The sequence below is a fragment of the Thamnophis sirtalis genome, unplaced genomic scaffold (assembly GCF_051295495.1).
Source record: "Thamnophis sirtalis isolate CommonGarterSnake01/CBP01778 unplaced genomic scaffold, rThaSir2_p1.2 scaffold_4, whole genome shotgun sequence".
In the NCBI taxonomy this organism is placed as follows: domain Eukaryota; kingdom Metazoa; phylum Chordata; class Lepidosauria; order Squamata; family Natricidae; genus Thamnophis; species Thamnophis sirtalis.
This window is the reverse complement of record NW_028261384.1, coordinates 100,111,757-101,186,169: the sequence shown is the minus strand read 5'-3', so window position 1 is coordinate 101,186,169 and position 1,074,413 is coordinate 100,111,757. Positions and strand designations below refer to the sequence as shown.

General features: G+C 38.8%; 15 protein-coding genes, 2 long non-coding RNA genes and 3 pseudogenes across 36 annotated transcripts; 11 read left to right on the top strand and 9 right to left on the bottom strand.

The window, feature by feature from the left end:
• The first annotated feature begins 18,771 nt into the window (after window positions 1-18,771).
• On the top strand, window positions 18,772-22,297 carry HOXB1 (homeobox B1). Its single transcript, XM_014061995.2, has 2 exons — window positions 18,772-19,462; window positions 21,945-22,297. Exons 1-2 carry the CDS (start codon window positions 18,772-18,774, stop codon window positions 22,295-22,297), a joined length of 1,044 nt encoding a protein of 347 aa, XP_013917470.2.
• A 16,854-nt stretch (window positions 22,298-39,151) lies between these two features.
• LOC148046001 (uncharacterized) lies at window positions 39,152-51,464 on the bottom strand (annotated as a pseudogene).
• Window positions 51,465-77,576: 26,112 nt separating this feature from the next.
• Window positions 77,577-79,909, top strand: LOC148046000 (uncharacterized; annotated as a pseudogene).
• A 33,612-nt stretch (window positions 79,910-113,521) lies between these two features.
• Window positions 113,522-565,724, top strand: SKAP1 (src kinase associated phosphoprotein 1). The gene is made up of 12 exons (XM_087713590.1): window positions 113,522-113,629; window positions 121,128-121,230; window positions 174,750-174,775; window positions 456,590-456,667; window positions 458,514-458,597; window positions 461,861-461,985; window positions 465,375-465,438; window positions 474,308-474,541; window positions 509,861-509,923; window positions 514,240-514,349; window positions 560,832-560,946; window positions 564,777-565,724. Exons 1-11 carry the CDS (start codon window positions 113,578-113,580, stop codon window positions 560,928-560,930), a joined length of 1,038 nt encoding a protein of 345 aa, XP_087569716.1. The 5' UTR covers window positions 113,522-113,577; the 3' UTR covers window positions 560,931-560,946; window positions 564,777-565,724.
• SNX11 (sorting nexin 11) lies at window positions 556,951-602,947 on the bottom strand. Of its 3 annotated transcripts, XM_087713592.1 has the most exons (8): window positions 602,850-602,947; window positions 594,277-594,337; window positions 592,805-592,891; window positions 589,063-589,163; window positions 588,146-588,244; window positions 587,138-587,347; window positions 562,358-562,419; window positions 556,951-560,543 (listed from the first exon to the last, which is right to left on the bottom strand). In XM_087713592.1, the coding sequence occupies exons 2-7, from the start codon at window positions 594,298-594,300 to the stop codon at window positions 562,389-562,391; spliced, it is 552 nt and encodes a 183-aa protein (XP_087569718.1). In that variant the 5' UTR covers window positions 594,301-594,337; window positions 602,850-602,947; the 3' UTR covers window positions 556,951-560,543; window positions 562,358-562,388. The 3 variants fall into 3 exon arrangements, with proteins under 3 accessions (XP_087569718.1, XP_013913436.1, XP_087569717.1); XM_014057961.2 differs by lacking the exons at window positions 556,951-560,543; window positions 562,358-562,419 and adding an exon at window positions 582,109-584,144; XM_087713591.1 differs by lacking the exons at window positions 556,951-560,543; window positions 562,358-562,419; window positions 602,850-602,947 and adding exons at window positions 582,109-584,144; window positions 594,562-594,599.
• Window positions 602,948-614,162: 11,215 nt separating this feature from the next.
• On the top strand, window positions 614,163-627,566 carry CBX1 (chromobox 1). 4 transcript variants are annotated; one of them, XM_087713587.1, is made up of 6 exons: window positions 614,163-614,366; window positions 615,678-615,801; window positions 621,014-621,184; window positions 622,231-622,408; window positions 623,186-623,280; window positions 626,297-627,566. In XM_087713587.1, the coding sequence occupies exons 3-6, from the start codon at window positions 621,045-621,047 to the stop codon at window positions 626,439-626,441; spliced, it is 558 nt and encodes a 185-aa protein (XP_087569713.1). In that variant the 5' UTR covers window positions 614,163-614,366; window positions 615,678-615,801; window positions 621,014-621,044; the 3' UTR covers window positions 626,442-627,566. The 4 variants fall into 4 exon arrangements, with proteins under 4 accessions (XP_087569713.1, XP_087569714.1, XP_087569712.1 ...); XM_087713588.1 differs by having other exon boundaries at window positions 615,678-615,847; XM_087713586.1 differs by lacking the exon at window positions 615,678-615,801.
• Window positions 627,567-629,812: 2,246 nt separating this feature from the next.
• On the bottom strand, window positions 629,813-661,064 carry NFE2L1 (NFE2 like bZIP transcription factor 1). 3 transcript variants are annotated; one of them, XM_087713583.1, is made up of 7 exons: window positions 660,961-661,064; window positions 657,625-657,824; window positions 656,856-657,367; window positions 639,649-639,867; window positions 637,374-637,463; window positions 636,447-636,608; window positions 629,813-632,988 (listed from the first exon to the last, which is right to left on the bottom strand). In XM_087713583.1, the coding sequence occupies exons 3-7, from the start codon at window positions 657,363-657,365 to the stop codon at window positions 631,675-631,677; spliced, it is 2,295 nt and encodes a 764-aa protein (XP_087569709.1). In that variant the 5' UTR covers window positions 657,366-657,367; window positions 657,625-657,824; window positions 660,961-661,064; the 3' UTR covers window positions 629,813-631,674. The 3 variants fall into 3 exon arrangements, with proteins under 3 accessions (XP_087569709.1, XP_087569710.1, XP_087569711.1); XM_087713584.1 differs by lacking the exon at window positions 660,961-661,064 and adding an exon at window positions 659,322-659,672; XM_087713585.1 differs by lacking the exons at window positions 656,856-657,367; window positions 657,625-657,824; window positions 660,961-661,064 and adding an exon at window positions 640,053-640,653.
• Window positions 661,065-661,352: 288 nt separating this feature from the next.
• On the top strand, window positions 661,353-665,459 carry LOC148045999 (uncharacterized). Its single transcript, XR_015696438.1, has 2 exons — window positions 661,353-661,585; window positions 665,260-665,459. It is a non-coding gene; the product is annotated as an uncharacterized LOC148045999 (long non-coding RNA).
• A 21,625-nt stretch (window positions 665,460-687,084) lies between these two features.
• On the top strand, window positions 687,085-713,252 carry COPZ2 (coat protein complex I subunit zeta 2). Of its 5 annotated transcripts, XR_015696437.1 has the most exons (10): window positions 687,098-687,400; window positions 689,210-689,278; window positions 691,616-691,697; window positions 692,817-692,908; window positions 693,339-693,394; window positions 695,174-695,251; window positions 696,570-696,621; window positions 696,736-696,863; window positions 707,252-707,290; window positions 713,168-713,252. XR_015696437.1 is itself a non-coding variant. In XM_087713581.1 (9 exons), the coding sequence occupies exons 1-9, from the start codon at window positions 687,257-687,259 to the stop codon at window positions 713,213-713,215; spliced, it is 660 nt and encodes a 219-aa protein (XP_087569707.1). In that variant the 5' UTR covers window positions 687,090-687,256; the 3' UTR covers window positions 713,216-713,252. The 5 variants fall into 5 exon arrangements, 3 of the variants coding, with proteins under 3 accessions (XP_087569708.1, XP_087569707.1, XP_087569706.1); XR_015696436.1 differs by lacking the exon at window positions 695,174-695,251 and having other exon boundaries at window positions 687,086-687,400; XM_087713581.1 differs by lacking the exon at window positions 696,736-696,863 and having other exon boundaries at window positions 687,090-687,400.
• Window positions 713,253-774,721: 61,469 nt separating this feature from the next.
• On the bottom strand, window positions 774,722-776,029 carry LOC148045998 (uncharacterized; annotated as a pseudogene).
• Window positions 776,030-779,251: 3,222 nt separating this feature from the next.
• Window positions 779,252-806,493, bottom strand: CDK5RAP3 (CDK5 regulatory subunit associated protein 3). Its single transcript, XM_014058046.2, has 14 exons — window positions 806,361-806,493; window positions 802,326-802,371; window positions 802,058-802,189; window positions 801,792-801,892; window positions 797,950-797,998; window positions 793,860-794,038; window positions 793,192-793,328; window positions 791,956-792,100; window positions 788,871-788,996; window positions 787,863-787,929; window positions 785,191-785,279; window positions 783,492-783,697; window positions 781,563-781,734; window positions 779,252-779,631 (listed from the first exon to the last, which is right to left on the bottom strand). The coding sequence occupies exons 1-14, from the start codon at window positions 806,364-806,366 to the stop codon at window positions 779,566-779,568; spliced, it is 1,521 nt and encodes a 506-aa protein (XP_013913521.1). The 5' UTR covers window positions 806,367-806,493; the 3' UTR covers window positions 779,252-779,565.
• A 1,076-nt stretch (window positions 806,494-807,569) lies between these two features.
• On the bottom strand, window positions 807,570-810,192 carry LOC148045997 (uncharacterized). The gene is made up of 3 exons (XR_015696435.1): window positions 810,078-810,192; window positions 808,348-808,406; window positions 807,570-807,622 (listed from the first exon to the last, which is right to left on the bottom strand). It is a non-coding gene; the product is annotated as an uncharacterized LOC148045997 (long non-coding RNA).
• A 102-nt stretch (window positions 810,193-810,294) lies between these two features.
• PRR15L (proline rich 15 like) lies at window positions 810,295-819,373 on the top strand. The gene is made up of 2 exons (XM_014057895.2): window positions 810,295-810,578; window positions 813,473-819,373. Exon 2 carries the CDS (start codon window positions 813,499-813,501, stop codon window positions 813,820-813,822), a length of 324 nt encoding a protein of 107 aa, XP_013913370.1. The 5' UTR covers window positions 810,295-810,578; window positions 813,473-813,498; the 3' UTR covers window positions 813,823-819,373.
• A 6,966-nt stretch (window positions 819,374-826,339) lies between these two features.
• Window positions 826,340-834,672, bottom strand: PNPO (pyridoxamine 5'-phosphate oxidase). Its single transcript, XM_014058057.2, has 7 exons — window positions 834,538-834,672; window positions 832,833-832,957; window positions 832,636-832,735; window positions 831,929-831,982; window positions 831,548-831,676; window positions 830,330-830,400; window positions 826,340-828,790 (listed from the first exon to the last, which is right to left on the bottom strand). Exons 1-7 carry the CDS (start codon window positions 834,670-834,672, stop codon window positions 828,625-828,627), a joined length of 780 nt encoding a protein of 259 aa, XP_013913532.2. The 3' UTR covers window positions 826,340-828,624.
• Window positions 834,673-835,699: 1,027 nt separating this feature from the next.
• Window positions 835,700-847,656, top strand: LOC148045996 (uncharacterized). The gene is made up of 6 exons (XM_087713579.1): window positions 835,700-837,406; window positions 837,993-838,082; window positions 839,183-839,486; window positions 840,120-840,182; window positions 844,119-844,283; window positions 846,054-847,656. The coding sequence occupies exons 3-6, from the start codon at window positions 839,387-839,389 to the stop codon at window positions 846,176-846,178; spliced, it is 453 nt and encodes a 150-aa protein (XP_087569705.1). The 5' UTR covers window positions 835,700-837,406; window positions 837,993-838,082; window positions 839,183-839,386; the 3' UTR covers window positions 846,179-847,656.
• Window positions 847,657-852,464: 4,808 nt separating this feature from the next.
• SP2 (Sp2 transcription factor) lies at window positions 852,465-875,603 on the bottom strand. Of its 5 annotated transcripts, none has more exons than XM_087713574.1 (8): window positions 875,525-875,603; window positions 870,771-870,811; window positions 870,298-870,373; window positions 861,837-862,808; window positions 861,130-861,451; window positions 860,074-860,248; window positions 856,067-856,260; window positions 852,465-854,318 (listed from the first exon to the last, which is right to left on the bottom strand). In XM_087713574.1, exons 3-8 carry the CDS (start codon window positions 870,358-870,360, stop codon window positions 854,218-854,220), a joined length of 1,827 nt encoding a protein of 608 aa, XP_087569700.1. In that variant the 5' UTR covers window positions 870,361-870,373; window positions 870,771-870,811; window positions 875,525-875,603; the 3' UTR covers window positions 852,465-854,217. The 5 variants fall into 5 exon arrangements, with proteins under 5 accessions (XP_087569700.1, XP_087569702.1, XP_087569701.1 ...); XM_087713576.1 differs by lacking the exon at window positions 875,525-875,603 and adding an exon at window positions 874,566-875,453; XM_087713575.1 differs by lacking the exon at window positions 870,771-870,811.
• Window positions 875,604-967,668: 92,065 nt separating this feature from the next.
• SP6 (Sp6 transcription factor) lies at window positions 967,669-990,439 on the top strand. The gene is made up of 2 exons (XM_014057906.2): window positions 967,669-967,876; window positions 987,504-990,439. Exon 2 carries the CDS (start codon window positions 987,541-987,543, stop codon window positions 988,642-988,644), a length of 1,104 nt encoding a protein of 367 aa, XP_013913381.1. The 5' UTR covers window positions 967,669-967,876; window positions 987,504-987,540; the 3' UTR covers window positions 988,645-990,439.
• A 31,861-nt stretch (window positions 990,440-1,022,300) lies between these two features.
• Window positions 1,022,301-1,043,140, top strand: SCRN2 (secernin 2). 3 transcript variants are annotated; one of them, XM_014058067.2, is made up of 9 exons: window positions 1,022,301-1,022,433; window positions 1,023,856-1,024,044; window positions 1,025,010-1,025,191; window positions 1,029,071-1,029,270; window positions 1,034,192-1,034,407; window positions 1,035,106-1,035,271; window positions 1,037,061-1,037,241; window positions 1,038,028-1,038,204; window positions 1,042,251-1,043,140. In XM_014058067.2, exons 2-8 carry the CDS (start codon window positions 1,023,871-1,023,873, stop codon window positions 1,038,184-1,038,186), a joined length of 1,278 nt encoding a protein of 425 aa, XP_013913542.2. In that variant the 5' UTR covers window positions 1,022,301-1,022,433; window positions 1,023,856-1,023,870; the 3' UTR covers window positions 1,038,187-1,038,204; window positions 1,042,251-1,043,140. The 3 variants fall into 3 exon arrangements, with proteins under 3 accessions (XP_013913542.2, XP_087569695.1, XP_013913550.2); XM_087713569.1 differs by lacking the exon at window positions 1,022,301-1,022,433 and adding an exon at window positions 1,022,853-1,022,967; XM_014058075.2 differs by lacking the exon at window positions 1,022,301-1,022,433 and adding an exon at window positions 1,023,064-1,023,173.
• Window positions 1,041,065-1,048,010, bottom strand: LRRC46 (leucine rich repeat containing 46). 3 transcript variants are annotated; one of them, XM_014058094.2, is made up of 9 exons: window positions 1,047,908-1,048,010; window positions 1,047,631-1,047,756; window positions 1,046,551-1,046,650; window positions 1,046,306-1,046,414; window positions 1,045,387-1,045,433; window positions 1,043,650-1,043,759; window positions 1,042,911-1,042,980; window positions 1,042,314-1,042,477; window positions 1,041,065-1,041,517 (listed from the first exon to the last, which is right to left on the bottom strand). In XM_014058094.2, the coding sequence occupies exons 2-9, from the start codon at window positions 1,047,638-1,047,640 to the stop codon at window positions 1,041,141-1,041,143; spliced, it is 987 nt and encodes a 328-aa protein (XP_013913569.2). In that variant the 5' UTR covers window positions 1,047,641-1,047,756; window positions 1,047,908-1,048,010; the 3' UTR covers window positions 1,041,065-1,041,140. The 3 variants fall into 3 exon arrangements, with proteins under 3 accessions (XP_013913569.2, XP_087569697.1, XP_087569696.1); XM_087713571.1 differs by having other exon boundaries at window positions 1,047,880-1,047,987; XM_087713570.1 differs by having other exon boundaries at window positions 1,047,859-1,047,980.
• Window positions 1,048,011-1,048,327: 317 nt separating this feature from the next.
• On the top strand, window positions 1,048,328-1,055,263 carry MRPL10 (mitochondrial ribosomal protein L10). The gene is made up of 5 exons (XM_014057915.2): window positions 1,048,328-1,048,558; window positions 1,050,375-1,050,544; window positions 1,051,462-1,051,626; window positions 1,052,378-1,052,522; window positions 1,054,135-1,055,263. Exons 1-5 carry the CDS (start codon window positions 1,048,516-1,048,518, stop codon window positions 1,054,362-1,054,364), a joined length of 753 nt encoding a protein of 250 aa, XP_013913390.2. The 5' UTR covers window positions 1,048,328-1,048,515; the 3' UTR covers window positions 1,054,365-1,055,263.
• Window positions 1,055,264-1,074,413: the final 19,150 nt, after the last annotated feature.

Sequence of the window (1,074,413 nt, the reverse complement as noted above, 5' to 3'; positions counted from 1 at the left end):
CGAACTTGAATATGGTCTGGATTGATTACAAAAAGGCATTTGACTCACTGCCACATAGTTGGATCATAAAATGCTTAGAAACAACTGGCATTAGCAAAAATATTACATCCTTTACTGAAAAGGCAATGAAACAATGGAGAACTGAGTTGGCAGTAGGGAATGAGAGCTACGGAATGGTTAATATCAAGCGAGGAATTTTCCAGGGTGATTCACTTTCACCTCTTCTCTTCATCATCGCAATGATCCCACTATCAGTAATCTTAAAAAAAATGAAATTAGGCTACCAAACAGCCAAAAAAGCTGAAAAAATTTCGCATTTACTATATATGGATGATTTGAAACTCTATGGAAAGTCAGAAATAGAAATCCAATCATTGACAAATACAGTCCGAGTATTCAGCACCGATATTTCAATGCAGTTTGGCATGGAAAAATGCGCCACTGTATCCATAAAAAGGGGCAAAATCACTGCATCTGAGGGAATTGAAATGCCCAATGGCCAACTAATTAAATGCAAAGAAAATGAAGCCTACAAATACTTAGGCATTCTGCAGTTGGATAACATCAAGCATGGAGAAGTAAAAACTATTGTCAGGCGAGAGTACACCAACAGAGTTAGGAAAATTTTGAAATCTAAATTGAATGGTGGAAATACAATCAAGGCCATAAATACCTGGGCAATACCAGTTATAAGATACACAGCTGGCATAGTTAACTGGACACAAGCTGATTTGGACCTTTTGGACCGAAAAACCAGGAAACTAATGACAATGCACTACAGTTTACATCCACGTGGTGATACTGATAGACTGTATCTGCCCCGAAAATCAGGTGGCAGAGGATTATTACAAGTGAAGCAAACAGTTGAAGAAGAAAAACATGCACTGGCTGATTATTTAAAAGAAAGTCAAGAACATCTATTAATCGAAATAAAGAACAAAAATCTACTGAAGGCCCAACAGACAAAACAAGAATACAGAAAAGATGTGATAAAATCAAGAATGGAGAGTTGGCAGAACAAAGCACTGCATGGTCAATTTCTGGAAAAAATAAAAGATAAAGTGGACAGGGAACAAACTTGGTTATGGTTAAAAACAGGTACATTAAAGAAAGAAACAGAGTCACTAATCCTGGCTGCGCAAGAACAAGCTATCCGCACAAATGCCATTAAGGCCAAAATCGAAAAATCCTCTGATGATGCCAAATGCAGACTTTGCAAAGAAGCTGACGAAACTGTTGATCACATACTCAGCTGCTGTAAAAAAATCGCGCAGACTGATTATAAATTGCGGCACAATTCAGTAGCACAAATGATCCATTGGAATTTGTGCAAAAATTATAATATTAAAACAGCAACAAACTGGTGGGAACATCAGCCTGAAAAAGTCACCGAAAATCAGATGGTCAAGATCTTGTGGGATTTCCGTATACAAACCGACAAAATACTGGCGCATAATACACCAGACATCACACTGGTTGAGAAAAATAAGGTCACAATCATAGACATCGCAATACCAGGTGATAGCAGGGTCGCCGAGAAGGAACATGAAAAAATCGCAAGATACCAGGACTTAAAAATCGAAATTCAACGACTATGGCACAAACCAGCAGTGGTAATTCCAGTGGTAATTGGCACACTGGGTGCTATTCCAAAAGCACTGGAATTACATTTAAAACAGTTAAATATTGACAAAATCACCATCAGTCAAATGCAAAAAGCCGCACTGCTTGGATCTGCACGCATATTACGAAAATACGTTACGACGTCCTAGGCCCCTGGGTGGGGCCCGACTAGTAACCAATGCCAAATCCGGCGAAACAAATGGCCGCTGTGATACAATTGTATAATAATAATAATAATTCATAGGATCATGAGGTCTTGACACTGGAGTGAAGCTTTAGTAATGACTGTTGGAATCTTCTGGGAGGAAGATCATTTTCTTGGAGCTGTGTTCAAATTTCAGAGAGATACACAAGTGCACTTCACAGAGATTAAGGTGGGACTTTCTGGTTGCCTCAATGCTTTGTTACTCATGCATTTATTTTAGAAACTGGACATAAGTTTGGTCATTGATATAATCAAGCAGTGCTCCATAAGGATTCTATTTTATGAAAAATTAGATTTCTAGTATCAATTTAATATATTATTGTTGATCAATTTAGTTTGTGATTTATGCTGCGTTAATTAAGACTCTTTAGTTTAACACTAAGTAAGGAGCTTCAACTTAAAGTTATAGTTTATAAATAATTAGTAAAAAATTTACATTTCATTATTTGCACTTCATTCTTTTGTTTATTTTAGGATTTAGTACAGATAGATAGAGGTAGTCCTCAACTTATAACCACAGTAAGGACTGGAACATTTGTCATTAAGGGGTGTGGTTATTAAATGAGAAAACACATGACCTCATCCAACTTTATGAACTTTTTTGCCACAGTTAAGTGAAGCATATGGCCGTTAAGTCCATCACATGATTCTCCATTAATTGTACTTGTTGGAAGCCAGCTGGGAAGATTGCAAAGAGTGATCACATGACCCTGGGATATAACAACCATTGTAAATATGTGCCGGTTGCCATGTGCAATTTGGATCATGCAATTATGAGGATGTTGCAATGGTCATGAGTGTGAGGACCAGTCTTAAATTACTTTTTGCCATCTATGAAATGGTCATAAGTCAAGCACTAATTATCTCTTTTTGCTTAAATATTTTTCTAAATATGTTCAATTAAAAATAGAGCAATGTTTATGTTTTCACATCAGCTTCTGCAGATATTTCTTTATCAGTTGTCATGAGGGTTACCTAATCTGGGCTGGGGGAAAAATTAGACAATCATTAGATAGTTGCAAAAGATAGTGGTTTTTGTATCTCATTGCTGTCAGCTACTGATCATCCAGCTTATTGCAGCTGCGATACAGGGCATTATCCGCCAGGAATGATATTTAAAATATAAAAGTGTCAGCTACCATTGATTTCTGCCTTTCAAATCACTTGATACATCACAATATTATTTTCTTCTGGTCTGTTAAATCTTCAATGGGGTTGCATAATGGTAAAGGTAAAAGTTCCCACGCACATGCATGCTAGTTGTTTCCGGTTCTAGGGCAGTGCTTATCTCTGTCGAAGAGCCAGCGCTGTCCAAAGACCCTGGCCATGTGGCCGGCATGACTAAACGCCAAAGGCGCATGGAGCACTGTTACCTTCCCACCCAAAGTGGTCCCTATTTTTCTACTTGCATTTTTAATGTGCTTTCGAACTGCTAGATTGGCAGAAACTGGGACAAGTAATGGGGGCTCACTCAGTTATGCGGTGCTAGGGATTCAAACTGCTGAACCGCCGACTTTCTGATTGACAAGCTCAGCGTCTTAGCTACTGAGCCACCATGTCCCTTATAACCGATGGGGTTGCATAGTGACCTTCAAATCTGTGTTTCTCTAAACATGTGTTATATTCCCACAAGGTCCTGAATTAATGTAAACATTAAAATTATGAAGTGGGTCATATTTAATTTAACTGATGTTAACAGAACTCCAGGTAGCCTCTCTAAAGTAATATCTTTCACAGTATCTTAGAGTAACATGTTTGAGAATTCCCAAAACACTTTGGCAATTGTTGCTATAAGACATTTGGCTGGGAACTCTGCATGTCACTTGCCCCAATGTTTCTAGAAGGCACCAAGCTGAGGAAATCCATCTCGCAAGCCAAATAAATAAGGTATGCTATTTTTGGCTACTTCTTTGGAAATAAGGTCCAGGTCTTAGGGTCAGGTTCTAACATATTAGTATATGAAGAGTTTGCTCAAGATCTTGAGAAATTGCTGCCAGCTAAAGTAAGCGGTACTGGTAGGATGGTAACTGTGCAAGAACTTCCTGTATTCTGATGCAGACTCCAAACTAAGAAACTGCTTTGCCAACTGTAAGTCAGGATTCATTTTACATTATCTTTGTTTTCCTATACAGAATATAGGAAAACCAGACTAGTCGACCTTGTAATGGAATGATATGTTTTTTGTTCTGTTAAAATGCAACTCAAGGCCTACTTGGTCATTTCCTGATAAGGAAGAAGGTCCCGACAAAAACTAAGAGAACTTGGAGACAGATATTTAAAAGAGGGAAAAAAGGAGTTGATAATGGGACAGAGAAGAAAGTAGAAAGGAGAATAAATGGTGCTAATCAGCATATTTAAACAGAAGCAAATGGACTGCTTAGTAGCCTTAAAAGAATTTGGTTTATGTCTGTGTGCGTACATGTAGGTGTAGAGATGTGTGTGTGTGTATGTATCAGTGTATGTGTGTATATAGCTTGAAATAACTTGAAAGATATATATATATATATATATATATGTATATGTGTGAGTGTGTGTGTGTGTATATATATGTATATATATATATATGTGTGTATTTATATGTGTGTGTGTATGTGTATATACATATGTATATGTATATGTATATGTATATGTATATGTATATGTATATGTATATGTATATGTATATGTATATGTATATGTATATGTATATGTATATGTATATGTATATGTGTTGTATTTGTGCTGATAAATAAATAAAGGGAGACTAGTATAGATCTATTTCAAGCTATTTAGCTCTCATCAGCTAGCCATACCCTTACTGGGATTTGAACCTGTGCTGTATTAAATACTAAGCAGTTGTGTTAACCACTAAGCCACAAGGTTCTCCACCTTATCAGCTGAGCCAGGGAAGTAGGTATGTATTTAGTGTCACAACCCCTGGTATGCCCAAATATGGGAGGAAGCAGACTGCTTCCATTCTCTGTTTATTGGCTCATCTGCTTCTTTATTTAGTCTCCCTTTATTTAATATATATGTGTATGTGTATGTGTATGTATATGTATGTATGTATATATATATGTGTATGTATGTATGCATGTGTGTGTATCTGTGTGTGTGTGTGTGTGTGTGTGTGTGTGTGTGTGTGTGTGTATGTATGTATGTATATATATTTCAAGCTATTTAACTCTCATTAGCTAGCATTTTGGGCATACCAGGTGCTTTGACATAACACAAACACACACACACACAGAAGAGAACATTTTATGATCAATTAGTTCCCTAAATGAATTTCAAAATAAAATATGTGCTCCAATCTAAAATACATACCCCACTTGGAAAAAAATAAGTGGAATATATTAATAGTTCAAGAACTTTACCGTTATTATTTAGAGTAATAATTGAAAATTATGAAACTATACTTATTCCTAAAATAAATTTAGAAGACATAATTTCACTTCCAAACAAACAAGCAGCTTGTATTATACCACCTTCAACAATTATCTTTGAAATGTATTGGATTATTTCTCACACATTCTTTTACCAAAATCCTGCATGGAGGTTATGTATCTTTAGGGTGTTGGATTGAAAAAGATTGACTAACTCCAGTATTTTTACCTGAAAGCCAATGAAGAAGCTACTTCAAATCATGGTAGCCAATTTTAATGAAGAAAATAACAGATTCCCTTCTCAACTTCAGCTACAATGAAGTTGTATTATTGTTGTAACTCCAGCTCCTTCATTCTCCTATTTGGACAAGCTGCTGGGATTGATGGGAGCTGTGATTCAAAAATATCCAGAGGTCTGTACCTCCCTTGCTCCTGCTAAAAAAAGGCACATGGGAACAAATGGCTAATTTCTGGACAGCATCTGGCATTTCTCATGCCAAACTTGGGCATTGTCCAGAAGCCAGTAATATTAAATAAAATTGTGGGTAATGAATAGCTTTCTATGATACTTTAGACATGTTTGACCCCAGCAGGGAATTTGCTGGGAAGAAATGTGTGGTACTTAGAAAGAAATACATCTATTACATTGAGAGTTATGCACAAAACAAAACAAAACAAAACATACAATAGGCAGGATGCCAACAATGAACATTTCTGTTTGGCCCATGACAGATTAAACTTCAAATTAAGTAACACTGTTAGGATGCAATCAACTCTTATCATCATGGGTTGAAAAGCAGCTCCAAAGGGATGAATTCAGACTTGAGAAGACACTTTCCTGGAAAGTGGTCAATAAGGAAAGAACTAAGCATTCTCTACCCATGTCACTCCTCTGATTGAAGTCATATCCTGCAAGGTTACTTTTCATTTTATAAGGACTTAGTTAATGCATTATGGATGCTATAGTTTGCCTAAGGTATAGAACACAGACAATGATTATTTATTGAAAGAGGGCAAAGGTTTGCCTTCCTTGGATGCCATGATACAAGATTACAGTCCTTGGTTTCAAATATGTGGGATTAATCATACTGACTGAAAGTTTTGTTATCACAGAGACTTATACAGGAGTGTGTAAACATCTAAAGATACTTAGCAAGCCATATTTTTCTGTAAAGTCAAATGGGGTGATTATCTCAGTTTATGTGATAAAGGTTCACCAAGTTACTAGATCAAAACTATAAAATCCTTCATAATCAGAGTTGTTCCAGAGTTACAAAACACATAGTTTTTGTTTCATTCCTACTTCCCCTTTTGGGAGGATATAATAAACAGATTACCCCTAATCTGCAGTTTTTCTATTTTTAATAACCCCATACTGTTCTTCTTTAGTCATAAACATATATGAACAATATTCCTAGCTTTCATGGTAACACAGACACTGCTGATTTCAACAATGAGAATTCACAATGCTATTGGAGAAAAACATTGTAGAACAAACTAGGAACAATCCCTATTTAATATTGAACGGAACAGCCATACACTGTGTATAGCTAGATTGGCTACATCCTTATGTAAGCCATTGTTCCTCCCATTCTACTCCATCATTTAATCTGCAGATGCAAAAAGCCAGCCTTCTCCACTCTAGGACCTTTCATAAGTGTTTGGCAAACCATATAGCACCAGTGGTTAAAATACTGAACTTGGTACAGAGAGAACCTGGTTCCATTTCCACTCAATCAGGAAAACTTTTGATAGTTGTGATACTTTCTATTTTAGCCCAACCTTTCTCATAGAGCTGTTGTTATGGGGATTAAATTAGGAAAACCTTCCTTGTATGCCACCTTGGATTTCCAGAAAAAAGGCTAGAAGTCAGTCAAACAATTCTTATAATGCCCTTTAGCAGATCAAAGTATCGGGACTTGTAAACTGGACACCACTAGCAAATTCCATGTTGGGCAAGGCTATAAAGAGGCAAAACTTCTGGTACTAAAGAATAGACCCTGTTGGGAGATAAGAGCCATTATAATGATAGACAATATAGCAATAGCAATAATAGCAGTAGACTTATATACCGCTTCATAGGGCTTTCAGCCCTCTCTAAGCGGTTTACAGAGAGTCAGCATATTGCCCCCAACAATCTGGGTCCTCATTTTACCCACCTCGGAAGGATGGAAGGCTGAGTCAACCCTGAGCCGGTGAGATTTGAACCGCTGAACTGCTGATCTAGCAGTAGCCTGCAGTGCTGCATTTAACCACTGCGCCACCTTGGCATACATATATGTCTCCATTATTTTGCTTCCTGAAGAATGTTTTGCCAAGATCTTTAGCAGTCCAAGCCAAAGAACAGGAGGGTGCCCTTTCCCTAAATTATGTACAGAAATAAGTGCAAGAGAGGCTGAATTGTAGATCGACATTGGTGATCAAGTAAAGGCAGTCTGATAGGTGAAGAGATAAACTAATTTAGGAGGTTCAGCAAATTTCATTTGGTTATGCAACTTGCTATGCATTAATAAGATTTAATTAATTAGGAGTAAATTGTTGTAAGCCATTTCTATGTTTAGTCTATAGGGTGTGACACCAACAGTTATGGTCTATTCAATAAAATACATTGAAGAAAACCATGATTTGCTTCTGGTATCTGGATATCCCAGATACCATACAGCACACTCAGATGCATCTTTTAACAGAGAGGAACAGCCAGAGTGCATGAAGGCCACTACATTTACACTGGATGTAAAAGTTGCATCCAATGACGTTCCTCACTCTGCCTAATGATAGGATTGGTCTGAGGATGTTCTGTCTTAATAATAACATTATTAATTATTATTAAGTAGTTATTATTAGCATTAATAACTACTTAGCATCTAGTTCAATAACTGCAAAAAAGATATGGTTGATTAAAATCAGATATTTAGTCTGGTTCACATAGAACATAAACTAAGGTTTACAACTGATATTAACAAGGTTCAGACTTTATTTATTTATTTATTACATTTCTATGCTGTCCATCTCATTGATACAGTGATTCTGGGCAGCTTAAAATTTGATAAAAAATAAACAAAATACTAAAATCAATTAAAATTGGAAGAATTAAATAGATTAGTTAGAAGACTTTATGCTAACTAACAAAACAGTATGGTTATAGTATAATGTATGGATATGGCCAAAATGCACGGTCTTGATCATGTCTGTTAAAGTACACTATTTGGGGACATTAGGCTTTTATTTGGGAATGTGCCAGTCCCTTACAGTGTTTCACACTTGAATTGGGAAGTTATTGGGGTGATTTTTGCCTCTGATAACAGAGAGAAAGCAAGAGGGGTTAATTCCCCAAGACCAGTGCAAAACAAGTGACACCTTATCAATACAAATCTCTAGCTAGGGCTCTTCTGCAGATCATAATGACCCTTCAAGTCACTGCAGGTCTAGCCAGTATGCCACTCACAGGCACCAATCAATTCTCCACCCACAGAAAGTGACTTAATAAATGGGGGGCCTTGCCAGTTATTATCCTTGCTCACAGCAAACCCATCTTATTTGTCCTAATTAGTAAGACCAGAGTGTCAGAGGAAAGAAGGGAACATATTCAATAAAATCTAAATTATTGAATGACTGAAAGATTGCACCATTTGTTTAGCCCGATTTTTTAGACTCTTCAAAATGTCAAATGCCAGAGGAAGCACATTTTCAATCTGATGTTCACAGCAATTGGAAGATATACATTAAGCATCCAGTCACCGCCTCAGCATAAGATTGGAAATTATTAATGAGAAAATATGTAAACAAAGGAAACTAATGTGATGCAGTGACTTCAAAGCTGTATTCACCTGGTTAGATCTTGTAAGTGTTTTTGGACAAGAGTGCTATTTGACCAGTTAAATATTACATTTACAGATTCAACAAAGGAAATAAATTGAACCCAAAATGGCTTGAAAGAAGATCAGGCTATAACTATAATCCTGAAACAGAATGTATGAATGCTAGCTTAAAAGTAAATAGGCCAGATCTTGGTACTATTCTTTTTTCATTGGCATTTGAATAATCAATGAATGTCAAATGTACTGGTGAGCTACAAGTGGCATATTAATCCTCTTTCTATGGCCACAACCACCTCACAAAATTATACTATCAATTTCTCGTACTTTGTATTTTTCTTTTTTAATTTTTTTATAAAAAACAACTTTTGGAAATCATGTAAGCCTTATTTTAGATTTAACACTGTCTCCCACAAGAAACAAATAATTCTTTAAGGGCTAGCCTTCCTACTAGAGACCCAGTTTTCAAGAGTTTTTGATTGATCATTATATAACTGCTTGAATTACTGAGGTACTCAAATATATATATTTTTAAAAAATGTGAAGTGCTTAGCACAATGTGACCTACCTTCTTTCTTTGAGGAGTGTTGCTCAGGTGAATTCATGACAATTTGTTAAGACATTTGGAAGTGAATTTCTGAGGATAAACATGCTTGTCCTGTGGATGTTTGTGGAGAAACTCTACTGGAAAGCTTTCCTGCTGTATTTCATTCATTCAGATAAAACCAAATTTGCTTCACAATATACAGTACTTTTTTTCCAAAAGAGAAAATAATATCAGAGAAAAGAGTGGAATGTGGCATTTTAAAATTAATTTAATTACAAGATGATTAAGGACTGCAGCCTTCCTAGTTTTCTGCGCTTCAATTAAATCTCAAGGAAAGGTATCATGAAGGATTTTCTAATATTGAGCTTTTTCAGTAGTGGTACAATGATCATTGCTAAAGAACAGCCCTGACCATGGAAATGTCTCCACCCATTAAAGAAGTTCTGAAAAATTTTCCATGCAGTTTGAAGAGCACTAGGATATGAATAAAGAATAAAAGGTTTTGCACTCATTTAATGCCTTTATTAATGTGACCAGTTATTAATATAAAGCTAGACATTGCAGTAAACATGAAAGAAAAATGAAAATGGATTCTCCTCAACAATAAGTTCAGCTGTAATTGATGGTGGGTAACTAAGGTATATCCCTTCCAGCCTTTCCTTTTTTATAAAAACAGAATTGTGGGTATAATAAGAGCCTAATCTGCACTATATATGTTAACTTATTGCTGTTGGGTTGCTAGCCAAATTCATCTGACAGTCTAGCTGTTTTTCCTACATGCAACACAATACCTAGTAATCGAGGTAAAATACTATCAATCCCAGATGTGTGTGTGTTTGTGCATGCGCGCACACACACACACACAAAGTTCTGTCTATCTACTCATATTAGTGCTCAAGAAAAATGTGTTGAGTTGGTTTTGATTGTTGCCAGCTTCCATGAAAGAAATTTTGAAAAAAAAAAGTTCTGCCAAGAGTTCTGATCATCAATGCAGAAGCAGAATGAGGAGGAATAACACAAAATGATTTATTGTGAAGTTTCTTGTTACACTCAGTTGTGAGAATAAGAGAAACTCTAAAAAAAAGATAATGCACTGTATTTTTCTAACTGTTTTGAGCCCAGACTAGATTCTTCAGTCCCTTAGCTTTCCTAAGGAGATTGTTCTAGAATTTTATACCACTAATAATAAAAAGTCTCACTGATTGCTTTTCTTCACAATAAAATTGGGGAGGGGAAGAAGCCTCATCAAGTCAAAGTGAGTATTAAGAGAGAGGTTTTTATTGGCTGCGCTTTAGGGGATAAGAATAATTAGTGTCACTATCGCCTCTCTAAATACACAAGTGAAAATGAAGCAGTAAATATAATTAAAGGCTAATGTCTAATTAAATATTTTTAGGAAGAAAAAAAGACTGATACTTGATGGAATACGCTATCTCTTTTAATTGCATTACGCTGATGGGATCTCATTATTTTTTTGATGTTTGGAACCTTCAAAATCTTCTCGAGTACACTAGCCAAAAAGAAAATAGCTAATTTGAAAGACAGTATCAAATGATAAAGACACTAAGTGTGTCACAAATACCATATACTTTTCCACCAGTCAATTTGACTTTTGCCTATTTTGCTTGGGAATTTAAAAAACTGAAGCCCAACCTAAATGAAGACTACAATGCAGTGAAGAATTCTATTACATAAATAAACTACACACTTTAAATTAGTGTTAGAAGTGCTGGACAGAAAATGAAAGATATCATGTTACTACATATGAATTACAGCGATAGGGAGGAAAATTTTGAGTCTGATTGTTTTAACCTATAATGGATTATAAACATAATTTTCTTATTACAAAATGATAGGAATTGGGTATTTCTATTCTACAATTGTTCCATTGTGGATATGTCTTCCAACATGTAAAGCCATTAATGTATTAAAGTTAAACTGATATTTTAGTTGATTTTTTTAATTAATTAGCTTTAAATACAATTGCCTGTTATCCATCAACATGTATACTGGTATTTTTTGAGACATTTTGTGCATTACATATGTAATATTTTAGATGTTTGGAAACTAACTTCCTTTTTATATTTTCCATGTCTTTTAAAGACATTTCTTTTTTTCTCAGAATTCTCTGTAATGTTGTATTTGATTTAGATTACCGATCTGTTTAATGCATTTTGTATGTATTTGTGAAGTCAGGAGTTAAAGTTTGAAAGAGATTTTAGCTTTTTTATAAATAAGGAAAAATAATTTTGCATGATGGAAACAGAGGAATGTGAGATAACATGAATCAAAGAAATTCCTGGAATATCCAGGGAAGAGATATAAACTCTGAGAACATGTTGGCACAACAAGTGTTTGTCCATTCAGTCACCAGGAATCAAGAGGAACAGTGTGGTATTGAGACAAGTTAGAAGTTATCTTTTTATTTACAATATAATTAGTTTACACATTTTTAGAAAGTAAATTTATTTTTAATTTCCTCTTATAGTTATTGAGCTATACAATACAATCAAAAACCTTAGAAATACTTTTAAGGCCTAACCAATATAATTTACTGTTCTTTATTGGAATAGATTCTGTGTTCTATGATTAACTAATGCTCAAATTGATTAGATTTGTTGACTATTTTGCATATTAGAAATGAAAAAATGTTATATTTTGTTATTTGCAAGTGTATAGATCTAGGTGGAGAATTTTGGACATGGGCCAAGCAAAATGGCCATTTTAGATGCTTTCCTCTAGTCCACAGGTGTCAAACTTGATCGCGTCATGTGATGTATCTGATGTTTTTTGCCTTTGTGGCCTGTGTCTGACTCATTCAGCTGCCAGATTGACAGGCTTGCAACTAGTCCATGATCTGGCAGAAAAGTGTATCAGTATAAGGGTTGATAGAAATATAAGACCAAAAGAAGAATTCATTGCTGTTCTCTGTTCTATCTCTACAAAAAGTCTGGCAAGTGGTAGTATTGTCCTTATTGTTTTAATGCAGAACTGGTTATTCCTCCCTGCTTGAATTTTCCCTCTGGCTGGTTGTCATTGCTAATAGAAAAACAGCTACCATTTGCTGTCCATAAAGTGTAGTGGGCAAGGAAAAGTGAGTAAATGTAAGTGTTTCTGAAAAAAGCATTAACCTTATGTCCCAAAAAATAACATAGCTGAAGGATCATAGGCATTGAAGAGGGGCACCAAGAAGGAAACTGAATTGACTTTTCTATGCCTGTGACTTTACAATTAGACAATTTCTGAACATGAGTTTATCAGTCTTCTGAAATTGCACTAAACTGGTATTCAAAAAACAGTCCATCTGGAAGATAAGAGGTGCAGTGGAGGGTGTGGAATGAAAAAGAAGGGGGTGATCAGCAAATATCAAAAGGGAATTGTAGTGCTAGCAATGACTAACTAAAGCTGGCAGTGTAAAAATGACATAGGAGTAAGGAAAAGTTATTTATTTATTTATTAGAATTTGTCAAACAAAAACTAGAACAAGAATAAAAGAATAAAAATACAGTGACGGGGACCATAGGCACGTTAGTGTACTTATGCACTCCCCCTCTACTAACCAGTTAAGTATGATGTAAAGTCCACGGAAGTCAATTTGTGACTGAAACTGTGAAAATGTGTAGCTGAAACAACTGAATCAGGTAGAGCATTCCAGACTTTGACAACTCTATTACAGAAATCATATTTTTATAGTCAAATTTAAAACAATTTACATTAAGTTTAAAATGGTTGTTAGCTGGCGTATTATTGTGATTAAAACAAAAAAGTCATTTACAGATAAAATATTACTATGTATAATTTTGTATGCAGTATCTAGGTCTGACCGCAAGCGACACAGTTCTAACTGAGAATTTCGAGACTAGTAGCATAAGGAATTCTATTATGTACGGAAGAGTGCAAGACTTTTCTTGTGAAATACTTCTGAATCCGCTCAATTGTACTGATGTCAGATATGTGGTGGGGATTCCAAACAGTTGAACAATACTCTATTGTTGTCGGCTTCCCCAAACTTATTAATGCAATTAAAATGTGAAGTTCCTTGTGGTAGGAGCAACAGAATACCTTTAATACACTCACTGGTGACAAAAGTAGCAACATATAGCTGGCAGAACCCATATTCCATTTCCTAATTTAAATTTATCTTCTGAGCACAAAGAATTAGCACTCTCTCAAGAGATCACTAATAATATTTTTAAACACAGATCTAGTGCTTTTTAAAAACTCATGTTTAAAAACAGAGTGGTGGGCTCTTTGAAAAAAAATCACTAAAACTACGTATATAAGGATTCACATAACAGCTGATAGTATCTTTGGAGAATGTCTGTCAGGCATTATGCATGCAGAGGTTTCTATGGAAGCCAGATGCCCAGTCTTTCCTGAATCCCAAGTGCCATGGAAGATGCAGCCCAACAACCAGATGGAAGGAGCATGTAGCAGCAGCAGCCTGAAGTGTCCAACCATTGACTGCATCATAAACCACACAATCAGTGAGTTGGAGAAGAGGGAAAGCACCACTTTAAAACAAGAATTGCAAAAGGCTACTTTAAGCTGCCTCAGCTATGGGCTGTGCATGAGATAAAGGATGTGTATTTATAAAAACCCTAATTGGGGCATGGTCATGTCAGACTCTCCACGTATTAAATGAGAAAATAGTAAGATGCCTCATAAAGAAGAGGAGAGAGATCAAGAATATCTTCATCTTCCTTGGCTTGACTACTATAGTTATCTTTTTAGTTAGTTCTTACTGCTCTTCCTGGTAGTGTATTCTTCCCAAATAGGAAAATCTCAACTTGAATCCTTTAAGTTCTGTATTTTTCAACAAGCATGGTTATTGCTAAGAAGACTTAAAGTTGAAATCCACACATATGTGAAGCACTCAGGTTGAATAAGCTCCAGATCCAGGGGAGAAACTGATGTAAAATATGACTTACGGTACATCATTATAAAGCTGATGTCACAGTAAGAGCAAACAGCCAATAAATATATTGCAATATATCCATAAGAACTAGATTAAAATTAACTTCTACTTTAGGGCATCACTGTCATTTGATACCATACCAAAATTTGAGACTGTCCAGATATTTTGAAATACAACTTCCACAAACCCTTCTAAAATGGTTAATAATTAGAAAATTATTCAAATGAACATACTAATACTTAAACATATTTTCTTCATTGATGCTCTACCATTCATAACTGCCAATATTGTATTGGTTTTTGAAGGTACACATAATTAATACTACATAATGTAGCTTTAAAATTAATTTAACACTTTTGTAATTTTTAAAAATTCTGAAAATTTAATGAGAAGAAATTTGGGTGTTTTTTCCCAAGGGTATCTGAATTAAGATACAATTCATAACTGCTTGTTCTTGCCTGCTTTCAGAACGAAACTTTACACCCACATTTCTTTTTTGAAAAGTTGTTATAAAACTTTTTAGAAGGTGTCCACAGCTCTTTATGAAGGACCAGTTACAAACTTTTCCTAAGAGGAAATCAGACTCTTTTTTTTTGTTAACTTGCAAGCATGCAGTCACCTCCCAAGATTCTTGCCACACAAGATATTTTGCAAGGCATAAGAGGATGGTGACGGTGGAGGGTGGGAAAATCAGCACCATTCAGGAGCAGATGGTGAGCGGCCACTGAGCTCCAGAGGGAGGCAAACCTGGGGGTTCAGCAGCCAGTTGCTCTGATGTGGAGGGGGGGGGTTATAAAACTTTCTGGATCCAGAGATCAATCGACACTGAATGGTCTTTCTGGATTATATTTCTGAAAGAAGAATTGTAATTATAACATATTTGAGGCACCCATTCCTGCTTTATATTTAGCACTTTAAACTGGACTAGTTGCAAGCTAGTAGTTTATGTGGCATAATTTTTAATATTCATAATTCTGTGAATCAAATGATAGCAGCAGGAAGAGAATGCCTTCTTTCCTCTCCTTAAGCTATACCCAACTGCCTGTATCCCTTGCTGGATGACAAACCTTTGGTGGAGAAGATTGTAGGATCTAGGAAAAGGAAACCAACAAATGGAAAATCTGCAAATTGATGAAGAGTTTGTTCGTCGGGCTACGGATGCTGTAACTGGACCTTATGTTCCCTGCAAAACAGGCATTTTCCTGTTGAGCCAGAATTAAGATATTCTTTATACCAGGAAACGACACTCAGGAAGTTGATTCAAACCAAGCACTTTCCATTAACGTCCTCTTTCTTGCATTCCCCTTCCCCCCTCCAATTCCTATCCTGCTTTTTTCGCTATGGTTTAATATGGAACCCAGAGCCCCGGAAGAATTTTCTTACCTAATGATTAGCCTTCTGGGCTTGCTTCTCCCAGCCTTTAAAGAACCGCTTTCCCCCAACTGGAACAGGACTCAAAATAATTATTTGATTTTTTTCCTGGAGTTTCTTAAATCCTTACTCAAATAACCCTTTAAAACCTTCCTTCCCCACCACCCCTTCGACTTCTAAAGCATTGACTGGATTTGATAAACGACCCTGATTTTTATTTGGGCTTTAAACCTGAAAAAAAATATTTATAACTTCTTCTCCATGACAGCAATTTGCCGTCTCTTTTTAATAGGCCAGCTTTCTAAAGGGAGTAGGGTGCAGGGTGGGGCGGGAAGGATAAATTGACACTTGGCATTAGTTTTATATTGCAAAGAGACGGGAGAGGAAAAAAGAAAATTATTCTCCATGGACCCTTCCATTCTGCCAATTACAGGGCCCTCATCCCTGATAGCAAGCCTTCCCACTGAGGACATGCTCATGAGAAGTCCCCTGGTAGCATTCACATGATGTTACTGTTCCTAATTCTTGTGCTGGACAAGGGTATCGTCAATGGCATCCACAGGTCTGGGAGCACAAGCTTCCCAAGGCTTTCACTGGCTTTAAAGAGCCACTTTGCACCTGAAGCTTTTAGTAATCCTTGGTTAGGAAATAATGAAGAAAGAAACGAGGAAACAATTTTTCCCACCAAAAGCCTGTGATTTGTAATGCAGGAAACCTAATTTGATCGGGATTTAAAGACCGGACTACACTGCAAAACCTGAAGTTAACTCTTGTTAACTGTCATTAATGAGGGAATGACACCCCCCCCCCCAATTATTATACATGTTTTCTAGGCAAATATTTTCTCTCATAAAATGCATTTTTTTATTTTTTAAAAAATGTAAAAGACTCTAATCCTTCCCCAGGTTTAATTTAAATTTTTCTCACTTGGTATGTCTTTCTTGATTTTCTTTCCTTGAATCCTTCATTTATTTCATTGTGTACGGACATCATTAGAATAGCCTCTGTGACACCTTCTGTCTACAGTATATTATATGAAGATAAATCTCTCTGAGAGGTTGGTCTCCTTGTCCTTCACTTCCTGAAAGAAACTACAAAAATAAATGGGAGTTCTGATGCTCCCTCCAATCACATATTCAATATTGGCACTCCGTTTATATAGCCTTTTGGTGGACTCCAATGCCTTTCCACTACCCAGTCCTCCCATTCTTCCCTTTTCTCAGTTCTGAGACATGAGCGTCTTTCATTTCTAGAGTTCATAAATGGGTAATTACGGACTTTCTTTTCCAAGGGAATCTCCTCCTTTGGCCCACGTGTATTGACAAAGAGGAAGAAGCTCAACCACTCTGGGATGCTGAATATAATGGAAAGCCAAGGCAGCAACATTTATTTACTTGTTAGCACATGGAAGACAAGAGTAACTTGCAGGCTGACGCCTACAGTCATTTGTTACTTGTCAGGATATTTACTGGCTGTACAGCCCAGGGGGAAAGCACCAGAGGTTGAAGTAGGCCAAAAGTTCATTTAAGAGCCAGATTCGCAACTCTGAGGATTTGGCTCTGACCAACATTTATCCCGAAGGTAAATGAAAAGGTGAAGTTTCTGTCTGCTCAACGAAAACAGCTCGTTTTCCTTTGCTTCCTAAAGCAATAAGCACCTATTTCAAAACACCTATTTTATTTACTTGCCATAAAAGAAAAGAAGGGATTCTTTGCTCTTCCTCTTGTGCAAAACAGGATTAAGAAATGGTGGCTCTGAAAGTGGCCTTTGGGAGTTGTTTGCTTGTCTTTATTTAAGTGTGAAGAATGATTTGCAACAATTAAAATTCCTCCCTCCCAATAACAGACAAATCAAAGTCCAGCATCTACAAGCTTTTTATTGAATAAAAAAATAGAAGGGGATTGCAAATGATATCAGGGGATAGAGATGGAAAATGGATGGCTAGTCAGAGCAAATAAATAACTAATAGATGGATAGGGTAGATCGAATTTCAATTTCATTTGCCTTTCTCTCCCCTTTCAACAAAACACAATTGTGTTTCTAACTTTATTTCACAACTCATTAGAATGTTGATTGAATTAAATTGCTCTTAAGAACTCTGCTTCTAGACACAAAGGCGATATGCAAAGCAAAGCTATTTGGATTTTTTTTTAAGAGAAAGCAAAAGACATTTTAAGCAAACCCCATAAATGTTTAAGTATCTCTTCAGTGATTATTTTTTAATGAGGAAAAGGAACATTTTCTATCATAAAGAAGTCTTCAATACCTTTTACTCTCTTTCTCACACACACATTTCTTTCTCTGTTAGGTGAGTCCCTTATAGCAGAAATGGAGTGAAAGCTCTTTTTGTTTCAGTGAAGGAGAAAAGTTCTGATGATTTTTGTCACCGTCTTTTCTAACACATAGAATAGACTTTGAATAGTTTTAACTTTCCTCTTCTTTTCTTCCTCCCCCAACCTCTTTTCTATCACTTCCTTTTTCTACCCCTCTTCCAAAGTCTTTGAGGGAAAACCCTTTTGACGTATCCATGTTGTTAATCAGATCGATGGGGAAAAGTTTGATTGAAGTCCCTTTGTCATGCAAATGCCAAGGACTTGATGGATGATGGCAGATATCTGACAAACTTTGGGAGGCATTTGCTCATTGGGCTTGAAGGGAACCACGTGTTACCACGTGGTTTAGATCCCCTTCCACCCCACCACCACCTTCTCCCATCCCCCATTCTGAAGCTTCAGGAAGGAGGGGGGGGGGTTTAAGTCAGGAGATCCATAGATGGGAAGGGTGGTTCTCTTCATCTCTCTCTCTCTCTCTCTCCCCTTTTCCCCCCTGGTTAACTTTGACATACTATCTAAAGGTTGTAGGGCAGAAGGAATCCCCATAAAACAGGGCAACCCTCTTCCATCATTGGCAAAGGAACAATACCTAGAATGAACTTCTTTTTAGACTATGCAATTTGTAACCGTGGGATGAGCGCCTACCCGCCCAAGGAGTACCAGCACCTCGACCAAGGGACCACTTCCTACCCAGCTTGCTCAGGTACCACTCCAGCCTGTGACAGCTATCAGTCAGATGGGCGCTTTGGGGTGATAGGGGTGGGTGCTACTGGGTCCAATGCCCACCACCAACAGGGCTATCCTCCTCCTCTTCCTCACAGCCCAGCTAGCCTTGGTATCTCCTTCACCAGTCCTTCTCATCAAGGAGGAGGAGGGGGATACGCAAACTCAGGTTGCAACCTCAGCTTCACCAACCCTCAGTTCTACCATGACTCCCCAGAGACGGATGGAGCTTACTTTCAGACCTCGGCCTATCCTGCCAGCTTGGCTGCAGCTTCCTCCCATTCCTCTTCCCATCTAGTGGGAAGTATACCTGATGCTTTTTGTGCAGCCACCCCGGGCCAATTCCAACCACACCAATATGGTTCTGATCAGGGGAGCTACTTGCAAGGGGCTTTGGGCAATCTTTCCCCACCTCTATCTGAGAACAAAGAGCCGAGAGCTTGCCGGGCCCATCCTTCTCCCATGGCTGCTGCTGCTGTTGCTGCTGCTGCTGCTGCTGCCACTGCTACCACCAGCCAGACCTTCGACTGGATGAAAGTGAAAAGGAATCCTCCCAGAACAGGTAAATCTCTAACACACCTGGACACCCAGAGAGATGAGTGTATGCTCATATTGCTGCCTTGCCAGGATCCTATTAAAAAGGGAAAGGGGTGGGGGAAAAGGAAGCAAGTAGGAATGGGGCTTCTGCACTGGCTCAAGATTCCTTCATCTACCTCTCACTACAGACTCCAGAGACACCTTCTGAGTTGGCTACTGTTGAAAAGAGAATCTGCTCCTGGAAAGCAGGAGTGTCACTCCATCATTAACCTTGGTCTGAGAAGGCAAATCATAAGATGGAGGGAGGGGTGGTAGGAAGGAAGGAAAGAAGGAGGAAAGAAGGAAGCAAGGCCAGATTGAGAATAATTGAGATGGGAAAGACCTCTCTCTTTGCAGAATTGCCAAATGGAAAAATAGAAGGCCAGACTCATTTGGTGACTGTGCAATTGACAGTTTCAGAAGTAATTGGATCAAAATGTAGGAAGAGAAAAATGGAAGTATAATGATACATGTGAACTTACAAAAAAATAGGTGAAAGAGTTCCAGAAACTATGGTGCTGCGATGGGGCAGCTAGTGCCATTGTATTATTTATTTTGTAATATGATAGGTAAGGCAGAAAAAAATAATACTTCCCAATGCTGTTGAATCAATTTTAAAAAATCCAGGTAGACTAGAGCAACTGCAAGCAAATAATAGGTGCTTTGTAGAATTCTCAACATTTCTTGACAATTCTGCCTCAGGCTTATAACAGTGGAAGTCGCCCCATCCACCTCCACCCCCCCCCAAAAAAGCAAAACAAAATGAGGCAGAAGTTTGTCTAATCTTGATTTAGAGTTTGAGAAATGGACAGTTTTAGAACATACAGGAGCCACAACAGCTCATAGCTTTTCTTTTCTTTGATTCTGCTTCCATATTTTGATCCATGGTTATTCAAAGAGATGTGGGCACTGGGGAGATTTAGTTTGTCTTATATTTCCTAGTGAAAATTAGAGGTCTTTTTATTCACAAGAACAGAATCCTTGCCCTAGATGGGCCCAGCCCTGATGAAGGAAACCACCTTTTTACCACTGTTAACCAGGGATTAAGAACCAGAAAAAAGCATTCCCATGAAACAGATGAACATACATGCAGAAGAATGTTTATGGAAAACCAACCCAATTAAGATTTTACTGGGTGATTATTATTTGAATAGGATCCTCTAATAGGAGTTGGTTGAGATTAATTTTTATGCAATTGCCTTCATCATTTGGGTTGCTTTTTGAATCCTTCAAAAGCCATATACTAAACAGTGATTCCCCCCACCCTCAATGAATTGGGTTTATTTTAGACCTTAGTCCTGCCTAGAGTTGGTCCAGATTATTATTTTTCATCTTATCCAATTTTCATCAGCTCCAGGGAAAATAAATCGGAGCAGAACTAACGTCCCTCAATTCAGAAATTGGGATTGAAGTTAAAAAAGACCCTGGTTTGTACAGAATATGTTGAAACAGTTTGAGTGAGGTAGCCATGACATTAAAAGTGAATTCACACATAAGTCAGTGCAATTTATTTTGTATTGATATTGTAATGGCTTATGTAAACTCTGGGTTTTTAAAGACTTGTTACATGGCTTATTGCTATGTAGAAATCTAATCATAGATTAGATATTGGACCATCAACTACCAGTAAAGTGGAGTTTCTTTCCCAATATTTTTAGTATATAATAAGGCTGGTGGGAAATGTCTTTCTGAAATGACACAACATACTGTTGCCTCAGCATGAAACGGATGAAATCTTATCACAGCAGGATTTAGGAGAAAAACTTTTAAACAGAGGCAGAAGTTTCTTTCAAGGCTAAACATTTCAGAGTGTCTTTTCCCAGGGGGTTAAAAAGACTAGTGTTTTGGGGATGAAGGTTTTATCAGCCTGATCTGAGATTTTTTTAAACTTTGTTTTCCAATGTTTTCCTGGATCAGGTTATTTCCCTACTTATTCCAAATCAGATTGACAGAGGACTTGATCTAGAATACAAATAACCTTTTGTGCCTAAACCCTGCAGGAATTCTTGTATAAATATAAAGATCAGATCAGAGCACAATATGTAACATAAAGATCAGAGGAGAATCTTTCCTAAACCTAGAATTGGGAACTGAAAAATCTTAATGGGGAGTGAATGGATTGCCATGAAAGCTAAGCCCCCATTTCTGAAAGGCTCAAACTATGTCCAGAATATATAGAGACACCTTTTCAAGTTGATGCCCTCCAAGATGTGTTGTATCACAATTTCCATGCCATCTTGAAAGTACAATATAATACATCTAAAGATTACGGCCAGGAATTACTAAGGTAAAGTAAAAGGTGCCACTCAACATCTTCAAAGGGCTGGACTTTTGTGAGGCACACACCTGCTTTTATCTAGGTTTATACCAGAGATTAATTAATATCAGCTGATTGCTGGTTTATTTTGGAAATAATTCTAACCAATGGTTTGATTGTTTCCTTCTCCGTTTCTGGCTCATCCCAGCAGCGAAAGTGACTGACTATGGATTAGCCGTCCATGCCAGCACGATCCGGACCAATTTCACCACCAAACAACTGACGGAGCTGGAGAAAGAGTTTCACTTCAGCAGGTATCTCACTCGAGCCAGGCGAGTGGAGATCGCTGCTACTTTGGAGTTGAACGAGACTCAGGTAAAAATCTGGTTCCAGAATCGGAGGATGAAACAGAAGAAGAGGGAAAAGGAAGGAATGGCTGGTTCCCATCCCATTGCCGCGGCGGCTTTCCGCGACTCTGCCAAGGAAAGCAGCGAGGCTGCGTCGTCGGACAGATCCAGCGGGCCCTCCACCCCCGAAACTTCTCCGAGCTCGGTGTCCTCTTGAAGGGGAAGGAGGGCTAGTTAGGTCGAGTCCTGCCCACTGAAGTAACCTCCCCTTTCAAACAGGCAGCTGCTCGGTTTGTAAAGTGAATGGATTGTCCTAAGCTTATAGGCACAAAAGACAAACCCACCCGAAAGAACCACGAACACAAGCGCATATAATATCTATGCACACGCGCCCCTCTTGTGAAATAGAAACGCGTATTTTCGAATGTAGAGCTACAGGAACTTTTGCACAATTTTTTTTCTAGATACTCAAGTGTTAGTTACAATTATACAAACGACTTCCAACAGGATTGCTCATAAAATGTAGATTTTGAAGTTCTCTCCCCTTAAGCTTGTGTTTCTACGCCTTTGTTGTCAGATTCGTGTATTACCAGTATATGTTTCTTTGTTACTTCAAGCTTCAGAGTAGCACGAATGTGAATGTAATCTCCACATCACTAGAATATCAGCAAGGCAAATCCTCATTTCCTTCCTTCCCTCCTTCCTTTTTTAAAACACGAGATGGAAGAGGGACCTAGATAAAGCTATCTCCAAAGCTTTAAACCTTTCTCTCTTCTATGTCTTGCTATGCTCTTTTTTTATTTCTCATTCTCATAAGGACCGGAAAGATCTATATTTTAAAGGCTAGTTTACTACATCTAACATCTCAGGGACAATTCTTTTCCTTCCTCCATCTACTCCCTGAAAGTTAAGAGATACACTTTCAGTAGTAGGAAATTTAGAGGGGAGGGAGGGAATAACATATTTTTTTCATAAAGAGCCTAGAGATTTTAATTACAGAGGTAAGATTATTTTTGTCTGTCTGCTTTCCTGTTTGTTTTATATCCTTACTAGTCTTACAGTGAGTAGTTTTTTTTTTAATCTACTCACTATTGTAATTAAAAAAAACAACTAGTTTTTTTTTTTAAATAGAGATGTATAGTAAGAGAAAAGAAACAAGAGGCCTTGGAGAAATACTTTTCCTTCCACCCAACTTCAATTTTGCATTAGAAGAAGATACCTCTGCATCTTGACTATTGCTCATCTACATTAATTTTTGGCTGAAATTGCTTTTATGTATTAGCTAGTCCATACTGGCTGTGGGAATGAAAAAGTATGTGTTGTTTTTGATTTACCTTTGAAGCCAACACCAAAGTTCTAAATTCACAACCATCATTACATGATTGTGGGAATATGCCTGAATTCCCTATTTGTTTTAGGTATCTCACCTCTTCTAAGGTGGGTTTTAAGATAAAACGAAGGAAAAGGCAAATGTTAATTTGGATTAATTTAGAAATATGCAAACCTATAAAACTCACAGATTTCTCAACCAGCCATTGAAAAACTTCCTTCCAAGGAGCCTGAGGGTATAATGCAGGAAGGAGGGGAGAAGGGGGAAGAAAACCTTAAATCTGCAGGTGTGCATGCCAGTCCTACGGACTGAATAGAGGCAAGACTTACAGCATCATTGATGCTGACTCCCAATTAACCAATGAGTCATAATGCCTGGGACTTCTTGGATGTCATATCCCAACACATGTAGAGAGCACTAAATTTTTTTTACAGAAATTAACCATTTTGGAGAAGATATGCTTCAGGTTTTGGGTTTTGGAACCCAAATGTTGAAGTCTGTTTAAATCCATCAACAGCCAAATAAAATAAGACGAAACCTTCAAATTCTAAACATTCTTATTAGGGAAGTTAATTCCTTCCTTTGGACTTCATTTACTTTAGTAAAAAAAAAAAACGCCAAAGAATTGGATTGAAATAACTCAGTGAATCCATTTCAACCTGAAAGGAGACTCCAGTAAATTCCTTTGATATGCAAATAATTTCAAGGGGGGGGGAATCCCAAAATATATTTTCTTCTCTCCTGATATTCAGTCCAAATCTTTGTATATTTAAGCTACTCCCATTTCCTTCAATGCTTATTCAGATGACTAGAGCCTTGCATCACTAAGCATGTCAGCTGTGAAGGAAGCCTCACTGAGTTTAACAGGATTGAAGTATTAGAGAGAGTGTATCTAGGACTGCATCCTTATTGCTAGTGTATTCATGTGTGTGGGAAGGTGGGAGTGTTCTTCCAAACTGATGGCCAAAAGGATGAAGGATATGCCCACCTTGGAGAACATATTTTGACCTGTAAAGATGCTTTACAATCTATCAGCCTGTGAAACAGCCTGCTGCACAAACAGATCAAGGGTTAGAGAGATGCATGTATAAAGCAAGGAAGGGTTTCTCCAGAGAAGCAGTAGCTATCTAGTTCACGTTCAGATGCTCACTATTGGAAGAGAATTGTTTTACTTGATGTATTAAATTGGAAAACAATTGAATTGTATTTGTTAGTCATATCTAATTTTAGTATAAATATGGCTCCAACCCTTCGAGATCTTACTTAAGACTTTATTTATGCAGGATGAATTTGGGTTGAATCTATTTATGTATACTAACAGATTATCCTCTATTTATTGTATTTACCTTATAAATCTATCCTTTTTTCCTATGAATGTGGGTGGAAATGGGTCAGAGATGTTGGATTCCTCCCCTCCCCCATCATACGAATATTAATTTTCAACACTCTTCCTCCATATTTTGCTTTCCATGCTGGTTGAAAATGCTAAAAAGCCAGTAAAGAAATAATAAATTGGGGTCTGGGAGGCTGGTTTGAAACAAATATTTAAAAACTTGAATTAGTATTATTTAGATTCTAATGCAATAATCTAGAATTTTAAGATGAAACTAGAGATGCTTCTCCCCATGCTTTATATTTGGAACCAAACCTACCTCAGAATAAATAAAGTTTACTTTTTCTCAGGACTTAGAACTAATGATTTGTTTATCTGTTCTTTTCTCACCCGCTCCACTCACTTTTGAGGGTAGTACCAATATCTCAGGAAAGGCCAGATCACAAGGCAACAAAATAGTGTTGCACTGTCCTAGGGAGTCTCCACTTATACTTGCCATGTGTGTACATCTCACTCTTTACCAAGCAGGAGCAAAGGCAATATAGTACATTTTTCATTTTTATTGTAAGGGAAAAAAAACAATGAACTGGACAAATGAAAATAGACCCAATATCTTAATTTCCAAGATAGCATCTTGCTTGGGACCCATAATCCCTGGCATAGCCATATCATGAATTGAGATTTGTCATATACCTCTGTGTCTTACCCAAAGTTGTCTGTCCCAGCAGTAGGGAATGTATGACTTTCTAAATGCTTTTGGACTATATTTCCTGGCATCTCAGACTATATGCCATGTTCTCTGTGACCAATGCAAGTTAGCAACATTTGCAGATCCACAGGTTTGCCTTCCATTGTATTAACTGAAGATGCTAGGAATTAAAGTTGGATCATTTATTTACTCAGTCATTGAGCTGTGACTAAGGCAGATATTGACAGCTTATTCAGGAGCATTCACTATGGTGCTACTATTATGTGAATAAAATTTTAGGGAAGAAATCAACAACTTTACTCAAGAGGTGGCATGGTGGTGGAGGTTTCCAATTATAGAAAAGTTGATGTCACATTTTGAATATGAATTAAGAAATATACTTAAAATATTCCTCTGGTCATGTCGAAGGCTAAAATCACTGTACCTTCAGTACCAACAAAACATCAGAAAGCCAGAATAATTTCAGTGACAATATATTTAAGTGGACTGCTTAGGAGTTGTACTCCCCCAAATAGATGTATTACAAAAGTTTGCCAGTTAAGACAAATGCTTATAAATGACTTGATTTAATAAATGTAAAAATAACATGCTGTAACATGAGCAATATGATCATTTAATAATATTTCCATTTGGCTACATTAAGAATTGTCATTAAGAATGACAATTTAGTAAACTTTCTGAGGGCTTGAGGGTTACACAAGCCCTGGGGTGTTAAAATTGTACACTCTGACAGAAAATGGTGTTGGTTTCTTTTGTCTTTCTCTCACTTTAAGTGGCTTCCATTTTCAGTTAAACTTCTAATGTAGATAAAGTTACTGACGAAGATGGATTTCCGCACTGTACTTTAGATCTCATCTACTCATGGTTTTGATTTGTTAACCGCTTTTTTTTTTACAAAGCCTGATAGAATCAAGTAGCTAGAAAAGGTCACGCTTGTGTCAGCTTGTCCAGATACAAAACAACTCTTCTGGGCTTCATCTAAAATTCAAAGGAAGTTGCTGGTATTTCTTTTCTTTCTTTTCTTTCTTTTCCCTTTTTTCTTTTTGCATATGTCAAGCTTTCCTCTCCTTCAGAAGCAACAGAACTGGAGGGGATCTTTTCAGTCTCAGGGTCACTGTTCCATTTTCTCCAGATAGCATCTCTTATCTTCTGTTAAATACCACTGCTTTTCTTAATCTCTGCCTTTCAGATTCAAGCCTTATTTGAGCTCTAAAGGAGCTCAGAATGATACAAATATCTTTCTGATCCATTTTATTTCATAACTTATTTGTCTGAGGTATGCTAGGTTGACAAACATGGATTGGCCCAAGGTTAATTCAGCACATTATCATTGTACCACACTATATCTTCTACCTCTGTTTTCATAAAATGTAGCTAATATAGACATAAACAGAGTTCAATAACTCCAAGAGACACACACACACAGAAACACACAAAAGCAAAACATCCTGCTGAGGAAACATTAGAAAAGAACACAGTGGTCATAGAATTTAATTCAATCTTTTATTTTGGTCCCAGAAAAATAACACAGTGATCAAAGAATGCCAACTAATTGTTGAAGGAGGAATTATCTACATAATTATGAATTATGTTCATTTACCTATGAGTATTAAATCATTAACTATGCAAAAAAAATGTTGTGAATAAATCTGTACAGAATTGCACTATTAAGCTACTGAAATTATTCTAAATCCTTGAATTCTATTCATTTAAATTGTTAAACAATTCCATACATTATTTGTGAGATCTGGTTTTCTTTCTGTTCCATTTGCCAATTATTTATTTTCTCTATTAATTTGCTTAAAATCCATTTTCATAAGCATTCTATCCAGTTATCTTTGTTTTTTCTTTGCCCTTTTGTCCATCATGGTACTGTTGCTTCATCTCATCTCCCCAATACTTCTCCTTTTTGTTTTATCAATTTTCTCATTATTCATTATCTCAACTTTTCTATTCATCACCTGCCTTATGTCTCCCATTCCTGTTTTCCTCTTTCCTAAAGTAAGGCTGAAAATGGGGGAAATAGGACTGCCATATTCACTAAGTAGCTCTGTGTGCTATACAGGAGGGATTTTGTGTATAGGTATCTGTGTGAGCATGAATATGTCAGGCAAACATTTCTGACATGGATCTTGAGTTAAACTGTTAAAACCACAGTCTTTCTCCAAGCAGCTGGAGTTCCTCCATTATTACAAATTAAAAGAAATTCCCAGGTTGTTTGTCTGTCTGTCTGTCTGTCTGTCTTTTCCTTTCTTTCTTTCTTTCTTTCTTTCTTTCTTTCTTTCTTTCTTTCTTTCTTTCTTTTTCTTAAAAAAGGCTTCTAAATAATTTATGACGGTGACTTGACTGGTTCTTCTAGTTGTGAAGATCTTCAGAAGGAATGTTGAGCAGTTCCCAGTCATTTCCTTAAAAGCGGCAGAGCAAGAAAAGACGTTCAAGAGACTGTGTGGCTCCCTGGCAAGTTTGTCAGTGCCATCTGTTCTTAGCCCTTGGTGGGATTCCTCTCTCTTCCTTGCCTTAAAGCGTTTGTTCTCGCCATGTGAAGCCTTTTGATCTCAGGAAATCACTTCCTATTTAAAGGGAAGAAAGAGAGGACTTTTGGTCAACTTGTAACTTTTTCTCTGAACTAAAAGTTTAGCTTCCCAGCTTTTTTCTGGTGTTTGTGACAGTTTGTCTGAACAACAGGCAAGTGTAATAAGAAATGGTGTTTTGCACACTGTTACTTTATATGCTGTTTCTTAAAGCAAACTCCTTAGAGTTTAATCAAAGAACTAACCTTTAACAAGTCTCTGATCAGCCTGACAGTTGATGAAAATAATAACCTTTTGCTTGTGTAAAGTGTGTTTTGTTAAATAACAGCTATTTCTAGCCCACTTTTATTTATTACTTCCTTGACTACATCTTGGAGAAAGACACCTTATTATTTCTTGTGTTTTATTCAGAGGTGGATTGCAATTTTTTTACTACCGATTTGGGTGAGCTTGTGCAATGCTTCTGCACATGCACAGAAGTGTCTGGACGGATGGGAGTCTCCCGTTGCTGCTACTACTGGTTCGTCCGATCCGGGCCGAACTGGGAGCAACTCACCTCTGGTTTCATTATGAGTGTTATAGTTAGTTGAATTAAGGTTCCAGATTTGGGCTGAAAAAATCTAGGTGATCCCTACATGGCAGCAAGCACAACATTAGCTTTTTGCTGCTGTCCAGATATTTGCTGATTGGATCTGGTAGCCTTCCTTGAAGGAATTTCAGAACACAAGTCATTTCCATATCTTCTGAGAATGATGGGAGACGGCTAAAGAAAGCTGGCACTCATCTATCATAAGAAAAGAGACATGGCTACCTTAGTTAACATATTGGATTTTTGGAGGATGTAGCAAGATCTTGGAATGCATGTTTATATGTGATGAGGGGCAGTTTTGCACACTCTAAGCAAGAACCTATCTTGTCTCTGGTACTACAATCAATTTTTATCTGTAAGCCCTTCGGTTCTGTCCCTGGAATAGGAGATGTTGAGTTGATAGCTTCTCCTGAGCCAGGACTGTCAGAAATCATTTTGGTAATGATTACTTTCTTCATTAATTTCCAAAGTGAAATGTCTTCAGATTTGAATTCTGAAATGCCAATACATTTAGAGTTTTCCATTTAGTGGCATATTTATAACATATAATTATGCATATCTACCAAATTTCTACCAAAAGATTTATCAGAAGAAATGTGTATGTTTCTGCAGGACAACTTGGAAGAAGGTGAAATAAGCTACCCTACAATATCTTTGTTAAGAGTGGAAGCCAACTTTGAAATTGGAATTTAGTTGATTTAGCTGCAACATTTTCCAGAGAAGAACTGTTTTCTATACATTTATAATGTTTGGAGCTCATTCAGATAGCATGTGGTTCACAACAAATATACACATTTTACTCATTTATTAGATTGTAAATAACTTCCATCAAGACTGCATTTAATTATTAAGGATGGTGAATTTTTCTCCATTCAACATTTTTTCCACTAGAAAATGTCATGTTTCACTTCCATCGTGATCATGAGAATGGAGTATAGAAACCCTTCTCAACTGAATGTGCCAAGACTATGAATCCCATCATTCACAATGTACTCAATTTACAACCATTCATTTAGTGAGCGATCAAAGTTACAATGGCACTGAAAAAATGACTTGTTTTTCTCATGTACAATCATTTCAGCATCTCCATGGTCACATGATCAAAATTTGGACACTTGGCAATTGGCTCATATTTATAACAGTTGCAGCATCTCAGAGTCATGTGATCATTTTTTGTGACCTTCTGACAAACAAAGCCAATGGGGAAACCAGATTCACATAACAGCTGTGTTACTAACTTAACAACTGTAGTGATTCACGTAACAACAGTGGCAGGAGCAGTGGTAAAATGGGGCAAAACTCACTTAACTAGCATCTTGCTTAACAACAGAAATTTGGGGCTCCATTGTAGTCATAAACTGAGGACTACTGTATTCTGAAAATTGCAGTCCTAGAGCATCTGGAAGGGAACACAATGCAGAAGACTATATGAACTGTACTTGCCTGAATGTCTCAGAAAATTTAAGTAAAGTTACAGGTATGCATTTACAGGTAATCCTCGACTTACAGCCATTTGTTTAATGACCATTCAAAGTTACAATGGCACTTATGACTAGTTCTCACACTTATGTCTGTTGAAGCATCCCTACAGTCACATGATCAGACTTCAGATGCTTGGCAATTGGAATATATTTGCGATGGTTGCAGCGTCCTGGGGTCTCGGGATTGTCATTCGCGCATTGCTAGGAAACTTCTGACAAGCAAAGTCAATGGGGGAAGCCAAATTTGCTTAATGATAAAATGACTCACTTGACAATTCTAGTGATTCACTTAACAGCCATGGCATAACGGTCATAAAATGGGCAATGACTCACTTAACAACTGCCTTGGTTAGCAAAAGAAAGTTGAGACTCAATTGTGGTTGTAAACTGAGGACTATCTGTGTTAGAAAACAAAATGTGTTAAAATATAAGTGAAGTGATGTTTCCTGAACACTAATCACAATACCATGGAATTTCTCATGTGCTGACACCTGATTTTTGTTTAATCAGTAAATGTTATATCTCCTCAAGAAAACAATCCTCTCTGAAACCCCTGGTTCTATTTGATTAAGATAACATCATTGATAATTCCATGTGTCTATTACTTCATCAGATTAAGTAAATCGGCTGACCACTTCTGGCCCTTGAGACTGCAGGAAAGTATCAAAAAACAAAGAGCAGGGTTACTTTCTTGTTTGTTGCTCACACAGGTATTCTTTAGCGGAACCCAAATTAAATCCCATGACTCACTCCTCACCCCAACATATAGGGATGCAAATAATTCCCCTGTAGGTTTGAGCCTAGCCTTGCTGTGTTTAAAATGAACCAGTGTCTTCTTTGTTGCTCAGAAAAATATACCTATCTTTTCTTCAGTTTACATATTAGTCTGACAGCTCCATTTCAAATCTTCACGTGGTTTCATTCAATATTTATTCAGCCTGAAGGGTTTGCCTAGAGTTCTACTCTTCTGTCTACCTTGTCCTGCTAGCTCCTCTTCCTCTCAAGCTTTGGTTCACCGAAAGTTCAACCCTAAATGAATTCACCAAAGGACCGGCTTGGGCTGTCCAGAGGTCCAAGAATGGGGTCATACATAGGTCTTCCCACACAACAACCCATGCTTTCCGAGGCCTGCCAGTCCATCAGCACTCCAGGCAAGAGGTCTACTTTGAAAAATTATTTTGGGCTAGAAGGGTGGGGTGGGGGAACAAACTGCAAACTGGTAACAAGAGAACGCCAAACATATTTAGAGACAGGCTTTCAACAAACGGATCAGAGGTCAAGCCTACAGGGAAGGTGAGAAAAGTTCACAAATGTCTTTAATTGTAACAGAGCCCTAACTGAGAGGTGTTCTGAGCTTTTTGTAACCCTGTACTGTACTGTACTGTACTGTATATCATACAGACCAATATGATTGGTAGGGTGTGACAGCATAAGGTGTGTTTGGTATGGTATATTTTGTTTACTCTGGTCTAAAATAATTGTTGATTTTGAATAGGAAATAGAAAGCAAATATTATACACAGACAAACACACAAACACACAACATTTTGGACTCTGTTTCTTAGCAAGACTAAAGCAAGACAGGAAGATGGAAGGAGAGATAGGTAGGTAGGTAGGTAGGTAGGTGGGTATATCCTATCTACATATCTATCTATCTATCTATCTATCTATCTATCTATCTATCTATCTATCTATCTATCTATCTATCATCTACCTACCTACCTACCTATCTCTCCTTTCATCATCCTGTCTTGCTTTAGTCCAGTTAAGAAACAGTGTCCAAGATGTTATTCTGCAGAAAGAAACAGACTTGATCCATAGTGGTTGGAGTCACCAAGGGCAAGAAGCAGGCCTACCCCAGAACTGCCCCTTTACTTTTATAAGTAAATGGTTGCTATTCATTCCTGCAAAAAAATGAAAGCACTGCAGTTGGAAAAAGTGAGTAACTAGGATCTTGCTGGCAGAGATTCAGTAGGCCCCTCTCCATGCAGTTGACACAAGAGAGCCTTCTCCCCCTTATGATGACAGGTCTTTCACTAATGATATCATAAACACTGGAATTGGGTTTATGCAGCAAACTAAAAACATAAACTCAGATTCATAGAATGTAATTACTGTCTATTTGTTATGTGCTATCTTCAATTAAATCAATAAATCATACTCGGTTTTGAATGATATTTTACTTTGTAGAACATCTTAAAACAATAAAAAGGGACTCAGCTACAAAATAATACATTGTACTTTAACCCAGACTTCTGCAAACCTTGCCTATAACATCTAAGTGATTATTGTACAACTGCTGCCTGAAATTGAGATTGTTACTTGCCACTGCAAGTCCCTCCATCTGAATTAGCTTCTGATCTATTTCTGGGCCCAGTTTAGAATTGCTAAATTCAAAGCTCGGGGCAGTATGTATGTATGTATGTATGTATGTATGTATGTATGTACGTACGCACGCACGCACGCACGCACACACACACACACACACTGTATATGTATGTGTATATGTATGTTGTATACACACACACACATACTGTTTATATACTGTGTATATATGTGTGCCTGTGTGTGTGAGTGTGTGTTTATATATATCAGTTGCTGTAGCCATCAAAGCTGAAGGGTGTGGTAGCCTGGCCGAGGAATGCTTTTTCTCAAATAAATTTTTCTTGATACTTCATTCCTTCTATTTTCAGCACTTTTACTTTCCCAGACCTTTTAATTAACTCTGAAACAGTTCTCATGCTATTTTAATGCTGTTTTTATTTATTGCCAAGTTTATAAGTGTTGTATATCTTAATGAGTGGTGTTTTATTGATAGTTATAAACTGCCACGGGAAAAGGCATTTTGTACAGTATTGTAAATGTGAAAAATTAATCACTCAATCAAGTAAAAGTGATTAGTTTTGAAATTAGAGATGCCAGGACTCAAGTTTATCTGAGTCACTCTCTTCTGCTTAATTTCACATGCTCAGGGTATATTTTTAAAATAATATTGAAAACTCACATTGATCAAAATTAGAGGCATGCATGTATTATTACTGATGTTATAATTATTATCCATGCTGAAAAATTTGACCAGATCTTTTCAATCATTTATTGCCTGGTTGGGTAGGAATGAATCAGTTTTTATGTTGCTGTGTATGTGTGTGTGTATGTGTGTGTGTGTATGTAGGGGGAAGAAGTTGCTTTGAAATTTTTAGAATGGGTCTTATCACTTAACCTAATGTTATGATGTGGCTGGTGTTTTTCTCCTTGATTTATTAGCTGGAATCAAAATGCCAAACTACACTCTTGACAAATCAAAGATCCTTGCACCATTCATGTCAGCTGAATTTCCTGTAATGTGAGTGACCTCTCTCCCTAATATATCGTTCTACCTTTTAAACCTGTTAGAAAGCCAATGCTTAGTCTGGGAATAAAGGAGGTAGCTCCAAAACATGTCGGAGGATGTGCAGAGTGCACTTTTTTCACTACTTCATAATCACACTCTCTCCAACCTAGCGACAGAAAGGAAGGTATGTCAAGGTCAGAGATGCACATTTCTAGGCAAGTTTGAATTGTTTCCATCATTTTGTCTTTTCATCACAATTATATTTATACATTTATACATTTTTTTTTATTGAGATTTATAGGCCGCCCTTCTCCCTGAGGGGACTCAGGGCGGCTTACAATCACAAGGGGAGGGGGTGCAGTACCAAGACATACAATAGTGAACAAGATAAAATGATAAACACAACATGCATTCAACAGTCAGCACTCGGGCGGGTAAATTAGAAACTATCCCCAGGCCTGCTGGGAGAGCCAGGTCTTGAGGGCTGTGCGGAAGGTCTGGATGGTGGTGAGGGTACGAATCTCAACGGGGAGCTCATTCCACAGGGTCGGAGCTGCAACAGAAAAGGCTCTCCTCCGTGTAGTCGCCAGTCGACATTGACTGGCGGATGGAATTCGGAGGAGGCCCAGCCTGTGCGATCTAATCGGTCGGAGGGAGGTGATCGGCAGAAGGCGGTCTCTCAAATAACCAGATCCACTACCATGGAGTGCTTTAAAGGTGGTCATCAATACCCTGAAGCGCACTCGGAGACCTACAGGTAGCCAGTGCAGCTCGCGGAGGATAGGTGTAATGTGGGCGAACCGCGGTGCGCCCACTATCACTCGCGCGGCTGCATTCTGGACTAACTGCAGTCGCCGGATGCTCTTCAAGGGCAACCCCATGTAGAGCCCATTGCAGTATTCCAGCCTAGAGATCACAAGGGCTCGAGTGACTGTTGCGAGAGCCTCCCGGTTCAGGTAGGGCCTGAATATTTAAATTCCTCTTGTTCTTCCATGTTTAAAAGCTTGAAAGCATTTCCTTTCTTCTAACCCTCTGCTCCCCCCAACAACTCCATCCCACCTTCAACTATTAAATACATACAAATACATACTGTGTTGGTACTCTAGAAGACAAAACTCTTATTCTTCTATTATTGAAATTTTAGAAGGTAACCGTGTTGTATGATTTGCAGCTTCTTTCACCTCTCAGCTGGAAGAATTGACAGATTTCATATTTATTTGCTAGTAGAGAAATGGATAAGAGTGAAGTAGCTGGGAGCAGCAGGGGAATTTTTGAACAAGTTATAAAAAGGAGCATCCAGTTTCAAAGGCAAATTTCTCCTGTTTTCTCCTTCCAATTCCATGAAAATGATTTGAGAACAGTTTTATCCAGAGCTACCACATGCTTAATATTGGAGTTGCCTTAAGAAGCAATTCCTTAAAGCAAACACTAACTAGGCATATTACAGTCTATAGGAATATAGATTGCATCTAGATATAGTCTTACGGTATTTAGATCAAAATTGATGTGATTTAAATTAGGCATTGAAAGTTAAGGTGCTGGTCTAAAAACCAGGAAACTGAGTTTTAGTCCTCCCTTAGGCATGGAAAATCACTTGAGTGACTTTGGGTCAGACATTCTTTCAGCCCAACCCACCTCACAGGGTTGTTGTTATGGGGAACATAGAAGGTAGAATTACTATTAAGCACGCTGCTTTAAAAATCTAATAAATATGTAAATAAATACATTTACTTCAAAAATATATAAATAGGTACAGAGTCTGGGCTTTGCACAATGCAGTAGACATGGCTAATATGAAGTTCAACATGCTATCTATAGCAATAGCAATAGCAGTTAGACTTATATACCGCTTCATAGGGCTTTCAGCCCTCTCTAAGCGGTTTACAGAGTCAGCATATTGCCCCCACAGTCTGGGTCCTCATTTTACCCACCTCGGAAGGATGGAAGGCTGAGTCAACCCTGAGCCGGTGAGATTTGAACCGCCGAACTGCAGATAACAGTCAGCTGAAGTGGCTGCAGTACAGCATTCTAACCACTGCGCCACCTCGGTTCATATCTATTGGGAGCAAGTCATTATTTTAGAATGGTGTGATAAACAAATCTATCATATTGTTACAGTATAAGTTGATTTGTAAGAAAATGACGTAATGGATTGTGCTTCATAAGCTGAACCTTGTTCCTTCTAAACAATTGCCTGATATTACCTCCTCACGTTGCATTACATAATTCTAGTTCTGAATGAAAGAGGAAACAGAATAAAAAATTGGGGTTTGAGAGTATGGATATAACGTCACTTCAGGGAGATATTGTCTCTTGTTCCTACTTTTCCATAACTGTTATGAAGATATCCATCTCTCATTTTTCCTTTCTCCCTTTTTCTCTTTCTGCTTCCTCAGCAAACATTGTAAGTAGATCTTCAGACTGGGCCAGCAAACATAAGGCTTCCCTTGATGAATGAGGATTAACACTTTAAATCAGTTCCCAACTGATACAAATTATTTTAGTGTGACCCTTTATGATTTACTGAGATTTTATGAGGTAGCCATTTATATTTTAAGACTTGATTATGAGCCTGGGAAGCCTTAAATGATTAATTCCCTCCAAGGACTAGTTTTTATATATTACTATTTCTATTACTATTATTATTATATATTGATGATTCAGAAAATTTATGAAAGGTGAGCAGCTTGGATAAAAATAATAGAAACTTGATATTTTAATTTTTGGGAAATGTGCAATATGTGTGTGCCCATTACAAATAAACAGTGTGTTTATGTACAAAATATGTATGTATGTATGTATGTATGTATGTATGTATGTATGTATGTATGTATCTATCTATCTATCTATCTATCTATCTATCTATCTATCTATCTATCTATCTATCTATCCATCCATCCATCCATCCATCCATCCATCCTCCCATATCTCTCTGTCTGTCTGACTGTCTGTCTATGTATCTCCCTCCCTCCTTCCCTCCCTCCCTTCCTCCAACCATCCTCCCATATCTATCTATCTATCTATCTATCTATCTATCTATCTATCTATCTATCTATCTATCTATCTATCTATCTATCTATCTATCTAATATTTTCGCAAAACAATCTGTCCTCAACCTGGTCCTTCAGATTGCTACTATAAAGAAGTCCACCCACTCAGCTGATGCATGTCCTCATCTTCTTCCTTCTACTTTTCTTAGAAGGACCTTGTCTATTTGAGTTTGCTATTTACACTTCGGGTGATTTGTTTGATTATCTACTGCTTCATGTATGACTCCTCAAGACCCTGCTTACAAAATCCACATAAAATTAAAAATTAAAACTTACATAAAGAAGCAGCCTGGACTAAAACAATTAGAAAAACAAACAGTGCAGATAATAAAATAACAGTACAATATGGGGTTGACCAATGGATCACATCCATATTAACTCAGTACTGGGAACAGAGCCAGATCTTAAGGATTTTCAAGAATCTCAGGAGAGTGGGCATTCTCCATATTTCTGTGGGCCATGAGAAAATGGCAACTTTATTGATCTTTCAGGTTTCCTTCAATGTAATTGAAGGTCTGTAAACCATACACTCTGACCAAATATGCTAGACAGGCAGAAACAATTGGGAATAGGCAGTCCCTCAGATAGCCAGGTCTATGCCATGAAGGGCTTCATAGGAGAAGACTAGCAACTTAAATTGCACCCCAAAGCCTACTGGCAACCAATGCAGCTCACACAACACTGGTAACATTTGGGCATACATTGAAGTGCCTGTTAATGCTCATGCCATTACCTTTTGTTTGCAACACTGCAGCTGATCTTCCAGGGCAGCCCAATGTGAAGCACATTGCAGTAGTCCAATTGTGAGATGACCAGGGTTTGAATGACTTTATGAAGAGCCTCATAGTTGAAGAAAAGATGGAGCTGGTGTACAAGATGAATCCATGCAAAGACCTGCATGGCCATAGCTACCACCTACTCTTCTTCAATCAAGAGCTATAGATTTAAGAGAGTCCACAAGCGGTTCACCAGTTTTGAATAGTGAAATATAACCTCATCCAAGATCAACAATGGAAACATTTCCACCACAAGGGAGCCAAACAGCCACAGACTCTTAATCTTGTCAGATCTGGGTAGAAATCTATTCCTCTCCATCCAGAATGAAACAGCCTCCAGACACTGGATCACTACGGCATCAGTTTCACCTGTGCAGCCTACAGTGTTGATATATACAGCTGAGTATCATCAGCATACTGATGATCTTGAACTCCAGACTGACATATGACCTCTCCCTGATTTTGTGTAGATATTCAAAAGAAGGAAGGGGAAACATAAAACCCTTAGGCACCCCACAAATGAGAGGCTATGGGTACAATCTCTCCTTTTCTACCGACTGAGACCGGACACTGAGGAAGAAGGTGAACCACTCTCAACCCATGTAGCTGATCCAGAAGGATATCACTGACAGTGTTGAAAGAGGATGAAAGATCGAGGAGCACCAATGGATAGCTCATCCCAGCTCCACCAAAGGTCACCAACAAACATAACCAATGGGGTCTCTGTACTGTACCCTGATCTGATTAAAATGGGTCTAAATAATCTGCTTCTTTTGAGTTCCTCTACAACTGCTGTCTGATTACCTTTTCAATAATTTCCCCTCAAAATGGAAGATTGGAAATCAGCTAATAGTTATCCAAAATAGAGGGATCCAGGGATGGCCTCTTGAGAAAGAAGTGCAACACTGTCTCTTTCAAGACTGCTGGTATCATCCTAATGCTCAAAGAGGCTGTTTCCATTATATGGGCCAATATCCTGGGCACCTCCCAGGCTACATTAAAAACCCAAGAGGGGCCAGGTTCTAACAGGCAGGTGATCAGACCTAAAGATTAGAAGACCTTATCCACATCCTCATGAGTCACAGTGTCAAACTCAGTTGAGGCAATTTCAAACATCGGGCAACTCTCTTGGGCCTATGCAGCTGGCTTAGGGCCTAAGGCTGGACTGAAACTCACTGGTCTCCTGGGTTTCTAATTCCTTTAATCAGTACACCAAATTGGCATACAAGCTTGAAGACGTGTGCATGTACACACATACGCACATATTTAACCAAAAAGAGAACTGATTTTTAGAATCTTGTGGAGGACTTGAAAATATTTATTGGGAGAAAATTAAAAAGAACTGGGATGGCCAAGACATTCTATTGCCTGAGATTGTTCTCATTTCATTTACAGAATGAAATTGTCAGTAAATTTAACCTTACTTAAATATTGGTAATGGATAATCTGAAAAAAAAATGGCATGTACCCATAATTCTATTTGCTTTGTGAAAGGAATGCCAATGGGTTGAAGAAACAGTTGACATTATTGCTATTTCCTAACAATGATTTGCCTCCTGAAGCATTTATCTTCCTCTGACTAATGATAGGGCCATTCCCTCCTCATCCAAAGTCTCAGGAAAAGTTACAGATGTTTTATCTTAAGATACCCATTGCAACAAGTAAGGACCTGAGAATTTTTAGTAACTTTATAACGTTTCCAGATTAGGTTCTACACTAGAGCTACTGAAGAAATACTGGTACAGTATCAGGAAAGAAAATCTTTCTGTCTTTCCCAATAATATTGTAAACATTGCAGTTAAGAAAAGAACTGATTGCAACTTCAGTTGCTTAAAAGAAAAGGAAGAATGTAGTCTCAACATCTTTTTTGAGAGTCAAAGAGGTTATCAAAATGTAAATGCCTTTGCTGGGGCTAAATGTTTGAGAAAGACCAGAAAACATTTTAGACATATTTATAGAGCCTGCCCTTTCCAGCTTCTGTATCTCTTTCATCTGAAGTTTCACAAGTAAAAGGTGTGATTGTAATCATCAAACTGATAATGCCAAAGTCTGGTTTCAGAAAGTCTATTGATGTGGAAACCTGGCCAATGTCAGGTAAAAAAACAGGATGTGTGTAGTCTCTGAGAATTGAACACAATTGAATGGAAGAAAATTTAAAAAGGAAAAACATATTTTATTTCCTCTGTAGCATCCAGGTTTTCATAATAGAAGAGATTATTGAGTCCCATGCTTTAGATGTAGGACTTGAACAGGAGTTTTGATAATCTATTGCCCGGCAGACGTTTCATCTTCAATTCCCATCAGCCCCTTTATGGCCACTGACAAGGAATTCTGCAAACAGTCATCTAAAATATATTGAGGATACCCGTTTGCCTATCCCTGGCTGAAAACTGTTAGCTGAAGCCTTTATTTTTCAAGGATTTCCTAAAAGCAAAGCATATAATAGTAATATGACTCATGCCATTGGGAATACCTCTGAGGGGCAATAAAATATTTTTCTGCTAAACATAGGATCGAGGGATGAGCAATTTCAGTTGAGCTAACTGGACAAAATGAGAAGATATGGCAAAGCTTAAGTCAGCCTTTTCAAACCAAGTGCCTTCCAATTTTAAGAAGCCAAAGTCAATAGGCCTGAGGGTTGAATTTTTGAGGCTTGGAAATACATCTGAAGGATGGCATTCTGGAAAAGATTAATCTACATATGTATGAATTTTCTAGAAAAAGTAAACAGCAAAATTTATACTGCATAAAATATCAATGTTGCCCTGGGATATTAGGTAACTGCAGGCAAAAGGAAGAACTTTGTGCAAAATAAAATTCATTTGGAATCAGATGCATAGAATTCTTATAGATAGCCATTAGCAAATATGATCTGGCCAGATTTATCCATGGAAAATAAATATATTATTACAGATAGCTGAAAATGGAAGTTTTGGTGTAAGTTCTTTCACAAAATTGAACAAAAGGTGTGTGGGGGGGGAATGGTAAGAAACTGACAATTTCCAACATACTTTGCCTGTAATTTTCTCAAGATATTTAAATTGTCTTTGTTGAAACTCTAAGTCAGTGACGGACTTTATCATAGAATCCTGAGACTGTGACCAAGATAACATTGATTTTGGTGATATGGTCTTTTCTTGGGCTGGCATCCTCTAGAATGGCAGAACTTTGCTGCTTTTGACAATCTGAAAGTTGCAATCCTATTGCCCCTGGGGAATATTAGTTTGGGACTAGGGTTAGAATAATGGCTCCTCAGGCAAGTTTGAACATCAAAACTCACGGAATTCTAACTTCAATAATCAAATGGATACGATCAGATTATTCAAAAGGGTACCAAATACATTTTATCAAACATCAGCATCAAATATTTAGCTACTGAAGCTTCCATGGAGCTTTTCCAATATCATATGTTCTTTCTGTAGGCATAGTAAACCACTGTTGAGTAATAGCTAAATAACCTGAAGCATCTTATTTTTATCACCAATGCTGCTGTTATCACCACTGTGTTTAGTTCTCAAAGCAACTAGGCAAGATAGAATCATTTTTCCAACCCCACACCTCATCCTAAAGCTCTTTCACCTTAAAATGGTTGATTGTTTACAGAATGTGAAAAAGGTCTTATGCACCACCTGGTTTCTGTCTGCAGTTACCCTGGACAAGAAGTGAAACTGCTGTTCCATTTATCCTGGCCAGTTCCCTTTGGGTTTAAGATATTTCTGTTCTTTGTGGAAAAATAGGGAGAAAGTTTTGAGACAGAATGCTGTAAGCAATCAATATTCCCCTCAAATGCTCTAAAATAAATGAGGGGGTAAAAATAACACATGTAGCAGCCAGGAATGTGGAACAGTTTTATGAAAACATCAGAAAGAACCTGTTGTTTTCTGGGGTCTTGGCTGTAGCTGACTGGGATCAGGATATGATATTAGTTCCTGTAAGATTTCCCTTGGCCCACATAGGCACTGGGCTTTCTCTTATCTGTCATCAGAGGAAGCAGGATGTTGAGTGGCATGGAACTGCACCCAATACAATTTCCTCAAAATGATAGATTTTATTCACACTCAGAGACTGAGTAATCATTGTTATAGGAGCACTCAAGACAAAAAATATCTCCAGGTCATATTGATTCTAGGCCCAGTATCTTTATTCTGTTTTGCAAGGGAAAAGGGATAAAGCAGTTGTGTTTTTCATTTTTCTTGTAATCATTCTTTCTAGCACATGACTTTTGAATATCATTTGAAAAGTTTTTGGTCCATAGTTGGTACCCTAACTGAGATGTACTTTTTCTATTTCTATTCATTGTGCTCTGTAGATTGTGAGACTTTTGTATCTGTATTGTGGACAAGAAGATTGATTATTATGGAACTGTGAGCTCATATATGCCAATATTTATTGGTTTCTTTTTTCAATTTTCCTCAATCTTCAATTCTAATGTTTCCAGCCACATTGGGAATGAGGCAAGAAATTGTTGCAAGGGATTTTTACTGGGCAGCTACAATCTAACAAAGCAGCAGTAATGCTTTGACCAAGTCTGATGTATCTCATCCAGGCTGACAACTAGTTTTTGGGACACCTTGTTCTGTGGACAAGGCCCAGATAAAAAACAAGTCCTCATAATGGACACTAAGTTGTCACCAGATAAACTGTCACCATTAACATTTTCTGTACTCCCTCCAGACTCCTTTTCCATTCTAAATGGAATGGACTTATAAGAATGGGAGTAATGTGAATACTAATTGAGTAAATAGTGTGAATTGCTGCTAAAATTAAAATACATGTGTTGTGTAGTATTTACCTCATGTAAATTTCTGGCCTTGGGAAGTTGAATTCTTTTATAGCTGTATCCTTGAATACTTATCTTTTAAAAAAGCAAAACATTTATATAAGTTAATTTTCAAATTCTTGTTTTGATTTCATTTTGCATTGTCAAATATATTATATTAATAAGAATGTTTTTTCACCTTTCATATATGTAAGGGTATATATGTCTCTATCAACAAATGATGCTCAAGGTCATTTTGCTCAGGGCCTGAGGAGATAATTCTCATTTAAAATGTGCACATTGCATTTTACCATTATATTATGCACAATTCCTATTGACCCTTAAAACAACTTTCTGAGGAATATCTGAATAGCTATATGTGATGATATTGCTTTTCAAATATCTACAGAAGGATTGCATAGAACAAGACAATGATTGTTTTATCTTGTTTTAGAGTGGAAGCCACAGAATAATTGTCTTATATTAGAAAAAAGGCAAATTCAGGTTCAGTGACAGAGAAAACTTCCTAACATAAGAATAGTTTGACAAACAGTAGAACCAACTACTAAGGTCTTTCCTTACTGGATTTATTCAAATAGAGGTTGAACAACCATTAGTTCTAATTAATTTAATTTGGCCAGATGCTTGTATTTGATTTTATATATGTATTTTATGTATTTGTTTATTGAACTTATTTCTATCCTGCAGCAATGAAAAATGACACTTGGCAGCTTAAATTTCCTTTCTAACTTTAGAATTCATAGAGAATTTCATAGAATACTGCCCCCTCCTTTCCATTGGGGGGGGATGCAGTCTCATATATACTTCTTATTTTGTACCCATGCAGTACAAGTAGCAGTTTTACCAAGCTCGTGACGGGCCACTATAAAAAGGTGGTGGCCAATAAGCTACAGAAGTTATGAAGACATGGATTGCCTACAATAGATACCTCAGCAAGCAAGAATCTGTTTTGTCCTGACAGACCGTGACTTTGCCAAGAACTCACAAGAGATGTGGGAAGTGGCTGTACACTATAAATACTCACTTTAAAAATAAAGTTGCCCATAAATCTCCAGATATGCTGAGTGAGACAGTAGAGAGAAACATTAAACTTAAGACTGAAAATACTCCCCTGTCACCACGCAGGAGGGCTAGCTGAGCCGTCAGCCTGTCTGCTAGGCGTCTATGTCTCCCCTACTTTCTGTGGTTGCTTCTAACAGCTTTTAATTCACAAAACTGAAATGAAGCAATCAGTTTTCATTTCAAATGCAGCCAGGCTTTCAAAAGAATGAAGTCATTTCCTTTCTTTCCCTCCTCCCTATCTACATTTTTCTCCCTCTCTTTTCCATCTCTCCAAAGTTCTTTTAAAAAAATATTGGAGAAGAGGAAGAAGAATAAAGAAAAGAAGGAAAAAAACACACAAAAGATATTTCTCTGATGAAAACAGGCAGCTGGTAGTTGATTTATGAAGTGCTGAAAAGCATCTTCAGAACTGTCATTTATCTTAAAGTCTTCTGCCTAAGCAAACAAAGATACCTCCTCTTCCCTCCCCATACTAATTATAGTTACAGTAGAAACACAACCCTGAGGCCCATTAATGAGCAACTTAAAAAGGAAAACACTTTGAAAACATATAAAGGTAAAACCTATATTTAAGGATATATAGAATTCTGTAATATACTATGATACCTGATATATAAGGAACTATATTTGGGTTTGAGATACACACAAAAAATGCAAGCCATTAAGAAGAAAATATGGCCCAAATTTATATATATTTCAAAGATTGTGGAATTTTAGATGACAGGAAAACAAAATCCTAATTTCTGGATGTCTTTATACCATGAGACATTCTCCCTTATGATCCCCCTCATCTCCTACAATCAGTGTAAGTAACCTAATATCTGGGGTCTGGACTTAATTTGTGGTGAAGCAAGGACAAGTGAATGTGGGGAAATGAGCAGGTAGCATTATGCAGATGCGCAAGGCCTACTTTTTGATTTAAAAAAAAATAAGAGAGAATGAAATTTTTATTCTTTAATTACTCTAAACTTTGGTAAACTTATAGTATGGCATTTTTCCAGAACAAAATGGCAAGAAATTGCATCACCATGTTTTGGAGATTGTAGTCAGAATGGGATCCAAGAGTTCGCTGATACTTTAGGAACAGATTCTGTCCTCCCTTGCCATAACATGTGGTTTTGGTTTCCTGAATCTTTCTGTGTGAAACCTGGTCTGCATGTGTGACTAGATTATCCTTTCTTACAGAATCTGGCCCCAGATACTCCTTTGATCTCATTCCTTTTCAATTAAAATTATTTAAACTCATTTGACAGCAAAACTCTTAAATTATCAGTTACAAATAACTTGCATTGATCATATGGGACAGTGGTGGATTTCTGCCGGTTCGCATCGGATCGGGAGAACCAGATGGTGAAATTTATTGATCCAGTGAGAGGAGGTTCCACCGATGGACCCGGAAGTAAGTTCTGGAACGCCTGCCCTGTCCGTCTCCCTGTGCTCAGAAAAGCGCTGTGCGTGGAGGTCTATTACTGGCAGGCAGGCATCCTAGAACTTGCCTGCCAGCAAAGGACTTAAACGGAATCGCTTTTCTGAGCATGGGGAGACACACAGTAGTTTGCGCCGTCTGTCTCTCCGTGCTGAGAAAAGTGCTGTGCATGGAGGTCTCTTACTGGTGAGCAGGCGTCCTAGAACCTGCCTGCCAGTGCCACGCAAACTTCTCCGGTCTGCTGCACCCAAGCTGGTGGAGCTCCTGCAACCGCCCGCCTGTTGCCAGGGAGACAGCCAGTGCAGGTGAGCCACGCGGTTGCTCCGATCGCACGGGCGCTCCACCAGCTTGGGGGCAGCCGGCCCAGAGAAGTTTTTCTTCTCAGAAATGTCTTCTCAGTGAAGCTGTGGCAGCCTGCCTGTCCCTTTCAGGAGGATTCCCCGGGAGGAAGGAGGCCACGGGGAGCATAAAGGGAGCTGCAGCTCCTCTGTGAATGGAGGGAGAGGAAAAAAGTTGGGATTCTCCCTTCTGCAGCCTTTAAATGGCAGAGAGAAGCCAAACTCCCCCCCCCTTCACAAAGGAGTTGCTGCTCCCTTTATGTGGATGTGTGATATTTAGCAAGGACAGGGAAATCTCTCATGCAGTCTCTGAACAAGAAAAATGTATTTGCATGCTAATGGGGGAAACAGGTGGGCTAATTATAATCTTAATCTATTTTTGGCTTACTATACAGATAATTTAGTGCATAGCTGTGCACAACAGTATTAGATTTCTGTGGTTTTATCTTCCTTGGTTGGTTTTGGGGAGAGCTATGGAAAGCTAAAACAAATGCTGTGTAACAAGGAAGCATGAAACATTCCTTTTGATTCATTGGAGAATTAAAACCAAACATTATTTCAAAGGAGAGAAGTTTCATATCATGCAACTTTCATCAAAACTGTTTCACATGCCCTTAAATCTTGGGGGGAGGGAGAGACAATAGTGAACATCTAGGAAGTAGGGTAGTTGTGGCAAATATCTTAGAATAATACTTTGATGCAACTATTATAAATTGTTCAGCAATAATTTAACTAAGAGAATTGTGCATACTATATATAAATTGTTACTTCTTAGCAGTCCAATATTTTTTTCTTTGAATTTTCCCATTTGGCTGAGTTTTTCAGTACTCCAACATACTATTCTTTTTTTAAAAAAATTTATTTTATTTTATTTTAAACACATAAGCACATCAACAAAAACAAACACATAACTTAAAAACAACATAGGAACAATAAGTTCCATCGTATATCATACCGCAGTTCCGAATCGGTTTCTTTGCAGTTAGTGTTTTTCCTATTATACATTTCTATCTTTCATTCATAATCTCCTTATTCATTATCCATTTTTATGTACATTTCTTTATTTATTTAAACTTAGCTACTTATGACCAAATATTATTTACCTATATTATGCTTTATATTTTTACTGTCATTTATTCTCTTACATACAGATTATAGATATACATTCACATAATTATTCTTTTTCTTTGCCATTCTTATATTATTATTATTCCATTTGGAAGGTTATAAGGTATAGTTTAAAATGCTTTGTTTACCATCCTTCACACCTGCTAAGACACCACCTCGTTTTCTCTTTCTTTTCTTTTGTCCCTCCCTTTCTTCTCTACTTCCTTCCTCGTCTCCGTCCCCTTCTTCCTTCCCTTACCTCTTTCCTACTCCTACCCTTTTTCTTCTCCTTCCTACCTTCTCTCCTTCTCTTTCTTTCTCTTCCTCCCTCCTCTTCTTCTTTTTCTCTCCCTTCTGCCCACCTTCCCTTACCTCTTTCTTCTTCCCTTACCTCTCCTCCACACTTCTTCTTCCTCTCCTTCTTTCTCTCCTTATCTTCCTCTCTCTTCTACCCTCCACTCCTTTCCTTCGTCCCTCCATTCTCTACTTACTTCCTCCCCTCCTTTCCTTCCTTCTTCCCTTCCTTTCTTTTTCTATTGTTATAGGTGTCTCTTTCAAATCCCAGTTCATGTTTTCTTGGGGATGGTATTTCCACACACCCAACTTTGTTTCATATCCTTTCCTTTTTTCTTTAGGATTCTACAGCCTATTTTCCAGCTATCATCCTGATTTGAATTCACAAATCTTGGCCCCTTTGTTTTACTCATAATTATTATTTTTGAATGTTATTCTATTTTTTCATTTTATTCCCTTGCTCCATCCAACTATACCAATTATCCCATATCCGATAAAATTCTGATTCTTCTTTTCCCTGTATTTCTTTCGTTAATTTATCCATTTCGGCACAGTCCATAATTTTTCTTATTATTTCATCTTCATTTTGGGTTAGTTTATTTTTCCATTTCTGGGCGAAAGTGATCCTTGCTGCTGTAAGTATATGTATAATATTAGATATTGTATTTCTTTTTTGTATTTCGTCGGTATACTATTCTTTTTTATTGGGGATATATTTATGAATTTATTTTTTGAAGCAACAGGTCAGAACCTGTTCATATTAATAAGTAGGAAATCTGTTGGACATTAAACTTATTTTAAAAGTATCATTATGTAGAACTCTTTTTAGTAGTCTGGATTATGGAAGAATTTCAGGAAAATATTAGATAAGACAGAAATAAACTAAAATAGGGGTGGTGGAGTGAATCAACTTGTTTCTTGCCCATGTTTTGTTACAAACTACTCTAACTGCTGCCGTTTTATTTTAGCAATAATGATTACATTGAATATGATATTAATATATAAAGCATGTAATATGGTTCCAGGATCAGAGCTAGTCTATATTTGAATGGCCTGAAGGTGTGTTAACATTCAAGGAAGCTAAAGCTGCAATCTAGGAAAGGCAGTTCTTGGCCCTCTAAGTACTTGGAAAATAGACCACCTGTGAACCATACACAAAACCACCCTGATCGCCATATAGAAGAAAGTATGAAATAGGCTTGTATAAATCATTTGGTGGGATTTCAAAGCATTGGAAAGTTGTGGGAGTACTTTGGAACATCTGCTTCATTGACCAGATCTGGAAAAGTGCTCAGAGCCCTGTAAAATAACTTGCCCAGCTTTAGTACAAATGCTAGGACTGCATGGTACTTTGGATTCTGTTCCAAACAAAGTACTGAAGAGAATACCAGACTGTAAATATAGTACCCCACCCACAACTCTTTAAAGTAGATATTTCATGAATCCAGGAAAAAGGTGCTGCTGCTTTAAAAAGTACCATGTAGATGCTGTGGGCTTTACATTCCTATATATTCAAAAACAGTGCATAGCACTAACAAACATTATTATTTAATGAATTTAAGTTGTTGCCACTGCTTTGAAGTTAAATTCAGGTGTATGGATGCCTCTTTCTTTTCTGTGTAATTTATACCTCTATCTTGACTAGCAATGCTGACATCTTTGCCACTCCCACCCAGTCACATGACTGGCAAGCCACTCCCAACCGGTCATATGGCTGGCAAGCCACTCCCACAAAGCAAACCACACCCACAGAGTAGGTTCCAAAAATTTTTGAAACCCACCACTGATATGGGATCTTCAACATCATTCAAAAAATATAAATTGCATTAACACAGAAATGTTGCAATTCTATGAAAATTGGATGGAAAGCTACATTAAATATTGCCATTTTACTTTGGGAATGAATGTGCACAGAAATGCAGCATAAATGTACAACTGAATAAGAACATTAGCTTTCACTTAAGAAAAAGAAGAACAAGCAACAGCAAAATTCCTCTCTGTGTGCCTTAATATATATAAATGTCCTTGATGCCTTTTAAGTGTTTGGGATCATAAGTCCTGCCATTCTGTAACTATTGGGCATGTGGACTGAAGTATGAAGTTTGTCTGATGAAAATATAGTCACCAACAAATGGCCATGTAATGCAGCCAGAACAATATGGAGTTGAACATGCTTAAAACTGTAGAAATGAGAATAGATTTTAGGGAGAGCCCGCCTGTTCTACCATCTCTTACTATATTGATTTGGTTTGGTTTGGTTTATTAGATTTATATGCCGCCCTTCTCCCAAGGATTCAGGGCAGCGTACAAAATTAAAAGAAACTCATAATACAAAAGTTAAAAAAAATTAAATAGAATATCCAAAACAAACCCAATTAGAATTGATAATAACATTTTTTTAAAAAAAAATTGAATTAAAATTAACAATAACCAATAATTTGTTTTGTTTTGTTCAGGCCAGGCTGGCTTGCTGGAAAAGCCAACTTTTTAGGGTGCGTCAGAAGGACCGGAGGTTGGGGATTATACGAAGCTCCGGGGGCAGCTTATTCCAGAGGGAAGGCACTCCCACAGAGAAGGCTCTCCCCCTGGGGGTCACTAGCCGACACTGTCTGGCCGATGGCACCTTGAGGAGGCCAACTCTGTGGGATCGCACTGGGCGGTGGGAGGCTACTGGTGGCAGTAGGAGGTCTCGCAGGTACCCTGGGCCTAAGCCATGGAATGCCTTAAAGGTCATAATTAGTACCTTGAAGCACACCCAGAAGACAACCGGCAACCAGTGCAGGCCACCTAAAAGGGGTGTAACATGGGAGCACCTAGGTGCCCCATGATAACACGTGCGGCCACATTCTGGACCAGTTGAAGCCTCCGGGTGCTCTTCAAGGGCAGCCCCATGCAAAGAGCCTTGCAGTTGTCCAGGCGAGAAAGGACGAAGGCATGAGTGACTGTGCGCAGAGCATCCTGATCCAGGAAGGGGCTCAACTGACGTACCAAGCAAACCTGGTAAAAGGCCCCCTTGTCATGGCCGTCAGGTGTTCTTCTAAACTAAGCCGCATATCCAGGAAGACTCCCAGATTGCGGGCCCTCTCTGAGGGGGCTAAAATTTCTCTCCCTATCATCAAAGATGGAACAAGATGCACAAATCGGGATGAGGGAAACCACAGCCACTCAGTCTTGGAGGGATTGCGCTTGAGCCTGTTCCTCCCCATCCAGATCTGCACAGCCTCCAGGCATCGGGACATCACGTCGAGGGCATCGTTTGGGTGGCTTGGGGTAGAGATGAAAAGTTGGGTATCATCAGCATGTTGATGATATCGTACCCCAAAACCACGGATGATCTCACCCAGTGGTTTCATATATATGTTGAACAGGAGGGGTGAGAGAACCGATCCCTGGGGCACCCCACAAGTGACGTGCCTCGGGGTGGATCCCTGCCCTCCAGTCAACACAAACTGTGACCGATCTGACAGGTAGGAGGAGAACCACTATAAAACGGTGGCCCCCACTCCCAACCCCCTGGGTCGTTGCAGTAGGATACCATGGTCGATGGTATCGAAAGCCGCTGAAAGGTCTAATGGGACCAGCACAGAGGAGCAGCCCCTGTCCCGGGCCCGCCAGAGATCATCGACCAACATGACCAATGCTGTCTCCGTGCTGTATCCGGGCCTGAAACCCAACTGAAACGGATCCAGGTAGACAGCTTCATCCAGGGACTGGGGAAGCTGATGTGCTACTGCACTCTCAACAACCTTTGCTACAAAGCGAAGGTTGGAGACCGGACGATACTTGGCTAAAGAAGCTGGGTCCAGGGAAGGCTTTTTAAGGAGGGGCCTCACCACCGCCTCCTTCAAGGTGGTGGGAAAGAACCCCTCTCTCAACGAAGCGTTGGTAATCGCCTGGAGCCAGCCTCGTGTCACCTCCCGGGAAGCCGAGACTAACCAAGAGGGACACAGGTCCAGCACACAAGTGGCAGCACTGAGTCTCCCCATAATCCTGCCCATGCCCTCGGGGGTCACAGGGTCAAACTCATCCCAGATGATCTCCACAAGATTCATCTCCGTTGACTCGCCCGAATCTATCCAGTCAGAGTCCAAGCCTGTCCGGATCTGAGCAATTTTATCCTGCAGATACTGAACAAATTCTTCAGACCTACCCTGCAAGGAGTCTTTCCCAGTTCCTTGGTTAAGTAAGGAGTGGGTTACCCTAAACAGGGCAGCTGAGCAGTTATCTGCGGATGCGATAAGAGCGGGAAAATGTTGTTGTTTTGCTGCTTTTATCGCCATTAAGTAGGATTTAATATGAAATCTTACTAGTGTTCAATCAGATTCGGACCGGCTGGTTCTCCAACTACTCTCTAGGCGTCTTTTCCGGCGTTTCATCTCCCAGAGCTCCTCGGTAAACCAGGGAGCTACCGGGATTGACACCGGATCAGAGGCCGCAAAGGCACAACATGATCCAAAGCCCCAGTGGCCGCCCTATCCCAAGCTTCCACTAGGGCTTCGGTTGAGTTGTGAGCAAGGGATTCAGGAAAAGTCCCAAGCTCCATCAGGAACCTTTCAGGGTCCATCAGGCGCCTGGGGAGGAACCATCTAGTCGGTTCCGCCTCCCTGCAGTGAGGGGTAGCAGTATGGAAGTCAAGTCTGATGAGGAAATGATCCGACCATAACAAGGGTTGGATAGAAATATCCTCTAAATCTAGATCATTCATCCACTGCCCAGAGACAAAAATCAGGTCGAGCATGTGTCCCGCATTATGGGTGGGGTCTTAAATTAACTGAGTTAGGTCCATAGCCGTCATGGAAGCCATGAACTCCCGAGCTGACTCGGATGTCTCGCCAATGGAAGGCAGATTGAAATCCCCCAGGATCCTAAGCCTGGGGAAATCAACTGCCAATCCAGCTAACACATCCAGCAGCTCCGGCAGGGCTGATGAAACGTAGCAGGGAGACAGGCCCACCTGAATTCCAAGGCCCCATTTCACAAAAAGGGACTCACATCCACCTATCTGAGGCACAGTGACCTCCTGAGCTCTGAGACTTTCCCTAATAACCACCGCCACCCCTCCACCCCTGCCCTGGGCTCTTGGCTGGTGAAACGCCCAGAAGCCTGGTGGGCATAATTCACTAAGGGGAACACCTCCCTCATGGCCCAACCAGGTCTCTGTAATGCATGCCAGGTCCGCTCTACCCTCTTGTATGAGGATGTAAATGAGGGGATCCTTATGTACTATGGACCTGGTGTTAAGCGACATCAGCCGGAGACCAGGGTCCTGTAATCTCGAGCACCCAGGGGTGTGAGAAGGATGATGAGGGTTGGAACGTGCGATCGCTCTTAAATAGCAGACCTGGCTCCCCAAACATAATTTGGCCCTTGGCCCCCACCATCTCTGCCTCTCCCACAAACAGTAGAGATGGTGAACCCCCCCTATGGAATGGCTTGATGTCTCCCCCGGAATCTCAACCCTTCCCAGCACTCTGGACCCGCACCCATTTGTTAGCTCCAGTCTGTGCCCTGGCAGACTCCCCCCCAAGCCTGAGCAATCCGTATCAACCACCCACCCCTTCCTTAAAATTTGATTTAAAAACCCTTGTAAAAAAACCCTAAGAAGTCTCTTCTTCGCATGCCACCTCTCGGGATCCCAAGATCCATGATTAAGGAAGCATCTTAATAGCAAGAAGGCCATCCCCCGGAAAGGGGGAGTTCCCAAAGGGAATAAAGTTCTGTCGCAGTATAGCATAGAGGAGAGTGTGGCATTAACCAAACGGGATGACATCACAGGAAGATGGAACGAGGAGATGACATGTCCACGGGGGGGGAGCCGACAGTGTTCAAGGGGGGTAGCAGGAATCTGCTGCTGGGCACACCCACGCTGGCTGCAGAGATCCCAAGCTGGGCGACCCGCCGCCGCCGCCGCTGACCACACACACACCGGCAGCCTCCGACATTCTTCATTCTCCTCTCACCGCCAGCTGCCCCCTTTCACTCATGATGTTCCGGCTACGAGACAGTAAATCGCAGCTCAAGGGTATCCCCGAGGTCCCAGGAAGTTCTCATAGTTAGACCTGGAACCAATGATGGGATAGGGTACCCCTGCAAGCCCCCGAGAAGGACAATCATCTCCCCGAAGCTCTCCTCAAACGCGACAGGACACCATCTTGGGCATGCACACAGATTGATCATCCCTTTGCTTTAAACCAGGAGAGACAACACATTACCGTACTTATATTACTCAAAGTTAGTTTCATGATATCGACAACTATAAGCCATAAGATTAGGAATTATTTTATAATCAAGAATTAGGGTAATGCTCCACTGAAAAGAGTTATAATAACTTTATTGTTACTTTAAATCTACATTAATCGGCATACATAAAAATGAAATTTCATTGTATACAATTTTCAAAGGGTCACCACCCGCAATATACACTACATAAACATGACTAAATAAATAAGTAAAGAAGTAAATAAATAAATATGCATATATGCATATCCACATATATTAATCTGTTGGTACCCTTGAAATAGAGTTAGACGTCTTCCTACTCCTTTAGCTGTGCTACCCTTTTTTTCCATCACAACATCTGCCTATATACCATCACATATTGGAGGAGAAGGAGGATGTGAACTCCCCAAAACCTAGAGCTTCCTGCCACATGTGGCAATAGGTGAGTTTATGGACCTGAGATGGAAGTGGCATGCTATGGCTCCATGGAAACCTACAGCACCTCTTGAATATAGTGCACTTGTTATAAAACTGATCAGGAATTTTCCAGCACATTGGGTAGCAATCATTGTCTTCTTCAACTGAGATAAGAAATAACACTGAATCAACAAGGTCTCCTTTGTGTCTGCTCCCTTTCTCAACCTTTATGCTCCATGCGTATAGGAGCAGGTTCCAAATAGCAGTGATCAGATAAACACAGGCCTTCTTTTTAATATCATCTGGCTTTGGCTATGGTTAAGAGATCAATTCTGAGCAGATTCTAAGGTTGCATGTTATTGGGCAGGAATCACTGTTAGTCAGTTGAACTGACTGGTTCTGTTGCTGTTGCTGATCCTTCTTGTTAATGTTGCTCACTCATACCTGTTCCATCTGAAGGGTGAAGGGAAAATTTGGACAAATGACAACTGAAAGGACTACCAGATCTAGGCTGTAAAAATGCCAACTACTATGCAGCCACAAGGAATGAAAGTTTTTATTTATCTCTGTTACCATCGAAGGGATTATCTAGATTTCTGTACTCAAACAAAGAATGCAAGAATTGCCTCTTCCCCTCAGGCAACAGCAGTGATCCAGTGACCAAATGAATGGACAATAATGTCAAACAAGTGTGGGGTTAACTCTTACAGGGTATTTTTTCCAGAACTTGGATATATTATTTTTGGGAGATAGTGTAGTGCTTTGGCTATTTTTTTTTTAATGTTAAAGCAAATGCAGGATTTGTCATTTGTTGGATAAGACAAGGAAGACATGATATTATATATGGCATGATTATATATATGAAATAATATAAACACCAATTTTTCAAATTTAACCTAGCTATTAAATCATTGGTTGGTCTTAAGTTACTGTATGGTGTTTACCTTTGATGCAGATGGGGACCCTGATCTTATTATATACATGAAGTTCCTGCTGACCTATTTCTTCTGTTTTTTCCCCACTGCTTACCAGCAACAAAGAGTTATTTGATGTATAAATTCTCTGAAATCTTGAAATATGAACATGTAGTTGTCCCTTCTGTTCTATGTTATAGCAAGTTTATTGTGGTCTTTGACAAAATGGACAGTTGTTATATGGCTTTCCTATATGCAGTTATTGGAAAGTTTAAAGTGGATACAATATTTTATGGCTTTGTATAATGTAGGACTGTTTGAAATAGAATTACATAAAAATGTTGATCAACATGTTATTGCTAAAATGTATAAACCTTTATTGAAATAGAAGACAGAAGAAGAATTAGTGACAGAATGAGTAAAATGGGCTAAAATTTTGGCTGAAATATACAAATGGATCAATGGAAAAATATATGGTTGAAAGGATTGAAATATACATCCTGTTCTAAACTTAAACAAAAAAATAATGAAATGATGTGTGCTGGTGTTTGTCTCTAGACTATATATGGGTACTTTGAATCTTTGATGGAAATGTGAACAACATGAAAATATATTTTATCATATATGCAAGACATGTAAAAAAGCCAAAAACAAAATTGGATACAAATAGATACACTAATTCACAAGATCTTTAAAGACATACAATTGAAACCAAAAACTTTTCTTTCAGGAATAATGGGCAAACAATTAGGAAAAAATATGGAACTTTGTATTTATATATGATGATGGAATTGAGATTACTATATGCTCAAAAGGTTGACACTACCCATTAGAGAGGAATAGATCGGGAAGATGATGGAACTCACAGAGATGGCTAAAATGACTTCCTTGATCAGAGAAAAGACAATATCTACATTTGTGGCTAATTAGAAACCGTTTGTAGACTTTGAATAAAACAAGAAAAATGCTTTTATATTATAAATAGATAGAAAAAATAGATAGTAGAAAAACATGAGGGGTTTTTTTGTACTCATTGAGTTAGAGATAACTTTGTAATTGTATTTATATTGGCTGTAAAAAAATCAGGAGCTTCTTTCTATTTTTTTGCACGTTTGCCTTTTTTCTTTTTCTTTGATTGATTTATTTATTTATTAGTTTTTATGTTCTCTTTAAACATTTTATCAAAATTTAAACAAAAAAGATAGTTTTTAATGTCACACATCTGCTTTTACGGATTGGGGGTGGGATGGAAATAGTGGTTTTCAATGTTATTTACTTTACTCTTATTTACAATCCAGATATGAATTGAAGAATCAGATGATCACTAGATAGCAACAAAGAGTTGGTGTTTTCTTTATTTCTTTGCTGCCATCTGTTAGTCATCCAGATATTTGTAACTCAGATGTGGTAGGCCTAAATTTTTCTGTGATGAGAAGATAAATCTATACTTGATTTCAAACATACCTGAATATTTGAGAATTTACAGAATTATATGCAGGCATTGTAGAAAATACCTGGTAATTTATGTCTCATGACTGAAGACTTCTTTTGATCTGGAAACACTTTTCAGTTGCAGTTCATTGACATGCTTCTAAGCAATAGTGGACAGATCGGAAAAGCATTTATTTTCATATTGAATACTGGTTCTTCTTATGAAATGCATAACTGCGATGATATGTGGGAATGATCTTGGAAGACAGGAAAAAAACTGCAATCCAGGCAATGGTCTCATGAGAGGTCATTCCCCATCTTCAGATGGGGGGAAAAGCATGGGACACTTTTCAGAAGTGATTCTCCCTAGTTTTTGGGGTCTAAAAACAGAGGAGGGGAGAAATTATTTCTGACTTGCAAGATTCTGTTTAATGTAATCTTAAAATGCTCTAAAGATAGTGTTAATTCTCCAGGTTGTACTACTCACTTGAGCTGTTTGAGTGTAACCATAATGATTATGTAGATTAAGGCCATACTTGTCTTTATGCAAAATGAAGTATTTGCCTTAAACAGCAAGGACTGATGGATGACAAGCAGAAAGACCCCAGGATTGAGTGAACACAGTGCATCTTGAGATGCAATTGTTTATGGATCAATGTGCATTGAGAATCTAGAAATTACTTTACTATATTGTGTGAACCAGGCCATTATGTTAAACCATAATATGATTAATTATTAGGGTATTACTTGTTAACTAATGTTTAGCATGTTGTGTGAATTTAACCAGCATGTAATGCAGTTTCCCTGCACCCTTGGCCAAACTACTGGGTCAGGTGCAGTGGAAGATGCTTCTTTGTAAATTAGTTTTGCAGTAAAATTCAACTGCCAGTTTACTTGAAGGGAGATGGCTGCATCTTGTCCTTTTTCTCTAGATGTAGATTTACCTTTGAAAGTGATGTCTCTTCGATCATTTGTTCAAGTCTTCAAACTGCTAGGATGGCAAAAGTGATAAGAAAATTCTTTGCAGAAGCAACTGAGTACCCAAACTGTATTTGAGAAAATGATGGCCTTTCATTTCAATTGGCCTCTCTGTTGTGAAGGTAGATTACCTCTTCAGAAAAATGAAACACCAAGGTGGTGGAGAGAGATTGCCACGATGTCTTGCCTATGAACTTCTACGAGGCATCTTGCTAACTGGTGCTATAAACATTAGACTTCTTGTTCCACTGATCTGATCCTCCCACAAAATGGGAAATTACCTTCTATCAACAGGAAAGGCAGGAGTCTTTCCAGTTGTCTGCAGTGATTAGCAACAACTCTTCAGGTTTTCTGACAGGAATTTTTTACAGCCTTACTTGGAGATGGTGGAGCTGAAACTGGAGTCATCTACATACAAAGCTTGTTCTCTGTCAGTGAGCTATCACCCTCTTGACCATGTCTTTGTCTACTTTCACGTACATATTCATATTGTGGAAAGGTCCAAAGCAACATTTTTTTGCAATTAAGCCATGCTGTCTGTTCATACACAAACACTGGCATAAGGTCTATTTTCAATCATTCCTGTCACAAACAGCCCACTGTAAAAATTCATTTCCTACACTTTTAATATTGCTTTGCTCTTTCCCCCCTCCTTTAATTGCTCTGAGACAAGTAGAGCATTTGTGTTAACAAAGCCATAGATTTTTGATCACATACTGCCCATGGACTCAATTGCACATAACAAAAATGCATGTTAATGCCTCTAGGTTTGGAGCCCAATCCAAAACACCAGATGCTTGTCAGCCACAGAGCTAGCTGGAATGAACAGATGAAAAGACATTGCCACTTCTGAGTGAATTCCATCAGATCATACACAGCTGCTCCTGGTGGCTCTGAAAGCACCAAATACTCATGAATAAATATTAAGCAACGGGTTGGGAGGAAGGGATTAAGCAGTCAAAGAACAAAAGGAGGAAAAATTGAAGATGCTGCCAAAAGAGACTCATTCTGGCAAAAATATATCAGCATTTTTATCAACACACAGGCACACAAGCACTTCACAGTTAAAAGAATTTAGGATGGCTATAGGCAATGTATAGGGAAATAATACAATCCACTCACCTTCCAACTATCTGTGACTTTATGTAGCCTTCTAAATATCTTGGATGGATATAAAAAGGGATATGCAAAAAAATCACTTTCCACTAGAAACCTATTACAATTTTCATTTTCTTTGACAACAGATGTACTATAAGAAAACTTGCCTGCCTGCCAGATATTTTCCTCCAGCTACTCTACTTCTTTTTAATTCGGAGTCAATCAGATATAAATGCATGCATTCCTCTGGGTTGCATGACATTGTGGATTGCACATTCTACATTTGCTGCATCCATAGTAACTATACTCCAAATAGGCAGAGCCCCTAATTTCATCCCTAATTCTAGTTTGAAGGAAGTCCAACTGCAGTCCTAAAATGTTAAAGCTGCTTTGTTGTGATTCACTTCAGTTTATGGGCATTGCTACCATTAGATGGCAGCAAGGAGACTTCTTCTAGAAATAATCAGGGGCACTGTCTAAATGGGTATTCGTGGTTTTTTTGGGGGGGTCACAGTTATGGTGGAAGAAGATTAAATATGTGTATGGTGCAGTTTTAATGAAGAAAAGATGGACTTGTACTTACTAATATCCACTCCATTCCTCTTATTTAATTAAAACATCATGTTTAGCTCAATTCCAAATATGTCTTAAGCCAGGGCTCCCAAAAATCACAAATCTAGCAGAGCCACCAGATGTGTTGGACTACAATTTCCCTAATCTAACCAACTGGAGACCACCAAAGGTCACTTTTTCAACAACAATGTCGATTAAAGATGGCCAGAGATATGATGTCATAATACTAGAGCACCAAACTGCACTATCACCTAACTTAATTTTTTTTTCAGTTCAAGCTTTACCATGGCTTGATGTCCTATCCTGAAAAGTGTGCTCTTCAATTTGAACTGTAATCTGAAGATCATTCTTACTTTTGTAAATAGATAGATATAGCTTGAAAAAATTAACATTACCAGCGTTTATGTCTTCCTAGTTGCCAAATGTTGCAGGTGAGTAAAGTAGGTCCCTTGCCCATCACCTCAGCTCCTCCAGAGGAACTATACATGTTTGGATAAAATAAAATAAAATTCACAAATTGATTAGAATCAAGTACTAATTGATTGAAAGCTCTTTCTCTTTGTATGCCTAACTGTGTCCTGTATCTGGTCAATTCTTTGCAATACCAGGAACAAATAATAGCTAGAAGGATTTTCAGAAAAGAACTAATCAGCCATTGGCCCTTAACTGGAATAATGATATAAGTGAAAGCTCCCTGATTGCTTCTCTTTGAAAATAAAGAAAAACATATATTTTATAGTTGGCCCTTTATTCTCCCCTCTTCTGAACAACCTATCAAGTTATCAGATTCTTTTGTTCCCTAAAGGGTTATTCCTCCCCTGCCCCACTTTCCATGGTTCTTTTTGATTTTCTACGTATCATTTCTTTAAAAGCTGAAATATGAGTGCTTAATTTGTTTACCTTTGCTTAACTAGAGATAGTCTGGTTTTTTCTGGTTGTATGTGTATGTATGTGAATATATACTTATACAAATATACATACATAGACACATACACAAACACACTGCAGTGGATATATTCCTATAATTATATAGTGCAATTTTAATGCATTTTGATTTAGGAATACTTGTTTTGAACATTTTATAAAATAATTCAGGAAAAGATAAATCAAAACCAAATAAATTCATTTCTCAATACGTTTGATAGTGAAGACACAAGAATTATAGGAATTATCAATTAGCTCCTATTTGTTTTAGTTTATTATATTATATATTACATTTTGTGACCCAAATAAAGATCTCCAAGGTGATTTTTTCTGAAAACTATTAAAATATATTAAAAACCTCTACAGTTTTTAAAAATAAAACATTAAAGTATTAAATATCAGAAGAGTATTTTGTTTGTTTTCATTTTCTAGATTTAAATATAGTTTTTCTTCGAATCAAATATAGCATATTACAATTAAAAATAATTGAATGTTATCTAGGAGATATGATAAACAGGCAGAAGAGTTAGAGAAAGGGAGAATAATGTAAGAAATCAAAGAAGTAGCTCTCACTTAATATTCCATAATTTTATTTTGACTTTAAGCTTTATTCTACTGTGTCATTCATCTTGTCTCTATTATTTTTGTCCCCCAAAACATAGGCTTATCTTTGATAACATCCTACTTTTTGCTGTTTAATTGAGATCTCTGTAATCCAGGTGGATTTTAAGGCTCCAAAAGAGCAGAACATCATTTTCATGTGCTAATCCCTCTGTGTTATGAGAATATATTAAATACTGTCACTTTCTAACTCTGGGGTCATTTTCCAATGGCCAAGTGAAAAGTGAAAGGGGAAGGAAATATTCATTCATTCATTTTATAATAAGCATATAATGAGTCCAACAAAATCTTTGCAGATCTAAAATATGCATGGTTTAGTGTCTGTTTTTTGAGGAATTACATCATTATTATTCCCTCAAGGTTCTTGATTCTCTTACTGCTGTTTCTTGTGTGTGCACCTGCCCTCCCCAAGCAAACAGGTAGCAAAAGCAAAATTATTCTCATTTTTGCCTTTTCTATGTGTGTTCAAAGTGGGTTTAGAAGGACAGGACTAGTAAATAGGCAGCAGAGAATGATATTAAGAGGCAAATTGTAATATAGCTCAGTGGTTAACATGTAATTTGTATGCCAACCACACTGTTTTATCCCTAGCATTAGATATTCTTGGCTGAAATGTTACCAAGAAGAGTAAATAAATATTGAAAGAGTATTATGTTTTCTAAAAAATTGGAGTATTCAAATTTAGGTAATCTGGAGGGCATCAAATTGGGGATTTATAAAGATCTAGCAGCATAATCTCTAATGTTTCTTTCTTTGTGCTTCTTGCCACCACCTTCTATCACACCCCATGGTTTTCCTTTCAAAATGCAATGTTATAAATGTCTGTTCAGCAATAAGCCCTGTTGAGCTCCTTTTATTGCGGTATAGGATTTCTTGGAACAATATTATTTTGCAATAATTTACCAGTCCTCCTTTAACTGCTACATAGTATTAAGACATTGAATCCCTTGGCAAAACTCCAAACAATATTTTTAGCAATGTTTTTTAAAATTTATTTTAAACTCTCCATTCTCTAAGAAAACACAGATTTTTTTGGGCAGCTCAGCATCCTGTAACTTCAACTTTGTGTTGCTCTGTTCAATTTTCTCCTCTTCCAAATCTTGTCAGGTTTAATAACAATAAATCAGCAGAATTGCTGCAATGCAACATGTTTAGCCTTTGCCTCTTAGAGTTTCCCTTGTATGAGTTTCCACATCTGGACTTCATTCAGTCCAAAGCGATGACAATCTCCAATAAATGTTAATGGGGAATCCTACACAGTCCATACATTGCTATCATAATTCAGTTTTCTGTACACCTGTCAAATGTTATACAGATACATTGTTACTAGGAAGCTAAGTGAGGCACCATCTTAAGAATTTGGATTTGGGTATTATTAAGGATCTATCAGAAAGGGAAATAGAGAGAACTGATTCACATGGCAATAGAACATTTTCTAATTGATATTTCTAGGAAATATATAAGAAAATTTAAATAGCTTATGCAGGGTACTTTCCCAACTGGTTATCTCTCTCTTTTCCTTAATGTCAGTTTAGATTCTCTACAATAGGAATTAACATTCTGAATGCAGGGAACGAATCATCTCATGGGATAAATTTTAATACCTAGGTATTCCCTTCCAGTCCCACATAGTGGGGTCATCAATATATGACAGTTAGCGATGAAAACTCAGAAAGTATGTCAAGTGGTCAACATCTTTGCTAATTGGTAGAGAAACAACTTTTTTTTTGCAGCAATTAAGCTATTTAAGGTCAAAGTTCTTGGCACGCTGCTATATGGATGTCAGATATGCATTTATAAAATCTTCTAAAACCTTGAATGAACACAACATACAAACAAAATTCTTAAAATCAATAGTATATCTTGGCTTTTAACACAATAACCAGATTAGCACTACGTTGCATCTTATTCAACACCTGGCAAGGGTATATCAGTTTAGATTCTGGACAAAACAAATCATTTGGAGAATCTCATTGGTGCATCTCATTCTATATTCTGCAAAAACAAATTAGCCAAAACCTAAGACAATGTGGACTGTCAATACCAATCCTACATACTTTCAACCTAGAAAAAAAAACTGGCAGAAGAGGTACGTTTGGAAGATGTTTTCTAACAGGCCAGATTATTACACCATCCATCCAGATGGTGGCAGAGATGATGTAGAGGCTCCCAAACAAAGATTTTTCTCATATGGCAATTGCATATGTTGGGAATGAACTTTTAGCAATTCAGAGCATATAGTTTGTCACTGATTATGGAAAAACATCAAAGTGAGGAGGTTTCTCACAATCTGAGAATCAGAAAAGTGATTCTCTATATTATCTGTGTTCTTTTTAGATAGACTGGCTTTCTCCTTTATTGCACCTTAAGTAAAACCAAGGAGATGGGAATTGTTGCTATACCCAAAAGTTTCTAGATTGATCTCTCACAAAAAATCAAAATATTTTTATGTAGTTTTATCTTTTACTCTTTTGCTCAGGAAGACCCATGCACTTGGTATTCTTAGTCCAGGGAAATTATCTTCCCAGTGTCTAATCTTGCCTGCATGAGATTGTCTTTCTTTGAAAGACTGTTGATCCCAGTAGAAACAACTTTTTTCCATCTTCATCCCATAACCTGACTTACCTTGCAGCTTTATTTTGAGCATATAGTAGGGGAAGGGGAACTAGATACACAGGCTACTCTTTGTAGGCGGAAGAATGGGTTCAAAATTAAAAACATCATATTATTTAAAATGTAGGCTTACTTAAAGGTAAAGTGCATCAAATTATATATAACAGATATTTATATTTTAACAACAGAATAATAATTTCAAACATTTGAAACAGATATCTTTTAAAATGAAACGTAGGAGCAAGTGTGTCTTGAAAAGACAGTTTTCTTTTCCTCTGGTAACTTCTGGTATCTTACAACTCTGGTAATTTACCTAATTTAGAATCAGATATTTTTATTTGTTTCAATTGATAAAAGGAGAAAGGAGCTTGGTCATGTGTATGGTCATTGTGTACATAAAGCAGGTAATGCGGACAATAGAAGTCGGGGCAAGGGTAGTGTATCTGTAACCTCTATGAACTGTACAATCTAACTCTGATATAGAGGAGTTATTTAAAAATAAGCTTGGAAGTAAAATAGGGATATATTAAAATTGTGTTATGAGTGGGCTCTTAACCATGTCAATAAAGTAAATTGGATTAGTTTATGATTAAATTGTAAAAAGATAGGGAATCTATTTCATATCCTTTATATTGTTTTTATTTGCATTACTGCAGGCCTGACTTCAAGCTAATAAAATCTAACTTGCCAGTTATTGTTGTCTGAAAATGAATTATCTGCTGTCAGGTTCTGATGTAATAGTGAGCAAAAAACAAAACAAAACACCAAAACCACAGTTTTGAATTGAGTATTTTTTATATCCCTTATAACCACTGGCATGAACTCACATCCATTAACAGGCAATTCAAAGTCAGGATTAACGTCCAGTACCTGTCCCATCTTTTTAAACTGTTCTCTAGCTCCCCCCACCCTTGATTCTTCCCTAAGCTGAGTCTATAGCCATTTAGCAGGGAAGCCAGCAGAGTTCCTTTATCAGCCATATTTAGTTTGCATATCCACAATCTTCCATTTTAGTTTCAGCCACTTGGCCACCCATCAGCTGTTCAGAGTTGATGGCAGCAGTGGCGACAGGTATGGTGTGGGCTTTGCAGTTTGGTAGGTTTAGCATCATGGTGGCTGTGTCCCTACGTAAAAGGCAATCCCTGCTTCTTGGTTTCCCTAGTAGTCCTGGGTTGCCAGGCACACCAGGGCTAACATGCAGCCCCCCCCTCACTATGGAGATGGCACCTGGAAAACAAAAGGCACAATGAGATGGTTTCCTGTTTCTACCTGGCTCCCTACCCAGGTTCCTTGTTTTCTGTCTCTGTTTATCCCATGGAGGTCCCCGAAAGGGGTTGGTCTGAACTGGACGTAGCAAGCAACAATGGAAAACTGGGAGAGTCTTCCCTAATAGGTGCAGGAGTTGGAGTTTCACTGTAACTGGGTTAATCATTTTCACAATTGGGAATGGGCCAATAAACTTAGGGGCTAGTTTTTTGCATGGTACCTTTAACTTAATGTATTTAGTAGACAGGTAGACCAGTTGCCTGATATGGAATGGGGTTTGTAGGCTTCGTTTTTTGTCTGCCTGGTTTTTCTAATTCTCTGTTGATTTCTTTAATTTCACTGTTCCCCACAATATTTTCATCTTAGCTATCCACTCTTTAAGGTCTACATCCTCGGGGTTCTCTAAGGGGCACTCTGGTATGAGCATAAATTCCACCCCATTTGTTACCTAGAAAGGGGTGAACCCGGTGCTACTATTTTTATAGGCTACCTTGGCAAGTGGTAGTAATTCCTCCCAATCTGCTGGTGCTTTATATAGCAGCATAGATACTGCTCTAGTTAGTTAGTTAGCATTAGTTCTCTCAGAGGCTCCATTAGTAGCTGGGTTGAATGCTGAGCTGAGGCCTTGGGATGATTCTATTAGGGTTAGGAACTGCCACCAAAATTTAGTGGTAAATTGCACCCTTCGATCGGATACAATTCTCTTTGGTATGCCGTGTAGATGGTATATATTAGTGATGAATAATTTAACCAGTTTTCTGGCTGATGGGAGGCTGGAACAAGCCACTAAGGGGGCTTGTTTGGAAAAATTGTCTATGATTATCCAAATCCCCGTATTTCCTTGGCTCTCTGGTAGGTCCACTATAATGTCCATGGCTATCCCCTCCCATGGTCTTACAGGATTCACTACTGGTTGTATAAGTCCAGGAGATTTTCCTTGCTGCTTATTCATGGTATTGCATATAACACAGTTCCGTACATAGTCCTCCACATCCTTCTTCATATGAGGCCACCAGAACTGCCAATTTGTTATATGTAAAGTCTTTAGAAACCTGAAGTGCCCGGCCAAGCAGATGTCGTGACAGTGTCGAAGCACGTCCAGATGGAGAGCGCTGGGTTCATAAATCTTGGACCCCTTCCATACTAGGTCATCTTGTTGTGTGAGTGTATGTTGGTTTTCCTGGAACCATGGATTATTCAGAAGCGTGGCTTGGATGGAACTGGGCATGTCTCCTTTTTGCTTTTTCTGTCAGATTATTTCTGGTGCTTGGTGAACCACTTGTGCTCGAAGACGCAACGGTGGTATCATGGCTTGAATTATTTCATCTCGGCCACTAGCATATTGTGATTTCCGGGATAAGGCATCAGCTAAAAGGTTCTGTCCACCTGGTATATATTTCAGCATGAAATTGAAGTGCCCAAAATACAACACCCATTGGACTTGTTTGGGTGATAATCTTTGTGAGTTTTGGAGGGGATCTAGATTTTTATGATCCATCCAAACTTCAAAAGATAAGCTCCCCCCTTCCAGTAAGTGTCTCCAGGTCATTAGAGTCCACTGAACTGCAAATGCTTCCTTCTCTCATATTGCCCATTTGCATTTGGTATTGTTTAGCTTATGGGACATGTAGGCACATCGTTGTAAGTCCCACCTCATTTGTTTGCAAAAGAACTGCTCCTACCACCACATTGTTAGCGTCTGCTTGTACTACAAATGGTAGTGTCTGGGTGTTTTATCACCAGCTCTCTGGCAAATAACCTTTTCAGCTGTTCAAATGCTTGCTGACATGCTAATGTGACCAGGGTGTGGCTTCCCAACCAGATATTTAGTCCATAGGAGATCCATTAATGGGAGAGTCACTCAAGCGAAGGAAGGGATAAATTGACAATAGAAATTAGCAAAACCCAGAAAACTTTGTAATTGTTTGCGTGTTTTGTGCGCCTGCCAGTCCAATACCACTTTCACCTTATTCGGGTCCATTTCTATTTCCTTCTCTGAGATTTGGAATGCCAGATAATCTAGCTGTGTTTTATGGAATTCATATTAAGATAATTTTATGTATAGTTTCGCATCTAATAGTTTGCTTAAAACTTGATGCACCAGGGTGACATATTCTTCTAGGGTTTTAGTATATACTAGAATGTCATCTAAATAAACAAGTACTCCTTTATATAGAAGTTGTCAGACCTGCAATTATATCCCTTTTAGGATATTTGGCCTGCCACACTCTCTCTTATTTCATTATGCTTTTTCATTAGTGTAATAGTTGGGAGGGGGGAATAGAAAGGAGTAGAATTGTGGAATGTGTTGTTGTCATTCTTTTCTAGAAGCCAAGGTCATCTTTTGTCTCCTTACCTGACCAGAACCAGCTGGATGGAGATGCCAGTGTGGAAGAAGAAGATTGGACCATGTGATGGATTTTTTTGGTGTGGGGACAAGATCATGAACTTTCAACTGGGTGGGAATCCTAGGTAACTTCCAGAATTGGGATTCCACAGCCGTTGCCAATGTGTCTGTATTATTAAATTGGAATTTTAAGGATAGCTCTGTCTTGGACTCTGATTTAATTCTGCATGATATTTGGAACGCTGACATTATCCCAATTCTCCTTTTAAAATATATCACCAATACCCCGGCAATGGGGGCTGGTGAGGGGTTGCTGATTCCCAATGCTGACCAGGTCAGCATAAAATATCAGCGAACAATTATGATAAAGCCTTTTGAGATAAGAAGCTGAGATGAGACGCTTCTCTGCAAATCTTCAAAGGCGAAGGAATTTCTGTTTCAAAATTTATTGCATCTGGCAAGAGGCACGGCCTGAGGGGGATGGAATGGAGGCAACTGGAGAGGCTTATTCTCCACACGACTAGAGGATGGCCAGAAGATCTGATGAATGGAGATCCCAGTCACCCTCACGCAGTCATCTCTGATGGGCTTCCCGGACCATTTTGGACAACTAAACGTGAGTGCATGCTCCCCCTCCTTCCCCCCAGCCAAGGTTTGGGAAAAAAACCTGGAGTGGAGATTTTGACTCCTTCCAAACAGTGATAAATGAAATTAACCAATACCCTGCAACTGAGTTGAAGACAGATTCCCTATCAAAATGGGAAATTCAACCCAGCCAGCAAGAAGGGATTTGGCCAGCATCTTTCACTTACCAGCCACCAGAAATTGGGCTGCAGCTTGTGAATGAAACACCACCAACTTCCCAGAGTATGGATGGATAAGATGCCAGTGGGCACCTCCTTGGCCATCAACATGGGAAAATCCTCCAAGTCAGCAGAGGGGGCTTGGCACATAACCCCCCCTAGCCAGTCATCATTGGTTGAACTGCAACCTGTGAATCAGGCAACCCCGGGATGGGTCTTAACCCCAGATCATGCGTGGAAGGGATGCCAGTGGGCACCTGTCCTCCCTCAGCCGATGGCACCATGGCAGATAACTGGGCAGTGGCCAACCGAGAGATTGACCTCCCCACTGGTTCCAGTCCCCCCTGCAATGTCCCAACAGGTTCTTACCCCACCTTCCTACAGAGAAAGGTTCTCAACAATGGAAGAAGGGATTACCAAGGGGGAAGCTATAGAATGGATAGTGGAACAATGTGATGAGGTAGTTGCTAAGTTTAGAGATGTAACTAGGTTCCTTTCCTTGTGGAGGCCAATAGAATACCACCATTGCTGTCAACTTGGCCACAAAACGTCAGAGTGCTTTGCTCCAGCCCCAATGCCACAAACGTGTGCACCAACCACCACGGCAGTAAAGAGAAGGCCCCAGATGCCACCAGAAAAGAGTCATCTGGGCCAACAACCTCTGGAAGATGATCCTCAACTTAAGCTGATGAAGAGTCCTACCAAGGGGGAGGCCTCGGAGGAGGAAAAGAGCAAACAACCTCTGGAAGAGGATCCCCAACCTAAGATGATGAAGAGTCCTACCAATGGGGAGGCCTCGAAGGAGGAAAATGCTGAAGATGACCCAATGGTGAATGCACCCACCCACCCCTTCTCCTTCCAAGTCAACCTCCAAGTACCTGAGTCGGGGGTGGAAGGGAAATTTGAAGCAGTTGTGGACACCGGTTGCACTCAATACTTAATCAGCATGTCGATTGTCAAGCAACTAGGCATAAGCCTGTCCCATTCAGGTTGAGCAGGTAGATGGAATGCTAATTGGAGGGGCCCAAGCCACGCTAATAATTGAACTGGTGAAGTTACAAGTGGGCCGCCACTATGAGCTTCTCAGATTCACTGTGGCTCCAGAGATGCCGGAGAAAATAATCATGGGCTTGCATGGTTTGACAAGTGGAAGCCTACGATAAAGTGGGAAGACAGTGGAAGGAAATTGATGATTGTGGTTGAGCCGCTACCACTGGTGGAGGAAAAGGGCCAGCAAGGGATTATTGAATTCAAGAGCCCAGAACCTGCAGCACCTGCAGCAGAGACAAAAACCCCAGGGGTCCAACAAGTACCAAAAAACTTGTTGGGGGATACTTTGTCAAGAAAACTGCAGTACAACAGTAACCGAAGCCAGGATAAGCTGATGACAGCTGTGAAATTGGCACTCCCAACAGACCAGTGGCTCAACAATAACCAGGAAATTCTAACAATGGAAAATGGATTAGCCTGGAAGGGGTCCAAACTGTACGTCCCTGTGGGGTTGAGGCTGGAAGTTCTATAGCAAAGCCATGAGGTGGAACTAGGAGGCCACTTTGGATTCCTAAAAACGCTCCACCTTGCCAGGCATCAATTTTGGTGGCCAAAGATGGAATCGGAAGTAGAAGATTAGATCAAAAGCTGTGCTACTTGCGCAACAAAGAAACCACTACCAGAGAAGTCTCCAGGACTATTACAACGAGTGGCCAGCCCTAACCGACCATGGGAAGAGGTTACAGTGGACTTCATCGTCGAACTCCCAGACAGCAGTGGGAACAGAGTAATCTGGACAGTTATTGACTTGGTTTCCAAGCAGACACACTTCATCGCTTGCTCAGGGTTGCCGTCCACAAAGAAATTAGCCACAATGTTTGTGAAACACATTTATCACCTGCATGGATTGTCCAAAAGGATCATTTCAGACTGCAGAGTCCAGTTCACAGCCAGGTTCTGGAGAGAGGTCCTGAGATCCATTGGGTCCACACAAGAACTGAGCTCAGAGGTTCATCCTAGCATGAACTGCGCAGCAGAGAGAGCCAATGCAGTGATGGAACAATACATCCGGTGTTATGTGGACTATCAGCAAGACAACTCGTCGGACTTGCTACCCTTCGCTGAAGTGGCGTACAACGATGCGATCCACAGCAGCATGGGATTAACGGCTTTCCATATTACCAGTGACATGGAATTTGTTGCCATGCCTGAGCTGCCTAGAGAACCCCCCTCCTCCATGTCTTTGAATGAATGGATGGACACGCTAAAGAAAGGATGGGAGAATACGAGGAAGGCTCTAGCAGATGCGGCAGAAGCATACAAGAAGGAAGCTGATAAACACCTCTCGCTCCAAACCCCCTTCCATGTGGGGGACAAAGTTTTTGTGTCTACCAAATACATAAGATTAAGAATGCCTAGCAAGGAATTTGGTCCAAAATTTCTAGATCCATTCCCAATAGTGAAGATAGTTAACCCAGTTACAGTTCAACTCAGTCTACCCAGAAGCCTAGGGAAAATTGACCCAGAATTTCATTGCAGCTTGTTGAAACCAGTAATTGGGTCTAGCATAAGAGCATCCACCCAAACTTTCTCTCCTCCTGTAGTGATAGAAGGGGAAACACAATCTGAGGTGGAAAAGATTGTAGACTCCAGGCTGAATAGGGGTCGCTTACAATATTTAGTGCAATGGAAAGGTTACCCTTTGTCTGAAGCCACTTTGGTGAAAAACTGGAATTTAAAAGTGGAGACGTTAGTAGAACAATTCCACAAGAAGTTTCCCGATAAGCCAAAGGGTCCCCTGGGGGGAGGGAAAGAGGTGGTTAATTGTGTTATGTTAACTTTTATGTTATTCTCTTTTCAGGAAACGGTTTTCTTCTGAGGAGAGGCCGCCTGTCAGGCCTGCAGTTATATCCCTTTTAGGATCTTTGGCCTTCCACACTCTCTTTTATTTCATTATGCTGTTTCATTAGTGTAGTAGTTGTGAGGGAGGAATAGAAAGGAGTAGAATTGTGGAATGTGTTGTTGTCATTCTTTTCTAGAAGCCCAAGGTCATCTTTTGTCTCCTCACCTCTGCACCTGACCGGAACCAGCTGGGTGGAGATGCCAGCGTGGAAGAAGAAGATTGGACCATGTGATGGATTTGTGGGTGTGGGGACAAGATCATGAACTAGTTCTGTGACCCAGTCAGCTGTCTCTCCTTCCATTACTTCTGCTGCCACCATCACCATGGTCCATTGGGGATGTATATAGGTGAGCATATTGGTCATGTGATTTAGCACTTGGCCCAAAAAGAGAACCACTTCACCTGAACTACCGTCAAAGGATACTCACATTGCCGGTGGTTTCCAAGAGCTTAATGATCTTTGGTCATGCCCTGCCTCAGATCAGGAAGGTGTTGAGGTTTGTCTCTCATATCTTAAGGGCCCTGACTTTCTTCGCTCTCCATAGGGAAACTGGGTAATAGGTGCTGTCTCTGATCTCTGCTCTGCCTCCCTAATCCGTCCAGGCCTTTCATAGTGTGGTGTTGGGCTAACCTATCGAAAGTGGTTTGAAGCCCTTGCTAGGTATTGAGGCTCAAGAGGAGGGCAGGTCACCTCTCCTTTCCCCCTCCATCTTCTCTCAGGATCCAGCTCTCTGAAGCTAGCAGCTCCAAATTTTTCTCCCAGTACTTCCATTGTTTAGCTTCTTATCATTGTGGAGTGACTACATTTGCCCTCAGAGATACATTGTTCCTTCAACTGGGTGAAATGTCTCCCAGAGGGAATAACCATGGGACAGGGAGGTAGAGGGGTCCCATATCCCACAAGTCCCTGAGGAGCTTAGCCACAACTCTTCTGTTCCCCTGGTTTTTGGGCCCATATCCTGGAAGATTTCTAAGGCCTCCCAGCTGTTTAGGATTTTTTTTGGATCTGGATGTTCATTGGTCAGATGTCCTGGGAAGGGTCTTCTGGAGGCACCGTAAAGGTCTCCAGAGGGGCAGGTTTCATTGGCTCCATAGTTTCTACCAAGTCTGCAGCCTCCAGGCTTGGCTCCATTTCCTCTGCCATATGTTTTATTAAATGGGTAGTTCTGACTTCCTGTCAGGTTCCGATGTAATATTTGCATGGACACAATCTTCCATTTTGGTTTCAGCTGCTTGTATTGAAGCCTGGACCAAAATAGAGGTGTCGGACTTGTTGAGGTAACTTTAACAACTTCATTAGAACAAAACAGCAAGCAACAGCAATATAACAACTTCAGCACCTATTTATATCAGAGCTGTCAAGCAGAGCAGCCAATGGCAATAGAGTAAAAAGTCCGCTTCTAGCCAGGCACATCTTAATAGGCATGGACTTTTGGTTGCCAGCTGTTGGTCATAAGTTGAAGGCTTGCGGGAGGTCGTAAGTCGAGGACTTTAGACTGATTGTAAGTCGAGGTCTTTACACTCCTTCCCCTCAAGCGGGTGCATGCACGGTAGATGCGCAATCTGGTAAGTAGGCAGGGCTCTGCCAGCTCTGCCCTGATTGCCTCAGTCCAGGGGCATCAGCTGAAGAAGTAGGTTGCACCAGCTCTGGCTCCTCCCCAGCCGGGGATGGGCCATGGATGATGTCATGTGGCTCTACCTGCATAGGTTCACCGACAAAACCGCGAAGCCCTAATCCGCGCCGACATAAGTGCGGAGGGCAAATCCGCGCCATCTGAAGTGCTAAGGAAAAAGGCGACCCTAGCGCGATGACATAACCACGGAGGGCAAATCCGCGCCTTCCAAAGCACTCAGCACCCTAACCCTAACCCTAACCCTAACCCTAACCCTAACCCTAACCCTAACCCTAACCCTAACCCTAACCCTAAACCTAAACCTAACCCTAAACCTAACCCTAAACCTAACCCTAAACCTAACCCTAAACCTAACCCTAAACCAAACCCCTAAACCTAATCCTAACCCTTACCTTAATTTAAATCGGCTTTCTGCCGCCGCACTGTTTTAAAGAGCCCTTAAACCAACCCCCTAAACCTAATCCTAACCCTTACCTTAATTTAAATCGGCTTTCTGCCGCCACGCTGTTTTAAAGAGCCCTTCTGTCGCCGCGCTGTTGTCACCGCGGTGATGACATCACGGTGATGACATTGCGGCTTTAGCGACACGGTTTTGTCGATGCTATTTTGATGAGTGCGGTTTTGTCGGGCCACCCCTGCATAGGCTGGCCCAGCTCTCTAGGTAAGGTCTTTGACGGGATCGTGGTGGCTTGACGTGTAGTATGTGTAAGTCACCGGTAGGAGGCGGCTGGTTGCAGGTCTGTTGAGGAGAGGCCTGACTGGGGGAAGGCCTCAGTTGGAGGGCGGCGCCTCAATTGGTTGATGTGCTACCACCATTCACATCCATCTTGCAGGAAGACCCTATAGGAACAGGCTCCTGTTAGGTGTGTGACAATGGCTGGCACCCATCTAGGTTCTCCTGTGAAGTTTCTCATGAAAACTGCATCCCCTCCAGGATGTGTGATTCTAAGTTGGTCTGTGCATTGGGGATGCAGTCTGTCTAGGGTTGTGCAAATGTGCTGGCCCATCAGTAGTTCCACGGGGCTTTTGTTGGTAGTGGGGCAAGACATGGAGTGTTGGTTTAATAGGTAGGATGTCACCTTGTCAGGCCACCCTGCCTACCCCATGCGTCCTAGTGTTTCTATTTATTTTTTATTTATTTATTTATTTATTTATTTTATTAAAATTTATAGGCTGCCCTTTTCCCTGAGGGGACTCAGGGCGGCTTACAACCATTAGGGAGGGGGTACAATACACAATAAACGATATAAAAACAAAATAAGTAGTAAAAACACAACTCTTTGGCTGAGCGGATGGCCCATTCTGCCAAGCCATTGCAAGAGGGGGTGATATGGGGCTGTCAGGTTGTGCTGGATTCCTAGGCCATCTAAGAATGCCTGGAACCCGGCAGTGATGAATTGTGGCCCATTGTAAGACATGAGGGTGTCTGGCAGGCCATGGGTGGCAAAGATTCTCTGCAACCCCTTAATTGTTGCCTCGGTGGTGGTGTAGGACATGAGCAGTAGCTCCACCCATTTGGAGAAGGTGTCCACCACCACCAGGAAGTTCTGGTCGTGCAATGGGCCAGTGAAAGCCATGTGAAGCCTGGAGCAGGGTCCTCTGGGCAGCTCCCATTCCTGGACTGGTGTGGTGGGAGGTGTTGGCTGGGACTCTTGGCAGGGGCGGCAGTTAGCCACCCATGCCGTGATGGGCCACTAGACATAGCTACAGGTGAGTGTCCATCTTGGGCCACTAGACATAGCTACAGGCGAGCATCTTCATCTGAGCTATGCAATAGCAATAGCAATAGCAGTAGACTTATATACCGCTTCATAGGCCTATCAGGCCTCTCTAAGCGGTTTACAGAGAGTCAGCATATTGCCCCCAACAATCTGGGTCCTCATTTTACCCACCTCGGAAGGATGGAAGGCTGAGTCAACCCTGAGCCGGTGAGATTTGAACCGCTGACCTGCTGATCTAGCAGTAGCCTGCAGTGCTGCATTTAACCACTGCGCCACCTTGGGCCAGGATGGCCCAAGTGTAGACGGTCCAGGACATGGGTACGCAGGTTGGGGGGAACCTCATAGCAAACACCTCCAGGAATAGAAGGCAATGGGGACCTCTGAGCCATTAGGAAAGACATGGCTGAGGACCGCTCCATGCCAAAAAGGGAAGCATCACATGCCAACATCAGTGGTAACCTGTCATTGTAACTGAACAAGGACAGCTGCTAGTGTCAGCATGTATTTGACAGCCACAAGAACATGTGCTTCGCGGCTGCCTCAACACCAGGCTGCCGCTCTGTCAAGAAGTCAATGGAACAGCTCAGCTAGCAATGCCTTATGAGGTATGAAGGGGGCATAGAAATTTTAAAGGCCAAGGAACACCTGTAGTTTGGTTTTGTTAGTTGGGGTGGGGGCATTCCTCACTGCCTTAATTTTAAAGGGGGTGGGGTGGAGTCCTTGAGCATTGATGAGGAACCCCAAGAACTCCACCTGGAACACCCCAAAGCAGCACTTGCTGAGTTTTAATTTAAGCCAGCTTCCATGAAACGAGACAGGACCTTCCAGAGCATTTTGATAAGTTCTGATCAGCTGCCAGCAGCGATCAGAACATCATCGAAATATGGAATGACCCCTGGGAGACCATGGAGCAACCACTCCATGCAACCCAGGGGCCACGGACACACTGAATTGCAATCTCCAGCAACGGAAAGCATCCTTGTAGGTGACAATGGTCTGTGGCCTCATCATCCACCGGGAGCTGCTGGTATGCCTGGGCCATATCCAGTTTCACAAAGATGCAGCCCTGCCCCAAAGAGTGGAGCAAGTGCTGCATGATGTGAACTGGATATGGGTTTGCCTGGAAGTCCTTATTGATGGTCGATTTGTAGTTGGCATAGATCCTGATGAACCCGTCAGCCTTAATGGGAATGACTATAGGAGTCTCCCATTTAGAATGGTCGATGTATTCAAGGATTCCTTGAGTCAGGAGCTTGTCCAGCTCTGCATCAACCTTGGGCCTCAAGGCAAAGGGCACCGAGCGAGCCTTCAGCCAAATGGGGGTCACCTGGGAGTCTAGGTTCAAACTAATAGGAGAACCCCTATATTTACTTAGAGTGCCTTCAAAGAAGTCAGCAAACTCCTGGGTGATGTCTTCTACAGTGGCAGCAGCAGGGTAGGTGGTGTGAATGCCTGTTAGGGAATCAGTTCAACCAGAAACCAGTCCAACCCTAGGAGAGCAGGCAGGGATTTGGTCACAACATTCATTGGTAGGTGGCTATGTGTAGTGTAGTAGTGTAGTCTACTAACACAGTGGTCCCCAACCCCCGGGCCGCGGACCGGTGCCGGGCCGTGGAGTACCTGGCACCGGGCTGCGGAAGCCGGGTGTTCGCTGTCCCAGGCGGCCCCGCTGCGGGGAAACGGAAGCCCCGAGAACAAAACAGGCGTCAACGCAGAGAACGGGAGCCTCGCAGAAACAGCCCTTCGGGCGCTTCCTCTGCAGCCGGAAGCTTCAGCGGCCAAGGTGGCTCCGCTTGAAGAGGTTCTTCGAAGCTTTTTCCGGCGCCAAGAGGAGGGCTAACCCACCCTCCCTAGCCAGGGCTCCGGCTTCGCCACATGCGATGCTTGGCGCATCCCCCGCTGCTGCATGGCCTGCAAACCCCGGCAGCTCCGCTTTCCGGCTGCAGCGAAAGCGACAAGGCACCTGCCGAGCGGCCCCAGCCCAGTTGGCAGCGGGCATACAGTCCCAGCCCAGCCAGCCTCATCGCAGCGAGGGGCTCTTGGGGAAGCTGCCTTGCTCGTCCCCCGACCGGCTAATTTGCAGGGCGAGGCTTCCCCGGATGCAGTCCCGGCGACTTCCCTTCAGCTCGTCGGAGCTGCCCCGCGGCCAAGAAGTAGCCGGGAGGGCGGCCACGGCTCCCCTGGGCGAGGCCTGACCGTGTCTCGGGAGGCGCCCACGCAAGCACGGCTCAGCCGGCAGCCGGGCGGGCCTCCGGAAGCGCCGGCATTCCTCTTCAGTGGGATCGCCGAGAGGCCGAGGGCAGAGCCGCTCCCTTCCTCCCCATGGAGCCCACCGTGGGGAGGGGGCGAGGAGGGAACCGCTGCCCGTCCTGGCAGGTGGGGGCGGCGGTTCACTGGGGAGACGATCCGGAGTTAAGCACGGCTGACGACCACACCCGCCCACCCACCTCCTTGCGGGCCACTTTGGCCTCGGCGTGCCGGAACTTGGACACCCTGAACAGGCTCATGCACCTTTCCCCGCACCTCTGAAGGACGCCGACCAATGACCGCCCTCTGGGCTAGTGCCTAGAACTGCTTCGCGGGAGCCCTGTGGGCGGAGGGGGTGGGCAGGCAGGGGCACAGGGGTGCGAACAACGCCCCCCATCCCTGCGCGCGCTCAGCGGGCCACGGTAAAATTATCAAAGGCTGACTGGTCCGCGGTGATAAAAAGGTTGGGGACCACTGTACTAACACATCGAGGCAGCCTAAGGTCAGAACTGAGCAATCCTAGTAGTCCCACAAATTTGTAGTTTGTGCTTTCAGGTGGCCTTGTGTAAATGCTGGGTTCAGGCAAGTGTGGGTGCTCCATGAGAGGATTGACCTGGATGAGCCAGAATCCACCTCCATGTTGCATGGAACCCCCTCAATGCGCAGAGAGAAGTAGATTTTTTGTCCGTTAACTGAGCGAGATGATGCACTGCTAACCGAGGCGAATTGGTGGTGCTGGCTTTTGTTGATGGTAAAACAGTCTTCCCTAGGCAGGGAGGGCCAGCCAAGTAGATTGAGGGCGGAATGCAGCCTGGCTGGATGAAGGCAGGTTGGCCCAGCAAATGTCGGCCAAGTCTCCTTTCTTGTTGCAGCCCTGGCCGATAGCATTCTTGAATTGGCAAGCTGCACAGGTGTGGGCTCCTCTGCAGTCCAGACAACCTTCCAGACTGGATCTAGTGAGGATAACAGCTTGCTTGATTGGTTGCGACTTGAGGTGGTCGACTTGGCCATTGTCACGGTCTTCAGGAGGAGTGATGTCATCAATTTGGAAAGTTTTGGGGGGCAGAGAGGAAAACTGTTTGCACTTTTGAACTTCAGCTGTGACTTGTCAGATATTTCGGCTGCTCTGGCTTCGTCCACGGCTGCTTACAGAGTGACTTCAGAACATGCCAGCAGTTGCTGCTTTAGGCGAATGTCCCAGACCCCCCACCCAAAAAAATTGTTCTAACAGTGAGTCATCCAAATCCAGAAACTTACACTGAATTGCTGCAGTTCATAATGAAGCAAGAAATTGGCTTACAGACTCTCCTTGCTGAACGCATTGCCTGAAAGAATAGTGTCTGGTGATGCGGGACAGTATTGGGGCATAATAGTTGCGACATTTGGTGAGGAAAACGTCCCACAAAATAGAGAGAACAGGACTTGCAGCTGGTTATAAGTTGAGGACTTTAGACCAGTCGCAAGTCGAGGACGACAGCTTGGCCACCCATCAGCTGTTCGGTGCTGATGTCAGCAGTGGCGAAAGGTCTGATGTGGGCTCTGCAGTTCAGTGGGTTTAACGTCATGGTGGCCATGTCCTTACGTAAAAGGCAATCTCTGCTTCTTCGTTTCCCCCGAAATGGCAGCCCTGGGTTGCCAGGCACACCAAGGCTGACATTTGCATCTTGAAAAATGAAAGAGACCAAAATTGATTGATTCAATATAAATTTGAAAGCAAAATATGCACATGCCTCTTCTAATATAGAAGGATTTTTGGTTTGAACTGGTAGAGTTTATTTAGACATGTGTTTAAAATTCTACCTTAGTTGCTGGAACCACATAAAATTTAAAATCAAAATTTTTGAAAATGTATTTTTTCTCTGTTTGCGCATGCTGAAGATGGTGTCCTGTCGTGTTTGAGGAGAGCTTCGGAGATATGATTGTCCTTCTTGGAGCTTGCAGGGGGTACCCTATCCCAGTGTTTTTCAACCACTGTGCCGTGGCACACTAGTGTGCCGTGACATAGTGTAAGGTGTGCCGTGGGAAAAACACTTTATATATAGTCAATATAGGCACAGAGTTAAAAATTTTCTAATGGTGGTGTGCCTCGTGATTTTTTTCATGAAAAAAGTGTGCCTTTGCACAAAAAAGGTTGAAAAACACTGCCCTATCCCATTGTTGGTTCCAGGTCCAGCTATGAGAACTTCCTGGGACCTCGGGGATACCCTTGAGCTGCGATTTCCTGCTTTGTAGCCGGAACGTCGTGAGTGAAATGGGGTGGTTGGCAGTGAAAGGACAATGAAGAACATCGGCGGCTGCTGGAGTGGGTGTGGTCAGCGGCGGCAGCGGGACACCCAGCCTGGGGTCTCTGAAGCCAGCATGGGTGTGGTCAGCGGCAACGGCGGCAGGACGCCTGGCCTGAGGTTTCTGTGGCTGCCACTCCCCACACCGTGGTGTTATCCTGATTGCTCCTCACTCCACCTTGCTTATGGACATGATAAATTGTATCGGCGGGGAGTGGCTGAGGCAGCTGGCATGGATATTGACGCCAGCAGAAGATGGCTCCGGTAGTTAGCATGGGCGCAGTTGGAGGGGGGGGTCCTTTGTTGTGGTCCCCTCTGGTATCACTGCCATTGCCTGGGCCACCATACTGGGTCATTTCGCACCTCCTCTTGTGACACTATGGACTGGGTCAACGGAGTGCAGCCTGGCGATGGATATGAGTGCAGCTGGCGTCGATGGAGCTTAGCTGTTGGAGTTGTTGAAGTTGGAGCAGCCACCGCTGCCACTGCTGTCCTCACTGCCACCATTATTGGCCGCTTCATCACCTCGTAATTTATCATCTGCTGCGATTTTGACATCTGGCCGTTACTCTTGCATATTGTCCTTAACATCGACCATTGCTATGATGGACATAAACTTCCTGCTTGAACACTGTCGGCTCTCCCCCCCGTGGACATGTCATCTCCTCTTTCCATCTCCCTGTGATGTCACCCCGTTTGGTTGATGCCACACTCTCCTCTATGTTATACTGCGACAGAACTTTATTCTCTTCGGGAACTCCCACTTTTCCAGGGATGGCCTTCTTGCCTGTCAAGACGCTTCCTTAATGATGGAGGGATCCCAAGAGGTGGCATGCGAAGAAGAGACTTCTTAGGGGTTTCTTACAGGGTTTTTTAAATCAAATTTTAAGGGAGGGTGGTGGGTTGATTCGGATGGCTCAGTCAGGCTTGGAGGGGAGTCTGCCAGGGCACAGGCCAGAGCTAAGTAATGGGCACATGTCAGGAGTGCTGGGAAGGGTTGGGATTCTGGGGGAGACATTAAGCCATTCCATTGGGGGTTCACCATCTCTACAGTTTGTGGGAGAGGCAGATATGGTGGGGGCCGAAGGCCAAATTATGTTCAGGGGACGTGGGTTCGCTGTTTAAGAGCGATCGTGTGTTCCAACCCTCATTGCCCTTCTTGCACCCCCAGGTGCTCGGGATTATTGAACCCTGGTCTCTGGCTGGTGTCACTTAATGCCAAGTCTGTGGTACATAAGGCTCCCATTATTTACAACCTCATACAAGAGGGTAGAGTGCAACTGCCGTGCATTACAGAGACCTAGTTGGCCATGAGGGGGTGTTCCCCTTAATGAATTATGGCCACCAGGCTTCTGGGTGTTTCAGCAGCCAAGAGCTCAGGGCAGGGGTGGCAGGGTGGCGGTGGTTAATAGGGAAAGTCTCAGACCTCAGGAGGTCACTATGCCTCAGATAGGTGGGTATGAGTCCCTTTTTGTGAAATGGGGCCTTGGAATTCAGGTGGGCCTGTCTCCCTGCTACGTTTCATCAGCCCTGCCAGAGCTGCTGGATGTGTTAGCTGGATTGGCGGTTGATTTCCCCAGGCTTAGGATCCTGGGGGATTTCAATCTGCCTTCCATTGGCGAAACATCCGAGTCAGCTCGGGAGTTCATGGATTCCATGATGGCTATGGACCTAACTCAGTTAATTTAAGACCCCACCCATAATGTGGGACACACGCTTGACCTGATTTTTGTCTCTGGGCAGTGGATGAATGATCTAGATTTAGAGGATATTTCAATCCAACCCTTGTTATGGTCGGATCATTTCCTCATCAGACTTGACTTCCATACTGCTACCCCTCACCGCAGGGAGGCGGAACCGACTAGATGGTTCCTCCCCAGGCGCCTGATGAACCCCGAAAGGTTCCTGATGGAGTTTGGGACTTTTCCTGAATCCCTTGCTCACAACTCGACCGAAGGCCTAGTGGAAGCCTGGGATAGGGCGGCCACTGGGGCTTTGGATCGTGTTGTGCCTTTGCGGCCTTTGACCCGGTGTCGATCCCGGGTAGCTCCCTGGTTTACTGAGGACCTCCGGGAAATGAAACACCGGAAAAGACGCCTAGAGAGTAGTTGGAGGGACAGCCGGTCCGAATCTGATCGAACACTAGTAAGAATTCATATTAAATCCTACTTAGTGGCGATAAAAGCGGCAAAACGGCAACCTTTTTCTGCTCTTATCGCATTCGCAGATAACTGCCCAGTCGCCCTGTTTAGGGTGACCCACTCCTTACTTAACCAAGGAACTGGGAAAGACCCGTTGCAGGGTAGGTCTGAAGAATTTGTTCAGTATCTGCAGGATAAAATTGCTCAGATCCGGACAGGCTTGGACTCTGACTGGGCAGATTCGGGCGAGTCGACGGGGATGAATCTTGTGGAGACCATCTGGGATGAGTGACCCTGTGACCCCCGAGGGCATGGACAGGATTATGGGGAGACTCAGTGCTGCCACTTGTGTGCTGGACCCGTGTCCCTCTTGGTTAGTCTCGGCTTCCCGGGAGGTGACACAAGGCTAGCTCCAGGTGATTACCAACGCTTCGTTGAGAGAGGGGTTCTTTCCCACTGCCTTGAAGGAGGCGGTGGTGAGGCCTCTCCTTAAGAAGCCTTCCCTGGACCCAGCTTCTTTAGCCAACTATCGTCTGGTCTCCAACCTTCGCTTTGTAGTGAAGGTTGTTGAGAGTGCGGTAGCACGTCAGCTTCCCCAGTCCCTGGATGAAGCTGTCTACCTGGATCTGTTTCAGTTGGGTTTCAGGCCCAGATACAGCACGGAGACAGCATTGGTCACGTTGGTCGATGATCTCTGGCGGGCCCGGGACATGGGCTGCTCCTCTGTGCTGGTCCTATTAGACCTCTCAGTGGCTTTCGATACCATCGACCATGGTATCCTACTGCAACGACTCGGGGGGTTGGGAGTGGGGGGCACCATTTTACGGTGGTTCTCCTCCTACCTGTTGGATCGGTGGCAGTTTGTGTTGACTGGAGGGCAGGGATCAACCCCAAGACGCGTCACTTGTGGGGTGCCCAAGGGCTTGGTTCTCTCACCCCTCCTGTTCAACATATATATGAAACTGCTGGGTGAGATCCTCTGTGGTTTGGGGGTACGGTATCATCAATATGCTGATGATACCCAACTTTTCAACTCTACCCCAAACCACCCAAACGATGCCCTCGACGTGATGTCCCGATGCCTGGAGGCTGTGCGGATCTGGATGGGGAGGAACAGGCTCAAGCTCAATCCCTCCAAGACTGAGTGGCTGTGGTTTCCGTCATCCCGATTTGTGCATCTTGTTCCATCTTTGATGATAGGGGGAGAAATTTTAGCCCCCTCAGAGAGGGCCTGCAATCTGGGAGTCCTCCTGAATACGCGGCTTAGTTTAGAAGAACACCTGATGGCCGTGACCAGGGGGGCCTTTTACCAGGTTCCCCTGGTACGTCAGGTGGTACGCCCCTTCCTGGATCAGGATGCTCTGTGTACAGTCACTCATGCCCTCGTCCTTTCTCACCTGGACTACTGCAACGCTCTCTACATGGGGCTGCCCTTGAAGAGCACCCGACGGCTTCAGCTGGTCCAGAATGCGGCTGCGCTGGTTATCATGGGGGTACCTAGGAGCTCCCATGTTACACCCCTTTTAGGTGTCCTGCACTGGTTGCCGGTTGTTTTCCGGGTGCGATTCCGGAGACTGGATGATAGTTGTTAAGAACGTCTGGATCCAAAGATGGTTTCTTCAGGAGGGGTCTCACCACCGCCGTCTTTAAGGCGGGGGGAAAGACCCCCTCCCGGAGGGAGGCGGCAACAACCGCCTGGATCCAGCCCCGTGTCACCTCCCTGCTGTTAACAACCAGCCAGGAGGGGCACGGGTCCAGTACACATGTGGAGGAACCTACAGCTCTCATGGCCTTGTCCACGTCCTCAGGGGTAACAGCTTGAAAATCAATCCAGCGATGACCTACCAGAATATCCCTTGGTGCCTCAGCTGAATCTGCAGAATTGGAGTCCAGGTCCGCCCGAAACCGAGCAACTTTATCCGCGAGGAACTGGACGTAGTCCTCAGCCCTGCCCTGCAACGGATCACCCGTATCCCTCCTATTTAGGAGGGAACGGGTTATCCTAAACAGGGCGGCTGGGCGCGACTCAGCGGAAGCAATCAGAGTGGCAATGTAAGTTCTTTTTGACGTCCTGATTGCCCGGATGTACTCTCTGATGCAGGATGTTAAAAGTGCTCGTTTCAATTCGGATTTACTGGATCTCCATTGGTGCTCTAGGCGTCTCTTCCGGCGCTTCATCTCCCGGAGTTCCTCGGTAAACCAAGGGGCCCTCCTGGATCCACTGCCTCGGAGCGGCCGTAGAGGCGCAATCCAGTTAAGAGACTCCGTCGCTGCCGAGTTCCAAGCAGCAACCAGAGTCTCTGCCGGACTGCGGGTGAGGGTATCAGGAATAACCCCAAGTTCCGTCTGGAATCCCAAAGGGTCCATAAGTCGCCTGGGGCGGAACCACCTGGTCGGTTCCTCCTCCCTACAGAGTTGGCCTTCTTAGGGTGCCGTCGGCCAGACAGTGCCGGCTAGTGACCGCCAGGGGGAGAGCCTTCTCTGTGGGAGCGCCTTCCCTCTGGAATGAGCTGCCCCCGGAGCTTCGCATAATCCCAGACCTCCGGTCCTTCCAATGCGCCCTAAATAGTTGGCTTTTCCAGCAAGCCAGCCTGGCCTGAACAAAATAAAATAAATGATTGATTTAATTGTTAATTTTAATCTAATTTTTAAAATGTTATTGTTAATATTAATTGGGTTTGTTTTTGGATACTCTATCTAATGTCCTTTTTAACTTTTGTAATATGTGTTTTTTTTAATGTTGTACGCCGCCCTGAGTCCTTTGGGAGAAGGGCGGCATATAAATCCAATAAACAAACAAACATACAAACAATAATTCTTGATTAATTCATATTTGGCAGTTTACTGATTGATTTCCAGGCATCTCTTTGTGGAAGTTAAACACTGAAATCGTATGTGAAGAGATGTACTGATAGAGTGGAAACAGAAATTTATTTCACACCTGAAAATAAGGCCAGTAAGACATATTTCTGAAGAATTATAAAAAATCATAGAGAGTGTGTGGGTTTGTGTGTATACATGCATTTGTGTTTTTTGTATATTGTATATGTCCTTGTGCGCGCACATATACACACAAACACATTTTCTATAGCTTTTTGTGTCAGACAAGTGACTGGGTGGTAGACAATCATATATGAAAAATAAAATAGACTGACCTTTCATAAAACCTTGAAGTGGCTGCTTAAGACATTCATTGTGCTGTACAAAATAGTAGAAATGATCTTGTTTGAGAAATGGTGGCTATTGACATTTCTTGTCATTGTTATTGTTATTCGTTCTGCATGATATGCTTTGCTAATCTTAGTTACATGAATATTGGTTGCCTACTTAGCTTTGATTAACTCATCTTTAGATAAACTACAGTACATTTCCTATAAACCTTAAAACATGTATATACAAAGCCCCAGAAAGTAGGATTTTTGTTATAAGAAAAGAGGCAACTTAATGGATCTTTTCATTATCATGATGCTGGATTCTGCACCCAGCCAAATTGTATTTCTGGGTTTGCAGAGAAAACAGAACCGGCAGCCAGTCAAACAGTGATTCAAACAGTGTTATGGGTACTTAATTCAGCATGTAGTCAGTTATTCTTGTTTTCTGTAGGGAACTCCCCACTCATTACACTGAAAGAGGTTTTGGATTTCTGTCTCATAGTTCTGCCCTAATGGCCTTACCATGTGCAGCTCTGGACATAGCTCTAATTCCTATTGTGAAAACACTTCCATTTCAGCTCACTGATACACAAGAGACAATAAAAAGCTTCTTAAGGTACAGACTGAATTAACTAATTTCTTCAATCTCTTCAGGAGTGGTATTAACTTACTTTCCCACGGGTGGACAGGCCCACCTGTGATTTTCACTGAATACTACCTCTGAATCTCTTCCTACATAACATATTAATTTCAGATCCTGTTTATTTGAAGATTATCCTTTCTCCATTTCTCCTCACAGTGGTTGAATCACTTAGCCTGTTTTTTAAAATATATAGTTTAAAAAACATTTGGCCATTTAATGAAGCTATAAGGAACTCCAAGAATGTTTTGCTTCTCTGTTTTTCTAAATAACTAAGATTTATTCTGCCAGAATGGCAAAAGGCCTAGAAAATTACAAAGATCCTGTTAAGAAGCTGTTGAACAAATAAGTTGAACAGAGATATGGGATGCTGGCATCAAAGATAGAACCTATGACTTGGTTAATATGTCAGAAAAGAATTATCCCTCCCCAGCCACCAAATTTGCCCTCCTCTCCTCCTCTCCCACACACCATGACCTTAATTATGCTGGATGGGAAAGAGGAAAGATGTAATGCAACACATTTGCAAAACACTGAGCTAAAAGAAAGTGGCAGTAATTCCCCCCACCTCTGCTTGAGAAGCTATAACATTTAAAGCAGGCACTTCACCTACTCATGAAAGGAATGCAACCAATATTGATACATAAAGTATATGAAAGATCTAATGGTTTATTATGTTTTGCTGGATCTTCATCTTCTATGAAATATTTCAAAGTCTTTCTAAACTGCGCACTCATGTTTACAAGTTTCTACCAAAAATGTTTCAGTTTGTCTGATACAACAACTTTGATGCTGACTAGAGAATGCAGAGGAAGTCACACAAACTCCCTGCTTCTAGTTTCACTCCCAACACCTGAGGCAAGGGAGTTCAACGGGAGTTTCTTTTCCTGCCCAGTTAAAATGACAAATTGGTACATGAGTGTTTAATGAAAGATGCTGGAAACGTTCATGAAGATCAGAAAAATCACCTCGTGGAGTTGACAGGCAGGCCATCTGCATTCCCACGTCCCTATTAATTCCCTAACGATAAACGACAGGATAGCCTAGAGGGTTAACAGCTTAATTCAATCTTCCTCAAACTCCCCTTCCAAGGCCCTGTCTGTATTTAGAATTAGAAAGGCATTTATAAAGTATTATTTGCAGACTGAGTATTTATTTTCATGTGGCTGTTTGTGTCAAATATCAATCACAGCCTTTGCTCTATCTTTGCTTTCACTCCCATATGAGGTCTTCCTTATCAGCACCAATGTAATTTTGTTGTGTACCACATCTTTTCCAAGGATACAAATGATCTGCCTCTTTGTGATAGTTCCTATCCAAATGGGTGACTTCAAAGATCTTACAGTACCTATTATATGACTATACTCACTAGTTATTCAATTTTATGTTTCCTGGCAATTTACACAGCCCAATATTTTGCAGGTTTAGTTGGGAAAGGAGAGAACTCCATGATGTTTGCATCTAAGAAAGTATGCTTGGTACTGAGCATCCTCAGCATCTAGATTACATTATTTGTGACTCTATAATTGACAAATGCAATTATTGTGTTATTGTTGTTTAAGTTTGTAAATATATTTTCAAATCAGAACTAAATAGAGCTCATAGATTTTTAGACAGTTCCCTTCTTTACTTCAACAGTTTAATATTATTTTATTATTGCTAAATATTTGAAAATCAGAAACTCTTGCAAAAGGGGTATTACTCAGAGATCTTCCAATGACTTCCAAGCTACCTTTCTAACAATACAGATAGTTCTCAATTTACGACCTAAATTGAACCCAAAGTTTCCATTAATAATCAAGAGAGTTGTTAAATGAGTTTTGTCCCATCTTTCTTGCCACTGTTGTTAAGTGAATAGCTGCAGGTTGTTACATTAGTGACACAATCCATAGCTAAGGGGAAACAAGTGTTCTTTGCAGGGAAGGGAGTAAGGAACACCAAGATACAGTACAACTGAAAAGTAGAAGCTTCAGCAACTGCAACAACTTATTGTGATAAATTATTTAATTATTTCTTCATTATTTATTTGATTTATACCTAGTCATTCAGCTGAGATGATTTAAATCATTGATAAAAAATATAGTATATAACATTTTATCCAACATATCCCTTTCAGACTGGACTACAATGCTCATATGTAGAAATATATAGTCCATTTTCTTTTTAAAGTAACTATAGTTCTTGTCTACCTTCCTGACTGGATATGACCTCATATTAATTCCATATCAATTCAATTTTTATACATACATATTAAGGATAGTGATGATGCTATACAGTATTATATGTTTTTCTACCTCTCTTAATTACTCTTAATCTGGAGAGTAATTAAAGTAAATAAAGATCCAGTTCTGGGATACATGGATTAATTGATCTAATGCCAGTTACTTTCTGTATAGCTAATGGAGAACACCTTCCTTAGTTTGCAAACATTACTCAACTCTTCCTCCCATGTATATTATGTATTTTATCTCTCCAACTCTAGATTATGTAGATATGTACCCAAGATACTTCAGGCATAAAATGTTTGCTATTATCAGGTTTTAGGGCTTTGGTTAGGGTGATTTTGTGGGTTCATCACTTCATGTACTACTGAGCTGAGCCTTGGCATTTGGTATAGAACCTAAGGTGAAGATCTGATTTAGCTGCTTGGAAAAGATCTATATAATCTTTTCCTTTCTAGTGATTTTGGAGAGAATGTTTTTAAACCTTCCCTTATGGCATGCCATTTTGAGTCACTTGCTTGAGAGTCACCTGGATTTGTCGATTTAGCTAGAATCTACCAGTCCCCTAATTTCTGCTTAGCTACATCTCTCAGGTTTATGACACTGAGCAATTGGTTTTCCTGCAAAGTATCAGACTGAATGACTACATTTATATTTCATTTTTCCTCTACTGAATTGAGATAAGTAGTCCTTGATTTATGACTGCAATTGGAACTAGAATTTCCATTGCTAAGCAAGGCAGTTGTTAAGCATCCATTTAAGGACCTTTTTTGCCATGGTGAATTGAATTACAGCAGTTGTAAAGTAGTGAATCATGTGATTGTTAAGGAAATCTGAGTTTGCTTGTTGGAAGCTGACTGGGAAAGCTGAAAATGGCAAACGTGATCTTGGAATGCTCTAACCATTGTAAATACATGACAGCTGCCAAGTGCCAAAATTTCGATCACATGACTGTGGGGAATGGTGTGATGGTGGTGAAGATTGATCATAAGTCACTTTTTTCAATGCCGGAGTAACTGGAGTTCAAAAATTTGTAATAGTTTATAAAAGCATAAAATACAAAAATATAAAGAAAAATAAAAAAGTAAAATATGGGAGGAAAATGGGAAGAGAGAAAAGAGTGGGGTAGTAGGGGGAAAGAAAAAAACACATTGACCCAACTATTTTGGGGGCAGTAGAATAACATGAAACCTCAACTTTTTACTTTTATATAATAATATATACTAGCCACTTCTATAACACCAAACTAACTAATCTGCAAAACCCTAAATCAAAGTTTCATTTTTGTCCACCTCAAGCACAAAGTCCAAAAATAATTTCCAAATAGTAACAAAATTAATTGTATTCTTTTCTTTAATCAAAGCAGTCCATTTAGCCGTCTCTGCTAACTCCATCAACCTTTGCAGCCATTTGTCGATTGTGGGATTCACATTGTGCCCTTTTTTGCACATTTTTGTGCATAAAGTAATCTTGCTGCTATAATGCTGGTGTAACTTCAAACAGTCACTAAATGAATGGTTGTAAGTCAAGGATTATTGTATTACACTTATCATCCAACTATATCCTCACAATAACCTTGAGACATAAATTAGGCTAATAAGGTACAAGTATAGTTTTAATCATATTTATCATGCCAGTTTGAAATCCTACTGAGTTCAATGTATGCCATGAATGACCAACTTAGAAACTAGTCTGAGTGCATTTAAATCCAATTTCCCTTAACTTCCCTTTCTCGAGATATTTGGACTTCATCTCCCATGATCACCTAGTTTATTATGACCACAAAATTAAATACCTCTGGACAAGATCAGATTTCAGACAGCTGCTTTATATCTTTGCCCCTTAATAAGTTTTGAGGTAATCTGAATGTTTACTTTTCCATTTCAGGTTTGGTTTTTTTTACTCTATGGCTCCTTTTATCTGAATTTATTTTCAGCTTATCTCTTTGTTCTGAAACTGCAAAGTCTGAGGGTATGGAAAGAGCAAAAGGTGGGTTCCTTTAGTATCTGAGCTAAGTTAGTGAAGTCTCTTTACCTTTAAAGATGAGCCACCCATGGCGAAACAACTCTGACTCCATTTTGGCAGTGCAAGAGGTTTCCATAGAGACGGAAGTGCAGGTCACAACCTCTGTAAATGTAATCAGAACATTGGAGATGTTTGTATGTGTGTAGACAGGTTTAATTCTCTCAGTAGTGGGAGTTCAGTAATGCGGCATGTTATGTATAAGCAGCACTCAGATGACTGACAACCTGTTATCTCCAAGATGGCTTAGCTCAGTGCATGGCTGCCAGTCCATCTTTTAGACCTGTCTTCTTGGCTGCTTTTTCATACACTAATTTCACCACTGAACCCCACTGGGCCTGCTTGTCAGCATGCAAGAGCTTGAAAATATAATAACCATTCCGGCTCGACTCCATTTGTCTAGGTTTACAGCTCCCTCTTCACAATGCCAATTTTATAAAATCAGATTTGGAAATACTTTCCCTCCTGCCCAATTGTTTCTGGGATTGACTGTTTATTTTACAAGATAAAGTGATGATGAGGGACACTGACACCACTGCCCCAGGATTGAGGCTTTGCGATCCACTTTTTCTTTCCTTCTTTATGATTATTGTCCCTTTTTCCATAATTTCTTTTATCACTCTCTTGCCTTGACTAATAAGAGTATAAGCCTCTTGAGGCTGTGATCTGTATTATATGAATGCTGCTTCTTCAATCTGTATGCATGCTTGTTGCTTAATAATGGAAGTACCTGTGCTTGCAACTGTCCAGCCACACTGGAGCCAAATTCCATTTGTAGTTCTTAAACAGAGCTTGTTTTTGTGGGGATTAAGGTTCTGGACTAAAAACTGAGTCCTCTAGTCCTCTTTTAGCCATTAAACTGGCTGGATGATTTTGGGCCAGTCTTGGCATCTTCTCTCTCTTCTAACCCACTACATAAGGTTGTTGTGGCAAAAAAAAAAAGTGATGGGAACATTATGAATGCTGCTAGAATTATAGAAAATCAGAAAATCCAATATAAGAAGTAAATAATGTTTGATAAGCATTTCAAATACTATATGTTTGTTATGGATCTTGATGTTGAAATTAAAAAACCCAAAGAAATTTCCAATGAAAAACATAACTACGGTTTAATTATTGTTTTAATCTTCTAAGATTTGTTCCTGTTTATATCTCTACACAATCATTAGAATGCGTATTTGTACTATATGGTTTTATGAGTTTATAATTTCATATTGCAATTATATATGGTAATACCTTGAAAATTCTTAGGGCTTAACATGCTCGTTGACTGCTTGATATTCTGGATTTTTGGATTTTTTTAACAGAAGAAATCCCAGTGAGTTCAACTGGATTTCTTTCATCTGGATAGGCTGGAAACCTCATAGGATTCAGCTACTTCTGAAGAGATGTACGGTATATAGAGTTGCGCATTGTTAAGCCTTATGGGCAATAAGAGCAACAGATGCTTTAGACCCAACCAGCCATGGCAAGAGATTCTTGGAGATGTATTCTGAAATATCTGCCCTCTATTTCTGATGAACCATGCACTGTTGAGCATTAGTATACACCTCATGGAAAATTAATGGAAACTACAAGTGGTTAACTCAGTTATATTGGGCCTTTGATATTAAGGGTACTAGTTATGTAATCTGATTCACTGCACTATTTATTTGCACTTCACTTTTATATAATATGAAAGGAAGGCCAGAAAAATAAACACTTAAAACCTTAAATATGAATTAGATAGGCAATTCTCCTATCTTTAATTGGATCCTTTCCATATAAGGCTGCACTAATTTGACTAGATTTCCTCAGCTCTAAGTAGAAATAGGAAATATACCATACAGAAAATGGGGAGAGGCAACATAGTTTTTTCTATTTCTGGGTGCAGCTTTTGTGTAAAAGAATTGGTTGGCGGAAGAGAGGGGACGGAATAGCAGGGAGATGGGAGATTTTTCCACCTTTGATCTCACACTGTCCTGTTCAGCTGAGTGGAATACAAAGTGAGGCTACCAGAAAACAAGCGTTTTACCTCCGCCGCGCCACCGACGGGGGAGAAGCACTGAGCGAGACCGACAGACTGTCACTGGCAAAATGAACTGTCACCTCCCATTTTTCAGAGGCGCGGAGGGATGAATTGCGGCTTTGAACCGCTTGGCCCGTGGTTGATTGAGTTCCGCTGTCTTCGAACCTCGGCGAACAAGGCAAGTTCATTTCAGGCTGACGTCCCCGCGCTGATCAATTTGGGAGCCCGAGAAATTAACCGCTTCAGAGCTGATTTCCTCCAGTCCGGACTTGCTTCTCCTCGCCAGACTGCTTTGGTCGTTTCGTTATTCAGTATAGCTGGCCAATGAGGGCGCCATGAGGGTGGTTGGGAAGATTTAAGGAGAGGGTACAGTGCCAGGCTACGAAGGATGCTACGAGCCATTCGGGTGCTATCACGCACCAGCACGGAAGAGAGGCCTTCAAGGGCATGCACGGAAGGCAGAGATTGTAACCATCTTGTTTGGAGAAAAGCTACAGTCAGATGCTAGGAACTGAGGATGCACAGCATCATTTTCCTTTGGCATACTGATCCCTTGTTGGAAAACCCAAAGCTAAATTAAATGGTTCAATTACTGTTCCAGTATGGTTATGTTGGTATTTATCTAGCTTTTTAGGTGTGTGTGTGTGTGTGTGTGTGTGTGTGTGTGTGTGTGTGTGTGTGTGTGTGTGTGTGTGTGTGTTGCTCTTTTCTCCTTAAAGAAGGACAATTGATGAACGAGATAACTTAGGAAAGATATCCAAAGAAATATTCTTTCCCTTGGAAAACATTCTTCTTAATGCAGATACTGTATGTAGATAGGCTATGATTGTAAACAGCACTCTGCTCATCTACCAAAGTCCTCTAATATTATTCCACAGACTTTGGGGTTCATCACTTGCACTGAAGTAGATGAGGCAACACTCAGAAGGAATTGCACAGATGAAGATCTCTCTCTTTCTCTCTTTCCCTCCCTCCCTCCCTCTCCCCCCCTCCCTCTTTGGAAATTGGCATTATAATATCTGAGAATGCCCACACAATTTATGCTGTGATGGCAGATTGCTGTACATGAATTTGATTTGCATATTAAAGCAACACAAGTGACACATCAAATTCATATAACTAAATTTGCCAGTATGCTAGAAATTGTTTGGATTAATGGTAATTTATTGATTGATATTTTTCCCTTTTGGGGTTCTTTGGAAAATAAAATATTGATGAGAATTTATCAAGAAATAGGAAATGCGACAAGACTGACTTTCCCAATTATCTTTTTATAACTATGGGAAGATACATTCTGGTTAAGACCAACCAAGTGGAAAGATAAAAAGTCAGGCACTTCAATGACTGAACGTTAAATATATTCACATGACACTCTAAACCAAAAATTAGTCAATGACATTTTATTTAGAAAGCTATATAAACCAAGTCAGTGTACTTAGCTTATGCTTTGTTTATATCTTGGTGTGTGCTACAAATCCAGAAAAATGAATGAGTTGAGTAAATCATAGTTTAATTAATAATAAGTAAGTTTATTGTGTAAACATAGATAGCATTTGTGGAGTGGACAGTGAGGATTGGAAAGGTTCTTAGCCCCTGGATCCCGTTTTAGTGAAACAGAGACAATTCTATGAATTCCTTCTCTCTAGTGATCTAGAGAGCCAAGGTGGCGCAGTGGTTAAATGCAGCACTGCAGGCTACTGCTAGATCAGCAGGTCAGCGGTTCAAATCTCACCGGCTCAGGGTTGACTCAGCCTTCCATCCTTCCGAGGTGGGTAAAATGAGGACCCAGATTGTTGGGGGCAATATGCTGACTCTCTGTAAACCGCTTAGAGAGGCCTGAAAGGCCTATGAAGCGGTATATAAGTCTACTGCTATTGCTATTAGGGAGGAAAGCAATATTAATACCACTGCTACATTGTTCAAAGTATACTGATCATAGGATCCCTTCTTTTTTGAGAAAGGAAAGTAGATAAAGTATCAAGGATGCTATTAAAAGTATCTACAATTCATCCCCCCTTCTAAAATTAGCACTTTTCAAAACCCTAGAGAAGATGGACTAATAATGATAATTTAATTATGCAGTGTGAATACTTTTGTTCTGTATGGACGTATTATCTTATAAATTATTACATGACTTCTATTAAAATATATCAGTATAGATTAACAATAAAAACTAGATTAGTTGTATAACCCATTGATTTTATGTGATTTGATACCAAGAATGAAAAACTTGAATTGAAACTATGATGACTTCTGAATACTCCTTTGTCTCTTGATTTATTCTTACACATGATTTATGATACGTCTGTTGTTTGTTGGTACACATATGTTTTGTAGATTTTTAAAAAATTTAATCAGTTACATAAGCAGCGAATAAAAAAAGGGTGGGAGTAATTTTCCTGTAGCTTTTGAAAGGCTAACACATTTAATCTTTAAACTCTGCCTTTCTATAAATTATTCTCTGGAATAATGAACACTAGATTCAGTGTTATTTAAACATGTTTTACCCTTCTATATGTACAAAATGGTTTCTGTTATTGCATATTTATACTTCCCTATATTTCTGCAAACATATATGCACTGATCAGTTAGCAAAGGTATTGTATTTTTTGGGTGTTTGCATAGTATTTAATTTAATTTAATTTATTTATTTGTATCCCATATTTATTATTTTTACAAATAACTCAAGGGATGAACCTATCTAATACCTTCTATTTTCCTTAAAACAATCTTTGAGGTAGGTTAGACTAAGAGAAAGTGACTGGCCTAAATTCACCCTGCTGGTTTTCAGGGCTAAAATGGGACTTTAATTCACAGTCTTGCATCTTCTAGCCTGCTGCATTAACCATTAGACAAACGGAGAAACTTGGAATAGTATTGCAAGATATTCATTATTTATTTTACATATTTATTCCATATATCTGATTCCAGAACTTTCTATGAGATCAAGCATGATAGTGATGCATAGCTGTTGATCATTGTTTGATTCACTGTGCATGTATTTGTGCATTTGTTTAGTTGTCATTTGGATAGGAGTGTGGATGTAACAACTTTAATATAATAATTAAATCTTCCAGGTTTGCACTCTCCCACCCAAAGGTTATTTTTTCTATTTTCTATCTCTCCATATGGTACTCTTTATCATCTGGACCAGAAGGATAGCAGCACATGATCTACAGGTTTTATACTGTATATCAGTTCCATTTTTGTGATTTTGGAACACCACAAAATCATATTGCTGAATTCTGAATAAAAATTGGATTATGCCAAACTTCACTAGAACAAAATGTAATTAGGTTCAAATAAGACTATTTTAGTCCCTAGATTCACATTTATATTAATAATATATCTGTTTCATATTCCCTAGAAAGCTGAAAAATCATAATTTGGGAAGAATTTAAGGGTAGGGATAGGAGTAATTGGGCTTCCAGTTACTTCCTATTCCAATTCCCATTATGATCCCTTGGGGAGGAGGGAACCTGATAATATTCTAATGCTATCAAACACCTTCTTACAGTCCTAAAAAAAAGTTGGGAGTTATAGCCACAGACCCATTAAATGATTATTTTGTACTCTGGATTAGAGGAAAAAGAATGCTCTTATGCCTTGATATAGCCCTCATAATCTCTTCATGTGTTGCCATTATTATAATTTTTAATGTGAAAGAAAAATAAATTATTAAAGATTTAGAAAATTATATTAATTATATTTAATGAATCAAATTACACTTAGTATTTATCCTGTACTCACTCCCTTTAGGGAATGCTATTCTAGCATGCCATTCACAGGTCAATATAGTCATCAGCCACCAAATAATATGGATATTGTAAGTAAATAATAGGACAAACCTTGGGGCTAGATTTTCTTTTCATTCTCAGTATGGCGGTTATACTTTTTGGATATGTTTGGGATTAGACTGCAAATAAAAAGTGCATTATCTAAGTAACTGTTGGGATTAGATTGTAAATGAAAAGTGCTGTATCAAAGTAACTATTGTATTATTTATGTCTCATAATAATAAATACATGTCACTCATTCTTTTTCTTTTTAAGCAAAATGATTTGTGGCTTTGGCATACCTAAATAGAGCCATTTATTATTTTTATAATCACACCAATATTTTATTATATAGAATTATAGAATAAGGGTAGGACTATTCAAACATTTAAATTTGATATCTTCAAATATTTCCACCTAAGGACTAGAATGGAGAGTAGTGTTTATAAAATACAAAACAGAAAACTGAATCCAATTAAAGGGAAAAATCAGTGTGGCATTGGATTACAGTTTGAAATGACTGTGGGGCAAAAAAGATTGTTTAAATGATTCCAGAGCTTTCAGTTAAATCAAGCCATATGCCATAACAAGTGTCTTGGTATGGAATAACTCCATAAAGGAAACAGAACAGAACAGTGGTTGATTTTTTCACAGATTGTAAAAAATGGATAGTGTGCTGGAATATTTGTTGACATCGGGCACTTAATTTATTTAAACCCAGTGTTAGCATAATAAGAAAAAAACATTCTGTGCTTATTTTATGTTTGAACATAGCAAGTTGATATTTAACATTGTTGATTTAATAATCAGAAAGATTAATAGCACTAAGTCTATAATTTTTAGATTTCTACACCAACAAACCTAAGTATGATCTAAACATCAGTAATCAGGACCAGTTGCTTTCCGTTTCACATTACTCATGCTTTATATGCCAACTAATATAATATAGTTTTAGAATGACTTTGTGAATTACATAAATGTGTTATTGTACTTTTTTCCTCCTAGAATACATCTTGCATTTGTAGGTCAACTGCACATGACAAAAACCCAATGCAATATTCTGCCCAGCATTTTTTCATGTCTCTCTTCAACAGGGCTATCAGATCTGAGCTGCAAAAATTTGCATTACCACAAAATAGCAGGAAAATATTTTAGATATTAGGTATTTTAGGTATTTATTAATGCTTATAGGCCGCCCTTTTCCCTGAGGGGACTCAGGGCGGCTTACATAAAAATAAGGGGGGGGGGTATACAGACAATAGACACAACAATACACAGAAATAAAATAGTAAGCAACATTCATTCATCATTTGGGTGGGGACAGTTATCTTTGTCCCCAGGCCTGACGGGCTAGCCAGGTCTTAAGGGCTGTGCGGAAGGTCTGGACGGTGGTGAGGGTACGAATCTCCACGGGGAGATCGTTCCAAAGGGTCGGAGCTACTACTGAAAAGGCTCTCCTCCGTGTAGTTGCCAGTCGGCACTGACTGGCAGATGGAACTCGGAGGAGGCCTAATCTATGTGATCTAATTGGTCGCAGGGAGGTAATTGGCAGGAGGCGGTCTCTCAAGTACGCAGACCCACTACCATGAAGGGCTTTATGGGTGATAAGTAGCACCTTGAAGCGCACCCGGAGATCAACAGGTAGCCAGCGCAGCTCGCGGAGGATAGGTGTTATGTGGGTGAACCGAGGTGCACCCACAATCACTCGCGCGGCTGCGTTCTGGACTAGCTGAAGTCGCCGGATGCTCTTCAAGCATTATTTGTTTTGCATCTATCTCTTTATTGGCATATAGTAATAATTTAAACTTTTCTAGCCCTGATTTGACAGCCCTAATGTCCAAGGATAAATGAGAAGGCATGATTATTACATGGAGGAAGGAGTTCTATTCATGATGGAAAATGTTCTGCATTTGTAAGCCTGAGTTTTGACTTTGTTCTCACAAGTGCCATCTTAATTTGTACAGGGATTTATGTTTGAAATTCACAGGTATTCTGATAGGACAAGAGCCATGGTGCTGCAGTGGATGGAATCAATCCTGACCAGCTCAAAGTTAACTCAGCCTTGCGTCCTTCTGAGATCAGTAAAATGAGGACCCAGATTTTGGGGGGCAAAATGCTTTTGTAAATTGTTTAGGGAGGGCTGTAAAACACTATGAAATGGTATATAAGTTTAAGTTCTGTTGCTATTCTGAAAGATTTTGAACTATTTAGGTGACCCTGAGGAAACAGATAAACTTCCAAGTGACCTCAATGATTCTCAAAAAGAGTGCTAAAGACCAGATAACTGCAAGGAATATAAATCTTTCCATTCTCCACCATTCAGTCAGAACTGAAGAAGCTTCTTGGATGAGAAGCAAAGTATATTCAAGGAAAAAACAAAAGTCCAGTTGCCTTTTGAAAAAGCACCTTTGGGATATTCTGGGAGATAATATATCATAAGGGCACCAAATTAATGTACATAGAAATAGGAATAATATGATATGGGATATACTATTGGCAGTATTCTAGGTAACCAAGTTCCAGATGTCACGTGTACCTAAAATAGAACATAGGAAATGCCTTGATGAACCAACTAATTGAGCTGATATTTCCCAGATCTTTTTCTTCTCTACCACTTTTGTTCATACTATTCTGCAAATACTCTATAAATCAACTCCTGCTTGTCGTTCTATAATCCTAGTTCTGTTCCTGATGCAAGTGTGAAAAAGAAATTCTTCCTAAGCAGCCTTTAACAACATATATGGCATGGTAAACTTCCTCATTAAGACTCTGCCTTGTCAATAAAAAAGTCATTAGAGGAGATATTGGGAGAAAGTCTGCAGCGCTGAAGACATCCAAGGGACAAGGAGGTGTAGCTCCATTTCATATTCTGATGGCAAAGGGAAAGAATCAATAAACACTTCAGCTTTAAACCAAGAGCCATCTGTCAATGAAACGGTGGGGGAGAGGAATAAAAGGAACAAGAGCATATATTGTATCGTTGCCTATCCTGGTGTGCATTTCCTCTGGATGTTTCTCTTTTGTCTATCAAAAGCTATGGCTAGTATCTGCACCCATCTCTCCTGATTTTCCCATTTATATTTTCTGCTCCTCATATTAGATATTGTTTGCTTTTGGTTGGCTAAAATTTTGGTTAGCTGGGAACATGAGAGGAAAAATAATATAACAGTTTAATAACTCATTTAATCCCCCTTTTCAACAGGTATATTGGAAAGAACATGACAATTGGGAATGTTTAGGATCCTTGTACCCTGTCTCAGTCCCTAGCATCTCCTACAGAGCCAGTTACTGAATATGGCCAGGAGATTTTTTAAAAATCTGATGTTTGATACCTGTAAGAGGAGAAAATGATAGCAAATTCTATCTCTAATGTCCAACATCAGAGAGAGGAATCCAAGCCATCCTCTGAACATCTATCCCAAGGTTTGTAGAATTTTAGAATAAGGATCTGGGCAGTATCTAACCCAGCATAAATATGACTGAATAGTTCAATGGGACTTACTCCTATTTAAGTATGTTAGGAGTGCTAGCCTCAAGCAGTGTTAAAATATGTACAAATATTACTTTTTGCAAGCTGATGTCTCTATATTTAAAATATCAAACAACATGATTTTGTTTGATTTTCTCCACTATAAATGGATTTTCCTCATTTGCTGAAATGAAATTTTTCCCAGTTTCAAAAATGAAAACTGGAATCTTGTCAAAGTTTATATACTGAAAATTTGATTGATGAGGGGCTCTTAGAAAATCAAAAGCTTGCAACTATTATATAAGCTTTCAACTGCTCTAATATAGGTATTGCTTTGGGTTTTTCCCCCCTCGTGGGAAGCATACTTTTTTAAAAGCACTACTAGCTATCACTCTCCTATTTGGACTACTGAAATTTATTCTATTAATTGCACCCTCAAGAAGCATTGCCTTTATGCAATTCTTCAGCAAGATCAAGAAAAACATTAATCCTAGGTTCAAGATTTACAGGAAAAATGGTATTTCTAATATAATAGCTTGCTTTGCACAATATGCATAACCAAGAGAGTGAAAGATCTAATTGTATTTGCAGACTAAGTTGCTTAATTTTAACCTTAGGTTTTTTTTTCCTAATAGCACAATACATTGGGAAAATCCATCCTGTTTAGTTTTTCATCAATTGAATTCTGTGAATTGGGAAAATGACTAATTTAGTTACGAAATTGGACGTCTTATGCAAATTCAAATGGAAAGATTCTATTAGCAATAATAAAGAGGGAAACTTTAATTTGCAAGGATCACAGTATATCTCTATGTGTTCTGAATATAGAAATACTTTGCAAACCATATGGAGTCACTCAGAGGTAGTTGTCACACACCTGGTCACCTAGTAATGAACAATGTTTCTCATATTACCACAATGTCTCCAACATAAGTACATAGTACTTGACACCACTAGGAAAGGGTTATATTTATACTTTTAGAGAAGGTTTCCTCTGCATCGAAACCTGCACAGCCAATGAAGCTCAGTGGCAAAAGATGCATTTGTACATGTAGCAAACAGTGCTTAGAAATTACAAGGTATAATGATGGCAACCTAGTTGAGAGACTTATTTTCTTGGGAATAAAGAAGTATTATTATTTTCCCCTTACCTGTGTCATTTGCTGGCTTTCCAAAAATATCTGGCTGGCCACTAAGAGAACTGGACTAAATAAGATGGACTAAATAATATGAGTGTTTCAATATTCTTAATTTTTGCATCTGTGATGTTCTCAAATCAATTGCTTAATTGACACAATTTATTTGAGAATATTTTAATCCTTATTTTCCACTTAAAAAGTATGTTTTTTGAAGCAGATTAAAAAAATTGTATAGAGAAATACGTTTTCTGCATATATTTCTGTTGAAAATCTGGGAAAGAAGATATGTCCACAACCATTTCCTTTCATTTAACTATTACTATATCGGAAAGTTAGGTTTTCTGGAGAGATGAAGAACAAGATCCCCTGTTGCTGGGGTTCACTTCAATTAAAATACTTCCCTTGCAGGGGAAACCATTACACTTAATCCTAATTTATTTGGCACTTTACATATACTCAAAGGCACCTCTTTCCTTACCTTCTAAATGCGTTAGCCTTCCAAGGTTTCTGAGAAAGGCAAGATAACTGCTTCTTATTAGTTGGCAGTTGTTGAAACCACAAGAAAGTGAGACACTGTCAAACCTCAAAATGAATGGAGATAACAAATCTCTCAGTGTGAATTTAAGCTGGATTCTGCTGGGAAAAAAATTGGAGAAATTGCTCACCATAATTTCTACAAAATAAGACACCTTAATGCCTAGGTCTAAATGGTGTTCAACATAGCATTAAAGATACATTCTAAACTAAACTTTGTTACGATTTAATGATTCTTCTTCTCAGATGGATTGCATGAAGCAAATTGCCAGATAGTTGCCTAATTGGGTTAGATTATCCTCTCTTCTGTGCAGGTACAGGTGAAACTCGAAAAATTAGAATATTGTGCAAAAGTTCATTTATTTCAGTAATGCAACTTAAAAAGTGAAACTAATATATGAGATAAATCCATTACATGCAAAGCAAGGTAGTTCAAGCCGTGATTTGTCATAATTGTGATGATTATGGCTTACAGCTCATGAAAACCCCAAATCCACAATCTCAGAAAATTGGAATATTGTGAAAAAGTGCAACATTCTAGGCTCAAAGTGTCCCACTCTAATCAGCAAATTAAGCCATAATACCTGCAAAGGGTTCTTGAGCCTTTAAATGGTCTCTCAGTGTGGTTCAGTAGGAATCACAATCATGGGAAAGACTGCTGACCTGACAATTGTGCAGACACCTTCCATAAGGAGGGAAAGCCTCAAAAGGTAATTGCAAAAGAAGTTGGATGTTCCCAAAGTGCTGTATCAAAGCACATTAATAGAAAGTTATGTGGAAGGGAAAAGTGTGGAAGAAAAAGATGCACAAGCAGCAGGGATGACCGCAGCCTGGTGAGGATTCTCAGGAAAAGGCCATTCAAAAGTGTTGGGGACTTTCACAAGGAGTGGACTGAGGCTGGAGTCAGTGCATCAAGAGCCACCACACACAGACGGATCCTGGACATGGGCTTCAAATATGGTATTCCTCTTGTCAAGCCGCTCCTGAACAACAAAGTCAGAAGCGTCTTACCTGGGCTAAAGAAAAACAGACCTGGTCTGTTGCTCAGTGGTCCAATGTCCTCTTTTCTAATGAGAACAACTTTTGCATCTCATTTGGAAACCAAGGACCCAGAGTATGGAGGAAGAATGGAGAGGCACACACTGCAAGATGCTTGAAGTCCTATGTGAAGTTTCCACAGTCTGTGTTGATTTGGGGAGCCATGTCATCTGCTGGTGTTGGTTCACTGTGCTTCATTAAGTCCAGGGTCAATGCAGCCGTCTACCAGGAGATTTTGGAGCACTTCATGCTTTCTTCCGCAGACAAGCTTTATGGGGATGCTGACTTCATTTTCCAGCAGGACTTGGCACCTTCCCACACGGCCAAAAGCACCAAAATCTGGTTCAATGACCATGGGATTACTGTGCTTCATTGGCCAGCAAACCTGTCTGACCTGAACCCCATAGAGAATCTATGGGGCATTGCCAAGAGGAAGATGAGGGACATGAGACCGAACAATGCAGAAGAGCTGAAGGGCGCTATTGAAACATCCTGGTCTTCCATAACCCCTCAGCAGTGCCATAGGCTGATAGCTTCCATGCTACGTCGCATTGAGGCAGTAATTGCTGCAAAAGGGGCCCAAACCAAGTACTGAGTACATATGCATACTTATACTTTTCAGAGGTCCGATATTGTTCTATGTACAATCCTTGTTTTATTGATTGCATGTAATATTCTAATTTTCTGAGATTTGGGGTTTTCATGAGCTGTACGCCATAATCATCACAATTATGGCAAATCATGGCTTGAACTATCTTGCTTTGCATGTAATGGGTCTTATGTCATATATTGGTTTCACCTTTTAAGTTGCATTACTGAAATAAATGAGCTTTTGCATGATATTCTAATTTTTTGAGTTTCACCTGTATATACAAAATTGCAGGTATGTAGCAAAGTATTGTTTGCTGTTGTACTTCTTTAAACCTTTTCCTTAATTGTATTAAATCTGGATTAATATCAGAAACCAGCCACTAAGCTGGTGCCTCAGTTTAACCTTGTCACACTTAGTTGTTAACCTTTTGGGAAAGGTTGGAAGAAAGCAGACATGCCAAGATTTGGATGTAGTTTGGACAGAAGAGGTGGGGGTGCCTTCAATACATTTGAGCATTTAGATATCTTTCCACCTTATGACAAAAGGATAAGTTGAACAGAAGTGCGTTCCTCCCCTGACAGATCCTGGATCTCAGCCATAAAGAATACACTTCACAAAATCAGTTTTTGCAGCAAACCTTCCTAATCTGTTGATATTCTGATGGCAAAGTATTGCCTGACTTTTGATTATGTTTTTTTTTCACCTTGCTGCTCTTTCAACTCTCTTCAAGTCTTTCCTCTCTCTCCTGAGCTTCGTTTCCATAGTTACCCCCAATCACATCTTCTGCATTTGCTGGGGAAAATTGGATTTCAAAATCAAGAGGAGACTTCAAAGGAATGTGTCTGTTTAATAGGCTATCACTAAAGAGAGAGCCTGGCTGTTGAACTCCAAGGAGCCTGAGCAAATAAGGTGGAGGTCTTATCATCGTATGTTTGGGCAGGCAGCCTGGCATCTCAGGCAAAGAACATATTGATGAGATATGGCAGCGGTGTGGAGGATTTGCCATTCACTACCAGCAACCAGGGGATTTTTTTTTTGTTTCAATTGGTCCCTTCAGTGATTCATTTCTAAAAGCACCAGACCTTCAAGTCTATAAGTTATATGCTATAGCTTTAAAAACTGTATACAAATGTAAGGGCGTATTGGCTGTGATGACAAAGTAAGGAAAGAATAATTTGCATATGCAAAGATAATACTCATTTCAACTATTATAACTAAAGGTGGTAAAAAATAGCCCTAAAAAAATAACATCTCCCATCTTTGTGCAAAAGTGCTGATCATAAACCTCACTTGCTTTCTTATTAAAAAACATTCCTCTTTGTACTATTGTTATGGCAAATGCTAGATTTATACAAAATGGCTATAGCTGTGTAATGTGTGTTTAAATAGTTGGGGTTTGGAATGAGGCTGGATACTAACCTTAGTAATAGACTCATTACTTTGCATGCCTATTGCAGGTACTGCTACTGTTGACTCATACATAAACCCTTCTTAGGGTTAACTGCAATTTTATATGTGACCAAGTTCACATATACTGTAATGTTAAACCTAGTTTGTGATTTATTGAAAGAAATAGTGGGATTGTAAAAGCCCCCAATGATTTATTAAAAACAGATCATGCCAAGGTAATCATATTGCTCTCTTTAACACGGTAACTGGATTAGACGAGGGGAATATTATGGATGTAGTATATTTAGATTTAAATTGCTAAAGTAGACTACAGGCTCCTTCTGGACCTGGAATATGAGATAGATATAGGGATATATAGATATCCCGACAACCATCGGGATTTATATAGTTGGCTGAACAAGCATAACTAACATGTGATCCTTAGTGAATCTATGTCTTACTTGGAAAATTATGTACTGGGGTACTCTTTAACATCTATAAAAAGTGACTATAAAAGAATAGAAGGAATGCTCATATAATGTGAGAATGACAAAAAGCTGAGCAGTTTGTTAAAAGCCCAGAAGTCAAGCTCAAGATTCAAAATAATTTTGATATTGATAATTTGGTTCTATCCAACAAGAAATTGTCCAGTGATAAAATTCCGAGGCAGAAAAAAAGGATGCATAAGAAAGGATAGGAATTTCATGGCTTAGCAGTAATACGTGAAAGAAGGAACTTCTTGACAGAACAGAGAATAAAGACTGAGACAGTAATATGCCAAAGCTGTAAAAGAAACCAAAGCTTCTTTGGGCCATATCAAATACAGTGTGAAGTACATAGGAAGCAATAGTTGTTGCTATTTGCTGCATTGGTCACACACCTACCTGGAATACTGTGTACAGTTCTGGTCACCATCATACAAAAAGGACACTGAGGAACTGGAAAGAATGTAGAGAAGAACTGCAAAGTTGATAAAAGACCTAGAGTAAATCCTGTGAAGAATGGCTGAAGAAACTTGGAAAGTTTAACCTAAAGAAGAGTAGAATAAGGAGACAGGTGATAACAGTCTTCCAATAAACAAAGGGATATTGTTAGGAAGATATTCTGAATCCAGAATATCTGAAGATAAGACAAGAAATAATGGATAGAAACTTTACAGTGAGAGATCCAGATATGAAATAAGGAAGAATTTCCTGATTGTGAAAGCTATTAAACAATACAACAACTTGCTTCCTGAAGTTATGGATGCTTTGTCACTGAAGGTTTTCAAGGAAAGGTTGGATAGCTATTTGAGATGATGTGAGGATACCTGTACTGTGCTGTCTTGGAATAAATAATCTGCAAGATCAATTTCAACCCTATGATCTATGACTGACATCTGGTTCATGCAGTATGCTAAAATGATGATGATCCTATCCACTCAATTGTGTCCAGTTCTTGGAGATTTTATGGACCAGCTTTCTTCACATTTTCTGATATTGTATGGTTTCTATCACTTGTTTTATGCTCTGCCCAGGGTCAGCTTTGATGATGTCTAGCCACCATGTTTTTTTAGGGGCCTCGTTTCCTTTTACCACTGACTATTCCATGCATGACTGACTTTTGCAAAGAGTTTCAGGTTCCCTCAGTTGATACCCCTGTCGCGACCCTGTCTTCTTTTGCCTCAGTGGTCTCAGGAGATGTTGCGGACAAACTGAAGCCTGAGGATAAAAAAATCTGAACTCATTTTATGGAAGGGGTTCCAGGCTTCAGCAGGGGCCATCAAATCAGCAGCGGTTGCTTCTTTCTTTAATAGAACCACTCTTTTATGGTTGCAGAAACTGCAGGAGTGCATACCACCTGAATACGCTCGTACACTAAAAGACCTTACTAAGATTATTGCTGCAACACAATTCTCAGCAGATGCTACACTTGACTCCTTCAAGTTCGCCTCTCGGGCGTTGTCTGCTTCTGTAGCTTCCACGAGCCTCCTCTGGCTCGGCAACTGGCAGGCAGACAACAAATCAAAGTTCCACCTAGCATCTGCGTCTTATGCAGCAGGGTCTCTTTTTGGTGAGTCCTTAGAACCCATATTAATTGAAAACAAGGAAAAATGAAAGTGCTTTTTTCTTCTCCACTCCAAACAAGCGACAGGAGAACCAGCCAGCTCCCTACCATAGATGACCCTCTTTCCATCCCAGTCAGCCTGATTACCATCAGAATAGGTACTATGACTCTAGGGTGGATCGATTCTAAAACAGAAATTATTTTTCTGACAGGAGTAGGAACCAGGGCCAATCTAAACGGCCTTTTCGTGGGGGAGGCGATTGTCTCTTCTGCAGAGGAAGTAAGAGCAATCCCACATTTCCCATAGGTGGCTGCCTGTATCACTTTGCGTCACAATGGGAAAGCATAATGACGGACACTTGGGTCCTCGCAACTATGCAACAAGGCCTCAGATTAGAATTTCTCCCCTCCCTTCTGAATCTCTTCAGGGCCTTCCCTTCTTCTCGGAACCCGGTTAAGTGCAATCTTGTACGGCTTGCAATTCGACACTTACTGGAAATTCGAGCAATAGAGCTGGTTCCATTGGAGGAGCGGGGGTTGGGATTTTATTCCAACTCTTTTCTAGTCCCTAAGAGTTTGGGGTGGGGTGGGGTGGAGACCGATACTGGATCTGAAACGTCTGAACAGATATATCGTATACAGAGGCTTTAAAATGGCCTCATTGAGGTCAATATTACAAGAAATCAGGCAAGGAGACTGGCCTCCATCACTGAAGCGTACCTGCACATCCCAGTATTACCTTCCCACCACAGGAACTCAGGTTTAATCATGAGGGGTCTCATTATCAATACCAGGCGTTTCCCTTTCGGCTGGCTTCAGCCCCGAGGTCATTCACCAAGGTTCTGGCAGCATTTGGCAGAACCTTCGTTCCATCCCGGTAAGACTCCAATGCTACCTTGATGATGTCCCCGTACAGGCCCATTCTTATGATCAGGCAGTTCAGGACCTTGACCTCACCATTAAGGTGGGGTTCTCTGTCAATTTTGCTAAAAGCCACCTTACACCCACCATGAGGATATTGCACCTAGGAGCAATAACAGACTCTGGGGTGGGGTTAGTTTTTCTGTCACAGGACCGTCAGTCCAATTTGCAAAAAATTGTATGTAAAATACGACCCAGGCGGGTGATCCCTATAGTAGATCTGTCACGTCTTTTAGGCACAATGATATTGTGCATAGGGATTGTTCCCTGGGCACGCCTTCATGCCAGGACATTACAGTGGGCCTTAATCCCATATCAAAGACAGATAATGAACAATTCACCTTTGGCCATTCCAGTGTCTCCACAGGTCCGCCCGTCTCTCCATTGATGGCTTTCTGCGGCACTCAACCGGGGATCGCAGTTCAGAGAGTTGACGAGAGTAACCGTGCCTACAGATGCAAGCCTTTATGGCTGGGGTGCGTTGATGGGCTCGAAGCTTGGGCAGCGTCGTTGGATGGCCACAGATCAGCGCCACAATATAAACTATCTAGAGCTCAAAGTGCCTCGTCTAGCTTTTACGCCACTTTCAGCCAGACTTGCAGCACAACATGTGCTACTTCTCACCGACAACAAAGGCAAATGTGAACAGGCAAGGTGGGACACACTCAAAGGCTCTGTGGACAGAGGCACACAAACTCATCTCATGGGCAGAGACACATATGGCCTTGATCATAGCAGACCATATTTCTGGGACTGCCAATCACCAGGCAGATTGGCTCAGTCAGGCCACCATGGACCATGGGGAGTGCCACCTCCATCCAGACCTTTTTCACTGCACCTGCTGCTGCTTTGGCATGGCGGTGATACATCTTTTTGCAACGCCGGCGAATGCACAACTCCTGCGCTTTGTGAGCAGATACCAGATATGAGGGGCCGAGGACACGGACTCTGAGATGCAGATGGCTCTGAGATGCAGATGGCCGTCAAGCCTCTTATGCACTCCCCCCTTCCCCTTCTTCCAGGGACCATCAGGAAGATAGTGTTAGAGGGGGCAGAGATAATTCTTCTAGCACCAGACTGGCCCAGAAGACCATGGTAGCCAGACCTGATTCAACTGTCTGTGTCCCCACCTTGGAAAATCCCCAGGGTGGAGATTTGTCTGTGCCAGGGGGTCTTGATACACCCAGAGTCCCAGTGGCTCAAACTGACTGCCTGGCACTTGAACGGGGCCTCCTGAAGGAAGCAAAGGTTTCCGCTAGAGATATTTACACCTTGGAGGTATCCAGGCTACCATCGACCACAAGATACAATGCCACATGGTCAGCGTTTGTCAGGTCGTGCGGGTCAGTGTCCATTTGCCTCCATACCACAGGTCCTGGACTTTTTGCAGGACAGACTGGACAGGGGACTTGCCCACAATACTCTGCAGCATCAAATTCCCTTATCACACCTACCGCTTATCAAGAGGTTTCTTAAAGGTGCAGTAAATCTGACCTCTTCAATCATACACCAATTCCCTATGTGGAATTTAACACTGGTCCTTCAGGCACTGACAGGACTTTTGAGCCCATATGCACAGTTTCTCTTCAGCTCTGGACTCTGAAAGTCACATTCTTATAGCCATTACATCAGCGAGATGCATTTCAGAGCTTGGAGCTCTTTCAGCTCGAAACAATTTGTGCATTTTCCATCAGGACAGGGTAACACTAAGGTTAGATCCTTCTTTCCTCCATAAAATTAACACTACCCCTTTCAGGAGGTGGTATTACCCAACTTGTGTCTGGCTCCTTCCCACTCAAGGGAGCATTTCTGACACAGGCTGGATGTCCGCAGGGCACTGAGGATTTATCTCAGATGAACAGTCTCGTTTCGTAAGTCAGAGGCGTTGCTGGTGTCTTGCCAACCAGCCACGCAAGGAGCTAGAGTAACTCCAAACACAATAGGCTATTGTGGAAGGCTATTTCATTGGCCTATGAAACCAAGGGCAAGATTCCACCCCAGGGTATTACCACTCATTCTACTCGAAGTGCAGGTACCATGGTGGCTTGGGTGACTAGAGCTTCATTTGAGGATATCTGAAGGCCAGCCTCTTGGGTTTTTCCTACATCCTTTATTTGTCACTATAGATGCCTATGCATGAACTGAAGCGTCCTTTGGACATAGAGTGTTGCAACAGGTAGTGGCTCCTACAGCTGCTACGGATTCATAACTTTCTTCCCTACCCTATGAACGGTAGCTTGAATACCAATGGTAGCACCTCCCGCTCCCCATCATGGAGAACGAACGTTGGTACTTTACCTGACATCGATTCTAATGATGGGGATGAAAGGTGCTACCTCCCACCCTGCTTAGTCATCCGGAGAGGGGGTACTCTTGTTGTGAATTCTATTACAGATCATTTTACTCCATGTGACCTCGAGGAAACTGGGTAAAAGGAGTAGAGGCGTGGCTGCAACACTTTTCTCTCAGTCTATGGACTAATCAGGATTGATAACAGCCCAATGGTAACACCTCCTGTCCCCATAATTAGAATCGACATTCAGGTAAGTACCAATATTTGAGTTCCAGTTCTGTGGACATGTACTGTATTTGTTTCCTATAGGCTAAGCCCAAACACAAGACAGTGAGATCCAGTCAAGTCCAATCCCTTATTTTCTTATATCTAATTGATGGAATTTTATTAAACTAAAGATAGAAGTACTAAATATATATCCTGAGTGATTCTTAGGAAGTAGCTACTTTAAACTTCTTCCACTTTCCCCCATCCAGCTCGGGGCAGTGCAGTTACTTGATCTGGATTGCTTTCTGGGAAAATTCTGAGTTGGCAAAATGCTCCTCCTTCTGTGTTCAGGTGCACATTCCATCACATTTCCTAATTTTTCTCATATAGCATTGTGATGATTATGGGCAGTACAGGCCTCAGCAATTCTGTGGGGATAATATCATCAATATCAATATTGGCAGTTGGCTCATTCCTATATGATTTCCTGAAGGATGTCTAGTTCTATTTTTGTTTCCCTTTCTTCATCATCCTGATGGGCTGGGCCTCTGTTGTTGACATGCAGCTTTTCTGAATATTTTCATTGTCTGATCCCCATTACATCATATTTTCCTGCTTCACTCTACCTTTTAACTAATAATATAGATATGATTCATGGTACAACTACAACATCTAGGCCATGGAAACTTGGATGATTGCAAAATGTAGCAAAGTATGTGAATTTTTGACATGGTTTTCTGCCATCCGGTAGTCCCTTGGAGATTTGTCGTACATAATGATAGTCTTAGGTTTGTGTGGTTTACATATTGTGTGAATTTATCAATTTTGTTTATAAATCCTTGTGTTTCTTACCACGTTATGTAAACATAACCAATTATGATATACTGTAGCTTCCATTAATGTTGCAGTAGACACCTGAGTAGGTAATGTATTGTAAACTGGACAACAGAGGCAACAGACTCGCTGAGGTAACCTTAAATAACTATTTATTAGAACCAAACAAGCAATTATAGAACAACAACTTCAGCACTAGGCTATCTATGCTTGACAGCTATTTATACTTGAACTGTCAAGCAGAGCAACAGTAGGTACTGTCCTGTAGTTTCTGGGCTGACAGGTTGTAGGTTGAGGACTTGCAGCCAATCGTAGGTCAAGGACTTGCGGATGGTTGCAAGTCAAGGACTTTACACCCCTTCCCTCCAAGATGGCGCATGCATAGTTGTCCTGGTAGGTTCAGTGACACCAGCTCCGCCCAAGCGCCTCAGTCCAGGGACGTCAGCTGAAGAGGTAGGTCGCACTAGCTCTTGCTCCTACCTGGTTGGGAAAGGGCCTTGGAGGATGTCATGAGGCTCCACCTGTGGAAGCTGACCTGGTTCTCCAGGTAAGTCTCCTGCCAAGAACGCTGCGGTTTGAGCTGGGGGAGTGTGTGTAGGTTGTTGGCTGGCAGGGGTTGGCTGTCTGATAGTGGAGGAGAGGCCAGACTGGGGGAGGGCCTCACTTGCTGCACAGTACCTCAGTTGGTCGATGTGGCACCCCCATTTTCGGCCATCTTGCAGGAGAACCCTGTAAGAACAGGATCTGGTTAGGTGGGTGACTATGGCCAGCACCCACCAGGGATCTCTGGCATAGTTTTTTACAAAAACGTCCCTCTCCTGGAACTGCCGGGTGTCTGGGCCTTATCTGGCTGGGTAGTCGGCTGCATACTGTGTGTGTGTGTGTGTGTGTGTGTGTGTGTGTGTGTGTGTGTGTGTGTGCAGCTGCTCTAATGTTGTGAGAAGCCACCGGCCCATCAGAAACTCCGGGGGGCTTTTATTAATGTTGGGGCAAGGTGTCGACTGTTGGCCCAAGAGATAGGAGGCCACTTTGTTTGGCCAACTTCCTTGCCCTGTTCACCCTAGGGCCTTCTTGGCTGAGAGGATGGCCTGTTCTGCTTGGCCGTTACAAGCTGGGTGGTAAGGGGCTGTTAATGCGTGATGGATTTCCAATTCTGCTAGGAACTCCTGGAATCCTGTGGCCATGAATTGCAGCCCATTGTCAGACACGATGGTGTCTGGCAGGTCATGGGTTGTGAATATACACTGTAACCCCAGGCTGCCAAGCTGTCAAGTAGTTGATGTAGAGGCTCAGCTAGAGATGCCTTATGTGAGGAAGGAGGCAGAGAAATTTAAAAGGGTGAGAAATGCTTGCAGTTCAGCTTTATTGGTTAGTGTGGGGGCGTTCCTTATGGCCGTAATTTTGGAAGGGGTGGGGTGAAGTCCTTGAGTGTTGATCAGGAATCCCAAGAACACCACTTGGAGCACCCCAATGCAGCATCTGTTGCTCTTTAATTTAAGTGAGTTAGGACCTTCTGTAGCATTTTGTTGGGTTCTGATCTGCAGCCAACAGCGATCAGATCATCATAGAAATATGGAATGACACCAGGGAGGCCATGGAGCAACAGCTCCATTAAGCTCTGGAATATTGCAACCTTTGGCAATGGAAAGCGTCTCGATGGGTGATGATGGTATGTGCAGCTGTGGCCTCATCATCCACTGGGAACTGCTGGTAGGCCTGGGACATATCCAATTTTGCTAAGATGGAGCCCTGCCCTAGGGAACAAGTGTTGCACTACGGGAACTGGATATAGATTTGCTTGGAGGACCTTATTGATATTTGATTTGTAATCGGCGCAGATCCTAATGGACCCATTGGCCTTAATGGGAATCACTATAGGAGTCTCCCATTTGGAATGGTCGACAAATTCAAGGATCCCTTGCTCCAGAAGCTTGCCAAGCTCCACATCAACTTTGGGCCTCAAAGCAAAGGGCACTCAGTGAGCCTTTAGTCCTATGGGATCTACCTGGGGGTATAGGTTGAGGCTGATGGGGGAACCCTTAAATTTACCAAGGGTGCTGTTGAAGACGTCAGCAAATTCCTGGGTGACATCTTCTACAGAGATGGCAGCAGGGGAGGTGGTTTGAATGCCTGATAGTGAGAGGTCGAGCTTAGCGAAACAGTCCAACCCCAGGAGTGCAGGCATCGGGTTGGCCATGATATTCACTGGCAGGCAGCTGTGGAACATTGTGTAGTCAAGTAGGATATCCAAGCAGAGCCGGGTGGGAATTGAATGTCCTTGATAGTCATGCAGGCTAGTGGTGGCTTCTTTCAGCTAGGCTCTTGTGATGACTGGAACAAGGCGGCAGAGGGTGCTCCAAGAGAGGATTGATCTGGAAGAGCCAGTATCAACCTCCATACAGCATGGAGCACCCTCGAAGTATAGAGTAAGGTGGATTTTTTTTAACTGTCAGACGAGCAGGAAGACATACTACTAATCAAGGCGACTTTGTGGTGGTGAGTTCTGGTGACAGCAAAGCAGTCTTCTTTTGGTAGGGCCGGCCAGCATTTAGGTCGTATTGTCGATGGCCAGAAGTTGGCTGGGTTTGGTGAGGGCAAGTTAGCCTGGCAAATGTGGGCTAAATGCTCCTTCTTGTTACAGCATCGGCAGATGGCCTTTTTAAATTGGCATTCCACTCGGGAATGGGTGCCTCTGCAGCCTAGGCACCCTCCTGGAGTAGATCTGGTGGGAACAATGGCTTGCCTGTTTGGCATTGTCTTGAGGCGGCCAATCTGATCATCATCGGGGTCTTCCAGAAGCTTGATGTCTTCTACTTGGAAGGCTTTGGCAGCCAGAGACAATAGCTGCTGGCACTTCTGGATTTCAGCCATGGACTTGTCAGACATTTCAGCTGCTCTGGCTTCGTCCATGGCTATTTGCAGAGTCAATTCTGAATGTGCCAGCTGCCACGGTTGAAGGCAAATGTCCCGGACTCCGCATATAAATTGTTCTAGAAGTGAGTTGTCCAGATCATGGAACTTGCATTGTGTGGCTGCCGTTTTAAGTGAAGCCAGATATTGGTTCACTGTTTCCCCTTCTGCAGGCATTACCGGAATGAGTGATATCTGGCAATGTGGCAAGGAGTTGGGGAATAGTGGTTTCAGAGCTTTAAGAGCAGAATGTCCCATGAAATAGAGTGCGAGGGAGCAGCTAGAACTCGAGTGGTGGCGAACATCTAGGGTCCGCAGGAACTGAGGAAGGAACCTCTCTTTCTGTCTGCAGGCAATTCGTGGATGTTGTTAGCTAGCAAGAAACATTCAAACTGCTCCAGGAACCCGTCCCATGATTCCATGATAGAGCAGAAGGGAAACACCGCCATGTGTTCTCAGATCCAAGGTGCTGAGTTGTGAGGAGGGTGATGTGAGGGGAAAATGTTTTTTTCTCTTGTTGAAGTTGTTAGGCTCCTCTGTATTCCATCCTTATCGCCAGTATTATAAACTGGACAACAGAGGCAACAGATTCGCTGAGGTAACCTTAAGGAACTATTTATTACAACCAAACAGCAAGCAATTGTAGAACAACTTCACCACCATGCTCTGCTTGATAGCTATTTATACTTGAGCTGTCAAGCAGAGCAACCAATAGGGAAGCAGTAAAAGTCCCGCTTCAGCCAGGTGCGTCTCAGCCAATAGGCGCAGTCCTGCTGGACAGACAGGTTGTAGGTCGAGGACTTGCAGCTGGTCATACGTCAAGGACTTGCAGCCGGTCGCAAGTCGAGGAGTTTACATAATGTGAAAGCATCAACATGTGCAATGTGAACCTGCAAAAATGGTGAAGCTACTTCCTCTTGTTTTATGCTTAGTTCACCATCATAGCCATTTTGCGAATGGCAACCATTTTACGATCCACTAGATGCTTTTAACTGTCCAAATGCACTCTGGTTCCAAAATGGTTGTTTACATGTTGCTTTATGGATTAGTGTTATGTGTAAATATGGCCATTGTGCTTTACTGAATAAATGACTATTAAAAGAAACAGTGATGTGTGAAGCAAGCCACAAAGTTAAATGAGCTATACAAAGTGAAAATTAAATGCATAAGGAACAACAGTTCATGCATGCAATATTACAAAGAGAAGCCTTTTTGTACCAAAGTCATAGATGACAAATTAGCAGATTACTAATTTCTAAATAATACAATGACAGAGTTTAAAAAAGCTTGAAACTATTGAACTTTATCAATAAAATCAATATTTTCTAAATTAATGAATAAGAGTTGGCTTTAGTTTATATACAGTAGATATACAGGCTTGAAGTATGAACATATTTCCTCAGAATAACTTTTAAGAAAGGATATTACCTTTACCACCTCAGAGCCATCCTGCTATACATTCATAAACCCACTTCCTTTTTCTTTTTCTTTTTAAGCTCCAAAACAACCCAAAACAAAGCTCTTAAAAACTGAGTTACCTTTGGTTCATTGCAGCTGCTTATTTTAAAATATAAAGTCTTTGTCCTATTTATATTCATACTTACCAGCAATAAGTCTTGTGAAATACATGCTTTTCAATAAATGTATTACTTTGCTAAAGTTATTTGCTGCTGCTCTTAGTCTATTTAAATATAAAATGTAGACTGCATATCCAATGTTAAAAGCTTTCAGCATGTGTTATAAAGACACTTTCAAGATCAGAGATATTTGACTGCACAGGAAGTCTGATATCAGAGATATTTGGAGCATGTACAGATACATATAATTTATATTTAATCTATACTGCTCTTATAAATTAAAATATATTTGAAATTTGATACATATTCCAAGCAAGGTGCTTAGTTCAGGGGTCTCTAAGCTTGGCAACTTTAAGACTTTTGGACTTCAACTCCCAGTATTCTTCTGCCAGCTATGCTGGCTGTGGAATTCTGGCAGTTGAAGCCCATAAGTCTTAAAGATGCTAAGGTGGAGACCCCTGGCCTAGCTGACCTTAGTTGATCCAGGAAACTAAGCAGAGATAGACCTCATTAATGCTTGTGAAAGGGACTCAACCCCCCCCCCCCAAATCCCAACATGGTATATTAGATCGAGAAGTTGAAAAAAATCCCATAATGAATTGCAAAACCCTGGTGCACTGATACTCAGAAAATGTTGAGTCTGACAGAAAACTTAGCTCAAGGAAATCATTTATTTACTATTTATTTCATTTTTTAAAGCTCATCTACTCTGAAAGACTGGGCAAGTTATATTATCTCTAAGAAATATTTATTTTTTTAAAATGAATCTCCACCATCACCAAGTGTTGGTTATTTTTGAATTAGATTACTTGGTGGATTTGTTAGAGAATCTCTCCAGAAGAACCAACGAGATTGTCCAGCCAAGGAAATAGGACATATTCAGTCTCTTTTCTTTCAGAATTGCCTTTTCTGTCCTATTGCATGAATGTTGGATTTCCTGCTCTAATAAACAAATTTAAACTGATAATATTTAGGAAACATTCGGAATGTTAGGGTTTAATGTTAAAAAAAACCACTATACATCCAAACAAACAGGCACTTAAAAAGCGGCCTTTCTAAAAAGCTGGGCCCTTTTATGGTATCCTGTGGAAGATTCTCTGGGCCCAAACTTCTGTGAAATTTGTACACGCTACAGACAGCAAAAACATATCCTTACTATCACTTTAGGTTAAATCAAGGCAATATGGTTTGGATTACAATGATGAAGAAGGAGGAAATGCTTCCCTCAAATAACTGAATTACAGCTGCATTTCTGACTCTCACAGGTGCCTGCTCAGCCTTTTCTGTTAGAGAAGGAGGGACTTGCAATTGTAAAGGAGACAAACAGGCCCTTCCCTTTCTTTGTACAGTCTGTTGAATATCCTTGCTTCCTTTTTCCTTCAGCAGCTGCTAATAGTAGAAGAAGCAATAAATCCTAGCAAATTTTGTTTGGGTTCATTTGTTGTTGTTTTTACTCTAGATTTGAACCTAATGAAAGCTGCAGCAGATATCCTTCCTGAGGACGTCCAGAAGCTCTTTGGAGGTAACTATAATGTTTCTTTCAATAACTAGGCATTTCGCCTATAACTCAGATGTTTTGCGAGGGAAATAAAGGTCAAAACATAGTGTCTTTAGTTAAAGAAACTTGAATACAGCTCCCCCTCGCCACACTATGTAGATTGTATATTATTTTATTTTTAACCACTAATTATTATTGAGGTATTGGTAGATTAAATTATTATCTCATGAAGCGGTACCTGATGGTCATCTTTTGAGAAAGCCGATTTCGCAGCAGGAACACCAGTTTAAAATTGCAGCTTGATAAATAAATAGGTATCTCATATTTGAATGATGGATATTGCAGAAATGGAACTTGGCCATGAGTAGGTTAAAAAGCAAGTCAATGTAGAAGTCCAAACCTTTGTTATACGAAAATCCTCAGATTAAAATATTACTTACTGCTAAGCGAGAGCATCAACCTCCCTCTCTTCAGGACATTAAAAATACCTATGGCTTCAATGGAAATACAATCCATCTTGTAGTGGAAAAGTCTTTGACTACTATCTTGTGCCCACTTAGTAAAGGCTAACTGGTGAAGGGCAACATTAGGACATTTGTATTTGTTTCTTGCAGTGCTTTAAACCAGATTAGGAAAAATAGCTCTTTCAAACAGAAGATACCTGTGTTCTGTCAAACAGGGCAGGCAGCAACTTTAGTACTTCATGTGCCTTTTGTGCTTCCTTTTAAATTTCTTCTATTATGAAAAATCTACCCAATTCCTATGTTCTCTATTTCCAATTTCTAATATTTTTTAATCTTACTTCTAGTAAAACAATGAAAATAACTGCTTAAATTATGACAATTGAATGATAAAAATATGATTTTAAAAAACAGTAGTTTCTCTCTGCCTTTTAATAGATTACTGTAATCAATTTACTGGTAAATAAAGGGACAAATTGTGGAATCCCTTTGTCCCAGGCTTTATGAAGTGGTAAAAGAAAGGTAAAGATTCAGAAAAAGGATTATTATTGTTAAATGTTAAATTAAAATCTTTAACATTTTATTTCACCCTTTTCTGTAGTAATACATGGATTAAGGCTTGCCTTCATTGGTTTATCAGTTAAAATTTTAATGCTCCGTTGGAGCTAAATTATAGATTAGGGTTGTAGTCCGATAGTATAAGACTGAACAATGTGCTGGTAACATAGGTGACTCCACACTCTAAGATTGCAATAGCAATTTGTATCAGTAAATTGCTTATTTTCAGAGCCATGTTTTTGGCAGGATTTTAAATTAAACGTTTAAACACGAAAAATATCTTGTGGGAACCTATATTGAAAAAGGAAACATCCTCTTTTGGGAAAACTGGCCCCAAATTTTTAGCCCTGTTTTGGTGATGTTACTTAATCTACTTAAACTTTTCTTGTGGCTTTCACAGGCCTGCAGAATAATTTGCAATCATTCATTTAACAAAGCTTCAAAATTATGATGTCCTTAAAAAAAGTGACTTTTCATCTTTTCACCTGACAATCATTTATGATTGTCACACCAACTTTTTTGTCATGTGATCACAATTTGGATGCTTGGTAACTGACTTGCATTTAAGACCAGTGCAGTATCCTGAACTCATGTGATTGTGATTTGTGATTTTTTTTGTTGATTTTTGCCAAAAAATACGCTTTGATAAGATAGATTTGCTTAACAATCACATGATACACATAACAATTATGGTGATTTGCCCTAACAATTGCCAAATAACAAATTGATTGCAATAGCAATCAGATCTGACTCAACGTACAGCTGTTCCGATTTACAATAGAAAATCTGGTGCCAATTGTGGTTGTTAAGTCAAGGATTATTTGTACTGTAAGTCAAGGAGTATTTTGTTTTTTAAACGTGGTCTCTGAGTTTCCTGTGCTTGTTATATATACTTCTTATGAGTAGATTCAATGAATGCCAACATATTTGAAATTGGGGTAAAGAGGGCTTTTCCTTATTAACATGCATTCCTTAATTCCCTTTTAATTCCTTTAATCTAATTGGTGGAAAAGCGTTCTGACATATATTGCTTTTATCAACTGCCCAACTAAGAATATTTAATATTGTAAGCCACCCAGAGTTGCCCTGTAATAAGATAGGCAGCTGATAAATTTGATAAATAAGTAAGAATGGTAGAAGACCAATGTTCTTCCTTCAGACAGAACCAATGCATTTTTTTAAATTTTATTATAAATTTAGACCTTTTTAGGGGCTCCCACTGAGCTCAGTGGGATCAGTGTAGCAAATTGCTATATACAGGAGTTTGTTATAAGGCGGTACTTGTGTAATTCCCTCCCCCACAAAAAAGTTCATCTTGACTGTAATTGGGTGATCATTTGCTGTTTCACGTCCAAAAGCAGAATGATTTGAGCCAACCTTATACATGGAATATAGTTGAAATATTATGGAAACTGATTCTAATGCAGCCATTCGGACTACCAGAGGCCCTGCAACAAACCCAGATGTCAAGTTTGGCCCTACATCAAGCCAACAATACCATTACAGGTCCCAACAAGTAAATAAATGGTTTGGGGTGGCAGATGTCATCATCTGCTAACAATGCATCTCTACAGGACAAATAAGACAATTTTGCTCGACATAATTAATGGACACAAGTTCATATCAGGACACATCTACTCAAAATAAGGACAAAGTGGTATTGGGACATTTTAACCTCCCTGGGCACTGTTTTGCACATTTTAAAGTGATCTTTTTGGAAAAATGAGATTTTAACTGCACCATTATTAGAAAGGTTGTTGAACTCATATACATTAAAATGTTTTAGGCTGAAAAGGTCTCAACAAATAATGGGTTTTTAACTGAGACGATAATATATAATCTGCTTCACATATAACCTTTATCTGCATAATCATCTCCATTTCCTTTCCCATATTCTTCCTAATTTAAATCCTACATTAGTCAAACCACTTCCAAGCATTTGATGACTTTTAATAACATTTATTAGTTGGAAAAAATGCTATCAGATTCCTTCAACGACAGGAAGGTGTCTGCATTCTATTATTTTGCCCTATATAAATTGCCTGCATACATTAATATAAAAACAATAACAAAGCATTTCATTCATTGATTATGTATGTGTGTATTTAAATGCTGCAATGCACCTAATATTAGCTTATCTAATCTTTAAAAAAATGCAGAATACTTATGTATTTTCTTTATTGATAATATAACATAACTGTATACTTTGGTCATTGACAAACATATGACAAAAGACTTAAAAGTTTACAATCATGCCATTAATGGTAACCTATGATTGCAAGTTTTGAAAAGAGTATTGTATTCATTTAGAAAAAAGAGACTAAAGCATATAAAATTAGTGTAAAAGTATTTGAGAAGTTACAAGATTAATTAAGATTAAAGCTACATTTGAGGAATGTTACATAATGTATAATAATGTAATATTCTGTGGTCCAAACAAAAAAGAACTAAAACAAGCTATAGCAGTATAAACAGTAATACATAACTATGAGTTAAGAACAACAGGGCAGATATAAGCTACCTAAGTCTTACTATTTCTAACAATCATTTCTTCACAAATTTTGTACACTGCTGCATAAAACAGTAACATAATGTGTTAGAAATATAATTAGAAAGTGATATGGTGACATAAAATTGCCCTGTAGAGTCAGGCAATTTATAAGTAATGAAAAAAGATGAGTATTAGGAGTATCTCTGTAAAATAAACAATATGTACGTAGTAGGATATGCTGGATGGTTTCATTTTTTGCAAGGGGCAGTTGTTTAAAATGAGAGGTTATATATTTCCAAACTATGGTATAACATCGCTTAATGCTTATTCATTTCTGTTTCTTGATCTTTCTGAACCAAGCCTCATTTAGGGTTGAACTTACAACTATGAACTTGTAAGAAGTAGGTGACAAACATTTCCATCCTGCAGAATTTCTCTAAGCCAAGCCCTTTGCAGCATCAGAAAAATAAATAAATAAATAAGAAAGAAAGAAAGAAAGAAAGAAAGAAAGAAAGAAAGAAAGAAAGAAAGAAAGAAAGAAGTGAGGAAAGGGTTTGATCAGAAGGTTGGTGACCTTGACCATCTAGCTCAGGGGTGTCAAAAACAAGGCCCGCAGGCCGAATCTGGACTGCAATGTGGTTGGATCCAGCCCCCGGGGCTGTTCTGGAAAATGTAAGGGGCCAGCCAGCGTGATAATACGAAGAGGAAACTACGGGCCAATGTGGCTTCAGTCCGGTCTACCCAATACAAAGAGGAAACATGGGGAGTGGCGTCAAGCTGGCCCCACCCAGTCAGCCACACCAACCCAGTCAGACATGCCCGCCCATCAATGAAATTGAGTTTGATCTAGCTCCTCATCAAACAAGACAAGTCTAATTTTATAAAATATGCTTCACACAAATAAACAATTTCATCAATAGACCTCAACTATTGCTATGTGTATTATCATCCATCCATTTAAGAATTTTAATTATAATAGTGAAATGTAGTACAAACTAAACTTAAAGAAAGAAAAAAGAATAGAAAAGAGGAAAAAGGCAAGAAAAAAGAAAAAATAGATAAAAATAAAAATATAATAAAGGGAAAGAAAATATATAAAGTACTGACTTTAGTCCGCTCTAGTATCATATTCTGAAATCATGAAATTGCTTATCTTTGCTTAAAACCCAAATAGAATCTATTTCCTAAGAAAAGCTATTAATTTTTTCTAATGCATTCCAAAAATCTTATTGTAAAAGTTTCAATGTTTCAATTTATCTGGATCCTTAGTCCATTTATAATTTTCTAATATCAGAATGTTGCAGATGATGGTATATTTTAATGATTTACAAAGAAAGGATTCTAAGGTATAATCTTTAGTTCATTTTGGTATGTGGTCTTCTTAATGCTAACCAAACAACTTTACAAAGATACATGTTGAAGGAAATAGAACCTTCAATGCCTTTAATTTATAAACTTATATTTCTACCCACTCCCCTTTTAAGTTATATTCAGATAAGAGTTAGACCATAAATTTGAACTAGAACGCTATCCTATACTCTGTTTGCAGTGCTAGCATACATTTGCAGAACATTTGAAGTTAAAAAAAATCTCTGTATATGTGTAGAATTGTACATAGAAGTATTTAGCAAGTTTCTAAAAATTAATAGCAATATCACTTAGTTTCTTCTGATGCTTACACTTAGCTCCATAGTATTGATTTAACTCCCCCCCCTTCATCTCATTTGTCTACCTATTTAAGTTGGTTTTTATTATTTTTAATTGGCATAATTAAGTTTCTTCCCATTAAGTTTTTTCTCAGTATTTTTTGTGGCAGGAATGTTTAATCTGCTAAATAAGTTTTCGATTGCTATTTCCACTATAGTGTTAACAAAAATTTTCAGTTGGCTTATCCAGTGTTGCAAAGGATTTAGTCAGAAAATATTTTAGGGAGTTGCTTTTATAACTCGATCACAACTATTTGATCAACATATGTGTGAATTAGTGAGATGAAAGCTGCAGAGGCTTGTGGATATTCTTATTAATTCATATGTCTCAAAGTTGAAACAAGAAACTAAAAACAGCTTTAAAAAAGATTTTTAGCTCAAATATAAGTTTCAATATTTTGGGCTCTGGTTTAGAAACACTTTTTTTTTTTTTTACTGAATTATCTTACCATCTGAACATGTGGTATTCTTTTCCTTTTTAAAATGGAGGATGTGATACTGTCAACTCATTTCATTTTGCTTCTTTTTAATGTTCGGTGCTTTATTGTTTTGAGCTGACATTTCTCGTAAACAGCTCATTTTCGGCACCTGCCACCTTTCCTTTAGCTTAGATTATTTTCTTGTTAGCTGACTCTTTTTAATTGAAGTCTTCAGATCTCCTTCTAAAGAAGGAGTCTTCTTTTTCTGACAAGTAGAGCAGGCTATGAATGGAGATTAATTGCATGTCATGCTCTCCTATTATCAAACTTGCTGCATTTTTTACAACCCAGAAACTCTCTAGGCCTTCCAATAGTGAAGGCACATTCTATTAATATAAGCCAGAAAAACAGGCTGCAGTGTCAACTACCATGTCTGTCTTATATGTCATCAGAAGTAATCATATTGTTTAGAAAACATAGATCAGAAATATAGAAGTTGGATTGTCAAGTGTGTCATCTACATATAGAGATGTTCATTTGTAAGTAAGAGTGTGTTACTTTACAACATCATCAGAATAATAACAAGAAATTAATTTATAAAACAATAATTGCTAAGGCTTGAGGCTGCATGTAAAACTGCTTCCTAATCTTGGCAGGTTTGAGGGGACAAGCTGTGTTTATTCAGTACTGAAGACATTTATTTAGTAAACATACTTAAAAGTATTTTTAGTACATCAGGTTTTAGATCTAATGTCCTCTGGCTAACAATAAACTAGGGCTAATCTGAAATGCAGTTTTTAAACTGGCAGTCCAGAAGACCTTTTTCATTGCTTTTTAAATGTGAAGTTCTGTGTCTTTTCAACTTTATATTTAAATAGAACCTTCTATTTGTAATTATATAATAGCTAATTTATTCTGTTTACAAGTTTTTCTAACTCTTCCTTCCCCATTCCAACATCTTAAAAATGTATTTGAATAAGACATACCAGTCTAGGTTAGACAAGGCTGCTTTTGTCTTTCTTTGTTTTTCTCCTTCCCTGGTTAATGTTGTCATGTGAATTTGTTCGCTTGTATTGCCTTTTCTGGATATTTTATAAGATCACTGTTGTGCAGTAAAAATAAAGTAATTCAATTTTTTACAGTTTATGTACCACTCTTCCTAGTCTACTCTGAATTTTTTTGTTCAGCCATCCTATCTCATTTCCTATGAAAATGGCTGATATCTGTGGAAATGTGAGAGAAAAGTTGTGCATTAGAGAAATTTGCAGAAATGATTGGCATTTTTATTACATTACATCCTATTGTTGATCTAATATAACATAGTAATTATAATTAATTATGTACCTTTGGTATTTTTATCAGTCTAAATAATCTAGATGTACTGAAGAATAAGCCATATTATCCCTTTATATGGACATTTGGTGGTGCAAAACAGTTATATATTGTAGAAAAATATATGATCATATGTGATGAAATGTCTCAGATAGCAATCTCATATCCAGGAAATAAAATGAGTAAAAAAATAAGTTTCTACCTTTTCCTCCCTTCAGAAGTGTTTTTTTTTAATGTGATTGATAAAATATTTCAAGAAATATTGAATTTTTGTGGCCATTATAAATCATAACAACAAACCAGATTTCTTCCTCTATTTACACACATATATTTATTTACTTCTGGTTTTCTAATTTGCTTTCTTTTATTTATTAATAGATTTAGCTTTGTTATATATTTTTACTGTCTTTGTCTATGAATGGCCATTTACCTTTAATTTATTTTATATGAGTTGGGTTATGCTTATTTCTTCTGAGTTCAATAATTTTCAGTATATTGTTTACATTACTGAATAAAGTCTAATTATTTTTTTCTTTGCAATCTTTTCCCCAACAGAAGTTGAAGATTATCTGGAAAACCTACAGAGTGAGAGCCTTAGTGCTAGAGCACGGATACAGAGAGATGAAATCCTATTTGATATTGAACAACTTAAAGAGAGGTGTGTACATCTGCATATAATTCTCATGAGAGCAATTTCTGTGAGGGGAAGAGGACATTGTCTTTACTGTTTTCACAATTATTTCTGGCAAGTTCATTAATCCACTCTCCTGTGTCTGACATATCCAAAAAAGATTGCTTCCATTGAGGCAATCCAGAGCTAACAATCTGATTGCCTTTTTGTATAGGTCTTTTGTGTTTTCCCAACTTGTGAGAGCCAATCTAGCATGATCAAACTATATGAACAATATATAACATGACGAATATATGAAGGTCATCAAAATACATTTTTAATCATAAAATATGGCTGCATGAGGAATGCAGGATCCTTTCCCCAACTGAAATTTAATTTCCTGAAGTTTGCCTCCACAGTGTTTTTCTTTTCAAGCAATAATCTAATACTGAGAGTGTGCTTGGATGAGAGAATTATATTTGGAAATCCATCTTTATATATGTTTTTCTTATGATTACTGTATATTAAATCCATACTTAAATGTATATATCTCCTATATTCAGAAATATGTTGGCTTTTAAAATAGAAAAGAGGTAGATAAGCTTGTTGTCTTCAAGATACTTCTGACTTCAACCTCCACTATGTAACTTGTATGGCAATGACAAGTAGTTCATAAGAACTTGGTAGCAATAAAATGTCTTTCTTTGGTATAATACACATATGGGAAATCCATGCCTCAAATGCTGCATACTGTATGCTCGGGTTTTATTTTTATCTGTTTCATAGAACATCTCCCACTGAGATGGTACTGTTGAAATTGGATGGCATAGCTTATCACTTTATATCCTGGTAATATCATTCTTAAAACAACTTTCTTCCAAATAAACTCTGATTTGCCACCTCTGGGTTACATATTTTCTTTTGGACTGATAGGATTCTAACCTAAATCTTTAATTTGCACTTATTTATGTTCTTCTTTGAGGAGGTCATAGAATTTAACTAGGAATTATAGGCTGATAGCTATATATATATGTATATGTATATGTATATGTATATGTATATGTATATGTATATGTATATGTATATGTATATGTATATGTATATGTATATGTATATGTATATGTATATGTATACGTATACGTATACGTATACGTATACGTATATCCCATAATTTAGTAGGGCCTATCACTCTCATTATTTTTGGATGTTGGTGTCTCCAATGTGTTTTTGTGCTCTAAAGTGTAAGAAATTAAGTGTTCCAGAAAGGAAGAATATAGTGAATGTGCTATTTATTTCACAGGTTAGCTAAGAAATTTGAAGAGTTTTGTTGCGAAAACTATTGGCAATACTAGGATTTCGAAAGCTGTTAGATAAAGACGTTGTCAACTTGTGGAACAACAGTGGAAGCTAAAAGAAAGATGTATCTATTGCCATAGAAAGTTATTCAAAAAATTAATATTTAAAAAGCTCAAATTTGGAGCAGTGTTTACATTCAAAGTATCTACAAAGTGTAATTTACAGTAGCTCTCTATTTCAAGAATAACATCAGGCATAATTGTGGAATAAGTAAAAGGAATGTGCAGCCATGGAAATAATACAAATTTAGAATGCTTGCTTATTTTTGTTGTTTGCTGTATTTGTCTTAAGCAGAAAGTCAAATGTATGCACAGTAGAAATATACATTTTCATTTCATCCACTGTTTATTACTTGTGCTATTACCTGCGTCATGTACTGTGCTTACTCTTTTTTGAATGCATTTCTCATTTGTTACAGTGCAATTTGTCTTTACATAGCACATAATAATTGGATTCAATTTTATAGTAGGAATGCAGCCAAAATATTTAACAATGTTAATGTATTGGTTGCTAGACTATTAGCATTAGTGAACAATTAATGAGATAGGCCACTGAAGTTTTTTATGATTACAAGAGCAATCTAAGGTAATTTGAGGAACTTTCATTGGCAAATGGAAGTCTAATTTAGTGACAATGTTTTTCTCCCCTAAGATTTCTTCAGTCTCACATATCTCTTCAGAACTGTAAAGATTAGACATTTGATATTTTGAAATTACAATATATTTCCTTGTGGAACATTGTCCAAATACTGCATTTTATGTTTGACTAGCATAGCCATGTAATACCTCTAAATGTGGCACAAGAGAAGGAAGAAGGTAGGCCTCTTATTGTGATGAGCTGTCTTAGACTCTGGGTATACGGAAGAAGGAGCAAGACCTTTACACGAGAGAATTGGACTGTTATAAAAAAAATCCTTAGTTGAAGAAAAGGGGTAAACATATATCAAGAAAGTAGCTCCACCTTTATGTTGCTGCATATAAACAAAGATGGAGAACTGCTTTGGAAGGCTTTCAAAATTCTATTATATTTGCTATAGTGGCAAATATCTGTCACTCAGATGTAGGATGAGGGTAAAGGTTCATTCTCTGAGCTGGTGGGTTGGTTTCAGAACGTTTCATTATCAGGTTAGGTAACATATTCAGCAGAGTTTAAGGAATGTCAGTGTATATTCCTAATATGGCATTTCTCATATAATTAATTTTGAAATCTACAAAAATAACTTTATCATACTGTAAAAGCCCATGTCAATCAAACTTCAAATTTTGACCTTCAAATTCTAACATTATCCCCAGGTTTGGACTAGAACTATGAGGCCCCTTTTAGCTTTATTCTAGAAAAAGGATGTATAATCTGCTTGGTAGTGCAGACACTGGCAGAGATAATTTTGTATCATGCTTTAAGTTGGGAAAAGCAGGAAAGTAGAAAAAAGAAATTGGAATTGGCTCCATTCTAACTATGGGATATAGGGGAAAGGAAGGGAATACACACAGGCTTTCCACATTCTGTTACTGGACTATATCTGTAAGGTAAAAGCTGAGGGGTCTGTTTTCTGAGCTAGCTTATCTCATAGGTATGATGGGTATGAAGAACTATGGATCAGTATGGTTATCAGACTTCTCTCAAGTTAGGATTAAAGTAGAAACCTTTCAAATAGTTCAGTTGGACTTTATCTGAATAAAACAAGAACTATCACCAAAGTATAAAACAGCACCTAACTTGCTATCTTATTCTTTTAACTGGAAATGCTAAGGATTAACACTGAGATCTGCACACAAAATTATGATCCTCCTGGGCAATGTATGGTAGTGTTAAGAGCTCAGATTTGCTAAAACCTGAGGATTATTGTAAGGGGGAAAAACCCAATCCTCCACAATAGAAATAGATATGTTCAAACCGAATGACTGTATTTAAGAAAGGATTTGCCAGCATCACTCCATTAAATAATTAGGAAAGAAAGACTAAGAAGCTCCATGTGTTGGAAATCAAAGTACTTTTACTAATTACAAATGGTAAGCGAGCAGTTGCGAAGCAAAGTCTACTTAATTAGGCGCGAAAGCGATTGATATATAGAATAGTCCATTCCCCACCCCTTAGGGTCATAGCTTGAGGCCAATCATAAGTCCTTCAAATGTCAGGTGTGAGATAACTTAAAAAAGACAGGCCGAAGATGGAATGTCGAGGCCGTTGATGCAGGCGGGAAGAACTCACGCATGCGCAATCCAACCATCTGGTACATCCTAGAACATTCCTCCAGCACATCGAATAACCCCTCCCAAATACCAGCCCTCCCTCCCCGTTTCATGACAGCTGAAGCAACAGCAAGGCAGAAGCTGACATTCGGCCGTCCCCCGGAAAAAGGCTGTTAGGCCTGGAAAAAAACAAAAAACGAACAGACACACAACAAACAGAACAAGAAAATTAGGGCTTGTCAGGGTAAGCAGCATAAAACTTCTGAAGCAGTCGGGGAGCACGAACATGGGATTTATCAACCCATTCAGTGTGGGAGGGAGGAAAATGCTTCCAAGCCACCAGGTATTGGATGCGATTACGATGCTTGCGAGAATCAAGAATTTCACGAACTTCAAAATGACGTTCCCCATCTACCAGTAACGGAGCAGGTGGAGGAGCATCAGGTGGACGTAAATGGGAAACTCGAACAGGCTTGATGAGGTTAATGTGGAACACAGGGTGGATCCGGTTGAGGTGTTTGGGCAATTGTAAACGAACAGAGACAGGATTGATGACCTTTACAATGGGGAACGGGCCCACATATTTGGGCCCCAACTTCTTTGATTTCTGCGTAGTGTGCAGGAACTTGGTTGACAAATACACCAAATCACCAGTCCGGTATTCATAGGGCTGAGAGCGTTTCTTATCCGCTTGTTTCTTATGGGCCCTATGTGCAGCGTCCAAGGTGGAGAGGGTCAATGGCCAAACTCGACTGAGACGCTCACTCCAGTCCGCGACTGAAGGAACCTGTGGTTGGTCCCGAGGTAATTCAGGAATAGGAACAAAATCTTGACCGTAAACGACCCGAAAAGGGGTGAACCCCGTGCTGGAATGAACAGAGTTGTTATAAGCCACCTCAGCATGTGGTAACAAGTCCACCCAGTCATCCTGTTGATAATTGATGAAACAACGTAAATATTGCTCAAGAACGGAATTAGTACGTTCACAGCCGCTGTTAGTCTGAGGATGGTAGGCGGAGCTAAGGCCCTGGGCGGAGCCAATGCATTTGAGAAATTCCTTCCAGAAATTAGATGTGAATTGGACACCACGATCGGAGATAATGCGGTCGGGCACTCCATGCAAACGGTAAATGTGGGAAAGGAAAAGTTTAGCCAATGCCTTAGCGGAAGGAATTTTGTGGCAAGGCACGAAATGAACTTGCTTGGAAAACAAGTCAGTGACCACCCATATGACTGTATGCCCCTGGCTTTCGGGAAGCTCAACAATAAAGTCCATAGAAATCTCCTTCCAAGGGGCAACCGGGCGAGCGACAGACTGGAGCAGCCCTTGTGGTTTCCCTGGCGGTCTTTTGGCGGTTGCACAAACTGGACAACTGGCCACATAAAGTTCAATGTCCTTTTTTAAAGAGGGCCACCAGAATTGCCTCTTCACTAGATGCAAAGTTTTGACGAATCCAAAATGACCCGCCAATCTGGAATCATGTGCGCGACGAAGGACCACGAGCCATAGAGACGCGAGGATGTACAATTTGGCGCCAATCCACGGCAGATCATCCCTCATAGTACATTCGTCCCGATGGTTCAGGAACCAGTCGTCGTGAGGAAGCGCTTGTTTGAGGTCAGAAAGAAGATCTTGAGGCACATCTTGTTTTGCTCAGGTCTGCTGGCGCATGACCACCGGAGCCGCTAGGAGCGGTTGGACGATACTCAGTTTAGAGCAATTATATTGAGGTAGTCTGGACAAGGCATCTGCCATGAAATTTTCCCCCCCCGGGATATACTTAAGTGTGAAATTGAAACGGTTGAAATATTGGGCCCATCGCATTTGTTTGGGGGAGAGACGTCATGGCGTTCTCAAAGCCTCCAAATTCTTGTGATCAGTCCACACCTCAAATGGGTGTTTAGCGCCCTCAAGGAAATGGCGCCACGTGGCTAAGGCCCAACGGACCGCGAAAGCCTCTTTCTCCCAAACCGCCCAACGTCTCTCTGTGTCAGTGAGCTTTCGGGAGGTGTACGCGCAAGGTTGCAGGTTACCTTGGTCGTTGGCTTGCAGCAAAATGGCCCCCACGGCGACGTCGCTGGCGTCAGCCTGGATGACGAAAGGCTTGTCCAGGTCAGGAAGCTTCAGCACTGGCTCAGCGGCAAACAGACGTTTAAGTTTTTCGAATGCCGCCTGGCATTCCATGTTCCAGTCCAGAGGCTTATTAGGTTTAGGTTTCGGTTCCCCCTTCGACTTGAGCAAATTAGTTATAGGAAGAGCAATTTTGGCAAAAGAAGGAATGAACTGACGGTAGAAGTTAGCGAAACCCAAAATTTTTTGTAATTGTTTACGAGTTGTGGGCGCGTCCCATTCAGTGACCGCCCTCACTTTCTCAGGGTCTATTTCAATGCCGTCTGGTGAGATGCGATATCCAAGGTAGTCAATTTTAGTTTGGTGAAACTCACACTTAGACAATTTGGCATAAAGATCAGCGGCTCGGAGTTTTTTCAAAACAGTGCGTACAAGAGCGACGTGTTGGTCATAAGTGCGAGTATAGATAAGGATATCGTCTAAATATACGATAACTCCTTTGTAGAGGTGGTCATGCAAGATTTCATTGATAAATTGCATGAAAACAGCAGGTGCCCCCTGTAGGCCAAATGGCATGACCCGGAACTGGAAGCAACCAAGAGGGCAGTTGAAAGCAGTCTTCCATTCATCGCCCTCCTTTATGCGGACCCTATAGTAAGCTTCCCTGAGGTCCAATTTAGTAAAAATGCGGCCCCTCCCTAGCTGGGCCAACATGTCTTTCATCAATGGGAGCGGGTAGAGATTCTGAGTTGATATAGCGTTCAGGTTTTTAAAATTACAACATAAATGAAGAGAGCCATCTTTCTTCTCACGGAAAAGTACAGGGGCAGCCACTTTGGGGCGAGCCGGTTCAATGAATCCACGTTTTAAATTTTTATCAATGAAAGTCCGCATTTCCTCCATCTCCCTGGGTGACATGGAGTAAATTTGGGGTTTTGGCAGCTTAACCCCGGGTAAGATGTCTATGGAGCAGTCAGTAGGCCTGTGGGGAGGCAGGTTGTCGGAAGACTTTTTGCTGAAAACCTCCTTAAGGTCCCAATACTCTTCAGGAATTTTCTCCTCTCCTTCAATCCTCTCCTCTTCAGGAGTGTCAGTCATAGGTCGCCCCGGGGTGCCCTCCCCCTCTGGAGGCTCCTTTGTGCGAATGCGCAAGCAGCCAGTCCGCCAATTTATGCGAGGGTTCCACTTCCGGAGCCACGGAAGACCCAAAATTAGTGGCCTGTCCATGCCAGGCGCAACCACAAAAGAAATTAGTTCAGTATGGGAACCCATCTTCATCTCCAAGGGCTCCGTAAAGAAATGGGCGGGTCCTCCCCCTGCAATGGATCCATCTATTTGGCAAAACACAATCGGGGTTTTCAAAGTGCGTAATTTGAGGCCTAATTTTTCCACCATGGCTGGATTGATCATGGACCGGGAACAGCCCGAATCGAGCAAAGCGTGAAAGGTTGCTGGTAGCCCCTCAGGGGGAACTTTTAACTCTACGGGGATTAGTAGGGGCCCTTTGTTTGAACTCACCCAGTGAGGCGATGTGTCATCATCGGAGTCCTCAGAGGAAGAGGAGTTGGCGTTCGCGTCTCCCTCCAACGCCTGGGCGAAGCGGGGGGGTGTGGAGTCCACAGCGAAGGCAGCTTCCTTCCTTTTCTTGTCGGAGACTCTGCCAGACTTCTCCTCACGTTTGGGTGGGGGTTGGGCGGAGATGGGTAATTTAGCACGACAGTCGGGGGCGGTGTGCCCCAACTTTCCGCAACGGAAGCATGTTATAGGTCTGGAGAGCCCTGAAGGAGCCCCCCTCCCCTCTCCACGTCGTTTGAATTGCGATTTGCCGCCTGGAGGGGGGGTGCTCTTAGAAGCTTTCTCCTTCCTCTTCCTTCTTTCCTCTTTAGCATAACGGAGCCTGGTTAAGTCGAGTTCAGCGTCAGCAGCGTGTTCAAACCAAGTGATCAAACGTCTGGGCAGGTTGCGATTGACACATTGCTGATAAATATCTTCATCTAAGCCCGAAGCAAATTTATCCAAGAGGGCGTCCTCCCCCCATCCTCTCATATATTGGGATAGACATTGAAATTCCTGGATGTACTGGGCAACAGGTCTATCGTCCTGCTCGAGGGTTATAAATTTCAATTTGCTCCGCTTCTCAGTCAAAGGGTCATCAAAGCGTTGTCGGAAAGCTTCCATAAATTGATCGAAATCCTCCAAGAGGGGGGAGGCAGACATATGTAAAGCCGTGGCCCAGGTGGCTGCTCTGCCGCCCAAGGATAGGAGAACTATTCTGACTCACATGCCATCCGTTTCAAAGTCACGGCCATAAATTTCCATGTAATTAAAAACTTGCATAACAAAAGAGGCCAGGCTAGCAGAATCACCATTGTATCGCACAGGCAGGGGAGGGATTTTTGCCATCCTGTCCCTTCGGGGAGGTGGGGCCCCCGGTCCAGCAAAACCTCTAGCCACAGGGAGTGAAGCAGGTCGAGGGGGAGGGGGGTGAAGGCACATGTTGGTATTGTCGCTTCCAGTCCCTCCAGTCTTTTTCATCTTCCCCACTCCTTTCCCCAAAATACCTTTGACCCCAATAATCAGGTAATTCACTCCTCTGGGATTTTCTCACGGCTCCCGTCTCCTGCGTTCGTTGTCGGGGTTGCCTTTGGGTGATCCCTGCATTCTAGCTCGTCTCTTCCTCTCTTTGTCCTACCGAAGTGGACCATCGTGGGGGGGGGGGAAGGTCAGGCTGGCTGGATATTTGTAGTTGAAGCAAATCTTCATGAAGTGAGAGGTCGGGAGGCCCGGGCTCGTGAAGCGAAAGTTCGGGAGGCCCGGCTCCACTGGTATCCACATCGCAAGCGGCTCCCTCCTCTTCTCTGATCGGTGAAGACATTTCTCCCTTCACAGTAGATATAAATGTCCTGGAAAAGGAATTTTGTAGACTTTGCTTCTTGTCAGCATCACTCCATTAAATAATTAGGAAAGAAAGACTAAGAAGCTCCATGTGTTGGAAATCAAAGTACTTTTACTAATTACAAATGGTAAGCGAGCAGTTGCGAAGCAAAGTCTACTTAATTAGGCGCGAAAGCGATTGATATATAGAATAGTCCATTCCCCACCCCTTAGGGTCATAGCTTGAGGCCAATCATAAGTCCTTCAAATGTCAGGTGTGAGATAACTTAAAAAAGACAGGCCGAAGATGGAATGTCGAGGCCGTTGATGCAGGCGGGAAGAACTCACGCATGCGCAATCCAACCATCTGGTACATCCTAGAACATTCCTCCAGCACATCGAATAACCCCTCCCAAATACCAGCCCTCCCTCCCCGTTTCATGACAGCTGAAGCAACAGCAAGGCAGAAGCTGACAGGATTGATGACAACTTTCAACTGGAGAGATATTTGATTCAGGATAATTGAGCTTTCAAGAATGATACACACATATTTATAAACAAATATTGGATAAGGTTGGGTTTTTAAAATCAAAATCTTATTAATTTAAAATGCTATAAAATTATTTTAAGCAATTGATTCTATTCAAATAAGTAATCCACTTAAATCCATGTTCTAATTTGTATACTTCTTGTACAAGCATGTATTCTAAAATTAGAAATGCTGGCAGCTAAAAAGAGTTTTGATATCAGAGTTGGACAATATTTAATTGCCCAGGTATTGCTGGATTGTAGCTATTATTATTGCATTTAAGATCTTCATTCCGTAGTTAGGAGAATGGAGAAACAAAAACAAGCATGTGCAATTTGGAATTAGGTTCCTCATTAATTTTTTTAATATATATTTTTATTCTTTTTCTTAAAGAAAAAACAAAACAACACATACAAAGCAAGAAAAAAAAACTTTCCTCTATTTCATCAAGCATGTCGTTTGGTTACAAGTTTTTGTACATCAATTCTTAAGATTAAGAATAACATCACTGGTTTTCCATTAAACATAACTAAATATTTCACTGTCATTGAGCATTATGTGTTCAAATTACCATTAATATTCTTTCATTTGTAACAATCCTTATTTCCTTGAATTCATAATTATCTATCAAATAACAATAAGTCTTTAAAGTATTATTAGAACAAAGAATTCCATTTAATACATTCATATTTTCAATTGACCATAATGTCACTAATCATCCAGAGTTCCAAAAATAGTTCTCCATTATTAATTATTAATCCATATAGTGGTTAAGTATTTCAATTCATGTATATATATATCAATTGTTCATTGCATCATCATTGATCCATTTAATATACAAAGATCTTTCTAATATAAAATGGTCACTACATACAATTATACCAAAGTGTTCAAATCATCCCACTCTTATACATTGAGATCATTATTGTCCTTTATATATCATGTGAATAGTGCTCTGTATCATAACAAGAAAAAAAACTTTCATAACAATAACTATAACTTTCTATTACTATGTAAGTAAATAGTTTCATTCCCAGGTTTTTTTTATCTAACCATTGGTAAAACAAGTCCCATACTTTATAAAATAGCTTGTCCTCTCATTCTCTAATTTCAAATGTAAGCTTACTCATTTCGACACATTCCATTATTTTCCGAATAGTTTCCTCCTGTGATGGTACTTTCTTGTTTTTCCAATTTTTGGCAAATACAATTCTAGCAGCTGTTAAAACATTTATGATCAGATATTTCAAGTCCTTATTGTATGTTTCTGGTATTATTCCCAATAAAAAGAGTTCCGGTTTTAAGTCTATGTCTTTATGTATTATTTTCTCCAACCACATGTGGATTTTAGTCCAATCACCACATGTGGTGGTATGTACTCAGCGTGTGATGACATTTCCAACATTTTTCGGATTTATTCTTGGACATTCTTGCAATTCTCGTTGGGGATAGGTGCTACCTGTAAAACATCTTATACAAGTTTTCTTTATATGCAGTTGACATTGTCATTTTATAGTTTTGAGTCCACAGTTTTTGCCATTTTTCTAATTCAATCCCATGCCCAAAGTTTTATCCCCAGGCTAACATAGTTTCTTTGACTTGTTCTTCCTGAAGTTTCACCTCTAATAAGTAGCCATAGAGTTTTAAAATTACTTTTTCATCGGTACCTGTTAAGATTTTATCTAATTCAGTCATTTTATCATATAAACCATCCTTTTTTTGATCTTCATTGTATCTAGAATGTATTTGCACATATGAATAACAATTAACTTCAATACCTTCCTGTTTCAAATCTTCTATGGATTTAGTTCACCCTCTGTATTTAATAATTCAGCATATCTAACTGTTTGTTCCTTTTTGTATATTATTGAATATGAAAAAGCTTCAATGGTTGATATTCAGACTGGAATTTTTAAGTAGTGTAACCTCTTAACCTTCTCCCAGTTTAATAACAAAGCCTCTCTTATATAGTGCCTCCTAAAATAACCATGTGCTTTAGTTCCCTTATACCATAAAAAAGCATGCCATCCCAACAGCAAGTCGTGACTCTCTAGGTTCAAGAGCCTACCATTTCTTAACATTATCCATTCCTTGATCCACATCAGATTAGCTGCCTGATGATATAGCTCCCAGTCAGGTAATCCGAACCCTCCTCTTGATGTAGCATCTTGCAATACTTTGTGTTTTATTCTTGCTTTTCCCTCCCTGCCATATGAATTTCAACACCAATTTATTTAAGTCTTCAAAATAATCTTTCCCCAACCTAATTGGGATTGTTTGAAACAAATATAGGATTCTAGGTAGAATGTTCATTTTAATTGTAGAGATTCTCCCAATCATTGATAGTTGAAGATTTTCCCATTTCACCAAGTCCGTTGCAATTTGTTGCTTCAATCTAAAATAGTTATCCTCTTTGAGGGTACTGCATATAGCTGTTAAAGAGATCCCCAAATATTTGACCTTGTTCGTATCTTGTATCTCCAAGATTTCTGCCAATTCTTATTTTTGTTTTGATGATATGTTCTTTGTCAAGATTTTTGTTTTGTCCTTATTAATTTTCAAGCCTGCTACTTTTCCATACTCCTCAATTCTTTCTATCAATTTAGGTGCGGATTCAAGGGGCTCCTCGAGAATGAAAACTAAATCATCTGCAAACGCTTGCAACTTATATTCTTCTTTTTAAATAGTCATTCCCTTTATTTCTTCCTCTTCGCTGATCCTTTTGTTTAAAACTTCTAACGTTAAGACAAAAAGTAGCGGTGATAATGGGCAGCCTTGTCTCGTATCTCTCTTTATTGCAATAGGATCTGTCAATTCTCCATTTATCATTATCTTAGCTGTTCGTTTGTGATATATTGTTTGTATAGCTTGAATAAAATTCTTACCAAAGTTCATTTGTTCCATTTGTTGTGTCATGAATAGCCAGTTCACATTATCAAAAGCCTTCTGTGCATCAAGACACATGAAGGCCATTTATTTTTCGGGGTGAGCTTCATAGTATTCCAAAGTGTCCAAGATTATTCTTATATTATCTCTAATTTGTCTCTGGTAAAAAACCATTTTGATCCGAATAGATAAACCCATTTATATATTTTTTCAGTCTCTCTGCCAGTATAGAAGCAAATAATTTGTAATCTGAGTTTAACAAGGAAATTGGTCTGTAGTTCTTAATTTGCGTATGGTCTGCCTCCTCTTTGGGTATCAATATAATGTATGCTTCTAGCCAAGAGTTAGGTATTTTACTTTCAATCATTACTTCATTCATAACTTCTAACAGGGGAAGAGACAAGGATTCCTCTAGTGTTTTGTAAAATTCCACAGGTAAGCCATCCGGACCTGGGCCTTCCCATTCTTTTGTCTTTTAAGAGCTTCAGCTAACTCCATCATTGTTATTTTACCTTCTAACATAGTTCTAATATCGTTGGGTATTAGGGGAAGATTAACATTTTGTAAATATTGTTTAACTTCTTCCTCTTTTATATTCTTTTGTTCATACAACTTGGCATAGTAATCTTGTATGATTTTCTTCTTTTCCACATTTCCATAGTGGGTTTGTCCTTGTTCGTCTTTTAGTTGTTGTATTTTCTAAGCCTCTCTCTCCTTTCTCAGTTTATATGCCAACCATCTGCCTGGTTTATTTGCATTTTCAAAATAATTATGTTTAGCGCCTCTAATTTTTTGTGCCAGTTCCTCCTTTTCCAGTAAGTCCATTTTATGTTTAATTATATCCATCTATATTTTAATCTCTTTCTTTTGTGGCGATTTCTGTAGTTCTTTTTCCAAAATTCTATAGTCTTTTTCTAGATTTTTGGATGTTTGTCTTTTCTTTGAGTTTCTCATTCTGTTTAGTCTATTATCAGACCTCTAGAAAAGGCCTTCATTGTATCCCAAAGGTTCTGCAAGGATGTGTCTTCTTTTTTATTTTCTTTGAAAAAGAAAGGTTCCTCATTAAATTTTGTAGACAGGCAATTGCATTTTTTTTCTGAACAGTTAATGGATTAAAACATATCTTATGTTTTTGAGTTTCAGAAAGATTTCTATTCCTGCTTTTTAATTGACAGTTTTTGACATATCTATTTTATCAGATATGTTTCTGTTGTTTTAAATGTAATATTGCCTCACACATTTATTGGATGGAATGATAATTTATAAGCATAATATTTCTAATAAATAATCCCAAATCACTATGGTTTTTACAATACAAAATGTATATCTGTTTAAAGCAGTGATGGGTTTCAAAATTTTTTGGAACCTCTTCTGTAGGTGTGGCCTGCTTTGTGGGAGTGGCTTGCTGGTCATGTGACCGGGTGGGAGTGGCCAAGACGATGTCACTGAATTCTTTGCCCCAATGGATGAACTACAATAAGATTAAAATAAGTACACAAAACAATAAAAGAGCTACTTACAGAAGGAAGATGACTGTCCTTGCCAGTCTTCAGTATCACTGACTCCAATGAATGGCCTGCACAAAGAAGAGACACAGAAATGAACTCTTCCATTGCATACACTGCATTAGGATGAAACCAGCACACAAAACAATAAAGACAGCTACTTACAGAGGAAGATTACTGCCTTGCCAGTCTTCTGCACCACCATCTCACCACCTTGCTCCAATCACCTGCACAAAGAAGAGACACAGAAAGGAAGACTTTAATTGCATGCACTGCATTAGGATGAATCAAGCACACAAAATAATAGAAAAGGAAGATTACTGTCCTTTTCTGCGTCTTTTGCACCACCACCTCACCACCTTGCTCCAATAATTTGCACAAAGAGACATAGAAAGGAAGACTTTAATTGCATGCACTGCATTAGGATGAAACAAGCACACAAAATAATAGAAAAGGAAGATTACTGTCCTTTTCTGCGTCTTCTGCATCAACACCTAACCACCTTGCTCCAATAACCTGCACAAAGGAGAGATACAGAAAGGAAGACTTTAATTGCTTGTACTACTATATTAAGGATGAACCCAGCACATCCATCAATAAAGACAGTTACTTACAGAGGAAGGATGACTGGCCTTGCCGGTCTTCTGCACACCACCTTACCACCTTGCTCCAATAACCTGCACAAAGGAGAGACACAGAAAAGAAGACTTTAATTGCTTGCACTTATTATATTAAGGATGAACCCAGCGCACCCAACAATAAAGACAGCTACTTATAGAGGAAGGATGACTGGCCTTGCCGGTCTTCTATATCACTAAATCACACTTGCTCCAATGAATGGCTTGTACAAAGAAGAGACACAGAAAGGAAGACTTTAATAGCATGCACTTACACCTTACATAAGAATAATACAATGAAAGGGATACACTCAAGTACTTATTTGTGTTATTGGTTTTCTGGTTGTTGATATTTCCATATTGTTCTTAGGCTTCCAGACTCCTCAGTTGCAGCTTTCTTGGTCTTTACTCATGGATCATAAGTCGTGTGGTGGTGCACTCTGAGTCACTTTTTCACTGCAGGAATTGGGTCCCATCTCTCAACAGGCATGCCAAGAACACTTATCACCATCAGGTTACTTACATTTGGAACAATTAGGCAGGTTCTTTGCTCTTAACATATGAGGTTCATTTTTGAGAACCCCCTTTCTGCCTCTTCTGAACTAACAGCAATTGTCTTGATAATATCTTTAGCTTTTCTGATACTGTCAGGAATTTTGTATTTGTTTGTATTTTTGAGCACATTTTCCAAAAAATCTCTGTAGTTGTTCAAATTAATTTCGTAATTAAAAATTTCACCAAATTTAAACAATGCTGCCTCTGCCTCAGCCCATGGAACGGTCGCAATCCATCAGTTTTTTCTTCAAATTGGTGATGATGCTTGACAGAATCTTGTCACGAGGAAGGGCAACAAATCATTGATTTGGAGCTAAATTGATGTTTCTCCATAATGGTGGAGGTAGCATCCAGGCTGGGTTGATCTTCATCCACTCATTGTGAAGACTGAGCCTGACAGTTAATTGAAACCATGCCCCCGTCACTAGGCAAAGGCCAGTTCCGATTCAGTTCCTCAATGAGAATGGATGCATCATTGCCTTGTTACTTGGTTGAGAGGAATAGTTGTGGTATTACCTCAAATCATCTTGATTTGATTCCATCATGCAGGAGTGACCCTGGCTGACTAAAGCTCCTCACAGAGCTAAAGAGCCTTCATGGGTCGGTGTCTTTGAGCCCTTTCAGGGCGTGATGGCATTGTCAGGTGAAGGCGGTTTAAAGTGCTTGTTTGTGGCTTGAAAAAGCGAGAGTGGCTTGAATTACTATATTGCCTATATTACTATATTACTTTCCTATACTATAATTACTATATTGACACTATCACGTCAGGAAATGCTCCGCCGCTCCTGCTTGCAGTAGAGCAGCGAACCACGGTATCCTTGATTTATTGGTAATCACTTGAGCGTCTTTCAGCTACCGCAGAGTGATCCGAGCCTTCTAAAGCGGGGAATTCAGCTTGTGGAGCAGCATGCAGTTAAAAGAACCACCGTGCTTTCAGTGACCGGGAATGTTGGAAAAAAGGCGCAAAGCGCCATTTTCATATTTGTGCGCCCTTTCTCCTGTCAAAATGGCGGCCGCCATAGCCTCTGAAGCAATGGACGTTAGCAGGGAGATTACTGCTGAGGCTAGCATTCCCCAGATGGTGGAGGAACAAGTGGGAGCTCCCTCCCCCCCCACTGCCTCCACCTCTGCCTCCTCTGGCATCACCAGGGGGTGCAAGAAGCCCTTAAGGACCTCAGCAAAAACTGGCAAGTCTAAGAAATCCTCTAAACCTGCTTCTTCTTATGAGAAGCAGAAGGAGAAGGCATTAGAACGCATTTAAGGAAAGCTGCTTCCAAGAAGCTTCCCTCCTCTAATCCTACTGATTCGCCTCAGCTTGCCCAGATGCAATTGGCTTTACAGCTTTCTCCTGGGGATAGACAGGGCAGGGAGGCTTCCCTTAACCCTCTTTTTCCCATTGATGTGTCAGGCATCTGGGGGCCAATGCAAGAGATAAATTCAGCTGTGACTCCTGCAGCATCACTGGCACCTCCCACTTTGCAGAGAGGTAGACAGTATCCCATCTACTTCAGCAGGCATTGGCCAACCTAATCCCCTCTGCATGGTCAATTTCCAAGACATCATTGCAACTGCCATTTCACAGGGCATTGCAGCTGGTTTGCAGCAAAGGGATGCTCAATCCAACAAGCAGCCAGCCCAACGCAGTCAGCTGATAAACCTGCGGTGCCTCTACCCTTGGCAACAGTAGAATCTTTGGCCCCAGATGAGGAGGAATCAGACCACTCTTCTAAATCCAAGGAAGGGGAAATTAAAGAGGCCAAAATGTCCGAGGATGAGGGCAGGGAACCCGACCAGGAGACCTTTTCTGGCCTTTTCCCACCAACTCTGTTCCCTTCATTACTATACAAGGCCAAAATGGCTTCAGATTTCGGCACACAGCTGGTGACCCTCCCCGCCTGGTGACTGTGTCCACAGACACCCTGTTTTCTGAGCTGGCTTCTCCATCAGAAATGATACCTACCCCAAAGGTCTTCGTTGACCTGGTGCAGCGTCAGTGGGAAGCTCCCACCTCGGGTCTGACTCCATCGGCTCTGACAAGAAATTCTTCAACATGGCCAATGAATTGGCTCAGTTCCTGTGATCCCAGCTATCGACGCCCCAGTGACTGCTCTCTATACTTCAGCCAATATGCCCCGGGGGAGGGGGGGGGAGAAGATGTCCTTAAAAGGACAAGAAAGCAGATCTCACTCTGCAGTGTGGCCACCAGGCAGTGGCATGGGCAGTCCGGGCCTCAACCACTGCCACATTCTTCACCCGTTCCTGTCTTCTCTGGCTGCAGGACCTGCAACAGCATATCCCCATCACAGACCTCCGTCCCCATCAGGATATCGCCAAACTGGTGGCAGAGGTTCAGCTTACATCTGATGCTACCCTCTCTTCCACCAGATTCGCCTCCCGAGCCATGGCATCTTCTGTGGCATCTCGCAGACTGTTGTGGCTTTGCCAATGACAGGCGGATGTGCGCCACAAGTGGCATTTCACCTCAGCCCCTTTCAAGGGCAAATCTCTCTTTGGAGACGCATTGGATCCTTTTCTCATTGAGAACAAGGAAAAGAGAACGGTTCTCCCTATGGTGCCCAAGAAAGGGTTCTCCACTCCCTATCCCAGGCGGTCCCAGGCGGTCTTCCTTTTGGGGCCCAGATGGGGGGGGGTCGCTGGTCCTAATTTACTGGCATTTGGAGGCAGATTGGCTTTTTTTGCTGATCAATGGGATAGAACCACCTCCGATGTTTGGGTTAGGTCTACTGTTCGTTCAGGGCTCACCCTCGAGTTTATTTCCAACCCTCTTAGGCTCTTCAGGGCCTGTCTGTTATCTAACAACTCAGCTCGACGATGACTTATGCAAGAGGCGATTCAACATCTTTTGGACATATGGGCAGTCCAGTTGGTGATGGCGGACCAACACGGCCAAGGATTCTATTCTATATTTTTTGTCATCCCCAAGGCCTCAGGGGGCTGGAGAGCCATCCTTGATCTTAAAAAAAATAAACAAGTTTATTCGTTATAAACATTTCAAGATGCATTCCTTCCAGACTATTTTGAATAGTGTTAGACACAGAGATTTTCTAACATCAATTGATTTAACGGAAGCATACCTCCACATTCCCATCTTACCCTAGCATAGGCAATTCTTACGTTTTTCCTACCTTGACCACCATTTCTAATATATGGTATTGCCCTTTGGGCTGTCCTCCGCTCCTCGAGTGTTCCCCAAGGTGCTTGCAACCCTGGTTGCTGCACTGCGAGAGGTACCTGTCAGATTACAAGCATATTTAGATGACATTCTCATACAATCTTCATCACCTAGTCAGGCGCGAAGGGACCTTGCAACCACGATGTAGGCCCTTCAGGTCCATGTGTTTTCAATTAACATACCCAAGAGTCATCTCCATCCGACCACCAGGTTAATGCACCTTGGTGCCTTAATTGACACAATTGAGTATAGAGTTTTCTTGTCACAGGAGCGTCAGGGATCCCTTAAGTCATTGGCAGGCCAAATGGCCAGGGGACACACGGACTCCTTAGCCAGACTTTCTAAATTGCTGCGACCATGGTGTCTGCCATTGGGATAGTTCCTTGGGCACGCTTGCATTCCCGCAAACTCCAATGGTTTATCTTGCCTTTTCAGAGGAGGCTCTTAAACTGGTCCCTGGCCAAGGTGTGTATCCCAGCAGAGGTTTCCCATTCCCTCCTTTTGTGGACGTCTCAAGCCATCACCAATGGCCGCCTGTTCAAGGACCAGAACTCACTGACTCTCACCACATATGCCAGCCTGTTTGGCTGGGGCCCCCAACTCCAGGGGTAGATGGCCCAAGGGCAGTGGGACCAGGTGGACCGGATTCACAATATAAACTGGCTGGAACTACAAGTGGTTCACCTGGCTCTCTGCCACTTCAAAGACACAGTGGCGGGCAAACACGTCTTGGTATTGATGGACAATATGTCAGCCAAGATGTATATAAACCGTCAGGGGGGGACCAGATCACATTTCCTGATGGACGACGCCATGCAGTTGGATCTTTGGGCCGAGAGGAATCTGCTGTCTCTCACTGCGGAGCATATTTCAGGGGTGGCAAACATCCAGGCGGACTGGCTCAGCTGTGAGGTTGTGGACAGTGCCGAATGGCGCCTGCACCCATTGAGCTTCCGGAGCATTGTGCACCATTTTGACATGCCAGTGATCAATTTCTTTGCCACCCCCCCAGAACACCCAGCTCCCTTAGTTCTACTCTCGGTTCTCGGCACAGCGGTCGGAAGGAGTGGATGCCCTGAGATGCAGGTGGGCTCCGGGCCTCCTCTATGCCTTTCCCCTGCTTCCTCTCCTGCCTCGTGTCATCCAGAAAATCATGGGATAGAAGGCGGAGGTTATCCTGATCGTCCCCCACTGGCCGCACAGGCATTGGTTTGAGGACCTACGGATTCTTTCAGTGGACAGGCCCTGGAGGATCCCTCGGGACTGAATCTCCCTCAGCCAGGGGTTGCTGGAACATCCCAATCCTCAGTGGTTCCAGTTGACCACCTGGCGCTTGAGCGGAGCGTCCCAAGGGGGGACAATTTTACCTCCAGGGTCATCCAGACGATCCAGGCTGCACGATGCCCGTCCACTGAATGAATCTACAATTCCACTTGGCAGTCCTTCTGTTCCTGGTGTGATGGCAAGACCTTGGACCCCATTAGGGCCACCATCCTGCATGTCCTGGAATTTCTACAGGACAGTTTAGATAAGGGTTTGGCCACTAACACCATCTGGCGTCAATTGGTGGCCATCTCATCCGTTTTGACCTAGGGGGCTTCCAACCTTAAACAGCCAGCAGTGCACAGATATCCTTCATGGGATTTACCCAGGGTCCTGGATGCTCTTACTTCAGCCTCATTTGAATCCCTTGGAGACACTTCCCTTAGGTTCTTGACTCTGAAGGTATCCTTTCTGGAGGCCATTACCTCTGCCAGGAGGATCTCTGAACTACAAGCGCTCTTGATCAGAGAAGACCTGTGTGTTTTCCATCTGGACCAGGTGGTGCTACGGATGGATCCCTCCATTCGCAAGGTGTGCTCCTGTTTCCACCGAGCACGGGAACTTGTGTTACCCAACTTCTGCCCCCGTCCTGCTCATCCTTTGGAACACAAGTGGCACACCTTGGACGTGAGGAGGCCTAACTCGGCCCTTTTGATCCTCAGAGTCACTTTTCGTATATTTCCAACCATCATCTCTGGGCAGGAAGGTCTCGTCCACCACCATAGGCAGATGGTTTCGGGCCTGTATAGCTACGGCATACCAATCCCACTCTGTTCCAATTCCACGCAGATTGACTGCACATTTTACAAGGAATGCTGATGCTTCAGCGGCCTGGGCGGCCAAGGCTTCCTTGGTGGAGATTTGCAGGGTGGCGCCATGGGCTACCCCGTCCCCCTTCATCAAGAATTATAAGTTGGACATTTTTACATCTGCGGTTGTAACTTTTGACCGGCGGGTGCTTTAGTTGGTCCACAGGACTGGCACTCGACAGAATCAGTCATAAGCCCACCCGAAGGACGGACACTGCTTTGATACGTCCCAGCCTGGATGCTACCTCCACCACTATGGAGAAAGAGCATTGGTCCTTACCTGAGACGCCACTTCTCATAGGGTGGAGGTAGCATCCAGCCCCTCCCAGGGCAGGACTGGTTCCTTTGTTTAACTTTTCCGTGTTATAGTTTTTTATCTCATTGCAGTTGGTTATTATGTACTTTTCTTGTGGCTGACTGTTGCTTTAGAATTCAATATAGTACTTACCTGCATCAGAAGATTGACATTTGACGGACTGGATCGCGATGATGCATCGAGTCTGACTTCCTTCATCGGAACTGGGCTTTGCCTAGTGATAGGGGCATGGTTTCAATTAACTGTCAGGCTCAGTCCTCACAATGAGTGGATGAAGGTCAAGCCAGCCTGGATGCTACCTCCATCCTATGAGAAGAGGCATCTCAGGTAAGGACCAACACCCTTTTTGAAGGCTTGTGTTTTTAGCGTTGTTTCAAAGTTTGTTTCACAAGTGCCCTTTCTCTGTCTAAGCACTTCAAAAGCTTTGATTGTTCGCAATACTAACTTTTTGGCCTTGATGATATCTGTGTCTCCCCCCTGCAGGACATTTGACAGAAGAGAAATCTCATTTAGAATATTGATTTGAGGGCCAAATCCTTCAAAATCCTAGATTTTCAAAATGGGAAGCCATGCCTGGGAATCTTTCATTGCCCAGAAAAAACTGATGTAGCGCTGGATAAGCATGCCACACAGGCATGGTTGCCTTTAAACTACAGGCAGCCCATCTTGGTCCCAAAACTCTGCCAATTTTCACATTGCCCAATTATTCAGATATTTGGAAAAAGTCATTCTGGCTCTTGCAGGATTTGTGGAAGGTGGTGTGTATTTTATCAAGGAAGATAAGTGGTTGAGTTGCTTTATATCTCTTATTGCATCATCCAGCACAAGTTGGAGGTGGTGGTTCAAGCAGTCCCAGATTACGATGTTTGGGAAGTCTTGAGCTATTCTGGTGCTGACTCCAGATTTTCTTCCAAGCATAACATTGGCACCATTGGAGCAGAAAGCGATTAAATTCCTCTGCATTGCTGCAGAACATATGGTCTCCACATCTTGTTTCTCTAATTCCAAAAGCTCAACGAAAAAGGTTGCTGGGCATTTTGGATCCTCAACTCTAACAAAAACTATCAGCGCTGCTTTCATTGAAAGTGTTGAGGCTTCATCGATTATTAGGCACACCTTTAGATTCTTTGTAATAATCCTAGAAAATATGGTTTTGATTTCGTTCACAATAAATTCAACTATTTTCACTGCGGATCTCCATGAATGCACGCCAACTCTCACATCCACTCCAACCATAGTTAGCAAATTTACTTGTGCTTCGATGTCTGAGAATGGATTACATCTTTGCACCAGATCATAAACAGTAGAAAATATTTTCGAAGTACTGGATAAATGTTTGTCAATTAACTTATATACGGATTTGGTTAAAGCATCCTGCTCCCATTGTTTACTGCTCTGCAAACAAATAAGGTGTGCTTTTGATTGATGTATTTTGGATAAAATATTTTTAAATCATTTTAAAAGTATTGAGTATAGAATATTATTAAATGGTTTATTTTAATTTATTATTGATAGAATATTTTTTAAAAAATAATCTAAGACAATTTAAAAAAGATTCTACCAACAATAATTTAAAATAAAACCATTTTAAAGTATTCCACACACGATAATTTAAAATAAAACCATTTTAAAGTATTCCACACACAATAATTTAAAATAAAACTATTTTAAAGTATTCCACACAAAATAATTTAAAATAAAACCAATTAAAAGTATTCCACACACAATAAATTAAAATAAAACCAGTTAAAAGTATTCTACACACTATAAATTAAAATAAACAATTTAAAAAAAATCTATACTCAATACTTTTAAATAAAATGATTAAAAATATATATACAATAAATAAAACATTCTTTAAAAAAACATTAAAAGCATAAAATTAAAAAAAAGCCGGTCACTTACCAGCAGGCAGAATCAGCAGCTCTCTGATGCAATGGATGCAGCAGGAAGCAGGCAGGTGATGAGGCAGCAGGTAAACTGGACTGAAGCTTGTGTATGCTAGCCTTCTGCCGCCGCCGCCAATCCTCTTTCGGCCATTGGCTGGCATATGCCCCCCATCACGCTTAGTTGTTTACGTGAGGGAAGCAACAAGCTGCTGGAAGGCAAAGCGAAGCGAGGACCCAATCAGCAGGCACAATGCGACAGTTGCTCGGGAACGAGAAAAATTCTTTTCAAAAGAGATTCTTTTCTAAAGAGGAATGTTGGCCATTGGTGCCACACTTTTAAATTGGTGTTAGAGGTGGGCGGGTTGACTCAAGCCTGCTCACTGATTAGCTGGACTCCAACCAATCAGTGAGCAAAGGGCTGGATTAGTTTAGTACGGACGGGTGGGGGAGCGAGCAAGCTGCAATGGAATGGGTGGGCGAGCGAGCGACAGTGCTGGGGCAGGAGTTCCGGAACTTACTTCTGGGTCCACTGGTGGAACTTCTTCTAACTGGTACAGCAGATTTGACAAACCTCTTCTACCGAATCGGTTAAAACCTGCAGGAACCCACCTTTAAAGGAGCAAATGTAAATGTTATTTTATTTTCTTTTTGGATCATAGTTGGGTCATATTCATATACTTAAAGATACTTAGTAAGATTACCAGCTTGAATACTGAGGCACAAGAAAAAAAGAGTGTGTTTTACTGTCAGCGGCAAATGCTGAATAGAATAGAATAGAATTTTATTATTTGTATGCCTCCCTTCTCCGGGAGGACTCAGGGCGGCGAACAATTCAAGGGGGAAAAAGGGGAACATAAAAAAACAAAATACAAATAATAAAAGTAAACAACAGTTGCACAACCATACATGTCGAGAGGGGAGGGAACTCATCACCCCCAGGCCTGCTGGCAAAGCCAGGTTTTGACGGCTTTTCGGAAGGCCTGGAGAGAGGTGAGGGTCCGAATCCCTGCGGGGAGTTCATTCCAGAGGGCTGGAGCTGCCACAGAGAAGGCCCTCCCCCGGGTAATAGCCAGGTGGCATTGGCTGGTAGATGGCACCCGGAGGAGGCCAACCCTGTAAGATCTAATGGGTCTGTGGGAGGTAATTGGCAGCAGGCGGTCTCTCAAGTACCCAGATCCAATACCATGAAGGGCTTTATAAGTTACGACTAGCACCTTGAAGTGTATCCGGAGACTGATCGGTAACCAGTGCAGCTCGCGGAGGATAGATGTAACGTGGGTGTACCGAGATGCACCCACAATCACTCGCGGCCTGCAGGCAGAAAAGGCAAGAAACTGCAGGTGGCTATCAAATTTAAAATGGAGGACATAGTCATGGCAAGCAGCAAGAGGGAATCTGACAAGGGAACAAGCTCTCCCAGCGCTATCAACTGCTACCTCAGCCCCAATGGCCTAGTCATAGGGCACAAGCGCAGCTCTAAGATTACAAATAAGCAGGCTAAAGCCCATAAGGGCTCCAAGTCTACTTCAAAGCACAGGAGGGATAAGACCCTAGAATGCCTTTGTTCCCAAGCCAGCAATCAAAGGGTTCAGGGCCCCCTGAATAAAGTTGACCCTATTTCTACCTATGTCAGACACTCAGGAGCTCTGTCATCAGGGGGCGCTGAAGAGCAAGTCTCTCCATCCAGCCCTGTTTTTCATGTAAACATCATAGGGCTATGGGGATCAGTATCAGATCTGAATACTTCTTCTGGCATTATAGACCAACCTCATTCCTCAGTCAGGACAGTGCCAGCAGCTATCTTTAACCCAACCTCTGCACGTCTTCTCCCAGAACTGCAAGCAGTTCCAGTGGGCAAGCCTAATTTGCAGGACATTATTCCCAATGCAATTAAATAAGGCATTGCAACTGGGCTCCAACACCAATCTGGACAGGCATCTTGGGCAGCCTCTGACTTATGTCTAGAGCAGGCAAATATCTTAACAGACCCTGGGCTCATTCACCTACCCACTCACAGCGAAGCCAGTCTCCACCCTCTGAAGAAGGGGAGATAAGGAAAGCAGACTTGTCAGATGATGAGGGCATCACCCCAGATCAGCCTGCCTTCACTGGGTTATTCCAGCCCAGCATGATCAAGTCTTTTCTTTTCAAGACAAAAGGCTCAACCAATTTCAGAACAAAGTCTGCTGAACCAACATCAGAGGCTCTATCCACCACAGCAGACCTGCTTTTTTCAGAGCAAACCACACAGGCAGAGTCCATTCCAGAGCATAGACTATTTGTTGATGTGGTGCAAAGGCAATGAGTATCACCTATTTCAGGCTCATTGCTTTGGCTTCAACAACTGCAGGGGAGGATTCCAGTGACGGATACCAGGGCACATCAAGATGTTAACAAGCTGGTGGCGGTGATTCAGTTTTCGGCAGATACCACCCTCAATGTAGCCAGATTTGCATCTTAGTTTCTGGCTTCCTCAGTTGCTATGCAGTGGTTGCTTTGGCTCATACAGTGAGAGATGGATGCTCACCACAAATGGTCCCTGGCATCAGCCCCATTTAAAGGGGATCCTTGTTCAGAGAAGTCCTAGATCCCATCTTAGTGAAAACTAGGGATAAGAGAAAGGTGTTACCATCTGTCACCAGGAGGCGATTTTCTCATCTCTCAACTTACTTGAGGTGTCCTTCCTTTTGGGCCCCAGAATACAGACCAGCAAATTTCAGGCCATAGGGGAGGTACAACCCGAGACAGCAACAACAGTCAGATCAACCATCTAGAGGTAGACAGTCTAAGTGGCCCTTTTGTGGTGGAGGGAGTTTGTTCTTCCATCATCCCTAAATCGAATGTGCCCATTTTCCCCATCGGAGGCAGTCCTGCCCTCTTTGCCAACCGATGGGAGAAAATTACTTGATTTGTGGGTCAGGGATACAGTAAGGTATGGGCTATCTCTAGAATTCATCTCCACAACACCAAAGTTTTTCCTTCGTTGCCTGGTCTCAAACAATCTAGTAAAGCCCTCATGCAATCGGTAATTCAGCACCTGCTGGATATTTGAGTCATCCAGCAGGTACCAGAGAGTCAACAAGGACAGGGGTTCTACTCTATTGTCTTTATGATACCCAAGGCTTCGGGTGGGTGGAGAGTGATTCTTGACCTCAAACACCTAAACCGCCATCTGCTCTACAGGCATTTTAAGATGCACTTGCTGAGCACTATCCTGGAGGAGGGATAGGTGATGGCAACTTCCTTATGTCCATAGATTTAATAGAGGCCTATCTCCATAGTCCCATTTTGCCACTCCATCAAAAATACCTCCAATTTCATTATGAGAGCTGTCATTATCAGTATAGGGCCCTACCATTGGGCCTCTTGTCAGTGCTCAGGGAGTTCACTAAAGTTCTAGCAGCATTGGTGGCTCATCTGCGGGCTATCCATGTGTGGGTCCAATGCTAGCTAGATGATATATTGATCCAGTCCTTCTCTATCATCCAGGCAAGGGAGAACTGAGACAGCCCAGACATTACAATCTCACGGCTTTTCCATTAATAAAGACAAAAGCCACCTTGAACCAACTAACCAACTGCTCCACTTGGGAGCTCTTATTGATACAGCAGCAGGCAGGGTTAACCTGTCCCAGAAGTGACAGACCAGCCTCAGGGAACTAGCAGAGCAGATCGTGAGAGAGCAGATTATATCTTTGGCCATGCTCTCACAGCTCTTGAGCAAAATGGTGTCCAGTATTTCGATTGTCCCCTGGGCGCCACATTTCCTTACCCTTAAGGTGGCATTCCTTGTGGCAATCAGCCAGAAGAATTTCAGAACTGCAGGTCCTCTCCATAAGGGAGGACCTCTGTATTTTCCACCCCGACAGGGTAGTGCTGCATCTTGATCCCTCCTTTGTCCCCAAGGTATGTACCTGGTTCTACAGGACCCAGCTCCTCATCCCTGGAGAAGAAATGGTACACCTGGACATCAGGGAGGCTCTCAAGATATACATAAAGAGAAATTTACCTTTCAGGAAGTCAGAGTCCCTTTTCCTCTCCTTTCAGCCCTCATCCCTAGGCAGGAAAGTAACATCAATGACTATAGGTAGATGGTTAAGGGCATGTATTGCAAAGGCATTCCATCTTCAGGCTACTCCGTTACCTGCCTAAATCACTGCTCACTCTACCAGGAGCGCAGCCACTACAGTACTGTGGGCAATGCAGGTTTCCTTAGAAGAGGTCTGCCGAGCATCTACATCCCCATTCATAAAGAACTATGAAATGGACACCTTTGCTTTGATCAAAGCAGTGTTTGGTTGAAGGGTGTTACAGACTGTTCACATGGCAGGGGAAACTCAGACCAGGCTGCTGTAGCCCACCCATAAGGACAAGCCAGCTTGATATGTACCATTCCTGGATGCTATCTCCACCTCAATGGAGAAAGGGTATTGGTCTTCTCATAAGGTGGAGATAGCATCCAGCCCCACCCTGAAGGAGGCTGTTCCTCGCTCCAGACAAGCAAGACTTTACAAGACTTTATCACAAGACACGTCGAGTCTGTCACTTCAACTTCGCCAAAGTTGGGTATTCTTACAACAAGGGTGTGGCCTAACAGCTTTGACAGACTCTGTCCAATCAGCGAGCAGACAAAGTCAACCCATTCCTGGATGCTATCTCTACCTTATGAGAAGAGGCATATCAGGTAAGACCAACATCCTATTTCGGACATGCAATAGGGATTCTTCTGGGTCCCACACTTAAGTTCTGGGTACTAATATGGCTATGTGGCTTCTATTTATGCATTCATTCTACAGAGGTGGATTTGAATCCAACATAGATTGTACTATGAAATTTCAATGGAGAGAAACTATATGAAAAAGCTTGATGGAGTTCATATACTTAAGATTCTTTAAAACTGTAATTGCTTTGTTTTAGGGTAGTGGCAGTGTAATCACTGATACGTAACATTTCTCTGTTATAGACTGGTTGAAACATCTGATCTTTATATCTTTATCTTTAAGTTTAATAACTGAAATAGCAGCCATTTTATCTTTCACAATGTCACAGTCAGATTATTCCTTGCAGAAGAACTTCTGTTATGCTTGCACTGTGGTCAAATCAATCTCTTCTGTTGCTTAATTAAGTAATTACAACTTGAGACGGTGTAATTAACAGCCCTGGTTGCTGTGAATAATGCAAAGCTAGAAGTGCTGAATGCAGGAGATAGATAGAAGTTCCTGGATAAATAAACAGGGTGACTTTTCTTCAGGCTAAAAAATTGTGGTTTCTGCTTTCTGATTGTGTGTGTTTTTTCTATTGATGCAGGGAAGTGTGAATAAATGCATAAAGAATAGCCCTGTCAAAAACTTCTTGATCATGCTGTATCTTCTTTCTTGAATATATTGCAGGAGGAGAGCTGTGTTAGTTTATGATAGCCAAGAATCAGGAAGAGTCAGATGGCATCTTTTCATACTTAATAAATTATAATTAAAAGGCATATGCTTTCATGAATCATGGCTGCATTTTAATCTCCCAAGATATTCCATTATAGATTGCAAAGCAGCCATTCTGGGATAAAAAAACTTCACCAGTACAATTGAAAGAGAGACTACTCAGCCTACATAAAGCAAAGGGTTTCAGTCTATACTCAGGCTGTCTTAACAGGTATCAGTTTTTGAATATGTTACTATTTTTTATGATGAAATACTTGTTATCTGTCTCACATATAACCTTTATTGGCATTGATGCTGACTAGAAGTCAGGAGCCTGTGTATTCTAGGCATCTCTTAGGCATAAAAGCTGTCTGGGTGTCTTTAGGTCAATCATTTTCTCTCAACCCAACTCACAGAATTGCTGTGGAGAATAAAGGTAGGAGTATTAGGTATGTTTACCACCTTGAATTATAAGTAAAAAAATGGGATAATAATGTAATACTAACCCACCTTCTCTTACCTACCCCACTCTAACCCAATTTAAATCCAATATTAGCCATTCTGTATATTTAATGAAGTTAACTCTATTTAATAAAAGTATACACTTTTTAATAATATTTCTAAGTCTGAAAAAAGGGTGCTTTCAGACCTCTGACGTTTCTCTTTCTTGAGTAATGGTTGTCAAGGTGTGCAGGACTAGGGTGTTAGCTTGGGAGAAGAGTTTATTTATCACTTTGCTGCTTTTCATCTCTTTCCCCAAACTCTCCCTAAGTGTATCATCAGTGAAGGGACCCTTCTCATTGAGTTTTGTTTGCTGCCTTCTAATACAGTATTTGCAGGCATATATTGCATTTTCCTATTTCCTGTTCGAAACTGCCTAATCTCCTAACTGCCTAATTAACAAATTTCTTGTTAAGACATGCTTGTGTCAGGGTTCCAAATGATGCCCTAATTAAATCATGAGCCTCGAGCCAAGCTTCAAAAGAAATCCAGTTATTTATTAGGAGCTTCATGTCAACACGGATCAAATGAAGCTCTGACTTCACTTAATTCGCATCCAGGCTCTAAACCTGTTTCCTGTCCCCGCAAGGTGAGTCATCAGTCACATTCTCCAACGAAGCAATTTCGCAGGTTGTGGAGGTCCCTGCCTCTGGTCGCTGTGGGTCTGCATGGATATGACTTTGATCTGGCTGACTTAAATGTGCTTTGTTTTGACTGAAGTACAAATTCCTCAATGCAGCTGCGAGGCTCAATTCTCAATAAGGGTGGAGATAGCATCTATGCATGGGTTGAGACTGTCCGTGCTCTGATTGGACTGAGTCTGATTACTAATTAACCACTATATAACCCCTCCATTAGTGGTACTGCCCAGTTTTCCGACTCAGTCCACTCTGGGACAGTCGTGTTACCCTTTGCTTCTTCTACAGTTTGTGAGAGGATAAATACTGAAGTCTAAATTCGAATCTGTCACCCTGCTCTCCATTGCGGTGAGCTCTGAGGCTTCTGAAATAAGGACTGCTGCTCACTGCCTTAATGTTCTCCCCCTGCTTGCCTCAGTGAGTTGATTACCTCACCTGACTGACTGCTGCGGCGGCAAGAAACATCAGCCGCCCACACAGGGGGAGCGAAACGCTGCTCAGCGGCTGGGCAGCACACACAGACTTGCCAGAGCGCCCCTGAGGCAGCTGAAGGGCAAAAAAATATGGCGGTCAGCAGGCTTGGGGAAACCGCAGCCCACTCCGTGCTCCTCGCAGGCCTTCCAGGGGCCTAGCGCAATGCAAGAGACCTTGATTCCGCAGAGAGAAAAAGGCGCAAATGCCATTTTGAAAAAGGGGCAGAGCCAGGGCTGACAGCTAGTCACGGACGCCATTTTGAGGCTCACTACAGCTCCCTGGGCAGCATGGCTGACAGCAGCATATCAGAGTCAGCCTCTAATGGGGGCAGAGAAGCAGCACTGGGGGAGCCTGGCCTTCTGGCTGTGGTGGAGAACCCCCCCCCCCACACCTCTGAGGCCTCATCAAAGCTGGCACACAAGGGATCCGCTGACAAAGGCTCCAAGGCAAGGAATGCCTCTAAGGCCTCTTCAAAGAGTAAGCATTCTGAGAGCCCCTCCCAGCGCCACTCTGATAAAGACCTGTGGGCGCCACCACCGCCCAGCCCTCAACACCCACTTCAGTTAAATTTGGCTCAGGGACCATTTAGTCCAATGCTTCCAATAAACACAGCAGGCCTTTGAGGCACCCTTGGCATGCAGGGACAAGGCAGGATGGTTGAGGCCACATTCACTTCGACCGCAGCTGGGCTCCGCCCGAGAGAGACTATCGTACCCACCCTGTATGCTCCCACTACTATACAAAGCCTGCCTCCTGCTTGTCAGGATATTATAACAGAGGCTATAAAGCAAGGGATCACAGCTGGCCTGAGGGAGAAAGCTTTGCTAACCACAGCAGCTCAGGGGCCTGCATGTGCAGGAGGCTTCCCGCCGGCTTCAGATTCTGCCCACACGCTTGAACCTGACCACTGCTCATCCCCCACCTCTGAGGAGGGCGAAATCAGAGATGTCAAGCTATCAGATGAGGAGGGGCCAGTTACAGACAAGCCCTCTTGTACAGGCCTCTTTCCATCCAACCTGTTCACACCATTACTCTGCAAGGCCAAAGCGGCATCCGAGCTGGGGGATCAGACAGCAAAGGAGACGCGTCCCAGCCCCAATCTCCCAGTGTTTGGTTTACCAAACACAAGCTGGAAACCAATATCCTTCTGGCCCCACAACTTTTTGTCGATGCTGTCCAGCCCCAGTGGTCCATGCCCCATCAGCCAATGACAAACATTTCTATAATGTGGCAGGCGGCCCCACCAAGGCATTGTTATGGCCAACAATTAACCCACCCGTGGCAGCCCTTTACACCAATACCACTATGCTGGGGGCACAGGAGGATATCCTCAAACCCAAGGATCGACGGATCAACCAGATCATCCAGCGGGGTCACCAGGCAGCTGCCTGGGTGGTGCAGGCCTCGACAGCGGCTTCCTTCTTCGCCCGTTCCAGCCTCAGTGGTTGCAGCAGTTGTAGGGGTGAATCCCGGTCGAGGATTCACGGTCCCACCAGGACCTGAATAAAATTATTGCTGCTGTGCAATTCACCACAGACGCCACTTTGAGCGCCACCCGGTTTGCTTCTAAAGCAATGGTGGCATCGGTGGCATCACGCAGGCTCTTGTCGCTGCGACAGTGGCAGATGGAGGTCAAACATAAGTGGCGCTTGGCGTCCAAACCCTACATGGGGGGCACACACTTTGGGGGTTCTCTCACTCCCCTCTTGATCGAGGGTAAGGATAAGTGTAAAATCCTCCCTCCAATCCTAAAAGAGGGTTTGCGTGTTCAGTTCCTTATCCTAGGAGGCAAGCCTTTCGCAACCAGGAGTATGGGGGGGTCTGGCAGACAAGAGTATTCCCCATCGGGGTATCGCCCACAGGGGATCCTTTCAGAGGTATAGACAACCATAGTATCAGCAGCAGAGAGGTAACCAGTTTAAGCGCCCCTTTCGTTGAGGCGGTAACCAATACTACCGCAGACCTTAATTCCCCCCAGGGACAGCACCCCATTGGTGGCAGGTTGCGTTTCTTCGCTGACCAATGGGAAGTCATGACCACTGATGCCTGGGTTAGGGCCACGGTCAGGTTCGGTCTGGCCTTGGAGTTTGTTTATACACCCCAAAGTTTTTTATTCATTGTCCAGTTTCTAACAATCCCCAGAGGAGATCCTTTATGCAGTCCGCCATTCAGTATTTGCTTGATATCAGGGCTATTCAGGAGGTACCTACCGGTCAAGCCGGCTGGCGTTTCTATTCTGTTCTGTTTGTCATACCTAAGGCCTCTGGAGGATGGAGGGCCATTTTGGATTTGAAACGATTAAACAAGTTTGTTAAATACAGGCGTTTCAAGATGCATTCCTTGATGACTATCCTAGAGGGTATTCGTGAGGTGATTTTCTTTCCTTCTTTGACCTCACAGAGGCTTACCTGCATGTGCCTATTCGGAGGGACCAAAGGCAATTCTTGCGTTTTTTGCTACAGGTCCCACCATTACCAGGATAGGGCTTGGCCTTTTCGCCTTTCCTCCGCACCCCAGGTATTCACTAAGGTTTTGGCAGTGTTAGCGGCCCACTATGCTCGGTCCTGGTCAGGGTCCAACTGTATCTGGATGATATATTGATTCAATCTAGTTCCAGGGACGGGGCGGTGTCGGATTTACACCTCACATTAAGAGTCCTGAGGGAACATGGGTTTTCAATCAATGAGGCCAAAAGCCACTTTGTCCTCACTACTCGTATCTTACACCTGGGAGCGTGGATAGACACGGTGATAGGTCAGGTCTTCCTTTCAGAGGATCAGGTCAACAGCCTTAGGCAACTGGTGACAGAGGTACTACGCAGTCACAGGACATCTTTGGCCACTCTATCCAAGCTGTTGGGCAAAATGGTCTCTACCGTCTCCATAGTACCCTGGGCTAAGTTACACTCGAGGAAGCTGCAATGGTTCCTCCTCCCCTACCAGAAGGCCGTCTGCAGTGCCTCCTTGGCGAGGGTTTAGTTGCCCAAGGAAATTTGACTATCGCTCGACTGGTGGAGATCCCCGACTGTGGAGAGGGGATGTCATTTTAGGGCGGTCGATAGAGTGGCAGTGACCCCTGATGCCAGGCTCCAGGGTTGGGGGCCCTATATGGGTACCCCATTGGCCCAAGGTCTTTGGTCAAGGGAGGAGGCTGAAAGGAGTATTAACTGGTTGGAGCTTCGGGCCATTAGACTAGCCTTATTGAGTTTCCGGGATTCTATCTTGGGCTGTCATGTCCTTGTTCTTATGGATAATATGACAGCTAAGGCCCACATCAATAAACAGGGGGATAATAGGTCTGGTGGCCACATGGTTGAGGTGAACCTCTTATTCTCCTGGGTTGAGGGGAACCTTAGGTCCATCTCCGCTGAACACATATCGGGAGTCACTAACATCACGGCAGATTGGCTTAGCAGATCTACGACCAAGCCGAATGGCGTCTACATCCTTGTCTTTTTCAGGAGGTCACGCGACTGTTCGGGCTCCCCATCATTGACCTGTTTCCCACCTGTTTGCCACCGCGGACAACACCCATCTCCCGAGGTTTTTCTCACGGTTCAACGTACCTGGGGCAGAAGCAGTGGATGCCCTTCACTGCCCCTGGCTCAGGGGATTGCTTTATGCATTTTCCCCGATCCCTTTTCTTCCCAGGGTCATCCGCAGGATCATCTGTCTGGAAGTGGAGGTCATTCTTCAGGCTCCTCACTGGCCTTGGCGCCCCTGGTTCACTGACCTGTGGTCGCTCTCAATGGAGAAACTGTGGAGAATCCCACCGGATCGGATTGTTCTCACCCAGGGGTCGATCTGTCATCCAGAATCCCAATGATTGCAGCTAACCGTCTGGAGGTTGAGCAGGTCACGCTGAGGGATAGGGTCATTTCCACCATACAGGCCTCCAGGAGGCCATCCACAGTCCGCATTTATAATGCCACCTGGAAAATATCTTCACATTAGTGTGTGGGCAGGCAGATCTCACCAGTTCAGTCTACCATCCCCCAGGTTCTGGAATTTCTGCAGGATGGGTTGGAAAAGGGGCTAGTTCCCAACACCCTTAGGTGACAGATGGTGGCCCTTAACAGTGTACTCACCTGGGGCGGGGGTCAGTCGTTGACACATCACCAATGTCTGGGGATTTTTAAATGGGGCAGTCAACCTCAAACCCCCACCAATACATCAGTACCCAACCTGGGATCTGGCCAAGGTCCTTGAAGCCCTAATCGATCCACTGTTTGAACCCCTGCAGGAAGTGCCCTTGCAGATACTTACCTTGAAGACAGCCTTCCTGGTTGCCGTTACATCGGCGAGTCGTATCTGAGTTGCATGCATTATCTGTGAGGGAGGATCTATGCAGGTTCCATGAGGATAGGGTGGTCCTCAGACTGGACCCTTCATTCGTACCTAAGCTGGGATCCTGGTTTCATCGCACTCAAGAGGTTGTACTTCCAAATTTTTGTCCCTCTCCCACGCATGAGTTGGAACATTGCTGGCACAAGTTAGATGTGCGTCGAGGGCTGAGCATTTACATTGAGCGAACGGCAGACCACAGGCACTCAGAGACCCTGTTTATTTCTTTCTATTCTTCTTCCCTGGGCCAGAGGGTTTCCACAGCCACCATCAGGTGATATATTGCTGCAGCGTATGACTTGCGCCAGGAACCAAGACCGGTTGGGGTGATGGCCCACTCTACCAGGAGTGCTGCCACGATGACGGCACGGGCAACACAAGTGTCTTTGGAGGAGATTTTTAGAGCGGCTACGTGGACTTCCCCTTCCCCCTTTGTGCACCATTATAAACTTGATAAGTTCGCTTCGGCCAAAGCAGCATTCGGACGCAGAGTGCTCCAGGCGGTTCATTCGGCTAGACCAATCCAGGAACAGTTGCTGGCCCACCCTTGAATGTTATGGGGCTTGGGTATGTCCCATGCATAGATGCTATCTCCACCCTTATTGAGAAAGGGCATTGGTAACTTACCTGATATGCCTCTTCTAATAAGGCGGAGATAGCATCTAGCCCTGCCTCTTCTTTGCCTGTTCCTCGTATTCCTTGTACTCCTTATATTCCTTGTACTCCTGAGACTGTTGTTCTTCGGGGTTCCATTGAATGTTGTAATCTTTTGTTCTTTGACTTACTAAAATTGTTTTTTATTGGGGTAACACGAGGAATCTGCATTCTTTTTCTTCGCCAGAAAACTGGGCAGTACCACTAATGGAGGGGGTTCTATAGTGGTTAATTAATTAGTAATCAGACTCAGTCCAATCAGAGTACGGACAGTGACAACCCATACATAAATGCTATCTCCACCTTATTAAAAGAGATGTAGTTATCTTTTTAATACAAATCTTTTTATTTCCATTTCATTCTATACAATCACATGTTTACTGTGCAACCGAGGCATATAACATTGGGTAATAAACACAGCCCTCACTTTTATAGAAAATGCCCCCTACAATACAAACCCAATATACCGCCTTAGCCCACCATACACCCTCTTTCATCCCCCTCCAACTTTCATTCTTCCTTCTTTCATACCCCTCTACACCTACTTCCCCTCCCCCTCTATCTAACCCTAACCCTATCACTCCCTCTCTTAATCCATTCCCTCCCTTCCTTCTCCTCCTCCTTTCTCTCACTCTCTCTACTCTCCTTCTTCTTTCATTCAGCTCCTCCCTTCGGTATACTTCTATTACTTTCCAATATATTCCAATATATTCAGTTTGTTCTGTTTTGACACTAACATTAAAAAAACCACAGTATACAAGTGCAATCATGCTTTAAAATTTAACACATATTATATTTCCCCCCTCCCCCCCTCCCCCTAGATCCCCGCCTCCCTTCCCTCCCCCAGATGTAGTTATCTTGATCCCTTCCAGTCCGGCTTCAGACCTGGTTACAGCACTGAAACCGCTTTGGTCGCATTGACCGATGATCTCTGGAGGGCCAGAGATGGAGGCCATGCGTCCATCCTGGTTCTCCTTGACCTCTCAGCGGCTTTCGATACCATCGACCATGGTATCCTTCTGCGACGACTGCGGGAGGTGGGGGTGGGAGGCACTGCTTTGCAGTGGTTCTCCTCCTACCTCTCGGACAGGTCGCAGTCGGTGTTGGTCGGGGGGCAGAGATCGTCCCTGAGGCCCCTAACATACGGGGTGCCGCAGGGTTCGGTCTTATCCCCCCTACTATTTAACATATACATGAAACCGCTGGGCGAGATCATTCGGAGGCACGGGATAAAATACCATCAATATGCGGACGATACGCAACTGTATCTGTCCGCCCCGTGCCAACTCAATGAAGCGGTGGATGTGATGAACCAGGGTCTTGAGGCCGTTAAGAACTGGATGAGCGCTAACAAACTGGTACTCAACCCGGACAAGACCGAGTGGCTGTTGTGCTTCCCTCCCAACAATTTGGCCGATATTCCAACACTCAGGCTGGGGGGTCAAATTTTATACCCCTCAGATAGGGTCCGTAACTTAGGAGTCCTCCTGGATCCACAGCTGACTTTTGACCATCAGTTGTCGGCTGTGACCAGGGGGGCATTTGCCCAGGTTCGCCTGGTCCGTCAGTTACGGCCCTACCTGAACCGGGAGGCTCTCGCAACAGTCACTCGAGCCCTTGTGATCTCTAGGCTGGAATACTGCAATGGGCTCTACATGGGGTTGCCCTTGAAGTGCATCCGGCGACTGCGGTTAGTCCAGAATGCAGCCGCGCGAGTGATAGTGGGCGCACCGCGGTTCGCCCACATTACACCCATCCTCCGCGAGCTGCACTGGCTACCTGTCGATCTCCGGGTGCGCTTCAGGGTATTGATGACCACCTTTAAAGCACTCCATGGTAGTGGATCTGGGTACTTGAGAGACCGCCTTCTGCCGATTACCTCCCTTCGACCGATTAGATCGCACAGACTGGGCCTCCTCCGGATTCCATCTGCCAGTCAATGTCGACTGGCGACTACACGGAGGAGAGCCTTTTCTGTTGCAGCTCCGACCCTGTGGAACGATCTCCCCGTCGAGATTCGTACCCTCACCACCATCCAGACCTTCCGCACGGCCCTTAAGATCTGGCTCTCCCAGCAGGCCTGGGGATAGGTTCTTAATTTACCCGCCCGAGTGTTGACCGTTGAATGCAAGTTGTGTTTTACTATTTTATTTTGTTCACTCACTGTTTGTCTTTTGGTATTGCACCCCTTTCCCTGTGATTGTAAGCCGCCCTGAGTCCCCTCAGGGAGAAGGGCGGCCTATAAATCTTAATAAAATGTCTAAAAAAAAAATGTATCAGGTAAGTTACCAACGCCCTTTCCCCCGTGACCCGTCAAAACCGCGCTCGACTAAGCCGCGCCCGATTAAACCGCGTCGCTGACATCATCAACAGGGCGACAACAGCCAGCGCAGAGAAAGAAGGGCGCTTTAAATAGCACTTTGAAAGCAAGCCGATTCAACTTAAGGTAAGGGTTAGCTTTAGGGTTAGCTTTAGGGTTAGCTTTAGGGTTAGGTTAAGGGTTAGGGTTAGGTTTAGGGTTAGGTTAAGGGTTAGGGTTAGGTTTAGGGTTAGGTTAAGGGTTAGGTTTAGGGTTAGATTTAGGATTAGGTTTAGGGGGGTTAGGTTTAGGTTAGGGGTTAATTTTAGATTTAGTGTTTACAGCGTGCTTCTGTCTACGCGCTGTTGTCACCCTGTTGATGACGTCAGCGACGTGGTTTAGTCGGGCGTGGTTTAGTCGAGCACGGTTTTGTGGTGGAACCCTTTCTCCATCCTCCTGCCTATGGCAACTTGAGAGTAGGTCAGGAATGCTTTACAAGTTGACAGCCTGGGGTGTGTATTGGCCTCATTGCTATGGTAGCCTAGATGGGTTGTTGGTTCTGTCTGTTATAAACATGACAATTGGACACATAGTTATTCCACCAGTAGCTCATGTAAGAGAGTAGATATTTAAAAAAGAATCTTAGGCATCCTAAAAAGCACTAAGCTGGGAGGTTGAATTTTAATGAGTTTATAATACGAACTAACTTATAGAAAAAGCTTTTTATTATAGCTCACCAGGCATCACTTTGTCTATTTTCTTAAAGAGCATATTGGCATCAAACTCATTGAGTAGTTGGGGAAAATCAAATTCCTACCTCATTATTTCTATTTTTAAATTGAGCTCTCCACAGTTGTTGCCACACACTTTATGTCTATAAGTTGAAGGGATTAGCTATGGATTTACCCTTGTTGATATTTGGTGTTAGAATACTGTGACCAAGGTGATATAACCTGAAGCAAATTATAATTTACAGTTACAGTTTTCTGGTTAAGGTGCTGTTCCATAGAATAAAAAGGAGAAATTGTTTCTTCCAGCTCTCTTGTTATAATATCTAGTCAAAATGGCCAGTGAATTCTGGAAGTTGAAGTCCATGTAAAGCTGCCAAGATTGTGAAACTGCTCTAGTCACTATCAAAATAATTTAACTTGAAATGTATGTTCAGTGGTTTTGGCAATTTGTAATGGCTTGTTCTCCATAGAGGTGAAGATAGCATCCAGACATGGGTTGACATTGTCCACTCTCGGATTGAACTAAGTCTGATTAAAGATAGTTAAGACATGCCTCCATTGCCAGGCATACCCAGCTTTTGACTCAGTCCATTCCGAAGGGACAGGATGTGTCATCAAGTTTCTCCAGATTAATGGTTAATTGTTGGACTATCTAATAGTACTTGTAATGTTGAATTGGTGCTATTGTGAGTACCTTTATTGTTCATACCTAAGACTTCCAATATTTGGGTCAGACTGCCACTGTTGGACACTGCATTGGGCTAAGGGGCCTTGTACCCACTAGCTTGCCCAAAAATCGGGGCATTTGAGCAACTACCCATGAGGTGGAAGAGAGCTTACCACTCTTTGCCTGTAGTCTGAGAATGATAAGAGTAGTTGTCACGTTGCTAGACTACAGGTTTCCACCCTTTTGGAACTGTACTTTAAGAACTTGTTAGCGAAGCAGTTCAGTGCATTTGCAGGACTTGGCAGTGAACTACGCTGGTTTTGTCTCACACTGGCACCCTTTGATATCTTTTGGTCGGGTGCAGCCACTGTGGAGAAAGTGGTGAGAGTGGCTTCGTTCTAGTGCCATGATCAAGAGGCTGTGCCTCATGCTGGCAAACCTTGAGCCCAGTCACGGGCAGAGAAAGAACAAGGGCTGTGTGCTCTAGTAGCAATTTGAGTGCCGACAGTGAGTGGCTAAAGCATACAAACACAGCCGATAGCCGTTTTTGCACGACAGTCCCTCCACCGCTGTAATTGAAAATGGCACGAACGCCATTTGAAACTCCAAATAAGGGCGGGAACGCCATTTTGATCTCTGGAAAGGGCGCGAACACCATTTTAAATATTGAAAGAGTGCAAACCACCATTTTGAACAGAGATCAAGGTGGCCGGTACAAGATGGCAGACACAAATGGCACTCTCAGGGAGAAGAGGAGACTGGGAGTTGGAAGAAGGCCTTTAAGACCTCCAACGGGTCTTCTAAACTGAAAAGGGCCTCCAAGTCATCCTCCACTAACTGACAAAGCATAAGGACAAGTCCCTAGACAGGGTGAGCGAAAGATCTAGCTCTCAAAGGCCATCTTCTGCCTCATCAAGAGGGGAGCGTAGCCAGCATTTGGATGCACATTTCTTTCCCCTGTCCCCTGTCTGGTTGGAGGAAGATTCAGCTCTCTTTAGCTCTTTATTCCCCATTTGCACATCAGGCCTCTGGGTGGGTGGGACTGACATTAATACTTCCAGCACAGCAGTGGGTCTTAGTACTCCAGCAGAAGCATCCTTCATGCCTACCTCGGCGGGGCTCTGCCCAGAACTGCAGATAAATACTATGCCCATGCCCAATCTGCAAAACATCATTGCAGATGCCATTAAGCAGGGCATTGTGGCGGGACTGCAAGAGAGCAGGGGAAAAGATTATGTGGCTCCTACGGTCCCACAGGTGGAGGCAGCTGCAGTTGAGGCCGAGGCTCAGTCCCTGGGTCAGTCTCCCCATAGCCAATCTTCCAGTTTCAGAGGATGGAGAGATCAGGGATGTGCACTGTTCCGAAGATAAGAGCCCAGTTCCAGAACAACCTACCTTTTCTGGCCTTTTCCAACCTTCTCCCATTAAGTCACTTTTGTGCAAGGCAAAGGCCTCGGCAGACCTTGGTAGACAGGGGTCAGTGCCTATAACCACAGCTTCTGGCACATCAGCTAGTTCCTTGCTTGCCGAGTGAAAGATTGAGGCAGAGACCATTCCAGTGCCTCAGTTCTTTGTTGATATAGTGTAGTGGCAGTGGCCAGCCCTGACATCGGGGCCATTACCATCCACCAATGATAAGCACTTTTACAATGTGGCAAATGAGCTGGACAAGCTGCTTCAGTTACCTTCTATCGGTGCTCCCATAGCAGCACTTTATACCGCTGCCACCATGCCGGGATCGCAAGAGGAAGTCCTCAAGCTGGAGGACAAGAGGGACGACCTAACCCTTCAATGAGGTCACCAGGCGGCTGCTTGGCCAGTGCGCACATCCATAGCAGCTTTGTTATTTTCCAGATCCAGCCTTTTCTGGTTGCAGCAACTGCATGAGAAGATTCTGGTCACTGATTCCAGAACCCTCCAGGATCTGAACAAGATTGTTGCAGTGGTTCAATTTATGTCGGACACCACCCTCAACCCCACAATATTTGTGTCCCAGGCCATGGCCTGCTTGGTCGCTTCCCAGCACTTGCTATGGCTGCACCAGTGGCAGGCTGACATGCATCACAAGTGGCGCCTGGCATCAGTACCCTACAACAGGGGAGCATTATTTGGGGATCCTCTTGAACAAAGAGAAATGTAAGATCTTATCATTAATCTCCAGGAAGGGATCCTCCCAGCTGGCTCCCTACAATGGAGGCAGCCATTTCGGGGCCCCAATTATTATAATCAGCATGAACCTTGCCAACTCAGGTTTTAGGTCCCATGGGGACTACACCCAGAGACAGAGGCAGTAGGGACACAGGGCGTAGTGGGGCTATTACCGCAGGCGCTAGTTGTGTTGGGGCAAAACAGGTTCCCATTGGCGGTTGTTTGGCACCTTTCTCTGACCATTGGGATGAAACCACTTCTGATGTCTGGATTAGGCACACTGTCAGGTCAGGCCTAGTTCTAGAATTCATCTCCACACCCCTGAGGTTTTTCATTCAGTGCCCCATGTCTCGTAATCCACACAGGCAATTCCTCATGTGATCTGCAATTAAATACCTGCTGGAGATCAGGGCTATTCAGCCAGTTCTTGCGGATCAGTTGCATCAAAGGTTTTACTCCATTTTATTTATTATCCCCAAGGTCTCGGGGTGGTGGAGGAGTGAAATATAGACCTAAAATGTCTTAATCACCACTTATTATACTGTAGATTTAAAATGCATTCGTTGCAATCCATCTTAGCGGAGTGCGCAGGGGCCACTTCTTCACATCCATCGACTTGACGGAAGCATACTTGCATATTCCCATTCTTTACAGCCATCGCCAATTTCTGCGTTTTTGTTATGGAGACTGCCACTACCAATATAGGGTGCTGCCTTTCCTTTTGGTCTTTATTCCACACCCTGGGGCTTTACCAAGGTTGTGGTGGCATTGGCGGCACATTTGCGAACCATACCTAGAAGGGTACAATGTTACCTTGATGACATTTTGGCACAACCGGTCTCTCAGAACAAGGCTAGGGAGGACTTATCTACCACGATGCAGGTGCTTCAGTCTCATAGGTTCTCCATTAATAAGATGAAGAGCCATTTGGAGCCCATCACCAGAATTCTCCATTTAGGGCACAGATAGATACAGTGGCTTGCCAGGTGTACCTCTCCCAAGATAGGCAGAACAGTCTCTGGCAACTAGTTGCAGAGGTAGAGAGGAAATACAGGGTCTCTCTAGCCATGCTATCATGATTGCTGGGTAAGATGATGTCAGCTATTTTCCATTGTGCCCTGGGCATGGCTGCAACCAGAGATCTCCAATGGTTTCTTTTACAGTTTCAGAAGATGGTGGCAAAAGTCACCATCCCTTTGGAAGTTCGGCGCTCACTTTGTTGGTGGAGATCCCCAGGCATTTCCAGGGATTCCACTTCAGTGTAACCAACAGACTGACTATTACCACCAACGCCAGCCTATTTGTCTGGGAGGGCCATCTGAAGTCGCAGATGGCCCAGGGCCAGTGGGACCAGATGGACAGAGCTCACAGCATCAATTGGCTGGAGCTCAGAGCTATCCATCTGGCCCTACAGAGTTTCAGACACACTATTCTGGGATACCATGTACTGGTCCTGACGGACAACTTGACTGCCAAAGCCCATGTGAACCATCAGGGTGGGACCAGATCCAAGCATCCTATGTTGGAGGCCAAGAGACTAGGTACATGGGCAAAGAGGCACCTCCTTTCAATTACAGGGGAGCACATTTCGGGGGTGGCAAATATTTAGGCAGACTGGCTTAGTTGGGCCAGAGTAGCCCATGCCGAATGGTGGCTGCATCCTTGTCTCTTCCTGGAGATCATGCTTCGCTATTCCCGTTGTGGACCTGTTTGCCACCTTGACCAACTCACAACTCCCCAGATACTTTACGAGGTTCCACACCCCAGGAGTAGAGGGGGTGGATGCCCTTTGGTATCCCTGGCCTCCTGGCCTCCTCTATGCATTTCCACCTCTTCCACTGCTGCCCCGTATCATCTGCAAAATCATAACCACCAGAGCAGAGGTCATCCTTCTCTTCCGCACTGGCCATGGTGGCTATAGTTCGCCGACTACAGACCTTATCTGTGGACAGACCCTGGAGGATCCCACAGGACAGAGTCTCCCTCAGTCATGGGTCACTGGAACATCCAGACCCTCAGTGGCTCCAGTTGACCGCCTGGTGCTTGAGCGGAACACTATGAGGGAGGACAACTTCTCCAGGGTCATTGACACAATCCAGGCCCCTAGGAGGCCCTCCATGAACTGCATATAGAGTGCCACCTGCCAAGACATTTGTTTCTGGTGTTTGTACAGAGACATTAATCCTACCTCTTCATCTGTACCTCAAATCCTGGATTTTCTTCAGGACAGGCTGCACAAAGATCTGTCCCCTAATACAATCAGACGATAGGTGGTGGTGTTAGCAACCATCTTATCCTGAGGGGCAGTCTTTAGATCATCACCTTACTGTATGGCAGTTTCTGAAAGGGGTGATCAACCTTAGACTGCCAATGGTACATTGATACCCTACTTGGGATTTATCTAAAGTTCTCAATGCTCTCACGGTTCCATGCTTTGAGCCCCTCTGCAGTGTCTCATTGCAGTTCCTCACTTTAAAGGTGGCCTTCCTGGCAGCTATCACCTCCCCCAGGCGGATTTCGGAGCTGCACGCCCTGTCGATCAGGGAGAATCTGTAGTGTAAATCTTATATCTTAGAAATAGTTTAAATACTTAAAGTTTAAGGAAATTAATTCTAAGTAGATGCTGGAACTCTTGTAATTTCTTATTATTGATCAGTCATCATGTCTCTACTTCCATGATGTCTAAGCAGGAATTAATCTGTATAACAGAATATGTGCAACTGAGTAGAATGAAAAGATTTCTACTCCCCAACTTTTTGAAATGTTGTTCAATTAACACTTTTCTTTATTCTCTGTCTCATGTTTTAAAATCATATTAGTCTTCATGAAAAGTCTACAACGGAGGATTTGAGGAAACTGAGGAAAGATTGGATTGCAGAATAGAATAGGGAGACATGTCTACTCAATGAGTAACTACATGTCAACCCAAAGGTGGGATATACAACTTTTTAAAAACTACTTTGGTTTTTAAGCAGTTTGTGAGTTTTCAGTTTTCAATGGAAGAGAATCTGTCTTGTATCTGAATATGGGAAAATATGGGGAAAATACACTTTTAAACAAGTCTTTTGTACATTCTTTGCTTTAAAAAAAATAATATAAATAGCACAAGATTATAGATAAGAACCAGTTTTATTACAGGCCAGGCAGATTTCAGTGCTTTATAATTCATAGTGCTATGGCTAATTTCAGCCTTCCCAAAAAAATTTCAACTCAAAATATTGGCTGTAATTTTCATCAGTATTAGCTAGCACGGTGATGGAATAGTATGATGGGAGTTATTTTTCTGGTTTTTTCTTATAATACACTAAATAATTTCCAAACTTGAAACTGTAAATAATGAATACTGATTAGTCAGGCTAGTTTCACATTTTCTACACTTCACCCCTGTTACTGTGTCAGAAATGTACTTTAAAGGGCTAAGGCAATGATGACGCATTTTGCGATTTTCCTTTGTACTTCCGGCCTCCTTTTCCCTCTTCCCTGCTTGTAAAGCTGTTTAGCTTCAATTATTTTTCCTTGGGTGGACATTACAAGTTAAACCCAGATTTGTTGAGATCTAAGTTAAATACATGCTGTGTTGGTTTTAGTGTTCTCTGTTGGCCAGAAGTGCAGGAGAGTGTAATTATACCTAGACTTTATGGATCTGTCTCATGGCTTGTTTATTTGAAACAGTTTTGCAGGGTAGAGGTTTTTACTAAATGGATTTCTTTACCTGCCAACTTTCTAAAACCCTTGGTGGCTCCTTGTCCTTAGTTTTTATATCACTGATGCTGTTATGAGCTTGATGGAACTTTGCACTCAGAACAAAAACCAAATGCTGACTGTATCCATATCTTCTGTATCAAAATGAGAAGTTGAACAAATCTGACTTTGGGAAACTATCTGCTGCAAAATATTATATGTAAACCTCATGGAAAGTGTTTTATGCTATTTGTGTGCAGCTTTGCTTTCATGTTAACAAGGACTTACTCGGGAAAATGTTCTATACCAGGGGTCCCTAAACTCTTCAGCTTATTGATCATTTCATGAAGTTTCAGATTGTTCATTGACTAGCAAATATTTATTATATGAAAATAAATTAATAAATATTATTTTAAATAATAGTAGTTCAAATAACAATATTGACCACAGTAATAATAGCTTTGGAGAATCCTATGCTATAAAATATTTTAAATGTTTCATAGTATTTGATAGATTTTTTTAAAAAACTTATAAATTTATTTTATCATTAGATTCATAGCATCAGGCTATTCAATGCAGAAATGTGGGTAGTCTAAATCTAAATCATTATAGTATTTATCTTCTAATTATAAAACTAAGCATATGTTGTTAAATCTGTTGTTGGAAGTTAAAATATTAGATCAAGTCTAGTGGGAAGTTGAACAAATAAACTAGCAGTTGATATTTTATATATTAAAAAAAATCATGCCCTGTAATGAGCTGTGAGTTGAGCTTAACAGCTGTGAGTTTGTAATGTTAGTTTTATTTCCATCCAGTGCTACAAAATTCTTTGCTTAATACGCTAAGTGTCAGAAATAATACACCCAAAGCAAACAGAACTCCAAGGCAGGTAGATTCTTCAAATAATAGTTTTATTGGATATATCATATTGGCACAGGCTGGTGAAAACCAATTCTGAATGATCCCATGGTTTTCACCTAATTAAAAGTAAAAGATTTTTCCCAAATAATCAGTCACATGGTTCAATCACCACACCGTCCAGTTGCCTGGTAACTTCACTCCTCCTCTCTCCAGCCACCTGTGGGAATGTCCTTGGTTTCAAGGAGAAAGTATTTGTTTTGGCTACAAAACCCTAGCTATTTCTATTCCCCTCCACCCTATCCCTCACTCCAGTGTGGCAACAATGAAGCTTCAAAATGACTTCAGTCAGGTCAGCTTCAGGTTGACAAGCTCTCCCCTCCCCTTAATTGAAAAGGACTTCCTGCAAAGAAAAGAAATCAAAGAGAGTTTACTCAAGGTTCAACTTAGCCTTCCCTTCCTCCCCCTGGAGGCCCCTTAGATTTCTGGGGGTACTCGTGAAACCGTTTGATCAACCTATCTGCCTTCACATCCCAGCTCTTGACCAAGGTGGCTTCGGAGAATGGATATCCCTTCCATTGCACTAGATATAGCAACTGGTCCCTATGTAATCTAGAATCCAGGATTTTCTTTACCTTGTAATGTGTTTCCCCTTGCACCACTATTGGTTTTGGGGCTGCGAGATCTACCAGCCTGATCTGGGAGCCTACTGCCAGCTTTAACAAGCTGTTGTGAAAGACTGAATGCACTTTCACTAACAAGCAAGGGAGTTTAAGCTGTACCATAACAGGATTGATTACTTTCACTATAGGGAAAGAACCTATGAACTTTGCCACCTCAGCAAATGGCAGTAACTCTGCCCAATTAGACTGCTGATAGCTCACATAGCACCTCAAATACTGCTCCACCATGGAGCTTGTTCTGAGACCCCATTGGTACTCAGATGAAATGTATTAGGTCCTAATGGACCTAATGAACTCCTTCCAGAATTTAGTGGTGAATTGGACTGCTTTAGGGTTATGAGTTATGAGTTATGAAAATTTATTTATATGCCGCCCTTTTCCCCGGGGGGACTCAGGGCGGCTTACAACTCAAGGGGGAGGGAAAACAAACATTTAACACATAAGAACAATACATAATTAAAGAAGCACAACATTCATACCATTCGGGCGGGTTACAATCTTTAGCCCCAGGCCTGACGGGATAGCCAGATTTTAAGGGCTGTGCGGAAGGTCTGGAGGGTGGCGAGGGTACGAATCTCCACGGGGAGATCGTTCCAAAGGGTCAGAGCTACTACCGAGAAGGCTCTCCTCCGCGTGGTTGCCAGTCGACACTGACCGGCAGATGGAACTCGGAGGAGGCCTAATCTATGTGATCTAATTGGTCGCGTGGAGGTAATTGGCAGTAGGCCGTCTCTCAAGTACCCAGATCCACTACCATGAAGGGCTTTATGGGTGACAAGTAGCACCTTGAAGCGTACCCGGAGATCGACAGGTAGCCAGTGCAGCTCGCGGAGGATAGGTGTTATGTGGGTGAACCGAGGTGCACCCACAATCGCTCGCGTGGCCGCGTTCTGGACTAGCTGAAGTCGCCGTATACTCCTCAAGGGCAGCCCCATGTAGAGCACATTGCAGTATTCCAGCCTAGAGGTCACAAGGGCCCGAGTGATTGTTGTGAGAGCCTCCCGGTTCAGGTAGGGGCGCAACTGGTGCACCAGGCAAACCTGGGCAAATGCCCCCCTGGTCACAGCTGACAAATGGTGGTCAAAAGTCAGCTGTGGGTCCAGGAGGACTCCCAAGTTGCGGACCCTGTCTGAGGGGTGTAGTGTTTGACCCCCCAGCCTGAGAGATGGAACACTTGCCAAATTATTGGGAGGGAAACACAACAGCCACTCGGTCTTATCTGGGTTGAGCACAAGCATGTTAGCCCTCATCCAGTCCCTAACAGCTTCAAGGCCCTGGTTCATCACGTCCACCGCTTCATTGAGTTGGCATGGGGCGGACAGATACAACTGGGTATCGTCCGCATACTGGTGGTATCTTATCCCGTGCCGCTGAATGATCTCGCCCAGCGGTTTCATGTAGATTAATACTAAGTTTTTATTACACAAAAGTAGTGAGGAATTGATTCCAGTGGAATCATGAGATGGATAGAATAGAATAGAATTCTTTATTGGCCAAGTGTGATTGTACAAACAAGAAATTTGTATTTGGTACATATGCTCTCTGTTCATAAAAAGACAAGATACATTTGTCAAAAATCTTAAGGTACAACACTTAATTATAGGATACAAATAAGCTATCAGGAAAAAATAAATATCAATCTAAATCATAAAGATACAAGCAAAAAAATTACAGTAATGCAGTCATAAGTGGGAGGAGATGGGTGATAGGAACGATGAGAAGACTAATGGTAATAGTAATGCAGCCTTAGTGAATAGTTTGACAGTGTTGAGGGAGTTTAGCAGAGTGATGGCATTCAGGAAAAAACTGTTCTTGTGTCTAGTTGTCTTGGTGTGCAGGGCTCTATAATGTCGTTTTGAGGGTAGGAATTGAAACAATTTATGTCCAGGATTCGAGAGGTCTGTAAATATTTTCAAGGCCTTTTTGACTCGTGCAGTATACAGATCCTCAATGGAAGGCAGGTTTGTAGTAATTATTTTTTTCTGGAGTTCTGGTTATCCTCTGAAGTCTGTGTCTGTCTTGTTGGGTTGCAGAACCAAACCAGACAGTTATAGAGATGCAGATGACAGACTCAATAATTCCTCTGTAGAACTATATCAGCAGCTCCTTGGCAGTTTGAGTTCCCAGAGTTGGTGCAGAAATAACATTATTTTTTGTGCTTTTTGATGATATTTTTGAGGTTAGGTGTCCACTTTAGGTCTTGAGATATGATAGAACCTAGAAATTTGAAGATTTAGCATTTATAAAGCATTTAGTATTTATAAATAGTTACTCAAGGATAAATCATGGGAACATCACTTTCACTTGTGACCATAATTTTTGAAAAGCATTTCATAAATACCTGTACTATTTCCTCTTTTCTCTTCCTTTTTCTTCTCTGTATGTTTTCAGATCATTCAGATTAATATAACAGACACAAAACCTATGCTCAGGCTTTCCCTCAAAAAAGAGAAAAGTGGAAATGATGAAGATAAAATGCTAGAATAAAGATAAAATCAGGATATGAATTATAAAATGAGTGGGAGAAAAAAATGAAATTATATCCTTGATATACCATGCTGTGTCTATTTGTAACTGAAGTGGTAAAAATCAGTTGATTTCCATGCTAAGTGTCTGCATTGAACTTACTTATGTCAGAATTATAGTGTCCTACTGAAAAATTTTCTTGGCTAGTCTAATGTAACTAATATAATGTAATGCAACTCAGACTTACTTTTGAAAACCATCCAATGTATTGTATTCAAAGTGACAGGGGTTAGGGACGGATATACTAATCCTTTTGGTCAAACTGAAATTAAAAGTGACAGAAAATCATTTTTGGCACCTGGCATGATAAATGTTATGAAGAAGACACATTCAAGAGAGATTAAGCATCCCTCTCAAGAAAAGAAGACACAAATTCACTAAACAAAAAGTATTAGTGGTTTAGAATTAATCTTTCTGATTAAAAATCATTCAGTATAAAACAAAGAAAGAATCCCCACACTGGGGGAAAATAATCTTAACAAATGGGGAAATGCAACTGAACAAATTAATAAGTCAGTAAGAAAAAAAGTTTTGTTAGAAATTGCAAAGAAAGGTTTGTAAAGAAGGAATGTCTGCTTTCAGTTGATAAAACTATTAAATCCATTATTGTGCAAAGAATCAGAACCATGTCTGTAGTTTGTTGTATAAACTATTGAAGCCTATACACAAGAATCTGACTGACCACTAAATTGGTGCTAGATAGGTCAGTGGAATTCATGGGGGTCTGGACTTGGATCCCTTGTGACAATGCAGACTCTAAATTGATGGTGCATTTTACTTCACCCTCCAGTTCTTCCTGCTGTTCTCTTAAATTGTGCCTGCAATTTCACATTCTCTATTTTTAAAAAATGATTTGATTAGCAGCTATAATTAGGCATACTGAATATTAAAGTTTAGGAACTGAAAGCCTAAAAACCTTCTGTCCCCAATGCCTTTTATAATTGTATTAAACCATGGTTTGTTTCATCATGGCTTACCAAATATATTAAAATTAATTAAATTCACATATTTGTACTAAGCCAAAAATTAAACAGACCATATTTTGACTTAGTTGCTGGGTCATTATCAGTGCAATCCCATGAAGCCTCTAGATTTATAATGGGGAGGGGGGAAGAGGTGATTATTGCTTAAAAGATTAAATATATTTTAAGCAATATTCAGACATTTTGGGACCAGTATTCAACTCTCTTTTCTGAAATTCTGACAGTATACAGTACACCACATTATTAATAGAGAATCTTATTTTATTATATCAAAAATACATACCTAGTTACGGTATATGATAAAACACTAGATTAAAAGTGTTATGTTGGAACCTTATATTAGCAAGTTCTTTTTTCCTGTAGGATTAAAAAAAAACACCTTCACAACAAAAATGCTTATAAAAATATAACATCACAGACAGTAAGTTGTATATTTCTATTTTATCTGGTTTTGTATTTTATGTTTTATCCTATTGCTATCTGCTCAGAATCCAATGAATGGTGTGGAATGTAAGTAATAGAAAGTTAAAAAGAATGTATCATTTATTACAGCTTAATATTTAATAATATTTATTAAAGTAAATATTAAAGTATCATTTTTATTGCCGATACAATAAAAATATTCTCAGAAGTTTACATTGAACAGATATAAATTACAACAACTACAATAGGAAAAAAACTGCAACAAAAAAAGAAAAAAATAATTATGTGAAATAAACTGCTAATAAACATAAAGATGCACTATTCATACCAGGAAAAAGTTATATGAAAAAAAAATTGGTCTTCAAGGAACTTCTGAAGGACCAACAGAGAATTAGTTGGTTTGGGAAGCTGATCCACATGGTCGGCACTGCTAATTAGAAGCAGCATCACCTCTCCTCAAGGCCCAAATCTCCCCAAAATGCAAGATTTGCAGCAGTTTCTACTTGGTATATCTAACTGGTTGAGCTTATAATTATGGGTGTGAGTATGTATGAAAGCATATGTGTGCCAAGTCATATAAGGCTTTTATAGAACAACACCAGTGCCTTAAATTTAACCAGATTCCCACTGGTTACCAATGTAGCAAAACTGGTGTAATATGTTCCCAATGTTGATCATCCAAAGGATGTGGGTGTTTCATTTTGGGCTACTTTAATTTCTGAAAGCTCTTTAGGAGCAGCCCTAAGTATAAAATACTACAGTATTCTAACTGTTGAGAAGGGCATGGGCTAATGTAGCCAAGTAAATATAACCTGTTCTTATCAAAGTTTCCCCCCCCCCCCATACACACCAAATTTCTTTATGATTCTGTGATTCTGTGTATTTCAAAGTTTATTTACTGCCTTTGTTATTTTTATAAATAGCTCGTCAACAAACATATCAAGAACTATTTCCTCCCCTTTTGCTCACAATAACAAGTTTGTGAGGTGTGCTGATTCAAGCCAACCTTCATGCTTAATGTAGGACTAGAACTCAGTTTCCCAGTTTCTAGCCTGATGCCTTAGCCATTAGGCCTTATTTTCTCTTTAAAAATATAGCAGAAATGTCATTTTTACTGCTATTCAAAGCAATATTTGACAAAATAATATTGAAAATTCCGCAAAATATTTCAAAACTCCAATAATGCATGTCCTTGATTACCATCTTCTAACCATGTTCTTTCATATTATTGTGAAGCATCCTCTTGTAAAGTATTATCAAAATGAAAAAAAAAATGAATGAAATCAAATATTGATCTTGTTACATTACTTTCCAGGACTAGATTCATGGTAATATTAACAGTAGGAACCCAGGAATTACATTCAAGGCAAATGGAGGAAAAAGTACTATAATTTATTAGCAGTTTGTTAATGCTAAAGTGAAAATTGACAAAAGCCTTGAGGTCTATGTAGTTTTATTCCATGGCTCAGTATAATTTGTATATCATACCTTTGCCTCTTAAACTAAGATCCAAGTTATATGTGTGCCATTGAATCAGCTTTTATATTGGGATAGATAATTAAATGATTGAAAGCATGTATTGAAAAATCTTTGTATGGCTCTAGAACCCTTCTTTACTGCGACTGATTTTTTGATTTTGAAATCAATGATATGCCATTATATAGCTTCCACCTGTTTAGTTTTATTGTTTCACTTCCTCTACATTTTATTTTATTTTATTTTATTATAATGCTTAATGTTTAAAAAATCCCCCTGATTTACTGATTTTGTGTGGGTCCTTTTAAATATTAAGTTTTACTTCTCAAGTAAAATTCAAAAGTTGGTTCATTTTTGCTTTAGATAAGCAATTTGCAGGTGATTTTATGGCCAATTCTGCACTTTAGACAAAGCGTCTTGTCTCCTGTACAGCTCCTAGCTGTTTTTAAAGCCAAGTTCAGAAATTCCAAACTGAATTGCAGTTATCAACAGTGTCTGGCTGGTGCTTAGACTGAACAATGGCTACTGTGTAGTGAGCTCAGTAGGCATGAAACAACCAGCATAGATATAATAGCATTTATTGAATGAAAATTTTTAACTGAGGAACAGCAGGCAATGCCTCTAATTTATACCCTGGGCCCAAAGGGCCTTAACCAATCATAATACTTGAGAAAGCCCGCCCAAATATGAATGTTCCCTCCAAGTAGTTGGAGCTGTTCATAGGGTCATCTAAAGGTTCGTTTCACTTTAGCAGGGCTTTACACAACTATATATATTCAATACATAACAATAGCCATTGCAAAACCTGATTGATTGTTCTAGTTTTTTTGTCCTTTCCACCCTTGCAGGAAAGGCAAATCTCACTGGCTGAATTCATCTACCAATCTTCTTTTATCTCCTCACTAATCTCTGTGATTTTCCTTTCCTTTCCCAGTTATTTGCATACGTGGATACCTTCATATCCCTTCCCACACAATTTTTTGGACACTAACACTGACTTTTTATTTTGTATTTTCTCCCTTAGATGTTACAATAATCAAAGCATTGAGAAAACAGGTTGTTCTTTCACTTTTACATTCTTTTGAAGGTCCACAGAAACTTCAAATCAAATCCTTATTATGGTCATAGGACAGTACAAAACCTTTGTAGCAAGAAAGAACAGATCGTTCAGTTTCTTAAAAACAAAATTGTTCATAACTTGCAACTTAAAAGACTTAAAAAACAATTAAAGAGAAGTAAAGTGCTGCATAGGCAAGGAGTGTGAAAACAAAGGTAACAGGGTTTATTCAGTCTGGGCAGGAATGGAAAGGGTGCCCAGTGAGAGGCATCAGAATTGAATACATGACTTTTTAGACTTTAATGGGGCATTACAATATTATTTTTTTAAAAAAACCCAACAATTGCCAACTAACATAGAGCATAGCAGCCAAATAGTTCATGGTAACCAACCAATTGCTGAAGGGAAATATTCCCAGCAGACAGTACTATCAGTTGGATCTAAGTCTGTTACAAAAATACATCAAGGTGCTGGAGTCCTTTTCCTGTAAAGTACTTAGACCGGGGTGTCCAAACTTTTTGCAAGGAGGGCCAGATTTGGTGAGGTGAAAATGTGTGGGCCGACCATTCAGCCTGACATTCTTTGAACCATTAACATTAAATGAAATGAACTATTCTTTGAAAGACTAAATAAATAACTCCAGTGGGGAGAAGAGGCTACGGGCCACTCAAAATTGAAAAACGGGCCGCAATTGTCCCCAGGGCCGGACTTTGGACATCTCTGGCTTAAACTGTCTTGGAGGTGCCAACAGCAGATTTGAACTGCAGCTGGGAAATACAGGCATTTGCAATAGGCCTGGGATAGAAAAAAGAAAAAGGTCACCCATGTCTGCAGTCAGGAAGTGGTGATGGTCAATACTGGTGATTGCCCAAGCAGGAAATGTCAAGCTGTCCTAAACTGCACTTAATGTGTCTGATATAACTAATGGAGCATCTTTCAACTGAAAGAACTCTTCCAGAAAAATCTTAGCACTAACATTACTTTTTCATTAGTTTTACAATTAGGAATCAAAAGATACTTACTATTCATCTTTCATCATTAAAGATAGTAGAATTTTTGGAAAAAAATGTAAGTTTGAAAATACAGGTAGTTCTTGACTTGTGACCACAATTGAACCCAACATTTCTGTTGCAAAGTGAGACAGTTGTTAGTTGAATTTTGCCCCATTTTATGACATTTTTTTTCCTACAGTTGTTAAATAAATCACTGCAGTTGTTAAATTAGTAACATGGTTGTAAAGTGAATCTGGCTTCCCCACTGAATTTGCAAAAGTGATCACATGACCTTGCGACAGTGCAACATAAACATAGGCCAGTTGCCAAGCATCCAAATTTTGATTATGTGACCATGGGGATGATGAAATGATCATAAGTATAGTTTTTCATTGCCATTTTAACTTTGAACGGTCACAAAATGAAAAATTGTACAGTAAATTGAGGACTATCTGTATAACAATCAGAGAGATAGGTTGCTTCCGGTTTGGCCGAACTGGTAGTAGCGGTGGTGGGAGGCTCCGCCCACCCACCTGGATGCTTCAGCACATTGCGCATGCATGCAAATACGCGCGGGCGCACACCCAAACTGGTAGTAAAAAAATTGGTAACCCACCTCTGATGACAATGCTATTTAAGTTGAACATTTTAAAAATCTCAATTCGTTTGATCAGGTTTGGCTAATTTTACTTTTATAGATTTGGATTTGCTAAAAATAGTAAAATAACAGTAGAAAAATTGATTCCAGGTAAATTCCATATAAAATGGAAATTAAAAAACTGCTTAATATACAGTCTGTTAAGATGTCTAGAAATAATGGCAGTCAATAGAAAATACAAACTTTATACATACAAACTTTTGTGCAGATTCTGTTTTTCAACAGGTCTTTGTCATATTATTTTTTTTAGGTATCAGTGGGGATTCCTACCGGGAGGTGAGTGTACATTAATATTTTTTTAAAGAAAGTAGATGATGATGTAGACTAACAGTCTGTTTACAGATGCTAGGGGGATAATATATTACATTGAAATAAATCTGCAAACTTTATTAGCTAGCAAAAACTTTTTCCTAACATGTTGACCTGGGATGTCTGTTTCCTCGCTCAACAACTCTTTACAGTTCATTATATAGCATAGACATGGATCTTCTATATTTTGGCAGTTTGCTTGAATTACTTTTAATTTTGTTCAAGTCTCTGAAACTGGTTTGAAAAAAAAATCTGAAGTATTATATAGAGAATCAAGTTTTTTAAAGTAAAAATCTTGCTGATTCTTTTCCATCATGTTCTTTGATATCCATCTTTTCCCTATTTCCTAGGGGTATTTTTCCTTTTATTTTTCTTCTTTAATTTTGTATATGATTCTTGCTTTGAAGTAAAAGAAGATAAATTTTTAAAGCTTTTTAATTTATGTAATATTAGAAACTGCTTTTTAACGAATTATAAGTTTTACAATTCAATAAAAATGTACTTAATGTTCAGCCATTTTAGTATAGTTTATACAAAAGTGCTACAGATCCATATGTGTTTCATTTTTGTGTATGTCAGTTCTTACATTTAGGAAATCAAATGGAATTCGTGGTATTAAAATGCCTTGACGGATTCAGCATGGTTCCTTACTAGGTAGATTTGTAGAAGGAAAATATTTTTAAGAGACATGATTTGCAGTCTATGTGATACAGATTTCAGGTTCTCTGTAGTACATTGCCAGTTACTCCTTGCCATAAAAAGAAATGGTACCTTTGTATACTATATACATGCTAAAATATGCTCAGAAATTGATATTGGTGCAAGATAATACAGATAGCCATGGACTTATGACCACATTTGAGTCCAAAATTTCTGTTGCTAAGATATTAAATGAGTTTTGGCGAATTTTATGACCGTTCTTGCCACAATTGTTAAGTGAATCAGTACAGTTAGATAAGATAAACTTTATTGTCACTTTTTTCTGTGAACACCCTGGCAGTGCCCACTCTCAAAAGAACACACACACACACACAAACACACACACAGAGAGACACACACAGACACACACAAACACAGAGTATATATACATATATATGTACCAGAGGTGGCTTCCGGGTGGTACGGCCCAGTACGGGTGTACCAGTGGCAGCTTGGAGCAGTGGTCACCATACCGGAATGGTGTTTCGGTGTTCTGCTTTGGAAAGCATCTCCTCCTAGAAGGCAACAAAGAAAACCATTTATGGAGAGGATGTGCAACATCCCTGACTCGGTCCAGAATTGCTAATATACTATGTCCTGGATAGAAGGAAATGAACTTCCAATAATGTTTTCTGTCATCCGCACCACTCTCTGCACAGCCTTTCTGTCTGAAACAATACTTTCAAGCTACACAATAATACAATACAACAGGATATTTTCAATTGTTCTTCTATAGAAAGTGGTAAGGATAGGGGAAGGAATCACACAGAAAATGCAGTTGCTGCTGTGACTACTTCATCGGTGTCTCACTGTTGAGTGACCAAGTTAACCTGCTTGTCAGTTCCATACTCAAAAAGCTGATATTATTAACCATCTCCACAGTTAAATCGTTAATACTCAGAGGTGTATGGCTATGCCTGCCTTTTCTGAAATCAACAGTGATATCTTTTGTTTTTCCTACATTTAAAACCAGGCTGTTTTTATTATACCATTTCATCAAACTCTCAACCTGCTCCTGGTAATCATCTTCATTATCATCTTGAATAAGGCCCACCACTGTTATATCATCTGCATACTTCACAATATAGTTGGTAGCAAACATCGCACAACAGTCATGGGTCAGCAAGGTGAACAACAGCAGGCTTAGGACAGAGCCCTGAATAGAATCTGTGCTCAGAAACATGGTGTTAGAAATATTAGTCCCAACTCTCACATAGGGGGGTCTATCAGTGAGAAAAGTTGTTAAGTTAGAAGCACAATTGTTAACTTAATCTGGCATCCCCATTAGCTTCATTGCAAAAGATGATCACATGACCCTGGGACATGCTACCTTCATAAATATAAACCAGTTCCCAAGTCTCCAAATTTTGATCATATGACCATGGAGATACTGCAATAGTCGTTAAGTGTGAAAAACCTGTGAGATTAAACAAATGATTTAAGTTGAGGACTATGTGTAATGATCTGCTTTTTAAGGTGAGAGACATTTTTCCATAAATTGCTCCTTGCATGAAAATAAGTTTATAAAATCACTGTATGAGAACATGACTGCTTCTAAACTAGATGTCACTAATATCAGTCAATTTGTAGTGGCACAAGACATGCCAGACACTGGCAAAACAGTGTTCATACTGCTATACACTTTTACATGGAATCTATCTATCTATCTATCTATCTATCTATCTATCTATCTATCTATCTATCTATCTATCTATCTATCTATCTATCTATCTATCTATCTATCAAAAGACCTTGCATGTTGATGGCTGTGATGTTTTCTGCCTCCCATCTCATAATAGAACTGGTTTGGTTAATATTTGCTTCATGTTCATGAAAAAAATCTGGTAAGGTAAAGATTTTTTCTTCTTAAAAATACGTTTGAACGCATGGATTATTTTTAAAAATGCCTTATATTAATTTAATTTCTTTCATTGGCTTTAGAAATAAAATTCCCACATGATAGCCACTCATCCTCATTCAGTGTCAAGGGGAGGGGGAACGCCATTTCTAACACATGTTCATCTCTGGCAACACAGAAATGTCAGAAATGCAATGGTGCCTTGAATTCCCACTAGGATAGTGTTATCACATTTTAATATGAGTCTCGGTACTTCTAATTGCTTTCAAATCATTGTTTTCCTGCATTTCCTTGATGAACTGGGCATCTGGCGTCATTGGAGAGACAGTGAAGATGACAGCTGTGTTTAGAATTTTTTAAAAAGACCTGATTAAAACACATAAAAGGATATTTTTTTCTTCATAGAAATGTTTACATCCATTAATATAAATTCTGCTGTTTGGGTTACTTTGCTAAACAGTCACAGAGATCTTTATACCCATGAGCTAGTATTTTTAAAAATTCATTTATACTGCATACTTGCTTTAAAATTTTGAGTTCACTCTTGCCTTTTTAGTTTGACAGGTCTACAGGGATTTCAAACCACAGCAGTTGGAATGGTTGCTAAGTCTGTTTTCCATTTAAAAGGATAAATTAATCTCTCCCTTTTCCTTTCTCTATACTGTATCTACTCTTTACTTCATAGACAATATATCTATGTGGGGCAGAATATATATCCAGATCAAATTGTTTATTATGTGCATAAAACATGTTATCAATGATTAGTATAAAATAAGTTGGCCAAGCCATATAATTTACCCCAATCCTTTTGCTAGATAGTGCATCATTTCCAGATCTGTAGAAGAAATATGGTAATTATGATGTTGATTAGAGATTTTTTCTGGTAGCTAAGAATTTTTTCTTTGTATTTCTTCATTATATTCATGTAGTTGTCCTAGTACTCCTTGAAAAATTACCTCTGAAAATATTGCTTCATCATCACTTGTGGCTATTTAAAGGGGATTCTAAATCAACTGTTTTATTTCCCAGAAACATTAATAGAGGGCTTTTGCTAAAGAAGAAAAACACTTTTTCTCATATACTGAATTTTGTCCTTCCTCAAAAATTAGTATTAAAATTTTCTTAATTTTTTGTCTCTATAATATATGAATAAGTAAAAAGTATGTATACACATAAAACAAAACACGTGTATTACAATATATATGTAAAAACAAATAATTTTTTAAAAAAGAAATTAAATCTTGCATATTTGGAAACATATCAATAATTTTTCTATTATATTGATTCCCAGTTCAGAAGCTGAAAGTGAAATCATTTATTTATTAATCACATTTATATAACCACATTTAATAACTACAGAGAATTGAAGTTAAAAACAATGCAGCCATCTCATCAAATCCTCAGGCCTGTAATAAAAGCCATGTTTTGAAAGACTTCTGAAAGTCAAGGATGGGGCAAATCTCTTATTGGGATGAAACAGAGTTTCACAGGGCAGGTGTCATGGAGGAAAAGCCCATCTTCTGGTTCTGTTGTTTCTGAAGATGGGAGCTGCAGCATAACACTTCTACTGGGAAGAAGAGATATAGTCAGGGGAGATAGTCCCTCAGATAACTTAGTCCCATGCCATGAGGCCTTTAAAGATCAGAACAAACAGCTTTAATTGGACCAGAAGCAAACTAGCAAGTAATTCAATTCATGGAACAGATGTGTAATATACGGAGGGGGGGGGGCATATAGCTTTCCATTATGAATTTTAAACTAGTTGAAACTTCCAGATATTTATTTTATTCAGAATGCTTCATTAGTCAGTATCCAGTAGCACTATAGTGCAGTGTAGCAGTATCCATCTAATCTTTACATTTGACAAATCTCTCCATTTGTATAATTGTGAATATAATTTTTTTAGTTATGCTAAAAAATAAAATGAAATTAATGCATAAAATAACAGTCTATTTTGCTATTTTTGCAATATTGATAATAGTAATAGGGGGGTTAACCCATTTGTATATAAACTTATTTTCTTTTATGCCATTAAGTATTATCAAATGCAAGCTGTTGCCTGTCTTCTTTCAAATCAGGCAGCACTGATAGTACTTTGCAGTTTTTCAGTTGAATTAAAGCATGGAGGGATGTAATGGTTAAGGATAATTAAACATATTGATGTATGTTAGATTACGCCTATTATTTTGGGACAGAAACTCAGGGACTACTGTAACTTCTGCAGTTAATGGAAACATAAATACCTTGGACAAAATTTACTGAATCCTAGGCAAAAATGACATTCTCTTTTATTGAAACATGACATTCCTTTCATTAGAAGAATTGGAGGTTAATTTTTGGTGTTACTGTTTTTACGAAAGTTAATTTAAGACAAATTTCTAGTTTCATCTAGACAATTGGAGTGAATTAAATTACAAAACATAAAGCCCTTCTTTATAGAATACTAGCTGATGATCTGGCATTGCCCAAGTATAGATGTTAGTGCATTTGTCTGACAGGAAGCCATTGAGAGGGGCCTTTCTTCCCTCTACTCCCATGCTCATCATCCCTTCCCTCTCCCTTTCCATGTGTTCCTCTTTCCCACCCTGTCTACGATTCTGGCACATTGACCCAAATCTATCAGGTGCTTCCACTTTGGTCCATTGGACGGCTTTCTGGAGGAAGCTGAGAAGGAACTAATATCACAAATAATTGCGTCTCTAGAACACTGCAGTCACTCTCCTTAACAGGCTAGGTGTTCCAGAGTTATGCTGCAACATACAACACACACACACACACACACACACACACACACAAACACACACACACCAAGGGTGTCTCCCTCTCCCCAGTATTTGTTTCCAGAGGGTAAGTCACCTATGTATCAAGTTTGATTGAAATTGCTCGAGACACTCCAGAGTTATGCTGGAACATATATACATTACGTATATATATACTATAATGTATATATAATGATGTGATGTGATGTGATGTGACATAACGTAATGTAACGTAACGTAACAATAATATAACAATGATAATGACAACAACAACAATAATTGATAGATAGACTTACTAGGCTTACTAGTTTTCTTCTATTGGTAGATTGTTTCTTCAATGTCTAAATGCAGTTTCCCCAAACATTTTGCAAACGTTGATTATATATATTCTAGCAGTTCTAAATCAATTCCATCCATTTCCTAGTAAATATATTATTCTATTTTTATTACATTTGTCAAAATGTCTACAAAATCTGGCAGCTAAGGATAACAATATCTTTGCCCTCCCACCATATGCAGTTCATAACCATTTCCTCAGAAATTCAATGGAGAATCGAAAGGGATTATGAGACTTGATTTTCATGTTGACTCCAGAGTCTTTCCTAAATCATTCCTCTAATAGGCATCAGGAATTTTTGCTTGGATCAGTCATACAAAGACTGAAGTCACAGTTTAAAAGGGGGAGATCAAGCATATTTTCCTGTTACTTCTAAATATCATAGTCTCCTCCTCCCTCCTCTTATACCATTTGTTACCAGAAGGCTGATTGAATGCATGTTTAGGACAGATAGGTAATAGGGGATCTCTATTAATGAAGAAGCATGCTACTCTACTTTTTTTTTGAGGAAAAACATGGTAATTTGACTTACTTTTCTTTTCTTTTTCTATTTTGTCCTCTGGATGACATGCAGTAGTTGCTATAGGCTATAGAGTCTCAAATATGTCTTTTTCTTCTCAGTTTGTTATAAGCACTAAAGTTTAGGGAAGATTGTCTAAACTAAAAGATGACACATTTTGTAAAATGGCAGTTCTTAGGCCGATGCTCCCAATTCTTTAATTCTAACTGCATAATTCTTTCCTTGAGCTCCTGTTTTATATCTGGGCCCAGTTGATGGCCCTTATCTTTTACCTACATCTGTATGAAAAAGTCCTGCACGCTTTACAGTTTACGGTTTATGACATTTTTTAGATAAGCCATTGATTTTATGATATTTTATGCTAACTGCTATGCAAATATTATTATATTTTAAAAAATACTGGTGGTTTTTAGTGAAAAGCATACCCTTTTTGCAATTTGATGCTGTTTGGATGGGGATTGTGAACTTTCTTGCATGCTTATAATGCATGCTTACAATGACTATGAAAAGAAATTAACTGATGCATACCCAGTGGCATACGTGTGGCAATTACTAAGGCTGATGTTAGTGTTTTGTTAACATTTTTATTGTTTGTGGCTCAAAAAAGGACCATTTAGTTAACCAAACATGGTTACTAATATAAAATTGGCCAGCCCTTATTGCTTATCACCAGGCGGCATCGCTTCGGCATAGACTGTATAAGCCTTTGTATGTGATCTTTGGTGACGATGTGGTGCCAGGGTGCAATAATGGATTCAGTCAGCTCCTGCTTGGTCTTCGGATGCTTCTTATTTCATAATCAAACTTGGACCACAGTTCTCAACTGGATTCAAATCCAGGCTCTGAGCTGGCCAATCCAGGAGTTGAACACCATGCTTCTTCGTCCACTGCTGGACAGACTTGGCTCGATGATAGCATTGTCATCCTGGAAGTAAAAGTCCTTCCCTACAAGTTGCTGAGCTGAAGGAAGCATGATCTTTTCCAGGACTTCAATATACTGCTTGGAATTCATGATTCCCTGCACAATTTGTATTCCACCAATACCAGAAACAGCGATACAGTCCCAGATCATTCGTGCAATGGATGCTTCACAGATAGATTCAGGCAATATGGCCTAAATGTCAGAGTTCCAAGTATCATGTAGAATTAAATCAGAGTCCAAGGCAAAACGATCCTTAAAGTTCCAATTTAATAAATCAGACATATTAGCGCATCTGTGAAATCCCAATTCTGGAAATTACATCAGAATCCCACTCAGTTAAAAGTTCATGATATTGTCCCCACACCTACAATCCATCACATGGTCCAATCTTCTTCTTCCACACTGGTGTCTCCACCCAGCTGCTTCTGGTCAGGTGTAAAAGTGCGGAGACAAAAGATGATCTTGGTCTTCTAGAAAAGAATGACAACAATACATTCTACAATCCTACTCCTTTCTATTCCCCCCTCCCATCAACTGTACTAAAGAAACAGCATAATGAAATAAGAGAAAGTGTGGCAGGCCAAAATTCTAAAAGGAATATAATTGCAGGCCTGACAGGCGGCCTCTCCTCAGAAGAAAAACATTTCCTGAAAAGAGAATAACATAAAAGTTAACATAAAAAAAATTAACCACCTACTTCCTTCCCTAGGGGACCCTGGCTGATCGGGATACTTCTCGTGGAATTGTTCTACTAACTTTTCCACTCTTAAGTTCCAGCTTTTTACCCAAGTGGCTTCAGACAAAGGGTAACCCTTCCATTGCACTAAATACTGTAAGCGACCCCTATTCAACCTGGAGTCTACAATCTTTTCCATCTCAGATTGTGTTCCCCTTCTATCACTACGGGAGGAGAGAAAGCTTGGGTGGATGCCCTTAAGCTAGACCCATTTATTGGTTTCAACAAGCTACAATGAAATTCTGGGCCAATTTTCCCTAGACTTCTGGGTAGACTGAGTTGAACTGTAAATGGGTTAACTATCTTCACTATTGGGAATGAACCTAGAAATTTTGGACCAAATTTCTTGCTAGGCATTCCTAATCTTAAGAATTTGGTAGACAAAAAAACTTTGTCCCCCACAAGGAAGGGGTTTTGGAGCGAATTGTGTTTTTCAGCTTGCTTCTGGTAGGCTTCTGCCTCTTCTGCTAGAGCCTTCTTCGTATTCTCCCATCCTTTCTTTAGCATGTCCATCCATTCATTCAAAGACATGGAGGAGGGAGGTTCTCTAGGCAGCTCAGGCATGGGAACAAATTCCATGCCACTGGTAATCTGAAAGGAGTAAATCCAGTGCTGCTGTGAACCGCATTGTAGTACGCCACTTTGGCGAAGGGTAGCAAGTCTGACCAGTTGTCTTGCTGATAGTCCACAAAACACCGGATATATTGTTCCACCACTGCATTAGCTGTCTCTGCTGCACAGTTCATGCTGGGATGAACCTCTGAGCTCAGTTCTTGTGTGGACCCAATGGATCTCAGGACCTCTCTCCAGAACTTGGCTGTGAACTGGACTCCGCAGTCTGAAATGATCCTCTTGGGCAATCCGTGCAGGCGATAAATGTGTTTCACAAACATTTTCACTAATTCCTTTGCAGACGGCAACCCTGAGCAAGCGATGAAGTGCGCCTGCTTGGAAACCAAGTCAATAACTGTCCAGATTACTGTGTTCCCACTGCTGTCTGGGAGTTCCACGATGAAGTCCATTGCAATCTCTTCCCATGGTCGGTTAGGGCTGGCCACTTGTTGTAGCAGTCCAGGGGACTTCTCTGGCAGTGGTTTCATCGTTGCACAAGTAGCACAGCTTTTTACATAACCTTCCACCTCCGACTCAATTTTTCATCACCAAAATTGACGCCTGGCGAGGTGGAGCATTTTTAAGACTCCAAAGTGGCCTCCTAGTTCCGCCTCATGGCTTCGCTGTAGAACTTCCAGCCTCAACCCCGCGGGGACGTACAGTTTGGATCCCTTCCAGGCTAATCCATTTTCCATCGTTAGGATTTCCTGGTTGTTGTTGAGCCACTGGTCTGTTGGGAGTGCCAATTTCATAGCTGTCATCAGCTTATCCTGGCTTCCATTACTGTCCTGCTGCGGGTTTCTCGATAAAACATTCCCCAACAAGTTTTTAGGTACTTGTTGGACAGTTGATTTTTTTGTCTCTGCTGCAGTTTCTGGGCTCCTGGATTCAATCATCCCTGGCTGGCCCTTTCCCTCCACCGGTGGTAGCGGCTCAACCACAATCATCAATTTCCTACCCCCGTCTTCCCACTTTATCGTAGGCTTCCACTTGTCAAGCCATGCAAGCCCCAAGATTAGTTTCTCCGGCATCTCTGAGTCACAATGAATCTGAGAAGCGCACAGTGGTGGCCCACTTGTAACTTCACCAGTTCAGTTACAAGCGTGGGTTGGGCCCCTCCAATTAGCGTTCCATCTACCTGCTCAACCTGACTGGGACAGGCTAGAGGTCTTGTGCTTATGCCTAGTTGCTTGACAATTGATGTGCTGATTAAGCATCGAGCGCAACTGGTGCTCACAACTACTTCAACTTCCCTCTCCAAACCCGTCTCAGGCACTTGGAGGTTTACTTGGAAGGAGAAGGGGTGGATGGGTGCATTCACCATTGGGTCATCTTCAGCATTTTCCTCCTCCGAAGCCTCCCCATTGGTAGGACTCTTCGTCACCTTAAGTTGGGGATCTCCTTCCAGAGGTTGTTGACCCTTTTCCTCCTCTGACACCTCCACCTTGGTAGGACTTTTTGTCACCTTAAGTTGGGGGTCCTCTTCTAGAGGTTGTTGGCCCAGATGACTCTTTTGTGGTGGCATCTGGGGCCTTCTTTTTACTGCCGTGGCGGTTGGTGCACACGTTTGTGGCAATGGGGCTGGAACCAAGCACTCTGACACTTTGTGGCCAAGGTGACAGCAAAGCTGGCATTTTATTGGCCCCCATGAGGAAAGGAACCTAGTTACATCTTTAAACTTAGGAACCGCCTCATCACATTTTTCCACCATCCATTCTGTATCTTGTTCCTTGGTAATCCCTTCTTCCATTGTTGAGAACTTTTCTCTGTAGGAAGGTTGGGTAAGAACCTGTTGGGGCATTGCAGGGGGGACTGGAACTGGTGGGGAGGTCAATATCTCGGTTGGCCACTGCCCAGTTATCTGCCATGGTGCCATCTGCTGAGGAAGGGCAGGTACCAATTGGAATTCCTTCCATCCATGACCTGGGATTAAGACCCATCCTGAGGTTGCCTGATTCACAGGTTGCAGTTCAACCAATGATGGCTGGCTGGGGGGGGGGGTTGTGTGCCAAGGGCCTCTCTGTTGGCTTGGAGGATTTCTGGCCCAAGGTCCCTCTGCTGGCTTGGAGGACTTTCCCATGTTGATAGCCCAGGAGGCATCTTATCCATCCATACTCTGGGAAGAAAGCCCAATTTAGTGGTGCTTCATCCACTAGCTGCAGTCCAATTTCCGGTGGCTGGCAAGTGAAAGATGCTGGCCAAATCCCTTCTTGCTGGCTGGGTTGAAAATCCCATCTTGATAGAGATTCTGTCTTCAACTCAGTTGCAGGATATGGCTCATTTCATTTATCCCCGTTTGGAAGGAGTCAAAATCTCAACTCCAGGAGTTTTTCCAAGCCTTGGCTGGGGGGAAGGAGGAAAAGCATGCACTCACGTTTAGTTGTCCGAAATGATCCAGAAATCCCATCGGAGATTACTGTGTGAGGGTGGCTGGGATCTCCATTCACCAGGCCATCCTTTAGTCGCGTTGAGAATAAGCTTCTTCATTCCCCTTCTTTCCATCCCCCACAGGCTGGGCTTCTTTCCAGCGGCAATACATTTTAAAAGAGAAACCCCTTCACCTTTGAAGATTTGAACAGAAGCGTCTCATCTCAGCTTCTTATCTCAAAAGGCTTGCTCATAATTGTTCGCTGAGGGGGGGTGGGGTGCTGGTGATTTATTTTGAAGAGAGAATTGGGATAATGTCAGTGTTCCAAGTATCATGTAGAATTAAATCAGAGTCCAAGGCAAAACGATCCTTAAAGTTCCAATTTAATAAATCAGACATCTTAGCACATCTGTGAAATCCCAATTCTGGAAATTACATCAGAATCCCACTCAGTTAAAAGTTCATGATCTTGTCCCCACACCCACAATCCATCACATGGTCCAATCTTCTTTTTCCACGCTGGCGTCTCCACCCAGCTGCTTCTGGTCAGGTGTAAAAGTGCGGAGACAAAAGATGACCTTGGTCTTCTAGAAAAGAATGACAACAATACATTCTACAATCCTACTCCTTTCTATTCCCCCCTCCCATCAACTGTACTAAAGAAACAGCATAATGAAATAAGGGAAAGTGTGGCAGGCCAAAATTCTAAAAGGAATATAATTGCAGGCCTGACACTAAATTCTTCAGCTGGAAATCTTCTGACATACTTATTGCACTGATTCCCAGTCAAGTAGAAATTGCTCTCGTCACTGAAGATGACCTTGGCCCACTGTTTGTTGGTCCACTTGGCATACTTCTTGGCCCATGCACATTGACGAGAGAGGGGAGCATGAGCAAAGGTTTATTTCAAGCCTTGCAGCCTTTGAGCCCTCTGGCAAGCAGTCTGCAACGCACTTTTACATCACATGTTTCACCCCAAGTTCTTGTAATCTTAGGTAAGATGAGCTTCCTGTCAGCCATCAAAATGCACTGCAGAGCCTGATCTTGCTGTTTTGTCGACTTTCTTGGTCTTCCAGAGTGGAGCCTGTCATGAACTGAACCAGTTATTTGTATTTTTCAACCACTCTGCTCACTGTGGTGCGATGGCATTTCACTCTCTTGGCTATTTCTGTACAGGAGTAACCCTCATCATGAAGCACAATGATGCGATGCCACTGCTCAGTACTGGTGAAATCAAAGGCCTTCATCCTTGTCTGCAGCCACAGCTAAATTAAATTTCTCAATGCTTTTCATGCCTATTTATAGTCAGAGAGTATGACAATATTAATTGGCTCATAGATTTAGCCTCTGTGCATTTTGATTGGTCAGCCAAAGCTCGCTGCTCATTGGCTACTTTCGATCCTAAGATTCTTGAAAACTCAAGTTGTGTTTGTTTAGTACATAAACTCACTTTAAACCTTTAAAAGATTTTGGTTAAATTAATAAAAATTATGCATCTCAATCCAACTACAGAAATTTTCATCAAAGTACTAATTTTGTGTGGTTTCTAGGAGTGAAAAGTTGATTAAACATATAAATCAGCTTAAAACTGAAAGCGTGCAGAACTTTTTCATGCAGCTGTAGAGGCGTCGAGTAGACTGAAAATGTTTGTTCATCCCTTTCTCTGGAGGAGTCATAATAGATAGAATACCAGTAGAGGAATAAAATGTTTCTTGTTTCAGAATTGTGAGTCGTGGCTCAACCCCCAAACCTAAGAATGAAATGTGTTTTTCTCTCACCCTCTCAGTGACTATGTAGGTGGTGGAGATGAGGTTTAGCATGCACAACACATGTATGTATTGTCCAGCCACTTCTTCTGTAACTGTTCTTTCTCTGTCAGTTTTGCTATTCATATAGTTATGACAAGGATAAGTGGCAAGTCATTAAAGCAGCAACCAAGAACTCAAGACTTTGCAATAAGAAAGGGACAGGCCAGCTTTGAAGAAAAAGAAGAGTGTTTTTGAATTAATAGCGTGTGCACTGATTTCTTGGTTAAGTTCTGTTTACTCAAACATCTTTGTGCTTTTGACATGCTGAGGGGTTCTCGCATAACTTGTAAACAAAAATCAGAAACTCTTGCTTGCTTTGATTTTAAGATGTGATGTTAGCTGCCAGGAATAAATGACCAGATTATCAATATTTATACCTCACTGTTAAAATATATATTACATTGAGTACTTCAAATTTCTCTCTCTGTGAAGTGCCAGTAAGGATCTGGAATCTTTCATTTTCTAAGTGAATTTTGATTTTTAAAAACATTTTTGTTCATACAGTTAGCATGTTATTGAAGAGCTTCATTTGAACTATGATAGGATGTATGAAGATGCATACCTTTCTGCCTGGATGGAATGCATTTCTTTCCAAGACATAATTGCAGTCTGTTTTAATATTTGTGTTTGGGGACAGAATAATGGAAATGTGGCTGCATCCACATTTTAAAATTCAGAAGTTAGAAGTTGATAACCAGTCCATATTTAGCTTCATTTGTACATGCTAAACATTATCTTTCTCCACTTACCTTACAATAAAGTAATCCTCTATTTTACTACTGTTAGGAATATAATCTAAAGGTTGGGTTGGTAATATATAAATCATGTAATAATGCTATATCTGTTTCTTTAAATCATACTGTAAAATGTGATTGGTTGCTGTTTTCCTCAATCAGCCATAAGAGGCAGCCAGAATGACTGTTAGCTCTCTGTTTTGTTAGATGCTGGGTTGATCTGATCTGAGTGTTTTGGAAGCTGGTTGTTAGAAAGTGCTGTGAGCTATTGTAAGTTTTTCAACTGCTACCAAACTTTGAGTACTGAACTGATTATATGATACTGGACTATGTTATTTGGATTATCCCTTAACTGAAAGACATTGATGACTGACTGTCTTATCTGTGTATGACTTGGACTGTTTGATGGACTCTGATACCTCTATTTCCATGAAAGTAAAAGCCTATTTAAACTGCAGCATCTCTGTATGCTGGTTTGTGTGTTTTCCAACACAACTCTCACAACGCTTCTCTGAACACACTCGCTCTCCCAATTGGAGCTTACATAACAACTAATATGTTTCACCAAAAATAAGACAGGGTCTTATTTTCTTTTGACCCCTGAAATAAGCGCTTGACTTTATTTTCAGGGAGGTCTTATTATTTTTGAGGTACAGGAGGAAGCAAGCGTGGTCACAGCAAGATCGCACAGACTGGGCCTCCTCCGAATCCCATCCGCCAGCCAATGTCGACTGGCGACTACACGGAGGAGAGCCTTTTCTGTTGCAGCTCCGACCCTGTGGAACGACCTCCCCGTCGAGATACGCACCCTCACCACCGTCCAGGCCTTCCGCACAGCCCTCAAGACCTGGCTATCCCAACAGGCCTGGGGATAAGCTTCTAATTTGCCCCACCCGAGTGTTGAGTGTTGAATGCAAGTTGTGTTTTTATTATTTTACTTTGTTCACATATTGTTTATTTTTGAATTGCACCCCCTCCCTAATGATTGTAAGCCGCCCTGAGTCCCCTCAGGGAAAAGGGCGGCCTATAAATCCTAATAAATACAAATACAAATACAAATACCTCATGGCTCCTCCTGTGTTGCAATATTTTTGGGGAGGGCTTATTTTTGGGGAGGGCTTATTTTAGCACATGTGCTCAAAAGCCCGACTGGGCTTATTATCGGGGAGGTCTTATTTTTAGGGAAACAGAGTAGATACCTAGAAATGTAAACTAATCCTTGCTAAAATCTAAGAGCAAGTATGCAAAGAAGAAATATGAGATTATTTACTTATAAGCATCATTTTATTGTTTTTATGCTGAGAACACATAGAAGTGAATACAGGACATTAAACTAAAATAACAAAAATATACCCAAACATATGATCCAGTTTAATAATTATAGAAAATATGTACTTGTTAGTCTGAAATTCTGGAAATTATGATCTAATCTATCAAGTATAATAACTGGAAAAGCTGTTCTAAATATTTTAAAGACTTCATGCCTATCTGCTTAAATTTATATTAATAAGGGGTTGAAGATTCAGAAGCAACTGAGCTATTCAACTACTAATAGCTTGGGGATTTATACTATAATCAAATGTAAAATATTAACTGAGAATTGATCTTCATCTTAGAATATATCAGGTAATTTTCCCTTTACTTTATTTTTGGGAGAATTGGTGATCAGCAGTTGTTTGGCTTTCATCAAAAGTATCAAAAGATAGCCTGTTATCCCTGACATATCTGGGGGGGAGGGGCTAGTATAATTAATGAAAAAAATGATTTTTGCCTTGGTGGCCCTTCTGTAAAATGGGAGTGGTTGTATGCTCTGACCTTGTAATTCTAGCATTCTAGATGAATAAAAACCTATGCAGTTTTCTTTTAAAAGACTGCATCAGACTTCTACTGCTACTTAGTCTTGGATGTGAATTGCATATGCACAATTAGGCATTAGAAAAAACATATTCTATGCATGCTCAGATGTTCATGTGTAATTCGTGTAATTTACTAAACATTTTGTTTGAGAGAGCTGAACCACAATACTGGAAAAAAATTCAGCTCTTTAGAACATTAAGTTTGGGGTTTGTATTTTTAGCTGATAACCTTTGTTCTTTAATTTTACAGTTAGTCCTCATTAATGAATGGCCATTTTATAATCATTGGAAGTCAGCATGCATGTTAAGCAGGTCAGCTTTATGACCCATACTGGCATTTTGTGATCACGACAATAATTTGTAATGTTTTTGGTTGATTTCTGGCAAAAATATGGTTGCCAAATGAATGGGTTTGCTTAACAACTGCCATGAACAAGCTAGAAAATTACCTTGACTTGTGACCACAGCATACTTTCAACTATAATTCCAGACTCAGTTATGGTTGTAAGTCAAAGATTACCTGTATTTTTCTTTCTGAGTAGGAGACTGAAAGTATGACATGATTTTATAAACAACAGGGAATTATCTGGGATCATGGAAAAGCTGCCAAATGTGTAGCAGTTTGGAAATGTTAAGCATTCAAGAAGTTTTTTCAGATTTGATATTTTAATGCAATATCAGAATTGTGCTCTAAATATCCTGGCATGAAGATTCTGTTGGGAGCAAAATAACTTTTTAAGAAGTTACATCTCCCTGAGATTTTAGAAGCTGTGCCTCTTCAGCAAAAGTGGGGGGAGGAGGGGACTACTGCTTTCTATTTGATGATGAAATCTCAATATTTAAATGAATGCTCCAGACCATCATTATTCCATGTTCATGATGAACCAGGAAGGGTCAAGAAATAATTCTGTTGGGAATTCTATACATGATGTATAGTCTCCCTGTAGTGTCACCTGAGTTTAGGATTAGCACAACAGAATCTAAGGAATTATTTTATTTCTCCTAATTTTTAAGGAGGAAATTTTTAAGCAGGCACCATCCAAATACTTTTAATATTCTTTTATCATGAATCTTAGAAACTTTTGTCAGCTTGATAAAATGATTAATATACCCTGCTTGTTATTTCTCAGGAAAAGGAAATAGGCTGAAACTTGATTAGAATAGAAAATATTTTTAATCTGATGATTACAGTTTAATAAATGCAAATCTGAAATCAAAATATATAACAGGACATTGTTTATTTCCCTTTGCTGTTGGGAATAGTCATACCATTTGGTTTGTGTAGATTGCCTTGCTACAGTTTTAGGCAACACAATTCTTTTTCAAGATACGTATGTAGAAAATGATAATCCTTTCTAACCATGGTCCAGAAAAACATTCTCTGATTAGTCACTATGTCTGTACAGACAAATTCTTATTATGCAACCAATCTTTTATCTGGAAATTTTTCCCAGAGGTAATCTTATAATTGACAACTGTTAAATACAAGGCTGGTTTTGTAGGTTGAGGTCCTCAAGCACCTGCTGAGATCCATGTGTATCAGAGGCTGGCTTCAAATCTGTGAAGATCTAGCTCTGACATGACTCCTTGCAGCTGCATTTTCATTCTTATTGAAGTGAGAACAAGAAGTAAGAATGCTATCTCCACAGATATCATCTATTTCCTCCCCCACCTTCCCCTCAGCTCTCCTTTTCTGTAGAAGGCATTTGGCCTGGAGAGAGAATTGAGCAAATGAGTTGTGGTAATGGGGATCAGTTCCTTCAAAAGTTCATATTATTCAGGGATCTCTAAATCTGGAAATTATGACTCTTATATGCATGTGCATTTTCACAAACGGCCCAAAACAACATTACCAGTTTATCTTGCAGAATTGTTGATCCACTTGAAGATCTGGCATATTATGGTTTTCCCATTTAAAAAGATTTCTAAGGGTTCATCTTCAGTTGTTGTGAGTCAGGCACAGCCTTTATGCAAAACATGCAACTGACCTAACAAAAGCATTGTTCTCAAATTTCTGATGGGCCACAATCCATTTTGACAGCTGCAAAATCAGTTAGCATTTTAGGAAGCAGGAAGCACAAGTTACGGAAAGAACATGTCCATTCAAAGATGATGGAAAAGGTGCACGGAGCATGACCTGCAAATATAACTCTACTTCCATTTATGTATTTATTTTTAGTATTTGTAATACATTATTCTGTTAAAACCATCAAGGCATTATGCAACAAATCAGAAAGAATAAGGCATTATCATAAAATATACAACCGTGCAAAACACTAAATTCTGTAAATATGCGCAGCACAAGATAAAATGACATGCAATTAATATGTCAGAAAGACATATAAAAAGTTCTGAGAAAGGACTAAAAGGCATTGCAATGACTGTGGAAATGTCAACTTTCCAGAGGATTTCAAATGAAGTATTATATAATGTATAGAGATGTCCTAACAGATATGATTGTCAGATGCGGGATCCTAACAGATAAATACATAGCAACATGTGTATGTTTTAAATATTACTCTTTATTCCACAGACATCCTAGGAGTGGGTAAGTGATGTTTGGATTGCATTATAGTGTAATGATATCCAATTTGCAGAATTTGAATCTGCAATATTCAAGCTATATTTCTTTATCGAAATTCATAATTTTCTGCACTTCATTCTTCAGCACACAGATCTGTAAAACATTGTATGTACAAACTGTGCATATAAGGAAAATGCTTCTCACAACAGTACTGTTTTTTTTAAGTGTATACTGGAAAAAAGTGCAAACAACAATAGATACAGGTTTGTAGGCTGTATTTTTAGAAATACTCCCAAAGTGTTTGCCAAAGCAAACAGAAGGATTGAAAATGATAAACTGAGCCAAAAGGGCAGAATCAAGCATTCTTACCTTACCTCTCTCAATTTAGCATTATTTTCCATGACTGGCACAGTAGATCAATATGTATTTATTTTTATGCCCTGAAAATCTTACCATTTATTTGCCATCATGCCTAAATTCTTGTACAAATTAATTCATTCTTTCCCAAACATTATTTTCAAATTCTGTTCTTTTTCTGACTTCCTTACAGTCTGTTGAGTTTTAAGAATAGGATCCCCCCCTCCTTCTGCAGGTCTTACTCCTTTTTCGAAGGCCTCTGTCACATTAGTAACTTGCCATCTGCCTCCTTTATGATGCCAAGGAGCTTGTCATTGGCTGCAATAGGCTAGCATCTTAACTGATACTAGCGTTTGTATATTGTCATTTAAGTATTTCCCTATTGTTAAGGGAAGATTTTCCTTCTTTTTAAAAAGAGAAATACAAAAGCTGCACACTGCAGCTCTCCCTACTGGCCACTTTTAGTCAGTGCAGCTTGGAAGAGTACTATTCTGCAAAAGAATTACACTATTGAGTCTCTATTTGATAGTTTGCCTGACAATAGCAGTGAAGACCCATTTTGGGTTATGAATATACAAATTTGCATCTCTCGTTTCTAGACATTGAAGAAAGAATGGTGCTCTAGAAAAGAACATGTATCTAAGGTCTTTTGAAGACCTCTTAGTGAATAAAACAACATAAATATAATATTAGAAAAGCATAGGGCAAGGATATTAGTCAGTTGGCACTAGTATTATATAAACAGAATTATTATTATTATTATTATTATTATTATTATTATTATTATTAATAATAATAATAATAATAATAATAATACAATATTGCATTTATTAAATAAACATGCATAAAATAATTTGTACATTCTATTTATTTAAAAAATACTGTCTAAGATGATCTAGTATGCTTTTAAAACTTCGTTTTTTGTATAGATTTATATTTTTGATTTTTCCCTGTTGTGAGTTATGATTTTGGTTTCATACCTAGTCCAGCAAGGCCAAATATACTATAACACTATTTCTAAAAATCTTCCATGTCTGCATTCCCTAAAACGTTATATAGGATTAAAAGCAGTGTAGACGTAGAATGGATTTTCATTCTATATAATATAGAATTCCTTGTTTTATTTGACTGTATCTGAGGAAAAAAGTATTATTATAAAGCTTATATTCAACACGTTAATTGATCCAGCATAAAAGTCCTGGTACCATAAAGATGGTACCTCAGCTAACAACAACCTTTTCCTTACTGTTTTTCCAATCTATTTGGATTCTTTCAGGATCCTCAGTTAATCAATTCTGAGTGTTTAATCCAAGCACATTTTAAATGTTCCTTGTAAGTGAAGGCTAAGATAGCTTGAGTGGCTGAGAATTCAAATTAGGAATCAGGATTCTGTTACTTATTAGATCTTCTTGCAAAAGATGCTTTTATACCTGCCAAAGGCCACTTCTTAGAATTGGTCTACAGTACAAAGATATTATAAGAATATATAAAACAGTTACATAGTTGAAAATGTTTTTAACATTTAAAAAATACTATATAATTTAAGTACAGTATTTTTATTTATTAGTTTGTCTTATGGGAATCATATAATTGGAAGAAACATTTCCATTGCACTTTGACCACTAAGAACCTTTGGAAAATTCTTTTTGTTTTTTTCATGTCTGCCATCAGCTGAGCATTGCTACAACTTTATGATTTCTTAGTAACTTGAAAAATATGTATATTATTAGCTCATAAAACAGTTGCCATTTTTACTGATCTGCTCAGAAAAACATTGATCCTTATCAAACTATTTTTTCTCCGCTGATACTTTCTAGGAGCCTGAGAAGGGCAAAAAACAGCCCAATGTGAAATGTGCAAACTGGAAGTTCCGGAACGGACTTTCGGGTTGTCCATTGGGCCATTTTTCTCCCTCTAGAGGTTTCAGGATGCTTCCCTGAAGCCACTGGAGGGCGAAAAACAGCCTAACGCACAAACTGGAAGTCTGTTCCCAAACTTCCGGTTTGTGCATAGGGCTGTTTTTCACCCTCCAGAGGCTTCAGGGAAGCCTCAAAAAGGTGAAAAATGGCTGAAAATCAAGGGTGAAAATCAGCTGGCTAGCACGCACATGCGCACTGCAGCTGACAGTGCAATGCTTCGCATGCGGCCAGAAATGACTCTGCGTGCCTAGTGTTAGGGCACACACAACTTCTGGAAGCAAGTCATTCTACTGGTTAATTATTGTAACTGTCACGAAATTTCTCCTTAGTTCTAGGTTGATTCTCTCCCTGATTACTTTTCATCCATTGCTTCTTGTCCTGCCTTCAGGAGCTTTGAAAAATAAATTTATCTCCTCTTCTTTATGGCAATCCATTAGTTAAGGCAATAACTGTTATCATGTCACCCTAGTCCTTCTTTTCATTAAAATTAACATACCCAATTTTTGTAATCATTCTTCATATGTTTTAGCCTCCAGTCTCCTAATCATTCTTGTTACTCTTCTCTGGACTCTTTCAAGAGTATCCACATCTTTTTTTATATTGTGGCAACCAAAACTGGAAGCAGTATTCCAAGTGTGGTTTACCAATGCATTACAAAGTGGTAGTAACACTTCATGTTAATACCATATAGATTGCATTCTCTGTTAATGCAGCCTGTGTTGGCTTTTTTGTAGATGCAACCCACTCCAGGCCATATTTAAATAATTGTCCACTAGGACTCCAAGATCCCTCTTGCAGTTATTACTATTAAGCCAGGTATCACCTTTACTATACCTTGCATGTGTTTTTTCTTGCCTAAATATAGAACATTCCTTTTTTATCTTTGAATTTCATTTTGTTAGATAGTACCCCATGTTCAAGTCTGTCAAGATACCTCTGAACTTAACATTTCTTCTGGAATGTTGACTATTCCTGCCAGTTTAGAGTTGTCTGCAAATTTGATGAGTTTCCTATCTATCTCCTCATCTAAATCATTTATATTGAAAAGCACTGGACCTAAGTCAGAGCTTTGGGATACTACATACTTCCCTCCATGTAGATGCAGTTCCATTAAGAATTATAGATTGAGTGTGGTTGGTCAGCCAGTTACAAATCCATTGGTGTTACTGTTGTGTAACCCACATTTTTCTTTCTTAACAAATAATAAGTTTTGGTCTACTTTATCAAATGCCTTACTGAAGTCCAAGTAAATTATATCCACAACATTTCTCTGTCTGGTCCACCATTTTTTCACTTTGTCGAAGAATGCAATAAGATTTGTCTGGCATGATGTATTTTTGACAAACCCATGTTGGTTTCTGATTATGACTTTGTTTACCTCTAAATGTTCGCCCATTCATTGTTTGATTATCTTTTCCAGAATCTTCCCAAATATTGATAGGTCTGTAGTTTCCTGGATCCATTTTTCCCCCTTTAGAAGATGGGAACTACATCAGCTCTATTCCAGTCCTCTGGTAGTTTCCTGGTGCTCCAGGAGCCTTGAAAGTTATGGTTCAGTGGTTCTAAGATCACATCTGCCAGTTCCTTCAGAACCTTAGGATGTAATTCATCTAGTCCTGGTGATTTGAACTTGTCTAGGATGGACAGGTGTTCTCTTACCATTTTCTGGCCTATTTTAACTTGTATTTCTAATCTGTCTTTTACAGTACTGTTTTTGATAGGTTGAATTGTTTTTCCCCCTTTTGTTTAAAGACAGATGTAAAAAACAAGTTAAGCAGTTCTGCTTTCTACCTGTTGTCAACTCCTTCTTGCCATTATCTCCCATTTATGGACCAATAGTTTCTTTGACTTTTTTCCTGTTTTTTAGATGTTGAAAGAAGCATTATTATTATTTTTTGACTTTTCTCACAAGCCTTTGTTCATTTTCAGCCTTAGCTTTCCTGACTTCATCTTTGTAGGTTTGAGCTATTTGCTGATATTCTGCCTTGGTTATATGCCCCTCTTTCCATTTTTACTATTCATCTTTCAATTTATCAGAGAGCTTTTCATGCAGTCATGCTGGTTTCTTTTGAGATATCTTATTCTTCTTTTTCATTGGAATTGTGCTAGACTGGGATTTTCTAATTTTGCTTTTCAAGGTTTCTCAAGCTTCTTAGATTGTTTTCTCCTTGAGGATTCTCATCCACAGAATCCTCCCCAAATCCAAAAGTTTATTGAAATCAGCTCTTTTAAAGTCCAAGACTCTAATTTGTTTTATTACTTGTGCTTGCATAATATTGAATTCCAATATTGCATGATCACTTCCCCCAACATTTATTGGGAAAACATACTTTCCGAATTGCTCTGCTGCCTTGGATAGAAGACTTTTAAAGAATTATCAGTGTGTTTGCCAAACTTTTTTCCCCCAAAAATCATTCCTATCTTTCAAACACTATCTTAATAGGTCTGTTAGGAGGAATGTTTGCAAATTAACAGGCAAATCTAGACAAAAAGCATGTTAACTGAATGGTTTTGAGTGTGTATTTGTTAATGTATCACTTGAAACTCTGGAAATAGTATTTCAGTGACTGGCAAGATTGATACAGAAAGAGTGACGTGCCATTCTCCATACTGAGCTAATTGGGCTGAATAATGATTGGTTGCAGTTCTTTTCTATAATTTTCAAACCCATAAATATACAGAAAACTATACATGATCTTAGCTGAAAAGCTGATAAGACACACAATCATGAAAATGATTGGTAAAGACAATTTGGAGGAATTGCAGGTTGGTCTTGAACTGCATCGTGAATGATTTACAAATGGGAAGGGTGGTGGTAAGACAGAACTCTGTATTTTGATTGGCATCTAATAGAATTTCAGAAGACCATGGCAGACAATTATTATCCTGTTCTGGCAGAACTGAGTATGGTTTCAAATTTAACTTTCTTTTGCTCAGCTTTAGATTGATTTAGGAATTTACTTATTTTTAAAAGTTTCAATAATGTCTTGAAGTGATTCAGTGCTAGGTTCTTCAGATATTGTAAAAAAAAAAAAAGCATTGTTATCCATCTCCTCAGATCTTAACTGAATAATCAAAAAACTAAAGTAATGATAGGTGATGTATTGGCATGAATATTAACATGGGCTTTGGGAGCTACTAGAATCTGTTGAGTGCTGACACCAATTACATTTCAAATGAAAAGTTGATCAATTCCAGAAACTATCTACACTTGTTTTGAAATAAAACATTTTGGGTAAGGCACAGAGTATATTGATTTTTCCAATCAAAAGATAAACCATATATATTTTGGATTTTTTCCTAATGAGTTTTATTTGTCCAAAGGGAAAGAATGGAAGAACATCTGGAAAGCAGAGAAAGGGTACAAGCAGAAGACGGTGTCATTAGTTGCACTTTTTTGCTACCTTTACATAAAATAAAATTTTGTGAATTAGGCAAAATAATTACATGGTAACAGCTTTGGGTGAAAGCACCCAAAGTTTATAGAACTGAAAATGTTAACCTACTTAAGATCCTCAGCTAAGATCTTCCACTTTTATGCATTTTTGTAAAAAAAATTAAAGGTAGTCCTTGACTTACAACAGTTCATTTAGTGACCATTCAATGTTACAACAGCACTGAAAAAGTGACTTATGACCATTTTTCACATTTATGATTATTTCAGTATCCCTATGGTCATGTGATTTATATTCGGATGCTTGGCAACTGACTCACATTTATGACTGTTGCAGTGTCCTGGGGTCATGTGATCACCTTTTGTGATCTCCTGACAAGCAAAGTCAATGGGGAAATCAGATTCACTTAACAACCATGTTTCTAATTTAACAACTGCAGTGATTCAGTTTACAAATGTGACAAGAAAAGTTGTAAAATGTGGCAAAACTCACTTAACAAATTTCTCACTTAGTAACATAATTTTTGGGCTCAATTGTGGTTGTAAATTGAGGACTCCCTATACTTAGTTTTACCAAATCAAATTGCCATAGTGAAAGTGACCAAAGAGAAAACATGTATTTACTAGAAGACAATGTGATAAGAATGGTTCCCCCATCCATAAGATGTTCCTACCATCTCACCCCTTCTTTTGCTTTTCTTGGATAAATAGGCATCTTTGCTAACAAAGCAAAAGAGTACCCATCTAATATTTGGCTTATGGATGATCCTGGAGTATGATGCATTTAACTTTGTACCATGTGAATTCTTTATTTTCTTTTTCAATTAAACAAGTCTAGACTTTTATTTTAAAATCCAGTTGCATATTGCACCTATGGACATCACATCCCCAATATTGCTCTAGAAGAGTGATTTTCGAAGTATGAGTCTGCTGCAGGGCTCCAGAGCCACAGCTGTTCAGTATCTTAATTCCTGCCTGCTCACTATTTCAGCTCCAAATCCCCACATGCACAAAAGTAAGCTGACGGGACCTTGGTCATTGCCTCAATTCCTGATTCTTTGCATATCTCAACAGCCACCTACCTTGTGAAAAAATATCTGGCTGAAATCTGTTCACTGAAGCATGCTAATTTAAAATATGGGTAACAATATGAATATGGTGATTCTCTGATTCATAAAATTCTCTGTGATTCTCTGTGAAAGGATCTCATGTAGCTACTGAATGTGTATCTACATGTGTGATGCTAAGTGGAACTGTGATCTCACGCAAGCACATTCCCTCAAAAGGGTGAATATTCAATGATGGATATCTGAACTGGAATTTCATTGCGTTGGAAAAATTTGCTCACTCCTAGATTCTCTATACTCACAAATTTCTATTGAAGCACACTTTTGTGCTAAGAATTATTATTATGGTATGAAGTGCATATAATAGTTCAGAATATAAATATTTAATTATGGATTGATTTTGTATAAAAGAAATTAATTACATTCCAAATTAATTGATTAAAATGTAAAATTAATTAATTTTGGAACAAAACATACTTTAAAAAGATGTAAAAATCAGGGAGCTAAATCTATAACGATTATCTTACAGTACTTAATGTACCTTCTATACTATCTGTAGCTATTTTTTACCATACTTGCTAAAAACTGTGAGCTATTATGCCTTTAAAGATAAATTCAAAGAAAGAAAGTTCTATAACAGGATGCAAACAATACAGCTGAAAATTGTAATTGAAATGCTAATTATTGCCTTTCTCCCACCCCACCCTCTCCAAATGTATCCCACCTACCATCTACTTTTGCATCAGTTGCAAGGTGAACTGTATGCCTAGTGCTCACATTGCTAATATAGCAGAAAGATTGCGCGCCACGTATCTATTAAGCAGCAATCACATTTTGGAAAACTGTGGCCAGTCAGTCAGATAAGAGTGACTTGATATTGAACTTGACTAAGTCATGCTGCAGTAGGATATAAGGTAATCACGAGAGACTTCACTCATTGATTTCAGTGGGATAAGTGCAACTATCTTAGGATAGATCTAATTATTATCTTTGTCCCTAAGCTTGGGTTAAAGGATTGTCCTGTTTTATTGTTTCAAAAGCTCCTATTGTTTGTTTTGCCTTCTAAAAACAAATTCATTATCTGCATATTCAAATATGTTTTCTACATATAAATTGTAACTCTAATAGGACATGTTATTAAATTCTAGAAAAAAATATCTTAGAAGTTTATATTCTGCTTTGATGCTGTTTATTCCACTTCTAATTGCATGGACCCACACAAAATAACTGGAGAAAAAAAATGCACTCTGTATTTGCTCAGAGCTGCTCTTTTTAATACTACTCCATTTGTTTCCATCAATCAGCCTTTGCATTTGAGAGCACATTCTTGGCCTGAGATATACTGACTGAGTCCTGGGTGGTGCTGCCCCATAACGTTTGAATTGGTTCCAAGATTTGCACATATTGGTGTTGAAAGCTAGCTAACAGCACCATTCAAATGGGTATTTAGGAACCGATGAGGCCTACAAGCCATTCTTGCTGAGAAACAGTGTGCGTTTTTCTAGTTCATAAATGTGTTCAAAAAGGGTTGTAATTTATAATGGCAATGTTGACAGAGCCTTTAACTACAGCCTTGCAGAATGGAAGGCCACGATATCATTTTTATGTGCGAAAAAGGTTTACAAGTGCAGCTGCATTTCTTCTCGATAGCCAATAATTCAGGGGAATGGCTGCAGTAAGGAGTGTTAAGCTGCAGTATCAATAACACTTCTGTAAATCTGTTTTGGGAATGTGCATTATTGTTAAAATCTGAAGATACTGACACCATTGAGCATGAAGGCAGATGTACTCTGGATCATCAGCTTTTATTTCCATTGAGATACTTGAGGGTTCATTAGTTAGAAGCAAAATTTTGTTTTTTCATATAGACTCTCAAATATTTAACCAGAATAAGGATTTTTACTTTATTCTTGGCTGGAACTAGTTCTTCATAAAAGTAAACTCAATAAATATATTTTTTTCCTTAACCTAAAAAGATCTTATGGACATTTTATGTAATCATTGAGACACAGAAGTGGAAGTGAGAGAAATTCTTTTTAATAGTCTCTTTCTTACTCATCTTCTGCAAGACAAGAAAGCATTTTTCAGTTCAAACCCTTTTCAGAAATTATGAGAAATTATGAAGCCAGACTTCTTCAAATGAAGATCAAGCACATATCTTGCAGGGGTGAATAATAACTGTGCAAGAACCTGACATTATTTGCATGGACCCCTCTATTTTACTGGGACTTGTATAGAGGAAATTAGAAGTTGTCTATGGGTAATAGAGATAGTATTTTGGTTATAAATGATAGATGAGTGTATATTAATCTACATTTTTAAAGACTAGAAGGCTAGAAAAATCTCAAATGTTAAATGAGATGTAATTCTTGTTTCTTTAAAATTCAAAATTTCAGCATTGTTGTTACCCTGTTTACCCATGCTATGATCCATCCACTTATTTTCATTTGCATTCTACTGTATTTATCAAATCATGAAGTAGAGTATGTATCAATGATGTGCGGTGAGGCAGCAATTTTTTTAGACTTGTGGACTTCAACTCCCAGAATTCCACAACCAGGCATGCTCAGTTCCAATTTAAAGTGACAGCATTTGTTTTTCTCCTTTGCTAAATAAGTTTCCTTCTTTCTTTTTCTTTTTTTTCTCTCCTTCCCTCCTTCCTCCCTCTCCCTCCCTCCCCCTCTCTCAAACACACACACACATACACACACACACACACACACACAGAGTTGCACCAGGATTCAGAAAATTTAGTTTTTCCTCCTCAGCCCATGTTAGCAATACCAGTAGCAGCATTTTGGCTGGCAGGTGTAAGTAGAAGTGGAAATTCATTCTACTGAAAACATTGTTTTTGCTTATGATTGGATAATTAAAATTTCAGAAGACCCAAAGGCATAATATTAGAGTGTTACATAGTGCATAAACTAAAGAACTGTTTCAATATGCTCCTCCCCTCTAAAACACACACACACACACACACACACACACACACACACACACAATTGCACCAGGAAGATGAAGTTTGAATTCCTCCCCCTCCCTTCAACCCACACGTACCTTTTCCAGCTGTTTCAGAGAAGATTTCAACTCTGCTCTTGCCTGCATGAAAAGAAAAAAAAAGTAAAAGGAAAAAGGCAAGAGCTGAGGTCAGGCTGAGCTAATTGATGTCAGAGTCACCATGGATGACTCTGCTTAGTGCTTAACTGTTTAAAAAAGCTTCTAAAAAGCCCCCTCTACAGGAGGAGGCAAGAGAACGACGTGCCTCATCTACATCAGGAATTTTTCAGCTTTTAACCACTTAACTCTGCTCGAGTGATCATAAAACTCCAGACTAGATGAGGCACGTCGTTCTCCTGCCGCCTCCTGTAGAGGGCACTTTTTAAGAGGCTTTTTTTAACAGTTAAGCACTAAGCAGAGTCATCCATGGTGACTCTGGCAGCAACTAACTCAGCCTGACCTCAGCTCTTGCCTTTTTCCTTTTACATTTTTTTTCTTTTTATGATGACAGTGGTGAGGCTCTGCTGACTGACTGCACGTCCCTGGTATGCATAGGTACAGCATCTTAATATTTCCCAGAATTAAGTAACCAAATATGTGAAGATACATTATCATAATTGTGGGGATTTTCTCTGTATCTTTGTGGAGATATTTCAACATGCTATGTCTACATCAGTGGAATGTAAGTAATTATGTGTAACTTGAGAAAGGTCTGCAGTAAAGTCATATCTGGGCAATCAGAAGCTCTGGACATACAGAAGATCTGACTTTCAGCCTATGGGATTGCCAACAACTGGAAATGATAGGTTAGTAGTTTTAAATTTGGAAAAAATAGTAGCTGAGATTGGTATAAACAGTTTCCTATGTGAACCAGCTGTGAGTTAGTAAAACGTGATCTGTTGCTGACCAACTTTTCTGATCCTAGATTAGTTGGGAATGAGTCATGGGCAAAAAGGAATTAAATACATTTTCAAATAAGGAAGCAAATTGATTCAAATCCAGATAATGACTATGCACTCAGTTGTTATGTGGGCTCCCCTAGGTTTCAAGCCATGCAGTGCCATCTGGTGGCATTTGCACAAAAAATGAGGAAGCAGAAATGAATTCATAAGCAAAGACCTTTCTTTGCATTTTCGATTTGTATTTTAGTCCTGGACTATGTTGTTGTGCTGCAACAATAATACTGTTTTGTGTTCAGGATAACAAAATTATATGGCTAATACAAAATTCACTAAGTCATTTTATGCTTTAAAATACATATTTTTTATGTTTTACTATTTTTAATTTGTTTAATAATTAGAATTCTCTGAGTGGATTAAAAAGTTGTTAAAATATTATAAAACAGTAAAGATATCAACAAAGAAAATAAAATATGTAAGAACCCATCCTAATTAATTCAAGCATTTTCACATTTAAAAAATATTAATAGCTGAAAGAATCTGTTTGAGAACCTGTGAAAGCTTTATTATATGTGGCGGGTGTCTAATAGATCAATGATTTTAACGTGGAGTTTAGAAGATGCACATATGTGATTCAGCTTTATATTCATTTAGATGTATGTATAATCTGACTAAAATTCATCTAATAACCTGAATTTACAAAAGAAGGAAAAGAAAACAGACATTCTGTATTCACTACCAAATGAATCCCCAAATAAATCTCTGAAATATTCAATTTTCTTTCTCCTCCTTGCTCTTTGATTTTACTGCTCTGAAGATTTTGTTGAAAATTCTATTTCCCATCTCCATTCCAGGGAAACAGTCTTGGAATACAGTAACTCTTTCAACTCTGTCTAAATTTAATGTCTTATTGAATTGAATTGAAATGAAATGCTTGCGTAGGTCATGCAAGCCAGGAATCATGGTGGTTGCTAATAATGATACTTGCCAACTAACCTATCTAGAGGTACCATATTTGGAGTAGGCTGATATATCCGAATGCAAATGAAGATGATTACAATCTCAATGGACCCTTTGTGGTGTTCCATAAAAATGTTCAGGATAGCTCAAGCTTATCTGAAGTCACCCTGTGGGCCTGGGTAATACAACTTCTGCTACTGCAAAATATTCAGGATGTGGTTGTATTGAATGGTTGGTGAGACAGAAAAGCCATTCTGCTTATGGTGAAAATATTTTATTGCTTCTTTCTACCAAGCACCAAGTTATGCAATATTATAACACTTCTCCCCTTCTTTACACAGCAGAATGGTTAAGTCTATTCTGGCTTGGAGTTTGTGCTTCTGCCATCTAGCTCTGTGCCACCAGAGATAGAATCCCAGACTAACACAGCTCGCCTTCAATCAATATATATCAAGCACTCTCTCTTCATTAATTACACATTGCACCTTTGGGCCTGTCGTTTCAGCATAGCAAGGACACAGTGGCCTTATAAAAAGCATGTTAGCTAATAGATACCATGGTTTGCTTCTGTCTTTCCCAGCCATGCTATAAAAAAAATCAAAAGCAAGGTACAGCAAGGCTTAATATACTTCTTTGGAATTAATGCAGTCAGTGCTAGACCTCCTTTGAGATATTTCAGCCTGTGTTGCCTCACTTGCTCCTTCCCTGGGACTTTGTCTTATTTTTGAACCTGTACCAAAGAATAATAGTTCAGGGGATTTGGGGGACAAGCTAATTACGGGTGCTTCTGTGCTATTAAATGTTTAATTCCCTGCATTTTCATTAAACACTAATGAGGCTCCCAGTTTCCTCCCACCCCCAAACAACTTGGGGACAATAGATTCTTAGAATCTGATAAAGTTGTTCCCTTGCATTGTTTTTTTTTCTTTGCAACTTGGACTCATCTAATTGTAGCTGCTCCATAAACTTTATGGGAAAACAAATTGAATAATGAAAAAGTTTATTTTTAAATTTGCTCCTTCATTTCAATTTGGAAAGGACCACATCTTCCAAAGCAAATAGTGATAGAGTGTTCTCTATGGAACTGTGATCTGAAGCTTCAAGGATGTCAGGTTCATGTATATAACTATTTCTCTCCACTCATGTTTTTATTTATATATCTTAGTATTTATTGAATAGAACCTTATTTCCCAAGAAAAAGAGCCAATACATAATGTGCTCAGATGAATATACTTTGCATTTATCAAACACTTGCAAAATTTATACACAAGATTTTTTAAATTGTGTGCATACTGCATGTGCAGATTTCTGTGGTATGAGTATAAATCTATACAAGCTACAACAGGAATAGGCTGTTAGATAGTCAAAATTCTTTGGACTACAACTCCCATGATGTCTCGCATTTTGAAAGACATTAAATTATTTCTTTCTGTGATAAAATATAAAGCATGAATTGAGAAATAGCTTTTGGTTAACTTTGGCAGCATGAAGCTTTACATACTGTATCTTGGTGAATAAATCTTCCTTCTATGAATGCTCTAGTTTTTAAGATTGGCAGGTAACTGAAGTGGATTCTACAGTAGCTCATAAAAGAGTATGACATAATAACACTGTTATTCTTTAAGATGCCATAAGATTCTTGTTGAAACAGACTAACATGGTATATAAATGTGCCACATAAATAAGTGAAATGGCTACTCCTATACAGATAAATAATTCAACTTTTTGGAAATTCATCAGTAAAAGAATTTAGATTAGTGTGTGCTAGTAGTAGAATACTTTTCCCTGCAATTGCTCCTCAGAATCTGGAATGAATTCTTGGTTGAAATATAGCAACATAACTCTTAATCAACATTTAATGTTTCCTCTTCTTACTAAAGAATAAGTGCCATTGAACTTACGGGGACTTTCTGAGGAGACATTGTAGTATGTCTTAAATGTACTGTAAAGATGCATAAAGCTTGCACATTTCAGCTGATGTTTAATGTTCAAAGCTTTAGTTATAAATTGATTGTCTTTATTGTTTTATACAGGAAATTTCAGGGACTATTTGTTCATAGGTGGCTTCCTGTGAGATGATTTTGATGAATAGATGTAATCTGATTGTTTACAAAAAAACAAACCAAGCATGAGGATTAGCCAAGTATTCAGATATGTAGTGTTATCATCCACTGCAATATCTCCTGGAAGCCCACCAACCTATTTTTTAACAAGTATTCTATTGTTTTACCTTCCAGTTGTTAAATTATTTCTTTCTGCTTCCTATCCAAGCTGATTGGACGTGTTTGGTAGCCTAATAGTTACCAGTTATCCAAGTACATAAGCTGTATTATTGAATAGAAGTGTCTTCTAATAAGCTGTAACATCCATTGGAGATACATCTTTAGATTTTCACTAAGTAAAAATTTCCTTTGAAAGCTGTAAGGGATTCTGTTAGTTGTGCTGCTTTTTTGTGAACTAAACTTTTGGTTAGTTTTGACAGCTGATTGAGAATTTTAGTTCTTTTCATATCATCAATTCATGATCAAATTAGCTTTCCATATTCTATATCTTGTCTAAAATTGTGTTAGTTCACTAATCCATGTGCTGCTTATGACAAAAACAGGCAGGGTTGCTCTCATGTTCTTTGTTATTAGCCACAAAATAAGTATAGTAAGAAATGTAGTCCAAAATATAAGATTTGAACTGCTGGTCCCAGTAAGCAGCTTTCCAGATTTCAGGCAGAAAGCTTTTCCTGTTCTATTTGAAAATGCTGGCTATTGCAAATAGGAATATATTTGATAAAATTATAGTATAAATAAATTTATTTATAGTCTAGTATAAATATAGGATCATCTTGGAGAAACTTGAATCCTTGACCCAACCAGGTTTTATGAAAAACCATGTTTTGTAAATTGCCTTTTAGCAGGCCAGAATGGTAGTAATCTTGATTCTGTAATTATGAATTCTTAGGAAATATTGCTCTGTAAGAGATGAATGGACAGATGGGATTTAATATGTGTGAGTGCAAAGCAGTACATCTAGAAGTAAAAAATAAAATTGGTTTATAGTTGCTGACAGACTCTGAATTGTATATTGGCTAATTCGTTAAAAATCTCAGTAAAAAATAAAAAAAGGCAAATGACAATCATATTTTCATAGTGCTTCCAACATCGGAGCTTCTAAGGAATCTAAGACTAGTGGCAAACTGGCAGGATGGAACAGAGAAATGCTCCAACATACTTTATACAATGTCTAGACTCTAGAGCATATAAAATACTTCCTATGTTGGTCATATGCTACCTGGGGACTGAGGGAAGTTTACAAATAACTTTATATCTATTCTTTTCTAGCATGTTTCCTTTACTGAAAATGAAGGTTTTGCCTTAAAAGTTCTAGACTGAAATGAAGAGTAAGGCAACATCAGAACATTTCATGCTAATATTCTCTTAAACCTATAAGTTCTCTTTTTTATTTTAGAAAGCAAGGCTCAAGCAATCTTATGATTCCTGGCTTCTTTTCCTAGAAATTATTAGTTTTCAGCATTAATGTTTAGAAATGAAAAACAAACAACAACTAAACTCAGTCATTATAATAACAGCATTATTTAATTTATGATTTCATTTCATTTCATTTCATTTATTGAATTTCTATGCCGCCCAATCCCGAGGGACTCTGGGTGGCTTACAGAAATGAAAAAATAAAATAAAATAAAATAAAAAAACAATGGGACACAACAAAGTTAAAAAAGGAACACAGCAAACACCCAATCGAAAGGGGGCTGGACCTCAATCGAGAGGTCAACAGCCCCAGGCCTGCCGGAAAAGCCAGGTTTTAATGACTTTGCGAAAGGCCATGAGAGTGGGCAGGGCCCGGATCTCTGGGGGCAGCTCATTCCATAGGGCCGGAGCGGCAACAGAGAAGGCCCTACTGCTAGGCATCACCAGCTGGCATTGTCCCGCTGAAGGCACCCGGAAAAGGTCCCTCCTGTGCGATCTTATTGGCCTAAGAGAGGTATGTGGTAGAAGACGGTCTTGCAGGTATCCGGGGCCTAGGCCATGTAGGGCTTTAAAGATGATAACCAGCACCTTGAATCGTGCTCGGAGACCAATGGGCAGCCAGTGCAGCTCGCGGAGGATAGGTGTGATACGGGTGTACCTTGGCACACCCAGTATCGCTCGTGCGGCTGCATTCTGGACTAATTGCTGTCTCTGAACACTTTTCAGGGGCAGCCCCAAATAGAGCGCATTACAGTGAAGTGGTTGACGTGATGTGCCAGTGCCTCGAGGCTGTTAGGGACTGGATGGGGGTTAACAAGCTTGTACTCAATCCGGATATGACCGAGCGGCTGGTGTGTTTCCCTCCTACTAATTGGCCAAGGTTTCCATCTCTCAGGCTGGGGGGTCAAACAGTACGCCCCTCAGACAGGGTTCACAATTTGGGAGTCCTCCTGGACCCACAGCTGACTTTTGAACACCACTTGTCGACTGTGACCAGGGGGGCATTTGCCCAGGTTCGCCTGGTGCACCAGTTGCATCCCTACCTGAACTGGGAGGCCCTCACAACAGTCACTCGTGCCCTTGTGACCTCTAGACTGGACTACTGCAACATGCTCTACATGGGGCAGCCCTTGAAGAGCATTCAGAGACTTCAGCTTGTCCAGAATGCAGCCGCGCGAGCGATCGTGGGTGCACCTCGGTTCACCCACGTAACACCTATCCTCTGTGAGCTGCACTGGCTGCCTATTGGTCTCCGGATACGCTTCAAGGCGCTAGTTGTCACTTATAAAGCCCTTCATGGTATTGGACCTGGGTACTTGAGAGACCGCCTGCTGCCAATCACCTCCACTAGATCGATTAGATCCCACAGATTAGGCCTCCTCCGAATTCCATCCGCCGGCCAGTGCCGACTGGCGACTACCCGGAGGAGAGCCTTCTCTGTGGCTGCTCCGACCCTCTGGAACGAACTCCCCGTGGAGATTCGAACCCTCACCACCCTCCAGGCCTTTCGCAAAGCCCTTAAAACCTGGCTGTTCTGACAGGCCTGGGGCTAAAGAGCTGTTGCCCCCGTCTCGAATGGTATGACTGTTGTGTGTTTTTAAATTATGTATTGTTATGTTTCGTCTTTTATTTTCTGTCTGTACCCCCCTTCCCTGATTTGAATTGTGAGCCGCCCTGAGTCCCCTTCGGGGGAAAAGGGCGGCATATAAATATAATCAAATCAAATCAAATCAGTAATCCAGTCTTGAGATGACGAGGGCAGGAGTGACTGTCTGAAGTGCCTCCCGTCCAAATAGGGCCGCAACTGGTGCACCAGGCAAACCTGGGCAAAGGCTCCCCTGGTCACAGCCGACAAGTGGTGTTCCAAAGTCAGCTGCAGGTCCAGGAGGAACCCCAAGTTGCGAACCCTCTTTGAGGGGGGCAATTTTTCTCCCCCCAGGGTTAAGGACGGACTGTCCTTAGGAGGCAACATCCACAGCCATTCGGTCTTGTCAGGATTCGTTGTAAATGTGTTTTTATTTTCCATTTCATTTTTGTACAGTCACATATATACTGTGCATAACCGGGGCCATATAACATTAAACAATAAACACAGCTATTCCTCTTGTCGACAATACCCCCCAAAATAGAAACCCAATGTACCTCTTCAATCCTCCATACACCCTTTCTTTCGCCCCCCTCCAACTTCCCTTCTTCCCTCCATCATTCCCCTCTACCCTACTTCCCCTCCCCCTCTACCATTCCTCTCTCCCGATACACTCCCTCCCTTCCTTCTCCCCCTCCCTCCAATCCTCTCTCCCACCCTCGCTACCCCTCTTTCTTCTATCCCTCTACTACTCCCTTCGGTGTATTTCTACAGTCTATTAATATATTCAGCTTGTCCTATTTTTACAGTGGAATTAAAGAGCAACAGTATACAAGTGCCGTCACATTACTTTAAAATCTAGCACATACTATATATCCCCTCCCCCTCCCCCCTAACACCCCACCTCCCTTCCCCCCCGACTTCCCAGATCCCGTAAACGGTATAGATTTTAAATAAACACAGTCTAAAATATATTGAGACAAAGGAAATAATTCCTTTGTCAGGATTGAGTGCGAGTTTGTTCACTCCCATCCAGACCCTCACAGCTTCCAGGCACTGGCACATCACTTCCACCACTTCACTGAGTTGGCATGGGGCGGACAGATACAACTGAGTATCGTCCGCATACTGGTGGTATTTAATCCCATGCCAGCGGATGATCTCACCCAGTGGCTTCATGTAGATGTTAAATAGGAGGGGGGACAGGACGACCCCTGCGGCACCCCATAATTGAGGGGCCTAGGAGTCGACCTCTGTCCTCCGACCAACACCGACTGCGACCTGTCGGAGAGGTAAGAGGAGAACCACCGTAAAACGGTGCCTCCCACTCTCACCTCTTCCAGCCGTCGCAGAAGGATACCATGGTCGATGGTATCAAAGGCCGCTGAGAGGTCAAGGAGTACAAGGACAGAGGAGTTCCCTCTGTGCCTGGCCCACCAGAGATCATCGGTCAGTGCGACCAAAGCGGTTTCGGTGGAGTAACCAGGCCTGAAACCAGACTGAAAAGGATCTAGATAATCTGCTTCATCCAAGGTCCGTCGGAGTTGGAGGGCCACCACCTTCTCAACAACCTTCCCTAAGAAAGGGAGGTTGGAGACTGGACGATAGTTTTAAAAAATAGCTGGGTCCAGAGAAGGCTTTTTAAGGAGGGGTCTTACCATCGCCTCCTTAAGAGGCCGTGGAAAGGATCCCTCCAACAAGGAGCGTTCGTGATTCTCTGGAGCCAGCCTCGTGTTACCTCCCTGCTGGTCGAAACCAGCCAGGAGGGGCACGGGTCCAGTAAACAGGTGGAGGCACTCATCGCTCCCATGGCCTTGTCCACTTCATCAGGAGTGACAAGCTGGAACTCATTCCAGAAAGTCTGAGCAGGACCCTCCCTCGGCATCTCTACTGGTTCTGTCCAAATGGAGTCCAGGTCTGTCTGAATCTGAGCGATTTTGTCCGACAGAAACTGCGCAAACTCCTCAGCTCAACCCTGCAAGGCATCCCCCATTTCCCCCCCATTCAGGAGGGAACGGGTTATCCTAAACAGGGCGGCTGGGCAAGATTCTGCGGATGCCATGAGAGCGGAAAAATGCGCACATTTTGCTGCCCGTATCACCACTAGATAAGTCCTAATAAAGGCTCTTAGCAGTGTTTGGTTGGATTCGGAGTTACTAGCCCTCCAGTGTTGCTCTACACGTCTCTTTTGGCGCTTCATCTCCTGGAGTTCCTCAGTAAACCAAGGAGCCCTCCTGGATCCACTGCTGCAGAGAGTCCGCAAAGGCACAATCCGATCCAGGGCCCCAGTCGCCGCTATATTCCAAGCGGCGTCCAGGGACTCTGCCGGATTGTGGGCAAGAGAGTCAGGTATCTCCCCAAGCTCCTTCGAAATCCCAACAGGTCCATCAGGTGTCTGGGGCGGAACCATTTAATCTGTTCCACCTCCCTGCGGTGGGGGAATAGCTTCCAAAAATCAAGCCTCAACAGGAAGTGATCCAACCATGACAAGGGCGAGATGTCTATTTCCTTAACTTGAGATCACGTCTCCATGCCCCGAGAGAAACACTAGGTTGAGCATGTGTCCCGCTCTATGAGTCGGACCCTGAATTACTTGGATCAAGTCCATGGCTGTCATGGAAGCCATGAACTCCTGGGCCCCATCAGAGCGTTTGCCTAAGGACGGCAGATTAAAGTCCCCCAGTACTAACAGTCTGGGGAACTCAATCGCCAACCTGGCTATTGACTCCAGGAGTGCAGGCATGGCTGTTGTGACGCAACTAGGAGGTAGATATGCCAACAACAAGCCCACTTGAACCCCTAGGTCCAAATTCACAAGAGAGGACTCACACCCAACAATCTCCGGAGCAGGGCTCCTGCAAGGCGCTAGAGATTCCCAGATAATAATTGCCACTCCCCCACCCCTTCTCTGATGTCGTGGTTGATGGAGCACCTTAAACCCTTCTGGGCACATTTCAGAGAGGGGGACTCCTCCCTCATAGCCCAGCCAGGTCTCAGTAATACATGCCAGGTCTGCCCCCTCGTCAAGTATTAAGCCCCGGATGAGGGGAGCTTTCTGGATCACAGACCTGGCATTTAGCAACAGCAACCTGAGACCAGGGCCCTGGCTTCTCCTGCCACCTGCTCCTTGAGTTGAGCTTACAGGGCCGGAACGAGGGATCGCTGTGATGTAGCAAGCCCTCCTTCCCCGGTAATGGCTAGCCCTGTAGCCCCCGTCGTACCTGCCCCTCCCCAACATGACCGGAATGCTCTGGCCCGCCCCATCCCAGAAGGCCCCTCCCGCCCTCCCACGGCCCATGCTCCGCCGGCAGGACACATCTATCAAACATTCTAGGATGAGGGGTAGGCCTGGGCCCCCCTACCACTTCTGCTTGTGCACTCAGTGAGGGAGGCACCAGGCCGCGCCCTCAATCCTCTTAGATGCACTCTCAATCACTCTCTCATACATACCCCACTAAAATCTATTAAAACATATAAAAATACAATAGTATAATAAAAATAGTTAAAATTAGGTGGGTTCATTCATCCAGCAATCACGCCATACACTCTCCATACACAAAAATTGCGTAGATCTTAACAAAAGTACCACTCAAGTGGGATGGTGCAGAGATCGTGGTCGAAAATCAATGATAATAAATAATAATAAAAAAGGAGGGAGAGTTTCACAGTTCTTCTCCCTCTTGTAGGTCCGGAGATGCAAGGAAGCGGGGGGCAAAGGCCCAGAGTCCAAAATGGCTGGAGTGGTTGTGGGGGGGGGGTAGACGCCCGTTGAAATTGATGATAAGATTGCAGTGTCATCCTCCCCACCTCACGATGATGACCCAGCCGACCCGGCCTGGAGTGCGCTCGCAAAAGGTCTTCTTGAGGAGCAGCAGATGGTGGATAGTAATATAAAAAGAGAGGGAGGAGGGGAGGGGGGGCTAGAAGAGCTGTTGCAACAGCAAAGGCCAGCCGCCCAGTCCTGGCAAACATGGTTAGTCCACTCACAGCTCCTCCTCGGGGCGCCACTCCAGAACACCAGATCCAAAGGTCCAACAGTCTGAGTCTGGAGATCCAATAGGCCCAGATCAATAAACTCACTTCCTTCTGACCACGCCGCTCAAGCGCCGTCGCCACCGTCGCCACCATTCGCAAAACACTGCTGTCTGGGAGCTGCCCAAGAGCGACACTCTCCAGCAAGCCAGCACACCTGGAAGGTCTAGGAAGCCCAGCACAAATGGAGGCTTCAATCCACCACTCAGTGCCCAGCGCAAATGAAGGCTTCAATCCAGCACTCACTCCGGCATTCCCTCCAGCAGCGTGGTCAGGAGCCACTTGCTGTCCCAGCGCCGCCGCCGCCGCTGTTCTCAAAGCGCCGCCGCCATCGTCACAAGCCAGCATGGGGGTGAAAAAAATTATAGGAGCGTTCAAAGCGCCGTCCAGGGGCCGCGAAAGCGACCCCTCCCACCAAACGCTCCCCCGGCCTGCCCAATCAATAGCTGCTCACGGGGGCTCCTCCCTACCAAAGCCTGGGAGTCCATCCCTCGAAGTTTCCGCTTTTCGCTCTTCGCCAGAGCCTGAGCGTTCAGCTCGAGCAGCCATCTTCCGTTCCTGCACATGCCCAGCTTTCAAATATTATATGCAATTATGACTCAACCATTCCTTTACAATAATTCCTTTATTTTTAAAAAGTTTATGCTGCTATTTCTTTCCAATTAGGCTTCAGGCTGGACTCCACAGTTTTGAAGTTTGGAGACACAATATATACTTTCTCTGATACTTTGTTTAAGTACTTTCAGCAAAATGCTTATTTTCGTTATACTGAGAATTTTGGGATAAATTATATATTATAGGACAGTGGTACCTTGGTACTCAACTAGTTTAAAACTCAATGAATTTGGTATTCAACGCATTTTGACATGAAAATTTTATTCCAATACTCATCATTTGTCTAGTATTTAATGCACAGCCAGAACTTGTCTCTGACGACTGCCTTGTGACTCACTATTTATAGGAAATGTTTGGTATTAATCATTTTTGGTACTCATTGCACCTCTAAGAACCAATTAACAATTAATAGTGAGGTACCACTGTGCTCAAGTTGGTTGGAATTTGAGCATGCAAATAGTGCATCCTGATTTCCTCAAGAAAGAGAAAATATTTGATTTCAGGATGAAAAGGGTTTAGGGGGAGGGAATAGGTGGGTTTGTTTCTGCTTTTAAAGTGAGAGAGCCCCAGTACATCATCCTAACTGAGGTGCTGAAGTATGGAATATATACTTATTATTTTGCATGCTTGAGTGAGATGGGGGAAACCTTTATGTCTCCAGTAGTCATTGGAACTGACTTTTCTGGAAGCTTTTCTGGTTCTAATTTTAATATGATGAACTATTAATTCTCTAACTGATTTTTTCCCCTCTTTCTGTTATACATGTTTGAAGTTTCCAATTAAAAGTACATGTTTGCTCAGTTTGTTGAGATGGGAATGGAGTAAGTAGTTAATAGCCTTGTGTTAAGTTCCATGTTGAAATTAGATAAATCCCTTCTCCCATTTCAGCTTTCATTCCTGATTGTGTTGAGAGAGCTCAGCAGCTGCCTTTGTCCCTTTTATCAGCTGCCTAGCATCTCTGAACGTGTATACATTCATGTGTATGTGCACACACATACTTACTATTAAACCTTTTTTGAAAGGATTCAAGTATGATGTTTGCACATCAGTTTCTCTCCCATCTCTCACTCAATGGTGATTAAAATAGTCTATCATCTGGGTCTATTAACATCACTGTCTCCATTTTTAACACAACTTAGCTGTGACACCTGCACAGGAATATATGATTTTTCCCTTCTGAATGGGAAATGCTCCACCTTTGTCATCATCTCCACTCTTTCACCATTATCTTATTTCTGAGCTGTTACTGGTTGACTTTCTTTGATAAGCACAGCTGATCAGTATAGCAAGGTATTTTTCAGATATAAACGGGCAATACAAGTTAGGAATCTCTCCTGGAGGATTTCTTAATGGTGCCATTCTCTGGAGAATGACTGCAATTTACATTAATTAAATGGTGAAATCTGTACTGTAAAGATTCCTTATATTACTCAGCTGCTAGGAACTTGAATTGTAGAAGATGATTCAGAAAAATCACCCTCATTTACTTTTGGAGTGTGTCAAATTCTATTTTAGTTTCTGTAACAACAACCATAAGACAATATGAGGATTAGCATATTGTAAGTCAATCAAATATATTGCTTGTAATAGTATTAGATTTCAAGCAAAAGTGCTATCACACCCACACCCACACACATGCACACCCACACCCACAAGCACACGCACAAGCACAAATGTATATATCAACTTAGTTCAATAAGAGATGAACTATCCAGTAAATGGATTTAGAATTGCAGCCTTCATGACTTTTCGTGGAACGATCTACTCATAGAGGCCCGGACCCTTACCACTCTCTCGGCCTTCCGAAAAGCCACTAAAACCTGTCTATTCCGGCAGGCCTGGGGCTGTTGACTTCATGAACGAGGTCCAGCCCCACCTAGATGGAATGTATGGTGTGTTGTTTTTAATTTGTTTCTCTTTTTCTCTTTTTAACTTTTATCTTTTATTTTGTTTTTGTAAGCCGCCCGGAGTCCTCCTGGTTTATGGCCAGAAGGCATGCCAGCACTTTAAAGTGCATGCTGCCTCGGCCCGCCATACAGCGAAACATGTCCTGGTTCACGCTGGCACTTTAAAGTGCATGCCACCACTGTGGCCATACAGCAGGGTGGCGGCATTCACTTTAAAGTGCTAGCATGCCTGTTATTATGGCTTGTTCTCTGCTTTAAGGGGGCTTTGTGTGGGAAGGGGGGGGGGCTCTGTTTGGCTTTCCCATTCTCTTCAGATGCAGCTGGGGTGAGGGGTGTGGATGGCCCGTGCGCGCGCCCTATTCTGGCTGGTGGGGGGGAGGCGAAATGACACAAGGAAAATCCTGGTACGCGAGGATGGGCGGAGGCAGGGGGCTCTGCCAATGCCAGCCGCTGCTACCCCTCCTCGGTGCTTCTGGTGTGCGAGGCTGCTCGGGGAGATTATTCATTTCTTGCATTTAGACGCTTGGCTTAAAGCCCCCTGCCACCCCCTCACCCAGCTATAGTGAGCGAGCGCGCTCAGAGAGACAGGCTCCGAGGCGAGCCCTCCGATCCTTATGCGGTGGGGAGATGAACCCCGCACTTGTCCTATCCCCCCTCCCCAAGCGGGTGCCCTCCTCCTCTCCTTCAAAGGCAAGAGGTAGGCAGGTTTTTTTTTTCTGGAGCGGCTTGGACCCTGCCTAGATTGGAGGGGTGGGGGGAGGAGAATATAGAGGTCCTGCCCGCTTGCCTCACCGGCGGTGAACCTCACCGCACGTCACTGATGCCCAGTCATAAAATGACTATAGATACATTGCAATGACCATAACTTTGTGAATAAAACTGATCTGAAGATCATGAAAATTTCAGTTCCAAAGAAATAAATATTCCTGGAATTTTAATGTATTCTTTAAGTTAGTGGATTTTAGGTAACTTTATTCAAAAATTATTATGGAATGATTCACTATTTGAGCAACCTTGAGAGTACAAACAGACAAATACAATGAGAGTTATAGTAGTATATAGATTGGAGAAAAGTCAACAGTTTGTTAAATAGAATGCTTCATTTTACTGGACATGTGTAGAATGCTTTGGATATCAGTATGCATCAGTTCTAGCTAAAAGATCATTGGTAACAAATTATAGAAATAATAATCCAAAATATCTTTATAAATATTCTTAGAAAATAAAAATGTGCAGTCCTTCAAAACATGCCCACCTGGCACAAAATCACAAAAGTAAGCTGGACAACATCCTGGAGAAGTAATGGTAATAATGGGAAGCAGTCTTTTGAGAAATAAGTGTTTATTACTGATTGAACACATTATGGCAGTCTTTTATTTATTTCAACATCACCCAACTCCAAGTGATATTAGGTGTTTCACAAATAATAGCATACAAACAATACAAATCAAAATCAATAAGATTTAGGCACAGTATACAGAAAAAAATAAGAAAGAATGGTCTTCAGGAAATGGTAAATATTACACACAAATGGCTGTGAGGAGTTCGAATGAACCCTTCATTCTGTAAATGAAATACTTTCTGGATGAATGGACAGGATACAGTTTCATTGGGAAGACAAAAATTGTTAAATAACATTAATTACGCTGGTTTGAATTCCTCTGGGGAAAAGAGAGAGGGACACACCCAATTGATACTTAGTAAATAAATGTGGCTCAGGTCCAACAATTTACAATATCACTTATTAATGCCCATAATTAATGACCTTGAAGTGGATTTTTTGTTATAGGTTGACTAAAGAATCAATATTAATGAAAGATTTGGCCCCATATGGTTGCAATAAAAAGGATGTATATTTTTTTGTGATTTAAAGATAGTATTCAGCAGGTGGCAGCACTCACCTGACTTGGCTAATTTTAGAAACTTTAGGGTCCTCCTGGTTATTAAATGAATTGGTATAGTGTGGATATTCTATGGTTTGGATTTTTTATATTATAACAAAGCTTTTAAGAAAACTGTGATAAACCATTCATATAACACTAGAAGGAAAACTGCATAGATGCAGTCATCTGCAGGTGAGCTATATAACTTTTATTTAACACACAACATTTCTCTTGTAGAATAAGATGGTGCTATCTGTAATATTCTAGTCAAATCTAGGTACATTATCTCATTTTCGAGATTATTTAAACCTTCCATGTTCAAGGCCATCCTCACTAAGGCCAAGGCATCCTCCATCCAGTTGGGCCTCCCAGGCCAGGCCAGCAAGGACACCACAAAGCAAGGCAATAAGGAGACCACTGGATCCCCGGACCCAGGCGCTGGCCTCTTCAAGGAGGCTTCTCTGCCCCAAGAGCTAGTTCCGGCTCTCCAGCTGTTCCAGGATGTTATCCAACGTCAGTGGGCTCAGCCAGGGTCCTTGGCCAATCCGAGTGGGATAGATAAGAAGCTCTACTCAATGGAGAGCAATATTGAGGATCGCTTAATGGTGGATGATCTCATAGTTGCCCTAACTTCCAACTCCGTTCTTCCAGCCGATCTGCTGGAAGGACTTAAGGTGGAGGATAAAAAGGTGGAGAAGGCCTGTCATAAGACCCGTCAGGCCACTTCATGGGCCATGAAGCCTCTTCCTCCTTCTCCTATTTCAGCAGGGCCTCACTTTTCTGGCTCCATAAACTACAAGCCAAATTACCAGCTGGCGACACTAGGATGTGCCAGGATGTCAACAAGCGTACCCTGATGCTTCATTTAATGCCACCAAATTTTCTTCAAGGGTGTTAGCTTCCAATGTAACATCGTGCCATCTGCTGTGGCGTAGACATTGGCAGGCAGACATGAAGGCAAAGTGGAAGCTCGCTTCTGTTCTCTTCAAAGTGGGAAAGCTATTCGGAGAGACCTTGGATTCGGTCTTAATAGAATCCAAGGACAAATGCAAGGTTTTGCCAGCCATCACCAAGAAGGCTGATCACAAGAACCAATCTTATTACTGCAGGCAGCCTTTTTGGAACACGGATCCTCCAGCTGCCTCTGGAGGTTTTAACCATTCCTACTCACAACCGAGGATTGCACCCATGATAGGGCATCATTTAGGGATAAGAACAGGCAGCAGGGTAACTGCAAGTCCTTTCGAGGGGGGTTCTCAAACCACTCCTTTCGTAGGAATAAGTTGGTTTTTTATTGGTTTTATTGGGATTTATATGCCGCCCTTTTCCCTGAGGGGACTCAGGGCGGCTTACAACCACAGGGGAGGGGGGTGCAAGGTCAAAAACAAAACAATATGTGCACAAAGAAAAAATAATAAAACACAACTTTCATTCAGCGATCAAACACTCGGGCGGGTAATTGGAAACCTATCCCCAGGCCTGCTGGGAGAGCCAGATCTTGAGGGCTGCGCGGAAGGTCTGGATAGTGGTGAGGGTACGGATCTCCATGGGGAGCTCGTTCCACAGGGTCGGGGCGGCAACAGAAAAGGCTCTCCTCCGTGTGGTCGCCAGTCGACATTGACTGGCAGATGGAATTCGGAGGAGGCCCAGTCTGTGCGATCTAATTGGTCGATTTAGGGAGGTAATCGGCAGAAGGCGGTCTCTCAAGTACCCAGACCCGCTACCATGGAGTGCTTTAAAGATGGTCATCAGTATCCTGAAGCGCACCCGGAGACCAACAGGCAGCCAATGCAGCTCGCGGAGGACAGATGTAACGTGGGCGAACCGCGGTGCGCCCACTATCACTCGCGCGGCTGCATTTTGGACTAGCTGCAGTCGCCGGATGCACTTCAGGGGCAACCCCATGTAGAGCCCATTGCAGTATTCCAGTCTAGAGATCACAAGGGCTCGAGTGACTGTTGTGAGAGCCCCCCGGTCTAGGTAGGGCCGCAACTGGCGGACCAGGCGAACCTGGGCAAATGCCCCCCTGGTCACAGCTGACAGCTGGTGATCGAAAGTCAGCTGTGGGTCCAGGAGGACTCCTAAGTTGCGGACCCTATCTGAGGGGTATAAAATTTGACCCCCCAGCCTAAGCGTTGGTATATTAGCCAAATTATTGGGGGGGAAACACAACAGCCACTCGGTCTTATCCGGGTTGAGTACCAGTTTGTTAGCACTCATCCAGTTCCTAACGGCCTCCAAACCCTGGTTCATCACGTCCACCGCTTCATTGAGTTGGCACGGGGCGGACAGATACAATTGCGTATCGTCCGCATATTGATGGTATTTTATCCCGTGCCTCCGAATGATCTCGCCCAGCGGTTTCATGTATATGTTAAATAGTAGGGGGGATAGGACCGAACCCTGAGGTACCCCACATGTTAGGGGCCTCAGGGACGATCTCTGCCCCCCGACCAACACCGACTGCGACCTGTCCGAGAGGTAGGAGGAGAACCACCGCAGAACAGTGCCTCCCACTCCCACCTCCCGCAGTCGTCGCAGAAGGATACCATGGTCGATGGTATCGAAAGCCGCTGAGAGGTCAAGGAGAACCAGGATGGACGCATAGCCTCCATCTCTGGCCCTCCAGAGATCATCGGTCAATGCGACCAAAGCGGTTTCTGTGCTGTAACCAGGTCTGAAGCCGGACTGGAAGGGGTCAAGATAGCTAGCTTCCTCCAAGGCCCGTTGAAGCTGAAAGGCCACCACCTTCTCAACAACCTTCCCGATAAAGGGAAGGTTGGAGACAGGACGAAAGTTGTTTAAGATGGCTGGATCTAACGATGGTTTCTTCAGGAGGGGTCTCACCACCGCCGTTTTAAGTACGGCGGGGAAGTGCCCCTCCCGAAGGGAGGCGGTGACAACCGCCTGGATCCAGCCATGTGTCACCTCCCTGCTGTTAGCCACCAGCCAGGAGGGACACGGGTCCAAAATACAAGTGGAGGCACTTACAGCTCGAATGGCCTTGTCCACATCCCCAGAGGCAACTTCCTGGAACTCAACCCAGAGCTGATGTAACAAGTAATCCTCCTGTGACTCAGCTGGACCTACTGCGGTGGAGTCCAAGTCCGATCGAAACCGAGCTACTTTGTCCGCCAAGAATTGAGCATAATCCTCAGCCCTACCCTGCAAGGGGTCTCCCGCATCCCTCCTATTAAGGAGGGAGCGGGTTATCCTAAACAGGGCGGCTGGGCGCGACTCGGCGGACGCAACCAAGGCAGAAATATAAGATCTTTTTGCGGTTCTTAATGCTCGGACATAGTCCTTGGTGCAGGTAGTTAAAAGTGCTCGGTTCGCCTCGGACCTATCGGACCTCCACTGGTGCTCTAGGCATCTCCTCCGGCGTTTCTTCTCCCGGAGTTCCTCGGTGAACCAGGGAACTCTCCGGGATCCACTGACCCGGAGGGGCCGTAGCGGCGCAATCCGGTCGAGAGACTCCGACGCCGCCGAGTACCAGGCGGCAGCCAGAGTCTCCGCCGAACTGTGGGCGAGAGTATCAGGAATAACCCCAAGCTCCGTCTGGAACCTCAAAGGGTCCATAAGTCGCCTGGGGCGGAACCACCTGGTCGGTTCCTCCTCCCTACGGTGGGGGTATGGCCTCCGGAAGTCAAGCCTCAGTAGGCAATGGTCCGACCACGACAGGGGTATGATCTCATTACCCTTCAGACCAAGATCACACATCCACTGCTCCGAGAGGAATACGAGGTCGAGCATGTGACCCGCTGCGTGGGTTGGGCCCCGAATTACTTGGGTCAAGCCCATGGCTGTCATGGAAGCCATGAACTCCTGCGCCCCGTCAGAGCGTTCACCGAGCGATGGCAAGTTGAAATCCCCCAGAACTATAAGCCTGGGGAACTCAACCGCCAGCTCGGCTACTGACTCGAGGAGCGAGGGGAGGGATGCTGCAACGCAGTTGGGAGGCAGGTACGTTAGCAGCAAACCCACTTGACCCTTGAGGTCCAACTTTATCAGCAGAGACTCACACCCGACAAGCTCCGGAGCAGGGACCCTACGAGGTAACAGAGACTCCCGGATTACAATAGCCACACCGCCACCCCTTCCCTGGGCTCTCGGCTGATGAAGCACCTGAAATCCCTCTGGGCACATCTCTACAAGGGGGACTCCTCCTTCTGTGCCCAGCCAGGTTTCAGTAATACATGCCAGGTCTGCCCTCTCGTCAGTAATTAAGTCCCGGACGAGGGGAGCTTTATGAACAACAGACCTGGCATTTAGCGACAACAGCCTGAGACCAGGGTCCTGACTACTCGCGCCATCTGGTCTTGGAGTGGGACTCCTAGGGCCGGAAGGAGGGATCTCTGTAATGTAGCGAACCCTCCTTCCCCGGTAATGGCCAGCCCTAAGGTCCCCGCCATATCTGCCTCTCCCTGTCACGACCGCTATGCTCCGACCCACTCCCATGTCCATGGTCCCCCCAACCACCCCAGTACCCCCCGCCTTCCCCAGCAGGTCCTCCGAGTCAAACATTCTCATTTATCCACACTAACAATTCCCACGTAGAAATTTAAAACATATAAAATACAAGGGTAACAATTACTAAAAGTGGGCCATTCATTCAGATCCAGCCAACTCCCATACACTCAGCATACTATTTAAAATTGCGCAGCTATAATATATAATAATATGGAAACAGTGGAGGAAGCGATGGTCTGCTCCTCTCCCTTCTTCTTATGTCCTGGGAAAATGTCCTTAGCCACCAAGTTAGAAGTACGTAGTGTATAAGGTGGCTATATATGAACAAGATTAAATGTAAAGTTCCAAAGTTCGTGAACGGTAACCATGTAGTCCTACCCCACTGGTGGAGGTTAGCGGGCTGTATATTCCAAAGTCTCTTTTCCAACGATGTATAAAGGCCCCAATGTAGGAGACCAGAGATCAAGACTGACTTGCACCGCTCTTGCAAATGGAAGGAAAAATGCTGATATTTTCGGGGCTCAGTCCTTGTCCCTGCAGCCGCCATCCTCTATCGCTCCCTGCCAGTTGGCCACAGTCTTACTCCTCCTAATGATTAAGTGAGCAGGGAGCAAGGTCCGGAGGGGCTACAATGATGGTAAATAGTAAAACAGCAGATGATAGATAATAAGGCAGGTAACTGATAATAAAGTGAGCAGAGATAGATCCGAGGGGGGGGGGCGTCTAGGACAGCAGCAAGCACAGCTAATCAATATAGCCTCCGACAGCCCCCTACTTTAAAGTAAACTGAGTTAGAAATTTAGCCCCTCTCAGCTCACTAGCCACCAAGACTCACAGACACAGGCACAATCACTCAGCTCCAGCAAAGTCCGGAAAGGAGGATGTAAAAATGTAACGCTGTGAGTCAGCTGTTTGGCGCCGCCATTTCCTCCATGCTTTCCTCCACGCTTCCCTTCCAACTTCAGCAGCTGCTGTTCCGCTGCTCTGGGACGACTCTGGGACGACTAATAGGACCAGGGGCCAGCAGGTAATTGGCCAGGGGGCTCACTAGCAGCACCAGGGGCTTCCAGAAAACCACAGATGGTAAAGTGGTAGGGGAGGCTCCGAACGCCCGCGCGCCGCTCTCACCGCCGCGCGCCGCCGTCGCCGCCGTCCTCGCACAGCTAGATAACCCGGGCTGCCGGTATAACGAAAATGCGAGCCTCTGGATTTCAGCAGGTCCTGTAGGTTCCGCAGCTCTTGGGCTCTCCCAGGAGCTGTTTCCAATAGTTTTTGCGGTCCGTTTGGAGGCTCCCCGGTGCTTTTTCGCTAGGTTAATGTGGAGCGAAAAAGCCCGGTCGCCATTCCAAACCCGCACATGCGCAGCGAGCAGTGACCATCTCCAGTCCTCTCCCACAGGCAGGCGTCTGCAACTCTACACCAACCAGTGGGAGGAGATGAAGACGGATGCCTGGGTCTTGAACACAGTCTGTCATGGCTTTACCTTAGACTTCCTCTCAGTTCCCTCACGGACATTTGTCTGCTGCCCACTCCCAAAGTCAGCTCACAAACGCCATCTGATGCAGGCAGAGATCAGATATTTGCTGGATATAGCGGCCATTGAGCAGGTTCCCGTGAGCCAGGAGCAGAGGGGATTCTACTCCATCCTCTTCCTGGGTCCAAAGTTCTCGGGAGGGGTGAGAGCCATACTCGATCTCAAGAAACTCAACATCCATCTAGCGTACAAGTGCTTCAAGATGCAATCACTTCAGACATCTTGGGTTGCATCAGGCAGGGCGACTTCCTGATGTCAATTGACCTGAAGGAGGCGTACCTGCACTTTCCCATTTATCCAGCGCATCACAAGTTTCTGAGGTTCCAGTTTGCAGACCAGCACTATCAATACAAGGCTCTTCCCTTGAACCTCTCATTGGCCCCCAGGATATTTACCAAGCTTCTGGCCGCTGTAGCTGCACATCTCCAATCTCATCCAGTGAGACTCATTTGTTATCTGGACAACATCCTGTTGCTGTCTTCATCCAGGGAGCAGGCATGTTGGGATCTCAACGTCATCATCCACATGCTACAGCAACATGGCCTCTCTGGCAATCTGAAGCCAACCTCCAGAATTCAGCATCTGGGCACGGTGATTGACTCCAGAACCTGTAAGGTGTTTCTCACGCAGGAGTGAATGGACAGCATCACATCCCTTGTGCATCAGATCCGGAGGTCCAGGTTAGCACTTCTCATGACTCTATCCCAGCTGCTGGGGAAACTGATCTCGTGTATTGCAGTAGTTCCATGGGCATGGCTGCATGCATGGGATCTTCAGTGGTTCCTTCTCCCGATTCAGCGACACAAGGCCAACAACTCCAAGAAGGTAGTGAGCGTTTCTCCAAAGGTGTTTGTTTGTTTGTTTATTGGATTTATATAGGTGCTTTGGTCTTTCGGGCGGTGGCAGTCTGCAGCACTGAAGAGGGAGTCCCTTTTCAAAGAACAAGAGCGCCTGGTCATAACAACGGACACCAGCTTGTATGGCTGGGGAGCCCATCTACAGACGCACATGATGCAGGGCATATGGTCGCAGGTGGAGCTCGCCCACAAAATAAACTGGCTGGAGCTCAGAGATGTCAGGCTACCCTGCACCACTTCCGTCAGTTTATTGAAGGATCCCACATCTTAATACTGATGAACAACATTGCCACCAAGTCCTACGTCAACCACCAGAGTGGAACTTGATTGAAGACCCTGATGACGGAGGCAGAAGCCCTAAGGCAATGGGCAGAGCGCTACCTTGAGTCATTGAGAGCGGATCACAGGGGAGGAGAACATGACAGCAGACTGGCTAAGCAGAACGACCATCAGCAACTCAGAATGGCGACTTCATCCATCTCTGTTTCACCAACTGACCCAGAGGTTCAGCCTTCCGACGATAGTCCTGTTCGCCAGTCCGGTGAACACACACCTCCCCTGATTCTTCTCAAGATTCCAATGTTCCGGCGTGGAAGGGACAGACGCCCTTCAATGCCTCTGGCCTCCCAGCCTATTATATACATTCCGCCTCTCCCCTTGATACGTCAGATGATCAGGAAGATCTTGTTGGAGTGTGCCAAGGTGCTGCTAGTTGCCCCGCACTGGCCAAGGAGGTCGTGGCTCGCCGACCTTGTCAGCCTCTCAGTGACCAAGCAAATCTCCCTCACTCAAGGGGCCATTCCGCATTTGGATCCTCAATGGCTCCAATTGGCTGTTTGACACTTGAAGGGGACTTCCTGAGGCAGGACAACTTATCTGATAAGGTCATCCACACTATCCAGACATCCAGACAATCTTCTATGGCGCGGATCTATGACACAACATGGACTATTGTTTCTTATTGGTGACAGTCCTATCACATTGATGCCACAGCAGCGGCCATTCCACAAATCCTGGTTTTCCTCCAGGAGGGGTTGGGCAAGGGCCTTGCCCCCAACACGCTTTGGAGGCAGATGGCTGCCCTAGCCACCATTTTGTCCAGAGACGCTTCTCAACCACTTAGCAGACACCCAAGGGTCCACAGTTTCCTAAAGGGGGCTACCAACCTCTGCCCCCTGACTGTACACTGATACCCTACTTGGGACCTAGCGATTGTCCTACAGACCTTAACATCAGTGCCATTTGAACCGATTTGTTCCATTAGCCTACAATATTTGTCATTTAAGACTGCCTTTCTCGTAGCCACCACTTCAGCACACAGAATTTCAGAGCTGGCAGCACTCTCAGTTAGGGAGGACCTTTGTATTATACATTTGGACAGAGTCATTCTGCGATTGGACCCAGCGTTTCTCCCAAAAATTAATACCTTATTCCATAGGACACAGGAGGTCATCCTCCCCAACTTTTGCCCAACACCCCAGACATCTCAGGGAACGTGTCTGGCACAAATTGGATGTGCGCCATGCTGTGCAGGTATACAAAAAGAGGACAGCTTCCTTTCACAAGTCGGAATTTTTCTTCATATCATTCCAACCCACCTCCATGGGCAGGAAGGTGTCATCTTCCACCATAGGACGTTGGCTGCATGCCTGCATTAAGCTAGCTTATGAACATCAAGATAGGCCTGTTCCTCCTCGTATAACAGTGCATTCCACGAGGAGCACTGCGACTATGGCTGCTTGGGCCACACAAGAGCCTGCCAAGGAGACCTGCAGGGCAGCTACCTGGTCCTCATTATCTCTGTTCTTTCAGAATTACAGATTGGACACCTTTGCGACCGCAGAAGCTTCCTTTGGAAGATGGGTCTTGCAACGGGTCATTGCGACTCCCACTAACCAGGACATTCTTTCTTCCCACCCTGGGACTACATAGCTTGGGTATGTCCCTTGCTTGGACACTCCAAGCAGCGCCTAGGAGAATGACAGTTGGCTTATCTGAATGGTCGTTCTCTAGGCACTGCGGGAATGTCCAACCCCACCCTGGAGTCGTCCACGGGTGCATATGTTACCACCTCTGAGGACATAGGACACCTGGGTACAACATCCTTCTAGAACTCATCCCTTCGTTTTTTAAAACTGGGAGCAGGAGGCTTTGAACTTTGAACTCAGTCCTTGGGCAGCAAGCTGAAGTTAACCCATGCTTGGACACTCCCGCAGCACCTAGAGAACAACCATTCAGGTAAACCAATGGTCATTCTTCAAGACACAGCTTCTCTCTTTCTTTTATCCTCTCTTTCTGGCAGAGGGAGATCATGATGAAGAGGTAATTCAACAAATTGGAGAGGGACGGCTTTATTCAATGAGGCACAACCATGTTCTAGATGATGGCCCCTAATGAGCTATTAAGGAACTAATGTTTGTATGGCACTGGGTGGTCCAGGGCTTTCTTAAATGCTAACTTATGTTACTGTGACAAAACCCTGAGATTTTCAATGCTCTAGGCTATGCAGGATGCTAGATTATATGTCTTTCTTAGTCATTTTTCTTTCATGTCTGGGTGTATATGTATGTATCTAATTGTAGGATGCAGCAATTCCAAAGTTTTTACTATCTTTATTATAATATTTATTTTCAATTTCAGAATTTATTTTATTTAGAAAATCAAATCACTTCAGAAAAAGAATAACAAAATAAATTGTTTGACAGAAAGCAGGAAATAGACATTGAATAGATGATGATCTGGCTTCAGTTTTTTATGTAGCTATCTCTGAACTTTTAGATTAAAATAGGCCGTATAACAATACTTTCAAAAGGTGGAAATTTGTGTACTGGATATAGTACTGTTGAGTACTGTTTGGTACTTATGGCAGACCAAACTGTGGAAAATATGAAGAAATTCCTATTGTGTTCATAGTGAAAGTAGCTTTTTAAAATGTGTGGGATCATGCTTTTAAACTTGATTCAGGGTCCCTTGGCCATAGCTCTGGGAATCAGTTTTAAAGAGAAATGGCAAGCAAATAGTTTGCTGTAATATTGCTTAGCATTAAATGTGGGGTTATGAATTTTTGATTGTATAAGGTGTTTATAGCAATTCACCCAAGCCCTTGTTCTCATTCTTCTAAATCTGTTATAGTCCTCTGTGTTTCTATGAGTGACTATAATGACCTGTATCAAGATATACTTTTGTTGGGATTTGTAGTTTTGATGATTAGGAGAAAAATCTAATTAAGATTTAATTCATACTTGGAGGAGAAACCATTAAGAAATGATAGTGCTAGAGACTAGACTAAGAATGTGAATTTAAAAAATCTCAGAAAAAACACACTGGCAATTCGTTTCCAAATCACTGCTAAAAAATTAGCATGGATTTGTGAATAGAGTCAGCAGGAATTGAATTCAGATAGAATTTATACTTTATTTACTATTTTGAAAAGGAAATGATATAACTGAAAATGAGATACAATTGAGCATGTGAATCCAATTGCTGCTTCAACTGAGACAGTATTTTGGATGTAGGAAAACGCTGAAAGAAAATGCTTGGTATGAATGCCTGGCAATGCAGAAGTCCTCAGAAGAGCTCTTTGAACTGTGGCCTTGTTTGTTTTGATTCCTGACAATGCAATAAAGAAGAAGTTTTCTATCACCATGAAATGAAAGCCATCTACTATTTTGAATTATTTGGTTGTTTCTTTTGGAAAACCAGCCATGTAATGCGGTACTTGGCCCTTAGAAGTAATCCTGGGGCTATGCTGTGACAATATGTGGGCAGATATATGTTACATTAATGGCTTAACGCCTTGTGTTGTAATTGCCTATAAAGGAGCAGTTAAAGGAGGGGGATGGGACTGGAATTTATAGACCAGAGAAAGTAAGAAGAATTCTGCATCCCCCTCTTGTGGTAAAAGGAGATAAATACGGTTGGCATTTGTTTTTCTTAAAAAGATCCTGGGAGAATGTAATATATTTTCATATACACATACGTAAGAGACTGCCTTTGGCTAATATTGATGTCTCTTGCACAGTATTATGTCTTTCTAACAAGCAGTACTGTCCTGAATTTTCAGGATTCTTTCAGGTAGAAATATTCTGTTCCTAGACTTGTCAGTGAGTCCTAATGGAAGCCATACAATTCTCTTTACAGATACATGCCTGAAAATTTTGATAAGAAGTCTTATCACATATCTCTGCAATAATCCATATATTGGAAACTGAATTTAGGTAGAAGAGAAACATCTGTATGTGGACTCTCCAATGGCTAAGAACCCTATGTAGGCTTTCATTTATGTCTATCTGTCTATCTGATCAGAGAAAGCTTCCTTCTGAAGAATTTTACTTCCATGGAGGGCTGTGGAGTTAATTCATCTAGAACTGTCATGGTGAACCTATGGCATGCCATTCTTAAGCCATGCAAGGCATTGCCCTGTCAGTTCCAGCGTGCATGTGCATGCTGGCTATCTGATTTCTGCCTCCATTTTTGATCATTTTTTGCCCTCCACAGGATTTCCGGAAAAACAACCCAACACGCAAACCAGAAATTTGGGAATGGACTTCCGGTTTGCGCATTGGGTAGTTTTTCTCCCTCCTGAGGCTTCAGGGAAGCCTCTTGAAGCCTCTGGAGGACAAAAAACTACCCAACGTGCAAACCAGAAGTTCGGAAATTGACTTCCTGGTTGCCCGTAGGGCCATTTTTCTCCCTCTGGAGCTTCAGGGAAGCCTTCTTGAAGCCTCTGGAGGGCAAAAGAAAACAGCCCATCAGGCAAACTGGAAATTCGGGAATGGACTCACTTTGTGCTTTGGGCCATTTTTCTCACTCCGGAGGCTTCAGGGAAGCCTCCTGATGAAGGTTTTGAAGGTTTGAAGGTTTATTAACATTTATAGGCCGCCCTTTTCCCTGAGGGGACTCAGGGCGGCTTACATAAAATCAAGGGGGGGGGGGGAAATACAAACAATAACGTAGACAGACATAAAGTAAAATAATGAGCAACATTCATTCATCATTCGGGAGGGGCAATTATCTTTGTCCCCAGGCCTGACGGGCTAGCCAGGTCTTAAGGGCTATGCGGAAGGCCTGGACGGTGGTGAGAGTACGAATCTCAAGTGAAAAACGGCCCAACATGCAAACTGGAAGTTCAGTAACGGACTTACAGTTTCTGCATTGGGCCATTTTTTGCCTTCTGGAGGCTTCAGGAGGCTACAAGCAAACTGGAAGTTGGAAAACAGGCCGTTTCTAGCTTCTGGGGGAGCGAGGGAGACTTTTTGCACTTCCCAGGCTCCTAGAAAGATGTGTGCACATGTGCCAGGCAGCAGGAGGGGTCACATGTGTATGCGCAGGGGGCACAGTACGGGGGGCATTGTTATGGGGTGGGCACACAATACGAGCAATAGCACGATCACTTGCGCTTTTGGCACCCGAGGTGAAAAGGTTTTGACATCACTAATCTAGAATGTGATTTAGAAGCATAGCAAACAAGCTTCTTTTTGCTTTTCTCTTAACATAGTTCTAATTTTTATAATATCAATATATGAACAGAGTTATTTTGTTTCCTGTATTAAATATTCAATTTGTTTGGAACATTTGGGTTGAATACTATCAACTCTTTCAATCTTTTATTCTGATTCAAGTCATAACTATTTGCTAAAAATACAATAAAAGTGACTATTTAAATAATGGCCTTACATTAAAGGATATTCCCTTTGTATCTTGCAAAGTGTTGCTTGTATTGGGAGTAGGTAGCATTGTCAAGAAATATACTGCAAGCTAGCATTTATTAGAGCAGGCATGAAAGAAAAGATATTCAAATGCTGGGATATCTACAGAGATCAGTATACAGTAAGAAATGCTATTTCTCTGTGGCATTCTATGGAAGTAAAAGTTGGACTTTGAAGCAGTGGGTTAGTACTGTTGAATTTTGGCATTGGGGAAGACTTCTAAAAATATCATGGAAAAATGGGTTATTGAACAAAGCAATCCAGATTCTCATTTGAGGCAGAAATGACCAGGCTGAAATTATCATATTGTCCAAAGATTTAGCTCTCTGGGACAGGGAAATGATGGGGAAGGTAGAATGAATGAAAGGGAACAAGAAGATGACTATCAGAAATGTGGATGAAACCCTACAGTGTCAGGGTTCCCAGAGATACCCTAATTAAATAATGAGCCTCAAGCCAAGCTTCAAAAGAAATCCAGTTATTTATTAGGAGCTTCATGTCAGCACAGGCCAGGTGGAGCCAACTCTGACCTCAGTTAATTTGTAATTTGCCTTTGACTCTATTTTACCCTTCCCCCAATATGTGTCATCAGTCACACCAAACGAAGCAATTTCACGGGCTGCAAAAATCGCTCCCTCGGCCACTGTGGGTTTCCGTGGAGATGACCTTGGCGTATCAGTTGGAACGTGCCTTGTTTTGAATGAGATGCCAGCTCCTTGATGCAGCTGCAAAGTTCACCATCCCCTTCCCATATGGCAACTCGAGAGCAGGTCAGGGATCCTTTGCGAGTTGACATTAAGCTCCCCTCACTTCCTGAAATTAACCTGTGTAAAGTACAGGTATACCATGTTTCCCCGAAAATACAACCTGTCCTGACGCTAAAGCCTTGCTACATTTTTCGTGTGGGCAAAAATATAAGCCCACCCCTGAAAATAAACCCCCTGGACAACCCCCCTGCCTCCGGCCAGGCAGAACACCGCTCACCGACATAGAGGTTTCTTGAAGACGCCAAGCTGCAGGAGCCGGGGGGAGAAAGGCACTCACATTGCTTGCCGCCTTCAGATACCGCTAGGTTGGGGAGTGGTGTTCTGCCTGGCCAGAGGGGGGAGTGGCCCAGCTCTCCCTGCAGCAGCCGTTGCCACCGCCGTGCTCCGAGCATAACGTCTTCTTCGGTTCCAAACTCCCAAACTCGGCTGCCGAGTCCTCCAGCAATGGCTGCTCTAGAAATGCACTCTATAATTGTGGGCTGGCTGCTGAAATGCCAGATAATTAAAAAAAAAATCTTTGAGCATTCATTTCTTTTAAAAATATATATAATATTCCAAATATATGATTAGTTAATTTTCTGCTTAATTGAAACAGTGGGTTTGATATGGTTGAAGGCAGTGACCTCATTTAGTTTAGTAGGGGAACTAATACTATTCCATTTTTCTGACAACTGCTATCCCAATGCACTCCTACACAGAGGTTAATAGAGTGAAATAACTTAAGAGTTAGGAGAGCTATGCCTTTTCACACAGTTCTCACCACTAACATTAGCAATGCTTTTGAGTCAAAGAACCATCCCAATAAGATGATTTATGGGTTTGAAGTGCTGGGAAACGACTGGATACTCATCTTAGACGCACTTGCTGAAACAAAATGTTATTTGAATAATACTCATTATATTAGTTATTATCTCCCTACAGGTAATTACAGAGTAACCCCTTACCAGTTGGAAAGGCTCAAGCTTAATATGCATACTTGAATTTTTAAAAGAAAATTTAGAAAAAAGAGGTCTCTCATGAAAGTAGAGTAGGAATAAATCTCTATGTGGAGATAGATTTAGGAAAACTGCTTCCTTAGATGAACAGGACAAGCACTGCCTCAGGAAGTTCTGTTTTTCCTTTTCCTTGAACATTTCCAAACAAAGGAGGGAATAGTTTTGTGCATAGGATATCCTGTCTGGGGCTAGGGAAGGTTGGTTTAGATGCTGATAATGTTACTTTTACACATTGTCAACTGAAATACTTTAAAAAATAATTGTCAATGGCTATGTTTTCATGTTACATTTACTGAGAATACTCTTTTATTGTACCTTAGCACCACATTTTTAGAGGAGAGAAAATAGCACTAATTAAAACACAGACAGATTTAAAACACAAACAAATGCAAGAGCTCTTTTACAAAGACAATTATCTAAAAAAAAAAAAGCAACCTTGAGATTAAAGATCCTAACAGCATCTCCAAACTGCAGATTTTATCTGAGTGCTGAAAGCTTCTAGGTCTAGGTTGATTAGCTACTGCTCCTTTTTCTACTCTGTAACCTTTTAGATGCACCCAGATTATTATCTATTGCAGCTTTCCCCATGCAGAAGCTCGATATTTTGGAATTTAACTTCTGCAACTCCCAAATTAGTTGAGACACAAAGTTCAACAGACCTGGAGGGTATCAAGTTGGGGCATCTTTCAACCTTTCTGTTTTTATTACCTTGTATTAGTGCTGCTGTTCTGCTTTTTCTGAAGATCCATCGTGGGTGCAGAACCCAAGGAAACCTGAGCAGAAATATCTACAGGTGAATTTTTAAACAATGAATGTATCCAAAATTCAAACTAGGGTTTGGGGTGCCAATGTAGTTGAGTGATTAGAGATAGAATTACTGTTTTGCCTCTCAAATATCCAGGAATCCCTTTTTGTTTTAACTGTATTGTGACATACTTGCTGTTGACATTCTTTTTACTCTACACAGGGATGTTCTGGAACTATAGAGCATGCAAGTTGCAATTTAATATTGCTGTTCCAGCTGGCTTGTTTCCTTGAGATAGTGGGCAGTACTATATATACAATTTCCATAATCTGGCATGGAAGCATTTTTTTTAGACAACCATTTCAAAAGAAGCATTTCATTTCATTTCATTTATTTGGTTTGTATGCCACCCTATTCCCGAGAGACTCAGGGCAGCTAACAATAAAAAGGGGAGGGGATACAAAAAAAATAAAAATAAGAAAACAGCAATTTAAAATTCAACAATAGTCGTACCTTGAGTGGGGTTGGATAATTCAACAGCCCCAGGCCTGCCAGAACAGCTAGGTCTTAGTTGCTTTGCAAAGGCCAGAAGGGTAGTGAGGGTCCGGATCTCCACGGGGAGATCGTTCCAGAGGGCCGGAGCAGCCACAGAGAAGACCCTTCCCCGAGGGGTCGCCAGCCAACATTGGCCAGCAGATGGAATCTAATAGGTCTTTGGGAGGTGACTGGCAGGAGGCGGTCTCTCAAGTAACCAGGTCCGATACCATGTAGGGCTTTAAAAGTAATGACTAGCACCTTGAAGCGTGTCCGGAGCCCAATGGGCAGCCAGTGCAGCTCGCGGAGGATAGGTGTAACGTGGGTGTACCGAGGTGCACCCACAATCGCTCGGACGGCTGCATTCTGGACAAGCTGAAGTCTTCGAACACTCTTCAAGGGCAGCCCCATGTAGAGCGCGTTACAGTAGTCCACTCTTGAGGTGACGAGAGCGTGAGTGACTATCCGAAGGGCCTCCCGGTCCAGATAGGGTCGCAATTGGTTCACCAGGCGAACCTGGGCAAAGGCCCCCCCTGATCACAGCTGACAAATGATGTTCTAAAGTCAGCTGCGGATCCAGGAGGACCCCCAAATTGTGAACCCTCTCTAAGGGGTGTATAATTTTACCCCCCAGGCTGAGAGATGGAATGGTTGGACCATCTTTGGGAGGGAGCATCAATAGCCACTCGGTCTTCTCGGAATTGAGTGCGAGCTTGTTCATTCCCATCCAGACCCTGACAGCCTCCAGGCACTGGGACATCATTTCTACCACTTCACTGAGTTGGCACGGGGCGGAAAGATACAATTGTGTATCGTCCGCATATTGATTATATTTAATCCCGTGCCAGCGTATGATCTCACCCAGCGGCTTCATGTAGATGTTAAATAGGAGGGGGGACAGGACCAAACCCTGCGGCACCCCATTATTGAGGGGCCTAGGGGTCAATCTCTGCCCTCCGACCAACACCGACTGTGACCTGTCCGAGAGGTAGGAGGAGAACCACCGAAGAACGGTGCCTCCCACTCCCACCTCCCGCAACCGTCGCAGAAGGATACCATGGTCGATGGTATCGAAGGCCGCTGAGAGGTCAAGAAGCACAAGGATAGAGGAGTGACCCCTATCCCTGGCTCACCAGAGATCATCGATCAGCGCTACCAAAGCAGTTTCCGTGCTGTAACCAGGCCTGAAACCGGACTGAAAGGAATCCAGATAATCGGTTTCATCCAAAGACCGTTGGAGTTGAAAGGCCACCACTTTCTCAACAACCTTCCCAACAAAGGGGAGGTTGGAGACTGGGCGATAGTTACTCAAAATGGCTGGATCCAGATAAGGTTTCTTCAGGAGGGGTCTCACCACCGCATCCTTTAGGAGGTGCGGGAAAGACCCCTCCCGGAGAGAGGTGTTAACTATCGTCTGGATCCAGCCACGTGTCACCTCCCTGCTGGTCGAGACCAGCCAGGAGGGACACGGGTCCAGTATACAGGTGGAGGCACTCACCGCTCCCATGGCCTTGTCCACTTCCTCAGGAGCGACAAGTTGAAACTCGCTCCATAAAATTCGCTCAAGATCTTCCCCCGGTACCTCTGCTGGTACCGTGCAATTGGAGTCCAGATCTGTCCAAATCCGAGCGACTTTATCCATTAGAAACTGAACAAATTCCTCAGCTCTACCTTGTAAAGGGTCGTCCGCATCCCTCCCTTTCAAGAGGGAGCGGGCTATTCTAAACAAGGCGGCTGGGCGTGATTCACCGGATGCAATAAGAGTGGCAAAATGCGCACATTTCGCCGCCCGTATTGCCATGAGATAGGTCCTAATAAAGGCTCTCATCAGTTCTCGGTCTGACTCAGAGTTACTGGCCCTCCAGCGGCGCTCTAGGCGTCTCTTTTGGCACTTCATCTCCCGGAGTTCCTCGGTAAACCAAGGAGCTCTCCTGGATCCACTACCTCGGAGAGGCCGTAAAGGCGCAATCCGGTTTAGGGCCTCCGCCGCCACTCCGTATTCCAAGCAGCGACTAAGGACTCTATCGGATTGTGGACAAGAGTGTCAGGTATTTCTCCAAGCACTGTCTGAAATCCCATAGGGTCCATCAGGCGCCTGGGGCGGAACCACCTAATCGGTTCCTCCTCCCTACAGTGGGAGATTGGTGTCCAAAAGTCAAGCCTCAGTAGGAAATGATCAGACCATGACAAGGGAAAGATCTTAATGCCCCTCAAACCTAGATCGTGTCTCCACTGCTCCGAAAGGAATATGAGGTCAAGTGTGTGCCCCACCGAGTGAGTCGGACCCTGGCTTACTTGGGTCAGGTCCATGGCTGTCATGGAAGCCATGAACTCCTGCGCCCCATCAGAGTGTCGACCGAGAGAAGGCAGGTTGAAATCCCCCAGCACCATAAGCCTGGGGAACTGTACCGCCAGCTCGGCTACTGACTCGAGGAGCGAGGGGAGGGCTGTTGCAACGCTGTTGGGAGGAAGGTATGTTAGCAACAGGCCCACTTGACCCACAAGGTCCAACTTCACCAACAAGGACTCACACCCGACAAGCTCCGGAGCAGGGATCCTACGAGGAACTAATGACCCTCGGATGATAGCCACTCCCCCACCCCTTCTCTGAGGTTGTGGCTGATGAAGCACCTGAAACCCTTCTGGGCACATTTCAGTGAGGGGGACTCCTCCCTCCGGGCCCAGCCAGGTTTCAGTAATACATGCCAGGTCTGCCCCCTCGTCTAATATTAGGTCCTGGATGAGGGGAGCCTTGTGAACCACAGATCTGGCATTTAGCAACAACAGCCTGAGACCAGGGCCCTGACAACTCTTGCCATCTGGCCCTGGAGCATCCGGCGACTTCAGCTAGTCCAGAATGCGGCCGCGCGAGTGATTGTGGGTGTACCTCGGTTCACCCACATAACACCTATCCTCCGCGAGCTGCGCTGGCTACCTGTTGATCTCCGTGTGCGCTTCAAGGTGCTTCTTACCACCTATAAAGCCCTTCATGGTAGTGGATCTGGGTACTTGGGAGACCGCCTCCTGCCGATTACCTCCTCGAGACCGATTAGATCTCATAGATTAGGCCTCCTCCGAGTGCCATCTGCCAGCCAGTGCCGGCTGGCTACTACGCGGAGGAGAGCCTTTTCAGTGGCAGCTCCGACCCTCTGGAACGATCTCCCCGTGGAGTTTCGTACCCTCACCACCCTTCAGACCTTCCGCGCAGCCCTCAAGAACTGGCTATCCCACCAGGCCTGGGGGTAAAGACTTGATCCGCCCCCACCCGAATGTTGAATGAATGTTGTTTACTTTTTAATTATGTGTTATGTTATATGTTACTGTTTGTATCCCCTCCCTATAAGTTGTTAGCCGCCCTGAGTCCCCTCAGGGAAAAGGGCGGCCTATAAATAAACTTATTCCTATTCCTATTCCTGGAGTGGGACTAACAGGGCCGGAAGGGGGGATCGCTGCAATGTAGCAGACCCTCCTTCCCTGGTAATGGCTAGCCCTGAAGTTCTCACCGTACCTGCCCCTTCCCATCGTGACCATAATGTTCCAGCCCACTCCCGCGCCCTTAGACCCCATTTCCCCTCCCATAGCCTCCGCACTCTCCGGCAGGCCATTTATCTCAGTCATTCTAGGACGGGAGATAGGCCTGGGCCCCCTACCACTTCTGCAATAGCACTCAGTGGAGGAGGCACCCGGTTGTTCTCCCAGTCCCCTCATGCATACACAGTCACTCACTCATATAGTCCCCACAAGTTAGTTAAAAATTACAAAATACAACGACAGTAGAATAATAAAAGTGGGTGCAGCATCAAACATCCATCACATACATACCACATACATATCCCATACAAAGGCAAAAGATTGCGCAGATGTTAAAAGAGCAAAGTGCATATAAGGTTGGTGGCAGATTCGCCAAAGTCCAGTCTGCCAAAGATGTGGAAAAAGGCAAAGTCTGGGTGGCTGAGGTGGCATCCCTGGGGCGGTGAGAGATGATGCTGGTCGAACAGATGGAATGAGTTTGTAAGTCCAAAGGCCCAGGGTCTGTGGCTGCATGAAGGTAGATGGGTGCTAGCTGCTTGGAAGATAAACCGGCGAAAAGAAGACGAAGAAGGCACCAGTCAGGGCCGGCAATGGCGGCCGTTGGAGAGAGTCTGAACCCCAGGTGCACTACCTGTCCAGAATAATGGCTCCAGGAATAAGATGGTCCAGAAAATGGTGCTGTCTGGAGCGGTGCTCCTAAGGCAGTGGCAGCAGCAGATGACACTGGCCACAACAGAAGGCTAGTCGCTGAGCTCTCAGGGTCACAGTCCAAACAGGCGAAAAGTAGGGTGGCCTGGAGCCCTGCAGCGGCAGCAGCAAGGTAGAAAGAACGCCGCGCCAAAAGGGAAGGAGGGGGGGGTCAGAAGAACTGCGGTGGGAGCAGGAATACAGCCCCCCAGTCCAAGTAGACATTCCTGTAGAGCTCCCCACCCCCTCTTTGGGGCACAAATTGCCATGCTGGCACCGCTCGGGACAAGTCCAACGCCTCCCAGGGCAACGAGGCCGAAACTGTCGCCGCCCGCACAATGCCATCTCCGCTGCCATCTCCGCCACCGCCGCTGGCCAGCTGCAGCCCAAAAGTTCAGAGAAGCCGTCAAGGGAGGCAATGCCGTCCAGGAGTTGCCCGAAGGCAGCCCCCCCCCAGGTAGTTACCTCCCCGAAAAGCCCAGATGCTGGTCTCTTACGGGGACCCCTCCTTTACCATGTCCGAGGTCCAGGTCCCCAAGTTTGTTCCATTGTTATTTTTCAATAAGCCAGAGCGATGAGGCTCGGCTCTCTCAGGCCTCCCAAGTCCCCAAGGTCCCAAAGTAAAGGCAAAAAAAAAAAAGCCACGGATAAACCTTAAATATATATTATTCCTGAGTTCATATTATATTAATATGAAATATATTTTCAAAAGCTTAAGAGCAGCAACAGATTGTGACTTAGGTTATGAGGAATATTGACTATTTCAGGCATGCTATTTAGTTACCTGTCTTTTTTGAACAGCTTGTAAAGGATGCAACAGTTACATGACTTTTACTTCCAGCTGAACTAATAGCATCTGGGGAATGGTTAGGTCATGGCTGGTGAGTAAACATATTTTTTCTTGAACCAGTTTGGAGTTCCCTGATCCTGTAGTTGCATTTGCTTTCTAAAAGAAGAATTGGGGAGCACCACCTTTTCTGTGTCCTGAGCAACTTTACTTTTGGAATATTTGAGTATTTGTGCCAAAGGGAGCTCATCATTATTCTTAAAGAAAGATTGATATGCTAATATAAATTTACCTTATTGTACTTTTAAATCAAGAAGTAAACTAAAAAACAGTGATCCATTTGATTTCTACACTTCGTTTCACACTTTCGTCATTCACTGAAAATGTTGAGAAACAAATATACATAAAGCATGAATACAAAATGTTATTTAAAGTAATATTAGTCATTTAGTCATTTAGTCATTTATTAAGATTTATAGGCCGCCCTTTTCCCTGAGGGGACTCAGGGCGGCTTACAATCACAAGGGAGGGGGGTGCAGTATCAAAAAACAAAACAAAATGTGAACAAAGAAAAATAATAAAACACAACTTTCATTCAGCAATCAACACTCGGGCGGGTGAATTGGGAACCTATCCCCAGGCCTGCTGGGAGAGCCAGATCTTGAGGGCTGCGCGGAAGGTCTGGATGGTGGTGAGGGTACGGATCTCAACGGGGAGATCGTTCCACAGGGTCGGAGCTGCAACAGAAAAGGCTCTCCTCCGTGTAGTCGCCAGTCGGCATTGACTGGCAGATGGAATTCGGAGGAGGCCCAGTCTGTGCGATCTAATTGGTCGAAGGGAGGTAATCGGCAGAAGGCGGTCTCTCAAGTACCCAGATCCACTACCATGGAGTGCTTTAAAGGTGGTCATCAGTACCCTGAAGCGCACCCGGAGACCGACAGGTAGCCAGTGCAGCTCGCGGAGGACGGGTGTAACGTGGGCGAACCGCGGTGCGCCCACTATCACTCGCGCGGCTGCATTCTGGACTAACTGTAGTCGCCGGATGCACTTCAAGGGCAACCCCATGTAGAGCCCATTGCAGTATTCCAGCCTAGAGATCACAAGGGCTCGAGTGACTGTTGCGAGAGCCTCCCGGTCTAGGTAGGGCCGCAACTGGCGGACCAGGCGAACCTGGGCAAATGCCCCCCTGGTCACAGCTGACAGCTGGTGGTCAAAAGTCAGCTGTGGGTCCAGGAGGACTCCTAAGTTGCGGACCCTATCTGAGGGGTATAAAATTTGACCCCCCAGCCTAAGTGTTGGAACATTAGCCAAATTGTTGGGAGGGAAGCACAACAGCCACTCGGTCTTGTCCGGGTTGAGTACCAGTTTGTTAGCGCTCATCCAGTTCTTAACGGCCTCAAGACCCTGGTTCATCACGTCCACCGCTTCATTGAGTTGGCACGGGGCGGACAGATACAGTTGCATATCGTCCGCATATTGGTGGTATTTTATCCCGTGCCTCCGAATGATCTCGCCCAGCGGTTTCATGTATATGTTAAATAGTAGGGGGATAAGACCGAACCCTGCGGCACCCCACATGTTAGGGGCCTCAGGGACGATCTCTGCCCCCCGACCAACACCGACTGCGACCTGTCCGAGAGGTAGGAGGAGAACCACTGCAAAACAGTGCCTCCCACTCCCACCTCCCGCAGTCGTCGCAGAAGGATACCATGGTCGATGGTATCGAAAGCCGCTGAGAGGTCAAGGAGAACCAGGATGGATGCATAGCCTCCATCTCTGGCCCTCCAGAGATCATCGGTCAATGCGACCAAAGCGGTTTCTGTGCTGTAACCAGGTCTGAAGCCAGACTGGAAGGGGTCAAGATAACTAGCTTCCTCCAAGGCCCGTTGAAGCTGGAAGGCCACCACCTTCTCAACAACCTTCCCGATAAAGGGGAGGTTGGAGACAGGACGAAAGTTGTTTAAAATGGCTGGATCCAAGGATGGTTTCTTCAGGAGGGGTCTCACCACCGCCGTTTTAAGTACGGCGGGGAAGTGCCCCTCCCGAAGGGAGGCGGTCACGACCGCCTGGATCCAGCCATGTGTCACCTCCCTGCTGTTGGCAACCAGCCAGGAGGGACACGGGTCCAGAATGCAGGTGGAGGCACTTACAGCTCGAATGGCCTTGTCCACGTCCCCAGAGGCAACATCCTGGAACTCAACCCAGAGATGATTTGCCAAGTAGTCCTCCTGTGTCTCGGCTGGATCTACTGCGGTGGAGTCCAAGTCCGACCGAAACCGAGCTACTTTGTCCGCCAAGAATTGAGCATAGTCCTCAGCCCTACCCTGCAAGGGGTCTCCCGCATCCCTCCTGTTAAGGAGGGAGCGGGTTATCCTAAACAGGGCGGCTGGGCGTGACTCGGCGGACGCAACCAAGGCAGAAATGTATGATCTTTTGGCAGTTCTTAATGCCCGGACATAGTCCTTGGTGCAGGTGGTCAGAAGTGCTCGGTTCGCCTCGGACTTATCGGACCTCCACAGGTGCTCTAGGCATCTCCTCCGGCGTTTCTTCTCCCGGAGCTCCTCGGTGAACCAAGGAGGCCTCCGGGATCCACTGACCCGGAGGGGCCGTAGTGGCGCAATCCGATCAAGAGACTCCGACGCCGCCGAATGCCAGGCGGCAACCAGAGTCTCCGCCGAACTGTGGGCGAGAGTATCAGGAATGACCCCAAGCTCCGTCTGGAACCTCAACGGGTCCATAAGTCGCCTGGGGCGGAACCACCTGGTCGGTTCCTCCTCCCTACGGTGGGGGTTTGGCCTCCGGAAGTCAAGCCTCAGTAGGCAGTGGTCTGACCACGACAGGGGTATGATCTCGTTACCCCTCAGACCAAGATCACACATCCACTGCTCCGAGAGGAATACGAGGTCGAGCATGTGACCCGCTGCATGGGTTGGGCCCCGAATTACCTGGGTCAAGCCCATGGCTGTCATGGAAGCCATGAACTCCTGCGCCCCATCAGAGCGTTCACCGAGTGATGGCAAATTGAAGTCCCCCAGAACTATAAGCCTGGGGAACTCAACTGCCAGCTCGGCTACTGACTCGAGGAGCGAGGGGAGGGATGCTGCAACACAGTTGGGAGGCAGGTACGTTAGCAGCAAACCCACTTGACCCTTGAGGTCCAACTTTATCAGCAGGGACTCACACCCGACAAGCTCCGGAGCAGGGACCCTACGAGGTAACAGAGACTCCCGGATAACAATAGCCACACCGCCACCCTTTCCCTGGGCTCTCGGCTGATGAAGCACCTGAAATCCCTCTGGGCACATCTCTACAAGGGGGACTCCTCCTTCTGTGCCCAGCCAGGTTTCAGTAATACATGCCAGGTCTGCCCTCTCGTCAACAATTAAGTCCCGGATGAGAGGAGCTTTGTGTACAACAGACCTGGCATTTAGCAACAACAGCCTGAGACCAGGGTCCTGACTACTCGCGCCATCTGGTCTTGGAGTGGGGCTCATAGGGCCGGAAGGAGGGATCTCTGTGATGTAGCGAACCCTCCTTCCCCGGTAATGGCCAGCCCTAAAGTCCCCGCCATATCTGCCCCTCCCCGTAATGACCGTAATGCTCCGACCCACTCCCGTGGCAGTAGTCCCCCCAACCACCCCACTGACCCCCGCCTTCCCCGGCAGGCCCTCCGAGTCAAACATTCTCATTTATCCACACTAACAATTCCCACGTAATATTTAAAACATATAAAAATACAATAGTAACAATTAATAAAAGTGGGCCATTCATTCAATTCCAACCAACTCCCATACACTCATCATACTATTTTAAAATTGCGCAATTATAATGTATAGTAATGTGGAAACGGTGGAGGAAGCGGTGATCCGCTCCTCTCCCTTCTTATGTCCTGGGGAGATGTCCTTGGCCACCAAGTCAAAAGTGCGTAATATATAAGTGGCTGTATACAAGCAGGATTGAATGTGAAGATCCAAATTCATGGGCGGCAACCATGTAGTCTTACCCTGCCGGTGAAGGTTAGCGGACTGTATATTTAAAAGTCTCTTTCCTAAAGATGGATAAGGGCCCCAATGTAGGGGGCCAGAGTTCGAGGCTGACTTGTGCCACTCTAGCAGATGGAGGGGAAGGTGCTGGTGTTTTCGGGGCTCAGTCCTCGCCGCTGCAGCTGCCATCCTCTATCGCTCCCTGCCAGCTCAGCCACAATCCTACTCCTCCTAATGGTTAAGTAAGCAGGGAGCAAGTCCGGAGGAGGTTACAACGACGCAGGGCCCAGTTCAAAGATCGTCCTCTTCCCTGCCCGGGCAAGCACACCAGTCAGCCTAGGACGGCCAGATCTTTCCTAGGGGCCGCAGGAGCAGGCAGCGGATAATAAATAGTAGGATAGGTAACAGATAGTAGGGTGAGCAAAGATAGATCCGAGGGGGGGGGGCGTCTGGGCCGGCAGCAACCACAACCATTCAGTCCGTCACTCCGCAGTTTCAATGCAGCCTCCGACAGCCCCCTTCTTTAAGATGAAAAGCTAAGTTGAAAATTAACCCCTCTCAGCTCACTAGTCACCAGGGCTCACAGTCACAGTCACAGTCACTCGGCTCCAGCAAGTTCAAACAAGCTGGCCAGGAAAGGAATATGTAAAGATGTAAATGCTGTGAGTCAGCTGTTTGGCGCCGCCATCTTTCCCTCCACGCTTTCCTCCACGCTTTCCTTCTAACTCCAGCAGCTGCTGTTCCGCTGCTCAGGGGCGACTGGTAGGACCAGGGGCCAGCAGATAAATGGCCAGGGGGCTCACCAGGCAGCACCAGGGGCTCCCAGGGATCCAAAGGTGGTAAGGGGAGACGCCGAGCGTCCGCGCGCCGCTATCGTCGCCTCGCGCCGCCGTTGCCGCCGTCCCCACGCAGCTGGGCGACCCGGGCTGCCGCTGTGAGGAAACGCTAAGCCTCCGGATTTCTTCGGGTCCTTTGGGTTCCGCAGATCTTAGGCTCTCCCAGGGACTCTTTCCAGAAATTTTGCGGTCCGTTTGGAGGCTTCCCGGTGCTTTTTCGCCAAGTTTGCATGGAGCGAAAAAGCCAGGTCGCCATTCCAAACCCGCGCATGCGCAAAGGCTAATATTGCATGCGCAATATTGCGCATGCAATAATATTGCATGCGCAATATTAAGGAAAACTGGCTCCAATAATATATTGTAAAATATTGATAAGGATCGTGACCCGTCAAAACCGCGGTCCACTAAAGCGCGCCCGATCAAAGCGCGTACGTGACGTCATCAGCAGCGCGACAAATAAAATTAAAAATAAATTAAATTAAAATTAAAATAAAATTAAAGCAAGCCGATTCACATAAAGGTAAGGGTTAGGGTTAGGGTTAGGGTTAGGGTTAGGGTTAGGGTTAGGGTTAGGGTTAGGGTTAGGTTAAGGGTTAGGGTTAGGGTTAGGGTTACGTTAAGCGTTAGGGTTAGGTTTAGGGTTAGGTTAAGGGTTAGCGTTAGGTTTAGCGTTAGGTTAAGGGTTAGGTTTAGGGTTAGGTTAAGGGTTAGGCTTAGGGTTAGGTTTAGGGTTAGGTTTGGAGGGGTTAGGGTAAGGTTTTCGCATTAATTTTAAATTTACCGCTCACAGCGTGCCGTTTTCGTCGCGCTGTGATGACGTCACGTACGCGCTTTCGTCAAGCGCGCTTTAGTCTACTGCGGATTTGTGGTGGAACTGATAAGGATATGCATACAATGTGCAAGTGAAGATTGGAACAAATTTACAAAAGTTTTAAAACTAATTCATAAATGCAAAAACCAGAAAACAAAATAAAGATTCATCTATTTCTATAAAACAAGCAATTTGCAAGCTCCTATTTTACATTTTGCATGGTTTTTGGTTCCAATCGTTTGAAGTGTCCTAAATAGATTATTGACACCATGATGTTTTGCATAATTTTATACCATCATGAACAAACATTCCATAAATGTTACTGTTTAAATCTACTGATCAGGGCCAGCAACTGTTTTGTATCAGAGGCATGGTTGGTAATAAAGGTACTCCTCAATGTATGACCTCAATTGAGCTCAACATTTTTGTTGCTAAGTGAGACATTTGTTAAGTGAATTTTGCCATATTTTACAACCTTTCTTCCCACAGTTGTTAAGTTAGTGACATGGTTGTTAAGTGAACCTGGCTTCTCCATTGACTTTGGTTGTTAGAAATTTGCAAAAGGGGATCCCATGACCCCAGGATACTGCAACTGTTATAAATACTCTGGTTTCTCTTCAGATTGTATAAATCTTTCGCAACTGTTATAAATATGATTCAGTTGCCAAGCCTCTGAATTTTGATCACAGTGCTGTGATCTGGAGATGCTGCAACGGTCATGAGTGTGAAAAGCATGAGTCACTTTTTTCAGTGCTGTTGTAACTTTGAATGGTCACTAAATGAAATGTTGCAAATTGAGGATTACCTGTATAGCAGGAGTGAAATCCACTTACCTTTGCTACACATTCAGTAGCAATGTGAGTGTTTGTGCATGCACAGAGCACCAAAAACGGACGTGATGATGTCAGGGCAGGTGGGTGGCGTCTTCTACCAAGTGCACCTGCAAAGGTAAGTGAACAGAATCCGCTGTGCCACGCTTTAGATTAGCCAGAAAGCAGGAAATCTGGCATCACAGCTGATCATTGGAAAAACCAGTTCGCCCAAACTGGTTTCATTTTTTTACTACCAGTTCGGGTGAACTGGTAACATTTTGATTACTGGTTTGGGAGAACTGGTCCAAACCAGTAACATTTTACCCCTGCTGTATAGTTATGTCTTTGGAGTAGACATGGTGAAATATAAGCCCCTTTTGCATTTTCCTGGGAAGTTGGGGCTGCTATCAATTTCAGGGCCAGAATCGCTTAGCTGAAAAATGTTGCTGCAGTTGATCTGCATAATAGGAGTGAAATATTTCCTAAGATTAGAATGAGAGCCACAGGGGTAGGTGCCCATATAAATCAGGGGATTAAACTGGGATTGCTTAGTTCCCAGTTTAAGTCTCTGATTATAACAGAGAAGCAACCTACAGAAGTTCTGGGTGCTTCATCACTGGAACCTTCAAAAAGAGTTTGGACAATCATTTATCTGAAATAGGTTTTATGTTTGAGCACTGGGTTAGAATAGAAGACCTCCAAGTTTCCTTCCAATTCCATTCTATGTTCTATGCATCTGTATCACATTTTGGAACATATATTGAACTTCCAGCAATTGCCTCAGTTCTGTTTTGGATAAGGTAGGAGAATTTGTGACATTTACCATATAAATTGTTTAATTCTTTAAATTTAGTGTACTCTTAAATACTGTATTTTTCAGAATATAAGATGCACCTTTTTCCCTCAAAAAAGAGGGTGAAAATCTGGATGCGTCTTATACACTGAATATAGCATTTTTGGCCTACCAAAAGGCTGCCCCCTTTGTAAAAATGGATGTGCCGAGGGTTTGGGAGGCTTACAAAGTGGTCCTGGGGGCGGGGGAGGGCAAAAACGAACAAATAATGGGCTGTTTTTGCTCATTTTTGCCCCCCAGACCCCAGGAGCACTCTACAAGCCTCCCAAAGACTCTGCATGCCCTTTTGTTTTTGCAAAAATGACCCATTTGTGCACAAAATCGGCTGTTTTTTGCCCCCTCAGTGCCCAGAAGCACTCTAGAAGCCTCCCAAAACTCTGCATGCCCCCCTCTTTTTTTTGCAAAAATGGCCCGTTTTTGCAAACGAGTCTATTTTTATAAAAACAGTCCATTTTTGCGAAAACGGCCCATTTTTTAAAAAAAACAAAACAGGCCATTTTTACTTGTTTTTGGCTCTCCCTAGCCCCCAGGAGCATTTTGCAAAAAATGAGGTGTGCAGAGGGTATGGGAGGCACGCAGAGTGCAAAAATTTTAAAAAAAAAATTACCTCTTCAAAATCATGGTGCGACTTATATTCCAGCATGTCTTATAGTCCGAAAATACGGTATGTAAAGTAAATAGTAAGAAAGTGAATCCGTAGAGAGCTATTTGAAAGAGTTGGGTTAAAATCTGAATGCAGTAAAACCTTGTTTTAACAGAGTTGGGATAATGCCTGCTTATTAAATACAAATGTCCATTAAATCCCTATTCATATTCATATTTATATTGTTTGTGTACTTTTACATCATTTGTCTAATTGCATGAGTATATAATTTATGCAAAGGAGATAATTACACGAGCCCGACTAAATTTAGGTTAACATACTGCTAAATAAATGGTAGAATCTGAACATGTTTTTTTCCCTATTAAATCCAACATCTTGTAAATAGGATGTTTTAGATTGATATTCTACTATGGTTTTGTTTTGATTAAGCAACCTTATTCTTTTTTAATTCAATCAAATGTATTTAACCAGTAGGGAGGAAAGGTGAGAAAGTAATTTGGTTCAGATATTGGGGTAAATTGAAATAAATTATAATTCTTGCAAACAACTGTAGAAAAAGCATTTAAAAAAAAAAAAAAAAAGCAGAGTGGAGTTTTCTATTGTGAACCCACATGTATGTATTAAAGAAAATACACCTGGCTTGACAACAGAAAACTACACTTTAAAAAAATGCCTTTTCTATAGTAAAAGCATGCATTTGGGTGAAGATAACTCATAAAACATTTTAAAGGAAAATTGCAAAATGTATAGATATTCAAAAAGTGAATACAAAACTGTCTACAATAAGACAAATATGTGTAAATTACATAAACATATGAAGAAGAATTTTTCATAAATATTTACTGAGGTGGCAATTGAATATGAATCTACGTATAGAAGTAGGATAAGATGTTGACAGCTTGTTTGTCCTCAGAATCTTACAATGAAGTTAGTCATCTTTGAGCTGTGCTTATTATTTCTTACTGGATTCATAAACAAATCCTCAATCAATTTCATTGGGTAGAGCTCTTCATATTGTTCCTTTCTCTGTATGATTGGACAGAAAATCGGATATTACAACAGATGTATCCTCTTAAGAAAGTGGGTAGTTTATTGAAAGGAAAGAGATAAGTCTGGGACAGAGATGAAAGTAGATGCATAGGTATTTAATGTAACAAGTGTTGGAAGAAATAACCATCCTGCTTAGAGAATGGATTGAGAAGAAGAACTTCTAAGAGAACTGATGGTATGAAAAGGGGTTGGATGAGAGCCAGACTAAGAAAAAAACAATGCAAAATCATTGATAAATGTTGGTTCTTTTGAACTTGTTCCAAATTCTGGGAGGTGTTTTGCTCTTTTAGATCATTCCTGATGCATGAGGTGAAAAGGAAGAGATAAGGAATGGAACAGAGAGGTGCACCTGGAGAACAGTTTTCTTTCACTAATTTGTAGTGTTTGAATATTGTGATAAAAGGAAGGCCAAATATTTCCTTGTGTAATTTTGCCCACCTAGAATGAGACTTCATGCCTATATTCATTAAGTTTCTCTGCTCTGTAGAATAGTTAAGATGAGAGAGAAATTATACAGAAAGTGGTTCAGATAAGACTACAACAAAAAACAATGGTGCTGGAACATGCAGTTCAAGGATTTTAACAATTTTATACTGAGCAATGATTCCTACCGATGCAGAATTTTTAAGTGTAATTTTATACAGGCCATACTGATCTAGTTCATATATAATATTAAACTTGGTTCAGACATTATGCCAAGCCAGATAATGGCTTAGTTTTATTGTGTATGCCTCGGAGGAATGTAGAAATGGTTTTGGCATTTGAAAATGTTGACTGGTCTGAATAAAACATTGCTTATTATTTTTCTTCCAATGTTGATTTTCTTTTCTAACACAATATATTCAATCCTCACTGGCTATTGAAGTTTGATTTTGTTTTTTAGTTATTTTTTTAAAAAAATTCTACACAATTTAATTTCCCCCCAAATACCATTTACTCCTTTTTAGTAGCTGTTTCAACTTGGTTTCTGTTTGCTGAATAGTTGATTATTAGAGTTGGTATTTTCTTCAAATCTTCTATCCCATTCAAACCTATACCATTCCGCTGTTTTGAGTCTCTTCAATAAATAACAGGTCTTACAGGGAATTGTTCCTGACTATTCTACTAGAATGTGTTCAAGATTAAGGGAAATGTTTAGTATAATTATATTCTTTATTAAGCCAAATGTCTGTAAATCCTATTGTTACCAATCATACTAAAGTCTAGAATAATTAAAAAGCAATTAAAGTGAAACAGTTGATTATAATCTGAGATGAAGAAAGAAAGGTTAGTAAAAATCTGGAATCTATTTGTTTCACATGACAGATGCCAAATAGGATCTTTTGATTGGTGATGTCTGTGCTGTAGCAGAAGCTATTGGGGGATATTTGATTTCTATTCCATGACAATGGATTTCTTTTACATTACTACCTAATTGTTATGTTTCCTAATATATCCCTAGTATATTCAAAAACTGAAATGAACTTTTGCATATTTAGCGCTTTCCAATTTTAGTATGTTTTATTTTGTCCTTCATTAAAATAAATATTTTCAGTCAATTACTGAACAACTGTGTGAATTATTACTATAAGAAAGATAAAAATGTTTAGGCAGCTTGTTTCTTCATCCTTGCATCCTTCTATCTATTGTTGCTAAAGATTAAACTGGTAGTTAATATAGGGATAGAGTTTGTTCAAGCAAAAAGTTGTTGATTTGTAATCTCTGGATAATTTCAGTCTTTAAATGAGTAATCTCTGGATAATTTCAATCTTTAAACGAAATAAATATTTCTTAAATACTAAGAAATTGACATTGAATATATTAAATTAAATAATTAATTTAGTTTTAACAACTTTTAAAATCTATTGAGCATTAATAATTAATCTATACCTATATACATAAAACCTACCATATACAAAACCTCCATCATTCCCGTCAAATGTGTTACTGCTAATAGTATGTGGACAGACAGTAGTTCTTAATGCCAAAAGGGAGGCAATATGCATCATTATAATGAAGATTTAGAGACTGAACTCTAGTCCAAAAGAGAAATGCTTTATAAGTATAATGCAGCAGTTAGATAAATGGTTCTTGATCTTTAACTTGCTGCCATTCACCTAGTATGCAATACCATAAAAGCAGGGACATAAAAACAGTATGTTGGTCAAGGTAACTTAGTATGCTATAAATTACATATGAATACAATACTTAGATGTTAGTTATATACTCAGAATTTCATTTAGTCATGAAATTTGCCAGTTAATCTTTGGGGAGTCATTGTTTTTCAGATATTTTACTCTAGAACATTCTTGTATCAGATTTTCTGAATGAAGAGAAGTATAAAGTTATTTGGTGGTAATGTATAATGTATTGGTATGATAATAATGATAATAAAAACGTGTATATTGTACTATAAGTATTCCTGACATTTATGAAAATGGCCAACTATTTATATGGAGATATATAAATCTGTTTAGAATCAGTAGGATATTGGATGGGCATGGGAAGGAGAGTCCAGCCGCCTGGATGTACAAATAACAGGTGCTGCTAAATACACAAGAACACTGGTAGCAGGACTCTAGTGGCAGGCATGGAGTCATGTCACTAGAGTCTATGTGTCAATCAGTTCTTTGGCGATTCTTTCCGGTGCTGTAGCAAGTGAGGCAAAATGTGTGCTTTCACTCCTGCACTTTTCTCTATTTTTCAGAAATGGCCGGCCAGTTCCTAGGGCTGAGGGAAGTGCTCAATGTTACCCATCTAACTTTGTGCCTTAGGTGGTCTCAGTTTCCTGTTTCTGGCTCGATGCTTTAACTACTATTCCATACTGGGTGGTGGTGATGTTAAAAGCCATCCTCTGGGTTTCAATACAGTGTACTAGGTACCTCAATGTATAGAATAGGTCAGTGGTTCTCAACCTGCGATCCACAGACCCCTCGGGACTATGATGTTGTCACATGTGGTCCACAAAGGCTTGAAGAAATGTTATGACTTAAATGTTGAGTTAAGTCTTGGTGGTCTGTGGTCATGATACATGGCCACAAAAGAGTTTTAAAGAAAAGATTGAGAACCACTGGAGTAGGTGGTCCTTATCTTGACAATACATGTTCAACCTGTTCTGAAAAGGATAGCATTCTCTCTAACAAATTGTAATAAATTGTTTGTAGATTTGGGCTGCTTATGGATCAGCCTTCTCCCAGATGATTGTATTTTACTGAGTGCCTTTTACTAGTATAGACTAGGAGCTCAATAAATTAATAGAGCTGCTCAGTTCTTGGTGGATACCACCTGAATGCAGCAAAGTATGCTTCCAGAACTCTTTCATCCTCCATAACATCTAGGAGGATGCTTTGGCTTCGTCACTGGCAAGCTGATGCCAAATCCAAATGGAAGCTAGCTTCTGCCCACTACACAGGTGGCCCACTATTTGAGGATGCCCAAGAACCAATCCTTATCAAAAATAAGGACAAAAAGAAGACTCTTCCATCTTCAGTTAGGTGGGCTGACTGGTGCCCCTCGCCATACTACCGCAAGTCTTCCTTTTGGCTCATTGAATCAGCTTTTCTCCAGCCACAGAGATTATTTTATCATAGATTAGAATGCCAGCCAGAGCTGGGTTTCACAACCAGCCCAGAAACAACTCCAGGGCAAATGGCCCTTTCGTGGATCAGGAAGTTGCACCTTTCACAGACCAAGATGACTCCCAAATCAATCCTCCCATAGGCAGCTGATTAGCTCTATTTGCGGCTCAATGGGAGACAATAACAATAGACAATTGGATACTCAACACAGTGAGGTTAGGCCTCAGTCAGGAATTCCTTTCCATACCCCCGAATTTCTTTATTTGTTGCCCTGTATCAAAGAACAACAAAAAGCAGGGTCTCATAGAGACTGCCATCCAACACCTATTGGATATTCAGGCCATTGAGGCGGTCCCAGAGAGCCAAAGAGGACAGGGATTTTACTCCATTCTCTTTGTTGTTCCAAAGAATTCGGGTGTGTGGGTGGAGAGCTATTTTAGATCTAAAAAGACTGGTACATCTGGTCTACAGGAGATTCAAAATGAATTCCATCCAATCCATCCTGGAGGGAATTTGGGAGGACGACTTCCAAAAAAGTCATCTTGTTCACACCATACAACTCTTGCATCTGGGAACAGTGATCAACACCAGATTGGGTGTGGTGTTTCTGTTCATGGACCACAAGGACAGCTTGGTATCCTTGTTCAACAGAGGAATGCACAGTCCCCATAGCTCTCCTGTCTCAGCCATTGGGGAAAAGGTGACATGCATCTCTATAGTTCCCTGGGCAAGACTGCACGCCAGGCCCCTTCACTGGTTTCTGCTCCATTCCAGTGGGCCTGCAGCAGCAACTCCCAGACTAGGGTTCTGGTTGACCCAGTGGTATTGCAGTCCCTCCGATGGTGGACATCCCCAGCTCTAAACAAGGGATGTGCCTTCAAAGAACCCAGCAGCGTCACGATAACATCAGACACCAGTCTATTCAGCTGGGGCGTCCATCTCTAATCTCACATGGGTCATTGGGCTCAGGAAGACCTGAATAACAACATTGGCTGGAGCTTCAGGCAGCACATTTGGCCCTTCGATGATTCAGGGACTATCTCAGCAGGTCCACAATAGGCCACTCCAAATGGAGGCTACATCCAGACCTCTTCAGGAGTTGTCCAAGATGTTCTCTTAAGTTTGCCAAAGCCTGAGTTTAGTGCTAGGTCCAGATTCCTGTCCAGTTTATCGAAATCTAGTATCTTTCAGATGGTACTGGACCACACCTCCTGTAATTTCTAACCAGCATAGCTAATAGGATGCTCCCAAATTGTGAAAGATTATTCCAGAGTACAGCTAGCATCCTGGCTCAAATAAGCCTGACAAGGAATGCTTTGTTTTACTACCATCATACATTGTTATAATTTGACTTTTTAAAAATCTCTTTTACACTGATAGTATAAAATGTGAATTTTCCATATTGGTGGTAGCTGGACATTTCCCCCCCTCATTAAATTGATATGAGAGTACTTCGTTAGTAGTCTTCTTGAAAAAACACAGCTTTATAAAATATATTTTAAGTCTTATGTAATACTTTGTACACTGCATTCAAAGATTTTTTGCTAACCATCATTTCAATTACCACTATCTTTACATGTTTATTTCTCGTGTTTTTGTAATGCAAGATAATAGATAAAACACTCTTCTATAAATGCCTTTCTTCTTTTCTGTATCCTTGCTCAACAAATCGAACCTTCCCAAAATGCTTAAGTTTTGAACACGAGATGGCTTGAAAAAGAATTCCTCAGGGAGCTTTGTTAACTCAAAGGACATATCCAACAATGATAGGCACAAAACAGTGAATCTGAACAAAGGATTGCTTAATAAGATGGAGAACTTGCTTTGTAATAATTAGAATAAAATTGTGGTATCAGGAATGCTGGGTCAATTTCACTTTGCACCAATCTGCCTTTCACCTTGTATAAAGAGGCCTACACCAGGTAATTAGGTCAAATCAATGATTATATATCTTAAGGCCAAGTGGAAGGGGCAGTAATTGTGATGAAATTTGTCTGAAAGACAGGGAAACACAGAGTTACTTGGGAAGCAACTTGCTTAAAAAAAGGTAACAAGTTCAAAGGGGAAATTAAGTTCAAGGTTCAGTTCCTGTTCACTTCTCATACTTGAAAAAGAATACTGCAGTTAATATTTATATTTCTATTCTATTTCATGTTGTTTTATTTGGTGCTGAAGAGAGAAAGCAAGAGATTATATCAGAGTGACAGAAGACAATTAAAACAGAGACAAAGGCCTCTAATGAGATTCCCCACCCCCATCTTTAGAAGGGGAGAAGGGGCAAATAAAATGCAGTGAATCTCCCTAGGTTTCTCACATCCAGTTGTTAATGTACAAATATACCACATCTCTTGATATAATATGTCACTAATGTAGCTGGTTAGACCCAGGAACACTTTGCTCATGGTGCTGCAGAAAAATACAACTGCTTTAACAAATAGATTGGCTGAGATTATGAAACATCTTTTCTTTTTTTCTTTTTGTTTAATTTTGATAAAAAGGTGTGGCTAAACTATACAAATATCTTAAAAAATATTTTCATTGGATCCCACCCACAGCATCGCTAGTTCTTCAGAGTTTCTTAGGCATCAATTTGTCAATACTATTGACATTTCCCCCCCTCTACAAGCCATCTGTGGGCTATTTTTTACATGCTCTTGCCAGGTTTGCATGTTTGGTATTTCTTAAGATGCTACCATATTGATAGCAGCAAAAGAAAACTGTGTTGTATACATGTATGAGATTATATTTCTGTTAAATAGCATATGCCAAGTTTCTGCAAGAAGAAGCAATATTGCTTAATGATGGAGGCTTCACTCTTATTCAATGAGTATTATCTCCAGGTGGGCTGGTGAAGATTATTCTCTCAAAACTGGAAAACCACTGCAAGTCAGTATATCTTAGGTTAGGTTAACATATTAATGAACTGATATAATATTAGGCAATTTATTACTTCCTAAATTCTATGAAGCAAGCTAGAAATGAAGCAAAATGAAACAAATCAATAATTAGGACCAAGAATACTACCATGGAATGAAACTCTATGATGGAAGTGTTGAGGGGAGAGGAATGAATGAGTTAATTGCCTTTCATTTGCCATAAAGAAAGAAGGTAATTGGTTGAAATTATAATCATGTAATATACTTGATCTTAGATGTGGAATAGTAAAAGAAGCAAATATAGTATAGTTTATGACATGGAGTTATTTATTTGTACTTCTTAGTATTCTGTTAATTTCAGATCTATGGTTATGGCATTTGAGATTTTTAAAACTAAACTTAGATTTGAGTTTAGCATGTAAATTTCCCCATAACTGAGAGAAAGGCTTAACTGGTGAAAATATTTAATTTGTTCCCACAGAATTCCTGAAGTATGGGAGAAACCATTGTAGGCCCACCATGAATCTAGACCTGACTATTGAAATTTATAGGTAAAATCTCCACAAAATAATTTTCCATTTGATGCCTTTAAAAAAATGGGAGTTGCAGCTTACAGACAAGCTTATTACTCAGATAATTGGATTCAGGGTTGAAAAGATGGACATAAGAAAAATTATCTGGAGATTCCAGAAAATGATCATTCATAACATGTAGTATCATTTTGGGATATAGAGCTGCTAAAACATCTTTCAGATGTTTCAGATCTTTCAGCCTCTGTTCATCAGCCATTATTTCTTGAAGTGATTCTTATTTATGGTACTTTTAAAAAGGTTTTAAAAATGCTATTATAAATATAAACCTTGTTATAGTTTTCTTAATCAAAACCTGACTGAAAAAAATGGTTTGATAAATGATTGCCCCAATTTTCTTCTATATAGACTATTAAAAACTTTTGAGAACTACCAGATAAACTTAATATGACACAAACATGACACAAATGATTCCTCCATGGTATTTTATAATGCATGAAAACTTATAGGATTTCTAAATATCATTTTAATATTCTTCCTGAAAATATGTTGGTAAGGGTGCCAAACCTTCACAAGCTTTCAAGTAATAATATTAACAACTTGTGAGATGTTGCAAGTTCTTGAAATTCTTGACACTAAATCAAGATTTACAATTTCCTTAAGGTTCATCAGTGTCCCAAGATCAGAAATTTGAAAAGATTAGAAGCTATAGTCTCAAAGAATCAGTTAGCTTGTACTTACCACATGAATTCCATTTGTATTTTATTGGTCTTTTATCATTTCCTAATGTTGTACCTAGTCTAATAGGCAGAATGCTGCGGTGAAGAAATAGAATTTTCTACAATATTTCCCTTTTGTTTTTAAAAATTTCCATTCTAACAAATGGAACAATTACATTTTTCTCAGCTTCCTCTAGGACTTTTTGTTAAAAATGGTTCAAGGGATAATATCTCAGCTTTTATCCAGACCAATGCTCTTCCTATTGATACTAGGGAAATGCTGAAATAGATGTCCTGTAGAAATTTCCAGGGAAAAATGTGGTTTTCTATTCCAATTTTATGCATATTTTATAAGATATGGCATAGAATGGCATATCTTATATGCCATTCTGAATGGCATAGAAGAATTTTGCATCACTAAATAGCTTCCCTAAATAGTAACCCTAAATAGTTATTTTAAAATGAAATTCAAATAATGCTCAAGCCTTGCTTTTGCCTTTGACCTTCTTTTATAATGGGCAGCATTTAGTATTCACATTTTGATGCTATTGATCTAGCTGTATAAAAAATCAACATAGCACTTTGTGGTGTCATAAAGCCATTATTAAAGGATTAGCTTTTATGGAGTGCAGTTTACTTCAGCAAATTTTTGAAATGTTATATATAGATTGTGTGTGTGTGTGCGCGCGCGTGTCTGCATGTGTGTGCATGCTAGTACTAGTGGAATTTAAAGAGAAAGCCTAAAGGGAAAGAAAACACATAGAAAATGTACAATGAAATTGTAGTATTGTGTTCATACTACAGAGTATTAGTTATCTGCTTTTATCTATATATTTTCCATCGTTTTTGCTCTTAGATTTTTCTGCCCATGTATTAAAGTTTATAGAAATATTTTGGCTTTTGAAACTATAAACCTGATAACAAGTTCTTTTTGCAAAGCATTTTAACCATCATTTTACCCACCAACTTTTTTACTGTATATAATAAAAGTTGATTTTTGTCTAGTCTCCCCACTCCTGAATCCCAATAGGATAAAAATACATTAAAACTTATAGCTTTTGATTTGATAGCCTTAACAGATTATTTATACTGAATACAATTGGAAGCTAACTGGACAGAAGGAGGAAAATTGTTACAGTAAGTAAAATCTCATGCTTTACACAACATGAGTAAATGGCAAAATTCACTAAAAGTTCATGGCCTAGCCTCAGTACAATATTAATGACCACTGAGGGCAAATGAAGTTCAAAGTCCATCTTTTATTTTACAATTTCTTTCTTTCTCAATAATTCCTCCCTCAATTTCCAATATAAATTTCCCCCAACTTTCGCCTTCTCAAATCTTTCTCTTGTCATTTAAAATGACATCTATGTTGTTTTCTCAAATTATTTTTTAAGGGAAAATATTATTCACAACATCCACAAATAACGTAAGTTTTATCTTTGGTGTAATAGATGAGAGGAATAGCAGTGGAGAAATGGAGAAAAGAAGGGGGCGATGGATCAGACAAGGTTCATGCTTTGTTTGTGTGCCATAAAAAGTCCTCAGTTATCAGGTATTTAAACCCAAATCAGCAGTTCCATATCCGTAACCCAAGCCGAATGTTTTTCCACCTAATAACTGCGCTGCTGTCGTTTTGCACCAACTTGGGTGACACTCGATTTGTACTCTCTGACAGGAACAGATGGGCCTTCATTGTGAAACCCCGCCTGTATGCAAATGTGAACCTAGATTCACCCGATCCCGAGGCCTGACCTGACCGTGTCTATGCATTTTACACAACACGCTTCAGCCTTGCCAAACAGGGGGTGGGGTGGGGCAGTGTAGATAAAAAATGGCTGTCAGATAGTACCAGCGTCAGGTCAAGTTTATCATCTGTCTTTTCACAAGACCAAGATGGCAATACAGTTATTTAATTTTATTATCTGATGTTTTCTGTAATAAACTCCAGTTTTACCTGTTTTTGAACCTAATCTCTTCCCATGTTTGTTGGTTTTCTTACAAAATTGAGCATACTTGTAATAGTGATTCCTTTATTTTCAACAACAGTAGGAATGTTAAGGCGATGAGGTACTTAAAAAAAGCCTTTCTCCCAAATGCTGCATTTTTAACCCTACTTCTTTTCCTCATTATTTGTGTATATTAATTTCTTCCCTCTGGAAGCAGCGAGAAATCTTGTCTGTTTCAAATTGGTAGCAGCATGGAAATGGTAGATTATACACAGGCACAGCCACATACTCACACCAATATATATATCCATATACTCTAATCCCACCACTTCTTTTTTCTTTTAAATTAAAATAGAGAAAAATGATAATTGATGTCAAAATAAACAAGAAGCATTTTAGACATCAATTAACAGTTTTGCCTGTACACAGACGTTATAGACTTGCACCATAAATCTCACTATTTAAATGCACAACCCTTCATTAGAGTGAAAATATGAACAGCTGTAATGTAATCGCACATTTATGCCAGTGACAGAGAGAAATCTGGCTGGGGTTATCATTTTTCATGCTGATGAAGAGCTGGAAGCGGATTCAAGACATGGTGATTCTAGAGCTCTGGCAGACATCCCTCACTTGTTTACTTTAACTCTAATATACACGTGTGTGCACACACGTTCTCCTAGAATGTGGCAAATTGACAGTCTTTGCTTCCAGCGTTTTCTATTTTATGTTGTTTTTCAGTTTGCCATAAAACAAAGTAAGTTTCCCCCTTTATTCTATATCTCTAGGCCAGAAAGTCTTAGGGGACAAGGCCCCTAAACTGTATTTAGGATGAATTGTCGTAATCCTTTCTTTCTTCTTTCTGTTTCTTTGCTGTTCAGCAATATTTTTGTAGCTGGTCTGTAACAGAAGAGTAGAACTATTTATTTGAAAGAGTAAAAGCAATGTTCTTCAACGATCTTGCATCTTGCCTTTAGGCATGCCAATACTACATTGTGAATGGAAAGGTGTCACACCTAATTTCATTTATAGCACAAAATTTGAGGGGCACTTTAAAAAGTACTTTTTTTAAAAAAATGAAAGACTGCTATAGAATTTTAATACTTTTTATGAAAATTGTTTCATATAATTAAGCCATACTAAATAATTCTTCATTCAAATATAATAGCATGAGAAATGATTTCAACAGTAGGAAACTATTACTGTATATATTATCAAATATAGGAGAAACCAATACTTACTTTTTCTTTCTTTGTAGTTATCAAAACCATGTTTCATTAGAAATATCTGGGAAAGGACATATTAATTTCAGAACAAACTTATGTTCACTATATTTCTCTATATGCTATGTATGTGCAAGCAAGCACATGTCTACTATTGTTAACAATACTGTACTATTGTATTGCTACAGATGTTTAGTTATCAATTACAAACTGAGGAATCAGACAGAAAGCTGTGTTTGTGTGTGCACATGTACATATTTGTATAAAGACTAGACCTCACTATTCCCCTTAAGAGAACTTTGTTTTAAACTGTGATTTGGGCTGCTTTAGGGTCTCAGAGGTTAATGAAGGTTCCATAATAAGGCAATTATTGAAGGTAAACAAGGAACCTGAAAAACAGCTTGTTTACCACTAGTGACTTTTCCTGAATGTTTCAGCTGTAAGGAAGGATATTGGGAATACTGTAAGTCTTATGGCATATACTCAGTTCACATAAAACAGTGGTTAAGCATTTGGCAATACCCTTTATAATATTCAAAAAGTTTGTAATATGATTTCCTTAGCAAACAAGTTACAAAAGGAAGGAATGTCTCAAGGAAAAACCTTTGAATTTTCTAGAATTGTTTGATCACTTTTCATTGATTGCTAGTAATTACAACAGTTTGTAGAGTTCTTAAGAGTTTCCACAATAGATCTTTATGGGGATAGTTACTTCCTATATGATACTACAAAAGTATTTTGATATAGAATTCTCTTAGAACATCTAACATGGGAATTTTAAGAGAAAGGAGACTAGGAGCTCTGGTGTAGCAAATATAGTTTTTATAAAGAAAAAAGTTTATGCAGGTGGAAGTTTAGAAAAGGACAGCTTGAAAAGCTTGTGTTGAGCCATGAAAAGATGCATATGACATTAGATAATTTGCCTCATAGGAATCCTATATCCATCCCAAATTGGCCCTACAATATATTGATCTGCTCATAAAACTGCTTTGGCGGAACAAAGATGAGACAGTAAGAAGGTTCCTGGTAGAACGGATCAAAGATCATTCTAGTCCAGAATCCTATTTCCCAGAGTGACCAACCAGATGCTTCTGTGAAGCCTACAGGCAGTACATGAAAGTAATAGCCCTTGTCTGTTGTTCTGTTCAGCAGCTGTTACTTAGAGCCATATTGCTTCTGAAAACCATAATGTGATCTGTTTTCTTTTAAAATCCATCTAACCTATATCCTATGGCATCATATCTTATGATACAACTTCCATAAATTAGTTATGATTGGTATAAGTATTTTATATCTTATCTCACCTCATTCTTGTGCCATTCAGTTTAATTGGATAATTCTTAGCTTCAGTTTTATGATAGAGGGGTAAAACTCTAAAAGCCAAATTAAGCTATTACAGAATGAGGTAATGTTTCATAAGCAGACATTTCATTTATGACAAATTAACTTTTTTGCCTTTGGTGAAAAGTTTTCTGCTTTTGATAAAGGTAAGATATTACTTTCATTTTATAAGCACATATCACTTGAAGACTGATTTTAAAAGAGAACTAAATATGACAAAGCATCAGCTCTTTGATTTTTGAATATCAGCAAACTGTCAAGGGAAATGCATATTTCTATGAATATTTTCAGAAACATTTCATGTCTATAAAAAGTCTTATAGGAAAAGAATATTTGGCTTTATCTTAGGGATTTTCCCCACGGTTGAGCTGAAAACTGTACCGGAATGACATTTACTGTTCTTCTTGCCAATCTCTACTTTGTTGCTCTAGCCTCTGGTTTGAGTCACTGAAGTCAGTTGATTTTCTCCCAAGAAAATTGGTGATTTTGCCTATATTGAGCTGTCCCTGGGTCATTACAAAACAAGGGATTCTGCTTTAACTGTTGCTACGCATGATTGAAGTACGCTGTCTTACTCATGGTATGGCAACAAGATGGAGGCAACCTCCCAGTTCAAGATGGAAAAATGGTTTATAGAACATGTTTGTACTGTGATTTGCACAAGAAGGGAAAGGGTAATGATTTATCTTAAGCTTGTTATACAGTATTAGCCTTATCAATAAATATACAAAAGTTTCTTGTGTATTAAAACTTCAGTGGCTTGTATAAATTAATTAAAAAAATGAAGAACTGTTCATCAGTGATGGGTATTAATGAGGAGGATAAAGCTACTTTTCCTTAAAAACTTGATTTCTCCACTGGGCACAAAGGAAAGAGAGTATACTAAACTACATCTCTCCTCTGCCAGCCTATTCCTGACTGGGACTACTATTATTCATTGGTTTCAAGTAAGATAATACAGAGACATAATAATTGACTATTTATTTCTTTTTGAACTTGTATTTCACAGAACAAATAGAACAAATGCTTTTTCATACCTATAATCTCTTAATGCAGTCAAATACAAGAAGTTGGAACATTGGAAGTCTTTGGAAGAAAAATAAGAGAAGCATCTGTTATTCAATATTCTGTATATTGGAATATAGTATATGATGTGAAAATAAAAACTATTTTGAATCTCTTTCTGTAATTCACATTAAAGTTTTCCTTAACTGAACATTTTCTATCTCAGTATCGCAATTATTAAAATTCTTAAAATTATTTTTTCAAATGTAGTTCTTTGTTAACTATAAAGAACATCTTTGCTCATTAAAATTAAGACCAGTTTTCTGATTTTATAAAGTTAGTTCTGGATTTTGGAAGATCGTATATCAATATGGGTGTCTCAATTACAATTTCCATTGTTAACATTCCTGAGCTATGTGTCAAACGCTGATCAAAATAATATTAAGTTTTATTCTCTAAATGGTTTGAGTTTGCTGTGCTATTATATAGCTCAACTTGCCACAGCTTTTTGTTTGTAAAGTTAAACTTGGATAATATCCAGAACATGCAAATCGCTAATCATCATTCATTAATCTATGAAGTAAAGCAGGATTTACATTTTAGTGCCATATTTTTGACATTCATTTTTATTTGTCTGAAACAGTTAGAACAGGTAATCTAGATAATTAATAATCCTATTATAGAGCTTGTCTATCCTATATTCCACATTTTTATGCTCCTGTACAAATCAAAATCAAAATCTTTAGTTTGGTATCCCTAAACTTCTGACTCAGAGGAAGACATCTGAAATATTCTGAGGGTTTTAGTTCTTATGGCAGAAGGCCCTTTGTTCCATAAAATAGCTGCTATGATGGCATTGCCAATCACATATGACAGATAGTCACCCAAAACACCATGATGGGAACCTGGGTTTTAGATAAATAATATAAATAAAAACTGAAAGTCTTAATACTGTATTCTCTGTCATGATCTTGCTTCTTTACTTACTAGTGCTGTATTGCCGAATAGCTAAAATAATACAGAAAATACCCATATGGAACAGAAAAAGCTGTCTACTGTCAACCATAACTTATTTGTCTGGTTGTTAATATTTTCCTGTATAACTTTCTAGGCATCAGGCTTTTTGTTCTACCTTTACAGGTAGTGAGTAGCTTGGCAGGTCTGCTTATTCTTTTTGTAGATCTTACATTATAGACATCTTTTTATACTGAATCAGTTCCTTGTGTCTCAAGTATTGTATAGGTGTAGGATATGTTCAAGACATTTTTCTGCCTCAAACTAAAGAGAAAATTATCTTACTTCCAAGTCTCAATATTAAGAAATAATATGTCAAAGCCAACTGGCAACTTAGAAAAATATTATTTCTTTCTCAGGCAATACTTTCCCATACAATAATAAATTATTTAGCTAATATGTTGTCCTTTCATGACCTTTCAAATCAGCTGAGATGGACTGGCCTGTAGGTTGCTAAATTTGTATCTGGATTTTACCACATCAAATTGTGGAAAGAGCTTGTTTAACTTTATTCCTTAACCATGCAAAAAATAAGGTGCATTTTCCTTTATAATATGCAAAAAATATTTTTGTACGGAAGAATATTAAGGCATTCCTGTTCCTGTATGCAGTTTCAGAGATAGTTCAGACACAGTTTTGACAACTTTATTACTGAAAATTAGCCAGTGGTAGAAATTGGGTAGTCTGCCTTATATAAGTGTGGCCAATCTGAATAATAGCTTTTTAGTTCTGTTTCTCTTTTTTTTGGCATATAATCTATTTTCTTTCATTTTTACAGCAGCAAATAAAATATTTTATGCTACTATATAGAAAGATGGATTTATGAGGAAAGTTAGTGTCAAGAACATCATGGCTGATCTGTGTTCTTTTGCATTCCGGCTTATTGCACCAGTGATTATGCTGTGGTGTATTTAAGTCACAAGAAAATATCATGGCATTTATGAATCATAGTTGGATCCTTCCACTGTTATTCTAACAGAAACTTTAGCGACAGTATGTTTCTAGTCTGAAACCAGGTGAAGGAAGGGGTACAGGGAGCCATCTTGTGGTTGGTTTTGCATCTAACATCTTGGTTTTATGAAGATTTTATGTTTTGGGGAATAGGGGAAGAGAGAAAACACCAGTTCATGGTGATGATGGTTATCTGAAATCAGAAACAAGAGGAGGGTAGATCCAAATCAAATTCAGAATCCAATCAAATAACTATAAATTTGGAGAAAATGGCATGGAGTATAAATAGGAATTGGAACAACAACAGTTAGACAGTATCATGTGTGAATATTCATTATGACTGACTTAGAATGGCAGAACCTCAGGAAATTAAAAAAAGATCAAGAGGAGATAAAAGCGATAAAAGTAAAATGAATTAGAATGATGCAATAATATTTTTAATATTTTTAATTGGGTGTAGTAGCATTTGTTCCTTGAAATAAGTTAAGAGAAAATTCCCAGATATACAATGATGTTTGTTTTGTTTTAAATAACAACCATACAAGTTATCAAGTATTTAGATGTTCTGTCCCTCAAGTTCTGAAGCCAAATAGGAACGTTCTAGTTTCCTTTCCATCCCTGAACATCTGGTTGCGTAGACTTGGGTGTCAATCCACATGAGAGCTGAATAGAATTTATCTAAATTTTATACGCATGGGTTGATGTAAATTGAAATATATTGTACAGCATACCCCTCACTGCCGACATATTGGTTTTTCCACTGCTGCTTGAACTTTTAACCTTAGGGTTTCCAGCCGGTCACATGCTGACCTGTCTGAACTCTGCTGGTACAAGCCAAGTCTAGAAGGCACACTGAGCAGCCATGGCAACCAATGCAGCATCCCCCCAATTTTACCTCTTCTTTCCCCCCACCCTTTTCTCTCCCCTTATTTAAACAATTAAAAAGGTCTACAGTCATCATTTAGAACACTTGGGAATATTTTTTTAAAAAAAAGCAAAAATGGTCACTTTTGGTACAGCTCCCCTATTCAGCAATAAGAAACTTTTTTTGTATAGCTATTTCCAAATCACACTTTCTTCATGCACAGGTTGTTGCACAACTGTAGGATAAGGATGAAATTTAGATTTCAAGTAGGTATTACTTTAAGCCAACATTTACAGAGGCTAAATTATGGAACATACTATGAATAGGGATGAGATTCATTCAATTTATAATTTCATGAAAAATTATGTAATTCATACTTTTTGAATAAATATGAATGAAAGTGCAGGTGTACAATATTTTAACCTTTTCACAATCTTTCCGTTGAAAACTACTTAAAAAACTGACCAATAAATCCAGTAATAATGAAAATAATGTATAACATGTTTTACAAGTATTAGATATATTTCTTCCCAAAATTTGAAGAAATAACCAAACTGAAGTGAAAATAACCTAAAATAAAACAAGCATTAGAAAATCTAGAAATGCGAGAAACTAAAATTGATAGATCATTCACATCCAGTTTAAAGGTTAAATTTAAGTTTGAAATATGGAAATAATAAAAAATGAGCATATGCAAACCCCACAAGCTTACTCCATTCTCCCCATCAAATTTGACCACAAACTCTTTGCTAGGTAGAATTTCCTTGTAATATTATGCCTTTTAGAAAACATGAGCAAGTTGGATACAGGTGTCTTAGCATGTGACTTGGGAACCGTGCATTCTTGGTCGAACATTCACTTTAGTCTAATCATTAGTGACTATAAAACAAACTGTAATCCAAACAGCAGGTCCATAAGACTGACTTGTAAAAATTACTGGGTTAATAAATGAAACATTTTGAGCATTTGGAATCAGAGTTTATATCACACACATAACTATAACCAGCTTTAACTAAACTCTGTTAATATGTTCATTTAACATGTTATATCCAAACAAATAAATTGCATTAAGACTTAATGCAATTACTTGGTTCATATAACTGCTGTAACAATGACTTCCCACTACCCAAAGGCATTCTAGCCTAGTACAATGAGTATATGAATACAATCAGTATGCAGTGTACAAGGTCAAATAGTTATGAGCAAGGTGACATATTTCCTAGGATTGATTCTTCTTAAGGGATTACTATAGTTCCAGTTCCACTTGGGAGAATTTTATGTGGGAAATGGAGGGAAGATGTTTCTCCATCCCAAACTGCTTTCTCAAGCACGCTTGCCCATGCTTGATTTTAGATCCCCATGGTTGGAGAAGTCACTGTGGGGTATGATTTAGAGTGAAGAAATGGCAAGCAAAGAAGTTTTAAGCTTCTACTTTCTACCTCATTGCATTTCATAAGGCTCTTTTTCCTAAGCAAATATTTACTTTTTCAATTTTTAAATGAGACCAGGTTTCAGTTAAGTTTTATTCACTTGTAAGATGAATATAGCATTTTAGCATGGGTGTACATAAACTTTTACTTGACTTCATAAAAGTATAAATTATACTAGACTATAACTAGTAATGCTATTAAAAGTTACAGAGGTCACTTAACATATCCATGCTATTTTCAACTATATCCATAAAATACAAGAATTCTTTTTTTTTCCTTTAAAAAATACTGGAGTTGTCTTTCAGAAAGCCAAGATCTCTGCACATACCAAATAATATTTACAAACAATATGGCTCCTTCTGTCGTACTTCACAACATAAAATATGGGATAAAAACTCAATGCTGTCTTTATATAAACCCTGTGAAATAGACTAGATTAAATTACAGCAACTTTCCCAAAGTCATCTAGTATACTTCATGTTAAGCACCATTGTACTTCAACTTCATACAATCCTCCCCAATATTATGTATTATTACAAAAACACACATTTGCCAATATTTAAGATTCCTTTCCATAGAAAAAAGGAGCAACAAGTGACAAACTGAATTTTATGATGGGTTATGATGTAAACTTCAACCTATTGATAATACAAGTGTACATTTTGTCATTATGCTTAGGATTGAATGTCTGTCTATATCTTAGATATCTAGATGTCTATCCTTGGATGCCTTGGTTAATTAGTGTAATCAAAGATAAATGGAGCCTTATCCATGTGTGGAATACTGTACATGGGAGTGTCTGCCTTTAATGTTTTCATCAGTTAACAGTTTGTAAATGTTTTTTCCTTTGGTAAACATTTCTGAGATATCCTTATATTGTGGTAGATCTATATAGGTTTAAGGCATAATTCCTCTTAATCAAACATATTTTCTTTAATCTTGTTAATTTTTAAAACAAAGGCTAAAATATGACTTCTGAGTATGCCTTTAAGAGGATCTTTTTTTTAATCTCTCCTTCTTTACAGAGGTCTGCAACATGATGGTTAATTGATGCTTTAATTTGCCCATACTTAGAAATAATATCCATACCATTTCAAGATGTAGTAGATGACAATCTGTTTGTAGTCTATAGAACTTCATGTGGCATTGGGGAAAAAGGACATGGGTCATGCATCATAGTCAAATGTATATTATATAGCTTTAAAATTATGATTTGGCCTCAGAATAAGTTATTTGAAACTATGTAATAAATTACATAACTTAATTTATATTTAAATAAATGGGAAAATGCCATTTTCACCTCTATATTAGGAATTTTTATTTTGTTTATAATCAAAGTCTTACATGAATTATATCTATACAATTATTATTTTAAAACAATCCTTATCTTGGTATTGCTTTGCACACCTATGATCTAGTTGCAACTGACCCAATAAATTAAATGTTTATAGATAGTGTAAAATGTGTTTGTTTGTGTGTGTGTGTGTGTGTGTGTGTGTGTGTAATCTGTCCCTGTCCCTGTATCTATATGTCTATATAGCTATAACTAAAACTATATAATTTATATTTATATCTTATATCTTTAAAGACAATGTTCATATATGTTTTTTAAAGATATCTCATTAGATAGAAGCATGAAAGATGCATAATATATGAAGTGATTCTACAAACTGTTAGGATAGGGATTGAGACCTATGAGAAAGCACAAGAGAGGGCTGTCTATATTTGGAGGAGTCCTAGGCTCAGGTTCTTCTGTTTTCTTCTTGAGTGAAAATAAATGACATTTTGATACTTCCACAACTCTTAAGGTCCAGGTTCAAGTCTGTTTTCAAGGTTTAGATTGAAGGTATCTTGGGGGTCATCTATGTTCAGCCGGAGAGCAAGAGGTTCCCATGGTACAAAGCTGGCTTTGGGAAAATGGAATGTGTTCAAGGAAAATATCTGTTTTTGAAAGAATCTGGAAATGCATTCGGGAAAACAAATGGCTCTTTTTGCCCCTTTAGAAAAACGTATGGGTCTTTCAAGTTCAGCAGTTGAGGTCATTTGGGGGGCAGTCTTGGTAAGTTTACCATTCATCTACAAACTCTCAAAACAGGGGTGTGTGTGGGGGGGGGAGCAGCTTGAGAATGTGGGAAGAGATAATGAAGGAAAGTAATTTTGCCTAAGTTTATCATAGTGTGCTCACACTTTGCTTTGCATTTAGTTTATTGCTTGTTTCTCAAAACATTTAATGATAGACTCATGATAATTTGTCCAGTGGATTTACACTATAGTTTTTAAGCATCAAATCCACAATATCACATATAGTTTTGACCTACCACCATTTTATCCTAGCTTAATAAGTTGTTTAAATTAATTTATAGAGTAAACACAGCATGTTTATTTGATTAAGCTTAAATGAACATGTGCACACCTAGAAATAATATCATTTTTAAGATATAGTAAAAGACAATCTGTAGTCTGTAGAATTTCATGTGGCATTGAAAAAAATGCCAAGTATCAGGTATCACAATAAATGTATATTATATAATTTTAAAACCATGAATTGACTCCAGAATAAGTTACTTGAAACTGCAATGAATTATATGACTTAATTTCTATTTAAATCAATGGGGCTTACATAGAAGATGAAAAGGCATTTTCTTGCTGCTAAAATGACTGAATTATTGGGCAAATTTCAAAGAGGAAGAACAGATCAAGCTGACATGATAGAAAAATGTTTATTTACATACATACATAAAAACAAGCATGCATAAACCCTCACATAAGCCACTGAACTTTACCTTTTTTATGTGTTTTGTAAAAGATCCTTGTTTTTTAGCTTTTATGTGCCATGACCTAATATAAGTTCTTCCAGAAACTGATACATTAAAAAAAACATGTACTTTAAATAGCAAATTTAAATAGCAAAAAGACAGTCATAGTAATAGTGTATTATATGCAACTGAAATAAATTATCTATATTCTGATATAGTTGTACCTGGAAAAATAGCTGCTGAAGATTGCTACCAGTCTTGTGACCAAATTTGTCTTCCTTTCTTAATATGGATCATTACTATGAAGTACTAATTTAGGATGATTTTCTCAATTTATTGTTCTCCAGGTAGTGAGGTGTTGAGAATTCCCAGACAGGATAGATTTGGGCATCAGCTAAGAAAAAGCTGTTTTAGGATAATGGTAAACAATTTTCCTGAATAGGTGTCTGCATTTAGAATTGAGAAATATTTTGCAAATATTTTCAGAGATTTGCTGCTATAAGTCACAAATTTATTACCCATTTATTAAATGGCAAATTGATTTAATTGTTTCACATCACTTCTTTCAGTCTTTTCCGTCCCCTGGATGATTTTTACAGCCCACTTGTCTCTTGTTTCAAAGAGTATGATACTTTTCCAAACAAGGCTTCAATGGCAATTTACCATGATAGTCTGGAAACCCAATGAATTCAGAGGTTCACCTGGAAATTCATTTTATAGTAGAGGTTTTGATTGTAGTTTTCTATTTAAATCTTAACTTTCTTTTGACTAACTTTCAATTCAATTCTTAAGTTAAAAAATCCACCTATTTAAAAATCTGTTGGACAGAGAAGTTCAAAGAGTATGATTGGTTGACTGTAATCCCTTTACAACAAACTAATTTCCCTTATTTTGCTAGAGATATTATCCAACAGTATCATCTTATTTACCTTCATCTTCATTTTATTGATAACTATAAATTGTTTGTTCACAGTCACATCCAAATGTTTATTTAGCATTGCTAATTTTTATTGGCTGTGCAGGAATAGTAAGTATTGGTCTATTGGTGAAAGGGGAAATTCTTCATTGTTTTTACTGATTTTTAAGAACTACAATTCCAGCATGATTTTATAAGCTTTGATAGGCAACCAGTTGTACCCATACTTAGGACTAATTTGTAGTATTGCTAAGGCTGTTGAACTGGTCTAGCTTTTATTCCATATGATCCTATTTTGTTCTTTGTCCTAAGGTAACTAAGCAACTATAAAGTACAGCCATTTTACAGATCAGGAATGGATGTATTGGCAGTTCTGTGAACAAATGCTGTTTTTATTGAATTGCTCTTGTGTGATTCAAGATATGTTGGAAGTGTTTTTGTGTCTCAGACAGTATTCCATCAATTAAAATGGGAGCCAATTCATCAGAAGTTCTCCTGTACAAGATGTCTTTTATTTCATAAGAGTTCCCATAGAAGAATGCCTGGTTATATTCTTAGTATATAATGTGCTGTCAGCAGTGGGTTAAAAAAATAAAATAAAAACAGCCTTAGTGTTGTGCCTGCTCGTTGAACTATTTTAGGAGAAGGCTATAGCTTAGTGATAAGATATAGCTTTATTTGCATATTTAGGATTACAGATTTAGTTTAACTATAAAAGGTTTATGTTGAAAACTTCAGAGGGCAACTCCTAATCTGAGTAAAAAAGAGTAAGTTAGCTCAATGATTCTACATAAGTAAGATAATGTCCAATGTTCGAGATAGTTAATATAATTTTCTGTTTATTTTTGGAAAATTAAACTCTATTACTAGTGGAATATTTCTGAAATTGTAAGATTTTGTGCAGGGGATACAGTTGGGAGAAGACATGTCACAGTTCTTTTATTATTTATTTATTTTTATTTATTAAATTTATTTGTTCTTGCAACTCTGGGTGGATTACAATAAAATGATATTGTAAAAGATTGAAACACTTAGATAATAAATGCATTAAAGATTCTACAGTATAGATGATTTTATAGCATCTCAATTTTAGTCCAAGAGAAATGTTATAATTTTTTTAAATTAATTTTAGAAGCGGTATATCCTTTTCTTTTTTCAACCGGGAAATGCAACAAAATATCCTGAAGGTCTATTGATATTTGAAAAGTTGTCTTTTATTTTAAAGCACATAAATTAATCAGTTTTCCATCATATTCTTTGCTCTTTTCCAAAGCCATCTTGAATTGTGAAAAACAATGCAATTAATTTTCTCCCAGTGCAATCATGCATAGATTTAATAAGCATCCAAAGGTGGGATCCATCTGTAACGTATGTGCTGCATTCTAAATTACTTTGCTTCTGCTATTTTTCCCCTTTCCAAACCTTAATTAATTGAGAAAAAATTGTTTATTAAAGTGGGAACAGGCTGGGCTCTGTCTTTGAGTATCTGGTTCAAAAGTTCATGTAAATCCCTAAAGACTCATCTGTGTGTGTGTGTGTGTGTGTGTGTGTGTGTGTGTGTGTGTGTATGTGAGAGAGAGAGAGGGAGGGAGGGAGGGAGGGAGGGAGGGATTGATTTGTCTTTGGGCGTCTGCTTCCAGATTATTTCCTCTACCTTCCCCACAAATTCTACTTTGGATTTTCTTCTTGTAAAGTATCTGTTCCCAATCCTCCCCCCCCCCCCAATAAATACATTGCTTTACATTCTGTATCTTAAACTGTCATCGTGTTGTATAAAATAAAATATGTACATTGTGGGAATAGCACTAAACAAGCTTGGTATCAACTTGGTACCTCAACTTGGTACCAATACTGAGATAACACTGAACTGATCATGTTAACTCAGAAAAAAGTCTGTGTCTTCAGGTACATAGAATAGGAGAACATGTTTTATGAACCTAAATTTATGAAATTTGTAAGTATAGTGTCAGCTGCTACTTCCTGCTTTCCTTTTGCCACTCAGTGCCAGACTGAACTGTAGGAGGAACTGGATGGGAGGGGGAGAATTTAAGGAAAATGAAAGTTCACTGTATCTCCCTGAGATGCAGTTTCAAGGTTGACCAGCTGGGAATGGAATACAGCTGCATTCCAAACCACACTTGAAGTAACCATTCTGAAAACATCATCTTTGATTTTGATTGGACATTGGGGCCCAGTATGGGATGTACCTAAAGGAATGGAAGTTATATTTGGAGATTTTGATGCATAAATTTCAATTATGGCTTTTCTCTACTGTATTTCACTTAACCTTTAATAAACTATACCTTTCTCAACAAATGGAGTTAAAGATTGTTCTTACTTAAAGATTCAAGTTGAGGCAGATCTTACATATAGTATTGAAATCTGTTTTTCATAAGGTAGGGGAATAAAGATATTCCACAGAACATCTTAATAGATATTTTTGTTTGTTTCCTTAGATGCACATGCTTGAAATAAGAATAACAAACCCACACTTTATATCAGAAATTGTGAACATTTCATATGAAATAAATACATTTTAAAGATAATTTAAAGATTTCCAGTCTGTGTTGGAACAAGTATTAGTCCTTCGTGGTTAGATATTTGCAGGACTGCCCTCTCCAACCAGAATCAATCGTAGACTATTAGACTGTTCAAAATAGCTGCTGGTGATCTTAAACTTCATGGAAATAACGAGGTTTAAAATGAAACTAGATTGTTTTTCTATTGTGTGATGCTACGCTGGAAGAGACAATTCTTGGAGATTAGAATTATCATCCCACCCATACTGGTCTTTTGAAAATTGCCTCCAAAATGAACTATTCTGGCAAGTGTTTTCTTGGTTTAATGCATTGCCACCATATTTTCCTTTTGGTTCCATTGAATAAGGTATTTGACTCCTGGTGTCTGCCTGCCTGACTAGTCCCTGTAGTTTTCTTGGCTAAGTGTTTTTGGAAATAGTTTGCCATTCCTTCTTCCTAAAGCTGAGAAAGAGTGTCTGGCCCAAAGTCACCCAGCTAGCTCTATACCTAAGACAGAACTTGAACTCACACACTCCATTTTTAGCCTATTGTCTTAACTACTATAGCAAAATGGCTCTATTGAGCCATTTGTATTACTTTATTTACCTTTATGTTTATTGTCATTTACATTTCTGTTTGACCATAGATGTTTTAATTATACTTTTAAAGAGTTGGTTGCAGTTGTGGGTATAACCTCAACCAATTAATTAATCAAATTTCTCTTTTGGAGTCTGAATTTGTCATGCTTTATTCTCTTCCTAACCATAGAAAGTAAATAGATGGCATCATTTAGTGGCGTGTTTATGAAGAGAATGTAGGTCCCTGAATATTTATCCAGTAATACAGGTAATCATTTTAAAATGCCATGAAACTGTTTTGTTCTCACAAGGTTGGCTGGAGATGGACAAGGCTCATAAATATAAAATTATTCCCAAAGATATATGGTTCTGCTAGGCTTTGAATGTTGCATCCTAGAAGATAATATCAGACCAGGAGCCCAACAACAATATTTAGTAGATGATACTATTGCCTATGTATATCTTTTCAGAAGAGGATTAAGGAATTATTAACTCTATTTTATTTAGGGTAATAACTGTGTCTTGCTTTCTAGTGCAGAAAATACCATACCATTGAAGTGAATGTAGATCTTGTATGAATTTTCTAGGCCACACACTTTTCATTCCATGGATTCTAGCATTTTAATATAGCTACTTCTTGAAGAGGCAATTAGTAAAGAATAAGTAGTACTGGAACATTTTTGTAATATATTTCCTTGAATTGAATTGAATTTAATAAAATTTATATGCCGCCCAATCCCATAGGACTCCGGGCGGCTTACAAATACAAAGATAAAGTCAAAAACTAAAATATAGGGAAAAGAAAAGATAGATTTAAAAACAACACACCATACACTCAGTCCTAGATGGGGCTGGACCTTAATATCCATTATTCAAAACATGATTGAATAGTTGTCAAAAATATTGCTGTAATTGGGGAAAATGAGAAAATTGAGGAGAGAAAAAATACAATTTTTGGAGTAACATTTCTATCACAAACTTTTCCTCCCCCTTCACCATTTCTCTACCTTCCTGCTTTTTTCTAATCCAACCCAGGTTGTTTGCTTGTTTGCTGTACAGTGACTCTTTGACCTATTTAGTTGCTATCTCTGAATTAACAAATTGCCATTGATCAATTTCTAATAACTTTGTTGCTGTTACAGAATAATCCTCCACAAAATTCTAAAAATGCAAAAAAAAAGTTCACTTTGTCTCTTCTCATCTCTTTGTTGCTGATCTACTTTCCCCTTCTTAATGACTAAAATTCTGCTTATAAAATTCACTTGCATTAAGAAAAGCTTTTGGTTAATGCAGAGGCTTAATGAAATGTGTTTTGCAAACCAGAATTGTATAATAGTGTGATACACAAATGTAAGTATTTTATGTGAGCAAATAGTGTCCATTAATTGTGCTGAGCCTTTCACTTAAATTACCTGTACTTATATTCCTGTCAACAAATAATACCCATCTCACTTTGTGTATCCATTCCTATCCTACAACAGAGAAATATAAATTTTAACAAATAAATGCAGAAGATGAAAATTTACAACTATCTATTCTTGCTTTCCCATAAAAGAAAGTTTATATTGTGGTTTCTTTCTAGCTTTATAGTGAATTCTTATTTTTAGCCAGCCAGCTTGTTGCCAATTAGGGGGGTAATAGCCTAGCAAATGTCTGCAGTCACACATAGGAAAATTATGAAAAAGCTTTCTACAGGCAGTATCCAAGAAAAAATACCTTACTTCTCCTTCATTCACATGTTCAAGGGTAAACACTATTCACTGAGTGTATGAAAATTAAAGAAGTATCTTTCTACTGTTGAATCAGTAGATAAACACTAATGTAGTCATACTTTTAAGTCCCATTAAAATCAATAAGACATGAAAAATGATTTCAGCAGAACTGATATGCAAAATAAATTGGATATAACTACACATAAACTAATTTCTTCAGCTTATAGAGTTTGCTGTTTCATTATTTGAAATCCTGGGCTAATGTTTTCCTGGTGCATTGTATGACTTCATCCAATTCTGTATACACATATGCAAATATAGATATTTCTGCTAATGTGATCACAGAAGAATCGAAGAATCCACAGAATCCAGGTAAGGAATTCAAAAATCCACAGAATCCAAGTAAGGAATTATAGTTGGATATAGATATCTCAGGCTGATATTTTGGCAGTTTCTTTCATATTATAATCCCATGTTTCAAATGCCACGTGAGAGGTTGGAAAAACAGAAGTAGCTAAGTAGAGAAGTTGTCAAAAGCTTGAGTCTTTCCCAAACCCATGCATTTGTCTCCAGTTAAACTTTGCTTTGTCTCTTAAATGTTTTGGAGCATGGTCTGACTCCCTGCCCCAAAGAAATATGGCCTACTTTATTTCTAATTGTTGTGTCCTTTTTATTTCTGGCTAACTCTTTTGTGAAGGTCTTTGAAACGCCAACCTGTTTAAAAAGTCCACTCTTCAAGATTGCCAATTTAGAACGGGCTTCTTCCCATTCATCTATTTGGAAATTACCAGTGAACTACACAAAGGATAGTTTGCTTTCTCTTTTCTCTTTATCTGAGATGTACTGTAAATTCACTGATATCCAGTCACTAAATGCCATCTTTGAGAATGTGAAAACTCCCCCCCCCATTTTTTTAAGGCAACCCCCACCTTTCGCAGGGAAGTATCCAGCAATGTTGCTTGCATTCAAGAGATTGCTAGTTAGGAACAGTGTGCTAACAGGAAGAAATGAAAGAGGAGGAGGGGAGACAGAGAGGAAAAAAAATGTTGTGGCCTCTAGCTGTAATCAGCCTTGTTGCTGTCTGATTTCTCAGACTAATAGCTGAGCAATAGAAGTCTGGGAGTTCAACCAGAGGTTATCTTTCCCAGGTAGCATCTCGCTCAACGAGAATTTGATTTTTTTTCTATAGGACTTTACTCCATTAGATTAATGAAATTTCAATGAGAGCCCGGCACCCCCCGAAGCTTTGTTAACAAAACAAATGGCAAATCTGTAGGTGAGACAGCTTGTGAGGGAGACAGACGCGAAGGTGAAATTCTTCTCCTCTATCTGCCCGTCCGGCCTGAAAACCACATTGATCTCTATTTAAAACCACCAATTGGATTTTTTTTTGTTAATTATAAATGATTGATTGGCAGGGTTTTGCCTCCCTCCTTATACAGGTCCTCTCTGCCACTCCTGCCAGCTCCCCCTTCCTTTGCTTCTGCACTCATGCTTGAAAGCTTAAAACTTGGCATGCTGTGTGTGGATGGAGGCTTTTAGGTTTTTTTATTAATGTTAAAGAAAAAGAGAACTTAAGCTGGCTTGGTATCATAGTTGTGAGCTTTTATGATTTAATAGATTGTATTGCTCTTTTCTGTTCACATATAATGATAGTTTAAGTCTTTTTTGGACATAAACTTTATATATAAGCTTTGCCATAAATTGTTATATTCTTCCTGAATATTCTGAGACTTAAACATCTCTTTGCTAATAGATTTTTTTAATTTTTTCCTCCTATTGATTTTGAACCTGGAACATTTTTAATTGTATTGTAAACACAACTATTTTGTAGTTGTGGATATGTTTAAAGGTCCTCTTTTCTGTATAATTTCTCAGACAATTTTTAAAGTATGTACTCATATTCATAAGTTTGGAGATCCAGACTCCAATAAAACAAAAACCCTAATCAGAAATTAAACAGCCTTAGATGAAAAGACAAAGAGGAGTGTGGGGGAAGGATGGCAAAGGAACCACATTTGGTTTGTATAAGATTCTGTATCAAGAAAATTAAGAAGTAAAATTGCTGTTGTAGGTTGTTACAGGATGAGATTGTGGTATAAATAGTCTCACATTTCTTTCTAATTACATAAGAAAAAAATCAGTTGTTTCAGTAGATTAAGCTTAACTAATTGCTTCCTTATTAATCTGTGGTAATCCATTGTACTTGCTCTTGAGTACATGCCTAATAATAAATAAGACTGGGGACAGATAAACATCTGCATACAGTAAAAATATCATAATCACCCCAGATATTCTGAGAACTATATTAGTCTTATTGAAATATAATGCATGTGTTTTTATGATAGAATATATTGTATAACCACAGTACTACATTTGATAAAACCATAATATATTCTGGAGTATTAAAATAAACAATTTCTTGGTTTTTAAGGTAGATCAAGCTTCTTAATTCTTTTAGTCTAATTGAGATTTGAAATTCCATGCTACCTTGTATTTTAAAAATATTTTGTATTTTATAGTTTTGTGCAACATTTACATTTAATATAGCTTTATTTCTGTTAATAATTATTGCTCTAAATACATTTCAGTTGTATAACTAGATGTCATAACTAGTCAAGTAGCACAGAATATACAGTATTGAAACTACCATATATGTATTTACTCAGATGTAAGCCTCACAGATTCTATATGTGAGGTTTCTGCATTATAAAGTTATGTGTGCATGACTGTTTATTTCTAATGTTGAGAATGGTATATAAAAATTAGTTTTCAGGCTGTGTCTGCTTCATCTTGAAGGATCTCTCTTATATTTTCAGTTTGCCTTAATAACATTTAAGGTATATATGGCTGATGCTGTCCTTTATCTTGCACTGATTTGACTTTACAAATTCAAACTTCTTTTATATTTTCCACTTTCTCCTTGTGTGTGTGTGTGTGTGTGTGTGTGTGTATGTGTGTGTGTGTGTCTAAATAGCTGTCTAACTTGCATCAGTATGCCACTGAATTAAAATTTCACCTCTTCATTAATCCTTTTTCTATTTAGGCATTGCACCATTATTTATTTTAATACTTCTCTGGAAGTATATGTTAATAAATGCTGCATATCTGCTCTGTTTTTAACATAACTGTATCCAGGCTTTTTTTGGTTCCACCACAAATCCGCGGTAGACTAAAGCGCACTCGACGAAAGCGCGTACGTTGACGTCATCACAGCGCGACGAAAACGGCACGCTGTGAGCGGTAAATTTCAAATTAACGTGAAAACCTTACCCTAACCCCCCCAAACCTAACCCTAAACCTAACCTAAGCCTAACCTTTAACCTAACCCTAAGCCTAACCCTTAACCTAATGCTAAACCTAACCCTAACCCTTAACCTAACCCTAAACCTAACCCTAACCCTTAACCTAACCCTAACCCTAACCCTAAACCTAACCCTTACCTTTATGTGAATCGGCTTGCTTTAATTTAATTTTAATTTTAATTTAATTTATTTTTAATTTTATTTGTCGCACTGCTGATGACGTCACGTACGCGCTTTGATCGGGTGCGCTTTAGTGGACCGCGGTTTTGACGGGTCACGCTTTTTGTGTGTGTGTGATACATGCCACCTTAACCATTGCAGTTGTAAATACCTGCCCAACTTTGCAATAATGTAGATTGCTCTGTAGGAATCTTACACTTTTCAGAAGTGTCTTTTTAGTAATTAATGACACAGGAAAGAAGATGTAACATAGAGAACTGTCTACATCTTAAAAGAGTGGCTTGCTACTTTATCACTAGAACCTGCAAACATCCACATGTTTTTCTTTACTTAGAAGATGAATTCCAACCTGTCCTTAGATCTTCCAGTGATATTGTTGTTGGCATTAACTTACTACAATTTAGAAAGAAGATTTAAATATTAAAGATTAAAATACCAAAAGGATTTCATACATATAGCATATCAATGATAATGATAATTCAAATTCTGCACTTGTTGCTTCTCCAGGTAATCTAGTTATGTCTGATTCACATCACTAGAGAAATTGTAGAATTTAATGAGAGAAAAAAATTGAACATCTGAATCCAACCAGTGAATTTCGGAATAAGAAGATAAATAGCATATTAGTAGTCTGAACATGATATCTAAAAGGGAAAAATGTAATCTATCCCAAGTTTGAAACGGGAGTTAAGCATTGCAGTCAGTTATGATGGCTTTCACTGGATGGTACTCAGTGTTTCCCCCATTTATTCCTACCTCCAATTATTGGAAAATATATGACTGAGAATCAGTTTCCATCCATGGCTCATTGGTTAGGCTGACTCCTCTGACTTCCCCTTCAACCTTTTTAATTTTGTGTGGTTTTAATAGCTAAACTCTGTGTACATGACGGGGGTGGGTGGGGAGTATTCTAGTCTTTGGACAAAAGCATACTCCTTCCCTGAATGATATTTTCCTCCTTGAATTAAGGATTTAACTACATTGTGGGATAAATGGTGATTTTAAAGAAGGAGAATGTTCTATGTACTAGTGTCCCTTGCATTTTACATAAAGGCTTGACCTATCTGTCATTGTGAAATTCTTGGAAAAGTTAGCTGTGTTTTTTATATCTGCCTTTTTTGTTGCAGCAAAATATGTAACATCTTTTCAAGTTGTTTTTTATTCCATTATTTTTAGATATAACTCAAAGTGGTGAATATACCTGATTACTTCTTCTTCCTCCTCCTATTTTCCCCATAACAAAAACCCTATAAAATGTGTTGGACTGAGAGAAAGTGACTGGCCCAATATGACCCAGATGGTTTTAATGGCTAAGGTGGGATTAGAACTCACAACCTCCTGATGTTTAGCCTCAACTACTAAACCACACTGGTTTACTTACATCAGATTGTTGTTCTTAGAACTACTCTCTGGGTTTCTTCCTGAACCAAACAAATGTCTATCCTAAGTTTTTCTAAACCGTAGGAAAAATATAGAACATTAATGAACACTTTGAAAACAATAATTTTCAATGGTTTTTAAAGTACTAAATTTTGGAGATAAGATTAAATAGCAAACCTCATAGAAGAATGAGAAGCTGCTGTGCATTACAGAAAATTCTTCTTCTTCACTGGAACTTTTGCCCCATTCTGAATACTCAAGATTATCTTGGTTTAGTTATTTTTGCCCATCCATAACCAAGTAGAACTTGAAATATCAACTTCCTATGGAATTAGAGGGATGCACAGGGAAAATTATTGTAATCTTAGAGTTAAAAAATATGTTATTACATACTAATAAACTAACATAAAACAGACTTTTAGAATGTTCAGCATTCTGTAGCAGTCCTGTATAAAACTGGAAATTTGATAAAAATATAAATGCTACATATTTCATGAGGGTGCTAGAAAGCAATGAATTGATTACAGTCCCAGATAAGCCAAAGTAGCTCCATCAAATATAATAGTTTTGCTTCCCAGTAAAGGTTACAGACTTTAACATCTCTAATGTGGCCTTCTTAGTAAGGAAAGGCTGCTTTTGGATGTTACTTTTTACAAGCATGGATAAAAATTTCCTAATCTTGCAGTTCAATGAGAGTGAGATGCTTGATGATTTTATGTTAATTTCCCTCTTGGAGACTGAGATTCTTTAGAAAAGCTTGCCTGGAAGTGAAATGCTCATGAAATAGACATAACAAACATTAACTCACAGAAATATCATGGACACTGATCTGGAATATAATTTCTCAAGGATGATCACCATTTCATATGTTAATGGTTGTATGTGTGTGTGTTTGTGTTTCTGTTACCACTTGCTGCTACATGGCTACTATCTCTCAGGCATATTCCTTATTTGAGAGATGCAGGTGGAAAGTTATATGCTATCTGGGTGCACGTTTATTCTATGGGTTCTGATAACATGTTTTGAATATATTCCATAAAAATATGCTGTCTTCAACAAACACAGTTCTCACAAGATCCTCTCGGAGGGGACAACATTCATGAACAATGATACATATATTTTGTTGGTGATTTTTGTGTGCAGCTTATAGTATTACAGAGCATGGTATGACTTCATGCAATGTTTTCCAGATGCGGTAATAATCTGATACTATAAAATAACCTATGGGTGCAAAAATACAGCATGGGAGTTAAATTATACCTGCCCTATTAAATATTGGAAGGAAATCCCTTAAATAGATTTGAGCTTAAAAATCAGAATCTCTTTTAAAAAAAAATAGCTGACTGTGATACCTTGCTGAATTCAGAGTAGTCACATTTTTATTTCTTCTTAACCTTAAAGGGGAAAAGAAGAGAAAGAAAGAAAAAGTAATTCATGAAAGGTAGGCATTTTCTACTTATGTGACTGTGTTCAGCTTCAAGCTGATATCGTTGGTGGAAGAATTATTATTGCTCTTCTTCATGTAATACTTACTGGGGGATAGCCTAAATTAAACATGCAATGTTTATTACTTAATGGTTGAATAACAGCCCACGGCAAATGTATTTAATTTGACATTCTACACAAAATATACACGCATATAAACATGCATGCACATATACACTACCACTTCACTTTTTACCAAGTCTGATTTTGCTCTGAGTTTATATTTTATCTTCTAGAGACTTCGGGATCAATATAAGTGATTTAAAAAAAGATGACAATACTGTAGAGAAATATTGCTGCTTTTGATATGCACATTTGTTTCTTTGATTTCCTTGTTATGTCTGGCCAAACTGATTTTGCAGGTTTTGAATCAGTGCAAAGTCCTACAATACCTGTTTACAAAAGGTGGAAGAGGTACTTTTAATGTATCCCCCTAGGATACATAAAAGGAATTTTCTAAACAGCTGCTGTCTTTAGTGCAAGGTATAACTGTTATAATTTTTCTCTTTTCTTCATCACCATTCATTTTGTCTTAGTCCTTAATAAATGAATATGTCTAAGCAGACTGAGAAATGTAATTTAATATATAATTTTTTTGATAATAAATGCATTTAATACAAATCTGCTTTTGAGTCACTTTCCCTTTAATTCTGAATCATTCTAATGTGGGTAATGAATGCTGTATCAACATTTGAAAGATGTTTAAATTCCTAGACTAGAATTTGTTGCAGTTACTGGCCTTGTTTTAAAAAACAGCATTTAAAAAAAATAAATGAAAAGATATGTTTGAAAGGCAAGGCATTGGTCAGTTTACACTTCAGTTGGTTCTGCTTCCTTTCTTTGATTCTCATCAGCAAAAACTTTGGACATGTATGTGCACATGGCTGTATTTATAAATCTGACAAATTCTGAGTTTTGTAATGGGCTATTTGGGGTTACAATAGATAAATAAAGCAAGTCCCTGACTTAGAATTACTCATTTAGCAATTGTTTGAAATTATAATGACAGTGATTGAAAAAAGTGACTGGCAACTGGCCCTTGTACTTACCACTATGACAGCATTCCTCTGATGATGTAGTCAAAATTTGGGAGCTTTCAACCAGCATTTATTTTCATTAGTTGCAGCATGCTGGAATCATGTGATCACCATTTGCAACCTTCCAAGCCAGTTTCCAACAAGCAAAATCAGTGGGGGAAATCTGGATTTGCTTAACAGCCATATGATTCATTTAACTACAGTGATTTGCATAATAACCATGGCAAAAAAATCACAGAATTGACCATGGCTCACTTAATAACCAGACATTATGGTCCCAATGGTGGTTGTAAGTTAAGGACTACCTGTATGTTCAGAGCTATGGCATTATATAGCTTTTAAGGACTATGCTATCTTAAATATCATGTTAGTTCAAAAATCTAATGATATGAGATTATAAGTTTAGAAGGCCATCAGGAGTAAAACTTAAAATGAAGGTTTAAGGTTTAAGGTTTTATTGGGATTTATATGCCGCCCTTTTCCCTGAGGGGACTCAGGGCGGCTTACAACCACAGGGGAGGGGGGTGCAAGGTCAAAAACAAAACAATATGTGCACAAAGAAAAAATAATAAAACACAACTTTCATTCAGCGATCAAACACTCGGGCGGGTAATTGGAAACCTATCCCCAGGCCTATCCCCGTGAAGCAAAATGGTAAAATATTCAGGCTTTTCTTTACTATTGAGTTGAAGTTCTAGTTACTCATCTTTGAGTCAGCAGAAAATTATACTGATATGAAATTTGAGGTCCCCACCCATTGCTGATTCCTAGCCTTTCTTTACTGATTCTGAAGTCAGCTGACTACTCTCAAAAGTAATGAATGACAATGCAGAACAAATTTTACATAGATTTTGAGGCTGCCTTTGGAAGGTTTCACAATACAAGTGAATATATAATATTAAATATTTTAACATAGTGAATGCTGTCTTAATATACATGTGGTAACTTTAGACTTAAAGTTTATTGCTCAGTATTTCCATCAGTTTGTAAGAACTGTATTTTGTTCTTTAAAAATGGCTTATAAAGAGAAGGGATGAAAAAATGAAAAGCAGTTATCTCCTTGTGATGAGTGTTTATAAACATACATTTATGAAATATAAAACTCCCCAAATGAAAGAAAGGGATTTGGGAGATAATAAAATATGCTACCAACATTAAGTGTTTTTTCTATGACAGTCAAGGTCAAAAATCATTTTGGTTAATAGATCAAATGCATATGAGAATGGATATTATTAGCAGCAGTCTATGCCAATTTTTAATGGGTGGTTATGATTTGATGATTATTATGTAATTAATGAAATTGACCATTTGTATCATTCAGCAACAAGAAAAGTTCTCTTTCTAAAATTCTATAAATGTAACAGAAGTTGTCATTTTGTCTAATTAACTTGATTACAACACTGCTTGATAGAGTAGTGTATTTACTGAATGACCTAGTTAAAATGAACAAAATTTTGGATAAGGAGATATCATTTTTTTTCTTTTTTACATTACTTTTTTTTAATAAACCTTGTTTCTGTTTTGCTTGTCTTTTTTCTTTAGGAATAACCTAACTAATGTTTTTCATTAGCATGTTTTATAATTTATGTGGTCCCAATGGGCTCTGCCATGGTTAAATAATTTAAAGAAATAAACTCCCCCTCCTTCAAGCTTATCTAGCTTAGTGGAGTACAAGCTGCCTCGTTCTCTTACATAAAATACATTTGAGAAAAGCATGAGCAGGCAGCAGCCCCAAGCCTACAAATCTCAACATAAACATATAGCAAGATGTGAATTTTATTTTATCTCTCCTTTTAAAAATAAAAAAGAGGAGGGGGAGCCCATAAAAACAGATTATTCAGTAGTATGGTAGTTCCGGCTGTTTTGGATTACAAAAGGATATTATGGGAATGCACTTGACGTTCCCATAAATTAAAAATCAATTCTTAATGATGAAGCCAACTTGTTTTAGCACATTACCCAGGTTAAATGGGAGCGTGCGGAAACATCAAGCTCAATAAGATGAGGAGAATCTGTGTATATTAATATGATTTAGAGGATGGTCTACCTCGATGGAATAATTGTTATTATATCTATACAGCCAGATGGTACTTGGGGAAACAGTCACTAAACACCTCAGATAGAAAGCCTGTTGGCATTCCTTTCATGTGTTAACTCTGTATCTATTGTATTGTATTTTCAATAAAGGGGGAAAGTCATTTTGATGGTTTAATTTTTGAAATCTTTTTCAAATCTATAGTTTCATCATTTTCCTCAAGCTGCATTTCATTATTATAATTATTTTTGTTAATAAAAATGCATTTTTTCTTTGAACAGAGGCATGTTGAAATGCAGATGCTTTCTACAACACATTTTGAATTTAACAATTCAATCCTATGTATCAGGGGTGAGCAATTAAGTTTCCCAAAGGACTGTATCAGAAATTTGGCTGTTGTGGAGAGTCAAACCAATAGTGCTGTGAAGGTGTATAGGCACACACACATGCACATATGTAAATTGAAAAAAAATACAGTCGCCTTCAAAATTAAAGCAGCGCAGTTGTATTACATGCATGGTAGCCACTTATTTACATTTGATTTCTAATTTCTGACTGATCTCATGCAGGCCAGGCAGAAACAGCCAAGTGCTGTATGTGATCTGGAGACCATGAAATGCCCAGGTTTGCAATTTGTTCATATGCAAAAATAAGCTGCATTGAACGTAGACAGACTACATCAGTGGTGTGTTGCTCCCGGTTTGGCCTGGTTCAGCTGAACCAATAGTAGCGGCGACAGAAGACCCTGCCACCCACCCGGACACATGCACAAAAGCGTTGCACGTGAGTGCGTGTGGGAGCAAGCCCGAAACAGTAGTAAAAATATTTGCAACCCACCACTGGTCTACACATGTTCAAATTTAGTGAGGCATTATAATTTTAATATGGTTTGGTATATATTCAAATATTTGAAAGATATATCTAATATGGACTATCTGAAATGCAGAATGATTCACAATTAGTAAACATATTTTTTTTTTAATAAGGAAACTTGCATGGAAAAATTGCCAAAGGAATTACTTCTAAATCTATTTATCTGAGTGCAAAGACAACCTTCTGCACCTGAAATTTAACTGGTAAAGGATGTTTATTTGTTTATACAGAATCATTGATAAACCCACATAGAAGTTTATTCAAAATTGAAAATTTACTTATTCATGATATTATTGATAATGGAAATTCCTTTATTTATTGAATAGAAGAATTAGATAATTGGACCACAATAGAATCCAAAGTGCAGTTAGAATATTCTGTTAGGTTTACAATATTATTTCTTGTTTTGAATGTCCCATGTGTAAAACTATATTTAATATTAGGCACATATTTTTCTTGTTTGTCTACATCCACATGGTGTGTTTGTCAAATATATGAAAGAATCTACTGATTAAGAGATGGTGATTGCAGGTTATTTATTTATTTACATTATTTCTATATTTTTGACTCATAAAGATTCATAGTGGCTTACATTATGGGTATTAGAAGTCTGGCTCTCATAAACCAGATTTTACTTCACAAAGTGGTACATTCTTATTTATTCTCTATGTGGACTTTCAGAAAAATAGTCCCAAAACTATCAGTGGAATTTAGAAATTAAGGAGGAAAGCTTTAGTAGGAGCCAGAAGGTTTGATTACAGTGCAAAGGTTTCAATTGCTAGTTAAATTCCTGATTACTTTAGCTGCTTCTGCTTATAGCCAAATAAGAATATGAGAGCATATGTGTTTCTTAGTATCAATAAGCCATCAATGCAACAATTTTGAATAAAGCAATCAATGACTGTGTTAAACAATAACACAAGGACCTGCAAGCCTTCAGTTTATGCATTTCCCCTTATGCTTTCTTCTTAGCAATAGCAATAGCAGTTAGACTTATATACCGTTTCATAGGACTTTCAGCCCTCTCTAAGCGGTTTACAAAGTCAGCATATCACCCCCACAGTCTGGGTCCTCATTTCACCCATCTCGGAAGGATGGAAGGCTGAGTCAACCTTGAGCTGGTGAGATTTGAACCGCTGAACTGCAGATAACAGTCAGCTGAAGTGGCCTGCAGTACTGCACCCTAACCACTGCGCCACCTCGGCTCTCTCTAGACAGGCTTCAAGAAGCACATACTGTATATCCTACTTCTGTTTAAATCAAACATAAACTAATATATTGCTGTGTGATTAATCCAAACCATACTTAATTCCAGCTTCTTAATTTTATGAGCTACTGTATATCCAAAGCTGTTTCATTTCAACAAACCATTGTTAAAATGAGCTATATTTTGTGTGGATTTAGATGAAGTGTAAGAGTTAGTTAATCTAAAATAGAAATAAGAGTTTCTGAATTGTTTGTGGCATTGCCAGAAAAGTTATACATGAACTGAATCTCGGTAGGGTCATTTTATATTGTTAAATTATTAGTTAATGTTACATTCTTAAAGATACATTTTAGCATGTAACCATCCAAAGCTGAGAAGGATTTTTGTTTGTCAATTTAAAAAGCAAAGAGGCTTCAATTGCACCTTTTCAATAAAAATAATTCCTGCACCAAGTTTTGCAATTGTACATCAAACAGTTGGTCACATAAAAAGCCCAGTGATCTGCTATTCTGGAACCAAAATGCTGAATTACCAGCCATTTTGATAGATTATTTAAATTCCTAAAGGGACTCTCTAAGATCTGTCTGTACAAACAGGACCTTTATTGCTACATTTTTTTTAAAAAAAATAGAGCCTTTAAGAAGAATGGATAATTTTTAAATTTAGGAGGAAGCTGAGGAATTTTCCATCCTAGCATCTCATTTTGGCCTACTAGTCCTGCACATTTTCTCTCAATTAAAGTGGTTTGTGTTGCATGTTTTTATGGTGTGCTCTCATGATTCTAATTGAAACTCTGATAAGGTCAGTTGGTTGCCAATTTTCCATCTAGGTTGCTAAGGGATACAAAGCTTCTGCTGCTTTAAAATGGGTAGAAGATACCCAGTGCATGTAAAAAAAAGTTATTTTCTTTCCCTTTCAACTATAGATAGCTAACAGGTTTTTCATGTGTTGTATATGTCATTAATGAGCCTTTGGTTGTAGTAATACTGAAAAAATATTGATTTTAATGAAACTGAAAACATTATGACAAATGTTTAGAACAGAACAGAATGTCACTTTTAATGTACATTAATCAGCATGCTTAAGGTGACCAGATTTTCAGATTGGTGAAGAGGGTAAGGTGACCTTTGACCGGGGTGGGTGGGTTGATTAAAAATTTTATACAGAGCAACAAAAATTTTCATACAATGCAAAAATAGTATTGTAATGTTTTTTTTATTTCAACATAACTACAATTTACAAATATAAATTGTAACTGTTGCCAAACATCCAAATTTTGATCATGTGACCATGAGGATGCTGCAAAGGTCGCTAAGTGTGAAAATGGTCGCTAAGTGTGAAAAATGGTCATCAGTCACTTTTTTCAATGCCATTGTAATTTTGGTCACTATATCACCTTTCTTGCCACAATTCTTAAGTGAATAAATGCAGCTGATAAGTTAGTAACATAAGTGAATCTGGTTTCCCCATTTGACTTTGTCAAAAGGTGATTATATGACCCCAGGACACTGAAACCATCATAAATACGAATCTGTTGCCAAACATCAAAATTTTGATCGTGTGACCATGAGGATGCTGCAACGGTCGCTAAGTGTGAAAATGGTCACTAAGTGTGAAAAATGGTCATCAGTCACTTTTTTCAATGCCATTGTAACTTTGGTCACTAAGCCCATTATACCACCTTTCTTGCCACAGTTCTTAAGTGAATCTTAAGTGAAGATGTTATATCTTAAGTGAATCTTAATTCTTAAGTGAAGATGTTATACAGTAGAACCTCTGGTCACGAACGCTTCTGACCAAAATATTCACATTCTCCCCCCCCCCCCCCCGCTGCTGATTTCCCCTTCTGCACCATTTTTTTTTGTAAGCGCCAAATTTCCAAAATTAGGTTTGATTCATGACCAAATCAGTTTGCGACCAATGTTATGGAACGAATTATGGTTGTGACCAGAGGTTCTACTGTATTCATGCCTTTACATACTCTATATCAGTGTTTTTCAACCTTTTTTGTGCAAAGGCACACTTTTTTCATGAAAAAGATCACGAGGCACACCACCATTAGAAAATGTTAAAAAAATTTAACTCTGTGCCTATATTGACTATATATAAAGTCTTTTTCCCACGGCATACCTTACACTATGTCACGGCACACTAGTGTGCCGCGGCACAGTGGTTGAAAAACACTGCTCTATATCACCTCAAAATGTTGCACAGCCTTCATAAGTTTCTAATACAGATAAAATTAAATACAACATCAAAACCATAAAAAAGTAAAATTAACCTGGCTGGAAAATCCTATGCCTGTCTTGCTATTATTACTGACACACTTGCTGCAGTATTTGATGGCTAAAAGAAAAAAAAATATTGTTAAAGTGTGTATTATGTTCACTCCCATGTCTTGTCTGCTGCGTTGATTTTGAATTCATTAAAAGAGCTTATTTTACATCAAATCCCTCTCATATTATTCTCCTATGTTCAATAAACCCTAAGAGACAGCATACTATACATGAAATTCCTGTAACTGTATATTTAGTAAATTGTGGAGCTGAGTTTATCCAATTAACTCAGTTTTTGGACTTGAGTAATCACATACAATAAAGGAAATAAAACTATTTAGAATGAAGTGTAGTTGGCTATTTGTGATTAAGGGTGTCATGCAGAAACAATTATAGTTTTGATCAGGAAAATACCCTAAAAAACCCTTTTGTTCTTTCAGGTTTTTTAAAATGATTTTTCCATGGCACATCATAGTGTTACACATATTGTTTTGAATAAAAAAATAGCAGCTGCACATTTTTAAAAACCTACATTATTTTAAAATGCATTAAAAAATAAAAGAAAAAAACCCAGCACACTTACCAGCAGGCAGAAACTCCAAGTCAATATTTTTCAAAGAAACTTTGCCACCATTTTGGAGCAGTCCTCCAACCTCCATGCCCCTCCCCTCTGGAAAATCCAGGAAGTAACACTGGCGACCTCTCTAGCCATTTCCTGCAGCTCTATGGTACTAGATCATTTTTTTCTTATAAAATGAAGTAAACGCGACGCGGTGCGGTGCGGTGGGGGAGGTCCATTTTGTTGCTTTAACATTTTAATATCTTCAATGAAAGTACTGAGACAGAGAGAGAGAGAGAGGGATTAGACAGGGTGTCTTTTGTCTTGCCCCAGTTAGGATTTCTTAAGCAAATCCACTGGGCTTTCAACATGAAGCCAGAAAATCGGGACTTTTTTAAAAGGCAGAGGGACATGGGAAAAATTGTTATAAAGCGTGCTTGTCACACTGAAATCGGTACGTCTGGTCACCTTAAGCATGCTTCAAAATGAAATTTCACTGCATACAGCTCTTATATTTCATTTTTGTTTGTACATATATGTGTATGAAGGAATGGTAAATGGTATGAATATATGTACTATATATGATTCAGAATAGTTGATATGTTTATCTAATTTGTTTGTATTTAAAGGACATTAAATGTATAGAATAGAATAGCAGAGTTGGAAGGTAGTTTGGAGTCTTCTAGACCAACTTCCTGCTTGGGCAGGAAACACCACTTCAGACAAACGGTTATCCAATATCTTCTTTAAAACTTCCAGTGTTGGAGCATTCACAACTTCTGGAGGCAAGTTGTTCCACTGATTCATTGTTCTGTCAGGAAATTTCTCTTCAGTTCTAAGTTGCTTCTCTCCTTGATTAGTTTCCACCCATTGCTTCTTGTTCTAGCCTTTCTAGCATCAGGTGCTTTGGAGAATAGCTTGACTCCCTCTTCTTTGTAGCAACCCCTGAGATATTGGAACACTATCATGTCACACCTAGCCCTTCTTTTCATCAGACTAGACATACCCAGTTCCAGCAACTGTTCTTTATATGTTTTATCCTTGAGTTCCCTAATCATCTTTGTTGCTCTTCTCTGCACTCTTTCTAGAGTCTCAACATCTTTTTTACATCATGTATTAAAACATATGCATTAAATTAGAGCAATTAAAACTAAGGTTATTAAAATGAAAAGGGATAACGTTTTAAAGTTTGAACCCATATTAAAAACCAAAAATAAGCACACACCCCAACTGTTTTCATTGATAACCTATATCCTTTCAGAAATAGATATAGTTGGAGTGTGTTCCATAACTTGACTGTAAAAAATAGGATTTTTGTAATATAGATTTGTCAAATTTGGAATTCCTACCTAATTCAGTTGTCTCAGCTACAAATTTTCACAGTTTCAGTCAAAAATTCACTTCTGTGGACTTCATACTTAAGTGGTCAGTAGAGGAGATGTGCATAAGTGCACTAATGTGCCTATCATACATGTCACTGTATTTTTATTCTTATTCTTGTTCTCATTTTTGTTTGACAAATCCCAATAAATAAATAAATGAATAAATAAATAAATAAATAAATAACCAAATAAATAAATAAATAAATAAAGTACGTAGGTAAGTAAGTAAGTAAGTAAGCAAGCAAGCAAGCAAGCAAATAAATAAATAAATAAATAAATAAATACATAAATAAAGATTGCTATCATAAGAAATTCCACATCCAATCAAGTATTTTTTAATATTAAGACATGTAACCAGGACTTAGAAGTTAAATCAGTTTCCAGGCAGTTTCAAATGAAGGCAAATGATTCTGGTGTCCTGGCCTTGAACTCTTTATTCAGAAATATATAAGATATCCAGAACAAAATATTACAATGCACTCATTTACTCTTCAACCTTTTTCAATGTTGTCCATCAAATGCATTAAGACCTCTGTAATTCCCATGAAGAATGGTGAATACTAATAATGAATGATGGTAGCTGTTTCCTAACACACAAGGTTGTTTTTTTCTTTGAAAGATCCTCCCATTACTTTTTCCTTTGTTTGAATTTTCCTCAATCCAAATGTTATGTGTGAAATATATGTTTTTGGTTATTCATATATGAACATATTAAATAGTATAAACCTAACTGTTTAGATTCTAGAAGCTCTGCTTACTATCAGAAACAATAACTATATTTCCTAAATCTTTCAAATCATTCTGTAAGGCATCAGCAAACTACAAGTTATTTCTATATCTTCTACTAATAAATTCCATGTATTAATTGGATGTTACATGCAATACTTTCTTTGTACCATACTTCATCAATTAATTTAATTGAATGAATATAAATTTTAGTATTCCAAGAAAAGAAAACCATATTTTTGCTTCTGATTCCCACCATTCATAACTATATGTACCTCTATCATATTTTCCCTTAGGAATCGGTTTCTTAAATGTCATTTCTAAAACCTATTTAGCTGTTTCAGGGCTCAATTGTTTAGGCAAACCTTCATCCAGGAATGGTTTCATCGCCAGCTTATCAAAGGTTTTCATACATGACATTAAATTGCCTTTGAGCCTTTTCTCTCTAATATTTATGTGAATATATGATCAATCTTAGTATGCAACAAAAAGTGATGGAGAAGAAACATCTGTAATTCAAATGAGCATTCAGCACAATGTGTTTTCACATTTGCATTATCAAGTGATTTAGAAAAAAGATTTTGTGAGTCTCATGTGTGAAAGGGAAATAGTGCACCTACAACCCAAAGCAGCGGTGTTTCATCTTATTCTCCACTGCTCCTTGACAACACCTGAGCCCTATTCAGATATTATTAAAAGTGATTGACCCAGTAAGATAGCAAGAAGTGGAACTGTTAGTCAAGCTGTGACTTGAGTTCTGAGTGCTGGAACTTTACAACTGTAGCCCGGTAGGTGGAAAGCAAATAGTTTGGAGGCTTACTAAACAAGGCAGATGAAGGGTTTGATTCCCAGATTTGAAGCTTTGTCTCTTAATTTGGTTTGAGTCTATATATGTAGTTAGGGTTATTTGTAGTCCCTCTTACGTGCAGAATTTTCATTCAGAATTTTCTCTATGAGCATCAATGTATGAAGCTATATTTCACAGGTGATTTTCCCTGCTGGCTACCTATGGGTACATGTCTGCATGCATGTAGAGGCTTTTCCACATCCTACACTCAGTAATAATTCTTGAAGAGACAGTTTGTATTCCTAATTCTGCCAACTCTCCTTCTCTTCCAACCCCTTAGTGATAACATGGAGAACATATATAGAACATGTATGCAACCAGGTGCACCCATGAATCATTTTCCTTTTGCAGCCCCTAAAACCTGCTTTGTCCTCAAGTGCCAACAATTGATGACATAGTGCTTTCTTTTGAGATTTAGGAGAATTTTGTTTTAAAAAAGGCTCCAATATTGGCTCTGTCAATCTCAATGAGATTATGCCATCCACTTTACATGCATAGCTTTGGTTAAAATTGTATTATAAGTTTTAAATCTTCTCTGTTAGATACCTTTGAAGAAATACGTCTTAAAAACATACTTTGTACATACGTAATGTATAAATGAATAAAACAAATATGAATAAGGAAGTCAGAATTGTTTGAATGAAGAGTAACTGTTTTTCCAGACAAATCTTTTAATATGCTATTATGTTTCTTATTTCTAGTTATTTCATATGGTCCTTAGAAAACGGATCTCCATTTCTATATCTTCCTGTTTTTTTAACTCCTCCTTCCACAACATCAAAAAATCCAAAAGATGTGTTATTTAATTAGGAAAGAAAAGGTGGAATGGAAATGCTATATATTTTTTTACTTTAACACTAAGAGACAAGTTAATTCAAAAACATCCCAAGTAATAATACCTAATACCCCATGTTCATATCATTATGTAGTAGTAACAATTTTAATTTGCAAAGTGCTTTGCAATCTTTTATGAAGAAATATGTGTATGTGAGAGAGCACATTTGACTTTCCTGCCTTCACTCAATGAATCCTTGTATTGGTAATCTTCCAATTATCTAATAACGTGATCACACATTTTAAAGAGACGAGATTCAGCAGCCAGATAACTAAGCAGGGTGCCCAAAGCAGTTTTTTTTTAAGCTTACATAAAATATTGCAGAAGAGAAAATAGCTAGATTGTATAAACGTGTCTATACAGTGGCCTGTGACAATTCCAATTTATGGGATGGGGTTTCTCAAGAGCTGCTCACCTCCAGGCGACAGAACCGAGAAACCGAGCTGAACGAAGCAACCAATCTGAGACGGCAGAGCCTTTTATGACACACAACTCAGGTTCCCCCTTGGGGCACTGGGCTAAAATTACATTGCAATGAAACCAACAAGCTAAGTTAATTTTATTGAAATTAACATTTGAGTTCCCCTTTTCCCTTTAGTGCATAGTTAAGGTGCAGTCAGTATTGTAATACTGGGAATGCTCAGGAAGATAGTGAATGATCAAATAATATGTGCATACATATTTCTGTTTGTTTTGAAACATCCTCATATACATATTGATTCAGCTTTAGGGGCTCTGTGTGTGTATGTCCAAAACACAAACCCACAAACTCAGAGGTTTATTTACATTGTTCTAGGTAATGATAGTTCTTTTTAGTTGCAGTTATTTTAACTGATGTAAATGCTAAATATAAAATACTTGGCTTTTGTCAAAATATTTTTTAAAAAATAAAATGCAATGAATGACCCCTAAGTAGAATTTCCAGATTTCTATTATGGCATTTTGCAAGCTACTATCTCAAAGATTTTAGATAAAGTTTTAAATAATTAAATGCAGGCTAAATACTTAGATGCAGGCTAAATATATTTGATTGGACCCAAGTTTTATTAAATTAAAATAGACCCAATGAGAGTAGTTAAAATGTTGAACTGCGAGTGGGGAAACTTCCTCAGCTCTGGAAGTTCCTGGATGATTTTTGAGTAAATCCCTGTCTTTCAGTGCAATCTACCTCACAGTGGGTTTATTTGTGAGGGAAAATTAGAGAAGAAAAATTATACACTAAAAAAAAAAGGGGGGGGAATCTTCAAGTTCAGATTTTTTTTTTGGTAGTCACACAGACCCAACTATACAGTTATCTTAGCAACAGTAGGAAAGTATTTTGATATTCTCCTAGGCGCTGCTTGGAGTGTCCAAGCATGGGTTAACTTCAGCTTGCTGCCCAAGGACTGAGTTTAAATCTTTAGTGTAGCCATTCCTCTAGCTCTCTTTGGAGGTCAGTTTGAAAAACTCAGTCGCCCTAAAAGGATGTATTTGAGATTTCTAGTCCTTGGATAGCAGGCTGGATTTCTCCTAATTAGTTTACTGTAACCTTTTTTATTTTCTTCCAAAGTTGTAGCCTTAGATAGACCTAGATTTTTTGTTTTTACCATTGAAAGAAGTTATTTCATCTAAACAGCCTTCCTTATGCGCCGACCAGGTTTCTTGGAGCATTTCCAGCCTCCTGCGCTTCCACGCGGTTCTGGAAGCACCGGGAGGCTCGTCAGCGGCTGCTGGCGAGCTTAGGGGCCAGGTAGGGAATTCAGGTGCCCCTGCGAATTTTCGGAAGACCCCTCTTAGTTCTGGAGGCTCTACTGAACACTCCGGATCACCGACGGCAGCGCAGGGTTGCTCCAATGGCTTGCGGTAGCCATTTTGCTCCAAATGGCTTGCGGTAGCCATTTTGGAAGAGAAAGAAAGTGCACGCTTTAAATCCAAGCCATTTTTTCTCTTTTCCTGTGCTGCAGCTGGGAGGGGTGTTGGTCAAGTGGCCTTGCTCTGGGTCTCCAAGGAGGCCTCCCCCTCCCTTGAAGACATTAATTGGAGGCTACAGGGATTTTGGCTTTCCAGGCCATTCCCTGTCCTGATATTACCAGTGTGGATCTGCGAGCGCCCTAAGAGCTTTCTCTTGGTGCCTTTTTATTGCTGCTTCACCTGCTGGAGCCGTTGCCTCAGGATTTCATTGCAACTTGGGACTCCATTTTCTCCAAGCAGCCTTCTCTGGATAACGAGATTTGGGGGCTGGAAGTTTCCACCATGACCAGCAAAAGTGTGGAGAAGATTGCAGAGCAGGCAGGGCCTACCATCAGTAAGCGCAGCAGGCCCAATCCTGCGGCCAAGGGTGTTAGTGCAGCATGCCCCACTAAAGGCAAATAGCCCAAAACAAGGAAGGTGTCCAAGGCGGAAGAGAGGCTGGCTGAGAGGCATCAGAGAGCCCTAGAAAAACAATTTCAGAAGGCTCAGAGTAACCAGGGGCTTGAAAAGGATCTCCCTCCACCTGCTGAGGTTCCTGCTAATCCCCCCATTTTAGATCTTCCACCAGAAGAATCTCCATCTGTAGTGGTGGAGGGCGATTTTGGGTTCTCCCCTAACCCCTCTAGGGCATCTCCCAGGTCCTTAGCCTCATTGCTAGAGGAGGAATACATGGAGGAGGCTTGTTCCCTGTTGGAAGAGGAAATTCTGCCTCCTGGGCCTGTAGGCCAGGGATTTGCCTCAGAACCAAGATTCCACACCTGAGCTAACCCCAGCCATGAAGGAGGTGGTTGCAAGGGCTATCTCTCAGGGGATTGCTGATGGTATCCAGCAATTGGGCCTTTCCTTACCCCTCCCAGGCCGTACCAAGCCAAAGGGAAGGTTGTTGATCCCCCACAGCAAGAGGGTAGGGTCTCCCCTTCTGCCTCCTCGGCTGTCATCGAAGCATCTGACATGGAGGATGGCGGTCAGGATTCCCCAGATTTGTCGGAGGATGAGAACCTGATCCCTGACATTCCCACCTTCTCAGGGTTATTCAAGCCCTCTATGTTTCAGGCCATTCTTACCAAGGCTAGGGCCTCCTCTATTCAGATGGGGCTTCCCACACAAATCTGATAAGAATTCTGCCAAACAGGGCAATAAGCCAACAGCTGGATCTCAGGATCTAGGGGCAGGGCTGTTCAAGGAAGCCACACCTCTTCAGGAGTTGGTCCCTGCTCCCCAGTTATTCCTGGACATTATACAATGTCAATGGGCCCAGCCGGGCTCCATGGCTAATCCCAGTGGGACGGACAAGAAGCTTTATTCTATGGAAGATGGCATGGAGGGTCTCCTGAAGCTACCCTAGGTTGATGACCCCATAGTGACCCTAACCTCGAATTTGGTCCTCTCAGGTCCTCACCTGGAAGGACTCAAAACTGAGGATAAAAGGGTGGAGAAAGCCTGTCACAAGACTCATATGGCCACAGCGTGGGCCATGAAAGCTTCCTCTTCCTCTTCCTCTTCCTACTTCAGTAGGGCAGCCCTATTTTGGCTGCGCAAATTGCTGTCCAATCTCCTGGCTGGTGACATTAGGTTGCGCCAAGATGTCAACAAAATAATTTCAGCGGTTGAATACTCGGCCGACGCTTCGCTTAATGCCACCAAATTCTCAGCTAGAGCACTTGACTCCAATGTGACCTCGCATTGCCTGCCGTGGCTTAATCACTGGCAGGCAGATGTGAAGGCAAAGTGGAAGCTTGCTTCCTCTCCATTCAAGGGACACAAGCTTTTTGGGGAGGCCTTAGACTCCGTTTTAATTGAGTCCAAGGATAAGCGCAAGGTCTTGCCAGCTGTTACCAAAAACCTGGATTGGAAAGGGCAGTTGTTTTTTTCTAGGCAGCCCTTTCGTAATGAAGATGCCCCTTCTACCTCTGGGAGTTACCCTAGGCCTTACACCCAGTTGCAGGACTGCTCCCACAAGAGGTCCTCGTTCAGGGACAAGAATAGGCAGCAGGTGAACTGCAGGGCCTTCCGAGGGGGGTATTCCAATTGCTCCTTTTGGAGGACTAAGTGACCATCACCGGTCCCCTCCCATCGGGGGTCTTCTACAGTTTTATGCTGACCAATGGGAGGAGACAATGATGGACACTTGGGTTGGGAACATGGTTTGGTACGGTCTGACCCTAGAGTTCCTTTTGATGCCCCCGTGGACCTTCATCTGCTGTCCCATTTCCAAATCACCCCTCAAATGCCAGCTGATGCAGGTAAGCCAAAATAAGCTACAGGAAAATAAAAGTAATGAAAAGATAATAAAAATAAAGACTAAGAATCCAATAGCTAACTCTTTAAAGGTTTATAATAGCACAGAAGGGAAAAAGGAAACCCTCTTAAAAACAAGGAAAAGGTTATAGCTGACCATCCAAATGATGCAGCAGAAGGAGATAAGGGGCAAGGCAGAAGGAACATTTGAATTATGTAAAAATACTTGAAGGAAATATAGGATATCAAGAGAGAAATATAAAAGAATTACCAAAAAGTCAATAAATGATGAAATTCAAACAAGGCTGAGAGTTGATGGATAGATATATAATATTTTGTAATACTGGGATGACATTAAACGGAGACTGTGATTAGACATATTTAAATATATTGTTATGATTAATAGTAAGCAAAACATATTGGAATTGATAGCTTTAAGGATTACAAATTCAGGAGATTTAGAGACATAATTTAGGACAGATTTTTATTAATAAATATTTTTATTAGTTATTAGAGAAAACATATAAATTTGGTGATATATGAGTGATATTTAAAATATTGCTGATCTTATAGGGCTCAATAAACATATTGTAAGATATGAAATTGATGCTTAAATATATCTTTGGAGAAAGCAGTAAAGAAGTATTAAGATAGAACAGTATTGTTTAAAGATAAAGAGATGAGTATGGAACAACCTCAATAAGTGGGGGGAGTATAAATTGGGACAATAGTACTATATAAATTGATATATTAAAGAATGTTTTATAACCATAATGACTTTATTAAAATTAGAAGTTGGAAGACAAAAGTTATGTAATTGTATTATCATTGTTAGAGTTGTGTAAAAATGTATCGACCCAGTCATTATATTGGTTGTTAAAGGAAAACTGCAAATAAAACATACACCCCTCCCCCCCAAAAAACTCTAACCCTAACCCTGTCCTGGCCTTAATTATAATAAATACATATGGATGAACAGTATGTCTCAATATCACTCAACAAGTAGTAAAAGACTAAGAGTATTGGGATTTAGGGGGAAGGAGGATGTTAAGAAAATAATTCTGAAGTGAGTAAAGAAAACTATTGACCAACATTTATTGAAAAAGAATCCAATGCATATTTGAAATCTTGAGTTCAACTTAGAGATCACTTCACTTTATATTTTAGTTTTCAAAAAGATCTTAACAATCTGATTTATTCTTTTGGAAAATTAATGGTTGATGCCCCCTTCCTTAAGAAATTATAAGAAAATTTGTTACTTATTTTGTTATTTACTTTACAAATTAAAACTCAAAAATAATAAATAAAAACATCCCAGAACACTTTGATTTCTTGATTTCTTCTTTCCTTTTTCTACTCTATTCTACTGTATCAAAGCACTATAGTAAGTGTTCATAAAATGCTTCTATGTATTATTGGTTAAATAATCATAAATTTATTGCACCATTGCCATCTTCCTGCTGCATATCAGTGCCCTGTTCTTTTTTTCTTCATCAGTACAAAATCAGAGATTTTCAATTTGATGCAAAGTTATTGTTGCAAGCTCCTTTTTTGTATTAATGCTAAACTATAGCCACAGCTATGATTATTGGTGAGGCTAACTTAGTACCATACTAATTGGCTTGTGTTGTTCCACAGAGCTTAGTGTTATCACCAATGCTATTAAATATCTAGCCATTGGGAGAGATCATCTTGAGCTTTGGGGCTATCAACTCATCAATATGCTGATGATATCGAGTTCTATTAACTAAACATTAACTATTAACACTATCTCAGTTGTAAACCAGAATCTGGAGTCTATAGCAGAATGAATTAAGTAAAACAGCTGAAGCTGAATTTTATCAAAATGCTGGTAGGAAATCCCAATGCTGTAGATGACTCTTTTATGCCCGTGATAGAGGAATACCAATTTCCTCTATCTGAATTGTCTGAAACTTGGAAGTGCTGTTTGAGCCTGTCTAGCCTTTGAATAAGCAGATAACAGTTTCTCTCTGTTTATCTTTTTAATCAGTTCCATTTATTGTAGAGATGGGGTGTTATGAAAATAGTTATGGTATATTTTAGGATAAGCATTGCAGTACATTTTACATAGAGCTGCACTTAAGGGTAACTTGTAGTTAGCTAGCTTGATGCTGTAACATTTTTTTTCTGTAATGTTCACTATCCATATATTTTTCTGGGGATGTGGCACTTGCACTAATTTCTGACACCTGCACTTGTTTCTGTCTGTGATTTGATAATTTCTATTATTTCAAGAACAATGGAATGCAGGAGATTTGATTTCAGCAAGAAATTATAGACCAGTATCATTATGAGTAATGACAAGTGGTTTACAACAATTTTAGCTGAGTGAGAAATTTTGCAAGAATTAATTTTGCAAAAAATTATTCATAAGGATCAATGTGGATTTTTATATAAAACACAATTGAAAATTAATGTAAGAACTGTATTGGTTATGTTAGAATATTTGGAACACCATAATGAAAAACAAGCTACATCGATCATTTTAGATGCAGAGAAGGCTTTTGACAATTGAAACTTTACTTTCTTTTTTAAGGTTTTGTTATATGTGAATTTTGGAGATAATTTTATAAAACTTTTAAAATTAATTTATATTTCACAGAGGGCACAAATAATTGCTAATAGAAATTTAACCAAATAATGTGAAATAAAATAGATCAAGAAAAGGTTGCTCACTGTCACCCCTTTTGTTTATTTTAGTTCTTGAGCTATTGAATAGAAACATAAGATAGGATGAGAGGATTGTGAGTATAAAAATTAAAACAACTTATACAAGTTAAGAGTTTTTGTGGATGACTAGATTCTGGTTCTTATTTCAATTTATTTAAAGGGAATGAATAAATTAAAAGAATTTATGGCAACAGAAGATGTCAAGATTAATAAGCAAAAAAAGTTGTTATAAAAACATGAAAATACAAGATCAGAGTTGATGATTAAAACAAGTTTAAAGATTGAAAAGAAGGTAAAATATTTGGATAAAACTATAATAAATATGAATCATAAGTTATTTCAAAATAATTATGTTAATTTGTTATAGGTTGCCCAGAGCCACCTTGCAGCAAGATGGGCAGGAAACAATTAATTAAATAAAATTTAAAATGATACATTCAGATAGAATAAATTACAGTTGTCACTGTTGGAAAGAATTTCTGTGAATAAGATTAATATTTTATTGAGATACTTATTTTTGTTTTATATATTTTAACAAGTAATTTACCATTTAAATTGTTTAAAGAGTCTTTACTAATCAACTGCAAACCATTTTATTCTCCACGAGAGTTTTCTTCATTTCTCCTAATTGCTGTGTATGTTCCTTCACAAGTTTATATAAACAAGGCATCACGAACTCTAGCTCATCAAATTATGGAGGCTGAAGCCAAATGCCCAGATTCACTGGCCATTATTCTAGGGGATTTCAACAAAGGTAACTTAAAGAAAGACTTAAAACTGTGAAACCAACAATTAAATCAGTGAAAACTTAGACTGAGGAGGCAAAGTTAAAGCTACAGGCTTGCTTTGACTGCACTGACTGGAATATTTTTGAAGATATCTCTGCAGATCTGGATGAACTCACAGATAATGTAACATCATATGTCAGCTTCTGTGAAGACCTATGTGTACCAACCATGAACATGAATATACAGTAACAATAAACATTGGTTCACAGCTAAACTTAACCACCTATCTCCACAACCCCCATCCCAAACACACCAACAACAGCAAAACCTCCTACAACTGACCCCACCCCCATTGGGTTCACTGCATCTCAAACGATCCTTCTGTTAAACTACTGAAGTTTGCAGATAATATAACCGTGATTGGTCTCATTCAAGACCACCATGAAACCACATACAGTCAGAAGATTGAACAACTAGCCTCGTGTTGCGACCAGAACAATCTGGAACTGAACACACTAAAAATTTTAGAAATGGTGGTAGACATTGGTAAAGGATATATCTAAATTTGCATGGCAATGAAAAAAAACAAGTTAAATACAAGGTATTGCAAGATACAAAGGAAAGAGAAAGTTTTTGGCTTTTGAATCCAATTTGAAATTATATTTTGCTGTCTAATGTCTAGCTTAGATAAAAAAAGTTGGTGTTTTTTTTAAAAACAGAAGGTTACCTAAATTAGAAGGACTTGATCAGAGATGAGGGCATAAATATTTATGATATGACAAATTTTAGAATAATTTAAAATTTAAAAAACATTATGTTATGTGGACTATTCTTAGAATACAGAATATATAAATTTAGCTTGTGCTCGAAACCATATTTATGATTTTCAACACAAGAACAATTTTATAGACAACAACTGATGAGTAAACATAAATGGTTAACTTACCATGATAGTAGAATTTCTCAAGAGGATAGTAAAATGGTGCGGGGCTTGACGTCACAATGACACAACATGCAATCTTGGGGCTCCAGGATTGCTGTCAATATCTCTGTTTCTGGGTGATCTTTTTGGACCTAAACTGTTCTGAAGGAACAGTGATAGAGAAGAGCATGTCCTGCTGATCTCAGGGGCATCGCAAAGCCCCTGATTGATCCAGGAGAAAGCTCTTTTTGCCAACCACAAGAGAAGCAGCCAAAATGGCTGCAGAAGGTTGGGACAAGCCTCTGAAACAGAAGCAGTATAGGAGTGGTGTTGAAATGGTGAGAAATTTTTTTATTATTAGAGATGGGAAAACTGAAAAGAATTGGAATTTAAAATAAAATTGAAGACAGAAGAAAATAAGTGGTGAATTAACCCTAATTTAAGACTATAGTGTTATCTTTTCTACCTTAACTTCGTTTGTTTTCTATGGATGGACTTTTTACAAATGCCTCTTACTTTTAAACTGTACTGGTCTCTTTTTTTCCTTCTTCCTCTATACTTTTTCCATTTTTTGTATTTGTGGATTAAAAGCTTCTTCTCTCGCAAGGCTTGGATGGAGCATAATTTTTAAACATTTTTTTTACCTCTCTTGGAACTTGGTGTTTACAGAGGGATGCAGAAACAGATGGAAAAGAGATAACACTGCCATCTAGTGGCTAGAGGCTTGGCAATATCTGATAAAGCTATAAGCTTTGTTTACTGAAAGGCTCAGTGGAAAACATTTTGTTTATACAGGTGTTCCTTTGAAGGAAAGAGAAAGCTTTGATTTGAAAAACTCCACTGAATTTGTTTGACCTAAAAAGTCTTGGATGTTTTGGCAGTGTCTATAACCTGGAAAATGGCACAATGTGCAGAAGAAAAAGCACTAACTTTGCAAAGAATTTTCTTAGAAATTTAAAAAGTTTTAATAATTACAGAGAGAATTGAAAAGAGACTTTAAATTATAGATCAAAATACAGAATGTACGGGGACAATGATGAAGTTTGAGGACAGAGCTGAAAAAATAACATGTGATAAGAAAATTGTTGACACTGACAGCAAACTGAGAGTGGAGGGAAATGACAAGTGTGAAATACAGAAAGGAGAAATCGATGAACCGGAACTTAATTTCAGATGTCATAAAATAGATGAAGAAAGGATAGAAAATTTGGCAGAAATAATGAGAGTAATCTCGGCAGAAGCACTAATGATAACAATAGTTAAGCTGATAAAAAGAACAGATAGAGGGTTTCGAATTCTTATAAGACATGCAATGAATAACAAGTTCTTAAGAGAAGTCCACATAAGACTTATCAAGAAAACACTTAGAATACAGACTTTACAAATGGCAAGAGATATTGGACTATACTATCTCTGGAAGGATACAGGATGATGAAATGAAATATCACAATAATTTTAGTTAAATATAGTTAAATTTTGAGTGCTATGCACAACGTAATAATAGCTATAGTCAAATAAATGATTAATAATGATAACAAAGCATTTATATATACTAGATTGATAATATGAAATCTTATACAAACTGTAATTGAGGATCATCGAGATTATCTTTATAAAAGATAAACAATTCTATATAGAATAGAATATAAAGATGTAATATCATTGGATGATTTCAGGATGATGTAATAAAATGTCATAATATAAATTTACTTCAAATTTAATATGCTTTATGTTGAAAGGATGTAATAATAGCTAGGTGTAATGGCTTTTAATAATTATAACAATTTGTATACATGTATATTATATTGATGATACTAATAATGGAGGAAAAAACATGGAATTGAAAATTATTAGAGAATGTTATCTAAATTGATAGAATGACTTAGAATAGGAGGAAGCATAATAACAATGCATACAAAGATATCTTGATTGTCAATATGTGAATTGGGATAAAATTCAAGTGATGACTATGGAAAGGACAAAGAAAGATCTTGTAACCAATTGACACACTGTGTGTAGTTGAAGAGGCTTTTATGTTGTATGTGTTGTGTGTTTGTGTTTGTCTGAAAATAAAAATAAATATTTTAAAAAAGGTGATTGTAAAATAAAACCAAGAGAAGAGTTGACAACAGAAGGATATATTGTCAATGATTTTCTTATATACAAATCATCACAAAGGTTTAAAAGTAGATAAAAGATTTTATGTGTTTGAATAATATAAAAATTAATTTGAAACAGAAGTATATACCAGTGATGAGCACGTTATTGCTTAAATGTATAAAATCTCACTAAAATATGAGAGAAAAGATGTAACGAAGGAATGTATGATAAAATAGGCTAAAAATTTGGATTACAAAATACAAATGGTTCGATAGGAAAATATGTGGTTGAACGAACTGAAATTTACCTGATGTTCTAATCTTAAAGAGAAGTTTTACAAAATGATGGTATTATTATTATTGGTATCTTTCATCAGAAAAATTTAAAGAATGTATAAAGAATCTTTGTTGGAAATGTGAAGAATATTAAGAAATATTCTACCATGTAAAAGCAAAAAAAAAAAAGCCACTTGGATACAAATACATGCATTAATTCAGAATATTTTAAAGTACAATTAAAACCAGATATTTTTTTCTTTTGGGACCAATAAACAGGCAAGTAGAAAAAAATCATGTAACTTTGTTTTTATATATGACAATTGAAGCAAAATTATTATGTTCAAATGTGGAAAGGTTCAACACTTATTTACCACCTGGCGAAAATGATAGAACTTGCACAAATAACAACATTAACTTCTTTGATTAGAAAAAGAAAATATCTATATTCATAGCTGACTGGAAATTCCTTTTTTGTATGAAACAACAAAAGTGTCCTTATGACTTATGGTTTTGATGATTATAGAAAAAGAGCTTTTAATTGCAATTCTAGAGTAAGAGGTAATTTTGTAACCATATTTACATTTGCTGCAAAAGAATTTGAAAGCTTCTTCTATTCTTTTTTATTATTAGTTGTTTTTTATTCATAAAATTTATTTGCTACCCATCTCATGTCCAAAAACTCTGGGCTTAAAACAACAATTTTGTCTTTTCTTTCTTCTTCCTGTGCTTTTTTAATCTGTATTAGTTGGTATTAGTTTTTATGTTCTCTTTAAAACTTTTAATAAAATTTTATATAAATATATATAAAAAGAAAATGGGCTAAATCCAGCCAAAAGAAGTTACACCATTCAGTAGCAAACCAGCAATGCAATTGCTGAGAAGAGAACAAGTTAATAAGTGTATGAAGTATATTCTAAGCAAATTAAAAAGGGAAAACAAAGCAAAATAATTAACAAAGCTAAATAAAACAAATAAAATATAATGTTTAACATATTAAAACAAAATAAAAAAGAAACTCCCCACAAAAACAGAATGAAAATAGAAATCTTGGTTCTCCTTATATGATGACTACTGCAGTTCTCTCACACACATATGCACAGATCTAATTGGTCTCCAGTGACTGAATAGTTGCTCATCCTTTGCTGTGTGTAATCACATTGAGTTATAACCACATGTTCTCTGAGCATGTGGTAGAGTGTAGAGCAAGCACATGTCTACCTAAATATCATTAATGCTCATAAAATATGAACTGACATAAGAATGAGGGAGAAAATGTGAGGAGGGAAAGAAGGATTCCTAATGTCCATAGGCCAGGGCAGTATGTGGAAAATGTGTGGATGTAAACAATTCTCACCCAAAATATTGGCTGTAAATGCTCGGGATGAGTGTTCAAATGCCTTACTGCTCAATGGCTACCTTCTGAAAGTGCTTCCAGCCTAACACTCTTCTGCTTGTGAGATGCACAAAAAATGGGGGAAGAAGAAAGGATTTCTAGAATGTGCAGAACTATTCTCAATGGTCTGTGACATGCAAGTAAATCGGAGCTCTAATGTAAAAGGCAATAAGCCGTTTGCTGGCAATGAATTCGCAATTAAAGTGGTTATAGTTAATTTAAATGATAGAAAATGAGGTTGATTTAATGCTTATTGATTTGAGGATGAGTGTCTGCCACACATGACCGAGAGACTCTGGGTCAGCTATGGGGCAGCTAAATGAGGAAATAATTCTCTCAAAGAACAGGCATACCTTAAAACTCCAAAGCTCAAGTATTCCTTGATGAAGCTAGATAATATGCCATACCTTTTGTTTTTCTCAGAGTTGCATGTTAGAAATGTGAATTCAAATCTATTTTCAGCTTTAAAAACTCCTTGGATGATTTTAAATTTGGACTATTTCTCACTTCATACAAAGAAAAATAGTAAGAGGGAATGCTATGAACATCTCATTTAGCAGGAGAAAAAGTGGACTAGAAATGGAATAAATGAATAACACAGTATCTTGTGACACTCAAAAGGTGAAAACATTTTTCAGTATTACTTCCAAATATATTTATATAATCTGTTTCACATAAATTATACACTGTGAATTAGAATGATTAACCTTCAGTAGGCAACATAGTGCAATTTCTTTGGTAGAAGAAAGGCCATAAAACTTTTGTTAAATTTAAATACATAAATAAATTAGTAGCAATAGTAACTGACTAACTTCGATTTAGGCATTTGCATTGTGAATTGAATAAAGTAACACGTGCTAAATTATCCATAAAGCATTTGACTAAGATTTCCAGTGGTAGATCTTGAGCCCATTTTAACAACATGAAATAAGAAAGAAGTCTGGCATATGAGTCACAGTCTACTGGGGAATTCTTTTGCTCTAACTATTGTGAAGCTAGCTAATTTCAGTGATTCTTAGGATAACTTTTTGATTGTGCTTATAGTAATTAGGAGGAAGAAACAGACCATTTACATTGTAAGCCTTGAACACCAAAATGTTTTGGGCAGGACATGCCACTAGTAGTAACATATCTGTGGAGTTATTTTAATTAAAATTGATTTTTGCCTTAAATCTCTAACTACTATTTGGATTGTTTCGTGGTTGGCTTTTTTGTTCCCATTTCATTGTGGAAATTATTAAGGGCAAGCCAGACTTGTTTTTCAGACAAGAAATTACTTTTACTTATCTCCCTATTCTATTCCATAGTCATATTATATTAATATATTTAAATAAAGCATTTATACCTTGCTCTTCAGTCTGAAAGTTTCATATTATAGCATGCATAATAATGAAAACAGACAACTCAGATTTACCACCTAGAAAGTTGTGACAAAGGAAGAAAATAAGATGAGGAGAGCAAAGGAAAACTAAACTGAAATATTTATTCTTAAATGTTTAATCTTTCCTATATTTGCCAGTTGTGGTGAAAAAGGAATGCTCAGGAAATCCAGATTACACTATCTCTTCTGGAATCCCTGTTGAACTTTTCAAAGGGCATTTGGCCTCTGTGAAGAAAGGGTCTCAATCTACCTTAACCCAACAATAGCCATTGAGGATAAGAAGTCTCTTCTTTACCCCCCCCCCCCTTATAATGTTACTGGTTACAATGACATTTGTGAAGAAGGCAGAAGAGTCCTCAGCTCACAGGTCTTCGGCGTACTTGTTTCTTCATTGAATTGTTTATTCTTTTTTACTGCAAATTTATTCAAACAGAAGTCTAAATGCATGAATGTCTCTTTACTCAATTAGAGGTTGAGGACACATTGAAAGCTAGGAGAAGGCGGAAATTGCTTGTACATATGGTTTATATATGATCAGGCTGTCTAGTGATTTTCAGAATAGATCCTTACCATCTTTATTTAAGTTGTTGATTGATTGATTTCTCTGATATTTTTGGCGATCTCTATAGATCTTTTGGTTTGTGAATAATTTTTTTACAAATAATTTAAGTTAGATACCTCTGTTTTAAAAGATAGTTAAATACACATTAAGTTTTTGAGTATCAAGTTGAGGTAACAATGGCCTATGTCCCAAATAAAATTGATTGCATGAAAACTTTTTATGCACAGGTGTGGCAACATTGATTTAAAATTCCTGAATTTTACACTGTACTATATGATACTCAGTTTGGAAAAATAATTTCTATCTTATCAACCTCTCATTTAATTACATGTTTAATTGCCAATTGAAACATTGGACAGTGATGATTTCGCTCCCTGAACACTTTTGGGTGTATCTACAAGTATCCATACTTTTGGATGCTAATCATGAAAATAACTTGTAATATAACCTATCACAGTTTTATAGAAATCGTCTGCTTTTACATAATGGCAACATGTCAGTTATACTGCACACATAAGAGAAATAGGAAATCATGGAACTGTTGAAGCATATTCAGTACACCTGGGTATATCTATGGAGGAATCTAAAAGTAGTGGCTCTACTACCTGGAGTGCAGCTCAGATATATCAAATACCATTGTTACATATGCAAATGGGACAGCCATGCAAGAGAGTCTCATTACATTATAAAGAAATGACCAAAAGACTTATCCCAGGGTAGAAAAACATGGCACATGAACTACCTGTTGACCCAATAAAAATATTTTTGCCTCCACTTCACATAAACTGATGAAAAATTTTGTGAACAAAGAAGATGAGGGTTTTTGTTATAAGAAATAGATGTTTCCAAGAATAACTGATTAGAGAAGGTGGTGTTGGTCCACAGATCAGATATGTCATTAATAACAAATAGTTTAAAGATCTGCTAGTGGGGCCAGATAAAATTGTCTGGAAAGCATTCAAGGATGTCTTTGAGAATTTTCTTGGCAACTACAGAGCATCAAACTTCATTCAGTTGGTTGACAAACTTCTTAAAGCATGCAAAACGACAAAGTATAACATGTTACTGAAAATTCATTTTCTGCATTTGCAGTTGGACTTGTTTCCTGAAAATCCAAGTGCAAGTCAATGACAAACTTGGTCATTTCACCATGACATTGCCATGGAAGAACAGCACTAGGCCAACTGGAATCTATCAATGCTAGCTGACTATTGTTGCATATTGCCGGAAGATACATCAGATACTGAAAATCAACTGCATAGTATTTTTGGCCCTGTTGAATTCATGTAGCTTTCCAGGAACATTATGTGATTAAATGCATTACAATCAGTAAAAGTTAATTTCATATTCTCAAGTTTCCTACGTGATGCAGTGATTCTGAGATTATATTTGTGCTCAGTTTGAAGCGGTCTATTGTAATCACTTTTTTTTTCAGAAAGCAAAATTTTTGAAAAAAAAAGTTGTCCAGTATAATGGAGAGGGTAAACCGTAAATAATAAATAATTAGCCTCTTTCTAGGGGGAAGCAAAAATCTATAAAAGATTTTAGAACTCATTTTTTCAGACATGTAATTTCAGTGTAAGTCTGTGTATCATTGTATTTTCACAACTTTCTTTGTCTACTAAAGCAGGAGAGGTACAGCTGGTAATGTCCTTGTATAGATTGTCCAGAAGTAAAATAGTCACATTTTCTACATGCTTTAAGCATGAGTTTTAAGACAGACGGTGATTGGGAGACAGGGGAAGAGGCCTGAGGTCATCCATGTGCAATCAGGTGAAAAGGTTACAGTCTGGAACATTAGATGGACCCCCAAGCTGAAGCAGCAAAGGTCAGGAGTACAGTATTGTACAGCAAAAGAAAACAGAGCAGTGGACCAAATGATAGGCCAGATGTGAAACTGCTGTTCCTTTCAAAGTTTTGCATAGCTTTCTCAAATGTTACCTAGCACTGAATCTTATTTCAACTCAGGTTCATTGTTATTTATCTTTTCTTCTTGTCTCTCAATGAACAGTTCATTTAAAAGTGTCAGGAACAGTATGTAGGGCAGAGAAAAAGGGGACTTTTTGTGGTTTACGAATAAAATTTGGGAGGTCAATTTTTTGGTTCTGGAACTATTTTTCAAATCCATGTGGATATTAACCAGCAATAATAATAAAAAAAATTGAACGACATTGAATTGAAAAGAAAAGTAATGAGCGTAGTGCTACAGTTAGCACCATCCCAAGCCTTCCCTAGACATATTTATTTGGAGTGGCTAGGATGATTTCTTGTTAGGGAATGTGATTTCCAGACAGGCTATCTTTTTTGTTGTTAATGTGATTATGCACGGAAGTGACTTTGTGAAGTGGTTTTCAATCTAGCTCCAGCTCCTACTCTAATCAGCTAGCATATATATCATGTACACAATATATTGTATTCCAGGTTAATTAGCCTGCTTACCAACCATGCCTATGTGAATTAACATTACGCATTTTTGCAATAGCTGACTTGTCTCAATATTTCATCCTTTTTATCTTAGTATTATAAATAAAGAATTATATAGTGCCCAGATATGTTAATCATGCCATTTTAACCTTCTTGGCATAAGTGCTATATAGGCAGGTGAGAAGACCAATAGCTAAGATTTTGTATGTTGTTCTGAAAGTTGATGCATAAGAATCTAGGGAACATGATATAGAAAATAGCTAAATAATGAAGAGTGATATAATTTTTAGTACTTACAAAAAGCAGCTTTTAATAGCTGGGACAATTGGGAATAAAGTACTGAAGTAGATCATGTGAGGGATATATAAAATTGCCATTGACTTGGCAAAAATAAATGAAGATAATTGGTGTATCTATTTGAACTATGAGGCAAAGGATAATCATTTGAGAAAATAATCATGTTCATATAAAATGGAATTGCTAAGCTGAGGCTTTTTAACAATGGTATCTCCTTACTGTTCTCTTCTTCTCCTTTACTGTTTGCAGTGTTGTTTAAGTGTCATACTTCTTCCTCTTTCTGCTTTCATTTTATAGATAGAATGGAATAGGGATGAGGGAGAAATTCAATATTTTATTTAATATCATATTTTAATACTGAGAGTGAAACATGGGCAATACTTTACTTTGATAGATAAATAAAAAAATAAACACACATATAAACTGCTTCATAATTCCCAAGGCATACTTATTTAAATTTGTAATGCTGTTCTCCAATTTAAAGAGTATATTGATAACATATTTTAGAGAAAGGTGCAGACAAAAATATGAGTTTTAATGAAATTAATATACTGAACCATATTTGGTTTAATAATATATTTATTTTTTTAAACAGGGTGTGTAAACATGCATAAAATGTTCATGTATTTGGTCAGTAAGGCTTTATTACTTAGGGATTATTTATTTAGGAATAAATGTTACATGAGTTTAGTGTTGACATAAAAGTTGTGGTATGTAAGTAGTGGATTTTCTCTTGCTTTGTTCTCCAGCAATTTGCTGTTAGTCTTTTTTTCCCCCTGATTTTTGAAAATGAATCAAGATCTTTTCATTTATCCAGACTTTTTAAATAGGTCAGATAAGATTTGACTTCTGTGATTATTTTGAAATTATGTTTAACTATTCTACATGTATAGGTATATATATTTTGCCTGTTGGTCATGTATCTTAGGAATGGAAAGGAAGATGAAAAACTAAATAAAGAAAATAAACAAACCTGAAATGTGGTAATAAATAGGGTATAATTAATTTAAGATTGGGAATATATGAAAATTGCAGTAACTGACTGAATTTCCTTGAGCTTTGAGGAAAATAACTATGTATTAAATTGATAATTTGGGGCAAAATGGAGAGTAATTCTTACAGAGAATAAATTCATCTCCCAAAAGAAAAGAAAACAATTTAATATATATAGTGATATTGTCCTAAGTTTTCCAAATTTACAAGTACTATGAAGCAGGATATTAGGTTCTGGGAAGAGGGGTTGATTTTCCCCCCTGTTTCAACTATAACAGAATTTTAATTGGGAAACCACTGTTTCCTTCTCTTCTTTCCCTCTTAAAAGGTCAGGCTGCTTCAGTGGTTTATTTCTGTACAGATTCCGCTTATTGTGAAATAAAAAATAATAATGCTATTTTCTTCTCAGACTTTGAAATGATAGAATTTTTCAGGCATTCATGAGGGTCAATCTGTCATGTTCCTTTATCCCCAGATGAATCCCCCTCCCCCAAACTACTTGCTTTAATCTTGGATTATATCTCAGCAGAGTAGGGTCATAGCTCGGTCTAATCAAAAGGTAAGTAAACCAACTAGCATGTATAATTTCAGAAAAAAATAATGCACAGAGAAAGAATTGAGAGAGCAGATTGTCTATCAGGACAAGCAGCCATGAGGTCACCTGGCGGTCAAAAGCAACTAATTTCAACCTAGTTCGGAGGATCTTGGCTCAGAGCATGCAATTCATTGTCTCTTGCAATTTCAGCAACCTTTCCCTTTTGTTATAACTTCCCCTTCTCTTCTTTCAAAAAAGAAAGAAAGAAAGAAAGAAAGAAAGAAAGAAAGAAAGAAAGAAAGAAAGAAAGAAAGAAAGAAAGAAAGAAAGAAGCTCTGGGAAAATATTTCCACCTTAACAACTGATGTTTACTCAGCACCAGCAGTAAATAGCTGGTTAGTAATTTTCCCCATACTCTTACAATGGGTGTTTACATCCTGGAGCTAATAAGCCTTTTGTATACAGTATCTTTTTCTTTGTTGTCATTATGAAATCCACATTAGCAAGATTGTGTATCATTTGCCTTACCTTCTGAACTAAGAATATTTACATGTTACATATTCAAACAAGAAAGTACAAGAAAGGCTCAAAATTAAATTTTATTTAGTGTGAAAATTTCTGTATAGTTTAAAGTATGAACAGCTGTAGAACATATGTTCATCAGGTCCAGTCTGAAGAGAAGAAAAGGTGTGCAGGGTTAAGTACTGTGATTTAACAAGCAACATGAAGCTTCGGATCAATCAGGCTTAGGACACCTTCAAACAAGATCTTTGAGCTGGTTTGGAATCAATTGTGGCTCTGGTCAAATCTGCCTGGTTTTGGGAACTGGATTCCATACTTTCATCCCTACTCCATTAACACACATACAGACACACATACATAGAGTGAGGGGAGCGGGGGAGAGAGAGAGGTTTGGCTACAGATTATTTAAAACCAGAGCAAACCTGGTATTGCTTTTACTTTTTTAATATTCAGGCTCTGAAGAACTTGTGGAATGTTCCATTTACTGTAGGCGGAATTACTTACTGAACTTCCGTATTCTTGAACAATTCTCTTCCATTGCTCACTTCTCCTTCCAATATCATTCCATCTTCAAAGGCTGCATGGAGGCATGGCTGGCAAGGCAACTTAGATTTTTGTAAATGATTTTGCTTTGTGCAAGTGAGTTGGCTGTGGCGAGTTGTCCCATTCCCTGTCAGAGAACCATGGCTCAATAGTAACATACATGATTTGCATGCAAAGAACCTTAGTTAATCATTGGCTATGAAGTACTTCCTTCAATTATAAACACAATTTTAGTTGTGCTGGTAGAATATGGTTTAATTTTGAGCCATATCATTAAACCTAAATATTGAGCCCACCAATATGGGAAACCATAATAATAAATAAAAGGTAACCCTTTTCTTTATCATTGAACAAAAACTAGCTATCACCTTCAAATAAACCTGGAAGTAGGAATTAGAGCTTTTCTCCCTGATTATATAACTGCTAGACATGTTTCTCATTTAAATATAGGTATTGTGTCTCCTATTTGAGCAGGGGGTTGCATTAGAAGATTTCCAAGGTCCTTTTCAACTCTATTATTCTATTAAGTTAATCATTCTGTTAATAGACTTCCGCATTGCCCACAATATTAAAATTTAGCTATGCACGCTAGATGCCAAATGGCTCAGCAAGGGATCCTTGAATAGGCAGATCATATTTCCATCTATTAAAAGTAGTGAAGCAGATTTTTATTTTAAAGATTAACCAAACATAGAGATCTCCAGTCTAGATTTAAATTATATTGTGAAGAAAGTGTGTTAATCTTTATCTCTGTTCTTTTTGTATTTGTGTATATATGTGAATTTCTATGTACTGGGTGGGGAGGTTATTTTACTTACCCCATATAGAATTTGAAATTTACCTCCACGTTTGGAAATTATAATTGGGTAGTGTGGAATGGGTCTCATACATTTCATTTGCAAATCGAACCATATATAGACTAGTCTTGAAGGCTTATGATTTTATCTCACCAGCCACACATTCCAACAAGTTTAGCATGGTATGCTATCCATATGTGGAGCTTGCAGGGAGCTTAACTCACTCTGTGAAACAGTAAGAGATTCTGTAAGAAGCAGGCAGACTTGAAAATATAAGGTACCTCCTTGTTCTTCCTCTCCTTTAGCCATGCCACAAACATGATATCTTTGGAAGGATAAAAAGGGGGATTTTCTGGGTACATTATTACCAGTTAGATCTCATGGCTGCAAACTTCTCTTCCCAGCAGTATTCTTGTATTGGTTTACAGATCCATGAAATATTCTGTGAGCTCCACATAGCTATGCACTTGTTGGCCACATGTAGGAGTCTCTTTGCTCCTTATGCTTTCCTTATTTTCCTCCTCTCATAATTATCTTATCACCCCACCATTACCACTGGTTTCTCATGAATTTGAGCCTGTGAAAGGTGACCAAGCAATTCAATAGGCAGCAAAAGGCTAAATTCTGACGTAAGATAGGTAGTGATTTTAAAAAGTCCTGATTTTCTTAGGAGTATTCAGAAGCCATGCATTTTTCCTCTTGACAGTGCATTGGTCTATGTGTTGTAAACCACGGATGATAAGCATTCCATCAGAAAGTTGTAGGAATTTCTTCATCTGGTAAGGTTAATTACCAACGAGGAGCTGGGGAAGGAGAACTAGGAAGTGATGGACACTTTCAATCCATTATCACTTTTCATTATAGTTGTAGCATGTTCAAAAGTAGGCTTATTTTACTCCACATTTATATGACTATTACTATTTGGTATAGGAATGTGTATTTACTGTATACATACTTTCTTCTAATATTTTTATTCACCTTCTATGTGTATGAATTTCCTACTCATGTACTTCCTAATGAAAGAACTATATTACAAAAACAGATTAAAGGATAACTATGTTTAATTTGTATATTAGCTCAAAAATGTGAATTAGGTGATTTGCATTCAAAGATGAACAAAATATATTTTCCCCATTCCAATTATCTGTTCTACTATCTAAATTAACTTTCTTTCCCCTCATCTCTAATAAACGCTTTAAAAATGAGGTTTTACCCATTCACAGGTTTTCCATATCTATTTTGGCCATAGAATTAGATGGCAATATTTATATATTTGGATTATTTTAATTTCATTTATAATTGCTGAGTTATCTGAGTCCTACATTTTCTAAATACCAAGGACTGTTTATTCCTTTTTGGGTAGCATTCTAAATGGTCCATTAAAATCCCTAATGGTATTCCCATGTTATTGGTATCTCTTATTAGTACAGTTTTGTCATGGCACAGCATGTTTTACAATTCAAAGAGTATCTCTGGTGTTTGTGTTGGTCCAGTATCAAATATGTACTTCTGTGTTCAGCATAAGAGGGATGAAATAGACTAGAGCTCTAACCAGGACAAAGTTCCAGGAAATGGAGGCTACAATGGAAAAACTTTGCCTCTGAATTCATGACAGATGAGAATTCTGCAGAGATGGCATCTAGAGATACAAGACCCTGTGAGATCTGATTGCACAAGTGGATGAATGCCAGAGGAGATGATTTCTCAGATAAGTAGAACCAGGGTCATATAGTGCTATACACTCTGAATCACACCTAGGGGAGTGCCAGCTACCAATAGAGTTCCCAAACCTGAAGGGTTTTCTGTGCACTCTGGAGCATTCATCACAACCTACGTTGCTGTATTCTGTACCAGCTATAATTTTCAGATGGTTTTTAAGTTCTGCCCCATGTAGAACTCATTAGAGAAATATTTTTAAGTCTATATCAATAACATTTGGAAATAGCTCCCTAATTAATTAGAGTATAAAAAAGAAGAGAAGGTACAGTACAATCAAACTTGAAAGATTCTGTTATTATAGCTAATAACAATAAAAGTAGTTTCAGATGATCTATGGAGTTGATTTTCTGTTCTACTATACCTTGTGGGACTGATGGATTCAATCACCGTCTGTTCCATCAAGACATTGGTCAGCACTTTTAAGACACTGCTTCTTCAAATGAGTTCTAGGCTGTATAGCTGGGTATCATTAGCATATTGATGACACTAGTATCCCATGCTGAAGAATAATCTCTTGCAGTGGTTTCATAAAAATGTTGAAAAACGAGAAGAAGGAAATCTAAGGCACACAACAAAATAGAAATCTCTTCTGTTCCATCACCATCATTGATTGAAACCACTCCATTTGGAAGAAGAACCTCTGCAAAACAATGTCTTCCACTGCAATCCCCTAGAAGTGTTCAGAGGAATACCATGATTGGTGGTTTTGAGAGCCATCGAGAGAAAACGGAGGATCAGGATGTTGCACTCCCCTGATTCCCCTCTCTTAAAGGTAATAAACAAGTACAATCAATGTTCTTGTGTGATCTAGGCAATATCTCATTTTGATCCTTGTTTGCCAAGAGTCCAAATAGTTTTCTTCTTCTAGGCTTAAGATAAGTATTTCTCTTGTACTGGTGTGGGCAAGTCCTCTAGTGCTATATTTTCCTGAACTCCTGAGACATTAAGGAGCAACAGCAGAACTGCTTACAGAGAGAAGCTGTTCTTCACCACAACATCTTATTCTAATGGGTGACGAGAATCTGCCTTCCAGATCCCTGGGAAACTCTCCAACATCCTTCTGAACACCTGTGGGTTCTATTAAGTACCCAGTGTGGTCCAGTCTAATAGGTTATTCCCTGTTGTTGAGAATGGTGAAAAGTAATGTTATATTAAGGATAAAGAGTATTATTGTAAACCTCATTAACAGAAATAGATAGCAGGGTTGTTGGTTTATAGCACTAGGAATTTATATTATTTTTACTGTAACTGAAAATGTATTGTGGTGTATGTTATGTTTATTGCTTTCGTGTAATGTTAACTATTTTTAGTTTTTACTCTGTTAATTTTCATTGTGGTTGAATTGTGCCTTGACATGGGACAAATTATAAATCATTTAGAGGTTTAGAAAGAGCGTCTTCTTCTGCTGCCCCTGCATCTTGCCCTCAGAAGTGAGAAGACCCCCAAACCTTTGGACTTCTGCAAAGAGATCAAAACCTGACTGTCCAGGTTTGGGGATACTGGCAACCTGCTATGACAAGCTCCCATGTGTATTGACAACTGCTAACCCCCAACTTGGAATTTTTCATCTTTTGAAATTTGATAATGTTGTTTTTATCATTTTAAAACTTTTAAATCTTAAATTATTTTGCTTTTAATGTTAATTTTATTATATTGTACACAGAGGGAGATGGGCAGTTAAGAAATATGTAAAATAAATATATTTTCATTTTTCAGCTGTAACATTGGAGCTTGATTACTGGTTTTGGTGAGAATGTCCAGTTCTTGGGCTATTCTCATTTTCTTCAGAGATTCTGCCCCAGAATTCTCATTATCGGATACTAAGGTTAGGAAAGTGAAATTAGCAACATTCTGGAAATGGTAGAAGGCTTTTTAAAAGCAGAACTAAAAATAATGAGCAGGTATCTTTCACTGTCATATCTAACCTTAGAAACCAAATTTAGGAGAATTTATTGGATCACATATAGCAGATTAAATTTGGGAAAACAATATATATATAACCCTTTCTCCTTAATTCAACTGATATTAATTATGGTATATTAAGAGAATCTTGATGGTAATGCTTTTCCATGAGGATTTCTATCTTTCTATCTATATATATCACTTTAACTCTGGTAGCATTGCTTAATAATGGCCCTGTGGGGAAAAAATTATTAATGGCTTGTATGATCTCAAAATGCTTCCCCCTCCCTTCCTCTTAACACCCCAGAAGCCAATTCTGAAATTTCACAGGGAGAACAGCTGATGTTTGGATCCACAGGCTTTTTTGTATAGCTAAAAACGGATCAATTTTTCTTTCTTCTGTGATGGCTTTCATGGCTTCCATTTATCTATTGTTTTTTCTTTGTAATAATCTGATACAGACAGAAGAGTTAACATTTGAAAGACCTATTTGTTTTCCATGTTTGTCACTGCTGGAAGACATTTCCCATTTCCCCCTTCCCCCTACTGTCAGCTTTTTGCTTTTTTGTGTATTAGAAAATTTTTCCAGCAATGACTACAGTGCCATCTACTTGTTGCTTGAAGGTTGACAAGTGTTTCTTATGTTAAAATTCAAGTTGCTGCTTTTCATAAAGATCACTTCTGTGGCAGTAAAGAAGAATAAAATACTTTTTTTCCAGAGGTATGTATGACAGTGAAAGGTAGGCATTGAGAAAAATCAAGGGATCCTCCAAATTACAGATTTGGAGACAATTATTAATTAGTATCATGGACTGTAAAATAAGCCAATTAGTCCTTGATGAAATAAAAACTAACTTTCCTTTTCAGGCAATAATTAGCAAGATGGAATTCATATACTTTGTGTATAATGGACTAAAAAAATAAGAATATTCACTAAATTTGAAGGGGATAGAAGGAAAAAGCAATGCATAAGTTGTACAGATAGGATCTAGATTTCTGAAATATCTTTAGAATTACATACTGATGCCAGGAACAGGTTGAATTCACAAGGATTTACATTTGGTGGCATTTAACCAACTAATATTATTTTACATAAATTAACAAATGATGGAATGTGAATTTCTGTTCTGCAAGGAACTGAAGCATAAGGTAACCTGTGATAATGCTGTTCTATCATGATTATCTTTCTTTGGATGGTACTGTAGGAATTTTTGTTATCACACACAGACACACACAGAGACACACACACACACACTGTACATAGTCCTATGGTAGAGATCCCATTTAGAAATAAAAAAACAGTAATTCACCTGCAACATTCTTAACAGATTTTGGGATGGAGTAGAGGAATAACATGGAAATTAAATTGTGCCTCATAAAATGGGCTCCATCCAATATGACAATTTTCAAAGCAATAAAATAATTAATTTAACATTTGAGGTTTCCTTTTGAGCGCCTATTTACTGGGCCACTCATTTAGTAAAAAGAAGAAAGAGGGAATATTTAAGCATTCTGTCTCTGGGCCTCTCAGATTCTGAAGAAGGCTTGTGCACAGTTATTCCATCCTATATTTAGTTGATATTATATTTTGCTGTTTATTTAATTATAATTTTCCTAGAAATAAAAAGTATATTGGAGAAAAGAAAATATCAGATGAAAGGCAAGATACACTAGCAAGCATTGGTTTAAACTACAGTACTAGCAATTCACTTGAGCCCATTATATATGTATTTATTACATTTGTATGCCACCCATCTGATTATAAAACAAGATATAATGATATATATTTTTACCAGCATATTTAAAGTCTGGAAAGTGCTTTATATCAAGTCAGAATACTTGCCCCTCTAGCCCTGCAAGGCTTACTGTGAGTGACTGTGTCTCTTTGGATCTGTTGGCCAATGAGATTTTCATATCATCTTCTACTCAACACTTTCCACTAAAAATATCAGACATATGAACCTACTGCAGACAAAGAAGTACTGTGTATACACATTCCTTCTTTCTTCAGCTGTGACATTATTTGATTCCTCAATGGTTGATTAAGATATACGTTAATAATCAAAAGCCAAGTATGTAAGCTACATCCACGAAAAATGTTGCACTTGTGATGGTATGCCTACAGTTTTGCATTTAAACATTTATGCCATTCATATTTGTATAAAGAGTAATTATTTTTCTCCATATCTCCTCATGAATAAACTCTAAACTTTTTTTGTCATCAAGCTAAACCAAAAATTTAATGAGTATTGTGGAATGGAAACATGGAAAAATATGAAATTTTGAAATGGAAACATGGAAAAAATATTTTAAAAATGACCTTATTTTGGAAAGTTGCATTTGACTTTAATTATAAGGGGGATAGGAAATCAAAATATTTGTTAAGAATGAAGAGAATATATATGTACTTAATTTTAAAATTAATGTTGCCCCTCCTCACAATTCTCTTAAACCCAGTGGTATCTTCCAATTTGGAACTATAAATTCAGCTATTTATAAATAGTTTCAAACTGTGGGAGTTAACTTGGGTTTCCATCATTATTTGTTTAAATGTACTTGCTCTGTAGTTCCTGAAAATGCCGTGCATTAGAGGAATGGGAAGGGAGAGTGGTAATTTAACAAGTTGAAATGTCAAGACAGGAACAAACTGGAGAGGCTAAGTTAAGTTCTTTCTTTGTAAGGCTATTCAGACTATAGGAAACAAAAATGACAAAAGGAACAGGAACAGGAAAGAATTGGTTGAGAAGTAAAGGTGGCTGTCATTCTGTAGAGAAGATTATGTAATCACTGAATGTGTGTTGTCTACAGAAGTTGGTTCAGTTCAGTTTCTTTATTTGTTGTCTAAGACCAGTAATAAAATATATATTAAATATATTCTCTCTCTTTCTCTCTGTGTATACATATATAAAAATATAAAATTGCAATACAAAACTCAAAGAATTAACAATATGAAGACACAAAATGACTTCTATTAAGTCATAGTTACTGGTAAAATTTTTGAATGCTTCTTAGAAATATTTGGAAACTGGTTTTAAAAAAACTATGATCACACAATCATAAAAGCAAATTTTCAGACAATTAGTAATATGAGATTGGTTTGCTATTGAGTGTAGATTGGGTATTTTAGTAGTAGTATATCCATATCAGAGGATACAAGAGTGAGTTTTTATTAGGGGAAGTCTACCTTGATCCAATCTACCATTTGTCACCAAAATGGGCAGTGCTTCATTTCGAGACAGGGATAAAACTCCTGTGTGGGCCAGATAAAATGTTTTCTGTTTCTTTTCCTTCCTTCCTCCCTCCCTTCCTCCCTCCCTCCTTCCCTCCCTTCCTTCTTTTCTCCCTCCCTCCCTCCCTCCCATATTCATAAGATGGCAACATAGCATTCTGTCTCTTTCCTTCTAATTCAAGGAAAAATACCCATTGTAAGGAAAAAGTAGAAATGAGTTATATCAAAGAAACTATTTAATTTTCTAGTGAGAGAATTGCAGTTTAGGACAGATAAGTAGAGAATAAGAAATAATTTAGTTAATTTAAATCAAATCAAGTTTCCAGGACCAAATGGATTACACCCAAAGACACTGAAGGAACTAATGGTGGTAATAGAAATAGTCTCAATAACCTTTGAGAACTGGATGACTCTGAGATCCCAGAAAACTGGAGGGAAACGAATGTCGTATCCATTGTGAAAAATGAAAAAAGTTGGCTTGGGAACTTTGACAGGATCTGAATAGATTATCAAACAGCATATTTGTGAGCATTCAACAGGAATAGATCTGTATGCATAGTGTATCTTTATCTCAGTAAAGAATTTAATCTAGCTCCTTCATAAAATGGTAAAATATGGGATAAGTGATCTATACTGTTATATAGATTCATAGTTGGCTGAATGGATCTATCCAAAAGAGTGTTCCTTAATGACTCTGCTTCAGCTTGGTGGGAAGTATTGAATGGAGGGATATGTCTTGTTCTGTTCAAGATTTTTATTAATGACTTGGATGAGGGAATTGAGGGGACATTTATAATGTTTACACATGACACAAATTGTGAGGGTAACCCATAAAAGAGAGACAATTAAAAAAAGATCTAGATAGGCTTGAGTAATGATCTGATGAACAGTAAGGAATTTATATGAAAAATGTAGTTTTTCATGGAGACAGGAAAAAATTAAGACACAAGTACAGAATGACTTGGCAGTAGTATGTGGGAATGGGATCTGAGTGTCCTTACTGACTTCACGTTAAACATGAGCAATGTAGCTGTCAAAAAGGCAAAAATTGACTTGGGTAACTTTAATGAGATCATAGAGTCCAGATCATAGAGAATAATTCTTCTATTCTACTCTGTCCGGTCAGACTCTATTTGGATTACTATGTCAAATTTTGGATACAACTGATCAAAGAGGATAGTGACAAATTACAGCAAATTTGGAAGGCTACCAAGGTGGTGAAGCATCTGAAAAGTAACATCAATAAAGAATGATGACAGAATATCTGTATGTTTGACCTATATAGATTAAAAATAGGTAAGAGAAGTTATGGTACTTACTATATTGCAAAAGCCTTCTGATTAATAAATAATGCAAACATTAGTATCCAGTTACCCCGATTAATAAAATTGTGCTATCACAATTGCCCAAAGTGAAATGTGGTTTTTCCGAGAGTGGTAATGTCTCAAAATTTGTGTTTATTTAACATTTCACATACAAGCTTTATGGTACCTCTGGATTTGTGCCCCACCTTTGTAATTCTCAATCATATGTTTGGTTTTGTAGTAGAAACACTTCCTTCTCATAACATGGGGCAGGGAGGCTGGTAATCTACCAGTTTGAAGTGAAATTAAAATTTTAATTTTAATGTTGCTTATATAATATATTTCATTATACATAGATTGTTAGTATAATAAATATAGCACAGAAAGCATTCCAATGAACTAAAAGAGAAAATATGCTGATGATCTCACAAGCATTACCTTATAAGATGCCTATACTGTCAGCTTATCTCAGTTCAGCTTAAACTATTCAAAGCCTCTATATCTGCTATTGAGAATGGAAAGTTTAAACAACAGAATCTCTTTTGAAATACTAAGCAGTATTGTTAGAGTCACCAGCAAAAATTGCAAGTGTCTCAATATTAGTTTTTCTATTTTAATATGTCTGGCAATTCTCTGTACATTATGATTTCTCTCTCCCCTCCCCCTCTGTCTCTTTCTCTCTCCCTCCCTCCCTCCCACTCTCAGAAATACATGCTTTCTCTTTCTTTATTAGTTAATTTTTTTCAGACTTTTGTTACATATAAACATATAAATCTGTCCTAACCCACTTTTCCCCCCACTACAAATGCTGTAACATAACTAGTGTGATATTTCTCCATCACACATGCACACATAAAAAAAACACACTCCCCACAAGTCTTTGTTTATAATTCCTACTGCTCTCCAGTTAGCCATCTAAATTAAAGGACCATTTCATAAAATGCCTTATTCATATTAGACAGCAATTACCATCCCTTGCCATATTCCTTAATAACCTCTTATAAAGCAGGTTATAAAAGTCACTAGTAATGATAGCCAGCGGGCAGATACCATTTTCTAAGCAAAGCATACAAGCTAATCATGGTTTATATGCACATCAGTAACCTAAAGAGAAAAAAAAATATTGGTAACTCTTTACCAACTTAAGAATGAGTGTATTAATTGATTAATAAGTGTGTTAATTGACAAATTTATTGACAGCAATATTATGTGCATTTTCTCTTGATTTCAATTGGAGTTGCTATAATATAAACTAAACTCAAAAATAATTGGGTTAATTTTAATGATTTATTGCTAAATAAAGTATATTCGGTATGATCTGTTTTTAAATAAATGCATGCTAATTTTGATTTTACAATTGCTTTTTTTTGCATGTAACTGCAGCATTAGAACATATGCATAAAAACAACTTTATCTAAACTGAAGCATTACTATTACACCCATATTCTTTGATATTCTAATTTTTTGAAAAAAAAATAGAAAAAAATTAGAATATCAAAAAATTAGAATATCATGCAAAAGTTCATTTATTTCAATAATGCAACTTAAAAGGTGAAACTAATATATGAGATAGACTCATTACATGCAAATCAAGATAGTTCAAGGCGTGATTTGTCATAATTGTGATGATTATGGCTTACAGCTCCTGAAAACCCCAAATCCACAATCTCAGAAAATTAGAATATTGTGAAAAGATGCAATATTCTAGGCTCAAAGTGTCCCACTCTAATCAGCTAATTAAGCCATAACACCTGCAAAGGGTTCCTGAGCCTTTAAATGGTCTCTCAGTCTGGTTCAGTAGGAATCACAATCATGGGAAAGACTGCTGACCTGACAGTTGTGCAGAAAACCATCATTGACACCCTCCATAAGGAGGGAAAGCCTCAAAAGGTAATTGCAAAAGAAGTTGGAAGGTCCCAAAGTGCTGCATCAAAGCACATTAATAGAAAGTTATGTGGAAGGGAAAAGTGTGGAAGAAAAAGGTGCATAAGCAGCAGGGATGACCACAGCCTGGAGAAGATTGTCAGGAAAAGGCCATTCAAAAGTGTTGGGGACTTTCACAAGGAGTGGACTGAGGCTGGAGTCAAGAGCCACCACACACAGACGGATCCTGGACATGGGCTTCAAATGTGGTATTCCTCTTGTCAAGCTGCTCCTAAACAACAAACAAAGTCAGAAGCGTCTTACCTGGGCTAAAGAAAAACAGATCTGGTCTGTTGCTCAGTGGTCCAATGTCCTCTTTTCTGATGAGAGCAACTTTTGCACCTCATTTGAAAACCAAGGACCCAGAGTATGGAGGAAGAATGAAGAGGCACACACTGCAAGATGCTTGAAGTACAGTGTGAAGTTTCCACAGTCTGTTGATTTGGGGAGCCATGTCATCTTCTGGTGTTGGTTCACTGTGCTTCATTAAGTCCAGGGTCAACGCAGCCGTCTACCATTAGATTTTGGAGCACTTCATGCTTCCTTCCACAGACGAGCTTTATGGGGATGCTGACTTCATTTCCCAGCAGGACATGGCACCTGCCCACACTGCCAAAAGCACCAAAACCTGGTTCAATGACCATGGGATTACTCTGCTTGATTGGCCAGCAAACTCACCTGACCTGAACCCCATAGAGAATCTGTTCTGACCCCCCCCCCCTCCATCCAGTAACGAATGCCGAGACAAGCTTAACTTGAATGTACTTTAATAGCAAGAAACCAAAACCTCGGTGGCTGAAAGCCAAGCATAACAAACAGATCTTGGCAGCCACTCAGACAAACCTTGGCAGCAATCCAGCCTGCCAAGCTAGTTACGAAAGTTCTCCAACTTTTAGTCAATGCGTTGACTTCTGCAAGAGGGGTGTGTGCACAAGCAGTTTTTTTATAGTATGGAAAGGAGCCTAATGACCACCAGCTGAGTGCAATTACCTCTTGTACTTGTGCAACAGTTCCTATTAGCTCTTCGATGCCGGGCATCCAGGAACAACTCACTACTGGCATCCGGATCACACTCCCTTTTCTCCCCCCCATTGGTCCAAGGCTCAGGCGCCTCCTGGTGGCCAACCAGCCTCTCTGCACCCTGCTCAGAGTCAGAACCCTGTCCAGGGTCCTCCACATCCTCCAGAGCCGAGTCATAGGGCCCCTCACTGTCAGAGTCTGGTGATAGCTCCAACGGCTCCTGCTGGGTCACAACAGAATCTATGGGGCATTGCCAAGAGAAAGATGAGAGACATGAGTCCGAATAATGCAGAAGAGCTGAAGGCTGCTATTGAAGCATCCTGGTCTTCCATAATACCTCAGCAGTGCCACAAGCTGATAGCTTCCATGCCACGCCGCATTGAGACAGTAATTGCTGCAAAAGGGGCCCAAACCAAGTACTGAGTACATATGCATGCTTATACTTTTCCGATATTGTTTTATGTACATTCCTTGTTTTATTTTCATGTAATATTCTAATTTTCTGAGATGGTGGATTTGGGGTTTTCATGAGCTGTAAGCCATAATCATCACAATTATGATAAATCACGGCTTGAATTATCTTGCTTTGCATGTAATGAGTCTATCTCATATATTAGTTTCACCTTTTAAGTTGCATTATTGAAATAAATGAACTTTTGCACGATATTCTAATTTTTCGAGTTTCACCTGTAACTAAGAAGTCTTGTGGAAATATATATCATTATATTCCTTTCCAAAGATAATGAATAATTGGAGTAAATAAGAACTTTAACAATGCACCAAACTACAATGGATGTTGAATTTGGCCCCCAAAAGCAAGGATAGATCTGGTTAAATTGTATTATTACTATATATCTGAAAAAGACACTTTATAAAAAAAAACCTGACTTATGCATTGATTCAAGAACAATGAAACCTAAAGGTATTTGCATGTAACATGTAGTTGAGTCCTGAAATAAGAAAATGAAAGTTACTTACTCCTGGGAATCTAAAGACTATTTCCATATGGCTTTGGTGCTGCTTTAAAATCAGCATTTCACCTTGCGTTCCCACATCATTGCTACTTGACTGAGGTCATTTACTTGTGCAATTCAACCCACTTAGCAACATTTGTGTTTTCCAGCTTGTTCTACAGAACATGAGGATTTATTTGTTTAATTAATGCAGTTTAGATTGTGGTTAACTTCAAACTGACTCTAGATGGCTTACAATATAATGAGCAAACAAATAAAACTTAATACAAAACAACATGTGAGCCAGTCATTTTGTACAAAAACAGACAAAAACATATTCAACAAAGGAACTACAGTAATCACAATCCAATATCTAGGAAAACAACCAGATTTTTCAAGGCCATACAATATGTGAGTAGTGTGGGAACTGCATAGATTTCAAGGGGATCTCATTCCCGGGGGCAAGTGTTGTGATAGAGAAGTCATGTTTCCAGGGTCCTAATAGATGGGACTATTTAATTAAAGGGACCTGGAGTATGTCAGTTCTGCCTGCTTCCTTCAATGTTGAAAACACCATCTGTTCTCTCAACAAGGCTGACACCACACCACCAACCCAAATACAGATCATCTCCTTGGCTGCCTAAACTCAAGAGGAACTTGGGTCCAATAAACAGGTAGCTAAACTAACAGTCCACTTTCTAAGAAATCACTAACTCAAATTTATCCTAGATTATATGACAAAACTGGGTCCCAGATATCTTAATCTGGGTTCTGTGCAGTTAGAGTCCAGTTCAGAGCAACTTTATCCACAAATTAGCCAGAACATTCATAGCAGCCTATGAATGCAGGTGATCCAGTAGCCTTCCTTTCTTTAGCAGGAACTGGGTAATCCCAAAAGAGCTTCTTAGACAGCTACAATAAGGATAGAGAACTATTGATATTTGGCACAAGGTAATCCCAAAGATGCAGAGCATGGACTAGTGTTTTAGCTAATGAGAAAGGAGGGGAAGGATACTTCTAACAAGAAGTGACATGACCTGGTAATGTTTGAAAAGGAATTATGCATAGTGATAGTATATCGTTTTACATTAAGGTTCAGTCTAGATAAACTTGGGAGAAACAGAAACCTTCACCTGCCCCTGAAAAAATTACTCAGCCTCTGGCTTGCAGCACATCTGTTTGACATCCAAGTGACCAGCATAAGCTCACCTTTTTAACCAAGAATGTGGCTAGGTGGTTTGCTTTCACCAGAGATTGAGTCATTAGCTTCATCTCCCATCACAATATCATATTGGTTCAGGAAATATGAACTATTGAGAAACTGATATTAAATGGTTTTCACTCATTCTCAATTGGGGTCAAACCAGGTGGAAATCACAGACGAGTAAAATGGGGCCTGAGAGTTCTAATTTACATGGCATATCAAGCCCCTCTTCCCCATTCAAGTCATATACAGTATTGCCCTGTTCATAATAAATGCCCATAGACCCTCAAAGTAGGAATTGTGTGCTGAACTGCAGATTTATGCTGCTGAACTTATAGTGTAGAGTCCAAATAACTTCATATTCCTGAGAGAGGATCTCAATGCTAGATTACACCCCAATGAACCCACCTTCTATATGCAACACAAATGCCCCCCACCCAACCCTGAATATGATGAAATATTCCTCACCCATTGCCCCCAAACCTCAAATCAAATTATGCAAGTCTATATTTGGCTTAAACAACTTTGAGATTAAATCCTTGCATCTTAAAAAGTATTTTTGAAAGTTATCATCCAGTTGAATTCACTTATCTTTTTGGCTCCATAATGAATGCTATTGACAATGTAAGTACGTATCTCTAGGGACTTTCTCCTATATGCCAAGACTATAGAAATCTAAGTTTGGCAGCCATAATTTTCCAGTGCTGCTCCTTTTATTCAAGGAACATACATCACAGGCCTCTACCAATCTCAATTAATACCATCAGGAAGAACCCACTGTTGACTCAAGTGGACCTCCCAACTAAATCAAAAGTAATTGAGATAGTTTACCCAGACATCTACACCTACCCACACTTGGAGAATTATGACAACTTTATCCAAGAGCTCCACCACCAGGTAACATATAGTCATAGTGCTTTCTCTATTCAGGTAGTGAAATCCAAAAACTCAAGCCTATTCTGGTATATCATATATGATATCATATCCCCAAAGCATTGGTCTTTCCATAGTAGATTGCCACATCCTCCCAGGGATCTTTTAGAAATTATACAAGGACACCCAAATATGCTTTTCAAAAAGCAGCTGAACCTTCTTGGGTTTTTTCCCTTTGAAAACATTTTACTTCTCATACAAGAAAAAAGGTAAAAGGAAAAAAGAAACCAAGAAAGTCAACTTGCCTTTTGAAAAGAACTTTAGGGACAACTATGACCTGAATGATTAAGAATCCCCATAGACATTTATACTTAGACACCTTTGCAGATGCCCTAGTAAAACAATAGGAAAGCTGCCAATGTGGGCACTAGAACAGTGACTGAGATTTTTTTTTTAAACTCTTGTTGCTTAACTAAGACTGGGAAAGTGCAGAAAAAGATGTAATTCATTCAGAGGTCATTAAAAACAATTGAATTTCTGAGCCACTACAGAGTCTTCATCTGCATAGACACCCACGGCCTAGCCCCCAAGGATTGGAGCTTGCAATCATTGTCTTCCTCAGTAATGTGTGGTGAGGTTTATGGCTGGTGAGGCACTGACACAGTGATGGGTTTCAAAAAATTTTAGACTTGTGGACTTCAACTCCCAGAATTGATGCTCAGTTCCAATTTAAAGTGACAGCATTTGTTTTTTCTCCTTTGCGAAAGAAGTTTCCTTCTTTCGTTTTCTTTTTCTTCTCCCTTCCCCTCCTTCCTCCCTCTCTCCCTCTCCCCCCCTCTCTCAAACACACAAACACAGAAGTTGGATTGGACTATCTCTCCTACCTTTTTTAAACAGTTAAGCAGAGTCATCAACGGTGAGGCAGCAACTAGCTCAGCTTTTTCCTTTTACATTTTTTTTCTTTTTATAACGAGAGCAGTGAGGCTGTGCCTCACTTGCTTCACCTGACTGCACATCACTGGTCTCCCTATACAAATAAGGGGGGAAAGAATGATCCTGTGAAATGTCTGCATAATCAGCAAACTCCATGGAAAAAAACTACAATGAAAATTCCAGGATTGACTGGAACAAGTAAATCATACCTGCAGAAGAGCAAGTTGACTTTCTATCAATCTAGACTAAGAGAATCAATATATAAGTAAGTAAAATTTTCCTGATAGTTAGAACTATTAATCAGTGAAACAACAGGAAGTTATGGGTACTCCAACACTGAAAGTTTTTAAGAGGAGATTGGATAACCATTTGTCTGAAATGGTGTAAGGTTTTCTGCTTGAGAGGGTGACTAGAGATCTCCAAGGTCCCTTACCATTGATCAGTGTCTAGGACTCCATCATCTCATTAAAAAAAAAACTCCTTCCATAATACAACTGATTTCCAAGAATACCTACTGGTCTTAAAAAAGCATTCAAAACACTAGCGCAGTATTGCAAGAAAGACTAGTTAGAATTCTGTTACCAGAAAATTAAAATCATGACATTTATCAAAAGGCCCAGGAGCCAAAACACTCAAGCAGGATTTCTGTTTCAAATACCTGAGAATTATCCTTCACTCTGCTAACAGTAGGAAACCTTATACTATTTTAGACAAAGGATCACTTTGCTGAAAATGCACAGCGGATATGCTATCCTCTGAGTGAATATGCTATCCTCAAACTTCTCATAACAACTTTGTACCATTAGAAGTTGTTCAATCCTAACATCAGCCTTTTAACTCCAAAAATGTGTTTCTAATGCCTTTCTGAGATTGGACATAGACTTCATGAAAGTGGAAGTTATTGGGTGAATGACCATATTGAACTATTGGCTAAAACTTTCATTATTTCTCCTTGGTCTCGCCTCACTAACTATGATTTTCAATCCATATGGAAAAGTAGTACCAACTAAAATCTCATCCTTTGGCTTCTATTCAGGTCTTTTATTCACCATGGGATATGATGGAGGCAAAGCTCTCATAGCAGATACAGGGTACCAGTTAGACCCAGCCAAGTCCCTAGCCTGTATTTCCAGTGAATCCAATAGGTACCCTGCCTCTCTCATGACATACTTAATCAATCTTAAATTACCTAACCACTAGACTAGATGACCTTTGCATTGGCATGAAGTTTTGCTTCCCCTCAGCTGTCCTGGAGGGCCAATAAAGGAAAATTCCCTGCCCAAAGAGACATTGCCCCTGTGATCATGAACACACAGAAACAACAAAGTATGTGTTTCTCCAGGCACTATATTACAGAGACAGTTGTCCTCTCTCATTTTACCATTAATGTATAAATATCCAGGGTGCACAGGACAATTTTATATTTTTACACACACACACACACACACACACACACACACACACACACACACACACACACACACTGCTTCATGAATTTGCATCTTTCTGTGCTGCTTGCAAACACGAATTCTGCCACAACATACAATAGTGCCAGGTTTTGTGCAACAGGGCTTAAAATCCTTGTGCAACAGGGCTTAAAATCCAGAGCCCCCGCGTGTGGAGCCCGTGATCATTGAACTGGTTGTTACATATGCATATATAGGGCTTTTTGCAATTCAGATTCAAAGGAGAAATGGTGGCCATGTGATCAAAGGAAAGCTTACCTTTAATTTAAAGAAATAGTGACTCGTGAAGTATGTGAAACATGCACTTTAAATCATCTTTTCTCTTTCAAAACTGGATTAGCAATAATAAAAAGCACCTTCCTTCATCCATTTGTCTTCTATAGCCCTCTTGTCCAACAAAACTTTATGCTTGTCCAACAAAGGGAGGATTTTAAAAGAAAGAGAGGTTGAATTTCTCTTGTAATATTACTCGCACCAATGTTTTATTTCTTTAACAATTATATTTGGTTGTTCATTAAAACATTCTTAAACATTGACCCTATCACTTTAATATTATTTTAAGATTAGTTACATCTTTAAAGTTACATTAAGATTAAGATTACCTTTAAGAATCTACAGAATATTCAATTCCTTCTGATTTTAGAGAGTTGAGCAATGAGGTATGTAGACTTTCTTGCAATGAACAAAGAGACAAAATGTTATGTGGCCATCTAGCCTGAAGCTGGAGTATCTTGTCTCCAAACTACATTAAACCTCATTATAATTATTGTCTTAATAATATTCACTTCACTGCAGCATGTGAAATGCTTGTTTTTACTGCTGTGGAAAAACTGTAATACTTCATTTTCATATAGCTGTTATATTAAGGTGCATTAAATTGAACAAAGTCTACTTTTACAATACATTTATTGTAATTATGAAAACATTCCGTGTGTTTGTGTGTGTGTGTGTGTGTGTGTGTGTGTTTCTATAGAGTATTGTGTACACACACAGACACACACAGACACACATATACACAAACACACACACACACACACACACACACACACACACACACGTCTTTTCCCATGTGAGATTGAGATTGTCTTGGCAACATTTCGGTGAGGTCTCACTCACCATCTTCAGGCTGGGTTTTGGGCTTAAAGTGTGATCGGAGCTGCCATCTTTCTATAAATCTTGGTGGCGTGCTGGCTTTGTTTCAGTAAGTGGAAAGATTGGTCTTGTGGTTGCATTATGATTGGTAGATTGGTGCAGGCTGTGTATCCATTGTTGTTTTGTGTTATAATGGCCTGGGTGGTGGGTGGGACTCGTTTGTTATTTATTTATTTATTTATTTATTTATTTATTTATTTATTTATTTATTATTTAATTAATTTGTATGCCGTCCACTCTCAAAGAGACTCAGGGTGGCTTACAAGTAAAAAAGGGGAAGGGAAGGACATACAAAAACAAGACAACATTAAAAGATCACAACATTCACAACTTAGGATGGGGCTGGACAAATTCAACAGCTCCAGGTCTGCCGGAACAGCCAGGTCTTGGTCGCTTTGCAGAAGGCCGGAAGGGTAGTAAGAGTCCGGATCTCCACGGGGAAATCGTTCCATAGGGCCGGAGCAGCAACAGAGAAGGCCCTCCCCCGGGGGGTCGCCAGCCGACATTGACCGGCAGAGGCCTAATCTGTGCAATCTTATAGGCCTCAGGAGATAATTGGCAGGAGGCAGTCTCTCAAGTAGCCAGGTCCGATACCATGCAGGGCTTTAAAAGTAGGGCTGGTTTCCAGATGTCTGGTAGGCGGGAGGTATCATCATGTTTATTCATGTTGTGGGGGTGTTTCTCTATTTCGATAGGTTCCATAATTATTCGCTTGTTGAAGTGTTCAGTTTTGGAGATTAACCTGGTTCCTTCAAAATTAATTTCATGTCCTGTAGCTTTAAGGTACTGGAAAAAGGAGGAGGTTTTTTCTTTTTTTCTTACTGCGTTGTTGTGTTCTGCGATGCATGCATTTATTCTCCTGTTTTGTTTGTCCTATGTATGTTGCAGGGAAGATTTTGCATGGTATTTCATAGACTCCTTAGTTTTCTAGCTGGATTTTGTCTTTGGAGTTTCTTAAGATGTTGGCTATTTTGGGGTCAGTGTTGAAGGCTGTCTTGATATTGTGTTTGTGGAGAATTTTGCTGATTTTATCTGTGGTGCCTTTGATGTAAGGGAGGAGGGCGATGCCGTTGTCCTGTTCTGTGTCTCGGTTTTTGGAATCCATTGGAGATTAATACGTTTGTGAGAGTATTTAATTCAGTTTTCAGGTGGTCTTTGTCAGCTAGGCGTTTGGTTCTGGAGATGAGAGTCTTGGCTACAGAGTTGATCTGTGCAGGGTGGTGATGGGATTGTGCATTTAAGTAGCGGTTGGTGTGTGTTTTTTTCCGGTAGATGGTGTGTCCTAGGGGCCATTGGGTTTTTTGTAGATTAGGATGTCCAAAAAGGGAAGTTGGTTGTAGCTTCTATTTCCACAGTGAATTGTATTTTGGTGTGTAGGCTGTTGAGATGTGTGAGGAAGTTGTCCAGTTTTTCTTTCCCATGTGGCCAAATCACGAAAGTGTCATCAACATATCTAAGCCAGAGTTTGGGTTTGTGTTCAGATTTATCTAAGGCTTTAGTTTCAAAATGTTCCATGTATAAGTTTGCGATGACGGGTGAAAGGGCTGATCCCATGGGTGCTCCTTCTATCTGATTGTATCTTTGTCCATTATGGATGAAGTATGTGTTGGTTAGGCAGTGGTTGGTCAAGTCCAGGATGTGTTTAGGGGAGTTGTGTTTGTTCTGGATAGCTGTCAAGGCTTCTTTTATAGACACTTGGGTGAAGAGGGATATGACATTGAAGCTCATTAATAGGTCTCTGGTTTGTAGGTTTTGTTTCTTTATTGTTTCTATGAAGTAGAGTGAGTTTTGTACATGTCAGGTGATGGATTCTGCGTAGGGTTGGAGTTGTTTGGCGAGGAATTTGGGAAGATTCTGTAGAGGTGAGCCTATGGAGCTGACTATGGGTCTGAGTGGTGTTCCTTCTTTGTGTATCTTGGGGAGGCCATAGAGTTTGGGGCATCTGGAAGATTTCTCTCTGGAGATGATTCTTTGCTGGATCTCTTCACTGATGGGAGAGGCTTTTATTTTGGATTTGGTGGTTTTTTTCCAGGTAGGTGGTGGGGTCTGTGTTTAGAGGTTTGTAAGTGGGGTCTTGGAAAAGGTTGGATAGCTTGGCTTGGTAGTCAAACGTGTTCATCACGTGCTCATACATTTAATTCACCTCTTTTTTCCATAAGATGTTGGATCAGCCATTATATCTGTTATATTGCCATCATTATCTTCCCAGCAGTAAAAAAAAAATGGTAGAGATTGAAAAGTATGAAGAACTCTCTATTTTCAGTGGTGTGATTAAATCACTCCATCCAAGTAGACCAATGATGCAGTTGAGGAGAGCGGTTCTTTCTTTTTCATTCTCCAACTCTCTTTTTCCAAGAGAATTTGTTTTTATGCTCTCAAGAGACCTAAGAATACATATGTTCCCAAAGCTCTAAATTCTGTGCTATGTTTGTAATTTGTAAAATATAAGTCCAATTTCCCAGGAAAGATGAATTAAAGTTAATAGAAATGTAATTAAAAGTAAGGAGAAATAAGGTTTATCCACATGGGCAAATTTTGATTTTGCAGGATCCAATCTGGGTCAGTCACTGGAACCAGAGGTTTTGTTTTTTGATATTTCAGATTTGTGCTGGAGCCCATCTTCAGGAAACCTCTCACTAGCAATGTATATGCTGTTCTGTGTGTGGTATTTATAGTGTCTGTTGTACAATATGTAGCCTTTTAAATGTTGATTGGGGTGTGTTGATGTTGATTCTTAAGTCATTGGCTGTCATTTGCTTGTGCTGTACAGCCCTGACCTTCTAAGAACTTGATAGGCTAGTGATAAATGTGCACTCCTGTTGACTGACGAAGGGTCTGTTTTCCAGTCTTCAGTCACTTCCCTGACTATTTTTTGCCTGCTCGTCCAACAGTTTTATTAACTGCAAAATTTAATGTCTGTCCTTGTTCATTGCAGTGTGAGACTACCACTGAGTTTGGGTCTCCTTGTCTGACTGCTTGCTTGCGTTCTTGTAATCTGGTGGTTAGCTTCCTCCCCATCTACATAGTCACAGAGGCAATCCATGCAGGGCATTCGATAGATTGCATTGGTAATATATCCCACCTCTAAGTGATCTTTACAATGCATAATTTGTCCTCATATGGTCACCTCTGCATGTGCAGAAGCAAAAAAAAAAGATGCAACACCTATGACACTGCCATATTGTCAATTATTTGCTTTGAAATTAAAGAACAATAAAAAGGATAAAATCTAACAAATGAATTTATTAAAAAGGAACCTGAAAACAAAATTACAATAGATCTTGAGTATGTTGGCCAAACTATATGGTACAGGATCCAGCAAAATGAAGGTTACATAATGATTAAATGTTATTTAAAATGATTATATAGGCTTGTGCTCCCAAATAGCACTTATTTGTTGATATAAGTACACATGGCCTTCACCTGACAGGAGTATTTGAAAAGTTATAAAAACAGTTGAGAATTACTCTAATAGAGAAAAGTGTAATATTGGTGAAGACATACAGTAGGTATTTGTTATAAGTGCATCTTGAACCTAATTTTCTCCAAGGATACAGCAGGATGGCTCAGAAATGGGTATTCTCATAACCTGATTGGTTGAGAGACTGTGTCAATAATTCAGAAGTCACATCTATGACTCTCCTTCTTCCTTGGCCCAGTTTAACTCAGTCTGGTCTAAGAGAAGAAGTATTTTCCTTGGCTCCAATTCTGAATTAATTTCTCAATCCTCGAACAACTTTAAAAAGAAAATCAGATTAATTGGACAATTCAAATTCTAAATTGCTGGATGTTCTAGAGCAGTGTTTTTCAACCTTTTTTGTGCAAAGGCACACTTTTTTCATGAAAAAAATCACGAGGCACACCACCATTAGAAAATGTTAAAAAAATGTAACTCTGTGCCTATATTGACTATATATAAAGTGTTTTTCCCACGGCACACCTTACACTATGTCACGGCACACTAGTGTGCCGCGGCACAGTGGTTGAAAAACACTGTTCTAGAGAGGCAGTCTATCGGGTTGCCTAACTTCACAAGGGGAAGACCCTTGCCTGACTGGCCTCAAGGAGCAGAGGGATCCTCCAGGTTCGTGGAGGTTGAGAGGCTCCTTAAAATCACCACTTTGGACTTCCTGAGGCAGCTGCACAAACAGTGGTGGCTCCATGGAAAGGAACAGTGGCCATTTTGGATTTCAAAAGCACAGGCAGCTTGCGGCAGCCATTTTAAGCACCACTATGTGGGAAAAGCTGCAATCGGCTTAGAGATAAGCCAATCACTTTGATCTGAGTGGGAGGAGAGCTGTGGAAGAGAAAAAAGTCTCAGACATCGTTTGGAGCACCCTTGCTATTATCAAGGGCTGTGAGTGGCAGAGCCTGGCTTAGCCATGCCTTGCAATAGCCCTAGTAGGAGAACTGGCACTTCCAATGCCCGGAGCCAATCTAGTCCACCCAGGAAGGCCAAGGCCAAGGCCAAGGGAGGCAGGCCCCCTACGGTTCAATGCCAATCCAGGGCAGTGGAGAAGGATGAACAACACAGGCAGAAAGCCCTAGAAAAAAGAGTGGCCAGAGCTGAGAGGCTTCTAGTCTCTGCAGACCATGGCATCAGCCCTGCTCATAGGACCAGATCCACCAGCAGAAGAAAATCCCTTTCCCCTTCTCCCCAATGCTCTGAGAGGGGCAGGGAAATTTCTTCCCCTCCCTTATTTGGTAGAAATGTGGGTGAGTTACAGGGTAATCCCTTTGGCTGCACCACCTCCAGCAGGATTCCTCATACCTCTCTGGCCCCTAGGGGTTCTCCAACCATTAGGGATGAATCCCCTTCAAGGGATGAGTCACCCCCTGAAGATTTCATGCAGGACATCTCTGAGCGCATGCAACAAATCATCGCACAGGCCATTTCACATGGCATTGCCTTTGGCCTGTGCCAGCAAGACAAGGCCCCTGCCAAACAACCTGAGAACAAAGGGCATAGCTCCACACGCAGGGAGACCAGAGCCCCTACTGAGGTCAGGCCTACCCCACCTTCAGTAGCCATTGAAGCATCCTTGTTGGGGGAGGAACCCCAGAGGGACCTTGGATTTGTCAGAGGACGAGGAGTCCTACAAACCAGACCTTCCTGCATTCTCTGGCTGTTTCTACCTATCACTGTTTGTCCCTCCTTTGCAAGGCCAGGGCAACAGCTGAATTAGAGTTACCTGCCCAGGTTTTTCCTGCTCAAGCACCTACTGTCCAACCTCAGCAGGCTAAGAAAGGTACCCTATTCTCTCAGCCACAACCAGACAAGGAGGAGATACCTGCCCCATAACTTTTTCCCGAGGTTGTCAAAAATCAGTTGGCCCACCCAGGGGCGTTTCCCAGCCCAGGGAGTACTGATCTCCAATTCTATAACATGGATCAAACTTTCACCAACATCCTTCAAGTTCCAACAGTTGATGCACCAGTTGCGGCCCTGGCTACATCCTCCGCCCTAGTGGTGGGGGATATTGCTGACAACCTCAAACTCAAGGACAGGAAGGCGGAGGTCACCCTCCACAAAAACTTTCAGGCGGCTGCCTAGGCAATTAAAGCCGCCTTGGCTGCCTCGTTCTTCAATAGAACATCCTTGTTGTGGCTCCAACAGGTTCAAGAATGACTCTCCCCTCAGGATGCATGCCTCCATCAGGACTTTAATAAACTGCTGGTTGCCACTCTGTTCTCAGCGGAAGCCACACTTACAGCGGTGAAGTTTGCTTCCTGTGCTCTGTCATCGTCAGTTGCCACCAGATGTCTGATCTGGTTGTGCAATTGGCAGGCGGACGCTAAGTCCAAGTGGAGGTTAGCAGCTGCACCTTATTCTGGGAGATCCTTATTTGGAGACTCTCTCAACCCAATATTGGTCGAGAACAAAGATAAAAAGAAAGTCCTCCCCATGTCTGCCACCAAGTGCGCAGTACAACGGCTGGCACCTTATTTTAGCAGACCGGCCTACAGACCTCCAGACTATGAGACACTATCTCATAGGTACTATCAGCCTCACCCAAATAGACAGGCGGATAGGAGGTTTAACAGGGACAGGCAGAGGTTTCAGCCTCAGTACCAGAACCACTATCAGTCCCAGGGCAGGAGGCCCTTTCGAGGGGGAGGTGGCGATTACTTCCGCAGAGGGAAGTGATTCCTCAGGGGATCATCCCATCAGCAGTTGCCTCCTCACCTTTGCGGAAGCCTGGGAGGTGGTCACCACAGATGCATGGGTACTTAGCACAGTATGTGAGGGGCTCATGCTCAAGTTCTTCTCCTTCCTCCCAATTGCTTTAGGATCTTCTCCATGTCCAAGGTCAGGGAAAAGCACAAATGTATGAGAAACGCTATCATTCATCTCCTTGACATTCAGGCAATAGAACTGGTCCCAGAAGCGGAGAAGCGGTTGGGGTTTTACTCCAACCTCTTTGTGGTCCCTAAAGCATCAAGGGGTTGGAGGGCTATACTAGACCTGAAATCCCTCAACTGGTGTATCGCAGGCATCAAAGAGTGACTATCTGGCCTCCACTGACTTAACCGAGGCATACCTGCATATTTTGATCTTCGAAAATCATAAGAAATTTCTTAGATTTTTGTATGCAGGTATACATTACCAATACAGGGCACTCCCATTTGGTTTAGCATCGGCATCCAGGACCTTCACAAAGGTTTTGGCAGTGGTGGCAGCCTACCTGAGAACAGTCCCAATAAGAATCCAGTGCTATCTCAACGATGTCCTCGTCCAAGCATCAAGAGAGGCCCAGGCACGACATGACCTGCAGCTGAAAATACAGACACTGCAAACTCTGGGGTTCTCGGTGAACTTTCAAAAAAGCCACCTACAACCCATCACGAGACTTCAGCACCTGGGGTGGGGGGGATCATCGACATGGTCCAGGAACAAATCTTCTTATCACCGGACCGCCGGGAAAGCCTTCTCCAATTAATACATCAGATACATGGAACTCGGTCAATGTCTGTATTCACGTTATCCAGCCTTTTAGGAAAAATGATTTCCTGCATAGGCATCGTGTCCTTACACTCCAGAACATTGCAATGGGCCATTCCAGCGAAAGGGCACCAGCACATCAATGGCATTGGTGCACGTTTTTTCTGCAGGTGCTTCTGTCCCTACGATGGTGGCTGTTTCCAGCCCTAAGTCTGGGATCGGACACTTGGGAGCCACCTCATCTGACACTAATAGATGCCAGCCTTAATAGTTGGGAGTGGTGCTAGAGAACCAGCTAGTGCAGGGGCGGTGGACAGAGACTGACCTCCTTCACAACATAAATTGGTTAGAGCTCAAGGCAGCTTGCCTAGCACTACTACACTTCAAGACCTGACTCAAGGGCCAACACGTGCTCCTGCTCACGGACAAGGTGGCGACAAAAGCCCATGTAAACCAGCAAGGGGGCACTCACTCAAAGTCCCTATGGGTCTAGGCCCTTAGGGACTAGGCATGTGGGTAGAGAGACACCAGGGATCGGTTATAGCGGAGCTATAATGGTGAATATATATATATATATATATATATATATATATATATATATATATATATATATATATATATATATATATATATATATATATATATATATATATATATATATATATATATATATATATATATATATATATATATATATATATATATATATATATATATATATATATAATGGGAATGGTGAACCTGCAGGCCGACTGGCTAAGCAGGGCCACTGTGGACCATGGGGAGTGGCAGTTGCAACCCGAGCTGTTCCAGCAGATTTGCCATCGCTTTGGGATGCCAGTGGTCAACCTTTTTGCCATGCTGGTGAACACCCAGCTGTTGCTATTCGTCTCCTGATTTCAGTCACACAGAGCAGAGGATGTAGATGTGTTTTGTTGCTGCTGGCTGGCAGGCCTTCTCTACGCCTTCCCTTCCCTTCCTCTCCTCCCACGGGTAGTCAGGAAACTAGAGACAAAGGGGGCAGAGATAGTGCTAGTAGCTCCACACTGGTTTAGGAGGGCATGGTTTGCGGACGTTGTCCGCCTGTCAGTGTCCCCCCTGTGGAAGATTCCTCGGGATCAGATCATCTTGTGCAGGGGATATTAATCCACTCGAAGCCCCAGTGGCACTAGCTGAACCACCTAGCACTTGAAAAGCAGATCCTGAGGGCAGCCAACATCTCAGACAGGGTAATTGAGACCATCGAGGCAACCAGGAGGCCCTCAACAATGCGCATCTACAACACGATCTATTCAGCATTTGCTAGGTGGTGCGGGACAAAGGTCATTGACCCCATATGGGAATCCCCACTGCAGGTCCTGCAGGTCCTCCAGGACAGCCTTGAATAAGGCTTGGCACACAACACCCTAAGGTGTCAGGTGGTCACCATTTCCATGGTGTTGGGGGTGGCCGTTACCCTACCTTAGCCCAGCAGCCGATCATCTGATGTTTTCTTAAAGGGACCTTCAACCTGTGGCCCCCAATGGTCCACAGATTCCCCTCATGTGATCTTCCCACAGTTCTCCAGGCCCTAGTGGGCAAACCATTTGAGCCAATTAGGACTTTTTCTCCAGTTCCTAATGCTTAAGGTGGTTTCCTAGTGGCGGTCACCTCTGCCAGGTGCATTTTGGAATTCGGAGTTCTGCCATCTCGTTCTAACCTATGCACCTTTCATGAAAACATAGTAGTCCTCCGATTAGACCCAACCTTTCTTCCAAAAGTCAACACTCTCTTCCACAGATCACAGGAACAGCAGGATGGCTCATGTCCCCCCCCCCCAATAGTTGCAGCTGGCTGTTAGCTAGTGGGAATGGGGAATTGTTTGTCTTCCCTTATTTGTTTCAGTTCCTGGAAGCTACGACCTCGTTAAACTGGGCCAAGGAAGAAGGAGAGTCATATGTGTGGCTTCTGAATTATTGACTCAGTTTCTCGACCAATCAGGCTATGAGAACACCCACTCCTGAGCCATCCTGCTGTTCCATGAGAATCAACGTTCAGGTACGATAACGTATGTTCTCTTGCTCAGTCAGATACAACTGAAGACTTTCAGTGCCCCTTCCCCTGCTAACTTGTCTAATAACTTGTATTTAGACAATATACCACAGACACAAACAGTCCCATAATGCTCTTTTATTTTTGCATTACTGCTGTATTTTACTACTATAGCAGCTTCCAGTGTTTTCCTTCTTAAAGATAGAAAAAGATGAAGAAGTATGTGGAAGGAAATGGATGTCAACTGCTGAACTGTCTCTCTAATTTGCAGGCTAGGTAGAAAATACGGTGGTGTCAGTCCGATTTCATTTATACACTTTATTTTATTGAGAAATATTGGTAAAAATAAATTTCCTAAGCAAATATTATGGCCTTCTCTGTTGTCTTCTCTCTCTTTTCCCTTTCTCTCTTTTTTTCTTTTCTGCTTCCTTCCTCTCTTCCTTTGGGAAGAAGGGAATAATTGCAAATCACTTATCTAAACAAACTCTAGAACACAGAGGTGTGTGTGTATGTGTGTACATGCACACATAAGAAGGACGGATTTTAAGAACATTAGAATAACAATGGGGCATTTCTTTAAAGCTTATGCTATCTGATCATGCTATTATTTTTTACTGTTATTAATATTACCGCTGAGGGCAATAAAGTGCAAGGCCGTAGATGGAATGTGCCTCCATCCTAGCATGGTAGGGGGAAATGTGTGATAAATTTCTTAGAGGAATGGCTCTACATTTATGCAAGTCCCCTTCTGTACAGCTAAGCCCGTATTTCTGCAGTTTATTTAGCCATATATTTGTATTTATAAGGATGGGCACATATACTAGCAGTAAATAGGCTAATCTGTTTTAGTGTTGCGAAACCACTATGATAGGCAGGCAGGCAGGCAGAAAGCTTAGGAAAGAATCTAACTAGAACTTAGAAAGTATGTTCTACAGCATGCTTTTATCTAACTGCTTTTCATTTTTTTAATCATATACTCTGGTTATGATTTTTTTTAAATTATCAGGTACTTATCAGGCCTACTAATTACTATGAGATGAAGGAAGTATTGATACCATGTCTTGAGCTCCTGTCAGAAAGACAGGGTACGAATCTAGCATATAAAAATGAGAAAATCCTATCATAAAAAGTTCATCAAAATATGAATATTACATGCTATCAAATATAACTTCCTACTATACAGAAATTCAAATTCACACTACAGATGATTTTCTAGTGATTGCTTGAATACATCCAAAAAAAGAATATTCAACATTTTCCTAACTAATTGCTTCCATTGTTAAGTAATTCTTTTCACTTGAAAATTTTCCCAGAATCTCTCTTCCTATAATTTAATACAATTATTCCAGGCTCTGCATTCTGGATGATAAACAACAGGTTGTAATTGTCTTCTGTGTTAATACTTCTTCAATATTTGAAGAGCATAGTCAGTTTTACTCAAGGTTCAAGATACCCATTTTCCTCAATCTGTTCAGGGGACTTAGTTTTTAAACCCCAGTTGGTCTTTTTGATACTATTCTGATTTGCCTGCCATCACTTAAAATGTTCTGCCTAGAAAATAAATAACTTGAGGAAAGTTTTGATTAATCAATCCAGAATAAATCAAACTATTACCTCTCATTATTTGGAGACTTCTATTAACACAACTTAAAATTCCATTTTATTTGCAGCCTCATCACACTGCTGACTCAGTTAATTTGTGATCAATTAAGTTGCCAAAATTATTTTCACAAATATTATTACCAAGCCAAGACTTATCAAGATCAAGTTATAATTCTATTACTCCAACTTGTTCTTCACAATTATTCAGTGGAACACATAATGTATTGTCTGTATTTTGGAAACTGTTTGTCCTCCACCCCCCCTTTTTTTGAACTGTGAGCCGCCCTGAGTCCCCCCAGGGAAAAGGGCGGCATACAAATAAAGGGAAAATGAAAAATGAACATGAAATAATCTCGTCTTGGAGACAATCAAGTCAAGATATGAGTAAATTTGAAAACATTCAGTATTATGTTTGCAAGAGTGATGGAAAACATAAATTAGCAGTTTGAAAGCTACTTCATATAAATGCTTTCAATTTGAAATGAAGAAAACCACTGTTATTTAATTTCATGTCTAGTATAGAGCTTCTTATGGCACAGGACAAAATTTCTTATCCTACATAACAATTTCTGTTTCTTTGCCTATTATTTGCTTTTATCAATATCACATCATGATTATTATAAATCTCAATATGATCCAGATTCCACAGTATACAAATATGTGGGCAAATAAAGGATCCCCTAAATTCCAAGTTATATTTAAATATTCTAAATGTTTTCTATGACTCTGAAGCACATTTCAGTGTGAATTTCTCTGGGGCAATTCAAAGCAGTATTTTATATACTATGGAATATAACTCAATATTCCCTATACATGAGAGGTAGGTAATCCTTGTTATTTGTGTGAGTGTCAAATCCTGTGAGGGAAATCATGTAAAATCTCCCTTAATCACTGGGTGGGTAGTGGATCTAGTTTCCAAATAAATGGTGTGCTATAGCAATCCCTTCTCGGAAAGCTTGAGAATAGGAAAGAAAAGGTCAGTGGACTAGTGGGGAAAAATATAATAAGAAAAATATTAGTGTTTTCTTATGAGGAAAATATTATGAGTTCCTTCCCTCCTTTTTCAGCTTTTATGGAAGGAAATTCTGCCAGTTCTCCTAGAAAAAAAAGAAGAAAAAGGAGTTTTAAAATGAGATTATGCACCTTCAGGGTGCCATTTGGAAGTTTTACTGTACTGAGATGACATGAGAGCTCTGGAATTAATATCCTGGAGATGCTTGAAACCTGCAATAGCAATTATTGTAGTACGTGTCCCTGGATAAATAATAGGGCCATTCAACTAATTAGCTCCAGTGATTTCAGCTCCCTGTAAATCCTTTCTCACCTAGCTATAAAAAATAAGGCTAGGCAAACTTTTGGTAACAGAAAGGAAACTTCTTCAGCTGGAAGCAAGAAAAGGAAGGAGGGCTTCCCCCTTTCGGTTTTAATTCACAATTGCCATCATAACAACAGTGCGATAGCAAGAACTCGAAATATTAACAGGCTATTATATATATAAAGCCAGTTATTAATTGCCACTTTGTGGTAATAAAACTATCATAGAAAGGACCATCCTCACGCATGCGCAGCACTATTACATATTAATGGGAGACCTGCACATGTAAATTGACAGCAGAATTTTGGTTGTTATTGTTGTTGTTGTTATTGTTGTTTTGCTCTACAGATAATATTAAACAGCTCAGAGTTTTCTGGATAATTTCAAAACATATAAAAAAAATATCCACAAAAGATCTCTGCTATTACAAAACTAAATCCTAATAGGAGAAAAACAAATTTCTTACAGATTCTCTTTCTGAATTCAAATATAAAGAGGTCCTAATAAACCAAAGAGAAAATAATGATTACCTTCCTGCCCGTACACTCTATTTCAATTAATGTATCACTACATACGTCACTTACATTGTCTGGAGATTCTGAAAATAAATAAGTAATCTGACAATTTATGGCAATGTTTGCTTAAATCAAGACATATGTACATCAGACCATTGCTTTGGACTTAATGTCAGCCATTATTTTTGCCAGCAGTATAGATTTAAACAGTTCTAGGAACAGTAAATGCAAATCTTATACTGGTCATCTGCCAGTTCTGTACAGCCTTCAGTTCTCCATGTATTGAATTGTTTCTGGTTCCAAGCATCCATTTATCAACCAATTAATTTTATTATGGCCACAAACATAACATTACAAACATCCATTTAAGGGCTAATCCTCATATCCTCTATCCATGCCATAAAATTTATCATTATTATATTTGTACCTCATTTTTACTATTTTTATCAAAATTTAAGGCAGCAAATGTATCTAATACTCCTTCCTCCCCCTATTTTCTCCACCACAAAGAGTGACTGGCCCAAAGTCACCTAACCAGCTAAGGTGCAACTCAGTCTCCCGCTTTTTAAAGATTAGCTGTCATGATGTTGGCTTCATCTAATTCCAGCTTACAGTTAAAGTGACTTAACATTTTTAGCTATTTCAATTTTACTATTGTTTTCCCTTTTCTCCTGAGACTTTTTTTTAACCTAGTGTATTTTAGCATAGTTCATTATTATGTGATGATTGATACATCAAGGATGGGATCTATTTAATTTCTCTTTTCTACTTTAGGCTGTTGTAGTCATGCCTCTTCTACCCTCATCATTGGTCTTCAATGGTCTTCCATAACTATTTTGAATTGGGTTGCAGAAGAGATTGGAACCTGTAGGAGAAGGAGTACAGGACCCGGGGACAGAGTTAAAAGAAAAATCAGCCTGGAATCTCTATGTAGCCTCAAACAAATTAAAATCAAACCTTCTTGAATTCCATTAACTCTTATCTGGCACCAAAATAGTGTTAACCATTAGTTGCTTAGATTGTGGACTTGGCCTTTTGCGCTTGACAGATACCTGGCTGCTGTATTACTTTACTGCTTTAAAAAATCATTAGTCCTATATTACACAGTTTTAAAGAGAGCTGGGTTATTCCATGTGTGCAATGCTGGGACCATTACATATTTTTAACTGCTTCTGCTAATAACAGACCACATTTGTTATTATTTTGTTGCTTTGGTGAAGGCTACTTCCAGATGGTCCAAACACAAGAACAGGATTGAACTCACTGCCAAGATTGTCATTTTTTGCAACATTAATTGAACATTAGGATTGTTCATAATCCATCACTTCCTCCTGTTTCACTTTGTGCCTCTTTTACTTCAGGGACTCATTGGCCATGCTATTTGGTATGAGTTTAACTTTTTCAAAAGACAGATCTTTGCTCAGAAGTAATTTGCCTGCTGGATCATAAGCACAAAGCACATATATGCCTGTAATCTCTTAATTAAGCACTTAACAGGTGGCTAAACACACAGTTCCAAGTACCAGTAGACCAGTGGTTGATAACCTATAATCAATGGGCTGGAGATGGCCGGCTTCTTTAGGTGGCCATTCTAACCAACCATCTTGATGAAGGCAGAGCAATGTCCCCAGAAATGGCAATAGCAGTGGTGGCATTGTCTTTGGCCCCTGCACAGAAGAAAGTTGCTAACCTCTGCACTTAGTGGAAACTTGTGGAAACAAAGCCATTGAAAGCCACTAATTACATTCCTTCTTAATTTTTCTTACAATTAAATAGTAAAAACAGTAATCATTATTGATTCAGCCATTACTATGGCAGAATAGAGGTCAACAACTGAAGCAGTAAATATTGCGATGAGCATATTTTTCTCGTGGGCTGCTAAAGAGCCCTAACCAATGTGGTCTTGAGATCTCCTAGGCTCTGTTACAGTAATAGGCACTCATAGCAAGTGTAGTTGTATTTCAGGGTTTTAAATCATGTTCTACTTGTGAGTCAAGCAAACAGGTAGAAAGATTGGACATTTAAATTACTGTAATCTGATTAGCCAGAGAGAAATGCAACATCTAAAATAGCACTTCTACCAAAGAAACATCTTAACATGTTTCTACAATTCAAAGAATCTTTGTTTAAAATTGTATGTGTTGGAGTATAAGAGACATACATACACAAATATTGTGTATGTGTCCTATAATGCAAGAGGATGAATAGTGGTCCTTTAGTTTCACTTTCTTCAGTGTAATATCCATGTAGGGATAGTACTGTTACAAAATGCTTCAGGTGATAAGATGGTTAATGAGAGGTCCAATAAGATGAATATATGTTTTTCCTCCATAATTATCAAATTGGGAGGGAGGGAGAGGGGAGAGAGAGAGACAGACAGACAGAGACAGAAAGAGAGACTTTAACAACATAAAAAGTAGAGTGCAACCATTATATTGCTATCAATTTTGAATCTGAATCAGAATATTGAGAATTTTACTTTTCTTTACCACTGCCATGAGAGAATAGCTGTCCTCTTTGAATACCTAGTTTAGTTTGTAATGTCTTCATGCATATAAGCCACAGAATCATGTGTGGTAAAGCTAACCCCACCTTAATCCTAACTCTTTGGCAGATATAATCATCTAATGTATTGTGATATGATGTGACGTAACATCATGTGCTATGTTTGGTGCTAAGTTTAACCAGTTGGATATTTTTGGTAGCTTAGCATGTGTGAACCAAGCTGATATTACCAAGCCTTGTTTCTTTGGGTGGAAGTGGTGGTGATTATCAGATTTGTTAGATCATAGCACTTTTTTGAGAAAGTTTGGCAGTTTTTACCATATTTTATTGTGTTGTATGGTTCTTATAAATTTGATGAAATACATACATGACAAATAGAGTATGTAATCTTTATTATGGTACCATATGGACAGTGCAACCCCCCCTCCAAATATCCTCCAACACTTGACTGAGGAAAATAGAAGATGTTGTTTATATGAACAAGAGATTCATGACATAGCAGTGAGCAAGAAAGCAGAACAAGTTTTTCTCAGAAAATCTGGTGAATCATCTCCCTAAAGAATTGGATTACAACTCATAATATATATTTTAATGGTTGCTTGTTTGTATTTTAATTTTTTTTTAGTTTATTTGGATTGGAATTTTTTTTTAAAAAAATATTCAGCTTTATTGTAAGAGCATCTCAGTTTACCAATGATACTTGTAATTCAGAGAGACTTCTGTTAGTTAAACATTAGGCAGTTGGACTCCAGATTAGAAATACTTTTAGAATATACTATCAGCCTGTATAACCAGAACAAATAGGTACAAAACCCATCCAATACATATCAGGAAGTAGGCTTTGTGAGTGATTAATATACCTATTAACTATCTTGACAGCTCCTCATATCCCACAAAGCAATAAACCATATATATCCCATCAGAGTTTAAAAAATTAAAAAGTCAACTAGAAATGAAAGTAAAGATTGTGATATTTGCATGACTAATAATTTTTCTTGGTAATTAAATGACACTGGCATCCCATATAGTAAGGTATTTTTTCTTTTTCATTTCTCTCTGATTTTATCATTTGTCCATCCCCATATCAATGTGCTCTTCAAGATAATTATTTATGAATATTATGGCATGGATTTTAACCCACAAATGTTATGTGGTCATAAATATGTTAGTCTTTAAGTTTTAAAAAGATATAGTTATTTTCACTACAGTAACTAAGCTAACCCTCTGGCTATATATTCAAAATAGGTGTTCTATATTGTAATAAAGTCACAGAATGTTAGAGAGTGCTGGAAGCTGCACTTACATTCCCAAAATCTCTGTTTAAGTACTGCAATGATAAAAAGTTCACCACTGCTCAAGGCATTATATTCCTGTGCTGAATGACTCTTACCATTAAAGATTCTTACAAATGTCCTACCAAAACTTATTTCTGTGTAATTGTCTTGTCTTCTGGAACAAATCTCAAATACCTGGAGAAGCTATTATGTTCCCCACCAGTCGTCGTCTTCTTTTTCTCTCTAAGCCAATTATACCCAGTACTTCCAACTAAAATCATAAGATTTTTCTTCTAGGCCCTTTATCATTTTGTTTACTATCTTCTGGATATGCTCCAATCTGTCAATGTCCTTCCTAAACTATGATACCAAGAACTAGATGTAGTATTTTAGAGAAAGGAAAAGCTACTATTATTGAGTTTGGCTAATGTTTTAAAATGCATTTAAGCTGATTACAGATAAGATTAATAAAATTAAATGTATATCTATCAATATTAGTCACATTTTAATATTTAATATTTTGATGTCAGTCTTAATTGCTATGAACAATTATGAACAATTTATTCAAGAAATGAATGTATGAGAAGATCAACAATATAGCTCTGAAATTGCAAATTCCATTTCAGGAGTGGGTAACTTATAATCTATTAGCAACCTATACTCTATGGACATATTAAGTTTCCAATGCCATTATTACTGACTTGAATAATAAAATCGTGCAACTGCAGTTTGGTTATTGCAGTACAGGCAGAAAGAAACTCAAATTTCTACTCATCTGTGAAACTTAGTAGCTAACTTTTGGCATTGATTTCTTTGATGAGCATAACTTACTTCACAGGAATGTTAGAAGAAATAGGATATCTTAATGCATATACAATACTAAGATATAGTTTGTGAAATTTCAGGTTTGGTTTCTTTGTATCTTTTGATTCTAGTGTATGGATTATTATTATTCTGAGTATAGAATATCACTGTGCAAACAAGCTCCCAAAATAAGGCTTCCAGAATTAAGGTCTCCTGGACATGGGACTGGATTTTTCCACTCTTGTTATTGATAACAGCTGCATTAAACTCCAACCTAGGATACCCATTTTAATGCTGTTCATACCTTATTAATAATGGAGTCAATGAAAGATAGGCAAGCGATAGAAAAATGTTCTCCATCTTTGTGTCCTAAAGATATGTTGCAACTCTAACCCTCAGTATTATTAGCCAGATGATTTTAAAAGTCTCGGAACTCAAACTTTGTGAGAGAAACTGCTTACTTTGTATGATATCTGTCCATGGTCCTACTACATTTTGTCTTACACTGTACAGTATCAATCAACTTGGTCCAGTTTCTATCTTCATTGTGTTGCAAGCTGTCTTCTGTGATCAGAGCTCTGAGCTGGACTACCTACTAGACTGGGCAGTAATTTGGATTCAGTTCTAAAAAGACATTTTCACATGTTATGAAGCAACTTTGAAGATTTAATTAATCTAAACATTCACTGTATGTAAAACACATTCACAGATCACACCTAGAGGTATATTTCTTTTTAGGTACAATAGTCTTTCCATTTAGAATTTTCAACTGAACATAACCACCATTAATGAAAGATCAATGTGCATGCTCCTTTTTCTATTCAGTTTAAAGGTTTCACATATTCAGGCAAATCCTGAGGAGAACTATAATAACTGACCCAAGCCACCTGTGACTGATATCCAGCCAGCATCTTAACCTTAAGAATTCATGATTCTTATATCATGACATGCTAAGATATAAAGTTAAAAACCCACATTACAAATCACTGCATTCTCTTTTTTGGAATATCTGTTTCTAGGTAACAACGTTTAAGTATGCATGTATGATTTTAGTAATATAGTGATGTTAATAAATGCATTTATTTATTAAGAACAATGAAATGACATTGGACAGGTTTTATAATGTAAAACATTTAGGAACAAATGTGAAAATAGTACACATGATTGTAATATACTCTATAGGGCAGAACTGGATTTAACAGGAAGAAATTTAATGAAAAAAATAAATTAATTAATTCATTAATTTAAAATTAATGATTTTTTTAGCGATTGTATTGTATTAATTGCATTTGATTAGTAGGATATGTACGTGCAGAATGCTTGGCCGGTATGGATGGGAGGATTGAGAGCGCAGTCCGGAGCCCCCACCACTGAGTGCACTAGTAGAAGTGGATGGGGGGCCGGTTCTGCCTCTCACCCTAGAATGTGTGGTATAAATGGCCTGCTTGGGAGAACGGAGGCTTCGGGAGGGGAAGTGGGGCCTATGGGTGCGGGGATGGGCCGGTGCATCCCGGTCATAGTTGGGAGAGGCAGGTTTGACGGGAGCTATAGGGCTAGCCATTACCGGGGAAGGAGGGTTCGCTACGTCACAGCGATCCCTCCTTCCGGCCCTGTCAGCTCCACTTCAGGACCAGATGGCGAGAGTTGTCAGGGCCCTGGTCTCAGGCTGCTGTTGCTAAATGCCAGGTCTGTGGTTCACAAAGCTCCCCTTGTCCGGGACCTAATATTAGACGAGGGGGCAGACCTGGCATGTATTACTGAGACCTGGCTGGGCCATGAGGGAGGAGTCCCCCTCACTGAAATGTGCCCAGAAGGCTTTCAGGTGCTACATCAGCCACGACACCAGAGAAGGGGGAGTGGCAGTCATCATCCGAGAGTCCCTAGTTTCTCGTAGGATGCCTGCTCCGGAGATTGTCAGGTATGAGTCCCTTCTGGTGAAGTTGGACCTTGGGGGTCAAATGGGTTTGTTGCTAATGTACCTACCTCCCAACAGCATTACAACAGCCCTGCCTGTGCTCCTCAAGTCAGTAGCTGAGCTGGGGGTTGAGCTCCCCAGGCTTATAGTGCTGGGGGATTTCAACCTGCCGTCGCTCGGTGAACGCTCTGATGGAGCGCAGGAGTTCATGGCTTCCATGACAGTCATGGACATGACCCAGGTAATTCAGGGTCCAACTCATTCAGCGGGGCACACGGTCGATCTTGTGTTTCTCTCGGAGCAGTGGAGACGTGATCTAGATTTGAAGGGCATTAAGATCTTGCCCTTGTCATGGTCAGATCACTTCCTACTGAGGCTCGACTTTCGGAAACCAATCCCCCACTGTAGGGAGGGGGAACCGATTAGGTGGTTCCGCCCCAGGCTCCTGATGGACCCTATGGGATTTTAGACGGCACTTGGTGAGATACCTGACTCTCTGGCTCACAGTCCGGCGGAGTCCTTGGTTGCTGCTTGGAATATAGCGGCGGTGGAGGCTCTAAACCAGATTGCGCCTTTACGGCCTCTCCGCAGCAGTCGATCCAGGTGGGCTCCTTGGTTCACCGAGGAACTCCGGGAGATGAAGCGCCAAAAGAGCCGCCTAGAGCGACGCTGGAGGTCTAGTAACTCTGAATCCGACCAAACACAATTAAGAGCCTTTATTAGGACTTATCTAGTGGCGATACGGGCGGCAAAATGTGCACATTTTTCCACTCTTATTGCATCCGCAGAATCTTGCCCAGCCACCCTGTTTAGGATAGCCCGCTCCCTCTTGAAAGGGAGGGATGCAGACGAACCCCTACAGGGTAGAGCTGAGGAATTTGTTCAGTTTCTGTCGGATAAAATAGCTCGGATCCGGATGGACCTGGACTCCACTTGGACAGTACCAGCCGAGGTACCGGGGGAAGGTCCTGATTGGATTTTATGGAGCGAGTTTCAACTTGCCGCTCCTGAGGAAATGAACAAGGCCATGGGAGCTGTGAGTGCCTCCACCTCTTTACTGGACCCGTGTCCCTCTTCGCTGGTCTCGACCAGCAGGGAGGTGACACATGGCTGGCTCAAGAGGATTGTTAACACCTCTCTTCTGGAAGGATCCTTCCCGCATCCTCTAAAGATGTGGTGGTGAGACCCCTCCTTAAGAAACTATCCCTGGATCCAGCCATTTTAAACAACTATCACCCAGTCTCCAACCTCCCGTTCGTAGGGAAGGTTGTTGAGAAGGTGGTGGCCTTTCAACTCCGGCGGACCTTGGATGAAGCAGATTATCTGGATCCCTTTCAGTCGGGTTTCAGGCCTGGTTACGGCACAGAGACTGCTTTGGTCGCGCTGATCGATGATCTCTGGTGGGCCAGGGATAGAGGACATTCCTCTATTCTAGTGCTCCTTGACCTCTCAGCGGCCTTCGATACCATCGACCATGGTATCCTTCTGTGATGGTTATGGGAGGTGGGAGTGGGAAGCACTGTTTTAAGGTGGTTCTCCTCCTACCTCTCGGACAGGCCACAGACGGTGTTGGTTGGAGGACAGAGGTTGACCCCCAGGCCCCTCAAATATGGAGTACCGCAGGGTTCAATCCTGTCCCCCCTCCTATTTAACATCTACATGAAGCCGCTGGGTGAGATCATACGCCGGCACAGGATCAAATATCATCAATATGTGGACAATACTCAATTGTATCTGTCCGCCCTGTGCCAACTCAGTGAAGCAGTGGAAGTGATGTCCCAGTGCCTGGAGGCTGTCAGGGTCTGGATGGGAGCGAACAAGCTTGCATTCAATCGAGACAAGACCGAGTGGCTATTGATGTTGCCTCTCAAGGTTAGTCCAGATATTCCACCTCTTAGCCTGGGGGGTGAAATTATACACCCCTCAGAGAGGGACAATTTGAGTGTCCTCCTGGATCCACAGCTGACGTTAGCGCACCATCTGTCGGCTGTCACCAGGGGGGCTTTCGCCCAGGTTCGCCTGGTGCACCAGTTGCGGCCCTACCTGGACGTTTCTTTCACCATATTGTATGGGTTGGCGGGTTTTTTTTTATGGGGCCAGGTTGCCAACCTGACCCCAACCCTCCTCCTTTCTCATCTGGGCTTGGGACTGGCAACGGCGGAGTTGTTGTTGTTGTTGTTGTTATTATTATTATTATTATTGAGCAACTGTGGAAAAAGAAATCATGTGTTATCCCGATTGTAATACCTAAAGGGCTACCTCGCTATTTGGAAATTTTAAATTTATCAGACTTGAACATTCTGATTCTATAAAAAACCACCCTATTTGGAACAGCTTAACAATTCCTAGGTCCTTGGTTAGGACTCGAGCTGTTAAGCTACCAACCAGCCCCAAAGGCTGTGAATCTCACCAAAGATTAACATAATAATAATAATAATAATAATAATAATAATAATAATAATAATACTCCGCCGTTGCCAGTCCCAAGCCCAGATGAGAAAGGAGGAGGGTTGGGGTCAAGTTGGTTGGGGTCAACCCGTCAACCCATACAATATGGTGAAAGAAACAAATAAAAATTCTATACCGCATTGGTCGTCGCGCAGGTTAACAAGGGCTGCGGCGGTTGTTGGGGTCCCTGGACATCCGTCAACAAGTGGGCTACAAGTGGACCAGCCAACAAAAAGACAAAAATATAGTGCAGATGAAAACCGTGCCATAATGGCCTGTTACTACAACTCAGAGCCAGAAAAAAGAGGTTATTTAAAGCGAATGTATAAATTATGGAAACAACAATATCCAGATTCAAATGTTAGTGAACAATGACTAGCAGATCAAAGGCGATTTATTATATGGAATAAAGTGTTTAGTGAAGTTGAACTTGAGGAAATTCAGGCAAATTGCAAAACCAAAAAAACAACATCACAAGCAGAAATAACTGATATTCAAGACACAACTAAAGACATTATAGTAGAACTCCCAGAAGAAGGTGTTGGGGAGGAAATAACAACACTACCACTAGAACCAGTTATCACTAAACCAAATGATGAACTCACTCAAAAACAAAAAGAATTGAAGGATAAGGTCATGGAGCAGTTTCTGCTTAATAAGGAAAGGCAACGTGCCTAAGAAATGGGAACATAAGCCTGAAAAAGTCACCGAAAATCAAATGGTCAAGATCTTGTGGGATTTTCGCATGCAAACAGACAAAATACTGGCGCATAATACACCAGACATCACACTGGTTGAGAAAAATAAGGTTACAATCATAGACATCGCAATACCAGGTGATAGCAGGGTCGCCGAGAAGGAATATGAAAAAATTGCGAAATACCAGAACTTAAAAATCGAAATTCAACGATTATGGCACAAACCAGCATTGCTAATTCCAGTGGTAATTGGCACCCTGGGTGCTATTCCAAAAGCACTGGAATTACATTTAAAACAGTTAAAAATTGACAAAATCACCATCAGTCAAATGCAAAAAGCCGCATTGCTTGGATCTGCACGCATATTACAAAAATACGTTACGACATCCTAGGCCCCTGGATGGGGCCCGACTAGTAATCAACGCCAAATCCGGCGAAACAACTGGCCGCTGTGATACAATTCTGTTGTTGCGAATAATGATAATAATAATAATAATGCAGGCATTGTAGGTAATATGAAATTGTTGTGGGAATTAGTTGTTTAGCAGAGTGGTGGCATTTGGGAAAAACTTTTTGTCTAGTTGTTCTGGTGTGCAATGTCCTATAGCGTTGTTTTGTATTATATTTATATTATTAAAAGTAAATTATCTTATTCTACTGCACCAAAAGGAGTCAGAAGTCAACACTTTTTCTTTCTTTTTTCCCTTTGTTCTACACTTTTCCTGTTCCCTACCCTTATTTTTCCATTATTTTCTTTTGCATTTTGTATTTTATTTTGTATTTGGATAAACTAATAAAAATGTTGAATTCGATCCAAATGCATCCAGTGGTGTTGGTAATGTGTGTATGTATATATGTAAGTAGCATACACACACACACACAAATGTGATGCTTATTCTTTTCTGTCCCTTTTAATTTGTTTTAATTGTGGAGTTCCTTGAGTGTTTATATGCTCCCAGGATTAACTGCTAAATCTGGTGTGTTCCATTTTGTAAATCATCTTGTTTCTACTAAACATCCTCTCCCTTGAAAGAACTCTGTAGAATCCCATAAAACATTATTTATCTGTGTGCGTTAGCAACACGCCACTGTAATTTCCAAAATAAATGCTGGGTGTAAATTGTTGTTTATGTCAGAGTCTGACTGTCTTTATGAAAAAAAAAGTGAAAATGGGAAATATTCACAGGTTTTTTATTTCTTCCGCTGAAACCTCTCCTGCATGAAGAGAGGAATGCAAGTGGGACTGTACGGGTGGTGAAGTACTATATTGAAAAGCTACATAAGGATAGTGATAGCAAATCAAATACATATTAGGGGATCTGCTTAGCGGACAATCTGAAAATTGGAACCCCAAATTTTCAAATCCAGATTAAATTCATTTGTTTATATTCAAGAACCTTTCTCTACCAAAGAATCATTTTTGATATCTTAAAAAAAACAAAGAGTCATAAATCCACAAAACTATATGCCACATTATTTTTGCGACAAAAACAGACCAACATAGTTTTTTCTTTCAAATCATGAAGCTGAAAGGAGCCATTTAAGTCATGGAGTTCATCCCTCTGAAGAAATCTATGAGACAGTTTCAAGCTTCCACCTCATTTCATCCAGTGACGGGGGGAGTCCATCATGTGCTTGCATTATTCTGATTACTTTTACTGCTAGGAATCTTTCTTTTGTATCCCAAAACCATAATATGTTTAGGAACACATGAGGGGAGAATAGAACTTGATCCTTTTCTATACAGCATCATTTCCTGTTACTTCCCTCTCAGCCTTTTCTTCTCAAAGCTAAGCATTTCCAATTGCTTCAAATTCAAATTCACAGGATTTCATTTCCTGTCCCTGATCAAAATAACAGAATTGGAAGGGATCTTGGTGATCTTCTAATGCAATCCCCTGCACAAGCAGGAGACTATACCTGTGATGGCAAACCTACGGCACAGGTGGCACATGGAGCCATTTTTAGAGCATGTGAACCATTGCCCTGTGAGCTCCAGCGTGCATGTGTGCACTGGCCAGCTGACTTTGGTCTTCTTTTAAAGCTGTTTTTTACCCTCCGAGCCTTCAAGAGGCTTCCCTATGAGCTTGGTCATATGAGCAAAGTCACTGGGTCGTGCACATAGCATTATGGGTGTGGGCATGCCCGTGCACAACCCCCTGCATCCCCCCGCTTTTGGCACGTGATCCAAAAAATCACTGCTCTGTACCATTCCAGACAAGTCTCTTCTTAAAAGCTTCCAGTGACAGACCATCCGCAACTTCTGAAAGCAAGCCATTCTACTGCTTGATTGTTCACATTGTTAGGAAATTTCTCCTTAGTTATAGGTTGCCTATAACGTTGCAAACTTCTTGCAACTGTTCTTCATATATTTTAGCCCCTAGCCCAGGGGTGTCAAACTCGATTTCATTGAGGGCCGCATCCAGGTTGTGTTTGACCTCAGGGGCTGGGGTGGGCGTGACCAGCTTGACATCACTCATGTCAGGGGCATCTGTGGTGGCTAAGCGCTAAGGCAAGACTTCCCTCAGACCCTCATTATAATCTCCTTCCTTCCTTCCCAGCATCTCTTCCGTCCTTCTTCCTTCATTTTATTCTTTTCCCTTCCCTCTTCATTTTCCTTTCTTCTTCCTTCCCCTCTTCCTTCCTTAATCTCTTCCCATCTTTCCTTCTTTTTTCTTTCTTCTTTTTCTTCTTCTTTCCTGTCCCTTCTTGCATGCTCAAATGCAAAAGGGGAAACATTTCACCTTTCGTTTTGTTTTTACTTTGTTTTGCTAGCCCTCTGCCCACAAAAACAGAGCCGAAGGTGGGGGGGGGGTGTCCTGCGCATGATCCTCCCAAACTCAATTTTTGCTTGCAAAGGCACTGCAGGCCGATCCTTCGTTGTTTCTAGGGCAGCTCTGTGGGCCAGATCTAAGCACTCTATAGGCCATATCAGGGCCTGGATTTTGAATTTGACAGCCCACACATGTGCACATGTGCATGCACGCACATACACACACAAGGGATGAATCTAAACCCTGCATGTAAGAGGTGTTGGGATTGGGGAAGTATTTATTGTTCCCTCTGATGTCATTTTCACTACAATGGTATCTACATTAAGAACAACTTCCACTACAATTTCTTTCTATTTGGGGAAGTTCTGCATTCATTGCAAGAAGTTTTCACACAATATATGATAAGTTGCCTTTTTGAATGGAGAAGATGCTGTTATTATTCAACTGAAATAAGCTACTTCTGAGGACATACTTCAGACAATATCAGTTCTTTAGTTGAATTTCTGTGAAATAAATTATGTCCTTTTCAACTATTAATGGGGAAATATGTAAACTTGATGCAAAATGGGCAGTTTCCATTATAGGCAACCTCTGTTACTGATATGGTTTTAAGATTGGAATGTACAATATGGGTCATAGGCCATTGCTTCTTGCTATTGTATTAATCGTTGTTATGCCATCAAGGGTCACTGTTATGAAATGGTTGGCCATGTAAACTATTTAAAATAAGTTGAAACTTCTCTTCAGCAACAGTTCTTGCGTGCATATGAAAGTCAATTCAGCTTTATCAGATATTCTGCTGAAAAACTCTTCCTCAATAATGACAATACCAGATCTAGGCTGCTGCTGCTGTTATCTCTTCTTTCAACACATGTGGAACTCAGTTAGTCCACAATGAATGCAATTGAAGATATAGATGTATATATAATAATTGTGTTTAAGTTGAATTTCATTTAAAAAGTTGGTATTTGATTTTTATTTTATTTAGAGTTTTATTTTATATAGTGTATTTTTATCTATTTGTTGATGACTTGAATGGGTTTTCAGTCCAGTCTAATATCCATGATGTTCTCCCAATTTCATCAGTCACTTTGAAATCTATCTGCAGTACTAGAGGCATGCTAGGAATGAGGAGGCATGATGTTGGCTACAGTTACTGCAGTTTTGATTTTAAATAAAGGTTGGAGCACAAGAAAAAGAAAGAAGTGTTGCCATTTCAAAGGCAATTATTTTTCAGATGACTTGTTTGATTTTGTTCAAGGGGAAAAAACATTTTTCTCAATAAAAACCTCCCTTCTCTGAACAGGAAGCAGATACAAACAAATAAGATTTAGAAGATCAGATTGTATATGTCTGATTTAGACTATATTAGAAGAATAGGCAAAATAGTTGATTGTGCTTATTGAGGAAAAATAGCAGATAGAAGATATAATTACAACTAAGTTTCCCAGAGAAATTGTTGATTTTTCATAGAAATTAGGATGTTCTATTAAAGAGACCTTGTTCTGATACCAAGTTTTTTAAAGTTATTCATTCTGTGGATTTCTTTAAACAATCTAAGATGACCCTGTATCTTATTTTACAGAAAGCCATTCTTTATTTGAAAGATTTCCAGTCCAAATAATTATAGTCTTTCCCAGGAATAACATGTGGTATTTTTTAATTTAAATTATAGTTATTATGTGTACATAATTATAGCACACTAAGCATATGTACATGGGTTTTTTTGTTGATGTAAATCTGTATTTTTCTCTAGTTCTCTTTTGACTTCAGTAATAATTCAAGAAGATATTCCTTGAAAGATATGCAGCAGAACTAACCTAAATTGTTCCTTTTTCTTATTTCCTGTTGACTTCTTTTCTTTATTAACGTTTCTACTGTATAGTAGAGAATTGCAAGTTGTATGGAGATTGTTTCTTCCTTGCATTTGAAAGGAGCTTTAGCTTTTTTCCATCCCTTCCTTTGAGGATTACTGTTAATGGGCTCCGTAAATTTGGTTGAATCAGGGTCAGCCCCATGCATTAAGCTCTTTAATAGCAGGAAAAGATTATACCATAAAACTGTGCACTTGGAGAATTATCTTTCTTTCATCCAGTGGCTTTACAGGAAGCAAGCTGGGTTTTGAATACTCTAATTTACACAGGTTGGTGGTGGATGGCAGCACCAAAGCTGAATCCTAAAATAAGGCAAAGATGGATGAGAGGAACAAAGCCAGAGCTTAGGACAAGAAAACAAAGGGGTGTGAAGGATTACAATAGAAGGAGGCACCAAGTGCCAAGAAAAACTGATTGCATCAATATATTCTGTTTGAACTATAATAGTAAACGAACAAATAAAAAAATCATTGCATTTTGTTTCAGAAATGGAATATTTCACTTGGATACTTTATTTTTAGATGAAATAGCAATAGCAATAGCAATAGCAGTTAGACTTATATACCGCTTCATAGGGCTTTCAGCCCTCTCTAAGCGGTTTACAGAGTCAGCGTATTGCCCCCACAGTCTGGGTCCTCATTTCACCCACCTCGGAAGGATGGAAGGCTGAGTCAACCTTGAGCCGGTAAGATTAGAACCGCTGAACTGCAGATAACAGTCAGCTGAAGTGGCCTGCAGTACTGCACCCTAACCACTGCACCACCTCGCTTGTCAAAATCTTGTGAAACCTCTGCCTTTTCCCAGTTTGTTTTGGATTTACACTTTTGCTGTGTTCAGACCAATTGTTCTCATTTTCCCTCTCACTTTGCAACTTTTCATGATCCTGGAGATACTATTAGGGGTGGGTTGCTGCTGGCGTTACTGCTGTTCACAACCCACATGCAATGTGTGCATGCCAGATGTCCACTGCATGTGTGTGCACTGTTCAATGTAAATTGTTCTGCATGTCTGCGAGAACAATTTACAGTGAACTGCACACGCAGTCACCAAAATCCAAAATGGCGGCAGCCAAGCAGCAGTGAGGGAACTGGTTGGGGGGGGGGGGGTGGTCAGGCCTGGGTCGCTGCTGGTTCTGCGACCCAGGCCTAAATTTCACTACTGGTTTGGCAAGCCACCTCTGCTATAGATGAAGATCACTGCAGCAGTGTTTTGTATCTGTTCCTCTATTATGTTTACCCAAGAAAGCAGCAGACTGCAAAGTCCACTCAAATAAGGAGTAAAAAAGAGTAGGACTGTTTGATAATCCTTGAATGCTATGTTGTTAGCTCCAAAGAACAGATCTAGTATCTTATTCCATTCAAGCAGAATGGCTGATAAGGAAGCACTGCCTTTTCCATCAGGCATTATAATTCCTCTTGAGTTCCTTTTCTTATTGTTTACATTATTATGACTGTTGCCTTGGTATGTATGTAAGTATGTATGTATATATGTAATGTATGTGCTTCCCCCACCCAATAAGGTGACTCTGACTCCACCCAATAAGACTCTAAGGCTTACAAAACATAAAAACATAAATATAGAAACAATTGCAATGCTATATAAAATCTTGAACCAAGGAGATATATGGGGATGAGATATTCTTAACTTCCAGCAGTGAGGGACCCAAACCAACTGGCAAAACCAGGTTTTGATGTTCTTCCAGAAGGCAGAAAGGGTAGTAGAATATTCTACAAAGCTGGGAGAACAACATAAAAGGCTCTTCTTACCCCACCAACTGGATTTTTTTGGTCAACGAGGTCTGCAACAGACCCTTCTGTTGGAATGAGTGGGGTGGGCTAGTCTTAATGGAGTGAGATGGCTCCTCCTTTCCTTGGATTGGAATGAGATTGATCAGAGATGGGCAGGAGTCTGGCCCTGGCTCCTTAAATACATTTCTGACCATTTAAACTATTATTTCATTTAAATTATTTCCCAGATGTTTGATGGCTTTAAATAATTGGTAATGAAACTTTAAAACAGAACTATTACAAATGATGCTTTAATTTAAGACATTTCACTTTCATCCACTATATAATTACAATTTTGCACATTCTATAGATTGATTATCCAATATCAGCATGGAAAAGTCATTACTTTTTCTTCTTCAAGACTCCTTCAACCTGCATTAAAATAGATTCACAAGTTTTCATTTACAATTACAACTTTTCAAATCATTAAAAGTTGGATTTCCTTCATTTTGATATTTTAATTGTTGAGTAGGAATTATTATGGTTAAGTTTAGGTTAAGTTTATTTATAGGCCGCCCTTTTCCCTGAGGGGACTCAGGGCGGCTTACAATTTATATAGGAAGGGGAAACATACAGTGACATATAGGACAATACATAATTAAAAGAGTAAAGCAACATTCATTCAACATTCGGGCAGGGATGGATTATACTCTTTAACCCCAGGCCTGACGGGATAGCCAGGTCTTGAGGGCTATGCGGAAGGTCTGGAGGGTGGTGAGGGTACGAATCTCCATGGGGAGATCGTTCCAAAGGGTTGGAGCTGCAACTGAAAAGCCCCCCCTCGCGTAGTTGCCAGTCGACACTGACTGGCAGATGGAACTCGGAGGAGGCCCAATCTATGCGATCTAATAGGTCGCAAGGAGGTAATTGGCAGGAGGCGGTCTCTCAAGTACCTAGATCCACTACCATGAAGGGCTTTGTAGGTGGTAAGTAGCACCTTGAAGCACACCCGGAGATCAACAGGTAGCCAGCGCAGCTCGTGGAGGATAGGTGTTATGTGGGCGAACTGAGGTGCACCCACAATCACTCGCGCGGCCGCATTCTGGACTAGCTGAAGTCGCCGGATGCACTTCAAGGGCAGCCCCATGTAGAGCACATTGCAGTATTCCAGCCTAGAGGTCACAAGGGCCCGAGTGACTGTTGTGAGAGCCTCCCGGTTCAGGTAGGGTCGCAACTGGCGCACCAGGCGAACCTGGGCAAATGCCCCCCTGGTCACAGCCGACAGGTGGTAATCAAAAGTCAGCTGTGGATCCAGAAGGACTCCCAAGTTGCGAACCCTGTCTGAGGGGTGTAATATTTGACCCCCCAGCCTGAGTGATGGAACATTGGCCAAATTATTGGGAGGAAAACACAACAGCCACTCGGTCTTTTCCGGGTTGAGTACAAGCTTGTTAGCCCTCATCCAGTCCCTAACGGCTTCCAGACCCCGGTTCATCACGTCCACCGCTTCATTGAGTTGGCATGGGGCGGACAGATACAACTGCGTATCGTCCACGTATTGGTGGTATCTTATCCCATGCCTCCGAATGATCTCGCCCAGCGATTTCATGTAGATGTTAAATAGTAGGGGGGACAGGACCGACCCCTGCGGCACCCCATATGTTAGGGGCCTAGGGGTCGATCTCTGCCCCCCGACCAACACCGACTGCGACCTGTCCGAGAGGTAGGAGGAGAACCACTGCAAAACAGTGCCACCCACTCCCACCTCCCGCAGTCGTCGCAGAAGGATACCATGGTCAATGGTATCGAAAGCCGCATTATGATGGTAAATGTCTGACAATGCATTGGTATTTTATCAATGTGGGGTATCTGTGTGCATCAATTACAAAATTCAGGTAATTTATATAAATAAAGGGCATTTTCAGGTAAAGATTCTGTATCCATTGAAAACACTTCTGATTCTTTGCGTTTTCTTAAGAACAGATTTTTTAGATCTTGGACTTGAAATCTGTGTAAAATCTATGTAAAGTTTGTTATTTCAAGACATAAACACATATTTTTTTCTCATTGGACAGAACTCAGAATAACAGATCAGTAGTAAAAATGGTGGCTTGCCAATGCCCCCGAACCTGTTCTCCCATCAGAAGCTTTTTTTAAAAAAGTTTCCCCCCCTGCCGGTTCAGGCAAGTGGGAAAAAAACTTCAAAAAGTAAGAGAGAGAAGGAGGGAGGGAGGAAGGAAGAAGGAAGGAAATTCACTTTTCTGCCAGGAAAGTTTTTCTCCTTTCAGCAAAGGAGAAAAACAAATGCTGTTGCTTTAAATCAGAACTGAGCCTGCCTGGCTGTGGAATTCTGGGAGTTGAAGCCCCCAAGTTTTAAAGCTACAAACTTTGGAATCCTGCTTTAAATTGAAAAGCTGCTCAGGTTTGCAAAGTGACATTCAGCAGTTATTTTGGGGAGGGGGATTGCTTCCCACAGAGGAAAGGGAGGAAGAAAGAAAGAAAAGAAAAAGAAAGAAAGAAAGAATAACATTTTTCTAGCTTATCAAGAAGTAGATTTGTCAAACGCCTTACTGAAATCCAAATATACTATGTCTACAGCATTTCCCTGGTCCCCTAATTAAATCACTTTATAAAGAATGAAACAACATAGGTTTGGTGTGATCTGTTTTTGACAAACCTGTCTGACTTCTGGTTATAACTTTATTTGCTTCTAAGATGTTTGCAGTTCTGTTTTGATTCCCATGATATTACCAGGTATTGATGTCAGGTTGATTAGTCTGCAGTTTTCTGGATCTGTTTTTTTCTCCAGTGCTCCAGAGTCTTTAAAAGATATGGTTCAATAGTTCCGATATCATTTCTGCCAGGTTATTCTGAATTCTGAGGTGTGATCCATCAAGTCCCAGTGATTTGAACTTATCTAGAGCAAACAGGTATTGTCTTACCATTTTCTTGCTTATTTTAATTTGTATTTCTAGTCTGTCTTTTACTGTTACGTTTTTGATAAGGTGGGCTATATTTTCTTTTTGCATGAAGACTGATGCAAATAATGAATTAAGCGGTTGTGCTTTCTCTTTACTGCCCATTACTTTCTTGCCATCTTCTCTCATTACTGAACTGATTGTTTCCTTGATTTTTTTTGTTTTTTATATGTTGAAAGGAAATTTTAATTATTATTTTTGACACTTAATGCACATCTTATTTCATTCTTGGGCCTTATCTTTCCTGACTTCATCTTGGACTTTTTGATTTTTCCCCCCAATACCAATGGTATTGAGCTGGATTTGGCTTTTATGATAATATTTTTCAGAATTTCCCAAGTTTCTTGGATTGTTTTCTCCTTTAAGATTTTCAACCATGGAATTCTTCCCAAGCTAAGGTTGTTTAAAGTCAGCACTCTTAAAGTCTGAGACACTCAGACTGTTTTGATTATGTTCATGTCTCACTCTTCCTCCCAAACTCCAAATCCTGAAGGGTAAATGTAAGCTTGGTCACTTTGCAACTCATCAGATAGAAGAAAGAATGGTGAAATTGATTTAAAAAAATGGTCAGTTTGAGTTTCTGCCTTCTTTTGAGCAGTTGAACAGCCACCAAGCAAGGCATTTGCAAGAGAATTTTTGTTACCGTAGGATCTGCAATAGTTTGAAGTGGGGCTGTGATTTTCTTAACATTTCTCCACAGATCAAATCCAAACTGCTTCAAAAGGTTTTGGCAGTGGCTCACTTGAGTGTGGAATGAAAGTACTATAATAGGTTAATTGGATCTAGTCCAGCTTTGGGCTCCAATCCTAGTCCTGTTGTATTCTACCAGCCAGGGAAAATATAGTATGAAGTGTTAATAAAACAAAAGGGGGTAAGGAGGATCATGATTTCAAATTTAGATTAATAAATCATCCTAGTTATTCTTAGTTCAGAAACTTGAAATGGTTTAACAAGTACTGTTATTTTTATAAGAATAATCCCAGCTTCAAAATTTACCTATATTTGGTTAGTAATGTTGTATGTGCTCTTGCTTCTCCAGTATCTGTCACGGAATACATTATTGCCATAACAACGAAAAGGGGTGGGAAAATGATTACAGGTGCAATAACTTGATGGGATTTTTTCAACAATTCTTTTTTCCAAGATTCTTTGGCACTTAATAATATTAACAGTGTAAATATTTGTGGAAGCCATTGCTGAAATTAAAAGCTAGTAAAAACATTATTTACAGAAACTGAAAAGTGGATTTTTCCATGAGAGCCCTGTTATTGAGGAGCCAGAAATGTGGTCGCCTAAAACCTCTTCTTTCTCCTATTCTTACTATAGATTTCCTGAGCTATTTCACCCTTTAGTGCCATGCCATTTACTGCCATTTCATATTTGCAACCGTGCATGTAGTTTAAAATTTGGGCACTTTCAGGCAAGGGTTTATGCCACTTCAAATTCAATACTAGATCTAAGGGCTTTCATGACACTATTTGGCTCTGATAACTGAGACAAGTTTTCGAGGATCTGTAGTAGTTTCCTTGAAATTATATAAAAGTAGGTGGATTTATTTTTGTGTTGCAACACTGTAGTTCTGCAAAGCTTATGAAGTGTGAGGTTTCTCATTGGCAAGAACTGTTGCCTGATCCCAACTTTTGGCTCTTGAATTCAGTCTTTCCTATCCCATTATTAAACCTTCATTATCCTGGACTTGGTGCCTCCTGTTTAGACCACATATTCATTCTCTTCCAGCATAGCCAACAAGTATCATTACAGTTACTAAATGTCTGGTTGCAAAAGATATGGGACTTCTATTATTTTATCATATCAACTGTCACTAAATGTTACATATATATGATTGATGATGGCATCATATCTTCACATCAATCATTCAGATTTTTTAACAGTATGCCAGACAAATTCACATCCTATTTCACAAAAATGTGGAATGATATTAGGGAAGATTTCTAACTTCTTTTTTAATTCCTTTTTTGGGTAGAGCAAGGATGAGGGATTATTTATTATTCCAGGTGAGCAGGGTTGTGGGGTTTTTGGTTTTTTTTTTGGAGAAACTAATTGCCTTTTTGTATTCTTTTGTTAGCTGCAGGGAATGGAATGAAGGACGAAAGGTTTGTAGTATTCTCAATGTGTCCTCAGCATCTAAAGCAAGCAGAAGTAGCAATGATTGCACATCTACAAACTTTGTAAATTTGGGTATGGGTAGAAATGGTTTTAGCATGGAACATTTGTTCTCTTTAAAGCATGTATATTTTTTTAATGAATGCTTTCTCTTTTTCCTAAAAAGTCCATTTTACCTTCTTTTTTTCATTTTCTCTGAAATTGACTTGATTTCTATTGACTGCAAAAATTCCTTGAACACCTATTATGCCCTGTGAAGGTGGGAGCATACTAATTTGTCACATTATTTTTATTTTCTGGTTCAGAAATGTCTTTTTATTGAGGACTTTATTCATTTCTTTTATGATTTTGTTACTGTTTCACCTGTCCAATAAATTTAGCTAAATCATTTTTGAACTTTGTGCTTTTTTAAATAGGAAATAAAGTAGGAAGTAGGAGATACTCTGTTCTTTCTTCCTCGTGAAAGGGTCTTCACCCACAACTGCATGTCTGGTTTTTTATTATCACAAAGAATATGGTTGCAGAAGAAGGACTCTCCATAATGTTTTCTCTAAGGGACCCCCTAGATTTCAAGTGTCCTGCAGAATTATTTCTCTTAAAGAACAAATGTTTAATATTAAGTTATATTTGAAATAAAAGCTGTAGCACTATATGGATGATAGATGGCAGCAACAGAGGAAGAGACTAGTATATCAGGAGCATAACAGCAGTATGTATTATGTCATAATTAGAATATTTTTCACCATCCTTCTTAACTATGTGTCTTACTTTGGCTCATGAAAGTGCTGGACCTCACAAATGGTAATCATATTTATGGAAGGAAACAGCATGACTTGTATTTCAAGTACAATTTCAAGTATGTTGTTCATGTAGTTTAACACATTAAATTAAATATAGTAGGAACTGCCCATGTGGCAACTCAAGAAATTCTCTAAATTATATGAGACAAGAATATCTTCCAAAATTTGTTTTTCAAGATAAACTTTGATATTTGAACTGGTCATATGAATATGGCCATTGGATACATTTTGCTGAGGAAGTACACATTTCACACGTAAGACTTAAAAGTATTTCTTTACACAAACACGCACACACACACACACACACACACACACACACACGATGAATAACAAAAACAATAACTTGAGGAAGCAGCAAAGGAGTTTTCTTTGCTAAACTTTAGTATTTGGTTCTAGTAAAGACCACAAATTAGGATGGGGTGGGGGTGGGGTGGGGTGAATCTGGGATACACCGTAATCCGGTACTTAAATCTATTCTGAGTATGGAGAGGTTTGTAATTAGTTCAGATTGGTGGAGCGATGATGATGATGATTAAATAGTTAAAGAAACAATCAAGATTCTAAAATAAAATTCTCATGATATTAAACCTTTCTGTGTTAATAACAGTCAGATCTAGCTGAAAATATTGAATATGACAGGGTTTTTATAATACAATTAAGAACTGTGGCTTATCTTTTGAATATACTAATACTAAGGTTTAATTAATTAATTAATTAATTAAGCACAGAAACCGCTTTGGTCGCATTGACCGATGACCTCTGGAGAGCTAGGGATAGAGGCTATGCCTCTATCCTAGTTCTCCTTGACCTCTCGGCGGCTTTCGATACCATCAACCATGGTATCCTTCTGCGACGACTGCGGGAGGTGGGGGTGGGAGGCACTGTTTTGCAGTGGTTCTCCTCCTACCTCTCGGACAGGTCCAGTCGGTGTTAGTTGGAGGGCAGAGATCGACCCCTAGGCCCCTAACATATGGGGTGCCGCAGGGTTCGGTCCTGTCCCCCCTGCTTTTTAACATCTACATGAAACCGCTGGGCGAGATCATTCGGCGGCACAGGATAAAATACCACCAGTATGCGGACGATACCCAGTTGTATCTGTCCGCCCCGTGCCAACTCAATGAAGCGGTGGACGTGATGAACCAGGGACTTGAAGCTGTTAGGGACTGGATGAGGGCCAACAAGCTTGTACTCAACCCGGAAAAGACCGAGTGGCTGTTGTGTTTCCCTCCCTCCAATTCGGCAAATATTCCATCTCTCAGGCTGAGGAGTCAAACACTACACCCCTCAGACAGGGTCCGCAACTTGGGAGTCCTCCTGGATCCACAGCTGACTTTCGAACACCATTTGTCAGCTGTGACCAGGGGGGCATTTACCCAGGTCCGCCTGGTGCACCAGTTGCAACCCTACCTGAGCCGGGAGGCTCTCACAACAGTCACTCGTGCCCTTGTGACCTCTAGGCTGGAGTACTGCAATGTGCTCTACATGGGGCTCCCCTTGAAGAGTGTTCGGCGACTTCAGCTAGTCCAGAATGCGGCCGCGCGAGCGATTGTGGGTGCACCTCGGTTCACCCACATAACACCTATCCTCCGCGAGCTGCACTGGCTACCTGTCGATCTCCGGATATGCTTCAAGGTGCTACTTGCCACCCATAAAGCCCTCCATGGTAGTGGATCTGGGTACTTGAGAGACCGCCTACTGCCGATTACCTCCACGCGACCAATCAGATCTCACCGATTAGGCCTCCTCCGAGTTCCATCTGCTGGCCAGTGCCGACTGGCGACCACGCGGAGGAGAGCCTTCTCGGTAGCAGCTCCGACCCTATGGAACGATCTCCCCGTGGAGATTCGTACCCTCACCACCCTCCAGACCTTCCGCATAGCACTTAAAACCTGGCTATCCCGTCAGACCTGGGACTAAGATTGTAACCCGCCCGAATGGTATGAATGTTGTGTTCTTAAAATTGTATTGTTCTATATGTCCAAAGTTTGTTTCTCCCCCTTCCTATATAAATTGTAAGCCGCCCTGAGTCCCCCCAGGGAAAAGGGCGGCATATAAATTTAATAAAAAAATAATAATAATTAAAACCAGCCTGTAAAAGTTATAAGAGAATTAAATCTGCCCACAACTTCATAGTTTCTTTGTTGATTCATAACCATTTCTAATGGGTTACCTGTAGATTTTAAGTAGATTGCTTGAGGACCTGCTATTTGGCTATTGGATATGACAAGTTTAGGAAAATCGAGGTGAATCTACCTCCTTTGAAAAAACAGTGTACACCTCTTCAGACTTTTAACTCGAAGAAGAGAATCTTAGAGAATAATAAGAGATTGTTCTGAAGTATAAAAACCATTCTTTATCATAGAAGATAAGAACAGTATGAAACAGATGAGGTGTTTTTATATGTTTGTTTGCTTATTAACTTTTTACATTACTCAATTCCAAAGTAACTCTGGATGCCCACACAAGATTGAATTATTTCTACTAGTTATATCAGCTGGTAACCAGCTAAAAGTATCACTATCACCCACATTTTATTCCATTTTGTTTTTGATCTTATCATATTTCCCATTTTCCTTTAAAGGTCAGGTTTCTTGGTTTTACACCTTTTCCTCTCTTACTTTCATTGTTATGCGTATTAACAGTATTTTGGGTATGTAAAATATAGACAGATTTATCTTCAGGTGGTTTAAATAGCTGGATGTTGGGAAAGGAGAGGATAGCTTTCTAGCCAGCTTTATCCCTAACCCATCGCCTTTTGTACTGACTGGAAAACCTGCACCAAGGTTTTCTTGCACAGTAGTAAACTCAGCAGGCCAGGTCTTCGATCAGGCCTGTAATAGGTTTAAGATGGGAGAAGGGAGAGAGATAAAAAATGTTGAGTGTTTAAATTGTTAATGGGTTTCATGTTCTTGTCACTGTCGAAGGTTTGTTCCCCTTTTATAAACTCATAGTTTTCGGCTGACATTGCCTTTATGTGAGCTATCAACCAGGCAGTGATGGTGTTCCCGTGTTAGACCGTTACTGCCAGATTGTATTTGCAGTAAAGGAAGAGAATAGAGGCAGTAAATCCTATAAGTAGAGATTTAGGGTCTTGCTAAGCACTGCAGTTTTAAGCTCATGTTCCAAGAAAGTCCATTCTCCTCCATGAGAATTACACATCTCAAAATATTTCTTTTCCGATCACCAATCAACAATATTCATGGATCAGATGTTTATTTTTCCAAAGGCACTTTATGCTGTTAATTTAGTTTAAAGTAGCTACACAAGGATGATGGAGGTGAGAAGATCTTTTCTATATGTCAAAGTCCAAATTCAGCTACAGTCCAAGTTCAATTATTATTATTTTTGTTATGAGTGGGGAAGAAGAAGGAACGGCTCTTCTTTTTCTTCAGTCAAAAATAAAAAAAAGAAATATACTGTATAGTAAATCAGAAAACAAAGCAGTGGATTCCTAGTTGCAAGGAGGTAAAGAGCTTGTTCAAATCACTTCTTAATGGGAATAATATTTATTGTTGCAGAACAGTTGAAATATTTTGTCAAAAGCCACTGTAAATCAATTAATATGTCATAGTAAAGCAAAGATCATCAGTACATGTTCCAAAAGATTCATTAGAAGTACTTCATAATATGGGTCAAATTAAGTTGAGTTCTCTTGGACCCTGCATTTTTTGAGTAAACTTTTTCTACTCCAGGAAAATCTGATTTACTGAGATGTTATATCTTTTATTTAAAAAAATTGAAAACATATTAATCCTTAGCTTGATTTGATTTGATTTGATTTGATTGCACTTATATGCCGCCCTATTCCCGGAGGGACTCAGGGAGGCTAACAAATCAAAGGGAGGGAATACAAACAAGGGGGAAAATGACAAACAAGCAACTACAAAAAAGAATTTAAAAACAATCAACAGCCACACAGTTCGAGCGGGGATGGGAACTCGTCAGGCCCAGGCCTGTCGGAACAGCCAGGTTTTAAGGGCTTTGCGGAAGGCCTGAAGGATGGTGAGAGTCCGAATCTCCACGGGGAGCTCGTTCCAGAGGGCCAGAGCAGCCACAGAGAAGGCCCTCCTCCAGGTGGTAGCCAATCGGCATTGGCCGGTAGATGGGATTCGGAGGAGGCCTACTCTGTGCGATCTAATAGGTCTGTTGGAGGTAATTGGCAGCAGGCGGTCTCTCAAGTACCCAGGTCCAATACCATGAACGCTTTATAAGTGACGACTAGCACCTTGAAGCGTATCCGGAGACCAATAGGTAGCCAGTGCAGCTCGCGGAGGATAGGTGTAATGTGGATGTACCGGGGTGCACCCACAATCGCTCGCGCGGCTGCATTCCGGACAAGCTGAAGTCTCTGAATGCTCTTCAGGGGCTGCCTAAGGGCTGCTTAATGATGCTGTCATTTAAACTAGATGACTATGACTACTATTATTATTACTACTGCTGTATTACTACTGTTTGGAATTGTCAGAAAGAGTAGATAAGCTGAGAAGCTTATCTTTAAGCTTTAGCTATGAAGAAAATAAAGTTAGTTTTTAGCTGCATAATGTTTTAAAATAAATCTTTTGAAATAAATGAAGAACAAAGATATTTGGTATTAGAATATTATGTTAGTTGAATTCTTAGGTATTCCAAGACTGGGTAACAAGATTTTTTTAAAAAAACATGGAAGGATCAGTGAACACACTTTCTTATTATGTGTGTCCCTATAATTTTCTGGGCTATAACATTATTTACAGTAAGCCTAATTGGTTAGGTTGCCAAAAGATTATCAAAATAATGTTATATTTTTCTGGATCATTTCCAGATGGTAGCAGTTAAAATATTAGTGGTTTTAATAATATTATTAAATAGATAGCCTTATTTATAGAAGCAGCATGATGGTCTCATGATGAAGACATTCTCACTTGGAAAGTTAAGAGACCAATACTAGGTAGCGCCAGATGTTGTTCTCCTATGACTGAAAGAAAAAATATCTGCTGAGAACTCCAAGTAGGTGTCAGGAAAGACATCCAGCCAGTAAATGCTCAATTCAATCCAGTTGCCCTCACTCTATCCCAAAAATACGGACTACAGGATCATTTGCCACATCTGTGTGCTACTGGTTATGCATCAATGTTTGTTGGTGTATATGCACACACTGGGAAGTAGTTTGCATATGTTCTATTTTTCCCTCTTATAAAATTTATAACATTTATTGACAATCCCCCTAAAAGTATGTCCTAAAATAATACTCATTTTATGTTGTTTAATTTTTCCTCTCTTATACTTATTTTATTAAATTCTATGATCCTAGTTAGTAAAAGTCCATTAATAGTTACTAGAAATAATAACATATCTGCTTTAACTTTAGTCAGATAAACCAATTAATTTCTGTTATTTTTAATCTTGAGCTTTTCATATTGCTTTTCTTTACTTTTAACAATCTTGATCCTAAATATGTTCAAATAAAGACATAGCATTTCTTCTCATTTTTTTCTTTTTCCCTTCTCATAGAATTCTTCACAACTTTAAGTCTCATTTGTGAATCCAGTATAAAAAAAGTTATCCAGGTCATTCTTTTGTAAGAATCATAAGACATCAACCAGTTTCATTCCTATGTACAGTGTGGCATCTCCTTCCACATTTTTCCATGGCCTGTCATTTTCAGATCCACTTTCAAGTTTGTCTCGGTTCTATGCAGTAAAACTTGCACCTGTTCCATATCATCTTCCAAATACAGTCTAAAATAGCAAACATTTTAAAAATAAACTTCTGGGATTATTGTTCACAATCATCCTGTCGGGAGCATTTGTAAGTGGTCCCAGTCCTCTTCTTGTCCATTCACCGACTCTTCATTCCACTGTATTCCACTGAGACAAGAGCCATCTTCAGTTCACCATTTTTTCCCTAGAAGTCTTCTGCTCTCAGTCATGTGACCAGGAGAAGGAAAAAGAAGGAATCAGCCACTTCCAAGTTATTCCTCAATTTCATCTCTCAAAGAGGTGGATTGGGAAAACTTTCTTTGCTACTTCTGGCTGAAACCTGTCCCTTTTTAAAACAAGATATTTTGCTGACCTTTCCTATCACACCAGATTTGGCCTATTCTATTTCATTTTCCAAAAAGTCATCCTGCTGATAAAGAACATCTTGGTTATATAATTGCTTTCCAGTTGTGTTCAAACATCACCTTACCAGTTTTCCTCCTGAAATCATTATTTTAATATTAGCATTACAATTACATTAGGAGAATATATAAGTTATATATATATATAATATGTGCTGATTTAAACTAGGTATGTTGGGGACTAGGACTATTCATCACTTCTCAGCCTGTATAACCTAGGAAATAGATATCTGCATATTCGTCACTCCTAATGGAATATAATTCATTACTGTTTTGAATGTAAGAATTTCATTTCCGTTCCTTGAAAAAGTATGAAAACACTTTCCTGGTTCAGCTCTCTCTAGCTTGCCTAAAGCTGTCCCGCCCTGTCATCAGCTGCATCTAAAATATTTGTAATGTGCACAGCAATACAACAGCTCGTTAAGCCATTTGCTCTGGACAACCTTCCTTTCAAGCTGTCAGCTGGTGAGCCTAGGGCCTGATGTTTAAGAGAGCTAATTTTCATAATTACACTCTTCTGTTCTCTTTGCTACCTCAACTCCCCCAGTTCATGTGTACATACAGAAGGATTTGCTGTCCTGGGACCCATCATTCCCTTTGCCTAAAGAAATAGCGAAAGTTCATCACAGGGTCACAGTTAGATTCTGCTTCCTGTTTAGAAAGTGTGGTGTGCTCACAGAGCCAAAATGGATGCATATTGTTGAAGAGGAAAGAGAATTAGTTGCGGGACCTTTTGCTTCTATGCAACTGTGTCATCATAATCAAAACAGCTTTAATGGGTGTGGCTGATAATTATTTGTGCTTATGCATTCCAAATATATGTGCACACAGGCTAAATTTGCCTACAGGCTGAATGTGCATACAAGCTGAAACAAGACAGTTTAATACTTGAAAAAAAGCTGAAAGCTTGCCCCACTTCAATTCCTGTTTTTAGATTACTTAGAATGCTTGGTTATAAATAAAGTAAATAGCTGGTGGAAATATTTCAGATGCCTACTGAATAAAATAATATTGCAAAGTTTTAAGAGCACCATCATAATGTTTTAGGTAGACTTAAGTTGGCAGAGTTTGGTTATAGATTTAATCCTCCTGTTTGAGAATTAGTTCAGTGACAAAGAAGAAGTTCAGTGACAAAGAACGGCTTTACATAAGTTACTGTTTCACTATCCAAATATAGCTTTAAAAACCAAAAGGACAATACTTTTATTCTATTTTTAATAGAATAATATGATGTATGCTCATCTTATTATAAGATGATGTATCTCATCCTATTATATTGCCTAATATCTAGAATTTTATCTATCTTAAGAAAAAGGGTGGCTCATGAGACCTATGAGTTCTTGTTACAATACTCTTCTGTAAGAAAACCTAGGGCGCCATCTACTGGTGGAGGTACAATATAGTTCCACTTTAAAATGTTGACAACTTTGAGGGAGGAAGGGCTTGCTTAACACTTTTCTTAAGAATTACATATGCCCTTCAAACAGCAGCCCAAGAAACTTTTCTATTATAGGACATATATCAGAGTATTTTAATGTATGTTCAAATGTTTGAGGAATAATAGAGAGTAGATAAATTAGGAGAAACAATAAAGAGTTAAACCACTCCTTCTCTGCTTTTCTTTTTCCCCCACAATTTTTCCACTCAAAATCTCAATTTCTACATATTTTTAATTGGCAAATCAAAGTTATTTTTAGACATATACCCATCATAAACTTATTATTTTAGTAATAGAAAATTGTGCCTGCAAACAGGTTTGTAACATCTGTTGAATTTTAAAAGTTGGCTTTTAGTGAATGAAAAATGCACACATAAGGCTCTTTAACCAATATTAGTAATCTTCTTGTTGCATCATAGCAAGATCCCACCTTTTTAAAATGTACAATTGAATTTCTTTTAAAAAATACTTTATTTAAACCGTGTATGATTCATCTTGCATTGGTGCATTAGTGTTTCTTTGAAATATTTAAAATTTAATCTTGATTTTAAAAATTTCTCTGAGTTTACGAAGTTTCACATTTTTACCACATTTACACCATTGCATCCATATGATTAGAATAAAACTGAGTTTCCATCTACCTCTGTAATTTAAAAACATTTATTTGTGAATGAAGTTTCATGAGGGTATTGCGTTTTTCACTTTAAAAAAGATCCCAGGCTAATATTCTTTTAAAAATAAGAAAGGTTTTGTGGAAGCAGTGTCAATAGTGCTGAATCACAGCATGCCTGTTTCAAAATTTGGATTTAAGGATTTAATGTTTCTATCACCACTTGTCGCATCTTATGTATCTGACTTCACTTCCTTTCTATTATGAGATTTGTATGAAAGCATGTGCTTATGTCCTTGCTAGTATTTAATCCCAGGAAGATGTGCAATGTATTACAAACTCTGCAAATCCTTTCTAGTACTTTTGTAGCAATACACTTCATTTTAATACATAAATGACCTCTCTAAGAATTAAACTCACTCTACTATGTCCCTAATACTAATTACCTAGTAAACATAAGATTAATTCATTTTTTGTTTGAATGGCTACTTCATTCATATTTTTCTTTGAGAAATTCAAAAGAGCCATAATAAATTATTATGTTCTACATCTGTATGCCAATCAAATCTATAGGATTCATCCTAATAGCATTTCAACTATAGCATAGATGATTTATTAAGGAACTTGCCTCTATTCTTATCCCAAGGTTACTACAGAAGTAACCTAAAGTTATATTTAGTTTTTTGCTGTTAAAACGATATTTTTGTCCCTTCTCCTAAGACATTTATATCATACAAGCTATCTACAATATCTTGGTGATGTTGATAATGATGTGGTTATGGAGTGGGATCTTTAATCTCAGAAACAAACTTGGAGAATCTTGCTCCTTCAGCTTATTACCCTATGGAATGTATAACTGTAAAGGAGATAGTAGGTCTGCTATTAAAGCTGTATTTTTAAAGGTCCTCCTCCTTTAAGAGATTTTCTTCTGTGATATGTTCATCATCAAGAAACAATAATATTTGAGAAAGTGGACCAAGGATCAATACAAAGAATTGCCAGGAGTCGGACAGCGATTAATACATCTTTGTCCTAGCTGATGCCCAGCAGGTTCATATGCCCTTTAAATTTTCCAGACAACTCTTAGAATAAAGGGTTATTTGGGACATAGGCAACTGACTCATTTCTCCTTGACTGAAAGAATTGAGAAGCAGCTATTTGTTTTAGCTGCTTAGTAACTCTTGTGTTGCTAAGCTTGGAAAAAGAAAGAAGCAATACTGCCTTAGAAGAATTAGAGAAAAGTAAAAAGATTGAGTTCCTTGAATGTGCCAGAGGATTTAAAAAGAGAGCATTCTGTAATGACTAAAAAAAATAATGCTTGAGGGTTTGAAGTTTTTCACTATTTTGCCCGAAGTCATTACATATAAATACCAGTTGTCGTTTTAACTTCAAGAATTCTTTTGGACAGTCTGAATGCTACAATTCTAAGAATAAAATATTAAAATGGCTTCAGTCATTAACCTCCTATAGTAATGACATTATCTTTGTAGGAGAAATTGAATGGTCATTTAACAATTGCATTTATAGATGGAATATATACTGTCGAATTCTATACATAATTACTCAGATATAATTGAGATAATGCATTGTTGTTTATTTAGTTTTATAGACATATGTTGATGACTTATAAACATGATTTAAAATACCTTCTTCTGTTTTTATTTGATTCATAATACTTTTTTTCTGATAGTCATATTTTTTGCCTGCTTTAATTCCAATCCTAAATCAAGATTGAATCTAGATAAAATTAACTGAACTCGGTCTCAGAATAAACTAGTAATTAATTATGGTGGAAAATGTGTGAATAATTTATTCTGTACCCAAGTATAAACTATAAAAAGCTGCTATCTGCTAGGAAACATATTATTCAGGAATTATAATTTTGTTCGGTTACGGTGCACTAATACTTGAACTATACAATAGTGCAATTATGGGGGAAAAGATACTGTTGACTGAGGAGTTGCGTCTGTAAATAAACAACTCAGGCATGTTCATTCAATAGACAGATTTGAAAATGTAATAGCATGTTTTATGTGTGTCACAAAATGGCTGCCTTGGGAAAGCTTGTCTATTCACCAGAAGATAAGCTGGCATGCCTAACACACTATGTCCCACTTACTGTATTTTTACATCTTGTGGTGAGAGAAAAGACATTTTAGCTTATTAAAAGCAAAACATTGGCTACAGTTACTTCCCTTCATGTATAAAAATAACAGTAACAACAACAACAATAGGTAATAATAATAATATTTGAGACTCACATGGTTCTTTTAGAAATAAATCGAAAAGTTGTAATCAGTTGTAGTATCACTAGTGATTTTATGGGTGATATTTTTTAGAATGCCATCATTTTACTTTCCCCCACCTGCTCCCTAATTTACTTATTTATTCTGCAAGACACTGCTTTGACTATCTTATGGAGTGTATGGAAATGAAAAAGAATGCAGATGAAGCACAGAGACTAAGGAGTACCAGTGGAAGTCAGAGTGCCCTATTTGGGGCTCCCAGTCTATAGTGGTCTTCGGGCATAGCAAATCATTTTTATTGCTCTTTATGAGTTTCATACTTTATTTTTAAATTCAGATTTGGATATATCCAATGACAGAAATATTAGGAAATTGTATAGTTCTGTTAAATAGCCAACATTAGATTTGCTAGTACCCCCAATGTCCTGCTATAATTTATAAGTATAAGTATAATCTTTATTGTCATTGTACTTAAATACAACGAAATTGGTTATACAACAAAATTGGTTGTATATATACAGCAGGATAGATTGGTAGAAAACCGAAATAGTAAAATGGGGTAGAAAACTTTAGTTTGTAGGGAGAAATATAAAATACTATAGAAAATCAGAAGCACATCTCCATAGAAAGAAAGCTAATGCAATAGAAAAGTGTTGGGTTTATTTACCTAATATTTTTCTTTAAAACTTAGTGCTTCTCTTGCAGATTAAAAAAATATATATTTTACACTTTTTCAAAGGCTTATTATTCACTTGCAGCTTAGGCTATATCACTTTCTCTATTCTTACATAAGCTATACAGGATTATATGACCAGTGAGAGCTTCCTATGAGAGCTGCTATTGTGGTTCTCAATGAATCAAAGCATTCCAACTGATTACCCAAGCTAATAAAATATGTAAAAAAGGGGGACAGTAATTTGAAATGTCAAAGTATATTTTAAGTTATCATTTTTACCTTTCCAATAAAATGCAAACACCTTTTTGTAAGGAACAGGACAGGACAGAGCAGAACAGAACACAACAGAACAGAATAGAGTTGGAAGGCACCTTGGAGGTTTTCTAGTCCAACCCCCTGCTTAGGCAGCAGTGTAGGAAGTTATGTCTAGCTATGTGTATGGTTTACAGATCAAGAGGGCCAGTTATATCCTTTTATTTTAATGTAAAAATCTCATGCGATTGCTAAATTATGTGAGATTTCTGTATTGTTTCATAAAATATTTCATACAGAATTCTGAAATTGAGATTACAGTACAGTACAATAGTTTTCTCATGAGTTAAGCCCCCTTTCTGAGTAAACAGAATTTTAGAATTTAAATATAACATATAGAGATACAAATATAATGTTAAATCTTATATCTCTTTCTCTCAACCTGTGCTCATTTTTTCAAAAGTGGTTTGTGCGTTGCTTCTGTAACAAATCAGTTCACTCTCGTTCTTGCTGATCTAGCCCTCATCCATAAAGTTTTCTAAGATTTAAACATCAAAAGATTCATTTTATTTATTTATACTCCACCTTTATTATTTTTGTAAGTAACTCAAGGCCATTAACATATCTAATACCCCTTCCTCCTTTTCCCAAAATAACAATTCTGTGAAATAAGTTGAACTAAAAAAGAGTGACTGGCCCCAAATCACCCAGCAGCTTTCATGTCTAAGGCAGAATTAGAACTCAGTCTCCTGGTTTCTACCTGGGATTTTAATCACAAGACCATACTAGTGTAGTGAGAAAGAAACATTATTTATCTATTCCTTTTTGTAAAATAGTGTTTGTTGTACCTCACGTCTCAAAGGTTTGAAGACCCTTGTTGTATAAGGAATGTATCATGTGATTGTTAATGATACAACAATATTTTGCAAAGGAGATATATTATGTGACAATATCATTACAGAAGTTACACTTTGTTGTGTTCTATAACAGCCATATGTGACTATTACCTGTGAAAATGTCTTCAGTTTGCATGTACGAATGCTAGGGAACTGGTGTTTGATATTAGATTTAGTCATGCTTTGGGGTTTTTTTAATAATGAAAAACAAGATATAAATTCATTTCAATTATGATTATACTTTATGTCTATGACATAGTAATTCCTAATCACATGAAGTTTGCAAAATAACTATGGAGAATTCCATGTCTGATGCCTAAACTCTTGATTTAAATAGTCAAACAAAAATGCAGACATTTTAAAAATTGATCTTTGGTTTCAACTTCCCACCTTCTCAACTGCATTCAAAGTTGATCTGTGATCTACTATCTTCAAACATTGAGAGCAAGAAACAAGATTCTAATTCTACCCTAATACTGACTCCAGGTCTTGCAGTAACAATATTCTTACTTTACACAAACAGGAAATAAATTTGTGGCATGTATAAGGCCTTACATCATATAAAGGCCAGACTGCTAGTCTAAACAATTCCTGAGAATTATAAAAGAGGTATGGTAGTTGAAAAGATATCAAGTCACTTGAAAACTTGAAGTTTTGGAACATGGAGCCTCTGCAAGGCAATTCTGTAGATATGGATGTTTGACAGGTTTTTTTCTTACAAAATAACTGCAATCAAACATATGCATACAGTTAGTCTGTGTATTTGGGGAGAAGGTGTCTTTGCTGTGGCTTCCAAGGAAGCAGCAGTTTCTTTCTGTTCTTGTTGCTTCCTTTAAAAAATAAGACTAGGCAAAGAGGAGCTAAGATCTTGAAGAAGGATGTCAAGCTTTTTAGTGTAGAACATGTTTTTCACAATGAAGCCTCTGGCTTATTCATCCACCCACCCACCCACCCACCCACCCACCCACCCACCCACCCACCCATGCATCCATCCATCCATCCATCCATCCATCCATCCATCCATCCATCCATCCATCTATATATCTATTTTACTCTTTGACAAATTGAGTACATTAGTAGACCAACAAAATGCTGTGGACATAGGATACTGAGACTTTATTTATTTATTTATTTATTTATTTATTTATTTATTTATTTATTTATTTATTTATTTATTTATTTATACGATTTATAGGCCACCTAATCCCGGAGGACTCCGGGCGGCTTACAACGAGGAAAAAAAGAATAGTACAAAATAAAATGAAACAGGTTAAAATCAACACACATACATTCGTTTTGATCGGGGCTGGACCTCAACAGTGAGGTCAACTGCCCCAGGCCTGCCGGAATAGCCAGGTTTTAACAGCTTTTCTGAAGGCCATGAGAGTGGGTAAGGTCCGGATTTCTGGGGGTAGCTCATTCCAAAGGGTCGGAGCAGCCACAGAGAAGGCTCTCCTCCGGGGAGCCACCAGCCGACATTGTCTGGCTGACGGCATCTGAAGGAGGTCCACCCTGTGGGATCTTACTGGCTGTTGGGAGGAATGTGGCAGTAGGTGGTCTCGCAGGTTTGCTGGCCCTAAGCCATGTAGGGCTTTAAAGGTAATGACCAACACCTTGAATTGCATCCAGAGATCAATAGGTAGCCAGTACAGCTCGTGGAGGATAGGTGTAACGTGGGTGTACCTAGGTACATCCAATATCGCTCGTGCGGCTGCATTCTGGACTAGTTGCAGTCTCTGAACACTTTTCAAGGGTAGCCCCATGTAGAGCGCGTTGCAGTAATCCAGCCTTGAGGTGACTAGGGCGTCAGTGACTGTTTGGAGTGCCTCCTGATCCAAGTAGGGCCGCAATTGATGCACCAGGCGAACCTGGGCAAAGGCCCCCCTGGTCACAGCCAACAAGTGGTGTTCCAGTGTCAGCTGTGAATCCAGGAGGCCCCCCAAATTGCGGGCCCTTTATGAGGGGTGTAAGTTTTCACCCCCAAGGATCAAGGATGGACTGTCTGGACTGTCCTTCGGGGGCAACATCCACAGCCACTCAGTCTTGTCGGGATTGAGTATGAGTTTGTTTACCCCATCCAGATCCTAACAGCTTCCAGGCATCGGCACATCACGTCCGCCGCTACACTGAGCTGGCACGGGGCAGAGATACAACTGATGGTACTTAACCCCGTGCTGTTGAATGATCTCGCCCAGCGGCTTCATGTAGATGTTAAATAGGAGGGGGGACAAGACCGAACCCTGCGGCACACCACATTTAAGGGGACTTATCAAGGCATTTGAAAAAATAGACCACAACCTACTTCTTCGTAAACTAAAAAACGTGGATAGATTTGTAACTAGCTGAAAAACCTTACTCAACAAGTAGTCCTTAATGGCACTACATCTAAATGGAGGGTAGTGAGGTACTACAAGGTTCTGTCTTAGGCCCAGTACACCAATATCTTCATAAATGACTTAGGTGAGAGAATAGAAAGGGAACTCATCCAATTTGCAGATGACATTAAGCTAGCAGGAATAACCAACATCTCAGAAGACAAGCTCAGGATCCAAAAAATCTTGACCGACTTGAACAATGGGTACTATCCAACAAAATGAAATTTATTGTGGAGAAAAGCAAGGTTTTACACCTAGGCAGGAAAAACTAGGTGAAACCTGGCTCAAAAACAGTAATTATGAGAGGGACCATGGAATCCTAGTGGATGATCACTTAAACATGAGCCAGCAGTGCGCAGCAGCAGTGAAGAAAGCTAATACAATCCTTAGTTGTATAAACAGAGGCATAGAATCAAAATCACATGAAATATTAGTGCCAATTTATAAATCATTAGTAAGACCACACCTGAAATACTGCATCCAGTTTTGGTTACAAAAAATATATTGAGGTTTTGGAAAAAGTGCAAAGAAGAGCAACTAAGATGATTAAAGGCCTGGAGACAAAAAGAGATGAATGGTTGCAGGAATTGAGTGTGGCCAGGATAGAGATAAGAAGGACTAGTGGTGGCATGATAGCAATATTCCAGTATTTGAGGGGCTGCCACAAAAAAGAGGGGATCACCTTATTTTCCAAAGCACCAGAAGGCAGGACAAGAAACAATGGATGGAAACTAATCAAAGAGAGAAGCAACCTGGAATTAAGGAAACATCCTAAAAGTGAAGACAATTAATCAGTGAAACAACTTGCTTTCAGACATTGTGGGTGCTTCATCACTGGATATTTTTATTAATAGACTGGACAATCATCTATCTGAAATGGTATATGGGTTCCTGCTTGAGCAGGAGGTTGGACTAGAAGATCTTCAAGGTCCGTTCCAGCTCTATTCTGATTGTTTGAATTTGTTTGTTTGTTTATTATTTATTATTTGTCTATCTAACCTCCTTGTTGTTTGTAATATTTATATCTTAGTGATTTAGATAGCTTCCCTCAACCTATGCTCTCTGGGTTTTTTTTTTAATGATAGCTTCCAGAATTCCAAGCCAAAAGCATTGGAAGATAAAGTTTGGAGGACAGTTTGCTTAAAGTCTTTGACTCAAAATCCATCTTAAAATATATTCAAGGAAATTTGGATTTCAAAGCTGTGAAGGACCTCTACCTAAGATTGAGGATTACTATTTTTCTATGTGCAGAGTATGGGTCTCAGGCACCAGCTATTTAGATCCTTATCATATGATTTGATAGAGGCACCCCTTCTTTCATCTTCCTACCCATTTCATTCTCCCCCCCCCTTTTCCTTTTCTTAATTCACTGACTAGTGAGTTTCTGATTGACTCAAAGACCAATTAAAGTAAAATTTAATGGGAGAATAGATTAACTCCCTGAGGTTTCCCTCCCATCCATCACATTTTTATAGCAGGAGCTGCGTGGAGGCTCATAACTTCATGCTGTGAGTGTGATAATAAAGGGGGCACGGAGAGGATTCCAATTTACTGCCGTGCTGATGCGCTCTGGGGATGGGATTTACTGCCCTGTCCCTTCCTCTTTTTATTCAGAGGGAGGTCACTGGATCCGTGGCCGGCGATGGGCTGCTGACAGATGAGATGTCAGGCAAAGAGATCATGACAGGGAAGGAGGGGGTTATGTGTAAATGTAATTGTGTCCAGAGTATGGGGATGCGGAACGTTCACCTTTCGCGCTCGAAAGGCTGCGATTACTGTAGGGCAGAAAGGCGCTTGTTGTGCAGAAATTTAGGAGCTAGCAGACAAATTGAGAAGGACGGGAAACAATTCACTTTTTCTAAAGCTGGAGAAGGAATGGTTGAATTGAAAATAGTTTGAGAGAGAAGGCATCATTTCTCATGGCCCATGCCTACAATTCTTTTGTCACTTCCAGACAAACAGGTTTTGCCATTTGTATGGATCACTTTTTTAAATTTAAAAGAAAAATGCTTACCGAACCTGTCTTGAGGAAATCCTACAAGCAGTGAATTTGTCTCTTCTAAAATTCTTATCCAACTCTTCAGCTCTATAGGCAGGTTTGCTATTGTTGCCAATAAATATTTTTCTGCAGAGATAGAATGTGTTGCTCTTTCATATGAGATGACAGTAGAATTTTTTAAGGATTGTGCATCAGCTAATGTGAGGAGCAACTTTTAACAGATTTTCAATGTCTACTCCACGTATATCAATAACATATTTTGATTTTAAAAAAGTGTAGCATCTCAGTGATTCACTTGGCTTTTGGGTCTGAAGTTTTGAATGCTTTGTTATTTCTATCTGCTGATTGAATCCCATCATTCACTTGCAAACAATGATTTTAAATAGAGTTGAAAGTGGTTTTATAAACTTTCTAGAATAGGGGTGAGCACCCTGCATGCCTACGGTAGCACCTAATTTCATGCAGTCTTCAGCTTAATTTCAGACGTCTTTTGCAATTAACCGGTTTAGACTTCTAACGAAAGCAGTTTGTCTTTTCCTTAAGTTTGCTTATATGAAGAAGAGGAGAAAAAGAGGGGAGTCTTATCAGAGAAGCAGACTCAGGGAAATTCATGGAGGAAGGAGAGAAAAGAGGTCCAGGAAGAGAGAAAAAGGTAGTTCTACTCATCTTTTAGGCTGTGACCTCCCTCAGTATTGGCTTCAGACCCAATATTGATATATGATGTGGGCCCTGATAGATTTTTTTGTTTCTTGTGATATTGTTATCTTCAACTGAAAAGGTTTTCCGCTTTTCTCCTGCAGTGTACACAAGCATTTCTTCTGTATTGGTACTTGTTTAGGCCAAACACATTTTGAAAAAATTTGATGGGCCTGAGCAGTGGTGGGTGCCTACCAGTTCGCACCAATCTGGTAGTGGTTTGGCGGCCTCGGTTGCTGGAACCAGCAGTGACCCAGACTTACTACACCCCTGAACCAGTTCTCTGAGCAGCACCATAGGCGCCATCATTTATTTTTTTTTGCTTCTGTGCACGCACAGAACAATTTTTATTGCACTGTGCATGTGCACCCAGCACACATCAAGTGCGCCCATGAGTGAACCAGCAGTAGTGACTGCCAGAATCCACCCCTGGGCCTGAGTGATGGTTCTTTCATATCACATTTGTTTTATTTGGTATCACGCCAAATCATACTAATTTTGTTATAGGTAGTCATTAACTTAATGACTGCAATGTAATGGAGGCTGCCCATTTTGTTATATGTTCATAGAATCTTATTTGTCATTGTTATTAAGCAATTACCACAGTTGTTAAACAAATACCATGGTCGTTAAGCAAACCCATTGTTCACTATTGGGTGTTTTTGCCGAAAATCAGAAGTAAATACTAGTTTGAGGCAAAAATGTTGCAAATCTCAGTCATATGACTGCAGGATGTTGCAAACAGTAAACGGAGTCCAATTGCCAAGCATCTGAAATGTGACAGTAGGGGGGGGGGGCAACTTTGGAATCAGGTAGTACTGTTTGGAAAATTGTCATAACTTTAAATGGTAACTAAGCAACTGGTTGTAAGTTGAGGATTACCTGTACTTTTAACTTAGCGATTCTTAGTACATAGATACAATCACAAATGACTACTATACATGTGGTATATCCTGCCTCAGCAGTTCGACATCCTTCTGCTAGTTGCACAGAGGAAAACAACTGTAACTCACTGTAAGTTCTCATATGCTAGTTTCTATGTAGCTTTTGAAAAACAAGGTTCCTTTTATCCTACTCTCACTTCCACTCTTGCAGGTGTTGATTTTCTGACTAAACACTCATCTCATCTTCCCATCTTATAGCTCATGATTCTTTCAAACAAGAGGAGGAAAGAAATATAGAGTGACTCAGACAATCTTTGTATAAGAGGGAGGAAAAGAAAATGCTGTTAGGCTTTCATGAATCAAGTCAGTTGGTCTGAGTTAATTCTGAACAAAGGTTTATCATTCTTTTGGAACAGTTCAAAAGAAGGTCTTAGTGGATAGTCAGGTTCCATTTGAAAGTATCACTATGATTTCAAATGCTTTCAAACCAGAATGGGTTTTGATGGATGGCTAAAACCACTGATGTAGCTAGCTGTCAAAACCCATCCCCTCCCACAGTAAGAACACCATCTGACTTTAAGGACAATGATTAGTAAATGTTTTCCTATCAAATGTTGACATTTGGGAAAGGGTAGGAAACCTCTCTTAATATGCTCTGCACATCATAAATAAAGATTGTATCACATGTCAGCATTCTAGCTGTAGGACAATAGGAAATGTCAGTGAGATGCAGCAAATTTTATGCTGATATAGTTTTTGAAAGCTTAAAGACTGATGGATTGTCTCTGGATAGTACACAAGTTTTAAAGATATCATTGAAAAAAACTAAATGATAAAAATATCAACTAACCCACACTGAACAAAAAGCCAAAGGCTCACTGGAACAATCCAATTTAAATAGCTTCTTAAAACCAAAGAGAGTTAAAGCTGCTAATGGTAGAGGACACCATTGAGAGGGCCTATGACTGCTCCACATTACATGAGCCTCACAGAGCTTATCTCGAGTTCTTCAAAACCTCAATCCTTAAAGCTTCCCTGCTACATTAGCCAAAGAGTCAGATAGCTGCCATGATTCCTCTTGCTTTAAGATATTTTGATCCAGACATTACAACGATTCTATACATTCTCATTTGGAAGACAGGCTCATTAAACTCAGCGGACCTAGCTTCTAAGAAGATTTATATATAATTGTGCTGTACACTAGCTGTTCATTGACATCAGTAAGATGTGTTAGTCTTGAAATCAATAGAGGTTTAGCACTTACTTGGGAATAAGACTGAACTAAATGGGACTTGGTGAAAATGAATGAATAAGTGAACATGTGCATAGATGTCCACTACAAAACATGATAAAAAAGTAACAATCCAGCCTTTCATTCTTACATTTCAATTTTGGACAGAAATATGTAAGTCACTGGCGTGTGTTAGGCATAACAGTGCATGTTGTACTAGAGAGAGAGAAAAGAGAGATAAGGAGGGAGGGAGGGAGAAAGATTATTTGTTTCTTAGCTTAACTCCAATACAAATAATTTCTGTATGCTTAGAGGAGTAATCCATAGCCAATGACCACAGCAGAATAAAGTGCCAGTGAGTGAATCAGTATTTCATGTCTTCTCATGGATGTTGCAGACAGTTCTCCTCATGAGGAGAGAGCAAGGAAGCCATCTCTGGGAGATGAAAAAGCATGATCTTTGTCCAAACTGCAATTGACACCTTTATGGACACAATGATTCCTTTTCTAATCACATGTGGAATTTCCTTGCTAAATCCTTGTCACTTATTAGTTAGGGACTGACCATTTTTTCCAGCACAGAATGCATTTCCATCACTCCTTAGCTAAATCATTATTCAATATAAGCTTAAGAACCTTTTAAACTTTTAAAATGTTTTCTAAAAACCACTTTTTTAAAAGTCACAGTGTGATATAAACATTAATTAAATTTTGGAAAGTTACAAATGGAGTAAGGATATGTGATTGTATAGAATGAAAACATAATAAAATATATATATATATATATATATAAAAAATATTATAGAACAAAAGATTCTTAACAATTTAAAAGGTTTGAGTTATTTATAAAAATAATAACAGTGGAATAAAAAAAATCACAAACACACACACACACACACATACACACAATACATACATACATACATACATACATACATACATACATACATACATACATATTTGTTTTCTGAGGTTTTTGTGGGTGTTTGTCTGTAGGTCTTTGGTTATTCGGATTTTCTCCCGCGTAAAATCCACCAAGACACTTCCAATTTTATGCGGGAGAAAACCCGAATAACCAAAGACCTACATATATACATACATACATACATATATATGCATACATACATACATACATATGTATTGTGTCACAACCCCTAGTATGCCCAAATATGGGAGGGAGCATACTGCTTCCCTTTTCTATCTATCGGCTCATTCTGGGAGCCATCTAGGCAGAAAGCCATTTTTTTTAAATGTTGCCTTGTTATATTTATTTATCAGCACAATTGCAACATACCAGTGACTTGCGGTGAGGTTTATGGCTGGTGAGGCAAGCGGGCAAAAGCCACCCTATGTCGGACACAGTGGCAGAGCTTTCGGACACCCCGGCGCTGTGTCTGCCATAGAGGCGGGACGCCTCTATGTCGGACTTAGCGGCAGGGTGGCTTTTGCCTCTAGCGTTGGGGCGGCAGGGTGGCTTTTGGCCGCTTTCAAGAAATGGACAAAAGCTGCCCTGCTGCCCTGGCACTAGAGGCAAAAGCCACCCTGCCGCTATGTCCGACATAGAGGCGTCCCACCTCTATGGCGGACACAGCACCAGGGCATCCAAAAGCCCTGGCACTATGTCCAAAAGCCCTGGCGCTATGTCCAAAAGCTCTGCCACTAAGTTCGACATTAAAAAAAGTGCCAGCCCGCACGCCAGCAGAGGCGGGTAAAACACACACACACACACACACACACACACACACACACACAACTTATAATAATACAATTACTTACAAATTACATTAATTTTGAATTCTCCCCCTCCCTCCGACCCACGTATCTTTTCCAGCTGTTTCACAGAGGATTTCAACTCTGCACTTGTCTGCCATGATGAAAATGTAAAAATGTAAGGAAAAAGGCAAGAGCTGCTGATGTCAGGCTGGGCTAGCTGCTGCCAGAGTCCCCAATGGATGACTCTGCTTAACTGTTTAAAAAAGCCTCTAAAAAAACGCCCTCTACAGGAGGAGGCAAGAGAACCAAGTGCCTCATCTACATAAGGAATTTTTTGGCTTTTAACCCTTGCTTACCTCTGCTCGAGTGATCATAAAGATAGACTAAATGAGGCACGTGGTTCCCCCACCTCCTCCTGTAGAGGGCACTTTTTTAGAGGCTTTTTTAAACAGTTAAGCACTAAACAGAGTCATCCACTGTGACTCTGGCAGCAACTACCTCAGCCTTTTTCCTTTTACATTTTTTTCTTTTCATGATGACAATGGTGAGGCCCTGCCTCCCCTGACTGCACGTCACTGCAACACACACACACACACACACACACACACACACACACACACACACACCAAATGAAGAGAGAGATGAGGATAATTTCTTATTTTGGATTTACAAAAAGGCTTGTTAAAGTTTTGAAGAATTTTAAGAGAAAGAAAAAAATAAAAAATAAACCAGGTTCTAGGGTTAGGACTAAGAGCAAAGCATCTCCTAAAAGCAGCCTGATAATTCCACACTCTTTGTGGGGAGGAAAGCAGCCCATCCCAGTAGCAAAACAAACAGTCATTGAAACAGAAGTTGGTGTGTGTATGTTTGTATGCATGCATGCATGCATGCATACATACATACTACAAAAACTCTAACCACTCTGAATCTAAACCTACAATATGAGAAACTCCAAACTAAGCAAGAAGACTATATTCAAATTGAACATAATAAGCAACAAACAATTTCTAAAAGAAATGAACCTGTATATGGATTTTTAGAGGAGGACCATATCACTCATAGAATTAAAAACAAAAACAATGCCGCTGCTATTGTCTAATTCAGCCCATCCCAATGCAGCCCCACTGAACCTGAGAATCCCTCTGGAAAACAGCATGCAGAATCTAGAAAAGAGTCATCATCAAGTGTCCCTAGAAAAGAAGTATCATAAAGTGCTCCTGTAACAGGAAGTAAAGTAACCCCAACTTCCCTAGGAATAAAAGATGAGTGTTGGTGATAGAAAATTCAATTCTTGAATAGAATTGGGAATAGAACCAGCAGTCTGCAGACTGGGTATTCAATCTAGGGAAAGTATGTTGTCTTCCTGGAGTAAAAAAATCAAAAATGTAGTTGAAATCAAGCCCACATATTACTACCCCTTTCTCTTCCTTCATTGGGGACAAACAACCTAACAATTAATCTAAAAACAATATCGAGAAATTATGAACAGATAGGCAAGAAAGTTAAGGAGTTAAGAGCACAAGTGGTGATTTCATGTTTACTTCCAATGGTAGGTCAACATCCAAGAGAGGATTTTAGAAATGAACTACTGGCTCAAGGGTTAGTGCTCCCATGGATTCCTTGATCATGGTCTGTATAAACTCCATGAAGGGCTTCTGGCAAGGAATGGGCTGCACCTCGCATGAATTGGGAAGAAATGACTGGCTCAACTTATCAAGAGGGCTTCAAACCAAAAACAACGGGAGAGTGATTATTAAGATCACTAGGATAATCTTTAGATCTTTGGGGCTTAATTCCAAACAGAAACCCCAATACAACCAACTAAACAATGAGATATAGAGTGATAGGAAGGATGGGAAACCCAGTTACAAAGTAAGAGATATAGGAAACATATCCAAGACTACTCATAAAGGACTCAAATGCTGATACACTAAATTTGGGGATAAAACAGGGTGAACTTGAAGTACTAGTACATGAGGGCAGGTATGATATGGTTGCCATTGCTGAAACCTGGTGGGATGAAGCCTGGACTGAAATCAGAGGTGAGATTCAGCTGGTTCAGACCAGTTCGGGTGAACAGGTAGCACCAATGATCAAGTTTGCCTTCACTACCTGCGCCTGTCCTATCCTGTCCTTTATTTCCTGCTTTTTAGCTCATTTCAATCATGCAGCACAGCTGTTCTCCCCCCTTGCTGTTTTATTTACTGTTGCTGACCTGGAAGGTAAGCAGCTGTGCTTCTAAATGCTCCATTTTCAGAGCTGCTTGCATGCGCTTTAGGCACATGTGCACGTAAAACATGTGCTCAACAAATCGGTTGTTAAACTGGCAGCATTCTACCACTGACTGGAATGTACTGATGGAAGGATACAAATTATTCAAAAGAAAAAGACCTAACAAAAGAGGAGGTAGGGGTTGTATCATATGTAAAAATCACTAATCTCTATAAGAATGCACAAAACAAAGGATGAAAACTTCCTAGAATGTATATGGGTCAATGTAAAAGAAAAAAAATGACATTGCTGTAGACATATATTACATGCCATCCAACCAACCAGAAAAAATAGATGAATCTTTTGCTAACCAATTAATAAATGTATGCATGAAACACACCATAATAGTATTGGGAGACTTTAATTACTCTGACATCAACTGGGAGACAAACTCTGCATCAAGTGGGAGATCAAACAGATTTCTAATGAATCTACCTGACAACTGCCATCCAAAAAGTAAAAGAAGTAACTAGAGGAAAGGTTATACTGGACCTAATTCTTACTAACAGAGAAGAAATAGTAGAGAAGGTTGAAGTTGCAGTAACTTTGGGGAGAGTGACCACATCATATTAGAATTCAATATAATGTAAATAAGTAATAGAACCTAATCCAATCTGTATCTTAAACTTTTAAAAAAGTTGATTTAGCAACTCAAAGAGAGTTAGGAAATATTCCATGGATGAAAATCTTAGAGGGGAAAACAACTCAAGAAGTTTGGGAAACTCTGAAAAATATGATCATAAAAGACAGGTCCAACACAATACCACTAAAAAAGAAACAAGAAATCCTGCATGGTTTCATAAAGATCTATTTGATAAACTGAGAAATACAAAAAAATGGAAAGGGACACATAACTAATGCAGAATATCAGCAGATAGCCCAAATCTCCAAAGTTTCTTTCTTTAAAAAAGTTTCTTTCAACAAATAAATAATAAAAATATCAAAGGTCTGTTGTTCACAAGGCTCCCCTCGTCCGGGACTTAATTTTAGACGAGAGGGCAGATCTGGCATGTATTACTGAAACCTGGCAGGGCACGGAGGGAGGAGTCCCCCTCGTAGAGATGTGCCCAGACGGATTTCAGATGCTTCATCAGCCGAGAGCCCAGGGAAGGGGTGGCGGTGTGGCTATCATTATCCGGGAGTCTTTAGCACCTCGTAGGATCCCTGCTCCGGAGCTTGTCGGGTGTGAGTCCCTGCTGGTGAAGTTGGACCTCAAGGGTCAAGTGGGTCTGCTGCTAACGTACCTGCCTCCCAACAGTGTTGCAGCAGCCCTCCCCTCGCTCCTCGAGTCGGTAGCCGAGCTAGCAATTGAGTTCCCCAGACTTATGGTTCTGGGGGACTTCAATTTGCCTTCGCTCGGTGAACACTCTGATGGAGCGCAGGAGTTCATGGCTTCCATGATGGCCATGGGCTTGACCCAGGTAATTCGGGGCCCAACCCACTCAGCGGGTCACATGCTCGACCTCGTATTTCTCTCGGAGCAGTGGACTTGTGATCTTGGTCTGAGGGGTAATGACATCATACCCCTGTCATGGTCAGACCACTGCCTACTGAGGCTAGACTTTCGGAGGCCAAACCCCCACTGTAGGGAGGAGGAACCGACCAAGTGGTTCCGCCCCAGGCGACTTATGGACCCTCTGAGGTTCCAGACGGAGCTTGGGGTCATTCCTGATACCCTCGCCCACAGTCCGGTGGAGACTCTGGTTGCTGCCTGGCACTCGGCAGCATCGGAGACCCTCGACCGGATTGTGCCACTACGGCCCCTCCGAGGCGGCAGACCCCGGAGGCCTCCTTGGTTCACCGAGGAGCTCCGGGAGAGGAAGCGCCAGAGGAGACGCCTAGAGCACCTATGGAGGTCCGATAAGTCCGATTCGAACCGAGCACTCTTGACAACTTGCACCAAGGAGTACATCAGGGCACTTAGGGCAGCAAAAAGATCATATATTGCCACCTTGGTTGCGTCCGCTGAGTCCCGCCCAGCCGCCCTGTTTAGGATAACCCGTTCCCTCCTAAATAGGAGGGATACGGGGGAACCCTTGCAGGGTAGGGCTGAGAATTATGCCCAATTCTTAGCGGACAAAGTTGCTCGGTTTCGGTCGGACTTGGACTCCACCCCTGCAGATCCAGCCGAGGCACAAGAGGATGAATTGATAGACCATCCCTGGGTTGAGTTTCAGGATGTTGCCCCTGGGGATGTGGACAAGGCCATGAGAGCTGTAAGTGCCTCCACCTGTGTACTGGACCCGTGTCCCTCCTGGCTGGTTGCCAACAGCAGTGAGGTGACACGAGGCTAGATCCAGGCGGTTGTCACCGCCTCTCTTCGGGAGGGGCACTTCCCCGCCGCACTCAAAGCGGCGGTGGTGAGACCCCTCCTGAAGAAGCCATCTTTGGATCCAGCTGTTCTCAATAATTATCATCCAGTCTCCAACCTCCCCTTTGTGGGAAAGGTTGTTGAGAAGGTGGTGGCCTTCCAGCTTCAACGGTCCTTGGAGTAAGCCAGTTACCTTGACCCCTTCCAGTTGGGCTTCAGACCTGGTTACAGCACAGAAACTGCTTTGGTCGCATTGACCGATGATCTCTGGAGAGCCAGGGATGGAGGCCATGCCTCCATCCTGGTTCTCCTTGACCTCTCGGCGGCTTTCGATACCATCGACCATGGTATCCTTCTGCAACGACTGCGGGAGGTGGGGGTGGGAGGCACTGTTTTGTGGTGGTTCTCCTCCTACCTCTTGGACAGGTCGCAGTCGGTGTTAGTTGGGGGGCAGAGATCGACCCCTAGGCCCCTAACATATGGGGTGCCGCAGGGGTCGGTCTTATCCCCCCTACTATTCAACATCTACATGAAACCGCTGGGCGAGATCATTCGGAGGCACGGGATAAGATACCATCAATATGCGGACAATACACAGCTGTATCTGTCCGCCCCGTGCCAACTCAATGAAGCGGTGGACGTGATGAACCAGGGTCTCAAAGCCGTTAGGGACTGGATGAGGGCTAACAAGCTTGTACTCAACCCGGAGAAGACCGAGTGGCTGTTGTGTTTTCCTCCCAATAATTCAGCTAATGTTCCATCACTCAGGCTGGGGGGTCAAACTCTATACCCCTCAGACAGGGTTCGCAACTTGGGAGTCCTCCTGGACCCACAGCTGACCTTCGACCATCATTTGACGGCTGTGACCAGGGGGGCATTTGCCCAGGTTCGCCTGGTGCGCCAGTTGCGACCCTACCTGAACCGGGAGGCCCTCACAACAGTCACTCAGGCCCTTGTGACCTCTAGGCTGGAATACTGCAATGTGCTCTACATGGGGCTGCCCTTGAAGAGCATCCGGCGACTTCAGCTAGTCCAGAATGCGGCCGCGCGAGTGATTGTGAGCGCACCTCGGTTCGCCCACATAACACCTATCCTCCGCGAGCTGCACTGGCTACCTGTTGATCTCCGGGTGTGCTTCAAGGTGCTACTTACCACCTTTAAAGCCCTCCATGGTAGTGGATCTGGGTACTTGAGAGACCGCCTCCTGCCAATTACCTCCCTGATAGATCTAATCTATCAGATCGCATAGATTAGGCCTCCTCCGAATTCCATCCGCCAGTCAGTGTCGACTGGCAACTACACGGAGGAGAGCCTTTTCAGTAGCAGCTCCGACCCTTTGGAACGATCTCCCCGTGGAGATTCGTACCCTCACCACCGTCCAGACCTTCCGCACAGCCCTTAAGATCTGGCTATCCCGTCAGGCCTGGGGATGAAGATCGTAATCTGTCTCCACCCGAATGATGAATGAATGGTGTGTACTATTTTATACTCATGTAATGTTTATGTTCATTGTTTTTGTGTCCCCCCCCCCCTATACTTTGTAAGCCGCCCTGAGTCCCCTCAGGGAAAAGGGCGGCCTATAAATATTAATAAAATTTTAAAAAAATTAAAATTAAAATTAAAGAAATGGTCCATTAAAAAGAGATGGCAGGGAAGTAACGGGCAGTAGGGAGAAAACAGATATTATTTCAGAACCATTGAACCTAACTTTCAAATATCCTGGAGCACTGGATAACTATCTGAGGATTGGAAAAGAGCTGATGTGGTTCCCATCTTCAAAAAAGAGAGAAAAAAGTGAGATTCATTAAAGACCAATCAGCCAGACATCAATTCCAGGGAAGATACTGGAAAAAATAATTAAAAAAACAGATCTGTGAACATCTAGACCAGAGGTGGGTTGCTCCCGGTTTGTCCCAGATCAGATGAACCAGTAGTGGTTGTGGTTGAAGGCTCCGCCCAACCACCCAGGCACTTTTGCGCATGCGCAGAAGCATTGCACACATCAGCGAACCAGTAGTAAAAAAAAGGGAAACCCACCACTGATCTAGAGGCAAATAATCAGAAACCAGAACAGATCATGCCAAACCAATCTTATTTCATTCTTTGACAAAGTAACTAAATTAGTGGACCAGCAAAATGTCGCAGATATACTATACTTAGATTTCAGTAAGGCATTTGACAAAGAAGACCACAACATACTTTTGATAAGCTAGAAAAATATGGGATAGACAGAATCACCACCAAATAGATTTGTAACTGGCTGACAAATTGTACTCAACAAGTAGTTCTTAATAGTACTACATCTACATGGAGGGAAGTAAGATTCTGTCTTAAGCCCTGTACTGTTCAATATTCGTCATAAATGACTTAGATGAGAGGATAGATAGGGAACACATCAAATTTGCAGATGACTTTATGTTGGCAGGAATAGCCAACATCCTAGAAGATAAGCTAAAAATCCAAAAAGATTATGACAGACTTGAACAATGAATTATATCCAATAAAATGAAATTTAATGTAGGGTCAAAAACAAATAAGTGTGATAGTGATCTTGGATTGTCCTAGTTGACAATCATTTAAATATGAGCCAGCAGTGTGCAGCAGCCACCCAAAAAGCTAAAGCAGTCCCTGTTTGTACAAACAGAAACATAGAGTCAAGATCACAAAAAGTATTAGCACTACTTTGTAAAGTTTTAGTAAGGTCACACTTGGAATACTGCATCGTTTTGGTCACCACATTACAAAAAAGATGAGATTTTGGAAAAAGTACAGAGAAGAGCAACTAAGATGACTAAAACATATGAAGAATGGTTGTAAGGATTGGATATGACTAGTGTAAAGAAAAGAAGAAATAGGGGTGACATGGTAGCATTGTTCTAGTATTTGGGGTTGCCATAAAGAAGAGGAGGTCAACTTATTTTCCATAGCACCAGAAGGCCAGAAAAGTAACAATGGATGGAAGCTAATCAAGGAAAGAAGCAAGCTAGAATTAAGGAGAAAATTCCTAACAGTGAAGTGGAACAGCTTGTCTTCAGAAGTTGTGGGTCCATTCCAATTCTATTCTGTAAAGTAAAGATTGCTAAAAGGAAGGAACATAAAGTTGATTTATTTGATCAAGGTTAAAATATATATGTTGTTATCCCTAGTAGCTCTTAATGGACTTTTGCTAATTAGGATTGAATGCCATGTTTTAAGGATTGTTTATTGATAACAGATGAGATAAGGGACCAAAAGATCAGTTTTTATATTTTAAGAGAAGATGACATGTAACTAAAATTGAAAAAATCATTTATTTATTTATTTTCTTTATCTTTACTGTATTCTTGTTTTTTCTTTCTTTCTATTTTTTGCAGTTTCTATTTTTCTTCTTTTGTTTTTAAATGCATTTTGAATTGTTTTTATCTTTTCATTTATAATAAAATTACTATTTAAAAAGAAGTTGGATTCTTGTTACTATTAATAGCTTCTCAAAACATTAATAGTATTTCTAAAAATGAGGGTTTTCTTTTCCTTGCGAACTAAACTCCCTTAACAGAAAAAAAGGAAAACAGCTTATTTTTCCTTTTTGTCTCTTATTTATTGATGATGATGATCCATAAATGGAAAAGAGGCCTTAGTTTATTCATGGAGTTTAAGCATTAATTCTGTTCAGAGAGGAGTGGCCCTATTGTTATGCAAAGAATAATTTTTAGCACTTACTATTTAATAACTGGCTAGCATTTAAAGTTCCTAGCCTTTAGCTGAATTACCATGTCATGGGAAGATCATAAGAACTACATTGAAAGGGAAAGGTCAGTAATAAACGTGGAGACCCAGATCTGTCATAAAATCAGTTCCAGCCTTCTTATTGTTGATGTAATCCTATGTTCCACATATTCTTCTTCCCACACACGGCTACACCTAACTTGAACCAATCTGCCAAATTGATGGCTTTCTTCAAAGAAGATTTCAGAAAGGTTTGAGAGATATGTTTCTTATGGGACACATTATACCGTACCATGAGGCCTACAAGAAAATCTGTCTTTTTTCCCTAGCAAGTATCATTCTCAAAAGATGCTGTCCAAAACAGGAACAGAAGAGGAAGAAGAATATATTTGGAAATAATAGTCACTATTTGCTATTTGCTGCTTATATACCTACTGTGAAGGTCTGGAGTTAATCATTGTTTTGTAAAATCATGAAAGATGTTCTTTGTGGTTCCTCTACACTGAGAGTATCCCAGTGGGAATGCTACTGACAGTGTTTTGTTGGATGCACTCAGCAGTATTGAGCCAGCCTGAGCAATCTGTTATTAATCCTTTTTTCTTGGTGACATGACTGGCAATTGATGTTCTCAACAAGCCATTGAAACTGCAGCAATCAGGCAGCCATCAGCTAATCAGATGGGTTATGTACCTGCAAGTGTTTGGCTGAAAATGCAAAGTGGGCAGAGAATAAAATGCTTTGGATAAGAGGACTGTGAATTGAATCTAGTTGTTCTGAAATAATCTGTAAAAGATATCTCAGGATTGTTAATATCTTTGGTATTTGTAGTAGCAAGTAACTTTTCAAAAATCAGCTAGTAAAATGCTGCTGTACAGTGAATGCATATATATGGAGTCTTGTGGTGTGGTTTGTTTCTCTGTGCTAAGCACAGAAAGATTTCTTGGTTATGTTGTTTATTTAAAATACTTATGAACTATATTTCATATTCATAGAATATATCTCCAAAGTACAGGAGTAAAAATAAACATAAAATAAAATAATATGAAAAGAATAAATATATAGTAACAAGAACATGTTGAAAAATTAGCCATATTAATTTGGATGCATTTTCATGGTCCCTCAAAGACAGAAATGATAAAAATATTTTCATCAAAAGCTGCTTGGAAATACTATTGGCAAGTTTTGCTCTCAATGCAGCATGTGGTGCTTAAAAATTTGAACCCTTCTGAATATTCAATATTTCTGCAAAAAGATGTCCTAAATGTTATCTGTCCTGCACAGATGCAAGTTCTAAAATTAGATAAAGAGAAGCCAATTAAACAAGTTAAAAAAAACTTGTTCATTTATTTGTTGAGGAAAACTGTTCAAAGCTACATTCACTTTATTCCATGGGAGTAGGAGAATCAGTGGATGTTATAGAGAAGTCTGTTAATATTACAGCATCCATTAAAGCAAATTCCAGTTTGGTACGTGACATTAGAACATAATGGGGATTGGTTTTTCTGTGTATATGCATATATTAACATAAGTCTACTCATAAAGCCAACTAGTAAAGCCATTCTTAGCATGTGAGTTGCATTCTATGGATCAGAGATGTGGAGGAACACTTGCTTAGTTCTTAAAAACTTTTCTCCTAATGCAGTAGAAATAAGTTTATGCCAATTTATAGGGCAATTCAGTAATGCTAACTAAAGTTCAAGAAAGTGATTTTCAGATTGCCAAACCTTGCTTATATATATCAGAAGCTGACTCTCCAAAGCTTGCCCCAGGCACAGCTGCAAATTATTAGGTTCATGGAATGTTTACTAATAAGCCTGGTCATTAGGGCAGATCTGTGATGAATGGCTTTGAGCCATGTGTCTCAGTTCCAGGTATGCTCAGACAGTTTGTGATCAGTAGCCATCGGAACAGCTGCCTTGTTAAAGGGCTCCTCTCATTGAAATCAGCTATATATCAGTCAAGTTGATATCCTGGATTATTTAGACTCCTTGTAGCTTGATGGATTGTGCCAATTGATCTCTCTGTCCCCTTCTTTCTTCCCACTCAGTGACTTTGCCAGTCCTCACTCTTTCCAGTGCACTTTCAAAATGCTGCACAAATGATACAATCCCTTTTTGCATTCTCAGTCAAGTTTTTTAAATTAAAAAGGTCACTACTTATTTCTCCACCCTTCTTTATATATTCATCCCTTTTCATGAAAGTTTGGGGAATATGTAAGAGGGATAAGGAATAGCAACCTTATGAAATAGGCTAAATTGATTAATTAGATATTAGAATAATCTAAGAATTATTACTAACCAGGTTTGAAATCCAGGTCTTTACTACCTATGTGGTAATTTAGACTGTAGCTACTCTTACTTGGGACTAAATGAATTTGAAACTTCGGTTTCTTGTGTCCGTTCCTTGTCTCTTTTCATTATCCACATATAAAAGGGGAGAAAACCTGGAGTGATTATTAAGAGATGCATTTCCTAAGTATGTTGCAAACACTTTTTCCCCCCATAGAACCACTTTGGATAGTACAACAGTCTTAGAAAAATATTCTTAATTTTAGCTATTTCCTGCTTACTATTTACTGACAAAAGTACTGAATTTTTGCTGCATGTTTGGGTAAGTCACATCTGAGAGTTTACTTAATTTTGCTTTAAAAACTGTTTTTCCTGTAGAGTAGCTCAAATATAATAATTTCATTAAATAATCATTTTAGCAATATTAAAGGTACAGATCCGAAGCATTTGTGTGAGCACAACCTACCCTGAATGACTTGGGAATGATGTGGATTTGCTTCTGCTTTATCCCAACATTCTGATGGAATAGCAAATAGATAAGTCTTTCTCCAATACCATTAGATGCATATAGTATTTCAACACTGAAGCCCTTTTAATTGAGCCAAACAGATTCTTTATTCCCAAAGTTATGATCTGGTAAGACTTTTTCCTAGTAATATAATATCTTACTAATGATGAATTTGATGTAATCATCAACCATTACCCTTCTGCAATTTCTGACTGACTTTTATTCCAGTCGTTTCTGGCACTTATTTAGGTATTCATTATTAAGTTATTCTTGTAGTTATTTCTGTGAGGAGAAGCTGTGCAACTTTAGTGGATGGAGCCTGGGAATGGCTTCAGCCATAAAAACAAGTTTGACAAGCTTGTTTTCTCACTTTCATCTTTCAACATTTGGGAGAAGCAAATGGCCATGTGGGAGAAAGTAAGAGGATCTCTCTGTTTTCACTGATGAAGACACATCCTCAGCTTTAATTTATTTAACAGTTTAAGTAGCACTTGACAAAACTGCAGTATTGTCACAAATGGAGCATTTTTTTCTATTACATAGTCTGTGACAAAGCTGCAGAACAGTGCACAACAGAAGTTCCACAAGTAGGAAAAATAGCTGCTCTAAGGAGAAGGAATAACAACAGCAGCTGCCTTTTCTTTCAGACATGAGGGCACAAATCAGCCTTTCTGGACAATTTCCCATCTTCTACTGAAGGACTTTGTCTCTTCCTCTCTTTCTGACTCATTTAATAAAATGAAAAATGAATTCAGTGTTGCTTACCTTGCTTCCATTCTCCTTTGGAAGAAATAAAGTTTGAATATCTTTTTAAGCTTCCCAATTGTCCCCATTTCATTTTCCCACTGCAAAGCATTAGTCACAAACTAATAATGTAATGGCATGGAACATTAAAAACAAAACAAAGCAGAACACTGAGGGACAAATAGCCAACTGCTTATTCAATGATTATTGAATACTTTCAACTTCTTTCAAGAAAGAAGAACCCTGAGCAAAGATTTGTATATTGTTCAGGGCTACTCTAGGGGATTTGATTTGTTGGCAACTTTTGGGAAAGCTAGGCAGATCCTTGTCCACAAACATAAGGTCATCTCTACTGTTAGCAAAACTATAGATTTTGTAGAATGTGTTGAAGTAATCAGTTGAATGTCCCTGATTATGGAATGAATGATTTCTCACCCTGTTAGTGGTTTGTCACCTTGTTAGTATGTTGTATGCAGTTCCCTTATTAGAGCTATGAGGCTTCTATTCTGTAGTTTAGATAGCATTTCAGGGGCTTTGTCTGAAAGTAGGGTGGATTGGAAAGCATTAGGCAAACATTTGGTTTGTCACATTTTTTTCACCGCAAGTACGTGGTATTATTTTCAGAAAAGCTTATTGCTGGCTACTTCTGTATGGTAGTTGCTGTGTCCCTGAGATGTAATAGTTGGGTGAGAGGAAGAAGATATTGACTTTTATATTGGGTGTTTTTGATGGAGAAGGAGAAATGAACATGGGGAAAAGAGGAAAGAGAAAGAACTTTTGACGTTAAGTACCAATAAGGAAGAGCAAGATTTGGGAGGAAGTGTAATATTCTGAAATGCAAAAAGAGAAAGATGATAGTTTTCTATACTGCAGTCTTAAGCTGCAAACGTCCTGTATAAAAATTGCAAGACATGAAGCTGGCTTCAGAAATGTTTTTCTGAATTTCACCCTTTCCTCAGCTTTGGGCACAGTGATGCCTTGATAATCTGTCTAGGCTATATTTGCCATGATCCTGGTTGGTAGATTCACTTACTTCTTTACCCATTCTGGACAATTAAAACAATGAAGGGAAACATCATATTTTTGCTGTTTTTCTTCATGCTAGAACTTAAGGGAAAATAGCAGACTACTTGTCAATAAAAGATAGATCCATTGTTCCACTGATCTGCTGTTCCATGAAAACAAACAAGAAAAAAAGGTCCTCATTTTACTGTTATTTAAGTGAGCCTGAAAGAAAAAGGAAAAAAAAACCAGTTTTTCATCTCTATTAGATGTGTTTAAAATGGCTCTGACTGGAAAGGAAAGCTCATTCCTGCCCTTAAGAATTGACCAGTGGCCCCTACTTGTCCTGGAGCAATTTGGCAGTACAGATCATCCCTGTACTAATGAAAAAAGACTAATGAGAAAAAAGGCAAAATTTGGAACTACTTTCTAAATATATGGAGTAAAGATTTGGGTAATTTATCCATGGAGCAAGAGGTGTATCAGACTTGCGTGATACTAAAGAGTTAAGGTCCCTGCTTGTTTGAATTAGTCTGATTCAGTCCATTTAACCAGAAAAAATGGAATCTAAAGGAAGTTTAGTAGGGAGAGGATTTCAAGAAGTCTAGCCCTGCCTACTTAGAGACCTGTCATAGATGGAATTGTACAAAAGGCAATCACTTTATTTGCAATGCTGAAGCTTTGCAGTGCTATGTGGGCTTTGTTGTTTTTCATTGGTGAGATCTTGTTTTGCTCCATCTCCTACTCCATTTCCTATTCAGGTCAAGCCAGTCTCTCCTCCTTCCACCTGGAGTTTGGCTGATGTGGCATTACATTGAGGGAATATTTCACTGATCTTGTATGCAACAGGACAGTGTTTTGCTGGAGTCCACCCCACCCCGCGGTGACAATTATAATTTTTGAGTTGAGGAGTCAGGCAAATACATTCAACATAAATTAATAATGTGAATGGTGGTCATCCACTGATTGAATTGTATGTTTCAGTATTGAAAAAATTCATCATTGGCTTATGCCAGAGGTCCTCAAACTTTTTAAACAGGGGGCCAATTCACGGTCCCTCAGACTGTTGAGGGACCAGACCAACTAGATGGGTTGTGGCTTAGTGGTCATAGGTGGGCGTGGCCAGGTGATCATGTGATTGAGTGCATGTGGCCAATATAGTAGTCTATTAAACAATACACACAAATTAAACTTTAATTTGTTATGCTCCTGGGGATGGAAATCATCATTTGGCCTCTTTGGACTCCAGAATCATTCTGTTGCCCAAAAACAGACTTGTTTTGGGCCTCCTGAGGCCTTTACATGTCCCTCCTCGGCCTCCAGAAGATGGATGGGGGCCAGTGGGTAGGTAGGGCGATGTGGATGGGATAGCCTCATGGTGCCATGTGGGCTAGATTAATGGCTTCGGTGGGCCATATCTGGCCCCCAGGCCTTAATTTGAGGATCCCTAGCTTATACTGTTCGAGTTCGACTGATGGTGATTTTGACTTCTGATCCTGGAAAAATGGCTATGGTTCCAAAGGGAGAAAGCTATGATCTGAGTGTTTCACAGGACGAAATAGCATAGCTATTTCCCAAGAAAATATTTGGATCAGTAGCAGAACATTTGGTCATAAAATTGTTTGGACAGTAAAATTTTGGAAGAAACAGAAATATGCCAATTTGGTCACAACAGGAATATGGAAAATCAAGGTTTCAAATGTTTTACTTGAGTGAATAGAGTCTTCAGAGACAGCCCCTCTTTAAAATAAATTTATGTATATTAATTAAAAGTAATAAAAAGCTAGACTACCAAGGATGAAAAAGAAACTATGATGAATTTCCAGATGTTTTTAATGACCTATTAATTTACCTTAATAGGAAGATACTTTAGTCTTGGAAACTTTTTTCTCTTATGACTTTAGATTGGTCAATTTGGTGAGTACCTAATGGAATATTTTTCTAGATAGCGATTTAAAGGTCAGGAAGGCATTTGCACATCTGATCGTTTATCTATTCATAGAGATCAACTTATATTAATTTAATTACAGTAGATAACATTTACATTGTCCATGCAGCTTTTTATAGATCAAAAGTCATATTGAACAACAGTAGAACATTATGACAATGAAATGAATGGCTAAAAGCCATTTTGAAATCCGTAACAAATGAAGGAAACATGGAGCAATCCCTGGGGTACATCAGTTCATTCTGTCCTCATCCATTGGCAAAAGAACAAGAGCCATCAATCGCTATTTAAGCAAGATCATCAACAAGGAAAAATCAGACTGGCTCAAATTGGATAAAAATGTCCACTTACTGTTCACCACTTTGTTTTAGCCTTGAAGAAGTGATGGCTTTCCTCTGTCTTTTACCACTCCCCTTCCTTTCTTGTCCTTTTAGTTTATGAATCTTGTTTTTAGTTAGTGGCTGCCCTTGTCTCTCTTTCTCTCTTTTTACTGATATGAGCTATTTTGGAGATATTTGTCCAGTGTGATACAAAAATACAATATTTATCCATTTATTTACTGTAGTCATATAAGTCTGCAGAACAATATTGTTCCTTTTGCAAATCAACAGGACAAAATGAAAAATACAATATAAAAATCATAATTTGCAGTAAAATATTTTCTAGTAGAGGGAAAAATAAAAGAAGATAATTCCACATACATTGTATACAGATTGTGACCCAGAACATAATGTTATATAGTTATTGAAGTCACAAATGTTTAACATGTATATGAGAATAATCATTCAAAATTACATTAAGGTAAGTTTCAGTTACTTTTCATATATTAAAACTGCAACAGATGATGTAATCCTACAATTATATTACATGGTTGTTTTTAAACTATTCAAGGGAAGAATTGTTTAAATAATAAAGGGAATAGGAAGCCATATTTAGGAAGGTACTACAACAAATTTTGCATTGAATAAACATGGGAGAAAAAGTGCCTTCGTCCAAAACAGCAACAGATCCTGCGGCTTACTGGTAGTGGTAAATAATATTAGTCGTCATTTCAATAGCCTGTACAGAAGAAATTATAGTGCTTATTTACTTTGCAAAAAAATCAGTGATGAAGAAAAAAATATTACCATTTCTATTCCAAGGGGGAAATTTTGGTTTGCATTAACTACTTTGAACCTTCCCAACTTTTCCCAAAAAGTACAAATCTTCTTCCTTACTCTAAACAGCTGTTTACAATTCAATGGGCACTTTAAAAAAAGAGGTGGAAAAGAAAGCTTCCCCTTTGAAATTCATCTGGGAAATGGAAAAAACTTTAAAATACCTTATTTCAAACAGAACAAAATCATAAAAGTAACAGGTTAATGATTTTTTGTTCAGCCTAGATATTAGAAGCTCCAATATTGATTGGTTGGTTTCCCTTGTCGTTCTAACCTCTGGTGGAACTGATTTTTTTTTGACAGGGAGTGTAATAAAATGTACAGTTTCCCATTTGAGAGCCCTATAAATGTCATCTTGACATGCAAGTTACAAATTCTTTGTGTGGCGTCAGCAATAGTACCATCTTTTCCAGTGTGCCAAGAGGTACTTATGTTGGTTAAAGAGCTTGACTGGCATTTGCTGCTTTATTCCTCCTTTGAAAGGACAAAAAGTTCATGTTGGAACTGAAATATTTTCTTCCAAAAATATTGAGCTGACTTTAATGTTCTGTATCTATTTTCTGCTGTCTAGGGGTTTTGGTATTAGCTTGTTTTTAAATCAAAAAGAATGAAATTCATAAAACCAACAGCAGCAACAGCAAAGCAGAGTTTCTTTCCAAATTTATTTATTACAAAGTTTTTTTATCCTGCTCCTGGAGTTAAATCTTCAAACCAATCACAGCTTAATATTAAAATACAATAAAATATAAAGGACAGTAGGCAGTAATAGATGAAAAACGAGACAAATGAAATGTATTCTTAAAATTAGAGAAATGCCAAGAGAATGAAATTAAGAAGTGAAAAAGGCAAACATTGTCTTTGAAAGAAGAGAGTTTGGAAGCCCAACAGAAATGTAGTAAGGCATATGAAGTGAGAAGCAGCTGCCCTTCAAATAACAAACTGTTAAGTGCCCAGAGGTTCTTTAAAAGTTCTTTTTTAAAAAAAATACTAAAACACATCAAGGGAAGCCCTCAGAACATGTGGCTATTCCAAGTGGACTTGCATCAAATCTCAAAAAAGACCCCATAGGAGCTCCTACATAACAGACAACAAAGAGAACAATAAATGAAGTAACATCGACATCCCATACATTGCAGAAATATGGGGAAAGCTCAGGAGGATCTTCAGCCAACATAACATATGTGCACACTTCAAACCCAAGAATACACTAAGGCAGAAACTTGTCCACCCCAAGGATAAAATACCCAGACACAAACTGAGCAATGTGGTATATGCAGTACAATATAGTAAGCCATGTGCAGATCTGTACATTGGGGAAACAGAACAATCACTTCATAAACGTACGGCACAACATATGAGAACAAACTCATCCGGACTAGATTCAGCAGTTCATTTTCATTTAAAAGGCAAAGGTCACTCTTTTGAAAGCAGCACAGTCCACATAACCCTTATTAGAAAAGAAATCATCTTCTTTGTAAGTTCATCAAAAGGCTATTAGAAAGAGGGAACATGGAGATACATTGGTTCTAAATTGAGAATGGTTCAATTGCTGGAAGTCTTTTGAGCCCATCCCATCCATGTCAATAATTCTTATAGAGAACTCTATAAGAATCATGAGAATATTTAGGTGGCATTAGCCTGTATTTCATTTTAATGTACAGATTGCAAAGGCATTGAGACAGCATGAGAAGAGCAGCCAGGTACACAATAAGGAGGTAACACTGTGAATGATACCATCTAGGATCCAAATGTATCTAACACTCCTTCCCTTCTATGCATAAGCAGGTAAATTGAACACTAAGCACACTAAAATAGTTATTTGCCTTAAATGTTTTTAAAGCAGGAAAACAAGGGATTGGGATAACTGACTATGTTACGGACCTGCATACAATGACATCAGATGTCATTGCAATAATACTTATACATCGCTATTTGTTCTGACCCCCCTCGTCCCACACCAACACACTCCGAGCCAAAGATAAGTTACAGCATTTAATTAACAGACAGGTCCTTGGCACCAAACCGGCACAGACAAGCTTGGGCAGCAATACAGCACAGATAAGCCGTGGCAGCAACCCAGCCTGCCAAGCTCTCAATAATGTTCTCCAACATTAGTTCCTGCGTTGACTTCTGCAAAAGGGGCGTGTGCACAAGCAGTCCTTTTATAGTCTGGAGAGGAGCCTAATGACCACCAGCTGAGTCCAATTACCTCCTGTAATTGTGTAATTGTTCCTTACGCCTATTAGCTCTCTGGTGCCGGGCATCTAGGAACAATTCCCTTGTCTCCTCCCCACTGCTGACGTCCGGATCACACTCCCTTGTCTCCTTCCCACTGGTCCAAGGCTCAGGGGCCTCCTGGTGGCCAACCAGCCTCTCTGCGCCCTGCTCAGAGTCGGAACCCTGTCCAGGGTCCTCCACATCCTCCAAAGCCGACTCATAGGGCCCCTCGCTGTCGGGGTCTGGTGGCAGCTCCAACGGCTCCTGCTGAGTCACAACAGCTATTTATAAAAGAAAGGATGCATTTTGCTTTCATAGAGTATCATCCAAGCTAACTGTTTACTGCCTATTTCTGCAGGCAACCAATTGTTGCCTATATAATATATAAAATATATAAAAGTTAATAAAACTGAAATCAGCAAGCAAAGAAGAGAAATAAAAGAAATGCTCAGTACAAAAAGAAAAAGGAAGAAAAGGGATATTTAAAGAAATGATTCTTGCTCTTCCTTATAATAAATATAGGAAGATTTCATATTTTCCTACATTCTGTAAGATTATACTCATAATTCACTTCTTTCCGTAACATCCCATGATTCATTCACGAATTTAAAAATCATTATCATTTCTGTCTGTCAGCAAAAAGTCCTAAAGAGTTTCCAGCATTTTATTAAACTATTTCTTATTTTGATTCTGATTAAAAGAGTGAACTTTGTATTCTTTGCTTCTGACAGTTTTGATCTGTAATTATATCAGGTTATTCTTGAGCATTGCATCTCCATTCAAACTTACTTTCCCTCATCTCAAACTATCTTCAAGGCTTTAGAAACCCTGTTTTCAAAATCCAATGATATGTCTTTTACAGAGTCAGTTTTCATTATCATGGCTTATCATTTCTACTGTATTTCCATTATGAAAGTCCCCTCTATCTTTTAAACCACAATTTCTTTAGTTCCCAATGTTTCTCAATCTACAACGGAATTCCCTCCCCTTTTTTCCCCTACCTGGAACTTTCATCTCTTTTAGTATTCCATTTCTATAATCACAAAGACTCAAATTTCTTTATTTTCAAATTTCAATGAATTATTCTAATACACCAAACAATTTATGTTTCCACAAAGATATTGTTTTGTTTATTTAGTTAATTCAAATATCTTAGAAAAATTCTAATATTTCCAATTTTTCTAGCCCCTTAATACATTTAACACTTTCTTAAATTAAATTCTTATTTTGCTTAGTTGCCATTTATTTTATATTCTTTACAATTTTTACATTTTCTATATTTTGGGTTAAGTTCTATTCTTTAGGTAGTTTTTCAAATTTATTACTTTTAAAATAATTGTAAGTCCAGAAATGTTGAGAAAGTAAGGTTAGATGAATCCAGTTCCTTAATGGTATAACTACTGTCTATGATCTCCTTGTGAGGAGCAGTTGTTTGGAGCACAAGTGGGCAGCCTGAAATAAAGGATTTTGGAGGGAGTATTGCAAGAAACATATTTTTATGCATAATTTCTGATGTTTTTATAGGATCTGTGACAGTTCAACATGGGGCAATGAGTTATATTACAAAATTAATATTGCAGAGTTAGAACTAAAGAAGTGGATGGATGCAGATTATCTTTTGAGAGATTGAGGATGGTGGTAGCTTGAATGTACCCAACCTGTTCATGTTTCATAGATAGATAAGATAGGTAGGTAGGTAGGTAGGTAAGTAGGTAGATAGGTAGATAGATGATTTGATTTGATTTGATTTGATTATATTTCTATGTCGCCCTATTCCCAGAGGGGCTCAGGGCGGCTCACAAACCAAGTAAGGGGGGGGGATACAAACAGGAAGAAAGACAACGGACAAACAACAACAACAATTTAAAAACAATCAACAGCCACACAATTCGAGCGGGGACAGGAACTCATCAGCCCCAGGCCTGTCGGAACAGCCAGGTTTTAAGGGCTTTGCGGAAAGCCTGAAGGATGGTGAGGGTCCGAATCTCCCTGGAGAACTCGTTCGAGAGGGCCGGAGCAGCCACAGAGAAGGCCCTCCTCCGAGTGGTAGCCAATCGGCATTGGCTGGTGGATGGAATTCGGAGGAGGCCTAGTCTGTGGGATCTAATCGGTCTGTTGGAGGTAATTGGCAGCAGGCGGTCTCTCAAGTACTCAGGTCCAATACCATGAAGGGCTTTATAAGTGACAACTAGCACCTTGAAGCGTATCCGAAGACCAATAGGCAGCCAGTGCAGCTCGCGGAGGATAGGTGTAACGTGGCTGTACCGAGGTGCACCCACAATCGTTCGCGTGGCTGCATTCTGGACAAGCTGAAGTCTCCGAATGCTCTTCAAGGGCTGCCCCATGTAGAGGACGTTGCAGTAGTCCAGTCTTGAGGTCACAAGGGCACAAGTGACTGTTGCGAGGGCCTCCCAGTTCAGGTAGGGACGCAATTGGTGCACCAGGCGAACCTGGGCAAATGCCCCCCTGGTCACAGCCGACAAATGGTGTTCAAAAGTCGGCTGTGGGTCCAGGGGGACTCCCAAATTGCGAACCCTGTCTGAGGGGCGTACAGTTTGACCCCCCAGCCTGAGAGATGGAATACTTGGCCAATTGGTGGGAGGGAAACACACCAGCCACTCGGTCTTGTCCGGATTGAGTGCAAGCTTGTTAGCCCCCATCCAGACACTAACAGCCTCCAGGCGCTGACACATCACGTCAACCGCTTCACTGAGTTGGCACGGGGCGGACAGATACAACTGTGTATCGTCCGCATACTGGTGATATTTTATCCCGTGCCATCGAATGATCTCACCCAGCGGCTTCATGTAGATGTTAAACAGGAGGGGGGACAGGACCGAACCCTGCGGCACCCCATAGTTCAGGGGCCTAGGGGTCGATCTCTGCCCTCCAACCTGCGACCTGTCCGAGAGGTAAGAGACGAACCATCGAAGGACGGTGCCTCCCACCCCCACCTCCCGCAGTCGTCGCAGAAGGATACCATGGTTGATGGTATCGAAGGCCGCTGAGAGGTCAAGGAGCACTAGGACGGAGGCATGACCCCCGTCCCTGGCTCTCCAGAGATCATCGGTCAGTGCGACCAAAGCAGTTTCCATGCTGTAGCCAGGCCTGAATCCAGACTGATAATAGATGATAGATAGATAGATGATTGATAGATAGATAGATAGATAGATAGATAGATAGATAGATAGATAGATAGATAGATAGATAGATAGATAGATAGATAGATAGTCATCTCTTCTCATGCCATCAGAGACTATTTCTTTACTTCTGTACTGGATTTGTGTAACATTTTCCTGCTTGTGGCAGGAAAATGTGTAACATTTTCCTGCTTGTGGCATTTCCATGCACTAGGGTATTTTTCCTTCCCATTTTTCAACTTTGGGAAGAGTAAGCTAATAAGCTCCCAATTTGGAATAGTTTAAAAACATGGCATTGTTTACCTTTGTAAGATCATGATCCTTCTGGCCAAAACCCTGAGTTCTCAGACAGAAAAGTTTTGCGGCATTGTTTCTTGAGATGTTTTAAAATAGAAATGCTTAAGTTTGATTGTAGGATCTTCTGTATATAGAGTATTATCTAGCTGTTGAGCTACTTTCTTCTCTGTCAATCCTTTTTACTTTTCTCCTTTTTCAAAAACTAGTGAATAAATTCCATCAAGTAGCAAAACGCACAAACTGAACACTTGAGATATTCACATGATAATTTGAACCAAGTCTTTAGAACTATGCAAACAGATGCTTTGAGCTCTGTTTTGATTAGATAGACTTGGTTTAGTGACTAGGAAGTTCATGTTAGTGCACAAATTTAAGGTGCATGGAGATTCCAGATGTCTTAATTAGATTGCTTTTGTAATTACCCACCCTTAATGGATTATTGTGTACCCAGTGCAGCAGATACGAGAGGGGGAGGGGAGGGAGGGAGAGAGGGAGAAGGCTTGTCTGAACTATATATGCAGAATAGCATGAAAAATTTACTTAATACTGTACCATCTTTTATGATCTATTATCAGGATGTGATCTATTCAGTTGTGCAGAAGTGTGTGCGTATTTAGGTGTGTGTACTATGGAAATCTTATGGAAAACTTGGAATAGTGTATTACTTTTTCAAGCAGCTACAGTATGAAGATTTGACTCTGGACACATATTTAAAGGCTTAGCGTAAAACAAGAAAATGACATAAGTTTCTGTAGATTTAATGATAAGTTTAAGGACTTAATTAAATTTTGTATTACATGGGCTTTTTCTGCTAGTTTTTTTGGGGGGCTGTTGTTCACATTTAATTTATTTTAATCATGATAATATAACTTTTCTTTCTTCATATGTAATCTGTCTTTTTCTTTGGTGTTGTAACTTTTATACTTCACTATTTAAAAAGTTATTATTTAATTGAAACAGCTATTCCTCCTAGATATCATCTGACAAATCTAAAATCTTAAATAAAATGCTGATTTGTGAACTCTGGCAGTTTTTCATTGTGATAGCTATATATCTGAATGTCTTATATCTTATAATGACTACTGATTTATTACACTATTCTAGATTTATTATGTTATTAGGAGTTGAACAGGTAATAGAAAGAACTGTTTCAGAATCTACTTTTATTTATGCAGCCTTGTCATTTATTTACATGTTTTGAAGTAGGACTCAGAAAATAAGATCAATATTTTTATTGCCTTTTGCTGATAATGTTTTGCCTTTAATCAGAGTCTTTACACTTATCTTCTTCCTCTATTCCTAGGATTTGGTTAGATAAATATAGGAAATAAAGCTGAATTCAGTTTATGGAGTATATTTAAAAAGACAAAAATGCTAGTGCCTTTGTTCAAGATTTCAATCAGTCATTCAGGGGTAGAATTTGGAGATTCTCTGAACCAGCCATAATGTTAGTTACAGGTTCTCCCGAACACGGGCAAACCCGTAGCAGCCCACCACTGCCTTATAGTAAAGAAGCATAACCAGGCATGAAAATATGCTGTGAAAGCATAGCAACAGCAGCAGCATTAATTAGCAAAATATTAGTTCTCTAGTTATGCTATTGTAGTAATTTCTCCCTGTTATAATACTTTAGAACAGAATTTCTATACTTAATTGGTACTAGATTTTATTCTTATAGCTGTATTTCACAGTTTTACATTTTGAATTAATTTATTTTGGCTATAGACATATTTAAAATCCTGAATTAGAATAAAGAGGACAGCTGTACATCAAGGGACATAGAATAAGGCATATTCTATAGGATGCTTATTATCTTGATAACAACTAAAAACAAGGACAGTTTTTCCTTTGTCTCATCACTCTGCTGAATACTTAATTTTCACAGTGCTATCTAATGTCTATGTGTATTTACATATATATTACGGCTGTAGTATTATTATTATTTATCCTTCTTATTATGTTCTTTATTCCTCCCTCTTAGTGGGATGATGATGATTTTGTTGCTTTGTATGTATGCTGAGAGCTACTGTACTCAAGACAAATTTACTGTGTGTCTAGTGACAATTCAATAAAGAATTAAATTCAATTCTTTCCCATTTATTTGTGGGGGTACAAATTCCAAATGAAAGATTATAATATTTATATAGGCTTGAACCTCAATACTGTTAATGTTAGCAATTTCCTTAAGTTGTCATGTGTTGTTGTCCTCGCCCATGGAAAATTTCTGACTAACTTGAGGATTTCATTTTCTTACACCAACAGGAGATGAGCTAATAAATAATATTGCCTTATATATTTTGAAATCTCCCAAGGGTTGATGCAAGAGAACTGAGGTTCTAATATTATTCACAAACACACACACACACACACACACACACACACACAAACACACCACACAAATCTTACAGTGCATCCCTGTGGCAATATGTTGGAATTACATTTCTTTTGGTGTAAAATTGTCTCTTAAAGACTGAGATCATATTCACCTCAAAATAAAAATGAAGAAAGGAAGATATTTTGAGCAGACTGGAAACAATCCTGTAGGTAACATGCAATTTCAAACTATCCCATGAGCTGATTAAAATAAATGCATATTCAATTCTCACTGGTGAGAAGAACTTGTTCTGGCCTGTACCAGTTTAATGCAATGGAGATAAGGGAATAGATGCAGAAAATTAGCATTCAAACATGAAAAGTAAGATTTCCTAATATAGCTTTTTCCCTGATGTATGAACTATTTATGAGTAGGAACCATTTTTCATTGTGGAGCATTCAATTACATAAAGCCCCACCTGCAATAAAATTGGTATAGGCCACGCACAAGATTATTATCTTGATGAAAACTAGGCTGTAACAAAGAAGAAAAGAAATTTCACCCTTGTCCATCCATGTACTGACCTTTTGCTTGTCTCCTTATAACTCAGTCAGATTTCTGCCCATAAGCTCTTCCCGGTGACCATAAATATGCCAAAGGAGCCCATGGAACTACTTGATTTCCTACAGATGTGTTTTTAAAGACTTGAAGTGCAGCCCTGGTGTCAGTTTGGGAAGGCATGCCATATTTATGATGATTCTCTGTCTCCATGCCCCCACTGGCTCTAATTGAATTCAAGTACCCTAGATTTTTATAAGTGCTTGTGGAATCCCCTTTTCTAGAAAAGCATTTCTTGAGAATATTTTTTAAACCATGTGGATTTCAATAGGAGTATCAGTTACAAAATAATATTTGGAGAAAAGAAACCACTTTGACATTAATTCTATACTTGTAAATGTTGAGAATAATAAAAATAAACATACAATGATAATTAAACCAGACAATTAAAATATGCAAGCCACTAAAATTCAATCCTTAAAAAAAAAAAAAAGTAAGCAAAGGAGAACTATCCTATCTTATTATATAGATAGGTTTTGTTGTATTCGTGTCTTTCGGCCTTGTGCCTGTGCAAATATATATATACATACATACATACATACATACATACATACATACATGTATGTATGTATATATGTTTGTTTTCATAGATTTTCACGGGTGTAGGTATGCTGGCCTTGTTGTATTCGGGTCTTTTCCCGTGTAAGATTGAGATTGTCTTGGCAATGTTTCGGTGAGGTCTCTCTCGCCATCCTCAGGCTGGTGTTTTTGGCTATATATATGTTTTCGTAGATTTTCACGGGTACAGGTATGCAGGTTTTGGCGTATTTGCGTCTTTTCCCGTGTAAGATTGAGAGTATTATTCAATACATTATATACTCAATATGTTTTTAATGAGTACTAGGGATAGATACAAAATAATTAACATTTACCGGTAGATCTTGCAAGAATTCAATATGCTTATAGCCTTATTATACTTGATTTCCTAAGTTATGAACCTTCTCTATTAATTAGTATAAATTATATTATAAATTATAAATTATATTATATTATATTCATTAGTGTAAATGAATAAAAAAGTATGAGGTATAACCAATCTTTCAAAAATAGTAACTTTTCTGCTTCAGATGAAATTACCAGATAGTATCTTTATACTACCAAGCTTTTGGCTGTATTATGAAATGCTTCTGGGAGATGAGGAATACTTTTCTACGGAAAACATATAAGCATGGTTAAAATCTAGAACTAAAAACACAGGAATAGCATGGAAACAGATGTTCCTAGTTTTGAGGCAGAGATCCAGAAAATAATCTTATTCTTCAGAATCTCTGCTCAAAAGTCCCCTTTTTAAGTCTTGTCAACAAGATTTCTGTGGACACCTAAAGTCTAGTGCATGAAAATTATTTAAATGTAATCTACTAATCCAAATTAAATATTAAAATGTTAAATTTTATGATTTCAGCATGCTAGGTAGATTATCATCTCTAATTCATCTAGAGATTATTTTTCTAATTAAATGATTGCTGTTTCTATTTATGTCAGTCTTTTCCTGCTTGAAAACTGGGACATATGGTTAATAGAATCTGTTAAGAATAGCTGGACTTTTGGTGCCATTAACTTAGCCCCAGAATTTGTTGGCAAGCTGATTTTACCATTTTTTGAAATTACTCTGATTAAGAAGGATTTTGGAATTAGTTACAAGGTTTTTTAGTATTATAATTCATCTTGATTATTCCATTGTTCAACAATATAGGCTTAAACATACTGTCTCTGTTTCTGGTCATTTGTTTTCTAATTTGTATTTGTGATCCTAACTGTAACTCTAGCAAAGCAAGCATTAATTCCGTATGGCAATATTTATCATTAGAGTTCTGAAGAAACATCTCTCTCTTTTTTATTTGCACCTTCCCCAAATCTTTGAATTTATCAGTAGGAGCAATGACTTACAACTGGAATGGTTCCATTCTATAAAGGGACTCTGAGAATTGTTCACATGTCTATAGGCTTTCTCACTTTGTGCTGAACGTTCAGTTCTATGAGTGTTCTGGAACAATAGGTTGTTGACTTCAGCTGTTTTTCATGAATTGGAAGAAATGATCCATCTAATTCTATAGCTGCTGGCAACATTCAGTAATATGCCAATTGACATCACAGAATACCAGCCTTGGAGCAATCGGTACATTTGTTTTTGTTTAGATTTCCAATGTCAAATTGTATCTGCTTTGAGCATTTGTAAAAGGGTGTAGTCCTCTGCCAATAGTGGCATAATTTTTTAAAGATACTGCACTATTTCCCATCTTATTGGTTTAACTACAGTTTTAGGGGAGAAAGAGCATTAATTCCTAAAAATAGCCAGATCCTTATTTATATTCATCCCCTTGTCATTTATTTTATGTCCAAAATATTCAGCTTTCAAGCATGAGAAGTATTTGCTTCAGTGAGGATATTAAGATCTCATGGGATTGATAGTCATGAAATTTTTATCTCTGTTTTTAAAACCATTAAGAACTTTCATTTATTTGTTTATGTGCTTGCATCATTTTTTAAAAACTGCATAATGGCAATTGTGACCTGAAGAGATTTCCAACCATTTCATGTAAGTATTGACTCTTCATTGATTTCAGATCACATTTCAGTACACTGCTTCTATTAGATGCTACAGAAAAATCAACAATAACAAATTACAACATAAATTACCCAACACTACTTATTCTTCCTAATCTGGCTGCTGAATTTTATATCAGTTTTTAGATTAAACATGGAGCCTGAAAAAAGACACTGCAATAATGAAACCTGTATGCCTTGTGTATAAGGGAATGTACTTTCAGAAAGGGACATAATGTATCAATTGAAGCTGAGAAAGATGTAGACAAGCTGCTTGGAGCAAAACATTTGACTACTTAGCATCTAATTTAGCTTGCTGACCATTATCTCTATATAGGAAATTAAACAGAGATCTAGATTCCAAAATACATCCAAACTATGAATCTTCTTTTTCTGGGAAACTTAATACCATCCAGATTAGGAAGGATTCTAAGTACTTGGAATTATGACCTCTCACAATGAGTATCTAACTATTTTGTCAGTTTCCATTTTTTATGATTCACCCAACCCATTACTGATTGCAGGGTATCAGTGAAGCCATACCATTGTCTGAAGATGTTTCAAAGAGATAAAGTAAATGCCTTCAACATATTAAAATCTTTCAGCTATAAATCTAAGTTTCATATAGATATTGGAAAACTTTAAAAGATGTCATATAATAGTTTCAGTCTCCAAATGACACTATCAGTGCCTATTTCTAAATTGCTCAATGAACTCTGAAGGATATCATGGTGGATGGAATCGAAAATCATGAAGAAGTCAAGAGGAACCAATGGAATCAAAACCCTAGTTTTCATTTAAATATTATGCATCAAGCCAGCAAAGGATATTTCAGTTATGTAACACACTCTGAATTCAAATTGAAATGGAATAGAATAATGTTCCTTCCAAGACTATCTGCAACTAAGAAGCCACTAAATTCTTCTACAAATTACTCAAACATGGAAGATTACAACTTTTTAAAAGTGGTCTAATATTTTGCCTCCTTTAACTAAGAAGGCACCTCTTTTCAGAGAAGCATTTGTAATATTAACTAAAGCATTACTGATAACCTCTAAATAAAAATTACAAGCTAAATTAGATGCTAAGTAGTCGAATGTTTCACTCCAAGCAGCTTGTCTACATCTTCTAGGACAGAAATTGAAATTGATTCTAAGTATTCAAGGAGAAATTCTAGACTTTTGGTAATTAACTCTTCATTGGCAATCACAAATAGACAAGCCCAAGTGCAAAAGATTTTTTTTCTACCAAAAAACTAATTAAAAACATAAAAAACTTAAAAAAATAGTTTTGTAATTGCAATCTGAGAAGCTGCAGCAGTGGTATAGGACAACCTGAGAACTCATTAGGTTCAATGTAAGCATAAAACAACCATTATTTTCTCATGGTTGCTATAATATAATTGGCTTTGTACTTTATCAAATTCAGTATGAATCTTCCTCCATCCAATGTTCAGTCTCTCCATCTCCGTCCTTGAGTACATTATTCAGTTCATCTTTCAAGTAGGTTAGATTGGGCAATTTAATTTGAAGATAATGTAGATAATGTATTTTTCCAAGTAAAATGATGAAGTAAGAGATTACAGTCTTGGGCACAGCAGTCTGAGAGTGAAGTACCAGAAGCTGATGCAAAGCCAAATGGAGTGTAATCTGATATTTATGAAGTTGATAATGAGGAATTCCAGGAAAGTGGTAATATTTATTTTGTGGATGTTTCTACTGCTTTGATGTTTTTTCATTGTTTTATAATTTTAGAATTGTACGCTGAGTTCTTGGTTAAGTTGGGTGCCTATTGAAATTGATTGATTGAATAGATAGGTGGGTGGGTGGATGAATGAATGAATGAATGAATGAATTGGGCATGGCAAAGGGTCAGTTTCTTGTGTCCCTCTTCTGCCAATGTATTTCATTTATTTCTGTGCTAACTAGAAAGAGGAAAATCTTCCAAAAAAATCTTCCTCATAAACATTTCATAAATCAAACAGTTTGGTGGATTGCTCCAGCCTTTGACTAGTTAACACTTGATAAAAGCTTTCCCTTGACCTTGACCTTGACCTTGCCCTTGTCCTTTCTACTATACTAAGTCTTCATAGTTTGTATTTTCACACTGATTGAAGATGTTACCAACGTGGAGGAACAGATCATGTCTCTTGATAGGCTATCCAATTTTTTGGCAGGTGAATTATTTTTGTAGCCTTTTTTTATAAGGTTGGATGAGTGAAGAAACTTATAGCAAATGTTTTGCCAAACATTATCTACAAAAACTTTATTAAGAAATTGGATCTTAAAAAAACAAATTGTGGAGGTTTTGGGGGGGAGGCAATTCAGTTTTAAAAAGTGGCATTTAAGGAAGCAAAGGTATCCAAGAACCTTGTCATGATACATGGCTTATAAAGTTCTTGAAAGCTTTAGATAACAATATTGTGGTCTGTACCATAACTGTACAAAGGGCTTATTTTTTGTCTGCAAAATAAGTGCTTAAAAATCATCCTTGCTCAATTTATTGATTAATCATACTTATATGACTGCCCGTGTCATAAAAAGTTATTCTGAATGGCATACAACAATCAATAGAACAGCAAATAGTATATAAAAATTGCAATGAAGTTATCTTAGAATATTTCTGATTCCCCAGACCTAAAGACATAACCAGGTCTTGAGGGACTTTCAGAATGATAGCAAGATGGAGCTAATCTAATTTTTTAGGGGGGAGGAATGATCCATAGGGCCAGTGCTGTGGCAAAAAAGAACCACTTCTTGGGATCCACCAAATATAGGTCCCCACCAGATGGTACCCACAATATGTCTTCTCTGATAAATTTGAGACAAACTAACTGGAAAGCATTGTTCTTGTTGATGCTATTATGTGCTTCAATAAACTGGTTACTCAAATACCTAAATTACTTCACTTGTTCAATCTCCTTACCATCTGGGGTCCATCTATGTCTCATTGGTCTTTTAGCAAATACTACTTCCTTGATTTTGTAATAGTTTGTCTGTAAGTATTCTTTCCTAGAGTAGGTGCCAAATTCTGTCAGGAGTCTTCTCATTCCAATTATTGTTGATGACATGAGTTGGCAAATTGTGTTCTTCCTCCTTAAGCCCGTGAGCTGCTAAAGCCGCAGATATTTTTATGAACCCCTAAAGCTACACATTTTTAATAGTCAGTTCTTAGATGTTCATGGAAACATTTACTTGAATACTACGATCAACCATTTCTAGTAATAGGAAATCTATTTTTAAGTATTGGGGTTCACAAGTCAGATGTTCTTATCCTGGGGACTGCCTATATAAGTAAAAACAGTCTTGATACTGAAATTTATTCAATTAGTTTATCCTGACTGAAAGAAATGACATATTTCAATTTCTTTAAGATTTTGCCCTACTGGACCTGGAATGCTGGTTGTGGTTGTGGTTGTTGTTGTTGTTGTTGTTTTGAGGACAAGAATCTAAGAAAAATTATGGCACACAGATGTAAACTTGTGCTTTAGACCAATGGTATAGAAACAACTACAAATGAAATAATGGCAGGGCAAGGTTAGCAAAGAAGGTGTAAATTACATGCACTTTACTTTCCACATTTTCTCTCATGTCCTCTTCCTTTAGGGGCTATAGAGCAAAGGCTGAAAGTTGAAGAGTCCAAGTCTATCAACCTTTCCTCTCTTGTGATCGTAAATGAAAATATTTGGATAAGCCATAATACAGAGGCCATTTTTATTTACATATACGAGACCTATCTACACATACATCAAAAGCCTCCTTCTTTCATTCAACCCTCCTGCATCACTCCTCTTGTCTTTCAAGCAGTTAAATACATTATTTAATGTTCCACTTTGCCATGTTTACATTAATTAGGGTGGTTAAATCAATATTGTCAGACTTTCTGTACTCCTCACTTCCAAGCTTGGAAAAGGCACAATAGATCACAGACAGGAGTGTTTGGAGGGTGGGAGTGAAAACTATCAAAACTCACCTTGTGCAGATGTCCACTGCCCTTTCCCCCATGCCCTTTCAATATGTTTTCACTATATTTACAGATAAAAGCTTCATATTTACTCCAGAATCAAGTGAGCGGGCCATGTATTTCTTTATAATATTTGGAAATAGTGTGAAATTATATACATGTGAGAAAAGTAGACTAATAATGAATAAAATAAAATATGGCACTTTAGGAATATTCAAAATGCTTGATATGAGTTCTTTCATAATCTTTCCAGCAGGCAGGTCAATATTATACCCATCCTTTGGGGGAAAGAGAGTTAGAATCTGTGAAAATATAAATTAGACTTAGACTGAATACTAAGTCTTTGCCAATATTTTCAGATGAAGTAGTTTACAATTCAAAGGCTCTTCTCACAGTAACTAACTGCTTCTCTTATTCTGTGCTATAATTGTGCTATTTTCATTAGAGCACCTGTAGCTTTGGTAGATGAGAAAGGGAGATGATTGAAAGGCCATTCACTGCCAATGGAACAGCAGAAAACTATCACTTTTGCTACCTTGATCTTGTTTCCTTGCTATAAAAGAAAGGAGGAAATACTGCCCTTCTGACTGACCTTGAAATGGGTGATGGTAGCAAGATGATATGGTGGTTTTCCACCCTTTTAGATGCCATAGTAATGGCAACCATTCACTGTAGTTCATTGCAATAGTTCTCCTGCAGTGGGAATTGAGCTATTAATTAATTGGTTCATCTTTCCATTGTCAATACTATCCTTCCATTAAGATGGGAATGTAAGAGGTAGCTCTGATCAATTGGAGTGTCTCCAATTATTATTTCAGATAACAGCATATAGTTCAGTGGTGGGTTGCTCTTACCATAGCTCCTGGTGCACTGATCACGGTCTGTTCATGCACGCAGCTGACATGCACTGCACACACATGCGTAATCCACTACCCCTGTGACAACCAGTTGTTTTGGGGGCTCATGCAAGCACCACACGCACCGCATGCTGTGCACACGTGCGCACTTTGCCGTTTCCCATAGAAACAGCCATAGATTGAGGATGGGCGGGTCGGCCAAATGAGTCACCATACCGGTATGCTCTCCGCTGCTCCCAGCCACCACTGATAACAGTCATACCAGGCCATACTCTCAGCAACCCACTACTGATGTTGTTCCATGAATGAACTTTGCTTTTGTTAATATATTACAAGAATAGTACTGAAGATACACAAGCTGACGATACAAAGTTTCTTGAGTTTCTCCTTTTTCATTTTAGATGTTGTGATAGAATCATTCACTGTTACTTGTTATACGTAGTCATTGTTTAACAGTAATTGGAACCAAGAATTCCATTGCTAAGCAACACAGTTGTTAAGCAAGACATCAGGTGACTGTGACTTGCCTATTTTGCTGCTGGCTTTTCCATTGACTCTACTTGTCAGAAGCCGACTGTAAAATGCACAGATGGTAATCACATGACCACAGAACACTGTGATGGTCATAAGTGTGAAGGACCAGTTGTAACCAGGAGTGGACCAGGAGTGGAGAGAGAGCTTACGTCACGACGATATGATGTGCGATCTTGGAGCTCCAAGATCGCAGTCGATATTTCTGCCACTGGGCAGTCCTTTTGGACCTAAACCATCCCGAAGAGACAGTGATAGAGAAGAGTATGTACTGCTGATCTTAGGGATACTGCAAAGTCTCTGATTGATCCAGGACAAGCTCTTTTTCCTGATGACAGAAACCCATCCCTGAAGCTCTGAAGTTGGGACAGCTCCGGAATGGAAAGAAAATGGAAGATAATAGTGTGTCGGATTGGTGAGGAAATTGTATTATTAGAAAAGAGACTACCCAAAGAAACTTAAAACGAAATTAAAATTGAAGACAAAAGAAAACAAGTGTCAAAATTAAGCTACGTTAAACTTAGTGTATTATCCTTTTTTAAAAATTCTCTTTTTATGAATGGAAGTTCTCCAAATGTTTCCTATTTTTTAAATTGGAAGGCTCAGTTTTTCTACTTTTTATTTTTTACTTTTTCTATATATATTTGTGGATTAAAAATTTCTTGCTTTTCTACAATGTTTGATTGGATTTTTTTTAACTAAGAATTTTTCTCTGTAAGTCTGCTATTTAAAAAGGGCTGTAATAGCAGAGGAAAAAAAAGTAACACTGCCACTTTAAGGCTGGAGGCTGAACCATTGTATTTTCTTTCCACACTTTGATCATCGGAGCTCCTTTCAGTTTGTTTATTGAGAGTGATAGTGGAAAGAGCACGGTTTGTTTATACAGCTGCTGTTTCAGAGTTTTTGAAGTGAAGGCAAAGTTTTGACTTGAAAGATTATAATGAACTTGTTTGGAATACAATAAAAGCCTCAAATGCTATAGTGGCAGTGTTTATAAATTGGAAGGATGGTGCAACATGAAAAAGAAACATTAATATTGCAAATGATTATGTTTAAAACTCAAAAGATATTAATAATAGAGAAAATTCAGAAGAGAATGTATGACGCAGAACAAAGAACAACAAAAAGAGATGAAAAAATTGAGAATATTTATCAAAAGAAGAAAGTTGAGGACAGAGTTCCAAAAATTGAAGGAAAAAAGGAACAAATAGATAAGAAAATTGTGGCTACTGACAGCATACTGAGCGTGGTTGGAAATAGTAAGAGTGGACTATGGAAAGGGAAGATAGGTGGACTGGAACGCTACCTCAGACAGTACAGAAGAAGAAAAAAGAGAAAATTTGATGGAAGTAAGGAAAAAATCTTGACTGAAACATTGATGATAACCAAAGATAAGTTGATGAAAGAAACAGATGGAGGGTTTTGAGTGTTCATAAGATATACAATGAGCAACAAGCTGCAAAAAGAAGTCCATAAAAGACCCACTAAGAAAACAACCAGAATATTAATTCCACAAATGACAAATGAGATATAAAACTACACTACTACTGGAAAGATACAGGTTGATGTAGTGAAAGTTTATAATAAAAATTAAGTCAAACTTTGTTAAATTTAGAGTATTATATATAGTCATATAAATGAGTAATATTGATAATACATATATTGGTACTAGCTTGAGGATATGAAATTTTATACAAACTGCAAATGAGGACTACGAGAGGTAAAAGTATTTGTTATTAAATATAATCAATTTTTATTTAGAATATGTTAGAAAGATGAAATGTTATTGAATGGAATGCTATTATATAGTTTTACTTCACATTTAGGATATTTCATACAAAAGGATGTTAAAGCAATTTATAGTCAAATGAATGTTTAATAAGTATAATAATTTTTTATATAATATACTGATTGATGATATGAGGATTTGTTTGAAATGAGTTGATAATTTGTGATCTTACATACATTTGAAAGTGACTATGGAAGGACTATGGAAGTGATGCACAAAAACTTTACAACCAAAGAAGGTTCTATGCATTATTTGTTGTCTGTTTTTGTCTGACCAAAAAATAAAAATATTCTTGAAAAAAAACAAGAAATGATATACAAAGATTTTTGGGTTTGCGGAAATACCACCCCAAGAAAATAGAAATTAAGAGCTGGAAGAGACACTTGCAACAATAGAAAAAGAAAGGAAGAGAGGAAAAGAGGAAAAGGAGGGAAGGAAGAGAGAAGGTAAGGAGAGGAAGGTGGAAGGTGGAAGCAGAGAAGGAGAGATTGGAAGAAGGGGAAGAGGTAGAGAGAAGTAGGGGCAAGGTAAGGGAAGAAGGAAGGGAAAGGAGAAGAGGAAAGAAGAAAGTAGAGAAGAGAGAGAGGGAGAAAAAGGAAGAGAGGAGAGGAGAAAAAGAGGAGGGAAGGAAGATAGTGAGGAGGAGAGGGAGATGGAAGGGAGAAGTAGAGAAGGAGAGAGGATAGGAAGGGGAAGAGGAAGAGAAGAGGAGGGGAGAGGTAAGGGAAGAAGGAAGGGAAAAGAGGAAGGAAGGAAGTGGAGAAGGGAGGGAGGGAGAAAAGGAAAGGAGAAGAAAGTGGTGTCAAAATAGGCGAAGGATGGTAAATAAAACAACCCAAATGGAATATTACAATTCCATAAATGGAATGACAAATGTATTAGAATTATGAATGTAAGAAAAGAATAATTATGTGAATATGTATATATAGAGAACAAAAAATAAAAATAAACTTTATTAAAAAAAGTTTCTTCTTCAGCACTGTTGTGATTTTTGAACAGTTGCTAAAGAGGAAAGTGTTTAAGCAAGGTCTACCCATATATCTCTTCCGACAGTGCTTGAGTTCTCAAATAATTGGGGGGAGGAAATGAAAAATGAAAATTGTGCTATCTGACTTAACTATGAATTTTTAACTCCTACATCTTGATGTCCACAATACTTATTCATGTAAACTATTCATTATTATGCCTTCATTCTAAAAGTTTTTGACTGAATTTTATGATGAGCAATAAGAATAGCCTCAGACTGAGGGATAGATTCAAGGTCAACTTCAGGGACCTTCACAGCAAGCTGAGAATTTGTCACAATGATGAAGCAACCATTCCAATCATAATACACTTTTGTACCTTATATACTTAAGGACAGTATCATGATCAAGCACTAAAAGGGTGGGATTTGTACTGCAGTACAAGGTTTTATCTTGTTTATCTCTGCAAACATCTACATACAATCATGAACCAAGCTGAGAAATAGATCTTCAATTATATTGCTTCATGTATGAATCTTAAGTTTTAATGATGAATTACTCATGTGATGCTTATGCATAAACATATAAGTGTACTGTTTATCTAAATAAAGACATTATTGTGAGACCCATATCATGAACGTACATTAACATTAGAATGTTTCCTCCATTAAGTGAATGGGATGCAATATCATTCATGCAAAAGTTAAATAAGGACATAAGTAAACAATGCTGCTTGAATCTGACCAAGATTGTTGTGGGCTCATTTTTACTCTCCTGTAATATCAATGTATTTCAGAAGGTGCCTATGGATCACTGTTTTCAGTGTGGTTTTTTTCCATAGTCAAGTTGAATTAATGACAAAGATAATAGCAATAAATGCATAGAATTGTTTTGTAAGTTCCCTGATATATTTTTAAAATAGAACCTTCAAAGTGGCACACACATACACTGAGTTTGTTCTTTTTGAAATCCAGCCTTCTCTGGAATGAAGAATTTTGTTTCTTCCTCCCAAACTTCCAATTTATTCAGATGTCTCATCTAAAGCTTAGAAAAATAACTGGCAGATTAATTATAATTAGCAGGTTCTTGTCTTTTGCCCTTTTTAAACATTGAACACAATATACTTTGTTTCTAGGTGAGATGCTTTTATCGATTTCTAAGAAAAGTTTAATCAGGATGGTGATCTACCAGGAATCATTCATTTTTAGAGGTATCAGACATACACTGTCCAGGATAGGGTTGAAATAAGTTCCTTACACTAAGATTTTATGATAGCTGGCTACTCTGATAATATATTTAATTAAATAGAAGCTGTTGTTGGTTCAGTATGCAGGCAATTATAGAATGAAAATGTTGAGTCCAGTTTTGTGCTGAAATGCATGCATGGGGTAGTATACAGAAATATCTTTGCTAGAATTTATTTCTGGTTTTTTAAATTAAGGGAATGCCAAGTTTTCTCCATTGATTGCTATGATTATTGTATTGGGATCAGGAACTGGATCAATAACCAAATCAATAACTAAATGTGCTTTCCTTCCTAAATGACATAAATGTGTTTTCCTTCCTAAATATACTCTGTAGCATTCTCAAAGTTTGCCTTTTATTGCTACATCTTGGTTGTATCATCATTCCTTATATTATTCTTATAGTATATTAGTAGTAATGATTAGCTGGAAGCATAGCATGCTATTGATTAATCTAAAAATATAAATATACATTGGAATTAGATTGCAATGCAAAATGACTTTGATTCAACATCTGTGAGATGTTTTTTAAAAGTAGTGATTTTCTTGCTGAGGTTAGGGTTCTATCTGAGGAAGCATTTAAGATGAATGATGCCATTATGATTATGATACAGTGATATAAGCAAAACAGGTCGGAACGAAAGATAGGTACTCTGCTTTAAACATCAGGACAGTGGTGGTGAACCTATGGCACACATGCTAGAGGTGACACAGAAGTGGCACTCTCTGTAGCACACATGTTGTTGCCCCAGCCCAGCTCCATCACATTTCTCGGTCACATTTCTCCGTCACATTTCTCCGTCACATTTCTAGCCATTGTTTTCAGGAAACAAAAGTTTGTGGGAACTAAAAAATATGTGCAAAACAGCATTCCGCCTTTGTTGTGGTACATTTGCTGTTGCTGCCTCCATGGCCTGTCTGCTGCTCTCACAGCACCTTGCGCAGCACAGTGAAATTTAGCACGCTTCGCAATGGATGAGGTGAGATACCCTCCTCCTGGAGCCCATTACGACATGGAGCCACAATGTGACCCTGCATTGGTGTCAGCTCACTCTCGCCTTCTGAATGTCAGTTGTGTTTCCTGTGTTGTGATGCCCTGCTTCCCCACTGGCCAGCTGATCTTGGGCACACTGCTTCTGGACTCATCATCCTCTGGACATCAGATTTCCACCACCCAGCACCAGTTCAGGGGTTCCTTCTCTCCCTCCTCCCCGGAGGGAGGGAGAGGGATAGAAACACAGTGAGACATGGGAGAGGGAGGGAGGGAAAGAGAGGGGGAAGAGAAATAATATTACAAAAGTTTTTCTTTTTTATTGTTGCTAAACGTAATATTTCAAAAGCAGGAAAAAATGAAGGGCATAAAAGTGCATTTATCACATTCTTCTTAGAACAATTAGCTGAAATCTGCCTTGTTTGTCATTATTTTAGGTAGTAAAATCTCATTATTCAGGTTAAATTGCCATGTTGGTATTTTGCGATAAATAAGAGGGTTTGGGGTTGCAGTTTGGGCACAGTCTCTAAAAGGTTCACCATTACTATTTCAGAAGAACCAACCCAGGGAAGGGAAGCAGATGAGCTTAGAAAGCTGTGATTCCCATTTGAACTATCAAAGTTAGAATGATGGATACACCCTATATCTATATTCTCTAATAGAAAACCCCTTGTTTGTTTGCTATCTATCCATTTGGGACTATGGCAGATAGCATATATCCTCTGGATTTCTGCGTATCATCAAATCTCCCAGCAATTCTTAAGTTCTGCCTTTTCTTAATATCTTTATATAGCCAGAGAGTGGAGAAAGCAGTATCCTTCTTCTCTCATGATCACACACCTAAGGCATTGTGAATTAGGAATAATAATAGTAATCTACCCACCACTCTGATTGGAAGGGTCAGACCAACAGAGATATTAAGGAAAGAGTCACTCTCAGCTAAGAGCATATCTACTGATCACTGAAATAAATATTTTCCTTTGTCCCCTTCCCACCATGGCTATTTACATAGCACAATATAAGTTTATTTATTTTATTTCTGGCATATGTGTTTAATAGTGTCTGTCTAACTAGAATGACATTGGCACTTTGTAAGGACTGTTAAATCAGATCAAAATGAGCTGCAGCTTTCCATTCAGCCTTACTTTATTTGCTTGTTGATTTGCTTTATTGCCACCCATTTTGTTTCAAAGTGATTCTTTTATATCAATGAAAATCTAAGCCAAAGTACTTAATTTTATTCCATGGCTTCTGCAGGAAAGGCTGAAGGAGGCAAGCTGACTGTTATATCAGATCCAAGCTTCATCCCTTCGTATTTTTTGGCAGTGATCCTAGTACTGCAAATGCAATTTTGCTTTTTTTAACCTCCACCTTTAGAGATATGACTGAATTGGGTGTATCCAGTACCCAACAGCCCTAGCCATTGTTTTAAAAGCAACTGACTGGAATGTTTTTCAGAAGATCATGCAATATTTCCTCCATATTTAAACCTGAATAGTCAAATATTAGGTCTCTTACTGCAAAGTATAGTTTATAAACTACAATATTTGGCTTCACATCATGTGCTGTTAAATCCAATGAAATCACATTGTAACTTTGCATACTTAAGAGATAGTCCAGACAGGAAACCAAAACTCTGACTACTAATGCTATATTTATTGTTAGGTCTTACAAATCTGAAAACATATTCTTCCTTCCCTGTCTTTACTTTCCAGGAAATGAGGGGTGGGGTGGGGTGTCCCTTTTGATATCCTTTCTCTACCCCCATCCTTTTTTTGTGCGCTCAGATTTCTTATATTGTTATCTAGGCTCTTACTCTCTCTATCAAGGTTATTTATTCTCAAACCTATTTCATCATGATAAGTAATCCCAGAATTTGAAAAGTGAGTTGCGGATACTGTTAAATTAATGGAAACTGAATATATTTATGCTGATATATAATTATTCCAGGTTTAATCAAATTAAGATGAGTTTTTTTTTAAAAAAAAAAAAGCTTGAGTAGTTCTTGATATAAAACTAATAATGAATAAGGGAATCTCTGGTTTATAGTTTTCTTCTACAGTATGGTAGAGGGCTGGAATCTCAGAATTATCAACTGCGATTCATTCAAGAATATTTTTTTAAGCCAACCAAAATGAGGATTAGGCTGGATTGGGACTCTGATGTGGAAGTAAGAGGATTTTTGCACTAACCTGCTCTAATTTTGATTAGAATTTTATTTCTCTCATGCCTACTATTTCTCAAGGAAGAAAAACGTTGCTTAATTTAGCCCTTTTGGAAGCCTGTCCAAGTCAGTCATCCATCTGCAGTAAGGAATATTAATACTAATTTTAATGGGATATTAAATGTGTTCAGAGACCTGTCATTTATTAAAAGTACTGATATGCTGTTTCACTAGCTTCATCCTTTGTACTGTCAAGATTTTGAAAGCAAATTGAGTAATAGTATAGTTAGCACTGGGTCAAGGAGTATGTCAGATAAACACCAAAATCAATAAATACCTAAGAAATAATTTATATTATTAACCACTCATAGTAACAGATTGTGGCAAGAAGGGATGTACTATAAATGAGTTGTGCCCCTATTTATCTGCAAATAAATTCCATTGATAATTTTACTGATCATAAAAAATGACACTACACAGAGAGATGTAAGGAATACACTAGAATAATATGAACATGTTTGGGTAAATCTGGGTTTTGGCTGCATATACTGGCCCAAATATGCCAAAAACTACCAATATTATTCTTACCTTTACTCTGTATATAGCACAGACAAATTAAGGTTAGTAACCTACTGTATCCCTTCTCAGTTTTACAAAAAAGGTCTATGTGAAAGCCTCAATTGAACAAAGCCATGATGGGAGGTAGAGGTTAATATCTATGAGCTCATTTAATAACAAAATTGATTTATGAAAGAGTATGATTTGGAGTGTAAGAGATAAAGAGCATAAATTAACAACTAAAACGAATGAAAGAAAAATAATGACTATAGAAATTATCTTGGAGAAAGAATGTGGCAGTTAGAAATACTCCTTTTTAAATTTTCTTTGACATAAGAAGGGAGGAGACATTCCAGATGTTGTTTCTATAGTCTACGTCAATAAAGTAGAGCTCAATATTTTATCTCCTGACCTGGCCAACCTAGAAAGTTTTCCAGATAGATACTCCATGTGCCTGAAATATAGAGAAAATGATTAATTGGGAACTTATACAATAAATTATGGATTTATATAAAGTAGTTTTAATTATAAATGAAATGGTTAAAGTACAATTCCCAAAATGTGAATTAGTGCCATATGCTTGGAAAGGTACCAGAATTATGATTTAGGTCAGTATGAGAGTTGACAATTAGCAAAATATTAGAATTGTGGTGCAACTTTATACTAGGGAGGGAATACATAGATCCTATTTTTTTTTTCTTTTCAGCAGGTCAATGCATTGAAAATGCATAAATGTGAGAAATAAAATATATTTTACATTTGTTGACTTAGAGAAAGAATATGTTAAAATGAATAGGCTAAATTTATGGAATGTTCCATGTAAAGATTGAGTTGGAGAGAGATTACAGAATGTGATTAAGAATATAACACATATACCATTTTCATTCTTTTTTATGGTAATAAAAATAATTAAATATAACAAGGGTGAGAATAAATATAAAGAATAAAAAGAAGAAAGTGTGATATCCCTTTAGATAAAAATATAAGGAATGGTTGTGGGGTTTTTAGACTTCTGTTGGTTGAGGATATTAATGTGTATGAACTTTGGTATGCAGATGAATGTTATATTGATGATTGAGAACCTGAATGATTTGCAACAAATAAGATAATCTTTATTAGACAGATTACATGATATATTGAGAAATATGGAGCTGAAAATGGAACGAAGTATTAATCTGAGCAAGTGCAGGTTTTATATAAATAGCATAAAATCATAGCAAGAAAATTTATTTCAGAATCTTGGTGGAATATTTACTAAATATGAGAAAAGTATGAAAAATGTGCAAATCCTGGTAGAAAAATAGTAGATACAGTCTACTACTAGGATAAAAATTGGATAACCTATCTGGGGTGGGGGTCATTTTTATTTCCTTCAAGTGTAAGTTGTATATTTAATAGTATGGTATTTTATTTTTAGTTTAGATTTTTGAAAATTATCTCAAGGTGGTAAACATGCTTTCACCTCTTTTTCCCCATAAAAACAACCTTGCCAGGTGGGTTGGGCTGAGAGAGAATGAGTGACCCAGAGTCATCCAACTGGCTTTCATGCCTATGGGTTAGAGGATTAGTATTCAAAGTTTCATGGTTTCTAGCCTGGTGTCTTTACTACTAGACCATACTGATTCTCTTCATTATATTCTATATTTTTATTATATTTTGCATTTTTTATTCTAACTTTTCTATAATGATGTGCACTTTTCAGAGTCACTTCGGCTGAGATGGGTGGCAATATACTGTAAATTTGATAAATAAATAAAACTAAATTAAAAGAATTAAAAAATGGAAGGCACATAAAAGAAAAATAGAAGGTAAAATAGAAATGGATAATAAAGAATAAAGAAAAGAAGTATATAAACGTGATTTTGTCCTTCATTATACCAGTTTAAATAATTTTAGTAACTTGTCACCTTCTCTTAAAATACAGCCAATGATTTATTCTTCTCATATCCCATCTATTATCTATTTATCTATTTAAAAAATCCTAATTTTACTGGTAACCCTTAATGGACCAGCAAAGGTCCATTAAGGGTTACCAGAAATAGCAACATAGTCATTTTAACCTTGATCAAATAAACCAACTTTGTATTCCATCCTTTCATTTTTAATAATTTAGATTTTTATCTCCTCAAATAATGTACTAGAGCTTGATTTCCTTTTATATTTTCTTTGTCTCTTCTCACAAAATTGATCAAGCTTTTAAAAATCCTTGTTTGCAACTTTTGAATTGCACCCAGAAACCAACTATAACAAGTGCAGCTAATGAACCGGACGTTCCAGACAACTGTACCAAGATGTTTCCCTAACCATTCATGCAGGCATATTCTGTGTCAGTTGTAATTCTCAAGTGGTCTTCAGTGGTCTGATGGGATCAGCTTTTGTCAACTCTCTCTGCTTATCCTATAAAATCTGGTAGGATAAGCATATTCCAAATTCTAGTAGGATTTTGGCAATGTCTTCTATGTCACTGCATCCCCGCCCCCACACCTCAAAGATATAGTTAACCCTGTCTATTCCTATTTTGGGAGAATGTTCTTTTTCTATATATATTTCCCAATATACTGATATTATTATTATTTCATTGTTTATTGCGAGGTTTTTAATAATCTACACATCAATGCCTCGAGTCATTTTTGATTAGGTGACTTTATAAATTGAATACATCTTCATGATCATCATTATCAACCGTCATTATCTAGTTTGAGTCAAGTAATGAATGCCCTCCCAATTAAATATGGGTATGTATAAGAACATTCTTTATGCATTTTATTATAAGGAAGTGAGAGCTGGATATATTAGGAAAAATATGAAAACAGTTAAATACAAAAGTGATAAATTAAGAATCATTCTTGATAAAATGCAATGAAGTAGGTTCAAGAATGCATATGTCAAAATGTTGCAAACTGAACTAAAAATGAATGAATGCTATGAAAGAAATACCTTGCATCAGTTTGATAATGAAGATTGAATTATAGAACAAATGTACTGTATGAAGTAAGACCAAAGGGACTGGGAGGAAGGAGAAGACTGGGAATACTATGGATAGTGGGACATGATGAGATCCTGGGGGGAGGGGAAGATTCTTTAAAAAAAGAGTTTAAGACAATGCATAAAGAAGTGTAAAAACATGGTAGATATAAAAATGGAACATATATAGTTGAAGAAGAATAAATATAGAAAAGTATAATAAATACTATAGTATTGCTAAAAAATAATTTTAGCTAGTTTTTCTTTTCTCTTATCTCCTATTTTACCTGCTATATCTTTTTCTGTGTTTTGCATAGTGTGAAAACACAAAGCACATATTCCTCGTGCTATTTCGAAAAGGAATAGCATGAGGAATATGTGTGTAGGTATGTGGATGTTACAAAGAAATAGATTTCTTTTCTTTAGGACATACCAACAGTTAATTCCAAACAAATGTGACATCAAAAGAAAGGTCTTCCGGTAAAGATGAATTCCCATCAAACCTGCTCATATATCAGAAAGTAATGTTTCTAATTCAGTGAGTCTAAAACTTTCCAAAGTAGAGTGTTAAGCACAAATACAGTTGCTATGGGAAAGCTGTTTTTAATGTATTTTTTTCACAGTTAAAAGCAAAGAAAGCTATTTCCAAACATTGTTAATATTTTCTGTCTTCTTACAAGGCTTATTGAGAGTCAGCTCTCTTAAAAGAAGTATAAATATTTATATTCCTATCCATGACTCAGTGAAGAGGTGAGGTCAGATACAGGCATCTTTCATGTCCTTTGCAGTGCTCAGCATATCCCTGGAGGAGGGACAGAACAGAGTCAATATGTCTTAAATGGAAGAGGTCACTTGAGACATATGTCTGGAAAGCAAGGCCAGATGACACATATGCATCTTCATGTTACCAATGTTTCTATGTGACAAATGGCATATTGCTAGTTGTGCCTTTTAACTTTGCCTCTGACTAATCTTGTCCTCATCTTGAACTTTGGTCTTCTACCATGTCCAATAGGAATTAATTGCAATAAATTAAACAGTATAAAATAATTGGGATAGGGGAGAAGTAAACTAAATGTAAAAGGTTCTAAATCAATAGATGTCACCGTGAAAAACTGTAGAGTACAAAAATTGAAACTGAATTTTGTAACTTGTCTTCACTGGTTTGGGGCTTCTAGTGAAATATTGAACAGCAAATCCAAGTCTAGAAATCTGGATTTGGCCTGAACAATAACTAGGGATTAAAGGGTTTGCTATATGAAAATATAGATCTCTTTCTAAGACGCTTCTTCTTTTGTCAACTTCCCACATGTCCTTCGACTGTTGATATCCCGTTTCCAACTACTAGAATAGAGATGGATCCAGGCTGGAAACAACAGGGGGAATAGGGCAATCATAAGGAATTAATAAAAGACTACATGCAAACTTCAGAAAGAGTTATAATGTAGCTAGGTGGTCAGAAATCTCACAAATGCTGCATTCATATTTGAGATTCACTTGATGAATTCTTCATGACATCAATTTGAAAGGTGAGATATTTTCCACAATCAAAATGTAACTATATCTATCTCTGCATCCTGAGTCAGTTGTTAAAGCCTAGATGAAAAATGTCTCAACTCAAATCTCAATTGTAGGCTTGAAAAGCATTTTTCCTTCACATATGTATATTTGGAAGATTTCTGATAGGTGTTTCTGCCAACTTTCTAATTGGCTGGGTTTTCCTAATCATTCTACTAGAGGGTATAAGTCTCAACTGTGGAAGCATACTTGAAAATTGGGATCAAATTGTATGAACAATGGATGAGACCAAAGTGGCCAAAATAAGAATTCTAAAAATTCCAACTGTTCAAGTTTCACTATGATTATTATTTGTACAAACAATGTGGTAGGATCATTTTATGGTGGAGATTAAGGTATATGTAAAGGAAGCCTATGAGTGTGGCAGGTGAGGTCATAGGATATAGCCACAATCCAAGTCTGACAGGGTGCTTCAACTAGGATTGGTAATGAGGAAGCACAAAGCATTTCAAGGAAATGAAATACAGATTCTTCAAGGAAAAACATTAACTGGAATGCTCAATAAATTTGATTATTAGAGTCTCTTTAAGCCTATATCTTAAGAATGCATCCTCCCCAAGTTGTGCTGTGGGGGAGAGTGTTCCTGAGAGGAACAAGTGAAGAATTCCAGGAATGTATGCCAAAAATCTATATTCCCAGGAAGATCCCACAAAGCCTGGAGGTCAGTCAACCCAGCTGCACAGATAAACTAACAAGAATCTATATTGCTCAGTAGTGATATGGAAATATGTTGAATACAGATAATTGGAATATGTTGCCAGGGGAAGGCAAAATCTTTATCAAGAAAAATAAATGGACAGAAAATATAAAATATTTGATAATGTTTGATATTGAGACCCTCAACATTCAACATGCTACCAAAGAACAGCTGAGAAACTTTTAGAATATTAATTAGATTTCATGGATATCCCTTTAATATGACAATTATCCAAGTGTATGGTTCAAACACTGACACAGAAGAACAGATTTTTATAATCAAATTCAATTTGAAATTGAGAGAAAATGCATGTAAGGTCTGTTGCTTATAATTGGAGACTAGAATCCCAAAGTTAAAAATCTTAATGAGGAAAATTCCAAAACAAGCTGTGGAAATTATTAAGAAGAAATAAGAAAGACAAAGAAATGAATTTAACAAAAAAATTCAGAAACCTGTAAGTAGAGACAAAAAGCAGCATTACAAAAACTTATAAGTACATTTAAGAGTGAAATAGATACAGAAAAACAAGGAAAGTTTTCCAAAAGATCTCAGAAAGAAGTTCCAAATAAAACATTGATAAAACATTTCAGAACAGATTAGCTCCTGATTGGCAAAGCTCCAGTTGAGACAACGCTGTATATTCTCCCCTGGTTTATGCAGCCTCTATGCAGTATATACAATATATTGAAGGAACCTGGATTGGAAAAATAGTGTAATTTTTAAAATGGAGGAAGGAAATGGATAACTTATAGAAATGCCAATGAACTTCTAGGAGAAGGGAGTCAAACACAAATGCATGCTGAGGTTTTTGGCAGGGTGAAGGAAGAGGAAAAGTGGTATGTTAGCAAGAGTGTTTTGTGTGCAATTATGTGAAATTTGTAGCCATGTTTGCCTAATCTGGCTGAAAAATCTTTTTTTGTTGTTTTGTTTTTTGGGTGAGAAGATTGCTCATTGCCTGAGGAATGAGCCTAGAAGCTGGATGTAGGAATCAGAAGCCCTACTTGGGAGCAAGGGCCTCGTCCAGGTTACCCTATATAATGCTTCCTTTTCCCTCTCTTTTATGGAGCTACTGATTTACTAAATTTAGCTACAAGGAGCCTCCAATTGGTAATGGAATATCTATATTATGTATAGACTTAAATTACAGGGCAAGAATACTATATGAATTAGCAAGCATCACAATGTATAGGACTGAAATATAAGATTCCTAAGCAATACTATGATAGTTGAGAGGATGTGAGTCAATCCAGAATAAAAAATTACTGATGCCAGTTCTAACCTATTCTATAGAAGAGGTTCCACAAATCTACCGTGCTGTTTAGAACTGGTTCCAGCTCCCTCCCCCTGCCCATCCGCACCACGCTTGCGCCGCCCACCATTCTCTGATTGGCTGGCTCACCAATCGCCTGCCCGCCTCTTAGAGTTCTATCTAAACCTTAAAGTCTTAAAGCTGTCAAGTTTGAACATCCCTGGGTTTTTTTTCTAAAGGGTTAGGGGTGCAAGGCTCTTGTAACTTGACAGCTTTAACACTTGCACACTTCGATGCCAGAGTTCCTGAGACAACATGACTGGAGGAGGAATTCTGGGAATTGAAGACCACCAGTGTTAAAGCTGTCAAGTTTGAACATCCCTGAGGGTTTTTTCTAAAGGGTTAGGGGTGCAATGGTCTTGTAACTTGACAGCTTTAAGACTTGCGTGCTTCAAAGGCCAGTTTCTGAGCCAACATTTTGTTGCTAAGCAAGAACGTTGTTAAGTGAGTTTCACCACATTTTACAAGTTGGCCACGCCCACCAGTCACATGACTGCCAAGCCACTCCCACTCAGTCACATGGCTGCCAAGCCACTCCCACAAAGCAAGCCACACCTACAGAAGAGGTTCTAAAAAAATTTGAAACCCACCACTGCAACAATACAAATCTTGAACTTCCAGATAGTCACATATCTTTAAATAAACCAGAGCATCTGTCCTGTCATTGCACAGCTTGCCCATATGTTATCACTTATACATCAACCCTCTCTGAATAATGGCCTAAGGCCAAGGCAAAGCCAGCTTTTGCTAAACATATATTTCAGGAGAGTTTAAATAAACCCTGCAAGATGTATGCCACGTGAACCTGTCTCTCCCATCCATCTGCTCCAAGCTGCCTGCAGAACAAAATGAATAAAGAGGTAGGGAGAAGGCTCTTTGAACCTGCCTTTCTCCTTTGGAAAATGAGCCAGTGTAATTTAACAATAAATGGTGACCAGTTTGAGAGTGCATATAACCAGTCTAGTGAAGATTGAGCAAAGTAAGTTGAGCTTAATGAAGTCCCATGTCTTCTGGACAGGAAAGGACGGGTGTTTTATAACTGTTTATCGGAGTTAATGGTAATAAATTCCTCACTTATGATGCATTAACTTTAATTTTTCATTATGAGTGATATAGGGCTTGCCTTTTAACATAGTAAATCATGTTGTCCAATAACATGGTGTGTTCAACAGCTGACATAATGTTATGTTAGGAGAAAAGTAGAAGAAATGAAATATATACATCTCTGGAATAAAAAGCTTGATTCTCAGTAAGTTCTTAACATTGTCAATAAAGATTCACACCATAAGGGCAGATAGATCAGAGCAGAACTTTTTAAATATTATTTTGCATTAAATGTTTTTTCTTAATATAAAATACAAATGAAAATAAAGACAAGGAAAACAGGTAGAGGGAAAGGGGGAAGGGAAAAGATGAGGAAAGGAAAAAGAAAAAAGGCAGTGATTGCTACTTTTTTAGGGACAATAAATTACATAGCAAAATTATAATCTCAACTATTTACTTATAGAGAACCTATTTAATCATCAAAACCCATTATCAAATTTTAAGCAGAAAATCCAGAAGCAGTTTCCAGTTGGAAAAACAAAGCTAATTACATCTTTTCCCTTAACATTGCCATCTCTGCCAATTCCATCATTTTTTCACTTTTTCATTCCATTCTTCCATTGACTCTTCTTTCCATTTTTGTGCCTATTAAATTCTTGTACTCAGCATATATAAAGCTCCAATTGTTTTCAGTTGTTTATCCGATACTCCTAAAAACAAATTATTATTGTATATTTATTTTAAGTATCTTTTGAATTAAAGCATAGTAAATCTGGCCCTAAAACTTTTTTGCTTTATCACAAATCTGCCACATATGATTAAAATGTACTTTCTTTACTATAACTTTCCAACAAACATTTGAATAACCCTATATATCCCAAAGGCGCTTTTTCAAGAGGCAACTGGACTTTCTGGTTTTTCTTTGAAGATGTTTTGCTCATGGGTGAAACATCCTCAAAGAAAAACCAGAAAATCCAGTTGCCTCTTGAAAAAAGTGCCTTTGGGACAACCATGATCTGGATAACTGAGAATCTCCACAGACAACACCATCTTTGACAATTTATCAGACATTACATATATTTTATAGGTTTTCTTTAAGGTTGCAATTCAATGTAACTTTCAATCCTTTAGTCCAGCAGTCCTAAATCTTTCCGGCTTTGCAGCCTGGCAGTGGTGGGGAGGGGCAGGGATGGTTTAACGCAAGCAGCACATGCGCACATGCATGCACATCTCCATTTGCACAAGTGGACTGGCCATGGCCCAGGAGTTAGGGACTCCTGTTCACATGTTTTTACATTGCTCAAGCTTTGTATTATAATCAAACACCTTTGCCCACTGAATCATAGAATACTCATATAGATTCAGTTCCAACAATATTTTGTAAATTTTAGGTGGATCAGAACAGAGCAGAGCAGAACTTTTAAATTGGAGTTACTAAGTCACGATGGAAATTGTCAGAACCAAAGACAAACCACATTCTGTTTGGGTGTCCGGAGTGCTCTTTTTAAATTCCTTTTGTCTTCTTTCATTTTGTGTTGCAGGCTAGATTCATGTATACCTATACCTAAACAAAAATTGAAGTGTTAAAGTATACCACACTTTGAAATAAATCATGCTGGCTGGGAAATTCTAAATGTTGAAGTCCACACATCTTAAAGTTGCCGAGATTGAGAAACTCTGCACTTGGCATTATAGGAAACGGCAGTCATCACTGAATTTTTACAGTCTGAAAGTTATTGTCCTTCCAGAAGGCATTGACTAACATGGTCATAATTGCAGTCAGAACTCACCAGAAAAGATCGCTTTGATCCCACTTCTAACACCAAAACTGTTATGGATTTTTCTCCAAATAAAAGAGCACAACATTGAGGAGAAATGGCCAGATGATCACTAGTGCTACTTTGCAAGAAAGAGAATCTGAATAATAGAAAAGCAGAGATCTCTCTCTATATATATATATTGGGATTGAGTGGCAGGAAATCTGAAGGAACTGATTCATGGACACATTTTAAGCAAGTGGGATAAATTCTTAACAAAAGGAAAATGTATTTGTAAAGTTAAGCTGCTAGTTAAAGAGGATGGAATGTTGAGACACTAAACTGTGCACACTTGATTAGGATGGAATATCTGTGGTTTCTCACCTCCTTTTTTCTAGGTGATAGGATTAAAGACTATTTTGACAGCAGAAACTCTCAGATTTCTTGATAATTTTTACTATGATTGAAAATACCCTTTTGCTCCCTCCCTTCCAGCACAACCAAGCCTCGTGGGTACTGTTTTACTGGGTACTGTTCCTTGTTGTTAGGCTATGTCCAGAAGGTGATAGTGAAGAACTGTTTAACACAGTGGTTCCCAAACGTTTTCAATCCACTGCCCCCTTGGTGCTACAAACTGATCCTCAGTGTCCCCCACCCAGTGGTGGAATTCAATTCATTATATCTCAACTACTGCAACACGAATTGTAACACTCTGTATATGAGCTTCTTTTGAAAAGTTGCAGTTGACTCAAATTGTCCAATCAGATTGCTAAGGTACACTAGCTGACAGGATGCACATTGTAGTTTTGAAGTTAGCCATCATTTGGAGATGTGCTATCTTAGTTTCTCATTGTTATTTAAAGACTAGAAATATGGAAAGAAATAATATCAAAGGAATTATAGTTTCATAATGCAAAATACAGGTAGTCCTTGACTTATGATCACAATTGAGCCCAAGATTTATGTTGCTAAGCGAGGCATTTGTTAAGTGAGTTTTGTCCCACTTTATAACCTTTCTTGCCACAGTTGTTAATTAAACCACTGCAGTTGTTAAGTTAGTTACACAATTATTAAATGAATCTGGCTTCCCTATTGACTTTGCTGGTCAGAAGGTCCCAAAAGATCATCATGTGACCCTGGGACACAACTTCCATAAATATGAGTCAGTGTCTGAATTTGATCACATGACCATGGGGATGCTGCAATAGTCTTAAGTGTGATAAATGGTCATGTCACTTTTTCAATGCCATTGTAACTTCAAATGGTCCTAAATGAATTGTTGTTAGTCGAGGACTACTTGTATTACTTACCAGCTGCAAAATAACAGAGGGTTTCTTTGGAAACTTGTGTGGATATATGACAGGTTTATATGAAGGTATGGATTATTGCAGACAGTTGCAGATATTTTTCAGAGAACATATTATATGTGTTTCATTTATTTAACCTAGTAGCCTTCCTATGCTAAATACTTAGGCAGATCCATAGCCCTTTTATAAAACTACAGCATCCAGAATTTTCTAAGCAGAAAGAATTATTGTCAAAGCAGCTAATATTCTATGGTGCAAAATATCACACAGCTTGTTTTGCTGTTTCAGGTTACCAAGTAATCAGTAGAAGCTATAATGCTAGTGATATGTGGTGTGTTGTAATCGGATATGTTGAATCTGCACAACAGAAGCCTTAAAATTGTTGTGTGTCTTTGTAATTTATTGGGAATTTTTTGCTATATAATTTTGTAAAAATAAATAAAAAATACTCTATTTGAACCGACTTTTCAAAATGCAAATGACCTCATTTAGGCAATAAATCCATCAGCTGAATAACTCTTCCCCAATTGATTTGCTGCCATTGATTGCTGCTCCAGCATTGACACAATATGGTTAGCTTCCTGTTGATGCCCACAATTTCTGAATTTTTGCTTACTAGCTTCTTACAAAAATGTCCACATAAAATACTTCTGCTTAATCCTTTCACATACACTTTTCTTATTTACTCCAGTGAACAATGTAATAAAATTAATTTTATGTAGTATCAATTTGAGGAGATCCATATGCTGACAATTGTATTAAATTTCTCAACTACTTCCTGCCATTATTTCTTTTCTGAAATATTTTTTTATCTTGTTTTCTCTTCTCTATGAAGAGTTTCTGCAGTAAGTAAGGGGATAGTAGCAATACTTAAAACTTTAAAAAAATTATTCAGCTGAAGAGTAATACAAAATACAGATGACAAAGCAAGGGTTGTAAGACCTTACTGATAAATAACAAATGGAGAAAATTGAGTTTTTAATTAAAGAATGTCAAATTATTACAATTAATTTTCTAATTGGACTATTGGAAAGTAGCCAATGCAATAAAACTTTTTAAAAATGATATAAGGATTTACCAATTCACCAGTTAGATTGCTGTCCCAAATAAATTGGTGGAAAACATTGTTAAGCATATAGCAAAACAAGAGTGCTTAGCCTTCATTTGTAAAATGGTTTTTTAACCCAAATTAGATGACTGAACTCATACTGATTATAGATTCACTGAAATCAGAGTTTAGATTAGTCATGACCAACTAATTAGTTTACTTATATTTATTTAAATGGATCTATTCTAAATATAATTCAGAATTAGTGGAGCTAATAACAATTTTTTAAGAATTTTTGATTTTGGAATTTCATAAGTATTAGTGGAATGGTAAAGGATCTCTTCCTGAGCAGGGGATTGATGGCGAACCTTGTCATGCAGAAACATCACATGTATATGCACATGTTGGGGCTGTGCCCCAGAAAAGCTGAACTTCTGGGTTCTAGCCGGCATACATGTCCAACAATCAGCTGGCCTGCGCGCATATGCAGGCCAGTTTTCGACACTGCACAAAGGGATTGCGCTCTGGAAAAGCTGGAGTTCCGGGTTCTGGCACACATGCACCCCCAACAATCAGCTGACCACCACACATGTGCACACCGGTTTTCAGCACTGCCACACATGCAAAGGACAGCTGATCATGCGCCAAAAACCCTTGAAGACAAATAGGCAAGGCTGTGTGGGCCGGGCAACATAGCTTGGTGTGCCACTTTGGCAAGCGTGCCAAAGATTCACCATCACGGGACTAGAAGATCTCCAAGGTCCTTTCCAACTCTGTTATTCTGTTATATCTGTTATGACTCTTCTTCCAGTGCCTTTTTCTTCCTTGATGCATTTAAAGTAGATGTTGTAGTATGGAATATTGCCATCCAAAAGTAATAACAAGAGTGAAAACTCATCTAATGTCCAAGGGGATCATAATTCAAAAGAAGAGGAAGAGAAATTACTGGGTAAGGTAAATATTGCTACTGTGCAAATGATAGTCAAGCCAACTTGGCTTATATCTTCTATATACATCTCATCTTGTTGAAAACCAACTGAATCCTTTGTTTTTCAACTTCCACACATGCTTTGGGGAATACAAAAAGGAAAGAAAAAATGATTCACATGCAGAACTGGAGGAAAAAGGACACAACTCACTGGGATTCTTAAAAACTTAGACCAAGCAAGGGATAAATACTTTAAATTGTTTAAGTTGTAATAGCTATTTTAAAAATATTTGAAAGGTTATATACTAATAATGACTAATCTGAATAATCTGTTTAGCACTATGTACAGTTAAAATATGTAAGAAAAAAAGAGTGGTCTAGATACAATTTGAGACTCCTGGTATCTCTAAGAAATTCTACATAAAAGTTTAGATTTTATATGAAATTTAAAAAATGGAATGAAAGTTAACATTGGTAACATATGTGAAAGGTGAAATGAAGAACTGCGATATTCAGTTTTGGAAAATCAATGGGTTGAGTTTTAAGAAATGGAAAATAGAGGTAGTCCTCAACTTACAACCACAATTGAGCCCAAAATTTATGCTGCTAAGTGAGAAATTTGTTAAATGAGTTTTGTCCAATTTTATGACTTTTCTTGCCACATTTGTTAAATGAATCACTGCAGTTATTAAATTAGTTATATGGTTGTTAAGTAAATCTGGTTTCCCCATTGACTTTGCTTGTCAGAAGATTGTAAAAGGTAACCTTCCCTGACCCCAGGACACTGCAACCATCATAAATGTAAATCAGTTGTCAAGCATCTGAATGTAAATCACATGACCACGGCGATGCTGCAACAGTCATATGTGTGTTGCAACAGTCAAATGGTCATTAGGTTGTGAGAGGTGGGAGTGGGAGGCACCGTCTTACGGTGGTTCTCCTCCTACCTCTCAGACAGGTCGCAGTCGGTGTTGGTTGGAGGGAAGAGATCGACCCCTAGGCCCCTCAATTATGGGGTGCCGCAAGGCTCAGTCCTGTCTCCCCTCCTATTTAACATCTACATGAAGCCGCTGGGTGGGATCATGCGCCGGCATGGGATTAAATACCACCAATACGCGGACGATACTCAATTGTATCTGTCCGTCCCGTGCCAACTCAGCGAAGTGGTAGAAGTGATGTTCCAGTGCCTGGAGGCTGTCAGGGTCTGAATGGGAGCGAACAAGCTTGCACTCAATCCTGACAAGACTGAGTGGCTATTGATGCTCCCTCCCAAGGATGGTCCAGCTATTCCATCTCTTAGCCTGGGGGGTGAAACTATACACCCCTCAGAGAGGGTTCGCAATTTGGGAGTCCTCCTGGATCCGCAGCTGACGTTAGAACATCATTTGTCGGCTGTGACCAGGGGGGCCTTTGCCCAGGTTTGCCAGGTGCACCAGTTGCGACCCTATCTGGACCGGGAGGCCCTTCGGGTGGTCACTCACACCCTCGTCATCTCAAGACTGGATTACTGTAATGCGCTCTACATGGGGCTGCCCTTGAAGAGTGTTCAAAGACTTCAGTTAGTCTAGAATGCAGCTGCGCGAGCGATTGTAGGGGTACCTAGGTACACCCACGTTACACCTATCCTCCACGAGCTGCACTGGCTTCCCATTGGTCTCCGGACACGTTTCAAGGTGCTAGTCGTTACTTTTAAAGCACTACATGGTTTAGGACCTGGCTACCTGAGAGACCGCCTCCTGCCATTTACCTCCCAGAGACCTATAAGATCTTACAGATTAGGCCTCCTCCAGATTCCATCTGCTTGTCAATGTTGGCTGGCGACTCCCTGGGGGAGGGCCTTCTCTGTAGCAGCTCCAGCCCTATGGAATGATCTCCCCTTGGAGATCCGGACCCTTACTACTTTTCCGGCCTTCCGCAAAGTGATTAAGACCTAGCTGTTCCAGCAGGCCTGGGGCTGTTGATTTCATCCAGCCCCATCCTAAGCTACATGAATGTTGTGTAATTTTAATGTCTGTTCTTTTTTAATTTTTATATGTTCCCCCTCCCTGTTTATCTGTAAGCCGCCCTGAGTCTCTCGAGAGTGGGCGGCATACAAATCCTAATAAACAGTAAACAGTAAACAATTAGTCACTTTTTAAAGTGCCTTTGTAACTTTGAACAGTCACTAAGTGAACTGTTCAAAATAAAGGACTACCTGTATACCTCTTCTGACTTATCAGAAAAAAAAATCGTTTCATTTTTATTACATGCCTCAGAATTTTTTTATAAAAGATTGGAAATCAAATTGTTTATACTGATATTATAAGAAATTGAGGATTCTTTGATTCATAACATGGTCGTATCCAATCATGGCTTCTTTTTGGTTTAAAGTCATTATACATAGGAATATAGCTGTAGGAAAAATCTAGCATAAACCTTTAATAGATATTCTCAAAATATGCCATTTGCGCGCACACGCACACAAACACTCACACACAAAAACACACATATATATATGCATATGCATGCTGGTCTTGTTGTATTTGGGTCTTTTCCCATATAAGATTGAGATTGTCTTGGCAACGTTTCGGTGAGGTCTCACTCGCCATCCTCAGGCTGATGTTTTTGGCTGAAAGCGTTGCTGGAGCTGTCGTCTTTCTATAAATTTTGGTGGGAAGTGTGTGGAGTGCTGGCTTTATTTCAGTAAGTGGATTGATTGTTTGTGCGGCTATATCATGATTGGTAGATTGGTGCTGATTGGTGCTGGCTGTGGGTCCGTTGTTGTTTTGTGTTGCAACAGCCTGGGCGGTGGGTGGGGCTGGTTTGTTGACTAAGGTTGGTTTCCAGATGTCTGGTAGGTGGGAGATATCATCACGTTTATTCATGTTGTGGGTGTGTTTCTCTATTTTGATAGTTTCCATAATTGTTCTCTTGTTGAAGTGTTCAGTTTTGGAGATTAACCTGGTTCTTTCAAAATTAATTTCATGTCCTGTAGCTTTAAGGTGCTGGAAAAGGGAGGAAGTTTTTTTTCTTTTTTTCTTACTGCATTCTTGTGTTCTGCAATGTGTGCATTTATTCTCCTGTTCGTTTGTCCTATGTATATTGCAGGGCAGATTTTGCATGGTATTTCGTAGACTCCTTGGTTTTCTAGCTGGATTTTGTCTTTGGGGTTTCTTAAGAGATTGGCTATTTTTTGGTCAGTGTTGAAGGATGTCTTGATATTGTGTTTGTGGATAATTTTGCTGATTTTATCTATGGTGCCTTTGATGTAAGGGAGGAGGGTGATGCCATTGTCCTGTTCTGTGTCTCAGTTTTTTGGGGGAGTCTCCCTTTGGATTAGGTTGGTAATTGTTTTTCTTTGGAATCCGTTGGGGATTAATACGTTTGTGAGAGTGTGTAATTCAGTTTTCAGGGCATCTTTGTCGGCTAGGTGTTTGGTTCTGGAGATGAGGGTCTTAGCTACAGAATTGATCTGTGCAGGGTTACATCAAAGGCACCACAGATAAAATGAGCAAAATCCTCCACAAACACAATATTAAGAGCCCCACCCACCACCCAAGCCATTACAACTCAAAACAGCAACAGACCCATAGCCAGCACCAATCAGCACCAATCTACCAATCATGATACAGCCACACTTCCAATCAATCCACTTACTGAAACAAAGCCAGCACTCCACACACACCCCCACGAAGATTTATAGAAAGACGGCAGCTCCGGCCACGCTTTAAGCCAAAAATACCAGCCTGAGGATGGTGAGTGAGACCTCACCAAAACATTGCCAAAACAATCTGAATCTTACATGGGAAAAGACTCGAATACAACAGGACCAGCATACCTACACCCGTGAAAATCTACGAATATATGTGTGTGTGTGTGTGTGTGTGTGTGTGTGTGTGTGTGTGTGTGTGTGTACATACACACATACATACATACGCAGGCACGCACGCACGAGAATGTGGTGTTGTAGGATTAATCACCCTTGACAGAGAATGGATTTTCCCACACTAGGCCATTATATAGTCACACAAAGTTACTTAACCATGCTATAACATGTTTGTGATTTAAAGAGATGTTTTCTGTTGATATACAACCTAGATTCCTCATGACTTCTGGGCTGAAGGGAGCAATCAATAAGAAGTAAGTTTCTTCCTCATATGTGGACAGCCATAGAACCACAATGGAGTTCACACACTGGTGTCATCTTACAGGAATTTAAAACAGTAAAATGTAAAAAAAAAAGTACAAAAAATTGCCTGTTGATAGCAGCAATGTTCATTATTAATGTATCAATGGCGACCAAATTAGCAATCCATAGCTATCTTAGCTTTCTTTCCCATTTTAAATAGACTTTCCCAAGACTAGCACTGTCTCAAGAGAATAATACCTCTGCTTTTTGAACACAGATCTAGCATTCTTTTTTTTAAAAAGTGCTAAACCTATGTTTGCAAAAAACGGTTTAGTAGTTTTTTTCAAAAGAATATGAAATGCTGTGTTAGACTTGACAAATGCTTCAGAAGTTATGCATTATATGGACAGATGCCTTTGTGGAAGCAGATGTCAGTGGCTACTCACAGTAACCCAAGAAGCATACACACAGCAGTGTAGAGTGGCCAATAGGAGCTGAACAGATTCCAGTTCTCACCATGTAACCAGTTGTTGATGAAGTATGTTATATTGTACCCATGTCAAAAACAGCATTGGGGATAGAGAAAAAAAAACATTAAAATGTCAATTTCGAGTGAACAGTTAATTACAAAATTCCTCAGCAGGAATGGAGATGAAAAGAAAGGATCATCCTGTGGACATGGCATAAAAAATAATCACCTTATATGGGAATCAAAATGATTATTTCCACCATGATTAGGAAATGTAAGTTTAAATACAATGGTATGAAGACACTGCATAATGTTTATTAGGGCATTCTCATGCTGCAATTATGATATGTGCGGATGATTCATATAATGGCAATCCTATCTCATATATGTGTACCATGGACACACATACCACAAACAGAGTTTTTTTTTCTTGAAAATAAATTGTTTTTAAAATAGTTCCATCATCTTAAAGGAAAATGTTCTCAAATTCTCAGAAGAAAATGCTCAGAAGCTCTTACTGAGTTTTATATTGACTAATATAAAATTGCTTTAGTAAATATGATAATAAAAATTTTTGTGGAGAAGAATAATACCTCAAGTTGGACTGATGTATCTTCTGTTTTAAAAACTGTCACATCAGTTTTTTCACCCTATTGCAAATGCAAATGAAAACCTAAAAATCAGCAATATTTTTCTACAGTATATGAAGTAGGGGACTGAGCGAATGGTAATATACAGCAGAAAAAGGTAACTTAAAACTTTTTAATGTAGCTGATTTGAATGACAGTTCCCATAATGTAGCTGATTTGAATGACAGTTCCCATAATCTCTTATCGTTGGTCATGTGATTAGAGTTTATATGAATTACAAGCCATACCGGGCCTGTCTTCACATAATATACACCAACTGGCCAACAATTTAGTAGGAAAGTCAAAGCTTCAGTGATCAGACTGATGTCAAAAGTGACAGAGCCATATAACACCAATGGGTGAAGTTGAAATTTATTTGGGGGGAGAGGAGGGGAAGGCTTTTGCTTTGTATGTGTTTGTATCTGAATGTTTTAATCTTCCAGCTTTATTTTTACTCATAGTTTTTTGCAATAATAATTAGATCTATTTTGAAGAATTGTGAGAAAAATGTGTGCATTACCCAACACATTCATATTATGGGCAATACTGAATATTGAGTTTAATGATCGGGCTCAGGGGTTGCTTTCTATTAAATTTAGAATATTTTGCAGAAACATACAACTGAATAAAGTCACCAATACTCAGAACATTTGTTTAAAAATATCTTTCTACTAGTTTCTATTCACAGATGCAGCTGCTCAGCAGATACTAATGTTAAAAGGCAATAGGGAGCACGAGGGGCACCTTCTCATGATTTAGCTGAAAGACCATTCCTTAAAATACACTCATTTCAGTTGGGCTGAGCTTGACTTGCCATCTATGGCATTAACTAATAAAAAAACAGGTGTGGGGAAGAACATCATAACAAATATTCCAAGAATAAAGATTTATGACTATAGGAAGAAAGTTGTAGCTAATTTGTCATCATTTGGTAATCTGTCCTTTCACTTTCTTAATGCTCTTCTTCATATTCTCTTAATTGTGGAACAAATATGCTGTGCTAACAGTTTCAGAGGAGATGTTTTGCGATCTTTGTGTCATTTCCAACCAACTACATCCCTAAATTCACCCATAACTATTTCAATTTTAAAATGATGTTTTTCATCATTTCATAACACATGTCCCACCAAAAAACTGATCCATGAAGTTTTATTTATAGTCTTGTTAAGTGGGGGTCAGGGATTGGCAGCTGCTGTGTTCTCATTGTTCTGTTGTAGAGAACCATAGAGAAGAATTTAAGGAAATTATTATATAAAGAGAGGTAAAACAAATCTTGAGAAGCAAAATAGTATTCAGGAAAGACTAAGGAAAAATCCTTCATTATTCACTGAGTTCTAACAGAGAAGAAAGGCAAAACACAATCAGGCTTGAGAGATTTTGTTACTACAATCCATCTCAATAAATTATAGTTATAATCTTCTCTTCAGTCACTGGGAACTGTTTTCCTTGGCCATTTTGCATGGATTGCAGAAGAGACTGGATATCTAATTTCCAAAGAAGAAACTGCTAGCATAATGCTTGACTTCCACATCACAGAACACCAGGCAGACACTTTATTGATTCCTTATACACACTGGGAGATTATAGACTTCTTATTAAGTACGGGTTCAGCAATCTTTAAAGAGACTTCTGACTTGTTTTGAGGGAGAAAGGATGATTAGTCAATTTAAAATTGGAAAGTACTTGCCTCTGGTTTTCTCCCAAAAGAATATATTGCAGGTTTTCCCTACTTCCACTGTCAAGGTCCTTCATACTACTGTTTACCTTTCTTTCATGGAGAAATGACATGTTCTCTATTCCATTACCACTATCCTTACTTTGTAGGATAATATACTGCATGCTGCAGCCTCAGCACATTCCCTATATTTCTTTGCAACTCTTATATATTTGGGATATGTTTAATCTGGGATGAAATTGACAAGAGTGACAGTAGTTGTTCCTTCTAGCTAGGTAAATCCCTGTCCAAAATTGGCTGACAGATCGTTGTTGCAGAGGCTTGGTCAGGTCTGAATTGGGAGGGAGGTATCTTGATGTGCTGTTGAAGTTCCCTTCTGCTTTATCTTTCAACCTCTTCCTCTTCCAAGCCTTTGTTCTAGGCATAGCCCAGCAAGGGTCAAGTCTTTTGCCTCACAAAAGGAGAATAGTTAGTGGATTTTTTCCCTACTAGCTAGTGATAGGTGAGAGGGAAAAAGAAGTTAGGGAAATCCACCAATTACTGCCCTTAAATTGTACCACAGTAAAGCTATGAGAATAGGACTACTCAAAAGCCTCATTACTGAGGTAGATTAGAGTTTGGCCATGGGAACAGTGCAAATTATGCTGGCATACTTTTCTGCCAACTCAAGCACTAAAGGAACGCACATTAATGCAACCACGAGGAAGAGCCCCTACAGGCAAATTTGTGGAAAGTACTAAGAAATGTTCTGCAGTTTGTTAAGATTCTACATCAGCTTTTCACTAAAGATTAAAATTTATTTCACTATGAATTGTTTGGAGCTTTTTCCATCTAAAAAGTACTTACTCCTTAACAATGACCTTATAAACTAGGTTAGATGGAGCAATGGTAACTTGTTATATCATCCAGTGACTTTGCAGAGTGATTACATATAAAAAGAAAAATATCAGAGAGCACCGGTGCCTAACTGGAAACCATTCTGTGGTTAAGATACATAGAGAAAGAGAATGAAAGTGAGCAACTACTACATTAAATGACCAACTGATATCTGCCTTTTCATTAAGCAAAATTTTAATTGTTCACTTTTGCAAAAGGAATGAGTCTAGACCATTTTTCTGCAGCTTATTTCTCAGGAATGGAGACAAGGGGAAACCCCATGCTGACAATGTACTGATAGTAAATGAGATTAAATAAGCATGGCAACTCACTGTCAGCTCCCTGCCTTCCCCCTGGTGTAATTCAATTCGAGCACAAGCAGTGATAGGAACGCACAGGGGCTGCCTCTGTCACCCCTGCTGAGGCTCAGAATCTTTTAACATCTAAATAAAAGTTTAACTCAAGCATTTTTATACTCCTGCCAGCGGGATCGGCAAACTGGCATTGGGCACATTAATGTTAATATTCATAGTGGCAGATTTCTCTCCATGTCCCAGGCTTGCTATGGTAATTATAAATGTGTGCTGCAAAATGACATTTAAATTTGCAGGCCTCAACACAAGGGGCATGGGGATAGAATTCAATAAAGTAGTCGGCAGTAATGCAAACCCGGTCCTTCCAAGAGGGAAGCCAAAAGAGGCTGAGACTGAGTTTGAGCTTGGCCAATGTTGACAGAAATCCAAAATTGTTTTGTTTTAATTGTGGAACAGGGTGGGTTTCTGCTCAGGAGTGGGCCTCTAGTAATATCCGTACAATGCTCTGTTGTGATTAGTGCAAACATCAGGCTGAGCTGGTTAACATCTGGAGGCCATTGTCCAGCCTTGACTTGTAAAAGAAGATATCTGTTTTCCCAACACCTGCTAAGAAAATGTGGGAACAAAATGAAACGATACAGGTAGGTCTGAAGTAGCATTGCAGTATAACTTTTAATAATGCTTGTAATGAACACACAGTTCCTATAAAATAGGGTAGGCTACAAGCCAATCCTTGTGCTAATGCTTCCTATTTATCAGTGTCACCAATTGTTTTATAAAGTATCTCACCATGAACAGTCTAGCAGTTTAGGCTTATAGTATACACAGACAGTGAAAAAACAATTGGGAAGAGATTCTTTTAAACATTTTGAAATGTTCATATCTTGTTAGCATATGTGAAGTATCAAAACACTTGAAGAAGATCACCCTATTGCTACATAGAACAAAAAACAAAAACAAAATAGTAATGGAAATGCAACAGCTCCTCGGCTGTGTCACACTACTGCCCTTAGGATTTTCCAGGAATATGCACTTCATGATGATTTCTAGAATACTGTATTGTCTGTATTGTCTTTACAGATTTCATTCTGGATTCAGAATGACAAACTGGTGAACAGAAAATTTTTGAGGCTTCTCAATACAATTTATTAATGTTTTTAAAAATGGTCCCATACAATTTGTAACCATCGGCAACCATCTATTTGTTAAATCCCAGTAAATATTCACAAAAAGTGTTTGTGTGTGTGTGTGTGTGTGAGAGAGAGAGAGAGAGAGAGAGAGAGAGACAGAGAGAGAAAGAGAGACAGAGAGAGACAGACACAGAGAGAGGGGGGGTCTCATTTTGTGAAGAAGTATAAAAGATTTTTTTTCCTTTTTCATTTCACAGCACTGTAAAGTATGAGGACAGTACTTTCAGCAACTGACATGTTGAATGATTGGCAAATAGAAAGATTGATGATACAGCAGATCTGCATCTCTGTGCTTTGTCCAACAACGGTGGAAAAATTTAGGGCATGACTGAATCCTTGGGGGAAGGGAAGCATTAATTGAAGAGTGATAGTATTAATTATACTAGAACCTGCAACTATATTTAGAACTATTGTGAAAAGTGCTTAATTAAAAATATTATCCATACTATCCTTCCTAAATCAATGCTGTTTCCTTGTGACTCTGCAACAATTGCTTTTTCCAACTAATTAATTAATTTGAAATATTTAATTATTCATTTGCAAATGGGAAAAAAATGCTTCCCAACATTTACTAATTACATGGAAAGGCAGGGTGCTAGCAATTTATTTTCTTGAATGCATGTTGAATGAGGCAATTTCTACATTGGTACTGATTTCTAGAATCAGTAGCAAGAGTGAGTTGTTTGGGGGAGGAGGATTATCCATGGGCTTGTTAGAGGAAGAACTGATCGGTTATGTTATTGCCTCAATAAGGCATAAGTCCCCTTGCTTATTTCAAAGATAGTAGAAACAAAGACAATTGAAGGTTGACTTCAAATTGGTATGTGAAGGATTTGTGTGATGAAAAAGGTATGAAAATTGTGTTTTATGAAAGTTTCTCCAATTTACATGGCAGATGATTCTGGGAAGATGAATGGGGTGGTCGTGCAAATTTTCTCTTATAGTAGTTCAGTCTTCTTCAATCTGGTGGACTTTAATTGTCATCATATCTAGACAGAACTGGTTTTCATTTGGAGGTAAGGTTTTGCACATCTGATAGCCTTGGTTGGGAAATACTTATTTAGTTCCTATATTGTTAATAGTTGATTGTAATTATGATAACAAATCTGAACCAGGATATATATTATAATACATATATATTAGGTTAATTTTATATTAGAAATCTATTGTCTTACATCAGAGGAATACTGAGAACAAATATGAAAGAAAATTGGTCAGTCTGTCCTTTTTTTGTTCCATACTTGGATGGTTTAATTGGCTTGAAGTCCTTATTTTCCAGCACATTATTTCAGCTTTCTTTTTTAAATAATTTTTCTAATATCCCACCTTTCTGTTCTGTACCTGTTACAACCTTGCAAGAAGATATTCCAGTCAAACTCATGCTTTTTCATAAAATTGTTCCTCTTATAAAACCTGCATTAGTTTGATATTTGGTGAGAATGCTGTAATAGCAGTGATTCAGTCAGTGGCAAGAGGGACATATATAGAAAGTGGGTTTTTTTAAAAATTCGTTTAGTATAAAAGTCTGAAACTTGCAACAAAGTCACTGACCAGTAAGACTTTTTCAGCTTTTACAAAAGTCATTTGTTCTCATACTTAGTTTCCCTGTAAAGAGAGCAGTTTCCAGAATTTTTCACACTCTTCTTTCCATGGCTCTAATGTTCAATCTTGAATATAGGCAGTGACTTACATGTCTCAGGAAATCCTTAGTTATGAAAATAGAATTAAGCATTATATATCTTGCTTGGGGAGAAAGGAAAGTTTCTATCTCTCTAATAAAAGAGCTGAGCATGGGGTAGTCTGGGGGAATTTGCACAAATGAACTCTTATGTTTGGCTGCTGCAGTTGTGCCTCATGCTCACCTTGAGACACATTTGCAAGGATTTATGTCTACCCCCAGAGTTTTCCAGAGTCATAAAACTCTAAAATGAAAATAGTTCAGTGAAGGAAGAAAAGAATAGGGAAGGAAAAATTTGACAACATGGATGAATTGGCATATTAAGAGAGACTGCTTAGCAAAACAAGAAGGAACCCCTTCTGGTAAAGGATTCATACTTTAAAAGCTAGGAAAATGGCCACTGGGGACATGCTCAGTAGCACTTTTATATAGTTATGGGGGAGGGGAGAATTGATTCACTATAAATTAGGTAGTACATGGAGCAGTGCCAAGTTTCCAACACAATTCTGGTATCCTTTCTAATCAATTGGCATCATGCTCCAGAAGGTAGAATTTATTACCCTCTAGCATTGGGGAAGGTGATGCTGGTTCTTTTGATCACTCTAACAAGTTCCAAAGTAATTTTGGAAGTTTCACAAGCCTGCTGCATTCAGTTGGCAAAGTTTCATCATAATCATCATTGGGTTTTTTTGTCATTACTATAGGACAGGCACCAAACCACCATATTGTTAAAGTTTGTTTGCCAGTCAGATCCCTAAACTTTACCTTCAGTTTTCTTTTATAATTATGTTTCAATGGCTAATTAGTACTTTTTTGCTGCACAATCTATATTTTGCTTTTTTTTTCTTTGTGCTATTTACCGTATGCAGTTTCTATTCTATTTCAGAAAAGCTGAATATTCTCCATGGAAATTTCATTATTTTTTAAGTCACGCTTACCTATTTCATATCCATAGGCAAATAATATTATATAATTAAGAATGTCATCATGTAAATGATGAAATTGATAATACCAACATGTACGTATCATTTTTATTTCACTGCAATTTGCTATAGATAGCATTACAAATATCTTCTCTATTAATTCTGTTCTCCATCTTCTCATCCTCAAAATTTTCTATTTTTAATTTATTTTTTTCACCTTGTTTTCCTAAATTTTTATTCATCCTTTTCATTTTGTCCAAAGCTTTATTCACCATTTCCTATAATTCATTCCTTCCAACCCCCATTTCTCTTTTCTTCATTTTATCAGAATTTCTTATATTTTTTTGTCTGACCCAGTTTCTTTTCTGATTTGCATTTCTTTTTTAATTAAACTAAAATATATTTTTTTCAGTTCCATCCTCTTTCAACTTTTCTCTGTTTCCTACGTTTTATATGACGGCTTTGAATAAATTTGGAAACACCTGCAGACCTATATAATTGTATGAAGTTAGTAGGTTTTAAGAATAAATAAGATGTGTGTTTATGTACATATGTGTGTTTCTTGGGTCTGCTGCTCTTTGTTTGATACAGACGCAAAGCTACTGCTTTTCTTTCAATGCTTTAGCTCTGCTAGGTTTGCAAATGATCTGTTTTCTTGATGGCGAGATTCACATTGTCTCTTGCATCCTAGTCTCTCTGACTTCCACCAAAATGCTATCTTTTACTTTAAGAGACTTGAAAAATGATAAAAGAAATTATACCAAGATGCTTTGGATACTTCTTTTTACATCAAAGATCCCCATCATAGTAACATGAATGAAAGGTGACTACCTATTTAGTTTTTATGAAAACTTTGATTTAACAGGCATTCGGTAGAAAGGATGTCCCTTGTTCACAACTGCTGTTTAAATCAAAGAGTATATCAAGCCAAATCCATTCTATCACTGGTAAACTGAGCTTTCACTGTATTTCTGTATACAGAGTACCTGACTAATAACTTCTTCAGCATAAGTTACCTAGTCAGATAACAAAATGCCTGCCAGCAAACGACCAGGCTCAGAGAATATCAACAATTAAACTGAAGCTACCTATATTCTCTTTTATTGTTACATTACTTTTTGTCAGTTAAAAAAAATCATTGATTGGTTTACTCATGTTTTCACTGAGGTTGATGAATGTAAAGATGATGCCAAATTTATCACTTTATAATCTTTCTTAGGGATGGGCGAACAGAAATCCTGAGGTATGGAAGTGGCCTTGATGTCTTGTGTATTAGCTTTGAAAATGGAATTCTTTCCTCAATTTAAAAAAAAAAATGGACCCATATATTTTCATCTCTTCCCAAGGGTGATCTTGTTTCTCTTCTTTCTAAACATTTCTCCTTTAAAATATGAAGGAAAAAAAATATACCAATACAGTTTTTGTTTCATTGTTAATCTGCGTTAAATTTGAACACTTTATGTGAACCTTCAAACGTCCCCATGAGTTTGTATTTTCTCAACTTTCTTATATTCTTATTAAATTTCTTATTTCTACTACTGTTTCTTATCACTGTTCTTTTTTCTCTCATGATCTCACAAGTATATAGCTCTCTTGGTCTAAATATTTGCCTGGTCTCTTTAGTTCCACTTAAATAAATTATTAAAAGCTAACCTTTACCTTGTGTTTCCCCTTGATATTCATTTTATTATATTTTGCTTTCCTACTTCAAAGTTATTTATTATATTAACATTATTTCCTTTTTCTTCAACTTTCCCTCCTTCCCTCAGTTAAAATTTCCTCCTACCTTCCAGCATACATAACTTGAAAATCACAATTGCTATGGAAGCTGCCGTAAATATACTTTGGGAAGAATGGATTTTAAAAATCAGAGAATACATCATATGCCACGTGAAGAAGCCAAGGTGCAATAACTCAAAGCAACCATTAGAATCTGTTGCTAATTCTGATTATTTATTTACTTAAAGGCCTGCCCAACTCATAAAACCGTAATTCCATGCAGCATACAACAATTAAAGCAGTATTACAAAATGCCCCATATCAAAGCAACCAGAAATTAACAACAACAAAGCACATATCTCTTGGACAAACTCTCCAAACATTCTGGCCCCAATGCCAAGTCTTCAAAGACTTCCTGAAGGTTAACAGGGTCAGACTTGTAAATTCTTTTTCCTGGACAATGATGTAGCTTTACATGTGGAAATAAATGTTAATTAGAATTTATTCTAAATCCTGGAATTCTTGTGTTCTGAGTATTTTTTTAATTATATTATTTGCAATGAAAAAGAAGAAAAAAGGAAAAATGTATGTGAATATTTACCATTTTGAGTTATTCAGTCTTGCGTATGTTCATATACTATAGAATCAGTTTGTTTACCTCTGAAGAGGAAAACTATAGAATAAGCACATAGACTAATACAAGCAAATCTACTTTCCTAACACACCTCCAAATTGAGACCAATAGGATATTTGCTATTGTATAAGAAACCAAGCATTCTATCAATGAGAGTGTCATATAATGGTCATTTCTTTGGCCATTATGCTTTACATTATAATGTAGTACGATGAGTACACTTTTATTGCTTTAATTTTTTGCATATGTGTAGTTTTTGACTTACAACCACCATTAAACATGAAATTTAGCTCATGTCATTGCAATCATCAAATGAAATACCCAGATGACAACCTTGCTCAACGACTGCAATCCTTGCTTTCCTCATTGCAGTTGTTAAGCAGGTGGAGCAAAAGAGCAAGACATCCTTGTCTCCAGTCCAATGCTACAGTTCATCTGCCCTTCATGGAAAGGAATTCCATCTAAAAATCAAGCAGGAGTTTGTGTCATTGAGCAATCTCTGGAGGTCGGCTGCAAACACCCCATGCTGCAAATGCTCTGTGCCAAAATCTTGCTTGGATTTTGGGAGAGACTTTTTCAGCCAGCCTCCTGAAAAGTAAAATGCTTCTTAGCAGAGAGACTCTGATCTGTGTCTGGCAAAATCGATCTGACAGGCAGTGCTTAAAGAGAATGTTTATAAGATGATGTATCCTTGATATTTGTCTGCAGAGAAATTGTCTAGAATGTATAAAGATACTTGGAAATTTTTGCTGAAGATGTGTACAACATGAAAAGACATTTCATCATATTTGGTGGACATGTAAAAAAGCCAAAATAATTAATTCAGAAAAGGTTAAAGTACAACTGAAACCATAAACTTTTTGTGTGGGACTAAGGAACAGGAGCTAGAAAAAGTCATAGAACTTTGTTTTAATATGTACAATTTTACCAAGGCTATTATATGCACAGAAATGGAAAGTCTCAATTATACCATCACAGAGAAATGGTTGATAAAGATGATGGAACTTACAGAGAAGGTTAATGAACCTTTTTGAAGACAGAAAAAACAATATTCACATTTATTATTGACTGGAAATTTTTAAGGCTCTTTCTATGAAACAGAAAAACACACTTTTCATTAGTGGTTTTGATGAGTGCATGTGTGGGGGGGAATGGATAATAGAAAAAGATGAGGGTTTTTTTAAACATATAATAAGAGAGAAATTTGTAAATATACTTATAATTGCTGCAAAGAAAATTCTTTCTATTCTTTCCTTTTTATTCTTTCTACACTTCTGCCTTCCTTCCTTCCTTTCTCCCTACCTGCCTGCCTGCCTGCCTTTGCTCTTTATTAGTTTTTGTTTTGTTTGTTTACTAAAACTTTAAAAATATTATAAAACAAACAAATATGAAAAACTACCTACTGAATATACCACATACCAAAATAAATATAAAACAAGTTGCAGGCTTGATGCTCTGTGAACTTGGTTACTTGCTTGCAAATATACTGAATTAGACAACTACATCGGTGCTAGTGAGTGTGGACTTTGTTCCCTGTTTATAGACAGGTTATATTTGCTTGATAGTTTGTTTGGCGTTCAGCAAAGGTGAAAGAGTACTGAAAATGCCACAATGGAGAAATGGATAGCAAAATGTTAGAACAGATAGAAATGGCAAAACTGACCTATGGGACCAGGAAGAAAACAAATGCTGTTTAAAAGACTGGAAACTTATATGGATTTTGTTCTTTTTTCTTGAACCTTTTTTCTTTTTATCTTTAGGTTTGATACAAAATTTTAATAAATATCTATTTTTAAAAGATCAATTATTATGTAGGCATCCCTAAAATATTCTAGAGATGGCTGTTGGACTGCAAGAAACTGTTTGAAATCTCACAGCAAATTCTGAGAGGCAATACACTGCACATATGCCATGAGCCAGATATCTCTTTCTTTGCAACCTTCTAGGGATTCTCAAATTATTCATCATAGATCATGTCACCAGAGACATCTAGAATGGGCCCTGTTTTTTCTCTAAACTCTCACAAAAAAATTGAAAGAATTCACTGACTCTGTGTTTCTAGTTTTCTGCTAATTAACAAGAAATACAAGCAGAAGAGGCAACAGGTTATGTAAATGTCTGAGTGAGTGTAAATCTCTAGTGACAATGACTGAAAACCAAGGCCGGGCTCAGTGTGCCAGGATATCTTTTAAGTACATCCACAATATGTGTAGGATGCATCTTGAAGTAAGGGTGCAAGAGTATATTTATTTCATTAAATATCCAAAGCTCAATACCAATCTGATATCTGAAACAATTATGTTGTATTTAAGTACAATGACAATAAATATTATACTTATATTAATGCCATAATTTATTTGATTCTTATTTTCAGTACCACAATTTCTTGTAATTTCACCTCAGAAGATATACTATAGAGTTTCATTTTTACTACTGAAATACTAAAATATCTGAAACTAAAGTGTTTTGGAACAGCAGATATAGAATTCATATGAAATACATCCTCAGCAATTCTCATTTATGTAGTTCACTGTAAAATGAATCCTTTCTTGATTTATTTCAGGGTCAGGGTAGGGTCCTTTTTGCAGAAAGATCCAGAAGAATCAAGTGAGAGGAATGTACAGAGTTTCTATATCAGTGAGATGGGCGACACAGAAATTTAATAAATAAATCTTTCTTGTAATGCATAGGCTGTCTGAAAATGTTCAGTCTTTTTGCAGAAAGTGGGATAGAATAATAGTGACCAGGATTACTTAGAAACCTTAGTCGGTGTTGTCCATAAAACAGAGGCCTTCATGGGGCCCTGTATAGTGGAGTCATCAGATTTTCATACCATGCTTCTTTTTCCATTTAATAGTACTATATATAATAGATTATTGATATATTACTAATTTGTCACATCTTGTTGATCCTTGGCATTTGGACCATTTATGATTGGAATAAGCAAGTAAGATCTCATACTGGAATTTATATAAGAATCTACCATTTCTGGAAGTTATCCACATTTCATGCTATGAGATTGTACTGAGCCTAAGGGTGGATTGAGAAAAACACTGATGACAAATCTAATTTTATATGACACCAAATCTCTTTTAAAGCTGTAAACAATATATTTCTATACTATTTCTTTACTACTCTTCCTCCCAAACTGCCCAAAGCACTTTACAAAGAACAATTAAAAGAACCTTAAATGTAACTATCAACAATAAAACCAACAATCCTAAGAGTCAATAAAAATACTAAAATTAAAACAAGATTCTTTTTTTAAAAAGCAATTAAAAAGGCAATTGGAAAAAAAAAGGTAAACTTGCCCTGTAGTAATTGTTATTCTACAAATGCCTTGGTGAACCAATATGACTTCAATAGACTTTCATTGAATCCATTTGTTGGTGCTTAAGGCAGCAGTTTTACACCATCTTTCTTAAAGTAAGTTCTGTTAAAATTACCAGTTTTGCCACAAAAATGAGTGGTTTATTGTATGACTAGATGAGATTCTGAGTTATAATGCATCAAGAATTTCTAATCTAGCAACTCTCATTTTATTAAAAATATATGTGATTTTTAAAGAAAATAAAGCATAAAAACTGACTAGCTTAATTTAGCAGAAATTCTGAAGTATACTCAATTCAAGCCTAATTTTCATAGATGCTCTTGCATCTTTCAAGCCTGAGTTCCATAGATGCAAGTGAGTCAGATAACATGTTTCTAAGTTAATAAGAAAAGTATTTTTAAAACTCATTGCACTGTGCACTGAACTGTGAGCCGCCCTGAGTCCCCCCAGGGAAAAGGGCGGCATACAAATAAAGTATCTTATCTTATCTTATCTTATTGCTGACTTAAATGCCATTTTAACTATGCTGGCTTTCTCATATCTAAAGCGCTCCATGGCTTAGGCCCAGGATACCTGCGAGACCACCTACTGCCACCAGTGCGATCCCACAGAGTTGGTCTCTTCAGGGTGCTGTCAGCTAGACAGTGTCGGCTAGCGACCCCCAGGGGGAGAGCCTTCTCTGTGGGAGCGCCTTCCCTCTGGAATCAGCTGCCCCCGGAGCTTCGCATAATTTCCGACTTCCGGTCCTTCCGATGCACTCTGAAAAGTTGGTTTTTCCAGCAAGCCGGCCTGGCCTGAATAGAATAAAATATAGGAATAATTTGGTTGTTAATTTTAATTTAATTTTTAAATTTTTATTGTAAATATCAAATGGGGTTTTTTGGGATACTTTATTTAATGTCCCTTTTAATTTTTGTAATATGTGTTTTCTTTTATGTTGTATGCTGCCCTGAGTCCTTGGGAGAAGGGCGGCATATGTGTTAATCCAATAAACCTAAACCTAAACCTAGCGACGTAGTTGTCTGCAGCATTATATGGGTTAATCATTCCATTATGACAACTTGTAAGCCAACATGAGCTTCTGATCAGCTCTAATCTCAGACCTGAACTTTAAACACAAAGCTTTGCATTTTAAATTGTGTTCATGCAGAATGATATTGTATTGACTAACCATCACACTGTGTCAAAAATCTCTCTCCCTCCCTCCCTCCCTTCCTCCCTCCCTCTCTCTCTCATCTTAATCAGAAATATATATTTTTTCCAGTGTATAAATCTATCTTGTGTTGCATTGTAAGAACTAACACAGCTTATCAATATAACCAATATGTACTTTACTGTTATGTTACTGTCAGGAACGTAATTACCAGCCTCATCATTTAAGCTTTGTGAATTTGGTAGTAGTCAAGAATAGATAAAACATAAAACTGACTTTTTTATTTTTATTTAGTAAAAATTTGAAATGGTTCTCTGGACTAGTTACAACAAAAACAAATGTATTCCGTTTTGGAATAGTTGTCATTTATTATTATAATTATTATTTTTAGATGAGAACAATATACAGAAGGCTACTGAAGATCAAGGAATCGTTTTAAAACAAGGCTATTTGGAAAAGAGAGCTAAAGGTGAACATCTACTAATTGAATATTTATTTATTTGTGTATTTATTAATCAAATTGATATGGCTACCTATCTCATGGAAAATTACACTGAGTGGTTGATAACACCCCAATAAAACAATAAATATAAAACAATTGTTATCTAAACCTATTATAAGTTAAAACATTGAGGACTATCAAATATCACAAAATAACAGAGTTGGAATGGATCTTGGAGGTCTTCTAGTCCAATCCCCTGCTCAAGCAGGAGACCTTATACCATTTCAGACTAATGGTTGTCCAATCTCATCTTAAAATCCTCCAATTTTGGAGCACCCACAACTTCTGAAGGTAAGCCATCCCTCTGATTCATTGTTCTAACTGTCAGGAAATTTCTCCTTAGTTCTAGTTTGGTAATCAGAACTAAATAAGAAAAGAAAGTAGTAGATGGAAGGATGTTAATAATAAGGGAGTCATCTCACAAGTTCATCTGCCCTTGAGGTCCTCAGCTGGCATAACCAGCTTTGAAAGCTCAGGAGTGCTGAGGTTGACCTAATCTTTGTGGGGAGAAGATTCCACAAAGCAGAAAAAGCCTGCCACCTAGGGCCTGCCAAATGAAGCTCCCTAGATGGGAGAATCGGTAACATGTTGATTCTGTTGGATCTGGTGAGGCAGATGAAATTAGAAAGAGGCAGTCCCTCGAAAAGGCCTTGTCCCTTGCCATTGTAGAGTTTTAAAGGACAACACCAGCACCTTGAATTGAACCAGAATAAGCTGGCAACCAATGCAGTTCACCAAACGGAGGGTGAATATATATATATATGCTTGTGCTTTTGCATTTTGCGTCTGCTGAAGTTTTCAGATACTTTTTAAGGGGTAAGATCCCTTGGCATAAGTAAAATCCTTATCATTATTAAAATCAACTGTGATTGATTTATGAATTCACATTTCTGTATTCCTATGTTGTCCATGTTTTAAAACTTGTAACCCTCCAAGCAAAAATTATGGTTAACTTTTCATGCAGACATTTGATGCTGAGAGAAGTACATAACACAAAATACAACATCAATTGCTAGAAGTGATTGTATTTGCTTCTATCCATTTCAGTATGATTATTATTGTGAATACCACGTATTAAACAGATTTTTCTCTTGTTGTCACATGTCATCATATACTAATTCTATAGACATGCCCTTTATGGAAGCCAAAGTCTAGAAAATAACTTAAAATGTATCAAAATATCCTGGTTGCATCAGTCCATCAATTCGCCATTCCTTCAGTTAGATGTAGATAAGGTGATAATAGAAACCATATTGGAGCAGAAAAAGATAGATAGGCAGAGTAAAAGAAGAAAGAGAGAATTAAACAGTTATCCCAGGAATTTCTTATTCTTTAAAGAATTGTAACAATACATAGAAAAGGATACTCTTTGTTTGGTCAAATATCACTTACCTATTTGGCACTAGAGGCAAATAAATCAGTGGGCCCTTGAAATTAGAAAAAGTGACCACATTTTTTGTATTTTGGAATAATTTAATCCCTGCCAAATTAATTAAAATATTTAGCAAATAATGAGAGCTTTCCAGATGTTTTCAACTTTAAATCATATAGAACGTGCCACAAGTCTATGGAAAGGCTTATATACATGACTTGTCAAGTATTATGTAAACTGGGAGTTGAAGTCCAGCACATTTTTTCAGGTTGAAAAAACTGCAGTAAACAGAAAATATATATATCTCTTCTGAAAAATACCTTGTATAAACAAAATGCCTTGGAACAATAAGTATTAGTACCAGAAATAATTGTGATTGATATTCCAGCTTTTTCAGAAATACAGAATCCTTACTCATTCCACCTTCTTTCTTTTTCACAGACTCCAAAATCTTTGGTTCTGAGTGGCAAAGGAGATGGTGTGTTCTTGACAATACAGCTTTCTACTATTATGCAAATGAAAAAAGTAGGTGCTTTCTGTTCCTTCACTGCATCATTTGAACTGAGGTTTAAAAAAAGCTGTTCTCTTTTTAGGAGACTCTGTTCATGAGTAGTCATAAATGTCCAGTGGATCAACTGGAGAAGACAGCAATAAAAGAACTACTATTGTCCAAAATTCATTTTACATTATAGCTCATTTATTCTCTGATATTTTCTGCATTTATTACAAACATTAAAGCAGTTCTACGCACAAGGAACCCAGGGAGATGAAAATCAAATTGTTAAATCTCCTATACCTCATGTAAAATTGAGGGGGGGGGGGATAGCCACTAAAGTTTGCAACCAGTCGGAAGTTGTATATGGATATTCCTGATCCAAATGCAACAGAAGAAGTGTTACATCATATTGGCTCTTTTAGCTGAGTGTTGAATTAGCCACAATACAGGGTGGGATGTTGCCATTAGATGCAGCCTTAAGATGAAGAAGATTGGCTGGTTGTATTCTAACACCGTTGTCAGTTAAAGATGAACAAAAAGGAGAAATAGAGGCACAAGGCCCTGTGTATATAAAGTAAACCACATTTTCCCCCATTAGTTGTCAGGTAGGTTTTAATTCTCCCCTAAATGACCATATATAATCTTGTATGTCAGTATGTATAAATATATTTCAGTTATGCACAATCATATGCATATAAACAAGCTAATACTTCCAACTGAATTTAGCAAGCGTTAGATGGGCTCTGATTACATTGTACTTCTATGCAGAAAAATTGAATGTAGGTTAAATATGCATATATACACATGTGTGTGTATTGTGTGTGTAGACAAACATAGAGAGTGGGAGGAGAGGGAGAAAGAGAGAGGAAGAAATAAAAAACAGAGAAAGGATTGGACTTTCTGAACTAGTGATGTGTCTTTTTCCACCACAATTCTTGAGATGGCAGATGCTGCATCTAGGAAACGGTAGATATATATACCTGCATACAAGTGCATATTAATAAAGCCAGTCCCCATTTCCCAAACACACTGTAGTTTGACTGAGAAAAAGGAATATGGAAGAAGGTGCACGAATACATTTAATTCTCAAAAGCAAACATCATTGACATCATAGAAACAAAATGCATGTATATCAGGAGACTGAACCTATAAGGCTGGTGTTTGGAAGTTTCAAAACTCATCTCTCAGAATTCAACACCTTTTTGGTGTAGCACTGAGGAGTTCCTGCTGCCACTGGAGGCAGCATATCCAGCTCACAACCCCAGTGTGTGTGAGAGATATGGTTTACTCATACTCTGCTGCCTTACTGGTCATTATAATGCCAATGGCACAATCTCCTACTTATGTAACATAGAACAATGTAGCTAGAGGATTCATCACTTCCTTTTAGCGGGGGAGAGAGACAGACTAATTTCAGAAGAAATAAACTAAATCAAAATTTTAGAGATAAAATAGAAAAATATTTTTTAAATTTCACATTAATCCAAACATTCATTTTTTGAAAAAGATAATTTATGATGGTGCTCAGCTCATGAGAGAAACAGCCAATAAATTAGAAAAACAAATATAAAACATTTGGAAGAAAAACATAATGCTCCAGGTAAGCAACAATATAGTAATGGTTTGCTGCATAAGGCAATAAAAGAGAATATCAAATTAATGTTATCAGTTACAAGAAGGTTCTACAGAGAAAAATGTATTTTTGGCATCCAGACTGAAGTATTTAATACAAATTCACACTGTGAGTAGAACATTCAATTTCATACGTTACACAAAGAAAAAAGAAATTCAGTATCACATAGAAACATATATCAATAATCTGTTGCAAATCCTGGCTAGATATAGATGGCAATTTCTGTAAAAATAGTCTTCTTATAGCAAAAGGTCTATGTTTCTGTTTTACCTAATTTTATTTAGGGTTCATAGTACATGTAAAATGGGGGAGGGAGGGCTTGAAATATTTCATCTAGCCACTGGTGTGATATCATAAAATAATCCTTCCCATAGCAACCAAATCCCCTTCCCCACTAAAATAGATATGTTTTAATAAAACAGCATCTTCCAACAGTCCTAATCAATGATTTAATTGGGAGGGCAGGGAGAATTTTTGAGTGAGGGCAGAATCTGCCTTCTGATCCTGCAACTTGGATCCTGTGGAAAGATGCTCCCTTTTATCACCCTCCTGCATATTAGCTTGAAGCAAATGCATATGTCAAATCTGCCATATGGAGACAGCTTTAAATTGCTTCATCTAGCAGCTGTTCAGAAGTGGAGAGTTATTTCTGTTCAATTTTTTCCAAGCTGTTGCAAACTTGAGAGGAAGGGTTGTTGATGCCAGAATGAGGAAAATCTAAAATGAAAATCCTTGCACACAGATCAGTTCATCAGACATAGATCAATTAAAAGCTTATTCTGCATGGCACTTGTAACATGAATATTGGTCCTAAGTTCCACATAGCTCTTTGATATATCCAGAATATTGCACATCCAAAATCAAAAATACCTTTTCAACAACAATTTAAAATAACCAATTAATGCCAATCAAGCTCATATTCTGATGAAAATATAACAAATGTATCATTCTAATGGGGTGCAAGTAATCCATAAAATAAAATGCAGTTTGAAGGAGTATAGAGAGTCCTTGACTTACAATAGTTCATTTAGTGACCATTCAAAGTTACAACAGCACTGAAAAATGTGACTTTTGATCATTTTTTACTGTTATGATCTATGCAGCAACCCCATGATCATATGATCAAAATTCAGATGCTTGGCAACTGGTTCATATTATGACAGTTTCTGTGTCCCAACGTTATGTGATTACCTTTTGCAACCTTCTGAAAAGCAAAATCAATGGGAAAGACAGTTTCACTTAGCAACTGGGTTACTAACTTAACAACCGCAGTGATTCACTTAACAATTGTGCCAAGAAAGGTCATAAAATGGGGCAAAACTCACTTAAGAACAGAGGTTTTGGGCTCAGTTGTGATGGTAAATCAAGGACTGCCTGTATGGCAGGCATAAAAGAATGATTAAATTCTTCTCTGCTATCCATAGTTCAATCATCATTCTATAAGCTGCCTAAAGGTCACTTTGGATAATGATATGGCTGGCATACAATTTAATAGTTGTTTAGTTTAGTTTAGTTTAGTTTAGTTAGTTTAGTAATAGTTAGTTTAGTTTAGTTAGTTTAATAATAAATAAAATAAGTAAAAAATGAATATAAGGAATCTTGAAGACCTCGGGGTCCTGTATTGAATACTAATAATGATTCATCATTGCTATTGTGCAGGCAAACAACCAAAAGGCATGTTTGCTATTGAGCACTATCATGCTCAGTTGGCTCCCTATCTGCGCAAGGATTCCCGAAGAGATTGCTGCTTTGAGTTGATTTCTCCTGGTAAACGAACCTATGAGGTATGATTAACAGACAAGGAAAGCGTTTTTTCTGCCAACACGAACTGTAGGAAGAGTTTTCATCAAGAAATTTAGTCACAAAATATGTTTAAACAAGGGAAAGATAACATTCTATATTCTGTATTTTGGAAAATACTCAATGAAATGTTTGTGCTTCCTTTGTCATTGATCATGTTTATAGAGGTCCATTCAAGTAGAATTTTACAAATAGCACTCTCTATCTGTTTATTTATCCATCCATTTTTTTAGTTATCTGTCAAATTCTAAAATCCTAGCTTAAATAATATTTTGCTATATACCGTATATACTCGAGTATAGGCCGACCCGAATATAAGCCGAGGCACCTAATTTTACCACAAAAAACTGGAAAAGTTATTGACTCGAGTATAAGCCTAGGGTGGGAAATGCAGCAGCTACCAGTAAATTTCAAAAATAAAAATAGATACCAATAATGTTTTTGAATATTTATTTCAAAGAAAAACAGTAAACTAGCGGTGTATTCAATGAAATACTTCACTCACCTCATGATGCTGATGTCCCGCTGTGATGATGATGTCCCGTGCAGCCGCGGGAGCGATGTCCCGCCTCCTATGACACACGGCACAGTGATTCCTATCATTGGATCACTGTACCAGAGGAGGTGGGACATCGCTATGTGGCTGCTTGCCATAACAAGGAGGAGGTGGGACATCGTTGCAGAGCGGCAGGAGGGGGAGGAAGGGGAATCGTAAGACAGTCCTGCATTACATTAGAACGTGAGGAGGGGGGATGGTGCGGTGCGCGCTGCGCGGCAAACTGACACAGAGGGAGGGGAAACTCACAGGGGCACTGGGCCATTCACGAGTGTCACCCAGCGGCATGGCCCCGCCCCTTTCTCTCCTCCATTTCGGGCAAATTTTTCACTGACTCGAGTATAAGCCGAGGCGGCTTTTTTCAGCCCAAAAAGTGGGCTGAAAAACTAGGCTTATACTTGAGTATATACAGTAAAGCTTAAAATGATTTTGAACTGTTCTGTGATGCTTGCCACAGAATTTAGCTAGAAAGTCAACATGGCATCATTATGTTTACCACATATATATTTCATTGCTGTATTTTTAATCTATTTTATCCTGGAATTATTTCATTTGACATGGTTATAAGAACAATGAAGAATAATCAACTGCTATTACTACTATTACTTATGAAACTATTTTAAAGATTTGATTGCCCTCTGCCAGTGTGAGATACAGTTCCTTTTTACATCCATTTAAATCCAGTGGTTCTATTTCCTGCCTTTCCCATGGTTCAACAAATGCCTTGCTTTGCATTCCTAAGGCTTGGTGCTGTCTGATAGTTGTTGACATAACCAGTGCTCTTGTTCTGGGAAATTCTAGCTCTCAGCATGAGTCCTATATTCTCCTGTGCACAACATGCAGATCCTAAAATTGTTTGTTAAGAGAATGGGATATCCCTCTTTCTTTCTACTAATGTATATTTAATACTTATATTAAAATATGTAGAATTAAGAATGAAATTAAAAATCACTGTTATCCCCCTGCACCATTGTTTTTATCATTCTGCTCGAATTAACTTATTCTGGCATTTATAAAAGTTGGAGGGACTGAGACGTTGCTGCTTCAGAGCTAATATGAATTAATTATGTTGTTTGAAGTTCATACAACCCAATCAATATGTGAAAATCCCACCCAGTAAAATTAATTGAGATTCAAGGCTGTTTAAAATATATTAACTGAACCAACCTTGTTCTTTGGTTCTAATAGATTGCTGCTTCTCATTCCCAGACTTTTCTCCCTAGTTAGTCTGTTAGCTATTCTTCTGACCCTTCTTTCCGTGTTTATCTCTGTATCCTTCCTTCGGTGAGCTTGAGCAAGCGTTTTGTGATAGTGAAGCAAAATATCCTCTACCTCATTAGTAGAGTGAAATAATTACCCTAGAGTATCACCCAAAGAGGTGTGGCATTGTCAGTCAATATCTGAAACTTCATCTACATCTACATTGCTAACATAAACCTATTAAAGCATAACTTTCTCCATGCATGTTATTATTGGTCCCCAAAGCTAGTCCAACACCAATGTACTCCTGTGGCAGAGTTTGCATTTCAATCTGATGAATCTCTGGTCATTACACATTTTCCATTGTTTGGTTTTCTTTCAATATATATGTGGACAGCCTCAGCCTCATTCCTCAAGAAGTCTATTTAGATTTTTTAAAATAAGTGAACAAATGTAAGAATAACATTTTAAAAAAAGAGGGGGAACTATTTTACATAAAATGAGAAGAGTTGAACAGTGGTGGAAATGAAAGACATGATGATATTTATCCAGACAAAAACATTACAGACTAAGGCTTATTTGCCTATTCACTACCTTTCTTATTGTTCACTGATTCAGCAACTGAATAGGTAAACTGTCTTTAAAAAGTCTACTGCATTTCAAATGATCCTAAGCAATAATAGATATTATTGTTGCATGCTGTTATGAATTCATTCTTAATAATGAATTAATGAATAAAGATGGATGGATGGATGGATGGATGGATGGATGGATGGATGGATGAATATAGGTAATGCTCAACTTACAACAATTCATTTAGCGATGATTTGAAGTTATAATGGCACTGAAAAATGTGACTAATTGCCAGTTTTTACATTTAGGACCACTGTAATACAATCACATGATCAAAATTCAGACACTTGGCAACTGGTGTATTATGATGGTTTTAGTGTCTTTGAGTCATGTGATCCCCTTTTGTGACCTTATGACAAAGTCAATGGGGAAGCCAGATTCATTTAACAACCATATTAGGAACTTAGCAACCGTGGTGATTCGCTTATCAACTGTAGCAAGAAAAGTTGTGAAATGGGACAAAATTCACCCCACAAATGTCTTGCTTAGCAACATAAATTTTGGGCTTAATTGTGGTTGTAAGTTGAGGACTACATGTAGAACATAATACCAATGGCATGTAATCTACACTGATGATGGTGCCATATTTAAATGTCCAGCCATAATTCTTAACTTAGACACATTCATGTATGAGTGAAGTTCTACATTGAAAAAAAGTGGCTTATGACTGATTTTTCACAATTATGACCATTGCACAATCCTCATAGTTATATGATCAAAATTCAGCCACTTGGCAACATTCTCATATTTAGGAAAGTTGCAGTATCCTACAGTCATGTGATCACCTTTTGCAACCTTCTAACAAGCAACGTCAATGGGGAAGCTCGATTCAGTTAACAACCATGTTACTAACTGCAGTAATTCACTTAACAACTATAGCAAAAAAGGTCATAAAATAGGGCAAAATTCACCTAACAAATGTTTCACTTAGCAACAGAAATGTTGTATACATTTGGCATTCTGATTTATATTTTTATTTTGCAGTTCACAGCTGCTAATTCTGCAGAAGCTATAGACTGGGTGGATCATATCACATTTCTGCTGAAAGGTGAGTCCCTTGGGAAGGATCAAACCCATATTTTAGTTCTAAGAATTAATCAATGAAGCAATTACATATTTATCAATCAACTATGGACATCAATAGCCTTAACTAACCCATCAGTTTGTGGATTAGTCATTCCCTTCAGTTTTCACAAAGTGGAAAGAGAAGAAATATTGTACTAAATGGTCTTCAAGTGAATGTGACGGAGAAAAAACAGTCATTCACACTCAGTGTCACATGTATGAACATACTTATCCTGTTCATCTGGACTTTTGACAATGTATGTTCTCACTCTCCTGTATCTGTGCCTTCTCTGAAGATACCCACTTTTATATCAGTCCTGGGGGTGGATACTGGTAGAGTCCAGACTGGTAACAACTTTGCAATATTCTTCTTTATTTTATTTCTTTCTTTGTTTGTTTATATTTCATAATTCTTAATCACACATTTCTCTCAGAGATTTTTGAAAGAGATATTTAAAGGTTCTTTTCCAGTCAAAGTTATGTACCCAATGATCACAACACCTTTTCCATTTATCTCCAGCACTCCACAGGATTTCAATCACTATTTATTTTTCTGGTTATTATTATCAAGATTTTCCATATAAGTGTTTCCAGTATTATAATACTTTGTACCTATCTTTTTCAAAATTCATGCCCTTATTCTTCCTACAGATATAGGCATGCTGCCATTTATGGATACTGATAAAATGAATAGGACTTTCTTTCTCTACCACCTATTGTTTCTCATCACTTTCCCTTCTATGGCTCTCAACTTATTTATCAACAAATTATTTCTATCCTGAATAGACCTCTTGAGAGCATACTTCAGTTCCCAAAATTTCAGTTAATGTATCAGGTACTGTATACCTTAGAATCATAGGCTAGAAAAGACTTTGGAGGTCTAGTCTAACCCGTTGTCCAAGGCAGGAGACTTATACAATTCTGGACAAATGGCTGTCCAATCTTTTCTTAGAAATCTCCAGCAATGGAGCACCCACAACTTCGGGAAACAAGCTATTCTTTTGATTAATGTTTCACACTATAGGGGAATGTTTGCTTAGTTCCAATTTTTGCTTAGGTTGGATCTGTCTTTAATGAGCTTCCACCCATTGTTTTTTGTTCTGCCCTCAGGTGCTTTGAAGAATAAGTCAATTCTCTTTTCCCTGTATTAGTGCCTGAAGTATTGGTAGATAGCTATCATGTTACCCTAATCTCTTTTTGTTAGGCTAGTTCCTTTAACCATTTATCATATGGTTTAGCCTCCAGACCTTTGTCATACTTGTTGCTCTTCTTTGCACTCTTTCTAAGGCCTCAGCATCTTTGTTGTGTTGTGGTGGCTAGATCTGGACAATGTATTCCAACTGTGACTTCAGTAATGCAGTATAGTGCAGGGATATACCCTCTCTATTCTTGATGCTTTCACTCTATTGATGCAGACTGCTTTTTTGCGGCTGCAGCAAACCTCTGGCTTATAATTATGTGATGGTCCTAGATCTCTCTCATAATTACTACACTAGAACCAGGTACCCTGTATTCTTCTGGTACTCTGTGCATTTGTTTTTTTCCTGCCAAAATGCAAGACCTTACTTTTCTCACTACTGAACTGCATCTTGTTGGATAGGGCCCAAATTCTTGTCAAATTCTTCTAAATCTGAAGTCTATCTTACAAGGTGTTGCCAATTTCCCCAGTTTGGTGTGGTCTGAAAATCTGATTAGTTCTCCTTCTATTGTCTTATCTAGATCATTTATGAAGATGTGGAAGTGCACTGAGCCCAACACAGAAACTTGAGATATCCCACTTTCACTGAAGTCTACACATACTATATCCACAGCATTTCTACTACTTTAGTCACTTTATCAAAAAAGACAGCAAGGTTTGCCTCTAAATTCTCTTCCACCAATCCAATCAGTTTACACTTGATGCAGATATAATTTGAGTTCTCCATAAGCAGAAATACAAGCATGACACAAACCTTGCAGGACACTATGGTGCTAGCCTCTTTACCCATGACTTTGTTATTGTCCATATAAATGCTCCAAATAAATTCAAGGCAAACAAAAGTCGTAGATCCAAGAGAAACTGAATATTGTTATCTATATTTACCATACTTTTCAAGTCTTTCCCTTGTTGTGAAAGATAATTCAACTTTTTTTAAAGATTATTCTTCTGCTCCTTCTTGTGGCAAATGTTGAAATAATACTTAAATACATGACGTGAGGGCAGATCAGCTGTTTTTCTTAAACAATTATGGAAGCCATGAGTCCCAATTGCTTTCACTCAAGAAATTTCTTAATTTCCCTTGCTTCTGAAATCAAGGAGTGGCATCATGACTGGAGGCAGCAGAATTTCTTTTATGTTTCTTTGTATATTTTGTTTAAAATCACTTGGCGTGGCAAGTCCTCACTAAAGCACTGGACGATCCTTTAGCATCTCACCAGGGCTTAACGATTTAATGGCAGAAATGCATGGCCAGTCAATCACTCCTCTGGGAGAGACAGAAAGCCTAAAGCAGATAGCAATGAGCCATAAGCAAGCAAACAAGCAAGTAAACCCTCCAACAGCCACCCTCTGGAGCTCCACAGGATGCGTCTACTCCCAGTTGCCATCTTTACTTATATACCTTATACTAGTGACACATTGATAATTCCAGATATACTGTAATCAGTACAATCACCCTTAATTGTGTATTACCTATATGAATAAGATGTTCAGTTTTAACATACTGTTGCAAATTGGAACCTATCTAGGCCTTCTACCAAAATGTCATTAGGTAAATGATCTTTCCTTTCTTCCCTCTTTTCCTTCAAAAAGTATCTCCAATTTTATAGAAAGTAGGGAATGAGTAAAAATTGGTATTATTGAAGGGACTGGTTGTTCGCCCAACAAAACAAAAGGATGGATCTAGCCAGAAAATCAGAAACTGTGTAGTGATTAACACACTTTCATTAGTTGTGCCATTGTATAAAAAAGTATTGGAGAGTCTTCTTCAGTTTCAGTGAACAATAAACCTCAATAAACCAGGCAGGATAAAGATCCTACCTTTCACATATAATCTTGATGTTAACTCTATCATTGAAGATCAAATACTATAGAATCTAACAATTTAACAGTACCATATTTACATCAGCTATGGATTTAAATCTGTGTTTCTTTCTCCTGCCTTTATGTGGTAACATATTTTTTGCTCATACTTTGTGCTTCAACGTATAATCAAGGAGGCCACAACCACAGAAATATCTACGGACAATGCTTGATCCCTCAGCTAAGAAAGAGAGATAAACACCACCCCTAGAATCAGACATGACTGGACAGGGGAAATCTTCACCTTAACCTTTATACTTTTTGTTGTCTGTTTTTGGCCTACTGCAGAGAGTTTTGATAACTGTCTGGTCTGGTCTCAGATGCTTTACTTATGGCCTTGCTACTTCAGCCAAGATGTTCTTTGTAAATCTAGATATATATCACATGGATTTTGCTTCCTGATGTTGAAAACAACTTCCTTTGCTGTTTTGAAAGGTCTTTTGAATATATCTATTGTCACCTTCTACAACAAAGTGGGTCAATGGAAAGGTTATCTGATGGATATGTTTTTAATGCATGGATGTAAATAGTCTGAGCTTTTCCCAATTCCATCTCCTTATAAATATTCTTTTAAAACAGATTTCCACATTATCTCAGTTACATCCTAGTTGCCACATGGTGGCTAAGAGAGCTATGTTCCTGCCTTTTCTTTCCTTACGTTTGTCCAGAAAGAATTTGACCTATTTCAACAGAAGATCAATCTGAAGGTCATCCAGACTTTGTATATTTTCACCTCATAGTTTTATTCTTAGAAACCACATAGATAGTCCCTCTCCATGACAATCTGTCCCTAAATTGGCTTATTCAGGTCATCCAATAGGACACCATTCCAAGGTCTTTATAATTGTCCTATCAAGTGCTAATCTTGGTATATCTCTGGACTTCTACTTCCTTTATTGTTAATAGCTTGATCCTAAAAGGCAGAAACTATTCACTATTTGTTTATTTAAGGGTGGTTACTGTAATTTTTATCAGTATGGTTATTAATATGGTCTTTTTATATTTAATCTTAGCACACTTTTCACTGTACTCCTTTTATCATTAGAGCTCCCAGATCATTTCCATTTTCAGCTGTTAGAGTAGTCTCATAAACAAGGAGCATCTTACTGGTGTTTCTTACTCAATTCAATCAATTTATTACAGTCTTAGACCAGAGACCAGAACAAATAAAAACACTCAATATATATACAATTAAAAATTCTAGTATAAAATAATAAATAACAACTAAAATCTATAATAAAAAATCCAGTCTGTCAATTATACATGGTCTGACTATACTACAGTTGCAATCCATAAACTGTGTGGCCTGTTGTAAGTTCAATGCTAAAAGGGAAAGAACTAAGCAGTACAAGGATTTGCCACACTTGTTATATAACATAACCATGGTGGAGAAGACACGTGTTTGCGACAAATCCCCAGTGCTGTTGCGCAGAATCTGGCCACCTGTGCTGTAGTTATGGTCTGATCATCCTTAAGCAGCCACTGAAGATAGGTAGAATGGTCAGGATATCTAGCAGTTATTGGCCGAATATGTTTTCCTCATCTCCATATAAATACTCCAAATTCAAAATTATGTTCATCTTTTTACAATTCAGCCACTTTCAATATACATTTAGTATACACATTGAATGAATAGAGAATATATAGCCTTCACTCACTTTTTTTTTTAATCTAAAGCCAATCTTTTTGCCATATTCTGTCAGGACTGTGGATTCCTGACTATATATAGTAGAGATGGGTTGCTCCCGGTTTGGCCTGGTTCAGCCGAATCGGTAGTGGTGATTTGGCCTGGGTCGCAGAACTGGTAGCAAACTAGGCTGGCCATGCCCCCAAACTGGTTTCCTGGTTTGTTCTGCCATTGCTGGCATGTTTCTGTGCATGCACAGAACAAATTACAGTCAACTGCGCATACTCAAGCAACACACAGCAACACGCAAAGCGTGTGTGAAGCTAACTGGTACCAATCGGTACAGGAACCCATCCCTGATATATAGATTTTACATGAGGGCAATGATATTTTAAAAACATGTTCCACATTGTCAACATGACTGAAAGCCTTTTTATAATTAGCAAAGTACATGTTAACTTTTTTGTATTCTTTGGTTTTCTCAATTATTGAGCAATTAGCAATAATGGTTCTTGTTCTTTGGCCTTTTCTAAAACTAGATTGAGCATTTGATATCTCTCTTTCCATTTACAGTTCTAATCTGCATTAGATGATCATGCCAGAAATAGTCCTTGTTTGGATAGAATTATATGACCAGTGAGCTCTTCTTAAATTCCTAAGAACTTTGGATATGTGTCTGTGTTTAAAATAGATTTCTTATCATCATACAAAAACATCTGCATACACTTCTAAGAATCTTAGCTTATGCATCTATTTTTCAATAGATATCTTGAACTTATTCAGAAAAACCATAAAAACAGAATGATAAACTTGTCTGAAAGTCACAGAAAATGTAAGAGATCGACCCCTAGGCCCCTCAACTATGGGGTGCCACAGGGCTCGGCCCTGTCCCCCCTCCTATTTAACATCTACATAAAGCCGCTGGGTGGGATCATGCACCGGCACGGGATTAAATACCACCAATATGCGGACGATACTCAATTGTATCTGTCTGCCCCATGCCAACTCAGCGAAGCGGTAGAAGTGATGTGCCAGTGCCTGGAGGCTGTCAGGGTCTGGATGGGAGCGAACAAGCTTGCACTCAATCCCGACAAGACTGAGTGGCTATTGATGCTCCCTCCCAAGGATGGTCCAGCTATTCCATCTCTTAGCCTGGGGGGTAAAACTATATGCCCCTCAGAGAGGGTTCGCAACTTGGGAGTCCTCCTGGATCCGCAGCTGACGTTAGAACATCATTTTCGGCTGTGACCAGGGGGGCCTTTGCCCAGGTTCGCCTGGTGCACCAGTTGCAACCCTATCTGGACTGGGAGGCCCTTCGGATGGTCACCCACACCCTCGTCACCTCAAGACTGGATTACTGTAACGCGCTCTACATGGGGCTGCCATTGAAGAGTGTTCGAAGACTTCCAGAAGTCCAGAATGCAGCCGTGCGAGCGATTGTGGGGGTACCTAGGTACACCCACATTACACCTATCCTCCGCGACCTGCACTGGCTTCCTATTGGTCTCCGGACACGTTTCAAGGTGCTAGTCGTTACTTTTAAAGCCCTACATGGTTTAGGACCTGGCTACCTGAGAGACCGTCTCCTGCCATTTACCTCCCAGAGACCTATAAGATCACACAGATAAGGCCTCCTCCGGATTCCATCTGCCAGTCAATGTCGGCTGGCGACTCCCCGGGGAAGGGCCTTCTCTGTAGCAGCTCCGGCCCTATGGAACAATCTCCCTGTGGAGATCCGGACCCTTATTACTCTTCCGGCCTTCCGCAAAGCGATTAAGACCTGGCTGTTCCAGCAGGCCTGGGGCTGTTGATTTCATCCAGCCCCATCCTGAGCTTCATGAATGTTGTGCAATTTTAATATCTGTTCTTTTTAATTTTTGTATGTTCCCCCCTCCCTGTTTATCTGTAAGCCGGCCTGAGTCTCTCGAGAGAGGGCGGCATACAAATCCTAATAAACAGTAAACAGTAAACAATTAGTCACTTTTTAAAGTGCCTTTGTAACTTTGAATAGTCATTAAGTGAACTGTTCAAAATAAAGGACTACCTGTATACCTCTTCTGACTTATCAGAAAAAAAATCATTTCATTTTTATTACATACCTCAGAAATTTTTTATAAAAGATTGGAAATCAAATTGTTTATACTGATATTATAAGAAATTGAGGATTCCTTAAAAAATAAATCCTGATTGTCCCAAAGCTGGGTAAGAAGTTTAGTGATGAACAGATTTCAATCAGGTGTTTTTGAATAAATCCAGTACTTTATCTCCACATACTCACAATATTGTTTCCCCCTACACTAATGTGACTTATACAGGTTGCTCTGGAGCTCTTTTTAGTATGGCTCAATCAGGGTTTCCCATTTCATGGAAGAATTTGATAGTGAATACATTGATGCGCACCTAATCTTCTGACCTCTTTATTCTTGCAGTGCACATGAGGATAATTTGAACCTTCCCTTACTTCACCAATTAAGTTGCAATATTTGTAGTTATTGAACTTGCAGCAGTTTGTTACATGGCCTAGATATGATAGTACCTGCCCAATAAACATACTTAAAAAAAAGAAAACAAGGTGATGTGTGGAAGCTACAAATAATATGAATTTAGGGAAATTTAGGTTTGGCTGAAGAAATAGAGGGAGAGGTTTAAAGAATGCATAACTAAGAATAGGAACTTTTTAAAGCGCAGGAAAGGATAGCTATGGTAGAAAAGCAATAGTCTTCTAAAAGTACACCCTCCTATCCAAATAATGATATACAAGCTAGCATTCTCTTAGCACATTTTGATCATAGTTTAATGCTCAAGATAGGGATAATGATAAAAGATATTTCTCCCCCATTTTTCCTTGTTTAAAGGAAATGTAAATAATCCTTAATCTACATCAATATTCATAGATATGTATTTAGTTGGTTTTTAGACTGATTAAAAATTCCAAATCTATTATCTTGTCACCTGAACTGAGACAAATCTACTCAAAATCCAAAACATGACATCTTCTTCTCCTATCTTGTTTTGGTTTTATTTTATTTTGTACTTTTTCCCAGGTTTATTCCTCCCAGCTCCCTGGATACCTTTTAGGCATATAAACCAACTTGATAATAATGAAACTTAATGTGAGATAGATTAATCAAAACCTAAACTCACATTTCCATCTTGGTGAAGACATTTTCTGAGTTATAAACAATGCATGCTCTCAAAGCGTCCTCTGCTGGTCAGGATGCAAAGCCCGTATTGTGAATGCTATTTAAGGTACAACGATAGAGGGGGAAAAATTGCTTTTATTGTTTTTGTTACTAATCTACATTTTTCACTCTAAAAATTCATTGATGAGGGGACCAAATTTCATTTATAGGTTGTTAGTTATGTTTATAGATACTCTGAATAATATCCTCCTTTACAGTGAAAACAATACCCTGCCTGTGAGAATTACAGATTCAAGGTGTATCTGCATTAATATTTAAGACCCTTTTATCTGTTATGGGATTCCCTTGTACTGAATTGCATAGTTAGTTCTAGTTTCAACCCACAAATGTATAAATACAAGAGGAGATGGCATGTTAACATTTCATGCTATGTTAATAAATTTATAACAAGTAACTCTGCTGACTTCACTGCTACCAGCATGCCACATCGGAAACTACCAAACAGCTAATCAGTGCACTAGGCATCATGGTTGAACTCTGCTTTCAACTTGGTTGCAAAATTCAGAAAATATAACAATTTCATGAACCAGAACAAGTCAGCTGCAGCATGCCACTGATTGTGAGGTATGTGTATTATATGCATAGCAGAGGTTGTTTTATTACATTTTTAAAGTTTTATGTGTCTTCATGAATTTGCAATACTGTAATGGGAATAAGGATCTCAGCAGAATGTGGTCTACTAGACTGTTAGAATTAAGTTATTTCCTTTCAGAACATTTGTTTTGATTGTTATGGGGGGGATGAAAGTTGTATCCTTTCGTTTTTCTTTATGATTGTGCATGGATTTGGCCACCTGATGAAATTCCAGAGGAGATTGCTAACCTTATTTTTAGCAAGCAAGTAGTAATGTTATTGAATCTGCCTGGTACATGGTAGATTCTTCTTCTTCTTTTTCTCCTCTCTCTCTCTCTTTCTCCCCCCCCCTTTTCATAAGTTATTTTTCTTCTTTTTTATCTTTCAGATATGAATTCCTTCATTATCCCCTATGAGGAAGAAGAGGAGGAAGAGGAGGAAGAAGAGGAAGAAGAGGAAGAGAAAGAAAAGGACTACCATAATACTGATAAAGAAGAGGCCTATGATGACATAGAGAGTTTTGATACCCCAAGTGTAACATTTAATCAGGATTCCACTTTGGACCTAGACAAAGAGGAGACCATGGTGCAAGGCAAAGAAGGAATATATGAAGTTCTTCCAGGTGAGCCATTCAGTTTAGGAATAGTGGAAGTTTTAGTTTTAACACATTTGTAGGGCAGTACTTTGGAGAAGACTAAGTTTACTTATATTTTAAAGAATCTGTATAACTCTTCTGTCAATGAAATATTTTATCCAAAATAATTTATACAAAATACCATGCTTATACCAATTTACAATTGAAAGTCAGTTAAAAACAAATCAGATTAGAAATATGCACAAATTATCATAATTGGTTGGAAAAATAATTAGATTATTTGAAAGGACAGAATGACATATATCACCGGATTATTTTCTCTGGTCTTCATTTTATACATGAAAGGCTTTTCTACAAATTCTGGGCCTAATACACCTAAGCTATTTGCTGAAAATGGCTACTTGCCACCAAGTTTAATTTTGGTGCATTCTAGTTTCCTGAATCTTTTGATCCTCTCAGTTTTATGTTATTTTCAGCATACAGCATGAAAACAGAAGTATAATCAGGAGGATTCTATGGAATAAACTTTCAATCGTGCATTTGTAAAAAGACATCTAAAATTGTTTTGACTATTTGCAGATCAAATATCAAGAGCTATGAACAAGTCTCTATCTCTATGTTGGCATGTCTAAAGTAAAGAGCAGTCAGCCAGTTGGTGCTTGTCTTACGCAAATAGCTGAGCACAGATAATTTCTGCCAAAAACTCTCATCCCAATCACAAGTTCCACTCAATTCATTCCAAAAAAAGCATCCACTCCCTCTGTTTATTCAAACAAAAAGTAAATTGTTAAAATGTCCCCTCTCCTGCAGTTCATGTATTTCTGCAGATATATCTATGAATGTTTATCCATTGCTTTGCAAAAACATACCATAGATAAATTGAGGAAATGCTTTTCAGTGCAGAATGTAAGGGCTTACAAATATAAATAATTGCAATGAAAAGCCTCCAATGCTTTCCCATCACGGCAGCAAATCTTTATTGCCTTTCAAAACCCAACATGTACTATTGCTATGTCTCAAAGGTGCTTTTTCAAAAGACAACTGTACTGTTTTTTTGTTTTATTTTTTGAGAAGACATTTCACTTCTCATCCAAGAAGCTCCATTAGTTCTGGCAGGATGGTACAGGCGATGGAAAGATTAGTTCTGACAGGATGGGGAGTGGGGGTTGCAAGGGTCATATTTCTTTGCAGTCATCTGGTTGTTAGCACTCTGAGAGCTCTTGAAGCCACTTCTGGGTTTATCTGTTTCCTCAGGGTCGCACATATCAGAGTGCAAATAGGGAGTGGATCTTTTTAAAACTACTGAAAGGACTGCATTGTGGACAGGAGATAGGTGGTATCTTATTCTTCCCCCTCTTTTGAGAGAGGGCTGTTCAATGTTAACGTAAATTTCTGAGCTGAAAGTGCATGTCCCTGTTCAAGGATAAAAAAAGTATTGTGACAAAGGTAGGTCATGTTCTTAAATTACAAGTGTTGATGTTATGTGATTGGCAGGATGGGTTCCTATGGCCCCCAGTGCCAAAATATTAATACTAAAGCTTAGCTGTTCTTTGGAAGACCTCTGAAAGACTGCTTATGTTGTTCCATAGTAGGGAAGCGTTCCTTGTCCTCACACAAATTCAATATCACTCGAAAACTGATTGTAAAAAAAAAGGTTTCAGATTAGGGATTTTGAAACTAAGATTCATGAGATACTGAATTCTGTGAAGTTTATTTGTATCAATATCTGGTGGACTCAAAAATAAATGGAACTCTTGGGGTAAGCAACACATAAAGACATAGATATATCTGTACAAATGAGTAATGTCTTTATAAGCAAAGGCAGTACAGAAGGCAAGGCAGTAAAAAGTCTGAAGAATAATACAGGAGTTAATTTTCTTAAAAGGAGAAAGTTACCTTTACAATCTTTGTTTTTACATTGTGTGAGCAGAATTTATTTGAAATAATGGATTGCTAAATTAGGCAACAAAACTATTGATCATATATCAGTTAAATAAAGAGAACAGCTATTTGAGCCTGCAAACAGAGCTTTCTACCTCTACTGTCTCAAAACCTGTTATAAATCATTCCTCTGCCCCTTCTGCTATTTCTGATTGCTGTTACATTTCAAACACAAGAGAGAGAAATTTCTAGGTCATTAAGAAAACATTCCCTGTCATTAAAACTACTTCATCAATTCCCTGATTACTCATTAGGCTATAAGGTGAAATCATAATGATAGGTTCATTCATGCTAATCAGCACACAACCAAATTCATAGGAATGTTCATTCACTATTCCCACTGTTAAAATGAGGGAGCCAATCTGAGACAATAGCAGAGGAGGATTGCTGCCTGATTGGACAGGTTCAGGCGAACTGGTTGTTAACGTATGTGCAGCCCACCTCTGCACAATAGGATTAGTAATCCATACTAAATCATTATTCTGCCCAGCACACATAGAGAATGGCAAATTTGTTCCATCAGTCTGATTGGGATTTCTTAGTGTCTTGATGCAGGATTATCTGCATATCAGTTTCATTCTTCATATAGAATTTACCTTTCTATACATGCTCATATCTTTTCTTGTGCATGAAACAAAATCACACAAAAGGTCTAGACATATTCTTCATTTATGAAATACCCCTGCTATTCCTAAATGAGGACTCCAGGATCACTGTGGAAAGTCTATTTTGAAGCTCCTTGGGGGTTATAACTTCTTCTTTGTAAAGATATTTATTGAAATAAAAGAAAATAAGAAAGATAGCAACCATATGAGAATATATTTTTTTTGGCTAGGATTGTAAAGGATCCAGATTCCTTGTACCTACAAACTCTTTGCAAAGTCTAAAGTATCTGGTATACAAATCACTGCACATACTTAAAAAGAGAAACCCAAGCCCCACATTGCCAAACTCCTCAGACAAATATTCTGGGCAAAAATAGCAATTCAATAAGGATAAAGAATCTGGCAACCTCATTTCTGAGACCCAGTGACTAGCTTTCAGGCCTTGGCAACATTCCTTTCTGTCATTCCCAATCATTCAGACATGATGCAGAGTCACTGCCATAAAGTTCACAAGAGTACTGCATCTCTGAATTGAATAGCAGAGAATAGGGAGATGGAGAAGAACCATGCTTTCCTGAATACTGATTCATGTAAAAGTGGTAGATTATTATTTTCTTCATCTAGCTTCTTTTCAATGTCTCATGTTTCTCAGAGGGTTTTCTCTCTCTCCCCAAGGCCATAACTAAAAAAAGGGAAAGAGAGATCCTAAGTGCTATCAGCATCTGAAGAATGCTTTAGAAAATCTTTCAGAGAATTCTTTCCCTGACCCCAGTGCAAAAGACAATTAATAGAGAAGGATAATGGAGTTTTGGGTTAGGATTTTCCAATTTTGCATAAATATTAATATCTAAATATCAAACTATGTTAAAAGACAGACCAGGCACTTTACAGTATCTTTGCCAGTCTTTTTTAATGATTGCAACATAGAAAAAAATATTTTTTCCAAGATATTAGTTTACCATCTCATGCAAACTTCAGAAGAAAGATTCTGGAAAAGAAATTGGTTACTTCCATCCTGTATTTGAGTCTTTAAGTCATGAACCACCTTTGGAAATAGAAAAATTACTGTGAACATGATTTTCTATTCTTACCTTATTCTTGGTTCATTCTTACAAGAGAAAAATGACTAAGCAACAGTTTATTTATTTACTTCCTTAGTTAGGGTCCTCAGTTTGAAATTTTCTGTACATTCTATGGAAGTACTAGCTATTTTAAATTCAGCAATGATCTCAGTGAGATTTGAGAAATAAAAATATAGATACTTCTTCCTCTGCTTTTTTATAGAATCTACACTTTCCGAAGTCAGCAATCTAACTGACATATCAAACAATTATTTAATAATTCAGTGCCTGTAAATCTACCTTCCTAACAAGTGTACCCAAGAATTAATAAGTACTAGCAACCCTGACATCTCTTCAAGAATAGCATTGTGTAAAACAATCAACCATCTGATTGTCAAGAATATACATGGACTTTCACATCAGCTATATATGCATGTGGTGGATAAAACTGTGGTCTTTATTTCATTACTTCATTTACTGGGACAAGAGATAACCTAGCATAACTTTAAAAGTAAAACTCTAAAGATGCTCAGAAGCACTCAGTTTGTTAATCTCTCATATGTGCCAGCTCAGATTTAGGTTTAAAGAAGGTATGGTAGTTGTGGCAAATTAAATTCTTCCCTAGATCTGATTGAAGAAGATTTCTCATCCCTCTCCTCACCCCATTTTGTTTGGTATCCTACCCATCCCTTTCTTCAACTTGGAGATTCTAAAGATATTGTGAAGCCATATCTCCACGCTGTTTACAATTGCACAGTCCTTCCATTCATACAGTATATCCCTTCCCCCAAGTCACCAACTGATATAGTGAAATAGGCCTGCATTTGGGGCAGATCCTCCAAGGAGCTGTGTTTTAATGTTGCAATTTGATTCAATTTTCCACTCTATAAAATTACCCATCATTGTTCGTTGCTTCCTAACAGACACCTTCACTCTTAATTTAACAATCCTATCGAATTCTGCCTCGGAAATTGGAAAAATTTATCACCTGTGAAATTTTATTTTTCCTTGGTTGTATCTGTTTTTGTAAAACTTCATTAGCGACGATGACTTGCTGAGGAAATTATCTTTCTGACTTTCTCCTTCTTCTAAGCAGTTCATTCTGTTCCATTCTTAAAAACACTCAGACACAACTGAGAATTTTATTTGCATAATAAAAAGCATGCCACACAAACCCAGAAACAAATAAAAATGTATCTGCTGAGTTTTGGGGGTTCCTGCAATAAATCAGACCAATGGCTCATTTCAAATTTCATCCTTTCTTCTGATGACTAACCAGGTACATTCATAGTAGGATGGTAATTTCCAGGCTCTGTTTAGCCCCTTGTCATAACCAGCAAATACTAAGCAAGTAGATTTTATCTGGGCACTTCATGAGTCTGCTGTTCTCTGTATCCATGCAGCTCTTGAATGGTGACCATTTCAAAATCCTGTGGCAATGAGTTTTAAAGACTGCTTGAAAATCCTCCCTTATTTATATACTACTAAAACTTTCGTCATGACCTTTAATTGAATGAAATGGTGCATCATATGGCAACCATTTTTTGAATCCTGGTTCTTCAAGAGACCTAGTTTGGATACAAAATATATCCAAAATCTGGAACTCAAAAGAGAATGAAATTTGGGGAAGTTGTGGCTACTTCAGTGCTACTGGCTAGTGCTGCACTGTTGGGCTACTGCTGTGATTACATAAACTTTCAATGTTATTTTACAGTTTCCCAAACAGTCTCGTATTCTCTTGCTCCCTTTCCCACCCAGTAGCAGTCACTTACCTGCTTACTGGATAAGATAGGGAAGGAAAGGGGAAAGGAAAGAGGAACAAGAAACAAACAAAAAAGGAAGCAACCATCACACCCCCTTCCTGGTGCATGCTACCCTGCCATTAGTTTTCCAATCTGTGCCACCCCAAGCACTCTCTCCATTTTCCACTGCCATCCTACTTATCATGCAGCATCCCTTGCATATCCCTATGTATCCACCCTGATCCACACTACCCACCATACACCTTTGTAACCCTTATCTAACATCTCTTGTTTGTCCCCACAAATTCTTCCCAACCCACCCTGCTCTCCATAAACATTATCTGCTCATCAGCACCTCTTTGATAACCTCCACATACACTTCCCAAACTGTACCATCACCTCATGTGCGGTCCCTGACCTGCACAGCACCTCTTGCACATTCCCAAGCACTCCTAGGCTTCTCAACCCACATCACTCCTGGCATGCCATCCCCACCTGGCATGACACCTCTCCCATACATCCAGGTAATTCCCATGCATTTTTCTTCTTCCATGCTGCTCCTGCGCACTCTATCTGACCATGCATCCCCAGGCTATCATTTGTGACCTAAACCATATCCCATGCTCTCCTTGACCCTCACAGTCTCTCTGGTGCACACCCATATAGCATTTCCAATTTACATGGCACCTCTTGCAGACACCCATGTATCATTTTCCCATCTATCCCTTCCTTCCCAACTAAGAGTGGCCACTTACCTGGCTGTTATCCTTGGAATTGCAACTTCCTGCTGACTTTTTCTTGCATTGAAAGTAAATGGGAAAATTAGCAAAATTTGAGGAGGGAAGAGTGAGAGAAAGGAAGATTAAGGTTTCCAATATTCCTTGCCAACTGTCCATAAGAAAATTTAATGAAGAAGCTAGTAGGAAGTTGGAAATTGCTCCCATCCCCATTGCTTTTTTGCCCAGCAGTGGTAATTCTGTTTCTCTATTTAGGTAATGTCTCTCAGTGGGGCAGGGATTTTCTAGTGTTAACCTTAAAACTGAGAATAACATAAATGCGTTGCATTTGTCTACTGGAAGTTGGTATGAAAGAGATCATAGTGTAGTAACAAATCACATGCCTCAAATGTACAAGGTTCCAGTTTATTCCAATATCTTCTTATAGGATATTTGAAATGTATTTGAAAGGGAATATTTTTGCCACTGAATCTCAATTTACTAAGTGTAAGAATCCAATTTAAAATATCACGGATACATGGCAATCTGGCCTCAAGTTTAAAGACTTCCTTCCAATATAAGGAAGCCCATCACACTTCTAAATAATTCAATATGCGGTCAAACTGATCTTATTATTAAAAACTGTTTATAATATTAAAATGGGATCAGCCTTGCTGTGATTTATAGCCTGCTATAATTTAAAGCCATCATTCTGTATTCTAGATTCTGGGATATTATTTCTTTTCAGATTATCACATAGCGCCATTGGTGGATTTCAATTTATTTTACTACTGGTTTGTTTTTGCATGCACAGAAGCGTCCGGATGGGTGGGCAGAGCCTCCTACTGTCGCTACTACCGGTTCACCTGATCCGGAGTGAACAGGCAGAAACCCACCTCTGTGTAGAGCTATCATATATCTCTTCAAGTCTTTTCAGAGCTATGCATGCCTCCAGCTCCTCCAATCTCTCTTCATATAGCTTATTTTCTACTTTCATTATTATTTTTGTTTACTTAAAGTGTTTAAAACATTTTTAAAGTATATTGTCCAGCACTGGGTACAGTAATCAATCAAGGTTATTTTTCAAGATGGAATAAATTGGAATTTATTAAATAAATTCTAATTTACAACAAATAAATTATTTCCTGTAACTTGAAAACTAAGCTTCGATCAACAATATCCAGCATCAGACTTTGTAACACCCAACCCAATACCACTCTCCAATCTGATGAGGAATCACTAATCAGTTATGTTTCAGGTATGATTTTAAAGCCATATACGTGTATCTGTGATTAGTATGCATTTGTATGTGTCGGTTGGCTAGGGAATTCTCGGATGTTTTGTTTTGTTTTTTTATATGCCATTTCACTCTCAAGTGATTTCATTGTCTGAATTGGAATCTACTCATCTTAAAGTGATTAAGATTGAAAAACACTGCAGTAGATGATGATTGAAATGATGAAATAATGATTGGTATTGTATATAGCCAATATACATAATTTTAAAAATAGACATGATTTCAATAATAAAAATAAAACATATCTATAGTACCTATATAAATACTAGGAACATTAGCTACATTAAAATTATTCCAACATCTATGAAACAACATATCCCTGCCTTTCATGCCAACTGGAATGCAGTAGCAAAATTTTACTGGTTTTCTTAATGATAAAAGGACTGACATTCAGAATGCTGAGGGAAACTATTTCCAGAAGAAGGACAATATGTAATTAAGAGTAGGCTGTCCCACAGCTACTCAGATCTGCATCCCTATAACTATTTTAACTATTAGGCCATCCCATCCACACCTCTGAATTGTTTATTCTTCCCCAGCCCCACCCCATTTATCTTAAAAATAAATGGTGTTCTGCAATTAATTTTTGCCTACAACCATGTTCAAACTCTCATAATTTCGCCCCCTATTTCCTATTTGAACTGATTTTATACAATTCATCAACATGTTAGCCCTATTGGATAATTGTAACTTAAAAACTCTATCTGTACAGTATCTGTTGTGTTACTGTAAAAACAAAAATATTGTGACCTATGTTTTCATGTTTTTCTTGTCTCTTACTACCAATATATATCTGTCTTTACCAAAAAGCCTGGAGTTCATATGGGGATTCTATTTTTCTGGCAGGAATTGTGTGAACTGAGCAGTTTATATAATGAAGTTCATATCTTTAAACTGTTACTAGTTCACCTAAGCTCCCTGATCTGTACTTAAGCAAGTGGGATCCACATTGATAAATGGAAAGGTTTCCCTGAACTGGTGACCACTTGTTTCTGTCATTTTTGCCCAGCATTTTTATAGTGCCTCAGAGGGTAAATCCTTTTTTCAACTTCCAAGTAGATACTAGACCAGTTAACACTTTCGTGATTGTATCCTCCAGAAGAGAAGCGTAACTGAATTTCTTCCAGAAAATCTCCCTCCATCATGATTTTTGAGGCATGCAACTGGGAAAGCCTGGCATTTAATTACAATATCATGATTTCAGCTGAAATGCTGCACTTTGTTTTAGATTCCATTATTTTAATCAACTGCTGTGCAGCTAGAGCCTGACTAGCTAACATCAGCTAAAACAGTGCTACAACAGTGTTAACTACAATATTAGACTATTGCAATGCATTTTATATAAGGTTGCTCTAGTATGTAATTTGAAATTCCAGTTAAATCAAAATGTGGAAGCCAGTTTTATCCTTGAAGCTACTCATACCATATTGTGCATGTGTCCAGCAGCAGCTTCCCGCTACCCCCCTTGAACACTGTTGGCTCCCCCCCACCCCGTGGACATGTCATCTCCTCGTTCCATCTCCCCGTGATGTCATCCCATTTGGTTGATGCCACACTCTCCTCTATGCTATACTGCAGTGGTCCCCAACCTTTTTATCGCCGCAGACCAGTCAGCCTTTGATAATTTTACCGTGGCCCGCTGAGCGCGCGCAGGGGTGGGGGGGCATTGTTCGCGACGACACATTGATTGTTTATATATCAGATTGTTTTGATTAAACAACTTTTATTTTATTGTATTTAAACATGCCTTACAAAATAAAATACAATTACATAAATATAAAGTGCTTTAATATGCCCCCCCCCACCCGGACAGACTTATGTTCCTCAAAGACCATCCTGAACCCTCAACCCGGACCAACCTTTCTGCCCGCCCTCCCCCTCCCCACCACATTCGGCGGGCAAAGAACAGAGCGCCCACGCACGAATGCCGTGGAGAGAGAGAAAATAAATATATATATAAATATATAACTGTTTGAGAGTAAAAGCGGGGAGGCGCACCCGGCCGGGGGGGGGGGGAGGAGGAGGAAAAAGGGTGGGAAGGAAGCTGGCAAGCGAAGAACAGAAAGTAATTAGCAAGGATTAAAACGACCTGCCGGAAAAAGGAGAGGGGAAAAAAAAAACACCAGATCTGACGGCTAGTGCAGCCTCCACCGGAGGGGCTGCAGAAACACACACCGCCAGTCCTGTCCTTCCTTTCCAACCAGTCTCTCTCCGCGCGCGCATACACACACACACACACACCACACAAACACACACCCGCCGGCAGATATGCACGCACAAACACTTTTTTTTTTTTGCAATTGGCAGAACTACGGTTTTCTTTCTTTTTTAAAAAAATAATTAAATGGAGGTGGGGTTTGTGTGGAGAGAAAGAGAGAGAAGCGGACACATAAAACCGAGCCGCACTCGCGAACCACAGCATGCATCTGGGTGACAAAATTGCAGGGAGAAAGCAGGAAAAGCCGAGGAGAGAGCAAAAAAAGAAAAGAGCCAGACCAAGCGCGGCAGGGTGGGAAGGAAGGCGATGATGATTGGGGGAGGTTTGAAAAAGCAGATCCAAGCGCAAAAGTTACTGAGTCATTTCAGCGGCGGCCGGAACAGTTTTCTTGATTCCCTCCCTCTCTCCCTCTCTCTCTCCTCTCTCACTCTCTCTTTCCCTGGCGATGGATCGGTGCAGGAGGGGGGGAGAGAGAAGGGAGGAGACGGCGAGGGAGGGAGGGAGAGAGAGCCGAGGGTGGGACCAAAGGGGGGGGAGAGAAATGCATTTAAGAGGAGCGGATTTAAAAGAGCGATCATGGCCCCCGGCCGCTGCGCGGCCCGGTGCCAGGTACTCCACGGCCCGGCACCGGTCCGCGGACCGGGGGTTGGGGACCACTGCTATACTGCAACAGAAATTTATTCCCTTCAGGAACTCCCCCTTTCCGGGGATGGCCTTCTTGCCTATCAAGACGCTTCCTTAATGACGGATCTTGGGATCCCGAGAGGTGGCATGCAAAGAAGAGACTGAAACCATGTTTGAATTACCTTTTCCTCTTTTAGTACATTCAAGGGTTTTAGTTGTAATACACCTCTTTCTAAAGTGAGAAGCTGTCTGTATGTGATTACATCCTGTTTTTGTACTATATTTATGTTTTCTATTGCATGTCTGGGAATTGCCCACATAGGTATCTTATTATCTAGTTTATGTTGATATTTTTTCCAAACCCGCAATAGAGCATTCCTTAAAATATGACTTTTAAAATTCTTATCCATCTTCTACTTAATATAGATTATAAAATTTTTACAAAAATATTAGCGAATAGGTTAATGTTGGTTATTCAGCAATTGATTCATAATGACCAAACCGGTTTTATACAAGGGAGACAAATGAGAAGTAATGTAAGACAAATTGTTAATATACTGGAATACTTGGGACAGAATAATCAAATCCCCACAGCGCTTATATTCTTAGATGCCGAGAAAGCCTTTGATTGAGTGAATTGGCAATTTTTATTGAAAACAATGCAAAAGATGCAAACAGGAGAGTATTTTTTACAATCAATTAAAGCAATATATCAGGAACAAACAGCAAAAATTATAGTCAATGGAAGTTTAACAGACCTATTTAAAATCGAGAAAGGTATGAGACAGGGTTGCCCCCATCACTGTTATTGTTTATTATAACCCTAGAATTATTGCTGAATAAAATACGGGGGTCAGATGATTTACAGGGAATCAAGATCAGGCATCAAGAATATAGACTATGTGCATTTGCAGACGATTTGGTTATAACATTAACCCAACCAGAGAAATCTATCAAGATTTTAATGAATATGATTAATCAGTATGGCCAAGTATCTGGATTTAAAATAAACCTAGGAAAAACAAAGATGCTAGTTAAAAACATGAACATTAATCAAAGGGAAGACTTAGAAAAAATGACAGGATGTGAAATAGTTAAAAAGATTAAATATCTAGGAGTCTACATTTCAACCTCAAACGGGAAACTATATAAGTATAATTTTGAGCCATTATGGCATAGTATACAGACAGAGATGAAAAATTGGGAAAAATTACAATTATCCTTGTTGGGAAGAATAGCAGCAGTGAATGTCTTGCCTAAATTTCTATTTCTTTTTCAAATGATACAAATACTTTAAAAAGATGCAAACTTGCTAGAATGGCAGATGGGTATTAGCAAATTTGTGTGGGCAGGAAAGAAGCTGAGAATAAAACTTAAAACAATGCAAGATGTACGTGAGAGAGGAGGTTTGAAATTGCCAAATCTAAAACTATATTATGAAGCAGTAGTTTTATCACTAATCAGTGATTGGATTAATTCAACAGATGATAGAATACTTAATATCAAAGGGCATGATTTGGTATATGGTTGGCATGCTTATCTGTTATATGAAAGAATGTCACCATTTTTGTGACATTCCTTAGTTTTTATTAAGGAGAGTTTGTCTTTGGGAAGCCACCAGCTTCTTTGATTAAGATTTTGGCTAGGTCTTTTCAGATCTTCCTACGGTAATGAAAGATGTTTTGTAAAGCTTTCCAGGGACCACCATCTTTAGTGATCCTCAAGAAAGCAATAAAGTCTTATGTTTCAGCCTGGCTTTTCATAATATTTAGCAGTTTTAAACTAATTTAATATACAGATTCCTTGCTTTTAATAAACAATTTAAATTTTAATAAAGGTTTCCCTGAACCATTAAGAGGGCAGTATTGAAATGAAATTAATAATAGTGAAAAGAATGTAAACTTTTCAACTATTCAGGCAATTTGTTGAATATACAGTACTATACAAAAGAAAAGTTTTGTTATCCTATCTTGAAAAAAATTCATAGAGCAATTGAATCATATGTAGGTTAAAAAGTACCTGTATTCAAATGGATTGGATACAAAGGAAACTGTGCCTGAGATTCTGGAGAGTTGTACCATTGATCTCTCACATCAATAAAGCCTACATTCATGGTGCCATTTGCATGCAGGCCAAGGTGATATCTCAAACAAATAATCCAAGCTACATTTCTGAATCAAAAGACATCCAGTGTCAGAACTAGAATATCAATTCTACTTCATGCACCACATGTTCTACTATAAGGCATTTAGGGAAGATAAGTGAGTAATCCAGCAATAAGAAATCAAGCCTTGGACTTTGTCTCTGTGTGACCCAGATCTGTGTTGCTGCAATAAAACTATACTGAAGCAGACTCAAATCACTGGATGCCTTCAAAAAGGCCTAGAACAGTTTGGAAGTTGCACTTTGTGATACAGATCTAAACACTAGCTCAAAATTATGGCTTTAAAAGGCAAGATAAAACCATTAATATCAGGGCATTGAACAGATATTGTCTGATTTTCTCCTAACAACACTCTTCTGAATTAAATAAGACTGGATGATAGTAACCTGCAGTGGCCTGGCATGAGTCGGTGGAGCTGCCGCCAGACTCCAACGGCGAGGGGTCTTATGAGTTGGCCTTGGAGGAGGTGGAGGACCCTGGACAGGGTGTTGTGGCCCAGCAGGAGCTGTTAGAACTGTCACCAGAATCCAACAGTACGGGGGCTCGCCTTGGAGGAGATGGAGAACCCTGGACAGGGTGTTAGGGCCCGGCAGGAGCCATTGGAGTGGCCGCCAGAATCCAACAGTACGGGGGCTGGTGGGCCGGCCTTGGAGAAGGTGGAGGACCCTGGATGGGGTGTCAATACCACGCAGGGTGGGAAGAGACGTGGTGGCCACCGGGTGCCGGGGGATCATTGGATCAAGGGGAACATTCCTGAAGGTGTTTGGGAGTTATATCAGGAGGCACACATGCTGAAGTCTGCTCAGCGTAAGGAACAAAGAAGGAAACACAGGAGATGATTACGAGCCTATCATACGGACAACCCATCCCCACCGCATCCGGACCATCAGACCTGGGGGAAGAGCCCTTTGTGATTTTTTTTTTTTTTTTTGTGATTTTATTGAGATTTGTAGGCCGCCCTTTTCCCTGAGGGGACTCAGGGCGGCTCACACAAAATCGGGGAAGGGGAGATACAGACAATAACAAAGACACATATAATAAAAACAGTAACCAACATGCATTCATCATTCGGGAGGGGCAACTATCTTCATCCCCAGGCCTGACGGGCTAGCCAGTTCTTCAAGGCTGCGCGGAAGGCCTGGACGGTGGTGAGGGTACGAATCTCCACGGGGAGTTCGTTCCAAAGGGTCGGGGCGACTACTGAGAAGGCCCTCCTCCTTGTAGTTGCCAGCCGACACTGGCTGGCCGATGGAATACGGAGGAGGCCCAATCTGTGTGATCTTATTGGTCGCAGGGAGGTAATTGGCAGAAGGCGGTCTCTCAAGTATCCAGATCCACTACCATGTAGGGCTTTATGGGTGATTAACAGCACCTTGAAGCGCACCCGGAAGTCGACAGGCAGCCAGCGCAGCTCGCGGAGGATAGGTGTAATGTGGGTGAACCGCGGTGCACCCACTATCGCTCGCGCGGCTGCGTTCTGCACTAGCTGAAGACGCCGGATGCTCTTCAAGGGCAGCCCCATGTAGAGCACATTGCAGTATTCCAGCCTAGAGGTCACGAGGGCCCGAGTGACTGTTGTGAGTGCCTCCCGATTCAGGTAGGGTCGCAACTGGCGCACCAGGCGTACCTGGGCGAATGCCCCCCTAGCCACAGCCGTCAAATGGTGGTCGAATGATAGCTGTGGATCTAGGAGGACTCCCAAGTTGCGGACCCTCTCTGAGGGGTATAAAGCCCTGCAGTGAGGGATAGTGTTGTGACTCAGCAGAAACCTCCTGTGAGTTTTTTCGGGATGCTCACAGGAGATGTTAACGAGCAGTGTGGCTCGTTAGGAGCTCTCCTGCTGCGGATAAAAATGACTGAGAGTGCAATGCCCTGGTTGCAGAAGTCAACGTTCCATTCCATTCTGTTCCATTCCTGTTCTAGTCAAGTTTGTTTGCAATCATCGAGAAAAAGCACTTGGATAAGTGATTTGATTTATGTAATTCTGTTTTGTATTAGTTTGAGTGAAGACTTTTGCCAGAGCCTTTTATCTGTGTTTATTTTGGGTTCGCAGCCAGCCCAAGCCGAGACTGATAAAAACATTCCTTTGAACATTCTGTCTGGCTGTAGTTTCTGAACGGGCAAGGTGGGGTCAGAACAGTAACCTTAAGCTACTACATGGCTGAATAGATACTTAAAGATTTTTTTAAAATCCAAATTCAATATTCTAGGCATTGCTGAGAAAAATGCATGTTCATCTTTCATGAATGTTGAGTCCAGGATTTGGTTAATGGAAACACAGGACTCCTTTAGAATTTTATCCGCATCATACTACATCCTAAAGCTTAAATTTGGGTTAACGAATCACAATTTCTATTTTCATAACAATAAAATAAACTATAATAAGCAAATAAACATATTAAGCTTCATGTCATGTTCTAGCTCATTGAACATACTCAGACTATGGCTCAGTTTTCCCAATATGTTCAATCATTAATTGCCCATACACATTTTAACTTAGTTGAGTGCAGGGATGAAATCCTCCCTGTTCGGCCCAGTTCAGCCGAACCGGCAAGGATGATTGGCATCAGTTCTCTTAACTGGTGGTAAAAATCCTTAGTGTCCCCCACTCATGCCCGCCTGGCCGCCGCTCAACCAGCCCTTCGGGTTGCTCTACCCCCCCACCCACCCAATCCAAAATTTCTCCCTCCATTCACAGCAGAGCTATTGCAGCCTGTCCCTTTAAGACAGTCCCTGGGAGGAGGCTGGGGTGGATCATAAAGGGAGCAGCAGCTCTGCTGTGAATGGAGGGAGAAACATTCAGATTATCTCTGCCACAGAATTAATAAAAATGCATGTTAAATGCAGCAGAGACAATCCAGATGTTTCTCCCTCCATTCACAGTGGAGCTGTTGCTCCACTTATGGTCTCCCCCCACCCAGGTCAGGCTGCAGCAGCTCTACTGTCAATGGAGGGAGAAATATTTGGATTGTCTCTGCTGCATTTAACATTGAATTCTGTGGCAGAGAGAATCCGAACGTTTTTCCTTCCATTCACAGCAGATCTGCAGCATCCTGTCCCTTTAAGGTACTTCAACCCCCAGGAGGGAGGGGGCGAGGGGGGATTATATAGGGAGCAGCATCTCTGCTGTGAATAGACTCATCCAGACATTTTTTCCTACTGGGTTCTGTGGGCGTGACTTGGAGGTGGTGGGGGTATGTGACTGAGTGGGTGTGGCCATGAGTAACATCAAGTTGGCCATGCCCAATCAGTCACAGGACCCACCACCAAGCCATGGCCACAGAACTGGTAGTAAAAAAATTTAATTTCACCACAGGCTGAGTGTATTTGTCAAACCAGGCCTACTTTTCTAACTATTCTTGTGTTAGTTTGACTGAATGTCTATGGAGATTTTCAATCATCCATGTCATGGTTATCCTAAAGGTGTTTTTCAAAAAGGCAACTGGACTCTCAAAAAAATCAAATTGCCTTTTGGAAAATCACCTTTGAAATTGACTGCTTCGTCACAAAATCCCCAATTAATGACTTTCTCATTACTTACAAATTGATTCTTTTAGCTGAAAAATCCAGAGATTTCTGCATACACACACAACAAGTACTCTACCAGTAATTTAGGTCTGTTTTAGAATAATTTATGATGTTTTATTGCATCAATTCAGATCTGGGACACACAGAGACAAAGTCTAAGGCTTGATTTCTCATTGCTGGATTACTCACTTATCATCCCTAATGCTTTATAGTAGAATATGTGGTACGTGAAGTAGAGTGAATATTCTAGTTCTGGCACTAGATGTCTTGATTCATTTTATTTACAATGCAAACCATCAATTGATGTTACAACCACTGAACAGCGGGCTTCGATACCATCGACCATGGTATCCTTCTGCGACGGTTGCAGGAAGTGGGAGTGGGAGGCACCGTTCTTCAGTGGTTCTCCTCCTACCTCTCGGACAGGTCACAGTCGGTGTTGGTTGGAGGGCAGAGATCGACCCCTAGGCCCCTCAATTATGGGGTGCCGCAGGGTTCTGTCCTGTCCCCCTTCCTATTCAACATCTACATGAAGCCGCTGGGTGAGATCATACACCGGCACGGGATTAAATATCATCAATATGCGGACGATACACAGTTGTATCTGTCCGCCCCATGCTAACTCAGTGAAGTGGTAGAAGTGATGTGCCAGTGCCTGCAGGATGTCAGGGTCTGGATGGGAACGAACAAGTTGGCGCTCAATCCCGACAAGACCGAGTGGCTATTGATGCTCCCTCCCAAAGATGGTCCAGCTATTCCATCTCTCAGCCTGGGGGGTGAAATTATGCGCCCCTCAGAGAGGGCTCGCAATCTGGGAGTCCTCCTGGATCCGCAGCTGACTTTAGAACACCATCTGTCAGCTGTGACCAGGGGGACCTTTGCCCAGGTTCGCCTGGTGCACCAATTGCGGCCCTACCTGGACCAGGACGCCCTTCGGATAGTCACTCACGTCCTCGTCACCTCAAGACTGGATTACTGTAACGTGCTCTACATGGGGCTGCCCTTGAAGAGCGTTTGAAGACTTCAGCTTGTCCAGAACGCAGCCGGTACACCCACGTTACACCTATCCTCCGCGAGCTGCACTGGCTGCCCATTGGTCTCCGGACACGCTTCAAGGTGCTAGTCGTTACTTTTAAAGCCCTACATGGTATCGGACCTGGGTACTTGAGAGACCGCCTCCTGCCAGTCACCTCCCAAAGACCTATTAGATCCCACAGACTAGGCCTCCTCTGAATTCCATCTGCTGGCCAATGTCAGCTGGCGACTCCTCGGGGGAGGGACTTCTCTGTGGCTGTTCTGGCCCTCTGGAACGATCTCCCCATGGAGATCCGGACCCTTACTACCCTTCTGGCCTTCCGCAAAGCAGTTAAGACCTGGCTGTTCTGGCAGGCCTGGGGCTGTTGAACTATCCAGCCCCATTCGAGGTTACGGCTGTTGTAGTATTTTAAATTGTTTGTTAAATTGTTTGTTTTTATTTTATTTTTATATCCCCTTCCCTTTTTATTGTAAGCCGCCCTGAGTCTCTCGGGAATAGGGCAGCATACAAACCTAATAAATGAAATGAAATGAACTAACCCAAAGGCTGCCCAATAGTATCATACTCTACAGATATATCACAGAAGCTTAGTTTGAGCCAAAAAGACCTGAATCTAAAAATTTAGAACTTGACCTCTGGCTTTAAAAAAAAACCTTTTGTAGCATTTTTAACCTATTCTTCAGCATGTAAATACATACCTTCACATATTGAGAGAGATGGAGGGAACAGCCTATATAACTGATTAATATAGTAGATCTTGTTCTCATAAATCAGTCAATCAATATAATTAATGGCATAGATGAACAGGGCAAATCTAGAACACTAATTGTACTGGAGAGGACACATCCCCCCCCCCAAAAAAAATCCTGCTGGATGACTTCTGTAAGAGAGTAGAGGGCAGGGAGAGACATCACAATGTTGATGGGAATGAGGAATTTTGGTGGAACATGAAACATAATATTGGTATTGAGGACACATTTCATGCCTTTATGCTGTGATTCAAGATCTGGGCATTGGAGCTTCAGTGACCCTAGCCTTTGTCACCTGCTGCTGATTCCCAGATCAGTCTGCATTAAGGCCTTCCATCAATGGATCACATCTCTAATGTAATTATGGATGAGAGGGCCAATCTGGCATGCATTACCAAGACCTGGTTGGATGCAGAATGAGTACTTTGTAGGATTGTTTTGATAGAGGAAAAAAATGGAGAAATTATTTACCAGTATATGTATCTTGCCTGAAGCTCCTGGAGGTAAGGTAGCAAATAAATCTAACCAATTATAATAAATAAAATTATCTTTCTACTATCCTTCTTCTATTTCCAAAAGTAAGATAAATATATTGGTTTTTTGGGTTTTTTAGCAAAATATGGCTCAGTTTGGGGCTGGGGACTTAGATATAGCAAACTACCATAGACCCATTAGGAAAGCTTTGCTAATGTGGTTAGCACAGCAGCCTAAAATGGGGGAAATAGAATTCCATTTCCAGTAAAGCAGAGAGAAAAAGTGAGACAGAGGAGTCTCCTTGGGGGAATGTCTGGAGTTCACTCTGCTACACAGCTCTGCCAAGCAATTTGTGCTGCTAGACTGGGAGTAAAAGAGGACCAAATACATACTGCACTAATGTTGATTTTGGGGAGGGGAGACTTCTGGTCAGTATTTTCTAGCAGAGTGCTAGAGATTATAGGGTTTAAGTTACAAACCTTTTTTATCCTGAGACTTAATTCAGTATTTTTTCTGAGACTGTCTGTATAGTATTGGATCCTATGGTTGGCAGGCCAGATAAAACCACTGAATTAGCCAAGTATTTCCATTTGTTTTACAGATATGGAAAATGCAAATGCTTTTTCCTCCACCTTTCTTGTAAAATTGAGGAAAACAAGCTATACTACCTCTATTTGGAAGAGTTATATGTACTCACATTTTTGGACCATTTTCAGGACCCAGTGATGTATAAGATGGAATCCATGAAATAGTTTCCAAAGCCTAGTGTAAATATTAAGTCTATGGCATTGTTTCTTTGCTTGATTTACAGGATGGTATTTTTTACTTCTTTTGCTTTTGCTTTTGATTATTGACCCGAAAGACCTCAAAGAGGGAATATTCTGTCCAAGATTCAATGTAAATTTGTACAATGCCCTTTTGGCTCTGGAAGTGTCCCACAATCTGATTCAGCATCAGTTGATTACATTTTGGACAGCTATCAAGCACTAACAACTGAGTCCCCTGTTCCATCAATTTTCCAATCTGTGTAACCACTTCTATAGTGCTCATAATGCCCTGTATCAATGTTATATCACTGTATGACATTCAGGATTACTTTACTTAACTTCTTGGTGTTTATCAAAAGTGGATTGTTGCTATTTCCTGTGAATCTCTTCTGTGCATATATAGGATATATTGGGAACACCAGGATGGGGGACAGTACCATATGAACAAGCCCTATCCATAAAAGAACTTGAGGAAACCACTGTATGTTGAAGTTACTGAATAATGCACCCTGCATTTTGTACAATCTCAGACTTTTAAAAAGAGTATTTTATAACAAAAGTGTTTGAATTTCAGTGATGTTTTAAATCATTTTGAAGTCTTGCATGCGTGGTATGAAATCTTGTATGCAATCAGTACATTTCTGATTCAAAAAGGCTCTCTTGCTGTAAAGTATTTAGCCTTTGACAAAAGGAAAATAATTCAAATGGATTGAATTACAACTCCCATAACTCCCTATCAGTATCATCAGCCATAATGACTGAAGATTATGAGAAATTGTTGAGCTTTATAAGAATGGGCAAAACTGCCTGTTTGTTTCTTGCCAGTTAGGTCTCTACAAATACCTCCCAGGTTAATTCTCTTGAATTCATGGAGAAAGGACATGATGTAAAACACAGAATGTACAGGGGTGGACTGCTACGGGTTCGTCCGGATTCGGGAGAATCCATAGCTAACATTATGGCTGATTCGGAGAACCTTCAAATCCCACCCCTGGCTGACCCTGCCCACCCCGCCCCTCCCCTCCCAGGAGTCTTCACGCAATTCATTTTGGATGTGAGGTAAGTGCAGAGCCTGCGCAGGGGCTCAGGGAGTGGGGGAACAGGAAGTTCGGAGGGCCTCTGGAGACTAAGGAAGGTGAAAACACCAGAGGTGGTATTCAGCAGGTTCTGACCAATTCTGGAGAACCAATAGCAGAAATTTTGAGTAGTTCAGAGAACTGGTAAATACCACGTCTGACTCGCCCTGCCCCCATCTATTCTCTGCCTCCTGAGTCCCAGCTGATCGGGAGGAAATGGGGATGTTGCAGTAACCTTCCCCTGGAGTGGGGAGGGAATGGAGATTTTACAGTATCCTCCCCCTGCCACACCCACCAAGCCACTCACCAAGCCATGCCACACCACCATGCCACGCCCATAGAACCAGTAATAAAAAAAGTTGAATCCCACCACTGGAAAATATCCCTTCTTGCTGTGGTGCAGAAGGCCAACTAGGCTGTACCCACCAAGGCCACACCCACCCAGCAACTGGGCAGAGAACCCATTGCTGAAATTTTTGAAGCCCACCCCTGAGAACGTATGTGAAAAATGTACAAAGAGGACATGTTGCAAACTGGGATCAGAATCCAGTGGGACATTATCTATAAGACAAATTAAAACAATATGAACTGAGGTAAATTTCTTGTTACATTGGCAAAAAAGGCATTAGGATTACAATTAGTTTATTGCTCATTGGGTATAACTGTTCTGGCCTTGTTGATGATGAATTATTCTTAATGCTTTTAGGGATCTGAGAGCAACACAGTGGGCAGGAAATGGTGTTAATATTGGCATGGTTTAGGTTTTTTTCTTCACATAATTTTAAGACAAGGTTTGAGAATCTTTGATTTTAAATATACAAAGTCTATTTTATTATTAGGTTATAGTTTTTGCACATTTCCTGCCTCAAAATGATGGGGAGCAAATATTTGTTATACATTTGGAGTAAATTCTGGGTCTCCAAAAATAGGGATCTGGCTGAAGTGCAAAGATTTGCTTTTGCTATATTTAAAAAAATAATTTGGACCATGGAGGAGTGAAGCAATGCATTTCAGAAGTTTTTGATATTTTGAAAACAAATGGTGAGGTTTGCAATAAGGCATTCTAAGCAGGGGTGAAATCCCAGTTTGGACCAGTTCGGGAGAACCAGTAGTGGACGATAGGGTCTAGGTTGCCAAAAAAGTAGGGACCGCTGGATGGCCACGCGTCCGAACTGGTCCAGGGTTAATGGCTCACTCACCCCACCCCAACCAGACTCTGCTTTCTATCCTCTCAACCTGCCTCCCCTACTCCCTTCCCAGCAGCCCGCAGCCCGGCCATGCTTGCCTGCCTTCCACGTGCCTTTCCCGGTTTCCCCGTGGTCAGCTTGGAAAGGCAAGCAAGCATGTCGGGGCTGGCCGGTCACAGGAAAGGGAACTAGAAGCCTACTCCCTTCCCCGCAGCCCTGCCATGCTTGCCTGCCTTCCACGCAGCCTTCCCAGTGTCCCCATGGCCAGCTTGTGAAAACAAGCAAGCAAAGGGCCATGTGGAAGGCAGGCAACCATGTTGGAGTTGGCCAGCTGTGGGGAATGGAGCTAGGATCCTACCATGCTTGCCTACCTTCCACACAGTGTTCCCGGAGGTCCCACATGCTTGCTTGCCTTCCAAGGTTGGCGTCCAGCCTGGCAGGGCAGTGGGTGGGTGGGCAGCTCTTGATGGAGATGCAGCACATGGAGAAGGCAGCCCCGGCATGTCTGTTGCTGGGGAGGCATTGCGATCACACTGCCAGGGCCACCTCGGTGGGGAGCTGCATCAACCTCTCCACCTGGGCCTAGGCCCAGGATACCTGCGAGACCACCTACTGCCACCGGTAGCCTCCCACTGTCCAGTGCGATCCCACAGAGTTGGCCTCCTCAGGGTGCCATCGGCCAGACAGTGTCGGCTAGCGACCCCCAGGGGGAGCGCCTTCCCTCTAGAATGAGCTGCCCCCGAAGCTTCGCATAATCCCTGACCTCCGGTCCTTCCGATGCACTCTGAAAAGTTGGCTTTTCCAATAAACCAGCCTGGCCTGAACAAAACAAAATAAATTATTGATTATTGTTAATTTTAATCAATTTTTTTAAGTTATTGTTAATCTTAATTGGGTTTGTTTTGGATATTCTATTTAATTTTTTTTAATACGTGTTTTTTTTTTATTGTACGCCGCCCTGAGTCCTTGGGAAAAGGGCGGCATATAAATCTAATAAACCAAACCAAACCAAACCACCTGCACCATGTTCTGCTCCGGTTGGCCATGCAACTACAAGTGCGGCGATGTGGTATTTGCCAAGATAAAGCACCGCCACCCAGGCCAAATTGAAAGTGCCATGGGCTCCATGGTGGCACGGCCAGGCCTGTCCCTCTCCCGTGGCGGGCTGTAGCCCACCTACCCACTGGCAGCTTCCATGCCTCTCACTCTGCTTCTTTGCCAGTGGGAAGCGCTGCCGGGGCCAAGTCTCCTTCCCCGAGAGCACGGACTCCGAGTTCCCAGAATGGTGCCGGCGGTCGGCCAGGCTGATCTGGAAAGACAGCAGGCAGGTGGGAAACCAATGGGCTGCTTCGGAGCCCCAAGCCCCACTGAGCCACCACAGGAGGCATGCTGGCCCGGGTGGAAGGTGGCCTTTTCTGCAGCATCCCCCTCCCCTCTTTGGATCACCCTGCAAGGGGGAGCGCTGCCTTTGCAGAAATAGGGTGGGTGGTTTGTATGGAGGATTGGTAGGGGGGATGTGTGACCCTCTGGGATAGAGAGTGGGGCAAGAGAATGCTCCGAGTTTCGCTTTGGCAATCAAGCTAGATGGCAAAGGGAAACTTAAAACGTTGGGGGCTTCAGAAGGGCAGAATGTGCTTCAGAACGTGCAGCTCCTGGATCTAACAATGAGTGATGTCAAATTGGCCATGCCCACCCAGTCACTTGACCCCATCAAGCCATGCCCACAAAGCCACGCCCCCATAACTGGTAGGGAGAATTTTTGGATTTTACCACTGGTTCTAACCTAAGGAATTCCATATACTGAACCACTGATTCCTGGTGAATAATCATAAACATTCTGAAACATAAATAAAAGATGCTTAGCTGTCTTCTGCTTCTCTGATACAGATCTTCTGAAACAAGTGTTTTAGGAAGTCTGCACAGGGTTTTCTACCTTCTGAAATCCCTGTAAGAAAATTGGGTGAAATACAAGGAGAGGGAGGAGGTACCAAAAGCAACATTTTTGCCTCAGTTAAAGTCTAAATCTAACTCCAATCAACAGCTAAAAGTGCAATGAGGCAGGAATAATCCTAAATGTTTCAATTCTTTTTCACAAAGAATTCTCTGGAGCAATATTAATTGATTGTTCCATTATTTTTTTATTTCTCCCCCCCCCCTTTTTTTTTTTCCTTTTACTAATCACAGTAAGCAGATTAGAGTTTTTCTTTGCAGATTCACAGAGTAGAGAAGTGGGATGGGGAAAGCACTCTCAATAATTTATTTTAAAATCAATGCTAATGAGATTTATCTCCTCATTGGCCTGAGCTCTACAATCAAGACTGATTTATTTAGAAAAGATCTCTGGTTCCACTTTCCCGTCTAATAGTAAGGTTGGAGCAGGGCAATCAGAGCTGCTTTTTTTGACCCTACAACTTCAGATTCAATTCTGAATTCACAAAGGGATAGCCTGACCATGTTTGCATTGATTTGAATGGAGGGGAAGAGACAGCTGTGCCCTAGACAAAGTCATGGTAAGGGAGAAAAAAAGCTTTGACTTCCAAAAAGTGAAGTATGGCAGGTTGTCCAATACTCTCTCTGCAGATAGGATATCAAAATATATATATTTTTTCATAGCTGGCTGGTTTTTTATCTTAATTACCTGTCAGATATTCCTTCCCTTTGCAGAAAAGAGATCTAGGCCCCAAAAGTATTAGATTTCAATTTAAAAGGAAAATTCAGAATCCCAATATTAGTGTTAGGAAAATTCAGAATCCTAATGTTACTTGCTTTTTAAAAAAAAACAGGTTTCATGTCCTTAAAACAACAAAGATAAGCTGGAAATATTGTTAAAACTTCTGACTGGAACATAAGTAAATTAATTAGGCTACTGCATAGCTTCTTTTCCAGCTGGTTAGCTGAAGTAAAAGAAATGGTTAAATTCCTACATTGTGCTATTCCATTATTTGCCTAACTGTGATATAGTGAATTAATAATTGTTGGTTCAGATAACATTTTCAGAAATCAACTATATTTTCAAACCATAATAAAATGGTTTTAAAATAAACAAAATAAACTACATTGTAGCATAACATTTTGTAAACAGTGCATAAAATAAAGATGCTTTTCTCAATATATCCAAGTTGTAGTTGATATAAGATGTATTTCTGATTAATTTTGAGACCTTCATTTTATTTCTTTCACTACTAGATACATATTACTTGCTCACACATATACACACACAGATAAAGGATAGTGAAGAATGCAGAATTAGGGGTTAAGGTTGAAATGTGCACTAAAGCAGCTCTTATAAGATCTTTTCTTCTTTTTTTGAAAGAACCATGTTTTAACTGATAAAATGATATTTTGGGCAATTTTATCTATAGTACTATGTATCACTTTACTTTTAGTATTACTTTTCTAGTTATTCATTTTAAAAATGTTTTGTTTTTTAAAATCTGTGCTATTTTTATTTTTTTTAAGTATTTAATATCTACACAAGAATGTTCCTATGAAAAAGTATTTTAATGCAATTAAAAGATCACTTAAAAACTAAGTACCTTTTCAGTACCACTTTACTGTCTCTTTAATGTTTTAGGTTGATTTTGTATATAGTACTAATAATTTATAGACTTTATTTTTTTTTTAAAAAAATGCTTTTAATCGAAAAGCATGTTAGCACAATTTTATGTTTTAAAACTCGTAAGCTGGTAAAATGGCTTCCTTTATGACAATGCCATTCCCCAGCCCATGTAGATACATCAGTATGGTATGAACATATGTAATAGGATGTCAGTGTCAAAAGTCACTTTCAATATCTACTGAAAAGCTGAAAATGATAGAACTAAAAGTAGCCATTCTGGACTGATTTCCAGTCTTCTGTGTCTCATGTGAGCACATAGATCAAAAGGTTCGTAGAATGATTGGCTGCACTGGGACAGCCAAAAGCAGAGATAATGGTTGGCTTCAAATAGTACCCTAATTAAAGTTGAAAAGATACCTTTCAAAATCTTCTGGATTGAGAAAGAATTTCCCCACAATAATGTGAAAATGGTTTACTGTCTCTATATTTTTACAAGTAATAATGTCTGCTGTTATTTTTCTCCAGTTAGCTGAGCTTAGACATCATAAAGATATCTCTAACAAGTTTATTACATACATGTGCAGCATATGCCCACTTTTCGGTCAGTTTTTGACTCCTGTTAACTGACTGGACAAGTTCCTGCAGTTTTCTTGTCATGATTTCAGAAGTGGTTTGCTATTGCCTCCTTCTTAGGGGGTGTGAAAGAGTGATTGGCTCAAAGCCTCCCAGTTTTCATGTGTAAGGTGGGACTAGATCTAATGGTCTCCCAGTTTCTAGCTTGGTACCTTAACTCAGTGGTGGGATTCAACCCACTTAACAACCGGCTTGTCGAAAATGTGAACATGTGCAAATGTGTGCATGCACAGCTTCCATTCATGCATACATGCATGCACAGCTTCCACGCATTAATGGCTTCCACCATGAGGCATGGGTGGACCAAGCAGCCTTTCAGGGCCTGCTCCACTCCATTCTGCTCTCTGGGACAGCAGCTGCTTCTCTCCATTGCTGCTTTTACTGGGAGAGAGAGCATCTCTTGTGCAATTTAGCAGCCATGAGCCAACGCTTTCCTCTAAGTCCCATCTGGAAAGCACGCAGCATAAAGCAGCAGCCATGTTGAATGCTGGTTCTCTGTGCCACAGCACTTTCCGGATGGGACTTAGAGGAAAGCGACAGCTCACAGCTGCTAAATTGCACAAGAGATGCTGTCTCTCCCAGCAAGAGAAGCAGCTGCCGACCCAGAGAGTACATGGAGTGTCTCCACAAGTGACCGAGGCTCGGCAAGGAGCCTTGGCAATGAAAGAAATGGCTGCAAGATCTCTGCTGCAACGCTTTCCAGATGGGACTTCTTACAGGTAAGAAAACCATCCATTCTGTTCCCAAACTGCTTCGGCCCTCCTGTGCCCATGCCTCTCCCCCCAGCAGCCCTTCGGCTTAGTGCAGCAGGCTGAATTAATTGCTTTGGCACCGGGGGGGGGGGGGCGGCAGTTTGATGCCAAAGGGGGGCAGTGGCATGCGGGCAGAGGCCCAGGAAATGGCGTATTCCCTGACCTGGCCAAAGCAGGCAGCAAGCGGGCAGTGGTTCCAGGGCAAGGCTAGAGTCAGAGAATGGCGTGTCCCTGGGCCCCCAACTGGAGATGAAGGGCGAGCAGGCGCCATGCTTACCTTGAGTCCGAACCGGTTCAAACCGGCTGTACCTCCCCTTCCTTAACTGCTATACCAAACTGGTCCTCAACAGGTTCATTGCCCCTGATGAGCAGAGTTATCACTAAATTCAGCAGCTTTCTACAATTATTTGATAAAGAATACACTCTGTTGCTGCTGGCTATGACAACTCAAAATCTTATTCATTTAAAAAAAAATCAAGGATCAATCTGAGTGATGCTAAAGCACAGCAACCTATAAGTTATCATTTCCTTTTGCCAAATAATATTTTCTTGGGTTTATATAATTACTACTATGCATTGCCATTTAATTAAAAATTGGTGAAGGAGAGAAATAATAAAATCTTTGGCTACAATTTGACAAGCTAATAAGAAATAATTAGCTTTCAGAGTGATTACGTGCACTGCAAAACAATTAATACTTTTGTTTGACCTTTGGTTTTTTGTTCGTCTCTTAACCCTCACTTCCTTTTGCAATCTGAACTGCCCTTCTGCTAAGTCTGTCCTGCCGCCCAAACATCCCTCTCCTCCTCCCTCCCTTTTCCTCTTCCCCTGGCCTCCATCATGTCCTGAGCGTGTTTCGTTCATTGTCTTCTCTTTAGTGAGACCGGAAATACTTGTCAAAGCTAAGGAAGCTTTCCTGCCTGTGTTATACTTATAAAGTGCCATGTAAATTTACGATGCTATAACAAGTAATTGCTATTACTGTCTTAAATAACAATTGATAGGTTTATGGGGCACGGTTAAAATATGACCTCCCTTTTCCTCTTTTATATTGTTACACTTTGCTTATATAGGCTGCTATTGCTGGGCAGCATTGGATTATAACCTGATTTTACTGTTATTACTTTAAAATATTGCCACCCAAAATTCTTTATTGTACACAGGTAGTTGTACTAACATCTGAAATGACTGGCTTTTTCACATGAAAAATGCCAAGTATCATATGGTTAGGAGATGAAATACGTGTGGGAGTTTAGCCCCCAATGTCATCTAACCAAAATCAGACATCTTAGAATTGGCAATTTTTATTGCCACAAAGACAGCAGCAACAACACTGAAATTACATTTTATCTGATCTAATGGATTACTTTATTTCTAAGGATTGGTGGTGCTAACACTAACTTAATAGTTGTGATAAGAGAATAAGACAGAGTCCGCTCCTGCAACTTAGCTAAATCTATTGCCATTTGGTACTTTCCCAGAAACTTTACTATAACAGCTATTTTACTGTACACCTGCAAGATTCTTTGTTAATTTGATAGAAAGGTTGGTTATCATGGGGCTTCTACCATCACTGGCCTATTCCTTGTAATTAATTGACATAAGAATAGCTCGTAGTGGCAATATCCAACTGCCATTGGATGCTCTTGAAAAAGGTGGGCACCAATTGAGATTTGAATTTTTACGTGAGAGATCAAGAGGAAACCCCAGGATTATAGATTAGATTGGGAAATTGAAAATTAATATCCCGAAAAAGAGCAGTAGGAAAGATTTCTATACTTCCGTCAAGAAAACAACATGGATGTATCTATAGAATGCCAAATGAAGTTGCAAACTTCACTTATAGAACAAGGATCTCAAACCTATAAAGAACCCCCACACATTATAGAAATCTGAACTCAATGATTTATTTCAGTATTCACCTTTCTCAAAAACAGGCTATTGTTCTGGGTCAATTCCACCCTTCTAGGCTTTGCAAGATGATGTTGCCACATTATATCTTGAATTGTTCTTTATACTCAATCTGTTAATAAAACTCTCCTTTTACAACTGTGTAGTCCCTATTAGGGATAGAATTGCAGCAACTGGATGGATCTGAGTGTTTACTGGCTGGATGCCCTTCCTGATACCCATGCAGAGATCACAGCAGATATTTTTCTTTGTGACCTAGGAAAGAAACATCTGCTGCTAAAGAGAATTGAACTCTCAACCTTCTGAATAGGAGGCAAGAGTCTTCATGGCTAGGCCACCACACCCCCTCATACTCAGTCTGTTAATATTCAATTTAAATAAAAGACTTACAGTCTACAAGGTAGCATACAACTACATTGCCTTTTTCCAAACATCATTGCATTAGCTGGAGTGGGACACTGTCTCAGTACATTTGTTTCTCTTCTAGTTGTTGCCAATCTCCAGGTCAAACTTCAACCTCTGCTCTTAGAGTGTTGCTTTTGAGAACACCAGTTGAGCTCCAAAGCCAGGCTCCAGAAATCCCATTAGAATTTGCTGATCCTCTTAGCTTGTGACATTTGACTGCCTGCCTCTAGTAGCTGTCAATCTTCACATGTCACCTCCCACTTCCTTGCCTGTATGCATTTTACTACCTCCTACATTCTGTTTTAGCATTTTCTTTTGTAAGCTAAGGGTCTAGGTGGGGTGAACCAACCTCTGAGTATCAGGACATCCTTGAAAACACCAGGTTATAGCTCAATAAGCCAGGGAGCTGAAACACTAAATGGATGCTTGTGAGTCTAACACTCAGGTTTTTAGGCCTATGAACTTTGATTTTTAAAAAAACATGAGCTATGAGGGGTCTTTTGTGCTCCCTGAATTTGGTAATTTTCTTGTAGATATTTCATTATCCAAATATGCACTTGACTAGGACTTTGGTGTTACCTAGTTTGGATAGTGAAATGTCTGAAAGAAAACAAATAAGCTCAGAGAGCAATAGAGACCCTTCATTTCAACAAATATACTCCTTTATTGGAAACATCAGCTATTCTGAGCCATGGAATAGTGGAATGGGGAGCATTACTGACTGGCTATGGTTGCTTTTCCCAAGCAGAGATAACAATCCCAGTTTCAATCCACATACTGTAACTCAAATCCAGTCTGATTTTATCTGAAATTATGGGTCCTCACTTAGGGTGAGAAGTATGGCTCAGTTCCCATGTTAGTCCTGCAGCAAAGCACTAACACTCCTAGGGCCAGGGCCTGCTCTCATGATCATAGTTTTTGCTTTCTACAGATAAGAAGCATAGCTCTGTGCTTGGGCGAGGCAGGCCAAGGGAGATCTGCAGGCCTATCCTCATATCAAGACAGTATCAGAACCAGGGCTTGACTAGACCATGACTAGAATCCAGGAGCTGCAAAGTAGCAGGGAGTAGGACTCTCACTCTCCCCATCCATGGCAACTCAGGCACTCTGGAGACCATATGGCAAGATCTAGCAGCCCAGTGTACTCAGGACTAGCATTGTTGCAATAGAAGACAAGCAACTCCACTTAGAGTTTTATTGCTCCTAGCTTTTCTCCAAAGCAAAGTTGCCAATGACAACTCTAACCATCAACAGCACAGGCCCTGTTCTATTAGGTACCTTAGTATAACAAGGTTTCTGCCATCAGAGCATCAAGTCATATTAAGTGAAATTCCAGCTTTCTGACACATTGTTTTCTCTTTTCTTGTACAAGCTATGTGCTGAGTATATGCAGGAATTAATATCTGGACAAGGTTCTTTCCCCAACTTGTTTCTCTGCAATGCAGCCACTGGGCTACTATCCAGCTACTATCACCCTCTTCATTTGGTGCCTCCCTCTCATGTCATGGTACCTTTGTGCAGTACATAATTTGCACACCTGCTGGCAACAGTCCTGCCATCAACATGGCTGAAGTAGCCAAAGTGAAATGGCAAAAGAAGTAGCTCTGTTTTTCAGTAAAAATCAATTTTCTTGTATTCTTGGCTGTTTGTGATATTCTCAGAAATCTTCTACAAAGCAAAGTCCAAAAGCAACAATTCTATTTTTATACTGCTTCTTCCAATCCAGCTTTTGCTTCCACAGACTGTCACAGGGACAATAATTGCCTGATATTTAGTTCTATAAATATATCATGGCTTTTGAATATCTTTTCAAAAGACTTCATTGCAACTGTACCAGGTATTAGTCTTCAGTATATTTTTCATTGCATACCATATTTCTTTACTGTTGATAGTCTCAAAAGACAAACATTATCCATCACTGCAGTATCTTCACTGGCAATTTTGAGGTTGGTTGCTATACTTGTTTTCATGAGTTTGGTCTTTATATTTAATTTTTTTAAAAAAATATAGTTTTTTACTATGCTCCTTGATTTTCACTAGTAGAGATTCCAGATCATTTGTATTTTTAGTTATTAAAATAGTATCATCTGCTTAGTACAGTTACTAATAATTTTCCTCCAGTTTTAAAATCATGTTCATCTTCACCTAAACTAACTTCCTCAATATATACCCAGCATATATATTGCTGACACAGAGCCAATCTATTTCACCATGTTTCATTTTTGTTGTAGTTCCTGTCTATAAGTTTTGCATAAGGAAAATTGGTTTTCTCTAAGCTTGGTGATTTTCTTGCAGATTCATTACCAAACTAGGTATCATCATTGGTGCAAGAAGGGAGTGGGATTTTCTATTATGTTTTATATATTGGTGACTTGCTCTGTCAATGTGGGTGGGAGAGTTCTTGGTAGTTCAATTGATTAGGCTGATGTCTTGTGTTTATCTTCTTAACTATTCAAAACAGACAATCAAAAATCTCAAAAGGAAATAAAGAGCAAAACACTTCCTCATCGGCATTCAACATCCAAATGTGCAGATATTAACACTAAGATTAACACTAGACCAACAATCAAGTAAACAGTACCGCAATCAGGAAACTACCAATGCAGACGAACAAGATAACAGTAAACAGCCTTATCAAGGAACTACCAAGAACACTCCCATCAATATGTAACCATCAGCCATGAGATTGGTAGCTCAGGCAAGGCAATAGAAGGGTGAGGCTTTATATATTGATTTCAAGTTGTTGTTGGTAGATCTGGATTGGAACGAAGCAGCGTTGATTGACCAGTTCAGGCAATGTCTGCATACTGACTGAGCTGGTTAGGCAAAGAATTCCACAAAACCTGGAAAAATTGTACTAACTTTGTGTACATATAGACTCCAACTTGAAGGAACTGCAGAATAATCAAAGGAGCCTAAGTCTTGTTTTGTGAAGTTTCCCCTTCCTCATGCCACCCACAGCTGATTCAGGAGAGGAAGAGTCCATGCACCTGGCAGTAGCAAGAAGTACAGCAGTTGCTGAGGGAAACAAAGTGTGATTGTTGACCAAATTTTTGGCTTCTATCAGATCCTAGATGAAATTTGATCAAAGTTTGAGTTCCTTTAAGGTCCTACAGTGTGTAAATACTGTGGCCTTTTGTTAGCAATTGGCACCATCTATGAAGGTCCACCCAGTTTTCTATCATTCATTGCTAGTCAGAGAGGTGCCACCAACCTTTTTATGATCACAACTGCCATTAACACACGTATGCCCAAACACACTGATTGTTCAAGGCGAGAAAGAGTTCAGGGTAAAAGAAATATTGAACTTAATGAGATAGTGTAAAGGCATATAGTATTTGATTCATTGGAAATGCTATCCAGAAGCAGAACATTTTGTGGGGAAATGCTAAGTATGGGCAATATATTGTGCATGCTCCTGAATTAGTGTAGCAGTTTTATCAAAGATTCCCAGACAAGCCAAGACCTTTTAAACTTCCAGTCACTGATTAAATCTCAGAGCCTAAGAAGGAATCAGTGAATGAAGGAGTTAATTAGGCAGAGGAGGCACCTCTAGAGGGAAGCGTTGGAGCAGATGAGACTCGGCTTTCATCTTCTGGACTTCAGTTCCTGAAGGAAAGCAAGAAGGAATTCTCTAACCATCTGGATGTTTTGCAGGATGCACCACCTGGCTGGAAATAGTCTTCAGACTCCTTTGAGTTGGCATTGCTCCCATCCACCCTCCCAGGTTCCTGTGAGATTCTAGGCAATAAACATGACATGGTAGAGGAAGGGATCTGGTAAGGGGAGTGTGATGTTGGGTCATTCCCTGCCAAGCAATGAAGAGAGATCAAGCAGGGAGGTAGTGTTAAGTTCTTACACAGCCACAAGGAACTTATACCTGACCTTCCCTAAGTTGCATGGGACCTTGTCTAGGGAGATTCTTGCATTATAGATAGAGCATAATAAAGTACTTATCTTGAACCCTTCACATGTAGATCTGGTTGTTTGCACCTGATAATACTCCACCTGGTGATGTCCACATATGTTATTTTGGTTGTTGGAAAGCTGTTTTAGCAATGAATAAATCACTGAATGTAGCAATTAATAAATCATTATCCTGCTTTCTAAGCCATTCAATCCAACTAAATGTTTCTCCTTAGCATGTCCAACTTTGGCATTCTCATCTCCAGCCACAAGCTACAAGTCTTGCTTGTATGTTCTATTGATTTAAGTTTGACTTTAAATCAACATTTACATATAACATTTGTCAACCTTCTCTTTTGCATCAGTGGTTGGAACATAAAGTTGAATAATCATCATATTAAAGAGTTGCCTGCACAGTCTAATTGCATTCTACCAAGTGCTGTGTGGTACCCTAGTTATTATATCCTTCCTGACTATGAAAGTAATGAATTCCTATGAATCCTTCTTTGTTTTTGCAACCTGAGCAATATGTAGTATAATCTGCTAGAAAGTGTCCAATTCCAATCTATTTCAATTTACCAATTCCCAAGATGTTAATTTTTAGTCAGTTCATTCCATCTTTCAGTGGATTGAACTTCCTTATGTTCATGCTTCTTACATTTTACAGGCCCACTGCAATTCTAGAATTGTAGAATTAGGTCTTTTTTTCCTGGATGACATCAGGAACTAGATATCCCAAAGACTTTAACCTAGCTACCTCATAAACCTCATTAATATTTTGAAAGTTTCATTTTATCTGGTCTACTCATATAGTTTTCTTGATAAAATACAGAAGTGATTTACCATTGCCTTCTCCCATACAAAATGAAATTATACTTTTGCCATCTATAATATAATGATCATTCATATCTAGCATCTTTGTGTATTACTGCTATCCATTGTTGATGCTTGCTTTGGTTTCAGAACATCAACATATATCCTGCATTATAAGGCAGCAGAGTAGGACTGGAGCAGGAGCTTACCATTCTAAATTGTTATTTTTTAAACTGACCAAAATTAACACTAAACTAACTTAGAATATTGTGCAAACAAAGCTATAAAGTGTCAACTGCAGAAAATCAGGAGTCTAGGCAGTTCAAATGAATTTATAGTTTTATTGCAAGTTTAAACCCTCCATAAGAATCTGAATTGCTAATGGTCAAAGCAGATTGGCTGTAGATAAAAGTCTATGGAATTCAAGGTTGGCTGGATTTAGAGCTTGTGGGCACAAAGGGATTAGAGACTTATAACATGCTTGACCCTTCCCTCAGGCTCCTATATCTAGTCTTTTATCTAACCTGATTGTGTTGTAGGAACTCAGCTGGTCAGAAATAAATTGTTTCAATACATTCAAGTCTTTAGAATTGTCTACATAAGTGCTAATTATAATGAAATCATAGCAAAACATAAATTAGAGACTAGTACAGTTCACAGCTGTACTCTAAACCCCTGCATTGCATTATGAAGGCAGCAAAGAAGGTATTCTTTCAATTTGGTTATAATACTATTATATTGTTTGAACATATCTGTATTGGTAAACAGCAAGGTATGTCTCATTCTAACTTTAGGGTCATTAGAAAGGTTGCAAGATTCCTAAAATCAGTAAAATATGAAAATACAATTAATATTTTTGCTGTGTTTACATTTTACACAAATACACAGCTGCTTGTTTATAATAAATATCAGTTTATGTACAGCTATATAGTTGCCATATAGATAAAGTGCATGTTAATCCTGCTTTGAAATGATTTCATATAAGCATTTTGCAACATTTTAAAACAGCTTTTCCAATCTGAACTCCTACATACAGTATGTGTTGAGGCTACAATCTCCAGACTTCTATGCCAGCTGAAAATTTTTGTTGTTTGGATATTTGGGAGTTGTGGCTCAAAACATTTGAAAACATCAGATTGAGCAAAACTGTTTTAAAACCAGGAAGAATACAGTGAGATTCATTATGTGGACTATATGAATAATAGCATCAAGAAGGTTTTTAAAAAGAAAAAAATTAGTTAATGGCAAAAATTTGGGGAAGGAGGATAGGATGGACCTTGTTACTTATTAGTTTTGTGCTGTGACTGAGATTTAATCTTTTCTTCTCATACCCTTTTTCTAATCACCTTCCTTTATTCTAATCTGTCATATCCTATAGTATAGAGGAATGGGAGGTTATGATGGCAACAAGCACTTAGTAAAATGCTTACAATCATCTTTCTTTCAAAAGCAATAAAAATACATCATACCATGCAAAACTATTTTGTAGGAAGTAGACTGAACTCTTCAATGTAGCTGATATTTGTGTGCTGCTGGGAAAGCAAAAAAATATAAAGTTTTACATGCTTTTTAAAAGAGTTTGCCATTTCTAGACAAACCTGATATGCACCCTTTCTTTCTTAACAGGATTATGCAAATTTCGATATGATTCTAACAAAAGCATTATAGCTGTTTGAATTTTATATCTTAATACACATTTCTTATTACAAGTAGGTATTTTAAGTATCGTTTTATGGCATTTTAGGCAACTCCTAACAGCCACTATTCAGACTGCCTCATGAGCATCTTCATCTTCTAGCTGCTGAGGATTATTTTATATTACCCAGCAATTCCCTTCATTTACTAAAGTGGCTTCCAATTACTCCTTCTATGTCACCTTACTGCTTTTGTTTTGCAGTGAACAAAGATCACAAGTGGCTCCTAGAGAGAAAAAGGCTTCTTTTGCCATGGGAAAGTTTCATTTCTATCAGAAACCAGGGCAGGGCTTCCACAAAATACTGTCTTATAGTCTTTCCTAGATTCCTTTTTGGGGGTGGGGTTATTAACCGCCAGCCTGACAAATGTACATGGATTATAAGTAGGAGAAAAATGTATACTTTTTCTGCAATGTAAATGATGGACATTTTGTGGCATAATTAGTCTGCCAGTAGATATTTTATATTCATGTCACTTACTATTGTAGATGAGGACTTCAACATGTTTGGTCAGGACGACAGGGAAAATGCTGGAAACATCAAAAATAAAGGTAAGGTTCTACACACTATATCTTTTATATATAAATAAGTGCTATACATGCCACTTCCTTCATATTGGTTGCCCAGTTTTACCATGGGATTGCTGCTAAAATATGTGTACAAAGTCTGTCAGCAAGGAATTTTTAAACGGTGTTTCTATTGAACTATAAAGTGAACAATCAATTGACCTTATTGATGCTAGAGTCAATACATGTTTCAACCATGAATCATATTCAGTATTGATAGATGCTAGGTGTGTCTAAATCTAAGCCTTATTAGAGCCATCTTCTAGAATCCAATATAATAAGTAAATTCTGATACATAATAAAACATAGGAGTGTCTCTTTCTGGAAGATTTTTAAAGCATTGTAATGCATTTCTGTATGAGTCATAATTTCTTTCTCACAGATTCTATACAAAGCAAAATGCATTGTTGCTTCTCTATCTATGAAATTTTATCAACTAACACACATTAATGTGCCCTATGTGGTCCTTTGAATTCAAAGAATTTAACGAATTTCAGAAAAGGTTTACATTCATACTCTTGTGATCTCCAATATTATTTGAATGAAAAGCACTGGACATTTAGTGGAAGAAAAATCACCAAGAAACCTAAGGACTTCCCAATCTAGAGGTAACTACTTAGGTTACCTCTAGATTGGGAAGTTGTAAAAATCCTTGAAGAAGACAATGGCAAAACATTTCTATATTGTTACCAACATAATTATATACTGTAGCTCTATCCATGAAGCTTCCAGGAGTCAACATAAAACTCAAGCAGCAGAAGAACTGCCATGGAATTAGGAAAGCAAACAAACAAGAAAGAGGACATGAAATGAAGTGAGATAAGAAAGTAGGCAGAAACCCACTGGAAAAACCAGAAATTAGAGAAAGGAAAATTGCATGCCAAAAGGAAGGGAGAGCAGTGAAGGTCTGTTTACTTGGAATGTGACCTTCTCAATTACTACTTCTAGACATCTTCAAAGGGAAGCTTGTCCTTCCAGAGTGCACTGGGAGGGAACCTTCCTTCCCAGGCTTTTTCCTTGGGACTATAGGCTGAAAGCGGAAAGCCTGTTTCCTGGACCATCCCTGTCCACCTGCTTTCTGCCCTCAGTCCCTCTTCCCCACCAGACCACCTGATTCTTTTTCTGCCAGAACCTACATATTCAGTTCAGGGAAAAAACACTTAGGTGGAGCTGCTTTGAGTTTCCTGCAGTTCTGGGTGCTGCATTTGCTCATAGTTCAGGAAACATCCTCATATGATAAATTGTGTTTAACAGAATAACAGAGTTGGAAGGAATCTCAGAGGTCTTCTAGTCCAACCCCTTGCCCAAGCAGGAGATCCTATACATTCTGGATGAATGGCTGTTCAATCTCTTTGTAAAACCTCCAATGATGGAGTACCCACAATTTCTAAAGGCAAACCATTCTGCTGACTGTGTGATGGACCACAATATATTATATATACAGTATCTATGAATGAATTTGAAAGGGAAAAATAAAAAACATACAAACATTTATATTATATTATTAAATTATATTTATTATAATATGGTATAGTATAGTATAGTATTGTATTGTATTACATTACATTACATTACTATACTATACTATACTATACTATACTATACTATACTATACTATACTATACTATACTATACTATACTATACTATACTATTATATTATATTATATTATATTATATTATATTATATTATTAATTATAATTAAAATATGTGCACCTGACTCCTGGCGACTCTGGGCAGTTTACAATTTGCTAAAAACATTTTTTAAACAGTAACAACATAAGGCATAAAACAAAGAAACAAAGAAGACAAATCCAGATGGGAACAAGGGAAAGGAAGAAAAGAGGCATTGGTTGTTCCAATATTCTCTAAAACATTATTTTTTCTTAAAATAAACACTACAGTGTTGGATTTTTTTTCCCCTTCTTCCTAACGTTGCTTTAAAAATGACTATAATGGTTTCTAATATGCTTTTATTGTTTTTACTATATACTCATAAATCACAGTAAGTGAAGGGAAGGACACTATATAAGTAAATTATTATAATCATTTTGTTTTTCTTATTCCTCTCAGACATTCTGATAACTGTGTATAAAATGCTGAATTAGGGACTGGTATATATACACCACTATGCCACAATATATACTCCCAACCATTCTAAATCATTGATCTCAATTTATATAGGGATAAAATTAATGCCTTCTGTTTTTTTTTATTCATAACTATATTGGCAATGATCGGCATAAGGATATTATACTTGGAAATGACTCAATTAAGAATGAACCTTCAGAATGGAATCAAATGTCTTGGGCAATTTAGCAGTTGTGGCAAGTGTATGATATAGAATAGCAGAGAACTCATTTTGGAGATATGCTATTGTCTTATTCAGGCTGCACATTTAATCCTGTGTTGCATAATCATCTAGGAACCAAAATCGAACAATGTCTGACTTAATTGTTAGTAATAATAAAGCTATGCTTACTTCTTGCTGTAGATCAAGTAATATTGCACCTTTACTTGGTTTTCAGTAAAGGTAGTCCTCACTTGGTGACCATAATTAGAATTGGCCATTAAGCAAAATGTTTGCTAAATGAAACTACAACTATGCTTACAATCTTACTTCAGCTTTCCTTTGCTGTACAAATTTGCGAAGGTCAGAAATGGAGGATTAGTCTCCATTAGTCTAAGGTTACTTTTTTTATCATGGGTACTTTACAAGGTAGTCACTAAATGAGTACTACCTGAATAAGCTCTTTTGTCTCACACAAAAGAAGCAGATCTATTTTCTTTCCAACTATTATCAAGATTTGTGTTCTGTCTGTAAAGTACCATATCCACAAAACTTTCTTGCATATTATGATGATGTATGTGGTTTTATTCATCTAAACATTTTCTTATCACGATGTTCTTTTCTTCCAATTCAAAATGGGTAATGTGATTTCTGTCTTCCCCTATGTTGTGGTTCCACTGGACAGTTACAGTGATGCTTAAAAATTTGTTTACCCTTTGAATTTTGAATATGATCAAAAACAATCCTAAAATTGAAGTGGACCCAATTAAGCAGATGAATAAAACATATTGTATTTGCCCATTTATTTATTGAGGAGATAATCCAAAGCTACCTATTTGGGTGTGGCAAAAGTATATAAATTTCTAGGATTATCAGTTCATTTGAAAAGAAAATTAAACTTAAATGTTTCAAACAAGGGAGGACCTGCCTTAGTTAAAAAACAGAATTCTGGATGCAACATCAAGCCTGATCTTCACAACATAAATATATAGAAGTGTGTCATGGCTCAAACTAAATAAATTTCTGAGGACCTCCAAAAAAACAAACCAGTTGCTTATAGTCACCCGACTCTTTCCTCTTTCCAAAGTATTTGGACTTTAGTAGTTCATTGTCAGGCAGATCTGTATATAAATGGAGTATATTCAACACCATTGTAACCCTCCCAAAAGTGACTGGTTAAGCAAAATCACACCAAGAGAAAGTCATGTCAGCGCTCTCTCAGTGAACCAGTAGTAAACAGGTTAGGAACTCACCACAGGCTTATAGCATAGATAAACTTGAAAATCTGTGGACAGAATCTGATAAATAGAGATAAACAAATGCATATAATTTCAATATTCTAGCTGTGGAAAAATACCTATTGGTATTGAGACCCATATGTAATCTTCTTGCCTAGAATTCAAAATAAAACTATTTTCATATATTCTTATCATACATCCTACATTTTAAAAAATATCTTTACTTGTAAAGCCTGTCCAATAATTAGAATAACCTTGATTGATCTTCACTATCAATCGTGTGTGTGTGAGACTGTGAGAGAGAGACATATATATATATATATGAAAGTGACTTAGACCATTTTTCACACTTACAACCATTGCAGCATCCCTATGGTCATGTGATCGAAATTCAGATGCTTGGCAACTGAAATGTATTTATGACTCTTTCAGTGTCCTGAGCCTTTTGCGACCTTCTAACAAGCAAAGTTAATGGGGAAGCCAGATTCATTTAATAACTATGTTACTAACTTAATAACTTCAATGATTCTTTTAACAGCTGTGGCATGAAAGGTCATAAAATTGGTTTAAAAAATCACTTAATTATCTTGCTTAGAAATGGAAATTTGGGCTCAATTGTGTAGTCAAGGACTATAGTGTTTGTGTGTCTGTGCATGCATGTGTGCATTTTAAACAAAATGTTTAATTCTGTTTGTCCTGTCTGTATTTCTGTTAATCCCTTGAATGGAATTCAGAAACTGTTTAATAATTTTTGCAATGAAATTTCTCTCTTAGGATTCATAAGGCGTTATGCAAATTATTATCAAAGTCTATGGGACTGCACAGGGGGCCACCCAGATGAACTTTCCTTTCAAAGGGGAGATTTGATATACATTATTAGTAAGGTAAGTGCTATTATTTATGTATTTATTTGTCTTATTTATAAGTTGTTGAAATCAGCTAGGAGGTAATTAACACAATCACTACACATAGTTAAAATCACAATATAATGTCCAAGCAAATAGCTATAAAAAATACACCATGACAAACTAGGAGCTGAATACCTGATAGAATACCTAGTTTTAATTGTCTTTCTAAATACTAGCAGAGATGGGGTCAATTCTCTCTTCCTGACCCAAAGAGTTAGAGCTACTCACAAATGCTCTCACAGAGTGAGAGGCTGTCAACAGACACTCTCTAGGTGTTCATATTGGTTAGGTAGATGTTGCATGATGTAATATGAAGCAGTGCTATGAAGATCCTAAAAAAGATGATAAGTGCTTTGAATTAAGCCTGAAAGCGAATCAGGAGCCATTTTAGTGAATACACTAAATACAGTGAATACATTGAATTATACACTAATTGATTTGTCCCTTCAGGAGTCTTGCCACTACATTTGGAACTATCTCTAAATGCAGTTCCATATAGAATACATTATAGTGTCTGGCTGTGATAATTAGTGCATGTGTCATCTTGATTAAAGTAGGGGTGTTAATGATGCAAGTAGCTAGAGTTGAGCAAACCCTCTCCCCACCACCACCACATTTCCACCTGCTAATTCAACTAAAGGACTCCCAGATGATATACCAACTCCTTAGCTGGTGACACTACCATATCAAGAGTAATTACTGGGACAATTCTTAAAAAATGCTTTCATGTTTATTAGCAGCAAGTAACGTAATTTCAGTTTAGTTTTAGTTCTCTTGTTTTATCCCAGGAATATGCTGACCTTCTCCAGGTACCAATGCATGACTTCCACAGCATCTCCACCTCAATCTAGCAATATATAATTGGGCATTATCATCATACTAATGATCTTTCACCCTGAATCAGCAAATAATTTCTTCTAGTGGTGCATGATTAAATACAGGTGAGAGTATCAAACATTGGAGAACTCCACAATAGACCTTGCAAAGGCTCAATTGCTCTTCTCACAGCACCACCAACTAAATCAACTCATAAGGCAGGATTGGAACTACTGAAAATGGTGTCCTCTAATGGATCTTGTAGAATTTCAAGGGAGCTTCATCTCTAATTTGAAAAGAAAGCGATCTGATCATGGCAGAAGAAAATATCTATGTCCTCTATCTTCCAGTTACATTTCAACTTCTCTGAAGTCCTATATTACTGTGTGTCAAATATTTGGGTCACTAGAATCCTCCCTCAGGGCATGGAGATTGGAATCTCCCAGAACCTACAGCAGTTTTACCATATAGCTTTGTGCCAAAAACCAAAACCAAAAAGATAAACAAAGGGCATATCCAAACTACATGAGAGCAGGTTGTGATTTCAGCTGTTCTGAACAGGCAAACTGTGATGCAATTTAATTTTAATGTTCCTGAGATAATTCCAATAATTTTTGGATGGCATACATATTGCATCAGCTGCCCATGACATTCTTCTAATTTATTAGCTTTGCTAATAAACTTGCTGCATAAACAATACTGTGCAGTTACCATTTTAAGCTCTAAACAGATGTGGATTCCAGTAAAGGGGAAGGTGTATAGTTACAAAATTTAGTATGGCAGGAGAGAAAGAAGTAACTGGTTTTATAAATATTAGTGCATTTAGGGATCTTGAGGAAAGAGAAGTATGAAAGACAACACACATAGTTTGTGGAGGAATATATTCATCAATGGCTAGATTGGCAAATCAATGTAAGAAGGATATCAAAAAGGGAAACTATATTCTAGGATGCAACCTTCTTAGTGATTGTAGCTAGTGGTTTTCTCCCATGAGGGTGTGTAAATAGGTAAAAATGAGTAATATCTGCAATACATATGAGTCCTACTATGGACTCACAATAATCATTAAGGAAAATTTTTGAAACTAGAATATATTGAAAACTACAGTTCTATGCAATAAACACACGAATGTCTTTCTGTTCTCCTTTCTACACCCAAATCTCCCTCTCTAGTTCAGAAAGTTGCTCCTGGAAATTCTTCTTTCGTTTCATGTAAATATGCCTGGCAATCGTTTGTCTCTATAGTAGGCTGAGCATGTGTTTTATCACTCAAGAATCACATAGTTAATTGAGCTGCTTGATCAGATGTGAGCAAGAAACTGCAGAAATGGAGGATGAAGAATTGGTGGGAATATGAAGTACTTTCTTTACCACAGATATGCAAATGAAGAATGTGTCCTAAGTAAGGATCTAGCTCCAAGAAGCTTGATATCAGATGACAAAAACCCTGACTTCCTATGTAATTACTCATATCAGAGCAATCAAGGAAAAGGAGTAGGAACTTCAGAGCTGAGTCTACACAAGAAACGCTTACTTCTCTCCTCAGGAGGAGTAAGTTCCAGACTTAAGTCTTTTTGAGTCCTAATGATTTAGGATTGGTCTTAAAGGTCAGTTCATTAAGATATAAATTGCTATTACCAGAGTCTAGGTGAGTGATGGCGAAGCTTTTAGATACCGAGTGCCCAAATTGTGTGCACATGCCCAAACTGAAAGATTTACACATGCATGCCTGTGCATGCATGCATATGCATGGACATGCCTACACATTAATGGACATGCATGGACATGCCTGTGCATGCATGGACATGCGTGCATGCGCAGCAGAGATCCGAAGACCAGCTGGCTGGCAGGAGGTGGGGCAGTCCTGCAAGAGGTAAGATCTTTTTCTTTCATGAGCTTCTGTTTCATCATTTTCAGGAAACAGAAGCTCATGAAAGAAATGCCACGGAAATCTGACCCGGGATGATGGTGCAGGTGCCAGCAGAGACAACTCTGTGTCCCACCTCTGGCACATGTGCCATAGGTTCGCCATCATGGATCTAGGCTGTCTTCCTCAAGCCCTTTCTAATACTTTGTATTTTGTTGGGAATGGGGAAGAACAAAGTGATATACTAAATAATGGAGCGACCCAACTTCTATAATCATTCAAAAGCCTATTCTACTTTCTCTTCCTTGTACTATGTAGTGTATGAAATATATTTCATAACATTTAGTTATGAAGTTCCTCTAGATAAATAAATAAATAAAAAAACAGATTTGTTTTCCCCCCACGCTGCTGCAAAATATTGGTGATGGGACATTTCTTTATAAACTTTTTTAATCCTAGAGGAACCCTTGAAATAATGTTGCATAAAATAACAAAAAAATATAAACATTCCACAATATAATTCTTCTTTAATCTACACAACCCACAACAGCAAAGTGACAGGCCAATAACTCACTTACAGTGCATAAAGATAACCACCATTTTGAGTGCTAGCACAGTAGCATCAAAGGTTAAAAATGCTAGAGTATGGTTGTACTTTTTTATTCTTTACATGCTTCCCCTTACATTGTAGTCAGGTTTTCCAAGAGACATTAATTTCATTTTGATGAAAATTTCATTTTGATTAAATTTTACAACAGATACCACCTCACACACACAAAAATCAACATATCACATAAACCAAAATTTCTCTATAATACTTTATATGAAGTTGCTCAAATGCAAATGTGGAATTTTGCCCAGAAGCCACAGTTGGCAATGACTTTTGAACACATTTTTTTTAAATCAAAAATGATGGTCTCCCAAATTTACTCAATTTTAAAATAAGAGGGTCATTTAAGTTTTATTGAAAATCTTATAACAGAGGATAGAAATATTTCTCTCTAATCCTTTGCGAGGAACAAAGACATCTTAAATTCATTAATATCAATATGAATGCTTCTTATTCTTTGGGATTCTTGCAACTACTTGTTGGAAATATTTTAACAATTTTACAGTTCTTACAATTCCAGGGGACGAACCTTTTCAAATAATGAAAAGATCGCTTTTTAATAATCCAGGTTCAACTTGTATTCAAAATGTACTTTCAAGAATAAGTCATTACAAAGTGCAATCTTAAACCCTCCCATATTTATAATATTAATTTGTATATTAAATGTAATGCTGCAAGAAAGATATTTTTATCATGTAGATCAATGTTTCTCAGGCTTGGTAACTTTAAGATGGTGGACTTCAACAAAACTGACTGGGAAATTATGGGAGTTGAAGTTCACTCATTTTAAACTTACCAAGGTTGAGAAGTAGACACTGTAGGTCTTCATGTTGCCTTCCTGCCTTTCTTATCTTAGCACCTAATAATATGATCTGGTTTTAATTTCTTTGAATGGAGCTCTATCACCTCCTTCATTGGGAATAACTAAGTACTCCTGAGTGTTTTCCTTTCAAAAATGATTTTATGAGGCAGTAGTGCTCACCTATGATTATTGAAGAAGCAAAGGTAAAATAAAGCTTGGCGGGGTTGCTGAGGGTGGCAAGCAAGTGGGTTGGGAGAAGAAGAGAAAAAGGTGTTTGAAAAGCCTGTTCACTCAGCTGCATTTTAATTTCCTTCTCAATCTTGTCCCAATTAATTTTGCAAAATTAATCTTGCCGAAGCAAGTGTGACAGAGGCGCCGAGGCTTGCTTTTTCTTTTCTTTTCTTTAAAAAAACGCAGTACGGTTGCTGTGCCTTGAACATGAAATAGTAGCTAATATAAAAATCCATCTGGTGTTATTTGGAATGCATGTGTCTGCTGCTAAGGTCCTGTCTGACATTTAATGCATCAGCCGTGGGGAGATGGGATTTTGGGATGGGAAAGAAAGGGGGAGGCTTAGTTGGCTATGATTCAACAGCAAATAGGAAAGTCTTGTTCAAATATGGTATGGAGTGAAGGGGGGGCTGACTAAATTAACCTCGTATATTTACTATAACTTTAGATTTTATGAAAGGTTTCTTTTCAGCATTAATGTAAACCCAATATAATAATTACAACAACAACAATAACAATAACAATAATATTTATCAGACTTGAACATTCTGATTCTACAAAAAACCACCCTACTTGGAACAGCTTATATCCTCCGACGTTACCTTAACAGTTCCTAGGTCCTTGGTTAGGGCTCGAGCTGTTGAACTTTTTCTGAACTACCAACTAGCCCCAAAGGTTGTGAATCTCACCAAATATTAAAATAATAATAATAGTAGTAGTAGTAGTAGTAGTAGTAGTAGTAGTAGTAGTAGTAGTAGTAGTAGTAGTAGTAGTAGTAAACATTGGTTACTAGTCGGGCCCCACCCAGGGGCCTAGGACATCGTAACGTAATAATAAGCTGTTCTACTGTTGAAATTTGAAATGGTATTTTACATTGATTCCCACAATATTAAATTCAATAAACAAGATAGAGATATGAAGATTCAAATTCTGCTTTTGTGTGCATACAATAATGTGATCTTTCCCCCAATAACATGAGTTGTTTTTCATATCAATGATTCTTGCTTAGCCACCAAATGGCTAATTTGACAAGGGAGTCTTTATATTAACCATTATACACAATATCAGCCTTTCCCAACCTGGTATCTCCAAATATGTGGAATTTATATTTTAAGTATCCTAGAAAGGCTCCGGATCAGTGAAAACTGAATAAAAATGTGCAGCAAATATTTTAATAGCCCTTTTTAAACACAAAAATAATCCTGTTGAGAGAACAGGTAGAATTTTAGTTCTCCCTCCCCTTACTTAGTTTCTCTGTAATTGTTGCAGGTTTTCAGATTGAAAAGGGTCTTTGAATTTTTGTTTCTTGCATGTAAAGTGCCGTTTAGTCAATATCATAACCTTATCTTGCAGTTCAGTTAACTGAACATAACATAAGAATTAGTATGTGAATCATTGCCATGAGAATTGGTATGGACATCATACCAACATCCTTTTAAATATTATGCATCTGTACCTAAAAAGGAGATTATTTCAAATGTAGCCATTTTGTTAGAATAAAAAAAAAATAGCCATTAAGTGAGCTAGGATCCAATCCAATATTGAATATTTGAGGACAGATAGAAAAAAATATTTCCTAAGTCCTCTGATTCTTAATGCTTGCCTTTCCACTAAATAGTAGAATTTTTAAAGACAAATCAAAGTATAAGATATATTTGACAAAAAATATATGGGAATAATAAAATAATAATGCATTATTACTTATTTTATAAAATAAATATTTAAATAAAAAATAATGTAAGTACTCAAATCCTGAAATATATTGACTTTTTCCACCCATATCTGGATGTCATTTGTCCAGGTTAATGTGACATAAACAGTGTACCTTTTTATAATGATGATTTTAATTTTGCATTACTGACAAAAATGCAAAATAAGAATGTAGCTGCCATGGTTTTGATAATTTTCTGATTGTTAAGAGTTTTATTTTATTTTATATTATAATTTCCTTTAAAAGCTTCATATTCAGTCTCCATCTAAAAGAACCATTATACCTTTTGAAAGTTAAAGTCACAGCATTCTGATCCAAAATTGTATTTGGTAACATCTATGCTTTTAATAGACAATATCTATATCCAAATCTAATATATTCTTGAAATAGATATATGTCTTTCAGAAAAACCACAATTTTTATATTTCCATATATCAACAAATTACAATTTTAATTAAATTTAAAAAAATTACCTTGTATATTTTATTTTTTTTCTCCTTGTATATATATTTTTAAAAATTCTCAAAAGTTCTATCCTTTCTATGGGGAAACAATCTCACTGCAATTTCTCAGGAAACACCAATTTTCATTCAGAAAGTCCAATGATTTGTCCATGTTCTTTATCAAATATTATTTAATCTTGATTGTGTACATAAATTCCTAATATCAAAGTCTTAGTCCCCTGTAGATTAATGTGCACTCCAACTTATCGGCCATGATCATCAGTCAATATGAGTTTTGGATATAGATGAGGATTTATATATAAGTAACTCCTTCTTCAGCCAGATTTTTGTGATTCAGATATTTTATATCTTTTTTTCTAACATGTGTTTTTGTAAAAAATCACATATTGTTTTAACTTTTTCAAATATAATGAATTTAGAAGCATTTGCTGCATTTGCATTCTACATTAGGCAATAATGCCTAATTTGGCAATACTTAAAAAGTCAAACCCTATTGCACCCAATGTGGAATCCTCTTCAGTGTTTTGTTATATCTGTTGTAGCATTTGTTTAGTTGCATCTGTAATTGTCACTTCCGTTGTATTTCCTCCAATTCTTTAAATTTTCCCCCAAATAACTCTTGTTTTCTGCATAGAATTCAGTTTAAAAGGAAAAATCACTCTTTCTCATCCAGATGGAATCTTCTGCTTAAGTTTATAAGGGGAAAAAACCTCTTTTCACTTATACCGTATTGTAGTTGGAATTTATTTAAGAAAAATCACTTTATCAATCCCCAATCTAGTATTAAAATGCTGCTGCACACTTTGATTTCTATTATTTTTCCTAACAAACTGCACAAGGATCTCTTGGAACATTTCTTAATTTTGCAAAATATGTATTAATCATATAAACTTTATTAGTCTCCATCACAGTGTCATCTCCCACCCACCCCCAACCCAGGAAATTAGACAGGCTTAACAAGCTTTTGTTTTATATCTTCTCCATGTTTTTTAAGGAATTGCTTCTGTCTTACTTCCCAAAACTTCCACTATGTTAGTAATTTGTCTTAGATCTCCAATCAATTGCCCTACAGATTCTTCAATCTTATTGACTTTTTTCCTATCTTTTTTACAAATTCTATTCTATTTCTTTTTTTAAAGTGTCAAAACTATTAGCGACCATTAAAGTCATTTCTTTTGCCAAATTGCCCAAACATTTTCTGCAACAAATCTGGTGAAATAGCTTTCCCTTTAAGTTATTCTAAGTGAACCTCTCCTTCCTTCTCATAAATTTGAAGCTTTTCTGTGATTGCCATGATGAGAAGGAGAAAGTTATCAATTACACTTTAAAGTATACTCTATCTTAAAACTTTCTCCCTCTCTCTGTGGTTATAGTCACACAATCTCTTAGATATTATTTATCAGTGGCCTCAAATAACTTGAGAAAAATAGCTTAAGATCAGTAAAAAAAAAACATTCCTTATACAGTAAAGTACATTTGAGTCTCTGTGATTCATCTAAGCTTTTGGGCACTGGAAAATATCATTCAGAAAACAGCAGAAAACTAGGACATGTTAGACATTGACCAAATTAAAAGTTGGACTTCATGGGCAGGAAGGAGCAAAGCAATCTCCTAAGCTTGAAGTTGAGTAGATTTTTGTTTTTTTTAAGATTCCCAATCAGTGGCATTTCAGACAGGTTGTATGACTTAAAATGGATTTTGCTTGAGTTTGGGTCATAGTCTTATGACAAAACTGTCTTTGGCTCAATATTTCCAAATAGGTAGCATATATAATTACTGTAGGCATCCTTGGAAAAACCCAGCCTTGATAAGGAACTCCTAGCATTTTTACCTAATGTGTTGGTTAAGATCTCAGAATTATATTGCTTGTTTTAAGAAAGCCATGCAAATGTTTGACAATATTACATGCTTCAGTTTTGGTTTTATATTTTTCCCCTTTAAATAATGTTATTCATTCCTTTTTATTGCTGAGGTTCCAGCATTAAAACCTGGACAATTTCACTGAGCACAGCCAAGCTGGAGGTGTTAAGCCATCAGCATATCTCTTGTGCCATTGATAATGCTGTTCTGGAGCTCCTCACTAGCACCATTAACAGAACAGTCAGTGGTTATGCTCAACAACCTGAGTCAACTTGCATTCTCAGGTGCTTTTAAATGACACTGGGGGCTTGTAGCAAAGCTTGCCAGTGTTGGCAGCTAGGCTTGGCCCTGGTGTTACCAGATGTCCCTGACATCTTTTTTTCTTTAAAGAACCATCTCTTTCATTTTCTCCTTACACTGCTTACAACTGCATTGCATTAAGAGTTGCTTAGTACAACTATGACCTGCTCTGCATTCCTCCAGGTAGTTTTACAATAAAACAACAGTTTGATATATTACTATAAGTGTTCATTTATATATCTTTCAGGGACTTCAATAACGCTTTACAAATCACTCATTCGGATATCAATGTCTGGCATCTATTACAACGATTATGAACTAGAAAGGAACCAGAGTATTACTGGCACAGAGTGATGAGGCTTATGAATTAGGCAAGCAATGATTTCCCTACAGGTATCCAGTGTACCTATGTCTAAGGAATTTATTAATATCACATGCAATTGACTTCAGCCAAGCCCTCAGAATTGTAAAGACTTGAGAGCTCAAATCCTGGAAATTACAAAATAGATCCCTGTAGTTTTCTTGGCAGCATTTTGTTACTATTGCTTTCTTCTGCTTGCCACCCCTTAACTCACAGACACCCTTCCCAGTTTAGCTCTCAGCTCTGATATTTCCTGATGGTCTCCCATCCAGATACTAAATTATACTTTATTTAGATTTTTAGCATCAGCTGAAATTGGGCATTATAATTTCCGGGGGACATTTTAAAAAAAAAATCAGAGCAAAGCAATTATGGGAGAATATATTCTCCCCAAATTCCCCAGTTCTTATAGCCATCATTGAGACATCATTGAGGCAATGCAAGTTCATCTTCATTATCATTATTTTATGATATTTGGATGACTTTAAAAACAGTCTTTCTCACTAGTTGGGATACTATCAATGGCTGATGGGCTCCACCATGAATATACTTCTAAGTATGTTTTTTTTTAACTATGTACCCTAAAGAACATAGTTAAATGAATCTGGGTGGCAGGAGTGGTTGCAGTTCTATGTTAATGGCTGGTTGTACTTCTTTGCTCGATAACATATATAGAATAATTTTCAATCACATGTTTCGTGTACGTTTAGGGGAGTGACTGGAAACTTTTTAGTTAAGATGTTCTTCACAAATCAGGATGGCTTGTGACATTGAAAGCTGTATTTTGAATATCTTTGTAAACTGTTACATGACTTGCTTGAATGGTCTAGAACAGGGGTATCAAGCATGCAGCCCACGGGCTGAAGGCATCATGTGCTAACCCCACCCCCACCCCATTTAGCAAAGGGGGGAAACTCCTGATACATTATGTGATGCGGCCATGATGCCATCAATTTGACACCCCTGGTCTAGAATGTGTTGTTCTTGAGAGCTATTTAGTGTGTCAAAAGAGATTATTTTATTCCACCAGAATTCTTAGAAGTAGCAGGCTGCATTTTGTTAAGTAATCTTTTGTATGGCCAGAGACTGATAAATGGGTCATTATGTTTTGTGGCAAGCAGATGGTTTGGCCTTCATCTCTTTTCCCATTCTATGATTCTGTATATCATATATTGGAAGGCTCCTGATTGTTGTTCCAAGCTACTCTTATTTTTTTAATAATCTTATCCTCAAAGGAATAAAACAGTCCAACCTATCAAAAAAAAAAGCACCACAAAAATCAGATTAGAAACACAAGTTGAAATAGGAAAGAAAATGATAAGTGAGCACCTGTCTACCCTAGACGAGTTCAAATCACCAGGAGCGGATGGATTACACCCCAGGGTTCTGAAGGAACTGGCAGATGAGAGCTCAGAACCACTGAACTATATCTTTCAGAGATCCTGGAGCACCGGGGAACTGCCAGAGGACTGGAAAAGAGCTGATGTGGTTCCCATCTTCAAAAAAGGGGAAAAAATAGATCCAGGAAACTACAGACCTATCAGGCTGACCTCAATACCAGGGAAGATTCTGGAAAAGATAATCAAGCAATGAATTAGCAAACACCTAGAAGTAAACAAAGTAATAGCCAAAAGCCAACATGAGTTTGTCAAAAACAGATCATGCCAGATTAATCTTATTGCATTTTTTGACAAAGTGACAAAATTAGTGGACCAGAGGAATACCGTCGATATAGTTTACTTGGACTTCAGTAAGGCATTTGATAAGGTAGACCATAACCTTCTACTAGATAAAATAGAAGAATGTGGGTTACACAGCATCACCACCAGATGGATTCATAACTGGCTAACTACAGTTACGTGTAGTTCATAACTACACACTCAACGTGTAGTCCAGTGGTGGGTTGCAGGCGGTACGCCCCGATACAGGCATACCGAAGCCTGCCCGGAGCACCGGGTACCATTCTGGTACAGTGCTCCGGAGGGCCCACCCACTCGCCTGAGCTCCTTACCTGTCCTTTAAGCCTTTGGCGCTTTCACGCAGGCGCATAGTGTGTACGGCATCTGCACAACACTCCACCGAGCAGCTGGAGCATCGCAGAGGCACCACAGGTAGGTACAATGCATGCGCACACTGTGGGCGTGAGCATTGGCACCACACGTGTCCATGTGGGTGATGCCAGGCCCATTGCAACTGTACCAGTTGGAACGGGATCCAGAACCCACCACTGGTGTAATCCTCAATGGAACTGCATCTACATGGAGGGAAGTACCTCAAGGCCCTGTTTTAGGCCCAGTACTCTTCAACATCTTCATCAATTATTTGGATGAGGGAATAAATGGGGAACTCATCAAATTTGCAGATGACACCAAGTTGGTAGGAATAGCCAACTCCAGAAGATAGGCTTAAGATACAGAAGGATCTTGACAAACTTGAACATTGGGCACTATGTAATAAAATGAAATTCAATGGTGAAAAGAGTAAGGTTCTACATTTAGGCAAGAAAAACAAAATGCACAGGTACAGTATAGGTGCTACCTTGCTCAATAGTAGTAACTGTGAGAGGGATCTTGGAGTCCTAGTGGACAACCATTTAAATATGAGCCAGCAGTGTGCAGCAGCTGCCAAAAAAGCCAACACAGTTCTAGGCTGCATACACAGAGGGATAGAATCAAGATCACGTGAAGTGTTAATACCACTTTATAATGCCTTGGTAAGGCCACACTTGGAATACTGCATTCAGTTTTGGTCACCACGATGTAGAAAAGATGTGGAGACTCTAGAAAGTGTGCAGAGAAGAGCAACAAAGATGATTAGGGGACTGGAGACTAAAACATATGAAGAACGGTTGTAGGAACTGAGAATGTCTAGTTTAATGAAAAGAAGGACTAGGGGAGACATGATAGCAGTGTTCCAATATCTCAGAGGTGCCACAAAGAAGAGGGAGTCAAACTATTCTCCAAAGCACCTGAGGGTAGAACAAGAAGCAATGGGTGGAAACTAATCAAGGAGAGAAGCAACTTAGAACTGAGGAGAAATTTCCTGACAGTTAGAACAATTAATCAGTGGACCGACTTGCCTCCAGACGTTGTGAATGCCCCAACACTGGAAGTCTTTAAGAAGATGTTGGATAGCCATTTGTCTGAAATGGTATAGGGTTTCCTGCCTAGGCAGGGAGTTGGACTAGAAGACCTCCAAGGTCCCTTCCAACTCTGCTATTGTATTGTAAAATCCTCAGCCAGCCATCAAAAATTAAAGAAATAGTATTATTCAAGAAACTTGGTGTTTGTATTTTGAGACAATTTTCCATGATAAAATTGTAAATCTGATATATCTAAAATGTAAAAGGAAAACAACAGATAAAATTTAATGATGATACTCAGACCATTCCTATCATATCTATAACAACCATGCTGGCTGGGGATGAGGGGAATTGTAATTCAACAGTAGAGGGCACCAATTTAAGGAACTCAGAGAATGCCACTGTTCTGCAGTCATAGGGCATCCTTTTTTCCTACCCCATCAATCAAAATAAAAGATTTGTATATTTGAATAATTATTTCAAAATTGATCTGTCTGTCTGTCTGTCTATCTCTATATCTCTCTGTTGGAAGTGATAAGACAAACAAAACATTCAGGTATTATTAATTCTGAACTGTTGCTTTAAAGTACAATCCTATTTCCATAGATCCTGAAGTGAAAGGAGGAGGCGGGTGACATCTAGTGGTCTTTTTGTGGGATGTGAGGAGTCAAATGCAAAGAGGAAAAAAGCGGGGAAAGGCAGGAGTGAAAGAACGATCAGATGATGCTATGAACCTTCATTTCAACTAAGACCATTTTGGCAAGTGGCTTTTAAAAACCCACATATATTTCCTCTTCCTTCTACCTATACCCCCATCGTGTCATTCTTAATAAGCTGCATTGCAATGAAAAGATGGCTAGGATGTTGGGGTTTTTTTCCATTAATAACTCCCATGGGGACAGGAGACTATAGAATCAGAAATGCTTGGGAATAAATTCTGAGGTCAGCTAGAAGGCAACGGTCATACACCGGTCAAATTCAGGCTTAAGGCTATTTCCCCACCCATGTTCCCCCCGTCAGAGAGCTTCCCCTATCACAGCTCCCTTCATCTTCACCTTCAGACAAGAACCAACCATCCAGAAATAAACCCCCAGACTATTCATTTCTTCCATGTAATTTTCTACACATAGTTTTCTATAAGAACATAAAGGTTATGTTGTGCCAGGTTGGGCAAAGATGAAATAATGTAATCCCACCCCAGTAATAACCCATTGATGTCCTATGGGTGTGGCATTCTAAAATTAATATCTGTCTACAACATTGAAATCCCATTCTTTCCCTTTAATTCCGGTTTTGTTTTATGCCATGAACAGTAAGTTGACTATTCTTTTGAAAAATATAAGCATTCTTATTATTATTTTTGCCTCCCAAATTATCAGATTATCCGACTGTATTTAAGAAGAGGAATGCTATTTACTCCATACATGTTAACTGATCCAGAAGAAACACCCTTCACTAGGTTTGCATTTTTACAAATGTGGCCCTTTAACATGAAAGGAAGACCATTGAAAATATGGGGAATCCATGTTTATATCCATGTTTTTCCCTGATTACAACTATATCATGAAGTTCAAAAATATGAAATAATCTTCAGAATATTCATTTTCAAAGACTCACATAGCTTCTGTCTGTTTCATACTGATGTCAAAGCCTATACTTTCAGCTATCTTGGATATACTGTACATTTCATTGGCATTCAAGTAATAAGTAACAAAGCTATACAATACACATGCAAATGATATTGTATATTAATTAATATGGAGAAACTACCACCACCTGCTATTATAATCATTAATTTGGATTGTAGTCCCCATTTCACTAATAAGAAGCACAGAAAGTCTCGGGGAAAATCCATCCTTTATTATTTCCCTTTGACAGAGGGCTTAAAGCCTGTTAAAACTAATCTCCTATCTATGATCTTCAAGTATGAACTCTAGGTCAGGGATGGCCCTATCATGAGGCAGTGAAGTAACAGATTTTAGTTACCATTAAGGATGGCTAGGTGAGATATTTATAGGTCTGACATATTGAGGAAATCTCTGCCTCCTAATGAGTAAGATATGTGTTTAAGTGGTTTGTCCTTTTTTTCATTCCCTAAACCCTATATCCCTTGAGTTGGAATAGAATACCAGAATCCAGAAAATTATTGATGTGACTTTTTCTGAAGTTTTCCTCTTGTCTCCAGAGAAAATGGAATTGTAATTTATAATTGATTTCAGCTGGCTAAAACTGTGCCAAATTTGCTATCCTTTTCCAATAACACACAAACATCTTAATATCCAGATATTGTAAGGATTGCTTGTTATTTCTAAACACAATCTTTCATTTAAAGATCTCTTCTAGACTATAACGGTGCCTTATATAATAAAAGACTTTTCTTTCAGTCAGTTCATTTCTAAATTTTCTTCTTCATTGTGGTAGGTAATCTTTAGTTTTGTATCTCAAATGCAAAACCATGCACAATTTTCTTGTGTTAATGCAATATTTAGATATAATATATGTATAGTTGCACGTATGCAATTCCACCACCCTGTTTATTTTATGCAGAAATTCATCATGGACCCTGTAAAAGTCTTTATTCTTTGTCAGAGATAATAATAAATGCACTGCTAAAGACAGTAGTTTAATTCCTTATACCTCCCAATCTGGCACAGAATAAACTTCATTCATCTCTGAGTAATTTTTTATCACATAAATCTTTAAAACGAATCATTGTAGGCTGTTGAGGCTGAAATATTGCAAATTTATTAGTTATGCTAGTGTATGTAGTGGATTCAATGCATTTCCATTTGAATATATTATCAAGGAAATATGTGTCTTTAAATGTGACATTCCTTCCATTTTCCAAAAGCATGTTTATAACAAGCTCTTGGCTAGAATCATCTTTGCTTTTATTAGACAAAGATTTAGTTCTTAATACTTTACTAATCGTCCCAGGTTGGTTATGAGGAACAAAGAGGCCTATATTCTAAATTGGCAATAGAAATGTTACTAATTAGTCATACTGATTATTTCTTAGCAAGATGATACCGGTAGAAATAAATGTTTTTGTTTAAGCTTCCGCCCAATCTTTAGCCAGAAAAATCTCACATTTGCTTGATAATGTCTTCTGATATTTATTTTGCAGTAACCAGTTATAATCTGATTACAATTGTGCAAAAATATTTTAAAACCATCTTTTAGAATCTCTTTTTTTAACCTACCAGAGCTGCCTGTGCATAGTCACAAAACTTGTTTTCTTGTAAAATTATTTATTTTTTAAATCAATCTCTTAGAGCTTCAGAATATAAATACGTATTGTTATTTAATTTGGCTGTGAGCAAGAAATTCTTAAAAGAACAACAACTTGAAAATCTCTCCGTGCGTTTAGAGAGCAGGAGATAATTATAAAACCATTTCCTGATCCGTATGAGATGCAAGTAACATTTAAAAACCCGACTGATGTCAGTAACATTTAAAGTAGTTGGTGCCACAAAATGTCACATGCGGCCTTGGCTTTTCATTAGCAGAGAAGCAAATAGATTAATGGGATCGGGGGTTACATTTCTGGGAATAAAATAAGTTTGCGTTAGCCCCATAACTCTTTTCAAGTTTACTGGTGTAGTCAAAGGTGTGGGGGGGGGGTGAATAGAAGGGGCAGCTGATACTGAAGAAACTGCTTTCACTTCATTTGCTATAATCAAGAATAAAATTTGTATGAACTTTCAGGAGCTGCTATTGTGTCAAACTGGTAACGAATCAACAGTTGAAAAAAAATTAAAAACTGGCTATTAAATGCTACACAAAGGAAGCTAAATCCCACAGCCGTGAGAACTATCATTTACAAGGAGCCGGGTCTGAAAGATAAGAGTCACAAACACAATTAATATTCAAAATTTTCCCATCAAAGGAATTCTTCCTGCTATCAGAGAATCCGCAGAAGAGAGTTTGTGGTAGAGTTGTATGATTATAACGTATATTTTTCTTTTCTTCCTTTCTATTCCTTTTCCTTTTTCCCTTGCCTACTCCATCTATAAATGAACAAACATCTTGATTTTATGGCTCTTTTCTTTGTTAAACTGAAAGATGGAGGGTGAAGAATAAAAAAGGAAAAAGAATATATGAAGAGACACAACAACAAAAATCCCCAAATATTATGATACTGAAAGCCTAACTAACACTTTAATTCCACATTTATTTGTGCTTTAGCAATGAAGTTGTCACAAGCCATAATGCAGTATTTAATTAAAGTAGCATAACGAATCTAGATATATCCTGCTATTGCTATCTCCAAATTATAGCTTGTGCTGTCAATTTTTTTAATGAAATGACAGTTTTGAAGGTGCAGCTGAGCTGATACAAAAAAACAAACATTTTAACTACTGCTGTCAAAAAAATGACACCCTCTCCCAAAAAGATAGTTTTTGTTTTTTTATTTGCTCTATTTCCTTTGTCACTCCTCAAATTGTCCTTGAGTTCTTCCTTGTGCAACTGAATCATTGTGATTTTCAGAAGGAAAAAGCGGCAAGGAATTAGGGAGTATTCCTATTTTTTCCTCTTTCATTTGACTTACAGAATCCTGGGAAATATGATGAGAATGCCTATTGTCTTGGACAATGTTGACATATGACTGAATGTAAGGGAAGGAAAATGTGAGGATATTTCCAGATGATAGATTATTATGCATAAACATGTGAGTTCAAAAAAAAGTCAGATGGCTTACTTCTCATGGTTAGTGAGTGACCTATGTGAATGTTATTGACTCTGTAGTCTTTATTTGATATGTGGGCTGTTGTGGAAAAACTACAATGGGAGTATCCTATGTGTCTAGGCCACAAGGCTCACAGTGTTGCATCAGAATACCTCGTCTTTGAAATTATGAACATCTGGATTTTGGTAAGACTCTCTTTAAAGCTAAAAGACAAAGATAAATAGACTGCTTAGAACATTTCTGGACACACATGCTAGTATCCATTCTTTCAGTTAGAACTTTTTGTTCTAACTGAAATGAGATTAAATACAGTATCATACATTTTGGGCATTTCTAGCATATTAACCCCAGCTTGTCTTAGATATAGAACTATTGGAGGACATCAAGCTGGGAAAGGAGCATAAAAAATTCAGGTTTTTCAGAAAAGGGCTTCAGAAGCCTAATATTCAATTGTTACCAATGTTATCATCTCAAAAGTATTGGCTTGTAGAGCTGTAATTGAAAAGTAAGCATTCAAAACATAAATGTTAGAAGTTGAAAGATTATTATCATATATACCTAAATAATATTATCATTCTTATTAATATTATGTTTGAAGTAAATTGACCCAGACAATACAGTGTTCACCAAGCACTCACATATGTTAAAGAAAAAACTATAAATAAAAGTGTGTGTGTGTGTGTGTGTGTGTGTGTGTGTGTGTATGCTGGTCTTGTTGTATTTGGGTCTTTTCCCGTGTAAGATTGAGATTGTCTTGGCAACGTTTCAGGGAGGTCTCACTCACCATCTTCAGGCCCAAAATCCAGCCTGAAGATGGTGAGTGAGACCTTGCTGAAACGTTGCCAAGACAATCTCAATCTTACATGGGAAAAGACCCAAATACAACAAGACCAGCATACCTACACCCATGAAAATCTACAAATATATATATTTCTAATATAGCTCTAATATATTTCCTATAATACATAAGTATTTATCCTTAAACAGTCACTTAACAATATTTCCCATTAAATGTATTCTTACATGTAGAAGGATCATAAATAATTTAAGCATGCCTAACTTTTGGTCCCATCATATTCCCTTGTATGTCAATACCTTCTGCTATTCCCTTCTTTTTTTGCTCCTTTTGGTTCCTTTTTCCACCCCTACTTTTGTCATTATCTGACAATTTGTAAAGTATTGTTAGTATTGCTATAGTTATTCTTCTTAACTCTCTCATAAACATGTGTATATATTGTGTCTGGTTCATTGTCATAGAAATGCATAACAGCTATGTAATGCATGCATTTTATACATGCTACCACTGCACCACAGACTGAGTTGTTGATAAATTATTGTAGAGCAGTTTGGTTTTTCTTCAATGCTTTTTCACAATCAAGGGAAAAGAGCTCTATAGTCATGTTTAAAGGAATCTTGAAATTAATGGGGTTGAATTTTTTTTTTCCAATTTCAAGTTCTGCTGATTTATAATAAATCTGCTATAGATTGGAACATATCAATCTATTAATTTCAGGGGATGGATAAGATGTAGAAAATATTACTGTGCAGTTGTTTTCTTATTTCTCCTCTTTTCATATGCTTTCCTCACCTTTTTTTAGGCAGCAGAAAATCCCAACTATTTCGGGAGAGAAGTGGAACGTTGATGTAATTTTCATTATAATATATAAATTTGGCTCTTGTTTTCTATCTTTTTAGAAAATTACTATTTTTCTACATTATAATGAGTAATGGTCTACTGAATGACAACAAACATTGTATGGTGTATAGAGAATATCTACAAATCAGTATTTGTGTTTGAATTAAAAGTTCCAACATAATTTTGAAAATTTATCTTTAGGCGGGGGGGGGGGGAGCTGCAATTTTTTCATTATTACAGTTTCTCCACTGAATGCCTACACTCAGTTTTCTAGTTTTCCCTGAAGTAATTAATGTTTACATATCCTAAAATAATTCAAATTTCAATATGCTAAAAATCATACTTAAAAAGCCACTTGGGCCAAATTTTAATTTTTGTAATGTGAATAGGAAAAAAGTAGTTAAAGCAAAGCCATGTTTGGAAAATTGACTTATAGGAATATAGAAATATGGATATCTGTCTGTGCTGCACTAATCGCCCATCTGTTCTAACAATGTCAACATGGACTGATTTTTTTCTAATCTAAGGAGGAGATAGGAGTTTTTGTAGTCTCATCTAGAGATGGAAGAAATGGTAACTGGGAGTCTGGGTAAAATACAATAGAAAGCATAAAAATACTTAAATCTTCAACCTCAGTGAGGTAGAACAGCAATTGCAATACTGCTTGAAGACTACAGTGCAAGAGATCCAAATAGATAGAGCTAGGAGCTACTAATGTGGAAATATTACTACTGTGTCTTTACTACTACAACTACACTTTTACTTTACTATGCCTATGCTACCCTTAATTTGCTATGCCAATTACTATGCCTTTAATAGTATTTAAAAGATTAAGGGCACTTCCATATGAGGGTTCTATGCAGTGGTGGGTTTCAAAAAAATTTAGAATCTCTTCTGTAGGTGTGGCCTGCTTTGTGGGAGTGGCTTGCTGGCCATGTGACTGGGTGGGAATGGCCAACTTGTAAAATGTGTGAAACTCGCTTAACAATGCTCTTGGCTCAGGAACTCTGGCATTTGAAGCACACACGTCTTAAAGATGTCAAGTTACAAAACCCTTGCACCCCTAACCCTTTAGAAATAAAAAACCCAGGAGTGTTCAAACTTGACAGCTTTAAGACTTGTGGACTTTAACTCCCAGAATTCCTCCTCTCGCTCTTCATCTTGATGATGTGTGGACCGGTGGGGGGAGGGAGCGGGAACCAGTTCTAAACGGTACTATAGATTTGTGGAACCTCTTCTATAGAAGAGGTTAGAACTGGCAGGATCCCACCCCTGGTTCTATGCCAGTTTGAAAGCAGATCCAATGTGATCCCATGATATCAACTGCATTCAAGATTTATTTCTGGTTCTGTATTTGAATTTAGCGTGAAGTAGTTCTGTCTTTGAAATACTATTGCTTTAAAGAACCTATAGCTGGACTGTTTTCTTCTACATGCATTTTATTTATTTATTTTTTATTATATATTTATCTCTTTTCTCACATTTGTTAATAAATAAAATATAGGTTCTTCTCAAGTGTACAGTCTAGCTTAATGTATCCAATTTGGTTTTCCTTGTGAGCTTTTAAAATTATCATTGCCAAAAACTAATCCAGATTGAAGCTCAATTTATTTCACAGATGTTTTCAGTGTTATTACATAGATGAAGCAGTGTCTTCAATACATGCAGAAGAAAACTTTGATATATACTCCAAGTTTACCAAAAAAATATACTTTGGCTTTTTCATGATATCAATATTTATTTAGGTGCATATGTCAGGAGGTGGTGGTGATAGATATGTATCATTATTATACAACAATTGCACTTAAATGACTATAAGAAGAAAAGCCCTTTTTTTTTTAAAGAACTCTGCTCGAATGCAGTTTAGTGATAAAGAACCATGAGAAAAGAGAAAAAGTAACTTGAAATTAATAAAGCAGTGGTCAGTAATGGCATAGCAGATGTAGTAGCAGAAATACAGGTCACCTGATCAGAATATTTCCCCAAGATGTACTAATTTGTATTTACATTATAGTGTATATTTTCAGTTTCTATACCTTATATTATAGACAAATCAGCATTCTCTCTTGGGTAACGTGCAAGTAGGGACCCTGTTCAAAGGTGATTTTAAGTATGGAATAATGCCTATAGAATTGCTGGAGATATTATGACTATGGCGAAAAATCCAAATGCTAGTCTTCCCATAATGTCACAGGAACATCTTCAGATGAATCATTAGATTATTTTTAATTGATCAAAAAGAGTTGATAAGTGATTATCAATTATTTAACAAAAACTGTTTATCCAAATTATCAAAATAATTTTGGATTTGAATTAATATATATTTGTGTATGTAGATTGTTGTAATATATGGTTCACGATGTGCTGATTATTCACCCACAATGTAAGCCCAGCTTCTTCTTGGCATCACAGTTATATGATAAATATATGGGTAAAGTGCAGTTATTTATGCATGTATTAATGTGGAAAGAAAAAAGACAAAACAGCATTGGAAGTTACAGAAAAGGTAGTGATAGTACAGTTATTAGCCAATTAAATCCATCATAGATAGATAGATAGATAGATAGATAGATAGATAGATAGATAGATAGATAGATAGATAGATAGATAGATGATAGGTAGGTAGGTAGGTAGGTAGGTAGGTAGGTAGGTAGATAGATAGATAGATAGATAGATAGATAGATAGATAGATAGATAGATAGATAGATAGATAGATAGATAGATAGATAGAGTAGGTAAGCAAGTAGGCATGCAGGCAGGCAGTTTTTATGCACAGCTTTTTTCCCCTGTTAATATTGGAGATGAATAGTGGTATTCATTCAAAAAAAGGGGGTGAGCAAGAAGGCATTTCCAAAAGCTCTATTGATCTACAAATTTACATTCTGAATTCCAAATTCAGATACAGTTATATATTCTAAGTGATAAAGTTTTTAGAGAAAATAGCAACACTATACCTTTAATATGATATTGCCCATAGTATAACAGCAAAATAGTTATAATTCTGGTGAAAACTATAATTGAACATTATTGTAGCTCCCAGCATTACTTTTCATCAGCCTTTGGCTAGGGGCTTGTGGCAGCAGAGTGCACAAATTCTATCCATGCAGCTCACATGCTGATGCAGTCAGACAGAGACTGGCAGTGTTATATAACATAGACTGAAAAATAAGTTGGCAAATTATTGTGGCTAAGAGTGGAGGCAGTATACCAGAAACCTCTAGTTTGCTCTTGGCCTCCAGCAAAATCCTTGTTTTCAGATGCAGTTCATACGCCATTAATTGAACATGTTGAAACAAACATTGGTCCCCATAAGGCTAAACCAAAATATTCTTCATTAATTTTGACAATTTGTGGGAACCAATAATGCATTCTCTTTTTATAATTCCTTCTATGATCTACCCGGCCAAACCCAGTTTTAAGAAATAAATAATTAAAAGAAAGTAGAAATGAAGGCTGTAAAATGCCCATGAACACCAAACTGTTCTAAGGCAAACTAAGTAGGCAAGGAGTTATGGATATATTGTATCATATTTTGATTTAAATTTTAATAGTCATTTCTAAATGTGCAAATTTTCTGAAATCTGTGACTATTTTGGTTTTGTTTTAGCTGCATATATTCAGTGCAACACTGAATCGTGGAGAAAATAATTATTCTAGTAATCAGGTTTTACAATGATGATGCACAACCATTCCAGGTTCTTGATTTCACTAGCATGGATCATCATCAAATAACTGGATTGAAGCATGTGTTTTGAACTTCTGATATCATATGAAATATTATCAGATGAAAATGCTCTAATACCATTCTCCTATCTATAATCTGGAAATAATAATATATTGCTGTTAAAAAGAGGAAAGAAGAATTATGTACTGTATTAAATTAATCATTAATTACAGAATCTCATGTTTAGTGCTATTCTCTACATATATGAATGCAAAAGAATTCCTGCAGAAAGAGCATCAGCCAAGTATTTTTGTTTGAAGCTCTCAATTTAATTGTTAAGAAGTATTTAAGAAAAACCTAGGGAAATATTCAGAAGCAGCATCCTTTGTAAGAGTAAGAGGCATGCTGTTGCATCAAGGACTATATATAGAACTATATAAATTATTTCTCCGTTGTTCAGATCAGTTCTCTGCATGCTTTTTCAGATAGTCACAGATATACTTTTACAAAAAAAATGATGCATGCTTATAGAATTCGCAGGTAGCTTCAAATGTTTCATAATAGACTTAATACCTAGTAGTGAATGCTGGGAGTCAGTAAGCTGTTGCATTCTGGTGAGATTCCATCCACAAACTGCACTACCAACTTTAACATTTATTGGACTGCTCATATGTTTAAATTGCTTTTTCATATGTAATATATAACCATGTATGATGATCAAGAGACAAGGTGTGATAACTTGAGCCTTTGAAACTCACAAAAAAAGGCATGGCATGGGTTCAAAGAATCATAAATAGCTGAATAGAATAAAATAACAGAGTGGGAATGGACCTTAGAGCTCTTCTAGTCCAACCCCCTGCTCAGGCAGGAAACCCTATGCTATTTCAGACAAATGATTGTCCAATCTCTTCTTTAAAACTTCCGGTTTTGGAGCATTCACAACTTCTGGATGGTTCTGGTTTATAATACTGTTTAAAATAATTACTGGTAGATTTAATTCTTAGAAGAACCAGTAGGCATGATGCCTAAAAAAAGAACCTCCTTGGACACAGATTCAGACTTAGGCAATTAGCCACATGAGATGAAAGAAAGTGGTCTCTATTTCTTGATACCATCTGCTCTCTAACTGACTCGTAGGTCAGAACCTCTGACAGAGCAAAACCCAATCCATTTTTTATCTGAGTTGATAACTTATAGGGCTCAGAAGAAGCAGGGTGGCAGAGATAGCTTCAGTACAAGGAAACAGCTGGTAACTCCCCACCCCCATACCATCTATTTTCTCTTGCCTAAGGCAGCCTCCTCATTCTACTTGAACCCTACAAATACAGCATGCCACAGCCAGAAACAATGGGTTCCTCCTTTGATCCTTTTCTTAGGAGCTTTCCCAAGAACATTTACTTAGGAGTAAGTTCTATTGACAAAGTGCTGCTCATTTCTTCATAAATAAACATAGGATAGTGTGCTGCAAATGAAGGTTAGGTCTGACTATACAAAATCCTGACATTTTAAAAATAGTCACTGATCCTTGTTGAAAACTAATGGGTGTGATCCCCTCATTCTACATGCTATGTCACCCTTTCAGTTGCAAAATTGATCATTTGAGGTTGCTCAAGGTGGGGAGGGTGGAAAAATTACTCCACGTAGGGAGTAATTCTCAAAGAATGAAAAGACACGAAAATAATTGGAGTGACCTTTTTAGAAGAAGTAGCTCTCTGGGGGGTTCTATTCAAGAGATATTTTGATAATTCTAATCATCTAATCAGTGTTGGATTCTTTTAATTTTTCCACCCTTCTTACTTTTCTTTTTTCTTTTGGATGGTTCTTCCAGCCAGGGGAATCTAAAATAAATTGAGTCCTTTACGTAATTATTCCAAGCCCCTTCACAGGTCACTTCCAAAGTTTAAATCTGATGGCTGCTCATTTTCATCAGATGCGAGCAGCTCAAGACGTTAACGCTGAAAATAATTGGCTGCTGAACAAATTTAGGAAATCGAGTGTGTGATAAAGCAAATAGAAATGTTTCCTTTAGCTCCCTCCACCCCCACCCCCACATACCCTCTGTTGTTTCTTCCCTGGTACAATAGTGTTGTGTGTGTGTGTGTGTGTGTGTGTGTATTTATGGAACATGGACCTATTCCTATGCCACCTTCACAGATCTGCTATTAAAGTTCCACCTACGGCTAAAGAAGTTTTTGTCCGTGAAAAGCGGTCATTTTGTTCCCTGTGCCCCTCCACCCATCCTTGCTGGATAGAATGTTATTAAAATGCTAATTTAAAAGGAAAAAAGAGTTAAATATCTAGCAATGGTGAAGTCTAATTGGACCCATAATGAGTTTACTAAATGTGAGCGCCCCTGACACTCCCGGAGAATAAACAGCCAGCAAACAGATCATTAGCAACGACGTTCATTTATTTTGGCGACCTTAAGATGACCCTGCCGAGGGTAGGGTAAAAGAGCAGGTGGATCCGGCTGTGACACCCCCCTGGGGGGTATCCAGGAAATGAAGCTATAAGCAGCTGCTATAGCAACACCTCTGTTGAACAGATGATGTAACAAACAGCATTAGTCTCCGCCTGAATATCTTGGCAAACCAGAATGTTTCCAATTTCCCCCTTACACCTCCTAGATACACGTTTACATATACAAGCACCTAAACACATACACACACACACACACACACAAAGAGAGGGGGGGGAAGATTTCTTGAAACAACCACACCTCTTAACTTGATTTATTTATTCCTTTTCAATGTATAGAATGTATTTTTTTTTACCCTTTGAGTTTGAAAATGAGGGATTAAAATCTCTCAAGAGTGAATTATTCCAGCATGCTTTTTTTTCCACTGAGACTCATCGCTATCCCAAAAGCAGCTAGTTCATTGGCAGTGGCAATAGCTGGCAAGATCAGGCAATAACCTGGGGCTTGTATATATTGGAAGGTAATGAGCAATGCTACAGATTGTTGATGATTTTCAATTCCGTCCTCCTTGATTCCCTTACTGGGAAGTAGTGGAAGGGAGGAATTAAGGGTTACAGAAAAAAAAGATGCTTGGGCCTCTTGAAAAGAGTCAGGTGAAGATACTTTAGTGCCTGAGCAGAAGGGGAAAAGTTCTTTTACTCATTTCTAGGTCTGATCAGTTGCATTTAATCTCAACACTGGTGCTGACTCTTTATCTTCTACCCAGCAGAGGATAGAAGGAAAGAAGGCTTGGTTTTAAGAAAGGACCTGTTGTATTACAGAATCCAGTTTGTTACTGCCCTAGGAAGCATTGTGTGAAGTCTCTGAAAATATATTTTGTTACCTTGTTTAGGTCTCGTGTAATTCCTGAATATTTCCATAAATCACTGGAGAGGGGCATCATTAGATTCCTTGCCCAAGCAGGTTTAAGTTCATCTCTCTTTCTCAGGAAATTAAGAAAGGTTAGAAAGTCAGAAAACCTTAGGTTTATAATAATTATTTTCTGGGTTTCTCAAAGCCCAGATATTAGATAATTCAGTGGCAAAGATTAACACCTTCATCAAAATCAATGGCTTTCTTTAGAACTACTGTATACTTGATTTGTTTAAATCTTATGTTTGATTTGCTTGATTAATTTCTGTCTTCACCACATATACTTTCTTTCACGATGCACACTTTTTCTCACACACAAAAGGATACACATACGAAGATATAGATCTTCAATAGTCATTATTTGCTATTTGCAAATTCAAAACAAGACAACTATATGGAAAATCAGGGAGACTGTGAAGGACAAACTAAAACTTTAAGTTCACATCTGGGTCATTCCTGACACCTCTGGTGGCCTTGAAATGTATGCCTGTTAAAAATTCACATTTGGTCTAAATGCTTTACAAAGTAAGCAACAATAATTTGTAGATGAAATTTTAAGCTTTATCAAGTCAAAAAATGATGATATATTGTCTGATCAAAAATGAATATGGAAAGTCATATGTTACAATGTTGAGGGGCCAAAATTGAATAGTATTTGATTTTTTTAAAAATCATAAAGTTGTTTCTAACAACTACAATATGGATTTTGGAACTGAAAATCCTCTACTTCTAAAAATTATAGTACTCATTCTAAAAACCACTTGTCATAATTGATCTGTCAATTATGATTGACAGAATTGTCATAAAATGATGTTTTCAGTGGTGTGTTTATGAGCAACCATTATATAACATTTCATTAGTCCAATCTTTACTCAAAAAGCATCTTTACACAAACCCCTTGTCATGTGTCTGGAACTTCAATCATGCTGCTATAAAATTGAAAGAGATCAGGCAGTATGCCCACAAGCAAAATATGCATGCATAAAAATATCTGGGACTTTTAGCTGAAAGATGAGTACAAAAGGAATAGCATCAAAAATTTAATTGGTTGAAATTTGAATGAAAGACTAATATCGTGTTGAGGTCTGCTATTGAGAAAATGGAACTGGAAGCACAATGCTCTTCCCATGCTCTTCTCATTTCCAATAGAGATAGGTTCGCAATTTGATTAATGCAGATGAAGGTACACCTATATTGAGCCAAAGGAGAACTCTTAGCAAAATATCAACTCTTAATGGGGTTTTTTAAAGGATTCAAAGCCACATATGAAATTTTTATTATCTGGCTGTAGATGGAAGGTCTCAGGTCCCATTCTTTGTGCTCCCTGTTGTTTACCTGGATTTGCTCAAGTTGTGCTGACAGTGTTTGTGAGTGACTGTAGTAAGGGTAAATACAGCTCTTCAAACAAGTAGCAACAGATTTAAACTGTTCCTACCTGTTTGAAGAGTGAAAATAATGTCAGGTGCCCTCGATTTTATTGGATATATTTTGAAGATGTAACTTTTGATCTGAAAATCTTATGTTATTGCTTAATTCCTGCAAGCCCAGTTGTTAGTCTTCTACCAAATGTCTCAGGGGTGAGGTTTTTATGATCACTAGAGCCACTCAGTTTCTAAAATTCAGGACGTGAATTTAAAGAAGTAGTTTCCCCAGTTTTCTCCATATTTTTGGAGTTACCTTTCAAAGCTTATCAAAGCCTGAGCAACTTCTAATAGTTATAGGAATTTTCCAAGGGCAGAATTTTAGAAGCCAAGATATTATCTTATTTGAAATGTGGTGCATTTCAGCGGTTTCCTTTTAAAAGTCTATTTTCAGAGCTGTAATTTAATGTCATATAATTATGTCCAAACTTTATATGTTGCAATACTCTCTACTTCTAAAGGTTAGGTAAGTGCTGTTATATATAGAAATTTATTACTTTTATATCATTTGGGTTCTACAGTTTCTCTGAAGAGCTCAAGTACTGCATCTGGGGAATCTTATACAAATATATGTAAGGTTATTGGTCAAGTCAATCCTGATTTGGCTATTGTGTGGATATAGGCTTTTCTCTAAGGTTAGACATTATTATATTTGCACTTATGCTCCTGTTTATCCTATATTTAATAGAGCTTTACATTAAATAAATGTGATGGTTTTTATTGTCTTTCGAGGATATTTAGAAATTTCCATAAGATCCGCCTCAATTCAGGAGCCAGAAGTAGCAGAAATCTTTGCATGTTCAATTGGGTATGAGAATAGCTATCCTTACTGATCAGATTTGGAACAGGAGGAGTTCTCTGTAAGACAATCATTGCTTTATTAATTCAGTGAACACTGTTATGTCTCACACATGTGGCTGTATTGAAGACCTATGTGCTCATTTGATACATGGATGCCTATGAGGCTCATGTAAGCAAATTGCTCCAAGAACGTCTGCCTTGGACAGCAGTGGAAAAAGCACCGCTCCCCCTCCATGGCAAAAACACGTTCATCTTTTTCATATACTTAGTGGGAACTGCCAAATCTGTTGATCACAGACTTTCCTATTGAAAACCAAAGGGCAGACCATTGCCCCATGCCCTGAAATTGGAAGGCTGATTATAGCTAGGCTCTTAGGAAATCATGTTTTCCCCCATTCCCAATCAGCTTGCGCTGACACAACCTTCCTGCAGCCTGCAGCTTGATGTCTTTATTAAGGGTAAGTTCCCACTGCCTTTTCCAAATGGCATGAAGCATGAACAAGAGTTATCCCAAGAATATATATGAAAAAGAATCCCAGCAACAAATGCCCTGTTACCTCAGGTTCTCTTCCCACCCCAAGAACATCCTCCTCCCTCCTCAGTGCACTTTCTATGAACCTGTGAAATTGTAGCAATGGCCCTTAAAGTGCAATGGGGGGAATGATTTAGGAGAATATTAAAGGCAGTGTGGAGATTCAGAGGCGCCTCTCTCGGGGAGATGTGGAAAAATACGCAGCACAGATGGGCTGCACAGATTAAACATTTCCGTCACATGGTTTCCAAATTGTGTTGTGGTGCCTGAGGGTTGGCACTGCGGTCAGAATAGTGCAGCGGAGTGGTATGAAGCAGCCACATTTTTATGGAATAAATATTAATATAACCATGTCATGTGATTTTGCAATCCCATTGGCTCTGGGAGATGGGCGGAGGGAGAGGAGAAGGAGTGCTGCAGCCATAGCTATTGTCTCTGAATTCAGTTCAGGTTCTTTGTCATTGGTGTTTTGAGGGGCGAATAATATCAGGATTGCAAAATATTTTGTATAAATCAAATTTGACTATAGAATCATAACACTGGGATCATAATCATAACCAAAATGATCAGGTACCACTTCCTTTTAAAACAGCAAAACTGGGCCTGACCATAATCACACTAACATGAATGTTCACCCTCTCCAAGATTTTTATTAAGGTGAAACAGCCATTGCTTTTTGTTTTTTAAAAAAAATTATTTGCGGTAAGTGAAAGAATTTAGTTGATAAATCCAGATTTCAAGCCAAGCATATGAAGCTATTCAACCTATGCAGAGGTGGGTTGCTAACGGTTTATACCAGTTTGGGTAGTGGTATTTTGGCCTTAGTCTCAGAACCAGCAGTGATTCAGGCTGGCCACGCCCCTAACTGGTTCCCCAGTCGCAGCTGCCATTATTGGAATGTTTTTAGTAATTTTTGCATGTTCTGCGCATGCATGCGCAGAAAAATTTACAGTCAACTGTGCACACACACGTAAAGCGCAGGCAAGCAAACTGGCAGCAGCACCAGCAGCAATCCACTCCTGAACCTATGATTCTTTCATGAGTTCTCCATGTGGAAGTTAAAGGAAAAGATTAACAAAACAAAATACTTGAAAGTGAGTAGTTTTAAAGAAAACATTGTATATACTAGTGATTTAACCCTATAGGACCGTGATGGCAAACCTATGGCCCACCTGCCACAGTAACACACAGAGCCCTCTCTATGGACACATGAGATGTTGCCCCAGCTCAGCTCCACCATGCATGCACGCATGTCCCCTGCTGGCCAGCTGGTTTTTGTGTCTCTGCTGCATATGCATAGGGGTTTGCGCATAGATGCACAGGGTTTATGTGTGCATGTATGAGGGACGGGGCACATGCAGGGGTCATGTGCACATACATGGATGTCATGCATGCACATGGGAGGTCGCATGTGCATGTGCAGGGTCATGCATGCATGCACAAGGCAGAGGGAGGGGTGCATTGCATTATGGGTGCGCATAGGTGCACACTTTCAGCATACCATGTCAAAAAGGTTAGCCGTCACTGCTATAAGAAGACAGCTGGGTTAATCTACAGTAACCAAAAAGCAGGATTCTGTTAGCACTTCACCAACCAATTTTATTAAAAAGCATAAACTTTCATGAACTGTAACTCATGAAAGCATATGCTCTTTAATACAATTTATTAGTCTGAAAAAGTGCTACCAAATCCTTTTTGATTTGTATTTTAACACAGGGGTCCCTAACACCAGGCCCTGGCCCACTACTGGGCCTTTACCTTGGGCCATGGAAGTAGCAGGTGAATGTGTGCCTGTGCTACTGCACTTGGCGAGCAACTACACTTGTGCAAATGAAGCTGCTCATGCACACTCACCATTGCTCACACCATCCCCTCCCCTCATCCCGCTGGTCCACAAAGTCGGAAAAGTTAGGGAATGCTCCTCTGATAGTGTAACAAGTCATTAGCAATCTTAGGGAAACTCTCAATTTTTACACAAATAAATATTTTAATGCAATTTCTTTGTTATGCTTTCTGCTTTAGGAATTTTGAGAAGGAAAAACAAGTTTGAAAATGATAGGTGTGGACTTAAAATTCATCAAGACTTTAGCTTTTGTTTCATATGTGCTTTAGTAATACTATACTGTTCTGTGGGGGGTCACATTGGGCGTGGTTGATAGATTAATAAACAGATCCCACCTCCCTCTCCATCTTTTGGCTAGGGCTCTGTATTATACTTTGTATTTTTGTTGCATTGTATTTATATAGTTTTATCTTTTTAATATTGTAAGCCATCCATAGTTACCTTGTGGTAAGATGGACAGCCAATACGTTTAATAATAATAATAATAATAATAGTATACCCTTCCCTCCCCATTCCCTATCTCCATGTTAAGAATTAAAAAGGTTAAGCTATAAGTTATACTTCTCCTGATATTATTTTCCCTGCTCTTCTAAATCAGAGATTCTCAATCCCCAAGCTACAGGCTATAGACCAGTACCTGTCCATGGCCTGTTAGAAACTGGACTGCACAGTGGGGGTGAGCAGTGGGCAAGCAAACAAAATATGTGGAAAAATTGGTCCATGGTGCCCAAAAAGGTTGGAGACTGCTGCTCTAAATGACAAAAATGAACAACGTCAGAAACTTAATAGGGGTGGACTTCAACTCTCAGAATTCATCAACAAGTATTAAAGTTGCTGAGATTGAGAAAAATTAGCCTGAAGAGCAGGTCAAACTTCAACTGAGAACAGATGTATGAAGAAAGAGGGGACTGGTTATGCTAAAACCGATCCAGACCACGTTTTACAGGAAGCCTCCACCTTTTTTCACATAACCCAGCTCATAATATTGTGATGTCTGAGATGTAAAATGTAATTAATATACTTGCTTGCATTAATAAATGAGGTACAATGAAGAGCTGTCCAGAAATGAATGGAAGCAGCAAAAATCAGGCAGCTGAGAAGGCCTTGCCTCCTGGTAAGAAGACAATCTCTGAGGTCACCACTCCTGGAAATAAACTGCTTATTTTGCCTCTCTCTCTTAAAGCTAATTATGGGGTTTTTGAGCATCCTGTGAAGCAATGATATAGAGAGCAACATTCATTTTAATTCTGATTTACACAAGGAAACATTTAAATTACTTAAAGAAGCAGCAGAGAATTGAAAGATAAAGAGGGGGGGAATGTATCGGTTCCACCACAAATGCGCGAACGACAAAAGCGCGCCTCACTAAACCGCGGTGACAAAACCACGCCGACAAAACCGCGTGACGAAGGAGCGACGAATGAGCCCTGAAGCGCGCCGACAACAGCGCGCCAACAGAAGCGCGCTGTAACATAACCCAAAACCTAACCCTAAACCTAACCCTAAACCTAACCCTAAACCTAAACCTAACCCTAACCCTAAACCTAAACCTAAACCTAAACCTAACCCTAAACCTTACCTTAACTTAAATCGCGCTTCTGTCGGCGCGCTGTTGTCGGCGCGCTGTTGTCGACGCACTTTTGACATTGCGGTTTTAGCCCCGCGGTTTTGTCGGCGCACTTATGACGTTCACGCTTTTGTCGGGTCACGGAATGTATCAAATGCTCTTGAAGAATGCCACTTCTAGCAAGAGAAATGTTTTCTTGCCAAAATTTCTTATTTTTTTAATTAATACACATATATCAAGTATGACTCCTAGGATAACAATTGGTTAGACAATTTAGGAAAATGTTAATGATAAGTTGGGTTTATAATATTGCCCTAAGGCTTAAGAACTCAAAGATATTAAGCCACAAGGTTCTTTTATCTGTAGCTTTATGTTGTAAAGACAAACACATAGCTACAGTAGTTTGTAAACCATTGTTTATTGCTTAATGCATTGAATGAATGCAGCCAGTTATATTTCATTTAATAAACAAACCATGGCTTAGTACAGTGGTTTAATTTAATCATCAAATATATCTCAGTTGTAAAATCATTCTTCAATACTGAAGCCCCAAAGTCTTGACAGAAATCTCTATTAAGATTTCTATGCTTCAATAGTTAAGGCAGTAGGCTAGAAACTAGGAAACCATGAGTTCAAGTCCTACCTTTTCTGGGAAAACCAGTTGAGTGACTTTGGGGCAATCATTCTCTCACAGGTCAACCCACCTCACAGAGTTGTTTTTGTGTGGAAAATAATAGGAAGCTGTGCTGGATATGTCTGCAACCTTGAGTTATTTGTTAAAATAATAAAGGTGAGATACAAATAAATAAATATTCTGCAGTACTTTAGTGCAAAAAGGAAAGCAAGCCCAAAGCCTATTTACAGTAATTTTGAAACTAAAATGAAAGGCATAGTATATGACCATTTTTTTCTTCTTGGTTATCATTCAATAACTACTATAGAGTTTTAAAATTCGAATACACCTTTTCAGTGGCAAAGAGCATTGTTCATTGCTAGAAAGATAGATTCCTCTCAGATTTACAAACTTGGATTACAGTACATATATATTTGTTTGCTGAGCTCTTTATGGGCATAATAAAAAGACTTGTGAATATTTTGGGAGTTGTGAGGGTTTAAGTATTTGATTTAAACTAAATGTTGTGTAATAGCATGCAGGTAAGTCTTCCTTGAGCGGGGGGTTGTTTTTTGGAATGAATGTTTGTGGATAGCTCTGTCATTTAATTATCATCTTTAGTTTTGTATCTATGTACTAAGAATAATATTTGCACTTATATCTACTATTTGTCTTATGCAGAGCACCTAGGTCAAACTTAATATCTCCCAGATATCATTCCTCTTTTTTTTAATGGAAGGGGTCTTGATCTATCAGCACCTTGCATATATTTTGCTTTTTTCCAGTTCTTAGAAATAGCACAATCCTTCTGATACATTGGTGTTCTTGAGAAAGAATGGCATGTGATCCAAAGCACAGATTGAATTGTTTCCTTCTCCTCCTTTCTTCCTAAATAGTATTATTGAAGTAAAATTAAGATGAATTATCAAGACTGGAACCTTCAGCAGCTGGAATAAAATTGAAGAAGAGAAAAATCTAAGGTTGACTGTATGTCAGAACTAGCTCAGGAATAAAACAAAACATTTCAGTATAGGCATAATATATTTTCCACTGTATTAAGCCACCAGATTTTAAAAGGCCAATTGCCCTGTTCTTCCATTACTGTGACTGCCAAACACTCACATGTCGTAATAAATTGAATACTGATCTGTAAGGATAAATAATCCCTGATCCCAAAGATTAGACAAATCCTGAGTACAAAAAGAACTTATATTAATTTTCTTTCCTATTGGCCAAAATGAAGACAGCATTGAATATTATATACCTCTATGGCATTCAATATTGTTTGGTCAAAAAGAGAGCTTATAGACCAAGTATATATCTTATTGATTGGATTAAAAGTTACGCCTTGCTGGCTGAAATTGTAGATGTTCGTCCAATGTATTTTTAAGCCAACAGCTAAGAAAGGCTGATAGTTCAATCTATGCAGGAAACCTGGAATTGCTGAGTTACAATAGATGTTGTTTATTCTATATAAACATCTACACTAAGCTAGAGCCCATTACCCTTTTGGCTAACGTTTCTTGTGTATACTTCTAATGTATCCTTAATTACTATTAGCTTCACCTAGTGTTCAGTTTGAATTCTCATCCTATAACTTAAGCACATTCAGTGCATTCAATGGCAAGAGAGAACACTCATCCTTAACCCTAACCCTAACCTTTCTCTTCTGCAGATTAAAACATATACCTAATTTCCTCTTCGGTTTTTATTTCATTTTCCTACATATCATCTCTGCTGAACCCATCTCTATTTCACTATATCTTATTTTAAAATAAACACCAAGAACTGGATTATGTACCCCATCTGTGCTGAACCAGTAGAAGGGAACACTGAATTATATTAAATGAGAATTCATTGTTATTAATATAGCCAAAAATCCAGCACTTTTGAAGATAATTTCATAATTGATGTGTTTTCCAATTATGATGAGTCCTGAAATTTTGTTCATATATTTTGTTTGTGAAGCCAGAGTGTATCCCATCCTCTAGTTCATTTTATGTTGTGGTTACTCTTGTTTTCCTCCAGATATCATTTATTTCTCTTTAGTTTCATCCCAGTTTACTATTCTATAGTTAATATGAATTATATTAGATTTAATCTTCTAAGGCATTAGTTTATCTCTTTCGATTTGTATCAGCTACACTTCTTTGTTTAAGATAGATGTGAACCAACTGTATGTCTATAGGTCTATATGTATTTCCCAAGTCCTCTTTTTGCAGCTTTGGAACCTTCTCTGATAATGATTAATTATTGTATGGTATACTTTCTTTTGTTCTATGGAAAAAATCTGTGTAAATATAAAATATGTAACCTAATTCTATATATTTTGTGCCTCACAGTCTCCTCTCATCAATGTTCAGTTTTGAATTTTGATCAATCTAGAATTAGGAAATCATTGGTAAAAATGTTGATGGGTGCTAGATTTTGAGCAAAGTTCTGAAGCATCTCATTCAAAAATGTTCTTCAGTAAGTAAGAGGAGCCAATGATGATATATTTTTGAATAGTTTTAATTTCTTTTTTCAAACCATCATTTAATCTACATCCAATTAGTTTACTAAGCCAAACATCATAAAAATTCTTCCTAAACATTCTGAAATCAAGATAAATTATTTCCATGTAAATTTAACAAATTGCTAAGCTAGCAAACAGTTTATAAATTCTCTATAGGATTTGTTTGTAATACACTAATCTTAGGGCAGAAAGAGATCTTTGAGTCTTCTAATCAAACCTCATGCCCAAGGCAAGTGACCTTGTTTCCCTTTATTTTCCCTTTATTCTACCAAATATCATCAGCTATCCAGTGGTGGGATTCAAAAATTTTTACTACTGGTTCTGTGGAAGTGGCTTTTGGGTGTGGCAGGGGAGGGATCCTACAAAATTCCCATTCCCACCCCACTAATCTGCTTTCCAGCTCCATTCTTCTGTTCAGGACAACAAAAGAAAGCCAGCCAGGAGGCAGCAGGGCCAGCCTATTTGCCGGTTCTCCAAATTACTCAAAATTTCCACTACCAGTTCCACAGAACCTGTCAGAACTGTCTGAATACCACCTCTGCAGCTATGGGGAAACATTTACCAGTCACTCTCCTTAGTGTGGTCTGGGATAGGGTCAGAGGTGAGTTCCTCCCAGTACAGTATGGTACGCCAGAGGAGGTAGTGAAAATCTGGCATACCGGACTGATAGCAGCCTGGCCATGCCCCCATAATGGAGAAAGAAAGAAACAGCTGAGGAAGGAAGAGGAGCGGAGGCCTCAGCTGTTGGAAGAAGCACCCACGCTTGTTCTCTTTGAGAGCTGCATTGCTTGCCATGGGGAGAAATCAGGGGGAAAGAGGGAGGAGAAAGCCAAGCTTCTGCTAGGGATGGCCTTCTCCTCCCTCTCTACCCCAGATTTCTCCCCGGCCACGCTCACAGTGGAAGGAGGCAGGGATGCTGGCCACCGCTCACTTCCCTTACCACTCACCACTGCCGCCCCTGCAGGATGGAGCGTTACAAATGGTTGGAGATTAAATGAAGATAACCTGATAAGGTCTTGGCAAAAAAAAAAAAAAGGCTGCCAGGTTATGTCAATGCCATATCATAATTTACTGCAAGTCGGTAATTTGGCTTAGTAGAAGGAAAGATTGTTTAAGAAGTGGAGGTCTTCTACTGGCTCCGGGATTAGATCCAGTCTTTCAGTTCATCTACTATTTCCATGTTATCATTTCAAGATTCATTGATAGATCTGTTTTGAGCATACCTACTCTAAGATTAAAGATAACAAATTTCAATGGGAAAGAATTCAGCTTCTTGGCATCACATTATAACTGTCTATAGGGCAAAGTGACATTACAATCTTAGCAGGGATATATTCAGCAATACTGCAAAAAGAATATAATACAAGCAGAAGTGAAGTTTTCTTGTGAAGCTCCTATTGAAAAATGTGAATGTCATGGAAATATACAAGAAAAGTGGGGCTGTTATTGAGGATTCTGGGAAGACAATCAGACCCTGGCATCCACCTTTCTTTAATTTCTAAAAATTAGCAAACAAGCTCAGGTTTCTTTGTTTCCAATGAGAAGCCCTAAATTTTATTCTGAGTTGGCTTATGGCCGTGGGCCAATTTTTGAGGTAAACAGATGTCTGCAGCGACGCAATATAAAACCCTCCTATGTCACATAACCTTCCAATAATGCATGTCACAGCTCACCTATGAATTAGAGGACTCCATTTTACTAACAATAATGTACCACACTCGGGCGCTAATAATGGGTCCAAGCAATCATATACCGATAAGCCAGTGATTGATTTTGGCTTTTCTCCTCAAACATCCGTCATCCCGCCATTGATCTTCTGTGAGTGACTGGAGCTGATTAACTGCATCACCAAAGAAGGATTGGGGTTGTTTATGAGAAGCTTGGACTGTAACTAGAGCTAAAGTGGAGCTGAAGAGCAAATAGTGCTAGCTCAGCATTGGCAAGATGGGCTGTGGAGCCAGCTCCTCTTTTATTTTTTCTACCCCAAAACAGAATATAACACTACAGAGAAAGGGCAGAGGCTCCTAAGCTTGTACTCTCCCCTGAATTAATTGGAAACTAGGATGAATCAGTCTTACAACCTACTCTTAATGCCAAGGTTCAGTTACAGAATGTGCAGAGTATCTAAAGGAAGAATAATTTTAATCACTTTCTCTTGAAATAAAAGTCAGAATCAGGCACTGGAACAGAGAGCTGCTAATCTACAGAGTACACTTTGTCTTCTTCTTAAAGTATCATAAAATGTAACTGATCTGTTTATATTGCATTGTATATTTCTTCCAATCACATTACAAAATGAATCATGTAAAGTGATGACATCAGGAGGTCATGTGATTCATTTTAATACAAGTTAGAGGAGGGAGCTTACTGATTTTTTTTTAAATTTTTGCTTTTTTAATAGAAATCCTATAGCTTGCATAGGAATGAATTTTCACAGGATCAGTCCCTACTTATCTTGGGAAGAATGTTTTTAAGAGCATTAATTCCAGGCATTTGTTAAGTTCAACTTTATGTTTGCATTTTTTTTCCAAACATTATTTTAAATGTTTGGTTATTATTTTCTACTCTAGCCACATTTCCTACTCCTTGATTGTAAGTTTTTATCAATAACAATCTTGCAGTATCTCACCAAACTTGAAGTGCTATAACCAATTTTCTTTTTATTAATTATCATACCTGTAAGAATCATACAATTCAAACACTTCCATCCAGTAACGTGCGGTGAGGTTTATGGCTGGTGAGGCACTGACAGTGGTGGGTTTCGATTTTTTTTAGACTTGTGGACTTCAACTCCCAGAATTCCACAGCCAGGCCTGCTCAGTTCCGATTTAAAGCAACAGCATTTGTTTTTCTCCTTTGCAAAATAAGTTTCCTTCTTTCTTTTTCTTTTTCTTCTCCCTTCCCTTCCTTCCTCCCTCTCTCTCTCTCTCCCTCCCCCTCTCTCAAACATACACACACACACAAGTTGGATTGGACTATCTCTCCTACCCTCTTCCCTCTCTCACTCAAACAAATTCTCAAACAAGCACATGCACGCATGGACACATGGACAGACACGGACACACACACACACACACACACACACACACACAACAAAGTTGGATTGGAGGGAGTCAGGGAGATCACAGGAGGAGGCAGCAAGCCAGTCAAAGAGCCATACTGGAGCACACACACTTTCCCCCAGCCCTGGAAGGATTCAGCCCAGCTTCACTGATTACAGGTTTAAAAGACAACGTGGCTCTGCCTGCAATCAAACTACACTTAGGGAGAGAGCGCACAAGTGAGCCAAAGTCCTTCCCTCCAGCCTTTGCCCAAAGCCCTGCACCAGGAGGAAGTTTGAATTCCTCCCCTCCCTCAGACTCACACGTACCTTTTCCAGCTGTTTCAGAGAGGATTTCAACTCTGCTCTTGCCTGCCATCATGAAAAGAAAAAAAAAGGAAAAGGAAAAAGGCAAGAGCTGCGGTCAGGCTGAGCTAGTTGCTGCCAGAGTCACTGTGGATGACTCTGCTTAACTGTTTAAAAAAGTCTCCAAAAAGTGCCCTCTACAGGAGGAGGCAGGAGAACGACGTGACTCACCCACGTCAGGAATTTTTAGGCTTTTAACCCTTGCTTAACTCTGCTCGAGTGATCATAAAATGCCTAAAGTCAGACTAGATGAGGCACATCATTCTCCTGCCTCCTCCTGTAGAGGGCGCTTTTAAAGAGGCTTTTTAAAACAGTTATGCACTAAGCAGAGTCATCCACTGTGACTCTGGCAGCAACTAGCTCAGCCTGACCTCAGCTCTTGCCTTTTTCCTTTTATATTTCTTCTTTTCTTTTCATGATGACAGTGGTGAGGCTCTGCCTCCCCTGCCTCCCCTGACTGCATGTCCCTGCTTCCATCCAACTCTTAGGGAGAAGTTTCTATGATGACTATATCTTAAAAAAAAATATTCAAGATTATAGGAAGTAGCATACCTAACTATAGTCAGTTAATCAATCCAATCATATATTATATGGAAGGCAGCCAATTTGCCACCACGGCGTAATTTAATGCCTCTCTGCAAGCCCTTGTTCTGGCAACAAGTATCTCTTAGCATGCTGGATAGTTGTTGTCAAGCCCTGTGAGATTAGGAAGCAGAAACCTGAACTGTTTGGGTTTATGGAAACATCTTTATTGCTGAGTAATGTAACAGAATCTTAAAAGTCTGCCAAAGCAAAGTTTCAGATTGCCATATACTTTCCATGATTAAGGTGGAGTTACTTTGTTTTTCATTCTCCATTTTAACTTTTTTATTAATTTAAAATACAAAGAAAAAAACCCAATGAAAAGTAAGAAGAGAGGAAGGGAAAAAGAGAAAGTTGGACGTTGGTGCCTTTTTTCTTTTTTTTTCTCCCATTATACTTTGAGTTTCATTCTCATGGGATTCTCTGCCCTGGATTTAAGAATCCTGTCTGCAATGGTCCAACTTCCAACTTTAATTGTCTTCTTTTTTGCTTCTATGTTTCCAGGTTTGTTATATATGCCATTGCAGATATGGAGATGGAGGAAGATAGGGAAAATAAGAATATTACAAATAATATGGAATAAAAAGTATCAGAAGATGGATGTAGTCACATTGTCGGGCCTGTAGCCCAGTGGTGGGTTCTGGATCCCAGTGCAACCGGTACGGTGCAACGGGGCCGGGTGTCCACCACGTGAACACGTGCAGCACATGCATTCAGCATGCACATAAGTACTTACTGCCCACGGCACTCCGCAACGCCTCCGTGACACTCCAACTGCTCAGCGGAGTGTCGCACAGGCACCGTATGCTCTGTGTGCGGAAGCCCCGAACAGCTCAAATACAGGTAAGGAGGGTGGGCACCCTCCAGAGCACTGTACCAGAATGGTACCTGGTGCTCCCAGCAGACACTGGTATGCCCATACCGGAGCGTATTGGTCGTATCCCACCACTGCTGTAGCCTGACCTAAAGAACATTCAAGATAGCATAACGTACTTCACTGGGTCAATTAAAACTCTAGAACTGCATTCACACAACTTTCTAAACTTATTCATGGCTCAGTGTATCATGTAAACCAAGGCGATTAGCTTATTGCCAAGTGCATTTTGCAGAAAATGGATTACTTCAACAATAATGTTAAATATGTTGTGTGAATCCAACTGATCATTGGCTTGTCCACTTTTAGTACTAAATCCATTTACCATTTGTTTCAGCTCTACCTATCAATGATATGAAACTCTCTATAAAATCCTTCCAAATTACATTAGAAAAAATATATAGGATAAACAATGTTCTTTCCAGTTGTGACCATTAGAAGCTGTTGTAAGAGTGCTATAGCAAAGCATATAATACAACCATATAACAAATAATTAATAATTATTATTAAAGCATTGCTTCAAATAATGGCTTTCTTTTGCCTGTATCTAATATCTGAAGTAGTCCTAACCAACACAAATTTACAGAGAGTTAGCTCAGTGGTAAATCATAAGAACCAGAGTTTTCATATCAGGAAGCAGTCTAGAGGAGAAGTCTTGCTGGAAAGGTCTATTTGCCACTGAGAATGCACAGCAATGGAATAGATAGATTCATAGTCTGACTGAGTATAGGGAGATTAGCAGAGTTCCCATGACCATAGAATTACTGCAACAGACAGCTGCAGCTGTGTGTATAGAGAGGCTTCCCAGTCAATCGTGATGGTTTACACTTGAGCCCTGGCACCTGTTTTATTTATATAGAAGCTAAGTATGCCTGCAGTTCTGAAAATGCATCTGTCCTGCCCTTTAAGGACATCTCAGTGGTCATCTGGGTAGTTGCTGAGCTATCATGCAGAACATTTCACAAATAGGGAAACAGTGGGGATGGGGGCAGACGGAAATTAAAAGCAAGCAGTTTTGTAGCAGGGGTCTTCATTCTCTTTTCCAGCTTATGAGAGCTGCCTGCTGTTTCCTCCTAGTCTCACTCCTTCAACCCCCCGCTGCTACCTGCTTGCTAAGGCATTTTCTCCTGGCATGGAAGAGAGAGTCCAGACATTGAGACAGGAGATATGCAAAGGACACCCAGGATGCTGTAGTAAAGCAGTAAAATAGTAACAGGGAAAGCTGAAAGATAAGGATATTTTATCCATGATGTTTCTCAATTATCTTTTACTTTGGATCATATCCTATGCTTTTTCTTATAGTTCTAGATGTCATTTTATTGATGGATCTCACCAACATAAATTCTTCCAAATCTGCACGTGTGGAACTCCTGTATGAAATAATGCAGGGGGAGGAGAGGGAGGGAGGGGAGAGAGATGTTCCTGTTTTGATGCTCACATGGAATTTAGAAACTCAGGTCCACAGGGCTCGCTAAGACAAATTGTGTTTTTAATTATTACTTTCCTTACATGTTTTTGGAATTTATTTTAAATTGGAGAGTATATCCCTTGGGGCTATGCCTATCTTGAGATAATTGAATGTTCACTTGCTAATATACTCTCTCATTCTTCTATACATTCAGGGTAGATGAAAATGAATGTAGTCCTGTCTCAGAGACAAAATATAACATTTTTCTTTATCTTCTTTCTTTTCCCTCAATTTGATTATGCAATCTGCAAATTTATGTAATGGCTTTAAAGGTAATCTTTTTCTCTCCTTTCCTAAAAAATAAATCTGGGAGTGAGGTCTTTTGATCAAGATTTACTGCCTGAAGGAAAGGATGTGAGCAAGAATCCTGTGTCATACACTTCCCAAAGCCCATTGTTCTTCATTTCAGACTATATCACCATTCAGAACAATTAACACGTTAAAGTCACAGGATCTTTCCCACTGAATGCTTTTTCAAGTGATTACAAAAAGAAGGGGAAGAGGGGGGATGTGCACAACAATAGGTTTGTTCATTGTTGCTGAACTTCCTGCAGCAAGGACTTCCAAAATTAACAAAGAGCTGAAACTTTATGCAACTGTTGGGATTACAATTCCTCATAAGGATGCAGGAGTAATATAATTCTGAGCCTTCCTTTAAAAACAATCTAATACAGCACTCTGAGCAGCGCTCAGTTGGTATTATAATTTTCATAATGCCATGAACATAATACCATTCATGGACATACTGCAAAATGTAAATAATAGACTGAGCCAGCCATTTGGTAGGGCTTCTCAATATTTTGCTGCCTTCTATTCTTCCTGCCAGATGAGTTAATCAGCTCTATGAGGGAGGGAGATGATTTCTCAATACTGTGTTTTGATCTTGATGCACTATTAAAGCCACATTGAGAGGATGGAGAATTTGATTTCCCTGAGCTACATTTGTTACAAGTGAAAATTGGCCACCTCCACTGCAGCTGTCTTAAGTTAATATTGGTGGCCAGTTGCCAGAGAAAGGCAGTGGTCTTGCTGCCTGACTTAGAAGGCAGGGGCAATTTTATCAGCCCTGGTCAACAGTACATGAGGCAGAGACTCCACGAGGCACCAGATTTCACAAGAGGAGGCCAACAGAACTGGCTTCCTAGAGTTCCTTGAATGGGAGCACTCCAGAACATTGCCTCATCTGCCCCTTATGGTAAGGACACAAGAGATTGCTAGTGCATCAGCTCTCGCTAACAGTGGTAGAGTTTTCCTTGACAGTTTTCTGCTGAAGAAGTAATCCTCTCCATCTCCCCCACACACAAACATTTTCCCCTCGCTAAGCAAAGCACAAACCTCCAGCATCAGCAGCTTATTAAGGGGAGCTGGCAAATAAGCACCTCCAGACGCAAGACAGGGTTCACCTCGGGCCGGGGCTCTGCCAGTGCAACTTCCTCCATTTTAATAGTTTAATAAAAATTAGCATAATTAACGAACATCTGTATGATCCAGAGCGGTGCAATTTGGCACTTGGAAATGAGAGCTTAAACATTATTGCTGGGAGTTTAATGTTGTTTTAATTCTTTTTGGCACAGTGCAGAGAAATAAAGCGCCCAGTGCCGATGGTTCTCGGCTTGTGCTCATTTGCATTCCATTCTTCCTTTCTTGATTATGAGCAATCGCCAGCTCCCCAGCAATCCATCAAAGCTGAAATTGTTTTAAAATACCTCACGGTGCCCAGGCCAAGGCAATGTATGGAAAATGGATTGGGTCTTAATCTTTGCTTTGCCATCCAGCCATATAGTGCCTTTACCTTTTCTCTGTGACTTCCTCAAATCTTGGATTTCACTTACACATGCATGGGTTGATTCATGATTAAAGTCTGGTGACTGGAGTAGAATGTGTGAATAGACAGCTGAAAAGCATCATGCCTGAAAGGACATCAGATGAGAGGAAAGATGTGTGTATCTGTGGCCATTAATCTGTAATGACTCATTTGCCAAGTTAGTTGCCATGTTATGAATCAACAAGTGATGAGCATAGATGCCTAGAAACAACCCATAATGTTTATGCTAGTGAGTGGTGAAATAAAACTTGTGTGGAAACATTCTTTCCTTTCAGTGTTCCATTTGTACTACCAGTATGAAGGAGATGGATCTAAAGAGGAAACCCTCCGAACATGCTCAGAGGAACTCTCATATTGATCATTATGTCAAATATCACTGTAGCTATTCAAGAAGCAAATTGCAGAGCAGCATAATTTCACCATTAACCAGCAATTTTTAGGAATATATTCTCACAAGCAGGAAGAAATCCAGTGATAAAAGTGCCACAAATGAAAAGGTCATCGCAAATAGAGTACTTCTTTATTTGGGACTTTGGCCATAGAACAATATATATGATTTTACATTCTGTTCTCTTAGCCTGCAGATGGAGTAATGTATGGTTGGGTTTCTGAAGAGTTCCTTTCTCATAGAAAACTAGTATATCATGGTGTAGTCTGGTTTACACTGTTTCCCTAACATGCTTACTTTCTGTGTGCAGAAAGTTTTATCCATACAGGACAATTAACTTGCAGTACTATGATCTAAGAAAAACATTATTTATGCATCTGGTAGTAATATAAACATATTCCATTTTGCTCTTTTATTAATTGAGGAATTGCTCTTTTTTTCTAAAATGAAAATTTCCAATTATATGCTTCTGAATCATATATATAAAATTGAATAGATATAAATGGACTTGGGCTGGAGGCCGTGACTAAAACTAACCCTGGTGATATCACTCCTGTTATATTCCCTTTGAAGGAATTTACATTCGCTGTTGTATAAATCATAACCTAGAAAGCCAGTTTGGCACAATGGTTAGGACACCAGGCTAGAAACCAGGAGACCATGAGTTCTAATCCTTTGGCCCATAGCAGCTACATGACTTTCAGCCAATCATTCTTTCTCAGCTCTAGGAAACAGGCAATGGCAAATTATTTTTGGAAATCTTTCCATGAAAACTGTAGGATGAGTCAGTTCAGTTGCCAAAAGGCAATGCTGATTCAAAGGCACTAAAAATTGTTAAAATATCATTGGTTAGTTTATTTCAGACCTGAGGAGAAAGCTCTAGAAAAATCATTTTCCAGTAAGCCTCTTAGTGAGTTCTGGCAATAAAAGCAATAGCCAATTCAAACAGCCCTTTGATATATGTATTTTTCCCATTCATTTGTTTAGTTTTTTTACCCAAAGGAATCAAGGCAAAATGTATAGCACCAGGCTATGGTTCTTAAGAATCTTTGGAGAAGCCATGATAATTGCATGTATAAATTAATTCTCCAACACTGTGGTTAATGCAAATTAAATGCCAAAGGTGAATTAAATATAGATCTGTTATCCATTGGCTGATTAAACTGACCAACAAGGCCAGATGGGCCTAGAAACTAAGATATATGAAAAGAGATCAAAGTGACTAGGTTTATTTAGCTTTGAGAAAATATGATCGAGGAAGGGATATAATGGTACTCTCAAGTACCATTATTCCATTTCCTGCACCCTTGTTCCAGAATGCAGGACATGGAGTCAAATGGTATTAAATCAAATTCTGATTGAATGTTATAAAAAACTTTCTAACAGTAAGTAAGAGTAGTGGAGCCATTTAGCCAGACAGCTCTCTTTCACTGGATGTGCTCAAGAGAGGCTAGACAGGGCTCTAATCTGGATTCCTTCACTAAGCAGGGGTCCCTCAGGTACCTAAAATATGCCTTTCAGTTCTGTGATTTTGAGACAAAAGCATCAAAAGGGCAGAAATGGGTATATCAGATGCCAAACAGGGCGGGGGTGGTGGTGGAATGAGGAATGGAAGCTTGAAAAAGACAACTCCTGGATCTGTTGTACAGTGATCAAACCCCACCTGAACCAGAATGTTGAAGTTTATGGAGAAAATGATGACCCTGCAGAATTATTGCAATCGGCTACTACTCTCCATTCCAGAATAGGTTTCAGTAGATCTTGATTTGTTGATGAAGCCACAAGCTCTGTAGGCAATCTTTCTAGTTTGCCTAGACTAGAAAGTTCCAAGGAGAGGAAGCAAGGCCACTACAGACTGCCAATTGCTGACTTCTTTTGAAAGGATAGGCTGATGCTAGAACACTGCTTTGCATGTTGAAGGATAATGGAAACCCCTGATATCTTTAAGTAACACTTGGAGAAAATCCTGTCTAAAACCAAGGCAGTTGCTGCCTTTCAATTTTAATAATCCTAACTTCTCCCCTCACGTCTCTCTATAATATATTCTATACATATACATATGTATACACACATGTATGTTTATATGTCTGAGGGAGCATCTCTCTCTCTCTCTCTCTCTCTCTCTCTCTCTCTCTCACACACACACACACACACACACACACCAATTTCTTCAATGCTTAAAAATGAAGACTTTTATCTAAGCCATAGTGTCACGTGTCACGTTGCCATGATGTTTCACAATGTTTCTCCCATTTGCGGAGCTGGGGGGGAGCATGGCCTGCGTGTGATGCATCTGGCCCACAGGCTGCCAGTTTGACACCCCTGATCTAAGCCAATCAAAATCCAAAATTCTATTTAAAATTAAAATAGAATGCAATGTGGTTTATTTCACAATAGACTAGCAAAGGACGGACGAGGACGGAATGAAAGTCCTGTGGGAGATGTGAAGAATCTGTGGCCCTTCATATGTTACTAAATTACTGCTCCCAGCAGTCACAGTTAATATAACTAAATGGAGAGGGATGCTCAGGATTATACTTCAGCAACATCTAGACAGCTACAAGTCCACCTCCCATGTCTTTCAAAATCCATTGCTCCATTGCATATACTGCTATTGTTTTAGTCTATTTACAGTACACCTGGAAAACATGTATAAGAATTGCATATATAAAGATGCCAAATAGTTCTGGATCCTACCACATCACATCACATTTCATTTAATTTTCATTTATATTTCCCCAAATATATTATTCCCAAGTGATTTTTTCCCTCAAGTCTTCACTTTGTTGATTTGCAATTGGAATCTATCTATGGGAAGATTAATATGGGAGGGGGAATAATTCTGGATATTAGAAAAAGAAGAAAAGCAAAGTATATCTGGTTCATCCATGTTCATAATAGTTTCTGCTACCTGAAAAGAAAAACAGAAGGCGGAGTAACGAAATAGCAATAGTAATAATGATGGTATTTATGTAGCAATACATCTGACAACATACAAGATGCCCCCATATTTAAACAATATATATGGAAATGGATAATATTTTAGCCTATTTAAAAATAAAAATAAAACATTTCTATTAAAGAGACAGGTAGAGATATGCATAAAACGATCTGTGCCAGAGACAAAAATCTTAGCTCTATCCCATCAAGTCCCCTATACGTCATTATTTCATGAGTGCTATTGGTACTTTCTTTCCAGGAATATAACATGTATGGATGGTGGGTCGGAGAGCTGAACAATATAGTAGGGATTGTCCCAAGTAACCATCTCATGCCTGCCTATGATTTGGAAGAATGAGGAACAGCAGAAAAAGGTAAGGAAAATAAGGAAAGCTATGCTTATAAAGCTATGCTGCAGCTTTGATCATCTCGTTCTGGATGATTCTCCTTGGCAAGCTGCTTTCCATGCTCTCATGCAAGTTCCATTTATCTCTTCAAAGCTCTAGAATTTTCCATTTTCCATGGATCCAATAGTTTTTTCAGATCCAAACTTCACATTTCATTAACTACTACTTCTGTCCTAAATCAGGGCCTCAATGTGGGTAGAGGCAGTCTTTTAAACACTTTGTACTAGACTGTAATCCCAATGAAAATCCATATTCACCCTAGTGGGAAAATGCTGTTGATAATCAAAATATACTCCTTCACTCCCTGGAAATGATTACTATATAACAGCATCCCTAAACCGATTAGACCAATATATTATATATAATATATTGCCTGGTGGTGGCTATCCAGAATTTTCTAGCTCAATTTGATTAAGACTGAATTTGGATTTTCTAGATGCAGAGCATGTGTTCGACCACTGAGTACGATTCCTTCATAAGTTATGTTGTGGTGTCACTTGAATTTCAACCTCTCTCTCCAGTGGTTCATAATTTTTAAAGTACATATTAAATGTAGGTCTGTATTTGTAATATGTAGTATGACCATTCCTTTGCAGCATGTAATAGGATCTGAAATCTTTTAATGGGTAGTGGCTGCCTTATCTTTTTCAAAGTAAGGCAAAATAGAAGGGAGACAGTAGAACATACAGGAATGATTAGGTTAGCTACTTGGGCTTTCCCTCTGCATTCTGGTATCAGCAATGTAAATAGTATGCCTCTGTCTTCAGCTGGTTACTAAACATTCTCTTGCCAAAGCTATTAATGCTTCATCAGCTTTCAGTCTTCCCTCAGGTACTTTACAGTAAAGTGAACAGCGTTTAAGAGACTTGAAAGACATAGTATAATGTTTTAATAACTACCAAGAGGTGGTGCTAATAGTAAACCATGTTTGTAAGAAACATGACCCAGAGAAAAGAAGTGGCCTAGAATGGTGGACATTTGATAAGGAATTAATGAATTAAGGCTAGCCAGTTATACATCTGTTTTCTGTCTACAATCTGGTTTCAAGATTCCTTAGATACTGTGGAGCGTTACAATAACATTGTCTTCCTCTACTTAGAGAAAACACTTTCTTTCTTTTTAAAAAGACTTGTTCTACTTAGAAGGGGCAAATTGATTGTCAACTAAAGAACTGACCCTGATTAATCAGGCCTAGTGAAGAGCACCATGTAAATCTAAAAGCTTGCCTCTATTTTCACTAATAGAAACTGGCTCAATATAAATGATTGATCACATTCCTAATCACATATGTCTTCTTAGGAAATTCAGATATGTCTACAATTGCTTTACAAAAGAGACAGCTCTTAAGTCATGATTAGAAGGGGGATTGTATACTTACCAAGTGCTGAAGATTACCCTGAAGTGGCAGCTCAGGCCATAATTCCAGATATTCTGGAAAGGCTGATAGATAAGAAAGAATGTTATCCATGCTCAGAAGCATACTCACCCTTACTGTATTGCACAATCCAGTTCCAGATCTTGGCACTGAAAAGAAATTCTGGACCTAAATTTTAGTGAGCTACAATTCAGTTGAACTTCGACTTCTCTGGCGTTGCATTATTAAGAACAATTTTATCCAGTCCGGGAGGGAAGGCCAGAATCTGAACATGGAAAAGCCATAACCTCTTAGTGTTTTTCAGTTTCAGTTTGAATTAAACCAGGAGGAATATTGTCTCTGGCTCCATCTTCTGGCCTCTTTTCTTTGCAGAAGTGAGTCAGAAAGTCCCCATGTTTGGAGAAAGCATTGAGTATTGAGATAGACCTGAAAAGAATCTAGTAAGTCCCAAGAGACACTGAAGTATCAGTGTCCACCGAGGATGGAAGAGGGCAAGAAACAAAACACGAGTCATGTCAGATGTTGGGATACAAGTTCACAAAGGCAGGATTTGCATTGTGACATAACCATGTGCCTTTTGTTTTTATCTTACATTGGTTTGTTGCATTTTTGTGGCCTGAAGACAGAATAATTGACTCTGCAATAATTCTTTTAAAAAAAATAGGGAGGCATAAAGAATAGCAGTCCACTGTGTTTCAAAGGTCCATTAAAAATGTTATTGAATATGCTGTGACAGGGGATACTATAATTCAGTGTTTTTCAACCTTTTTTGTGCAAAGGCACACTTTTTTCATGAAAAAAATCACGAGGCACACCACCATTAGAAAATGTTAAAAAAAATTAACTCTGTGCCTATATTGACTATATATAAAGTAATTTTCCCACGGCACACCTTACACTATGTCACGGCACACTAGTGTGCCACGGCACAGTGGTTGAAAAACACTGCTATAATTAATACTGGCAATTGGGATCTGTGATGTTCCTGGACAGGTTCTGTAGAATTGACTATTGGGCATAACATTATGAGTTCTTCTCCCTGTTCTCAATTTGCTAGCCTAAGAATTCACATCACTACCTTAGGAGTCTACCTCATATCTGCTTTCACGTACATTATTTCTGTCCTATGGATCAGTTTCCCCAATCTTTCCAGCTTTGCAGACCAGCAGGAAGGGGAGAGGGAATGATTCCTCATGAGCAGCCGGTAAGCATGTGCGCACACACAACTCCATTTATGTGAGTGGTGGGCACGCATGCTCAAAGCTCAAGCAAATGGAGCGTGCACATGTGCTTGCCTGTCATTTCTTTGGCCTAGTTCAGAATGGCTTAAGGCCCAGTAGTGGGCCACGGCCTGGGGGTTGGGGACCCCTGCTATAGATGGCAGAAAATAATGTTGATACATGCTTTGCACTGCCCCCATCACCAAATTTTAGAGATTATCAACAATGAGGCCTGTGAATGGTTCTGTGCTTACAATTTAAGGTCAACAATTTGTGAATTCTCCAGTTTCATTTCCTCTTACACTTAAGAGTCACTTGCCAAAAGAACCCCTCCCCCCAACTTCATTTTTAATGTAAAATGGGACAGAGCTGGGTGACTATGGATGGGCATCTAAAGTGAAAGGTTTAGCCACCATTCCAGACATGCCAGTCTATACTTCAGAGAGGATGTTACAATATTCAGAATTATATTTACATCTACATGGGAAAGTTTGATCAGAATCTGTGCATGCAATAAAAATGTTCTAGAGGAATCAGCTGAACATAAGCATCCAGCACAAGTGGATGAAGGAGATGCAAGATTTTACTTTAGATCTTTCGCCACATCTCCAGCAGACCTGGTGAATGACCATAGAGAATCTGTGCAATATTGGGACTGGCTCACCCATAACAACAATGCTCGTCTCCTCAACTGCCATTAAAATACAAAACAAAAAGGTCCTGACTGACCACGAAGTCCAGATTTTATCCAAGGTTTACGGCAACCAGAAATTGGGTATAGAAGGTCTGGGCAGTTAGCAAAATTGCCCACCAGCTGCAGAAGGTAATGAAACTATTAACTAGCAAGGCTAAGTAAAATCCCTTTTCAGAAAATCAGTGATTTTCTATCAAACCGATAACAAATAACTGTTAGTATGCAGTTCCCTTTCATGTTTAGATAAACATTTTTTATGAAGAAAGGGCTAGTCTATTTTTTAAAAACAAGGTTCTGTTGTTCCTTCACTAAACATATTTAAAAATAGATATATTTTTTCCATAAAAACAACAGATCTATGTGGGTTAGAAACTTATGCAGGGTGAACATTAACTAGTCATGGGATAAATGTATGAGAAAGACCATTCATACCTGTTAGGAATTCGTTTTTCATATCCTTTTGTTCTTCTCAAATGAATATTCAAATTGATTTTACATTTATTCCTAGATTATGTGCATATCTCTTTGCTTTGACATCATGATGAAGATAATTACTGGGACTTCTTGGCTATTCATAAGAAACAGATGCACACCTGCTGAAGTTGAGTCCATCATCCCCCTTTGTCCCCCTTTATATAGAAATATAGCACTTTGGTCCCCTAAACTTTAGCTGTTGTGTTTTTTCATTCTCCTGGAATTTTATTCACAAGCTACAGTCATCAGGCTGTTTACTGTACTTCTGATTTGTCATGATCATTTTGGAAGGAAGAGTATGTTTTCTCAGAACTATCAAAAATAATAAAGTATATCTTGCTGATATTCCAGAATAAATACTACTGTCACTTTCTGACTGGAATGTGTTTATTATGCTGAAGTGTTGCTTTTTAATCAGCTGGTCAATTTTTATTGTAGCCAAGGGCCACAACACACCAGCAGTAAATATAATTATTAGAATAAAATACCCAAATAAAATGGCTGAAAAGGAAGAAATTTAATTCAGATCAGAGAAATGTTCAGGGTCATTTTCAATCAATATCAGTACAAAAAAAGTTTAAAGGCAATCTGCTTGGTTGTATGTTTGGTTTTAAAAAAATTCAACAGAATCTTTAGAATAAAACTTTAGTCAACGTTTTCCTGCTCGTAAAATTGGATGTAATTGTTGATAATACACAGTTCTTTAACTATTTTTTTAAAATGTTGTTAGTCCTTATGCAGTTTATTATTCAGTTTTACACTCCTATCTTTCTATAAATGTATCTAAGATAACAACAATAAAATTCAAAATAAAAGTGTAACATTAAAAAATGATTTTAAATTTTAATTTTTAAATAATTTAAATAATTTAACTATAGATAAAAATAAAATGGGAGCATAGTTAAAATAATATTAACATTAAAATGCAAGTTACAAACATAGCACAGCAGAAAAAATAAAGGAATTAAATGGGTGAAACATCAATTTATATAAAAGTGAAGTATTTTTCAAACTTGGAAACTTTAAGATAAGTCAATTTCAATGTCCACAATTCCCTAGCAGCATACTTTGGAATTTTATATATGAATTTTATGTATTTCATGCTGGCTGGAGAATTCTAGGAGCTAAGGTCCACATGTCTTAAACCTGCCAGGTTTGAAAAAATACTGAAATAAAGAAAATCAATCTCTCTTGATAAGGAATTTCAGAATGTGACCATAGCTGGTAAATTCTATAAGACTATAAGACGCACCTTCCTCCCTCCCCCCAAAAAAGTGGGTGGAAATGTCTGTGCATCTTATAGAGCAAATATTGCGGTGGGGGGAGGGGGTTGGTGCAGCACTGATCATCTATTGTAGGCAGCGGGGATCACTGCTGCCCATTTACCACCACCCATTTGCCACCTATCACGGCAAACATGGCAAACAGACGGCGGTGAATGGGTGGCGATAGGTGGCGGCGATCCCCACCGCTAGAACAGCTGATTGGCCAACCAGAATTTATGCACATACATCATGCTTTCTCTCATATATACATACATATCCAAAGAGATATTTTTTCTCTCTCCAGCAGACATGGTTACTTCTGATGTCCACCCAAGCAGATCAAACCCTCAGGCCTAGCAGAAGTGGGCTGTAAAAATCTGAATCATCACTAGATGGAAGCAAAGAGTTGACTTTTTCTGTATATCTTTTATGTCAGCAGTTCCCCATCTTTGTAGTCTGGTGGCTTGGCTGTGGAGGTAAAGGGGAACAGAGCTGCATGAGCGGGGGCTGGCACACAGTTCCATTTGCATGAGAGAGAAGGCTTTGGGGTCTTCTCTTTGGGGTGGTCTCAGCTCCTTCAGGCTTCTCCATGCCAAAAGTTTTGCAAAGGGACAGAAGACCTGAAGTAGCACAAAATTGCTCCCTCAAAGCCTTTCATCCATTTATAAAAGCTTTTGGCACAGAGAAGTGTCTAGGAGCGTGGTCTCATCTTCCTTGAGATTCACTGAGGCTGCCTGACCCTTCAAAAGTAGATTGGGTGTCTTCTGCAAGCAGCCTCCGTGAATCAGCGAAGCTGAGCAGGGTGCACTCATCCCCTCAACTTCTGCTCTCACATCTCTGCTTTTGGAGCATTGGGAACAGGTAGCTTGGTGGCTCGGCTGGAGGAGGAGAGGGGAACTGGGCTGCATTAGTAGTGGTCCAGCATGCATGCACATGCAACTCCACTCATGCAAGGGAGAAGCCTTTGTTGCGCTAATTGCCCCCCCTTTTTTTCCCCAACTTCTGGCCTCCGTGTCATCATAGCCGCCTCCAGGCATTACTCCTTTGTCTCCCTCCCTAGCCATCAGGAAGCCTTTACCATCTCCCTAGCCACTCTGTCTCTTCTCTACCTGGCCTGTGTACGATGTCCTGCCTGTAACATCTGCTCTCCCACGCCCACCTGCCGCCTGCCATTGCTCTGGTTAATTAGATAGGTTTAGATAAGAGATAGATATAGTTAGTTATAGGCATAGGTATAGTTAGATAGTTAGATATAGTTTAGAAATAGTTACGAGGGCAACGGCTGGTTGCACCCGGGGGGGGGGGGGCGGGAGGGACTGAATGGCAGGGATTAGGGCTAGGGTCGGGGCTTGAGATGGAGTTAGGGCTGGGCTAGGGCTGGGTTAATGTAGGATTAGTATTAGATTAGGCTGGTGTTGGGCTAAGATTGGGTGGGGTTAGGGTGTAGGTTAGTGTTAGGTTAGTGTTAGATTAGTTTAGATTAGTGATTAGGTTTAGGAGTAGGGTTGGGGGTGGGTTGGGATTAGGAGCGATAGAGGATGGCGGCTGCAAGGGCGAGGACTTGGTTTCGGAAAAATCAGTGCTCTCTCCCCCCCCCCTCCCCGCCTAGAGCGGCTCAGGCCAGTTTCAGACTTTGGCCCCCCAGACTTAATATCAGGAAAGAAACTTTTGTGCATGTGGTGTGCTGACCTTCTTTTGGACTCTAAGAGGGGTGAAACTGACCGGTTGCTACTTGTGAACATCAGACTTTCATGCCTTACCCTTTCCCAAGTACGGCTACCCTGTACACTATCGACTTTTGGTCTGGTAGCCGTGGACGTCGCTCCGGGACATAGAGGAGAGGGAAGAGCAGAGCACTTCTCTCTCCACTTTTACATCATTGTTTGATATCGCACTATCGCAGTGCTCCGTGCATTTTAATGTATGGTGAGTGCTTGAGGTGTGACTGTGATGTATGTATGTATGTACCCACTTTTATCATATAGCTATATTTGTGTTTTTTAAATTGTTGTGGGGGAGTGTTTAGTTTGGATGAGTGAGTACGTTTGAGAAGGCTGGGACTACAACCGGGTACTTCCTACACTGAGTGCTTTGCAGAAGTGTTAGGGGGGGCTGGTTTAATCCCCAGCCTTAGAATGTATGGTTTGAAGGGCTTGCCAGGGATGTCGATAGCCCTGGGGGAGGGTGGGGGGGCCTATGGACACGGGAGTGGGCCGGAGCATTACGGTCTTAACTGGGAGGGGCAAATATGGCGGGGACTTTGGGGCAAGCCATTACCGGGAAAGGAGGGTTCGCTATGTTACAGAGATCCCTCCTTCCGGCCCTATTAGTCCCACTCCAAGGCCAGATGGCGCGAGTAGTCAGGGCCCTGGTCTCAGACTGCTGTTGCTAAATGCCAGGTCTGTGGTTCACAAGGCTCCCCTCGTCTGGGACTTAATTTTAGACGAGGGGGCAGACCTGGCATGTATTACTGAAACCTGGCTGGGCCCGGAGGGAGGAGTCCCCCTCACCGAGATGTGCCCAGAGGGTTTTCAGATGCTTCACCAGCCGCGACCCCAGAAAAGGGGTGGGGGAGTGGCCGTGGTTATCCGAGAGTCTTTAGTTCCTCGTAGGATCCCTGCTCCGGAGCTTGTCGGGTGTGAGTCCTTGCTGGTGAGGTTGGACCCTGGGGGTCAAGTGGGCTTGCTGCTAACGTACCTGCCTTCCAACAGCGTTGCAGCAGCTCTCCCCTCGCTCCTCGAGTCAGTAGCCGAGCTGGCAGTTGAGTTCCCCAGGCTTATGGTGCTGGGGGATTTCAACTTGCCTTTGCTCGGTGAGCACTCTGATGGGGTGCAGGAGTTGATGGCTTCCATGACAGCCATGGGCTTGACCCAAGTAATTCGGGATCCGACTCACTCAGCGGGTCACACGCTTCACCTCGTATTCCTCTCGGAGCAGTGGAATTGCAATCTTGGTCTGAGGGGTATTGAGATCTTGCCCCTGTCATGGTTGGACCACTGCCTACTGAGGCTTGACTTTCGGAGGCCGATCCCCCACTGTAGGGAGGAGGAACCAATTAGGTGGTTCCACCCCAGGCGCCTTATGGACCCTATGGGCTTTCAGACGGCGCTTGGTGTTATACCTGATACTCTCGCCTGCGATCCGGTTGGGACGCTGGTCGCTGCTTGGAACTCGGTGGCGGCAGGGGCCCTTAACCAGATTGCGCCTTTACGGCCGATCCGAGGCAGTGGATCCAGGAGGGCTCCTTGGTTTACTGAGGAACTCCGGGAGATGAAGCGCCAAAAGAGACGCCTAGAGTGCCACTGGAGATCCAGTAAGTCCGAGTCAGACTGAGCACTATTAAAATCCTGCATCAGAGCCTACCTCCGGGCAATTCGGACGTCAAAAAGAACTCATATTGCCGCTCTGATAGCTTCTGCTGAGTCTCGCCCAGCCGCCTTGTTTAGGATAGCCCATTCCCTCCTTAAAGGGAGGGATTCGGGCACTCCTTTACAAGGTAAGGCTGAGGAGCCTGAGGAAATCTGAGGAGATTTCTCGCGGATAAAGTGGCTCAGCTTCGGGCAAACCTGGATTCCAATTGCGCAGAGCCAGCCGAGGTAACGGGGAGGGTCTTGAGTGACATCGTTGGATTGATTTCCAGTCTGTTACTCTTGAGGAAGTGGACAAGGCCATTGGAGCAGTGAGTGCCTCCACATGTGTACTGGACCCATGTCCCTCCTGGCTGGTTGCGAACAGCAGGAAGGTGACACGGGGCTGGATCAGGTGATAGCGATCGTGTTTCTCCGGGAAGGGTCCTTTCCCCCCTCCCCCTTAAAGGAGGCGGTGGTGAGACCCCTACTGAAGAGACCGTCCTTGGGTCCAGCCGTTTTAAATAACTACTGTCCAGTCTCCAACCTCCCCTTTGTTGGGAAGGTTGTTGAGAAAGTGGTGGCCTCTCAGCTCTGGCGGTCCTTGGAAGAAGTCGATTATCTAGACGCCTTCCAATCTGGTTTCAGGCCTGGCTACAGCACGGAAACTGCTTTGGTCGCAGTGACCGATGATCTCTGGAGACCCAGAGACGGGAGCCAGGCCTCCGTTCTGGTGCTCCTGGACCTCTTAGCGGCCTTCGATACCATCGACCATGGTATCCTTCTGCGGCGGTTGCAAGAGGTGGGGGTGGGAGGCACCGTTTTTCAGTGGTTCTCCTACCTCTTGGGCAGGTCGCAGTCAGTGTTGGTTGGAGGACAGAGGTCGACCCCTAGGCCCTTTAACTATGGGGTGCCGCAGGGGTCGGTCCTGTCCCCCCTCCTGTTTAACATTTACATGAAGCCGCTGGGAGAGATCATCTGACGGCACGGGATAAAATACCACCAGTATGCGGATGATACTCAATTGTATCTGTCCGCCCCGTGCCAGCTCAGTGAAGCAGTTGACGTGATGTGTAAGTGCCTGGAGGATGTGAGGGTCTGGATGGGGGTTAACAAGCTGGCTCTCAACCCTGACAAGACCGAGTGACTTGTGTTTTTTCCTCCCACAAATTGGCAAGGTATTCCATCTCTCAGGCTGGGGGGTGAAATTATACGCCCCTCAGACAGGGTTCGCAATTTGGGAGTCCTCCTGGACCCACAGCTGACCTTAGATCACATTTGTCGGCTGTGACCAGGGGGGCATTTGCCCAGGTTCGCCTGGTGCACCAATTGCGTCCCTACCTGAACCGGGAGGATCTTACAACAGTCACTCATGCCCTTGTGAACTCAAGACTGGACTACTGCAATGCGCTCTACATGGGGCAGCCCTTGAAGAGTGTTCGGAGACTTCAGCTGGTCCAGAATGCAGCTGCATGAGCGATTGTGGGTGCGCCACAGTACACCCACGTCACATCTATCCTCCGCGAGCTGCACTGGTTGCCTATTGGTCTCCGGATACGCTTCAAGGTGCTAGTTATTACTTATAAAGCCCTACATGGTATTGGACCTGGGTACTTGAGAGACCACCTCCTGCCAATTACTTCCCATAGACCCATTATATCCCAAAGATTAGGCTTCCTCCGAATTCCATCTGCCGGCCAATGCCGGCTGTCGACCACTCGGAGGAGGGCCTTCTCTGTGGCTGCTCCAGCCCTTTGGAACGAGTTCCCCATGGAGATTCGGACCCTCGCCACCCTTCAGGCCCTCCGGACAGTCGTTAAGGCCTGGCTGTCCCAGCAAGCCTGGGTTGAGTTCCCCCCCCCCACTCAAATTTGCTGTGCTTGCTGTGCTTTTTTAAATTGTTGTATCACTGTCTTGTTTGTCTTACTTTTTGTATTTGTTTTTCCCCTTCCCCTGGTTTTTGTTCAGCTGCCCTGAGTCCCTTCGGGGAATAGGGCGGCTTACAAATTGAATAAATACCAATACCAATAATTGCACAAATGGGGCTGTGAGCACCAGCACCTGCTATTGGTGTGAGTGGAACTATATGCATGCTGTAGTCCCACCATGCAGCTCAGTTGCGAATAGGCCACAGCCCAGTAGTGGTCCATGGCCCACAGGTTGGGGACCCCTGTTTTATGTCATCTAATGGATCTTCCAGATCTGCAACTCATAATTGCGAATTCAAGGTAAGATGGTTGAACCAACTGTGGTATATACAATTTGAGGCAAACAGTGAAGGAAAACATCATCAATGGATGTGACAATCCATTGCTTCTTTTTTAATTGCTAGATTAATAAATAAGTAAATGCTTGGACAAAAATATAATTTTGTTAAGTGTTCTGTTTTTATTCCAAATTCAAATGAAACCCCAAAGTAATCTGGCCGAATGCAAAATATAATTCAGCCAGTTTCTATCAAGTTTATTTTCTAAAACTGGAAATTTGAGGTTCCCAGTTTGTTTAGAAGTCATAGACTGTGCGTGGGAATCCAACCATTATGGGTAAAGATTAGCTGCACGTATTTGGTAATAAAAGATATATACTATGTGCCCAAAGACACTACTGTTCTTCACTGTTACCTCTAATTTTCCCATTCTAACTCTAAGTCAACACATTGTTATGCATGAATGCAGGATCTGAATAGGTTACAGATGCCTTAGGTATTTTTCCCTGCCTACATCTAGATATATGGTAGTCTTTCTTGTTTTACGAAGGCACACTGTGCAGTTCAGCTGGGGACACAGAGAAAGCTCTGCAGTTGCAGTCTGGAAACACAGGGTCTAGCACAATGGGGACTCTGGAAACCCCTTGTTGCAGTAACCATGGGTGCTATTCTGTGACAACTGAGATTATGAAGGGGATAGATCCTTCCCTGTCTAATTTTGAATCTGGAAATATGCATTTTATTGAACTGCATTTGAATGGGGAAAACACAGTTATGGGAGTGAAAAGTATCTGTCACATAGAGAACTCCCTAGCTGGCCTGCCTCTGTATTCCAGGTATATAGGTCATGAAAGCCACAAGATGGCAGTAGCTAACTGCTCAGCTAAGGTATCTGAATTCCCACTGGGAAAGAATTGGGGGGGGGGGGGAATTCAACACTCCCCAGGGATCGTGGTACCTGGAAAATAATTAACAAACAAATACTAAATACAGTACTGTATTTTTGAGTTCTATGTTAACAAATACAGTAAACAAAAAACAAAAATCTGCAAACTAAGTATAGTTCCCATAAGTTAGTTGAAATGCATGGCGAATTTGTACCTGGCCCATGTGCAAATTTGCATTCTTAGTGGCTCAGTTGACACTGAAAGGAGCAGCTCAAGCATATTTGTTAAACTCAAATATTAACCAATGGTATTAATCAGCAGACATACATAGATGATAGATAAATGATAAAGATAGAAGGAGGATGGCGAAATGATAGAGAGACAGACAGATGGACACATGGATAGATGGATGATAGGTGGATGATAGGAACTACCACCATCAGGTCAGAAACTATCCTTCTATCCCCCCTCCATCCAGTCTCTACCATCAGTACCTATCCTTTCACCCCCCTCCCCCTTTCACAACAGATTAGGTTTCTTGGTTGAGAAGCAAAAAATGTTTTGTTCTTCAAGGAAAAAACAGTCCATTTGCCTTTTGAAAAAAAGCACCTTTGAGACAACTATGACCTGGATGATTCAGAATCTTCACAAATGCCCAGAGGCTGAGTTTGGAAAGTAATGCTTAAATCCATGTACTGCCATATTTGATTCAGATGAAGTGATACTTATGTTCTCTTAATTTCTTCCCTTCCCTGCAACAGTTTGAATCCCATAGACACTCATATCACTATTATTCTGCTCTGCACTTTTTCTAAAAATGTGTGTAACTTCAGCATTGAGGTTTCTCCTTTCTCTTGTGCATGAGATGAATCACACTTGCAATAAGCAGCAGCATTTATAATTTAAACACACAGAGGTAATACTAGAATACAATCTAGAATACTCGAATAGACATATAGTTTTACAAATATTTCTCCAGGTTAGCCTCAGATAAAATGTCCAGTGTTCCTTGGAGATATTGTAATTACGAAGTAGTCATATATTTAGATAGTTACTGTAAAGTAGACCCAAACAGAACAATAAGTAGAAAGCCTATTAAAAGTCAGAGTGTATGTCCTGATGAGTGAGATACTTTGCAATTTCAATCTTACTTTTCATGCTAAAAATGCCAAGAAGTCTCATAAATACGTGTCAGTTGCGAAGCCCCCAAATTGTCATCATAGGTTTTGCGGATGCTGCAACTGTCATAAGTGCAAAGACCAGTTGTGAGTCATTTTTTTCAGTGCCATCAAAACGTTGATCATTAATTAGTCCTAAATCAAAGATAATTGTTTTTAGGGTTAGCCATCATTGAATGATCAGCTTGTGCAATCTAGTGATATTATATTTTATGGTCATTTGTTTAGTAAAAAAATTTTTTAAGGCAGATTCATCTATAAAAAGTCTTTATAGTGTTAAAAATATTGTACACATGCAATGAGAATGTGTCTTTGAGAATGAAATGCTTGGCCAACATCCTCCATGTCGCCAGAAGGGTCTATGTCTTACCTGAGACATTTGTCTGGTCAGTTGAGAAACAGAGCACTGGGCTGGGTTGTTATTTGGGTCTGAAATGTTACGATTATTCTTAAGTTCTGGTTATGTAAACCTAGTCATGACATTGTGGGCCAAATTATTCCATTCTCCTAAAGGAATGGCTGAAATGGACTTACCCTGCATTACAAGACTTTGCCTGCACTTTCTGCAAGCCACATTTTGCTGTCACTGAGACCACTTGGGCATGGAGAGAGAGAAAAGCACCTGGCGGGGTTATTAGCAAACTTGGAGTTCATTCTTCTGCAGGGACCAACTCATAATTACAGTCATTTTCTAGCTGTGCGATGAGTGTTTCATCAGGACCTGCTGGGCTCTCTCTCTCTCTCACTCTCTCTCTCTAACCCTCATCAGTCACTACAAGGGCTCTTTAAAGAGACAGCAGTTCTACCAGCAGCAGCCCTCTCCAGTTCATTTTGAACAGATGTGCTTTAATTGGGAAGACATATTTGAACCTCTCAGCTCATAGGAAGCAGGGATCACTGCTTGCCACAAATTGTTTGCTCTCTTTCACAACTGTGTTCCCAGCAGAGGAAAAAATAAAGGTCATGGTGCCCTGAGAAGTTTTCCTGCACTGGTACCACTGAAATAAATGGGGGAGTTGTCCCAGTTTATTCCAACTTGGAACAAAATTTCCTATTTCCAAAATAAACTAACTATGTGTTAATATCTTCTTGTGCATACAGTGCAAATATGCCATATTCCACTCTACATGCTGCTACATTCCCCATTTTCCAACTGGTGTCTTGCCGGTGTATTGGTCCTGACACATCAGGAGGCCACCCAGTTGGAAAGGACTGCCTCAAAGTGATAAAAGAATATGAATGCTGAGCTGCCTTGATTCTCAATAGCTTCCAGTAAAGGGAAGTAGATGATCACAGGATTCTGCCTTCTACACAATTTCCATTCTGATAATATTCAAGAATATTTAAGGATACAATTGATTTCACCCATATATATTTTTCTTGCATTTTCCCTAGAAAAAATATCTGACTTCAAGGGATTCTGATCTTAGGACAGGAAAAGTATATCACCCATTGTCTCCTCCTTTTCAGCTTCCAAATTCAGTATGCTGGAAGGCACTAAAAGGCAAAGGAAATGTGCTGGTGGAGAGTCATGGATCTGTCGGATCTAATACTCTCCCAGTCCCTCAGTATGCCTTTCAATGCAAGAATAACCTGTCTTGATGTTGCTTAAAGCAGGGCTGTCAAAGTCACAATACATCATGTGATGATGCCATGACAGTTTGACACTCTAGCTTAAAGGATTCCAAACAATCTCCATTCTCCAAACCCTGAAAAAAAAGCATTTAAAATAACATTTCCTCTTCATTTTGGCTGTACTTGCACAGCTGTACTTTAAATATCTCACAGGTTCCAAAGTCAGAACTTGGATTTGAATGGCAGCCTTGCTTGGTTCCATGGGCCCATTAGAGCCTTCAAAGTGCTTCTCATTAATTAATCCTTATACCAGTTTTACAGGGTAGTTAGATTATTGTTCTCATATTGCAAGTGCAAAAGGGCAACTATGGTGGGAAGGGAAGGAAACTTATTTTAGTAATTGAGTAACTTTGGAGTAAACTTAAAATTATCTCTCTTACATCAAACCATAGCCAATCAACCCTGATGAGTTGGAGGTGAGGTCTTTATTATTCTATAGAGTCTGGGACCAAGATTTTTGCCCCAACCTGATGGCCTTGTCATCTTAAAGCCTCTGATGAGGAAATGGAAAACCCATTTTGATTAAGAGTCACTTTCCAATTACAGAACTCTGCCAGGACTAAAGCTGATAAGGAATTTCCTTCCTTTCCCCTTTTGACTTTTGTTATTCCCTCCTCCCCACTTGTCCTTTTTCTCCCCACTTAGACAGTTGCCAGGGAGAGACAGATGGCTATTGCCAGAGGTCTGAACTGATTACTCATAATGGATTTTGGAAATTAGACCAAGGGCCACAGGTTTTCCAACCCTGATCAAGCAAGTTCATGGTTGATGTGAGAAATGAGTCCAGATTTCTTTTATTCTCTATATTTCTGTTTTGTCAAAGACAAAAAAACAGGAAGGATGTAATTGGCCAAGAATTAAAGCCATCTCACTTTGTCCCACCCCACCCCATTTTATATACACACTGCAATGGACTATTTTAATCCCTTTGAGATCACCCTATGAGAGTAGCTATGCTCAAACTCCAGTAAGATTCTCTTTACAAAATATGTTAATGATATCCAACAGGAAAAGAGTTTCAAGAAAAATTGCAGAAACATACTTTCCAGGCCTTATGCCCCTAATTTTTTCCTGCTTCAGAACGAATACTTGGCATAAGAGGAATCTTAACAAGACCAAGCTGGCAGTTTGGTAGCCTTTGTTTCTCTCACTAATATAAGGAGACCTATGTCCATTCAGATAATTGGTCCACAAACTTCCAGATGAATATTGACTGATGGGGTTAAGTAAAGTCTAGTTCTCCTATTGGTAAAATAATCTGCCAGGTTTCTCCAATGCAATATAACTTATAATTGGTTGCTACTGACTGGAAATGAGAACACCAAAGAGTATAACCCTGTGTATGTCTATTGATCTCGATTGCAATTAAACATTAACACGTTTAAAGCAGTTTAGTAATCCTTACAATAATCCAGCAAGGTCGTTCAAGGCACCTCAAGGCAACATTCTACTTTTAACCTTAATGAAGGACCTCAGTAGAGACTAATCATTAATAAAATTTATAAATTAACATTTTTATTTCTAGAATTGCAACCTATTTGGAAAGGGAATTTCATTTCCTTGGGAAATTACATAATGACATATTAGGACATGACTGAAGAATAGATAATTTCCCTTGAAAGTGGAATGGGTCTCTGAGAGACCATTCCAAGTATTTGGAGCTTGGATTTCTTAGTATAAAAATGGACTGTGGTAGCTATTTTCTATATACCAGTATATCCCAGTTACAAAAGCACATTAAAAAACCTATAAAAATATCTTTCTTTGAAAAGCATATTCCTGAGCTTGAAAACTCTTTCTCTGTGTCCCAGACTATATATATCTGGCCATGAAAGAAATGCACTCTGCACATGCTGAGTGGAATCTTCATTATTTTGCAACCTTAGTGGCCTCTGTGGGGGGAAGTGCCACATTCACATTTAAGGTTTAAGTATCTGTGTTCCCAGCAAATTTTATTTTAAAGTAGGGTTGCATGCCAAAAACATGCCAGTTTACCCAGAACTAAAATTATTTGACTTATTTACATTAAATATGAATTAATTATTCTATAATGATGCATTTATTAATTTGCCCCTTTGTGTTGCAACTGAGTAACCGTTTTTAGAGATTCCTCTGTGATGCACCTAAACTTTCAGAAGGATGCATTTGATGCTATCAGCTGGGCTCAGCACTGCATTAGCATCTCAGACCCAAAGAGCAGAGGTTGATATTACAAAAAGGCAAAACATGAAACAAAATGTTGTCAAAGAAAACATCAAATGAAAACATAACAACCCAGGTGAGCTGTGGCAGATTCTGGTGCAGGAAAGTTCTGACTGAAATCTTGGTTCAAACCAAGTCTTATGGGTTTCCCTCACTCCCTGGCAGGGGCTGCCCATAGAGCATCAAAGCACAGGATTCATGTCCAGGCCTTGATGGAGAGACGCATCTCTTTTTCTCTCGGCGTCTCAGATGGCTGCCCACATCTCGATCCACAGCTGCCACCCTGCCACCCTGAGCTTAATGAGCCTGTTATAGCACAGCACTCAACCTCCCTCCCTCCTTCTTTCCCTCTCTTTTCCCCCTTTCTCCCCCCTAATCACCACCCTGAAATTCCAGGCTGCTGGCAGGCGCAGCAGAAATCACTTTCTCTATTTTAAAACAACAACAACAACAAAAGGGCAAACGACTGCCAAGAGAAACTTGGAATGGAGCAGAAGGCAGAGAGACTTGGGGAGCCTTAATGATGCTCTGTCAGAAATCCAGCCAACAGCAGGGGAAAAAGAGAGAAAGAAACAAGCTGGGGGAGAGGTTCATGTCTCCAACACTAGATCCAGCCACCAGCTTGTTATTGGGGGGGGGGGGGTGTTGGGGGTGTTATCTTAACACACCCAGAAAATTATAGTTTGGAATGAGCAGTCAGGAAGAGGCAGTCGACTCTTCAATGAAGTAGGAAGTACACCTTTTGAAGTAGGAATGAATGAAGCACACCGGCCTTCAGATATGGAGCATCCTTCCAACAGTTTCTCTTAGAAGAACCCAGCTGAATTGAGAATCACCTGAGCATGTGCAATTCTTATTTCCTCTTTCCTTACATAATCAACGATTCAAAGAAGATTCTCGGCTCCAAGCTGTCATTTTCTGCCTCTGAAATTTGGAACTGCGTATGATCAAGTAAAGGCCTAAAAAGGGGAAAGATGGACCAGCACTTGAGCTAAGAACTCATTATGAATAAAAGAACTGCCAAGCCATTAGTCCTTTGCAGGGAGCCTAATAAATGGATCCCAGGGCAGCAGGAAGATTAAATCAGCTTAAATCTAAAAATAAAGCATGCAGATGTTGATATTGCTTTTACTCCAGCAGGGAATTGTGGTTTTTTTTTTCTTTTTAACTCATGAAATGCCACACATTTGTACTATGTGATTTCTAAAAGTAATAGAGATTATAATTCTGCATATGTTCAGTCAGTGGTATTTTAACAGGGCTTGTTTGCACAGCTACTGAGAGATAAAATTTAAACTTCCAGAATTTGTATATGACTGGAAGTTAAAAAGACTTGGAGATTTTCTTTTTTGCATATTGAATGACATATTCCAAGGATGAGCATTTCAGAAGCTCAGCATGACTGAACCTTGCTCCTAGGATTCTTTGTGATAGGTCAGGCTAACAAAGCCTTGTCCAAGCACAGTAGAGTCATGTTGTCATTTCTCTGAGCAAAAATTAAAAAGAAAGACTTTCTAGCTAGCTCAGACTATTTATAGGGGGACTCTAGCCAGCTCCCAACTGTAAGGGAAAAATTCCACTGACTTTAATACAGAGCATATATAGCATTATTTTAAAATCAGATAACACAGCTGCAGCTGGCCAATGCTTCTGGAAGATATTAGCATTGTGATTCCAAAGCAGCATTATGAGGGTGCAATCCTGATTGAAATGAAAATCAACAGATTAGGAAAGTATTGAACATCTTTGACATTAAAAAAATTGGTGTTCTGAGAGGCAGGTTCTAATTACACCACTTATTGGCCCACTTTAATAGTAATGGACATGTGAATTCATCTAACCCATTCTTAAAGTACCTATATGGCTCTCTTCTCTCCTGGCTTCCATTGCATTGTGATAACCTGGAGACATTATGAGCCATTGGATAACAGGGAGGAGTAGAAACTCTAAACTATAACCTACAGCTGGGCTGCACTGTATTACACTTTCTTGCATTAGACAAGAACTCAGATGGAGAAAATATCAAACTGAACACAGCCCTCCTAACAGAGTCTTTGCCTTGCTATGTTAGATTTATACTTGCGATCATTATATAGTATACCGTAACTGCTTTAAAAAAAAACTAATGGGAATAGTCAAACATAAACATTAACACTTGCAGCTTGAGATTAGTACTACCTTATGTGCCTCCATCACTTGTTATTTCATTTTGAAGCATGTACTAGAAGAAATAATCCACACAGTTTGGAGCAAGTCAACTGCTAGTTGAATAAAGGCAATCATCTTTTTATATGTCTGATTTTATATAATATCTCATACTGAAAATAAATATAAAAACTGAACTTGGATAAAAGTAAAACTCTGCTTAAATTGCATTGACTCCTCTGGTTATCATCTCTTTACATCTCTCCTAACTGGAAAAGGAGAACTTCACTCAAAAGAGGACAAGAAGATTGGTGCAGAGTTTTCAAGATGGGAAATCAAGTCTCCCAAAAGCTCCAAGCTACTCTCTGGAAGCTTCGAAAGCTAAGCTGGCAAAGGCAGGTGGTTGCACAGCTGTGCCATTTGGATCATGCGTTCCCATCAATATTCATGAGGCAGCCTGGCCAATCAGCAGAGTAGCTGTCATTAGTGAGCATCTGGCTAGTGAAAGAGGCTTGTTCTCTTTTGAGTTTTTCTTTAAAGTGAACTTCTTTTGACATTTTGAGAATGTTCCTCCATAGGTTTCAAAGTCCTCTTCCCTTGCCCTCCACCTGTGTGCTTGGTTTAATCCATTATGCGACAGAGGTCCAAAATGCCCCTGAAATGTAGAACTGCAATCTGAGGAGGTTGACAACCAGAATCACACCCAAATTCTTTAAAAACATATTGAGTTACAAATTCCAGTATTGTTTTGTACATATCCTTCTAACACAAGACCCCACAAGATACTTCATCCATGGGTCCTTGGGGGTCTTATGGTACTGGAAGGACATGAGAAAAATTCATTCCACAAATTCCATGCAGTTTAAACAATACATATTGGAACTATGTTTCCCCAAATTCCCAGCTAGTATGCTGGTTAGAAATTTCATTGTTTGTAGTCCAGCACCTTGAGAGAACAGATTTAGAAAGCCTTCCAATATATATAGATAAACACCAATACACACGCACATACACACACACACATATATAATTAAGAGAGGTATAAATAGATTTCCTGCTTAACTGAGATTTTGAGTGTCTATACTCCATTGGTCCATCATCAAGCCAAAAGCCTATTTAACCAAGAATCTTATCTGGTCCAAGTCTCAAACACAAAATAAGCCTGCAAAGTCAGCTGTGGCCCATATGCTATCTTCATCTATATCAAAATCTGCTCGTTCATAAGCAATGGGCAAGTCCACTGTAGAAAACCGTCTTAATTAAAGCTCTCCAATGGCCCTATCTATAGTAACTCCACTACATTTTGTAAGGCAGAAGTGAGTGACCTCCTACAAAGTTCTTATATAAGTTCTTAATTTTCTTAAGTGAAAATTGCTACATAAATATTCCCTGTTACATCTTCCTTGGTAGAGAGGAAACAGAAAGATATACATTTTTTTTGTATCTCCAATTAATGGTTGCTTTAATTTTGACCATCACACACTTTCCAACTTTGAGGTAACAAAGTCATCTGAGGAGAAAAAAGTTCCTTTAGTATCAGGCCAGATCAAAGGAATATGGCACCCCTCAATCACATTGACTGAAGGTGCCACTCTAGCAAATGCAAAGATTTGCATTTTTTAGAATTGGAAGGAGAGATAGCATTGCCTATTGGATCTTAGTTATTTCAAGTCAATCTACTGTAGCACAACAACTCATTTGTGTGTGATGTGGGTGTGTCTGTCCAAAACAATCCTTGGTGAAACTAATAGTGTATTTTGTTTGTCTTCAGGAATGAAAGGTGCCATGTTTATCAGTAATACAACTTTACCTTCTCTGATAACAGATGTGATTGAAAACAAAGAATTAGCCTAAATGCACCCATTAGATAAGATATCACATCCCTGTTTTTAATGGTTTAGCCCAAAGATTACTTGAGGCTTGAAAAGGGCTATTTGCATGGTGAATTTAATCCTGCCTGAAAAGGGAGCTTTTCTATTTTCTTTCCCTTGGTTATGATTCTTCAAATTCATCTAATTTTGAATCTCACTTTGTTTTCCTTTTCTTCATAGCATATCCTTTTTTTCCTCTTACATCAGCTACATCTTCCCCATCACCCTTGTTTTCTATATTTTGCTAGAAGGGAGGCATATATATATGTGTACATATGCAACTATATGTTTCTCTATGTAAGAATAGTTGAAATGTGGGATGTGTTATTTATTTATATCCCTTTATTTTTACAAATAAGTCAAAACAAACATTTGGCAACTCTTGGCTGGCAAAATGAATTTGGACCAAGTTTGGTGTGAGAAAGATAGTTGGTTTGAGAACAGTGTGGTTTTTAAAAAATATAAATTCAGGGATTTCTTGTAAGAATAATGCACTTACCATAGAATTGGCATGTTGTAATTTTATGACAATTGATACAACTGAGGAAACTGCTGCTGAATATTACCGTTTTGCAACCTGTTGCAGTTTTCTTGATGACCCACATACTGAGAAACATCAACTAAAGGCAATTCTAGTATGGGTTTACTATATTCTTACTCTACAAACTGTAAAATCATGAAAGAAAAGGTGATTCATTTTCTCCCCAGGTCCTCATCACAAACATTGGAGAAGCTTGAGTAAATCCTCAGATGACGGGAACAGCAGTGAAATCAATGCTTTGATTAAATATATGTTTATACAGGGTTCTATAAAGGTTCCATCGGGGGAAGAAACTGTTACATGTATTAAGTCAATTTTGAGACAAGATTTAATATTTCCGGATGTTCATTTTGAACCATACTCATGCATATAAAGAAAGTAGATTCTCTGTTTATATTAAAAGATTTCAGCATTGGAAAAATAAATATATGGTCCCAACAATTTAGAAGTCTACAGGATTAATATTTTACAAGCAAATCACTTACTGACTTAGTTTAGATATGGATAATTATAAAATATGGCAACCATTCAGTGAAATGGTTTGTATGGGCTTGTGCATACATGTATGTGTACTGTATATTTCACACATACGTGAAAACCTGCCATTTTTTACCATTTTATTTTATTTATTTGTTTTACTTAGTTTTTTCTACAGCTTTAAGCATTGTTCCTTGGTGGATTCTATAATAAAAGCAAAATTCAAATTGAAAATAACCATCACAAGGTAAGAGTGGGAAGAGAGGTATAAGCAATGTACTAGTTCTTTTTAAATAATAATTGTTCTGTTTTCATGTACATTTGTTGAGATTGTCATCACAAGAGAACACAAAGAAGACAAATAACCCTCAAGTAATTTAAACAAAAACAAAAAGCCACTGCCCATAGGATAAATATTTATTTGTGGCAAAAATTGCCTTATTTGTGTTTCTCTGCCCAGTTTAAAGGACAAAAACTGGGAGAGAGATAACAGAGGTCTGATATTTAGCTTCTATTGTGTAGTGTATGGAAATGCAGGGGGAAGGGAAGAAAAAGGAAGGGACTGAAACATCTCAAGCAGGCGCTTGCAGATCTTCCAGGCTCTTCGGAGTCTGTTGATTTCAATTTTATATTTTGCTCAAAGATCAAACAAGTCAAATAAGAAATCTGCAAACTGAAATACCTAGACTTATGGAATTGCTGTTTTGCTGCTACTATAATAATGATACTGATAAGAGGACTTAGGCAGACAAGTATAATTTTTATTTAGTATATAAGATGGGGTTTATTACTGTCTCCTTGTCAAATTGTATGCTGTGTCAAAGCAATGAAATATAGCAAGAATGACTCTTCCCAGGATATTCATCTAACAACTAAGAAGAATACAGATTGTCATTCCTCATTTCCCTTGAATATTTATAACTTGTTCCTCTTAGCAGCTCTAGCAATAATGAATTGGGGAAGGAGTCTGGCCATTTGTCCCAGCTGTGTATATCTACCAAAAAACCCAGATGTGGATTTGGCATTCATGGCAAGCAGGTGGGCTTTCTGGCACCATCTTAAAAAGAAGCTGTACTACGGGCAAATAGTTTTGATACACCTACAAAAGGCAGCTGGGGTTGTGCAACAAGCATTATCAGATGTAGATATGGAGGATGAGGGAAGAGAACATAGTCAACAAGCCAGAGCATTTTCCTATGCAGGATAATTTGTCAAAATATACAAAAAGTTGAGGAAGACGAGGGATCAAAGTGGAAGAGCAGAAAAAAAGCATACTGGAAAACTACTTCTGCATTCATATGCTTCAATTCTAATTGTTCAAACAGTTCACTGGTCCAGGCTTTTCACACCCAAGCCACTAGGAATAATCCAAACACTTCCGCCTGGAGTTCTAATAATCCAAATAATTTTCAACTTAAGTGGCAAAAGTTTATGCTGAGCTCCAAAGCACATCCTGAATGGGCTTTCTTATTCTCGCTAATTGATGTGGTGATTTGATGCTGTGGAACCAGCCTGTAGCAGTCCTGTTGGTTGATGGTCATCTTCCTCAGAACACGGACTCTCCAATTTGTTGCCATCTATGCTGACATCACTCCAATGAGGGAGTGGTTCTATGGAGCTTTGGACAAACTGGCTTTCTTCATCAAAACTTGAGCACATACCAGGAGAGTTGAGAGCAACAGAGAAAGAAAGAGATATTTAATTTAAAGCTGCTGATTCATTCCCAGAATTCTACTGCTCAGAGGTTCATGGTCTAGAACCAGGATGGCAAACCTATGGCGAAAACAGCCTCCCCCCCTCCCCCCCGAGACCATCTGGAGGCTTCAGGAACTTCCCTGAAGCCTACGGAGTACAAAGAAATGGCCCTATGGGCAAACCAGAAGTTAGGGAATGGACTTCCGGTTTGCTTGCAGGGTTGGTTTAAGCCCTCCGGAGGCTTCAGGGACCTTCAGGAGGCTTCCCTGAAGGCTCCGGAGACTAAAAAGTACCCTATGAGCAAACCGGGACTTCCAGTTTGCTCATAGGGTCCTTTTTAGTCCTCTGGAGGCTTCAGGGAAGCCTCCTGAAGGCCCCTGAAGCCTCCAGAGGGCCTCCGGGGGGGGATAGGGGAGGCTGTTTTCGCCCTCATCAGGCTCCTGTAAAGCTACTGGAGCCTGGGGAGGATGAAAAAATCATGCAAAAATTGGGGGGGGAGCCCTCTCATGTGCGCATGCACACTGGGGGGCTTGCGTGTTGCATTATGGGTGTGGCAAGCCCACACACAACCCCCCCCTGCGCTCCCCCCTCTTATGGCACGTGAGCCAAAAAGGGTTCACCATCGCTGGTCTAGAACATGACTAGAGGTCTATGAGCGCTTTCTGATGTCCAAGTGTTATGCCCCAGTTTCTGAGATGGTACCAATATAAATGCCAACACAGTGTGCCTACCCAACAAGTGATTCCCTATCTGGCCACAAGCATGCTGCCAGAAAATACTACTGTTCCTATTTATGATATATGGGATATGTTAGGGCAAACATTGTTGTGTCTTTTCACTTCCTTTCAACATTCACCAGTCCACAGGAAAGCATCCTGTAAAAATTCTCTTTAACTTTGGATGGGATGAACAAGGAGAAGTATTTTGAAGATGACTAGACCAGTGAATTTAGCTATCTGTCAAAACCTGCTGGATTTTATGCAGCTGTTATACATTGGGGGGGGGGGGGTAGTGTTTACTGGACACAGATTTAACAATATTCCAGAAAAACACTAAGCATATGTTCAAAATGATCTATATTTTCTTCTGCAATAGTAGTAAACCTTCTGTTCCAGGAGGATACCGGAAGAGATCTGGTTTGTAAGGACTGCTTAAATAAGAATATACTAAAAGTAATGCACAGGTCTAATAGAAAAGTTGGTTAACTGTTGGTATAGCCTAAGTGGCCAATAAGTTTCAAGCTAGAGGTTCCCTGGCTGTGTCACAGAATGATTAATAAAGCACATTAGATTGTATCCATGGCAAAACATCTATTAGGATAAGGGGGAAAGTACTAGTTTAACAATGATATAGTTAAGGACAACAGCTATGGGCTGGGGAATTAGGTGAAGGTAACATCTTGAGGAGGTAGAAAAGGATGCTGTCAAAAGTTTGTTGTTTGTGCTGTAATTTGATGCAAGTATAGAAATGTCTGGAAGGTAAACACATCTAAAACTATCTTTACCATGCATAACTAACTCAGTTTCTTACAGAAACAAACTACCACATTTAACAGATTGATTGTTTGTATGTATGTATGTATGTATGTATGTATGTATGTATGTATGTATGTATGTATGTCTTTGGTTATTCAGGTTTTCTCCCGCGTAAAATTGGAAGTGTCTTGGCGACGTTTCGACAAAGTCTCATTCGTCATCTTCAGGCTTCATGCTTCCACTGCTCCTGGAAGCACAAAGCCTGAAGATGACGAATGAGACTTCATTGAAACGTCGCCAAGACACTTCCAATTTTACGCAGGAGAAAACCCGAATAACCAAAGACATACATACTAACACCCGCGAAAACCTCAGAAAATGTATGTGTGTGTGTGTGTGTGTGTGTGTGTGTGTGTGTGTGTGTATGTATATGTATATATATATATATATATATATATATATATGTGTGTGTGTGTGTGTGTGTGTGTGTGTGTGTGTATGTGTATGTGTATGTGTATGTGTATGTATATGTATATGTATATGTGTGTGTGTGTGTGTATATATATATATATATATATTCCTTAAAAGATAATAGATGCTAGGATATTAGACAGTGTGACAAAACGATTTTAACATCTGCTTCTCCAAATTCTACATGCAAATAAAACTTGGGATATGGAGGAAAAAAGAATGATACATTTTTCCATATGGACTGGATACAAGTCATAATCAAATCTGAATGTGTTTGGGAATTCCATTAAAATTCCATAGAATCAAACAAGAAAATGATGCCATAACTTATGGTACAAAAGAATGAGAGATTGGGTGCTTTTTCTACTAAAAAAAATCACATATCTGCCAAAATCATACCTGTCATTACTACTTAATCAAAAGTTCTAGAAGTGATTCTTCATTAAGAAAGAAACAGAACCAGTCTGAGAGAAAGACAGACAGACACGGGAGACATGACAGACACAACAGACAGAAAGTCAACTGTTGAACACATAAACCAATTTCCAGCCAAATAGTGATCGCCCACTTCCTTTTCCTATTAGGTGGGTTAAGAGAAAGAGAAAATTAGCTGTTGTCAATCCTTCTGGCCCTACACTGACATTTATTGCTGGGTTTCGAGCCCTAACATATATGCACATCCCTAAACTCAGATCGTACATGCAATCATATTCCAAGCACGTACTTCCCCATCTCAGTCATACCTATGCCCCTGTCATGTCGATATAACTGACATTATTGCAGAGAAGTTAAAGCCCCATATCTAAGTGTCCCCTTCAGATTTGATTTTGGAATCTTTATTTCTACAGCTCTAGAACAATCTGTATTAGAGATCTTGCAAACAAGAACTCATAAAAACGGCGGGAAGCCATGGACAAGCATAGAAGACAGGAAGTGCAAAAAATCCTGGAAAAGAAACTGTGATTACTGTCTTCTGGACCATTACATCCATTCCACTCACCTGTTGCCAAAGTCATGCACAGCCAGCAAAGCTGAATGACTGTCCTCCTGAATCCAACCACAGTTGGACCTGGCATAGTGGAGAATGGCATCAGTGACACTCATAGGGCCCCGACCCTGCACATAAGCTTCAATTTCTGGTACAGAGAGTTGGCTTTGTAGGAAAAGGTGCAGCTGGCTATCTGAAAGGAGTACAACATTCTGTACCGTCCTAGAATATGAATAGAAGAATTGGAAATTCTAAGCACAAATGCTACAATAATCAGATCTTCAGAAATAGCACTTTCCATTTAAAGTCTTAATACCTTTTACTGCTGAAGCACAACTGAGATTCTGAGAGACAGAGTGACTCTCAAGGTATGAAGTGAGAATCTACGGTAGAAGAAATACCCCCACCCACCCCACCTTTCTTTAAAAAAAAATCTTCTGGCAGCCTTGGCCAGCCTTTGTTCAATTTGACTGCAATGTTTCCATTGAGAGGGGGAAGGAATGTGCCAACTATAGTGCTAGCATATAATTCTTCCTTTACAGAAGGAAAGGAAAGAAGTTTTTGTAGCAAATATATGACTTTCTCCACCCACGCTGGCATTTTCCCCATCACTGTTAGAGTCCTAATAGCAGAGCTGCTGTGGCATCAAAGCTTTCTGCCACTGTAATGGGAATACTGTCAATTATTGATTTGTTCCTATAGCTGCAGAAGGGGAGATCAATATTACTCCTAGGAAATTTGCCAGGAACATTGATCTGTATCGGAGATATGAGATATGTCTTTTTTTGACAGGCTTTGGGTTTTCCAAAATTTTCTAACTGTATATCAACTTTTTCTTGTCATATTTTTTATTTTGTTTTTTAAAAAATCAACTAAGCTATAAGTTCGATTATTCACATAAATTGAAACTATCTTGATTATGTTATCTTCTCCACACCATTATAAACTTGATAATAAATTCTAATCTTCTGGGATCCAGAAAATGTTCTATCTCCAATAATAATCTTGTTCCCCACTCACTTCTCCAAGAACTGTTGCAATCCTTGTCTTCGTTTCTCAATGAATTCATCAGTATTGCCTGTGAAGAAAGTAGATTTCCCTGGAAGTTCTGGGACAGGCCTAAAGGATATAAGGGACATGTTTACACACATATAAAAATATATCCCTCCTTGAGGATGCATCCACAATAAAAAGTAATTAGCAATCTTCTGCTACTCCGTGAGCTTCTTCTTCACTAAAATAGGTGTTACCATTCTATTAAAAGTCTATTCCCATCAAGGCTTGGAGCCTACAGTGAAGCTAATTTAATTCAGCAGCAATGCTGACAAAGAAGAATGTATCTTCTCCAAGAGTTGGACTTCTGGATCATTAACAGCTCTCTCTGCAAAAATTCAAATCCTCTGCAAGCTCAAGCAGTACCTTCAAACAGTATTGTGCTATATCCATAAGGTGGATTTATGAAAAGGTTTTGGGGGATTGTTCCAAGATGATAAGTCAAGGTTGGGGATCTTTTCCCCTGAAAGTTTATAAATTGTATTTTGCAATAAAATCAACAAGCTCATTAAGCTTTCTTTGAAATGCATAAAATGAAAAGTAAAATTCAAAATATAAAACCATTATTATATTTTGGAATTTCCATTAGTCTTCCATGAAAGACCTCAACTTACTGAATTTTCACCTCAGAAATTGACTCTAAGTCTGTCAGTATGCAGATGAGCTAAAGCTCTTTGCTGAATTCTATTCAGTTTTAATGCATAATTATATATTACAGTTCAAGCATATTTTCAACATTGACATTTCTAAGGTAAGTTTAAAAGCGCCAGTGTTAGCACCAGTCCAAAAAATTATATTCGTTTATCACTGAAATATTTTCAAATGATGTGCAAATGTCCTTTGATGGTTTAAGCCACTATTAAAAAATACAATCTCACACTTACACCAAGCCAGCATTTTTTTGCAGCTGTTTCTTTAACCACACAAACTCACGATATCGTCTGCGGACACAAGATGTCTTGGCTGTGAAAGCTTTACTGTTGGTCTGTAAAATAAGATGAAAGATTGTTGTTGATACAAGGTTTATTCCACCTGTTTTTTTCACTCCAAATCTCTTTCTATACTGTCTCCCTCTGCTGGCTGCTGTGCTAATAGAGAATTGCTATGATAAACAGCTTTTATCATAGCATTTTTTTGGTTTTAAGAGTGAACTTTGATTAAACGTCATTTTTTTTAAAAAAATCCATTTGATTTTCTTTTTTAATTGATTTTTATTGAAGAATTTTATGCAAATAAAAGGAATACAAATTTAAGAAAAACAAGTAAAGAAAACTGGTGAATAAAGGAAAAAAAGAAGTATAAAGTAGCTTTCAATTTTGTTTATATCAGTTACAAATATATGCACTGCCTGTCTGCCTCTTTAAAGTTACACCATGATTCTCCTCTTGTCATGTTTCACTTTTTCTATTTAATTTGATTTTCAAAGCGTTTCATACTGTGCAATGTAAAAAGTGGGGAAACAAAAGATTGATGTTGGTTGCCATTTCTAATAATAATTTAAGGAAAGGTGCATGAAACCAAAGTTACAGTCAGTCAGGTGCTACAGGGAAGTTCACACCTGGAACATAACAATACAGGTGGTCCTTGACTTACAACCATTCATTTATTGGCCATTCAAAGTTACAGTGGCACTGAAAGTAGTGACTATGACTGTTTGTCACACTTCTGATATAACCATGATCATGCGATCAAAATTCAGATGCTTGGCAAATGGCATGTATTCACAACAGTTGCAATGTTGCTGGTTCATGGGATCACCATTTGTAACCTTCTCACAAGCAAAGTCAAGGGGGGGGGGAAGCAAAATTCTTTCACAACTATGTTACTAACTTAAAAACTGCAATGATTCACTTAACAACGGTGACAGGAAAGGTCATAAAACCTACTTAACAACTTGTCTTGCTTAGCAACAGAAACCTTGGATTCAACTGTGGTTGAAAATCCAGGATTACTAATGTATTGTCTCCCATTCTTCTTTAATTGCATGAGGGACTAATAGTCTGATCCCTGTTTTTCCCCCTAAACAAACCAGCTTCTATGTCCACACTGAAACTATACATATTGATTTCTCTCCCTTCAAAGCTCATTCGGAAGACAATGGGGCAGTCTGCATCAAGCCCCATTCCCTGTTTCATGGTTCCTAATAACCTTCAGGAATACGTATATTGCTGAAAATTAGCTGTTAAATTTACTTAAATTGGACTTACCGTATTTTAGTATAAGACACACCAAGGTTTTGAAAAGGAAAAAATTTTTTAAAAAGTTTTTGCACTCTGCAGACCTCCTAAAAATGACCCTTTTTTCACAGTTTTTCAAAAAAAAGGCATGCATAACCTTTAGGAGGCTTATATAGTGCTCCTGGAGGCTGCGGGGGGGGGGGCAAAATTGAGCAAAATGAGGGGGAAAATGAGCAAAAAATGGGCTGATTTTTGCTCAATTTTGTCCCCCCCCCCCCGAGCCCCCAGGAGCACTCTGCAAGGTTCCTAAAAGCTATGCACGACCATTTTGGTGAAGGGGGTTGGGTTTCAGGAGGCAAAAAATGCTGTATTCAGTGTATAAGATGCACCCAGATTTTCAGCCTCTTTTTTGAGGGGAAAAAGTGCATCTTATACTCTGAAAAATACGGTATATACCACTTCACAGTGCTTTATAGCACTCTCTTAGCATTTACAGGCTCAGCATATTGCCCCCAAAAATCTGAGTCCTCATTTTACCGACCTTGGAAGGATGGAAGTCTGAGTCAATCTTAAGTCAGTCAGGATCAAAGGAATTGACCTCTTGGCAATGTAAGAAGAGTTAGCCTGCAATACTGTATTTCTAACCACTGCACCACCATGGCCCAGTAGTTCCCACAGCCAAAAAAATATGCCAGAAAATACCAGTTTTATGATTTTCAGGGGGAACCAGGGAAAATAGTTGCAGTACACCTCAAGTAGGCATAGCATGTCTACAAAGGTAATATTCCCTACCAAATGGATGGGGGAAAGAAATGGGTCAAAAATGGCTGTCTCCCTGGCCTCAGCAACTTTAAGATGTGTGAACTTCAACTCCCAGACTTCTTTCTCTTCTGCGAGGTGAACGCCACACATCTTAAAAGTTGCACTAAACAGGAGCAATTTTCCCATGCTTGTAAAGTACAACAGTTTGCAGAATGAAAGAATAATGGGAAATTCCCACTGTTTTTTGTTACTTCTCCACTAAGTAAGTCCGCAGAAGTAAAAAATCAAGCACAAGGTTTTTTCCCCACATCAATAGCAGATGGTTGTTTCATATCTGGTGCTCTGCAAAGCATGCAAGAAAATAGTTTTATCATCAAGGAAAGAAGTAAACTAGAACTAAGGAGAAATTTCCTAATAATGAGAACAATTAACCAGCTCGCCTTCAAAAGTTGTGAGACCTCCATCCCTGGAGGCTTTTTGGATAGTTACAATGGTGAGATTCAGCTGGTTCGCATCAGTTGGTACAACTAAATTTTTTGCTGAGTTCAGTGAATCAGTTAGACATCTTCTGGAAAATCTGTGTTTTCTGGAACACGTCTGGTTTCATTCAATTTCCTTCCAGGCAGGGAAAAAAAAAAAAACCTCCCCAAAAGTCCAAGAGAGGAACGACGGAAACCTTCGATCATGTCACTCAGGCAAAAACTGTCTCAGGCAGTGGGGGGCAGGGCCTGCACATAAGGCAGCAGCCCAGAACTAAAATGCTGGTGAAGCTCCAGTGGTTCAGGGAGGGTACTGAAATGAGCAGGCGTCCTGCCTCCAGCGCCCATACCAGCTGCCCCTTCCCAGCCACAGCTGGAATGCCACTGCATTTAAATGCTAGTAGATGCCAGCCTTTCCTCCAGTGTGCTTGGGCAACTGCTGGAAATAGATGGGCCCATTTCAGCACCCAGATGCTCTTGCTTCCCCCAAGCATTTCTTTGCCTACCTGATTTCCAGCTCTGTTGCATTTCGCTATTGCGTTTCTCGCTGTTGCGTGCAGGAAATAAGTTTGTGGGATTAAAAAAAAAAGTTCAATCAATTCCAACTTATCACAGAAAAAAAAAGATCTCACAAAGTTGGAATTGATTTATTAAATTTTTTTTCAGTCCCACAAACTTTTATTTCCTGCACATGAAGGCAAGAAACGCGATGGAGAAACGCAACAGACCTGGAAATCAGGTAGGCAAAGAAATGCTTGGGGGAAGCAAGAGCATCTGGGTTGTGGTGGGTGAGCAAGCTCTGCAGCATGGCCTTGCAATGAAGAAATGGGAAACGGAGCAGCTGGTGCAAGGAAAGGAGGAGGCCACTTTCCCTCTTTCTTCTCCCTGGTCCTCCTCCTTCCCTTATGCCGGCCACTCAATTTCCCATTTCTCCATTGCAGCATAGCACCCAGGATACATTTTTATAGCGGTGGGGGGGTAATTTAACAACGGGTTTGCCCAGGGTCTGTTGGCCGTTGCAGGAGGCTCGTCTCACATGTGTGGCGGAGCTGGAGGATGCCTCCCACAATGGCCAACCTTGTGTGGATTGGTACAGGGTCTCCTGCTTGTGCAGAGGGTTGGACTAGAAGACCTCAAAAGGTCTCTTCCAAGTCTGTTATTCTGTTCTGTTACTTACTGCTGTTTTTTCCCAGTGTTTCTATACTTACATGGAGAAATATTTTGTAATCCACATAAGAATTCCACGAGCCCTCATTATGTATTCGAGGATCTTGGACACGCACAGTAGTCAATTCCTAGGTTCAGACCCAGAGGAAAAAATACATCTTTAGAGTCCACTTAATTTGTAACTCTTCTCTCAATGTTAGCGCCTAAACCAGAGAGGTCTCTCTCTTTTTCAGCCAAAAGAATTGAATGCATAAACAGAAGCTCATTATGATTGTACAAAAGCTTTACTATATTAATATCAAAAGGCTGTAAAGAGACTCCGACAGATTTCTCAAGCATTGGAAAAAAAAGAAATATACAAAATCTAATAACTATTTGATAAACATGATTATGCTTTTCCAATAGTTATTATGGGGAATCTATGACTTTCCGGGTGTCATTAAGACTCCAAACTCATCCTAACCCAACCAGAAAGGCCAATGATCAGAGAGAATGAATATTTACAGGGCCACACCTAGTCTAATTAAACTTATGCAAGCTAACCACAGCTAGCTACAAGTTAATTAAGTTATTACATAGAGATGAAGTTCTTAAACCTTAAACTTACATGCCCAGTACTATAAGTAGATGGCCCACCATCTTATTACAAAGGCCTGTAATTTTGTCTGTTTTTATTATCAATCAGAATATAAATACTAGTATTATTATGTCTTTCCTTCACTTCATTTGGAAGAATTGAGGAGCAAGGAAACAGGACTTGATCTATTGCCTCAGGGATAAAACAGAGGAATAATGCAATGTTCAGCCCAGCTGCCACCAAATTTGTACGCTTCAGAATTACAAACCTCAAAATGCTCAGCCACCTTCTGAAAGTTGCAAGTCAAGCACATATAAAGGATGAGTGGATAAGGAAAGCTTGGCTAACCTACACGAAGCATAGTTTGTTCAACTAGATTTATTTTGAATATTCAAAAAATAGGGTGAAGCTGAGCTAAGAAAAATCTTTGTGTAAGTTTCTGTCCTCAGAAAGATATAAATATGAGCTACAAGGATGGCAGACAGACTACACAACATGTGTTATTCAAAATACCTCCCCATGGTCTCATGTATATTTAGGTACTTTTTCTCCAGGGGAATTTGCATGATTCAGCTTTCTGCCACCATATAAATCACATATATGTAGGTGTGGGTGGGAGGAGCTTTTATAGATTGTGACTTAAGCTATAGATCCTGAAACTTTTCTATGGCTCTGAACTGAAGCTTTCTTATTCCAAATTACTTGCTTTAAGCATGAATATAAAGTAGGAAACAATGCTTGGAAATAAAGTGTCCTCATATTTTGAAACAACCTTTGCCAATATTGCTTTAGCCTCTATTATTTCACCACATTCAATCAAACTTGGAGGCTGTTAAAAACTATTTTCCTTCTTGGAGGCTGACTGCAGATATTTTCAGAATCGGTGAAATAGAAAATAGTTCATGCGGTCATGTCTGCTAATGTCAATAGTCTTACCTCTTCTTCTTGATATCCCAACATATTACTTTCACAACTTAAGAAGGAAACATCTGGGGGGCTGGTGGAAGAAAGAAAGGACATACAATTAATACCAGAGCATTAATTGTCCATGAACTATCTGCATTTTCTCCACCTATTTACCAAATAAAATCAGATCCTGCTCTGGAGATGGAGTAACGGAAAGTAAATGGAATATTTTAGATAAAAGTTAGTCTCTAGAACAGACGAACAAAGCTAAATTCAGGTTATAATCCAAAGCGGTCCACTAAAGAGTTAGCTTACCTGCTTTTATTGAATCAAGGACTGGAACAAGGGAATTTCACTTTGGGCTTTTTAAAAAATTTAATTTTTACTGTTTAAAAAAAATAAATAAAATAAAAACACAAAGGTAGTTATAATGCATATACTTACACAACTATATATAAAAATATGCTTAATATGAAAAAAATTAACATTTTTATATATATACTTATAATGTATTATTCAAACACACATAAATTTTAATACATTTGTATAACCATCATTTTCTAACTTACTGTATTTTGAACAAAGGAATTACATATTTCATTACAACTGACCCTAGAAAGTCTATCAACAATCCATTCATGGGTGGTAAGTGCCTTCAGATCTTCAATCCATTGAGTGAATCGACCAAACTTGGGTTTAGTACATATAAATTTCTTTTGGCAGGTCAGTAGAAAACTGCCTGACCAGTTATGAATCAGGCAGAGAAAACCTGTGCCAATTCAGAGGTTGCTGAGTAACAACTCCCAGCATTCTTTACCATTGGCCAACCGGACTGGGTGTAGTGAAAACCGCAATCACAAATATCCAGAGGACCACAATCTTCCTCTTAGTTCTAAAATCATCTTATTTCTTTTATATTCATTTCACTTTTCTACATTTCTTTCTTTTTTATAGCAACTGGAAAGTCAGACAGCAATGTCTTCATCTAATTTTTTTGCTACTTTGGAGGACAATAGAGCACTAAAGAACAGATTAAGTTATGAAGATAAGTGAAGAGATAAGTCCTAAGAGGGATGCCTGGTGTATTTCAAACTAAATTGGGAAGAGGGGAGGGGTAGTGGAAGAGAGAGGAAAAAATGCTATTGGGATAAACTACAATGTCCTGCAAAAAGAAAAGAATTGTTTCAATCTGAATAATTTAATTCAACCTTGCAAGGCCAAGATTTTTTTCACGACGGAATTTGATATAGCCCCAAACTAACTTGTGCATCCTCCATAAAGCCAGTAGTTGTCCAGAAATAGATTCAGTCTCAACATCTTAATGCTTTAATTTCTAGAGACCAAGAAGAATGCAAGCACTTGTTCTAGCTTGATAGATACAAGGGGAGTTTGTTAAGGAGACATTTTTCAATACAAGCAAGTGCCGACATGTATTCCATACATTTTTTGCATCTGATTCAAAAGATCGCTGGAGTACATACAAATCCTAATCCTCATTAATTCAGCCACACAAACAAGAAAGCAAAACATAAAGTTGGCTAAATTAAGGTGAATAGAATTTGCTTTAATTTGAATTAAGGGGACAAGGAATGGGGTGGACAGGGAACAAACCCAATGATTCATGATTTTATGACTCTAAAAAAAAGTAAAGGGAAAACCATAAGCATCCCATTGACAAAAATTGAAAAAACTATGCATGCCCATGTTTATCTTAAGTCGTCCTGTACTTGGCTTCAATACATCATCCCTAGCAGTCTTGCCTTGAGTTTCTCAGCATAAAGTTCGAGAAAATTACTGATAAGTCATCATCTCGATTAGCAGTGTCCTTGCTTACTTTCTGACATATTTGGGTTTCCTTTTTAATCCTTGGATGTACAACATACATACATTGTTGGTGCTAACCCTCCTTCTTTCTACTGTTCATCCACAAGAGTAGTGAGAAAAGCATACCACAAAAATGATGCAGCAGGTAAAAATTGCTTCCTTCAAATTAATATCCTACATGATCAAAGTAGCAGCATTTGGAATCTGTTTCCCTGTGAGCCTGAAAGATATAATATCATAAACCCCAACGCTATTAGATCTCATGGGAGATTTAATACTGTTGTGTTTTCTTATGATTTGATCTGGAAAAAAAAACATTTTAAATAATTAGAACTGCAGAAAAAAACAATTGCTACCTGCCTGCCTTCTATTGAGGACCTATATACTTCATGAGTTAAAAAGAGGGCTGAGAAAATATCTACAGACCCCTCACATCCTGGACATAAATTGTTTCAGCTTCTACCCTCAAAATGATGCTATAGGGCACTGCACACCGAAACAACTAGACACAAGGAGTTTTTCCCCGAATGCCATAACTCTGATAATCAACTAATTCTCACAACACTGTCAAACTATTTACTAAGGCTACATTACTATTATTCTTCTCATCCTTCCTATTACCTATTTCCTCCCACTTATGACTATAACCATGTTGCTTGTATTTTTATGATTTGTATTGTGTTTATTTCCTAGTCTGATTTGATTGCTTATTACTAACCTATGACTATCACTAAGTGTTGGGTCTTATGATTCTTAATAAATGTATTTTTATGTACACTGAGAGCATATGCACCAAAGACAAATTCCTTATGTGTCCAATCACACTTGGCCAATAAATAATTCTATTCTATTTAACTATAGTTACATGTGTCTGAAGAACATAGAGATAGAGCTGGACTCAGGAGGATTTTGGCGGTCAGGGATTTGGATTAGGCAAAATGGCTTGCATGAGCCTTCTCCCCTTATGGCTGCTGTCATCACTATCCATTCACTTGCCCTTCTTCACTGTTAAAGGTAAAAGTTCCCCTCGCAAATATGTGCTAGTCGTTCCTGACTCTAGGGGGTGGTGCTCATCTCCGTTTCAAAGCCAAAGATCCAGGGCTGTCCAAAGACGTCTCCGTGGTCATGTGGCCAACATGACTAAACACCAAAGGCGTAGAGAACACTGTTACCTTTCCACTAGATTCCTATTTTTCTACTTGCATTTTTTACATGCTTTCGAACTGCTAGGTTGGCAGAAGCTGGGACAAGTAATGGGAGCTCACTCGGTTACACGGCGCTAGGGATTCTAACTACCAAACTGTCAACCTTTCTGATCAACAAGCTCAGCTTCTTAACTACTGAGCCACTACGTCCCTCTTCACTGTTACAGATGGGGAAAATGAGCAGGAATTGTTATTCTTTGCTCCTATCAGTATTTCCTTTTTTAAAATAAATAAAGAGGAATAAAAAAGAGACCCCAGATTTAGTAGTAGTGCTATTGAGCTTTAAAGTGATTAAGCCTTTATATTAGGATTATACACAAGCCATTTTCAGCCCCCACTATCTAGGTACATTTAGATCTGGATTGGCCATTAAATAGTGCCTTTTGACACTATTTAGAAACATAGGTCATTAGGTATTTTTGAACAGTTGAGAATATTTCTAAAGAGGTTGTATAAGTTGCCTGGGAAATCTAATTGACTGAAGTAGGGTAGGCTGGTAGGAGCCAATCCTATGTTTTGAACACCCATAGCCAGTCCAATCAATGCCAAGAAACCTTGTATTTTTTCTACATATAGGGAGGGCATCCATTTGCATAGTCTTGAATGAAAAAGAATCACTATTCACTATGTTCAAACTTGACAACTTTAAGATGCATAAACTTCAACTCCTAGAATTCTGGGAGTTGAAGTTCAAACATCTTAATTTTTTGTTGAGGTTGAGAAACTGCATTGTATGTTCCCCAGGGTGGTGTTCTCCATTATATTAAGTCAGTATAGCTATGCAGAACAGAACGTCTGGTGTCAACTTTCTCAACAGCCTCAATTCTTTAGAATTCCCCAGATCAGAAAATGGCATGCTAGATTTAAACAGACAAAACATAAAATACTTTAAAGTCAGGAAATAGCTTATAAGTTTAACTAAGAGGGACTTTTATATTTCCCGTACCCTCAGTTAAGTGCAAATTAGATTGTTCTGCCCTTCAATTGACTTGCAAAATACTTCCTTATTATGCCACCAAGTCTCCCACTTGGACTGTTAAGTAGGACAAACTGACCAATTTTATTTTTAAGTGTTCTCTGCCAATAAAGACAATGCTGACAGAAATTATATTATGGGGAACATGAACTCCCCCAAATAAAGAATGAGGTAGAGACACGAAGATTTAATCCCCAAGCTGCAGATATGAATTTAAACCAGCCTTCTCACAACCATTTCCCTTCTGATGTGCTGGACTTCCAGTTCTCCTAATTATCAGCCAGTATTCTGTTGGCCTTCCTGGCTGGGAATTAGAGAAGCTGAAATCCACATGTAAAATACCAGTTTGAAAAGACAGCTTAAAGCTTGGGCTGTCAGTGCCAATCTGCCCATAGACTGTTTTCTTTGCACCTGCAAATCTCTATGCCTCAGCCAATATTATTTTTATGCTGTTTTAATTAAACTATATAAATTGGGTGCAAAGCAGTACACCAGCCTCAAACATAATTTATTTCCAACCATGCATTGCAGTCCCATATAGATCTCAGAAAATTGTTTATAAAATTAAAGAGAGAGAGAGGGAGGGAGGGAGGGAGGGAGGGAGGGAGGGAGGGAGAGAGAGAGAGAGAGAGAGAGAGAGAGAGAGAGAGAGAGAGAGAGAGAGAGAGAGAGAGAGAGAGAGAGAGAGAGAGAGAGAGAGAGAGAGAGAGAGATAGGGGAAGCACAGCACTGCATGGCTCTTTGCTTGATTGAGAGTATCCAAAACAAATAAGCAAATATGGTAGGCTAAAGTAATAAAGAGAAACTTGAGAGAGAAGAATGGCTGGTGGAAAGCAACCTCACCAAATTACCTTCTGAAAAACAGGTATTTTCTGTTTAATCATAAGCGTACCACAACCACCTTTCTGAGTGTGTCCTTGACATGCACTCAAAGCTTCAAGTACTTTCACTGGCCTAAAAATGTGGGCTTGGCTTCAAGGAGTTCTTACTTGAGTCCACCAAACTCTTTTACGGAGGCCATGAATCTGGATTTTGGGGGGGGGGGGCACAAGTTTATTTTCTGTACCCTCTCCCTGAAATCTAGCTTTTTATTCAAATATTTAAATAGGCAGCAAAATAATGTATGGACTTGAGACTCCAAAAACATCTAACTTCAATATATGTTGCTATCTAAAATTATTATACTCTTACAATGTACTGTCTTGTAATTGATTTTGTTGAATATTACTATATTACATATTTGCTATTTTTAATGCTTCGCTAATAGTACACTTAGCTTCCTCAGTAGCACAATCTATTTCTTCATGTTTTATTTTATGCGCTTAGGTATATTTTTCAAAAAAGGGTTCCATGTATGTCACCAAACTTTGAAAAAGGCTCATGACACAAATATGTTTAAGAACCCCTAACTCCATTGCCTGAACCATCATAAACTCTCTAAGCAGTGCAAGGAGATAGTTTAACAGCTTTCCATATGCCAGTGATGGCTAACATTTTTGTTGTTGCATGTCGAAAGCGCAAGCACGGGTGCAACAGCACACCTGCACTCAAAGTATGTGCGATACTCCCCTGCACCCTGCCCTCCCTCATATGCACATGTGACTCCTCGTGCATCCACATGAGATCCACCTCTGCTCTCCTGGCCCACGCATACACACACTGGTCCCCCCTCGCCCATTTTTTGCTTCCAGGTTGGTGGAAGAGGCTTTCCAGGCCCAAAATGGGGCACAAGGAATCTCGAGTGGTGCCCCTGCACCCTATTTTGGGCCTGGAAGGCCTCATGCACCAAAATGGAAGCCAAAACGTGGTGCAGGGGCACCGAGTGAGGCCCCAAAATTCAATGTGAGCGCCCCCCTGTACATGTGGCCTGCCTCCCGCACATGCACTGCAGAGACCTGAAGACCAGCTGGCCGATGGGAGGCACGCACGCATGCGCAGTGGAGCTGGATTTGGCCGACAGCTGGGGTGCCCGCAGAGAGGGCTCTATGTGCCACCTGTGGCATGCATGCCATAGGTTCGCCATCATGGCTATATGCTCTCCCCAATGGCTCAGCACAGCTGGCTCATCCTTAAATCCTACAGCAGGAGAACAGAACAGAGTTATTGTTTCTAAGCAGCTTCTAATGCAGCATATAATACACTGTTCCCAAGCACAGTTGCCACTTATAACATATATACTTCCATATACTTACACTATATGTCATCTTTGCACTTACACTACTTATATTGGATGTCTGAATGGCCAGTTCAGTATTAATTCATTTCCAAAGCGGAAGAAAAAAAAGAAGCATCTAGCCATGCACAGGTTTCACAACTCCCCCCCCCCACTTCATATTTGCAGGTAAAAAAAACAAGTCAAAAGGCCTTGATTCACTCAAGGAATGGAGTTCAGCACTCCTTCTTTTAGAAGTTTAGCTTCCCCTAGCTTCAGTTTCCATTTACGCTTATTGCCTGGATTTGTTCAGTAAGATGTATTAAGCTGAAATAAACCAGGAAAGACATAGCACAAGATATTGTAGAAACGCAATCCCTTTTGCAATGTGTTATGCAAAGTGTGCCATTTCCCCCTACTCTACATGGTTCACCTGGCTGGGCACAGCAGCATGTAATGCAAATATAGGTTGTTGACCAGAGGTGGTATTCAGCAGGTTCTGACCAGTTCTGGAGAACCGGTAGCGGAAACTTTGAGTGGTTCAGAGAACCAGTATATAGCACTCTGACTGGTTCCTCCCCCATCTATTCTCTGCCTAATCAGGAGGGAATAGGGATTTTGCAGTAACCGTCCCCTGGAGTGAGGAGGGAATGGAGATTTTACAGTACCCTTCCCTGCCATGCCCACCAAGCCACGCCCACCAAGCCACGCCCACAGAACCAGTATTAAAAAAAATTGAATCCCACCATTGTTGTTGACTTACAACTATTCATTTAGTCACAGTTTGAAGTTATAACAGCACTGAAAAGGGGACATGACCATTTTTCACACTTATGACTATTGCAGCATCATCACGATAAAAATTCAGACACATGTCAACTGACATGTATTTGACATTTGCAATGTCTGGGAGTCATGAGATCACCATTTGTGACCTTCTGACAAACAAAGTCAATGGGGAAGCCACATTCACTTAACCGTGTTATTAATGTAACAACTGCAGTGATTTCATAACAGTGGCAAGAAAGTTCAAAAATGGTGCAAAACTCACTTAACAACTTGTCTTGTTTAGCAATGGAAATTATGGGCTCAATTGTGGTGGTAAGTCAAGGACTCTGTAGTTTAGGATTTGGGTTGTAAGAACCTAGTTACTAAATTTATTTCCTTGGGATATATATACATAAAGTAGCCCTTTCCAGGTTGTTATTTTTCCATTTTCTTGGCCTATAATGAACCAACCAGCAACTGAAAATCACAGTATTAGAGGAAAACATGCCCTTTGTTCAAATGTGAGTTTTAGTAGATGCACGCTGACTTCCCTCAGGACAATATTACCCAAGATGTTAACACATCCTGGCAGTTAGGTGAGGGGGAAGGAATTCACACTGTACTGCTAATCCCTGTAACAACCCGGTTTGGCGTTCTTTTTATTTACTTTGGGCATTGTGTGTCCTACCCAACAATGCTTGATAAAAAGAGAACCCAAGCCCCCTGCTGATTGCTCCCACCAAAAGTTAGGCATTCCCCCATCAGTCTGCCAACTTCCAGGAACATAAACTGTCTGTTTTTGAGACAAATGTCCCCTTCCAATTACCTGTTAGTAGCAGCTGCTCAGAATCTGAGAACAATCAGCTGTTGCCTTTTCTGAACACCAAAGTAAACAGGTTGGATTTCTGGAAAGTTTTCTGTGACCTGCCCTTTTCAGCAGGACCCGGGGAATCCCTTCCTGCCTATGTATAATTATTTCCATCCTGGCCTTTTCCTCCTCCACTCTGTCACCAACAGGTGGACCCCACCCGTGAGTGGGATTAGCTACAAGCAGAGGGCAGAGGGGGGAGCTTTCCTAGGGTCATCTGTCTTCCAGGGGAAAGAAGGGAAGCCCACGCCATGCCCACCGTTGTTTTGCGGAAAAGCCACAGTCGGGGCCCTCTGAGTAATTCCACCCGCTCGTCCTAGGGAACTTTAGTCCCCAACAGGAAAAAGGGCTGCTTCGTAGCAAATAGTGGGTCACTTTTTCCCTTCAGGCATACTGGGCTGCAGCCCCATCAACGCCAGCCGACAGGACCCGTTTGAAGAAAGCTGTGTCCAAGTGTGAAACTAGGTTTCTGCCACTCAATGATACTTCTTTGCGCTTGCCAGCTTAACATCGCCACCCTCATAACCACCACCGCTCCAACCCACCCTTCCCTATAGCCCGTCGGTCTTTTGTGCTAAACTGTCTACATATATATTCAGGATCCTCTCCAAAATGCACCACCTGCACCGACAATCACTTTTATATTCGCTCTGCTGCTGCTGCCGCCGATTTGTTTCGTGGGAACAGCCTTTCTTTACTCACATTCTCCACACTTTTTACCTTTTTACCACTTCATTTTCCTCCCTCGCTATTTCTGCATTTTCTTAAAAACAAACAATGGGTTACTCTGTTAATTCTTGCGTTTCAGACCTTGGAACCTGCCGCCAGGTTTCACTTGCTCTGCAACCTTCCCGCTTTTCTTCCCAAAGCTTCTGAATTAGACGCTTCCCCTTTAAGACAACCCAAGCTCCACTGCTGGCTTCCTCTCATAGTTTTTTTTTTTAATCATCTTTCCAATGACCTAGTTTCCGTTTATAGATAAAAGCAGCGGGGGCTGTTGGGAAATGTAGTTTCGATTCTGAGCTAAAAGTAGTAAACATCTGTAAATGCTCATAGGAGTGATTTGATGTGTTGGATCCTATTTCAAATAAAAAGCATAGCATACAATGTTTCAGAAATGTCACTGCAATTATCTGAATTCTGCATCCTAGCCCCCAAATCTCACAATCAAAAGCATTTTGTTATAAAGTCACTTTAAAAAATAATTTTGTTTTTGAGTATTTTCATTTTATTCCAAACTTCAGGTCTAGCATTATTTCCTATTAATTGCAATAGTAATGTTGCAATATGGTAGTTACAATAATTTATTTTGATTGAAGGCTATCTTTAGCTTAAAACTTTGAATATATTACATCATAAACTTTTGTAGACTATAAACCAACTTTATTAGATGTATGAAATATTATAATAGTTTAAGACATGGGTGTCCAACTTTTTACTTGCCTAGGCCACATTATCTTGGGTTACATATATAAAACAGTGAATGTATACAAATAACAAACTTATTTTATTGTTTAATATTTTTATTATATCTTGGAGTTGTAGTTGTAGTTGTAGTTTATTCAATTTGTATGCCGCCCTATTCCCGAGAGACTCAGGGCGGCTAACAACCAAGGGGGAAGGGGATACAAATAAGAAAATAAAAGACAAACAAATTAAAATAGAACAACAGTCACAGTTTCAAATGGGGCTGGAAACAACCAGGTCTTAGTGGCTTTGCGGAAAGCCGGGAGGGTGGTGAGGGTCCGGATCTCCACGGGGAGATCGTTCCAGAGGGCCGGAGCAGCCACAGAGAAGGCCCTCCCCCGAAGAGTTGCCAGTTGGCACTGGCTGGCAGTTGGAATTCGGAGGAGGCCTAATCTGGAGGGCCACATTGCTAATGTGGGCTGCGAGCTGCAGGTTGAGCACGTTTGTTTAAGAGGATACAGATACATTCATGAGATTGAGTGAGACGGAAAAGAAGAAGAACAAGGAGTGAGTGGAATGGATTGTTGATAGGTGGAATGATGATAATAACTTTATTAACAGTAGCCACCAGGCAGGGGAGGCATGGCCTCACCAGTCATGAGGAAAAGGAAAGAATTTTAAAGAATTTTTTAAAAATAATTAAAGCCAAGGTAGTTGCTGCCAGATTCCAAGTCACAGTGGCTTGGAGTCTGCTTAGTGTTAACTTTAGGAGAAGGAGAAAGAACTATGGGCCTCCTGTGCATAAGGAATTTTCGCCTTTTAAGAGTTAAGCAAGGGCTAAAAAGCGAAGTTTCATATGCAAAGGAGGCACATGATTCTCCCACCTCCTGATCTGGGAGCAGCGAATCATGCCTTGCACTTGAGCGACTGCGCAATCTAGCAGCAGGAGCCTTGCTTGTAAAACGCGCCTGTGTGAGCAAGTTCAACTCTCCACTTTGCATCGCGGGAGCCGCCAAGAGCAGAACCATCAGAAGACTTAGAGGTCTCTTATTTCAAAAACTCTCCCTTAAGTCTTAAACTTGACGCTGGGCTGGTTGGTTTTAGGGTGTTGTGATCCAAGTCTTTTTGGATAGTTCAGGGATTTTCAATTTTTTTCAGTGGTTTTCTAAAAACAATGCATGATTTTTTTTGTGAGATCGTCTCCCAATAATTGATAAATAATTGGGAGCTGCCAAGCACCATTCCCGGGTCTGCAGCAAAGGCGCTGGGCGTCTCCCGCGATGCAAAGTGCCCCGCCATTCACGCCGCCGCCAATGCCGCCGCCCGTCCGCAGCATTGGCAAGCTATTCCACTGATTAATTACGCTCACTGTCAGGCAATTTCTCTTTAGAGATCCAGATTACATCTTTCCTTGACAAGTTTCCACCATTACTTCTTGTCCCACCCTCTGGTGCCCTAGAGAATAAGTAAATCCCCTGGTTTTTATGACAACACTTCAAGTACTGGAAGGTTAAATATGCCTAGATCCCTCAACCATTTGTCTTATGATTTAGCCTCTAGACCCATTATCATTTTTGTTGCTCTTCTCTGCACACTTTCCAGATCACAACTTCTTTTTTTCTATTGTGGTGACCAGAACTGAATGCAGTATTTTAAGTGTAGTCTCATCAGCATGGTGTAAAGTACTGCTATTATTTCTTACCAGAACTGTTAATGGATTTTTTGGCAACTGCAGCACACTGCTGGCTCCTGCTTAAATGACGGTTCACTAAGACATCTCAGTTCCAGGTACCACCTATTCTATATCTGTACAAGATGTTTCATCTAAATAAGCAATATAAAGAAAGTGAGAATTACAACCAAATGAGAAGGTCAGGAAAAATTAGAAAAATACAAAAGAAACAGGTTGACCAAAACACAAAAGTAAGAAGATCTAATAGAGAAAGAAGATATCCAGACTGGGGGGGCAATATGCTGACTCTGTAAACCGCTTAGAGAGGGCTGAAAGTCCTATGAAGCAGTATATAAGTCGAACTGCTATTGCTATTGCTATATAAAAGAGAAACACAGGGTACATGATATATTTGAAAGTTTATTCATTGAACTAGAACACTTCTTATGAATGAAGATGAATATACATGTCCCAAGGTAATGTTGCAGGATCCAATCTGGTATGGTCACCGGGATCAGAATTTGATCTTCTGAGTGTAGAAAGTTAGCACTCAACCCTGTCCTAGAATAATGAAATATTCTAAGAAATATTAAAAAGGAAAAATATTATATTTCCCTGAATGGAGAAACATTTTTCTTAGGCAGGAATCAGACTCACTCTTAATAGCCTGCACCCTCCTTAATAGCTCATAGCAGATGTCAGCCCTTAATAATAGAGATAAAGAGATGGCTAGGTCTATTCATAAGCAAATACCCTCAACCAAGATCCAACAAAGGTAGAATTAGCCCTCAGTTAGAATTAGCCCTCAGTTATAATAGGAATTGCCCAAAGCTCCTTCATTACATCACCCAAAAACATTCAACCAAGGTGGGGACACAGACACCCTACAAAGTGAGCTAAGATCCCCGCCTCCTGGGAGTCTGACAGCCAATAGGATACTTGCGCTTGCCACAGGAACAGAAAGCTCAAGTTCAAAGCCCAAAAGAGAGTGTAAAAAACACCCACCCTCCACTCAATGTGGTCAGCTATCCAGGACTTCAAACCCATGTGGTGCTGTTCACCTTTAAACTATACTTCCGAACAGTCTCCATGTTTCCAGTGTCTTTCTCCCCACTTAGAACTGAACTCAGCTAGACATTTCTTCCAATACGAGCTTTCAGACTGGAGCCCATCTTCAGAGGAGTGGGGCAATAAGATGGGCCCCAGCACGAGTCCGAAAGCTCAAAAGACTAAACCTCTCATCCCGGATTGGATCCTAGAGCACTTCTGGAAAGTAAAGTTAAATGAGTCTTAAAATACATTGCTAAGAGCAAACTGCAAGATTAATAAATTACCAACACCTCCATTTAAAGTCTTACAAAATATTAAACTATTCCATGCATTTTGTGAGCAGGTATAGTAAATTGAGTAGTAGTCAAAAGACTGGGAAATACTCAGAGGTGGGTTCCTACCAGTTCGCACCTATTCAGTAGAACCGGTTCGTCAAATCTACCGAACCGGTTAGAAGAGGTTCCACCAGTGGACCCAGAAAGCAGGCCACACCTACAGAAGAGGTTCCAAAAAATTTTGAAACCCACCACTGGTCCTTGGATATGATTATTCTACACTATCATGCTCATATTTATAAAACTCAGTGCCTCTGTGAAAGGTAAGGATGACTACTGCGTTTGTGGTGCAATCAGAACATTGCGTGTGTTGAAGTTATTTTAACGCAAACCAAAGATGCCTTTTAAAAAAAGGTTTACATCATATTCTTATGCATGCCAGTGCTGTGTGTGAGGTAATTTAAGGTGGTTCTGACAAGTGTCGTCGGCATCTTCATATCCGGTCACATGGGCAGCAAGCCACTCCCACAAAGGAGGCCACACCCACAGAGTAGGTTTGAACAATTTTTGAAACCCACCACTGGAAATACTAATTTATATTCTAAGCCCAAAATGAGAAGTATTCAAACTACTATATAATACTAATAAAATGACATTCAAAATTTTAGGAAGATACTCAAGAGTCAACAATTGATTGCATGAGAAATTTGGGGTCATAAGAATGATAACCAGAAAGCACCTGTATGATCTATATGACTTTTGATTATGAATTGAAGGGAAACAAAAGAAAATCTAATTTATCTGTACTACTGTACCATGTAGTAGACAAACTAGTTTGAAATATGTAAATAAAACTGATTGTATTCCTTGGATCTATTCCTCCAAACCAGTTTACTTGATAAAGCCATCCCTACCCCATAGCCTATACTTGATTAGAAAATCCTTGCAGTGTTGCAACTGTCTCCAAATTCAGCTTTATCCAGACACTTTTTATTCTTGACCTTTTCCCTGTTAAGAAACACTCTGACTCTTCATGATTTGTAAATTAACCTTGGGAATTCCTTTGTCTAGAGGTTACTGTGCTGTATCCCTCTGTTTCTCCAAGCTACAATGTCTGGGATATACTTTAAGAGCTGACCAGCTGCTACAATGATATAAGGTAGGGAAGTAGTCGCAAGATTTTGGGGCTGATTCAACTTTTAGAGGCTGTATATATAAGAGAGGCTCTATGAGAGTGTCTTTCTCTCCATGTGTGCTTCTATGCTGTAGTTGATGACTGATTGCCTGACTTTGTCTAATACATGTATATGTGTGTGTGTGTGTGTGTGTGTGTGTGTGTGTGTGTGTATATATGTATATGTATATGTATATGTATATGTATATGTATATGTATATGTATATGTATATGTATATGTATATGTATATGTATATGTGTATGTATGTATGTATGTATGTATGTATGTATGTATGTATGTATTTATATTTATATATAAATATATAAAACTTATCTTCCTTATAGGTAAACCACTATTTGAAAGATAAACCTCTGTTTTCTGTATTTTGCTCCTGGGTTGTCTCAAAATAGTCACACTTTGCGCACTCTTGACACACAGGGCTAATGAAAATGGTTGTGACTGTTAGAGAGTATCATGTCTTCAGAATGAATCACCTCAGAATCTGGAACAAGGACCTTAGCCACTGTTTAAAATGAGTCAGGTTTTGTGTTTATATTTTTAAATTATCCATGCAGGAGAACCTATGTCAAGATTTAGGATTCAGATTGAACCTTACTATGTTCCACTTGCCTCCTTCGGTTACCAACTATCCTTTCTCTTCACTTTCCTCTTTAAGTATTAGCAAATTTCTGCAGATTGGTAACAAAATTTAGTTCTGCATTCTATAATGTCTTTACTGAATTTGTTTGGCTTTCTCATGATGGGATATTTTGATGAGCTAGGAAGGCAGGAAAATGGTCAACTTCACATGGCTATCAAAATTGCCTGAATTTTTCACTTTTACATTGACAGCTGTTGGTATTTAAAAATGGGGTGGGGGAATATGTCATACCTGGACAAATGTCTTTACTATCCAGATCACTTATTTTCTCATTTATTCTATATTGATTTTTCTGAAGCTGGAATAATTCTTTATATAGTTACTGCAGTTGTTTGAATATAGATAGACCTATGCCAATCTCTGCCTAATGAGAAATGTATGTAATTTTAAGGACTTCTTCTCTTAACATTTATCACAAGAATTACAGATTTTACACTTTTCCATATAAATTTTCAATAATGTGCTCTTTTCATGCCAATAGAAACACTCTTAAGCTTGCCCAAAATTACTGTCAGGTTCATGTGTGACTTATGATGTTTTTCCATAGAACTCTTGCAGAATGATTTTTTTTTTGCCTGCAGTAGGCAAGATAGCCTTAACTACTATGTTATTCCTTACATTTACAGGTCTTTGGCTTTTATTTGCAGACCATGTTTTGAAAAATATTTGTACACTTGGAGGTGCATCCTGCTATGAAAGTAAGCTAGTTTTGTAATTTTGTTCTTTTCAGTGAGATGTACTTCATCAAAACAATTCATCTGATTTTCTTGAACTCCTGATCCACAATGAAAAGAATACAGTAAGTATTCTTGCTAAAGTAAGAGCTTTCCCATAACAATATCAGATCTCAATGATGAAGCTATTATGGTACACTAAGAAGTTTTCTCATAATTACAGTATCTCAGTTAGCCTTTGATTTCACTTTTATTTCCTGTATGGATATAACTGAAAACCCTCTACATCAAATATTCATCAGCAGCACTTTTTCTATTTGACCATATTTTTGTTTTTAACAGGATTCTGCATTTTCTGTTGCTTACTCTTCTACATATTGTACAGATCTGCTCTGTTGGACTCTGTTGGGCAGACCCTATTTTTGCATGGCTTTGACCTGTTACATGGAGGAAGTTTTATCATTTCAAGGAAATTGACATTTTTGGGGACAAATTTATTCCTGGACAGGGTTATTCTTGGACAAGGTTATTCCTGAAGCTATTACTATGGTCACACACATATATTCCCATACCTCCTAGATGTTAAGTTTGTCCAAGAGACAATAACGAACCAGTTTGGTCTAGTGATTAAGAAATTCCAAACAAATGGCTATCCACTCTCTTCTTGAAAAACTTCAGTGATGTAGCATCCAAAATTCTGGAGGTAAGCTGTTCCACTGAGTAGTGTTTGCATGCCTCTTAGAATCCCATGAAGTGCAATGGTGACAAATAAGTGATTCAGTCAGTCAGTCAATCAATCAATCAGTAAATTAATAAACTTGTTCCCACTGTCAGGAAATCTCTCTTTAGTTTTAGGTAGGATCTTTCTTTAATGATTTTGTTCTGTCCCCAGGTGCTTTGGAGAATAGGTTGATCCCCTCTTCTCTTTGACAGCTCCTTGAGTACTGGAAAACTGTTATCATGTCACCCCTCATCTTTCTCTTTGTTGGACTAGACATACCCATTCCCTCAGTCGTTCATCATATGGTTTAGCTTACAGATCTTTTTCATCTTCATTGCTTTTCTTTCACTCTTTCTAGGGTCCAAATATCTTTTCTGTATCATGATGATCAGCATTCCAAGCTTGGTCTGACCAGTACAGTATAAAGTGGTATTATCACCTGACATGATCTTGAAACTATCACTTTCTTGATGCAGTCTAAGACTTGCATTAGCCTTTTTGGCAGTTGCAGTACTCTTCTGGCTCATACTTAAGTGGTGGTTACTAGGACACCTAGATCCTTCTCACAGTTCATTTCCCCCCAAAAAAACCTTTCACTCTTAAAACATCTAAATTGAGAGGATTAGAAAATTCTAATCATATCCATTGCTAAAATGGTTGTGTTGCCTAAAAGAAGATTGAGTATTTGAATATTACAAATTAATTTAACAATTCCAAATAAAAACCACAGCTGTTATTTAACGTGGGTTTATGCAACCGCTGACTATTAAAAAAAAGAATCTGAGAACTCAAAAATTGCCATAGTAAAGAATAATGTTGTGCTGTTAGGAGCTAGGTTTCTAGGTTGCAAAATTCCATTGCCATGTTAGGTAATATCAGCAATGGAAAAGATGTGAGGAAATAAGTTTTCCTGATTGGCAAGATTGTGAATATCTTTCTGTTATGTCAGTTATGTTCATGATAGAGTGGAGGAGTTCCATGTGTGGCAGTTAGTTTACATGCCAATGAATATATGTGAGTTTCTGTGTGGCAGTTAATTTATATATGAATATCCTTTGATAGAGTCATAAATAGAGTTTAAGTTTTATGCTGTTTATTGCAGCATAGTTGGAGGGCCAGGCTTCTAGGAATTGTCTTGCATTTTTCATCCTGGCTGATTTCAAAACCTCTACTTATGGTTCCACCACAAAATCGTGCTCGACGAAAGCGCGCATTTGACGTCATCACAGCGCGACGAAAACATCGCGCTGTGATGGGAAAATGTAAAAATAAAGCGAAAACCTTACCCTAACCCCCCCAAACCTAACCCTAAACCTAACCCTAAACCTAACCCTTAACCTAACCCTAAATCTAACCCTAAACCTAACCGTTAACGTAACGCTAAACCTAACGCTAACCCTTAACCTAACCCTAACCCTAACCCTAAACCTAACCCTTACCTTTATGTGAATCGGCTTGGTTTAATTTTAATTTTATTTCAATTTTTAATTTTTTTCGTCGCGCTGTGATGACGTCACATGCGCGCTTTCGTCGAGCGCGATTTTGTCCTCCGCGGTTTTGACGGGTCACGCTACTTCTAACTCCAGAAGTTGCATGAGAGAACTGTGCTCTTGTGTGGCCTTTAGACCTGCCCAGAATGAGTTTGTTCTGTTTCTCTTATTTAATTTTTTAATTATTTGATCTTTTTTACATAATACATAGAATCACATATGATTGGACTGTATTTTTTAAACATATGATTTATTTATATCATTTATTCAGGGGTGGGAGATGACACACCAGCAGTTCAGCATTTTCCGAATTTTTGACATGCCAAGCCCAAAGATTTTGCCATCCATGGCCTAGAATATATGCTCCATGGATTTATTGGCATAGTTATTCTAGTAACCTGGTGGTGGTCTTTGAAATTGCATTTATGTAAGACAGGGCAATCCTTTGGTAAGCTGACTTGTCTATGCTATTTCAATGAGTGATATGAACTTTTTGATGAAGTTCTGAGGGCAGGGGTGGGCTTTAAAAATTTCAGAAACGGGTTTTCTGCCTGGTTGCTGGATAAGCGTGGCCATGGTGGGCATGGCCTTCTCGGCCTCCTGCACCGTATGGAGGGGGGTGTTTTCACTTCCCCCAGGCTCTGGAGGCTTTCCTTGAGTCTCTAGGAGGGCAAAAATCGCCTCCCTCAGGCTCCGGAGGCCCTCTGGAGGCCTGAAACCTCCAGGAGGCCTGTTTCCCCCCTCCCCAAGCCCCCGCATGGGGCCTGTACTTATCTTGCATCCAAAATGGACAGTGTGGAGCAGAGTTCCTACCAGTTCGGCCGAACCAGTAGTTGTATGCTGGCCTAGGTCGCAGAACCGGTACGCTGGCTGGCCATGCCCCCAAACTGGTCCCCCAGTCGCCGCTCGCTCACCCTGCCCCACCCAGTCTCTGCTCTGCAGCTTGCCTGCCTGAAGTGCTGCGCCCCTGATCTGTTTGCCAGGTAAGTCTGCAAGTAGCAGCTTAGCTAGCTGCCCCTGCCTGCTTCCCCATGGTCCTGTCATGCTTCCCTGGCTTCCACAAGGCCTTCCTGGCATCCCATTGGCTAGCTTGAAAAGGCAGGCAAGCAGAATGCCTTGTGGAAGGCAGGCAAGCATGGCAGGGCTGTAGGGAGAGGAGCAAGCAGCCTACTACCATCCATGCGGCCCTCCCCTGCTTCCCTGCCTTTCACAGTCTTTTTGGTGTCCCTGGGACCAGCTTTGAAAGGCAGGCACACAGAAAGCTAGGTGAAAGGCAGGCAAGCATGTCGGGGCCACAGGGAAGGGAGCAAGCAGTCTACTCACTTCCCCACAGCCCTGCCATGCTTGCCTGCCTTCCATGTGGCCTTATTGGCGGTCCCCTATGCCCGCTTGCCTTCCTGGGTCAGCGTCCAACCTGGCCTCGGTGGTTGGTGGTTGGGCGGCCCTTGGTGGAAATGCAGATGCTGCGTTGGAGCTGAGAGGAGTGGTGGCAGTGGTGCTGTGGAAGGGCAAGTATACATCTCGGGTTGCTGCACATGCACCTGTCCCATTTCTGCAAAGGCATAGCTCCCCTGCTACAGGATGATCCAAAGAGGGGATGGGGATGCTGCAGAAAAGGCTGCTTTCTATCCAGGAATGCGTGCCTTCTATGCCGGTTCTGCAGGACTTCAGGCTTCGAAGCAGCCCACTGGCTTCCTACCCAGCCACTTGCCTGCTCTCTTTGCAGATCAGCCTGCTGACTGCTGAGACTACGGGAACTTGGAGGAAGTAGAGTCGGCTGCAGAGCCGCTTCCCACTGGTGAAGAAGCGGAGAAGTGCGAAATCCGCCAGTGGGCCAGTGGGCAGCAGCCCCTCATGTGGGGATCAGGCCAGGTCCGTCTGCAGAGCCCATCACCCTTTCTCTTCGGCCTGGGTGGCGCCACTTCATCTTGGCAAAGACCAGGTTGCTGCACTTGGTAGTCGTGCGGCTAGCCGGAGCAGGACATGGCACGGGCAGACAGGCTGATGCAGCCCACGCCGAGATGGCCCTGGCCGAGCGATCACCACCCCTCCCCACCAACAGGGGCCTCCTTGGCCACCGCCTCCGTGCGCTGTGCTTGAAAGGGACCACCACCGCCACTCTTGCCTCCCTCCCTCACTACCTGGCGGCAGACGTCTGCATGCTCTCCCGGAGCACCGCCGTAGAACCGGCGTTCGCTTTCTTCCTTCTCCTGCCGCAAAACAAAAGCAAGCGGCGCCTGATTCAGGCAGAACCGGCAGCAACCAACCTCTACCTCACATCCTGGACATAAATTGTTTCAACTCCTATCCTCAAAATGACACTATACAGCACTGCACACCAAGACAACTAGACACAAGAACAGTTTTTGACCGAAATGTCATCACTCTGCTAAACAAATAATTCACTCACCACTGTCAAACTATCCACTAAGGCTGCATTACTACTACTATTAGTCTTCTAATTGTTCCTATCACCCATCTCATCCCACTTATGACTGCAGGACTGTAACTTTGTTGCTTGTATCCTTATGATTTATATTGATATTATTTCCTATTTACTTATTTGTACGCTCTGACTATCATTAAGTATTGTATCTTATGATTCTTGACGAATGTATCTTGTGTTTTTATCATACTTGGCCAATAAAGAATTCTATTCTATTTTCTAGGAACTAAAATCTATGGAATCAATTTATATAAGATGAAATTATTAAAAACAAAATCAAGTTGACAGTGCAATGAAACAAAACCGGCTCCTTGGGAAAGATTATGTTAAGCCTGATCAGCCAGAGTTGCCCAAAATTCTAAACTTCGTCTTTGTTTTCATGAACAAGTCTCATTTTTCCTTCTAAAAAAAAATATGTAGGCTGATTTAGATTAAGTCTATGAGCAGGGTAGGAAAAAACAATATCCGGTCCCAGGATGCCGCGGGGTAGGATAACTTCGAAAGCCTTAAAAAAAGGGGGGGCGTCGACTTGCCGAGAGCATGCGCAGTTGATCTCGGCGGGTAGAGGGGTTTCAGCGCTCTTTTGTTTGGCGGAGGCGGATCGAACGCGAGAGGCCCTTTTCCCAGCCGTTGCTCCTCTTACTTCAGAAGCGGGGACCTGCTCTTTCGTCCACTGCAGCCGAGGCTCCTCCGCTTCTCCGTGCTTCTTTTTATCTTTACATTTCCACTTGTGGGGTCTTGGCGAGGCTAACCAAGGTAAAGAGGGGAGAAGGGAGCAGGGTGGAGGGCTGCCAGATAACTCGCGCGCGGCTTATGAGGGCGAAGCGGCCATATTGGGGGTGGGCTGCAAAGGTTTCCAGAGGGGTTTCTGGAGATCTCGAGATCTTGCAGGATTCTAAACGGTCTTCCGCCGGGCGGGGGGGACGGGGACGAAACGTATAATATGGCTGAGGTTAGAAACCTAATTTGGCCTTAAAGGGGAAGGACAAGAAATTGATACGCGACGGATTATGGCGGCGCACTTCGCCTGAAGAAGTTGCATAGCATAGCATAGCCTTTATTGTCATTGTACAAAATAAATACAAGGAAATTGGCTTTAGCCTCAGACTAAAGTAGGTTTTAGGCTGAGTAAGGCAGAGGTATGTATACTACTGTATTCAGATGCACTGTAAAACATAGCAGGCGATGGAGGGCTGTACAGGTTATCGTTGGTGGGACGTGCTTTTCAGAAAACAAATATTGAATGTGTAATTGAAAATGTTAAATGTGTGCTTCATACCGGTGAAATGGAAGATTAATTATGTAAAGAGGTTGGGGAATAGGAGAGAAAGATGAAAGTGTTGGGTTTCAAATAGATGAACACCTGATTTGGGGGTGGGGGGATCCAGTCTTTCTGACTGAGAAAGATGCTCCAAAAGAAAACTAGCGAGTTCTTGGAGGCTTCTCTTTTTTATTGGAGAGAAATATAAGCAGGGATGGAGTAGATTTGTATCTTCAGGAACTAAGTTGGATTTTTTACCCTTAAGATTGGTGGGAGATTAATATGACATTTCATTTCATTTTTCTGTAGATAACATGTACACTATAGAGACTTGCATAGCCCTAGACATTCCCAAAAGCTGTTGATAGTGAGAAGAATCTGTTCAATGAATACATGACATTATTTGGAGCATAGTCAAGCCGCTTCTTGCTGGTTAGCAAGAAGTCAGTAGATCTTGAAAGAATTGGTAAAAAGAACCTCCAGGTCTATGTCTTAAAAATTGATGTGAAATGTATTTATGATGGTGGGATATTATTACAAATACATTTATGGAACTACACATAGGATATATTAAATATTTGTGATAGATTATGCTGTAAAATACTAACTTGTATTTTTTTACTACATTTTGGCCAGGAGTTTGCTTTTGTCATACTTTATCATCAGTACAACTAGATCAGACATGTACTATATTAACTGATCTAAGGTAACTTGTAGTATTCTTATCTGACTTGAGCCTAGGTTTCCCCAGTTCAGGTTTAATACTCTATTCGTTTACAACATTGATGTATGTTTAATGCACCTAGGTATGCAGATCCAAAGAGTTAAACAGACACTCTCAGTGATGCTGATAAGAGCAGTATCTGCAACCCTGCTCAATTGTTTCAGGAGCCCTTCATTGAACACTCAATCATTTTGCTGCTCCTGATAGTAAGTACTTGCTCCTGGGATTTCAGTACTAATTCATGTTCACAAGGTTAGTTTACAGTATAATAAACCATGAAACCCTAAATTGCAAATGTAACAGTATGAACTTGAATATAATGTGTTATGGTTAAGATGGTTGGACAAGAACCAGAGAGACCCAGGTTCAAGTCTGCATTCATTGGGTAGATAGTTACTCACCTTGGTCAGGATGTGAAAATAAAATGGGATGAGAGTACAGGTAGTCCTCAACTTAGGACCACAATTGCTAGCAAGGCATTAAGTGAATGATGTTCCATTTTATAACTTTTTTGCCACATTGTTAAGCTGTGAATTATGAGTTATTAAGTGAATCATATGGTTATTAAGTGAATCATATGGTTAAGTGAATTTGACAATAAATTATTATAGTGTATGGCAGTTATCCAGTTATGTTATTGGTTTGAGCTCCAAGCTTGATGATTTGGTTGCAAACGTTTTGTCCCCATTCGAGGAGACCTTCAGTGCGCTTTGGATTGTGCTTGTCTAGGGGAGTACTGGCCTTTAAGTTGTGATTGGCTGTCTGTAGTTGCTGAGTCATAGTCCTTAGTTTTAAATACCATCTCTGTTATCCGGTGCCTGAGTTTTGATCATGTGACCCTGAGATGCTGCAATGGTTGTAAGTGTTTAAACTTGCCATAAATCACTATTTTCAATGCCATTGTAACTTCAAACATACATAAAATAAATGATTGTAAGTCAAGGAATATCTGTATTATGTGTATCAATTTGAACTACCAGGGAAAAAGTGATGTTCACATTCCAGATACATAGGGATTCTATAAATACTTTACTTTGAACTCTTGTCAGTCTGCAGAAGTTTAATCCAATTCATTAGTTACTCTCTTGCGTTATCAGTTAATCTTTTTTTCTTCTTAACATACCCAGGTTTAAATGAAAACTCAGATTAATATATACATAGTCCATTAGAACTGATATCCTTATGAAAGATTACAGCACTTTTCTCTGCAAAAAAACAAGGAAAACGGATCACTCATTATCCAATATAATTGTTTATGTGTTAATAATATGGACCAAGAACTAGTAACCTATTACCAATATTCAGCATTTTATGCTTAGAAACGATTAATAATTGAAAATGAATTAATTCTTACATTAACTAATTATTAGTTAATATTATGCCCATTTCCTCTTCACTTTTCTACTTAGATAGTATAATTAGATCTAGATATACCTGGCAGTATTTTTTGGCAAGATTGATGAGAAGGAAATTTGTAGGATAGTAATTAAATGAAAATATGTTTGCATTGAGTATCTAATGGGAATTTAATTGTGGTGCAATATAGGGTCATGAAATGAAATTAGTAAGCAATTTGTAGGGCTCCCTCCCATAATAATAAAAATAAATGAACTATGCTGCACATTTGAAATTATAGCCTAAGCTTGTGTTGTATCATTATAACCTCTTGTTACAGCAATTGTTATTTATTTTGAAAATAAATTGCAAATATTTGACTTCATTTTCCATTTTTATAGTTATTTACATACTTTGATTGTCTTGATATCTTAAATACTGCCTACTTAAACTATACACTTTTGTTTTTGTTTGGTTTCTATTACAGGTAGTCTTTGGCTTGCAGCCATTTTCTTAGTGACCATTCAAAGTTGCAATGGCATTGAAGAGTGACTTATGACTGTTTTTCACACATACAAATGTTGCAACATCTCCTTGGTCATGTGATCAAAATTCAGATGCTTGGCAACTGGTTCATATTTGTGACAGTTGCCATGTGCCAGGATCATGTGGTCATCTTTGCGAGCTTCCGACAACCAAAGTCAATAGCGTAGTCAAATTCACTTTACAGCTCTGTAACTTAACAACTGCAGTAATTCACTTAACTGTGGCAAGAAAGGTCATAAAATGGAACAGAACTCATTTAACTGTCTAATTTAGCAACAGAAATTTTGGGTTCAGTTGTGGTCATAAGTCAAGGTCTACCTGTATATGAATAAGGAAACTTAATTGCTTTTTCAGTTATATGTGATCAAATAACCTCAATGCATTTTGAAGTATATGGTTTTGGTGATGGGGAAATTAATTTATTAGAGAATTGTAGAGTGACAAATGGATATAAAGGAGAAGAGAAAGTAAAACATGTAGAAAGGATAATTTCATAGTAAAAGTATATAGTTGAAGCCAAAAAAGGGAAATAATTAAAATATTTTTTTAATGCTAAGATGAATTATATTGGGAGAAGGAAGTTTTGCCAACATACATACCCTATGGTAAAGCTATTCTGCATTTTTATTATAAAGTAGGCATTTTGAAGCAGGAGGTTAAGGAGAGGAAAATATAATTGAATCCTCTCCTTAAGCTTTTCTTCTTTCAAGAATCTGGAGGAGGCAGATGAGGAAATGGAAGCTAAGTAAGGAAAAATATTTTTACATCTTTCTGTACAGATTATGCTCCTTCTGGTTAACAGCATTTTTATTGAAAGGAATGTGTCATATCATTGGGAAAAAAAGATAAATTTGTTTTTATAAATTCCTTGAAAAGCGCAATCATATTAGAGTAATCACATTTCACAGATATGTGAACATTAAAAGCTGTAGCCTTTCCCATCTATTTCTGTAATGGGAAGTACCGTTAGATGAAAAGCTAGAGAAAGTGTTATGTTTCCTGAACGCATGCCATCTCTTTAGCACAAAAGTTTGATGTATCATGGAAAAGTAATTAATTGAAATGATAAGTTTTGACAAATGTCTTGCTTACAATATCATTTTACACACTATAGAAAGCTGAAAATTATCTGTAAGTGTCTGGAAACCTTGAGCCAGGCGAGAGGAGTGATTAAGCAGGGAAATAGCCTCAAGACCTTGTGCAACTTCAAGAGATAAACCTGACTTTTCTTGAATTTCATGGAACCTTATTTAGTTCTTAAGAGAAGTCAGGCAGTCTGGAGACATTGTTGTACTTGTGGAACATAAACTTAATTGTTTTCTAGGATATCCATCTCATTATAACTTTGGACTATTCTGAGTTTTGGCATCACATAAGACTATTAAAATCTATATAAAAGTGTATGTTCCTCCCTTTCCTGTTTGAGCGGAATATGTATATGATAGAAATAGAAATAAGCCTTAATTCAAGGAAATTCAGATGCTCTTGGTTAAATCCATATGCAAGTACTGTAGAAAATTAATTCTGTCTTCACTTAATTGCATTAATTTGAATTACCGTATTTTTGGTGTATAAGACGCACTCCCTCCCAAGTAGGTGGAAATGTCTGTGTGTCTTACAGAGCGAATATTGCTGAAGCCCACCCACCTGCCAGCCCTCACCCTTCCGCCTCTGCCTCCCACCAATTTGCCTCGTTGCAGCAAACAGCTGGTCAGCTTTAGTACAGCCTGATTTAGCATGAGCAGCTGATCAGTCTGCCTCCCGGAATACCACAAATCAGGTGTTCCAGGCTGCAGGGACTGTCTGTACCTTTGGGCACCCCATTTTTGGCTTCAGCGTGCCCCATTTTCACTCTGTTCCAGGCAGCAGGGATAGGTGGCGGCAATCCCCACTGCCTGGAACAGGCCAAAAATGGCACACTGAGGCGGAAAATGGAATGTGCAGAAATGGTGGCGGCAGCAGCAATCTCTGCAGCCGGGAACAGTTGATAGACGGTATTCTGGGAGGCTGATACAACTGCCAATCAGCTGCTCATGCTAAATCAAGTTGTGCTGAAACTGACCAGGCTCTTTGCTGCAAGGAGGCAAATTGCTGGGAGGCAGAAGCAGATTATTTTCTTGTTTTCCTCCCCAAAAGCTAGGTGCGTCTTATACTCCAGAGTGTTTTATAGTCTGAAAAATACAGTAGTTTTGATGTAGCTCTATAATTTACTTATTTTAATCATGTATATTTTATTTTGCTTTTGAAATAGTAATGCATGAAAGGAATTCTCACTGGCTTCAAACTTAGAAATTGAAAAGACCAAGTCATACAAAGAAAAGGGAGTACAGACAGAAAAAGATTTGTTGGTGTGCCAAGAATGTTAAAAACCCATGCTACATTCAGAACAGCTCAAAACTAGAGCTCCCACCATTTGGAAGCCAGTTTAAGCTTAATAAAATGTGTTTAGAAATTTCCTTCCTTCTCAGCCCCTGTTCATAGGCATCTCCCTAGCTAACCATTCATCATTACAAACTAGACCCTTTTCTAAACCCTAGCTGTGCTTTTGTCTGTTTTTATCAGACCCCAACTGAGACAAGTGTATCCTCCTGCTGTGACATGTTTTGTCTGCAGGAGGCCTTTTCTTTTTCCAGTAGATTGTAATTCTTCATTTCCAGTAGACGCAAGCTGTTTAATCTAGTTTGCTTGCTGGATGCACTTATGTTGTTCCTACTATTTGATAATGTTATCTTTCTCTCTTCTTATCAAACTATTGTTCTATCATAAGTAGAGAACCTGTTGGTTTTTCTGAGAATAGCAAAAAAAGAATGTGATGGCTAATATTTCTTCCTTTGAACATAAAAATTCATTCTGAGAAATTTAAAGTTGAAACATAATGCTGTTTGCTGCAGTGTATTCTGTTCTTGGAATAAAAACTAAGTTGCATAGAACTTGTTATAGTCATCTGTCTGTAACTGTTGCCTTAGTTGCATGTGCCATTCTGGTAGAATCAGATCCCAGAGTTGATCTGTATGTCCCATTAATTAAAAAGACTATGCTATTGAATCAAATCATCACAGATGATGGACATATGAAAGCCATTCAGCAAAGCTTGGGTTTATGTCCTAATGGTCCTGTATTGCAGGCTAATTCTGCCCATAGCCTGAAGTTTGATCCTGAAGGGCTCAAGATTAATTCAGCTTTCCATCCTTCCAAGGTTGGTAAAATGAGGGCTCAGAATGTTGGGGGTAATATGCTGACATTGTAAACTGCCCGGAGAGTGCTGTAAAGACTATAGGGTGGTATATAAGTCTAACTGTATTGCAATAATGTAGATATTTGTGGACCATAGATGTTGATAAGACTTACATATTTCATGTGTGTTCTTGTGATTGTATTTCTACCTATGTAAACATCTTAATTTTTTCATTATTGTTTTATGGTTGAACACTGGGTAGAAAAGAATATAGCAACTTCTATTTAGTATTGCTGATGTAGTTCCAAAAGATTTCCAATCGGCATTTTCATTCCTGATGTCTCTTTCATTTTCTGTAACAGCCTCCTTTAAACCGCAAAGCTGGCGAGCACAATGGGAAAAAAGCAAAACAAGAAGAAAGTGGAGGAGGTCTTGGAAGAGGAAGAAGAGGAATATGTGGTGGAGAAAGTTCTTGACAGGCGGGTAGTGAAAGGCAAAGTGGAATACCTGCTTAAGTGGAAAGGCTTTTCAGAGTAAGGCTACTTCCTTTATTTTGTAGTTCTGTTGAAAGATTGGCTGACTTCGGTTTTTCAGACCTTGTATTGACATTCCATTGTGCTTATTTCTTAGAATGATGGTTTTTTTAAAATCCAGTTTAATTTTTTAAAAAATCTTACCTTGTGGTAATGTACTTCAACTGGTAGATTGAACTTTAAAACCTGCCCCACTGTGTTTTTAAACATTTTATATTAGTTTATGTTATCTTAGGTCTGTCCTTAAAGGTACAAACCTTTGGCAGACCTCAGGCAAATGTGACACTTTAGGAAAAGATGTGGTAATATGAACCATGGTATATGTTCCTGCAGGATAATAATGTATTTAAAAATCAGATGTAGATTGATTTTCCCCAGAGTACCTTCCAATTTGCACAGTTCTTTGTTCACATTTTAGTTATGTTGGTGAGATATCCAGATGTTTCTATATGTTTTTCCAGGGATGTATTTACTGTCCCTGTCATACATGCTCTGAGGGGCACTTGAATACATGGGCTATCCAAAACTGCTTGTCCTCCAAGAGTATTACATAAACTATGTGTTCATTAGTAATAAGGAAAATGAAAAAACTGTCTGCCTTAGTTATTAATGCACAAAAGCTTGAGCCCCCTCCCCAAATCCGTATTTTAATTCTCACTTCATAAAACCAAGACTCACACAAATAACAAAACCACTGATATCCTGGTAATTTGATTCTGTTTGTCATTAGATACCCTATGTATATCATGCAACATTCCTTCTGCTTTAGTTCAGATTAAACCATATTCCCAGGAGTTGTAACTTGTTTATGTATAGGGAAAGTTTTTTTATGTACTCATAAAAATGTCAGCAATTACGACAGGTCTAAAATAAAAGGCTTGTGCAAATTCTATAGATTTAATACTTTTCCATTTATAGAAAGTTACTCTTAAATTATGCAAAGCATTTCCAGGTCTCATAATCAGTCAGATATTTTTTTCTGATTATATATGATAGAAATATAAAAAATGATAGTTACAAACTTTGGTATTTTGGCTGCATTGCAGTGAAGATAATACATGGGAGCCAGAGGAGAATCTCGATTGCCCTGACCTAATTGCAGAATTCCTGCAATCCCAGAAAACAGCACATGAAACTGACAAGTCAGAGGGAAGCAAGCGCAAAGCTGAGTCAGATTCTGAGGATAGGGGGGAAGAAAGTAGACCAAAGAAAAAAAGAGAAGAGGTAAGTCAGATTCCTTCAACAGACGATCCACTCAAGATTACTTATGTCTTTATAGTTAAAGAGAAAAAAAGAATTAGATAGACATTTTAAATAGAGGGGCATAATTATAGTTTACAGGAATACAGTATAGATCTTTGAGATGCAGAAAAATCTTAAAATAACTGTTGCTGCCTGTTATTTTGAAGAACTTTATTCATTCCCCCAGATTTATTGCTTTATCTTGTTCATCATTCTTTCAGGTACTTAGCATTTATATTTCAGTTTTTACCTCCTTTTCTGTTTTTTTCTGTTTGTAGTTATATTTTTTCCCATTCATTCTTGGAAGTGTAGCTAAACTCCCAATTTATAGTTGTAAAACTTTAATAGCAATATAATATAGTTGTTATCCCATTAATATTTATATATAGCCCATTGTTTCATTAGTGCCTAGAATTTCAAGGAATACATGATCTCTGATAGCTGCCATTAAGGAAGAATCAGTTCACAAAAATGATAGCTCAACTTCATTTAATTTTGCTAAAGGTCTGTCCTTAAAATTACCTGAGATTAGGGTTCATGAAATCAAACAGTTTTGAGCAATATAAATTCCAAACGTTTAACACTATATTTATGATATCATTCTCAATTTAGGATTCCTTCATTTCTAGAGTATAGCAGAAGCCATTTTCTGGAAGTAATGTTTTGTATTACCTGTGGGTCCATATTAAATTCAGTGCTTGATCTGTTTGTGTTAAACTCTAAAAGCCGCAATAACAAAATTTCTATTTTGCTCTTTAGGCTGAAAAGCCTCGAGGGTTTGCAAGAGGGTTTGAGCCAGAACGGATTATTGGTGCCACAGATTCCAGTGGGGAGCTCATGTTCCTAATGAAATGGTAAATTTGTTCTTTAAATTTTGAAGCTCACATTGCACATCTTCAAATAGAAATATATGAGTAAATGTTGAGGAAATTCTGTGACATAATGTATATAATAATGACTTGCCCCAACATTACTGAGACTTTTATTGTTTTAATTTTGTTTGCCCCTGGCAGAATTTAAGCTCTTGAGTTTGTTGACAGTTGGAATGGCAGTTAACTTAACTGCCTCATTGTTCCCACTTTTATGATGGCTTCTCACATTGCCGCATCCCCATGGTCATGCGATCAAGAATTTGGGGCTAGCATGTATTAATGATAATTGCACTGATCAGGAATGATGTGTTGGCTTTTGACAAGCAAAGTCAATGGGAGAAGCCAGATTCACTTAATGACCACATGATTCACTTAATAACTGCAATGATTAGCTTAACCACCATGGCAGAAATGGGATATGATAAATATAACTGTCTTGCTTACCAACATAAATGTTGTGCTCAATTGTGGTCATAAGTCTAGTACTACCAATACTGTAGTCTGATCTGGCTTTAAATTTCCATTTAAGAAAGAAAAACATAATTAAAATAATTTTTAAAAATAATTATTTGTATAAGATCTGAGAAGTGATTTTTCAATTTAGAGACCAGCCATCTTTCATTACAATTGTTTTATTAGTAATATTAAGTATAAACCAGTAGAACACTTAATGAGTGAATTATGAAATATTTCTTGTTCCAAAAGAGTCACATCTTGGGAATCCCAGGTGAGATAAATGTGATATTGTGAAGAATAAGAAAATTCAGCTTCTGTCTCTGGAATGAAATGTTTTGCATATAACTACAAACCTTCAAAATCTGATTTTGCTAAATTACAGGTAGTCCTTGACTTACAATTGATCATTTAACAACTTTCAAAAGTACAGTGATCTCAGAAAGGTTGCTTTATGTGTCTGTAAAACACTTATGACCATTGTAAAACATCATGCTATCCTCATGTGATATACAGTCCATCTTCACGTGATCACAAGCCAGATGCTTGGCAACCTGTTCGTACTTGCAACCGGTTGTCTGGGATCCTACAATCTTTTGGTAGCCATTTGATGCTAGCTTCCCCAAAAAGTCAGAGAAGCAGGCAAGGAAGATTGCAAGCTACTGCCAAAAGGATCCCCTCTGGTCTCTGAGGGCTGACTGAAGGATATGCCTACTGGGGAATAGAAATCTCAGTTCTGTGTGGAGCTGAGATTTCCAGCACAACAAAAGATTTCTCCTCCCCTCTGTCCACTGGGAGGAATTCTTTCGTTGGGCTGCAGAAACAGTTTCATTCTCTTAATATCTCCCCCCTGGGAGTGGGAGGAATCTTTGTCAGGTTGCAGTGCCTGAAAAATATAGCTCCATTTCTGCAGCCTAGTTAAAGATTTCTCTCCAATAAACCCTCTCCCCACCCCGAGGCCTCCATGATCCTTATCTAAGACTATTCACTTAACGACCCAGGAGATTGCTTAATAGCAACAACTGGGAGTGCCAGGATTGTGGTCATTGAGCAAAGTTGTCATATGGATCTCTCACTTAACTGTACACTCAACTACCAAGATTTCAGTCCCAATGGTGGTCCTAGATTGAGGATTATCTATACCTGTGATGGTGAAACTGGCAAGCATGCGCAGGTGGCACGCAGAGCCACATCTGCCGGCATGCAAGTTATCAGCTCCAGGGTGCTTGCATTTGTCGGCCAGCTGATTTTTGCCTTCCAGAGGGCTGGGGTAGGATGTTTTCACCCTCCCCAGGTTTCAGGAAAGCCGCTGGAGCGTGGAGAGGGTGAAAAACAACCCCAACAGGCCAACCAGAAGTTTGGAAATGATCCGTTTCTGGCTTTTGGGGGGGGCAGGGGAAGCCATTTTTGCCCTCCCCAGGCTCCAAGAAAGCCTCGGAGAGCATGGGAAGGACGAAAAATGGGCCCAGCCCTCCCCAGGCTCTGGAGGCTTTCCTGAAGCCCCCCCCCCCCCCCCCCCCGGGAGGAAATACCAAGCTCAGCTTGGAGAGTAGTAGTACAGTGCACATGGGGGTGGAGTTGTGCAAGCATGCGCATACGGGTGGGCGCTTTGCATTATGGGTGCTGGCACACATGCTATTGCGTGCGCACTTGCATTTTGGGCACCCAACAAAAAGGTTAGCCATCACCAATCTATACAGAGAATCCTTGATTTATGCACTTAATGACTGAAATTAAGGTGTATTTTCAGAGCTACTTAAAATCTGTTTTCGGAGTTACAATGGGCAGAAATAGAAATAGGCATGCAGTCATGTAATTGTATCTTGGGTGCTTGGCAACTCACCTTTACAACCATTTTCCACATCCTATGGTCACATGACTGTAATTTCCCCAAAGAAATTGCCTGTTTCCAGCATTTAGTTTTGGTTTCCAGAAAAATTTCCCATTGGGGAAAATGAATTTGCTTAATAACTCTGTGTTTGCTTGATGACCACCATTAAAAAAGCAGTCATAAGTTTGAATCTGGTCACAGGATATCTCAAGTTATAACCTCAACAATTTAACAACATTAATTCCAGGCTCAATTATGGCCGTAAGTCAAGAACTACTTGTACAGTTTCTAGCATCCCTCATTGATAGTCATGCTGAATAAACCAATAGAAATCCAAATAATGTTTACTTTTGCAGTCCGAGGGTCACAATTTACTTCTTTGGTCTAAAGACAGTTACAGCTGCAAATATAGAGGTTGAAGTATGATGTCATAATATTGTTGCACTTTAATGGGGTGCTCCTCAACCCCTACAATTACAAAATATCCAGTGAGTTATCTTTTAAATTAGAGGGGGGGGAAATAAAAATGGTTGTAGTTGCTGCCAGAAAACATTGGCATATGTCACAACTTTAAACAATACATTCCATCAATTTATCATTGAGATGACACAACATAATGACCATCTATATTTTAAAAAAGGATTTTAACATGAATAGATCTTTATCATTCCTTGTGCGATAAATATTTAACTCTTTTTTCTCTTGATTATATAGGAAAAACTCAGATGAAGCTGATCTTGTTCCTGCCAAGGAAGCTAACATCAAGTGTCCACAAGTGGTCATCTCATTTTATGAGGAAAGGCTCACATGGCACTCTTATCCCTCAGAGGACGATGATAAGAAGGATGACAAGAATTAATCTGTTTGTCCTTCTGTCCTCATCCCTCCTTTGGCTGACTTTTGTATTAAAATACCAGACTATGGGTTTGAACATAAGGGAGAAGTGAAGAAGCTCTTGGCTGAGGAGGATGCCTTCTGTAGAAACGGGACAAGATTTCTCCCTATGACAGTGTGTTTATGTTTATATATATATGTATATGTATAAAACATATATATTCATATAACATATATATTCATAATCTGTCACCTTGATTGGAAGAACGAAGGCCACCAACAGAAACAGCAAGTGGAGGTGGCATGTTCTCTAAAGATCACCTGCAATTTGCAGCCTTTTTCTCAAATAGTGTTAACTGCATTTTTAGCATGTGTGTGTAGGTTTCATTCCTTTTTTGGGTATTATTTGTGTATTGTTGGGGTGGGAAGTGTAGGTATGTTCCAACTCACTTGAGACAAAGAGTGGCTCACAGTATTCTATAGAGTCTCATTTTTTTAAAAAAAACCTGCAATTAAAATAAGTTACTCTTAATTGAATAAAATTACTCAGTTTTGACATGTTGGAGCAAATGTGTCTTAAGTGTTAAAATTAACAATTGAGACTGCTAATACAAGAATTATCATTGCATCTAAAATTAGAGAAGATGAAAATTTAGACCCTGTAGTTGAACAGTCAACACCTTATTCTAAATAATGTTTCTTTTATGCATCTTTTTAATATCTTTTCCCACAGAATTACTTTTTTAACTTTCCTGTATGTATGTGAACTTGAGAATCTAAATGAGTGGCATCAAGAAGAAACCAGAAGAAAAAACTTTCTACAGCACAAATAAGTTGCAGAATATTCTGTAAACACTTTGTCAGACTTGGGCATTTATTATTACTTTCTTTGTCTTGGCCTGCCACCAATTTCAATTTAATAAAACTTCTGTTTTTACAAAGGACATAATTTTACCAATAAATTTGCTCAAATCCTAGTAAGCCACCAACTCCTTCACAGAGCAGTATGTACGTAGAAATGTATTGTACAAATCTTTTTTAAGATAAAGCATGTGTAGGCTTCTGTGAAAATGTTGTCTAAAACTTAAGTGTTTGGATTTAACTTCATAATGACCTGTCTTTTTGTCTTAATAAAATTTTAGATTTATAATCCTGACCTTTTTTTTCTTTTCTCTCTAAGCAAGGTCTTCCTTGCAAGTATTTCATAATGGGACATGAATCTAGAATTTAGAGGAAAATACATGGCTATAAATTTGTTCATGACATTGTACAGTATACATCATGTAGACAATTATGTGTTGTTACTATAAGATATGGAGTGACAAAGTACCTGTTTAGTGTACTACAAATGGTACTTTGTAGAAGAGAGGCCCAAAACATCTTAAAGCTAAGACATTCCATTTCTTATTCTTCTTGCTTCTAATTAGTTAAGTATATCCTGTTTATCCCCAAAATAAGACCCAACCAAAGCATAAGCCCTAGTATTTTTCAAACTGCTCGTAATGTAAGCCCTACCACAAAAATAAACCTGTTCAGATTTTCAGTCAGATGGACACATTTAGTAGTTTCCCCGAAAATAAGACTCTACCAAAAAATAAGCCCTAATGCATCTTTTGAAGCAAAAGTTAATATAAGGCCTGGTCTTATTATGGAGAAAACATGGGTAGCTATGTTGTAATAGTTATGTTGTGAGTGTTGTAATGCCCTTCTAGGTTTTTTAAAATTTTAATTTACGTTACCTTTTACTTTAATTAGTAGCTTCTGCATTTTCTCTGGAAAAAACTAAGAACCTATTACACACAGCTTAACATGCTATCTATAAGCACCACCACCCCTATGACCTGGAAAGCTAGTAAGCAAGCAAGAAAAAGCCATAATCTTAAAGCATTACTAAGATTTCTTTCTGTATCTTTTTTTCTTAAATGGCAATGGAGAAATCAGATTTACACATTGTAAATTTGTGTCCAAAGCACTTATCTTGCTGTCATGCAACAAACTGAACAAGAGAACAGAATGTTAATATTGGAACAGTTCTTCATGCCTAGTGAACTTGTTCTATAAGTGACATAAACATTCATGGGTTAAATGGAGACTGTTACACCTATAAAGTGTGTTAAGACACAGGAATATCCGACTTCTCCAGGACCTAGCCATGTGTAATTTACAATTTAGCAAATCTATGCTAAAATCTTTAATATTTGTTTTCTACACAATAGGTTGCCTGACAACACATGCTAGTGAAGATACACACTGAATTGAAAGTGTTGATGTCATAAGCTAAGGGAATCAAAATGGAAGTTGTGATCTAGATGTCTACATGGTAGTTAACATTGGAGAAGAAAGTAATGCGCATTCAGCATATCCCTGGATACATTACTCCAGGAACAATACTATCTTTAGTGCAACAAAAAAAAAAAAGCTAGGAGCCAGGAATCTACCATATGTGGGCTACTTTTACAATACATTTTACTTTGAATACATTCTGAAAACGGCTTGTTCTAATTGTACCATAAAGATTTTGTGATAGTTCTTTTAAGCAATCCAAGACAGGACATCCAGTTCTTGGTTAGCTCCGGTTTAGAGTACCAAATTATAATTTATTAATTTTTGCAAACAGAATTCACATGAAAGTAAATTCACTAGATTGGTGGTTCTCAGCCTATGGTCCGTAGATCCTTGGAGGACCTGCAATGCCATCACAGGTTTGTGAAGACTTGGAGAAATGTTATGATTTTGAATTAAGCCTTGGAAGTCTGTTGCCGTGGTATGGCCACAAAAGGTATTTAAAGGGGATAGTGATGAAGAAAATGTTGAGAACTGCACTAGATGAAACATTCTAAAGAGGACTCAATATCTTACGGAAAAATCCTTCCCCACCCACCCCCAATACATCTTGTAGCCCAATCACTATGGTAGATGTTTTCACATAGATACTCTATCTCAACATTTGACATAACATAGCTTGTTTGTCTAATGTTTAAACTCAAGCATTTGAAGCCTCTATTGAATTCCCTTTATATGATCCTTGCAAGAAGATTTTCAATCAGTTGCTCCAACTAAAATTTGCTTCTTTCTACAAATGTGAGAAAGTGGTATACAAGTGTTTTACAGAATTTGTTAAAGGAAAATAAATCAATCTGTAAGGAGATCTGGCTATATATATTTACAAGAAATTAACCATCAGATTCTTCATTCATGGGCTTGAAAGTATAGAAGATTAGTTTCACAAAAGGAAAGTTTTAATAACCCCTGATGCACTCCTATTATCACAACTAATAGCTATCTATGCATTCACTGTGCAAAGTTTCATCGGCCTACAAAAGAGTAATGAGTATTGTTATAAATATATACATTAGGTTTAGTCCTAGGTAAAGAAGACACAAAACAATGTTCAAATAGTGAATAAGCCATTTTATTTTTGTCCTGTGCTCACACTCTCCTCACTTTCCCATAGCTCATAATAGAAACCATTCAGAATTAAACCTCAGAAATAAATTAACACATGCACGCAACAGGGCTCCATCCTACCCATCCAACTAGTCACAGCTCCAACACATTTTGTGCTTCAAATTTCATGCTCTTAATTATAAAGCATGAGAAATGGAGAAGGCTTCATACATAAACGTCATGTCCACTCTCGTTTTTTTCTGGAAAAGGTCTTGGCCTTCAAAAAAACCCTAATATGTTTGCAAACATTGCTTTATACCATTTAAATCAATGCATTCCATCTCTACAATCCTCAGGAGGATGCCCATTTCAGTGTTATGCCCTCACATATCACCACATACACAGGACTGAGTGGCTGGAAAAAAACCAAAGCCATTTAGCTCTACAGTTGCTGGTCAAGTCAGTAATACTTCCAGCTGTGCTATACTGCAAGTTAACAGCTTCGGGGATGGCCTCAGAGCTTGAGGCTAGCTGTGTTCAAGGCACTACCCTCACCCTTCGCCTTTTTTTTCAATGGAGGAAGGGGGAAGTTGGAATGACATCCAAGGACAGAAGGGAAGCCAGCTGTGGAATCACCGTTAACACATTTTGAGTCTTTATGGCAGAAAAACTTTCAGTAGCTTTGATCTTCAGGGGAAGTACCACCCTTCTATCCTACATGCATACTATTAAGTTCATTCTATAGCCCTACAGGGGAGAGGAAACAATATAGGAACCTAGAGTTCTAAAACCATAATAAATTAAAATCAAAGTGCCCATTCATAAAGAGGCTTGCTGTAGATGGCTTTTAACACAGCATGCCCACTTAATAGAAGCAAAACCTGCTGTGGTGTAGACCAAATGGTGATGGTCACACACCTTGCAGACTCTAGTCAAATTAAGATCTATACCTTTGGCCCTACACTTCCCTTCACCCAAAGCAGTCTCTCTAAGCCAATCAATGGGAAAAGACAGCTTTATAGCATGCAATTTTACCATGCACCATAATGTTGTAATGCATCTTGATATTGGCCCAGAATTAATGCTGGCTCCTCACTGGGGGCAAGTAACATCTTTAACAAAGTATTCAATTAGTGAGGGATGATAAAGATGCATTTCTATAGCAATCCTATTAACACTTTCCACTCCTACCCTGCCAAATAATTGTGGTAATTGTTGAAGTACAATGATAGTACATATAAACTCCTTGAATGGGAAATTCTTACTTTCAGCTTGAAGGAAATGTTTCTCTTCTCTAGTACAATTTTCTGTGCTCCCTCTGTAGTTAAGTACATAAAGATTTACAAAGAAATCATGGCTAAGTATTCAGATTTAGGCATGGTTTTGAACTGCATATAATAGATGTCAAATTAGTTTTAAAAAATCCAATCAGCTACCTGAAATATCCAAGACTTGGGAATTCAAAGGAAAAAAAATACTCTTAGGTCTTCTCAAGCTATCCATTTAACATTTCTTCCTTTACAAAAAGCCAGCCTTAACAATTCAAATTTTTTATCCTCTGCTGATATTTCCCCCCTCCCCCCCCCTGCAAACACACATTATGCCAGCTAATTCACTCTCATAATGTTCAATTGGTTTGAGACTTTTGGAAGCACAGGTCTTTCCCAACATGCTTTGCCATTCCGCCTCACAAGACTTGTAGGCCCCCTGCCCAGCAGTCTGCTCCTATACACTGGCTGGCAGCTATCATGGTTTGAGAAGATATATTGGATAAGAAGGCATGAAAGTTCCTCCAAATTCTTCTGGGCTCAGCCCTTCTCGAAGTTGCAGATTCAGCAAGTTTATGCTTTTCAAATGATATTTATCATCTTTCACTTCCTCCTGTCTTTCTGTTTCCTCTCTTGACGCCGTCCCTGCTGGTCAGCCAAGGAACGTGGTATTAGAATAACACTACCATTACTGGCATGCTGTAGAGCATATTGATTTGGAGAATAGGGCTGGCCATTCTCGTCACGCAGACGGCCAAACACCTCCTGGTAGAGGGTCTGCATCTTTTGCTTCATTTGGCGGATGGACCTGAGGAATTCTACCTTCTCCCTGAGGAGCTTTGATTTGTCTCTCTGCAAATCATCTACATCCCGCTCCAGATTGAGGATAGTGTCCAGTTTTCTTTTACGACAATTCTGGGCTGCCATCTTATTCTTACCCCTTCTGCGAATGTCACGGATTAGACTCAGCTGTGCTTCACTCAACTGATACTTGGACAGGAGTTCATTGAATTCCTCTACAGGCAAATTGATGATCTTTTCATTGGGAAAAGGAATCTTCATGGCTCTGGCTCTATGTTCATCTCTACTCATCTGCTTATCTAGAAAATCTGCTTGCTTTTCTTTGGAACTCTTCTTTCCCATACTAGCTGGCTGGGACTCATCAGTGTCTAAGGTCCTGGGGGCCATGTTATATGTGTGATTGTGACCCACATGCTCAAGATAAGGCAGGTACTGCAACTGAGGAGGATTCTGGTAGCTCATCCGACAGAACTTGCTATATTCTGGCTGATACCCAACAGCTCCTTCTGCATCTTCAAAGTCCACATTTTCAGTATCAGAATTGTAGCCCACAGCTCCCTCCTCAGAAAAGGAGGAAGAGGCCGAAGAGGAGGAGGATGCTTCTGAGCTGCTGAGAGAAGCAGGGCTGTGACTTGAGTCCAGAGAGAGCCCTGAGTCTGAATCAAATTCCTCCTCCAAGCGGGATGCCTGCACTGGATTGAAGCCTTCTTCAATAGCCAAATCCATTAAACTAATCTCATCCAACATGGCTTCATCCAGAAGCCCTCCAAGTGGGTCTGGGAGTTCAGGCCCAGATGTTTCATTTGAGGTGCAGTTTAGCTGGGGAGGGAAAAAAATGCCACTTAAGTTGGTAGAGCCAAATGTGGTATTGAAGCCAGTGGAGTTATCAGGAACCAGCTGCAGCAAAGCTGAGCCTCCAGCCATTGAGGGACTTTCAATTTCAGAACTGAACAGGGAAGGAAAATCTTGTGTGCAGCCAGCTAGCGATGCCTGATGCAGGCTGACATTCTGGTTAATAGGGGTAGATGGAGCAAGGCTGTAGTTGGCTGTCAAAAGATCTCCATTTGGGTTGTTGTACAGAGTTTCTACAGCTGTAGTGCTATTTACCTCCATGCTCTGCAAAGGAAAAAGTGATTGTTTAGATTCTGCAGGTCTCAATCAACATCATAAAATATAAAGAATCCAAGAAAAAAAGTAACAATGAGTTATGTTTCCATTAGCAGAATGGATATTATTGGTGGATCAAATTACCCCATTGCTTACAACACATAACACAAAGTCTGATCCAGTGGACCCTCCCATCTCGCAGAGCTTGGGGCATAGAAGATAATAGGAGCAGTATATTAGATTTAATTCCAAACTTAGTATCTTATATTCTTGGCACATTGGTCTGGAAACATATACAGGTAGTCCTCGAGTACAATACAATGGAGCCTGCCCATTCCATTCGTAACCCAAGAATTCGTGGGAGTAAATCTCGTCCCCTCAACGGAATCACTTTTGCTACACTTTCGCTAATCAAATGCACGTTTCGTTAAGTTCACATGAGGTATTTCAGGGTGGGGAAGGCCATGAGGGGCCTAGTGATGGAACAGGTCATCTGCTTAAGACCACCCAAGGCTTACCCGACCCACTGAAATACCTCATATTCCCCACAATTGCTTCCCCCCAATCTGCCACGCCGGATCACTTACCACTAGCAAGCGGTCTCTTCTCTAGCTTCCCAGCCATGCTCCCACCGACACTCCATTTAGGCCCATGCAGCACTTTGCCGACCAAATGGAGCTTCGGAGGGGCACCCCTAGTGTTTACAAACAAGTCCCAAACTATGAATCTTGCACCCGACGGCAGTTGTTCGCTCTTATGAACAAATGCAGAGGCTCTGCAATATGCATCCTGTATTTTGTTGGTCAAAACGGAGCTTCAGAGGGCCTGCCCTGCCCCGACGCTCCATTTAGGCGTGGATAGGCCTCACACAGCACTTTGTAGGCCAAAATGGAGGTTTGGAGTGGCAGACCCACCCCTCCGAAGTTCTGTTTTGGCCAGAAAAATGCCAGGTGAGGCTTGCGCAGGCCTAAATGGAGCATCAGAGGTGTGGGCCTGCCTCTCCAAACTTCCATTTCGGCCTGCAAAATGCCGGGCGAGGCATGCCCAGGCTTAAACAGAGCATCGGTAGGGTGGGTCAGGCCCTCTGAAGCTCCGTTTTGGCCAATAAAGTGCAGGATGAATGTTGCTGAGGTTGTTCGTAAGGGCAAACAACTGCCATGGGCTGCAAGATTCATAGTTTCAGGACTTGTTCATAAACACTACACTTACGCTTATCACATAACATTGAACATTCACTAAGGGAACACTCATAACCCGGGGATTACCTGTACACATCAATATTTATGGTAGTCTTCTCATCCACTTAAATGGACAGAAAACTCAGATATAGTTTACTCTAAACAAATAGAAGTTAAATACCATGTTCTTAAATAACAATCTTTTTAGTTGCTGCCCTCTTATAATCAAAAAAGCATCTAGGAAGATGTAGCTATTGTTTTCCGAAGATTCTTTCTACATACAAATGCATACCCAATTCTCCCCTCTAGCCACCAAGTTTTTTGCAAAATAAAAAAGTGGGAGGAGGGAGGTTAATTACTTGTTATATAAATGAAACACTGCTACTAGGGGATTCCTGGGCAAAAGTTAAACATCTAGCACAATGTTATTGATCATGCTGCTGCGAGACCAGTAGCTATTTGATCTAAACACTTTAGCATGTTCTAGAAATGAAAGAAATGTTAAAAGAAATTCCAGGGACAGAGATTACTGGCAGTTTTGTTTTTGTTTTTTTAAATCCTGGCAAGGACAAATGCTATGTGATATAATTCAAATACAGGCACGCTGCATGGTTTTGCATATGAAGGATTTTTTCCTATGTTGCACTGAATTATTAGGGTTAGGAATTATTAGAATCCTGAAGATTATTTGGATTTCCCCTCTAACACATGGTTTGAAAGTATCTCTGTTTCACTGTCTTGCTAGCAATCATTTAGTGCTACTCATTTTTCTGACTTTGATGAATACATTCAACAAGATTGTTTTGTCAGGCCTGGCCCCCTGACAGATTTTAAGAAGGTTACAACTCTACAGGATTTTGCTTTTATCCTTTTATATCCTAGTGTTCTATTTTATTGTCCTACCAAATACTACAGGAAAAAAAAGTCCTAGCAGGAGTAAAGAAAGTGCTCTGCATTACAGATACTACAAAGAAAATGAAATGTTCTGTTTTACATTTGACTGAAGCCTTTCAAAACAACATCAAATAAATAGCAATATTAATTCTCTGATCCAAAACTGAAGCCTGGAAATATGTGTATGGGAAGATCCAACTTTCTTCCATTTCCAGGACAATACCTATAGGTCAGTGGTGTCGAATCTATGGCACACACAGAGGTGGCACTCAGAGCTCTCTCTGTGGGCATGCGCGCCATCGCTGCAGACCAGCTCCATCGCATTTCTCTGTCATGCTTCCCACCTTTGTTTGTAAGGAAACAAAAGTTTATGGGACTAAAAAGAATGTTTGAAGCAGCATTCCGCCTTTGTCACAGTACATTTGCTGTTGCTTTCTCCATGGCCTGCCTGGTGTTCTTGCAGCACCTTTAGCGTGCTTCACAATGGGGGAGACGGAGTCCCCTCCTCCTGGAGCTCATTATGACGCAGAGCCACAATGCAACCCTGCGTCGTCTCGCCTCGCCTCCCGGATGTCAGTTGCTTTTCCTGCAGAGCTGCCAGTGTTGGGATGCCCTGCCTCCCCGCTGGCCAGCTGGTCTTTGGCTCTTCGCCGACAAGCTGAGCATGGGTAAGCTGCTCCTGGGCTCGTCAGTCTCAGGATGTCAGATTCCCACCACCCAGCACCAGTTCAGGGGTTACCCCTCCCGCCTGGGGGGAGGAGAGGGGGAGAGAGAAGAAGGGAGGGAGGGAGGGAAAGAGAGGGAGGGAAAGAGAAGCAAGAGAGGCAGAGGGGGGCAGGGAAACAGAGACAGAGAGAGAAAAAAAGAGGGCGGTAAAGAGGGGGAGGGAGAGAAAGAAAGAGGGAGGGAAAAAGAGAGAGGGAGGGAAAGAGGTGGCAGTAGAGGGAGGGAGGGAAAGAGAGGGGGAGGGAAAGAGAGAGAGAAAGAGGGGGGAAGAGAGGGAGGTAAAGAGAAATGATATTACAAAAGATTTTCTTTTTTGCTATTGTTGCTAAATGTAATATTTCAAAACCAGAAAAAAATGAAGCGGCATAAAAGTACATTTATCACATTTTCTTAGAACAATTAACTGAACGCTCCTTGTTTATCATTATTTTAGGTAACAAAACCTCATTATTCAGGTTAAATTGCCATGTTGGCACTTTGCAATAAATATCATAAGTTTGAGTTGCAGTTTGGGCACTCAGTCTCTAAAAGATTTGCCATCACTGCTATAGGTTGTGAAAAACTGATGCAAGCTGGAAAAAGAGCAGTGCTAAATCCAGCAAGCTTAGGAGATTATCCTACATCTATTGTCCTGGAGAAACCAACACATGAAGAAATTGCCTTCCTCACCTGTGTTTCCATGATAGACATGAGGTCCTGCCACTGCTGCTCCAGATCAAAGGGCAGCTCTGTCTCTGTCAGAAGGGGAGACAGGAGCCCCTCTGACACGACAGAAGGTCCACTCTCGTTAGGCAGAGAGTCAGCTAGGCTGGGAACATCTGCAGCTGGAAACTAAAACAAAACAGCAGAGTGAATGAAAAAAGTGTTAAAAGAGCAATAAATCATTTTTCTTTCCTTTCAGTATATGAAATGTAGATGTTCTTTTATCACATGCTAGAGCAATCCAATCTCTTTCCCAAGAATTATTATTTACTTAAATATATTTGGCATTTATATAAAGATATGAATAAATAGTAGCTCAAGATATTATACATTATACTCCTATAAAGAAATCATGTGAAGTGGTTGGAATAAAGAATAAAGTTTGCCAAAGGAGTTCTTAGGGAACTTCATGAAACGTAAGTGAGATTTAGTCTGTATTCTATTAACCTCCCTAAGACTACACTAGAATAAGACCAAGCAAAGGTGGGGAGGGAAAGGGGGTTCAATTTGCAAGATATGGAATGCTGTCATTTTAAAACAAACAAGGCATTTAGGTTAGTGGGTGAGCAAATTCCTGGATTATTCAGAACATTCTATTCTTTTCAAAGCATAGCACACTTGACTATTTCCCAAGGTTATTGCAAGGACATGAGATGGAAATTCAGTCTATTGTTAAATTGGAATGATCACTGAAACTGACAAATAGAGTGAACACTAAGCTAACTTTCTCCAACTGATACCCTCCAGATGTGTTGGGCCCCAGCTACCACAATTCCACTTACCATTGCTGCTGATCGAAAATTACTGGAGTTGAAATCTGATATATCTAGAAGGCTCAGCATTGCGGTAGGCAACCAAACTGATCAGCTCTACTTCCAAAGTGAAAATATGTACCTCTGAATTTTCTCCAAAAGGAAATGTAGCCTCCAGCAATCTAAGACACTCCTCCAAAGACAAGGTTGTCTGATCCTCCACCCCAGGCGCCTAGGGAAAAAAACAATATAAAGGCCGTTTTACTGACCCAAGGCCAAACCATGAAGATAATCTATTTCTGTGGTTTTCTAGTGTTTAATATTTATGTTCTTTTTCCTTTACTTCTTCTTTTTTCCCTGACTCTTAGTATGTGATATATAAACTAAACTACGGACAGAGTGGCCAATGTTTTGGTACACAGAATCTGCTTTTTAATTTTTGCTATCAGGAGCTTCACTGGTGACGAATTCAACTGAATAGAAAAAGATTTTTTTGCATTCAGGGAATTCCAAGGGTGATAGCAAATACGGTTTAACTGTCTTTATCTGTCTTTCAGAGTTTACAGTTTTTAGGTCTTCTCTCTTAAAATGTCAGTGAATTACACAATCATTTTTAGTCATATTTATCAAATGTGGAGACTACCCATATAACAAACAAAGTGGTTCTGTGCAATTTTAGTCAGAAGGTACCCTGGAAGATTGGGGGTAGGGGGGGTTGAACCCCATGTGTGACCATGTGCAAAGATGTGGCTTAAGGTATTCCACCCAAGTCCAAAATAGCATCATCTGCTCAAAATCTGATATATTTCATCCAAAGCAATTTTTAAAAATTAATTATTCTTAAAAAAACAGTAAATATATAATTAATCCAAAGGGCAGAATTTCAAGTGGTCTGTACAATTTGTACAGATAGTTCTCAACTTATGATCACAACTGACCCTCAAATTTATGTTGTTAAGTGAGAAATTTCTTAAGCGAGTTTTGCTCCATTTTACGACATTTCTCACCCAGTTTGTTAAGTGAATCACTGAAGTTCTTAAATAGTCACAAGGTTGTTAAGTGAATCAGGTGTCCCTATTGACTTTGCTTGTCAGAAGATCGCAAAAGGGGTTACGTGATCCTGGCAACCGTCATAAATGTAAGTCAGCTGTCAAGTATTCAAATGTACATCAAGTGATCACAGGGAATGCTGCATAAGTTGTAACTTCAAAGTCACCAAATGAACTGTTGTAAATCGAGGACTACCTTATTTCATGCCTATCTATCTCATAACCTATCCCAGTAAAAAAGAGAAGCAGCAAACAAATTGTAGGAAAACGTAAGTGCCACAATTAAGATATAACTTCCATTTACAGGCAGTCCTCAACTTATGACCACAATTGAGCCCACAATTTATGTTAAGTGAAACATTTGTTAAGTGAGTTTTGCCCCCATTTTATGACTTCTCTCCCCACAATTGTTAAGTGAATTACTGCAGTTGTTAAATTAATAACGATGTCCTTAAGTAAATCTGGCTTCCACACTGACTTTGCTCGTCAGAAGGTCACAAAAGGTGATCACATGATCCCAGGACACTGCAACCGTCATAAATATGAATCAGTTGTTCAGCATTTGAGTGTAAATCTCAATGCCATGGGACAATGCTGCTATGATCCTAAGCATGAAAAATGGTCATAAATCACTTTTTTTCATTGTAACTTCAAACGGTCACTAAACACACTGTTGTAAGTCGAGGACTACCTGTACTTCTTGTTAGATGAAACCTATAAAAAGTGCTGCAGAAAATTGTTCTGAATGCCTGCTTCCCAAAGAACAGTACAGCTGAGCCCTTAGGTATCAATGAACCAGAGCCTATTCTGCCCTCTTGAGGACTATTCTCTGCCCTGCATATGAAGCAGAAGAAGATATTGGAAAGAGTGAACTTGACAGTCAGCAGACTGGATACACAGATCACAGGAATTTGGGCAACAAACTCCAGGTAGCCTCTATCCACTGAGGTCCAACTAATAAGGTTCCAAGTTTTTATTGATAGATAGATAGATAGATAGATAGATAGATAGATAGATAGATAGATAGATAGATAGATAGATAGATAGATAGATAGATAGACAGACAGACAGACAGACAGACAGACAGACAGACAGACAGACAGACATAGGGATAGATAGATAGATAGATGATAGATAGATTTTATTTAAAAATAAAAGCTCAGCTTAGTTTAGTATGTAAGCACATTAAAACACATAAATAATTTGAGAAGATATAAAATAGCACCCAAAAGAAAAATATGGGAGACAGTATACTTTTTGGAAAATGAACTGAACTACAGGTTGCAATCTTCTTTACGGGACAGGTATGGAGTACAATGTCAGAATGGCAGGAAAGAAATCTGTGCTTCCCCATCAGGGTGTTTTTACCTGCGCAGGGAAGCTCTCCCCTGTCTCGCCATCCACTACTTCAGTTCTGTCAGCGATGCTGCTGTCCCCTCTGTTCCTCCAGCCATCCCCACATTCTTCACTGTTACTTGGTTCTTTATCCACGTCGTTTTCTTTCTGGCGGTGGCTGTAGTCAAAAATCTCACGTCCAGCACCAAGGTCAATATCCTGTCTCCACAGGATATCAATTAAATCTATATCCTAAAATAAAAAAACAGGGAGAAAGAAACATGACTGTCTCTCTTCATCAGAAAGACTTATTCAGGAAGATGACCTCTCCTACAAAACTTCCAGGACAAATGCCTCCAGCTTTTATACCCAAAGCACCACCATAACTTCATCCATTCTGTGACATAGGCCCCACGCCATCATTTGACCCCACTCACCTCTAAGTGCCGCCCTTCATTCTGAATGGGGTGTGGTCCCTCCTCCCCTGATCCTTCCCTCGACCATCTCTGCTGCCGTGATGCTCCAGACATCTTTCCCCCCCCTACAGCCATCCTGCAAAGGGAGCTTGCCAAGAGTGGCTCTGCAAAGGAGCTGCTCCGGGGCCCAAACAAGGGACTCCATGGACAGCAACTGAGCTGTCTCCTCCTCCCTGCCCATACTACGCAGCAATGTTCTCTCTGTCCAGGCAGGAGTCTGCAGCTTTAACTGCTCAGACGGCTGGCTGGGTGAGAGAGGGAGGGCCAATTGTCATTCCGGATTGCTGCTCCATAGCGGGCTTGCATCAGCCTGTGGTGCCATTCTGTCTATTTGCATAAAGGGGTGGAGATTCTCTGCATTTTCAGCCACCTGATGCAACTTGAGAACCCGGCTTGCCATGCGTCCTATGCCTTGCCAGCTCCCTTAGCTCCACACAGCTGAGCTGCCTACCTTAACCAGTCCTTCAAACTGAAAACAATCACTTTGATGAATGCACTCTAAAAAATCTGCCTGCTTCTAACCATAAAGCAGTGAACAGGCCTCCTCCTCTACAACAGACTTTAAACAAGGTTTATTATACCTTAAAATTTCCTTTTCATCCCATACCCTACAATACCCTACAAATTCTTCCACTATAAAACAAAGATCACTCAAAGCTATATTCATTCACATACTGCAGCAGGATGTTCCTTTCATTCGGGCCCAGAAATGCTTTCCCATTCTTCCGGATTTTTTTTTAATATTGCAAACAAACCTTCTGGCTGAATGAGGCTGATGGGTCAGCACTTGGGGCTCCACCCTTCTACATTTCCATTTCCAATGAAAACCACATCGAATTATCATTATCCCTATATAATACATAAGTAGCAAAGAAGTCTCGAATTAGAGATGGCAAGTGTACTCATTTTAAGTTCTTTCTCCTTGCTCCAGACAAGAACATAACAAACTAAATCATCCTTCATTTCAGAATACCAGGGAATATAAAATACAGCAATATTGCAATCTTTCTGATTTGTCCACCCAATTTCAAAGCACCGGCTATTCCATCTATGTAAGGAGCAATAATTCAGAATAAGCTTTTTCTAATATTTCTATCTTAATTTAATCATTCTAGTATTCACTCAAATCATTGGTTTAGTATTTCAGAACTAATTTACAGACTGTTTTGCAACTGCTAGCTCCCCTTTCTAACCTCAGACTGACTGCCCTAGATCTCCCTAGACTTTCAGCATCTTCAGCTTCAAAAGACTCAATTGCTTTTTTCCCCCCATGGCCTAACTGATCACAAACAGGCATTTGGATCATATTTTCTTCTTCTTCTCCCTATCTGTCTTTCATTCAAATTAATTTAAATCATCCCCTCCCTAACTTCAAAATACAAGCTTTCTTCCATGGAACATTCAATGCAAATTGATTTTTGGATGAAACAATCTTTCCCTCTCCTTTAACCCTTTCACCACTATTTCTTCAAAATGAAGATCCTAATCCAAATGTATGCCTTTTCTAGTTACTTCCAGACTATGAGCCTTTGGAAGTGATTGGGCAGTTTGGTGGGAAAGACCTGATAATGCTTCATAAGGTAAACCCTTTGCCCACCCCAACTTCCATTGTAAAGCAGGCCAGAACACCCCATGGATCAAAGATATTCTTAATTTCAAATACTATCTATTTTTTCAGTTACCTGCTCCCTCTTACAAGTATTCCTATTTTAGAATTCTGTCCATCTCCCTCCACCTTCTGTGAAAATCACTGGCACAAAATACATAATCATCAACATAATTTTCTTTCTATAACTAAAGCATCACTGAAAGATCCTCATAAATTAAGGCTTCAAACCATGATTATACTTCTTCCTCCAATATGTATGATATTTTCCAATCCATTCCCTCAGTCATTGTATAGCACAGTCTTTCCTACTATACATCTTTCCAGTACATTGTACCTGAGCTTTATCTGGCCTGAATCTATCATAAAAGCAAGCGGCAGACAGGCATGAGGGATGAGAAAAGAGTTAAAAAGAAAGGATACCTTTCTCATGTCCCCAGCTGCCGCTCCCAGAGCTGTCCACCCAGATCATGGTCTATGTAGAGCGTAGATTCCGGGCAGGCAGAGCTGGGTGACCCGAGCTGAGTGCCGGACAGACATCTCCAGTTTCAGTTAGCAGTTGCTCTTTTTTTTGGCAAGCTTGCTAGCTGCCCCCAAATTGTTTGAAAGCCCCCCTCCTTTCCAGCATGTGACCCACAGGTGCTGTGCTATAGCCTGTCCTCCTCCCTCCCCTCACTCCAGCATGAGATCCAATCCTCAGCTCTCTTCTGCTTGTCGTTTAAAGAGAGGAGTTCCGTCAAATCCCCACCCCCTGCTCAATGCCCAAGCTGCAGAGATGGAATCCCCACCCCATGTGTTGTGCTGTGGCTGCAGTGAGACTGAGACAACACCCACACACACGCCCGTTACCTAGGCTGCAGCCGGAGGCAGTCCCCTCCCCCAGGTCACCGCGGAGGATGCAGAGGGAGCCAGGCTCCGCCCTTTGCTGGTTACCTAGGTTGCAGAAAGAACCAATCCCTTGCCTCTGATCCCTGCTGAGGATGCAGGAGAAAGTGCTCCTCCTTGCATTCGTCACCTAGGATGCAAAGCACACAGCCAATTGCCTTTTAAGCTTCCATCCCACCCAGGCTGCCCTGGGAGCTGCAGCAGCATTCACGTCTCTGTCTCCTTGAAAAGCTCCCATGCCTGGATGCCCCACCCAAACCAGGCAATGATGGTTGCGATGGTGCAGGGGGAACAATATTAAAAAAGCCTTTCCAGATAGACTTGAATATTTTCTCCTCCTTTCTCCCCCTCAGAGATTATCCAAAGTTCTCTCTTTCTCATCCTGAGATTTCATTAACTCTCCAAAAGCAGAAAAGTGGCAGGCCACAAAGTAGCGTGTTTTATACAGGTAAGAGATGAAAATCAACTTACAAGGAATTTTTTGATTCTATAAATCAGGATTAGAACTTCCTTCCCTCCAAATCCCCTCAATCAATAATTACCCTGGAATTTTAGTTTCTGATTTACAGCTTTCAGAAAACAAATATAAACAAATATAAGATAATGGAATAAGAAATGCAATCTCTCTCTTTACTCAAGTAATTTTCTTCCAATAAAACATTACTGGAATACAGGTGGAGAAGTCACCAGATACAAGAAATGAATACTGGAGTATACACCATACATTAAATGAAATTCTGTATCAAAATTAAATGTAATTATATATAAACCTGCATACAGTTAGGCTTTTTGGGTCCATTTTATTTTCTTATTTTAGGAAAAGAAAGAAAATGTTGAGCAAAAGCTTTCTACCACTGAAGATTCAGTTCCATTTCTTCACAAGTTATTATAATTGCACCACATTTACAACACTAGCTTTGCAGACCTGAAGGAGAGGCTTTTTTGGTTCAATATAGGAATCTTAGCAGACATTGATGCTATACTTTGCTAGATGTTATATTCCAAGAATAATACATTTTTCCCACCTATAAGGTGTTCTTCCATAATAAATACAGCTCTAAGTATGAACATTTTCCAATATTGATGAATATCTATAAATCCTTTAGTGCAGCAATGCATTTTTGTTTTTGTGTTGGCCCAGGTTAGGCCACTAGATTAGGGCAACTAGATAATTAGGTAACTAGACATCTTCTAGCATGTAAAAAAACAAAACAAGAACAAGAACTGTGTATTGGGCTGAGAATAAGAAAGCCTCCTCTTTGACAAAAAGACTTTTGAAAGCAACAATCATGTCAGCTATTGATGCTGATCTCTGCTTTCAAAGAGTGAAGAGGAAGATGCTGACATAGTATATCTTCAGCCTATTTAATTTAACAATTGGTTGTTTTCATTTATATTTCTTTCCATAGTTATAATATCAATTCTGAGTTTCTGCCCTTTATACTTTAGCAACACATAAACAACAGCTACGTTAGTAAATACAGATTAGTCTTTAAGAAGTATTTTTTCTGTATGAAAAACAATTCTTTTCAATTCAAGTTTTATTCAGTTTTTAAAATATTGTTTCAAGAAACCTTCCGGGACTCTTGGACCTATATTCAACGTCTGCATCCAGGACAATCATATGCTTTCCAACAGACGGGAATATTATTTAAACGATCACAGAAAGATTATCTGTTATGATAGAAAAAAGTACATTTAACAAAATAGTAGTAAAAATTTTAAAAAAAAAAATCTCCCAAACTATGTCCCTGGTTAACAATCCTAATTAGGAATGGGCTTTCCCTCACTAAGCAAAGCAGTTGTTAGACGAAACATCATATAAAAAACTGCTTAGCATCAGCAGTTCAGTGGTGGGATATAACCGGTACGCCCCGGTACGGGCATACCGATGCCTGCTGGGAGCACCAGGTACCGTTCCGGTATGGTGCTCCGGAGGGCCCACCAGCCTTATCTGTATTTGAGCCGATCGGTGCTTACGTGCATGGAGCGTACGGCGCCTGTGCAACACCTCCACCGAGCAGCTGGAGTGTTGCGGATCCATTGCAGAGCGTCACGGGCGATAAGTACGCATGTGCATGCTGCATGCGGTGGATGCCCAGCCCCAACCCACCACTGCAGCAATTCCAGTAGTCCTGGTTATAGTTGTTAGATCCAGACCACATTGTTATTAGGCAAGGATCTACTTGCCATGCTTGCCTCTGCTTCAAATCCTCAACCTGCTTATTTCCTACCTATCTCTGCCATTTCAGCCACTCTGCACTCTTCTGCCTAGTCCTGCCATCCTATTGATTATCACTATCATTTTTCTCCCATTGATACTATCTTCTTCCTCCCACGGACAAAGCAACTGCTGGCCCTTTACAAGGCTTTTAAATGCACACCAGCCTGGGTAAGCTGCTGAACATCTGAATTTTGAACACGTAATAATGGGGCTACAACAGCTGTAACTTTGAAGACCAGTCGTAACTACCATTCATTCATTCATTACCTGCATAACTTTGATCAATCCTTGAATGAATGGGTGTTAAACAAGGTCTTGCTGTATAGGCCATCTAGAGCAAGAGTATCCAACCTCTGCCATGCAAGTGAGCAAAACCCATTCGCACAAACGCTGGATCCAGGCAGCATGGGAAACCACCCTCCCCTGGTCCACAGAAAAACTGCCCTCCATGGAACTGATCCCTGGTGTCCGAAAAGTTGGGGCCCGCTGACCTAGAGTCCTTGAGACATACGTCAAATATAAATATTGTATTAAAAGAGAACTTGAGTATTAAATTTGAAGTCTCAAGCAAAAGCAGAGGGTTGCAATTGGATCAAAGCTGCATAGCAAGTTCAGCAAAAACTACTACTATATTCCAGTTGCTTCTAGGTTTTCGAGGAAGCAAAATAGGAAGACCCCTAGAGGATCTACATGACTTGTTGATGCAGACACAGTTTCTTCTATTTCTTCCTGACAGAACTTGATGGCAAGAAATGCAAACAAGTATCATGAGAATAAACAAATAATAACAAACAATCAACAAATAAGAAAATGGTATGACATATGCTGTTACATGGCAGTGAAGGATAAATAGACAGCAGGCTAGCTTGCTGGCAAATTCTAATCCCACAGAAAAGTTACAGCTGCTCAATAATGTCAAACCATGACAATCCCTAAAAAATTCCTAAAAAAAGACCTATAGCAAAAGCATCACTGTAGTATAGAACTGAAACATTAGAAGATGATAAACTGCATCCTTGCTCAAAGATACGTTTTATTATTGAAAATGTAATGTTTTAAAGATTTCTGTTTCCTTTACTAAATGTATTTTAATATATTTCAGTCTCAATTCCTTGTATCCTATTTTATCATCCTAATTCTATGCTAAGCAGTTTGACCTTGTTCAAAGTCCTTCTAGACATCATCACAGGATTATGAAGAAGTTCAACAGTGGTCTCAAAAAATCTCTATGTATTAGGATATCTTAGCTAAACTTTATTAATTTTTACATGTTGTAAAGAGCAGGGGACACTTGAGACAAGAAAAAAAGGATGTTGGTCTTACCTGAATGTCTATTTTCGGAGGGGGGGAGGGAGTGGTCACGTGTGGGTTTTATCTTAGCCTGATTGGTCCAAAGACTGAGAGCAAGGCTTTAAATACTGGTGCCTTCCAATCCTGACCCAGATTCTCGAAGCCGAACGGTAGAACTGAAACAACAAAAAACAACAACACAACAAACCCCGGGAACCCCCGGGCCCTCCCCTTGGCCCCAATGAACACAACTCAGGGCGGGTCGTGACCACTCCCTCCCCCCCTCCGAAAATAGACGTTCAGGTAAGACCAACGTCCTTTTTCCAGAGGAGGGGGAGGGAGTGGTCACATGTGGGACATACCCAAGCTAAAGGTCCCAGGGAGGGAGAACAGGAACCACTAGGGCCCAAGGGGAGCCTCAGCCGCCACCCCCTGCAACACTCTCCGACCGAAGGACATGTCCGCAGACGCGAAGGCATCCAGACGATAATGTCGGATGAAAGACGTTGGGGAAGCCCAAGCGGCCGCACGACAGATGTCCTCAAATGGGGCCCTCGTGGCCCACGCCGCCGTGGTTGCGGCACTCCTGGTAGAATGGGCCGTGATCCCCGATGGGGCCAGCCGACCCGAAGCCCCGTAAGCCTCCACAATGGCCTGACGTAGCCAACGGCCAATGGTCGCTGAAGACACTCTCGACCCCAGCGACCCCGGCTGGATGGAGACAAACAAGGCCTCTGACCTACGGACCTCCGTGGTCCGCCGGAGGTAGATTCGCAAAGCGCGGCGGACATCCAACCGATGCCAGAGCCATTCCCTGTCATTTGAGGGACCCGGACAAAAGTTGGGCAGGACGATCTCCTGAGCTCTATGAAAGGGGGTATTCACCTTCGGGACGAAGGCCGGGTCAAGGTGAAGCACCACCCTGTCCTGGTGAAAGTGACAAAGGTCGTCCCTGGAAGACAGGGCACCCAGTTCAGAAATACGTCGGGCGGATGTAATCGCCACCAGGAAGGCCACTTTCAGCGACAAGAAACGTAAATGAACAGTACGGAGGGGCTCGAATGGGGCCCCTGTCAAGGTCCTGAGCACCAGGGGAAGATCCCACGTGGGAAACCTGTGGACGGGGGGAGGCCTGAGATTAGCCGCCCCCTTCAGGAAAAGCTTGATCAGGGGAGACTGGGAAAGGGAAGAAGACACCCCCCCCAGGACTGAAGAAAGGGCTGCTACCTGTCGACGTAAGGTATTCTGCGAAAGCCAGTCCTCAAGACCTTTCTGAAGGAAATCCAAGACGTTGGGAATAGTGGCCCTATCGGGAGAAATGCCTTAGGCAAGCACCATCGGACAAAGGCCGCCCAGGTGGAGTTATAAATGCAGGTCGTTGACGGCCGCCGAGCCGCCTCGATGATATGAATGACCCCGGAGGACAGATGAGCCTCCCTCAGAAGCCGCCGTTCAAGAGCCAGGCGGTCAGATGAAGCCACTGGGGTTCCGGGTGTACCAGAGCCCCCTGCAGCAAGACTACCTCCCCCCGCGGAATCCTCCACGGTGGGGCCACCGACACCTGCACCAGATCCGCGAACCAGGGCCTCCTGGGCCAATACGGGGCCACTAGAATGACCAGGGCCCCCTCCGCCACCACCTTCCTGACGGTCCCCGGGATGAGGTGAATGGGAGGAAAAGCATAAAGAAGGCCCAGCGGCCACTGGCTCCGGAGGGCGTCTGTGCCCTCTGCCGACCTGGACTGGAAACGGGTGAAAAACCGTGGAAGCTGGGAGTTCACGGGCGACGCAAACAGGTCCACAAGAGGAGACCTGAACCGTTGGCAGATCCTCCAGAACAGTGACGGGTGGAGTTGCCACTCGCCGTTGTCCAGAGTCGCTCGACTGAGCCAATCCGCCTGGACATTGGAGAGCCCCGAGATGTGCTCCGACACCAAGGACAGCAGGTGCCTCTCCGCCCAGGAGCCCAGCCGCAGAGCCTCCAACCAGAGGGCCTGCAAGTGGGTCCCCCCTTGACGATTGATGTGTGCCTTGGTGGCCACATTGTCCATCAGGAGGAGTACATGACGCCCCTCCACCGAGGACTGGAAGTGACGCAGAGCCAGTCGCGCAGCCTTCAGCTCCAGCCAATTTATGTTGTGGCGGAGATCCGAGGCCGTCCACCTGCCCTGCACCATCCGAGAGCCCACCAGGGCCCCCCACCCTAACAGACTTGCGTCCGTGGTGACGGTCACCCTGTCCGGCTCCCAGACGCAGCAGCTCCACTGAATGGCCAGGGAGAGCCACCACGCCAGAGAGACCCGGACCCCCACCGGGAGACGGAGAGTCCGAAGAGAATTGCTCAATCGTCCCCTCTGAAATGGGATGAGTTCCCACTGGAGGGGCCTGAGATGAAGCCTGGCCCATGGGACAATCCCGATGCAAGAGACCATCTTGCCCAATAACTGTGACAGAGAGAGGATGGAAGTGGACCACTTTGCGTGAACGCTTTCCGCCAGACGACAGAGGCTGTCCTGCCGTTCCTGAGACAGACTCACCACCCCCGACTTGGAATCTATGACTGTCCCCAGGTGCAGAATGCGAGCGGAGGGGGAAAGATGGCTCTTGGCGAAGTTCACCGAAAAGCCCAGGCCTTGAAGGCTCCGAATGGTGAGCCGAAGATCCGAGACGGCCTGAGGAAGGGACCCCGCCTGAACCAAGACATCGTCTAAATAACACTGGAGACGAACCGGCACAGACCACAGATGAGCTGCCAGAGCCTTTTAAAGTGCCCAATTAATCCAAATAGAAACCAGATTGCAAAACAACAATAAATCCTACCTATATCTCTCTAACAGTGTTTGGACCAAAGACTGAGAGAATCTGGGCCAGGATTGGAAGGCACCAGTATTTAAAGCCTTGCTCTCAGTCTTTGGACCAATCAGGCTAAGATAAAACCCACACGTGACCACTCCCTCCCCCTCCTCTGGAAAATCAGGATGTTCTCAGTTGCTGATGTTTACTATCTATGCTGTCCAAACAGAAACAGACTTGAAAGGAGGAAGGCTACTGTAAGACAACACAAACTCTAGCAATTTTCAATTGTTGCCTAGGTAGAAATTTATTTTTATCCCTTGTGGAAATATTACAGTATAATTAAAATAATAAGCTTTCTGGAAGAACAAGCCAACTGTAGTATTCACCCTACAAATGTATAAAAAGTAAGAGGTATAAGGTAAATATATTAAAATCCAAAAGACAAAGCCAGAGAAATATTGCAATGGTACTTAGAGGTACTAGTAGCATCAAGTCTTTAGACTCATACACATAAATACCTTTTAAGCTAACCCTATTCCCATCCCTTAAATTAAAAAAAAAGCTTCCATCCCATTTGGGCAGCTCTAACTTCCTAGTTTTTTAATCACTCAATCCCAGGACACACAGAAACAACAAGGATATAAGCATATGAAAGCTGAAACAGGACTGAAAAAACAAGTCTAGAAACAGTAAAACAAAGAGGCCAAATAGAGAGACGGCAAACTGAAGGGAATGACTCAAGCATCTCAAGAGAAGTAGGAACAGAGAGTCCCACAAAGGTATGTTCCAGAGAACCATTGGAAGGAAATCCAGAATGTAACCTTGAAACATGATTGAGTTACCGGTACTAATAACTGGAAATTCCCAAGTTCATAAACTTTTCCTTAGTTTAAGAATATTTAAATAATATACAGAAAGCAGTTGCATACATTTTCTGCATTTGCAAAACTGCATATCATAGCCATTTCCTTACTTATAGCATTTTCTAGAAATAACCAACCATTGTTGTGCCGATATAATAGTAATAACAGTAGGCTTTGTTATACTTGGGTAACTCTAGAAGAGTGCTTCTCAAACTATATGTTGTTAAAGACCAGTTTTTTAAAATTTTCAATCCATTATCAACCTAAAGGCTTTGCATTTATATACAATAACAATGAATTAGAAAAATAAAATTTAAAAAGGCATACAAAATGCAATTGTTATTGTTGCATTCAACAGACATAAAACTGTTAAATTTCAATAAATCCAAGCAGAACAAACATCATAGGAAAAAAAGAATTACAAAAATTGTACCTGTTGTTCATTATAGTCTGTGTATAGGCAATTAATATAGAGAATTGCTATTACACTAACTTTTCCTCATTCTGCAATTATAAGTAAATCAAAAGGTATGAATAAACTAGCAATGTCCTATATTAAATAGCTACAACACACTTTGAATAAACATTACTTATATCAATAGTTAAAAGTTTTTAATTTGATAAATGAGTGTGATTTTTACTTATTAACTTATCTAATGGCAAATTGCTATAAACAATTCTACACTCTTGAATGCTGTACTTTAATCATTGTAAACTGGTGATCAAACAGTTTGTGGACCAGATGTGGTCTCAACAATAGAACCACTCTAGACATCATAAGATGCTAGTGGGGAAAAAGAACCTTAGTCTAGTTCTCCTTCATAGGAATTATCAAGTAAAAAAAAAGAACTTTTAAGTAAATGTGCACGTGTGAGGATTTATATTAATATGTATAACAATGTCTACGCCAAACAAAATAAAAAATATATTATAGAATAGATAATTCAAATTTCAATTAAGCTTTAATAATACTTTCCAGAGCTATACTTCTACCTGTATTTCCCCGAAAATAAGACCGGCTCTTTTTTTCCCCCCTGACCGCTGAAATAAGCACTTGGTCTTATTTTCAGGGTGGTCTTATTATTTTTGAGGTGCAGAAGGCAATGAGCATGGTCACTTCATAGTTGCGTTGCAATATTTTGGGGGAGGACTTATTTTAGGGAGAGGGCTTATTTTAACACATGTGCTCAAAAGGCCAATTGGAATTATTATCTGGGGAGGTCTTATTTTCAGGGAAATAAGGTAGCTAAATAATTTTTTCTATATGAGTCCATAAAGGATGGGAAATAATAACTACCGGTAAGTAGTAGTAGCTACCAAAACTCAGGGCAAAGACAGTGGTTCAATCAGACCTTTAACAAATTCTGAATACCAAGGAAACAAGAAAAATATATCCTTAATAACTAGGAAAACTCATTTGTTCTTAAGTTCTAGATTAAGATAAAGCAGAACAACCAATGAGTGAAGTCATAATGGAAGGCAGTCATTTACTGCAGTTTAATCTCCTCCATTGTAAACAAATGTTAGTCAAGATATAAAAGTAAATACAATATCATATTGCATTATAGTTGCTAAGAAATAGATGCCTACTCTATCCAGTAGCAGAAACACTGAAAACTGAATTGGTATGTGGTATTTTTTTTTGTCAATAATTTAATTTATAACAGTTACAATTAATTCTAGGTATAGTTTTATGCCTATGACGTTTAAAAAGAACTATGATGTTCAATATGTTCAAAATGCAAGTAGGTAAATAGATACCACTTCGGTGGGAAGGTAACAGCACTCCGTGACATCAGGCTGGCCACATGACTGTAGAAACACCTTTGGACGGTGCTGACTCAATGGACTTGAAACAGAGATGAGCATCGCTCCCTATAGTCAGCAACAACTAGCACAATAAATTCCACAGGGTCTTCTTCTCATTTTTATGATGTGAAATAAAAAAATAGGCTCCGCATACTATTCTTTACCTCTTGCCCCCAAATAGCTAGAATGGCAGGTACCCTCTATGTTAATAGTGCAATGTTTTCATGGCATCCCGAACTTTCTTCTATGTGTTTCAGGATTCTAAAAAAAATAAAAATGAAATGCTGCTTCAAAATGAAGTTTATTTTGCCAGCAAATAGGGATTTGCATATTTCCAAGGGAACTATGGGAATGTGCCTGGATAGTTAGATGAACAGACTGTACATTGTTAGGAAAAATGGTGTAGTGGAGAGCATGAAATACTGGATGGAAATTCTAGATCTGACAAATTCCAGGAAATGCTATGGAGCTCTACTTTAGAAAAATCCAAACTATAAAAAATTATTTTAAGTTTCAAAAAAGCTACAAGTATATAAAGCTACAGCATATTAAATTTAATAAATAATTTTAAAAGTTTCATAATGGTGAACACCTATTGTTATAAAAGTCAGGAGTTTGGAAGCTCCTTTTCCAGCTCACAAACTCTATCAAAAGGTTAAAGCTTTGGAGAGCTTGGAAAGCTTATCCATTTTAATAATAATAAAAAAGTTAGTTAGAAAGGGTGATACTAAATACCAGACAGACAGACAGCTCTCAGACCCTGTTCCCCTCTAGAAATGTTATCTGTGATTTGAAATCCTTAAAAGGAATTATTCTTTTTTCAATTTATACACTAAGAACTACTAAAGTGATAAAACAATGCAGAAATTAATTTTCAACTTTCAACAAATTATTTTTCTTTATTTTCAAATAGCAATCAGAAATAAAACAATTAAACCTGACATAAATTCTTGTATTCAATAAACCATCCCATCTAGCAATATCTTCAGGAATAGCTATGTGGTTATTGTAGGAGATAGACTTTTCCTTGGAAACTGTAAGGAAAAAATGTTCTCAGGCCTAAATAATGCTTATCTGTCATATTTGGATAAGAATGAATTCCTTTCTGTCCAGATTAAGCACTTAAAACCCTCAATTTACTACATCTAATAGTAAAGAAAATACACTAAAAATGAGATTTTAAAATACACATATTAGAATGTATTTGGAAGCTTGTATGAATTTGGGGGGAGAAAAAGGAAAAGAACACCTTAGACTCACCACAAAATAATCCCACATTCACTCCTAGTACTTTGTAACAATACAACAGTCATCAAAGTCCTAAAGCTCAGATCTATATTGGGGTGGGTTCTTTTATCCAGAAGCCCTTTCTACTGCAGTCTAACCATTTCTATAGTAAGAATGTTCCAAATAGAAAGCGATTCAATAGTGCCCTGTGAGGTATTACTTTTCTCATTATAGAAACTGACATTTTAAGAGGAAGCAAGAGAAAGTCTAAAGCCACACAGTAGATTAATACCCTCCAATAGAACCAGCATAGCTCTATTCCATTGTTCTTATAACAATAATCTATTGGTTATTGACTTAACCTGCATTCCTCCTCACAACTATTAATTAAGCTAAGAGTTAGGTTTACTCAATATGTTATGCCATGGTTTGTTGAATAAGCTATAAATGGTTAAATTCACATAATACACTCTTTCAGAACTAAACAAACTGTAGTAATAAAAACCTGTGAATTTAGCCAATTTAGACAGGCTACAAATGTTAGTTTCAAAGCTAAGTGAATACTTGAACTTGTTTATCTAAGACAGTACCAACTCTTTTAAAAACTTCCATAAGTTGTGAGAGTGAAATGGAATACAAATTGAATATATAAAAACAAATTCAAATACATCTAATTCTTATAACACTAATTTCAAGATTGAGCTTATTAAAAACTTTGATACACTTCTAATAGCTGAGGCCCACATTTCATATCTAGGCCATGAAGTCGAGGATTTAAATTACCCCCCAAAATAGGGAACATGTTCATCTAGGTTCTGCAGGGAATTCAACAGCATTAGTGTTTTGGTTTGGTTTAATTTAGGGGGTGGAGTGTTAACTATGTAAACAAAATTGCTGTGTTTCAGGTATCAAATGTTGAAGGACACTGCAAAATATTCAGTGATGTCAAATTCAATGATACTCCAATGGGCAGGAAAAAAGATGGGATTCTGGGGACTATGGCCAATAATATTTTAAAAGTTCAATAATTCATGCCCCACCACTGTTTTGTTGGGTGGACAGCCCACTGCATTCATTTCACCTCTACTTGAAAAAAGATACCCTGTTCACTGGACTGAAAAGAAACTGCATATATTGGCAAACTGCAAATACATTATACAACAGTAATAATTTCAGTAATAAACTTGAAAGGTGTGGAAAACATAATGGATAAAGATTGTATAAAAACTAATTATGTACAGGTTAGCACATTCTGGTAGTTTTATATGCTGTACTTTCAGATTCTGAAATAAATACATATTAAAAATAAATAAATGTACACGTCTTTACCGTTTTATATCCTAGCCTTGAAATGTCACTCCAAGAACCATCAGGCAAGTGTCCAGTTGAAGATGTATATATTTTAGAAAGCTTTTCCAAGTACCTTATTTCCTTCACAGAATTTCTGTTCATTTATATGTAGTCTGTATATACAAAACCTTCTGAGCTCAAGAATAAATGTATTAAGTCATCTATCTTGAATTCCATGTTATATTTTCACAGTTCTTGATTAAGATTGAACTGAATCCAATCTTCCATCTCATAATTTTTAAATTATCTATTTATACTCCAAAGTACATGTATTTTTAGTCTTCTGTACTCCTGAATAGAGAACACTATATTGCCTAATTGAACCTCAATATTATGCCCATATCACTGTCCTATAGATTTATGTTCCCTGTATCTAGATTCCAATACAGAAGCATATAAAATTAATTCCTTTGGCTGGTAAGCAAACAAAAAAGCATATACTGTATATTAAATAATTTATTATAGAAATTCTTATATATATATAGACCTCAAGTTAGTCATGAATTTATTTTAAACAAAACCACTTTCTAGTTATTTGTCATAATACATATACATATCATGCAAAAGGTTACAGATCAAATGCTCAACTGCTTGTGTAATGTGAAAAATTACAGCGCCTGTACATAATTGCCATGAAAGGATGAGCAGTCTAAAAGAATGAAAGGACCAGTAAGAACCAAAATACTTGGTTATAAAAGTATAATATACTAATACCATATGTCAAAATAGACCACAGATTAATTCTCTGGTTTATACTAATCATAAAAACCCACTGCACTATAATCAATGATAAGATAACTTCAAAATGAATAATGGAAATATATTTTATTTTTTACAGCACCATTCCAGAGGATGAGCTTCTAAAGCAGGTTTATCGCCAAATCAAATATTAGACTCGTCATATCAATCAAAGTTTGATGAAAATCTAAGTCATATGAGCTTTAATACATTCATCTTTACCACTTTTATCATATTTTGCAGACCCCCATGAATTTAGAATGGGAAACAGTACTGATTTTCAGATTCATGACAAAGGACTATCAAATATCTTGGCTTCACATCTGGAAAAAACAACCACCCAATACAAATAATTTTTGACTTCCAATCACAATTGAACTCAAATTTTCTCTTTTTAAATGACCTTCAGTCTAGACAACTTTTCATATTAGTCAGCCTTACAATTATACTTCAGAAGGGTTGTCTCATTTTTAAAATTTTAATAAAATGGCATTTATTATTGCCATTTTAGATTTAGTGCCTTTAAGACATGGGGGTTGAAAGATCCACAAAAGTCGCTTGATTTCTTGTTCTAAACAATACAGTATTTATATTTCCATAACAAAATGATTCTCTCAGCTTACTAGTGACTTACTTTTACTTCAACTGAAAGCCTCCCATGCAAAGCAAATGCCACTTTTATCATTTTTATATTCTCAAGGGCAAAACTTCTGAAATCTTTACTCTATATTTGCCTATGAAAGAGATGAGGCAACATGACAAGAGAGGAAGATAGTCACAACAGCTGCTTCAACACTCCCCCAGCCTGGATACCAGCTCTAGTAACACAGTCCACTTGCAACATAAGCTACCAGGGATTAAGGATGGTCTGGAAGTAGTTCTATATCACCATGTGTTTGAGAAAGACTTCAGCACCCATGTAAATAACAGAACTTATCACTAAATAAAACAAAGTACAGTAGAAACAAAGCAAACCAGAATACTCTCTCATAAGACAGCAGAAAGAGAAAAAAGAAGACTGCAAACGAAAGTTTTTATTGCTTAGTAAGAGGATAAAGCATTTGCTTTCTTAAATACATACTAGAACAATTCCTTTGAAAGAATTCAAAATTGGTTAACTCATCACCAACTTAATATATGCAATGAAATTATCTATTACTACAAATTAAGCAGGTGATATTATTAACTGGGATGCCTTCACCTAAAAGTGTTCTAAAAAACTTAAAAACACCATAAAAATATAACCTAAGGGAATATACCCAAAGTGTACCAAAAATGATGCCCCAAAGGGTTATTACAATATCTTTAATTATCCTTTTCCCAAAAATAAAGTTTTATGGTACTTTGAAATGTTCAGTCATTTGTCAAATGAATAAGAAAATGTTTAGAACATTTCTCAATGTAAGTTATCCAAAATTAGATAAAGAGTTTTTCTTTGTATTTTTCTTTTCCCTCAACACATTTCCCATCACAAAAAATGGTTATGTCTATCAAAAATAGTCAAAAATCTCCCAAAGTATTCCTATGAAGGTGAAAAATCAATAAAATTATGAATGGTAATTTGCTGAAATAACTTAAAGATCACTTAGTTATGTTTTTAATACAGATAGTCCTTGAGTCACAACCATACATTCAGTAACCATTTAAAGTTATGATAATGCTGAACAAAGGGACTTATGACCTGTCCTCAAAGTTCAACTTTCTAATAAGTAGCTTTGAGTAATGAAGTTTGGGAACCATTGGTTTAGAAGAAAATAGAAACATTTAATGTATTTTATATAATAAATTGTTTATGAGGTCTGACTCTTGGATATACATCATGTATCAACATAGATTACTAATATTGTTATTTCACTCTTATCAAAGAAATGTTAAATATTGGCAAAAATCAGTATATTTATTAATGAAAGTTAGAGAGATCCTCAAACAATTATTTTCTTTCTCTTAGGTTATCCCATATAATATTGCTATACATACCTCTTTAGTTAGATCACCGTTTAGTGGAGGAGCCACTGCACCTAGGTCTTCCAACTCTTCACTATATGCTTGTTCCATTGCATTTTCTCTGACTACATTGTCTGAAGCAGTTCCATTTTGCAAGCTACTGCCATTCTCAAGGGAAATGCCTGTATTGGGTTGGGCACCAGAGACAGAACCTTCAGGATCGCGATGTACCAGCCAAGCACTGACTTCAGTGGTGGGCACCTGAAACCTGTCCAAGGCCCTAACTTGGTTGAGAAGCCGTCGAGCTGTAAAATAGTAGTCCAGATCTACACTTTTGGGGTGTATAACATAGCCATCTAGGGTGTTCCGCAGGTTGTGAAACTGTGTTTGAGTGTATGCAGAGCTCTGGCCCAGAAAGATCTCCCGCAAAGGAGGGAGATGTGAATTTAGATAAGTATCTACATCCACCCTCACTCCGATCAAGCTGAGAAAAATTGTGAACTGAATGAGTCCTTCAGTGAAATATTTCTTCAGAGAAAGCATTTCTAGAAAGAAAAAGTATATTTAGAATCTTTAATAATATTCAAATATCTCTTGTGAGATATTTTTCTATATACTATAAAACAAATGCTCACATTCCATTTTAAAGGAAAATCTAAATGAATTCAGATTATGAATACATTTGTGAAATCTCCAGGAATAAAAAACCCTCTCATTAAGTGGACTTTTATTCTGGAACAGCTTATTCAGAATACAAAATTGTTTTACAACAAAACAAAGCATATTAACTCATGTAACTTACTGTCTTAATGAATCCACACAGCAACTTCCTTGAATTTTCTACTTTTCCACAGAAACTGCAAGATGGAACAAGTCTTCCAGAACAGCTGCAAGTTTGATCTTCCCCTCTTTCCTCCTCTCTCCCTAAAGGAGCAGTTAAAGAGTACAGGGTTCCAGAATAGGGAAGACTTTTCTGTTGCTTGCTGCAAGTTTCATCAGAAACTGAAACACACCCAAAAAAATCAAGCAGAGGCATTAAAAGGCACCATAATTTAAATCAGTTCAACACTTTTTCATTTTGTACAGGCTAGAAACATGATGTAGAGTGCACATTTAACAAAAAATATGATCAAAAGAGTCAAGTTAGCATTATGCTACAGCTTATGGGTTAACCAATTTGGTATAATAGTTAAAGCATTAGACTAGAAATCAGGAGACCTTGAGTTCTAATCTTATGTTAGGTACAAAGGCACCTGGATGACCTTGAGATAGTCATTTTCTCTTAGCCCTAGGAAAGAGATATGGCAAACCACTTCTGGAAAACTTTGCCAAGAAAGCTACAAGGACTTGTTCAGGCAGTCAGAGAATCAGACATGTCTCAACAAAAAGGGGGTGGGGGGCACAGTTCAAGGAAATATCCATTTGGCTTCTGGCATCTGGTTACCCAGCAAGAGCCAAATATCAATACTCCAACGAATACTGGTGTTTGCCTCCTTTTATAATCTCACCACTGAGCTGTGGGTGATGTTTAAACTTGCTGATTATGTCTTCATTCAGCATAAATTTCTGAGTAATTTAAAAGGACTTTAAATTCACTTTGAGCATTAGGGATGTTGCAATTTATCAACACAAGAGCTATGTCTGCAATTATTTCTTCCAACTCATACCTACAACTTCATGCCTACTGAAGAAATTACTGGATTTAATAAAGAACATAGCTTTTAATATATGCATGGATCCTTGCTTTAGCTATTCAGATTCTTTTAGCTCTTTTCCTTACTCCAGAAACCACCAGGGCTTGTAATTTTACACTGTTGCATTACTAATACCTACAGGTATTCCAGTGATCTGTGCCCATCTTTTTCCAATTCCCGATTGTTGAACATCCTGATTCTCAATCAGTTTGATTGTCAATATTTATAGGAAACATATGTTGCCTTCCTTCTTGGAAGAGGAGATATAACTGCTGGCAGGTCAGTATTTGGTAGATTTATCTAAATTTTAGAACCTATTTGGGAAAAATAGGGCTTCTTTCATTTCCCCCTCAATTATCTAGCCAATGAAAATTGTGGATAAGGTGGCATTTACGATCAAATACTTTCCTTATACTTTCATATATAAGTGTACAAGCAAGCTTCAAGCAATAAAATCTCTGTACACTCAATATTAAATGGACATTAAAGTGCATCTATCAAAAGGAACTAAATATTAAAAACATATAAAACCATTTTCTGATAAAAGTTAGAAACATGAGGATAAGGAAGGTCAATATCCCATCACAATAATTCTATATATATTATCAGAAAACATTGCTAGCTCAAATTTTTAGAATTAAATATAAAGCCATGATTTATTTATTTTTGGCTTTCATGTCTTGAGCTTTTCAATATATTTTCCCTTTAATTAATTTGAAATTGTTTTTAAAATCTATATCACAACTATTGCATCATCTGCTCCCATTTCAAATAAAACAGAATACAAGAATTCCAAAAGCCATACCTTGATCTATTAAGAACAGCAACCATATATGCAGACTAATCCAATCTATGCTTCTACTATCATATTTCAGCACCTTTTTCTATTTCCATCAGAGACGCATGATTTCTAAGTAGTAGTTGTTTTGAAGACATGAGAGCCAAAATTCTCCACCAGACACTTTCTTTCTTATGTTGCCTCATTAATCCTACTTTCTCAATTGCTAAGACTTTCTGGACTCTCACTACAATCTCAATTTAAAAATTTAAACTCTTCACAATGCAAGCTAATGACATAAGAGAATTTAGAGAATTCTACTACAAATATTTTCACACAAGAGCTTGAACCTTGTCCTATTCACAGTACTCAGAACCATAAGGAAGTACAACTCCAACAAAAGTAAAGCTTTTTACTTTCACTGTCATTTTTAAATAATATATCTTTATAATGTGATAGTTAATGTTATCTAGATTCAAAAGCATTCTTTTCCTGAGTGCAACCCATTTAATTAGATTCTAAACAAGAGATCAACAGGCAAGAGTTTTTCCTTAATTAATTAATCAATCCATGATCTGGTGTATATATTTTCTTAAAAATTTTAAATAAATCCCATATTTCTCTTTTTTGTCAATTTTCTTACTTTCATTTCTCTAAAAGTCTTCGATTCGAAATATAACAATCCTGAAAAAATAGGTCAGGATTGCTAACTCCCACAAGCTAATTATTAAGTCATAGAATAACACTATGCAAATGTTCTTTTAATTAAACAGAACAGCTCTTGGCTTCCAACACATCCATTTACTACAAATAGGCATGAGAATACAATTAAATGTCAAACTGCTTCTATTCTAGAAACAATTCCCCACCCATTACTTTTGCTAGGCTCGCATTTCCTCCACTATCTGGTTTTACTCCATTTCTACTTCTAGAGGACCAACCTCATTCCGTTTCTTATGTTCTAGGAGTGCCTCACCCACTCAGAAACCCCCTCCACCATTTCGTTTTTCAGCAAATCCTGCCTATACTAAATTCCCTTATCGGATTCCTCTTACAAGAAGGGAAAAGCAGTTCTCCAATCTTCACTTTCTCAGGCTAACTTTTTACCTCCGCATATCCGAACTTTCCCCATTTTTTTAATTCTCTCCCAGTCTACCTGGTGCCCTTTAAATTCCATACACCGGCATTACCCCATCAGCTCTTTCCACAGCCCACCCACGCCTGAACTTATGTACCGTCTTCCCTCCAGACCCTCCTTCCTCTCATCTCTTTCGTTCCACAAGCCTCATCTGGTCAAAACCCCACCTCGCTTCTGCATCTGAACCCCGTTTCCCCCGCAGTCGCCTTTCTTCGATTCATATTATTTGTTCAGTCCTGTTCTTCCCAGCCACCTCCTTTACCTGGCGCTCCGTCTATCGCCTACCGTATTTTTACCTCCATCTTCTTCTCAACCATCCCCGCCAACGCCTCTCAATTACCACCCCCCACAACGCCTCTCAATTACCACCCCCCCTTATATATTGCAGGCCGTCTCTCTGGGTCACCCTCCCCCCTTTTCTCCCCAGATTTCACCCCCCCTCCCATTATTCAATCCGTCTTTTATTCCCTAGCACTAGCTTTCTCCACCAACTTCCCGTCGTAGAAATCCATCATTTCATCTATATACCGTCTCTTCCAGCGATCGCCGTCCAGCACGCACGACTACCTTCAGGAGGCCTTGCCTCAATGCCGGTCTTAAGCCCATACAGCGGCATTCGACTGCTACTACAAGATTTCCTGCCTTCTGTGTAGCTTTGTCCAATCGTTTTTAACGATTGTGATGAATGACAGTTTGTTTGTCCACTCAGAAAGTAAACATTATTTCCTAACCACAAACCTCACAGCGACTGACAGCTTAACGGCCAATCAGAATCCACACAGATAAAAGTGTTAACAGAGGCAAAAAAAAATGTCCAGAGAAAAAGCCAATCACGATGGTTAGAGGGCCGACTACGATGCTCGTTGATTGACAACATAAATTCCCCAATCAGTTTAATCTTCGCTTAGCTCCTTGAAACAAATGGTTTGATTGACAAAAGAAACAACCAACTGTATCTCGAAAATGTAATCGCCTCTTCCCATTATCTTTGGACTCTGGGCTTTAAAGCTGCAGTTAGTTTCTTTACCGCTCCCCACCCGATTACGTAATCTTATAACCGCCTAATGACGGGCCTATTACCCTTGCGAAATGGCGCCATATTGAGCGTGTTGCCATTGCCAACCAAGTGACGTCTTCAGAAGTTCCTGTTCATGTATGAATTTTAAACATTCTCTACTACTTTGGAAGTTTTGGTGAATGCTTCTTTGCAACTACAACGTAATTTTACATTTAATAGATTGTATTAGGTATAATTTTTAGGTCGCTGCAGATAATTCAGGTTTTGTGACATTTTATTTATCTGTATAACAATTTATTTTCCTTTACTCCTCTTGAACTTGAAATTCATACAAAATATGTTCAGGAATATAATAAGGCAAAAAATTGAAAATGTAAAAATCATTTTTATTCTAAATGTTCTTTACAATCAGAATGTGATGATGGTAGCACAGCAAGCATAAGCAGTTACTTCCATTTCCACATTTACATTTTCAATATTTTAGAAGTGTGAGTTTTGTTAATATAGCTTTAAGCACTTGGGAACTTATTTGTCAGATGCAAGAAGACAGGGGCCAGGATAAAATTAAAAGAACTGTTGGAAGAAATGTTTATCTGGGTTCAGTTCCAAGTGGGACACTGGAAACATGGAGACTGCTTGAAAAGATGGTTTAATGGTGGACAGGAGCATATTGTCTGAGGTCCTGAGCAAAAAAAAGTGCATGGGTGAGAGAGGGAGATATTTATACCCTCTCTTGGATTCCCCTCCCCTTGGAGCTTCCTGTTCCTGTACAAGATACATATCCCATTGGCTGTCAGACTCCGAGGGTGGGGGTTCTTAGCTAACTTTGTAAGCTGTCTGTGTCCCAGTCTTGGTTGAGCTTTGCTGGGTGATGTAATCTTCCCAGGTGCCATATGGTGAGATGGGTAGAGAGCTAATCCTATCATGTTTTGAGGGCCATATCTTAATCCCATCACCCTGGAGCTGAAGAGGGGGGGGCAGGGAGCTGCAGGAAGCTGTTTTGCCTTTAAAAACATGTTTCTTCTTTTCTCATCCAGGGAAATATAATACTCTGCCTTTTTAATATTTCCTAGAAAATTTCATTTTTCTAGATGAGGGGTGGGTGCTAACTTCCTGTACTATTTCAAGCTTATTTCATGTTATCTATACGTCTGAACTAACCTAATGGCAAATCAGTGCCAGATGGATTCAGTGAACTTCAAGAGGGCTGGACTTACATCTCTTGGGGACGGGTAAAGACTCTAAACTAATGATGGATTTAATCCCACCTTCTGGCTCATCTTGGTCATCTACAATTTATAATTTGGTATATATACCACACTTACAGATTTTTCTCCAATAAAATCCAATAATAATATAACATAATATGATTTATCATGATCACCACTAGGATCTCAAAATTGAGTAGTGCAGGTTTTTTTAAAAAAAAAAGCTCTAAAAAGAAAGTATGTAAACCATTCAAAATTGTTCTGTCTGCATCTCAACCAGAAATAGATCAAATACATTTTCCACATTTAAATTTAAAAATCTCGCTCCCCCTCTCAAGTTTTGACATAGTATACTTTCCAAATTTGTTATGGAAAAATAACTTTAAGTACTCCAGAAGAGAAAAGTATTATTTATATGAAGAATATTTCATCAAATTTAACGTAAATTAAATCAAACTTAGTTTTTGTCCTGGCTTTGTTTAACTCATATTTTGCTCCTGGCAAAAACCTGAAAAATAAGTGTAATCCTCAGCAAGAAGGGCAGATCAAGAATAATATACACATACCATATAAATACAGGTAGTTGACTTAGATCACAATTGAGCCCAAAATTTATGATGTCAGGTAAGACATTTGTTAAGTGAGTTTTGTTCCATTTTACGACCTTTTTGCCTTTTCTTGTTAAGTGAATCATTGTAGTAGATAAGTTAGTTACCCATAAGTATGAACCAATTGCCAAGCATCTGACTTTTGATTACATGATAATTGGGATGCTGCAGTGGTTGTAAGGGTGAAAAACAGTCATAAGTCACTTTTTTCAATCCTGTTATAACTTCAAACAGACATTAAATGAACTCTTGTAAGTCGAGAACTACCTCCATATGTTAACATTTAACTTTATAAACAAGCTGAAAAATAAATATCTATTCCTACACAACTCTTCACTCCTAAAATTGTGAGAATGAGACAAGGGAGTTACACAATTTTAATATGGGAGCACCTATAATCTCTGAATTAATACATTAAGCCACCAAACATTAGCTAATATCTGTTCTTTGAGATAAAGTAATGGCGTAATCATAATTACTATTTTTCATTTCTCATATTATGAGACATATACCAGTTCTTTCAACTCTATTGACTCACCTGTCGCCCCACTTTTATGTGCTTTTGACAGTTTGTCCCAAATTTGGAATTATTGGATGAATTTAAAAGATACTTTTCTCCCTGAGAAAAATATTGTATGCGTTAAGGGTATTGTTGGAGACTGTATGACTCCATATCTTGACATCACTATTTAATTGTTTATTACCTAATCTCTACAAACTGATTGTGAGTTGGATGTTTTGTATCTGTTTGTCTTGTTTGTTTATAGCTTCAAACAAATCAACCTTGCCATCACACTTTGGATTATGTAGATATACATTATTAAAGTCAGCAACCAGTTCAATACAGGAAAAGAAGAAAAAAATGTAATAAATATCCATATATTAACCTTAATCACTAAATCATATGTATTAGGTAAGCTCCTAAATGTAATATAATGTAAAAATCGTAGACAAAGTATCTATACAATCTATAAACAAGTTGACCTTGCCAATTTAAGGATTAATTTTACAGGTTTTCAGTTAAAGGAAGGTCACATAAACAGTTTCAATCAAAATTTTAGACTAAATAAGAGATGGAAATTTAGATGAAGCTGAAGCATCCCTGAAATACAGCTGTATGATGACTGAAGAACTCACGTCCATGTGCTCATTTGGCAGTTGAATTCTACAAGGACATACATTTCCCATTTTCTTTCATCAAAAAAATAATGAAACTTTCTGTTTCTTTTACTGCCACCCATGTAGTATGTTATTGTTCTATTTGGACTGAACTCTTACAAATCATACATATTTTGTTAAAGATAAATCAATTTGAATCTTGTCAGTAATCAATTGGGATAGAAACTGAGAATTTGTTTTTCAGTGTTTAACTTATGTAAGTGAGAAGTATTTATTTGCCTAACATAATTATGCATGATTCTGTAAATATGCAACACAGAGTTTATTTTGTCTGAAGGGTTAGCAGTTCTTTACTACAAATCTCAAAACTAGAAAAACTTCAGAAATATCAGTCCAGAAATCCTCAATATGTTCAAACTTTGAAAACAAACAAGAATAAAAAATCATTTTTTTATTTTTAAACGAACAGCCAAAAACATTAAAGGATAGTTAGTTTATTATAAATTATCTCAAAAAAATAGTCTCAGTTGACAAGTGATAGAACGATCAACCTTGTATCTTGTATCAAGTATGTGTTTGTGGTATTTGTTTTGAAACCCATTGCATCACGAGATCTATTTAATACTGTAATTTAATGCTGTGTTTGAAGAGAGAAAGAGCCAACTGCCTGAACAGGTGTGTTGGGTAAGGCTGTGCCCACATAAACATAGGCGTAAACGGCTTGACAAAGCTATTAATTGGGTTAAAGTGGTAAAGGATCTTTTTCTTTAGAAATGAGGCATCTGAAAATGCTTGTTTGGTGACTTAAAAGAGTATAGCAAATGACTTCATGTCTTTTTCACACCCTCCTTGCAATTTTACTTTCTCTAAACAGGTTTTTGGTGAAATCCTAAATGAGTCAAACAAGTTTTTCAGCTGCTGGCAACAGGGAAGAAAATATTTTCTGTCTTCAAAAGGAATTGTGTCTGCTTTTGTGAAGGTTCAAGATTTTTAAAGGCAAAATAGATTAAAACGTTTGTGACTTTTATGCTGTAATTTTACTGTATTAAGGAGATAAATACTGATAAAAACTGGCATTTTTACACTTATTTTTAATAGCAGAATTTGGGTGCTCTGGAAGCCTCAAAATGCAGGTGGAGGTCAAAATTGTATCTATGAGGAAAAATGAAAGAATCCCCCTCTAGCATGTTGTGTAGAATGGTGCTTCTAGAAAATCAAAAAGGTAATGTCGGTATCAGCCATTTCAGCATTTAAAGCCAAGTATGAAAGCAAACTAAAGATGAATTATCAAAACAATATGTGATCTTAAAGTGTACTGACATGCAATAGGGGAGCAGAAGGGAAATAGCTTTAAAGATCCTTGATTTTCTTCCTCCTCTTTTTCAGTCATATTGCTGTCCATTAATATTGCCTAATCTGATTACAATGTGGAGATAGTTACCACACATGTGCTACATTTCCTTCTCAGGGAGAGGTGTGTGTTTGTTCCTATATTTTAGGTCTTATGGCCTAGGAATGCTTCACTTTGTGAATAGTCCATTTTTGTAGGCCTCTCAGACTACATTTTTAGGAGATCAGAGTTATAATAAGTTAGGCTAACATATAGATATCTTAGTGTAGTTACATTTCCTTGCGATGCTACCCCAAAATGATAGCTTTTATATTCCTACTCCTTTTAATTATGACCGTGATAGCAAACCTATGGCAACCGGGCTGTCACGCCAGCTCAGCACCGTGCATGTGCATGTGCCTCCCGCCAGCCAGCTGGTTTTCAGGTCTCTGCCATGCATGCACGGGGAGGGGGGGGAGTGCATATGGGAGACATGCACAAGTGCATGGAGACAGGTACATGTGCAGTAGTTGGACACCCATGTGCGGGGTCGCATGGATATGGGCGGGGCATATGCCGAGGGTCATGCCCGCATGTATGGGGGCGCATATGGGAGAGCGCACACATTGCAATATGGATACACGCTTTCAGCATGCAACGACAAAAAGGTTAGCCATCATTGCATTATGACTTCTCTTGCCTTTACATTTTGGATATGATGGTGATACTAGCAAAGATTCTGCTTCCTGTAGGTTTCTCATTGATGTGATGCACTGTTTTCTGCAACTTTTAAGCAAAGTTTCCAATAATACCAACCAATCATTAAAATATTGGTATAGCTACTGCTCTATCAGTTAACTTCCTGGAACAATCCAGTGTTTACAAACTGACGAGAAAGATGTCCACATATGAGTTGCATTGCTCAAAGAAATAAAGTATAATATTGTGCTATTACCAAAGTACATTTCAGGTACATTTTAGAAAATGTGGAATGAAATGTGAATCTGCTAAGTAGGAGAAGAAAAGGGGGAAGGAATTGCCTATGACCTGGATCCTTATTTTAAGAAGGGGGAAGAAACAAATATGCACTTGATAGCACTAATGATATTACTATCATTAGGTATTATTACCTACTCGGATAATGAAATGACTGCAAGCAAACAACAAGCTCAGAGAGCACCAAGGACGCCAAAACCAAATATTTTCTGTATCTCTTCTACTATATCCCTGTTTTACTTATAAGAACAACCTGACCTTCCAGAAAGCTTTTTGGCAGGAAGGAAAGAAGTGGCAGTAATGTGGAGGTGATAAGTATTTTTGCCCTCTCCATGTCATGCAGACATGAAAAAAATCTAGGTAAAGTGTTATTTCCTTTTTAAAAACAAGTGGGAGATCAGTACATTGTATCTGTTCCTTTGTAAATCAGAAAACAGCAGCCTTTGGGAGGCCATGATTTTAATTTTAATTCTTTGGTAGTTCAGGGCAGTGATTTCCCCCTTTCAAAAATACTTTATAGATGCATATTGGAGGTTATATAGTTTTAAACTGGACAAATATTTGAATTAATTAAATGTGATGTTTTAAATTAAGTTTTTTTATTAGTAGGTCTATACGTAGCATGTTGCACAAGTGATATTGTATTATTGCAGATTGACTATATCCTGCAACAATAACACAAATCAGATTCATACTACATAGTTAATACAGAAAAAAAATGTGAGATCTAGTTTTGCCTAGGTATTCTTTGTCATATTCTTCAGATTATTATTATTTGCAACAACAGAATTGTATCACAGCGGCCAGTTTCGCCAGATTTGGCATTGGTTACTAGTCGGGCCCCACCCAGGGGCCTAGGATGTCGTAACGTATTTTCGTAATATGCATGCAGATCTAAGCAGTGCGGCTTTTTGCATTTGACTGATGGTGATTTTGTCAATTTTTAACTGTTTTAAATGCAATTCCAGTGCTTTTGGAATAGCACCCAGTGTGCCAATTATCACTGGAATTACCACTACTGGTTTGTGCCAAAGTCGTTGAATTTCGATTTTTAAGTCCTGGTATTTTGCGATTTTTTCACATTCCTTCTCATCAACCCTGCTATCACCTGATATTGCAATGTCTATGATTATAACCTTGTTTTTCTCAACCAGTGTGATGTCTGGTGTATTATGTGCCAGTATTTTGTCCGATTGTATGCGAAAATCCCACAAGATCTTGACCATCTGATTTTCGGTGACTTTTTCAGGCTGATGTTCCCACCAATTTGTTGCTGTTTTAATATTATAATTTTTGCACAAATTCCAATGGATCATTTGTGCTACTGAATTGTGCCGCAATTTATAATCAGTCTGCGCGATTTTTTTACAGCAGCTGAGTATGTGATCAACAGTTTCATCAGCTTCTTTGCAAAGTCTGCATTTGGCATCATCAGAGGATTTTTCGATTTTGGCCTTAATGGCATTTGTGTGGATCGCTTGTTCTTGCGCAGCCAGGATTAGTGACGCTGTTTCTTTCTTTAATGTATCTGCTGTTAACAATAACCAAGTTTTTTCACTGTCCACTTTATCTTTTATTTTTTCCAGAAATTGGCCATGCAATGCTTTGTTCTGCCAACTCTCCATTCTTGATTTTATCACATCTTTTTTGTATTCTTGTTTCGTCTGTTGGACCTTCAATAGATTTTTGTTCTTTACTTCGATTAACAGATGTTCTTGACTTTCTTTTAAATAATCAGCCGGTGCATGTTTTTCTTCTTCAACTATTTGCTTCACTTGCCTCTGCCACCTGATTTTCGGGGCAGATATAGTCTATCAGTATCACCACGTGGATGTAAACTGTAGTGCATTGTCATTAGTTTCCTGGTTTTTCGGTCCAAAAGGTCCAAATCAGCTTGTGTCCAGTTAACTATACCAGCTGTGTATCTTATAACTGGTATTGCCCAGATATTTATGGCCTTGATTGTATTTCCACCATTCAATTTAGATTTCAAAATTTTCCTAAATCTGTTGGTGTACTCTCGCCTGACAATAGTTTTTACTTCTCCATGCTTGATGTTATCCAACTGCAGAATGCCTAAGTATTTGTAGGCTTCATTTTCTTTGCATTTAATTAATTGGCCATTGGGCATTTCAATTCCCTCACATGCAGTGATTTTGCCCCTTTTTATGGATACAGTGGCGCATTTTTCCATGCCAAACTGCATTGAAATATCGGTGCTGAATACTCGGACTGTGTTTGTCAATGATTGGATTTCTATTTCTGACTTTCCATAGAGTTTCAAATCATCCATATATACTAAATGCGAAATTTTTTCAGCTTCTTTGGCTGTTTGGTAGCCTAATTTCATTTTTTTTAAAATTACTGATAGTGGGATCATTGCGATGATGAAGAGAAGAGGTGAAAGTGAATCACCCTGGAAAATTCCTCGCTTGATATTAACCATTCCATAGATCTCATTCCCTACCGCCAACTCAGCTCTTCATTGTTTCATCGTCTTTTCAGTAAAGGATGTAATATTTTTGCTAATGCCAGTTGTTTCTAAGCATTTTATGATCCAACTATGTGGCAGTGAGTGAAATGCCTTTTTGTAATCAATCCAGACCATATTCAAGTTGGTTTTTCTGTTCTTACAATTTTCTAATATCATTTTATCAATTAGAAGCTGATCTTTTGTGCCCCTGCTCCTTCTTTTGTTGCCTTTTTGCTCTACTGGCAAGATGTTGTTTGTTTCCAAATAATCCATCATGTTATCTGCAATAATGCCTGTGAGTAATTTGAAGGTTGTTGGCAAGCATGTTATTGGTCTATAGTTTTCAGGTGTTGTTCCTTTAGTTGGATCTTTCTGAATCAAGTATGTTTTTCCAGTTGTCAACCATTCATCAATTTGGCCCTTTTGTAAAATTTCATTCAGTTGCCTGGCCAATATTGCATGTAAACTGGTCAGATATTTGAGCCAGAAACCATGTAATTGGTCCTTTCCAGGTGATGTCCAGCTCTTTACCTTTTTAACTTGATTTTTGACCATCTCAGTTGTTATTTCTAATACTTGCATTTGTTTGTTGCCAATGCTTTTCTCAAAGTCATGTATCCACTTTGCTTCCTTGTTGTAGTCCTTTGCATTTTCCCACAATTCTTTCCAGAATTCAACTGTGGCCTGTTTTTCTGGTTTTTCACTTTTGGTGTCACCATTCACATTAAGACTTTGATAAAAACGCTGTTGGTCTGATAGAAGTTGCTGATTTTGTTTATATTGGATGATTCGTGCCTCATATCTTTCAATTTTTCTAGCTGTTGCTGTTATCTGCTGTTTTACAATCTCTACAGCTTCATTGATGTTTCTGGTATCCAATCTATATCTTCTGATTAGCCGATCTATGGTTTTGTTGTTTTTAAGTCATTGTTCATGCATGTTCTTTAAGTTACTAGCATCTGCTCTTAATTTTTTGATTTTTTGTTCTAAACGGATTTTCCACTTTGGCTTTGATGCTTTTTCTGTTGTGTGACTAGGTACTTTAATTTTAATGCCTAGTTCATTAGTGACTATTATTAATGTATTGGTACATTAACTGGTTTGTTTCCAAGATGGATTCCAGTTCAATTGTTGAAAACACTGCATTAACCATTTTCATGATAGGGGCCAAAATTTTCTTAGGCACAGTTTTTAGTGATGGTAAACGTTGTCTTTCCTCATTAAGCAGAAAATGCTCCATGATCTTATCCTTCAATTCTTTTTGTTTTTGAGTTAGTTCATCAGTTGGTTCAGTGATAACTGGTTCTAATGGTGGTGATGTTATTTCCTCCCTAAGAGCTTCTTCTGGGAGTTCTACTATAATGTCTTTAGTTGTGTCTTGAATATCAGTTGTTTCCGCTTGTGATATTATTTTTTGGGTTTTGCAATTTGCCTGAATTTCCTCATGTTCAACTTCACTAAACACTTTATTCCGTATAATAAATAAATAAGATACACAGCTGGTATAGTTAACTGAACACAAGCTGATTTGGACCTTTTGGACCGAAAAACCAGGAAACTAATGACAATGCACTACAGTTTACATCCACGTGGTGATACTGATAGACTATATCTGCCCCGAAAATCAGGTGGCAGAGGATTATTACAAGTGAAGCAAACAGTTGAAGAAGAAAAACATGCACTGGCATAATAACCAGTTTACATGCAATATTGGCCAGGCAACTGAATGAAATTTTACAAAAGGGCCAAATTGATGAATGGTTGACAACTGGAAAAACATACTTGATTCAGAAAGATCCAACTAAAGGAACAATACCTGAAAACTATAGACCAATAACATGCTTGCCAACAACCTTCAAATTACTCACAGGCATTATTGCAGATAACATGATGGATTATTTGGAAACAAACAACATCTTGCCAGTAGAGCAAAAAGGCAACAAAAGAAGGAGCAGGGGCACAAAAGATCAGCTTCTAATTGATAAAATGATATTAGAAAATTGTAAGAACAGAAAAACCAACTTGAATATGGTCTGGATTGATTACAAAAAGGCATTTCACTCACTGCCACATAGTTGGATCATAAAATGCTTAGAAACAACTGGCATTAGCAAAAATATTACATCCTTTACTGAAAAGGCAATGAAACAATGGAGAACTGAGTTGGCAGTAGGGAATGAGAGCTACGGAATGGTTAATATCAAGCGAGGAATTTTCCAGGGTGATTCACTTTCACCTCTTCTCTTCATCATCGCAATGATCCCACTATCAGTAATCTTAAAAAAAATGAAATTAGGCTACCAAACAGCCAAAAAAGCTGAAAAAAATTCGCATTTACTATATATGGATGATTTGAAACTCTATGGAAAGTCAGAAATAGAAATCCAATCATTGACAAATACAGTCCGAGTATTCAGCACCGATATTTCAATGCAGTTTGGCATGGAAAAATGCGCCACTGTATCCATAAAAAGGGGCAAAATCACTGCATCTGAGGGAATTGAAATGCCCAATGGCCAACTAATTAAATGCAAAGAAAATGAAGCCTACAAATACTTAGGCATTCTGCAGTTGGATAACATCAAGCATGGAGAAGTAAAAACTATTGTCAGGCGAGAGTACACCAACAGAGTTAGGAAAATTTTGAAATCTAAATTGAATGGTGGAAATACAATCAAGGCCATAAATACCTGGGCAATACCAGTTATAAGATACACAGCTGGCATAGTTAACTGGACACAAGCTGATTTGGACCTTTTGGACCGAAAAACCAGGAAACTAATGACAATGCACTACAGTTTACATCCACGTGGTGATACTGATAGACTATATCTGCCCCGAAAATCAGGTGGCAGAGAATTATTACAAGTGAAGCAAACAGTTGAAGAAGAAAAACATGCACTGGCTGATTATTTAAAAGAAAGTCAAGAACATCTATTAATCGAAGTAAAGAACAAAAATCTACTGAAGGCCCAACAGACAAAACCAGAATACAGAAAAGATGTGATAAAATCAAGAATGGAGAGTTGGCAGAACAAAGCACTGCATGGTCAATTTCTGGAAAAAATAAAAGATAAAGTGGACAGTGAACAAACTTGGTTATGGTTAAAAACAGGTACATTAAAGAAAGAAACAGAGTCACTAATCCTGGCTGTGCAAGAACAAGCTATCCGCACAAATGCCATTAAGGCCAAAATCGAAAAATCCTCTGATGATGCCAAATGCAGACTTTGCAAAGAAGCTGATGAAACTGTTGATCACATACTCAGCTGCTGTAAAAAAATCGCGCAGACTGATTATAAATTGCGGCACAATTCAGTAGCACAAATGATCCATTGGAATTTGTGCAAAAATTATAATATTAAAACAGCAACAAACTGGTGGGAACATCAGCCTGAAAAAGTCACTGAAAATCAGATGGTCAAGATCTTGTGGGATTTCCGTATACAAACCGACAAAATACTGGCGCATAATACACCAGACATCACACTGGTTGAGAAAAATAAGGTCACAATCATAGACATCGCAATACCAGGTGATAGCAGGGTCGCCGAGAAGGAACATGAAAAAATCGAAAGATACCAGGACTTAAAAATCGAAATTCAACGACTATGGCACAAACCAGCAGTGGTAATTCCAGTGGTAATTGGCACACTGGGTGCTATTCCAAAAGCACTGGAATTACATTTAAAACCGTTAAAAATTGACAAAATCACCATCAGTCAAATGCAAAAAGCCGCACTGCGGCTTACGACGTCCTAGGCCCCTGGGTGGGGCTCGACTAGTAACCAATGCCAAATCCGGTGAAACAACTGGCCGCTGTGATACAATTGTACAATAATAATAATAATAATAGATATGCTGTTCCTGGAGATTCCAGATTTGAAGAAAAAGAACTAGAAAAAATCATGAAATATCGCGACCTGGCCATCGAAACTACACGGCTATGGATGAAGCATGTAACAGTGATACCCATTGTCATCAGGGCACTTGGCACCATGTCCAAGAATTTTACAAGATACATCCACAAATTGCCGTTTTACTACAATAACCCCAGCAGAACTGCAAAAAACTGCACCACTCGGAACATTTTATATTTTAAGAAGGTACTTGGTTGATACCTAGGACGCTGGCAGCAAACCGTATCAACCATTAGCACCAATCACTGGTATTTGTAATGCATTTTTGAATGCTCAATTGGCTGAGTTTCATGTTTAATGAATAAAGTATATAATAATAATACTTGGAACATCGTATATTTTAAGAAGGTACTTGGTTGATACCTAGGACGTTGACAGCAAACTATCAACCAGTAGCACCAGTCAATAGTATTTGTAATGCATTTTTGAATGTTCAGTTGGCTGTGTTTCATGATTAATGAATAAAGTATATAATCATAATAACAACAATAGTAATTGGAGCCCTTGGAGCAATACCTAAAGGGCTACCTCATTATTGGTAATTCTAAATTTACCTGACTTGAACATTCTGATTTTACAAAAAACCACCCTCCTTGGAACAACTTATATCCTTCTACGTTACCTTAACAGTTCCTAGGTCCTTGGTTAGGACTCAAGCTGTTGAGCTACCAACCAGCCCCAAAGGCTGTGAATCTCACCAAAGATGAACCACATAACAACAACAACAATAATATTTTCAATTAAGACCAGAATGAAATTTAAAACAAACAAAAACCTTTCATTCAGTGTGGGCTATAATTTATTTAATTTATTTAAATAAATGTATTTAATTTATTTAAGGGGCGTGCATAAGTGCACCAACATGCCTACTTTCTCTGTCCTAATGTTTCTTTTTATCTGTATCCATTTCATGTATCCAAAATCATGTTTATAAATATATATGTTGTCTAATACGTGCATGACAAAATAAATAAATAAAAGTAATCTAAAGCAAACTGATCTAAATTATTTCTGTACTAAAATATAAATAAAAATATATAGCATGTGGTTTTAAATCATGTTTAAATTTATATTTTTCAAATATTCACATATGCATCATTGAACAAAGACAGAAATACAAGAAAAACCAAGCAAAAATGCTTTAGTGAGGGAAAGGAACATCACTAGTGGTATGTCCTTCTTTGGCTTATTAATATAAACACTCCAAAATTAATTTTGTCTGCCTATGTTCCCCATTTCTGGAATATATATATAAATGAGATTTGTTAGTTCTCTTAATCCTAATTGATGGTCTATCCAATTCATTATACAAGTGATGGCGAACCTTTTTTGGCTCCTGTGCCAAAAGCACAGGGGGGTTGTGTGCTGGTGTGCCACACCCATAATGCCATGTGCGCGACACACACATCCCATGTGTGTGCATGCATGCGCAACCAGCAAGCTCCCTCCCTGCTTTTGCCATGGTTTTCTCATGCTCCCCATGCTCCAGAGGCTTTCTAGGAGCCTGGGGAGGGCGAAAACAACCTCCCCTGCACACCCTGCAGAGGCCTCAGGAGCTTCCCTGAAGCCTCCGGTGGGCGAAAAATGGGCCTACGGAAAACCCAGAGGTTTGGGAATGGTGACTTCTGGTTTGTCCGTAGGGCCAATTTTCGACTTCCGGAGCCTTCAGGGGCCTTCAGGAGGCTTTCCTGAAGGCTCCAGAGGGCGAAAACCGGCCCTATGAGCAAACTGGACTTCTGGTTTGTCAGTAAAGCCATTTTTCACCCTCTGGAGCCTTCAGGCAAGCCACCTGAAGGCTCTGGAGGGCAAAAAACGGTCCTTTGAGCAAACCGGAAGTCCGTTCCCGAACTTCCGGTTTGCATGTGCGCTGGTCAGCTGACAGCAAATGGCTCAGCTTGCCACCTGTGGCACGCATGCTAAGGTTCGGCTATATACAATTGGTTCAGCTTCTCAATAGCGCACTTTTACTTCATGTATTGAAAAGCTCAAGGAAAACTTATTCATGTCATTTCATAAAAGTTTCTGTGGTACCAAATGATAATAGCAGATATAAGCTTCTATTTCCAGGCCATTTTTTAAACAAACAATTAAAAATTTAATAATATCTGAAATAGCCATTTAAAAAATTGTGGCTCTTGGTCCACTTTATCCACTTCATTATCAATATTGACAACAAATCTCCAAGGTTTCAGGAAGGGGTTTTTCAGCTCTACTTCTGGAGCTTGTTACTTTCTTCAGGTTTTTATTGAACTATAGTAATGTCTCTCTCTAGGTTTCTGACAAATAAAAGTATATTATTGATTGTTTTGAGGCTGATTTGATCTCCTTTTAAGTCCAAGGGACTCTCAAGAGTCTTCTCCAACACCACAGTTTGAAACCATCAATTCTTCAACACGCAGCCTTCCTCATGGACCAACTCTCACAGCCATACATTACTACCTGGAAAACAATTGCTTTGACTACACAGATCTTTGTCAGCATGTCTCTGCTTTTTAATATGCTGTCTAGGTTTGTCATAACTTTCCTTCCAAGAAGCAAACATCTTTTAATTTCATTGCTGCAATTGCAATAATCTTGGAGTCCAAAAAAATAAAACTTGTCACTGCTTCCAGTATGACTAGGCAGCATCAAATAAAAAACAGTGAAGCTATCCTGTTCTGAGCACTGAAATATAACAAGAAAACTGTATCTGGATATAAATATCTGCATCTGAAATAAGAGTCACGTGAAATTAGGAATTTAATGCTATTACCACATGCTACTTTTGCATCCCTGTCAATGTGTCCCAGGTAACCAAAGTTTACTGAGCATTACATACCTGCTCAGCAAGCATATACAAATACTACAGCACAATATCCAGGATTTTGAGAACTTTCCTCATTCTGAGTGCCTTTGATATTTTTGAACTTCAATTCCAAGAATTCCCAGCTAGTAAGGTCATTGTTGGCAATTCTGCAAAGTAGGGTTTAGAAGAAAATCTGGTGAGATATTTCTAGAAAAGCCCTGGTTTGTGAATTTAGTGTACCACATTTGCAAATACTAGCTGTTGTTATATTTTAATTTTGTTCTTTTAGTGCAATTTTATTTCCCTAAATATGAAAAGATGTATGCATTTGTTCTTTCATTCAATGTTTTCCTAATCAAAATCCCAAAAATCAGGAACACTTCTCTATTTTATCCTTCTTTTGGTGCTAAGAGTCCAAAAGTGAGCAATTTAATTTAATTTAACAGAGTTGGAAGGGACCTTGGAGGTCTTCTAGTCCAACCCCCTGCTTATCAGGAAACCCTACACTACTTCAGACAGTGGTGGGTTTCAAAAGTTTTTAGAACCTCTTCTGTCAGTGCGGCCTGCTTTGTGGGAGTGGCTTGCCAGCCATGTGACTGGGTGGGCATGGCCAACGTGTAAAATGTGGTGAAACTCACTTAACAACACGCTTGCTTAGCAACCAAAATGTTGGCTCAGAAATTCGGGCATATGAAGCATGCAAGTCTTAAAGCTGTCAAGTTACAAGATCCTTACACCCCAACCCTTTAGGAAAAAAAAACCCAGGGGTGTTCAAACCTGGCAGCTTTAACACTTGTGGACTTCAACTCCCAGAATTCCTCCTCGAGTAATGTTGGCTCAGGAACTCTGGTATTGAAGTGTGCAAGTCTTAAAGCTGTCAAGTTACAAGACCCTTGCACCCCTAACCCTTTAGAAAAAAATCCCAGGGGTGTTCAAACTTGACAGCTTTAAGACTTGTGGACTTCAACTCCCAACTTCAACTCTTCATCTTGATGATGGGCGGGGGGGGAGCTGGAACTGGTTCTAAATGGCATTGTAGATTTGTGGAACCTCTTCTATAGAAGAGTTTAGAACTGCCAGGAAATCCACCTCTGACTTCAGACAAATGGTTATCTAATCGCTTCTTCCAAACTTCCAATATTGGAGCATTCACAACTTCTAGAGGCAAGTTGTTCCACTGATTTATTATTCTAACTGTTAGGAAATTTCTCCTTAGTTCTAAGTTGCTTCTCTCCTTGATTAGTTTCCACCCATTACTTCTTATTATGCGCTCAGGTGCTTTGAAGAATCGTTTGACTCCCACTTCTTTGTTGCAACCCCTGAGATTTCAGAACACTGCTATCATGTCACCCTAGTTCTTTTCATAAGACTAGACATCTGCAGTTCCAGCAACCATTCTTCATATGTTTTATCCTTGAGTCCCCTAATCATCTTTGTTGCTCTTTCTGCACTCTTTCTAGAGTCTCAACATCTTTTCTACTTCGTGGCGACCAACATTGGATGCAGTGTTCCAAGTGTGGCCTTAACAAGGCATTATAAAGTGGTATTAACACTTCAAGTGATCTTGATTTTATCCCTCTGTTTATGCAGCTAAAACTGTTGACTTTTTTGGCAGCTGCGGCACACTGCTGGCTCATATTTAAGTGATTGTTCACTAGGACTCCAATATCCCTCTCACAGTCCCTACTATTGAGCATGGTACCACATATAGCCCGAGCCTGTAAAGATGAAGTGAGGAAAGCTAAGGCTAACAATGAAAAAAGGCTTGCCACAAAAGTAAAAAAATAACAAAAAAAGCTTCTTCCAACATGTTAAAAACAAGAAAAAGGTCAATGAAACAATTGGTCCATTGCTGGGAGAAAATGGCAAGAAGGTGACAAGCAACAGGGAGAAAGCAGAACTATTTAACTCATTTTTCGCATTTTTCTTTATACAAAGGGATAAAACAGTTCAACCTATCAAAAACAGCACCATAAAAATCAGATTAGGAACACAAATTGAAATAGGGAAGAAAATGGTAAGTGAGCACCTGTCTACCCTAGATGAGTTCAAATCACCGGGACTGGATGGATTACATCCCAGGGTTCTGAAGGAACTGGCAGACGAGATCTCAGAACCATATCTTTCAGAGATCCTGGAGCACCGGGGAATTGCCAGGAGACTGGAAAAGAGCTGATATGGTTCCCATCTTCAAAAAAGGGGGAAAAAACAGATCCAGAAAACTATAGACCTGACCTCAATACTAGGGAAGATTCTGGAAAAGATAATCAAGCAACAAATTAGTTAACACCTAGAAATAAACAAAGTAATAGCCAAAACCCAACATGGGTTTGTCAAAAACAGATCATGCCAGACTAATCTTATTACATTCTTCGACAAAGTGACAAAATTAGTGGACCAGAGGAATGCCGTCAATATAATTCACTTGGACTTTAGTAAGGCATTTGATAAGGTAGACCATAAACTACTACTAGACAAAGTATAAAGTATAGACAGTATCACCACCAGATGAATTCGTAACTGGCTGACCAACCACACTCAACGTGTAGTCCTCAATGGAACTGAATGAGGGTTGGGTTCCTGCCAGTTCTAACCTTCTATAGAAGAGGTTCCACAAATCTACAGTGCCGTTTAGAACCGGTTCCAGCTCCCTCCCCCCGCCTGTCCGCACATCATCAAGATGAAGAGCGAGAGGAGGAATTCTGGGAGTTGAAGTCCACAAGTCTTAAAGCTGTCAAGTTTGAGTACCCCTAAGGTTTTTTTCCTAAAGAGTTAGGAGTTCAAGGGTCTTGTAACTTGACAGCTTTAAGACTTGTGTGCTTCAATGTCAGAGTTCCTGAGACAACATTTTGGTTGCTAAGCAAGAGCATTGTTAAGTAAGTTCACCACACTTTACAAGTTGGCCATGCCCACCCAGTCACATGGCTGGCAAGCCACTCCCACCCAGTCACAAGCCACTCCTACAAAGCAGGCCACACCTACAGAAGAGGTTCTAAAAAATTTTGAAACCCACCACTGAACTGCATCTACATGGAGGGAAGTAGGCAGTACTTCCTTAGGGAGTACCCTAAGGCTCTGTTTTAGGCCCAGTACTCTTCGACATCTTCATTGATGATTTGGATGAGGGAATTAATGGATAACTCATCAAATTTGCAGATGTCACTAAGCTAGCAGGAATAGCCAACACTCCAGAACATATGCTTACGATAAAGAAAGATCTTGACAAACTGGAACATTGGGCACTATCTAATAAAATGAAATTCATTGGTGAAAAGAGTAAGGTTCTACATTTAGGCAAGAAAAATGAAATGCACAGGTATAGTGTAGGTGCTATCTTGCTCAATAGTAGTAACTGTGAGAGGGATCTTGGAGTCCTAGTGGACAACCATTTAAATATGAGCCAGCAGTGTGCAGCAGCTGCCAAAAAAACCAACACAGTTCTAGGCTGCATAAACAGAGGAATAGAATCAAGATCACGTGAAGTGTTAATACCACTTTATAATGCCTTGGTAAGGCAACACTTGGAATACTGCATTCAGTTTTGGTTGCCACGATGTAGAAAAGATGTGGAGACTCTGGAAAGAGTGCAGAGAAGAGCAACAAAGATGATTAGGGGACTGGAGACTAAAACATATGAAGAACAGTTGCAGGAACTGTGTACGTCTAGTTTATTGAAAAGAAGGACTAGGAAAGACATGATAGCAGTGTTTCAATATCTCAGGGGTGCCACAAAGAAGAGGGAGTCAAACTATTCTCCAAAGCACCTGAGGGTAGAACAAGAAGCAATGGGTAGAAACTAAATAAGGAAAGAAGCAACTTAGAACTGAGGAGAAATTTCCTGACAGTTAGAACAATTAATCAGTGGACCGACTTGCCTCCAGAAATTGTGAATGCCCCAACACTGGAAGTCTTTAAGAAGATGTTGGATAGCCATTTGTCTGAAATGGTATAGGTTTCCTGCCTAGGCAGGGGGTTGGACTAGAAGACCTCCAAGATCCCTTCCGACTCTCCTATTGTATTGTCTATGTACCTGTGCATTTGTTTTTCTTGCCTAAATGTAGAACCTTACTTTTTTCACAATTGAATTTCATTTTGTTAGATAGCATCCAACATTCAAGTCTTCCAAGATCCTTCTGTATCTTAATCCTATCTTCCGGAGTTTTGGCTATTCCTCCTACCTTGGTGTCGTCTGCAAATTTGATCTATCCCCTCGTCCAAATCATTGATGAATATCTTGAAGAATACGGGGCCTAAAATAGAGTACCCCACTGCATACCTCCCTCCATGTAGATGCAGTTCCATTGAGGACCACACATTGAGTGTGGTTGGTCAGCCAGTTATGAATCCATCTGATGATGATGCTGTCTAACCCACATTTTTCTATTTTATCTAGTAGTAGGTTATGGTCTACTTTGTCAAATGCCTTACTGAAGTCCAAGTAAATTATATTGACAGCATTCCTCTGGTCCACTAATTTTGTCACTTTGTCAAAGATTCAATAAGATTAATCTGGCATGATCTGTTTTTGACAAACACATGTTGGATTTTGTTTATTACTTTGTTTGCTTCTAGGTGTTCGCTGATTCGTTGCTTGATTATCTTTTCCAGAATCTTCCCTGGTATTGAAGTCAGGCTGATGGATCTGTAGTTTCCTGGATCTATTTTTTTACTTTTTTGAATATGGCAACTACATCAACTTTTTTCCAGTCCTCTAGCAGTTACAGTGCTCCAGGAACTTTGAAAGATATAGTTCAGTGGTTCTGAGATCACATCTGCCTGTTCCTTCAGAACCTTGGGGTGGTAATATGAACTCGTCTAGGCTAGACAGGTTCTCACTTACTGTTTTCTTCCCTATTTTAACTTGTATTCCTAATCTACTTTAGATTGTGTTCCTAATCATTTTTTGTGGTGCTGTTTTTGATAGGCTGGACTATTTTTTCCCTTTGTATAAAGAAAAAAGAGTTAAGTAGTTCTGCTTTCTCCCTGTTGCTTACCACCTTCTTGCCATTTTCTCCCAGCAATGAACCAATTGTTCTCTTGACTTTTTTCTTGTTTTTAACATATTGGAAGAAGCTTTTTTTATTTTTTACTTTTGTTGCAAGCCTTTGTTCATTATGAGCCTTAGCTTTCATCACTTCATCTTCTTCATCATGTCATCAGTCAAGGTCTGTTACTGAATATTGGTAGTACAGTTTATCAGCAGTTTGAACATGAAACAAATAAAAAAGCAATCTAGGACTAAAAACAATATCAACATAATTATAAAGCTAAGAATTTCCGTCAAAGTTCACCCCAACCACTTTGCATCATTAGCCCACTTTGGCTACCAAAGCTTCCTTCCAGATTGCCCTTCTATATATTAGTCAGTGTCATATTGTAATCATGTAGCTAGGTTCATGATATAGTCAAGTTCATGGAGTAATAAGATGAGCTCCAATCTGGATTTAGCTGATTACTCCATAAACAATATACAATACAATATCCAATTTCCATGTGCTCACAGGAATATTCCAAAAATAAGAATGAAAGTATTAATGCAATATGGAATGTATTGAACTTGCTGGAGACAAGGAACACAATAGTTCAAAACATTACTCATAAAAGTGATTGAAAATACACGTTTGAAGAAAAATAGCATCGGTAAGAAGAACTTGTGCAATATGTTCAAGAATGAGATAATCATCATACTAGTGGAAAATGTAATGAGTATGTAGATCTAACCCAACATTTTTTTCCAACTGTACAAACTGGCAGTACTAAATGCTATTACAAATTCAAGACAGGCTATAATGCTGAAATAGAGAAAGCTGTCTAGATGTACAAAGCCTGTCAGAATTAACTAAAGTCCTTTCAAAGCTCCCTCTTTCTTAACTTCTACAGGACTTTGGTGAAGAATCCAAGTTAATTAATTGCCCCCTTTATGCATTAATTGAAACTTTTCCAGTAGCCTGTTTATCCTCAACAACTTCTCATAGGTACTTAGTATTCCCTTCCATGGAAGCAATTAGCAGCGAAGCATCTGGACCCTTTTCAGATGAACTAGTCGTCATTAACATGTTGATTAGATATTATTCCAAACAATAAGGGAGGTGCTGTACATTTGGAACAGTACCAAAAGATGTACATCTTATGGATGAACTAGAACACAGCTTTACCTGAAGATGAACAAAATTTTAAAAATGTATAAAATTATAATCCACCAGTACCTAGACATAGCCACTCAAAGAAACTAAGGCAATTAAATTTATCTGTTATGATTTGGCTGTGCTCACAAACCTAGCTAAATGCACACCTTGGCTTTTCTATTATTAGGTTGTGTCATGTTCGTCTTTTGTGTTTTTTGGAAGGACTGATACTGAAGCTGAAATGTAAATACTTTGGCCACTTAATGAGAAGAGAGGAGTCACTGGAAAAGACTCTGATGTTGGGCAAGGTTGCAGGCAAAAGGGGAAAGGGCTGGCAGAAGATAAGGTGGTTAGATAGTGTCATTGATGCAATGAACATGAATTTGAGAAACTCTGGGAGACAGTGGAGGACAGGGTGGCCTAGCATGCTATGATCCATGGGGTCACAAACAGTCAGATATGACTTAGAGACTGAATAACAGAAACAATCATTTTAGTGAGTATGCTTCACAAAGCATAAAGGACATGTATTATACTTAGCTGTATAGCGAATAATTTTTCGTAGTCTTTTCCAACTGCTACCATCTATGTATGTTAATCTTTAGTTTTAGAAAATGCTGTTTAGGATTTGGAAGTATGGGGAGCTGAAATCCAAAACATTTAGAAAATACTAGCTGAAAACATTTCTGTTGGAGTATGGATTATAGATTATGTCATAGTGGAGATTCATTCATCAACTATAATTTCTAGTGGAATGTCCAGATTTGTTAGCCAAATATAAAACTGTAGCAGAGGGAAAGAGACTCTGTAAACTTAGTGCAATTTATTTCTTCAGAATAATCTGCTTTCTATGTGATCCAGACTTTCTCAAATTTCTTCCTTCATAAAGAGGTGTATTTTCTGAGAAATAATGGCTGGATTTTCTAGCTCTGGGCCTTTTCTGTACCAGATATAAGCTGTACTGCTAAGGATGAGGTGATACCAAATTAGATGCCTCCCTTAAGTACAGTGTGCTCCAGCCTTTCTTCCCATCCCTTTCTTCCCAATTTCATCCTAGTTCCTTCTTTCTATTCTTTTCCTATCCTATCCTATCTCACCTATGTTGTACCAAGTAACAACCCAACACCTTTGTTTTCTAAATACTGTACATTAAGAAGCGAATTTCATACTATCTGATCTGTGGAGAACAAGTCTGTATCAGTCATGCCAACACTAATGGTACCATTAGACACCATTATAAAATCCATTTGCCATGGAAAGAGATACATTCTATCCAGTGGTGGGATTCAAATAATTTAACAACCGGTTCTCTGCCCTAATGACCAACTGGGTAGGGGTGGCTTGGTGGTCATGTGACTGGGTGAGCGTGGCCAACTCAACATCACTTATGTCGATGGGCGCTTCATCTTAGCTGTTAGAAGGTAACAAGGGTTAACCGGAGAGGCAGTTTCTGCAAGCAGGGCAATAAAGATTAGGCTTGAAACAACACCAGAATGTTTCCTTCCTGCCTTCCTTACAGGATTAGCCTTGTAAATGGAAAAAAACGAAATGAGATTTCTTCCGACAATCGGTTCTCCGAACTGCTTAGATAGTTAACAACTGGTTCTCCCGATTAGGTGCGAACTGGCTGAATCCCACCACTGATTCTATCCCTTCCATAACTAGGAGCTCCACATTAAAATACCATCAGGCTTGGAAACATTCCAATATTTTATTGTCATGGCCCCAAATAAGAATTTACTAATATCTGATAAGAATCTGGCCCAGCTAGGTGATAATACCTATGAATTTTGACTGACTTTAAACCTGCTTATGATTACAGACTAGACTGAGAAGACCTCAAAAGAAGTCAATAGCAAGCTCATATTGCTATGAAAACCATATGGATGCTAAAAGATGTTACTTTTAGAGGGGATTTCAACCTTTTACATTGTAATCTGTAGGACATCTTTAAATGGGTTATGTTAGAACATTTATCATTTTCTCAATTTTTTTCTTCTATAGTATTATTCTTTAATAATACTGGACCAAGTATTCCAGATAGAGAGATACACTTATCTTAAAAGTATTATCATTTGCAATAGTGGCAAATATCTGTAGCTCGGGTATAGGATGAGGTTGAAGGTTTGTTCTCAGATATTGTGGGTTGGTTTCGGAACGTTTCGTTACCAGGCTAGGTAACATCTTGAACTCTAAACTCCACTGAAGATGTTACTTAGTCTGGTAACAAAACATTCATAAATCAACCCACAAGCTCAGAGAACGAATCTTCACCCTCAGTATTATAATTCCTTTCCACTATAATATTAACCAAACATTGTGTGTGTGTGTGTGTGTGTGTGTGTGTGTGTGTGTGTGTTCTCATATGTTTCACAATGGGAAAATGTGTGACTGGATCTCTTAGTTTAGGCATCCCAAAGCTCATTAGGAGAATTTTGCTACGGACAATATAAAATTAAGAATGATGAAAAGAACTCTGTAGTCTCATGGCTGTTCAAATTTAGAATTTTAGCACAATATGCCATCAGTTGTAAAAAAAAAAAAAACACCAAAGTGCCCAGAAAACGTTTTTCTCATACTACCACAACAAAATGATGATTGAAATTGAGAATTTATTTTCCTATTGGACACATCACAGTCAAACACAGGCTGTGGTGAAAATCCTCCTTAATTTGCCTTTACCCTAATGGCTAAGGGACTTACAACAGTTCATTTAGTGAACTGGTCATAAGTCCATTTTTGGACTTATTTTTCATATTTACGACCATTGTAGCATCCTCATTGTCATGGGATTTACATTTGGATGCTTGACAATTGGTTTATATTTATGACAGTTGCAGTGTCCTGAGGTCATGGGATCAGATTTTGTGACCTTCTGACAAACAAAATCAATGGGGAAGCCAGGTTTACTTAACAACTGTGTTATTAATTTAAAAACTGCAGTGAGTCACTCAGGGGTGAAATTAACTTACCTTCTCTACCAGTTCACAAATGTGAGCATGCATGCATGATGATGTCTGGGCAGGTGGGCAGAGCCTACCGCCACCACCGCTACCAGTTCGCCCGAACTGGATAGAACTGGCTGAATAGCACCACTGGATTCACTTAACTGATGTGGCAGGAAAAGTCATAAAATGGGGCAAAACCCACTTAACAAATTTCTCACTTGGCAAAATAAATTTTGGGCTCTATTGTGTCATAATTCGAGGACTACCTATATATGTTTAAAAAGAAATGCTGCAATCTCTATTGAAATTCTATGATTTATTTCTCACCAAATGAACACAAAGCTATGAAAAGCAACATTAAATTCTAAATTTCTCTTATAAATCTAATAAATCTCATAAATTTATATCATGACCAGAAATATACCCATTTTATTCAATTTTTAGCCATCTGCAATGTACAACTATTACCTGATGCATCTTACAAAGTTGTGTGTGTGTGTGTGTGTGTGTGTGTGTGTGTAAAGTGTTTGCTTTCAAAAGATTTCCAAAGATTTGCTAGTTGACTTGCACTGAGTTTAAATTTACTCCTAATAATGCCAACAAGTTCAACAACTATTGATATCAGGAGTGGGAGGAAAAAAGAGAAAAATAGAAATGGGCTGATTATCCAGGGACCATCAGATGGCTGTCCAATCTTTCCACAGTGCCTTTATATGAGGCTCTGGGTTTCTACCCAAAGTATTTTGAATAATGGCAAAGATCATGAGTTGAGAAATATTTCTCCATTTTTCAGATCCTGAGAAGGGAGGGAGAAGGGATGGAGGGAGGGAAGGAAGGAAGGAAGGAGCTAGAGAGGAAGGGAAGGAAGGATTTCCATCTCCTGAAAAACTAACATCATCTGCTCATACCAGATGACTATAAAGTCAGTAAACTGTGTAGCCATTTGTGAAGGCAAACAAAATGCAAGGATGCATCACTAGGGGGATATCCCCATCAGCAGGAAAACGAAGGTCCTAATTCTCTATACAGGACTTTAATCAGATTCCATTTAGAATACTGTCTCCAGTTCTGGAGACCTCATATGTATGTATGTATGTATGTATGTATGTATGTATGTATGTATGTATGTATGTATGTGTGTGTGTATATATATATATATATATATATATATATATATATATATATATATATATATATATATATATATATATATATATATATATATATATATATATATAAGCAGTTAGCTTCCTCCCATAATTGGGGCTTACCAGGGGTTGTAAAAAATCTAATAGTAAAAAATCTAATATATATATGTTATATTTATGCTGATAAATAAATAAAGGGAGACTAGTATAGATCTATTTCAAGCTATTTAGCTCTCATCAGCTAGCCATACCCACGTTTGGGAATCGAATATAAGTGTGTGTGTGTGTGTGTGTGTGTGTGTATGTGTGTGTGTTTGTTTTATTTGTGCTGATAAATAAATAAAGGGAGACTAGTATAGATCTATTTCAAGCTGTTTAGCTCTCATCAGCTAGCCATACCCTTACTGAGAATCTATATCTATATATATATAAGATTGAGCAATTCCAAAGAAAGTGGTGCAATGTCTGAGGGACAAAATGTAACAGGAAAGATTGGAGGAACTGAGTATGTATAGCTTGGAATACAGCACGGAAAAGGTGTGGCAGGATTAAAATCTTTAAATATATTAAGGGTGTGAATAGAGTTGTAGAAGGCAGTACTTTCAATATTAAGCCAATATCAAAAACCCAGGGGCAAATCTTCAAACTGACAAGACCAAACTTCAAAGGTAATGTTAAAAAGTATTATTTCACAATGGAAGCTTGGAAACAACTTTCAGTGGAAGTAGTGGGTCAATCCTCAGTAACTTAGTTTAAACATGCTTGGGATAAACAACTGTTCATCATCCGAAAACAAATAAAATAAATAAATAAAAAATCGGAAACAAAAACAACGAAAACCTCAAAGGACAGACTCGATAGACCATCGAGTTGTTTTTTCCCCCTGCTGTCAGTTTTCTATGTTTCTATCAAATCCTTGGCTGCCTTTTTCCCTCTCATTACAGATTGACAGAACTTCGCTTCCCACATCTCCCGCCCCTCTCTTCCGCCGCTTCTTCCCTGCGTGGACATTTTAAGAAGTGGTCCTTCACGCTATACTTAGAGGCCGGGAAGGCGGGGGGGGGGGCGTTGCAGCCCACCCAGTGCCCGAATGGGGCGGAGCAGTTCATTTGGTCTAAACTGAGCTCTGGCGTTGAGCGACCCGAGATGAGAAAAGCAGAGGCCCGGCCACGTCAGCACGACCACCTCGGGAACGCTGCTAGGGGATCCGGTGGAGGAGAAGGTGGAGGTTCGGATCGCGCCGGCGGAGTGCGGTCTGGAGCCATGGAAATCCCCTCTGGTCTGATACTGGTAAGCGGGTGGGGAAGCAGCTGCAAGGAAGGCGGGCGCCACGGGGGAGGGGGAAGGCATCACAACAAATGCCTACGTAAGAACTTCGAACTCTAAAGTTTTGGCACGTGTTCGGCCAGGCAGAAAAAAGTGTTGGGATACTGGAAGGAAAAATCTTTCTGAGAGGAATAGAAACAGAATGAAGTGGTCTTAATAGTAGCCAGATTTTCATTGGGTTGAGTCCTTGGGACTACAGGTGGAGCGAGGAGGGAGCTGAGGAAAACACCAATTCGACCTAAAGCATTATCTAGAGTAGGGGTGGATAGAATTGTGAAGGGAAGGAGACCCAAAGGGAAAAATAAATATTGAAATAATTTATACACTGCACTGTTAAATATCTTGAGCAAATTCTGATTTGATATTTGTTTGCTTATTATGCTGTCAAGGCAGAATCCTGGTAATGTAAAATTTGCTATATATTGGCATATACTTAAACAAATTAACAACAGTAGCAAACTGTTTCTATACTGATAATGCTATTCAGGAATGCTTTTAATCCTCTACTCAATTTCCCATCTCCATCACCAACACCAACACAGACTATTCTGTCCTTGCTGAATTGGTTTTTGGTGTTTAACTGCCTTACTAAAGAAGGAAGTTTTTCTCCCAACCTATTGACACCTTCCTATTATGCTTTTGGGTTGACTAGAAATGTAATAGAATCCAGAACATTAGTACAGAAATTTGAAAAAATGATAGGTTGTGATGAGAATGATGAGAAGCGTGTTAACTATAGACATGTAGAAATATTAGTTAAATAATGCAAAGAAAAGTTTCAGAAAAGCCTGTTGAATAGATGTTGAACATCAGAGACTTCACTTTCACCCACTCAATATACCACAAACAACCCAAGCGTAAGAAGTATACTGCCACACATCAAAAATATCTCATAAACCATCAACAGACTTTTACAACTACATGACATTGAATTGATGTAGGATACAAACCAAGTAAAGCCAAAACATCCTAAGTAAGCCAAAAGACCAAACAGCCCTAGAAGAAAAAACAAGAGTCATCTACAACATTCAGTGTAATGATTGCAACAGCCATTATATAGGGCAGATGGGCAGAAGACTTGGATAACACATCCTTGAAAACCAACTTGCACAAGACATGATGAAAACTCATTAATTTTCATACAAAATAGACTTAATCATAATTTTAACTGGAAAATTGTGATCATCTTAAATCAAACCAAATAAAAAAAGCTAGAGAACTTCTGGAATCCTGACACCCTGACAAATCAGCCGTCCATAGACATAACATCTACATACTGTGCAAAAGAACTATCAGCAAGTCAAAAAGATAGCAAAAAGGCCAAAACCTCTTCATCAGCACTCAACACCCAGAAGAGCGTAGATTAATATTAAGATTGACATCAGGCCAACAGTCAAGAAGTGAACAATACTCCAATCAAGGAACTTCCAAACAAACTTAACAGTAAATAGCTCACCCACCCACCCACCCACCTTCACACACCATAAAACCCACCACAAGACCACTCCCATGAATACTGACAGGACAAGCCACTAGAGAATAAATTAAGAGCAAACTCCCTAACAGCAATGGTGATGTTGCCTACTGTGGTAAATGAAACATCTGCAAGAAAACAACCATATTCAGAGACCACCACAGACCCTCATTTCAACTCTGAAATACAAACATTCTCCTTTATTAGTACCTCTCTTTGCAAATCATTTGTTGAATTATCTTGTTGTCTGAATATTCTGAATCTCGCAGTAAAATGAAACCAATTAATGTTGATCTTAGGAACCATCTCTGTATACCATTAAAGCAATTTTCATCTTGGACAGCTTTGGGCAGCGACTTTTGGCTAAGGTAGGATACTTTTAGCAATTTTGTTTGACATTTTGCTTACTTATTGAAGGTCTGATAAACCTAAGGTCAGGGAAAGTTAATAAAATTGTCTAAGTTGGAGAATATGATTTCCTTCTTTTGGCTTCCTCTCCCCCGTTCTCTATTTTCTCCACAACAACCCTCTGAGGTGGATTGGGTTAAGGGAGAGTGACTGAGAATGATCCAATTTCATCCCACCAGCTTTCATAACTAAGGCAAGACTAGCGGTTAACCACTGGTCCAAAGTGGCTGTTTAATTCATAGGATTATCTATATAATATTATGTTTACAAAAGGCATCTGAGTGTCATTCTGCGGGCCTCTGAAATTGTCCAAGAGAATTCCTTGCTATCTACTTTTTTAAAACCATTTTTGCTGCTTGCAGACAAATACCTTATGATTTCTGTCAATTGCTCCTTACAATTGGAAGATCTTTCTCTCTCTTATATGTCAGTTTTGGTCAGTGTCCCTGTACTGTAGAATTCTAACAGGAAAAACATTTTCACTCCCAATTTATCACTTATGTCTCATTCAATTCATTTCCTCCTCAATGCTGTTTTTATAAAGCTCCATTAAGCGTCCCAGCTGCCTCAGCTGTCTACTTCCTATAATAAAAAGCCCAATTGTCCAGGCAGTTATTTGGAATAAAAGTCATCTACTAGTCACTCTTATTCTGCATTTTCTGCTACGTGGTTTTGGAGGCCAAGGGAGCAGAATTGCTGCCAGATCACATATAAACAATAAGGTTTTTGAGGATATATTGAAGTTCTTAAATTCTAGCCATTATATAGAATGGCTAGAATATGAATGATAATGGGATCACAACTTACGGCTGGAATCTCCATTATCGTTGTTGTAATTGTTATTACTGTTAGTATCAATCACTCACTATCTTTCATCTAAAGTGATTTTACCATCAAGGGTAAAATACCAATAATTAAGAAATAAAATAATTATCTAAAGCAATTGTTGATTAGCTCCCACTGAAAGTACAGGTAAATAAGCCAACTGAATAAGTGATCCTTACTTTAAGTAATCATGATAAATTTGGCTGGCTGCATTTATTAGGTAGGGAACAGAATATAGGCAACTGCTTTATAAGAAGTCAAATTATAGATCTTACTCATTGTTCAGTACCCATAATGGTCTATGCCAGTTGCTATCTATAATTGGTGCTAGTGGCCCCATTTGGAGTTTGATCATCATCAGTCTAAGGTTAAGAACTACTTCAAATTAGACACAGCTGTTGGTGAGATGGGCAAGTTAATATACTTCCTTTGGTACCAATAGGGAGAGAGTTTGCTAATGTCTTTCTCTCAGATTTTTTTTTTTTACTTCCCAGTATGCGACCATTTGTTCAAAGAATTGTTTCACAATTTTAATGATTGCAATTTGGGCACTTGATAACCAGTTTGCATTTACAATTGGCTGTAACATCTTGCAGAACTGTGACTTTTTTTTTACCAATTTCTGTTTAAAAAAATTCATTGAGAAAGCTTGATTAGTTTATTGTCTACAGTGATTTGCTTGACCGCTGTAAAAATTGTCATAAAATTGGGTTTCACCTGATTTATGGTGAAAATTCTGCTCCCAGTTGCAATTGTGATTCGAGGACGATTTATAGCTCTTAATTTCCTGATGAACTTCTATCAAGTATTAACCACTACCAACACTATTTAGCTTGACAAAATCAGCCAAAGCAATTAGGTGTTGTCAAAACTATAGACTATTCCAGACACTGGGGTATTGTCTCTGAGGATGGAAATCCTAATTGATCATGACTTGTGTCATCCTGGAGAGAAGCCTATGTGCCTGCAGTGGTGCTCTTGAGGCCAGAATTTAGGTCACATATATCCAGACCCTATTAAAGAGATCTTCATAATATAATGTGTGTCCACTTTATTGTGTATCACACACACAAACTCTCCCATAACTCAATTTAGCATCTAAATTTACCAGTGCATAGATTACAAATTAGAGAATCACAGAGATGAATTTAGAAAGGAATGAGATGGCAGTTAAAACATGATTTAAGCCAAGTATGGGAAGAGAACAAATAAGAGAACATTAGGAAAAAAGAACATAGGTGTTAAACATTTTGCAGTATTAAAGGCCATAAGGAGGAAAAGTTATATTTGGGGGAAATCTGTATTTTTTACATTTATTTTCACCTGATAGTTTTGGAAGGCTATGATACCCTATTTTCCATAATCAACACAATCAATTTATTTTGAATAAAGATAACTCCAATTTGCAAATCATTTCCCATGCCTCTGTTGTTTCAATTCTATTTTAAATATCCTTTTCTGACTGTCCACAGTATTATGACAACACATTTTCATCAACAAAAGAACAGAAGAGCTTTGAGAGAAATGTCTTCAACAAAACTCATAAGACAGAAAGTGAGTAAAAATTCATCTCAAAACTCAGCAATTTGACCATTTGGCCTGCTGAACAGAAACCCTTGATTCAGCACTTCAGATCTCCTTCCTATGTCACAAAATGTATTTCAAGTAGCCAGGAGTAACAAAAAGCACATAGAGTAAAGTTTATGCAACACACTTGAATAGGCTAAAATGAGGTTGTGCCATTTGTGGTTCAGAGTTTATGATAAATCCTTAGCCTATTGTATAATCATTTAAGGGCACAGCATGTATGCAATTGTAGCAATTATGTTTTGTTGATCTGACTTTGAGGATAAACCTGTCATATGACTGAGTCTAGCAGAAACAAAGAGGCAAGCAGTGGGTGAAATGGGTTTAAAGACCACTTCCGTAAACTTATATGTCCAGGGTGTTATACCTTACAGGAAAAACCCACAGGGCAAAAATTGATTGTGATCATGAAGGCAAATATATTTTACACCTAAGCTGAGGATTGGGCATGCTTTGAGAATAATTCAAAATTCAGTGTTTTAGACCAGGGGTTCCCAAACCCCAGTCTATAGCCACTAGTGGGCCACTGTCCATTCAGAACCAGGCCACGTAAGTGGCAGGCAAGTACCACTGCTTTGGACCTTATATGGACATGAACACAGCATGTCTCTGTTATTCATTAAATCAGCCAATCTTTTCTATGCAAACCTGAGAAAGTGCAATTGCTTAAAGGAGTTGATTTATTAAAGTTAACCAAATTCTTAAAGCAATTTCTTTCAGGACTTGAAGCTAGCAAAAAAAAAAAGGACTGCATTAACAAGTAGCAGAAAGAAGCTGTATTCATGGCTGGGTAATTTCCAAAGCACAGAATTCTGAATTATTTTCATAACAGGCAAATTCTACTGCTATCGAATTAACTAGGTCTGGTTGCCAGTAACTCAAATTGAAAGATTTTTTTTTTAAAAAAACCATATCAATAATGACTAGCATCTATGGAAAGTTTCCTTTTGAGTCACAGTTCTTGAAATATGCAGATATTAGATGGGTACAGCCAAAATAAGATATGGCAAACCATCAGCCTCTCAGGTTTTGGATACTTTGAACACAATGTTAATATAATTCTCTCTTTCTCTTTTTCTCCCACAGGTGAGATTGCTTTCTTAGAAGGCTTAACTATAGTCTATAAAAGCAGCATTGATCTTTTCTTTTATGTGGTGGGGAGTTCCCATGAAAATGAGGTAATATGTCCTTTAAAATTTTTTTTTAAACCATAGGCAAATGAGCAAAAAGTGTGACAAAAGAATAGACAAAATAATATTCTAGATTTTGTACTTGTATTTAGTTTATATTTGGTGCATGCTTCCTTTTCCCAAAAATTATCTCTTTGGCAAGACAAAGTTAAATAGGAAGCAAAGAAAGAAAGAAACTTGAGGGAGGAAGCTTTTAAGACTCATCTTGATTGGACAGGACCCCAAATAATGATTTACACAAAATCATTTTTGTTCAGAAAGCTCATATGTTGCTAGGTGAAAGAGCCTTGTGGAAACCCCAATTTGATTTGCTTCCAATTGATTTCTGAAGAGTAGTACTTAGGCAGAAATATATGCTTAGACCAGATATTGACTGTTATTGATAAGAGTTTCTTTTCTGAATCCCATTTTTTTCCAGTTAATGCTGATGTCAGTTCTTTCCTGTCTCTTTGAATCCCTCAGTCATATGCTGCGGTGAGTTACTTTTGTTATTTCTGCTGGGAATTAAGGATTACTTTATCAAGCACCAGAATTATGGACTGGGGAACAGAAATTGTCAGGACTCATTGAACCTACCAATAACCTTCTTGTGTCTGAATATATATGGATAATCCCAGTTGCATATTGCTGCCTATAGTGGCCTGGCACATGTCAAGAAACATTGTCTTTAAGAAGGAAGGCTTTTGGTTAGTCTAAGAATACATGCCAAATTGCAAGCCCTTAAGAAAATCAAATCTCCCAAGAAATATTTATAGTTTTCTTGAGTTCCTCTGGCATTTAAAAAGTATTATTTTTGTTTGTTTAAAAGATTTATATGGCTATCAATCTTAAATAATTCTGGGTGGGCAATTGAAAATGATCACTTTTAACCTAATCTTGGTTGTGTTGAATTGACATTACAGTTTATTTTCCCCAAAGGAGTTCCTTGTAAGCAAATTCAACATGTCCTCTGAATTATGCTTTCCATTATTGACCTCCCATTGCATAGAAATACATATGTAATCACTATCTGGTTGGTGTCTATATAGAGAACAATATCTGAAGTTCTTCTTCAAGAAGTTTTATAAAAGTACAATAAGTAGCAACCTGAGAGTCGATTGCAGAGGTGGTATGCTGACGATTCACACCATTTCAGGTGAACAAGTAGTAGCATCATCGTAAAGCTCCACCCACCCACTCAGACATCATCAAGGACTTTTTGCACACGCGCAGAAGGTTCTACGCATGCCCAGACATGTGTGTGCTCCCACTACCAAACCAGTAGTGGGGAAAATAGGATACCTTTACTGGTTGGTAGCTATTTTTAGCACAGATATCTCAATTTTGCAATATCTCAACTGTAAAGATTTATCTATAATATTGACACTAAATAAAGGCCTTTGTATTTATTTTCAAAGAAGTGCTTTTTAAAAAGTGCTTTTAACATGAGAATATAATTGACTTTTTAAAAAGTCATTCTTTGCTATTTTGAATTCACTTGGAAGCTATTTCTGGAAGGCAAAAGTTCATTATGGAGAGTTGTATGGTACACATTTCAGAAGAGATTGAATAGTGTATCATCTGGGTATTGAAATGCAAAAAAAAAAAAAAATTGCATTCTACCAGAGTATCATATATCAAAATCTAGGGAATAGAATCCAGTCTTTGACCTCTACTCTCTAGATACTCCAATTGAGATCTATTAGCTTCAAAGCTCTATTTGCAACTGCAATTTCTCAAAATTTAGCCCACATGGTCCAAATCATTGGCAACAAACAAACCAAAGGTAGGTATTCCAAAAAAGAATATCCTCAACTAAGCAATCACTTAGGCCATGGAATTCCAATACTTAACTCCTGAATTAAACAATGATTTATAACCAATATTTTCTTTGGAAAAAAGTGCCCATTTCCAGAAACATCTTCCATTTTTTAAAAAATCCTATTTTTGGGGGTGGGGGAGGAAGCATCTATTTTATCAGTCTATATAATTATATCACATAATTTTTATCCTGGTTTTCTCCAGTGAATTCTGGAAGTTGCAATTTGACAAGGTGCTGAGAATTCTTTATTTTAAAGATCTTTTGTCTAATCTGACCCTTTATGAAATTACATTTCCAAGATATTTCTGAGGAAAAGGCATTAACTCTTAAACCATTGTAAGACAGCATAACATTAGAAATCCTGGGGAATGTAGCAGGCAGGAAATCATGGAAAGCAAATGTAGATAATGCATCCTGGAATTAACATTGCTGTCGTTTTCTCTTTTATCTAGAAAGAATGTGGAGAAGCGAATTCTGATAGAAAACATGGATGGGGTATTCCTTGTAGTGGATGAGATTGTTGATGGAGGGTGAGATTTCTGTGGAAGGGAAAACATATGCAAAGAATCACAGGGAAAACCTACAGTAAAATACATTTCATACTGACACTACCTGGTAGTCTTTAAATATAAATTTGGATTTAAGTATGTATTATATAGTGTACTCTGTATAATGCACAATATTGTGCAGTTTAAATACAATATTATTCAAAATCTCTTTCTGCTATAAAGTACATTTGGCAAATTTTGGCAAACTAACTAATTATATTACTCTCAAATTCTAATCAGGATATAAAAATAATTGCCATGATTCATAAACTGCTGAGAATCATCTTGAACGATGAGAAAATACATATACATTTGATAAATAAATAAACCACAATGATTTAAAGTACTTGAGAGATACAATGTAGGTATGTCACATTAAGAAAGCCAGCTGAATGGTAAAAATAAGGGATACTTTAAATTCACATTTCAAAATTCGTCTTTATTTACTTCCAAATTGGGCTTGTCCCCACTTTCTTGAGACAGAGAGTGATTATCTACAAGTGTAATCAAAAGGAAATCTCTCTTGAGTTGAGCAGTCTTTGTTCCAGGTAAAAGTATATGCTGACAAAGGCTTCAGGCCCATAGTGTTAATATAAGGTGGGAGATGCCAGTGATGGGCAGAGCTTAGCTAGCATAGTAAGGTCAAAACCAGGGTAGAAGCCGATGTGGTAAGCCTTTTAAAAAAATATTTCCATTATTCTGAATTGTGTGGGTGAAATGTTAAATAAGTTACATGCAATTAGATAGAAGGCTGAATGTGGCTTATGGATGAGAACTCGTTTCCCTGGGATATAAATTGCTCAGACTGAGATTTATAAGTAAAAAAAAATTCAGTTCAGTAGGAGACAGGACTGCCAAACTGAAATCAGAAAAGAAAGGGGGATAAATAAAGATAAATACAGAGGAATATCTCATATAGAAAAGCAGTGACTATACTCACACTTCTGCAAAACAGGTAGGAAGATCAGAATAAAATTTAGAATAAAAACTTTAAACCACAAAATAAATATCTGAAAGCTGACCAGGAAATCTCATAACAAGCATCAGCACTGACTAACTGGTTCTTATGACATTTTAATACTAAAAACCTACACAAAATATTGCATTAGAAGAAAATATTGCATTAGAAGAAAATGAAACAATGCCTCTTCCTATGCAAGATGATCACTGTTAATGAGTACACATGCCAGGTTGTCTGGTAACTCTTATTATCATTTGCAGGATTTTTTAAGCGCTATTAACAAGACTGAAAATTCTTTTTTCTAAGATGTTTAACTTCTTTCCTTTTTTTAAATTCTAGTGTGATTATGGAAAGTGATTCCCAGCAAGTCATCCAGAAGCTGAATTTTAGAGTGAGTCTACTGCACTTTTATAATTTTCTTTTGTATTTCTTACTCTTTGGTGATTCTTGCATCATCCTTGCTTTTATTCCAACTTACTTTACTATAAAACTCTTTCCATCTCAGACAAATCCGGAGCCTGCAGCTTATGGCTTCATTCTCTTTGATTATATCACCAGCAATTCGGATCAAAGTGAAATTATATCGGAAAAGTTGTACAAATATTGAAACATCTTTCAAAGTGGGAAGCAGAAGTAAGACATCAGTTCCCTTTAAGCATGTTAAGTGTGGCATGTTGAATGGCTGAGCTGAAATATTTACCTTGGACCTCATTTATGATTGTCCAGAGATATAGCCCTTCACAAGCCCGAAGTATGAAATAACTGTTCAGTTTGTTATTATAAGTAATTAGCATTAATGCCTTGAAAGAAAAGTGTTGGTCTTTTTGATCACTTCACATATCACAAGACATATTAAATTGTATCTTTTCTCTGTGGGGTTTTAAATGCACCATCACTGTCCGAAAAAATGTCTCTTTAAATACAGAATAGAGGAAGGATCATCTGGTGTTCCTTTTTTATCTCTGGTGGTGTGTATATATAAGGGCTAAAAACAAGCTTAATAATGTTAAATTATCCACAATAATTTATGTTTTGATTTGATGTAAATTTGATCAATAGATTCCCATTCCTTTGAGAATTTATTTTTCTCACAAAATGACCCGGTTATCTATAGAGACTAAATATGTGCTGCAGAGCAATCATGCAGAGAATGTAAAGGACTGCACAAACTGTTCCTAAATTTTAAGAGAAAAGAACTCATTCCAACTACCGTAATTACCCAAGGGCAACATGGGAGGTATAAGAATTGCAGACAAAGCAAAAACTGTTTATAAAAGGGTTAAAATTGGAAACACCAAAAGCAACTTCCTTTGGACTGTCCATGCTAATTATTGTTTCCAGTGGCTCGGGAAATGTTTAATGCTTTTTATTGTACTTAATTTCTTAGATCATGTAAACTCTTGATTTTGTTCATATCTCTCCCTGCTTTTGTCTGCTTTTTGTTCCATTTTGCCACTTAATTCTTGTTAATGCTTGCTGATAATAAATACCCATCAACCTACATTTTTGCTGGCTAAACTGAGTTATGTGCCTGTTCACGCTCATCTAGAAATACAGATTGACTGGGAATGGGTGCAAACTAGACTACCACAGTGGGTTTCCAACATGGGCCCTGGTGCAGTTCTACTGTGTAAAAGCTGCTGGTTGCTAACATTTTCTTGTTATCTGAGAGAATTTGAAACACCTCCAGCAAATAATTTTAAAATATGTTGATCGTGTGGAGATCTCAGAGCATGCCTCACGATTGCTCTGGGTTCAAGTATAGATTAGATGAAACTTGGCTCAGTATCAGTAACTGAGAGTGGGATCTTAGAGTCCTAGTAGACAAATATTCACATTTGAGCCGGCAGTAAGCTGCAGCTGCCAAAAAAGCCAATGTAATCTTAGGCTGCATTAACAGAGGGATAGAATCAAGTATCACATCTTATACTTTATAAGGCTTTGGTAAGACCATACTTGGAATACTGCATCCAGTTTTGGTTACTATGATATAAAAAGATGTTGAGATTCTGTAATACAAAGAGCAACAAAGATGATTAGGAAGCTGGAGATTAAAACATTGAAATGGGTAAATCTGGTCTAGTAAAAAGAAGGACTAGAGGTGATATGATAGCAGTCTTCTAATATTTGAGAGGGTACTACAAACAAGAGGGGTGAACATATTTTTCAAAGCACCAGAAGGCAAGACAAGAAGCAATGGATGGAAACCAAGAAGAGAAGCAACCTAGAACTAAGGAGAAATTTCCTGACAGTGAGAACAATCAACCAGTGGAATAGCTTGCCTTTAGAAGTTGTGGGTGCCCCAGTACTGGAGGCTTTTAAGAAGAGACTGAATAGCTATTTGTCTGAAATGGTATCAGGTCTCCTGCTTGAGCAGGGTACTGGACTAGAGGACCTCCAAGGTCCTTTCCAACTCTGATGATATTATCTGTTCTTTTTAAAATTCCAACCCAATTGAAAACGTATTTCAGATTTATTCTTAGCCTATTATATATTATGGGAATCTGTTTGATAGGCTTGGTAACTTGTATGTGGAAATGTCAAATAAAAACACGTTTAAAAAAAGATAGAAAAATATGAGATCAGATTGTTAACATAAGACAAATAATGAAGAAAACAGAAGAATTAACAGAAGTTTACCTTTATTTATTGACCAAGACTTAATATAATGCCAGAATATGAAATATATTACAGGTAATAGGCATTGGAGTGCCAATATGGTGTAGTTCTTAATGGAACAAGCTAGAAATGGAGACAATGAATCCTTGTTCCTCTTTAGACATAAGGCCAGCTGGTAACCTTGGACTAGTCATTCTGTCTGAGTCCTAGGAAAATGTCAAGGCCAAACTGTTGACAAAAAACCTGCAAGGATTAAGTCAGGTAGTCAACATGAGTCACCACTTACTCAAAGGCATAAAAAATTTAAAGCTATGTGAGAACTTCTGATGATTCCATTGAAGAAATTTTGCAGTGATTAGTAACTTAGATCTACTTCAAGAAGAACTAAAGTGCCTGGGACAGATCTAGGACAACTTCCTGCGACCAGTTCTGCACAGCTAGCTCGTCACTGCCAAGTCGCCTCTGCCAACTCACTGCTGCCCAAGTCGCCACAGGACAATTCCACATGGCCAGCTCGGCATGGGGACAGTTCATTGTGGGTGGCTGGAAGGAGAACTGGGCAGGCAGGAAAGTGAGTGGGTGGGCAGAGTGCAGAATGGTGGTGGCCATTTTCATAACCCTTGCCATCATCACATTGATCTTCGGCCCGAAGAAATGGCAACAATGTAAGTGGTGGTGGGGCGGGCACAGGGGTGGGTTCCGGTAGGCCCTACTGCTCATTTATTCATATGCACTCTTTGCGTGCATGTGCTGTGCGCGCATGCACACTGCAATTAAAATTGTTCTGCGCATGCGCAGAACTGAAAAACAAGATGGCAGCAGACGGGGAACTGGTTCGTGGGCGTGGCAAGCGGGGGTAGCTGCCAGTTCCAGTGACCCAGGCTGCCAAACCACTACCAGTTCAGCTGAACTGGTCTGAACCCACCACTGGGTGGCCAGTAAGGAGTGGTGGTAGGGACATCCCATTTTTCACACACCCCACCATCACCAGTGTGCCTGGCCTCTTCAGCCTGGACCTTAGCACAGCAGCAGCTGTGGCAGTGGCGGCAGCAGTGTGTGTGTGTGTGTGTGTGTGTGTACGTGTGTGAGTGTGAAAATGGGAAGCCCATGGCTACCACTACTGCTCTGTGTTCTGCTCACTCACCTGTCCAGTTCTCACTCTGACTGCCCATGGTGACTTGTCCCCATGGTGAGTTGGACATGTGGAGGTCCTCTATGGCAACTTGGCTGTGGTGAGTTGGTAGAAGCAACTTGATGGTTGCAAACTGGAGGTGGTGAGCTGACTGCAGCAATTTGTCCCATTCTGGCCTGGGGCAGGAGAGACAGTGTAGTTCAGAATAGGGAAGGTGGACAAGAATATTTTCTCTAAATTTGCATCACTTGGAAAACAAATGTATTTTAAAAATGTCAGAATTTGAAGAACTGACATCCAGGATTAGAATTAGAATTTAAAACAGTATTTCAAATGGTCAAATGGTACAATTTTGTTAGAAGGAAATACTTAGAAAATAATTAAGAAAATTAAAATGTGAAGTGAAAAAATCTTGGCTAATATGAAATATTAAGAAATCAAAGTAACTTTGCTTGTATGAAGAACTAGGACATATTTGATAACTTGAATATTTTTTGCACTTTATGAAACAATACATAAATTGCCCTTTATTACATATAGTGCACTTTTCAGTCTCCAAACTGCACAATCTTGTAAATAAGAAAATTTGTAGTTCAGGGTTGAAACGAGGGGTCATTGATGTTATCTGAGTTTGGATGTTTACTTGCAGATATTTCATTAGGATGTTACCTAATTTGGGTAATGAAATGTCTGAAGAAAACAACCAAGGTCATAAGAGCATCAAGGACCCCCATATAATCTTGTTTTACATTTGTTTATATAGTTGGTATTTTTAGTATTTTTAGTATTTTATTGTCACTTATAGGCCGCCCTTTTCCCTGAGGGGACTCAGGGCGGCTTACAACTCATGGGAAGGGGGTGCAAGACAAAACGTAAAATAATATGTGAATACAAATAATAATAGCAATAAAACACAACATTCATTCAACATTCGGGTGGGGTGTATGCAAATCTTATCCCCAGGCCTGACGGGATAGCCAGATCTTGAGGGCTGTGCGGAAGCTCTGGACTGTGGTGAGGGTGCGAATCTCTACGGGGAGATCGTTCCAAAGGGTCGGAGCTGCTACTGAGAAGGCTCTCCTCCGCGTAGTCGCCAGTCGGCACTGACTGGCGGATGGAACTCGGAGGAGGCCCACTCTGTGCGATCTGATGGGACGGAGGGAGGTAATCGGCAGAAGGCGGTCTCTCAAGTGCTCCTTAGCCTTTTCTGTTGCAACTTAAAAAAATTCATTGTGTGCCTTTCTAGCTGCTTATTGGTCTTTTTTCCTTAAGACCTGTTTCTAGTAGAGTTATTTCCTGAAATAGTTTATCTTTCATTGTGTAATCCGATTCCAGTGGTGGGCTGTAGACGGTACACCTCGGTACAGACATACCGGTGCCCGCCCGGAGCACCAAGTACCGTTCCAGTACAGTGCTCCAGAGGGCCCACCCACCCGCCCAAGCTCCTTACCTGTATTTGAGCTCTTCCGCGCTTCCGTGCACACACATGGAGCACACGGCACCTGCGCGATGCTCTGCCCAGCAGCTGGAGTGTTGCGGAGGCTTGTGGAGGCGTCGCAAGAGGTAAGGGTGCATGCGCCCATTGCGTGCATTAATGTAGTGGACATCGGGCCCCGTTGCACCGTACTGGTTTGCACCGGGATCCGGAACCCACCACTGTCCCATTCATAATAGTATTTATGGAATTGATGGATTAGTATTATTATTCCCATCTTTCTTTAACTTTCTTTAACTTCTTTTGCCTCTACTAGATCTTGTCAAAGGTTATTCTTGTCTCCCATTATATGGAAAATGTCCTGATTTCTCTGATCTTTTTTTGAAGGAAAGAAAAACCTTTTGTGGTTTTTCTTGTTGTTTTTCTCTATTTGTTGACCACCATGGTTGATTTTCTTTCCTTATCCTTTCCTTTTTCACAATGGAAAACTATATTTAGTTATTGTACATTCTTATTGCCATATGCATCATGACCTGAATAATGTAATATATAGCCCACAAAGTACAGACTTTCAATCTTCATTGCAAATATAAAAATATTTAGTGACTCTTCACCCCTCTAATGTTACAAACATTTATTTTTCTATTCCCCATCCTTCCTATAAACAAATCCACAAAGTATTATGTTTTCAGTTCTGTGTTAACAGAAAGTCCATAAAAGCTTCCCAGAAATAACAAACATATCTTGTTCTAATCTTGATCAAAAATACTATGTATCATGTAATCATCTGATTTATCATCTGATTTAAAATTATCCATTCTGGATTACTTATATTCATTTATTTGTAGGATATTCAGTTTAGTATGCTTCATTTTCCTTCTGGTAAGTCGAAACTTTTTCCAAGGGTGATTTCATTAATACTATGGCAATAACAGGGTCACCTTGTTCTTGAAAATTAACAGGGACGGGACTTCCGGGGCGGGACCTTGCTGATGGCGGCAGCTTAACGAGCTGCCCCCGAGTTCCTGGCTGCGTTATCTGCCTAAATACCTGGTAGATGCCTCACTCTTCAGGCAAAGAAGAGTGAGAGAGAGATCCAGCTGGTAAGAGCTTTTCTTTGAAGTTTGCAGCTTTTTTTTTTTTTTGCTGCGAATGGAAGGGGGGTCGACCGAAGGCTGAATCACACCTCCGTGCCAGGAACTTTTGCTGTAATTATTACGGCGCAAAGTAAGGAACCCCCGCTTAGGACAATTTTTGATATATTTATTTGAGATTAATACAAGCAGAGTCCGTACCCGAGAACCTTATCTGCCCCCCCTTTTTTTAAAGAAAGAGCTTTCTTTGTGCATTTGGTTTCTAAAAAAAATAAGCTCCTAAAATGGCAGGTGCCACATTTCTAACTGTCCGGCAGAGAAAAAGATCAAAGGAATAGCCAGATAGCATTCTCTTACTAATTAGCTTCGTTGCTCTGAAGAGCTTACAAAACTTTTTTCTTATCAACTTTTAAAAGCTGTAAAAGACTCCTTGTTAATATAGAGACATTCCAAACAGAGATGAATATGAACTGTTTCGTTACAATGCTAATCTTTTGAAACCTGCTTTGTTACAATGCTCTTTTCTGAAACCTTTTGAAAAACCTTTAAGAACAAATAAAGGGGGGACTTAATACTTTCTTCTTTTGTAAGCTACACAACGGGCCAGCAGAGTTTGAATAATTGTTGAATAATTGTTTGAAGAAAAGATATAATGGCATCAAAATTAAAGTCGGGGAGACCTCTTTTTAGGAATACATCTCACGCACTTGGCACAAAGTTGCAGCTTCCACCCTCTACGCCCCCTACTGGAGATTTGCTAACGAAAGAACTTTTTTTTGAGACTCTTAGAGAATTTAGAGAGCAGAATTTAGAAACTCTCAGAGAATTCAGAGAGGAGATAAAGAAATTTAATGCAGACTTATATGATAAGCTTGATACTAGGATTGCCAAAACAAAGGACAATATGGTGGGACTTGTAACTGTATTGACAGAATATGTTTCTGGAATGGAAGATAAGCTAGAGCAGTGTTTTTCAACCTTGGCAACTTGAAGATGTCTGGACTTCAACTCCCAGAATTCCCCAGCCAGTCCAGACATCTTCAAGTTGCCAAGGTTGAAAAACACTGAGCTAGAGGTTCTTGATGAAGCCAACACTAACTTGACATCCAAAATTGAAGTGGTGCAACAAAAAGTTGAAAACGCTGAAAAACAAATTGTTATGCTACACTACAAACAGATGGAGCTTGCATTAAGAGTCAGGGGGCTGCGTGAAAACGAACAGGAGAACTTGAAGCAGATTTTCTCAGAGGCTTTTAACCGTCTGGTGGAAAGACCGGGCTCCAACTTTGACTGGCAGATCGAAAAAATTTTTCGCGCTAACCCTTGGGTGGCAAAACAGAGGCAACTCCCCCGAGATGTAATTATATTCTTTACTACAAGAGAGTTTAGAAACATGATACTACAAGAGTCTTATAATACCAGGCTTCAAATTTGCGGACAGGATTTGATTGTTTTGAAAGAAATACCACCCCAAATGCTAAGAGCCAGGAGAGATTATGCTTTTCTAGTGGAAGAACTCAGAAACCGTCAGATACAGTATAGATGGGATGTACCATTTGGTATCATAATTACATTTGATAAGCAAAAATATCGTCTCAACTCTGTATGGGAAGCCCGAGATTTTTATCACAAGACCCTGAAGGTGGGACACCCTGAATTATCTGGATCTGGAGAAAGACTACGAGAAGGACAAGATAAACAGCAAATCACACAACTACCAGACAAAAAGCACCATTTCCTCCTTCCGGAAGGGCAAGGGACCAGAGAACAAAGATCTAGCCGTATGACTACCAGACGAATGGGAAAACAAGGCATATTGCAACAACCTCAATAATCATCGGCCATTGATCAAGGAGTTATGATCTGAACTCTTTACAGAAGAGAAAGAAAATATTTCACTATCTCAAACAGTTCAAGAATGATATAATTTGTCTGCAAGAAATTCATATCAAATCAACTGATCAAAAATACCTGTTCAACCCCGAACTTGGTCAATATTTTGTGACCTCTGCTATGGAAAAGAAAAATGGTATAGTTGTATACTTAAGAAAAGACATTAAGGCTGAGTTAATTGAAGTAGATCCCTTTGGAAGATATATCGCATTAGACCTAATTCTAGAAGGGAAAAAGACTTGATGGACAACTTCGAATTGAGAAATGTTTGGCGAGAAAGAAACGCAGAGGCATATGACTTCACCCCTTTTTTCTGATGGGCATCAAACCCTTTTAAGGATTGATTTTATACAAATCACTAATGATTTATTTTCTAGGGTGAAGAAGACAAAAGATTGCGGTGAGGGTCCTCTTGGATCATAACCCAGTCTGGACGGAATTGGGAAGGGTAGTGCAGGCAAGAAGGTCTTGGAGGTCGAATGAGAGTTTATTTAGATATGAAAAGTATATTAATGATTGTAAAAAATTGCCATCTGAATACTTTGTTCTGAATACAAATAAGGGTATATTCATGGAATTTGTAGGGGATGTAAGTAAAGCATATATGAAAGGAGTACTGATGAATATAAACAAAATACATAGACATAAACAAGGACAAAAACGAAAAGAATTGGAAGAGGAAATCAAAAGAAAAATTTGAAATGTATCCAAATTGTGTTATAGAGGGAAGGAGGTACAAAGGGGACAAAATTAAGGGTTTAGATATAGACAGATACTTAGATAAAGAGATAATGCCCCTAGTTAGAGAAGAGTACAGGCAAAAGTTGAACCAACAAATAACTTCTGGGGAAATCCTGCAGGTAATCAAACAACTAAGATTAGGAACAATGTAAACTGCTTAAAGTTTGTGTAATGGCAAGAAGCTGAGTTCAACGCAGAGATTTTACTGACTTTTTTTTCTCTTTTTTCTTTTTTCTTTTTTTTTCTTTTTTTAAAAAATTTCCTTGGTTTTAATATATCTTAGACTGTGTTTGATAAAAAGCTATACCGTGTACAGGCTCTGGGAAGTCGGGGGGGAAGGGAGGTGGAGTCATAGGGGGGAGGGGGAAGGGGGAAAATATAGTATGTGCCAGATTTTAAAGTAACATGATTGCACTTGTATACTGTTGCTTTTTTAATTCTAGTGCAAAAATAAGAAGCTGAATATATCGATAGATAGTAGAAATACACCGAAGGGAGGAGCAGAGGGAAAGAAGAAAGAGGGGTAGAGAGGGTGGGAGAGAGGATCGGAAGGAGGGTGAGATGGAAGGGAGGGAGTGTATTGGGAGAAAGGAATGATAGAGGGGGAGGGGAAGTAGGAGAGGGGAATGTTGGAGGGGAGAAAGGAAAGTTGGAGGGGGTGAAAGAAAGGGTGTGTGGAGGGTTGAAGTGGTATATTGGGTTTGTATTTTGGGGAGTATTTTTGACAAAGATGGCTGTGTTGATTGCTCAATGTTATATGGCCCCGGTCATGCACAGTATATATGTGACTGTATGAAATGAAAATGAAAATAAAACATATTTGAGAAAATTAACAGGGACATTTGAAATAATAATAATAAACCATTTCTTCTAGTTGTCAAGAATGCATAGGAAGTCATCAGGTGTCAAGCTTGACCTGAAGGAGATTTGACTTTAATTTTCCATATTAGTTTTAGATGCCCCAACTGATAATTTTAAAAATATTTGTCAGCATACTCTTTCCCCAGATAATTAATTTGCAAATTGTCAATTAGTATATTTATATTCCATCTGATTTAATTGATCATTGCTTAAGATGTCCATCTTTATAGCCTTTGTCCATACAATTTCACAATCGTTATTTCTTCTCATATATGAGCACAACTTCCTAGAATTTACCCTAGAGGCTCTTGTGATTTGAATCTCTCATACATTTGCATGCTTGTTGATGTAGCTTCAGCAACAATAGATATAGGGGTTTTTGTTTTCATGTGAGAAAGAGAAATCCCGTAGGCCATCTCTGTATTTTACAAATCTCTCCCCTGAGTTTGGAAAGCATTAAATCCAGAGAAGCTGTGGTTTCTTTCCTAGCATGCTTAATTTCAGTTTCCTCTGATGTCGAATTAGAATGAACATGACTTAGCGGCCCTGGATGAGTCAGAAGAGGTTTTTTGATGGTGGATATTCTCCTTCTGAACAGAATTTTTGTCTCTGAAAACTTAGATGTGAAAATTGGAGATTGGAGGTCTCTGAGGCACATTCCCACAAACAATAATATTTCATGGAGGCAGACACTCTTGAATTTTTCTTGGTGGCATTTCCTGATGGACTTCCATACAAGTATTAATCAGATTCCACCCGCTTAGCTTTTCAAAATCAACCAAAGTTGGCTAGACATTGCTATCTAGTTGGATATTATATTGCATACTGCAAGACAATTTTATGACATTGGCTCCAGATTTAGGCATATTTAGACTAGACTCATTGGACTCAGTAGGATATAAGTTAATCATTAATAATTCAGAAGTCATTGATTTTAATGGATATACTCTAAGTATGACTAACTCTAAATGGAAAAAATTCTATGACTAAATCAAGAACCATCTCTTTGTCTTTGCGTCATTAGCAATTTGCTTCTCAAATTCATTATTTGTTTGCTGAATTGTCAATATATATTGGCTTTGTGTCTTTTCTCCCCCTCAAATCCATTTAGTCAAGACTCTCTCCTTTTTAAATAAGCCTTATTTATTTTTATGGATTTCTTGACTTAGCTATCAGCATTCTATTTATCTCTCTCCTGGCTAATCTTTATCTTCCTTAACTATCTGAATCTCTTTTCCTATTTTAGGTGGATGACAGCTCTTTAGCAGAGCACAGTGTCACTCAGGTAAGACTGCTCGAATCATCTGAAGTTTAGCTTCTGCAGAAAGACATTGCTTTCTCAAACGTGATAGAGTTGGATGGCTTAGTCAGATAAGTGGAATCTGTGACAAAATGTCACTACATGAATTATGTTCTCTGGAGGCCAGCCAGGAAATGCCTTTTTAAAAGATAACAGGGCTGTGTTCCATTTTCATTTAAAAATTCTATCCTCTGTGTTCATTTTCTTAAAAAATAGGCACAGATAGTCCTAGACTTACAAAAGTTCACTTAGTGACAGTTCGAAGTTACAATAGCATTGAAAAAAGTGACGTATCACTGTCTTTCACACTGATGATCGTTGCAGCATCCCTATGATCATGTGATCAAAATTGAGAGGCCTGACAACTCATTCATACTTATCATGGTTGTCCAGATATCTGGGGTCATCTGATCATCTTTGGCAAACTTCTGATAAGCAAAGTCAATGAGGAAGCCAGATTCACTTAACAACTGTGTTACTAATTTAACAACCTCAGCCATTCATTTAACAACTGTATCAAGAAAGCTCATAAAATGGGGCAAAACTTACTTAACAAATGTTTCATTTAGCAACAGAAATTTTGGGCTCAATTGTGGTCTTAAGTCAAGGACTACCTGTGGTTTTGCCAAACTTGAGATGTCCATAAATCTGTTAATGCTTCCATGTTGTGCATGGACGATGCTGACTTAGTTTAGTAAAGAGTGAAGCAGCATTTGATTAACTAACCATTTATCAAGATATATACTGTATCTTTTGCTGTTTTGTATGAAACTAGTGCCGTGTAACGGAGTGATCTGACGTTACTTGTCCCAGCTTCTGCTAACCTAGCAATTTTAAAGCATGTAAAAATGCAAGTAACATTTTTGGTGGGGAGGTAACAGCGTTCCGTGCACCTTTGCCAGCCACATGATCACGGAGACGTCTTCTGACAGCACAGACTCTTTGGCTTTGAAATAGAGATGAGCACCACTCCCTAGAGTCGAACAACTAGCATATATATGTAAGGGGAACCTTTACTTTTATGAAGCCTAGTACAAATATTGCTTGCCTTTATAATATAAATCTGAAAATTTTCAAGTGAAAAAAACTAAAAATAATCAGAGGCATGCGCTCAGTTTCCTTGTTTCATCCTTATAAAAATTATAAAAGCAAGATTCTTATATATACCTTTGCACATTGCCTGCATTTATTAAGTTAATTATCCATGATCTTGTGTTCAGAAATACTATTAGATACTAAACATGAAGCCAAATATCACTCTTTTTTCTGTTGCTTCAAGTTGCCTATCTGTAAATAGACATTATTCCAGGACCTGAGGTCCAAAAACACCTAAAAGGACATTAGGTTAGAAAAAGTGAGTGACTCTCAGTATATAGTTCTTGACTGATGACCACAATTAGTATCAGAATTTCCATTGCAAAACAAGGCATTTGTGAAGTGAGTTACATCTACTTTTACAACCTTTTTTGGTTGCTAAGCAAATCATTGCATGGTTAAGTGAATCATAATGACCATAAGTGGTCATTAAGTAAATCCAGCTATGGCCTTTTATTTTGCTTGTGGGAAGCCTGCTGGAAAGTTGCAAATAGTCACCATGTGACTCCAGGATGCTGCAATTGTTGTAATTATATGCCAGATGTAAAAGGGCCCAAATTTTGGATCATGTCAATAGGAATGCTGTGATGGTCAATAGTATGAGTACCTTTATTTCCAATATTGTAACTTCAAATGCACATTAAAAGAATGGTTGTAAGTTGGACTCCTGTATTGTGCGAGGTAAAAAAGTAAAGATTCCCTCAAGCTGAACCCACCTCCTGGAAGTGACACAGATGATCCATGCTGCTTTCTTGGCAACAACACAAATGTCATCAGATGCCTTCTTATGGGATGCTTTTTGACGTCCCAGTCCATCTAATAGCCTATTCCCTAATGGTCTCATAGTCAGGCCTGATCCTGAATATATTTTTAAATTATTTGTGATATTTTTCACAATAAAGTAAAACCTTGTTCAGGACAGTTTAAGTTTCTTATATCTCCTTGCACTAATTTTACATGCATATTATTCATCATTTCTTTGTAGCTCTTATTTCTCTGCTCTGCAGCATTGGGGCAAAATAGCCAGGGATTATGCAACCAGGGTAATGCTTATCTACTTATTATAAAGGAAGTACATTTGAAAACATTATGAACCTAATAAAATGATAGCAGGAATATTGTTGCTTTGCTCTCTAGTAGTCATATGCATTTAGGACACATTGCAATAGGGCAAAAATAATAGGTATATCATGGTGTCTCAATGGAAATTGTGTGACTTTTGTATTTGCATTCTTATATTGCATACTACTTACGTCACAATTTTGAAATATATGATTTTCATTGGCCCCTTTGCGATCCTCTAAATGCCCAAGTTAGCAATCTATGTAATTAATCAGGCTTTGCAACTTATAATATCAGAAATCCAAATCAAAACTAAAGTAAGTCAATGTTTCCTGCCAATGACTCAGATAATATTTTTTATGCTTTATAGTCTGTTCTGAATAAATGCCAAAATCTAGGGAGGCAAATATATTTCTGAAGAAAAACAGTTTTTATGCAGTATGTCTAACCACAACTTCAGCTCAGCTGCAGACAACACTTTGAAATGGATTTTGTATCCATTAATCGTAATTACAGGTAGTCTTAGACTTACAAATGAAATGGAGCGTGCCCATTCCATTTGTAACCGAAGGACTCATAGGAGTGAATCTGGTATCTTGAACGAGATCACTCCCTGCTTTCGCCCATGCATTTGCTAATCGAATCCATGGTTCTTTAATGCACATGAGGTATCTCAGTGTGGGAAAGGCTATGGAGGGGCTAGTGATGGAACAGGCCAGCTGGTTCAGATCACCCAAGGTCTCCCTCGATCCACAGATGCCTCATTCTCCCTCCCCTGGGGTCCCCACAATTGCTCCCCCCATCCTGCTGCGCGGGTGACTTACCTTATGAAGATCTGTCTCCTCCAGCCTGTTTCTTTGCCTGTTCCCTCCTTTCTTTACAGCAAAGAGCTTGAAGAAGACTTCTGCTATGAAAAAAGGGACCCAGAGGGCTGCATGTGCCCTTCCAGATCTTCTTTCTCACCAACAAACTGCTTAAGACGGTCTTCAGCGATGAAAAAGGAGACCTGGAGGAACGCGCCCCCCTTCAGGTCTTTTTTCTTGTCAGCAAAGCACTTGAGTGTTGCATCCTTGTAGGTTTTGGCAACCCTTTTCAAAAAGCCTTTGCCAGTAGGAACAGAGCTTCAGAGGGAGGCATCCGCCCAACAAAAGCTTTTTGCAACAGGCTGCTGAAGCCTGCAGGAATGCAATCTCCTGGCAAGAAAATGGCAAACGGAGGGAAGGCCTGAAGTACCGAAGCCTTACCTACATTTGCAAATATCAAGGCCTCAATTTGCAGAGAATAGATGACTAAAGTGTGAGATCACATAAGATCAGTAGCACCAGATCTCGCACTACTGATCTTGCATGGTCTCATGGTATGTTAGACCTCTGTTCTTTATGAATGCTTTGAAAGCCTGAAGCAATGAAGCAGGCAAAGAAACCGTGAGAGGAGATCTTTGCAAGATAAGAGAGTCACCAAAGGTGAAGTACTTTTGAAGACCTGGCGGGGGGGGGGGGATTTGCAGGGCAAACATTGCAGAGTGGTCTGTGGTCATTCATAAGAGTGAACAACTGCTCTGGTGCTGCAATATTAGTAATTTGGGGATTTGTTCGTAAGTGCTAGGGGGTGCTTATCATGTAACTTTGAATGTTCGCTAAGGGAATGCTCATAATGTGGATATTACCTTTAAGACGTAGTTTGGTAGAATCGTAAAATTTTCTGTTTAATAATCAGTGCTTTCTTCATAGAAGTACATTTCCCAGAAATCATCGTAAAGATAGAGTGAAATATTAAACCAATTAAAATCTCAATTAGCACAAGCAAACAAATTAAACAAAATAAGCTCTTTGAAAGTGTTTACTTTCCCTGAAAAAATGCTCAATGTGTTCAGTTTTGCAGAAATCAAGGGATTATGAAATTATTTAAAATTAATTTGGATTACATCCCATTTAAGAATTCCTCCAAAATTATGTTTAGATGTGAAGTGGCTTCTTCAAAGCTATTTAATACAAGACTAGATTTTTTACTTTTCCTCAGATAACCTCCTACAAGGTTGGGCTAATGAATAAAAGAATCAAAAAGTAAATGAGTTGAGCACAGCATTTGGGCACATGAATTAATTGTGTCCTGGTTTCTTAAGCTCAATGCAAGCTCCAGAGCTCTTTCTGTTGCTCTGGGCCAGAAACACTCCTGTAGACTTGTGTTAAGAATCTTTTTTTAGAGCTGTTTGGGATCCTGTAAAATAAATCATTTAAATCATCAGCTTTTGGATCAAGACTAAATTTTGTGATGAAGATTTAATAGACTATAAATGAACAACTAAAAAGAATAGCATAAGTGTAGGCAGTGTGTCAAAATATATTTTTATCCACAAAATATTGCAATTGCCCCAAACCTACTTTTTCATTCAATGAACTTCCTTTCTGGTCAGTGTTGCTGGTTCATTTAAAAGAGATGTCTGCCATCTAGTGTTCAGAAGATTTAGGATCAGATAATCTAGGGCAGTGATGGCGAACAAGTGCCCAAACTGCACACGCAACTATGCCCAAACTGAAACGTGTGCATGCATGTGTATGCGCAAGCATGCACATACACAGGCATGCATGCACATGCACTGACATGCGCAAACATGCTCATAAGCAGACAAGTGCGCATGTGCGGAAGAGACCCGAAGACCAGTTGGCTTGGAGGCAGAGCTTCCAAACACCGGCAGTGCAGCAAGAGATAAGATTCCTTTCCTTTCGTGAGCTTCTGTTTTGTTGTTTGCAGGGAAACAGAAGCTCACGAAAGAAACGCCATGGAGATCTGATCTGGGGCGATGGCATGATGCCAGCAGAGAGGACTCTGCGTGCCACCTCTGGCATACGTGCCATAGATTCGCCATCACGGATCTAGGGAATTCTTTCAATTTTTTAACAATATTTTCCCTTTCACAGGCTTGATTTGGAAAAAAAACACCTCAAAAACTTAATTTGCATCAAGTTTCACCAGGATTAAGTTTATGTATTGAGGAAGGGTGGGTTTTGGGAGATTAGAGGGACTTGCTGGACAATATCATCAGAATGTTTTTGGTAGCAACTTCTCTAACTGGCAATTTGCCAATCTTAGTCAATGATTTAATCCTATTGTCTGCAGAGTTCATAAAAATGAACATGCTGAATGGCTGGCTGGTTTATTGAACTATTTTTATAATGCCTTTCAAATAACGGCCTGAGGACAGTATAAAACCAAACATTTAAGAACAAATCTCATCAATAGATTTTTTTTTTAAGGGCAAAGCAATGGCAGAAAATAATGTACTGCTGAAATGAGTAATCCCATTTTCATTAACAAACTAAATGCTGAGCAAGCATAACTGGCCTCACCCATAGTACATCCTATGAAGTGACAGCCCTTGCCTGATGTTGATCTACACCAGACTTTTCCAACCTGATGCTGTTCCAATACACTGAATTAGAGCTCCCATCATTAAAGAGAGCAGAGCTGGAGTCCTAATCTCTCAGAGTGGCCCACTTGTCTTGAGGCAGTTAAATTAAGAAACACCCAGGTGAACCTTCCAGATGAATTTTAGCATGGCTGAACACTCTTGTACATAACAGATGAGTCAACAATGTTGGCAGGAGATTTTCTGCAAAAGAAGTAGATGAGTTATGCCCGTTCTTTGGGCAGAATGTCAGATAAAAGAAATGGTTCTCATATCTTTCTCCTTTTGCTTCTTTGTAGGTGCTGCAATCTGCCAAAGAACAAATTAAGTGGTCCTTATTAAAATAAAATATCCCAAATATTGTCTGGGAACATTTTCAGTTTATCACATTACTTTGTTTCTCCAAAGAATGAAAAACTTGCAATGCTGTGTGATGCCTACTCAGACCAGTTGGGAGAAGCCCAACTTGTTATAGGTCACCTCTTTAATTTTTTTAAAGTTGTTCGCATCATATTATTTATCAGAAATGTGGCCATACATGGAAGTTATACATGAATCAGAGGGACAACAAACAAACTGGAAATCTTTTTAAGACTGTTGGGGCAAAGGAAAACTGTAAAGGAAAACTTTTGCCAAGAAGCACCTATAATTGCTGGAATAGTTTCCTGGAAGTTTCAATTTCGCTGGAATTCAGTTTCCAAAATTCATTGGGTTCAACCTCCAATTTCAAAATGATGTTTGAAGCAATTTGCAGTTTGGCACGATTCTACATTTCTTCATGATGTCTTACAGGACTGATAGAAGTGATGTTTTTAGACTAAATGTAGCAGTGAGTTAAATGTGAAACATAAAAACAGGTGTGCTAATTTAAAAGCACTTTCAGACAACTCACTTTTTCTTGCCATCACCCAGATCTTCTGAATACAAAAAAATAAAACCAAACAGGATAAATAGTCCATTCTCACTATTTAAGGTTATTATATGTCATAGGATCAAACCTGTGCATATTTATCAGGGTTACATCTGCTTTGTGTTTAGAAGCTCAAGGAGGCATGTATAGCACTCCTTCTTCCACTTCCCCCCTAAATAGGTGAGGTAGGTTGGGCTTATAGAAAGGTGATGAATCTATAGACATCAGCCAGTCAAAATTTGTGTTCCTGGCTCAGAAACATTTCAGCTGATTTAGTTCTCTGCAGGCCCGTGAATAATTTCTCATTTTTATCTTTTTTTTCCCCATCAAACTTCAACTTCTTCAAAAGGAAAACAAAATACAACTGTAAACTGAACATTTTATCTAAATCGGTGGTTCTCAACCTTCCCAATGCCGCAACTCTTTAATACAGTTCCTCATGTTGGTATCTCGGTTCCTAAGATCATCAAAAATATGTCTGTTCCGATGGTCTTAGGCGACCCCTGTGAAAGGGTTGTTCGACCCCCAAAGGGGTCCTGACACACAGGTTGAGAACCACTGATCTAAATGAACATGTTATCTAAAAATATCTGCAAGCAAAAAACCAAGGACTTCACAGTTCAGTTCCAAGCTACATATATTATCTTCTATTGTAAACCTCTTGTTGGTTCACCAGGACAGCATACCCCCTTTTATGACCAATCAATATTTAGGCTTCTTTGCCTGGGCAGGTATCAGAGGCTGGGAAGTGGGGTGAGCCAACTATATCCTGGAATGGCTCTGCAGCGTATCCGGCACAAGATATTTCAAATTGTTCCTCCTCTGTCCTGAGACTTGCTGATTCAAAATAGGAGTTTACCAAAACTTTACAATTACAACAAGAAGGGAATTGGATAGAGCATGACGGGGAGCATGCAGTGATGGCATCAAGCAACCAGCATGGGACTTAGTTCAATTTCATGTTGCTAAGCACACATTCTGGAAGACCCCTCTGCATTTTATTGTTTTTTAAATATTTTTGCACTGCCATCTCTAAAACTACTATAAATTGTCAGCTCTATTTTCATAGCCTGACTTCTTCTGGGATGAAATTACATTAAAGTCCCATAACATCCATCCCTCATTATTTCCAATTTGTTTATGTAACAGTGAGATTTTGCTTTCATAAAGGATCCATGCTTTCATGGATTAGTGAATGCCAGAATTTGCCCAATCCATCCGTTTCTAGATGGATTTCAGATCTTAACATCATAGGATTGTAAAGTTGGAAAGGATCACAATAACAATCTAGTCTAATCCTGTGGAGGGAAACTGTTTACACCTACTCTGTGATGGTTATACTGGTTAGATTTACCTTTGATGAGGCCAAGGGAAGTGACCAACACTAAAAAAACTGTATGTCAAATATCAAATGGTACTAACCTGGCCTCCTACAGATGCACTGGAAACGCTATATAGAATTCCCACTGATTATACTGGCTGGGATCTATGGGAACAGTAATACCGATACATTTTTGACAACTTTGGATTGGGAAATATTGATTTGTCTACCCATTCATGGAGTATTTTCATATTTAAAACTATATTATTTTTACCACAACCCTATGATGCTTGTGAGAATATCTTAGGGACCTTCGGGAACTCCCCCTTTCCCGGGGATGGCCTTCTTGCCTATCAAGACGCTTCCTTAATGACGGATCTTGGGATCCCGAGAGGTGGCATGCGAAGAAGAGACTTCTTAGGGTTTTTTAACAGGGGTTTTTAAATCAAATTTTAAGGGGGCGCGTGGGTTGATACAGATTGCTCAGACAGGCTTCGGGGGGGGAGTCTGCCAGAGTACAGGCCAGAGCTAACTAATGGGCGCAGGTCAGGAATTCTGGGAGGGGTTGGGATTCCGGGGGAGACATTAAGCCATTCCATTGGGGGGTTCACCATCTCTATTGTTTGTGGGAGAGGCAGATATGGTGGGGGCCGAGGGCCAAATTATGTTCGGGGGATGTGGAGACATTGTTTAAGAGTGATTGCGCATTCCGACCTTCATCACCCTTCTCACACCCCTGAGTGCTTGAGATTACAGGACCCTGGTCTCCGGCTGGTGTTGCTTAACGCCAGGTCCATGGTACATAAGGCTCCCCTCATTTACGACCTCATACAAGAGGGTAGAGTGGACCTGGCGTACATTACAGAGACATGGTTGGGCCATGAGGGGGGTGTTCCCCTTAGTGAATTATGCCCACCAGGCTTCCGGGCATTTCACCAGCCGAGAGCCCAGGGCAGGGGTGGGGGGGTGGCGGTGGTTATTAGGGAAAGTCTCAGACCTCAGGAGGTCACTGTGTCTCAGATAGGTGGGTGTGAGTCCCTTTTTGTGAAATGGGGCCTTGGAGTTCAGGTGGGCCTTTTTGTTACGTACCTGTCTCCGTGCTACGTTTCATCGGCCCTGCCAGAGCTGCTGGATGTGTTAGCTGGATTGGCGGTTGATTTCCCCAGGCTTATGATCCTGGGGGATTTCAATCTGCCTTCCTTTGGCGAGACATCCGAGTCAGCTCGGGAGTTCATGGCTTCCATGACAGCTATGGACCTAACTCAGTTAATTCAAGACTCCAACCATAATGGGGGACACACGCTCGACCTGATTTTTGTCTCTGGGCAGTGGATGAATGATCTAGATTTAGGGGATATTTCTATCCAACCCTTGTCATGGTCGGATCATTTCCCCATCAGGCTTGACTTCCATACTGCTACCCCTCACTGCAGGGAGGCGGAACCGACTAGATGGTTCCGCCCCAGGCGCCTGATGGACCCTGAAAGGTTCCTGATGGAGCTTGGGACTTTTCCTGAATCCCTTGCTCACAACTCAACTGAAGCCCTAGTGGAAGCCTGGGATAGGGCGGCCGCTGGGGCTTTGGACAGTGTTAGCTAGCAACCCCCAGGGGGAGAGCCTTCTCTGTGGGAGCGCCTTCCCTCTGGAATGAGCTGCCCCTGGAGCTTCATACAATCCCCAACCTCCGGTTCTTCCGACGCGCCCTAAAAAGTTGGCTTTCCCAGCAAGCCAGCCTGGCCTGAACAAAACAAAACAAATTATTGATCATTGTTAATTTTAATTCAATTTTTTTTTTAAAAAAATGTTATTGTCAATTCTAATTGGGTTTGTTTGGGATATTCAATTTAATTTTTTTTAACATTTGTATTACGTGTTTCTTTTAATGTTGTACGCTGCCCTGAGTCCTTGGGAGAAGGGCGGCATATAAATCTAATAAACCAAACCAAACCAACCAAACCAAACCTCAGAATAGTACCTCAGATTTTGCCCTCCAATGATGAGAAAAATTCATCATTCAGTAAGAAAGGGCAATCTCAGATGTCTTCTTCCCAGCCTCAATGGCAGCCTTTCTTTTTTGGACACCTTCCAGATGTGTGGACTTCAACGTTAAAATTTTTAACACTGATCATGGTAGCTGGAAAATTCTGGAAATTAATATACACATCTGAAGGGCACTCAAGTTGGAGAAGGATGCTCTGAGGAAACATCTTTCTTTCTTATTTGTTTGAATTCTCTTGTAGAAAGTATGACTGACCCACCTGTTGATCTGATTATTTTTTAATATTATTGTTTAAAATGCAGATTAGTTTCTTCTCTACCCAGGATGGAATATCTCTTCTGTGCCTGCTGTAAAGCACACTGGAATTTAATTTTGATGACATGTGGGATGTAAATGGCACTCTCCAAAGATACATGCTCGCTAGAGCCAAGCACATCTTGCTCTGGAAAAATTGATTAAGTAGAAAAAGACAGACTAGCTGCACAATATATTTTGATTAGCAGCATGAAGAGCTATCCATCTGGAAGCACACAAAGGGCCTTTCTCCATTGCCGAGTGAAACTGCTACCCAGCCATCCTTGAATTGGCAGACAATTATACTGGCATGAAATTTGCTATCAGTAGTGCCTCTGTTTGAAGTCACTGAATCACCTAACTTCCCTCTAAGATAATGTGTGACAAAGACAAATCTTGACAATCACCTTGGATAGTAGTTGAATAAGGCAAAAATACTACTTTAACATCAGCCCAGCCAAGGATAACTTCTTACTCATGGGCTGGGCTTGAGATGAAGACAAAGCTCCCATCCCCATTCGAATCGTGTGGCTGTTGACTGTTTTTAAATTATTTCCGTATTTTGTTTGCTTGCCTTTTGCTTTTTTTCTGTATTATTCCCTTCCCTTTTGGTTTGTTAGCCGCCCTGAGTCCCTCCGGGAATAGGGCGGCATACAAGTGTAATAAACCTTGAACCTTGAAAGCTATGAGGAGGTGGTGAGGGCAAAGAAATATTAGAATGTGTTTATGGCAGGATCAGGTACGAGGAACAGACTGAGGAAAATATTCTCCCCTTTCAAAAATCACTGGATTATTAAAACAAATGTAAGCAAATTTATTCCCCCCAAAAGCAGATGATTTTATTTCAAAAAAAAAAAAAAACCAATCCCCCCTCCCTTTATTCTTTTAAGTGTATTTTTTCAGACTTTGTGAGTAAATATCGGCGGATTAACTATTTTACACAAAACCGAATGTGACATTTTTAAACCTCTTAATGCAGGAAAATACTGCCAATATTTTCTGCCACAGCCCGAGAGGACATCTGCAGCAGATATCAAAATCTTCAGCTGCTGAGATGTCCAGTAGCCCTTTACTCATTTTGCTAGGAACTTGCAGTGCTTTCAAAAATAAATTATTATCATTATCAATTCTCTTACTACTTCATTAAATCAGCAGATTAAGATATGGGAGGATTTTTTTTTTATTTCATGAAATAAATAAGGGCAGAAAAATCTGTGGGAAATTCTAGGAAGGAGATAATTGGGCTGGAACACCTATTGAAGGAAAGCAGGGCCACAAAACGTGGAGATGAGAGTATGGCTGCTAATAATCACATATTGGCTCAAATGCCACTTTGTCCCATCAAGACTGACTCCATTAGTCCTAACACAGTAATTTCAACCATCACAGCAACAATGGGGAAACATACTCATTATGGCCTGCCATTTGAGCATCTGCTTTTTTGGGAATACACTCAAGCTAAAGGAAGCATTTGACAAAGGGCCTGAGATATGAAATTCCAGAACAAAGTCAGCTATATTCCAATCCACATTACATCTTCTATAAGATAAGAACCAGGAATCTCTTTAACTTCCCTGCACAGCAAAATGCCCTTCTTAGGTTCTGTTGGAAGAAATGTCCATCTGGGTTCAGTTCCAAGCGGGGAGGAAGACACTGGAAACATGGAGACTGCTTGGAAAGATGGTTTTTAATGGTGGACAAGACCACCATTAAGGGGGAAAAGGGGGATCACATGCCTTGACGATCTTGAAGAAAAAAGGGGATAGATGCTGAGAGTATCTGGGTTTTATGCCCTCTCTGGGCTTTTGAATTTGAGCTTGTATTCTGATTGGTTGTCAGACTCCCATGGGGCCATGCTGGGGCAACTTTGTAGGTTGTCTTTTGAATCCCAAGATTGGTGAGCTGTTGCTGGGTGATGATGTAATGAAAGGGCTTTGGGATTCCTGAAAGAGGTAGATCTTTGTTATGTAGAATAGATTGTCTCAGGCCTTAATGGCCCATTGACAAAAGCAGCGGGGGGGGGGTTAGTTTCTGCCTCCCTTTTAGGGGAAAATATTCTGCCCTTTAATATTTCCTAGAATATTTCATTCTTCTAGGAGAGGGGTGAGTGCTAACTTCCTACAGGTCTTAATGGGAGATTTATCAAAGCTCCCACGAGTTTGACAACCTACTCATGTAGCAATAGCAATAGCATTTAGGTTTATATACTACTCCATAGTGCTTTACAGTATTCTCTGGGCAGTTTACAATGCAAGCATTATATCATATTTCCCCCAAAATCTGGTTCCTTAGTTTACCAACACAAATACTATTTAGACTATAACACATGGGTTTTGGTACTGCTGCTATTAGTAATGTAGTCAAGAAACTTTCTTCCCTTATTGACACATGTTATAAATCATAATGAGTCCCTTTTCTACTCTCTGATAAGGAACCATATTACATTCAAAATTGCTACAATTTTCCTGGCAGCAATTGACATTAACAAAGAAATAATTAAGCACACTGGGCATGGGTCAACTTACTAATAATTTTTTTATGTATTGATCTTTCCCTAATCTTTGTTTTTTATACCTTTAGTCTCTAGTCTTAGTGTTAGTAAGAGCCAAGGTGGCGCAGTGGTTAAATGCAGCACTGCAGGCTACTGCTAGATCAGCAAGTCAGCGGTTCAAATCTCACCGGCTCAGGGTTGACTCAGCCTTCCATCCTTCCGAGGTGGGTAAAATGAGGACCCAGATTGTTGGGGGCAATATGCTGACTCTCTGTAAACCGCTTAGAGAGGCCTGAAAGGCCTATGAAGCGGTATATAAGTCTACTGCTATTGCTATTACTGCTATTGTTATTATTAAGCATTTTATATAAATATTTTAGTGTTGTAAATTGTACAGTGCTTTAAATAAGCTTTTAATTCTCTCTGATTGCTTTTAAGTTTCAGGTGATATTATTAAAATGGATGTAACTTTCCTTGTTTGCATTTTATGATGGTCTGTGATTAAAATAAAGATTTGTTGTTGAAGAGACATCATAACTGTGAATGATAAAGCTGAAGTGCAACAAACTGGAAGCACCTTACATTTATTTGTCATAATTTCATACCCTTTTCTCAACTGCCCTTTTCTTATAGAGAAATTTGTTATAATATTGGATTTCCTCTAAATGTAAAAAATATAAATTCATAAGAAACACTTTTATTATCTTTATTAATTAGCATTGCTCAATTTTCTCTCCTTTCCTCCCCCCAGTTCCTTTTTTGTTAAAATTATTCAATCTAAATTGTCCTCAGTTTGGGAGGCATTGAAAATAATTTGTGATCTTGCATCTCCACCTACTGGCAAAAGCTGATAATACTTCGTAAAAATTGCTTAAAATTTTTCATCAATGATCACCAGACTCTGGAGTTTCAGAAATTTTTAGAGCCTCTTCTAAGGTCAAGAGTCCATGGCATTTTATATATCAAATATCAAAGTTACAAGAGTTCCTAATGGTTCTGAATACATACACAATATTTTCTTTTCACTATGAGTAACCATATATGGCTTCTGCATTGCTGTATTTAACGGACAACTGAACATTCACAGCTGGAAGAGCATCTACACTGTCTTAAACTAAAACATACTTTTGAGGAAGGAGTGAAATAATGAAATTTTTTTAAAAAGGTTCCAAGCTCCTTTTGATAAAATTGTTCAGGGAAAAAGGCGTTCCTATAGAATTGCTCAGCAGCACTGTAATCCCCCCTCTTTTTTGTTGAATTATTTTTGGTCTAGTAGTTGAAAAATATGGGGATTACATCCAATATATCCGAGGGACACAAGGCTGTGTCTGTCTGACATATTTCAGCATACTTGGATTACTAAGTGTGCATTTGAAAATAACTTTTTTCCTTCTATCATACAGGCAGAGGTGGTATTCAGCAAGTTCTGACCAGTTCTGGAAAACTGGTAGCGGAAATTTTGAGTAGTTCAGAGAACCAGTAAATACCATCTCTGACTGGCCCGGCCCACATCCATTATCTGCCTCCCGAGTCCCAGCTGATCAGGAGGAAATGGGGATTTTACAGTATCCTTCCCCTGGAGTGGGGAGGGAATGGAGATTTTACAGTATCCTCCCCCTGCCACACCCACCAAGCCACGCCCAATAAGCCAAGCCACACCCACCAAACCACGCCCACAGAACAGGTAGTAAAAAATTTGAATCCCACCACTGCATACAGATCATATTCTATTTCAAAAAGTTTCATATCCCCCCCCAGCTTTCTCTTCCTCTGTAGACACACCATTTTTAGCATGTGCTTTTATATGCTCCACAAAGAACAAAACTATTTGGTATCAGAAAATTTTAGAATGTTTTGTGAGCATTGTAATAGTTGACTCATTTATAAATATGGAAACGCAGAATAATGGCAAGCAAAAGCAAATCCTCAGCAGGCAGCAGATAGCAAGAAACTAATTTCCACTTGTGTCATATCTCCATCAATACTACATTTCATGCTTTAAAATCTGTCTCTCACTCATATGGCCATTCTTTTCAGAAACCTGGTTGGGAATGAAGCATGAATGGTCTGTTCTAATATCTACACATAATGGATTTGATGTGAACTAAATTATTTGCAGTTGCATTCAATGGAAAGCAAAGAGGATCGGTTAATCATGATCAAAGTCTTGTTATTTGAGACAGAAGTATGTGCTGCTAAAAAAAAAGCTGCAACTCAGTCTTTAGATTGTTCTGCTGATTGGACTAAATCTCATAGCTAGTTATGGAGAAAGCTTGAAATAATTTTCATCAAATCTCTCTCGTTAATCTGTAAGACTTACATATCTACTATGTCACAACTATTCATAAGTCAAGTGCCCAGCACGCAATATTGAAACACTCACTGGACTGTCATTACCAGCAAATATTTATGAAGAATAGTAGTATTTCTTCAAAATTAACATCAGGAGAGAAAGAAAATATTGATTATAAATAAGTGCAAATCATATAGCAACTTCTAAATACTCTGAAGCCAGTATTAAATCCGGCTAAAGTATATTGCTTATGTTAGTTTAGAAACCAATGGGAAATGAGATACAAGGTTTTGGGAGATTTCCTCAAGGTTAGCAGTGTGCCCTCTGCTGGCCTTTGAATTATGATCAATTTTTTCACTCACTGCAACTAGTCTTGGTTCCATCCTCAAAAAGTGACCCCAAACTTCTTTCTAGCATATCCCAGGCAATCTCCTCTTTAAGCACTATGACCCAAACCAGATCAATTTATTTTGACTGTCAGTAGAGGCTTCCACATACTTCTATTCAATTGATTGGGGGGGGGGGAAGGAAATCAACCAGAGCTATCAGAAGACAAAGGGATCATCTTGACAACTTAATGCCATATTCTGTATTGTGGTTGATTCCCTTTATCTTCTACTCTTGTTAAGGGATCAAGAATGGAGAAAAAAAAGCATGCAATTTGTCTATAATGTTATTACTACAGTTTGAAAGTAAGTTGTGGAAGTTTTATCAAGGAGGTTTTTGGTCTTGGATCGTGAATAAAATTTTGATTTGATTTATCAAGATGAACTCATAGGAGATAGTTCTAAAATCACTCAAGGATTATTTGACGTTCTTCAGTCAAATCTAACATGAACTAGCAAGTATGTTCAAGAAAATTAAAAAATGAAAGACTATAGAGATTCGTAATCAATACTACTACTAATATCTACTGTAACATTTTGAATATCTACAGAATTATGCTCCCCACAATCTTTCTAAGAAGTTTGCAACAACGCTTTTGTTTTAAAAACATGCATATATACAATCCCTGAACAATAAATTAACCCTTTAGCTTGAGTCCTAATGATTATATGTTCAAGTGTCTTGGCAATATTGTAAGTGCTTGCTGTTGCTTTCTGGGATAACTTTTTCCTTTTAACTTTCCAATCTAATCTGCAGGTCTAAATCTCATCTGATTTTGCTTAACTTTTTAAAGATCACCCATCTAAACTGCACATACACACACAATATGGTTTTCAACATGACAGCCATGTTGATGGGTGGAATCCAACATCAATAATGAGGTAAGACCTTTATTAAAGCCTAGAATATCAAGCAGAAGCATTCAGATTCTTCTGAAAACTTTACTGGTGCACAGCCCCTTCTTTCCATGACTATTTTGTCTGATGAAAAAGTTGCATTTTTTAATACTTCCAAATAAAGATATGATCTATACTCTTACTATAGAGTATTTAATTTAAATATAATTTAATTGAGGCAAAAAGATGTAGTGTCTATAAATACACTGGATGCATATTCCTGTGAGGGGAGGAAAAAAATTTGAACTAGGGATTATTCTAGGGCAGGGGTGTCAAGCTGGCACCCGCGAACTGGATGCATCACATGCAGGCCAAGTCTACCCCAGCTCCATGAAAGGAAAAAAGTCACGAAACATCATGTGACGGCAAGATGATGCCACGGATTTGATACCTGTGTTGTAGGACATCTTGCAAAGATACAGATGCCGTATATTTCAGACTATAAGACACACTGGACTATAAGACGCACCTAAATAGGAAATAGTTTTTGCCCTCCATACATTCCATTTTTGCCAAAAGCACACCTCTTTTGCCACATTTTAGTCAAAAATGGGCCTGTTTTTGGCCTCCTGAACCCTCCATGCATCCAGTTTTTACCAAAATTGTGCCTGCAGTTTTTGGCCTGCAGAGTGCTTTTGGGGACTTGGGAGGATGAAAACGTGACATGTGGAGGGTTCAGGAGGCCGAAAACAGGCCCATATTTGGTCTATAAGACGCATGAAATTTTCACCCACTTTTAGGGGGGTGCATAGTGTATGCCAAAAATATGGTAATATGGTAATCTATTGACAGATGTAAGGTCATCATTAGGGATAATACATGTTGTAGTCCAACATACATGGAGGGCATTCCTTTCCCCAATTTTGATCTCCACATTTGTGCCCTATCATGAAAGTCAACCAATATTAAAACATTAGTTCTTAATTGTGTATTGATTGCACAATATTTATGACTGCATATATGATATATGCATTGTATTCTTCTGTCCTCTTCTTTAAAAATCACATATTGTTCTCTCCGTAGACATCCTATAACATTTGCTAGATAAAAACCATATGGAGGGTGGTGGAGGCAAAATAACTAGCTGTAATTGTGAGCTCCAAAACAGGTTGTAGCAATTATTCTGTATAACTTGGGTTAACAGATAAACCCAAGAAACAAAGTATACAGTTAATCTGTTTTCCTGTGATGGCAAGTAGGAGACAGCTGGCTGAAGAAGAGACAGATCATACTATGATCATACCACATTTGGATAATGTGGCTGCTACATCTTTCTTAACTTCAACTACAGTCTCAAAAACCACGGAAGAATTAACGTGTTTCCTTTTTAAAAATCTACAAATGGCATCAAAGCCACACACTTATTTTTGGTCTGTGGACTTTATTTGAATTACTCTATAAGTATTCTTTTTAGACTTTATATTGGGATGTTATATTTGAGTGCTGTACATTGCTTACCTTTACTTGTGTAAAGGTCAAAGAGCTTTTGCTCTTAGGTGATATAGAAATGCAACATGTCATATAAAATAATTAGGTGTCAAGCACTATATTAACAGCAAACATCAAAAACATGAGATTATTGGCACTGTCAGCATTTGCTGGAAAAACAATTACTGGGTGAATGTTGACAATTCCTGGAGGTAGGATTGACTGCATTTGCTGGGGAATGCTGACAGTCTCCAATTTCTGACATTTACAGTATGATTTGCTACATGCACCTTCTTACAATAAAAGCTTACAACGTTTACTATTTAATTCATTTGCCAATCTTCCCCCAGAATAACTCTGTGCAGCATGGCATGTATTCACCAAAATACATTGTGCAAAGAAATGTATTACAGTGTTTCAAGGATAATTTTTAATTAGGATGTTGCCCTTCAGTCTAAAATAATTATACCTTATTATAAAAATATGACAAAATATCACACTTTTAGTGGTCCTTGGTGTTCTGTAGCTTACTCAGAGAGCCCAAAGGACCCATCATTTCAACCCTGAGCTTCAAATATTATCCTTTATTGGTATCACATTTTTAATTCCTGGGCCACATCTCATATAAAAGAAAGAAATTTGGAGATTTTTTCCATTTCTGAGAGTTGCATTTCTGAAAGCTCCTGAATGTTGTATTTAAAACCCATTCTTCAACTTTTTCTCCCAAAATTTTCCAGAACCATATTTTGGAGTTCATATAATTTGACAAGTAGTCATGAGAGTGTATTAAATCATCCCATGATCTCCATAGAAGCAGTAAGGATATTTTAAAAGTTCTTCTTAAGACTACTTTGTATCCAATCAAAAAAAATTTTTTTAAAGCTTCTAAATAAATTTTGCATTGCTACAAAAACATATTGTATGAGTTTAGGCTAAATGTAAACTATACTTGCCTAAATTTGAAAAAAACAAATTTGGAAGTTTTATTTTAGAGCCTTATTCCTCAAAACTATGGTATTTTCTCTCAAAAATCTAAATTTGCCTTTCAGAGTAATCCCTTAGTGTATCCTATTGTTACCCACATTTGAATTATATATTTTCCAACAATGCAACAATACATCTTTGCTCATAAATAAACTCATTTTAGCTTAGTCATATGTGCATGAATATAGGATTTCACAGTTAACATATTTTAGCAAGTTATATATTTGTGTGTATATATGTCTATAGCTTTTTATTCAGACAGTTCCGAGACAGATAATATACAGTGTCATAAAATAAATAACTAAATGCAATTTAATTTCAGATTTTGCAAAGTTCCTATTTCCAAGCAACTGAATTTTGAAAATTAGCTGAAATTGGCATGGATTCTGAAAACAGAATAAGAATTACCTTAGTCTTTGAAAGTAAAAAAAAAAGTGGTCTTTCGTTTCAATTTGTTTTTGCAAATTGAAGACTAAAGAAAGCAACAAATAAATTATCTCTAAGAGACTCTTTAGTTTTCTACTTGCTACCTTCAATTTAGACTTTTACCATTGGCTAACTGTTTGAAAGATTTCTTTTTATGGATTGGTCCTTGGTAAAGCTGTGACGGATAGCTTAATGACTGGCTAACATTAAATCTGGGCTATGCCTACCAAAAAAGCCTGATAATTAATTAAGTAATTTATGCCCCCTTGAGAAAATCAGTAGCATTATTCACATATCCCTCACTTCCTCCACACATTTCTGATGCGTGTTCCCAAGACAAGGTCTCAAATCAATGGATGAAATTCTTCAAAGAATGAAGGTGAGAGCAATGACCCCATGCTTTATTCTGTCTTCAGCCTCCATGTGAAGCATATTAGCCTTTGCCAATTCATATCCCTTGTGGATTTTCTTGATGTAGTTTTCCCATTGTTGAATCAGACTTTTTTTTTTCTCAGCACTGGTGTAGTGCACACTCCAGATTAGCAAATCAAATCAATATAAGTAAGAACAAATTCTCTATAGTCAGATTTATTTATTTTACACATTACATGGCCGCCCAACTCATATACTGTATATGACTCTGAGTGACTGATACTTAAAATGAATGGAATAAAAACACAACCAACAATTATAAAATTAATGTATTAAATTTAGGGACTGGACTGGAGGCATGGCCCAACCCCGTTACAAGATGGAAATGAGCAGTATTAGACTTGATTGCATCATGACAAAGCCCGGATAAAACAGTGGTTACATGTACAGACAAACATTTTATATCTCCATATTAAATTGGGCAGCCCGAGTGGTAAATCACAGTCTTTAAAGAGCTGTTGGCTTTAGAAACAACAATTAATGCTTAGATCTGCTTCCTTTAAGCAGCTTAGCAATATCTAGTAATACATGTGGCCTTCATTTCTGTTTCTTTTGTGGGAAGGAAGATGAAAGGAAAGGTTTCAGTCTTGGAGACATCACAGTATTTTAGTTCATATTTGATTTTATATAGAATAAAATGCAATTTTTCATTCTTTCAAATCTTATTTAACCACCAACCTATACCAAAATGCCATGAGCTTGAAATCCTGTTCCTCCTAGCTCCTAAGTTAAGTAATTTCTACTGAAGAACTCTCTTGACCAGCAGTTTTTGCTAAAAGCTATTGTTTTTATCACATGGTGTACACAAAATACTTAGTAATTATTTAGGTTTTAGGGAAGGAGAAAAATAAAATTTAATTTTAAATGGCTTTTTAAAAATGAAGGTCATGGGAAGATTTAGACAAATGCAACTATTATTATTATTATTATTTGCCTGAAACTAGGAACTGATGCCCAGGTGGATGATCTCTTGAAAGGAAGAGAACTTTCACAGTTCTCAACTCATAAACAAAAGAGGGAGGAAAAACATTTCAGTAATGCTACATGGGCGTCCTTCCTTCCTTCCTTCCTTCCTTCCTTCCTTCCTTCCTTCCTTCCTTCCTGCCTGCCTGCCTGCCTGCCTGCCTGCCTGCCTGCCTTCCTTCCTTCCTTTCTTCCTTCTTTCAGATCATTTAATGCAAAAATAATAATTATAGGTGATTTATTTAACACATGGGACTTTATGATTATTACATGCATTGACATGTGAGTTGGAGGGTGGGTAGCTAAATGGAAAATAGGGACTTTTCCCTAGGAAGATGACCAGGCTGAGTCCAAAGGAGGAGTCAAACGCATCATAAGTCATGAGTCCTATGGATCTGCAAGATATCTAAATGCAACATACCATGAATGCCTGTCTTATCTCTTGCTTATTTCACTTGACCATTAGTTGATCAGATTCTTGTAGACAAATTAAGCTTGCAATAAATCTTTACACTCATTTGAATTGCCTGAATATCCTGATTTCCCTGGTGTTGGACATTTACTCTTTTATTCAGAACACACCTTTACTAATTATAACTCGGAAGATGTTATAAAAGTAAAAGTCTGTAAAGAACAGATTTATAAATAATGAGAAAAAATATAGAAACTTTGAAAGTTTAGTGAAATAGTCTCTGCTTGTAATATATATATATGGCTTCAACTATTGAAAACAACAGAAAATTAAAATTAAAAATCAGAACAAAGATGATTTGCCTAATTTTGTATTAATTTGGCTCAGGGAAGAAGGAAATGGTGTGTTTAATCAAAAGGAACAATAACAGAAGTAAGTACCAGTATATTTCAAGGAAAATGCTATATGTCAAATCAGTTACAACTCTCTTAAAGATTATGGAAGGATGTCAGCCCATGATTGATTTGGGTTCTTGCTTAAGAGCCATATTTAGAATAGATCCATTAATTTAGCTAATTAAAAATTTATTAGCTAGATGTACCATAGATATGATTATGTTGACATCTAACTCATGTATTCTGTCCCAAATATATCTGAGAGGTTTTCCAATTAATATATTTTTGTTTAGCAGAGGAACTAGAAAAATCTATATATATATATATATATATTCCTCCCATAGCCATCCCTCTTTCAAATCATATTCAGCATAGGTTATTGCATTTTTTTTTCTTATTTCTGTGTTTTGCCATGTAGAAATTAAGGAAGAAAAACATTGTCTTAACAAGGAGGAGTTAGTTTAAGATCTGCCATTAAAATTTTAAGAGTTTATTTTTTAAAGTAACATAGTTACTTATTTGGATGTGTTTAATTCTCTTCTTAATTTATACATGACAAAGCTGGCAAGCGAGTTATTAATTAAATAATATTGATAATTACAATATCAGGAAGGGAAGGTCTCTTATTCTTGTAAACCTGTTCACTGGTGTTTCCTGATGCTTGATAGCTTCTACCAACAGAGGGCATCCGAAGACTATTGACTGATAAACGAAAGCAAGAGTCTGAGAGAAAATAGTGTCCATATTTGTGATCCAAAAAGCAACAGTATGAGGACATCTGGATTTTGACATACCAAGAAAAGAATTAAAACCCTACTTATTTATTTAAAATAATGCCCTATTCTCCCTCCCTCCCTCCCTCCCTCCCCCCTCTCCTTTATTGCTACACACACTATTATATGTGACTGGCCCTTGGGCAACTACCAAACAAATAGTAGTAGTAAAGAAACACAAAAGTATGCCAAAAGGAAATGCATGCTCTCCAAATAAAACTTCCCGACCAGGAGTCCCATTAACTAAAATTAGAAATCGAAAGGCATAATTATAATGTGGCAGTATTAATTACAAATTATTATAAACACAATTGATTCTGGATGTAGCAAAGGAAGAGACATCTTTAACATAATGCTGTATGTTTAACAGAAGTTAGCTCACGTGTCAGAATTGTCAATGGCCTTATTAAAAACATACTATTAATAAATATTCACAAGCATAAAGATAGACTATAATTAGATAAATTGAAAATAGGAGTAAAGAAACAAACTGTTTAATAAGCTGTAAATAGTAAAATCGAATGAACACTAAAAATGATCCCCGAGTTATATTAAATTCTATCAAATCAAGGAAAGGTTATTTCTCCATTTAATGGTTAATCTGATTTATTATATATAGTGTTTCAGTGCTATTTCACTTTGGCACAAGATTCTTGGCAAGACTTCTACAATTAAATCCCTCCTTTTTCATTGTCATATATATGCAGATATTCAAATCTCTGGGAAACAGTATAAGTTTAAAAAGTAAAAATAGTCTGGATTTGCCAGTTGATTGTTGCTTATTCATTAATAATCAGTTACAATTTGCCACGGATACTCTTGGTGAAATGCTAAGTTCTCACTTCTCTGAGATCGTTTCTCTTCTATAATATGTCAGCTCAGAAGCTGTTTGCAGAATAGAGACAAATTTGGAATGCTTCCATAAATTTTTCATCTGGTGTAATTACACTTGGTTTACTCACATTTACATAGCCTACGCAAGTTTTAAAAAAATCACATCATAAAATTCAACCAACAGGATTTACATATGAACTTTCAGAAACACAAGTATTAAAATTTTTAAAGGGATAAGATTCTGTAAATCAAATAATTAAGCTAAAATATTATTTAGTTATTAACACTAATTTAAGCTAAGAAAAAAAGTTATCTGATTGCTGGGTTTGCAGAATATATTAAGGTGGGCTACAATGATTTTGATAATTGATGGTTCAGTGCATTCATTGTTTTAACAATGTGAAGTAGGCCATCACATCAATCCATCATATGGTTTGTTTCATTGGACATAGTATATTATGTGAACCTAGGAGTTATGTTTGGTAAAAAAAATATATTATGGTTTATCATGCTATGTGTATCCAATTATAAAATAAGAAATATATTTGCTTATTCTGGTGATCTAACTATACAAACAAATGATCCTTTTTAGAAAATTATGAAAACAAAATAAATGTGGCTATTTATTTATTTGTTTGTTTGTTTGTTTGTTTATATCTGTTTAAACTTTGTCCACCTCACAAAGTGCCTCTGGATGGTTAACACAATTTTTTAAAAAAGACAACATAAAGAAGAATAAAGATAGTATAGTAGGCAACAACACCTTAACCAACCCAATTGCATAAAAATAGCACAGAATAGAATGTACAATGATTTCCATAATAATTAACCATAATTAGACTTAATGAAATGAATAAGGCTTAAATTAATCATGTCTAGTCTACATTGTTCCTAAATTATGTTTACTCTTAAAGCTGAGTCTAACCCACTTTTCCCCCATTTATCTGATCCAAAATAATTTCATCTTCAGGTAGTCCAGTGTGTGTGCAAAAAACCCATTACATTTTCCTTGGTCAAAAATGTACACATGGATACCAAAGCAAGCAGCTTTTCATAAGATTTAATACTACTGGAAAATTATGATACACCACGATAAAATATAAATCTAGACTCATTGAGTTGAGCTTGACTCCTATTAACTTCATGTAGTGAACCATGCAGTTTTCTTGACAATAATATGGAAAATTTTGCCATTTTATTTATTTCCAGTCATTCTATTGTATTTCCTATACTAACAAGGGTGCTGCTTGCTATTTCAGCCAGGAGTGCTGCCATTTAGCTAGGCTGATAATCAGTGATGTTGAACAATAAAAGGGTTCATACACACAATTACTGGCACAAAAACATTTACATTTGATCTTTCAAATAACTAAAAATGTGAGTCAACTACTTTTTTTTTGTCTGGGGAGAATATTTTTTAAAATGATATTAAGTCAATTTTATAGCTTTCACGCTGCAGTATGCTATATTTTCTGCATCAAAATAGCATAGAATCCTGATTTCCAGTAAGGATGCCATTGTCCTCCAGCCGCCCAGCTGAAGAAGCTCTGGAGCCAGAGAAAAGGATCTGGCATGCATATTGCCTGAACTCTATTTTAAAGTATGATCTGCCTTGCATACTTTGATCAATGTATCAAATAAAGCAAGACTATTACTGATATGAGCACTTTTCTTGAGTATAAATGGTATGAAATATCATATATATTGATGATCGTTCACATAACATTTATAGGGCAGACTTGTTTAGAGAGCAATAGATTGTCAGCTCGGTTTTCATATCCTAATGCTATCAATATTGTTCTAAGAAAAAAAATATGAAATCTGTAAAAAGGCAAATATGGCAAACAATAGATTGTGCAAAAGAGACAATCATGGGGTAACTTGCACTATATTTGTGCAAATCAGTTCCTCTGTACTAGTATATATCTTCAAAGCTGAGTATGGTGGCTTTCTCCGGAAAATACAGTGAAAGAACCATCTGGATCAATGGAGAGAACATGCCACAGTTCCCATTTGGGAAAAAATCCTTATGTGGATTATAGAAAAGATTGCTCTACTCTGGGATTTCAATAAGACATCTGTTGGCATAACTTATGAGACTCTCTATATAAAAAAGCATGTAAAGAGCAAAGACTGAAGAGAAACAGAGGGCAATAACCTCCAGGCAATCTATGTATTGCTGAATGTTTTCTTTCTTTCTTTGCTGCTGTAACCTAATTTGTGAGTCTTCTCCTTGTGGCATCATCCTCCCATGCCCTAAGAGCCACCCCTCCCCCATCCTTTTTTCAACCTCTGCCTGACAGGATGACAAAGACAGAGCTACAGTCAATAGACTCAAGAAAGAGATGTACAAAAGACCCATCAAGTACATGTGAAACCAAAGGGGGCTTTGGTGGAGTAGCCTTTCTGTCATAGATGGGGGTATCATGTTGACAGTAGTTTCCTTTTCATCCCACATTCTACCCTGGGGACCCAAAGTGTTTCCAAAAAAGATGAGTGTCTTGTAATTTGAGAAATATAATAGAAACACTGACAATATTCACGTCAATATTTCAATTCTCTCGCCTAATCAATAATAGCCAGCCATTGGGTAGAATTTATAACAGAGGTCCTTCCACATATGAAACAAAATGATATTTTATAAAATAAAATTGCTGCTTAGTAGCCGTAAGCACATTAAAAACATTATAGCATAAAATCGTATTTATAACAGAAGAAGAGACTCTATAAAGGCTACCTGGCTTTTTATTGATATTCAGAATGCAGTTGCACCATCCACTTGTTTTCATGTGTATTTATTTTGGGCCCACAAAGCAAAATTAAATCCAGTGTCTTTTGCTTAGGACCTTCTGAAATGTGCAGGGCAAAATTCTTATTCATTTCAGCAAAAGATCCCAGTCAGTTGTTTCAGTGGATTAGTGAAAGCTCTAGAGGATTTTCTTCCTCAGGCATTCAAACATTCTGAGAATGCTAATGACAAGAACCCATAATAAATGAGTTAAAGCCGGCTCATCATAAAAGAATTGCCATGCAGTCACTGCTTGAAATTACATTTCTGTTAGCTGGAGACTTGCTAATTTGCATTTATGTTAGCACAAAACATTTTGTCTTACTTGTTTGCAATGCAAAAGGGAAAATATTGTTTGATGGCTTTGATCTAGGTAGATGCATGTCTAGACTCACCATCTAAAGCAGTCTTCAACCATGTAATACAGATTAAATTGTTATCATCAAACAATAGCTATTTTATGAGGGATACTGATACCTAGTGACATAGAATATTGCTACTGGGTCATGTCAAAAATGCAAACATGTGTGTGTGCATACATGTGCACACACACACACCTTTTATATTTGGATCTGAAGAATGGTCTGCTAATTGCCAGTGATTTTTGAGTTGTTGGTGAAAAATAATCAAATTTAGAACTGCTTTTTTGTATAACATTAATATTTAATTAGTACACCAATACATTGAGATTAGACTGCTGATCCAATGTTAGGGGTTTACTTGTTTGCTTAAAAGACATTGTATGTTTGGGTCAATGTGAACACTAAGAACTGAGTTTGATTCAAATATGTTTTGCAGCTTTTATATACTGTAGAAAAATAAACAATATGTATATGTGTAGGTTGTTATTATTTAGTGACAATTTAGTGAACAAAACATAGCATCCAACATTCTTACTCCTGCTGTACTTTATAAACTGAACCAATAAAAGCCAACACTTTTATAGTAATAAAGGCAGGAACTTTATCTTTCTTTCTATAAAATCAGCATGGAGAGATAAGACAGATATATACTGTAAAGCAATCAATCAATATTGGATACCAGGTTGTGGCAGGTTAGTATTAACTATGGTATCTGGTTGGAAAAAATACACAATAAAGCATTTTTCATTCCTGGAGGGTTTAACGCTAAAGAGGAAACAAGTTGAGCTTTTATGTGAGCCAACTCGTCCGTGGAGTGGCTAAAAGAGATGAGGATGCTTAGTGTGAAGAAAAGATAATTAAAAGGCAATATATCAGCCATCTTCAAGTACTTGAAGGGCTATTATGTAGAAGATAGAGTAAATTTATTTTCTGTTGCTCCAGAGAATAGAAGTTGAACTACCATGTTCAAATTTGAAGAAACAGGATTTTGCCAGAAAATTAGAAATTCTCAATTGTGTGAATTGTGAACCAGATGGTTCTAGAAGGTGGTTGACTCTTGTAGGCTTTTTAGCAGAACCTGAAGGGAGACATGGTATGGATGCTGTAACATGGAGCATCTTGCATTTGGCATGGGGTTCCCCTTGATGATATTTAACAACTTTACCTTTCCAAACCTAGAAACAATTGGTTTTTTTTTACAGGAAAATCTAACCAAGCCTGTCAGACTCTATCCTGGGTCTCCCTCCAGATGTGTTGGACTTTCTCTCCTAATCTTATACCATTATGCATTGATCGATTCATTATGTGCCATCAAATCATTTTTTACTCCTAGTAACCATCTAGGCATATTTTCTCCATGAGAAAAGAATTGAGGTTGAGGATAATGGATTTTAGGTTTGATGTGGCTGAAGACAACCAGGTTGGAAAGACTTAACAGAGAACAGATATAGAGGCTGATCTTCCACTTGACTGTCCACCTCTAGAAAGGTCTTGATTCTTCATCCTTCTTTCCTCAGGCAGGTCCACACTGCATGCCATGAAAACAAATTATGCATAGTCAAGCACATGGGCATGCTCTTCCACGGCTTATCCCTGTTTGCTCCCTCCGTTTCCACTCCAACTCAAATGGAAACTCTAGAGTAATAAAGGCTCCTAATAAAAGGCTTGCTCATGTATCTGCATTCTGATCGTGGGGGCACAGAGAAAGCGGTGAAATCGGTGTGTGGCTCTCTGGAGGGGATGAACAGAGGGGATTTGATTATAGCCCAGGCCGTATGGCGAGGGCTGCTGAGATGGAGATAATCACTGAGCCAGCAAGACAAGGCACAAGGCAGCCAGCAGGCGGTCTCCTCAGTCGCCATGGCAACCAAGGCCTACTGGGCTGCTCCAGCCTCAGTCTGGCTCTGTTTGGGCTGCCTAACATCTGCTTTCTCAAGGGCTGCTGGGAGTTGGGGGGTGACGAGGGAGAAATGGGCAAGGATTTCACTTTTGGAAAGAGGAGAGGATGGGGGGGGGGGAGAGAATCCAGAGGAGAAACAAATTAGGACAAGCATCCAATAAAGGGGAGGGAAATGTATTTATTAACACTGGGAAAGGCTGTTCAACCAGCTGCCTTGATTAATGGGCCAGGCTCCATCTTGCCATATATTTTTGGCTAGTGAAGAGGGGGGGGGGGAGAAAACACGAGCGAGAGAGAGTTGGAGCTGTTTATGCAAACAGAACCCTATTCTTCCCATCTCACCCCTGCACGTTTCTTTGAGCTGCCACACTTGATTGATAGTTGAGACAACAATTGGATGGCAAGGGACCGGTTGCTTTATCCAGAGCATCTTCAGCCAGCCTTCCCCGCATTTGGGGGGGGGGAGGGAGGTAGAGAAATTATTATTAAGCATGGTGGCTGAGCAGAAAGGAGAAGCAATTAAAGCACAATTATTGTTCAGCAGGGCTATCTCTACTTGCTGCTTACCTGAGCAGCTCTGATGTAGGGAAGAAAAAACAGGCTGTCCTAGGAAAAATCCATTTCTAATGTTTCCTATGTGGTATTGCGATCAGGATGATAGAGGCAGACAAATGAAACTCTTTAATTCCCACTTTGAAATGTTGAGTACAGTAATTCAAAATATAGCACATTACCCTCATAATTCTGGATATCTTTTTTTAAAACAGCTAACAGAATATCCCATCTACTGGCCAGTTTGATAATATCAGTCTTGGTTTTTAAATCAACATTTCATCATCTCTTTCTAACCATATTCCCTATCAAGAAAAGTGTATTTTCCTTTGAAATATGTGGTGTTGACTGAATTCCTCTATGTTTGGTTGCTCTGTAATATCTTTGTAGCTCATAAAGGTAGTTTATTTCTCATGGAAAGGATTTCCTCTCACAAGTTGCCTTCCATCTCTAGAACATAATTTCATCATTTTCTTTCTATCTAATATTAATGTAGGTAATTACACCTACATTGAGAGACCGCCTTCTGCCGACTACCTCCCTCTGACCGATTAGATCGCACAGACTGGGCCTCCTCCGAATCCCATCTGCCAGTCAATGCCGACTGGCGACTACACGGAGGAGAGCCTTTTCTGTTGCAGCTCCGACCCTGTGGAACGACCTCCCCGTCGAGATTCGCACCCTCACCACCGTCCAGACCTTCCGCATAGCCCTTAAGACCTGGCTATCCCATCAGGCCTGGGGATAGGTTCCCAATTTACCCGCCCGAGTGTTGACTGTTGAATGCAAGTTGTGTCTTATCATTTTATTTTGTTCACATATTGTTTGTTTTTGTATTGCACCCCCTTCCCTACGATTGTAAGCCGCCCTGAGTCCCCTCAGGGAAAAGGGCGGCCTATAAATCTTAATAAAATGTCTAAAAAAAAATATGTAAAGTACTTGCAGTTGATCTTCTCCAGAATGCAGCTTGCAGAGCTAAAAATATCACTGGTCTGGATATGCATTTTTACGGATGGTATACCTAAATTTTTTCACCCTCTCCTTCCCTCACACTTGCTCCACTTAAATCTTTGGAATGCAGATATAGAATAGGACAGGACAGGACAGAACAGAAAAGAACAGAATAACTTTATTAGCCAAGAGTGTTGCACACACGCGAGGAATTTGTCTCCATGCATAAGCTCTGGATTATACACATATAAGTACACATATTGATAGTATACTTGGATTTCAGTAAGGCATTCAACAAAGTAGACCACAACCTACTTCTTGGTTAACTAAAAGGCAGCATCACCATCAGATGGATTTGTAACTGGCTGACAAATCCCACTCAACATGTAGTTCTCAATGGAATTACATCTACATAAGAAGGAAAGAAGTCAAGGGTTATCCCAAGGTTCTATTTTAGGCCCAATACTCTTCAATGTGGTTATAAATGATTTAGATGAGGGAATAGAAGGGGAACTCATCAAATTTGCAGTTGTCACTAAACTGGTAGGAATAGCCAATATTCCAGAAGATAGGCTCAAGATCTAAATAGATCTCAACAGACTTAAACACTGGGTCCTATCTACTGAAATGAAATTCAAGTAGAGAAAAGTAAGAGGTTTTAGACTTAGGCCAAAAAAAAATCAGATTATGTGAAACCTGACTCAATAGCAGTAACTGTGAGAGGGGTCTTGGAGTTCTAATGGACAATCACTCAAATATGAGCCAGCAATGTATTGACGCAGCTAAAAAGGCCAATGCAATCCTAGCTTCATTAACATAGGGATAGAATCAAGATCATATGAAGTATTAGTACTGCTTTATAAAGCCTTAATAAGACCAGACTTGGAATACTGCATTCAGTTTTGATCACCATATCATAAAAAACCAGACTATCTCCATATTATAAAAAGATGGAAGGAATGCAGAAAAGCGAAACAATTGATAAATCAATAACCTATTACTGCTAAGTAAACCTGGCTTTCCCTCTGACTTTGCTTGTCAGAAGACTTCAGAAGGTGATCACATAACCCTGAGACACAGAAACAGTCATAAATATGAACCAGAACTCTGGGATGCTGCAAAGTTTGTAACTTTGAAAAAAGGTCAAAAGTCACATTGTTCAGTGCCACTGTAACTTTGCTTGGTCACTAAATAAGTTGTTGTAAGTCAAGGACTATCTGTATATCCTTGCATACTTGTACTTTCTTAAAAAGATGTAGCCGTCACTAAATACTATTATTACATGGACAGAGTGGGGGATTCAGCAGTGTAGATATCATGGAGCACATTAGACTGTTTTCTCATCCCATTCAGTCCCCAGACTGCATTTTGGTACTTGGTTAAGGATATGAACCTTGCATTTTAAATACACAATAAAATAATTAATGGATCTGTCCACTGAAAGTATCTCAATGCTTTGGTAAAATTGCATGAAGGTTATCCACAAGACTCCAAATCAAATTCTATTAGATAGAAGAGGAAACTTCATTATTATAGTTTTAAGCAATGTTGAATTCAGTGCACGTGGTATTCAGTACTTTGTAGATCTACATAGCCATTGAGGGGTGCACAAAACACTCTTTTTATGACATAAGTAAAGGACTTGAAGCATATTCACGCATCCTTAATTGTAAATATTTGTTGAACACAATTTTAATTTTATATCTTATAAGGACCAATTGTCTACCTATCTAATTTAAAGAATACTTGGGAGGTGGGTGCAGAATATATGCATTACAATAAACTTTTCAAAGTGATGTTGACTTCAATTGCTTTTATGGCTGTGACTGTATTTTGCAATGCAGCTGTCCCAAGGTGCACTGGGGCATCTGTTGAGCAGTTAAGTATTGTTTAACAGAGAGATTTAGAGATCTTTAAGCAGCTGCACTGTATATGCTTAAGAAAGCAAAGACAAAGTAAATGTTACCAGGGGGGCAAGATGAGAGGCAATGGAAATAAACCATGATGAGAAGGAGGTGGAAGAGACAGTGATGAGATTTGACTCCTGTAGTTCCAGAAGTACTGTAGCAAAAGAGGCATTTCTGTGAGCTTTTGTTTTGCTAAATATGAGCGTCTTTTTCTTAACAAGAAATTATAATATATAAAATTGGCAGTTGTTAAATTTTGGAAATATTTGTAATTTATTTTATTTCTATTTATTTGATTATTTTACGGTTGCCACATTTTTTTTCTCTTCCCTTTTTCTCCTATGAAAACTGTAGCCTACAAAGTGGTATGCATGTGTGTGAGCTGCAATCCAGAAATAGAAAATGTGCATCTGTGCAGTATTATAGTTGGGAATAAAAAACCTAACAGGTGATTATATAGGATGTAGCTAGTATTGGGAACAATGGCAAACTAATCCAAACTATGCTCTTTGCCTGTCATAGACATGGCAGAAGCTACTGGTATCTTACAAATATACTTAATTGGTTAGGTGGAGATATATACATTTAGTCCTCAACTTACAGTCACAATTTCTGTTGCTAAGTGAGACATTTGTTATGTGAGATTTGCCCCATTTTATGACCTTTCTTGTTAAGTGAATCACAGTATTTGTTAAATTAGAAACATGTTTGTTAAGTGAGTCTGGATTCCCCATTGACTTTGCTTGTCAGATGGTTGCAAAAGGTTGCAAAAGATGATCACATGATTCCTGAACACTGCAACTGTCATAAACATGAGTCAGTTGACAGGCATCTGAATTTTAATCATACGATCATTGGGATGCTGTAGTGGTTGTGTGAAAAACGGTCATGGGTCACTTTTTCAGTGATGTTATAACTTCAAACAGTCACTAAATGAACTGTTGTAATTTGAGGACTACCTGTACTATTATTTTATATTGAAATATATTACTGTCCATAAGTTCTGTATTCATAAGTAAAATGTTTTATTCAAAAACACATTCACTTAGGAATGGGAACTTTTTGTTATGGAAAACTATATTTTTAGAGTTAAAAATAAGTTTAGAATTTACAGGACTGTAAAGACCAATTTGAATTCAGCACTATAAATAACCTGAGTTTCAGTTGGAAGATATTGTGCTTCAAATACACACACAACACACACACAAACACACACACACCTGTATATATTTAATTTGGGAAGCACTCATATATTTTCTATTTAAATGTCTTTCTATTAGGAACATAGAACAAAGAATGTAAGCATGGATGGGGAAATTCTACTCTTACAACCAAGAAATGTATGTGACTATATAGAAGGAAAGATTGGGGGAAAGACCAGTATTGCAGAATCCAATCTTGGTTGGTTACCAGGACCAGAAGTTTGTCGGACTCATGCTGGAGCCAATCCTCAGGGAACTTCTCTGGGCTTTGAGCTATTCTATGTGTAATATTTGTGTGGTGACTTTTGTGTATAGCTTTTTAGATGTAGATTGTTGAGAAAAAACAGTTCCCTGGGGATGGCCTCCAATCTGAGTCCAAAAGCTGGGAAAACAAAACCTCTGGCCCCGGGGACCGACCAAGTTTGGATCCTGCAACACTATATTGAAACTTCATTCAAGGCGATTATTGTATACAGTCCAAAACTATTTAGCCAATTCCTTGTGTGTGAGGTCGGTTTATTCTTTCTTTTAATTCAGTACTATGACTTACCCATTTGAGAAAAAAATGTTCCAGCAGCAACATCAGGTATAAAATGTACAAAGCATAACACCGTGAGATTGGTTGGAGTACTTTTATTTAAAAAAAATAGACACATTTTTGTACATGGATCTGTTGCAGAACATGTTCCTCGAGCATTTTAACTGTCAACTTTATGCAATGGTAATTCATGGTCCAGAACCACTAAATTGGGCAAATATACTAATATATCCAAGTGCCAAGAATGTATACTTATTTTGAAAGAAAAAAAATCCAGCATATGAAATCTGTAATTTAAATCTATTTAATTTAAATAGATAAAAATACCAAAAATACATAATGATACAGACATAGGAAAGGGAGTAAATGATTTTATTGAGAGTATCCAAAATGATTTTATGATACTTGCACAATCATATTCCATACAACTGACACAATATTAGTGGAATTTGTACCAGATTAAAGAGAAATGATAAAACATAGTGTGAGTATTGGAAAAATCATAAGAGAAACATGGGACTTTTACTTGGGGATTCTTTGCATAACTAATTCCTTGCTATGACAACATAAGAGTAATATGCCATCCTGACTCTATATATTGTCCTAAAATATGTGGTCTTCCATAGCGAGGGGAATATTTTGAAGATTATTAATAGATAATAAGTAAACTACGTCCCTGCAACTCCCAAGAATCTAAGAACGATGAACTAGACTGGTCGGGTCCCATGATTTTTTTGTAAAGTCTTTTTGTAAAGCAGGGTGAAGTGGGAAGTATAATAAAATTTGCATACCATGATTAAGATTAAGATTAAGATTATATCAGATTAAGAAGAACAATTAGTTATTTCTATGGTACAAAAAGGACTGCAGAAGACTGTTTGAGGGATGGACATGGCATAAAGCTAGCGCAACACAATCAGGTTTGCTTGTAGTTCTGGTTTCACTCTCAAGTATGTCAAAGGAACCTGAAATAACATGTTCGCTTCCTCATTTTGAAATGTAATCAGGTTAAGACATCATCTAATTTAGCGGCTAGAATGTTCATAAACTCCATGTAAAATTATACCTTTTAAAAAACCTTTAGAGAAAAATAGTCTTTGCTGATAATCTTGAAAGGATGCAACCAGAGGATGCTAAATATTATAAACAAAATTGAGAAAGTGGTAGCAAGGAAGGAAGAAGAAAAGAAGAAAAGAAAGAAAGAAAGAAAGAAAGAAAGAGAAAGAAAGAAAGAAAGAAAGAAAGAAAGAAAGAAAGAAAGAGGGAAAAACCTTCTACTCATTCATATAGAGGGTGGGGGGAAAGTAGATAGGAGTGGAACACTTAATTGAATACCCAGATGGCCAGATTGCAGTGGGACCCCAAACCCATTGTGCTATGCTGGGTTTGGGCAACTAATTGTGTGAAATTGTTATCAGGAATGCAATTAGAGTATAGTGCATGTTCCTTGGCAGGTCTCAACCAAATGGAAGGCTCTTAATTGGTAATTTAATTGCTTCCGAGCAGGTGAAGTTTTCTTCTCCTCTGGGGCCAGCACTGTGTACAGTAGCCTATCTTACTGAGCAAAGCAGCTCAGTTCCCATTCTTGTTAGCACAGAAAAGAAGAAGAAGCAACTTACCATTTTTTAAAAAAGGAATTTAAAAAGCCTTCCTATTTCTTATGCCTGTCCAAGGATAAAGACTATCGTAAAATGTTAAAAGGAGTGGAGTTGATTTGATTGTGCTTCTGGGGTTCTATAGACAAACATATGTTTTTCTCTCATGGGGAGAATTCTGTCAAAATTAGTTATGTGGATTTTCACAATAGTTCAGCTGGAATGGGAAAGTAAATTCAGCAGGGGAAAGCACCTATTGGCTAGCACTTGTGTATCACCAATACACATATGTGTAAATCCCTAAAGGAGTTTTACATCTGTTTTATCAGTGCTTATCTTTTTTTTACTCAAAGTCAAAAAAAGAATATATAATTACTATATGTACAGTGCATCTTTTACAAAAAGTAGCCACTTTGATGCATAAGGTAAGTACAAGATTGTACACAAATATTTTGTGTTGCTTTTGTTTTAGCAGTTTATTGCTAAAATAAAAACTATCTCTGCTTTGAGCAGGAGGAGGTGAAAAAGGATGACAAAGAATGAGGGAGAGACACTTAAATTATTTTAGCTTGTACTATTACAAAAAAGAAATAGAACAATAGAGAGGTGATAGTTACTTCATTATTTGTCACAAGGAAAACAATCTATTGTGCCATATAAGCTCCAATCTCTGATATGACTCTCAGAACAGATGGTTGGTTAGAACCAAAGTTAGACATAAACAAAACAACTTCAGTTTAGAACCCCTCCAGTTTGAAGAGGACTTTCAAAATTTCATTTTATTTTTAAAAAAAACTTGTCATAGTGTTATAATTTTATATATGAATGAATGTCTCCATAAAGTATGCCCTCCTATTCTCCATTAGCCTTTAACAAATGGAATCTCTACCACTTCTCATATTTGAAGGTCTCACCAAGTCTAAATCCATCCATGTAGCTATTATTGTGACTGTCTAGTACTGCATATCTAAGATTGGTTAGTGATAATTTGATGTTAAATTACTATTCTACAATCCAGTGGTAAACATTTGCACAATTAGAGCCTGTGCCTAATTGTGCAGAAGTGAACTAGACAGACTAGAATGTATTATTATGCTGTGTTATACATAAGATGCCTCTTTGAAAAATGATTGCAAAGCTTCAATTTATGGTGCAGTAGCATCTGGAATTCTCAGCAGTTTATCTAGAGAAGCCAAATGACTTTTTTTTTGAAGTATGTTGGTGTCTGCAACTAGGATGAATTTGAGAGGTGCTGATAATTTTTAAAAATTATATTACATTAAATTTAAATTAAAAGTAATGCCATCTATCATATTCATTGTCAAATAATTAACTCCATCATGGAAGTCCAATGTTAATTCTAACTACAGCCTTTGCTAATTAGATGCTTAAGAAATCACATTTGTAACAGTGATTACATTGATGATACTAAAGAATAGAGATTCCAAAGCAAAATCTCATATTTAACCAATCCACCTTCAGTAGCAAAATTTGAAAGTTTTGTATTGGCATTTCAGTAACATCTGTTTTACATGCACAATAGTCTAGTATGAATACCTTAGAAGATGCTGGGAGTCAGCTTGGATAATACTGAACAATAATGTGACTTAGAATAAGAAAGCTCCAGACATTTTGCACATGCAGAGACATGAAGGTTGCTTAAAGAGACTGGCAAATATGCACACCTTTTATCATAGATTTTTAAATTTGATAGCAATTCTGAAGGACTTTCATTTAGCTGGTGTTAAATGCAAGGAATGCATTCTTATTGCATAGTTACTCTATTTCCTAAAAGGTATCAATGTTTAAAGAATAGCTTAAGAAACAAATAAAATTAGCAACTTTTTGCATGTCCAGAAAAATGCATTTCTAAAATTGGCAATAAATGTAGAAAAACACATTCATGGCATTTCAGAGGGGGAGGGGGAGAGAAAGAAGGGTTTTAAAACTATGTAGTGTCTAGCAGCTAAGAAATTTTGCATTTCAACTCTGACATATTTTCTACAATTCATGAGTAAATACTTTCACTTTAAATCTGTCCTATATAACCAGATCCTGTGTAATAGGTTAAATGGTGGGAAAATCTTTCTGTATATTCACTTCTTGCCTTTATTGTTGTATAGGTTTGAAGCCCAGCAACTTGTTTTAGCAACAGATTCCAGAGCTGAAACATGAACCATGTTACACTAATATCTATGCATATGCAATGATCTGCCCACCTGTCCAGATTGGGACAGGGAATGACACTGCCTAAGCAGGGACAATCTCCCAGCTACTATCAGCTGACTGACCTCTTTCATCCTTCTGATGCAGGACATTCCTCCCATCCATCATCTGCCATTCAGAACTGGATGTCCCAGAATCGATCAACCATTTGTCCCTGCTGCCCTTTAACAAGATTTTGTTCAAGAGGGTTGGGTATTTTATTTTGGTTTATCAGAAAGCCACAGCAGTGCTTGGCTGATAACAGGCTGTTGTATACAACCACACAATTCAGCTCCTCTGGGACAAATAGAACAAGAGGCAGAAAAAGCAGACAATCTTGGAATGAGGGGAAGAGAAAGGCCAGAGTACTTCTGTGTTGTATAGATCCTGTTCAGGGCTTATACAGGAGAAGTTGCTGGTTTGACATATGGACTCAACTGTCTTATTCTATTGTTCTTTAATGGTACTCCAAATCCATTGCATTTTGCTTCATAGAAAGAACATTCCTGAACAAATGGAATAATTAAATAATAGCTAAAGGTTAGGTTGTCCGGTTATGATGTTAATGATGAGTCAAAGAAAGTAGAAGTATTACATTTAAAGCATTCATGGGGCTACTTTATTGCCAATTATCTATGAAATAGAAGTGTGTTTTCTAGCCATTATAGCAGTTATGTGATTTTATTACATTTATTGTATATAAAATCTAACCTCTAATCCTGGTCAAATAAATGATCAACAGTTCTGATCTGAAGAAAATTAAAATAATTTAGAAACAAAAAAAATTACAAGAAAAGATTATTTAGTGAAAATAAATAGATGCAGAAAATAGGACCTTACATCTGATGAAATGTACATTACATTCAAATTAAATGCCTTAACCAGATGGTAAAGAATACTGGAGAGCTCAGCTGTGATTGCCATCATGCTGTTGCCAGATTCTGTAACCAAAAAAGGGCCTTTCCTTCAGAACTGACATTTTTATGCTCTCTCACTCTTTTAATGATGAGATATAGTCATTTAATTCAATATATGAACAAATTAGCCTTGCTTTAATTCTGTTTAATAGTACCCTTATTTAATAATATTTAATAGAAATGCCCCAAAGATTTGCTATGATATTACAACCGGTTTCAGGTACAGTTTAATATTGTACAACAATTAAACCATGGTTTAGATCTAGAATGGCAAGTTCTCCCCATAACTCCCCCCCCCCAGTCCCAGTATCCTGAAATTGTGCTGCTAACATTTTGTAGGGAAATAGCCAATTTTAGGCAGCACATTTTTTTCAAAGGTGGGAACAAGACTGGTTGACACATGATTTGAACAATTTGGGGATATGTTAAAGATAGAAATATGAATGATTTTCATATTTCAGAAGCATCTGTTCCATTCTCACTTTAAAGACTCTCAAAAATATTAACATGGAGTTGGTTTCACAAAATGAATCCAAAAGGCATTGTGTTTGTCCTCACTCAGAGAATGAGTATAGTGTACAACAACAAGGGTAATAAATAAGTAAATAAATAATAATAATATTTCCAAAATGAGTGCAGGCCCTGTCATTTGGCTGAGTTCTTGAAGTAGCTGATTTTGATGTTATGGAAGAGAAAAATTCAATCTATTTATTTAATGTATTGTAATTATTACTGTAATAACAGTGCTTTTGCAGATGGTTTTGAGCATCAGCATGCCTTCTGCTGCTAAAGAAAACATTGCAAGAATAGGATTGTGATATTTTTCTTGGAATTGTAAAGCAGACAGGCCACCTGCAAGATATGGTCAAAACAATCAAAATAGTGGGCACAATAATGCAATCTTGACTTTTATGTGCAATGCCCATAAAAAACAGCTTTCAACTCACAGTTTTAGCCACTATCTTAATTTTTTAACAATATCTATCAACATCCCTGGTAACAACAACTTTCACTTCACAGTGCTTCCAATGATACTCCAATGCCAAGATAGGGTGGATCATAGGCTAGAGTATTGATTTCATGCTCACCCACTGGCCCACTGGAAGAATTAATGAGGTTCCTTTGCAGCCAATAGTGACAATAACATAGGATAGCATGAATGTGATTTTGAACATTGGGGACAATTTTCAAATGGAAATAGTCCAGCAACTATAGTATCTTCCAGAAGTACATGGAATTCTGATGAAACAACTTCTACATCACATTAGCCAAAAATGACATATTTTGAGATGTACTGATATTTTTCCAGCACTTTAAAAATGATTTTATCATTGCCTCCTTTGGGCAAACAAGCTTTTTGAATAGAGAATGTCTTTAAACAGAGGACTGTTTTGTTTCAAGATAAACAGATGGCTAGCCTAGAACAGATATACAAAAAAAAAAAAAAAACCTTATTTCTTAGATTCAGGAAGTAGGCAGAAAAGAGATATAACTGTTTTTCCTGAAATATACTGACAAGATATTGAATGAAATTCTAGCACATGAAACATCCTGGGGTAAGAAAGACTAAGGGTGTTTGTGATACTTTTGGAGAGCATCAATGCAGAGTAAGCCGTAGCAGTGAGAAATGCAACCATCTGGCAAGCTATGGCAAGTTGTGCTGAAGGCCCATGTTGAATGAGGGTTTGAATTGTTCATCATTCTCTCAGGCATCAAGGGACCAAAACCCAACTCCCAGTTGGAGAAGGGGAGAGGGGAGATTACTCTCCTGAGGAAATACAAATAGCTCAACCTCTCCCAGGTCTTCTGAGGGGGAGTTTTTGCTTTGCTGGGAGGCGATCTTCTCCATTAGCTCCTCAATCTTGCGAAGATAATGCATTGCCGGCATGAAGCTGTGCTGTTCATTTGGGGAAAGGGGGGGGGGGGCTGGAAGGAGCTGAGAAACGAGGATTGAATGCTAGGTGCTTAGACGAATGCAAATAAGCACCCAACCTATAACAGTCATAGCTGTAGGAAGTGAGCGACTTGGACCAGTTCTACTCCAGGCACTCAAAGGTCTACTGAGAAAATCTGAGTGGAAAGGAGGCAGAACTAAAAGGCTCAGCCCCTAGGGGCTATTGAATTCCTCCCACTCTAAATCCACATCTTAAATACTGCTTTGAAAATCTTGTACTTTAACCAATTCTTGACTTCCTTTCTTTAAAAAAACCATGTATCTTCAGTCACAGAATGAACAGAGAATTGGGGCAAGTAGGAATTTAATCACCTCAATTTGTAAATTGGAAGGAAAAGACATGGGGGGAGTTGGTTAGAAAGAGAATCTTCTGGGGATTTAGAGATCTGTTGAAAATAAATAGAAATGGAAAGCAGAGAGCTGAAATAATATATTTTCTCAGAAAACTCTCAAAACAGCATTTGCCTTATGGGGATGGATATATAGATGAATAAAGATGTCTAAATAAAGGAAGACCTTGAATCTGATTCTCCTTGTTGTGTATCACTCTCCTGGATCTACACTGTTCCATATCATTATGGAAATAATCCCATTTCCTGTGTTTGTTCCATGAATTGTTAATCACATATATTTTCTTTCTAAATACACAGGCTCTACTTTTAGTTTGACAGTGGCCATTATCTCTGAAAGAATAATCCATTCCCTTTTTCTTTCTTTTAAAGTAAGCTATGACAAAAGAGCTTATTGACTGAATAAACCCTATACAAAGGACTTGCTATACTATTTTCTTTTCTTTATTGTGAATAGTACATATCTCCAATTATGGCAAAGTTCAGAAGTTGTTTATATTATTATCTCTCATTACCAGCCAGTACAACAGTATATAATATTCATACTGATTGACACTAGAGATCAATAGGTAAGAAATATCATGCAGGGATTTCATACATTTTTATTGATACAAGAACACAATAGCTTGTTTTCTTTCACAAAAAAGCATATCTCCCTTTCCAAATGACAGATGTTGATTTTAAAGGATGGCATAGATTATTAGAACATTCTCTATATATATGTACATTAAGTAGTTGCTACTTGTCAATAATAGTAAAGTGAGTTGGAGAAAAACAAAAATTCACCATCTCTATGGATGAGAAAGAGGGGGGAGGGGGGAGGGAAGGGGAGAGAGAAGATCTATACAGAGAGAAGACAAAGAAAAACTATGGGCCAAAAATTAAGTGGATGGACAAAAAGTATAAGAAATTGACAAATTAGAAAGGAAAATGAAGATGGTAGAAATTATATAGACATATTTAAGAAGAATAAGAATAAATAAGTAATTACTAATAATAATTACTAATTTCAGCATCACATCTAAACACTTAAAATGAAGAAAGAATAATAAGAGGAAGGAAGGAGGGAAGGAAGAAAGGAAGGATTTTGCAAAATATAGGGAAAGAGAGAGAGAGAGAATGAATGAATGAATGAGATGAATAGAACATAAGGCAAGATAAAAGGTCAGGCAGAAGCCCACAGCTTCTCAGCAACCTACACCAATGTACAAAGACTCTTTTATTTACCCATTACCACAACACACACCACTCAGCTACCCCCTTCTTTTTGGACTCATTTTTCTCCCTGTCAGTCCCAGGGCTGACTGATCCTTGTCAGGGAAGTTGTGACCCTTGCTCCCCTTCTTCTCAGAGGTCACTACTTGACCTCCTGACTCAAGGAAGAGGCCCAGGTGGAGCAGCTGCAGCACCTCAGGGGCCAGCAATGGTGGCGCTGGGTCACAGGAGGTGGCACAAGGGGCTGTGTGAAACCTTCCTCTTTACTGTCCCTTTCACAAGCCCTGCAGCTGGGGTTACATTAGTTCCACTGCATGTGAGGAGAAAGGCCTATTATAGATAGGAATAAAATAGTCTTCAGGATGCAAGTTTCTTGGGATTGCCATGGGAACCAGGAAACTCTCTGGCTCTGCATGGGGATGAAGTTGCCTTTTGCTATTTCCAGTGCCTCCAACACAACCCAAACAAAACAAATATACATTGCCTTTCTGTCACTTGACAAAGTATATCAGCTTCAAAATGAAACAGTTGTTGATCCATAACACAGTGTTGACCAAGGCATCCAAGAGGATCCTGCTATAAAATGGTTTTCTGTTGACCACAGTTGTTTATTCTTACCAATGCTTTTGGTGGTTGGGTCATGATCAATTATATTTTGAGATTAGAATACTATTTTATGCATGTTTCCCAGGAAGGTTTGAGTCATGTAGCCAATTTCTGGTTTTCTAGGGGAGAAAAAACTTGAGCCAACTTTGAGATGTGGTAACAAGCTACTTCAGATGACAAATATTGTAGGAAAGCCTAGATGAAATAATCATTGAATTACCGTATTTTTCAGGGTATAAGATGCACCAAGGTTTTGAAGAGGAATTTTTTTAAAAAAAGTTTTTGCACTCTGCAAACCTCCCCAAAAACAGGCCGTTTTTCACAAAAATGGGCCTGTTCCCCCCCCCCAAATGCATGAATAGCCTTTAGGGAGCTTGCAGAGTGCTCCGGGGAGAGGGTCAAAAACAAGTAAAAGAGGGTCCATTTTTTGCGAAAATGGGCCCGTTTTTCATTTTAAAAAAGGGCATGGATAGCCTCTAGGAAGCTTGTAGAGTCCTCCTGGGTGCTGAGAGGATAAAATTGAGCAAAAAACAGGCTGTTTTATGCTCATTTCTGCCCTCCCCGGCACCCAAGAGTTCTTTAAAAGCTTCCTAAAAGCTTGGCCATTTTGGTGAAGGGGGCAGGGTTTCAGGATGCAAAAAATGTTGTATTCAGTGTATAAGATGCAGATTTTCAGCCTCTTTTATGAGGGAAAAAGATGCATCTTATACTCCGAAAAATACAGTAGATGACTCGGCACCAAATAATCTAAAAGATGCTGCCTGATTGTCATTATTACCTGAAAAGCTTATGTGAGTAAAAGTAGAGCATCTGGTCCCTTATGTGAGACAGAAAAAACTTTCTAGTCACTCTACTAGAATTATCTACTCTTCTTCTTTTCATGGAACATAGAAAAATGTAACATGCTTCTTCCCTTTCCCACTACTACTTTATTCTTATATCATCTCTTTGAAACAATAACCATTCTCATGGTTGATTGTGGTTTTTGGTTCAAATCTTCCAGGTCCTTGATCTATACTAACTTTAACAAACCATTGATTTTCAAATAGTAGTTGTGTGTCTCTTTTTGCACAGAATAATGTATCTCTTGTCTTTTCCAAAAGGAAGATTGAAGTAGAAATAAAGTATGGTCATTAGTGCTTTGTTAATGTATTGAGGTTAGTAAGGGAGACAAATGTTATAATTTAAGGAGATTGGTGTGAGTGCAACTTGAATGTTGTGTGGCTATTCATTTTTATTCTTCTTCTCCAATAAGTAATACAATCTTATGCTTGCTAGCCAAAACAGTTTTAGTTGAAAAAGCAAAAGCTGGTAAATTTAAAAAAATATTTTTCAAATGCAATTTTTAAAATTTAAAGGACAAAACAGCACATCAGTTATTCTGGCCTCATAATATGAACTTTCTCCACTAAGATATTCTAAATTCTAAAAAACGTATAGTGTAATAATATAAATATTATTCATTATTCTATTTGTACAAATTTGCATGATTTCTTTTATTAAATTACAAATTCTTTTGTCAGAATTTATTATCTTTTTACTAATTGTGGAAAGCTAAACAAAGACCCTTTGCAAATGCAAGAACAATATTAACTGACTCTCGGCACCATATCTCTATATTTCCAAGGTGCTACAGAATTTTGGGGGATCTCTGGAAGCTGTGTGAATTAACTAAAGGTTCAGTCCGTGCTCCTGAAAAAACACTGTGAAGACAGTTTTGCAATGTGTGATACAAACTTCGACCTTTCCATCATTATCCTCATCCTCCTATAGAGAAAGTGTAATGGCTTCTTGCCACCAAATTCCCATCTTCGGCAATTGTTCTGATGGACAGCACATGTAGGGAGGGGGGTGATGGAGCGGTGTGTGTGTGTGTGTGTGTGTGTGTGTGTGTCTGTCTGTCTGTCTGCAAAAGCAAATAAAATAGGCAGGGGAATGTAGGCCACCAGCTGATATTTGGTGACTCTTCTTTGTCCAACTTACGAATGAGCACTGGCAGCATGGAAAGATCGAGAAAGAATGTGTCATGTTAATATTATATTATATGGTATGTCTGGGCTTCAGACTCTACTACCAATATTCGGTGCTATAAATTGCTATCCACCCGATCTTACACTGACACAGAACAAAGCTGGTATAAAGGTTGCTATTCCAATTGCCAATCCATAATTGCTTCTACTGGGCCTGTTTTGCCTCACTGCTAATTTGTGAGGATGCTACTTGTTAAAGGCAAACTGAATAGTTTTTGGCTCTGACTTTGCTGTTACCCTGTTTCAGCACATTACCAAACAGCAGGAAGGATACTCATCAATCAGGGGACTGTAGTAGTGAAGAGGAAGACCTAAATTCAGGATTCTGATTGAGCTTCCCTAAGTGGTTTTGTCTGCCCTTTTGTCATGTCTAATTTGGGCAAAACAAAATAATGAGCAGAAATAACCTCAGAGAGGAAGGAGGCAAACCTTACTATAATTATCCTACTAGTTAGATTTAGTAGAGGGAGAGAACTGGCCAGCTTCCAGACAACTAGGTAAAGGAAAAGGAACATGATTGCAGTGACAAATACAAAGAAATTGGCAAAGTATCAGTACACACTTCTCTACCTCCTCAAATGATGTAAGTCTGCTCCTTCCCATTTATCTTGCTGGAAATTTGTCAAAAGCAGGGAAGTGGGCATAAAACACAAGTAGGCAAACAGTGGGAAAGAAAGAGCTCAATGGCCAAAATTAACAGTTTTGCCTACCTTGAAGTTATTGTTGGGTAGGATTGGAGTAAGAGAGATGATGATGATGATGATGATGATGATGATGATGATGATGATGATGATGATGATGATGATGATATCCATTAAATTATGTCTGACTCTTGGCAATATTATGGACCAGGTCTCTCCATATTTTCCAATCTTCCACTATTTCTTTGAGTTTTTCTACGTTCTAGCTGATGTCACCTTTTATGCTATCCAGCCACTGTGTTCTTTGATGGCCTTCTTTCCTTTTACTGCTAACTGTTCCAAACATAACTGCTTTCTCCAATGAATTCCCCTGCATGACATGGCCAAAGTAAATGAGATAGTTTTGTGATTTTGCGTTCTAGTGACATGTCTAGTGTTATGTCCTCCAGTACTTGCTTGTTAGTCACCTTTGCTGTCTAAGGAATACATAGGAACCTTCTCCAGCAACATAGCTCAGACGAGTTGATTTTTTTCCTGTCTTGGAATTTTTTAAGGTCCAACTTTTACAACTATAGGTAGCTATGGGAAACACAATAGAGCGGACAACCTACATTAGTTTGCCAGGCTGATGTACTTGCTTTTCCATATCTGGTTCATGTTCATCATTGTTGTGTGACCTAGTACAATCCAAATTTTATTTCTCGGCTGCATTCATCACTTTGAACAATCTGAGATCCTAGTAAAGTGAATTTTCCCAAGCATTCTCTCTCTTCACCATCAATTTCTATTTTGATGTTTCTCTTCCTTGCAGTGGTCAAGAACTGCATGAACAGTGGTTTTTTTGATGTTCAGAAAGAGACCAACATTCTCACTTTCTTCTTTGATTTTCTTGATCAGGTGTTCCAGGCCTTCTTTGGTTTATACAGATAATGATGTATTAGGGCTTTCTTACTCATGGATGAAGGTGACATAAGGAGGAAATCATGGGACATAAAAACCATGTTGCAATGTTAAGTACCAGTGGAAATACGCCTCATGCTAACCCCTACTGACAATTTTGTCCAAAAGAAAATAAGGACAACAAGGATCTCATTACATTCAAATCCCTTTTTCCTGTTTACTTTCTGTTACTCCAGATTGCTATGAAATGTAGTAGCATTGAGAAAATGTGCTTGCTCAGAAATATTTCATTTATAAGTACATCATAGTTCCATCCTTATAGTGAATTAGGGTGCTGCTGATCTCTTGACTTTTGCATCTTATCTACCCTGAAAATTTTTAAAGGAAAGTAAAGCACTTACATGCATAGTATACAATCTCTTTAAAAACTAACTACTGTACCCTTTTAGCATACTTCATGGCAATCCAGCCTAGCCCTAAAGAAGACGGACAGAAGCACCAAGCCACTGTTCAAACCTGCCAACTGGGCATCAATACAAGTTTCTGTCATCAAGCAGAGATTGGCCAAGGCACCTGCAGCCCACTCCCTCCCTCTGCTAAATCCAGTCAGTACCCAGTAGGTATTTATGATTGCTTTAAAGAGGAGTGACAAGGTCTTTTAATAACCCTGACAGGCCTGTATGTTTTAATAGATTGGGGAGATGGAGGAGAGAGAGGCAAGCTGAATTGTCAAAGCCCGCTTTCCTTTACAGTTCCCCTCATTGACAATATGACACAATAAAAGATGGGACATGATCCTTTCTTTTTTCCTTCACTTTAATGGACAACCTGTCATCTTTCACTGCTAAACAAGCTCCTTGACCACTAAGTGCTACTTACCTCTTCTGGCCAAATGACAGATGTCTAAGACTTAGATTGGGGAAATTCCTTCTGCATGTAAATACATTTCTGTCATATGGAATTTTCTAACTTTTGTCTAAAACCTTGTAGGTAAGAACTGGATTGTACAACAGAGAAATAGGACACTTGACCTGTATCTTTCATGTGTTTTACATAATGCTTGTCAGTTCATTTCTGTCTTAGTGAAACTATAATAAATTTTTCCAATGGTTTTCACTCTGTTAGCAGTTTTGGCATGTTTTAAAAACCCCATCCCTAGCAATGGACTGTATTAGTTCTGACAGGTAGCATATGTCAATAGGCCGATAGCATTTGTTCCTAAGGAACAAAGGCAGAAGAAGGATTATGACATGTTATTTTTTGCGTTAAATCAGTGTTTTTGAAACCTGGCAACTCCCAGAATTTCCTGCCTGTTAGAAGTTGAAGTCCATACATCTTAAAGTTGCCAAGTTTGAAAAACACTCCATTAAATCCATCCATGCAAAGTAAGAATTGGAGAAAAGCTCTCCATGTGGGTGCTGAGCAGCTGGATTAGAGGCACCACATGTTGTCTTTGTTGCAAGACATGAACAATCCAGACTTCTCCTTTCCCAGTCAGTTGATTTGACTTTTGTGTCAATAGGAGATAATATACGAAGCTTGGAGATACAGTTTTGTGAGGCAGCCATTTTTACAGTAGGCTGGCACTTCCTGGACCACTCTCTCTCTCTTTCCCAAAGGTGCTTTTCATAAGGCAACTTGACTTTCTTAGTTTTTCTCTTTTAACATTTTGCTTCTGATTCTCATCGTTTCTCATGGTGGGATGAAAAGCAAAATACTTTCACGAAAGCACCTTTGGGACAACCATGACACCTGGACGATTGAGAATTTCCATAGACTGACTGACTGACTGACTGACTCCCTCTCCCCCCCCTCTCTCCATCTCTCTCTCTCTCTTCATGCTACAGTGAAAAGTATACTTACAGAAACAACATAACTGGGGTCTACCATGGGTAGGTACAGAGAAGAATGCCCCACCTATCCTTTCTGATTTTTCCCACTACCTGACTCATGTGGCCATCAGAAGTGTATTGAAGAACTATGAAAAGGACTACATTCCTTAGTTTCCCCGATCCTCTCTATAATGTTTTCTTAATAGCAGAAAATAATTAGTTAACTTCCTGGGCAGCTGTTTGCCCAACATAGCTAATGGAGAAGTTATTTTACCATCCAAGGTCAGATCTATTTGAAGATAAATCTAACTACTGCAAGATTAAAAAGTTGGGTCAGTGAACTATTGCTTAACTGCTTATATGATACATTGGCCATCTTTCCAAGATCCCTGTCAAACAATTTGATCTTACAATATTTTTTCCACATTCATGCTTTCTCTTGATACTTGGTTTACAAATCATCCACAAATGATAGCTGAAAACACATATGTACACATACCACAGTCTTGCCCATAGGATTTCTTAATTTCTGAAATAACTGTCAGAAATATGCCATCATATAAAAGATTACAAGTGGAAGAACTCAGAGCTCAGTGTGTTTTGGCTGCTGTTGTTCTGTCCCAAAAGAGTATTCCTTATTTATTCAACTGTCATTGGGTGGCTGTGATCAGGAGTACTTTTGCAAGTTACGTTAGTATGCTAACTGAGGTTCTTTCACAGCTGGTCAAATTCCCCATGTCCTGATTATATCCCATGAAAACCACTGCAACATGCTCAATATGGACTATTTTTGAAAAGTGTATGGGAGTTGCACATGCTGCAAGATACAATACAGTACTGGATCCTGTATTGCCTGTAGTGTAAGATCTGCTCTGATTGCCATTTTTTTTTGCCAGAGATATTTTAAGGGTTTTTTGAAGTCCCACACAGATCTTTTAAGTCCTACACAGCTTAGGGTCAGATTACCTAAGGGATTACTTCTTCCAGTTTAAATTTACCTCTCTGCTTGATAAAATCTGTAGGAGACTGGACATGTCTCCAATATCAGGTGCCATCTTTCTAAGCATAATGATGGCTAGAGAATCATTGATACCATAACATTTTGGGCGAAATTCCAGCATTGCCCAACACCTGGCAGCCATTATCAAAAGAACACCCTGTTCTTGCACAATTGTTTCTTTTTTGTTGCTCTCTGAGGAGAACATGCCAGCTGAATCAAGTTAGGCATTTTTTGAGTTTTTGACATGCCAAGCTCAAAAGGTTTTCCACCACTGTTCTAGCACTTCTTATGTTGCTCCCAGTTTATGGAAGATATGCCTTTAGTTATTTTAAAAATGATTTTATCACTTACTGTTTATTTTAAGTTGCCTTTTTAACATGTCATGTTCAATTTTTGTTTTTAAAATTTTTTAAACTGCTTTGAATAGTTGCCAGTAAAATCTCAGTAGTAACCTATGTAATTGCCTTATTTTTCTTATACTTAAGCTTTAGTAATCATGGATTGTATTTTTTTAAAAAAAACAATTGGCCATTCTATTCCACTGTTCTTCTTTAAGTTGTTGTATATAATTATATTCATCTGTATCAAACATCTCCAAACTATTGTCTCAAGGACTCTGAATTTCAGCTCCAGTAATTCCCATCCAGAACATTAAGGCTGATTTATATTTGTATTTCAGAAATCTGAGATACACATCTTGCATCTAATGAAATAGACTGGGGTCTACAAAAGGCTATTTGTAACAGACTTTAAGACTTCTTGTTATGGATATGCATGATGTGACAATAAAATGTGTGCTTCACTATGCAGCCTTTAGCATGCTAAACATTCATGATCATAAATTTTCCTTTCTGGCACAGTACCAACAAAACAAAAACTGCTGCATCTAGCTACTGAATGAATTAATGTAGGTTCCCCTTATTTAAATACAAATAATATTTCTGTTATTTCCAGGTTAACATTGGAATTATGGAAATGGAACCAAATATTTCACAAGAACACCAAATGGAAGAAAACTTGCATTCACCACCACAAAAGGTGAGGTGAAGATTTTGGGGAAGAACTGAAACATGACCCAAACTCTGGCTTAGATATGTAGATGACACTTTCATGATTTGGCCACAAGGGAAAGAAAAATTGGACAACTTCCTCACACATCTCAACAGCCTACACCCCAAAATACAATTCACTATGGAAATAGAACAAACAAACAACTTCCCTTTCTGGATGTCCTAATCTACAAAAAACCCAGTGGCTCCCTAGGACACACCATCTACCAGAAAAAAACACATACCAACTGCTACTTAAATGAACAATCCCATCACCACCCTGCACAGATCAACTCTGTAGCCAAGACCCTCATCTCCGGAACCAAACGCCTAGCCGACAAAGATCACCTGAAAACTGAATTACACACTCTCACAAATGTATTAATCTCCAACAGATTCCAAAGAAAAACAATTACCAACCTAATCCAAAGGGAGACTCCCCCCAAGAACCGAGACACAGAACAGGACAACGGCATCGCCCTCCTCCCTTACATCAAAGGCACCACAGATAAAATCCGCAAAATTCTCCATAAGCACAATATCAAGACAGCCTTCAGCACTGACCAAAAAATAGCCAACATCTTAAGAAACCCCAAAGACAAGATCCAGCTAGAAAACCAAGGAATCTATGAAATACCATGCAAAATCTGCCCTGCCACATACATTGGACAAACTAAAAGGAGAATAAATGCACGCATCGCAAAACACAAGAACGCAGTCAGAAAAAAAGAAAAAACTTCTTCCCTTTTCCAGCACCTTAAAGCAACAGGACATGAAATTGATTTTGAAGGAACCAAATTAATCTCCAAAACAGAACACTTCAACAAGAGAATAGTTATGGAAGCCACCGAAATAGAGAAACACCCCCACAACATGAATAAATGTGATGATACCTCCCACCTACCAGACATCTGGAAACCAGCCCTAGTCAACAAACGAACCCCACCCACCATCCAGGTGATTACAACACAAAAGAACAATGGACACACAGCTAGCACCTCAGCCACACAGGATGATACGAAATATTAATCAGTGGAACAACTTGACTCCAGAAGTTGTAAATGTTCCAATACTGGAAGTTTTTAAGGAAGAGATTGGATAACCATTTGTCTGAAATGGAATAGGGTTTCCTAATCCCCTAAACAGAGGGTAGGACTAGCAGACCTCCATGGTCCCTTCCAACTCTGCTATTCCAACTCTGTTATTCTATTCTATTCTATTCTATTTCTATTCTATTCCAACACTGATTTCTACAGTTGCTTTATAGCAGCTGGATAGATTATTATCTGAAAGATTGTAGGTAGCTAGCAATCTAGATACTAAATACTAATACCAGATACTATAAGAGACAGGTAGTCCTTGATTTACAAACATTTATTTAGTGACAATGCAAAATCCAGATTCTCTTAAAACCTTATTACTAACTTAACAATTGCAATGATCTACTTAACAATGGGGCAAAAAATAGGGCAAAGCTCACTTAATAATTGTCTTGCTTAGGAATGGAAATTTTGATTGTAAGTGGAAGACTCACCTGTATGCACATTTTGTATAGATATGCGCTTTCCAACATTCCTTTCCATCCATCATTCATGGCTAATCAGAAAGAGAAAAGAAGCTTATTTCTGAGTCCAGTAAAATTTTTGTTACTAAAGTTAAAAAGGCAGTTTTCCCCAATTTAGTCCCAGAAGCAAATTGGCTTGAGCTGAAACCATTCTTCAAAATGTGTTCTGAGGTGGTTTATGTTTATTTGTAGCACAATTTTTAATTATTGGACTGTCACTAAACAATCGAGTATTGTCACTGAATGCAATGTATTCATTTTATTTCTAGATCTGGTGATCAGTGTCATCCTCCCGCTCCTCCCCCACAAGAAACCCTACTTAGCACTTGTAGTATTAGATTAGAATGAAAGTAGCTGTTGCTTTGCATGCTGATCTCTGATATCCATAGAATGGCAATAGAGTAATATTACGACTTTTGTGAGCACTTTTGCCTTCGTGGGCTTTTCCTTCCATAAAAATAATAGTATTAAAATTATATAATTCTTGACTTATGACAACAATTGGGACTAGTATTTTCATTGTTGAACAAAGTGGTTGTTTAAGTGAATCTTACCTGATTTTACTACTTTTTTTGACACAGTTGATTAAGTGAATCACTGCATTTGTTAAGTGAATCCCCCAGTTGTTAAGGAGATCTGGCCTCTCCCATTGACTGTTTGTCAAAAGTCGGCTGGGAAGCTTGCAGATGGTGATCACATGACCCCAAGATACTGCAGCTGTTGCAAATATATGTCAGTTGCCAATCCCTGCCCTTGACAAACAGCGGGATATCTTCAAGCAGTGGCAAGAAGGCTACGTTGCTAAACCCTTAGAGGTAATAAGTAGACCTTCAACAAAATTAAGAAATATTCAGAGATACCACAAGGCTGCCATATTCCTCTTTAGCATGGTTGCACAAAAGGAAACTAAGTTTACCACACCTTCTCCTCAGTTCCCCATTTTTATTTTCCAGGTGAGATTCAGTGCTTTGTGTTTACAGAACATACTTAGTCTTCATTTCCCTATTTACCTGTAGACCATAGGAAGGTAATTCCCTTAAAAAAAAGAACTGTACATCTGAAAATTTAACTTTTTCTCCAAGTATGGTGATATTTCCTTCTTTCTTCTTGGTAGCCTGTTTTGACCCCGTTTCTATGGGCATTTATTACCTGATCTTACAGTTTGAGCAACAGATATGAGGTGTGATACTCATTCGTCCACTTGAGTTGTTTCTCACTTGGGTGATCATCAGTTGATAAACTACAATTTGTGACATTGCCTTTGATGGATGACATCTGAACCTTCTCTTCGGGACACATTAGGCCAGGAATAGGCAGTCTTTTTGATCCGGTGGGTATATTTTAGAATTTTCAGATGATGTCATGGGCATTCCCACAAAATAACCAGTCACAAACTACAAATTGACTAGGAGGCAAATTAAGAAGGTTGCTCCCCGCCACCCTTTTTAGCTTCTCTGAAAGTTTTCTTCCACCCATGCTTACCTTGGTCTTTTTGTTTTTTGCTCTGGTGGACACATTTCCAAACGAAGCACTGCAGCCACCCACCATTTTTATTTTCCAAGAATGCCTATGAGGCCTATGTGAATCGCAGAAGCATTATTGTAAATAAAGATGATGCTTCAGCTTGGTGCTTTGCTTTGCACATACCAGCTTCCCATTGTTTTTTAAATTGAAATAATCTAAAAATAACTAAAGTCTGGCAGGGAGGCTGCAGGTACCAGAGAAGAAGGCTGTGGGATGTTGGTACTGACTCCTGTATCTCAGTCAGGCACCTCTTATCCTTAAAGGCATCATGAATATAGAAAAGTTGGGCTTTTAAATCCATTCCTGAATTTGTACATATGTTCCTAGTTTTTCACATTCATAGAAGTCACTTCTGCAGTGGGAAAAGTTTTATATTTTTGGATACCCCTGTGTGATTAACTATTTAAAAAATTAGGCTTTGTAAATTGTACAAAAAGAAAAACCTTGCAGGGGCAAAGTTAGATGTTTAGCCATGTCCCATCAGAGCTGACATTAAAGATAGCACCCCAACGTATATCCGTAATGTGGCATGTCCTTACTTGAAGAGTAAGCCTTACAACAGTGATGGCGAACCTTTTCGGCACCAAGTGCCGAAAAAGTCACATGAATACATCACACAAACACGCATTTGAAGGGGCTGTGCTTCGGAAAAGCCGAACTTCTGGGTTCTAGCATGCATACATGCCCAACAATCAGTTGGCCTGCGTGCATACGCAGGCCACTTTTCGGCACTGCCATGTGCACAAAAGGATTGCACTCTGGAAAAGCTGAACTTCTGAGTTCTGGCATGCATTCGCACCCGACGATCAGCTGGCCGATGTACATATGCACACTGGTTTTTGGCACTAGTAAGTTTGTAAGTTTGTAAGTTTAATTTTATTTATAGGCTGCCCAATCCCGAAGGACTCCGGGCAGCTTACAGAAGGGAAGAGAAAGAAAATAAAAGAAAGTAAAAATAAAATAAGACAAGTTAAAAAGACACAGATACATTCATTTCAGTTGGGGCTGGACCTCAACAATGAGGTCAACAGCCCCAGGCCTGCCGGAAGAGCCAGGTCTTGACAGCTTTTCTGAAGGCCATGAGAGTGGGTGAGGTCCGGATTTCTGGAGGTAGTTCATTCCAAAGGGTCGGGGCAGCCAAAGAGAAGGCTCTCCTCTGGGGAGCCGCCAGCCGACATTGTCTGGCTGACGGCATCTGAAGGAGGCCAACCCTGTGGGATCTTACCAGCCGCTGGGAGGAATGTGGCAGTAGGCAGTCTCGCAGGTATGCTGGTCCTAAGCCATGTAGGGCTTTAAAGGTAATAACCAACATCTTGAATTGTGTCCAGAGACCAATGGGTAATCAGTGCAGCTTGCAGAGGATAGGTGTAACATGGGTGTGCCTAGGTACACTCAATATCGCTTGCGCGGCTGCATTCTGGACTAGTTGCAGTCTCCGAACGCTTTTCAAGGGTAGCCCCATGTAGAGCGCGTTGCAGTAATCCAGCCTTGAGGTGACTAGGGCATGAGTGACAGTTTGGAGTGCCTCCCGATCCAAGTAGGGCCACAATTGGTGCACCAGGCAAACCTGGGCAAAGGCTCCCCTGGTCACAGCCAACAGATGATGTTCCAGTGTCAGCTGTGAATCCAGGAGGACCCCCAAATTGTGTGTCCTCTCTGAGGGGTGTAAGTTCCCCCGCCCAGGATCAAGGATGGACTATCTGGGCTGTCCTTCGGGGGGAACATCCATAGCCACTCAGTCTTGTCGGGATTGAGCATTAGTTTGTTTACCCCCATCAAGATCCTAACAGCCTCTAGGCACCGGCACATCACGTCCGCCACTATACTGAGCTGGCACGGGACAGAGAGATATAATTGTGTATCATCAGCGTATTGATGATACTTAACCCTGTGCTGTCGAATGATCTCACCCAGAGGCTTCATGTAGATGTTAAATAGGAGGGGGGACAAGACCGAACCCTGCGGCACCCCACATTTAAGGGGCCTAGGGGTCGACCTTTGTCGCCCGACCAACACCGACTGCGACCTGTCAGAGAAGTAAGAGGAGAACCACCGTAGAACGGTGCCTCCCACCCCCACCTCCTCTAACCGTCGCAGAAGGATACCATGGTCGATGGTATCGAAAGCCGCTGAGAGGTCAAGAAGCACCAGGATAGAGGAATGTCCTCTATCCCTGGCCCGCCAGAGATCATCGGTCAGTGCGACCAAAGCGGTTTCTGCCGCTACCATGCATGCAAAGGAGAGCTGATTGTTGTGCTTGCATGTGCGCCAAAAACCCTTCAAGACAAATAGGCAAGGCTGTGCGTGCCAAGTGACATAGCTTCATGTGCCACTTTGTGCATGTGTACCATAGGTTCACCATCATGGCCTTATAATGTCCAATCATGCACATATAAAATCCATCATCTCCTCCTTTTTCAGTGGTTGGATCTAGATAACTCTTAAGTGACTAGTTCATATAACATGCAATTCTGAAACTAACTGTATTATAGGACTTAACGTGATGATCTGGTTCATACAACATGTCCCACAGCACAATCTTTCTATTGAGACTAATCTTGTGCAGTGTATAAAACTTTGACAGATTTGATAAAAGCTAAATCCTCTTCACAGACTAAAAAAAATGGTGCAACTCTTGGTTCAAGGCAGAATTTCCATAAATAGTATTGGTGTCTAAGAACTGTTAGAACAGGCCTTTCGCAAACGATGCATGGTTCTATATGGCACATCTTTTGGCCAGTACAGAAAGTGTTAAAGGTGCTGCTTAATTCATCCGTTAATCACAGTTAAGAGGAGTGATGAGTAGCTCTCTAGAGCCTGGGTGTTTCTCCACAGATTAAGCACCAATTTACATAGTGCTTTTATTCATGTTCACCTTCCCCTGCAGTGGCACGGTGTCCTTTCAGAAACAGCCAAGCAGAGCTCACGGGAATGTTTGACAAATGGCTTTGCAGTGCTAAAGCTCTCCCCCTTTCTTTCCTTCTTTCCTCTTTTTTTCCCAATAAGCAGGGGGAAGTAGTGAAGTGTGGATGGTGCATTTGCAAGAAATGGGACATTTCTGAGATACTGGGAATTAATGAATGAGGTGGTAAATTAGAATCACTTTTCATGTTTTTAATGGCTAAATCTCCATTCAAATATGTACATGCTCCATTTCACAGTACGGAGAGGAGAAAACTCATTGCTTTGTTTGTCAATATGAATGTAGCAATGATACACAACCAAGGTGGAACTTATAAGGAAGAGTATGAAGAGAGAGAAAATTATTTGAATACAGTTTTCAAAGTTCAAATAATTTTAATACTGCATTATCTAGTTACACCAATCCTATAAGTCAAAGGTGGGTACCAATAAGCCCGTGATGGTGAACCTATGGCACACGTGCCACAGGTGCATGCAGCGCCCTCTCTATGGGCCTGCAATCTCTATGTCGGACATAGCGGCAGGGCGGCTTTTGCCTGCTTTCAAGAAAGCTTTCTTGAAAGCAGCTTTTGCCCGCTTTCAAGAAAGCTTTCTTGAAAGCAGCTTTTGCCCGCTTTCTTGAAAGCGGGCAAAAGCCGCACTGCCACTATGTCCGACATAGAGGTGTCCCGCTTCTATGTCAGACATAGAGCTGGGGTGGCCAAAAGCCGCTTTCTAGAAAGAAAGAAAATGCCAGCCCGCCTGCAGAGGTGGGTAAATGATCCGCCTCTGCTGGTGGGCTGCCCCAACACAGAGAAAGAAAGCTGGCGGGCTGCCCCTCTCTTCTCAAACAAGCCGCTTTCTAGAAAGAAAGTGCCAGCCCACCTGCAGATGTGGGTAAAAGACCCGCCTCTGCTGGTGGACTGCCCCGACACAGAGAAAGCTGGCAGACTGCCCTCCCTGCCTCTCCCTCTGAGTGAAGCACACACACACACACACACAAATTACTTACAACTACTTACTAATTACATTAATTTTGAATTCCTCCCCCTCCCTCCGACCCACATACCTTTTCCAGCTGTTTCACAATCACAGAGGATTTCAACTCTGCTCTTGTCTGCCATGATGAAAATGTAAAAATATAAAAGGAAAAAGGCAAGAGCTGCTGAGGTCAGGCTGGGTTAGCTGCTGTCAGAGTCCCCAATGGATGGCTCTGCTTAACTGTTTAAAAAAGCCTAAAAAAATCCCCGCCCTCTAAAGAAGGAGGCAAGAGAACCACGTGCCTCATCTACATAAGGAATTTTTCAGCTTTTAACCCTTTCTTAACTCTGTTCAAGTGATCATCAAGATAGACTAAAGGAGGCATGTGGTTCTCTCGCCTCCTCCTGCAGAGGGCACTTTTTTAGAGGCTTTTTTAAACAGTTAAGCACTAAGCAGAGTCATCCACTGTGACTCTGGCAGCAACTACCTCAGCCTTTTTCTTTTTACATTTTTTTTTCTTTTCACGATGACAGTGGTGAGGCTCTGCCTCCCCTGCCTCTCCTGACTGCACATCACTGCTAGAGAAGTTATAAAGACCTCACACATCCTCCAACTTTGCATCTTTCTGGAAAGTAATATGTACGATATGCCCTGTAGGATTTTATTTTATTTTAATGATTCATTTCATCTACTTTATTCTCTATTTCTTCTGCCTCTTCCTGGTTTTCACTTGACATCCACTTTGATGAAAAGTACTGGTGAAATTGAGTCCTTGCGTATTGCTTTGGAATGTGTAAAGTGAATGTATTTTTTATTTTAAAGAAACTTTTTTAAATTAAAGAAACTGCAAAGGCAATTTTGGGTGAAAATTATATTGCTAAACTGTGTCAAGATAATAAATAAGGCTATAATCCTGTATTCATTTACCTCAGAATAAGCCTCATTAAATTCAGAGGTTTTGGTGTATATGGGACTGCACTGCACATAGATAATAAGGAGTATTATACTCCACGGGAGACTTCTCAAGCACAGCCTCATTGAAATTAGTGAATTAATAAAGTTAATAGGGGTGTATAAAATAAAGATGAGGATAGTATAGGTGAATGACAACTAATAATTGTCAGTTGTACAAAAAAATAAAATATCAGAATATATAATTAATCTGGAAATAAATTGCTTTGAATGTACCTCAGGAAGTGTTTGAAATGCCAGTCTGAATTAGTCAAAGAATAGTTTTTAAAAAATAAACGTAGTCTTTTATTTTTGGTATTCAATTCATCTCAAGACATAAATGTAATTGGCTGATAAATGCTGTTTTTAACATCACACAACTTCTGTGCTTCAACTCAGCTTTTTTCAAAACTGGTTTTAGCATGATTTCTAATTTTTGAAATGCCTATGGACTCCATAAACATTGTTAGAAAAATGAGGATTAATTTCAGTTCAGGATTTTATTTGACATTATACATTAAAAGAAAGGAAAAAAAGAAAAGAATGGTAGGAGGTGGTATGGCTGTGGTGGTCATACATTTGGCTTCTAATAAAATGGATGCTTTTATGACCGAGTCTCTCATGGCACCCATTTTGTAAAAGTGCCACCAATATGCTCTTGAAATTCTATCTGTGTCTATTTGCCAAGAAAGATTAGGTGACATCTTTGGCATATGATAATATAAAATAATGGAGGATAGTAACTTTACCATCTCATAAAATTCTAGATTTCACTAACTTTAAAATATCCTATCATTGATCAGGTGACATACCTGTGGCATATGATAACATAAAATAATAGAGGATAGTAACTTTGCTCATCTCAAAGAATAATTACATTCTAGATTTGACTAATTTTAAAATATCCTGTCATTGAAACAGCACTGCTGAATTGTTATGTACAATCTCCTCTCAACTCCCAGGGCATTTTTTACTTCCTTAACTTACCTTTTTTTTGGGGGGGGGGAATTAAAGCCAGCAACTAAGTGCAACTACATCACAGTTCTTTTTCAAATGCCTCTAAGTCTATAGAGAGATGATATTGGAAATATTATGTTTAAAGCCGACCCTTATTTTTGAAATATATTAATTCACCATTTTTTTTAAAAAAAAACTATAAAATTATTGTTTACAAAAATCAATGAAAGCAGAGTACCCACTTGATATCTGTAAAAATGGCTGTGGGGATATGGGTGCTCAAAGGCATCATTTGAAAACCCAAGTAATGTGAACCTATAATTTTTGCAAAACATAATTTAAATTTGATTTTAAAAAAAGAACCACTGGAAGAAAGTACCCCTATTCTCTCTATATCAAAACATAGGAACATATTTATTGTATAAATTTTTTAAGAGCAAGGGAAAGAGAAACACAATGCATTGCTATCAAAATGAGGTGATGCTGCCTAGGATAAAAAGGTTAGATTAATTCACAGAGGATAAGTTATATTTTATGCATATCTATATACTTTGGCATATAGATATCAGCATATGTGAGTGGGGAAAATCTAGCTTAGTGGTAGTCCAGATATTCTTCTGTGTAAAATATTTTTTTTAACTCTTGACATCTTCAGTTAAAGCTTTTGCAAAGTAGATTTAATGGAGAAATAATTTATCCTGGAATAATAAAACTAGATAATTGTGAGAACACTCTTCCTCACAAAAGCGTTTTGCTTTTAAATTGGGTGATGTCTATCATCTATATGTAAAGTGCTTAATCTGTGACAGTTCTTTCACACAAACATAGAAAAAGGGGCAATCTTCCTAGCTTTCTGAACTGTTGCACTCAGTTCAGCTCCCACATTTTCTAACCAACAAGGCTACCAAGTGGATGGAAGATACAGTTCAACGTATGTAGTGGGAACCAGGATTCAGAATGCTGAATTAAAGCATTGAAAGTTTTCAAATATTTTATCTGTAAAAATAAAAACTAATGTGTTATTCCATGTGAGATATAAAGTGAATAGATTCATGCTTTTGAAATGAAAAAATAGTAACAGAAAATTCCTTATTTTGTATTTTTATTTCATTTTCATTTTGCAATTAAAAATAAATTTTAAAATATCATACTTGGATGAATTTTTTTATCATGCCTTATTAACCATTCTGGTATTAGTCCAGAGAGTGCTAATTAGTCTAGATTAATTAATTCTGAATAAAGGTATGGTAATTAATACATTTTCTCAGGTCACTGCTTTTGTTTAAGCAGGGCAACAGTCTATCGAACATATGAATGTGAGAAAAGGCTAGATGTGTGAATGTGCTATGTAAATATTTGTAAATGTCCTGCTCATTTTTAGCACTTTCCACTTAGTAATATCAGGCCATATGAAATCCTGCCAATAATTCTGTATAGAATTATGTTCAATTGATGCTCTATTTTGGGCATATTGTACTAGGCACATGCATAACCAACCCACCCACCCACCAACCAACCAACCAATCAATGCACCATACGTCATAAAGAACAACTTCTAAAATGCAGCTTCATTAGATCATTAAAAAAGATCCTGAGAAAAAGTAAGTAAAGAATATAACAATAAAACAAACAAAGCAAAATATAAAATATATTGGAACCTGTAAAAATGACTGCAATACTCACGAAGTTTTCTTGGTAATAATATGATGTACAGTATAGTGTAATGTAATGTACAGGTAGTCCTCAGCTTACAACAGTTCATTTAGTGACCGTTCAAAGTTACAATGGAACTGAAAAAATTGACATGACCATTTTTCACAGTTGCAACCTTTGCAGTGTCCCCATAATCATGTGTGATCAAAATTCAGATGTTTAGCAACTGCTTTGTATTTATGACTGTTGCAATATCCAAGGGTCATGTGGTTCCTCTTTTGCAACCTTCTGACAAGCAAAGTCAATGGGGAAGCCAGAATCACTTAACAACCAGGTTATTAACTTATCAATTGCAGGGATTCACTTAACAACTGTGGCAAGAAATGTTGTAAAATTGATAAAACTCACTTAAGAAATTTCTCACAACAGGAATTTTGGACTCAATTGTTGTTATAAGTTGAGTACTACCTGTAGTTTAGAATAATAACAGTAATAATAATTATAGTAATAATAATATACTAATAATAATAATATACTACTAATATAATAGTATAAAGTTTGTAATACATTTTTAAATGTTCAGTTGCCTGAGTTTCATGTTTAATGAATAAAAGTTTATAATGCATTAATATAATAAGAGGCTTTTTACTGCTTTTTTCCAGAATGTTTTTAGGTTCACTGATTGTTTGTCAAACTCCCATTCAAGTATCAACCATGCCTGGCATGGCTTTTTTTCCCTAAAGTCTAGAGAAAATTCAACCAGATTTTATCATTTAAATCAGGGAGAAAAATCTATATATGCGGTTGCTTAAGAAATTACAATGAATTGATGGCATTGATCAATCAATCAAAACATCTAAAATAAGGAAAAACAGAGAGGCAAGCTATAAATTAAAGGACTACCTTTGTGGGAGCACTCAGAATGTGTACAAGTTGGGGGGGAGAAACAAAATGATGGTATAGGTGTGGGATCTTTTTCAATGCATTCACTTGATTGGGTTTTCTGTTGATTCTGTAGTTTCTATTATTTGCATCAAATTATTCCTTAGTTTTCTGTATGGAACATTCTCAAGTGGCACTTTAAGGGAAAGAACAAAATGAAGTCAAGTGAGTGATTGAAATGGGGTCCCATTCGGAGATTATAGGTAAACTAAGAAATTAATGTAGAAAACTTCCATGTTGTGCAAGTAGTAGCAAAAAATCTTGTTATTGACATCTTTGTGACATTTATTCTTGTTTATTAGAAGCTTAGGCATAGATTACAGTCTCTTATCACTTGAAGATATTTCAGATCATGAAAGTTTTTAATCATACAAAAATGTTCAACTTTGGTATCTGTGGTATTATCACAGTATTTTTTTAAAATGCTTCTGAGCTTACATGGAACGCAGAGATATATTGTTGGAAATATTGTTATGTGTGTACTGTGTTATCTTAAGTAACCCAATATATCTCCCAGCATCTTTGCAAATAAAGCACATTTCAAGTAACTTTCTCAGGATGGATCTGGTTTACTGACATCTGAATTGTGGACCAGAAGATTCTGCAGGCTTTTAAAATGGCTGCTTCTGAAGGGTATTCTCTAGTATCATTAATCTGAGTTTAATTTCAGCTCACCTCACAAATTCTCTCCTCCCCCCTCACCTGAAGAAAAGATTCTGGAACTAGACTTGTCCATGGCAAGGACTTGAACAAAAGTGCTATATACCTACCATGTAAAACACTAATCTTGTCATGCATTTTATGTGGATAACATGGGAGGAAGGGAGGGAGGGAGGGAGCATCTAAATTTACTTTTATTGTAAGTCAATGGAGACTATTGTTTTCTTAAGCTATGAACAGAAACTTGGAAATTATAAATGCTAAATAGGCATTTAGCTCATAACTCCTTCCACTAGTGTAATAGCTATTGCTCTAACTACCCACTTCATTCACCTCCAGTACTACAGTAGATGTTGATGGTGACCCAGACAGATTCTATTCAGTGAAAAAATATGCATATTTTTTCCATCTAGGATTTTGAAATATGGAAAGAGCCTTAGATAATGGTGCCAAATAACCTTTCCAATCTTAGAAAACTATCAGAATTCTGGAGTCACTACTGTATGTGTTGGACTATTTTAATTTGCTTTATTCCCTCTGCAGAGGGACAATGTCACAGTAACTATGACCTAATTTAAAAGTTGTCAAAGGAAATGTAAGACATTGTAGGTGAAATACCCTGAAAGTGTGATATAAAAATATACAAAACATTAAGCAATTATCACAATTGATCTGTTTTTTCAGCACAACCATTTATCAAGGTTTTCCCTTGACTTTTCTTTCCTTTCAGATCACTTTGCATTTGATAAGTAATATATGTTTATAGAATTATTGCTAGCGTACTTAAATGTCTGGGTTTACAGTTTAGTCAAAAGAAGGAGCAGCTAATACTGCCTGATTACAGAAATATGTAAAAAATACAGAGGATTAAAGCCAGAGTGTTATGAGCTGTGATGGCACAGTGGTTAGAATGCAGTACTGAAAGCCACTTCTGCTGACTGGCAATTGCCAGCATTTTGCCAGTTCCAATCTCACCGGCTCAAGGCTGATTCAGCTTTTCATTCTTACGAGGTGGGTAAAATAAGGACCCAGGTTGTTGGGGGCAATATTCTGACTCTGTAAATCGCTTAGAGCGGACTGTAAAGCACTGTGAAGCGGTATGTAAGTTTAAGTACTGGTACTATTGCCAGTGCTATTATGATCTATTTTAGAAAATAAAATAAGTTACTATGTAAATTTTCAGCTAAAGGTAGTTTCATTTGAAATCTCCACATCCATTTAGAATAAGCTCTGAACCCATATACGTTAACATTAGCTGGATCCATACAAGCACAAATATTTGTTGGCACAGCAAACATTTTTACATTTATATTTATAAAACCTTTATAAAACCGATGATTAGGTTGTTAGCTCATTGGTGGGAAATCTTATCTCAGTCATCTCCTGGCTTTATTTCACAAAGTCTTTTTAATGCAACCTAGTCCTGGCGGATCATTACTTCTGCTCTTGTAACTGCTCTGATCATCTGCGTATAACCAGAGAAGTTCATAGGATATGAACAAAAATGTGGAGAAAACAATGTACCATCTTTTACTTTTGTGTGAAATGTGCATAAGAGAAATTTTATTACTTTGGCACTGGCAGTTATTCATTAGCAAAGCACTAACTGAAAGTCGTTCTTTGCATTTTCCTATTGATCAACTGGAGAGTACAGTGATTGGGCATTGGTTACTCACCTGATACCCCCCTTCTCCAAATGGTGGAGACATCATCCAGACATGGGAATTCCAGCCAGTGTCCATAGGACTGGGTCTACCAAATTGACAAGTCCCACTCTCCGTGCTAGCCTCTCCAGCTTAGACAAAGGAAGAATAAAGGTAGACTGCTGTGTCAACTTCAGATAAAATATGTGATCTCTCCTTGTCAAGGTAAAAAACAAAGATTAGTCCAAACAAAACTCCCAGGGTATGACTGGATGATGTCTCCACCATTTGGAGAAGGGGCATATCAGGTGAGTAACCAACGCCCATTCTCCCAGTAGGTGGAGACATCATCCAGACATGGGACATACCAAAGCCTAATCTGTCCCATGGGAGGGAACAGAGTGAGGATTTAAGAATCTTGTTGGGCCACCAGGTATTTAGGTATTTAGGTATTTATTAATATTTGTATGCCGCCCTTTTCCCTGGGGGGACTTAGGGCGGCTCACAATTCAGAAGGAGGGGGAGACAAACCAAGTTACATATAGGACAGTACTTTGTTAAAAAAACCACAACATTCATACTATTCGGGTATGGTGAGGTCTTTAGCCCCAGGCCTGTCGGGACAGCCAGGTTTTGAGGGCTATGCGGAAGGTCTGGAGGGTGGTGAGGGTGCGAATCTCCACGGGGAGTTCGTTCCATAGGGTCGGAGCTGCCACAGAGAAGGCTCTCCTCCGCGTGGTTGCCAGTCGACATTGACTGGCTGATGGAACTCGGAGGAGGCCTAATCTGTGGGATCTAATTGGTCGAGTGGAGGTAATTGGCAGTAGGCGGTCTCTCAAGTACCCAGATCCAATACCATGAAGGGCTTTGTAGGTGACAACTAGCACCTTGAAGCGTACCCGGAGATCAACAGGCAGCCAGTGCAGCTCGCGGAGGATAGGTGTTACGTGGGTGAAACGAGGTGCACCCACAATCGCTCGCGCGGCCGCATTCTGGACTAGCTGAAGTCGCCGAATACTCTTCAAGGGCAGCCCCATGTAGAGCACGTTGCAGTACTCCAGCCTAGAGGTCACAAGGGCACGAGTGACTGTTGTGAGAGTCTCCCAGTTCAGGTAGGGACGCAACTGGTGCACCAGGCGAACCTGGGCAAATGCCCCCCTGGTCACAGCTGACAAATGGTGTTCAAAAGTCAGCTGTGGGTCCAGGAGGACTCCCAAGTTGCGAACCCTGTCTGAGGGGCGTAGTATTTGACCCCCCAGCCTGAGAGATGGAACACTTGGCCAATTAGTGGGAGGGAAGCACAGCAGCCACTCGGTCTTATCCGGGTTGAGCACAAGCTTATTAACCCCCATCCAGTCTCTGACAGCCTCAAGACCCTGGCTCATCACATCCATCGCTTCATATATAAGTTTAAATACTGGCAATAGTACCAGTACTTAAACTTATATACCGCTTCACAGTGCAATACTCGCCGTCCGAAGGCTGCATCTGCTGACGCATATCTGTCTAGCCTGTAGTGGCGGATGAATGGTGATGGCGTTGTCCATGTGGCCGCACTGCAGATCTCCTCCAAGGGGGCCTGAGATGACCAGGCAGCTGAAGTAGTAGCACTGCGTGTGGAGTGTGCCGTGATTTGTTGTGGAACCAGAATAGATAGAGCGATGTAGGCTCTGGAAATCGCTTAGCGAACCCAACGTCCAATATCTGTAGAAGAAGCCTTGGACTCCTTCTTACCTCCAGGTTGGAATCGTGCAAAGAGAGCCTCTGAACGTCAGAATTTCGCCGTGCGCTTGATGCATACACGCAAACCTGACACACATTGAGGCAGTACCATTTGCATTCTAGACGATGTAATGGTTTGGGACAAAAGTCAGGAAGCACCAATTCTTGTGCTCTATGAAATACTGAATTTACCTTAGGTATGAAAGTAGGGTCCAGGTGGAAGATGACTCTGTCAGGATGAAATATGCATAAGTTCTGTCTGATAGGCAATGCTGCTAGTTCAGAGACCCGCGTGGCTGTAGTGACTGCAACAAGAAACACAACCTTGATTGTTAGATGGTACAAAGATGCCGAATGTAGAGGCTCAAATTGAGGCTCTGTTAAGGCATCCAAGACCTTGGCAATGTCCCAAGAAGGAAACCTATGTATAGGAGGAGGCATGAGATTGTAGCGCCTCTAAGAAATCAGCTAATAAGAGGCAGATGTGAGAGTGGCTTGGAAGCCTTGATGACAGAGCTGAGATCAATGCCGCCACCTGACAATGTAACATATTTGGAGACAGTCCCTTGTCAAGTTCCAGCTGAAGGAACTGAAGAACATTAGGTATGGATGCCTACAAAGGCAAAATTCGTTGTAGCTGATACCAGGAAGAGAATTGAGTCCAAGTGGCATCGTAAATGCTATTGGTGGATACACGTCTGGCAGCCTGGATTGTTTGTACAACCTCATGTGATAGATTAGCTGCTGTCAAGGCCTCCCACTCAATCTCCAAGTGGTGAGATGAAGCCAAGCTAGATTGGGGTGTCGGAGGGAGCTTTGTAGAAGAAGAGAGTGGAATTGAGGAAGCTGCCACTGAGGACCCACTGACAGATTGATCAAGTCTGCAAACCAAGGCCTGCGGGGCCAGTGGGGCACTATAAGAATCAGTTCTGCTTCCTCGATCAGCATCTTTCAGATGACGCGCTGAATCAGTGGAATTGGAGGGAATGCATACTGACCCTCAGGCCAGCTGCACCTGAGAGCATTGGTTCCCTCTACCCCCATAGTCGCGTAGCACGTGAAGTACCAGGGGAGTTGATGGTTGTTCTACATTGCAAACAGATCCAGAATTGGGAGCCCGTACCTCTCCGTAAGTTTTCAGAAGCTTCTGTGACGCAGGCTCCACTCCGCCGGGTCGATGTTCATGCGACTGAGATGTCCGCCTGCCGATTGTGAATGCCCGAGATATGTTCTGAGCGAAGGGATAGTAGATGTTCCTCCACCCATGCCAGTAACTGGAATGATAAAGTCATTAGAGTCTTTGACCGCGTTCCCCCCCCCCGCTTGTTTATATGTGCCTTGGTGGTAGTATTGTCTATGAGGACAAGTACATGCACATTGGTGACTATGTCCCTGAAATGGAGTAGTGTGAGATACACTGCCCGCAGCTCTAACCAGTGTATACTGTTCTTTAGATCAGATCGGGACCAGAGCCCCTGAGCTACTTGATCTTAAATGTGAACACCCCAACCCAGGAGATTTGCATCGGTGGTGAGGACTACACATTGAGGATCCCTGAACAGAATACCCTGAGACAATGCTGGAGACAGCCACCGTTGTAGAGAAGTTCTTACTTCCGGAGTGAGACATATCTGAACTGTCGAACAGCTGCTGTCGGACCGCTGATAGGGAAGCAGAAACCACTGCAGATAAGGGCTGCGGAAGTGAGCCTATGGCACAATGTGGAAACTCGACATCATTTTCCCTAGTAGCTGCGACAATTGGAGTAGCGGGATCTTATGTTGCCTACAGGTGGCTGAGACTAATTTGTGTATGCTCATTCTTCGCTCCGGAGAGAGGAAGACCCTCCCTATGCTTGTGTCTATCACTGCCCCTATATGTATGAGGCAAGTGATAGGGGTTAAATGACTCTTTTTGGCATTGACCAGGAACCCGTGGTCCTGGAAGACTTGAAAAGTGGTCTGAATGTCCCTATAGGCCTGGTGTGATGACCTGGACAGCAACAAGATATCATCCAGGTAACAGAGAATGCGAATAGGCAGAGAGCGAAGATGGGCTGGACTTTTGTGAAGACCCTCAGAGCCAATGAGAGGCCGAATGGGAGAGCCCGACATTGGAAAAGCATTCCGGCATAGGAAAATTGGAGAAACTGCCTGTGGTCCTGCAAAATGGGGATGTGGAGGTATGCTTCCGTGAGATCCACAGAAGAGAGGAGGTCATTTGGACGAACACTCTCCAATATGGATTGCAGGGAATGCATCTTGAACCTCCGGTAAACTACAAATTTGTTTAGAAATTTGAGGTCAAGAATTGCTCTCCAACCCCCTGAAGACTTTGGCACTATAAAGAGATGGGAGTAAAAACCCCACCCCTGTTGATTGGGAGGCACCTCCTCTATAGCCTGAATCTGAAGGAGATGCTGGATAGCTTTTTCCACCAAACTTCTTTTGATGGTGTCCCTGGAGACTGGACAGGTGACAAAGTACTGTGGGGAGGGAGGGGGGAGAGAAACTCTAGAGCAAATCCCAATCTGATTGTGCGTCGAATCCACGCATTGGTGATGGTATCCCAACGATCGGCAAAGACCGCCAAGTGACCTCCAATGGGAAGGGAACTCACAGAATCACTTCTGCTTTCTGAATGGGCATTTGGAACTTCTCTTGTAAGGTTTTCTGTAGGAGAAACGTTGATTGCTCTTGCCATATCTATCGTAAGAAGTTGATCCCTGTCTGGGGGGTGCCTGGTGTTGCGGACGGGAGTAATTGAAACCCCCGTCTGGGTTCCGAAAGGGCTGCCTGCGGATGAAAGAAGATTTGTTATCAGTTTTTCGATTAGCAGAAGGCAGAACCTTTCGTTTATCTTTGGATTTGATAAGAAGAGGTTCAAGTGGAGGCCCAAAGAGACGATCAGCAGAAAAAGGTGAAGAAGCAAGTCCACACTTTGCTCTGGCTTCCGCCTGCCACTGTTTGAGCCATAAGAGCCGTCAAGTGGACACTGAAGAAGCTATGGCCTTGGAGGTGAAATGTGCTGCATCCAAAGAGGCATCTGCAGAATATTCCATTGTGGCCTTAAGCTCGTTTAGATCCTTGTGGGATCTCGTGTCAGAAGGAGGAAGCCTCTCTTGAAGTTGCTTCAGCCAATGCAAAGCTGCCCTGTTAAAGAAAGAAGCAGAAGAAGCAGCCCGCACCACCCATGCAGAGGCCTGGTGCCCCTTGACCAAGGTCTGATCAAACCTTTTGTTTTCCAGGCGTAGGGCATCTTCAGAAGCCGCAGTGGCAGCGGTGGGAGTAGACAGTACCACTACTGGCGGGTCGATGGAAGGTACCTCCAGTAACTTGGACAACTCGGGATTCACGTTTTAAAGTTGTTTATACAAGGCGGAAGGAAGAGGCCCAGACCCTGGAGTAGCCCATTGATTCTGGACTACCTCCAGAAAAAGCTTAGGCGAAGGAACCACATACTTTTCTACCATAGGCCTGGAAAAAAGAGGATCAGTCGTGTCAGTCTTGTGCTGCTCCGTTGTGGCAGATGGCTTGACTGCAGGAATGCCAGACACCTTCTTTGCCTTAAAAAGAAGGGAGCGAAATAACACCGTTATTTCTACCAAGGAGGAAGGGGGAGGTGTACGATCCTCATCATCAGAGAGGTCAGAATCCCTGGAAACTTGTTCATCAACTTCTGAAACGGAAGCCTGAGAGAGAGAATCAGTAGGTACTCCCTGTGCACTGGAAGGTTTTGCCTTCTTGGAGGATTGTGATACCTTGGAGGTAGAAGCCACATCAGCACGATGCTGAAGGCCAGCAGCAATGCCTCTCTCTATGGCAGCTGCTATAATATCTGCCAGGTCAGAAGGATAGCAGGGAAACCCCCTTGGACTAGGTGAACCAACATCTAGGTTAGGTGTTAAGACTCCTTTCCCCTTCAGAACCATCCTCCTCAGGGACAACCACCCCGTCCTCAGGCTGTAAAGGGGAAGCAGTAGGGGAATGTTCCCACTCTGTGTCAGTGGACAGTTCTTCAGGAGGATTTTGAGGCCTGGGTGCAGGAATCAATCTAGCCTGAATAGGCCCCTCGCAATGATGTGACTTGCCCTGGCTTTATGAGACCTTGAGGTCAGAGGACCTTCCTGCCATTTGGAGGGAAACTTCTCCTGAGCCAGAACTTTGGCAGGCTTGGGGGCAACGTCCCTTACAAAACCCGTCCTTTTCCTGTGTGCCGACTCCCCAGACCCAGTAGGAGGTATAAAGGAGGGCAAAATTGAGCAAAAAACAGCTCATTTTCACTCATTTCTGCCTTCCACAGCCCCCAGGAGCTATCTGAAAGCCTCCTACAGGCTCTGCATAGGCATTATGGTGAAGGGGGCGGGGTTTGGGGAGGAAAAAAAAATCTGTATTCAGTGTATGTCGCACCTAGATATTCAGCTTCTTTTTTTGAGGGGAAAAAGGTGGGTTTTATACTCCGAAAAATACCGTAAGTACTTTTGTTTCCACTTGGAGACCGCTTCTGAAATTTGTGCTTGAAATGGAAAAGAATGAAACTTTGATTTTGAGTTTTTCTGAGTATATAGATCTTTACAGAAATGGCTTGTTCATATTATTATGAAAAAGCAAAAAGTTGTGATTTGATGTTAACGCCTTATTTTACTGCAACAGAGAGTCGGAAGTCAATGCTTTTTCTTTTTTTTCTTATCTTCCTCATTTCCTTTCCCCCTTTTCCTCCACACTGCTTTTCTATTTACTTTTGTATACAATATTTTATAACTCAATAAAATGTTAAACCATGAATTTTAGTGTCCCTTAATCTAAGATTTTTGAGGGATGTATTTAGGGTCACGTTTGGCTGTTTATATTCATATCTACCACCTATTAAACAATTTTTACATTATAATATTCCTTGCATCTCTGCATGAAAGCATTAAGCCAATGACATATGTGACAAACCTCCAAAATATAGTCAATTAAATTCCAACATCATAAAGTAAAAGTATAGCAAATTTTCTGAAGGAATATAGGTAAAATAAGAGTACCTAGGCCTAGCCAATTTCAAACTAGTTTCATATTGTGTTCAGTTGGCTTTTATCTTAAATACAGTATATGCTCATACCTTAATATAGGAATCATTCCACATTATCCAAAAAATTCATTTGTAGCTGCAAATTTTGGGGATTCTGCCAAACATATTTGAAAGCCACCAGATTGGGCACAACTGAAATGCATCGACCAAGAGGTGAATCATAAATGATCCTTACAATCATGCAAGAGTTAGAATGTTTTTGCAGTTGGCAATGAATTGAAGAGAGTTATGTCAACAAAAAGAAGGCTTAGAGGTGGCAAATAAGATGGCAAAACAGAAACTTTTCCTTTTGGGTAGCCATAGCAATGGCAATCCAATTACAAGGTTTGGCTCTAAACAACCCAGAATGCTACTAAGCTTTGATGAAAAAAGATCTTTGCTCAGTTTCCAGAGGATGGTCTAAAAAGGTAGAGCCCATTTGCTTTTCCCTTCTTGCTCCTCCCCATCCCACCTCATCCCAAGACAACCACCTCTATAGCTATAAGAGGGTGAAAGCAAAAATGAAGGAGGGGCCAGAGTCCCACTTGACGTTAATGGATTGTAGCGGCTGTTGGTGCCTTATCTCTCTCTCCTTCTCTGCCGGGTAGCGTGTGTCCACCAGAGTCCGCAGGGTCGGTGATTAATAGGGCCCATCACTCACTGTCCAGGATGGCTGAAAGGCTGCGTGGGGGGGAGGGGATAGCCCTCCCCCCACTGCTGAGATAACAAGCAGCAGGAATAATGAACGCTGTCATTCCACTTTTCATTTTGATGGGAAGTCATTACGAGAGTCAACACCACCGACAAAGAGCAATGAATCAACTGCTCTCCTATGAAATTAAAATCGAATCACCTCCCTCCCACACCCCAAAACGATCTCACTCTCTTCATCCCCACCCCCAACAAATAAGAGGGGAAAAGGGGTGGTACTGGTACTCTTCTCTTATCATCTGCCAGGGGAAAAGACAATGGGCACAGACTTTGAAACCACTCACACAGTGACTTCCTGGCATTGCTGTCTATCCACAGCTTAGGGATGACTTGATTTAGCCTCTTCCAGGGTGCCAACTTTGAACGGAAAAAGGGAAGGGTTGATTCACTGTGTGACTGGCTACTGTACCATTTAGTTATCATTCAAAGCTGAATCACAGATGGACAACATGGAAATGGGAGACTTGAGAGAAAAACATCTGTTGATCTCTTCACTTGATGCAAATATTTCAGAGAAACAGCAGGAATAGAAGGTATATACCTAGAACTTTGTCTCACTGTTTAGGGCACATCCTGTATTCCAGATGCATTGTATGTATGAACAGATGCTATATGGGGTTAGGTGTGCACCTGGAATCACGAAGTATAAATGTAGCAGCCAAAATGCATTTGCTTCCTGTGCAGAAATGAAAGTCTCTTGAAATGTGCAAGTAACTTGAATAACAGCAGAACTCTTCTATACAATCAAAAATGGAACCATAAAATTAGAATTTATAGCAGAAAGTAGTTGAATGCAAGTTCCTTCGTAGTCCCAAAGGTGCTTTTTACAAAGGACAACTGGATCTTCTTGCATTTGTTTGGGTTTTTTCTACAATATTTCGCTTCTCATCCAAGAAGCTTCCTCAGTTCTTAATAAGAACTGAAGAAGCTTCTTAAATAAGTGAAATGTTTTTTTTTTAATAAAACCAAGAAAGTCCAGTTGCTTTTTGGAAAAAGCACCTTTGGGAGAACCATGACCTGGATGATTGGAGAATTTCCATAGATACAAGCTCCTTCATACTTTATGTGAAGCTACTGAAATAAGCGGCAGTATAAAAGTATAGTAGGCAATGATATTACTCGCAGAAGTTTCTTCCTTAGGACAGCTTAGGAAAGGTGAATAAATATCACACAAATAGAGACATTCAAACTTATTTGTTAAAGATATTAAGCAATAAAAATAGCAGATGACTTGATAACAATGTACAGTATTTCCCTCAATTTCCTCAATTCTTCGATCAAGCAAAAAACTAATCACTTACTGACATTTACAAAATATTCCTGCTGCCAAGTGCAGAAAATTTCCCCAGAAAGCAAGGAAAAATTAAAAATGCAATTAGTACTTCAGAGAAACAATAACAGATAGTTTTTATCTTCCTCAACCAGAGAATACATAAGATAAACAAGAAATTTAGTATTGAAACATCAGCTTTATTGACTCATTAGAAATTATTAAGCAGCATTTATAGCTGATACAAAATGGAATCAGAGCATCTTTCCCACTATAGATCCAAAACTCCTGGAGCTTGGTCAGTGGAAGCCCTTGTCCTCTATTATTATACTTTTTGATACTTATTCTTTTTCCTAATTATCTTCTTCTGTTTGAGTGATGCTTAACACTTTGCTGCTTGAAAGGCGGTCTCTGGCATATTTGAGGAGGAAGAATCAAAGACAGGCGCCCATCAAGTTCACAGGTCGATCGTTATAGCGCTTAGAGATGTCAGCTTTTATCTGAAAGAAGGCTTCCATCAGTTATACAATATCCTGGATTTTAAACATACAAACTGTATACCTATTGATACTGAATTAAAAAGGCACAGTCTTTCATAAAACTATGGCTGCCAGTTAACCAATTGCCACCTCTCAGGCTCTGATTTCTATGTCCCACCTCTCCTTTCAACCACGCAACACTGTTCTCAAACTCAAGTAATCATGAGGGACATATGAGGTTAGGTTTGGCAAGAAGAACTATGCAGTTGTTTGGATTCACTCTGAAAGACGAGCTTCCAAATAGGAACAAAGCTTCCTGTAGTGGCACAATCCTGGAAAATGACATGGTTGTTTTTAATGGGTCTCAAAGTAGAACTACCTTAATACCCCCACATATTCTGATTCACCTCTTATAAGTCAAATTCAAACACTGCACAGCCCTAATGAGCAGCATACATTAGCCTACATATATACAGGTGGTCCTCGACTTACGAGCACAATTGAGGCCAATGTTTATGTTGCTATGTGGAAAATTTGTTAATTGTTCCATTTTATGGGCTTTTCTTGCCACGTTTGTTAAGTGAATCACTGCAGTTGTTAAATTAGTAACACAGTTGTTAAGTGAATCTGGCACTTTGCTTGTCAGAAGGTTGTAAAAGGGGATCACATGACCCTGGGATGCTGCAACAATCATAAATGAGAGTTAGCTGTCAAGCATCTGAATGTAAATCACATAACCATGGGGATCATGATCATAAGTGTGAAAAATGCTCATAAGTTGCTTTTTTCAATGCAAGCAAACTATTGAAAGTTAAAGGCTACCTGTATTAATAATGATTTTCAGCAATAATGGATATTTATGTAATAAAAATCAGCGAAACCTATACAGAGAAGGAAAATACTAGGAGTCTTAGTGGGGTCTTGAGTATCACTATAATTAAAATACATATTCAATAAAAGGGGGAAAAGCAACATAAGAATGAATATCTAGATGACACTGGATATACATTCTTATTTTTCTGGAAAATAGATTAGCACAAGTATACATCAATAACTCTCAGATGTGCTACTAATATAAACCTTTATTATATCAGGTTTCTATATTTAACAGACCCAGAGGAAGCTGGTCAGGTTAATGATCTAAATTATTCACTGCAGTACAATCATTCAATTGCAGTTTCTAAAAAAAGTAATAGTTGAAAAACTGAATTCAGCCTAAATATTTTCACATATCTCTCCCCGCCCCCCCCCCCCCCCAATTTATCCTTCCCCTCTTGAGAACTCTGCTGAAGGGAAAACAAATATTTGTTACAAGCAAGCAAAATATCTGGCAGAACCTGTGTGTGAAACGGCAGATCAAAGGAGTAAAGGAACATGTGGTCTTGCAGCCTGCCATCAATTCGTTAATCATGATTAAATATATTTTCTCCAGAGGCAACAGCAGTTGTTCAGAGATGGCCAATTTTCAGTAATAAATAAGTACATAAATAAACAAATAAATGATGAGGCAGGGTTAATTCTAATTCAAACTACCCCAATAATTTCTTCAGAAAACATAAAGGAATTTTTATTTTTATTTTAAATGTCATTTCAGCACAAGTATTTAATCTTTCATATTGAAGAAGTCTGCTCTCAGACTGACATTCCACTTCCCAGATTATCAACTAATATACTAACATCCTCACTTACTGCATTTTAAATTTCTGTTCTTCATGGTCTAAGAGAACACCTTCTGTTTCAAAGCTTTCCTGAAAATGTGAGGTGATGTTGATCTATATTTTTGTTCACAATTTTCAGGGATATTATGACACAGGAGGAAGGTGCAATTTACGGCAGAAATGTAAGATATACTGAAACAAGAAATAAACTGTATGCTGAACTACACAAAAACAGAAATGATGTAAAGATCTTATCACATGAAAAACTATGCAAAAGATGTCCTGGGTACTCACCAGTTTCTGCAAATCTCTGGTTTTCTCTACAAGTAAGTCAAGTTTTGGCTCCAGGCTAGCCTGCTCTTCCAGTGCCTCCTTCTGCTTCTGCACCATTACCTCCTTCTTCAGGAGCAACAGATTTGCTTGCTTCAATTTTTGGTGCAGGAGTTCAGTCACTCGATCCACATACCTGAATCATAATGGCATCCATGTAACACCTACAAACCAATTCTTATCTGCTGTATACCTAACCACTTATAGAATGAAATCTCAATTTAACGGATCTCCATTTACCAGACTTTGGATTCAATGGGCCGAATGTCTATTCTGATGTCATCAAAATTACAGACAATTTTTATTTAGAATGGTGTGAAAAAAGCAGCTATGTTTGCATTATTTTTATTTTAACACAATAGACACATAACCACATCACATACATAACATAAAATAATGCATTGACCCAATGTGTAATTAATGGACATCCTCTGCTATGACACTCACCTTACGGAAAATTCTCTCCATCTCCCCAAAGTTTCATCCTCTTTGGTGTTTAGGAAATCCCTCAATACCTGATTGTGTCATCAAGCTTGGGAGTCCCAGGGAACCAGCAACATTTTGAAGGGACTCCCCTATTGAGGATGACATGGTTGATATACTTAAGATAAAGGTAAAGGTTCCCCTCAGACATATGTGCTAGTTGTTCCCGACTTTAGGGGGCGGTGCTAATCTCCGTTTCAAAGCCAAAGAGCCAGCGCTGTCCGGAGAAGTCTCTGTGGTCATGTGGCTGGCATGATTAAACATTGAAGGCGCACCCTACCCAATAAATCGAAGTTCCATTGTATCATTGTGATATCTCAGAATCAGAATATTTGACAAGTCTGGCTGATCAGTCTCACCATAAAAATATTAGTAGACATCAGAGCATTCAATTTAAGTGTGGGGACCATGTCATGTTTTTATTTTGTGTCATAGAAATGATAAAATAAATAACTTGATAGCTGAAAAAAGCAGGAGATGGTCTTAGAGAAGCAACCTCTTCTGGAATAATTTCTTTTAAAGTAGCTATGAGAGCAAAGGAGGAGGAGAGGAAATGCATAAAATGTTGATTTAGTATTTGGAATGGAGAAACACATTTTAATCTATTGAGATAATCCAATGAACCAATAACTTGACCATAAAGATGTTTACACCTATATAAGAGCTACTTGGTTCACCAGAATGAATTTCTAGGTAAGTCTATGTTAATGCTGAATAACTGGCAGCACAGGTTGCTTCCAGTCCATGACTTGGCAGAAACTAAGGATGCTGGCCGCTCTTCCAAGAAAAGAGAGTACATATGGATAACGGATTGTCACATATGCAATGCTATTTGTTATCCCAAACAAAATACACAGCAATGCATACAAGCAGGAGATTGTGGCACGCTGTTTACCAATGCTTTATTTGTCTGAGAGGCATTTTCAATTTACAACTATTTGTTTAGCTACTGTTCAATGTTACAACAGCATTGAAAAAAGTGACGTACTTATGATTATCTTAGCATCTGGATGGTAACATGATCAAAATCCAGATACTTGCAACTTGCGTGTATTTATGAGTGTTGCAGCACCCTGGATCACATGATCTTCATTTGCGACCTTCCCAGTGGGCTTCTGATAAGCAAAGCCAATGGGGAAGCTAAGTTCACTTAATGATTATGTGATTCAATTAATAATAGGGAGATTCACTTAATAATCATAGCAAAAATGTCATTAAAATAGGGATAATTCACTTAACAACTGCCTCATTTTGAAATTCTAGTCCCAATTGTGGTCATAAGCTGAGGACTCCCTGTACCACTTATATCAGAAAAAAAATAAACCAAAGTTTAACTGTGAGATCATTAAGCACAGTCAATTTTACCAACCCTTATTATCAGGATTGGAGTGAAAATATTAGTTTATCTACCTTGGAGAAGCCAGGATCATAAAAAGATGCTGCATTCTCAGGTTCGTTAGCTGTCCTATTAGATTCTGGATGACTGCCATCATGGCTTCTAACTTCTCTTTGGTCTGGTCTTGCAAGATAGGTGGCGCTCGCTGGAACTGACTCACAGATAGAATGTCTGCCTCTTCACTCATCTCAGCAATGCGCTGGGAAAGGAAGATCTCCAGCTGGGAAAGCAAAAGAGAAGTAAGACATTTTTAAAAAACACTGCTATTATAAGTAGCATTTCATATTTGTTTCAATTCTTAGAAATAAAGTATGCGGTGTGACTGAGATGGACTGATGTGGGGAAGGACATTCTCTTTCTCTGCTGTATGCATTTTTTTCTCCATGGTGGAGGGGGAAAAATGCTCTTGCCAGATATTTGAACAATGTCTGCATCTGATATTAAGTAAAGATAAAGGTTCCCCTCACACATATGTGCTAGTTGTTCCCAACTCTAGGGGGTGGTGCTCATCTCCATTTCAAACCGGAAGAGCCAGCGCTGCCTGAAGACGTCTCCGTGGTCATGTGGCCAGCATGACTAAATACCAAAGGTGCACGGAATGATGTTACCTTCCCACCAAAGGTGGTCCCTATTTTTCTACTTGCATTTTCACATGCTTTTGAAGCGCTAGGTTGGCAGAACCTGGGACAAGCAACGGAAGCTCATTCCGTTATGCAGCGCTCGGGATTCGAACTGCCGACTTTTCTGATCGACAAGCTCAGTGTCTCAGCCACTGAGCCACCCTTGCATCTGATATTAAGGAAGCACATTGCTTACCTTAAGTTGCCATTCTCAAATTCTATTCCATGATTGTGGGGGTGGGGACTGCTTTGTTTAAAAGAATTGAACCAGTGCATACAACCTCACAAAGACTGATGGAAAAGGGAAAAGATGACCTTTTATTAACCTATTAACCTTTAATTTTGTCAGTCCGCCTACCACCAGCGAACTGGAAATTCAACTAGAGATGTCAAGTACCTGACTGCATGTTCAAATCATTTTAACTTTAAAATCAGGATTTTATACACCGATTCCTAAGTCTTCATTCACATGATTGAAGAGTAAAAACATATCTTAGCTGTTTTGCATAAATCACTGTTGATCCAAAAAATAATGTTCTTCTGCATTAGATGAAACACAGGTTTTCATTACAGTGAGAACTATGCTATGAGAACATTAAAATAAGAAAAAATAAGAGGGTTTTTCAGAGGTTGATACAGAAGGAATTGGGGAGCAAGATTCCTGAATTTCCTTCAGAATAACGAACAAAAAGGGACCTTTATGCTCCTTGCTTGACCCAAAGATAACCTCATGCAACATCACATAGTGTATCAAAATATTCCCATAGGTGAAACCCTGAAATAAAACAACCATTTAATATTCTAACTTTTCATAACCTATGTGTTTTCTTTAAAAAATATCCAGTGAGATTTGAATGAATGCCATGATTTTCACAGGATTTGGCAATATGATGAGATTGCAGCTATTTTAAAAAATAAATTTGGATCCCAGATATATTTATTTTAAGGCATCTTGGACATCACTTATCTTGAAAGGCAAGGAAATCTAAAAAACTAGGAAAGTGAGACACAGATGGCAAAGGTAGTTCCAGGAGGGCTTTACAATATTAAAGACTGGAAGCAAATGGAATAAACTAAAAGTATCAATCGTTACCTCCATGAGTTCATCAATGAACTGATTACGAGTCTCTGGAATTTCCAGAAGGGTGAGAGCGTTAGGACCTCGTGCAACTCCCTCAAGGTCTAGATAGGAATAACAAGGGACACAGGTAAAGGAGAATATATATATATATATATATATATATATATATATATATATATATATATATATATATATATATATATATATATATATATATATATATATATATATATATATATATATATATATATATATATATATATATATATATATATATATATATATATATATATATATATATATATATATATATATATATATATATATATATATATATATATATATATATATATATATAAAATTCCAAAAGCTATGAGGTAAATGCTTAGTTTCCTTCTCTGTCCATTTCCCACAATCAAACAAATTCAGAACAAATTCATTCTAAAAAGTCCCAAGCAATTTCGGTATTCTACCTAGCTCCATGCCCCTCTAAAACACTAATGGAAATTGCAGACAGCAAGTGCTGTACAAAGATGGGAACTAATATGAGTGCAGAATTATTCTGCCTGAGCTTACTGCCTACTAATTCTCATGAAAATATATCTGTTAAAAACCTTTGGTGAATATTAGAAACCAAATGAAGTGGGTTATGAAGCTTTTTCCATTCACATGAGCAAAAACAAATTTTAACAATACATAACATTTGCTTAATTCTGTATCATAAGGATTGTGGGTTCCAGCCTTCTTGGTGTGGGGCCTGAGTTAAAAATCTTGAAATGTAATATTATATACTGTATAATAACACAGTTTTGATTATCATAAAAAGAATGCACAAGGAAATCCAATTTCTACATAGTAACTGGGATGGGTTTTGTATAGATTTTAGATTTCCTCTGCAAACATCGCATGAAAGCTGGCTGGGTAACTTTGGGTCAGTCACTCCCTCTCAATCCAATCCATTTTATAGGATTGTTACTATAGGGAAGGAATGTTGTGCATATTCACCACATTGAATTACTTATGAAATAGTCAAAGTGGGATAAAAATCTAATAAAATAAATAAAACCTGCTATTAATTCAGATAGAAACCTGTATAACTAGGTAATGGAAAACATAGGTGAATAACAGAATAACAGAGTTGATAGGGACCTTCAAGGTGTTCTAGTCCAACCCCCAGTGCTCAAATAGCAAACCCTATACGATTTCAGACAAGTGGCTGAATCTTTTTTAAAAGCTTCCAGTTTTGAGCATCCACAACTTCTGGAGGCAAATCATTCCAGTGATTAATTGTTCTAAATGTCAGGGTTTTTTTTCCTTTAGTTCTAGGTTGCTTTGCTCCTTGATTAGTTTCCATCTATAGCTTCTTGTCCTGCCCTTCAGGTGCTTTGGAGAATAGGTTGGCCACCTCTTCTTTCTGGCAATCCCTTAGATATTGGAAGACTGCTATTATGCCACTCCCTGGTCCTTCTTTTCATTAAACTAGATTCTTGTCACCATGCTTCATATGTTTTAGCCTCCAGCCCCCTAAGTGATACCAATAAGTTATCTGTGGTCACTTCCAACCTACAGAGTTTTTCTCCCTTCCTCCAACGTTGCTTATGTCAATGATCCATCTGCCAAATTCTAACCTAGAAAAAGTGTTCATTCTCAGATTGTGAGAAAACATCAATACCAAATCAACACCACTTCAAGTAGCTCAGGCTACTTCACTTTTTTGGGGGGGGGAGGGGGAGGGAACCAATATCTCAATATAAAGGTTTGCATTTTTGGCAAGTCTTCTGTGATTGCAAATTTGCTAGTAAAAGAACTTTGACCCCTCTTTGATCTTGGTTTCAGATGACCTTTTGAATTCAGATTTATTTCTCAGGCTGATGTTTTAAGAGGCAAATTAGCAGATTAATAATAGAGAATTAGTGGATTAATCAATCTACCTATGACTACCCTGTTCTTAACCAATCAGCTATTTCCACCTGGTGACCTCCAGATGTGTTTGAACCTATTATTCCTAACCATCATAGTCAAAGACAAGTGGAACTATATCATAGCCTTATGTGTTATGAATGATGGCTTCATGTAATAAATCCAGCACTGAAAGAAGCAGCCTCCAAACAATTCAATTAGATGGTTCTAGTTCATATGCTGGCAAGAAAAAAATCCATTTTGACGACCACCTGCAATTTCAAAACCACCAGCAAGAATCCTAGCATTGATAATTACATCTATATATCGCCAATGGATAAAGCAACCAGCACAACTTGAAAACGAATAGAAGAAATCCAAAAAGAGATAAGTATGAACTGAAGTCTGATCTTTGGATAAGGATCCAACAACAGGAACAAGAATCACAAATCCAATACCGCCCTCTTGTGTCTAACATTTTCACCCCTCTTTCACATCATACCCTCTTCAATTACAGCTGGGATAAAACATCATGATATATTTTCAGGGTTAGCTTTTCTGTGAAAGCTGAAGTGCCTCAAGAAAGACAAATTGTTCAAGGAAATGATCCTCAATACCTCCCATGTCTGTCCGTTCTCACCTTCAAGTGGCCTTGATGTTGAAACAGTTTCCTTATTGAGGCCAGGTTTTGGAGGGGGAAGACTTTTTCAGCTTATTCCCCAATGAATTTCACTCTAGTTCACATGAATGCATATTGCTCTCCCCCTAGCAAAACAGACACTTACCCTCACTTAACATTTGAGCCATATCATCTTTCATATCTCCCCAGTCAATGCCTGAAGAGCTGCTCTCCTATGGGAAGGAAGGCATAGGCTATTTCAGTGGATCTGGTTCTGCAAAGTTGGCACACGCAGGTGACATGTGGCAAAAATGTACAAAGCTAACAGATTCATGATCCAAAATGTTAGTTTGAATTCCTGGCCCATTACTCTATGGATGTACATAATGCCTGCATGAAATATGAGCTGGTTCAGAGTATGTAGAAACAAGGTCTCTGTTGGAAATTTAATTTTAACTACACAAAAAGTGTCAATACGGTTCATCAAAAAGATTAAGTCTTCCATGACTGCAATTTAAATATATTGTCCTTCACAAATCTTGATCCAGTTTTAAATATGGCTGAGATCAGAGGTGTCAAACTCAAGGCCTAGGGGCCAGATCCAGCACATGGGGTGCTTAGATCTGGCCCACGGTGCCACTTTGGAAACAGCAAAGGACTGGCCCGTGGTGCTTCTGCCAGTGAAAATGGAACTCCATTTTCACTGGCAGAGGGTTGCAGGAGGCCATTGCAGCTGAAAATGGAGCTGGGAGCCCATTTTCACTGGCAGAGTACTCGGGCCACTGCTGGTGTCCCCGATATGAGTGATGTCTAGCTGACCATGCCCACCTTGGCCAGTGCCCCCCCCCCCCGGTCAAACACAACCCTGATGTGGCCCTCAATGAAATCGAGTTTGACACCCTGGCTTAGGGATATTACATTCTAGCTTAATTCTGGTTTGTTTTCGTTATTTCGCCCATAAAAATATTAGCAATCGCAATCCCGACTGTCCCAAAGGATATTTGCAGCTTGTTTAATAAACATGGTTAAAATAAATCCCAGCCTAATGCTGTATTTGAATACATTCCCTCCTAAAAGTGTGTGGATATGTATCAACATGTTTTGACACAGTACTACTGAAACTTGCAGGAATACAGACTTAATATACAAGCAGGCAGATATGGAAAACACGCACTTGAGCCTCTGGCTCCAAAGAAATTCCCCAATCTATCTCCTCACTTCCTCCTTCAACTGAGATACCATAATCTGTTGCCTCAGAGATAGATACTGTTTCTTCTGTTCCAAAGTCACCCCAGTCAATCTGCAATGGGAAAACAAAACACAGAGTCTGTCACTAAATAATTCGGGAGGTATGTCATGATTTTAAGGTATTTTTTTCCCCCCTTTCAGGTCAACTCCTATGCTTTAAACTCTTATGTGTCTTTTTTTTAAAAACTCCTAAACACAGTTACATGGTCATGAATTTCACATTTCTTATTCTTGTTTACAGAACATGAAAGCAGAAAATCCATCCCTTAGCATTTGGAAGCTTGGGACTGTCTGCGCTGGCCACTTAGAATGTTGATTATCTGGGCACCCATCTGGCCAATAAAATGAGACAAATTTCAGATATATGAGGACAACATGGGACTATTTTAGGATAATTATTTCTACAGATGCTGCATTTCTGTTACAGTAAGGATTCTTCTTTGTGAAATACCGTTCCCTTAGAGATTAAACCCTCTACCATTTTTATTACAATTCTGGCACATATTTTTATTCATTTCCGCATCTGATACCTCATGATGGTAATCCTCTGTTAGTCATAACTACTGATTTATATTGTTTGCATATTTTAATATATTTTAATCTCTTTAATGCTACATCAGTTTTAGGACATTTTAAATTATGTAACAGTTAGCATAAATATCTTTTTTGTACAAAACATATTTTAATATTTAATAGTGCCTGGAACTGTATGGCTGGCCATATCATATGTAAACATGGCTGGGCTGAAGTCCTGCATTCTTCTTCTTTTTCCCATCAGCAGATGTATAAATCAATCAGCAGATGTATAAATCAATAAAAATGTGTAAAAGTTCTCATTCCCATTTCATCTAAGCACAGAGCTGAAATATGTAGGCATTGAAGGACTGGGAGACCAGGTAAAAGGGCAGGTAAATAGAAATTCCAGCTAAGGCAAGTAGAATCGTTCTAGCACAGAATTAGAAACAAACAGATACCACCACCACCCCCGACCAAATTATAGGAAGGAAAATGTATGAATGTGCAGAAATGGATAGACTGTCTATGGAAATGAAGGAGAGGGAAGAAACCAAGTAGTATCAAATCTGAAATAGATGGTATTTCTGGCTTGAGAGTAAACATAAAACATAAGGTATAAACGGTAAAAGTATTATCTATATAGATAAGTATTTATATTTATATCTATATGTATACTGTGTTTCCCCGAAAATATAACCTGTCCTGAAACTAACGGCTTGCCACATTTTTCGCATGGGCAAAAATATAAGCCCACCCCTGAAAATAAGCCCCCTGGACACCCCCCTCCCGGCCAGGCAGAGCATTGCTCACTGGCCTAGCGGTATCCGAAGGCACCAAGCCGGGGGAGCCAGGGGGTGGGAAAGGCGCTGATGTTGCTTGGCGCCTTCGGGATACTGCTAGGTTGGGGAGTGGTGTTCTGTCTGGTCAGAGGGGGGAGTTGCTGGGCAGCTGCTCCCTTGTCAGTGGACTCCCGAAGAGCCGGACACAGCCTCAGGGGCGAAGCAGCCATGAGGTGACCATGCTCACGAGCAGCCACCCAGCAAACCCTCTCTCCAGCCAGGCAGAGCCCCATTCACTGACCTAGGGAGTATCCCTAAGGCACCAAGCCACACGGCGCTCCCCGCCCCCCAGCTCCCGCAGCTTGGCACATTCAGGATACCCCCTAGGTTAGTGAATGGAGTTCTGCCCGGTTGGAGAGAGGTTGTGCGAGCACCTGTTCCACCCCGTCGCGTTCCAAGCATAACTTCTTCTCCGGCTTCCAAACACCAAAACTCAGCTGCCGAGTCTTCCAGCAGTGGCCACTCTGGGAGTGCACTATATGGTTGTGGGCTGGCTGCTGGAAGACTCTCTGTCTGGAAGACTCTCTGTCCGGCACTTGTGCAACCCCCCTCTCCAGCCGGGCAGAGCTTCATGCACTGACTAGGGGGTATCCCAAATGTGCCAAGCCGCGGGAGCTGGGTAGCGGACAGAGCACCACGTGCCTTGGCACCTTAGGGATACCCCCTAGGTCAGTGAATGGCGCTCTGCTCGTCTGGAGAGGGGGTTTGCTGGGCCACTGCTCGTGAACGTGGTCACCTCATGGCTGCTTTGCCCGAGGCTGTGCCTGGCTCTTCGGGAGCCAGTTCGCAGCTGCCCTGCAACCCCAAAACAATAAGCCCTCCTCCTATAATAAGCCCAAGGCCATATTTCGTGGAGCAAAAGAAAATAAGACCCTGTCTTATTTTCGGGGAAACACGGTATGCATGTATGTATATATGTATATGTATACATAGTGTACTTAAATAAGGATATAATTTAGGATAGTGATATGGAGATAGATTTTTTTTGTAAATAGGATTGTTACAAAAGATATGGATACCGATATGGAAAAGCTGTTATAAATGTACATTTGTGTTTTGTGTTTTAAATGTTGGAAAATTCAATAAAATATTTTTATTTTTAAAAAAAGAAAATAAATAACAGCTAGAGAGACACAGAAAGAATTGGATGGCCAATGGCGCATTCAACATCTAACAGCAGCATAGTGAGTACAGAGCCAGGGGTCATGTGAAGGAGGGGAAGGAGGAGCGGGGGAAGGAGGAGCGAAGGCCAAGCTATTCAAGCCTTTAAGGATTTATCACCACCAATGCCCAGAAAAACAAAAGTTGTTTTGGGTTTAAGTTTGACCAGACAACAATCCCCTCTCAGAATTCTCTGGCCCAACTTCTGAACCCTAATAGATTTATTTTGTCAATGGAGCACAACACATTTTTGTATCTATAGGCATACCCCAACAAATCATACATTGTATTTAGCGAAAAGGAAGACAATTCTGAATTTAATGCAGACCCTCAAAATGGACAGAAAAGAATTGTGCGGTTCCATTATCATATTCTCAAAAAATCTGAGATAAAGATTTTATATTAAAATGTAATTTTTTGTGGGAAGAGAAAAAGGTGTTTTTCACATAGATTCTGTATATGTTATTGTGTCCCTTTGGTCCCCTTCATACATACCACCTCTTCCTCGACCATTTCCTTCACTTCCTCTGTCTTTGGCCGTTCCACCAATATTGGTTTGACTCCTCGCCTCCACTCATACACAGTGGTGTTGCCTTGAGCCTGCACATGTCTCAGCAATGGGACTACTTGTTCTGTAGAACTAGAATGTACAAAAGAAACCTCAGTTTGCACTTTGTTAAGAGTTTGTAGAAGCAAAGATGATGTTCACCCTCTTGGAAATACATCTCACGTTACAAACTGAAGTAACTGGAAAAAGAACTCTATGTGTGGGCTGTGTGGTGCTTGCAAACTTCATCCCAGGATCACAGGGATTCATTACAGGGCTCAAATAAATGGAGAGCTCAAACATTTTTAACGGGGGAAAATCTCTAATTAATCCATGTTTATCCAACTAATTAGTACATCACTGACCATGTCAACATTTCCCAGGGTTTTTGTCAACAGCTTTTCTAGTTCAGCTTGAAGATGCATATATTATTCTTCTGAAGTACAGCCTCTCTCTTCAACCACAAAAAACACATCATACAACCAGACCTATCTGAATTGGACCACTTGGTTACCTAAATCTATGCAGTCTTTTCTAGCCAGTCTCTTCAAGTCAGAGATCTTTTGCAGTCCTCTTCATTCAGATTTTTCTCTTTTTTTTACATGGAGGCCCACTTTTGACACCTCGTGTTTTGGCATAGACCTACTGTCCCTTTCCAGTTCATTAGCAGATTTTAAATAGTGAGGAAAACTGTATACCTCTCCCAAAGTTATTCTAGACCTGTGATGGCGAACCTATGGCATGTGTGCCTTCAGGCCTTCTGGGCCCACCAGAAGTTGGGAAACAGGCTGATTTCGACCTCCAGTGGGCATCGGGGGGTGGGTGGGTAGGGAAGGCCATTTTTGCCCTCCCCAGGCTTCTAGAAAGGATCTGTAGCCTGGAGAGTGAAAAACGGACATTCTGCTCTGACCAGAAGTTGGCAAATTGGCCATTTCTGGCCTCCAAAGGGCCTGGGGGGGGGGGGAGACCGTTTTTGCCCTCCCCAGGCTCCTAGAAAGGCTCTGGAGCCTGGGGAAAGCAAAAAACAGGTTACTGTGTCATCGTGCCAAAAGCGGGGGGCACATAGAATTATGGATGTGGGCATGCACACACACGACCCCCTGCGCCTCCCCCTCTTTTGGCACGCGATGGCAAAAAAGGTTAGCCATCACTGTTCTAGACCTTTTCAGCTTATAAGCACCTACCCATCGCAAACAAATTGTACACAGGCCTGGTATAGGTTGATGGCCTCCAAAAGTCCCTTGGCACCAGCTCCAATCTCTTCCAGTTGTGTTGGCAAGTCTTTCACTAAAGCTAGGAGCTCTTGATGAACATCATCCCCCTGGTAGAAATGGGACATATAAAAACAAATGGACAATGTTCAAAAGAAGGTTTGCCAAGGCTTCATGGGTTTATTCACTCATGAAAAATAAACGTGATTCCTGAACTTTTTGCCTTATCTCCAATTCTCTAATGGGAAGGGAACCTGAAGAAAGGAGACTGGGATCATGGGACATGACTGCACGGAGTCTAATCAGCCCTATATTTTAAATGTAATTTACTTATTTTATTTATATGCACGCATACATACATACATATACATACATATATGCGCGCGCACACACACACACACATACACACACACATAAAATCTGTGTCACCTTCAACACAGCCAGACACATCACATGAAGAGGATGCAATCAAATTTAAAAGTCCATCAAGAACCATTTTTCTCTACTGCAGAAAAACATTCACAACAAGCCAACAAATTAGTTGAATTGGGGATAAACTTTCAAAGTCTTAAGCAGCCTCCATCTTCTGCCAAAATGTTCAAGGTAGACTAAAAGCATTGGGAAAAAGCATCCCTTTATACCGAAATTCCGTACTGCTTGCAGGAGCTGCAGAAACGCTCCCTCATCTCAGCTGCCGCCAGCTGACACTCTTCCTCTTTCCGGATGTATTCTTGTTGCATTTGCTGACATTTGCTGATCTGTTTCTTGAGGGAGGGGATCTCATAACTGACATTTCGCACCAGGAGGCTGGACAGTTCCACTGCAGGAAAAAATAAAAAAGTGGCAGTGTGTTTCACCCTGCTTCTGCAAATGAGGAAATGCCTGATGACATTATGGTACACAAACTGTACACACCCAATCAAAGCAATATAGAACAGGAACAGGCAACTTTTCATTGCCAGGAAATATACCTTTAAAAAGCACCATGTTTTTCAGCTGAAGGCCTCAGCAAGTAGAGTGCAGATATATTGATTTACCAGAAAGGAAGACCACTCTGATGTTAAGTTCACCATTACTCCAAGAAATGAAGAGTGTAGGAATAAAATGATAAATAGAAAAAAAAAGTACAGCTTCCCTAGCTTGTCAAAATTAGATTGTCATGGCTAAATGCAACTAATATTAGAGATTCCTAATCAAGGGGAAAGTGTGTATTTATATATAGATATTTATAAATGCATGCATGAACATTCCAGAAACCATGCCCCAAAAAAGGGCAAGCCTGGACCAACATACATGTACCCTCCCACACACATGAATTAATAACTACCAATTAAAAGTAATTGCCTATAAATAATACACTCCCTTTATAGAATTAATTGATCTCCATCTGTGTATAGCAACCTACTCTCATAGTCTACTCACATGGCTATGCACAAGCACCTTCTAGTATAGAGGAGCAATAAAAAGAATGGATAGTTGCATTGAGACAGGAAAGAAAAGAGATTGTGGGAATGGAGGTGAAGCAAGGGAAGCGTAACTGGACTGGGAGAAAAAACAGGGAGAAAAGCTCTATCCATATGGTACCGCAAGAAATTCAAATTTACAGCATAATCATCCCCTGCCAAGCAAAGACTAATCTTCAAGGGAGTCATACTTTTCAGTACTGGTAATTTGAACCTCCTACCCACGACAGTTGGTTAATATAAACAACTGAATACAGAACTAGCCATTTGGTAAGAATAAAACAGATGTTGCTTTAACTTTCATTACAAGCATACTAGAAAAAGAATTGAGGTGGATTAATTTAAGTCTGCCTATTTTTTCTTTTTTGAAGAAACAAACTTGTTAATGAGAATTTGGGGAGGGGGGGGGAGCTAAGCCATGAAGATTACTTTTAACCAATATGTTACATGATAAATTCCCAAAAATATTTATAGAAAGGAAAAGTCACCTTCTAAACTCGAGGCAGTATCTGACTCATGGCAAGATTCACAAAATACAGCTCTTGTAAATTTACATTTACTAAGGCTTTTAAATCCTTAAACACACACAACTGTTTGATATAAACCAAAGGCTCAATACCTTGGCCTTTAAAGAATTTTGTTGCTGCTGGGAGAAAATTAATATCTCTGTAAGTCTTTCATTTGGGTCTTCAAACATTAAAGAAGATTGGAAGGTAGCTCCAAATATTTGAATTGTTTATTCAGTCAATACTGATTCATTCAATACTGATTCATGCTTCTTTCCGCAGACGAGCTTTATGGGGATGCTGACTTCATTTTCCAGCTGCCCACACTGCCAAAAGCACCAAACCTGGTTCAATGACTGTGGGATTACTGTGCTTGATTGGCCAGCAAACTCGCCTGACCTGAACCCCATAGAGAATCTATGGGGCATTGCCAAGAGAAAGATGAGAGACATGAGACCGAACAATGCAGAAGAGATGAAGGCAGTTATTGAAGCATCCTGGTCTTCCATAACACCTCAGCAGTGCCACAGGCTGATAGCTTCCATGCCACGCCGCATTGAGACAGTAATTGCTGCAAAAGGGGCCCAAACCAAGTACTGAGTACATATGCATGCTTATATTTTTCAGAGATCCAATATTGTTCTATGTACAATCCTTGTTTTATTGATTGCATGTAATATTCTAATTTTCTGAGATTGTCGATTTGGGGTTTTCATGAGCTGTGTGCCATAATCATCATAATTATGACAAATCACGGCTTGAACTATCTTGCTTTGCCTGTAATGAGTCTTATCTCATATATTAGTTTCACCTTTTAAGTTGCATTACTAAAATAAATGAACTTTTGCATGATATTCTAATTTTTTGGCCTTTCCCTGTATAGTGCTGCTTAGAAAATCTCCAGACCTTTTGAACTGCTGTCCCCCAGACATATTGAAACAATGCTCATAGTGCTTGTTCAATATGGCTGACTTGAACAATATGTTGCAGATGATTCAATATATCTAGGGATTCAATATATCTAGGAAATTTTCTCAGAAATCAAAAGTATCCATGTGACAATGATTCAGCTAGGTAACAGAATAGTTAGTACTATTCTAATACTGTGGTTATTATTAATTAATACTGTAATCAATAGTTAATACTATTGTAATACTATAGTTGGTACTCCATAGGAAATACCAATCACTTAAGGTTGATTTTTCCTTTGGAGAAACAATCATTCATCTGTAAACTGCACAAACCTGTAGGATCCCAACCCCAAATAACATGACAAAAATATTGAAGGAATGACAGAATGACAGAAGGGATCTTGGAGGTCTTCTAGTCGAACCCCTTGCTCAGGTAGGAAGTATTAAATAATTTCAGACAAATGGTTGCCCAATCTCTTCTTAAAAACTTCCAGTGTTGGAGGCAAGTTGTTCAAGGAATTTAAATATGTATTCAGTAACATAAAGAATGCCACAGAATGTTCCTACTCTGATGCAGAACTTTAGTAATAAGAATCAGAGTGCTGAAGCTAATGAAAATATTCTGGAAATGTGCAGATTTGCAAAATTATAAACATCTAGTTATCTCTATTGAAGATATACTGTATTTCTACTCTGGCTAGGAACCTACAAAAACCACTTGGGATTAGCCACTAACAAGACATATTAGACCTGCAAACAAATATTGAGCCTAGAAAGAAAATGTATAGGCTGATATAAAACAACAGACAAGAAAAAGCTAAAACTCAAGCACTATAACTTACAGGTAGGGTAGAAGGGCTTTTGCCGGTGACTCTAGAACAGCTTTCTCTAGTCTAGGATCCTACCAGATAGCAACAGCACTTAGACTTATATACCGCTCCACATTGCTTAACAGCATACAGAGCATTAGAGTCAGCATATTGCCCCTAACCTCAACAATCTGCATCTTCATTTTACTGATCCTGAATGGACAGAAGGCTGAGTCAACCTTAAGCTGGTGAGATTTGAACTGCTGGCAATCAGCAGTCAACAAAATTAGCCAGCAATACTGCATTCTAAGCACTGTGTCGCCGCAGCTCTTATATATATAGATTCCCTATTCAGAGTGGATGCAAGAGATAATTTGGAGAGCTAAAATTTAATAGCGGCACCTAGATTGGGAATCGCTGCTCCCATGATAGCGAACCTACGGCACACGTGCCAGAGGTGGCATGTGCTCCTCTGGTTGCCGGCACATGTACCGGTCAGCTGGTCTTCGGGTTTCCAGATTTCCGGCATGCGCGAACACCAGCTCTCTGGCATGCGCAGAAGACCAGGTGGCTGGCGCGCACATGCACACCGGACAGTTCATCTTTGAGTTTCCAGGGCTCTGTCCTGCGCATGCATGTTTCGGTTTGGGCACTCAGGTTCAGGTGCCAAAAAGGTTCGCAATCACTGGGTTGCTCTGCAACCCTTGTATCTTTTTGAAGTCTTAAACTCCTTTGTGCTTAGGGACTACAGACATTGAGAAAACACTACTGAGTGAGAGAATGTACTCTAGATTCAGAAAGGACAATATGAATATGGAATGCTTTTCTTAAGTTAGAGCGATCGTCTTCAAATGTTAAGCCTTCTAATCTCTGAGGGTGTTTCTGAGAGGAGGAAATGTGATTTTAATTGCTGGTAGACAAGCAGTGTAAATACTGAATTTATATAGCCTTAATTGCAGGCTAAAGAAAGGAGTGGAGTTAGACTAATTATGAGAATTGTGTAAATTTCTGTGCAACGCAGGGAGGCTGTGTTTTGCCTTACCCAAGTAAGTGTTATCCTTTTCATATAGTGTTACAATTTCTTGCCAATCCTGTAAAATAAGAGCAGAAAAGACAATGAAAGGAAAATAAAATAAACCAGGAATAAAAATTTAATTTACTGAATGAATACTCAGTTTTATTGGGCTTATTGGATTTATATGCTGCCCTTCTCCCAAAGGACTCAGGGCGGCGTACAACATAAAAACACATATTACAAAAGTTAAAAGAAAGATTAAATAGAATATCCCAAAAACCCATGGACATTTACAATGAAATTTAGAAATTAGATTAAAATTAACAATTAAAATTAATAATTAATTTTATTCAGGCCAGGCCGGCTTGCTTGGAAAAGCCAACTTTTTAGGGCGCGCCGGAAGGACCGGAGGTTGGAAATTATGCAAAGCTCTGGGGGCAGCTCATTCCAAAGGGAAGGCGTTGCCACAGAGAAGGCTCTCCCCCTGGGCGTTGCCAGCCTACACTGCCTGGCCGATAAATGAAAATTGATCAAAATTATAAGAGGTTGAGCTAGCTCTTTAAGGATTTCCCAAAGCTCTATTAAATCAAACAATAATAGCTCACTGCTCCATCTAAGTAGACTGAAATTCATATATTTACTTCCTCCTCTTTCAAGTTCATTCAAGCTTATCTGTTATCTATGAAAGACGGCATTACATCTGCATCCATCTCAATATAGCTTGATTCATACACAGCCTTAAACTATGATTTATTTAACAATGGTTTGTTGAACAGTGATCTGATTCACATTCAATGGGTTAACTTTAACCCATGATTTACACACTATACTGAGTACATTTTCATTAAAAAAAAAAACCTATGCAAGTGCTGTGGGTTTTAGGCCTCCCCATCACCACTCCTCATATCCAATGGTATGCCATATTTATATTTGGCAGGAGTTGCACTCTTTTGGGGGGTCTCTTGGACTCACAGGTCTGGTCAAATGAGAAAATGGCAGTTGAGATTAGAGGCCTTTGCACAAATACACTCGGAGGGCCAGTTGCCCCTTCTTGGTTGGGAGGTACCTATGGAGTCACCTATGGATTCATCTAACCCAACTTGCTCTACAAATGGTCCTCGACTTACAACCACAATTGAGCCCCAAATTTTCAGTGCTAAGCAAGGAATTTATTGAGTTTTGCCCCATTTTATAACCTTTCTCGCTACAGTTAAGTGAATCACTGCAGTTGTTAATATTTTTTTTTATTTTTTTTATTTTTTTTATTTTATTTTATTAATATTTATAGGCCGCCCTTTTCCCCGAGGGGACTCAGGGCGGTTTACATAAAATAGGGAGGGGGGGTATAAACAATAAACATAAAACAATACATAAGAGTAAAATAGTACACAACATTAATTCTTCATTCGGGTGGGGACAGATTGTGATCTTATCCCCAGGCCTGACGGGATAGCCAGGTCTTAAGGGCTGTGCGGAAGGTCTGGACGGTGGTGAGGGTACGAATCTCCACGGGGAGATCGTTCCAAAGGGTCGGAGCTGCTACTGAAAAGGCCCTCCTCCATGTAGTTGCCAGTCGGCACTGACTGGCGGATGGTATTCGGAGGAGGCCCAATCTATGTGATCTTATAGGTCGCAAAGAGGTAATTGGCAGGAGGCGGTCTCTCAAGTACGCAGATCCACTACCATGGAGGGCTTTATGGGTGGTAAGTAGCACCTTGAAGCGCACCCGGAGATCAACAGGTAGCCAGCGCAGCTCACGGAGGATAGGTGTTATGTGGGCGAACCAAGGTGCACCCACAATCACTCGCGCGGCCACATTCTGGACTAGCTGAAGTCGCCGGATGCTCTTCATGTAGAGCACATTGCAGTATTCCAGCCTAGAGGTCACAAGGGCCCGAGTGATTGTTGTGAGAGCCTCCCGGTTCAGGTAGGGTCGCAACTGGCATACCAGGCGAACCTGGGCAAATGCCTCCCTGGTCACAGCCGTCAGATGGTGGTCGAAAGTCAGCTGTGGATCCAGGAGGACTCCCAAGTTGCGAACCCTCTCTGAGGGATATAAAATTTGACCCCCCCAGCCTGAGCGATGGAACACTGGTCGAATTATTGGGAGGGAAACACAACAGCCATTCGGTCTTCTCCGGGTTGAGTACAAGCTTGTTAGCCCTCATCCAGTCCCTAACGGCTTCAAGACCCCGGTTCACAGTTGTTAAGTGAATCTGGCTTTCTGCTGACTTTACTTGACAGAAGTTTATAAGAAGTGATCACATAAGCCCAGGATACTGCAAACATCATAAAATATATAAGTTGCCAAGCAACTGAATTCTGATTATGTAACCACCGAGATGTCCAGATGAAAAAAGGTTGCAAGTCACTTTTTCCAGTGCTGTTGTAACCTGTCACTCAATGAATTGTTGCTAAGTCGAGGACTACCTATACCTGGGACTACCATTCAAGATCGTCCGGAAGCTGCAGACTTCAGAATGCAGACATTGACCAGTGATATCCAACCTTTGTGGCTTGCTGGTCCAGAAGGGGAAAGAGAGGGAACCAGGCCACAGAAGCATGTGCAGGTCCACTCAAGCAAGAGAGAAGCCTTTGGGGCAGTTTCACGCTCCTTCAGGCTTCTTTGTGCCAAAAGCTTTTACAAAGGGACGGAAGGCCTGAAGCAGCGTGAAATCACTTCCATGAAGCTTTCCGTCCATTTGCAAAAGCTTTTGGTGCACAGAAGCCTTTGGGGGCATGGTCTCGTGCTTCTTCAGATCACCAAGGCTGTCTGACACTCCAAAAGTGGATTGGGTATTCTGCACAGGCAGACTCAATTGAGTCAGCAAAGCTGAGCAGGGTGTGCTCATCTCACTCAGCCTCTGCTCTCACTGCTTCACCTTTGGAGCATTGAGAGCAGACAGATTGGTGGGCTGGAAATGGGGGGGGGGAGAGGGGGAAAATGGCCATGTGAGCGGCAGGCCGGGATGTACGCACGCAGCTCTACTCATGCAAGAGGGAAGCATTTGGGGCACAGCTTGCTCGAGTGGAGCTGCGTACATGCACAGGTGAACACGATCCATCTCTTGTGCGGTCCAGTTCTGAACAGGCCACAACCCGGAGGTTGGGGACCCCTGAAGTAAGCAGTAGTGATCACATTACAGCACATCCACATAACTGCTGAATGAGCAGCAATAGCTCCCATTAAGCTTCCGGATGCAATTCAAGGAGTTGATCATCATCTTTAAAGCCTTACATGATATGAGGCCAGGCTAGTTTTAGGACCACTTATCCCCAGTGGTTTCTCCCTGTCACACACCAGATCTGTGAGAGCTGACATGCTCCAAGACCCCCTGGTGTTACCTGGTGAGATCTGGAAAACACATTCTCTGTGACAAGGCACATGCCTCATGGCACATGAAACAACCTTCTGCAGTGGCCTTCAGAAAACCAAAGAAAAGCTGGCTTTTACCCCTAACACTGTGTCCAGGATTTGATGGACCAGGCCATCGTGGTTAATGAATGCATATTTTAGATTTATGCCCTTCATCTCCAATTCAATTTAACCAATCTTTTGTTGGAAGTGGATAGGAACATGGAAACTTCTTTATTCAACTGTTGAAAAATCCAAAGATTAGTAAATTGCTCACTTATTGAAGGAACTTTAACAATCAATAGAGTTTATATGTCATGTTAAACTATATGTGGTTATTTTGGTTTAGCACAAAGAAGTGAACCTTGATTAATTAAACTTTAATGTTTTATAATCCATGGGTATAGGTTTGCATAAGTAATATAGAGGGGAACAACCAACTCTTGGAAAATGTGGAGTTTATTGAGCAGTGTGGAATGCAAAATATGCTGTTCTCCTCCTCTGGGCCACTCACCTTCATTCTCTGTGATGAATAGCGACCAAATATGTTTTTAGAAGAGGCTTCTGTCCTTTTGAGGATTTCCACAATTCTGATGCAATGAAAATAGTGTATATCTGGAATCAGAGACAGAAAGACGGTGAGATTTTGATTAAATATATTTTATTCTGTATTTTATGAATCTTTTTTTAAAAATCCCATACTTATTGTTTAAGGTTAATTATATATTCTAAATACAAGGTTAATTATATATTCATTTAACAACTTCCATAAATACTCACAAGCACCAGACAGAAGGCATTTGATCTCTTCATTTTCTGGCATGTCCTGGATAGCCGAAGCAATTTTTTCACGGATGATGCGAACCTGAGCCTGCCATTTCAGGTTGCAGTGTCGCCTATCCACCAGCCAATCTTCAAAAAGAAAAAACACACATCAAAAGAAAAGCCAGAAAGATCACATATCTATTCCAAGACATATTTATGTGTGTAGTACTTTTAAAGCAGCCACTTGTTTCAACAGGGCAATAAAGAACACAAGGAGACCTACCAAGCAACTTGCTGGTCTGTATATCAATTGGCAAGTTCTGATAGTTCTGTTGAAACAAAAACAGAGTGATTTACCAAGAGTCTTAAAGAGATTTAATTCGGTGAAATTACTATGTCAATAATATGTTAACCCCCCAACATATTAACTCAGTGAAGATCTAACATGTCCAATAATATTAGTCTATTAAAATACTAAAATATATTGAAATTAAAATGACAATTTCATGCTTAATTCTTGTTTCAATTACTGGTTTTACAAACCACAATATGCCAGGTTTGGTTTTTTTTAGCAATATTGACTTCATTAGGTTAGAATTGGTTGGGCTTACACAACACACAACCTACACCCATGACTTACAAAACATACCATAGTTCATCTCTTTGTGTTAAACCAAAACAACCTCACATGGTTTAACATGACATGTAAATGCTTTTGACGATGAAAGATTTTACATTATTCACAGAAAATCTGAAATATTTTTCAAAGTTTATGACAGAAATATCTTTAGTTAAATAGCTGTATGTAGATTTTTAATATCTTGAAATTTGTAAGTGCTAAAGGAGGTTGTAGCTTACACCCACTGCATAGATTACACAGGTCTGCAAATAATAATAATAATAATAATAATCAAGAGCTGTTTTGGTTATTCCACATAATCTTTGTGTTTTTTGGTGCACTGAATCCGAAAATGACCTCCATTTTGTCATAGGACATCACGTTTCCTGACAATTTAGGTAACTATGTTAAATAAGGCAATACCTCAAAATAAATGGAAATAAGATTTATAAAATTAAAGTTTTATTACAATATTTTCATGAAAATCCTTTCTTGAACTGAAATGAGCTAACCTACGCACACTAAACTCGATTTTTCTTCCTTGTGAGGCTCCTCTTGGTGCATTTACGCTTGTGAGTAGCATCTGGAATGTCTCTCTGAAGCATCCAACAGTAGTCTACCATCATTGTAATGCTCCATTTTCCCTGGTATCTCCTTTCCATCTCTTTAATGTCTTGGTGGAATCGTTCACCTTGTTCATCACTCACAGCTCCCAAATTTTCAGGAAAGTAGTCAAGGTGGGACTGGAGGAAATGCACTTTCAAACGCATCAGGCAACCTATAGCTTGAAATGCTTTCAGCATTCTTCCGACGATCTTTTTGTAGTGAGGATCTTTGTTATTGCCTAAAAATTTCTGTAATACTTCTTCAAATGCAATCCACCCTTCTTTTTGAGGATCCGTCATGGTATTGACAAACTCTTGATTAACTATAAGCCTTCTAATGTCTGATCTGACGAACACACCTTCCTTCAATTTTGCCTCCAACAGGCATGGAAACTTGGTGACCAAGTATTTGAAGCATTCTCCATCTCTTGGAATGATTTTATGAATTGCTTCATCAATCCCAATTTTATGTGGAGAGGTGGTAGAAGAACTTTATTGGAAGGTACCAAAGTTTCTCAGAGGACATTTTTTTCACCGACTGTTAGCACTCTCGGCTGCCAACTCTTCTTGGTCCAGTGATTTTGTCAGTCTCGACTGTCCCATAAACACAGAAAACAAGGGTATTTGGTATACACAGCTTGTTGCCGGAGCAGCATGCGCAAGACCTTCAAGTCCCCCACACACTTGCCAACCATGATCTTCATATTTAAGTTTACGAAGAACTAATTCCAAGTTCTCGTAGGTTTCCTTCAAGTGTAGGAATGACCTACAGGTATGGAAGCGTAAAAACTGTTGTGGAGTAAAACTCCTTTGAGACTTCTTTTTGAAGAATCTATAAAAAGACGCCATTGCTTTTAATCATATTAGATTTTAAATTGACCCATCAGACCTTCGACATCGATGCAATAAACCAACTTGTCTTCCTTGGCGAAGTAAGGAACAAACTCCTTTTCACGATGTCTGAACCATGAAGATGACACTCCTGGCAACAATAAATTCCTGCTTTTCAGCCTTGATCCGAGTAACTCAGCGGCATCTTCGAGAAGATTCAAGTCTCTTACCAAATCATTCATCTCCTCCTGAGAAAACAATTTTGGTCTTGTATCATCTTGAAAGTCAGAACTTGATTCATCATCTGGTTCAGGTATGACTTCACCTTCATTGGAGCTAGGTATCTCTTCCAAGATAGCAGGGGGCTTGGGTACTGGTATATCTGTGCCATGGGGGATGGGACGAATTGCTGAGTGAAGATTGGGGTATGAAATGGAATGCTTCCATTTGCAATTAAACCCTTTCACATCGCATGAACAAAAGTAACAGTCATCATGATGGTTCTTTTGCTCTCACCATACCATAGGAATCCCATAATGGAAAGATTTTTTCTTACCCTTGAACCAGTTTTGGAGATCCTCAACACACCGTTTGCACACTTTTTGTGGCGCCCAACTTTATCTTGATCTCCAATTTTTAGTCCAAAGTATACTTTTTTCACAAAGTCTGTAATATTCTGCTGTTGCTTCAACACTGTATATTCACCACAGATGAAACGAAACTGCCTGGTGAATTAATACACTTTCGCGGAGTCATAGCGTAACGGTTGAAGAATGACGAGCTAACATGAATTGCAATGAAAAAGTGTGAACAGCCTAGAACCAAGAACCTGATGATGATTCATGCAAAAGGGTGGCATGCAGGAGAGAGCAGCGCTGTGTCTGTACACGAGACGTCACAGTGCTGGCTACGTCCCCTGCACTGACCGGAGATGCTGCTATCTGCCCTGTGTCTCCCTCCCACTGGATTCTTCAGGAAAGATTAACCCCTTCTACCATTAGAAGCACAGACTTAAAACTTGCTTAGCTTATGTATATATTGCTGACCATCAGATTTACAGTGCTATATTTTTTTTACATAACTCGGACAAACCCTTTAAGGTTTTTTTGGCATTTTATATCTTAAATGCACTTATGTGAATTAATTAATAGTAATTTAGACTTTAAATTTGGTTAAAAACCCATAATATTAAAAAAAAATACCAAAAATAAAAAAATGATAAATTTGAAGACAATTTTGCATATTGTGGCAAATCATGACGTCTAGGAGTTTTTTCAATATTTTATTTGTTTTCAGCACACCAAAATACATGGAAATTAGATGAAAATAATCAAACAGCTTTTTAGGTGCAAACCTTTCCTCCAAATGTCTTAGATTTCTGTGACTATGTTAACTACACGCATGCTTACACCAGTGTCTCTCAATGTCAGCAACTTTTAAGTTGTGTGGATTTCAATTCTCAAAATTTCCTCCTAGACAGAAATGTAAAGAATTGAAATTCACACATTTTAAAGAGGCTTTGGTTGACAAATACTGTATTACACAAATGTGAATAAAATCTGTTAAGAATCTGTAGCTTCCAGAATACAATATTTTAGAATAAATAAAAGCAAGATGTCTCTCTCACAGACAATAAATAGCAATTTAAAAAAATAAAGTTGCTTTGAAACAGAAACAGGAAAGGCTTTGGAGCCTCGAAGTGGAAGACTCCCTGTAAAGCAGTGTTTCTCAACCTTGGTGACTATAAGTCTGTGGACTTCAACTCCCAGAATTCCCCAGCCACCTGGCTGGGGGATTCTGGGAGTTGAAGTCCACAGGACCTAAAGTAGCCAAGGATGAGAAACGCTGCTCTACAGATTAAAAAAAAAAACCATGAATGAAATCAGAAGTAAGACTTCGTTTGAGCCCTTCTGTAGACTTTCTGAAAGATTTGTTTTATGAGTCAGTGTTTCCAAAAGTGTTATATTCACTCTTGGTAACTGCATCCAGGAAGCTAGAATTATAAGAATTAACGGAGGAAAGTACGTGGCATTCCTTTTTAGAATTAAACAAGGGAAGTTTAATGTAGGTGCAAAATAGGGTCTCCTGCACGAGTAGAGAGTTGGAATAGAGGACCTCTAAGGTCCCTTCCAAGTCTATTTATTCTCAAGCCTAGAAACAGTGATTGCGGAGCAATCTCAGGAGGAGGTGTTTACCCCCCGCTCAAATAACCAAAGTGCTGTTTCCCACCAACACCCCCTTAACATTACATGTTCTTTCCCACCTGCATAATTTCTATTGCCTCCGCCGCCAAAAGAACTCGCTTCTCTTCAACGATGCTATTCTTCCGCCTCAACAACCAATCGAAGCAGACGCAGGACAGAGTTCTTCCGCCGTAGCCAATAACGAATGCAAGTTCCAATATGCAGAGCCCGCCTTCTGTGGGAAGTGAAAGGAGGGAACTGTACAAGGCCACGCATCATTTCTGTGATTGGCCAGCAGAAACTCACACCGTAAAAAAGCTCACGGCAGCTGCGGGGGCGGGGGCTTTGCGGGCGGAGCGAGTGAAGGCAGAGGAAAGCAGTTAGGAAACGGTATCGGTCGGCAGGTGGTGCTCAAAATTTGCACACAGATTCAGATTCTTTGACGAGGCTACTTTTGCATGAGCGAATGGTGCACGTGCAAATTTGAACCCTAATGTAGATGAAGCGGAAATGCTAAAGCGTTTCAGCTAAGGACATGACCAGTGGTAAAAGGATTATCGAAAGGTTTAAGTCAATCCGCAAATTCTCTAAGGTGAAACAATTATCTTTATTCACTAGCAAAACCTGTCAGAGAATAGTACGGTATTCAGATATTCGACAGCTCAAGATAAAACGGTAGTCATAATTCCTTCATGTTCTTTGGTAATCCAAGGCTGCCCATTACATCAGCTATTTATTACTTGGATGCTGAGATATGATTACACAATGAGACTGCCTTCAAGTAAATTAAAGAATAACAGGACTATAAGGTCACATTGGAAAATAACTTATAATATTTTTGTTTTTCAAAAGTAGCCATTTGTTCCAACCAGAAGTTAATGTTGGAATTGCATAACCTAGTAATAATAGTAATAGCAAACAATGCAAAAACATCTATTCTCCAAGTTGAATTGTCCAGCAATTCTAATGTTTTATGTACATGGTAGAATATTTGGCACCAATAAATTTCCAAACTGAATTGTGAATATTTTCGGGCTTTTGTTTTAATAATAGTATTTTAAGATGAGATTGCCTTTGATAAAAAGGTGAAATTACAGAGCTCGGCATTCAGTCCATGTGTTTGCTTATGGCGAAGATAATAACTTTTCATAAATGGACGACACGACGTTTTATTATAAGCAACTTTATGTTCCAGTCTGAATGATTTGAATGAGAATTAACTACATTTTGACATTCTAGATAGTATACAATCTCACTACTATTTATAACTTCCAGGCAGATGATGAGAAGAATGGATGTCCCTTTTCTGACTTACGTGTGAGTTTTCTCCAGTCATGTTCACCTGTAGATTATATATTGATTAGATTATAGAATCTTTGCCTCTTAAAAGATCTAATAAATATCTAGGGCATCAGATTGTGGTAAGCAAATTTACAGTAACAAAAACATTTTGCCAACTCTTATTGATGTATTCCAGATTGTTGGTGTTGAGTTTGGACTTAGACATGCCTAGAAAATAGATCTTAAAATCAGTTGAACTTCCTTCTCTAAAAAGTTTGGATTTAACCCATTAAACATACTTACTGTCCAGGGATCAGAGAATGTTAGTAATATTATATTTAACTAAAGCACCAATCTTTTGAATGGAACATAAATGGAGTTAAATTTGTCTATAATGAGGGTAGATTCAAGTGACACACAAATTTAAGAATGCTTAAATAAAATTCAAGCTGGAAGTAAATAAATTAATATATGGGTTATAAATGAGTGAAGGAAGCCCGACCTTTCTCACATTACCTTTGCCCCGTCTCTAGTTTTAGAAATTATAAGAGTCATGGTTTCATGACTAGGAATGGGTAACCAAGTGAGTTTGGAATGCCATTAAGACATCAGTCCCAAAATGGTGAACTGATATAAACTTGAATTATGGGAAATAGATTCAGTTCTGAACAATTACAATTACAGATTCTTTTCCACTCTAAATACTGTACAATGTTCTTCTCATTGGAAATATTTGCTGTTTTGGGATAATGATTTGCCTGGGAAAACAACTGAATGGTCTCTAACCTGGATTACTGGAAGCTGTTGGCAGCTGAACAGGAAAAGGAACAAATTATTCCCTCAACCTAACACAGAAAGAAAAAGAAAAGAAGTATAAACCGGTCTGATGAGTGCCTGAGCCAGAGTCTAGTCTGATTAATCCTCCAATGAAAAGAATAGATGTAAAAGAACCAAACTAGTAAGAACTAGAGATGTTAACCCTTTGGTTTCAATGAAGGATAAAGAAATAGACATTAGAAGATTGCTTGGCACTGGTACGAACTGGAACCAGGAAGTTCCACCTGTTCAATATCAAATTAAATGTCAGTTTAAGAGTTATTTCGTTTTATTTTAACGAGTTCTTTGTAAAGTGGATTAAGCTGAGAATTAGTTTTTCAGTGGGTATATATTCTGCTGTCCCCATATTGCTTTGACATCTAGAAAATTACATTTTGTATCCCACAAAGTTGGATTTGGAGGATTACATAGATGAATAAATTGATCTTCATTTACCAGGACCTTTTACTGGGCTTATCTGACATGGAAAATTTAGCCAGGAAAGGATTGGTTTTTTTGTTGCTGTTGTTCAGTTTAGACTGGAAACAGATTGGAAACTCAAATTTATATTTTTTATTTGTATATTTACACTGTTCCACAAAGAACCAGTATCTTTGAGACACTGTATAAATAACAAATAGTCATAATTGTTGAAAGCTTTGCAAACATCATGATAGTAATAGGCAAGACTATTTCCTTATTATTTTTTTAAAAAAAACTCCAGTTAACCTTGCTCAGTGTTACAGAGGCCCAAGCCCCAGCATGAACTAAAGCAGAACTCAGATATATCTCTGGAGGGAATTTTTTTCTCAGTTTCTTAAAATCTCCAGATGATAAAATTATTTTATGTGATCAAATAGTTTCATATTTATTTAAAAATGAATTAATACAAAATTAAACCCTTCCCATCTACCTTGAAGCTTTTATTATAAAAGCTTAAAACTTCAGTAAGGCTTTTTAGAATACCCAAAATATTCAAGGCAAGTTTTCAAAAATGTTTCTTACTCCACCAATTCATGAATAGAACTATGTGACCACTACATTTTGCCCTCAAACATTTTGTTTATTGTAATAAAATATGACCAATAGGAGGCTTTCACACTATGCTGCAACTATAAATACCTAACACATTATGTTTCACATTATGCCTACCTATATTGCTGGGTGATTAGAAGGATAAAATAAATGTCCAATTATAATAAATACAGTAACTGGAACTAGAAGTCACAAAACAGGTATTTATAAAACACTAGTTCACACATTTATCATTTGATTACTGTGACATAAAATTATATGTATAGTATATGTGACTCTTAAAATTAAAACTCATATAATTTTTGTGAATTTTCAGTTTACTTTATAGTTGACATGTTTTTCAGTGGTTGATTCCCACATTTGATTCTGGCAGAAAAAAATAAACTAGCCAGATCACCAAAAATTGAATTTGAGGAAAATTATCTTCAATAAGTTGACAGTGTACAATATTAGATTTACTTTCTTGCAGAATAATAGTGTCCCCATATGAGAATTTGCGCCCTGCAGGCCAGTTACTTATCAGGGTGCAATTCTTTACAATCTAGGTGTTTTAAATTTTGTCTTGTTAACTCAGTTTGCATTTATAAAGTCTAAGCCTCTGTGGGCATATGCATTTATTCCCAGTGGTTATCAACATAATCCACTTAAGGAAGTAAAGTGTTTACCTTTTTAAAACTTTGACTCAGTAAATAAATCTTTAAGGCTTCATGAATGCATTCCCAACATCCAAGGGCTGAAATTCTGGAATTTAACTCCCCCCACCTTAAATACCATCTCCTCCTTCTCTGCAGGTAAAGTCAAATGGAATTGCTCTAAGGCAGCAAAAGGACTCAGCTTAGATTTCCCTCATCATGAATATTCAAATCTGTCCCTGTTCAGCCACTATTCGCTCCTGTTTACTTTAGGCAGGAGTGGCTCAGTCCCTAGTTAACCTTGACATAAAGAGGAAGGGAGAGAGAAGTGGAGCACAAATAGGTATGTGGCACCTCCACACACCTGAGATGTGAGAACCACATTTTTACTGATTGCCATAGCCATCTCTGCCAGTTTTGCACAAAAGTAATTCAACGTCTCGTTCTACCTCACGTCTTCTCCATATTGGGCTTTGCCCACAAGAGTTGAAGATACTGTTCAGTGACGGACAAATCAGACATCAGACGAATCAGGTATGTTGTTAATGGCACTTTTAAGGGAAGAGGGGAAGGAAACTCACTCCACACCTGGGAATGCTGTGTTTTGTAGCCTTCACAAATGTTTAATCAATCATAACAGCAGATGTAAAGATAAGACAAATAAAACTTCAGTGGGCAGAGTTTTGAATCAAAATGGGGCAAACGTCTGTTTTCATCCATACTTATTCCTAATCTCTGGATGATCCCAGACCAAGATATAATTTCTTGCTCTAATCTTTTACAAGATTGTTGTAAACATAGAATAAGAAGGAACAACTTTATTTGGCTTTCAAATAAGATAGGGAAACAAAACAAAAAACCTCAGACAACCCACTGAGTATCTGTTTTGCATATTTCACTTTTGCAAACCTGAGTTACTGCTAAAATATGCTTAACAAAGATAGGGTCTGATTCTTTAGCTCAGAAGTCAGGCAAATTGATAAAAAAATTGAATTTTCTTATTTACCTCCAACCAAAACAGCAAATTGCAAGGGATCATAAGAACTGTAATCCAAAGCATGTGAAGAACATTAGTTTGCTCAATTATGTCCTAAGAATTGGGAGACAAAAGAAATGTATGTCTTGATACATTTATTTATTTTACTGCCTATTTCAAAGGTGTCCATCAATTTGTAAGTTTTAAAAATGCTCTGCTTTCTGTTATACATGTAAAACATTGGTTTAGAGTCAAATACTATGCCATTCTAGCAAGAGGGTTCTTCTGGCAAATGACTCCTTCTTGCTGTGTATATGGAGAAAAAGAAGATACATCTGTGCAGAATATTTCAGTTTCTGATCTCTTCAAATTGCCTTGCTCCCAACTTATTAGATTCCTCTCAAGGATGGATGAAATCAAATGCTAAATACTATATTGGGTGCCCAAAGAAGGGCACATCTAACATCTCTACTCTATGAACTATATTGGGTGCCAGTTTCCTTCAATTCAAGATGTTGCTTATGGCCTGTAAAGCCTTACATGGAATAGAACCAGGCTGCCTATAGACCCAGCTTCATCCCACTCAGTCAGGCAAGGAATGTATGTTGCCGACCTCCTCCCAATCAAAGAACTCCAACTGGCAGGGTCTAGGAAAGAGCATTCTCTGCCGTTATCTCCACCCTATGGAAGTAGTTAATATGTGATGTGAGGACATGGTAGATAGTTTATCTAGTTATCTATCATATCCAATAAAAATGGGTCCTGGACCCCTCCTTTCTTCCTTTCCCCAACCTCCGACCCTAGTCGTTTATTGAAACAACTCCCATAATTCTGAGCCAGCATTTGGGGGGGGGGGGGGATTCCAGGTTGATGGACAAAGAGAGCATGAGTAAAAAAAGAAAAGAAAATGCAATAGGTCATGTGCTTCAGAGAAACATTAAATGTCTTAAAATAAAGTTTAAGCATGGTTTTGGGAACAGCATATTTGAATCTGTAACTTAGTCACCAAGCTTAAAAATAATGTAACACATTTGGAGGATACTTGGTTGAAGAACACCGGACTGAGTGATATAGCAGTTGTTATACTAAAGATTACCATTCATCTATGTTTCTAATATCTCTCTCTGGTTCCACTTCTGACCTGGAAGATAAGGTTGGATTTTAGCAGCCCCCCCAGAAATCTATGGACACAGTGAATGGGTTCTAATATAGGACGTACAGTACATGGGATGGAAGAAAGGTTATCTTTCTTTGCTTGGCTTACAGGGAATAGATAAGCCTTCAAACAGAGGGTTGAGTTCAGTCTTTTCTTTCAGTAAGGTTGTCTATTTGTAAACTATAATGGTATCTTAAGCTTCAATATCCTCAGATCATACAGGAAACAAATGTTTTAATTTAGCTCCTGCCCTTGCTCTTGATCCAAATAGATTTAAAACAAGAAGTTACGCCTTGAGCAAATATAAAATCCTGAATCGAGCTAGAAGCTGAAAAATAATAATCAATGCATAATAATAATTTAAAGATAAACTTCCAAATTGAGTTCCCCTGCTGACTTAGTAAGCATTCCATGCAGTTTTCTTTCCTATTCCCTTTTAAATGATTTTTTTTCAATATTCCACCGTCTAGACTTAAAGTATCATGGTGGTCACCAAATGCTAACCAATTGTAATTCTACTTAATTTTCAAGTTGCCACCTAGCTGGAAAGAATAAAAATTATTGTAGTTGTTTGTGGACTTTTTTTATTCAGCAAGAAGATATAACTGTAGCCTATTTTTCTCTTATCCAAGGCTGGCCCATATGGATCATTTAAAAGGACTCACAAGACACTTGGTTAGCACCAGATTAGGAAACTAAAGTTATGTATGCCAACGCTACTTTTATTGGTTGTAGAAACAGGATATTGCAAGTCTGAATGTCGTCCTCACCCCCTTATTGTGAGAACTCAAAAGAATCTTGTCTTGAGATGATTTCTCAATTCTTGCCCAGCCTCAGATTTCTGACTGTTATTTTGATTCTGGTTCTTTCTTCTATTCCTCAAGTTTATTCCTTCTGCACATTACAACTGGCTTGTTTAGCTTGGCATAATGCATGGATTAAATCAGCGTAGCTCTTGGGATACTTAAACATCAAAAATAAATCTTTCCTACATACATGGAATCTGATTTTGTCCTCATTATTTGTATTACACATTTTCTTCTCTAAGGCATAAGGGCTTTGGCACAGATCAAGAGAGAAAGTTCATAGTTTCTTGCTTATGTTATCCATCTAACTTGCATAATTTATTTTTGGAATGAAAATAGGGATTTTGAGTGAGGTATTTATTATGCGTACATGAGGAATATGAAGCTCAGAATTCTAAATATGAATTCTTATTGATCATTTATGGGGGGGGGAGAACCTGCCAATGTCACAAGATCATAACAGATATGTGTTTTTTTCCCCTTTCCCAAGGGTGACTGATCCTTCCTGTTGGCACCATGGCAGAAAATAATTATAGTTGGTGGAAGTTCACCTTCCTCCGAAAGAAAAAATCAACTCCAAAGGTATTGTATGAAAGTCCAGATATTTATGGAGTGGCCAATGATGAGAGTGTACAAGAGGGCACGCCAGCAGATGGGAGCAGTGGAAGCCACAATGAGCAAGAATTCAATGCCCGGCTAGAGAAAATTGTGGACAAAAGTACCAAAGGGAAACATGTCAAAGTTTCCAATTCTGGACGCTTCAAAGAAAAGAAGAAAATCAGGGCTACTTTGCCCGAAAACCCCAATTTCTTTTCTGATGGGGAACGGGATGAAAAATAATGGCCAAGTGAAGGAGATGCTTTTCATAAGCCTGTTTTTGAGGACATTTCTCAGCTGAAGAGAAGCTGATGTTGACTCATCAGGTTCATTACATTTGCTAATGAAGTTAACGAGGGAGCCATCTGAAACTTTAGGATCGGGTCCTGATTTTCATGTGAAGTTTCTCCAAAGGATGAACATTACATTATGTTTTATTTTGTTTTCCTCTTTTTTAATTTAAGAAATAAACAATGCAAGATTTGCATTAAACACAAGCTTATGAGGGACTTATAAATGAGAAAGGGATATTGACAGGTAGAGCACAGAAAAGGGAGCATACATAGTACTGCTAAATTCAGATCAATTACGCCTCCTTAGCTACCTTGTAAACATTCTAATCGGAGTAAATAGAAAGTGTTTGTTTTGTGTCTCAGGCCTGCCCAGCTCTTAGCACACTTGGGCAGCTGTTCTGATAGGCCTCATTGGTACTGGCACCTGCTTTCGTCTTCCCTCTTCCCTGCTGTAAGATTTCTTGCAACAGTGATTGAATTTGACTATCACTGAAAATTATCCAAACATTCACCTTATATGATTTTATTCTATGTCATGATAGAAAATTTAGATGGGAAATGTTTTTATAGATTAAGTTGCTTCTTATAGGTGAGCTTTGGTGGCCTCTTAGATATCAACAACTAGGGCCAATCTGATGTCAGTACATGAAAAGATTCTACAGCCGTTCATACAAATCTTTATTTTTAAGAAACTTGAAAACAATCTGATAATTACCAGCAGTCAGCATGAGCTGTCAAAAACAGATCTTGCCAAATGAACTTAATCAAAGGTATGTTAGGATAGAATCCTTAGATTGAGGGAATGCTGGAGATGTAGTTTAACTTCATTGCAGAAAAGCACTTTACAAACAGCCCATATTCTGCTTAGCATGCTACTTGAGTTTGAGCGGGATAGGTGGCTACATACCTGACTCAAAAATTGAGCTCAGAGTACTTATCAAATTAGAGTAAGGTACTGTAGGAAGAAAAATCCGGTCCGATTCAAAGCCAGGAGAAAGTCGCTGGAAATTAAATGGAGTCTGACTGGCTGCAAAGAAAGAAGGTTTATTTGGTTTCCAGAAACTTCAGTGGCAACAGCAATGTTTCTCGCTTGTCCAACCCCTTGGCTGGGTGAATGGATGGATCTTTATAGGGTTCTGGGATGTTGTGATTAAGATGCTCTAGGCCAGTGTTTTTCAACCTTTTTTGTGCAAAGGCACACTTTTTTCATGAAAAAAATCACGAGGCACACCATCATTGGAAAATGTTAAAAAAATTTAACTCTGTGCCTATATTCAATATAGGCGGGTGTTTTTCCCACGGCACACCTTACACTATGTCACGGCACACTAGTGTGCCGCGGCACAGTGGTTGAAAAACACTGCTCTAGGCTAGGGGGATTGTGCAATGTAGTATTTTTTTTTTGCTATTCTAATGGTGGTGGGTTAATCCTAAAGGTCATGTCCTGTCTTTAGAATTTGGATGTGGGGTGTAAATTCTTAATCCCTTCAGATGTAAGGGCAGAAGGCATTTTGTTTATGAATAGATTGACCCAGTCTTCCTTCATAGATACAAAAATCCATCGTTTAAAAACTTGAGGCTATAAAGAAAGACTGGAGTTATTTTCTGCCTTTGTTAAGATTTATTTTTCCTGAATTTCTCCTTTGGAGAAATATCATATTCTGCCTCATTTTAATATTAAGAATAAATAATATTTTAATCTGGGGAGGGAGGGCTTCCTACAGTACATGTGAGTGGAGGTAATATCGTAGATCCTGAGTTCTGAAACATTTTTTATTACTTGGATAAAGACATGAAACTTTCCTGAATTTGCTGATGATGTAAAACTGGATAGGATATCTTTCAGAACAGAAATAAAATTTAGTAGTTTTTATAAAAGAAACGGGATAAAATATCAATATTATTTAATAGAGATGATTGCAAAATTATTTTCTAAGGAAGCAGAAATTCTATGGATAAATTGCAGTATTAATAAATTGTAAACTGAATATGGGATTTGGATTGAGAGTCATTCAATGTCTGCTTCAAAATTTTGCTAAACTGAAACCAATAATGTGATATGCTTGAAGGGAAGAAAATCAAAACCAAAAGGCAAATATAATTTTAGGTAGCATATACAGAAATACAGTTTTAAAATAAAAATTCTACTTGCACTTTGTTCTGCATTTGATATGCCCACTCTACCTTGAATACCATGACTAGTTATGGCTTCTGATTCAGGCAATCTTTAACATTTTAAAGCATAGCAATGAGAGTAACAGGTGACTGGCAAGAGATATATAATCCTTGATTTTTAAACTATTGGACATGTAGACTTCAGCTCCCGGAATGGACTTCACATATTTGTGAAGTCCATACACCATGAAGTTGCCAAGTTTGAAAAACACTGGGTTAAATGAAGAGGGATGGTTATTTTTGAGAAGAAACCAACAAGAGCTATGGTCATGTTTTTCAAATACTTGACAGGATATAACATTGAATAGAGCACTGAATAATGTATTTAAATTACAGGAACATATTATTATTGAATATGTATGAGAGGAAAATTACTTCTGAATTGTAAGTGCTTTTTGACAGTGGAACCATTAATCAGAGAAGTAGTGCTTCCCCTTTGTTGGATGCGTTCAGGTGAAGATCAGATGAAGATTAGAGAAAATCATCTATAATTGGAACAATGGACTACAACCTGTTGACTTAATAGCACCTACCATAGTATGGCTCTTGAACTTGATGGGTGGACAGCATCACTTTACTAATTTAGCAAAAAGCAAAGGAGATTCTTCTAGTGATTTTGAGCATAGTCTTTAACTTATGACATACTATATAATGAAGCCTGTTCATAATGGTTGTAAGTCATGACAGTCATTTAGTGGGTTGATCATATAACCAATACAAATTTACAACTTTTTTTGTGGCAATCATTAAACAAACATCATGGTCATTAAGTAAATCAATGGTTTGCCATGGGCCAAGTTTTATAAAAACCCAGAAATAAATGAGGGTGGAGGTTCTTTCTTGAGGGTTGGTTTCTGAACTTTTCGTTACCAAGCTGGGTAACATCTTCAGCAGAGTTTATGGAATTCCCTAAATTCCACTAAAGATGTTACCTAGCCTAGTGACAAAATATTTGGAAACCAATCCACAAGCTCAGAGAAAGAACCTCCACCCTCAACCTCCACCCAAGTTACAGATATTCATCACCAAAAGTAAATGCCAGTTTTCAGCAAAATTATCATAAAACATAATTATATGATCTCAGATCCTGGAAACATAAATGGGGCCAAGTAGTTGAGCACCCAAAGTTCTATCACATGACTGTTGGAACTTGAATCCAGGTCATACATACCCTTGACGTAGGTCCATTATAACTTTGAATGATCACTAAGCAACTGATCAGAAATCAAGGGCTACCTGAATATTATTATGTTTTTTGGTACATGAGCTGCCTAAGTGTGATATCCACAAACCCAGCTGTTCAGTCCATACTGTGCACTGCAATGTATATACAATGCTATTTATGTGCTGTATCCCTAGCAAAAAAGAGGGATACTGATTTTAATGCAAGCCAACAAATAAGCAGGGTCATGGGGATACTGGCCCCCAAAATATATAAACTTGCACTCAAATAAAATGGGGTGAAACTGTGGCAACACTTTTATGTACCCAAGACCAGTGCTTTTGTAAGACAAAATGACAATAGCCAGGTTTCAGATAACCCACTAAGTGATGTGATTGGTATTGTTTTAGCACAATGTGTGAACCGAGACAAACTCACTTATAAACCATGCTTTATAGTACAAAATCAATCAGTAGGGGTTTATTCAATGACTGGCTTAATACAATATATGAACCCAATCACTATGAGATGGGGATTAGTAGTAGGATCTCTTAGGAGGGCAGACATATGATTTCATTTTATTTATTAATCACATTTACATGAGATACTGCTTTGGGAACCCACTAAACTTGTCTGCTGTCCTTTAATATGATGAAATTTGCTATTCTTCCTCCAACTTTTGAAGTAAAACTTTAACTAAAATTTGTTGGATCTAGTCTATAAACTGGGAATAGAAGGCTCTTGTGTTGTGCATCAGGTGGCAAAAATGCTGGATTTGTCCTGCAGAATTACATGGCTCAGATACAAATCACCATCTTGATATCAATGTACAAATAATATTCATCTTCAAGCTCTTTTAGCTTCTTATATTATTTTTTATTCAAACAATACTTTATATTGGAACAGATCCAAATGTAACTCAACAGATTATCAGGGATTTGTATCAACGCCACATGAAAAAGAACCAACTAAAGAGGAAACTGTAGTAGATGAATTGGTGCCCCATTAAAATTTGACTACAAAGTCCCCTTTTATGATCTTCAGTTTCCTTCTAGTGCAGCATTACATTATATTAAGCTGTTTAAATATTCTACTGTTTTAACATCTTTGATTTGCTGGCTGGGAAATTCTTGGAGTTGAAGTCCATTAAAACACTGGTATATAGCAAGGTTTCTTGAAACAGTTCCTCTCCAGCTCAAACTGAACAGTAATCACTGTGTAAAAAGATTTCCTCCTCCTCTAAAGTATAATGCATTTTATTAGCTTCATCAAAGGCTACTTTTGCAAATCTTTCATCATTTTTTACCACAGTATGTCCAAGGTTGAATAGTTTGTGTGGGTTTTTTTTCCTGATGTCGCAGTGAAAATTCTGAGGTGAGGGGGTTGGTGTTGGACTAGCTGTTCCTTCTCAGAAGAATTATACAGAAAGTTAATTGGAACTTTATATTGTAATTCATTTGCTATATTCCAGAAAGGGCGGTGTTAAATAGAAGGAAACAAAAATAGCTTCTTTGTTTTTGTCTTTCTCACTCTGTAACTCAGAACTCTTTAACACTACCTAGAATTACTTCTTCAGAATTTTCCCAATATCTCTAACAGCAAGAATAATATTTGAAAAGAAGATTTGAACATTTTCCCATGCATTTATAAATTCAGCCTCGAGCTTTATTTTTATTATTCCATAGTCACATCTGAAATTCCATTTCCTATGAGTCATTTCAATAATGGCAAATATTTATTTGTCTCTGATTTTGTAATTCTGATCCACTAAATCAGCAGAAATGCCTTTAAAATATTTGCTTGCTACATATATTCAGTTCAAGGTTGTTCTTTTCCCACATTTACTGCAAGGCTATTTCCCTTCAAATTTGTCTAGCAAACCACATGAACTTTAGCTGCCAAGAACTACATTAATAACTCATCCATCAACCTCATTTTGCTCTTGTAAAAATTACAATTTTGATAAACTTTGAACAGCAGTTTTGTTGAACTCTGTAACAGTTTCTCTTGTGATCTGGCAAAAATCACCTGCTATGTAGTTTGTTCCAATTGTCCTAAATGGATTTATTATGAAAACAATTAAAAGTGACCTATTTCATCAGAATTATTAATGGAAGCTCAAAAATCAGCTGTTTTTCCAATAAAAGTATATGTTTGTACCTCAGGGTTGAAATGAGAGGTCCTTGGTGCACTCTGAGCTTGGTTGTTTTCTTGTAGATGTTTCATTACTAAACCATAACATTATCAATGTTAGCAGGGAATGGGGGTGTGCTCTCAATTTATATTCTACCGACTTGCCCTGTCAACCATTGGATTTGTGGTGGGGCTGTTTGCTGTTTGCTTGTTTGTTAATTCTTTGAGTGCGATATTGTTCACTTCTTGATTATTGATTTGATGTTAGTCTTGGTGTTGATCTATGCCCTTCTAGCACTGAATTGCTTTTGAGATGTACTTTGGTCCTTTGCTCCTTTTGTTGGCCTGTTGATTATGCCTTTTGCACAGTATGTAAATGTTATTGAAGTCTGTTGATGACTCAATTGCCAGAATGCCAGGCCTCCAGGAATTCTCTAATGTTTTTGGACTTGACTTGGCTTCACAATTTCCATGAAAAACTAGTTTAGATTTAGGAAAATTGGATGTATGAGAGGCCTTTGATGTGGTGGTAAAGGTGCTGGATTAGAACTGGAGAAACCCAGTTTTAATCCTCTCTGAAAGCCATCTTGGTGACCTTGGCCAGCCACTTCTCTCAGCCCAAAACGGGGGCTGGCTATGACAAGCAGGGACAGGCTGTGACAAACAAAACACCTACAATATTCATCAGGTATTGACGACTTTGTTGTACAAACTGAGCAAGTGTGGTACAAACAAGTAGACCCTGCATTGAGTGGGGCAAACCTAAGAGGAGTAGGAAGGGAAACATAGTCAAGGATGCCTGCACTTAATATCAAGTCCTGCCTTAAAGTTATACCCCATATGCCAATATTACATTTATCTACAGGTGGCAACACTTAAGCAAACTTACCTGATCTCAAAAACTTAAGCCAGGTTGGGCATGGTTGGGATTTCAAATGGATATTGCCAGGAAATCCTAGGCTATAGGGAAATTTAAATGTGAAATCCTGGAAGAAGGCAAGGGAATCCTGTGATAAATGTACAACTGGTTTGATTCTTATAACATGGCATGGCAGGACAGTCCTGATGCTAAAAAAAAGGAAATGGATTGTATGGCAAGCAGATGGCAGCATAGATGATATTCTGTAGACTTTGCTACATTCTGATGGTTGACAGTCCAGTTGTGATCTGCCTAAACATAATTATAATCTAACTTCCGCCAAATCTGCCAAAATTTGATGCAACAGATTAAACCAAGTGTTTTTAGGAGCATGGTTTACAGTTTAGCACACTCTAGGAACCTTTCCTTTTAAGCAATGATCTGCTGGCACTAATTTTGTGTTGCTATAATACAGAAGACACTGGGTACCAAGCTCCAGTCATTTCTTATGCTTTGTAAAATATGTTTTAATTTGTTCACTTACTCTAACCAAAAGAGGCTACATTTCCAGGCAGTAAAGAATGAGGATGGGCTCATTCTAGCACAAAGCAATCTATTATTTTGCTAAAAGATAAGAAAGAGAGTTGGAAATAAAGGAAATACATTTCCCTTGGGGCAAACTTGGATCCAGTAAAAAACACGTCCATACAATGTAGTCTTTATTCATACTGAAATGTTCCTGCTTTATTGCTCGTTCATTTCAGAAATGGATGCACCGAGGTGTCCAAAAATAGGCTCTTTATGTAGCTATTCCTGTTTTGGATGAGCACATATAAAGGAACCTATTCACTTGCATATGAAATTATCTTCCTACTTATTTCCCTTCTCTGTTTTGATCAAAAAGCATCTAGACTATCAGCAAAGTGATGCTTTTCAATGGTTATGTTGGATAAGGATAATGAAATTATTTCTTGTTCATTTACTGAAGACAGTGATTTAGGCAAGTTTATTTCACAGCCATTTCTTATCCTGCTAAGAGAAGAATGCTATTAAGCTTCTGGAAGGTTTTCTTAGAAAGAAAAAACAAAAGCCACCAATCCCTCAGTTAAAATTAAGCTACTCCCCCATGATCGGACAACTACAGTATGTTCAACCACGTATTTACTTGAAACAAAATGCATAGAGTTCCCACCCTACCCACTACTGCCTTGCCATTTACTCCTAAAATTCTTATATTTTCTGATGCATTACAAACAGATTGGCTTTTTTTTTTTGCTTTTCTTTTTCAAGGAGTGGGAAGGACTGTCTTCAATTAAATTTAGAGTAATCTTTCTTTCGATTCATAACAACACATTACTTTATGAATCTAAAGTCTCTTTTGTCCTTTGCAATGGATTCAGTCGCTTATATTCAAGGCACCTGACCTGATTATAAATCTCCCACTCAGAGGTAAAATGCCACCTGTGCTTCTGCTTCACAGATCCAGTTACACAGGGATACAATAACTCAAGGGCAAATGTGATCTTTGTACCACATGTCACTGTTTTTTTAACCCATTTAAACCTAATCTTATAAAGGTTAGTTTCGCTCCTAAGTTGTTAAGCAGAAGTTTGTGATGAAGAATCCTATGACAAGATCCAAGACAGATTGAATTTCTAAGTGGCATAAATTAGAACAAGATTTCTCCTCCCCATAAAAATAAGATTTAAAAAAAAATCTGTCAAATTTCATGACAGTAGGATTGAAGGTCATTGTTGTTGTTAGTTGTGAAGTCGTGTCCAACCCATCGCAACCCCATGGACAACATTTCTGCAGGCCTTCCTGTCCTCTACCATCCATTTAAGCTCACACCTACTGCTTCGGTGACTCCATCCAGCCACCTCATTCTCTGTTGTCCCCTTCTTTTGCCCTCAATCTTTCCTAACATTAGGCTCTTCTCCAGTGAGTCTTTCCTTCTCATTAGGTGGTCAAAGTATTAGAGTTTCAGGATCTGGCCTTCTAAAGAGCAGTCAGGGTTGATCTCCTCTAGGACTGACCAGTTTGATCGCCTTGCAGTCCAAGGGACTCGTAGAAGTCTTCTCCAGCATGCTAGTTCAAAGGCCTCAATTCTTTGGCGCTCAGCCTTTCTTATGGTCCTACTTTCATAGCCATACATCGCAACTGGGAAAACCATAGCCTTGATTATATGCCCTTTTGTTGGTAGGGTGATGTCTCTGCTTTTTAGTATGCTGTTTAGATTTGCAATAGCTTTCCTCCTCAGGAACAAGCGTCTTTTAATTTCTTGGCTGCAATTCCCATCTACGGTGATCTTGGAGATCAGGAAGGTCACTAGTTGAGCCTTTAAAGATTGCTTTTTCTTTTGAATTGCATTTAATCCCATCCACTATCAAGAAAGTGGGGGGGGAAAGCATTAAATATGTCAAGTTATAGAATCCAGTTTGAAGTGCCCATTCATGCCATTCAATTAGTCTATATCCTTGCCCAAAATGTAGTACCATCTTCCAACCCATAATTGAAATCTTTCTTTCCAAAATAGAATTCCCTTGGTATAGACAGAGGTATGGACTTCATCTCCCAGGATTCTAAAGCTAACCATTCTGGGAGTTGAAGTCCATACATCTAAAGGCTCTGAGATTTGGATGGATGTGATAAATGTTTTTTTTAAAAGGGATTCGAAAGAGAGTGGGGAAACCTATTACATTTAATTGGGGGGGAATCTCATTTTTGGAGGGGGGGGAGATAGATTGGCTTTGGAGATTGGATTTATTGTATTTCATCAATCAGCAACTGAAAAGAAATGATATTAAGAAATGTGAGTATTCGATCCAGGACCAATCAGATTTAATTTTTTGGGATGATTTTTGATTGAAGACATGGTCAATTTTCTACAAACTGATTATAACAGAGTTTTAGAATTTTAAATTGTCTTTTTTCATTATTATTATTATTATTATTGATAATCTTTATTATTTTTAGATGTCTATATATTATTATTACTATTGCTTTTCCTTTTAACTACTTCATTATTAATATAGTATATCGATGACAGACTAACAATTTGTAAGCAGATTTAATAGTTGGGTAGTTTAAAATTATTTTGGCCTGTTTTGTAAGTGGTGGGAGATTAATAGCTAGAAAGGATATTATGTGTATATGTGTTAATCTTTTTTCTTTCAAGACACTTTTTAAATGTTGTGGGCTTTTTTCTTTTGGTGTTTTGTATTTTAACTTTTCTTGAATAAACTAAATGTTATTCTATTCTTAAAGTTTCTGAGATTGAGAATCATGGTACAGCGCATGGGTGTCAAACTCACGGCCAGCAGCCCGGATACATCACACGCTGGCCACGCCCATGGCCAGTTTAGCGAAGGGGGGGGAGTCACAATACGTCACGTGACACCATGATGACATGAGTTTGTCAACCCTGATATAGAGGAACCACAGTTCTGAAAATTCTAAGAAGATCACCAGGTTGGGGAAGCAGATAGGCTGGGGAATTCTGGGCATTGAAGTCCACACCTCTTAAAGACTCTGAAACTAAGAAATACTGATATAGAAGAACTACAACTCTCAAAATGCGAAGACAAAGATTATCATATTACAGATGTCAATATCTCTTATCACTATGATAATCCCTTAACTCCTTGGCAGTGCTGGGAAAGACAAAAAAAAAATATTGTAGCTCAATATTGGGGACTCAAAACTTGAAAAAGATTCCCCACTGAGCTTCTGATATACTTAGTGCCAGAAAAAAGGTTGATCGATGGAAAAGCTGGCATCACAGCAAATGACTCATGGTTCACACCCCTCTGTAAACCACAAACCAACCCCATAGGCATTTGCACAACTAGACTAACAAGTGATTGGTTTGTTTGTGTTCCTACCTGTCAGAGTACAGCCAATATGTTCCTTTCTAAAATCAATAGCACTAGCTCAACTTGGAAGCGGGACATGGACCTTTTTTGCAATCCACAATATATAATGGAGGAGGTGAGAACTGCTTCCAATTGCTCAGCTGCTTAATTGTTCTGCACATGGGCAGAGGCAGAGTTTCCTTCCTTGAATACAAGACTGACTTGCAAATTTCAGACATGGTAATGAGCCAAGAAGCCGCAGGCTAAAAGAGGAAAGTAGGTATCCAGGGAACATTCCACAATGCAGGGGACTCACCTGGCCTTTGGGGAATCCCATCATTCAAATGACTTACTGCAAGAGATCCTGACTCCTGATTAGAACAAAAGAGCAGTGACTCAGAAGGCAAATACATTCCGGAAGCTCAGCGAGGGCAAAAGGTTATCACAGCTGCAGTTTCACTGGGATGCAACCCAAGAGAACCGATACTTGAACAGTCCCTAGAAATCTCCTTCTAGTGCCTCCTGGTGGAAAGCAAATTTAAAGCACTCTTTTACCCTTTTCTCCAAGGAAGATGTTACAGGTAGTCCTTGATTTACGACCACAACTGACCCCAAAATTTCTGTTGTTAAATAAGACAAGTGAAGTTAAGTGAATTTTGCCCCATTTTATGACCTTTCTTGCCACCATTGTTAAATGAATCACTGCAATTGATAAGTAACCTGGTTGTTAAGTGAATCTGGTTTCCCCCTTGACTTTGCTTGTCAGGTTGCAAAAGATGATCACATGACATTGGGACACAGCAACAGCCATAAGTATGAACCAGTTGCCAACGTCTGAATGTTGATTACATGATCATGGGAATACTGCAAAGGTCATAACTCTGAAAAATGGTCAGAGGTGGGTTGTTCCCAGTTTGGCCCAGATTGGACGAACCAATAGTAGCAGTGGTGGGAAGCTCCGCCCACCCAACCAGATGCTTCTGTGCATGCGCAGAAGCATCATGCACGAGCAAACAGGTAGTAAAAAAATCACCTCTCAAAAGTCACTTTTTTCAGTGTGCTGTAACTTTGAATGGTTACTAAATGAATTATTATAAGTCAAGGACTATCTGTATTAAAATAATCATTTTCTATATTTTTCTCTTCAGATTTCGATTTCAGAACATTCTGCAAGAACACAAAAAGCATTGCAGTTGTTCTATTCTTTTGCCCTTCTCGGGTTCCAAATCCCAAATTCTAGGATATGGAAGACAGTTTAAAGAGCTAGAAGTAACAACTTGATTTTTGCCTTTCATATTGTACTTTGTCAAATAGGTTTCCATAACTGTGGGAGAGGTGGCTTCATCCTCCAGGAGTTAAAACTGGTAACTTCAATCAGCTATCTGATATTTTAGAACTATTGTGTTGTCGAGATTCTGAGACTGCTCTGTAGTAGTATCCTTAGTATTAATAGATAGATAGGTCTCTTTAGAACAAATTCCCGGTGGATGCGTCACATGCTGGCCACGCCCACACCGTTTAGCAAACGGGGGGGGAAAGCCCCAATACATCACATGATGCTGCCATGAGAACGTGAGTTTGACACCCCTGCTTTAGAATGTAAGTAGCTTACTTATATTAGGTAAAACCATTTATCCTTCTGCTCCAATGTTGTCTTATTCCTACTAGCACCATTTTTCCAGAACTCTGTAATAGAAATATCCGTTTCGCTGCCTTCTGTGTCTTCTTGGAAGAAATCCAAGATTTGGATTTCACCCAAAATTTGGGACATTCTACAGACAAGGTACCTTAACTTTGAGCCTTTCTCTGGAGAAAGTTGTGTGAAAATGATACTAGTTAAAAATGTAAGAAAGGAAGATGTTTTTAGAATATGGCTATCTAAAAGTATGCACCTGATACTCTAGTATGGCGGCTGGGAAATTCTGGAAGCTGAAGTCCAATACATCTGAAAAGATCCCAAGGTTTAGAAATACTGATCTTAGTACAAGAAGGGAACAAAAAAAATGTTAACAGTAGCTGATCCAGCTGAGTTTACATTGGGAGTATGTCTGCTGTAAAGTCTTAGAGGTAATTTCCCCAAGAGGCCACATGAAAAACAGGTTGTGGAAGATTGCTTCTGCCACCCCTGCTTCAGTGAAAGGACCGGATGTGACCCATAGGCCATAAAATGTCCAAATCCATCTTAGAGCATATGAAATACAGAAGAGACATCCTAATGTACTGAGAAAATTAAGAAAGCAATAAAACAGGACAAAGTTAATATTAAACTGTGCTCACTTTCAACTATCATTCACTAACTTTTATTGTCCAAATGTACATAGTCACAGAATCAACTAAGTACATAAGAGCACAAAGATAGGACAGTCAGACAGAACAATTATTAAGGTAATGACACCACTTAAATATTTTTTTTTACAAATAACATTAACACAAAGTGCACACAACCCCCTGTGTCTGGTCTACAATAACTGCTTGCAGATGTAGAACTTGCACATCCAGTTCTAGCATGAAAGAATCACATTTCTGAAAACAAAAGCATACACAGTGCTTGTCATAGTGGAGACAAAAGTATATTGAGACAAAAGCAGCAGATTTCCTGGCTAACTATTACTGCAGGCTGGATTCAGTGCTTGTGATTCTATTTTTTCCTATGCAAATTGAACACAATTGTTCAGAAAATGAGGCTCTCCAGGCTCACTTTTCTTGTTGTAAATTCCAACATCACTGAAAAATTCTTGACCTTGGAAAGCACTCTGAGTGATGCAACACAAGTAGTCCATTTACATCTACACTTGGGGCAGGAATTTTTGTTGTAAGTCATTTATAGATATAGGTTAAGTAGGACCCAATTTTACAATAATTTTTACAGTAGTCGTTAGGAGAATCCAGCTTCTCCAATGGGTATATTTTATCAGAAATGGGTGGTAGTGGGAGCACAAATTGCAATTGTGACCATAGGATGCTGCAACCAGTCTTAAATGTGAACTGGTTGCTAAGACTCCGAATTACAATTATTTGACTTGAGGTGGTTGGGATGGTAGTTAAGTGCGAGTATAGATCATGCTAATTTTTCTAAGGCTGTCATAACATATCCAACATTGTTAAACAGTCATACTGTTGAGGACTACCTGTATGATGGTTTGCAGATAGTCAGATGGGACACATTTCTTTTCCTACGATGCAAGCAGAAATGCAAGTCCTACCTTTGCATATTGTTTCCAAGGAATAACTAGAACTTTTATAAATTGGATAGCTATTTTCACTTTTAAGTGCCTCTATTTTTTAAGAAAGCATCTCCCTTCTAAAGCATAGTTGGCTGAATAAACTGTCAGTGGCCAACAGCTACCTCTAACAAAACTGAAGGCTATGGGTGGCAGGCTGATGATGCAAAACACACAAACATGCCACATATATTGCTGAAATTCTTGATTTTTCTAGGTTTGAGAAAATTTGTCTTTTAAAAAGTATGCTATACCTATTTTGGATTTATGTGTATATATTTAGGAATATATTTTTTAAAATTCAGACTTGTAGGAAACAGTAATCAATCTTCAGCAATTCTAGTGAAAAGGAATATGATTACCTCAACCCTCTCATTTTACAGGTTGAAAAGTTTAAAAACATAGACAGTGAAAGTTCAGGAGCAAAAAGACTGACCTTTCAATTGTTATTCCCACTCCTGATATTCTTAAGTTTACAGCTAGTTATAGTCTTGTTTATTTTATAAATGCCAATTGTTCTACTTGGCATGGGTGATCTGATCTTGTTTTTCCATTAGTTCTAATTATGGCTCCAAAGTCCACATTGCTTGCAATGCTTCTTAACTGCTCGATTGAATCAAAAGGCACATTATGTGCAGATGCTATAGAAATTATTATTTTTCCTTTTAATACCTTCCAGGAAGTCCTGACTTCCAGGGATTGCCTGGATACGTCTATGCATTTTTCTTGACAACCATTTTCAGAAATGGTTTTCCATTGCTTTCTTCCTAGGACTGAGTAAGAGTGACCAGCACCATGTCACTCCCTAGTTTCTCCTAGTTTCTGGCTCAGAAACCACTTTAACCGCTACATCAAACTGCCTCTCTAATACAGAATGCTTTAAATATCCTAGATAATGTAATGAAGTTTTTAAAAACCAAATCTAATCTATTTATTGCAACTGAATGCAGAATTATATAGAGTTAACTGCAAAATACAAACTACAAAACTAGGCCACTCTGTTATGTTCACCCACCAGTGCTACTCCCCATATCTGGAAAGTATTTGAGGGCAGGGGGAGTTGTTGAGAATTCAATCCTTTTCATTAAGATTCCTCCTTTCTTACATATCCTCAGGATAGTTTGCAATGAAGAAACCCTCAATTTGTCATCACAAAAACTGTGACATGAAATAGGTAGATAGTTAAGGAGTAGTCCAAAGTTACTGATGGTTGGTAGACATCTAAATACAGGTGGTCTTACTGTAGACCCAGGATTTTATTCTCTTGGTTCTTCATCTGCTCTGTCTCGGGGAGGGTTGGGATCAGAGATGTTGCCATGTATATTTAAAGACAAATCCTGCAAGCTGCTTAAGGAGAGAGTCTCTCATATACCCAGTTGCCCTCCCCTCTGTGAGTCAGAGGGTCCAAGGATGTGCTGCTGTCCTGCAGATATCGGAAGACGATGCGGTCGTGCAAACGGTTGGTCTGGCCCTGCCAGAACTCTATGACTTCTGGCTTTAAGATGTATCCTCCCCTGGAAAAAAAAGAGGACCACAGCAAGTTGTTGGACAATAAAAGTTAGACTACAAGCTACAAGTCCAGACTAGACTGAACAATTCAGGCCTGAAGGTCCAATAAGACAGAGTTGAAGGCCAAATGAACATGCCCACAAAGGTGTCCTCCGTTCAAGTAGGGAAAACTTATCTCCTTTTAACAGAGATAGACCAAGAGGTGGGGCATAAGCAGGGAGGAAATGGCCATCTTATCAGGATCTCTGGACAAGAATAGATATTTCAGCATTATCTCTCTTGGCAATTCTATTTTGTAGTCTTTTACTCAGTGTAATTATAATAGCTAAAGTAGCAAGGAAAAGAATGTAGAGGGAGGGAGAAGCATAAAAAAAGTTCAAAGGCTGCACTCAGTCAGCAGATTGTCCATGGCATAAAGGACCTATCATAAGATAGTTAGTCTTAACTTAATAAAGGCAAGTCATGACAATGTGACTTTCTCACTTATCATTAACCCAGAATTAGAGACATGGCTCACAAAAACACTTGTCAATCATAATAATGAATCCCAGAGAAAAACATTGTGTATATCTAAGAATCACTGTATTGTTGAACACAGAATATTGCACCAAGCCTAGAACTCAGTTATCCATTAACTTCAAATTCCTATTTTGAAATAAAATAGCTTTCTCATCACTGTAGTGAAAAAAATATTTGACAGAAATGACAGTGAGTGCCATGCTTAAATATGAATTAGAATAAATTGGAATTTGTTTTTATACTCCTCTTATGGCTAGCACAAAATTATGCAAAACAGAAATGACAGAGTTATATAAATAAGATACGTTAATTTGACATAATTATAAAAGTTTGTAGCTTTCTCTGAAGTGGAATGTGAATTGCAGAAATATGGAATTAAGGACTCTATCTAGGAAGTACACATATACCCAAATGACAATCCAAGGGAATGGCTATGGCACAATTTTTCATGTTAGCTTAAAATCAAAAGAGATATCTGAGTGGTGTTGATAATGAAAAGCCGTTTCAGTTTGTTCCATTCCACATGTGTCTTGTCACAGGGTAAAGTTGCCAGCTCTCCAGTGTTATAAAGCAGTCCTTGACCACAACTAGAATCACAATTTCTGTTGGTAAGCAAGGAGGTTGTTTAAGTGAGTCATATCCAATTTTATGACATTTTCTGTCAAGGTTGTTAAACCAATCACTGCAGCTCTTAAGGGAATCATGCATACATTAAGAGAATCAGGCTTTCCCCCATTGACTTGTTGGAAGGGAAGGTTGTAAATGGAAATCATATGACCCCAACAATACTGCAGTCCTTAGAAATACATGCCAATTGCCAAGCACCCAAGTTTTTATCATTTGATTATGGGAAATGGTTGTAAGTATGAACATATATGTTGTAAATCACTTTTTTCAGTGCAGTTGTAACTATGAACAGTCACTAAATTAATAATTGTAACTATCTGCAGCCATTCAGGTTTCAGAGACCACAATGAATTCTTGCTGACAGTGAACGTTGCCAAAATGCACAGTATCCAACTCACCAGTATCCTGGCTTAGGCACTTTGGTATCTCGATATATCTCCTCTAGCTCTGCATTCTTCTTCCTTAAATACTAACAGAAGGGACAGTACTATGAAGTCCTCAAACAAATCATCACAACAAGCAAAAAAGATGAAGCCTGGTATTATATTTAAGTTGCTAACGGGGCCTTCTACATATACTCTCATAGATTATTGAGATGCAGATTTACTTTTCAAGACTATCGTCCATCATAGAGGAGTTTACACCTATTCTGCAAAAGCATATATGTGCTCATTCTTTTACATGGATTTCCTGGCTATTGATGGTGAGCAAGCATGTTGTGCTGTCAAGTCTTGGTATATTTTTAACTTTTGAAAGGCTGACTAACATGCATTAAATCTGTTTACATTAAATTCAACATTCTGAGCTTTCTCAGAATGGGTGGGGAGAGTCATATACATGAAAAATTATATCTCTTAGTGGTTTGTGGCAGGTTTCATGGTTTGTCTTTCTAATGTTCTTTCTAATGTTCTAATGTTCCACACATTATGTCTAACAGAGTTACAGTGACTATCTACACAAGCACAGATAAGCAATCTATCATCCATGTTTTGGATATAACTTCCATCACACCTAACCGACAAAGGACTATTTAGGTTATAACATCTTAAGGGTGTTCTGATTACCAACCACAAAGTGATTCAGATTTCATCATTTTTTCCATAGATCAATATTTAAAATGTAATTCAATCATTCTGATGAAGACTATTCACTCTAAACAACTCAACGTTTATATCCATTTGATGTCCGTTCAGTTTGCTTTTGGGATTATCTCAATTCTTCAAGTTTATTATAATTAGTTTTTATCCCATTTTTTAAATCTATACTTCCTCCTCCTATTTTTCCACAGCATCAACTCTCTAAGAGGGGTTGGGCCAAGAGGAGGAATGACTTGTCCAAAGTAACTCAGCTGGCTTTCAATGCCTATGGGAGACCTAGAATTTAGTCTCACGGTTTGTAAGCCAACAGCTTCAACGCTACATGAAACTGGCTCTCTTATTATAAAAGTTTAATAATGAAAAGAATCATGGCAAACAAATTCAAGGAGACTATTTGAATATGTGATTGGGGAAAATGTATTTTAATCCTACATGTAAAGGCAGAAACATTTCAATGTTGGTTGTCCCTTTTTTTCTCAAAAATAAGTAACTGAAAAACATAGCACTACCATTCCTCACCTCTCTGTCTGCAATCACTGTACTTTGACGGCTCACAACCGCCCCAATTTGACTACTTTTTGGACGTGAATGGAAGTATTTCTCTGATTCCTGCTCTGGAAGCTTTTCTACAGAGCCTTCAATCCGTACCTGCAGGAAGAATAGTACAGGAGTCAACTTTCCAAATTGAATAAACCTGAAGGAAACAAATATTGGTTGCAGCAAGATTTAGCCATCTGCTCAAGTCTTCACTTTATACAGTGAAACTACAAAGGTAAGATTGAAAGGACAATCTGTGATAACCTTTCCTGAAGTCTTAGCCCCCGCAAAAGTTCAAATGTGTCTACCAAATTCTTCTCCCTCCCCCACTACTATATTAAAATAAAAGAATACACTCTTTACCTGGCGATTGAGAGGCTCCCAATAGAAGACCATTGAAGCAAAGGGGTTGGAATCCTATAAACAATGGGGGAAAGAGCAATACAAAACAATTGGGAGGAAAAACTATTATTGTCCTTTGAATAAAAGAGACATCTGAAACATCTAAAAGTGATTTTTATTATTCTGTAGTCCCTATTTAGGATAGAGTCACAGAATCCAGATGGAGCTCAGTATTTACTGGCCAGATGCCCTTCCTGACGCTTACATGAAGTTCACAGCAGATTTTTTTCTTTGTGCCGTAGGAGAGAAACATCTGCCCCTACCTAGGATTAAACTCTCAGCCTTCCGAGTGGGAGGTGGGCATCTTCACCACTAGGCCACCATGCCACTCTTTTGATGTATATATATTAATTATATTATAAGTTTTATATGCTGCCCAAGGTAATTGCATTCAATGAGGCCCAGGCAGGTTGAAAATTCATGATCTATAGTGCCTTCAGGGAATCATGACCAGCAAACGCAGAAATATGCAAAATAAACAACGTTCTCACCTTCCCTTGGACTGCAAACAATAACTAGAACAAGATTCTGACTAATTTGTAGCTTCCCTTCCTCATCCCTGTCCCCCCTGTTCTCAATGCATAGATCATTTTCAAACATAACTAAGACTTTCAGCACATGAGCTTCAGTCTTTCTGCAATAATTATTCTTCATAAGGCAACACTCACCAGTTCCCTTCCTTTCCGGCTCTCATGGTTAGTAAAGAAACGAAAGCCTTCTTGGTTAAATCCTTTCAAAAGCAGCATCCGAGCAGAAGGTCTTCCCTCCCTTGAGAAGAGGTAAAAATCAGGTAACAGAAAGAAAGATAAAACTCAGATAGATAACAAAGCAGCAAAAAGACAAGTCATGAGGATGCATACCTTACCTGGTACAAGTGGCTAAACACATAGCATTGACTTCTCCAATAGATGGACATTTCATGGCCTGTTCAAACCATGCAGAGAATTGTTGAATGGGATTAAGGGAGGTGAGATGTTTCTCCTCGAAAGCCTAGAAGGATGGAAGTAGAAAGCAGGTGTGTGTTTAGCAATCCCTTTCAATCTCAAGTACCAATTTCCTTTGGTTGGTCCATCTTCTTTCATCCATTCCCATTGCTTCTTCTATTTTGATGCAGTACATGCTTTCCAGTGATTTATTTATTTCGTCAAGCATGTCTTGGATAACACATATAAGTATAAACATGATTTTGAATACATGAAATGGATACAAATATAAGGGAGCATTAGGACAGGGACTGTAGGCACGTTGGTGCACTTATGCATGCCCCTTACAGACCTCTTAGGAATGGGATGACATTGACAGTAGACAGTCTAAGGTTAAAGTTTTGGGGGGGTTGGGGAAGAAACCACAGAATCACGGAGTGCATTCCACCAGGCATTGACCACTCTGCTGCTGAAGTCGTATTTTCTGCAATCAAGTTGAAGTGGTTTACCTTAAGTTTGTATCTATTATATGCTTGTGCATTGGTGTAGTATATCATGTATATGTTGAGATATTCAAAATCTGAACAGTTTCCCCCATCTCTGCACCCCGTTACAATTGACAAGTTTCTATAAATTTTTATAATCTCATCTTCTACAAGAAAATGAGACTTTGCTGTAGTAGTTAAGGTGTTGGCTAGAACTGAAGAGACTAACTGTTCTTGCTTTAGGCATGAAAAACAGGCTGGGCAAGTTTGAATCATTCATTCTCTCTTAGTAAAACTCATTTCATAGACTTGTTGTGGGGAAAATAAGAGGAAAACGGAGTATTGGAAAGTTTGTCACCTTGAGTTGTATATGAAAAAAGCCGTGATAAAAATCTAAGCAACATAAATTTGTTGTTGTTGACTAGAGAAACATAGATGCAATTGTAAAGCGACAAGGAAAGTGATTCAAAGGAAAAGGGGAACTGAGTCCTTCATAACAGAAAAAATATATGCACAAAGCGATTTAAAGACACCTCTACATTTATTCAGTCCCAAACCTAAAATTATCTAGCAGCACCACTGCTCCCTCTTTAGCTTTTCTTATCACAACCTGCAGTTATTCCATTATTGCCTTTTTGTGTTATAACTATGCTCGAGCATTTCCATTTATACACCCTTGTTCGATCTCTACACATTTGAGACCCAACCATCTCACTCTTATTTTAATTAAAAAGCAAACCTTCAGTGTTTAGTTTCAGGAGCTACCTCCTATCCAAACATTTGAAAGCTACATATTTTCTCAGCCATTTTAATTTGACACACAGCATTTGCTTTAATTATTTCATTTCACTATTTATTTTACTATTGCAAAACTATAAAATGATTGTATGCGATCGTTCAAATCCTACGCCCAAGACCCATTTATGCAGCAGAAGCATTCCCGAGATCCGATCTCCCACTAAAGAAAAGAGTACTTTGTAAAATATAATCTTTAGTGTTCCGTTATTTTTGGCAGAACAAAACATCGGTCCTGACAGCAGATCCCAAGATTACTACTGCAAATAAACGCCACGCATTTTGCACAAAGTCAGAGGCTGTCGCCAATCCCTCGCTAACATTTTCTCTCTATGCGGAATCCTTGAAATACATTGAGATGTCTCACCTCTTCATCCCCCCTGTAGTTTTTCCGAAGAGATCCTAAATCCATGGCATGAGAAGATTTTTGAACTTGACCCGAACTACGAGGGATGGTCGAATTCAAAGCCCGAAGCCACAGAAGACCCCTAAACCTAAACATTAAGGTCACATTTTACTCACAGAGCGCATGCGCGAACAGAAGGGGAAGCGGCCAGATTCTAATATTCAAAGCTGTCTTTACCTTCACTCGTCAGAAATTAAGGGGCGGAGGAAAATGTCTAAACTGAGTATTGCCTGAGTATTGCCGCAGTATTCAATCCCTCTCCCGTCCGCTTTCTCTCATCGCAGCGAACTAAAGAGAAGAACTGAAACATTGCGAATAGGAAGATAAAAGGAGGGATCCGTGAGCCCAATGAAAAGCGAGCATTTTTCATTGTTATTATTATTATTCTGAAAGTTGCAATCGAATGATGGAAGAAGATTTAAAGTCTTGTGCTGTCTGAAATATTGACTGTCAACCAATAAGAGTACAATCCGAAATTTCTAAATGGAGAATTCGAGGAATTTAGAAACAGCAAAAGGGCAGGGAGGTTAGCAACTAATTTATACCAGAGTCTGGCAAAGAGAAGAGACGAACCCTAGTTGTTTAAGGAGTTAATAAATTAAAATTATTGGATTAAAATTGGTAACACAAAATTCTAATCTAGATCTTTGTACCCCCATAGCGTTAGCAACCTATTCGGATTCCTGGGTCCATATTAAGTGAACTGAAGATTTACAGCTTTCAGATTTCTCCAATCAACAGCATGGTGACAATAACGGAGAGGGAAATGTAACTCCTATGTATACATTTACCTGTAAATGCTGGAATCATGAAAAGTAACTGCAGGTGTATATAGTGGACCCATGAAGTAGTAGAGAACTGGTATTAGTTATACTAAGGACTTTGCCAAATTTTTACTGACCAAAAGTAAACAGTTCCACATGTCTAAAAATAAAATAAAATTTATTGTTAAATTGAAGCTAATTTAAGTGAAAAAAGGTGATTTAGACACTTTTTATCGGTATATCTCAACCTCGGCAACTTTAAGATGCCTGGCTTTCAACTCCAGAACTCCCCAGCCAACATACTCAGAAAGACTGCTACTTATTAAAGTATTCTGTAAAAGGTTGCATATCCTGTAGGCAGGCAGTTTATATAAAGTGCTTCTTTTGTGCAATTCATACTTTTTATTTAAATTCTCCCTTGTATTTGCTGTATATTCTGTGCCAGGGAGTTTATGTTCTCTTTTGAAAACATATATGGTTTGGGAGAGTACTGAATCCTACATTTTGCTGTGGATTCTTTTCTACTGCAGAGATGACTGTGTTTAATTCCATTTTCTCTTCCACAATTCAAGGACAGTAGTCCCTTTTGCCAAATCTGAAGCTCATACTCTTTATCAAGAGCCGAGAACAAGGGAGTCTTCCATGTGGAATTAGGTTGTTCCTAATGATGCTCTTGAAACTAAGTGTGGAGAGATAGAGGACCAACAGAAGAAAATAATAAACTGGAATTCATTGTCAGCAACAGTGGCACAGCTTTAGGGATGATAAGGCTACCATTAGCTATTAGGTACTTTCTATATTATAGGCAGTGTGTTTTAAATGCTGGTTGATAAAAGCAACAGTGGAAGGGGGCTATCATTTTGCAGCCCAGTCCTGAACATTAGTGGTGGAATTCAATTTTTTTTACTGCCGGTTCTGTGAGCGTGGCTTTGTGGTTGTGACACAGCTTTTGGGGCATAGCTTTGGGGTGTGGCAGGGGAAGGATACTGCAAAATCCCCATTCCCTCCCCACTCCACTAACCTGCTTTCCAGCTCTGTTCTCCTGTTCAGGGCAACAAAAGAAGATCAGCTAGAAGGCTGGGTTGTAGTAGGAGCAGGGCCAGCCTATTTGCCAGTTCTCCAAACTACTCAAAATTTCCACTACCGGTTCTCCTGAACTTTTCAGAAATGGCTGAATACCACCTCTGTTGAACATGCGTTGTTAGTTCCTGTGGTGATACACCATATCAAACTTTGAAGCTTTTGTATAATAACAGTATCAGTAATAACTAGAACAGTACAAGAGTAAAATTTCCCAACTTTTATGCATACATATAACCTTCCCTAGAAAGATATGTGTTGTTATCACATATAAAAAGAGCTTGATGATACAAAGCAGTACTGTGGTTGTTCTTAGTGTATGGGCACTGTCATATATTACTTTATGGAACCCTTTCCATTGTATGGCATGACCTTCCAGTTCTATCATCTGAGCACTGAGCAGCCAGGCAATTCTAGCCCAGCTCAGAAGCAAGTGGGTAAATAAAACAGGCTGAAAGAAATAAAAGCCATAAAAATGCTTATGGCTGAGACAGGTTGCTAAGGTAACAGTGACATGGCCTCCATTGTGATATTTTACCCTGCTGGTTCATAAGTCAGATAGCCAAAGCTCCTTTCAGAAAGTAAGTATTTCATATTTTTGTCTTCTGTGTTACCGATTTCCAGTGATGGTGGATTGTGGTGATTCTTGGAGCCTAACTTCATTATGTACTAATTGTTTTGGAAGTAATTTTTGTCTGTGATTTCATAATAATGCAAGACTAAGAAGCATAACTTACATAGACGTATTAATCACTGTCAAACTATTTTTTATTCTTGACTAAGCATCAGACTTAGATAATTGCTTGGAAAAAACATGGAAACTTTGTATCTATTCCATATTCTCAATATGGTGTGTCTAACATAACTTAATTGTACCAACAATTACTCCCACCAACATCTGAAGTTCTTCTAATTCCACAAGTCTATATCTCAGCAAAACTCATTCTAAACCAAGCAACAAGCCGCAGTATACAATTTCATATCAGGTAAACCCAATGTTTTCTCCTTCATATCTTGTCATATCTTATATTTAAGGAGGTGTTTTCTCCTCCACCATATGAATTTGGAAACAGTATATCTTTCTGCCATTGCTTAAATATGCATCATTTCAGACAAAACAAGTGTTATCTAAAACCAAAATAATATTCTAGGCAAAACATTCATTTTAATCACAGAAATTCTTGCTAACAAAGGCAGTTGTAATTTCTCCTGTCTTGACATATCTTTGTAACTTTATTCAATGTTTTTAAATAATATGACTCACTGGAGAAGAGCCTAATGCTGGGAAAGATTGAGGGCAAAAGACGAAGGAGACGACAGAGAATGAGGTGGCTGGATGGAGTCACTGAAGCAGTAGGCATAAGCTTAAATGGATCCAGAGGATGGTAGAGGACAGGAAGGCCTGGAGGAATGTTGTCCATGGGGTCACGATGGGTCAGACACAGCTTCGCAACTAACAACAATAACAAATAATCTGAAATAACATACCTTTCATATTTGTATTTTACCTGCTTCTCAATCTTAAAGCCTGTTTTATTACAGTTTTATTTCACCTATTCTCACCTTATCCAGGTGAAGATATCAGCAGACTCTTTCTGGAAGAAAGGCAGAAAGCAAATGAGAGCACAGGAAGGAAGAAAGCAACATTACAAATTTGGGGGTGTAAGCTGGATTTTATATAAGCTTTTGAATTCTAGTTCTTTATTTACTATCTATGATACTCTCTGCTCTGTGAGCTCAACTACTCCAGTAATATTTAAAATTTTCAACTTGGAGAGGGGAGATTCTGATTAGTATTTCTCACTTAATAATGTTCATTAGCTTGTTCCATCGGAGCCAGAGGTGGTATTCAGCAGGTTCTGACCAGTTCTGAAGAACCTATACTGGATATTTTGAGTAGTTCAGAGAACTGGTAAAGACCACCTCTGACTGGCCGTGCCCTCATCTTTTCTCTGCCTCCAGTGTCCCAGCTGATCAGGAGGAAATGGAGATTTTGTAGTAACTTTCCCCTGGAGTGGGGTGGGAATGGAGATTTTACAGTATCCTTCCCCTACTATGCTCACTAAGCAAAGGCCACCAAGCCAAGCCCACAGAACCAAAAGTTTAAAAAAAATTGAATCCCACCACTGATCTCAGCCTACCTCAGAAGAAGTTGTGAGGATAAAATGGAATACTGTATCACTTCTCTCCACTCCCCACATTTTTTTAAGTTTCACCAACCTTCACAGTTTTCTCAAACTAATACTTTCCTTAAGTATAGCACCTAACTGCAGCTGAGAAAGATTTTGGCTGTGTTTATGTAATATTTTCACAGTGTGTGTTAAACAAACCTCCTTTTTGGAGTTTGCATGACACCTTGAATTCTAAAAAAATCATGCAGGCTGAGTGATTACATAACATTTTAGGCTAAAATATGGTTGCCTAATTTGGGCCTCGGTATGTTGGATGAACAGAGCCTAAATCAATGTGTCTTAACTTCAGTGCCTTTAAGATATGTGAACTTCATGTGACTGGAAGTTAAGTCCATAGAACTTAAAGCTACCAAAATTGAGAAACACTGGTCTAAATAAAGCAGCTGTTTAGGGGGCCACTATATAGGCAGGAGACATTGATCTTTAAGAAAGCAATATATTCTTTGGTTCAGGAGAAAGAATTGAGTTTTCCAGCTTTTCTCAATGCAATGTGAGACTTAAGGGGAATTCATTCTCTAGAGTTGGGAGTCACACCTGCTGTATGTCTCACTTTTCTATACTCTATTCTAGGCTGGAAAAGCTGCATATCCGCATTCAAAGTAAGAATGTCAAGGCTATCCAGAAGAAGTGTGAAGCAGTAGTCTTCAGGAACCCTCCCCTGGGGTTGGGAGCTAGTGATTTTCCCTAGACGATAGCTCCTTATCACAAGACCAAAGGGGTTCTTCTCTGCTCAGAAATTAAGGCCTTATCTCTGAAGGACTGGGAACTACGGATATGTCCTGGAGTTGTTGCAAGGATGAAGTCTCAGAACCTCAACGTCCAAAAGTGGAAGAAAGAAGACCAATTCCCAGAGATAACCGTTTAGAAGTCCCAGGTACAAACATCATTTTCCCCTGCTCTTGAAGTAGAATGCTGGCTAAACTATGATATGAGACAAACACCTGCCCAGAGAAGGGTTTATGGCTGAGGACAAATCAAAATAAATAGGAACCACATCACAATTTTTATTCTGCACCTGAATCATGTTTGTCCATGTAATTCACCTCAGGAAAAAACTAGGTGACATCAAGTAAGTATAATGCAGTAGACAAGTTGGATAGTACATTATTTAGAAAACTTATTATTTTTGCTTATATGTACAATGTAAAACTTTAATTCACACATATTCTATTATACTGATATGTCACAGAGATCCATCCAACTATAGTCCACTGAAAGCACATGCCAGCTGTGGACAGGATGAGAATAAAAACTGTGCAGAATCAGCCCTATTTTCCTTTTATGTGGTGCAAGGAGGGCTCCCTTTTGCCAGAGCCCTGAATTTATCACTTCCAGAGAGTTTTCAGGCTACGTTTTATAGGTTGCCCATCGCTGTTTTATAAGACTTAACTACTTATTTCACAAATGCTATCTTTGAATGTGTAATGGCATGGCCATATGTAATTTGATATGTTCAATAGAAAGTAGGACAGGAGACTTATTCAATTATCCTTGCTGTTTTGGACAGTTGCCTACATATTTCGACATGAGGAAGACGATGACCAAGAACAGCCAGGATCATCCGGTCAAGGTATGTGTCCCAAATCAACAAAACAGTTACTGTATAAAGTTTTGTATATTAAAATATCCTACCTCTACCAATGAAATACCTATTCCAGCACCAAAGATCAATAATACGACAATAAGAAATTCTGTTGGAACTATTCTGAAAGCAAAGGGACCTATAGGCAGTGTTCCATTCTGTTATGCAACAAAGAAGCTCCAGTCAGTTAGATTGGTGAAGACCAGGCTGATGGCAGTACTGCATCCGTGGATTTTCTTTACTTTGAAGATAGGGCTGTAGCTGAATGAACACATACTTTTCATTCAATAAAACCTGGATACAAACCCTGATATCTCTAGGTTGAAAAAAGATTAAATCAAAGGTAATGAGAAAAATTCAGGTTATTGGTTTACGTAGTTAATATATATATGAGCCAAAATAAGGCGCTGTAATTTTTTCTTAAGTTTTATGTTTCTGTTGAGCTTTTAATAAAAAACCTTATTGTTGTTCTTACTTTGCAATAGTTCAAACATGAGAACTAGAACACAAATTGCAGGAAAGCAGATTTCAGCCAATTATTAGAGTAAAAAAATGTGTAGAAGTTATTTAGAAACAAAGAATGGTTTGACTTTACGAGGAGAATTTAAGTGGATGGTGAATCATCCTTTGGATATTATAAAGTACATTCAGAGAGGAGGTTTAACGTGTTTTCTTCCTGTCTATGAGATGATACTTATGTTTCTGCATAGCTAATCTATACTTTCCTTGGAAATGTGACTGGGAGTGGTACTATCCTAACATTTACTAGAAGATAAATGACGATAATAGTGACAATAATAATATAGTTTTATTTATAGTCAAAGGCCAAATAATGATAGTATAAATTTCAAAATAAGACAAAATATTGAACTAAAAATGGGAAAGGTAAAGGAAAATGCGAGAACATAAGTAAATAGTAAAAGGGAAGTAATTTAACTTAAAAAATTAAAATTATTTAATGTTACAATACCATAGGAAATATAAACATGAAGATATGTAAATGTATGGTAAATTGTCAATCTCCCAATAACAGTGGCAATTGCACAAAATTTATTTGCCTTTCTAGATACTTTGCTAAATATGTTGGCCAAGAGATGGCATGTTTCATTATCAGTTCAACCATAGCAGTTAGTCATTCAGGTTTAATAATTCAATTATCAAGCTATGTAAAAGGGCCAGTTCTGTGAGTGTCATGGAAGGAATCAATATTCCCCACTTGCCATATCTAATTATGGTATGTATTATAGAAAAATACATTATTTCAAGGAAAAATGTATCACTCTCTCACAGCCCTACTCCCTCCAAGGGACTGCTGTTGTGAGAAAATAGGAGGAGAAAGGTATGTTCACCGCCTTGAGTTACTTGTAAAAATTATGAGGATGTGATTCAAATAAATAAATAAAATATTGATTAGGTAGTTGTTAGGTAGTTGTAAATGGTCTTCCACCTAGCCATCTCCATAGTAAAGGAAAGCAAGGCCTGATAGGATGCAGCATTTTCCTTGATATCTCAGCCATCTGAAAAAATGTCAGCCAGTTGCTCCTTCTAATATTGCCTCAGGGAATGGGGAAGCAAGCTTTGGCCATTCATAGAGTGGCAGGCTCAACCTTCTGTTGAAATCATTAAGATTTGTTTTTCAGAGGTGATACATTATCAGTTTCTCTGACATCAGTAGTCCAGATAAGTGTCTGTATGGTTAGAAAAGTGATGGATGAGAATCTCTACCACTTTCTGTAGCTTTTTGGTATTACTAGACAAAGTAGGAGACTTGGACAACTCTAACTACTTTGAAAGATCTTAGTCTACTGATTCTAACAATAGCAATACTAAAAAAAAGTGCTTGGAGAGCTTTTTCTAATATTATTGGTGCTACTTTTAACACAATTCATATCAATCCAGTCTAGTCCATCCAATATGAATGCCATGGAGGCCCCCATGCTAGCTGATTATCAGCCAACAGGAATTGGGTAGAAGCCAGCTCTGCCACATCATCTTCTCAGCCATTGCTGTAGTATCCCATGTTGTGGGAATAGGAACATTTAGATTAGGGAAAGATGGAAAACACTACTTCCATTTTAGACTTAAAATAAGCTGGGCATGAGAGGAAGGGTGTATTATGCAGTTGTGCCCTTAAGGAATGGTTAACAAAGCTGAAGTTAAAGAACATGTAGATGTGTCCATAGATTCTATATTCCTGTACTGAGTAAGAAATTGGATCATTACTTGACTTCTGTATCAATATATGTAAAAGTTTCCTTTGGGATCTTTACACTATGTATGGCTTTACAATCATCATTGCATTTTTGTTCTTGCCATGAATTATTAAGAATATTATGCTTCAGAAGCACTGAATTCTGCTTTATCAGACAGCAACAAGTACAACCAGCTAATTTGTTGTGGCTGAATTCATATAATACATTTACCTATAAACCATGATTTACAAGTCCCAATGCCCAGATTCATATATCAATTTAAGCCAAATGCCTCCACCAACTACATTGTACTGTAATAGAGGAACCAAGCCAGTGAATGTGGATAGATATTAAGTCTCTAAAAATTCTTTGAAGGGTTCTCTTGCAACACAAGAAAGCATATACAAAATAATTCTGACCTTAGAAACTATCCTGTTCTCTCCACTAAGGAAGTGCATGCAAGTTTATACTAAGGATTAGAGCAGCTTCTGAAACAACTATACAATCTTGAAGAAAAAAATGGCTGCTTCAATAATTTGGGAAGATGTTCTTTGATTACTGCATATAGTGAAATATCTTTTTAGAAGGCATCGGGATGCAGTGGCTCAGTGGCTAAGACACTGAGCTTGTTGATCAGAAAGGTTGGAAATTCTGCGGTTCAAATCCCTAGTGCCATGTAATAGAGCGAGCTCCCATTACTTGTCCCAGCTTCTGCCAATCTAGCTGTTCAAAAACACATAAAATGCAAGTAGAAAAATAGGAACCACCTTTGGTGGGAAGGTAACAGTATTCTGTGTGCCTTAGTATTTAATCATGCCAGCCACATGACCATGGAGACGTCTTCGGACAGCGCTGGCTCTTTGGCTTTGAAACAGAGATGAACACCACTCCCTAGAGTTGGGAACAACTAGCACATATGTGCGAGAGCCTTTGTCTTTACCTTAAGCAATAGCCTTTTTGATTCCAAGCTCTCCAATAATGTATACCAGAGTTTTCTGTAATGAAAACATTTGAAAAGAACCCTTGCTTTGAACCAAACTAAGTGGTTTTCTTGAACTGATAAAAGAGCCCAAGTCTAAAAGGATGAGCATGACTACTTCAAAGATTTGTCCTGTTTGTCTGCTCCAGTTCCAGTTGTTAAGTGAATCCCACACAGTCATTAAGCATGACATCATATTTCCATGACTTGTTATTTGTGACCCATTTAGTTTGCTGTTGGAAATTGGCAATGAAGCTCACAAATGGCAATTGTTTGGTTTTATCAGAAATCCTGCTATCGTTAGAATTGTCAGCTGGTTGAAAAGCACCCAAATTGCAGCCCTGTCACTGTCACAACTCACAAGAACTGGCCATAATTCTCATTCAGCACTGTGGTGAATTGAAATAGTCATTGAACAAATTGTTGTTAACTGAGGACTACCTGTATACACATTCTTCCACAATCATTTTTCTTCATTGATCATCCCAGCAATAGCATTGTCCATGTAGAAGAAAAGTTGTGCATAAAAATTCCAGCAGCAATAGTATCAAAAACCTTTAGCAGATCCAGCAAGATTGGGGAGGGGGGAGGTTGCATTCTTCAATCCAGTTTCACTAGATTTCATCAAACAATATAATCACTGTGTGTCTGATCCTGAACCCAGACCTAATTCCTCATTGATAGAGGTCTAAATAATCCATTTCCTCTAGGAGAAATTAATTACTGTGCTATTAATTTTTCCTCCCTTGGAAGATGATGGTATTGAATACCCAATCTCTTCAACCAGCGCTGATTTTGGAGCAAAAGAGATAGGGACACAAACCAATCCACGCTATTTCACTAGATCTCCAATGAAGATTACATTGGATGAAATCCAAGTTGGGCTGCAGAACATCCAGATAACCTTGGATTGCACAAGTAAGCAAAAATATTTTTAAAATGATTTGATCAAGAAGTTAAGGGCTAGCATTGTTGAAGAAGGAGTAGGGGAAATTTATTTTTAATTAATTTTTTGTTCTATATTGACCTTTTTTTTGTTTCCTACCTGTGCACTTCAGTCCTCTCTGAAATCAGCTAACATGCTATAGTAAATATGCTAAGACCATATTGTAGTGCAGATAGTCATTCACTTACAACTGTTCATTTAGCGATCATTAAATTTATACTAAAGGCATAAAAAAGTGACATGATTGGTGCTTGCACTTATGAGCATCACAGCATTCCCATGATCACATCATCAAAATATGGGTGCTTGATAGATGGGCAACATATTAATTAATTAAAAAATAAATGTATTTAACTATAGTTGAAACATCCCAAGCTCATGTAATTGCCATTTGTGACCTTCCCAAATTGCCTTCTGTCAAGTAAGGGGGAAAGAGAATGGGGGAAGCTAACAATGTCATGATTCAGTTAATAACTCCAGTAACTTGCTTAACAACTATGACAAAAATATTGTAAAATTGGGTTCAATTCAACAACTGTCCATTTTAGCAATAGAGATTCTTGTCCCGATTGTGATCATAGGTTGAGGACTACTGTAACTTAAAAACTTGGTATGTTTATCAAGACATATATATATATATATATATATATATATATATATATGTATGTATGTATGTATGTATGTATGTATGTATGTATGTATGTATGTATGTATGTATGTGTATATATATATATATATATATATATATATATATATATATATATATATATACACACATACATACATACATACATACATACATACATATATATATATATATACACGTGTGTGTGTGTGTTGTATTTGTGCTGATGTATTAATTCACCAATAATAGTGTATTAGTATTAACTTTAACACTGCTTTATTAATAATTGTAATTTTGCAGACATGTTGACTTCTATATGATTATCACAACTTGTATAAATACATTGCATTTCTCTCTTAGTTTCTTGTAAACCTTGAGCTCACAGATATCTATATCTTGTCAATCTAGAATGCTTCTGATTAAGTGGACTCTAGCTTAAACCATAAAAAAGTTTAAAACGTCAATATTTTTATCTTATCACTGTGCCATAAAAACATTAGGCAAAAGTCACCAGGAACAGGAGTTGGCAGAAATAAAATCAACAGGCACATGAAGTTTTGCTTAACAACTGCATCACTTAATGTACAAGTGGGAAGTCAAGTCATACACCCAACACGTGAATTTGGGAGCATATTATTTTCTGCTATGCTTTTAGCAGTGGAGTTTCTGTCTTGATTGTAACTGCTAACTGAGGACTACTTGTATTACTACTACATTGTACATACACATTTTTGATAAACCCATATGAAGGCCAGCTTCTGAGGAAAAGAAGCACTATAGGTTTGTTACATGTAGCTACTTATACACAAGAATCAGATCTACTAACAGTCAAAGCAAATTGGCAGTAGATAAGAGCCAACTGAATTCATAGAAGTCTGGAACTTGGGTCCCTTTTGGGAGCATAGTTTTAGCATAGATTCCAAACTGATTATTCATTTGAACCCAGCTTCAGCCTCTGCCTAGCCATCTCCTACAGAAAAAGCACCATAGTACTCAGGTTGATTTATTTCTGGAATAACAAATATAAGATTGCACTATAATTTTATGCTGAATAAATTGGCCTCTTTGAAAATAGTTCTGACTACTAAAAATAACCTCTATGATGTTTTTTTTGCAGTGAAAGATTTGGAGCAGCGTATATCCCGCTTGGAGCGCATAGTTTTAAAAATGAGGAATGCATGGGCCCATCACAGAGCCTGCCATTTAAAAGGTCTGGAATTTGACGATAAACAGGAAAAATGATTTTTAAATTGTATTTCTTACAGTTGAATTGGTTTTGTAAGGCTTTGCCTGCTTGTAAATTAACATCCTTTCCTGCTCCTAATAAACCTTGTGTATTTAGCAATTCATGAGTTTATACTTTTCTGTTAAAAACATACCATTCAGTAAAAAAAAAACCACTTTATAATATTTTATTAAGAAAATTACATTATTAATTAATTTAATAAATGATATGCCATTATTTGTCAATATGACTTTTGATTGGTTTGAAATGTAGGTTGCATACAGATAGTCCTGTTTTAACAATTACCACATTTAGTGACTGTTCATATTTGCAACAATGTATAAAAACAGCTTTGTTACCAAGCTTCACATTTACAATACATTGTAGTTTTCTGTGGTTGCATGATTGCTGTTCCTGTGCTTTGCAACCACCATGCATTTACAACCATTGTAGTCTCCTACAATTATGTGATCTTCATTTGTGCATTTGGCAATTGGGTTGTAGCAAGCTGAATTAAATAAAGTTGGCAGAAGTAAAATCATCATACACGTGAAGTTTTGCTTCATAACTGCTTCAGTTAATAAACAAGTGGAAGTAAAGTCATAAATCCATTGGGATCATGCGATTTTCTGTTACGATTTTAGCAATGGAGTTTCTGGTCCCAATTGTGGTCACTAAGTGAGGATTGCTTGTATTGCTACACTGTGATGCAGATTTTTTATGAACCCAGATTAGGGCTCATTTCTGAGGAAAATAAGTAGGAGTCCTAGTAGATGATCACTTAAATATGAGCGAGCAGTGTGCAGCAGCCGCCAAAGAAGTTATTGCAATCCTTAGTTGTATAAACAGAAGCACAGAATCAAAATCAGGTGAAGTATTAATACTGCTTTATAAAACCTTAGTAAAACCACACCTGGAATACTGCATCCAGTTTTGATCATCACATTTCAAAGAAAGATGTTGAAACTTTGAAAAAAGTCCAGAGAAGAACAACTAAGATGATTAAAGGCCTGGAGACTATAACATATGATGAACAGTAGCAGGAAGTGGATATCATTAGTCTGGAGAAAAGAAGGACTAGGGGTGATTTGATAGCAGTATTCCAGTAATTGAGGGGGTCCCACAAAGATGAGGGCGGAGGTGTCAACTTATTTTCCAAAGCACCAGAAGGCAAGACAAAAAACAATGAATGGAAACTAATCAAAGAGAGAAGCAACCGGGAATTAAGCAAAAACTTCATAACAGTGAGAACCATTAATCAGGGGAACAGCTTGCCTTCAGGAATTGTGGGTGTTTCATCACTGGAGGTTTTTAAGAAGAGACTGGACAGCCACTTTTCTGAAATGGTAGAGTGTCTTCTGCTTAAGCAGGGAGTTGGATTAGAAGACACCGCCCCCCCCCCAAAGTCACTTCAGCTCTATTCTGATTGATTGAAGTGTTAATTAAAATGTACATCTGATATTGGTAACAAGGGATTCTATCTGCAAATGAACCAAATGTCATTTTCTATTTGGTTGCTTATTGCTTAGTGACCTAAGAGGCTTGCTTGTTTGCTTCCTCCCCCGCCCCCTTTATACTGTTCTATTTCCAGAAATTGAGCAGTTTTCCAGTGAAAACCTTATCCCACAGGATGAGTTACTGGACAAGTTATCTTGATACATAATACCAGGGATGCTGCCATCTCATCAGCTACTCAGAGCAAGATGAAGATACCTTGTAATTTTGCTCTTCTTGATGTGAGTATGAATAGAAAATGTTAAAGTCATTTCTGATTAAATCTGCTATTGACTAGCAACTATCTCAGTAAGCTTGGTAATGCCATCACTAAGCTAGTGATGGGGACTCAAGGTTACAAGCTCATTTTTGCAGGATTCAGAATTACATCTGAGATGTAGGTGCTGAGGAATAGTGGCATAGCTTTTTGGTATTTTGAGGAAAACACTCAGAAAGTCCCAAAATAACCTTAAAAGAAAACCAGTTAAATACTCTCCTTAGTCCAGAAAAGAAGCAGTATAGCAAGCACTCTGCTTTTCAAATGTTACCATTCTGCATTAAGCCCATCATATAGAAAACATTAAACTCAGAGCTAGTTCTCCCATTATTTAGGGAGCTGGCTGATAGAGGCAGAAAATGCCAAATATCCTGAGTATGCAAGGAGATTTTAGTTATTTAATTTTTACTGTATTTTTACTGAAAGCAATAGAAAGAGAAAGATACAATTTTCTGCCTTGTGCCAAATAAATTATTTAGATTGTCTTTGTATACAGTACTGTGAATCTTGCCTAGGGCAAGAGGGATATTTCATTTGCTCTGGCTTAGACAACAAATCATCTTGGTCTCATCTTGATTTCTGCCATCTTTCCCTTCATGGTATTGGATCTGGGTACTTGAGAGACCACCTGCTGCCAATTACCTCCCACAGACCCATTAGATCTCACAGGGTTGGCCTCCTCCGGGTGCCATCTACCAGCCAATGCCACCTGGCTATTACCCGGGGGAGGGCCTTCTCTGTGGCAGCTCTGGCCCTCTAGAATGAGGGATTCGGACCCTCACCTCTCTCCAGGCCTTCTGAAAAGCCGTCAAAACCTGGCTTTGTCGGCAGGCCTGGGGTGATGAGTTCCCTCCCCTCTCGACATGTATGGTTGTGCGACTGTTGCCTACTTTTATTATTTGTATTTTGTCTTTTATGTTCCCCCTTTTTCCCCCCTTTGAATTGTTTGCCGCCCTGAGTCCTCCCGGAGAAGGGCGGCATACAAATAATAAAATACCAATACCAATACCAATGGATTTTATCAATTTACCAAGCCTTTGCTGGTAAAGTGAGCTGCAGTGGCCCAGTGGTTAGAGTGCAGTACTGCAGGCTATTTCTGCTGATCACTGGCTGCCAGCAGTTTGGCAGATGGAATCTCACCAGACTCAAGGTTGACTCAGCCTTCCATCCTTCTGAGGTGGGTAAAATGAGGACCCAGATTGTTGGGGCAATATGCCGATTCTGCAAACCATTTAGAAGGGGCTGTAAAGCACTGTGAAGCGGTATATAAGTCTAAGTGTAAAAAAAAGTGTGTAAAAGTCATTTCTATCAATTGCTGGGTTAGACACATGAGATCTCTTGCTTACATTGCTGGTCATAACTTAAACTTGCTGCTTACTGCTTCTTTCTTTTCTTGCCTTTTTTCTGGTTCCTTCTCTGGGTCCTCCTTGATGTAATCAAGGTCCTCCTTGATGTAATCTTGATGTATATGTCCCTTGTTTCTGTCAGTTCTTTGAATATGCAGAGGGAAATTTTTAGAGCTACAGAATCCATAACTATTGAATGTCATTTCATTTATATCTTACTGCATTCTTGGGAGAATGTGTTATATGAGGATTTGAAACCTAAATCTCTTGATCCCAGAATCACTATACAGATAGTTTAGCAACAACTGGGATTAGTATCTCTGTCTCTAAGTAACAAGATGGTAAAATGTGATGTCTGTGATCATGCCAACTTACAATGGAATTTGCAGATGTTCTGGTTGTTGCCATTAAGTGAGTCATTGAGTCATTGAACATGACATCACATGATCACCATTTGCAACTCCTGCCAGATATATTTTGTTTCTCAGGCTGCAGCAATGAAAGTTGCAAATGGCGATCACAAGTGCTGTTACTGTTATAATTGTCAGCTGGTTGCCAAGTACGCAAATTGTGATCCATCAATTAGGATTAGCTGTAATGCACTGAAATTGGCAGAATTGCCCTACCTGTCAGCCAGTGTAATTAATTTGCCTCATTTCAGTGACCCAAAGGAAGAAAAAAATAGTAATTTATTGCTTTCTGTTGCCTGGATGATGAAGTAAAATATTATTATTCTTTCCTATTATTTCTTCCATAGCTGGAGATTTGTTCCACAAGGATTGTTCAGAAGTTTTTCTGGGAAAAAATGTTGGTCTCAATCAACAAGAATGTCTTTCTAAAATTCTGGTATCTTCTCTAGAGGCAGAATTTAAGTTGCTCTGGTGAGCAGTGGCTTCTGTAAAAAGCATCCATTGTGCCAGAAATCCCATGCTATTCCTTTTTCCCAGTAGATTAGTGTTACATAACTAGATTCACCTAAAAGGGATTGAATTATTTATTGTTCTGGTCTGTGGGAACCCAACCATTATTTTAGCATGCTGCCAAATTACCTCACTACATTAAATTGTAATTGTATTATTTACATCAACAAAGCATACGTGAATCACAGCAATTGCTTTTTGACATGGATGGATTTAGACAATAAGCTAAACTCAAGGATTTCATTTGTGTCTCTTTATGATTTTTGTATTTGTGGTCTTGATTATTATGTTCTTTCCTTAGAGACTTTCTTGTGATGACATTGCTGACTATCTTTGGAGATGAGGCAGGCTGCGAGTCTTTAAAGTCAATAACAATAACATGAAATTTGAAATAAATGAAAAAAAAAAGGGAACGAATGGGTTGGAAATGTGGTTTGCTCTATCATGCTGAATTCTCACAGTACAGGAACTGAAGCCAGGCTGAAGCAAGTAAAAATAATTAATTAACAGCATTACAATGAATCTAGATCATAGTATTAACAATTTGTATCAGGTGGTAATTTGCAAGCTTGCAATGGATTATTGCAAGGTGTGTTATTTTGGTAATTAGGACTAAATTAGCAGATACCTTTTCCTCTGTCTAGGACAGTTTAACTTGATCAGATGAATTTACATTTTCTAGCTATGTTAATTAGAGCTAAGTCATATATGTTCCATGAAAGCTAGACATGTTTATGAGCAGTACATTATGAGGAGCCAGTGTAATGCAGTGGTTAAGACTATGTTTGTATGTGAGGATGATCTGTGACATCTGTCTCCCAATGAATTTGCCAGAGTTGATCCAGCTGACTATCCCTTTCCTCTCTCACAAATCCATGTGTATTTGCTCAAGATCTATATTGTTCTTTGGTCAAGGATATACAGTAGCTATGTTTGAGGTTCCAAATCAGACTCTGTGTTAAAGAAATCCCTAGATTCACTTTTCAACATGTGCAGGTGCTGAGAAAGATGTTGTGGAGTCACTGCCAGTCACAAGTCAATAAATATTAGGCTTGAGGAATAATCTGATCTGGTATACTTTCCTTACACCTGAGGTAAAACTGGATTTATTAACAATACCTAAGTTAGGAAAGCTTTCTTTGAGAGACAGTAAAGTCCCTATTCTCCTGGTCCTTTTACAATAATAGATCAAGTGAGAAAACTAATCTATGATCAAAAGGCTTATATGTGTAAACCAACTAAAGGGGTTAAGCGATGATTGATACTGAAATTAAGTCTGGCAAAATCCCTCACTCAAAGGATGTTCTCAACATCTCAATCAAAAGCTTGTAAAGTCCAATCAATCCAGGAAAGTATGATTCAGGTATTCTTTCTCAACAGATCAAATGATAATGGACCCAGAAACAGACCTTATCTGCTGTATCCCTGCACAGTATGCTGGCCTCTGAAATCTGTATAGGCTCCATACTCCTGATTTTATGCAACATTGCTACTTTATAAAGTATTTCAGAGCAATAACTGTAATATGGATTGTCTCTAACTCTTGCTATGTTCTTTATCTTTTTCTTATCTTGGTATTGTGATATTTATGAGGTATGTTAGCTACCCTGCGTTTTGGAGCTGAACAAGATATGTTATTCTTCAAGCCTCCTTTCTTATAAATCAATACAGCCACCAAACACTATACTTTTTACCATTTCAGAACTTCAGCTTTTAATATGGGATTGCTTATACACAACATTAGTTTCAAAACTGGAGTATAGCGATATGGATTTATTTTTCTTTCTTGCCTACCTGCTTGCCTGCTACTTAAATCATTGACTCCCCCCCTCCCCCCCAGGATGGGGAAAAAAAGTAAAATGTGTGAGCATTTCAATAGGGGGAAACTTTTGCTGGATGGTACTACAAATCCTTGATAAAGCCTTTACTTTATAGAACAGGGGTGTCAAACTACCGGCTGTGGGCCAAATGCATCACATGCAGGCCACGCCTACCGCAGCTCCGTGGAGAAAACATTGTGAAACGTCACATGACATGGCGAGTTTGACACCTGTGTTGTAGAACAAGGCAGCTTTCCTTGCATTTTACTATGATTCACTGTCACTATGGATTAAGCATGACAGAAGCATAATGATCACCATTATAAACCTAACAGCATTGCATGCTGTTATATAATGAATACATTATACAAAGTTCGCAAGTGTATTTTTGAAAGTTGTTATTTCTTTATGGAGAGAGTGAGAGGGTAATGAAAGAGACATAATAATATCAAAACATTCTGACCAACTTTTTTTTATATCTGCATGACAAAACAATCTGACCATGAAAATGCCTTTGAGCAGTCCTTAAGGAGTAAAAATACTTCTCTTTTACATTTTTATTGTCAACAAGCCACCTAAACAACCCATTTTTCCATTCTTTCCTCTTAAGAAAAATAATCTTTTGTTCCCAAATGATGGTTCAGTGTGAGATTGTAACATTTCAGTCCATCAAGAAATGCATGGTTCTCCCCCAACCCAGCATTCCCTTTTAGGCAAGCTACATGCAGCTCTGCCAAATTACACCATTAATTGAAAGCAAGAATGATTCGTCACTTAAAGAAACATACGTCAAGCGGTTACAACTAAAAAATAAAATGGATTTTCATTTTAATTTAAAGGTCAAAAATAACAAATGGTATATTTTTTAAACAAACACTTAAACGCAATATATAGTTTATGATACAATATACACTATGGTACACGAAAAGAGCTGCATCGGATATATATATATATAAAAAAAAGAGGCAGGGGGAATCCAGTGAAGTAAACAAAACAAAATAAAAAAGGGAAAAACTGAGAATATTCCATTTTTGGAAAAAAAAATGTTTCCTTTTCCTATCAAATTATTAATAATGTCTAATAGAGCTTGACAGTGCAAAACTACACTGGACTTTTAACTCTATTTATGTAACCAAGCAATGCAGAATTGCAAACAGATTGCCCTAGGTTTTCCATATGGCTCATACATAGCTTTTGCCTGCACTTTTTGCTATCTACACCAGAGCTTGTGGGTCACAGTCCCACAGCTCTGCTTCATATATACATGGGAGATCCCCTTCCTTCCTTCCTTCAACAAAGTGCTGCTGCTGCTGCTGCTGCTACACATACCCTAGAAATCCCCGTTCTATAGACAGGGCATATCTAGTTTATAGACCACGATCAGATCACAGCCTCTGCATTTTGAGAGGGGCTTTATCCTTTGCCTGCACTGTTAGGCAAAGGATTGTTTGTTTATAAAGAAATCATTAAATTAAAAAAAAATGTTCACAATACATAATTTGAACCTGGGATAAAATATAAGGCAACATTCTCCGTAGAAAAGACATGAAGCTTCCTAAGGAGGTTATTTTATATGTGTGTGTATATATAGATATAGATATATATATATATTTATATATATATTTATATTTTTAAATATAAAGTAGGAATGTGCTAGGGGGACCGAGTCCCATTTTGGATGGTTTCCCTGCCTCTCATTCAAAAGCTTCACAAGCACATGGGAGTGAGTGGGAAGAGGAACCCAAATTACAAGTGGGGTACAGTTCCGCTGGTGCTACTCTCAAACCCATAAGGAGTTCCTTTGGTGCAGCAGAGGAGGGCCCTGGCTCTGCAAACTCCTGAGGAAAGTGCATAAATGGGTTTTGCCTTGCTTTTCCAGGTCTGCCACTGGGCTTGTGCTGATTTGAGCATATTTGGAAATGGCATTGCTCCCCCATCTCAGGTTCAAGCCTTGAAGTTTGATGCATTCATCAAGAATTTCCAAAGGAGAATGCCAGTCTGAAGGCAGTTCAATTGAAGGAATAGCAGCCATTCCATTTTTTCCTTGGGCAGATGTGGCTGGGAAAGCTGTCACAGTCAGGACAATTATTTGGGTTTTTTTTTTTTCCCTGTCCTTTGCAGAGACCATCTTTCATGATGAGGGGTGAAAAGTTGCTCATCATCATTCCGCTTCCTTACTTTTCCTGCTTGCATTGCAACCTACAAGTTCTTGGTGACCAAGTGGGTTTTATAATGCTTTGTCAGATGATCGCTCCTAATGAAGCGCTTTTGGCACTGGGCACACTCAAAACGTTTGTCACCTGGTCAGAAAAAGGAACAAGAACAACAATGAGCACACATGACAACAGCCATATAATAAAAAGCTGATGCACAAATAGCTTACAGAGATTGCTTTTTTAAAAAAAATAGGCGCATGATAAAACTAAATCCAGAACTAAAACTAAGAGCCAGTTTTGTATAGAGATTAAGGCTAAAACTGGGAGACAGTGAGTCTTAGTCTCACTTTAGGCACAAAACCAGCTGGGCAATCTTAGGCCAGTCTCACTTTCTCAGCCTTATTAAGGAGGCAATGGCAAACAATTGTGAAAAACCTTGCCAAATCCCCCACTGCAGGGATTTTTCTAAGAATTGGGCATGATTGAACAAAATCTTCCCCCCACAAAATCTAAATGTAAACTTTTGTAAAAATGCATGGCAAGGATGAAGATCTTGTTCATGTCTTCCCTGTAAGCATCTGATAAACCACTTTTCAAACCAGAATGCTAAGCATTAATCTGATTCAATATTGGAACAATTTTCCACTCAGACTTGAACTTGTGAGTTTCTAGTTAAGGTTAAGACAGTATTTTATGAACAATGGAGATGGAATGATGGCAACTGCAATCAAAGAAAGCTGAATGCATCAGTACCATAACAGAACAATTGAATTGTGAAATGTAAATGAGCAGATTATGAGATACAGAATGCTAAAGTCAGTCGAGGCTGCAGGATATGAATTCTAGCTGTGAGCCTAGCAATGCTCTACTCTGAACCAAAGCTTCAGTGGACTTCTGGATAGCCCAGGTGGAGCACCTCCCAATAGTTAAGTCATGAGGTACTCAGGGTACAGGCAACTATCTGAAGGGATTCCAGATGCAAAAATATATGAAATGGGTGCCCCAAATGGAAATATGCAAAGAAAGTTGCAACACTGCAGGAACTATAAGTCCAGGTCAATCCCCATTCATAAATGGGAAAGTGCAAACCCATCCAATATTAAAGATGGAGTATTCCACAACAGTCACCTTATAGGGGCATGAATGGCACAGTAGTTTAATAATACACTCAGCAAAAGGAAAGGGAACATTGAACTCCATGGCACCCCATAAAGGAGAGAGCTAGGGAACAACCTGTCACCACCAGCACACCAGCTGGAACAGGCCTTGAAGGAAGGAAGATAACCATTGTAAAACATGCTATCAACTTTTAAAGCTAGTCCAGATGCTGCCATGATCAATGGTAGTAAAAGCCACCACAGAGATCAACAATGGATGCAGTATCTCCATCCCAGCTCTACCCCATATTATCTACAAGTGTGACTAAGATTATTGGTGTACTAAATTTTGGCCTAAAACACAACTAAAATGTTTCTAGATAAGCTGCTTCGTCCAGAGTCCTCTGCAACCGCAGTCCAACTTTCATCTCAACAACTTTCCTTACAGAGGGATATATAGATATAATATATGTTTATTATGCTAGAAGTATAAAAGTTTCTAGTGTGCTTTGAAGTACAATTCAAGGTGCTGAATCACCTATAGAGCCCTTCATAGTATAAGACTACAATATTTGCAAAACTCCCTCTCATTATATCTATCCACCACACTAGTACAATGAAAAAGGCATGCTCCAGATCCTATTTAATACAGAATGTTATCGAATGAGACGAGGGAACAGGCATTTTTGCTGCAACACCTGATCCAAGAAACATCACACTTCCCAATAGCCAAGTCTGCTAGAACGACAGCTGGGATACAACGGAAGAGAGAGGCAGAGAAATGACTGGACAGACCTGTATGCGTTCGGGCGTGCCGTTGCAGTTCATCACTGCGTGTAAATCTTTTTCCACAAAAGACCCAGTTGCAGACAAAAGGCCTCTCGCCCGTGTGTAGACGTACGTGGGCCCGCAGAAGGGAAGTCTTGCGGAAGGTCTTTCCACATTCAGGCACGTGGCAGATGTGCCTCTTCTTCCCTTGATCCCCCAACCTACAAAGAAAGAAAAACAGAAAAAGGGTGTTCTTAATCTAGATTAATAAAGGTATGGATATCTTTGCTGGATTTTACTGTGGTGGGATCTCAGGGATCAGATCAATATTGTATCCTGCAATGATGACTCAAGAAGCAGAACTATTCAAAACTGTTGAAAACATCAAATTAATTTGATATTGATTATCCTATATGGTTTCTGGGAAAGGATCCAACAATGATTCACAAGAACTTTTTCTAAAAACACACTGGCTCTTCTGGCATTTACTAAGAATCCATTTCCGTCTTCCAAGCAAAGATGCAAGACTGCTTGAATGAGTCAACCCCAATACATTAATCTTTCAATAATTCCAGACCTGCCTGCCAATTTAGCAAGGAAGGTACAACCTTTTCAGCTCTGAGATCACATCAATTTTTAGTTTTACACACGTGCATACGGATGCAAGTTTACACCAATCCAAACATCACCCACAGACGGAATTGCAGAATTTCAGAAGGCAGGTTCATTCCCTTCGATTCAACCTGCTCAAGATAGTCACCAAGTGCAATATGAAAGAAACTATTTGTTTTCTGCCACTGAACTGATCCTTTCTAATAAGCTGATCAGCTTGGTTCTGAAAAAAAGCAGACAAAACTCGAAGTCTTTCTGTTCGATACAAAAACAGTTCCATTATTAAGCCCATCCATTAAGATGAATATCTCTGTACTGTCCCAGGAAACAATTTAATACTATTTCATTTTTTTTTCAGAGATAAGCAACTTGGGAATAAACCTGTCTCTTTTTCATGCAGTTATTTTATTCAACATAAAAAAAACCTTTAAAAAAAAGTATTACAGGAGACAACGTACACTTATTCAATTATTGGTGCTATATTTCTAAAAGGCTGAAGACATTGTACAATGCCAAATAATCTCTGGACAAGAAAACCAGAACATCCTTTCTTTTGAATAGCTTTCCCCAGATCATATTTTAACAACTAGACAATCTAATACCTTTATTATAGAATATCTTTCACACTTAATGATTTTTGTCCTGCTTGATAGAAAATCGATCTTTTCATCACCTACATATCAATCACTTTACCGCAAGTACAGTATGCTCAAACCTATGCAGTTTTTATAGGCAATTAATGGAACAGGAAGATATGCACTAACAATATAAATTTTTAAAACTTGTATATCTAAGGGAATAATTCATCAGAAACCATTCTTAACTTTATCTTGATATTTTAAAATTTTGATTTTACAGTATTTTGGGATGGTCTTGTTTTTTTTTTAAATGCAGGAGGCAGTGAGTGTGGAGCCCAACAGGATTGGGAGCGAAGCTATCTCTGGCCCTACCCTCTCCATCCCACTGTCTGCTTGCCCGGGGCTGCAATGGGCCAAACTCTTGGCATAACCCAACCTCCACCCACCCTGCATGTTGGCCCAGCTGCTGCCGGGACACTTCTTGGCCACGGCAGCTGCCCATGCTGGCTCCCAAATGGCTGCCATGCTGCTGCTGGCCTCACGAGGGTGGGTGGAGGCCAGGGCGTGCTGAGAGCTTGGCCTCGATTGAGGCCACAGGCAAGCAGACAGTGGGACGGAAAGGGTGGCAGTGGTGGTAGCTGCCCAAACACTTTTCATCCAGAGAGAGAGAGACGAAGCTTTGTGTCCTTGCAAAGGGGACGCGTTGAAACAGACCTAATCACTGTTTCAAACCGTCCCATTTGCAAGCACACAAAACTTTTAGTCTCCGCCCTTTCTCTGTCCAGGCAAAAAGTGATTGATTGCTTATGGGGTGCTTGGAAAGGGAGCAAATTGCGTCCCCTTTGGAAGCACATGAAGCTTCATCTCTGGGCGAAAAGTGCGCAGCAAAGCTAGGCAGAGGTAGAGGCGATCCCAACACATCACCCACTGCAGCCCACTGTCGCCCAGCTTGCCTGCAGTGGCTTTGGGATCACCTGCCTCCCCCAGCTGCCATGCCTCTGCCTACTGCTGGTGCTGCCACGCAATTCTCCCACAAGCCATTCATGAGTCAGGCAAGCATGCAGCATGTCTGAATCGCCTATCATGGAAATTTCCTTGATCTCGAATAAAAAGAAAGTAAGGCTTCCACTAAATAAATTTGTTCAAAGGGTTTATCCATGTTTTAACTGTTTAAAATGCTGATTTTGTTGTTATAAGGGACTGAATACTATTTATTGATAGCAAGAAGGTATATAAATAAATAATTATATAAACAGTGGTGAATTCCTACTGGTTCGGCCGAACTGATAGTGGTTTGGTGTCCTGGGTCGCTGGAACCCCCAGTGACTGAGGCCTGCCACGCCCCCAAATTGGTTCCCTGGTCGCTCACCCCATCCACCCACCCCACCCAGTCACTCTTCCCCTCCTGGGTGGCTTGCCTGCCTAAGCTGCCACGTGGTTCTTGCCCTGCGCCCCAACTGAGCTGCTTCTTCCTGCCTACAGATAAGTCTCACTTGCCTCTCTTCTCCCTGGAGCTTGCTGCACTCCCCCTCCCTGAGCTCGCAACCTTACTTTCCCACGCCCCTTCCAGGTGGCCCCACAAGCCCTATTATGGCTCTCAGAGGGCTTCAGGGAGGCCTGCTAAGCCCAAGATAGGCATGGGGGGGTGCTTAGCAAGCCTTCCTGCAGCCCCCTGGCAGCAAAAATGGGCTGCCGGGAAGTGGGGGGCTTCAAGGGAGAAACAAAGAAAGAAATCCTCACTCTTTGGGGATCCCCAAGGGCATGGAGCAGAGGTCTGCAAACTTGGCAACTTTAAGACTAGTGGACTTCAACTCCCAGAATTCAGCTCTGCTGGCTGGAGAATTCTTGGAGTTGAAGTCCACAAGTCTTAAAGTTGCCAAGTTTGAAGACCTCTGGCATGGAGCTTGAGTTGAGAGCTTATTGAAAGTGCTGCTAGCTATCCTTGCTCAGGCTAAGCTAATCAATAGTGGAACTCTAAGAATGCCAGATGATCAATGGGCATGTTCTCAGTTTCAAAATGACTGGCTTTTCATCCTCCTACCAAAGACTTTCTGGAGTTCTTCACAGGAAGGGAAAAAAGGAGAAAGGAAGGAAGGAGGAAGGGAGGGAAGGGAGAAAGAAAGAAAGAGGTAGGGAAGGGAGAAGGAAGGGAAGGGAGAAAGAAAGAAAGAAAGAAAGAAAGAAAGAAAGAAAGAGGGAAGGGAGAAAAAGAAAGAAAAAAGGAAAGAGGAGGGAGGGGAGAAAGAAGGGAGAAAGAAAGTGAAAGAGGGAGGGAGGGAAGGGAGAAAGAGGGAATGGAAAGTGAATCAGATATGGATAGATGGATGAATGGATGGAGGGAGAGAAAAAGGAGAGGAAGGACCACAAACCTAGCACTAGATGCAGCTTCAGGGGATGTTTTGAAACAGCCCAGCAATCCAGGGCTGGGAATGACCTCAGAGATCATCTAGTCCAACCCCCTGCTCCAGCAGGAAACCTTATATCATTTTGGTGCCTCTCACACAGAGAAGAAATTCCTAGAAATCCCCAGGCATTGCCAACCTCTCTCCCACTAGTAAAAAAAAACCTAGAGCAAAAACTTCATGCAGTATTAAAAAGATTAGAAAAGGGGGCTGCTGTATATTGTTTAATGGACTGCTAAATTGGCCACTCCCACCCAGTCACATGATGGCCAAGCCACTCCCACTTGGTCACATGATAGCCAGGCCACACATGACTGTCAAGCCATGCCCACAGAAACTGTAGTAAAAAAAATTGAACCCCACCACTGATATAAAGTAGGAACTGAAGTTGGCAGCCTTTGGGATTTAATGTTCCTTTTTGCTCCCAATCCCCACACATTACCTTTTTTCTCCATCCTTGCAATTCGGACAGGTGCAAGCCATCCGCCGTCTCTTTTCTCCAGGCTGCATGTCCCCCAAGAGTGCTTGTTCCATTTGCAATTGGATTTGGTTAGGGTTCAGGCCACTGATGGTTAGATTGTTGCCTGAAACATTCTGCACCGTTAACTGCTGTTGGCCTGCAAAAAGAAGAATGAAGAAAGTATGGCTTGTGAATTTCCACTGTTAAAATATGGAGACTCAATTATTCCAGGAAAACTCTAGGCTAAAATGTAATATGCAATATGAGTTCCATTTTCTTTTCTTGTCTTTTTCGATGTCAGAATTGCACAAGACTTGAAATAAAACCCAGTTCAAGGTTCCAACATTTCATCCCTGCCTGGATTCAGAAGCCCAACTTCTCCTCCCAAATTACTAACATTTATCTTTACAATATTGCTATCCCACTCCAATACACATTTTCAAACTTTCTAACTGAGGGGTTTTTCATACCTTTTCCACCCTCAGGAAGATAGAAAGCATGGAATCCTTCACTGCCATCTCCCCAGCAACCAATAATATACAGAACAGAAAGAATGCAATGTTTCTGATTACAAATTACAATTACTCAGAAAATAAGGAAGCTATTTCCTAGTAATGATGGCATAGTGATATAATCTGCCATTGTATTTGGGCATGTCCCCTATTATTAGAATGTAGCAAGAAGAAATCAATCTTTGGGGAGTGCAAAAGTTAAAATGAACACAAAACGTTTTACTCTTTTCTTCAAGCATGTCCATTCCTCAAGATCTGCCTCTTTCCCCAAGAATTGGGCCAGGATGGAATTTGAACTGGGGGCTTGTTTAGTCTAGCGCCTTTGAGGAGTGTTTTTTTAAAAATTGTTATGAGCAGTCTAAAACCATTATGAAGATGTAATTCCTGTAAGTATATACATAACCCTACTTATACATTACTCTTCCTTGTTACTGATAACATCCCAATAAATTAAAAAAATGAACATATTATTGTATCACAAATTGAAATACTGCACATCACAGGTTTGTTACATCATATTTCCCACCTCCGGTATTGGTGATGGTAACAGGAACACCTTGAACCTGCACACCATTGATGCTGATCGTTTGCATTGCCTGGGCAGCTGCAGCAAGCTGGGCAGCATTGAGGCTGATGATGCCTCCAGCAGGGGCAATCTTTGGCAGAGCACGCTCTTTACGAGCCCCCGTCTTTTTGGTACTCCCCCCTGACTGGGAACTGCGGGGTACAGGGCTGCTGCAGGTTGTGGCTGAGGAGACCGCAGGGGAAGGGGCCATAGTTAGACCCCCTCCTGAGGCATCTTGTAGTAGTATTGTCTGTAGTTCACCAGAAGGAGTCTTAAAATAGACCTAAAAAAATGACACAAAAATGAATCACAAAATTCATGTGGATGGGAAGAAATGTAGAATTTGACCTCCAAGTAGAGCTTCCCAACCTTCCCCCCTCCCAAATTCTGATAGATTACAAATCACTGCACCAAAACAAATGCATGCCAATCTGTTTATATCTCTTGAATGCTTTTTATAGGAAACGGACACTTAAATAACATATTTATAGGGGAAAAAGTAATTGGGCAAATGGTTTTTCCAATTAGAAAAACCCCTAGCCTGTTTGCCCCCAAGAATTCTGCTAATTATGTATTACTTGATAACTCCAAATTGAGGGTTAGTTTTAATTAATAAAAATATGTTTTAAAAAGAAAAAAAAGAGGGGGAAAAACTTTCAGTGAAATACCTGAGTGGGAACTGGCTCCGTTGTCTGGATCTGGAAGTTTTGTTGGGACTTTTGGGGAACTGTAGGGAGTGTAGCGGAGGCTGCCTGTACTACCCGTAGGGCTTGCTGTGGTATCTGAACTACCTGTTGCTCTTGTTTGGGCTGAACTACTTGCACCTGTTGGACCACAGCTGGCTGCCCAGATCCAGGACTCTGCACAATCAACAGATTATTCCCTGCCTGGATGATGTTGTCAGCTGTAGTCTCTATTAAGACTGTTTCCACTTGCTCTGCCATAGCCATTGCAGTTGTCTGAGCTTGTGATACCATTTTCTTTCGGGATTTCCTGCTTGGCTTAGAGGGGCTGTCGGGCACAACTTGAGTTTGAGAACTAGTCTCCCCAGCAGTTACAAGGTTGCTCACTGGAAGAGTAAGTGTAACATTGCCACTGGTACCAGTTAACTTGACAACACTACTTGCGTTGTGGAGACTGGATGCTGATGACTTATGAGCTGGAGCTGGCTTTATTGGCACAGGCTTATGAGCTGAAGAAGAGGACGATGAGGAGGAGGAGGAAGAAGAAGGCGTGATATTGCTGGGAATAATCTGTATTTGATTGCCCAAATTTTGTTGCACCTGAATTGTCTGTCCTGATGCTGTTTGGATTTGTGGTACCGTCTGATACTGGATATTGGCAGGAGAACGGGTTCCTTTGCTGATTACAGTTGGGTTCTGGATTGTAAATACTAGCTGTCCACCAGGATATGATGTCCCCAATGGGGAACCTTGGATTTGAAAGAGATTTCCTTTTGAGGGTAGGATTCCAATACTGTTCTTATTAGAACTTAATGGGAGTGGAGCAGGTTTAATAGGAACCAATTTCCGAGGAGCAGGCTGAGGAGGAGCAGGAGAAGTAATTGCTGCTTCTACAGCTGGAGGACCAATTTTGCTACATGTGGCTGCAAGTAGGGCTAATGGAGATGGCTGAGAATCCTACAGGAGTGGAAAAGAAAAGGCTTGGGTCAAAGGCAGGAGACACAAATAGTTTTTTCCAGATATAATACAAGCCAGCTGAAGAATGATAAAACTGATTTTTATAATACAGAGTTTGGACTTTGTATTAAAATAACAAATCGTATTGTTAAATCAAAAAGTATCAATAGAATTGGATCCAGACTAATTGAGAAGTGTTATAGGCTCATTAAGTGCAAAAGAACTAAAAACTAAGGCTAATTTAGGATCTATTCCACTGAATTTAAGTTCAGCAAACATTCCAGCTAACATGTATTCAAAATATGAATTATAAGTGTATATGATAATTTGAGAGATCCAAAATATTCTGTATATAACACCCATACAAGAAGAAATGTAGCATTCCCAAAAATGAACATTTATTCTTATTTTCTTATTCATTCTGAGTTCAATATTTACCATTTTCAGCAATCAATACCTCAAAATGAATATCCATAATAAACATTTTATAAACAAAAATTAGTACTGTATTAGACTCATACACAGTAAAAACATATATCGGTATCATACACAATGATGGGCATTCACTAACTTGAATGGAGCCTAGGTGCCAAGAGAACAGAATTATTTAAAAGATAGTCCATTAGTTCTCTCAAGGAATTAATGATTAGAATCATTTTTATCAAAAAGAAAAAAAAAACATTCATTTATATGAAGTAAATAAGAAGCAGACTTCTAACATTGTCCACTTTCTTTGTTGCAAAGATGGAGGATCTTTTTTTTAAAAAAAACCCACTATAATATAGTAAAATAGATAAGGAATCCCTTTCCTTGACACTTGAAAGTAGATCAAACCTTTTTATTGAGACCTGGCCTACGGCATGCTGCTGTATTTTACAGTTACACTGTGAACTCTCATAATCCTCTGTAAGTTTTATTCAATTCTGCCATAAAGAAAAAGTTACAGCCCACCGGATATAAGGAAGTAAAATTATGTGACAAAATATTGCAGACGTCGGTGAAGTATCTCACTGGAAGTATGTAAATAATGCTTAGTGGAAAAATGAAGGGAATACAGAATATAGGTGACAAAATAAGTTAGAGAAAGCATGTTGATGAAGGGTTCTTAATAATTTTGTTTTACAAATCCTTTATCAGAAGAAAGCATCTATATTTTCTTTTATGTAATGAAATAAAGTGTTCTGTTTGCGAATGCAGTTTTGTGCTTTTCCTTTTCATTGCATCTGTGTTTGCAGGGTGTACATGCTCTACTCTGGGTCACATGATCAGAAAGAGTAAGAACTTAGAACAGAGCAATCAGCAGCGTTCTTAGTTGCTGCCCAACTGCCTCTCCAACAAGCTTAAAGGGTATAGACATCCACTCTGCAGCCCCAAGCCAGCTAGTGCTCATTCTTTTAAAAAAATGACCCTTCTTTTATTATTTCTCCTATCACATGAATATTGGTTTATTCCTGGTTAATTTTTAAAAGATGTATATTTTGGATGGATAGACCATCTGTTCAATCCACGAGAATCGGGAATGCCTGATGGAGATCCTGCCCTATCAGGAGGTATGATGAAGGTACACTAAGCTCAGCATTCTTAGTAATTATATATGTGTGTGTGTGTGTATGTATGTATGTATGTATGTGTATATATATATGTATGTATGTGTATGTATGTATGTATGTATGTATGTATGTATGTATGTATGTATCTATGTATCTATCTATCTATCTATCTATCTCCAACATTTCACTAGGTTGGAAAGAATAAAAAGTGCACAGAAAAGGAAAGACAGCTAGAAGGAAAGATTATGAAAGAAGCATTACTACAATATGTATACACAGGAAAATATAGCTGTTAAGAAGGTAATTCAAAGAAAATAAAAACTGGTTAAGATTAAGAGGCACAGGAAATATAGAAAGGAAGTGAAGAGGGCTAAACATGCATAAAGTGAAACCACTGAGAGAACGCTGGAGGATGCATATGGAACTGACACTAGTACAGTGGGACAAAAAAGTATTTAGTCAGCCACCAATTGTGCAAGTTCTCCCACTTAAAAAGATGAGAGAAGCCTGTAATTGACATCATAGGTAGACCTCAGCTCTTGAGAGACAAAATGAGAAAACAAATCCAGACAATCACATTATCTGATTTGGAAAGAATTTTTTTGCAAATTATGGTGGAAAATAAGTATTTGGTCACCTACAAACAAGCAAGATTTCTGGCTCTCATAGACCTGTAACTTCTTCTTTAAGAGGCTTCTCTGTCCTCCACTCATTACCTGTATTAATGGCACCTGTTTGAACTTGTTAGCAGTATAAAAGACACCTGTGCACAACCTCAAACAGTCACACTCCAAACTCCACTATGGTGAAGACCAAAGAGCTGTCGAAGGACACCAGAAACAAAATTGTAGATGTGCACCAGGCTGGGAAGACTGAATCTGCAATAGGCAAGCCGCTTGGTGTGAAGAAATCAACTGTGGGAGCAATAATTAGAAAATGGAAGACATACAAGACCACTGATAATCTCCCTCGATCTGGGGTTCCACGCAAGATCTCAACCTGTGGGGTCAAAATGATCACAAGAACGGTGAGCAAAAATCCCAGAACCACATGGGGGCACCTAGTGAATGACCTGCAGAGAGCTGGGACCAACGTAACAAAGGCTACCATCAGTAACACACTACGCCACCAGGGACTCAGATCCTGCAGTGCCAGACGTGTCCCCCTGCTTAAGCCAGTACATGTCTGGGCCCGTCTGACGTTTGCTAGACAGCATTTGGATAATTCAGAAGAGGATTGGGAAAATGTCATATGGTCAGATGAAACCAAAGTAGAACTGTTTGGTAGAAACACAACTCGTGTTTGGAGGAAAGAGAATGCTGAGTTGCATCCAAAGAACACCATACCTACTGTGAAGCATGGGGGTGGCAATATCATGCTTTGGGGCTGTTTCTCTGCAAAGGGACCAGGACGACTGATCCATGTACAGGAAAGAATGAATGGGGCCATGTATCGTGAGATTTTGAATGCAAACTTCCTTCCATCAGCAAGGGCATTGAAGATGTAACTTGGCTGGGTCTTTCAGCATGACAATGATCCCAAACACATCACCCGGGCAACGAAGGAGTGGCTTCATAAGAAGCATTTCAAGGTCCTGGAGTGGCCTAGCCAGTCTCCAGATCTCAACCCCTTAGAAAACCTTTGGAGGGAGTTGAAAGTCCGTGTTGCCCAGTGACAGCCCCAAAACATCACTGTTCTAGAGGAAATCTGCATGGAGGAATGGGCCAACATAACAGCAACAGTGTGTGCCAATGTGAAGACTTACAGAAAACGTTTGACCTCTGTCATTGCTAACAAAGTATATATAACGAAGTATTGAGATGAACTTTTGATATTGACCAAATACTTATTTTCCAACATAATTTGCAAAAAAATTCTTTCCAAATCAGACAATGTGAATGTCTGGATTTGTTTTCTCATTTTGTCTCTCATAGTTGAGGTCTACCTATGATGTCAATTACAGGCCTCTTTCATCTTTTTAAGTGGGAGAACTTGCACAATTGGTGGCTGACTAAATACTTTTTTGCCCCACTGTATATCAAGGAATGAAGTTGCAATGAATGCTAAATGATAGTATCCCAAAAAAAGTAAGAAAGAAAAAAGAGATGCCATACTGTGCCTATGCTCAAATCTAAGGTTGCAATTATTTAAGGAGTAGCTATACAACAGTGTGGGTTGTCTGTGTGTGTGTGTAGAGAGAGACTGAGACTCCATCTGTGCCTGATGAGTGGAACAATGCCTTATTATTCCCTCTATAAAGGAAAAACAGTAAATGCAGTAACTGTTAAGCGTGCCCGGAAAAGTTTTTCACAGAATTATAATTAAAAATGATGTGACAGGTGACAATGAGAAAAATTGGGGAAACCAAATGTTCATGCTAGGTAGGAGTATTCTGACCTGAGTACGGGTGTTTAGTAGGTAATTGTGAAATATGTCAAAGTAAGACAGTTTATTGTGCATTCATTAATTTAGAGAAGGTGTATAATAAAGTGAATGTGCAGGATGGATATAAGGTTTGCACAAATACAGAGTTGAAAGTTGTTTGCTGAATGCAGTGAGAGGGAATATTATCTAACAAATGTATGCATGAGAATAAATGGAATACATAGCAAATAGCTCAACCCTGAGTAAGAGAAGAATAAATGATGTTCTCTTAGTTGTTTATTGTATTTTTGAATAAATGGATAAGGAATGCATTAGCAAATATTAGATGGTATACGGCAGTGAAAAAATAGATCTCAACATCAATATAATGAAGATCAAGGCAATTGTATCTGACAGGGAAAATTGAATGATTAATAGCTAATTATACGCAAATGCCAAAAAAAGCTGGAGCAAACTGATGAATTTATGTAGTTTGGTAGAATAATTACAAAAGATGAGAAAATGGTCAGTGAAATTGTTAGGACATACAAATAAATGTTAGTAGGAAGGTAACAGGTAATCTATTACTAGGAGAATTGTATAAAGAAACATAGCTGTGTCTCGAACTTCGTTTTTGCTCAGCTTGGTTTATGAAAGTGAGAGGCTGATATGTCAGTGTAAAAAGTAACTTGAATGCAGAGCAAATAAGGAACATATTGCATATTATTGTGAAACAAAATAGAGTCAGAAATCCTTGGGTGATGAATGAATAAGGGCTGGGTACAAAAATGAGTGACAAATAGAAAAAATACATTCTGGTAGTTTGTTCCTGGAGAAAACAAATTAGAACTAACTTACAAGACAAATATATGAAGTAATAATGAATCAACTGCATAGAAGAGAAATCCTGAGAAACTGGAGCTGATTGCAGTTGATGAGTTCTTGAAAAAGTGAGGATTTTAAAGAATAAAAACCAAAGAGTCATGTGTGGATATGATGGAGTTCCAAGAGCAAAAAGAATATAGCGAATTTAATCACATTGTATTCTTTTTTTCTTATCTCATGACTTAAATATCTTTGGCTATGTGTTACTTCCTTTCCTTGCTTTGAATAATAATGCTTACCATGATGGAAATAGATGAAAGGGTATGCATGTAATATATTATATGTGTATGTGTATGTGTATGTATGTATATGTATATATATGTGTGTGTGTATATATATATATACACATACACACACACACACACACATACACAAACACACACACACATATATATGCTATCCCTCACCAAACAAACCATTTCTTTATTATGATGCAGTTATTTCTTAATGCATCTATATTTCAATTAGAGATGTAGTAGGACTTTAGAGTCTACTATATCTCTAAGAAAGTAAACTTAAGAAATATTTTCAGAAACAAACTAAAATATAAACTTTTGGGATGATACAGAGGTGGATTGCTTTCGGTTCGGCCAAACCGGTTGTGGCGGTGGCGGAAGGCTCCACCAACCCGCCTGGATGCTTCTGCACATAAGTGCTGCGCGCACACGTGAACCGGTAGTAATCCGGTTAGCAACCCACCATTGGATACAATGATGATATAGAGCACCTTAGATGTTTCTGCCAAAGGTAGTGGGATGGAAGCTATATTTCATGAAAACTATTCTTGATTTTGTTTTGTGAAAGGGAGTCTGTTATCTTAAGATAACTGAAAGTTGTTACATAGAAAAATCACTCTGAAAACATAAACAATTTCCATTTCTCCATTTGATAATCTTACTATCTTTCTATTCCAAAAGGAAGATAGAAAAGGACACAACCCACATCTAGCAGAAACGTTGTACATACTTCCACTATGTCAACCAGGAAGAGGAAGGATATAGCTAAACATTGCATGGTGTTTAATGAAAGTTGGATTAAATAGCATTCCAAGGTTCCTAATGGAACCAGAGTTTCTTAGACGCTTGGCAAAGGCTGAAGGTGGGATTTCCCCTTCTTTTTTAATTGTCCAGTACTTATTCTACATGTATTTTCTGCTTCTCTTCTCTGGTAGCTAATAGCATATAAAAGAAAGTATTTTTAGTTTCTACTTAATTTTGTAGCCAAAATGCTTTCACATATAGTTGACCTTTTAAAGATTCATCAATGAGTTACTGTCCTAGTAAAATGAAATTCAAAATAAATAATATAGTCTATTAATGAGTTTTCCAGTTAAAATAATTTTCTTTTATGGGTAGAAAGCAAAGAAACATTTTTCATTACAGTGCTTTATTAACTTGTTTCTTTATAAAACAGAGTTCTATGTTATTATGAGAGTTTATAATCTCATATTTTCTATGTTCCTAAGAGAAATTATTGCACTGACCTTGTGAATCCTTCTGTGTGTTTTCAATGGTTGTTAATCATTAAAAACTGTGCATACTTCTTGCTTCAAAAATGATATTGAAGATGTGCTTCAGGTTGTGTAGTATAGCATTTCTTTAAACTTTCAGACTTCTGCTCAAGCTTGAAAACAAATGTGGCTACTTTAAGGAGTTGCATTAAGGGTGCAGTCCTTAAAGCAGTTGTGCCTCTTTTCAAGCTCACATGGAAGCCAAAGAAGACACAGCTACTTCAAAGAGATACTGAATTCATGCTCCAGCACATTTGGAAGTGTATCTTCCAGATCATTTTCAAAGCATGCACACTCCTACCAGTTATTTCTCTGAAAATTCCATCTATAAATACTCTGATTAGTAGCCATAAATTTTTATGTTATTGTCCAGCAAATATCTAAATCATCTATGCTACTGGTTGTCTTGATAAGTGAATTATACATACATCTTTTATTTGTCCTAAATTAAATACTTGGGTTGATGGCAATACCAATTGAATCTTTGCACATGCCAAGAACAGTTTTCTTGAATGCGAAAAGATAAATGGTTTGTCCCTGTCTTCTTTTGGGATAATTTTGTCAAGTTTCTAGTTTAACCTACAACCCTAGGAACATCTGATGGACACCATTTATATAACCAAGTCTAAACTTTCTTTCTTTTTTTAGTAGATACTGCCACTTGTGAATATTAACACATGGTAAAAATCTCAACTGTTCTCTTATTTTTTTCACTTCCATCATATGTACCTTGTCTCTTGCTCTGCCAAATTAAATATATTTTCACATGCAAGAAATCTTTTTTAAAAAATCAAGAAATTGCTTAGTCCACCAAACCAATTTAGATAAAGTTTGTAACTGATTGGCAAATATCATGACATGTTGTTCCAAATATGAATGTTTATGTATATGAAACAGAATAATACCTAATAATCCATACTGGAATATAAACATAAGAACCTAAAACACTGACTACAGCATGCAAACATCTTACACATTATTATAATATAAAATTTAGTTCAAGAACAGTACTAGAATTTGACATATTCTAGCATTATGTGCAACAATCTCAGAATATTTAGGTAAACTAATTCTTCTCTATAGTAAACACTTTCATCAGAGAGCTTTCCACATTGCAGGATTCTAGGCTAACCATTTATATATTTTTAATGCAGCAATGCTATCAACAAAAACAACCCACCTGAGCTGCTGAAGCAGCAGGCTGTAAGTAATCACTGGGACTAACTGCAGCAGTGGCAGCCATACTGTCTCTAAAGCTGAAAAAAAAAGTTTGGTTAATCAATTACTAATCTAAACTGTTTTTCAATATTGATAGCAAGATTTATAGCGTGTGCAAGAAAGAGATATTGATACGAAATTTGTCATAATATACCAGTCTCAATTAAAATTATTCACAATATAAAACTGGAGTACAGAATTGTACCCATAATTAAAGTATTTATTTAAATCTATCTTAAGCATTTTTTGCTAGTGCAGCTGACGGATATCAGAACAATAAAAGGAAAGTTGGATTAGAGAGGTAGTGTAAAAACTATTAGAATGGGAAAAATGCAACATATTAGAGAGAATTTGACAGTGATGCCATCAATATTTAGTAGGACTACTTTGGGGCATATTTATCACATTTGGAAAGAAAAAAATATATGTTCTGACCTTCTGTTACCTCATCATAATAGAAACAATCAGCCAAATAACTGCAAGACAGAATTTAAGCAAAAGCTTTTACAAATTATGAGCATCAATATAAAATTATATGCATTGTTTTATGGTGCTTACACATTTATAGTATGTAATAAGCTAAAAAATGGTACTGACATATCTTAGAAATATCTATTTTAAATTTCTAAGCAGCAATTATATTGTAATTATGACAACTTATTCATGGAATTCTGTATATGGGAAATATTCCAAAATCAAATTTATAGATTTTATGATTGTAGTGATAAATTTGAAAATGTAGAGATGATTATTAACAAAATGAAGGAAACAGGGAAAGAAAGATGGTAACAGAATGACCAGTATGAGAAAGAAACAACAACAACAACAAAATAATTTTCAGCCTTCTAAGCACTGTTTTGTGCATCCTGCAGTCATATGACTAAAATTCCAAAGAGGAAAGATCATTCAGAGCATGTATGCAAGTACTTTATATATGTCAGCATCTCCTCAAACCGAACATATCTTTTAAAGCCTAGAAAAAGGTACAAGTTAAAAATTTGCCACCAGGTATAATACAAATGTCTGTGCGTTTGAAATTACCTCGTCTTTTCCACCACCCTAATAACACCATATTTGTCCATATCAAGTATTATCCTACTCAATACCCGTTTAATTCTTCAAAAAAAGTAGTTCAATTGCCAAAGTGTGATATGTTGATCAATTAGCAGAGCCACAAGTAGAAGGCTCAATATGGATCCAAGTAGACTATAAAAATAATATGGCTCACCAATCTTTCTACATGCATAAGAGAAGCATATTTATAAGAAATATAACCAAAATTACAACTAGTTCCTTTAATAGGCACAAACATCCTAGATGGTAAATCGAGATGAACACATTTCTTTGCATAGTTCTTCATCAAGAATTGTTACCCTTTCAATGGAAGCAAATGTAAAGCTGATAACTATGACTTATTCCATCAACTACATAAGATTAGGCAAAATGAGATAAGGTTTTGAAAGAGGGTGAGAAAGAGAAAAATATCCCACTCTGATCATTACTTTTAACAGACAATTCTGTTTCTAGATATATTTATTGAAATGATAAGATTTGCATGGCTTTACTTTCCTGGGCATCTTGCAACAACAATAAATATATCATGTCAATGGTCATGTGACATAAATGATGGTTCATAGAGCTTCAAAAGGACAATGGAATAAGAAAATTATATGACTTACTTGTTTTGACAGGATTTTCTATGTTCTAACCTAAATTCAAAGTGCATGATGGCTTTCAGAGTTTAGATTAAACATGGTGTACTGAAAGCCCACATCAGAAGCTCTAATATAGGTAGTCCTTGAGATACGACAATAGTCCAAAATTTATTTGCTAAGTGAATTTTGCCCCAATTTATGACCTTTCTTGCCATATATAAGTGAATTTACTGCAGTTAAGTTAGTAACTGCTAAATGAATCTATTTTCCCCATTGACTTTGCTTGTCAGAAGGCCATAAAAGGTGATCACATGACCCTGGGACACTGGAACCATAATATAGTCAGTTGCCATATCTCAACTTTGATCATGAGACCATAGAGATGCTATAATAGGTGTGTGGAAAAAATGATCATAGGGCACTTTTTTCAGTCCTGTTGTAAATTTGAACAGTAACTAAACGAACTATTGTAAGTCAAGGACTACCTTTATAGCAAATTCTTATTTGCAAGATCAAGGTTAAATATCACTCAACCAGCGAGGAAGGATTCAAGGACTTAAAAGCAAGTTTTGACTCAAAGAGAAAAATACCTCAGCCACAAAAAATCTCAGCCACAAGCAACCAACTTTTAATGTCATTTTAAAAATTTAAAATATTTTATTTATATTGTATGCTAAAGTCCCTACTTTACAATTCGAAGAACCATCATTACTGAAATCTTTAAATCCCAGAAAGAAATATTTTAAGCTGTTCAACTCATTTTCTTAAAAAGAGAGGAATAAACACAAGCTATGGTCTCATAGTCATCATTTCCCCCCCTTAAATTTGGATATGGTCACATCAGCACAGAGGGACATAGATAAACAATCAGAGTATATAATCAGATGAGTAGTATAGCCTTGTCACTCTACATCATGTATACAATGAAATTGAGTAATTTTTCAGTAATATTTTTTCAGATTAAAATACATTAGAGTACATGGGTATGCATTTTAAGGAGTGAGGATTATCACTAAACTCTTCCAGAGTATCCCTTCTTTTTCTTTATATTTAACTTTCTATTAGTCCAACTCCATTTAATTCCATTAGCATCTTATTTTGCTTTTCCACAATTTCCCCCCTTCCCCCTAAAAAGTAGGGATTTTAGCATAAAATATAAAAGCAAGTTTTGACTCAAAGAGAAAAAAATCCCAGCCACAAATAACTAAGTATTTTTAATGTCACTTTTAAAACTTAAAATTGACATTAAAAATACCTGAATTACTCGTGGCTGGGGTTTTCCTCTCTTTGAGTCCAAACTTGCTTTTAAGTCTTTTATATGGTTTAGGACCTATAGCCAATTTGGAATAGTAGTTAAGATGTTGGGTAGAAATCAGGAAACTTCCATTCTAAGCTTCCTTAGGCCAGTTATATCACTTTGGGTCAATCACTCTTAGAGAACTGTCACTTCAGGCCACCCACTCTCTCAGCCCAGGTCACAAATTAAATAAGTTCACCAAAAATATATTTTAAAGGTTTATGTGTTTATTTAATGTTGATTCCCTGTATATATTGTGCACACTTTCTTATTTTCCTTTCTCTCTTTTTATTTGTCTGTAATTTGTCTTTTTTATTGTCTTTGCAGTTATTTATTTAATCTTATCCTTGAAATAATTCAGAAAAATTTAAGAAAAAAATATTTTAAAGATGGAATCTAATATAATAAATTTAGGATTTGTTTAAAGGTTAGTCACCATTGCAAATCAGAATCATATCCAATAACTGCAACACTCACACAATACAATAAATAAAACATGTCTTGTTGCTAGATTGTTTAGACTTTTAAACTGGCTGGATAGTACTGATCTGTGAAGATTAAACAAAGCCTTCTGATTCAACACAACAAGCATTTGCCCAGTGATCTAGGCGTGATCAGTAGATGTCTTCTTCTGGTTGTTCTTTAGGATCCTATGGACCACAATTTCTTTTTCAATTCCACTGGTTAGGTCTGCAGGACACACTGCCCTAAACTAGTTGGCTAATTTGGGCACCTCATTGCATTACCGTATAAACAAAGGTGAAGCAGAATGATCAAAATTGGAACGGGATTTTATATAAACATTTTACATATCTGAAGCATGCATACAATAGCAATTGAGATTTTACACGTGCACAGCAGTATATAGTATATGAACTGATTTTGTTCATTGCATTCAAAGTCAACTAAACTGAGGTCAGTTAAATCAAGAGGGTTCTATAACTGGTTTGAACTTCTATGTGCTTGTAAACTAAGCACTTGTAACTAAGCCTAAACTGTATTAATTCAAAAAAACCATTGTGCAATTACAGTATTGCTATTGCAGCAAACAATCTAAAGCACAGCAAGGGATTGTGTTATCATTTCTTGTACTCCCACCAATTATATTTTATTCTCAGTACATCTGAATATAGTACTGATACCTGAGGAAACTTGCCTGTTACTTAAATCCAAAGGTTTGAAATGCTAAGCCTGACTTAATCTGATAGTCTTGTGAATTTCCTGCATCACTTAGTCACCTACTACATCTCTCCCTTTCTCTCTCTCTCTGCCCTGTACCTTTGTGCTGAACATCTGTTCCATGAGTAGAGGCAGCAGAATCTCCGTCCGTTTTTTTCTTCTTTTTAGACTCCCACACCCATCTCTTTACCTTCCCTGGTTCCAAGCACCTTACATTCTGATTCTGCCTGGCTCTCAGGCTCGCCCCAGTGCCCTAAAACCACTTATTCTCACTGTCACTTGGGTTAGATGACTAGCTCAACTCTTTTCATACACACATTCTTTACTGTAATAAGATACTGAGCTTGTCGATTAGAAAGGTCGGCAGTTCAGAGTTTCAGTTCCCTAGTACAAGTCTCCTGCATGAGCAGGGAGTTGGACTAGATGACCTCCAACATCCCTTCTTACTCTGTTACTTAAATTGCAAAAAAAAAAAATGCAATTGGCAGGACTGTCACTGTCCATCCTCCAGCTCTTCTCCATTCTTATACCATTTTCTTAATCTACAGGAGTTCATAACCCCGCACCTGTCAAAATAGCCTGGCATCAGGGGGGAAAAAACAAAATAAGTCAAGATATATTTGAAGCAACAATATTACACAAAGGTCCAGTTATTTGCTGTCAGATTATTGTTAGAAAGTACAGGTATATACCGCCATTAATTAAAATAAAAATAAAACCCCGAGCAACAACGCCAAACTATCAAAATATCCCGTCGTTTCCCGCCTCCCGCTCTCTCGAGCAGGAGAGTAATGAATGGACATTCTCTCCCCCCACCCCCCGTCACCCACGCCTGTTTTTCTTATGGGTCCCCGGAGGCGGGCTCTCACCTTAGCCCCGCCCCCTTCCGGTCCCAGTTGCTTCAGCCCTGTTCGCGCGCTCGGGGGGGGCCCTCCCAACAAAGGCCCCTACTCGCTTTACAGATCCCACCCCTTCCTCCATTTATCACCCCACGCCATTTCTTGATTTCTCCTCCCATTTCTCCCCGAGCACGAACTCGCTTCTTCGAGCCCACTCACCTGCTAGAAAGGAATCGGCAGCGGTACGGACCCCCCTCAAGACGCCATTTTCATCCTCAGCAGACCGGGCACCGCCCTATAATCCCCGCCTATCGCACCGAGACGTGACCAATCGCCGTTCAAGGATTGCACTGTTCGGCCAATCAAAATACACGTTGTTCGCTCAGATAACCACCTCCAAATGATTGGCATCCGTCCTTACCAATCTTTCCTCCCTAACCGAAACGCCCAAGTTTAGCCAATGTAAAAGAATGGGTTTGACAATGACGGACGTCAATGGAAAGTCCAATCGGTTGGACGGAATCTCAAATTGACTTGAATCCTCACCAATTGATGTTCAGGGTAGTATTCCGCTTATCATTGATTGATAGGCAAGAACCTGGGAGAAGAGGAGGAAAAACAAACAGAAATACAGAGCTCAATAAAAGGGGTGGGATTCTTTCGCAGAGAACTTTCATTGGTCATGCAAAAATAATTTCCTGAGAAGCCAATAGCAAGCACGCACACTCATATACGCCATAAGGGGAAAAAATGTGTTATTGCTGATGTTTTTTTGGATTTAGGTAGAGCTGTCCAACCTTGTGCTGCGAATTCCGGAAGACCACTAGCGGCAGCAGCGGGCCAGATTTTTATCTGTTTGTTGTCTTCGTTCTCCAGGTTATGCAGCCCTCGTTCTAGGATGCGGGATGAGAATCAACATCTGCGCTGTTTAGGGAATCTCTTCTTAAATGGCGTGTTGTGGTCAGAAAGCTTATCAGTTAAACCGCGCCGAGGACCCTTGCGAGGCTGGAGCTCAGCGTGCAACCTTCTAATCTGGGAAATCCACATCTTTCTTAGTTTTCCCCTGGAACCCTGATACATTTTTTCCTTAACAAGGCAAAGCATATTATTTGACAAATATGCAAAATGTGGAACTAATTGGCAGTGAAGCCTTTGTTTAATTTGGAGACACAATCTAATAAACACCTAAATTATTTCTCCCGTATCCAATCAGTAAAGGTTATCTGACATTTCAACAGGTTGTCATAAGCATAATAGCAATAGCACTTTAGGCTTTCATATCGCTTGACAGCCCTCTCTAAGCTGTTTACAGAGGCAGCATATTGCTCCCAACGATCTGGATTCTCATATTGTAATGACTATAATAGGGAAGTAGAAAATCCTTGTTATTTATATTCTATATCTGCAACCTGCTCCCTTAATGGCAATGAATAGTTTACAAAATGTAGCCAGGGTGCCGGTTAAAAATAATTCAAATTAAAACAAAACATTACAGCTAAGACAATGAGCATTGCAAGAACTGAGAAAATACATTTTGAGGCCCAAATTTAAGGATATGCCTTGCCTCAATTCCATAGGAAATTGTTAAAAATAATTCAAATTAAAGCAAAGCAAAACATAGCTAAGACAGTGAGCATTGCAATCACAGAGAAAATACATTTTGAGGCCCAAATTTAAGGATATGCCTTGCCTCAATTCCATAGGAAATTGTTAAAAATAATTCAAATTAAAGCAAAGCAAAACATAGCTAAGACAGTGAGCATTGCAATCACAGAGAAAATACATTTTGAGGCCCAAATTTAAGGATATGCCTTGCCTCAATTCCATAGGAAATTTATCTCATAAAATAAATCTCGTAATTGAGAAAGCTACATTGGATGCAAACATTTTTGGTATGAGCATCATTAAAAATGTTTCATTGATGAGATAAGGTGTAAAGACTATACACAAATAGGTCTTCCCATAAGAATACATGAAGACTTCTAAACATCACAGTTTAAACATCACTGTGACTATAGAATAGCTCTGGAGGAGAATATTTCAAAATGGGATAATGAAAGACCTCAGGAAGGTATCAATCACCATCCATCCATATTGCCACATTCTCCATGGCTCTAATTTTTGGATTGTCTTCAAGGATCATCCTAAAAAAATCTGCATTGTTCTTATCCATTTACTTATCTTCCAAATAAGAATGCATTTGTTTTATTGGCCACTTATGATTAAAAGAATCTACTTGCCATTGATGTCGGTCCTTGTATTATATAAATTGGCTATCAAAAAATAATTCCATTTTTTCCTTCAACGATATCCAATTCTCAGAGAATACCTGCAGAAGTCCATGCAGTTTTGTTGGCAAGGTTTTGCCATTGTCTCCTTCCTGGAGCTGAAAGTGACTGGTCCAAGATCACCCAGCTGGCTTTGTGCTGAAGACAGAATTCGAACTCAGTCTTCCAATTTCTAGCCTGATGCCTTAACCACTGCAAATTCATAAAAATAAGCTGTAATTACTGTATTTTTCACACTTTAAAACACTCTGGACTATAAGACGCCTCTAGCTTTTGGGGAGGAAAACAAGAAAAAAAATCTGCCTATGCCTCCTAGCAATTTGCCTCCTTGCAGCAAACAGCACAGCCTGATTTAACACAAGCAGGCGGTTGGATATGCCTCCCGGAATACCACCAATCAGCTGTTCCAGACTGCAGTGATTGCTGCTGTCCATTGGCAATGGTGCCACCCATCACCGCTGCCACCTATCACCGCCTCTGTGCACCCCATTTTCAGCCCCTGTGCATCCCATTTTTGGTCCATTCCAGGCAGCTGCTTATCCCCACTACCTGGAACTGGCCAAAAATGGGATGTGCAAAGGCTGAAAATGGGGCATGCGGAGTCTGAAAATGGGACACACAGAGGCTGGAAATGGGGCATAGGTGGCAGCAGCAATGGGCAATGCCAATCCCTGCAGCCTGGAACAGTTGATTGGTAGGCAGATCCAACTGCCAATCATCTGCTCATGCTAAATCAGGCTGGGCTGAATCTGACCAAGCTGTTTGCTGTTTGCTGCAAGGGAACAAATTGCTGGGATATGATATGATAACTTTCCTGAATACAAATTGTGTTTAAAGTGACCTAGATTGACATGGTATCTATTCCATGTAACCAATGTTTTATACCTCTAGAGGGCGCCAAACACTTGAAGAATAAGTAAATAGTCTAAAACTTGTGTAGATTTTCTTTGACATTTACTAATAATATTATTATTTAAATTACAGTTAGTAGATTGAGATCATGAAATTGAGCTTACTTAGTATTTGATTATCAAAGGTAAACCTAGGTTTTGAAACTCAGCCTGTAGAATGAATGCTACAAAAATGACTTGTGTTGAAGGAATCTTATTTTCCATAGAGAGGGGACTGTGCTTCCTAGCTGTAGCAAAGTTAATCCTATTTGAATGCTGCATTTCCCCTTGTTCTACGATTCAGCCAACTGTAAGTTAAATTTTGAGATCTTGTGACTTTGAAAGTGTTACTGAACTATAATTCCTACTGTGACAGAGGATCATTATAGTGAGGAATGTTGGAAATCGTCTTTCAGAAACAGTTACCCATCTGTATGTCCATGTGTATGCATGTTTGTGTGGAACAAACAAGAAGCAAAGATACTTGAGTGTGTATTTGTCCCCCTTGTGGAGACATAGTTGCTCTTCTGAAACGGAAGTCTATTTGGAAAATATGTATTGAGGCTGGGTAATCCACGGATTCAAAGGCAAAAGTTCAGAGTATGCGGTGGCACAATGTAGCAACTGTTAAGTTACAATTCATTAAACCAAACTCAGGTAGCTGCAAAAAGCAGTTGTACAATTTCTAGAAAATATTCAGCTGCTTTTATATAGGCATTGCAGAACATATCACAACATGTCCCAAAGAGATAGTTGCGGGGTGGGGGAGGAGTTAAGCGCTCCAGCAGCTAAGAGTTGTTACATTGCTACAAATAGTCCAACTCCAATCCCTTTTGAATTCTGTTGACCCTTATCTGGTGCCAATTTAGTACTGAATTTTAATTGACTAGATTCTTATGTATAGGTTGAACTGCAACCTATACTACTACTACTACTACTACTACTACTACTACTACTACTACTACTACTACTACACTGTACTGTACTATACTATACTATACTATACTATACTATACTATACTATACTATACTATACTATACTATACTATACTATACTACTATAATCTTTTGAAATGCAACTAAACAATGGTCCTTATCCTATGCACCTGACACAAAGCACTTTTTAAAAAAAATCGTATTCACAGTACTACACAACTCTATTGGCAACAGGCCTTGTTTGCTTTTCCTGTGTCACTCAGATCTAAGAGGAACATAATCTGTGTAAATGGTAGCTACATTTCAGTGGTTGTATTCCCATATTATGCTAAAACCTAGTAATTTACTGAATGAATTATAAATAGTTAAGAGTGTTATGAAGTGGGTCAGATTCACCATAATCCCCAGATCAGATTTTAAAAAGAGCTAGTATCATCTCTAGCTTTCTAAAATGGGGTTAATTATAAACAGAATAGTCATTCTTCTATCCAATCTGTAAGAAAGGCCAGTTTGAATCAGTATGTAACCAACGAGTTTCAAAGTATCATTAAATACACATTATTAGAAGTCCAGATTATGGCACTCTACATCAATGTATCTATCCAAAAGCAAAAAGCAGGAACAATGACAAGAGTTTGGGATTATATTCTAAGTTTTAAAAAAATGCTTATTTTTCTTCATTTTAACATTTAAAAAATAAGGACTTTTCTCCTGAAAACTTTATAGAACCCAGAAAAATATCCAACTCCCTTGTGTATTAATTAGAGAGGAGAGAGGGGTCCACAAAGGAGATCGATTGATGTAAAGTAGATGAAGAAAACTAAAGGAAATACTCATTTTAAATGTATAACCTGCCTTTCCCTTCAAAATGATATTGACCTGCCTTTGACTGACAAAGTACCCTGTGTGAATAAGACGAAATGGATATAACTGGTCATGGTATAGAACACAGATTTCAGAAAAGTATTGTTAATCTTGTAAATTATGCAAGTAAATTCCCAGGCAGGTCTAGAGCAAGCCAGCTAAGGAATCTTTTATAAATGCTTCTTCCAATGATTCCACATCTGATCTGGCTTCCTTTTCTAACGCCAAATGATACCCTTTATAATGTCTGCTTCCAATGGTCTCTCTCACACTGCTGTTGCCTTGTAGGCTTGTTGAGGACAGAGCTCAATATCCCCTGCCCAGTGGTGGGATTCACTTACCTTTACGGGTTCGCAAATGTGAGCATGCACAAAAGGTCGCACATTACGTCAGGGTGGGTGGGTGGCGCCTCCAGCAGCCGCCACTACTGGTTGGCCTGAATCGGTAAGAAATGGCTGAATATCACCTCTGCCCCTGCCAATTCTTTATACCCAACAGTTGAATGGATGGGTCACAGACTTGGAAAGGGGCATGGCTTGAAACAGACAGGAGTGTGCCATGATGCTTCTTGCAGCTCCTCTTCCCAGAGGTCTCCAAAAGGGGACAAAGAAAATTTGTTTGTTAGAAGCAGCTTCATGGAATTACAATATAAGCCCCAACCCTTACATGTTGTAAGGTTGCCTTCATGCCCCAAAGGGACCACTGACTCCTGGGAAACATAAAAGGTATATCAATTCTTCAAGCTCCCACGGTGTTCTATCTCATATTACCTTAAGGACAACAATTGGTGATCCCCACCCCCATAAGCGGGTAGAATCAAACAATCATTTTCCTTGTCTCACATTAAAACTGTCAGGAAAATACTAGTCACTGGCCTCATTGCATACCAATAGGCCTCAACAGTTGGGACTGTGCAATTTATTCTAGCATACCTTTATTCTCTCTACATAGGACTGGAGGGATAGCATGTTGATGTGATCCTTTGGCTGCACTGTGCTCTCTTGAATATTGAGAAAATGTTTCAGCCCTGATAACTAATTTCATCTGTACATTTCTGAAAGGAAATGTTTCTAAACCACCTACCTGCCCTTGGCTAGTTGCCCTTGAGGTAGCTGGAAGATGAGACTACTGTAATAATTTCCTGTCCCAGTAGGTGGTGGTAAATGCTAGCTTTGAAAGACTCACCTTTCTGTGTGGGGAGAAGGATGGACAGATTAAGGTACTCCTAGGAATCTTATCATTTCAGGTTTATATCATTCATTCATTCATTCATTCATTCATTCATTCATTCAATACAGTGATCCATCTCATGTATGTGACTCTGGACAGCTCACAACAATTAAAAACAACAGCAAAACAAAAATCCAAACAAAATACAAATAAGACCACAAAATCATATAAAATTATTAAAAACCACACTGAAATCATAGTCAGTGGCAGGGCAACAGTACATTTTAAACTATCAATAAAGCCATTGAACAGACTCCTTATCACAGTCAGATAGCCAAGTAAGATGACAAAACTATATCTTTAAAACCTTCCAAAAGGCGATTAGGGTCAATGTCAACCTGATATTCAGGCAGATAAAAGTTTTGAAGTTAGAACATCGAAAAGACTCTCCTTTGGGGCCCCATCAGATGATATGCCCAAACCTAAAACATGCTTCTTCTTCTGGACCTAGCAGGGAGTTAGATGTAATTGGAGAGAGATGGTTCTTCAGATAACCTGGTCCTATGACATGAAGAGTTTTCTAGGTCATCCCCAGCACCTTGAATTGAATTTGAAAGCATATTGATAAACTATGCAACTCATGGAGGAGAGGTGTAATATGCACTGGTCAAGGAGATTGCAGGAGGAGGAGTAGGCATGATGCAACTTATAAAACTGTACTTGGCTGAAGTCCTCTATAGGGGTTTTGTCTTTTTATAAGGTAATTCTTTTCTAAAATAAAGAAGGTTGCAGCCCATCATTTGCAGCTTAAAATTACATTTTTTTATCCTTCCAAGATTTTACCATTGTGTCATATCCATATAAACATTCAAATTGATTTTAAAAAAACCATTTAGAACACTTTAGAATATTGATTAGTTATATGAGGTTTACAGCTCAAAGTCTGAACTTTTTAAAAAGAAAATGTCCTGCTTCTGGTTTTTTAACTAACTATTCTATGGATAGAGAAAAATTCTTTTTCATTATTTCTGCATTTATATTCCATATTTTCTTAGTTCTAATAGGTGCGTATAGGGGTTTCCTTCATTCTATTCTTATAGCAACAATCCTATAAGGCAGGTTTGGCTAATTATTCTTTCTCAGCTCAAATCATTCCAAGTTGGTTCAGTGGTCACAAGTGGTCAACTTGCCCTTTCCTTGTATATTCCTTATGTAACCCCACATTGCATAGATAAATTCTGAAAGCCATAGCAAAACTACGTGCCCCTGTATGTCTTTTTCAGGATAGAGATGCATCTCTAGCTAGTGATGAAGAAAGTAATGAAAGCAGCAGGCAAGCAAGATTGCAGTGGTGTCACATCTGGGCCCAGAGATGAGAGTGGAATAGATTTAAGTGGAAATAAGCACAGAAGTGTGTGTGAGAGAGAACTGCTAGGATAGCATTCAAACACAGACAAAGAGTTTAGTAACAGAGAAGGGGGAAAGGCCCTTGAGAAGCTTTTTAAAAGTGCTCCAAATAAGCAATCCTGTACATTTTAGATCTTTGGAGATTTCCAGTTTGAAAAATGGTACATACTTGAATTAAGTACTAAAAGAAAATTAACAATTAAATAGTGTCAAGTCTCATTCAAACAGAAAAGGTTTGCTATTTATTTGTTTGCTTAAGTATTTTATCCTATATTATTTTCAATCCAATCAAAGTAGTATACATAGATAATGCTCCTGTGTCCTGTTGCCACACGACATCCCACATGGGGTGGGTGGAGTTGAGAGACAATGACAGATCCAAAGTCACCCAGCAGGCTTCCAGTGCCTAAGGAAATAATATCATTTTCTTGGAAGCTATCAATGAATTTGAAACAAAAGTTTTATTAAGAAATGCATAGGATAGGAGAACTTTGCTTCTATCGAAGCCGCATTTTACTGAGAAAGACAAGGGAGGTGAGAATATCTCTTTGTGTCTCTTGAACTCAGAAACACATTTTACTAAAATGCACCACAAGGAAGACAAACATAGGGACAACATAAAGATTTTTCCCGTCATTTATCACAGGTGCAATTTACGATACTATGAAAGAGCACTCCCAAACAAAACCCAAAATATCAATTGTGTCTAGGCCATTTCTGTAGAAAGTTCTGGAAGCCAAGGCAGCCAATTTGGTTGCTGAGTGCCTTTGTTCCCACAAAGAAGCAAAAGGATAATGGCAACTTGCTTAATGAAGTTCCAATTTTGTCAAAACACTCCAAATGTCTTTTTAAGAGGAAATCTCAGTAGAGACAAAAAAAAAAAAAAAAACAACCAACAATAGCAAAGGGAAGATAGAACATGTTTGGCAATCATAAAAAGTTGAGCTGGAAAAGGAATTTGATCAAAACAGAAAGAAGAATGAGGGAGGGGGAGAGGAAATGACTGCAAAAGAGATGGAATTGCATTGCAGGTATTTTTGTGCCAGTCCTAAGTATTTAAGATGATTTATTTTATCTGTCAATTTCTACACGTGTGTTCTTATTATATCTTTTATATCTTATATCAAATAAACCTCATTTGAACAGAAAAAGCCCCTAAGAGCATATTTGTATCCATACCCTTGGAATCTGCTAGTCTCCTTATTCACTCTGATTTTATTTTTTTAGAAATGGGAAGCTATGTGCTAATAAGCAAAGCACTAGCCTCTAATATTTATTTACAAGAATGCCTCTGGATCTCATATAGGTCTAATATTATTTTAGGAAATAATAGGGTTACTGCAGCTTTATGCTTTTAAGTCATCTTGCCTGCCTTAAAAAAAAACAATTATAAGCTAGGACGGCAGGGAGCATTTTGAGAAGATAGAGGTCAGTAGTTGGCTACTCCAGAATTCAGCCATCAAAACTTGATTCAGGAAGATCATTTATACAGAAATGAATCTGATGAGTAGGATACATTCTTCTCATTTCACTTCTGGTCTGGAATGAGTTGGGTTGGGGTGTAAGTCAAGACCTTAACATCCAGGGCAGTAGCAAGCATGGCTTTATTGATCACCTTGCCTTCTCATAATGCCTCAATTGCAGTGCTACTAAGAAACTTTGATCTACCTTCAAAGAAAAGGGAAGGTGGAGTGTTTTCTCTCTTTTTCTTTGTAGATTACCCCTCCCCCATCATCCTCACGGGTTCTAGCCTGTCTCAAAGGCATAGGGCTGGTATGAACATGACTTGCAATGGAAAGATGACAAAGACCTAATTTCACTAAGGCGGTGAGACCAGCCAGGTACAAGAGATTCAGACTGACATTTTATAGAACTGTTAAGGAAAATACACAATGTTGTGATGACGGGGAGTTTTACGCCTTTCTCTGTGTTGCTGAACTGTCAATGCAAACCTTGCCTGCTGGAAGATGCGGTTTAGCAACATCTAGACAGCAACAGATTCTTTTTCTTTGCTCTGTATACACACAAATGTTGTATTTATGTGACGTATTTGTCAATGGTTAAATAATTGTTTATAGAATTAATCCAATTACTTGCTTCAGACAATACAATGAACCATAAACCACACTGCTGAGACTAAATTGTGGTTTATTGTTCAACAGGTCATTAAAACAGCCAAAAACAACACAAAATGTTACATTTACGATGTTTATCAGGGACACAGCAGAGTTATATCACACTAAATAATGCTTTGTTTAATCATAGTTTATTCAATAAACTAAAATGGGCTGGATTTATAAACCATAATCTATAATTTATCATGTTTGATTTATAAAACCACTCCCAAGAATGATAAGACTACATCAAATGCTTTAAAGATTCAGTTATGCCACTAATCAGAAAGTTGATATTTCCAAGGTATTTAATAATTTTACTGAGACCCCAGAATATGGCATTTCCTAGGCAAACTTAGTAATATGTAACAGCTGCTGACTGGAGGCTGTGAAGGCACCACCAAATATAGTTAAGTATGAATTGCTCACTTTCCCGCATAAGGAATTTTTCTGTGCATGTCCAAGAGAAATGGAAGCTATGCATGAGCATATCACAAATGCTTTTTTTCCTGTAAAAAAGATATTCATATCTAATATATCATATAAAGTCCCCCCCCCCCCAAATTGGCAACATTAAGACATGTGGATGTTTACTCTCAAAATTCTCCAGCTGGTGTGCCTTGGATTTTTGCTCTCCATGTTAACTAGGGAATTCTGTGAGTTGAAGTCCACACACTTTAAAAAATGCCAAGTTTGGGAAGAAAACCCTGATCTAAAAATTAATTCTGTATTTTAAAAGAGGGGTAAAGAAAAAGTGGTAAATTTCAGATTGCTTGTCTGGAAATAAATCACTACTAGGAATGGCATTCTGCTATTTTTCTCAAAGGAGAGGCAAAGCAGCTCCTCTACCAAGCAAGGGAGCAGACAGAGATTTTTCCCAGCTGGAAAAATAACAGCACTATTCAAAAACTCCAGAGAAAAGCAAAGAGACCTTTTTCCTACTGGAAAAAAAATAGGGGGGAGGGTTCTTTATCTGACAGTTAATATTTGTGAAAAAGAGAAGTACCAGAGCTGAAAGTCCTTTGCAAAAAACCTTTCCCCCCCCTCCCTGCACACACCTGTCTCTAAAGGCCAGAACAGGTACATTCCTCAATATATGCTTGTTGCTATAAATTTGACCACACCTACAGAACTGCCAGGTTTTCACCTCTCCCTTTCCAGAGGGTAGGAAGCTGATCCCATAGTAAATCTTTTCAACTTCCCTGAGGCTATTCTGCAAGGCAGAGTTTAAGAGCAGGTCACCCACCATGACCATGTCAAAACAGGCTAGTACTGGGTTGAACATTCTCCCCTCTTGATGGGGAATTCTGGAACTGTATTGTGTGAAAGTGTATGGATAATTAATATAGGACCTTAAAAAAAAGATTCCTAAGAATCTTCTTTAACATGCAACATGGAAATCAAATGGCCTTAGAAAGCTAAGTTTCATCTGATTTAAAAGTCTAGCATACTTTTTTGTATACATATGAAATAGGGTCCTTCTAATAAGCATAGGGACACCTATTGTATATCCTTCAATGTTCTGAATTTTAATTGCCATTTTTATGAGACAGCAACACTGCCAATCAGAAATATTTTCCAGCTATGGATAGATTGCCAGAAACTGGGAAGTATACCCTAAATTGTGTCTGATGAAGAAAAGGAAAGTTTATACCCTTACATTTATTGTTCAATGATTTGCCACAGATTAAGCATTTGCCATGGATTATACCAAGCAGAAATTGAAAAATGGCATTTAGAAGTAGGGCAAGAAAAAATAGTGGAGGTTGGTATGGTTTGAGAATGCAATTCATGTCCTCAATGTTCATGTTAAGCAAATTGCACATGTGAACAAGCATGTTAAGCAAGTAGAACATGTGAATGAGCCCAAAGAGACTTGACTTAATTTCTGGACTAATGTTTCCTCACTCTAGTTTTATGCCATCAACAGTGTTGGGCAACTGAGCAAACTTATTTCTAGCTTACCTGCAGATCAAATGGCAAAGATTCAGCTTTTCAGGAATTGGAGTTCTATGGAGTACAACGGAGCAGGTCATCTTTGCAAAGATAGGAATGATGCTTCCTATCTCCTTAGCAATCCTTCCATCCTGCAGTTGAAAAAGCATGATGATTATTATAACACCATGGTGTTTTCATCTCCGTAGAAGAGAAGGGCCTATGGCTAGTTTTTATTTGTTTGCTTCCCAGCCCCCCCCCCCCAAATGCAGCACAGGAAGGATAGGGAGAGGGTTTATTTAGTAAATCAGTTCAATAAATCTAGTGACTCATCTGTTCAAGAAACTCTGGGCCTTGAACATAACAAAGAATTTAACTAAAAAATCCAACTGTAATTGTATTGTTTCTTTATAACAACATAAAACATACACATATATCACTGTTGGAGCTCCCTTGCTAATATTCTAATCTCATATAAAACATCACTTGTATAGTTATTTTGTTCTCTCTAATTCCTCAATTGAGAGAGAATTGGTGGGCTAGTCTAGAGCATCTAGAAGGTGCAGGTAGGACAGTTGCTAAGTTGTTCATTATTTCAGATGATTGTGGAACTGATAACAATGAGTACATGGAAATAACTCTAGTGTAAAACTTGTGGGGAATTGTTTTATACCTTATCTACTCAGGATTCAGCTATGGTATATAACAGTGGTAGCATGCTTTCCTTACGTTAACACAGATGTAACACACTTCTCAAGGTCTTGGAAAAAGAATTATGATTTGCAAAATATTAGTAGATCAGACTATCTGGTAGTTAGCAAAAGGATCAAAAATACATACTTAATAACATTATGGAAAAGTATGTTAAGGTATACATTTATTTCCCAATATTCTGTAATCTAATCCCTCTTTTCCTTCCCATACATTTGACTAATCAGACTCAATGAGTATCTAGATTGTAAGGAACTACCAGAGACTTTAAAATAGTACTTTCAAGTCATCAATTGGTATATTCCCAACTAACTGCTATTTACTTTGTGCTTTGTCCTGAATTTTGAAATTGTTTGACTGCCATCATGGACCAATTATGTTAGTGTCACTGTGAATGATTCTCATAGCACTATGTTAAATAAAAATTGCTTGTCCCTCCATCCTTCCTTTTTTTTCTGCTTCCTGCTATTTGTCCCTTAAAACCTTCCTCTCAAGAGCTTCCTCTCAAGCTATTGTTTGTCTTGTAAGGAAAATCCCTTTCAATAAGGTCATACACCTGTTTATTCATCAGTGTAAGAGTAATCCAAGGTCTCTTTACCTCCTCATCCACTGATTCAAGCCAGGTGTAATACTTTTCTTTCTGACAGCTTAGGACAGTGTTTCTCAACCTTGGCAACTTGAAGATGTCCGGACTTCAACTCCCAGAATTCCCCAGCCAGCAAATGCTGGCTGGGGAATTCTGGGAGTTGAAGTCCGGACATCTTCAAGTTGCCAAGGTTGAGAAACACTGGCCTAGGATCTGTTCTATCACTACTCCAGCTAGTCTTGCAACTTTGGCAGAAACGTTTGTAGCAAACCTCACATTTTGTGCAACTCTGGACATACCAAGCTTCAGCCCTTTAATTATGAGCCAGGACTGAAAACAATTCACTTTTTAAAAACTCCACCATAAGAATATCAATTTCTCATATTCCTAAGGGTAGAATTTTGAAAAAAAAACCCACTAAAGTGGCCTATCCAACCCCTTTGGCAAACCCAGTTAAAATAGTTTTGGAGACAGAGAACCCAATGACCAGATGGGAAGAAAAAGGCCTGTAACTGGTCCACTCATAAAAGCAAATTTATGACCTCCAAAAGCTCCTAGAGGTTTTCAATTGTTGTAACACAGAAGATGCTACTTATATGAATGCTGGAACAACTTAGATTTCAGCCTGCCTGAAGAGATGAGATGGAGGCTTTATCATCAGTACATGTCCTTGGCATTGGTCTTTGTATGGCAAGCAGGAATTGTCAGCGAGCTCAGTGACAGCCAATTCTTCATAAAGGATTCAGGTGGCAATATTCTACTTAATTCAGCATCTTCCGCAGGAGTATGATTTTACCCTCCAAGTGCAACAAAAATAGCTAGCGGAAGATACTTCGCTCTTAAGAAAGATCAATGATTATCCCTTTTGCTAATAGATTCATTTGGTGATTAAGCATAAATTAACTCATGAATCATCACAAAGAGCTGAGATATCAACTGTTTAGAGCTGAAGCCAAGAATCAGCCTAAAAATATTGAAATTGGGCTGCTTTTAAAAAAAAGATATATTTCATATATCTGTGAGAATATTTCCAGGCTACATTCTGGCAGATTATTTGCTTTACTGGAATGAAAATAGCATTAAAAAAGTATAGACATAACATTGAATTCTACATTGTGTTTTGCCTAATCCACTAGTCTTGCAAAGCATTTTTGAAGCAAACTATGGCCGTTTTCCTTAAATAGACTATTTCCTTGGCACACATTTTTGAAGGAAGCCCAGAGAATCCAGCATAACAAATCCACCCTTTTACTTTTTGTTGGCACATGGTGTATCTATCCTAGCAATGAATGTACACTTGGTTCAAATGAGAAGGACTAGTTCTGTGAATCGGGGCTGACTATAAATGTTTTCAGAGTCTTAATTGCAGTAAATCATCAGATTATAGGAGGATTCAGCTGGCTCTCAGACTCCAGACAAGAGTCACTGCATCACTGAAATAATTGACCTGGAGATTATTGTATAGCCGGATACACACCTGAAATGGCACTGCTTGTTGAGTTACATTCAGTCCCATAGAACTAGAACTGTTTTGAGAGAAGGAGGCATCATTCACTGGAGAGGTGAGAATGTGGTCATACATTGTAAAATAATAAATACAGATTAATAAAAAATGCAGTCCCTATATGTGAACCTTCTTGAAAGGGTTCAGTATCATCTAATAATGCCTTGTATGATCATGCTATGGAGATATTTGAAATAAAAAATAACATTTTGTTAACAGATTGGGCTCATTTTTATAGTAGACAGGCACAGAATTAAGTTCATATATGAAATCATTTTAATTAAAAAAAATAGGAATTCAAAACCAGCAATTCTTTTGCTTAGTACCTATTGGTCAAAGTATGGGAAAGTAGCAGCAGACTAATTAATATGGAAAAAATCAGCTTGCAAACTTTTTATTAATAAGCACTCCAACTGGAAATTTTGAGAACTGAAATCCAAACAACATATCTCATGTGTTCCTCTTTCTTATTCTCTAGCAAAGAGTACATAGATGCACATATTATGGGAGGACAAGACACTAACTGGATTTCTACAAACTTTATTTCTTCTTATTAGTAAATAAAAATGACTAGTAAAAGTTAAAATGTATATGGTAAATGCAAAGTTAGAAATAATTACAGACTGGCAAACCATCAAAAATGCCAATCTTTATCAACATTTAATGAGATAGATACAAATTAATTTTCTTAAGAATATGAAATTAATTCAAGAGAAACATGATTTTTAAAATCAAGAGAATTTAACATAAAATCAGAAATATTGATGATGTTCCTAGTTTAGGTAATGAAATATCTGCTAGAAAGCAACCAAGAACCCCACATAAAATCTTAGATTCATATCTTGCATAATCTTTATGTAATTTTATATATAATTAAACCATAATTTATGAGTTTTTATAATTGTCTGGGATAAAGGGGTCATAATAGCAGTTACTACCATGCAGAATTGCACCTTTTAAAAAAGTGTGCAATATTTTTGGATTTTATTTTGTACTCCTGGAACCAAGTGGTTGTATGTGAAAACAGAAATCTTTGGTTTTATTTGTATCTTATGCAATATACAGATTTTCCACTAGTTCTCTGTTTTTCTTGGCCCAGAGGCATCTATAGATAAAAAAAGTCAAGGTGATGTCATACATACATTGCATGTAAAAAAAGGGACAAAGCATCAATTCCAGTGTTAAAATCACTATCTTAACTTTTTTCAGCCACTTTGTGGATACCCATGATTGGCTAATGTCAAATCAAAGTAAATACATTATGGCTTAGTGACAAGTTTAAAATGAATATTTGATAATAAGATTATATGTTGATTAATTTGCTACATATTGAAAATATTCTTTCTAGGAGAACTTTTCCTATTGTGGAAAAATACTATTAACCAATTTGGTGTCATTCCATTATTATTTGAGCCATGTTTTAAATTATTGCTTGACAGACTTAATATTAATAGAGCCAGTTTGTTGCAGTGGTTAGGGTGCTGGCTTAAAAACCAGAAGATGAATTCTAGTCTTGCTTTAGACATGAAAGCTGGGTAGGTGAGTCATTCTCTCAATCCAACTCAAGTCACAAGGTGGTGGTTGTGGGGAAAATAGGAAGAGTAGGTAAATTTGCTCCCTTTAGATATTTAGAAAACCAGTAAAGGCAAGATATGAATAAACCCAAAATACATAAATAATTTGATCTAGAAAGGTTCTATTCCGAGGCCAACAAATGTCTTCACTGTTGAAAAAAAGCATGCTGGGGGGAGAAACTGCAAAGATTGGGGAAGGGATAGGAGGCAGGAATGGAAGAGAAAGCTAGGGCACGCTGGGGGGAGAAACTGTGAAGATCACGAAGCCCCCGCTGCGCCCCATTTTGGGCCTGAAAAGCCTCCTGCACCAACCTGGAAACCAAAACGGGGGCCAGGGGGCCAGGGCGCATGCATGGGTGGCACATGTGCAGGGAACGTGCATGTGGGGATGGGGCGCATACGCAGGGGGCGTTTGCATTGCATTTTGGGGATTGGGGCACATGCGCATACATTCGCACATAAGCTTTGGGCACTTAGCACCAAAACGTTTAACCATCACTGCTATATAACATCCCCTTAAGAAGATGCAGTGGCAACTTGCCAGGAAACAATTACGGGTTGTAAGTTCTGAAACCAATAAGGGAAACAGAGGCCCTCCGCATTGACAGAACCATTATGTAAATGCTCAAGTGACATATCTGAATTCAAGGTTGGGAAAAGAAAAGCTACGGTAGATTCCTGTTGATTTGAGAAGAGTTGAAAAGAAAAGAGGATGTATATTTCTGCATTTTACAGTAGGCTGGTCTACTGCATATATATTGTTCCCATCTAGTCCAAAATGTGTGTTTTGTTGTTGAGCTTTTGTTGTAAGCAGGTTCCTGAATGTGAGATTATGTATCTGGGGAGTTGGGATTTATTCCCATCCCATGGCTGATTTAACGAAAAGAGAGACGGCTTGAGCTAAGTGTGCTTTAAGGCTACGAGGGAGAAAGAGCAGAGTTTTAATGGAGAATGTGACTTCCAGCAAATGGAAGTGAAGAAACAAAAATCTAGGGAATACCTTTCTTAGAATTTAAGGATGAAAAATAAGGAAGAAAGAAGGTTGGGCTGGGTGTTAAAGTGCCTGGACTGGCCCAAAGTCACCCACTCAGCTTCCAAGGAAGGACTAGAACTCAGTGTTTTCTTGGTTTCCGGCCAGCACCTTAGCCACTATGTCAAACTGGCCGTCTTTATGCCAGATGGCATCTTAAGCAGCCAAAAAACTCATCAACATCAACTCTTGCCTATTGCTTCTTTCCATTTGATAGTATTTTAAGGACAACCAGGAAAGAAGGGGGAAGGGAGGGGGGAATCTTAATGAGGAAGTTGCATTCCAGGGTTTTTAATATTGTTACTTATGTTCCAGGATGTAAGTAGGCTTTGCAATTATCCTGAATTCTGAGAATACTTCCTGCATATAATAAGGAATAGTACAGTAAAATGACTCTGCTTTTTATTTCTTTGTATATCTGCCATTTTTATAAGCCTTTATACAAGCTCTGAATAAATCACCATTGCTACAGAAATAGAAGGTAACTGCTTCATTTCTAGATAAACAGGTTGTAGCCAGTTGAGAAGTAGCAGTTTCTGGCCATACCCTTTATTTTCATCCTTTAAGATGAGGACAAGGTTATTATCTGTTGGGAAACTGAGGCATAAAGCTCACCAAAGACAACTCTGGCTGCATATAAAAGAAACGAGGAACAAAATGAGAAATTGCACCTGGAACATCTTCCAAGGCCTAAAGCTAACTTCTTTCTAACCACGAAGGTACGAATGGGGTAAAGAACAATTTCAAAATAATTCACTTAATATTCCAAGGAAATGATGACTTGGCACTGGATTAAAACTTTTCAGACCATGCAGCTGCCGGCAGGGGACGCTTGTGGTTTCTGAACTTTCAGTTAAAATTGCTTATATGGTTTTTGGGGTTTCCTCTCCCACCCTCAAGGCTAGAAACTTGTACAGGAAAAAGCAAAAGAATGAAAGGCAGGAAGGCATTCTCGGGTTTCTCATAGCCAGATTCCACTGAGATGAGAGGCTCAGTTTTTGCAGCTGTTTGTCTTAATAAAGCAAATGAGTCAGTACCTATATGGAATCGGCTATGAAGTAACTAATGAGAGTTTTTAACCCAGATTTCGTATTGTGAGTTCCTTTATCAATATGTCTCTATGGTTCTGACAACAGACAAATTATACCAATGTAAGCCAAAAGGAAGCAGGAAGCCTGTTGCAGATAGTCCTTGCTTAATGACGGTCACTTAGCAACTGTTTGAAGTTTATTTATTTATTTGGTAAATTTATTTGCTGCCCATCTTTGGAAATTATGGTGGATTCACCAAAAGCTTCCTACTTCTTGGTTCTGGAATTCTGATGGCTGCATACAAATGCACACATACACACTATGGTCATATGACAATCACTAAAAAAAAAAGGTCAGAAAATCCATTATTGTTGTAATTCAACTGTAATCAATAGAGTGTGATGCTGAAGACAATCTTTGTCTGGCTAGAGGTGGGAAATGATGCCCCCTTTATGACTTGTGGACTTCAACTCACAAAATTCAGAGTTGAAGGCCACAAATCATAAAAGGGTCATAGTTCTCCACCCCCAACTTAGGCCATTCTTTTACATTTGGTGCCTTCTGGATATGCTAAGCTTACTGCGTCCAGAATTCTTCTCTGTGTAACCAGTGCTGATTAGAAATTCTGGGAGGTGCAATTGGAAGTTACAAATATAGACCTGAACTGTATTTTGAAAACTATTTGGAAAGGTGGTTTCATCTGCAGGATGAAATTTAATTTAATTTAAAACCTCCTTCGCAAGATTGTTGTGATCATGCTAAACATAAAAATCATTATCTTGTAATCATTTTCTCAACCCAAAAGCTCAGTTTTCAGAATGAAATTGAAGTTGGTCTTTTGATTTGGCCTTTTCTTTTGGAGTTTGACAGAAACAATTAACAGTTGAATTGGGGGTTTAATTGTCTCATAAATACAGCATACCAAAGATGACTCCTGGATTTAAATAGCAAAGAATAAGATAATTTGAGGGTTGAAATAAAAGGCAGGCTATTAGCAGCCTAGTTGACCTTGCTCTATTTTATCAAAGTCCCTTTCAAAATTCACTGGATTTAGGTTGGCTTGACTTTCATTAGATTCAGATTAATTTCTTTTTTCAATAAGCCATTTGAGAACAGTTGCTTCAGGCAAAAGATTCCAAGCAGGGCACCATGTTTCTGCTTACAGCTTTCTTTTGTGAGTGTGTTATTGCTGAATATGCATTCCTTGCATTATTCTCTCACAGGTGTAGAGTTTGTGCCACAAGAAAGGTGATCCTGCAAGTTTGACCCACAAGATCAAACTAGGTATGAGTCCTTTTAAAAGGATACTACTGTGTTTTCTTCCAGGCATACCGGGAGTGTGGCTTAGCTAGAAGCTCAGTAATGACCCATAATGAAAACCCTGAAGCATATTTATAATGAATAATGAGTAGTTCTTGTTTACCTTGATTAGAAGAACTAGTTCAGGGTTGAAAGTTACTAGCAATAGCACTAGTTAGAAAATAACATACCAGGGAAGTGCGGGGAAATGACAGGATATATTTTGTTGCTTCCTTTCTAACATGGAAGTTTTGGGTGGGTGATCTGTGATTCTCTTCATTTCAACTGACTTGAAATGCAGAGAATGGGGAATAAAGACCGCAATCCCATTTCTGGATGCTGCGAGTATTGCATTAATAAAAATCTTACAAGAAGAGAGAAGAGGTTTAGTAAACTGGCATTTTGCATGCCTCCTCACCCTTTTCTTATTTATTTCTCAATCAATCGTTTATATGGCTGCCCATCTCACAAGAGCATGACTGGTTCAAGGGTAACATTCAATTTTCTTCCCTACTGGCTCTGTGGGCTTGGCTTGGTGTGTGTGTGTGTGTGTGTGTGTGTGTGTGTGTGTGTGTGTCCTGTGACTGAATGAGCATGGCCACTTCGATATCACTCATGCCCATGTCCATATCCACTTAGTCATATGACACCCCCCCACCAAGCCACGCCCTTGTATGAAAAAATGTGTGTATGAGCACGAGAAGGGCTCATAGTGAATGCTGTGGCAGAGAGAATCTGAATGTTTCTCCCTCCATTCATAGCAGAGCTGCTTCAGCCTGTCCCTTTAAGATAATCCCCAGGAGGGAGGGGGGTACCATAAAGGGAGCATCAGCTTTGCTGTGAATGGAGGGACAAACGTTCAGATTGGGTGGACAGGTTGAGCAGCTGGAAGAGGTGAACAGCAACTGGGCGGACATGGGCGGGTTGCCAGGAGCTATTTTTACCAGCTCGGTGAACCAATCCATATTGTCCCTAGCGCCTCAGCTGATCCAGGCCGAGATGGTCAAATTTCACCCATGCTCTGGTTGGTATATTCTTATGCTGACCAGAATGGAAAAAAGTGATGAAACAATGTTTTGTCTGGGCAACTGAGAGAGAAATGGAAAGCCCTCAAGCTAACATTTCCATTATTAGACTTAAAATTCAACATTCCAATCCCACCAAACTGCTCCATTTGCAATAGGTTTGAATAAATTGCAGCTGAGCTACATAAACTCAACACTTTATCTTCCCAAACATTATAAGACTTTTAGAACTGCTTTCAGACTGGCACTAAATTTTTATGTTCAAGTCTTCTCAGATCAGACATTCATGGGCTGTGATATTCCTTCTATTTTTCCTCTTCCTCTGATGTTAATAGTGTTCCTGGCAAGTAAAGGCATTCTACACATGCTCAGAGTAAATTATAATCAGTTTAATTAAGTAAATTGTATGTGCTCCCTCCCCCTCTCTCCCAGAACTGTAAAATAGGAAAGAAGTTTTATCTAGATATGGCAATGAAGGTCACACAGAAATGTCCTCACTATTAATAGAGTTACAAATTCTTGTCCACCTGAGGTTAATATCAGGTATGTTGAATGGCTGAAAATTATTATCCTCCCTTTCTATATGATATAAAATTGTATCTTATTACCTAAAAAAAAAACAATGTATAGAAAATATATAACGGATGTGCAAAGTTCATAATCAGTCTCCTAACTTAGGAAGTGCTACATTTCTGATCATAATAGCAGCTTTTATACATATACATATACATATACATATACATATACATATACATATACATATACATATACATATACATATACATATACATATACACATACACATACACATACACATACACATACACATACACATACACATACACATACACATACACATACACATACACATACACATATATATAATATATATATTACAAAAGAAATGGTTCACCCTTCTCAAGAGTGAGATAATAGTGGAAATATATGGTTCTGCCTCTTTAAAAGGCACCTGAAGGCCAGACAAGGAATAATGGATGGAAGCTGATCAAGGAGAGATTCAACCTAGAAATGAGAAATTTTCTGACAGTGAGAACAATCAACCAATAGAATAGCTTGCCTTCGGAAGTTGTGGGAGCTTCATCACTGGAAGCTTTCAAGAAGAGATTGGACTGCCATTTGTCAGAAATGGTGTAGTGTTTCCTGCCTGGGCAGGGAGTTGGACTAGAAAACCTACAAAGTCCCTTCCAACTCCATTAATCTGTAAATCTGTAATTTAAAATTTTAGAAGATGACAGAGATATTTTCCCACTTTCTTTACTGCTCACATTTCTAATTGATCTATTAATGCAGAATATAAATGCTGTGCAGAGTTCGCTATAGTAATTGATGGATCTTCAGAAAAAGCAAAGGATTGACCCACTATGGAGTGGTATATAAATCTAGCTGCTATTGCTATTGCGACTATATATCAAGATTTTGTTTCTAATATAAAAGTCTTTTGATATAAAAGGGTATTGTTGTTGTTAGTTGCAAAGTTGTGTCCAACCCATCGCAACTCCACGGACAACTTTCCTCCAGTCCTTCCTGTCCTCTACCATCCTCTGGAGTCTATTTAAGCTCATGCCAACTGCTTTGGTGACTCCATTCAGCCACCTCATTCTCTGTCATCCCATTCTTCTTTTGCTCTCAATCTTTCCCAGCATTAGGATCTTCTCCAGTGAGTCTTTCCTTCTCATTAGTTGGTCAAAGTATTTGAGTTTCATCTTCAGGATCTGGACATCTAAATCGCAGTCAGGGTTGATCTCCTCTAAAACTGGCCAGTTTGATAGCCTTGTCGTCCAAGGGACTCGCAGGAGTCTTTTCCAGCACTATAGTTCAAAGGCCTCAATTCTTTAGCACTCAGCCTTTCTTACAGTCCAACTTTTACAGCTATATAGTGCAACTGGGAAAACCATAGTCTTGACTATATGCACTTTTGTTGGTAGGGTGATGTCTCTGCTTTTTAGTATGCTTTCTAGATTTGCAATAGCTTTCCACCCCAGGAACAAGCTTCTTTTAATTTCTTGGCTGCAATTCCAATCTATGGTGATCTTGGAGCACAGGAAAATAAGATCTGTCACTACCTCCATTTCTCCCCCATCTATATTAGTTGTAGTTTAATGGATAATTATATTCAGTTCCTGTCCTGTGATATTCTGCTGGAGAATTAGTATAATCCAAGGTTCCGTTTCAGAATCTGTTATGAATTTCTTTCATGAACTACACTACAGATCTATTTGTCTCCTTTTTCATTATGAAATCCTTCACTGCCAAGGAGTTATATAGCAAGGGTGATTTATCCTCATCCCACCCCAGATATGCATATGCATATGTGACCCAGATTAAGATTTAATAAAAGAAAAGTTTTAAGCAAATTTAAATCTCAAAAGTATTTACAAACCAAACATGTATTCTTCTTTGTTTTTCATCTACTTTTAAAATTAATCTGTAGTAACTACAAATGCAAGCAAGGAGAACTTATTTACTCCTCTATTTTGACTGGCAGAATAGAAGAAGAAACTACTCACTAATTTGTATTTTTGGAATGGGCACCCATGGATTTGGAAGGATGGAGAATTCAAAAATACTGCCTCTTCTTAAAGCCAATGTTCTTCAATGACCAATGGAGTATATGTATATATGTGTATGTGTGTATATATATATGTCTTTCTTCTGATGAGCAGGCTGGAAAATAAACACCAAAATAAACATCAAAATTAATTAATGAATACTTGCAAAATTGCATTATGATTTCTTACGTGTTTTGCTGTGCCATACTAAAGTATTTCCCCAATTTTTTGAGATATATACAAACTCTATCTGTGCAATCTTTTCTTCTCTACAGACCTCAATATACAATCATGTATTTAATAACCAGAAGCCCTGGTGGGGCAGTGGTTAGAATGCAGGCTAATTCTAAATAACTAAACTGAGGGTCAAATACAAACAAAAGGTAAACCCATTACAGTATCAGCACCTTTACATATATATTCTAAAAACAGTTTTTTTTTCATTAAACAGGTTCCCAATCTTAAAAAAAAAAATCTCAGCCTTCCATCCTTGTGAAGTTAGTAAAATGAGGACCCACATTGTTGGGGGCAATATACTGGCATTGTAAACTACCCAAAGCGGTGTATAAGCCTATACACTGGAGCTGTATATAAGTCTATACATTGGAGTGGTATATACTGTAAGTGCTATTGCTTTTTCTATTCAAAGTCACAACAGCACTGAAAAAAAGTGGCATGACTAGTTTTCATATTTACTGTTGCAGCATCTCAATGGTCACATAATCAAAATTTGGGCACTTGCAATGGGCATGTATTTATGAGCAGTTGCCCTGTTCTGGAGTCATATGTTCACTCCTTGTAACCTTCCCAGCCAGCTTCCCAAAAGCAAAGTCAGTGGGGGAAGCCAGATTTACTTAACAACAGCACTTAATACTGGTTAAAAAAAAAAAGTTTGTTAAATGGTTCAAAACTCACTGAACAGATGCCTTGCTTAGCAACAGAAATGTTGGGCTCAGTTGTGGTAACAAGTTGAGGATTACCTATATATACTTCAAATATAATATAAACCATATAGGGAAAAAGATATATGGTGGAGGGGAATGAGGAGGCTGACTTCTTCCTTTGATGCCACGTCTCTTGGCCTTTTAGGACAGTTACTGTATGTTTTCAAGGAGGCTAAGCATGGAGAAAAGAAAGGGGGGCTTATTGTTGACCAGTCTTGACATCGGTATCCTTAGGTGGAGAAAGATTATTCTGTGCAGGATGTACATAAAAGATTGGACAGCTAAAGAACATCTTGCAAATTTTACAAGTTAAAACTACAACACAGTGAAATAGTTGGAGTATACCTGGATAAAGAAAGCATATATTTTAGATGGAGGAGAGGTTAAGTAAGAAACAATAAGTTGTAGCCAATTTGAAAAAATGTGAGCAAAAAGAATAGGGAGAACTTCATTTAACCAGAGTTAAAAATGAAACACATTAAAAATAAAAGCAGGAAAAGAATGATACAATTGGTGATAGGTTCATCAATGGGCAACCAAGGTATTTTAAAGCAGCATAAAAAATCGACTATGTTCAAAGAAACTAAATCATATTGGTTTTGGAAACTACATAAAAAAAAATTCTTGGGTGTTTTACATTGGAAAAGAGGTCCTAGGGTACTTTTAGAGGCTATAGAACATTGAGCTGGTTTCAGTGGTCCCTTTTCACAGTTTCAGTTATCTCATTAAAATGCTTTAATATTAATCTTCCAAAACTGCTATTGGAGAGAGCATTGAAGCATACTAGAATTAGTGCTCTTTAGAATTTGGAAATGGATATATGATGAAATATCTTGTTGATTTGAAAAGGAGACTTAACTACTCAGAAAAATACTTTTGGATAGAGCAAATTGATCCTTTTGGGCTTCCAAGTCTTCAGGATCTTCTTGAAATGCTCCAAGTAACTGATGAGAGTAAATGTTAAGGCAGTTCATTAGCACTCTGGAGCACCAACCTTAATATATTTTAAGTTACCATTAAGACTGTTTTTCACTATTCTCAGTCCTATTTGATGTAGAACAAAGTGCTACAAAAGCTGGCGTCCTTTCCTCCCTTAATAATTTTTTGGCATATAGTTACATCACACCCTTTATTATAAGAAAGCTTCCTGTAGATTTATTTTTCAAAAGCTCATTTATTTTGGTCATTTAACTTTTACCATAGAAATGGTATCACTTAATGTATAATCTTCCATATAGTTTTGAAAAATATGGAAATTAAATTGTCTTTTAAAACTATAGCTATATATATATTAATTTTAGATATTTTCATTAGAATATGCATTTTTGTTTTTGTGGTTTTGCTATTGAAGTTTTCATTTGAAAAGCAAAGTTATAAACTCACGGAATTATACATTTTTATCCTTATGCGTCTTTTTCAGATTTCCCCCTTTTCAGTCTCCCCTTTCTTTTTTCCAAGAAAATATGCTCACCGTATGTATAATTACTTATTAGACAATATCATAATAGTCCATTTTTTGCATCAGCAACACGTCAAACTAAATTATATTTGAAATTCCCTTCAATTTTTATTGGTGGATATATTTTGAAAAGATCAAAGAAATGATACTCAAAGTGTCTTGTATCTGTTGTTCAATCAAGTTTTGATGTATTTTGCCCTGATGTCCTGTGGCGTGGACACTGATAACCTACGGTTAGAAGTAGAGCAGCAATACATTTTGCCATATGAGTGTAAAAAGGAAAGCAAATCAGTAGCCAGATAGCCCTCAGCAGAGTGTGCACAGATATTTCTCCTTTTTGTCCTGTTTGGCTTAAAACTAAAACAGAATGAATGGAGACTTGCTTCCGACTGGACAGATTAAGGACTGTAATGTAGGAATCCTGTCGTCGCCAAGGCTGGATTCCGTACCATAAATAAACTAGTGCTCACACTCAGTTCCGCACCTGTGTTTATCTGTCTGTGTCTCGGCTTCCGTTCAGCTGTGTCTGTGTGAGGGAGGGAAATGGGCATAGAGGAAATAATGGGAAAATCTTCAGTTGCTTGAACAGACTTGTGTGGTGCTAAAAAACAAATAGAAATGCAAAGGGCAAGCTAAAAGAAAAAGCTGTCTGCAAGTTCATGATGGGAATCCAGGCTATAGCAGTGAAGTATATGTCCTAGAAAATAGTAATATTTTGTATGATTTGCTACAAGTAAGGACGCAAATGAAGTCTGTATTATTGCTGCTGAAGCTGTCCATCATTAGGAATGGATTCAGGCATTATTACATTTAATGTATACTTTCTTTGGTAGAAGAAAGGGACTTGTTATAAGGCTATACTAAGAGCTGAGCATTTTGATAAGCTTGCAATATATATCAGCAATTTTAGGATTGGCCTTAGGTTGTTGAGTTGTGATAGGTGCTCTTTGTATTTAGGATCACAATTAAATCATTTTAGATCGGCTTCATCTTAATGGTTACCAATTAAAGACAATTAAATTATGTAACTCCAGTATTCGCAATAATATCAAATTCCCAGAGTTCTTTGGAAGACATAATATATTGAACCAGATTGGATTGTGCAGTATAGGAATGGTTCAGAGGGAATAATTATCGTGGTCAGATTGCGATAGGGGTAGTCCTTGACTTATGACCATAATTGAGGCTGGCAATTACGGTCATAAGTCATGGCAGTTGTAAAGCAGGTCGTCATGTGTCTGACCTGATTTTATGAACTACTTTTGCATCAGTCTTGAAGCAAACCAGAGGTGCATTGCTGCCGGTTTGGCCTGGTTCGGCCGAACTGGTAGCGGAATTCAGGCCTGGGTCGCAAAACCAGCAGCAACCCAGGCCTGCCACGCCCCCGAACCGGTTCCTTCACTGCCGCTTGGCTGATGCCATTTTGGATTTTAGTGACTGCGCATGCGCAGTTCACTGTAAATTGTTCTGCGCATGCGCACAGAACAATTTACATTGAACAGTGCATGTGCAGCATGTGTCTGGCACGTTCGTTACAAAGCAGCAGAAATGCCAGCAGCAACGCAACCCTAAAGCAAATGCTAAAGTTGTTAAGTAAACCCATTATTCACTCTGGACAGTTTTTGCCAGAAACTGGAAGTAAACAACGTAAAAATTTCAGTAAAAATGTCATAAATCCTAGACATTTCAGTATAGGACTCTGCAACTGCCTGTAAATGTGCTCCAGTCACCAAGTGCCCAAAATGTAATCATGTGACTGCCAGGGAGGACAGTTATTGGAACTTCAGAACCTCAGTTGCAAGTACCTTTTTGGGAGAATCCATTGTAACTTTGAAAAATTGCTAAGAAACTGCTCATAAGCCAAGGACTAGCCATAAATTAGATGCAGTACATCTAGGAATACTAATGAGAATTAGTATGGGGATTATTTTAAGGTAGAACTGCATGGTGAAAGACAAGCATAGGTTTCCTAATTCTAAAACAGGGAATTGCAAGGAAGAATTACTAACTGAAAAGCATTCCTTAATCCTTTTCTGCTTGACAGTACTGCATAATTCTACCCTGAATTTTAAGGGGGGGGGTCTTCACTTTAAAATTAATAATTCCCTATGGAAAGTTAAGTGTAGCAGGAAGAATGGTAAAGAAGAATTGGCAGAGGCGATCTTAAATATTCTTTCCCTCTGTCCCTGATAGTTAAGTTAATCTTACAAAATGGCCATTCCTCTTACACTAGCTTTTTTATGACTGGTTGGCCTGGTCCTCAACTCAGGTTCAGTATTTAAAACAATAGGCTGATCTATTTCAGTAAAACCCATAAAATTGAACAGCTGAATTGTTACAGAATTTTGAGCTTTCCTACATACTCCTGGCTACTGAGCTATTGAGATGATGTCAGTGACCCAAAACAATGGAGAAATGTTCATTTTTTTTTAATTCTAAGATTGCGTGCAAGTTTATGATTGGAATCCAAGATATAGAGGAACTTCTATAGAAAAGGAACCTTTATATGGTATGGATGTGCCAGCGTTCCAATCCAATTTGTATGAATATAAAACCACTGCAAAGCTTGATATTGTCTAGAACAGAGGTTGCCAACCTTTCAGACCTCAGGGACTACTAAATTCATAATTTTAAATCCTGCGGACCACCAATATGAATTTTTTAAAAAGATAAATAGTATTTAGTGCAATATAAAACTGTAAATAATTTTTCTGTGGACCACCAAAATTTTCTCAAGGGCCACCAGTGATCCATGGACCACCGGTTGGTGACCGCTGGTCTAGAACATTATATAATAAGTAAGTCAGATAACCGTCTTGTGCAGGGCAATACCACCTAAAACAGGACTTTAGGGCAAGTCAATAAGGTGTGTGTTTGTGTGTGTGAAGTTTCATTGTGGCAAGTCTGGGCATAGTTACTATATAATATATTGTCTGCAAAAATCCAGACATCCAGTAGATTCCAGCCCAGAAAGACAGAACACTCTAAATCTTTGCTGCCTTCCACTGATTACTCATATTTTTGCAACTCTGATATGATAGTTCTGAGTTTTTGATTCATTAATGTTTGCAGAATAGAACAGTATAGAATGGAAACTTTAATGATTTAGTCAACTGACAATATGCAAGAAAACAGTAAGAATTTTTTAAATAAGTAATAATACTTTCTGTAGGAAATGAGCAGCCTGAGCTGGGGGTGGAGTTAAATGTGGCATTAGGTTGGAGTCATTGCACAGCCACAAGAGACTCTAATCTAGCCCCCCATGAATTCTGTTGACCTTTACCTACTGCCAGTTTAGCTTGGACAATTAGTTGCTCAGATTCTTGTGAATAAGTGGCAAAAATAAACTCAGTGCTTTTAACCCAATTCCTGTTCCTGATTATTTGAGCCTGACATTGAATTCCCTATTCCCTGCTGCTACATGCACACAATACATTACAATATTTTTTAAATTTTCTTTTTTTTTTAATCATAAGCTTGTAATGTATTGGATTGGAGGCTTCATTTGTGAATCCCCCTTTCTACATGTAAAACAGGGATACAATTGTATTTGCTGTATAATAACTATGAACTGGTACAAGCTTTGCTGTATTGCCATTGCCCCTGCCCCCCTGATCATGCCCGCCACCCTCTCTGTCAAACCTCAGCATTGCCCCAGGGTGGCCAGCTAAAACCAGCTCGTTGCTGGGACCAGCACCTTCCACTGGAGCCAAATAATTGCTTGGTCCTTTGTTGTTTGGTGTCTACAGCCTCGGGGCCTTCATTTGTGGGAACTTGCTGTGGCTAGTGCCTCCCTCTTTAATTACCTTCTCCTCCTGTTCATGTACCCGCTCCCTTGGCTTACTCACTCCCTGGCAGCCGGGTGCAACTCCCAAAACCATTGGTCCTTAAAATTGAGCCTTGGCAGATGCTCACCCTCCCTTCTGGACCCTACCCCCTCACCCCAGCCACAAGGTCTTTATATCAAAGCACTTAACAGAAATGATGTGAACTGCTTTAAAGCAAGAGCTTTGGAGTTGTACCTACATTTGACTAAGTTTCAATTGTGGCTTTATGAAACAAAAGCAGAGCCCTGCTGGATTAGGTCACCGGCCCATTATTCCTGCATCCTGGTTCCATCATTATCTCAAGTTTTGAGCATAATATTCCTGGCTTTTTCTTTTAACATTTTCTCCATAGTTTGAACTATATTATTGAAAGTGTGTATTTATAAACTAAATATAGAAAGGCAGGCAAGCACATGCTAGAACTGTTTGTTAATACTTGTAAATAAATCAACTTTGTACCTTGTGAGCATCTGTTATTTAGAGATATTAGTGCTATAGAAAAAGGAGGTTTCATTTTGCAGTCAATAGTTCTCAATTGATCTACTTCCTCTGTAAAAGATTATGTGGCTACACTATCTCTTTATTCTTTAGACTCCCACAAGTTAACTATGCAAAAATGCAATACTGTATTTTTCTATTCTGGATCTCTAATGAAATCAAGTGGAAAATATTTTTTACCACCAGATTTATTAGGTTGGATTCTTCTTAAGTTTCTTTTTGCTGACTATTAAGCCACTTGGGGGTCTCCTGCCTCTCTTTTCTGATTTTTTTCTTAGGAAGCATCTCTTCTCTGTGTTCCCTAAGGTCATCTACATATCCCATTAAACTATCATGCTATCATTCATATTTTGATATAAAGAAAATAGAACTGTAATATATTTCAAATCATATTTAGAATGAAACATGGCCACAGATTTATTCAGGGCATTATTATACTAAAAATCTAATTTAAGTTCCTCTCCTACTAATTCCTGCACTGGCTTTGCGAAGCACAAAGTATACCAATGAATCTAGGTAATTTTAAACAAAACTCTTTAATAGCTATGTCTAGTGGTTAGAGGTTTTTCTTATTAGTTCTGAAAAAGGATTTGGGATTTCTTCTAGTGAATTAGAAGAGAAATCTCAAGGCAATTTCAAAATGATATTAGTTATGCCTCGAACAGTTTTAAGAAACAGTATTTAAAGCCTAATGCCATAGCAATACAATACAATTCAATAGCAGAGTTGGAAGGGACCTCGGATGTCTTCTAGTCCAACCCCCTTCCTAGGCAGGAAACCCTATACCCGTGATGGCAAACCTATGGCATGTGTGCCACAGGTGGCACACGGAGCCATTTGTCAGGGCACGCGAGGCTTTGCCCTGTCAGCTGGCCAGTGCACATGCGCACACTGGCCAACTAACTTCAGCCTTTTATTGAGGCCATTTTTCGCCCTCCGGAGGCTTCAGGGAAACTCTTGAGGCCTTTGTGGGGAGGCTGTTTTCGCCCTCCCGAGGCTCCTAGAAAGTCTCTGGAACCTGGGGAAGGCAAAAAAAACGCGGCATAAGTGGGGGGAGGGAGTTTGCTGATTGTGCGCATGCACTCAGGGTTGCACGCATAGCATTATGGGTGTTGCACACTGGCGCATGACCCCCCCGTGCTCCCCCCGCTATTGGCCCGGCAACCAAAAAAGGTTTGCCATCACTGCCCTATACCGTTCCAGACAAATGGCTATCCAGCATCTTCTTAAAGACTTTCAGTGTTGGGGCATTCATAACTTCTGGAGGCAAGCTGTTCCACTGATTAATTGTTCTAACTGTATAGGAAATTTCTCCTCGGTTCTAAGTTGCTTCTCTCCTTGATTAGTTTCCATCCATTGCTTCTTGTTCTACCCTCAGGTGCCTTGGAGAATAGTTTGACTCCCTCTTCTTTGTGGGGGACCCTGAAGCACATCAATGGTGTTTCAGTACATGTTATATATAGGCAGCCAAGAAAGTTGTAAGATATTTGAGACTTTTATTGGTTTTCATGTTTGTCGATTAGAATTGTATCCAGATATTAGAATTATATATAAATTCCTTTGCTGGCATATGGTTGTCATATCCTTGTGTAGTTGCTAAAAATAGGTTATGTGATGGAAGATTCCCATTGAAATTAAAAGTAGGTTTTGCTGAGAACTGTGTCTGGTTCAAAGCCAATATACTGTACTTCCATTACCAAATGTGAATTTGAACCTGAATCATTATAATCCTAACCCTAACCATTGTACAGACTTTCCAGGTGAAAGCATAGTTCATACTTAGTACATGATCTTCTGGTGGGGGCAATAACCTCTGAACTGTCTTCATTCTTACTGACAAAACTTGACAGTTAGTGGACAATTGCTGGTCTTAAACTGGGAATAGATTGCTGCTTTCTTTTAAAGGCATTGTGTGTTCTCCCCTAAACCACTTCTGAGCCTTCATTCTACTTTACTACTGTTCCAGCTTAAGGCCAACTGATACCTGAAGCATAGCTAAACAATGGTGTCCCTCAACAGAAACAAAGTTCATGCCATGAGATCAGCAGTGGAATTCACATTTTGTTACCACTGGTTCACCCCAAGACCACCTGCTCACTTTGCACTTGTGCCCAGCCTTCTGCACATGGGCTTTGCTCATGCACGCACCTTCCATGCATGCACCTGGCTTCAGAAACGTGCCTAAATAGGACAGCATAGAGTCGGGGCGGGTGGACGGGCCCACTAGTGATTTCTGCTACCGGTTGGGATGAACCGGTGCAATCGGCTGAATACCACCTCTGCATGAGATGGAAAAAAATAAGAACTCTGACAACATGTTCAAAGCAAGCTTTTAGTCACTCATCCTTCCAAAGAAAATTGTTCGGCAATGCAGATTATATATGGTAGACTAGGGCAATTGTTGAAAAGTGACTAAAGTTTAGTGTGGCAGTAAAACAGTGAAGGGCACATAACTAGGGAGAAAAATCTCAGGTATGCCCCCGTATCTTGGTGCTAAACATATGCTGATTTCACTTAAAGGTTAATCTAGGGCTGATAAAGGAACCCAGAATCTTATCTTAATTTCTATGGGAATCTTCCACCATCTAAGCAAAGGAACATTATTTTACTTATTTTTTAAGTGTTCTAGAATTAGCCAAAAAAGGAAAATGCAGATTAGGTGGTGCACAATTCCCTAGCCTGGCAAATAGATGAACATTTCATTGTGTAGTCATGGTATACATAATAGATTAAACTGTCTCAATTAAATTTTAAAGGACATCCAAAAGAGTTTGGGAGATGAAAAAGTTGGTGACCTGGAAATGCCCAAAGATGCAATTTCATGTATGTAAAAGCCCATCTTGGGTTTGTTAAACCTGTATGATTAGCCATCATAGTGGCTAGTACTAATGCAGATACAGTATGAATCATAACTTCTGCTTTTTGAAAGAGCTGGAAAATAAATCCACCTTTCGATTTATGGAATGTGATGGAATGCATTTTTAAATGAATGTCATGTAAATGTGAACGCATATAGTTAGATTCTTGAATATGCTTGCGTGAAAATGGCCAGAGTCAAAACAGAGATTATGGGGGCAGGCTTGAATTAGGACTAAAAGTCCCAATCAACTATTGTCACTTGAACTATCAATCTCTGTAAGTGATTCTCAAGGCAATCTGGGACAATTTATTTTATTTCTATTACTTCTCAAACTTGTCATAAAATTCTGTGTTGTGTTAGCAACACTACCTTTTCAACTGCCTGAGTATTTGACCAGCATCTGAAAAATTATATCCTTCCATTGGGGAGGTGTAAATCCTGTTTCAGTCCTGTTATTAAAACCCACAAATTGACTCTGGAAATCCCAATAAAAACTTGGAAGATGCATTCCATTTGACTTCACAAGTTTGTGGGGGGAAAAATCCCAAACCACAGCTCCGAAAGTACTCATGAGATCCAACCCTGCATATTCCCTTGAGCAGGAATAGGCAATACAGAACTATTCCTCACTTGCACCTAACCACAACACAATAATTTTTTTTTTTTTGCTCCCTGAATTCATGATGTCAATTTCACCTGGTCTCAGGAACATATCAGAGGCAGCTTTAATTCATATTCAGCTGTTCTGGATTTAAAGTAGACTTTTCTTTATCTTCACATAACTTTTCCTGTAAATTTACAATTCTGTCAATTCACTGACCATTCTGCTAGTGGTGTGGTGAGATGATCTTCAGCCTTGTCAATTTAGGCTAAATTTAGATCAATTTAGCAGATTCTTTTGTCTCTAGTGGCTTCCAGGGCCATTTTGCTTCCCCAGATCAATCCCTGTCTTAAACTCTTGAGTCAATTTGAATAACAGCTGTCCAACAGTAGTGTTTTGTCTGCATGTGTGTATGTGTGTGTATATTAAAGTGGCAGAGGGAGAAAACTGCCTTGTTTGCATGATTTTTACATGGTTGTATCCTTTTTTGAACTACTGTAAAGTCATGTTTTGCTTCTTCCAAACATGGGTTTAGTGCTCTTGGAGAATAACACAAACCTTTATTCAAGACCAATCCAATTATAAGCTGATATTATACCCTTTCAGTACATCTACTCAACTGTTAGACCATAGCTAAGCCTTCTGGTCTATTTTAGACTATTGGTCAACAATAGTGGCTCAGTGGTTAAATGCAGCACTGCAGGCTACTTCAGCTGACTGCAGTTCTGCAGTTTGGCTGTTCAAATCTCACCGGCTCAGGGTTGACTCAGCCTTCCATCCTTCCAAGGTGGGTAAAATGAGGACCCGGATTGTTGTTGGGGGCAATATGCTGACTCTGTAAACCGCTTAGAGAGGGCTGAAAGCCCTATGAAGCGGTATATAAGTCTAACTGCTATTGCTATTGCTATTGCTTTCCAACTCCAATCTAATATTGTATTAAGGAGAATGATTGTCAAGTTATTTTCTTAACCCCATCTGATTTTTTCTAGTGGAGAAGGAAACAAAGCCGGATAATCCACCAGCTCTTTCCTTGGTATAAATCAAGCCAACCTACATTATGCCTACATTATGAATAAGGATTGCCAATGGGAGCTGGGCATTTCAAGCCAGATAGTTTTAGGCTGGCACAGAAACAGATGGATACTACTTTTACATAGCAGTATAGAAGCTCCCATAGTATCATTCAGGCATCTTGACTCATAAATCCATAAATATTGCTAGGTTAATAGTTGTTGAAAATATGGGAATGGATATCATATTGCAATGCCAGCTTTTTAAGATGTAGAAATCAGACTTCAGGATAGGATACGGAATATCTTGGAATTCTACTAACACACCAACATTAACTTTGCTTTGCCATTTGACAATTTTTGATGTTGCACTTTTTATTTTCTGTAACATCAATGGTAACTAAAACGCTCCTTCCTTTTCTATATGAATTTGCCAGTTTATTTTATTTATTTACATTTTTAAAATATTATTTATTTATTATTACAAATTATATATAGCCACCCATCTCGCTACACATGTGACTCTGACCAGTATTCAATATAGTTAAAAAACAATAACAATAATAATAATTAAAAACATTCAACTGAAAAATTCAACTAAAACACCTTAAAATATTAAAATGCAGGGCTCCCTTTTCCTTCTTTTATTACAAATCCACACTTTCTTGAAACTGAATTTGAAAATCTCAGTGAAGCTTTGTTTTGATAATTGTTCATTGATTTATTCTTTCTATTTAGCTGTTAGGAATACTCCAGTTCTGCATTTCTTATTCTAAGCATACATTTAAATAGGCATCTCAATGAACCCCACTTATTTTTGTATGCTACTAACTATTACTATTCAACCCAGAAGTATTACTTTTGTATCAGAGTAATGGGAGTATGCCACATCAAATCCTGGATTATCCTGCCTATCCTAATCTAATTTGTTGTTTTAAGATTTTGTCCCACTATTGCTAATGTTAATGAAAGGCTCACCTGCTTCATATATAAAATAAAAAGAGTACCATCCTGTCTTTGGTTCCAATTGCAGAATACTATAAGGCAAAATATTTGTTTAATTAACTATTCAATGGTGGTGTTAATCTCTACAGTGTAACAGCTGGAGTCCTTAGATTACTGGCAAACAATGTTCTTCATATGACATCATTAATTCTGCCTTCCCACAAATTTTGTACAATTAAGAGCTAACAATGTGACATAATGAAGGCAAATATATTGCTAATAGGCATAAAGAACAGGAAAGACAAGGGGTTTCTGCTTACTCTGCTGCAGCAATGCAACATTGAGATCTAAAACATTTATGCTCCATTAATGCTTTTTGTGCCAATGTGACCTGACATGGGAGGAGTTCAAAGGACTCAGATTATTTTAATTTGCAATTAATGTATATAAACACATGAATGAGGAAACTGAGTCATATGAGTTTGAGGGGGGGGGGGGTTGAATTGTCTAATGCCACTCATAAGGAATGCTACTTTGGTGCCTGGAATTTTTATGATCTTTCAAATAAAAATGGAGTCTCACTAATCGAGATCTCCACTTGAGCCTATTATATTAGAAGTGGGGGCTGGCAATTACAAGTTTATATTCCTATGCCAATTGTAAAGTGTCCCTAGAAAGAGAAATACCATCACAAGATAAACAATTTGTGCTTGAAGGGAAGAATGTCTTCCCTTCTTTGGCCTGTCTTGTGTCTCAGTTGCTGGGATGATTAAGAAAAGAAACACAAATGCAAAATTGCTGGCATGCCAGTATTAAAAGGTTGAAAGATAATAGAGATGTACCATATTGCTAATTCTGAAAGGAAAAACTAGCAATTGTTTTTTGTGTGTGAATAGATAAAATAGATATTTGGATAGATTTTATTTCAACTGAGTGGTATAAAATGCTTAGTTACTATCCGTGGGAAAGCTTATTTATTAATTATCTGTGATCAGTTGTTAGTCAAAATGGCAAATATTGTCAGCTTCCTTAGGCTAAATTATAAACTTACTTGTACTATAGGTTTTCTGATATCTAAACATATCTGAAAATAGTCAAATTATCCAGAACAATTTTGGTGCATTTTAAATTAGTTTTACATAGGGTGATCCTTTGGAAGCCTGTAACCAGTTTAACAGAATAAGAGAATAGAATAACAGAGTTGGAAGGGACCTTGGAGGTCTTCTAGTTCAAACCCCTGCAGAAGCAGGAAACCCTATTTCAGACGAATTGTTGCCTTCTTAAAAACAGAACAAAACAGAAATCATTTGAAGAGATATGTAAAGAATAGAGAGAGTAGAGCATTATGTCTACAAATGTGAAAAATTACACCAGTAAGTAGTTCATTTTCAATTTCTGGGTTTCTGAATTTTGATAAAATCTTGTTTGTGAATCCTGTTGAGTTCATTCAAGCTTTTTAAAAGAGTGTTGCACAGAACTGGATTGCTGGACACATCCTTTACAACTGGAAATAGAATGTTGATGTTCAGTCTCATAATCTAGCTCTCTTCTAGTCTGTCACATCTCCTTCCAAATTCATATTACTTTTGTTTCCCTCCCAGATAAAATAGGAACTACTTTTAGAAATATAATTACTCCGATGTGAGTATTTCTGATCTTATGGATATCACTAGATATTACTGTACTTTATAATGCATTTTTTAAAACTAGGTATTGAAGAAATGCCATACATTTGATTTTTTTTCTTCTTCATCAGCTGTTCTATGCAGAATATTTGTTTTTATTGCAGACATACTGACTTTAATCCTTTAGGCAATGAACTGCTGTTGATTAGAGATGATGCATCTTCATGAAGCTTTTGAATTTCATTCACCACCTGCCTTTGTAATTTGCCTTACTTTTTAGAGGCTTACTTCTAATGGGCTACAAATTATTTATTCCTTCCTTAAGGTTTGCTGAACAGGTGATATAAAGTCTAACAATTAAGATGCATGATATGCTGCTAATTCTAATAATATTAATATTTCTATAATTCTTCCAATTGAAAAGGAAAGGAAAGAATAGAAAAGGAAAGGAAAGGAACGAACGAAGGAAGGAAGGAAGAAAGAAAGAAAGAAAGAAAGAAAGAAAGAAAGAAATGCTAAGGGTAAGAAAAAGTCTCTAGTTCACAAAACAATCTACTATAGTATATATCGTCACCTAGTGCATTATAGTATGCAAAACTAACTTTGTAAATATTAATTTCCAAGTGAAAAAAAAATTCTTGGTGAAAAACCAAAGTTCTATCTGATAGCATTTTTAATACTGACCGGATGAAGAATGCCACACTGTTAATTTAAAAAATCATATCAAATTCTTAAAAGCTTAATTTCTATAAGATTTAAACTGGGCATCCCCTAAACAGATTAAAGCAGTTCTCAACAAGCAATCTATGGATATAAAAGAGTAAGCCACTGGTATTACTGCCACCATCAAAGATTATATGACTTTTAAATAATTCAGTGCAAGTTTGATTATCTACAACCATCATTCCATTCCAGATTCAAAGTAATCTTTTTGGTAACTTATAATTATAGTGCATCATACACTGAATGGAGTAAAGCCCACATCTAAATTTTGAAATGACTTTCTAGTTTGACAAGTAATTTACAGATTGAAGAAAAGAGAGGAATAAATTATTAAAAGAAAGTTTATAGCCAGAATAAAATGCAAAAGGCATAATAGCATTTAAGATAAAATCAGACTATCCCATTTCCTATTACAGCTTCTCACAATAAATTAACGTAATGATGATAATAATGTTATATGAAAATGTACACAAACATAGCAGAGTCAAATATAATAGGATCGAACTTGCAACGAATTCTATTTAAGCAGGAAATAAATATACAGGTAGGTACGAATGAATAGTCTTCCCATAAAGAGCAAGACAAAGAAGTCACAAATGATTATATTATTATGGTTGGTCACAGAGTCATCCAGATGTTTAGACTAAATCTGGCAATTTTGTCTATCTATCGAGTCTTTTCCAAGGACCTTGGATAGGCAGATGTTGTTACTTAATAATATTAAAGATACCGTTGCAGGATTTAAGCTGTTCCAAATAAAACTGCCTTTTGCTGTTGACTGATGGTGATCTTGTAAATGTTGATGGCATATAAGTGATGCTCCAGATGTTTTAGAATTGCACCAAAGGTGTCCATTGCAATTATTATTATTAAAAACATAACCCAGTAATGATGTTGTTTTTACCAGCTATCAAATAAATCCCATCACAATATAAGGAAATCTACCCTAATTCCCCTTCGTGAAGTTTTTTTCCTCTAAGTTCTAAACTCCCATCTCAAGTTTTATTGCCTCAGGTCTATAAAATCTGAATAAAAGAACAAGCACTACATATTGAACACAACTCTGCAATAAGTTCACAGGCTTTCAGATATCTTATCACTAGCTTATCTTACAGAATTGTTGCAAAGATCTGAGCAATGAAGCTTTTACATTCTTGGAGAATTTTCATGAACTTAAACAGTTATTTTCATGCTGCTGAATCAAAATGCTATACCTTCCATCAGTAGAACAATATACTAGCATGAAAACTTCTACCTACATTTCCGATGCCTATACTCCCTGTACCACTTCTGTCTCAAATTACTGCAGTCATCTGCAGTAACTATGCAGTCAACTCTCGTAGTTAAAGGGTTAAAAACATTAAACATTTAATGAACTTGAATATGTTTGATACAGATAAGGTTCTGCTATTGGGATAAAAAAAGAGTTCTAATAAAAGTAAGCCATCAAGAATCTCGCCATTCAGCCCTCTTTATATTCCAAGATTTAAATCTTATATCTTTTTCTCCTCCCCCCACATGGCAATGAACTTTTTTCTGCTTGTTTCTTACACTTGGATGTGAAGGGCACCTGCACCATGTTTTAACAATCATTCTGTCTGGTCTCAGGTTCTTTGTGTCTTGCCTTAGTACCTTTAGCCCACACACCTGGATGGTATTGGAGTAATGACGAAAATATCACTTTAATTCCTCTGCCAACTAACAGCTTAAGTGTGTCTCACTCGAGGGGAGGAGATGAAAGCAATCTAAGAAGTGCATACAATGAAGAAAGATATTGGTTGTGTCATGGTGCAGGTGAGATAAGGCCCTACGTTTTGAGCACAGATTATGAACAAAGAAATAAACTTATAGACATTGGGATTTAAAAGACATATCTGTCGTGGATCTATGATCTACGGATTATGGAAACAAGTACCCATAATAAAGAAATAGTGTAAGTTTTAGGGATAAAAGGAAATGTCCTTTCTTCTGAGCAGCTAGTGCTGTAGAAATTTGTGAAAGGTTTGAGATCTACCCAGATAAAAATTCCAAACCATTATTCCTATTTAATAATAATAATAATAATAATAATAATAATAATAATAATAATACTATTATTATTATTACTATTATTATTATTAACCACTATTAGTGGTTACTAGTTGGGCCCCACCCAGGGGCCTAGGACGTCGTAACGTATTGTATAATAATAATAACAACAACAACAACAACAACAACAACAACTCCGCCGTTGCCGGTCCCAAGCCCGGATGAGAAAGGAGGAGGGTTGGGGTCAGGTTGGCATCTGGTCCCGTAAAAAAAAAACCGCCAACCCATACAATATGGTGAAAAAAACAAATAAGAATTTCATACCGCACTGGTCATCGCGCAGGTTAACAAGGGCTGCGGCGGATGTTGGGGTCCCTGGACATCCGTCAACAAGTGGGCTACAAGTGGACCAGCCAACAAAATGACAAAAATATAGTGCAGATGAAAACGGTGCCATAATGGCCTGTTACTACAACTCAGAGCCAGAAAAAAGAGGCTATTTAAAGCGAATGTATGAATTATGGAAACAACAATATCCAGATTCAAATGTTAGTGAACAACGACTAGCAGATCAAAGGCGATTTATTATATGGAATAAAGTGTTTAGTGAAGTTGAACATGAGGAAATTCAGGCAAATTGCAAAACCCAAAAAACAATATCACAAGCGGAAATAACTGATATTCAAGACACAACTAAAGGCATTATAGTAGAACTCCCAGAAGAAGCTCTCGGGGAGGAAATAACATCACCACCACTAGAACCAGTTATCACTGAACCAACTGATGAACTAACTCAAAAACAAAAAGAATTGAAGGATAAGATCATGGAGCATTTTCTGCTTAATGAGGAAAGGCAACGTTTACCATCACTAAAAACTGTGCCTAAGAAAATTTTGGCCCCTATCATGAAAATGGTTAATGCAGTGTTTTCAACAATTGAACCGGGATCCATCTTGGAAACAAACCAGTTAATGTACAGCGCAGCTGTAATAGTCACTAATGAACTAGGCATTAAAATTAAAGTACCTAGTCACACAACAGAAAAAGCATCAAAGCCAAAGTGGAAAATCCGTTTAGAACAAAAAATCAAAAAATTAAGAGCAGATGCTAGTAACTTAAAGAACATGCATGAGCAACGGCTTAAAAACAACAAAATCATAGATCGGCTAATCAGAAGATATAGATTGGATACATCAATGAAACTGTAGAGATTGTAAAACAGCAGATAACAGCAACAGCTAGAAAAATTGAAAGATATGAGGCACGAATCATCCAATATAAACAAAATCAGCAATTTCGATCAGACCAACGGTGTTTTTATCAAAGTCTTAATGTGAATGGTGACACCAAAAGTGAAAAACCAGAAAAACAGGCCACAGTTGAATTCTGGAAAGAATTGTGGGAAAATGCAAAGGACTACAACAAGGAAGCAAAGTGGATACATGACTTTGAAAAAAGCATTGGCAACAAACAAATGCAAGTATTAGAAATAACAACTGAGATGGTCAAAAATCGAGTTAAAAAGGTAAAGAATTGGACATCACCTGGAAAGGACCAATTACATGGTTTCTGGCTCAAATATCTGACCAGTTTACATGCAATATTGGCCAGGCAACTGAATGAAATTTTACAAAAGGGCCAAATTGATTAATGGTTGACAACTGGAAAAACATACTTGATTCAGAAAGATGCAACTAAAGGAACAACACCTGAAAACTACAGACCAATAACATGCTTGCCAACAACCTTCAAATTACTCACAGGCATTATTGCAGATAACATGATGGATTATTTGGAAACAAACAACATCTTGCCAGTAGAGCAAAAAGGCAACAAAAGAAGGAGCAGGGGCACAAAAGATCAGCTTCTAATTGATAAAATATTAGAAAATTGTAAGAACAGAAAAATGAACTTGAATATGGTCTGGATTGATTACAAAAAGGCATTTGACTCACTGCCACATAGTTGGATCATAAAATGCTTAGAAACAACTGGCATTAGCAAAAATATTACATCCTTTACTGAAAAGGCGATGAAACAATGGAGAACTGAGTTGGCAGTAGGGAATGAGATCTATGGAATGGTTAATATCAAGCGAGGAATTTTCCAGGGTGATTCACTTTCACCTCTTCTCTTCATCATTGCAATGATCCCACTATCAGTAATCTTAAAAAAAATGAAATTAGGCTACCAAACAGCCAAAGAAGCTGAAAAAATTTCGCATTTACTATATATGGATGATTTGAAACTCTATGGAAAGTCAGAAATAGAAATCCAATCATTGACAAACACAGTCCGAGTATTCAGCACCGATATTTCAATGCAGTTTGGCATGGAAAAATGCGCCACTGTATCCATAAAAAGGGGCAAAATCACTGCATGTGAGGGAATTGAAATGCCCAATGGCCAATTAATTAAATGCAAAGAAAATGAAGCCTACAAATACTTAGGCATTCTGCAGTTGGATAACATCAAGCATGGAGAAGTAAAAACTATTGTCAGGCGAGAGTACACCAACAGAGTTAGGAAAATTTTGAAATCTAAATTGAATGGTGGAAATACAATCAAGGGCATAAATACCTGGGCAATACCAGTTATAAGATACACAGCTGGTATAGTTAACTGGACACAAGCTGATTTGGACCTTTTGGACCGAAAAACCAGGAAACTAATGACAATGCACTACAGTTTACATCCACGTGGTGATACTGATAGATTATATCTGCCCCAAAAATCAGGTGGCAGAGGATTATTACAAGTAAAGCAAACAGTTGAAGAAGAAAAACATGCACTGGCTGATTATTTAAAAGAAAGTCAAGAACATCTATTAATCGAAGTAAAGAACAAAAATCTACTGAAGGCCCAGCAGACGAAACAAGAATACAGAAAAGATGTGATAAAATCAAGAATGGAGAGTTGGCAGAACAAAGCAGTGCATGGCCAATTTCTGGAAAAAATAAAAGATAAAGTGGACAGTGAACAAACTTGGTTATGGTTAACAACAGGTACATTAAAGAAAGAAACAGAGTCACTAATCCTGGCTGCGCAAGAACAAGCTATCCGCACCAATGCCATTAAGGCCAAAATCCAAAAATCCTCTGATGATGCCAAATGCAGACTTTGCAAAGAAGCTGATGAAACTGTTGATCACATACTCAGCTGCTGTAAAAAAATCGCGCAGACTGATTATAAATTGCGGCACAATTCAGTAGCACAAATGATCCATTGGAATTTGTGCAAAAATTATAATATTAAAACAGCAACAAACTGGTGGGAACATCAGCCTGAAAAAGTCACCGAAAATCAGATGGTCAAGATCTTGTGGGATTTCCATATACAAACCGACAAAATACTGGCACATAATACACCAGACATCACACTGGTTGAGAAAAATAAGGTCACAATCATAGACATCGCAATACCAGGTGATAGCAGGGTCGCCGAGAAAGAACATGAAAAAATCGCAAGATACCAGGACTTAAAAATCGAAATTCAACGACTATGGCACAAACCAGCAGTGATAATTCCAGTGGTAATTGGCACACTGGGTACTATTCCAAAAGCACTGGAATTACATTTAAAACAGTTAAAAATTGACAAAATCACCACCAGTCAAATGCAAAAAGCCACACTGCTTGGATCTGCACGCATATTATGAAAATACGTTACGACGTCCTAGGCCCCTGGGTGGGGCCCGACTAGTAACCAATGCCAAATCTGGCGAAACAACTGGCCGCTGTGATACAATTGTATAATAATAATAATAATTGATTATAAATTGCGGCACAATTCAGTAGCACAAATGATCCATTGGAATTTGTGCAAAAATTATAATATTAAAACAGCAATAAACTGGTGGGAACATCAGCCTGAAAAAATCACCGAAAATCAGATGGTCAAGATCTTGTGGGATTTCCGTATACAAACGGACAAAATACTGGCGGATAATATACCAGACATCACACTGGTTGAGAAAAATAAGGTTACAATCATAGACATCGCAATACCAGGTGATAGCAGGGTCGCCGAGAAGGAACATGAAAAAATCGCAAAATGCCAGGACTTAAAAATCAAAATTCAACGACTATGGTACAAACCAGCAGTGGTAATTCCAGTGGTAATTGGCACACAGGGTGCTATTCCAAAAGCACTGGAATTACATTTAAAACAGTTAAAAATTGACAAAATCACCATCAGTCAAATGCAAAAAGCCGCACTGCTTGGATCTGCACGCATATTATGAAAATACATTACAACGTCCTAGGCCCCTGGGTGGGGCCCAACTAGTAACCAATGCCAAAACCGGCGAAACAACTGGCCGCTGTGATACAATTGTATAATAATAATAATACCAAGAGCAGAGGGTGGTCGAGGACTCCTACAAGAAAAACAGACTGTGGAAGAAGAAAAACACTGCCTGAATGATTACATCCAGAAAAGTGAAGAATCAATGATTAAGGAAGTAAATAAACGAGGCCTTTTAAAGACAACTAAGTCAAAAGCTGAATATAAGAAAGAAGTAATTGAGAAGCGAGCTGAAAATTGGAAAAACAAAGCTATGCATAGCCAATACTTGAAAAGTATTGAAGGCAAAGCTGACCAAAAGCTAACTTGGAACTGGTTAAGATTAGGAGCACAGAAAAAAGAAACAGAAGACTTTATTTTGGCTGCTCAAGAACAAGCCTTAGCCACAAACTGCATGAAGGCAAAAATTCAACACGTTACCACCAACAGCAAATGTCGCTTCTGTAATGAGAAAGACGAGACAGTCGACCACTTGATAAGCGGGTGCAGCAAAATTTCACAAACTGACTACCTACAATGCCATGACTGTGTTGCTAAGATCATTCACTGGAAATTGTGCCAAAAGTTTGGATTTGAGTGCAGCAAAAACCACTCGGACCATTAGGTTGAGAAGGTTTTAGAGAATGAGAAAGTCAAGATCTTGTGGGATTTCAGAATTCAGACTGACAGGTACTGGCCTACAACACACCAGACATAACAATAGTTGAAAAGAAAAAAGTATGGTTCATTGACATTCAATACCTGGAGATGCACGAATTGAAGATAAACAGCAAGAAAAAATCACAAAATACTGGGACTGTCAAATTGAAGTTGAGCGACTGTGGAAAAAGAAATTGTGTGTTGTCCCAATTGTAATTGAAGCCCTTGGAGCAATACCCAAAGGGCTACCTCGCAATTTGGAAATTTTAAATTTATCAGAGTTGAACATTCTGATTCTACAAAAAACCAGCCTACTTGGAACAGCTTTTATCCTTAACTGTTACCTTAACAGTTCCTAGGTCCTTGGTTAGGACTTGAGCTGTTGAGCTACCAACCAGCCCCAAAGGCTGTGAATCTCACCAAAGATTAAAATAATAATAATAATAATGCATATGGGCTACCCTTTCCTGAAATATAAGGAAAGGGCCTGGATACCCGAAAGCCCACCTATCTTCAACTGTTTCTGCTTCAGGATGAGTACAACTCAGCTTCCTTGTATTAAACTAGTATGGGAACAAAGATATATGCCTCCTCTGAAACATCATCTCACCAGAGATACGAATACCATCTTCTTTCCTGGGGTTCTGTAAAGCCCTGAAGAACTGGGTTTGGTCTAAGACCTGGAGTTAAGGTGATTGTGGGGACTTGGTTTGCTTTGTTATTGTTAAGATTCTTTTAGTCTGGTCTGCCATAGGCAAAACATGTTTTTTGCTGCTTTTATTGTTTTTGTATTTGTAAGCTACCTAGAATCTATGGGAGTGGGCAGCTATAATTAAATAATGTTAACAACAACAATGACAACAAACAGGGGATAGTAGAATAGAAGACTAATAACTGGAGAAAATCACAAAATATCAAGAGTGAAAATTGAAAAATTATAGCATAAATAGGCCCCAGTGATTATTGGCACAGTGGGTATTATACACAGATGGTTTTCAAAATTTTCTAGAACCTCTTCTCTAGGTGCGGCCTGCTTTGTGGGAGTGGCTTACCAGCCATGTGACCAGGTGGGAGTGGCTTGCCAGCCATGTGACTGGGTGGGAGTGACCAACTTGTAAAATGTGGTAAATTTACTTAACAATGCTCTTGCTTAGCAACCAAAATGTTGGCTCAGGAACTCTGGCATTGAAGCATGCAAGTCTTAAAGCTGTCAAGTTACAAGACCCTTGCACCCCTATCCCTTTAGAAAAAAAACCCAGGGGTGTTCAAACTTGTCAGCTTTAAGACTTGTGGACTTCAACTCCCAGAATTCCTCCTCTCGCTCTTCCTCTTGATGATGTGCGGACGGGCAGGGAGAGGAAGCTGGATCCCGTTCCAAACGGCACTGTAGATTTGTGGAACCTCTTCTATAGAGCAGGAACCCCTTCCTGGTATCATACCATAAAATATTGGATGGTACTTAGAATATCTATGTCTTGACAACATTTCCAATTACAAAAGGACATGCTGCTGGATCCACATCTTATATCTACACTGATAAATAAAGCATCCAAAACATCTTCTGAAAGAACTCAATGCACAGGAAGGCTTTGAAGAAAAACTGTCAACTTTGAATTCACATTATTGCATATATAATAACAATATACTTAATATTATTAAAGTATAACATTTGCTTATCCCAGGCCTTGGGAAGGATTTGATATGATGGTCAAAAATGCCAAATCCAGTCTAACTAGCTAGCTGCTATGTGATAAACAACAACAACAACAACACAGCAAATGCCATCTCTACAAGCAAACTGAAGAAACAGTGGACCATCTAGTAAGCTGCTGCTAACTAGGGTCTCACAGATTGATTATAATCAACAGCATGAAAAAGTAGCAACAATGGTGTATTGGACTATCTGTAAAAAATACCACTTCCCTGCAAGCAAGAGCTGTTGGGAAAATAAAATATAGTATTATTTAAAGTTATAAAAAAAGAAGAAGCTAAAGTACTCTGGGAAAGCATGTGCCTAGATTTAGCCACTGTTAATAAGGAAAAAAAAGGCAGGATATGAATGTTGCAGTACTGAGAGATAACAGAATAGAAAAGAAAGAACTGAAGAAAAATCATAAAAAATAAAGATTTACGAATAGAAGTAGAATGAATGTGGCATAAGTAATAGTAATAGGTGCCTTGGCTGCACTACTTGAACAAATACAATGGTCATTGACAAAATGACCATTGGAGGAACTCCAATAGATTCCATGGTGGAAATCTCCAAATGGATGGTAATTGGGGACCTAAACTTGCCTTCTCTGGATCTGGGACTGAAAGTAGTTTGGATGTTTATGGCCACTATTGCAGTCATGGACCTGGTCCAACTTAAATAACAGCCTGACTCATGGCAAAATGGTTATGGTGGTCACACATTGGATCTGGTGTTTGTCCAGCACATAGCAACTGTGACCAGATGGACTTTTGCCCAATTCATCTTGCTCCACCAGGAAGCCTTCCTCACAGTCATTCATTCCTTGGTCACCTCCTGTTTGGTTTATTGCAATACACTCTTTTTGGGGTTGCCTTTGAAAAAAATCTACAAGTTTCTAATGGTGCAGAATGCAGTTTTCCATAATTTTCCAGTTTTTGGTGTTCCATAATTCAATGGAATAATACAACTGTTTGTTAACTGCACTGGATTCAATTCATGATGCTATCTTCTTGAAGTAACCTAAATTTGTGCCAAATTGTGCCACGTAGGACTATCATCTTGAAAGTCCCATATGGCACAAGTCTAGGTTACTTGTGGGACTCCCTTTCTCTGAGGATATCTGCCCAACCTACTAGGTCAGATGGGGTGGGCACGGTAAAGTTCCCCTCCCTTAAATATTGCCATCTGGTGGAGTTTTGGAGGCTCACCTTGGTGACTGTCCCAGCCCGTTGGAAAACGTTCTAACTTGAGATCCCAAAGATCCCTGCTTTTTAAGTTTTCCAGAGGGCTCTGAACACCTGGCATAAGCTGGGAGGCTATTTGGTTTGGCCCCTGACAAAATAGTACCTCTGTGTTTATCTGAATTTTTATGGATTGTTGTGAGCTACCAAGAATCATTATATGAGATAGGTGGCAATAGAATTCCTGTAAGAAAACAAACAAACAAATAAATGAACATTTCTTGTTGATTCATTAATAATTGAAAAATACTGAAAAAATAAGATAATGGATTATCTTCTGGCTATAAGTGGTACAGAATTATTACCCATAATCAAATACTGTAAAAATAGTAGATTTGCCCTGGGAATCATTCTTGGAAACTTCTTTAAAAAGAATATTTAGAAGTCTGTAGTTAGGTTGACTGTGAAGATTATTGGGACAGATAATTATATTAAGGAATTGATTTTTATACAGTTAGAAATAGAGTGCAAATAGTGAAATTAAAAGAACTTGATAATATGAAGGAAAAGTACAAAAATACTTTCATGGAAATTAAAGGAAATTGTAAGTATCTAATCAAATAAATTTTTCTATAGGAAAAATATTGCTATAAAAAGCAACAATAGTACCTTGACTACCCTTGAAATTAAAAAATGGTAAAAATGTGTAGAATGTGGTACAGATGGCCTTGATACCACTGACATTATTTTGTAGATTTGTACAAATTAATTTGCCATCTTATATAGAAAAAACCCTCCAGAGAAGGAAAATTTAAAACTTACATATTACATATTAACTTACTGTTCATAATCAAAGAGGAGAGAGAAAGTGTGGATTAATTTATACTATCAGAAGAATTGAATATCTTTAAAAGGCAACAAAATAGCATGCTCACATTTGTGAACCAGTAGGGAGGGTAAGTGAATACCATCCCTGGTTCTCATTTACTGACCTTGGAAGCATGGAAGGCTGAGTCAAGCTTGAGCTGGTGAGAACAGAACTGTTGGACTGAGCAATGAGTTAGCCTGCAGTACTACATTTTAACCACTGCGCCGCCGCCACCTCAGCAAGTCCTGTTTGAGTTTTTGAAATACTTATAATTATGTAATTGATAACAATAAATGAAAGCAGCCATTTCAAAGTTAAACCATAGTAATAGTTTCCCTAATATTACTTAAAAAATCAAGAAATATATACTTGTGCAATTTCATCAAGCATTTGTTCTCCATCATAATTTCATACATATAATTTTCCTATCTAAATTTGCTTCTTGTTTACTATGATGTCAGAGTTACCGCTAGCTTGAGGACCTTGGCACCGTTGAAAGTAGTAATAGTATCATAAAGCATTATATCATCCAGAGCACTATGAATAACCTCCATTATCTGCTGACATCATTATAAATATATTTACATGTTAGAAAGCCAGTATGCATGCAATCTTACAGATTTTCTTCCTGGCTGAACCCTCAATTACCTACTAAAAACCAATGTTATCTGTATAAATTATTTGAAGTTTTCACAAGGTACTTAATCGAGTTAAGAGCAGTTCAGCTAGTATAAAATTTGTGGTATCATCACCAATTCATCATATAGAGAAAAACTGAATTCCAAACCATATCTATAAGATATGCACACATAATGAGCCATACTCATTATTAACCATAGATCAGTTCTTACTGTCTGAGTTTGTCTCACAATAAACCAACTGTACTTTTTCAGCATAGCCTAAAATAAACTAGCTGAGAGCATATTAGCCTAGAATAACATGTGAAAACATAGCCATATACTGCTTTCTTGGTCCTCTTAAATTGTTTTTTTTTTCATCTCTCCTATGCATTTTAAAGAAGTATATATGTAATGTAGAAATGGGGAGGATATAAGTATAGAAAAAAATAACCAACCCTCTCAAAAAAATACTTTGTGCAAATAGTACTTGAATAGCTTTAGAGAACAAGTATGCACTATTACCACATGATCAACAGTTGGCTGGCACTATGGAGATGTATTGCTCGTTAGAGTTTTTTGCTATGGGCATTACCAAAGGCATTTTTTTAAAATGATCAAAAACACTTATTGGAAAGGTTGTGCCTTTTTGAATCATTTATAAGCTGTCAGCTTTCCTTTCTATTCTCAGAAAACCATGACACCAAGATCTGCAGGTTTTAGGCAACCAGACAGGTTTTTGAAAGAAGGGCAGCTGGCCTGACAGGTTTGGGGAGAAGATGGAGTTGGAAAAAACATAGACATAGACCATGATATCTCTGACTCCACAATGGAGGTGGGAGGAGGAGACACACATGAGCCGAGAATGAAAGTATTGTATGTCATCAATATGATTCATTGACCCGCCCCTACAGAAGACAGTGGCAAAATGTGGAATTCTGTAGATATTTTTTTAAACAGCCCTTTAGATATGTGTGGAGAATATTGCCTTGATTCTTATGGGACAGTGAGCATATTTAGAAGTCTAAGGGGTTAAATTCTCATGAGGACCTAAACCAAGAAGTCCTTTGCTTAGATGTATTTCAGGCAAGAATATACATAGGGGAGCTTCAGTACTAAATCAAACTAATCACTTTTTAAAAAAGATCTATAAGTTTTCTTGCAGATGGGAAAAATTCATTTCCAACAGGTACTTGCTTCTTCAGAAGCCCCAGCATTTTGCTGCAGCACGAATGATCAGTTGTGATTTAAATCCCACCTTCCTATCATCTGTGATCTGACTGCGGCACAAGAGTAACAGGGCTAGCAGAGCTCATATACAGAAAGCAGCTTAAAGAAGAGATGATGCTCAGAACCCAGGAATACATGATACTCCTTATTGTATCATATACAAGGAGTCCTTGACTTACAACCATTTATTTAGTGACTGTTTGAAGTTATAATAGCACTGAAAAAAATGACTTATGACTGTTTTTCACACTTAGAGCTGTTGCATCATCCCCATGGCCACGTGATTAAAATCCAGAACTTTGGCCACTGGCTCATATCTATGACAGTTGCAGTATCCCCAGGTCATGTGATTAACTTTTGCAATCTGCTGAAAGCAAGGTTAATGGAAAGCCAGATTCACTTAACAGCTGTATTACTATCTTAACATCAGCTATTCACATAACAACTGTGGCAAGAAAGGTCATAAAATGGGGCAAAATTCAGTTACCTACTGTCTCACTTACCAACAAAAAGTTTGGGATTATTGATGGTTGAGATAACTGTTGTTTCTTACCATCATGTAACACAGGATTTTTAAAATGAAAGCAATTTTTCCCTGGACCATACAATTCTAAGAAGGGCAAAAAAGATGGAAACCTGTATCCTTGTAAAAATCAATAGAAAATTTGAACTTAATTCAATCAGTAGGCAAGGCTAATGGCTTTGGAGAATTAGAAATTAGCTTGTGAACTTCATTTTTAAGGCCTTGTAACCCACAGGAGATATAATTTATGGAGCACTAATCTGACTCTGGTGGCATCATTCTTGCCCCAGGTGGCTGTGACGTTGTTTGAGTTGGCTCATTCATAATTTCATTTACCTTTGATCTTCCCCAACAAACAAACCTTTTATATCATTTATTCCTGGGTGGGCAAGATATTTACATTGTGTACATAAAATATGAGAGACCAAACTACCTTAACTAACAAGTGTATATTAATTCATTTTCTGAAAGATATCTGGCATTATCTGTTGGTACATCTATCTGTATGGGGAGGGAGGGGGAAAGAGGAGAAGCAATGGGGATGAAGTAGAGAGAAGAAAGGAAAATGAAAAGAGGAGTGTATGTAGGTGTGTGTATACATTTTCCAAAAGGAATATGTTGGTATGTCATAAAGAGATAATGGGTTGATCCATTTATTGCAGGCAACCCCCAGAGAGAGTTTTCCCAGAGCAATGCAGCCCCGGGGGATGGATGTTCCACCTCTGTGTTCGAGCTATCCATCTTTCCTTGCTATTCCTGCTTGTCAACTTCAGTGTTCAATTAATATATTCCTTTATTGCAGATCTACAGAACTTTTTTCTGATCAAGGGCTGTGCTTAGCATTTTGAGGGGGATCATCCTCTGAAAGATAGTGGAACTAAGTGGGGGAGCGATTTTTATTTTATTTTATTTATAATTAAATGCCATTACTATAATTATAAGAGAGGGAGGGAGAGGGGAGAGAGAGGGAGAGGGGGAGAGGGAAAGAGATGCAGCCAAAAGTATTTGTATCCTTTACTTTTCCCCAAAGAATCCAAAATGCTATGAAATAATTTGAAACTGATATAAGTAAATGGGAACCACTATTCTGTACTCTGTAGTCAATAAAGCAGACATTTTGCTTTTGATGTATGACTTAATATATTCTAGTAAATAATAAAACAATTGGCTGCATCTGCATATATAATCATGTTCTCATGCTGTAGGTAATAATATTCTTTTCAGTCAGATTAAAAATTACAATCTTATGATCTAAGGCTGTGGAGAATATAGTTCTACAGCTTTAAGCTTTGCCATTCTGATTTATCACATCTACTCTATTTCTATTTAAGATTTCCACTAATTCTCTCAATCACATTTCATGCCTGTTCATTTTTTATAATGTGATAGTGTTTGAATCTCCTCTACATAATAAAAATAACAATAGCCAGTACATAAAAGAAATGGCAGGCAAAGTGGAAAAGCAGGGGGTTAGATTAGAAGACCTCCAAATTCCCTTCCAGCTCTTATTCTCTTAGATAACAGCAAGACCTGGCAATGGCTACAAGCAAGAACATTTGAGAAAGAGACTGGGATACTAATTCTGGCTGCACAAGACAAAGCCTTAAGAACAAATGAACAAGTCAGAATTGAGAAGGCAGAAACAGACAATGAATGCCAGTTCTGCAAAGAAACTGAAGACGCAGGGAACCACCTAGGTAGCTGTTTTTAACATTTGTTTATTTATCACATTTTATACAATCCATCTCACTGATACAATGACTCTGGTAAACATACAATATAATTTAAAAAGTTTTTTTAAAAAAAGATAATACAAGACAATTAAAATTAGGAGAGATAGATAGAAAAGCTAGAATTAAAAAACAAGACAATGGGTGACCTCTGGATGGGAATCTTCTCAAACCTGTCAGCCATCTCCAATGTAGCAGGCCCCTATCCATGGCCCCAGGCCAGAAAACAGAACCATATTTTTAGGCTCTTCCAGAACGCAGAAATGTGGGGCAGATTTCACTTCCAGTGGGAGAATATTCCTAAGGCAGGTCTAGTCCATTAAAAAAAAGAAGGCCAGGCAAAGATCGTACAAACTGACTATAAACAAAAGCATGACAAATTAACAACAATGGTATTTTGGAAGATTTCCAAGAAATGCCATTTGCCTCCAAGTAAGAATTAGCTACACTACAAAATAGACAAAATTAATGGAAAATGAAGAAGTCAAAGTGCTCTGGGACTTTTTTTTACAGGCAAGCACCTGCCACAACATACAGACTTAACAATTGTTGAGAAGAAAGACAAAAATAAAATCAGTTAGTGACCATTGCAATACAAGTTTGGCAAATAATAAATAATAAAAGAGGAAAGAGAGATCTGTAGAAAGTATTAAAAAGGCAGAATATTATATTTCCTTGAATGAAAAATGGAGAAACATGTTTTTTGAGGCAGAAAGCAGACTTATTCTTAATAGCCCGCCCGTGCATACACACACACACACACACACACACACACACACACACACACACAATCTGCCATGTGCTCAATTGCCCAGGACCTCTGCTGTCCTATCTAGTATTAAACCATCTTTCCAAGCAGTCTCCATGTTTCCAGTGTCTTTCTCCCAATTTGGAACTGAACCCAGATGGACATTTCTTCTAACACAACCAATAGCAATAATTGTGAAGGGTGCAATCCCAGAACATCTGCAACACCATTTGTAGAGCATCAGCACTGACAAAATTACCATCAGTCAAATGCAAAAGGTAGCTTTACTTGAAACAGCTTACATACTGCAATGATACATTTAACACTATCAAACAGCAATATCTGCCTACCCCAGGTCCTTAGGAAGTACTCACTAGGTGGATAAAAATTCCAGATTCTGTCTAAACATCTGGATTATAATATTTACTATTAATATTCACCATGATAATGTATTATTTATTATTGATAACCATATTTAACCCTATTATTAAATGGCATTGTAAAAGAAATACTGACAAAAAACTGTTACAATAAATTTTCAGAAGATTCCTAATCATGTACATTAAGAAGTACTCCATAATTGTTGCAAGTTGAAAGCAAGTGCTTTGAGGATATTCTTAAAATTACACACAAACTCTACTACAGGGCCTGGTGTTGTTCCTACCTTTTTAAATATCTTTATTATTTCCATTGTTTTATTAATAGTAGAGTCTCTATATCCAAGCTTTGGTTCCTGAAATTGTTTATATTTATTTCATTGTATAATATTTCTGATTATTCAAAGTCAATGTATCTTTGTACGTTAGAAGATTACAAGATCTTACTACCGTGAATTAATATTTGCAATACATTATAAATGTGAACATAGCTGTAAGTACAGTATATGAATGAGATGGTTTACTATTCTTTTTAACATTATCCCATGGTCTATCAATCGAAACTAAATCTAATGGTCTAATAGAGGGTTTGACTGATGAACAATCTCTAACAATTGAAGTATTTCTGAACATGTACTGAACCAAGGAAATCATTAGTAATATCCAGACATTGTTTTAAATTTTATACAAAAGTACACTCTAGTTTTCTCCTAAATAACTTTTTCCAGTACTGTAGTATAAATAAGAAGATGTGCAATTGTTCAAAAGTTAGCCAGGAGAAGCCATTTTTAGTCATTTCTACCAATGGGGAAACTGACTGTAGCTTACATTGAAAAAAATAAAATGATGTGACACTTTAAGCACCCAAGCCAGAACAAATTTGGCTTGGCTACATGAACACTGCTGTTCAAATGGCACCAGAATCTCACATAGAGGTATACCTACCAAGGCTTATGTCAAATGCAGGAAATAAGACTCAAGGCAGTTCAAAGAAATACTGGTTTATTGCATACTAATGATCTCTACAAGAATCTGAACTAGTAATGATTGAAGCAAATTGATGGTAGATCAGAATCAATGGAGTTCAAAATGGGCTAGACTTAGATCTCTTGTGGGTATGAAGGGACTCGAAACTGATGATGTGCTTGACCCCTCCCTCAGGCTCAGTCTGGTCATCTCCTACATCTTATTCATCTGCTTATTATAATTAAATGTTGGAGGTAAATTTCCTAACCTTTCAAATCTAGTTTATTAGAGAGAATTACTAAGTGGTTATTAACTCTCTCAATACTGACATGGATAACTTATAAATTTAATAAATATATAAATGGAGATATTCTTCCTTCTTACACTCCCAAAAAAACAACACCTCCAGCAGAAATTTTTGAATGTGGCCATGCAACAATTAAATCCAAGCTCTTCTACTTCCTTGACAATAAAAGCATTTGAAAGAAATAATAGGATGGGAATCAAATTATATATCGTTTCCTCTAGCAGCCATAAAAAGTGGCTATATAATTGCATATTATATGCATTCAAATAGAATTTCTATAGAACAGTGTTATCAACTATGTTTATTTCTTGTTGATAGGAAGTTACTTATCTTAATACATGATATATATATAAAGTGGCCTTTACCTCCTCAGAACACTCTAGATGACAGTGTTTTATTTTTACATACAATTCAACTGTTATTGTGTCAAAATAGAAAAGGTTAAAATATATAGTTAAGTGGCCATTTGCACCAAGTGCCACATATGGATAGAACACGCCTAGCAATCGCCATTTTTAAATGATTTTCCAAATTGATAAGAAGTGGACAAACCTTAGTAACAGACAGGCCTAGATTCTGACTCAAAGCCTCAAAAACCAAACTCAATAATGACTTTACATGATATCTTTGTGGACATGGACACTTACTTGTTTGCAAAACATTGCCTGTTTTATGTTAACGAGCTCAAATAAGTCCCAAGATGATGAAATTTAGGTGTGGGCTGGGCAGCAATTCCTGTTTCTGTTTCTATCATCACTTTTATTTGTCTTTAAATCTTGAAAAATTTCCTTCAATAGCTTTAAATTTGGTCAGACAGGTTCTCCCCTCCCTAGATGACAATATATGTTTTCTAATGAGAGCAGGGAGGGAAAGGAAGTTGCTGTAATTAAAAATCAGACATGAATTATTCAAGGTTGTCAACTGACTGTTTTAGAAAACGTTAGGAAAGGCGAGGTTTTCTTTTTCTGAAAGGTCAGAACCATTCAGAGACTTTTTGAAGATTTGTAATGATAAATACAATACAATTTAAGGAGAAACAAAGTGCAATAGGAAGATTAAATGAAGGGGCTGGGAAAATACACCAACAATCTCCAAATGTATTCAAGTAAAATTTATATAAAATTATGCCTAAGAATCATGATAGCTTAGCTTGAAAAGCCAATAGAGTATTTGACCCTATTTCAATTTCTCATCCTCCCCGTGTCAAACTCGATTTCATTGAGGTCCGCATCAGGGTTGTGTTTCACCTTGCAGGTTGGGGGTGTGTGTGGCCAAGGTGGGTGTGGCCAGCTCAACGTCACTTGTGTTGGGTGCGCCTGGGGTGGCCCACACACTCTGCCAACAAAAATGAGGTCCTGAGCTCCATTTTCGGCTCAGGAGGGCCACGTGCAGATCTCGCAAGCTCCATTTTCACTGGCAGAGGGTTGCAGGAGGCTGTTACAGACAAAAATGGAGCTCGCAATGGCCACACAGGGTCCTCCTGAGCTCTGTTTTCACTGACAGAGGCACTGCAAGTCGGTCCTTTTCTATTTCCAGGACAGCCCCATGGGCCAGATCTAAGCGCCTTGTGGGGCAGATACAGAGCCCAGGTCTTGAGTTTGACACCCCTGTCCTAGTGCCTTTCATCAACACCCTTAATTCTACACTTACTTCAAGGAAGCCAAAATCCTGAGAACATAGAAATGATCTAGTTTATATGGTTTATTTTCATATAATCACACATTTTACCTTGTAATGTCCCACTATTTCCATTTCCTTCCATTTTTAAATTTTTTTGAAATACTTACATTAAACATTTCTGTTGTAGAACTTGAGATGCGTCACTTGATTTATTTATAGAGACATCTAAACTGATTCACCACTTGCAGCATGCTCTGAATGGTTGAGGAGATTTGGAGGCCACTAATATGTAAAACAGCTTCTTGAGAGTTCAGATAATTGAGAACTGGACTTCTTCAGATACCCTAATATTTGGAAGCATTCTACTTCATATATATTGAAGGCATTGGCTACAGTAATGTTCCATACAAGTCTAAAATTATAAAATATGAAGAGAATTAAGAACCAAATGAAAAGGTAAAATAGATGAAGACTGTAAAAGGAGTTAAATACAATCCTTAAGATATTAAAAAGAAAATGAAATAACATTGTAAGGAAATAAACATATTAACAATAGCATATTGTTCTTCATATGTTTTAATCTCCAGTCCCCTAATCAAGAGAACAAAGATGATTAGGGGACTGGAGACTAAAAGATATGAAGAATGGTTGCAGGAACTGGGTATGTCTAGTTTCATTTCATTTCATTTATTGAATTTCTATGCCGCCCAATCCCGAAGGACTCCGGGCGCTTAGTTTAATAGAAAGAAGGACTAGGGGAGACATGATAGCAGTGTTCCAATATCTCAAGGGTTGCCACAAAGAGGAGGGAGTCAAACTATTCTCCAAGGCACCTGAGGGCAGAACAAGAAGCAATGGGTGGAAACTAATCAAGGAGAGAAGCAACTTAGAACTGAGGAGAAATTTCCTGACAGTTAGAACAATTAATCAGTGGAACAGGTTGCCTCCAGAAGTTGTGAATGCCCCAACATTGGAAATCTTTAAGAAGATGTTGGATAGCCATTTGTCTGGAACGGTATAGGGTTTCCTGCCTAGGCAGGGGGTTGGACTAGAAGACCTCCAAGGTCCCTTCCAACTCTGCTATTGTATTATATTGAATATTCATTAAATTTAATTACTTGGGTATTAAAAGCTAAGATCTTGTTGTTCCACGTCCTCTATATATCACACCCACAACAGAATGTATATGCAAGAAAAGTACATTTTTTTTTCTGTTTCCTGCCTTTACTGGAAAAGCAGTAAGATTTATTCTCAGTCATATACCTTTAATAGCTCTTCCACTGAAAGAATTTCTGAGAAGCGGAACACATGGTCATCCCAAAGGAAACACACCTAGTTTTTATACTAATATTTTAAATCACGGGGAGTGATTACAATCTTTGGGCCATTAAAGCCCCACAACGCTCCCAAAGAGACCCCTGAAAGCTTGATACCAAAAATGGGGATATCTGTTGTTAGATCGGCTGTATGAAGAATCAGAGGCGTCTGAGGTAACAGTAACCATTTATTGTAACAAGAACGTTTGCAACAGTAACTAACAGTAGACCGGATAGTCTCTTGAGTTGTGTGTGGTAGATTGGATAGCCTCCGGAGTTGTGCAGCCTTTTATACTCGGCTGTCAAACCGTTTAGCCAATCGCCTCTTGTATGACAGCCCGGCAACCCGCAGGCGCGTCTGATTGGTTAAGATGCGCCTGGCTGCTGCCGAGCTGTCATTCGTAAGTGCGAGGACTTACGAGGCTATTCAACACTTCTTCCCCCCCAGCTGTGCGCATGCATTAGACTTGCGCATGTGTAATCATTGAGATACGCTGGTGATCGGCGGACACGCCCCGATCGCCGCAGTTGTACTGCAGGCGGATCTGGTAAAGGATGTCCCTGTCTGAGCTCCTCCCTTCGGGGAGTAGAACTCCAGGTGACATCAGAAGGCCCTCGTTGTGTAACTGGAGAACTACTAAGGGAAGGTAGGCTGGGCGATGGGGGCGCGGCCGAGGATGGCGGTGGATTGGATATAGGCCGGTAGGTGGCCTGTGAGATGGGAGGGTTAGGCCCAGAGCGACCTAAAATATATGGGTGGAGGATTGCGGGCTCGGCTTGAGAAACAGCAGATGTAGCATCAGGGTTCGGAACCCCTGATGGAAGGTTAGGCTGGCCTGAATTTGGGAAGGCTGGAGTAATGTCAATGTTGGAGCGATGTTGCGGAACCAGGGCTGGCTGAGAGGCGCCTATGTCAGACCCTTGCGTGTCGGCTTGAGACGATGATTCAGAGTTATGTCGGTGCCTCAGTTGATCCAGGTGCTTTCTCCAGATGGAACCATCGGAAATTCTTGTCCTGTAGGAAACGAGTCCTGTTACTTCTAGGATGGTGGCAGGCACCCATCTATTCTCCCCTCCATAGTTCCGAGCCCAGACCAAATCCCCAGGGATGAAAGAGCGGGAGGGTGTTGGAGGCCCCAGGTTGCCAGACTGAACCCCTGAATAGAGGGGATGCAATCTATCCAGGGTGGTCCACAGGCGCCTGCCCATCAGCAGCTCCGTGGGGCTTTTGGTTGCCAACAGCGGAGAGGTGACACGGGGCTGGATCCAGGCGATTGTTACTGCCTCCCTTCGGGAGGGGCACTTCCCCGCCGCACTTAAAGTGGCGGTGGTGAGACCCCTCCTGAAGAAACCATCTTTGGATCCCACTGTCCTTAACAATTACCGTCCAGTCTCCAACCTCCCCTTTGTTGGGAAGGTTGTTGAGAAGGTGGTGGCCTCCCAGCTTCAGCGGTCCTTGGAGAAAGCCAGTTACCTTGACCCATTCCAGTCCGGCTTCAGGCCTGGTTACAGCACAGAAACCACTTTGGTCGCATTGACCGATGATCTCTGGAGAGCCAGGGATGGAGGCCATGCCTCCATCTTGGTTCTCCTTGACCTCTCGGCGGCTTTCGATACCATCGACCATGGTATCCTTCTGCGACGACTGCGGGAGGTGGGAATGGGAGGCACTGTTCTGCAGTGGTTCTCCTCCTACCTCTCGGACAGGTCACAGTCGGTGTTGGTTGGGGGGCAGAGATCGACCCCTAGGCCCCTAACATATGGGGTGCCGCAGGGGTCGGTCCTGTCCCCCCTACTATTTAACATCTACATGAAACCGCTGGGCGAGATCATTCGGAGGCATGGGATAAGATACCACCAATACACGGATGATACGCAGCTGTATCTGTCCACCCCGTGCCAACTCAATGAAGCGGTGGACGTGATGAACCGGGGTCTCGAAGCCGTTAGGGACTGGATGAGGGCTAACAAGCTTGTACTCAACCCGGAAAAGACCGAGTGGCTGTTGTGTTTTCCTCCCAATAATTTGGCCAGTGTTCCATCACTCAGGCTGGGGGGGGCAAATATTATACCCCTCAGACAGGGTTCGCAACTTGGGAGTCCTTTTGGACCCACAGCTGACCTTTGATTACCATCTGTCGGCTGTGACCAGGGGGGCATTTGCCCAGGTTCGCCAGGTGCGCCAGTTGCGACCCTACCTGAACCGGGAAGCTCTCACAACAGTCACTCGTGCCCTTGTGACCTCTAGGCTGGAATACTGCAACGTGCTCTACATGGGGCTGCCCTTGAAGAGCATCCGGCGACTTCAGCTAGTCCAGAATGCGGCCGCGCGAGTGATTGTGGGTGCACCTCGGTTTGCCCACATAACACCTATCCTCCGCGAGCTGCGCTGGCTACCTGTTGATCTCCGGGTGCGCTTCAAGGTGCTACTTACCACCCATAAAGCCCTTCATGGTAGTGGATCTGGGTACTTGAGAGACCGCCTCCTGCCAATTACCTCCTCGCGACCTATCAGATCTCACAGATTGGGCCTCCTCCGAGTTCCATCTGCCAGTCAGTGTCGATTGGCAACTACGCGGAGGAGAGCCTTTTCAGTAGTAGCTCCGACCCTTTGGAACGATCTCCCCATGGAGATTCGTACCCTCACCACCCTCCAGATCTTCCGCACAGCCCTCAAGATCTGGCTATCCCGTCAGGCCTGGGGTTAAAGAGTATAATCCGTCCCCGCCCGAATGGTGAATGTTGCTCTATTTTTTTAATTATGTATTGTTCTATACGTCATTGTGTGTATCCCCTCCTACATAAGCTGTAAGCCGCCCTGAGTCCCCTCAGGGAAAAGGGCGGCTTATAAATAAACTTATACTATACTATACTATACTATACTATACTATACTATACTATACTATACTATACTATACTATACTATACTATACTATACTATACTATACTACTATACTATACTATACTATACTATACTATACTATACTATACTATACTATACTATACTATACTTTTCCGTGTAAGGGGGGAAGGTGTGGAGTGCTGTGCCATTAAGTACGCATCCACCCTTGCCTGCCAGTCACCTCGGTTCAATCGTCCCAAAGCCTCCTTGGCCGATCGAACCGCCCTCTCCGCCCGGCCATTGCTGGCCAGATGGTAAGGGGCAACCGGCGCATGGCGAACCCCTTGCTCGGCAAGGAATGTTTGGAAGGTTGTAGATGAGAATTGCGGGCCATTGTCGGACACTACTGTGTCCGGCAACCCATGGGTTGCGAACAAGCATCACAAGGCTCGCACAGTACTCTCGGCTGTGGTGGAGTGCATAAGCAACAATTCCACCCATTGAGAGTACGCATCTACAACCACCAAGAAAACCTGTCCGTGGAAGGGGCCTGCAAAATCAACGTGAATGCGGGACCAGGGTCCACGGGGCATCTCCCACTCCCGGGAGGGAGAGGAGGGGGGAGATGGCCGGGACTGCTGACAGGTTACGCATTTGGCGACCCAGATTCGATTTCTGAATCTAAGCCTGGCCACCAAACGTAACTCCTTGCTAGAGCCTTCATGCGTACTACTCCAGGATGATTCTCGTGAAGCCGCTGTAGTATTTGTTGCCAGAGGACCGATGGGATGACCACGCGGTTGCCCCAAAGTAGGCAACCAGAATGAAGTGAAAGCTCTAGTTGTCGGGCCTTGAAGGGCCTGCGCTCTGGAGGTGCAGCGGCAGTAGGCCATCCTCTCAGGACCCAATTCATTATCTGTGATATGACTGGGTCAGACCGAGAGTGCGTGGCCATATCGGTGGAAGATAGGGGCAACTCCAATTGAGCGATAGCAAGGACAGAACGGCAAGGGACCGATTGGATGTCCTTGTCCGGTAGGGGGCAGCGACTAAGGGCATCTGCATGCCCAAGTTGCTTGCCTGGATGGTAGCAAAGGGCATAGGAGTACGCCGCCAAGAACTCCGTCCATCGGGTCATCCTTGGGGACAGAATAGGAGGGGTCGGCCTATCACCGGCCAGAAGCCCAAGGAGTGGCTTGTGATCGGTGTATAGAGTGAAATGCTGCCCGTATAGGTAATCATGGAACTTTTTAACCCCGGACACTGCAGCCAGAGCCTCCTTGTCTATCTGGCTGTAGTTCCTCTCGGCGGAGGACAGTGTCCAGGAGTAAAAAGCTATGGGAGCTTCTGAGCCGTTGGGAAGGACATGGCTCAGAACAGCCCCCAAACCCACGGGGGAGGCATCACAAGCCAAAGTCAGGGGCATCTTGTCGCTATATTGGACTAAGACTGCCTCTGACGTCAGCAGGGATTTGACAGCCGCGAATGCATGCGCTTTGTGGCTGCCCCATTGCCAGGCCGAGGATCGGTCGAGCAACCGATGTAGCGGCTCAGCTAGTGATGCCTTGTGGGGAATAAACGGCGCGTAAAAATTCAAAAGGCCCAGGAACACTTGCAGCTGCGCCTTTGAGGTTGGAGTGGGAGCGTTCCTGATGGCTGCTAGTATTGAGGGGGTGGGGTGAATTCCCTGGGCATCTATTGAGAAGCCCAGGAAATCCACCTGTGGTACAGCAAAGAAGCATTTGCTGCGCTTCAATTTTAATCCCGCGCCCCTGAAATGGTCGAGGACCTTCCGCAGAACTTTGATGAGGTCTGAGCGGCTGTTTGCAGCGATCAGGACGTCATCAAAGTATGGAACGACACCAGGGAGCCCATGGAGCAAGCGCTCCATGAGGCTCTGGAAGATCCATGGGGCAACGGATACGCCGAATTGGAGGCGGCGACAACGGAAAGCCCCCCGGTGGGTGACAATGGTTTGGGCAGCCGCCGCATCGTCATCCACAGGAAGCTGCTGGTGGGCCTGCACCATATCCAGTTTGGTGAAAATGCAGCCCTGCCCCAATGAGTGGAGCAGGTGCTGCACTACAGGGACTGGATAGGGGTTTGCCTGGAGGCCAAGGTTGATCGTCGACTTGTAGTCGGCGCAGATCCGAATGGAGCCGTCGACCTTCACTGGAATCACTATGGGGGTTTCCCAACGTGAATGGTCAATGGGCTCCAGTACGTCCTGCACCACAAGCTTATCAAGCTCGGCGTCCACCTTTGGCCTCAAGGCAAAAGGCACCCTGCGGGCCTTCAGCCTGATTGGAGCAACCTGGGGATCCAAGTTAAGGGAAATGGGGCTGCCCTTATAGTAACCTAGCTGTCCATCAATGATGTCAGCGTAGTCCGATAGGACTGCTGCTACATCAGAAGGGGGCGTGTCCGCTATGGAATGGATTCCGTCAAGAGATAGACCTAGGGGAGAGAACCAATCCAACCCTAAAATGGAGGGTAAGGGCTTTAGCACTATTAGGGCTGGCAAGACAGCAGAATGAGTGCCATAGGAAACCCGTAGTGCGTAAGAACCCAGAGTGGGGATATGAGAACCTTGATAGTCTTTTAAGATGGCGTCGGGGGGTGACAGTTGGGACCGTTTGATGTTAGGGCAGAGCTTGGAAAAATTGTCCCAAGACAGGAGAGATTTGGATGAGCTGGAATCGACCTCCATTTGGCATGGTCTCCCTTCAATAGATAAAGTTATGTTGATTTTTTCCGTACCCTCTGAGGCCAGGTTGACAGCTATTTCAGGAAGAGAATTGATGGCCTCAGAAAGGTTGTAGCAGTCGTCTTGGCGTTGAAGTGGTTTGCGGGCTTGAGGGTTCTTTGGAGGTGGAGGTGGTCCGTAGGAGGTAGCAGGAGCAGGCAGGGAGGCTCGACAGACCTGGGCCAGGTGACCTTTCTTTCCGCAACGGCGGCAAACCGCTGCCTTGAAAGGGCAGGTAGACCGGGGATGCGTGCCACCGCAGCCTAGGCAAATGGATGAAGCTGTAGGAGAACGGATGAGCGCTTGGGATTGCTGAGGCTGTTGACGACGAGGAAAGGCCCCCAGTCTGTCTACCTGAGCTTGTCTAAGGTGGTCAGGCAGTGGAGCTAACTCGTCAATTAAGTTGGTGATATATGTGGATTGTTGAAGTGGCGGTGGCTCAAGAGCTGGTAGAGAAGGCAAGGCATGAGTGTTCTGAGCGGCGGGTAAACTGCCAGTAACGGACATCTGGGCTAGGTAGCGCTCTATTTCTGATGAAGATGAATCAGCCAGCTCAGCGGCTCGAGCTTCATCAATTGCATAGACCAGGGTAACTTTTGGTTTACCCAGTAATCTACGTCTCAAAAAAAGTCCTTTAGACCGCATACAAATTGTTCTGCTAGGTTAGCTTCGAGATCCGGAAAGTCACACTGACCCGCGGCGACTCGCAGAGCCTGTAGGAACTGGTTGACCGTTTCTGCAGGCTTCTGCACTCGCCTGCGATATGCGAACCGACGAGCGATTTGGGAAGGAGTTGGAGCGTAGTAGGCTTGTAGCCTGTCCGTTAATTCTTGCCAGGATAGATCGTAAACGGCCCTTGGGGCAGCAAATGACCTGGCAGTGGCAAACATTTTGGGGCCACATGCGGTTAAGAAAAACCCGCACTTTCTTGCTTGCGAGTAGCCTTGTCTATTATTCGGGATTAAGAAACACTCGAACCTTTCTAAGAAGGCTTCCCAAGTTTCTCCGCCGACTCCGAAAGGAGCGAAAGCTGGCATGCCGGCCATCAGGATTGTCTGAGGCGATTCTGGATGCAGCTGAGGAGATGATGAGGTGCTTTGACCTGGGTCAAAACGCCTTTTAAAACGTTGCTTGTTTTTGGTTACAGGTTGTTCTCAGAGCCAGTTCCCTAGTCCTCGTCGCCAGTGTTAGATCGGCTGTATGAAGAATCAGAGGCGTCTGAGGTAACAGTAACCATTTATTGTAACAAGAACGTTTGCAACAGTAACTAACAGTAGACTGGATAGTCTCTTGAGTTGTGTGTGGTAGATCGGATAGCCTCCGGAGTTGTGCAGCCTTTTATAATCGGCTGTCAAACCGTTTAGCCAATCGCCTCTCGTATGACAGCCCGGCAACCCACAGGCGCGTCTGATTGGTTAAGACGCGCCTGGCTGCTGCCGAGCTGTCATTCGTAAGTGCGAGGACTTACGAGGCTATTCAACATCTGTCTTCCTAGCACATACCCTTCTATGCCCACTGAGCGTGCTTAGTTTTCATTGAAATATTTGGGGTTTTTGAGATATTATTCCCCTCCTCCGATTTTTAAAAAGTACTTCTTCAAGACAAAAGACAAAACCCACCAATACTTACCCACTGTATATGAATACTGTTATTTTGTCTATCATAAAATCAGGCTACTGGGCATAGTTTGCCAAAATCAGCATAGCTATTTGATGATGGTAGTGTTTTAGTGTTTATTGTAATCTCTTTAGTGTTATCTCTTAGTGTTCAACAAAAATACTATGTTTATTGCTTATTCAGTAGGTATCTGGGTTTTTTTTAATGGAGATTTGATAGCTCAATATAAAAATCAACAATTAGGACATTCATTTCTTATTAATATAAAGAAATGGAACTCTGGTCAATAATAGTTCTGAAATCTCATATGTTTAGGGAGGAGTAAAAATCTTGCCAAGAAAGCTTCAAGGACTTGTCCTGACAATCTCCAAGAATTGGGCAGGATTGAATGGAAGCCAAAAAAAATGGTTGGGAAGAACAGATCATGTGGAACCCATAGTAAGTAGATGCATTTATATAAATTGGCTTTATTGTTTTATTAATATATTTTTAAAAAGTAACAAAGTTTAAATATGAATTCATCTGGAAATGAAGATACTAGCTTAAGAAATCCCTTCTAATTCCAACCTACTGTGCTGTGGCCAAAGCAATGTCTTGTTCTTCTGTCTGAGCTGCACCTAATATAGCCTCCAATTGGTGGACTCCCCTGCTTCTTTAGGTCTCCCACCTATTCCACCTGAAAATCAAGAACCTGCAGTTTACCTTCCCATTGTTTCAAGGAATGTTGCCTCCATTAAGAGCTTTTTAATAAGAGCATCCCTCTATCAATTTCCCCTTGTACTGTCCCATCTGTCAGCATATCTTTCTCATTCTTGTTTCTTGGGCTAGAAGAGAAAATTATGAAACCTCTTATCCATTACACCTGGAAAGGAAGGAAAGAAGAAAGGACAGCAGTCCTTCAATCACAGCATGAGAAACTGGGGAAGGTTCACTGGTTGAAGTTATGGTAGACGGCACAACATCCCAAGATAAAAAGCTGTTTTTGTAGACAACTGTGGTGGAGACATTTGCACAAATGAAATAAAATGTGAATAGGACAATCCTACTTGTACTGAAATTGGAAAACAATTATGCATAACAAAAATAGAAAGAAAGAGGTTGCCTTACTAGTTGCCTGGAAGCAAGTAAGGATAATATTGTACATTTAAAAATGATTAATGGCCCATATATGCATGGTGGAAACTGAATCATGCAAATTATCTCTGAATAACTTTTTGGTTACAGAAGAAACCATTCTCAGTTATCAACATGCCATATATGATTTATAATACTTATAAATTGTTGTATAAAAGTACTAATTTATATTATTTTAATGAATATGTATGTATGTATGTATGTATGTATGTATGTATGTATGTATGTATGTATGTTGTATTTGTGCTGATAAATAAATAAAGGGAGACTAGTATAGATCTATTTCAAGCTATTTAGCTCTCATCAGTTAGCCATACCCTTACTGGGATTCGAACCTGTGCTGTATTACATCTTAGGCAGACGTCTTAGCCATTAAGCCACAGGTCCTCCTCCTTATCAGCTGAAGCCAGGGAAGAAGGTATATATTTAGTGTCACAACCCCTGGTATGCCCCAATTATGGGAGAAAGCTAACTGCTTCTATTATCTGTCAATCGGCTCGTCACAAAAGTCCATCATGACAGAAACCCAATATTTTTACTGTTGCCTTTGTTATATTTGTGTTGTATTTGTGCTGATAAATAAATAAAGGGAGACTAGTATAGATCTATTTCAAGCTATTTAGCTCTCATCAGCTAGCCATACCCTTACTGGGATTCGAACCTGTGCTGTATTACATATATATATATATATATATATATATATATATATATATATATATATATATATATATATATATATATATATATATATAAACACACACATACATACATACATACACACACACACACACACACATATATATATACACACACACATACGTGTATATGGGCGTATACACACACACACACCTAATCCTCTTAATCTTAATTTTTCACTTCCCTGTTGAAGTAGCAGTTAGGTTTGCAGAATTATGTAGAAATTTCCAACCTATAGCCGATAGAGATAAAAACTCTCTTTTCTGATTTTTCTGCTACCTGAAGATTAATTTCCCAATGCAGTATCTCTATACAATAGTGCACTTGCATGACTATTGCTGGTTTTAGTGGAACTAATTTCAGAGAAAAGGTTTATCTTATATAAAAAAGAAATGTTAATATAATGGCTCTAAGTTTTAGACTAGCTTTCCCAAACTCCCAATGACCTCTGTTGAAGACCAGAAAATCTATAAGATGCCAGATTGAAGAAGGCTGTATTAGGCTCATCTAAATTTTATGGACCCCCAAACCATTTTCTGATTTTAGGAAACCTCAGAATATTCGCAAAAAGAAATGTCCTTTGATTCTGAGCAACTCTTCCCTTCTGATAAGCTTTGTGTATCAGCCAACACCATTATACATCTTCCCCCTATGCTAAGGCTCCAGCACAATACACCCAGGCTGTAGGGCACAGCATGCACATGGCACACCACAACCAGCTAACCTGCTTTCCTGACAAATAACAATTTGTTTTATGACAGAAGAGGAAATTGCCATCAGTTTCACAAGAGCCAGCTTGAGTTGTTTGATGTGCTCTGCCCTGAGGGAATAAGAGACCTTTCCCTCTCTCTCTCCCTTTGTCTCTCCTCTCCTTCCTTCTATATTGCTCTCTATTCCTAATTAAGGTTTAAGAAGTTCCCCAGCACCTGCAAGAAAGCAGCCTTGAGAGAAGAGGAGAAACTGCAGCTGGAAAAGGGAAGCCAAGACAGATAGGCACTCAGATTCACCGAGAGTTTCGCTTACAACCTTTGAATATTTTCCAAGGCAGAAGTCAAGAAAGTGAGGGTAGCTGGCATTGTGTATGATGCGGGGATCAGAAGAAGATAAAGGGCTAGAATAAAAAGATGGCTCCAGCCATCTTTTTTAAAGCTTTGAGCAGTTAAAAAACATTCTGTTTATTTTTTTAGAGATTTATATGCTACTTCCCATAGAAAAATCATGAAACAATTTTCAATTAAAATTAAAAATAGGAAGTTGAAATAGTTACTTTAAGATATATGTTTAGAAAAATGCCAATGTTCCATTTGAGAATATGTAATAGATACAAATTTAGGTGGGGCCGAAAAATACCTTTGAAGCATTTTATAGACAAGAAATAATAGGCAAACTCAAAGGACTATTATGGTGAGATATTAGAATTTTGTCAAGAACAATGTAAAATAAAATCAGACAATTAATGACAAAAGGATAAAGGGGTCGATGCTTTTTCTTATTTAAAATTATTAGAAACATTTAAAGTAAACAAGAATTTATGGTTTTGATCATTGTAAGACCAAATTTGATATGAACTGTATAGCATTGATGAATATTTAATTGCTTAAATGTATTAATTCTTATTGAAATTTAAAGACCAAATAAAAGAATGTATGATTAAAGTGGGTTAAATTTCAGGCATAACATATAAATGAAATGATGGGGAACGTGATTGAAAGGATTGTAATCTACACTTTATTATAATCTGAAAGAGAATTTTTATGAAATGATATAACATTGGTGTATGTCACCAGTCTTGGATTCAAATAAACACACTATTCCAGAGGACGTTTAAGATTAATATACAATTGAGACCAGAGGTTTTTCTTTGGGAATTAATTGACCACGGTTGGAAAAATGCTATGGAACTTTGTTTTTATGTATGATAGCTACAATGTGAAATTATTTTATGAACAAAGATGAAAAGATTCAGCATTATTCCCAATGGAGGAATTATGGGGGAAGATGATGGAACTTGCTGAGATGACCAAATTGAATTCAGAAAAAAGACAGTATTTATATTTACTGCTGACTGGAAACTCCCTATGGGCTTTGTGCATAAAATATAAAAAAATGAACATGATTTATGCTTTTTATCTCATTTAAAAAATAATAATAACAAAGAAATATGAAGACACCCTTAAATATGACATTTATGGCAACACATCATATGTAGCCAGTAGCTAGAGTTAAGCTCTTCTGTTGTGTCTTAGACATAAGATTTTGGTAAGAAAGTGAACTGCCCAAAAAAGTCTAATATGTAAATCAGAATATTACCCTAGCATTTGTATTTTGGCTCTCAAAATCTAACAACATCAGATATTCAACAGTGGTCCCACAGAAAATTAAAGTCAAATGTGTTTTATTTAACCATGAAGATTTAATGTCATTTCACAAAAATCAAAGAAGCCAAAAGAGTCAATTTAAATTAGCTTAAACCCAATAATTTAGGCAGCAAAGCTGCATAGAAATCTCTGTAGAAATCAAGCCAACTCCAATCCTAACAGGTTGGATACATTGCAGGGCATCCTAACAGGGCCTTAAGAACTGGTTGCCATTACAAAATGTCACAGACATTGTGAGATTTTTTTATAGAGTTCTTATACGTTCTTTGCAGGATTTTGATGCAAAGAAAGAAACCCCAGGATGTTAAAGCGAACAGTGGGGACAGAGAATTAATTGATACAGAACATTTCTGTCCCCAGCAAATCTAAAACTCATAGGGTTATCAGTGCATGTAAAATAGATGTTTGTGCAGGTAAGATTATCACTCCTGCTGTCAAGCAAAACCAATCATTTAATAATGAGTGCCATACCATGTGCACGAATCATACAAGTGGCAAGAAAATAGGGGCAGTCAGGCATAACACAGGTTACGTAGACAGTAAACACAAGGTCAATCAAAATGGACTTGGTGGAATGAAACCCACAAATGGAACATACAGCTAGAAGGATTTAAATTATTTAAAAAAAAATTAGACCAAATAAAAGAGGAGGTGGAGTTGCACTATATATAAGAAATAACTATATCTCCACAGAAATAGAGCACAACAATGATGAGAACTATCTTGAATGCATTTTGGTCAATATTAAAGGTTGGGGAAATGACATTGCCATAGGTGCATACTACAGGCCACCCAACCAAGCAGAGGAAGTAGATGAACTTTTTGCTAGTCAGATAACTAAGGTATGTAGGAAGCACACCACAATAGTAATGGGAGATTTTAACTACCCTGACATCAACTGGGAAATAAACTCTGCACCAAGTGGAAGATCCACCATGTTCCTAACGAACCTAGCAGATAACTTTGTTTCTCAAAAAGTAGAGAAGGAACAAGGGGATCAGCCATATTGGACTTAATTCTCACTATCAGAGAGGAAATGATAGAAGGTGTTGAAGCCATAGGAACCCTGGGGGTAAGTGACCATGCAATATTGGAATTCAACATTACACATACACAAGTAGTAGAACAAAGTCAAACTAGAGTCTTGGACTTTAAGAGAGCTAATTTCAATAAACTTAGAAAGAGCTTGGGAAGAATTCCATGGATGAGAATCCTCAAGGAGAAAACAACTCAAGAGGCTTGGGAAATTTTGAAAAATGAGATTACAAAAGCCCAGTCTAACACAATACCAATGAAGAAAAAAAATAACAGCTCCCAAAAGAAACCAGCATGGCTGCATAAAGAACTCTCTGACAAATTGAAAAACAAAAAAGATAAGTATAAAAAGTGGAAAGAGAGGAACATACCTAAGGCAGAATATCAGCAAATAGCCTGAGCCTGTAAAGATGAAGTAAGGAAAGATAAGGCTCACAATGAAGAAAGACTTGCCACAAAAGTAAAAAATAACGAAAAAAGCTTCTTCCAATATGTTAAAAACAAGAAAAAAGTTAAGGAAACAATTGTCTATTGCTGGGAGAAATTGGCAAGAAGGTGACAAGCAACAGGGAGAAAGCAGAACTATTTAACTCATTTTTTGCATCTGTCTTTACACAAATGGATAAAACAGTCCAACCTATCAAAAACAGCACCACAAAAATCAGATTAGGAATACAAATTGAAATAGGGAAGAAAATGGTAAATGAGCACCTGTCTACCCTAGACGAGTTCAAATCACCAGGACCAGACGGATTACACCCCAGGGTTCTGAAGGAAGTGGCAGACAAGATCTCAGAACCACTGAACTATATCTTTCAGAGATCCTGGAGCATCGGGGAACTGCCAGAGGACTGGAAAAGAGCTGATGTGGTTCCCATCTTCAAAAACGGGAAAAAAATAGATCCAGGAAACTATAGACCTATCAGCCTGACCTTAATACCAGGAAAGATTCTGGAAAAGATAATCAAGCAATGAATTAGCAAACATCTAGAAGTAAACAAAGCAATAGCCAAAAGCCAATATGGGTTTGTCAAAAACAGATCATGCCAGACTAATCTTATTGCATTCTTTGATAATGTGACAAAATTAGTGGACCAGAGGAATGCTGTCGATATACTTTACTTAGACTTCAGTAAGGCATTTGCTAAGGTAGACCATAACCTACTACTAGATAAAGTAGAAGAATGTGGGTTGGACAGCATCACCACCAGATGGATTTGTAACTGGCTGACCAACCGCACTCAAAGTGTAGTCCTCAATGGAACTGCATCTTCATGGAGGGAAATAGGCAGTGGAGTACCCCAAGGCTCTGTTTTGGGCCCAGTACTCTTCAATATCTTCATCAATGATTTGGATGAGGGAATAAATGGAGAACTCATCAAATTTGCAGATGACACCAAGCTGGCAGGAATAGCCAACCCTCCAGAAGACAGGCTTAAGATACAGAAGGATCTTGACAAACTTGAACATTGGGCACTATCTAACAAAATGAAATCCAATGGTGAAAAGAGTAAGGTTCTACATTTAGGCAAGAAAAATGAAATGCACAGGTACAGTATAGGTGGTATCTTGCTCAATAGTAGTAACTGTAAGAGGGAACTTGGAGTCCTAGTGGACAACCATTTAAATACGAGCCAGCAGTGTGCAGCAGCTGCCAAAAAAGCCAACGCAGTTCTAGGCTACATAAACAGAGGGATAGAATAAAGATCATGTGAAGTGTTAATATCACTTTATAATGTCTTGGTAAGGCCACACTTGGAATACATTCAGTTTTGGTTGCCACGATGTAAAAAAGATGTGGAGACTCTAGAAAGAGTGCAGAGAAGAGCAACAAAGATGATTAGGGGACTGGAGACTAAAACATGAAGAAGGTTGCAGGAACTGGGTATGTCTAGTTTAATGAAAAGAAGGACTAGGGGAGACATGATAGCAGTGTTCCAATATCTCAGGGGATGCCACAAAGAAGAGGGAGTCAAACTATTTTCCAAGGCACCTGAGGGTAGAACAAGAAGCAATGGGTGGAAACTAATCAAGGAGAGAAGCAATTTAGAACTGAGGAGAAATTTCTTGACAGTTAGAACAATTAATCAGTAGAACAGCTTGCCTCCAGAAGTTTTGAATGCCCCAACACTGGAAGTCTTTAAGAAGATGTTGGATACCCATTTGTCTGAAACAGTATAGGGTTTTCTGTCTAGGCAGGGGGTTGGACTAGAAGACCTCCAAGGTCCCTTCCAACTCTGCTATTGTATTATTATTGTATTATACGTCTAATGGATTTAGCCTGATTATTACTGATACCATTAATTTTCCAGAACTGATGGAAGACATAAAAGAGTTTCTTGAGAAAACTTTAGTTTTATTTGGACTGATGCAAGGCCATCACAATGTACTATTCTATGTGTCTGGCCTTGACACCCATCAATCAGAGGTGGTATTCAGCAGGTTCTGACCAGTACTGGAGAACCGATAGTGGAAATTTTGAGTTCAGAAAACCGGTAAATACCAACTCTGACTGGCACCGCCCCATCTATTTTCTGCCAGCTGAGTCTCAGCTAATCTGGAGGGAATGGGGATTTTGCAATGACCTTCCCTGGAGTGGGGAAGGAATGGAGATTTTACAGCATCCTTAACCTGCCATGCCCACCAAACCAGGCCCACCAAGCTATGCCATGCCCACAGAACCAGTAGTAAAAAATTTTGAACCCCATCACTGACACCAATGAATGTATATTGCAAATTAAAACAAAGGCAGCAGAATGCAGACATATGTCACACTTTCCTGGATTAGTGTAGAAACTGTGAACATATAGCAATAACACTTATATACCATTTCACAGTGCTTTATAGTCACTTTCTAAGCCATTTACAGAGCCAGCATATTGCCTCCAACAATTTGGGTCCTTATTTTGCCAACCTCGGAAGGATGGAAGGCTGAGTCAATTTTGAGCCAGTGAGAATCGAACTTGTCAGTTGGCAGTCAGCAGAAGTAGCCTGCAGTACTGCATTCTAACCACTACACCACCACAACTCTGGTATACTTGAGAACCACAATGGAACTATCTAGTACTGTTCTGATAGACTTTCATAATTAGAGTAAAGAGGTATCAGTGGATGGAAGAGGTGATCAAATTGTTTGTTTCTGGGTACTGAATCAAACATTGCTTTTAAATCCATGAATATTCAATATTAAGAACTGTATTTTTCAGGTAAATGTGACTAGTGTTGATCCTCTTCTCTTACCACTTCATTAAGATTTTATTTTGCAGCATCCAGGACTTTGCACAATTGAATGGCCAAAGGACAGCAAGTTGAAATGAGTAACACCAGAGAAATCTATAGTGATTCTATTAGCTGCAAAGCAACCCAAAAACAGAATCAATGCATCAGTTCACTTTTCCTGATTGGAGATTGAAATCTGGAAACTAAACTGAGTTTTTATATGCAAAATAAGATGCTGTACAGATGAGAAATTGTGTTTGGGTATGGGACCCTATTTGAAAACTATGGTTAAGCCTGCAAACCACTGAATAGAATTTACCATGTTTTCATTACTCTAACTTATTAGACATTTCCAAGAGTTATATGCTGCTTATATGAGACATATGAGACTATCTCATATAATGATTCTAAGTGGCTTACCCAGATTTATAAAACCACAAAAGTACCCTTCCTCCGGGTGTCACACCAAACAGCCCACCAGGTTGAAGCATATGAATTCCATCCTTTCAGATCATGCCTTCAGCTGGATTAGGAAAAACAGATAGGAGAAAAGAAAGGCCAAAAATAAAGAAGAAGAAAAAAGCATTCATTTACTCCTGTTTGGGCCACCAAATGATTTTTTATTTAGGAATGAAGATGGAGAGGATGGCCAGAAGTTGACAGGTAGGGAGGAAAAGGTTCTTACCAATAGAAAAATTACTCATCCAGAGCTCTGTAGAACCTCCAGTCTGAAATATCTTTTTTTCTGCAAATTCAGACATACTTCTATTAATGACAGAAGTGCATAGGCCAGTGTTTCTCAACCTTGGCAACTTGAAGATGTCCAGACTTCAACTCCCAGAATTCCCCATTGCTAGCTGGGGAATTCTGGGAGTTGAAGTCCGGACATCTTCAAGTTGCCAAGGTTGAGAAACACTGGCATAGGCATTACAATGAAAGTCTGCAATCCTATTTTCCTGTGCTTCTATTTTTATTCTAATTTTCAGTTAATTTTTTATTGTTTCACATTTAGATGTAAACCAGCGGTGGGTTTCAAAAATTGTTCGAACCTACTCTGTGGGTGTGGCCTCCTTTGTGGGAGTGGCTTGCCACCCATGTGACTGGATGGGGGTGGCTTGCCGCCCATGTGACCGGATATGAAGATGCCGACGACGCTTGTCAGAACCACCTTAAATTACCTCACACACAGCACTGGCATGCATAAGAATATGATGAAAGCTTGTTTTTTAAAAGGCATCTTTGGTTTGCGTTAAAACAACTTCAACACACGCAACGTTCTGATTGCACCACAAATGCAGTAGTCATCCTTACCTTTCACAGAGGCACTGAGTTTTATAAATATGAGCATGATAGTGTAGAGTAATCATATCCAAGGACCAGTGGTGGGTTTCAAAAATTTTTGGAACCTCTTCTGTAGGTGTGGCCTGCTTTCCAGGTCCACTGGTGGAACCTCTTCTAACCGGTTCGGTAGATTTGACGAACCGGTTCTACCGAATAGGTGTGCGAACTGGCAGGAACCCACCTCTGATGTAAACTGACTGCTAAATTTGTGAACAGAGTAAAAAAAACACCCCTTTTAAATATTAGCTTTCCAGAAAACTGAATCTTGGGGGGAAAAGAAATAATTTAACTATGCAAATGTTCTGGCATGGCAGCCTTTTAGTTTCTGTCCCATGAATTAGTGAAGAGGAAATATAATGACCAATCACTTTGATTGATTTTTATGGTAACTGATATGATTAAAATCTACAGCTGTACTGATTTATGTCAAGAGTTTGGGCTGGGGGGGTGTTCCAGTTTTGCATAATGTATGGGAATTTTGGAAAGCCAAACTGAAGGACCTTAAAATTACCATATGGGACTCGGCAAGACTTTCTTCCTTGATGGGCTGTGCTGGAAATAGACATTTTCTATAAAATAAAAGCAAATCACCCCATGGTTGCAACCTCTTTTATAGATTTATCCATTCCAGGAATTCTTTTGCCCTTCACCTGAACTTTTTACCTTTTTTTCTTTCTATCATAAGTATGCCATGCTCCAAAGGGAACTTAAGACACAACAAAAGTACTCCTTCCCTGCTACCATCTCTTTTACACTACCCCACCCTGTTCTGTGGGTGTGGAATTCAGTACATGAGTGATTTATAGTTGGGTTTGGCTTAACTCACATATGCCACACATATGCACATACACATGAAAAATAACTAATAGAGCTCTATATATAGTCAAGCATTTAGGCTGATACCATCTTGCTAGGAGCTTCACTGCTGAATATCTCTTGGGGTAGGTGGTCTAGAATGTGATAAGAAGCAAGAAACTTGTACTCCACTGTAATTAATTTCTGCAATGCATATAGTTCAAGTTTGGATTACTCTGACTTGTTAAGAAAAGCAACCTGACGAGAGACACTTGTTAGCTCTCTAAAATATACCATAATTCTTATCATTCCCAACTAGCATGAACAATAGTGAAGAATGCTTAAAGCAAGATCTGAAGTTGTATGGTTCCCCCATCATCGCTTTATAAGTGATGTAAATGTATACAGGTGACTTTGCATAATTTCCTCAACAATTTTGGCAATTCTGTATAAATTATTCTAATTTTTCAATCATGGTGAACATCAAAGAGCTACAGTATGCCCGGCATTGGTGCAACAACCCTACAGCACTCTAAGACATTTTTTTTTAAAAGAGTGTCTCATGCATCTGAAAGTGTCAATCATAATTTTTTTAAATGCTAAGCTTTTAATTTGTTAATTAAGGAGACTCCACTAAACAGTTTTCTATTGCTAATGTTAAACCTGCAGAATTTTTTCTGAAAAACCTCTGGCTGCAAAGCTATAAATCCTGTATCCCGCATAATTATGCTATGAAATAACTGAAAATGTACAAAGCATGGGAGCAAAACAACGAGGTGAGGCAAACATTCCCACCAATGGGCAAATGAAGTAACCACAACATTTGCAAATCTGTACCATTGCAACAAAGCAAGTAAACAAACAAAAAACTTCAGTTTTTCTGTGATACTGAACCATCTGCCATCTGCCCTTGTTAAACAGACCTGTTCCTGAAAGGTTGCATGTGGAGATACCACTGAGAATTGCTAATCATTCATACTGCTTCCAGAGCTCTATTTTGAAATGATTAGTATTGTTGAAAGAAATATCCATCTGATTCAGTTCCAAGTGGGGAGAAAAACACTGGAAACATGGAGGCTGATTGGAAAGATGATTTAATGGTGAAGCAGAACCAGAAAGCAGATGTGATTCTGAGTAGCTGACTACATGGAGTGGAGAGTGAGGGTTATTTATACCCTCTCTTGGGCCTTGCCCTTGAGCTTCCTGTTCCTGTGGAAAGAGCATGTATTCTATTGGTTGCTGTCACACTCCTATGGGGCCATGCAGGAGTCATAGCTGCTCTTTTAGGTTATCTGAGTCAAGCTTCTTTGAACCTTGGGTTGATGCAATGAAGAAGCTTTGTTGTGCAGTTTCTATTGTGGCTGAATGGCTTTGCTTGAGGGATAATCCCATCATCCTGGAGCTGAAAGTCTTTTGTTTTGTAGATAGGCTGGCCCAGGCCTTCTCAATGGGCACCAAATATTTCCTTGGGGCAGGGAGCTGAAGGTCTGAGTTTCTGTCTTTAGAAACATGTTTCTCCTTTAGGGAAAATATAATATTCTGCCTTTTTAATATCTCCTAAAACATTTCATTCTTCTAAAAGGGCTGGGTACTATCTTTCTACAGTACAATGAGCTAAGACATTCTAATGAAGAGAAGCAGGGAGTATTGGTTCTTTTACAATGAAGACAGACATGCAACATTAACCTAGGAATTTTTTTATCTATGATACATCTGCTTATCTGAACTTATTCAAAATAAAACAGTTATTTGGGGTTAAAAAGCCAGAATTTGAAACCAAAGTTTAAGACTGGTTATGTGTCCTGGCTTGTTTAACCTGGCGTGTAATTATGTAAAAATCTGGAAATTTAGTTTGATTTTTTTGCTATGTCTCTTGTTGACATAGTGCATAGTCAACGGAAGTGCAAAATGGAATTGGTCGAAGAACACCTTGAGTCTAAGGCTATGTAAATTGCATTTGGTATTTCTTGTTCTTGTTCTTACTCTTGCTGTTTATTGGACAAATGTTGAGATTTGTGTCTGGATACCAAAATATCAAACCACATATTTATGCTCATAAAGCAAACCACTACTTATTTTACAGAAGCTAGCAATGTTAAAAAAGGAGGAAGGGGAGGAAAATAACATAAATTCGAAGCAGTCTGCAGAGTCTGCCATAAAATCAGTATCTTCTTCTCCCAATCTGGCCACACCCACTTGCAATGAATCAAAACCATAAAAAGGCTAAGTGAAATTCATAAAAGTCCCATGCGTACCTAGGACTCCATATATAACTTGTACCATTCCTGCACAAATCTGAAAGAAAACAATGCTACTTTAAAGAGAGTTGCGGGACTCACAAAGTAGCACCAACTTTTTCTAGGCTGACATAAATAGTAGGCTGCCTTCATAAATTACACAGAGGGGCTGGGCATACATAAACTCTAAAGCATTTTTAAAAGGTGTGTGTGTGTTTGTGTGTGTGTGTGTGTGTTTCTGCATGCGGGATTATTAAAAAAATATGGTGGCCATAACTGTTTAGTGAAAACCCTTCCTCCATGTCCACATGAAAAGGATCAGGTCTCTGATCACATGGTCAAGAATGCCATCTCAACTTTTTTGACCTTTCGGTGGATGTTTATAAGAATGTGAAGTTGTTATTGTTTATAAGGTCCTCCTAGATTTGGAAAAGAGTTTTATTTATGTTACAAGGCTGGTATAAAGTTTTATTTGGGGGTAGGAGATATTATAGGAACAAGGAAACTTACACACAGTCTTAGATTAACACTGATTATAGATTTTTGCTATGTGATACACTAAAACTATTGTCCAAAATCCTGCTGATTCAATTTCCATTGGCTAATGCATGCTAGGCTAGAATGTGGATGACGTGCCTATCTGAAAGACTTATTGAAGCAAAGCAAACACACCATACTTTTTAAAGCAGCCATATCTCATTTCACACCCATGCCCGTTTACAGCCTACCTAGCCAGCTGTTCTGCTTAGAAATTCCCATGTAGGCTGCAATCCTACAAAGTGGCCTTACCTCTTCAAAATATATCTACATCAAAGCAGTCTTGATTTTAGTCAAGTTTTTATGTTTTATTATTTTGGGAGAAAACAATACTAGGGTGTGGGGAAGAGATTTGGACTTGAAAACTCTTGTTGCTTCTATTTGCTTTAAAGGAAAATCCACATTGGTATAGTAGGATCCTTTATTTCTTGCAAACAGCTATAGTGCTGACCTATAATCTAAATCAGGACTTTGGCACAAGCTAAAGGATAAAGTATTTCTCTAAGATTTGGTTTTAATCAGTGATAATGTGTGGCTGCTATTTCTTTGAAAAAACACAAAATAATTACTAATTCTTCCAATGATGTCATGTCTGTTTTAAACTGTGTTGAGTCACAAAATGGGATTATGCAATGCTAGTAAAACCTTGTAGCAGAGAAAACATGAAAAATATTCCTTTGCCCTCCGGTCCATCTGCAAATTGGAGGGAAATCCTAAACCTTTGTTTTTGAAGATGGGGCATAGTTGCCAGAATTGAGAGAGGTGTTTTATTCTAATTTTATTAATTGAAAAAAAACTTTAACAGATTAACAAGTTAACTACCTCAAATGCCTTCTAAATCCCAAGTACATGTTACATGTAAAATTTAGTTTTAACCATGCACATTGTTCAAACTAACCCATCCTGGTTTATAAATGCAGCAATCTGTGGTTTATTATCTATACAAACCCAGAAAATTGTGGATTGACCAGTAAACCAAGGTTTAGCGTTACATATCCTTATTTGTGTTTGGGTCAAATGTAGGGCCAACTGACTAATGAAAAAGAGTCTCCATGTATACTTCTGCCCCTGAGTTTTTAAATGTCTCCTTGTTCTTCCAATCTGCAGCATAGCTAATCTCTCACTCATTGCTCTTCCTACCCAAGCAAATATGCTGTTCTCTTGCTGCACCATATTGAGTCAAAAATTCACATTTCTCTCACAGTGGCTTGCCCTGGGAAGAATGCAAATGTTTTTCTTGAAACATTGGCAGGATATGATCTGAGACAATGGTAGTCAACTTTAAGAGCCTTGTTGCCTCTGCTTCGTGCAGTAGGAGTTCTGTTTATGTTTAGGGAAATCCACCATAGCATCAAAATAATGAACCAAATAGGAGGTCACCATTTTCTTCTTAATGCTTCGCTTTCTGAAAATGAACTCAAGAATTGATAGCTGCTGGCTGGATTATGACTGCCATTGTTCCATATTGTTGAAAATTGTTTTTCAAAAATTTTTCTCACTGGAATAAAATAATCCTAGATAGTGACCATAACATGATGATGGTAGATTACAGTAATAATGGCTTAACCAGCAATGGTGCTGGTCCTAAATAAAATGTCCTTGAATTAGAAAGTGACAGATAGAACTCCAATGGTGGGTTCCTACTGGTTGGAGAGGTTTGGCTGAACTGATAGTGGTTTGGTGACCTGGATCGCTGGAACTGGCAGTAACCCAGGCCTGACACACACACACACAAACTGGTTCTCTAGGTGGCGCCATAGGCACCGCCATCTTGTTTTTCTTCTCCGCATGCACAGAGCAATTTTCATTGCACTGCGAATGCGCGCACAGTGCACCCATGAGCGAACCGGCAGTAGTGACTACCAGAACCCACCCCTGTAGGGCTCATAAGGGAATCAATCGTCCTGAAGCACAGATGTTACCTGGCTCAGGAGAAAACTGTCTAAGTTGGATGCTGGTGGAGAAACAGTCAAACAGTAAAAGGAATAAAATCATATGCCTCTTTGATGTTATTAAAAGTTTAGATTTCCGATCTTGCTTTCTTGAGAACAAAATTCCTATGAACTCATACTGTGTCTCCTATCACATGAAAGTAATAGCAGGAAATTCATTTGGGAATCTCTGGCAATTCTTGGCATCATTCATGAGCTAATAATTTTTAATACCATTATTAGTAATTTGAATGTTGCAAAACATATTAATAACTATCCAATCTAGCATTTCAGTTCCCATGTACTAATTTATAAAAAGGTGATATAATATTGCAAAAACATTAACTCTTATCTAGGGCCCCTCTATCTAGTTTACAAAAATCTAGAAGACCATTTAGAGCGGAGGTGGCACAGTGGTTAAATGCAGCACTGCAGGCTACTTCAGCTGACTGCAGTTCTGTAGTTCGGCTGTTCAAATCTCACCGGCTCAGGGTTGACTCAGCCTTCCATCCTTCCGAGGTGGGTAAAATGAGGACCCGGATTGTTGTTGGGGGCGATATGCTGACTCTGTAAACCACTTAGAGAAGGCTGCAAGCCCTATGAAGCGGTATATAAGTCTAACTGCTATTGCTATTTAAGAGCATCAAAGAGGGGTTATTTGCCTTCTATCTCTTTCATGTCATATAGCAATTATCTGGATTTGGGCGATCCAAATCTGGCAGCCCTACTCTTACTCCAAAGCAGAAACATCAATGTGGTACTCGGGATACTAATGTCCCTGTAGTTAGTTCCCATTAGTTTTCTTTTTCCATTTGATGCTTTACATTAATACAATATATATCCTACATTTTGTATAAGTGCAAACTTGGCATTCTGTAAGTCAAGTAGAAATCTTCAGCTTTATCTTTATTTCCAAACCTTTTTCTAAGCTGCGCCCCTCCAAGTGTTGTTTGGAAACATGTCAACCTACTGGGATAAAAGTCCCAAGACAAGGAGTACCATATGTAAGAGTTCTGTCTAAAAAGGAGCTAAAGGAAAGAAAGGTCCAATTCATAGTAAATGTATGCTTTGCTTGGCTATTGTAGGAATTTTTTTAATGGATGCATAAGCTTTGCAGCAGCTAGCTCACCAAAGTCGCCAACTATTTGTCCACAAAACTCCAGGAATGCATCATCTCCAAAAGATTACCTCATAATATAATTGTCAATAAAAGTATTTAGGAAAATTCATACGAAAACGAATTCACGTGAAAACAGTTGGACTAGGTAATAAGAGTCTACGTGAAATAAGAAAGGTAGATCTGGTATTGTACCGGTGGTTCATTCTTAAGAATCTGGCAGCTATGATTTTTACACCACTGTTACTTGGTGGAGAAAAAGGGATAAAACAAAAGAAGAGGAAGGTGGGGCGGGGGGGGGGGAGAGAACAAATTACAGATCCCCGAAAGGAAGGAAGCAAAGTCTTAAGGCAGCGGCAGAGGAGGAGGAAGAAGGGATTTGAGGTAGGGGTGGGAGATGCAGACGCGAGTCTATGTGTCTGAGCCACAGAGATGCTTTTGAGCCACCTGGAAGGGCGGTTTCTGAACTGCAGACATCAAAAACCCACCGACGGACGCGCCGTCTCCAGGACAAAAAGCCCTTGCTGTGCACTGAGTGCAGGTCTTTCCTGTTAACAGGTTAAAAAAAAGAAAGAAAGAAAAGAAAAGAAAAATGAAAGCACACAACCTGGTAGAAGGGGGGGAGGGTGACTAAAGGAAAAATAAAAGTAAGAGTGACCCAGCAAAGTCCAAACTTCCCTGTTATTCTTTAAATGATTAAGAATTGAGGATGCAAGCTTTTTCCAAATGATGAGGAAATCCCTGAACAAAAAGACTGCAAAGAGGTATTACTAAAAGGAAAAGAAGTTTGAAACCGCAAATAGTGAATCTGGAAAATCTGTTAAATCAGGCAAAAATTTCAAAGAAGAGCCCTGCAAAACTCTATTCTCACTACACTCTACTCTAACATTATAATATTCACAGATATACATAAGTTAATGTTGGACTTTTATGTCTTAAAATGGGCTAAAACAGTAAAAGTAACTAATAGGCTACATAAAATCATTATTATTTATTTATCTGTATCCCACCTTTATTATTTTCACTGATGCCTCAATGTTGTGAGCATATCCAATCACCCTTCCTCCTATTTTTCCTAAAAAAAACATCCCTGTGAGGTAATTTGGGCTGAGAGAAAGCAATTGCCCAAAGTCACCCAGCTGGCTTTCATGGTGGGACTTGAATTCCCGGTCTCCTGCTCTCTAGCCTGCTGCCTTAAAATTAACAGAGTTGGATTATGTATGGAAAATTAGAATGAGATACAGTTCTCTTTTATTGAAACTGTTGTTTAAACTTTACATAAGAAGCTATTTTATGTATACTTTTGCTGTTTTGCTTCTCATTTCCTTTCCTTGTTTCTTTTTTCAGTTCTGTTTAATTAAAGGGAAAAAATAAAGAGAAAGTGTAAAATAGTTTTAAAAGGCAGAATATAAAAAATGATCTACACAGGAAATGCAGATCTATAGTAGCATTAAAATCCCATTATTTGGATGTTGGTGCCTCTGTTCTCATATAGCAGGGGTGTCAAACTCGCAGACTGCGGCCCGGATGTGTCACATACTGGCCATGACCACCCATTTTAGCGAAGCGGGGGGGGGGGGGGGGGAGAAAGTCGCGCTATGTCACATGACAACGTGATGATATGAGTATGACATCCCTGTCATATAGAGTATATCTGTGTTAAAACTTGTGCATTTGTCTGAGTTTGCAAGTCATCGTTATGGCAATGTCTCCGATGCAGAATTCTTACCCATAGCTAAGTTAAAATTAAACTAGGTTAAATACCCACTTTTTGAGGAATACAGGCAGTTTAGAAACCTGAAACATAAATAAAATATATAAAAAGTGCTATTCATTCCCAGAGGTGGCAGAAAATTACACTACAAAAATGTTTGCTGCCTGAACTGTAGCTATAGGTTGTCAACATACAGTAGTGTTCATTTGAAGATATACAGAACATATTAAAGATAGAGATTGATGAGTTCCTTAGGTTGTATTCCCTGTATTCCTCAGGTTGTATTCCCTTCCCTGTCTCACTAAACATCACCAGGAAAACATTCACCAATCATCCTCCTTAATATAGTCTGGGGCAGGACAGTAGTATTGACAGATGGCTTGACTAGTGGGTTTAGTCATCTGTCAAAACTTCATCTGGCATGGGTGTGTTCAAAGGGACCCTGACAATCAGCTGATACCAGGTGAAGTTTTTACTCCTTTCAAGCAGAAATATAATTGCTCTTTTAGAATAATCCTAAGCCTATGTACGAAATCAGCCTAGACAACAGCTGACAGGTGGAAATGGAGCCTGAAAGAGAAGAGACCTCTTTCTCACTATCTCCTGTCACTGTGCAGCCCCTTTCCTACTTCACTCCCAGCTCCAACCTTCAGTCTGATTCAGTTCTTGGCTCTGTGGCTTGGCTTAGATATGCAGAAACAGCCTGGTCTGAAAGAAGCAGGTTCTTCCATTGCCCAAAACAGAATGGCTTTGAAGATAGTGCCCAGGGTAGAGGGCATATCTGCATCAGCCTAAAGTGGTTAATAGGTGCCAGTCTAATTCCACTCTCTAGGCAGTCACACGATGTGCCTCCAACAGAATGGTTTCTGAAGCACATCAGATTGTTTCCATGGTAAAACCTGTTCTTATATGAAAGAGAATATGGATTTAGGAGCTAAGAACACCTTATACTTCCAGGTATGGGCTAGAGATCAGCTGAAGGCAGTATCGCAGGAACAATGCTGAAAAAAGAAGCTGCAAGGACATGCATGGACAACATTCAATGCAAGGGATATTTTGCTTATGGGTTTTGGAGGATATAGGAACACAAACATTGAAAATCTATGGCTTGCTTATTCGTAGAGTATCCTGATCTTCTCTGCATTTTCCTTTTCAAGTTTATTGTCTCTCTAATGAACTGCCCTTTTTCATGGCTAGCTCCTTCTATTCCAAGGGAAAAGTTCCTATTTCCAGTCCACAGGTAACTGGATAAACTATTCCCCCAATTTCCCCAAAGTTATAAAATAGCCCTCCTCATTGTCAGTAGAATCTATTTTAAACTTTTGATACTGCAGGAAGCTTTTTCAGAGGTTGTACCATCTGGGAAGGAAGAACTATCTGCAGCCACCTGACTTCATTTTTGCTGACCAGATAAATCTATTAGTGTAGAAAACAATTTGCTTGAAAGCTGCATTCCTAGGGTCTTCTCAAAGCTAGAGTTGATACTCATCAAGTCTGGCTACTTTGAGATACCCCAACTGAAAAGACCAGTGCAAATTATTTCTAAGGCAAGGTACATCATTTACAGGAAAGATCTTTTTTCGCAGGGCCCTGGAACAACACATTGCTGATGTATTTCCAGTGATTTATAACAACTTTTAGCGTCCTTGAATAATTAAAAGCATTGATTTTTTTTCAATGTCATAATAAAACATCTCTGCTCGTTGTAGTTACCACCATTCTTATCAAGAATGTCAGCACAGCTCTTGGCCTGATATTTCTCCATTAAAGACTGAGGGGGTAGAGGCAGGTAAAGAGTTGACACAAGAAAAGGACACAGTCAAATGAAAGCTCTGGGAAGATAGCGCTAGACACAATATAAAAAAGATGTTGACACTCTGGAAAGAGTACAGAGAAGAGCAGCAAGAATGATTAAGGGCAGGCGAAAACATGAAGAACAGTTACAGGAAGTAGATATGTCTGGTTTAATGAAAAAAAGGATTAGGGGAGACATAATAGCAGTGTTCCAATATTTGAGTAACTCCTACAAAGATGAGGGGGTCAAACTATTTTCCAAAACACCAAAAGGCAAAAAAAGAAGAAGAAAGAAACAGAAGATGGAAACTAACCAATGGAAGATGCAAACTAAAACTAAGGAGGAAATTCCTAATAGTAAGAACAATCAACCAATGGAATAGCTTGCCTTCAGAAGTTCTGGATGATCCATCACTGCAGGTGTTCAAAAAGAGACTGGACAACCATTTGTCTGAAATAGTAGGGTCTCCTGCTTGAGCAGGGGATTAAAGTAGAAGACCCCCCCAAGCTCCCTTCCAACTCTTTTGTTTTATGTTCTAAGGCTGTGATGGTGAACCTACAGCATGTGTACCACAGGTGGCACACGGAGCCATTTGCTAGGGCACGCAAGTTGTCGCCCTGTCAGCTCTGTCACTGATTAAAACCAAATCTTACAGAAATACCAACCCAATACGCAAACTGGAAGTTAGGGGATGGATTTTCAGGTTGCCCGTAGGGCCGCTTTTTGCCCTCTGGAGGTTTCAGAAAAGCCGCCTGAAACCTCTGGAGGGCTTCCGAGGAGGGAGGCAGATTTCACCCTCCCCGAGCTCCTAGACAGCCTCTGGAACCTGGGGAAGGCGAAAAACAGGTTCATCACGTACCAAAAGCAGGGTGGGGTAGGGGGTTGAGCACATAGCATTATGGGTGTGGGCACGCCCATGCATGACCCCCCCCTGCGCTCCCCCTGCTTTTGGCACACGATGGGAAAAAGGTTAGCCATCACTGCTCTAAGGTCTTCCAGATGAGGACTTTTACTTCCAGAATTAGGGCCAAAAATATCATTGAGAAAACAAAACAGCTTGTGTGATTCATTGTACATAATGTACAATACAATAAAAATATAAAATTCTATAAAGTGTCCCATAATATATCCCATAATTGTTCCTTTATTTAGGATTTATGTTGAGAGATTGAACCTGCATAATTTCCAATGTTCTAATTAACATAGAAAAGCACATCTCATATCCAAATACAGCTGATGATGAAGAACAGTGGAGATATGTTATCAGACTGAATCACTATGAAGGACTGAAGCATATTGGTTCATGAGCAGGGGACAAATCTCTTGGGAGTACTAAAATCTGGAATTTGAGCCACAGTCTGCTTAAATATCCATTTTTTTAACTTCGCCCTGAAGTTCCATGTTCCCTATATGCTCTGTATTTTGTTGTGATGTCATGCTGGCCACCTGACCACAGAAATGTCTTTGGGCAACACTAGCTCTTTGACTTAAGAAATGAAGATAAGCGCCATTCTCTAAAAACCCATGGAGACATCTTTATCTTACCTAATATAAAAAGTTTTTCACATGAAGGGTATAGTAGAGAATTGTGAAACTATAAAAGTCTAAGTATAGCAGTGGTCCATCTCTCCACATATGTTATGTCAGTGTTTTTCAACCTTTTTTGTGCAAAGGCACACTTTTTTAATGAAAAAAATCACAAGGCACACCACCATTAGAAAATGTTAAAAATTTTTAACTCTGTGCCTATATTGACTATATATAAAGTGTTTTTCCCACGGCACACCTTACACTATGTCACGGCACACTAGTGTGCCGCGGCACAGTGGTTGAAAAACACTGTGTTATGTTAGCACTGCTAACAACCAATTTTGTAAGGTAGATTGCCATCATTCATAAATTTATAGGAAAAATTCAAATGTATAGGGAAAACCCACTCACTGCAGTAGAAATGTGACTGCTCTTGCACACAAAAATAATTTTCACTAAAGAATCATATTTTGGATGATGACAAACCAACTTCTAAATTTCCAATTTGCAAAGTGAAGTTTCCCCAATTCATTTTGCACAATATTTAGGCCTCCATCCAAAAGCAATTTTGGCACCAGTGTATCTTTAGAAGCTTGCATCTCTGTAAATGGATTCCCCCACCATCCTCTGCCTTCCAAATCCACCTCCATCATCTTCAGAGGTGGGTCTCTTTTCCAGCCCAGCCCCCCTCTCCAGTTTATTGCCATCCAGCAAGCGGAACTTTCTTCCTAAGTGCATGGAAAGGATTGGCGACAACTGCCTCGCTCCTTGTAATTTATGCAAATGGCCTCTATAATTAGCTGTAATTTCAAGGCATGGCACAGTGCTTCAAACGCTCCTCAGCAAGGAAATGCCCCGACGGTAATTCTACAGCATTAACTTTATTTACTCCACCTGTGTGGTCTCTGTGCTAGAGAGGCCTGAGTAAAAGAGATGATGCCGGCTCTCTTCCTGAAGATGATCCTAAGCTGGGGGCAAGCCCCTACCTGTCCCCAGGGAACCATGGCCTTGAAAAAAGGATATTTGCTTCTGCCCTAAAAAAAATCATTCATGTTTTACGGCTGGTCCTTAGGATGAAAAAGTATGTTTATTGATAGATGTACAGTGAGTTCTTCTTTTCTTTTCTCAATTATTCTAAATAAAGGTGCTTTAGATAGAAGTTGTGGCTTTTTAGCAGCTCTGAGGCTTAACATATCTATTAAATAATACATCATCACTGCAATATATTCTATTGCTACTGTACTTGGACAAATTGCTAACTATTCAAGTCTGTTGATGAGCAAACATTGCTTATTATCAAAATATGGATAGTCAACACACAACCATTCGTTTAACCACTAGTCAAACCATTATTCACTATTATAATGGCACTGAAAAGTGGGGCCTCACACTTACAACCGATGCCCCATTCCCATGGTCACAATGTGATCTGAGCACTTGGTAACTGATATGGATTTACAAGGTTTGTGGCATTCTGAGGTCAGGTGGCTTTTGACTAGCAAAGTCAATGGGAGAAGCCATATCCACTTAACAATCATGGCAAAATGAGATTGGCTGTATCTAGTACCCAAGTCAATTTATTGTTGTCGTGTTTAATATGCAAAATCACAGTGCAACTGGCCTTTTGTATTAATAGAGAATAGACTGCCCATAGACTGCAACTTTGAAGCAACCAACTGTGGACAGTCTATTGTTCCCAAATTCTTATTTCATTATTCTGCTCAGCTCTTTCCTTTATCTTTCATAGCATTGTTCTTTGCATTTTGAGCTTGGAAGAAGTGAAGATTATTAGGGATCAATCACATTCTATATAAAGCAGTATCCTCAGGTTGTGATTAATCAATGTAATATGGCCCATCAGAAATGTAAAATTAATAACATGTATACATGTACATACTCTGATATGACGGTCCAGGTTAGTCCACAGTGTGAAAGCCTGTTTACTTGGAGAACAGTTTTAGATTTGTTGTGTTGTCCTACTTTTTGCCAGATGTGGTATTACTTTTGGCTATTTTTCTATGATATACTTTTTCATTGTGTTTATAGACAAGAAAACTGTGCCTGACCCTTCTCTAACTAGAATTTTAATATGACACTTGTACCTTGACGAATAGTGAAAAGAGGTACAAGATACTCTGGGCACCCATCTATGAGTGCTCAATTTGTATTCATAGTACCCTTTTAATGAAATATGTTGTCCTCATAGGTAATACTGTACCAGAGTTTTCATATAATTGATAGGTCAATATCTAATCAATGGCAATACCAATACCTCTGTTAACCAGTAATTTAAGAGAGAAGATCTGGCCACAGCTTCTTCTTTCCCAAGATATATTTCTGATCACACATTGCAAGATTCATGTTCTTAATTTCTCCCTAAAATGTAATAAGCACTTTGTTTTTTCATACATTTCTGTCATTTCTAGCAGGAAAAACCAACTGTTTTCAGAAACCAAAATGTTTTGTATATTTACTGGAGAAACCATTAAAAAGTCAATGTCATATTCCAAAGGTAAATACTGGAGTTGCCAAGATGAGATCGATGTAATCTGCAAGTAGGATGGGATTCCTACTATTTGGTAGATAGGATCAGACATGAAAAAACCCACAGCTTTTCATATGCAAAGCCAACCAGAACTGAATCTCCCACAGTCCTTTCAGCAAGTGATACTGGAGTGTCAGTAGGTGGTGCTATTGTCAATAGGACTAAGAGCAGTTTCCAAATGACATGAAAGGCCAAAAGATCTGTGTATTCAAAAATCATACTTCATAAATTAGAAATTTACTACCAGCAGAATTTAGTAATTCTAAGATATTTGGCTTCCAGCGCAGAAGGATAGTTTCATGCTTCTCATAATTAGCTGAAGCCAAACAACAATTGTATAATAAACAGGCATAAGAGTAAGCAGGCATGATTAATTTACATTATTTATTTCAGGTATAGATACCAGGTGTTGTTTTTAATACAGAATATCCAAAGATCTCCTCCATGAGTACAGCTCACATCATTTTATAATGTCACTGGGATGTACAGGCAGTCCTTGAGATACGACTCTAATGCAGCCTGCTCATTTGGGCACATGTCATGACAGCCATTAAGCAAAATGGATTCCCTTCACAACCCCCATCCCTACTCTTTCTAATGCAGTTATTAAACAAACACATGGGTCATTAAACAAAGTATAGGCTGCGTCAGGGATGGGGGAGGCGTAATACAGGCCCAGGGTCACTTCCCCGGCCTTCCAAGATGCAGAGATAAGTGATGGATGTGTGGGAGCAGGCCTAATGATTGCAGGATCTTGGTGGGGCAGAAGAATATGGGAGACAGAAGTGAGGGGATCCTGATGGTTGTTCATAAAGGCGAATGACTGCAGGGCAGTACAGCCACCATAACTTTGAAATGGGATGATATGTAACTATTGGGGTGGGAAGTCTGCCTTAACTTTGAATGGCCATTAATAACTGGTCATACTTCAACCTCTTCCTGTATTCAGGAAAGTAAAATTCACATTCTGCTTTAAACCTTCTTGTATCATTTGTGAACATAAAATACTTATGCATCTACCATCTTAATGAAACCAATGAAGAAAATGGAGACTGTTGCAAAAAAAAAGGTGTTCACAAAATCATTTGATTCAGAGAGACATAATCTATATTTTATAGCTAGAAAATAAAACTATTTATATTTGACAGAATGAATAAACTCAGCCACTACAAATGCCAAAAGTTTGTACTTCCAACTTTCTGGAACAATGTAAATGGCTATCAGTACACATGGATGCCTCTGTTTCATGTTCTACAGAGATAAATGGATAGTGCATGAACTGAGCTTAATTAAACCTAAGATGGAGGACGAAGGTATAAGTACTTCAGGTGTTATGACCTTTTACATTACCTTTCCATGATCTTCCAAAGCCAGTTACGTGGTCAGTTTTCAAAATGTTTATTTTGCCTCATGTTCTTCCCCCCCTTTGGAATGTTGATTGCTCTTAATGTTTTTTTCAACAATATGTAGCTACGTTTTGTCTATAAGGAAACTATTCAAATTAACCAATTTTTCCTTTTTATTATTTTAATATTAGCCTCATTTAATATTATTCAATAACGAATTTTTACATACTATTCTTAAAAGTCGTATGCCACTTTTCAATCCCTCTCATCCCATTTAAATACCATTATCAGTCTAGTTACTCTATGCATCTGATGAAAAGAATGGCAGCTCACCAAATCTTATGCCTTTTAATAACATTTGATAGAAAAGGTGCTACCCAAATCCTGTTTTGTTGATTTCAAAATCAGAATTTGAGAAGGATTAGAATTATACTATCAATTTATCTAGTTATCTGGTAAATTTATATAGCTACCCATTTCATCTACATAACTCTGCGCAATATACAAAGTTAAGTACGTAATACAAATTTACTTTGGCACATATCTTAAGCAACATAACATATCATTTAATTTTAGGAAGAAGATATAGAACAATGCTGATAACTCTACCATAAGGATTTTTTTTTTTTTTATGTGCATTCTTGACTCTTGGCAGCTGCGAAGACAAGTTCCTGCAGTTTTCTTGGCAAGAGTTTTCAGAAGTGGTTCACCACTCATTTTCTTCTTAGGGCTGAGAGGGAGCACATGACTGACCTAATGTCACTCAACTGGCTTTGTGCCTAAGTCAGAACTAGTCTTTTAGTTTCTAGCCCAGTGTCTTTAACCACTACATAAAACCTGCATTTATCTCATAATGATTACCAAATTATAACCAAATCTAATTTATATATTAGTGTAGTTCTGTTAGCTGATGCACTTGTCTTATTTCTTACCCCAACGCTACAAATAAATATATATATTTCATAATCCATATTGTACAATACCTTATTTCTTTTCTAAGTCTGATGTAGTTCTTTCTTTTCTGACAAGCTCTCATATTCAGTTTAAAAAATTTATGGAAGCTTTTGAGTTTATGTTGCTGTATTTTTTATGTACATGCCCAGAGTAAAATGAAAAAATAAACAGATGTCTACTTTGTCAAGGAAAGGAATCAAAATATCATACTCACAGTAGGAATGGTCCATTTTTGGAGTTGGGGATGAATTAATTTAAGATTAGTTAACCATCCTATATATTTTAAATAACTTTCTTGTGGTCGGTTTATCTTCATTTATATATTTGCATGGACTTGCCATACGATATATAGATATGCTCTTTCTATGTTCATACAACCTTCTGAGGCAAATTTTGCTTAACTATGGTTTATTCAATAAACTACAATTGGCTAAGTTCATGCTAAGCTACAAATCAGCAGATAATATCTTGACTGAGAGATCCTGGATTTCAGCTCTGAGGTGGAATGTAGTTTAATGCTGTGTTAGTATAATATACAGTGCAATCACATAGTAAACTGATTTATTCACGCTTGGCTCTTTAGTTAAAATATTAAAGCACAGATTATAGATGGTGTTGGGTTAAGGGATGCATGTGATGAGAGTGTACATCTGATTTTCCTTTTTGTGAGAATCCAAGTAGTTAGGATTCTGCAAACACTTAAATGGGTGCATTTTACCAGTTGCTGTTCGGATAAGATCATATTTTCCTGGGACAAAAGTTAAGCTTTAGTTTTTTGGAAAATATCTCCGTTTTGGGACAGGAGAGTTAAAACACGAATCTAACTTAGTTCCTAAATAGGTAGACTTTAGGCAAATGACAACTGGACTACAACCTAGTGAATATGGACGCATAACTGCAACGGAAAAACCAAGCCGTAAATGAGTATGAAATTGTACGTGCGCAACAATCGGGATTCCAAAAGGAAAATGGGATGGGATTGAATACAGTATCTGCAGCCAAGAATTATTTCCCGGGATCAGGGGCCAAGTGAACCAAGTTGCGTTTAAAAAGCGGGTCTTTTGAGGGATTTTTATAACTCCCCAGCCGACAGTGTGTAAGCAAAAGCGTTGTGTGGTTAGCTAGCCTTCCGAGAGAGGAGTGTGTGCGTTTTTTTTTCCTCTACATAGGGCCCATTGCCAAAGCACTTGTCCATACATTGAAGGGTTAAAGCTATCAGGTACTGGGTGGGGCTGAGGGGCGTGACTTCAATTTACTCCGTCCTTCCCAGCTGTGAAAAGTTGAGCCAGTCACTCCTAGAGTAGCTCTTAACTTGCATATACCTGCCTAGCTTCCCTCGGTCACGTTCTCTCGCTCTGAGTTCCCCGAGGACTGCCTCGCTTCTTCGGATTCTGGATTTTGCTTCGGAGACCGCAACACGTTTTCCTGACAAGCCAATGTGGAAAAACCTGCTGGAGGACCGCTGCTTCCACCAGCAAGTTTAAACCAGTATGTATCTCAATTTATTTTCCTCTCGGTTTCTTTCCTTTGCCTTTTCTTTCGTGCTAGAAAACTAGTCCGCGTTCAAAGATGCTGAACTTACGGAAGACCCAAACTTCCTAATAAGTAAAGGACAGGGACAGGCACAATGAAGGGTACAGGTGGATAAAACTATACGAAACGTTCATTTGGCCTCTACTCTTTCGTTACAAATTGTCTAAACTTTTGGCAGATACTTCAGTTTGGAGTTCCTTGTCGTGTCCTTTATTCCCTGTATTAAAAAAAGCTTCAAAAAGAAAAGAAAAAATATTTCTATTTCATGAGATACTCGGAACAATGGAGCAAATTAAATTTACGCGCACGTTTTGCTTGAGTACAAGTCCCGTTGAATGGAGTATGACTTCCCATTGAGAAAGCATAGATACCTTTTCCAATTAAAATAACTGAAATAATGATTACAGAGAAAGCAGGGTTTATATAATTAGAATAAGCTGTATTAGGAAATTAATGCAAACAATCACTTTTCTTTACATTTCAGTATGAAAGTATAATTATTTTTGTCTATTTGAATTTAATATTCTCCAGGTATAAGGAATTGCAGTCTTATTGAGCTATACATTTTGTTGCATAAAAGTGACTTAAGAATTGTGGCTTTATGTATGTATAATCTAAGAATACACTCAGATTTAAATTTTTAAATATTGCTGAAAAAGGGGAAGGACCAATAATGTACTACTATAATGTAAGGAGATTATTAATAAGCTCATTTTAAACCTTGATTTCAACTCAGAAAAGGCTGGCTTAGGACTTGGCTAGGTGTGAATATGTTTCAAAGTTAATAACCTTTAAAGCATCACTAAAGTGATAAAAGTGGTTTACTGCAAGTACCAGTCCAGCAGGAAGATGCAACAAAATTCTCACTTTCAAAAATAATCATATTTCAGAATGATACCAATAAAGAAATATTGATATCACTATATATAGATATAGATAGAACTTGATTCAGAACGATGTAGATTTTATAAATGAGTTTGGGTTGTTCCTTTAAAATAAGAAAGCCATGTTTAAAATTACATTTAAAAGGAGAGGGAATTAGACTTGCTCTATGGCTTGATTTAATTACTGTCCCTAGCTCAAGGCCAATGATAAAACATAATCGCAAACAGGAGAACCTTGCAGCTGTGCGCTGCTACGTGCAGTCTTTCATTATAAGAAACTAGGCTGCAGGTGGTTTTTATGCTGATATTATTGGTGATTCTCTTTCATTGTATTATTAAAAGCATTCTGATTTTAGGTTTCTGACATAGTGTGGGTTTGGAATTGGGAAAACTCACCTAGCATTAGGATTGTGTTTGCATTACCAAGATTTATATCCTAATAATCTTACAATTTCACAAATTATATTAACTGGAGCACCCTTTAAAAATACTTGGTAATACAACCCCCACCCCCCCCACCCCCAGGTGCTGGATTTTTTTCCTTGAAAATGTTTAGCAAAATGTTTTTAAGGAAAAAAAAAACCAAGAAAGTCAAGTTGCCGTTTGGAACATTGGAACAATGGAAATTTTGCTTTGAAGCAATGAAGGTTTTACAAAAACCTTGTAAATTTTCACAGAATCATGCAAATTTCTGAGACTGCTTCATGACCAATGATAGTGAAATGATTAGAAAAAGAAAATGGAAAAGAAACTTTCCCCTTCTTTTTTTATGATTAAAAAATTTATGATAAGCAATTTTGGGGAAACTGGAAATCTACACACTTAGTGGATTGTTAGTCTTCAGTTGATCTAATATATTGCCAAAATGCATTTATTCCCTTTCCCCTTTCATTATCCATTGCTTTTTCCTGAGGTAAATGGAAGTTGCATAACAGTACAAACTGTATTCTCCATGAGTACTAAATATTAACTATATTTGGGTTTTTTTATTGCTCTGATATATCTTTTATGTATATATGGTGCAGTTCTGCAATCACGTAAGCTGGATTTCCATAATTCAAAGGGAAAAAAAGACCTCCCTATTTCTCATCACCCTTTCTTTATGAAAAAAAATTGCACCTTTTTGGTATCTCTTCCTCACACCTGAATGGTAATTGTCTATGGAGATTTTCAATCATCCAGATCATTGTTGTTTCCCATCTATCTTTGGCTGAAACATCCTAGCAAACGTGCCCATGCATTTATCCTGTTGTTGTCCTGATGCTTCCTTCATGGAGCTTGGCATGAAGCTGCTGGAGCGTCCTCTTTGCTAACTTTACATTGTGGTATGGCTGCTGGAGTGAACAAGAGAAATCAAGAAAATTGAGAGCCATTGTGCGTGTTCAATTCTCAATGGGTACCTATAAAATATTTACTTACATTACGACTGATCAGTTTAGATCCGTGGACTACCTATGGAATCATTTGTGGGGGAGATGGCAATGGCTGCAACTAAGTAATTATTGTATATCTAAATGGCAGACATGCTTCTGTGTAGTGAGTGAAGCAAACCTTCAGATAGTCATGCCATGGGTGAAGTGCCTATCATCTTCTATTTTTAATTTTATCTCCCTCATTTAAAAAAAAAACACTTGTTACTTCTTGGAAATCATATATGATCCTATAAAGGATGTTTTGTGTGCATTATTTTATTCATTTATTAAATTTTACTTTGTCCATTTCTCTACCATCCCACATTGCAAGCATATTCTAATGCTTAATCAGTCCAGCAGTATTTATATATCAGACCATTCAGAGACTGGGAGGCGAGTGGTTTACTTTTGGCAAAGAAGGTGAACTGGATATTTCCTGAGTGACTGGTCACTTTTTAAATAGCAAACTACGCCAATTTCCTTGGAATAAAAGTTTTTTCTTGAAATGCATCAATTAATTGTATTAGGCTAACAAAAAAAGCTCCCAGACTAACATTGAACTAACAAAGTAAAAAAACTTGGATTTCTCAAACCCTGATGATTCTTTAGCAAACTTGGTAAGAAGTTCTGTCACATGCATATTTCCCATCATGCTAATATTAAACCGGCAATAGCTCTGTTGGTGTGGAACAATGTTCACCTTGGTAATGAATAAAGTCTCCCTTCCTTAAAGTTCAAGAATTGATATTGGAATTTAATGTGGATTTAATGTAGCACACGCTAGTTTTTTTTCTGCACACACTAGTTTTTTCTTTTTCTTTCTTTTTTCGTTTCTGTTATAATTTATCACCAGTGAAGTTAAAACCAATTTCGTTGTATTTAAGTACAATGTCAATAAAGATTATACTTATAGATTTACCTAGAAATAATCCTATTGATCTTAACTTTGAGCTGAAGTTTTACAGCTGAATTGTATGATAGTCCCAGTGATTAAAAGTTAAGATATGGAATAGGCTGTTGGATTTTATGCATAGATCCTCTAGAGATTTACTTTCTAATCTTTAGCAAGTCACATTTTCTTAGAGCAATCTCTAAGAATAGTTGAACTTCAAAAATAGAAACATTAATTTAGTGTTTTAAAATATATTGCTATCACAAAGTTTGTACCTCTCCAGCTGGTATTGTGCTTTAATCAGAATTACAATATGGTATTTGCGCAACAAGTTGCAGGTGTTCACAGTCCAGTGGCATTTTCATTGTGTTGGAGAAGCGAAACTAAAATTGAAAGAAGGTAAGTTGTTCATTTAGTGAAATTTCCTTAATTGTAAACATTGCGTTATCACATTCAGAATTAATTGATTTGTAAAGCAAAGCTGTCTATGATACAAGAAAATTCTGATTCGCCTCTTTCATGCATGCATGCACGCACACATGCACACACGCACGTACACACACACACTACACACACACATATACATACACACACACATACACACACATACACACATACACACATACACACACACATACACACACACATACACACACATACACATACATACATACATACACATACATACACACACATGCACACACGCATGCACACACGCATACACACATGCATACACACATGCATACACACATGCATACACACATGCATACACACATGCATACACACATGCATACACACATGCATACACACATGCATACACACATGCATACACACATACATACACACACACATACACACATACACACACACATACACACACACATACACACACACATACATACACACACATACACACACACACATACACACACATACACACATACATACACACATACATACACACATACATACACACATACATACATACACACATACATACACATATATCCATTGAAGCAAATGTGTTCAGTTATTTGGAAGGAAAAAACATTTTCATCATTGGGCCATTTTCGCAGCCAAAATAAGACTCTGCACGTGTACAATCCACATTAGGCACTTTCACATATAATGTTATAATTTCACAAATAATTTTATGCACTTCTGGATAAACCTTGAATGAAAACAGAGGGTGGGTGGGTGCTTACTATTACCTATTCCAGCATAAAATTCAAAAGGATTTCCATTATTCATTTCCTTTAATGATAAAACCTTATCATTTTTTTCTAAGCCATAAGAATCATAGTAGTTGTTGCTATATAGCTTTCATCTTTCATATGCTTCATATGCTTCATATGCATTTTTTCAGTAATGCTCATTTAAAATGAATTGTCCAAAGTTTTATTTTGAAACTATGTAATAAAAATTGGGCGAAATGTAGCAAAGTCAAGATGATGGACAAATGTTTCAGGTTGGTTCACTCATCAAAGCAATGTTGAAAAAGCATTCCATACACAGTCTAGGTAATGCAGAGTTTGGCTAACATGTTACTGTGTACTCTAAGTGAATTGCTTTGGCACGTTTCTAAAACTGAACTGAACTGAACATTTTAAATGGGGGTTGCAATGCCAATTGTTAGACATACAAGTCTTTGGTTATATAGATTTTGTATGTATCAGTTTGGTCATATGGATAGTGCTTTGGATGCTTTTACAGTTATTTTTATAACTGTATGAATGTCGATGCTTTAAGAGAGAGACAAATTGATGTCTTCAAAGCAGGTAACTTGGTGCAAGGTAATTGCAGTGAAATGAAAACAGGCAAACTGAACCAAGAACAACAACTCACCTACGTACTTATAAAACAGGAAACAAGAAGCTGTATGCATGTTTGTATAAATTATCCATTTGGATCAGGGATGGGTTGCTGCCGGTTTTATACCTGTTCGCAACTCCCACGTGCATGCACTATTCAATGTAAATTGTTCTTTGTGCATGCACAGAACCATGTACAGTGAACTGTGCACGCACAGTCACTAAAATCCAAAATGGTGGCGGACCAGCGGTGGTGAGGAAACCAGTTCAGGGGCGGGGCAAGCCTGGGTCGCTGCCAGTTCTGTGACCCAGGCCTGAATTCCACTATTGGTTCGGCCAAACCGGGAGCAACCCACCTCTGATTTGGATCCAGAAGTTTAAAAAACACTCCTTTTTTAAATAGACATATATAGGATTCCAATCCTGGTTATTTGAAGAGACGTGGTCAACATTTTTAAATTTTTTCTTTGTTAGTATCACTCTGGATTCATCCTCTAAACAGAGTCCTAATCTTATTTTGTGGCAAAATCATATTTTCTCTGTTTTAATCAGGGCCAAGTAGGTTTTAATCTAGTATGTTTTTTTTTAATTTGAACCTCCAAATATCATGAGTAGGAAACATACATCTAGAATTGAACTTGAGCACAGGAACTTTTCTGAACACATGAATAAAGATTATGGTGCTTCTGCACAAAGAGTCTTCTTGTTTATACCAATTATTCTCCAACATGACAACGAAGAAGCAAAAGTAGCAGATAAATTTTAATTTCAAGTTGCACGTTTCTTTTTGGTTGATTTATGGGGAGGATGGGTATCTAGGCAGTCACAAGGAGAAGATGAAGCTGCTTGGATGCCTTTAAAACAATACTCAATTTTAAAAAAATATTTGTTAACAGAAATTGGAAATTTGTAACAAATTACTGCATAAGCATCTGCCAGCAGATTGTGGCTTTTTGCCCAGTTTGTTCTATGCAACCTCTCATAATATCTGTTCTGAAGCGGAGATTGATCTAAACACACACAATTCCTTACCTCCAAAGGCCACGGTTGTAAGATATTATTCCATTTGATTTCCAGGAATTAAATCATGTGGGTTATTTTGATAGAAATGTCAAACATTTGATTTTGTGTTATAAGGGCAAATATTTGGCTAAATATCTAAATACCTTTGCTACAAAAATACTTGCAACAAAATTATCTTTATGTTCTGCAGATTGGAAAGTATAAATGGGATTACAAACAGATTTGAAAAGTTTAAACATAATTCCAAGGATTTTAGTTAACAAAGAAAATATTTCTTTTTTATGTGATAATTATCATAGAATAGAATTTTACGTACATTTCAACAAATATCTGGAGGCAGTTTAGCATTGAATAAGTACTGTGGTTCAGTTTTTACTTAAGTGCTTTTTCAACTAGAGTTATGAATAAAGGTATATGGGATTTGTTTTAAAAGATTAACATCATAGTTTTTAATAAGCTTAATTAATTGATGAAATCTATATGCTACAAACTTCAGATGCTGTTTTTGAGATTCCTGATGGGCAGGGATACTTTTTCTTTGAAGTGTGTGGCCATAACTACTTAATGGGAAAGCCACTACTGTTTACATACTGTCAGCCATACAAATTATATGAGAAGCAAAATTTAATCTGCAATTAAAACTTTAGTCAGCGGCACTGATCAATGAACTGCAGCCCTTATTTAAATATATGTGTGGGAGGGTGAGAGAACAAAGTTTATGAGGTTATTACTTGTATTCATTATCAAACATCTTTCTCCCAAAACATCATGACCAATCAAATCAAGTTAGGAAATATTAGCCTAAAGTTTGACAGCTATAATAGCTAAGGTAACTGTGATGGATATATATATAGTAAAAGCAGTTATAAAGGCTTGGGTATTGCTTTTCCTATGGGCAAGAGAAGAAGTTGAACTGGGTTTAAGACAGGTCGCAAGGTTGAATGTGATCCTAAAGTCTTGAACATGACTTCAGAGGATCTCCAAAAGTTATCAAATTGTTACTTTTAATATTAAAGAAGAAAAACATATGTTTTCAAAAAAATGTGTCTCGGTAGGTAATATTATATCATAAAAGCAGGAAGCATAGTAAAACATAAAATAAAAATAAAACTCTACCATTATACAATATACATAATGACCTTTTATTCTGCAAAGGCTATTCAGACTAGCTCTGTCATTAATTATTTACTCATATTTATATGCCTGCTTAGTCTTCTGACTCGAGACAGCTTATGGAAAATGAAATAAAACATTCATGAAATAGTAAAATCCATCCATAAAACCAATAAATTACAAGCCAAGATATGAAAAACTATAAATAAACCCATAACAACTACCAAATAACTTCCATAGGCAAAAAATAGGATTTTGAATTGGCTTGAAACCAGTACACTAACTCTATGTAAGATAGATTTTCTTTAGCAATAGCAATAGCAGTAAGACTTATATACGGCTTCATAGGGCTTTCAGCCCTCTCTAAGCGGTTTACAGAGTCAGCATATTGCCCCCAACAACAATCCGGGTCCTCATTTTACCCACCTCGGAAGGATGGAAGGCTTAGTCAACCCTGAGCCGGTGAGATTTGAACAGCCGAACTGCAGAACTGCAGTCAGCTGAAGTAGCCTGCAGTGCTGCATTTAACCACTGTGCCAGGTTGATTATAGCAACCTGGATTTACTAATAGTTAATACAATAGCAATATCACTTAGACTTATTTACCCCCCATAGTGCTTAATAGCACTTTCTGAGCAGTTTTCAATGTCAGCATATTGGCCCTAGCAATCTGGTTCCTTCTTTTACCGACCTCAGAAGGATGGAGGGCTGAGGATTGAACTTCTGGCAGTGGGCAGAGCTTGCCTACAATACTGCATTCTAACCAGTGCACCACCATGGCTCTTACAAGCTACTGCATTTTATACCAGTTAAGAATCTATTTTCAGCCTATTTTTACTCATTCAGATCAAAAACAGTCTTTAAATGCCTTTTTAAGAATTCCAGCATTTACATTTATCTTAATGAAGTCGTATAATTTTTATTCTGCATGTATAGGTAGTCCTCAACTCACAACCATTCATTTAGTGACTGTTCGAAGTTACAGCACTGAAAAAAGTGACCTATGACCATTTTTCACACGTAGAACCCTTGCAGCATCCCCATGACCACATGTTTGAAATTCAGACACTTGGCAACTGGCTCATAACTATGAGAGTTGCAGTGTCCTGGAGTCATATCATCACCTTTAACAACCTTCTAGCAAGCAAAGTCAATGGGGAAGCCAGGTTCATTTAAAAGTTGTGTTACTAACTTAATAACTTGGTAAACCACACTTGGTTGCCACATTGTAAAACAGATGTTGAGACTCTAAAAAGAATGCAAAGAGCAACAAAGATGATTAGGGGACTGGAGGCAAAAACATATGAGACAACAGTTGCAGAAACTGGGTATGCCTAGTTTTTTTAAAAGAAGGACTAGGGGAGACATGATAGCAGTGTTCCGATATCTCAGGGGTTGCCACAAAGAAGAGGGAGTCAAACTATTCTCCAAAGCACCTGAGGGTAGAACAAGAAGCAATGGGTGGAAACTAATCAAGGAGAGAAGTAACTTAGAACTAAGGAGAAATTTCCTGACAGTTAGAACAATTAATCAGTGGAACAACTTGCCTCCAGAAGTTGTGAATGCTCCAACACTGGAAGTTTTTAAGAAGAGATTAGATAACCATTTGTTTGAGCAGGGGGTTGGACTAGAAGACCTCTAAGGTCCCTTCCAGCTCTGTTATTCTATTCTATTCTATAACTCCAATTGACTTAACAATGGTGGCATTATATGTCGTAAAATATGGGACAAAACTCACTTAACTGTGTTTCTTAGCAACAGAAATTTTGGGCTCAATTGCGATAGTAAATCAAGAATTACCTGTATTCATTCCTTGTGCTTTATGGCAAGATGGGCAGCAAACAAATTTATTAATTTATATTTCAGCCTTCACAATGCCACTATAGAACCAAAAGCAGTGTCACCTCATAAAAATTTGCTTTATTTACATATTTATTTAAGATTTTAAAGAGTCATCTAACTCAAAAAAATGAGTCTCTGGAAAAGCACACACACACACACACACACACACACACACACACACACACACACACACACACGGTTCTCCTTCAAAAATGACTTTAGTCATCCTATAGAGGATTACTTACTGGCCTTATATTATTTGCCTGATGGAGAAATTGGGTGTTAGAACAGGTACAAGTAGATGGTTGACTAAGAGTTTCCACTGAATGAAAGAATAACATACATGTATTCAAAATATAGTACCCTAACACTTTCTAAATGAGATGAAGTTTGCAAAAGAAGCATTTAAAAAAATGAGATTGAAACTGATACACTGATATCATAAGATGGATTTAACACACTGGTGCAGTTTTCCAAATTGATTTTAAAACTGAAAGGAAAACAAAGCTTCAACAAACAAACAAAGGTTAGAATCTAATGAGAAAATTGGGTTGTGGAAGTGACACAGAAAGACAAGATTGACCGATATGTTTACTTGAAAGCAAAGCATTCCATTTATTTTATGCTGCTGCAATTTTATTGTAGCACATTGACAGACACAGTTGGTAACAGTACAAACGTATATTTGATGCAAACCGAGTGACAGTTGTGAAGGGTCAGGAAAGGAAGGGAACAATATGTGCCATTTAAGCACTGGCTAAAATATAGAAGCATGCATTAAAAAAAAGTTTTAGATTTCCTGAAGTTACTGATGATAGCCTTTTTAAGGCAATTTTTCCCTACATATCTTAAAGTAGTGTCATTCAATTTGATAAAAAGGATATTTTCATTCTTCCAAATTTTTTTGTGTTGTTGGAATAATATGTGAAACTTTGCTTATAGCTTAGCAAAAGAACATGAATGTGCATTTAACACATCCAATTTTAATAATTTTATTTCTTAAAATTTTGAAATACAACCCCCCCCTTAATATATATTAATTAGTGACTATTCAGTGAAGGAAAGAAACTAATGCTTTATGTTTTTAATGACATGTTCTAATTATTTTATATCATTGTTTTATAATATTTTAAGCCTGCCTAGAGTCTCCTGACAATGAAATGGGTGGCATATAAATTTAATAAATATGTTGCAATAATTAAATGAACTAAATATAATCAGTCTCCCTTAATTAACAAAGAAAAATCTATATAACAAGTATTAATTCAGTTGTTTATATTAAATCTAGGCCATGTAGCAGTGTACTGTGTTATCTTCTTATTTTTAGAACATAAAAGTTTTCAGAAATCAATAACAAACACATATCCTGAATCCATGCCTTAAAGTGAGAGTGATTTAATTTTCAAATATAGAATTATCTTCTTTGTTGTACTTTCGAATCATCAGTCAAAGCTCTTCAGAGATGACAAACTGTATGTTTTAGGAATATAATTCAACAGCATATTAAGACAGTAAAAAGAAATATTATTCCTATATTAAATTGTACTGATTTGAAACCCCAATTAACTATTTTAATTTATAAATTATACTGGTTGTTTAGCTTTTGTTTTAATCTTGTAGACATCCCAGAGTTATCGAGATTGGCAACTATATAAATGCAGTAACAAATAAAACAGAACAAGATAAAATCATGTATATTAAACAACCATCAAATTTCTTAAATTGCTAATCAATCTTGTATTAGGTCATTTGATTAGGAGTCACCCAGAATTAGATAGAGGTTGGGCAACTTTGTATAAGTTTTAAATAAAATAAATGAATAAATCAGATTAGACCAGTAAATTAAACCCGATAATAACAATTGAGATAAGGAAGAAAAAATATAATTGTTCTAAAATATCGAAAAAGGGTTAGGAAAAACACTTCAGCATACAACAACATCTATAGTACTATGGTCATGAAAATAAAATCAGATTAATGCAATAGAAACAACTCAACAGAAAACAAATCAGAACAACCAAGATGTTTAGTCAACATTCCTGATGAACACCTGAGAAAAGCAGATAGTATATATTAGTATTTTCCATAGTTTCAATTATTCCTTCATTGCATGTACACAGTCTCTGTTCAACAGGAAGTGTCTCTCTTTAGTAAGGACCTTTGGGATGGCATTGAATCTAGTTAAAGATAAAGCCCTTCTGAGTTTTGGGATGGCTGATTGGAGAAGGTGTGCAGAATGGCTCAAGAAAATGTCTCTTGGTAGAACTAGAAAGCCTTTTTGCAAATCCAAATCAGTAACTCACTGTTTGAGATCAGCTAGCTAAGTTCACATTTGTAGCCGATCAAAGTGATAGTTAGCCATGAAAAGCCATAAAGTTGCAGTTTAACATGTATTACCTGGCACTAAAAAGACTGAAAGCTATTGATTATAATTAAAAGGATTTAAATTGTGAACGTAAGAAATCAAATGTCCATCCTTTTTAAAATGTTATTTAAAGGATCAAATAAAATAGTTTTTGATGAGTGAATTAGAATCTTAAATCAAAGAAGTTAGATTTCATATTTTTAATGCCTAGATCCATTGAGTTTCCAAAACTGGATAATTCAGTTCCTCTTTCTATGGATGAGATATATAACTGATATTTTCAATTCAGCTTTTAACACCTTAGAAAATTGAATGACTTCCATTCAAAAACAGCATGTCTTAAATGCAAATATCTCTCCAATTAAATGCTTTTATACTTCAGCTAAATCTCAATGGAATCCAATGTGAGAGAGGACACCATGCAGGACACACACACACACACACACACACACACACACACACACACAGAGTACCTCAAATCTGATAAGCAGTCACATTAAAGCTGAATTACTTATGCAACAAATTCTGAAGCACAAGAAGTATACAACAGGAATCTATTTTATTGGGCAGGTAAGAGGGGTTTTGGAAGAGATTTCACAGTGTTGTCCTAACTTCCTTTCCTCTAAATTCTCTGAGCCTTGTTTTCCCTATCACTGGTACTGTAAAATCCATCAATTGCGTATTGTTATTCTTTCTTCAAACAATGAGAACCAAGCACCATCTTATCCTTCAAGTCAATAAAACATTCACAGGTAATCCTAATGACCAGTGGTAAGAAAGTATAACACTGATCTTAATGGATGGCTTGAGAGCAGTAGAGTTTAAAAAAGAGAAAATAAGGAGCAAAAAGACAATAATTTTATAATGGCCAACTAAGGTTTGGACTTCTGACATTTGACCTATCCAGTTAAATAAAGTCTACAGAGGACTGTACTATTGATCTCTGATATAGATTAAATGAGAGCTAAATTATTTTGATAATGAAATCTAGATGAATAAAGTTTAAAGTCTAACAAGAAAAGACCAACAAGAATAAAATCATTTTAATATGCAAGACAAATGATAATAGAAATGTAGCCAAGATGATGGAGAAAAAACATATATACTAAAGAGGAAGATTGTATGGTAATGTGGTTAAACAGCACATACAATGTAGAAAAGAAGGTAAATAAACTATTTCCTGAGTTGAAAGTATAACATAGTGGCATTTAAGAAAATATCACAACAATTTTGACATTGGTTTAATATTTGGTTGTATACTGCCCAAGTACTATCATATTCCATGAAATGGGCAGCCATATATTTGCAGTAAAATGGCCACCGATTCTATGCATACTAATCTCCCCTTGCTTTCAGAATGAAAACTGGAGTAAAAAATACAACACAAATAAAATTTAGGTATTGTATCCAGGGTCACTGAAATCATTGAATATTAGGTGTTAGATCTAACGTCAGATGGTCAACTAAAACTAAACTCACTTACCTGGAGTGGAAAATAAACATTTTTTTTTTATTTTCAAGATGAATTTATGTTTTATAAATGTTTTTTTATGTTTTTTGCTTTTGAAGAAGTTTTTCCACCTATGTGGAAAATTGAGAGAATACATTTTGCAGACTTTTTAGAATGGATATTTATACTCATATATTGTTTGATTAATTGATTTTAGTTGATTAAAATTAAAAAATAATAATAAATTAAGGCCATAGTCTTGTTCAGACTGTAATCTGATGCAAAAGTACCTGGCAGTAAGCCCAGAGAGCAAAGTAAGACTTGTTTCTAAGTAGATTTGTTTTGTTCCAAATGCTGTTGGCCACCCAGTATAGAAGATACTCATAATTTGGGGGTCTAGTGCTAATGGAAGGCGCACAACCATAGAATAGCCATCAAGCCAATCTTCATAGAGATTATCTTTTCTAAACAGACTAACCTTAATGTACAACAGGACATAGAAAAGATTTTAGAGAATTTTATCACACCCTAGCTTGAAGGCTGTTGGCAGGTTGCAACATAATTAAAAGAAAACATAAACTTCGTAAACAGAACCACTTGTAACACTGCAGTAAAAACTCCTAAAAAGCAAATCCCTAATAGTTATATTTTATATACTTTTCTTGATTGTAAGCAACACAAGAATAAATTATATAACCCAAATTGAACTTTTGGGTATGGTGGGTAATGTTTTTAAAATAAAGTGATCAACATGAAGTACTTAGCAATGATGATAGCATACTATCATATACATCTCAAATAAATATGTTTTTTTCAAAGAACTGTTATATTGGTGAAATAGTGTCTTAGTAATACCATCTGAGAAAATATACTGATGTTTTGCTGGTGATTTATATTAATGCTTAAAATTTCATGCATTTTCTAATGTGTGAAGTATACTTTGATTGCAGTAAATCAGTCATTGGAACATTTTCTGTCCATAGGGGGGACCATGATCATAAACAAAATCAGAGATTTCAAAATAAAAAACCCCAAAATCATAACTATTAAACCAGAAAAGTAATCCTCAACACAGTCAACCTAAAAAAAGAAAAAAACAGACTACCTACAATCAGACATACTTCTAGTAATCTACCGCTGCATCTTCCAGTTTGTGATAGAACAGGCAACATTTCCTACTCCCTCAGGTGCTTTGGAGAATAGGTTGACCCCTTAGTGACAGCCCCTCAAGACGCAGAAGACACTTATCATGTGTCCCCCCACCCCTAATTCTTCTCTTGGATAGGCTAGTCCAGTGAAGCCTTTTCTCATTGCGTGCTGAAGGTGCGTGCACACATACGCATGCCCATTCCAATAATGCAATGTGTGTGTGACACACAAAACCGTGCACCCCGTGAATCTGAACATACTGATTCTATTAATTATCTTTCACATGATAATTGAATTTGCAAGGACCTACTTCAATGATAATATTTTAGGAATATTAAGCTTTTAAAAAATGTTTTTTGCTTAAAATCATACAAAATAATAATTTGTCATCGAAACATTTTACTATGTTTCAGATAAATATCTTTTCTGAATTCTGATAATGGCACCAGTCCTTTGGCACCTGTGCGGGAATGCAGATTGTATTTCTGAGCAGTTCACTTTTTAATAAAGTTCAATTTTATTCACAGTTCTACTCCCTCATTGCTTTAGATAGCATATTTAAATTCTGTTTAATGTACAGTATATTTGTATCTGGAGCAGTACCAATTGCTTCAAAATGTTTTCCACCATTGTCATGCTTCAAAGCATTTTTTAAAAGATCTAATATTCAGAAAAAATTCCAAGATCGTATTACTCTGCCCTTGTAATTCACCTATCTTCTCCCAATTCTGTATAACTTCCAATTTTGTTTTCTTTTCTGATTAAATTTCCCCAAAGAGGAAAAGACCGTATGATTGTACAATATCTTTTCATTGCTAATGCTAGCAGCCCTCCAACTAGTTGTTCAATAATGGTGCAATATTGTAATACACATTAGTCAGTAACACCAAGAAAGTTTGATTGAGTGGGTAACACAACAAAACTATCGTAAAAGTGGTTTGGAGGAAAAAAACAAATCAGAAGAGAAAAATTATTGAAAGGAAAAATAAGAAAATATTAGATGAAGGGCTATTTTGTGTGACACCAAGAGAAGCAATACTATATAATCAGGATAAAATGCTTCTATGGATGAGCTCTGTTCTCTTTTCATTAAATGGCCATTTCTATTAGTGGCATAAAAAATGGCTCAAAAGCAAATTAGTGAGTTGGCCTTGGCCAGTTTGCTGCAATGAATTGACCGTAGCAAAATGGTTGTGGTGAATTGGCCATGATGACTTGGCTGCAGCAAGTTGTCACATTTCACCCAAACTTCCCAACCAGCATATTGGATGGGGAATTCTGGGAGTTCAAGTTCACTCATGATAAAGCTGCTGAAGCTGGGAAACGTTGCTGTATTGCACAAAGCTTTATTTTGCAAAGATGATTTTTCTATCAGTGATGTAAATCTAGGATGATTTCACCACTTTTAAGGAAGTTAGAATTTGTCATTGTATGGCTTCTCCAGATTATTGGTTGAAAGGACTCACATATCTAAATTAAACTTTACAGGATAGTCCTATAGTTCAAATTACGCTTATGTACGATTGTGCCATATTTATGCCAAATAGAATACAATATACTTAGTATTTAATTGCTAAAGTATTTAATCTTCTGTATACTGATTTTTTTCAACAAAGGATCTTAATCTTCAGTCTCATATTGCAGAAGCCTCCACTTCTCCTATTGCATAATGGTTTCAAACCTATGGTGTCATGTCATATCTTATCCTACATTTCCCGGTTATATTAGAGCCGTGGCAGAGTGTGACATGTATGACTACTCTCATTTGATGGTGATGCAGTAATAGTGGAGTGACATTATATCCTTTTTAGAAAGATTTCCCAGTGTCAGATCAGTTTAAAAATTAATTATAAAAAGGAAAGGAAGAAACTTTAAATTGTGTGTCAACGTGATAAGACTTGAGTAGCAGACTAAAAAAGATGCACAAGTTACAATGTTAAAGAGATGTCTATTAAATAGCTTCCTGAGTGCAAGTACCTATGTAAAATAAGAGTATGCAAATTTTAAGCAGGTATGAGCTTTAAAAAAAACCAGAGCACTCCTATTATTGGTCTGTATTCTTCCCATCAAGAGATATCTTAGAACTTCACTGGAGAATGTCAGCTTACACTAATCAAATATTTATAACATATTTCTGAAAAGCAAAGTAAGACTGATTATTTACCTTCTTCAGCAAAGTAACACTTTTATATTTTAAGTTTTTATTTGTCATGATGATCATTTTTAATAGATTCACTACTATTATTACATCAAGTACAGTTTCCAGAATTTCACGCAGAAAATAAAATAAAAATAATCCAAAGCCAGTGAATAAACTGGAGGAAAGGGGCAATTTCTGAACAAACAAACAAAATATTGTATTGTAAGTAGCCCAGAGTTGCTGCTCAGAGTTAGATATATTGAAGCAGGTAGCATGTAAATTTAATAAATAAAAATAAAATGGGAAAAGAATAATGCAAATGAGATATTAGTCATTAAAGCAATCTTGCAAAATTCCAGTCATGATTAGTAACTAGGATTAAAAACAGTCTTCAATAGTTTACTGAAAATCTATCAAACTTAATAGAAGTCCCCGTTTCTTCTGCTGTAATTTATTTTAAGAATAGGATCTTAAAAGTTAAAGTAAGAAAGAAAAGTGATAGTTTCTATTTCCAAGTAAATAGAAGGTAATGCATCTCATAAGCAACATATTCTGGTTCTTTTTAAAATTTGAAGTTGACACAGAAGAATTGATCATTTTTTAATCCATTTTTAAATTGTTTCTCCTATTATTACATCTTGTGAACTTTTTAAAATTCCTACAAAAACTAATATGTTCACATTTCTCCTGATACATTTATATTCATATGTGCTTTGCTAAATATACATGCTTTTGTCAATACTATAATAATTACTTTTACAGATATTATTAGAAATAAAATTTGCACAATATGAATATATATATATATGTTTGTGTGTGTGTGTGTGTGTTTTATTTGTGCTGATAAATAAATAAAGGGAGGCTAGTATAGATCTATTTCAAGCTATTTAGCTCTCATCAGCTAGCCATACCCTTACTGGGATTCGAACCTGGGTAAGGGTATGGCTAGCTGATGAGAGCTAAATAGCTTGAAATAGATCTATACTAGTCTCCCTTTATTTATTTATCAGCACAAATAAAAAAACACAAATATAACAAAGGCAACAGTAAAAATATTGGGTTTCTGTCATGATGGACTCTTGTGACGAGCCGATTGACAGATGATGGAAGCCGTTAGCTTCCTCCCATAGTTGGGGCTTACCAGGGGTTGTGACTATATATATATATACTTAAAGTCACAACCCCTGGTATGCCCAAGTATGGGAGGAAGGTCACGCTTCCACTCTCTGTCATTAGGCTCGTCACAAGAGACCATCCAGACAGAAACCCAATATTTTTTACTGTTGCCTTTTTTGTTACATTTGTTATATTTATGCTGATAAATAAATAAAGGGAGACTAGTATAGATCTATTTCAAGCTATTTAGCTCTCATCAGCTAGCCGTACCCAAGTTTGGGAATCGAAATATATAGAGAGAGTCCTTTATTAGGACTCTGGAGTAAACTATTAAGACATTTTACTTTCCCTTCTGTTGTTGTCTGTGTTGTCTCCTTGATTGAGACAAGAAGAAAGTTACCTTTGATATTTCTGAGCATCAAAAAGAATGTGATTGTTCATTGCTTGCACAAGCAAGTTGTTTGCACAAGGAATAATTTAGGAGGAAGATTAGCCAGTTATGGTAACAACTTCATTTGCTCTAAAAAGGGAGGAGTGGAAGAGTGTTAAATCGGAACAGTTTCTTCTCTGATTAGACCTTCCCAACCTGAGGGAAGTCCTAACTACGAATCCCATCATTCTTCATAAAAGTTGTAAACCAATACATCTGGAGAGCACCAAATTGGGAAAAGCTGATCTGGCATAGATAGAAGTAAGAGATTTCTGAGGTGTGTGCAAATACAGGAAGCGTAATTCTCTCACACAGACACACAGTGAGTCAGAGCAAGCTATTCTGGAGAAAGGGATAGGCATTCTTTGCGATGTTCCATCACTTCTGATTTTATCTGTCTTCTGGACTAGCCAGAGTAATTGGTTGAAACCTGATAGGAGTAAACTTTCTATATTGAGCAGTCACGCTGTGTGTGTGAGAGAGTGGGGGGAGAGAGAGACAGAGAAAGATTGCATTATTTTTAAGTACGTCTTCTACATTTACATTTGAAATATATTTGAAAGACGAAGATAATTCAACAATTCAGATCATCATTGGTCCTTCCTCCCTCTTCCTTCCCTCCCTCTGGAAAAATACAGGCTGAGTATTTTGTATTCTAGGTATTTGGCAAGCCGTCTCCTTCCTCTGGGCTGAAGTGAGAATTGTGCAGCTAAACTGCATACAGATGATATAATTATTGTTATCTGTTCTCTGAAGCTGACGATTAGAGGGTCTGTTTCTGAGAGAGGCTTTTAAAGAAGGAAAAGGGAGTAAACTATGTTTAAGTCTTTTCTCCACCCCTTACTCCCACCGCAACAACCTCTACCACAGTGCTTGTTTTTTCCCCTTTAAAGATAAATATAAGATAACTACCATGAAAATATATATCTAACTTGATTAGAAGTATCATGGTATGAAGTGCCTCTTGCGAATCATTGTTCTTTCAAGGGACCTTGGATATTACGGCAGGTGTTCATATCAGAGTTATTTGAAGGAAATTACTAGTTTGGCGTTGCTGGCTTTGAAAGACTGGAGTGAGAAAACCACGTACTTTAATCCATGTGAGTGTAGCAAACATTGGGAAATACAGTCATATTTCTCAGCAGAGAGCCTACATATTCTTTACAGTATATGTACTCAAGAGATTTCAACATTATAGGATAATCATCTTTGGGTTTGGGATTTCTTCCATACGTTCTTCGAATGACATATTTATATTGCATATTTAAATACTGGCTTTTTTCTTGCCTAATGTCTCTAGTTTTCAGCAGTAATTGTAAACAGCAAGTTCTTTAATAATGTCAATAGAGTTTGTTTAAAGATTCATCTTGTTCACCAATGTATTTTGTTTTTTCATGTAAGAGGAAAGTTTTAAAAATTGCATTTGTTTGTCTAGTGAGTTAATACTGGAGGAGATTTAAAAAGAAAATTCTTGGTTCAACTGTTATTTATTTCTTTGTACAAATTCTCCAAACAGTGCAAATTAAAACATCAAACTATTATTCAATAATTGTCAGACAGCATGAGGTCTACCTTCAAAGATGCATCAGAACAATGAACATAGGTCAAGCTTTTAAACACAATAATACAAATCAGTTTTTATTAGAAACTCCTCAAACTCCCAATGTGTTTTGAATTCAGAGCTTTTTTTTTTTAGGAAAATAATTATTAGCAAGAAGTGTTAACACAATTTAGTCACAAAATTACTCCCATGAACTTGAAATTCATTAGGACAAGGAATTTCCATTACATTTTAGGCATATATATTTTTCCATTTTGTCAAAACACTTGGGTTGGAGACCAAACCAGAAAGTTGGGGTTGTGCTAACTAAACGAGAGTTAATTTTAATGCATTGGTACTGTGAGTGATGATGTCTTAACTTCTCTTTCTTCCCTCTTCCCTCTTTTACGTCTAGGTGTGTCTAAGAACCTACTCACCACGGGAGTTCTGCAATGCTCACAGCCGTCTGTGGTTCTCTTGGCAACCAGTGCTCAGAGACACCTTGTTCTTCTCCAAGCCACTTGGAGCTGCAGCCTCTGCAGACATATCAACCTCATACCAGCCCAGAAAGTGGGGGAGATTTTCCATCTCCTCTGCAACCTACAGAACTCCAGCACTTGCCTTTGGCTGCACCTGAAACGGAATACTCGGGTAACAGTGGTTACGAGCTGCATGGATCTTCAAGGGTAGATCTCGACAGCGAAAGCCAGCTGCCACCCGGGTCATACGCTAAGCTTTTACAAGCATCACCGGATATGTCTCAGCATTATGAACCTTGGTTTAGACCTACACATTCAGGCAATGCCACCGATGACAATAATGTCAATCCATGGTGGGATCTCCATGCTGGATCTAGCTGGATGGATCTTCAAAGTGGTCTCCAACCACCAGGCCACACAAGTGGGCTTCAGCCAGCCTTGGGTGGCTATGGTTCTGCAGAACATCAACTCTGTGGTCCACCTCATCACCTGCTGCCTTCAGCACCACACCTTATGAACCAAGAAGTTATTAAATCCCTGGATTCTACTCAAGAGCCTCACCCATTGGAGCAAGCTGGGGATAGTAGCGGAAGACCAAAAAGCTCACGACGTTCAGTGACCCGGAGCTCTGGCCAAGCTGCTTGTCGATGTCCTAACTGTCAAGAAGCTGAAAGGGTGGGCCAGTGCCCTGATAATTCCAAAAAGAAGCATATGCACAACTGTCATATTCCTGGTTGTGGCAAGGCATATGCGAAGACATCCCATTTGAAGGCTCACTTGAGATGGCACAGTGGTGACCGTCCCTTTGTCTGCAATTGGTTGTTCTGTGGAAAGCGCTTCACCCGCTCCGATGAATTGCAAAGGCACCTTCAGACGCATACAGGATCCAAAAAATTCACCTGCCCTGTTTGCAATCGAGTCTTCATGAGAAGTGACCATCTAAGCAAGCATATGAAGACACACGATGGTGCCAAGGAAGAAGCTGAAGGAGAGGCTAAAACTGGACAAGATCCTCCTGCTAAAATCAAACGGGAATCTGAGGGAAGCACTTCAAGTGCTACTCCTCAGTCTAATTGAGCCTTTTTCTTTTCATCTTTTCTCAAGATGTCCAGCCCTTCCCATCTTTCTATAATGGTCAATCCTGGGTCTGTAACTTCCTATTCATGGCTATAGGATCAATCCGTCCTGTGACATGAACGTTAGTCTGTCCTTAGATGCAATGTTATTTATTTTGTAGGAGGAAACAGCGATATTGTTGGGACAGTTTGGAAAGTCCAGGCCTTTAGCAGCTTTGGGTGGGACTTCATATTGTACTTTTGTTTAGGGAATATAGGAAGATACTGTTGTAAGCATGGTTAAGGAGGTGGGTTGGGTAAGTGGCATCTTGAGACAGTTACAAATGGAGGGATGTAGTCCTTGCCTCCTTCCATTTGAATGTTAGGTTTCATGTTTTTGCTATATACAAAAATCACAAAAACATACAAAGGGTCATAGTGGAACCCCACATTTGGTTCCAGTTTAGTAGGTAACATGGAAATGTCAACCATACTTCAGTTTCCATGGGGGATTTTTTGGGAGGATCATGAGTAGAATTCTTGGCTTACATCTCAGACAGCTACCTCACTCTGTTCCAAAAGCAGAGATCTTACACCATATCCTTAATTATTGATACAGGTGGCTGTAAAAGTACTTTAGCTTTTTTTTTGGCAGTTGGTGACACTTGTAAATTACCATAATATGGAATACCATAATTCAACCTTTAAAGTTTCCAGAAGTCCCAACTGAAACATACATTTCTATATGCCTTTGGTGCTAGTGTTTTGTTTAGATTATCTATTAAAAATAGATTTTCTAAAATTGTTTATATTTTCAACCAAACACAAAGCATCTAGTCTCTCTATGAGATATGACCATTTCCTTTTCATAGGAGAAAAAAGAATGAGAAGATAGAGAAAATTGAAGGAACTGAAAAATGTTTTTTTCAGGCCACTGAGAAAAGACAACTGACTATTGGGTGTAGAGCAGGATGGAAGTATCATATTTTCTCATAATTAATATGCTGTTCTGTTAATATCTAGAACACTTTCTTATGATTGGATGTTTCTTTAATTCCACAGAAATAAGAGGATTTCCTTAGTACAAGGGAGAAAATCTGTTTTGTGTTGATTAAGTAGAAATGGCTAGCACTTTTTCTGTACACACACTTTAAAAATGTATGTTCTCTCAGTCCTCCAAGCCTTTTTCCCTACTTCACTATGCCTTTAAAGTATCCTTGCAAAGAAAGTATGTACTAAAGTTGTGGGTTAGGACTCAGTTTCTGATTGCCCCAGGGCAAATTCAGCAATTAAGGATGTGTATTTTGTTTTGTTTTGTTTTTTGCATTCTTACTACAGCAGATGGCAAACTAGTTCATGCACATGAATTGGTTATCGTAAATTGAGGGTATCTTTCACTTATGTTAATACCATTCTTGATTTCCAGCTGTGTAAAAAGTGATTTAACTTTTGCTCACAGTACTGACTCACAACCAGGATAGATCAGATTTGATTTAAGATCTGATCCTAGAACATTTTTTTTGTTTCAGACATGATGTGCAATTTTTTTGCAAATTGCAATTACAATACATGTTGTGCAAGGAAAATAATATAAGCATTGAAAAAAAATCTTATTTGTACTTGTTTTTTTAATTTGGATAGAAATATGCAGATTTCTGCTCAGAAACTGAATGTGGAAGGGCTGCACCATACTGTATACTCTGGATTGCTAGTAATCCTTTTTGAGCCAGGTAAGTGTTTGAGGTATATTTTCACGAATGAAGGCAAATATACATATCCCAGCATAATGTTGCAGGATTCAGTCTGGGTCGGTCACTGGGACCAGAAGTTTAGTCTTCCAAGCTTTCAGACATGCTGGAGCCCATCCTCAGGGAACTTCTCTGTCATCAGAATATGTGCTTTGGGCTATTCTATGCTTAGTATTTATGTGATGCCTGGTTGTGTGTGGTTTTTTTAAATAGTTGATTGAGGTGTTGATGGCCACTTATTAAGTCATTGGCTGTTATGTACCTGTGCTGCCAAATCTTTGGCTCCTAAGTACCTGATAAGCTAGTGTAAATCAGCATTCCTGTTGATAACAAAGGGCCTGTTTTCCAGGCTTCAGTCGTTTCCCTGGCTATCTTTGGACCTGCTTGGCCAACAATCTTAGTATCTGCAAAATTGAATGTACACCCTTGTTCATTGCAAAGTAAGGCTATCAATGAGTTGGGGTCTGTTCATTGCAAAGTAAGGCTATCAATGAGTTGGGGTCTCCTCGTCTGACTGCTCTCTTGTGTTCTTGCAATCTGGTGGTTAGCTTTCTCCCTGTCTGTCCTACATAGTTATGGAGGCATTGTATGAATTGCCTCTGTGACTATGATTGCCCTTGTGACCTGCATGGATTGCTTCTGTGATTATATAGGAGAGACAAGGAGGAAGCTAAGCATCCAATTGCAAGTACACAAGAGAGAGCTGTAAGATGAGAAGACCCAAACTCATTGATAGCCTTACAATGCAATGAACAAGGACATACATTCCATTTTGCAAATACTAGGATTGTTGGCCAAGTCAGGGAAATGATTGAAGCCTGGAAAACAGGCCCCACCACTCAACAGGAGTGCTAATTTACCACTAGCTTATCAGGTACTTATGAGCCAAGGACTTGGCAGCATAAGTACACAACAGCCAATGACTTAATAACTGGCCATCAGGGCCTCAATCAATCAATTTTAAAAAAAAAAAACACATAACCAGGCATCACATAAATAGCCCAAAGCACACATTTTGGTGAGAGAGAAGTTCTCTGTAGAGAGGCTCCAGCACTAGTCTGAAAGCTCAGAAGATTAAAACTCTGGTCGCAGTGACCAGAGGTATATTTTGCACAAAAAGCAGTAATTCCTTGTGCCCATCTCTTAATCTCTCAGCAGACCACTTGAGCATACCATAAATAGTAACACTGGTTGATATTTAAAATATTTTTAAGATCAAGATTTGGAAGTTTACTTTGAACACAATTGTCTTCACTAAAACAACTGCATTAACTGTCTACAAATAGCAAAACATTTACCCCACAGTTTTCTCTCTAAAATTTGACAAGTCCAATACTGTTCCAACTGATATTATAATCCTCTACTAATAATATTCTATATGATGGTGAGGTTTATAGGCAATTCTGATTTAGGATAATTTACTCAATCTCCTTCAACCCACCCCCAATTTGTTTCGGTTCTTCAAAGCAGTTCTACACCCCACAATCTTAGCATTTTTCTTCCTCATTAATGACCCCACCTGGGAAGTTCAACCACACCGCCTGTTACCCAGTGGGGATTTAACTCATGCATTTTCTGGCTGATGGCAATGTTCTTGGCTGCTCCTGCCCTTCTTTCCTGCACAGTATGCTGTACACTTCATACTATTGGCAGAAGGGAGGACTTTTAAGGAAAAAGGAAAATCACTTGAGATCTTATGCACCCTCATAACATGAAGGTGTCCAGACATGTCCAGGTCAGAAAACAAGGGAGGAAGGCAATATCTAACAACAATTGCTTGGGAAATGCTCATTAAAAAATTTAACTCAGCCCAAAGGAAGAATCCTTCTATGTTTTTCTAAGAGAGGGGGAAATATTGACTCTTTTAAAGTGATCTCTCTGGCTGCAGTTATAACATTTACAAGCAGTTGCAGTTCTAACATTTACAAGTTTATATCCATTACACTTTAGCTAGAGATGTGCAAGTTAGTGACCCTTAAAGAAGATTCTTTGCATGGGGTTCAACAAAACTTTCTTCCTATCAACTAAGACAACTAGTGACAATAGATTTCACTGACAGACTATGTTGCAAAGAGGGTAGTGGGAGGGAGGGAGTAAATAAAGTGGTTAATTTGGGTACTGAATTTCAGTTTAATGACACTCCAAAAATTAATATCAAATGAAACGTGGTATATTCAAGCAGTGTATTAGCTATTAAGCTTTTATGAGGAAATTCTTCCTAATTCTATATCCCTTTGTGTGGAAGTTGTACAGCAAGTACACAACATTATGCATGAGTTTAAAAGGCTCCCTAATTTTCCTCCTTGCTTGTGACAGAATGCAGATATTTAAGTCAATGAATTTATACTCCATTACTCTAAAAAGCCTGAAATTAAGCTAGAGATTCTATTAGATGAGAGGGACAACATGCCCTCATTTTTTTCTCAGACTGATTACTTCCAGGAGAATATCCCACGACAATATAAGCATTAAACTTTGCGGATATTTTTTTTCTGAAAGATTTCTAGTGAAAAGCATTTCTGAAGGAAACATACAGCGACACTCATGGTCACAATAGAATGGCCATCTAAGGTGTTTGTGTGCTTATTCAAATTATGGCACAGTATATGAGTTGTAGGCAATCCTCATGTGCCACTTAATATTTGAAAATATCTCGTCCTTCTCTTCCTGTTGGACACAACCTTGGTTGGGGAAAAAAAATCCTCACCTGCTGTGTATATAGAGAAAACAAGTCCAAATTCTCCACTTCAAAATACATTATTGCTTGTCTGGCTCCAGAAATAAATTGCCTCTGTCTTTATAGATTTAATCCTCTATTCAAAGGATTATTCCTGTTCAAATCCAGTTTTTTTAAAAAAAATAAAGGACAGCAGAAAAGATTGTATCTGCCCTTCATCTAAGCATATCAACTAACAAATTGGTCCCTTGGTCAAAAAGCTTCTTCATTATGGCAAGATAATACAATTGTCCTTATTTTAAATTTTGAATATACACATGCAACATAGCATATATATGAAAAAGGCCTAATGCAAAAAAAGTGTCTCTTGCCTCGATTTTGGTTTCTAAGTGGCTAGAAAATGAAGTTACGTATTCTGCAAAAGACAGACACTTCTGCACTAAACATTAATAGGCCTATATGTCTCTTAGGATATACAAGGTTTTGTGTGTGTGCAGGAGAAACTTCATTCCTGTGTGGAAATCCCACAAGCAATGGCTGCATCTGCCGGGTGCATTTTGTGCAACTTGCTGTCCATTGAGTGCCTGCCAAATGCCTAAGACACCTGCTCCTTTCCCACACCCACTTCTCTCTCGCCTGCCACTCTCTTTGCCCCGGGGAGAGCTGATGCAGGCGAGGGGGAGGTGGGAAGAGTTCCCAAAAGCCAGAGAAGCAGGCCCAGCAAGGATTCCAATGAGATGGCCCAATTGTGTGGGGCAAAAAAGGGTGTGTTGCAGCACCTGTCTCCTGTACAAACTGGGCCTTACATTTTAAATTAACTTTTCTTTTAAAAAATAAAGCTGCATGAGTGAGCTCGATATGAAGTACTTCAGCTAATGCTTTGTAAGGACGGTTTGAGAGTATAATATTCATTTGATATTGAGACTTCTTCCCTAATTTAGGGAGGTTTTATCTGAATTTCTTGTTTCCCCCCCCTCTACTTTCAGAAGATGAGACACATTGCCTTTTGCAAGATTGTGACAATTACAAGCCAAAAGATTGCTTTTTTGTTTTCTTGGTCCTTCCCACCTAAAAGTTCTATTTTAAGACAAAATAGGTTGCTTTATGTAGTAAATGTTATTGCAATTATAAACCCAATCCACCCAAGTCTAAACATCACTAAACATTTGAGTAAATAATACTTCAAATTCTCGCTGTATGTTTGCAAAGAAATTAAAAAAGGGGGATGAAGGAAGAAAGTAAATACAAAACAATCACAGAATACCAATTTCGAAACCTTGCTTCTGCTTTGTGGAAGTTAAAGCCTTGGAGTGGGGGCTGCCAAGATCTGCTGTTTGCTCCAAACTTTTTTTTTTTTTAATAAAGATACATTTTTAGCCCTTGACATTGTAACATGTAATACTAAAGGGTTGTTCTAACATTACCAGAGTTATCCTAAGTGGCTTTTTTATTTAAAATAGTCCCATCTACAATTTTCCGGTCTGTAGTACAACTCACTGAAGGATATGTATCTGGGTTCTGCATTGAAGCAGAGAGTTTTGCAACATCAGTTACGACAATCAGCAGTTTTGAAACTCTCGTGAAAATGTGTGATAAAACAAGACCGTGTGGATTTATCTATCTATCGTGTGGGATATCATATATGGACTAGCAATATGTATTAATATATTAATATTTCACCTAGATTAGTAAAACATAATAAAATATAAACATTAAAAAGATCTATGTTCAAACACCAATGTCTAGGCTATCTAAGCATTGAAGCACAGCATCGTTTATATTAACAAGTGTGGATTTTAAATGCTAATAGGATTTCTTTTTCCTTTAAAATCCAAAGTCTCCAAATTCAGAAGAATGGCACTCATTATTACAGTAGTAATAGTTTCCTTTGTGACTTGTTCCAGTCCAGTTTTTATGTACATAAATATTTGAGAGATGCCATATATGGAGCAATAGGTGGAGGAATCAATAGAAATGCTGTATATAATAGATGTTGAGGTTTTCTTTTAAATTATAATTAGAGGAAATACTATTAACAAGATCTGGAAATTATCTTTTTAAAAGTATCAAACTCTAGAATATCCAGTTCTAGAACAATATCTGACAACTACAATATCCTGCTTGACATATTTTATCCCAAGGTTTTATGTATGCTTTGATCTAATGGAGTAAAGCTGTGTAAAAAAAAACATACCTGTAAATCTCCTTGGCACAAATAGATAATGAGTGTATCTTACAACTGAATGGAATTTCCAAGCTACATAACCAAGTAACTACAATCCTTTCAGCAGAGTTCAAAAAAATTACCTGTAAAAAAATGCCTTGGTCTAGTTCTTGGGTTCTAACATACACAAAGCCAGTTTTACATATATTTTTGAAATCCCTTCCAAGGAATGGGTGAACTGTAGCGTAAAACATGGAAAGAACTGGCAGAAGAAATATGGAAAAAAAGAAAAAGGAAAAAAGAATTTCCAGTGCAGTAAGAAGGCCATTCATAAAATTCCTGGTTTGGCTCTTTTTATCCCATTTATTGCTTGTTAGATCTGAGCAATATTTTATGGATATAAAATAATTTTACAACCCTTGTCTTATCATTTTTCGTTAAAAACAGTGAAAGTCAGTTGAAATATGTCACCTGAAATACAGGTAGTCCTCAACTTATAATTAATTGTCTAGGGGTCATTTGAAGTTACAACAATTCCCCCAATAGTTATTTATGACCCATTTCCAAAGGATACCTCTCCCTGAGGTCATGTGACCACATTTTGGTGCTCAGCAACTGACCTGCATTTACAGCCTGTGGTAGCTTCCTACAGTCATACAATCATGATTTAAGCCTTTTCTTCTGGAAATCAACATTTTCTTTCAGTTTCCGACAAAACCATGGCTCATAGAAAACAATAGATTCACTTCTTCACCACCACATTTGCTTAACAAGCACCATAAAGATTGTAAAATTGGGTCATTCACATGATGATTTGCTTTATGACCATCACAACTTACAACTAATTATGAGGGTTAAATATGATCGTAAGTTGAGAACTATCTGTATAGCTCAAAAATGCCAAACCTGAATTCCATGCAGCTGTAAGAGCTTTGGATGCTCTCCCTTCAGAAGCTGTTCCTGAATTATAATGTATAATGTGATGGACAGGGAAAATATTGAATGCATGGAGAATAACTATGTTAAATGCATTTCATTACATTTTGAACAACGTGACAAAAACTCAGAGCACTGCTGAACCCAAAAGAAGAAATGTATTCCTGTTTTATAGTTCATTTATTTACAGGACAGACAAGAGGCCCTGTGATATTTTTTTCTCTGCCTTCAGTGAATTCCTCCTAAGTTGCTGAACAGAACAGGGATCGGGTGAGAGGTATTGCGTATTTTCCAAAAGTAATTTCTGTTTGGAATACTTCCAGGCAGCATAATATAGGCAGAGGAGCCTAACTTATCTGTGTGGGGAAGTGTTCAATAGAGTTAACATATACCAAACTAGTAATCACAGCTTCTTCAAGCCTTATTGAAGCCAAGAGGAAATTCTTTTGTCTCCTGCCAAATAGCGTTGTATTTTGCCAGTGCTCTTACTGAAAAAAATCTGAAGTAGATCTGCATGCAGGAATTTTTCCCAAGCTTTCATGCAAGGTGGTGTAATATCCAAACACTTCTGAATGAAACAACAACATCTACACTGTAATAAAGAAAGTTAGGAATTGCTTTAAAAGTAGTCTCTTTGGAACCAAGTTCTCTTCTGGAGACTTTGTAAACTGTCTATTTACTTTTCTTGACTACAGTGTTTTGCCCATTTTTCATTATCCACTGTCTATTTCAGTTTTATTTTATGGAAGACTCTTAGGTGTCAACCAGCAGCAATGAAAATGGAGACTGAAAACACCACCAGAAGGATGTAGAGCAAGCAGTGGACATCCTTGTGGTGGAGGTGGCTGCTAGATTGATGGCAGACTCCTCTTCCTCGTCCCCCTTGCTCTCTGCTCTCCACCATCCATCTTTTTAGTTATCATAGTTTATGTATTTATTCTCACTTGTGTTTCTTTGTCATTGTTTACTTCATTGTTCTATCTTTCTGTTTATGTGCCTTTTCATTTTTCCTCCTTTTTATTACTGTAAGCTGTCTAGAGTAGTCCCACTCTAGGCAGCTAATCCAATTTTGTTTATTTAACAAATATTCAAAAACATTCCCCCAACCTTCCTTACGCAGGTCCTATGTGCAGAGCCTGATTTGAAAGCATTAGAACAAGAAAATGTTACAAATACGGATAGATTGTAAAACATCTGATGTCACTGAAAATAAGACAAATGAAGGTTCTTGCTATTAGGTCTGAGAATATAGTGAACTGTGGTGTGCAAATAGTTTTCAAAATTTTTTGCTATCAGATAGTAATAGCTTTTTTTCACAAGCAATCCTTTAGCTCACTTATTACAACCTAATAATATTTTCTTCTAAAGTAAGTCATGACTTGAAAATACTGAAATGTAAGTTGAATAAAGTGCATGTTTTAATGTTTAAATCTCCTCCTCCTTTGTTTCCAAGTATTTTGTGCTTTTCTCTTTTTTTTCTGTCATTTTACATCATGGTCTTTTTCACTGTAGATGGTTCACTTTCCCCAAATTAACAAATTGCAAAGTGAAGTCTTGGATTACCAAAATCCCATGATAATATGTAAAAAAGGGGGCATAGGAATAGACATGTAAGGGAAAGGGAAAAGAATAGTTAGTGGTCTCAACAGATGTCCCCAAGATTTATCCTCCAAGTTGAAATTCCATACATATAAATAAGATATTTGGAATATGTTCCTAATTGCATCTATTCCCCCACCAGAGAGGGAGGCCAGGTATGTTACAGATCCCCTTCATCAAAGAAATCCACCTAGTAGGACCAAGAAAAAGTTGTTTCTGTGGTGGTGGTTCCCTACCTGTGGAGCATAATTCCCGTGGAGATAAGAATCCATCTTGTTACTCTTCCAAAAGGCCCTGAAGATGTGGTTTTGCCAACAGGATCCTCAGTGATAATGACCCAACCAAATGTGTTGAATGCTGTACCAGAAGGGTGGGATATCTGTATGTTGGATTTGTATTTGGGGTTTTATTCTAATAAGCCACCCAGGGTCATCACAACTGAGTTAAATTTAATAATGAAATGTTTTAGATGGGAGTATTACATTGGCATTCATCAATCTCAGAAGATTATGGTATTGTGTTCTGGAAAGAGGTAAAACTGGAGTATCCTCTCCAGAGCACGAGGCCTGGGTAGATTAATATGGAGGATAGACTGTTACCCAAGCAGCAGATGCCCACCTCTCCAGGTCACTGAAATAGTCCAATGGAATGACAGAGGCAATACGATTGGTTCCAGCTGCATCGCTGGAAGTATTAATAGAGCAAGAAAGGTAAAAGTGGGGGCCTTGAAGTTGCCTCCTATGGTGGCTGCATCATTTGTTCCATGATGGATACCATTAAAAGAATAGTAAAAGACATTAAGACATGAAATTTGTGTTTTGACAATTTCATTTAGAATGGAACTGATAAAAACAAGGCGTTTCTTAATGTTTCAGGCCATATAAACACTTTTGGGTTGGATGCACGTTACCAAGTTCTTCCAAGAGAGATGCAGTTAACACTATTAAATGAAATTAATTCCCATGTTGTAATTGACATCAGTGCCGACCAGAACATCTAAGCTTCCTTCGTGCTTGGATGTTCTGAACTCTTTCTGCTGTGGCCACAAGATTTGCTTGAAAGGAGTGTTGCTACAGAAGAATATTGGACCATTCTAGGCTGTCATTGGAGGGGCTATCTGGTATTCCTTATCTTATAACTGCTAATATCCAAGTGATAGAAAATCAGTAATGGGCAAAGGAATCACAATTGCAAGAGTGTTTATCCATTTGGTATCTTGATGAACACACCAAATCCTTATTCTGAGGTAAAGAGTCAGGGTTTGGGCACAAAACCAAAGGGTGAAGCCAGAAATACTTGTCGACCTGCATGTCTGACCAGAAAGCACAAGCTCCAATTCCCTATCAGTCTCAGTGAGCACTGTAGGTTCAACAAATGAAAACACCAGTTCTAGTTGTAGCATCATTAACAACTGTACTTGAAACAATTGTCTCAAGATTTGGTTTGTTTTCATGATGCTTCCTGAAATCTAGAGGCAAAAAAGTAGGTGGTTTGGAAGAACTATGTCTCTCTCATTTGCAAACTTCCTGGATTTGCAAACACAGATGTCCTTTCATTTTTATTTTATAAAAAAATATATAATTATTAAAAGAAAGGAGGGATGGAAGAACTCTCTTATATCTTCTGACTTGTAATGGTTGGGGACCCAGGAATCTGTTAGATTCCTGTCAAGCCTCATTCTTAGAAGGTGGCTAGGTGACTCTGAGCCAGTCATTCTCTCACCCAACCTATTTTTTCAGGGAAAGAGCACTATGTATTGTATGTCCTTTTGAGTCTTATACAAAATGTGGAATAAAAATCTAATAAATGAGTAAACAATAAACAATAAAGCATTCAATTTATTAGTAACTTCAGAACAGCTCACTATTTGGCACAGTTTTAGTCTCATTTTGTATTTGTTGTTATACTGAAGATTACTAAATACTCTAAAGCTGAATATTGGAAAAACTGCTCCTTCTGAATTAATCTCCAGAATACTTAGAAACTTAACTTAGGGTTACTTATTAAGTTAGAAATCAAAATCATATTGTTATTATTTTGGCATTAAAAGGAAAATGACTTGTTCTTGGTTTTTTTTTTAACTTGGTTTGGTTTAACACCCAAATTTATCCATCTTTAAATATTTCACAGAAAAGTGAAAAATAAATAGGAGGATTAGGGTTAAAATTTGTACCCTATGTGAAATTCTGGGGAAAAAGCAGGATGATGGTACTGAACAAAATGAAGCTTTAACTTAGCATGACACAAGAATTTGAAGAAAAAACATTTCAGGTTTTTGGGTGGGTGGGAAGGGAGATAAAGGAAATTGCTAATTGACATACACTTAACATATCAGGTAATCAATTTGAAAAGTGGCAATTAGTTTTACCTAGACTCAGAGTAAGAGTATATACTCTTGCCCATTCAAAATATAAACGTGATGGAAGAGTTGGGGAATTTCCCCATTGCAATTTGTGGGGGCAAAGGGCTAAAATGGATGCAGACTACTACACCCCTCCCCCTCCCCAAATACCACATGCAATCCAGATCTCCACATCTACTCTTCTGCAGACTCCTTTTTAGGGGTGGTGGTGGATGCGATTAAGGACAAACTACACAAGTAACACAATATATTGGCTTAGCCACCAAAGCCTATATGCAGAATGCAATGAATAACATTGTATGCTAAAATCCAAATTGAAAAACCATTCCATTGTTTGGTCTCTCTCTCTCTCTCTCTCTCACACACTCACACACACACACACACATACACACCCAAAAACACACACACATTTAAAGTACAATCCATTAGATTTATCACTTTCAAGTCAAATCACAGAAGTACAGTCTCAAATCCATGCAAGGATCTAAATGTAGGATTTGATTGTATGCAAATGCTGGAATGGTGTGTGTTGTTGTTTTTCCTCCAATATTTCCCACCCAGCTTTGGAAGACTGCCCAAAGCAAAGGGATCATTCTCTTGATTGAGCTGGTTGATGGTGACTTCATCTCATGAAGTAAAAGGTGTATTATCCAGGCTTAATGGAGAAAACTATTCACTGAGAGTAACTGGAAATATATGTACATCATGCAGTTCTGCTTTAAACCTTTTCTAGTTGGGTGGTAACAGGTAATGTGTGAATAAGCATTTGAAAAGTGGGGAAGGGACCATAGCTAGGAACAAAACTAAACACACTGTTTTCCCAAGTTTAAACTAAAAAAATTAAACCTGGAAAGGATGGAGAGGAGAACATCCTATGAGTTGAATAATTTTCTAAGCTGTGAGGAGGCTCTCCAAGGTAACATAAGAGTATTTTCATATTCTGACTTCACCACCTTCTTCAGGCTTCAAATCCAGTTCAATCTTTTCTTCTTCTACTACTGATCTCAGAACTCTAAGATCATGCAGGGACCACCATGAGTCATTTGGTATTCCCTTCAGCAGACGAATAGGAAGAAAGCAAACTTCAGTCAAACCCCATATCTGAAGCCGCTGTAACTTCTACAAGTATAAAAATCCTATCATCTGTATATCATAAACAAATGAATGCATGCCTCATTTTCCCAATGCACCTTAGGATGGTTTTATGGTTTTTAATGGTTTTATTAAACACTTATAGGCCGCCCTTTTCCCTGAGGGGACCCAGGGCGGCTTACAATAATGAGGGAGGGGAGTGCAAGACAAGACATAAAAGAAAATGTGAGTGAAAATAATTAACAATAAAAGCACAACATTCACTCGGCATTCGGGCAGGGAGAGAGTAAAGTCCTATCCCCAGGCCTGACGGGATAGCCAGATCTTAAGGGCCGTGCGGAAGGCCTGGACGGTGGTGAGGGTGCGGATCTCCACGGGGAGATTGTTCCATAGCGTCGGAGCTGCAACTGAGAAGGCTCTCCTCCGCGTAGTCGCCAGTCGGCACTGACTGGCGGATGGAATTCGGAGGAGGCCTACCCTGTGCGACCTGATGGGACGTAGGGAGGTAATTGGCAGAAGGCGGTCTCTCAAATAGTCAGACCCACTACCATGGAGCGCTTTGTGGATGGTAAGTAGGACCTTGAAGTGCACCCGGAGATCAACAGGTAGCCAGCGCAGCTCACGGAGGATCGGTGTTATGTGGGCAAACCGCGGTGCGCCCACGATCACTCGCGCGGCTGCATTCTGGACTAGCTGAAGTCGCCGGATGCTCTTCAAGGGCAGCCCCATGTAGAGCACATTGCAGTATTCCAGCCTAAAGAGCACAAGGGCTCGAGTGACTGTTGTGAGGGCCTCCCGGTTCAGGTAGGGCCGCAACTGGTGCACCAGGCGAACCTGGGCAAATGCCCCCCTGGTCACAACTGACAAGTGATAGTCAAAATTCAGCTGTGGGTCCAGGAGGACTCCCAAGTTGCGGACCCTGTCTGAGGGGTATAAATTTTGCCCCCCCAGCCTGATTGATGGAACATTAGCCAAATTGTTGGGAGGAAAACACAACAGCCACTCGGTCTTTTCCGGGTTGAGTACCAGTTTGTTAGCTCTCATCCAGTCTTTAACAGCCTCAAGGCCCCGGTTCATCACGTCCACCGCTTCATTGAGTTGGCACGGGGCGGACAGATACAACTGTGTATCGTCCGCGTATTGATGGTATTTTATCCCGTGCCTCCGAATGATCTCGCCAAGCGGTTTCATGTATATGTTGAATAGTAGTGGGGATAAGACCGAACCCTGCGGCACCCCATAAGTTAGGGGCCTCGGGGACGATCTCTGCCCCCCCACCAACACCGACTGCGACCTGTCCGAGAGGTAGGAGGAGAACCACTGCAAAACAGTGCCGCCCACCCCCACCTCCCGCAGTCGTCGCAGAAGGATACCATGGTCGATGGTATCGAAAGCCGCTGAGAGGTCAAGGAGAACCAGGATGGATGCACGGCCTCCATCTCTGGCTCTCCAGAGATCATCGGTCAATGCGACCAAAGCGGTTTCTGTGCTGTAACCGGGCCTGAAGCCGGACTGGAAGGGGTCAAGATAGTTAGCTTCCTCCAAGGTACGCTGAAGCTGGAAGGCCACCACCTTCTCAACAACCTTTCCCACAAAGGGGGAGGTTGGAGACTGGACGGTAGTTATTAAGAACTGCTGGATCCAAAGACGGTTTCTTCAGGAGGGGCTTCACCACCGCCACCTTAAGTGCGGTGGGGAAGTACCCCTCCCGAAGAGAGGCGGTAACAACCGCCTGGATCCAGCCTCGTGTCACCTCACTGCTGTTGGCAACCAGCCAGGAGGGACACGGGTCCAGTATACAGGTGGAGGCACTCACAGCTCGCATAGCCTTGTCCACATCCCCGGAGGCAACATCCTGAAACTCAACCCAGAGATGGTCTGCCAGATCGTTCCCTTGTGTCTCGGCTGGATCTGCAGGAGTGGAGTCCAGGTCCGATCGAAACCGAGCAACTTTGTCCGCCAAGAACTGAACATACTCCTCAGCCTTACCCTGTAGGGGGTTCCCCGTCTCCCTCCTATTTAGGAATGTGTCTATTGTGAGTCTTCCCAAAAGTGCTTTTTCAAAAGGCAACTGGCCTTTCATTGTTTTTCCTTGGAGACATTTTGCTTCTCATCCAAGAAGCTTTTTCTGTTTTGACTGAATGGATGGCTAAGAATCTCCAAAGACATTTACCTATTGGTAGCGTTTCTCTGTTTTGTAGAAAAACTGAGTGATTGCTGATAAAAGGAGAGTTGTCAATCCATCTTTTCCTTTTAGTTTTCAACACTCTGTGTAAACTCTGTTATTAAAAGAGCAACATGTACTGTATGCATCTTTGTAGCCAGGCCCTTTTGTCAATAACTATAACAATAGTTACATATGGTGGCAGAGAGTGGGGAGGTATATTAAAAAAAAAATCAATATGCAATTACCAGGACACTGAAATTCTCTGCAGAGAGACAGAGTGGAGTACATTAGATAGATGTCCAGAGATGGGTGAGACAAGTGTTCCTACCAGTGGAAGAATTCACTAACAACAAACTCTGCAGAGCTGCAACATTGCAAAGACAAGAATAGCTTCCCGAGTGTCCACAAGTGATGTATGCCAAGACGCTGCAATGCCAATTCCATCTCTTAGTCTAATAGGTTCTGAGAATAATCTTGAGGAACAAGAGGAACACAAGCAAAACAATGATCAGATGTGTCCAAAGCAGAAATGTAATCTGAAAAAAACATCGCAGATAGGATCCTCCCTAGCTCACTTGTAGATAAAGGTAGGGAGTTGGAAGGAGTTTTCAGACTTACAAGATTCTGTTACTGTAACCCTGTAATAAAAATAGTTTTAATATTCATAATTTCCTAAGTTTGATCTACCTCAAAGAGCCAAGACTTAAATACGTACAAGCAACATTGTGATTGAAAGTATGAAAATGTAAAGCTTGTTTTCCAACATTACATGTTTCATCAGCTGGGCATCTTTGTGGTTAAGAAAGGACGCCTATGCTTCAGTGACAAAGAAAAAGTCACTTTGCACATCTTTAAAACACAGTTTTCTTTTAATAATATTTCTAATATTTTAAATTCAGAGTAAATATTGTATATAAGCTGGTTAACATGACATCTAAAAGTCACCAAATAATTACATAAATATATACATGAGGGTAGGTGGGTATATGTCTATAATCCTCAAAAAACATATAAAAATAAATGCGCATACATCCATGAAGTACAGTGGTGGGTTATGACTGGTACGCCCCAGTACAGGCGTACTGGTGCCTTCCAGGAGCACCGAGTACCACTCTGGTATGGTGCTCCGGAGGGCCCACCCACCTGCCCACCGTCCTTACCGTATTACTGTATTTGAGCTCTTTGGGGCTTCCGTGGGGCTTCCGTGCACATGCACAGAGCGTAAGGCGCCTGCGTGATGCTCCACTGAGCAGCTAGAGCGTCGCATGGCTGTTCCAAAGCGTCACACACGGTAAGTACGCATGCACGCTGCGCACATTCCTATGGTGGACGCTGGGCCCCTTTGCACCATACCGGTTGCAACGGGATCTGGAACCTACCACTGATGAAGACATAATGTCAGTTCTAAGCCAAACAAAACTTTTTAGCCACAATTATATTTTTTATGTAACTTCACATTGCTAAAAGGTATCCAGCTGTCATTATGTGTCCATATTAACAAAGATCAGAACAGCGCAAACAAAGATTTCCCTGTGATAGTCTATGGAAGCAGAAGTTGGACTCTAAAGAAACAGGATAGAAGGACTACAGGTAGTCCTCAACTTACAACTACAATTGATCCCAAAGTTTCTGTTGTTAGTGGAGACATTTGTTAAGTGTGTTTTTCCCCATTTTATGACCTTTCTTGCCACAGTTGTTAAGTGAATCACTGTGATCGATAAGTTAAGTAGCATACCTGTTAAGTGAATCTGGCTTCCGCATTGACAGCTTGTCAAAAGGTTGCAAAAGATTATCATATGTCCTTGGGACACCATAACCATCGTAAATATGAATCCGTTGCCAAGCATCTGAATTTTGATCACATGGGGATGCTACAAAGGTGGCAATTGTGAAAAACAGTCATAAGTCTCTTTTTTCAGTGCCATTATAACTTTGAACAATCACTAAACAAACTGTTGTAACTCAAGGATTACCTGTATTCATGCAGTTAAATTTTGGAGAAGATTCCTGAGGATACCATAGACAGCCAAGCAATCAAAGAAATGGAGTTGATTTGAATTGAACAAATCAACCCAGAATTCTCACATGTGCCATACATGGTAGATCCACTTAACCTAATTCATATACATTATGTGAAGAACTGAGTCCAAGAGAAGATTTTAATGCTGGAAAAGGTGGAAGGAAAAAGTAGAAGAGGATGATCAGACAAGGTGGATGAACTCAAATACATGGTGATGAAAGCACTGGAAAGAAAAAGTCAGTGCTAGATCGTCATGAAGAATATCTATGTAAATGCTAAAGTTGATACTGTCATCGTCAATTTATTGACATAAAATTGAGTTAATAGTAGAAGCTTTGTTTGCAATTCCATTTCTATAAAACTGAAATGTATTATAGTGGCTACATTCATTCATTCATACATAGACTAAACTATTACGTTTGTTTTCACATATGCCAAACCAACAAATCCTATACAACTTGATTATTAAAGTTACTTAAGAAATTATAATGAATGAACCTTGCAATACAGGAAGTCTTCAGCTTACAACCATTTGTTTTGTGATTGTTCAAAGTTACAATGGCACTGAAAAAAGTGCCCTATGGGCATTTTTCACACTTACGACCATAACGCATCTCCATGGTCATGTGATCCAAATTCGGATGATTGGCAACTGGTTCATATTTATGACGGTTGCGTTGTCCCTGGGTCATATTATAACCTCTTGGGAATGCCAGACAAGCAGAGTCAATGAGGAAGCCGAATTCATTTAACAACCATGCAACTAACAATTGCAATTATTCACTTAACAACTGTAGAAAAAAAAGGCTGTAAAATGGAACAAAACTCACTTAAGAACTGCCTCACATAGCAACAGAAATTTTGGGATCAGTTGTGGTTGCCATTCGAGGACTACCTGTGTGAGGGCTAATCCACACAACACACTGATCCAGGAACCAAAATCTATGCACTATGGTTTTGGAATACAATTACACTAAGCCAGAATCAAATAAACCTCATGATGGCTCACTGCAAAATATAAACTCAAACAATTTTTTTCATGGTTTCCTAGAATATTTGGGAACGGTTTTTTGAATTAGCCTCTGTGGAATTTGAATTACAAGAGTTTCCAACATTTTCTCGATGCTTTTGGAATCCTCAGATGTTTCATGCCCACCTTCAAAGCTCAGTGTGAATATTTAACGTCATCCAACTTGAACCAATGGAGAATGATCAAACTGGTCTGCTATCATACCACTATGGCAAAGCATTAAAAGATAGAACTTGTGTTGTATGAGATATGACGATCATGATCATGATGACTTTAAAATGCTAACTCATCCACAAAAAAAAAGTCTTCATAATAGGGAAAAATGAATACTCAGAAAACCAATTTTAATGCAGCACTCTAAAGCTATAAATGGTGCTAAAATGAGAGATTGTAGAGTATGCCATGGAAGAGCACTTTCTTTTAATTATAGAAGTGGGATGAATTGCTGCTTTGGTGGAGATGGCTCCAAAATGCACTGTATATGCACAAAATTATACTCCGTAATACGTTTTTCCAAAGAAGGAAGGCATTTTTGGTTTTTTTGTTGAAAAATACTAAAAAAACATTTGCAAATCTTTTTGAAAATTCTTTCCATTACAAGACATTCTTGACTATAGGACTTTTTGGAATGCACCATTGTCCCATAAGAATCTACGTGAAAATATGAGTTCACATAATTTGCTAGATCAAAATGTGGTTACTTGTTTCAGATTTAGGATATTGTGTAAACTGAGTCACTATTGATTATTAACTATGGCCTGAAGGATCCTAGATTACTGTAGTTTAATCAGATAAATCATAGTTAAGCATTCAACAACTTGATATGCTAACACAACTAATGGCTGTGTATGCACAAACTAGCCCATTATTAATTAATAAGTATTTATTAAACTAATTCAGTTGCTTGAATTCTCATGGAATATTACTAAAAATGTGAGCACATTGGTTAAGCTTGCTAATTATATTGAGCAATGAACTCATGAATGATATTTTAGCTGAGCATCTTGGATAAATCCAGCCAATAAAATGCCATCCAGACTTAATGTCAACCCACCAAAAGCATAAGTCACAAGTCATTTTGAACTATTCCATTTCATTAGGTTTACTTCTCCAAAGATGATTAAGTGAGGATCAAGTTCAGGAAAGGATACTAGAAACCTATGGGTTCCACTGTGACTACTTAGTGTAAAAAGAAATTGATTATGATGGGCAAATCATCTTTTCCAACTTCTTTCACCCACACAAAAAAACCCTTTGTACTAATTAATGATTTTCTCAAGCTTCTGAGGGAAAACACCTAGAAATACTTTGAAATTTTGCATAGGATGGGTAGGACTATTATACCTGGACAGCAAACATTTAGGTGATGACTTAGGTGATAGCAAACAACATTAATGGGTTATGAGAACTTTAATACCTAGATTTTGTAGCCTTAGAATGTTTTGGATGATACATAGGTTGTCCTTGACTTACAACCACTTGTTTAGAAACAGTTTAAAGTTAGATGGCACTGAAAAAGTGACATGATTGGTTCTCACACTTATAACTGTCACAGCATCCCTAGTTCCCTTATTAAAATTCAGACACTTGGCAATTAGCATGTATTTAGGATGGTTACAGTATTCCAGGATTATGTGATTGCCATTTGTGACTTTCCCAGCCAGTTTCCAATAAGCAAAGCTAACAAGAAAAGCCAGATTCACTTAATAACTGCAACAAATTGCTTAACAACTGTGGCAAAAAGTCATAAATTTGGGAATGACTAATTTAACAACCTCCTTGCTTAAAAATGAAAATTAAATGATTACATCCATTTATTGTGGATTTTTCATACTTTCTCCCTCATGAAATAGGTTAGGATTAGGGCTATTAATAATGGTTCAGTTACCTCAGTGAACTTATATACCCATACAATAATGACAAGGATGCCACACCAATCAATTATGTTCATAGCAGGCAAAATCTTTGGGGACATGAAATTTTAGCACTAAGTAAACTGCAAAAGAAAAAAAGACAAGAGCTGAGTGTTTCTGTGACTTTGAATCATCATCAGCGGGAATTTCAGCAGGTAAAGCTTGTCATTCAACTAAATGTGATTTTAATTTCTTGTCTGCAACTCTTAAAATTTAGTAGAGCTTGTCCTTTCTTGCATCTGGCTATCCCAGTTAATCATCATATTTTCATAAAAAATAATGTCAATTTCACATGAAAAAAAAATACATTTGACAAAGATCTTGATAATCAATTATTGTGCGAACTTGTGGCTGAGATGATTGGTTCAGGGTGCTGAATTAAACTATCTACTTTAGCATTTAGTGCTCCTTTGCAAGTAGCCAGAAACTTCTGGAGGCTAATATATATATTATATAGTGCTCTATAAACAGTACTTCAACCAAACCATAAATGTTAATATATTGGCTGTATTTCATACCTTTTAATCATCTCATTATCATATATTGTGGTACTGAACTCAAATTATATAAGGGAATGGTCCCTTCAGGCTACCATAAATTTATTACAAACCAGCATGCAATATTGAACTGGTTCACTGTATGCTTACTAACTTGGAAGTAAGCCTACTGAATGCAATGTTACCTAGTAGAAATAGTACTGTGCTGTGTTGTAAATAGCCTGAATTCTAATTTGACGGAGGAAGGGGTAAAAGATAAGATAGCTGTATGCATTTTGATATATAAATCATTTCGAAGGGAAAATCCCTATTTGAGCAACACATTTGTTACTTTAAAAAGGGGTTAGTGAAACAAAGAGTGAAAGTGATGACCTGCCTTTCACTGGAGATTTCCTAGGGATTAGTCAATAGGTGCCTGCAACGTGAAGCTACATTCCATCTCGTGATATCTATCAAGCCAGGATAGCGCATGTGCAAATCAAAAACACAAAGAAAAAGTCATCTCTTTCCAAAAGAACATCCGTTCACAGGGTTTACCATAGAAATCATCTTTAAAGTTATCCGTTTGGAAAGTTTTTTCTGACCTTGAGAATCATCTATTATCACACCCTTTTCCAAGCTCTGTATAATTCCGTTGAAGTGTAACTGGAGATACAATCTCCATTGCCCAATGTATGTGTGGAAGATCTTTTTTCCCCCTCTAGCTTGTTATTTCAAAACAAATACAGGGAGGAATCAAAGTGACTCCCTTGATCAGCCGGTTGGGCAGGACCAAAATACTTCCGACCTGCTCACTGTTGGCCTGCATTCTTCTCCTAGGTTTTTTTTGTAGCCTTAATGGTGTGTGTGTGTGTGGGGGGGGACATTAATGCAGTGACTTGAAATCTTTCCTCTCTTCCCAAACATTTTCAGCTCATTCATTTCAAAATCAAACAACTCCATCACACCAACTGGCACGATCTTGAATTTTAACTTGCATAAATAAGTCTGCTTGATTCAGAACAAGGTCTTTGTGTGTTTCTTTTAATTCATTTAACAATATATTGGCATGCCCCAATGTCTGAATTTCTTGAAGAAGGACTAGCTAATACTGAAATTTTAACTATTAACTATTTAACTTATTTTAACTAAATCATTTTTTCTCTGAAAAATGGCAAAAACTGTGGTTAAAAAGCACTCAACTGAAAAGCTCTTCATCCCATATGCCTTTAATTTGAGCACTGGCATATTAACAACAGCTAGTTTTAAATAGAAGGGGTTAAGAAATTTCCACAGGACAGATTTATAATGAGATAACTATACTTTGTTAGTATCCTTTTGTGGCCTCTGTGTTGTATCATTAAATTGTTTTCCTCTTGTATAGATAGTTCTTGACTTATGACAGCAAACATTTGACGTTACGGAAGTCCCAAAAGTACCTACAATCCAGTTCTAAAGTTACGACAGATGCCCTTCCTGGTGATCACATGATCACATTTCAAGCATTCAGTCTACGCCACTTGCAGCGTCCCTTGATCATGTGGCTACAATTGAGATTTTGCCAAAAAAAAAACCAGTATTTATTTCCAGTTTGGGCAAAAACCGCCCCATATTGAATAATGGGTTCGATTAATGACTGCAGTGTTAACTTAACAACTATGGCAGTTGCTTTATGGCCATGGCATATGCTTAACGATGGCTGCAAATAAAGGTTGTAAATTATGTCAGTCACATGATGGCACACTTTACAACAAAACATACAACCATAATGGGCAGGCTCCATTTCAGTCGTAAGTCAAACACACTATCTGTATTTCCCTTATATATCTCCTCCCCTCACCACCACCCGCGGCAAATGCAGAATTTTATTTCTTTGGAAAAAATGAAACATTATGCAGGCAGGCAGGTATGCAAATGTCATTAAATAAATAAATAAAACTTAACATGGATGTCATGTCATAAAAAGTTAAGATGGCAGGTGCCATCATGTGACTGAAGTCTACTATTTTGGCTTGTTTCGTGCATGTGGACACATAGAAAGAGTGCAAAACTTTTACCAACTGGGCACAGCCACTGTCTAGCTCTTTGGACCAATTTTGCAGTCCTCCCTGACCCCCCCCCCCAATTCAAAACATTGCAAAGAATCCAAGTGCTTTCTTTTCACTGTCCTCTTGTTCTTTTCTTTCCTATCTTAATTAGGAAAATCTCAGTGAGGTTGGCTCATATGCTCTAACGTCACACAGCAACTAGAAAGCCAACTGGAAATTTAAATTGTAAAATCAATGCTTTATATTTAATGCCTTCATTTCTGTTAGTCTATACATTTTTTCTTTGAAAAGATAAAAACAATATGTTTTTGTTGTTAGTTGCGAAGTTGTGTCCTCCAGGTGTTCCTGTCCTTACCATCCTCTGGAGTCAATTTAAGCTTATGCCTACTGTTTCACTGACTCCATCCAGCCACCTCATTCTCTGTCGTCCCGTTCTTCTTTTGCCCTCAATCTTTCCCAGCATTAGGCTTTTCAGTGAGTCCTTCTTTCTCATTAGATGGCCAAAGTATTTGAGTTTCATCTTCAGGAACTGGCCTTCTAAAAAGCAGTCAGGGTTGATCTCCCCTAGGATTGACTGGTTTGATCGCTTTTCAGTCTAAGAGACTCACAGGAGTCTTCTCCAGCACCATTGTTCAAAGGCCTCAATTCTTTGGTGCTCAGCCATTCTTATGGTCCAACCTTATAGTCCATATAAACAATATAAAAAGGCATAGAATCAGGGATGGGTTTCTGCCGGCATTACTGCCGGTTCAGTGCGTGCACAATTTTGCATGTACACACTTCTCTTGTGTGCATGCCCAGTTACCTATAAATAGATCTGTGCATGCGCAGAACATTTAAAAAGGTTAAAAAAAAGATGTTGCGTGGACCTGGGACCCGGTTCAGGGGTGTGGCAAGCATGTGTTCCTATTGGTAGGAACCCACCTCGGCATAAAATGTAAGCAAAAATAAACTCTACAAAAGAAGTCCAGAGTTGGTCTGGTGATGTATCAAATACATAAATAAAACTAAAACAGCTAAAAGAACAGCCATGAAATTAAAATAAAATATATTTAAGAGTAAAAACAAGTTATCAAGATCAGGCAGAAGAAAATAATATATAGAGTTTTAGCAGGTATACTAGAAGAGTCTAAACAGACTCTTCCATCCAATTGGTACCATATCTAAAAAGCTGTCGGTTCCATTCCCAGATGACATTGTTTTTGCTGCAAGGCCTGAAACAAAATATCCTACTTTGGCTGTCCTGAAGCTCATTCCTGAGCCACCTGCATCTCAGCCTTTAAACTTATTTTTATTCCAGTTACTTGAGGACTAGGAAGATTCACCCATGCCCCAAATCAGCAAGATTCGAAAGTTGCATAGTTAATGATTGTCCAAGCCAAGGTCTATCAAAGTTTCCCCCTGGAATAAAAAAAATGGGCAGAATTTTCTCAAAAGGCAAAGCTTTATCATCTGTAATAGCCGAAGGTGGAGATTTCAAAGCATGGCCCAGAAAGCTAATGCTGGAGTGAGCTCTGGCCTGAACCAACCGGTTGCAAAGGAGGGAAACCTGTAGATGAAGCAACAGGGTGTAACACCATCCATATGCCTTGGGTACAATCAGAGGGAGGAGGCTACTGGAATGGGGGAGTGTTGCTCACTATATCTCACATCCTCCACCCTCTTCCGTGGCATATTTTTTTAAAAATCAAGTGGACACTTTCTCTGCTGCCAAACAACTTGTTCAAACTTGATTCAAATGGGTGCAGTCCTCTGTCCAGTCTCCGAGGCAAAATCACAGCAACATCTGAAAGAGAATGTCAATTACAGGCCAGTTGAGAAATGGGTGTGTGTCAACCAGGAAAATCACTCGCACCCACCTGGCAGCACTCAGAGGGCATGAGCCAGGAGCTTGGAATTCAGACGCCCAGGAGCAAGGCAGAAGCCAAGGCCTGTTGCTCCATGGATATGTTGCTTCTGGGATGAACCAACTTTGGCTCACTGGTTTTCTATATGGCATGATTTTGTTAACAAATATTGTTCTTACAATGTTTCCCCATCCCCCCCATTTGCCCCCCCCCATCTGTTTTCAGCTGCAGGAAATCTGACATTAGAGGAAAGAACAGCACAATTACTGGTTGCCTTAACACAAGAAGGAACAACTCACTTCCTCCTGTGCTCCTTGAAACTTTATTATTGCAGCCCCTTCCTCATTTATTGTCAAAATACTGCCAAATTTTAGCATCAAGCTGCATATTAAGTTGTTGGAAAGGTTCACAGTAAACAAAACAACAGACTAGAAACACACACACACACAAAGACTTTGTATGGTTGGTATGCTGCCTTGAATTTTTTTTAACACATCCCCACTCCTTACAGATTAATGAAAATTACCCAAGATTGTTTATGTATAAGTATTAGGAATAACTTCATGTATAATTTGAAATTATTTAGGAATTGAGTCCTTCCTTCCTTCCCTCCTTCTCTCCCTCCTACTTTTCCTGTTAGTTTGCCTATTTATTTATTTCAGTTTCAATCAATTTCTCAAAGCAGTGTCCAATATATTTTTTTAAAAAAATACAGAAAAATAATACTATTAAAATCATGATTGAAACAGTCTCATTGAAATAATTAAAAATAAAAAGACGTAGCAATGGAAATAGTGTTACTATCATCTTATATATTGAAGGGCAGAGCTTCTGGTGGTGAAGGCACCTTTAGAAAGGCATCTCCCACTGATGCAGGGAGATGAGCAGGCTTAGGGGGTAATATAGGCAGCTGAACTTCTGATCAATTAGGAAAGTGTGTTTTGGAATATTAGCATGACTAATGGATCCATCAGATCAATTTTATAATATGTTATAATTTATACAATGACTTGTCCATATTTATCTATGTAGAAAATTCAAATTTTACTAATCCAAAAATATTGTACAATTATTCCACTATTCTTTAATAAAACATTTTGTTTCCGGGAGAGAAGGGAAATTGGAAAAGACAAATAGTTATAAATGGAATATGATGATGTCTAGACTGCGTCAATCTATGATGAGGAAGAAAATTGCCTAATAAAATCTTTGTTTGGGAGCTTATATAAAATACAGAATGTCTTTTTTGTCAAGATACTTCCAAATAAGGTTTATTATTGAGTAATCATTCTTTCCTTGCTAGTCAGTGTGCTGATATGGTTCACATATCATACGCATGGGATTATACAATTTGATTAATGGCTTTGCTTGTTGTATGAATCATGGCATCGTGATTTATTAAACCATGGTTTATGTGAACCAGCTTTTTTATATTTTCACAGTGGTTTTCATTTCATTTTATCAATTTCATTTATCTTGAAATCTGTCTCTGTCATTAGGTGGACTGTGATGCTAATTGGTAATTTTGACTCCAAACAAATGGCATGCAAACGTCTCAGAATCAATCTACAGTAGAGTTCCCCAACTTTTTCAGCTTTGCAGACTGACTGGTGGAGGAAGGGAGAGAAGGGATAGTTTCATGCAAGCAGTGGGCATGCTTGCATGCCATTCGTGCAAATTGAGCCTGTATGCATGCGTTTATCCATTGCTCACATGAGTGGAGATGCACACACACACACACACACACACACACACACACACACACACACACACACATGCCACCTCTGTGGTCTGGTTCCAAAAGGCTAAAGGGCCAGCTGTGGGCCACGGTTTAAAGGTTGGAGACCCCTGATCAACAATATTTCAGATTGGAAAGGCATCCTTTTAAAAATATTCAGATCCAATTTATAAAATCATCTGTAAGCTCCTAAAATTTCCAGTGGGGTCTTTAGATATTCTCATTAATGGCAGGGATACAGTCAGCAAAATAGGTGGAATTTTGGAAAATTTTGGCAAACAGCTGATTATCATTTGGGTCTAGTCTGCCTTTGAAATTCCTTGAAATGATTGTATGGGCAATGACGAAATATAACTGAAGAGCATTGATGTAATGTTCTACTTTTCCCTAAATTTCCACAATACATGGTTGAGAAATGTTGGGCGTTATATAGAATTAATGAGAAGTAATTTCTCATTAGCTTTTGTGTAAGGCTTTCAAATGAGTCTAAGATAACAATATCAGTGTTGAGATATGGATGTTTAGACTAGCATGAAATTTCCCTCCTCTAATGCCAGGAACTGCTGAGAGGGATCATGATTTATATCCCTCAAAAAAAGAGAGCATCTGTTGACCATGTCTCTTGGAACATAAGGATTATGCACTGGCATACATAGCTTATAAAAGCAAGACCTCTATTTCTGGCTTCCCAGCCAGCATTATTCCAAGACAGCAAGGATAGTGATTCTGGTGCAGAACTTCCTTGCTTGCTGTCAGAGAGGTTGACTGGGGATGTACTGAGGTCTGTGAATGAATGATATGGCTCATGCAGTCACTCTAAAGATGAAACAGCAAAGTTTCTTCAGCAAAGTTTCTTCAGCAAAGTTGCTTCATACCAAAGTTTCTTCAGTATGTAAGAAGACACATTGGTTGCAATTTGGGGTGCTTTTGTCATTCCAATGCTGCTGTTTGGGGTCAAATAAATTTGTGGTGGTTTTCACTTGGTAATCATTAGCAAATTGTTGCTTCATGTCGTGGCATGACAAAACCGCGCTCATCAAAATAGCGGTGATAAAACCGTGTCGCTAAAGCCGCGATGTCATCACCGCGCGTCATCACCGCCGTGACAACAGCGGGGCGACAGAAGGGCACTTTAAAACAGCGCGGCGGCAGAAAGCCGATTTAAATTAAGGTAAGGGTTAGGATTAGGATTAGGATTAGGATTAGGATTAGGATTAGGATTAGGATTAGGGTTAGGTTTAGGGTTAGGTTTAGGGTTAGGGTTAGGTTTAGGTTTAGGGTTAGGTTAGGCTGAGTACTTTGGAAGGGGCGGATTTGCCCTCCGCCCTTATGTCAGCGCGGTAAGGTCGCATTTGCTTTAGCGATTTGGACGGCGCGGATTAGCACTCACGCTTATGTCTCAGCGGATAAGGGCTTCGCGGTATTGTGGTGGAACCGCTTCATGTCATTATAATTCATTGGAGTGGTTGGTTCTGCCCAGATGTGGGCTTCAAAATTTTTAGCAAGGGGTTCTCTGCCTGGTTGCTGGGTGGGCATGGCCATGGTGGACATGGCCTAGTTGGCCTCCTGCACCATGGTGGGGGGAGGCGTTTTTGCCCTCCCCAGGCTCCGGAGGCTTTCCTTGAGCCTCCAGGAGGGCGAAAATGGCCTTCCTAAACTCTGGAGGCCCTCTGGAGGCTGGAAAAGGGCATGTTTCCTGCCTTCCTGAGCTTCCAGTAGGCCCATTTTTTCTGAACCCGAAAGCCCCTGGTTCTCCCCCAGCAATATCCTTCCTGCTCAGGGGCTGCCATTCTCATGATTTCATGGGATTCTTGGGACAAAAGTTTGCCTGGAAGACTAAAACATGTGGCAGTTATTGGGTACCCATCTCATGTTTTTGGTACAGCCACCACCTGATTCAGATTGTGTTCTGTTCCCAGAGTTTTAGGCAATCAAAACCTTCCTGTTAACTGTCAGCAGCATCCAGCTTTTTATTCTTTGAAGTTTTTGTAGATTTTGTACTACTTCAATAGGAGTCAGGGTGGAGGGATTTGAACGGGCTATGTCGATATTTGCCTATTTAGATTTCACAGGATAGAGGAGGGGACCAACAGGTCTTCTCTCAAAGTGATGGCAACTGTCTTGGGTAGTTGGTAAAACCAGATCAATAAAAGGTCTGGCTGCTTTGTGTATTGCCATTGGAGTTTCTCTCAAATCATCCAGAGTTTCAATATTAGCTCGTTCTGAATTGGACAAGGCACTAAAAGAGTTAATCAGATTTCCCCCCCCCCCCCCCCAGGTCATCTGTACACTATCTTGCTGGTGAGAGAGTGTAGGTGTGTCATCTCTCAGGGACAGAACTGATTAAAGTGTCCTTGGAGTGGTTCACATTTATTTTTTAAAGTGGCAATACTCTCTTGGCCAGATTGACAGGAATGGGCTGAGTTTTTAAGCAGAACACATGTTTTAGAAGATTGGGAATGAAGCAGAAAATGCCTTATTTAAAATAATAGGAGTTGTAAATAAAATTTGTTCTCAGCTTCTGCTAGAATTCAGGGGTATCAAACTGGCGGCCTGCAGGCCAGATGCATTATGCACAGACCACTCTCACCCTAGTTCCATGAAGGGAAAAATGTTGCATCATATGAGGGCAACATGACACAGCGAATTTGACACTCGTGCTAGAAGCCACGCAGCGTACTATAAATCAATCAGCTGCTTCTTACCTATGTAATAATTGGCTTTAAGATGATTGTTCTTTCTGTTCTCCATCAGGCTCTATTTACTCTATTATTTAATATTTGTAAGATGAATTGTTTAAACTATAGATAGTACTTACAATTTAAATTTCTCTCTCCTTTGGTTACATGCCCACTGGAGGTTTGTTTCTTACCCTTTCCAAGGAAAGTGTTCAGCTCTCTTGGATTGTTGCTCTTTCTTTTCCTAGGTGTAAAAGGAAGGTTGCCCATTGGCTTCCCTACTGGCTGTTTTTCTGGCAAACTTTATATAGAAGATCTGTGTTTTAGCAGAGTTATCATTTGGCTGGTTCTCGATATTTAAGGAGTGCACTTTGCTCTTAACTATGGGAACAGTTTGTGCTGTCAGCAGATTTTGCCACTTATAAAGTCAATTACATTTTCATTCTTTAAATTTATATTCACACCCTCATCAAGGAATTAACTATGCAGCTGCAGAGCAGATTGCATCAGGGGGAGGGAGGGGTAACAGTTTTTTTACACTGAAGAGGAGACCCATAACCTCTTGACTTTCAATCTCTGCTTGAAAATCTATTCTAAAGCATCACATACAACAAAGGAATTTGAGGGAATGGGAATATTTACAGGAGTCAGCTGCCTGCCTGTTAGGTAGCTGTCGACTTTGTGGAGTTGGATCTACCTGCATTGCTTCAAACCCGTGAAACAGAAATAGGACAGAATGGGAGAAAAGCTTGGGAAAATATAATCATTATTATATTGATCTATCTATCAGTACTTCTTTTCTCTGTGACTTGAAGCAATGTCAATGAGCTTTCATCCTTACAACACCAACTCTGGATAATTAGGTTGAAAGTTGATGAAAAAAATCACCTACCAAATTCCATGATCCAATGACTAGTTGAAACTACCCCCCCTCCCCGCAAGAGGAATATGATGGACAAATGAGAAGGGATATTTTGAAGTAGTTTTTTCTAACTTCATGCCTTTCAGTTGGATTGGGCTTCAGCTTCTAAAATTGGCATACTCCATCCAACATATCTGAAGCTCACTAGTGGATGGAACTGAAGCTCACATGGGTGGATGGAACAAATTAGTGCAAAGTAATGGTTAGAGCACCAGGATGAGACCAGGGGGCATCCATGGGGTAAGCAGATGACAAAGGTGTGTCTAAATGTTATTATGTAAATGACATGAATTTACATCAGACATTATGATATCAATAATACCATTTGTGGAATGATGTCAGGACATATGCATCATCATATCATTGTTCCTTGCTACTGGTCACTGCTAAGGGTAGATTCTGTGGAACTCACTGCTGGTTGTACATAACATGCCAAGCCTAGATAACAAAACACAATTTTTGGGTTAATATGAAGTGCCCAATTAAACCAAGTTTTGATTTATTGTGATAACCTGATTCTCACAATATGCTAAGAGGCTACATTCCTACAATATTAAATATCCCAAACTATTCAACTCCCCTTTATCCTATCTAACTACTTAGCTCCCTTTTAGCCTATCTAAATGAGTTATGCCACTATTTTTGTGGAGGATATTGATGCAGATATTCTCAATTGTGGCCCCTGTAGGAGTGGTGCTTTCTGACTTTGTGTTAAGGGAGGTTTAGGGGTGATTGCCTGCTCTGCTGTATTGACCACTAGAATAGGTATGTCCTGCCACAGTGCCTCGCCCTTTATTTTCAGGCCTTTTCCCTTTTGCAATGTATTCTCTTACTCTGTCCAAACTCTCTCTCTCTCTCTCTTATTTTTCTGATGAACTTTTAAATGGTAGAAGTGGGTCCCTGTTACCCTGCTCCCCCAAGATCTAATTCACAGACAGAAGGAGCAAAGAGCCATTTTCTCCACTTTTCTTTCTGTATGCACTAAGCAATATCCACACTGTTTAGGCATTGCCATGTCTATTCCACAGGAGTGTGATTTCAACATAGAGCCAGTGGTTTTTTTTTTGAAGATCACTGGACACGTGTCACTTTAACACCTGTCAGGTGCTCTTGGAAACTTTGTAATCATGTGTCACAAACAACCCCTTGCAGCTTTGAGCACCAAAGCCAGAAGGATATTTTAAACATGACTTCCGAAATCTACCAGAAGATTGCTGGGTCAATTTAACCTGACACCAAAAGAGCAGAGGTCAGCAATATTGTACAGAAATGCAGCATCCTTGCTGTACAACAGCCCCTCATAGCTTTGGCAGTCTTGGAAGCCTTCCAAAAGACTTGCTGACATGGTTACAGGATACAAGGCACTCATGGCTGAGGCATTGTAGCATTTAAACCCAGTGATGAAGTCATGGCAGTTTTTCTATAGAGGAGCTGCTTTGAAAGTAGGTTTCCAGCTGCTGCAATAGAGAGTTGGGAGCTAAGCTTTATATAGTACAGGTAGTCCTTGACTTAAAACCACAATTGAGCCCAAACTTTCCATTCCTAAGTAAGACAGTTATTAACTGAGTTTTGCCCCATTTTATAACTTTTTCCCCAACAGTTGTTAAGCGAACCACTTCAGATGTTAAGCGAATCATATGGTTGCTATGCAAATCTGGCTTCCCCCATTGACTTTGCTTGTCAGAAGCTAGCTGAGAAGGTTACAAATGGTGATCACATGATCCCAGGACAGTGCAACTGTCTTAAATATAAGCCAGTTTCCAAATGCAAATTATTGATCACATGATCATGGGGAGACTTCAATGGTCCTAAGTCTTTTTTCTATTTCAGTGCCATTCTAACTTTGGTTATTAAACAAATGTTTTTTATATCTAGGACTATCTGTATATGGCAGCTTAATGAAAACATCAGCTTGGAAAAATAAGCTAATCCCAAATTAAGATGAAATAATAAGAAAAATTATGGACTGTGCCGAAATGGATAAATTAACGAAAGAAATACAGGGAAAAGAAGAATCAGAATTTTATCGGATATGGGATAATTGGTATAGTTGGAGGAGCAAAGGAATAAAATGAAAAAATAGAATAACACTCAAAAATAATAATTATGAGTAAAACAAGGGGGTCAAGATTTGTGAATTTAAATCAGGATGATAGCTGGAAAATAGACTGTAGAATCCTAAAGAAAAAAGGAAAGGATATGAAACAAAGTTCGGTGTGTGGAAATACCATCCCCAAGAAAACATGAACTGGGATCTGAAAGAGACACCTATAACAATAGAAAAAGAAAGGAAGGGAAGAAGGAAGGAAAGGAGGGGAGGAAGGAAGTAGAGAATGGAGGGACGAAGGAAAGGAAAGAGTGGACGGTAGAAGAGAGAGGAAGAGAAGGAGAGCAAGTAGGAGTGGAAGAAGAAATGTGGAGGAGAGGTAAGGGAAGAAGAAAGAGGTAAGGGAAGGTGGGTAGAAGGGAGAGAAAAAGAAGAAGAGGAGGGACAAAGAGAAAGAAAGAGAAGGAGAGAAGGTAGGAAGGAGAAGAAAAAGGATAGGAGTAGGGAAGAGGTAAGGGAAGAAGGGGACGGAGACAAGGAGAGAAGGAAGTAGAGAAGGAAGGGAGGGAGAAAAGAAAAGAAAGAGAAAACGAGGTGGTGTCTTAGCAGGTGCGAAGGATGGTAAACAAAGCATTTTAAACTATACCTTATAACCTTCCAAATGGAATAATAATAATATAAGAATGGCAAAGAAAAAGAATAATTATGTGAATGTATATCTATAATCTGTATGTAAGAGAATAAATGACAGTAAAAATATAAAGCATAATATAGGTAAATAATATTTGGTCATAAGTAGCTAAGTTTAAATAAATAAAGAAATGTGCATAAAAATGGATAACGAATAAGGAGATTATGAATGAAAGATAGAAATGTATAGTAGGAAAAACACTAACTGCAAAGAAACCGATTCGGAACTGCGGTATGATATACGATGGAACTTATTGTTCCTATGTTGTTTTTAAGTTATGTGTTTGTTTTTGTTGATGTGCTTATGTGTTTAAAATAATAAAATAAATAAATAATAAAAAAATAAAATACAAAAAAAAATTAAGTAAAAAAAATAAAAAATAATAAAACATCAGCTTAGCTCAGAAAAACAAAGGGGAAAAACCCTCATGATTACTCCATGGGGATTTTTTGGGGTAAATCAGAGGGACATGGTGGCTCAGTGGCTAAGACCCTGAGCTTGTCAATCAGGAAGGTCGGCAGTTCGGTGGTTCGAATCCCTAGTGCTGCGTAACGAAGCTCCCGTTACTTGTCCCAGCTTCTGCCAACCTAACAGTTCGAAAGCATGTAAAAAAGTAGAAAAATAGGAACCACTGTTGGTGGGAAGGTAATAGCGTTCCATGCACCGTTGGTGTTTAGTCATGCCGGCCACATGACCACGGAGACGTCTTCGGACAGCGCTGGCTCTTTGGCTTTGAAACAGAGATGAGCCCTGCCCCCTAGAGTCAGGAATGACTAGCACATATGTGCGAGGGGAAACTTACCTAGAAGGAGAGAGAAACTGTCAGGCTTTCAACATTCCGTTATGATGTGTTATAATAGTATTCCTCAATCTGATCTACTTGAATATGTGGGCTTCAACTCCCAGAATTCCCCAGCCCAAATCTTCAAGAGGTCATGGCTGAGAAACACTGCCCTATAATTATAGTTTCAGCAGTTTATGTAGCTTGACATTCACACAGTGGAGGGGAATAATCTTTCTCCTCCTACTTCCAACATAGATAGAAGAACCCTTACTCTGTTTCACTCTCAAGGAAAAACAGGGGTCGGCCATGCAGCCAGCTGTTTTCCACCGTTAAGCAATACATATCTCCTTGAAGAGATAGTGAAGGACGTGAGGAGCAGCACGGCGGCCCATTTGCTACACGGAGCGCAAGTTCTCTTGCCCGTAGAGGGAACGGGAGTCAAGTTCAAAGAGAACTTCGACTGCCGCGGAGCTGCTTAAGAGATTTGCCTTTCCAAACATTAAGAACAATTTAAGCTGCAGCGCCAGACTCTGAGCCTGATGGGTGACTGTAGCTTAGGATATCTGCAAGCATAATTTTCTTTCATTAGTAATTTTTCTTTTAATCAAAAAGCCAACGCACTTTGCAGCACGTATAGCCTGACCAATTTGGGAAGGTACTGAATATAGTCTGCAGGCGCCACCTGGCGTCGCTCTCACCGACTATCTCATAAAAAACAAAAAACAAAAAACTTTTTGCAACTTCCGGCCAGATCCCAGGGCAATTCAGTTTGAGGGTCAACGTGGCCAAGTAGTTCCTTCACCTGTTACCGTCGCCGTGATAGATCCAAGAAGCCCGAAGAAAGCTTAGAGTCCCAGTGGAAGGGGCCTTTGGTGAGTTGAAAGCGCTAGAGGAATTGGGGTTGGGATAAAACGTAATCGGGAAGCCGTGTGGGCTGTGGAAGGGGCGTGAGGACACGCGGACGTGAAACGAGATTTTTGTAATGTTTGCTTGCTTTATCTCAGCAGTTTGCATTGATTGGGTGGAATGGAGAGGGAGTTGTCTCCTAATAAATGAACCGTTATTTCAAAAATAGATGAATGGAGCGGATTTTTCATTAGTTGCATACACACACACACAAAGGAAACTTGAAAGCCCAAAGTAAAAATGCAGAACAGGCACACCTGAGCTTAATTAAACCACTTATATTCTTATATTCACTCTGTTCTCGCGGGACTCCGGACCGTAAAATAAACATGTGACTTGAGTTCGCGCAAGACGGTAGACTAAACTGGTTGGCTGGCTAGCAGCTCCGTTTGTAGTGCGAAGGCAGCTTGACAGCCGCAAAGTATCAAAGGAGGGTTGGATTATCGTTGCACAGGGTAACTTTAAGGAGAAATTTAAATGGGATCTGCTTAACAAAGCAGGTGCGTAGCATTGCAAAGAAATATCCAGGCATATTCGCCACAACGAAAAGGATAAATAATAGAAAGAGGGGAAACAATGCAAACAGTGGGTGAAGGATTTAGGTACCTCAAAGCGATTGTTGCTGTTTGATGCACAAAATCTAAGATGCCCAAGGAGCAGGAGGTCTTGGCAGGAAAATGAAGAAAGGTTCAGAAGAAAGATTGAGGTTAGAGACAAATATATAATTTATCCCTGTACTAAAGGAAGAAATTGTGCCAAACCATATTTGGAAAGGTGGTTTTGAAGAGGGTTCGAAAGGAAATATTGCCATATGCATTTATATAATTTCTTTGTCTATATCTTTCAGTTTAAAGCTTTAGTAATGTAATGAAAACCATGTGGTACAGACAACACAACCCAGTAATAGCTATTTTTAAGATACTTTCATATAGAAAACTTTCCCCACAATGCAATCTGGAACATGTTAGGTTAAAGACAATTGTGGCCAATTCATGGCCTCAAGAAGTTCAAGAAGAATTGAGTCACTATTGAAAAGGCCCTGGATGGATATGTAACTGTTCTAAGCGTAGAATGAGATGCAATAAGCTAACCAGAGGCTCATCCCTGTGTTCTCCCTATTGTGATATAAAAGTATTTTAATATTTTTGAATAACATGTTACCGTAATCCTAGTCTAGAGGCCATTGTCAGTTCTGTTTTGATTCTGATGGTTTCCTTCTTCCAAACAAAACAAAGTATGCAAAAATCTGAGCCAATCAATTAGTTTTGAGTAAAATTTTATTGGTTGTGGAAGAAGAGATGCTCCTCCTGTCATGTAGGGGGGGGAAAGATTTTTATTAAAAAAAATAACCTCCCAGAAAATGAAGGTTGCAATGTTCAACTTTGTAGCTTTATGCAGATACAATGGCCAGCTTTCACCCTTCTGTACCATCCTCCTGCGATTGCTTCGTCTCACTTCCCCCAGCCTCTGTTGCCAAAGAGGTCATTTTTGGCAAGAATTCAGATCGGCCAAAAGATGAAGTTCAGGAAGTTGTCTATTTTCCATCTGGATGTCATGTCAAAGGGACAAAGGTTCAGGTGAGTTGAAGTCAGTCATTGGAAAGAAGGTTGGTTGGAAGAGTTGTTTAGGCCTCATTGGCTCTTAAGTATAGGAATCCAAATAAAAACACAGGTTACCACCTTCTGAATAATTAGTTCATTCACCATAGATTGACATGCTTGTCAAATTTGATGCATGAAATCTCCAAGCTGAAGTAAAAATACAGCACATTCAAAGTGTGTCTCAAAGGTCCGAGGACGGACCTGGGTAGAGCTGAGGCAAGCACACTCAGGAACCTCAAGCCAACAAAAATTTTAATCAGGCCCGAGCCTCGGTACTCAATGAGTGCAATGCATGTGAACAAAGTTTTTTGCAGTCAGTGCTGGAAGCTTCTGCCTCCCAGCGCACTTTATCAGCAAGGGTCCACGCCTTCTGGCTGGCCGGACCCCCCCCCCGTTTTGTAGCCACCATCTGGCGAATGTCCTGGGGTCTGGGAAGGAGAGGGCGGCATCTGCACATGGTGGCCAAGGAGTGGCATCCAGATCCTCTGTTGACAACAGCAAAGCTCCCCTCCGATCATCGGCAAGTTGGGCAGAATGCTCAGCTGGTGAGCGGATGGGACTGGGTTCGTCAATGGGATCAAGAAAAAAAATTATGAGATCATCCAGAGCAGTCTTTGGGAAAACACATTCCATCCTGGAAGGAAAATTACATTTAAATATAAGGATAAGGGTTGTGTCCAAAGACAGTACCCCCTCTTTCCTTGTATTTGTATATCACAGTAAGTAGCTGTTTGCTTAATTGTGTAAAAAGAGTAAAGGCATCCTCAGATTAGCACAGCTCTTTATGATATATTTTATGACATTTATGATGTTTTCTTGACCTTAGAGAAGTTTGTAATTTCATTTTTCCAAGTGAGACTTTGACTTTCACGTTGTGGTAAATCAGGCTTGGCGATAGAGCAAGAATTAAACCTCTGGAGTTCTGATGTCTTTCACCACAGTGTACATATATTGAAGTGGACCAGGTAGAAAAGACACACGCAGTGATCCTAAGTCGCCCTGCCTGGCTGTGGGGAGCTGAGATGGGTGCCAATGAACATGGTGTCTGCATTGGCAATGAAGGTGTGTGGAGTCGAGAGCCAGTTGGGGAGGAGGAAGCCTTGCTGGGCATGGATCTTGTCAGGTAGGAAACAATATAATGTGTTGTGTAACTTGTACAACCCACACCCAACACCTGCATATTCTCTCCCTCTCTAAAACTCTGACATTTAGGTCTTTGCCACAATGCTGCATCATCACTGAACATTATGTAATAATGTTGCCTTTGCTTCTGGCTTCCTATCAAGTCAACATCAGAACTCGTACTGCTTTATTATTGATCTGATAGGAAGACGGGCTCAGGCAAAGACCACATTCATACATTAACCATGATGTCTGAATAAAGACTTTGAACTGTAAGTTCAGAAGTTTGTATTTCAGGGTTAATTTCCCATCTTTGCTTCCCCTTCAGGCAAATTATTTATTTCCTGGTCTTGCCATTTGGCCTCTCAGTAGAATACCTATTTTTAACTAGCTGCATCCTCTTAACAGCCATACTGTGAAATTTTCTCAAAATTTGAAATGTGTGCACTACCCCTAAAAGATTTTAGGGAGTGGCAGGCTAGCAGTGAAGTATATTCCTGCATACTGCAAAGTATATGTCTTTTGCTTCCTTAAGAACTGAGATTTTTTTCAAAGCGTCAGGAAGAGACTATAACATTTGGCTGATTCCTTCCTTTCTCTAAATTTGATTTTAAAATATATGAATTTTCTTTAACTTAATGCCCAGCACAAGAATCTCCATGTCTTTCTGGATTGAGAGGTTTTGTTTGACATCACTCACGCTTTAGTCATCCCCCGATTGGACTGTTACAACATTTCCTCGAAGACCACCTTGAAGCTGCACTTAGCCCAAAATGCAGGGTGTAAATAGTTGTGAATGCAGTTGAGTATATCCATGTAATATCACTATTTGTCAGCTGCTTGCTGCAAGTTTCCAGGAGAAATTCAAGGTGTGGAGTTTCATCTATAAAACTTACATGGCACAAAACCAGGTTATTTGCAGTGTTGCCTTTCTCCAATTATTTTTGCTTGTCTGGGCTGACACCATCCCACATATTTAATAGGATAGGCACACTTCAGGTCCTTTTCTTGAAGCAATGTCACCTGATGAGGAGGTGTTTCTTTTCTTTTTTTTTCTGAAACGCCCTCTGAAATGATCTTCCCAACTTGTTAGCTTTTAGAAAAGCCAGGATGATAGGTGTGGTGTATATAGAGAAGTCCTAATCATCAAGGGTGGTTGTGATTATGATGTTGATATTTTTATCCCATCTTTTATATACATACATACATACATACTCAGAACAATGACATGCCTAATCAGGTAGTCCTCGACTTACAACCATTTGTTCCGTGACCTTCAAAGCAGAAATGGTGTTCAGCAGGTTCTGACCAGTTCTGGAGTTGTCCTGAGTACCGGTAAATACAATCTCTGAGCGGCCCCGCCCCATCTATCCTCTGCCTCCCGAGTCCTAGCTGATTGGGAAGGAATGGGGATTTTGCAGTAACCTTCCCCTGGGATGGAGAGAGAATGGTGATTTTACAGTATCCTTCTCTTGCCACGCCCACCAAGCCACGCCCACAGAACCGGTAGTAAAACATTTTGAATCCTGCCACTGATTCAAAGTTACAACAGCACTGAAAAAAGTGAGTTATGACCATTTTTCATATTTAAAAACATTGTAGCATCCCCATGGTTATGTGATCAAAATTTGAATGCTTGGCAACTGGCATATATTTATGATAGTTGTGGTGTCCCAGAATCATGTGATCACTTTTTGCAACCTTATGACAAAGCCAGATTTACTTAAGAACCATGTTACTAACTTAATTGCAGTGATTTCCTTAACGGTTTGGCAAGATAGGTCATAAAATGGGGCAAACTCACTTAACTGTCTTGTTTAGCAACAGAAATTTTGAGCTCAATTATGGATCATAAGTCGAGGACTACTTGAACTCCTGCCTCCTGTTTTCCTCAACAACTTTGTGACATTAATTGGGCTGAGAAAAAGTGACCTGCCCAAAGTCATCTAGCCAGCTTTCAGGCCTAAGGAAGTTTACAACTCAGAGTCTTCTGATTTCTATATTTTAATATTTTAATTAAAAATTGTAGTTACAATAATAAAAAATTATACAAACTAAAAAGAGTAAAAAAAAAAGTGCAAGAAAGAAAAAAAGGGAAGGAAAACCTCAAGAAAGCGACTTACTATTCTCATCAGGTCAAATGTAAGCAATTTTACTATCTCTCCATTTTAGTTAACAGATATAAAAGTCTTCATCCCATAACTATAGGCCGGTCAAATTACATTATCTTTTCCAAACTGGATATCAGCAAAATCTAAAAGAGACCTTTGAAATAATCACATTATTGAACAAATATAAAACTCAGCATTCCATACTTTTAACTGTAAGCAAATCCAATATCCAACATCTTTATCAATTTAGACGTCAGAAATCCAGAAAGAATCCCCCCCAAAATTACCATGTCCTATTTTAACTCTCATCAAATAAAACAACTTTATGTTCCTTCCTTTTTCATAAAATGAATCTATTCAAATAATTATTTACCTTTGTCTTGAATTCCTTCAAAACTTTTACAAACCCCTTTAAGAAGTCCAGCAAGCAAGACATTCAAATTACTCTGTTGAATTCGCATTTTTATTTTCCTTCTTAATTTTTTTCATTCAATTTTTTTCTATAGCCAATGAAAGATTCTTGTTTACTTTGTACTTCATAATTATTCAGATAAGTTTTTTACCAAATATTTTTACATAATAGCATCTACTAGTTAGTTCTGGGAACAGGGTATCATAAAACACACAACATATTGATATGTAGAAGTCAGATCGAAGTCCTTCACAATTCCTCCAAAAAGTCTCAAGTGCCATTATAGGTTGTTTTATCTTATTATGTCTCCAATATTGAAAATATTGCATTTATTCTTTAAAATTGATTTCAAAGGATTATTAAGTATTGGAGCACTCAGTATTTCCAGGCTTGTCGTTTTGATGGTGCTTAGGTTTTTTAAAGCAGTTAATTGGGCACTTTCCAAAGATGGTTAGCAAAGGAAATGAACATTTAGTGTCCTTTGCAGCCTCCTCATGAGAAGTAAATATATGGAGTCCTTTCCCTTCCCTTCCCTTTCTCCTCTCCTCCCTTCTCCTTCTCCCCTGAGGGTTGAAAATATCGATCTACACATTGCTTATTCTTAGCTGCAGTTGTCAGTTCTGTCAGCCTTTTGCAGACCTGACTTCTGTCTGCCATTTCTTCCAACAATTTCCAGGTTTGTAAGCCAGCACCTTAACCACTACACTAAGCCAGCTGTCCACTAATTATTATGATTTTAATTGTAACTATAATTGTTCAGAATGCATCAATTTGTACCCATACACATTTCCTTAATTAATTTTAATTTAATTTAATTGATTTCAGACTAGCCACTAGCCAAACGTAACTGAACCAAACTTCTGAACCAAAGTAGAAACTGCTCTGATTTGTACTCAGATGAAAGGCCACTAAGAAATCCGAATGCTGTAGGCTGAAGGAATTTTTTTTTTTTTAAATCAAGAAACAAGGCGGAGCAAATTTGACAAATCCTGGGGCTGTTCATGAGGTCATGAACAGCTAATTCCAATTTGAAGAAGTCTCTAGTCTGACTAAATACACATGGGTTTTGGAAGGTATTTTAAGATATGGTGGGTTGCTACAGAATGCAGGGAAATCTCTAGTCCTCAACAATGGGAACTAAGAAAAGATTAAAATACTGTTTCTGTCTTAATTTATTGACCAAATTTATATCCCACTGACATTCTATCCTGATCCTATCTTCCTCCTACCCCCCAAAAGATCCTTTATCATATATATTGAAATAATAGATTACTTTTTAGAAATAACAATTAATACATTAATTAAGTAGTTGGTAAACACACTTGAAATGTTAATAGCAATGACGACTATATTTCAGATTGGGTCTGGAGAGGGGCAGTAGTGCCAGTGAAGCAGTCCGTGTCATAACAGCTCTTCTGGAAAGCTATGGTCAAGGAGGCAGCTGCAAGGAAGAGCCAACTCCTTTTGTCTATCATAATACCTTTCTCCTGGCGGATCGCAAGGAAGCCTGGGTGTTGGAAACAGCAGGACGGTTTTGGGTGGCTCAGAGGATCCAAGGTGGGCATTTGGTTTACTTGGTTTTTTTTAAATAATGTACTATGACATATTAGAAGAGTGCAAAGGATTTTGAGTTTAAAATACAATATTTCAATATCATCAGACGTATCCTAATTTTGTCCTAAGTTTGCTAGTAGTAGTGATCTGAATGCCAAACAGCTCCATTTCAAGTTGCTTTAACCTTGAATTATAGCTGTTTTAAGCATAGAACATTTCCAGTAAGGTTAGAAAGCAGAAATGTGCAAACCCTCGACCGGATTGCGCCACTACGGCCCCTCCGAGGCGGCGGATCCCGGAGACCTCCTTGGTTTACCGAGGAACTCCGGGAGATGAAGCGCCGGAGGAGACGCCTAGAGCACCTATGGAGGTCCGATAAGTCCGAATCGAACCGAGCAATGGTAACCACCTGCACCAAGGAATACACCAGGGCTCTTAGGACAGCGAAAAGATCTTATATAGCCACCTTGGTTGCGTCCGCTGAGTCCCGCCCAGCCGTCCTGTTTAGGATAACCCGCTCCCTACTGAATAGGAGGGAAACGGGGGAACCCCTGCAGGGCAGAGCTGAGGATTATGCCCAATTCTTAGCGGACAAAATTGCTCGGTTTCGGTCGGACTTGGACTCCATCTCTGCAGTTCCAGCCGAGGCACAAGAGGATGAAGTAGACCATCTCTGGGTTGAGTTTCAGGATGTTGCCCCTGGGGATGTGGACAAGGCCATGAGGGCTGTAAGTGCCTCCACCTGTGTACTGGACCCGTGTCCCTCATGGCTGGTTACTAACAGCAGTGAGGTGACACGAGGCTGGATCCAGGCGGTTGTTACCGCCTCTCTTCGGGAGGGGAACTTCCCCGCCGCGCTAAAGGCGGCGGTGGTGAGACCCCTCCTGAAGAAGCCATCCTTGGATCCAGCTATTCTTAATAACTATCGCCCAGTCTCCAACCTTCCCTTTCTTGGGAAGGTTGTTGAGAAGGTGGTGGCCTTCCAGCTCCAGCGGTCCTTGGAGGAAGCAAACTATCTCGACCCCTTCCAGTCAGGCTTCAGACCCGGTTACAGCACAGAAACCGCTTTGGTCACATTGACCGATGATCTTTGGAGAGCCAGAGATGGAGGACATTCCTCCATCCTGGTTCTCCTTGACCTCTCAGCGGCTTTCGATACCATCGACCATGGTATCCTTCTGTGACGACTGCGGGAGGTGGGAGTGGGAGGCACCGTGCTGCGGTGGTTCTCCTCCTACCTCTCGGACAGGTCGCAGTCGGTGTTAGTGGGGGGGCAGAGATCGACCCCTAGGCCCCTAAAATATGGGGTGCCTCAGGGTTCGGTCTTATCCCCCCTACTATTCAACATCTACATGAAACCGCTGGGAGAGATCATTCGCAGGCACGGGATAAGATACCATCAATATGCGGACGATACCTAGTTGTATCTGTCCTCCCCGTGCCAACTCAATGAAGCGGCGGACGTGATGAGCCGAGGCCTTGAAGCCGTTATGGACTGGATGAGGGCTAACAAGCTTGTACTCAACCCGGAAAAGACTGAGTGGCTGTTGTGTTTCCCTCCCAACAATTCGACCAATATTCCATCACTCAGGCTGGGGGGTCAAATTCTATACCCCTCAGAGAGGGTTCGCAACTTGGGAGTCCTCCTGGACCCACAGCTATCCTTTGATCACCACCTGACGGCTGTGACCAGGGGGGCATTTGCCCAGGTTCACCTGGTGCGCCAGTTGCGACCCTACCTGAATCGGGAGGCTCTCACAACAGTCACTCGGGCCCTTGTGACCTCTAGGCTGGAATACTGCAATGTGCTCTACATGGGGCTGCCCTTGAAGAGCATCCGGCGACTTCAGCTAGTCCAGAACGCGGCCGTGCGAGTGATCGTGGGTGCACCTCGGTTCACCCACATAACACCTATCCTCCGCGAGCTGCGCTGGCTACCTGTCGATCTCCGGGTGCGCTTCAAGGTGCTACTAGTCACCCACAAAGCCCTTCATGGTAGTGGATCTGCGTACTTGAGAGACCGCCTTCTGCCAATTACCTCCCTGTGACCAATTAGATCTCACAGATTGGGCCTCCTCCGAATTCCATCTGCCAGCCAGTGCCGGCTGGCGACTACGTGGAGGAGAGCCTTCTCAGTAGCAGCTCCGACGCTTTGGAACGATCTCCCCGTGGAGATTCGTACTCTCACCACCGTCCAGGCCTTCCGCATAGCCCTTAAGACCTGGCTAGCCCGTCAGGCCTGGGGACAAAGATAATCGCCCCTCCCGAATGATGAATGAATGCTGCACATTATTTTACTCTATGTTTGTCTACGTCATTGTTTGTATTTCCCTCCCCTGATCCTATGTAAGCCGCCCTGAGTCCCCTCAGGGAAAAGGGCGGCCTATAAATTGTAATAAACCTTAAACCTTAAACCCCATCCACCACTTTATTTGACCTGAAACAAATATAAATTTAATAACGATATCAAAGAAAAACTATTTTGACTCTGAACTTCTTGCTTATGTGAGAGAAAGTTCCACTTCATATGGTAGCCTTATTTCTAAGTAGCCATGCATAAATTTAGTTTGTAAAATTTTTGCCCGCTCTTTGCCAAAACAGGCTTTTTCAGCTGTAATTTGACATTCATTTCCCAGGTTAAAAAGTTCTTCCTGGGCCAGGGGGCTTTTTAAATCCTCAGCAAGCTGGTTGAAAATTGAGAATCATGCAGAAGTTTATGCAGTCCCAGAACTCAATCTGACAGAATAACAAACATTCCTCAATATAATTGCCAAATTTGTACTGTGACTTCCTGCATTTCAAGAAGGAAAATTATTAAAGATTTAAAACTTGAGGGAAAATCCAAATACCCAGAGAGACGAAAACAAAAAATTCTTCTTTTCCCATATATGAGATGGGAAAATCTATTTATTTCTTATATTTGTTCTACTTTGATCTCCTCCAAAGTGTGCTTCTGTATGCCACCAGCAAAATGTTAACCTCAGTTGAAAACATGTTTGTAAGAGCTTCCTGGCAAGCTACTATAAAGATAAATTAAGATCCCTGTCTCTTTGTCAGTCACTTCCTCCTTTGATTATAAAGGATGCCGTATGTTGGATCTTCCCTGGAAGATTCCAAAATTTTGTAAGAATGCACTTTTAAGAATTAGCATTGATTGATTTAGAGCCTTCATTAATATTTTGTTGCTCTCTTTTGGCCTTTCTGCTACTTGAACTTGAGATTTCAATGTGGATTTCTGGTAGAATATAAGAGAAAATAACTCTAACTATCCATCTAAGCTGCTTAGACATTTCTTCAGGCTTAAGCCAAATTGTTACTGGAGTCCAGCTCTCATTAGTTTTGCAGATTGCTGATCTGGAAGATCAGGGAATTGCATTTTTAGGTAATTCTTGACCTATGATCATTTGTTTAAAAGTTTGAAGTCACAATGGCCTCAGAAAAAGTGACTTACAATCTGATCTCAAAATTATGACTGTCAGATCCCGTCTTCCATGGTCACTTGGTCTCAATTTGTGTGCTTGACAATCCATCCACATTTGCAAGGATGCAGCAGCATGCAGTCGTGCGATTTTCAACCTTCCCACCAGGGTGTAGTGGAAGGTAGTCCAGATTCCCAGGTGGAAGGGGCTGCATTCCAGAGAGACAAGAGACAGTGAAGTTTAGATCACAGATGTTAAATTTGCCATGTCACGTTGCCATCACGTGACGTTTTGCAACATTTTCCCCATTTACGGAGCTGGGGTGAGCGTGGCTTAAGCATGATGCATCCAATCCACAGGCCACCAGTTTGACACCCCTGGTTTTCATGGAAGGAGGAGGAGGGTCAAAACAGCTCCTCCGTAGAAATTTTCAGGGAGATCTTTAATGATGCAAGTACTATGCTTTAATTTGGCAAGATTTTTGTCTTTAGTTGAGGAACAGTAAAAGGAAACTGCTTATAAGAAACTCAGCATGCCTTTCTTGATTTTTGACCCTTGATGCTGGGTTCTGACAAGCAAAATCAATTGGGGAAACCTAGTTTGTTTAATGACCATAGTACAAATGTTGTAAAATTAGGTCTGGTCATATAATGCCTCACTCAACAACTGCATCACATAGCAACTGGAATTCCAGTCCCAATTGTGGTTGTAAGTTGAAGACTAAATGTATTCCAAGTGAGGCTATTGACAAGTGCATAATGGCAACTATGCCATGGAGCCCTAGTGGTGTAGTGGTTAAAGATCAGTATTGCAGGGTGACTCTGCCCACAGCCTGGAGTTCGATCCTGACAGGGCTCAAAGTTGACTCAGCCTTCCATCCTTCCATGGTCATAAAATGAGAACTCATATTGTTGGGGGCAATATGCAAATAAGGCATATATTGTACACCAGCCAGACAGTGCTGTAAAGCACTATGGGGCAGTATGTAAGCCTAAATGCTAAATTCTATTGCTATCATCTAAACCAGCTTAACTAATGAAGTAATTTAAGCATATTTTAAAGAGTTATTTATTCTTTCTTCCCAATACTTATAAAACTTCAGATGTCAGATATCCACTGTAGAAGAGGTATTTCTAGCTATCAGAGAGCTGTGGTGGCGCAGTGATTAGAATACAGTTTGCAAGCTAATTCTGCTGATTGCTAGCAGTTTGATTCTCACTAGCTCAAGGTTGATTCACCCTTTCATCCTTCCGAGGTCTGTAAAATGAGGACTTAGATTGTTGGGGAAAATATGCTGACTCTGTAAGCCTCTTAGAGAGGGCTGTAAAGCACCATAGTGGTGGTATATGTGTTATTTCTATTTCTTCTGTGTGAGATGAGTGGGAAAGGGAATGCCTTTTCTAAAAAAGACTACCTGAACTTATCGTATAAAAAAAGACTGTGCCAGCAATAGAGCAAATTCTAATAATTTAGTAAACAGTATTATCTTTCCTCCAACTACACAGAAGGTGCCCGGAACATTTCAAATCAGTTAACTATTGGTACTGACATTACCAGTGAACATAAGAGTCTGAGACAACATGCTCAAGAGCAAGGATGGTGGAATGGTCAAGGAGAGTTCAATTTCACAGAAGTGTTTTCACTCATCCATCAGCCTGTCCGCATGGAGGCAGCCAAAGCTCGGTATTGTGCTGGCCAGAAACTGTTGCATCAACACTCAGGTGGGCTTTCAGAATATATGAAGAGAAGGATATTGGAGGTCAAATTCATATGGAAATGGGGATCTGAAGGAATGGTGTCCTGCTACTTAGGGATTACTTCAAGCAACCTTTCCTAAGCTTGTCCTTCAATGCTTCAACTCCTAGAATGCTGATTGAATCAGTCTAGGTGGTTCAAAGGCAGCTTCTATTACTCTCTATGTGTGTGAAATTTCAATCCAAAGAATTCCCAGCATAACCAATTCTGGGAATTGAAGTCCAATACATCTGATGGACACCATATTCATAGAAAGGTGCCTTAGCAACACATTATTCACTCAATCCCAGTTCAGCAAAATATTGGAATAGTGCAGAGCATTTTTTTCTAATTTGTACCTTCCAGCTTCCATTTTCAATATTGGCTACTGTGAATGGTAATCCTGGGAGTTGAAGTCATTCCTGTTTGGACATCATTTGAAGTCCATTGCAGTTGGAGGAGGTGTTTTTGCAAATAATATCCTACCCATCTCAGCTGTCTGCTTTCTTCAATGTCTCCATGAATTGTTCTCCAAATTTACCATGGTGCTTTTACAAGTGGCACCTTCTTTTCAGGGTATCTATGAATTCTAACATATGTAAAAAATATTTTAAAAGTTAAAATGATGGGACAATTGATGTTCTTTTTCCTTTGGTTTTCATGTTAACATTCTTTATCATTGTAGGACAAATTACTGCTGAGACAATTATGTCCATTTTAAGTGACAAAGCCAGTGGGATCTGTGTTGATTCTGAAGGTTTCTGTACCACAGGAAGTATGGTATCCATCCTCCCTCAAGATCCACTTCTTCCTTGTGTCCATTTTTTCACTGCCACCCCGGACCCTTCTAGGTGAGCAGCAGTTTTGTCTAAAGAGTCTTCAATGCACACATAGGGCAAAGCCAGACTTTCCTCCCATTCACAAGATATAAAACAGTAAGCCACCATAAATTATGTTGTCGTTATTGCAGATTAATCTTCTGTCTTGGTAGGAAAGCTAACAACTGAGGCTTTTCCTTCTGTTTTAATGTGGTGCAAATTAAGGAAAGTGATTGGTGGATTCTGCAGCCTTTGTTCCCTCATGTCACGAGCTAGTCCTCCTCTTTAACATGGGGTAAAGCTAGAAATGGGTGAGCATAGCCACGTACTTAGAATAGCTAGTGTTGCCGTTAGTCGATTTGCCCAATTTAGAGATTGTAGGCATGGAGATGTTCTCTACCTGTTGTTTATCTGGCTATTTGTAATGTTAGGCTTAGACTTTTCTGAATGAGCATTATGTCTGTGTCCAAAAATAGCGGGCTGGTTGACAGATTTCACTCATGAACACCAGATGTGGCAGGAATAAGCAGCACTTTATTAATAGAGGCAGCCAAAATCCTATAATGAACTCATTGGTAACAAAACCAGCAATGCATAGCTAGATTTTGTTTTGGTATTGTATTTTTTGTATTTTTTTACCCCAGTTTATATTATTGTTCTAGGCAGCACAGGACTTGTATTCTCTCTTAAGAGAGCTATCCCTCCATTTTTTTAAATCCATATTTTAAAAACAGTTGTTAATAGTGCTAAACCTGTGTATGTGATGAGATTTATAAAGCCTAGCAACTCTTTTGGAAAGTGCTTGTCAGAAAATACATAGGCAAATCCTGTTATCCATAGAAGGCAGTGCCCTAAAACTGGCGAGGGCAAGAGTTATTTCTCCAATAACTTGAAGTGGCCAGAAGAAGATAGGCAGATCCCACTCTCCTATCAGGAATCACACTGTCAATGAAATGTGCAAAATTTTGCCAGGAGACGAGGAGAATGCTACTTTATAATTGGGACATTTATCTGTCTCCATGGTGGGCTCAAGATGACACAATGCCAGCATGTTATATAAAATGAGTTATTGGGACATGTTTGTGACTTTCTTAATGTCAGTCATCTCATAGCAATTAGGACTGGAAGCAATGCATCTAAGAAATGAATATCTCTGAGCTCAGATTTGTAAGATTTCTTAGGGAAAAAATGTGACATCACATGAACTTGAGCAAGTATTTTTACTTTCAAATGAGACATATTTCCAAAGGAAATTTAAAGCAGCTAGTGTCTGATTTTCTTTCTTGTGATGTTTTGATGCAGTGAAAAGATGCTGGCTTCTTTTGATGCACCTGTGGATTGTTTTGAAATGTTTGTTAACCTTCTTATCACTGTGTAAAACAGTTTTCCCAGCAAGATGAGAACGAACCTCTTGCCAACCTCAGCTTTTCAGAATGCTCCCCTTGAAGTTTCAATAGATGCAAAATATATCTGAACACATTTGTGCAGCATGTTCTTCATTATTTCTGGCTGCATTTGAAAGGAATCAGGCATATGTAGGAGCAGATGCTCTCCATCATTTCTAGCCTGAAGCCATTTTTCTGTACTTCAGATTGCATGCTACATATGTGTGAAAAAGAGAAATATTTCATGTGAAGTTTGGGTTACATAACTCTAGTCATACACTGTAATCCAAGGACTGGCTGGATTGTATTGCTGTTTTAGTCTTTCCCTCCTATTCTTGCTCCCTGTTCGTGCTTTAGAGATTTTAAAATTTTAAATTAATAGGAGAGCCTGATTTTTAAATATTACACTAATGGCTTCCGTTTTCTCTTCTTGGCAGGTCTATCTTCAAACCATTTGTCTTTGTTCCCAATATTACTCCCTTTCCTCAGGTGAAGTCACCATGTTTTGGTGAAAAAGACCCCATTAGGGAGACTCCAAGATTTCAAAGTCGAGTGGACCGTCGACACAATCTCTACAAGGAACATCAGCTAGCCTTGGAAGTCACGGATTGTAATCAGGTGAACTTCCACTTATTTCATGCAGCCCTCACAGCTTTAAACTGTTAGGCTTTACCTCTCCTAGAAGGCACTATGGATGGAATTGGCAGGGATTCAAATGTTAGCTAGAAAGAAAAGGTAAGAGCTAATGGATTGTGTAACAGGGCCAAGGAATGCTCCTCTATTGGGAGCAATAGCCAATACATAGACACAAAGCCTTCTGGCCCTGGTTAGCATAATTTGCTAGCTGTGCCTCTATCTCATTGTCCATTTGCAGCTGAAGTTGCCCTTAAATGGCTTTAGGCATTACTGAGAAACTTAAAAGGAACCATCTCTAAAATTGCACTATTTTTTTTCTTAAATACCTAAAAGAAACCTAAATGTTTCTATCAGGAAGTAACATCAGCTAAACCAGATCAGAAAGAGCTAAGTAAGTTTTTTCCCCTCTTGGTAAAGTTCTGAACATTAGACCTGCAGTAAGGAATACATGAGCAACTTAGAAGTAGAGATGATGATGAATTAAAGTAAGTCTTGTACTTTGCCTAGTATTGCTTTTCCATATATTGTCTATTATTTTTAGTTTGTTCACCTTCCATTCTGTTTTACTTGAAATTTTAAATTAGTATGGGTGAGGATTTGGCCCCACTCCCTGTAGCACACTGCAATCTCCTAGCATTTCTTGCCAGCTTTTGGGTTTGCTTTTGGAGTTCATCTGCTCCAATTTTCATCAGGCAAAGCAATGCTGTAATTAAAAACAGCATCTTAAAAGTCTCTGTTCATATACCATCCTTTCTCCTTCATTCCCAGCTTGAACAGCAGAAACTGCAGGATGCTATGAAAACATTTCAACAGCAAGTTCTGGAAAGTGTGAAAAATGTGTCAACAAGCTCTGTCACTGTGAAACCCCAGGAACTGGCTGGACTCTTTTGCAATTCTGTAGATGCAGAACTCAAACTGTATAGGTGATGTAGACTTAATGGCCAGGTGGGTTGAGGCTTAATCCTTGTGATACTGACAGATTGTCTGAATTTTTCTTCTTTTTAGGGTTTCTATAAATGGTTCTGAGCCAATCTAACAACAGATTATGATCTCTGAGTGTCATGTTAGTAGTAGTGAAGAGCTGAATCTATTTCTTTACTTAGTTGTTTTATAGATAAAATTGGAGCAAAGCTAAGGTTTCTTGATTTTCTGAATTTGTTTCCTTTGCTGAAAGGAATATTTGTTTTCAGATGACTCTCAGATCTTGAGCTTTAGCTGACTTCTATTCCTATTCTCAGCATTTCAAATAAACTTATATTTATTTACATTTATTTAAACATACTATGTTTATGTTTAGCCCTAACTCAAAGGTATTTCATTTATAAACAAGTTAAAAAGCACCAGCCCCAACATAAATCCTTGAAGAACTTCACCTCCCATTTATTCCTACTCATTTCTTTCTGCCTTTAGTTTGCAGTCCATAAAAGGACAGATCCTCTTACTCCACATCTGCTAAATGTACTCAAGCTTTTCATAAGTGTTGTTGACACTGTCAACTTTACAAGGTTTGTAAAACAGGTTTTATCTGTGGAATCTCTGCAGATTTTCCTTCAGCAAATTTTTTTCTGCATGTCAAATTATTTATTGCTTAATTGTTTTTTTTTTAATTACATGTCTACCAATTTGCCTGGAACAGATGTTACATGACAAACATATAATTTATGGGATCTCCATGGGTTCCTTTTAAAGATTAGTATCACCTTTGATTACCTTCCAGTCCTTTGACCATGTGGTTGATTTAAGGAAAAAGTTACTTATTGCCTTTATGTTGCTGGGGGATGGAAGAATGAAAACTATAATGCAGTGGTGAAATTCATTTTTTTTATTACTGGTTCTGTGGGCATGGCTTGCTGGGTGTGGCAGGGGAAGGAAACTGCAAAATCTCCATTTCCACCCTACTCGGGTCAGTCAGAAGTGGTATTTGCCAGTTCTCTGAACCGCTCAAAATTTCTGCTACCGGTTCTCCAGAGCCTGCCAGAACTTGCTGGATTTCACCCCTGCTATAATGGTAATACTCTTAGATTGCAATTATGTACTAAGTTCTGGAAATTACAGCCATTGGCATGAGTACAAGATTTCTGTCTGGTGAGATGGGTTTTAACCATTTGGTAATTTTAAGAATACTTTTATTGCAACATAAGTTTTTTGTTTTTTTTTACAAAGTAGTGGTGATTTTTTTGTATACTCATTTTGGGCTTGTGTTGTAATTAAAAAGTGGGTTGGGGGAGGAAAAATTAAAAGAGATATAACTAAAAATAGAACATCTCTGCAGATAAACCTATAGAAGCATTTAGCTCTATTTATGTAACACTTCCTTGGGGTTTGTCCACTAAACTGAAGTAGCCTTTTGAATTCCTATGAATAATCTGCATGACATCTGGGGACTTGTAAATATCAAGGACAGGAGTAGCATTTACAGTATCAGTTTTGGGAGGCTAAGATTATTGGAATCTTTAAGAGACAAACAGAGGAATGATATCATATGCATTACGATATAAATGTGTACATTAGAATTATTTATGTCTTATGTGTAATGACATCAAAATGCATGTGATGTCACTATAGCTCTTAACAGCTAATGCTGCAGGAGATGGGATCATGTTGCAAAGGAATAGGACTAGGGAGAAACCTGAAATCCCCTTTTAAATAAATCAAAGGTGTGCCCCCCCCCCTTCCCCGCAAATGGCTATTCATTAAATGTCAAAATAATGTTTTGGTGTTATTTTCACATACATGTTAATTATAATATATATTAAACCACAATGAAGGGACACGGTGGCTAAGATGCTGAGCTTGTCGATCAAAAAGGTTTGTCGGTTTGAATCCCTTGTGCCTCATAACAGAGTGAGCTCCCGTTACTTATCCCAGCTTATGCCAACTGAGCAGTTTGAAAGCATGTAAAAATGCAAGTAGAAAAATAGGAACCACCTTTGATGTGAAGGTAACAATGTTCCATGCGCCTTCGGCATTTAGTCATGCCAGCCACACTACCACAGAGATGTCTTTGGACAGCACTGGCTCTTCAGCTTTGAAATGAGATGAACATTACCCCCTAGAGTCAGGAACTACTAGCACATATGTGCGAGGGGAACATTTACCTTTACCTAAACCACAATGATCACATAACATTTATGCCAAAATGAATCAAAATGCTCTATTAGCACAGTACGCTACTATATATGGCTTTCTACAGGATTAATCTATGGTGTGTATTCAATAAACTATTATAAAGAAATCCTAATTTAGCTATACATGTGAAATAGCTTAGAACTGCAAAGAAACAAAAGTGTTCCTGAAAAGAAACTTTGGTGTGACTTTCTCAATAAAAATATATAATCTCGTACCAGACATTTCAGGTTAAATGCAGAGATTTTATGGCTATCTGTATAGATGCACTATAATTTGCCTCTAAAATGCAAACATTTGGGTTCAGATATATGTAAATAATTTTAGTTCCTAACCAAGTTTTACTAGTAGATTTAGAATTGCCTAAGAAAGATTTCTAGGTGCAATTTTATAATTCATTATTTTTCTTGGGGCCTTTTGATGTTTCAAAGATAAATTAGTATTTATCATTGTACCAATATTAAGAAGCAAAGAGAAGCTCATTATATTTTACTAGAAAGAAAATTTCAGAGGGATGAGTATACCTGCTATTAATTTCCCTGCCTCCCTTTTTTCTCAGTAGAAGTGTTTCTGCAAGTTACTGTGTAGACCACACATTTTTTTTAGTTTTCTGACTGGCAACCCCTACCTCCTCTAACAGATCAGAATATCTTGTTTTTAAAAAAATAATAGACAGTGCTTCACAAATGAAAGGGAGTATATTTGTTTGCTTAAATAAAGGAATTACATAAGTAAAATAATGTTTCAACAAAATATCATTTTCTTATGTTCTTGTTTGCAGTTTTAGCTGCACTAGATACTTTTCCTTTTGCTATTTTCTGCTGGGTCTGAATCGCTCCTTCATTTTTTTCTTTTGGAATATTCAATCCTGCATCAACTGTTGGATTCTCTGTTCTTTGTGGTGGATTCAAAACCAAATGGTTCGCAGTTTGAGGTAGATCATTTAGAACTGGAGATGTTGATTCTAGTAAACTTAGGGGTTCAGTTCTACTTTCACTGGTGTTGAACACAAGCTGTCTCAGATTCTGTCGTTGCCTCAGCTCTTCCAGACGGACTTCATGTTCCCTCATTGCTGTCTCTCTCCGCCGGGTTGAGCGGCTACTGAATTCATTATGGAGATCAACAAAAAAGTCTAGCAAAAAAGAGAATTAGGATAAAGTTGCAATCGCCATAATCCATTCATTAAAAAATTATCTAGCTGTTTTTAGCAAATTTGCATAGAACTTGCAGAATTGGGGGGGGGGGGTTGCAAATTACTTTTGTTAGCATGGATACAAGTGGGTCAGGCTCAAGGTATAGATTGAGCTAAAAGCTAAAAGTACAAAAAGTTTCTTCATTGAGTTGAGTTTGGGGTCATAACTGGTGCATCTATTAGAGAAATTATGGTCTCCATTGTTTTTATTTTAAGAATAACAGTTTTAATCAAAATATTAAACATAGTAGTATAGCCTTTATTGTCATTGTACAAAATAAATACAACAAAATTGGTGAATATGATTAAAATACATTTAATCTTACCAGTTTTTAAACAAAGATTAATATCTACCAGATCTTTTTTTCCATCTCTACTCTGAGAATAAAAGAGGTTCTTTGGTGGAGATAAATGTTACTACAATTGATCATAACAAGGACTATATTTGTAATGGTTGTACTTCTTTACTAGGCATAATATTTATTCCCTGCGTATTGTTGCTTTTAACCAGTGTCCCATGATTTCCCCCTTCGTTTTATTTTTTCATTTTTCTTGTGAGGTAAATTAGGTTGAAAATAAATGACCCTAAGATTACTAGGAAACATCAAGGGAATCTGTATTTCTTGATACCTTCAATATTAACAATATTCACGATAACATTTTTTCATTGCAGAACTGAAAATCTTTGCTTCCACATTGATGTAACCCTCAAAATCTGTTCCTGCAATTGGAATACCTTTTTCTGTGCTCAGCGGCTGAAAGAGTTCTGGACAGTCCTCATAATCACTCTCTTCTGAGCTATTTTCCTCCTCTTCATTATTTTGGAGAATGACTTTCTGCTTTGGGATGCCTTTGTGGTCCAGTTCTATCAAATTGGGCAGAGCTGCCAACACACTCTCTCTAGAAATGAAAATTCAAGACTGATGAAGTTGAAAGTAAAAGTTCATCTCTATGCTCTGTTCTTTGGTAATTAATGAAAATAGGAGTCAAGATCTTTTATATTTAATTATTCTTTTTTTTGTTTTGATTTAAATGAAAGTGATAGTATAAGTTACACCATGTTTCTTGAACATTGGCAAAGTGTGGACTTCAACTCCCAGAATTACCCAGCCAATTATTCTGCCTCATTTCCCATGTTCTTAATGGATTCAGAACAGCCTATTCTATGATGTTGCAGTAGCCTTAGCGATGAGGTGCTACCTTCCTGAACTTAATACCATCTATATAGTAGTTTTATGCTGGCTGGGATAAAGGAAGTTCCAAATTCAGCTTGAACGACAAGAAATTAGAAAAGGTTATTATGAATCAGTATGATTTGTCTTCCTGGTTTTACCTGTAGCCTTTTTGATTCATGCATTTATTTCCAGTCAGGTCAAGGATTGCAAGGTTCAGGGGCAGCTCATCTATATAAACCAGAAGGCATAAATAAGGAAGCTGGTGGAAGTGTAAATGAATACAGATTGATACAGAATTTTTTGGAGATGCAGGGGACTGTTTCATGTTTACATGAAGTATGATCAAACTGAAAATGAACTATTATTTTATTAAATTGCTAAATTAATACCTCGCATGTCTGGTTTAATATTACAAGTCAAAATGAAAGACCCAATTTCAACAATAGTGTTCTATAGTATAGGTTCATATAATATTTTCACAACCCATTGAGGAATATAAGTACTGATCAACATTGTTTGATCCAATTTTTCTAGTTGTAGAGCAGTCCTGGGCATTTTACAGCCCCTAAGCAAATTCAGCCCTTTAACTATTCCTGTCCAGCCTATGTGAGATTAGTTGAAAATTAGAAATCAAATGTCAGTTATTGTGCAATATGCACACAAGTGAGCAAAATTCAACCTGTTGGTTCAGCTCTCCACAATAACCTCAGTTTCTCATGTGACCCCCTTGGGAATATTAATTGCCCACCCCTTTAGTAGAGAATATAGCTCATAATTCAGATGCTTGATAATTCATGGTTATTGAGAGTCATATTTCCAACATACCAGGAAAACACAAGTTTAGGGATGGCTGGTACAGATGGCAAAGACGAACAGAGGAATAGACATAAGACTAACCTATATCTAAAGTATCAATGCAATTCTGTGAAAGATCCAGAAATTTCAACTTGAGGAGGGGTTGGAGGCTCTCTACTTTGTTGATGTAATTCCCAGATAATGACAGAAACCTGGAAGCATGTGAGAAGGCAAGACACTGAAGTTGTAAAATCCTTAAGATAATATTAAAACACTGCCTTTCTGAAAAATGGAAATATACTGAAACTATGATGCACTAATGGGTAATGATGTCATAAAACATGCAATTTATTTCTCACCACCAGAGAGAGTTACAATCCAACTCTCAAAGCCAAGTGAGTATTTCATTACCTGGCAGGGCTGGGAATCAACTACAGTTTTTTTATTCACATTTCCGAATCCCTCTAATTTTAAAGTTGGTCTAGTTCTCACTGAAGTGGTAAATATATTTCATTCATTTAAAAAATAAGCAAGCCAAAATAAGGTATAACCATGTTAGTGTTCTTTACTGAATACTTTTTAATTTAGGGACGATCTCATCTGTAGATGTAATATTATGCACCAGACATAGGCCTTTTATTCTTGACATAAACAAGCCTAGGGAAGAATGAATGGCTTTGGGGCACTTAAACATATTCTATTTCAAGTCGTTACAACACAACCTCTCAGTGATTTAGCTGCAAGTTATTTCTCTAAAACTGTTACACAAAAAATTGATTACATGATTTAGTTGACAGGAAAAGCAGCTGGGAGTATATATTATATGGAGATAGCTATACTTACATTTATACATGATTATTTATTAAATTTTCATGCTACCCATTTCCCCTGTAGGGTGATTCTGGGTGGTTTACAAATCAAGTAGAAAAATAATTAAAACTACAACTTAAAAATTTAACAACTATAATGAAACCAGAACTAAGAGAAAGACAGGATAGGTTGAGGTCTTACTCTGTCAACTTTCTCCAGCAGTGAGCATTCCCCTTAGGGCCTCAGGTCAACCAGCAACGTCAATTTAATACCTTTCCAGAAAGCCAAAAGGCTGAGAGTGTTCTCGCCTCTTCCACAGAAATAGGTCACAATAGAAAAGACTATTCTTAAACCGCTTGCTGGAATTTCTTAGCAGAAATTAGCTGCTAGCAGGCTTCTTCCATTGGTGCAAGTGAAGCAGGCTAGTCCCATTGGGAGAGATGGCTCCTCAAATATGGACCCATGTCATATAGGGCTTTAAAAATAACCACCATCTTGAATTGGTTCCAGAAGCAAACTGGTAACCAATGCAGCTTGCACAATAATGGTATTATATGTGAGGTATAGAAATTTTCAGGTGCCACTACTTTTGGCACCTGCTGCAAGTTTTTTAAGGATAGTCCCATTAGAGCATGTTGTAGTAATCCAGCTGAGAAATTACTAGGGCATGATTGACCATGCACAGGGCCTCATAATCCAGGTAAGGGAACTGGTACACAATGCAAAATTGTGCAAAGGCCTAGCTATGAATTCTGCCTGCTCTGAGCAGGAGTCATGAGACTACGAAGACCCCCAAATTGTGGTCCAAATCTGTCTGGGGTAGTGTAACCCCATCCAGAGTTAATAATGTGATTTGTTTGAAGAATTTCATCGATTTTTATCATTTGATGTATATATTTTATCATAATTTTATCACAGCCACTTGGACTCAATGCACACTGAATTATTTTATTTCTGTACAAACTAAAGAAGATATTTCCAGCTTCCCTTTTTAATGATTTAAATCATGTAAATTAAAAATATACTTACTTCAAGTTTGGAAAGCAGTTTAAGTTTTCAATTTTCTTTATTTGATTCTAAAAATGAAAATAGCACAAGTCCCAGCATGTTATTAAATGCAGGAAGGGCACTGGGAAAAAATTCACTATATGAATACGTATGTGTGGAATTTGAAAAGGAGTATTTCTTCAAGCTATTAGGTCTCTATGGAGTCCCTGTGACACCTGGGTAGTACTGTTTTATCCATAAAAGCAACAAGGCTGTCACCCCAAACACCTGAAAAATTGTAGTAAGAAAGTTGGACATATAGATCGATTTATGACATCTCTGCTGCCTATTTTTCTGGTGCATTTTTCTGCTCTATCCTTATAAAGCATTGTAAAAAATATTAAGAATGGCGGATTATCTTTATTTTGGAAAGACTACACCCAATCTGCATCCAAGGGAAATATTTTATCCTTCATGGCAATAGATAAATATTGGATTTAGTATTTGCTTTAAAAATAAGATTAGTACTAAACCAAATTCTAATCACTCTGTCAAGATATCTAGATTCCTCTTTTATAAATTCTGCTAAATATTTTTTTCGTGTACATCTTCAATAGTTCAACAACAAAGAAAATAGGCAAGACCCTGGGCACAAAAATCATATTAAAACAGTGATCTGTCACTACTACCAAGATATGTGTGTGTGTGTATGTTAGTGATACACTTTCAGATCCTGAAATCTTGAAATCAAATATTTTTAAAACACGCTTCTCTAACCCAATGCTCTAATAGGGATAGACAGTTGCTATCATTCCAAACATTTTTCAAAGGGAGTTGGGATGCAGCTAGTGATACATAGTGGTAGTTAAGATACATGCTTCAAATGACAAGAAAGAAAGAAATATTGCCTTTCAAAGATAGCGGCGTATTCAGTAGCAAAGAATGTGGCAGAGTATGTTACCTGTTGTAAATAGATGCTGTGGACATGTTTGAATTCTGGCAGGTTGGTAATGCAGCTAATTCTTTCTCTATCTAGCCGTAGGACCTGTATAGAAGTCAAGGCTTCAGATCTGGAATTGGAAAGATGTTTTTCAACCACAAACATTATACCTGTTCTCCTTTCCACCATCTTCCCACCTTGCCAAATTATTACCAGCACCTGAAAGAAAGTTTTGTATCAATTTAAACAATAGCTAGAATACTCACATTTTCTCTGGGTCCTCTTTCTTTACTGGTACTGGCATATTCCTCTGGACAATAAGAGATATTGTCAAGCACACTCCTTCAGTAGAGGGTTGTAAATTTGCTGAAAACAAGTAAACAAAGGGTTAAACAAAGCAAACCTTGTTATTGTGAAGGTTCATAGGTAAAGGTAAATGTTCCCCTTGCACATATGTGTTAGTACTTCCTGACTCTAGGAGGCAGTGCTCATCTCTGTTTCAAAGCCGAAAAGCCAGCGCTGTCTGGAGACATCTCTGTGGTCATGTGGCCGGCATTACACAACGCCGAAGGTGCATGGAGTGCTGTTCCCTTCCCACCAAAGGTGGTTCCTATTTTTCTACTTGCATTTTTTACATGCTTTTGTACTGGTAGATTGGCAGAAGCTGGGACAAGTAATGGAAGCTCACTCCGTTACATGATGCTAGGGATTCAAACCACTGAACTGCCAACCTTTCTGATCGACAAGCTCAGTGTCCCGTGTTATACTCAGGTATAAAAATAGTAACCATAAGTTGTTATAAAGGAAAGTATTTCATTTCAGAAAACTGATCTTTAGACTTATTTATTTTCTTGGTTTTGCTCTTAAATTTTCTTTTGTAAAGCAAAGTTACATACAGTTAATTTTTTTATCTTTGCAATTTAAAAAAGAATTTGTTCCCTTTTCAAGTTTATCCCCCCCCCCAATAAAATATGGTCACTATAGATTTAAACAATTAGTATGCACATGACTAATTCTAAAATTCTCAATTTTTATTTTCTTAATAAGGCATAGCCTGATTTCTCAATTTCTAATTGGCACACCTTATCTCCCTTGCTTCTCATTCCTTTCTTGCCTAAAGGTGACCCTTTTTCTCCTCTACAATGGTGAAATATTAACTTTTATTTATTTTACTGTTTTATTGGATAGCTGTAGCCACTCTGAGTCATTTTCTGTGAAATGTGTGGCAGTGTGAATTGGATTGATAACTAAATAAACAAACTTTCAATAGTGGTAATTCAGTAGTTCAGTTCTCTAAATTTTCATTAGCTTGAATTTTTACCATATCTTCGAAGTGGAGGACTTACCTTCTGGCATGACTGATCAATCCTCCTGGTGGCCAAAAATGAATATCTGTCGCCTAGAAACGAGACGAGGACGTTTGTCTGAAACAGCTATAGTTTCAGAATCTTCATGAAAACGGTCTACAGCCACTAGAGGGAGGAGACAAGAATTACCATAACAATCCCTTGCATTTACTTAGCAACCAAAGAATACATAGCAGCGTTCAAAAGTCTTTCTATGGTTTCCCCCACCTCCCCAAAAAAGCAACAAACTTAGCCAGAGAGATTCAGTTGCTTATACGGTAGCAGCAGCTTGGAAGGACAATTTGCAAGGATTCTTTGTGGATATCCACCCAAGGACTAGTGGTGTGACCTTGGCAACATCTATGGCAGTATTGCTCAACTGAAGCCACTTTAAAGATGTATGGACTTCAGCTCCCAGAATTCCTCAACCAACCACCCTATGACTGAGGTATTCTGGGAGTTGAAGTCCACACATCTTAAAGTGGCTGAGGTTTTTTTTAAAAAAATACCGATATAGGGTGAAACGGGCTTATTTTATTTTATTTTTTAAAATAAACAAACTTATAAAACTGAAGTGTGGTACCAGTGCCTCTAGCAATCGTGCCACTAGCAATCGCGTTATGGGTTACCAGATATGGGTTGCCATATCTGCAGAAAGCAAAGAGATGCAGTCTTTCTGTATCTTTCCAGTCATCAAGTAATCAGAGAGGGAGAGAAACTTGAGGAAGGTTTGATCGCGAGACGACGTCTCGAGCCCCCGTTGCTAGGAGACAAGAGTCTTTTTTTTTTTCTTTTTTCTTTTGAAGGGCTGAGAGAAAAGGGCTCCCTTCCCCTTTAAACCTCCACTCCCGTGATGCTCTATTCTGACATCCACGTTTTTCGGAAATGGCTGCTGTTGGCGGTTGGGGTAAAAGGATCTGTAAAACCGGTAAGGGATAATGAAAAATCGGAGGGCTTTTCCGCCTCCGGAAATTATTATCCGTTGTTGTGGCTTTTAAATCACTTTATCTAGTATGCGATGAATGCTCATCTTCTTCTGTGTAGATCTAGCGGCTAGCGCTACAGCTCTCCCTGTTGAAATTCAGCCTTCTTTGTCGATCTTTCGCCCACATCGCAAAAATCCCGACTTTTTGTACATTTTGGGTTGACACAGTTTTGGCCTATCCAACTATTCATACCTCGGTAAAGCAGAGGGAATGGAATAATAAGGAGCTTTCGACATTGGCCTGTCTCCTGTGTACTCCTGATAGGAGTATTACGTGCAGTATTTTTTTTGTGGGGGAGGGTGTGTGAAACATCGAGGGTTTTTTTTTTCCCCAGGCAGGTTTTAATATCGGAAAATACTTAAATAATCACGTAGAAGACATTGTAAAATGTTGTATGGTGCACTAGTTATGGACAAAATATGCAAAATAAAAAAATGTAATTGTAAAAGGTACTTTGAACTTTCTTTTATGATAGTTAATACCTAAGGTAATCAATTGTTCCTTTCAATAAATTATCCATTGATTTATATATTCCAGGCTTTTAATATTTTATCTATATACAAACAATGATTAATATTCTCTTTCCCCTTACTTGTTCTCCAATGATTTCTTTCTTATAAAAAGTATGTGACTAGTTTTTATTTAATTGCCTTACTGAAAATGAAATTTGTGGCAGTCTCAATGGATGGAGGCATTCTGAGCAATTTCCTTGGTATTAGTTGGGTTTTTAAAAGTTTTGTTTTATTCCCACATTTATTTATTTATAAATATTTCTTATATCCTCTTTTCCTCTTTACCTTCTAAGCTAAACAATCTAAATTATATAAATATTGTATAAATATCTGTTTTAGATTTAAGAGAGTTTTTATCATTTTTATGCCTTTTATGTACAGTAGTCCTCAACATACAATACATTTAGTGACTGTTCAAAGTTACAGTGGCACTGAAAAAAATGACTTATGACCACTTTCGACACTTACGACTTTTGCGTCATTCCCATGGTCACATGATCAAAATTCAGACATTTGTCAACTGACTCATATTTATGACTGTTGCAGTATCCCTGGCTCATGTGACCACTTTTTGTGACCTTCTGACAAGCAAAGTCAACAGGGAAGCCAATTCACTTAACATGTTACTAATTTAACAAGTGCATGTTTCATTTAAAAACTGGCAAAAAAATTGTAAATTGAGGCAAAATTCACTTAACATATTTCACATTTAACAACATACATTTTGAGCGCAATTGTGATCATAAATTGAGAATTATTTTTTTCTAAGACAATTATATACCTTCAAAGGGAAGAACAAGTTATATATTTAAATTCATGATGGATTTATTTAATAGTGGTATAATGCATGTTATTCTTTGTATAAATAATTCCTGAAAGTTTCCTTTATTATGGATACTTCAGGATAACAGAAGCCAAATCTGGATTTATCTTTTAGATGGATTTTATAGGCAAATTCTAACCAGTACTATTAATCAGTCCAAAATTTAATACCCTTAATACTTACTCATTACTAAGCCTAAATATCTTACAGAAGGCTTCAGTGTGAGGAGTTATGATTTTCAAGAGTATTCTTGATGGCTTTATGATTTAAAATGTTCTTAATTATTTATATAAATTATCAGTACATTACTGGCATCTTAGTTCTCTGTAATACTACGATCCTTTGATTCTTATGAAATTGTTGATTTGGAATTTGCCTATTTGGAATTTGTAGTCTAATTCTCCTGTTGCTCTATTGGTCTAGGCTGGCTGCCCACCTTGCAGCTTATTCGTCATGGCTCCAAATCTGTCACACGTCACTGGAAACCGATGCACATTATGAGGGAAAAGCTGATGGCAGTGACTGAGTACATCCCACCAAAACCTCTGGATTCAGAGACCTGTATGAAACCCCGTGTCATTCTTTCTACAGAAGTAATAACATTGTTCTATTTTGGGATAATTGGAATGATATAAATACTCATTTTTGATTAAAATTCTTGAAAAGTTTTGCCCTTCATAGTTCTGCCAATTGTGAAAGGGTTCATATCATTTCTGTTCTATAATAGATAGCCGCATTATTCTAATAATGACTTAAGTATTTGATGCTATGCTCCCTCCTGACATTTGGGAGATAGTTATTTTGTGCTGCTCTTCAACTGTAAAGCAATAAAGAACTTTCCTTCATATCCTTGGTTATGCTCCACTAAAATTAGAAACCAGCTGAACATCTCAATTTTACTTGTATTTTGACTTTGGAAGAAAGACTGAATTTATTTTGCTCAACAACAAAAGCATCTACTTCTCATATTACCATCCAGATAGAAATTCTGTTTTCCTTTCTGATGGAATGACAGTTGAGTTCCTGCTGAATTGAGCAATTTGATTTATATTTGTTTGGTTTAATCTTACATGATTACACAAAGATTGAATTTTCCAACCTCCAAAATAGTAGTAGAATATTCTTGGATATGTTGTTTATTTAATTTTCAAATGGCAATAATCTTAATGGAACTTGTTTAAATCAAGCTTGTGGGCCTTGCTAAGTTTGGACAGAATTTGAAGTAACATACACCTAAGTAGATTGATAGGTTTAATTTAACTGATATTACAGAGAGAAAAAGCTTATTGAGTATAAAATAAAGATTTTAATTTGCTCCTGAAAAAGTATGAATGGTCGTTATAATTAGAGGAACATTTTATTTTATTTTTATTGGAATCCTGCTTTTATTATTTTTACAGAATTTATGTTTCTGAGATCCACTGGTATTTTGTAGCTATGGAATATAATCTTTTAGAATTTTTATTGCCTGTATTTTCAAGATTGCAAATCCATTTTTTCTCTCATGCAGATGACTGACTTTGAAAGACTGTTATTGCGTCAAGTGAAACAAATATTTCTTGAGAGTAAAATGATTGTTGTGTGCCAATACAATTATATTCCTGGAAATGATATGGTATTATTCAGGCATCGGCTGCGAAAGTATAATATCCATGTCAAATTTTTTCCCAATAAGGTACAGTTTTTTGTAGAGACTTTCAGTAATATAGTATTGTAATAGTGCTGTGTAGTAAAGGTGTTTTTCTTCTGCTTCCTTTGATTTTTAAAAATAAAATCTAAATATTTTGCCTTTCCAGAAGGATCAGCCTTAATTTTTAAAGAAGTTTTTATAGAAACAATATCCCAAGAGAACTTATTCTCTTCTTTGCCTAATACATTGTTCATGACTTATCAAATGATAATTTAACTGATCAATAGCTAGCAGAGTCAGATTATATGGTTGTACAATTTTATTTTTCCATTCTTGATGCTTTGTTATTCTTGGTGCCTTTCTCATCTTGACCTAAGTTTTTCTTTTTCTTGAAGTTAGTATTTATTGGTAGCATTGTAAGAGGTCCTATATGCCGTTTATAAGTTTACATGCAAAGGCAGAAGGATTATAGTTTCAGCATATTTTATTTCTGTGAATGAAAAGTAGAGTTTTATAGCTTCATGATACCATTATGAAATTTTATGTGGTAACATTGTTTGATCCAGCATTGATTTGCTTGAGTGGAATAGAGAGAGGCTTTGCTCGTTTCTTCTTTGTTCCTTCAGCTCTCTCCCAATCTCCTCCACAAGTAGAATACTTTAATATAAGAGGAAAACCTATTTGGGGATCTCTGGGGGAAATATGACCCCTTCCCTGTTTTACTGTAAGCTCTGTAATTATGATATTCTTCAATGTAAGGTCAACTCTAATATAATCCTTTTCTCCACTTTTCCAGATCATGATTCCCTTTCTTTCAGAATCGAAGTACAAGAATCTTCTCCCTCTTTTTGTGGAACGCAACCTTCTACTTGTCAGTATGGAAACAAAGGCTCGGGAAGCACTTCAAGTCCTGAAGCGTGTGCCACAAATTAATATGTTAGGTAAGGGATAAGGTTTGCAGATATACTATATGCTTCATTTTTTACTGAGAGGTCTTTAAATGTTTTTTGATTAACAAAAAAATTAGCAATCAATAGAGGGATGGATGTGGATTTTAACTCTCAGAGTTCTCAGCAATGTTTGCAATGTAGGTGTCTGGAAGTATCCAAGATGGAGAAAGTTCCTATGATGGAGTTAGATAACTAACTGGAAAAGAAGCTGTGGAAGAGGCAGATTAGTTAGATACAGTTGAAGTACTTGGAAGAAACATGTTTCACAACTTACTTTATAGCCATAGGATGGGATTTTTTTTAAAAAAAAAAAATCAGATGGTAGAAGCTGCTTATTTAAAAAAATCCTCAAAACAAAACATAATCCTGATATAGAAGGGTAGAGATTTTTGAGAAACCTTTTCCTGTGGATCTTAATGACTAAGGGGAAAATAACCTGTTCGCAAGGGACTAAGACTCCCCCCCCCCCTTTAGTCTCTAAGAGAAAGTTGAATGCAAGAGACTACAACTGAAAAATTCAGAATTTTCCAGTTCTCTGTAGTATAACCTTCCCACAAGGAATTAGGGGTGAAATACCCATTCCTTATTTACAGAGTCCCCCCACCCCCACCCCCTTGGTCTCTTGTGAAGAGTTTTGTTGTTCTCTTAATCCTGTGGAACCTTTCAAGTATTTCAGTTTGAAAATTGTAATAGAATGCCTTTTTACTACTGAATATATGGATGTACATAGTGCTGCACAGTGGAAAACCAATTGCCTATTTTAGGCAACTGTGATTGTGTGGCCAGTTTTATTTATTTAATAAGTTACTAGACTATTTTTTTAGGTAAAACTTTTCGTGCATTCTGTTTTTTTCTGGTCACATTCAGTCACCACCTCAGTCTGTCTTTTTATAATTCTGCATCTGCAAGGGGGTTAAATTTAAATTGTACACTTTTTAAAGCAAACAAACTGTTGTGATCTCTTGTGTCATCCTTTCAGAGATATTTCCTTACCAGATTTTTCAATTTCTTCAACCATGACAGCTTGCCATAAGAAGTTGTGGATGCTTCCTCACTGAACATTTTTAAGAAGAGACTGGACAGTCATTTGTTTAAAATGGTATAGGGTCTCCTGCTTGAGCAGGGAGTTGGATTAGAAGACCTCTAAGGTGCTTTCCAGCTCTATTCTGATTGATTGATTGATTGATTGATTGATTGATTTACAGGGCTTCTAATGTACTGCCTTCACTTGAAAAGTTGAGATACATTCTGCATCTGCCTTGAAGTTAACCCATGTTGAATTGTATGTACAGTGAAACATCAGCAGAGGAAATGTTTTATGACAGTTTGTATTTTGTCATAAATTATTTTATGAACAATTACCTGAAATTTGAAATGGGGATTCTACAATTTACATGAAAAATATCTTATAAAATTTGCCAAATTTCAATTCCGTAGGAGTCACGGATCCTGGATTTTGGATGTTAGACCATTTAAAATACCTTGGTTCAAAACATTTTGCCCTATAGTGTTCTGTTTTGTTAACAGTTACAGGAAAGAGAGTTTTAGTAATATATAGATTTTTATCCTAACTTGAATGTTTTTGTTTCATTTTTTTTTCCAGGAGCTTGCATCGACAATGTTATCCTAAGCAAGCAAGGCTTTGTAAATTATTCTAAGCTGCCATCTATAATAACTGCCCAAGGAGAAACTGCAGGTGTACTCTCACTCATGACATCCAACACTAGCAAACTTCTGCAGCGTGGCTCTGTTCATCTCAGTTCATTGCTGGACCAATATGTTCAACAGGAAAATGAAAAAGTTGAAGGAAAAGCAGATAGGAACATCAGCTAAACTGGAAGCAATTTAATTATTCAGCGTAAAATTGTCATGTTTACTTGTTGCATGCCCATGGGTTAGTGGGATGGGTTAATTAGTATGATTGATAAAGTTCTGGCTATCAGTTAAACCACATGGAAGGGAAAAAATGCTGCAGAACTAGACTATGAACAAAGAATCTTATTGACTGTGTGCTTATATGATACTACATATTTGTAGAATTTTACTATATGTAGAGGAAATATTAAATATGTTCAGGTGCAGTACACTGTTTAAATGTGAATAAAATTTTATTAATAATCTGCATAATTTTCTGCTTTAGGTTGGGCAAGAAACAATCTTTAATAGGAACTTATGTTTTAAGAACTGAATTAACAACAAAATGAAAACAAATTTCCAACAGATCCAAGATGAAATCACATTGAAAACATGTAAAATAGTAACAAAATATTTACTCTGGCACCAAGCAGCATATACTTTTTATCAGTTTTTAAGAACCTAGGATGAATAATAAATTTATTCTGTGATGCCAACCAGCTGTTCTTGAAAGGACAGGTGTCTTTTCCACTTATGGGCAACTATTAATATGATAAATGAATAAAAATTACAACAGTTCTAATGAGAAATAGGTTGCTTTGTATCACTTTCATAGTTTAGTTATCTGGACTGGGATTCTAACTAACGTTGAATATATAAGAAAGAACATAGAAAAAAGATACATAATTTTTGTTATATTACAAAATGTATTTGAATAGAAATAGAAATTATTCATGGCTTTTCACCTTTTAAATGTATTTGATCAAATAAGTATTAAAATGCTCCAGAAATGTGGATTCACAGTAATTGTATGTAGTGGGTTTTAGCTTAAATTAAGCATGTACAGGTGAAACTTGAAAAATTAAAATATCGTGCAACAGTTCATTTATTTCAGTAATGCAACTTAAAAGGTGAAACTAATATATGAGATAGACTCATTACATGCAAAGCAAGATAGTTCAAGCTGTGATTTGTCATAATTGTGGTGATTATGACTTACAGCTCATAAAAACCCCAAATCCACAATCTCAGAAAATTAGATTATTACATGCAATCAATAAAACAAGGATTGTACATAGAACAGTATCGGACCTCTGAAAAGTATAAGCATGCATATGTACTCAGTACCTGGTTTAGGCCCCTTTTGCAGCAATTACTGCCTCAATGTGGCGTGGCATGGAAGCTATCAGCCTGTGGCATTGCTGAGGTATTATGGAAGACCAGGATGCTTCAATAGCGGCCTTCAGCTCTTCTGCATTGTTTGGTCTCATGTCTCTCATCTTTCTCTTGGCAATGCCCCATAGATTCTCTATGGCCATGATGGCGAACCTATGGCATGCGTGCCACAGGTGGCACACGGAGCCATTTGTTCAGGCGCGCAAGGCATTGCCCTGTCAGCTGGCCAGTGCGCATGGCCTTCTTTTGAGGCCATTTTTCGCCCTCTGGAGGCTTTAGGAGCTTTTCTGAAGCCTCCGGAGTGCGAAAAACCAGCCCTACGAGCAAACTGGAAATTCAAGAACGTACTTCCGGGTTTCATATAGAACCGGTTTTAGCCCTCCGGAGCCTTCAGGATACTTCCCTAAAGGCTCTGGAGGGCAAAAAACAACACTATGAGCAAACTGGAAGACAAAAATGGGGGGGACACTGGTCGTGCATGCATGCGCACTGGGGTCGTGCGCATAGCATTATGGGTGTGGCACGCTCATGTACAACCCCCCTCCACTTCCCCCGCTTTTGGTACGGCCACAAAAGGTGCACTATCACTGCTCTATGGGATTCAGGTCAGGCGAGTTCAATCAAGCACAGTAATCCCTTGGACATTGAACCAGGTTTTGGCGCTTTTGGCAGTGTGGGCAGGTGCCAAGTCCTGCTGGAAAATGAAGTCAGCATCCCCATAAAGCTCGTCTGCAGAAGGAAGCATGAAGTGCTCAAAATCTGGTAGATGGCTGCATTGACCCTGGACTTAATGAAGCACAGTGAACCAACATGGCTCCTCAAGTCAACACAGACTGGAAACTTCACTCTGGACTTCATGCATCTTACAGTATGTGCCTCTCCATTCTTCCTCCGTACTCTGGGCCCTTGGTTTCCAAATGAGATTCAAAAGTTGCTCTCATTAGAAAAGAGGACATTGGACCACTGAGCAACAAACCAGGTCTGTTATAGTTTAGCCCAGGTAAGACGCTTCTGACGTTTGTTGTTCAGGAGTGACTTGAGAAGAGGAATACGACATTTGAAACCCATGTCCAGGATCCGTCTGTGTGTGGTAGCTCTTGATGCACTGACTCCAGCCTCAGTCCACTCCTTGTGAAAGTCCCCAACACTTTTGAATGGCCTTTTCCTGACAATTCTCTCCAGGCTGCGGTCATACCTGCTGCTTGTGCACTTTTTTCTTCCACATCTTTTCCTTCCACATAACTTTCTATTAATGTGCTTTGATACAGCACTTTGGGGAACATCCAATTTCTTTTGCGATTATCTTTTGAGGCTTTCCCTCCTTATGGAGGGTGTCAATGATGGTTTTCTGCACAACTGTCAGGTCAGCAGTCTTTCCCATGATTGTGATTCCTACTGAACCAGACTGAGAGACCATTTAAAGGCTCAGGAACCCTTTGCAGATGTTATGGCTTAATTAGCTGATTAGAGTGGGACACTTTGAGCCTAGAATATTGCATCTTTTCACAATATTTTAATTTTCTGAGATGGTGGATTTTGGGTTTTCATGAGCTGTAAGCCATAACCATCACAACTAAGTCAAATCACGGCTTGAACTATCTTGCTTTGCATGTAATGAGTCTATCTCATATATTAGTTTTACCTTTTAAGTTGCATTACTGAAATAAATGAACTTTTGCACGATATTCTAATTTTTTGAGTTTCACCTGTATAATTATTCAAGTTTTAACTAGAAAAATATTCTTTGCAAGATACATAATAAACAAAATTTCAATTATCTGAACTATTCTCAATATCAAGCTGAACTGTGTGCTAAGAAAGTTTTTAAATTTAGTAATTTAAAAACCTTCCTAAATAATGCAGCTTGAATGAAATATTTTATTCTGTTTTAATAGCATATTTTCTCAGGAAATATGAAAATTCAAGATATAATATAAAGTTGCTGTCTTTATATCATGCGTTGTATGACATTAATTATTAAGTTGGATCACCCACCATGCTAAGCCTATTTAATAAATGATAACTAGCTGGGCTTCTTGTTCTTCCTTTGCTATGCCATATCCGACTCCTTGTGACCCCATGGACAACAGCACGCCAGGCTCTTCTATCTTACACTGTCTCCTGGAGTCTGCGCAAACCCATGCTCACTGTGTCAATGAGACTATCTCATTCTCTACCATTCCTTTCTTCTTTTGTCTTCAAATCTTTCCCAACATTAGGGTAATTTCCATGTAATCCTCTTTTCTCATTTGATAGCCCAAGTAGTTGAGCTTCAGCTTCAGTATCTGTCCTTCCAAAGAATAATCAGGGTTGATTTCCTTTAGGATTGACTGATTTGATCTTGAAGCCAAAGAGACTTTCAAAAGTGTTCTCCAACATCACAATTCGAAAGCATCCATTCTACAGCTCTCAGCTTTCCTTTTGAACCAACTCTCACAGCCATACATTACTTCTGGGAAAACCGTAGCTTCGACTATACAGGCCTTTGTCAGCAATTTGACATCTCTACTTCTTTACTGCTGGTTTGCTCATACATGCACTTCACACGTGCACGCACTGGATGTGTGCACATGCATAGTTCAATGGAAATTGTTCTATGCATGCACAGAACTTTAAAAAAAAGATGGCAGTGACGGCAGCAACTAGGGAACTGGTTTGAAGGCATGAACCAGCCTGGATCGCTGTTGGTTCTGTGACCCAGGTCAGCATACCAATACCGGTTCGGCCGAACCAATAGGAACCCACCTCTGATCCAGCCCAACATTTTGCTTGATATACTCTGCATATAAATTAAATAGGCAATATAGCCTTGTGATACTATCCCTATTTTGAACCAGTCAATTATTCCATGTCTGATTCTAACTTGCTTCTTTATCCACATACACATTTCTCAGGAGATAGGTAAGGTGGTCTGCTACTCTCATCTCTACCACAATTTGTTGTGATCTACACAATCAAATGCTTTAGCATAGTCCATGAAGGCAGGAGTAGATGTTTTTCTGGAACTCCCTTACCTTCTCCATAAGCCAGTGAATGTTGGCAATTTGATCTCTAATTCATCTCCCTCTGAAATCCAGATAGTACTTCTAATAGTTTTTGGTTCACATATTACTAAAGTTTATCCTGTAGGATTTTGATCTTGTTAGCATGTAACTTTGATAATTTGAACATTTTTGTCCTTTGGGATTATAATGTAAATGGCCTTTTCTAACCCTGTGGCCATTCTTGAGCTTTCTAAATTTGCTGCATATTGAGTGTAGCACTTTAAGAGCATCATCTGTTAAGATTTTAAATAGCTGAGCTGAAATATCGTCACCTCCGCTAGCTTTGTTGTTGGTAATGCTTCCTAAGCTCCACTTGAATTTGCACTCCAGGATGTCTTGCTCGATGTCAAGGATCATATGGTGATCAGGCATATTAAGACCATCGTTATCACATTATTGTCTTATTATTATGTTCCTTGGTCATTGTTTATTATTTTACTTCTGTTTACTCTCTTCTTCATTTTTGTAAAGCAGCCTAGAATAGCTACATGATGAGATAGATGGCAAATAAGTTTAGCAAATAAGTAAATATCCACAAATCTGATGCAACCACTTCGGCAGGTAAAAGCGGTCAATTTTTTTAAAAAAAATATCTTCCGATTGCATAATAAGATGAGGGAAAGGAATCATGACATTTGGAATATTTTCCTCCTTAAAATAACTCTGCTGTGGGTTACATGACCAAAAGAGAACTGAAAGAGTGACTCATATTGGATCCTCCACCTTCTAAACCAACATTTTTGACTTAGATTGAAGCAATTGCAGGGATTTTTTTCCTTCTGTAATCTGTATCTAGATTCAGTGTTTTTTGAACTTGATCTTCATTTTGATGGTTTCTCCCTCAATGGAAAATTTGGTTCCATTTTTTCCTTTTTTTCAATAAAAATAAATTTATTTTATTTATAAATAATTAATTATATAAAATAATGACATTAAAAACCCCTCTTTTATCTCAGTTGTGAAAATCTGGCTTATTTTTATATATTGTTAAAGTTATTTGCTGCCTAATTTGCTAAGGAGCTACTCTACATAGCTTTCAACAATAAAAAGGAAAAATTGAAAAGAGTGTAAAGAAAACAAAAGTAAAATAGCAGAATAATAAAATAAACAATGAAAAAGAATAATGGGAATACATCTTTTTAGAGCCGAGATCGTGCAAGCTACTTCAGCTGATTGTTAGCTGCAATTCAGCAGTTCATATCTCACTGACTCAAGGTTGATTCAGCCTTCCATCCTTCCGAGCTGGGTAAAATGAAGACTGTTGGGGGCAATAGGCTCTAAACTGCTTAGAGAGGGCTGTAAAGCACTATGTAAAGCTGTAAAGTGCTATTGCTATTGCTTTTAAAAAAACACTCTAATCCCTTGTTTAGGAGAGGAGTTGGTAACTGAGAAGAGCTCAGTGTTTGCTGGCCAGAAGCCCTTCCTGACCCTACCCAGAGTTTGCAGCAGATATTTTCTCTCTGCACCCTGATAGAGAAACAACAACAAAAAGATGGGTGGATGGAGAACAGAGACAAGCGGGGAGGTGGCATGTGCAATAAATCCAGCAGCCACTTCCAATATGGAACTCCCTCATTTGATCTCCTGGCCAACTGGCAGAGCCAACTCTTTGGACTCCTGCAGAAGGGTAGAAAGGTGGGAACAGATCTTGCCTTTGAGGGTAGCAGTGGTGGGTTGCGGGCAGTACACCACGGTAAGGGAGTACCAGTGCCTGCCAAGACAGCCCACCCACCCACCCGTGTTCCTGAGCTGTATTTGACCCAATTGGGCCATTTGTGCATGAACAGGCAACGTACGGCACCTGCACGATGCTCCACCGAGCAGCTGGAGTTCACGGGCATTGGGTGCTCATGCGTGCACAGTGCACGCGGTGGACGCCTGGCTCTGTCGCAGCGTACCAATTGCAACTGGATCCAGAATCCACCACTGGAGGGTACAATGCTCCAAAGGACAGCCAAAGCCACAAAGAAGGCTCTTCTGGATCCCAATAGTTGGAGTTCTTTGACCAACAAGGTCTGCAATAGGCTCTCTCTGCCAGCACAAGTAGGATGGGCTTGTCTTAGCAGGGACAATACAGTTTGTCCCTTTGCCCTCTGCTCTCTACCTACCCTTCTTAGAGGCCACAAAGACTGCTCTCACTGCCACACTTTCCCAACTGAAGCTTCCAAATAGATTTCAAGGGTAGTTCCATGTAGCACTGTTGCAGTAATCCAGATGAGAGATAACTAAGGCTTGAGTAATGTGTGCAGGGAGTCATGATCAAGGAAAGTTCTCAGCTGGTACAGAAATGAGAGTTGTGCAAAAGCTCTCCTAGTCACACCTGCCACCTGCTCTTCAAGCAGGAGATACGAGTCCAAGAGAACTCCAAAATTGTGTTGGATTAAATGTCTTTCTGGGTTCAGTTCCAAGTGAGGGGAAAGACACTGGAAACATGGAGGCTGCTTGGAAAAATGGCTTAATGATGGACAGGATCACATGGCTTGAGCTCCTGAACAGAAAAGGGGAAATCACATGCTTCAAGATGTTGGGTGAAGAAAAAAAGGGCAGCGATGCTGAAAGTCCCTGGTTTTATGCCCTCTTTGGGCTTTGAACTTGAGCTTGTATTCTGATTGGTTGTCAGACTCCCACGGGGCCATGCAGGGGCAACTCTGTAGACTGTCTCCCAGACTTACTTGACTTGCTGGGTGCCATGTAGTGAGATGGATAAAGAGTTAATACTATCATGCCTTAATGCCATCACCCTGGAGCTGAAAGTGAGAGATCTTTGTTATGTAGAATAGACTGACCCAGGCCTTAATGGCTCACTGACAAAGAGGTGGGGGAATGAGTTTCTTCCTCCCTTTTAGAGGGAAATATTCTGCCCTTTAAAATTTCCTACAATATTTCATTTTCTAGGTGAGAGGTGTGTGCTAACTTCCTACACTTGCAAATTGGGTCTGAATGAAGTAGTGTAATCATGTCCAGAACTAAGGATGACAAAAAACATGGATCCTGTAACTCCATGCAGCCAAAGCCACCCAGAGTTCAGCCAATCCATTCTTCTCTATCCAGTTCTTTACATCCCCCAGGCATCATCACTTGGGTCACTATGTGTAGAGATGTAGAACTGAGTATGATATCTCAACCAATTGTGACAGATGAACTCACCTAATAGCTTCATGTAGATATTAAAAAGGGGCAGTATGGTGTCCTGTGGGATAATACAAGTGAGCAGTTGGGGGCTGGATACCATTAACACTTATTGATTCTGACCTTGGAAGGAGCTGAACTGGCGCAAAACAGAGCTTCCCACCCTCAGCTTGTGTAGCTAGCCTAAGAGGATACCAGGATCGATAGTATCAAACACTGCTGAGAGGTCAAGGAGACCAGAAATGGTTGCACTATCATTCCACTCCCACCAGAGAGTGTATCTCTTTAGAGCATCCAGGGCTGTCTATAGCTGGGTCTGAATCCTGACTGAAAAGGGTGCAGAAAATCTGTTTCATCCAGGACTTCCTGAAGCTTATCAGCAGCTACCTTTTCTACCACCTTCTCCCCCAAAAAGGGAAGATGGGAGATTATATGAAAGTTTTCCAGGAGGAAGTGACTTTTTAAAAGAGAGGACAAACTGTGGCCTTCTTAAAAGGTCCCAGGAATGTATCCTTTTGCAATGAAGAATGCATGAACCCACCTGGTGGTGACCTTGGCAGGAGGGACAAAGGTCTAATTGACTGGTAGTTACATTGAGAGAATAGAGGACCTGTTCCCTTCCTTAGGTCTAACACTGACAAACTGTTCCCAAATTATGGGGCATCTCATAGACCAGTCAAGGGTTCTAAGCAGGAATGAATCGGCAATTTTAACTGATGCGTTCAACAAATTCTTCTGCATGACCTTGAAGATGATCGTCTGATTGTTAAATTTATTGAATGAGTTTGGTTTTATCACTGTACTTTAGAAAATTGCTGGTAAACAGGATAAATGAAAACATTGAGTGATGAAAGAATGAAAACCTTATGGTTTAAAAGGATACCAAAATATTGTACATCTTCTAATATCAATATGTCCCTGTCACTAAGCGGCTTGCAAACTTTCCAGCATCACTTCGTTTGATGAAGAGGTCTGGGCTCCCAAATTATGACATTCTGACCAATCATCCCATTATGGACTATACTTATTTCCATGAAACCACAAGGCTGTCTCGGAGTTTTTTCTTTCTCTCTTAGTAAGAATTTTGCCCAGGATCTTTAATGAGTCAGTCCTCCAAGAGGCAGGGTGGCAGAGGAGAGCGAAGAGCAGAAAAGATAAATTAAGAAGAGTTGGCCAGAGAGAGGAAGCGGCAGAAGTGAATTTCTTTCGGCTTTGCTCAGCAGCTGCTTCCTGATTCCGGTTTGCGGCGGCAATAACCGTCCGTTGCTGTAAGAAGCTCAAAAGGAAGAGCGTATAAGGCAAGGCTCGCAGACGTGTGCAGGTAAAACAAAAACGAAAAAACTCCACCTCTGCCTTTTCCTCTTCCTGCTCTCAGTTGGGCTTGGGACGTATTTGTCTGCACCTTGTTTCGGAAAGGGTGAGGGCAAGAATAGTGACTTTGTGCCGGGCTTGCTCGGTCGCTGGGCTTGCCCCGAGTCTGCCTTCTGTTTTTTATTTGGGTGGTTGTGTTAACTTGGAAGAAACAAGTGAATGGGGACATTCGGGTGAGATTGTGGAAATAGAATTGTTAATTGACGACAAGTCCGTCCTGGAATCTTAGATCACTATAGCAAAGAAAATGTGGAGAATGTTGTCCCCAGAGCAAAAAGTTGATGGAGGTTCTAAGGAAAACTCGGAAGCAGTTACAGTAGTTCTTTGTTCTTTGACGAATAGATATGAATTTTAGAAAATACCGCGTAAATCTGAAGATTGTGATATGGCATTGTAAGGGGAGCATAATTTTTGGTTATTCAGGTGGTGTATCTCTTTTCTTGCAAACAAAAAGTGCTGTTGACATACAAGTCTATGGAAGAATTTTGCCCCTATTAAAAGGAGACTTGTGGAAGAAAAATTTAATAGTACTTTCCAGGAGGATAAAGGAAATGATTTATCAGAAATAGTGGATTTTGACTCTTACTAGGCAATAAGAAAGGCTGGCTAATTCTGATGTCTCTTTAAGATAAGTGAAATGTTATCTGAAGGATTTTGCCCTATTAAGAAGATGAGAATGTACTCAGACTTCTGAGTCAGAGATAGATGAGTGGTGGACTTTTGCCCATTTGAATAAAACAGGATGGGTTTGGGGTGAGAGATGTTGAAGAAGAAAGGTGGGGTGTTCATTTGAGTTCTACTATGTGACATACAATATATGGAAAGTATATAGCTATATAACATACAGTGGTTGGAAATGAAATATTGTAAGACAATTAACTATGCTTTTATGCGAAGTCCCTGATTAAAGTCCCTAATTTATCTAGAACTGCCATATCTGGGCTGCAAAAAAAAGGATAATCACTAGATGGGAACAAAGAGTTTCTGTTCACAGTTCTCTATTGAATTCTCTGGAAGTTTGCAGCTTGGATAGATAGCCCTAATTTATCTAGGAAGTTTTAGTATAGCAGCTCCTATGACTAGGATAAGAGGAAGACAGGGCTTTTATCTGGACATCTTTCCCTAAAGAAGTGATATTTTGAAATATACATGCATGGCATATATTTGGAATTGTTTACCCATATGTTTAAAAATTGCATCCTGCAGGAGTGATTTGGGTGCATATATATGGGCTGTGCAAAGCCAGTTCTTCAGATAGAACTTCCATGGCGGTTAAAGGTAAAAAGTTCATTTTGTTCTGTGTTGGAACCTATTCACATCCATAGAAACTGAATACTTGTTTAAAGCAGTGTTTTTCAACCACTGTGCCGCGGCACACTAGTGTGCCATGACATAGTGTAAGGTGTGCCGTGGGAAAAACACTTTATATATAGTCAATATAGGCACAGAGTTAAAATTTTTTAACATTTTCTAATGGTGGTGTGCCTCGTGATTTTTTTCATGAACAAAGTGTGCCTTTGCACAAAAAAGGTTGAAAAACACTGGTTTAAAGTATTTGTTAGTCAGTCATCTACTTCCAAGTTTTGAGCAGATCATATATAAATGTTGCCACTGAATTTTAGTTTTTAATATGACAGAAGGCTTAAACACCATTATATTTAAATAATTTAATTTAAATTTAATTAAAACTGACAATATAATCACCCATTATTTATTTATTTTTGGTCCAACTCTCTTCTTGGAAGGCAGAACCGGACCTCAAAGTTTATTATTGTTGAATTTGGACTGTAGTGTTTTATACCTGTGTAACTAATTAAGAGATAGAAGGAAAGAATTGGTACGGTACATCATCACAGATTTATTCACTTACAAGTAAAAATCATATTTCATATTGAATTTTACATAATTTAATTAGGCCTAGTTCATGCTTTAGTTTTTCTTATACCCTTTGCTATTTCAATCCCCTTTATTGCTTGTACCTTCTTTCTGAAGTCTGTCCAATATTTTCTCATCTTTCCAGAACAGTGACACTTACAATGGACTGTGCTATTATTCTCAGTGGAAAGTTGCCAGTTACTAAGTACAATAATTGCATTTCAGTCCCAGAGTCTGGATATTATGGTTGGTAGAACCTAAAATAAACAGTCCAATTTCAGCATAGAACCAGAATCTAGAACTGAAACCTTTCTTGAGCTTCACAGGATATTGTGTATCTATTGTGTTAGTAATTTAAAGAAATAAAAATATTTTTATTTTTATAGGTTATCAAAAGTATATCGGATTCTATTGTCATGATTACTGTCACTGTTTTATTTTATTTTATTTTGAAAATTGGTAAAGGTGTTTTTTTATGCCAATCACATGGGATGTTGGAAAGAAATTATCTACTGTATAGGGGCCTGGGAACTCTTCTCTATCAGCAGAATAACTCTTTGTAAACTGAATGGAATTAGATCAGATTTAGTGTGCTTGGAATAGTTGATAAAATAAGGATTAAATTTGAAAATGGTGTGGATCAGATATGGGGATGTGGAGAAAAACCCAAAATATATCCTTATGGGAGAGATAATTAGATACCATATTGGAATTTTGATAACTATGCTTTCTAAATTCAGATTCTTTTATCCTTCCAGCCTCTTTACCAAGAGCAAAGCACATGTATAGATAAATATGCCGTATGTATAATCACTGCTGGCAACGAGGTTGGAAAGAATTCCAGAAAGCATGTTCTGTATATTTTATGTGTTTTGACAATTATGGCAATAGTATATCTGGATTTCAATTAAATAATCTTCTAGAACTGCAGCAGAGAAATGCCAACAACTATTCAAATTTCCAAATAACAACTGTCCTTAATTTAAGGGCCAAGGATGTTGCTAAAAAAACAATCACAACATTTCTTCCCTTTCTTTAGTTTCACCTACTTGTTCTAACTTTGAACGTTGCCTTCTGTGCAGGGATCATCAGCCTTTTGGGCTAAAAGCACATAAAAAGTAAAAACTTAAGGTTTGATGTTACTTCTTATTTTATTGCAATGAAGGGAGTCGGAAATCAATGCTTTTTCTTTTTTTTTTTCCTTCTTCCCTACATTTTTTCTCTTCCTTTTTTCCTCCCCTATTTTTCCTATTATTTGCGTTTGTATTTTTGTATTTTATATTGTAAACTAATAAAAAGGCAAAAATGAAAAAAATATGACATTTGGAATTTTGAGAACATATGCAGGACTTACTTTCAATTTGACTATAGTCCTCTACTTATAACCACAAGTGAGATCAGAATTTCTGTGGATAAGCAAGGTGGTTAAGTGAATCACATCTAATTTTACAGCCTTTTTTGCCACAGTTAAGCAGATCACTGCAGTTGTTAAGTAAACCACATGGTTGTTAAATGAATCCACCTTATTCCCTTTAACTTTGTTTGTCAGAAGCCTGCTGGGAAGATCACAAATGGTGATCAATGACCCTGGGATTGTAAATACTTGCTAGTTGCCAAGTGCCCAAATTTTGATAAGTTGTCTGTGGGGATGCTGTGACAGTCATAAGTATGACAATCATAAGTCACTGTGTCATTGTAACTTCATAGTTGCTAATTAAATGGTTGTGTGTTAAGGACTACCTCTACTTTAATGGAGATAGCAAATCATGAAACTGTCATAAAATAGAAAGCAAGGTACTTATTTCTCAACCATTCAGGGTGCTTATTCATGAATGGTAGGGTCTTTATGATGTCCAAGAGCATTGCTGGAAATGAATATAATGCAAAAGGCTGATGCTTTCTTTTGTAACATAACTAAATTTTAAAATGTTGATGGGGCAGGAATTATGAAGGAAGCCAAGTGGACATACTGGTCTCATTGCGCTCCAGGTTATCATCTGTTGGCTAAGTGGGTTTCAACTGATTCAGCAAGCTATCATTTGTAACAGTTGATCTACTACACATTGGAAGTCAATTTGATTGGAAGGTATGTGATATACTACTACTTGTAAACAGTAGAATACATCTGTTTATATTAACAGAGGGGACTGAATGGCTGATTCTGTTATTCCATGTTTACAAATACCACTTTTCCCCAATGTATCTTTTAGATATGTTATGATTATGATCTCTGGAATATCCAGCTCAGATAAGCATCCTGAGAATGTATGGTTTTTAACTCCTAGGATTCTCTAAGTAGCTAGGCTGTTGCTGAGAATAAGCAAGGAGTAAAAGCAGGCAAGTGCTCAAGTTGAGAAAGAAAGGTGGCAACCAGAAGACAGTTGTATCTCAAGAAGGGAAAGTGCATAGTTTGGGTACGTTAATGTCTTAACCTGAGAATATAATCGATAGCTATAATTTGCTTGCTTTATGACACTTGATAGTACTTCACTTATCTGGAATGTACCTGAGCAGTTGCCTTTCGCTTGAACACCTGCCAGATCAGACAATCTTATCTTTCACCCATTAACAATGCACATCCTGCACTTGCTGATCAAAGGCCATCTCTGCCAGGCAGAATGGTTGCCATAAGCAACTTCCGTTTACCTTGTATAATTAAATCCATAGAAAAATATTCTTAAGCTTCACTAAAGGCAGAACATAGCCAAATAATACTTGGAGCCACCCTGCCTGAAAAACTGGATGGATGTGCTGCTAGGGATAGAGATGGAGGCTGTATTGTATTTGGCAACAGCAAGCATAGCAAAGTTAGCAAGGGATTCTATAAGGATTTTTTTGTTTCAGCCTTCCAAAGAAAATTCTGACTGTTTTTGAATATAAATCTTGCTTTGTCTACACATTGGGTTCCAAATCTAAACAATCTTTTGAGGTTTGCTGCCTGTCAGACTTTGCATTACAAAACACAATGTTGTGTTTAGAATTCCAAGCTAGTATTGAAAAGATCTAGCATTAATATCCTTTATTGTTATTAGTTGCAAAGTTGTGTCCAACCCATCGTGATCCCATGGACAACATTCTTCCAGGCCTTCCTGTCTTCCACCATCCTCTGGAGTCCATTTAAGCTTACGCCTACTGCTTCAGTGACTCCATCCAGCCACCTCATTCTCTGTCGCCCCCTTCTTCTTTTGCCTTCAGTCTTTCCCAGCATTCGGCTCTTCTCCAGTGAGTCCTTCCTTTTCATTAGGTTGCCAAAGTATTTGAGTTTTATCTTCAGGATCCTACTTACTATCCTACTTAGCAACAAATCCAATAGTCTAACCTACATTACAAAGTTGTTGTAGACTAAACTACAGAGAAGGAAGCAGGGAAGTGACACTTTGTCCTAAGCTCATTGAAAAAAATATGAAATACATTAAAATAGTAAAGAGAGAGACTGATTTGGTACAATTTGTATGCTCTGCCTTGGAGAAATATGTTGCTTTGTTGTATCAAGACACATTTTTTAAACAATACAAGTCTGGTACCATGTTTCTCTGAAAATAAGACAGGGTCTTATTTTCTTTTGCCCTACGAAATATGGCCTTGGGCTTATTATAGGGGAGGGCTTATTATTTTCTGGGGCAGGTGAGAAGCGAGGTGCACCTTTTACCTTTCTAGCTCTGTCGCGTTCCTCGCCATTGTGTTCAGGGAAACCGCTGGTAATAAAAACTCTTCTCGCAAGTTCAATCAAACTTCTTTGATTGAGAAGGTTTTTTTTTTACCAAGGGCTTCCCTGAACACAATGGTGAGGAACGCGACAGAGCTAGAAAGGTAAGAGGCGTGCCTCGTGGGCCAACACCGCCCCCCTCGCCCCAATGGTAAAGGCAGCCTGCCTAGTTCCCTTCCCCACCGTCCCTTTAGCAAGGGGTGGCAGGTGGGGGGGAGAAGCGAGGTGCGCCTCTTACCTTTCCAGGTCCGTTGCGTTCCTCACCCTTTCACCCATTGAATCCCCTTGTAAAAAAAACCTCATGAGATCAACTTGCGAGGTTTTTTTTTACAAGGGGCTTCAATGGGCGAAAGGGCAATGAACGCAGCGGAGCTGTCAGTCTCTAGTAGCACTAGGATGCGCATCTTGCTTCTCCCCCACCATATGCCACTCCTCGCTAAAGGGACGGCGTGGAAGGAAACCAGGCAGGCTGTCTTTACCATTGGGGTGGGCAGTGGTTTTTTCGCGCGAGAAGGAACAGGTGGGAGAGGGTGATTGCATTGCTGGCCTGCTGCTGTTTTTGCAGCGGGCTCTTTTTGCGTGGGAGGGAAGGGCGGGAGGTGGAAGCACTTTGCTTCACCTGCCGCTGTTTTTGCGGCGAGCCCTCTTTTTGCCCCGCAAGCTGTACTGGTAGGTGGTACAGTGGTAATGGCGGGGACTGGTTGCCCATGTACTTAAAAAAGTTGGGGGTGGGCTTATTTTGGGGGGACGGCTTATTATGGCGCATGGTCTGAAAAGCCCGATTGGGCGTATTAGCAAGGCATGTCTTATTTTCAGGGAAACGTGGTATATGATAAGCAGAAACCTATTGTTAATTTTCAAGGCAGGTGACTCAGTGTATTTTGAATTAACAGATTGTCAGCAGCTTGGAAGTGTTTAAAGTGTCAGTCTTCTGCATAGGGTTGTTCTTGCACAGATGCTTGGTTCCTTGACATTTATAAATTATAGATAAGCTCCAAATCTGTTTTAGGTAGATACTCACATTCAATGACTTGCTGCTTAAGTGATCAGAATCATAAGTGGTCACCATACCAAGCCCTTAAAACCTGTCTGTTTGGTCTTTTGAAAGATCATCAAGTTTTTTGGATATTTGGGGTGTGTGTGTGTAAATGCAATTATTTATAATCATTGGATATTTCTTTTATTGTTGAATTCCGTAAGGTCAAAGTCATGGCATTGAGATGTCCTTAAATTCCATAAATACATGAACACAAACTTAGTGAAGCATAAGCAGGCAGTATTGGAAAAATCGGGGAAATTATGGAGTTGGCAGAAATACATAAAGCAATATTTCTCAACTTTTTAGTGACTTTAAGGTATGTGAACTTCAGTTCCCAGAATTCCAAAGGCAGCATGACTAATTGGGGAATTTGGGGAGTTGGTCCACATACCTTAAAGTTGCCAAGATTGAAAAACACTGGCATAAAATTTTATTAGGGGTAAAAATCATTAGAAGAAGGAATGGAATAGAATATTCTGATTTATAGTACTTAATGTATCAGCCTTTTGATCCATGGCTCATTAATTATATCTTTACACAGAAGGAACATTATTCTGTAACCTTCATTAACATTTGTGGCAGTTGCACACAAGTCACTGCTGTACAAAGCTTTTGTTCTATTGATTTCAGGGAGAAAGATGGAAAATGTAAAATAACTATTGCCATTTCATCACTCTGGCAGATCATACTGCATGGTTTCATTTGGTACCAAATGATGTTGCACAGAATTGTAAAAAAAAAAAAAAAGGGCACACAGAACAATCATAAATAAAATGTTAAGGATGCATGATGTACTTTTTTTCTGATTCAAGTCATGAGTATTTAAATCTTACAGGAACCCATGCATAAAATAGGCAGGCCTTAACACAAAAAGAAAATGGAAGAACAGATGGTTTTGTCTTCTTAGTAAAATGCCTAGGATTAACTCTGCTCAAACAGGTTGTATATTAAATTCTTCTAGAAGATATTACAAAAATAATTACCATCATCTTTTCAAGTTTGGTTTTTTAAAAAAACAAAATATTTTATGTTTATTTTCGCTACACAGGCAATCCTTGACTTACGACTATAATTGAGCCCAAAATTTCTGTTGGTAAGTAAGACAATTGTTAAATGAGTTTTGTCCCATTTTATAACCTTTCTTGCCACAATTGTTAAGCGAACTGCTGCTGTTAAGTTAGTAGCATGCATGTTAAGTGAATCTAGTTTCCCCATTGACTTTGCTTGTCAAAAGGTCCCAAAAAGTAATCACATGATTTTGGGACCTTGCAACCATCATAAATACATGCCAGCTTCCAGGTATCCAAATTTTGGTCATGTGGTCATAGGAAGGCTACAATAGTTGTAAGTATGAAAATTGTGCATAAATAACATTTTTCAGTGTCATTGTAAATGATCACTAAATGGATTGTTGTAAGTCAGGGACTAGCTGTATGACACTCGGAATTGCTGTAGAGTACAGGGTGGCTTGTCAGATTTCTACAGTAAGTAAGTTCAGATTCTCTGGAATCAGTGATTAAAAAACCACTTTTCATGCATTTGTTTATTTTCAGTTAGAGTGCAACTAGAGTTTTTGTTTCAAATTAATATAGATCAGAAATAGCTACTGCTTTTGAATTCACAATTCAAGTGCCACATTCCAGGCAAGCCACCAGTAATACTATAGTTGGGAATTAATAGGTGAGCTTAAGATTATGGTATCTACATATCCTTAATTATTGATCATAGCAGTGAGTAAGTCTGAAAAGCCATATATCATTCCAAAATTCCCTCAGAGTAACGCTATTCCAAATATTCTAGAAACTGGGAGGAGTTTTAAATGATATTCTAGACCAGGGGTATCAAACTCGCATCGGCACATTGTGATCATGTGACGTATTGAAACTTTCCCCCCTTCGCTGAAATGGGGGTGGGCGTGGCCACCACGTGATGCATCTGGCCTGCGGGCCGTGAATTTGACACTCCTGTTCTAGACCAATCCACTCTTTCTGGTCAAGTCTTCCAACAGATGAGTTGATCAAAGCAGTCAGGATTAATTCTGATTAGTGTTGTACAAACTCTGGTGTTGTTGTAACCCAAAGTATTCAAGTAAACAGGAACATAAGAACAATCCAGCTAAATCGAAAGTGTGGAAAGCAGAATGAAATCCTCTTCCATTATCTCTTCTCAGCAGCTGAGTTAGAGATTGGCAAAAGAAGTTAAGGACATCATGAACAAATCCTACTCAGGAGGCCATGTGACACACTGGTTAGGATGCAGTATTGAAGGCTAATTCTGCCCACAGCCAGGAATTTGATCCTAACTGGTTCAAGGTTGACTTAGCCTTCCATCCTTCCAAAGTCGGTAAAATGAAGACCCAGATTGGGGACAATATGCTGACATTTATAAACCACCCAGAGAGTCCTGTAAGGCACTACAGAATGGTATATTAGTCTAAGTGTTATTGCTTTTGCTACTTTCACAAAGACAACTTCTCAGCAAAACACTCACTCCAAATCTGGAATTGTTCTTTTGCATGAGAAAAACTGCAAATTTTGTGCAAACGAAACTCTTATTTCTTCATGTAAATATAATTATGCAAATCATTGCAATATACTTACAAACTAGGTTCATTTACATCAATTCATCTTAACTTGTTTGTTCAAATTCAGATTTCTTACTATGTGTATGTTTTTATTACTTTCTGAAATTGAAGGCTTGGATGAAGTATGTTATTCTAACAGGAATAAAAAGAAAAGAAAAGTAAGTGACAAAAGTGAATAATTATAGTCAGCTTCATTAGTTAATAAAGGCAGAAAAACACACATTTCCTAATCCATCTATCTTAATGTATTCAGTTCAGGAAACATAATTTGTGTGTGAAAATGGTTTTGATGTGAACCTGCTGTGCAAATAACAGTATAGTAATCACACACTGAGCTTAAAATATGTCTTACTTTGCTATGGTTCACTAAACAAGGTAAAGAAAACTACATTCAAATGTCACATAAAGCCATAAACCATGGTTTACAATTGACAGAAATTGAACCCCCACATGCAAAACTCTTGGTTAAATACCTTTCCACACTACTGGTTGATCATGCACAAAAACAATTATTAGAAAAGGTTTTAAAATGTTCAGACTTTGCAATGCTGCAATGGTTATGTGACGTGTGAAAACCACTCATAAGTTACTTTTTTCAGTGCCTTTGTAACTTTCAAATGTCACTAAACAAATGGTTGAAGACCACCTATAGTTAATCATTTAGAAATACACATAGCAATCCTTGACGTGTGACCATAATTGAGCTTCGAATTATGATTGTAAATTGCAGTGGTTGTTAAGCAGGTCACCAGATAGTCATGCCCTAATTTACCTTTTGGGAGGCAGTCATTAAGTAAATGCAGTGATTGTTAAAAGAACAAAGGCCGTTTTTTGCTGCAAATCACAAATAAAACAACAGAAATCCACAAAACTCACAAAAATAATGTGATCACAGGATACCTCAAACAGCCATAGGTGCAAGCCGGTTTGCCAAAATGCAATTACAATGATCTTTGGAAAGGTTGCTGTTCTTCAAAATCAGATCTGTAAGTAGCTTTGGGGAAGTACATCATAACCTCAAATGATCGCTTGCAAACTGGTTGATAAGCAAAGACTATTTATGCTTAATCTCATAAATTACTCCTTATAAATCCCCACTAGTCATTCCAGGTTCAAACTAGGCCACAACTAGGGGACTTTTTTTCATGTTGCTTGTTCAAAATAATTTGAAAAATATTTTAAAAGCATGAGAGGAATCCATTTATAGATAATGTGCTTCTAATCTTTGAGGCGTTTTAGGAACCTAGGATTCTAACTTTTGGACTTGACAGAAAGCAATCTTGTGTCGTAAATTTTCCTGAACAGGACAGAAATGTTATGCATAAATATTTCAGAGTTATGATACAGTGATTGAAACATGAGTTAATACTTGTGAATTTGTTTATTTTATGAGTAAGGCCTTGTTCAATTATCAAAAGCATTTCTAAGAAGAGGTAATTACACTTGTAGTCTATTTAATTTAAAAAAAAAAACCACGATTAAGCAGAGAGAAAGTCATGGAGAAATCTGGCTGGCCATAAAGAAATGCAGATTTCTTCATTTAAAATTTAACTCTATGCTGTCACAATAAAAACAAACACATTGACAGCTTACATAGAAGAGGTCATTTGAAGGAATGTACTCAAGCAGACTTTAGGATTCAATATTTTCCATCCTTCGTACCCCCATAGAAAGATTAAAAGTTTTCAGTTTTGTTTGCATTTAATCAGGGGCCAGCATTATTCTCACACTTATATCCTTGGATCTCTTGTCTGTTGTTTTGGATTGGCACCTCTGGTTCCTATCATCCCTTTCTCGGTGTTTCCTCCCCATTTCCCCCCTCTCCCTTTTTATGGCTGGATGCCAGCAATGCAAAGTGAAGATGAAGGGGGTGGACGGCAGATCTGACATAAATGGTAGATCAATGCATCCAAATAGACTGCTGAACTCTGGTTAAACAATGGAAACTCTTCTATCTTGTATCATGCTTCAGGATTTATGATAGAGTTCACCTAAGGCTCATTTCTGTAAAGGGAACCACAGTTTACTGTTATGTGAAATTACATCCAGTACCTCCCTTTGTAAGATTCCCTTTTCTACTTCAGGGAACTCAAATGACCTTAAG

Bases quoted from the DNA above. Each gene is read 5' to 3' on its own strand.
- CDK5RAP3 (XM_014058046.2), bottom strand. The intron at 794,039-797,949 runs GTAAGGCAAAAC...TTTTTCCTGCAG, and splicing joins AAAGGATAACACTTACTTGG to TGGAACTGTCCAGCCTCCTG. The intron at 792,101-793,191 runs GTAGGTGCTTAT...TGTACATTCTAG, and splicing joins GTACAATTTGTTTGCGATGG to TTCTACAGAACAAGTAGTCC.
- SP2 (XM_087713574.1), bottom strand. From the start codon at position 870,360: ATGGCTGCCACTGCTGCAGTTAGTCCCAGTGATTACTTACAGCCTGCT. The intron at 862,809-870,297 runs GTGGGTTGTTTT...CCACTCCTGTAG, and splicing joins CTGCTGCTTCAGCAGCTCAG to GATTCTCAGCCATCTCCATT. The intron at 856,261-860,073 runs GTAATGTGTGGG...CTTTCTTTGTAG, and splicing joins TGCAAGGATGGAGAAAAAAG to GTTGGGGGATCAAGGGAAGA.
- COPZ2 (XM_087713580.1), top strand. From the start codon at position 687,257: ATGAGAAAAGCAGAGGCCCGGCCACGTCAGCACGACCACCTCGGGAAC. The intron at 691,698-692,816 runs GTGAGTAAAAAT...TTTCTCCCACAG, and splicing joins CAAAACTCATAAGACAGAAA to GTGAGATTGCTTTCTTAGAA. The intron at 692,909-693,338 runs GTAATATGTCCT...ATTTTTTTCCAG, and splicing joins GGAGTTCCCATGAAAATGAG to TTAATGCTGATGTCAGTTCT.
- SNX11 (XM_014057961.2), bottom strand. From the start codon at position 594,300: ATGTTGGGATATCAAGAAGAAGAG. The intron at 588,245-589,062 runs GTAAGTGTGAGA...TATATCCTTTAG, and splicing joins CAAAAAAATGCTGGCTTGGT to GCCTGTCCCAGAACTTCCAG. The intron at 584,145-587,137 runs GTGAGTGGAATG...TATGTGCTCAAG, and splicing joins GTGCATGACTTTGGCAACAG to TTTTGATGAAGAAAGCCAGT.
- SCRN2 (XM_014058067.2), top strand. From the start codon at position 1,023,871: ATGGCCAGCTTTCACCCTTCTGTACCATCCTCCTGCGATTGCTTCGTC. The intron at 1,025,192-1,029,070 runs GTAGGAAACAAT...ACTATATTTCAG, and splicing joins CTGGGCATGGATCTTGTCAG to ATTGGGTCTGGAGAGGGGCA. The intron at 1,035,272-1,037,060 runs GTGAGCAGCAGT...TCTTCTTGGCAG, and splicing joins GCCACCCCGGACCCTTCTAG to GTCTATCTTCAAACCATTTG.
- LRRC46 (XM_014058094.2), bottom strand. The intron at 1,045,434-1,046,305 runs GTAACATACTCT...TTTCATTTTTAG, and splicing joins ACAGCATCTATTTACAACAG to AATCAAATAAAGAAAATTGA. The intron at 1,042,478-1,042,910 runs GTAAAACCAGGA...TTTCATTTCTAG, and splicing joins ATGAATCAAAAAGGCTACAG to AGAGAGTGTGTTGGCAGCTC.
- SP6 (XM_014057906.2), top strand. From the start codon at position 987,541: ATGCTCACAGCCGTCTGTGGTTCTCTTGGCAACCAGTGCTCAGAGACA.
- PNPO (XM_014058057.2), bottom strand. From the start codon at position 834,672: ATGTTTAGGTTTAGGGGTCTTCTGTGGCTTCGGGCTTTGAATTCGACC. The intron at 832,736-832,832 runs GTAAGGTATGCA...CCTCTTCTCAAG, and splicing joins TGTTTAGCCACTTGTACCAG to GGAGGGAAGACCTTCTGCTC. The intron at 828,791-830,329 runs GTGAGTTGGATA...TTTTTTTTCCAG, and splicing joins GTGCCTAAGCCAGGATACTG to GGGAGGATACATCTTAAAGC.
- PRR15L (XM_014057895.2), top strand. From the start codon at position 813,499: ATGGCAGAAAATAATTATAGTTGGTGGAAGTTCACCTTCCTCCGAAAG.
- MRPL10 (XM_014057915.2), top strand. From the start codon at position 1,048,516: ATGGCTGCTGTTGGCGGTTGGGGTAAAAGGATCTGTAAAACCG. The intron at 1,048,559-1,050,374 runs GTAAGGGATAAT...CTATTGGTCTAG, and splicing joins TAAAAGGATCTGTAAAACCG to GCTGGCTGCCCACCTTGCAG. The intron at 1,052,523-1,054,134 runs GTAAGGGATAAG...TTTTTTTTCCAG, and splicing joins GCCACAAATTAATATGTTAG to GAGCTTGCATCGACAATGTT.
- LOC148045996 (XM_087713579.1), top strand. From the start codon at position 839,387: ATGTCCTGGAGTTGTTGCAAGGATGAAGTCTCAGAACCTCAACGTCCA. The intron at 839,487-840,119 runs GTACAAACATCA...TGTTTTGGACAG, and splicing joins TAACCGTTTAGAAGTCCCAG to TTGCCTACATATTTCGACAT. The intron at 844,284-846,053 runs GTAAGCAAAAAT...TTTTTTTTGCAG, and splicing joins GATAACCTTGGATTGCACAA to TGAAAGATTTGGAGCAGCGT.
- NFE2L1 (XM_087713583.1), bottom strand. From the start codon at position 657,365: ATGCTTTCTCTGAAGAAATATTTCACTGAAGGACTCATTCAGTTCACA. The intron at 639,868-656,855 runs GTATGTATAGCA...TTTTTATTTTAG, and splicing joins ACGGTGATCTAACTAAAGAG to GATATAGATTTAATTGATAT. The intron at 636,609-637,373 runs GTACATATTTTC...GTTTTGTTTTAG, and splicing joins CTTTTGGAGAAAATTCAGAG to TTTCCAGCTGCAGATGTTCC.
- HOXB1 (XM_014061995.2), top strand. From the start codon at position 18,772: ATGAACTTCTTTTTAGACTATGCAATTTGTAACCGTGGGATGAGCGCC. The intron at 19,463-21,944 runs GTAAATCTCTAA...TCATCCCAGCAG, and splicing joins AAGGAATCCTCCCAGAACAG to CGAAAGTGACTGACTATGGA.
- CBX1 (XM_087713586.1), top strand. From the start codon at position 621,045: ATGGGAAAAAAGCAAAACAAGAAGAAAGTGGAGGAGGTCTTGGAAGAG. The intron at 621,185-622,230 runs GTAAGGCTACTT...GCTGCATTGCAG, and splicing joins AAGTGGAAAGGCTTTTCAGA to TGAAGATAATACATGGGAGC. The intron at 623,281-626,296 runs GTAAATTTGTTC...TTGATTATATAG, and splicing joins CTCATGTTCCTAATGAAATG to GAAAAACTCAGATGAAGCTG.
- SKAP1 (XM_087713590.1), top strand. From the start codon at position 113,578: ATGAAAGCTGCAGCAGATATCCTTCCTGAGGACGTCCAGAAGCTCTTT. The intron at 465,439-474,307 runs GTGAGTCCCTTG...TTTATCTTTCAG, and splicing joins TATCACATTTCTGCTGAAAG to ATATGAATTCCTTCATTATC. The intron at 509,924-514,239 runs GTAAGGTTCTAC...TTTCTCTCTTAG, and splicing joins TGGAAACATCAAAAATAAAG to GATTCATAAGGCGTTATGCA.